The 1,102,807-nt window shown below is 44.1% G+C and overlaps 13 protein-coding genes and 2 pseudogenes across 26 annotated transcripts; 6 read left to right on the forward strand and 9 right to left on the reverse strand.

Moving 5' to 3' along the window:
• Nucleotides 1-4,954: 4,954 nt before the first annotated feature.
• ZNF800 (zinc finger protein 800) lies at nt 4,955-166,835 on the reverse strand. 3 transcript variants are annotated; one of them, XM_080664039.1, is made up of 6 exons: nt 166,553-166,835; nt 52,518-52,636; nt 45,440-45,535; nt 35,255-35,398; nt 30,859-32,554; nt 4,955-6,035 (listed from the first exon to the last, which is right to left on the reverse strand). In XM_080664039.1, exons 2-6 carry the CDS (start codon nt 52,576-52,578, stop codon nt 5,855-5,857), a joined length of 2,178 nt encoding a protein of 725 aa, XP_080520165.1. In that variant the 5' UTR covers nt 52,579-52,636; nt 166,553-166,835; the 3' UTR covers nt 4,955-5,854. The 3 variants fall into 3 exon arrangements, with proteins under 3 accessions (XP_080520165.1, XP_080520164.1, XP_080520166.1); XM_080664038.1 differs by lacking the exon at nt 166,553-166,835 and adding an exon at nt 53,103-53,738; XM_080664040.1 differs by lacking the exons at nt 4,955-6,035; nt 166,553-166,835 and adding exons at nt 27,890-29,646; nt 53,103-53,738.
• Nucleotides 166,836-183,901: 17,066 nt separating this feature from the next.
• Nucleotides 183,902-188,712, reverse strand: GCC1 (GRIP and coiled-coil domain containing 1). The gene is made up of 2 exons (XM_080664061.1): nt 187,313-188,712; nt 183,902-186,212 (listed from the first exon to the last, which is right to left on the reverse strand). Exons 1-2 carry the CDS (start codon nt 188,342-188,344, stop codon nt 184,914-184,916), a joined length of 2,331 nt encoding a protein of 776 aa, XP_080520187.1. The 5' UTR covers nt 188,345-188,712; the 3' UTR covers nt 183,902-184,913.
• A 1,847-nt stretch (nt 188,713-190,559) lies between these two features.
• On the forward strand, nt 190,560-193,576 carry ARF5 (ARF GTPase 5). The gene is made up of 6 exons (XM_080664062.1): nt 190,560-190,764; nt 191,302-191,382; nt 191,709-191,818; nt 192,278-192,349; nt 192,858-192,983; nt 193,084-193,576. Exons 1-6 carry the CDS (start codon nt 190,698-190,700, stop codon nt 193,168-193,170), a joined length of 543 nt encoding a protein of 180 aa, XP_080520188.1. The 5' UTR covers nt 190,560-190,697; the 3' UTR covers nt 193,171-193,576.
• Nucleotides 193,577-195,370: 1,794 nt separating this feature from the next.
• Nucleotides 195,371-201,308, forward strand: FSCN3 (fascin actin-bundling protein 3; the record flags this gene model as incomplete). The annotated part of the gene is made up of 6 exons (XM_080665084.1): nt 195,371-195,514; nt 196,542-197,238; nt 197,574-197,692; nt 200,061-200,220; nt 200,617-200,787; nt 201,103-201,308. The coding sequence occupies 6 exons, from the start codon at nt 195,371-195,373 to the stop codon at nt 201,306-201,308; spliced, it is 1,497 nt and encodes a 498-aa protein (XP_080521210.1).
• A 5,145-nt stretch (nt 201,309-206,453) lies between these two features.
• On the reverse strand, nt 206,454-211,189 carry PAX4 (paired box 4; the record flags this gene model as incomplete). Its single annotated transcript, XM_080665156.1, has 9 exons — nt 206,454-206,575; nt 207,902-208,043; nt 208,317-208,372; nt 208,803-208,872; nt 209,207-209,289; nt 209,514-209,624; nt 210,151-210,226; nt 210,513-210,728; nt 211,025-211,189. The coding sequence occupies 9 exons, from the start codon at nt 211,187-211,189 to the stop codon at nt 206,454-206,456; spliced, it is 1,041 nt and encodes a 346-aa protein (XP_080521282.1).
• Nucleotides 211,190-239,383: 28,194 nt separating this feature from the next.
• Nucleotides 239,384-734,443, forward strand: SND1 (staphylococcal nuclease and tudor domain containing 1). Its single transcript, XM_080663510.1, has 24 exons — nt 239,384-239,695; nt 266,515-266,664; nt 273,706-273,826; nt 279,579-279,657; nt 294,344-294,504; nt 295,254-295,345; nt 295,970-296,128; nt 297,350-297,456; nt 300,885-300,975; nt 312,289-312,402; nt 428,721-428,810; nt 471,719-471,819; nt 524,725-524,835; nt 541,803-541,875; nt 571,522-571,663; nt 625,615-625,724; nt 715,217-715,405; nt 723,016-723,157; nt 726,481-726,604; nt 727,419-727,488; nt 728,437-728,550; nt 730,128-730,331; nt 733,700-733,744; nt 733,853-734,443. The coding sequence occupies exons 1-24, from the start codon at nt 239,618-239,620 to the stop codon at nt 733,916-733,918; spliced, it is 2,733 nt and encodes a 910-aa protein (XP_080519636.1). The 5' UTR covers nt 239,384-239,617; the 3' UTR covers nt 733,919-734,443.
• Nucleotides 354,050-418,605, reverse strand: LOC308245957 (SET domain-containing protein 9-like; annotated as a pseudogene). The gene is made up of 3 exons: nt 418,137-418,605; nt 354,412-354,515; nt 354,050-354,172 (listed from the first exon to the last, which is right to left on the reverse strand). The product of its transcript is annotated as an SET domain-containing protein 9-like (transcript).
• Nucleotides 523,630-670,507, reverse strand: LRRC4 (leucine rich repeat containing 4). 3 transcript variants are annotated; one of them, XM_080663512.1, is made up of 5 exons: nt 669,699-669,835; nt 667,667-669,537; nt 576,494-576,599; nt 569,645-569,708; nt 523,630-523,752 (listed from the first exon to the last, which is right to left on the reverse strand). In XM_080663512.1, exons 2-5 carry the CDS (start codon nt 669,435-669,437, stop codon nt 523,747-523,749), a joined length of 1,947 nt encoding a protein of 648 aa, XP_080519638.1. In that variant the 5' UTR covers nt 669,438-669,537; nt 669,699-669,835; the 3' UTR covers nt 523,630-523,746. The 3 variants fall into 3 exon arrangements, with proteins under 3 accessions (XP_080519638.1, XP_080519639.1, XP_080519637.1); XM_080663513.1 differs by lacking the exons at nt 523,630-523,752; nt 569,645-569,708; nt 576,494-576,599 and adding an exon at nt 620,419-620,565; XM_080663511.1 differs by lacking the exons at nt 523,630-523,752; nt 569,645-569,708; nt 576,494-576,599 and having other exon boundaries at nt 666,290-669,537; nt 669,699-670,507.
• A 165,055-nt stretch (nt 734,444-899,498) lies between the features above and the next one.
• LEP (leptin) lies at nt 899,499-901,515 on the forward strand (the record flags this gene model as incomplete). Its single annotated transcript, XM_080665546.1, has 2 exons — nt 899,499-899,642; nt 901,156-901,515. The coding sequence occupies 2 exons, from the start codon at nt 899,499-899,501 to the stop codon at nt 901,513-901,515; spliced, it is 504 nt and encodes a 167-aa protein (XP_080521672.1).
• A 39,914-nt stretch (nt 901,516-941,429) lies between these two features.
• Nucleotides 941,430-975,711, reverse strand: RBM28 (RNA binding motif protein 28). The gene is made up of 19 exons (XM_080666321.1): nt 975,472-975,711; nt 971,595-971,753; nt 971,200-971,294; nt 970,746-970,821; nt 970,182-970,274; nt 968,739-968,810; nt 967,516-967,708; nt 967,206-967,348; nt 965,479-965,551; nt 960,295-960,404; nt 955,815-955,888; nt 954,871-955,006; nt 953,031-953,095; nt 950,927-951,085; nt 948,773-948,922; nt 948,369-948,443; nt 945,680-945,936; nt 944,979-945,078; nt 941,430-943,012 (listed from the first exon to the last, which is right to left on the reverse strand). Exons 1-19 carry the CDS (start codon nt 975,587-975,589, stop codon nt 942,878-942,880), a joined length of 2,283 nt encoding a protein of 760 aa, XP_080522447.1. The 5' UTR covers nt 975,590-975,711; the 3' UTR covers nt 941,430-942,877.
• Nucleotides 975,712-980,422: 4,711 nt separating this feature from the next.
• PRRT4 (proline rich transmembrane protein 4) lies at nt 980,423-990,295 on the reverse strand. 2 transcript variants are annotated; one of them, XM_080664179.1, is made up of 6 exons: nt 990,064-990,295; nt 988,150-988,874; nt 987,961-988,065; nt 987,494-987,613; nt 982,529-982,755; nt 980,423-982,006 (listed from the first exon to the last, which is right to left on the reverse strand). In XM_080664179.1, exons 2-6 carry the CDS (start codon nt 988,799-988,801, stop codon nt 980,930-980,932), a joined length of 2,181 nt encoding a protein of 726 aa, XP_080520305.1. In that variant the 5' UTR covers nt 988,802-988,874; nt 990,064-990,295; the 3' UTR covers nt 980,423-980,929. The 2 variants fall into 2 exon arrangements, with proteins under 2 accessions (XP_080520305.1, XP_080520304.1); XM_080664178.1 differs by having other exon boundaries at nt 980,423-982,755.
• A 19,352-nt stretch (nt 990,296-1,009,647) lies between these two features.
• IMPDH1 (inosine monophosphate dehydrogenase 1) lies at nt 1,009,648-1,026,658 on the reverse strand. 5 transcript variants are annotated; one of them, XM_080664077.1, is made up of 16 exons: nt 1,026,391-1,026,635; nt 1,022,269-1,022,367; nt 1,019,492-1,019,540; nt 1,016,981-1,017,082; nt 1,016,760-1,016,834; nt 1,016,284-1,016,490; nt 1,016,064-1,016,151; nt 1,015,023-1,015,222; nt 1,014,307-1,014,397; nt 1,013,984-1,014,079; nt 1,012,506-1,012,649; nt 1,012,249-1,012,393; nt 1,011,823-1,011,966; nt 1,011,583-1,011,666; nt 1,011,028-1,011,044; nt 1,009,659-1,010,409 (listed from the first exon to the last, which is right to left on the reverse strand). In XM_080664077.1, the coding sequence occupies exons 1-16, from the start codon at nt 1,026,546-1,026,548 to the stop codon at nt 1,010,297-1,010,299; spliced, it is 1,812 nt and encodes a 603-aa protein (XP_080520203.1). In that variant the 5' UTR covers nt 1,026,549-1,026,635; the 3' UTR covers nt 1,009,659-1,010,296. The 5 variants fall into 5 exon arrangements, with proteins under 5 accessions (XP_080520204.1, XP_080520205.1, XP_080520206.1 ...); XM_080664076.1 differs by having other exon boundaries at nt 1,022,269-1,022,370; XM_080664078.1 differs by lacking the exon at nt 1,011,028-1,011,044 and having other exon boundaries at nt 1,009,648-1,010,409; nt 1,022,269-1,022,370; nt 1,026,391-1,026,658.
• A 44,978-nt stretch (nt 1,026,659-1,071,636) lies between these two features.
• On the reverse strand, nt 1,071,637-1,072,228 carry LOC308247043 (small ribosomal subunit protein eS8-like; annotated as a pseudogene). Its single transcript has one exon. The product of its transcript is annotated as a small ribosomal subunit protein eS8-like (transcript).
• A 3,280-nt stretch (nt 1,072,229-1,075,508) lies between these two features.
• HILPDA (hypoxia inducible lipid droplet associated) lies at nt 1,075,509-1,078,036 on the forward strand. Its single transcript, XM_080664081.1, is given in 3 exon segments — nt 1,075,509-1,075,646; nt 1,077,634-1,077,849; nt 1,077,852-1,078,036. Coding segments are annotated over 2 exon segments (189 nt in total). The 5' UTR covers nt 1,075,509-1,075,646; nt 1,077,634-1,077,701; the 3' UTR covers nt 1,077,893-1,078,036.
• Nucleotides 1,078,037-1,081,086: 3,050 nt separating this feature from the next.
• GARIN1A (golgi associated RAB2 interactor 1A) lies at nt 1,081,087-1,096,460 on the forward strand. Of its 3 annotated transcripts, none has more exons than XM_080664083.1 (6): nt 1,081,651-1,082,683; nt 1,083,267-1,083,352; nt 1,083,880-1,084,067; nt 1,085,379-1,085,628; nt 1,089,788-1,089,906; nt 1,095,350-1,096,460. In XM_080664083.1, the coding sequence occupies exons 3-6, from the start codon at nt 1,083,901-1,083,903 to the stop codon at nt 1,095,540-1,095,542; spliced, it is 729 nt and encodes a 242-aa protein (XP_080520209.1). In that variant the 5' UTR covers nt 1,081,651-1,082,683; nt 1,083,267-1,083,352; nt 1,083,880-1,083,900; the 3' UTR covers nt 1,095,543-1,096,460. The 3 variants fall into 3 exon arrangements, with proteins under 3 accessions (XP_080520210.1, XP_080520209.1, XP_080520208.1); XM_080664082.1 differs by having other exon boundaries at nt 1,082,198-1,082,683; nt 1,083,267-1,083,382; XM_080664084.1 differs by lacking the exon at nt 1,083,267-1,083,352 and having other exon boundaries at nt 1,081,087-1,082,652.
• Nucleotides 1,096,461-1,102,807: the final 6,347 nt, after the last annotated feature.

Below are 1,102,807 nucleotides of genomic sequence, written 5' to 3' on the forward strand. Positions count from 1 at the left end.
CTCTTGCCTCCTTTGTCAGATATTAATTGAGCATAATGGCTTGTGTCAATTTGTCTAGGCCCAAATCACAGAAGAAAATTGTAATGTTTTCAGAAATTTATCTTCTGCCCTTAAAAATAGGTTGGGCCCTAAATAATACTATGTGTGAGTTCCTCCAAACCTTCAAATAATAGGCAATTTCTATACTCTATACTAATCTAGAGAATAGGACATTTTTTTGGAGTCTGATAAAAGAATATAAAAATGTAAACTATAGTTAAATCTTATTCATGAATGTAAATCTAATTACCCTAAATAAAATGTAAAAAGCTGAATTCAATATTATTATACTGAAAGAGAGAAAAAAAAACTCACCATGATGAAACAGGATCCATCTCATGGAGAAATAATCCAATATTGAAAAATCTATTAAAATAATTTATTGTAATAATAGGTCCAGGGAGTAAAACCATGCGATAATTTCCAGTATCCAAGAATATGTTTAATATAATTCAACAACAACTTTCAATAAATGTTTAGTATACTTGAATCAGGAAATCACTTCCTTCACCTGGTAAAGACCTCTATTTCAGTCCAACAGCTAACATTAGAAACTGATGAAATATTAATGGCATTCCTTGAAAGTCAGGAAAAGAGGAAAATTAATACCATCATTTATTTAATATATGAGATATAAATATTGTAAAGGAAGAGAGAAAATTATCAGTAATTACACTTCAAATGATTGTCTACCTAAAAGAGAATCAACTAGCAAGATTAATGAAAGAGTTCACAAAAGTTGCCAAATACAAAAATCAATATGTTGACCCTGCAAGGAGTGACCAGTTATTAAACATAATGAGAAAATAATCCCAACAAAGATATGAAATACCTATTAATATTATTAATAAGAAATATGCAGGATCTACAAAATTACTGAGGAATATATAAAAAGCCTTCCATAACCTTTACATGTGACAATTACCTGAGTGGAAAAATTAATATTACGAAGATTACAGTTCTACCCCAATTAATCTATAACATTAAAGCAAATTAAACAAAATGCCAGAATTTCTTTTGAAACTTGATGAAAATATTAACTAATGTTTATCTTGAAATATAAATGTACATATATAGCTAAAAATATTTTGAAAAAGAATAATGTTTACCCATTATAAAAGTAATCACACAATAAAGCAAATTATAAAAATCACAATATAAAATGACAGCATGGTTCAGGAATAGAAAAGGATATCAAAAAACAAACAAAATCCAGAAACACTGCAAGCATATGTAAGAATTTAATATTTGATAAACATGGAATTTTCAAAACAGTGAAAGAGAGAGTTTTCAATAAATGACGATGCAACAACTAAATAAATATTTAGAGCCTTAGTCATATCTATATGAAAAATAAATTTCATTTAAAGTAAAGATTTAAATTTAAATTTTTTTAAGAAAATAGACAAATATTTATATAACATTGAGATGGAGAAGACTTTTTAATACATATCACCAAAAGCAGAAATCATGAAAGGAAAGATAAATTTATCTAAATTAAAAATGTGATATTTCTGTATATCAAAGACAGTATGAATTAAATTGGTACATATATGATAGGGGCAAAATGTCTGCAGCATATAGAACAAATGGTTAGTGATTTTAATATATAAAGAGCACTTACAAATCAATAAAAAGTGAACTCCCCCCCAAAAAATAGCAAATGTGTTTATTCATTCCTTCAACAGTTACTTATTATGCACCTAATATCTGCCCAGTTTTGTATTAGGGGCTGGGAAAACATTGCTGAAGAATCTAGACATCCATACACAGTCTCTTTCCTCCTTCATCCCAGCATGGCAAATTGCTAACCACACACACATACACACACTCACACACATACACAGTAAATAAAATAAATAAAGTTCTAAATTGAGATAAGGAATTTGAGTAAAGAACTGAGGGAAGCCCTAACCGGTTTGGCTCAGTGGATAGAGCGACGGCCTGCGGACTGAAGGGTCCCGGGTTTGATTCCGGTCAAGGGCATGTATCTTGGTTGCAGGCACATCCCCAATAGGGGGTGTGCAGGAGGCAGCTGATCAATGTTTCTCTCTCATCAATGTTTCTAACTCTCTATCCCTCTCCCTTCCTCTCTGTAAAAAATCAATAAAATACATTAAAAAAAAAAAAAAAGAAAGAACTGAGGGAAGGGGAGGAGAGAGGCTACTTTCAATCAATGCTCTGGGCAGGCCTTTCTTAAGATGTTGTATTTAACCCTAGCCAGTTTGGTTCAATGGATAGAGTGTCAGCCCATGAATTGAAGGGTCCCTGGTTCAATTCCGGTCAAGGGCACCTACCTCGGTTGCAAGCTCGATCCCCAGACCTGGTCAGGGTGCTTGCAGGAGGCAACCAATTGATGTGTCTCTCTCTCTCTTCCTTCCACTCTCTCTAAAAATCAATGGAAAAATATCCTTGTGTGAGGATTAACAAACAAACAAAAAGGATGTTGTATTTAACCTACCTAAAAGACAAGGTTGTGATGGAGGAAGAGGATAGCCAAGGAGAGCAGCTTAAGCAGAGATACAGCATTTACTAAGCCCCTGACGTGCAGAAAAGATCTCGGCATATTGGAGTAACCAGTGTCGCTGCATCATGGGCAACAAACAGAGGAGCGTACATGGGGTTCGAGATATAGGTAAGGTCCAGATTGTGCAGGTTCTATGATCACTGAAGGAGTTTAGATTTTATCTAATGAGAACATTTTACTCAATTCAATTTATGAGTAAAATCACTGTTTCCATTCTATTGAGAAATGTGTCTTGGGTCAAGAGTGGGAGCAGAGAGACCAGGAAAGACTGGCTGCCAGGTAAGAAAAAAATATTCATCAGGATTAAGTGATGGTATTGAAAATGGAAAGAAGCAGACAGATTAAAGATATATTTTGAGGATAAAATTGATAGCTTATGCTGGTCTATTTGATGTGAAAGAGGTCATGAAAAGAATCAAAGATGATGCTTAGGTTTCTAGCTTCAGCAAATGGTTGGATGGTGGTGCTATCTATATATATAAAAGGCTAATATGCAAAGTGACCCCTCGGGAGTTCGACCAGGAGACTGGGAGTTTGATCACTCGCTATGACATGCGCTGACCACCAGGGGGTGGCATGGAATGAAGAAAGGCCCCAGCCAGCAGCCGGAAGGCCCCGATTGGCCCTGATCACTGGCCAAGCCTAGGGACCCTACCCGTGCATGAATTTTGTGCACTGGGCCTCTAGTTTATTATAATAGGGAGAAATGAGGGAAATAAGTTTGGGGTGAGAATGAGGAATTAGATTTTGGACATGTTAAGTTTGAAAGATCTGTATCATCCAAAGAAAGATATTGAGCAAGCAATTAGACATTTGAGTCTAGAACTTATAGGAAAGGTCAAAGTGGGAAACATACATTTAAAACTCAGCACTTAAATCCCTGGAAATTGATATGATCACCCTGGGAAAGTACATGGAAAGAAAAGAAGGGCCCAAATGGACATCAGAAACCTCAATTTTTCAAAGTTAGTCAAGAGATGTAGCGTAACACTGAGGAGTGATCAGTGAAGCAAGAAGAAAACCAGGAGAGAATAGTGCCTTAGATATAAAAAGAGAACACTTAACGAAGCAGAGAGTGATCAAGGTGAGGACAGGAAAATACTCTTTTTGGGTAGGGTAATATGGAAGTGACTGGTGACCTTAACATTGACACTTTCAGTGCTGGCGATGGGGAAGTCACATTGTGGATTTTAAAGTGAATAGAAGATTAGAAAATCAAAACAATATCCTATATAATAAAAGGCTGATATGCAAATCGCCCTAACGGGGGAACAACCAGTTGCTATGACAAGCACTGACCACCAGGGGGCAGACACTCAATGCAGGAGCTGCCCCCTGGTGGTCAGTGCACTCCCACAGGGGCAGCGCTGCTCAGCCAGAAGCCCTGAGCCCAGCTCAAGGCTGGTGAGCGCAGCAGCAGTGGTAGTGCTAAGGATGTCCAACTGCAGGCTTAGGCCCGCCCCCCCCCCAAGGGAGCTCCCCCCCCCCCCGCCCCAGTGCATGAATTTCGTGTACCAGGCCTCTAATATAAGGATAATTCCATCAATAAATTTGGTTCTGAAGGACAGCTGAGAAAATGGCTCATTGATGGAAAAGATATGCACAAGGGAAGGTTTGGTTAAGATTTGGGTCACTGGAGCATCTCTGCACTCTGATAAGGATTCATTAGAGACAGAGATTGGTGATGCAGAAGAGAGAAAGGGGATAAGTTCTCGAAAACGCAAGAGGGGATAGGATCCAGAGCGCAAAAGGAGGAGATGACCTTTGAAGCCTTCTCCCTAGTCACAGAAAGAAGATGGTTACCGAGGTAGATGGGTTGGAGGCGGATGTCTTGTGGTGAAAAGATGAGGAAGTTTGTATGTAATATCTTCTACTTTCCAAGGGAAATTGAAACTGGGAGGAGAGAGGGGGTCAGAAAAATTTGAGATTAAGAGGTGTAAATAGTCGTTTTAGAGGAAACTGACAGTGCAGTAGGAACAATGGCACCAATCTGAGGTTTGAGATAACTGAAAGTAATACTGGCTGGCGGCACTGTGTGCTTTTCTTGAAGAAAATGTTCGAATGTCCCATTCAGGTGCATGGAAGGCAAATGGTATGGTTCACCCAGAGTTGGGATTTTACAGAAAAGTACATTGGAAGAAACTCAGGTTCAAGACTGCTGAAACTATTGCAGTTCAAGGAGGATGATTATAGTGATGGACCAATGGGATCTAGGCTAGAAAGGAAGGGAGGAAATCCAAGAAGGGACTTATAAGTAGTGGAAAAAATGAAGTCAATGAATTAGCTATGGACAAAGGATCCGGAAGGATAGGACAATGGTGATCAGGGTGGAATGTCTGATAATGTGTCAGCTCAGGTCCTCCCAGAAACAGACACCAAGGCAGGTTTCAACTTGCAGGAGTTTTATTGAGGTAACATCAGTGAAGGATAAAGGGAAGGAATTAGAAGCGGGGAGGGGGGACCTTCATACCATGATGCAAGTCCGACGCCTATGAAAGGAGACAGGGACTGGGCTGGAAGAGTTTAGCCTCGCGCAGCAGTTCTAAGGAAGTTCCGGCCAGGCTGCTGAGGAGTCCAGCGTCTCACTGCAGGGGCCATCAGGAAGACCTCGCTGCGCTCAGCCTCGGGCTGGGAAGCGGCTGGGCAGCACACCTCAGCCATCCCGGCGCGCAGCGGACTGCCGGAGGGGAGTAGAGAGGTGCGGGAAGGCGCGAGGGCTGACTCGAAGGAGGAAATGGCCACTGGAGATGAAGTTACCAGGAGGGGGCTGGGTGCGGGAGTTCAAGGCCAACCACAGTAATGCATTCCACAGCTCCAGATTGTGCCGATCGCCAGGGCATCGGGATGTGTACACTATGAAAACCATCTTCTGGCTCAGGGTAGGGCTGGAGGTGGCGAAGACTAAAGGGGGCTCTGGTCTTTGAAGAACTAATGAAAGACCTGGCTAGGTCGTTGATAAATTACGTGGAGAAGGGGAAGAGGATGGCATTGTCCAGGGGCAGGGTTCTCAAAGCCAGGGGTGGGCAGGCAGGATGAGGAAGTCAAGCTCCGCGAGCAGCACCGGCGGCGAGGCCATCCTCCCCCCGCCGCCCTAAGGCACAGGTGCTCCCGGGGGCTGCAGACCCAGCTCTGCGGTGAGCCCGGTCCGTCGGGGCTGGGGTGGGTCTGCGAGCGCTGCCTCCCGGAGCTCGCTGAGGAGGAGGGTCTGGAGGGCGGGACGCGGCGAGGCGCCTGAGGTATCGGAGCTGTACTCGGGGCTGGCGTCGTCCCGCCGGGCGGCGGCTGCGCTCACGGGGGCGCGGGCTTGCGGAGGCCCCGGGCGGCGAGCTGGCGCTCCCGGGCGGCGCCCCCGCGGAGCTTCGCGCGGCAACTGGCGGCGGCCTGGCGCGTGGTGACGGCCGCCGACGGGCAGCGGCTCCCCGGGGCTGCGGGGCGCGGGGCGGCGCTGCGGGGCGACGGCTTCCCGAGGCTTCGGCCGGGCGGCAGCGGTCCCCAGGGAGAGAGACAAAGACACGCCGGTTAGAAACGGGCAACGCCGGCGCCTCCCGCAACCAGAGCCGCGACCCCAGCTCCGCGCGCGCCACTTCCGCCCAACAGGTGGTCTGGCTGCCACTGGCACAGGAGGTAAACCTGTGTCATCAAGGGAAACCGAAGTCGCGACTGCATGTTTCAGCCATTTAGGAAGGTGTATCAACGCCCTTAAATTTGTTAGTACCCTTTGACCTAGAAATTCTAATTTCAGAATTTCCCCTTAAATAATAATGATGAATACATACAAAATTTTCATACAGGGTATTCAGTGCAGTATCTATACTGATAAAAATAATACCCAATCATATGGGAAAGTGTACTACATGGAATAAAAAATCAGTTGCATCCCCATTTGTGGTGTGTATATGCTTGTGTCCATGTGTATACATATACAACACACCACACCTGTATAAAATAATGGAAAGATTCCCAGATGTTAAATGCTTATCTCTGGTGATGAGGCCGAAGGCAGTCTTTATTTCCCAAATTGTAAACAATAAGCATATTTTATTTTTGTAATAAAACTACAGGCTTATACTGTACCTCAAAAATATTTTTTATTTTATATTTAAAATAAAAAAATATTATTAAAGTAACACATTTTTAAAAGGATAATTCAATAAAAGGTTTTTTACTCTATTCTTATATACTCATTCTTTCTCCCAATTTAAATTTATTAAAATAATTATTTCATGTTGTATAGCAAAGTGGTGTATATCAAAAGATTTTTAAGGATTAATGAATGGCCTACAGAACTAGTTTATCTCCTCAAAGGTTCTAAGTAATCACAATATTACAGAGCAGTTTATCCCTTAACCATTACAGTTTATCAAAACTGTCTTTAAAGTTCTACCTCATTTTACTCTATTAAACATTTCTACTTTGGGGAGAGGGGAGGGAATGCTTTCTGGGCTTCTAACACACTTAATTTGATTATCTCCGCAAACCTGGGAACACAGTTTGCTAAAAACAGAAAAAAATCACCATATTTTAGAACAAATATTTTAGATAATACCGATGTTTTAACAATGTATTCAATAATTTTTCTCTTTAACTTGAAAGAACTTAGTAGGAGCAAAACTAAAATATTACAATGAACTAGAGTCTGAATTTAACATCTTGGTCTTCCAATCATAACAGATTAAAAATTTGGGGCAGGGAATCTGTTTAGCTAACCCATATTTCGGGAAAATACACAGGATGAAAATAAAATTACACTAATATGGCATAGGGACAGGGTTCCAGAGCTGTTATTGAATTGACAGAAGATCCATCACAAGTTCCAGTGATATTTCAAGCCAAAGTGACCTCAGAGTTGTCAGGTTGATTTAATGATGAACAAATCTAAACTCAGATGTTGATTGGAATGTGACTTAAACCACACCATCCTGCAAGTTTCCTTCCCTCTGAAGGTACTGGATAAAAGTTATCATGTCTAAAGGCATACCTTTAGTTAAAAAAAAAAATAAATTATAAAATTTATGAAGATAAATCCTAAGAGGCCAAAAGTTTGTGTTAACCAACTGCTCCTGAACAAAAAGAAAGCTGTATGAGCTTTTTTTTTTTTTTTTAAGCATTTTCTCCCCCAAAACCTTATCACCAAATGATAACATAGGTTTGAAACAGAAGAGTATTTATTTGGAGGGCTATCGCCCAACTTTCTATCCATACAGCGATTTGTTTGATATTTTGAGTGCCTATTGTCCCAGACATTTAAACACACACACACACATAAACATGAGCTCAATCTAGAAAATTACCTCAGGTTATTAGAATAACTCAGATACAGGGGGCTAACCTGAATCCCTAAACCATCCCACCCCAGGCCTGCCAAAGCTTTCCTTTCCACCATATTCTTCAGCTGAGCTAATTTCCTGTCATTCCTTTGCTCAAATTCATCCCGAGCACAGAAATGCACATACAATGTACTTCATTTTACTGCACTGAAAACTGACTTCCTGAACGTAAGAAATAAATAAAAACATTATTTACAAAGGATTATGCCTACCTCACATTATTTTTCATGAAAAAAAATGACTTCCTGAAAAATAAAAATAATTCTAACTGCTCAGTAGTAAATTCCAGTGAATTTTGGCCCACTGAGTTGAAATTGTGATGTGGTCTTTGAAGACAGCAACACATACATCATTTCTGATAATCAAGTGCAACATTTTTTCCCGTGGCAACAAGTGTTGAAATCCTTGACTCAAAGGTACATAGAACAAATGCAGAATTCCATAGCATGCTTTGTCAGGTTACAGTAGCCTCTATACTGGAACACTACATCCTTCCAATACTCTCAAGTTAAAGTCACATTTCCTCTGCCTTCAAGTTCAATTAAGACTTCTGGAAAGGCAGCAAATTTCTGTCTGGGAGAGAAAAACATCATATTCTGTTCCTATTTCTTGGTAATACCTCCTGGAAAGGTGGTGACAGCTGCTGATATGGAAAATAAAGACACAAAGACAAGTGGCTATCCTTTCCTCATCAAAGCAGGAACACCATGATGTGTGCTTATTACCAGGTATACATCTTCCCCCAAAGTGCCATCATTTTTTTTCTTCCATTTGAATATTTATTAAGAGAGAAAGACAAGAGAATTTTAAAGATGTTGAGACTCTTTCCCATTTTCAAAAAATATGGAATTCCTAAAACGGAATTCTTTGATGACACCAGAGAGCACATGAAAATATGAAGCTTGGTGCACTGGGAGGCATCAATACCCGTTTAATCCAGTCATGTGCTGAACAAAAATGGCATGCCACCCACTTTTTTCCAAGTCTGGAGTGAAATGACTTGATAGATGCTCTGCTTCAATTCTCTTTCATGGACTGTATTTAAGAACCTTTGCACCAAATTACTTGACTCTCCACTCTCCCAACATACACTATTATTTCCCACCTGATCCTTTGTTCTTAGCATTTCACCCATAAAAAAAAAAGTCTTTCCCCTCCTCTCATCTATTCAAATGATGTCCATCGCTCAAGACCCAGACCCAAGCTATTCTGATAAGCTTTCCCTGAATACTGCAGTGTGAAATTATTTATCCATTTTCTGAACTTGCACAATGTTTGCAAGGACGGTTCTCAGAGTGTGGTTCTGAGACCACCAGCTTCAAAAATGCACTAGAATCTGTATTTTTACAAAGACCAGAAGAAGCTCTGGCAATTTTCCCACTGTTGTCACAAATCTACTTTGCCACTCTTAGAAGAATAAGTAAACCCCACATCATGGAGAGGGGAAGCCTGACAAGGCTTATTGTTGCTGGAGTGATCCACTGACTCATCTCAATTATTCCTTTCTGTTCTCATTTTCACACAATAAGTTTTGATTTGTCAATGTGTATTTGTCAGATCTGTAATGTCATTGTTGACTGCTGAATTCGCCATCATCAAACGTCCACCCCTGTGTTTTTCAACCATTGCCTTCCAGTTCCATGGCCGTCCCCCTGTTCTGAGGCTTCAGATGCTGCTACCACTTTCTAAATAACTTTATACTCCATGAGAAAGAATGTAAGCAGAGCCTGAAATGGAGGTAAGCATGATTAGATGGAAAGGACTACAAATGACATCATTTACTCAAATAAGATATAAAGATATATTTTTCCCCCTAGGGCGGAGCAGTAACTTGAAGGTCATCTCTTCCATTAAATTCACATTACAGATAGGGGAACTATGGGGAATAGAGTATTTTGAAACAAGAAAATAAAATTTTGAAAAAATCAAAATATCAAAAACAAAACAGTAGCAAAATCATGAAGAGTCAAAACGGATGGCCCTAATTAGCTTATGGATTCAATATTAAGAATAAATGACATTAAGGAGTTAAAAAGAATTAAAGGATAAAAAAATGTAGAAGATGAGATAGGTCAATCATCTATAGAAATGGCATAAAAGATTGTCTTTGACATTACAAGTATCAAGATGACTTGAATTCAACACCAGTTACACTTATTAATATCAGTTATCATTTATTTGCTGACATGCCAGGCATTAGGCTAAGTGTTTTACATACATTAGCGCAATTTTAATAAACTCTAATGGGAAAATGTACTAAAGGAGATAGTCTACAGTAACTCTGTAAGAAATGAAACCAAAAAAGTAAAAACTGGCCATGTGTCTGCACCCTGGTCTAGTAGAAAGTATGCTCTAAAAATTGAAAAATATCTGGTCTGAGTGGCAAGTACGGGATGGGACAAAAATAGGTTTATAGTTGTGAGTACACAAAACTGAGTTTATTCTTATATTATTTACTATATTATATTCTATACTAACAACTATAAACCTACTTTTGCCCCACCCTGTATATTCCTATGGGAAAGATGAATGTATCCCACTACCAGAGCTTGTTGATATTGATCAGAGAGCTGACTCAATGCTCATCAAGCAACCTTATGATTGTAATTTAGTTTTCCATGTAGATTTGCCCACTAAGAAAATACATTGAACCATAAATATGAGAAGTGAGTGTGCCTGATACTTCTCATTGCAAATTTTAAAAACTAGCATTGTGGTCTTTATACACCAGTATCTATGAGGCTAGTTAGAGTCAATCACCTTGCCAGGTGAACCAATAATCAGGGCCAGCCTTAGAAAGTAGTGGCCATGTCGAAGTTACCTGTGAGCCCTGGCAGGGAGGCTAGCCTGCCCTCTGTCTTCCTGCTCACCATCTTCAAACTATATGGCTATGTGATTTCAAATATGCACACCCACTCACATGCACATATACACAGGCACAAAAGAACCATTTAATTAGAAATGGAAATGATGGGAAAGGGAGGAACAAAACATAGTGTTCAGAGAAGTTGAATATGTTTTTTAATGGCACAAATAAGTATTTGTTTCACTTATCAAAAGGATTAGTCACCTAAACAAAAGGTTCAAGAACTTGGACATATAAACTTTTACTAAAGAATAAATATCAAGACATTTCCCATGTCCACAAATATACACAATATGCAGTTACTTAGGGTGTTATGTTTTGTTTTATCCTGTTTGGAGTGTTTTGCTTGTCATTGTTTGTTTTATGATAAAATCTCCATAGGAGAGAGACCTGTAAGTACAGCCAGGTCCTAGCGTGACTTAACACCATTCTTGACAAGATTTTTAAGTCACAATCTTACACCAAGAATTCCAAAGTCAGAATACAGTAAGAACCAATAGGACCTCATGTCACGAGCTGAGGATCACAAACACAAAAGCTGCACTAATGCTACGAACCTCAAGGATACAATCTTACTTGTTCTACTACTAAATTTTAACTATTGTGATAGTATTATTAAAAAAAAATACTTTTAATCTGATTACCTTTTTCCAATCAGTGATGGAGTTATAAATGGTACTATTTTTCAAAGAGAAATACTCAATAAATCATATATTGAGAAGTACTGCCATCTTTAGGGAGAATGCTGGATTACTGAATAATTCAATTATTTAGCCCAAATATAAGTACTTAATCTCTGTGAATCCTATCATGGACATTTGGCATGGGACACTTTAAAAAAAATAATTTGTCATTTGTTATATAGTTTGATGCAAGAGTGCTAAAATCAAGGAGTTCTAATAGGTATCAATAACTCTGAAAAATAAACCAATTGCCCTGATAGGTAAATTGGCCAAAATGATCAAAATTAAGGATATATTTTATACAGATTATTAATCTTACCAAGAACATTAAAAGATAGTTAAAAACTGTTTCAATTAACAAATAAAAATTTATTTCTGTGATTTTTTATATGAAGGTGAAGATTTTAAAATTTAGAAAGTAAACATTTGTGGTTTGATAAATATAAAGTCATTGCTTTCACTGGCACTGAGATAATAAACTGTTTTGCACATCCCACACAGGTATTTACACAAGTCTAAAGGTAAATTACTTTCCTAAAAACTTCACCTGCCATTTCTTTATCAAATGAAATAGAAAATATCCCAATCAGCTATTTTTGGTAACTAGCAGTAATTATTATATTTCATTTATGATTTTTTTAACTTCAGCCTTTATCATAGAATCAGTGACCATGATCTCCTTCTGAAAAAAATGTGAAACACATTATATTGCACATGTGGTACTCAATTTGATATGCTGGAAACAAAGAACAATTTAACACTTTATTTCCACTAGCAAAAACTGGATGTCTGAATGATAGGCAATATAGTAAAAAATGGAAAGTTCATGGACCAACGAATAAAAATACCTGGTTTCTACAATTTTCAGACATATTGTTAAAACAAGATAAAAAAGGAGGTACAGAAGTGTACAATATGCCAGTATTTGTGTAACGAGGAATGACATTTATATGGGTACGTATACATAAAACAGCTCTTGAAAGCCCAAGAAACTGGTAAGTTCTTGACCCTGGGGAAGAGAATGAGAGAACTGGGAGATGGGGTAAGATGAAGACTTACCTTTCACAGTACACCTTTTGTACTGTTTTATTTTTTTACATGTACATGTTATCACCTACTAAAATAATCTTTAAGAGATAGATGGCCTCTATTCCTGACTTCTTCATTAACTACATGTGTGACCTTGTGCAACCACTTACCTCAATTTTCTCCATTTTAAAATGAGATTATACTAAATCTCTAGAGTCCCATCTACAATTCAACACAATTATGGCTCAAAAGAAGGTATATTCAAAATGCCAGGTGGCTAAATAAGCTTTACTTTGCAGTGACATACATAATATGATATTATAATTATTTACATTTCTGTCTGCTCCGTTCCCATCAGGCTATAAAAGCAACATAATAAGCAAGAGAGTATGGGAAGAAAATTCATGTTTATGAAATTGATAGTTTTTCTTTTTTTTATTCTGTATCAAAAGTAAAAGTCTGGTTAATCCTCCTTTTTTATATATCCAAACTATTGCTTCTAAGATATATATATACTGTCAAAACATAGTTTGACAAAAGAATAAATATTATTAAAAGCAATTATAAAGAGGTAAGAATTTCTGTGGTAGAGTTTAAAAATGAATCCTGAGTAGAAAAAAGCTAAAATAAAAAGTCTCCCCTGTATTCCCATAAAATTAGCCCAAGAATCTCCAAAAATCATCCATAACCTTCATCAACACAAGATACTAACAGAATCACAGTAGCCAAAAGTTGAGCAATATACGGTTTAGACCAGTAAAAGTAGGACATGAAGAGGACACTGAAAAGAAACTAAATGACTGACTCCTCAGGAACAGAGAATGGGGACAGACAGGCCTGGGACCCCCTCATTCTTAACCCTAATGCTAGAGTAAAAGTGTCAGTCTTGGGTCTCAAAAGGTTTTGAGTCTAAAAACGGAGACACTGTGATTACACAATAATGCAATAACAAAAAATGAAAGTGAAAAATAAATGGTGTTATAAGTTTATCAGAGGAAGAGGTCAGCATGTTTTGGAGCAATCAAGTACAGATTCATAGAAAAAAACAGAACTTTAAAATCTGTGTGATAAGCAAAATGACAATGATAGCATGGACAAAACAAAGTCAGCAAGGAGTCAGTTCTGATAGCAGGATGATCAATTTAGTCATAGTTTGATTTTAAATAGTAACTTGGCAAAAATGTTAGAAGTATTTTATAAATACTGGGTTGCCAAATGTTCTTCATAGAATATTACTACAAAGGAGTGATGATGACATGCTAGTAATATATCAAAAGTGATTGAACAGGCTCAAATAAAAGATCAATATGCATCTAGATGTAACTTTTAATTCAAGAGGTGCCAGTTTTACTTTTCCATTGATTAAGTCTGGGAATTGGGTCTGGTTAATGAAATAGAGTCCTATGGATTGCCCTGCATGAAAAAAAACAAGTCAAATCAGAACAAAGAAAACTATCCTCTATCTCTCAGTGATCTAGCGATCTTGTATGCAATATAAAGGTATTCATTATCTTATAAAAATTTGTTTGTGTATATGTTTAATTATAACACTGATAAATCTTGGAAGAGATTTTTAAACAAAATTTACCTGTAAAATGTTGACATAGGATGAGAAAGAATATTAACAAATATAAAGGAAGTTATTAAGCAAATGAAGTCCTCAATGTGGAAAGTATATATTCTAAACATAGTCCACTGTTCATTTATGTTACAATCCTTGAAAAGCCTAAATATACATATTATCTTTATTCAATAATCTCTTAGTGATTTACTGAGGTAAAAATGGGTATAAAGAGGCTTGCCAGAAAAAAAAATCGAATCAATGTTTAAAAACAAATTATTTTAAAAGAAAGATTTGAAACAGGTATCAGTTAAAAGTTTTATGATTTAAAATGATTCTGTGCTACAGCAATGCGCCTTGTGCTATTTTGACATGGATATGAGGTTTATGCTAATGCCTATTATTGATTAATTTGAAGTTCAAAAAAAAACACAAGAAAACCATTTTCAAAGCAGAACAGAAAACTTTAAAGGTTTTTCCTTATTTTACTATAGATTATAAGATTATAATAAAATGTTGTTTTATTATTGCTATCCTCTTCTAGTTCAAGTGTGCCAGCACTTCTATTATTGACTTCAGTTTTCAAGGGTCATAACTTACCCATATAATTTACTCTATAGAAATTTGACAAAGTCTCCTTGGATTATCTTCCCTTTGAAGGCATATTTTAAGTTAATCAAAAGTTGGATAGCTCAAATGGGATACAGACCTATGCTTTCAATATTAAATTAATGGTGTGTATCCTGAACAGGGCTGACTTCTTAAAAGTCATTTTGCATACCCTTGTAAGTATCCCTTGGCCCGGGCAGGGTAAATAGGCTGCTTCATTTCAGTTTCAAAGCTGACAAAAATCTCCATTGAACTCTGGTGGTTATCTAGATGGCAAAATCTAAAGTTTTATTGTTAGGTTCTCCCTTCAAAAAGGAGGTGACAGAAAGCAATTTCATTTCTGGGAATTTATCCGAAGAAACACGAAACACTAATTCAAAAGAATATATGCACCCCTATGTTCAGTGCAGCATTATTTACAATAGCCAAGATTTGGAAGCAGCCCAAGTGTCCATCAGTAAATGGATGGATAAAAAAGCTGTGGTACATTTACACAACTACTTGTCCATAAAACAAGAAGGAAATTTTACCCTTTGCAACAGCATGGATAAACCTGGAGAGCATTACACTAAGTGAAATAACCCAGTCAGAGAAAGACAAGTACCATATTATTTCACCCGTATGTGGAATCTAATGAACAAACAAGCAAAATAGAGACAGATTCATAGACAGAGAGCAGGTTGGCAGCTGTCAGTGGGGGTAGAGGGGGATAAGTGGTGATGGAAGGATACTTGACCTGGGTTGGGGAACACACAATACAGTGTACAGATGGTGGGTTGTAGAATTGTGCACCTGCAACCTATGTAATTTTGTTAACCAGTGTCACCCCAATAAATTTAATAAAAAGAAAAAAAAGAAATTGGGAGGGTCACAGAAACATGTATGACAATACAGAACCTAGTTTTTATTAACTGTTATTTTAAATATGCACTGGTCCAAAAAGTGCAGCTTGACAAAGTAAAATTAATATATTTTAATCATCTGTTCAATGTTCAATAGCATATTGTTTTTCCTGTAGACTCTGGCAATGGATACTAAATTACTTAAATTTATTGTATCTAGTATGTCAGATTCTATTTATTTACCCAGATGGCTTTCTCCTACTTTTCAGAAATAGTTTCTGCCTTGGTCAGAGTCATAGGGATTAAGTAACAAACAATTCCTGGACAGATCAAAGTTATAGGATTCAACAAATCTTGTCAATCCAAGAATACTAATAGATGGTTTTATCTTTGAAAATTAGATATTTCCTTTTTAAATAAATAATCTTTTAAAATAGGTCTTAGTCTTTTTAAAAGCCCTCTAAATACAACACATAGATTGGCCCACATTATTATAACTTAACTATCTAGTACTTCTTAGACTATTATCAAATATATGTTATATTATAGATTTTATACACAGTGGTGGGTGCAGAGGGTGGGAGGTAGGGTAGGGAAGGAGACAGAGAAATCCAGTGCTGGCCAAACATCATTTTCAAAATGAAAAACTAAAATAGGAAGACACTGAACTAAATTACATAATAAACTAAAAGAATGTGAGAAGTGCTATGTTACGTTGTTTCTATTTATTCTTCCCGGTAATGTCTTCAAAACCTATGGCTGCAACAACCACATGTACAGTAATGACTCCTAAATTTCCAGCCCCTGCGCAATCTCTCTCCTGACCTCTAGTCTGTATATCCTACTCCTCCTAAGCATCTCCAAGTAGATGTCCCACAAACACCTCACCCTCAACACACCCAAACTTTATTCAGTATTTCCCCCTAGAAAGTGTTCCTCCTCCCGATTCCTACCTTAAAGAATGGTACCACTCACCTGCCCAAACAAAATGCCCAAACCTGAGAATCATACTAAATTCCTTCTTCATCTCCAGTCTGGAAAATTCCACTTCTGAAATAATTATAGTACAGTATCTGTATCCGTCTCCATGGTCTCATTGGCATTACCTACATTTAGGCTGCTATCACTTAAGATTTCTGAAACTGGCTTCCATTTTATTTCCCCACCACAAATATTACCCTCTACCTCCACTCTGATTCAGTCTCCTCAATGCTATCAGATGTCCCTGCTTATAACCCTTCAACAGCTACCCCTAATCTTAAAAATATAATTCAAACTACTACTTGGCACATAAGCTCTTTCTTGATTTGGCCATTGCCTTGTCTCATTCCTTCCCTTGGTCTACATGTGGTCTCTGTACCTACCTGGAAAGTTTTTCTACCCAGCTAACTTGAAACTTGACTCAAGAATGAATTCAGAAATCACGAGAAGTCTTCCCTCAATGTCAAGGAAAGCTTTTCATAATTAACATTCCACTGCTGTGTATCCTTATAATGTATCTTTTCCACCAAACTTGAGAGGAGGAACTGCATGTCTTACCTCTGTAACCCTAGCTCCTAATTCTGTCCTGTACAAACTAGAAGCTCAACATGTCTACTGAATGGATGAAGCAAGTCAGCCTAAAACAGTGAAATCTGAAAAAAACTCATGAAATTCTTAAATTTTTTGACACTTGAGCAGGCTCAATGTGGGGAGAGGGGGGGCTTAATTTGCTTATTATTGTAAATCTGTCCCTAGATAATATTTTTAACAACTTATTTCATCTTCCAGCAATAAGTTTGTTAAAATGAAATCTTCAATCCTTAAAAGGCAAATAAATACCTCATTTCAAATACAACTCGTCCTACAAGTAATAAACACTTTAATTAGCATACTGTATAGTACAAAGGCTTGCATCACTCAAGAGACTAAAAGGAATCTGGGTTAGCGCAACCTAGCTAATACCTGTTTGGCAGCATGTCTTTGGCACCACCTATGCATCAATTTAACAGGTAAACAAAGCAAGCTGCCACCACCAAGGCCCCCAAATTAGCTGGTGACATCAGCATTAGCATGAGTGTGGGGTAATATAGTTTTTGACTCCCATCCTCATGGAAATAAATGCAAAATGCAGAAGGGAGAAGTTGATTACTAATTTCAGAATAGATGGAACACAAACCAAGGACTCTGAGAAAATAAGAGGATTCCAGGACCCTGCAACTTCTCTGCCTTTGCTATCTCCTGCTTGCCTATACTGATAAGCTATCTATCATCTATCCACTCATTCAGCAAATGTTTTCTTAAACATTACTATGTCCCAAGCATTGTGGTACACACAGGGTCTACATAACTCTCCCTAGTCTTTTTTTTTTTCCTCCTCCCAGTCTCTTACATACATCTCTCCAGTGGGATGAGACATTGAACAAAACAATGCACAGATATAAGGATAATTTTTCTCCCAGTCTCTTACATACATCTCTCCAGTGGGAAGAGACATTGAACAAAACAATGCACAGATATAAGGATAATTACAAACTATGTTGGATGACAATAAAGGAACGTGAAAACAGAACTACAAGGGAGACATAGTTTAAATTGTCTTTCTTTAGAAGTGACATTTAAGCTGAGACCTGAGAATGAGTTAGTCAAGTGATGAACAAAAGCGATGCACATAGAGTAACGAATAGATCTGTGTTTTAGAAAGATAGTTCTGACAGCAGCTTGGAAGACAGATTAGAAAGAGGGTCAGTAAAGAGTCTATTGCAATGGTGTAGGAAAGAGATAAGAGTCCAAACTAAACTACTAAAAGCAGAGATGGCAAGGGAGGAGCCAAATGTGAAAAACATTCTAAGGTAAAATGGACAGGCACGGATCACTGATCAGGTAAGAGTGTGAGAGAGAGAGAAAGAAGTCCCAAGTATTTCCTAGGATTCTAATTAACTTAGGTAAGTAGAAGGGTAGATATATGAATAATTAAGACAGGAAACAACCATAAAGGGATATAAGTTGTTCTATTGAGTTTCTGTTGCATTTAAGATACTGGAGAAATATCCACGTGGAGATGTCTGACATGCAACTTTAAAAACAAGTAGTCTTTTATTTTTTTACCAAAAAAAAAAAAAGGTCTTCGAATCAGAAGAATAGGCGGGCTAGGAAAATAAGTCTGGGTTATCTTCACAGAAGTGGTAAGTGATGTTCTGGGAGTGGATGAATCACTGAGAGAGTATAAAATAAGAAAGGGACTAAGAAAATTTTGATCCATATTTAAAAACCTACTAACAAAATAAAAGCCAGTGGCAAGAGAGGAAGAATCAGAGTTCACAGGAGCATGAGTTCAATAAATATTTATAAACATCCACTACATTCCAGATATGATGCTAGATACTAGGTATGTAAATGACAGGAGCTCTACCCCTTAAGATGCTTATAGCCTAGAGGGACACAAATAGATCATTTCAATATTGCTATAGATGAGGCACTCCAGATGAACACACCAGGAGGAAACCCAGCTGAACCCAGAAGTTCAGGAAGGAGGAGATAGTGTCTCATATAAGGCTTTAAGATTGATTAAAATCAAAGAAAGTTGGTAAGGGAAACCCAGATGAATCAAGGGGATATTCCCAGACTTTTGGAATACTGAGCAAGATAATGGGGGTTGGGGAAACAAAACAAACCTGGAAGAAACCAAGAAACTAAAGTGATTTAAACTGCAGAGTGAGTTACTCTTTGAAGAAAATAAGAGACCAGAAGATGAGACAAGTGGACAAGGGGTTTTTTTGTAGAAAATTTACAGGTTTGGGGGAAAAGGTTACAGAAGAGAGATTGGAAGAAGCTGCCAAACTATATGAGAATTTGGGAGGAGAGATGAATAAAGAGAACTTATATGAAGTTTGCTTAAGTTTTATGTAATTGTACCTTTCGACCACCTTAGGAGATTTCTGTAAATAGTAAAAAGGTTCATTATTTTCCAAAGATTTTTGAGCTTGTCTTTTTTTTGTTTGTGTGGTGTTTTTTTTGGATGTAATACCATGCTGAGACTGGCCCAAGGTGACCCAGTTATAAGTGAGCATGAAAACCTGGGAAAGATAAATTTGCAAGCATTAATGGTTGTAGAAAGGTCAAATATGATGAAAAGCAAGCCATCAGATTGAGCATTTATGTGGTCAGCAATGCCCTTCACATGAACTTTCAATACAAATGTAGAGATAGAAAAGAATTGCAGATGGTTCACAAGTGGATGGTATAACATGGCCTATATTGTTCATTCACATTCAACAAATATTTACTGAGTGCCTACTATGAACTGGGAAATATCCTAGGCCCTGGGGAATCAACAGTGATCAAGACACAGATCTCCTAAAAATATCTTAAAAATAATTATTAAAAAATCACTAAGTATATACCCATATAGTGTATAATTGATTATGGACTAGTTATCAGGGTATACAGTCAATACGGCACTCCCATGAGTTTGAATCTGTCACCAATATTTAGTAGCCATGAAGGCAGGTAACAGAAGCCATCAGTAACAGAAAAAAGAGGAGCTTGCAGGTAGAGAAGCAACATACAGTGTATACATACTTTGAACAATTATAAAGGCAGTGTTTATTAAAATACATTTCATTTTCAAAATTGAGCTATCAGCCCGGGCGGCATAGCTCAGTGGTTGAGTGTCGACCCATGAAGCATGAGATCACGGTTAGATTCTGGTCAGGGCACATGCCTGAGTTTCAGGCTCGATCCCAAGTAGAGGGTGTGCAGGAGGCAGCTTAACAATGATTCTCATCATTAATGTTTCTATCTCCCTCTACCTTTCCCTTCCTCTCTCTGAAATCAATAAAAACGTATTAAAATTTTTTGAGCTATCAGCTGTTAAAAGTGTGTATACTTTTTGGGGGGATACCCTGTATATTTGATGATGAGGTACTGAGAAAAGAAGCTTAAAAGCAAAGACATATTGTGGACTAATGATAAGCCTTAATAATAAGGTAATTGATGTTAATGTTCCTGTCTTCCTTCTTTCCTTTCTTCAACATGCTCTTAGCACCTGTTTTATGCCAGGTATACTGAGAGGCACTGGTGAGACAATGAGAAGACATAATTCTTGCTTGTAAACTCAGAATATGTTCATGTACCCATAGCCTAATGTTTATAAAAATAAAAAAGAAGGTGCTGAGTTTCACTACCTAAACTATACATTGTTCTATAAGACATTAATCACAAAAACGCAAAATCATATCAAAAAGTTCAACAAATCCTTCAGTAATTAGTCAAAGGTGCTGCAAAAAAAAAATGGCAACATATTGAAGACCCATAAGATGTTTTAACTTAATAACTGTGTATACCTTGGCTTTATCACAGATGTTACATCTGACTTTTCATTAAACAGTTGGATTAATGCCAACAAAAAGGCAACGAACATTAAATGGCAAAGCAAGATAACCAGAAACTAAGTGCTAGAAAGTATTTCAGCAGCAAACTGACAACAATTTTACTGATCACTACAACCGTAATACATATTTATTGAGCTCTTACTTAAGTCAGGCATTGTGCTAAGTATATTATATACAATATATACTTAAATTTTCATAAATTCCCACAACAAACATACCTATAAGGTAGTTTCTAATATCATTTTACAGACAAGAAAAGTTTGTAAAAAATAATTTACTTGCCCAAATTACACAGACAGTAAGTAAAGGAGTCAGAACTTGAACTCGGGTCTGCAGATACTTAAAACACCACGCTTTAACCACAGTATGACTCTGTATCCCCAAGAGAATGGAATAGTGCCAAGTACAAGAAGGACACTCAATAGTGTCTGTTGTTGAAGGAATTAATGAGAGGATATAAAGTAGCCATTGCAGAGTAAACCTAAATGTGGAAAGTACATGTAGAAAAGCAGAAGCAATATTTTAAGGATTCACTAAATCACCAACTCAAACTGTGCAGCATAATTGTGGGTGTCTGGAAAAATAGCAGCAACTGACAGAATGGCCTAATAAGCTGTTACAGGAAATGTAATGGCTTTTTCTCAGTGAAAACTTCAGGCTGTCCATGAATCTGCAAAGCCAACGATGGAAACAGCATCAGGCAGTTCAGGAAAGGAACTGCAGGTGCTGATCAGCAAACTTTTCCTCACATTTTCTCAGCATGGAAAGGATTGTTGGTGATGCATTGATATAAAAGTCAAGCCCACAGGTTACCTTTAATTCTATCACCTTTAAAATGGAAGAAAGATATGTACTAGAAAGATTATTACATGGCTATCCAGAGTCCTTCTGTAAAAGATTCCCATTGAAAGATTCCTTTGCCCGGCCAGTGTGGCTACTGGTTGAGTGTCAACCTATGAACCAGGAAGACATGGTTAGATTCCCTGTCAGGCACATGCCAGGGTTGTGGGTTCAGTCCTCAGTAGGGGACATGCAGGAGGGAGCCAATCAATGATTCTCTCTCTTCACTGATGTTTCTATCTCTCCCTCTCCCTTCCTCTGTGAAATCAAATACATACATATATATATGAAAAGGATTCCTTTTATTGGGCCCAGGGCCATGTTCTATTCCACTGACTCTACCAACATGATCATCAATGATAGAACCAACAGAGAGCACCTGATCAATGAAGAACAGCTTATGGCTAGCAGTCTGTCAAGAAGCCTGGCATAGGAGATTAGCCCAACCCAGGGGTGGGCAAACTTTTTGACTCGAGGGCCACATGGGTTCTTAAACTGGACCGGAGGGCCGGAACAAAAGCATGGATGGAGTGTTTGTGTGAACTAATATAAATTCAAAGTAAAGGAGCGGAGGGGAGAGCAAGAGAACCGGATAGAACAGCCGGATCCGGCCCGCGGGCCGTAGTTTGCCCAAGGCTGGCCCAACCTAACTGAACCAATCACACTTTCTCTTACAGGAGTATGAACTCAAGCTCTATGGAGAGAGAAAGTTAGCTGAAAGACACAGAGAAGATATGCAGCAGAAGTAATGAGGCAGTAATAACCATATTGAGAAGGCATAGAATGTGGTAATTCGTTTTTTAAAGAAAATTAAAAGCAGAGTCTGAAAAGGGCTAACAGCAGCAGAGAAGCAATACTTCTGCTGCTAAAAGGGGGATACCCAATCACTAGAACTGCATTTTTTTCTCCAGTTTATGAATCTACATGGTGAAGCCAGTTTGAACAAATACTCCTAGATTCCTATAAGGCCTGGTCACTTCTATCACCCTTATTTCCCCACATAAAACCTTCCAATAAACCCCTCCTTACAAGCTACAGACCAAGTAACTCTGTTTGCAACAAAAAAAAACAACCACACACACACACACATAACATAGCCCAGTATTTGTATACACGAATGCACATGCAGTCACACACCTGCAATTAGAAGACTTGGCAAATTGTTTGGTGGCTGGTGATCCAAGTCACTGTGGGTTTTACTAGTACTTCCATCTCGTAGCATCTGTGGTTTAAAGATACTGTGCTACTTAGATCTAGTTAACTGGTTGGAACTCAATAAACATCTAATAACCAAAAGGCATGAAAATGACATAACCACTCTCCTACAGAAGCTTATATAAAACCCTAACAAATTGTCTCTCAAAAATTCAAAGAAACTACATAAAAATCCTTTCCCTAATTTTTTTCCATATCATTCAGTCACTTGAGCACACAATATTCCTAGTGCTTCCCTATTTTTTCTTAGAAAAGTATTTCTTGTTTTTTGTTCCCATCCAAAATAAAAGCTACCAGTCACAAATAGCAGGTACTTTGGGGTTCAGATCTACCAAAGCACCCAAAACAGCCTCAGGTTAAAAAAAAATACTTTGTACAGCTTAGGAAGTTTGACTACAGTCACAGTTCTATTTCTCAGCACTAATTTACTTTCAGGATAATCCCACAGATAAAAGGGATTAAAAACCTGAGTTGTAATATGAATTATATGCACTTAAGGTTCATTTTGGTTCATTCTGATGTATTAATTTCTCCTCTGAATATCATCATTACATACTTTTGTAGTGAAAGTGTTACCAGAATATGTAGAACAGGGCACCCAAATACATTGCAAGTTATTATTGCTCCAAGTATTCCAAATGGGGGCTTTTTATTTTGGTCTGGCTATTTTTTCAACCACACCATTCTATTGTTTAAACATTACAATATTCCGTGTGCCAGAAATATGCTCCAGACACCTGACAAAACTAGTTGAATATCAGAATTATTAAGAAGGCACACACTTGATCTGAAGTTCCAAACCTAGAAACAAGTTTCTCCAGTGTTGCAAATTATACCAGTCCCTAAACCCTAACATTTCTAAAATCATCATCTTATTGTTAAAAAAGGCAAGACCAGCCCTGGCCGCATGGTTCAGTTGGCTGGAGTGTCGTTCTGTGCACCAAAGGGTCGTGGGTTCGATTCCTAGTCAGGGCATATACCTAGATTATGCATTCGCTCCCCAGTGAGGGCTTGTATGGAAGGCAACCAATCGGTCTCTCTCCATTCCTCTCCCTAAAAAACGTATCCTCAGGAGAGGATTTTTTTTTAAAAAAAAGCTAAATCAATAACTGTCAGGTGTGCGGGTAAACTCTCTCAGCAGATAATTTAACAGTACTTGGGCCTCAGTTGAAATTTGGAGTACTGCCACTAATGACTACCATTGGCAAGACTGTTGAAAAGTGTTTTCTTATCTTTTCATGACACACTCACCAAAGAAACTCCTGGCTTAACCTAAATCATGCTCTTCTGAAGAATCCACTCTTTCCATAATTGAATGCTTTCTCTCAAATAATACCACATATCTACTTTTGTTTTACAGAAATATTTCAGCTGTTAATATGTATTCCATATCAATATTTTACACATGACCAAGAATAAAATATTTGTGTGACAGAACACATAGTAATGAGAATTTTAAGATGGGTTACTCTGTGGAGTAACCATAAAAATAAAGTGTAACTTACAATGAATGTGCTTACAACTACCTAACACCTTTTGCAAGATAAACACTTATGAGTAAGAATAATAAACTAGTAATATCTGATTAGAAAAGAACTGATAGAAAATTATAGTTACCTTCATTGTCTCAATAAAAGCAGCAGTTAAAATATGATGTGTAGCAATAAAGTTTTCTCTAAAACTTTCTAAACTTAAGAGGTAATAAAAAAATTCCCACATTTTGATAACTTATAGTAATCCTAACATTTATTGTAACATGCCATGCACTGTTCTAAGTATTTTAAATGTGTTTTTCATTTTATCCTCACAACTTATGAGGTTAAGAAGTACTGGGATCCCTATTTTATAGGTGAGGTAATTAGAGCACAAAATGGTTAAGTAACTTGCACTATGTCACTCAGTAAATAATTTGTGGATCCAGAAATTTCACCAACTAATCTGGCTCCAAAGCATTACACTAAACTGCCAATAAGGTAATGTAGTGAATGTGCTTTGCAAATGTGCAAATGTTAGGTGCACTGATGAAGGGCACATGCATTGTAGTCAGACTTAGTATCAAGTCTCAATTCTGTAATATACTACTGATGTGAACTTGAATAAATCACTGAACTTCTCTAAGTTTCAATTTCCTGTACTACAAAATGAGGAAAATGAAGTAACAGTTCTTACTTGAGAGAGTTGTTGGTGAATTAGGGGTACTATGCATGTAAAGGATTAGCAGAGTGCTTGGCATACAATAAGCACTCCATGAACATTCATTATTATTAGCTAAGAATTCTCTTTATTATCATAAACTCTCATTTTAGTACTGGTGATATTTCCTAAAATAAGTGAAATCTATCAATACTAAGATAGTAAAAATTTATGAACTTAAGATCCAAAGCGTCAAAGTATATGACAACATGCTTTTGAGATGGAAAAGGCTCCTGCTTACTTTAATATCATTATCAAACATTTATTTAAAGAGCCTGGTATACATCAAATATGCTAGGCACTAAACAAAATTATTAAGACACAGACCCTGACTTCAAAAACACACAATCAGCCCTAACTGGTTTGGCTCAGTGGATAGAGCGTCGGCCTGCGGACTGAAAGGTCCCAGGTTCGATTCTGGTCAAGGGCATGTACCGTGGTTGCGGGCACATCCCCAGTAGGAGGTATGCAGGAGGCAGCTGATTGATGTTTCTCTCTCATCGATGTTTCTAACTCTCTATCCTTCTCCCTTCCTCTCTGCAAAAAATCAATAAACTATGTATTTTTAAAAAATACACAATCAAGCAAATTAATTCTGCTGAGTGGGCACACAGCAAAACCTCCAACTTTGGGCATTTTCCCAACCAGATGCACCTGTGTTCCCCTGTTTGTGGTACACTAGTGGTGAATATATGCAGAGGAAGAAGTCTAAAATTAAATTATAAACCAGACAAATAGAATATAGAACATTAAGATTCAGGAGAAAATGAGCTGACTTCACACCCTCTTGCCTTCTCAAAAAACATTTTAGCTATCTTGGTTCTAAGATCTCTTGTTACCCAGAAAAGAAAACAGGAAAGATAAGAGTTGGAAGCTCAAAACATGAGTCAAAGGAAAGGTCTACAGGAAAAAATTTTGAGGAGAAATAAATTTGGGAAGTTAAAAAGGCAAAATAATTGTGACTTTAAATGAAATATGTTTTATTCTGCATTCTATCATGTGCCTGATGACTTAGAAACCAAACAACTAGTAACAGTTCTTAGATTGCTGATCCCTACTCCTCTTCAATCCTGAGGTTTTGATTAGCTCTTAAAGTCAGAGAAGAGGAAAAGAATAACAGAGTGCTGAAGGATCTTGTCTAACAGCACAGCCAACAGCATGCTACACATATCCTAGAGCACGGTTTCAGATTAACTAACAGAACCATGGCTAAATCATAATTCTGGTAATCTATGGAGTCCATTAGATAAGTGACTTCTAAAACTCCTAAGGATCTGGAATACTTCCACAGGCCTCTGCAATAAACCTAAAAACCTCATTTCCAAAGTTTTACAAGTATTTCTATCTCATCTTCAGTGGTCATGCTATTTGAAGAGATCTTTCACAACTTCACAACAATAAATGATATCCACTTATGCCTCTCTATCTCCATAACTAGTTGTCATAACACCTACTGGGAAACTCCTCTTTCTATACCCACAGCCTCAAGCCACAGCAAAGGAACAACACTCCTCCCATTCCCGCCCCCTTCCCCCTGCTACTGCATCCATAGACTCTTTAAAACAAACTGAGAACAGACTATTGACCATAAAACAACATAAAAATCACATTCCTAAAAATTGTTAAGGTACTTTTAAACAATGCAAGCAATCTGTGTCAACAGAAAACTTGACTCATATATACAAAACTAAGCTAAAAATTAAATATGGGTAATTTATATATTTTTCAAGAATATGTATATATTCTTCAAGAAGGTTTTCCTCTTGAAATAGGGAATAAACAAGAAAAAATAAGAGACATGAACTAAGTCATTGTGCATTCAAGGTACATCTGCTAATGAATACCTGCCCAGTGTCAGCCATACCTCATCCAGCCCTCACTTGTACTATCCAAACTTAGGAAATTGAAGTGCAAGCCCTATCTTTTGTTTCTACTTTTCATCACACTTAGGAGAGGACCGTATCTTCAGGAAGAAAGATGAGTTAAATTCTAAAGAAAAACTCTTAATTGAGCCAATAGCAGCAAAGGTGGTTATTATCTATAGCCAGAGACAGGTCTTAATATATTATAAGCAGTTTCTGATGGTTCTTTTACCTCCCTACACCAAGAAGAAAAAGTGCTATCAATATTTGTTTATATAGCCTACATGCAAAATGGCTTCCAACACCAATTTCCTAGGCTTCTTCTCAAGAGGCTCAACCCTAAGCCTCTGAGAGAGAGCAAGATTCAAAATAAAACCAAAAAATAAGAATGAAGACCAGAAAGGAATAGGAAGAACAAAGAGTTTAAAATCACTTCTTACTTGTTCATTCTACCTTTCTAAACTGGTCCCAGTTTAGCCTCTAACTTCTATGTCTGCCATAATCTGTTAGTTGGGTTATTAGGATAAATATTCCTAATCTCTCTAGGCCCTTCTAATGTAAACCAGTCCTGACAAAGTTTTATTTTTTTCTCAGTGACTCACATAATATTTTTGAGTTCTTGAACCCTCTGTCTCTCCTTCTAAATTCCTGTGTAGCCCTACAGTTATGACAGAGAAAACATGTGGAAACAGGTGAGTGAAGTAAGAAAATCCCAGCAATTGGGCTCCCCTCTTTCTTCCATATAGTATTTAAGAAGTAAAGCAGAGAAGAAAAGTCTGACATACAGATGAAAGGCTGTAGTAAAGAGCTAACCCAAGCTTTTTAAGAATTATCTTATCTTTTCACTGGTTATAGGTACTTAAGTCTGGAAAATATCTTTGGAATATGTCTTGTGTGTAGGAATGCATAAAAGATAACACTTTGCAAAAGTCAAACATACATGTTTAATAATGTGCAACTAATGAAGATGGTTTATAAATGAAATACCACCTACACATTTAGTTCCCTAAATATATTACACTATTAATCATTAAAGTTAGACCTATAAGTACAAGTTTTCCATATGTGGAAAAGTAAATCTGTTTTTAAATTAAAGAGAAATTATAACTCTAATTTTTAAAAATAAAACTATCAAGATATAATTCAAGTGTAGCTGCTCATAGTCACTGAATAAATTTAAATTTGATAATAAAACATTTAAGTTTCAACCAATGCACCTTTGTTGAAGCACATTTAGCTGAAATAACTCCAAGTCTGGTTTATTTCCATCACATATAGTACATTTTTCCAACAAGAGCATGTACATTCAATATAGAACATTTCCAGCAACAGTTACAGTCTTTCTAGTTTCCTTTCACAGTATATTTTAGTGCAAAGCACTGGGGAGGGTAAATGTTTCTCTAGCTATAGAAGTATTTTATTATGACCTTGTGGATCTTCAACATTTTAAAATTTTATACAAAAGTATATAGATGGACAGGGTCCCTCCTAAGTACAGGTATGAACCTATATAAAAACATGGTATATTCTCTGCTGTACCTTTTAAAATTATAATTTGACAAAAATTACTAAAAAATAAAATATTCCCTAAAAAGTACAAAAGATTGATACACAAAACCTGTCCAAAATTTCATAAAGATAGGTGTACTTCTGCTTTTCCTAAAATCTTGATTATAAAAATGAACAAGAATTCATTATTTTCCAAATTTTACAGTAGGAATCAAATATCTAAAGTGGTCATTTCAGATTTTACTTGGGAGAAAAAAATCAGGGTTTATACCCCACCTGCCTTTTTTAGCAATATTTAAAGGAATAAACTAGTATCATAAGAAGTGGTTGTGCATGGATTGTCAGCATCCATAAAATATCGGTAAGCTATTTACTACCTTCATATTAACATTAGTAAATGTGTGGTCTTTTAAAAAAATAGAAACTGAAAAATTAAGTTGCATCTATTATTAAAGTGCTTTGTATAAAATTTAAAGAAAAATAGGGGAATGTTAATTTTCCAAAAACCTCAGATGTTTACAAATGAAAAATGTAATGATCATGGGTGAAAATGAACTGGAACTTTCCTGTAAGTATATATTTTAGAATGAAACTTCCAAACATTTAAGTGCTGGAGAACAAGTTAGAAATAAACGAATGTAAAAATAATTACCAATAATTAGTAAGCTAAATATGTATAATGTGTTGATACTAATTTGTCTTTTGGTCATAACATACACTCACTAGGAAACCAGATATCTGTACAATCCAGATGAAAATTTTGCCAAATGAATTGGAACAAAACTAAAATCACTAAGATATCAAGTCTTTGTCAATTAAAAATCACCAGTGGTGATATTTTCTTCAGGTTGTTGATCGCTTTAATCAACAAATTGTTTGAAAAACAAAATTTGCAACATTTTTGTAGACACTGGTTAGCTGATGGACTGTGATGACAATATGTAAATGTCACAGCTACTTGAAAGTGCTGGGAAAGGCAGTGCCTTTGAAACAAGTGGTTAGATAATTATCCTTTTAGTGAGAAAACAGCAGTTACAGTCAAATATTTATGAAAATGTTTTTCTTTTTTTTTCTCATAGTACCATTTGAAGACGTTTAGTGGTTCTAACACCAATTTAAAGTCTTTCCACAAATATGAACTCCAAACCTTTTCGTACATCACTTGAAGTTATCTGAGGAGAAATGGAATAAATGAACACTTTTGAGTTCACCAATCAAAGCTTGTTTTTAAAATTATACAATAGTAAATCACTTCTAAAGAATGGTTTCATCACAAGTTTTCCACAAAAATAAAAAAATGTTATAATCAAACCACAACATTTAACCTACTCAGCACTCTTGAGAACCTGAATCCAAAACTAACTTAATACTAATTAAATATATTAATTGCCTTATCTCAGGGGACACAGGTACTGGAGGTAAACTTTAAATTAAAAATATAAAGAGACTTGAAAAAAAAAAGGATAGGGAATCTACTCCTTATTTTATATTGCATTTTAAAAATCTACATTTGTTCCAAAACCTCCTAAAAAAGTATTTTTTTTTCTTTCTTCCCAACAGGGATTTCACTTTTCTTGCAACGCACAACCACACCAAAAAAAATTTTCTTAATCCCTATTTAATAATATTAACTATATTTTTTAAATGATCACCAAAAAGGTTATTTAAACAAAAAAAGGAAAAATAAGAGGATTTGGGATCTAAGTAATCATGCTTCTCATAGATCAAACTTAAAAATGGTAATTGACACATACTCCCAAGGAGAAGGAAAAAGAAATTTCAAACTTTTATCAAGTTTCCCCCTTTGCCTAGAAGCACTATATTAAATGTAAATACTAATGCTAATCATTCTAAATTCAATTTGGGGATTTTTTTTTTGAGTGCAGCACTTTATTTAGCTGTCACAGATTAATTTTTACAATAATTACAGTGCCTCAAAGGACTTTTTTCCTATAATTATCACCTTCACAAATTCATTCTTCTAATATATTTAACTTTCCTACAATGCATTTATTAGTAGATTAAGTCACTGAATCAAATTAAACCTGTGCAAAGTTAAACAGAAGACTTCTATTGTAAACATAAGCCAATATAAATGTATATTTTACAACATAGAGAGGAAAGCACTGACCCTGTGCCATCTACCTATAACTATATTGCATTGTCCTGTGGAAGATAAGTTCTGAAGTTAACTTTTGTTCCCAAGCCACTGGAATAAAGGTCACTGAAGAGGAAATGCAATATGTGCATTACTCTTGCAGTTCCCACTGCCATAAGATATATGGAAGCAAATGTGTTAAAATGGAACCAGCTATAAATTATGGTCAAATGATTTTTTAGTTCGATGGGGAGAAAAAAGCAAAACTCTGTTAACTGTTCCTCACCAGACAAGAGCCTTAGATCTTGTACTTCGGCCTTTGGTTTTGTTTCCTTCAGGTGAATTGGAAGCATTTGCCTTATGAGTTTTCTTATGATGTTCAAGATAAGTCTTTTTGGCAAATGCCTTTCCACATTTATTGCATCTGTGAAGAGAGAAGTTTTTTGTGACTTTTACTTCAATACCAACGTCAGCTACTTCATACTTTTTACTAGGAGAGTTAGAAGTGCCATCATGTTTTGAATCGCTATGTTTTGCTTCATCCCTCGAAGGGCCTCTTTTTGCCACTTTATTTAGAACAAAATCAATGGGCTTTTTTATAGCTCTGATCTCCAAACTGGCTGTTATTTTCCCAAGATAGCGGGATGACTTTTTATGAACCACAGTTATATGTCGTATCACATCACGCTTCCGACGAGTTTCATAAGTGCAAAGAGGGCACTTGTAGAATTTAACATAAATGTTATTCCCATCTGTGTGCAACTCAATGTGTTTAGTCAAGTTCTGTTTGGAAGTAAACTGACGTTTACAAAGTTTACAGTAAAGTTGCTTAAAGTCAAAGCCAGCTGAAAGTTTTGGTTTCCTGGTTTTTTGCTGGCCACCTGCAGCAGGCGGACTGGTTGATTTAGGGCTTTCAGAGTCTTGTTTAACTGTATTTTTCTGTGCCGCCGGTGTGTTCTTTTTTTCATTTGAATGATTTGTTCCCTTTAATTCATTCTGTGGAGAATGGGTAATGGAAGGGGGTGAAGATTCTACAGAATCTGCTGGTTCAACTTTAACTTTTATTTCTGAACTGTTGGCAGTATTATTAGGGCCTTTCTCTCTTTTAGAGTTTGTCCCAGAAAGAGTTATCTTGTGGGCCATTTGCATATGTCTTTTAAGCATTATTTGTGAACTATATTTCCTCTTGCAAAGGAGGCATTTGCATGCGGTTAAATTGTATTCAGCCTTTGAAGACGACTTTTGTTTTCGAGTCTTAAAAGATTTTTTAGGAGAAACAGAATCCAGGAACAAAGGTTGCCCAGGCTTTGTTGCTATATCAGGAGTAATTGAATCCCTCCTTAGTCCTCTATGAACTTCATCAAAATGCCTCCTTACATTCGCTTTTGTAGCAAATGATTTACAACATACTGGACAACTCCTACTTAATGGAACTAGAACATTCTTACTGCGTCCTTTAGAGGTTTGGTTTGGATTCTTTCGTGTTTCAATGTACTTTTTTAATTCTTCCATCTTTTTCTTATGTACTTTTCGAATGTGACGACGAACACCTCGTCTGGAATTAAATTCTTTTCTACAAAGACAACATATCAACTGGTGACCAAAATCAGAATTGTCAGAAGTTTCCAAGTCAGCCTGTGATTCCTGAGGTTGTTCATCAGATGTGGGTGCAACTTCATCTGCAACCATCTCAACAGGAGGGGGCTCTACAGTTTCCACCTCTGTAACTGTAACTGGTACTGTTTTAGAATGTTCAGTGTCACTTTCTGGTATTTGAACTTCAGTTTGTTCAGGAGTAGTACTGCTTGACTCTGTGACTTCAGTAGGATTATCAGTCCTTGAAATATACTGAAACACTGCATTTTGATTAGTTTCTATGGGTTCTAGCTTAATAATATATTCTCGCTTGTCCACACTTGGATATATGGCTTCTAGGAGATCATTTATGGCTTGGCTTTGTTTATCATTTACATCAGGAAGGTCTGTTAAGAAAAAATAACATTTTAATCTGGAATAATTTGCCTGCAATATAGCCTTCTAATATTTTTCAATGTATTATGAACAGCTATCTTAAAATTTGTATTTCTGGTTCATGTTCATTTTCGTAACAGCATTATCTCTTTTCAGTATTTTATGAAGATAAAAACTAGTATTAAACTAAAATTTGCTTTAATTTAAGACCTCAACATAGTATGCAAATGATAAGAAATTGCAACAGAAGAGGTACTTCCACTTTTAAGTGCCCTTACTATAAAATACATAAGCACATGGGCATCCTAAACAATAAAATATTTCTTATTTTTAGGCAACCAAAGGCAAATCAAAGTTTTCATAACCCAAAATGGATACAATATAATGAAGAATGTTACTACATATAAAAATAATTTTTTAAGAAAATGTAACAGCATTCCTATTAACCTTATCCATAACAAATTAACTACTCTAATTGTATGGAGACATACTTATGGAAATGAAAAAGAAAATTTGTAGGAAAATATATAAACACTAGAGGCCCAGTGCACGAAATTCATGCATGGGGGAGGGTCCCCTCACCCCAGCCTGCATCCTCTCCAATCCAAGACCCCTCAGGGGATGTCTGACTGCCGGTTTAGCCCATAGGGATTGGGCCTAAATTGGCAGTCGAACATCCCTCTCACAATCCAGGATCTCTGGCTCCTAACAGCTCACCTACCTGCCTGCCTGATCGCCCCTAACTCCTCTGCCTGCCGGCCTCATCACCCCTAACCACCTCTGCCTGTCGGCCTGATCGCCCCTAACCCTTCTGCCTGCCAGCCTAATCACCCCTAACCGCCCTCGCCTGCTGGCCTGATCGTCCCTAACTGCTCCCCTGCTGGCCTGATTGCCCCTAACCGACTCTGCCTCAGACCCCGCCACTGTGGCTTTGTCTGGAAGGAGGACTGCACGACCGGCAGATGTCCGGTCTACCCGGTCTAATTAGCATATTACCCTTTTATTAGTATAGATGAGTAACATGACATATAGAAGTATTTGCTAAACCCAGTCCTATGTGTCTCCTTAACATGACACAATTCTATTAAAACAAATGATTAAAAACCATGGATTTATTCCAAAAACAGTTTTATTTACTTGTACAATAATTACACCCTCTATAGGGAACTAAATATTCCTATTAAAACAGAGTTGGCTAACACTAGTTACGTTTCCACATACAACTCTAAATTCAAGCCATTACTTATTAAATACAGCATCATATTACCTATCAGTTTAGAAAACAAGATATGACTCATTATAGCTCTTCTTATGTACTTCCTTTTTAAAATGGATAAACTGTCTATAAGAAGAATAACACCTTCACAACAGTATCTCTAGAATGAGTACTACCAAGAAGAGAGCACAATAATCCTACAAATCCATTTACCTACAGCATTGGGCAAAAGTTGTTTGTATGGAAATATACAATAATTAATAAATAATAAGAATAAACTCTAGTTTCACATACTCACAACTGTAAACCTACTTTTGCCACACCCTGTATTTCCCTCTCTAAGTCATACTAAAAAATAACAAGGATTCACTACCAGAAAATTATTTTATTTTTAATGGTATTTTAATTAAAAAGTTAGATTTGAAACTAATATTTATAGACTTTTCATTTGTATCTCAATGATATTTTTATAATCTTTTCATTTATATATCAATTAAAAAATAGTATGTAGCTCTAACAGCAGTATCCAAGTATGAAATTTTTACTTCACTTATGTCTTATAATGCTTTAAATCAGTTTCATGCTGATATTTGAAGTTTGTATTTCAACCCCATCCCAAAAAGTTTAAGCTTAAAAACACACAAAATCCATAATGCAATATAGTATCAAACTGGCAAAATAAGTTTCATATTGTGTAAGTCCACAAAGAGTTAAATCCCTGAACAAAAAATTACGAAAGTAAGCTATTACTAAAATATTTTAAGGAATTTACATGAGTTCTTTAAAGCAAGAAAATAACACCATTATAGCAACTTAATTATACAGGGGCAATACACTTAATTCAACGAACATTTGGTTCCACAAACACTTTACTGGCCTACTATCTGCCTTATTCACATTAAGTTATTTCAGATCTCAAGTTAGCCCATAATACAATCTAATTTCTGATAAAATGACTGATCTAAATAAATTTCAACGAGAACAAAATTGATCTTCAAATCAAGACCTAGAAAACAGTAGAAAGATTAACACTCTCTACCATTCCCATGAAATCAACTCATTTACTCATTCAACCTTCTCATTCACTTAAGAGGAATCTTAGTAAATGATCATTCATATCTGGTAACACGATGTTAAAGAAGTAAAGACAAAAAATACCAATATCCCCTTCAAGAATTAGTATTGTAACTTACATAAATCCTGACTATTAACTATGATTCATATGAACATTCAAAAACAATATTCAATATTTTAATACAAATAAATATACTCATATATCTAACCTCATATATCTATAGGAAAATCCAAGTGAAAAGCACAGGTATAAAAGTCCATATCTAAGAAACTGAATATAACATTGAACCAAGTATTTAATTTTATTCTCTATCATTAAATTATCCATAAATGGATATCCATAATTTAACACAAACATACAGTTGAAATATAAGGATACTTAATTGTAAAATGTATAACTGAATAAATGACTGAAACTTACTGTCATCCATCTGGAGACTTGGTGGGCAGTAGAATTTTTTGTGGGTAATTAAATTTGGTAATCCTCTGAAGAGACTTCGGCATAATTTACATTCAAAAATAGTGTCCACATCTTTTAATAAAATGTGTTTCAGCTGTTTAGTTCCTAAGGGGAGGGAAAAAGAAAACTTTACACAAAAGGTAACTTCAATATGTACTTTTAAACTGAACAACCATTGATGAGACTCCAAAAGTACAGTTTTACTTGTTAAAAACATTATATAGACATTTCCAATTATTACCACAGTGTGTTACTCACAATTTAGTTATAAACTAAGTTTTAAGCAAAAATCCTTCTATCATTTGGATATAAGGACAACTAAAATTAATGCTATTTTTCTAATTCTGAAGTCAATCAATTCTTGGGATATCCCAACAGTGGTCTCAACATCTATTTGTTTGATCATCAAAATGACCTGGAAATAAAGATGTGTGTGACCCATCCCAGAAATTCTGATTCTATAGATCTGGAATGGGACAGAAAAATTAAATGTCCCCATCCCCTCTCACTCCCTGCCAAAGTTTTTGCCTGGTTCTTCAAGCTTGCTTCTGCATTAGGAAGTAAACATGGAGTTTGCTAACACATTTTCCCCTGGTTCCTTAAAGAAAGTCAAAACTGTCCAGCCAGCGTGGCAGAGTGGTTGAGAATCCACCTATGAACCAGAAGGTCGCAGGTTTGATTCCCAGTCAGGGCACATGCCCAGGTTGCAGGCTCGATGCCCAATGTGGGACTTGGCAGGAGGCAGCCGATAAATGATTCTCTCTCATCATTGTTTCTATCTCTCGCTCCCTCTCCCTTCCTCTCTGAAATCAATAAAATTTTTTTTAAAAGTCAAAACTGTGTCACAGGAATGTCTGTGACTTTTCTTTTTTAAATCAGCTCAAATTACTTCAGATTCTGGGCCAACTAAGGATTATGGCCATTTAGTGTGAGAGTAGATCTTGTCCATAATCTTGAATTTTGCTTAAGCCTCTTGATACCGCTATAAATTTACTCAAAACCTTTTCCCTCCAAAAGTTACCCCAATTGCAAATAATTCAATATTGACATAAGCCTGCCTTCTCCACTAAGATTATAAACTCCAAAGCAGCCAAGACCAAGTATGTCTTACTTATAACTACAAAGTATTCAGTTCTAATAGTGCTCAATAAATATTCGTTAAAGAAGTGGCAGTGATCTAGGAATTCTAAGCATTGTGACAAAATAGCAAAAGGCAGAGAAAAAATAAATGGCAACAAGCATCTAATCTTTAAAATAAAAACATCCACCAGGAATAAAACACAAATGGAAGGTCTTCTGTCACTACTTCCTACAGGTCATTGCCATAGGTAAATTGAAAAAATTGACCTGCAATGCTTTACTATTTAATGAGCCTTCAGTTTTCTCAAATAAAAGGAAATGATAATATTGATTTAATTTAAAAACAAGTGTCCTGAGAAATACCTTTAAGACTACTTATGTGTAAAGTGCTCTTTCATTCAACAACTATTTGACTCTCTGTTTAAGCTCTGGAACTACTAAAGAATAACCACAATCTTACTAATACAATTAATATTGGCGGGTCCATAAAAATATTTAATTCAACCTTTGCAATCTGTTTATATTTAATTTTCATATTAATCATCATTTTGTATTTTATCATCATTTTGAAAATAGACCAAACTTCAAAATTTTACTGAAAAAGGATTCATTAGCAGTTTATCAGAACTTTACTAAGTCTTTAGAGGTTCCAATTTTGATAGTCGTGTGACCTTGAAGAGTTGTATAATCCTTGCACTTTGACTTATCCATATTGTAAAATGAACAATCCAAACCTATCTTGGAGAAATTATTAAAGCGGATATGAACCTAAATCCCCCCCCCCCAAATTATATATTTGGGTTTCTATTGCAAAATATATACAGGCAGTCCTCAGGTTACGTCGGACTCGACTTAAACGTCGTTTCGTGGTTATGTCGCCATCTCCCATTTACAGTATTTATAAAAAAAAAAAAGTTTCATCATTTCGACATATGTACACATGTGCTTTATGTTTTTTATTATTTACCACAAGTAAAGGTCAGGAATTATCTTTCTTTTGAATTTATTTTACTGTTTCACTTCAATACTGCTGTGTATGTGCTCCATGTGAGTGACATAGGGGCTTATGTAGGTGGGCTCTGACTTACGGCAAAAATCATGCCGTAGGAACGGATCTCCGACATAACCTGAGGACTGCCTGTATATAAAACTAGAGGCCTGATGCACGAAATTGTGCAACAGTAGGCCTTCCTTCCCCCGGCTGCCAGCACCAGCTTCCCTCTGGCACCTGGGACCTGGGCTTCCTTCCGGCCGCCAGCAGGCACCCAGGACCCAGGCTTCTGTCGCAGCCCCGGCTTCATCCGGAAGGTCATCTGGAAGGACATCCGGTCTAATTAGCATATTACTCTTTTATTATTATAGATGAAATAATTTCCACCATTTCCCAAATCTAAATCAATGTTTACTAGACCATATTACCACAAAATCAGAAAACATAAATTTAAAAAGATTCAGAAGACAGCTTGTCTTCTTTATAAAAAAGTAAATTCACATATAAACATACACACACACACACATTTGCCTAATCCATTTCACATTACAAAATATATTGGCAATAAACTGCTACTCTATTTCTAGTTCACAGTTAAACTCCTAAGGGACTGACAAACTATAAGAGGTAGACTAAAAAAAGTACTTTATATAAACTTCTCTACTGATCTACATAAAGTTCTCAGGAAGAAAACATAAAAACTTTTTGCAGTTTAATTCTAATTAAAAGACCTTCAAGACCTACACTAAAGATTCAACTCTGCCTTTTAAGGTAGTCAAAAAGGACTAAAGAGGGACACAGAAATAACCTGAACTAGGTTAACATAAGAATTCAACTCAAGAGTTACATAAAAAGTACAGCATGAGGTTATACATTTTTTAAAAGCTACTTGTAAAAATAAAAGACTGCATTCCTAAATCAGACATATCACTGTCTACCAGGCTCTGAATCGACCATAAAAAAAACCAATACCAATTTCTCATATATTTCTAGTTATACAGTAACTAGAAGCCCGATGCACGAAGATTCGTGCAAGAATGGGCCTTCCTTTCCCTGGCTGCCAGCACCACCTTTCTGCTCTGCCCCCAGAGCCGCCTCTTTCCGCTCCGGCCCCACCTTCCCACGCTGCCCAGAGGCCCTGAGCAGCTGGAGCGGTGCGGAACGCCTTCATCGTCACCATGGTGACGACACAAGCATCCTGCCCTGGCCGCTCGGTGCCTGTGTATGCAAATTAACCTTCCATCTTTGTTAGGTTAATTTGCATACTCACTCCTGATTGGTTGGTGGGTGTCGTGAAGGTACGGTCAATTTGCATCTTTCTCTTTTATTAGTGTAGATATTCAGTATAGAGTGCCCAGTAAGCGCACAAAAACAGAAAAGTATTTGGCTCTAATTAATCAACCTTAATTATTGATCACAAATGCTACCCTCCCCCCACCTCTGCACACTCACACAAAACAGTTGTGTTGATCCAGGCATACTAAATGTCTTTCAGGTCCACAGATATACCAAATTCTATCTCTCCTACTTTTCAGGCCTTCACCTTTTTTCCCCTCTTATGAATTCTTCCATTTCCCTGGTCTGGCTCACTTGTAATACTTCAGATCTCATGTTATATGTCACATTCTCCAGGAAACCTCTTTGACCCCTCCTATTGTTTTTGTTAAGAGTTCTTTATCTATACCCTCATAGTATCCTATACATCTATATTATTACCCCACTACCATGTAATTAACTACTTATCTGTATCCCCATTTACCTGGAAGCTCTAAAAAGAACAGAGAAGAGATCTTTATTGCTCACCATTATATTCCCAGTCCTCAGGACCATGGCTTATTAACATTTTTTAAATGACATATTGAAGAGCTTTCTTTATATGTTTAAGAAAACCCTCTCTATAAATAAGATTTTTCTAGTCTATGTAGAGTGGACTGGGAAATCAAAAAAGGGACCTGAAAGATTTTCTAATTCTGCTTACACATTTTACCAATGAGAAAAATACTTTTAATTTTTTATTCCATAAATACAGACAAAAAAAAAAAAAAAAAAAAAAAAACATTTTTCCCAAAGTTAGTTTCAGTAGCCATTTAAGGTTTTTTGTTTTTTTCCCATGGGAGTCTAATAACTTTATTCTAATCAGCTACCATTTTCTAATTGCTCTGCTACCAATCAGACATAGCCAACCACTATGTCTTCATAAACAGCTAAAACCTGAGACAACAGACATGGTCACCTAGATAGCACCATAAAGTTCTTCCAACAGCTCTTGATCCTGGGGAAAAAAAGCCATGGTGCCTTCCTCCTAATTATTCCTTTTTCTCCCTCTTTCTTACCTTAATTATCTTAGAAGTCACTATATACTATTTACACAGATCACCAATCAGTATTTTTCCAAACACCAGCCCTCCAAAGGGTATGGTTTTTGATGCCTAGAAATTAACTAATTAGTGAATATTTCAGATTCTCACATAATAGTTGTGTAATAAAAATTAATTAAACCTCATCAAGGGTTTATCTGATGCTATTCCTTAATGCCAAATACATTGTATAAACTGGCAAAATAAAATGGTATACTGCTGGCTTTATTGTTGACTCACACATGAGCTCAGTCTTCAGAATTATCATCCCAGCATTGCAAGCAAATCTGTAACTCCTGTCAAACCTTCTGAGTTCCAAGACAAGCATGAAAGAAATTTGTAACTAATCATGCCTTAACATAAGTACTTAAAGGTAAAAAGTAGAAAAACTTAAGAAAATTGAAATTGTTATCTTAAAACCACCACTTACAAGGGTCGGTTAAAAAAAATCACAAGGGTACCCTACTGGCATGGCTCAGTGGTTGAACATCGACCTATGAACCAGGAGGTCACAGTTCGATTCCTGGTCAGGGTACATGCCCAGGTTGCGGGCTCAATCCCCAGTTGGGGGTCGTGCAGGAGGCAGCCAATCAATGATTCTCTCTCATCACTAATGTTTCTATCTCTCCCTCTCCCTTCCTCTTTGAAATCAATATAAATATATTTTAACAATATATGTAAAAATTTTGAAAATCACAAGGGTAATTGTGGAACACTGCCACATACGACAATAAATTTATAAACACAATAAAGTTATTTTAGTGCCTACTTGGTGAATCTTTCAGTTTAATTTAACAGATATTTATTGAACACCTATTAAACACCAAGTACAATGTTATTATTCACTGGGGACATGAAAGTGAAGTGTATGATCTAGGCCCCTGAGAAATTCCCAGACTAATATAATGGCTGCTCTCCTAGGAATGTAGCCCCAAATAACATGCTTTGAAGATGAATTCAAAAACCAACAAATCAAACAAATAAATCTATTTTTTATTCATTCAAAAACTATTTGATCTTTAAAATATCTAGATTGTAAATTTCCTACAGTTGCTATGTAACAACAACAAACAAAAAAGGCACTCCCTTATATATCTCTGATAAATCACTAGTCCTTTGCTTACAGAGACAGGACTGAGACATCATCACCCAGTCACAGCTTATACTAAACTGACATTAATGTTGCTTTAAGTAGCAAAAAAACACCTTCAAAGAAGGAAAATAATGACAATAGCAAATATACAAACCTAATTCTCATTTTCGCTACAATTTATTCCTCCTTAAAAGATGTTGTTCCTTGTACATAGCAGTATTATATTCTATAGGCAGACTCTTTTCCCAATAATATATATTATCTCTCTTTACAATATTATACATTTCAAGAATTAAAAAAGATGTCAACTTCATATTAAACTAGTTTTAAATACTGGACAAAGTTATTATCCTTCTCTTTCTCCCTATTTTTCTATTTCTAACCTCAGGAAAATCCATAGCTCCTTTGCCTCTACCATAAGACTAGAAGACGAAGAAAGAATATTAAACTCAATTAAGTCCATTTTAATAAATGTCTTATGAAAGTATAAATATTTTTGTTATTTTAATATTTATTTCAGTTTAGGGAGAAAGCTCAGGAAGGAAGCTAAAATAAAAATGTGAATAGAAAGGAGGGAAATTTGAAAACAGCAAGTTACAGAAGTGATCCTAGAGGATAAAAGCCAAGGCAAGGCTCTAGCAAAGGACAGGGTACAGTAAAGGTGGTACCACAAGTCAGGGATTCAGAGCAAATGACATGTCTCCAATCACCCAACCATCAGGGATGTCAGAGTAGAAAATCTGTCGGTTGAAGCAAAACAGACAGTTTCCTTAAAAAAAAAAAAAAGAGAGAGAGAGAGATATCTATGGACAGATGTCAAACAACAGTGGATTGTATTACTAATAAAGCAAAGATATATAATATGCACACTTGACTACTATTTGTATTATGAAGAAAATAAGGGATTTATGCTTGTATATGCATAGAAGGTCTCTGGAAGAAGACACAAACCATGTAGCAGTGGTTGCCCGAGAAAAAAGAAACTTATTTTTATATATCGTTTTGTACTTCTTTATTTTTTTTAAACCACAAGCACAATTCCAAAAAAGAAAAACCTATTGAAATTAATTTACAAGTCAAGCACACTGAAATAAAGAGCTATCAAAGGTAAAGAAGGATTTGTAATTTAAAGCCAGAAAAAAAAAGACCAAAGCAAAAGCTGAAGTGTGAGGCAAAGAGAATGGGTCAAAATTGGTCATGCAGTCAGTAGTACAGCACACATGGGGGTAGGTGGACCTAAAAAATGAGTCAACTCCTTCCTCAGCCTTTTATGAACTTCCAGCTTGGGTAGGAATAAATACCAGGTCACAGACAGCCCAGTGTAGGCAGGAGAAGGTGAGTCACTTAAATAGAGATGATACCATAGCTGGAGACAATTAATCTGAGCTTGAAGATAAAGGTAGATATCCTAATATGACTACTGCCAACCTGACAGCCTCGGTAGGGTTAACAAGAACAAAAGCAAGGACTTCAGAGTTTTACCTTCAAATATCTGTCAGATCTATACCACCACCATGATAGTTCTTTAAATGCAATGTGTGTGATCCAGCTTATTGGAAAGAGCCTAGAAAGAGATGAGTTACTCAATGAAGGCTTGGAAGTAGAGGAACTGGGAAGAACTTGCAAATCTCAGGTTGGGAAGGGATCTCAATTCCTCCAAACTTCCATCTCACCCTCCCAAGGTTTTAGTCAGGCAACAGCTTGAACACCTCAGTGCTAAAGAAGAGCTACCTCAATAAACTTTAGATTATCCAGATATGTAAGAGATTATCTTGAAGAAATTAAAATTGCTTAGCTATAAGATACATTAATAAAGTAAAAAGTTCCTTTTTACTTATTTTTAATATGTTTTTGATTTCAGAGAGGAAGGGAGAAAGATCAATGATGAAAGAGAACCACTGATTGGCTGTCTCCTGCACGCCCCCTACTGGGGATCGAGCCCCCAACACAGGCATGTGCCGTTGACCAGAATCAAACATGGGACTCTTCAGTCTGCAGGCTGACACTCTATCCACTGATCCAAACCAGCTAGGGCTAAGAAATTCCTTTTTAAATCCATAATTAGTTTCCTTATACCAATCAGCATGTTTCTAAATCACCTCTAATTTAAATTACTGGGTAAAGAACTAAAATTATAGTATTTTCACAATTTGCCTAAATAAAAAATAACTGAGAAGGCAAATGTGTTGGGGACATTTTATTTTCTTATACATTTTTATTGATTTCAGAGAGGAAGGGAGAGAGAGAGAGAGAAATAGAATATCAATGATGAGAGAAAATCATTGATCGGCTGCCACCTGCATGCCCACTCTGGGGATTGAGCCCCCAACAGGGGCATGTGCCCTGATGGCAATTGAATTGTGATCTCCTGTTTCATAGGTTGATTGATGCTCAATCACTGAACCACACCAGCCGGGCTGCTGGGGACATTTTAAAAGGAACATACTACAAATTTCAGTCACTTTTCTTAAGCTTAAACCAGTGGTTCCCAACCTTTTTTGGCCATGCCCCACCTAAGCATCTCTAAAATCCTGATGCCCCCCCACTCTGTGACATATAATTCTTATTATTTAAAAAATGAACTCCTATTCACATGGAAGAAGCCTGAAAGGCCATTAACTTGGTCTAAACAAGCTTCCAAAGAACATGGCATCCACGAAAGAGAAAAATAAAAGAATGAAAGGACAGTTGAAATACTGAGGAAGAAATCACTAAGAAATTGTTAAAAAAAATAGTAAAAATATGAAGTGATATGAAAAAATAGCAAATAAAGTTTCAAAACATATAATAGAGAACTGAAATGCATAAATATGTCACAATATATATTTACATACTGTGTATGAAGCCCCTAGAACCATAAGAAATGCAAAAAATTCACTGTTAATAACTCATTCTCAAACTGCCCCCCTTAAAAGTCAAATTGCCCCCAGTGGGGCATCTGCCCCACGTTGGGAACCACTGACTTAGACAGTAAAGAAATGGCAAACACAGAAAACAGATATGACCACAGTTCAACAAGGAAACAAATAATTTCATTTTATATATTCATCTTTCAAAGTTAAAAAATATATACTTGAGTACAGGATCTTGCTGAAAAGGTATTTTTTACAGGACAAAGCATTTATGAATGAACCAATTCTAACTTCTTAATCAAATAACACTATAAAACTGAAGTAGTAGAAAATAACCTTATTAATTCCATATTATGAATTTTTAAAAAGCAAAGAATATTACTGTGTGAAAAGCTATTACCTTCATTTCCATGATATAAGAACAAAAAGAAATGTTATTGCTATACTAAAAGTAGCTAACAGAACTCTTACTACAAACAGAAACTAACCATTCTGTTATGCCAGAAATATATTTAAATACAGTCCCTAATAACTACAATTTTAATTATATTTACCATAGGAGAATTTAGCCTATCAATTATTACTGTTAGTCAAGGGTAATTATCAAAAGTAAAAAACAACAACAAAAAACACCCTAGGTTATACCACCAACCAACCTGAGCACAGACATATGCTATATACACAATATTTACTGAATTAAATATTCATAAAAGCAATACTATGAGGACTATAGATGAAAAGTATAATGGATCTTAAAGAGCGAAGAAAAAACTTTTTAGATTAAGAAACAATTTATTTCTTAGAATCCTAAAATAAACTAAATATATGCGTTTTTCCTAACAATGTTTTAAAAACAAACACATCAAAAAATTTCTCATCAATACAAAACATGTGGTTGCACATAAATTATCGTTTTGAATCTCAGTATATTTTCATTAAGATAAATAATAAAGTAAGTTAATATTTATCTTAATAATTTCATTATGATAAATAAAATAACAAAAGATAATCCTTTAAGTGTCCATCAGTTTGCTTGTCCATATTTGACTCAATAGTCTACAATGTCAGAGAAGCCAAATCCACTTGAGGTGAACAAGTGAATCATAAGAATCAAAGCAACTTGAGATCTTACTGATAAATAACTCTCAATCATTTACATGTAGTAAGCATCATCTCCTTAAAGCACTGAACTACAACTACACAAATACACTTATATATCTAATTATTATAATAATCTAATGGAAAAAAAAAACTGAACAAATGTAGCTGACTTATTTTAGCCATCTTGTGCTCTATTATAGATATTCAAACTCTATAAACTCCAGGGTTAGGCAGAAGAAGGTGAGTCACAGAGATGATAAAGTAATTAATCTAGGACAAGTGACATCTCAGACACTGTAAGTAAATAACCCACTCTTCTAAAATTTATAAAAACCCAATAAATTTACTACTGCCCTTTGAGAGTTTATAAAGAACATGTCAAAAAATAACAATGAATCTTTAAGAGGAAGAGGCACTTTATCAGCAGATATACAACATAATATATTTCTTTAAACCATACTGTTCGTTTATTTTTAAAATAAATATATAATATATAGTACTGAAAAAGAATCTCTAGATCCCATATTAATTCATCCACTTTTTAAAAATACATTAAAATATATTTTAAAACAGTGTATACATTTTAATTTTAAAAAATTATTTCTAAACATTTCTAGGTAGTTTTTAACTACTATGTGAAGATTGAAAAAATACATCCTAAATCATTCATACCTGATCGAAAGCACTCAATTATTTGTTGAATACCAGATTTGGATGTCTGTAGTGGTTGCTGTAACAAAGGAGCATCTCCAGGTTCCAGGATATAAACTACATGGAAGACAAACACCCACCCCAACCCCCACAAAAAAAGGGTTATTTAAATCATTTACTATTGAAGTAAAACAATGGTTTGCTACAATCATGTAAAAGACAATCACACTTGTATATATTTCACCATCATCTTTGTAAGAGAAAATGAAATAATGGGGAAAAAATAACTAAAATCATTCTCAATTTAAGGCTAAAATAAGACTACCTAAAGCTAGATAATAAGTTTAAATGCAAAGATTGTCCTATCCTGGTATTATTTAATACATATTTAGCATGTTTGCCTTTTTACTGTCCTTGAGAGGAACCACTATATTTAGGGCAATGATGGCCTAACCACACCTCATAAACCATTCCAAAACCCTCTGGATAATCTAGTACAGCTCTCTGGGCAACAGTGAGAGCAAAATTCAAAAACCACTGCCTAAGGAAAGAACTGGTCACAATGACATATGTACAAGAATGTTCACTGAAAGATGAGTGATAAAAAAAAAAAAAACAACCTGTGGTACATTTACACCATGGAATACTATGCAGCAGTAAAAAAGAATATCTTACCCTTTGAGACCATATGGAGGGACCTGGAGAGTATCATGCTAAGTGAAATAAGTCAGTCTGAGAAAGACAAGTATCACATGATCACACTCATATGTGGAATCTAAGTAATAAAATAAACTGATGAACGGAGTGGGTCCAGAGACCCGAAGCATGGAACAGAGTGCAGAATCTCAGAGGGAAGGCGGGGGACGGTGGATGGGTAGGAGGTGATCAACCAAAAACCTTGTATGCATATATGCATAACTCATGGACATTGTGGGGGGGGGGGGGGCGAAGAGGGGGTTTTTTTTGGGGGGGAAAGGGGTTATATGTAATACTTTCAACAATTATTTTAAAAAATAAATTTAGCCAGAACCGGTTTGGCTCAGTGGATAGAGCGTCAGCCTGCGGACTGAAGGGTCCCAGGTTCGATTCCGGTCAAGGGCATGTAACTTGGTTGCGGGCACATCCCCAGTGGGAGGTGTGCAACAGGCAGCTGATCGATGTTTCTCTCTCATCGATGTTTCTGACTATCCCTCTTCCTTCCTCTCTGTAAAAAAATCAATAAAATATAAAAAAAATAATAAATAAATAAATAAATAAATAAATAAATAAATTTAAAAAAAGAATGTTCACTGCAGCACTCTGTAGCACTGTAAATAACTGAGAAAAATTTCAAACAACTTAAGAGTCTCAAAAAGAACCAAACTAAGTAAACTAATAAACATCCATACAGCAGAATCTGATTACTGTTAGAAAGCATGAGCTAGATCAGTGGTCAGCAAACTCATTAGTCAACAGAGCGGCAAACCGCAGCTTGCATGCGGCTCACGAGCCGCAGTTTGCCAACCACTGAGCAAGATCTACATATACTGACAACAAAGGATGTCAATAATAGATTATTAAGCAACAAAAAACAGGTTATAGAATATCTCATTTATATTAATATATATTTCAATACATACACAAAGAAATAAATTTAACATATACATGTTTATGTAATCACAAAAGGTCTGATGGGTTACCGACAAAATTTAAAGGTTCTGTTAAGGTGGCAATTTTTTTTTTTTAATTGGTTTCAGAGAGGAAAGAAGAGGGAGAAAAATAGAAAAATCAATGATGAGAGAGAATCATTGGTCGGCTGCTGCTTCCTGCACGCCCCCCACTCGGGATCGAGCCAGCAACCCCGACATGTGCCCTTGACCTGAATCGAACCTGGGACCCTTCAGTCTGCAGGCTGATGCTCTATCCACTGAGCCAAACCAGCCAGGGCATAAGGTGGCAATTTTCACTTTCTGCCTCACACTTCACTAGTACTTCAGAGCCTGGGCTTTTATATGTGTGCATTTGAGAAAGTATACATTTTTTATAATAAGATAAAAATATTCCCATTTTAAAAATTAAATTTTTTTTCATATACAGAGGTTTAGATGATCCCTGCTTTCCAAAATTCTCAGGTTGGCTGTATAAATATGCAATAAATTAGAAGATGGTAATATGAAACAAGGTAATGAAAAGGAAAACTGAATTTTCTATCAGATACCCAATAAAGAGAGATGGTTATGTTGGAGAAAACCAGCCACTTTAATTACCTCTTTTTTTAATGTTATCATGTTTTATTCAACTATTAATTACCATGTTCACCCAGGATCATCTGCTCAGCGTGGAGAGATAAGGACGGTTACTTCAGTCCTGTGTGCTGTTACTACTTCAGGGCCTGGGTTTAGACAGCATTTAGCTCTCTGGTAAGGGGCTAAAGCCTGCAGCCCTATGTATATATACTCTGCAGCCTTAGATTCTCTTTTAGTCTTCTGCTCAGTGTACACAAATGGGAGGAACTATGTCTCAAAACCAAGCCATTTCATTAAGCAAAATTTTCCTAATTTTAAGAGACAGTATGGGGGTATTTTAAATGAATTCAGAACATACACAAATACAACTCTTTTTTTTTTTCATTGATTTCAGAAAGGAAGGGAAAGGGAGAGATAGAAACAATGATGAGAGAGAATCATTGATTGGCTGTCTCCTGCACATCCCCGCCCCCCCCCCCCCTGCCCCACAATGAGGGTGGAGCCTGCAACCTGGGCATGTGCCCTTGACTGGAATCAAACCTGGAACCCTTCAGTCCACAGGCTGCCGCTCTATCAACTGAGCCAAACTGGCCACAAATACAACTCTTGAGAACATATGACACTGGCACTAACTGCACTGATTAAGACTCCAGACCCGGACTGTGTTGAAATTCTCTTTCTGCCATTTACTAGATACAACCAGGGAAAATGAAAATCTCTGACCACTCTTTTCTCATCTCTAAAATGGGGATAGCAAAAGTACCTAAATAATAGGATTGTATGAGAATCAAATTAGCTAATAGAGGTAAAATGACTAAAAAAGAGCCTGGAATATACTTAGTGCTCAATAAATGCTCTATCCCCATCATCATCATCACCATCACCACCACCACCACCACCACCACCACCACCACCATGTGCAAAATCAATTGCTTTCCTGACACCAAAAACTAAAATCTTTTCCAAAATCTAAGAGAAGTAGAATTCAACCCTTAGAGAACCAATATCAGAAGTTTGTAAATAGACTGGTGATACCATTTATTTGGATTAGATAGATCTCTTTCCAGTATTTGTACTTTATAACTCATAACTGTTTTTTAAAATAGTAGTAACAACAAAAGAGAAGGTAAAAATTGTACAATTTTAAAGAACCAAAACTTCAAGGTCTGGCTCTGTGGCAAGAATTCTAGAAAGGGAGAATGAAAAAACAGCAATGAATAAGGGAAGGATAAAGGAAAAAATGGAAACTTCTTAGAGCCCCCTCTCATCTAGGTACATGCTCCAGAAAACTTTCTATAATATATCAACTTCCATTTCCATGTGACAACATCTGACTTTAAAGCTAAACTAAATTTTGTTACCCATCACCTTCAAACACTGCTATCACCAGAACACATATACCTCTTGAGATACCATTCAAAATAACTCCAGGATTAGCTTAGTTATGCAAGGACACATCCACTTGTATACACATCTGTGTAGTTCCCATTTAAGAAACTAGTCTTTCTTCATTAATACAAAAAACTTTATTAATATTTTAATTAAATTTTTTACATATCCTATCATCCCCTCCCAAAATGGTTATATAACCATTTAGGAAAAACAAAACAAACAACTTCTCCCTCCAACCAAAACCCAAACCCTCAGAAGTTAGCATCTTTCTTTACATCCTTCCAAGAATACACTTTTGTAATAAAGATACCTACTTTTGTAGAGTATTGTCTCCTACCTTAAAACAAGCCCCTTAAAATATCCTTCTACTAATCATGTCTGGGAGTTGCTTTCAAATAATAGAGGGTGGTGGAGCAGTTGGAGGGTGTAGAAGGAAATCATGGGGAAAGAATAGACATGAAAAGAGATTGTCCATATATTGATAACTGATGGGAGTTGTACAATGGTTATATCAGGTTTCTTATACCATTCTCTGTACTTTTGAATGTTTAAAAATTTCTATAGCAAAATAAAAAACATTCTTAAAACATAACTAAGGTCCTGGCCAGTGTGGCTCAGTTGGTTGGAGCACAGTCCTGTATACCAAAAGGTGGCAGTTCGATTCCCAGTCAAGGCACACAACCAGGTGTGGGTTCCATCCCTGGTCCTGTGCATACAGGAAACAACCAATCTGTTTCTCTCTCTCTCCTTCTCCCTCTCCTTTCAACTCTAAAATCAATAAACATATCCTCGAGTAAGGATTTAAAAAAAATTTTAATTAAAAAAATAATAATAATAACTGCCCAGGAGGTCACAGTTCAATTCCCGGTCAGTGCCCAAGTTGCAGGCTCAACCCCCAGTGGGGGAATGAGCAGGAGGCAGCTGATCAATGATTCTCTCTCATCATAAACGTTTCTATCTCCTTCTCCCTTTCTCTCTAAAATCAATCAATAAATAAATATATATATATATATTTTTTTTTTTATTTTTTTTTTTTAAATAACTAAGAAAATACATACACTGACAGGCTTACAATGCCACCTTTCACTACAAATTGACCCATCCTATCAAAGCCTCCTCAGAAACACTGCTCTCATCCAAGGAACTTACCCACTATTCATAATCCAAACCAGGACAGACTTCTCAGGAGAGCCAATTAAAAGAATGTTTCAAACATCATGTCATCTTTTATCATAATATATTCCTCTCAGTGCTGGAAACATCCTCCCACTCAGCACCTACCTTCCTCTGAAATAATGTCAATTAACTACCCTCTAAGTTAACAAACTTCTAACTTTCCACTGAACTAAATGCTCAAAAAGTATTTAATTACTATAACTAAGAAATCAAAGAAACACCAACTACTTTTGACCTGCAAGTCTGAAATAAAAACTGCATGGAAAGCTTAGGGTAAAAGAAAGTTGAAATGTCTTAGTTAACTCAACTTGTCTGATTTCTTGTTAATGGGGGGAAAAAGAATCACAAAAGTTCTAATACAGATTTAAAAGTTCAACTCTACAGCCCTGGCTGGCACGATACAATGGTTAGAGTGCCCGCCCAAGGGCATACCTGGGTTGCAGGTTCGATCCCAGGCCAGGTCAGGCCTCATGCCTGAGGCAACCAATCAATGTGGATCTCTCACATCGATGTTTCTCTTTCTTTCTCTCTCTCTCTCTCTCTCTCTCTCTCTCTCTCTCTCTCTCTCTCTCTGTGTGTGTGTGTGTGTGTGTGTGTGTGTGTGTGTGTGTGTGTGTGTCCCCTCTCCCTCCCTCTCTTCCACTCTCTAAAAAAGCAATAGAAAAAAATATCTTTGGGTGAGGATTAACAAAAAAGAGTTCAACTCTGGAAAGCATCTTTAAGATGACATTAAAGTCTCTAGAAAACTTTAATTACCAGAATACACTAAATAAGATATGGTCATCTTTTATTTGTCTACTTCTTCCCACTCAGAAGTCCTATAAGGGAATGACCTTATCTGTTTTGTTCACCACCTACTAGTATATCCCCATTGCCTGGAAAGTGTCTAGCCACCTAGCTGGTGCTCATAACAACCTGTCAAAAAAATGAATCAATGAACTTCTTCTTGAATAACATTATTTCATTTATTAGTTCAACCTAAATGACTTGAAGCACTCTCAAAAATAAATAAATAAAAGGTCAGTGGGATACAAGGCATTCACAGCCTTCTACTTCAAAACTAGTAAATTCCATTCAACACTTGCTAAAACAATCTTCACTTCAAATAATACACAAAATATGCAGTGTGAAAGGATGCTGAAAGTTAAGATAGGTAAGGGGACAGGCGAACAGAAACTGGATCCCATCATGGGATTAACTGTTTTATTAGCAGAGGTGAGTTATTACTGATTTTCAGCAAATCAGTGGGGATAGGGTCATTGTACAAATTTTATTCTCCTGTATACCAAAGTTTTCTAAAAGTGGAAGTTCTTCCCCTTTACCATTGCCAATTTTTCCCATTCAGCAAAAGAGTACTCTAAACTCTACTGTGATAAAACTGAGTACATTAGGGCAGTTAAAATTCTCCAGCAAAAAGCAAGCAAAAGTATGGTATCCTAATAACTTTTAGGTCAAAAATAATAATACCTGCCTTTAACTAGAATAAATTAGCATTTATTTGGTGTGGAGGCAGTATGTATTCAGTGATTCCTTTTAAGTTGTACCTGTTTATGACAAAGCACATCAAACTTCTAAGTTGAAAAACTATCAACATATTTACATAAACTTCACATTTACCAAATTAAGGTTTTCTAAGTATCCTTCACGAGACTACAAAAACCAAAATGTTCATTTCATAAATTCAACTTTTGAAAGTTCCACTGAATAAAATATCCTAAAAATACTTATGCATCTTATGCAAATAATCAGATTTTTTTTTATTTTGCAATACAGTATGCTCTGTCCAAAAAAAATTTTAAAAGGTTGCATTTGGCAAAACCTGATTCTCCCAATAAGTTGAGTTCAACAAACTTTTTCTAGCTCAAACTAAACTCATTTTTAAGCTTTAAAGCGCTAGTCTCTGATCAAAATGCCTACGAAACTTAATTTTTTCAAATTTAAATAAAACAATTTTCATGAAGACAAATACTAGTATGCTACTATTTTTTTTTCCTTTCTCTTCCATTCTAAACATTTACAGAGCATGGGGTATACTAACTGGAGGCTGCTCGAAAGAAAAAGGGTAATTGATCTTGTGGAAAAGATTTAAGGTGACACTTGCAGTACTTTTTTCAAGGGATCAAGCAGGGGAGACCTCTTGTTTGTAGAAGCATTTAGCTTCGTAACTAGTTTTATGCTAGGGAAAATTACAGCCTGCTTGCTTAGGAACGACTTCTTGGGCAGGAGGAAAAGAAAGCTGGAAGGCAACAGCAGACAGAGTGGCTCTGACGAAGGACAAAGTAATTGGAGAAGAAAGGGGTATATACCTGGTTCACAGCATCCGTGATGATGGTGGTCAGTCTGACAGTATTTGTCCCTTAAAGGCATTTTCAGTGGGCGCGACCTACTTTCCTTTCACTGTAAGCAGCTCTTCATTGCGGCTTGGCTGTTGAAAGAAGCACAAACCAGTCACTCACCCTGAACTTCCTGGGGGGCATTTTCCAGATACGTCCCCCTTAGCCCGCCCTCCGCTGTCCCTCAGCGGGCCCGTTCCTTCTCCTGGAACCAACAAAAAGGAAAACGCACGAAGGCTTCTCGGGTCCGGACTCTCGCACAGGTTCCTCGCCCTACCCGGAAACGCAGCCCGGGGCGCGCAGCGCAGGACGCAGGCCTGGCCGGCTGCGCGGGCGGCGGCGGCCTCGCCGGCCCCGGCGGGCGCGCGCGGGGACAAGGCGCGGAGCGCGGTGGCACGGCCGGCGCCGGGGCCCGCGGACGGCCGGGCGGGGGGCGCGGCGGCCGGGGCGGCCCAGGGGCTGCTTCGCCGCGGCCGGCCCACGGCCTCCCACCTCGCACGTGCTTCGGGGTCTCCCCGGCGGAGCCCCCGTCCCCACAACCCAGTGCGCCCAACTTACTGAACTCCGAGGGCGGGCCGGCGGACAGGCGGAAGGAAGCAAGGCCGGGCGGCTGCGGGGACAGCCTGGCGTGGGAGGCGGCTTCGGCCCCACCTGGCGCGGCCTCCGCGGACCACGCGAAGGGACCCGCGGTTCGGGCCCGACGCGCTTCCAAAGAGTCCCCGCCGGCGCCGACGCGGAAGCGCCACAGCTCACCGCGGCCCGAGGCGGCGGCGGCGGCGGCTCACGGCGTCCCTCCGCGCTGTGCGGCTGGCGGGCGGCGCGCGGGCGCAGACAGTTGACAGGAGGAACCGCCCCGCAGCAGCAGCCGCCGCCACCGAAGGAGCCGGAGCCGGAACCGGAGCGGGCAGGACCTGAGGAGCGCCTCACCCGGGCAACGGCTGCCGCCGAAGCCGGCTCCCCGACACCGCTCCACCTGCAACGGTCCCGCAGGCTTTGGAGAGGGGCGGGGAAGACGGGGAGTCTCCCTCACCGTGGGCCTTTTTTAGCAGTAGTTGTTTCTGGAAACTTTATTGAGTCAGTCTCTCTCTTTCTCTGTTTCCCCCTCCCCGGAGAGCCTGAGCTACCGCCGCGGAGCGGATAAGAAGGGGAAGCTAGAGACGCTCCGGCAGCGACGGGGAGCGACTGACTGACCCCGGACGGAGATGGGGCGAGGGCAGGAAGTGACAAGCTCTCCGAGTGGGTGGGGGGAGTGTGGCCGGCACGCCCGGGAGCGTCGCGCGCATGCGCCCGCCCGAGGCCCCCCGGCTGCTGGGCGGCGAAACAAGGTGGCCGGGCCGGGGAGGGACCCGCGGCGGGTGGCGCGGGGGCCGTGTCGCTGCCGGGGACTCGGACCGGCCATTCGCCTGCGCGTCCTCCCGCGGGCCGTCAGAGCCGAACCCTGGGCTGCGCGCGCGGAGAGGATGAGGCCTTGGCGCCGGGGAGATGGGCTGCGCAGCAACCAAACTGTTGCTATCGCTGTTCTCCTTCGAGTGGAACTGAAACTGCGGGAGGGGTGGCAAATGTGTGAGCCTTGCGAGGTGCTGACTCCGAAAAGGTGGTCGGTCGGTGCCTTTAGAAATGGTAAACGTAGACCTGCCCCCACCAGTCATTTTCGTCGTGTGCCTCTCACGACTTAGGGGTTTTCATCAGGTCCTTGGGAGGAAAACAGGCCAGTGGTGGAAGATCGGTGTTGATTCCGGCAGCGCTGCGCTATGGAACCTGAAAGTGAAGTTGGGTCACGTGGGCAGTACGCACCCTTCCCTCTTCGGCGACCGCATCCTGCTTGGAAAATCCCTGGAGAAGACCTGAGGTCGCTGTCGCTGTCCCAGGCTGTCAAATTGAGCAAACCTGTGTGTCGCTTCTTGGGAACCGGAGAGCCACTTCCTCTGCCTTCTGCCAACTCCTGGATTGGAAATCTTCAAGAAATGTGTGTCAGGAAATCTTGAGGGTGAAAAAGTCTATTCACTTTGTTTATGCCCCGCCCTCGAGATCCATTGCAAACGTTTCCACTAGTCTAAGCTGACCGTTTTCGGGGTCCTGAAAAAGCGAAATTGAGTAGATAGGCCCGGCGTGCATTCTGGAAGAGTAAACGAGTGACTAAAGTCCATTGTCAAAATTCAAAGGAAAGCTTGTAGTAGGCCCAGTAATTGATAAATTTGTAAAAATATTGAATGGAGCATTTGCATTCGTCTTGGTGGGTTGTAGCAGCTTGATCGTGGGGTGACAGGAAAAGGATAGGAAATTTTAACTTTTTAAAAGGAAGTCCATATACTGTACATTCTACACACACTAACCGTCACATAGATAATATGTTTGATTTTTTTCGTTTTTTTAATGTTTTTATTGATTTGCGAGAAAGAGAAAAATCCATCAGAGAGAAACATCATTGACTGCCTCCTGCATGCCTACTGTTGGGGGATTGAGCCTGCAACCTGGCGCATGCCCTGACCAGGAATGGAACCCACCCAGCCGGTGACCCTTTGGTGCATGGGTTAGCACTCAACCAACTCAGCCACATTGGCCAAGGCGATTGTTTTTTTCTGTTCCATTGTCAATAACATCACACATCAAACTATAATGTAACGAAATGTCAATTTGTAAATTAATGTAAAATAAATTATGAAATGTCCATATGGAGATGTTTGTTATATAGCCAGTAAAAATCACATTTTGTATAATATTTAATTGTATGCAATATGCTTAAGCAAAAAATAATGAAAAAGTTTCATGTGATAACTGGAATTGTAAGTGATTTTTATTTAACATTGGATATCTTTGATAAAATTTGAAATGAACTACTTCATTTTTGGAGGACTTTTCCTACTTTTATTTAATAAGCATATTTATCACAAGTTAAAATTTTAATGTACAGTTTTAACTTTCCATAAACCTGAAAAGGCTTTGCTTCAGATATGTGACTTATTAGTGTTTGCTAGATATAAGTAAAAATGTTGTTTCCTGAGTAAATGCAGTGTTATTTTTACTTTCTAAGTAGTACTGATGAGAGGGTCCACCAAATTGCTTGCTAATAAGATAAGTTTTCAACAGTCTTTGAAAATTTAGATAAGATTGGAATGTGCATGTGGGTAAAACAGACATTGCTGAATCATAGAATTTTATTTTTTAGAGGAATTATTTATTTTGGACAGTATTTAGAGAAAAAAATTTAGAGCTGTTGGCGGGACACAAATATCACTAAGTCAACCAAAGATAAAGCCCACTTCCATGGCAGTATAGCATAGCAGTTAGATGCTCAGGTTCTAGAATCAAATAGATGTAGGGTTAAATACAAATTCCTCTCATTGGTGATGGGATCTTATTCTTTCTAGACCATGGCTTCCTCATCCGAAAAATGGGGATAATATTAATTTCTAGTTCTTAGACTTCAATGATTTAGGATTAACAAAGAATATTTGTACAGTGTCCTGCACATAATTGTACATAAATCTTAAATCATAGAATTTTAAAGAGGAAAAGAAACCATGGAAATTATCTAGTAAGCCTTACTTTATAGGTGAGAAAACCAAAATCCAGAGAGGGTAAGTGATTTGCCAAAGGTCACACTGAAACAGATCCATGTCTAGAATCTAGATTATTCTTTTAATATACCAATACTACTGACGTATATTAATATGGCTTAAGCTTAAATATTAACCCATTGATCCCATCAACAATAAGGTTTTTTGTCCTTCATTCTATAAATGGGGAAACTGAGACAAAGTAACTCATCAAGGTAAGTTACAGCTGATAGGCAGCTGAGCACACATTTGAACCCAAGTATTATGGCTCTGGAACCCCTGACCTTAGCAATGATGCTATATTTTGTGTACTATGTTGTCTACCCTATGCCATAGCTGTTTTTATCACACTGTGTGGAAAGATGAGCCAGTAGATCCTGCCGGTTGGAAGGTATTAAAATGCTATGTACACCCCTAGCCAGGTGACTCGGTTGGAGCATCATCCAGTGCACTAAAAGGTGCAATTTTCATCAGGGCACAACCTGATGTTTCTCTCACATTGACATTTCTCCATCAATTTTTACAAAAACATTAAAAATGCTATGTACAAGTTCATGATGTGAAAATGGAGTTGCTAAAATCACAAGAATTTTATTGGAATTTCACAGGGCTTTAGAGTTTGAAGAGACTGACCATCATCTAGAATACTGCCCTACCTCTGAAAACACTGAGCACAAACCATCCCAGAAAAATCATCTGTCCTCTCTTTTCATTATGCACTGCAGCAACCATTGTGACACATTGCAGCTCTGAGGAACTTTTTTGATCCTTAATAGTCTAGAAGTACATCCCAATGGTTGATTAACCTAAGACTCTTTTACAGTTTAAAATTATTCTCTCATCAAGACGAGAATTCTGAAACTCACACACACTATTGCTGCATAACAAACTACCCTAGAATTAGCACCTTAAAGCCATTTTATGTGCTCTCAATTCTATAGATCAGTGATTTGGACTGGCAGAGTTCCATGAGTGGCATCACTTCCACCACATTTTGTTAGTCAAAGTAAATCAAAAGGCCAGCACAGATTCAAGAATTGGGAAGATAGATTCCCCTTCTTGATAGGAAGAACAGCAAAAGTCGTATTTCAAAGGGATATGGGCATATAAGAATGGGAAGAGTTGTTGCATATAGCTTATTACAATATATAATTACAAGAACCATAGTAGCTAATTAAATCTGATTTTTTTAATGCTTGCTTATGCCTTTAAGAACATCAAAACAAGGAAATGCTAGTCAAACTTACTCTTTAAGCTCAATTTGGTAGCCTTGTGTGGATAAACTTTTGTGATTCCTTAACTTTGATCACTAGATTTCTTTTTATCATCATTTTTTTGCTTTCTGTAAGTTTTTCCTACTTGTTCTAAACAGATTCCACTAAAACAGCATTAAAAAAAATCAAGTTGAAGCAATTATTGTTCCTAAAGGACATATATACTTTGGTCCAGATTTTGCTACCTTTGATTATAACGTGGCATTTTACAACACAAATAATTAAATTCATAATTATGTACAAATTAAATTATGGGTCACAAGAGACTTAGAGTTTAAAAGGGGTCATAGAAATTTTTATTTAGAAGGACAAATATTAAACTGTTGATCTATTATCAACTATTTAGAACTTAACACCCAATAGTGTGCAAATAACATGATAAGAAAAAGAAGAGGATGTTTTTCCCTAAAATGCTTATTTTTAAGAGGGTAGGGAGTAGTTGCCCCTGGGTTGCTACCTGGAGATAAGCTGCCTACTAGTAAACCCTGACATGGACTTGTGTCTTCCATTCCTGGTGCTAAAGGCACACACACAGGTCTTGCTAGCCAGGTGACACAATGCATGCACCATGCTGACATGTGAGCAAACCTTACAGATTTTCCATTCAGATGCATTTCAGATAGCATTTAAGTGAATTCCATAAAAAATGCTTTTCAGGTAAACAGCTCTGGTGGGGGTGGGGGTGGTGAAGGGATTGAGCAAAATAGAAAAAAAACTCATGTGATGATTTTGGGGAGGGGGGTAGAAGAGGGGATAGGGATAAATGGTGATGGAAAAATAATAAAATAAATGAAAAATACTTTTTATTATAGTGGAATTTCTAAGTAAATCTGTATTATAATTTTGTTGTTGAACTCAGACAATGTGCTAAGTGCTTTCTAGTTTTTCACTGAATCTTTACAAAGATTCTGTGTTAGATATCCCATTTTACAAATAGGGAAACAGATCATTAATGTCTGGGATAAAATTTAAATGCAGGTCTATCTGAATGCAGATCTTTTGCCTTAAGTTATATATATTCTGATTATTCCTAAAATTTTATCTCCAGCTCAAACATGTCCCTGATGCCTCTAAGCTCTATTTCTAATTACCCATGGGACAGACCATCTGAATTTCCTCAGCATCTCATAATTAGCTGGACCCAAACTGGACTTACCTTCTCACCAAACCTATTCTTCCTCTTCCAAAATCTAATCAACACTGTTGCTGTCTATTCAGGCTATTAAGGGAGAAGCCTTGGGGTCAGAGAGGAGTGTATGCAAAGATGCAAAGTAATGTCAGTTACTTGTGTACAAGGTTTCTCATCTCAGCCCAGCCTAACCTATCACCATAAATACTTAGTTAGACCTCAGAAAGGTCTAGGAAATACAATTTCCTCTCTCCATATATACCACCCATCTTCTAGTCCAAAACCTCCTTGCAATAACTACTTCTACAGTCTCCCTAAAACCAACCTCTCCTTCACTCCATTATTCCACACTATCAACAGAATAATAATCTAAACAAATCAAATAATACTACTCTCCAACTTAAAATCCTTGTTGACCAATTTTCTATAGGAAGAAAGTCAAATATTAAGAAGCATTAGTAAAAAGAGCATGTGTTTTGTTGGAGTCCAAAGAATTTGGGTATTGGTCCTATCTCCATCACTCCTGAGTTCTGTGTCTCTAAGCAAGTGAGAAACTTGAGCCTCAGTTGCTTCAGCTGCATTCTACTTTCAGTGTTATGAGAAATCAATTAATGAATAAAGTACCCAAAAGAACCTAGAGCACAGTACAGGGAATAATGATAATAAACACTTATGATATCTGGCCCTCCCACAACTTTACAACTTGATGCACCAAACACACTGATTTCTCATGCTTTGCAGAAATCCACAAAGCAAACAGTAGTTAAATTGGGTGGGAAGGGAGTATGGGATACAAGGAAACTTTAGATAGAGATGATAGAGTGTTAGTTATGTGGGTGTGTCCATTTGTTGAAGCAACTATTAAAATAATAGAATAGTGGTTACCTGTGAAGGAAGGAGAGAGTTGGGAAGTGTATTGAAGAGGAGTGCCAACTTTGGGGTTACTGGCTATTTTATAGATCTTGACATCAATTATCATTGCATATTTATTTGCTTTGTAATAATTCAATAAGCTGATAGTTATGCACTTTTATAAATCTGTATAATATTTACAATAAAAATATTTTTAAAGTAGTTAACCTAGGCTTTAATGCCTCTGAACTAAATCCAGCATAAAATCAGAAATGTCTACTGAACTAAACAAGGCTTTGCACATGCTACTGTTCATGCCTGGAAATATCCTTCCCCTCCACCTGGAAAACTCTTACTCATCCTTCAAGACCCATTTCAGATGTCACTTCTGTGAAACTAGTTTCCACAGATAAATAATTGCTCCATCTTCCTGCTCCTGTTGTACATCATCCTGATTAAATGTCTGACTCTCCCATTAGTGTAAATTTATCAAGAAACAGACCATAATTTATTCCTCTTTGTTTTATCATCATATAGCACACGACTTGGCACACAATAGTCAACCATTAAAAGTTACTGGATGGGATTAAATGAATACATTTTCATTTTAATTGGGCTATAAGAAATATTGACAGCATTCATTCTTGCAATAAACATAATAAGAAAACGTGTAGGAAAAATCAATTCTAGTGGTTTGGTTTAGTTGGGCCCTTGGCCTAATAAAACATTCATTTTCTATGTAGAGAACAATTATACAAGGACAATGAAAGGAATGACTATTGTATACAATTACTAATGCTATACAACATATGCTATAACTGGACATTTAAAACTACTAATCATCCATCATGTAAAACCATTCATCATGAAGCTGGCATTTTTATTTGATTGGTTTTCTTTAACTTTCAATTCTGAAATAATTTCAAATTTAATAACAAATTGCAAGAATACAAATAATTTCCATACTCTACCCAGATTTACCAATTTTTTTTTACATTTTGTCAGATTTGCATACCTGTTCTCTCTCTCTCTCTCTCTCTCTCTCTCTCTCTCTCTCTCTCTTCAAATCCAAATACATTTATGATTTTTTGAACCATCTGAGGATGGGTTGCATATATCATGCCCCTTTATCCCTAATTACTTCAGTGTGTATTTTCTGAAAGCAATGACATTATTCTTACATAGGAACAGTACAGTTACCAAATCCAAGAAATTTGCCCTAGCTGGTTTGGCTCAGTGGATAGAGTACTGACCCATGGACTTAAGTATCCTGGGTTTGATTCTCGTCAAGAGCATGTACTTCAGTTGCAGGCTCTATCCCAGGCCCTGGTTGGGGTGCATGCAGGAGGCAACCAATTGATGTGTTTCTCTCACACGGATTTTTCTTTCTGTCTCTCCCCCTCCCTTCCACTCTCTCTAAAAATCAATGGAAAAATATCCTCAGGTGAGGATTAACAACAAAAAAAGAAATTTAACATTGATAGAATATTTTTGTTTAATCTTCAGTCTATATTATAATTTTGTCAGTTATACTGATAATGCCTGTTATGGATTTTTTTTTTTTATCCAATATAAGACCCAATGCAGTATCACATATTGCATTTAGTTGTCATGTCTCTTTACTTTCGTTTAACCTGGAACCATTCTTCAGCTTTCAGTTGTCTTTCATGACAATGATATTTTGACTAATACAGGCCAGTTGTTTTGTAGAATGAGTTCATTTGGATTTGCCTAATGTTTCTTTATGATTACATTGATGTTTTACATGGTTTTTTTAAAACTATATTTTATTGATTTTTTTACAGAGAGGAAGGAGGAGGGATAGAGAGTTAGAAACATTGATGAGAGAGAAACATCGATCAGCTGCCTCCTGCACATGCCCTACTGGGGATGTGCCCGCAACCAAGGTACATGCCCTTGACCGGAATTGAACCTGGGACCCTTCAGTCCACAGGCTGACGCTCTTTCCACTGAGCCAAACCGGTTAGGGTTTACATGTTTTTAATGGAATGCAACATAAGTAATGTGATGTATTTATTAGGATATAACATCAAGAGACATGTAATATTTGTTATTAATCTTTTTATTGAGGTATAATTGACATATAACATTATATTACTTTCAGATACAAAACATAATGTTTTAATATTTGTATATATTACAAACTTAGCAACTTTCAAATATACAATAGAGTATTAATAACTATAGTCACCATGCTGCATATTACATCCCAGGATTGATTTATTTTATAGCCAGAACTTTGTATATTTTTACCTCATTCACCCATTTCACCCCTTGCCTGTGGCAATCACCAATCTGCTGTCTGTGTCTATGAGCTCTGTTTTGTTTGATTTGGGGATTTTGTTTCATTTTATTTTTTTAGATTTCACATGTGAGACAAAAATATTCTATGGTATTTGTCTTTGTCTGACTTATTTCACTTAGTGTAATACCCTCCAGGTTCATCCATGTTGTCTCAAATGGCAAGATATCCTTCTTTTTATGGATGAATAATATTTTATTTTATTATAAAGGGTGTCCCCCTAAAAAATGTACATACACTTTACCAGCTGATAGCTCAATTTTGAAAATGAAATGTATTTTAATAAACATTGCCTGTATAATTATTCAAAGTGTGTATATACATTTTTGGGGGCACACTATATATTACATTATCCAGTCATCCATTGATGGACACTTATGTTGCTTCCATGTCTTGGCTATTGTAAATAATGCTGCAATGTAGAGGGTGAGAAGGTAGTTATTTAAATCCATGTCCTGATTGCTCTTTTTCTTATTTGATATCTAGCCTGTTAGTGGGACCAGTCCTACTCTGTAAGGAACCAGGGGCATTTATCTCTATTTACCTCTATTGCCTTCATGATGGATCAACTTCCTTTCTTCAAGTTACATTTGCCTCCCCCCATCTTCTTTTATTCCCACACCCCACCTCCCCCTGCCAAGTTCCTATTCAATGCAAGAATTTGACTTCTAAGACCAGATATTTTAAATAAATAGATAAATAAATAATGCAGCAATGACTATAGAGGTACATTTTTTCCATTCAAACGTTCCACTTTTTTCAAATAGAAGTTGTACTAGTAGATCTTGAATCTGAGAAATCTCTAGAATTAGAGCATATGAAAGTAGGATGTATTTTATATAAAGTCAGGAACCTTGCTGGGTGTTTCATCAGATATTAATCCTAAGCAGACTGTTTATAAAGCAATTTCAGTGTTGTACTTGTCATTTAGTAAGGAAAGAGTTAGGTTTGGTAAAATTTTTGAAAAAGCACAACAGTGGTTTCTAGTTAAGAGAAAGCCCTACAGGTTCCAGGGTGTCGAGATTCTTGGCAAGACCTGGTTTGCTAGGCAGTACTAGATTGTCAAGTGACACCTTGATGCTAGCCCTGTTTTTAATGCCATAGTATGACACTTCCTTCTTAGTACTTTTTGAAGGAATACTACATCTCATGTCACTCTTTTTTTCTAAAACAAATGGCTTCATTAAAAAGCGAGTCCAAGTTCAGTGTGTTTCTTATTGCTAGAAGAGACGGTGTGCCCACACTGTCAGGAACAGCAGGTTCGTTTATGGGAACAAGGTTACTTTACATTTCTCAGAAAACTTTTTAAAAGAAACAGTTGCTATAGGATATTCAAAAATTCCCCCATCAATGTTAGTTCTCTTTTCTTAATCACTTGTGAAACTGAGAACTATAATACAATAAGGCGAGAGAGGATCTAATTGAAACTTCTCACTTTTAAATTCTTATATTTCCAGTCTTAGGAAGATTGTTTTAAACACACAATCCAGCTAGATGAATGAAGATGCAAAATAATGCATAAATCAACTAGATTAATAAAATGATTGTTCAACTCAAGTGCTATATTTGGAAAATATCTGAGATATTTGTATCTCATCTAACTGTCCCTTAGGATTTTACTTCAAGAAAAACAAAACTCACATCTTCTTGGAATTAAAAAGAGTCTACTGAAATATTTTATAGTCTGTTTGTTCATCCCTATATCATCCTTGTGTTTAAAAGAGGGGGGAAATTCCAAGAACAAATTTAAAAGGTGGCAAGAGGAAAGGAAAAGTAATATTTGTTGAATCGCTACTCTAAACCAGACACCAGGCTAGACACTTTACATTCATTAGCTAACTTAGTAGCAAAGCGAAACCATTAAACAGCTTTATGTTAGCCTTCATATGTTTCCTGACCATGGATGTGAAAGAAATACATGCACTCTTTGTTGTTTTTTTCTGTGACCTAGGAAAGAATCATTTTCTCCAACCTAAAAGCTCTACTTCTGTCTGAGAAGGTTTTGTACACAGCAGGAAATTACACCTAGCCAACGAAGGCCTCAAATTCATAAGGGGTGTTGATAGAAGACGAAGTATATGTGTTCTACCCATCCTTGCTTCGTGTGAGAAGCTCAGGAAGGCCAATTTGAATGCAATAGAATAAATAATTTTCTAACCAAACTGTCCTACATGGAATGGGCTGCTTCTGGAGGTGGTAAGTTCCCTCTTTGGCTAGTGGTCGGCAAACTGCGGCTCGCGAGCCACATGTGGCTCCCTTGAGTGTGGCTCTTCCACAAAATACCACAGCCTGGGCGAGTCTATTTTGAAGAAGTGGCGTTAGAAGAAGTTTAAGTTTAAAAAAATTTGGCTCTCAAAAAAAATTTCAATCGTTGTACTCTTGATATTTGTCTCTATTGACTAATGTGTTTGCCAACCACTGGTAGGCCCTTGGAAGAAATATTGTAAAGGAGAATCAAGCTTTAGATGTAAGGTTGGTTTGAAAAAGATGACTTTGAAGTTATTTCCAACCTTGACATTGTACAAAAATGACTGGTCATTGAACCAATGTTCATGTACCTCTGAACTCATATAGTTTGAAATTCAGTAAATCAGAATAAACTTTTCTTATATGAACCATGCAATTGGAAATCAGACTTTTCTTGCCCCTCCTAATTCAATTTTACTCACTGAATTTTGGTTTCTTTCGTAAACTGAGATATGAACCAACAACTTGATCTTTTAATGACAACACTAAAATCAGGCATCATTAGTTTCCTCTACAAATATCAAGACTGTAATTAGAGTGTTTTGATTCAATAATGGAACAATTATTTATTGAGCACTTACTATATGCTAGGAGTTGGCATGGGAGATATAATGATGAGCAAAAATCCTCATGAAGTTTACAGTCTAGTACAATTGCTGTCTCCCTACAGAGTATATGAAGTTTACCATTTTCATCCATATGCTTTATTAATTTACTTTCTGATCAAAAATACCAAAATAAGAAATTTCTTCTATTAAATATTCAGCAGAAAAATCATGATTATCAACATAGGACTCAATTTATATAATTTGAGAAACCATATGTCTACCAAAAATACATAAGTATAGGTGTTAATACTTATAGAGTTAGTAAATATAGATAATATGTAAGAATGTCCTTTGCTATGATTAATTTATATGGACAAATGAATTTGCATGATTCATTAAGAGAAAACAATTACTTGAATAATTTAAAATCATTTATGAAAATTAATTAGCTGATTTTTTGCAGTTTTCAGGTAGGTAGTGCAGACTAGATCAGTATTTGAATGAAACCTTTTTGGTAAGTTCTTACACATCCAAATAGTTAGATTTACTACAAAATTAAATTTACAATTGAGCAGGAAGTTTAGTAGTAGGATTAGGTTAGGAACTAGAAAAAACTTTCAGGATTAAGTTATGTGATATAGTTGACTGACATTACTAAAATAATAGATTGAAAACCCCAAAGGGAAAGGCTATAAAGCCTAAAGTCCCTTATACACAGCCACGTTATGAGGAGATGAATTCCTATATTCTTGCAGGCCTAGCAAGAATTTTTTGTAGGGAAATGACTACTGCCTTTGTAATCGTAGTTTACTATCAGGTTCCAAAACAGTGAGTGGAGGAATAATTCATCTACTCTTGGTATTCCTCCCAACTGACCAAATATACAATTGTTGAGGCTGGGAGAAGGCCAGCATATCTCATCTCCTCTCCTGTTTCAGGACCTCAGAATAAAGAGATGAGAATTTGTCCAAAAATCTTCCCACCCTCAATTGTGTCTTCACCCTTCTATTCCACCAAAATGGGTGGGCTTCATTTTACTTCTTCCATACTTCAGTGATTCTCCCTAGGGAATATTTTGAGACTCTGTAGAGGAATTATTGGTTGTCACAGTGATTGGAAGGTAAAACTAGCATTTAATTGAGCTGGATTGAGGATACCAGATGTCTCACCCTATGCAACACTCTGCCTGATGTTTTTAAATAACATCTTTATTGAGATAAAATTCAAGTACTATAAAATTCACATATTTAAAGTAGTATTCAATGGTTTTTAGTATATTCTGAGTTGTGCAACCATCACACAATCAATCTTAGAACGCATTTCATCACCCCATAAAGAAATCCTATACCCATTAGCAATCACTCCCCATTTTGCCTCAACTACTTTTCCCTAAGCAACCACAAACTACTTTCTGTCTCTATGAATTTGCTTATTCTGAACATTTTGTATAACTGAACGAGTACAATATGTGGTCCTTTGTCTGACTTCTTTCACTCAGCATAATGTTTTCAAGGTTCATCCATGTTGTACCATGCATCAGTACTTCATTTCTTTTCATTGCCAGATAACATTCTATTGTACAGATATACCACATTTTATTTATCTATTCACCAGTTGATGGATATTTGAGTTATTTCCATAATAGTGCTGCTAGAACATCCATATACAAGTTTTCATGTGGGCATGTGTTTTTTTAATCTTTATTTTTGAAAGTATTATGTATGTCCCCTTGTTACCCCATTGGCCCCTTCTAGCCCACCACCACCCTGCTGCAGGCCTTCACCTTTGTCTGTGCCCATGGGTTATGCATATATGCATACAAGTTCTGGTTGAACTCTTCCCACCCACCTCACCTTCCTTCTGAAATTCATCAGTCTGTTCCATGCTTCTATGTCTCTGGATCTATTTTGTTCATTAGTTTATTTTGTTCATTAGGCTCTACATATGAGTGAGATCATGGGATACTTGTCTTTATCTGAATGGCTTATTTCGCTAAGCATAATACTTTGCAAGTATCTCCATGCTGTCTCAGAGGGTAAGAGATCCTTCTTTTTTACTGCTGCATAGTATTCTATGCTGTAAATGTACCACAGCTTTTTTTTAAATCCTCACCTGAGAATAATTTTCCATTGATTTTTAGAGAGAGTGGAAGAGAGAGGGAAAGACAGAGAGAAATAACAATGTAGGAGAAACACATTGATTGGTTGCCTCCTGCACACCCTCCCTGCACCAGGGCCCAGGCTGGGGAGAAGCTTGCAACCTAGGCATGTACCCTTGACTGGAATCGAACCCAGGACCCTTTAGTCTGCAGGCCTACGCTCTATCCACTGAGCCAAGCCGGCTAAGGCTACCACTGCTTTTTTATTCACTCCCCTACTGATGGGCACTTGGGCTGTTTCCAGATCTTAGCTATTATAAATTGTTCTGCTATAAACATATTGGGGCATGCATACATTTTTTTCTGATTTCTATTTCAGGTTTCTTAGGATATATTCCTAGAAGTGGGATCACTGGGTCAAATGGCAGTTCCATTTTTTTATTTTTTGAGGAAACTCTATATTGTTTTCCATAATGGCTGCACCAGTCAGCATTCCCACCAGCAGTGTACTAGGATTTCCTTTTCTCCACATCCTCCCCAGCACTTGTCATTTGTTGTTTTGTTGATGTAGCCATTCTGATAGGTGTGAGGTGATACCTCATTCTCATTTTAATTTGCATCTCTCTGATGATCAGTGACTTTGAGCATTTTTTCATATGTCTCTTGGCCATTTGTATGCCTGCTTTGGAGAAGTGTCTTTTTAGGTTCTTTGCTCATTTTTTAAAATACATTTTTTATTATTGATAGTATTACAGATATATCTCATTTTCTGCCTCTTCCCGCCCCCCCTCCCAGGCCCTACCAACCCACTCCTAGGTCTTTACCACCCCATTGTGTGTCCATGGGCTATGCATATAAGCATATAAGTTCTTTGGTTTATCTCTTCTTTTCTCCCCACCCCACATTGAGGTATGTCAGTCTGTTCTATGCCTCCCTGCTTGGGGCCTTATTTTGTTGGTCAATTCCTTTTGTTCATTAGATTCCACAAATAAGTGAGATCATGTGATATTTGTCTTTTCTCAGTTTGGCTTATTCACTTAGCATAATATTTTCCAGGTCCATCCATGCTGTCCCAAAGGGTAAGAGATCCTTCTTTTTTACAGCTGCATAGTATCCCATAGTGTAAATGTCCCACAGTTTTTTATTTTTTATTTATTTATTTTTTTAAATAAATCTTTATTCAGATTATTACAATTGTTTCTCCTTTTTCCCCCCATTGCTCCCCTCCACCCGGTTCCCACCCCACCTTCTGCCCTTACCTCCCCCGCCACTGTCCTCATCCATAGGTGTATGATTTTTTTCCAGTCTCTTCCTGAACCCCCCCATACCCTTTTCCCCCTGAGAATTATCAGTCCACTCCCTTTCTATGCCCCTGATTCTATTATATTCACCAGATTATTCTGTTCCTCAGGTTTTTAATTCACTTGATTTTTAGGTTCAGTTGTTGATAGATATGTATTTGTTGTTCATAATTTTTATCTTTACTTTTTTCTTCTTCCTCTTCTTTAAGAATACCTTTCAGCATTTCATATAATACTGGTTTGGTGGTGATGAACTCCTTTAGCTTTTTCTTATCTGTGAAGCTCTTTATCTGCCCTTCCATTCTGAATGATAGCTTTACTGGGTAGAGTAATCTTGGTTGTAGGTTCTTGCTATTCATCACTTTGAAAATTTCTTGCCACTCCCGTCTGGCCTGCATAGTTTCTGTTGAGAAATCAGCTGACAGTCGTATGGGTGCTCCCTTGCAGGTAACTAACTGTTTTTCTCTTGCTGCTTTTAAGATTCTCTCTTTGTCTTTTGCTCTTGGCATTTTAATTATGATGTGTCTTGGTGTGGTCCTCTTTGGATTCCTTTTGTTTGGGGTTCTGTGCGCTTCCTGGACTTGTAAGTCTATTTCTTTCACCAGGTGGGGGAAGTTTTCAGTCATTATTTCTTCAAATAGGTTTTCAGTATCTTGCTTTCTCTCTTCTTCTGGTACCCCCATAATTCTGATGTTGGTACGCTTGAAGTTGTCCCAGAGGCTTCTTACACTATCTTCAACTTTTTGGATTTTTTTTCTTTTTGCTTTTTCGGTTGAGTGTTTTTTGCTTCTTTGTATTTCAATTCTTTGACTTGATTCTTGTGTTCCTCTAGTCTGTTGTTGGGTCTCTGTATAATATTTTTTATTTCAGTCAGTGTATGTTTAATTTCTAGTTGGTCCTTTTTCATATCTTCGAGGGTCTCATTATATTTATCGGCCTTTTCTAGGATATTCTTGAAAAGCCTTATAACCGTGGTTTTGAATTCTATATCCAGTCGTTTGTTTTCCTCCATTTCTTTCATTTGTGATCTGTTTCTTTGACGCCACATTTTCACTGCTTCCCTGAGTTGGTAGGGTAAATTTGTGTGCTAGGTTTCCTATATGGCCCAGTGGGTCCGCCTCCCCAGTTAACCTGAGGTGGACACTCTTGGTGCACCCCTTTGTGGACTGTGTGTTCAGCCTTGTTGTAGTTAAGTCTTGATTGTTGTTGGTATCACTGGGAGGAATTGACCTCCAGGCCAGTTGGCTGTAAGGATCAGCTGTGTCTATGCTGGGAGAAGTTCGGTGCTGGAGACAGCCTTATAGAATTAGACTTGCCAAATTGCAATAGCCTCTGTGCTCAGCTTGGATGGGGTGGAGTCTCAGGGCGGAGCAGACAGTCTTGGCTTCCTGTCAGCCTTGCCCTTGCGCGCACTCATAGACCTCTGCCTTCCCCAGCTCCCGAGTCTCCGCCCGAGAGTCCAGACTCCCCCCACAAGAGCGTGGGTCCCCAGGGGCTCGCCTGGAACTGGGGTTCAGTGCAGTCAGAACTGGGGCTCAGTGCAGTCAGGAGCCTCTGACTCCCTTCCACTAGGGAAAGCCTGTGGCAACCTCCGCAGCCTTTGTGCGCACTGGCACGTGTGCGCCTCAGACCTCTGCCTTCCCCAGCTCCTGAGTCTCCGCCCGAGAGTCCAGACTCCCCCCACAAGAGCTGTCCCACATTTTTTAATCCACTCATCTACTGATGGGCACTTGGACTGCTTCCAAATCTTAGCTATTCTAAGTAGCACTGCTATGAACATAGGGGTGCATATATTCTTTCTGATTGATGTTTTGGGGCTTTAAGGATATATTCCCAGAAATGGGATTGCTGGATCAAATGTAAGTTCCATTTTTAATTTTTTGAGGAAACTCCATACTGTTTCCCATAGTGGCTACACCAGTCTGCATTCCCACCAGCAGTGTACTAGTGTTCCCTTTTCTCCACATCCTGTCCAGCACTTGTTGTCTGTTGATTTTTTTATGATAGCCATTCTGACAGGTGTGAGGTGATATCTCATTGTGGTTTTAATTTGCATTTCTCTGATGATCAGTGACTTTGAGCATTTTTTCATATGTCTCTTGGCCATTTGTGTATCTTCTTTGGAGAAATGTCTATTCAGGTCTTCTGCCCATTTTTTGATTAGATTGTCTTCCTTCTGTTAAGTTGTATGAGTTCCTTATATATTTTGGATATTAACCCTTCATTGGATGTATCAATGCCAAATATGTTCTCTCATACAGTGTGCTCCCTTTTCATTTTGTTCATGGTTTCTTTTGCAGAAGTTTTTTTATTTTGATGTAGTCCCATTTGTTTATTTGCTCCTTAGTTTCCTTTGCCCTAGAAGACATCTGTAAACATATAGCTATGAGAGATGTCTGAGATTTTGCTGCCTTCTAGGATTTTTATGGTTTCCCGACTTACATTTAAGTCTTTTATCCATTTTGAGTTTATCCTTTTGTATGATGTAAGTTGGTTGTCTAGTTTCATTTTTTGCATGTATCTGTCCGATTTTCCCAATACCATTTACTGAAGAGACTGTCTTGACTCCATCGTATGTTCTTGCCTCCTTTGTCAAATTTTTTTAAATTGATTTTTAGAGAGAGTAGAAGAGAGAGGGAAAGACAGAGATAAATATTGATGTGAGAGAAACACATTAATTGGTTGCCTCCTGCACGTGCCCCGACCAGGGCCCAGGCTGGGGAGGAGCCCTTGACTAGAATTGAACCCAGGACCCTTCAGTCTGCAGGCCGGTGCTCTATCCACTGAGCCAAGCCAGCTAGGGCTCCTTTGTCAAATATTAATTGAGTGCAATGGCTTGGGTCAATTTCTGGGGTCTCTATTCTGTTCCATTCATCTATATACCTATTCTTGTGCCAGTACCAGGCTATTTTAATTATGGTGACTTTGTAGTAAAACTTGATATTAGGTATTGTGACCCCTCCAACTTTGTTCTCCTTTCTCAAGATTGCTGTGGCTATTCAGGGTTTTTCTGGGTTCCAAATAAATTTTTTGGAATATTTGTTCTAGATCTGTTAAAATATGCTGTTGGTATTTTAATAGGGATTGTATTGAATCTGTAGATTGCCTTGTGTAGTATGGACATTTTAATGATGTTACTTCTACCAATCCATGAACATGGTATATTCTTCCATTTGTTTATATCTTCCTCTATCTCTTTTTTCAATATCCTGTAGTTTTCCTGAGTACAAGTCTTTCACCTCCTAGATTAAATTTATTCCTAAGTACCTTAAATTTTTTGTTGCAATAGTAAATGGGATTCTTTCTTTAATTTCTCTTTCTGAGAGTTCATTATTGGCATATAAAAATGCCATCAATTTCTGGATGTTAATTTTGTGTCCTGCTATATTGCCAAATTAATTTATTAAATCTAGTCACTTTTTGGTGGATTCTTTAGCGTTTTCCATGTACAATATCATGTCATCTGTGAATAATGACAGTTTTACTTCCTCCTTTTCAATTTGGATGTCTTTTATGTTTTCTTATTGTCTGGTCCCTGTGGCTAGCACTTCCAGTATTATGTTGAAATACAGTAAAGAAAGCAGACATCCCTGTCTTGTTCCTATTCTTAGGGGAAATGGTTTCAGTTTTTGCCCTTGAGTATGATGTTGGCTTTAGGTTTGTCATATATGGCATTTATTACGTTGAGGTATGATACCTCTATTCCCACTTTGCTGAGAGTTTTCATCAAAAATTGGGTTGGACCCTAGCTAGTTTGGCTCAGTGGATAGAGTGTCAGCCTGTGGACTAAAGGGTCCCAGGTTCGTTTCCAGTCAAGGGCACATGCCTGGGTTGCAGGCTTGATCCCCCGTAGGGGGCGTGCAGGAGGCAGTTGATCAATGATTCTCTCTCTGATGTTTCTATCTCTCTCCCTCTCCCTTCCTCTCTGAAATCAATAAAAAAAAAAGTTTATTAAAAAATTACAAAAATGGCCGAAACCGGTTTGGCTCAGTGGATAGAGCGTCAGCCTGTGGACTGAAGGGTCCCAGGTTCGATTCCGGTCAGGGGCATGTACCTTGGTTGCGGGCACATCCCCAGTACGGGGTGTGCAGGAGGCAGCTGATCGATGTTTCTAACTCTCTATCCCTCTCCCTTCCTCTCTGTAAAAACTCAATAAAATACATTAAAAAAAAAATTACAAAAATGAGGGTTGGATTTTGTCAAATGCGTTTTCTGTGTTGATTGATATAATCATGTGATTTTTGTCTTTCAATTTGTTTATGTGATGTGTTATGTTTATTGACTTGCAAATATTGTACCAACCTTACATCTCTGGAATAAATCCCACTTAGTCATGGTGTATGATCTTTTTAATATATTGCTGGATCTGATTAGCAAATATTTGTTGTGGATTTTAGCATCTATGTTCATCAGGGATATTGGCCTGTAATTTTCTTTATTTGTAGTGTCTTTATCTGGTTTTGGAATTAGGATAATGTTGGCCTCATAAAAAGAGTTTGGAGGTGTTCCTTTCTCTTAGATTTTTTGGAATAGTTTGAGGAGGATAGGTGTTAGTGCTTCTTTGAATGTTTGATAAAACCTTTCTGTGAAGCCATCGGGATGAGGGCTTTTGTTTGCTTAGAGTTTTTTTTATTACTGCTTCTATTTCATCAGTTGTTATTGGCCTATTCAGGTTTGTTATTCAGTTTCAGTAGATTGTATTTTTCTAGGAATTTGTCCATTTTGTCCACTTTGTCCAGCTTGTTGGCATATAGTTGTTCATAGTATTTTCTTACAATCCTTTGGATTTCTGTGATGTCAGTTGTTACTTCACCCCTTTCATTTCTGATTTTATTATTTAGGTCCTCTCTCTTTGTTTCTTAAGAGGTCCTCTCTCTTTGTTTCTAATAGTTCATCAATCTTGTTGATCTTTTCAAAGAACCTGCTCTTGGCTTCATTTATTTTTTTAAAAATATATTAGTAATGTTATTGATTTCAGAGAGGAAGGGAGAGGGAGAGCAATAGAAACATCAATGATGAGAGAAAATCACTGATTGGCTGCCTCATGCATGTCCCCCACTGGGAACTGAGACTGCAACCCAGGCATGTGCCCTGATCAGGAATCAAACCATGACCTCCTGTTTCACAGGTTGCCACTCAACCATTGAGCCACGCCAGCTGGGCTTCATTGATTTTTTGTTGTTGTTGTTGTTGTTGTTTTAGCCTCTATGTCATTTATTTCTGCTCTAATCTTTATTCTTTTCTTCCTCCTACTTACTCTGGGCTTTTCTTGTACTCTTTCTAATTCTTTAAGTTGTAGAGTTAAATAGTTTATTATTTGTTTTTCTTGGGGTTTTGTGTGTGTGTGTGTGTGTGTGTGTGTGTGTGTGTGTTTGTTTTTTTGAGGTAGGCCTGTAGTGCTAGGAACTTCCCTCTTAGGACTGTGTCCTCTGAGTCCCAGCGAGTTGAGGTTTTTGAGTGTTCATTTTCATTTGTTTCCAGGAAGTTTTTTTTATTTGTTTCTTGAGCTCATTGGTGATACACTTGTATTTTAATAATAGGCTATTTAGCCTCCATGTGTTTGAATGTTTTTGAGTGTTTTTACTGTAGTTGATTTCTAATTACATTCCATTGTGATCTGAGAAGATATGATTTCAATCTTCTTGAACTTGTAGACTTGTTTTGTATCCTAACATGTGGTCTATCTTTGAGAATGACCCATGTGCACTGGAGAAGAATGTACATTCTGCAACTTTGGGGTGAAATGTTCTATAAATGTCAATTAAATCCATCTGATCCAGTGTGTCATTTAGAGTCACTATTTCCTTGTTGATTGTTTGTTTGGAATATCTATCCAGTGAAGTCAAAGGGGTGTTAAAGTTACCTACTATGATTGTATTGCTGTCAACCTCTCCCTTAAAGTCTCCCTTCCTCTCTGAAATCAATAAAAATATATTTTTAAAAGAGAGAGAGAGAAGATGGAAGCTGAATAGGCAAATCTTTCATGCATGTCTTTCCAAGGCCAGACTGGAAATAAAACTAAACTGGGGAACATTTACCCAGATTACCAACTGAGGTCCAGCTGAGGAGGAGACATATCAAGGAAGGACAGAAAACACCTAGAGACTGCTGGGAAAAGCGAGGTTGAGAGAGGGGCTAAGCCAGTTTCCAAGGTCAGCAGGCTGAAGGTGAGCAGGGAACTCTCAGCTACAGGAGGATTATTTCCCAGACAAGATCCAGGCTCAGAACCCAGGCTGGGCTGCACAGCCTGGAGCAACAAAGCCCAGCAGCCCATGTAGCACCCAGCTGTGAAAAACAGCAGGGCTTTTGGCTGCCAGGGAGGCTGGGTCCTTTGAAGGTAAAGCCTCAGGTTTTTTATTTTGTTGTCATTTGCAGCTACTTACCCCAGGCTTTGGTGGAGGGATGGTGATGCAGATTCCAGGTACCTAAGGAGAGACTGGGGTGGGGAGACATGGAAAAGAGGCATCCAGGAGACCTGCGTGCAGTCATATCCCCCAAATCAAAATGGCCATTTTTCCTGAGAGGTGCTGGCCCCTCTCAGAAGCTACAGCTCAGGAAAAGGAAATCCCCGCCCCCCGCCAGGTGATACAGTCCGCCCTCAGGAGCCCTGCCTGCCACACCCTACATCTCGAACTCGCAGAGGAGACTACAGCAGAGACTAAGTTTACGGGTTTGGACCGTGTCAGGGAGCATAAGTGACTGGCTTGGGGTGGGCAGTAAGTACATCCCACTATCCCAGGAACCTGACTGGTGCTTCCCCCTCACGGGAGAACTGATAGAAACTCCTGGTATCCAACTAATCCCACTCAACTGCATATAGGATCTCCATCCAGCTGATGGCAGGTAAGTATTCTGAGACACTCTCAGAGGAGTAGCTCTGGCACAGGGAAACACACCTACCACTTTCCCTGAAATCTGAACAGCACCTCCCCCTCCTGGGAGACCCAGAGGTCTATCTATACTTCTGATTCTGCCTAAAGCCCTTTCAGAAACAGACTTTTGAATGATTAAGATTGACAGCTGGCTGGCAGGCAAAGGTAGGGCTCAGGACGGGGAGGAGGCTGGGGAACCTAGAGAAGTTGGCTGCCCCTCCCTGGCTCCTAGCCAACTGGCCTTATAGTGCACCTTGCAGCCCCTCCCTTGAGCAGCCAAGTCCTGTGGAGACAGACACAAACTGGATCACTTGAAGCTTCAAACAAGTTGCTGAGAGCCAAAGGAGGACAGTTTGTGACAGTGGTTAGCACCTAATACCTCCCAGGAAGCTCAGAATTGGCAGACAGAACCGTCAGTCCCAGTCATCAAAAGAGCAGGATCCAAAGGGAGCTTCCCAAAGGCACTGAACTGCTGAGACAAATGCCACTTCACTATTTTTTTCCTCTTTTTATTTTTAATATATTTTTATTGATTTTAGGGAGGAAGAAGAGGGAGAGATAGAAACGTCAATGATGAGAGAGAATCGTTGATCTGCTGCCTCCTGCATGCCTCACACTGGGGATCAGGCCTGCAATCCGGGCATGTGCTCTGACCAGGAATCAAACGATGGCCTCCTGGTTCATAGGTCAATGCTCAACCACTGAGCCATGCCAGTTGGGATCTCTTTTTCTCTGTTTGTTTTTTTTCTTTATATTTACTGATTTGGTATTATTTTAGTCTCTACTTTCTTTTATATATATCTAATTTTTCTCTTCCCTTTGTTTACTCTATTTTTTTTTTCTTCTTTTGCCTGCTTTCTTATCTTTTTTTCTTTTCTTATTTTTGGTCTATCTGCTTTCTCCTCTATTTTCCTTTTCAAATTTTTTTCTAATTCTTTTCTTTTATACTGTTTTCCTTCCCCTTTTCTATATTTTTATTTTCTTTATTTCATCTCTGCCTTTTCATATTCCCTTTTCTTTCCCTGTTTTTTCTCCTTATATTTTTTCTTTCTTTTCTTCTATCATTCTTGTTCTCTTTTCTCTTTACTAATTCTCTCTTATTTTGTGGTTGCTTTGTTGTTGTTGTAGGGATCTTATTATGTTTTTGTTTTGTTTCTTATGTTGTTGTTGTTGTTGTTTTTGGTTTTGTTGGGTTTTGTTTTGTTCTGTCAGCACCTGAACAAGAGCTCGCATGATATGGTCAGGGGTGAACCTCAAAGTCAGCCAGCCTGAGAGGAGATTCCACCCACGCATGGGACAACATTCAAGACCCAATTACAACAGGAGCACAAATAACTCACACAAAGGACATTCCTAGAGCACCCAGCTCAGGAGATCTAAGAGACTGCACCACTGGGTCCCACAAAACACTTAGTACATAAGGCCACCCCACAAAGATTGGGATGCATAGCAGTTTGATCTAATACATAGAAACAAATACAAAGGGACAGTCAAAATGGGGAGACAAAGAAACAATCCCCAAATGAACTAAAAGGAGGAATTGCCAGAAAAGGAATTAAATGAAATGGAGGCAAGCAATTTGTCCGATAAAGAATTCAAAGTAATGGTTATACCTATGCTCAAACAACCTTGTGAGAACTACAAACAACTTAATGAGAACGACACCAACATGAAAAAAAAGAGGTAGAAACCAGGAATAAGAATCAGTTGTAAATGAAGAATGACAGCTGAAATAAAGACTATCCTAGAAGGAATAAACAGTAGACTAGAAGAAGCAAAGGACCAACTCAGCAAATTAGAAGACAAAGTAGAAAAAACACTCATTCCTTGCAGCAATTGGGAAAAAAAATTGAAAAGCAGAAGAGTGTAAGGGAGTTTTGGGACAACATGAATTATTTATGTGTTATTTTAAATTATTGATAACTATAAATATTTTAAGCAATAATACAATGGACATTGTATTATTAATACAGCCACCAATATGGCTATGCTGGTGGGAATGCAGACTGGTACAACCACTATGGAAAACAGTGTGGAGTTTTCTCAAAAAAATTAAAAATGGAACTTTCATTTGTCCCAGTCATCCCACTTCTAGGAATATATCATAAGCAGCCTGAAACACCAATCAGAAAGAAAATATGCACCCCTATATTCATAGACACATTATTTACAATAGCTAAGATCTGGAAACAGTGCAAGTGCCCATCAGCAGATGAGTGGATTAAAAAACTGTGGTACATCTACACAATGGAATTCTACAATGCTGTAAAAAAGAAAGAACTCTTACCATTCCCAACAGCATGGATGGACATGGAGAGCATTATGCTAGCAAAATAAGCCAGTTGGAGAAAAATAAATATCACGTGATCTCACTCATTTGTGGAATATAACAAACAACACATACTGATGAACAAAAATAGACAGAGACACATTGAACAGGCTGTCAGACTTCAGAGGGAAGATGGGGGGGAGGGGTGGTAAGAGATCAACCAAAGGACTTGTATGCATGCATATAGGGGAGGGTGAGGGCATGTGCTAGGGGGTGGGAGTGGCTGGGGAGAGGTCAATGGGGGGGAAGGAGACATATGTAATATTTTAAACAATAAAGAATTTTTTTTAAAAGATTATTATGCTAAGGAAAGTAAGCCAGTCAGAGCAAGACAAATATCACATGATCTCCTTTATGTGGAATCTAATGAACAAAAGAAACTGATAAGCAAAATAAATCCAGAGACATGGAAGCCTGCAACAGACTGACAATCCTTAGGGAGATTAACCAAAGAACGTATATGCTGACAATAGTGTGATAAAGGCATGGAATGAGGAGGAGAGGGTCAATGATGGGGGTGGGGGAAGGGACATGTAATACTTTCAACAATAAGGATAAAATTTTTAAAAATTACAATATTAAAATTATATAATTTGTAATGGTCTGTTGTTTTTCAATCTTACTTTGATTCTGTTCCCAGAAGCCTATGAAACAACCTTCTTGGTAGCCTCTTCTGATACAGTTTTATTTTCCAATCTGCCTGCATCCTCTTTGTCTATCTAAAGATACCAGTATTCAAGGTCTTTTTAAATACCAAAGATTGGATACATAGGGATCTTAAGACAGGAGATATGTTGTGTGTGTGTGTGTGTGTGTGTGTGTGTGTGTGTGTGTGTGTGAGAGAGAGAGAGAGAGAGAGAGAGAGAGAGAGAGAGAGAGAGAGAGAGATACCTTATCACTGCCTGTCTGATGTTATAATAAAGGGAATTATTCTACACTGTACTAACAAATAAGATCCAATTTATTTGTACAAATGTCATACTTACTCATTTTCTTCATTACTGTCTGTCTGTAATTTGTCCTGGCTATTATCCACATTTCAATTATGGTTGTTTTTCTCTTTCTCTTATCATATACAAATAAGTCTGATCTGGTATTATATATCCTAATTCTAGTGTATATTTTCATTTCCGCTTTTACTTCTGCTCTTTCATTTTCCTGTATTTCTTGTACAGCTCACTTTTTTACTTCTCTTAAATTCAAACTTTTTCTTTATAACCAGATTCAAGCACCTGATCCCTTCATTATATCTTCTAGTCTAGACATGTCCAGGCATTTAAACATTGAAAAACTTATTTTATAATAAATTTCTTTTCCATTATTTCTTCTTTATATTAGGCTTAGGCTATTATATTGATTTTTTGGAATTATATGTGAAGATAAATTATATTATCTATGACTTTCATTTCAGGATAATAAAAGAAGCATTACAAAACATTAGTTATGAAAATGGAACATTGGCTCTGAGACCAATGAGAACCATGGCTCTACGTCATTTCCTATTCCCTGCAGGATAGCAAGTGTCATGGCCTGGTGATTATAGGAGGAAGGGCTATCTTTTCTACACTATGGCAGGTGCTATGATCTCAAGTGAGTAGGGTTGGTTCTTGATATACCAAAGGAATTAGACAATCATCTCTAACCCAAGCCTGGTTTCAAGATTAAAGAAGTTAGGTAACTTCCCTCTCAACTCCAGAACAGTAAACCTCAAGGCTCAGCTTCAAATGTAGATGATAAAACTCATAATTTAAAGGACAAATAAAAATGTGTTATTTTAATTATTGATAACTATAAATATTTTAAGAAGGGTTGGGGGGGGGTCACTTAATCATGTTGGGGTTCTACAAACTCCAGCTACTGTACAGATAATTGACGGTGAGAGGCTCAGGTATGGACTCAAGAGGAACACGACAGCCTTTCTGGTTTTTTTCTGAAGTCTAGTGCAAATGTGGCCAATGTACAGCTCACTTTTTTTCCCCATGCGCCCTTACGGTTCCAAGTATCATTAAATTAACCTTCTATCATTAAAAATCATCTGGGATCTTAAGAGATTAACAGCATAATAGTATAATTTACGAAGAAATGAAACATAATTGGAGATTGTCTTAATGATCTTAAGAATCTAATTCCTTTATATTCTAATATTATGTATTGACTCTCTTTAAGTAATATAGTTGCTCAGCTGTGGTCTGGGTCTCTACAGCTTCTAGCTAATAAGGTGTTGGAATGTGAGTCTGCATGAACAGGAAAATATGGAGGTGATATGCATTATTGCTTTCTCATTCTGAATCCTCCCATTTTATTTTAGTTTTAATATATTATTTGAGGAAGTTGAATTAAGTCCAATATCAAGACATCACCCATAATTAATACATGGTATTATATCAGCAAGAGTAACATTGGTCCATGTGAATTTTTTAATGAACATTGTATTATTGATCCAGCCACCAATATGGCTATGACATTTCAGACTGGATGGAAGGAAAGAGTCATCAACTGCCTCAAATTATTTTGGGGAGGATGTGAGCATAAATTGTATAGGATGGAATACCTAAATCAAGACGGCCAAGAAGACATTTCTGAGAAGGATCATAGAATCTTTTTATGGGAAATATTCATTAAGAAAAATATCTATTGGAAATAAGAGAGAGAAGACTGGATGAACTGGATTTCTTTGTTCTTTTCAAACAGAAGGTTCTGTGATTCATTAAGAATTATAACTACAATAAAATGAGGTTTTGGAGCGGGGGTCACTTGCTGGCCAACTCCTTGATTCAAATTGCTGGTTTATTCAGTGTACCTTAGTAACATATGCTTTCTGTATCTTTCCTCTTTTTTTGACTAGTCACTTTTATTTATTTTTTTTTACTTTTTTTTTTTTTTTAGAGAGAGAGAGAGGAGGGAGAAAGGGAAGGAGAGAGAGAGAGAGAGAGAGAGAAAGATTTGTTGTTCCACTTATTTATGCAGTCGCTGGTTGATTATTGTATGTGCCCTAACTGGAGATCAAATCTGCAACCTTGGCTTATCAGGAAGACGCTCTAAACAACTGAGCTACCCGGCCAGGGCCTGACCAATCACTTATTAATAAAATAGAGGCCCAGCCAGCGTGACTCAGTGATTGGGCATCGACCTATGAACCAGGAGGTCACAGTTTGATTCCCAGTCAGGGCATATGCCCTGGTTACAGGCTCTATCCAAGTGTGGGATGTGCAGAAGGCAGCCAATCAATGATTCTCTCTCATCATTGATGTTTCTATCTCTCTCCTTCTCTCTTCTTCTCTGAAATCAATAAAAATATATTTAGAATAAAATAGAGAAACTTTATGAAATGTGACCTTATCATACAAATGCAGCAATCCTGTTGCTTACTGTATTCGTTTTCGCCACACAAATAACACAAGCTGAGTGGCTTAAAAAACAAATTTATTGTCTCATTTCTCGAAGCTAGAAATACAAGATGAAGGTGTCAGCAGGCCCATGCACCCTCTGAAGGCACTAGGGAAGGATCTGTTTCAGGCCTTTCTCCAAGTTTCTGGTAGTTCTTTGGCTCATGGAAGCATAACAATCTTCTTATGTGTTCTCCCTGTGTACATGTCTCTGTGTCCAAATTTCCTCTTTATATAGAACATGTTGGATTAGGAATCCTTCCTATTCCAGTAGGACCTCATCTTAACCAGCTACTCCACAGCAACCCTATTTCCAAGTAAGTTCACATTCTGAGGTACTGGGGGTTCAGATTTCAACATATAAATTGGTGGGGGGAACACAATTCAACCTGTAACATTTACCTTTTTGTTTAAAGCAATATGCTTTGTCTATGAAATTACAGCTGTGGGAAAGGAAGTAAAATAGTGGTTTTGAATAGTGCTATGGCAACCACGACTTCTAGTTTCAATTTCTAAGCCCTCCTACTTATATTTCTTCTTGACTTTAAGGAAGTAAAATATCAGAACTCTTGGACAATTCTAAGCATCCATGAGTCACTCTGAGTGTTTTTCAAGAAAGACAATACCAATAGAGATACAACTACCAATCATAGAAAAGCATGCGAAATTATTAGCAAAGCTTCAAAATGTCCATAAATTGCTACTTTTAGATTTGTTCATCTAAAACATGGTGACATGCACTGCCCCCCAGCTTCTTGCTGCCACTTTCCTCGAGTTTGAGAATCTTCAAAGCCAAACCCATCCCAAGCAAATGATAAGTAAAGGAGAATTGCCTTTCTAGCTCTTCTCTTCTCTTCCTTCCCTTGCTCCCGCCCTTTGCACAGCTTCCCTCAGATACTTCACTGTGTGCAAATGCCTTTCCGGGCCAGGATCCCCTGGGGTCTTGCAGACATTCTACCTGGGCCAGCCACCCTTGCTGTTTGGCCGATTTTGCTACTGCTGTTCAGGGTTTGGTATGAATTTACCTGCAGAAATCTGCTATTCTGGAGCTCCTCCACATCAGGCTCTCTAAGACACCATCTTGTATCACAATTTTCAAAACTAAGAAGCTTTATCCATGATACTGTGGTAGTGGGAGACAGACAAAGGGACTTTTCATCCCTTCTGGGTAAGCCTGTGTTTAAAAAAAGAACTTCTTAAACAACAGTGGATGCCTCTGTTGAATACTTCAGCATGGTGGCTTTCATTGGGATTCTCAGACAGGGACAGCTACATACCTGCAAGGTCTAGTACCGAGTGGAAGTGCAAGGCCACAAGCCACAGGGCACAGGCACCCCCAGAGGACTGTGACCTCAACAGCAATGCATATTCAGTGCTTGGATTAGGGATGCTCAAGAGGGCCCCTCTGAGTCACCTGACAAATGGGGGTCGTGGTGCTAACTCTGATTCTCCTTGCACCTCAACCGAGGCTGCCACTAGGGGCAGAGAGGGACAACAGAATGCATTCTCCCCCACCCCACTCTGCTGAGTAGACTCGGGTGCCAGGCCAGGCTGTCATGGGATGGGAGTGGGGAGGAGGAGGCAAGCTGGTGGGAGCAGAGAGCAGGCAGCCAGGAACCTGTCTGGCAGAGTAGGGGGAAGGAAGGAGCAGCAGGCAGTACAGTAAACCCTCGATTTTGTGGACCTCCATTTAACAGACTTCTGATCTAACAACAAAATTTCTGTTCTGCATGTCCTATGTGAAAATTAACACCCTGTTAATTTTAAAATACTTTTAACCAAGATTTGCTAATAATTAAATAAACAGGTTATTTTGCATACATAAATAAATATTACATATGGACAACTATAGTGTACATATTTAAATCCAAGAGTCACTGCTCATAAACAATGTCTGGGGACTGATTAGGACGTGATCACACTGCATCATGTGCGGTAATCAAGTGGCGTGACTTTCTGGAGCAGTTTATGGTTTTTTAAAGTATATTTTTTTTATTTACTTCAGAGAGGAAGGGAGAGGGAGAGAGAAACATCAATGATAGGAGAGAAACATCATCAGTGGACTGCCTCCTGCACGCCTCCTACTGGGGAACAGCCTGCAACCTGGGCATGTGTCCTGATGGGAAATTGAACCATGACCTCCTGGTTCATACATCTATGCTCAACCACTGAGCCACACCAGCCGCGCTCTGCAGCAGTTTTAACACTCGCTGGCTGATGTTCCCATGTCTGCTAAGCCATGCCCCAGCTGTGTGTATTTGTTTATGTGATGTAACTGGTGAATGCACGCATTTATTAGACCTATTTAGAATAAATTTAAAATTACAATAACATAGAAAACTTTTCTGTGAAGTTAAACTTTTCATACACACTTAATTTTAATTACACAAATGTGTCTACATAAGTAAGAGCAGGTAAACTAACTAATTTGTCAATTTTTTAACATACACATTCGGAAAACCTGCTTTTTTATAAAACAAACTTGCGACTTTACCAGACACTCCCTTGCCCAAATTAGTCCCTTATATTGAGTTTTACTGTACCGCATGTGAGCCAAGGTTACAAATCTTCAGCACATACTCCAATGTCTCACCAGACTTTACTTACAAAACACAACTTCAAAGATAAAATTGTTGCTTCAAGACAGTGGCCACAAGACAAGTGCAATGACGAGTCATAGAAAAGGCAGCAATATTCTCATGCAAGTAGATCTTTGTATTGGTCCTTCAAGCACATGGCGTCATAAGGACACCAAGACATCGTGCAGTGATAGGATTTGGAACAAGATCCAGATTTGTGTCCTGCGTTCCTAACTTGCTAAATGATATTAAACTTTATACAGTGATTAAACCATGCTTTATCACTTGTGGTGGCATCATATGAGGTGGTATTCTGTAGGGGTAATATTAAATAAGGTCAGTTGTGGCACAAACTACAAGCCAGCCGCTAAGATCCACCCATTCTGGCTCTGGGTGCAGAGCCAGACTACGTGTCGTGTCGTCGTCTTTCTGACAGGTAGGTGAGGCCACATGACCAAGTCCTCTGCAGCAGAATGTGAGCAGAGGGGCACATGCCCCTCCCAGGGCAGGCCCAGAAGGATCTCCCGCAGCTGCTTCTCTCTTCCCTTCCCATTACGCAGGCTGGTTGTAAATGATGATGCGGCCCTAGAAATGGGAATTCTTAACCTGGTGTACATGAAGCCCCAAGGATCAGTAGATATAATTTAGTGAGTCTGTGACTTAGATGAGGAAAACCTTTCACTTTTTCTTTCCATTAACTTCTATTTGAAACGTTGCTTTTCCATTCATTATTAATGTAGACAACAAAGCACAGTATTATGAGCAATAATTGACTCTTTTATCAATAAAAATCCCAGTACTGTCATGTTTTATTATAGTATTACAGACATCTCAAAATGCAATGTATGCTCATTACTACTTTGATATTATAGTAGTTATTAGAACCACTGCTAGATCTTATTATTCAATGTATTAATAAAAAGCACACATATTATTATATCACAATTAGATCTTTCAAATCTTTTATATCTATATTTCAACTTTATTGCATTTGTAAACATTTTTTTAAAAAAGTTTATAGGCTCAATCAGACACGAAAAGTTTAGGGCCCCTGGTAGGATTATGTTAAAGAGGGGAAAAAATCTAGATACAAAAGGCTATTTACTATGTGACCCCATCAATAGGACATTCTGGAAGAGACAAATCATAAGGACAGAAATCAGTCGGGGAAAGGAAGGAGACTGACTACTAAGGGGCACAAGGGTACTTCTTTGGAGTGAAGGAAATGTTCTATGTCTCAAATGTGATGGTGGGTACACACTGTATATATTGTCAAAACTCATTTGGCTGTTCGCCTAAAAAGGGAGAATTTCACTATGTGTAAATAAACATGACTTTTAAAAGAAAACCCTACTAGGGGATAACAGAATCACCAATGAAAGGGGCCTGCGTGAAGAAAAGGAGGAGAGTCACCCACTGACCTGAACAACTGTCCAAGGCTGTTATTTTAGAGAGAAACAAACTTTGGTTGTGTTGGGTCCACACTTGGTTCCATTTGTCACTACAGCTAAGACTACTTTAACATATTTAGTAAAAGTATTTTGTTAACTGTGAAACATAATACAAATGTTGAAATTAGAATATTCATGTTCAAGTTCCAACACTGTTACTTTGTAAGGTTTCCTAATTTGCACAACCACTTAACTTCTCTAAACTTCAATCTCTTCATCCACAGAATGTATAGAATTGATAATACTCTCCATATAATATGCTATGAAGATAGGAGACTCTGTAAATATTAGCCTAGAGTACACAGTAAATGAAGAACTGTTCTTTAAGTAGTCACCTACTCTGTTGGTGTTTGGAATGTTACCTAATGCATTTGCAGTAAATAAAATCTAGCATTACACTTTTCTTAGCAAAACTATTTCTTGAGATGTAGTCCTCTTCTTTATCATATCTCATAGATACGAGATGCTCAAGACCATCTAATCTAACCAGTTTATTTTCTATTTCTACTTAGAGGAACAAAGCGAGAGTGATAGTATGTCTTCAGATTCTGAATGACAGAATTGGCAACTAACTCCCAGAGCTGAAAGAAAAGGTCCAGAAAATCCCCACTTTCTGACTCAAAGCCACAGCTACTGGTATTGAGAGCAAGCCACCATGCTACAGAGCTTGTGAAGAGCTGCCATTGTGGAAGAACTAAGTAGGAAAAAACTGGAAAAGAAGAGGTCACAATTTGGGAGGCTACAAGTTTATTGAAATGAGATGATTACCTTTCTTTACCTCCTGAAAACCTAAAGAGAGCAATCAGAAAGATAGAGGGTTCCTAAACTCTCTCCCTCAGCTCACTGGGGGGATAGAGATTAGTATCTTGTCTAAGAGTAGATCAAGGACTAGATTAGCCACATGCCTGATACTGCTTTAGAGAATCATGGCAGATCTGAGAGAAGGTCTGTCTGGGAGAGGCAACCTACATTTCTACTGTTTGGAGTAAGAAAGATTCTTAAATGTCAAAGTGACTCTGCTGAAGGAGCCTGAGCCTGAGCCATTTTGCTTTGACTGCACTGAAGAATCACCCAATAGTTGATGGGACCCCAAGTGAAGTGTACTACCTGTGGCAGGGGCTTTGGCCATGGTACCAGTGAAATCCAAGTCAGATCTCCCATGCTAGGGACTCTGCAAAGAGGATGTCCCTATCAGTATCCTTCAAAGAATCAACAATTATACTCAGAGAGAATCAGCATTTGTTACTACTACAAAATGCAAATGTATAAGCACCAGTCACAATCAACAGAGAGTAATTGTATCTCTATGAGCCATTCTATAAGGAGACTGTGGCCTCTGCCTTTCCTACTTGGTTCCCACCCCAGCACCATGGCGGAAGCAGTGAGAAGGTAGGTATGAGAGAAGTTGCCTCAGATAGTGTACACTGTGTGGCCTCTCCCAACTCCAGGCAGCCGGGACACAGTGCTCCCATCAGAGCCACTAAGCAGCTCCCAACCACCACCACTACCATAATCACCACCAGTAACAACCACCACCATCATTCCTCTAAACACCATCTTAGCCACCATCACCACTATCATCACCCCACCCCCAAACTTACCACCACCACCACCATCACTACCTGTACCAAAGGTCTTACCTGTATGGTTAGGGGTGTAGATAGAGATTTGGGCTAAGTATGACTTTAATATTTGGAAGTGAATAGTACTGAGTCTTAAAACATGGTCAAGAAACTATTCTAATAACTACATGTCTTTAAAGTCATGGGAATGCACTGCAGTATCTCAAAGGAGCCCATTGCCCGGAAGCAGAACTTAACTTGAGATGGTAAAATAATTTTATATTTATACCCATAATGAATCGCGACTTTTTAGTAAAATGAATCATAAATTGACATTCATTGGGCACCAAGTACTTCCCAAGCACTAAGTTTAGCACTTATTTAAATGTTACCTATTTCACTCCTAGGAGTACTTCCTTGATGAAATAGTTCCCTAGTCAAAGCAAGCTGGTGTATTCTTTCCAACTCCAATGGCAAAAATAGTTTTCAAATATGTTTAAATACATCTTAACAAGTACACTTCCTGGCCAGGCAATCATTAGTGTGTCATGAATTAAGAGCATGAGGCAGAAAGAAGAGGCCCAGTGGATCTCAGAGCTGTGCCAGGAAACTGCCCATGAAGGCATTAACTTGTTGATTAATGAATGGCCATACAGCAGAAAACATGGGAAGTGAAAACTGTTTCTTGTCATCATGTATTTAATTTGTGGATGATCAATATTCATTTGCAAAAAGTGAGGACATTGGTTCTGAGACATACATCAATACCAAAAACAAAGTCACAACTAATATTAACTCTTGAAAAAGCCAGATCTTATGGAATAATGCCAGTAATTTTTAGAGAACAAGACATGATTAGGGAACTCTGTTAGCATTTAAAACATACATTCTAATGTCAAATGGTGCTCTAGAATTATTTTGTTTTACATTATTGATACTACTGCTTTTTTCCTGGGTTTTATGGTGGCGATGGTGGTGCTTTTGGTTTCTTTTGATTTTTGTTTCTGGCTAGCCAAAGGTTCACTGTGAAATGACTCACCCAAACAGAAACTGAAAACCCAAAATTAAGGATAAATTTATCATAATTCTTTATCAAACCAGTAGAAGTAAAAAGGCCCAAATACCATGCTTAGCCATTGTTATGGGCTGAATTATGTCCCCTCAAAAGTCCTCACCCCCTGAGAATGTGACTGTATTTGGAGATAGTGTCTTTCTAGAAGCAATTAACTTAAAATGAGGTCATTAGGGTGGGCCCTAATCTAATATGATTGGTTTCCTTAAATGAGGAAAAAAAATGAGTACAAACACACACAGAGAAAAACCAAGTGAAGACACAGGGAGAAGACAGCCATCTACAAGACAAAGAGAGAGGCCTCAGGAGAAACCCATCCTGCCAACACCTTGATCTTGGACTTTTGGCCTCCAGACTGAGAAAATAAATTTCTGTTGTTTAAGTCACCCAGTATGCAATACTTTGTTATGACAGCCCTAGCAGCCTAATACAGCTGTCATTATTTTTAACTATATACTTCACTTAAAATCATAGCAATGTAGAACTGGAAAGTGCCCACGCACCAACTATCCAGTCCAACCCTATCATTTTATGTATAGTAATAATAACTAGCAGTATTGAATGCCTATTGTGTGGGACATATACTGTATATTCTGATATTTATATCAACCCTGCTCTGTGTATTTGTTATTATCCTCAGTTTTACAGATCCCCAGAGCCAGTAATTACCAGAAACTAGGACTCAAACCCAGATCAGCTTGACACCAAAATTCTGAATACTTTTTTTTTCTTACAAAAGTAGTTTTTAATAAATTGATGTATTTCAAGGTCCTGAACTCTTGAACATTACACAGGAAGACATTTGCCTGAAGTTAACAACTGAGTCACAGCAGAACTAGAGATGAAATAGAGGTCACCTGACTCCCAAACCACTATCCTGCCTCAATTATTACAAAAACATTTTTAAATACAAAGCGATATAGAGTTGGTATGCATAGTTGGTTGGGAAAGTTCTCAGACCCAGTGGGACTCTTATTTGTGTCTCATGCTCTGCAAATACTTTATAAAGTGTCAGAGGATTTGAGTATTTTAGGCAATGTGCAAGGCTTCTGGACCAGGAATACCTGTGAGAGTAGCTAGAGATTGGTCATGGGGCAAAGAAGGGGAAGAGGCTATGGTGATAAGGTTTCGGGTTTGAAGAGGAAAACTCAAATAGCAGGGGTTTGGAACATGAGAAACTGAAGTTTTCCCCATACATACCAATTCATAAGCTGGCACACATTCTAAATGCTCTTCTAGACAATCTTCACATAAATAGGAAATTCTGCAGTTTAGGAGGTTTTCTTTTGAAGGAATTGATTTTCTTCTCTTAGGCCTATAGAGCTGTTAAGTTGAAGTCCTATAGTTTATACTCAAGCCTGTTCCTGACATTCTCATTAAAATCAGACTACAAAATTGCACTTTAAAAATCCTAAATAAAACCTAGAGCTCATCACTGTAGTGAGAAATATCCCAAATAGAAGATGCTAAGTTGTAAGCATGAAACTATTTTTGTAGTGTTAGGGGGAATTGCCTCTTCTCAGCTGTGTTCATATAAGTATACCCTATATCAGTGATTCTCAAAGTGAGGTCCCCAAGCCAGCAGCACTAATGTCATCTGGGGCGAGTCTTGTTAATGATGCAAGATCTGAAGACTTACCCCAGGCATAGTATTGAATAGGAAACTTGGCAATGTATATTTTAATAAGCCCTCCAGGTGATTTTGATGTATACATGTGTTTTAGAACCATTGCTTTATAATAAATATTTTTTAATTTTTAAAAAAGTCTTTAAACATTGAATTCCAAAACCTTTAATAAGTAAAAGTATTTAAAAGGGGAAGTCAGAATGATCCAAGCCAATTATTAAATCACTAGAGGCCTGGTGCATGACATTCATGCACGGCCGTGGGGGAGAGGTCCCTCACCTCAACCCAGTCTGCACCCTCTCCAATCCAGGAACCCTCAGGGGATGTCTGACTGCCGGTTTAGGCCCAATCCAAAGATCGGGCCTAAACCGGCAGTCAGACATCCCTCTTACAATCCAGGACCACTGGCTCCTAACCACTCACCTGCCTGCCTGCCTGCCTGATCAACCCTAACCACTCTGCCTTCCTGCCTGATTGTCCCTAACCCCACTGCCTGCCAGCCTGCTCACTCCTAACTGCCCTCCCCTGCTGGCCTGATCACCCCTAACTGCTCCCCTGCCGGCCTGATTGCCCCTAACCGCCTCTGCCTCAGCCCCCGCCAGCATGGCTTTGTCCGAAAGGAGGACTGGAGGACAGGAAGATGTCTGGTTGACCCAGTCTAATTAGCATATTACCCTTTTATTAGTATAGATGTTCTGTGAAAGACTCAACACCACCTATTGAGATGATCCCTGTATTTAGCCTCTGGGGTACCTTTTAATATTTAGAGTCTGTGAGCATTGAGAAAGAACAATTTCCTGATTGAATAATTGTATAATTACAGATAATTAGCACTTTAATTTTTTTGAAAGTATTGATTTTCTATTCTCTTTTTTAAAATGTCATTCCTATGAAAATATCCTTCTGAGGTATGACCTAGTCCATTTAGCATTTTAAGATCCAAATAAGAAATACACCAAAACATTACCAGTGGTTATCTCTGGGCAGAAGAATTATAGACAAATTTTTATTCTTTTCTTTACTTATCTGCACTAATTTTTTAAAATAGTAAGGTAAGGTTAGATAAGCATATAAGGTTCCATTAAACCCAAGAGAGATCCATTATTCAGAATTACTGTAGCCAGATCCATTACTGATAGGTGAAGAAATATTTTTTTATAATTTGACATAGAATGCATTTTCAGTAAACAAGATTGAACAGAGACATTTTTCCCATTGCTTTTCTTCTTAGATGTCATAGATGCACTGATTATATTACATGAGAATTAAACAGAAATTATTCTAGAAAAGACGTGCAAATAGCTTTAGTCTAATTGTAAGAGAGTTTTTTAAATGTTCAAATGTTTCCTAAACAAACAAAAAAAATATGCTTTGGAATCTACAGAGAAATTCTTTTTACAATACATGGAGTCACTATATAAAACCCCTTGTCATACTTAATGGTCCTCAGTTCCATGGGCTGTTACTCTCTTTGGTTGATCAGCAGTTATGTTGTAATAAAAAGGGATTCATATTTTAGCTACTCGGTTTATATTGCAGCAACTGAGATTGAAATGTTTTTATTTTCCCCACTTTCATCCTTAAGATGTGTTTTCCTTAACATAGATCTATTGTTTTCATTTTTAAATGTTTTTCATTTAGATATCCTTTAGGTACTTCCTGTGAATTTTATGGGCCTCCATTCTTATTATTGTTGTAGTTGTCATTTCTGAAATCAATGAAGCATAGCCTTTCGTAGGATTGACTTGTACCAATCTACTGAGCTAGAAGAAAGATTGGCATTCTATTTCTCTACAATTTCCTGCCCAAATAATGAGTGTGTGTAATGTCGTTAGACTAACTTTTTAAAATCCCAAATAAGGTCTTTTTTCTTATGTTCATTTTTGTCATCTCCCTTATACTGTGCAATTGTCTTTGTATTATGGTTTAGTAAAGGAGGCACAGAGTTAGTCAAAATGCCTGGATTAAATTTAATTTCTGCCACTTACTGCTTCTATGAATCACTTAACTTCGCTGAACTCCAGTTTTATCAGCTATAAAATGGGAGTATCAGCTACATCACAGGGTTATAAAATAGTGTAATAGTGAGACCATGAAATTTTATAATAATTACTTTTATTGTTTTCTGTCCTGATTCAACTGCCCCAGGTACTATGAAATAACTAAAGAAGGGCACAGAAAGAGTATAATTCAAATGAATTAAAATCTGTCTTCAGAACTGAGCCTAGGGCTTGTCCTTGTCACATTTTCTCTGTTACATACACACCCTTTACTTACATGCCTTTTTCAGCTTACCATCTTTTTCAGCTGTTTGGTTCGGAAGGTTTTTAACCAGGCCTGGGAGGAGTTTCTCCACTGAAAGAGTTTCTAGGATGGGGTTAGAGGCTGGTGGTAAAAAATAAAAACCCTAGAAGGACCCAAAAGCTAAACATTCCCCGGCCTAACACTTCAACCATCTGTTCAACCTTTACAGTTTTCCCACCAGAAATGACTGGCACAGGCTCCCCTCAAGCCATTTTGGGGATATAGAGGGACCCTGCCATAGGGATAAAATAGATGGGTGGCTATGCAGGTGTTCATTTAGTTATACAGAGAGTCACTTACGTTCATAGGGTAAATGGAGTATTGGAAGGGTGAGGAACAGATGGAACTTGTGAAATGGATGAAAGACAATTCCAGAACAACTTCTAGGAGGTAGACAAGTCGACAGGAACATATGTGTAGGGAGGTCAATCTTAGGATAACTACCGTAGACAAGGGAACATAAGTAATAGTTCTAGGCCAATGGTCGGCAAACTGCGGCTTGCCAGCCGTGGTTTGCCGCTCTGTTGACTAATGAGTTTGCTGACCACTGGGATAGGGGCTTAATCACAAGGAACAACAACAGCCTGTAATTATTGGAATCGAGAGTCTAGGTCAGTGGTCGGCAAACTCACTAGTCAACAGAGTGGCAAACCACAGCTCACGAGCCGCATGTGGCTCGCGAGCCACAGTTTGCCAACCACTGTTCTAGGCCACTAGGATGGGAATTTGAAGTAACAGGGGGATCGGTGGTTAAGTACAAATACAGGAAGGATTGCAATTCAGTGTAGTCTCTCTTATTTCACTGTTTTTTTGCTCTGCTAATTAAAAACCTTTGTCCATTAGAGGATGCTTTATTCTTTTTTTAAATATCTTATTATAGTTCCAAGAATTAAGAAATTATTTTGTACTAACTACAATTAATAATAATGGAAAACAGCATTCCATCAGAAGAACAGATGGATTCTATGTACCTAACATAAGAATTAAAAAAAAACAAAAAACTGCCCAGCCAGTGTGGCTCAGCAGTTGAGTGTCGACGCAGTCCAATTCCCAGTCAGGGAACATGCTGCTCCTCTCTTTGATGTTTCTGTCTCACTATCCCTCTCCCTTCTTCTCTTTCTAAAAATCAATTTTAAAATATTTTTTTAAAAATAATGAGAAAACTCTTGCCCGCCTAGCCCATTTGCCTCAGTGGATAGAGCATCGGCCCACAGATGGAAGGTCATGGGTTTGATTCTGATCAAGAGCACCTCAGTTGCAAGCCAGATCCCAGACCAATAGTGGGGGGGAGGGGGGCATGTGTGGGAGGGCAACCAATCAATGTATCTTTCTCACAACGATGTTTCTCTTTCTGTGTCTCTCCCCCTCCCCTCCACTCTCTCTAAAAATCAATGGAAAAAATATCCTTAGGTGAGGATTAACTAACTTAATTAATTAATTAAAAAGAAAACTCTTATGACACTAAATGACTCAACGCATTCATTGCATACATGGCCCCTCAATTTACCCACCTCTATGCAGAAGATAATAATACTTATTTTATAAGGATATTATAATGGTGAATGGACTAACATTTATAAAGGACTGAAGGTACTTTAATTCATTAACTTTGATATGTTTTTTCATGGTTAGTGTTTGTGTTTTTTGTGAAAAACACCCTGAACAGAAAAATGACAATATCAACTTTGTTGCCCCAAAAGATAGAGATGAAAGTACTCCTTTATTTTTAGTTAAATGAGTTATTACTAGAACAAAGGGTGTTATGTTATTTAGAGACTAGTAGAACTACTTTATTTGTCCTTTGATTAGGCCCTACCAATAGCAACAGAGAAAAATTCATTCTTAGACTCAAGAAAAATTTATTGAATACCAATTATATACTATATTGGTTCTAGAGATTCAATTTTATTAATAAGATATGATTCCTGTCCTCAATGTTGATAAAGTCTATTAAAGAAATATAGTTTGCTCATAGAGAAGAATAATTCTGTACATCTGCTAGTGATTGTTTAAAAAACAAAACATACTTCCAGGTCTAAACACTCCTGAATATAAAGTGTTTCAAACTAAAAAAAAAAAAAAATTTTTCACTGTGAACATTAATACTTATAATCTATTTAATAAGAAAGAATAGATTAAATATCTATTTAATCAATTAAATATCAACTTTTTTTTTATATTTTATTGATTTTTTACAGAGAGGAAGGGAGAGGGATAGAGAGTTAGAAACATCGATGAGAGAGAAACATCGGTCGGCTGCCTCCTGCACACCCCCTACTGGGGATGTGCCCGCAACCAAGGTACATGCCCTTGACCGGAATCGAACCTGGGACCCTTGAGTCCGCAGGCCGATGCTCTATCCACTGAGCCAAACCGGTTAGGGCTAAATATCAACTTTAATTTAACTGAAATAAAACCAAAGAATGTTCAAAGAACAAGTTTGTCATTGATAAGCTGTCATTTTATGAAAATAAGCCATTATAAAGCAGCTGTTTGGGAGGCATTATTGATACCTAGCAATACCAAATAAATAATAATCACTGTAGGTGACAAAGATTTTATGTCCCCTCACATGGCTGTCCCAAGATAAATGTTTACTTCTCATGTGCAGACTCATGTGTCAAGGGAACCTTCACAAGAGAAGATACTGCCACACTATGGAGAGGGTCATCCAGCCACATTACTCACTGATTGGTCCATACCTAAGACCTCTCAGCAGCACAGCATGGAACATATGGTAGATTTTGTGCTAAAATAAACAATCACCGCACACCACGCTAACAGTGTCTTATCCAGGGCCTGGGAGTAATTTAGGAAACACACTGACAGCACCCTCAGCGGGAAGCCGCCCATTGTCTTCACTAGCAGAGAGGCGGGGACAAGGAACCTGGAAGGCTGGTGACTCTTGAGTTCTGGCAAAGGTCAGGGCTATACACCTACTGTTTAGTTGAGACAATGGTAGCTGAAGCAACTTCCCCACCAGATAATCATGTAAATCCTTACTGATAAGATAGTCTGCTTGTTACTGGAAATTGCCTGCCTAAGGGCTATAGGTGTATCCCAAATTGAATAAAAAGATGGCAAGGTCAGTGCCCAAGCAGAGTCCCTCCTCTTGAGCTGGGCTCCCGCCTGGTCCCCCAATATTTCCAAATTATTATTTTTTGTCTTGTTTCTTTCATTTGCATGCGGCCTCTCTTCTAGAGCCCGAATCCTGAACCGCACGGGACGTGGGTCATTCACAACCCTCCTCAATCTCATATTTCAAACACAAAATGATGGAGACTTCTAGTGGGAGGAACAGACCTAAGTGAGCCCTCCGTTAGACATAAGCCTAATCACTTTAAGGCTACTACAATAAGTCAAAATATCATGAAGTCACCATTATCAACAAGCATTTCTTCTATGATGAGTAAGTATATGGGTATTTCTTGTGCTAGTTTTTCATTTTTTTCTATAATTTTAAAATCTGTATCATAAAAGCTTGAAGAAAGACTAAATTCAATAAAAAGGAAAAAAGACTAAGAAGAAATATAACAAAATATTGGCAGTAGTTGTGTCAGCATAATTATAGGTGTTATCAATTTAAAAAATATTCTGTAATTTCGAATTTTCTCTTAATTATCACATTTTATTCTTATAATCAGAAAAAGTGAGTAAAATAAAGGCAGGCATTAAATCGAATTGTGTGTGGAAAAAAATAAGTTGTAAACCTATCCATTTAAGGCCATTGTGACGTGGGCTATTGTTGTTTGGTTCTGATGTTATTTCATTTATGACTAGTTTCCAAAAGGAATTCAAGGCATATTAAGTCATATTTCAAATAGTATCTTGGCAAAGTATAGGGAGGGTTACAAAAACAGGCCAACCCAGTTCATCACACTGCCCACACACTTCATTAATAAACGAGGACAGCCGAAACCGGTTTGGCTCAGTGGATAGAGCGTCGGCTTGCGGACTGAAAGGTCCCAGGTTTGATTCCGGTCAAGGGCACGTACCTTGGTTGCGGGCACGTACCTTGGTTGCGGGCACAACCCCAGTAAGGGGTGTGCAGGAGGCAGCTGATCGATGTTTCTCTCTCATCGATGTTTCTAACTCTCTATCCCTCTCCCTTCCTCTCTGTATAAAATCAATAAAATATATAAAAATAAAAAATAAAAATAAATAAATGAGGACATTTTTTAAATCTTGAAAATATTTAATCCAGTACCTCTGGGGAAATTCTTTCTGCATAGTTATTTAATAATAGAGGAGCCTGGAAGAAACAAATGGCAAGGAGGAACAGCAGCAGAGAAATGGGAAGAGATCTTGGAATGAAAATGGGAAACAAATTAGAGATTAGTTGATTTGAACTACGCATCCAGGCAAGATTGCCTTTCCTCCCTACTCAGCCGAGACTGTCTAGTCCCACGAACATTCCAACTGGGGACACAAGAAACCTGTGAAGAGTAGGTCTAGCAAAGCATGTAAATAGGAGCCTTCAGGGATTCATTCATTAAAAAAAAAAAGAGCAAAAAATTAAATATGCAGAACCTGCCAAGAGATGACAGAGTGTAGAGATAAAGTTATAAAAATATGTAAAAGATATTAATGCCAAAAAGAAAAAGAAAGCATTTAGCCTAGAGCTAAGAATAACAGCATTAGATAAAATTAAGAACTAAAAAAAATTGTAGTAAAAATTGTGTAAATTATGTCATTAGAACATCTCTTACTTCTTGCCTTTACATGCTACTGCTTGATTTAATAGTTAATCTCCTTGTACAGGTGACTTGCATGGGTTGGGTTAACACTTCCCTTTTCATTAGGGAATGGCTTAAGCTGAGTCCTGAAATACGGACATAGTGCAGTGGTGCCCAGTTTGCTGCACATGAAGATCGTCTGCAGAATTCATACTGCATCTCATACCTATGAAGCCACATAGCTGCAAATGGGAGCCAAGCATCAGTCAGGAGCGTCCAATGTGCAGCAAAATCCGGGAACTTCTAGCATGGTGCGCAAAGACATGCTGAAAGCTGTACTGATTACAGGATTCGCGTGATTAAAATATTTTAAGCAAAACCTACCCCCCAAGTGTTCACAGCTTAGTCAAATCATGTATCATCTACATAGGAAGATGGAAGAATTGTGTCACTATACAGATAGAAAGTATAGAGCTAAGAGAGTTGGCAATGAGGAATAGAAGCTGGTAAATTGTACCACTGGTTTCTTTTTTTTTCCCACTCTCTCTTTCTCCTTTTAACTAATCCTATGTAATTGTGTCCTGTACAAGGCTTTTAATGCACATAGGACCTGGAATATAGGCTTTTAATAAAGCAGTGGTTTTTATCTGTTTTATTAAATACTGCAATCCTAAAGCAGTACCTGGGACATATATAACCTTAATGAATATTCGTCGAATGAATGATTGAATAGCACTCACATACACTCAAATTTTTATCTTTCTGGGCATATATTCCATCTTGTTTAAGTGTGTCCTTTTGAAACCAGGGAAATGACCCTGGTTCTCAGTCCAGTGAAATATTAAAAAATATCTCAGCCAAGAACAAACAGCACGATCACCTATATCCCCTCCAATCTTTCATCTTGACTCTCTCCCTCCTCTTCACAGAGAAGCTGCTAATTGTGCAGCAAGGAATAGCTCATCCTGGACCTTTCCCTGCTGCCTAAACTACACTGGACTTCAGTGGTCCCTCCTTGCTTGCCTTTCAAGGGACAATTTTACACATGGTTGAAGTCTTTTGTTATTTTAAGTGACAGTCCTCTAGCACTACAGATTCTAATTTTATTGATCCAAAGAAATTCAGAATCACATCTATCATCACTTCATCAGAGGGCTCTTCTGAGTCCTTCCTTGGATAAACACTGGGAATGGATGCCAGTCCACTGAGGGTCATGCAGCTGTGACACAGCTGGAGTGGTGAAGGCCCAGACATTGACAGTTCACTGAAGCCACCACAAACTCTAACCCATCTTTGCTGGCCTCTAATATTTGAGCTGTAACAGACAGCATTTTTGTTAAAAGTGTTAAGTCTCCTTTTGCTTAAGTGAGTGTTGATAGTATAATTCTGTTTGCTTTGGTCAAACTCATTGGAGCAAACATAAGTGGTCTGGAGGGAAAGGAGTACCTTAAACACTAAGATGAGGAGCCTTCCTTTACAGCCTGGCTATGAATAGACTCAAGACTACCAACAAAAGGTTATATAAGTGTATTATTCTCATTATGTCGCTTTTCTATACTGTATCCTTCATTACCACCAATTATCTACAGAAAGAATTTCAAACTCCTCAGCATGGTGTGTCTACGGTTCCTGTGATCTGGTCCCACCTTGTCCACTCAGCTTTTCCTCACCTTTCTTTAACACTAACACCCATCTCCCTGCTAGCCATCTTTCCTGTCTTTACATGTGTCATGCTATCTCCCAGCGCTTTGCATTTGCTTGAACACAGTGATGTAACATGTTTCTACATCTTGTCATTATATTTTAGGAAAGCAATTTAGTGGCAGATGGTGAATGCTTTCCATTTCTTAGTGTACATTTTTCTTTTGGCCCTAACATTAGTTTTATTTTTTATTTCTCAAATGGAAATTTTAATGTCAGAAGTTATAAAAGCGGATGCTTCCAAAAACAGGAAGAATGGAGCAGTGAAATATATAGTGCTCAAATATGTAAGAAATACATATTTTTAAATGTCTAAAACAATAAGCAATATTAGCAGCACAAGTTATGCACTACCTAATCAGCTTTTTATTTTAAATATATATACATTTTTTTATTGATTTTAAAGAGGAAGGGAGAGGGAGAGAGAGATAGAAACATCAATAATGAGAGAGAGAGACTCCATCCTGCATGCCCCCTACTGGGGATCGAACTTGCAACCTGGGCATGTGCCCTTGACTGAAATCGAACCCGGGACCCTTCAGTCTGCTCTATCCACTGAACAAAACCAGCTAGGGCCGGAACCGGTTTGGCTCAGTGGATAGAGCGTCGGCCTGCGGACTGAAGGGTCCCAGGTTCGATTCCGGTCAAGGGCATGTACCTTGGTTGCGGGCACATCCCCAGTGGGAGGTGTGCAGGAGGCAGCTGATCGATGTTTCTCTCTCATCGATGTTTCTGGCTTTCTATCCCTCTCCTTTCCTCTCTGTGAGATACCAATAAAATATATTTAAAAAAAAAAAAAAAAAAAAAAACAGCTAGGGCCCAAATAAGCTTTTTAAACAGCAAATAAATATGGGAAAAGAATGATGAATACTTAATTGCTCAAATTAGTTGGGTGTAAGATTTTTCCAATTTAAAGTACTATTAAGTTGCTGACTTCCCCAATAAACCTAAAGAATACTTTATTTTTTTAATGTAATTTTTTTATTGTTTAAAGTATTACACATAGTAGTACATATATCTCCTTTTTTTTTCCCCTTTGACCTTCCCCCAGCCTCCCCTACCCCCTGTCGCATGCCCTCATCCCACCCCCGCAGTGTCTTATGTCCATTGGTGTGCTTATATGCATGCATATAAGTCCTTTGGTTGATCTCTTTCCCCCCCCTCCCCAACACTCCCCAGCCTTCCCACTGTAATTTGACAGTCTGTTCGGTGCTTTTCTGCTTCTGTATCTATCTTTTTGTTCATCAGGTTATAATGTTCTTTATTTTCCATAAATGAGTGAGATCATGTGGTATTTTTCTTTCATTGCCTGGCTTATTTCACTTAACATAATGCTCTCCAGGTCCATCCATGCTGCTGCAAATGGTAAGAATTCCTTCTTTTTTACCGCAGCATAGTATTCCATTGTGTAGATGTACCACAGTTTTTTAATCCACTCATCTGCTGATGGGCATTTGGGCTGTTTCCAAATCTTAGCTATGGTGAATTGTGCTGCTATGAACATAGGGGTGCATATATCCTTTCTGATTGGTGTTTCTAGTTTCTTGGGATATATTCCTAGAAGTGGGATTACTGGGTCAAATGGGAGCTCCATTTTTAGTTTTTTGAGGAAACTCCATACTGTTCTCCACAGTGGCTGCACCAGTCTGCATTCCCACCAGCAGTGCACGAGGGTTCCTTTTTCTCCGCATCCTCGCCAGCACTTGTTTTTTGTTGATTTGTTGATGATAGCCATTCTGACAGGTGTGAGATGGTACCGCATTGTCGTTTTGATTTGCATCTCTCGGATAATTAGTGACTTTGAGCATGTTTTCATATGTCTCTTGGCCTTCCTTCTGTCTTCTTTCGAAAAGATTCTATTTAGGTCCGTTGCCCATTTTTTTATTGGATCTTTTATCTTCCTTTTATTAAGTTGTGTAAGTTCCCTGTAGATGTTGGAGATTAAACCTTTATCAGTGATAACATTTGCGAATATGTTCTCCCATACAGTGGGCTTTCTTATTGTTTTGTTGATCTAAAGAATACTTTAAATTTTAAAATAGCTGCCATAAGCCACATTGTAGGACAATACATAGATTTTTCAATAAAACAATTAAAAAGTCTCTAACCAGGTGCCTTCTCAACAAATTCAACTCAGAGAATTTACCCAAATTTTTTTAAAAAGAGAAGCAGTTCACAAAAGAAATACAAAAACAGATGAGCAAATATTCTGTCACTAGTAATCAAAGAATTGTAAATGAAAATGAGGTACCACTTTTGCCATCCAAATTGACTTTTTTGGATAATTACATAACACACACACACATTTAAGACTCTTTTTATTTTTTTTAAATGGATTTCAGAGAGGAAGGGAGAGGGACAGAGAGACAGAAACATCAATGATGAGAGAGAATCACCGATCACTGCCTCCTACATACCCCACACTGGGGACCGAGCCCACAACACAGGTATGTGCCCCGACCGGGAATCAAACCATGACCTCCTGATACATAGGTGGATGCTCAACCACTGAGCCATGGCAGCTGGGCAAGACTTTTTTTTTTTTTTTTCAAAGTACTCACTCACTACAGCAAGGTGAAGGTAGATGAATACTCTCAAATACTGCTGGTAGATATAACTTGGCTTAATCTAATAGAAAATGATTTGGCTTTTTAAAAAATATTTTTATTGATTTCAGGGTGGAAGGGAGAAGGAGAGAGAGATAGAAACATCAATGAAAAGAGAAAATCATCAATCAGCTGCCTCCTGCATGCCGCTCACTGAGGATTGAGCCCACAACCCGGGCATGTGCCCAGACAGGGAATTGAATAGTGACCTCCTGGTTCATAAGTCAAAGCTCAACCACTAAGCCACACCAGCAGGGCTGACTTGGCATTTTAAATTATCCTGTGGTCTTCTACAATTTCCATTTTTAATTATTATAAATGTATATATATTGCCCTATCAGTAAATATGTAGGGTTTTTTTCTGGAGTTTGCTATCATCAATGCTTTAATGAACATTTTCACATAATTTTTTACAATATCTCTGATTTTTTTAAGATAAATTCTTAGAAAATATAGTACTAAATTAAGAGGTAAAATAAATTTTAAGGTTCTACTTCTCATCAATCCTATAGACTGGTGGTTCTCCACAAGCTAGGAGTTTGGCTCTTTTATAGTAGAGCAGGGATATTTGTCTGCTTTGTTAAGTACTATAGCCCCAGCACCTGGCACATAGTATGCCCTTAATAAATATTTTAGAATTCATGATTGAATAACATTTGCATACATACAAATTTTGGCAGCTTCCCTTATAAACTTCTGAAGACATTCCACCTGTCTTATTAAGGAAAGCTGGAGGCTCATTAGCACTTTGTCAAGATACACCAAGTACAGATATGAAATTTAGACAGACTCCCCAATCATTCTCTTTCATTTTAAAAAAAGATAGTAGAATTACAGCAGCAAGTTGGTGATGACAGTCTTCAAGATGACTGTCATTGCTCCCAAATTGATTTATAGATTTAAAGCAATTTCAATAAAAATGCTAGATGCTAGCAAGATTTTTTCTGAATATTCACATATTTCACTGTAAAGCTAGTGTGGTATTTACTAAAGACAGACATGACAATATAGACAATAAAGACAGACAATGAAAGAGAATGAAGAATTCAGAAACAGACTTACACATACATGATTAATTGATTTTAATCAAAGGTGCCAAGACAATTAAATGGGAAATGATAACCTTTTCAAAAATGATGCTGTAAAAATTGCATACCCATATCTATCTATACTAATAAAAGGGTAATATGATAATTAGACCAGGAGACCTTCGGACAAAGCCATGGTGGCAGGGCCGAGGCAGAGGTGGTTAGGGGCGATCAGGCCAGGAGGGAAGGGCAGTTGGGGGTTATCAGGCCGCAGGGGGGGGCAGCTGGGGGCGAGCAGGCCTGTGAGGGGGGGGCAGTTGGGGGCAAGCAGGCCAGCAGGGGGTGGCAATTGGGGGCGAGCAAGCTGGCTGGGGGGGCAGTTGGGGGCAATCAGGCTGGTTTGGGGGGTGCAGTTGGGGGCGAGCAGGTCAGCAGGCAGAGTGGTTAGGGGCGATCAGGCAGGCAGGCAGGTGAGTGGTTAGGAGCCAGTGGTCCTGGATTGCCAGAGGGATGTCTGACTGCTGGTTTAGGCCCAATCCCTGTCGGACATCCCCCGAGGGATCCCAGATTGCAGAGGGTGCAGGCCGGGCTGAGTGACACCCCTCCCATGCACGAATTTCATGCACTGGGCCACTAGTCCTATCTAATAAAGAGGGAATATATTAATTGACCCTCACACCATTGCAAAGAAGGCAATCCGGGACCCCTCTTGCAATCCGGGACCCCTCCAGGGATGTCAGAGAGCTAGTTTCAGCCTGATCCCCACAGGCCAGGCTGAGGGACCCCACTGGTACACGAATCCATGCACTGGGCCTCTAGTGCTAAAATAAAATGAATCTGAACCCTTACTTCATATAATATACAAGTAATAGCTCCAAATGGATTATAGATCTAAATGTAAACACTAAAACTATAAAACTTCAAGAAGAAAACATAGGGGAAAATCTTAGGGAGCCTGGGTTAGGCAAATAATTCTTTTTTGGGGGGGTAGTAAACTTTTATTTTTATTTTTTATTGTTTGAAGTATTACAAATAGTAGTACATATGTCTCCTTTTTTCCCCCCCATTTGGACTCCCCCCCCGGCCTCCCCTACCCCCCAGTACATGCCTTTACCTGCCCCCCCCCTCAGTGTCTTGTAACCATTGGTTATGCTTATATGCATGCGTACAAGTCCTTCGGTTGATCTCTTACAGCTCCCCCCGCCCAACCTCCCCTGCCTTCCCACTGTAGTCTGACAATCTGTTCAATGCTTCTTTGCCTCTGTATCTATTTTTTCCCCATTTCTTTCCTTTAAAAAATCTTGCCTCTGTAGACTAGAAATAAACATATAATAACAAAAAATGTTTGAGTCCCAATTTCAATGTCCAACAGTTCTGAGTCCCTATTTCAATGTCAAACAGTTCCTTATGTGTACATGTCAGCAGTGATATCTGGATGGTGGGCACCTGGTGGCAATGCAGGTCCAACCCTCTCTGGTTTGGTCCTAGGCAAGCTGCTGCGACGCACAGCTGCTGACTGCTAGCGTGGCAATATAGGGCATAAAAACACAAATTCTAAAATAAAATAATGATAAATTAGACTCCATCAAAATGAAAAACTTTTGCTCTTCAAAAATCACTGTTAGGTATCCCTGGCTGGTTTGACTCAGTGGATAGAGCATCAGCCTGCAGTCTGAAGGGTCCTAGGTTCGATTCGGTCAGGGCACATGCCTGAGTTGTAGGCTCGATCCCAGTGTGGGGCGTGCAGGAGGCAGCCGATCAATGATTCTCTGTCATCATTGATGTTTCTATCTCTCCCTCTCCCTTCCTCTCTGAAATCAATAAAAATAATTTTAAAATATTTTTTAAAAATCATTGCTTGGGGGGGGGGGCAATGGTAAGATATGTACACATATAATACCTTAATAAAAAATTTAAAAAAAAATCATTGCTAGGTAAGTGAAAAATTAAGCCACAGGCTTGGAAAAAATATTCGTAATACCCTCACCTGATAAGAAACTTGTGTCCAGAATGAAAAGGTCAACAATAACTATATGGACATCCCACTTTCTTTTAATGAGTAAAAGATCTGAACAGAAAGTCATCTCTATCCCAAACTTAGACACTGCTCCCAGAAAGCAGAGATTCTGTACCATAAGTTGAATCCTGTCACGTTAGAAAGTATACAGTTCAACTTACCAAGGGGGGAAACAGAACTAATATGTATTGAATACCTATGTGCTAGGCCTTACACTAGGCACATTACAGGTATTTTATCATTTAATAACATTAATATTATTATAGCCATTTTACAGATTGGAAAACTAAGATTCAGAAAGGTTAACTTACATTCCCATCATTTCACCACAAGTAACTGCTCAGAATGTAATTCTGATGGACTCTTCCTATGCTGTCTCCTACCTCACTGTACTACATCAGTATGCATGGTGCTTGTTAGTAGTACATTCTAAGTAGCAGCTCAAGATTCCCTAACTTGAGAAGAGCCGATTTGATCAGAAGCCACAGTCACTATCATTGAGTGATAGGTCTATGGACTGAAGTTTTCAGTATGGCTTGAATTCCTTACTTTAGCCTCTCATTCTTGGCTTCTCACCTGATTAGACTTAAACTAGTTGAGGAGAGGGATAACCATATGTGCTGTTGTCCATGGTCCTGAACCATCAAGCGTGCTAGGATTACTCCTCTGGGAAGTAGGAAGTGTACTTAGGAACATGAGATGGGGCACAAAATGGGGAAGGCCTAGCAGAACCAGATGTGGTCCAAAGAAAATGGAGCATGGAGTAGATGGCATAATCAGCACTCTCCAGTAGAACTTTTTGCAGTGATGGTAATGTTCTAATTCAGTACTGTTCAATACAGTATCCATTAGCTATATGTGGCTATTGGGCACTTGAAGTGTAGTTAGTAGATGAGTAAATTTTTATTTTATTTTGAATAACTTAAATTTTAAAAGCCACACATGTACCATATTGGACAGCACAGGTTAGGTCACCAGCACAAAGCTCTTTCCTGAATGCCAATTCCTGGGCACACGCCAGATGTACTGAGTCACAGTCTCTGGGATGAGTCCAGGATGTGCACTTTTAACCAGGAATTTCTGGTGCTCACTGACATGTGAGACCCACCAGCCTACAGGGTATTTATGTCAGCCTTCTGCAGCTTTTCCTCTGGGTCCACTGATACCTGCCACTTTCTCATCAGTTCCTGAGCTGGTCCTGACTTAGGGAGTTAAAAGTTTCAGCCCCATGGTCAGCCTGTCTTTATACCTAAGATCCAGTGGCTCAGGACCCAGTTGTTGCTGGGCTTCCACATATTTTCTCTGCATCCCAAGTTTCCTTCAGATCAATTTTAAAAGCAATCATGACGTGCAAACTTTATGCACCTGTCTGACTCTGCCCTGAGTCACAGTGCTCCCAACTTTATATGCTATTTGCCCTCTTTCCCCGTGTATTTTTGTCTAGTCCAAAGAAGTAGCCATTTGCCTTGGTTTCTGCCTCCTTGGATCCCTGTCCTTCCCCTTATTCACTCTGGCTGTAGGGATGGTGCCTTCCTAGTTCCAACCAGTCTGCCTTGGATGAATCCTCATCTTCACAATCTCCAGCCATAGTCAGTGTGTGGAGAGCTCTCATGACATTGGCCACTACCCTACTGACTTTCAAGTTAAACTCACTTAGAATGCACCTACAGGTTATGATTAATTACTAATTTATCCATACATTTGATATAACCCCGAAACACTGAGCCTTGGGTTGCCAATTCTCTGAAGCTGAGTCCATTTCTCCAAGCTTCACATGCTGATCACATTATCCACATTCCAGTATGTTAACACCTCTGAGACCACCTAAAGGAAATATTTTAATTTAATCATGGAAATGAGGAATAACACCAAATAATTATTTTCAGATCTGTGAATCAATTTTTATTAAGGTTTTCATATCTTTTCCCCATCACCACCACCACCACTCATACACACATGTACACCACACAAAACTTAGACTGAAATAACACTTTTAAAAAACCCATTTCCAAAAAAAAAAAAAAAAAACATTTCCTATGCACTGTTACATCTGACTGCCAGAATGTGTAGATTGTTACACTAATTGTCCCACCTAAAGCCTCTACCAGGGGTCCTCAAACTTTTTAAACAGGGGGCCAGTTCACTGTCCCTCAGACCGTTGGAGGGCCGGACTATAGTTTAAAAAAAAAACTATGAACAAATTCCTATGCGCACTGCAGGCCCGGGACGAGTCAGCTGCTAAGCAGGACAGGCAGCGGCACCCGGCGGGCCGGATAAATGTCCTTGGTGGGCCACATGTGGCCCACGGGCAGTAGTTTGAGGACCCCTGCACACTGTGCATAGTACTTTCCCTCGCTGACCCTGGCCATGGTCATGTGACTTGCTTGGGCAAAAAACAATAACAAAAAAAAACCACATTTAGCAAATGTGACAGCAGAGACTTGGTAAGTACTTGCATATTGGGACTTGCCTTCTTGGAATTAGTGTCACTGCCATGTAAGAAATCTGGGGCTGGCACTGACCTCAGGAAAGACCAACCGAAGAACTACCCAGCTGAACCCAGTTCAAACTGTAAGCAAATAAATCATTGTGTTTTAAGCCACCCAGTTTGAGATAGTGTGCTATTTAGCAACAGATAACTGATGCACAGAATTACCCTAGGAGATATTATTGTTCCCATGTCATAAGTTACGAATGTGAAGTTCAGAGAGATTAGGTAATTTCCTTGAGGTCTTAGAGCTGCAGAGCAACAGAAGAGTGCCGGAAACCAATCATTGTCTCACTAATAGAAAGAGGCTGGTCAACCTTGAAGCTCTGAAAGGTCAGAGCCAACCACTCCCTATCTAATTGAGACAATGGTAACTGAGGCAACTTCCCCATCTTGTAATCATGTAAATCCTTACTGATATGATAATCCGCTTATTACCTGCTTAAGGGCTATGGGTGTTTCTCAAAGCTGCTTAAGGGTAATGGGTGTATCCCATAGCCTCAATAAAAGGGACAGCAAGGCTAGAGCCTAGAGGTAGTCTTCCCACTAGAGGTTGACTCCTGCCTGGCCCCCCATTTTCCCAAGTTAACTCTTTTCTAGTCTCTCTCTTCATTTTAGTGTGCGGCCTCCTCCAGAAACTGGACCCTGAGTGGGCCCTGAACCACGCGGGTCGTGAAAGGGGTTTCCACAGAAGAGGACCTAGAACTTCAAGCTGTCCCTGTGTTCAGCACTTTGCACCACACTAAGCTGCATCTACACAATCTCCATTCAACAAGTGAAAAGCAATAAAAAACCCTAGTCCTCCCCAGACCTCATTTGCTGACCTAGTCACCAACTTCCAACACCCCTTTATTGAGGATAAGAGTTGTCCCTGTTCCCTCTTGGCAGGCTGGTGACCTCACTTGTAACTTTCATCTTGCAAAAGAGGAATTATTTTCAGGGAACTACGCTCATATAGCTAGAAGACGCACTAAAAGATGGGGTCTACTCCACATGCAAAGCAAAGTGGAGAAAAGGGGGGAAAATTTACCTGGTCTGGAGGAAAAAAAAGAATTATCTAAGGATTGAAAAATCATTAGTGAAAAACAGATGTTGGAATCAAAGATCTTATTCATACAGAGCATTATAGTTATATTCATTCTTTAATATTAAGCTGAAGAATGAAATGCATTTAAGTGACAAAATTGAAAGTGTGTCACAAAACTGACCACAATTTTAAAAATGGAAATCTTGGGGTAAATAAGGCTCTGAAAAATGTATTATGAAAAAAATCTCACCTTTTGAGAAGTTTATACAAAAAGTTACGGAAAGAGTAAGAAGATGTGAACAGGTTTGTCCTTCATTTCTTCCCCAAATTCTTCAATAGCATCATCACGCCCATTGGACTGATTCACGGATTCAGTTCCAGACAAAGCAAATGATTCAAAATATGCCCCTGCTTCTCAACTGGAGATGTGTTTACTTTGCTACTAACAAAAGGCAAGTTAACCAGTCTTCTGAGTTTTTGGCTTGTGATCAAATGATCAAAATCATTTGATGAATAACTCTTAGTGTGATGATCTGAGCTCATTATGAAAACTGGCTCATCTACAGAGTTTGAACAACAGAGTAGATAAAACATGTGAACTCATAAACAAGCTTCCTCAGGACAAATTCCTTTTCCCGCAGCTCTCTGTCCACACGATGGAGTGAGGGGTCACACAGGTGCAGCCTGGCTTGTGTTTACGCCAGTGGAACTTCCATGCCCACATAATTTCACACAGGAAGGGAAAGCAGCGTGGGCCGGCAGGGAGGTGCTGCTGCCTTCAGCCCATCGCTTAACCTCTCTGTGGCTCATTGTTCTCGCCTGCAAAAGGTGAGTAGAAAAACTCATGCTTCCTGCTCCACAGAGTTGCAAGCGTGAAAGACATTCACATGCTTTGAAGCCGTGTTTCTGTTGAAGAGCATAAAAAGGCAGAATCCCTGTGACGTAGCAGCAGTGATCCCATCTCCCAGTCACGAGGCTGCTGGTGATTGATTCTCTCACATGAGAGCAAAGGCATTTCAAAACACAAAAGACCTAACAGAGAGCAGAAATAAAGATATGCTGCTTGGGGAAAAAAAAATGATTGTGTCTATTTTGGGGTCCTTACACAAGAAAATAATATTTTGAAAAACTGTCATGTTGAATTTAAGCTACCCTTGGATGACTTCAAGCTATGCAATTTGCATTTAGACCATGTTTAATTATATCCTCAAAAAATTTCCTCTAATTATCATTCATGACAGTAATCTTGTAAAATTTAACTTAAATCCACTTACAAAGACTTATGCACAAGTTTAATAATAATAAATAAATCATTTCTTTTTTTTTTCTTTTTTTTTACCGACTTTCTGAATTATGCTTGCCTTTCTGCTGCCTAGTACAAGGGTTCCAAATCCTGTTTACCTACAAGCCACACATTTGTTCCACAGCATTTTATTATTTCCATGCATAATTTCACATGCACTAACACTGGAAGAAGAGTGCTCTGTGTTTAAGCCAGTCTATTTCATTCAATTAAATAGATATGTTTCTATTTTATTACTTCTGGTGCTTTTCTTGTAGCTATACCACATGTGTTTGACACTGCTTTTGGCATTTGGGGGAACACATTTATGCATGAGAATCTCTGCATCCAAGAAGCCTACATTCTAACAAAGAAGGTAAGACAAAGCAAAGTGATAATACATGGCAGACCAGAAGAACTTTAAGAAGGTTTAAAAGTCTCAGGCTAGTAAAGAGCTCATGTCTAATCAAACTAAGGTTGCTTTCTAAATAAAAGGAGGCTTTCTAAATAAACCTGAGTAGAAATAGAAATGGAAAAGATGCATTATATGCCTAAAACCAAGGCATGGGTAGGAGAAGGAGGAAGGACAAGTGCAAAGACTTTGAGGTGGCAAAGCACAGATCCTGGTGAGGGTCCACCGGTGGTGAAATCTGGGTGGAGCTCAGGATACCAGTATCTACAAGGGGTGGGGTAAAAAGATAAAGAAAAAGTAGCTCTTCTCATTTGAAGAGCCTTGATTCAGGATATTAGAGGCTCTTTGAGAGTGAAAGGCAGGAAAATACAGTGTTTTCACCAACCCCCCAAAAAACCTAGTTCTTTCTATTACACAATCATTAACATAAATAATGTGTTAAGTGATGAAATATAATGTACATTTTCATTAAAATCCTGATCAAATACTGCTTTATTATTTTACTTACATTTTTATAATATTAATACTTACTATACTTATTAGCTTTCTATAAAAAACCTATTGTCATACATTTCATTTTTTTAAAATGTGAATTAATGGTCCCATACACTTCCTTTTTGATTGTCAAATGCTATCTACTGCTCAGTATTAGGAAAGTTGATTTTCCAATATAACTTCAAATTGCTATCTGGACTTCTTTAACAAAGTACCTGCTTGGCCTTCCTAAAGAAAACAGAATAGTTGTACACCTGAAGCTAATATATTATTGTATGTCAACTGTAATTTAATAATAAATATTTTTAAGAAAACAAAATATTGGATAAAATATAACAAAAATATTTTTAATACATCAGTTATCTGGCTATTGAGTAGGGGGAACTCAGTGAACATAGGAGCCCAGAGAAGTAATCAGAGAAGTGAAGCCTTGGGGGGCATTTGCCAAACTGAATGAATTGCTTTTTTGTTATCCTGATATCTATAAAGCCACAGAGAAGAGTATTCAAAACCCAGGATTCACCCAAGGTAGGAGGTTTAATAGGAGATTCCCTTTCATAAAACTAAGACTGCAAAGGGCCACACCTTCAGTGTGAAGTAAAAAAAAAAAAAAAAAAAATCTGCCACCCAAGAAACTGAAAGCAAAATTACCTATCCCAAAACTTAACCTTGAAGAGGACTTTTCCCTAAAGTTCTTCACTATAAGCTAACTTTCCTATAGTTTTCTCAGAGTAGAGAAGTATTTCTGAAACAAGACATAAAAAATAAACTGTAACAGTAAAGGTTGATAAGTTATACTACCTTAAATAAAAACTTGTGTTCATCAAAAGACCCCATAATAAAGTGAAAAGACAAGACACAGTGTAGGAGAAAATATCTGCACTATATATAACCATCAAAGGACTAGTATCCAGAATATATAAAAAACTTTAGTTGACACAAAGAATCGTGAGGTTAGGAAAGACATTCCCACTAGCACAATAGAGAACAGCTTTTGTTTTTATTTAGAACTGTGGAGCTGCTGCCTCAGTGATCCTTAGAGACCATCATCCACCTGTTTATCCCCTATTTCAAAGATGAAGTCACCCAGACCCAGAGGGCCAGGGGCTGGCTTTGTAGCACGTCCAGGGCCTTACACCACATTGCTTCCTCTTCTGCATCTCCGCATTGGTTCAGAAGAGGACCAAGATTGGCAGAGTGTTGAACTTGAGGTGTGGTCTCATCTCTCCTTTTTTCCAACTAAAGATTCTTTACCTCAAGAACAGGTGAGCTATGTAATACTTTCAACAATAAAGAACTTAAATTTTTTAAAAAAGAGAGAGAGAGAGAAAAGAACAGGTGAGCATGCTCAATGATGAGAGTCTGATTGATGGCAACATCCCCTCAGTATATTCTAAAATATCTTGCCATGAAGGAAGTAGAAACACCAATTAGAAAGGATATATGCACCCCTATGTTCATAGTAGCACAATTTACAATAGCTAAGATCTGGAAACAGCCTAAGTGCCCATCAGCAGATGAGTGGATTAAAAACTGTGGTACATCTACACAATGGAATACTACGCTGCGGTGAAAAAAGGAGTTCTTACCATTTGCAACAGCATGGATGGAACTGGAGAGCATTATGCTAAGTGAAATAAACCAGTCAGAGAAAGATAAATATCACATGGTCTCACTCATTTATGGAATATAATGAACAACATAAACTGATGAACAAAAACAGATCCAGAGACAGAGAAATATCGATCAGATCATCAAACCTCAGAGGGAAGGTAGGGGAGGGTGGGCATAGGGGGAAAGATCAACCAAAGGACTTGTATGCATGCATATAAGCCTAACCAATGGACACAGACACCAGGGGGGTGAGGGCATGAGGGGGGTGGGGAAGGGAAGGGGTAATGGGGGAATAAGGACACATGTGTAACACCTTAATCAATAAAGAAATTAAAAAATAAAATATCTTGCCATGTAAAGCCAAAGAATTCCCCACTGAATTCCAGCCATTGGAGTTTGTTCTGAATTCCCTTTAGGTTCTCAAGAGAAGCTTGTTTTGTGTCCCAACATTTTTCTCTCCTCTTTGCAGACCAGATTCAACTTGTCACTACTTGGCTATTGAACACTTTCTTCAAATTAAAGAGAAAGTCACCTCAGGCAACTCTCAAATACGGGCTTATTGGATCCTTGATGATACTGCAAATCATTACAGAGCTTAGGTTCTGTGCCTCTGCCCTCACTGATCAAATAGAGAGCGTTGTTTTCGCAGTCCGCAAGGATCCCTGGGACTGACCTAATGCTTTCTGCTTTCAGCTTTGGAAGTTTATAACATTACTAATGTTTGAGCCCCCGGATTCTGCTGGCTGTTTTAATCATCTTGAAGTACAATAGTATTATGAATTCGTTAGAAATGATTCATCCTTCTTTGTACTATCTGCTTCCCTGTTTCATTCATTCATTTTATTTATAATTTTGCAATTACAGGTTTTCTTCTCACAATCCTTCTCTTTCTGGTTGTTCAAAGTAAAGGTCATGCTATCCTCTTTCTTTTATGATAACCTGTTTCTATGGAAATAGAGTTTCCAAAAAGGGATTAAATGATCCAGGAGGAATAAAGAAAGAAAAAAAAGGTTATTTTCTAAGAGAAAATTTGTATTCAAATATAATCCCTTGAGCTAAGTTGTCATGTAAATATCATGCAATTATGAATTGAGCACTACGTATCTAGCAAGCTGCTAGGTCCTAAGTGATACAGAGAAACACAAAGTCCATAAAATTGTGCTCCAGCTGAGGAAATAAGATACATGACACAATGCACAAGCAACATAGGGCTGTATATAATTCAGGTGTAAAATAATATGTTTGGGGTCATAAAAGCAGTAAAAAAAAAAATCCAAATAGACTAACAAATAAAAGCATATGGGCTTCCTGTGAATAAGCCACTGGAATACGGCCTTAAAGCCAAATTCATAAATTTTACTTTCATGATTAGAAGTTAGGTTTGGAAAGAAAGTATAATGTGACTTGCAAGCAGCCCAAGGGAGATCCCTTCTCTTGTTCACTGGGTGACCGTTTTCTGAAGGTCTAGTTGACCTTGGGTCCTAGACTAAGCAGGAGGGCGTGGAACGATAGAGAATACTGAAACAACATGCCTTGGATCAGGTCCCCTAGAAGCGAGCCTGAGACAGGGGTTTGGGCACATACAATTGACAAGGGAGTACTCTTAGGTGGAGAGAGAATAAGAGGAACAGAATAGGGCTGGGGAAGGAGCTAAGCTAAGATGTGGTGGTGTCAGCTCGAATCTGGCTTCACCTTGATTCCCTGGTGAGCCCTGGAGCAGGAACATTCCCCACAGAAGTGGTCCCACCTGGGGGCAGTGAGAAAAGCCTTTTATCCGCCCCCCATGAGGCAGCAATTGGCTGGAGGCTGCCCCCAGGGAAAGTGGAGGAGTAATTGCCTGAAGGAGTTGGCCTCATGAAGTAAAGGGCAGTCTTCAGACAAGTAGGCAGGAGTGAGCTGTTAGTAGCTGATGCTCATGGCAGCTGAGGGATGGGTGCCTTAGCCTGCTAACGGGATCTCAGTGGGACACCAGCAGTATAAACAAGGTCTTCAAATTAGTAAGGGAAATTAATTTTGAACTTAGAATCCTATACCTGGACTTCCAGCCCCTTTGTGAAAGAATTGCTTGAGAGCATTGTTGTGGCAACAGGTAAAGTTCAAGAAAGAGAAATGCATGGTATACAAGAAAAAAATGATAAAGAAGTATGTGAAATTTCTAGTTAATTCTAATAATTGCTAATGCAGAATGAAAGAGAAAATTGGAAGTAGAATTGCAGATGATTACCATGTGGCAGATAGTGGTGTAGAAAAATCAAAGTATTCTACAGTGAGGAGCAGGGTATGAGGAGAGGAAGAAATAAATACAGCCCAGCTGGCGTGGCTCAGTGGTTGAGCATCGACCTATGAACCAGGAGGTCACGGTTTGATTCCCGGTCAGGGCACATGCTCGGGTTGCAGGCTCGATCCTTTGTGGGGCGTGCAGAAATCAGCCTATCAGTGATTCTCTCTCGTATTTGATGTTTCTATCTCTCTCTCCCTCTCCCTTCCTCTCTGAAATCAATAAAAATATATTAAAAGAAAGAAAGAACTACAGATTAGCTCTTATCTGTGCTCTCCAAAATGGTTGTTATAGGCCATATGGTGTCCCTGCAAAATCCATATGTTGAAGGTCTAATTGGTCCCTCAAAATGTGATTGTATTTGGAGATAAAGATTTGCTTAAGTTCAAATGAGGCCATTAGGGTGGACCCTGGTCCAATGTGACCGGTGTCCTTGCAAAAAGAGGACATGTGGACACAAAAGTAACCCCAGGGATGTGTCCGAGAGAAGAAAGAAGACAGCCACCTGCAAGCCAGAGAGAAACCAGAAGCCTCAGGAGAAGCCAAACCTGGCAACACCTTGATCTTGGACTTCCACCCTCCAGAACTGTGAGAAAATATAGCTCTATATTTTAAGCCACCAGTCCGTGGTATTCTGTTATGGCAGCCCTAGCAAACTAATAAAATAGTACTCACTGGTTATGATTTCGTTGTGTTTAACCCAGTTATTAATTGACGGGAAAGGAACAGAGGGAAGGCTGAGTATTATAGGCCTGCCCAGTGAAGTCTGATGATGTAGAGAGAGTGGTTGCCTGTTGGTCACACCTGGGAGCAGGTCACTGGCGAGGATGGAAGTGGCCCCTGCAGGGGCGTGAAACCTGAAATCCATAAGCTCCTGAACAGAGGAGTCCCCTCCTGCCTTCTTGCTACTCCAGCCTGACTCTTGGTTACGGGCTCTTACGCTCTGCACTCACCCACAAGGCACATAGCCATGTGCACCTACACACAACGGACTGATGGACCAAAACAAGTCTGATGCTGTGCTGAACCCAGCTCTACCATGGAACGGAAACTCTGGACACTGGCTTTGCTTTTAGCTCTGCTAAAGGCCCTGCTGCACATTTCCCAGGATGGGTTTAAGGCAAATGGAGCTTTTGAAACCCAGGGATGTAACTCCACACAAATAAAGCTTTCCACCATATTTCATCCTCCTCTGGGAGCCTCCAGAAATTCTTATTCCAGTGGCACCCCAAGAACCCCACTCCTGCTAGCAACGGAGAAAGGAAATCCATGCAATTCTCCACTAACAGTTACATGTGACTAGCCACATTTCAACTACTTAATCACTGCATGTAGCTAGTAGCTATTCTCTGAGACAGTGTTAGAGATATAGGACATTGCCACCATCACAGAAATTTCTATTGGGTAGTGCTGCTCTGGACGGTGAAATCAAATTTACGTTTAAATATATGGAATAAAAAGGATAATGATTAGGAATAGAGAAATAAAAATTAAAGAAAATGTAATAAACCCAAGAAAAGATCCAAAAGGAAAAAAACACCAAGATATAAATATAAATATAAACATAAACATAAACATAAATATAAATATAAAGTAGTAGGAATATAACCGACCATATCTATAATCATAATAAATACAAATGTGTTCAATTCTCCCATTATTTTGGGGGGACAGGTACTGAGTTTTTACACTATCGCACTTTCTACAAAGGATAATTTCTCCCTTTAAAAGAGAGATTTACATATTGGGTAGAGGAGGGAGGAAGGGAAAGAAGAAGGAAGGGAGAGAGAAAGGAAGGTAAAGTGGAAGAAAGGGGCCCAGCCCCACATGGCTCAGTGGTTGAGCCTGGGGGTCACTGTTCAATTCTTGGTTGGTTGTGGGCTCGAAACCCAGTGGGGGGCTAGCAGGAGGCAACTTCAACTCTCTCATCATTGATGTTTCTCTCCCTTTCCCTTCCTCTCTGAAATCAATAAAAATATTTCTTTAAAGAAAAGGAAGAGGAAGAGAGGGGAAAACAGAAGAAAAATGAAAGGAAGAAAAAAATTATGAAGTAAAATTTAAAATAGAAGCACAAAAATATACACTTGCTAACAAAAAGAAAATGTAGTAAATATAGCAATGTTAAACAAAATAGGATTCAAGGTTTAAAATAGAATTTAAGGTTTAGAATGGAACAAAAAATATTTTATACTTAAAAAAGTTACAATCAATCATGAAGACTGATAACGCTTAGAATACAAGCCACATTAACTGGCCACATTACAACAAAAAGAGAAACTAAAAAGGAAAGAACTAACATGTTTATCAACTGGGAAATACTTTTAACATCCTTCTAAATAACCCCTGTGATCAAGAGGAAATCAAAATATTATTTAGAACACTATTCATGTTATTTAGAAATATCACTTACTTAGAAATGCTATTTAGAAAGGAACAACAATGAAAGAATGTATTCAGACAAGATTCTTTGTTGGAAGCAATAGAAACCAACACTGGCTGACTGAGGCAAAAAATTAAACTTATTCACAGACCTTGGTTCCCTCACAGAATCACTGGCCTGGCAGTGGAACTGGGCTCAGAGCTATACAGCTAGAACGATGCCAACCATAGTATCACTGAACCAATCTGGAGAGGACAAAGCTACTGCCATCACCAGGTGCCAGCAGGTGCATCTTGCACCACTGACTGTGCGAGCCATGGATGCTGAGACTGCCCTGGTGTTCCTGTCACCACTCTCCCAAGTATAAGAACTGGGTCTTGCTGCAAATGCCACTGGTGCCATTTCTGTGCATTACTAACTCTCAATTCAAAACCAGGGCATCGTACCTATGATAGCAGCGTAGATCGTGTGTCTGTGTCCAAGCAACAAGAGAAGGCAGGCTTTATATGCCACTAAGAGTTATCAACTCAAGAACAAATAAGCCCAAAAGAAGTAGAAGAAAGCAAATAAAGATAAATAGAAAAAATAACAAAATGGAAAAAAAATCACATAGACTTGATTTTTGAAAAGTCCAAGAAGGTAGACACACTTTTATCATGTCTGATTAAGAAAGGGAGGAAGGGAAGAAGGGAGGCAGGGAGTGGGGAGGGAGAAAGAGAAGGGGAGGTGGGAAGGAGGGAGGGAGGACACAAACACATTTAAGGATAAGAAAAGAAACATAACTATAGATAGAGTTCCTTTTTTTTAATCATTACATACAGGTTGTTATCAATAAATTTGAAAACCTAGATTAAATGAATCTTTTAAAAAATAATATTAAAAATTTGACTCAAGAGATTAAAAGACACACAAAGATCAATAACCAGTGGTTAAGCATGGATCCATGAACCAGGAGGTCATGGTTTGATTCCCAGTCAGGGCACATGCCCCAGATGCAGGCTCAATCCCCAGTAGGAGGTGTGCAGGAGGCAGCCAATCAATGATTCTCTCTCATCATTGATATTTCTATCCCTCTCTCTTCCTCTCTCTGAAATCAATAAAAATGTATTTTTAAAAAGAACTTTAAAAAATCAAATGTTTAAAAAATAATAATAACCATTGAAGAAAATAAAAATGTAATTTAAAAAAAATCTGTTCCTGAAAATGCATCAAGAAGATGGTTTTACAAGTGAGTTCCAGAAAACATTAAAAAAAAAAAAAGTGATTTCTATTTTAGACAAGCAATTTCAGATCAAGGATAGAAAAGTGGAAAGTTTTTTCACTTCATTTTACAAATTAAATATAACCATGTTTTCAATATTGGACATAAAATGAATACTAAATAAGATAGTTGACAAAATTATTAAAAAACTGTAGATACAAAAATCCTAAACCAAACATTAGCAAATCAAATACAGCAGTATATTAAAAGAAACATGTATCATGACCAGATAAAGCTCAATGCAGGAATGCAAGGATGATTCAACACTAGGAAATTTTATTAACAAAGGAGAAAATATCTCCATTTTGATGCATATAAAAATGCATTGGATAGAAAATAGCAGACTTTTTAAATAAAATCCCATTCTAAATTTTGAAAACATTTATGATGTAGCAATAGAAACTTCCTTTATCTAGAGAGAAGTTAACTACCAGAAACATGCAAATTATTTTTAGATCTATTTTTATTGATTTCAGAGAGGAAGGGGGAGGGAGAGATAGAAACATCAATGATGAGAGAGAATCATTGATCAGCTGCCTCCTGCACACCCCACACTGGGGATCAAGCTCACAACCCAGGTATGTGCTCTGAACAGGGAGGGAATTGAACTGAGACTTCCTCGTTCATAGGTCAACACTTAACCACTGAGCCACACAGGTTGGGCACACAAATTATTTTTGATGGGGAACTACTAGCAACTGAAGACATTGACAAATTACTAGACAGTATAGAGCAATAGTTGGCAACTATTTTCATCCTACTTTAAGAAATTAATTTTATCAGCATAAGAAATACAGTCAATAATATTGTAATAACTATGTGTGGTGCCAAGTGAGTATTGGAAATATCAAAGGAACACTTTGTAAAGTATATGATTGTCTAACCACTATGCTGTACACCTTAAACTAATACAAAGTAACACTGAATGTAAACTATAATTGAAAAAAAAAAACCACAAAAGATTCATGAAAACAAATTTGCTCTTACTTTCTGAGATAAATATTTTCTACTCTATCCTATTTCACCTAAAAAACAAACAAACAAACAAAGCCCACTAGATTAAGCTTATTCTCAATCCATCAATGCATTGTGACCCAAGGTTTGAAAAACAATAGTATAGAGCAGTGGTCGGCAAACCGCGGCTCACGAGCCACATGCAGCTCGCGAGCCGCGGTCTGCCGCTCTGTTGACTAATGAGTTTGTCGACCACTAATATAGAGCACCTAACTTCAATGCATTTTATCAGTTTCCCTGCTCCACTTACCTGATATGGGAGCAGAGATGTTAAGGAAGATGCATTAGCAGGATAAAGGTTGACTGATTCTAGGATAATGGCAAGAGAATGTATAAAGGCTGGATAAGAAAGACGGAGGAGCCAAATGAGAATCAATGCACAGGCCCAGGAACTGGAGGTCTCAGTGCAACTGAAGAATAGGTGTGATGGGTATTAGAGAGCAAAGCACCTGAAGACCAGTGCTTAGATTTAAGTGTCTGAGGCAGAGAGATTCTGGGTGATGACAAGGCCCAGGTGTGACCCTGAGATTCTGCGTGATTCATAGAAGTAGACTGCAAGGATTGAGCAATGGAGAGAGGAGACCATAAAGTATTGTTGTAAAAGCCTACGCATACTGTAAACGTTGCCTAGGTTAGTTTGTAGAGGAAATTAAAAGCTCAAGACAAATATGAAAAGTGTCTTAGACCAGCAAAGACTAAAGAATTTTGTTCAATGATGGAATGTTCTTTGCCTTCCCTATTCAATTCAATAGCCACTAGCCACATATGGCTATTGACATTTGAAATATGGTTAGTGGGCTTGGGAAACTAAAATTTTAATTGTATTCATTTTAATTCATATAAATTTAACCACATATGGCTATCGGCTACAGTAGTAGGTAGTACAGTCCTAGATGAGGAACTATCAGATGTAGATGTAGTCAATTAAAAGTACTACAATGGGATGAGAGTGAAGCACAGGGAGCCTGGTGATGCCATTTACTTTGATGGGAAAAGGCAATGTAGCCTGTTTATTTTATTTAACAGAATGTTATGCCCACAGAAATGTCCTTTAGAGATCCAGAATCCTTGCTCTGCAGAGAATATAAGATGTTAGGGCAAGAGATATGTAAATACAATGTATCCATGTAATCTGGTGCATAAAACAATGAGTGCATAAATTCCTCAAGACAGCAAAGGTGTGTAAACTGCCAGTGCTTCCTATGACCACTACCATGCACTTTGCGGAGCTTATAGATTAATGACATGGGAAAGAGGCTGAGGAGCACTGAAGGACTTCAAAAAGGCATAGAAGGAAGAAATTATTAAATATTTCAATGACTCCATAAAGATTTTTTTTGCAGATGTATAGCTCTTTCTTTTAAAATTTTCCACTTATTCCCATATGGTTTATATTTCTCAAATGGTTGGAAATTCAGTTATCATTCAAAATTATCACAAGTTTTGAATCAAACATTATCTCTCAGCCTGAACCAAGCCATAGCTCACTGAGCAACTGCTTCCCAAGAGTAGAAATCTCAAATACAAGGAAATATCACACGAGTCGTATTCTCCAAGCCACAGAGAGACTGGAAAGGACTTTGTTGTTGTACTTGTGGGGGAACTCAGATGAGGCCCCGAACACCTGAAGCTTTACCATTCTGTCCAGATCATCAAACTGATAAAAATGTGATGGGACCTGTGGCATCCTCCATTCCCTGTCCTGGGGCGAGAGTCTAGATTTCATGGAATTAGATAGCTGAGACAGAGATTTCTTCCATTATATTCTCAAACATCTTGCTCTCGGCACTATGCCTCCTGCAGATATGCACCCCAGACTCTCCTTCCCCTAATTTGTCCTTGCCCCAGAGCACATTTCCTATACTTCTGGTGCCATAGAACATTGCAAAAGCAGCCTCTCCTAGAAATGAAATTTATTCAAACTTTAGAGCTCGAACTTTAATCAGAAGGCTCCTTTAATACCATTGCTATTTGTCATCCACGTAATGCTCTTGCTCCATCTGAGTTTCTCTCTGTCAAATGCGTGGTCAGATGAGAAAACTACATCACCCGGAGTAGAACCCACAAAAGGTCGCTTATAAAGTGTGTACTAATTTTCAGCCTGCTGTACCTTGACATTTACTGGGGCCTCGCAGTTTAAGAAAGAAATTTCACACTAAATCACAGGTAGAACCATAGAATTACAAAATTCCTTCACTTTCTAAACATTTACATAGTGCACGTCAATATCATAACACTGAATTCTCCTTGCCTTCATAACGTGGGGCCAGACTATTACCTGGAATCCTGGGTCTCCACCTCCTCCACACCAGTGCTCAATTTGTGGTCATTTGGCTATTAATTACTTAGAAAGCAAGTAGGGAAAAGAAAGGCAGGAGTTTAAAACTGGGTATCGTGCCCTAACTGGTTTGGCTCAGTGGATAGAGCATCGGCCTGCGGACTGAAAGGTCCCAGGTTTGATTCTGGTCAAGGGCATGTACCTTGGTTGTGGGCACATCCCCAGTAGGGGGTGTGCAGGAGGCAGTTGATTGATGTTTCTAACTCTCTATCCCTCTCCCTTCCTCTCTGTAAGAAATCAATAAAATACATTTTAAAATAAAAATAAAATTGGGTATCATGTGGTGTGAACAGCTTTTATAAAACTTTGATGACACTTAAGGGATGGAGGCTGATTCTGATGATTGAAACACATTTGGAATATACTCTCTGTCTCTATGTCTATATCTCTACCACATATACATCTGCCATCTCCTCCCCCAACAACACGGAGAACCAAGACTAAGCACAGATGAGCAAGAAACCACAGATATGGAGAGCCGACTGTATGCAGGGTTCAGTACTATCTGAGGTTTTGGGCATTCATTGGGGGTTTTGAACATATACCCTGTAGATAAGGGAGGACTACTGTATACACCAAGGCCATCCTTTAATCCCCCACAATATAGTTCTTTGAATTTTAGATAGCAGCTGCTTTTTTGCACACATTCAGTACCTACACTTCAGTATATGCAATTTAACTACACTCCCCACTGTGCCCTGCACTCCCCAGTCCGGAAGCCACATGAATTATCCTATCCATAGGAAATCTTCAGGGTGGGAAGGCAAGCTGGGAAGCTGGTCACTTTGTAGTGAACCTTTCAATCACTCCTGCTTTGTAGCCTCACCTTAGCTCCAGTTCCAGGAAGAACCTAATGCAGCAGCTCCTGGCCTCTGAGGCTTCCTCAGCAGAGGTAAGTTGCTCCTCGGCTTTCTCCAGCTGGATACCCCAGGTGCCATTTATGTCTTCCAAGTACCAGTGCATTTCTGGTAGTTTCTTGTTGCTTTTCTTTTTATGTGAATACACATGTGTTTCTTTAAGCATTTTCATATGGAATTAGTTTATAGTCTTCATCTGGTAACTCTAAAATCTGAAGTCCTTAGGAATCGAAATCATTTTTTATTGTTACTGCTGACTCCTGAAGCTTGGAACTCGGCTTGCCCAGGTTGTCTAAGACAGATACCACGCTTCCACCTGCTTTCCACCTTCCTAAACTCGGCTGCTATTGTCTCCACATTTCTTCCTACAGGTTTATGGCTTTTAAAAACATCCATTTATTGTCATGCTTGTGGTTGGGAAAGGGATTGAAAATAAATGCATACGTGCAATCCATAATGATTAATTGGACATTCTCCAGCCTTAAAATGTCTCCTTCATATTTAAGTTAAATTCTAAAATTATTCACTACCATAAACCTCCTTTCTGAACACCCTTCCCAATTTTCATGCTATTTTCACCCCCTCTGATTTACATGCCTCTGTTGCCTATTAAGTTAACTCTAATATTTTAATTCCCACAAATAAAACATTATTATTTTACATGGTAAGATCTGACAGATTACCAGTTTCTTTGCTAACCAGACCTTCTTCTATTTTAGAACTTATTTCTGGAGACATTTTCCCCATTCCCTTAGAATAGCAGTCTCAAAGTGTGATTTATGGACCTATAGGATCCCCGAAACCCTGTTAGGAGTCCACAAGGTCAAAACTACTTTTATAATAATACTAAGCTGTTATTGTGTTTTCTTTAGTGTTGACACATACACTAATGGTGCAGAAGCAACGGTGGGTAAAGATGCTGGTGCCTCAGTACAAATCAAGACAGCAGCACCAAACTATGTTAGAAATTACTGTGTTCTTCTCTGTCATCCACTCACGGGCAATTTTCTAAAATGCCAGCTTCACTTAAAAGTGTGCGTGGTGAAGCAGAAAAAAATATATTAATTGTATTAAATCTTGACCCTTAGCAATGTCTTTTTCATATTCTCTGTGGCCAAATGGGAAGCACAAAAAGCACTTTTGCTGAATACCAAAGCATGAAGGTTGTCTCCAGGAAAAACACTTGTGTGATTGAGGTTCAAGCTGACGTAACCAGTTTTTCATGGAACACTATCTTTACTTAAAAGAATGACTGACAGATGAACTATGGCTATTCAGACTTGGATAAATGGCAGACATTTTCTCAAAATGGAACGAAGTGAGCCTATTACTTCAAGGGAAACAACCTGATAGAATTTCTTGCCAACAATAAAATTCAAGTTTCAGGCAAAAATTTGAATTTTAGAAAATGTGTATTTTCCACCATGAGTTTGACAGCTTCTCAGTACATAGATTTTTCTAATGAGATTAGTGGTGACATTAATGAGTGTGATTTTTGCATCAATGTTTGGAAGACCTGCATTACTCAACGAACCAACATTTTCCAAATCACCAGTCCATGCTGTTATAATATCATACATAGGTAAAAAATCCATTTAAGGTTTAAGATAGGCAAATGAATTTTAATGTAACAGAATATGAAAATAGTTTACTGATATGGCTTTCAAATTCCACATTGCAGCTAACCATTAGGAAACTACCTGTGGTTGAGTTGGGGTGTAGCATAAGGAATAATATCCATCATTATCTGAAAAAGGCTAGTAAAATACTTGCCCCTTTTCCAGCTACATATGTGTGTGAGGCCAGATTTTCTTCATACATTTCAACCAAAACAGCATATAGGAACAGAATGAATGCAGAAGCAGATGTGAGAATCTAGCTGTCTTCTATTTACCCAGATAATAAAGAAATTTTCAAAAATGAAAACAGTTTCTCAATAATATTTTTGTTTTGAAAAAAAAGCAAGCTTTTAAAAAATATGTGTTATTTATGGTAACATCAAATAGTTTTATTTTTTATTAAATTTAAAAAATTTTAAATTTGTGTTTTAACCTATAATATGGTATATATCAATAGATATAACTCACATATACAAAAGCTCTTTTGTATCCTCATTTACATAATTTCCAAGAATGTAAGGAAGTTGTGATACTAAAACATTTAGAGTTCCTTTATTGGGGGCCTATTAGTGATAAACTCTCATATTTCCATTTCCTTGTCTTTCCGTACTGCATTCTGGGTAATTTCTTTCAGTCTATCTAGCAATAATTCCCTCTTCAATTATTTAATTTGATATCTAAGTAGCTCATTGATTTTTTTAAATTTCAACAATATTTTTCCATTTTGAAATTTCTATTTGTTTCCTTTTCAAATCTTCCTTCCTATTTTGTGTAGTTCCTTATTGTTTTCTCATTTCTGTGAGATACCAGGTTATTTCTTTAAACATTTAATATATAAAAATTTGATACTCTACACCTGTAATTCCAAAATCTGAATTCATTAGGACTCTAAAAGCCTGGTGAAGCAGACTTTTTTTTTCTGTCATTTTGGTGATCTTAGACCTTATTCTGTAGGAATCCTTGGGGCCAACTGAGATTGCCTTCCTCCAGAGCAGGTTTTCCCTTGCTTCTGCTGCGGGCCAGGGAGTGCTGTACCTAGAGCTGCCTTATTTCCCTTCCAGAGTCTGAACTAACAGTATTCTCTGGTTCCAATCATTGGGCACAAAGCTAGTCTCCTGATCTGATTTGCTTGCTGCTCAAATTTCAACAAACTATTTTTTTATACCGTTGGATATTTCCCTCATTTCCTTCAAACCTAGCACAACATTTTAACTTGTAATGTTACTCAAGCACATATTGAAGCATAGTAATCCCTCCTTTGAAAAACTACTGTTTGAAAATGCTGTTTGAACTACTCTGTTATTCTTAAGACAATCTCTTACTCTATAGGTCAACTCTGTTATTTTTATTTTTTTTTTTTTTTTTTTTTTTTTAAATAAATCTTTATTCAGATTATTACAATTATTTCTCCTTTTTTCCCCCATAGCTCCCCTCCAGCCATTTCCCACCCCACCTTCTGCCCTTATCTACCCCCCACTGTCCTCATCCATAGGTGTATGATTTTTGTCCAGTCTCTTCATGAACCCCCCCATACCCCTTTCCCCCTGAGAATTATCAGTCCACTCCCCTTCTATGCCCCCGATTCTACTGTATTCACCAGATTATTCTGTTCCTCAGGTTTTTAATTCACTTGATTTTTAGGTTCACTTGTTGATAGATATGTATTTGTTGTTCACAATTTTTATCTTTCCTTTTTTCTTCTTCCTCTTCTTTAAGAATACCTTTCAGCATTTCATATAATACTGGTTTGGTGGTGATGAACTCCTTTAGCTTTTTCTTGTCTGTGAAACTCTTTATCTGCCCTTCAATTCTGAATGATAGCTTTGCTGGGTAGAGTAATCTTGGTTGTAGGTTCTTGCTATTCATCACATTGAAAATTTCTTGCCACTCCCGTCTGGCCTGCATAGTTTCTGTTGAAAAGTCAGCTGACAGTCGTATGGGTGCTCCCTTGTAGGTAACTAACTGTTTTTCTCTTGCTGCTTTTAATATTCTCTCTTTGTCTTTTGCTCTTGGCATTTTAATTATGATGTGTCTTGGTGTAGTCCTCTTTGGATTCCTTTTGTTTGGGGTTCTGTGGGCTTCCTGGACTTGTAAGTCCATTTCTTTCACCAGGTGGGGGAAGTTTTCGGTCATTATTTCTTCAAATAGGTTTTCAGTATTTTGCTCTCTCTCTTCTTCTGGCACCCCCATAATTCTGATGTTGGTACGCTTGAAGTTGTCCCAGAGTCTTCTTACGTTATCTTCAACTTTTTGGATTTTTTTTTTGCTTTTTGCTTTTTCGGTTGAGTGTTTTTTGCTTCTTTGTATTTCAATTCTTTGACTTGATTTTTGTGTTCTTCTTGTCTGTTTTTGGGTCTCTGTATAATATTTTTTATTTCAGTCAGTGTATGTTTAATTTCTAGTTGGTCCTTTTTCATCTCTTCGAGGGTCTCGTTATATTTATCGGCCTTTTCTAGGATATTCTTAAAAAGCCTTATAACCGTGGTTTTGAATTCTATATCCAGTCGTTTGTTTTCCTCCATTTCTTTCGTTTGTGATCTGATTCTTAGACGCCGCATTTTCACTGCTTCCCTGAGTTGGTAGATTTGTGTGCTAGGTTTCCAATTTGGCCCAGTGGGTCTGCCTCCCCAGTTAACCTGAGGTGGACACTCTTGGTTCACACCTTTGTGGACTGTGTGTACAGCCTTGTTGTAATTAAGTCTTTATTGTTGTTGGTATCACTGGGAAGAATTGACCTCCAGGCCAGTTGGCTGTAAGGATCAGCTGTGTCTATGCTGGGAGAAGTCCGGTGCTGGAGACAGCCTTATAGGATTAGACTTGCCAAATTGCAATAGCCTCTGTGCTCAGCTTGGATGGGGTGGAGTCTCAGTCTTGGCTTCCCATCAGCCTTGCCCTTGCTAGCACGTGTGTGCCTTCAGTCCTCTGCCTTCCCGGCTCCCGATTCTCCGCCCGAGAGTCCAGACTCCCCCCACAAGAGCGTGGGTCTCCGGGGGCTCGCCTGGAACTGGGGTTCACTGCAGTCAGAACTGGGGCTCACTTCAGTCAGAACTGGGGTTTTGTGCCGTCAGGAGCCTCTCACTCCCTTCCGCTAGGGAAAGCCTGCGGCAGCCCCCGCAGCCTTTGTGCGCACTGGCGCGGGCGGACTTTCAGTCTTCCGCCTTCCCCGGCTCCCGAGTCTCCGCCCGAGAGTCCAGACTCCCCCCACAAGAGCGTGGGTCTCCGGGGGCTCGCCTGGAACTGGGGTTCACTGCAGTCAGAACTGGGGCTCACTTCAGTCAGAACTGGTGTTCAGTGCCGTCAGGAGCCTCTGACTCCCTTCTGCTAGGGAAAGCCTGTGGCAGCCCCCGCAGCCTTTGTGCGCACTGGCGCGAGCGGACTTTCAGTCTTCCGCCTTCCCCGGCTCCCGAGTCTCCGCCCGAGAGTCCAGACTCGCCCCACAAGAGCGTGGGTCTCCAGGGGCTCGCCTGGAACTGGGGTTCACTGCAGTCAGAACTGGGGCTCACTTCAGTCAGAACTGGTGTTCGGTGCCGTCAGGAGCCTCTCACTCCCTTCCGCTAGGGAAAGCCTGTGGCAGCCCCCGCAGCCTTTGTGCGCACTGGCGCGAGCGGACTTTCAGTCTTCCGCCTTCTCCAGCTCCCGAGTCTCCGCCCGAGAGTCCAGACTCCCCCCACAAGAGCGTGGGTCCCCGGGGGCTCGCCTGGAACTGGGGTTCACTGCAGTCAGAACTGGGGTTCAATGCGGTCGGGGGCTCCCTTCCCCCTTCCGCCAGAGAAAGCCAGCCAGGCACTCCGCCGCCCTTCCTCTCTGCGCGCACAAAGACCCTTTGCCGTACCTCCAATTCTCTGTGAGCTTTTCTCCTTCCTTCTAGTTGTAGAATTTTCACTCAGCTTTCCTGCGGTTCTGGATGGTGTCCGTTCTGTCTTTTAGTTGTAGTTTTGAAATTGTTGTGCGAGGCAGCAGTTTAGGTGTTTACCTATGCCGCCATCTTGGTTTCTCCAAACTCTGTTATTTTTAGACTGTAAAATAACTTTGTTTTTTTTGTGTGTGTTTTTTTTTTTTTTTTTTTTGGCTTGAATAGAAAAGATAAACTTAATTGTCTGACCTTGCAAGCTAGCCATGTAACTGATACGCTGATATTGATACCAGGTGCCTGTATAGATATGATACTCAAGATTACAGGTGTCTGTATAGATATGATATGTACTCAAGATTACAAATTGTCTGTAAAAATAACTTACACAAGGACCTAAAAAAGATATAAAAAGAGAATACTTCCTCCTTTGGGTGTTCAGAATTTGACAGAGGTAATCTGCTCTGAATCTGCGCACAATAAAGATGACTCCTAACTAATTGGCTCATTAAGGCATCTTGTCCAGCTCGCTGATTTGCAATACAACAATATACTATATCATAATGTAATCAAAACACAACTTTTTGCCTCCCACTATTCCAATAGGCCTTATTAGGAGGGATAATGTTTCCCCACACCTGTATGGAAAACAGTCTAAATTCAGAAACTAGAATGTCCAATTCTGTGTAACAATTACAACTCTGGGCTTCACTTAGTAAATCTCTTCTCCCAGCTTGCTTCTGCTTCAGGCTAAAAGCTACAATGAGAAAAAGGGACCTACTGGCTTCTTCCCTAGTTCACTGCCTCTTGTTTCTTTTTTCCTCCTTCCTCTTCCTTCTCCAGAGTTAATGTTTTGATGCCCTCAGGCTTAAAGTAGGAGGATGAGAAAGAGGAGAGGGACAAAGGTTCTTACCTGAACTGCTGGCCTCACCATCTGAAAGTTAATGAGCTTACTATCAGTGCACATCCTTCTCTTGCAGCTTCTAGCCCCAGGTTGATGCGTCCCTGAGTGGCTTTCACAATTCCTGTCTTTGTACACCAGTGGTACATAACCAGCCTCTGTCTTGAGTTCTTCCCATCCCTTGCAGAGGGCAGGCTCTAAGAGAAATCACCCTGGCTCTTTCTCCCAAGTCTCTTTGAAACAATGAGACAGCATTTGCAAAAAGAAGAAGGAGGAGGAGGAGGTGGAAAAGCTCAATGCCATTTGCCCCTAATATCTGCCACAAGAGTAGTTAGTCAGCTCTTCTTCTTGCCCTCTAGATTTCCGACATCAGAATCTGACTCCATCCAGTCTACACACATTAAAGCTTTCCAGGTGGTGTCATGGATGTCCTCCTCACTAGCCTGAGAAAGTATCTACCCCTGTGGGAGGGTGGGGGGGAAGCAGTGGGATTTATTACACAGTTTTCTCCAAAAAATCCTCCTCATTGATCCATTCCTCTCTCATATGTATAACCCTTTGTAGATCATATCCTTGATCTACAACCATGAGGACATGGTTCTTGGAATTTTCACTTTCTCTTTGGTATCTATTATATTAGTGTTTCCATCAAAACTCATGGATGGATTTCAGTCCCACATCTTGTTACTCATCAATAAGTATGCTTTATCCAGGAAATAGCTTGAGTACTTAGTCCTCCATACTGGAGGAAGCAGAAGCATATTCTAATAAACTCAATTAATTCATTTCAATTTTGTAAATGTGTGATAAAATGTCTTCAAAATAAGGCTGCAGTGTTTAGTCATACGCTGAAGGCCCTCAGCCGTGAAAAATAGTGTAGTCACGCCCACAAATCAATGCCATTTCTGGAGAATAATGATCAAGAATACTACACTGAAGGACCTGCCTTCTTCATTATGCATTGTGCTCCATGTACCCTGTTACATGAGTATGTCTCAGCCCACTTTTACCTCATTTGGATGCACATGAAGCCATTTATTCCTCCAAATACACATTGCATAATTATTTTCCGCTCTAGTAAATAAATAGCTTAATTAGCTCTTTCATTTGATTTTAAGAGCTGAAAAATATAAGTAATAGGGATTCGTTTTTTAAAAAATATTCTAAATAATCACACTTAGTTCTTAAATATACACACTATACAAAAAGAACAGCAAAAAAAAAAAAAAAGATAGAAAAAAGCAACCCCTACTAAAAGCTATTTGTGACAATTAAGAGGATTTCTCTTGTTTACATTAGAGGAGAAATAGTACAAAAGTAACTGAACAAATGCCAGAATAATTAGCAGCTCTTAGCTCATTTAAATTATGTGCACATTGCCATTTTAATACATTCTTTAAATGCCCACTTGCAATCCTATTTTATTCTTGGAAGAAAATTAATAGCTTTCTACTAAGTATGACTAGTAAAACCAAATTTGTTTCCTGCTTTCTTGGAAAACATTTATCTTCCTGGTTTTATAGACCCACTTTTAATAATAATTAAAAACATAAAATAATAATAATTGTATTTTGGATTTATGCAATACTTCTGCATGAAAACCAAAGGCATTCTTTTATGTAAGATAATCCTTCTGTAAGAGTATCATGTTGTTTCTTCATGCTCACTATATAATGTGTTAATTCTAAGAATCATCTAATATTAATAAGAGGATTAAGACTGTGATTTTCTTTTTTGAGGAAAATGCCCCAGTGGCTCCCTCGAAAAAAATTCAGGGCATGAATTTTACATTTTCTTCTAAATTTAAGGTCCCTGATGATTAATCATAAAGTAGTGGTTAGCAGCAAGAAGTGCATGTAAAAGCATGTTTCACATCCTAGGAGAGAAAATCAAGGAGCAAAGAGAGGAGGTAGCCACTTCTCTTTGTAAAGACAGAAATACAGAAAATTTGGTCATAAGAACAGCAGACCCACTGACCTAAAATCTATAATCCAGACCAAAAATGCTTGTCATTAAATGTTACAGCATACATGACTCAGCTCCTGATATCAAGTATCATGATATGGCTCACTCAGCCATATGGTATGTGGGAAACATGAACACAGCATGTCCACTGCCATCCTGTGCCCATTCTGTTCCAGGCTTCAACAGATGCCATGGGAAACCACAAAGGTAGTTGTGACACCAGCTGAGCCCTCCAAAAGCTGCCAGTTTATTGTGAGATATAACTGGTGCACAGGTAATTATGATATCAAGATAAATTCAGTAATTCTCTAATATAGACTCAGACAGTGCTGAGGAAATTCACAAAAGGGAGTTATGGCTTCTGCATAGAGGAACCAGAGAAGGCAAACCCAACCCTCAACCATAAGGCCAAGTAAAGCCATGGAAGTGGCTCAAGAGCGACCCTTTCAGGCTGAAGTTAATATTTGTCACATTCAGTCATTGATCAGGAGCTCAGTCCCACTTCATTCACAGCAATGTTTTCATGAGCTATACAAAAATAAAAAAGGGTATACCTAATACTGAATTGTCTATAAGCAGAAGAGAATGAGGCAAGGTCAGAAAATATGATAAATATGATCGATTAAAGCATATGAGTTGAGCCCAAGTAGGAGACTATACTGTTAGCCCAAGAAGACCAAGGGTTCCTGTCTATTTTCACTTCCCTATTTGCTTTTGAAAGAAAAAAACTAATTATAATAGTGCTGTCTTGATTTTGGAAGGCTTATTCCCTTCATTTGATGATCTACAATCAAGCTACAATTGTAGAGATCAGATATATCATCAAGGTCCTTGGAGTTACACATTCATCATTTTCAAGATATGCATGCCATAATAATATTCATATTATTTTATTGCATTTTTGACAACAAAATAGCATGTATAAAATATTTTCTTTAAAACTAATAATTTTTGCAATCGTATAAAGATCTGATTCTAAAATAACTCTTCTAGAGCATGTAGCAACTAGTTTGTGAACTGATTTAATTTGACATGTGAAAATTAATCAACATTTTATCTTTGATCCATGCATGAAATTTCATTGATTTCAGTGGAATATATCTTCAAGGGCCAAGGATAGAATTACTCCATAATTATCTTTACCAATCCCGTTGCTATATTTATTACAAAATCCACTTCACTTTCCATACCGACTTTTTGAAACTCAGAGTACATACATTATATCCTATTGAATTTGTTCCTCCCATAGGCAGAATATAAAATCCATCATGAAATTTGTAATATAAAATTGCTAGAACAAAGATTTATCTGAAATGATAACAGTGAACACTCAATATTTCAGAGGGTGGTGCAAGTTTATATTTCCTTCTTTAGTATATAACCAAGGGTGTAATGAAAACCCTTCACAGTTTTCTTATTACCATTCAGCAATAATACTAATAACCCTTATGTTTTTGTCCCATCCTTCAAGATTCTGGTTTTAAGCTTTCATAAATGTATTCCTAATCCTCCAAAATTCACTCTACTACTTGTCTCAGTTGTACCTTGAACTTCCCACTTCCAAAACTAGAAGAATAGATAATGAAACAACCAATACTGAAAAAATTAAACCCATTCACAGAGCTCTTTTCTAATAAGGCATCAGTTAAAATTACTCAAGCCCATATCAAAATAAATTGAGCAAGATGTCATTTTTTCATTATTTTTCTTTGGAAAGGAAGTACAAAATCTGGTATTCCCTTTTTACACACACACACACACACACACACACACAGTCCAGGGCTCTACCCTCAGGAATCAGAAACATTACAGTTTACCTGCAAAGGAGATGTTTATTTTGGCACCAACTGACAGTCTTATTGAATACAAACTTCAGGAGCCAAAAGACTCTGAAATTATCTCATAGCTCCCAATCTTTTTCTATTGAACGAATTTATTCCTTCTACACAAATTAACTCAAAATGGATTATGAACTTAAATGTAAAACATAAAACTATAAACCTTTTACAAACAAAAAAATAAGACAGACACTTTGGGTCTAGGGAGAGCAGAAAAGTCCTTAGACTTGACATAATGCATAAAAGGAAAACTTGACAAATTGGACTTCATCAAATTGAGAACTTCTGGGAAAAAGTGAGTAAATGGTACATGGGATTTCTCTGTATTATTTCTTTTTTAAAAAAATATATTTTATTGCTTTTCCACAGAGAAGAAAGGAGAGGGAGAGAGAGCCAGAAACATCGATAAGAGAGAAACATCAATCAGCTGCCTCCCGCACACCCCGCAATGGGGATGCGCCCGCAACCAAGGTACATGCCCCTGACCGGAATGGAACGCCGGGACCCTTGAGTCCGAAGGCTGCCGCTCCATCCACTAAGCCAAACCGGCCAGGGCTGTATTATTTCTTGCAACTGCATGTGAATCTACAATTATCTCAATAAAATTTTAATTTTAAAATGCACTTACTTAATATCAGCATACTAAAATAATATCTTCCTCTTTAATAGGCATTTTGTATCCCCCATACAACAAAATGTTATTCACATCTTAATAGAACTACTTTTATATCTATTACATATATATATATATATCATTTTTTGGTCATAGAGAAAAACTACTCTTAAGTCAGATATGATTCAAAAACTCTAAATATTTGCTTTTATTCCTGCCATTCAGAAATGAATGCCCTATTCTGCTAAACCCTTCACATCTACTACCTCCAGTAGAATGGTAGTTAAGGCCTCGGGGTCTAAAATGAGATTAACAGGGTCAAATCCAAGATTCACTATTTATGATTTATGTTTCCTTAAATTCTTTATGATTCAGGTTCCTCTCCTGAGAAATGGATTGATAACTAATAATACCTAAAAGGGTCATAGTGTTGGCAGCAGTGAACACAACGGCAGGTTTGATACCTGTGGAGTCAGACCGGAACTCGAGTCAGCAACCTCAGTACTTGAGTTCTGGCTAAGAAGGAAGTCAGAGCCAAGACACAAACTATAAGAGAAAGTTTATTTAGAAAGCCACAGAGGTAGATGAAATGGGCTCAGGAAACAAGTTACAGAGGCAAAAGAAAGGCCCTTGGAGCTTAGGAGAGAGGAAGGTAAAGGGAACAGGACTAGGGGAGGAGAAAAGGGGAGGGGGGAAAGGCCCCAGTGTCCCTCCATCCTAAGGGCTTTTAAGGGTGGAGATTTTAGGGGAGGTCTCAGGGGAGTATCTCCATAGAATAGTCATCAATTTCCAGGTGTGTCCTTTCAGGGTTGTGGTCTCCATTGCTGGTCAGTGCCAGGGCAGGGGGTCATTAGTCCATGCTCATGTTCATGTCTGTTTAACTCCCTACCACAACAGTGATAATTAAATGAGTTAATGTGTGCATATAAAGACGACACAGTCTTACACAGAGTAAGCACTCACTAAGTTTCACTTAGCATCCTGTTACATACCATTATTTGTGTCCTTTTACCACCATCAGGGTATATGCTGTGATTGCACACAGACAGGACCCACAACCTAAGTGGGAAAACCATCGAGTGCAGAGCATTCCATGATGGGGAAGCATCCATCAAAATGAGACCTTTTGCTGCAAGCCAAATGACTCCTGGACATCTTTATGTTCTATGCAAAAAACCCGCTTTGCTCTCTCCCTTCCTCTCCTGATTCACGTGTTCCCACACTCACATGGTTCAAACCAATCTCTTCCATTGTATTGAATTCAGGGCATCTCCAAGTATTAGCAGATTATGTTCCATATTTCATTTGACTTAATTTGGTTTAGGTCTTATTAAAGAGAAAACCACAGACCCAAAATGGAATCACTTGGGCTAAAGTCCATGATACCAAAACTAGAGTTAATACCTGACTTAAATTCAGTTTAGACCTTCACCAGAAATGTCATCTCAATCAACCAGTCTGAAATGTGTTGCTCAAGCACCCATAAGGCAACCTGTCCAGTGGGGCCTCTCCATCTCCCAAAAGAAGAAGAGGTTCTTCTCTGACCCAAAAAAGAGGCCCTGGCCTAAAACAATTATTTCTTTTCTTTGTAGACAGCCCCCTGCCCACCTTTCTTCATAAAAACTTTCCATTTTGCATAACCCCTTGAAGCACCCTTCTAGTTGCTAGATGGGATGTTGTCTAATTCATGAATCGCTTAAGCCGATTAGATCTTCAAATTTACTTGGTTGAATTTTATTTATTTTTATTTTTTTTAATCTTTATTGTTCAGATTATTACAGGTGTTCCTCTTTTTTTTCCCCATAGCTCCCCTCCACCTGATTCCCCACCCCACGCCATGCCCTTACCCCCCGCCACTGTCTTCATCCATAGGTGTAAGATTTTTGTCCAATCTCTTCCCGCACCCCTCACACCCCCTCCCCCCTGAGAATTGTCAGTCCACTCCCTTTCTATGTCCCTGATTCTATTATATTCACCAGTCCATTCTGTTCTTCAGATTTTTTATTCACTTGATTTTTAGATTCACTTGTTGGTAGGTATGTATTTGATGTCATTTTGTTGTTCATAATTTTTATCTTTACCTTTTTCTTCTTCCTCTTCTTAAAGAATACCCTTCAGCATTTCATGTAATCCTGGTTTGGTGGTGATGAACTCCTTTAGCTTTTTCTTGTCTGTGAAGCTCTTTATCTGACCTTCAACTCTGAATGATAGCTTTGCTGGGTAGAGTAATCTTGGTTGTAAGTTCTTGCTGTTCATCACTTTGAATATTTCTTGCCACTCCCTTCTGGCCTGCACAGTTTCTGCCGAGAAATCAGCTGACAGTCATATGGGTGCTCTCTTGTAGGTAGCTAACCGTTTTTCTCTTGCTGCTTTCAAGATTCTCTCTTTGTCTTTTGCCATTGGCATTTTAATTATGATGTGTCTTGGTGTGGTCCTCTTTGGATTCCTCTTGTATGGGGTTCTGTGTGCTTCCTGAACTTGTAAGTCTATTTCTTTCACCAGGTAGGGAAAGTTTTCTGTCATTATTTCTTCAAATAGGTTTTCAGTATCTTGCTCTCTCTCTTCTTCTGGCACCCCAAATATTCTGATGTTGGTACACTTAAAGTTGTCCCAGAGGCTCCTTACACTATCTTCATATTTTTGGATTCTTTTTTCTTTTTGTTTTTCTGGTTGGGTGTTTTTTGTTTCCTCATATTCCTGATCTTTGGTTTGATTCTTGGGGTACGTTGATCTACAGTTGAGTTTCTGTATATTCTTTATTTTAGACAGTGTATGCTTAATTTCTGACTGGTCCTTTTCCATTTTTTTTTTGGCATTCTCATTAAGATCCTTAAAGGTCTCACTAAGTTCCTCAGCAGTTTTTAGAAGATTCTTGAGTAACCTTATAAATGTGGTTCTGAAGTCTATGTCGTCCAGTGGTTTGCTTTCCTCCATTTCTTTCATTCGTGACATGTTTCTTTGTCTCCGCATTTTGCTGCTTCCCTGTGTTGATGGAGTGACTTTGTGTGGTAGGTGACCTCTAGGGGCCAGTAGCTCAGCCTCCCCAATCACCTGAGGTGGACACTCTTGGTGCACCCCTTTGTGGGCTGAGTAGTTAATCCTTGATTGCTGTTGGTACACTGGGAGGAATTGACCTCCAGGCCAATTGGCTGTGAGAACCCGCTGTGTCTATAATGGAAGAACTGCTGCGCTGGAGACACGCTTGTGGTGCAGGACTTGTTTCAGTGGGTCTTTGGTGCTCACTGAGTCTGCCTCTTGAATGTGTCACTTATGGATGTGAGGAGTTGAAATCTGGTGTCTCACACTGACCACTAGGTACACTGGCTTCTGGATCTCTAATGGGGTGCAGGTCAGCCACTGTCTGAGGCCACACAGCCAGCGCTACAGCGAGAACTACAGTTTTCTCCTCTTTGCTTGGGGTTTGGAGGTTTTGGAGCTGTCTGACCCGGGCTGCAAGTTTGCTAGGTTAAGCTGTGATAGGGCAGGTCATTCATATGCTAAAGCCGCTGCTTGGAGCTTGAGTGGGTTTGTAGGTTGTGCGGGGTGGGGTCTCAGGGCGTCACTAGGCTAGGGCGTGGCAAACAGTGATGGCTGCCAGTTAGCTGGCTCTACGTCTCCGACCGTGTCTCCGCGTCCCGCGCCCCAGCACAGTAAACTATTATTCCTGCGCGCAGCCTTGCAAGCAAGCCACCCTCACTTTCCGACCCCATGGCAGACAGTCCAGCTTCTCCCCATAGGAGTTTGGGTCCCATGCGTCTCCCCAGAAACTGGAGTTTGGAGTAATCGGGAACTTGTCTCCCTTCGGGTTGAAAAAAGCAGCGCTCCCAGTCGCCCGTCGCCAGCCCGATTCATGCGCCTCCGTACCTCAGCTTTTCAGCGCTTGTGTACCTCTCAATGCTGTTTGCTCTTTCCTTCTAGTTGTAGAACTTCCACTCAGCCAGCTTTCCCATGGTTCTGGGTGATAGACGTTTTGTCTTTTAGTTGTAGTTTTGAAATTGTTGTGCAAGGCAGCAGTTTAGGTGTTTACCTATGCCGCCATCTTGGATCCTCACTCAGCATCAGCCTACTCGGTTGAATTTTATTTTTTGATGGTATGTAATAACAGAAAAGGTTGTAACTTTTTAAAATTGTGGTTAAAAAATATGTAACATAAAATTTACCATTTTCATCATTTTAAGTGTACAGTTCAGTAATGTCAACCATGACTCATTCACATTACTGAACAACAGATATCCAGAATTTTCCATCTTGCAAAAACTAAAATTCTATACCTATTTGCTTCCCTTCCCCCCCCCCAGTCCCTGGCATCCACTCTTCTTTATGTTTCTAAATTTGACTGATTCCTCATATAATGGAATCACATAGTATTTGCCTTTTTTGTGACTGGCTTATTTCACTTAGCATAATGTCTGCAAGGTTCATCCCTGTGTTTCTTCCTTTCTTTTTTTTCATATTTTTTTTATTGATTTCTGAGAGGAAGGGAGAGGGAGAGAGAGATAGAAACATCAATGATGAAAGAAAATCATTGATTGGCTGCCTCCTGCATGCCCCCTACTGAGGATCGAGCCCACAAACCAGGCATGTGCCCTTGACCAAAATTGAACCTGGGACCCATGAGTCCACAGGCCAACAGTCTATCCACTGAGCCAAACCAGCTAGGGCTCTTTCTTACTAAGGCTGAATAATTTTCCACTACACACACACACACACACACACACACACACACACACACACACAGTGGAACAGAAGTAGGTTTATAATTATTCGTGTAGAAAATAATACAATAATTAATAAATAATATGAGAATAAACTGTGTTTTGAATACTCTTAAACCTACTTTTGCCTCATCCTGTGTGTGTGTGTGTATGTGTGACACATTTTCTTTAACCAGTCATCCATTGATGGACATTTGGATTGCTTCCACCTGTTGGCTATTGTGAATATTACTGCTATGAATATGAGCATGCAATTAGCTATTCAAGACCCTACTTTGAAGTCTTTTGAACATATACCCAAAAGTGAGATTGCTAAATCACATTGTAGTTCCATCTTTAATTTTTTGAGAAAATGCCATACTGTTTTCCACAGTGATTGCAACATTTTACTATCACACCAATAGTGCACAAAGGTTCTAATTTCTCACACTGACACCAACACTCATTATTTTCTGAGTGTGTTTTTTAATAGGGGCCATCCTAATGGGTACAAGGTGATATCTCATGTGATCTTGATTTGTATGTCTCTTATGATTAGTGATATAGAGCATCTTTTTATATGCTTGTCAGTCATTTGAATATCATCTTTGGAGAAATTTCTAAGTCCTTTGCCCATTTTTTAATTGGTTTATCTGTTTTTTGTTGAGTTGTAAAAGTTCTTTGTATATTCTGGATACTAAAAGGATACAACTCTGAAGGTAGAAATAAAGAGGGATGGTTTTTTTGGAATATTAGGAATCAATAAATATTCCAATAGGCAAGGTCATAGCAAGAAACCAAGATGGCGGCATAGGTAAACACCTAAACTGCTGCCTTGCACAACAATTTCAAAACTATAACTAAAAAAAATAAAAATAATAAAAAATAAATAAATAAATAAATAAAAACTACAACTAAAAGACAAAACAGACATCATCCAGAACCACAGGAAGGCTGGCTGAGTGGAAATTCTACAACTAGAAGGAAAGAGAAAAGCACACGGAGACTCAGAGGAGCTGCAGGAGGCAGAGGTACTGAGATGCACGCGGAGAGGACTGGCAACTGAGTGCGTGGCTGGCTTTCTCAAGCTGGAGGGAGACAAAAGCCCCTGACTGCGCTGAACTCCAGTTCCAGGTGAGACTCTGGGGACCCAGACTCATTCGGGGAGAAACTGGACTGTCTGGCAGTGGGCGGAACTTGAGGGCGGCTTTCTCTCAGAGGTGCTTGCAGCGATTACCACAGGACACTGAGACACAGGGGCCTATTAGGGCAGGGCTGACGGGAAACCAATGCTGCCTGCTCTGCCCTGAGACTCTGCCCCATCCAAGCTGAGCACAGAGGCTTTTGCAAGTCTTGCCTCATAAGGGTGTCTCCAGCACAGAAGTTCTCCCAGTGTAGACACAGCTGATCCTCACAGCCAATTGACCTGGAGGTCAATTCCTCCCAGTGATACTAACAACAATCAAGGCTTAACTACAACAAGGCTGTGCACACAGCCCACAAAGGGGTGCACCAAGAGTGTCCACCTCAGGTAACTGGAGAGGCTGAGCCACTGGGCCCTATAGGACACCTAGCACACAAAGCCACTCTATCAACTCAGGGAAGCAGCCAAAATGCGGAGACAAAGAAACAGATCACAAATGAAAGAAATGGAGGAAAGCAAACGACTGGATATAGAGTTCAAAACCACGATTATAAGGTTTTTCAATAATTTTCTAGAAAAGGCCGATAAATATAGCGAGACCCTCGAGGATATGAAAAAGAACCAACTAGAAATTAAGCATACACTGACTGAAATAAAAAAAATATTATACAGAGATCCAACAGCAGACTAGAGGTTCGGAAGAATCAAGTCAAAGATTTGAAATACAAAGAAGCAAAAAACACCCAACTGGAAAAGAAAAAAGAAAAAAGAATCCAAAAATATGAAGATAGTGTAAGGAGCCTCTGGGACAACTTCAAGCGTACCAACATCAAAATTATGGGGGTGCCAGAAGAAGAGAGAGCAAGATACTGAAAACCTATTTGAAGAAATAATGACAGAAAACTTCCCCCACCTGGTGAAAGAAATAGACTTACAAGTCCAGGAAGCACAGAGAACTCCAAACAAAAGGAATCCAAAGAGGACCACACCCAGACACATCATAATTAAAATGCCAAGAGCAAAAGACAAAGAGAAAACATTAAAAACAGCAAGAGAAAAACAGTTAGTTACCTACAAGGGAGCACCCATATGACTGTCAGCTGATTTCTCAACATAAACTATGCAGGCCAGATGGGAGTGGCAAGAAATATTCAAAGTGATGAATAGCAAGAACCTACAACCAAGATTACTCTACCCAGCAAAGCTATTATTCAGAATTGAAGGTCAGATAAAGAGCTTCACAGATAAGAAAAAGCTAAAGGAGTTCATCACCACCAAGCCAGTAGTATATGAAATGCTGAAAGGTATTCTTTAAGAAGAGGAAGAAGAAGAAAAAGGTAAAGATAAACATTATGAACAACAAATACATATCTATCAACAAGTGAATCTAAAAATCAAGTGAATAAAAAAATCTGAACAGAATAAACTGGTGAATATAATAGAATCAGGGGCATAGAAAGGGAGTGGACTGACAGTTCTCAGGGGGAAAGGGGTGTGGGGATGCGGGAAGAAACTGGACAATAATCGTACACCTATGGATGAGGACAGTGGGGGGCGGGTAAGGGCAGAGGGTGGGTGGGAACCGGGTGGAGGGGAGTTATGGGGGGAAAAAGAGAAACAATTGTAATAATCTGAACAATAAAGATTTATTAAATTAAAAAAATATATTCCAATAGGCTAGGTCAGCAGCCTGAATATCTCTTATGTTACCAAGGGTTGGGGCCGTGCCTTCATGCTCTTTGTTGCACCCTACAGTGCCTTACACCGGGAACCACCCTGTGTTCTTCGTTTCTGGTTTCTCTTTCCTCCTTACTCACCAAGCCAGAAATCCACTCTCTCCCTTATTTCCTATTTCAAACCAGTTTTTGAATGCTATCCATTTCACCCATGGTTACAATAACCCTATACAACATTAAACTACTTCTTAGGACACCAATGAATCAAGGGCTCCAAAAGCATGAAAACAAAATTTTAAAGTAGATATTTGATGTTTCTATAAAATTATCAAAGCAATTAGTATAGAAAATTTAGATCTTTATTGGATTTTCTTAAATTTATTTTATAATCTAGTGGAGTTTTTATTTTAAGCAACATATGAGGGCTAAGGGGGATACCATTAGCTTATCAGTACCTAAAATCTCTAAAATCCTTAATCCAACCCTAATTTTACCCTAAAGTATCTTCTACAGCCAACTTCCACTGCCCAAGTTCAGGCCCTACATTACTGCTTAAATTATCTCCTTTTAAACTGGAGCGTCTGCATCAAGCTTCTCCTTATAATCAGACTCTGCTGCCCAGATTTCAGAAAAATGGATCTGTTCACATCATCTCCCTGCTAGAAAGACTCCTGAATTCCCACCACCTGTAGCCAAGCCTAGATTTCTTCGTATAAATAGCAAAGCTCTCTGAGATCTGAGCCCAAAGTACCCTTTGAGCCTTGTCTTCTACTTTGTCCTCTCGTACACCTTGCCAGGCTAACCAACCTGCCTTGTCCCACACAGGTCATGCACCTCAAGGGCCCCTTTACTCATGGGATGGAATTGCCCTCCAACTTTTTCTACACAAATAATGACCCTGGTCATTGTTTAAATCAACAGAAAGTTGGTGGGTTGAATTCAATGACTGTGGTGCTCGGGCAGACGTAACAGTCATTAACTGTAACCCAAACCTCAACATGACACTCGAAAACACAAGAGCAAAGGGTTGTCAGTTTTTCCCACATCTCCCTCTTAGCTTCATGATATGCAGACCTTGATTACGCCACATCTGTTTCTCAGAGCAACCCCATCCCAGTTGCTGGCTACTGCTCCAATGGGAATAGAGCAATAGTGATAGGTTTGCCAATTTTACTTTGTGTCTCCTGGTTTTGGCTTTCAGAGTCATAATCAGAATTTGGGCATTTCTTCCACCCCTTCTGGCGAGTCACTGGACTTTCTAGTATTTTCCCAGGAAAATTTCTGTTATCGTATATGTACAATAAGCTTAAGATCTATCCTCAGCATCTAGCTGCCAGATTTCTGGTTTCTGTCTTAGCTTCACCCATTAATAGGACAGTGCCATGATTCAGTAAAATGTCTCAGAATGCACTAAGGCAGTGGTCAGCAAACTGCAGCTCGCGAGCCACATGCAGCTCGCGAGCCGCAGTTTGCCGCTCTGTTGACTAATGAGTTTGCCGACCACTGACCTAGACTCTTGATTCCAATAATTACAGGCTGTTGTTGTTCCTTGTGATTAAGCCCCTATCAGGTGTCATTAGCATCCACTTTGTGTGCTAGTAGAATTCGTTTCCTTACATTCTCTGGTTGAATCCACCTACTATGTGAAGCAATTTTATATCCATCATAGTTAGGTCACTACCATGTACAAATCCTTCTCTTCAGGTTTCTGGACACAAGTGTAGTACGTGCGTGCGTGTGTGCGTGCGTGTGTGTGTGTGTGTGTGTGTGTGTGTGTGTGTGTCGGGGGTGGCAGGGTGTTCCCCACAGCAACAAACAATTCTCAGGCCACCAGCTGAATGTCTATAATTCAACTCAATCCTGACACTATCTACCCAGAGATAGCATCCGATTCCACTGGTTGGAAGTTCAGTTTCACAAGATGCTTCTCCCTTTCCCCCCATTTCAGACACCAGTTGCAAGCCCAAGTTGTTACCTTTGCTTCTGACCAATAGGCTACAGATTGGAGGTTCCCAAGCCATTCTCCTTGTGCTTTAGATTCCAGTTGAAAGTCCAGGTTGTCACTGTACTTCTGACCAATTGGCTATAAATCAGAGGTTCCCATACCCACTCCTTGGGTTCAACTAATTTGCTAGAGCGGCTCAGAGAACTAAGGAAACCAGTGTACTCACTAAGTCACCAATCCTATATAATAAAAGGGTAATATGCAAATTGACCCTAATGGCGGGATGACCAGAACAACTGCTCGACCAGTCACTATGAGGTGCACTGACCACCTCTCGGTCCCTTCCCCCAGCCACCAGGCTCCTCCGATTGCCCGATGGCGAACGAGGAACTGGGAGGGTGGCGGTGGGGGGGGGGGGGGGGGGCAGGGCCGGCTGCCAGCAGATGGGGAATATGGCCCTGATTGCAGGCCAGGCCTAGGGACTGTACCTGCGCAAGAATTTTGTGCACTGGGCCTCTAGTGTATTAAAGGATACAACTCAGGAACAGCTTACACTGTCATCAACTATGTGGCCTCCACAGAGAAAAAAAAAATCTCATTCTGCAAACTTATCCCCATGCAATTAAAAGTTAAATATCCAAACTACCACTTTATGGTTTAAACAACAGCTGCCTGGTAAGATCTGTTGCTCTGCGCAGCCTCTAACAGCATGTGCTTTTGGTCACGGTATCAAGCTCTCCAAAGAACCAGAAGGAATCAACTGTGTACCCCACTCTTACTCTCTCAGGATCGCTCAGACCCCCACAAAAGAACTGGATCCTGTGACACATAGGCATGAAGTGAGAAGGACTGAACATACTATAGAGCTGCTGCATAATTTCTCAAAGAATGCAGTGGAGCCTGGTGACAGAATAACTATGACACTCTCCAAAGCCAGTGACTGTGTGGCAAAAGAGACCTGTATTAACACTTAGCCAATATATTCCTCACCATTGAGTACTTCTGTCCAGACCAAGACATTCACTATCAGCTACAGCCTCACTCAAAGGCTATCATTTTGCAGTTTGCTGCAGAGATGCATTGAAATGATATCAAGTCTTATCCCTTCTCACAATCAGATGAAACTGCCAGGTGTGAGAAGCAGTTCTCTGTATAAAGAAAAGCTTTCCTCAGTAAACAGACCATTGACTTTTGCTAGCATTTTTTTTTTAAGGGGGAGAGTTAGCTGACAATACTCTTACATTAAATCAGAGCCTTAAGTGTGGCATGAGAAGAGAATCCAAAACTTTGCTGTGTATCGCATCACAACACTGACATCTGTTGGCTGCAAATGCACTGAATCTTTGTCTCTAGTCCCTCCTTTCTCCTTAGCCCAGAGCAGCTCCTTCTAAACCAAATCTCTTAACTGGCCCAGAACCATTTAGGTATGCTACCTCCTTCATTCCTAATAGATTGCAAAATCAAGTTCATGGTGGTTCCTTGTGTTAGCTTTCAACTCTCCTATGAAACAAGACTATATGCCATTTTATTTATTTTCTAAAACAAAAATCAGACATCTGTGTACACAACAGTCCCATGAATCCAAGCACAAGCTACATGAATAAAAACTGTCATTCTACTGATACAATTTTGAAATGTTATTTATGAGAAAGAACCCCAGCCGGTTTTGGCTCAGTGGATACAGCGTCAGCCTGTGGACTGAAGGGTCTCTGGTTCAATTCCAGTCAAGGGCACATGCCCAGGTTGTGGCCTCAGTTCCCAGAAGGGGACATGCAGGAGACAGCCAGTCAATGATTCTCTCTCATCAGTGATGTTTCTGTCTCTCTCTCCCTCTCCCTTCCTCTCTGAAATCAATTTTTAATAATTATGAGGAATAATACAAGCATTTATTGACACATCTCATGCCCCCCATATAAATGCTTTCTGCCATTCACCCTGCTCTCTAGTCTCTCTTTCTTGACTGTTCTTTTTAACTCTCCTTTCTTGACCTCCACAGTGTTCTCTTCTCTGGGATCCTACACTCCTCTGCTCTTGCTCTTTCTCTTCTTCTGCTCTATAAGGATCTTCCCAGTCCCTCAAAGGTACTTCTTCTAACACTCGGTCAGGGCACTGTATCTGAGTACATGCCATAGAACAAGAACTCCCTGACCTGTCCTCATCTGTATCTCCTGAGATTTCAATAACTTAGAATAAGAGGAATTACCTCCAAAATCCTTTCTTTAATACTATAATTGTAGACCCTATCCACAGCATAGCTTTAACATTATAAAAACTGAGCTATTGTCATCCCTTCTGAATCATCACCCGAATCCAACTCCCCCATTTTGACCAAATGCAGCCCTGTCCTTCCAGTCCCTTACTTTCAACTGGATGTGGTGCTATGGCTGGCTCCTCTCTCTTCCTTCACCCCCCCTCTACCCCCACAACATTCCCTATCTATTCCCATAGCAGGAGTCCTGATCCCTGATCCTAGTTCCTCTCCCCTGGACAAAGACAACAGAAGGTTCATCCTTTTCCATGACACCAATTATTCCCCTAAATTTCAAACTCACATAATCCACATAACCCATAATTGGTCATCTTCACTTGGATACCCCAGTTACCTAGAACTCTGCATATCCAACATCAAATTTATATTTTTTTCTTTTCTCCTCTAAAGCCACCTCCTCCTCCTCTGTTCCTTATCTCTAAACAGACCAATGACTTTATTGTCCAAACCAAAAACCTGGGAGTCATCCACAACTCCTGCCTGGCCTTCAGATATCATACTCAATCAATTATAGAAGCTTAATTAACTTGCCTGTCGATTTCAGTTCTTGGGTTACTGTTTATATCACTCACTAGAGGCCCAGTGCATGAAATTCATGCACTGGGTCAGGGGGTTCCCTCAGCCCAGCCTGTGCCCTCTCGCAGTCCAGGAGCCCTCAGGGGATGTCTGACTGACGACTTAGGCCCGCTCCCTGCTGTCAGTCAGACATCCTTAGTGCTGCCACGGAGGCGGGAGGGGCTCCCACCGCTGCTGCACTCACTAGCCGTGAGCCAGGCTTCTGGGGGCAGCTCCTGTGTTGAGCAGGATCAGGCAGAAACCAGCTCTCTGACATCTCCCGAAGGGTCCCGGATTGCGAGAGGGCACAGGCCAGGCTGAGGGATCCCACCGGTGCATGATTGGGACTGGGGAGGGATGCAGCAGGTTGGCCATCCAGGGAGGGATGCGAGAGGGCTCCAGGGCATGTCCGGCCCATCTTGCTCAGTCCTGATTGGCCGGACCCCAGCAGAAAGCTAACCTACTGGTCGGAGCATTTGCTCCCTGATGGTCAGTGAACGTCATAGCAACTGGTCGACCGGTCAACTGTCTGCCCCCTGCAAGCGGTTGAGCAGCCTTAGCATATCATTAGCATATTACACTTTGATTGGTTGAACGGACGACCGGACGATTGGATACTTAGCATATTAGGCTTTTATTATATGGGATATCTCATTAACCCAACTGTAGCAGAAACCACTACCTGACCACCCAAGAGCTGTGCTCCTCTTCTATAGTGTGGAATTGTCATAGAAAATTAGCTGTCCAGATAGAAACTATGTTTTCTTTTTTTTTAATAGCATACTTTTAAAATATTTTTAAAATTTTTCCTAGCAAATTAATCTATTAATTGCTTAGCAAACAAAACAAACATATGAAAGAAAGATTTAACATCAAAGTTATGCAAATAAGTCATCATCTTGGGGAGCTTGCCAATGAGAAAATTTCCAATAACTCAGGCAATTACTTTATCCTGTTGAAGACATTATACCTTCCAAGCTGAGCAAGTGCCAAAACAAGAAATTCATATGATGTCATGAAATTGAGTTTCAACAACAAAATGTTGTATACCTCAAAATGATCTCAGCAACATCTAGCCATATGATCTTTTTCAATATATTTGTATTGATTTCAGAGATGAAGGGAAAGGGAGAAGGGGATAGAAACATCAATGTGAGAGAACCATTGATTGGCTGCCTCCTGCACACCCCCTACTGGGGATCGAGCCTCCAACCAGGGCATGTGCCCTGACCCGGAATTGAACCCTGACCTCCTGGTTCATGGGTCAGACACTCAACCACTGAGCAACACCAGCTGGCTAGCCATATAACCATAACATGATAGTAACTGCTATTATTTTTCTTTTTCTTTTTCTTTTTTTAAGAAACTATGTTTTCTAAGCCCCTAGCATCTGGGGTAGGAAAGGGGGCATATGATTAGCTCTTATCTATGGAATATAAATTGATATTACTTGTGCAACTTAGTATTTATGAAGCAGATGGACATTCCCAAGGCTCTTTCCTTATCCACCAGATGAAGGGAGCGGGGCCCTTAGGTCTTAGAGGATGAAGGGCCAGGAGATAGAAGGAACCTAAGTTTCTGAATGAGCACCTGCAAGGCTGTCTACCAGGAATATTCATATTGGGCTGTGACACAGCATGAACAAACTTTTATTGTGTCCAGTCACTCAGAATTCTGGCTTATCCGTTACAATAACTAAAGAAGCACTCTCTAATATTACCTAATTCAGGCCAGCATCATCTCTCCTCCAGATGATAGCCAGTGACTCACAGCTGATCTCTGTATCTTTAGTCTTGTCTGAATCCTCCTCTACATTGTAAGCTCCATGAAGGCAGAGGCTGGCTCTGTTTGTTCACAGTGTATCCCCATCCCATGGCACACACAGTGCCTGGAATGCAATAAAAATGACTGGGTTCCTTTCTTCCCAATTACTTCCCAGTTCATACTCCCCTCTCTTGGTTTTTATTACTTAATGCCCCTCTCTCTACCTCTTATCCCAAAGTGCGCGCGCGCGCGCGCACACACACACACACACACACACACACACACACACAAAGAGCTGATTTGAGCCCTTCTTCTAGTCCTCATGCTGACGATACCCTCACAGTCCACCCCTCCTGTTCCTTCCTACCAAGGTTTCCACTCTTTCAAGTTGCTTTATACCTAGGTTCTGTGAATTTTTCTCTGACTTCATCGAGGACTGATCATTCTAATATTTAGTTATCCCACTCTTTTATGCACCTTGTCCAAGACTCCTGCTTGCATTTGCCATAAATCCTCTGTCAGGCATGTATTCTTTCTCATCTCCCATGCTGTATTACACCCCCTGAGGGAAGAATTGAGGTTTGCTCTTATATAGAGCTCCTCAATAAATGCCACCCACTGAATCCAATATAACTTGCTTGGTATAATAATCTACCTAGGATCTTCAGAGATGCCTCTGGGTCCAATCTTTTTTTTCTCATATACTTCAAATTTAGGATTTTAATAGGAATTATACATAACTCTAAAATGAAACACAGCATTTACAAAGAAAAAACTCTCCATTACCTCCTCTGAAACTATGTAGTTTCTCAGAAAGAAGAAATAGATTGATAAAGTATGAAATAAGTAATTAGGCCCAGCTGGTGTGGCTCAGATGGTTGAGCGTGGACCTATGAATCAGGGGTTCATGGTTCGATTCCTGGTCAGGGCACATTCCCAGGTTGCAGGCTCGATCCCCAATGTGGGGCGTACAGGAGGCAGCCGATCAATGATTCTCTCATCAATGATGTTTCTATCTATCTCTCCCTCTCCCTTCCTCTCTGAAATCAATAAAAATATATTTTAAAAAAGAAATAAGTAATTAGGCTCAATCTACAATTATTAGTACTTACAATGAGTAGTAATAATAATTTCATATCTATTAAACCTTTGCCTGGCACATAGTAAATACTCTATAAACATCTCATTTAATTCTAACAACACTGTAAAGTGATCTTCTTGTTGTTTCTGACTTTTATCAGCTTCCTTTCTTGAAAGAGTCCATAGCTGAGGAAGAGGGCTCTACTTGAGACACCTGAAAGGCTCACTGCTGAGGGCTTCCAAAAGACAAGGGATTCGGTATGAGGGTCAGAATATAACCGAGGAAGAAGCCACAGGGGTGATGAGCCTCAGAGAAGACTCTCCTGATTTCATAGGGTGGCTGCTAGGAAGTTACAGAAAATCCTGGAGGTGCAATGCCTATTCCTAATACACACACTATGATTGCCACTGTAGTCCACCCATTCTGTACACTCACCCATCACACAGTCTACATGCCAATGTCTGACATTTGGTCTGCCAGTTGTCATTGTCATCTTTCTTTTTTTAATGTGCTTTTTAATTGATTTTAGAGAGAGAAAGGGGGAGGGAGAGATAGACACATCAATGATGAGATTGGCTGCCTCCTGCACACGCCCTACTGGGGATCTAGGCCACAACCTGGGCATGTGCCCTGACCAGGATTTCAACCATGACCTCCTGGTTCATGGGTCAACTTTCAAACACTGAGCCACACCAGCCAGGCTCATGGGTCATCATAAGCACATGGAATCTATGTGGCCAGTATTCCTGGGATGCTAGCACACAGGTCAGCCCAGGACCAAAATCTTTTCAAACCATTCACTTTGGCACTCCTCAAAGAGACATAACCTAGCTCTCACGTAAATTTGTTAAAGCTTTCCGGCATGCCTCACCATGCTTTGGAAAAATTATCTTTCCTTTATGTGCTGTACGTTATCATTTTATGTGCAGGCATCATATACATTGTGCTGCACAAAAATAATTGATTACTCATGAGTGACAGAGTAATTGGCACTACCCTGGTCATTCAGCTATTTTTATGCATTATAATTACCAGCTTCAGTACACTAGACAGAATTTAATATTCTCAAAAATTAATATTATTCAAGGACTTGATACAAAAGAATGTAATGTGCTTCAATTAAAAACTTATCGCACACTGATCGAGTCTCACATTGTTGGCTATTTATCAACATTTTGTTTTAATTATTTCAAACCCCTTGATCAAGTTTCAGAGCCTATAACTCATGATGGTTCAGTACAACTGAATTCCAGTAAGTTTACAATCTGAATTAGAGTTTGCAATAGTAATAGTACATGAATGGTGCTGTGTTGAAGACCTAGAATCTTTTGCCTACTGGCTTGCATTATAGCTGTGAGTTGCTTGAAAACAAAAACAAAACAAAACAAAAGGTGGGGGAGTCATTTATATTTAATCTTGACAACTTCCTGGTGTGCTAAGGCTGCATGAAATATATTAAATAAACAGAATAATATACAACAAGGATGCCCATGAACTCACTAGAAGAAATTCTATCTTCTGCACTGTGGTCTAGCTGTGATGCAGGAGACAGACTTCCAGAATAAAAGATGTGGCTTTGAAGCTGAATCTGGCTCTTAACTAATGTCATTCTACCCAGGGTGACTATAGCAAGATAGGATATTTTTTGTTAAGCTTTTGATTGTATAAAGAGCCCCTGCCTCCTTTAAAATGACTTAATCCCAGTCTCCTAATATGCTTATTACTTCATGAAACCTTGTTTTCTCTTCATCACTGTAAATAATTCCTGTTTGGTCTCCTTCTTTCCTCTTTTATTCTGTCTCCCTGTATGTTTACCAGCACAGGAAGCTTTACTTGTTTGTACCTGAGTGCCATTGTCTGGGTGTGTCTCTGCTTTGCCACAATTCCCCAGTCCCTATTCCTCACAACCCATGGGAACTGCCAGGCCATACTAGCCTCTGCTGTGGCTTTCCTGACTAGCCCTCTCTCTTCTTTTCCCTCATCCTTCCCTCCCAATCCCACTTATCTTTTTTCTCTTCCTCTGCAGTGGTCCAAGGTATAGAACTGCAGTGTTCTTAAATACTCAATACTTACATGCTTAAATATTATTTTCAGTTGCCTGCCCTAATGCAAGAACCATATTGTGGACTCTTTTTTAAATCTTATTACTTTCTTTAAAATAATAATTAAAGTTACATTTTACTGCTGTGGCTCGTGAATTGCTTTTTTTTCCCTAGAAGCTAGCAAAAGTTCCTTAATAGAAAATTACTTCCCCTCCCCAGTATAATAGCTTAACATATATGAATTAAAGAATCATAATATTTACTATTATTAGCACTAGCAAAATTAAAGTTAGGAAATACAGGACTAGAACCAATCATAAATTTGCAACCAAAATTCTAATAACTCTTCATAATCAATGAATAGATTAACATAATTTCAAGAAATTGACTATGCTGTCCTAATATATATCAGTTTAGTAATCAAAGTGATATCTGCCAGGCGACTCAGTTGGTTGGAGCATCGTCCTGTACATCAAAAAGGTTGCAAGTTCAATCCCCAGACTTGGCATATACCTAGGTGTACAGGAGACAACTGATTGATGTTTCTCTCTCACATCAATGTTTCTCTCTCTTTCTCTCTCCCTTCCTCTCTAAAATCAATAAAAATATATTCTCGGGTGAAGATTAAAATAAATAAATAAATGCTTATTACCTCATACTTTATACAAAAACTCAAAATGGAATATAGACCTAAGATTATAGACCTACAAAACTCTTAGAAGATGTGACATAAAAAACACAAGTGACAATCTTACACCTATGGATGAAGACAGTGGCGGGGGGTAAGGGCATGGGGTGGGGTGGGGAATCAGGTGGAGGGGAGCTATGGGGGGAAAAAAAGAGGAACACCTGTAATAATCTGAACAATAAAGATTTATTTAAAAAAAACACAAGTGACAAAAGAAAAAATAAATAAATTGGACATCATCAATATTAAAAACATTATGCTTTAAAGGACACCATCAAGAAAGTGAAAAAACCCACAGAATGGGAGAAATATTGCAAATTATATATCTGATAAGGTTCTAGTATCCAGAATATATAATGAACTCATATAACAACCCAGTTAAAAAAAAAAAAAAAAAAGGCAGCCCTAGCCGGCTTGGCTCAGTGGATAGAGCGTCAGCCTGTGGACTGAAGGGTCCCAGGTTCGATTCCGGCCAAGGGCACAGGCCTAGTTGCAGGCTGGATCTCCAGTAGGGGGTGTGCAGGAGGCAGCCAATCAATGATTCTCTCTCATCATTGATGTTTCTATCTCTCTCTCCTTCTCCCTTCCTCTCTGAAATCAATAAAGAAATATATTTTTTTAAAAAAAAGGCAAAGGAATTGAATAGCTATTTGCCAAAGATGATACACAAAGGATTAGTAAGCACATGAAAGGATGCTCAACATTATTAGTCTTCAGGAAATACAAATCAAAACCATTTTGAGATACCAATTTACACCCACTAGGATTGCTACAATCAAATAACAGACAATAACAAGTGTTGGCAAGATACAGAAAAACTGGAACCCTCAACATTGCTGGTGGGAAAATAAAATGGAAGAGCTACTTTGGAAAACAGGTTGGCAGTTTCTCAAAGTTAAGTATAGAGTTAATGTATGACCTAGTAATTCCACTCCTTTTATGGGGGGTATATAACCAAAAAATTTGAAAACATACATCCACACAAATACTTATATGCAAATAAATGTTCATAGCAGCATAATTTATGATAACCAAAACATAGAAACAACACACATGTCCATTGATTGATGAATGAATAAACAAAATGCCGTATAATTCGTGCAATAGAATATTATTCAGCCTAAAAAGCAACTGATTCATACTACAACATGGATAAACCTTGAAAATATGCTAAGTGAAAGAAGCCACACATAAAAGACCACAAATTGTATGATTCCATTCATATGAAATGTGAAGAATAGGCAAATCCATAGAGACAGAAAGTAGATTCATGGTTGCCAGGGTCCAGGGAATGGAGAGTGACTGCTAAAGGGTGTGGAAGTTCAGTTTGGAATTATTCAAATATTCGGAAATTAAATAGTGGTCATTGTTGTACCACTTTGTGAATATACTAAAAACCACTGAATTGTATACTTTAAAAGGGTGAACATTATAATATGTAAATTGTATCTCAATAAGCTGTTTTTTCTCTATAAGTGTTCATTGATATAAAGAGCTCTGATCAGAGAAAGAGTTTCCAGAGATGCAGACTGGGGGTGTCTTAGACCCGGAGCAGACAGCGTTCCACTCCAGAACTGTACGTGCTTCATCTTGGCCTCCCCCTTGTTTATTTATGTGATTAGCCATGTCAGCCACGTGTTGATGTTACTGTAGGTAAATTACCTTCTCCGGATTTCCGTTTTCTTTTTTAAGATATTGACCCAAGGGACTTAGAACTAAAGAGGAAGAGTACACTTTGGAGTTGATGCCGTTACTATTTTACTCCCAGCTCTACCAGATGGAACACTTTGGTCATGTCACTTAACCTTACCAGCCCTTGCTCATCCTCATGATAAAGTGAGGATAATTATACCCAATTCCCAGATTGTAAAGAATGAAACTATGTACGTAGCATTTATTCTGGTCCTTGACAGGGTTACAGTAATTTCAGCTATTATTAGCTCAAAGGCCTGTTCCAGTTCTAACATCCTCTGAGATATCTGTTAGAATTGCAATTAAGTAGTATATATAAGAAAAATAGTAATAAACACAAAATTATAGCTTAAGGTGACTTGACACAGAGTTTAAAATAAGATAAGTTGAAGTCCTGTTATCATTCTACACAGGCACTTCCCTTTACGACAGCATGTACTCAAAGGCTTTTCCCCATCTTCTGCCAGTTGTCTGATTTATCAAATAAAATAGTGTCCAGTAGGTTTGATGTGGTAAAGTTGTTCCTGAATACACAAACATTTTCCTTGCATAATCTAGCTGGATTCTGGGCCACGACTCCCTTATCGTACTTAATATTGCTTTAGCAAGTCACATAATGGATGGATGAGTCTACGCTAAGCCACAGTGACACATGCTGTTCTTTCTGACCCCTTCTGTTCTGAGTCAGAGAGAAGACACTTGGGTGATGGCTTAGGGCCCTATGGGGTTTTTCCTACTAATTTTGATGCCTGTGTGCTTGAGATGCTATTTCTTAGATTGCAAAGCAAACATTACTGGCATCATTTGCAAAATGACAAAATTACAGGGACGTCTCCACCAACTGTTTTGATAGACTGACTTCTGGCTCTCAAGGTGTCTTCCCTTTGATTCCAGCAATAATTTATCTAAAAGTTAATTACCTACCACTCATTCCCCCACTGAGCTAGCCCAGCAGTCTAAGTTGAGAGTGAAGAAAATGGGAAAATCATACAATAATACATCCAATGCAGCCACTGACTTTTTCAGAAAATCAAGAAACAGAAATAATACTAAAGGAAAATGTCAGCAATGATAACAATAACAAATTCCTGCAAGAGAAACCCCTTTGACCTAGTTGCAAGATAATGTGGTCTCATTTTATTTTTAAATGAATACATTCTACATTAAGAAACAGCAGCCTGTGATTAAATCAAGAGCCATTCAAATCCCTCTAAGCCTGTGAACATACCATAAAACATAAAACATTCTGGTGTTCATAGCTCAACCCATCTGCAGTAAATTTGGGAGGGCAGAGATAAACTTCAGAAATAATTTCTCTAAAACTTATTAGTGCATCTACAGCAAGCTTGTCCTTCATCTTCAAAGGCACCCATGGGAAATAACAACCCATGAAGACAAATAAGTGACACATTATGTTGAATCATAGCCTTAAATAAATGAAAATACTACCATTTAACAAATTATCCTATAGCACCCATAACTGATATATTATGCAGGCATCATCAAAACAGGTGATATGCACAATGACATTGAGGAGAACATTCCTCTGGTCTTCTTTCACCATCTGTGAGACCCCACAATTAACGCACCCTGCCATGATTTACCATTGTGTCAAACTGGAATATTGCATGTTTGTCCACAGGCTTTGTGACATAGACACTTAGTAGATAAATTGATTCAGAAAAGGAAACCAAAAGAAATTCTAGAAAATTTGGGGCATTTTGCAATTAAAATATTCAAATAGATGACTTATTATGAAGCCTTTGTATTTGCATACTGTTTTGAAAGGGAATACACTGTAGAGTCAGATGAGCTGGGTTTGATCTTCTGTTCTGCTAAGTTATATGATCTTAGGCAGCTTAACTTCCCTGTGACTCACTTTTTTCATCAGTAAAATGGGAATAGGTATAGTATGTATCTCATGGGTTGTAAGGAGAATTGAGTTAACATGTATAAAACAGAACAGAATCGAGAAACCAAGATGGTGGCATAGGTAAACACCTAAACTGCTGCCTCGCACAACAATTTCAAAACTACAACTAAAAGACAAAACGGACATCATCCAGAACCACAGGAAGGCTGGCTGAGTGGAAATTCTACAACTAGAAGGAAAGAGAAAAGCACACTGAGACTCAGAGGAGCTGTAGGAGGCAGAGGTACTGAGACGCGCATGCGGAGAGGACTGGCAACTGAGTGTGTGGCTGGCTTTCTCAACTGGGAGGGAGAAAAAAGCTCGCGACTGCGCTGAACTCCAGTTCCGGGCAAGACTCTGGGGACCCAGACTCATACGGGGTGAAACTGGACTGTCAGGAAAGAGAAAAGCACACTGAGACTCAGAGGAATGGCGGAAGGCAGAGATACAGAGGCGCGCAGAGAGAGCAGGCAACTGAGTACGCGGCTGGCTTTCTCAAGCAGGAGGGAGACAAAAGCTTTCGACTGCATTGAACTCCAGTTCCGGGTGAGACTCTGGGGACCCAGACTCATTCGGGGAGAAACTGGACTGTCTGGCAGTGGGCGGAACTTGAGGGCGGCTTTCTCTCAGAGGTGCTTGCAGTGATTATCATGGGACACTGAGACACAGGGGCCTATTAGGGCAGGGCTGACGGGAAACCAAGGCTGTCTGCTCCGCCCTGAGACTCCGCCCCATCCAAGCTGAGCACAGAGGCTTTTGCAAGTCTTGCCTCATAAGGGTGTCTCCAGCACAGAAGTTCTCCCAGCGTAGACACAGCTGATTCTCATAGCCAGTTGGCCTGGAGGTCAATTCCTCCCAGTGATACCAACAGCAATCAAGGCTTATCTACAAGACTGTGCACACAGCCCACATAGGAGTACACCAAGAGTGTCCACCTCAGGTAACTGGAGAGGCTGAGCCACTGGGCCTTATAGGACACCCAGCACACAAAGCCACTCTATCAACTCAGGGAAGCAACCAAAATGCGGAGACAAAGAAACAGATCACAAACGAAAGAAATGGAGGAAAGCAAACAACTGGATATAGAGTTCAAAACCACGGTTATAAGGTTTTTCAAGAATTTTCTAGAAAAGGCCGATAAATTTAGCAAGACCCTCAAGGATATGAAAAAGAACCAACTAGAAATTAAGCATACACTGACTGAAATAAAAAATATTATACAGAGATCCAACAACAGACTAGAGGATCACAAGAATCAAGTCAAAGATTTGAAATACAAAGAAGCAAAAAACACCCAACTGGAAAAACAAAAAGAAAAAAGAATCCAAAAATATGAAGATAGTGTAAGGAGCCTCTGGGACAACTTCAAGCATACCAACATCGGAATTATGGGGGTGCCAGAAGAAGAGAGAGAGCAAGATACTGAAAACCTATTTGAAGAAATAATGACAGAAAACTTCCCCCACCAGGTGGAAGAAATAGACTTACAAGTCCAGGAAGCACAGAGAACTCCAAACAAAAGGAATCCAAAGAGGACCACACCAAGACACATCATAATTAAAATGCCAAGAGCAAAAGACAAAGAAAGAATATTAAAAGCAGCAAGAGATGGGAGAAACCAAGATGGCAGCATAGGTAAGCACCTGAACTGTTGCCTCACACAACAACTTCAAAACTACAACTAAAAGACAGAACGGACATCATCCAGAACCACAGGAAGGCTGGCTGAGTGGAAATTCTACAACTAGAAGGAAAGAGAAAAGTTCACGGAGAATCAGAGGAGCAGCAAAGGGCTGAGGTACGGAGACACAGGTACAGAGAGGAAGGGTGGCTGAGTGCCTGGCTGACTTTCTCTGGCGGGAGGGGGAAGGAAGCCCCCGACTGCACTGAACCCCAGTTCTGACTGCACTGAACCCCAGTTCCAGGTGAAACACCATGGACCCCGGCTCATACAGGGGGAGTCTGGACTGTCAGGTAGAGAGAAAGACACACGGAAACTTGGAGACTCGGGGGAGCCGCAGCGGGCAGGGGTGAGGAGGTGCGTGCGCGCGCGAGTGCTCACAGAGAAGACTGAATGCGGAGGTTGCCACAGGCATTCCCTAGCGGAAGGGAGTCGGAAGCTCCTGACTGCACTGAACCCTAGTTCCGACTGTACTGAACCGCAGTTCCGGGCGAGCCCCTGAGGACCCACACTCTTATGGGGGGAATCTGGACTGTCAGGCAGAAACTCAGGGGAGCCGCAGAAGGCAGAGGTCTGGTGGCACGCGCGCAAGGGCAGGGCTCACGGGAAGCCAAGACTGGCTGCTCTGCCCTGATACTCCACCCCATCCAAGCTGAGCACAGAGGCTTTTGCAATTTGGCAAGTCTAATTCTATAAGGCTGTCTCCAGCACCGAACTTCTCCCAGAGTAGACACAGCTGATCCTCACAGCCAACTGGCCTGGAGGTCAATTCCTCCCAGTGATACAAACAACAATCAAGACTTAACTACAACAAGGCTGTACACACAGTCCACAAAGGGGTGCACCAAGAGTGTCCACCTCAGGTTACCTGGGGAGGCCAACCCACTGGGCCATATAGGAAACCTAGCACACAAAGCTACCCTACCAACTCAGGGAAGCAGTGAAAATGCGGCGTCCAAGAAACAGATCACAAACGAAAGAAATGGAGGAAAACAAACGACTGGATATAGAATTCAAAACCACGGTTATAGGGTTTTCAAGAATATCCTAGAAAAGGCCGATAAATTTAGCAAGACCCTCGAAGATATGAAAAAGGAGAAACTAGAAATTAAACATACACTGACTGAAATAAAAAATATTATACAGCCGAAACCGGTTTGGCTCAGTGGATAGAGCGTCGGCCTGCGGACTGAAAGGTCCCAGGTTCGATTCCGGTCAAGGGCATGTACCTTGGTTGCGGGCACATCCCCAGTGGGAGGTGTGCAGGAGGCAGCTGATCGATGTCTCTCTGTCATCGATGTTTCTAGCTCTCTATCCCTCTCCCTTCCTCTCTGTGAAATATCAAGAAAATATAAAATATATATATATATATATATATATATATATATATACATACACACACACACACACACACACACACACACATATATATACATATATATATACATATATATACATATACATATATAGATACATATATATATACATATACATATATATATATATATATATATGTATATATATATATATATATATATTATACAGAGACCCAACAGCAGACTAGAGGAATGCAAGAATCAAGTCAAAGATTTGAAATACAAAGAAGCAAAAAACACTCAACTGGAAAAGCAAAAAGAAAAAATAATCCACAAAGTTGAAGATAGTGTAAGAAGCCTCTGGGGCAACTTCAAGCGTACCAACGTCAGAATTATGGGGGTTCCAGAAGAAGAGAGAGAGCAAGATACTGAAAACCTATTTGAAGAAATAATGACAGAAAACTTCCCCCACCTGGTGAAAGAAATAGACTTACAAGTCCAGGAGGCGCACAGAACCCCAAACAAGAGGAATCCAAAGAGGACCACACCAAGACACATCATAATTAAAATGCCAAGGGCAAAAGACAAAGAGAGAATATTAAAAACAGCAAGAGAAAAACAGTTAATTACCTACAAGGGAGCACCCATATGACTGTCAGCTGATTTCTCAACAGAAACTATGCAGGCCAGACGGGAGTGGCAAGAAATATTCAAAGTGATGAATAGCAAGAACCTACCACCAAGATTACTCTACCCAGCAGTTATTATTCAGAATGGAAGGGCAGATAAAGAGCTTCACAGATAAGAAAAAGCTAAAGGAGTTCATCACCACTAAACCAGTATTATATGAAATGCTGAAAGGTATTCTTTAAGAAGAGGAAGAAGAAAAAAGTAAAGATAAAAATTATTAATAACAAATACATATCTATCAACAAGTGAACCTAAAAATCAAGTGAATTAAAAATCTGAGGAACAGAATAAACTGGTGAATATAATAGAATCAGGGGCATAGAAAGGGAGTGGACTGACAATTCTCAGGGGGAAAGGGGTATGTGGGGTGCAGGAAGAGACTGGACAAAAATCATACACCTATGGATGAGGACAGTGGGGGGGAGGTAAGGGCAGAGGGTGGGGTGGGAACCGGGTGGAGGGGAGCTATGGGGGGAAAAAAGAGGAACAATTGTAATAATCTGAACAATAAAGACTTATTAAATTTAAAAAAAAAAAAAGCAGCAAGAGAAAAACAGTTAGTTACCTACAAGGGAGCACCCATAGACTGTCAGCTGATTTCTCAACAGAAACTATGCAGGCCAGATGGGAGTGGCAAGAAATATTCAAAGTGATGAATAGCAAGAACCTACAACCAATATTACTCTACCCAGCAGTTATCATTCAGAATTGAAGGGCAGATAAAGAGCTTCACAGATAAGAAAAAGCTAAAGGAGTTCATCACCACCAAAGCAGTCTTAAATGAAATGCTGAAAGGTATTCTTTAAGAAGAGGAGAAGGGAGAAACCAAGATGGTGGCATAGGTAAGCACCTAAACTGCTGCCTCGCACAACAATTTCAAAACTACAACTAAAAGACAGAACGGACACCATCCAGAACCACAGGAAAGCTGGCTGAGTGAAAATTCTACAACTAGAAGGAAAGATAAAAGCTCACAGAGAATCGGAGGTACGGCAAAGGGTCTTTGTGCACGCAGAGAGGAAGGGCGGCTGAGAGCCTGGCTGACTTTCTCTGGCGGAAGGGGGAAGGAAGCCCCCGACCGCACTGAAGCCCAGTTCTGACTGCACTGAACCCCAGTTCCAGGCGAGCCCCTGGGGACCCACACTGTTACGGGGGGAGTCTGGACTCTCGGGCGGAGACTCCGGAGCCGGGGAAGGCGGAGGACTGAAAGCGCGCACGCGCCAGTGCGCACAAAGGCTGCAGAGGTTGCCACAGGCTTTCCCTAGTGGAAGGGAGTCGGAGATTCCTGACTCCACTGGGCCCCAGTTCTGACTGCACTGAACCCCGGTTCCAGGCGAGCCCCTGGGGACCCACGCTCTTGTGGGGGGAGTCTGGACTCTCGGGCAGAGACTCAGGAGCCAGGGAAGGTGGAGGTCTGAAGGCGCGCACGTGCGCGCAAGGGTAAGGCTGACAGGAAGCCAAGACTGAGACTCCACCCCATCCAAGCTGAGCACAGAGGCTATTGCAATTTGGCAAGTCTAATCCTATAAGGCTGTCTCCAGCACCGAACTTCTCCCAGCATAGACACAGCTGATCCTTACAGCCAACTGGCCTGGAGGTCAATTCTTCCCAGTGATACCAACAACAATCAATACTTAATTACAACAAGGCTGTACACACAGTCCACAAAGGGGTGCACCAAGAGTGTCCACCTCAGGTTAACTGGGGAGGCAGACCCACTGGGCCATATTGGAAACCTACCACACAAATCTACCTTACCAACTCAGGGAAGCAGTGAAAATGCGGCGTCCAAGAATCAGATCACAAATGAAAGAAATGGAGGAAAACAAATGACTGGATATAGAATTCAAAACCACGGTTATAAGGCTTTTCAAGAATATCCTAGAAAAGGCCGATAAATATAACGAGACCCTCGAAGATATGAAAAAGGACCAACTAGAAATTAAACATACACTGACTGAAATAAAAAATATTATACAGAGACCCAAAAACAGACAAGAGGAACACAAAAATCAAGTCAAAGAATTGAAACACAAAGAAGCAAAAAACACTCAACCGAAAAAGCAAAAAGCAAAAAAAAAAAAATCCAAAAAGTTGAAGATAGTGTAAGAAGACTCTGGGACAACTTCAAGCGTACCAACATCAGAATTATGGGGGTGCCAGAAGAAGAGAGAGAGCAAGATACTGAAAACCTATTTGAAGAAATAATGACAGAAAATTTCCCCCACCTGGTGAAAGAAATAGACTTACAAGTCCAGGAAGCGCACAGAACCCCAAACAAAAGGAATCCAAAGAGGACCACACCAAGACACATTATAATTAAAATGCCAAGAGCAAAAGACAAAGAGAGAATATTAAAAGCAGCAAGAGAAAAACAGTTAATTACCTACAAGGGAGCACCCATACGACTGTCAGCTGATTTCTCAACAGAAACTATGCAGTCCAGATGGGAGTGGCAAGAAATTTTCAATGTGATGAATAGCAAGAACCTACAACCAAGATTACTCTACCCAGCAAAGCTATCATTCAGAATTGAAGGGCAGATAAAGAGCTTCACAGATAAGAAAAAGCTAAAGGAGTTCATCACCACCAAACCAGTATTATATGAAATGCTGAAAGGTATTCTTAAAGAAGAGGAAGAAGAAAAAAGTAAAGAGAAAAATTATGAACAACAAATACATATCTATCAACAAGTGAACCTAAAAATCAAGTGAATTAAAAACCCGAGGAACAGAATAATCTGGTGAATATAATAGAATCAGGAGCATACAAAGGGAGTGGACTGATAATTCTCAGGGGGAAAAGGGTATGGGGGCGTTCATGAAGTGACTGGACAAAAATCATACACCTATGGATGAGGACAGTGGGGGGGAGGTAAGGGCAGAAGGTGGGGTGGGAACTGGGAGGGGAGCTATGGGGGGAAAAAGGAGAAATAATTGTAATCTGAATAAAGATTTATTAATTAAAAAAAAAGAAGAGGAGAAGAAGAAAAAGGTAAAGATAAAAATTATGAACAACAAATACATATCAACAAGTGAATCTAAAAATCAAGTGAATAAAAAAATCTGAGGAACAGGTGAATATAATAGAATCAGGGGCATAGAAAGGGAGTGGACTGACAATTCTCGGGGGGAAAGGGGTGTGGGGGGGTGCAGGGAGATACTGGACAAAAATCGTACACCTATGGATGAAGACAGTGCGGGGGGAGGGTAAGGGCAGAGGGTGGGGTGGGAACCAGGTGGAGGGGAGCTATGGGGGGAAAAAAGAGGAACAATTGTAATAATCTGAACAATAAAGACTTATTAAATTAAAAAAAAAAACAGAACAGGATCTGGTGCATGGGAAGTACTATATTGGAGTCAATTGTCATTATTTCTATGATACTAGAGGTGGGGGGTCCCAGTAGGTGCCATTTTAGCATGACCAAAACAAAATCAGACCCTTGGCTTGGCACTTCTGGATGCTTGGACTCAAAAGTTCAACCTGGCTAATGATCTGGACCAACAGATAAGCCCTTCTATTAACAAGTAAGGAGGAGCTCATGAGTTCTCTTGTGTCCAGGTACCTTCAACTTCTGAACATCCAGAAGATGGGAAGAGCATGCTCTGGATCAGCAAACATTAAGTAAGAGATGCCATAAGGAGACCACTCATGTATTACCACGTTGCAGAAAATTGTAATACAGTAGAGTCTACCAATAATAGCATTTATAGATCATATTTTATAATTCAGAACATACTTCAAGATCCAGTAATATTTCAGAATCACTATTATGAGCATTCGTTATCACTATACTGTAGAGGTACAGACATAGAAGAATAATGAGTTGAACTTACATCAACTATATCCTAGAAGTAGTATTTTTTAATTGTACTAAATATCCTTAATATGAATATGCTTGCTTACTACTTGGTGTCTTTCTACTTTTTGTTGATGTTGTTGTTAATCCTCACCAGAGGATATTTTTTCCATTGCTTTTCAGAGATAGTGGAAAGGATAGAGGGAGGGGGACAGGGATAGAGGAGAGAGAGAGAGAAAAACATCGATTGAAAGAGACACATCAGTTGGTTGCCTGGTTGCCTCCCTCACACATACCAGTGATGGAATTTGCAACCCAGGTACGTGCCCTTGGCCAGGAATCGAACCCGAGACCTTTTGGTGCGTGGGCCAATGCTCTATCCACTGAGCAAGGCTGGCCAGAGCTCTTTCTACTTTTTTGATTTCTTAGTTGCTTGGACTCTGGGCAATGAGGACTTCATTGTGTCCTTTTTTTTTCTGAGAATGTGTATCTCCCATCATACCACATAGGCTAATTACTCTCTGATGCAGCACCCCAAAATCAAATATCCAGACCAAGTAAGCACTGCAATGGTAGTTTCAAACATTTTCACCTCTAAGAACTTCTTTTTTTTCTTTCTCCCCCAACCATGTCTTGAAAAATTTTATCTACTGAAAATATAATTCTTGGCTGTTCATTTACTTGTTAAAGGCTATCTAGGTTGTTTCCAGTTTTTAGCTATTACAAATAATGCTGTTATAAACATTTGTGTACAGGTTTTTGTGTGAATATAAGTTTTCATTTCTCTGGAATAAGTGCCCAACAGCACAATTGTTTGGGCATGTGGTAGTTACATGTTTAGTTTTATAAAAATAAATAAATAAATAAATAAATAAATAAATAAATAAATAAAGACTTTCAAACTATTTTCCAGGGTGGCTATACCATTTTACATTCCTACCAGCAACGTATGAGTGGTCCATTTTATCCATATCCTCACCCACATTTGATACCGTCATTATGTTTCATTGTAGCCATTCTAATAGATATGTAGTAATATCTCATGTGACTTTAATTTGCATATTTCTAATGACTATTGATGTTGTACATCTTTTTTAAGTTTATTTTTACTGTTGGCAGTATTACAGATATCCCATATTTTCCCCCATTTCTACCCCCACCCAGCTCCCATTCCACTCCAGATCTTCACCACAATATTGTTTGTGTCCAAGGACTATGCCAGGGGTGGGCAAACTTTTTGACTCGAGGGCCACAATGGGTTCTTAAACTGAACCGGAGGGCCGGAACAAAAGCATAGATGGAGTGTTTGTGTGAACTAATATAAATTCAAAGTAAAGGAGCGGAGGGGAGAGCAAGAGAACCCTCCGCTCTTTCGGCTCCACGGGCCGGATAGAACAGCCGAACGGGCCGGATCCGGCCCGCAGGCCATAGTTTGCCCACAGCTGGACTATGCATATACTAGTATGCATGTAAGTTCTCTGGTTTATCTCTTTCCTTTCCTCCCATCCCCCTCCCCTCTGAGATCTGTCAGTCTGTTCCATGCATCCATCCCTCTGGACCTATTTTGTTAGTTTATTTTGTTCATTAGATTCAACACAGGAGTGAGATCATGTGATATTTGTTTTTCTCTGACTGGCTTATTTCACTTAGCATAATACTCTCCAGGTGTTGCAAAGGGTAAGAGATCCTTATTTTTTATAGCCACATAGTATTCCATGGTGTAAATGTACCACAGCTTTTTCATCCACTCATCTACTGATGGGCACTTGAGCTTTCTAGATCTTAGCTATTGTACATAATGCTGCTATGAACATAGGGTGCACACGTTCTTTCTGACGGGTGTTTGATATTGCACATCTTTTCGTGGGCTTATTTGCCACCTGTATGTCCTCGTCACTGAAGAACTGTCTGTTCATGTCTTTTGCCCATTTCCTAACTGCATTGTTTGTTTTTTACTATTGAGTTTTGAAAAAAAAAATTTCTTTTTATTAAATTTTTTGGGGTGACATTAGTTAATCAGATTATATCAGTTTCAAGTGTACAATCCTATAATGCACAATCTTCATATTACATTATGTGCCCACCATCCAAAGTCAAATCATCTTCCATCACCATATATTTGACCCCCTTTACCCTCTCCTTCATCCCTCTGGTAACCACCATACTGTTGTCTGTGTCTGTGAGTTTTTGTTTTTGTTTTTCTTGTTTGTTCATTTGTTGCTCTCAGTTTTATATCCCATGCATGAATGAAATCATATGGTTCTTAACTTTTTGTCTGACTTATTTTGCTTAGCATGGTATTTTCAAATTCTTTATTTATTCTAGATACTAATACTTTATCAGATATGTGGTTCAAAAATATTTTCTCTCTGAAGCTTATCTTCTCATCCTCTTCTCATAATCTTCCATAAAGCAAACATTTTTAATTTGGTGAAGTTCAATTTCTCAAATTTACCTTCTATGAGTCCTGCTTTTTGTGTCAAATTTGAGAACCTGCAGCAGGAGTCATTGCACGAGGACTAGGGTGGTCCAGTTTGTCCAGGACTTTCCTGGTCTAGCTTTAGAAAGTCCCGAATCCTGGGGAACCCCTCAGTCCCAGACAAACCAGGACAGTTGGTCACCCTGACTAGAACAATGGAGTCAAGTCCTTTTTTTGCTCCAAAGCAGCTTCAGCTGCACAGTAGAGGGTCTAGTGTCAGAGAAATACCACAACCTATGACACAGAATCAGGACATGATGTCACAGACACATGAGCAGTTGTGATCCTACAAAGTTCTAACGGGCACACATGCTAACTGCCATTCTCTTACTGTGACAGGCATGATGCTGGGAAAGGCAGGCTGCCAGGGAGAGTTCCACTTACACAGTCATCCCACTGTCCTCTTCAAGCTTTGGTGTCTGTACCCGAGGTAGCAATTCTCACGGTTCTCACCCACATCCTTTTAGTTTAGGCCAGGGGTCCTCAGTCCTGGATTCACACGAGATTCCCCTGAGGAGTGCCTCAAAATGCTGATGACCAGGCCCCATCCCAGGCCAGTTAAATGTGACCCTCTGGGAGAGTGACAGTGGAGCCAGGTATCTATTAGTTGTAAAAACCCCCCAGGTGATTCCAATGGGCAGCCAGGGTTGAGACCTCCTAGAAGGTAAACTCCTTTAGAACAGAGATGAGATCCGTTTGCCACCACTGGACATATAGCACCTGCCTGCATGCAGTAGGCATCTGATAGCTATTTGGTAATTTTAAAAATATGAGTGACAAGTAATGAAATGATCAAAATTGGGACCAGGTATCATTTACTCTGCGTCTCCTGCTAGGAACTGAAGAATCAAGTTAGGTGCAAGATAAATCACAAGATAAGCCTCTCTAAAACTCCCTGACCAATCTCCAAAAATGCTACTGGAGTGAAGAGTCAGGAAATCCCCAATGGCACCAATGGGCATTCTTAAAACTCCTCCGGTGATTGACAAATATTTTGGCTCTGGAAGAATAAGAGCTATACCTCATCTCCAGGCAAGTTAGAATTTGGAGCCCCTAACAGCATCAGCATCATCAGGGAGCTTTATAGAAATGCAGATTTTCAGCCCTATCCCTGAACAACAGAATTAGAATGTGCATATTAACAAGATACAAGATCATTCACATGCTCAATAAAGTTTGAGAAGCACCTGTCCAGCCCAAAAGGCTGAGAAGTTGTGGGACAGAATCAGCTGGCTCCATTGGGAGGGGCCTCTCCCTGGGAGAGTGCAGCTAGGGAAGAGACCCTCAGATGAGGTTGGAGGAAGGGGCGGAACCACACCCAGAGGACAAATCACAGAGCTTTGTGACCTTCACAAGACCCCCACAGCAGCTAAGGACTTGAATCCTTAACTTCTCAAATGTAAGCCTGGAGATTGAAAGATTAAGGAGCAGGCAAACCAACACAGCCCAGGAGAATAAACTAGAGAGGCCACTCAGTAGTTTACTTTTACTTCCTCCGTAATCTGGGGATACAGGGCCATAAACAGGTACCATCATCCTGAGATAGATCATAGAATGTGGCCCTTCTCTAAATCACCAGGTGGCTGCCGAAACCGGTTTGGCTCAGTGGATAGAGCGTCGGCCTGCGGACTGGAGGGTCCCAGGTTCGATTCCGGTCAAGGGCATGTACCTTGGTTGCGGGCACATCCCCAGTGGGAGGTGTGCAGGAGGCAGCTGATCGATGTTTCTCTCTCATCGATGTTTCTAGCTCTCTATCCCTCTACCTTCCTCTCTATGTAAAATATCAATGAAATATATTTTTTAAAAAAATAAAAATAAAAAAAAATCACCAGGTGGCTGAGGCAAGCTCTTTGGGATCTGCTCAGGGAGACGGTGGGCGGGCATCCCCACTCCCCCAGGTGGCCAGAGTTTTGTTACTCCCACACGATGTCCACTGTGCTGGGCAATCCCCTCACAGCACCAAAAGGAAGCACCAAGATCCCATAGAAACCCTTGTTTGCCTCCCCCGCCCTCCCGCAACCCCACCCCCAGCCCACAACACCCAGAAGTTTAGTTAGCATGTCAGCATCCTCATCAGCATTTGCATCGCTGATTTTCATCATTTACTTCATCCTAAAAATGGCCTTCTATGGGGTTTTCAGGTAGGAAGGGGTGGCTGTGCCTTTTCTTTTGTATAGCAAGGAAGCTTACAGCTGCAAAGAAATGATTTATTTTTTGCGCATTCTAGGTAACTGATTGTACCCCTTTATGCAATTTTCTCCAGATTCTGGCATCACCTCCGCATCCTTTCCTGCAGAGGCCATAGCTGGCAGCCACCAGAAGTTCATGGAGAACAGCTTCCAAACCAGGGTGAACATCAAGCGAAGAGCTAAAACTCACTCCATCCTAAGCATTTCTCTGTCCTCAACAGGACATAGCTACATAGACACAGAAACAGCAGAATGGGAGATCTCCGCGAGAAACGGTGTTGAAACCATTATGTTTTGCCCTTGATGAAATAGCTTAATCTATTTGCTTCTTTACAACATCATCCACAGAAAACATTTTTCGTGCCTGCGCCATGTCTGGAGGCAGTTTTCGAGTTCTGCATCAGGAGGAAATTGATTAACGTGAATGTTTTAGCTGTGGTTGTTGTTTGTGTATAAACTTTTGTTAAAACAAGTGCCGCCGAATAAATGACCTTTATGTAGACACCTATTAAGGCACTAAAAGGCTTGGCTACATTCATCTGAGACGCGTACACATCACGAGTGGAACAATGAGGGGATCAGCAGCTGCAAGCGGTTGAATTGAATTCTTCAACAATAGCAAAGTTTTTCAGACCCAAATACCAGCAATCAAAGAGAATTTTTGCAGATAATCCAAGAGAAGGAAAATAATAAAATTTAAAAAAAATGCTAGCCAACTCCGCACCAGTTAGCATAAGGTTGCCATCTGAAACATGTCAGTTTAAGAGCAGACCCAACTACCATTCTTTTGCCCAACTGCAGTTTTCAGAACTGTTTCCCCAAATAATCCCAGATGGCAAGCCACAAAATTTCAATTCATTTTAAAAGCTTTCTTTGCTGTTATTATGTGATTGAAAGTGCAAAAGCAAGTTGCCATTCTCATGGCACTATTTGCATTGGCTATTATCCCCTAAAATCCCCTTTAAACAGCTACATTGTCAGCCCATAGGCCTCATTTAGAACTACAAAAAAGCCCAGATTAATTCGATCAAAGAAAGAGCCAAGTACAAAATGCACTTTTCAAACTGTATCAGAGTGGGTTCCCTTTACAGATCGCTTCGGGGCAAGAACCGCAGGGGAAAGAAAGCCCTGACAGAAAGCTTGGTTGCGAAGCGAAATAACTAGGTTTGGCGCCTCCTCTGATTTGCGTGAGCACCTCAAGGCGAAATCTCCAATTAAAAATTCTTAGACGGAATTATATTTAAATATAAATGCTGAAACAGACCCCACAAATGGCAGCATCACATTCGTAGCCTTGGCCCTGGGCCACCATTCTTAGGAGGCAGTCGGAGGCCTGGTGAGGGTAACCTGGTTAGCAGTAGGCATTTCTGAACTCTCAAACACTGAATTAAGCCAACGGAGTTTGCACTTGTAAACATTTATATCCGACCTTTTTCACCCCATCCCCAGAGGAAATGTTTTAAGTTACTACAAAAAAATAAATTGCTGGAAAACAAAAGAAAACAGTAGTGACAGCATTTCTTGGCACAAAATAAAACATGCTAAGATTCAGGTCAAATTCTGGATGATACACAGGCTGACTGGGCTGTCTCGGGGGTTTGTTGGTTTGTTTTAGTCTCACCTGGGGGTCTGGAGGTGGGGGAGAGAGCTGGGGTGAGCCAAGCTGGAGTTTGGGTTTCTTAGGGACGCTCCATTAGTTTCCTAGGCAGGGTTAGCAGCTTCTGTTTCCGCTGGAGCTGGTGCAGCCGGCGCTGCGGCGGCCAGCTCCCTCCCTCTGCCCGAAGCTGTTCCTTTCAGCGGCTGCTTTTGTGCGCAGAGAACATTCTACTCCTCAGTAAACAGCTGCACAAAGGTAGGGCTACTGGACATGTGCGGCAAGATGTGCAATTGCCTCTTCAGGGACCAAGAGGGCCAGGAGGGCGCTGAAAACCCAGGCAGCTGCAACAAATATCGAAGTCATTTGTGGGAGGGAGGCAACCGGGACGAGTTCAGGGAGTTGTTTCAATCTTTGCCTCTGGGAGGGGATGAACTCAAAGTCCTAGGCTGCTGTTCCTTAAACCCACTGCGAAAACAAAAGAACATCATGCTGCTCTAATCACATCACGGATGATGTTTAGAAAGGGCACACTTACCATAAAACACTGGTCCTGAACTTCTTAGTCACAGGCTTAGCTAGAAATGCACAGGGCTAATAAGTTATTCACATTGCACATAGGTGTTCACCAGCCCCAACAACCAAATCCTCATGGCCATCTAGAGAAAACAAATACGGATAAAACACTGCAAATTGGTAATGTTACCCCACCTGCCAACCCTGAAGTCAGAAAGACAAGGAGAGGAGTGAATATACAGGAGAGGAAACATAAAATTGGATTGTTTTCAGTAAAGGAAAAGTTTCAATTTTCCCCCAGGTCTTCTAAACAAATTATTTGGAGTTTTTTTCCTGATGGTCCTAACTTTTAACAGTATCAAGTTGAAAGTTAGTGTTTTTCTTTTTGCTTTGATATCTGTACAAACTTTCTGTAATTCTGCAAATCTACACCTGTCAAGGAAAGGGGGACAACTACATCTATTGATTCATTATGGAACAAACTATGTCACTGTGCGAAAACACATCCACCGTCATTTATTTCTAATAGAATTTCAATAGACTATTAACTGAGATGGGAATGTTTCCTGTGACTTATTATGTAGGTCCCACTGGAGCCGCAAATACGGCCTGGCTGGTGTGGCTCCATGGTTGAGCGTCAGGCTATATGCCCAGGTTGCGGGCTCAATCCCCAGTGTGGGGCATGCAGGAGGTAGCCAGTCAGTGATTCTCTCTCATCATTGATGTTTCTATCTCTCCCTCTCCCTTCCTCTCTGAAATAAATAAAAATAATTTTTAGGAAATACAATTACTTCCCTTTGATGGTAAATATTTGATTGATGATGAGTCAAGAATCTTACAAGCAAAATAAGAGAGGAAGATCAGCTTCATTGTTACCACCACTGTCAGGATTCAAAGGCCCCTGAAGATCCCACCAGGCACTGAGGACATTGCTTAAGGCAAATCCTTTGAGGGTTTGTTTGTTTGTTTGTTTGTTTGTTTGTTTTTGCTTGTTTGTTTTTTAGGGGGGCAGGAAAAAGTGTCATGGTATATTGTAAAAGTCCAGATTCTTTGGTTCTGGCTCTGACTCTAACCAACAGAATGACCTTGGGCTGGTCACTTTCCCTCTCCAGACCTTATTTTCCTCATCTATCAAATAAGAAGGCTAAAGGAGATGATGGCCAAGGGCCATCCCAGAAGTAACATCGAAGAGTGATGAGAACGTTTTTCCGAAGAATACAGATAATAATAATACAGCCGTTCCAAATTAAGTGTCTTATGTTACGTGCTTTCTACGTAACAAAATAGCTCCACTTGTCTTTTAATTTCCGATGTTTAAGCAAACACTCGTTTGCCAATTTTCCAAAAGTTTTTGTTTTTGTTTGTTTTTTTGTAAAGACTGGATGCCCTGATTGAATTTCTGTTTTGTCTCTAGTGACTAAATCACAGCCATCCTACATCATTTACAATTTATAGACTTGATCTGTTTAAAATAAAACAATAATTTAAAAAGCCCTTTTAAAGCAACTTGAGTTTATGATTCCTCTAAATTTTTATAGATTTTTTTTTCTGATCTTTAACAGTTACCCTACCAAACCTAACTTATTGTATTGCATTATTTTAGTGAGTACCTATAGTAAGTAGTTCCAAAGCACTCAGCTTAGTTTCAGAGTAACAATTCTTTTTTCAACTACTTTTTCATAACCTTATGTAACACTGGAGGCCCGGTGCACAACATTTGTACACTGGTGGTGGGGGCGGGGGGGTTCCTCAGCCTGGCCTGTGCCCGCTCGCAGTCTGGGACCCCTTATGGGGAGCCAGCCTAAGTCGGCAGGTGAACATCCCCCGAGGGGTCCTTCGTGCTGCCGAGGAGGCGGGAGAGGCTCCTGCCATCGCTGCTGCACTTGCCAGCTGTGAGCCCAGCTTCTGGCTGAGCACCAGGGGGTAGCTCCTGTGTTGAGCATCTGCCCCCTGGTGGTCAGTTCACATCATAGCAACTGGTCATTCCGCCGTTCAGTCAATTGCATATTAGCCTTTTATTATATAGGATCTAAATTAAAATCTACAAGTACATTACATATAAACAGGCTGGCACGTAAACAGGTTTACATCATTACAATTCTAAAGACATTCACAAGTATAACACATATCAACAGATTTGAGAACAAACACAATTGGTAACATCCAGCTCGCTGGTAGAAACAGAAGACTGGTGTCCTTACTTAGATGGGCGGTTCTCAAAGTGATCACCCAGACCAGCAGCACCGGCGGCCCCTGAAAACGGTGAGAAATGCACACTCCCAGGCCCTCCTCCAGACCTCCTCAATCAGAAACTCTGGGAGCAGAATCCAGAAATTGCCAGGTGATTCTGATGCACACGAAGTTTGAGAACCACTTATTATATTCTTAGAGAATATTTCAGTAGCCAGAGCATTCATGTGATAGGGCAACGACTAAAGAAATAAAGAGTGTCGTATATTTAACCATTTCGTTCATTGGAGGTCAGTTACAAGAACTTCTGTTAGGATTAGGTTTGAATTCACACTTTTAAAAAAAAGTTAAAACAACAGTAGTTTATGTGAATATAAGTAACACTCCTGAACTATACACTTAAAAATGGTTAAATTTATGTTATTTTTACCACAATTAAAAATAAAATAAGTTAATTAGTTAAAATAAAAATTAAAAAGCCAGTGGCTTAAACAAATTAAAAATTTATTTTCTTTCACCTAGAAGACATCCAGAAATAGACAGTCATGACTTATATGGCACTCCACCAAGTGACCACGGACCCAAGTGCCTTCCGGCTCACTCGCCACCATCCCTAGAATGGGGCTCTCATCCTCATGGTCCAACAGGGGCTGCTAGAGCTTCAGCCACCGCATCTACATCCCAGGTAGCAGAATGGAGCAAAGGAAAAATAAGGGTGCTCCATCCCTTAAAAACAGCCTTTATAGAGATCACACACTTTCTTTTCTTTTCTTTCTTTTTTTTCTTTTTTTTTCTTTTTCTTTTTTTTAATGTTCCTCAGGTAAGAAACAGCTCTGGCCACCAAGACAGGCATCAAACTAGGATGAAATAAGGACTGCATTTCTGCTTTGGCCCTGATTGATATAAGAGCAACACCACCAATCAGGTGTCTCCTTGCCCACACTTTCTTTTAATATCTTCCTGTCTAGTAGTCAATGGTTTTGCATAGCTGCAAGGGAATTTGGCAAATGTCTTTTAGTTTGAGGCCTAATACTACCCACCTAAATACTGAGATGCTATTACTGAGGGAGAAGAGGAGAATACATATTGGGAGACAATTAGCAGACTCCAGTGATAACTATAAAATCATCCCTGCCATTATCCAATTCTCAAATGAAGAAATCTCTTGTATAAAAATTTCTCTATGTTACTATAGTGAAAATACACATGGATTCGGCTTTCTTTTGATAAATAAGAATTCCCATTTTTCATGAGATTCTAAATGAGAAAGGGAGAAGCAAAGTACCCTTCACTGAGGCCTATTACATGCCAACCACTGTGCCTTTGCATCTGTCATCTCGCGGACGGTCCATCACCAGGGGTGGTGGGAAGTCTAACTTACTTTCTATAATAGGCAGGATGGGCTAAATATGATGCAGTTAAAAAGAAAACTCACTCGCCTTAGCAGGTTTGGCTCAGTGGATAGAGCGTCAGCCTGCAGACTGAAGCGTCCCAGGTTCGATTCTGGTCAAGGGCACATGCTTGGGTTGTGGGCTCGATCCCCAGTAGGGGGCGTGCAGGAGGCAGCTGATCAATGATTCTCTCTTATCATTGATGTTTCTATCTCTCTCTTCCTCTCCCTTCCTCTCTGAAACCAATAAAAATATATTTTAAAAAATAATAAAATGGCTTTGTTTATAAAAAAACAAAAAAAGAAAACTCACTGGTCACTTGTTGGGAGGAGGAAGTCAAGGAATCACACAAGAGTTCCTATAGGTCAACATAAGGGACATGACCACACCTAACCTCTAGCCAGTGACCAAGTGCCCGGCGGGGAGGGACATCAGTGACTAATGATCCAGGGTAAGAAAGAAGCTTCTGAGGCAGAAGCAGTGTCGCACTACCTTTGTATCTAGCATCTGGCCCACGTCCTCACACATTCAAGTAGCCCAAAAAATGTTTAAGTTGAATTTTTGGATAAATGGAAACTTTTAAATCCCCCTTAATACCTCATGGGAATCTTAATCTTCTTTCTAGAACTACTTCTCTGCTGAAAGAATTAGCTTCTGCAGCATTTATTCCTAGAATGCATCCAGGTAATGAAAAAATAAGAACTTACTGAAAATTGGGTTCTGCCCCACTCCACCCACACCAGATGAAGGACTGTGTGGAGGACACACTTATTTTGGCTTCTGTGCTGCATCACAACTTGATGTATCAAAATTTACAAGATAGCCCTAGCCGGTTTGGCTCAGAGGATAGAGTGTCGGCCTGCGGACTGAAGGGTCCCGGATTCAATTCTGCTCAAAGGCACATGCCCAGGTTGTGGGCTCGATCCCCAATAGGGGGCGTGCAAGAAGCAGCCAATCAATGATTCTCTCCCATCATTGATGTTTCTATCTCTCTCTCCCTCTCCCTTCTTCTCTGAGATCAATAAAAAGATATTTTAAAAAATTTACAAGACAGTAATAGCAAATGTTGTTATGAGAATTACATTTTTACAATGATTAGGTTATATAGCAAACTAATCACTTTTACTCTTATGAAGTGCACCACACTGCTGGTGTTGTTATTAGAGACTGTCAACTAAATACTTGAAGCTGTGCTGTTCCTGTACATTCTTAATTACTGCTGGGACTTGTACAGTAAAGTAGAGTTAATGATCTTTTCTGTCCTATCTCTTCTGCCATGTGATGACTGCTGTGAGCTACCTCCTTCTAATTGCATAAAATAACAAAACACTCTGTTAAGAAAAAATGGGTAACTAAAAACTCACCTAATTAAGACACAGGTGCCAGAGCTGAGCCTAGAGCTGCTTAGGGGGATACTTCTATTTTTTTTAAATATTTTTAAATATATTTTATTGATATTTCACAGAGAGGAAGGGAGAGGGATAGAGAGCTAGAAACATCGATGAGAGAGAAACATCAATCAGCTGCCTCCTGCACACCTCCCACTGAGGATGTGCCCGCAACCAAGGTACACATGCCCTTGACCGGAATCGAACCTGGGACCTTTCAGTCCGCAGGCCAACGCTCTATCCACTGAGCCAAACCGGTTTTGGCAGGGGGATACTTCTAATCATTACTGGATGTCTCAAGAACAAACTGGGCATCACTGTCCAGGGGAAATAGCCAGTTTTATCCATCCAAGCATTTTCATCGGGACATTACTGAGCCTCTAGTGTCAGGACTTGAATATCATTAGCAGTATGGTGCTGAAATTAGAAAACTTCATATCACATTTGAAAATAAATATTATTGTGTGGTTTCTCATCCTACTTCTCAACTCTCCAGCCCACTTCTGGATCCATAAACATTTTAAATTAAAAAAAAAAAAAAGCCCCTGGACCACTTTGACTTTGGTTTTTCTTATTATTTTACTAGAGGCCCAGTGCATGCTAATTCATGCACTTGGGGGGGCAGTCCCTCAGCCCGGCCTGTGCCCCTCTTGCAGTCCAGGACCCCACGGGGGGTGTTCACCTGCCGGCCTAGGCCTGATCCTCCGGGGAGTGGGCCTAAGCTGGCAGTCAGACATTCCTCTGGCAGCCCAGGATCCCTCAGGGGATGTCTCACAGTCGGACATCCTTAGCGCTCCTTAGCGCTACCATGGAGGAGAGAGGCTCCCACCACCACTGCTGGGCTTGCAGCTGTGAGCCCAGCTTGTGGCTGAGTGGAGCTCCCCCTATGGGAGTGCACTGACCACCAGGGGGCAGCTCCTGCGCTGAGCATCTGCCCCCTGTCAGTGCATATCATAGCGACCGGTTGTTCCTGGTCTTCTGCCATTACAGTCAATTTGCATATTACCCTTTTATTATGTAGGATAGCTGGCCTGGACTCTGGCCCAAGGCAGTTAATGTGAGCAGGGAGGGGGCGGGGGAAGGAGTGGAAGCCTGAGGGCTCCAAGGCACAGGACTCAGGATGTGGGTCAGATGGGAGGTTGTGGGCTCATCAGCCTGCTGGAGCTAAGCGAGAGCTAGGCCTGGAGGGTGTCATTACCAACAGGGAGGGCAGAACTCAGCTGCAGGGTGGAGGGTAGAGACAGGAAAAGACTACTTCAAAGGGGGCAGCCTGGCTTGAAGGCAGTAGTTCCAGAGGCAGCTTGTCTGGCCAGGCTTCTTTCTAACCCTGTCTGCCTTTAGCAGTCTGTCAGGAGAAGTGTGCTGGCCCGTTGTGCACAGAGGCCGGGGACCCCAGGGCCTGACCCAACCAGTTGCACGGTGTATACGCCATCAGCCCCTGTTTGTTCTCAGGCAAAATCTCAAGTTTGGCACAAAGGCTGGCGACACTGTCAGCTCCTGCCCTTTGGCTCTGCCCCGGAAGCAAAATTACCTCAACTCCCTTCATGGATTGATCCTTCCCTGTTAGTTTTTTGGACATGGCCCAGGGCTGCACAGGCTTACTCATTGTCACTCACTGTTCTTGAAGGCCTCACTCACTCTAGGGCCAGAATGTGCACTTCTGCTCCAGGGCCCCCATCTTCCTATCCACTCACCCAAGCTTCAAAACTCTATCTTTTATAGAGAGAGGGCAAAGGAAACTTTCCCAGGCTGCCCTGAGGATATAGGTGTGTCCATAACCACCCTTCAAAGCAGGCATATTAGATGACACTCTTTTAAAATGGTCTGCTCTGCCGAAGCCGGTTTGGCTCAGTGGATAGAGCGTCGGCTTGCGGACTGAAGGGTCCCAGGTTTGATTCCGGTCAAGGGCATGTTCCTTGGTTGCGGGCGCGTCCCCAGTGGGGGGTGTGCAGGAGGCGGCTGATCGATGTTTCTCTCTCATCGAACTTTCTGACTCTCTGTCCCTCTCCCTTCCTCTCTGTAGAAAATCGGTGGAATATATTTAAAATAAATAAATAAATAAATAAAAATAAAAAAATAAAATAAAATAAAATGGTCTGCTCTGATGGGGGTGAGGACACTATATTTGGGGAGTGGGGAGGTTAATAAAGTTTTAATTTTAGAATAATTTTATAATTATAGAAAAATTTCAGAAACAATACAGAGTTCTCTTATATTCCAAACCCAGTTTTCCCTGTGATGAGCATCTTACATTAGTATGGCACATTTGTCACAATTAATAAACCAATATTGAGACATTATTATTAACTGAAGTCTGCATTTTATTTATGTTTTCTTCGTTTTACCTAATGTCCTTTTTCTGCTCCAGGATCCCATCCAGGATGCCATATGACATTTACTTATCACGTCTCTTTCCACTTCTTCTGGCTGTGACAGTTGGGACGCTATCTTTTATAATGACTCTGCCATCTCTGACAGCCTCCACACATCTCTGCACCACCTAGGAATCCATGTACGTGGGAAGGACAGTCAGAGGGGAAGGCATGGAGCCTGATCCAATCTGCACTGTTGATAAAGTTCTATTACAAGTGAAATAACTGTTACACTGGTGTGAGGAGTAGTGTCTTGTCTGTAAGAGAAAAAGTACCTTGGTCTATACAGCACTAGAAGAACAGGAAACAGATCAGGAATAAAGCCCCGTGCCCTAGCCCGTTTGGCTCAATGGATAGAGCACTGGCCTGAGGACTGAAGGGTCCTGGGTTTGATTCTGGTCAAGGGCACGTACCTTGGTTGCAGGCTCAATTTCTGGCCCTGTTCGGGGCACCTGAGGGAGGCAACCAATCGATGTGCTTCTCTCACATTGATGTTTCTCTCCGTCTCTCCTTTCCCTTCTCTTCTCTCTAAAAACCAATGGAAAAATATCCTTGGGTGAGGATTAACAACAACAACAAAGAACAAAGCCGTGGTGTGAGGGAGACATCAGAATGTGTGTTAATGAGGAACAGGAGGGAAGGTGACTAGCCCAAGGGCCCAGAGCAAGGCCAGCCACCTGAGCAGGGACAGACACCGCTAGTTCATATCCCCATGGAGAGAAGGGACACAGGTACCTTTTGACATTCTGCCCCAAGGTTCTTCATCCTCCAAACAAATGGGTAAACTGCATGATGGGCCTTAGGGATGTATCAGGCTCACACCTCTGTGCCAGGGACTCCCAACGACATTTGTTTCCCAGAACCATAGATTCCTCTCAAGTGGGGACACCCTCAGGAGTCAGGGGGTGTGAGTTCTATTCCATTCTCTATTTCCATCAGTACATTCTCCATTTTATCTCCATAGGGATCATAACCACCAGCTCTCTCCTTGTCTGGGGCCAGATCAGCCTCACGTAGTGAACAATCTGCTTACTGTAGTAGGGAAAGGGGAGAGGAAGGAGACCTAATACATGAGAAAGAAAGGGGTGATCGCCCTGAGGCCTGGAGATGAAACTGGTGGGGGGTGGGGAGTTCAAAAACTAATAGAAGGTACTTTTCCAATCTCTGCTTCATGTCCTCTGATTATTCGTCATCCATTTTTGCCTCTGTAGTTCTAGTATTTTTCAGTAACATTATTGAGATATTATTCATATACATAATCATTTGCTCATTTAAAGTGTACATTGCAATGGTTTTTAAGGTTTTGGGTATATTCACAAAGCTGTTCAACCATCACCACTAATTCTAGAACATTTTCATCATCCCTAAAATAAACCCTGTACTCATTAGCAGTCAATCCCATTCTGACCTCCCCAGCCCCTAGCAACTACTCATCTGCTTTCTGTCTGTATGGATTGACCTATTCTAAATATTTCATGTAAATGGAATCATACAATATGTTGCCTTTTGTGTCTGGTTGTTGTTTTTCACTTAGCACAATGTTTTCTGGGTATTTCCATGTTGCAGCATGTATCAGCACTTTTAGGGTTCAATAATATTCCACTGCACAGATATACCACATTTTGTTTTTATCTATTTATCAGTTGGTGGACATTTGGGTTGTTTCCACAATTTGGCTATTATAAAAAATTAGAGGCCCAGTGCATGAAATTCATGCACTGGGGGTGAGGGGGTCCCTCAGCCAGGCCTACCCCCTCTCACAGTCCAGGAGCCCTCGCTCCTTACCACCCGCCTGCTCGCTGCTCCTTAGCACTGTCACATAGGCAGGAGAGGCTCCCGCTACCTCTGTTGCACTCGGTAGCCCTGAGCCTGGCTTCTGGCTGAGTGGCGCTCCCTCTGTGGGAGCGCACTGATCACCAGGGGGCAGCTCCTGCATTGAGCATCTGCCCCCTGCTGGTCCGTGCACATCATAGCAACCAGTCATTCTGGTTGTTGCGCTGTAACGGTCGCTTAGGCTTTTATTATATAGATGCTATTGTAAACATTAGTGTACACGTTCTGTATGGAATTATGTTTCAATTCTCTTGCATAGCTACATAGGAGAAGAATTTCTGGGTCATATGATAACTCTATGTTTAACTTTTTGAGGAACTGCCAAACTGTGGCTGCACCAATTTTTTCACATGAGCAAGAAATAAACTTCTCTGCTGTTTCAACCAGTGTTCTTTTGAATTTTGATGTATGTACAACTAAGCGTTATCAGTCTTCAGTATTTTGGAAATGGGTACATATGCTTTAAGATTTTTAAAATATTTTTTATTGATTTCAGAGAGGAAGAGAGAGAGAGAGAGAAACATCAATGATGAGAGAAAATCATTGATTGGCTGCCTCCTGGATGCCCACACTGGGGATCAAGCCCCCGATCGGGCATGTGCCCTGACCAGGAATCGAACCGTGACCTCCTGGTTCATAGGTCAACACTCAACCACCGAGACATGCTGGCCATGCTGGGTACATATGCTTTAGTTGCCAGGTGTTTCTCATCTGCCCAATAAGACTGGAAGCAATTTGAGGATGTCCTTATCATTCTGCATCTATCACAGAACCAAGTGTGGTGCCATGCCCCTAACAGAATTACTTAAAATACTTCTGGATATATACATGGATGTGGGGCCTCATACTAAATCTAAAGAACATACGGAGAATCAACATCCTTCGCTCTCTGTGAGTGGTGAGAATGTCATTTCTACACCATCAGTCACTGAGCTACATCTTCTAGTTTACCTTTTTAATTACAGGACATTTTATGTTTTCTGTTGAAATTTATATGGAGAGACACTAGGTGTTGCTGCTTTCCCATGAAAAAATATTGCTAGGAACTATCCAGTAGTACGATAAACCTTTGTTTCAAGGAGTGAGGAAGAATTTTGATTTTCCATTTTTCACATTTACCAAAATTCTTTCCAGATAGAATATTTTCAAAATATATACAGTGGTAGGCAGCATAATACCCCAGTACATATTCTCATGTTCTAGAGAAGAACTTGTTATGTTGCATGGCAGAAGGGAGTTAATAGCTAACTTGAAAACAGAAAGATTATCCTGGGTTATCTGGGTGGGTCTAATGTAATCACAAGGGTCCTTAAGAAGGAAGAGAGAGAGTTATAAAAAGATGTGACCATGAGAGAGATGTAACACTGATGGCTTTGAAGATGGAGGAGGGGGACCAGGAGACATGGAGCAAGCAGCTGCTAGAAGCTGGTAAAGACAAGAAAACAAAATTTTCTCCTTGAGCCTCCAGAATGAAATACAGCCCTGCTGGGACCTGGATTTTAGTCCAGTGAGACATCATTCAGACTTTTGACCTCCAGAACTGTAAGGTAAATTTATGTTGTCTTAAAGTCACCATGTTTATAGTAATTTGTTATGGCAGCAATAGAATATCAATAGCTCTGGCCAGTTTTCCTCAGTGGTTAGAGTGTCAACCCATGGACCAAAAGGTCACAGGTCAAGGGCACATACCTCAGTTGCAAGTTCAATCCCCAGCGCCCGTTGTGGCACGAGCAGGAGGCAACCAATCGATGTGACAACTGAATGCCATGTGTGATCCTAGACAGGATCCTATATTAGAGGGGGGTGGGAAATACTATAAAGCATAGTGTTAAGTGACAAATAGGAATGCAGATGGTGGATTATATTATAAAATTATACAAAATTGGTATTTTCAGCCTGTTGTTCCTTCATTCAGCTACTTATAGAGCACTTAGTATGTGCCAGGTTATAAAAAAGTCCTGATAGCACAAAGATGAATGGTGCCAAGGGACATGACCTTGAAAGATTATAAGGTGGTCAAGGAGACAGAGAAGAAAATTTAAAAATGAAAGCACACAAAATCACTGTGCTTACTAGTGATCCCACTTCTAGGACTATATCCCAATAAAACAGAAACACCAATCAGAAAGGATATATGCACCCCTATGTTCATAGAAGCACAATTTACAATAACTAAGATTTGGAAACAGCGTAAGTGACCATCAGTAGATGAGTGGACTAGAAAACTGTGGTACATCTACACAATGGAATGCTACGCTGCTGTAAAAAAAAAAAAAAAAAAAGAACGAATTCTTATCATTTGCAACAGCATGGATGGAACTGGAGAGCATTATGCTAAGCGAAATAAGCCAGTCAGAGAAAGATAAATATCACATGATCTCTCTCATTTGTGGAATATAATGAACAACCTAAACTGATGAACAAAAATAGAACCTGAGTCATAGAAGCATCGAACAGACTGTCCAACCTAAGAGGGAAGGTGGAGGGTGAGAGGGTAAGAGATCAACCAAAGGACTTGTATGCATGCATATGAGCATAACCAATGGACACAGACAGTAGGGGGGTGAGGGCATGTGCTTAGGGAAACCATGAAGAGGTCAATGGGGGAAAAGGGAGACTTATGTAATACTTTAAACAATAAAGAATTTTTTTAAAAAATCACTGTGCTCAAGGTCAGTATGAAAAAAGGGCTTGAAGGGCCTCAGAAAAGGAAGTACCTGAGTGTTCCTGGGTATCAGAAAATTCAGCATAGCCCAGCCGGCGTGGCTCAATGGTTGAGCATCGACCTATGAACCAGGAAGTCAGGGTTCAATTCCTGATCAGGGCACATGCCCCGTTGCAAGCTCAATCCCCAGTAGGGGGCGGGCAGGAGGCAGCCGATCAGTGAGGCTCTCTCATCATTGATGTTTCAATCTCTCTCTCCCTCTTCCTTCCTCTCTGAAATCAATAATAATATGTTAAAAAAAAGAAAATTCAGCATCAAAGAAGTGACATTTCAGCTGAGTCAGAAAGGAAAGGACCATACTGTAGAGGCTGGGATGGGACAGAGGAAGGACTTTGAAGGTAGAAGGAACAGTGTACCTAAGGATGCTAGGATTGGAAAATGTAAACTGACCAGGTGCTACAATGTATGCATTCAAAACCAACACAAACAAGCTTGGCCTCCAGATTCTCTCATCTCAGCTGACTAAGGCTTCAAGCTGGGCTAATATCCCACGGGAGTATACAGGAAGGATGTCCCCCATGGGCCTGTGAAGTTCCCTAGACGGAGGCTTCATCTTCAAAGACCTGATAGCTGTCGAACTAAGAGAAAGGCAATGAACCCCACTCTAAATATTAACCCCCAAATATTTTGACTGTGTGGACAGCACAGCCTCAGTTTACAAAAAGTTTATGTGCAATCTACATGTAAAAACTCAGGCCCTGGCCAGGTAGCTCAGTTGGTTAAAGCATTGTCCCAATACACCAAGATTTCAGGTTCCATCCCCAGTCAGGGCATATATAAGAATCAACCAATGAATGCATAAATAAGTGGAACAACAAGTCAAAGTTTCTCTTTATATAAAAAAAAAAAATCAATAGATTAAAAAATAACTCATATTCACATAAAATTGTACCAGTCTTCAAATTAATTCTTTCAGACATGAAAGAAAACATTTAGTCCCTCAGTGGTGGCCCATAGGGATGGCCAAGTTTACACTAAGCCAGAGATGGTCTCCTTGCTAAAGTCAAGGCACGGGGTCATTGGCCTTACAGGGGCCATTGGCCTCCAAGTGGCCTTCGCTTTTCTGGGCTCTCAGGATGGCAGGCTTGTCAGAATCATTGATATTTAGGTTATCCAGGCGATCTGGGTCCCAGGGAAAACGGGCACTAGTCACACTCACACAAAACTGACTTGTAACAGAGTTCATTTCATAACTTTCAGAGTGAAAGAGCTCCGCTGCTAGGAAAGAATGAGCCTTCTGGGAAATTACAAGGCAGTCAGCTGCCACTGGAGAGAAGACTACCTGGACAAGGACCCTTTCTCCTCCAGCCAGGCCAGAGCACAGCCCCTACATTTCTCAGAGCCACTCATCAGTATTCTACGTTGCCCTCTGCTGGAAGACAGCACAGACAGCAGCAAAGTGCATGGGCCATGCTTGAGAAAAACGTGTTTGAATTCTGGTCCTGCCATTACTGGCTCTGGGCCTTGCGCAATTCATCTCTCCGTGCCTCCATTTCCTCACCTGAAAAACAGCTATGCTTCACAAAACTGCTGTGAGAATTAGTAAATTATGTGAGGAAATGCAAGCCATCTGTTTTCATAGCAGGCACTTGGTAAAGACAGTTGTTCTTTTTCCTTTTGTTTACAGCAGCATTTGTGGTTAAGAATCACAGGACTTAAATCCAGAAGAGCTCAGCCTAACTTCCAGTTCTGCCACTTAACATTCTTGGGGGGAAAGAAACATGGTTTACCACCTACTTTGCTTCAGGTGCTGTGCTGGTTCTTTATATTTAGTTTTTCTTTATTCTGAAGATAATAGGTATTATTATTCCCCATTACAAGAAAATTGAGTTCAGAGAGATTAATTTATCAAGGCAATACAGCTGGCAGGAGATTGGACTGAGATTTCAACCCAAGAAGTCTGAATCCATTTTCTTGCTCCAAAAATCATCAATAACTAGGCTGCTTGGGGGAAGCTGGGGAGGGGGTAAAGGTGATAGAAGATTGGGTAAAGTGACCCATTCACTAGGGTTCTATTTCCAACTCCCAACATTGGTTCCCCAGCTTTATTAGAGGTTATACTTGAAACACACTATAATGATAGCTGTTATCCAGCCCTCTTTTAGATAGAATGGTGCAAGTTTTAAAATTAGCAGTCATGTAGCTCTGGCCAGTTAGCTCAGTTAGTTAGAGCATCAGCACGATATAGCGAGGTTGTGGTTTCAATCCCGGGTCAGGGCACATAGAAGAATCAACCAATGAATGCATGGAGGGGGGAGCAACAAACCAATGTTTCTCTCTCTCTCGCCTCTAAAAAAAAAAGCAATAAAATTAGCAGCCATCTAGATCTTAGGGGACAGAGTGGCTGTAGGGCTCTTATGAAGAATCAATGTTGCCTCTTCAACTCTGTAGTGTCGCAGCTTTGCTTGATTGCAATTTATAGCTGGAGACCTACTCTCCATTTGAACCAGCCCAGTTCAGCTTGGATATCAGTTAGTCTCTCCATCCCTACAAATCATCTATGGCAATGGTCGGCAAACTCATTCCTCAACAGAGCGGCAAACCGCCGCAGTTTGCCGACCACTGATCTATGGCAGTGGTTCTCAACCTTTCTAATGCCGCGACCCTTTAATACAGTTCCTCATGTTGTGGTGACCCCCAACCATAAAATTATGTTCGTTGCTACTTCATAACTGTAATTTTGCTACTGTTATGGGTTGAGAACCGCTGGCAGGGTCGCCTAAGACCATCGGAAAACACAGATATTTACATTACGATTCTTAACAGTAGCAAAATTACAGTTATGAAGTAGCAACGAACATAATTTTATGGTTGGGGGTCACCACAACATGAGGAACTGTATTAAAGGGTCGCGGCATTAAAAAGGCTGAGAACCACTGATCTATGGAGACAGGCCCTGACCCTCAAGGAGACAAGAGCACACCCAGATTAAGCAGGATTGGGGTTAATCAGACCTGATTTGGACATCTATTAGTCACATGATCATGGGCAAATTTAACATCAGTCTCTGCTTCCTCATCTATAAAATGGGGGATAGTGACACCTGTGAGGAGTGAATGATATACATGGGTGTAAATTACAGCTCAATATGGTGCTGTCACATTCCATAAGAGTGAGTGAAACAACCCTGTAGTGGCAGCTTCTCAGGACAAGGTCAAGAGCCTTAGGGTTCTGGGTAACAGATGGGCCTGACTCTGCACCTTGGGCAATTCATATCACCTTGCCTCATAAAGGGCATGACATATGAACATTTATTCCCCAGATCAGAGGTCCCCAACAGGAGAGATGAAAGGTAAAAAGCAGAAAGCCCTTACAGTTGTCAATTTGCTTTCCTGCCACTTTCTCCACCCATCTCTTCTCAGTGATTCTTCTGATTTATGTGGTAATAGTTAAACAGTAAGGGTCAGTCTCCTTACCTTATTGACACAACTCGTGCACTGACATTCTGGGACCAGAGCCCAAGGACAGTTTATTTTTCTCTGAGTCTGATTCAATTCTTTCTCTTTCTCACCCTTTCTTTTCTAAGAGTATCTAGCACAGGCAAAGCAGTCAAATAACTGAAAAGCTTATTTGGAGGAGATGAGTCGGGAGAGGAGGAACGTGTGTGTCCTTAAGGGCAGGAAGGGACCAAGTCTTTTCATTTCATTTGGGAGGATTCACAGCGTTATGTATATGGATACTTAAAATTATTCATCAGAAATTGACTTGCTTCTTTGCCTGTTTGGTATCATCTCAAAAGTCAAAAGCACAGGGATTTTTAGTCCCGGGAAAGCAACAATGAATATGGATCTTTCCATTCTGTTCAAAACCACCTAGAAATAACAATAATAATACAGTATATCCTACATGTAAGGAGATCAGGTAATAAAATTAAGAGATGATGATGATTTACTTTAGCTTGACATCCTGAGAAACTTTTCCAGGACACCATAAACCCTGACTTGAAGCATAATAAAGCATTCACAGATTACTTCTAAAGTTTAAAGCAGTAACTATGAAAGTTCCAAGCCCACTCACTAAACCCATGAGAACATCTTTTTCCAGTATAGCTGCCTACACACAAACAAATACACATAATCCCAGGCTAAAAAGTATTAGTGTTGTGATGGAGGCAGTTAAAGCAGAGGTATCCATCCCTAGATTCAAGCTCATGGATCAATATAATGAAATATTTCCATCCTTTTCATTTACCATTTTCATTTGCACTCTATTTGTGTCCAGATAAATATATACCATTATGGAAGCATATAAGGCAAGTTGTTCAGGTTTAATGATTCCATGGTTTGTTATTAACACTTGGACATATCACTTCTGTTCCATTAAGTCCATGCACTTTTTGTAGTTTGTAGATAGTCCAGGTCACCCAGCCTCCCAGTCAGAACATTTTAATCAAATTCTTCTACACCTCAAACCTCACAAAACAGCTCTATGATGAAATAACAAAGATACAGATTAGTCGTGAGTGGCAAAGCATTGGTCTTTAGGGTACAAAGATCTCTATAACCAGCAAGAACAATTTGGGGGCAAAAAACCAACAGGAAAATTGACACTGTTTGAACCCCACTTTTCTGAGTCCCTCTTTTCCAGACTGCCTGAAAAATAAGCCTCCTTTCCGTGAGTGCAGAATGAATCTACTTACGCAACTCCAACTGTAAGAAACCCCGCAGAAGGAAACGTTATAGTAACCCATGTGGGAAGATGAGAACTATGGACTGAAACTCTATTACCTCCCTAAGTGAGTGGACAAAATACCCTGGTGAGAGTAACCATGAACACCTTAGCCAGAATGCTATCCACGGAGCAGCAAGTACCCCAGCCTGGCCTCGGCTGAACTTCCACCACTTTCCTGTGAGGGTCCCAGCAATCTTCTTCCTCTTCCCTATAAACGTCTGAGCTAATTCCTTTACAGCTAGGCAGGATCAGAGCTTCCCAATAGGACCCCTCTCTGCAAGAAGCTAGGATTTTTTTTTTTTTTTTTTTTTTAATTTCAGAGAGAGAAAGGAGAGGGAAAGAGGGATAGGAACATCAATGATGAGAAAGAATCATCGATCCACTGCCTCCTGCAACCCCCTACTGGGGATTGAGCCCAAAATCCAGGCAAGTGCCCTGGCCAGGAATTGAACCGAGACCTCCTGGCTCATGGGTCAAAGCTCAGCCACTGAGCCACACTGGCTGGGCAGATTTTTTTCTTAATGCAAGTTCAACATTGAACAAAAGATAGCAGTCATTTACTCACAAATCGCAGGTCAACCATAGGCAGACTGGTTAAGGGAGGGACAAGTGTGAAAGGTCTATTATAATCCTATCTAGGCCAAAAGCAGGTCACTCAGGAAATCCATAAGATCAAACTGGTGCTCAGGATTTTCTCTAGGGTGGTCGAAACTGTGTTTTGTGCAGACTGATTAGACCAAGCTTCCCAGTTCCAGGATGAACTCACTATTCCGTGTCCCTCTCGACTAGTGGACAACCTGTCACTATTTCAAACTTCATGGCCCCTCTCCAGCCTGGATTTATGTCCCCAGATAATTGGGGCAGCAGTGGACCAGACTCAGATTGTGATGATGGAGAAAACAGCTGGTCCTGTGTGTGTTTAGAAACTGCCTGAACTCCCTTTGGAGTCACATTTACTACTACTCTGCGCCAGTAACACAATGTTAAAACAAAAAGTCTTATTTTCAAATATTTTCCTACCACTTCCCCAACTTTTGCACCTCTCAATCTTAACCTCTCCTCCTCACACACACACACACCACCACCAGAAGATGTTGTCCCAACATTTCCAGTATCTCTAGGGCCCATGGATAAAGCAGCATTAATGGCATTTGGCAGAATATCCCACCCCACTTTGAAGACTCCTTCCAGTTCAACACTGAAGAAAAAAAATGGTAAGGTAAGAGAAGCTGCAGTAGAAACCAGAGTCTGTCTCTTCCCACATAAGAGGCATGGAAATTTTAGGAGTTAGTGAAGATGACATCATCTCTTGCCAGAAGGCCACCAGCTACCACTGGGTGGGAGGTGCATTATCACTTGTTTCTCCTCTGGACTGAAATGCAAGATAGTCAGGATGGCTGTGAGTGTCTGCTGGCGGCCCAGGCTGTCAGGCAAGGTCAGGAAGCGGTAAATGATGTTTTTGAGGTACTCCAGATTGGCTCCCTCCCGACTCTGGTCTCTGGTGTTCTTCTCAATGTGGCTCTGTAGGACCCCAACCTCCTCTCGGTGCCGCTCCCCCTCCTCCAGCAGCCGCTCCTGCAGCTGATGCACCTCCACCTCCAGCCTATGTTTCTGCTTCCTCAGGAATGTGATCTCCACCTCCTTGCGGGCCAACTGCTCAGCGTACAGGAAGAAAGTGGGCTCGTTGGCCGCAGCAAGTTGAAGTGCTTGGGTCAGGTTATCAGGGGAAGAAGCTATGTCAGCCGGGTCCCCAGGATCCCCGCCACCCACGGGGCTTCTGCGTCCTGGCAGCACAGAAGACAATGCCACAGACCTCAGCTGCTCCAGCTCCAAGTCCTTCTCAGCCAGCACAGCCAGGGCACGGTCCCGCTGCTTGTGCAGCTCCTCCTCCAGTTTCAGCGTGCGGTCCCTGAAGTCCAGCTGGCTCCGCTCCAGCTCTTGCCGGTGGTGATGCTGCAGCTGGGCCAGCTCCTGCTTCCAGTCCTCAGCCTCCTGCTGGTGCTGGCGCTCGAGCTCCTCACAGGACAACCGCAGGGAGATATACTTCTCCTTCAGCTCTGCAAGCTGTTCCTGGGATTCCTCCAGCTCCTTGGCCAGGTTACCGTCTTTGGTGTTCTTGCTCTTGAGGACGACCTGGGCCCTCATCTTATACCTCTCAAACTCTTCCTTCAGCTGTTTCAGCTCCTGCTGGTAGTAGAGCGCAGTAGCCTTCTCCCCATCGGCAGCCTCAGAGCTGGGCATTATCTCCAGGTTGCAGAGCTTCTCTACATCCAAGGTCACCTGGCTTTTCCTGGCTGCCACCTGCAGCAGCCTCTTCAGCTTCTCCATCTTGTCCTTCAGGACATTGACATCCAGACTGGACTCTTCTGCATGGCTGTCTAGAGGGGACCGGCTAGAGACTGCAAGAGCCAGCGTCTTGTTCTCCAGGTCCAGCTGCAGAACGCGTTCCTTCAGCTTCTGGATGGCCAGCTGGTCCTTCTGCTTGGCTTTCTCATAGGTGCCCAGCAGCTCCGACACCTCAGATATTTGGTTCTCCAAGGCTGCCACCCTCTTCTCTTCCAGCTGAGATTGCTGGCGTAGTTGATCCTCTGCAAGGGCTGTCTGTAAAACAAGGGAACAGATAGAAATCCATCCAGAAAAGGCACAAAGCTCTATGGCAAACTTTGAGAAAGCAAGATAGGGGAGCAAAAGGCCGGGGATTGACCTGACAGGAATGGGAACTGGGGATTTTCCTTTTGATTTGGGAGCTCACAAAAGTTCCTGTAACCTGCTAGGGTTCTGCTCTCAGTCACAAGTTATACCAAACAATATTAAGAACCTTTGTAGCCCTAACTGGTTTGGCTCAGTGGATAGAGCGTCGGCCTGCGGACTGAAGGGTCCCAGGTTCGATTCCGGTCAAGGGCATGTACCTTGGTTGCGGGCACATCCCCGGTGGGGGGTGTGCAGGAGGCGGCTGATCGATGTTTCTCTCTCATCGATGTTTCTAACTCTCTATCCCTCTCCCTTCCTCTCTGTAAAAAATCAATAAAATATATATATTTTTAAAACAAGAACCTTTGTATATCAATCCTTTTTCTTATCCTTAGTGCTTCCACTTTCTCCCATTACACATTCAACTCATATTAAATATGTTATCCTTGTGTATCATGTACTTCCCCAAATCCTATTAAGAAATCAGGTGACATTCTTTTCCTCTCCAATATTGCTGGGAGGTTCAAAACTGAGTTGGATCTCTCTCCATTCTGAACAGAGGCACTATAAAATAGCATACCTTTAAAGGCAAATCTTGACTGAAAGCAATTACAAGAGGTTATTTCTTTGAAGAAAATTCCCTTCAGCCATTCTCCCTGTAGGTATATACTGCTACCTACATATAGGCATATACCTACAGGCAAACATACTACCTTTCCTTGCACAGTTGCTACGATACGCTTCACAGAGCACAGCTGGTAAGATGCCAATGCCCAGAAATTCAGAGCTGTCTGGCTCCAACCCAGCTGACACTCAGAAGCTCCACATCCTGTTGGAAGCACACTCTGTGGATACTGTCAACACCACACAGAACAGAAATTCCCAGGACTCACAAATAAAACTTTTTGAGTAGCATCAAAAACTGACAGTACAGTCACTATCAAAGGAGAAAAAAAGCCTTAATATTTCCCACTTCAGGCTAAATGATTGAGGGAGATGAAGATAATTACCTTCCTCATTTCCTGCTGCAACTGGGCCTGGAAATGGCTCTTAAGGCAGGCAGCCTCTTCCTGAAGCTCCCGCAGCCGGGGGTCTGGCCGATTCTTCTCATCTCGAAGAGCCTGCAGCTCACCTTTAAGTTCCTCCACCTCACGGGTCAGCTGTTTAGCCTGCAGTTCAAACCCTTCCATCTGACCAGCAGCATATGCCCGCCCAGCCAGGACTTCTCGGGTCTCTTCTAACCGAAGCTCCAAGTCTTGGCGCTGGGTTCTCTCCTCCTGCAGCAGTTTCTGGAGCTCACGCAGCATCAAGGCATGGTCACTCTGCTCTTGGGCCCGATCATGCTGTTGTGTGATAAGTCGGGCTTTGGTTTCTGTTATCTGCTCCTGCAGCTCCTTCAATTCTCCCTCCAGACGCTCTCTCTCCTCCTCTGCCTTTTTACTGGCATCCTCTAAGTCCTGTTTCATCTTCTTCTTGTCAGCCAGGTAAGAAGCTTCCATGCGAGACTTCTCCTGGGTGACTGTGGCCAAAGAGCTAGTCAAAGTGGCCAACTGAGTCTTCAGCTGGTGCAATCGTTTGTCCACTTCCCCACCCGCAGACTGTCCATCCCCGCTGCTACGGCTAACACCACTCTCTGACCCACTAGCCTCTTCGGACTTTAGAGGTGGTGGTCCACAGGCCAGTCTGTCATCTTCTGCCCCAAGCTCACCCTTGGTGCTAGTGAGACTGGCCGTGGTATCCAAGCTGGTGGCGGTCCCAGTGCTATCCTCGCTGTGAGTGGAGCATCGGTCATCCACGCAGTCAGGAGAGGTGTGGCCTGGAGGCTGGACACCTGCGAGGCCCACATCCGCCTCGTGGGATACCGACAGCACCTTGATGCTGGCCTCCAGAGCCTCTTTCTCTTTCAGTAGGCTTTTATAGGCGCGGACCACATCCTTGAGCCGTGCCTGGTACTGGATGAGCTGCTTCTTCTGGCTCTCAATAGTCTCCAGCAGGTCCCTCTTGCTCGGGCCAGCCCCGAAATTCATCCCAAACTTCTCCATGAGGATTCAGAACTGGTCGTTCCACGTCCGCGTTTGGACAACCTGGTAGAGGGTCACGAAGACGCTAGCAGATGTTGTTGTCCCCGAGGCCGCATATCCGCTCCTCCCAGCTTCCAAGACCGAAATTGAGAGCGCCCCCGGTCCCTGGACCCAGGGCGGGGGCGGGTCCTATCCTAGAGGCGGGGCGACGCCAGCACAATAGGAGCGCACTTCCAGGCCTCGCCCGCACTGTCCCAGCAGCCGCTCCGGCTCCTCGCTCGCCGGGCCATCAGCAGCCCCGAACGGGCCCGGGCCCACGGTCCGCAAGGGTTTGAGCTGAGCGCAGCAGCCCCATCACGACTTCCTAACTGCAGAGCCCCGTCTGGGGCGCTTCCGGGTCCGCTGGAAGTGACGACAGCACGATGCCACAGGCTCCGCCCCCAGTGGGCACGGAGTGGGTGGGGCTACTTCAGCCCCTGAGTGGGATCCGCCTGTTGAGAATCTCGCGGGGCTGCAGGTGGGCCGCTGTCGCGAAGAGCACAGCAAGCGCAAGCTGAGGACACGCGGTACTGTTGGTTTCAGGAGGCTGGCCTGAGCTTGCCCTCAGGCTACGATCAGCAAGGGACAAGGCGACGTCGCACTGTCCTTACCAAACATTTGGGTGAGCGAAGTCCCCACTATTTGAGGGCTCAGTACCTTTGTACCTAAAGAGCAGCAATGAAGACTCCCATTTAGACCACAAAAACAGCAACCCTTTCTAGGCCAGCCTTTGGCACCTAGTAAGCATATAGTATAATAATTATTAGCACCCCTTCTGAATCTGCTGAGTTGATTCAACAAGTGTTTGTAGAGGGCACCCTATAGCCAAAACGTCTTTCCCAAGTGCCAACAACTATATTCCAGAAGCTTCACAAGCGTTTTGCTATGTAGTCTTACAATAATTCTGCTCAGTGGGTATCATTAGCACTGTTTTACAGATAGGGAAACATGAAGCACAGAGAGGTTAAGTAGCATGCCCAAGGTCACACAGTAAGTTTAGGAATCCTATGCAGATCAATCCCACTCTCAACATATCAAATGCCATGCCAGATAATCACCATGGAGAGACAAGGTCCTGCCTTCAAGGAGCTCGCATCTAGTGAGGGACCAGGCCTGCAAATACAAGTCCAGCCATCATACCAGTGTGTATAAGTATATTTAACGTGAAATGGAAATTAGGAGGGAGGCCTATCTAGGGGAGGCAGAGAAGGCTGTCAAGGAAAATACTTTGGGATCTGAAGGATGAGTAGTGATTGCTCGTATAACTAGAGATGAGGGAAACAAGCATTCAGGCAGAGGAAAAAGATTGCAAGGACTCCTAGGGCTTCAGGGAGCCTGGCTCACCTGGAAAGCATTGAGAGTCATCTCAAGGCAGTAGTTTAGGGTGTGTGAAGGAGGTGGCAACAGATGGGGCTGGCGTATGGACCCAAATTAAGGCATTTAGATTTTGTCCTGGGTGATAATACACTAAATTTTAATTGCAAGAGTGGCATCATCAAGACTTGTATAACTGGGTGATGATACCAAGGGGCAGGAGACCTGTGAAGAGGCTAATTCAATCATGAGAAGAGATGGTAGTGAAATAGGGCAGTGACAACAGGGAGGAGAAGAAAGAGGTTAGTAACAGAGCTAAAGACGTAGAACTGATCTGATTGTTCACCACCAGTGTGTTATTATGCTGGGACTCTTACATGTACTCTTTGGCCTTGTAAAAGCCTTCTTAGGATTGCAAGTCTATGACTGAAGAGCAGTCATGCCCTCGTTCCAGGAGCTGAGGGGGCAAAAGGGAGGACTAAGACCTCAGCACGGAGCTTCCGCATCCTTGAGAGGGTGGTGCACACAGTCGATGCTGCTAGTTACTAGGAGCGAAACCGGAGCCCAGAGTGAGCTGAACGCTACAAACGAAAGCCCTGCGGCCGCCACGGATGATGGAGAAGGGGGCCACCGTGAAGAGGTGACGGCTTTCCTCGGCCCCGCTCGGATGCCGGTCCAGCAGCCGCAGATGTGACCGGCTCGCTAGAATCAGGTGGGGAAACCTGAGCCTTTCCTCCTTAAAGCTGGCGCGGGACGCAGCCAGGAGCGGAGACTCGGTCAGCTTCAGTTTCTGCTGGAGCCGGAGCCGCGGGGCGGGGCGGGGCGGGGCGGGGCGGGGCGCGGGGCGCGGGGCCGGCCCTGGCGGGGGCGGGGCTGCAGTGACGTAGGGCGGGCCGGGACGCGCGGAGGCGGTGGCGGCACCTCCTCCTCCTGCTGCTGCCGAGCCCCATCCCCCCGCGACCGGCCGGTTCCAGCCTGCACCCCCGTGTCCGTGCCCGTGCCCCCTCCCCCGGGCCCCGCCATGGGCCTCACCGTGTCCGCGCTCTTTTCTCGGATCTTCGGGAAGAAGCAGATGCGGATCCTCATGGGTGAGGCAGATCAAGCGCGCGGCCCGGACGGGAGCGCTGGCCCCCGCGCAGCCCTCCCGCCCCGGTCCCTCCAGCCAGCTCACCCGACCAGTGACCCTGAGTCACCCACTCCCTAACCCCCCGAGCCACTGCTCTAGGGGGGGGGTCGTGGTCTGCAGCGCCGACCCTGGGCCCTGAGACCGGGAGCTGCGGGCCTGGGTGGGGTGAAGCTCCCTCCGCCCCAGCCCGGCTGGAGAGAAGGGAGGATTCCGCCCTTGGAGACGACTTTTAAAAGGAGGGGGACTCTCCCCCCTATGACCTTACACCCCCAGTCCTCTCCCGTCCCTCCTCTCCGGCTTTGGGTTCAGGAGTTGGCGCTCACCACCCAGACTGCCCTCAAGGCCCGGAAGGTAGACAACAGCGCTCACCTGAAGGCGCTGGGCTCTCGGCCCCTCGCCCCATCACCATCACCATCAGCTGTCCTGGCCTTTCCCCTTCCCTGGTCTCTAGGGGGCTCCCTCGCTCCTATCTCTATCGCCATGCCCCTCTCCTTTGCAGTTGGCTTGGATGCAGCTGGCAAGACCACAATCCTGTACAAACTGAAGTTGGGGGAGATTGTCACCACCATTCCCACCATAGGTGAGTCTGGAGGCAATATTGGAGGAGCGGGAGCGCGGCTGACCTCCTCAGGGTCTACGCCCCACTCTGCATCCCAGTACTGGGAGCTGACACCAGATACAGCTACCTGAGAAGTGGGTCACAGTATCTTTACGTGTTGGATGGTGCCCAGGAGGGCTGGATGTGACCTAACCCTGCCCCATTTGTGGACTGCTGGTCTCTGGGCTTCTGATCCCTTGGGCCTTGATCATTGCCCTCTGGTTTTGTGTCCCTGCTGAATTCACCTAGTTTTAGTGAGTTCCTTCCTTTCAGGACTTTTTTCTCATGTTTTTTCCAATTATCTGCAGGCTTCAATGTGGAAACAGTGGAATACAAGAACATCTGTTTCACAGTCTGGGACGTGGGAGGCCAGGACAAGATTCGGCCTCTGTGGAGGCACTACTTTCAGAACACTCAGGTGGGGGCAGGGATGTCTCCCCAACCCCGGGGGTGGTGGTGTTAGGGTTAGGAAGACTGAGATGTCTAGTCTGGGCCCCAGGCCAGGTTAAAGCCCTGCTTCCTTTAAACCCCTCCGCCCCCCCCCCCCCTTTTGTAAGCTAGCTTCTCATCATCCTTCAGAATTGGCCTTAGTCTTCTGAGACTCAGACTCAGGGGTGTTCTGAGAAGCAGGGTTGGGGTCCAGGGTCCAGGCTGCCTGATTTAGCTCTCATCACCTCTCTCCCTGCTCCCACCTATGTCTTTTAACTAGATTGCTTGCCTGAGGGCAGAAGCTGTATCCTTTGCAGGGTGTCTCCACTTTGTGCCAGGACATCTGCAGAGCCTTAGTGGAAGTTTTTAGAGACAATTAAAGAGAGAAAGAGCCAGACTAAAGTGTGTTCTAGACGGGAGTGATTGCTCCACCTTCCTTTCTGCCCAGGGTCTCATCTTCGTGGTGGACAGTAATGACCGGGAGCGGGTCCAGGAGTCGGCTGATGAACTTCAGAAGATGGTGAGCGTCAGGGCCCTGGGACGGAGCCCCCGGTGTCAAGACAGATCTCTGTCGTGGTGTGAAATCAAGAAATGCCTCACGGGCCTTGAATGTGTGTTTCTCTTTGTGGACACAGACACAAGGAGACTCTCACCCTGTTTTGAATTGGGTCAGGTAACAAATAGAGGACATGAATTTTCACGTCTTCACATCTGTGTCTGAGAAGTTAGTGGGAAGAGGGGACTATGTGGTGGAGAGAAGTATCATCTTACGTCCTTGCTTTTCCATTTCGAAATTTTATTTTGATTAGGGCAATTACTCAAATTAGAAAAGGCTCTTTCTAGACTTAAGGCCAAGATGGCCTCCAGTGAATTACAACTCTGTGTCTTGTGTTCAGCAGTAGACTACACAATATTTTGTTTTTCCCACAAATATGCTGGGAGGAAAGGAGAGCTTCCCTACACAGCAGGGAAGAGGGAGCCTGGGGACCCCAAAGGACCCCAGATTCCACCCCCTTGGCCTCTCTCAGCTGCAGGAGGATGAGCTGCGGGATGCCGTGCTGCTGGTCTTTGCCAACAAGCAGGATATGCCCAACGCCATGCCTGTGAGCGAGCTGACCGACAAGCTGGGCCTGCAGCACTTGCGCAGTCGCACGGTGAGGGTCCTGCCTCTCCCAAGGGAGCCGCAGGCTGGGCAGAAGGTGAAGGCATCCCCCTTTTCTTCCCTGATACTAACCTCTTTCCTTCTCCCCACAGTGGTACGTCCAGGCCACCTGTGCCACCCAAGGTACAGGCCTATACGATGGGCTGGACTGGCTGTCCCATGAGCTGTCAAAGCGCTAACCAACCAGGGGCCGGCCCCTGCTGCCCGGAAGCCCCCGCGTGCATCCCCGGGATGACCAGACTCTCGGACTCCTCAGGCAGTGCCCTGCCCTCCTGCTCCTCCTCCCACAGACACCGGCCTCTGCTCCTGCCCCTCATGCCTGCATGTTCTCTCTGTTGTTGGAGCCTGGAGCCTTGCTCTCCAGGCACAGAGGGGTCCACTCTCCTCCCTGCTGGGACCTGTGGAAGGGGCTTCCAGGGCCGAGACCATTTCTTCCAGAGGAGGAGCAGGGACCTGGGTTTACTTTTGTTTGTTCCATTTTGGGCATACCCTTGGGGCCAGGTGGGGAGGGGAGGGGAGGGTTCCGGGTGGTGCTAAGATGTGGCACTGGATATTGAGTAATAAATTTGCTGTGGTTTGTACATGATGTTGTCTATAGCCTACTAGTAGGGGCTGGGTTATTGGATGCAACGAGACAATATGGGGGAGGTTCAAAGCAGCTAAGGCTGCAGGGCCAAACCCCCTCCCTCCAAGCACACACACATACATTGCTGCCTTCACCTAGCTCAGCTGCTCCCTCCTAATTGAGGCTGGAAGTACTGTAGGGGTTCCAGTGGAGGAAATCCTATTTCATCCCAATTCCAAGGGGCCTTTGCTGAGGGTAACAGGATCTAACTTCATGCTTCTGTAAACCACATAACTCTCATATCCTATCCATCTCCTAGCCAGCTGTAGTTCTTAATGATTACTATCACATTAAAATTTGAGGGGGAGGGAACATTCATTAAAAACAAGAGTCCTGCCCTGGCCAGTTTGGCTCAGTGGATGGAGCGTCGGCCTGCGGACTGAAGGGTCCTGGGTTCGATTCCGGTCAGGGGCGTGTGCCTTGGTTGCGGGCGCATCCCCGGTGGGGGGTGTGCAGGAGGCAGCTGATCGATGTTTCTCTCTCATTGATGTTTCTAGCTCTCTATCCCTCTCCCTTCCTCTCTGTAAAAAATCAATAAAATATACTTTAAAAAAAACAACACACACACACACAAAAAAAAAACCAACACAAAAAAACAAGAGTCCTGAGGTACACTGGAGAAAACATGAATATGCATCTTTAAAGTCACCCAGCCAATTCCGTGGTCTATTAGCCTTATTTTATGAAACATTGGTAGGGCCTGGGGATTACAGTTCTTTACTATGCACCACTGGGACTCTTCCTACCTGGGTAGACACCGCCCACCAATGGGGAATAGGAACCAGGGCTGTGGGCTATTCCCCAAGCGTGATTCACTCTGCCCATTTCCCTTTGCATCCCAGCAAAGCTTAAAACCTACCATCGCCACCATTTTATTTTATTTTATTTTTATTTCATTTCATTTTATTTTATTTGCTGTTCTCCCTTCTTTCATGTCAGTTTCTCCAGGTTGTGGGCTATTTTCTCCCGGAGGTAATGGCTAACAGAGACTCTGGGGGTCTGGGCTGGTATTAGAGGTAGCACCAATTGTCTGCGCAGCAGCAGTGCAGCTGGGGGTTTTGATGGGTGCTTGGGACTCTCCCCTCCTGGGCTATTCTCTTCCCCTGCTCCAGAGCCAGCCTTTCCTGATTAAAATGAGTCATTTGATCCGTGCTGGTTATCTATCTAGGGTATCCTCACCCTCCCAGAAAAGTACCTTCTGAGACATTTTAGCTTCATCCTCCCAAGGGCCATAAAAGTTAACAGATTTTTGCTTGGATATTATGAACTCCAAAAACACCTTAAGCCCAAAGGAGCCAGGTAGAACCCACTTTCTAGGAGAAAAAGGGTTGATTTTTTTCCTGTGATTAAAAAGAGAAACAGAAGTGAAGAAGAAGAGGGACTTACCTGAAGTCACAGGTGGTCACTAGCACAAGCTGAAATTCTGATTCTCAGTCTTAACACAGCCCACATCGGATCCTGGAGTGGCGTGGAGAGGCTAATGCCCGAGGCCTGGACCCACTTACTCTGGGTTATAGATTGATGCTGAGCCAGGGCCCTTTCCCCACTATGGTGGGATGAGGGGCAGCTCTCAGTCACAATGCGCCCGGGTCACAGAGGTGCTGAGCCCTAGTCAGCCTCTGCCTGGAAAGTTCCCTCTGGGAACGTCTTCCGGTGGGTACTTTGGGCCTGATTCCAGGCCCTATGGCCTGTGGAACCTCACCACTGGGGGGAAGGCTGGGCCGGAAGGAGTCATCAGCTGTGGTGCCGGCCCCATGGAGGAGGTGGAATGGATGCAAAGACGACCCAAGCCGGAAGACCTAAGGGTTGGGCTCATCAGCTGGGCAGGATCCTACCTCACTTATGAGCCATATAAGAATATGGTCACTACTACTGCAAAAGGTTTGGGCCGGAGACAGGTAACAGAGTAAACCTGTACTGGAACCATTTCCCCAGTGACTAAGCTCTCACGTGGGGGGAAGAGAGGGGAGCGGGGAGTGCACTCTACCTGATTACTTTCCTGGCCTCTGCCATTGCTAGCTCAAGACCCTTCTACCCCAGGCTCTTGCCCACAGGTCTCTATTGCTCCATCTCCCTGTCTCAAAACCTATTCCAGGAGGTGACGCTCAGTCCTGGCCTTGCTACTTGGTCTAGCTCTGTATGTCCCCTACCCTGCATTCCAGCACAGAGTGGTTGTGTCATCACAAAGAGGAGAGGTGGAGAGCCCAGGCTGGAAGGCAGAATTTTGGGGATCCAACAGTTAAATCAGTGGATACTGCAAGACTATGATTTTGTTCTGGTTGTAGTGTGGAAATGGGGTACTCGAAGCCCTAGGAGAGTTGGTTCTCATTTTAGAGAGAGATGTAGGCCCCTCTGGGATACTAAGATTGAAACAGTAGCGAGATCCTCTCGCTTATAACAGGGTTGATCGCACCTAAAGCAAACAATTGCATCTCAATTATCCGTGCTGCCTGACTCATCCCTGAGCCCAGGCCTGGCTGTAAGAGGTCTTGCTTTCTCCTGCCATGTTCGGGACGTGTCCTTTGGGGATGAAAGAGTTGGCTGACTGTGCTATTCAGGGGCAACAGTAAGGAAGAGAGAAGTAAGACTTAAACCAAAACATTTCTTTAAAAACTAGGTATTGAAGAAAGTGGTCAAGGAAGAGAGGGAGGTTTACCTCCCATTAGTTGGAGAAGGTGGGCATCCAGAACTTCTCTTGGGATCCTGGGGAGCCCTGTGGCTCTAGTGCTGGAGGTGTCCTGAGATCTTTTGATTACTGTTGGATGAGAGAGTAAAGAAACCAACATCCAGGAGACTGATGTGGAAGGGGAAGTTGGTTGGTCTTGAGGAAGGTTCTAGGGTGGTGCCAGAGATGATGGTTGTAGGACTCCTTGGTCTAGTCACTTGCAGTACTGATTTCCCTCTCCTCCCTCCCAATGCCTCCAGACCTGGGAGATTCTGGTCAGCAATGAGCATGACACACAGGCTGTGGTACGGCTAAGGAGCTTGCAGGGCCTCTACCTTCTGTGTGAGGCAGATGGCTCCCTGTGCTATGACCGGCCAAGGACGAGCCACCACGGATGCTTCCTACTCCGTTTCCACCGCAATGGCAAGTGGACCCTCCAGTGCATAATCAGTGGTCGTTATCTGGAGTCCGATGGCCACGATGTGTTCTGCAACTCCCGGGTCCTCTCAGCTTACCATATGTGGACGCCCCGGCCAGCCCTGCATGTCCACGTGATCCTCTACAGCCCCTTCAACCACCGCTATGCCAGGGCCGACCCTACTGTGGGTCGTGTCTGGGTGGACGCACCAGTTCCCTGCCTGGGGGAATGTGGGTTCCTGTTGCATTTCCAAGATGGATGCTACCACCTGGAGACATCTACACACTGTTTCTTGTCCCACTTAGACCGGCTGGTCTCCAAACCCTCATCACAGACCGCTTTTCACATGCAAGTGCGGCCTGGAGGACTCGTGGCACTGAGTGATGGAGAAGGGGGCATGTTGTATGCACAGGGCCCACGCCTGCTCCTGGGCCTGGGCTCCAATCCCCATAGGGGCGAGGAGTGGTTCATCCTACAACGTTGCCCCACCTGGGTCAGCCTCAGGGCAAAGACTCGGAAGTTCCTCTCTGTCGTCTATGGCAAGTGCTGGGTCTGATGCAGCCATGGGGGAAGGGAGGGCTAGCTGCTGAAAAGAGGAAAATGTGTTTGGGATCAGTGAGGAGTTTTGAACCTACTCATAAGGAATATCTAGGGGTCCCAAGATCTCTGTGCCATGGAGAAGGGCAATAAAGCAGGTGTGTGGGCTTTAGAGGAAAGGGTCCTGGGTCTTCTCCAGGCTTCTAGGGTCCAAAAGAAGGAGATGAAGGACAAGGAGGGAAAGCAGAGGGAACCCCAGTCATAAAGCATAGAGAAGGGGCTGAAACTGAAGATGAGACCAGACTTGGGCTTATTATGACATATTCTTCCTCTGCAGATGTTGAGGTATATGCTGCCTCTGAGCACTTAACCCCAATGTCGTTGTTCCAGTTTGAAAGTAACAATGACAGACCCATGCTGCAGCTTCGTTCAGCCAATGGTTGCTACCTAGCCCAGGTAAGACCTTGGCTTTCTGAGCAAGATAACCTTTAAGCCCTAAATACTCTCTCTAGACACACTTTTTCCTTCTTCAAGGCAGATGACCAGATGGTAAAGTGAACCATGGAGGCCCTTGTCAATAAACATTCATTTTCACCCAATGGGCCAATATTCATCCAATGAGGCCTCTTTTTTGTTGTTGTTAATCCTCACCCAAGGACATTTTTTTCATTGATTTTTTAAGAGAGAGTAGAAGAGAGGGGGAGAGAAAAAGAGAAAGAGAAACACCCATGTGAGAGAGATACATCAACTGGTTGCCTCCCGCATGAGCCCCAATGGGAGGTGGGATTCAAGCCTGCAACCGAGGTATGTATCCTTGACCAGAATCCAGCCCTCATCGACCCTTTAGTCCAAGGGCCAATGTTCTAACCACTTAGCCAAACCGGCTAGGGCCAATGGGGCCTTTTTTGAAAAAAAATCAATTTTATTTATCAACTCACATACAATAAAATGCACTCATTTTAAGTGTGCAATTCAATACATTTTGACAGATGTATACACCTATGCAACCATGCCACAACCATTTAACAAGTTAGAGACTATTTTCACCACCACAGAAATTCCCTCTTGCCCCTTTCCAATCAGTTCCATTCATCCTTGCTCTTCTCACTACCCCTGATATGTATTCTGCCACTGTGGATTACATTTAGATTTTCCTACTTCAGAATCCTATATAATGAAAGCCTAATATGCAAATCGACCAAATGGTGGAACTACCGGCGGAATGACCAGTCGCTATGACACACAATGACCACCAGAGGGCAGATGCTCAATGCAGGAACTGCCCCCAGCCCGCAGGCCCCAGGCCAGCCAAGGCAGGTGCCTGTGGGGAGCCCCCCGATCGCCCCGCCGGTCGCCCCACAGATTGGCCCTGATCGCTGGCCAGGGCTAGGGACCCTACCCATGCACAAATTTCGTGTACTGGGCCTCTAGTTTCATATAAATGGAATCATACCATATTACAGTACGTATGCTTCTTTCACTTAGCATACTGTGTTTAAATTTATTCATGATGTTGCATGTATCAGAAGTTGATTCCTTTCTATTGCTGAGTAGTATTTTACTACTCAAAAACACAAACAGCCCTGGCCAGTGTGGCTCAGTTGGTTGGGCATCATCCTGTACACAGAAAGGTTGCAGGTTCCAGTCAGGGCAGGGACCCAGGTTGTGGGCTCCATCCCAGGTAGAAAGTGTGCAGGAGGCGGCTGATAGATGTCCTGCATTGATGTTTCTTTCTCTCTCCCTCTTCCTTTATCTCTAAAAAAATAAATAAATAAACAAAAAAAAATCACAAACATAATTTGTTTACCCATTCACTTGTTAATAACTTGAGATGTTCCCAGTCTGGCTATTATGAATAAAGTTGCTATAAACATTCGTGTATAAGTCTTTTTGTGGGCCTATTTCTTCAGTTATCTTGGGCACATACCCAGCATTGTAACTACTGATAAAATGTGTGGTTAACTTTTTAAGAAAATGTGAAATAGATTTCTAAAGTGACTGTACCATTTTACATTCTCACCAGTCATACATAAAAATTCTAATTGTCCCATATCCTCCTCAACACTTGGTATTTTTTTTTTTTTAATTTTAGCCAACATAATGGGTGTGTAATGACATTTTATTATGGCTTTAATTTGCATTTCCCTTATAATTGATAATGTATGAGCATCTTTGCATGTACTTATTGAGCATTTGTATATTCTCTCTGTTCAAATTTTTTGCCCATTTGTTATTGGATTGTTTGTCTTATTATTGAATTATAAGGGTTCTCTATTATATGTTCTAAAGTCAAGTCCTTTGCCAAATATATGTAAATGTTTTCTCCCAATCTGTGGCTTGCTTTTTCATTTGCTTACCAGTGTCATTTGAGTAACAAGTTTTAACTTTAATGAAGTCCCGTTTCTACATTTTATAAATGATTAGTGCTTTTTTTTGGTCCGAAGAAATCATTGTCTACCCCAAAATTGCAAAGAATTTCTCCTTTGTTCTCTTTTTGATGTTTTATAATTTAGGTTTCACTTTTACATCTATGATCCATTTTGAAATTATTTTGGAGTCTGGGCCAAGGTTTATTTCTCTCCATATGGATATCCAGGTCCCTTTTTGATACTGGGGCTCTGGAATACAGCACAGCCTGGGCAAGTGAGAGGGCCAAGGTCACAACATGTTTTCCAAAAACAATATGCAAGTATAAAGCAAACCCTGGGAGAATGAAAAAGGCTAGTGGGTGGGGTGTAGGAAAGAAGGTTTAGGAATAAAAGTGATGGGAAGAAAGCTATTTTCATCCCTTGCGTTCCTTTTCTGTTCTCATTATAATCTCCAGAGGCGCCATAGGACAGTGCTGGCGAATGGGCACCCTCTGGAGTGTGACACCTTCTTCCATATGCACTGGAATTGTGGCAGGATCATCCTGCAGTCTCCCAGTGGACGCTTCTTGGGCATCGCACCCAACAGCCTGCTGATAGCCAATGCCACCATTCCAGGTGAGCTAAGCAGCCCTCCTGCCAGCTTATTCCAAGTCAGAGATGCTTTCTAGGGAGCTGGGACATATTGGAATGAGCACTGGAATAGGGGGTCAAAAGATTTGGGTCTGCATACTTGCTGAGTCTCTGAATTTTTGCCATCATTTGGGCAAACCACCTCTTTGAGCCGTTTTCAATGGAGGTGATATCCAATCTGCTTGCCTCACAGGGTTATCATGAGGGTTAGAGAGAGTCATGCATCTCAAAGGAAGGAAGAATATAAAAATTTCTAAGTGCTTTCACAAACATTTCACACTAGTACCTGGCACACAGTAGGTGTTCACTAAATGTTAAAATATTGACAATAGCCTTCTGCAAATAATGCCACCCAAATAATGCCTTCCTAATTTCTTTTAGGCCCAAATGAGGAATTTGGGATTCGATTAGCCAACCGCCCCTTCCTTGCATTGCGAGGTCGGTATGGGTATGTGGGCATCTCATCAGGACATGACCTCATGCAGTGCAACATGGACCAGCCCAACTGCATTCACCTGCTGCCCTGCCGCCAGGGCATCTACCATTTTCAGGGTGAGTAGCTCCTCACCCTCAGCTCACAGTCTAGCTCTGCCTTAACCCCAACTCAGACATCAGGGTCTGCCACTCAGGACTTGTTCATCACAAAGGGAAAACCAGAGTGTCTTTTAGTTTTCACACTTCTAGGCCTCCAAATGGGCTGGCAGAACAAAACCCAGCCCTCCTGCATTTCCATGGAGGGGTCTGCCAGCGCAGGCATGGCAGGGGAGCCAGGGGGGTGGCATCTGTCCTGGGAGCCCCCTCAGAGGCTGCACTGCTGGAGGACTCCCCTTCCGAATGGCCCACTGACCTGAGCTCTCCCCTCCCCAGCACAGGGTGGATCCTTCTGGTCAATAACATCCTTTGGCACCTTTCGCCCTTGGGGAAAGTTTGCCCTCAATTTCTGTATCGAGCTTCAGGGGAGCAACTTGCTCACAGTGCTGGCACCCAATGGCTTCTACATGCGATCCGACCGAAGCGGCACCCTGTTGGCAGACAGCGAGGACATTACCAAAGAGTGTATTTGGGAATTTTAGGTAAGGGACAGTGGGTAAGAACCTGGTGTAGGGGAGCAGGAACCGGGGGAGGGGGGTGGAGGTGCAGGAGGAGAAGGGAGGTGGAGGGGTGGCAGGTAAGAGTAAGACTAAAATGTACTATGGGCTGACTTCTGTCCTACAGCTGTATCAGCTCCAGACATGTGTGCCAAACCCGCGCCTCTCCTCTCAGGGATCCCAGTCCTGGACATCCTGGAGAGAGGAGAAATCAGGTCTAGGTTTTTCACTATTATAGCACTTGCAAGCAAGCCTGCAGGAGACAGAGTGAGGTATACCTGTGTATCTGTTTATCTTTATTAAGATGCAGAGTTTTCTCATTTTTTTCCAAAAAGACTGACTGAAGATATCCTTTCTACCCAGTGCACTTTCTATCCTTACTCCTGGATCTCTGGGGTACTGATGGATCCCAGATATTTATTTGCAGCCTTGACCCTTCTCCTGAACTCTAACCTCATCTCTAACTTCCTGATTGACAGTTGACTTGACTTCATCCTGCCATCCCTTCAAAATCAGCCTCCTCATCCTCCCCTCCCCATGGCCATCTAGGGCAGTGGTCGGCAAACTGCGGCTCACGAGCCATATGCGGCTCTTTGGCCCCTTGAGTGTGGCTCTTCCACAAAATACCACGTGCAGGCGCGCACATACAGTGCGACTGAAACTTCGTGGCCCATGCACAGAAGTCGGTTTTCGGCTCTCAAAAGAAATTTCAATCGTTGTACTGTTGATATTTGGCTCTGTTGACTAATGAGTTTGCCGACCACTGATCTAGGGCATTGCCATCCTCCCAGATGGCTCAGGCTCAAGACCTCAGCTCCATCTCTCCTTCCTCCCTTTTGTTCCCTTCACCAACCCCCCTGGAAATTATTGGCTTCTTCCTTAACAAGGCCTCTTTAGTGCTTGCTTCTTCTTAAAAAAAAAAAAAAAAAAAAAAAAAATCCTCACCTGAGGATATGCTTATTGATTTTAGAGAGGGGAGAAAAGGCGGGGGATGTGGGGGAGAGAATCAATTGGTTGCCTTCTGTATGTGTCCTGACCAGGAATTGAACCCACAGCCTCTTGGCATATAGGAAGATGCTCCAACCAACTGAGCCATACTGGTCAGGGGGACTTGCTCCTCCTTTAATTGCTACTACTACCAGGTGAGCTAAGCAGCCCTCCTGCCAGCTTATTCCAAGTCAGAGATGCTTTCAAGGGAGCTGGAACATGTTGGAATGAGCCCTGGAATGGGGGTCAGAAGATTTGGGTTGTATACTTGCTGAGTCACTGAATTGTTTTTTGTTTTTTTTTTGGTTTTTTTAAAATATATTTTATTGATTCTTTACAGAGAGGAAAGGAGAAGGATAGAGAGTCAGAAACATCAATGAGAGAGAAACATCAATCAGCTGCCTCCTGCACATTCCTGACTAGGGATGTGCCTGCAACCAAGGCACATGCCCTTGACCGGAATCGAACCCGGGACCCTTCAGTCCACAGGCTGACGCTCTATCCACTGAGCCAAACCGGTTAGGGCTGAATTGTTGTATCATTTGGCAAACCATATCTTTGAGGCTCAGTTTCCTTGTCTCCATTTTCAATGGAGGTGATATCCAATCTGCCTGCCTCACAGGGTTATCATGGGGGTTAAAGAGATTCACACATTTCAAAGGAAGGAAGATATTAACATTTCAAAAGCCTGCAATGTAACAAGGGCTCCATAGTAGCACTCGCCAGATCCAGCCCCACCTAATCTGTTCTCCACACCTAGTTCCCTTTCCTAAAATACTGCCTCCAGGCCATCATTCCCTGTTCACAGCTCTTGAGGACAAACACCTCACTGCTCTTAGACCTGTCCCTTCACAATCCACCTCTCTCGCCTGCCTTGGAAAGTGGTGATGTTGTAGTATGATACTTTGGTATCAAATAGATCTGAAACGAAGAGTTAATAAGGCTTGGTCTTTGGGGAAATTGCTTTAACACTTCTAGGCCTTGGTTTCCTTATCTGTAAAATGGGAATAACATCTAATTGATAGGGTGGCATGAAGGTTAAATGACAATATGAATCTAGGTATAGGACACCCCCCTCCCCCAATATGTGTTCTCTCCTTTCCTCCATTTTCTACCAGTTTTTTACACAAATTGTTTACTGGAAATGGTCAGACTGGAAAAAAATACAATGAAATCCTACTGGACTTGTTTTCTGATCTATTTCATGAAGGGGTTGGCTTGAACTAAATTTCTCAGGCTCCTTCCAGGCCTGACATTCTAGGAGACAGTGTATTGTAGCGGTTAAGAGCTCACTTCTGGACACAGAACTGGGTTGTAATTAGATTTTTATCAGTTAAACCTGTCTGAACTTGGACAAATAAATGTCATAAAGTCTGCTTCTCAAGAGTGAAATGGGAATATAGTATTTATCTCATGGGATTGTTGTGTTACATGAGATAATGATTGTATAATGCTTAGTTAACAGCCTGGCACCTAACACACTCTCACTTAGTAAATTTTACCTATTGACTGCAGTCTCTCTAAGAACTCTGATGGCCCTGACTGGTTTGGCTCAGTGGATAGAGTGTTGGTCTGTGGACTGAGAGGTCCCAGGTTCGATTCCAGGCAAGGGCATGTACCTTGGTTGCAGGCATATCCCCAGTAAGAGGTGTGCAGGAGGCAGCTGGTTGATGTTTCTAACTCTCTATTCTTATCCCTTCCTCTCTGTAAAAAATCAATAAAATATATTTTTTAAAAAAAGAACTCTGATGGCATTTCTACACCATTCATTTGATTAAAAAAATAATTTCTATTGCCTTTTTCTATAAATTAACTTTACGTGTCCGTGTGATCCCTCATCAAGAATGGGACAAATCACTTTACCCTCTCTCTTCCCACAGGATCTTACAGTTTTTTCCTAAAAGACAGAGATCAGCAAATGACTGACTGATGGTTTCTATTTCCTCTTCATTTCCCAGGTCAATGGGATGCCACCTACAGAAATCCAATTCCTCCAGGAGAAACTACTACACTAAACAGAACAGGAACCCCAGAGTCAAGATCCACGAGAAGAATATCTGTTACACAACTTTTCCTACCCAGTTTAGCAAAACATCTGTTTCTAGCAACAATACATCACAAAAGGCCACCCCCAAGACCCTGGTGTGCATCTTACTCAGTACAGAGTAGGGGTCTGGAGGAGGGGGTAGGTTGATACTGAAGCCCTACATCACTCCAAGTCCTAGCCAGAAGAGAGGAGATCAAATGAGACCTAGAAGATCAATGGATCTTCCATTGATCCTCCACATCCCCACCAGAAACACCAGGCTTTCCCCAGTGATACCATAAGGAGTCAGCCTTGCCCTGAAGGACTCAGATATGACTAAATGTCCGTTGGTTTAGAAAGAATGAAGGCTCATTAATCCTATGGGCACAGGATAATGGTGATAATAGCTTATGCCTATATAGCCCAGCCTCTCACCACCACCCCATCACCCCTGAAGTTAACCAATCATCCTATCTTGGTCCTTCGGTCCAGTCAGTTGGGCACAACAGGTACTCTCCCCATCACTGCCCAAGTTTTTCAGGAAGCTGGAGTAATTTGTCCAAGGTCCCATGACTGGGACCTCTGGCTCAATTCTTCAATTAGAGTGGACTCTAATGGCCACTACTCTTTCCATCAAAACAGAGCTTCCAAGGTGACTGTCATTCTTGCACTGTCCTCATAACTTTGATGTTTATCTACTTGCCATCTGCCCTATTCATGTTTTTATTGACATAGACTCAAGTATATTTATGTAGAAAGGATTATTTTAATCACTATCATAAAATGGAAGACCAGAATCACTTGCCATAAATAGAAAATGGTCCTAAAAGTAAATACAATGAAAATAAAGCGGTGTTATCAACCCTAGTTAGATTTTCCCCTTCCTTGCCCAAGGCTCAGAGCCTGAGGCTCCCTGTCCCTCTGTTAAAAAAATAAAAAAAGATTAGCAACTGTTACAGAGGCGCTAAAAAGTAGGACCAAAATGAAGACTTTCTCTTTGATGTAATCAGAATAGAAAGGGAATCATATTTTCATTTCTGACGCAATATTATTTTTTTAATAATTACTTATTGTTGAAAGTCTTACATATGTCCCCCTTTCCCCCTGATTCAATATTATTTAAAGCAGCATTCACACACCTCCTAAAATGTTTTCAGATACCAACAATGATGACTGACCCCCACTTTGGGAAAACTGCACTGTACCATAATGAGTGCTTGATTTTTTTAGTCCATTTAGAAGAACTGCTGAAACTGGAACATGAGAGATATTGCATTTTGGATTGAGGAAAATGACCTCAGGGTTTCTTTGTAAGTATGTTTCTCCTCAAGAGATATAAAAGAATTTTGTTAAAATTTTATCCAATAAATGAAGCTTGAGAACACTAGAGGCCGGGACACCTCCTTTCCTAGAGAACATGAAGAACAGGCCACAGATATGGAGTGGACACATTCTTCAGAGATAGCACCTTGGATGTCATTTAATGCAGAATCTCAGCATTCCATAAATACACTCATATGAGTGGGCATGCGTGTGCACAGGGACACATACACACATACTTTCTTATGCCCTGTTTCCCACAAGTGGCTATCCATTCTCCACTTGAATGTGCTCAGCCATGGGTCTCTTCTCCCATTGCTGATGTCAGTCCTGTCGCAGAAGTGAATGGCTTATTTTCAGATGGTGCTAGGCAGATTGTCAACCCACAAAGCCTCACCCATCTCCCTGGGCAGTCTGTCCAGCAGGCCCCCAGCTTGGGTGTATTGAAGGCAGGGCAGGGGCAGGCTCTGTTACCCTTGGAATTTCATGCTAGAGCTGTGCTGCCCCATAGAACTTCCTGTGCTGATGGAAACGTCTAATGTTCAATAGAGTAGCCTCAGGCCACATGTGACTATTGGGCATTTGATAGATGGCTGGTATGAATGAGGAGCTGAATTACTCACTGTATTTAATTTTAATAGCCACATGTGGATGGTGGCTACTTACTGAACAGCATAATTCTAGAGTGTTTGATGATAAAGAGATCTCTTGAAGGACAACTTCTGGACCAGTACCTAGAATAGCCAAATATGTCCCCAATCCCTCATCCTTTTGCATTGTCCTTCCATCCCTGCTCTTCAAAAGGTGAAGAATTTGGAGGCCATTTCCCATCCCAAAACCCTCTTCTTCACCCCCTTTTCCCCATATTTTTCTTTTTCCCTGCATTCCAAAGCTTCCCAGGAGGAGCCTAGAGATTTCTCTGCAGGGAACAAAATTGAGCAGATTGGGAACTTACTGCGAAGAAGCAGCAAGCAAACATACCCCAGGAGTATGAAGGGACAAGTAGAACGTGAAAAATGCCATTTCTATTGCTTGCTACCATGATATATATGTATAAAGATATATATATATACAGAGAGAGATAAGCCATTAAAGAATTAATGTCTTTTTTCGATTAAGGAATATTGAAAATTTTTCTCAGATGTGGTCATGGTTTTGTAGTTATATAAAATATTTCTTATTTTTTGGAGAGGCATGCTGGAGGACGTTAGGGGTGATGCGCTATGATGTACTATCAGTGTGTGTGTGTGTTTGTGTGAGTATATGTGTGGGTATATGAGCACTCAAATACCAAGATAGGTATATACATTCATACATATGTAGCTAGGTAGATAGCTAGATAGATACAAACTATATAATACATAGTTACATAAACCCATATATACATTAGCTAGATAGATGATACATACATGCACACATTCATAGATAGATTAGATAGGTAGACAGACAGGTGATAGATAGATGATAGATAGATAGGGCAAACTGTTTATAATTATTAAATGTAAGGGTGGGAGTATGAGTGCTCACGGGAAAAACATGAAGAACATAGGAAATACTGCTAAGTTAAAAAATGTTTTTATTATTGCCAAGTGGAGGTCTTTTGAGGCCACTAAGAGAAGTGGGTCAGCATGGCTTCTCCAGTCTCTCAAATCGGGTGGCAGGAACGAGGGGCAGGAGGGCAGGACCAGGCAAGGTCCACCAACGAGGAAGAGATGCAGGAAGGAGGAAGGAGCAATGGTGTGCTTGAGCAGGCCAGCCTTAGACCCTCTGCACCACTTCTCCTTTGCATTCTGGCCCTCCTCCCTCATTGCAGGCCTTGCAGTACTGGGGAGCCAAACCAGAGCAAGGCCTGAGGGGCACCAAGACTGACGGCGGCGGGAGCAGTGGAAGGAAAGGCAAGGATGGCCGGACAGTACTGAATGCAGGGGGCTGGGCTGTGGGGGGCAGGTAGCCTGTAGGGACAGAGAGAGGGTGAGCTTGGGATGATTGCTGCCACATACCCCTCAAAGTCACTGATGAGGAGAGGCACAGATGTTGGTCCTTTACCCTGGATAGAAACATTCAAATCCCAATCCCACCCCCTTTTCCTGCTATGGCTGTTGGTGGTACTATAGATTCAGGGGATACTAGTCTCCCCAACTTTGTGGGCCATGCAAGCAAGGAGAAAAGCTCTATGGAGTTTCCTTTGATGATCTTGACCAGAGATCCACACCCTGCACGAGTGAGGCATGGCCTGTATTCTTACCCCAGCAGGGCTTGAGACAGGCTTGGGGTGGGGTGTCACTCAGGCACCTGTCTGGTGCCGTCCCCCAGCACAGCTGATAGCAGGAGAGACCCAAGGATTCTGGGACAGGCAGGGCCACTGTGGTCACACTACCGAGGGACTGCTAGAAAAAAGCAAGAGAACGCCCTCAGCTGCCAGTGATGCCTTCTGTTTGGCAGGACTGGCACCCCAGGGCTGCCCGCCCCCAGAATGCATACTCTACAACTCCAGAAGGTGCCATTCATATAGGAGACTGTGAGGATGGCACTTTCTGGAAGTGTGCACTGTGGGGACCCCAGGAGAGTCATGAAATCTGGCACAGGCCTTCACTGGGAATGGGAGAGGCAGTGAGCCCTCCAGTCTTCCAAGTTCATAAACTCCCCTCTTTCTGAGATACCTGTGCAGAGACAATCCCTGGGGAAGCACTCGGTACAGTCAGTCCCTGAGAAGCACCTACAAAGTGAGGGTGGATCCACTCAGAGGGAGAAACCAGGGCCTAGGGAGGGGGGAATGGCAGTGAGAGGCAAGAAGGTTCTGGGAAAGGTAGCAACTTCTGACAGGGGTGAGAGAAGGTGGATGCTACAACCCTCAACTGGCAGGGCCTTGGGAGACTAGGGAAGAAGGATTAACTTCCAAGGATGGTAAACTGAGGACACTGCAGCCCTGAAGAGCAGGGACTGTCCAGCATCTAACACAGGGCCTAGTATATGTGAGGGCCAAGTAAATGTTAGGTGGATGGGTGGATGGATGGATGGATGGATGGAAGCAAGCAAGGCTGGGTAGGTGAGTAGAGGAAGGAAGGAAGGAAGGAAGGAAGGGAGGAAGGAAGGGAGGAAGGAAGGGTAGGTGAGTGAATGGATGGATGGATGGGCAGAGAAATTACCTGGAAGCTGCATTTCCCACTTGAGCTTCTCTTGTCGGCGCCATTTGGCTCTTCTGTTGGAAAACCAGACCTGAGAAAGGGCAGAAACGAAGTAGCTGGCTTGTTCTCCACCTCCTGGCACCTACTGCTCTCACCATCTGTTCCTGACCCACCTCAAAACACAGACCTTTCCTGAGACCTGACATCTTCCCTTCCTTCTCTGGCCTTTGCTCTGTCCCTTCTCAACTCAAAGGCTTGAAGTGGGGAAGGAGAGGAGAATAAGGAGGGTCTTATCTCTAATTTCTGCTCCAAACAATTTGTTTCCACCTTATTGCCCCCTTCTCCACCTCACCAGAACCCAAAGCCTTCCCAGAACAGACTCTATCCTTGTGGTTTGTGCACATTATGTGGCAGAGCTCACTCACCCTCACCGTGTCCTCGGGCAAAGAGGTAGAAGCAGCCAGCTTTCCACGGGCCGCTGAATCAGGATATTGCCCACGCTGGAACTCTGCAGAGATCGGGGCTCATCGCAAGGGCATGGGGAGAGGAGCAAGGCATGGGTCTCCCCCTCAGGCCCCACTCCCCACCTGCTATAATTCTAAAGGGCTCTTGTCCCCAAGATAGGACTACCACAGCCTCCACCTCTCAACCTTTGCCCACAGGCCTCAGGGACATTGCCTCCATATGTCACACTGAGTAACCTCTGACCCACTGTCCACCCCGGCCCAGCACCTTTCTCCAATGCCTCAGCTTGGCCTGGGGAGAAGATAGTCCGATTCCGGTGGGGACCCCGAGGAGCCTCAGAGCCACTATGGGGAGTGTGAGGAACTGGAGCCAAAACAGCTGAAAAGGGGAACAATGGCTGTGGTAGTTTGTGATGGTGATTCCTCTGGTCAGATGGGGTCCCCAAGGCCCTGGGGCTACGGACAGGAGCCAGCATGGGTATAAGAGCAGAGCTGCACTGGTGGGGCATTGACACTTGGAGGTCACTGCAGAGGCACTTGGTAGGAGGCATACTCAATGCCACAGTAGGGAGCATGCTTGGTGTTTGGGGGGAAACAGCAGCAAGGTTGGTCCAGGTTTGCATAACCCCACAGGTCATGAAAGGTGCTATTGAAAGCTGTGCATGGGGCAGAGGGAGGGTTAGAGGGCCCAGTCTTGCCTCTTCACCAGCAGATCCTGTGAACCTAAGGCTAGGGGACTTGGGTTCTGTTCCAGGACCTGCCAATACCTAGCTGGTGACCTTGGGGAAGTCATTTCCCTTCTCTGAGCCTCAATTTTCTTCTGCCAGGAGGGAATGAGACTGTAATGAACTGCAAACTGCTTAGGTTTGGTTCTGATCATCCCTGGGGGCAACGCAAAGACCCACCTGGTGATCTGAGCTGTGCCCAGGGCAGTCTCTGGTCCTCCTGTAGTGTCCGCAGGACTCGGTTGATGGAGGAGACCTGGAGGTGTCAGGGTGTTGAGGGGGGAGATGGTACACAGTCCCAGGCTTGCATCCTAAGGCTATTTCCCCAGTATCCTTTCTCTCCTCTGTCCCGGCCCACATAGTTCCTAAGGGCAGCCTTTTCTCTCCCCCATGGTTTCTTCTCACCTGTCTCACCCCTTTTCAGAAGAGAGTCCAGCAGCCCGGCTCACCAGCCTAGGATGGCCTCATTGCAAAATAAAAAGGGATCTTCTCCCCAGATAACCTGTTTGCCAGTCCCAGTGAGGGGAGAGGAAGGCACTTACACTGGGAGTCTTGTCCTGGGTGCAAAGACCTTCAGCACAGAGCTGGCGTTGGATCTCCCAGGCAAAGAGGGCCGGGCACTCACCCTTCAGCTGGGCAATTCGAGCCACCACAGGGGGTGTGGCCAGACGTGGCTTGCTACCACCAATTCCTTTGGGCTCCAAGACACCTGTACGGTAGTAACGCCCTAGGATCTTGCTCACACAGCCGTTAGATACCTGGGTCAGGTGAGAAGCAGGAACAGCTAAGGCATAATGGGCAGAAGGTGAAGTGTACCTGGGTCAGAGGAGGCTACAAGGCAAAGTGAAACCTATGGGACCAGGCCACAGAGTGGAGAGTCCAGCCTCATCTTTGGGAGCCTGAAGTTTCCCATCCCAGCCCCCAAGAGGATCTTCTAGGAAGTAACCCAGGTCCCAAAGGCCCTCAGTCTGTAATAGCTCCAGACTTGCCTTAAGGGGGACCCCTTCTCCCTGCGTCCTGTCCCCATCCCTGGGTGAAAGTTCTAGCCCACTACCTTAAGGCTCCGTGAGATGTCACAGGGCCGCATCCCACTGACTGCCAGCTGCACAATCTGCTGTCGGGTGTCCAGGGGCAGGGGCCGACCATTCACAAAGAGCCCCCCCAGCTGATTCACACTGCTGATCCCTGGGCATGAGAAGGAGGCATCCACAAACCACATTTCCCCTCTCTCCAGCCCACCCTGTGGCATGAAGGAACCTCCAGCCTGGCTTTCCATCATAGAGAAAGGCTTCCCCCAGGGGATTGCTCCCCTTCTGCTCCCAGGGTCCCACAAACATGCCCCTTTCTTGGGAGCTGGCTCATGGGTGAGACTTTGCTCTGCGACCCGCATGATCTAAGGGAAATAGGGTGGAGCAGGGAGGGAGTAACTGGACAAAGCTTCCCCTGAACACTGGCCAAGAGCAGATGAAACCACATGGGATGGAAGCAGACCCCGTAGATATCCCCTCCCTCCTCACACCACCCTGTTCTTCCCATTTCTCCCAGGCATTTTACCGTCCTGTGGCATGCTCCAGGCTGACCTCTTCACAGAAGGGCAGGAGCTGGGAAGCCTGGGGAGGGAAGTTCCTCCTGGGATCTCCTTCCTTGGTCTTGGGGCTGGGCCTGCAATAATCGGGGGTGATTTGGGGTGAAGTCTCTTGCTTAGAATGGCCTTAGGATATAGTATATTGTGATAAAGGGTCAGGTTTCTAAAATTTGCCAGGAGGTTAGCTAAGCAAATTCAAATTTTCTTTACTTAAACCCTTCTGTGATGAAGTAAAACATCACAGGGCCAGCAGAGGACTGAGTTTTTCTGGATGTCCTGATAAGGGTTTGGGAGGGAGGGGGGGTCTCATTTCTCACATGTCCATGTACACGGAGCTGGAAAGGGATAATGCCTGCAAATGTTCAGGCTTCTCTTTTTCCAAATTGACAATTGTCATCTCTGACCCCTCAGTAGCCTTCTCAGCCCTGGGTGATGCACTTGGGCCAGGGCTCCTGCCTCTTAAGCTCAGATTCAAACTTAGGATATGCTGCCCAGCCAGAAGAGGGCATCAGCGACCAAAGGTCCCAGTTGCCAAATATCTGAGGCTGGAGACCAGGTTTAAGGCTCTGCCTTCACTTTTGGGCAGCTCCTGAGGTTAGGTTCCCCCAAACCACCTGCCAGAAAGCTTCCTTCAGAACACTTTAGGGAAGGTCTTGCTCCTGTTTTTTATACTCTCCCGGCTGGTCTGGGAAACATGGGGCTAGCTCCACCCCAGGCATTGAGGTTCTGGTCTCACAGGCTGGAAACAGATATAAACAAGCCCCAAGTCCTGGCTTCTTCTGGAAGACACATCTCTTGGTAGTTTCTCACTTGCTGGGATTGCTGGTCCTGTTAACTCTGGGGTGCTCTAGACCTCATAGTGAAGCTTCACTCTCAGAGACCAATTCTGGGATCAGAAACTCATTCACTCAACTAACATGTATCGAAGGCATGTAAAGGGAGGGAGTGAGAAGCAGGAGAGAACAGTTTGCTATCAACATAGGAGCACAAGCAAGGAACACAGGTCATGGGCCCCACATCTTTCTTGCTTTTATCAGCAAGTAGCTGGAGTTGAAGCCACCTCCTTTCATGCCTGGAACCCGGGCAGGGATGGCGGTCACTGCAGAGAATCGCTTAGGCTTAGAACGTGCCTGTAATAACCGCGCCATCTTGGTTCAGTTAACTAATCTGCAATTATGTACTGAACAAGCTGTTAATCATGAGCATATTGCTGGTTGTTCGGCATGGAGGGAGTCAAAAGAAAGGGGGCAAGGCTTTTGCCCTCCAAAAGATTACAATGCAGCTGAGGGAGAAACAGTGCACTCACAGAGGGTATGGAATCAGAGCTACTTCTTAACTTCAGTAACTAAACTGGCTTTTACTCACTTCTCTCTTGGGCAGAGACACATTCCCCTTCAAACTCTCGTATTTTCAGAAAGTCAAGAAGGAAGGCAAAAGCTTTTCCAAAAATAAAACTGAGGTTCCCACAAGTCAGGAGCTACCCAGGGAGTTAAATTCAAGAAGGTTTGGAAGCCAGTTCCTCACCCAAAGCTGAAATTCCCAGCTCCTTCTCTACCCCCCATTCCTGCTTCATGTCTGTGTAATTGCTACCAAAATCATGGAGAGAGGAGAGCTAAGCTGGGAGTGTGAAGGGCTCTGCCAGGATTGGGGGGGCGGGGGGTAGGAGCTCAGACTACCAGCCAAATCCTGAATCCTTGATAGGATTGTGTCCCCCTAAGTGACCAGAGCTCAGAGGAGCTGTGGGGACTCAGGTTCCATATCCACACCTAAAATCACCATGCCCCAACTCCCAGAAACTCCATCCACAAATTCCATCCACAGCAGCCACATCACACATCCCAACATTCACATTAACCATCTGGTGAAAGAACGGGTGCTTACAAGGTGGGAAAGCAGGGTTGGGGGTTGAAGGGGCAGGAGGCTGGGTGCTGTAAAGACAAAGGAGGAGAGAAGCTGACTTGGCCACACAAAGGCATGGAGACAGCATGGGAGGCAGAGCAGACAATGAGCCTGCAGGTAGCTACCTGTGGGTGGCAATGAGGTGGGATCTTCAGTGGGAGGTTCTCAGTCTCCTATGCAGGTGCCTGAGACCCCGCAGGCTCCAGGGGTGGTGGTGGTCTGGTCCTGGTGATAGCCTCCACTCTGCTTCTGAGTCAGTCCTGCCAGGGGTCCAGAGGTACAGAGAGCTGGTGCTCAGGAGCAGAGGGCAGCCTTCTGGGAGCAGCCAGTGATGTCACAGGCCATGAGCAGAGGAGGAGGGAGGTGTGCATGGGGCTGACTGACACCAGCCCTGAGGCAGGACAAACTACAGCCAGTGACCCATTGTGTCCTTCCGTGGGGAGCCATCAGAGCCTACTTTGTGTCCAGCTGCCAGCCTGAAGCAGGTACAGAGCCACTCTCATGCAGGCCCCCAGACTCTGAGTACACCCACTCAGGGCCAGTACTCCTGAAGGGATTGGGAAATATGGAATATGGGGAATTTCAGACCGTGAAACCAAGGCTTCGAATGCACAGAAACCCAAAGTTACTTCCAAAACTACAAAGACACATCTTCCCAGCTAGAATGCACATACCTGGATGTTTGGGTCAACTCCTGGGTCTTTGTGTGTGTTAGTATAAAATACAAATGGGTATAGAGACTGATACCTAAACACTGGCCAAGTTGGCTCCTAAACCTTTGAGAGGATGGGGGTGCTTGGAGAAGAGTGTGTGTCACATGGCACCAGTTCTCTCCCCAGAGTATCCTCGCCAATTCTTCAATTGGCTCCTTGACTGAGGTGACACCATGGGTGAGTTCTTGCCTGGAAGTAAGGGGATCCTGGACTTCAGAACACTGGCAGCAGTGGTGGGGTTGGGACTGAGCCTCTGAAGGTAGTTAGGATGCAGGGAGAAGGGGGGTGTTTATGAGCAGGTGTGCAGCCTGGTTTTCATTCTTCCATTTCCGGATGTAATCAGGCTCCATTACCCTAGGGATTTGGTGCTTTTAGACTCCAAGTTATGAATGACCCTCCTGTTCCCAAAGAGAACACCACAGGTTGTCTGGATCGTTGTTGGGGTGGAGGCACCCAGTAGCTGGTGGTCCTTGTGGAGTGGGAGGCTGGTAGTGAAACAGCCCCCAGTGCATGGAAGCTTTGCTGCCATCACAACAAAGCTTGGGCAGGTCACTTGTGAAGGAACCAAGATGGAAAGCCATTTGAGTCCGTGCCATTCCTTGGGTTCTGTGAAACCCTCCCAGAAGTCAGGTTGAAAGGAGGCAGGGTGTGAGGCAATAAGACTAGACCCAGGGGCAAGGGAAATGGATTTCACTGGTAAATGCTTTGGTTTGGGAGAGGGGTGGTGGTGAATGTTGTAAATTCAGCTTGATCCTAAGGCTGGGATCAAAGCAAGGCCAACCACCAACAAAACAAAAAGGCAACCAACAGAGTGGGAGAAGATATTTACAAACAACAGCTCTGACGAGGGGTTAATACAATATCCAAAATATATGAAGAACTCATACAACTCAAAGCAAGGCCAAAGGTGTCACAGAAGTGGGTTTTCTGCCTTACCCCTACATGGACTCCCCTCCTCTTCCAGCCTCCTCTAGCCTCCTCAGGCTGGCCCAGAGCCCTGGGGCATGGAGGCTGCAGCAGTGGGTTCAGCACCATGGGCAGACAGCACATGCCTACTGCCTGTGGAGCCCCTTCAGTCCCAGGGTGGCTGGGACTGTTGGTCGCTCCACTCAGCCATTATGGGAGAGAGGGGGTCCCAAGGAAGCACATGGCAGCCTCCTCTTAGTCTTCCTTTCCTGCCTCATCTCTCTCCCCTCCATCTGCCCCTGCATCTGGGGGTACAAGGCTCCCTGTCCTGACCTGCTATTCCCACAGACAGCTGCATGAGGGTGGAGAGAGGGGTGTCAGGGGGAGAAGGGACAAGCCCTGGCAGATGGTGGTGGCAGCGATTTCCCCCATAAACTACCCTCTCCCCCCGCCTTTACAATGCACTCTTGGGTCTGAACAAACAGGCTTTCCACCCAGAGGTGATGGAGGGGAGGGAAAAGAGAGGAAGGGCCCTGGCAGGGGGGCCTAGCCAGCCCAAACACTCAGCCACTCAGCCCTCTGCCCAGTGCGCCAGACTGTTTGAGGAGCAAATATCTGCTTTCACTGTCTGATTCTCTCAACTGCCCCCACCAGGTTTGGGGCTAATTGTCCCTCATTAGCTGGGCCCAGGCCCCAGGCCGCCGCCAGCCCCCGCCATCTGCTCACAATTATACATTAACTCAGAGGTCTTGCCAAGCGCCAGCCAGGCTGTGTGCCCCTCTCCGGGGCAGCCATGGCCATTCCATCCTGTCCTTCACCCTGATGTAGAGCCCTGACTGCTGGCTTCTTCTGCCCTTGGAAGCATCTAGTACAAAGCCCTTGGCTGTGGGAAAAGATGTGTCCACAGGAGAGGCGGCTGGAGTTCCCCAGCCCTCTTCCTGGGGCCAGAAGACAAGACAAAGCCCATGCGTAAAGCTGGACAGAGCAGGGCGCAGCCCGCAAGGGGACCCTGCCGGCTTTGTCTGACACCTCACCTCGGACTTTTAATACTCACTAGGGGAGGTGACACAAGTCTCAGGCTATTTCTACCCCTTCCTCTGGTGCCTCTTAGCAGGCTGTGTGCCCCAGCTCCCATCCTCCCTCTCTCCAGAGAGCTCTCATCTCACTCCAGTCCTCTGCTTTCCAGAGCGCACCACGCCCGTCTCCAAAACCACTCTCCCTCAGCACGTGCTTCCCAGTTTAAAGTCATATTAATTTCCTTGCTACAAAAACATGGAGAATCTCCAGTGCCCCTGGGTATTTCTAAACTTGGCGCTGAAGTTGCAAACCCCCATCCCCATTGCTTTATGCAGACACCCCACTCTCCCAGCCCAGACCCTACTCTAACACCAGCAATTTGCGGCGCTTTTCGGCTCAGCTTCTAGAACGCTGGCTGCCAGCTCCCTCTGAACGTGCCAGGGAAGGAGTAAAGAGCAAGTCCTTCCATCTGTGGCTTTGAACTGGGAGCACAGAAGAAGCTCCTCATTTCCCCTCTTTTTCCGCTTGAGCCCCTCACCTCTGAGCTCAACCCTGCCCCATGTTTCCCTTCGCTGGTGAGTGGTGAGTCTGCACTCCCATGGACAACCCCCAACAGAGCTGCGAAAGTCAGCGGTTAGAGGCAAGGGCCCAAGGAGACCTGGAGAAGAAACCCATGGTGATGGGAAGGGCAGGGGCCGGGAGTGGAGGGTGGGGTGGGGGGGAGGGTAGAGCCCAGCCCACAGCCGCCAGGACCGGCACTGCGCACTGCGTGCCTCGGATCACAGCAGACCCGGGCGGTCAGATGCGGTCTGTCAGCCACCTGCGGAGAGTGCCTCCTTGGGTCCGCGTGCGCACCAGCCCCGGCAGTGTGAGGATGGTCATGCGTCCTAGCTGGTGTTTTCAGACCCAACCAGTAAGGGAAACCTGAAGTTCAATATTTTCCCCGGGGACTGCCAGCTCTGTGCTCCCCAAGGCTTTCCCTACCCTCTACCCCACTTTGCATGGGGTGGAGCATCTGAGGAACGGATAGCAGTCCATGTTGAAAATATACTTTATTTTGATAACCTTTATTTTTTTAGGACAGTCTTAGATGTACAGAGAAATTTCAAAGACAGTAGAGAGTTCTCATGCACCCTACACCCAGGTTCCCCTATTATTAACATATGACAGTAGTATTGTACATCTGTTGTAGTTAATAAACCAATATTGATATTACTGTTAACTAAAGTGCACACCTTTGCAGATTTCCTCAGCTTTGCCCTAATGTCCTCTTGCCCTCTTCTGTTCCAGGATCCCATTCAGGGCACCACGTGGCATCTAGTCATCATGTCTTCTTAGGCTCCTCTTGGCTATGACACTTTCTCAGACTTTCCTTGTTGTTGATAACTTTGACAATTTTGAGGAGCCAGGTATTTTGTAGACAATTGGGATTGTCTCATGCTTAGACTGGGCTTATGGGTTTGGGGGAAGAAGACCAAAAAAAGGATACAGGCCCTAACCGGTTTGGCTTAGTGGATAGAGCTTCGGTCTGCGGACTGAAAGGTCCCAGGTTCTATTCCGGTCGGGGGCATGTACCTTGGTTGTGGGCACATCCCCAGTAGCAGGTGTGTGCAAGAGGCAGCTAATCGATGTTTCTCTATCATGGATATTTCTAAATCCCTTTCCCTCTCCCTTCCTCTCTGTAAAAAATCAATAAAATATATATATTTTTAAAAAAAGGATACAGGTGAGGTGTAAAGGGCCATTTCGTCAGAGCATATGAAGTGTGCACACTGTCAGCATGACTTATCTCTGTTGGTGTTGACCTTGATCACCTCTGAAGTAGTGCTTGTTGGGTTTCTCCAGTGAAGCTACTGTACCCCCTTCCCCCCCACCCCCACCCCCCCGCTTCCCATAAAATAAAGTCCTTAGGCATAACTACACTTAAGGAGTGGGAGCTAGTTTCACCTACTCAAGGGCAGAGTATCTACAGACTCACCTGGATTTCTCCTGCCCAGGAGATTTCTCTCTTCTCTTTTATTTATGTATTCAATCATTTATTATATCATTATGGGTTTATGGATACTTATTTTATTATTTGGATTATAATCTAATATATTACTTTATTTCTTTTTATGCTCAAATTGTTCCAGCTTTGGCGATTGGGAGCTCTTTCAGTTGACTCCTGTGTCCCTTTGGCATACCCCCGTTATTGTGGGCTTTGGTTTTTTATGAAAGGGGGGGGAGGGATGTGAGCACTTTCTTACTTTCTGAGTCTACATGTTTCAGGCTTACCCTGTGTATTTCCTGCCCTAGCCATAGAATTAGCCATTTTCCATTTTCCAAAAGGAGCCCTGGTACCTTTTGTTGGAGAATGGTATGAGAATCAAAAATCCAGGCAAGCCCGACGGCGTGCTTAGTGGTTGAGCATTGACCCATGTACCAAGAGGTCACTGGTTTGGTCCCTGGTCAGGGCACATACCTGGGTTGTGGGTGCGATCCTCAGTAGGGGGCATGCAGGAGTCAGCCGATCAATGTTTCCCTCTCATCGATGTTTCTCTCTCTCCCTTCTTTCTCTCCCTTCCTCTCTCTCTAAAAAATCAATAAAAACATATTTTAAAAGTTGGGGCTAGGTGTACTTGCTACTAGGGTGTCAGAGCTTCTAGGTTCTCTCAGCTAACAGAGCAAAGACATATATGTGTTCTAACCCATGTACTAGTATACTGTATAGACACCTCTATAAATAGTTCTTTTTTAAAAATTATATTTTATTGATATTTTACAGAGAGGAAGGGAGAGGGATAGGGAGCTAGAAACATCGATGAGAGAGAAACATCGATCAGCTGCCTCCTGCACACCTCCCACTGGGGATGTGCCCATAACCAAGGTACATGCCCTTGACCGGAATCGAACCCGGGACCCTTCAGTCCACAGGCCGACACTCTATCCACTAAGCCAAACCAGTTTCAGCTAGATAGTTCTATATGTAATCATTTGTATCTATGTTAAACTAGAATTCATTCTGATGTCTTCAGTTCTAATCCATTACTACATGAATCATTCTATTTTCCCCCTTGCTTATCTGTAAATTCTGTACAATACTTATGAACAATTTATTTTAGCTTTAGTCTTTCAGACTCCACTCATTTCCAAAGTTACTTAAATCAGCACCTTTTCTCCCATGCCCTTCACTGAAGTTGTTTCATACATTTGTAATACAGTTAGATTGTTTTCTCACATTCTGCATTTTATCTTAGGATCCCCTGATCTCTACATAGTTTTTAAAAATTTGCTTACATTAAGATTCACTCTTTGTGCTGTACAGTTCTATAGGTTTTGATAAAGGCATAATGTTATGTCTCCACAAGTACAATATTATACATGAGAGTTTCACCACTCTAAGAAATCCCAGTGCTTCACCTATTCAACCTTTTTTCTTCTCACTATGCCCCAGCACTGATCTTTTTACTACCACTATAGTCTTGCCTTTTTCAGAATGTCATATAATAAAATCATACAGTGTGTAACCTTTTCAGACTGGCTTCCTTCACGTAGTAATAAACAGTTAGTGTTCCTCCACATATTTTCATGGCTTGATAGCTCATTTCTTTTTGGTGCTAAATAATATTCCATTGTCCAGATGTTCCACAGTTTATCCATTCACCTACTGAAGGATATCTTGGTTGCTTCCAAATTTTGGCAGTTATGACTAAAGCTGCTATCAACATCCATGTACCTGTTTTTGTTTTTTGTTTTGTGTGGATATAAGTTTTCAACTCCTTTGGGTAAAAAACAAAAAGCATGATTGCTGGATCATATCGTTCAAGAATATTTTTTAAAATGTATTTTTATTGATTTTGCATTCCCTCAATGTGTGAGTGTTCTTGTTGCTCCACATCCTTGCTGGCATTTGGTGTTGTCAGTGTTTTAGATCTTAGAAATTCTAATAGGTGTGTAGTTTTAATTTGCATTTCCCTGATGACATAAGATGTGGAGCATTGTATCATATGCTTATTTGCCATTTGTATATCTTCTTTGGTGAGGTGTCTGTTAAGGGTTTTGATCCATTTTAAAATCAGGTTGATTGCTTTCTTATTGTTGAGTTTTAAGAGTTCTTTGTATATTTTGGATAACAGTCCTTTACCAGATGAGTCTTTAGCAAATATGTGACTTGCCTAATTCTCTTGGTGTTGTCTTTTATTTATTTATTTATTTATTATATATTTTATTGATTTTTTACAGAGAGGAAGGGAGAGGGATAGAGTTGGAAACATCCATCAGCTGCATCCTGCACACCCCCCACTGGGGATGTGCCCGCAACCAAGGTACATGCCCTTGACAAGAACCGAACCTGGGACCCTTCAGTCCACAGGCCGACGCTCTATCCACTGAGCCACACCAGTCAGGGCTTGATGTTGTCTTTTAAAGAGTAGACATTTTTAACTGTAATGAAGTCCAGCTTATTAGCTATTTCTTTCATGAATCATGCCTTAGTTATTGTATCTAAAAAAATCACCATACCCATAGATTTTATTTTTTTAAATATATTTTTATTGATTTCACCAAATTCATAGATATACAGAACAGACTGATGATTGCCAGAGGTTGCAGGGGGCGGGGGCGGTGTGTGAAGGGTGGGTGAAATGGGTGAAAGAAAAAAATATATATATACATATATATACACACACATATATATACATATATATTTATATTATTGCTTTTAGAGAGGAAAGGAGAGGGAGAGAGAGATGGAAACATGAATGATGAGAGAGAATCACTGATCGGCTGTATCCCTGACATGTGCCCTGACCGGGAATTGAACCTTGACCTCCTGATTCATAGGTTGACACTCAACTGCTGAGCCACACTGGCTGGGCTAGACTTTATTTTTTTAGAGCAGTTTTAGGTTCATGAAAGGACAGTATATAGATTTCCCATATAGCCCCTACCTCCACACACGCATAACCGCCCTCATTTTCTATATCCTTTATTTGTTGCAACTGAGGTAGATGTTGTAGATGTTCTTTATCAAAGTGAGGAAGTTCCCCTCTATTCCTAGTTTGCTGAGAGGTGTATTTTTTTATTTTTTATCATGAATGGGGATGGAATTTTGTTCAATGTTTTCTCTACATCAATTGATATGATTTTTTTCTTCTTTAGCTTGTTGATGTGGCGGATTACATTGATTGGTTTTTAAATATTGAGCCAATTTTGCTTACCTAGAACAGAATCACTTGGTCATGGTGTATAATTCTTTTAATACTCTGTTGGCTTGAATTTGCTAATGTTTTATTGAGAATTTTTTTTCATCTATGTTTGAGACATATTGGTTCAGTTTTCCTCTTTTGTAATGTCTTTATCTCTTTTGGTATTAGGGTAATGCTGGTCTCATAAAAGGAGTTAGGAAGTATTCCCTCAGATAGCCAGCTTTAAGAGTGAGGGCAAGGTTTACCAAGCAGCTGTAACTGAGGATGAAAGACACATGAAGCTCATCTTCTGTAATAGTATCCAGGATAGTATGACTCAGTAATTAACAGTGGGACCTTTAGAGCCATCAAACCCCAGTTCTTATCCCAGCCCTGCCATGCCATCTGCATGATCTTGGGCCATTTAACTATTAATTTAACAAATCATTATTGAACACCTCCTATGTGCCAGACACTGAGATAGCAGCAGTGAATAGAAAAGACAAGCCCAGCCCTCTTAGAGCTTACTTTTTTTTTTTTTTTTAAAGGCTAACATTTTAAAACTTTCTGTGCTTCAATTTTCCCAATGAATAAAATGGGACTATAATAGTACATCCCTACCTGATAGGATTGTTGTATTATATAAGTTAATATAGGTAAAGAGCATTCTATGTAAGTATAATATTATTATTGTTGTTACTATTATTACTACTTCTATCATGTGCTGATAGGTAACATTATTATTTATTGGATGAGTGCAATAGTTCCAGTGTAGGAGATTTCCAGCCCCACCCTTGCTGCCCTAACTCTGCATTCCTGTCTTTCCTGTTTCTCTGCTCCTTCAGTTGACCCTCTTGGTCTCCAGGCTCACTAAGCCTCTTACATGACATTCCTTCTCTGACCTAGAGTTACCTTACTTGAGAGATAGTTGATTGGCTATCTTTGTGCTGCCTTTAAGATATACCAAAATTTTGCAATTTGTGAAGGGGAGGGTGAGGAGTAATAAATCACTGATGATCCAAGGTCTTTGCTTGTATGCTTTCTAAAGGTTGTGTGGTCTTGGCCTGGCCTACGTTAGTGAGAGGGGGCCGTATTAATGTAACCTAGCCACAACGGAAAATAAGTCTGTAGCAGGTCTTACACAGGAGCGCTCAGTGCTCCAGCTTCGGTAACTTTCCACTGCTCCGCAAAACGCAAAGGCAAGGGGAGGAAAACACCCTTACTAAGGGTAAGGATCTTACTTACCTCTGTCCCAGGAATCCAGAGCTATTATCTTCACTGCACTCACAAGAGCCCCCAAAGCAGCACCTGTTCAGCCCAACAGAAGTCACCACACTACCCAGACAGCAAGCTGTGTAAAGATAGGTAATTATAGCCCTAGCCGGTTTGGCTCAGTGGATACAGCATCCGCCTGCAGACTGAAGGGTCCTGGGTTCGATTCCAGTCAAGGGCACATGCCCGGGTTGCTAGCTCAATCCCCAGTAGGGGGCGTGCAGGAGACAGCCAATCAATGATTCTCTCTCATCATTGATGTTTCTACCTCTCCCTTTCCCTTCCTCTCTGAAATCAATAAAAATATACTTTAAAAAAAGATAGGTAATTATATATGAAGTCTCATTACTGTCTCTGGCTTGGCACCAAAAAACACAATAATCAGACTTTGAAGGGTCCATTGTTCCAGTTTCATTATCAGCCCAGCTGGCATCCCCTTCATCACCAATCCTTAGCTCACTTCATTCCTCTTTACTGGTCCTGGGGTCCACTTCTTGGTTCTGCATCATACCGCTCTTCCTGCCCTAGTTGGTTTGGTTCAGTGGATAGAGTCCTTGGCCTGCAGACTGAAGGGTCCTGGGTTCAATTCTGGTCATACCGGGTTGCGGGCTTGATCCCCTGTACGTGGCGTGCAGGAGGCAGCCATTCAACGATTCTCTCTCATCATTGATGTTTCTATCTCTCCCTCTCCCTTCCTTTCTGAAATCAATAAAAATAAATAAAAAGTATTTAAACAAACAAAACACCGCTCTTCTTCTCTCAAGACTCCACTGCCTGAAATCAATGATTTTAGCCTACTCTGGACTGCTCTACGTTTCTCTTTTGTTTCTGGAGGGCAGTACAACACTAAAGTTTAGGGGGTTTCTCTATGTATTTACTCCCTGATTCTCTTCTCCCACACTCCAGCGTTGGACCATTCACTGCAGCCCTGTCTCTACTCGCTATACCGGTTCTCTTCAGTCTCCTGGTACTTTGAATTCTTTTTCTTAGTTTTCTTCATATGTCTTGGAATTTAATGTGCAATTTAATTGTTTCAACCAAACGATGTTTGGAAAGAAAGTTGGTTAAAGTTACTTGACCTCAGCCACCTGGAGCTTGACTGAGGAAGGCGGCCCCGCGGAGTCTGCGCGCGGGCTCCCCCTGCAGTCTGCTCAGTGCTCTGCGCTGGTAGCGCCGCGGCCCTAACATTTAAATATCCCTTCACTACATCTCCCCTTGGAGCTGAGCAGTGTAATTGGCAGGGGAGCCAGCGCCAGGTTAACAGGAGCAAAGCGGATGCAGACTTGGGAAAGACAAGGTAGCTGCGAGTGCTCCAAGGCACCAGTTCCCCTTCCAACTGGTAAGGTGATTAAGAGAAATGTCCTGTGAACTCAGATTTAGGGTCAAACGCAAGGCTGTTAGGGCATTTTAATTGGAGCCTTGTCCTGGTCACAAAGCCAGGATGGGAGTGGGAACGTTTGTGCTTGTTTGTTTGGCTTTCACAATGAGAAAGCAGGAGACACCTGAGAAGGGAGAACAGCGTGAGTGGGTACTATATAGAGGTTGGGCCCAAATGATTTACTTGGATTAGACTGCTTGAAGAACAAAGAGTCTTACTCTTCTAAGGCCTTAGGATTTTTTATCTTATCACTTGTTTTACAATTAAGAACTTCCAAGCCTTGAGACCAGGAGAATATTCCAACATTAGATCTTCCTTAACTCTCTTACCTCACTTTGGAGTAGATTAACATGTAAATGGCTATAATCCCAAAGTATCATTTGAGGGAAGATAAATAAAATGACATCACAGAACCTCCTAAAATTGTTATTAATGAGAAAGGCAAAATAATAAAGCTCCTAGGAGATAATATAGGAGAATATCTTTATGACCAAATGTCAGATGTATATTTTTATTGATTTTAGAGAGGGAGGAAGGGAGAGAAAGAGAAAGAGAGAAACATCAATGTGAGAGAGGTACATTGATCAAGAGGCAATCGGTTGCCTCCCGTAGGCCTCTGGCGACCTGCAATCTACCCCTAGGTATCTGCTCTGACTGGAAATAGAACCTGCCACCTTCCAGTGCAGGGACACCAGCCAGGGCCTGGATACACATATTTTCAAATGCTCCACCTTATTAGAAATCAAGGAAATGCAAATTAAAGTAATAATGAGATACTACTACATATCCACCTAAAAGGCTGGAATTTAAAAGACTGACAATATCAAATATTGGTGAGGATGTTTGACAACTAGAAATCTCGTGTACTGCTGGAGGAAGTCTAAATTGGCACACCCACTTTGGGAAAAGTTTGGCGTTAGCTGCTAGAGTTAATATTCATGACCTATGATCCCTATTATTTCCCCCAAAGAAATGCACGCACAGGAATGTTTATTTATAATAGCTAAAAACTGGAACCCAGTTCTAGACACTACTGCTGTGTATTAAATCACTCCAAACTTAGAGTAAAAGAATCACCTTTTTGTGATGCTTATGGATTCTGTGGGTCAGGAGTTCAGAAAGGGCCCAAAGGAAGTTGCCTGTCTCAGCTCCACAATGTCTGTGACCTCTGCTGGGAAGATTCAAAGACTGTGACTCAATAGTGAGGGGCTGGAATCATCGAAAGGCTTTTTCACACATACATTTGGTTATTGATGCTGACTATTGGCCAGGAACTCAGCTGCGGCTGTTGACCAAAACACCTGAATGCAGGCTCTCCATGTAGTAGCTCAGGCTTTCTCAAGCATGGTGGCTGGGTCCCAAGTACAAGCCTCCCAAAAGAATGAGGTGGAAGTATGAGGCTTATTTATGAAGTGACTTAAGAAGTCACTTTTGCTGTACTCTATTGGTCGAAGCAGAGTAGAGGCCCACCTAGGTTCAAGGGGTGTGAACATAGATTCCACCTCTTTTTCTTTTTCTTTTTTTCAAATTATAAGAGAAAGTTATTTCAAAAGTTACAGAGGTAGCTGAAGTGAGCCAGCTACAGCAAGTTATGGAGGCAGAAGGGCCCTTGGAGCATAGGAGAGAGGAAGGTAAAGATAATGTGCCTTGGGGGGTGGGGGACAGGGGGGAAGAAGAGGGGCAGGGAAGGGCGCTGGTGTGCTCCTGAGAGGTAGAGCACCCATAGATTCCACCTCTTAATGGAGGAATTTTGGGGTTACTTTGTAAAAAGAACATGTGTGTTGAGAGATATTTCTGTGGCCATCTTTGCTCCTTGTCCATTTTGTTCCTTGTTGTAGGGGCAGAGGTGAAGGCAGAGGGAAACAGCTCAAAAGCCCTGTGTTGGGAAAGAGCTTTTCTTTTTTTTTTTAAAAAAAAGGATGTAATATCACATAACTCAATGGCTGTTTGGCCTGTTTCAGTTGCAGCCTAAAGCAGCATCCTATTCTCTGAAGCACTCTTAAGAGAGCAAACTATGTTAACTGCTCTCCACTGAACAACAGGTTGTGGTATAATTTGAGACTTATCGTTTCATAAGATCATTTCTTATTGGAATTTATGCCACTCACAAATACATGAAACAAAGACTTGGGGTGAAGAGGAAAAAGAGATTTTCTGACATCAAAATGTCTCTGTGGTGTTAATATGATGTAGCAGAAATAAGGTGTTCTTCCACTTGAAATAGCTCTTCTTGCCCAGCCAGTGAGGCTGAGTGGTTGAGCATGGACCTTTGAACTAGGAGGTCAGGGTTCTATTCCTGGTCGGGGCACATGCCCTGGTTCGAGGCTCGATCCCCAGTAGGGGGCATGCAGGAGGCAGCCAATCATGATTCTCTCTCATCATTGATGTTTCTATCTCTCCCTCTCCCTTACTCTCTGAAATCAATAAAAACATAAAAAAAGAGAAATAGCTCATCTTTGGATGAATTAAGCTGGAGGAGATCCAGAAAAAAATGTATGGATCATCCTGAAGTCCACTGTGAGAGAACCTGGTGCCCCTTCAAACTGCCACCTAAACCCTGGCCTCTTAAGTTAACTCCACCCCTGCCCTTTATTCCCAGCAAATGACCTGTCTGTCTGGGCTCTGGTCATTTAACGCTGGTACTTCCATCCCCACACAGTGCAGTTCCCTACTCCTCACCTAGCCTATACATTCCCCATCATCACCAGTCACCCATATCCTGACTTCTTGCTTTGTTTCTCTTTATTGCTCTGGCCCCTCACTCTGATAATTGACACTGGCTATCCTGGCTGGACCATGCCAACACATTGCAGAATCCCAGCCTTAGTTTGACCTTAACTCCTGGCTATTCCAGGGCCCTGTCTACCTCGGAAAGTGCCTCATCTTCAATTGTGGGGTCACTGCTTCCTTAGAGACTCATCCTGTCTTCCGTCTCCTGAGTCCTCCTACTAAGTGTAGAAGATTGAGAATGTCCAATGTGACCATTTCAATGTCTTTCTTCTCTTCCTCAAAAAGTTTCTGCATCATTACATGATCCTCCTTCCTTAGCTCTTGATTTTAAAGGAAGGCTGTTCTATTAGAATTGCTGTTAATGGATGGGAGAGCGGCCACCAACATCGGTCTTTGGATGATTACTTGAGAAGAGTCACATCCTGGGCTGTTACATGAGAGAGAAATACTCTGAATTATTTCAGACACTAAATAATTGTTATTTCTGCAGCTGACCTACCCTATCTAATACAAGGGGCAAACTAATGTTAAGATATGAATGGTTTCCAGGATTCAAGAAGAGGTGAAGACACAGACAGTTGTTGGTAGGAGTTTAAATAAAATTCATTTTTCAATGAACTATCTTATGTCTGGATCTATCTAATGATAATGATTCCCACTATAATTCCCAGCTTCTACCCTAGACACCAACTACATTCTCAGTTTCAATTTCCAGAAAACTCAAATGATATGTGATGGGTATAAGGGAAGAAAGAGAAGGTAAATAAGTCATCTCGCTCATTGGAACAGACTAAATAATTATAATTTAATCCCAAATATACTCTTTCAGTGCTTAGTGCAGGGGTCCTCAAACTTTTTAAACAGGGGGCCATTTCACTGTCCCTCAGACAGTTGGAGGGCCGGACTATAGTTTAAAAAAAAAAACTATGAACAAATTCCTATGCGCACTGAGGGCCCGGGATGAGTCGGCTGCTAAGCAGGACAGGCAGCGGCACCCGGCGGGCCGGATAAATGTCCTCAGCGGGCCGCATGTGGCCCACGGGCTGTAGTTTGAGGACGCCTGGCTTAGTCTGTACAAGGCAATATCACGCATATAGGGAGCACAAAAATTAATGAGACTCATAGGAACTTGTTACCCAAAACCTCACAACTGTTACAGAAATAACTATGATACAGGGAAAGTGTATTGCATACCATTGGAAAGGTATAAACCAAGGGACCTGGGGATACAGAGGTATCATTTCTGATCGCAGGTATATCAGAAGATTGTATGGGAAAAGCTGTATCTGCACTGAATTCAAGGTCATTCTAAGTAGAGGGAATTGGAAGAGCAAAAACTCAGGAACAGGAAGCTCTGGGTGAATTTTTAGGCGAATTTTCTAGTGTGGCTAGAGCTGCTGGGGCCACAGTGAGTAGCACAGGCAATATAAGTCCAGGTTCAGTCCTCCAGTGGACAAAGGTCCTTGCCACAGGTAGGAGAAGGTGGAGACATGGAGGAAGCCTGTCAACTCCATTCCATGGAGGCAGGGCCTTTAGAAGAGACTATAATGGGGGCCCTAGACCAGAGGCAGCAGAGATAAAACATAGGATCACTGCTTTTTTTTTTTTTTTTTAGTCTGGAGAGAATGAGGGCACAGGATTCTTCATTGAGAGAAGTGAGACTTTGAAATAGGCCAGAGTTCTAGGAAGGGCAGAATGAGACCAGAAGCAAAGAAGAGGCCCAGTGCTCAGGTCTTCTAAGAAGGTTTTTGTTTTTCTGATAAAAATGGGAAGGAATTTCTTGTACTGGTCTTTTGCCTCTTCTTCTTCCTCCTCCTCCTCCTCCTCCTCCTCCTCCTCCTCCTCCTCCTCCTCCTCCTCCTTCTCCTCCTCCTCCTCCTTCTTCTTCTTCTTCTTCTTTTTTAATAAACCTTTATTGTTCAGATTATTACAGGTGTTCCTCTTTCCCCACCCCCCATAGCTCCCCTCCACCTGATTCCCCACCCCACCCCATGCCCTTACCCCCCGCCACTGTCTTCATCCATAGGTGTAAGATTTTTGTCCAATCTCTTCCCGCACCCCTCACCCCCCTTCCCCCTGAGAATTGTCAGTTTACTCCCTTTCTATGTCCCTGATTCTGTTCTTCAGATTTTTTTATTCACTTGATTTTTAGATTCACTTGTTGGTAGGTATGTATTTGATGTCATTTTGTTGTTCATAATTTTTATCTTTACCTTTTTCTTCTTCTTCCTCTTCTTAAAGAATACCCTTCAGCATTTCATGTAATCCTGGTTTGGTGGTGATGAACTCCTTTAGCTTTTTCTTGTCTGTGAAGCTCTTTATCTGACCTTCAACTCTGAATGATAGCTTTGCTGGGTAGAGTAGTCTTGGTTGTAGGTTCTTGCTGTTCATCACTTTGAATATTTCTTGCCACTCCCTTCTGGCCTGCATAGTTTCTGTTGAGAAATCAGCTGACAGTTGTATGGGTACTCGCTTGTAGGTAACTAACCATTTTTCTCTTGTTGCTTTTAAGATTCTCTCTTTGTCTTTTGTCCTTGGCATTTTAAAATATATTTTATTGATTTTTTACAGAGAGGAAGGAAGAGGGATAGAGAGTTAGAAACATCGATGAGAGAGAAACATCGATCAGCTGCCTCTTGCACACCCCCTACTGGGGATGTGCCCGCAGCCAAGTTACGTGCCCTTGACCGGAATCGAACCTGGGACCTTTCAGTCCACAGGCTGACGCTCTATCCACTGAGCCAAACCGGTTTTGGCTGTCCTTGGCATTTTAATTATGATGTGTCTTGGTGTGGTCCTCTTTGGATTCCTCTTGTATGGGGTTCTGTGTGCTTCCTGAACTTGTAAGTCTATTTCTTTCACCAGGTAGGGAAAGTTTTCTGTCATTATTTCTTCTAATAGGTTTTCAATATTTTGCTCTCTCTCTTCTTCTGGCACTCCAAAAATTCTGATTTTGGTACACTTAAAGTTGTCCCAGAGGCTCCTTACACTATCTTCATATTTTTGGATTCTTTTTTCTTTTTGTTTTTCTGGTTGGGTGTTTTTTGTTTCCTCATATTTCAGATCTTTGGTTTGATTCTTGGGTTACATTGATCTACTGTTGAGTTTCTGTATATTCTTTATTTTAGACAGTGTATGCTTAATTTCTGACTTGTCCTTTTCCATTTTTTGGCATTCTCATTAAGATCCTTAAAGGTCTCACTAAGTTCCTCAGCAGTTTTTAGAAGATTCTTGAGTAACCTTATAAATGTGGTTCTGAACTCTGTTGTCCAGTGGTTTGCTTTCCTCCATTTCTTTCATTCGTGACATGTTTCTTTGTCTCCACATTTTGCTGCTTCCCTGTGTTGATGGAGTGGCTTTGTGTGGTAGGTGACCTCTAGGGGCCAGTAGCTCAGCCTCCCAAATCACCTGAGGTGAACGCTCTTGGTACACCCCTTTGTGGGCTGAGTGCAAAGTCTTGGTGTAGTTAAGCCTTGATTGCTGTTGGTACACTGGGAGGAATTGACCTCCAGGCCAATTGGCTGTGAGAACCCACTGTGTCTATAATGGAAGAACTGCTGTGCTGGAGACCCGCTTATGGTGTAGGACTTGTTTCAGTGGGGCTTTGGTGCTCACTGAGTCTGCCTCTTGAATGTGTCACTCATGGATGTGAGGAGTTGAAATCTGGTGTCTCACACTGACCACTAGGTACACTGGCTTCTGGATCTCTAATGGGGTGCAGGTCAGCTACTGCCTGAGGCCACCCAGCAGGTGCTACAGCGAGAACTACAGTTTTCTCATCTTTGCTTGGGATTTGGAGGTTTTGGAGCTGTCTGACCCGGGCTGCAAGTTTGCTAGGTTAAGCTGTGATAGGGCAGGCCATTCATATGCTAAAGCCGCTGCTTGGAGCTTGGGTGGGTTTGTAGGTTGTGCAGGGTGGGGTCTCAGGGCATCACTAGGCTAGGGCGTGGCAAACAGCGATGGCTGCCAGTAAGCTGGCTCTGTGTCTCCAACCACGTCCCCGACCATGTCCCTGCGTCCCGCGCCCCAGCACAGTAAACAATTATTCCTGCGCTCAGCCCTGCAAGCAAGCCACCCTCACTTTCCGACGCCATGGCAGACAGTCCAGCTTCTCGCTGTAGGAGTTTGGGTCCCCCGCGTCTCCCCAGAAACTGGAGTTCCGAGTAATCAGGAGCTTGTCTCCCTTCAGGTTGAAAAAAGCAGCACTCCCAGTCGCCCACCACCAGACTGATTAGCGTGCCTCCGTACCTCAGCTTTTCAGCGCTTGTGCACGTCTCAATGCTCTTTTCTTTTTCCTTCTAGTTGTACAACTTCCACTCAGCCAGCTTTCCCGTGGTTCTGGGTGATAGACGTTTTCTCTTTTAGTTGTAGTTTTGAAATTGTTGTGGGAGGCAGCAGTTTAGGTGTTTACCTCTGCCGCCATCTTGGATCCTCCTCCCCTTTTTCTTCTTAATATATCTAGAACTGAAGCAACTACCGTATTTTGCAACTACAAGGGAAAAACCAAGAAAATTCCAGAGATGTCTGCCCTGCGGTGGTTGAACCTTTAAACAAATACCTCCAACCTCTTGGTCTGTGAAAGAAAAATATATGTTTATCTCCTGGTTAATCTCGATTGCTATCACTTGCTGATACATTCCTAATTGAGTTTGCTAGCCACTGACTTTGGGATTCTGGGGACAGAGAAAAGAGAAGCCTCAGGTTCCTATCTAGCTTGATCATCTGTTTGCAAAGAGGAGACAGAGATTCAGAACAACATGCTACCTTGTAATAAAGGTGGTACCTCTGGCTGGAGATTTCCTTATGGCTTTTTTTTTTTTTTTTTAAGAGACTTGAGCATGACAGGCAGGGTCCACAGTGACAAAACTTGACAGTGGTTAAAGCCAATAGCTGTAGCAGGAGCAAATCAATATGTAATTATCTAAGGCTACTAAGAAGCCAGAGGCATTGTCTAATGGCATTTAGGAGAATGGAATGAAGATCTTGCTATTACATGACAACAGCATAGGGTACAAAGTTGATCCATTAACTAAAAGTTTTTTAACCACTACTCAAATCATATAGTTGTATAAATAAATCCTTTACATTGACTTACTATATAAATATAGTAAATTGGGAAGAGCTCATTATCTTTCTTAAGGTTAATATGAATTTTGTTCTGGTGTGAAGTTTGAGAAATAATGTCTAAGTCACAGGCACAGGATAAATTGTTTTTCTTTAAAACAGAATTTGAGTTCCACTTCTAATGTTATACAATTTTTTTTTGTTGTTTCTTAAGATTTTAAAAAATAATGCCTTATGCTAGCTATCATGCATTTTAATAACGTTTGGACTACATGAACCATATAAAAATAACCTAATTTAAAAATCTACATAGAAGATTATGGTATCAGATATGATAACAAGATTCAAGTTTAATCACCTAGACCAGTGCTGTGTAATACATTAGTCACTAGCCTCTTGTGGTTATTTCAATTTAATTTAAATTCATTAAAATTGAACTATTAAACATTCAGTTCCCCAGTTGTAGTAAACCACATGTGTCTGGTGGCTACTGTGTTTGACAGAGCATATATAGAACATTTCCATCACTGAAGAAAGTTCTTTTGGACAGGGCTGATCAAGACAACTTTGTGAGCCTCCTCTTTTATAAACATTCAGTGAAATTCTGTGTCAGTCACTTCAACTGCCATAGCAAGATACCGCAGATTAGGTGGTCTAAAAAACAAAAACTTAGGGAGGCTAGAAGTCCAAGATCAAAGTGCCAGGGTTGGTTTTCAGTGAGGTCTCTAAAGGCTTGCAGACACCACGTTTTTGCTGTTTTCTCACATAGCCTTTCCTCTGTGCACCTGCAAAGGGGAGGAGGTAGAGGTGAAGTGTAGAGAGGTAGATAGATATTTGGTCCCTCCTCCTCTTCTTATAAGAACACCAATCCTATCAGATTAGGGCCCCACATATATAACCTCATTTAACCTTAACTCCCTCTGTAACGGCCCTGTCTCCAAATATAGGTTTCAACATATGAATTTTGGGGGATACAAGAAAGGAGGAGAGGGAAGGAAAGTATGTAGAGGGCTCATGTTCTATGCTAAGGAATTGAAACTTTATCCTAACACAGAAGGGAAGCCACTGCAATATTAAGGAGGGAGTCTATGTGATTGAGATTTGCATTTCAGAAAGAACGCCAAGTTAAAAGTATGGAGGATGGGTTGAAGTCAGAGGTAGGCCTGTGAGAATGGAGACAGAAGTCACTCTAGTGTTGTGTTCTCCTGTTTCCCCAAAGGAAACTTACTGGAGAGATGAGAATTCTTTCTTTGCTAAGCCTCTGGATTCTACTAATGCAGGTCTAGGATGGGGTGGGAGGGGCACATCTGGCCACCTTAGAAGCAGGTTAGTCAAATAGTTAAGAGTAGACTATGGTCAGAAAGTTCTAGGTTCAAATCTTGACTCTACCCCTTATTAGCTGTTGACCTACAGTTGGTTGCTTACCTTTTCTTAGCATTAACGTCCTGTTTTGTAGAGGATGTTACATCTACTATGAGGATCATAGGCTCTTTTCTCCCTGTAAAGAATTGTTCTAAGGATTAAGTTATTAGTGCAGGTAAAAGCATTTGGCTCAGTCTGTTTAGTGTATGTGTTTTGTGTGCAATATACTTTGACCATTATTACTGCCAGGGGTATATTTCCTAAACTTACTCTCAAAGGAGTACAGGAAATAGGGTGGTTGTTTAAATGAATCTTGTCCCTTTCTCAGTTGTGTGTGTTTGTGTTCTCCATCACACAGGACTATCTAAAGATTTTAAAGTATCTCTCTCTCTTAAGCAGCTTCATTTATTTGAGTAAATAGCTTGTAAATAAATCATTGGTAAATATTACAAAATCAAATACATTTTTTTAAAAAATGTATTTTATTGATTTTTTACAGAGAGGAAGGGAGAGGGATAGAGAGTTAGAAACATCGATGAGAGAGAAACATTGATCAGCTGCCTCCTGCACACCCCCTACTGGGGATGTGCCCACAACCAAGGTACATGCTCTTGACTGGTATCGAACCTGGGACCTTTCAGTCCGCAGGCCAATGCTTTATCCACTGAGCCAAACTAGTTAGGGATCAAATACATTTTGAAAAGCTTGCCAGTATACATAAAATTCAAATAGTTCCTTTAAAAAAAAAAAAAAAATATATATATATATATATTCACAGCACCCTTGATATAAAATGCCTGACCCTGCCCTAGGACAGGGCCATCTAGAGACATCTTATAGTAAGTAGATGGGGTTTCCATTGAGAGAAGCCAAAAATGCAACCTCCACCGTGCTTTCAAACTAGCAAAAGTTCCTGTGTCAGTTTTCTTGAGAGAAGGTGAGGCTTTCTCACCTCTACACCTGCTCAACATTCAATTCACCCCCTCTGGTCTGATACTGCCCAGGCACAGAGGTGACCAGAAATCTACTTCTAAGTATGACCATAGTCTCTTTCCTCCTGTAAAGGCGCAGCTATCGTGAACTTCACTCACTTGACCCGGTGTCAAATCCTTACTCTACCACTTACTAGCTCTGTGACCTTCAACAAACATTCTACATGAGTCTCTAGCTCCTTATAAGTAAAATGAATATAAAATTTTTCTCCCATGCATTTATTCACAAATATTTACTGAGCAGCTATCTGTGGCAGGCATTGTGCTGAGAATTCAACTGTCAATAAATTAGACAATCTGATAACATTTTAGTGGGCAGAGATAATTATATTACAATCTGATAAGTGTTCTTCTGATAGACCAAAAATAGGAGGAAAGATAACTTATCCTGTCCCGAGGGAAGGCGATCTTCTCAATGCCTTCTCGGGGAGGCATTCTGATTTCTAAGTGAGGAGTTGAAGGATGAGGAAGTAGTAGTCAGATGAACTGAGTGGGGATGGGGAGGCAGCAAACGTTATACTCAGAGACTGATTTTTGTCTTTACCAGCAATTTATTTAGCACGTTTACTCTGGGAATTGTAATAATTTTATGAGCTAATAGCATATATTTTTTTTCAATAAGCCAAATAATGAAATAACCTACTCCAAACAAATGACAGATCATATTGTTTTTCCATGCAAGGGGAGGTGAAGGAATAAAGTAAAAAATTTAAGAGGTGTATTCTTTTATACAGTGACAGAGAGAGAGAGCATCCAACTCAGAGCTGATTTGCAGCTGCCAGAGCAAAAGTGAAAATCCCCTGTTGCTAGAGCACACCACTAGGAAACAAAGCACCAGCGTTGGTAGGCAGGCCGATCTTTTTCAAGGGGGCTCTGAGCGGTTTATCAGCACTGTCATTGCTGGTATCCTGGCATGACTTACTTCATTCTTACATCAAAACAACTTTACTTCTAAAAACTACTTTTTTCTTTGTCATTACCATAAACAACTTTACTTAAACAAGTGGATTTGAAATAATATGAAACTGCCCTAGCTGGATTGGCTCAGTGGATAGAGCATTGGCCTGTGGACTGAAGGGTGCCGGGTTCGATTCCAGTCAAGGGCACATGCCCGGGATGCAGGCTCGATCCCCAGTGCGGGACATGCAGTAGGCAGCCGATCAATGATTTTCTGTCAGCATTGATGTTTCTCTCTCTCCTTCTCCCTTCCTCTCTGAAATGAAAAAAAGAAAGAAAAAAAGAAATATGAGATTGTAAACGGACAATCAATGGGTTGGTGCTGCCTATCACTACTTGAGCCAATTAAGCAGAGACATGGTTGAATCATATATGAGTATTTACTCCAATAGTGCCGGCAGTATGGGAAAGCAGCAGGTCATCCACAAAAATCTGCTCTGTCCCCCACCATAAGCCAACTACTTATACAGGGTAGAAGGACAAAGATTACATGGGAAAGTAGGCAAAAGGTATGCCAAATGGGCAGTTTACTGGTCTGCAGATTTGCAAAGGCCTGTGGGTATGCAAAAGGATAGGGGATCTTCAAGGGGCTAGTGATTCTGGTTTCTGCAACTAGGCAGCTCCAAATGGGGAGGATGGGCTGCATTTCCAGGTGAACTCCCAGGTCCTGTGTGCTTCCTTTAAACAGAACGAAACAATCACGGTTAACAGAGCATGGTTAATAGTTCTTACAATTATAGCTGGTTCCCAATAATTTATTTCTGCCCCTATCAAAACCAATACACAACTCCTTGAAAGACCACATTCACTTGGCCTGTGCAGACTATGAGAGGTAGAGCTGTGAGAAAAGAGCTGGTTGAGAAATCACAGGAGAGATTTGGGGAATAGAGAGGCATGTTCAGATCTGCATTTTAGAAATATCACTTTGGTTGAAGTAGGAATGGATGGGGTGTAGGTAAGGAGCACTGGTGGTAGGGAGCTCTCTTATAGGCCTAATGCAACAATCCAGGTGAAAATATGTCAGGTTTAAGCAACAGGAGATATTTAATAATCATAACAAATTTACACATAGATCCAGGCATTGTTCTGTGTTTAGCATATACTGATTCATTTAATCCTTAATACCACCCTTGGAGGTAGGTCCTATTATTATCTTTATTTTACAGATGAGAAATCCATGGAATAGAGTACTACATGACCTGATCATGGTTATGCAGTGATTGTATGTGAACCCAGGCAGTCTGGTTGCAGGGCCTGTGTACTTGACTGTGCTGCTGTATACCTCACAGATTTCAGAGGCTTACTAAGAAATGAGGAATGAGGGGTAAAGGGAGAGTTACTGATGATCTCCAGATTTCTGGCTTGCAACTGGGTAGCTTTGGGTGTCATTATTTGGGCTCAGACACAAACTAAAGAAGAGCAGATTGGGGAGGAAAGATAATAAGTTCCTTGTGAGACACGTTGAACTTGAATTTCCAAGGTGACAGCCACAGGCAGATTTCTAGAGTGTCACTGGATATACATGTTTAGAACTCAACAGAGAGATTTGAACAGGTTCTATATATTTGTGAATCCTTAGCATGCAGCCATGGGAATGGATGTCTTGAAAGAATGTTTCAAATTAGAAAAGAAGATGCTTTGAGAAGAGCCCAGAGGAACATCAATATTAAGGGGCAGGCAACAGAAGAGTCATTCACAATGGAGATGAGGTGCTGCTAGAGACATGGGAGGAATACATGAAGTATGGGAAGGAAAAAGACTCTTCAAAGAGCAAATAGTGTTAAATGCTATAGAAAGCTCAGCAGAGTGAAGTGTGAAAAATGTCCATTGAATGGAGTCACAAGGTGGTCATTAGTGACATTGGAGAGAACAGGTTCAGTAAAGTGATAAGAACAATAGAGTGCAGTGGGCGGAGGATTGAATGCAAGGTTAAGGATGTGGGAGCAAAAAGACAAAGAATTTCACCAAGAGGGTTTGTGAAAGGAGGAGAGCTATCTGAAGAAGAATGCAGAGTAAAGATTTATTTTTACTATGCAAGAAATTTGATATTTAAATGCTAATGAGAAGAATCTAGGATAAACTGAGAGGCTATAAAAACAGAAGAGGGAATTCTCTCTTAAGAGAGTCCTGAGTAGCCCAGGCTGTGTGTCTCAGTGGTTGAGCTTCAACCTATGAACCAGGAAATCATGGTGTGATTCCTGGTCAGGGCACATGCCTGGGTTGCGAGCTTGATCCCCAGAGTGGGAGCGCAGGAGGCAGCGGGTCAATGATTCTCTCTCATCTTTGATTTTTATCTCTCTCTCCCTCTCCCTTCTTTTCTGGTGGGGGGGGGGGGGGAGGGCGGGGAAAGAGTCCTTGAGTAGATGGAGCGGGTAGATCCAGAACACAGAGTTTAGGTAAACAGTATAAGTTTTTTCTTTGTAAAAAGGGAAAGGAAGAGAGGAATGAGAAGAAAGATAAGTTTTTAGATTTGGTGGTGGGAAATGGAAGGAATTCTTGTTGGCATTTATTATCATTCTGAAGTTGGAGGCCTTATCACTGCCTCCAACTTCAGAATGATAGGGAGAGAGTGTGGGAGAGAGTGGAGTTGGAATTAAGAGGAAAATAGGTTTTAAACAGGACCAGTGATTTTTTTAGGGCAGTGAAAATACTCTGTATGATACTGTAATGATGGATACATGTCAGTATACTTGTGTACAAACCCAGAAAATGTGCAACACCAAAAGTGGACCCTAATGTAAACTGTGACTTTGGGTGATTATGATGTGTCAATTTAAGTTCAAATGTACCACTCTGGTGGGGGATGTTGATAATGGGAAACGCTATGCAAGTGTATGGACGGCAACTATAGGGGAAATCTGTATCTTCCTCTCAATATTGCTGTGAACCTAAAACTGCTCTAAAAAAAAAAAAAAAATTAGTGAAACAAACAAACAACCCAGACCCAATGGAGTTGGAGATCTTGACTGGGTTAACAGAAGAAATTCTCAGTAAAGGGAACGGATAAAAAAAGGATAGAGAGGTCCAGGGACTTTGAATTCTACTTAAAGAATAGTGTGTGATATAGGCCTCTAAAATGATCACCAATGATCCTGCTTCTGGTATTCATTCCCTTGTGTGATCCCCCTCCTTGAGTGCGGTCTGGACTCCTAGTGAATAGAATATAGCGAAGAGATGGGATGTTACTTTTGAGGTTAGATTATAAAAGCCTCTGTTTTACTTGTCCTCTCTTGCTCTCTCACTTGTTTTCTCTGATGGGAACCAGCTACCATACTGTGAGCTGTGCTATGGAGATGCTGACCCCAAAATTTGAATCTGGGACATATGAAGTGTGGGAGAATCAGCAACAACCTCTTCTCAAAAGAATTACAGGATTAAGTGGTGTCCTTGGTGCAGAAGCACGTTTTACAGATTAAGATTAAATGCCATAATTCCTAAATTCCTTGGCTCCACATAGTGGGCACTCGACGATTAGTTGTCTCTAAACGATAATTTAAATATTTGTATGACCTGCCCCCCCCCCCCCCAATCTCTTTATTCAAAAGAGACTAGGGCTAGGTGAGGGAATGGGAATGGGTGGTTGAAGGCTTGCAGGGCTCAGCACACTCGGGCAGGGGACTGCCTCCGCCTGGCTCGGGGAGCATGCAGCGAGGCTGTTCCTGACTTCACTGGCGCAGCTGAAAAGAGCCGGAAGGGCGAGGGTCATTCTTCTAAGTGTAAAGACACGTCAGCCCCTAAAGATTCTTTCCATCAGCAAACATTAATCGGGCGCTTTACAAGTGCTAGACACTGGGGACCCAAGTACGAGCGATAAACATTCCAGACTACAGGAAGGAAGCGCGACCGCGTCCCGTGTCAGGGCCTACGTGGGTAGAAGGTTTCACGATGCTCAGACTTTTCCAAGTTCTCCCCATACTTTTAGTTGAGGTAAAATGTCGGAAGTCGGTGTGCAGCCAGTACTGACAGCCCTCCAGGACTTGGCCTCTTTGGTTCCCGGTACGCACGCCTCAATCCCACTGTGCCCTCCAGGAACGTCGGCGTCCACGTGGGCTGCCCCGCGGTCCGCAGGGCGGGGCGCAATGGGCGGGGCCAGGCCGGTGGGCGAAGCTGGCCCTACCCCTGGGTCTCCCAAGGACCCCCGCGCCCCGTGGCCAGATGCTGACGTGTCCTTTCCTTCTCACTACACCTCCCGACACTACCTTCTAGGCTGCCCCGGAAGTCCCGCCCCAGATTTAGGCCGTCACCGCAAATCAGCTCTTTCAGCGCTTCCTGGAGTTCGCCTTCACTTTTGGGACAAGGGGGCGGGGCTTCGAGAGGTGGGTGCCTATTGGCTTGAGGTCGGGCAGGCTCTGGGTGCTAATTGGCCGGAGGGCGGTGGCGCTCTGGCACGCTTGCGCGGCTAGTAGAACGTGTGGCGGCGGCGGAGATCGCGTCTCCTTTTTCGATCCCAGTCCCGCTGCTGCTCCTGCGAGCGTCCGGCGCGTCGGTCCCGTTCAGCGTCTGCAACTCACCGCCAGCCCGCTCCTCGCTCAGCGGCCTCTCACCAGCACCGACATCCACATTGACACCTCCAAGCCGGCTTTCTCGCTGTCTTTCCATCTCTACACATGGCTTCCTCCGCGCAGAGCGGCGGCTCCTCCGGGGGACCCTTGGTCCCCACCGTACAGCGGGGCATTGTCAAGATGGTGAGAACCGGGCCCCAGATGCCCACAACACTGTCTGTCTCCGGGCGGGAGTCTGGCGCTGGCTCCTCTTCCCCTCCCGCCAGGCTGCAGAGTCTCCCAGGTCCCTTTTCTCTGCCCCCCGTCTTCACTTTTCATCCATTCTCAGAATCCCCTCTCTAGAAGGAACCCGACACGGACTCCCCTTCTATTTGCCTCTTGGACACCCTGGCATCAGGAGTCACAGTGATTTCCGTGGTCGCGGCACTCAGATCTCCTGGCTGTTTACCTGGAACAGACCGAATATTGTTTAACAGAGATAATTGGTTGATATCTGTCTTTCACCCCCTCGGCCCCCCCCCCCGTCCTGTCTATTTTGACATTTGCTGAGCAGTTTGCAGTTTTTTGAGATCCTGACATCCGCTCTTCCCTGGAACTCTAGGAGTACTTGGCCATCTTGAAGCTTTTCTGTTTCCTCTGATCTTCAGTTACTCCAAGTTTTCTTGCTCTGTGGCCCTCATTCCCCTTCTTTTCCTCTCCACCTCTTATGTCAAGTCTGTAAGTCCTGAGAGCTCCTGATATTTGTGCTCCCTCTTCTTTTTGACCCTAAAAATGTTAGGCCGGTAGGAATCTTAGCGATCATTGTTCTCCCACCCCTTACAGTAACTTGCCTAAAGTCACATGTGGTTTGGTTTGGAGCCAGGAGTAGAGCCCAAGCGTTCTGATTCTCAGTCTACCAGCTTTAACACTAGATTTTATATCCTCTCCCTACATTCTTGGATTTTGAATTCAAAACCCTGTAAAGTTCATTTAAAGTAGAAAACTTAGCTCCATGATAATTTTATAATAAATTCTCTTTACCACTTCCCCTTTGTTGTCCATCCCCCAACCCTCCCAAATCTTGAGAACATGACATTTCTTGGTTGTTACCAGATTTTCTGGTTGTGATGACGGTAAACTTACAGATTTTTGTTTCAGATTAAATTCTGACTTTTCCATTTGGAACTGCAAAAATAATATCCTTTATGTCACTTTTCCCCCAAAGCTCCACAGTTTTTTGCTGTTGTAGAAAGATTAAGAAACATTCTATTTTCTTGTCTTTCACAAGGATTAAAATGCTCTTCAGCTTGTGTGTGTGTGTAAATTAGATTTCAAGATTTCTCTTTCCCCCTAATTCTCATGTATTCTTTTTTTAGGTAATATTCTGCCACCAGTTGAGATCCATAGGGTTTCCAATATTGTTTCCCCCTGTTTTTGTACATAAATGGAGAGTCAGAATTTACCAGAAACTGAATGAGAAGGGACTTTCCAAGGTGCACATGTTTCCCCTTTGTTGGAATATTGACCTGACCCATGAAGGGGCTCCTCTTCCATTAGCTTTTTCATTTGCACTGATCTTTACCTTTAGCCATAGAAGCAAAGCATGGCTTGATGGTCTGGTGGTGGGATTGGCAACACTGAATGGATCTCTGAGTTTTTTCTTTTGCTCAGGCCCCTCTCATCTGTGGGGTGGGAGTGGAATGAGACTGAACATATTTTTGCTTCTGCCAATTCTGGAAGCTTCCAGGGGCATCTGGAGTCTTATGAGGTCGCCATGCCTGCTCACAGATTACCCCCATGGATATTGAATATCAGCAATCACTTGTTTATCGGGGATCATGTATTGTGCTGAGTATTTTGCTTACATTATCTCATTTAAAGTAGATAGGATTATTTGATACATATTACAGATGTGTAATCTGAGGTTTAGAGAGAAAAAATAGTTTACTGAAGGGCAGGCAGTTTTTATTTTTAATAAGAGGCAGACCTGGGATTCGAACCAGGCCTGTCTGCCAAAGCACATGTTCTTCAGCATGGTACTATGATGCTTCTGACTTCAGGGTATGAATTTATAAGGGTGGGGCCAGTGATGCATGACTGCAAAATTGCAGGACTGTAATTGAGCTGGGGAAAGATTAGATGTTTTATCCTTGTCTTATCCGGGAGCTGCTATTGTGGTGAGTGACTTCATTTGGTGCTTCTGTTCGATATGTGCATAGCAGTGTGAAGTGGAAGACATGTTTGAGTCTGAGAAGAGGCTTTTAAAATGCATTGATTGAGTAGTCATTGCTGTTTTTCTGTGACCAAATTCAGGGGATGGGTGAGTGAGTTCCAGGCAAAGATTAGGGGAGGGAAGCTGGGTGAGTTGCTGAGGGATAGGCAGTTTGTGCCAGGCTTAGTTAGAGCCTTACCTGGAATGAAAAATTGACCACTGGCAAATTGCTCTGTGTGAGGCTCTTTTGCTAAGCAAAGTTGTATTTTCCTGGAGAGTAATCGTTTCCAGTGGTACTAGGAACTACTTTGTAAGAACTCTCCAAAGGAGGACAGGGGAAAGTGAGAAGGAAGTAATTTGATGAATAGGAAAACTGTAATCACTGCTTTTCTGCCTTTGGGGAGAAGGGCAGAAACTGGAACACAGACTAACCAGAGCATGCTCTTCAGGTGAGTCTTCTGGATTTGTCTGGATTCAGGCAGAGCTGAAAGTCTGAAAAGATCTAGGCTTGAGGTTTGCTGCATCGAAGAGGAATACTCCTTCCTTTTTTTGGTCAAGAGAACAGATTATAGGGCCATGAAAGGTGCAAGTATTTCTAGTCTCTGCCTTGTACTCCTAGTAAGTCCTATGCTACTTTTTTTTTTTTTTTTTTTTAATCCTCACTGGAGGACATGTTTAGAGAGAGGCAGGGGGTGGAGAGAGAGAAATGTGAGAGAGAAATATCATCGGTTGCCTTCCTCACATGCCCTGACAATCGAAGCCACAACCCAAGTATGTTCTCTGACTGGGAATCAACTGGCAATCCTTTGGTGCACAGGATGATGCTCAACTAACTAAACCACTCTGGCCAGGCAGTTCTCTGTTACTTTTTTAAGGTTAAAGAAGAAAGAACTTGGGAATCAAATAGTAAAAAATCTTTACATTTGACCAGTTTTTTGAAATGATGGTGATGGTAGAGGAAGTGTTTGCTATTTGAGTGGAAGCAAAGGGACAGAGCTGGTTCTGGAATGTGTTTAAGGAGGAAGTGGGCAGTAGGTTCACACAAGCATTTTGGAGCCCTTCTGTTACTGAAAAGGTGGTAAGGATGATGGAAAAACTGAAGGTGGATTTATATTTTCTGAGTTGGGATGAGACTGGCAAGTGTGTGGGCAGACAAAATATAACCTGGAAAAGTAAATGTGCCTGTCAAATCAGTTACTACTTTCTCAAAACCCTAAAGGAGTCTAACTCTGGGTTTCTTTGAATAATTTGCTGGACAGTATTTAGCTGCAACAGAATATGGTCAGCACATGCTAAACAGATTAGGTTGGGAGAAGTCTTGGGGTACTTAGTGTATAAAATTTAGTCACACCACTTAGCAGCTACAGAGAGATGGCTATTTTCTCTGGTTGTACTGACCTAAGTTACTTTCTGTTTTGGGGATAGAGCCCTTTTCTCTGCCTTTTCACTCTATCGTTCCCATCTAACTTGGTATGTTTGCATGTCTTCTTTTCAATCTGGAGCCCACAGCTGCTTTCGCAACAGCAGAATGAATCGACCACAGTTCTTGAATCTCCTGTGCTTATCAGAAGCGGCCTTGGAAGCAGCATACCTTATATTGCTTATGGGTGGAAGGCCAAAGGGAGGACAGTGCCAAATCCCAGTTCCCATTTTACCCTACTTCATTTAATTGCCTCCAAAGGGGAAATAAATCCCTCTGCCAGTCTTTGGCTTTATGGTAAGAACCATGATTCTCACTAGGTGACTGTGGCAGAGGTCCACCTAAAGGAGGGAGGAGGTGGCCACAATTTTTTCCTTCAACAGGAATTGTACTGCTAAGTTGTTGTAAAGCAGGAGTTAGACTTCCTGGTGAGCAGCTTAGTAGAAATTTCTCCAGTAGGAAATTTCCTACAACCTGTAGGAAATGCTACCTATCCTATATAATAAAAGGCTAATATGCAAATTAACCGAACGTCAGAACGACCGGTTGCTATGATGTGCACTGACCACCAGGGGGCAGACGCTCAATGCAGGAGCTGCCCCCTGGTGGTCAGTGTGCTCCCACAGGGGAACACCGCTCAGCCAGAAGCCCGGCTCAGCCAGAAGCCTCTCCCGCCTCCACAGCAGGGCTAAGGACCCCTTGGGGGATGTCCGACTGCCGGCCTAGGGCCTAAGCTGGCAATTGGACACCCCCCCAGGGGTCCTGGATTGCGAGAGGGCGCAGGCCGGGCTAAGGGAACCTACCCCCCCCCCCCCCAAATGCACTGGGCCTCTAGTAATTTATATAATTTTAGCTAAGTGTCTCTTAGGTTTCTGAACTAAGCAGTATGTGTCTTCCCAGAGTGTAGTGTGCACCGAGAGTAGTAGTATGCTAACATGTTCCTTCCTTTGTGCACTTAACCTCATGCAGGCTGTGAAAGAAAAAAAGAAAACCTTTCCTAAGCTACTGAAAGTACCCTTATTCTACTCAAAGGGACAAACAAGGGAGCTGAATAATGATACTTTATAGAGCCATTTGCAAAGAAGTAGATAGAATATGATGGAAGACTTTTCCCTGCAGTCTTAAAATTGCCCACTTCCCAGCAGGTAACATGGAAACTTTCAATCAAGGTTGTAAGTAAGATTGTTTTTACTACATCTTCAAGGCTTTCTGTCACTTTTTCTGTGTGAAAAGGAAGCATCTGTCTGGCTCTAGTTATGCTAATAGTGGCTTCTGCCATGTGCTAACTAATTATATAGATTGATGAGCAATCATATTTTCTTTCTTTCTTGAACACATATTTTTTGATCATCTGCTGTGTCAGGCTCTGTCTGGATATTGGAGTTAAAAAAGTAGATCCGAATCCTTCCATTAAGGTTCAAGGAGGAGACAGACAATAAACAAGTAAGTAAGAAATAAGCATGGTAATATAAATAGTGATTTCAGGTAGGGGAATTGGGCAGAGTGGTTGGGAAAAAGAGAAGGGGTGGCTTGTTTAGGCAGGGTGTTTAGCAAGGGGTTCTTTCAGCATTTGTACTGAGATATGATGGACATCAGAGAACCAACTATAGAGGAAGTGTGTTCAGGCTCACTGAACAGCAAGTGCAAAGGCCCTAGCGTTGCCATTGATGATTATCTTTAGTGTTTTTATAGTAGCTCTTAAATTTCTTCCGAGTTCAATGTTCCACTTAGATGGTATGGATTTAGTCTCAGTTATTAATATTTGTGTTTGAGGGTGATAAAAGGCAGAAAAGCAGTGGAGGTGGTCATTGTTCTGATACTCTGATGAGATTAATAGCTGACATTAAATCCACTGAATAAATGTAAACTGGCAGCCTGGTAAAAACATATCTGCTTTTGTTCATATTCATGTTTCTTACAGGGCCAAGGCTAAGTTTTATTAAAAAATATATTTTTATTGATTTCAGAGAGGAAGGGAGAGAGAGATAGAAACATCAATGATGAGAGAGAATCATTGATGGGCTGCCTCCTGCATGCCCCCTATTGGGGATTGAGCTAGCCACCCGGCATGTGCTCTTGACTGGAATCGAACCTGGGACTCTTCAGTCCCTAGCTGATGCTCTATCCACTGAGCCAACGGGGTAGGGCAAGGCTAAGGTTTTTGACATCCTATTAGCCACTCCTGCATATTCCCAAAGTCACTACAGGTATCCCCTGCTTTATGGAAGTTTGTATTATGCTACTTAGCTTTTATGAAAGACCTACATTAGTAGCGGTTTTTGCTAAATGAAAAGCAATCTAAAGAGAATTTTTGCTTTTATGAAAAAAGGTGAGAAGTAAGAATGGCATTCAGCATTTGTTGTGTAGCAAGCCCTTGTGGAGGCAACGTGCACTTTGAGCAGCAAGTGTGGCAATGCCAGACTCCTTCCCCAGAAATCACACTCAACGCCTCAGCATCAAGCTTCAGTAGCTTTGAATTGTGTCTTTGAGCATCTGTATTTTATCTTAATTTATTTTGTGCATCCCTTAGCAAGATGTGTCCTAAAGTATCAGAAAAGCCTAAGAGAGTTTTATGCTTAGTGTAAAACTGGACGTAATTAAGCATTTTCATTGTGGTGAACGAAAAAAAAAAAAGACATTGTATGTATTGAATTTTTGGTCTGGGAACACTCAAATTTTTCCATGTAAGTTAATGGTAATTGCTTCTTCACTTGACCTCATTTCAGCTTACGTAAGTTTTCATAGGACCATAATACTTTCGGATGGTAGGGGAAACCTGTACCTGTCTTCCAATGGAAGGGACCTGGATGAGAAGATAAATGCTAAAAGCAGGTTCAGAGTGAACTAGCATGTAGAACTTACCAGTGTTCATACTTCTGTTGCTTGGAGAGTGGAATTTGGGAAATAAGTGAAAATTTTAGTTTCTATTTGTAAGTTCAAAAGAGGAAATTGGCTGGGTTTTTGAATCCAGGTAAGAAGGTTGTGCACTCACTTCTTAGCATGGGCTGGCTATTCACCTTACAGGTGTGGTTCTAGCAGTGTTGCAGTAGATATCCTTTGGGGTCTGGTCTTTGCTTTTATTTTATGTCTCTAAGGAAGAGCATACCTAAAAATTGTAGGAAATTCTTTGCCTTGTCAGGGACAGGGAATGAAGTAAAAGGAGTCAACTCTTACTGGGCTTATGCAGCTTTTTCTCTTATTTCTTGTTGGGAGATGGATACACACCCTGGTTCTGTTGCTGCTCCCTCTCTTGGGAGACTGACATATGCTTATTGTTTTTACAGCAGAAATTTATACAGAATTACAGGTTGTGAACATTTGATGCAGATGGAGTGTTGTGGGATTTCACTTATTTTCAATGAGACTCAATATGATAAATAAATGTTATGTTTTTCTCACTTAGTTCTAATGTTTAGGGAAAAAAAGAACAGTGGTTTCAGTTGGCATTTTTAAAAAATTTTATTTTTCGATTAAGTTGGCTTTTTTTTTTTTTACATTAGGAAGTTACAGAAAAAATAAACCTAATGGAAATGTAGATGACATTTTCAGATATCATTTTTGAGATGTTCAGTTTGCTATATAAACTGGGCTTGACACATTTTCTCTATTTATATGCTTATGATGAGCGACTTAAGGCACCATCTCTTCTCTCTCTTTATGCCTTAACACATTTTGAAAAGTAGCCTGCTTGGGATGGTCTTGTAACAACAAATCCATGTGTAATAGGAGGAATTGAGGAGATTTGGAGAATCTGTGCTTAAGGTTAATAAATCTAATTTATTAACACTGTTCCTGAGAAGCAATCTGGCAGAGAAGAGAGATCCTTGGCCTGGGATTCAGGGGAGACAAGTTCTAGTCCAGATGCTGCTGTTCTCCATCTGGTGATGTGGGATAAGATTCCACCTGTCAGACTTGACTTTTTGCTTAAATGAGGCAGATGGATTCATTGTCTCTAAGCTCCTTCCAGTCCTAAAAGTCTGGATTGAATAAGAAACCCTATATTACATGTCTTTTAGGCATGACGAATCAAAACTGAGAAATGTCATACCTTATGGTGGGCTTCACTTTGAATTGCTGCTTATTCTGCATGAGACATGTTTTCTGTTTCTATTGCTTGCTTTTCTTGGGGGTGGGAGAAAGTTTTCTAGTGTGGCAGAGTGAATGGACAGGTGGAGTGAGTAGATAAGAGTGAGCCAGGCCGGTTTCTGAGTTGAGTAGTGGTATTAGGATAGACTAGTGCAGTGTCGGCAAACTCATTAGTCAACAGAGCCAAATATCAACAGTACAACGATTGAAATTTCTTTTGAGAGCCAAATTTTTTAAACTTGAACTTCTTCTAATGCCACTTCTTCAAAATAGACTCGCCCAGGCCGTGGTATTTTGTGGAAGAGCCACACTCAAGGGGCCAAAGAGCTGCATGTGGCTCACGAGCCGCAGTTTGCCGACCACTGGACTAGTGGGAATGGTTGTTTGAGACCTGGAGGAACATGGTGGCAGTGGGTTTTACCTTGACCTCCTGGTGCAGTAGGTCTTGTTTTGAGAAGGGCGGGGATGAGGAGCACTCTGGGAACCTGTAGCTCACGGGGAGAGTTTATACTGGCCCTGCTCTTTTTTTTTTTTTTTTAAATATATTTTATTGATATTTTACAGAGAGGAAGGGAGAGGGATAGAGAGCTAGAAACATCGATGAGAGAGAAACATCGATCAGCTGCCTCCTGCACACCTCCCACTGGGGATGTGCCCGCAACCAAGGTACATGCCCTTGACTGGAATCGAACCCGGGACCCTTCAGTCTGCAGGCTGACGCTCTATCCACTGAGCCAAACCGGTTTCGGCGAATATACTGGCCCTGCTCTTGACTGGGGGAGTATGGTGGGAGCGTGGGGCACAATAGAGTGCTGAGCTCTGCTTTTCACACTTTGAGGCCAGAGCATCTTCCTTCAGATCATTCTAATGGTCTTCTGCAGATCTTTTCCACTTCCATTTAACGTGCAAGTATAGCAACTGTGTTAATCTATTTTTGGTAGTTCCTCACGTGGTTTCTTTTTTGAGTTTATTTATTTATTTATTTATTTATTTTTATTGTAGGACTTCTTAAGTCCTTTTGGGGAGTAGATTTAGAGAGAAAGAAGGAACTCATTGATTTCCTAAACAGGTCATTTTTTTTTACGACCACCTAGAAGGTGTTTCAGAGGCATTGACTTAGAATGTACAGGTGAAGTGAGTAGATAGAAGTGTGTTCTGAGAAACTGTATTTTGAAAAAAATTCTGGATGGTTCTGAAAGGGTTGGTTTGGGATTGATCCAGGGGCTGGCATTTGAGACCAACTTACCCTTTTAAAACTTCTGTATGGTATGTAGTTGAAGGGGCAGGACACAGATGATAAAACATGTATGTTGGGGCAGGTAAACCAGAATTTTATATGAGGGGAGGATAGTAGTTTGTCTCTTTTTTTAAGCACTTGTCTTGATGGTTCCCAGGACACTTTGCATTGCTTTTAATCTACAGCTTAATATTGGGGTGATGTCCTTAGGGTCCTTTTACGGTGACTCTGGGATCCATTCTTGCATCATGACTGACAGCTGAGAAGTTGTTTTATATGCCTAACTTAGGACATACCAGTATGCTCATTTAAAAAAAAAAAAATGTTATTACCCTTGCTTTTCAGAGAGAATGGAAAGGAGGGAGGGAGAAACATTGATGTGAGAGAGACACTTGGATTGGTTGCCTCTCACACACTCGCCACCTGGGACCCGGAATCAAACCGGCAACCCAGGTACATGCCCTTGACTGGGAATTGAACTCACTACCTTTCAGTGCTCTGGTTGATGTTCTAACCACTGAGTCATGCCGGCCAGGGCCAGACGTACGCTCATTTTAACACTCAGTTGCCAGTTTTCTTTCTATTCACATAGATTCCCAAGATCTTCCAATAATTTGGCACTAATAACTTAGCACATTATTACTATGGAAGTCTTTAGTGTTAGCAAAAAACATGAAGATTCTGTGTTCCTCACTTTCTGCCTTTGTAATCCTTAGTAGCCACACACTTGGGCCTTTTGGTTTGACTGTGTGTATCTATTCTGTTTCTTGTTTATCAGCCCCGTTCTTTAACAACAGTAAAACCTCAAATGACCTCCTTGGTGGTCTAAGTCTTTACTTTTTATTCCACTAACTTGTCTAATATGGCAATAAAAGTTTCTTGTAATTTGCAAGTCTTCAAAGTCTTTTGGATTAGGTAGCACATTTGCAGTTTGCTTGGTGGCCATTCCTCATTCTGACCAGCAGTTTTCAGGTTCATCCTTGAATTCCTTCAAAATGCTCAGGTGAATACCATCCAAAATTAGTAATGTAATGGTTGTTTATATTTTAGTTAAAATTATTTATTTATTGATTTTGAGAATATGTTTATTAAAGCTGGGGACAGTGAGACAAGGAAGGACTTAGGACAGAAGAAGCTACAGGAGAGAGCCTAGGCTGGGCTGCTTTGGCTCACTGAGAAATCAGAGAAAAGGGGGCCTGAGGGGCATGTTCAGGGGGTTAGCCTGGGATGAACTAGCTACCCATGTCCATTGCTCCCCTAGTTGCAAGTCTTGTGGGAACCTTTAGAGTTTAGGAGATGCACGCCCTGGGGGAAGAAGTGGGTGAAGGGAAAGGCACAGGCATGCTCCCAGGAGGGAGAGCATGCCTGATACTTAAAATTTGGACTTAATATTTTAAACAGTATAGATGTAAAGTGAAATACAAAAATCTCTCCCTGTGCCCTTTTTACCCCTCATTGCTCTATCATTCATTCTCATTCCCCTAAGTAAATGTGCTTCTAAACCTTCTGTCATGCATATGCTAGTATACCCTTCCTTTTTTTTTTTTTTTTTTAAAGAAACAAATGGGGTCATACTGTATGTGTCCTGCAATTTACTTTTTTCTTTTTAAATTATTTGTCACGACTTACAATGTTATAATTATAGGTCCACCTCATTCTTTAAGATTGAGAAGTAGCCTATAGTTTGGGTGCACTTACTCATGCAGTCTTTTCTATTGATGTATGTTTTTGGTTTTTCACGATGTATTCTTATGTTAGCATATAAGGACACCTGATAAGTTTTGTGAATTTAAAGTTGTTCAATTTGAGATTATATGTTTACTATTTTGGGGGGCCTAAAATGTTCTTCCTTTTTTTAAAAAAATATTTTTTATTGATTTCTGAGAGGAAAGGAGAGGGAGAGAGAGATAGAAACATCAATGATGAGAGAGAACATTGATTGGCTGCCTCCTGCACGCCTCCTACTGGGGATTGAGCCTGCAAACCGGGCATGTGCCCTTGACCTGAATCTAACCTGGGACCCTTCAGTCTGCAGGCCGATGCTCTATCCAGTGAGCCAAACTGGCTAGGGTGTCCTTTATTTTATAAAGAGTGTGATGGCACTTGCTTCACTTAATGTCCTTGGCAAAATAAAAAGTGGATAACGTGTCAGTCCCTATTTTTGAGGGGTGGGGGCAACTTGACTGGTCTGAAACTTGAGTCGGGGAAACATTGTCACGGCAGAACCCTGTACACTGGCAGGTGGAGAACTCTTCTGAACTTCAGAGGTATCATCCATTGTACTGCTGTTTAGGAGTGATGAAACAAATTCAAGTAATGTGGGAAAAAGGGCAATTGAGTGAGTAATAGTTGTTATTCATTGGCACAGGTGTGGTTAGTTAGGCAAAACTATAGCAGACAAAGTTCTGGCTCCTGCCCCCATCCTCCCAGCAACCCTCTAGTCCAGTTGTTGGCAAACTGCGGCTAGTGAGCCACGTGCGGCTCTTTGGCCCCTTGAGTGTGGCTCTTCCACAAAATACCATGGCCTGGGCGAGTCTATTTTGAAGAAGTGGCGTTAGAAGAAGTTTAAGTTTAAAAAATTTGGCTCTCAAAAGAAATTTCAATCGTTGTACTGTTGATATTTGGCTCTGTTGACTAATGAGTTTGCCGACCACTGCCAGAGCCTCTGGTACTTAAGGTTCAGTTTGCATTTCATCTCCTTCCTCCAACACTCTTATATCACTCACTCCCCCCACCCTCAACACTCCAAAAAAACACTTATCAAAACTTGAAGTTGATATTTTTAGAACAAACTTTTCACTATAATGTAAAACATTTTCTATTTTCTTTGCCCTAAGGGGGACTGGGCAATCCAGATTTCTTTGGGGTTTTTTGGTCCTCTTTGCCAGTTCCCCAAAACCACAGGGAAGAACAGCCATAGCCCCTTACCTGGCCTTGAAACCTTTGTAAGGACAGGTGACTTACATCCCAGTCTGCCCAGAGGTGTTTCGGTTTACACCTGTTGTCTTGGCATAATTATCAGTAGTACCCCTTTTCATTCTCAAAGTGTCCTGATTTGAGTGATAAAATATATATTAGTGGGCTTAGTAAGAACAGTTAAGTCTGGGAAAAAGAATGTGGGGTGGCACAGTTCACAGACCAATATAAACAGAATGTGGATAGTTCTATAAGCCTAGCTTGTAAGATGACTTGGAGGAAGAGGGTCTTGTGGCTGAGAAGAAAGCGTTTTATGGAGAGTAGGCATCCTAGGCTTGAGACCCAAGGCTATACACTTGATTCTGAATAAAGCTGTTCACTTGAGGCAGGTAGCTTTGTTTTATGGTGAAAAGGGGGACTTGAAAATTTAAATACTTGGTTTTCTTGGAGAATAGGTTGGATAAATCAGATATGATATTTTCAGATCTGTTTTTGGTCTTAAAAATCTTTTCTGGGGAGATGGTGAAAGTGACAGGACTTGACAGAGTTAAAGGAATAAAGTGGATGAGATAAAAATTAGGAGAAATGGGTAAGTACAGGTGGGAATATTCATAAAAGCAGCTGTGAGTAATCTGTATTCTATGTGCAAGTGAAGGCAGCTTGCCTGAAGTGACAGCAGGTCCTGGAAGTTTGGAGGAGAGAAGGGAACAATGAATAAGGCTTCTGAGTTTCTGTTTCTAGTCTTTGAAATACACTAACGTGATGGTAGTGAACTTTTAAACCTATGAATTCTGTTCCCGGAGGGAAATTCCTTTGTATTATAGCTTTGAAAACCAAGGGGCATTTTTATTTTTGGCAATAACCCCAAACAGTGGATCATTATGCCAAGTGTAATTTATCTGCTCACCTAACAGGACTCTCCCGGGTCTTCATAGAAGTGGTGTAGTCTGTTCCTCCCTTTCCACTGTCTTAAGGGAGAGGAAACTCTGGGACCTGGGTCCCTGAATCTGGCTGAGATCTATTATTCTATGTGTGGTAATTGCTTGTGTTATTACTCTTGGCAGGTGAGCCCTTTCACAGCCCAGAGGCCTGGAGGCTGCCTCTATTACTTAAAAGCCCAGTTATCTTGTTAAACTCCTCTCCAGTGAGAGCTTTAGAATCTCCTGAGACCTCCCGCAGCCTCTCGGTGGGGCACAGGCTCAGCTCGCTTTTAACCCTGCTCTGCCCTTGTTAGTCATTGTGAGCCTAGCTCTAGAAGAATAACTTTCCTACCTTGCAGGCAGTGTAGGGCTGCTAGCCAGACTGCTTGACTCCATTAAATTCTTAAGAGGTCCTGTATGGGCGCTCTGAATGAAAGTTTCTCTCTTACTCTTGATTCAGAAGAAGATGTGTTTGATTATCAACAGGAGAATCTGAAAGCCAATATAGAGAAGAATAAGCAGTGAAGATAACACAGCACGTTCCAGATCATGGCCACATAGCCTTCAGTTTAACTTCTTGAGGAGGTGTGAAGTTCTGAAGGAGGGTAGGGTGCGCTGGGGCTCCAGCATATCGTGGGGGAAGGAATGACTTACTTGTTTGGCAATTTTTCCTTTATGACTGTCTCCCTTGGCTTTTAATAAGATTCTGGGATGGTGTCTTAATTTAGCAATAAAGGACTCTGAAATATTTATGGTAGATTTGTGATTTGTACTTCTTTATTTTGACATCTAAAATTGATTGTCAACATTTCAAATAGGAAGAGTTTCCAAACAGGTTTGGAAAATAAAACCAGAAATTCAATGCTTTTTATGGGTAGCATAGAATTTGAATTACTTTAAGTTCTACAGTCAGTTCTGCATATAAACCAAAATAAATGTATTAGATATTCTTTAGAGATGATCCACTCTGAATAGTATTGAGTATTATGCTTAATAATTTAGTTTCTGTATTGCTGTAAGTTCTGAAAATATGTGCATGACTTTACAGAAGCAAATTTGAGGAATAGTGAATGCCACAAATCTTCATTTCTCTGGGATATTTCAAGATCTCAGGTATACTTTTTAAAAATATATGTGTGTTTTTATTATTTTTAAAAATCGATTTCAGAGAGAGGAAAGGAGAAAGAAAGAGAGATAGAAACATCAATGATGAGAGAATCATGGATCCTGTCTCTCAGAAGCTCCCTACTGAGGATTGAGTCTGCAACCTGGATATGTGCCCTGATTGGGAATTGGCACTGTGACCTGGTTCATGGGTCAATGTTCAACCATCGAGCCACAGGGCTGGTATACTTTCATTTAGCTGTATCTGGTACCCAAGCCTCCTATCCTACCCCCCTTTTTAAAAATTAAATTTTTATTGTTGTAAGTATTATATATACCCCTTTGCCCCTCTCATTGATCTCTTCTAGCCTATCCCCACCCCCCACCTCAGGCCTTCACCACCCCATTGTCTGTCTATGGGTATGCATATATGCATACAAGTTCTTTGGTTGATCTCTTCCCACCCACCCACCCTCCCCCACCTCCTGCCCCCTTTTTATCATTGAATTATGATTTGATTTTTGTACAGTGTACATTTTGCTCAGGGACACAGTGATGGCAGTGCTATGCGGAGGAGAGATAAGAGATGACAGCAGCTACAGCCACTATAGGTAGGAATAGCTGCTCTCTCCCCCTCCCTGGATCAGGAATTGGGGCTGAGCTTCTCTCTTTCCTCCGAGCATTGGAATTGGGGAGGAAGTGTCAGAGTTTACCGGGAGAGGGTCTGGACATACAGAACCGACTGAGTAGCCCCTGCAGCATAATCTCAGGCTTTCCAACCTGCCTTGGCCACCCTTGCTTCACCTCCATTTGCCCCTAAAGGGAGGAGGAAAAGTCTGCTTGTCACCAGGAATACTTTTTTCTTGGATTTCCAGAAGAAGGAAATTCTGTTGTATTATAGTCTTGAATACCAAGGGGCATTTTTATTTTTGGCGGCAACCCCAAACAGTGAATCATTATGCCTTGCATATGGTAGTGTTTAATAAATGTTGGTTTGATTTGGGGCAACCAGCTCATGGAAGCTTTTCTTGCTTAGTGTTTTAGTCTCTGACATCTGCTCTGCTGGCACATAGAAATGGAGATTTTAATTGGGAAAAACCTATAATCAGCAGGTAATCTCAGATACCGTTCTACCAGACAGCTCCCCAAATGCTTCTTTCTACATGTGGCTAGTGGGCATCAAGATTGGGGGATTTCAGCTCTAGTCCTTGCTCTGCCATCAATACTTTATTTTAAGCAAGTCACTTTACCTGTCTTGCTTGCTTTTTCATCTGTAAAATCAAAGGGCTCAGATTAGATGCTCTCTGCATCTGCCCTCTCTCTGTAGATCTTTATAGTTCTCCTGAGATTGACTATTAAACTCCCCTATTTCCAAACTGAGGCCCAACTTGTGGTACAGCTGGCCTGGGAGCAGCCACTTAAGCTTGTCTCTGCTGAATGTGCTAGTTCACCCAAGCAAGTGAAATGGCACGCCACAAGGCCATGGGCTTCTAGTTCATTATGTGAATGCCGGGCTCTCTTAATCTAGGTTTGCTTCTTGCAGAAAAAGAAAGAAGAGGCTGGCCGAAGAAGCTGGCTGTGTTGGCGAGTACCCTGGGAAAGACCTTCCAGACCACACAGCTTATGTTCTTTTGGGATTGCTTGCTCTTTGTCTAAATGACTTTAATTTTCAAGAGATGATTCTTCCTGTGGAGGCAATAGCTCTGGCTGATAGGAAGCCTTTTCCTGATAGACTTCTGAAATTTTTCTCTAATTTAGTTTCTTTTTAGTTATTCTTGCTTTAATTCTGTTTCTTTAGAATTTTTCTGCTTCATTAAAGTGTATGTAATAAGTTGTTCTTAGCCACAACAATTCCTTCTTTATCCTCTGATGGTATTTTCCTCTCTGGCTTGCTGCTTTGTCTGGCAGACCCTATACCTGCAGCCTTTGGGTTGTGGCAGTTGTGGGCTCCCTGAGAGCATTCTGGACCTTTCAGCCCAACTTTCTGGTTCTCCTTTCTGTGTCACATAGGGAAAGGACTTCATTGTTCTTGCTGTATTGTTCTCAGAAAGCTTGCATTGTTTTCAGTATTTTCACCTTTTAAGAGCTTTGTAGATTTCACGGCAGTTTTGCTTCCTCCCTGTGACTTTGATCCTTGTCATTTCCAGAGGACTTGAAAGTTTATAGTAGCCTTCCATTCTGTGGTGAATCACCATGTCTGACTTTAGGTTCTGAGTCAGTTGCCTTTTTATTTTTAATTTATTTTTTGTTAGTACTCACGCAAGGATATTTTTTCCATTGATTTGTAGAGTGAATGGAAGGGAAGGAGGGAGGGAGAGAGAGAGAGAGAGAGAGAGAAACATCAGTGCGAGAGAGACACATTGATTGGTTGCCTCCTGCATACACCCCTGACCCGGGCCCAGGATCAAACTGCAACCCAGGTATGTGCCTTTGACTGGAAATCCAACTCTTCAGTGTGTAGGCAGATGCTCTAACCACTGAGCACAATGTCCAGGACAGGGATGCCTTTAAAAAAATGTTGTCAGTATTGTTTCAGCTAAGCATCTAATATTCCTACAAGATATGGAAAACCCCTTGACATTTTTATGTCCATATGCTTTTAAACTTCTACTAGAGGCCCGGTGCACGAAATTCGTACACAGGGTGTGGTGTCCCTCAGCCCATTTTGCACCCTCTCTAATCTGGGACCCCTCGAGGGATGTCTGACTGCCCGTTTAGGCCCGATCCCACTGGAATCGGGCCTAAATGGGCAGTCGGACAGCCCTCTCACAATCCAGGACTGCTGGCTCCCAACTGCTCGCCTGCCTGCCTTCCTGATTGCCCCTAACTGCTTCTGCCTGCCAGCCTGATCACCCCCTAACCACTCCCCTGCCAGCCTGATTGATGCCTAACTGCTCCCCTGCCAGCCTGTTTTCCCCTAACTGCCCTTCCCTGCAGGCCCGGTTACCCCCAACTTCCCTCCTCTGCCAGCCTGGTCACCCCTAACTGCCCTCCCCTGCAGGCCTGGTCACCCCTAACTGCCCGCCCCTGCAGACCTGGTACCCCCCAACTGCTCTTCCCTTCAGGCCTGGGTCCCACCCAACTGCCCTCCCTTGCAGGCCTGGTCCCTCCCAACTGCCCTCCCCTGCTGGCCTGATCGCCCACAACTGCCCTCCCTTGCAGGCCTGGTTCCTCCCAACTGCCCTCCCCTGCTGGCCATCTTGTGGTGGCCATCTTGTGTCCACATGGGGGCAGGATCTTTGACCACATGGGGGCAGCCATCTTGTGTGTTGGAGTGATGGTCAATCTGCATATTACTCTTTTATTAGATAGGATAGAGGTCTGGTGCATGGGTGGGGGCCAGCTGGTTTGCCCTGAAGGGTGTCCCGGATCAGGGTGGGGGTTCCCTTGGGGCGTGGGACAGCCTGGGCGAGGGGCCTCTGGTGGTTTGCAGGCCGGCCACGCCCCCCGGCGACCCAAGCGGAGGCCCTGGTATCTGGGATTTATTTATCTTCTACAATTGAAACTTTGTAGCCTGGAGCGGAGCCAAGCCTTCTGCTTGCTCTGTGGCGGCAGCCATTTCTGTTGGGGTTTATTTATCTTCTGTAATTGAAACTTTGTAGCCTTAAGCGGAGGCCAAAGCAGGCCAGGGTTGCAGAAGCTTGGCTTCCTCCACCGCCAGGGGCAACCCTAGCCTCCTGCTCTCTGCAGCTCTGTGGCTGCCGCCATTTTTGTTGGGATTTATTTATCTTCTATAATTGAAACTTTGTAGCCTGGAATGAAGGCCTGGGCCGGCAGAAAGCTTGGCTTCCTCCATTGCCAGGGAAACCCAAGCCTCCCTCCTGCTCTCCGTGGCCGCAGTCATCTTGGTTGGGTTTATTTGCATATTCCCTCCTGATTGGATGGTGGGCGTCGCTTGTGGCTGTAGCGGAGGTATGGTCAATTTGCATATTACTCTTTTATTAGATAGGATATTAGACGTTACATTTTTTAAAAATTGAAATAAATACACATACTATAAAACTCAATTTCTAAAAGTATACGTACAGTTTAGTGGTTTTTACTGTATTTACAAAACTGGCACTACTGTCTAATTCCAGGACATTTTCATTGATAAGGCAAAAGAAAAAGAAAACCTGTACCCATTAACAGTTACTTTCTGTTTTTCCCTCCTTTCAGCCTTTGGGAACCACTGGTCTACTTTCTGTCTCTATAGATTTGCCTATTCTAGACATTTCATATAAGTGGAGTCATTCAATATTTGGCTTTTTCTGTCTGACTTCTTTCACTTAGCATCATGTTTTCAAGATTTGACCATGTTGTAGCATCAATCAGGATTTCATTTCTTTTTATTTACTTATTTATATTGATTTCAGGTAGGAAGGGAGAGAGATAGAAACATCAGTGATGAGAGAGAATCATTGATCGGCTGCCTCCTGCATGCCGCTCCCCCCCACCCCAGGGATCAAGCCTGCAATGCAGGCATGTGCCCTGGCTGGGAATTGAACCATGACCTCCAGGTTCATAGGTCAACATTCAACCATCAAGCCACGTCAGCCAGGCAGGACTTCATTCCTTTTTAATTTCTGAATAATACCATATTATGGGTAAACCACATTTTATTTTATCTATTCATAACTTGGACATCTGGTTTGTTTCCACTCCTTTTGGCTATTATGAACAGTATTACAATAAACATTTTATACAATTTTTTTGGAACATGTTTTATTTTTCTTATATATATATGGAATTGCTGGGTGATATGGTAACTCGTTTAACTTTTGAGGGGCTGCCAGACTGTTCTTTGTAGTGATTGCATCATCAACAATCTGTACAGCTTTGGATTTCTCCACATTCATGCCAATACTTGTTATTGTCTGTGTTATGACTATAGTTATGGTAATTACTGTGAAGTGATGTCATAGGTGTTTTGATTTGCATTTCCCTTATGACTAATGATGTTGAGTATTTTTTCATGTGCTATTGGCCATTTGTATATCTTCTTTGGTTACGTGTCTTTTCAAATCCTTTGTCCCTTTTTATTTTTTTTAATAAATCTTTATTTAGATTATTACAATTGTTTCTCCTTTTTCCCCCCATAGCTCCCCTCCACCCGTTTCCCACCCCACCTTCTGCCCTTACCTCTCCCCCGACTGTCCTTATCCATAGGTGTATGGTTTTTGTCCAGTCTCTTCCTGAACCCCCCCATACCCTTTTCCCCCTGAGAATTATCAGTCCACTCCCTTTCTATGCCCCTGATTCTATTATATTCACCAAATTATTCTGTTCCTCAGGTTTTTAATTCACTTGATTTTTAGGTTCACTTGTTGATAGATATGTATTTGTTGTTCATAATTTTTATCTTTACTTTTTTCTTCTTCCTCTTCTTTAAGAATACCTTTCAGCATTTCATATAATACTGGTTTGGTGGTGATGAACTCCTTTAGCTTTTTCTTATCTGTGAAGCTCTTTATCTGCCCTTCAATTCTGAATGATAGCTTTACTGGGTAGAGTAATCTTGGTTGTAGGTTCTTGCTATTCATCACTTTGAAAATTTCTTGCCACTCCCGTCTGGCCTGCATAGTTTCTGTTGAGAAATCAGCTGACAATCGTATGGGTGCTCCCTTGTAGGTAGTTAACTGTTTTTCTCTTGCTGCTTTTAATATTCTCTCTTTGTCTTTTGCTCTTGGCATTTTAATTATGATGTGTCTTGGTGTGGTCCTCTTTGGATTCCTTTTGTTTGGGGTTCTGTGCGCTTCCTGGACTTGTAAGTCTATTTCTTTCACCAGGTGGGGGAAGTTTTCGGTTATTATTCCTTCAAATAGGTTTTCAGTATCTTGCTCTCTCTCTTCTTCCGGCGCCCCCATAATTTTGATGTTGGTATGCTTGAAGTTGTCCCAGAGGCTTCTTAACACTATCTTCAACTTTTTGGATTTTTTTCTCTTTTTGCTTTTCCGGTTGAGTGTTTTTTGCTTCTTTGTATTTCAATTCTTTGACTTGATTCTTGTGTTCCTCTAGTCTGTTGTTGGGTCTCTGTATAATATTTTTTATTTCAGTCAGTGTATGTTTAATTTCTAGTTGGTCCTTTTTCATATCTTCGAGGGTCTTGTTATATTTATCGGCCTTTTCTAGGATATTCTTGAAAAGCCTTATAACCGTGGTTTTGAATTCTATATCCAGTCGTTTGTTTTCCTCCATTTCTTTCGTTTGTGATCTGATTCTTGGACGCCGCATTTTCACTGATTCCCTGAGTTGGTAGGGTAGCTTTGTGTGCTAGGTTTTCTATATGGCCCAGTGGGTCGGCCTCCCCAGTTAACCTGAGGTGGATACTCTTGGTGCACCCCTTTGTGGACTGTGTACAGCCTTGTTGTAGTTAAGTCTTAATTGTTGTTGGTATCACTGGGAGGAATTGACCTGCAGGCCAGTTGGCTGTGAGGATCAGCTGTGTCTATGCTGGGAGAAGTTTGATGCTGGAGACAGCCTTATAGGATTAGATTTGCCAAATTGCAATAGGCTCTGTGCTCAGCTTGGATGGGGTGGAGTCTCAGGGCGGAGCAGACAGTCTTGGCTTCCCATCAGCCTTGCCCTTGCGCGTGCGCCTCCATACCTCTGCCTTCCCCGGCTCCCGAGCCTCCGCCCGAGAGTCCAGATTCCCCCCGCAAGAGCGTGGGTCCCCAGGGGCTCGCCTAGAACTGGGGTTCAGTGCAGTCAGAACTGGGGCTCAGTGCAGTCAGGAGCTTCCAACTCCCTTCCACTAGGGAAAGCCTGTGGCAACCTCCGCAGTCTTTGTGCGCACTGGTGCGCGCGCCTCCAGACCTCTGCCTTCCCCGGCTCCCGAGTCTCCACCCGAGAGTCCAGATTCCCCCCCGTAAGAGTGTGGGTCCCCAGGGGCTCACCTGGAACTGGGGTTCAGTGCCGTCAGAACTGGGGTTTAGTGCAGTCAGGAGCTTCCGACTCCCTTCTGCTAGGGAAAGCCTGTCGCAACCTCCGCAGTCTTTGTGCACACTGACGCGCGTGCCCCCAGATCCCTGCCTGCCGGAGCTCCCCCGGGTCTCCCCTGGGTCTCTGAGTCTCCAAGTGCCTTTCTCTCTACCTGACAGTCCAGACTCCCCCTGTATGAGCCTGGGTCCACGGGGTTTCGCCCGGAACTGGGGTTCAGTGCAGTCGGAGCTGGGGTTCAGTGCAGTCGGGGGCTTCCTTCCCCCTCCCGCCAGAGAAAGTCAGCCAGGCTCTCAGCCACCCTTCCTCTCTGCGCGCACAAAGACCCTTTGCCATACCTTCAATTCTCTGTGAGCTTTTCTCTTTCCTTCTAGTTGTAGAATTTCCACTCAGCCAGCCTTCCTGTGGTTCTGGATGGTGTCCGTTCTGTCTTTTAGTTGTAGTTTTGAAATTGTTGTGCGAGGCAGCAGTTAGGTGCTTACCTATGCCGCCATCTTGGTTTCTCCCTTTGTCCCTTTTTAATTGGGTTGCCTTTATTGTTGGGTTATGATAGTTCTTTATTCTAGATTCTAGACTTTTATTCAATACATGTTTTTCTTTTCATTTTCTTTTTTTTAAATACATATTTTTTATTGATTTCAGAGAGGAAGGGAGAGGGAGAGAGAGATAGAAGCATCAGTGATGAGAGAGAATTATGGATCAGCTGCCTCTTGCACGCCCCACACTAGAGGTCAAGCCCACAACCCGGGCATGTGCCCCAACCAGGGATTGAACCGTGACCTCCTGGTTCATAGGTCGATGCTCAACCACTGAGCCACGTTGGTTGGGCTCTTTTCATTTTCTTAAACAAGCACAATGTTTTTAATTTTGACGAAGTTCAATTTATCTTTTTTTTTTTTTTTTTTTTTGGTTTCTTTTGCTTTTTTAGGTGATTTCATGTCTAAGAAATTATTGCCTAATCCAAGGCCACGAAGATTTACACTTGTGTTTTCTTCTAAGAGTTTTATCAATTAACTCTTACATTTAGGTCTCTTACATCTTATTGATTATAGTTATAGTAATTGCTGGGTGATTTGGTAACTCTTTGTTTCACTTTCTGAGCAAAACCTCTACCTCACACCATGTACAAAAGTTAACCTCATTATTTTGCACATGGATAGCCAGTTTGCAATTTTTGTTGAAAGGATTCTTGCCCCATTAAATTATCTTGGCACCCTTGTTGAAATTCAACTGATTATAAATGTGTGGATTTATTTTGGGCCTTTTTTTTTGTGTAACATTTTAGTGTTGTTCATTAGATAGCTGTCCTCATTCTTCATATTGGGTCTTCATATTGGCAAATATTGCTAAGGTATACCTGTTTTATCTTAACAGGTTGACATAAGAGCTATTATATCTTAACATGTTGGTAGACCTGTTAAGCCGGTCCTTGTAGAGCTAATAAGATGCTCTTAGCTAATAAGATTCCATTCTCAGACCAAGATGATTTTTGCTTTGGGCTGTGAAAAAAATACTGGCTTCATTGACATGCTTAAGGATTTCTGTACCATCGCTTTCTTTGCCCTAAATATCGTGTGGTTAGGTTTTTAAGAATTATTCTATTTTCTGGTGTCTGTGGTCTGGAAGTTTAAGAGTTAAATGCACCAAATAGTTTATAAGGATCTAATGAAGATCTAATGTGGTGTTCCTGTTGCTGAGCAACATTTTAGTGGCTACCCATGAAGTGTAAATCTCCTAGTAAACCTATAAGTGGGTTTGAACAGTTTGAGTCTCCATTTTCCTTCTCAGCTGGCTTATTTCAGCTTTTGTCACCATCCCATGTGTGCCCTGAAGCCAGTTCCTCTGAATCACGCAGAGTCCCTCTGCAATCTTTCTTGGCGGAGCTGAGAAATGTCTAATCCATAACCTCAATCAAACTGACTCATTGTTACAGCTATTTTCACAAACCTCCTAATGTGTCAGGTAGGACCAAGATCATTTTTCTAGAATGTCACTTTATTAATGTAATATGATAAAGCAGTTACCATATGACTTTCTTTCTATGCCTTATAAATTAGCAATTAAGGATAATTACCGCATTCATGAAAGTTTGCAACATGAATCAGTATAGCTTTGGCAGAACAATTACCCATGACAGTTTCCTCTCAAACTTAATATTTCTCTGAAATTAAAATTTTGATAACCGATATATTTTATTTATGTTTATTGTTTATCTATCTTCCCCCAGTAGAATGTCAGCTTTCCAGGAACAGACATTTTTGTCTGTTTTATTTCACTGAAGTGAACCATTTGCCTGAAACAATGCCTGCCACATAGTAGGAAATCATAAATTTCTATTGAGTTAATAAATGATAAATGAATGAATCAATGACTAAAACTATGAAAATAATCAACTTAGATGTTAGGTCTTTCACAGAGGAAAAATTACGTATTTTGATGTCATATGAGACAAAAATTGTTTGATATATAGACCCTGGTTCTTTTTTATATTTTACTTCAAGACATTCTCCTTGGCTTTATTTGGTGGAGAACCTTAGGTAAGAGAAAGTCATTGAAATATTTTTATTGAGGAAGAACTTGAATGAAGACTATTGACCAGTGAGGCAGGTGGAGGGAGTTTAACAGTACTTGGAAAATGAAATGGAGATAGTTCAAAACAAACTAGACCTCCTTTCTGCTACTTTGGTTCCTATAAATACTAGGAGGGAGACTGGTTCTTCCCTTATAGACAAGTCTCTCTTCTGTGGTGGTCTGCAGAGAGAGTTTCTTCTTGCCTCTCTGCCAAGGCTATGGTCAAATACGGGGGAGTTACAAAGGAAAGATGTACATGAGTCAGTTCTTTCCTCCTGGGGAAACAGTAATAACAGCGTCTGCCATATGAGTATTCTTTTTTTTTTTTAAATATATTTTATTGATTTTTACAGACAGGAAGGGAGAGGGATAGAAAGTTAGAAACATCGATGAGAGAGAAACATCGATCAGCTGCCTCCCGCACACCCCCCACTGGGGATGTGCCTGCAACCAAGATACATGCCCTTGACTGGAATTGAACCCGGGACCCTTTAGTCCGCAGGCTGACGCTCTATCCACTGAGCCAAATCAGCTAGAGCCATATGAGTATTCTTGTGGCATGCGACTGCTGCTTGATTTTATATATACACTAGAGGCCCGGTGCATGAAATTCATGTGGGGTGGGGGGGAAGTCCCCTCAGCCCAGCCTGACCCCTCACAATCTGGGACTGCTGGCTCCTAACTGCTCTGCCCCCCACCGGCCTGGTTGCCCCTAATTGCCCCCCTCTGCCGGCCTAGTCGCCTCCAACTTCCCCCTCCTGCTGGCCTGGTTGTCCCCAACTGCCCCCCTCACCCCCCTGCTGGCCTGGTCACACCCAACTGTCCCCTCCTCCCCCCCCGGCCAGCCTGGTCGCCCCACGCAGCCTGCTGTTCAGTTGTTTGGTTGTCCCTCACTAATCCCCCTGCCAGCCTAGTCGCCCCATGCAGCCTGCTGTTTGGTCGTTACTGTGATGGCATCCTGGACAATTTGCATATTCCTCTATTATTAGTATAGATTAGTATAAAAGGTGTAGAGCAGCCTATAAAATAAAAGTCATCTCTCTGCAGTATTAATTCAAACATTGACTATTGTCTGAATGGCATTATTTGGAGTAATATAAAAGAAGTTCTGATAGCAGTTTTTAGAATAATTTTCCAAAGAGTGGAGGGTATACAAAGGAAGCTTTGCAAAATTCCTATGTACAAGTTGTCTACCAAAGGCCTTAATGGGACCTGGATAATAGCTACAGACCCACTGTTCCCCAGGAACCTAGTATACTAGGTAGAGGTATTAGAGGTAATACCTTTCTGATATATTTAGGGGAAAAGGGGGACTCTTCTAATCATTCATTCTGTTCTTGAGCTTTTCAGTTACCTTTGTCAGACCTGAGAAATAAGGACTGTATCCTAGCCTGGGTTGGTGCTCACTTATCAGAGTTTACTTGATTAGCCAAGGTGAGTTTTCTTGTAAATGGGCCTTAGTGTTCCATCTGGGCTTATTACCAAGAGGTACTGGCTCTCCTGGGAGTGCTTTATTACTTTTTGTGAAAACTTGACTAAAACTGAGGAGCAGGCATTGGAGATAGATGCTCTAATTTTTCTGCTGTATGTAGTTGGGCTCTCCTCAGCCCTGTTTAAAATTTTGGAATGAATGAATGATTTCAAGTGTAGGTATTCTAGAATGTGCTATTCTTGTTCCTGCCACTTGTGAAGAATTAACTATAAATGAATCAGAGCCGAGCGCTTTTTCTTTTCTTTGGTCCTTCTCACTTCAAGAACATGAAGCATCCTCTGCCTTAGTAGACATGTTCTTCCCTGGCTTTGCTGTGTTTGAGAGTATGCCTTATTAGAATGTCAGTTCCCTAGGATTATATCCAGGGCATGGGTTCTCAGGAAGGGCTGTAGCAAGGGTGTTTGGCTGGAAGCTGTAAAGTTTAATCGCTGGTCACACCTGATCAGAAAGGATAAAAATGAAGAGCATGACTTGTAACTGGTAAGGAGACAGTCTTTATTGTGTGTGTCATGGTGTAGCTTCAATCATCTAGGGAGGAGCCATTAAGACCAAGGTCTATGTGCTGAAGATATTGGGAATATTTAGACATTGATTAGAACAGTATTTTTTAAAGAAGTTTGAATATATGTATTTGTTATGCAGAATTTCTGTAAAAAGTAGTAGAATGGCTAAATGAATTGTGGTAAAGTTATACAATGGAATAAATACTATAAAGCTGTGGAAGTGAATAAATTAGTGTTTCACATCATTATGAATTAGTTTTACAAAAAAAACCCCACAAAAAACAATGAGCAAGAGAAGCAAATTACTGATGGGTACATGCAGTAGACTAAATTTATATGGAGTTCAGAAATAGGCAAAATGAAACCACATTGCTTAGCGATGTGTACTTAGATGGCAAAGCAAGGGAGGGGGATTGTCACAATGGCCAGGATAATGGTGGTTGGGAGAAGGAAGGGGCTAAAGTAGCGAGGGGCATGGAGGGGATCCAAGGTTCTGGCAATGTTCTCGTTCTTAACTTGGGTGGTGGTTACTCAGTTATTTATTTATCTTATTATTTAACATGTACATTTATGTTTCAGTGTACTTCCATACTTATATATTAATATTTTATAACTTAAGAGTGTGAGTTAAGTTGGAGAGGTGAAGGGGAATTGTCAGCTAAGCAGATGTGTATAGGAGAGGCTTCCCTTTGTGCTCCTTCCCTTCTTTGATTCAACTTCCATTTCCATGGACTGTTCCTTTACTAAGAACTCCACGTTGGCAGAACTCCCCAATCTTGCATCTATGAACTTGTCAGCAGCTCTTCTTGTTTTGAATCTTGGAAATGAGGGTCTTTCAGATCTAGTGAAGCCAGTACTTGAGCCCAACTGTTAATTAAATCATGTATCACTGAGCAAAGACAACTTGAATAGTTGAATAGTTTGTCATTTTTTCTTTACTCCTTTTCTTCTCTTCTTCCACTTGAAATCCTCCTTTCTTCTCCCTTGCAAATGTTTAAAAGTTAAATACCAATGAGCTTCAGAACTTTTTTCACAGTTGCAAGGGGATTCTATGCCTGGTGTCGTTGATTAGAGCAGTGGTTCTCAACCTTTCTAATGCTGTGACCCTTTAATGGAGCTGGCCCCACCTCCCCGGCCACTGGTCATTCAGGAAGGTCATTCTTGCTTCAGCCTCAGAGCCCCAGCTTTGTCTGGACATTGGGCTGGATGGGGTCAATGAGGAGGGGAGAGGGGGGAAGGAGACATATGCTATACTTTCAACAATGAAGATTTAAATATATATAATAAATAACAGTTCCTCATGTTGTGGTGACCCCCAACCATAAAATTATTTTCGTTGCTATTTCATAACTGTAATTTTGCTACTGTTATGAATCGTAATGTAAATATCTGTGTTTTCTGATGGTCGCGACCCACAGGTTTAGAACCGCTAGCAGGGTCAAATTGATGTCTCTCTCTCAAATCGGGTGAAGAGTTAAAAAATAATAATCTCATTCATTTACTCACTCAACAAATATTTAAATGCCTTCAAGGTGTCAAGTACTGTTCTACATGTTGGGGATACAGTATTGAACACTCTATATTATAGTGTTGTTACCTCTAGATCACTAATTTTCTCTTATTTTCCTCCTCACACACCCTCAGGTCCTGTCAGGGTGTGCCATCATTGTCCGAGGGCAACCTCGTGGTGGGCCTCCTCCTGAGAGACAGATCAACCTTAGCAACATTCGAGCTGGAAACCTTGCCCGCCGGGCAGCTGCAGCACAACCAGATGCAAAAGATACGCCTGATGAGGTAGGTTCTTCCTGAGGCCTCCCTGAGGCTGTGGACCCAGGTGGTAGCCCAGTCCGATGGAAGGTTGATCTGCACTTTCTTTTCTGTATATTTTGATTGTTTTTATATCACAAGAATGATGACCCTGACATACCCACAGTGTCTTGCATCAGTTTGTATACATTCACTGCCCTTGGTGGCTTTTTCTCATACCCTTTCCCTTTCAGGTTTGTCTGTTTTCGCTCCTACATCTCTTGGAATAGATTAGAACATTTCCTATGTAATCTCGGCCATTTGAGGTTTGTGTTGGTTTTGGCAGAGCTCTTTTATTAATTTATGTTTGAATTCTCCATTCACATTCAAAATTTAGAAGGGTATTCAGTGAAAAATCAAGCTCTTCTCCCAAGGACTATTTATGTTGCTAGTGTTTTGTGTCTTCTTCCAGAGAAATTTATTGCCTGTGCAAGTACTCTCATTTTTCTAAATGGTAGCATACTATAAACACTAGGCCTGTGCTTTATTACAGATTCTTAATCTGGAATCCATAAAGGCATTGGAACTCTATGAAGTTTGCAAAATTTTGTGTAAACATGCATTTCTTTTTTCTTTTTTTTTTTTAAACATGCATTTTTAAGGAAGGGAGCTTTTATCAGTTTCTCAAAGCAACTGTGGCCCAATACTAGTCAAGAACCATTGTGTTACGGTGATTTGAGAAACTTCTGAGCTTTTACTCCATCATCCCCTCCTTATCCCTTATCTCCTCACCATGAATGCCTAGCTACCTATCCTTCCCTGTGGTCTCCCTTGGGCTCCTTCAGGTCTTACCTCTCCAGGCAGCTGCTATGAGTCCTAATTTGGTAGTCTTAATTGTTTAGTCTTCTTGGTTTCTATAATTTCAAACATCAGCTCTTGTCTCTACTTTAGTTGTGCTTTGGCTTTCAGAAATGAAATTTCTGGATTCTAATTATTTTTTCTTTGTCCCAACTTAATGATGTTGGACAAGTTGGTATCTCAGCTGTCCTCTGCTATTCCCTGACATAGCAGCTCATGGGGATCTTTTATTTAGGGAAAACGTTTAGTTTTTTTCATCTATAATAAAAGGTATTTTGTTTGAATTAAGAAGGCAGTGAAGGCCCTCGATGGTTTGGCTCAGTGGATAGAGTGTTGGCCTGCAGACTGAAGGGTCTCAGGTTCGATTCCAGTCAAGGGCACATGCCTGGGTTGTAGGCTCGATCCCCAATAGGGGGCGTACAGGAGGCAGCTTATCAATGATTCTCATCATTGGTGTTATTATCTCTCCCTTCCTCTCTGAAATCAATAAAAATATCTTTTTTTAAAAAAAGAAGGCAGTGAAGCAATTTTATTTTAATTGTTTTTAAAATCTTATTTATTTATTATATATATTTAAATCTTCATTGTTGAAAGTATAGCATATGTCTCCTTCCCCCCTCTCCCCTCCTCATTGACCCCATCCAGCCCAATGTCCGGACGAAGCCGGGGCTGTGAGGCTGAAGCAAAAATGACCTTCCTGGCCGAAACCGGTTTGACTCAGTGGATAGAGCGTCGGCCTGCGGACTGAAGGGTCCCGGGTTCGATTCCGGTCAAGGGCATGTACCTTGGTTGCGGGCACATCCCCATTGGGGGGTGTGCAGGAGGCAGCTGATCGATGTTTCTCTCTCATCGATGTTTCTAGCTCTCTATCCCTCTCCCTTCCTCTCTGTAAAATATCAATAAAATATATTGGAAAAAAAAAAAATGACCTTCCTGAACGATCAGTGGCCGGGGGGGCGGGGCCAGCTCCTAAGGAGCAGCAAGCTAGCTTCTGGTTGAGCGGCGCTCACCTCCCCGCCGTCTTCCCCCACGCAGCCAGAAGCTGGGCTTGTGGCAGGTGGACATCCCCCAAGGGGTCCCAGAATGCGAAAGGCACAGGCCGAGCTGAGGGACACAACCCCCGCCCCGTGCACGAATTTCATGCACCGGGCCTCTAGTATTGACATAATAGTCTCTTTGCCTTTTTTCTCCTTCTAATCCTTTCTCTGTATGCTCCCAGATCTTTCTGAAGTGTACTTTTATTTCCTTGCTCCGTGTCATTCCCAGACTTCAGTGATTCCCCATTACCTCTGTGAGAAATTTAAATGCCTTAGCCTGGGATTCAAGCCCATTTGTGGTTTGACTTTTAGTTTCTTACTGACCCTGTTCCGGATGCTAAGTTCCAGCCATGCTGAAAGTATTAAGAGCCACTTAAGTTTTGCCTGCTTGTGCCTTGGCTCATGCTGCTCCCTCCATCAGGAGCTCCTTCTCCATTGGTCCTGGTGAACACCTTGTATCTCTGAAGATTCAGCCTCCTGAGAAGTCACTCCTGACATTTTCTTTCGTTGTCCTATTTTTGTGCTGTCCTAGCATTCATAACATTTTATTGCATGTTTATATATCCTGCTCTACGGAGGCTCCTTGAGAGAAGGGACCTTATCTCTCATCACATGCCTAGTCATTGCCTGATGTGAAGCAGGTGTACAGTGAATGCACATTTACATGAATAATGAGGAAAAGGACCTGCGTATCTCTTTTTGGGGAATCAGTTGATTGTGCAATGTGGCACTATCCTTGTTTCTGACTTTTGTTTTAGAACAAGTTGTCTAATATTTTCTCATTCTAATAGAGTCAAGGACATTATTACTCATTTACTTCCCTTTGTTTTACTATCCCAAATATCACTCACTTGATTATTTTCTGCTTTCCCTCATAATTTCTTCTTTCAAAGAAACTCGGCTCTCTCTCTTAAGTCTTGTCGCAATAAAAGCAACCCCATAGCGTGTCCCTAGCCATCACTGTGCTGTTGCAGGCTAATCCCCATTGTTGCCTCACTGCTTCTAGGCAGCCTAGATACTGCATTGATTGGCACTGTGGAAATTATATATTTATTTCCTACAGATTTACTGAGCTCCTCTTATGTGTGAACTTCTGTTGGTTTCATGAGGAATATAGAAATGAGTGTCATAGTCCTGTGTTCAGTGGAACTTTTGAGAATTGGGGTGTGGGGTGGTTGGGGCAGAGAGGGATTAGTTACACATACAGGTGGTACAGTGGAATGATTAGAAAAGAAGGAGGGACACGAAGTATTAAACATTGGGCCAGGTACAAAAGTAGGTAGCTTTAAGGTTTTACATTGCTATGGGATTTAATCTTGTTTCAGTAGTTCAGAAGTCTGTCTGGTCCAAAGAAAAGATTGGAATTTTTAATTTTATCATGGTAGACATCAGAACTTGCTCGAGTCTAGGAGTGGAGAGCAAGCTGCTAGATTGCCTGCTATTGGGCATTCTAAAGGGAAGAGGGAATTTTGAGTCCCAACTTCTTAATGGCCATTTGCTTCTTAGATGAAGCCCTGGAACATCATTTGAACAAGACCACAGTTATTATTCCTGTTGGTCCTGCTGGGCCTTATTTGATAAATGCTTTGAGCAAATTTCCCTATACTTGTCTCTTAAGAGTTGTTCTAGGAGGCTCTGTTGGGATAGCCTTCTCCATCGGGTAGTTTTCTGCTGGCTATCATCTGTGTGGATACTTTTACAAAGATTCTCTTCTGGAGTTCCCTGTTGCCCTTGTGAGGAGTGAGGTGGTTAGTCTCTTTCCTGATTCTCCCATTTGCCTTTCTTCATATAATACTAGAGGCCCGGTGCACGAAATTCGTGTATGGAGTGGGGGCAGGGAGTGTCCCTCAGCCCAGCCTGCACCTCTCCAATTTGGGACCCCTCGAGGGATGTCCAACTGCCCATTTAGGCCCTGGTAGGATCGGGCCTAAACGGGCAGTCGGACATCCCTCTCACAATCCAGGACTGCTGGCTCCCAACTGCTCGCCTGCCTGCCTTCCTGATTGCCCCTAACCGCTTCTGCCTGCCAGCCTGATCACCCCTAACCACTCCCCTGCCAGCCTGATTGATGCCTAACTGCTCCTCTGCCAGCCTGATTGCCCCTAACTGCCCTCCCCTGCAGGCCTGGTCACCCCTAACTGCCCTCCCCTGCAGGCCCGGTCCCCCCCCAACTGCCCTCCCCTGCAGGCCTGATCACTCCCAACTGCCCTCCCCTACAGGCTTGGTCACCCCCCCAACTGCCCTTCCCTGCAGGCCCGGTTGCTCCCAACTTCCCTCCTCTGCTGGCCCGGTCGCCCCTAACTGCCCTCCCTTGCAGGCCTGGTCCCTCCCAACTGCCCTCCCCTGCTGGCCTGATCGTCCACAACTGCCCTCCCTTGCAGACCTGGTCCCTCCCCTGCTGGCCATCTTGTGTGTTGGAGTGACGGTCAATTGGCATATTACTCTTTTATTAGATAGGATCATGTCCAGTTAATGAATTTGCTCAACCCCGAGTGAAACACAACTTGAGAAGGTTGGTTTAAGAAAGGAAGGTTACAAAAACTAGATTCTTTTTTCTTATAGGATTAGAAATACATCCTTTTCAAGCCCTCCAGTGTGACTTTCTCCCATGGCCCAATGACCGATCAGCTGTAAAATGGAATGTCCTTAGAGAAGGATGCTCCTTCAGCAAGCTCTAAAAGATTTTAGTCATTCTGCCTAGTTGGTAGATATTGGAGGTTTCCCTATAGGGCCTAGATAGTTCCTTGTGAACTGACCCTTGATAAGTGAATTTTTACCAAAGTCTTGGCCTCCTTTAGGAGTACTTGTCTTATCAGAATTTCCCCAAATGTTTAGGAAGGCAGTGTGTTACTGAATTTTAGATGTTAATATGGCACTCAGAACTAGAACCTAAGCATTAGATCTATAGTGGAAGATATTTTTAGAGTAAGTGGATCACTAAGTTAATAAAAATGGTAGGAGCCTGTGTTATTAGATTCAGTAGTGTTTTTGTGATTGGTTGGTATTTGGGCTAATTTATCAGTCATCAGACTCTGATACAGGTACTAATTTTAATTTTTAGGAGTGGGGCAATGGGTACAAATGGGACATAAAATATGTATACATAAAGTATATATTGCCATTGAGTGATTGGTTCTTTTGCTTGTTGATGCTTTGAGGAGAGAGAATTAGATGACTGAGTGTAAGCGTTTGTGTCTTGGAGAGCACTTACTGAGGATCAGTTCTTCCTAGAACCATCTGCAGTTGATACATATAACAGGACTGGTATTGTGAATACTAGCCCAACTGGTTGCTTGGCTTCTGGGAAGTCATAGGGATGTTTTTCTTGTAGAAGAGCTTTTTGGATAACCTGTGTAACAATCTTCATGGGCTGAAAAGGTCAGCAGAGGGTTTCTTTTCAGGTCATGTATATACTTTTGTTCCTTGCAGGGGTGGGGAACCTTTTTTCTGCCAGAGGCCATTTGGATATCCATATCATAAAAGACCTGTGGTCGTGACGCCATAACGGCAGATGGTCACCAGGAGGCTGCTTGCGCGGCGAGGTGCGTGCGGGTGGGCAGAGACTTGACTCTGGGCGGCTGGAGTCAGTCTGGGGTCCCGCATCCCTCCTGGCACTGTGGGAGTCAGTCTGGGTCCTGCTGGTGCGGTGGGTCTGAGTCTCGCGCGATATCACATGCTGGGTCTTTAGTTTATGACATAATTTGCGGGCCATACAGAATTATCAACTTAAAAATTAGCCTGCTGTAGTCAAACATTTAATTAATTTACCCCTAATACCTTAGCAGGACCAGACCAAATGATTTCTCGGACCTTACATGGCCTGCGGACCTGACGTTCCCCACCCCTGCTTTAGGGTGGGTGACCCCAGTTTTGTGGCTCTATGAGATTATAATAGACAGTGCCTGCTTATCGTATACCACTCTTCCCTTCTATACTTTGCATTTTTTTCTGCACATGAGCTCCTGCTGATCATATGCTCCTTGAACTCTTACCCCTCCTTCCTCATTTCTTTTTTAAGGGAACTTGGGGAACTGAGCTGGGTCCAGACTGTAAATTCAAGGGCCTGTGGCCACTGACTATGACCGGGCTGCTTCAGAGGAGACAGCCATCCTAGAAGTGATAGGCTGTGGATGGGACAAAACCATCCCTTTGCACAGTATCTTGAGATCACATGGAGACTACTTCCTTTTGTGTGGCTCACTCCTTGTGTCATTGTTAAGGTGACCAGGGCCTGTTACAGGTGTCCTCTCCAAGATCCTGGGAGGTTCCCACTGGTATAGTTTCAGATTAGAGCAGTAGAAGAGGAGGAGACATTTTGGGGAGAATAGTTCTTGCCATTCTCAACTCTGTTGGCTGTTCTTAAAAAGGTGGAGGAAATGACATAAGCAAGGCTCTTACTTGACTAGGGGACTCACTCTGAAATAAGAATAGCACTAGAACCATGGTTGGCAAACTGTGGCTCGTGAGCCACATGTGGCTCTTTGGCCCCTTGAGTGTGGCTCTTCCACAAAATACCATGGCCTGGGCGAGTCTATTTTGAAGAAGTGGCGTTAGAAGAAGTTTAAGTTTAAAAAATTTGGCTCTCAAAAGAAATTTTAATCGTTGTACTGTTGATATTTGGCTCTGTTGACTAATGAGTTTGCCGACCACTGCACTAGAACCTTATCTCTACTTTGACAGTGCCTTGAACTGGTTTCAGGACAGTTTAATATTTGGTGAAAGCGCTTCATAAACTGGATAGAGGCGAACAAATGGAGGTCGTAGTTGTTATTTATGACTTCCCCCTTTGGCTAGGTAAGTTTCTAGAATCTGGACCTCCCACCCAGAAGTGGGCTAATAAATAGAAAGCATTTAGAGTAGTGGCTGGTATGTGGTAAGTGCTATAAAATTATGGGCAATTATTATTCACAAAGTAAGCTATAGCTCTGAATAGACAGTGATGTGGGAAAAAGTACTACTGCCAGTGACTGGGAAACTGTGAGGCTTGTTTTCAAGGCCTGTGCTAGTTAAATCCACTGCTAGACCCTCTTTTTTATGAGCTCCCTAAGTGTGCAATTTGGGTTGTGTGCATTTTCATTTTTATATTCTTCTCAGGGCCTGGTGCAGGGCCAGGATATTGAAGAAATGAACTTGAATGATGATTGTGGTGGGGAACTCCGCAGTTCTCATGTGACACGTTTGTTTTGTCTCTCAGCCCTGGGCATTTCCTGCTCGAGAGTTCCTTCGGAAGAAGCTTATTGGGAAGGAAGTCTGTTTCACGATAGAAAACAAGACTCCCCAGGGACGAGAGTATGGCATGATTTACCTTGGAAAAGGTGAGTAGCAAGGAGGAAAGGTCTCATTTCTCTCCTCTCTGAGTCTCAAGTTCCTCCCATCAGTTTTCATATGGTGGAAGGCCAGTGTGAGTGCTGGTGGAGGTAGCTCTAGGACAGTTGGCTTTTGATGTACTTGGAAGTGTAAGTTCATGGCACATAGATGCAGAGGAGTTCCCTGATATTCCGGTGTCCTATTTGCTCCTGTGTCTGCTTTCCTGGCTTGTAGAAGGTGTATGTAGTACAGCAAGCTTGTCAAACTTGTGGCCCGCATGCGTCCCACAACGAATATTTTTGCAGCCCAGCTAATATAATGGTATGTAAGAAACATCTTAATAAAGATTTTGTAACTTAATTTTTACAATATCCTGTTATACATAATCCTATATAATAAAAGGCTAATATGCAAATCGACCGAATGGCGGAATTACTGGTCGCTATGACATGCACTGACCACTGGGGGGCAGACGCTCAATGCTGGATCTGCCCCCTGGTGGTCAGTGCGCTCCCACAGGGGGAGCGCCGGCGAGTGCAGTGGTGGTGGCGGGAGCCTCTCTCGCCTCCCTGGCAGCACTAAGGATGTCCAACTGACAGTTTAGGCCTAAGCTGGCAGTCGGACATCCCCTGAGAGCTCCTGGACTGCACAAGGGGCTCAGGCCGGGCTGAGAGACCCCCCTCCCAGTGCACAATTTCATGCACCGGGCCTCTAGTTATTAATAACGAACTACAATGTTCGCTAATGACTGATGACTATAATTGTGTTACATTCATTTCTCTTATGCACCAGCGCACTATTTCTCTCCACTACAGCTAGCAGCGAAGATTTTAGCAGCCGATTGCCACGTCATTAGCCTTGTATGACTTTTTTTGGTTTATGCAACAGGAAATATTTAGCTTTTGGAGAACAAGAAAAATAGGTTTGCCCTAACCGGTTTGGCTCAGTGGATAGAGCGTCGGCCTGCGGACTCAAGGGTCCCAGGTTCAATTCTGGTCAAGGGCATGTACCTTGGTTGCAGGCACATCCCCAGTAGGAGGTGTGCAGGAGGCAGCTGATCGATGTTACTCTCTCATCGATGTTTCTAACTCTCTATCCCTCTCTCTTCCTCTCTGTAAAAAAGCAATAAAATATATTTTAAAAAAAAAGAAAAAAGAAAAATAGGTTTATTTACATTATGCTTATTAATTTGTGCAGTTAGTTATTCAGTGTCTGGTAAGTTAATGTTTAAGAAAAAATATTTTTATTAAAATGTTCTATTATTTTATGTCAACGATTACTCATTTATTTTAGCCCTTTGTATTTAGCATGTCTCTATCGAAATAAACCTACGTTTCAATGGAAATTGAAGCTTTTGTTTTTTTGCAGCCCACATAAACTTAAACCTTATTTATTTGGCCCGTGTTAGCCTTAGAGTTGGACATGCTTGTTGTACAGAATAGCATCCTTCCCTGTATTTAGGCCCTCAGCGCGTAGAACTCAGTAGCTGTGTGCTTCTAGGTCATAGTGCTAATTAAATTCCTATAGATTTCCAATTACATCTTCTATTCCCTTTATCTTGTGGGTTTTCTTCTGCTCATGGGGACGTTCTTTAGTAAAGGAAGATTTGTTTATGGCTTGTGGTTTTTAGTAAGCCACGCGTTTTGCAGTGGGAAGAACACAGGCTTTGGAGTTGTGTACATATGGATTAGAATCCTGGCTCTTCTTTCATGGACCCTTACTTAACCTTAACTTTTCTAAGTCCTAGTTACTTCATTTGTAAGTTATTGAGAGAATTTAAAGAGATAGTATATGTAAAATACCTATCTCTGGAACAGAGTATGTGCTTAGTAAATACATTTGTGTATGTGCACACATATGCGGATTGTTTAGCTAGATCAGATGGCTTGTGGGATATTAGGTGTTCTGGTCTTTTGGATTAGGTGGAGGGAGAGAAAGATTGTGGAATAGACTTTGAACAGAAATAGGCCATTGAAATACTTGGTAGAATGTTCTCTGTAAAGCATAAAACAGTTGTGTTCATCTGAAATTATTTTGGATATTTTTGTTTCCTGTGATTATTTGATAAAATAACCTTCCAATTGAGCTGCTATACATAATCTATTTGACTTGGTTAGTTAGTGCTAGAGTAAGCAAGCAGGGTAGAATGACAAGGCTAATATCATCCTCTTAAGATTCTGATTTTAATTGTAGGATATTAGATAAGCAATATAGGCTATTAGATGGGCATGACCTTGGAGGTGTCTTGTTGAATTTACCCAGTAGAGGAACACCACCTTTTCCAGCCTCTCAGACAAATGGCTTATCTGCTTCTTGATTGGATGGGAAGTTATAGTAATACTAGAGGCCGGGTCCCTCAGCCCAGCCTGCACCCTCTCCAATCTGGGACCCCTTGGGGGATGTCCGACTGCTGGTCAGTCAGATAGCCCTCTCACAATCTGGGACTGCTGGCTCCTAACCACTCGCCTGCCTGCCTGCCTGATTGCCCCTAACCACTCCCCTGCCAGCCTGATCGACGCCTAACTGTGCCCCTGCTGGCCCAATCACCCCCAACTGCCCTCCCCTGCTGGCCCGGTAACCCCCAACTGCCGGCTTGGTCGCCCCTAACTGCTCTTCCCTGCTGGCCTGGTCGCCCCTAACCGCCCTCCCCTGCAGACCCGGTTGCCCACAACTGCCCTCCCCTGCAGGCCTGGTTGCCCCCAGCTGGCCTCCCCTGCAGGCCCAGTCCCCCCCAATTGCCCTCCCCTGCCAGCCCAGTCACCCCCAACTGCCCTCCCATGCCGGCCTGGTCGCCCCCAACTGCCCTCCCCTGCCAGCCTGGCCGCCCCTAACTGCCTTCCTCTGCTGGCCTGGTCACCCCTAACTGCCCTCCCCTGCCAGCCATCTTGTGGTGGCCATCTTTGACCACATGGGGGCGGCCATCTTGTGCAAGGGCGTGAGGGTCAATTTGCTCTTTATATAGGATATGGAATCTTTTCAAAAAGAGAAATAGAAAGATTTGCCTTTTACACATAATTCAAGTAATATATTAGGAAATAAAACACATAAGCATTATTGTTGGATGGCTATTGGTTAGAAAGAATGTAATACAATAGAAGTACACTGTCTTCAAAATGCAGTTGTTCAAGGATCTCATACCTAAAATAATTTCAGTTTAATAACAGCTGGTCAATCTTTTGTTATTCTGAAAGAGATCTCACTGTGGGCACAGATATATCTAAGAGTTCATTTAAATAGCCCTCATCTTCAACTAAAATGGTCTAATTGTTTATGTTAAGAGACTCTGACACTTAAAAATAATATTTAATGTTATTTTTTTAAAAATTTTTCTTTATTCATTAAGGTATTACATACATATGTGTACTTATCCCCCCATTGCCCCCTCACCCTTCAATGATATTTTTTAAAAGTTTATTTTTTAAATTGACCCAAATTATAAACTGGATATAATTTACTAGTTAACACATTAATGTTTAGAATAAAACCTGGCACATAGGATTTGATCATTAAATATGTACTGAAAGAATGATTGAAAATTACCTACATTTTTGAGTTTTAAAGGTTTATTAAATGGCTTAAAGTTTAATATTTTCATTCAGTTACTTGAGCCAACTCTCAATGCCATTTTCATGAAACGAAACAGTGGTTTAGATAATTAGTATTCATATGTTTATCCTAGTTTGAGACTATTCACTCTTTTTGTTTTGTTTTGTTAATCCTCACCTGAGGATATTTTTCCATTGATTTTTAGAGAGAGTGGAAGGGAGGGTGAGAGACAGAGAGAGAGAAACATCAATGTGAGGAAGACACATAGATTGTTTGCCTCTTGTGCCCTGATTGGTTGCCTCCTGTGTCCCGACCAGGGTCAGGGATTGAGCCTGCAACCGAGGTACGTGCCCTTGACCAGAATTGAACCTGGGACCCTTCAGTCCACTGAACCAAATCAGCTAGGGTGCTACTCACTCTTTTTATGATAGGGGAGAATGGTAGAATTCAAGAAATTGTAGTTAACCTAGAACTTACTAAAAAAAGAGATGATTAGTCTTCCAACTTTTGGAGAAAATGTAGTCACCCACCTACTCATAATGCCATCCTCAATTGTGACTTGATCAGATTCAGAAGTTGATAAGTAATAAGAAAATCAGATGCATCACTATAGATTCCCTGTTTTCAGTATTCTGTCTACCACATTTTGTTGCCTTCTTTGGGAGGTTGGCCCAGAGAAATGTATTTTTCTCCCTTTGAAGGAGCAATCAGAACTAAATTTTTAGAAATGGGTCTGCTGACAGGCATTATCAGAGTGCTCTGTGCTAAAAAAATATGTGTTTGGTGAGCTGTTGATTGGTCTGCTTTTATGGCCAATCACCTTGTTTGTACCCCAGCTTTGTTCTTTTCATCCCAGCCTTTTGGCCCCTTACTGTTCAACTTTTCCCTTATTTGTTGAATCCTTCCTTTTGACTTTTCATTCTTTGTATTCCTGTTGTTTTGAAAGAACCAATGTAATATTTACCAATATTAGATAGCTGTGTGTGTCTGGCCTCAGCAGTTACCTCAGTAGAAAGGTGTGATCCATGCTCAGCCTCAGAACCTGAGTGTCCTTTGTGTAAATACCATTCACCTTAACTTTTCTTGGTAAAAAAAGAGGCTTACAATTTGCCTTGAAGAAATTGGGGCATGCTAATGGCAAGGCATTTAGGTTGGGTTTGGGGGTGGTGTGTATACTTGTTTGCTTGCAGAAGTCGTTGGATAGTGTATCAAATATAAATCTTACAGAATTTTATTCTGTGCTGACATTACCTATCAGCTAGACTGCTGTGTTTCAGTTTATCTAGGAGCTTGTTTTCTGCCATATTAAACATTTTTATGTGGTGATTCCCTCATAGATGGCTTCCTTTATCGTTTTGGCTGACAAGCAGAGATTTAAGAGAATACACAGAACCTAAAAGCTTTTTCAATAGCATGGAAATGCAATTAATGGTTCAAGTGCCCAGGTAAAACCTAATTGTATTGGGTTTATGTTTACCTTTATTTTTCTTGCCTGCTCTGAAGGCTGCTGTTTGAGAGGTTAGAAATCTAGACACTGTCCCCTGTGTCTCTGTCTGAGAGCAGGAGAAAGTCTTTGTCAAACTGCATAGCTTGTCTTGGTGTCCTGTTGGAACAAATAATAGGACACCCTGAGAGGAATTGGACTTTCTGGTGTAAAATGTAATAGATAATCCTGAACAAATCTGTCTATCTGATTGTATATATAGTATGTTTTTAATTCCTATGTACTTGGATATTTACGGAATTATTGTTTAATTCTCACAAGAACCCCTCTAGGCAGGTACTCTTCTCATTTTATAGACTAAAGTAATGCTGAGAGACCTTGTCTAAGATATTACTTGGCAGAAGGTGTATTCAGCTCCAGGCCTTCCTCCCTAGGTCAGTGCTCTGTATACACTCCGTGGGTGCTGCATGTGTCTTGCTTTCTTGTCAATCTCCCGTAGTTATTGAGGATGCCTTTGGCCTGGGAGAGACACAAGAAACTTAGAAACAAAGTCCTGAGAAAAAGATTTATAGACCTTTGGGTCTTAGAGATTAGAGATTTTGGGAGAAAAGTTTTTCTGAAAAACACAGCACTACATTGCTGGCTTGCCCAATTCTTTGGCAACATCATTCTTCTTGAAGAACTAAGGATGAAAGTGGGTTTCATTTGAGCTCTATAGTCATTGGAGGCAGATTTGAATCTTGTGTTTAATTCTCTTTTTTTCTCCTCAGATACCAATGGGGAAAACATTGCAGAGTCTCTGGTTGCAGAGGGCTTAGCCACCCGGAGAGAAGGCATGAGAGCTAATAAGTAAGTCTTCATCACTCACTGACCCTCTGACTTCCTTCTACTCCACTGGGAGAACTGGGGTTGCTCAAGGGAGTTTGGGTTGTCAACTTTACCTTGGCTTTGCTGCTTTTTCATTGCTCTCCCCTGACATTAACTGGGTAACCTCTGGTGCTCTCTGGCTTTTAGAACATCCCTGCCCAGGTGTGGATTACTCTGAGCCGCAGGTCATTCACCATTTGATGTGTGTAACTCCTTTAAAAAACAGGCATATAAGGCAGCTTTAGTCTTCATATCATAAGACTCAACAGGCTATGTCTTAAACCATATATCAGGGGTGGGGAACATTTTTTCTACCAAGGGCCATTTGGATATTAATAACATCATTTGAGGGTCATACAAAATTATCAACTTAAAAATGAACCTGCTTTGGTCAAACATTTAATTAACTCACCCTTAATGCTTTGGCAGGACCAGATCAAATGATTTTGAAGGCCTTATGTGGCCTGTGGGCTGGATGTCCCCACCCCTGCCATAGATATTCAGCTCCTGAGTATCTATCCATCCATCTCAAAAGAGTCATTGAGTACTTACTATGTGCGAGGTTGCGTTCTAGACACTGAGAATAGAGCCCTGAACAAACATACTTAGCTTCTGCTAACATTTTATTTTTATTTATTTTATTTTTTTTATTAAGGTATTATATGTGTACATATTTTACCATTGCCCCCCCACCCCACTCCCATACATGCCCTCAACCCCCAATGTTTTGCATCCGTTGGTTACTCTTATATGCATGCATATAAGTCCTTCAGTTGATCTCTTATTTCCCCCATCTCTCCCTAACCTTCCCGCTGTAATTTGACAGTCTGTTTGATGCTTTACTGCCTCTGTATCTATCTTTTTGTTCATCAGTTTATACTGTTTTTCATTATCCCCAAATGAGTGAGATCATGTGGTATTTTTCTTTCATTGACTGGCTTATTTCACTTAGCATAATGTTCTCTAATTCCATCCAGGTGTCTACAAATGGTAGTAATTCCTTCTTTTTTATGGCAGCATAGTATTCCATTGTGTAGATGTACCATAGTTTTCTGATCCAGTCATCAGCTGACGGGCACCTAGGCTGTTTCCAAATCTTAGCTATTGCAAATTGTGCTGCTATGAACATAGGGGTGCATATATCCTTTCTGATTGGTGTTTCTAGTTTCTTAGGATATATTCCTAGGAGTGGGATTACTGGGTCAAATGGGAGTTCCATTTTCAGTTTTTTGAGGAAACTCCATACTGTTCTCCACAGTGGCTGCACCAGTCTGCATTCCCACCAGCAGTGCACGAGGGTTCCTTTTTCTCCACATCTTCACCAACACTTGTCATTTGTTGATTTGTTGATGATGGCCATTCTGACAGGTGTGAAGATGGTATCGCATTGTCATTTTGATTTGCATCTCTCGGATAATTAGTGACTTTGAGCATGTTTTCATGTGTCTCTTGGCCTTCCTTCTGTCTTCTTTTGAAAATTTTCTATTTAGGTCCGTTGCCCATTTTTTTTTATTGGATCATTTATCTTCCTTTTATTAAGTTGTATAAGCTGCCTGTAGATGTTGGAGATTAAACCTTTATCAGTGATACCATTTGCAAATATGTTCTCCCATACAGTGGGGTTTCTTGTTGTTTTGTTGATGGTTTCTTTTGCTGTGCAAAAGCTTTTTATTTTGATGTAGTCCCATTTGTTTATTTTCTGTTTGGCTTCCATTGCCCTAGGGGCAGTATCAGTGAAAAAGTTCTTTTGGTATATGTCTGAGATTTTGCTGCCTGTGGATTCCTCTAGTATTTTTATGGTTTCCCGTCTTATATTTAAGTCCTGTATCCATTTTGAGTTTATTTTTGTGTATGGTGGAAGTTGGTGATCTAGTTTCATTTTTTTGCATGTATCTGTCCAATTTTCCCAACACCATTTATTGAAGAGACTGTCTTGACTTCATTGTATGCTCATGCCTCCTTTGTCAAATATTAATTGCACATATTGGTTTGGGTCGATATCTGGATTCTCTATTCTATTCCATTGATCTATATGTCTGTTCTCGTGCCAGTACCAGGCCGTTTTGAGGACAGTGGCTTTGTAATACAGCTTGAAATCTGGTATTGAGATCCCTCCTACTTTATTCTTCTTTCTCAGGATTGCTGTGGCTATTCGGGGTCTTTTTTTATTCCAGATGAATTTTTGGAGAGTTCTTTCTAGGTCTGTGAAATATGCCGTTGGTATTTTAATGGGGAGTGCATTGAATCTATAGATTGCTTTGGGTAGTATGGACATTTTAATGATGTTGATTCTACCAATCCATGAACATGGTATGTTCTTTCATCTGTTTACATTTTCCTCTATCTCTTTTTTCAGTGTCCTGTAGTTTTCCGCGTATAGGTCTTTTACCTCCTTGGTTAGGTTTATTCCTAAGTATCTTAATTTTTTTGGTGCGATGGAAAATGGGATTGCTTTTTTATTCTGTCTTTCTGTAAGTTCACTGTTGGTGTATAGAAATGCCATAGATTTCTTGGCGTTAATTTTGTATCCTGCTACATTGCTGAATTCATTTATTAAGTCTGTTAGTTTTTTGATGGAGTCTTTCGGGTTTTTTATGTACAATATCATGTCATCTGCAAGTAAGGACAGCTTTACTTCTTCTTTTCCAATTTGGATGCCTTTTATTTCTTCTTCTTGTCTAATTGCAATGGCTAATACTTCCAGTACTATGTCAAACAGGAGTGGTGAGAGTGGGCATCCCTGTCTTGTTCCTGTTCTTAGGGGAAATGGTTTTAGTTTTGCCCATTGAGTATGATGTTAGCTGTGGGTTTATCATATATAGCTTTTATTATGTTGAGGTATGATCCTTCTATTCCCACCTTGAGAGTTTTTATCAAGAAAGGGTGTTGGATTTTGTCAAATGCTTTTTCTGCATCAATTGATATGACTGTGATTTTTATCTCTCAATTTGTTTATGTGATGTATCACGTTTATTGATTTGCGGATATTGTACCATCCTTGCATTCCTGGGATAAACCCTACTTGGTCTTGGTGTATGATCTTTCTGATGTACTGCTGGATGCGATTTGCTAGAATTTTGTTGAGGATTTTGGCATCTACGTTCATGAGGGATATTGGCCTGTAATTCTCCTTCATTGTGTTGTCTTTATCTGGTTTTGGTATTAGGGTGATGCTGGCTTCATAGAAGGAGCTTGGAAGTGTTCCTTCCTCTTGAATTTTTTGGAATAGTCTGAGGAGGATAGGTTTTAGTTCTTCCTTGAATGTTTGGTAAAACTCTCCTGTAAAGCCGTCTGGCCCCGTGCTTTTCTTTGCCGGAAGCTTTTTGATGACTGCTTCAATTTCTTCTATAGTTACTGGCATATTGAGCTGTTTAGATTCTTCCTGATTGAGTTTTGGAAGGTTATATTTTTCTAGGAATCTGTCCATTTCCTCCAGGTTGTCCAGTTTGTTGGAATAGAGTTGTTCGTAGTATTTTTTAACAATCCTTTGTATTTCGGCGGGATCTGTTGTTATTTCACCTCTTTCATTTCTGATCTTGTTTATTTGGGTCCACTCTCTTTGCTTCTTGGTGAGCCTGGCTAGAGGTTCTTCAATCTTGTTTATCCTTTCAAAGAACCAGCTCTTGGTTTTGTTGATCTTTTGTATTGTTTCTTGAGTCTCTAGGTCGTTTATCTCTGCTCTGATCTTTATTATTTCCTTCCTTCTGCTTACACTGGGCTTTTCTTGTTGCTCTTTTTCTAACTCTTTGAGTTGTTGGGTTAGGGTAATTTATTACCCCTTTTTCTTGTTTTTTGCAGTAGGCTTGTAGAACTGTGAACTTCCCTCTCAAGACTGCTTTCGCTGTGTCCCATAGATTTTGGATTGTAGTGTTTTCATTGTCATTTGTCGCCATGATGTTTTTTATTTCTTCTTTGATCTCTCTGGTAATCCAGTCATGGTTTAATAGCATGCTGTTTAGTCTCCATGTGTTTGATTTCTTTGGGTTGTTTTTATTGTAGTTGATTTTCAGTTTTATGCCACTGTGGTCTGAGAAGATGCTTGATATGATTTCTATCTTCTTGAATTTGAAGAGACTTTGCCTATGTCCCAACATATGGTCTATCTTTGAAAATGACCCATGTGCACTTGAGAAGAATGTATATTCTGTGGCTTTGGGGTGAAATGTTCTGAAGATGTCAATTAATTCCATCTGTTCTAGTGAATCATTTAGGATTGATGTTTCTTTGCTGATGTTTTGTTTAGAGGATTGTCCAATGGTGATAGTGGGGTATTAAAGTCTCCTACTATGATTGTATTGCTGTCAATCTCTCCCTTGATATCCTCCAGGAGTTTTTGTATGTATTTGGGTGCTCCTGTATTGGGTGCATATATGTTTACCAGAGTTATTTCTTCTTGTTGAATTGCTCCCTTTAGTATTATGAAGTGGTCTTCCTTATCTCTTGTTATGTCCTTCACTTTGAGATCTAATTTGTCCGATATAAGTATTGCTACCCCAGCTTTTTTTTTCAGTTCCATTTGCCTGGAAAACCTTTTTCCATCCCTTCACCCTCAGTCTGTGTGCGTCTTTTTTTCTGAGGTGGGTTTCTTGTAGACAGCAGATATATGGGTCATGTTTTCTTATCCAATCCGTTACCCTATGTCTTTTGATTGGGGCATTTAATCCATTTACATTTAAAGTTATTATTGTTAGGTACTTATTTGTGGCCATTTTTATTCTTTACCCCTGTGTTCCTTCTTCGCTTCCTATTTCTTTTTTTTTTTTTTTTTTTTTTTTTTTTTTTTAGAGCAGACCCTTTAGCATTTCTTGCATTGCTGGTTTGGTGGTAATAAATTCCCTTAGTCCTTTTTTGTCTGTGAAGCTCCTGATTTCACCTTCAATTTTGATTGACAGCCTTGCTGGGTACAGTATTCTTGGATTCAGACCCTTCCTTTGCATGACTTTGTATATTTCATTCCATTCCCTTCTGGCCTGATGAGTTTCTGTTGAGAAATCAGTTGCTAGTCTGATGGGGGTTCCTTTGTAGGTAATTTTCTGTCTCTCTCTGGCCGCTTTTAACATTCTTACTTTTTCGTTGGTGTTTGCCAATTTAATTATAATGTGCCTTGGCGTTGGTCTTTTGGGGTTCATTTTGCTTGGGACTCGGTGAGCTTCTTGGATATGTGTGGGTTTTTTTTCCCTATATCAGGGAAATTTTCTGTCATTATTTCTTCAAACAGGTTTTCTATTCCTTGCTCAGCTTCCTTTCCTTCTGGAACCCCTATTATGCGGATGTTGTTTTGTTTCGTGTTGTCCCAAAGTTCCCTTAGGATCTCCTCCTGCCTTTTAATTTTTTTTTTCTAGAAGTTGCTCTACTTGTGTATTTTTTCCCATCTTGTCTTCTAGCTCACTGATGCGGTCCTCTGCTTCTTCTAGTCTACTCTTGATGCTTTCTATTGAGTTCTTTACAGCAGTGATGTTATTTTTCATTTCTTCTTGGTTCTTCTTCATTTCCTCTTGGTTCTTGCTCATATTGTTGAATTTTTTTTTTTTTTCTTTTCAAATTTTTATTAAGGTATTATATGTGTACATATCTTACCATTGCCCCCCACCCCCACCCCACTCCCATACATGCCCTCACCCCCCAATGTTTTGCATCCGTTGGTTACTCTTATATACATGCATATAAGTCCTTCAGTTGATCTCTTATTTCCCCCACCTCTCCCTAACCTTACCCCTGTAATTTGACAGTCTGTTTGATGCTTTGCTGCCTCTGTAACTATCTTTTTGTTCATCAGTTTATAATGTTTTTCATTATCCCCAAATGAGTGGGATCATGTAGTATTTTTCTTTCATTGACTGGCTTATTTCACTTAGCATAATGTTCTCTAATACCATCCAAGTGCCTACAAATGGTAGTAATTCCTTCTTTTTTACGGCAGCATAGTATTCCATTGTGTAGATGTACCATAGTTTTCTGATCCAGTCATCTGCTGATGGGCACCTAGGCTGTTTCCAAATCTTAGCTATTGTAAATTGTGCTGCTATGAACATAGGGGTGCATATATCCTTTCTGATTGGTGTTTCTGGTTTCTTAGGATATATTCCTAGGAGTGGGATTACTGGGTCAAATGGGAGTTCCATTTTCAGTTTTTTGAGGAAACTCCATACTGTTCTCCACAGTGGCTGCACCAGTCTGCATTCCCACCAGCAGTGCACGAGGGTTCCTTTTTCTCCGCATCCTCGCCAACACTTGTCGTTTGTTGATTTGTTGATGATAGCCATTCTGACAGGTGTGAGATGGTATCGCATTGTTGTTTTGATTTGCATCTCTCGGATAATTACTGACTTTGAGCATGTTTTCATGTGTCTCTTGGCCTTCCTTCTGTCTTCTTTCGAAAAGATTCTATTTAGGTCCGTTGCCCATTTTTTTATTGGATCCTTTATCTTCCTTTTATTAAGTTGTATAAGCTGCCTGTAGATGTTGGAAATTAAACCTTTATCAGTGATACCATTTGCAAATATGTTCTCCCATACAGTGGGGTTTCTTGTTGTTTTGTTGATGGTTTCTTTTGCTGTGCAAAAGCTTTTTATTTTGATGTAGTCCCATTTGTTTATTTTCTGTTTGGCTTCCATTGCCCTAGGGGCAGTATCACTGAAAAAGTTCTTTTGGCATATGTCTGAGATTTTGCTGCCTGTGGATTCCTCTAGTATTTTTATGGTTTCCCGTCTTATATTTAAGTCCTGTACCCATTTTGAGTTTATTTTTGTGTATGGTGTAAGTTGGTGATCTAGTTTCCTTTTTTTGCATGTATCTGTCCAATTTTCCCAACACCATTTATTGAAGAGACTGTCTTGACTCCATTGTATGCTCATGCCTCCTTTGTCAAATATTAAATGCGCATATTGGTTTGGGTCGATATCTGGATTCTCTATTCTGTTCCATTGATCTATATGTCTGTTCTTGTGCCAGTACCAGGCTGTTTTGAGGACAGTGGCTTTGTAATACAGCTTGAAATCTGGTATTGAGATCCCTCCTACTTTATTCTTCTTTCTCAGGATTGCTGTGGCTATTCGGGGTCTTTTTTTATTCCAGATGAATTTTTGGAGAGTTCTTTCTAGGTCTGTGAAATACGCCGTTGGTATTTTAATGGGGAGTGCATTGAATCTATAGATTGCTTTGGGTAGTATGGACATTTTAATGATGTTGATTCTACCAATCCATGAACATGGTATGTTCTTCAATCTGTTTACATCTTCCTCTATCTCTTTTTTCAGTGTCCTGTAGTTTTCCGCATATAGGTCTTTTACCTCCTTGGTTAGGTTTATTCCTAAGTATCTTAATTTTTTTGGTGCGATGGAAAATGGGATTGCTTTTTTAGTCTCTCTTTCTGTAAGTTCATTGTTGGTGTATAGAAATGCCATAGATTTCTTGGTGTTAATTTTGTATCCTGCTACATTGCCGAATTCATTTATTAAGTCTGTTAGTTTTTTGATGGAGTCTTTCGGGTTTTTTATGTACAATATCATGTCATCTGCAAATAAGGACAGCTTTACTTCTTCTTTTCCAATTTGGATGCCTTTTATTTCTTCTTCTTGTCTAATTGCAGTGGCTAATACTTCCAGTACTATGTCAAACAGGAGTGGTGAGAGTGGGCATCCCTGTCTTGTTCCTGTTCTTAGGGGAAATGGTTTTAGTTTTTGCCCATTGAGTATGATGTTAGCTGTGGGATTGTCATATATGGCTTTTATTATGTTCAGGTATGATCCTTCTATTCCCACCTTGTTGAGAGTTTTTATCAAGAAAGGGTGTTGGATTTTGTCAAATGCTTTTTCTGCATCAATTGATATGACTATGTGATTTTTATCTCTTAATTTGTTTATGTGATGTATCACATTTATTGATTTGCGGATATTGAACCATCCTTGCATTCCTGGGATAAACCCTACTTGGTCATGGTGTATGATCTTTCTGATGTACTGCTGGATCCTATTTGCTAGAATTTTGTTGAGGATTTTGGCATCTACATTCATGAGGGATATTGGCCTGTAATTCTCCTTCATTGTGTTGTCTTTATCTGGTTTTGGTATTAGGGTGATGCTGGCTTCATAGAAGGAGCTTGGAAGTGTTCCTTCCTCTTGAATTTTTTGGAATAGTCTGAGGAGGATAGGTTTTAGTTCTTCTTTGAATGTTTGGTAGAACTCTCCTGTGAAGCCGTCTGGCCCCGGGCTTTTGTTTGCTGGAAGCTCTTTGATGACTGCTTCAATTTCTTCCATAGTTACTGGCATGTTGAGATGTTTAGATTCTTCCTGATTGAGTTTTGGAAGGTTATATTTTTCTAGGAATCTGTCCATTTCCTCCAGGTTGTCCAGTTTGTTGGAATAGAGTTGTTCGTAGTATTTTTTAACAATCCTTTGTATTTCGGCGGGATCTGTTGTTATTTCACCTCTTTCATTTCTGATCTTGTTTATTTGGGTCCACTCTCTTTGCTTCTTGGTGAGCCTGGCTAGAGGTTCTTCAATCTTGTTTATCCTTTCAAAGAACCAGCTCTTGGTTTTGTTGATCTTTTGTATTGTTTCTTTGGTCTCTATGTCGTTTATCTGTGCTCTGATCTTTATTATTTCCTTCCTTCTGCTTACACTGGGCTTTTCTTGTTGCTCTTTTTCTAACTCTTTGAGTTGTTGGGTTAGGGTAATTTATTACCCCTTTTTCTTGTTTTTTTGCAGTAGGCTTGTAGAGCTATGAACTTCCCTCTCAGGACTGCTTTCGCTGTGTCCCATAGATTTTGGATTGTAGTGTTTTCATTGTCATTTGTTGTCATGATGTTTTTTATTTCTTCTTTGATCTCTCTGGTAATCCAGTCATGGTTTAATAGCATGCTGTTTAGTCTCCATGTGTTTGATTTCTTTGGGTTGTTTTTATTGTAGTTGATTTCCAGTTTTATGCCACTGTGGTCTGAGAAGATTCTTGATATGATTTCTATCTTCTTGAATTTGAAGAGACTTTGCCTATGTCCCAACATATGGTCTATCTTTGAAAATGACCCATGTGCACTTGAGAAGAATGTATATTCTGTGGCTTTGGGGTGAAATGTTCTGAAGATGTCAATTAATTCCATCTGTTCTAGTGAATCATTTAGGATTGATGTTTCTTTGCTGATGTTTTGTTTAGAGGATTTGTCCAGTGGTGATAGTGGGGTATTAAAGTCCCCTACTATGATTGTATTGCTGTCAATCTCTCCCTTGATATCCTCCAGGAGTTTTTGTATGTATTTGGGTGCTCCTGTATTGGGTGCATATATGTTTACCAGAGTTATTTCTTCTTGTTGGATTGCTCCCTTTAGTATTATGAAATGGCCTTCCTTATCTCTTGTTATGTCCTTCAGTTTGAGATCTAATTTGTCAGAAATAAGTATTGCTACCCCAGCTTTTTTTTTCAGTTCCATTTGCCTGGAAAACCTTTTTCCATCCCTTCACCCTCAGTCTGTGTGCGTCTTTTTTTCTGAGGTGGGTTTCTTGTAGACAGCAGCTATATGGGTCGTGTTTTCTTATCAAATCCGTTACCCTATGTCTTTTGATTGGGGCATTTAATCCATTTACATTTAAAGTTATTATTGATAGGTACTTATTTGTCGCCATTCCTATTCTTTACCCCTGTGTTACTTCTTCGCTTCCTGTTTCTTTCTTTCTTTTTTTTTTTTTTTTTTTTTTTAGAGCAGACCCTTTAGCATTTCTTGCATTGCTGGTTTGGTGGTAATAAATTCCCTTAGTCCTTTTTTGTCTGTGAAGCTCCTGATTTCACCTTCAATTTTGATTGACAGCCTTGCTGGGTACAGTATTCTTGGATTCAGACCCTTCCTTTGCATGACTTTGTATATTTCATTCCATTCCCTTCTGGCCTGATGAGTTTCTGTTGAGAAATCAGTTGCTAGTCTGATGGGGGTTCCTTTGTATGTAACTTTCTGTCTCTCTCTTGCTGCTTTTAAGATTCTTACTTTGTCATTGGTGTTTGCCAATTTAATTATAATGTGCCTTGGCGTCGGTCTTTTGGGGTTCATTTTGCTTGGGACTCTGTGAGCTTCTTGGATTTGTGTGTGTTTTTTCTTCCCTATATCTGGGAAATTTTCTGTCATTATTTCTTCAAACAGGTTTTCTATTCCTTGCTCAGCTTCCTTTCCTTCTGGAACCCCTATTATGGGGATGTTGTTTTGTTTCGTGTTGTCCCAAAGTTCCCTTAGACTCTCCTCCTGCCTTTTAATTTTTTTTTCTAGAAGTTGCTTTTCTTGGTTATTTTTTTCCATCTTGTCTTCTAGCTCACTGATGCGGTCCTCTGCTTCTTCTAGTCTACTCTTGATGCTTTCTATTGAGTTCTTTATGGCAGTGATGTCATTTTTCATTTCTTCTTGGTTCTTCTTCATTTCCTCTTGGTTCTTGCTCATATTGTCGAATTTGTCTTCCATTCTTTTCAGCCACCTTATGACCATTTCTCTGAATTCTTTTTCTGGAAGGTTGCTTGCCTCCATTTCGTTTACTTCCTTTTCTGGTGATGCCTGCTTTTCTTTCATATGCGGGCTGCTTCTTTGTCTCCCCATGGTCTCTCTTCTCTGGGTGTCTGGTTATGTAGTTCTCTCTCCCCTGGGTTGATTTAAAGGCACAAAATACAGCACTACCAGGTACAACTCACAAGGCACTGAACAGGAATGTATTCACAATATTAATAACCTCCAATAAAGGTGACCACCAGAGAAAGGCAAATTAGGTGATAGGAGAGAAAGAAGAAGAGGAAAAAGGAAAGAAAGAAAGAAAGAAAGAAAGAAAGAAAAAAAGAAAAAAGGAGTGTGAAAATGAAATTGGGAAAAGGGAAAGTAAAGAGAAAAAAAAAAAAGTAAGAGAGACAAGAAAGTGACTAAGAGAGAAAGGGGAACAGACTATATATATTGGGGATAAAACTCCAATAGAACAATCACTAATCCCAGAAAATGCCAGCAACAAGTGCCTGGGGATTAGTACAAACTACCACACCAACTAATATGGAGTGAGGCAAGGGAAAGCTGAAGCACAAAACAAACAAAAAAATAAACAAAAGAAGAATAAGCAAAACAATCTCACAAAAAAGCATAAAAATTGGATATAATCTACATTCAAGCAAACAACAACAAAAGGACAGAGAGAAGGACAAGTTTATGGATAGCTCAGACAGCGAAGGGAGAGGTGTATGTGGACTTGGAGCAGAGGATTGGAGATTAGATATGTAAGTAGGGTGAAATTTTAACAAGGGGTAAACAGAAAGAATAGGGAAAATCTAAAGCAGTAAAAGGGTAATATAAACAGGACACTGAAAAGGGGGAGGTTAGGAACAGAGTGATGGCCTAAAGGTAGAGTTGAGATAGAGTAAAACGATGCTAAAGGAAAGATAAAAATAGAATGTAGAACCCTAATCCCAAAATAAAATGAAGAGAAAATAAAATGACACTTAAAAAAAAAAAAAAAAAGATAAAATAGCAGTAGTAATAATACGGATTGAAAATAAAAATGTAATCATTAAAAAGGTAAAATCAAGTGATGAAAAAAGAAAAAAAAAGTTTCTTGATTAAAAGATGCAAAAAATGAAAATAAAAAAAAATAAAAAAAATAAAAAAATAAAAGGTAAAAATAAAATGTGAAGTAGTGAAGGTCATTCACTTCCTCTGTTTTTCTGTTTGGCACGCCTGTTTCTCAGTCCAGACAGTATTGCAGTTCCCTGCGATCCACTGCTCTTCGGTGTTGTAAGCCAGTCCTGATTTTAAGCTGGCTGTGTGTCTTAATTTCTCGTATTCCTTTATTTTTGATTACACAAGAGTCGATTTGTGATTCAGCCCCTGGGTGGCAGTGTTTCTGGATTAACTTCCGGGTCTATCTATGGCCTCTCTAGGCAGTGTTAGAGCCTTCTTTCCCTGTGGCACTCGTCACCGGCCTTTCCGTGGTGGAGTGTAGAGCTCCTCTGAACCCGTGTGCTTGCGCCCGTTGGGGAGCGTTGTTCTGGTGCTCGCAGCTGTTCCTGGGGTGCCGCCGTTGTGGATTCTCAGGCTTCAGATAAGCTCCACTTTCCGGATCAAGATGGCGCAGACTCCGCGTCCAACCCCGCAGCTCCGGGAGGGGACCCAGCCGCAGTTGGTGCTGCCAGGTCAGGGGAACCCCGCTCAGCAGTCCCCCACCTCCTTCTGGAATTCAGCTGTCTCCCAACCAGCCAACAAACACTCCTTGTGCGACCCTCAGCTGTTCTTTCTTTCTGCTCCGGGACAAGGCTCGGAACACGTCTGTCTATTCCGCCGCCATTATATTTCCATATTGTCGAATTTGTCTTCCATTCTTTTCAGCCACCTTATGACCATTTCTCTGAATTCTTTTTCTGGAAGGTTGCTTGCTTCCATTTCGTTTACTTCCTTTTCTGGTGATGCCTGCTTTTCTTTCATATGCGGGCTGTTTTTTTGTCTCCCCATGGTCTCTCTTCTCTGGGTGTCTGGTTATGTAGTTCTCTCTCTCCTGGTGGGTGAAGCTGGCTGTCAGCTGGTGGGATCTGGGGGGCTGATATCAAGTGTGAATATCCTTGCATTCCCACAGGAGGTGATGCTGCTTTCCTACCTTACAAGAGCTTCTGCTAAAATTTTAATGGGGAGACAAGAAACAAATAAAGAAATAGATATCATGTGCAAGGAATAAGTGCTAGGAAAAATAAAGTGGAGATAATAAATACCAAGTAGAATTCAAAGCAAAATCTGCTTAGAATTTAAACTAAGGGCTCAATGGTTTTTTTGTTTGTTTTTTTTTTTTTTTTAAATAAGGGAAATTTTAACTCTCTCTAAAGCCTTTGAAGTCTGTTTTGGTCTATGGATCTGTAGATACTTAATTAGTAGTAGGTAAAAATGGATTTGTTTAGGTAAAGGCATTGTGAACTTACTAGAAATGAGTGTCATATATGGAGGCTGTATAGTACGTGTCATGTTGTCCTTCAACAGTGTTGGCGCGCTGAGTAGGATGAATTGCTGCTGGCTTTAATTAACACTTTAGTCTCTGGAAAGTGGTAAGCTACATCAGTAATTTGGAGGCTAAAGATGGTGTTTAAATCATTAAGTCCTTGCTGTATTATATGACTGTTGTCACTGTAGAATGGCTTTGGATAAATATTTGCATGGACTGTACTAATAATGGGGATGAGCAAAGGCAAAAATGCACTTTTTGCATTCTTCCCCGCATCTTAGTCTTGGACCCAGTCATTCACCATAAACTTCTGTGGTCCTTTCTGACTTCATAGAATCATTTGCTGGGAATTTGTTGAATTAATACATTTGTCTTAGGTGGTGTTTTCGGAAGCATGCTGAAGTTGTATCTTAAGGACAATTGCTGGCATGATTTTAGGACGTCCCCACCCCTGCCATAGGTATTCAGTTCCAGAGTATTTATTCATCCATCTCAAAAGATTTTAGGAATTCCATTTGCAACCAGAATGAAGAATTTTTTAAAAAGCTCATAGTAGGATTGTAGGATCTCAACAGATAAATCTCCACTGGTGTACCAATCGTTTTTTTCTTCCAAGTTGTCTTTTTATATATATATTTATTGATTTCAGAGAGGAAGGGAGAGAGATGGAAACATCAATGATGAGAGGGAATCGTTGATCGGTTGCCTCCTGCCTGCCCCACACTGCTGAGTATGTACCCTAACTAGGAATTGAACCATGACCTCCTGGTTCATAGGTTGGTGCTCAAGCATGGAGCCACGCCTGCTGGGCTCCTCAAAATTGTCTTGACTTAAAACCTCCTTTTCTTGTTTTTAAGGCTTGCTTCTGTTTCTTAAGCTACATTTTTTTCTTTTTTCATTGAATTCTGGATGTGATTTTGGTTCCCTGAGGATATGATTATCTTTTTAGGTGGGGTTAGAAAGGTAGTTAAGACTTCTTGTTTGAGAAATTATAGGCAGGGGTCCCTCCTTAGATATTCCTACTGATCGAGGTGGGAGATTGCATTTATGCCTGCAGCCACTGATGGACCCAGGCATCCAGACTGTGGAAAGGCCATGCAGGTTACTTGTTTTGCTCACATGTGTGTCAGAGAGAAGAGCAGAGCCATTTCTGATTTTGTTTATCTGCTGACTTTCTGGCTGCTCTTGTATATAGTGTGGTTTCCTGCCTGATGAAGGAGGAGTCTTTCATTTTCAAACTGCTATTGCTTAGCTGGCCTTAGTGAATATGTAAGTAGTTTTGGGGTAACATTATCTGCAATAATAGTATTTGCTCTGAATTCTTCAGCCCTGTTCTGTGGGCAACAGGGAGTAAGGGTGGTTCTTAGTCACTTTCTCTGCACTGTGTCCTGCTGGGCTCTGCCTGGATTTCAGTTCTCGAATCTGGATAGTTAAATGAATCTGTACCCCCTAGAGCAGCTTCCCTCTGAGCCACCAACTTGTTCTCTTGTAATCACTGATGGTGGCAGTGCTGAGATATGTGTTCTTTGGATCTTCTCATTAAATGCTCTTACGTTTGAATCTGTTGTTGGAACAAATCTTTAATCCTGAAGTTGCACTCATGGTGTTTTTCTGGTTATAGGCTTGGGTCTGAAGCTATTGATCTGAAATAAATGCTTTGGTCTTTTCAAAGGAGACCCTGGCATTTCTGTGGCGAGATCACTAACCACATATGTTTATTTTTCATCTCCCAGTCCTGAGCAGAACCGGCTTTCGGAGTGTGAGGAACAAGCAAAGGCAGCTAAGAAAGGGATGTGGAGTGACGGGAATGGTTCACATACTATCCGGGACCTCAAGTATACCATTGAGAACCCAAGGCACTTTGTGGACTCACACCACCAGAAGCCTGTTAATGGTGAGGCTGGCGGGCAAAGACAGATGTGACTTGGGGGTGATTTCTTTCTATTTGCTCTCAAGCTTCTTGAGATTTATAAAGCCTATTTTGCTTATTTACTATCCACGGGGAATTGTTAAGGGTAAAATAACACAATGGTATTTTGGAAGAAAACGTGATCCAGTACACATGGGTCACATCAGATATACTTTGCAGGGGTTAGTCTTTGCTGGTATAGGGTGGCAAATTGCTGGTATTTTTGCACATTGGGGATCTTCCTGTTTTCTAAAAGATGGCTACTTAAATACCATCCTTGTAACTGAGGTAGAAATGTATATTCTTTATACATCTAAACACACACACGCACACACACACACACAATATATTTCTGGCCCTACTTTGAAACCTTGTTAACACTGTTCAGTAAAATAGAATTATTGCAAATCCTGAATTGTTATTAATTATTTTTTAGTGGGCATGTCCTACTAAGATGAGCAACTTACCTTACTGATAACAAAGCTTAGATATGAGCCATGAGGTCCCAGATGGTTCAGAAGACATGGAAGGCACTCCTGATCTGTGTTCCCCAGGAATAGTTGTGGAAGAGTCTGTTGTGTGAATACTCATGATCTGCCAGCGCTTCATCATTTTTCAGAGGGAGGCTTTCCAGAGGGTGTTGGGAAGAGGAACTGTGTTCAGTGCAGTCTGGGCATTATTTATCCCTAGCGTGAGTTTTGCTAATGACTTAAGCTATTTATTTTGTCATGTAGCTATCATCGAACACGTGCGAGACGGCAGTGTGGTCAGGGCCCTGCTCCTCCCAGATTACTACCTGGTTACCGTCATGCTGTCAGGGATCAAGGTCAGACCACTGGACTACGGGGTGGGTTTAGGGTTTGTTGAAGTGTTCAGTCATAGGTAGATTTTTCTACTTGTGGGCTTTGGATCTGCTGTTTCTTCCTAGTATGGGCCATTGGCATTGGCTAGAGTACTTTAAACTTCGCAGTGGTACAATTCTAATTAGATCAAATAATATTTTTTAAACTTTTAAGTACTCAGGGTCTATTTGGAGTGGGCTGTGCAGAGAGATTGTTGAAACACAGCAGTGGAGGATGGGAGGCTCTAAAGTTTGCTGAGTTTGGTTTATCTTAATGTGAAATACACATTTTGATTGAAAAAAAAAAAATGCCAAGGCTTTAATGCCAGGCATTGATGAGTTTTTTTCTTGGCAAAGGGTCATTTCCAACTGTGATTAAAATTATTTTCCCCATGATAACATGAGTTTTATTTGCCTTGCCATGAAGTCTGAGATGATGCTATTTCCAGTTACTTTTCACCAGTATGTTTTGAAAAGTTTTAGAAGACATGCCCTGAGACTTTCCCCAGTGTAGCCTTGTTGGATTATGCTTTTTGGATGGCTCAGTGTGGCGTGTGTTGAGCACTCAGGTTTAGGCTCCGTTACTCACTCACCTTACTTTTGCTGTAGTGCCCAACTTTTCGACGGGAAGCAGATGGCAGTGAAACACCAGAGCCTTTTGCTGCAGAAGCCAAATTTTTCACCGAGTCTCGACTGCTTCAGAGAGATGTTCAGATCATTCTGGAGAGCTGCCATAACCAGAATGTTCTGGGTACCATCCTTCATCCAGTGAGTGTGCCATGCCGGCTGGACTGTATGGGTTTGTTGCATCTACTGGTTTTTGCACCATTTGCAAGTGAGATGTCGAATTGGGCAGATCTGTGCAACTTCTCACTTTTAGGAAATTAATCTCAAATGTATCTGAATTTACAAGGGGAAGAGGAACAGTGCTATCACTTATTTTTCCAAGTGCTGGTCATAGAAGTTGTGCACAGGGAAGGTGGGAGGTTGCCACGTCAATTAGAAGTGGCACTGAAACTTGCACTATAGGATTGGCGAGTTTGCATGTTGGTCTAGAAGTTACCTTTTTGGAGTATCGGTAGAACTATGATGAGGAAATCTTTTTATGGAAAAAATATGTTGTGTATGCCAGGCCTTATCCAGTTTCTCCCTAACTCGGCTATTGAGCAGGAAATAGACTCTTTATGTTCTGACTATTGGTGAATTGTACCTTATTTTGTATTTGATAGGCGGGTTATTCTTGGACAGAAAATAACCTTGTTTTTTAACACCCAAGTTTGAGTGGATTTTCATTATTATAATCTATATCCAATACAGAGTAAACTGTTACTTATAATTTGGCTAGAGAATTCTTCCTTCATGGCAGTTGTGAGGGCTGGGAGGCTTGCTTTGGAATATGTCAAGGTCAGGTCTGTTTCTTCTGGAGTGCTAGCTGTCTGCCCATGCCCTGCCAGATGGCTCTGTGTCATAGCAGAATGTGAGCTGTAATTCATTGGGCAAAATGTAGCTTAAGTTATTCCCTTACTCAGCTCTTTCTTCAGTTTTCCCCTTATGAAAAGGGGAGTAAGTGCTGATCTTAGCGAAGGAAATAATAAGGTGTAATCTCCACTAAAGATTAACATCCTCTTATGCCCACAAGAAGAGCTATTGAAATGTCAATTCCATTCAATGCCACTAACATTTATCCGATTTCTATTAAGTGAGAGTTACTATGCTGGTGTTGGGAGGATGTGAAGCCAAGTTTGTGGAGAGGAGTCACAGGATAGCTTGTCAGTCTTAGGGCTGGTTTCTTTCTTTCTTGTTTTTTTTTTTAGGGCTGGTTTCTTAATGAGGAAACTGGCTCTACGGTTTTATTTTTGGTATTGTTGTTATTTAAAGGAACTGCAGATTAGATTGTGACTGTGTTAATTGTGTCAGAGGACTAGAGAAATTGTTCACTTGCCATCGAATTTAATCTGTGCTTGCTTTCTCATGTGCCTTGTTTTTCAGAATGGCAACATCACAGAGCTCCTCCTGAAGGAAGGTTTTGCACGCTGTGTGGATTGGTCAATTGCAGTGTACACTAGGGGTGCGGAAAAGCTGAGGGCAGCTGAGAGGTAAGGCTGTCAGGGAAACCTTCCAGCCAAGGATCTTGTTAAGGATATTTGGGGAAAGAAATCTAGTGATCTCTCACTCATCTACGCCAGTGTCCGTTTTATTTCAGTAAAGGATTAGGGAAATTACACTATTGCCAGATGTTGGGCGTCATTTAATGCCAGTGGTCTTGATCTCCAGCATCTAGAAGGGTTCAGCAATCTGGAGAAGGGGCTGTGCATAGATTAAATAAGAGTCCAGAGACAAAACATAATTTTGAAAGGCATATGGGGTGGGGGGCCGAGGAGCCTGGCTGAAGAAATCAAATTCTCCTTGTCTCAGGTCCCCTTGCTTTTTATTAGCACAATTTGTCCTAAGGCAAGGTGGAGATATACACTTCAAAGGGTAGGGTTTCCATACAGAAGCATTGTCAGATTGGGGAATTGCCTTCAGCTGTTCAGGTGTTTGGCCAACAGGAGGCAATAACATGTAGATTAAGATGCCCTGAGCTGTCTGGCAGCAAACAATCAATTTAATGCATCCTTTTCAGGTTTGGGGAAATGCCTTTAGCCATTCCCAACAGGTGACAACATATGTGACTCAGCCCTTGTTGAGTCCCCAAGTTCCATCAACCTTTTGATGAAACTCTTGCAATTATGACATGCTGGAACTGGCTTCCAGCGTTACACCAGAGGCTAGGAACTCATAGAGGACTTTTAAGTCTTTAGGTTCAGTGGAATTCAGTGCTGTATACTAAGGACCTAGATTTCTACTCAAGACATTATTCTTCACCTGATGTGCTTTTTTAATATTTTCAGGTCACTTTTTTTCTTTTACAAGCCTCTCCAATTCCGGGTTTTAGGTATTTGGGATGGAATAAACTTGAGGTTCATTTGAGGGCAATGAAATTGCTTACCAGCTACTCCCAAACAGGCAGGTTAGAGCCAGGGATGTGATGGAAAGATTGAGCCTATGAGCCTAACACAGGACCATTCAGTGCTGTTGTGAGGCCTAGTGCCCTAATTTATTTAAAAGTAAGTTTTATTTATAACTGCTAATGCAACTATGAGGTGCTGTTGCCATGTTTTTGCCTAGGTGCAGATGTAAAAAACTTATTTTGGAAAAAAAGGATAGTGGATATTCCAAAGATTGGGGGTGTAGGTGAAGCTCATTCACTTGGTGGGGTAGATGGAAGGAAATGAAGCAGGTAGCAAGAGTAGATGGATAGAGACGATGGTCCGGGAAGTCCCAGACACCACCGCCCACGATACATTTAGCAAAGGCTACTGACCACTGATGATGATGTTCCACTCTCCAGGCTCGTATGGCTCATTTCACAATTATAAAATTATACTGGACTTGATAACTTCACATTTTTTTTGCCTTTGAGGCACACAGCTAAGAGATGTGCAAAAACAAGAATTGAATGCCTATAATTTCTTTCCCTTCTCTTAGGTCTTTTACATCCTTCTACACCTGCAAGCAGGAATACTTGCGACCTTTTATAAAAATAGATTTAAATCTGGGGCAGTTGATATGGTATCTCTGACAAAAGTAGATTAAGAAAAACATAATTATTATATACAAGTTGTATTAGTCTTTAATGTTACACAATTACATTCAATTCAAAGATGCAATACTTTTTATCAAGTACAGCATTCCAAATATCTCTGATTAGTCTATAATGCTCATTTTTTTTGGTTCAGAAAATCCTGTCAGTCTGTTATTCTAAATTATTATTTTGGTTGATAATTATTATTGCATTCTTTAAGTTTCTGCCTCTCTCTGAAGAAAGTGAGTATAATGACAGTAGTATCTACATGTTTTATAACATCTCCAGGAGATTTTATGGATTTTTCAGAGAGTGCTTATCATTATAAAAGATTTAGATCAAGGAACAAAAATCATATTTTTATGACGTGATTACTTGCCTGCATGCTGTATTTGACTTGGTTGTGTTGTTGGTAAATCTCTATCAAAGTACTTCATGTATTTTAAAACTACTACAATGTGGCTTTGTCTTTTTCTCATTTTAGCATTTCTTTAAAAACAGTTGCAATACTTTTTGGAATATAGTTCCTTTCCCCTGCACATGTGAAACAGCTGCTCATTGATTTATTTTTTTAAAGCTTTGCACATACTCCATTTACCTTTCTCAGTCTGACTCAAAGAATTTCTTGTTTATCTACTTTAGTATTTGAAAAATTTTCTGCCAACATGATTTTTTTACTTTTTTTGTTGTTAATCCTCACCCGAGGATAATTTTTAGAGGGAAGGATGGAGGGGGAGAGAAAGAGAGAGAATGGGAGAAACATCGATGTGAGAGAGACACATTTATTGGTTGCCTCCCTAATGTGTCCCAACCTGGGCTGGGGATTGAACTTGCAACCCAGGTATGTGCCCTTGACTGGGAATTGAACCCGTGACCTTTCAGTTTGTGGGCCGGCGCTCTAACCACTGAGCACACCGGCCAGGGTGATTTTTTTTTTTTTAAAGTTTTTGTTGGTGAACTTCTATTGTAGTTTTTGTCCATTTTTCCTATATTTATTTATTTATTTATTTATTTATTTATTTATTTATTTATTTATTTTTAAATATATTTTTTATTGATATTTTACAGAGAGGAAGGGAGAGGGATAGAGAGCCAGAAACATCGATGAGAGAGAGAAACATCGATCAGCTGCCTCCTGCACACCCCCCACTGGGGATGTGCCCGCAACCAAGGTACATGCCCTTGACCGGAATCGAACCCGGGACCCTTCAGTCTGCAGGCCGACGCTCTATTCACTGAGCCAAACCGGTTTCGGCCATTTTTCCTATCTTTATATGCACTACAGTGACAATTTTGTTCTTGTTTTCCATGTAAGATTTGGGTAGCTGATAACCTTTTCATAATTCAAATGGAAATTGAGCAGGCCTATTTATTTAAAAAAATATGGGATGGGGCAAAAATAGGTTTACAGTTGTGAGTACACGAAACATAGTTTATTCTTGTATTATTTATTATTGTATTTTCCATATGAACAACTGTAAACCTACTTTTGCCCCACCCTGTATATTTGTTTGTTTAATATATGTATTCTTCCCATTTAAAAGAACATTTGCGCTGTTTGTCATTCCAGTGCCCTAGCACATAGTAGTCACTCAGGAGATGCTGGATAAGCCAAAGAGCTAATTACCAAGGTGGACTTGAACTGTCCATGTTCAAAAAATTGCATATTTAGAGCCAATATACCATTGATGGTTTTATGGTTTATATATGCACCTTGGATAGTTGCTTATACACTTTTTCTTGTGACTGTTGTCACACTTTAATCTAATTTGACTGATTGCCTTTCTCCTAGGTGCCTTGTTGGTGGTAGGATCATGTACTCTTTGCTCCCATGGCAATGGTGGATTCCCTTTGCTGACCTAATCTGTCTGAATGATTTGCATCCTTGCTTTTTGTCAGGTTTGCTAAGGAACGCAGGCTGCGAATATGGAGAGACTATGTGGCTCCCACTGCTAACTTGGACCAAAAGGACAAGCAGTTTGTTGCTAAGGTGAGTCATTCTCAGCATTTTGAGATGCATAATGATTGTTGTTAGGCTATTGATAATACAGAAATTTGAACAATCAATCAAAAGCTGAAACATTCTTATTTCAGGGCAAGCCAGTGGTGTGTAGAGGTGTATGCATGATTGCACATGTGTGTTTATTGTAAGGGACTTAGACACCATAAGAACTTTAAAATTTGTTTTTGTAAATTTGTGTAACTTCATTAGAAGTTCATTCGTTAAAGTTGTGGACATTGCCATTTTGAAATATCACTTATATTTTAGGGGTTCTTTTTGTCTGCTTAGAAAATGGCATTCTCTTACATTTCCTATGCCCAAATGTACATGACCTCAAGTTTCTCTTTTGTTTTAGAACTCTTGTGGTTTTGGATTTTTTCTAATGTGATGGTTTTTTTTTCGAGAGCTCTCCACTGCTGTGTCCTGGAATGGATTTCTTTGATGGAAACTAGAACTACTAAATAGATTATTTGGTTCCAGTAGTGGTGCTGTAAAAGTGTTTTTTCTTGCCCTGGCTGGTGTGTCTCAGTGGTTAGAGTGTTGGCCTGTGCACCAAAGGATTGAGGGTTCGATTGCCCGTCAAGTACCTGGGTTGCTGGTTAGATCCTCAGCCTCAGTTGGGTGCATTTGGGAGGCAGCCAGTTGATGTCTCCTTCCCTCCCCGCCTTCCTCCCTCCCTCCGGGCCTCCCTCCCTCACTCCCTCTAAAAATCATAAAGTGTTTTTCTTAGTTATAGGCTTTGGTATCTTGGGCGGGGTGGGGGGTGGGGGTTGGGGAGCATACCTGTTCTCACTTTCCCCAAGTGCTGTAATGTTTTCCAACCTATTTTTACTTTTGGCAGGAAATGCTGGGCACTTTGTCTTTATGGACTAAAAGTGGTTAAATATTCATATCCTCTGAGAGGTGGCTGTCCCAAATATCGCCTAACAGTTTAATATTGAAAGCCACTAGGTGGCACTGTCAGCCTGAAAAATCCTGGAACGATTTATCTTAGAATAGTAAAATTTTAACAAAGTCTCTGAGGAATTGGCTGAATTTCTTCACTTTCTTTTTTTATGATGCTCACAGGAATAGGTCAGAGTGCTCAAGTGGTCCCTTTCCGTCTTCTAGTATATGGTTTCCAAGCAGTGGTCAATTTAACCATAACTACACCTTTTAGTGGACATCAGTGGGAGTAGTTCCTGGTTGGATACTCCCTATGCATTTTCCCATTCTGACCCAGACTAGGAAGGATCTTGGCTTTCTTGCTGTGTGAGGGCTGTGCTGGCTTGGAAACCTAGACATGGGTGGCTGCTCCATCTAATTGGAACTTTCTTGGTTATGCTTATGTTTCCTGTAATCTCTTCTATATGAAGACTGTAGCTACACAATGAAAGGATGATCATTCACTGAACAAGGGAGGCAGGCATTCCATTTTCACCATCATCACTTTGAGGGCTTGTGATATTAGTAATGCAGATGAAGGTCCCATTACCATGTACTGTCCCTACAAGCCCCCTTCTCAGTTGTAGAGAAACCTAGAAGATTTTGAGGTTTTGGGCCTTTGATAGTTGGGGAATTAAGGCATTGCTGAAGAAATTCAAAATATTAGGTGACTGAATCAGTAACTTTGTATTTATCTTAAACCTGACTTTATTGGTAACTAGAAAGGGGAGAGCTGGCTTTAGAAACATTTCCTTCCTTTTAAAAATCCAAGATCTCAGGATCTGTTTTGTGTTTTTGGTCTTTTCTGTTTAGTTTTAAAACATGGTGAGACTTTGTTCAATTACAATCAAGTTTTACTCATTACAGTGCCAGGATACAGGAGATTGCTTCCAATAACTATTTAATTGAGGGTTATGATGAATAATCATTTTCCTGGAATATCTTAAATTTAGGTCATTTGGGTATAGGCCTGCTTAGAGAATAGAGAGAAAAATGTGTTTAGGTAGATAAATGGTTTTAAAACTTCCTGGTTTTTAAAATTTTTCAGCATTATTTCTGTTTTTAAAACAAGAAAAATAAAGCATAAAAAAGAGACGGAAAGACACTTATACTAGAAGAAACTACTATGACAGTTTTTTTCTTTTTAACAAAGTTGACTGTCTACCACAGGGGTTGGCAAACTATGGCCAATGGGCCCAGTTTGTCCCACCACTTGTTTTTGTATGGTCTGCAAGCTAAGAATGGATTTTACATAAAAAAAAAAAAAAATGATTTGTAGCACATGAAAGTTAGATGCAATAAAAATTCGGGTCATGAATAAATTGGAATGTAGCCACTTCTGTCTGTTTACATATTGTCTGTAGCTGTTTTCGTGATACAGTGGCAGAGGTAATCAGTTGTGAAACCGTATGGCTTGCAAAGCAGAAAATATTTGCTTTCTGACCCTTTACAGAAAAGTTTGTTGACCCTTCATCTATACTTGACCTACTCATGGTACCTTGATGTTAGGAACTTGAGCCAGAATGTAAGTCAAGGCATTGCTTCTTTTCATCAAGAAAAGCTTGCTACAGAAAAAATGTCAGCAGTGTTCTCAGCGATGTAGTTAATTTATGTTCTGGTACAAGCTCCTTATATCATTGCAGACTGGTAGCTACTTTTGAGTAGTACTGATCTGTAATCTTTGGCATGTAATTTTTATATTTGTAAGCTTTTATTTTAATAAGACTTTAAAGAACTCTGGCTTATTAAGAAATGAACTAGTCCAATTATCCTCTCCCTTGAGGCAGCCATTTTAACTCTTGGCAATCCCTACCTCTGAATAGAATGTTTACATTGCTCTTTTTCAGTTTTTCAGTGTTAGATATATCTTCTTTTCTTCATGCCATGAAAGATGAGGATTTAGTTTTTTTACTCATGCACACATATTCATGTGGGTATGCGTGTAGTTTCACTTAATCCTTCCATTAGGACTTCATCATAATTCTGGTTCGATTAATATTCAAAGTTTGGTGAGGAAATACTAATCACCACTGAGCCATATAGCATATTAAGACTACTTTTCATTTCCTGCACTAATTTTTGTTTAACCTAGAGTTAATTTTAAAATATATGTATATTTTGTATATACGGATTATTTTAACTCTCAAGAGTCTACTTGTCTAAACCTTCTCTGAAGGCATTGATTTAGTCTGATAATTTTATATTTTTCAACAGTACTTTCCAGGAGCCTTGTGACCTGTACCAATCTGGACTAGTTCTTTTTCCCTGATACAAAGCTCTCATAATTGGATTTCTTCACCATTATCCTGGGGTGTGGTTTCTGTTGTTGTTGTATGTGTTTTTTTTTGCCTTATTACCTGGGTTGAAACTATGTTTTGCTGAATTCCATGGCTTATGCTGCCCTTTATTTTTAATTTTAATCCTCACCCAAAAATATGTTTGTTTTATTGATTTTAGAGAAAGAAAGCAGGGGGGGGGGGAGTGAGAGAGAGAGAGAGAGAGAAACATCGATGTGAGAGAGAAATATGTAACAGTTGCCTCCCATACGTGCCTTGACTAGGGATTGAACCCGCAACCTAGTATGTGTCCTGGTCAGGAATTGAACCTGCAACCTTTTGGTGTATGGAACAACCCTCCAACCAACTGAACCATTTGGCCAGGCTCCATGGCTTCTTTTTTACCATTTAATACTTTATTTTGGTGGCACAGTTTCTCTACCTTCTTGGGAAAAAAGTGCTTGATAGGTAAATATTTTGTAACATTTCATGTCTATTTTATAATTACAATTTGATAGTTCATCTGGGTATAGAATTTTGTTAGAAGTTATTTTCCTTTGGAATTATGAAGACATTGCTTCACTGTTATTTAGCTATTAGAGAATTTTTGTTTTCTTGTTTTTTAGAGGTTTAAAAATCATTCTGATTTCCTGTCTTTGTATGATTTTTTCTTTCTGCAAGATCTTAGCAAATCCTTTTTCCCCCTGAAATTTTAGTGATGTATTTTGTTTATATGTGAACAGAGAGCTTTTTTTTTGTTCTCTGCATGTTTTTCTTATTACTATTTTAAAAACAACATCTACTTGTTTCAGAAATGAATATCATATTAGCTTTCTGAGAAAATTATTATAATCTTTTGAAAAATTTCTTCTTGCATAGTCTATGTTCTCCAAGTTGTTTTTAATTCTCTTTGGTTATTTTGGTCCCCTATTTTTCCATATTAGAGGCTTTCTTCCTTTTTTGTTTTTTTAGAGGCTTTCTTAAATAAGAGGATTTCTCTTATTTAAGAATGAGGTATTGAACACTGGGTCCGAAGCAGTGGACTTATGTATGGGTGTACATCTTGAAATCCAGGTGCTTCTCCCCTCCCACCCCACCCCCCAATACGTTTTTATTGATTTCAGAGAGAGGAAGGGAAAGGGAGAGGGAGATAGAAACATCAATGAGAGAGAAACATTAATTGGCTGCCTGCTGCACACTTCCTACTTGGGATTAAGCCCACAACCCGGGCATGTGCCCTGACCAAGAATCGAACCTGTGTCCTCTAAGTACATGGGATAATGCTCAACCAACTGAGCCACACTGGCCAGGCCCAGGTGCTTCTTAAATAAGCTTTAAACCAATCCTAGTCTTGATGATTGGGGGAGGTCTGCAGTATAAATCAGATTGCTATTGTGTTTGTCACCACTGTTTCCATCCATATATCTGCATTCCAGCTTCCAGAGTTTTGTTGCTGTATTCTTTTCTCCCATTAATTTTTGTCCTTTTAAACTATGGCAATAAAATAAAATAAAACTCCTTTATTTTTTTTTAGAGGTATTTAAGGAAGGAACCAAAGTAAATGTTTGAGTTTGCTACAGTTTGTAATTCTCCGTTCCATTGTGAGGCCGTATAATAATTTATTTAACCAGTCTCCAGTAGGTTGATATTCATATAGTTTATCATTTTTCCATTATTTAGAAAATGGAATAAATCTCTGTAAAAGAGAGTTATTTCCTTAGGAATATTTTAGAGTATATTTGCCAAATAGTTCTTTAGAAATGTTAACAAGTGTATACCCCCCTCTGTATGTTCATTTCCTAATACGCTGTAGAACAGAGGTTGAACAACTTCTTAAAGGGTCAAATAATAAATATTTTAGGTGTTATAGGTCATATAGTCTCTGTTGTAGCTACTCAATGCTGCCACCGTTGCAAGAAAACAGCTATAGACATGTAATGTGTGAATGACTGTGTGTGGCTGTGTTCCAATAAAACTTTATTTATAACAGTAGGCAGTGGGCTGGATGGCCCTTGGACCATAGTTTGCCAATCCCTGTTATAGAACATGGGATAGCAGCAATAAATCTAAAAGGAAAAAAATGATCTGCATTTCTTTTCATAACCTAGAGCCCAACTGCAGTTTTGTAGTCATTTTACCTGATTTAAAATGTCTGTTAATGCCAAGAAAACCTAAAAAGGTCCTGAGATGCCAGGGGCCTGCAAGAACATAGTCTGACAATCCTACTACTTTTTGCTGAATTATTCTGCTTTGAGGTGACTATAAGGCCTGAACAATTAGAGGTTCTCTCTTTAGCAGTCACCTTATCTCCCAGGAATTAATTGCTTAGAGAATAGCAAAATAGCCTGAAAAGCCTAAGAAAGGTGACCTATGAACTCCTTAACTGAATGCCTCTGGGACACTGTAGGTGATTTCTGGAACTGATGCAACACTGTAGGTCAGACTGTTGACCAAGAGTCTCACTTCTGAGAAATTTGAAACTCAACCAAGTATTCTCTTGATATGTGTGGCCTACTGAAAGACTGGTTTCCATTCTCTGCTCAAGCAGCTTCCCTTCTTAAGGAAGGAAATGCAAGGGAGGGTTCTCCTTGTCTCTCCAGGTTAGCAGAGAAGCATGTTCACTTCACAGTGATTAGCTGAGCCTGCTTGAGACTTTTGTGCCTGTCGTGGCTTGCCAATTTCCTGCCTGCCTTCCCTGTGGCGTTTTAGCTGATCTGTGCTGTTTGTAGCCATATGGTCCCCTGAGCACGTGGCTTGGCTTCCCTGTCCCTTCTGCTGTATGCTTAGGCCTTGCAGATTTCACAGACCTGAATAACACAAGGGGGTGGGGTGGAGGGGCAGTGGTGAGGAGTGGCAGCATGTCCTCAGGAGGTGAGTCTTCTCACTCCCCTGCCTGGTGAGGGGCCTCTAGCTTGGTTCTCTGTACCAATTGATTACTTAAAAATACAGAGCCCTGGAAGCGGTACTTTGAGGGCAGTGGTTTCTGCTTTCAAGGAGCTTACCCTTTGGGGCTCTGACTGGGAGATTGCCCTAAGTAGTGAACTGTGTGGTATTGGTGGCCATGTCCCGTTTTGGAGGTGAAATTATAAGCTATCCCTGGAAGCGGTGGATTCTAGTTTTGGTCCTGATTATTTTTTGCTGCGTGTCCAATCAGAGCTTTGAAAGGAATTCATTATTATGTCTTTCTAAGATGGTTCTTAAGCAGGGATACTTGTTAATATTTTTGGCATTATCTAAACTTTTCCATTATATTCCCATTTGGTAATATGGAGAGAACAAAAAAAAAAAATAGCTACTTCCTTGACTTTTTTGTCATAGAGCTTTTCGATGAAGTTGTGTTGATGATCTGGTTGGGAAGGTGGTCTCTGTTATGCCAAAAGAGATCAAGACTTGGTTTATACCACAAAAGCAGAATGAAAAGCAGCTCTCAGATGAGATGTGCTCTTATTGTCAAACTGCAGAATAACTACAACCATGAAGTTAGAATCAATGCAAAAATGATGATGCTAAGTAATATACTTGAGTATATTAATAACGTGAGTGTGTCTTCTTAAAAAAAAGACTTGGTTTATAGCTTAAGTTAGCAAACTGCCGATAAGAAAAGAAAATGGTTGAATTAGAAAAGATTTGTAAAAAAATATTTACCTGGCTTTTTAATTTGGGATTTTATTTTTTTGGAATAGTTTTAGATTTACAGAAAAAAATGGGCAGATAGTACACAGAGTTCTGCATTACCCTAACCCCCTCCAATTCCCCCTACTATTATCTGACATGAGTATGGCACATCAATTGTAAGTGGTACACCAATATTATGTTATTTTCAACTGAAGTCCATGCCTGAGTCAGATTTCCTTAGATTTTCTCTAATGTCTGTTTTGTATTCGAGCATCTCATCCAGGATAGCACACTGAATTTAGTTGTCGTGTCTCATCAGGCTCCTCTTGGGCATGGCAGTTTCTCAGACTTTCTTTGCATTTGATGACCTTGGCATTGAGGAGTCCTGGTCGGGTGTTTTGTAGAATGCCCTTCTGTGGGAATTTGTCTGATGTCTGGTTTCCTTTGAAGTACTTGTTATAGTGTCCAGTCTGTTTAATCATGCTTAGGTGCCTAGAGGTATTTGCATCAGGAAATTGTGTGCTTAGTATTTATTTTGTCAAGGACACAGGGTATCAGCTGTAATCTTCTGGGGGATGGAGAAGGGACTATTTAGGACTCCAGGCCATTGCTATAATAGTTGTGGGATATTCCTTATTTCACCCATGTTTGGTGTTGCTTCAGTAGCATTTACAGGATTAGCTTTGGGGAGAATAGACATAGCATACATGCCTTGGGACCAGGAGATGCAGCTGGATGTCATGAATTCAGAGAGTAGAAAGGGTATTCCCTGCTGGTGCCTATAGAAAACCGTTTTTGGGCTGCTGGTCCTTTTATTCCTATCTGGTACTGATAATTTAGTTAGCTTTGGGAATACCAGTAGTTGTGTCTGGGGAGTTATTCTGAGTGTCTCTGTAGCTCAGGAGGCTATTGTAGGCTCTTTTTATTCATTTTATATGCACTGCAGGGTTTTAAGAAGCTGAACAGCTCTTCACCACCCAGTGATCACTGTGGATGGGCTCTGCAGATGGGAGTGTGGCAGGAGGCCAGAGATGGGAATGGATGTCCCTTCCTTGCCCCTGACAGCACTCTGCACTTCTCTTGACTTGTGGCAGCCCTTAGCCTACAGTCGTCATTATTAAACCACTCCTTTTTCCATTTATGATTGGGCTTCAGGAAACGGTGGGGCATTCAGATTTAGGGCATGTGTTTTGAGTCCAGTTGGTGACTTTTTCAGTGTAGATTTCTGCTCCTGTGCCTTAGGTTATTTCCTAGAGTGTGTGGTATGGTGGTGGGTGTGTGGGTAGACTAAGTAGGAATCTGTAGCTTGTGGAGAAAGTGAGTGATGTGGGCATATTTAGAATTATCCTGATGAAAAGCACATAAGAAACCTCACTGTTATAAATATGCCCTGTCACGGTGCTGATGTGCAGGCTTTGGGTAGTAAGCCACTCTGCATTTACCTATTGCACAGTATGTGACCAGAGCCACTCTTTTATTGCCTCTTCTATGCCTCAGTTCTGGAGCTGCTTGTTCTCCGAACACTAATGACACCATTTACAGAGGAATAATAAGTCATAAATCCCCCTTAAATACACACACATGGACACACACATGCACTCCCCATTCACCCCTTCACCAGAAAGCCAAACCTCATTTAGCTGGCAGCATCAGAGTGTGCAGGTCTTGAAGAGGAGGTTTCTAATCAGGGAGATGCCGAGCAGAGAGAGTGTGCTGCTGAGGCCAGAAATTTACAGCTTCAGGAATTCATTCGCTGCTGCTGCTGCTGCTGCTGCTGCTGCTAACGCAATACAGGGGATGACGAGCACCAGTAACTTGTCATAGGGGCAGGCTTAGATCTTCACATTCTATAATTGGGTTGAACACTGTGATACTTTCCCTGGTTTTATTCCTCTCTGAGCATGACTAGGGAGTGGAGAATGTCTAGATATTTCTCATGTCTTAATTATAGGAATTTATCAATGTTTTTGGCAATTGACAATTTAATGAGTTAGTTTTGGTGTGAGAGGAATGTGTAGCTCTGTTCATCATTGAGATTTAGGAAGTGTGTGTTCATTTGAGATGCCTAACAAATACTCTTATTATCCTTTAGGCAGTGGTCCTGTACTTTTGAGGGAGGAGCAGTATTGATTTGCTTTACTTAGCTATTTTGCTATTTTGCTTGGCATGGCATTGTGGAACTTTTTCTTCTCTTTGGTTTGAAGGTGGAATCAGAGTGGCATGTACCTGGATACCTAACCCAAGGAAAGTTCTGACAACCGTATTAAAATTTGTTTCCTTTCACCCAAATGTATTTTAAAGGGTAGAGAAATCATCTTTTATTCTTTTGCTCATTTCTCCAAGCTACTAGTGGTATCTTTAGGGAATGATGGGCATTAATAACTAGATGGTAGTGGGAACAAGATGCACTCTTTTTTCTTTAAGATGCACTCTTTCTCATTTAGTTACTGAATCTGTATTTTCAGTTATGTCTTATGGACTATTTTTAAGTTTTCATGGACATGTTTTTGTGATTGGGCTGGCGTAAGGGGCTCTTTGATTTGGAGGGTCCTATGCCCTTTGGTACCACCCATACCTAGGTAATCAACCCTGGCCTTGACTTGGTCCTGGTGTGACCAAAGACCATGGCTTTGATTACCCTTGGACCTCACCAAGTTTTTCTGACCAGGTGAGTTAGGTTCTGGCTGTTTGGTTTTGAGTGGTTAGCCTTTGTGATGATCGGATCTGTCATAAAGTCTATAGCAGCATGGCTGTGGTTATTTGAGACTGGCTTTTTGCTGCTTTTAGGGTTGCAAGTTAGTCTTATGTATAATGGGGGGAGGAGGAAGGGAGTAAAATATATGGTAACAGAAGGAAACTAGACTTTGGGTGGTCAGCACACATTGAATATATACAGATGTTGTATTATAATGTACATTTGAAATTTATATAATGTTATGAACCATTGTTACCCAATAAATATAATTTTACAAATATATAATTTCCCACTCCCACCCCTTTCCTGCCCAATCTACTTAGATATTTAGACTTTCATTACTTTTCCAGTCAATGATATGGTTTCTGTACACGATTTCTATTACCTATGGCCGTAAAACCACGGATGTCTCCATCCAGCAGCCCTACTCAGTCTTCCATGGATTTACAGCTCATTTCCAACTGTCATCTTTTTTTCATTCATTCTGTTTGATGGCACTTACCTCCTGCTGTTTCCTCTTATATATAATTTCTTGCTTGTTTTGTTTTTTGCTCTTCAGGTTCTCCTTAAGTCACTCTTTTTGGTGTGTATGTGGCTGGTTCTTTGGCAAAAGATAGAAGATAGCCATTTTGGAAGAGCCTGCCAGTAAATGGGTGTATTTGTTTTCAACGATCTGACTGGTTAACAAGGGCTCTTTTGTCCATAGCAAAGGGGAGTCTAGATCTTTTTGTTTCATTTGGGAATTCTACCCTCAAAATACAGTGGCAGCTGACCCTGTAGTTTGTTCCGCTGTCGGATGATGGGACCTGACTGAAGCCTAGAAGAGGTCGTTTTGATTCTGCAGATGAGGTGGATGGGGACCTGTTTTGTAATCAGTAGCTACCTTGTAGCAAAGTGTTGTTTGCAAAAAGGAAGAAACAGCCCTGTAACAACAGGCTCTGAGTATAATTGGGTGAATTATAGACTGCTGGCTAAATTGTGGGTTTTACTTGAAACCTAGCCTGGTTTCAGTGGAATTTTATTCTGTGCACATTAGTAGGGTATCCTGATAACCTCCACAGAGGAATATTTGTACTTTTGCCCTCCAAATAGTTGTCCTTGTAAATTATCTCAGACTGGAAGTTAATCATTTTCAGCTGAAAGTGGGGTCCAGTGGCACTGATTTGGGGTTCTAAAACAAAGATGCCCATAGTAGTGCTCTGAAAAAGTGGCTTTTAGAGTAGCTGAAGTAATGTCTTAGCAATTTAATGTTTCTCCCTGTGAGATTAACAGCTTTTCCACGCTGAGATGTCAATTCTTTTTGCCCTTCACTTGTTTTTTGTTTTTCTGCTCTCTGGGCATCCTACTTTAATTCTTTCTCATCTAGTGCTGGTACCTTCTTCTAATCCAGCTCTTGCCTCTTTTCCTAGATTCACATTGAGATATAGGGATTGATTTTAGTTTAGATCCTGTTTCCAGGAAAATCTTCAGTAACATGTAGAGACTGGATTTCCAGTTTGTAAGCTTTGTAGTTAACCACACGTCTTGGTTAGGGAAAAGATAAAGAAGATTGACTATCTTTGCGAATGCTATAGACTCTTCTCTTGGAGAAATCATAATCAGGTCTTTGGGGCCTGGCAGTTGTAGCATAGCAACCTTCTTGCCTCATGATGGCTGATATTAGATCTGCCTCAATGACTATTGATCTCACTTTTCTCCCTGTGACTGGCGAAAGCTTTGTTCCGTAGTATGTGTGCTATGATTATCTGGGCCATTGAAGCAGGGTTAAGCATTTTGCCTTCGTGCCCACAGGTGATGCAGGTGCTGAATGCTGATGCCATTGTTGTGAAGCTGAACTCCGGTGACTACAAAACCATCCACCTGTCCAGCATCCGACCACCGAGGCTGGAGGGGGAGAACACACAGGTAAGAATAGGGAAGCAGTGCAGCTTCTCTTCAAAAACCAAACAGAAGGAGCTGGAGAATTAGTTAAATGTGATACATATTTCTGCGAATTCCAGAGACCACATACTTTAAATCTTCAACGTATTTCATAATATTTGAAGCCTAGCTGTTAATGGGAAGACCTCATTTGTCCTGATTCATACTCACTACTCTACTTTATTATGGATGGGCACTGCTGGCATTCTTCCCTGGGGGGCTTGAGAGGAGTTACGGTTGGGATATGTGAGGTGGTAGGTGTGTTTTATTAGTGAGATCTTGTTTCTCTGAGAATAAGGAGAGGAGAAGGTCTGCATCTGACATGTGTTGTAGTAAGTCCCATTTCTGCTGTTCATTTTGTTTAGATAGGCTCATTTGTTTTTGCTCTAGGAAGAAATGAATCTTGCTATATATATTCTCTAGGGTCACCTACTCATCTTTTGCAAGTGGTAACTATAATTATTAGTTACACTGTTTTGTGTTATTTGTTGGATCTTCTGGCAGCATAGGTGCTTGCCTAACCAGTGTGGGTGATTTTGAGAAATTATGCTTAGGATAAAAACGATAAGTATTGGTAGTATTCAGACAGTTTTGTTTTAAAATTTGAGGCCATTTTCTTTCCATCATTAGAGTTATGAGAGGTTGGGAATAGGGATTGAGGTTGATTTTTTTTTTTTTCTCTGCCTATGTGTTGTTGTTACAGATATCTTTACAACTCCTATTTTTGCCCTTTAATAACTAAAGTGTACAACTGTGTTGACTGGACACAGAACTGGGTTCTCAGTGAGAGCCAGTGACACAGGCAAGTGTTTGGACATTTTTTTTTCTTTTTGGACAGTTTTCATAAATTAAACAGTGTGGCTGAAATTGTGCTCTCTACTTTTAAAATTTATCTACTTTGTACTTCCAAGGACGTGAAATTTGCTTTTTTGTTGTTTTTCAGGTCCACATGATTTGGTACACTTACAAGTTGAAATTCATGCCTTGTTTTCATTTGCATGAGAGTTTACAGACAGCCCATAAGAGTAAAATAAAAATATCATGATTGTCTTTTGAATCAGATTATGCATAAGAAACACATACAGGATGGGTTCTTTGAATGTCTGGCCAATCAGTTCATTCTCTTCCTTTTCCCCCATGGAGGAGGCAATTTAATGCAGCAAACAGTATTGTGGTAACGTTGAGAATTTAAATGCATGAAAGCCTAGAAATGCCAAAATAAGTTTCTCTCAGTAACTGTAGCTCTGCTTCATTGCACAGAGTAAATAAATATCTCCAATTTGATCAGTATTGGGAGTAGTCCACAATTCTGCATCTGTGCCATGCAGTTGGAATTAAGGTTCCCACAGCAACCACAACTTTGAAATTCTTAAACGTTAATTTTTGTGCCTGCACCATCAGCCAAATGTATTATGTTAATGTAGGCTATGTAGCTGAATTTTAAGCAGCTTTGAGGAAGGTAGGAGTGTTATAGCTTAGGTAGGATGACAGCAGGTTTTCTGGAGTAAGAACTGAACTATTACTGAGGGGTTTTAGTTTTTCCAGGATCGTTTTGGACTCTTCAGGGTATAACTGGATAGATTTCTCCTAGCCTCAGTGGACAATGAGAAGTTGTGGCAATATATGCACTAGTTTAGGCTTTAGAATTCCTTGTTTTTTACCCCGAGGTAGGTTCTCTTCTCTCTCTCTCCTTTAATTTCACTCCTGAGAATCTTAGTCCATTTTCAGAAAGTTCTAAGTAAAGCTTAGCTCTAAGAGTCTACAACATATGGCTTTTGATTGACATAAAGAAGGATTTCCCTTCTTTGCTCATTAAATTCCTCTAGAGGATTTTAGTGAGGGGTCACAAAGAAATAAGTTAAATAAGTTAATGTAATGCACCTTGAGCACAGTGGTGGAGGGTGCTGTGAAGAACCCAGTTGTGGATGCTAGGGAAGTCTTCTCAGGAGCAGCTAGTGTATATCTAAGTGTTCATGGAAGAAGAGAAATCAGCAGATTGGAGAAAGGGCACTCTAGACCAACACTGTCCGATACCTATATAATGTAAGCTACAAATGCTAGCTGTATTTGTTGAGTTGTCTGGTAGATACATGAAAAATTAATTTTAATGGATTTTATTTAATATAGCCAAAACATTTCAACATTTAATGAATATAAAAAATAATGAGATATTTTACTTAATTTTTAAGTTCTTACTAAGTCTTTTTAAAAATATATACTAGGTATATATATTTTAATTGACTTCAGAGAGGAAGGGAGAGAGATAGAGAGATAGAAACATCAATGATGAGAGAGAATCATTGATTGGCTGCCTCCTGCACACCCTCTACTGCGGGGGGATGGAGCCCACAACCCGGGCATGTGCCCTTGGCCGGAATCGAACCTGGGACCCTTTAGTTTGCAGGCCAACGCTCTATTCCAGCCGTGGGCAAACTGCAGCTCGCGGGCCGGATCCAGCCTGTTCGGCTGTTCTATCCGGCCCGCGGAGCCGAAAGAGCGGAGGGTTCTCTTGCTCTCCCCTCCGCTCCTTTACTTTGAATTTATATTAGTTCACACAAACACTCCATCCATGCTTTTGTTCCGGCCCTCCGGTCCAGTTTAAGAACCCATTGTGGCCCTCGAGTCAAAAAGTTTGCCCACCCCTGCTCTATCCACTAAGCCAAACTGGCTAGGGCTACTAAGTCTTTTAAATTTTGTGTATATTTTACACTTGGAACACATCTCAATTTGTCTTAGTATATTTCTAGGGTTCAACAGCTACATGTGGATTGTGGCTATGGTAATGGACAGCACAAGTTTAGAAATTCAAATGAGTGGGTTCATCATCATTAGTAAATATTTACTGGGGCCCACTTTGCATTGGATATTATGCAGGGACTGCAGCCAGGCGGGTAAACCAAACCCTCATAGAACATTAAAATCTAGTCGGGGAAATCATACTCAATGGGCGAAAACTAAAACCATTTCCCCTAAGAACAGGAACAAGACAGGGATGCCCACTCTCACCACTCCTGTTTGACATAGTACTGGAAGTATTAGCCATTGCAATTAGACAAGAAGAAGAAATAAAAGGCATCCAAATTGGAAAAGAAGACGTAAAGCTGTCCTTATTTGCAGATGACATGATATTGTACATAAAAAACCCGAAAGACTCCATCAAAAAACTAACAGACTTAATAAATGAATTCAGCAATGTAGCAGGATACAAAATTAACGCCAAGAAATCTATGGAATTTCTATACACCAACAGTGAACTTACAGAAAGACAGAATAAAAAAGCAATCCCATTTTCCATCGCACCAAAAAAATTAAGATACTTAGGAATAAACCTAACCAAGGAGGTAAAAGACCTATACGCGGAAAACTACAGGACACTGAAAAAAGAGATAGAGGAAGATGTAAACAGATGGAAGAACATACCATGTTCATGGATTGGTAGAATCAACATCATTAAAATGTCCATACTACCCAAAGCAATCTATAGATTCAATGCACTCCCCATTAAAATACCAACGGCATATTTCACAGACCTAGAAAGAACTCTCCAAAAATTCATCTGGAATAAAAAAAGACCCCGAATAGCCACAGCAATCCTGAGAAAGAAGAATAAAGTAGGAGGGATCTCAATACCAGATTTCAAGCTGTATTACAAAGCCACTGTCCTCAAAATGGCCTGGTACTGGCACGAGAACAGACATATAGATCAATGGAATAGAATAGAGAATCCAGATATCGACCCAAACCAATATGTGCAATTAATATTTGACAAAGGAGGCATGAGCATACAATGGAGTCAAGACAGTCTCTTCAATAAATGGTGTTGGGAAAATTGGACAGATACATGCAAAAAAATGAAACTAGATCACCAACTTCCACCATACACAAAAATAAACTCAAAATGGATACAGGACTTAAATATAAGACGGGAAACCATAAAAATACTAGAGGAATCCACAGGCAGCAAAATCTCAGACATATGCCAAAAGAACTTTTTCACTGATACTGCCCCTAGGGCAATGGAAGCCAAAGAGAAAATAAACAAATGGGACTACATCAAAATAAAAAGCTTTTGCACAGCAAAAGAAACCATCAACAAAACAACAAGAAACCCCACTGTATGGGAGAACATATTTGCAAATGTTATCACTGATAAAGGTTTAATCTCCAACATCTACAGGCAGCTTATACAACTTAATAAAAGGAAGATAAATGATCCAATAAAAAAAATGGGCAACGGACCTAAATAGAATCTTTTCGAAAGAAGACAGAAGGAAGGCCAAGAGACACATGAAAACATGCTCAAAGTCACTAATTATCCGAGAGATGCAAATCAAAACGACAATGCGATACCATCTTCACACCTGTCAGAATGGCTGTCATCAACAAATCAACAAACGACAAGTGTTGGTGAGGATGTGGAGAAAAAGGAACCCTCGTGCACTGCTGGTGGGAATGCAGACTGGTGCAGCCACTGTGGAGAACAGTATGGAGTTTCCTCAAAAAACTGAAAATGGAACTCCCATTTGACCCAGTAATCCCACTCCTAGGAATATATCCTAAGAAACTAGAAACACCAATCAGAAAGGATATATGCACCCCATATGTTCATAGCAGCACAATTTGCAATAGCTAAGATTTGCAAACAGCCTAGGTGCCCATCAGCTGATGACTGGATCAGAAAACCATGGTACATCTACACAATGGAATACTATGCTGCCATATAAAAGAAGGAATTACTACCATTTGTAGACACCTGGATGGAATTAGAGAACATTATGCTAAGTGAAATAAGCCAGTCAATGAAAGAAAAATACCACATGATCTCACTCATTTGGGGATAATGAAAAACAGTATAAACTGATGAACAAAAAGATAGTTACAGAGGCAGTAAAGCATCAAACAGACTGTCAAATTACAGCGGGAAGGTTAGGGAGAGATGGGGGAAATAAGAGATCAACTGAAGGACTTATATGCATGCATATAAGAGTAACCAACGGATGCAAAACATTGGGGGTTGAGGGCATGTATGGGAGTGGGGTGGGGGGGCAATGGTAAGATATGTACACATATAATACCTTAATAAAAAAATAAATAAAAAAAATAAAATCTAGTCGGGGAAGAACACAAGTAATTTCGCTTAGTTATGGAACAAAAGTTTAGAATTTATGAGAATGCAGAATTTGAGAGGGCTTCTTTAAGGAAGGGTGCTTTGGAGTTAGCTAAGTAAAAAGCGGGGAGAAGACAATTTCTCACTGATCAGAATTGGGTAAGATTGGGAATAGAGAATGGATGGTTATTGTGGATGGCTCATGAGTGGTATGATGCAAAATATAGGCAGGGCCAGATTGCTTGCCCTGTGAACATCTCAGGATACCCATGAAGAGAGAGAGAGAGACTATGGGGCATATGATGAATTCCAAATAATTTAGTATGACTGGAATAGAGAGGATAGTTAATGCTAGAGAGTAGAGAAGTGGGCTTGGAGTTAAGCAGGGGTTATGTGTTAAGCATTTGTGCCACACTTTTGGATTTTGTTTTGAAGAATTTTTAAACCAGAGAATTTAGATTTGAGTACTTCTGTGTTGGCGGCTTGCATTTACAAAATATGAGAGTAATTTGCATTTAGTATAAGAGATCATTTTAGATGAAAACTGATCTGCAGCAAGGAGTTGTGTTGCTTTTGGTAAGCCTCTTTTGACCAAGTTCCTGTGGGTGAATGGTATGATAATTGAGAACTTGTGGATGTAGCTCAACCAGTCTCTTTTTATACTGGAGGATTTAGAGTTGCCTTTCTACTTAAAGAATTTCACAGAATTCATAATGGGTGGAAGATTCAGCTCTGTGCTTTTCTTAGAGTTAACATAGATTTATAATATTCCTGTAGGAATAAAAATCACCTGGAGATCCCAGTGAGGATATAATTATGTTTGTAATGACAAGGCAAGCAGGCATCCAACTCCTTGGGGTCTTTGGTTTCTAGTATTCTTTACTGTATACCAACTGTTATACAAGGGGAGACCAGTTGAGTACTCAAGATGTAGATATTGGGGCCAGAACTCTGTTAGCCCATATGGCACCTTTGTAACAAGTAAGAGAAGGTTATTTCTTCCTCCAGGCAGCCTCATATCAGGGCACATGGTTTGACAAACAAGGGAGGCTGAATTTCAGCTCCCATTTGCCCCTGTTCCCTTGGCCAGGTGCCCTTGAGCAAGGCACAAAGTGCCCAAGAATATGTGGCTATCCTAGTTAGAACAAGGCCAGTAGACTCTCCAATGAGAGTGTTGAGGGTTTAGGAATTAGGGGGTGGTCTTGTAGTGTCAGAAACAGTGCTTGAGGATTATTTGGAGACTATGGATGGACCGTGGAGGGTGTTGAATGAAACACTCAGGAGATTACCTTCCATCTAATTTTTGGACACTTTCTGGAGGTCACTGGCTTTAAAATGGAGAAAAAGATACCCTGACAGCTTATGGTATTGGGGCTTGTTCTGAGCAGAGTGGGAGAAAGTGCAGATTAAGGATCTGGAGGGGTAGGTAAGGAGGGCAAGTCTAGCTTGGCATGCAGTGACTCACTTCCAGCTCCCAGATGATGACCCAGTGGGGCTTGCCCTTCAAGTAAGGAAGGAGAGATTTCTTTGAATGTTTATCTTCCTCAAACCCTAAAGCCTCTAATAACATGTCATCAACTAATATAGATTTACCGAGACATCTATATATTGTGGTAATAGTAAGGCAAATTAAATTTTCCTTTTTTTTTGTACAGAGACTAGTTCATTTCTCTTGAATTATACATAGAGGCAAGAAGGTTTTGCCCTAGGCTAACTTTATATACTACTACTTCCCTCTTTTGGTTACTTTCTAATTGGAGCCAGAGGAAGGGCTCTGGACAAAACAGCACGATCAAAGGAACTGTTTTCACCCTAGGCAATTGCTTTCCTATAGTACCCTGTATTTCATTATTCAGATTTTGGTTAGAATCTGATTTGTTGCTTCAAAGTATGACAGGAGTTAAAAGCAAGGGTGTGTAATGGTTTCCCCAGAAAGAGTACAATTGAATGGCTGATGCTGCAGCTTCTGCTTCTGTGGCACAGTGCTTTTGGATTATTCAGTGTGAATCCAGAGTTGACTCTTTAGAGATGTTAACTCCTTCAGGCTGAGAGCCATTTTGGATGCTGATGTGGTGTTCTGCGGTACAATCTACGTCGGGATCCGCGGGGGATTGGTTCTAGGGCCCGCTGTGGATACCAAAGTCTGTAGATGCTCAAGTACCTTATGTAAAATGGTGTAGTGTTTGCATATAACCTAAGCACATCCTCCCATTTACTTTAAATTATTTCTAGAGTATTTTAATACCTAATACAATGTCAACGCTCTGTAAATCAGTTGATATGTAGTATTTTTTAGAGAATAATGGCAAGAACAAAAGTCTATACATGCTCAATACAAATGTAACCATTGTAGGCCTGACTACATAGTACATGTCAGCAAAAACATAACATTTTTCTTTTCCCAAATCCTTTTTTAAAATATATTTTAATGATTTTTTACAGAGAGGAAGGGAGAGGGATAGAGAGCTAGAAACATCAATGAGAGAGAAACATCGATCAGCTGCCTCCTGCACACCTCCTACTGGGGATGTGCCCACAACCAAGGTACATGCCCTTGACCGGAATCGAACCCGGGACCCTTCATTCCGCAGGCCGATGCTCTATCCACTGAGCCAAACCTATTAAGGCTTCCCAAATATTTTTGATTCGTGGTTGGTTGAACCCACAGGATGTTGAACTCACTGTTACAGAGGGCAGACTGTATAGTTAATTTTATCCAGTTGTTTGCTACAAAGAAACAAGTGCTAAGTCTTGGAGAAAGGCTCTGGGTTTCTGAGTTACTGCCTTAAAGGAGATAACACATTGTGTAGTCTCAGGACTTCCTAGAGAGCAAGTGGCTTTGATGTGAAACTGGAAAACCTAGTGCTTTATTGCCCAGGGCTGCTGTGAGCTTTGTGTTACACTTGCAGTGTTAATGACAATGGAAATACATACCCTTGGCATCTGATCAAGGTGCTGACTTACTCCTCCATGAAGTCCGCTCATGCAGTGTTATTGTAGTGGACTAGGATATAGGAGCTGAAATTTACCTTGAAAACAGGCACATCATTTACTCAACCCCCAGGTGTTAAGTGTACAAAGTGTGCTTTCAGTTTCAGGTTTTTCTCCTCAAAACTCCTTTCCTTAGCTCCTCTCTCTCTTTCAGGTTTTCCCCCTCAAACTCATTTCCTTAGCCTCTCTCTCTCTCTCTCTCTCTCTCTCTCTCTCTCTCTCTCTCTCTCTCTCTCACACACACACACACACACACACACACACACCCAACCCCTACCTCTGCTTGCACCACTGTTCCTACTTGCACCCCGACCTATGCACCTTCAGCTTGGACCTCTGGTAAGTATGGAAAGGTGGAGCCTCTCATCTAGCCCTGTGATTTTCACTTTGTATTCATTTTCATCACCCTTTCAGTCTCTTCCCTGTGAACTTATTTACCACATAAATGTTCTTTCACAGCAGGGTCTTTAAATATTCAGACCTGGGCACTAAAAGGTCAGTTTTATTAAAGCTGCAGTCTGCCTAATCTCCCAGTGCCCTTGCTGCCTTTGGATGGGGAAGCTGTTCCCAAGCCTCACCCCACTGGGTCTTCTATGTAGGCAGTTGATGGTAGATGGAGCTGCAGGTAGGCATATTATGAGTGATGCCCTGGGATTCTTAAGGGCTTTTTGTCAGAAGCAGAGTAGTTTCAGGTGCTAATAACTCCTTTCGTTGCACAGGGCCCCAGGGTCCTTTGCCATTTAGACACGATTAAAAGCGGTTCTAAACCTATTCCCTCCAGTTTAGATTTCTGAAAGCAAGATGACTGGTCCCTCTGGACCCTAAAGCAAATGATGCTTCCACTTAGATGCATACCAACAGAAAACTGTGGGGCTGCGGTTCCTAAGTGAAGCGGGCAAACCAATAAGCCCACTGACTGTGATCTCCCACTTGTGACGGAGCATAAGGCAAATAGTGAATTAGAGAGGGACTCCAGCTTGGCATTAAGGACCTTGGAGAGAAGCAAAAGCTCTTTGAAATGGATATAGCATCTCACCGGTTTCCAATGGGGAGATTTGGGGACTGCAGCAGTGTGATCAAAAGACAGACGGAGAATATGCCAGAGCGCTGGCAGAGGCATTCTATACGCTTCAGATTTGTTTGATCTGGGCATTTCTGAGAAGAACACTTGAAACTGTCTTTGTTAGAGGACTGAAAAAAATTATGAGAGGACTGTGGGGTGGGTCTTAGCTCATCTTTTTAAGATTTCAGGATGTAATTATTATATATATATCCTATCATTTGTAAAAAGATTCATATGTATTTTTGAATACATATGAATGTATTTTGGCTGGAGAGGTCACTGGGGGCAGGCCTGAATCAAGGTGGAGGTAAAGACATTTGGTATTTGGGTAGATTGCAGAGTTCCTAAAATGTACATTCCATTGATCTTTATAGTGAATTATGACCTGGAAAATACAGCAAGAATCTATCCTATTTCCCTTTGATTTGCTTTCTTCTCCCTATTACAAATTATATTTTCTTTTGTTTCCTTTAGTTAATGCATTCCTTTTCCCATGATCTTGCCTGTTCCCTCTAAATAATTTTTGTGGGATTTTAGCATCTTCTAGAGGTTCTTGGGCATTAATCTTTCCCTGAACCATGTACATTTATCTCTTGCAATCTATTTCTTTTTCTCTTTCTTCTCTCTTCATTTAATCATCGCCTTTACACAGTTCTCTATTTTCAATTTATATAAAACTTTCTGCTGCTGGTGTGTTCATATTTCTTGCCTCTTTTCAATCCTGTGAGCCACAGTAATTCTCTGTTGTTTCTTACGTTGACAGTAGCATCATATTTACTGTCCTGTGACCATTTAACATAGTTCTGTGCTCAGGTAACCCTTTTTCTTGCGCTGGTTCTTGAAGGTGCCTTTTGCCCCAAGATTTCCATGCACATAGTACTACTTATTACCTCCTTATCAGCCTGTACTACTTATTAATGTCGGGGCCTGCTTTCCACTGTGAAGCCTAAACTACTCTGAGGGCTGGAATGGCATGGTTTTCTCAGCTTCATATCCTTTCTTTTTCAGAATCTTGCAGAGTGCTATAAACACAGCAAGCATTTAATGTTTAAATCTAAATATCTGCTGAGGCTCAAGACCTAATCTATATATTGCTTTTGAGTGGCATTTTACTATCTCTCAATCTGTTGCTAATCTCCTTGACTACTTCTGATAGATAGCAATTCCAACTTGAGCCAACGTGTCAACTTCCACTCCCATTTTCCTATTTCCTAACTGGATTACTTGTTCTGGTGGCCAGGACACAGGTGGCTTCGTTTTCTATAGACACTTCCTTTCCCCACTCCTAGTTTGTCTGGTTGCTGCCATTGGGTTGACTAGCCCTGCCTCTCTGGGAGGTGGCTTTCCTCCTAATGGTATTCCATTAGCATAGTGCAGAGTGTGTTCAGTCTACCAGAGGAGTTAATGTTAGGATTTTAAGTGCTTTTGCAGATTGGTCCCCAATTGACATTCTTTTAACACCTCTACTCTTACTCAGGCTTTCCCAAATATTCTTCTTTCAGAGCAGTTTAGGTGTCTTGATTCATTGACCTTTTTAGGTGCATGTTTTCCCTGAGGGCTATATATTTTTTACTGTTGTCGACCTTGTTGGTTGTCAGATTATTTCTTTGCTTGGAACTAATTTTAAAATCAATTATAATGCTTTCCCTTCATCTTTCTCTTTATTTATGAGGTACTGATTGCAGAGCTAAATACACTGTGTTTAGATAAATTACCTTTTTTTCATATTATTTATATTCAAAGCAAGTTTAGTGTAGTCCTCCAGTGCCTTGCACTTCTGCAGGCCATGCTATAGGTTTCACTTCTTGGTGGGCTAATTAGCTTTGTACTGGGAAAATGTTGTTCATTTCAAAATCCAGACATTTAAGTTCCTCATATCTCATAGCACTATGGATCTGGGGAATTATTTTTATTAGTAAGGTGTTTATAATTTTAGAAACTAACCCTCTAATCTTGCCGAGTGTGTGTGTATTGTGGCCACAGGGTAAACTTTAGACTGGATGATAGATTCTGGATGAAGCAGCATCAGTTCATGTCACTATTTTGGAAAAAGCTTTTCAGAACTGAGACTAGAGGGGAAGCTGAAGGACACAGATGCTTGCTTTTTTCCCCGACAGGCCTGTTGCATAGGCATATTTTTGATACCACTTCATTTCAGCACTCCTTTGAAAATCTGCAGCCAGTTTATGGGTTGCTTGCATTAATCTAACCATCTACTATGCTATCAGTCTGTTTTTGGCTGCAAATCCCTTTGCCTGATTCAGGGTTGTGTTTGTTGGTGACCATCTAGGCATGTTGCTGTTTCCCAGGAGGATCTCTTCAGATTAGCTCTGAAGGCCTTTGTATTCCAGACCTTTTCATCTCTCTTCGAGAAACTAGTTGATGTAGACTCCTTCATCCTCGTTTCACCATATTTGGCCCTTTGTGAGGCTATGCAGAAGCATCCCCGTTATGTGCATATCTGCACCTTTTGTTCAGACAATGATCCCAGAATTTGGGTGCTTCTCTGTCCTGCTGATCCTGGATAAACTGTATAATGGGTGCATGTAGTTTCTATTTCTCCCTTAAAATGCCTCCTCCTCTTCCCTACTCAGTTTGATTTTTCTGGGTCAAGTAGATTTCTCATTTCTTCAAATCTGTTGCTAGGTCACTGCCCAGCACATAATTGATACTCACATGTTCATAGTATAATGTCTCATTCCATGCTCATTAGTGGGCTTTCCTCATTGTTCATCATTTGGGGAGGAGTAGGCAGAGTACACGGGCACTTGACTTTCTGAGTCTACCCCTCTGCCTCTCCCAGGCCAGTTCTCCTTATTATTAGGGAGGCTGGAAGGAAGGTTGTGCTCTTCTCTTTGGTAAGGCGGTCTGGAATGAGGAGGAAGCCACATTCTGATTGACATAGAGCTGCCTTTATCCAGCTGGAGGGGCTTGTTTTAGAAGCTATAGGTGGTTCTATGCCAAGGCAAAAGCTGTAGGTGGATCTATCCCGAGGGGCTGCCATATGCTGCTTGCCCAGGGCGCCCTTTCCAGCCTGCCTGCTCCCTCAGCTCTGGTTGGAGGCTGGTCCCTGTGGGAGGGGGTGCAGCCTGTACTGTCCACCCTATTCTTACCAAACCCTGTTTCCTGTTTACTTCTCAGTGCAGCTGTTGTGAGCGAGCCCACTATGTTGTGCACCAGCGAGTTGGCAGACAGCTCCATTTGTTGATTTTGGCCATTGGGACGGCCAGGATCATTAGGCCAGTGTGTGCTTTAAGAGGAGGGAGATGTGAAATCACTCAAAGCAGGCTTATTTTATTTATTTCTTTTAAAGGGGAAAGAAGTTATCCCAGCCCTTTGCTGTTCCTTTTAGTGTGTATTAAACGAACAGCTCAGCATTTTCCTCAGGAAAACGTCCAGGTTCTGCCCTGCGATTTGAACCAGGCTCTGTCTCTTTCATAGATTGCTCTGTGGACCCGCCTCCTCGCTTTTAAAGCTTTTTGGCTTCACCCCTCCTTCCCTCACCCCTTCCCAATCCTCTTCTTTCAGAGGAGTGAATGGTTCTTTCAGTCTATACATTCCTGTTTGCATAACAAGTTATAGTTATTCTGGAGATGTTTGGGCGCAGTAATATCAGAGTTCAGGGCAATGTACGCTTTTCAACTGAAAAGCCATTAAGCCGCTTCAGTTTGTAACAGCATTTGGGCCAGTTGGTATTATTATATATCCATAAAGTAGAGAGAATAGTCATTGGGCCCTAGTAGAGATAGATCTCCATCCTGAAAGATACAGATTAGTTCCAGGGTACCTGAGGTAGTTGATGGAACATGACAAACTAAAAATTCAGTGTTATAAAATCCTACAGCCTTTCGTCTCTCACCATCACCACCCAGCAAGAAATGAATTCCAAGGGCAGAAGCTGTGAGTGTTTAATATCTTTGTCTTGTCTGTCTGTCTAGGTATATAATCAAATGTGCTCAAGTGAGAACATGGTCTCTCCTTGCTCTTGTGCCACCCCAGAGCTGGCAGCTTTGGACACTTGTTGCCTGACTCTGTTCCTTCCCCCCAAGCTCATTATCTTCCCCACGTTGGGGTTCTCAGAAGTTTTAATACAAGTTGGTATCTGTTCTTGGTTTGCTTTTGTGTTTTGACTTGGGAATATTTCTGGAAGTATCTGAGTGGTAAGAGTATAGATTTCTGCTCCTGTGACTTTAGTTTTCATTTGGGTTTCTTTCAGTTACTCTCCCACACCCACTGTGGTTTCTCCCATTCCCTCCTACTACCCTCCCTCCTGTGGTGTTCATTGAAATGATGAGGTCACTCCTGGCCCACACAATTTGGTCATTCCCTTACTTGTTACTGCAGACCTTGCAACAGAACCTGTGGCTGTCCCTTATGTCCCCTTCATCTTGAGTGTTGCTCTTAAATTTCCTGCGCTATGTGTTAGATGATATATGAGTGCACAAATAAAATGTTTAGCATTGTTGAAGTTTACTGTTGCCTTTTAGGTGTCTTGCTTTGGGTTCATCCAGAAGGCGTGGCATCATTTGACCTGAATTCACTACTTACAACATTGTCAACAACCAAACTTGATTATTCTAGTTTTCTTGGATATCCACACTTAAACTGCTTTTTAAATGCAATTTCATGTTCTAGAAAACTCGTTTGCACAATTTAAGCCTGGTCAGTATCCTTCTACTCCCAGAATTCTCATAAATTGATATTTTAATTGGTAAAATCTCTAAATCTATAGCTGATTTAAAGAGGGCATATCTCTGATTCCAGTAGATCTTTGTCTTTAATCAGGTGCTTGAGCCTGTGCAATTTGCTTGTGGGGGTTGAGGGCAGGGTTTTCCTCCTTCTGCCTTGTTTGTGTTAAATAAAAAGTTATTCATGACACTTGTTAAAGTAGAATAAGGTAGACTTGGTTTAGGACCCTTGTGATAGGTGTAGGGACCACTGGCAATGGTTTTTTTTTTTTTTTTTTAGTGGGGAAGAGAGATTGGATTCAACTCCAAATACAATGAAGAAAAAGTGGGAATTTATAATCAATGAGCAGGGTGGGATTAGAGATGGTAGAGGATGAGGAACCAGTAAGATATCAAGGATGATGAGGAACTGGAGGTGGGGGATTCTGACTAAACTGACTTAGCAGGATTCTTGCTCAACTGGATAATGCAGGGATGAAGTTGGTAACCAAAACTCAGGACCTAGTTAAAAAGTGAGTTCAGAGGAACCTGAGTTGAGCAGAGAATCTTTGTCATTTGTGATGTCAGATTTTAACCATGGTGTTTGTAATTAGTTGTAGAAGGTTTCAAAACTCCAGTTTTTTAGAGGCTGTAAGATTCACTTCTGTGGTGCCTGTGGGACAGTTGCAACTTCAAGATACTTTTCCCAGTTTCTTTGTTGTTCCCTCTTTCATTACCATCTTTGCCCCTTTCCCTCTCTTGTCCCCCTTCCTACTATGGTCCTCATTATTATTGTCTTTGGTGGTGGTCAGGATGAATAAGAGGATGTGAACAGTAAGAAGATAGGCATATTTTCCTTTTTTTCCCTTTACCTTAAGTCCACATTGACTCTGTCTTTTCTGCCCAGTTGAAGCCCCCTGCCATGGCTAATGCAGGGTTGTAAAGCCCTTAGCATAGCGGGACACTTGAGGACATAAAATCTAAGGAAGCAGTTTTTGACTTTGCCATCCTCATCCTTGTGTATCTGATAGCACCATGGTGATACTGAAGTGACGGAGTTCAGAAGCTTGGGAGCAGGGACCCTTTGGTATTTCTGAATGCTATTTGACTTTGGTACATCTCCCTTCTACCTCTGTCCCTTTCTGTGCTAGTAAAATGCTGTTCATACGTACAATTTTATAATTTTCCCTGATGGGAAGTTCTGCAAGGACTGTTAGATTCACTGCAAATATGGCTGTCAACATTATCACTTCTCATTTGCTACAAATGAGCTCCAGCCTTCTGGTTTGCACAGGATTGCTCTGAGGGCAGAGATCAAGTGGATCTCTGTTGATGCCATATCTTTTGAGTGAACAATATATATTTAGGGGTCTGTCCTTCTCTTCATGGTTTCCCTAATTCCCTCTAAGCCCATGCTCAGATATAAAGGTATATGCCCTGTTGGCTATCACCATGAAAACCAGGTGAGTTTTTCCCCTAGAGAAGAAGCCAGGTCAGGTTTTTTTACAGTGCAGTTTAAAAGTTACTTGTGATAGAATCTCTGCTTAGAGCCTGGACTGTTCATTTTTCACAATTTCAAGGTGATTCTTTTGCACTGCAGCTTGAGAACCACTGTTCTAGAATTTTGCTTCTAGCATTGGAGAAGTGGGGCTTTGCTAAGGCTGGTGGTCCATGATTTTGGTCTTTGACAACACCACTTTTCTTTATTTTTAATATAAATATATTTTTATTGATTATAGAGAGGAAGGGAAAAGGACAGAGAGATAGAAACATCAATGATGAGAGAGAATCCCAGGCATGTGCCCTGACCGGGGATCGAACCGTGACCTCCTGGTTCATGGGTCGACGTTTAACCACTGAGTCCTGTTGGCCAGGAACCACTTTTCTTTCTTGAGCCAGACTTAGACACAGGAATATCTCTGCTGTTTCCATATGAGCTTTCTGTTTCCTGTATGAGCTTTTTTTCTCTCCCCAGCTCTTTGAACCAACTGCTAAGCAGAGATATTCCTTCTTAGCTTAGAACATCTCCCTAGAATTCCAGTAAAAGGAGAAAGGAGAGGAAATTTATCTGCTTTAGAGAATAGGGTCTCTAGGGGAACAGTGGAATTTTGGGGGGGTTTATAACATACTATTTATGCTTAGTTTAGTTTAGGTTGGGCCTGAGAACAGTTTCAGGGTGAATTTCACTTTGTAATAAAAAGTGAAAAGGTTTATGAAGTAGTGCCTTGTTAGATCTAGGTTCACACCTCATGTGCCATTATATTAACTGAACTTGATAAGGCAGAGAAAAGGGTGCAGGATAAAGAATCTGCTTGCCTTCGGCTTGTGCAAGCAAGCCTTGAATGGTTGGGAAAAAATATAGGAGCTTATGGCATATACAGAGGAGCCAGGAGCCTGGTCACAGTTCAGGATATAGCACAGCAAAAATGCTAAAGGGACTTCTGAGTTGTGGCAGGCCCACAAAAGAACATTGTGTAGGTTTAATGTTGGGTGAAAGCTCTGTATAAAGACTGATGATGAGGAAAGCTTGTCCATTTTTAAGGCCTTATAGAAGGTCAGCTCAGCTGAGCTACTTTTTAGGGCTCAGCTCTGAGCTTAAATTTATAGGCTGGTTAACTGATTTATGCAAATACACTAATAAAGATGGGATCTGAAAATCCGTTTGTGGATTTATTAATCTTACGAGGTGAGTCCAACTGCCAAACAGACCAGAATGTTCTGAGGGGCAATCTCTTTCTTGTGGAGGAAGTTGGCGCATTATTTACAGATTCGTAGTAAAGGAGGTTGCTGGACACCAAGGGAGGCTCCTGGCCCTGGATTCCTGTGTGGCTCAGGTAGAGTGTGAGGTACTGGACATATGCCCTCTCCATCCCCCTCCCTGTTAGATAGATGAGGAAATGGAGGCGTGGGAAGATTGGGTAACTTGCTCAAGGCTCCTTTTCTGCTAAATGGAGGAACCAGGGTCAAAACTGAGATTGTTTTACTTGTCTCCAAATGTGCCACATGGATTGTCATCTGAGCTGAGCAGGCTGTTGACTGTCCCCCTTACACATAGTTGGGTGGACTTCTTCAAGCTCCTGTTTTTCAGAATTTCTGCCATCTACCAGAAGCTGCAGCTGGTTGTCTTTGTTGTAGTAACACAGCTTTCTTTTTTCAGTGTATTTTTGCAAATTAAGATATTTCCTGCAGCCATTTTGGAGGCACCATCTATAATAATAAAAATGTAATATGCTAATTAGACCGGACAGCTGAATGACCTTCCAGAGAAGTTGCCGTAGTGGGGGGCCGAGGCAGAGGCAGTTAGGGGTGATCAGGCAGGCAGGCAGAGTGGTTAGGGGCGAGGCAATCAGGCAGACAGGCGAGCAGTTAGGGGTGATCAGGCAGGCAAGTGAGTGGTTAGGGGTGATCAGGCAGGCAGAGGGGTTAGGGGCGATCAGGCAGGTAGGTAGAGTGGTTAGGGGTGATCAGGCAGACGAGCAGTTAGGAGCCAGTGGTCCCGTATTGCAAGAGGGATGTCCAACTGCTGGTTTAGGCCCGATACCTACCCCCCCCCCCCTGCACAAATTTCGTGCACCAGGCCTCTAGTAATTTATATTAAGAGGGAATTTAATTTATGTTTCTAATGGTGGCTTGACATCAGAAAAGTAGGTGAACTGTTTCTCCTAATAGTCTTGTCTCCTGTATCAAGTTTTCCTGCCAATAACCTCACTGTTTAGAACAGTCAGGCCAATTCTTTGAATATACAGTAGTCTCCCCACTTCCTTTTAAATTTTTATTTAAGTATAGTTAGTATACATTATTATATTTAGGTTCAGATATATTAAATTCTCTATTTTTAATAAAGAATCTCAATACTAGTCATATTTGCACAGTCTCTAAGCCCTGTGAGCATCTGCTTCGACGCACTTCATTATCACTTTAATTTTCATTAATTATTTTCATACATTGACCCCATTAGGTATATGTCTTAGACTTATGGTTTCATCTTCACATACATTCTCTACCCTAAACACTTTCATAATTAATAAAACATTCCTTTTATAAATTTTGGAAAATTTAAAGAAAAGAGGCAACGTCACCACTGTTAATATCGCATGGTCTTCACCTGCCTCTCTGTGTTCATGTTTTATAACTGAGGATTGCCCTTGGCTTTAAATAATTTTATAGAATATGATTTTTAACAGTTGTGCAATTATTAAGAATGTAGACATACCATAATTTATTTAGTAAGTTTCTAGTGAGTTTTGTATATATACATTATTTCCAATTTTTTATTATTAGACCTTCATTTTCAAAAGAGAAAATTATCTTTGAAGTAGTAAGTATGAAAAGCTCCATTCAGATCTGAGATAGTTCTTGGGCAGTGCTGAAGTACAGTGCAAGAAGTTCTTACCACAGATCCAAGTTCCCCGAGGGGCTGATATTTAGACCCCCTGGCAGTACTCTATTTAATCACCTAATTCCTTATCTGTTTGTGTTATTTAGAAGCAGGCTGTGATCCAGGCCCTTTGTGTTTTGTTGCCAGGATGGCTCCCTCCCCCCAGCAGCTGAACTAGCTGCTTCTGAAATAAAGGGCAGGGTAGATGGTAAATCTTCTCCCTCCCGGGGACCACTGCTCTTTTCTGTTGCCCTGACTGGGACATGGTGAGACACTTTAATGGGAACACAAAGGCTCTGGTGGCAGCCTTGTGAGTGCAGCCTGCAGTATTTATTTGTTTCGTCCCATGTGTTGCTCTGTCAGTGACTTCCACAGTGCCATGCACTTGTATTGGCACAATTACATTGCATCCTATTGTGATAAAAACAATTCCTCCAAGTTAGTATATATAAAGCAGTTATATTTACTTAAAGTACAATAGTATTGGTGACCAATAATGTTAGAATCATTATTGCTAATTTGAAGGAATATACTATGCCCCCATCTTGAGGAGGTTGGCAAGAAATGCGACCAATGCAAGTTCTCCACAGCTGTCTGTCCCTCTGTATGTGTTATCCGAGCACTGGCAACATAGTCTTGGTTGATCTCAAGAAGTGGTGTGGTATTTACAGGGAGTTAAGGCTCAAATCATTGAAGGTCCTTTAACTTATAGTCAGCCTCTCAAATACACATTCAAGCAAAAGGCAGCTAGCCATTGACAAATGCAGGTACAGTGTACTGTCTTCATGTCGAACTGTTGCATGCTATACTGGCTAAAAACTCTGGTATTTTGTCTTGGAAGCATAGAGCATATTATTATATACCAACCCAGAAGTTACTGCAACTTTCTGTGGATAACATCTGCATGGTACAATTAGAAGACATTCACAGATCCTCAAAATTGTTCACATGGACAGTTTTGCATTCTTCATGTGTCTTTTCTCTAAGGGTCAATACTTAATGTTGGCAGTCTCATCCTCCTCCACCCCCTGTCCCTTTCCCCCTGGAGTGGCAGGCACATTGCCTACTCCCAGTGCATTTTCTCAGCCGCTGGCAGTTCAACTCTGGCCACACTGAATTCTGTTTCTTTAAGGTTCAGCTGCTTATCTGGGAGAATTCCATCAGCCAGAGGTGAGAGGGTCCCAAATAGATCTATTTACTTTTTTTTTTTCCTCCACCCTTCAGAGATGATCATCTCTTCAGATAATCATGGTCCAGGGAACTCAGGAGACCAGGGGAGGATGAGGGGTATGAGCTGAGTCACCAGTCTCTGCCGGTCTGTAGGAGGTGACCTGTATGACTCCAGAGGTGGTCTTGGCCCCCCCTTCCCCCCGACTTCCTGTTGCCTTTTGGTAAATGTTCTTCCTGTTCCTATCAAGGACACTTCCAGGGTTAGTGTGTCTGATGCACAGGAATGGTAAGTGGAGATACTTTAATTTGTGTACAGGTGTATAGCTTGGAGTGACATTGGCTCCCTCTGGTTTGATTCTGATGAAACCTAGAGCGGTGGGTTTGTGCTGAAATGATCCTGAAATTTCAGGAAGGGAAGAATGGGTTCAGGGCTGGTGATCGTTCTGTGATATGGTATTATTTGTATGGGACCTTCCCTGTGGTTCTGAAGAAGAAATTAGTATATTGGCCACTTGAAAAATAATTTTAGCTCATAGACTCCCTGCCACACTTGAGTAACTTTTGGAAAGTGTAATATTTTACCTAAATTCCATTAAAAGGTAGGCACTCTTTCTATATTCCTTTCTATATTCCTTTTACCATCATTTAACTGATTAGCAAAATATTTATGTGAACCCAGAAGGCTGATTTATTTGTTTTATTGTCTTTTTTAATAACTTGCTTCTCCCTAGTGCTGGGTACTCAGGCCCAGACACTGCCATGATTTCTTCAGTATAATCATCTGTCCTCCCTCAGCCTGCATCCTCAAGAGACTGCTTTTTGGCTTCCTGGCTTTCATGAAGCCTCTAGCTGTTCCCCCCCGCCCCCTGGTGGGTGGTAATAAATACACTTAAAATGCCCCCAACAAGAGACAGTATAACTCAGTTTAGGATATGTAGCAGATCAGTGGGTAGGACTGAGAATCCTGACCCTCAGACATGTTCCAAGAACAACCCTGGAAGAGATGTAGAAGTGAAAATGCCACATGTCAAATTGGACTGGACCTCTTGATCTGGGAGCCTTTCTTGGCTTAGGTCTGCGGGTTTCAGCCATGGTTAATTTGCTGGCAAAGGTGATCCAGAAATTTTTAAGCACCTGTCTGGGAATTAGGCAATTGCTAATGAGAATGGTGTTTGAGATGTTGTCTGGAAATAGATAACAGGTCTTGGGGTCCCAGTCCTAAAATCACAGTGGGAAAAGATTGGCTAGAGGAGAGCCGCTGAGTAGGGAGACACACTTTACACAATGCACATGCCCCCCCAGTCCCTTCTTATTTGCCAGCATAAAACACACATGGAGCTGGCAGATCCCTCCTTGGTTAGTCTGTGCTCAGAAAATCTTCTGTAAATTCTCATTGCCTGCAAGGACAGATCTTGGGTGTTTTTAAGGTTCAGGGCAAAACAGGTTATATCTTTACTGCTCTAAGAGTAACTGGCTGCATTTGTAATGGATAATGCCTGTGTGTGTGTGTGGTGTGTGCTGTGTTGGGGGTATCTTTTATTCATCAAGCATCTTTGAATGTGAAAGTCTAACAAAAAAAAGAAAGGTGGTTGGGTATTTTTCAAACATTTATTTTTTATGTGCTGATTTGGAACCATGGAATGAAAAAGCACACACAAGTTGGAACATGATAAAAGATTAATGAGAAACAAAGCCATGAACTCATCAGTGCCTCAACTCCACTAAATTACAGCCCCTGAAGAGTCACAGTAACTCATCTGTGTGTCACAGAATAGCACCGATTATTGTTTGCTTCGGGTCTGACTGTGTAGCAACATGGCTCAATCAGCAGAACAATGCGGAGTGAAAATGTTAGGTGTTGATGCTTTTATGCAGAGGGTCTCAACCCTTGGCTGCACATCTGAATCACCTAGGGATCTCTTAAAAATTCTGTGTGCCCCAGGTCTGCTGAATCCGAATTTATAAGTGTGGGTCCCACAAAGCTTTCCCTTTTTTCCTTCCCTCTCTCAAAGCTCCTCAGATGCTTCTAGGTGAAACTAGGGTTGAGAATCACCTGGGTGGCTATGGTAGAAGTGGAGATCTGGTGGAATTGAAACTGGATGGGATCTTATGATTAAAAGTGATGGTGTCTAATACAAATAAAATATTGTAGATATAAGTCTTGGTAAGCTTGCTTTAAGAATTGTTTGAAGTAATCATGTTCTTTTACACTTTGGGGGAATTTTAGTTATTCCATAATAAGGATGTCATAGCCACTCATTTCTTAAGTGAGTTTAAATATTGCCCCTCTAGAACACTTTTCCCTTCCAAGGCATTATTACATTTTTTGTCTCTTCTGGAGGTGGTAGTGGGGAGATAAAATCATTATCCTAGTGGTGGTGCTGTGATTTATAATAAGAAATATATATTTGGTCTTCATCCCTGTTTCTGGCACAGAGCTCCTAAATCCTAAAACCCTTGGACTTTCCTACTTGATGAGGGGACAAAATTGTCTTTTATTATGTTAAGGAGGCCACTTTTAGAAAGCGCCTGAGATTGGGGCTGTTTGCCAGGAGAACCAAACTGGTGATTTGAGAATTGGCAATTTGGGGGTGAGGGAGAGGGGAGGAGAGGAGAAGAGGGGAAAGAAGGACAGAAGGTTGAACCAATCACCAGTGGCCAATGTTTCAATCAATCAGGCCTATGTAATGAAGCCTCCATAAAAACCTCAAAGGACTGGGTTTGGAGGTCTTCTGGGTTGGTGAACAGGTGGAATTTGGGGTAGAATGATATACTTGGAGAGGGCATGGAAGCCCTTTCCTCTTATCTTGTCCTAGGTATCTCTTCCATCTGTCTGTTCCTGTGTTACATCCTTTTATAATAAACTAGAGGCCTGGTGCATGAAATTCGTGCATCGGGGGGGGGGGTGTCCCCTCAGTTTGGCCTGCATCCTCTCCAATCTGGGACTCCTCGGAGGATGTCCAACTGCCGGTTTAGGCCCAATCATCCCTCTCACAATCCAGGACTACTGGCTCCTAACCACTCACCTGCCTGCCTGCCTGATCATCCCTAACTGCCCTCCCCTGCCGGCATGGTCGCCCCTAACCGCCTCTGCCTTGGCCCCCGCCACAGAGGTGACAACCTGGGCTTTCAATTGGCGTCTGAATGGAGTGGGCAGTCTTGGATAAACTGTGATATCTGAAGCTTTCTTCAGGTAGAAAGTGTCAGAATTGACTTAAATTGTAGGACACCCAGCTGATGTTGGAGAATTGCTTGGTGGTGTGTGTATACTTCCTTGCCCCCACTTTAGAGTTGGTGTTAAAGTAATTAATAGTAATAGTGTCTGAGTTTTCTATCATATGATTTGGGCCTTTGGTTGCCTTAAAAGCTGTAATGTGGCCTGCTTTGGGAAGCTTATGTGCAGAAACTTTCATTCTCTCTTAGCATTGCCTGTAATTTATACAGATACTTAGGTCAGTGTTTCATCCCAGACTTGTCTTGTCCTCCATGTAATTAACTTTCTCAAGAATAAAAATTAACATGACTCTTAAATATTGAATGACATTTTATTTTATTTTTTTAAAATATATTTTATTGATTTTTTACAGAGAGGAAGGGAGAGGGATAGAGAGTTAGAAACATCGATGAGAGAGAAACATCGATCAGCTGCCTCCTGCACACCCCCTACTGGGGACATGCCCGCAACCAAGGTACATGCCCTTGACCGGAATCGAACCTGGGACCCTTCAGTCCGTAGGCTGACGCTCTACCATTGAACCAAACCGGTTTCGGCGACATTTTATTTTTTTGCTTCTTCTTTTACAAGATGGCTCCTTGAAATGCTCTTTTCCTTTTGTCCTTTACCTATTTTTTGTTTGCTTGTTCTTTGTTTTTAACACCGTTTAATGTTAGAGCATTACATTAAAAACAAACAAAATAAAACCAATGCCAGGTCTCAACCACGATAATTACTCAAAGTCTGGGGCAGTGGAGCTCAGGCAGTGTTGTACCACAGGTGATTCTAATTCTCAGACAGGATTGCAAACCACTGTGTTCAAGTATTGCTTGGTGGGCTGCTTCTTGACTAGCCCCTAGTCCAGCCGTGGGCAAACTACGGCCCGCGGGCCGGATCTGGCTGTTCTATCCGGTTCTCTTGCTCTCCCCTCCGCTCCTTTACTTTGAATTTATATTAGTTCACACAAACACTCCATCCATGCTTTTGTTCCGGCCCTCCGGTCCAGTTTAAGAACCCATTGTGGCCCTCGAGTCAAAAAGTTTGCCCACCCCTGCCCTAGTCTCTGTTCCTCACTCTAACAGTGCCTTCAACTGAGTATCTGCCATGGCCTTGAGAGAGTGAGACCTAATTGTTTCTCTTCTGCAGGTGACTTTAAAAGGTCCTCTTGTTAGAGTGGAACACAGTAGATCCTCCACTTTTGAACTTTGCTTTCAATATAGCACTGTTCTTATTTAGTGTTCTTTGGGGCTCAGATCTTTTAATAGTCTCCACAGTGTTTCACTAGAGTCAGTTAAGGGATTCCTTATTGCTAAATCGAATACCCTGAAATTGCTAGGCCCTGCTGTCTTGTTCCCAACTTGCCTCTTACACCTACGAGGTTGAACAGGTTCCCGGATTGCCTTTCTGGGTAAGCTGAGCAGTAAGATTCACCACCTGGCTTTTCTTTATCTGGAGCATAAGTCCTGTAAAGACTTCAGAAGGATATTCTTTCTAATCTTTGGTGTAGAAATCTACTTGATGGGCTGGGTAGCCTTTGAAGCAGGATTAGTGTGTGAACTGGACTGATCCAAGGCAGACCAATGAGACCAGAGGACAACATGAACAACTAAGATGTGTCTTTAGCTGATGTTTAAATTGCATAAAATTAAAGGGTATTTTCCTTTCTCCATTGTGGTGTCACCAAAGGATGGAATTAATGTCATTTTCTGTAGCTTTGAGCTTTTGGAAGTGTCACACTCCCTAAGGGTCACTAGGGGTAATAACTCAGCATTTTATAATCTGAAGAGGCAAGAAATTTCTCTGGAGGCCTTCTTAGGAGAGTAATTATTCCAGGTCCAATGAACCCTATTCCTACTCATCTTTGTTTATCCTGCAGTTTTTTTTTTTTTTAACTAGAGGCCCAGTGCATGAAATTCGTTCATGGGGTGGGGGGTGTGTGTCCCTCAGCCCAGCCTGCACCCTCTCCAATCTGGGACCCCTCTCACAATCCAGGACTGCTGGCTCCCAACTGCTCGCCTGCCTGCCTGCCTGCCTGCCTGATTGCCCCTAACCGCTTCTGCCTGCCAGCCTGATCACCCCCTAACCACTCCCCTGCCAGCCTGATAGATGCCTAACTGCTCTCTTGCCAGACCGATTGCCCCTAACTACCCTCCCCTGCAGGCCTGGTCACCCCCATCTGCCCTCCCCTGCCAGCCCAGTCACCCCTAACTGCCCTCCCTTGCCAGCCTGGTCGCCCCTAACTGCCCTCCCCTGCTGACCTGGTTGCCCCCAACTGCTCTCCCTGCAGGCCTGTTCCCCCCAACTGCCCTCCCTGCAGGCCTGGTCACTCCCATATGCCCTCCCCTGCAGACCTGGTTGCTCCTAACTGCCCTCCCCTGCCAGCCCAGTCAACCCTAACTGTCCTCCCCTGCCGGCCTGGTCGCCCCTAACTGCCCTCCCCTGCAGGCCTGGTTGTCCCCAACTGCCCTCCACTGCAGGCCTGGTCCCCCCCAACTGCCCTCCTCTGCCAGCCCGGTCACCCCTAACTGACCTCCCCTGCAGGCCTGGTCCCTTACAACTGCCCTCCCCTGCCAGCCATCTTGTGTCCACATGGGGCCGGCCATCTTGTGTGTTGGAGTGATGGTCAATTTGCATATCACCTGTTTATTATATAGGATAATAACAACAACAAACAAACCAGTAAAGAGAAATTCATGTTAACTTCTTCCTGTCTGTCATACTTAAAAGAGTAGAAGGTATTGGGGGTAGCTGGGGGAGTGTTGCAAGCATCATGTATTTTTTTTTTTTTTTTTGTATGAAAGTGGGTCATAGGAATGTTTTTTGTGTCGAGTCATTTTCTGGCAATATAGTTAGTTCTTCAGGTGGTTACTTAGCTTTTACTTGAATGTTGTATTGTGTTGGGAGTGTGGAGGGCTGGGCTACAAAGATGTGGAAGATGAAGCCCCCACCATCAGAAATTCAGTCTGGTAGTGTGAATAACTCAAGCACATGTTAAACAAGGCAGCATATGCTACATGCCAGGAGGGATACAACCCAGTGCTGTGGGGATTCAAAGGAGAGAGAAATCACATTTGACTTGTGTTTTACCGATTGGATTCTGGCAGTCTTGCTGTTTGTATCTCTCTTGAGGTCGGCCATTCAGAGACACTCACTGGGCAGGGTTGTATTCTTCCTTCAGGGATTTGTCTCTTTTTGTTGTTTAAATCCCTTCAGTCAAATCCAAATGTTGCAGGAGCCAACCTCATATCGATACAACAGTTTCACTTTCCTCTTTGGGAAAAGAGAAAGGAAGAAGATAGATCTGAAAGAATGATAGTCAGCTTGATTCTAGGGGTGGAGCTGAATTGTAAGTTGGTCTAGAGCAGCTGTGGGCAAACTACGGCCCGCGGTCTGGATCCAGCCCGTTCGGCTGTTCTATCCGGCCCGCAGAGCCGAAAGAGCGGAGGGTTCTCTTGCTCTCCCCTCCGCTCCTTTACTTTGAATTTATATTAGTTCACACAAACACTCCATCCATGCTTTTGTTCCGGCCCTCCGGTCCAGTTTAAGAACCCATTGTGGCCCTCGAGTCAAAAAGTTTGCCCACCCCTGGTCTAGAGCAGTGGTTCTCAACCTTTCTAATGCCAGGACCCTTTTTTTTTTTTTTTTTTAAATATATTTTATTGATTCTTTCACAGAGAGGAAGGGAGAGGGACAGAGAGTCAGAAACATCAACGAGAGAGAAACATCGATCAGCTGCCTCCTGCACACCCCCCACTGGGGACGTGCCCACAACCAAGGCACATGCCCTCCACCGGAATCGAACCTGGGACCCTTGAGTCTGCAGACCGACGCTCTATCCACTGAGCCAAACCGGTCAGGGCCAGGACCCTTTAATACAGTTAGTTCCTCATGTTGTGGTGACCCCCAACCATAAGATTATTTTCGTTGCTATTTCATAACTATAATTTTGCTACTGTTATGAATCGTAATGTAAATATCTGTGTTTTCCGATGGTCTTAGGCTCTACAGCAGTGGTCGCCTAAGACCATCGGATCACCCCCTAACCACTCTACAGCAGTGGTCGCCTAAGACCATCGGATCACCCCCTAACCACTCTTCAGCAGTGGTCGCCTAAGACCATCTGAAAACACAGATATTTACATTACTATTCATAACAGTAACAAAATTACAGTTATGAAGTAGCAACGAAAATAATTTTATGGTTGGGGGTCACCACAACATGAGGAACTAACTGTATTAAAGGGTCGCGACATTAGAAAGGTTGAGAACCACTGGAGAGCCTCATGAATCTGCAAGATGTTGCTTGTTAGTTGTATGGCTTCAGTTTGGAGAGCTGCCTTTGCAGTGTGTAAGACCTGCAAGGTGTTTTTCCTTGAAGCTCTGCTGTTTACCTAGTTATTTTGTGAGGGCCACTCTCAGGCAGCCCTGGTCGTTTTGCTGAATGTCAGCAAGCATTTACTGTCACTACTCTGATGCCAGGGAGGAAGGTGATGTTTTTACTTTCTAGCAAAATAGCCCCTGGCCTTTTGGTGGCTCTACATTTAAAGGTCAGAGCCCTCTCTTTCCTTCTCTTGTCTCTTCTGTCCTCACTGTCATCTTTTTAACCTGTCCCTTCTGAAAGCTAGGTGTGTGTGTGTGTGTGTGTGTGTGTGTGTGTGTGTGTGTAGAAAGCACTAGAGCCATATTTTATTTTACTCTATTTTTTTTCGGCAGTGGGGGTGGGGGTTTATGGGTTTCATTCTTTGCCATATATCTTTATTGATTTCAGAGAGGAAGGGAGAGGGAAAGAGAGATAGAAACATCAGTGATGAGAGAGAATCATTGATTGGCTGCCTCCTGCACGTCCCCCAATGTGGATCAAGCCCGCAACCCAGGCATGTGCCCTTGACCGGAATCAAACCTGGGACCCTTCAGTCCGCAGGCTGATGCACTATCCTCTGAGCCAAACCAGCCAGGGCTAGAGCCATATTTTAGAGAGAATGGTTTGAGTTAAGTCTAAAGGTTCCAGTGTTGGTGTGAGCTGGAGACGGTCGCTTTATTCCTCAGGAGGAAGTTTCATAATTTATGGTTTCTGGCTCTTGGAAGAAATTAATATTGACTTTTTTTTTTTTTTTTTTAAATTTTAAACCATGTCTTCTTATTCTTGGATTTCAAAGCTTGAGCATATTATAATTTTGAGTAGTTTTCTTATTGAAATTGGCCAAGGCAATCATGGTGGTTTTAGTGGTAGAATTCTACCCTGATATTAGGTCCTTTTTCATTTCCCAGGCCTTGCACCTGTCTTTTATCAACAGGCATGTAAATTGCACATACATACAAATATTTTTCAAGTATATAATGATGCTGGTTCTAATGAAGAACCTAAGGTTTGCCATAAAAACTCATAAGTTTGTATGTGGTGAGTTTTAATGATAGTAGATTATGACATATCTTTCATGATGATGATTAGTTGTAAGTTTAGTCAAATATTTGTTTATTTAGCAAAATGATCATGAATATTCCCTTTGCAATTAACACTGATTTTGGGATGATCTATATAATTAATAGATATTGAAGGTGTGCTAAATATACTTAGGCTCCTGTTCTTTCATATTTCTTGTTGAGACTGACCAGCAGACCCTGAGCCATGGATGAATAGATTACTCTGACACATGTTTCTGTGAAAGAGAGGCTAAGGGGCTGGTTGGCAGGAGGCACCAAAATAGCCCTGTTTGCCTGCCTCCTTAGGCTTTTTATTGTAATAATTGCTTGAACTAAAATTAACCTCTAGATCAGCGGTTCTCAACCTGTGGGCCGCGACCCCTTTGGGGGTCAAACGACCCTTTCACAGGGGTTGCCTAAGACATCCTGCATACCAGATATTTACATTATGATTCATAACAGTAGAAAAATTACAGTTATGAAGTAGCAATGAAAATAATTTTATGGTTGGGGGTCACCACAACATGAGGAACTGAATTAAAGGGTCACGGCACTAGGAAGGTTGAGAACCACTGCTCTAATTACAATAAGCAGGGTAAGTATCCTTGAGAAAGCACATACTTATACAAGGTCGGTTTTGAAGACTAAACATAGACATTCCAGTAAAACACCTGGGGGCTCGGACATGTTTGGAAAAGTCAAGGCAGGGGCCGATGCCTTCGGTAAGCTCCCCCTAGAGGCCCCCGACCTTTTGGAGAATCCTCCTTACAGACTTTCGAACCAAGTCCCGTGCTTCCCCACAATTTCTTCCATGTTTTAATTCATTTTGTTCTTTTTGGTGGCATTCTCTACATATGTTTGCTTCCTTTTGTGTATTGAAATTATGATATTTTTAAGAAAACAGTGTACTCTTATGATAAAACATTCATTTGCTGATTAAGTCAGTTTTTGTTTCATGTACAGGGAGCATGAAGTAAGTATTATTGCCTGATAGGACATTTTTCTCTATGTTTCTCCGCCTGTCCTGCACAAGAAACATTTTGAACTGGACCATTTAGGTTTCCATGTGAGTATGTAAATGATGTGCTAATTTCTCCTTAACTATTTTATGTTTTCTCTCAGAGGAATCATCTGTGATTATCTCTTCCCATTCTTGTGTCCAAGACTGTATTTGATAAAGTCCTTTGTCAGATGATGGCTTAATTTTGGTCTCGTTCCTATAAATTCAGAAGTATAGGTACAGAAAGAAAAATGGTTTCCTATGAATGCAAAATACATAGTGGGAAGAAAGAGTTTGGAGAGATAATCAATAATCCCATTTATAACAACATATCTATAACTTTCCTGAATTCTTAAATGGCTGCTTGGAGTACATTTTAAGATCACCTGATTTGTCTCTAAGTGTTGTCTCATTTGTATCTTGCAAATTATGTAATGCTAAGCAGCATTTCTTTTGTTAAACTATTAAATTTAAATTCATAAACTGATATTTAGGAACATCAATTCCAAGTGCCTTAAAGTAATTAAAAAATAGTACAGTTAAATTTTTAAATGTACTTGATAAGTAGAAAGACACTCATCCTTTGTAGGTAAAAATTCCTCACTCAACTGTGAAGATTTGGGCAAAAGATGGAATAAAGGATTTAATATTCGCTGAAGGGACTTAGGGTTGGGTTGTTTTGTGTTTTTTTTTTTGGGGGGGGGACAGCCTTAAGGATGTTGCTATGTCTTATTTTCAGAATTTTGCTACTTTGGTTACCAGAATCATCTCTGAGTAATATACCTATTGCAGTGTGCTCAGGGATACCTTAGCACAGGGTCAGGTAAGTTCAGATTGGATATCTTTGACTACCTGTAAGGTTATGATTGATGCAAACTTCCTTCTCCGTGGCTTACCAGTAATTTGCCTAAAAGTGATTTTATCTTTTGCTCACTATGTGGCTCCATCATAGACATAGTTAAGTCTGTCATAACCTTTCCAACTCATGAAACCTTGTGTAGTCTGATAGAATGTTATCAATGATAGGCCTGGATGGCCTGAGCCATTTAAGGATCTGAATGTTTGAGGGCTGTATCAGGCCAAGGGGCCTCCAGCAGAGCCCCTAACTTTAGCTCCTGTCTGTCTGGTCTCTGTGTACACAGTTCCTGAGAAGGCTTTGAGGCCATTTTGGAGTACCCACTCTTATCTTCTGAGGAGGCTGTGATTGTGTGCATGCCTTTGTGTATGGGTGTTATACCCACCTGTGGGGAAACACTAGGGAGTGCCTGAGGGAATGGTCATAGTAGAGAATCATGCATCTTTAGAAATACCTTTTTCTTTGCTTCATTTATAGCCATTGCGATGCATTGTAATTTTAGAAGTACTTTTAAAATACATATAGTTTTGGCTTTATCACTGTCTTACAGAATCCGGCAGAGGTCTTAATTTAATTTTCTAACACATTTTATTCAGCTCTTTCTTGTCTTCTAAACTAGCTTTTGAGCCTTAGCCCTTATACCTTACATTCATTTTCATAACAAAGGGTTGTTGTGCCTCAAACGCTAGGGATTTGATTTGAGGTTGGAATGAATAGCAGGAACCAATGAATACCTAAACGAGAAATCTGTTTGTAATGTCATAGACTCATCAGAGGAAGGCAGGAGAGATGGAAGGGAAACACAGACATCTTGCCAGGAGAGTGAAAGTCTCTCTCCTTCCAAGTTTTCTGTACCTTTTTTCATTGGGAGATGGTTCAGATTGCTTAATGTGGCTGGCCTTTCCATGCTATTCCTTTCGTGTGTGAGCATTGTTGTTTGAGTGTGGAGTTGTTTCCGGTTAGACAATTTATGCCCTGGCTTATGTGGCTTCGTTGATGTCTGGTCTATCTTCACCTTCAGTCCATGGCAGCAACTGGCCACTTTGAGCCTACGGTCAGTGAGTTGCAGAAATGGTTAAATAAATGCTGCTAATATTCTATCTTAGCAACTGAGTTAGTCAGCCTGTGCTAGTAGGAATGTTTGACTATAGACCATATGACCTCTCCAGCACATTTTGTTCTATATTTTCTATTAAAGTAACTTTTAAAAAATTTAGTTGGAATAATTAAATACTTGAATGACTGCATTAGGTACACATAAGGTGTCTTTTGATTGTCTGTATATATGGAGGATGTAGCTTGAGTGGGAGAGTTAGATTTTAAATATAGAAATGAAGGGAAAAAGTGATTTGTAGGACAGCTTTCCAGATTGGCCAAGTTTTTCAAAGTGACAAAACATCTCTGTTCCTTTGAAAATTACAGATATGCTGGTGTGCCCTATCATGAAATGAACTGTCAAAAGCCCTGTATCCTATGCTTTGAATATAAATAGCACATGTGGCTGTAGATAGGACTCTGTTCAATGTAGGATTGCCTGTGGCAGTTCCTGCCCTTGTCTCTCAGAGCACTCATAGACTTGATATAATTGTTGCTTCTGTTTTTCACTCATGTAGATCACCAACACTTGAACTAAGATGGCCAATTACCATCATTCATTGCTGCTGTTCCTGGCTCCCAGGGTGTTCCAAGGAACTGGCATTGGGTGTCCAGGGACAGTTCTGGGAGAGTGCATTCTCTGGATACAAATGTTTTCTCTCACTACCGTCTTGGAAATTGGAGTCAGATAATCCAAAAACTTCAGTGTTCAGCCTGGAAAATCCTTAGAAAATAAATTTTTTTCCCAACTGATAGCAGTTATCAGAGCCTGGTTGACATATTTGCCAATAGTGAGCATCAGTGGTTTGAGGAAATGACTCTTGCTTGTATAGGCCCACAGCATGGTGTTTTCTTACAAGGACTAATTTTTTTAGGACATGCCACTGTAATAATTTTTAGCTATGCTTTAGCTAAAGGCGACTGGTGCCTTTCCATTATCAGTGTCACCGTGTTATATTGTCACTTACTTGGGCTTTCTCTTTCTTTGCCTTTTATTTTATAAATATGGGAAGAACTGTATGTTATAAGACAGCAGGGGTGAACAGTGTTTCTTGATAATTATAGAATTAATATATTTTTGTATGATGGTCCCAATGTAATTATTGTCCCCCCTCCATACTCCTTTCTCTCTATGGTTTTATTGTGTTTATTTATCTCCCTTTCTGGTCTTGATTGCCTATATGTCCATGTTGGTGTCTTGTCCTGCCTTGTAAATCCATGCAAACAGACCATAATACTCTGACTAGTCTTGTACCTTTTCTTGGAATGTTCCCTGTGAGCAAAGCAGGTGTGCATGATACCATACTAGTACTTCCAGAGCACTGCCACCCCCTTTGGGTACTGAGCCATAACCATACCAGCCAGGTGTGTGCTGGCAGTTATTTGTTTGAAGTGGTAGCCACGAAGTTTGTTAAGTCTCTGATGTATAGCAGAAGTAATTTAAAATCAATTTACAAGTTTTTAAAATATACCCTAATAGTATATGTGAGAATTAAGCAAAGTAACCAGTGAGAATAGAAAACAGTTTAAATGTCTTCTTCCGAAAAACTGAAGGCTTGAGGAGGATCCAAGATGGTGGCGTAGGTAAACACCTAAATTGCTGCCTCGCACAACAATTTCAAAACTACAACTAAAAGACTAAACGTCTGTCACCCAGAACCATGGGAAAGCTAGCTGAGTGGAAGTTCTACAACTAGAAGGAAAGAGCAAACAGCATTGAGAGGTGCACAAGCGCTGAAAAGCTGAGGTACGAAGGCGTGCGAATCGGGCTGGCGATGGGTGACTGGGAGCGCTGCTTTTTTCAACCCAAAGGGAGACAAGCTCTCGATTACTCCAAACTTCAGTTTCTGGGGAGACGTGGGGGACCCAAACTCCTACGGGGAGAAGCTGGGCTATCTGTCATCCGGTTGGAAAGTGAGGGTGGCTTGCTTGCAGGGCTGCGCCCAGGAATAATTGTTTACTGTGTTGGGGCGCTGGACACGGGGACAAGGTCGGAGATGCAGAGCCAGCTAACTGTCAGCCATCACTGTTTGCCATGCCCTAGCCTAGTCACGCCCTGAGACCCCGCCCCGCACAATCTACAAACCCACCCAAGCTCCAAGCAGCAGCTTTAGCATATGAATGACCTGCCCTACCGCAGCTTAACCTAGCAAACTTGCAGCCCAGGTCAGACAGCTCCAAAACCTCCAAACCCCAAGCAAAGAGGAGAAAAGTGTAGTTCTCGCTGTAGCTCCTGCTGGGTGGCCTCAGACAGTAGCTGACCTGCACCCCATTGGAGATCCAGAAGCCAGTGTACCTAGTGGTCAGTGTGAGACACCAGATTTCAACTCCTCACATCCATAAGTGACACATTCAAGAGGCAGACTCAGTGAGCACCAAAGACCCACTGAGACAAGTCCTGCACCATAAGCGTGTCTCCAGTGCAGCAGTTCTTCCATTATAGACACAGCAGGTCCTCACAGCCAATTGGCCTGGAGGTCAATTCCTCCCAGTGTACCAACAGCAATCAAGGCTTAACTACACCAAGACTTTGCACTCAGCCCACAAAGGGGTGGACCAAGAGTGTCCACTGCAGGTGATTGGGGAGGCTGAGCTACTGGCCCCTAGAGGTCACCTACCACACAAAGCCACTCCATCAACACAGGGAAGCAGCAAAATGTGGAGACAAACATGTCACGAATGAAAGAAATGGAGGAAAGCAAACTACTGGACGACATAGAGTTCAGAACTACATTTATAAGGTTACTCAAGAATCTTCTAAAAACCGCTGAGGAACTTAGTGAGACCTTTAAGGATCTTAATGAGAATGCCAAAAAAATGGAAAAGGACCAGTCAGAAATTAAGCATACACTGTCTAAAATAAAGAATATACAGAAACTCAACTGTAGATCAACGTAACCCAAGAATCAAATCAAAGATCTGAAATATGAGGAGACAAAAAACACCCAACCAGAAAAAGAAAAAGAAAAAAGAATCCAAGAATATGAAGATAGTGTAAGGAGCCTCTGGGACAACTTTAAGCGTACCAGCATCCGAATTTTTGGGGTGCCAGAAGAAGACAGAGAGCAAAATATTGAAAACCTATTAGAAGAAATAATGACAGAAAACTTTCCCTACCTGGTGAAAGAAATAGACTTACAAGTTCAGGAAGCGCACAGAACCCCATACAAGAGGAATCCAAAGAGGACCACACCAAGACACATCATAATTAAGATGCCAAGGGCAAAAGACAAAGAGAGAATCTTGAAAGCAGCAAGAGAAAAACGGTTAGTTACCTACAAGGGAGCACCCATACGACTGTCAGCTGATTTCTGGGCAGAAACTATGCAGGCCAGAAGGGAGTGGCAAGAAATATTCAAAGTGATGAACAGCAAGAACCTACAACCAAGATTACTCTACCCAGCAAAGCTATCATTCAGAGTTGAAGGTCAGATAAAGAGCTTCACAGACAAGAAAAAGCTAAAGGAGTTCATCACCACCAAACCAGGATTACATGAAATGCTGAAGGGTATTCTTTAAGAAGAGGAAGAAGAAGAAAAAGGTAAAGATAAAAATTATGAACAACAAAATGACATCAAATACATACCTACCAACAAGTGAATCTAAAAATCAAGTGAATAAAAAATCTGAAGAACAGAATGGACTGGTGAATATAATAGAATCAGGGACATAGAAAGGGAGTGGACTGACAATTCTCAGGGGGAAGGGGGTGTGAGGGGTGCGGGAAGAGATTGGACAAAAATCTTACACCTATGGATGAAGACAGTGGCGGGGGGTAAGGGCATGGGGTGGGGTGGGGAATCAGGTGGAGGGGAGCTATGTGGGGAAAAAAAGAGGAACACCTGTAATAATCTGAACAATAAAGATTTATTTTAAAAAAATAAATGTCTTCTTCCTCCAAATTATCTAATTGAGCAACAATCTTAAATACACAAAAAATTTTAAAAAAGAAGTGTCTTATAAAACATTCCTACTTCAGTAGAATATAATTTCATAAGAATGTGTGAGCTGATTGTTAGAAATCACTATAGTTATTAAGAGGCAGGAGAAAGTGTTTCAAGATGGGGTAGAACAGGTTGGTTTAGGAGAAGAGACGGCATTTTAGCAAGACTGGAAGGGTGGGTGAGTGAAAGGTACAAAGCACACACGGAGGTATGTAGAGTCTGAATTCAGGTAGTGGACATGGAAAAGGAAAAGATGCAGGAATGTTCATGACAGGAAGAGTGAGCAAAGTTTCTAGAACAATTAAATTTGGGAGGGGATATGTAAGTTGTAGATCAGTGGATATGTATTTGTCAATAGAAATTTAAGATTTTGATCCAGCGAGTAAGAATTTAGTTAATAAAAACAGGTAAGTAGAAGAGCAGCTGGCTTTGGGAGACTGGGTAACCACAGAAGTTCAGCTTTAGACAAGTTGGCACAACCTGCAGGTGGGAGTATTCAAGCACGGAGTTAGAACTAGCTGTGACAACAAAAAAAGGTTCGTTCATCAGCATAGAGGTTTATTGTTAATTCAGTAAAGAGTTCAACATGCTGCAGATGTCAAAGATTAAGTTTTGAAGGCTTGAGGGTTCGGTTGGAGGATTTGGAGGCATTCCACGTGCTGGTTCCCATGAGTGGAAAGCTTCAGAGCTGACCACTAATGGGAGTGATGAGGAAGATTAGGAAATATAGGTCCATTCTCCCTTGACAGAAATCCTTAAGGTCATGTGTTTCTGAACTCAGAAGTTCTGGGGTTTTAGGTAAGAATAATTACATACAACCCTCAGCGGAGTTGTGGCTGGCAACCCCATAATTAAACACATTAATATATTTGCAGTAAAATAATGAATATTCACACTAAATGGGATAAAAACTTTAACCTCATACTAGTGCCTATCTGTTCATGTGAGTTTTGCAGAAAATAGGTTTGTTAGGTTAAATTTTATTATCCAATGTGTTATGAAAACAATCTTGGTTTTTAGAGCTTTCTGGAGCTCAAAATTGTAGACAAAGGATTTTTGACCTGTAGTTTGAGGCTACTCTGTTTGAGAATTTGACAAGGAAAGGACACCACCACCACCACCACCACCACCACCACCACCTACCTATCTTTTTACCCCCCAAACTGGAGACAGGCAGAAAGTCACAAGTATAATGTCAGAAATTTCTTTAAAAAGATGAATTTGTACTACTGTCTCTGGACTCCACACTTTTCTTCCCTTCCATTTAAGTTAACCTGCATTCTGGGGTGTTGGTAATGATATACACTTTATCTGTGTTGGCTGAATTTTCCTGGCTTACCAATGGCTCTGATGGGGTAGACCATTCTGGGTGCTTTGTTGATGCTACTGAGGCCAGTTTTATTGACAGTATAAACAAATGTATTTTAAGTAGTGTTGGCGTTTCATTTCTGTGGCAGTATTTTTTGTTCAGGCCTAGTCATTCTCCCCTCTCTTGTTGAAAGGAGCAAAAGCCGACCTAGACTTCAGGTTACGAGTGTTCAGACTTGGTTCAAAAGAAGCATTCTTAGCTTCTCTAGGTGGCTGCGCAGGGTCTGGCTTGGCTCTGGGTACATGAGACATTGATGTCTAATAGCTCATAAGCTAGGACAGTATAGTGGTATGCATTGTTTAGAGTTATCAGATGAGGAGTGGAAGCGTGCCTTGCTGCTTGGGCACTGCTCATATCAATCTCTCTGTACCAAACACAGTATTTTACCTGGTTTTATATATATGATTTGCGGGGTGGATTAGAATGGGGAAGATTTTCCAAGGCAGACTAATTTACTGTTTTTTAAAAAAGGAACTTGGCAGAGGGATCCTTAGGCTATAGACTTCATTTGGTCTAGGGCAGTGGTCGGCAAACTCATTAGTCAACAGAGCCAAATATCAACAGTACAATGATTGAAATTTCTTTTGAGAGCCAAATTTTTTAAACTTAAACTTCTTCTAACGCCACTTCTTCAAAATAGACTCGCCCAGGCCGTGGTATTTTGTGGAAGAGCCACACTCAAGGGGCCAAAGAGCCGCATGTGGCTCGCGAGCCGTGGTTTGCCGACCACTGGTCTAGGGACATTCTTTGTAGAGAGACTGGCCTCAGTGTCCTCATTTGTTTGAGAAAGATAATCATGTGCGGTTCTGTGTGACTCACAGCAATATCTCTGCTCTGGCAAACCCTTGGCTAGGGCAGGATTTCAAAAACAAGGAATGGCCTTTCAGTTTTCCAGGAATGTTATGAACAAATGACTCTGTTGCATTCCCTGGTTCCTCAGCACCTCTGGACACTGGCCTGGTCATGGGCAATTGGCTGTCCAAATAGCGTGTGTGAGTTTGCAGCTGGAGCTCTTAGTGAGGATGAGGTCCAGCGCTTCCCTAGCTGACTGCTCGCAGAGCATTACTCAGTGTGCAGCTGTTGCCTGAATCACAAGTAGCATCTGAGTGTAAGGCTGGTGCTTTCCCTGTTCCCCTTCCTTTCTACTTCCTGCTCTGAATGTCTGATTGATGTGGCCAGGTGTTGGCTGGGATCCACCTAAGCCAGCCATGTTATTAGGTGTCCTTTTTGTCCACATCCTAGGATAGATGTACTGCTCATGCTGGTCTCCATATAGGTTGAAAGAGTGGCTTTCACTCTGCTTTTCCTTGTGATTTCCAAATCTGCAAGAGAGAGTTGGTTGTTGGGCAGAAGTTTACTGTACCCTGGCATAAAGTGTCGGGCATTGGCCTCTATCTGATTTGTCCTCCATTTCTTCTGTTGCACTTCAGGAATGTCTCTTCAAAGGCAGCGGGCTTAGCATTGATCAGCTGCTGTGGTTTTTAGATTTTTCCTGAACGCTTGTATGTGTGGTTTGGCAACTTGGAGACAAACATGGTATTGACCTAGTGATGTCAACTCCCAGCTTTTTAAGGGACAAATAGCATGCCCCTTTAGGGTTGCAGAGACCCAAAGGTTCAGTGCCTGCTCCTAGATAATGAATTCCTGTCAAGTGTTTTAACTCAGAGTTTGGTGTAGGAGTATTTTGTGCTTTGGGGAGGGTAATCTGAGTGGATATTTTTACTAACAGCCATGATGATACTAGAAAATAATGAACTTGAATCTCTTGAAGAGCAGAGGTGTAGTGTACAACAGGCTTGTTGGAGCCTTGGATGTTGGGAGCTAGATCTTTGTAGGTGCATTAGGCATGAAAATTGAGATGCTGATTTTTCTTAAACTTTTTTTTAAAAAAATAGTTTCATTGATTTTAGAGGAACGGAGAGGTAGAGAGAGAAACATCAATGATGAGAGAGAATCACTGATTGTTTGCCTCCTGCACGCCCCCTACTGGGGACTGAGCCGAAACACGGGCATGTGCACTGACTGGGAATCAAACCATGACCTCCTGGTTCATAGGTCGATGCTCAACCACTGAGCCACGCTGGCGGGCTAAACTTATTTTATTTTCAGTTGAAAAAGTTTTTTCTTCCCGCCCCTTGACGAGCCAGGGGTAGGACAAGAAATTATCCTAGGGTGCCTAGATGCACCTCATTTCTGAAAATCTTCTGATTATTTGGCAGAAAATTCATGAAGAATAAACAAAATTATTTGGAACAGGCTGGTCTGTGTAGTTTCCTTTTCCCATTACGTTCATTAAAGAACTGCTTGTTGTGTCCTGCCTTCTTAGGACTCTGAAGAATATTTTTTGACACTGAAATGTGCTTCAGCTCTTATTATGTCTTATGTCTTGAATCCTGCACAGCCAATACAATTTTGTAACAATTGGTTCCTGCTAAAATGGTTACTTCCCATTGTCATACCTCACCTATCCAGATCACAGTGAGAAAGTAAAATTTTGACTCCTGAAGAGCCAAAAACAACATCTTCCTGAAAATTAGCTTTCAGTAGAACCCCCTTGAACAGTTAGAGCCCATTTATTCATATTTTATTCATGTCAGGCCAAAGTAGTTTATCAACTAGAAGTGAAATTGGTTCTAATGGCAAGATAGAAAGCAGAGAAAGGTGAAACATACTAGCCTCTGAATATGATGTGTCATTTTGCGTATGGTATTTTCTTTATTGAGAATAGAAAATGATTTTACTGATGTCATTGTATAGATTATGTTCTTGAGTGAAAATGGGTCTCAGGTTGAGGAGATCAGGTGGAGGAAAAGAATTTTGCTTTCCTAAAGTGCTTCGTTCTTTGGAAGATCCTATCCTGCTTCTCTTATTGGATGTTTTGTTGCTTTTCACTGAAATATTAGTATCCTTGCTGGGACCAGATTTCCTATAGCCTTTATTTAACCATTTGTACACCATAAGTGTCTATAGACACAAGTGGTGGACCTTTTTTAATCAAATTCAAAATATCGTGGCAGTTAACTTGTTAATCCACTTAAACAAAAGCTCAGTGGCTTCTAACAATAGTAATTTATTTCTCTCTCCTGTATCCATCATAGGTAGGCTATGGCTCTGCCTCAGGTTGTCTTCTCTTTGGGACTCAGGCTGATGGATCATTCATTATCTGGGATCTTACCAATATCATAGTGGAGGAAACAGAGACATGGCACCAAGAGCTGACTGACTCAGTCTGATTTCACTGGCCACTCCCTAACTCACCAGGACGGGGATGTATATTCCTTTCTCAGGGAAGGGCTCTATAAACCACTAGGCCAAGTCTTACAGAGAGGTGGAAATTACTATCCTTTCGCAGAGAGAGACAGACAATATATTGTAATAATACCACAGATTTGATGGATGGCCAGATTTATCCAGACCCAAATGAGGAACCATATTCATATATTTTGGGGAGACAAGCTGAAAACTACTTTTGGCCTGTAAAAATGTCATAGGTCTGTTGGATCAATAGGCATAAGCATTAAAACCCCAAGGGAGTCTTACCTAATAGTAGACAAATATGTAAATTGACCGTACCTCCGCCACACCCACCAGCCAATCAGAGGGAATATGCAAATTAGAAGGACAAAGATGGCAGCTGCCCAGCTGCTCCAGGCACGGAGTGGCCGGGCTGGCAGGACGCCTGCTATGAGAGGGAGGGCAGAGGACGAAGGGATCTACAGGAGCAGCACACTGGCCGCAGCGAAGACGAAGACTGCAGAATCTGGAGTCTGCAGCAAAGACGAAGATGGCATAATCCGGCCTGAGTCTGCAGCAAAGACAAAGGTGGCAGACTCCGGCCAGAGCGCCGGAGGAAAACAAGTGCTGGAAGCCAAGGGAAGAAAGGCCTATTGCACGAATCTCTTCGTGCAAGAGGCCTCTAGTCCCATCTAATAAAGGAGCAATATGCAAATTAACCATCACTCTGCTATACCCACAAGCCACGCCCTCCAGCCAATCAGGAGCGAGTATGCAAATTAACCCAACCAATATGGCTGCGGCCACGGAGCGAGCAGGAGGCTTGGGTTTCCCCAGCAATTGAGGAAGCCAAGCTTTCCGCATACCCTGGCTGGCCCAGGCCTCCACTTAAGGCTACAAAGTTTCAATTATAGAAGATAAATAAATCCCAACCAAAATGGCAGCAGCCATGGAGCTGGAGAGAGCAGGAGGCTTGAGTTGCCCCCAGCAATGGAGGAAGCCAAGCTTCCTGCACACCCTGGCCTGCCTTGGCCTCCACTCAAGGCTACAAAGTTTCAATTATAGAAGATAAATTAATCCCAACAAAAATGGCTGCATCCATGGGGCGAGCAGGAGGCTTGGCTCCACTCAAGGCTACAAAGTTTCAATTATAGAAGTTAAATAAATCCCAGATACCAGGGCCTCCGCTTGGGTCCCCGGGGGGCGTGGCCGGCCTGCAAACCACCAGAGGCCCCTCGCCCAGGCCGCCCCACGCCCCAAGGGAACCCCCACCCTGATATGGGACACCCTTCAGGGCAAACCAGCCGGCCCCCACCCGTGCACCAGGCCTCTATCCTATCTAATCCAATCTAATAAAAGAGTAATATGCAAACTGGCCATCACTCCAACACACAAGATGGCTGCCCCATGTGGTCAAAGATGCTGCCCCCATGTGGACATATGATGGCCGCCACAAGATGGCCAGCAGGGAAGGGCAGTTGGCAGAGACCAGGTCTGCAAGGGAGGGCAGTTGTGGGTGATCAGGCCAGCAGGGGAGGGCAGTTGGGAGGGACCAGGTCTGCAAGGGAGGGCAGTTAGGGGCGATCAGGCCAGCAGGGGAGGGCAGTTGGGAAGGACCAGACCTGCAAGGGAGGGCAGTTGAGGGAAATCAAGCCTGCAGGGGAGGGCAGTTAGGGTGACCATGCCAGCAGAGGAGGGCAGTTGGGGGGACCCACGCCTGCAGGGGAGAGCAGTTGGGGGGGGTGACCAGGCCTGCAGGGGAGGGTAGTTAGGGGCAAACAGGCTGGCAGGGGAGCAGTTAGGCATCAATCAGGCTGGCAGGGGAGTGGTTAGGGGGTGATCAGGCTGGCAGGCAGAAGCGGTTAGGGGCAGTTAGGAAGGCAGGCAGGTGAGCAGTTGGGAGCCAGCAGTCCTGGATTGTGAGAGAGATGTCCGACTGCCCGTTTAGGATCGGGCCTAAACGGGTAGTCAGACATCCCTCGAGGGGTCCCAGATTGGAGAGAGGGCAGGCTGGGCTGAGGGACACCCCCTCTCCACCTTCACCCCCCCATTCACAAATTTCGTGCACCGGGCCTCTATTATAATATATAAGTTGTAGGTCTCATTTTCATGAACATTTTCACTTACTCCAAAAGCTTAAATTTCTTTTCGACCTGAATTAAATCCCCTTGGTCCATGGACTTGTTCTGATTTGCATAGCTGTACTTAGTTCTGGGGCTGAGTGGTAGGGGTGATATCTCCGTACCCTACAAAAAACAACAACATTTGGAATATGGTCTTCCGTCTGCCACCAATTTGTATTTTGGGTAAGTGATGCCAAGAAGTATGTTTTGTAACTGACACCTACTTCCTATTACTTGAAATACCTCATTAGATTTATGCTAATGTAATTCTGTGCAGTATTGCTTATATTGGGTAACATGGAGCCCAAGAGGAGTAACATCTTGCTTTTCCACAGCCAGTGGAGTGACAACGAAATACCTACCTCTGTGTAGTTGTAGTGTGGAGGCATCTGATTGAAGCTGAACCAAAAGGAAGTTCTGCTGTTCAGGAAGGGTCCATTGCTCTTCCTCCCTTTTCTCATCCTTGCTGGAGAAGAATACCATTGGGTGGTTTGATATGAGCCAGGTCCTGATGTTAAAATCCACTGACCACATCTTTTACCCCTACCAGCCAATTTGAGGACCAAGAAAAAAATGTTAAATCTGTCTTGTTTAAGAGACTTCTCGAAATATAGTCCTGCTGATGCCCGACAGCCGTAGGCACTTTGTATCTGGGGTGAAATATAACATCTCTCTTGTTGCTGGTGAACAGTAAGATGTATGCTGAGTTGCTGTATTTGTGCCCTTCAGAGTGTGCATCAAGCAGCTGCAAATGCTGCTGTCATTTGATGTGGTGGCTCTGTCAGAAAGCGGAAGCTGCTGGTTTAGACTGGCTCCCTGTAGGATAATGAATTGTCATGCCTTTGCTGATTATCTAACAAGTTTGTACAACGTGTAACACAAGCTGACAAGACAAACAATTTTATTAATTTAAGCCTGCTGCTAATGGGATTGCAGTGTGGTATGAATGTAGGAGTATTATACACAAATACGGGAGTATGCTACCCCACAAAGACTTGTATTCTGGGTTTGGCAATGAGAATAGATTATTTTTCAAGAAACAATGTTTGGTATTTCCATTTGTCCTGTATTAGTTTGGATTTGAATTGAAAAATACTTAGGAATGCTCAGGGATTTATGAAGCTCAAATGAAACGAGCCATTGTATCAGCCTTTGAAGTGTTAGTGCTGATAAATGCCAGTGGGCAGTAGATAAACTTTTGGTTTTTACAAACTAGTTACAACTAAAGGAGCTTTTGTCTTAAATCTCTCTAGAGTTCTGCCTTCAGTTGGGAGAGAGCTGGGGCCTATGAGCTGATGGATTATATTTTTATGGCCTCTGTTCAGTTTTATTTTAATTTCAAAATTTCATGTCCTTATATAGGAACTTGACAATTTGAGATAGTTGAATCTTGATTAAGTAACATTTATTAACTGTGTTTATGGGAAGAATTCATCACCCAAAAGAAACTAGGTTAATCCAGTTAGATAAGAAAGAGGTTTCCTATGAACTCTGTGTAATCTGATTCTGGGTTCTGGGAAAGGTGCTCCCAGCGTGGAAAATGATTCAGCATAAGAACCCTAGGGAGTTTCAGAATCTGTAAGAGTACATAGATGTTGGGATAACCACTCAGCAAGAGTGGATATATTTCAGAGCTTCAAAGACAGTAACAATGGGCTGTTTCTTTCAGGATATTGGGTAAGGACTGCAACAGTGTAGTAGGCTCTTGTCACTTGTGTATCCACCAACATGCAGGCATTTATAAAGCGCAGGCTATACCCTGGGCCAAGTTAATGCAACAAGCATTCAAGAATTTAGGGCAGTGGCATAAAAAAAGTCACTTAAAAAAATCTTAGTAAATCTAAAACAGCAAGTGTGATTGGGGCTTTTGCCTTAGTAGTGCCGACTTTATGTATCATGATTTGGGATCATTCACTGTTTGCACCCCAACAATTGTGATGTTGCTGCCCATTAGCCCTCATTTCCCCTCTCCTTGATACCTCCTACACATCTGCTTTAGTAGCAGCTTATATACTTTAGACCTGTATGTTGTTTTAAAGCAGACTGGGGGGCATGGTGTGTTCTGCAGGTAAGTTCTGTAAGTGCATTTTGTATAGTTGAAAAAGCGTCATAAACTAGAGAATAATTGTTGATATGTTTTCCATTTTGTCTTCATTCTTCTTTTAAGAGGTAGAATTGCCAGCTGCTACCAGAAATAACAATATATTTACATAGTGGCACAAATTTCAAGTACTTTCCAGATTATGCTCCCAACTACAGGCCCGGTGCACAGATTTGTGCCCGGGTTGGGGGTGGGGGCGCATTCCCTCAGCCTGGCCTGCACCCTCTCGCAATCCGGGACCCCTCGGAGGATGTCCAACTGCCGGCTTAGGCCCGATCCCCGCAGGCCAGGGCTTAAACCTGCAGTCGGACATTCCCCGAGGGATGTAGCAGTGTGCCAAGCAGCAGGTGGCCAGGGAGGAGCCCAAGCCCGAGCTGGGCGCAGTGCCGCTTGTTCTCATCCCAGTCCGCTACGCCAGCCATGCGCCTGGCTTCTGGCTGAGCAGTGCTTCCCCTGTGGGAGCGCACTGACCACCAGGGGGCAGCTCCTGTGTTGAGCATCTGCCCCCTGGTGGTCAGTGCTAGTCATAGCTACTGTTCGTTCCAGACATTCGGTCATAATGGTTGCTTAGGCTTTTATATATGTAGATACTAATAAAAGTTATTCTCCATTTAAATGTTAAATGCTATTACTCTGCTTTGTCACTTTATGAAAGCTTTTTTTAAAGAAACTTTTTTTATTGAGGTTAAACATCTAGTCATGTGCATAAGGTACAGTAATCTTAAGTATTCACCTTGATGAATTTTTAGGTATGTATATGTTCTTTACCAACCAGATTGAAAGAATATTTCAACATCCCACAAGGTACCCATTCCAGACTTGATGATGCCTTATGGTAGCCACTCTTCTGATACCTATCATCGTTGATTAGTTGTGCCTATTCTTGAGCCTCATTGAATGGAATACATTGGGTACCCTTTTGTATCTGGCTTTTTTCATGCAATGTCATGCCTGTGAGATTTATACTTGCTGTTCTGTGTATCAGTAGTGGTTCTTTTCTCCTGTGTATACTATTCCATTGTATGAAAAACGACCTTTTGTGTGTGTAGCAATTTTCTTATTAATAGACATTTAGGTTGTTACCAGCTGGGATCTATTATGATGCTAATGCCTTTTGGTGGAAATGTACATTTTTTCACCTGGGAGAAATAGTATGCCTAGGAATTGTGTTGGTTGGGTCATAGGGCAGGTGAATGTGGATGGATTTTTTTTTTTTACCTTTACAATTTTATTAATCTGTCCTGCTTATGTATTACGTGAGACACCGGATAATGAATGGGAAAGGAATGAACTTTAAAGGATTTGGCTAGTTTGTGTCTGAAATCATCCTACCACTAGCTTTGAGACACTAAGAGGATAACTAAATTTAAACCTGGTTTTAAATTTGTAAAATGGGCATTATGACTTTTCTTGATTGTTTTATAGTAAATGAGGTTGAATAAAATAACACATAGGGTACATTTAACAAACATTCCTATTTTTTTTCTTTCTAGGGAAAGTATTAGATTGACTTCAACAATTCATTTTAAACTTTCCTAGCTTTGCCAAGGACAGTTAGCTATGTGCATACATGACAATAAGAAAAATTAGTCAAGAAGTTAATGTATACCTTTGTAAGAGCCTGACTTCTATGATTTGTCATCCTATATTCTCTTTGCCATTATTAAGGGACAAGTGTCTGCAAAAAACTATTTTTACCATATTATTTCTATATTCAATAGTTATTTGAAGTGCTAGCTTTTTGTTTTATAGCTTCCCCCTTCTTTAGTTGTTTCTTCATACCTTCAAGAATTGAGACCATTCTATGTGTCCAGCCATTTACTGATTGCTGGTATTGTAACAATATGGACTTGAACTAGAAACTGCATTATAATTGCAGACCGTATTCTGAACACATTTGTACGTCATTGGAATTTCCTTTTATAGCATAATAATTTTTAGAGCACATTTAAAAGTACAAAAGATTCCAAAAAATAGATTTCAAGTGGTTTATTGCTCTCCAAATATACCTTAACTAGGACTTCTGGAAATCACTGTTTTCATCATATCTCCATATGGTTTTCTAGGCCACCTACCACTACCATTTTGGCCATCAAGTATAAGATTAGCATGCTGAAGAACTGTTACTATTTTGCCTGCCTCTAATTATAATTCATCTTCCTTTACTTCAACTAAGTTTTAACTATCCCCAAACCCAAACATATTTTTTTGTAAAAGTTGAAGGTTTAGGGGCAGAAAATACTTTTAACAGTTATTTGTAAATTTCTTTTAAAAATATACTTTCTTATTGATTTCAGAGAGGAAGGGAGAGATAAAACATCAATGATGAGAGAGAATCATCGATCTGCTGCCTTCTGTATTTATCTCTGCTCCCCCACGCCTCCCCTTCCCCTCAACACACACTGGGGATTGAGCTTGCAACCCGGGAATGTGCCCTTGACCAGAATTGAATCCAGGAACCTTTAGTCCGCAGGCTGAGGCTCTATCCACAGAGCCAAACCAGCTAGGGCTGTAAATTTCTTTATTAAAGCAAATCCCTAGACCTGAGGGCTTCAGAACTAGCGCTGTCCATGGTGATCCTTTGACCAGCTGTAGTTTTGTGGATTATTTACTTATGAAAGTAAAGCAAAGTGGGACTTATTGAAGATATACTCTAAGGGAGGAGCAGGCCAGTCAAGAGAGACAATGGCCCTGAGCTCCTGGGTTATATGGTTTAAACAAAAAAAAAGATGTTACTGGAGCCGAAACAGGTTTGGCTCAGTGGATAGAGCGTCGGCCTTCGGACTGAAGGGTCCCAGGTTCGATTCCGGTCAAGGGCACGTACCTTGGTTGCGGGCACATCCCTGGTGGGGGGTGTGCAGGAGGCTGCTGATCGATGTTTCTCTCTCATCGATGTTTCTGGCTCTCTATCCCTCTCTCTACCTTTCTGTAAAAAATCAATAAAAATATATTTTTTTAAAAAAAGATGTTACTGGGGAGACAAAGAGAGGAGGAGATGAGGAGATGAAGAGATGTCGGTTCTTGTCTTCTCGGGGGAAAGATTTCAATAGAGACAAAGTTTAGCAAAGCAAGCAAGAATTTATTGGCTGCAGCAAAAACATACTTAGGGCAGGGAAACAAGGAAGGGCATAGAAGAGGCAACAAGAGAGCTGAGGCTTGGCTGCTTTGGCTCAGTGGGTAGTCAGAGAAAAGGGAAAAAGGAGCCTTGGAGATAGGTTTAGGGGTTAGCCAGGGATGATCTGCCACTGCCCATTCCTCCCCTGGTTGCAAGTCAAATGGGGTTCCTTAGAGGTTAGGAGATATGGAGATATGTGCCTGGGGGGTGGGGTGGGGAAGGGAATGGCATGGACATGCTCCTTAGAGGGAGAATGGCTTGTGGATTATATTTTAATTTCAAGGTGGAAAAGCTGTGGCCACCATCTCATTCAGTATATTTTAGGATAATTTGATCTCATTGATTAACTGAGAAAGTTTCAACTAAGGGAGGAAAGCTAAGCCAAAAAACACTTAACATGCCAAGGATAGACTATTTACAGAGACATAGACTATTAACAGAGACATAGTCATATTTAAACTGTTCTATAATACTCAACAATCTTGTCCACCCTCTGTAAGTCTTCAGCTTTGATAACCTGAAAGTTCTGGTTTCTGATTAATTTTCTTTTTTTAAAAAAATAAATCTTTATTGTTCAGATTATTACAGGTGTTCCTCTTTTTTTCCCCCCATAGCTCCCCTCCACCTGATTCCCCACCCCACCCCACCCCATGCCCTTACCCCCGCCACGGTCTTCATCCATAGGTGTAAGATTTTTGTCCAGTCTCTTCCCGCACCCCTCACACTCCTTTCCCCCTGAGAGTTGTCAGTCCACTCCCTTTCTATGTCCCTGATTCTATTATATTAACCAGTCCATTCTGTTCTTCAGATTTTTTTATTCACTTGATTTTTAGATTCACTTGTTGGTAGGTATGTATTTGATGTCATTTGTTGTTCATAATTTTTATCTTTACCTTTTTCTTCTTCTTCCTCTTCTTAAAGAATACCCTTCAGCATTTCATGTAATCCTGGTTTGGTGGTGATGAACTCCTTTAGCTTTTTCTTGTCTGTGAAGCTCTTTATCTGACCTTCAACTCTGAATGATAGCTTTGCTGGCTAGAGTAGTCTTGGTTGTAGGTTCTTGCTGTTCATCACTTTGAATATTTCTTGCCACTCCCTTCTGGCCTGCATAGTTTCTGTTGAGAAATCAGCTGACAGTTGTATGGGTACTCGCTTGTAGGTAACTAACCATTTTTCTCTTGTTGCTTTTAAGATTCTCTTTTTGTCTTTTGTCCTTGGCATTTTAATTATGATGTGTCTTGGTGTGGTCCTCTTTGGATTCCTCTTGTACGGGGTTCTGTGCTCTTATCTTTGTCCCGCTAATTTGCATATTCCCTCCTGATTGGCTGTGGGCATTGTGGAGTGATGGTCAATTATCATATTTCTCTCCCTTTTTAAAATAAACCTTTATTCAGATTATTACAATTGTTTCTCCTTTTTCCCCCCATAGCTCCCCTCCACCCGGTTCCCACCCCACCTTCTACCCTTACCTCCCCCCAACTGTCCTCATCCATAGGTGTATGATTTTTGTCCAGTCTCTTCCTGAACCCCCCATACTCCTTTCCCCCTGAGAATTATCAGTCCACTCCCTTTCTATAGCCCTGATTCTATTATATTCACCACATTATTCTGTTCCTCAGGTTTTTAATTCACTTGATTTTTAGGTTTACTTGTTGATATGTATTTGTTGTTCATAATTTTTATCTTTACTCTTTTCTTCTTCCTCCTCTTCTTAAAGAATACCCTTCAGCATTTCATGTAATCCTGGTTTGGTGGTGATGAACTCCTTTAGCTTTTTCTTATCTGTGAAGCTCTTTATCTGCCCTTCAATTCTGAATGATAGCTTTGCTGGGTAGAGTAATCTTGGTTGTAGGTTCTTGCTATTCATCACTTTGAAAATTTCTTGCCACTCCTGTCTGGCCTGCATAGTTTCTGTTGAGAAATCAGCTGACAATCGTATGGGTGCTCCCTTGTAGGTAATTAACTGTTTTTCTCTTGCTGCTTTTAATATTCTCTCTTTGTCTTTTGCTCTTGGCATTTTAATTATGATGTGTCTTGGTGTGGTCTTCTTTGGATTCCTTTTGTTTGGGGTTCTGTGCGCTTCCTGGACTTGTAAGTCTATTTCTTTCACCAGGTGGGGGAAGTTTTCAGTCATTATTTCTTCAAATAGGTTTTCAGTATCTTGCTCTCTCTCTTCTTCTGGCACCCCCATAATTCTGATGTTGGTATGCTTGAAGTTGTCCCAGAGTCTTCTTACACTATCTTCAACTTTTTGGATTTTTTTTTTTTTTTTGCTTTTTCAGTTGAGTGTTTTTTGCTTCTTTGTATTTCAATTCTTTGACTTGATTCTTGTGTTCCTCTAGTCTGTTGTTGGGTCTCTGTATAATATTTTTTATTTCAGTCAGTGTATGTTTAATTTCTAGTTGGTCCTTTTTCATATCTTGGAGGGTCTCGTTATATTTATCGGCCTTTTCTAGGATATTCTTGAAAAGCCTTATAACCGTGGTTTTGAATTCTATATCCAGTCGTTTGTTTTCCTCCATTTCTTTCGTTTGTGATCTGTTTCTTTGACGCTGCATTTTAATTGCTTCCCTGAGTTGGTAGGGTAGCTTTGTGTGCTAGGTTTCCTATATGGCCCAGTGCGTCGGCCTCCCCAGTTAATCTGAGGTGGACACTCTTGGTGCACCCCTTTGTGGACTGTGTGTACAGCCTTGTTTTAGTTAAGTCTTGATTGTTGTTGGTATCACTGGGAGGAATTGACCTCCAGGCCAGTTGGCTGTAAGGATCAGCTGTGTCTATGCTGGGAGAAGTTCGGTGCTGGAGACAGCCTTATAGGATTAGACTTGCCAAATTGCAGTAGCCTCTGTGCTCAGCTTGGATGGGGTGGAGTCTCAGGGCGGAGCAGACAGTCTTGGCTTCCTGTCAGCCTTGCTCTTGTGCGCACCTTCAGACCTCTGCCTTGCCCGGCTCCCGAGTCTCCGCCCGAGAGTCCAGATTCCCCCCACAAGAGCGTGGGTCCCCAGGGGCTCGCCTGGAACTGGGGTTCAGTGCAGTCGGAACTGGGGCTCAGTGCAGTCAGGAGCTTCTGACTCCCTTCCACTAGGGAAAGCCTGTGGCAACCTCTGCAGCCTTTGTGCACACTGGCACGCCAGGGCTTCCCCGGGTCTCCCCCGGGTCTCCCCCAGGTCTCCGAGTCTCCGGGTGACTTTCTCTCTACCTGACAGACCAGACTCTCCCTGTATGAGCCTGGGTACACGGGGTTTCGCCCGGGACTGGGGTTCAGTGCAGTCAGAACTGGGGTTCAGTGCGGTCGGGGTCTTCCTTCCCCCTTCCGCCAGAGAAAGTCAGCCAGGCTCTCAGCCACCCTTCCTCTCTGCACGCACAAAGACCCTTTGCCGTACCTCCAATTCTCTGTGAGCTTTTCTCTTTCCTTCTAGTTGTAGAATTTTCACTCAGCCAGCTTTCCTGTGGTTCTGTCTTTTAGTTGTAGTTTTGAAGTTGTTGTGCGAGGCAGCAGTTTAGGTGCTTACCTATGCCGCCATCTTGGTTTCTCCATATTTCTCTCTTATTAGTATGGATAAGTAAAATAGGTAAACTAGCTAACTCTCCATTTTTTTAACTAGCACAATCTCAGAAAAAATAGAAATAGTCTAAATAGTTAGAAATTCGGACTAGGTTAAATAAATTATGGAATATCTGTGCTCTATTAAGATTTTCAAAAAATTGAATTTTCACTTTAAGAACAGTGTAGAAGTATTGAATGTACAGTTTGAATTTTTAGTTATGTATAACTATGCATTCCAATTTTGTATCTACCCAAACTAGAAAGATTATATGTCTGCCGGGACACTTATTTTGGTTACATTGTTAAGTGAACAGAATGTCAAAATTCATTCTATTTGTATTATAATTATAATTGTACAAAAACATGAGCATAGAGTAAGACCGAAAGGGAAATGTTTTTAGAACAGGGTTAAACAATTGTGTTTGAGTAAATATTAGAGTTTATTTTTAAATTTTAATTTCTTTCCTTTTTTGTTTTTTACACCAGATTTGTTAATATTAATGACTCTCCTATTTAAAAAGATGATTTTTGATCAGGAATCTTCACATTAAGGCTCTCCTGCATTGGGCCTCCCTTATACTGTCAGTAACTGTAGTATATCTGTTGAGTTCCTCTAAAATAGTAGTTCTCAAACTTTTTGGTTTGAGGATTCCTGCATATTACTAAAAATTATTGGGGACCAAAAGAGCTTTTGTTAATGTGGAATAATTATGTATTAGTATGTAGTCTATTAGGACTAAAACTGAGAATTGTAAAGTATTTAATTTAAAAAATATTACAAGCCTGTTAATATGTTAATACAAATAAGTTTTCATGAAAAACAACTATTTTCCAAAAAAAAAAAAAATTAAGAATGACATTACTTTTTTTGGGCAAATCTGTTTGATATATGGCTTAGTAGAAGACAGTTGGAATTCTGAATCTGCTTTGCATTTTTTATTTTTGTTTTATGTTATTTTGGTTGAAAAATTTGAAGAAATTTTAGCTTCACACAAATATAGTAGTTGGAAAGGAAGGAAAAGAGAGGAGCAGGGGTATTTCGCCTATGTTTTGAGAACTGCTACTGTAAAACAACAGTATTTCCTGTGTGACATTGTGAACCACATTGAATATACTAATACTACTCAAACCCTGTAGAAATCTTGACTTGCAGTATTGCGTGGCTATAGATTGTGGGTGGTACTGTTGATAAAGTGAAGTCACCATCTATAAATCAGTATCTTCTGACAGTCCACTTATTTTGTTCTCTTACAGTTGAGACTTAGATGAAAGTACTAGCCTGAAAGAGCAAATATGCTTTCTTTATACATAGGGAAGATAAAAAAAAATCCCAGCAATTTTTAGGCTACACTTGTTGTCAGAGAGCAGAAATACTGCATCTAGAATTTTGTATCCTTTGAGCCCCTGGTTTATTATGTAATGTGAATTGTTTTCCTGAACATTTGGTACTCTGCCACCATTAAATTTGACAAATAATTGCATTGGCTCCCAAACATGTTGAGGTGGCAAAACTCCTAGAATGTACATGGTACATAAAAATATTTAATTCTGTCATGTTAATTTGAGATAATTCTCCAGCTAGAAAATATATTATATGTAAGTTACATAAAATGAAGTATATGTGTGCACAAAAATATTCATTCTTTTAATCCTATATAATAAAAGGCTAATATGCTAAGTGCCCAACTGTTTGTTCGACCAGTTGCTATGGCGTGCACTGACCACCAGGGGGCAGATGCTCCAACTGGTAGGTTAGCTTGCTGCTGGGGTCTGGCCCATCGGGACTGGGCGAGATGGGCCGGATACGCCCTGGACCCCTCTGGTGGTCCTTCCCTGGCCGGCTGGCCCCAGTCAGCTCCGATGGGGACTGGGAGAGATGGGCCGGACATACCCTGGAGCCCTCCTGTGGTTTCTCCCCAGCCCCAATTGTGCACCGGTGGGGTTTCTCGGCTTGTTCTGTGCCCTCTCGCAATCCGGGACCCGCCAGAGTATGTCTGCAGGCCAGGCCGAGGGATTCCACTGGTGCACGAATTCTTGCACAGGGCCTCTAGTAGTAATATAATAGTAAGAGGAACTTGTTATTGGTTCATTGATTTATTGACATTTGACACTTGATAGCGAATACTCTTTTTTATTAAAGAAAAACTTACGGACAAAATTTCTAAACTGAGACTATTCAGTTTTCTAACTTAATTTTTGGTAACATTATTTTACTTGATGTTGATACTTCTTTTCCTAACTTTGTCCTTTGTAAGATTGCCGTGGTTTTTAGGGGTCTTTTGTAATTCCATATAAATTTTTGGATTATTTATTCTAGTTCTGTGAAAAATGCCATTGGTATTTTGATAGAAATTTTATTGAATCTATTGTATGTACATTTTATGGTGTTAATTCTTAGTGTCCATGAGCACAGCCATTTATTTGTATCTTCTTCAATTTCTTTCTTCAGTGTCATAATTTTCCAAATATGGATCTTTTACCTTCTTGGTTGGTTAAATTTATTCCTAGCTATTTTATTTTTGATGCAGTTGTAAATGGGATTGTTCACTTTCTTAGTTCTGATAGTTTCTCTTTCTGAAAGTTCATTATTGGTGTATAAAAATGTAACTGATTTTTGAATATTTATTTTGTATCCTGTTACTTTACTAATCTGCTTATCAGTTCTAGTAGTTTTTGGAAGGAATCTTTAGAGTTCTCTATATACAGTATTATGTCATCTGCAAATAACGACAGTCTTCTTTCTTTTCAATTTGAATGCCTTTTATTTCTTATCTGATTGCTGTGGCTAGAACTTCCAGTACTAGGTTGCATAAGAGTGGTGAAAGTGACATCCTGTCTTGTTCCTGATCTTAAGGGAAAACACCTTTAGTTTTTCCTGGTTGAGGATGATGTTAGGTGACACATTTTCGACATTCCATTTCAGAAGTAATGATGTTCTAGAAAAGCAGCCTGAGACCCACTAAAATATATTGATAAGGCCTATTAAGTCTAATGAAGTAAGTTGTAATTATTTATGGGATAGCAGTGAATTCCAATCTGAATATTATGGCTTTCACAACAGTAATCTGAAGGTTGTAACTGAGTTTTTCCTATTGATATTATAAAAGTGTTTCATTTCTTTTGCTGGAAGAGCTCTCTCCCACCCTTTTGCCCATCCCTACATAATATGTACTTTTACATTTCTTTTGGTTCATTCCATTGAGGAGGTGCATTGTGTGTGCATGTGTAAAGTACTTTAATAGTGCTATTTGGCTTTTCATGGTCCTTAACTCTGGAAGGAACTTCACATTTTCATTAGTTTTCTGATGTTGCTGTATTGCAGATGCTGTTGAAGGCTTTTTCTGCCCTGGGCCACTATCTTCAGTTTTCTTATAATAGAGATGAATAACAAAACAAAACCAGTCAGAACCCATGCATGTAGGAGGCTATGATTTTTATCATAATATCCTTTAATGTTTGTATATTTGAGCAAAATTTTCCAAATGCTGTCTATTTGAAATTTCCTTTCTGCATTTGTGTGTCAAAGTGAAGGATTGGGGATTAGAAAAAAAAATTGTAAGTTGGTACCAAATGATGTTTCCAGGACTGGTTTGTAGGATCAGATGTACGTTTTTCAAATTGGAACCTTTTCTAATGGGCCCCTGGGAAATGTCTTAGCTAAATTGTAACAGAGACTGGTGAAGTTGATCGAGGTAAATTGCTCCCATTGCTGAGGGTTCAGAAACCAGGCTGTCGAAGCTAAAATTCCCTGGGAACTCGGGTAGAACTATTGCAGACCCCTTTGAGTAGAGAAAAGGGGTTGGTGTCACTGTTGATGAATGGGAGGAGATTAAAGCTTGATTTTGCAGTGAACTGGTATCATGCTCTTTGGGAGACTAAAGAAAAACTTATGAAAAGCCCATCAGAATCAGTTAGATGATTATTTTCAATATTGGCTATAAATGATATCTACTAGGAATACATGGTGAAAACATTGGACTGTCTAGTAGTTTACATTATAGAAAAGTAGCACCAAAAAACTTAGTTGTGCCTACCCTTGGTGAGCCCAGAGACCAAGGGATTCCACAGGCAATTTCTAATTTCTACTTCATAGTCAACTCCTGAGCACTTTTGATTTGCATTTTGAAAAATGAACCTGACTGGTTTTGACTATTTATGGTATTACATTAAAATAGAGGACGTCAGGAAAGTATTTGTGATGGGTATTCTGATGACCTGGTTTATGTCTTTCCCAGACACCTACCTGTATTTGAGAAAAGTCCCTTGAGCTCTCTGCAAAATGGGAATAATGATACATTACAAAATTGTGTGACACATCATGACTTTTATAATCGATAAAACTCAATGCTGACAGCACCTGCCTGTCCATTGTGCTGAATCTCTGGTAAGTGCAGAGAGCACTAAATTAAGGACGTAGCTTAAAACTTAATTCAAAGTTGAGGACTTTCTGAGCCATGGCTCATTGAGTTGGTGTGTGGTATACTGTAAATGTCCGGGAACAAACTTTTTATGTGTTCTCTCAATGGAGAGAATTTCTTGTGGTTTAGCTCTCTATCTCTTGGGAATTCTTGCATACCTTTTAGGAGCTCAAATCTTTTGTTTATCTAGGAGAGGGGTAGGGAACCTTTTTTTTCTGTTAAGGGCCATTTGGATATTTATAACATCATCCATGGGCCATACAAAATTATCAACTTAAAAATTGTGTTGCTGTGAAAAAGCTCCTAGATTTATTGAATTTCGAGTCCTGCCTGCAGTTGCCTTGGCAGGGCCAGACCAAAGGATAAGGCCTCTGAACCAGATGTCCCCCACCCTTGATCGAGGAGGATAAAGGAATGATGAGGATTATGTAACCATAGCTTGTAATGGCTGAACTTAATATGATTTAGGTTTGCAGCTCTCCTAGGCCCATTATAAGATCACTTTTTTAAAAAAGTGGGCTTGAGCATTAAAAATTTTAAATTTTCAGTTACAGTTGACAAACAATACTACATTAGTTTCAGGTGTACGACGTAGTGCTTAGATATTTATATACCTTACAAACTGCCTGGTAGGTATAGAACCCATCTGGACCAATAAGATTACTTTAAAAAAAAATACATTTTAAAAATTTATTTCAGAGAGGAAGGGAGAGGGAAAGAGAGATAGAAACATCAATGAGAGAGAATGATTGATTGGCTGACTCCTGCAAGACCCCTACTGGGGGTCGAGCCTCCAACCCAGGCATGTGCCCTGGAACAGAATCGAACCTGGGACCCTTCAGTCCGCAGGCTGATGCTCTATCCAATGAGCCAAACCAGCTAGGGCTGGGCAAGATTACTTTTGCTCCATTTTTCTTTTCTTTCCTAAGCATGTGGATGTTTATTCAGTATTACATTTTAATATTACTTGGATGAATGAACTTGGCATCATATGATTAGAAAACCAAATCATGTTTAAAGCTAGAGGTGAAAATTGCCATAGAATTGCTTTGATGATACCACTCTTGGCCTTCAGGAGTTAAGGCTTTGGATTGCTGATGGGTTGATTCTGGTTTGTGTGAGCTCTTCTCCTATAGATCAGGGCTTAATAGTCCCTTCCCTACTGCCTCGCAAAATTATTCTTGCCAAGAATTTGTGCAACTAAATATTTTCCCCTCACCACCCTGTGCGTGTGTAATTTAGGCTGAGTTCCTCCAGGCTCTGTTGCCTATGTTCTGTGGTTTGTAAAGTGCTGTGTACTTTTGTAGCCTCTATAAATAACAAAATACGGCTCATGGCGATAACACTGTGGTATCCTACATGTTGAGAGTGTGTGTGAGAGAAAGACTGAAAGGAGGGCGTGGGGGGGAGAGAGAAAGAGAGAGAGAGAGAGAGAGATAGATAGATATATCTTGGGGTACAAATCATCTAGCATGCAAAATTATTCATTTTCTCACACACATAAATAATTTTTCTGATATCTCTTCACTTGTTAGTAAAAGACATCCCTTTATCTTTGGGACATTTTATACTAGGAGCTAAGTGTGATGCTGTTTCCTTTCTTTCCTCCTCTTAACATAGCAGAGATGAAGAGGAGAAAGGCTGATGCCCAGCTTGGTGAGTTTTCCAACCAGATGCTTGTGTCCTAAGGGCCCAGCTTCCTATCCTGATCTTTCTGTGTTTTGGCATCCCCCCACCCCCACCCCAGTGGATCACTACAGGTGTCATCACATATCTGGGAGATGTGAAGCTAGGAGCTAGAAGTTATTTCTATTACCCCTGTCAATATAGTTTGATAAAATGTAAATGTCTTTTTTAACATGGTAGACTTCCAATTAAAAGTATCCGGCAGGGAGTCTGTTTTGATAATGAAAGTGATTAAGAAGGCTCTATTTTTTTCCATTGGGATGAATGTTCAGCCAAAATAGCTGGGTTTTCTCTCTGTAATTGGACTCTATTAATGAGGGTCTAATAACTCTTAAGTTCTAATAATGATTCCTACAATCTATTAGCTATCTTTGGTGATCAATGATGGAGACTCAGAAGGCAAGTTTCTGGGTGAAAGTGGCATATAGGGTTCTTAATGCCAACCACTTCCTTTTCTCTCACATTCTAAGGATTCAACAGCAGTTCATATTTGCTTTCCTTAATTCTATGATTTGGACATATCTTAGGTCAAAATAAAGTCATACATATGTAGTTCATCAGTATTTATGTTTTCAATTGCATTAAAAATCTGCAATTTATAGGCTTAGAAGCATTGATTTTGATGTGTAAAGGGGAAGTTCAGAATAAACACAGCCACAGAATTAACTGCAGTCTAGGCACTATCTAAGACCTAATTTCTAGATAGTTCATCTTCTTCCCCTTTATTCCATATGTAGCCCCAAGTAACAAAACAGGGAAGATGATTTTCTGGTAAAGGTGAATATGCTACAGTATAGCCTGGGACATATATTGAGCTAGAATAGTTGTCAGAGATGAGCTACCCTGTTTATCTTTCAGCACCTCATTAACAGTCTCTCCATGGTCAATGTTTGTGTTCTCTGATTTTAATAAAGTATGTCTTTTTACTGTCTCTTTTTCTGCCTTGTTCATTGCACATTTTCAAAGGGCCTAGGCGTTTGTTTCAGATCACTTTTCCCTTATAACAAGCTTGTGAGACACAGCAACGCCTCTAGTTTGAGAAGATTATGAAGGCAGTAGAGATGCAAGTAATTGTCCTGGGTATGTTCAGTGGCTCACCATGGTCATCCAATTTTTACTTTGTCATTTAGGTTCATAATCTTCCTTCCTTCCTTCCCTCCCTCCCTCCCTCCCTCCCTATTTGGACAAGGTTCCCGGATTTGAACCAGGGACCTCTTGATATACAGTTCATAATCTCTTGTCTTATGATTGTAGCCTTGTCAATGTAGCCATCTGAATATAATAATTAGGGGGACTATTACAGAACAAGGAGGTGTTCTGGATAATTGAGGAGTATTTTTAAATGAAAGGATACAACAAGATTTGTAGGAGGTAAGTCTTATCTCTGTTGTGGCTTTTTATTTAAATATCAGAATGACAAGTTACAGTAGAATTCTATCTTACTGGGGACTAGAGTATAAGGCAAGAATATGAGATAGAAAGTGTATATAGTGAAAATTATCCTTAAAAATCACTTCATTGTCATTTTGCTCAAACAGAGATGCTTCAGGATGGTCAGATGCCTTGTCTAGCAAGAGGAACAGTTTAAAATAAAGTTTTTTTTCTGAGTGAATCTGGGATGGATAGACAGCTAACAATATTTAAGTCCCTACCCCTCATCCCTTCATCTCTAGTCTTTCTCTTTGAAAAAGAGAGTTTTATTCTAGTAAGTTTAATATATGTGTGAGGCAAATTCTTTGTCTTTATTGCACCTCTGGAATTTATAAGGAACTGCCTCTGGAGAAGTAAAACCCGTAAGACTTATGTAGGTAATAGGAGATTGAAGATGATATACAAGGCCTCTCTCTCTCTTGCTCTTTCTTTTTAAATTATTGATGAGAGAGAGAGATTGATTGAGATTTGTTGTTCCACTTGATGCATTGATTGGTTGTTGCCTTTGAACCCGCAATCTGGCATATTGGTATGACACGTGAACCAACTGAGCTATCTGGCCAGGGCCAATAGACAATATCTTGATACTGCCAGTGAAAATGTCAGCAGCAGTCACATAATTATTTTAAGAATTGGCAGTGCTGCATAACTAAACTCTGCTTTCTCAGGATGGTGACTGACCAGAAGCCTAGGCTGTCTGTCCACAGGTCAAGCAGGCATATGCTTTTCTTCACTGAGGGTAGGATGCAAGCATCCTTGCCCAGCTCTGTTGTGCCATTACAGGGTGACTTCATACCTAGATTTCTGCGTTATTGCTGAATTCCAAGGGCTGTTTTGGTATCTCTCTACCAATATATCCAATTAATTCTGATTACTTCCTTTCTGGCAATCCTCTCTGGTATCTTTTTTGTTAGGTTTATTATGACCAGTTTATTTAGAATTCATTGTCCAGTTTTATTTATTCTGCTATGTACCTTGTTCCTGAATAGGGTTCTTCAAAAAGTCCTTTGTTATATAATGTTGGCAGATTATTTTTTAAAAATTGGTATTTGGGGATATATATATATATATATATATATATATATATATATATCCCCAAATATATATATATATATATTCATGTGAAGTTTTATAGTATATATTGCCTTGTATCTTCTCTATTCCTTTTTTATTATAAAGACAGCTGTATTAACTGGAACAGTGCCCTTTTGTACCCACTACTAGGTTGTACATTGCTTAATTCTCTCTTGGTTTTCAAACCCTCAGCCTGTAATGAATTAAATAGTTTTGGACTCTTCCTGATAAGGATATTTATGGATTGGGCTGGCAGAATTCCACAGAAGCACATTAGTGTCTCCTCTGAGTTGAAGCAATTTATGTAGAGGCATCCTGCTGAATGGAGGGAAATGGAAATGCTTTAGGACCTCTTGGCCTGCCTAGACTTCTAGCTATGTGCCACTAACCTTCCCCAGAGTGCAGGATACCAGGCGGTGAATACCAGGTCATAAACCCATAGAATTATGTTCATTGAAGTTTCATTTGTTGCCTAGATGTTTCTCTAGCATACTCTGTAGATCTTAAATATTTTTCGGGGTTTTATTAGTTACCTAGGTGGTACAAAGATGTTTCTGAAAGTAGATGGGGGGGGGTGGATGAATCAAGATAAAATAAAATAAAGCCAATAAAAGTATAATAAAAGTATTTTAGGATAGGCACAAAACCCAGAACACCAATGAAAGTCAGGGCAAGAAAATCGTTGGAGGGTTGGGGCATGCAGTGGTAGTTAGCACACACCATTTTGCATGTTTACCCTGTGCCAGGCACTGGGTAAGAGTTTTCCTGCACTGTGTAATTGATTCCACACAAAGCCAAAGCCCTATCAGGTAAAGATTTCATTAGCTTTATTTTGCATGTCAGGAAACTGAAGCTTGGAAAGGTTAAGTTACCGATGTAAGGTCAAACGGTAAGTAGAGCCCTTGGGATAGAGCCAGGCCTGGCTCAAAGGCTGTAATTGTAACCACTACATCTTACTAAAGTCTCTTGATTTTTAATTCAGTGCTTTATATAGGTCACCAATTCTTTCAATTAAAAAAAGTGTGGTGAAATGAATGTGTTGAGTAATTTGTGTTGTGCTGAATACTTATTGCTATTTCATGCTATACACTTAATTGCTTCTATATGATTATTGCTTAATTACATAAAATGCGGTAGTCCTTTTATCATCTTTTGGCAAAATTGCCCCCTTATTTATTATGACTTACGCGGGTAGAAAAGGGAAGAGAATGTGCTAATTTTTATCTTTGGTGGCCAAAGGGTTTTGTTTGTTTGGTTGGTTTTGGTAATGTTTTCTTTATGGATGCACTGATACTTCATTTGGTTAAAGTATGTGTCTGGTCAGAATGCAGCTATTTAGTGTGGAAACATCAAATAGCTGTCACCATGCAGCATCTTTACCAGGCACCAGGTTGACATCTGGACTCAGTATTTTGGTGTAAGAGAAATGGTTCTTGCTAATCATGTTGTCACAGGATCATACATCAAACAAAGCTGGGGCTCTGTGTCTCTGCCAATTGCCTTCTGATCATTATTCAACCTGAGTTAATGCAAAGAAAATGATCAGCTTGGGGACCACAGGCTAATTCTTAGCCTACACAGTCTATTGGTTTCCCAAAGGACCAAACTTAAGTTACTGTATTTTTCCTAGATTGTGTAAGTGCTTTGGATGGGTGATGCTTGGCCAAGCTGTAAGCTAGTTAGGTGCCGTTTCTGTTCATGTACTTCCTTGTGGTTGGCACAATATAGTCTTAACTATTTGTAGTCCACTTGCAGGTGGAGTGATTATGCTTGATATGAATGATACATAATGAAAGTAAGGGGTGGAAATAGCTATAAAGGAATATTTGCCAATAAGATTTTTCAGCTGTGATAAGTGAAAAATCAAGCTTTGCATTTATGAAATATATCCTGCCTTCTGGACTTTATTGGAAATAATACCACATTTCTTTAATTCTTAAAATGTATATCTCTCCCTATGCCCCACATTTTAACATCTCTGATTTCAGGATGAAACTTAGTCATAACTGACAACTTTATTTTCAGTGACATATAAAATAATAGTGCCTTTTACAAGTGACTATATACGATGACTCTATAATGTATTGTTATTTGGTTCCAACCCCTACTGGGTCATCTCTATTTCTACTGACTATGTAAATTGCTTGGTAAATTTGGAACATCTCAGTTCCTTTGGTTCTGGCCTGGCTATTTACTAACACTGTTATTCACTGTCTGCCATTGTACACTTGGAATAATTTATTTAACACTTCAGAGTTTAAGTGACATTTGCGAATTGTAGATGATGGAAAATAGGCAATTTTAAATGCATGGGAAGCATAATCTGCACAATATACTAATGCAGAGAGACATTAGAGAAGGGGAGTAGAGCACATATTTCAGTGAAAACTCATTTAGATTTAATGCTGTTTACCTTCACAAGATAAAGAAAGAGCAGTAGCTGTGCCCTTGAATCTTAGAGACTTAGACCTGGAGGAGACTATGAGAGGATGTGTCATTTCTCACCAGTCAAAATTAGATTTACCTACCTCAGATGAATGATCTTTTCCATGTGAACAAAGGTTTAATATTTCCTCACCCATTTTTAATTTTCATATGCTTGCAAAACCTTTCCTGAAGATAGTGGGCTTTGTGCCCTCAGTTCTAGAGATGCATCGTTACCACCTCCCCCCTTTCCATACACACACATGTAAGGGGGAAAAACATTACATCATGTTTAAAGAATATATGGTAATTTTAGGGTTGGAAGAAATGGACTGTATTAGATCTGGTGTCTGTTTATACCAGTTGTAGATTCACTCCTAAAACATTAACCATATTTTACTCATTATTAGAAATTATAAGAAAAACAATGCCCCAATTTCTCATCTGTGCTGCCACATTGTTGACAAATGTAAAAAGGGCATGTTAGAGGGCCATTTTGAAGCTGTTTATATGCTGCCTAGAAATAAATTATGGAACAAATAGTTTCCGTGTTTTAAATTACCAAGTAATACACTAAACAGACATCTCCAAGCACTGTCTGGTGAGCAAATCATATGAACAGAGACATTTGTTTGCTACATTTGCTTTGATAACAGAATGAACCCTCAGTCATCTGTCCCATCTCTGAGAGGTCAAGTTGAATCTCGGACAATTTATGTCTTCAGTTTCTTCCTTAATGACATAATAGGTGTAATTACTTTCAGTTAATACATATATTTCACTATTTAACAATGAAACTTTTTCCATTTGAAAATCTAGGGGTTAGGAATCAAATTTTTATGTTCTTAATTATGCTAAGCTTATTTGATTGGTACACATTAAAAACACTTTGCCCTGGTTTAAGAGTACATTATAACAGTAGTGTTGTGCATATGTGTAAATGGGTGTGTATACAAATATATTTAACATATAAGATCATAAAGCACCTTTATAATGGTGATGGCTTAAAAGAGACAAACACAAGATTGTTGCCCTCTTAGAAGCAAATTCACTTCTGACTAAAAAGATACTTACTTTTTTCCTTTTCTGGTTATAAAAGTAGTGTCTCAGCCTCCAGAATTCAAGCAATATATTTTATTGATATGAGAGAGAGAGACATTGGGACATCGATCACCTGCCTCCCGCAGATGCCCTGACTGTGACCGGTTGTCGAACCTACCACCATTTGGTGTACTGGACGTTGCTCCAACCAACTGAGCCACACAGGCCAGGGCTCAAGCAGTATATTTGAGAATGAGAATTCCAATTTCTTGAACAAAGGAAGTTATGGATGGAATAACAGTCAGGGATGTATATTGCAGACATAATTTTGAAATTAGAAACAAAAAGGAAACCTTTTTTTTTTTTTGCTAGTTATTTTGAAGTAAAATGAAATGGTCACAAGTTATACTTAGAAGTGAAGATCTTTTTTGCTATATTAACTGTAATCTCAACCTCCCTCATTACTGCCTCCTTGATGAGAATTTTACTGTGTTAGATATTTTCCCCCTATTGTGGTTTGAACTTTGTCTCCCCCCCCCCAAAAAAAAATATGTTAAAGTTCCAATGCCAAGTACTGTGAATATGACATTATTTGGAAATAGGGCCTTTGGGAATGTAATCAAGTTAAGATGAGGTCATTCCAGATTAGGCTGGGCCCTAAATCCAGTGATTGGTGTCCTCCTAGGTGTCCTCCTAAGAAGAGGAGAGGGCACAGACAGAAAAGAAGCAAGCCATGTGATGACAGAGGCAGAGATTAGAGTGACATAGCTGCAAGCCAGGCATTGCCAAGGATCCCTGGCAACCACTAGAAACTAGGAAGGGGTAAGGAAGGATTCTTCCCTAGAGCCTTCAGAGAAAGCATCGCCCAGCCGACACCTTGATTTAGACCCTGGGCTCTGAACTGTGAGAGAAACACCAGTTTGTGGTAATTTTTATGGTAGTTCTAGGAAGCTAATACCTGTGTGCTGCCCCTCTCTTGTTTACATGTTACACCTTGTGACTAAAAATTACTTAACCCACACTCACAGTTTTTAAGTGAACATCATTTCTGGCAAGGCATGTTAATAGGGATTTTCAAAATGTTACTTTCAATACTTAAATCAATCTTAAAAGAACTGGCATTTCTGGAAATTATGAGACTGGGCTAATTTCCAAACATTATCTCTCCTCTGTACAGGTTTCCCTTCATACTTCACCCCTGGGAGTAGCCTAACTGCCCTAGTGAAATTAGGAACATTTATCTAGTGGGTCTGCTTACAGCTCCTCCGAAACAGCTGCTTTCCAAGTATCTTGTTACTCTAAATCAGTGGTCGGCAAACTGCAGCTCGCAAGCCACATGTGGCTTGTGAGCCGCAGTTTGCCGCTCTGTTGAGTAATGAGTTTGCCGACCACTGCTCTCAATGTATTCTCTCATGTTGGCCCCATGAAACTTACTTGAGGAATGAATGTAGAGCAGAGATAGGGGCATCTTATGAGTTGCATGGTCTCTATTTCTTGCATGTGACCTTTTCAAATTATTACTAGAGGCCCGGTGCACGAAATTCGTGCACGGGGGGGGGGGGGTTGTTGTCCCTCAGCCCAGCCTGCACCCTCTCCAATCTGGGACCCCTTGAGGGATGTCCGCCTGCCCCTAAACAGGCAGTCGGACATCCCTCTCACAATCCAGGACTGCTGGCTCCCAACCGCTCACCTGCTTGCCTGCCTGATTGCCCCTAACCGCTTCTGCCTGCCAGCCTGATCACCCCCTAACCACTCCCCTGCCAGCCTGATCAATGCCTAACTGCTCCCCTGCTAGCCCGATTGGCCCTAACTGCCTTCCCCTGCCGGCCTGGTCGCCCTTAACTGCCTCGCCTGTAGGCCTGGTCTCCCCCAACTGCCCTCCCCTGCTGGCCCAGTCACCCCTAATTGCCCTCCCCTGCTGGCCTGGTCGCCCCCAACTGACCTCCCCTGCTGGCATGGTCACCCCTCACTGCGCTCCCTTGCCAGCCTGGTCCCCCCACAACTGCTCTCCCCTGCAGGCCTGGTCGCCCCCAACTGCCTTCCCCTGCTGGCCCGGTCACCCCTCACTACCCTCCCCTGCCAGCCTGGTCACCCTTAACTGCCTCGCCTATAGGCCTGGTCTCCCCACAACTGCCCTCCCCTGCTGGCCCGGTCACCCCTAATTGCCCTCCCCTGCTGGCCTGGTCACCCCCAACTGCCCTCCCCTACTGGCCCGGTCACCCCTCACTGCCCTCCCTTGCCAGCCTGGTTCCCCCCCAATTGCTTTCCTCTGCAGCCTGGTCGCCCCCAACTGCCCTCCCCTGCCGGCCATCTTGTGGTGGCCATCTTGTGTGTTGGAGTGATGGTCAGTTTGCATATTACCTCTTTATTAGATAGGATGAGAAAATTGTTACTCAGCTCTTGTTTCTAGAGAGTAAGAATGGTCCTTTAGATTAAATTAATTTAGTGGGGATAAATTTTTAAAGAAGGTAATTAAGCTAAAACTCCAAAGACCTTAACAAACTAGTATTTATGTAGATCTCTCTAAACTTCTGATGATTGTGGTTAATGTATACCTTACTTTGTATTCTGATACTTAAAACTGCTCATGCAGCCACTCCTTTTTTCCTATTTTTACAAATAGCTTTATTGGGTGGGACATAATGGGTATGCAGGGAAACTGCACATGTTTAAAGGGTAAAATTTGGTAAGCTTTGAAATATGTGTATATGCATGAAATCATCACTACAGTCAAGATAACAAACATATTTGTTACTCCCAATGTTTCCTTGTGTCCTTTGTATATACCTTCCTTTCTTCCCTTCCCACCCACCCACCAACCACTGATCTGCTTTCTGTCACTATGGATTAATTTTCATTTCCTAGAGTTTTATCTAAATGATCATATATACAGTATGGACTCTTTTTAATCTGGCTTTTTTCATCACAACATAATTATTTAGAGATTTGTTCATGATATAGTGTATGTCAATAGTTCACTCATTTTTATCATTGAGTAATATTCCATTGTATGGCTATACATACATGGTTTGTTTATCCATTTCCCTGTTGGTGGTCATTTGTGTGGTTTTTTGGTGCTTCCAGTATTTGGCTATTTACATATAAAGCTTCTATGAGCATTTCTGTACGACACTTTGTATGGGCATGTATTTTATTTTATTATTTTTTTTATCATGGGTAAATATCCTGGAGTGGGTCCTGAGAGTAGGGGTAGGCACTGTTCCTTCTAATGCTTTCCTATGGTTCTTCCCTGGGCCTCAAGTGCTTTGATGCTTGCAGCACACTTCCTGCTCAGATCAGTACTCTGCCCAAAGGGGAGCCCTGTGCTGATCTCAGAGGTTCTGTCTCTGTGCTGCCCTCTTCTCCTTGGAACTCTAACTACCTTGGTCTCTATAGACCCTGTCCATTCCCTCTAGAAATTCTATCAAGGCAGTAAGCTGGGACAATTGTGGGGCTTACTTGTGTCCTGTCTCTTAGGGATCATTGTCCTTTGATGTCTGTTATTTAGCATCTTGCAAACGATCTTTCAAGAAAATAACCTTTTTGCATGTTTTGGGCAGAAGGGTAGATTTGGCTCTTGTTCCATCTTGGTTGGAAATGGAAGTCCACATTTTTCTTTTTTTTTTTTTTTTTTTTACATATTTTATTGATTTTTTACAGAGAGGAAGGGAGAGGGATAGAGAGTTAGAAACATCAATGAGAGAGAAAACATCGATCAGCTGCCTCCTGCACACCCCCCTACTGGGGACGTGCCCGCAACCAAGGTACATGCCCTTGACCGGAATCGAACCTGGGACTTTTCAGTCCGCAGGTTGATGCTCTATCCATTGAGCCAAACCGGTTTCAGCCCACATTTTTCTTTAATTATGGGACGTTTTATTTTAAACATACACACATATATATTCTAGTATGCTAATATATTATTTCCTAATTTTTTCCATTGTTCCAGATTTCAGTTTCTCCTAAGAGCATTAAAAATGTACTTTTTTTCTTATTTGAGATTATATGTTTTAGAGCTATATCCTCAAAGTGGATATGTAGAACAAAGGGTAATAAGCTGATTTTTATACTGCATCCATAAATATTTAAACTTTTTTACATATAATCCAGTTTTATCTGTATTTTTATTCATTTCCTAGATTAACAGGGCTTTAGAATTATTTCCATTTGTATATAATATTGCTCTTAAGGATGTGCATCTTTTATGTAATTTACCACATTTTATTTTTCTTTTTGTAAACCATTCATCTCTAATTACTCTTATAATAGGAGATTTATTTTATTTGCTATATATTTGTATCTTTCTTGTGTAGCTTTCAGATGGAGTGCACCATTTCTTTTTATATATATGGATTTTAAAAATTTTCTTAAACTTTATTTTTTTATTCTAGAACATTTTATGTCATAAATTGTCTTTTCACAGCTAGGCTTGAATCTTTCTTAAATCTGTCTTTTTTCATTCTGTCCCCCATTTATTTGTTTGATGCTTAATTATGGCATGCAACTGGAAGGTTACTCTAATACCTCGTGAAACACGTTCTTATTAGAAACCAGCTCTCTTGATTGGTATCCCAACTCATTCCAGCACAGCTCATATCATCCCTTTAAAGCTGCTTATTTAACAAACAGCTTCTTTGAAATAGTCATATAGATATTCTAGAAGCCTACTGTTCATCAGGAACTCCCCAGTGGCAAAACACTTGTGTTGTTTTAGTGCAGAAGTTTAATCATTTCCGAAAATGAAAATTGGCTTTAACATGGACATTGGTAGGTATTCCATGAGGTGTGGAAGATCTGGCTGGAATGCACCTGTATGATGGTTCCATTCTTAATTTATATAGTTTATATGTGAATTTATAGGCACAGTGTGCCTGTGGATTTCTGCAAGATGCTACTTTCTTAAAACTCACAAGTGGCTTAGGTTTGAATAACAATAACATATATTTGTTGATGGTTCCCAAGATGCCAGGTACTGCTTCTAAGTACTTTACATATATTACAAGTTTAAATTCTACTAACAGTATGTGTCTGAAAAAATTTGTTTCCAGTTATAGATGAGGCACAGATAGTTCAGTAAACTTACCTAAGGTAATATTGCCGGTAAGTAGCCAAAATTTTAAGAAATTTTTTTTTTAATTTTCTGACATTATATCCATGTTTGTTATGACTGTAGTATAGAATTACAATGCAGGATGAATAGCTAGAAAACTAGACATTTGTTCAAGGTAAAGTGTTGATGCTGCAAGGGTTCAGGAAGCCCCAGTTCGGGATGCCATTAATGTTGGTGCTGCAAGGGTTCAGCAATCTGGAGAAAGGCTGTGTATAGATTAAGTAGGAGTCCAAAGATGAAAGATAATTTTGAAAGGCATTGGGGGTCAGAGGAGCTTTAGCTAAAGGAGCTAAGTTCCTCTTGTCTCAGGACCCCTTGCTTTTATTAACACAAATTGTCCTAAGGCAAGGTGGAGATAATACACTTCAAAGGGTAGGGTTTCGTACAGAAGCATTGTCAGATTGGGGAATAGCCTTTGGCTGTTAAGGTGTTTGGCCAGTTGGAGGCAATAACATGTAGATTAAGATGACCTGAGCTGTCTGGCAGTAAACAATCATCCTATTCGGGTTTGGGGGAAATGCCTTTCAGCCATTCCAACAGGTGATTACATTTGTGACTCAGCCCTTATTGAGTCCCCAAGTTCCATCAACGTTTTGATGAAACTCTTGCAATTATGACATGCTGGAACTGGTTTCCAGCAGTAAAGAACAGTCTAAAAAAGTTCCTGGTAGTTACAAAGCACTGGTTTTATGACTGTAAGCAGGTCGGACGCTACTTAACCCACTGACCTTCAAGTATGAACAAGATGCTATTCATACACTCTTTGGTTCTGGAAGCCTACTGAACATCAAGAACTCCTTGAAAAATGTGTTGCAAATGTTTCTGTATAGTTTGCTTTTCTTTGAAACTGGAAATGTTTTTTTCATAGGGAATTGAACATTGTTACAGATATCTGTATCATTGTAACAGAAATAGTACAATATAGTAGAGATTTACGATCTGTATAATGAACAGGTGTTCTTTTATTATTATTACTAGTGGCCTGGTGCATGAATTCGTGCACATTGAAAGGAAATTAATTAGAAGAGATATTTTAATATTGCTATTCACCCTTTCTCTATAATAGAAGTGTCAACCAAATTCATGATTGACAATGACAGATCAAACACATGCGTGCGAATGGCACCAGCAAGAGCTTTATATGTATCGCGCATGCACGAGTCAACTTAGCCTTTTATATATATAGAATAAATGTGCTTACATAGACCTGCTTTCTGAGTTAGCTAAGCTTTTTCCTACCCAGTGAAGTACCCCAACTTCTCTTTCAGGTAATTGTTAGCAACACAGCAGTAAATATCAACACAAAGCAGATTTTTATTGAAGATCACGCAGGGAGAACAAAGGGTAAAATATTTAACTGCACCAGTGATTGACTATATTCTGCACAGTGAGAAAACCTGAAGTTATTTTCAAGGTCCACCATTTCTTCTTTTCAGTTGGGTCATGTTTCTAAGCTTTCTAAACCTCCATTTTTCTGGCTAATGAAAGGAAAATAGGATCCCACCGAGTCTCCTATCTACCTACTTCAGGACTTCTGTGAGGATCAAATGAGATGAGGCACGGGAAACAGCTTCACAGACATTCGGTTAAAGTGTAAAATGTTTGCACCTGGCTATAAAGCAACTCATATTCTTGGGCTGAAAAAAACTGCAAGGAGGCTAGTCGCTAGGGAGAGGAAGCAGGGTGTTTGTACGTGCCGTCATTACCTGGCACCCACAGCCACTGTTTCTGGGCTGCACTGGGCTGTGGGCCGCATTTTGCGCCATGGGGTCTTGGCACCGTCAGCTGCAATTTGATGGGGTGTCACTCTGGGATGGTGGTGGGGCCTGTGTCCCACTTGGGGGAAGCCGAATGTTGCTTTGTTGACTCCAGGTCCATGGTGCCGTTTCTCTGTAAATGGCCAGTATGCATCACAGCAGCTCCTGCATTGAGTATCTGCCCCCTGGTTGTCAGTGCGTGTCATAGCGACCTGTCGGACAGTCGGACACTTAGCATATTAGCCTTTTATATATATAGATTATATCTATAATAATAAAAGGGTAATATGCTAATTAGACCAAACGTCCTTCCGGGCGTCATTCTGGACGTCCTTCCAGACAAAGCTGGGGCCAGAGCAAAGCCCGGGTCCTGAGTGCCTGGAGGCGGCCGCTGGAGGGAAGTAGCCCAGTTGCCGGACGGAAGCCGGTGCCGGCAGCCGGGGGAAGGAAGGCCACTCTTGCATGAATTTTCGTGCATCAGGCCTCTAGTATATATAGATTATTTTATTTTTCTTTATCATTTTTTATATATTTTTATTGATTTCAGAGAGGAAGGGAGAGGGAGAGAGAGATAGAAACATCAATGAGGAGAGAGAATCACTGGTTGGCTGTCTCCCGCATGCTCCCCACTGGGGATAGAACCCACAACACAGGCATGTGCCCTGACCAGGAATTGAACCTGGGACCCTTCAGTCTGCAGGCCAATGCTCTATCCACTGAGCAAAACCAGCCAGGGCTATTATTTTATTTTTCAACTACAGTTGACATACAATAATATATTAGTTTCAGGTATATACCTGGTGATTAGACATATAATTTTTGAAATGATTTTCCTGATAAATCTTGTACCCATATAACACAATATATACTAGTACTTAGTTATTAGAATATTACTGACTATATTCCCTGTGCTATACTTTACATCCCCATGACTATTTCTGCAACAAGCAATTTGTACTTCTTAATCCTGTTACCTATTTCTCTCGTGCACCCAACCCTCCTCCCATCTGGCAACTGTCAGAATGTTCTCTGTATCCATGAGTCTCTCTTTGTTATGATTTTTTTTAGATTCAATCATTTATAGATATGCATTTATTGACGTTTTGTTCTTCATGTTTTTTATTTCTCCTCTCCTTTTTCTCCTTCCCCCTACACTTCCCCCCTCCCCTTCTCCTCCTCTTCCTCACCTTTTTCTCGGCTGGGAAGCTCTTCATTTATCCTTCTCTTCTAAATGATATTTTTCTAGGTAGAGTAATCTTGGTTGTAGGTCCTTGCTTTTCATCATTTTGAATATTTCTTCTCTGTCTCTTCTCGCCTGCGAAGTTTCTGTTGAGAAATTAGCTGACAGTCTTATGCGAGCTCCCTGTAGGTACTAACTGCTTTTCTCTTGCTATTTTTAAGATTGTCTCTTTGTCTTTAACCTTTTGCATTTTAATTATGATGTGTCTTGGTGTGGGCCTCTTGGATTTATCTTGTTTGGGACTCTCTGTACTTCCTGCACTTGTATGTCTATTTCCTTCACCAGAAGTTTTCTGCCATCATTTTTTCAAATAGGTTTTCAATTTTTGCTTTTTTCTTTTCTCCTTCTGGCATCCCCTTAATGTGAATTTTGGAGTGCTTGAAGTTGTGCCAGAGGCTCCTTACACTATCCTAATATTTTTTAAATTTCGTTTTTCTTTTTGCTGTTCTGATTGGGTATTTTTTTCTTCCTTATATTCCAGATTACTGATTTTATTTTTGGCTACATCTACTCTACTGTTGATTCCCTATGAATTATTCTTTATTTCAGTTAGTGTGTCCTTTATTTCTGACTGGTTCTTTTTTATGGTATCTATGTTCTCTTTCATGCTATTGAAGTTCTTAATAATAACCCATTGTTTTGAACTCTATATCTGGTGTAGTTTGCTTGCCTCCATTTCATATACTTCTTTTTTTGGAGATTTCTCCTGTTCTTTCATTTGGAATCTGTTTCTTTGTCTCTGCCTTTTGACTGCGTCCCTATGTTTGTTTCCATGTATTAGGCAGATCTGCTATGTCTCCTGGACTTGGTAGTGTGGCCCTGTGTAGTTGATGTCCTGTAGGGTCCAGTGGCAGAGCCTCCTGGTACACCTGAGCTGTGCACCCCAGGTGCACACCCCTATGTGAGCTGCGTGCACTGTCCTGTGTAGTTGTGCCTTTATTGATGTTGGTGTCACTGGGAGGGATTGACCACAAACAGGGCAAACCTCTTGAAATCACTCCAACAAAAATCTGCCTGTTTTCCCAAGGTTTTTTAATGTTTCAACTTTGATTACTTATTGAAACTGAAGTTTATAGTATTTGTTTTCTTGTGTTTGAGTTGATTGTTTCTTTTAAGAAGGTGGGAAATCTATGTGGCATTGATGCTTAAAATTAGAAGAGTGTTTCGTGATGTTTTGTATTTTGGTAACCACACCAGGTACTATGTACTTTCCTGGGCAAAATGAGAATATTTTAATAAAATATTCCTATTAGCCAGTAAATAAATCTCTTCTTTGGGATAGTGTAGCAAAGGCTTATAAATGTTAAATAAAGTGTACTAACCTGTATTAACTGTGTATATGGGTGTAGTGAAGAAGTTAAGGTGAGAAACTTTGTGTGTGTGTGTGTGTGTGTGGTTCCAGTTACAATACCATTTACATATCCAGGTTTGGGGGTGTAGGTGTGTGGTATGAAACTAGATATTTCCTAAAACCAGGGGTCAAGGCATGCATGGCCAAGCCACAGGAATGGGGAAGTTGGAGTGGTCTTCACTTTTTCAGGCTATTGCTTATGCAAATGAGGCTCCATTTAACTTAAACTTAGAGCAGAAATTTCCGTTCAGGGACAGATTACTTTTAAGAATGTTGTAATGGCCTTTACCCTTTGGAAATCTGTGGCTTTAGTGAAAGCACTTCCTCTTCTTATTGTCACCCACAGAAATGTGTTACATTTCTTCTGTAGTCATCTGCATGCTCACTTTTTAATTTTTAGCCACCAGGGCCCTTTTCATCCTTGTTCATAAATAGTGAATTTCATGACTAGGTTAAAAGGTTATATCCATTGTGCCAGCTTGTTAAGAGGAAAGCCACAGTTGTTCCAGTTTTTTCTTATGATCAAGGTCCTCACTGCACTTCCTACATATCCACCTACCCGTAACAACTGGGAACAAATTTGTGTAAAGAGGAAGTCAGACCTTCAGATGGTAGAAGAAATTGAACTTATAGTAACTTATTCTGTAAGACCGATATCATTACATTACATGCAAAATATCATCTTCGAATTGACAGAAACTCTCAGAAAGAGTTGGAAGAACTCTCAGGAAGAGTTGTTAAAGTTGAATTCAACTTAAGGGAAGATTCGGTAGAGGAAGCCACTTTGGAATTGAGATTCTTTTAGTGTTGTAGCCCAAAGTTGGGTGACGGTTCTTCTTCCTGCTCACTGGGGTAAATGGAAGAGGAAGTTAGGTTGTCCATATTTGGAGACAGAGTCGGGAATGGGGAGTAGTCAAAGGCTAGCTGCTATAGTGGATGAGGTTAGACATTCTGTTCTTGATTTCAGAAACACATAACCAGGGTATATTCCAGAGTAGACTATATTTCAAAGTGTCAAAAGAGAAAGCCCAATATACACTGAGTGGCCAGATTATTATGATCTCTGAACGCATAATAATCTGGCCACTCAGTGTATATCCTATATAATAAAAAGCTAATATGCAAATTCTCCCCTCGATCAGGAGTTTGACCAGCTGGCAGGCCTGCCAACCACCCATGTCCTCTCCCCCTGGCCAGGCTGGCTGGACCCCACCCATGCATGAATTCATACACCAGGCCTCTAATATGTATGTATATGTATATGTATATGTATATGTATATGTATATGTATATGTATATGTATACGTACACGTACACGTACACGTACACGTACACGTATACGTATACGTATACGTATATGTATATGTATATGTATACACACACACACTGAGTGGCCAGATTATTATGTGTTCAGAGATTATATTAATCTGGCCACTCAGTGTATTTGTCAGCTTACAAAAAATACATTGGTTGATTCTGGGATTTTTAGAGAGAAATTTTTGAGTATAGCAGAGCATATTATGAGCCTTCATAAATTTTATGAGTGAAAGGAGAAAGGTGTTGTGTTTTTGTTGTCCATTATCTGTGCCCCCAAGTACCTCACTAAATGTGGTACCCTCTTTTCCTTGCATCCACTCCTGCTCAATCTAGTGGCTCTGTTGGGTTCTCTCAGAAGTTTGCACTTGATGTTATATTCTGCCCTTACCCTCCATGTAGGGTTTCTTAACTCTTAACTGGTCATGTTTGTCCACCCTCTTGCCAGTGCTGTTTACATGTGTCTTCATATCACTTGCCCTGTCATTGTTGTAGTGATTTCTGCATTGAACATTGTAGAAAGTGGACAGTCAGCAGTCAGAGTGACCTGGGTTTCAGTTGTTTCTCTGATTTAGTGGCTAACCTTAGATGAGTTATTTAACATCTTTGAGCTCTGGTTTCCTTATCGGTGAAATGATGGTTTTGTTGAAATTTTAGTCTTTGTTAATATTAAATGGGTCTCTCATGTTGCCTATATATATTAGGCATTCAAACATTATATAGTTATTTAATAATTATTATTTTCAATCAAACTTATTTAGCAACTCTGACTCACTTTGGACTTCTAAATAAGAAGGTGTCTGCAGAGCATCTGGCTTTTCATTTGTTAGTGTACAACCACCTCACTAGCTGAGAGCACTGGCTGCTTCCCTTAGGTCTGATGGGTTTTTCCTGTTGAAAGACTTATATCTACTAATGATCTTGGCTTTCATTTTGAATGGCCTATTGCTAAGTATCATTTTAAGTTAATTTGTTATGCTAATGTCTTAACAAATAATGTGCTTCCTAATTAGCCCATATGTAATAAGGCAGGGTACCCACCTGCATACTTGCATTCACAATTTCCTTAGCTCAGCTTTACACTGTGGGTGAGCGGGGCATTGCTGCAGCACATAAAGAAATCTGTTCTTTTTCTGACATGAAAGGTAGTGACATTACACTAGAGTAAATCATGAAAGCTAGGGACAGCATGCTTGTTGAGTCATTTAAAATTGATTTGGATACAGTGCTATATTGAATAGAACACCTTTTAAATAGTTCTGGCCCTAATTAGGGCTTTCCTCTACTTTTCTAATAGCCTCCTTATCTCCAGTTGCCCCTCTAATCCAGTGCTATAAATGGCTGCTAGATGAATCTTTATAAAATATACCACTGATTCTGCCACTTAGCACTTTTTAAAAAATATATTTTTATTGATTTCAGAGAGGAAGGGAGAGGGAGACATAGAAACATCAATGATGAGAGAATCATCGATTGGCTGCCTCCAGCATGCCCTCTCCTGGGGATGGAGCCCACAACCTGGGCATGTGTCTTTGACCGGATTCAAACCCAGGACCCTTCAGTCGGCAAGCCGACCCTCTATCCACTGAGCCAAACCAGTTAGGGCTGCCACTTAGCACTTTTAAAGCTTACCATTTCCTAGAGAAAAGGGGCAGACATCTAAAGCCCTGTGATGTGGCCTAAGCTTTCAGACTTATTTGCTATAATATTCTGTATATGCTACTTGCTTTTAGAGTGGTTCTGAACGGAGGGGAGGATTGGAAATGTGTGTGGACTTTTGTGTGTGAATGTCACTGGGAACATTTTTAGTAGTGGGCGGAGGCCAAAAGTGCCATATGGGACAGTCTTGCCTGTGGAAGGTTTGACCTATCCAGGATGGCAGTGGTGCACCCATTGAGCAGGATAGCACAACTTCAACAAATTGGCAGTGGTTTTTCATAGATGCTTCATGCTTTCTTGATACTTTTAAAAAATCTGCCTCAGCTTGGATTATTCTTTGTCCTTATGTGTGTGTACATGTGTTACCCACTCTTAATATTCGGGTAAATAGGACCATCTCCATGAGGCTTCCTCAGATCATTTGTGTCAAAAGTGATGATCTGTCATAACATTTTATCCATATATTGTTTTGTGGTACCATTTTCTATTTTGCATTGTAGGCACATGGCTCATCTCAGTGGCCTAAGCTTCCAGATTTAATCAGAATAGTTGTTTCTATAGTATATGTGTATGACTTTGGAAACCAATCTTGGGGTCCTGCATTTTGACATTGGTCTGCACTTTCTTGCCAGGGGCTCTGAGAAGATACTGGTCTTCAGATGACATGTGCAGTTCCTTTGAGATACTAGACTTTTAGCTCCTTTGAAGGTAGATTTCATATTTGAATCATGTTTATATCCCCAGAGTATGCAGCATGGTTCCTTGTAGGTCACTTGTTTTATGTGAATGGATGAAGACATTTGTTTCTGCATTGATGCAATGGCAAGTTCAGAAATTGCTGCTAGCTATTTGAAAATACTAGATTCAGAAGTAGAAGAGCCACTCAAGATCTAATTGCAAACATTTTTTGATACTGGAGTGCATGCTCCAAAGAATTTCAGAAAAAGGCTAGTCTGTGTTTTATAAACTACAGTAAAGCCATTGACTGTGTGGATTATAAAAAGCTATGGGTTGCTCTGAAAGGAAATGGGTATGCCTCAGCACTCGATTGTCCTGATGCATAACCTGTGTTGTAGATAGGAAACCAGTATCGGGACAGAATATGGAGACAGAATGGTCTTCTCTAGGCAGATGTGTCAGACAAGAGTGCATTTTATCTCCCTATTAGTTTAATCCATATGTAGAGCATATTTTACGAAAAACTAGTCTAAACTAAAAGGAATGAGGGGTGAAAATTGGTGGAAGAAATACCAATAACTTAACTCAGATGACACCATTCTTACTGGCAAAAAGTAGTGATGATTTGAAATGACTTTTGATGAAAGTGAAAGAAGAAAGAGCCAAGGCAGGACTGCATTTGAACATCCAGAATATGAGTTGGAGGGGTTAGGGGTTATGGCAGATGAGGACACATATGTAATACCTTAATCAATAAAGAAATAAAAATAAAAAAAAGACAAAATCGCCCAGCTGGTGTGGCTCAGTGGTTGAACATTGACCTAGGAACCACGAGGTCACCAATTAGATTCCTGGTCAGGGTATATGTCTTGGTTGCGGGCTTGATCCCCAGTAGGGGCTATGCAGGAGGCAACCAATTGATGATATTCCTCTGTGATTGATGTTTCTATCTCTCTATTGCTCTCCCTTCCCCTTTCTCTCTAAAAATCAGTAAGAACATTAAAAATATTATTTTTGAAAAAGAAGACAAAAATCATGACTACAGAAGCACTATACAACTTTAACAAAGACAACAAAAATATTGAAATTACAAGGCAAGATTTTGTTTACCTTGGTTCAGTCATCAATTCAAATGGAGAATACAGCCAAGAAATCAAGAGAAGGCTGAGAGGGAGAAACCAAGATGGCGGCATAGGTAAACACCTAAACTGCTGCCTCGCACAACAATTTCAAAACTACAACTAAAAGACAAAACGGACATCATCCAGAACCACAGGAAAGCTGGCTGAGTGGAAATTCTACAACCAGAAGGAAAGAGAAAAGCACACTGAGACTCAGAGGAGCTGCAAAAGGCTGAGGTACGGAGATGTGCGTGCGGATAGAACTGGCGGCTGAGTGCGCGGCTGGCTTTCTCAAGCAGGAGGGAGACGGAAGCTCCCGACTGCGCTGAACTCCATTTCTGGGCGAGACTCTGGGAACCCAGACTCATTTGGGGGGGGGGGGGGGCGGGAATCAGGACTGTCAGGAAAAGAGAAAAGCACACTGAGACTCGGGAGCTGCGTAAGGCAGAGGTTCAGAGGCGCGCACGCGCGGAGAGGACTGACTGCTGAGTGCGCGGCTGGCTTTCTCAAGGGGGAGGGAGACGGAAGCTCCCAACTGCGCTGAACTCCAGTTCCGGGTGAGACTCTGGGAACCCAGACTCATTCTGGGAGAAACTGGATTGTCTGGCAGCAGGCGAAACTCAAGGGCGGCTTTCTCTCAGAGGTGCTTGCAGCGATTACCGAGGGACACTGAGACCCAGAGGCCTCACATGAGAGGGCTGACGGGAAGCCAAGGCTGTCTGCTCCGCCCTGAGACTCTGCCCCATCCAAGCTGAGCCCAGAGGCTTTTGTAATTTTTCAAGTCTTGTCTCATAAGGGTGTCTCCAGCACTGAACTTCTCCCAGCGTAGACACAGCTGATCCTCACAGCCAATTGGCCTGGAGGTCAATTCCTCCGAGTGATACCAACAACAATCAAGACTTAGCTACAACAAGACTGTACACACAGTCCACAAAGGGGTGCACCAAGAGTGTCCACCTCAGGTAACTGGGGAGGCTGAGCCATTGGGCCCTATAGGACACCTAGTACACAAAGCTACTCTACCAACTCAAGGAAGCAGCAAAAATGCGAAAACAAAGAAACAGATCACAAATGAAAGAAATGGAGGAAAGCAAATGACTGGATATAGAGTTCAAAACCACAGTTATTAGGTTTTTCAAGAATTTCCTAGAAAAGGCCGATAAATTTAGCGAGACCCTCGAGGATATGAAAAAAGATCAACTAGAAATTAAACATACACTGACTGAAATAAAAAATATTATACAGAGACCTAACAGCAGACTAGAGGACCACAAGAATCAAGTCAAAGAATTGAAATACAAAGAAGCAAAAAAAAAACCAACTCAATCGGAAAAGCAAAAAGCAAAAAGAATCCAAAAATATGAAGATAGTGTAAGGAGCCTCTGAGACAACCTCAAGCGTACCAATATCCGAATTATGGGGTTGCCAGAAGAAGAGAGAGAGCAAGATACTGAAAACCTATTTGAAGAAATAATGACTGAAAACTTCCCCCACCTGGTGAAAGAAATAAACTTACAAGTCCAGGAAGCGCACAGAACCCCCCCAAAAAAAGGAATCCAAAGAGGACCACACCAAGACACATCATAATTAAAATGCCAAGAGCAAAAGACAAAGAGAGAATATTAAAAGCAGCAAGAGAAAAACAGTTAATTACCTATAAGGGAGCACCCATACGATTGTCAGCTGATTTCTCAACAGAAACTATGAAGGCCAGATGGGAGTGGCAAGAAATATTCAAAGTGATGAATAGCAAGAATCTACAACCAAGATTACTCTACCCAGCAAAGCTATCATTCAGAATTGAAGGTCAGATAAAGAGCTTCACAGATAAGAAAAAGCTAAAGGAGTTCATCACCACCAAACCAGTATTATATGAAATGCTGAAAGGTATTCTTTAAGAAGAGGAAGGAGAAGAAAAAGGTAAAGATAAAAATTATGAACAATAAATACATGTCTACCAACAAGTCAATCTAAAAATCAAGTGAATAAAAAATCTTATGAACAGAATAAACTGTGAATATAATAGAATCAGGAGCATAGAAAGGGAGTGGACTGACAATTCTGGGGGGGAAAGGGATGTGGGGAGTGTGGGAAGAGACTGGACAAAAATGGTACACCTGTGAATGAGGACAGTGTGGGGGAGGTAAGGGCAGAGGGTGGGGTGGGAACCGGGTGGAGGGGAGCTATTGGGGGTAAAAAGGAACAATTGTAATAATCTGAACAATAAAAATTTATTAAATTAAAAATAAAAGAGAAGGCTGAGACTTGAAAAGGCAGCAATGGAACAATTAGGAAAAATCATCATGAACAAAGATGTGTCATGGGAGACCCAAGCTAAAATCATCCACACCCTCTTATTCCAGTTACTATGTTTGGATGTGAAAGTTGAATAGTGAATAAGGCTGGTAGGAAAAAAATATGATTCATTTGAAGTGTGGTCTTGGAGGAGAGCTCAATAGATACCCTGGACTTTCAGAAAGATGAATAGGTAGGTCCCAGAGCAAATTAAGCCTGAAGCATCCCTGCCAGAAACTGTCTTACTTCACACGACATAAGGAGGCAGTGGTCTTTAGAAAAGACAACGATGTTGGGAAAAATAGAAGACCATAGGGAAAGAGGAAGACCAAATACGAGATAGACTGACTTCATAAAAGAAGCCATAGGCATGAATCTGCAGGACCTGAGCAAGGTGTTGAGGACAGGACATTGTGGACACCACTCATTTATACTGTCATCAGGAGTTAGAGCCAACCCAATAGCACATAATACTTACACTTGAAAATCTTCAGTAAAGGGGTTGAATCATGGTAGTTTTGGTTTCTCATATATTTTATAGTTACTTTCAGATAACACTAACGTGTGGTAGCTTCTACAGGTAAAATCTAGCCAAGATGTGAAACAATGGTGAGTAGGTCATATTCTTTGGAGGAAGCAGTAGGGATGGGTACCGGAGTCAGAATTCTTTTCACAAGTTAGGATAATGGAGTAGCAAAATTTTTACTCTTCTAAAGTGCATAGGTCCAGTCTATGGATGTTAAAAATATCACTTGGGGCCCAGTGAGACTAACCTGTCCAAAGCAACAATATGAATTCCAATGGAAATAATTTTAGCATTGTTGTGTTTGTTTTCTTTGACATCTCAAATTTGTACTTAGAATCACCTGCCTCTTCAATTTTTCTTGACACAACGAAAGCCTGTCCCAGTGTTCTCTATTTTGTTTAGGGTTTAACTCACTAAACATGATACCATTAGTCTTTCTTAAATCTTTTGTTAGAATTGTTTCAATGCCCTAACTGGCAGATTAGACAACGAGAAGAAGAAATCCGTAGTTTTAGATCCCCTTCTATTCAGTTTGGTCATTTTGGAAGGACAGAGCAACAGGTAGTCTAGTTCATGAAGAGCGGGTTCCAGAGTGCACTGGGATTTAGTAGCCCAAGCTGTGCCCTGTGGCTGAAAAGTGAGTTCTGTATGACTGCAGCATTTAGATTCCTACTGAGCTATGGAATATCCAAGTTGTATTACCTCTGTTTTAGGCTGCAGTGCTGAGAAACTAATATTGCCTAGTCAGTGAGAAAGTTTACTAGGTTTTTTCCATTTGACATCAAAAAGTAAAACTAATAGAAGTTATAGCAAACATATTTCAACTTAATATGAGAAAAGAACTGTCTAAGAAAGGTGTTCAGTGAGAGAGTGGGCTGTCCCAGGAAGTTACAATTTTCTTTCACTGAATAACCATATGGTAGGAATGTTGCGAAGGGGATTTGACTGTACATAGGAGGCTAGATGTAGACTTTAAGTTTCTATCCAGCCCACAGACCCTGTGATGCTGTGGTTAATAACTCTTGAAAATACTGAGACCGATTAACTCACCAGAGGTATAATGCATTTGCACTGATTTTTTTTACCCCCCGTGCATTCATTACAAGTGAAGTAGCTGGTTCTTGCTGAAGCTTGCCTACACCATGCAGCAATGACCCCACCTTTTCTTCTCCTTCATTTTACTAATTGATATAATTGAACTATAGAATTCCTTGGGAAAATTGGAAACTGGTTTATTGCCTATGATACTGAATTTCCTTTATAGTTGTAACTCATTCAAACTATGCCAAGTTATGGGGACAGAGATAATAGCAGCGTTTAAGAAGTTTTTTTTGCTCTTGCTCTTTCATTTGGAATAAAAATCAGTGTCTGAATGGTTTGATTTGTAAGTCTTCCTTTTTATTGGAATGACTTTTTACTAGCGTTAGAACAAATTAGCCAGATGCTTATATATTTGATAGAGCTTTTCATTCTCTTATTAAAAATTAAAGTAAAAGCAGTCATAGTGGAATGTCATTCCAATAATAGAAACTATTCTAGAACATGCTCGGATTTGTAATCTCATAAAATACATGAGAATGATTACCTGGATTATTCATAATAATCATTTCATAGAGGGGAAACCCACGATACTGAACTTAGGCAGTTATTTGCAGGACCTAGTCCAGATTTTCTTTTTCAACCTAAGACAAGTTCCCACGAAACTTTTACGTGGGCTATACTCTGGTTGTCTCATATAACCAGTGACCAGTTCCTTATTGGTCTGTATCTTTGGCATCAAGGGGCACTATCTGTAAGGCTGCGAATCTCTTATAAAGGAGGCAGAAAATAGTTTTATGCCCTGTCTGGCAGGATCCTCAGTAACTATTCCTAGTCCACTCCCTTATTTACCTGTCCCATTTCCTGTTGTTTCATAATTGCCTTTCCCAGGCCAGGAAGATTAATTCAGACACACTGAGTTCATTTGTGGTTGTTGAAGATGACTGCCATTGAGGACTCACTGTTTTCCAGGGGAAAAGGGAAGTTAAATTAAGAACTTAATCAGAATAGTGGTTTGGAAACCAATCCTGGGGTCCTGTATTCTGACATCGGCCTATACTCTCTTGCCAGGGACTCTGAGAAGAGATACTGGTCTTCAGATGAGGTAGATGTTCAGTTCCTTAGAGGTTAAGTCATTTTTAAACCACTCAGAGAGCTTATTTTTTCTATTTAAACCTCTTTCTGTTGCAGGTTACAATTCTGTGCGGGCAGATATGGGTTGTTAGTTTGCTGAAAATAGAACTTAATTGGCTACTGTACAAAGTAATAATTTTTAATTTGGTAAGAGAGTCATAATTCAATCAGCCTATTAGGTCTTTAAGGTTGTATAGCCGCTAGAAATAAGTAACTGAAACCTCACCTGGAACACTGCTCTTTTGCAAACCAGATTTGTAAACTTCTGTGTGTGATTGGATTGTGCACACTGGTGCATCGGATCATTCTGTGTAGCTGGCCGGGGGGTGGGGGGGGGTAGGGTGGGACGGGGGGGGGGGTAGGGTGGGGCGGGGGGTGTCTGCCCCACCTCAGAGGAGTGCCAGTGACCACGTTCAGTGGCCTGGACTGAGTTTTCAGCTGCTGTGCATTTATTTGCTATGGAAATGGAGAGAACTAGAACTGCCCAGCAGATGAGGCATTATCTTCCTCTTGACTTTAGGCTTTCCTAGTTTGCTAAATAGTCAGGAGACCTATTGGGATAGTGTAGTAATGTACATGGTCTGTGACTTCCTCTTTAACTCAACAAAGATATTGTAGGAGGGTGGGGGCTTGTGGTAAGCATATGGTCATAGAAAATTGGGGAAGGAAGTCAATTCTGAATATATTTCCTTCTGGGGCATGCATGAGTCACTTTTCAGCTTGGCACCCCTTTTCATTTGGATATATAGAGGTTTGGTTCTGTTCCCAGTAGACAGTGAACCAGATGTTCCTGCTATTACAGAAGTGAAGCTGACAGCTGTTACTTAACCTCTTTAATATCCTTATTCTATCCATTTCAGCCTTTTTAGAGTTTTGAAACCTTATTACATATGAACAATTTTTGCTCAAAGGAACAGGCTTTCTTTCCCCAGTGATTGACAAGACACTGGTCAGCAGTGCTTAGCAGAATGCTGTGATTCTCGTTTTGCCCTAATGAATATTTGTGTTAGCAGACTAAAAACAGCTTTGTAACGTAACTGTGTTGTGTTATAGGAGAATGGATTTCCTTCCATTTTTAGCGTGTAGGTGTTTATACTTATTATTAGAGAGTCTGGGTGCTCTTTACATGTTGATAATTAAGATCGCCGAAACTAAAGGGGATGGTGGTGATAGGCCAAGTATACTTGCATGCTTCTGGGAACTCTCTCTGATGCTTTTCAACTTCCGATGGGGTTACATCCTGTCATGCATCACAAGTTGAAAATATTGTAAGGTGAAAATGCATTTAATACACCTGATCTACCAGACATCATGGCTTAGTCTATCCTGCCTTAAACGTGCTCAGAACACTTACATTAGCCTGCAGGTGGGCAAATCATCTAACACAAAGCCTATATTATAATATCCAGCGTCATGAGATTATTCATATATATTGTTAGCCTGGGAAAAGATAAAAATTCAAAGCACAGTTTTTACCGAATGCCTATAGTGTGCTCATCATTGTAAAGTTGAGAAAATTTAAGTTGAACAGTTGTAAGTCAGGGACCATTTGTACTTGAGCCTGAGCCTTTTCCTTCAGGTGACATTTCATGAGAGAAATTTCCCTTCAGTCATCAAGTATTTTTTGAGTAAACCTGCTATATACCTAGATCTTTTTTCTGCTCTGCCTTGAAGACTTCTTAATTTTTCTCTGGTTTGGTTATGACTTTTGTTACATTATAAAATACGATAGTTGGGGTTTGGATAGTGTTCATTAAGGTGGGAATATACGCCAGCTATTTTATTTTGACATTTTTGTTGTACTGATAGGAAATATTAAATTGAAACCTTTGTGTTCTTAGGTATGTTATGGCTTAATGCAACTGATCTTGATGGGTATTCCTAGGTATAAAGAAAACGAAGTGAAGAAATAAATGTGGATCATATTGTGGTGACTCAGCTGCTTTATATGAATTAATTGATTTAAGCTTCAAAAAATTATCTCCAACGCTCCCCCCTCCTCCCCCAACATACACTCTTGAAAGCTTCATCTTTTGTCTCATTTATTGCACTAGGTCTTTGGCTCCCTGTTTCACATATCACTCTGTCCAGTCTATTGTTTCACACTGCTGCTCCTTTGCCTGTCAAATTCAGATCACACCACTCCCTTTACCCAAAACTTTTCTTCGCTTCTATATTCTACAGGTTAACATCTCTGCCTGGCAAACAACACTGGGCCCTTGACCAGCTGTCCCTGGCTCCCTATCCTTTTGAACTCTGCACTCTTTTCAACTGCATATCTCCTGTCCTCCCTCTGGAAACTTGAGCTCATCTTTCAAGTTTGAAAATGTGATAAAAGTGCCTCTCCTACTTTTGAACTCATTATTTATTTTGTAAAAGAGTAAGCAACTAATCCCCCAAAAGTTAAAAAAAAAGTATGCGTGTGTATATACACACACATATATAATATATAATAGATTTATATATTATATATATAATTTAAGAATAATGGTAGTCTTTCAATCTAGAAAGAATTTACAGTACATTTATTCAAGTCCAGACTTGCCACATTCTTTACCTTTTGTCATTTTGTGAAAACTGGGACAGCTTCACCACAGGACGGACGGCCTTAGTTCACAGACTTGTGTTTTGAACCTCTTGTGTAGTAGTGAAATGGGCAGAGAGGCTGGAAATGTTATGGAAATGTGGAATATTTAAAAGTAGTTTGTAGAGAAAGGCAGGACCAGTGTGAGAGCAGAACGAACTGAAGAAACTTGTTAATCATGGAAAGGTGCTGACTTAAGGGATAGCAGTTTAATTGACCAGTGGAAGGGGGAAAGGGTTAGTCAAAGTAGAAATTAATTGGAAGAGAACAGCACAGAGAAAACAGGTGAGACCTGCAGCCCTCCTCCAAGATTGTTTAATGACTGCTTGAGTTCTGTGAGTGGATTCCTCATTACGCAGAGGCAGATATGATATTGATTCATCCTGTGAATTCTGATGCATGCTATTCAAAGAGGAAAGAAAGAATTCTTTATACAAGTTTGGTAGGGCGTGCGATGACATTCTTTAAGAAACATCATCCGTGGTAGCCACCGGGAATCTCGAGCCATCTAATAATAAGCCTTTTGGCCTAAAAGTAATTTAACAATTCAATATCTTTCTGGTTGACGGTAATTGCTAGATGTTCGATAGTCATGAAATTTAGTTAGCATTCTTGCTGTTGAATTGATTTTTAATGTTTATTTGCAAAACCTCAAATGTGTGTCCAAAGCCTTAATGCTTTCCCAGAGTTATCTATTGTGCACTCCCTAGATATGAAATATCAATTTTACAGGCTAGCAAAATGGTACTTAATGGTGGTTGACAGGATAGTGTTTAAGGACAATATGTATTGGATACTTAAATTTTCCTATTATATGACTCTTGTCACAGATCATTGAATTTAAGTTGTATGAGATTGCAGAAGATCTGGCTGCCTTAATAGCCCAAGCTATGCAGCATTTTTATTTAGTTCCAGGACCTTTCTATGCCTTTTGCTTTCTAAGCATGTACAGAAGAAAATAAAACAATTTTGGTTTCTACCTTCACATCTACTTGCATTAGGAAAGATGTCTAAAAAAAAGCGAGGGACATTTTCAGGACGCTGCCTGAAGCCTGGAGCACACCAGTTTTGTGTGATTTGTGGACATCATTTGTTTTTTGCTTCTGTTTTCTTTCTTTGATTACACTTCAAGACCTAAGGTGTTGCTACATTCCTACATAAAATTTTGAGGCTAAAGTAGGTAAGTCTACAGCTGTAAAGGATGTTTTGTTTCATTCCCTATTGTTTGGTATTGCATTTTAAATTGATCACTGAATTTTAGGAATATGCAATGTCTTCTTAATAGCTCCTTTGATAAAATACATTGTTTAGTTAGATAAGTAAATGTAATTGCCTGGTTTACTGAGCATGACTCAATTAAAATCTCATTTGGAACAATTTCTCTGTCCATCCTTTAGGTTAACCATATATCCTGCTGGTTTATAGTACTGGAACTTGCACAAGAGCTAAACTTTTGGAGACCTGGGTTTGGAGTAACAGCGCCCTCCTCAATACAAGGACTGTGGCTCTCTTTGCTTCCTGCTTTTCCTTGTGCCTTTTTTGCCTTTACTTTTATCCTTTGCTGTAGGTTTCTTAGCAGCTTATTTTTTCTTAGAAAAGTGTGAGCATCTGCCCGGCCAGCGTGGCTCATTGGTTGAGCATCAACCTATGACCAAGGTCATGCTTTGATTCCGGGGCAGGGCACATGCCTGGGTTGGGGGCTCGATCCCCATTGGGGGGCGTGCAGAAGGCAGCTGATCAGTGATTCTCTCTTATCATTCATGTTTCTCTCTTTCTTCCTCTCCCTTCCTCTCTGAAATCAATGAAAACATACATTAAACAAAAAAGTGTGAGCATCTGAGTTAAGCTGTAAGGAATTTTGGAATGATTCAGTGGATATAATGTCATATACATAACCCATATGGGTTGTCTGATTAAGAAGCCCCTTTAGGATAGGCCCAAATTTTTGCATATTTGCTTTTTTTTAAATTGTCTAAAGTTTTACATATGTCTCCTTTTTTCCCAATTGGCGACCCCCCCACCCCTAGCCATTCCCACCCCGGGCAAGCCCCCACTGCCCCAGTGTCTGTGTCCATTGGTTATGCTAATATGCATGCATACAAGTCCTTTGGTTGCTCTCTAAAACCACCCCCCTCCCCTACCATTTGTCTCTGGATCTATTCTTATTCATCAAATTATGTTGATCATTATATCCCACATATGAGTGAGATCATGTGATATTTATCTTTCTCTGACTGGCTTATTTCGCTTAGCATAATGCTCTCCAGTTCCATCCATGCTGTTGCAAATGGTAAAAGTTCCTTCTTTTTTATAGCAGTGGCATAGAATTCCATTGTGTAGATGTACCACAGGTTATTTTTTTGTTTGTTTTTTTAAAAATATATTTTATTGATTTTTTCCAGAGAGGAAGGGAGAGGGATAGAGAGCTAGAAACATCGATGAGAGAGAAACATAGATCAGCTGCCTCCTGCACACTCCCCACTGGGCATGTGTCCGCAACCAAGGTTCATGCCCTTGACCGGAATCGAACCTGGGACCCTTGAGTCCGCAGGCCGACGCTCTATCCACTGAGCCAAACCGGTTAGGGCGTACCACAGTTTTTTAATCCACTCATCTGCTGATGGGCACGTAGACTGTTTCCAAATCTTAGCTATTGTAAATTGTGCTGCTATGAACATAGGGGTGCATATATCCTTTCTGATTGGTGTTTCTAGTTTCTTGGGATATAGTCCTAGAAGTGGGATTACTGGGTCAAATGGGAGTTCCATTTTTAACTTTTTGAGGAAACTCCATACTGTCTTCCACAGTGGCTGCACCAGTCTGTATCTGAGATAAGCTACAAGGAATTTTGGAATGATTCAGTGGGTATAATGTTATATACATAAACCATATGGGTTGCCTGATTAAGAATCCCTTTAGGATAGGCCCAAATTTGCATATTTGCTTTTATTTATCCACCATAGTTTGTGAGGGTGCGCCTCTGGTATCAGCATAAGCTTCCCATCATTGTCATGCATCCATCTGCTCATTGGAACACTGTCAACTAACTCCTCTACCCCTGCCACTCATAATTCTTAAGTTACAACCTCATTGTGGAATGGGGAGGGATAATATGTTATCATTGAAAACACTGAATAAAGCTGTTGAAAAAATGAGATGAACAAGAAGCAAAGCCATTTTTGTTTTCTTCATCCCTATATCCTGTGGACATAGTTCCCATGTAGAGAGGAGAATCTTTTTATAACACAAATAACCATAATATTTTTTCAGTTATTTTTTCTGTAATAAATTTTAAACAGCACTACTTCATTTCAGTTTGGATCAACTAAATGTTTGTGGATCAGTATAGAAAATAGGACAAAGTGATGTCATTTACCAAGTGTGAACACATCATCATCATTTGGGGATTAAATCTATGTTCTTTGAAAATGATACCAGGACAAAAAAAAAAAAATGTTCACTGCTAAAACTTGCCATTTAAATACACCCTGTTGATTAAGATAGATTAAATTATATGCCCCATCTGCTCAAAATGCATATGGATGGGGACCTATTAATTTATATTTAAATTTTGATTTCGGTGGTTGACTAGAAGGTCTAGAAAAGGCCGGGAAGATTTAAGGGGCCAGTGGAGGTACTAGGGTTATGGGGGGGGGTGGTGGTGGTGGGGGCATAGTTTCATGTCAGTGCCTCATCAGAGTCTATTCTTTCCTTCTGGCTTTTTTGTTTTTTTATTCACAGTAATATTGGACAGTTACCTTCTGATTTTTATGGGTATGTGGCTTTCTTTTTTTTTTTTTTAAATGACATTATTTTGGTGAACAACAAGCCAGTCTTTTTTTAAAAAAAAAATATATTTTATTGATTTTTTACAGAGAGGAAGGAAAAGGGATAGAGAGTTAGAAACATCGATGAGAGAGAAACATCGATCAGCTGCCTCTTGCACACCCCCTACTGGGGATGTGCCCGCAACCAAGTTACGTGCCCTTGACCGGAATCAAACCTGGGACCTTTCAGTCCACAGGCTGACGCTCTATCCACTGAGCCAAACCGGTTTTGGCATGGGTATGTGGCTTTCTTGATAGTGGAAATTGTTTATTTATTTGAGTACTTTGAGAAACTGTTGATTAGTGTTGATGTTTTAATGTCTACTTCTGATATTTAGCTCTTTGTTTCTTTTCTCTCTGTTCTTCCTGAGTCCCTAGTTCCCTATTTGGATTAAAACTTAAACAGCTTAGGCCTAAAAGACATAAGACATTTACACAATTGCATATTTATTGCCTTTGAGTTCTTAAAAATGAACTTTAAAGGTTTCTTTTACATTTTTAAGATTTCCACGTAGTACCCATATCTGTGTAGAGTGACAGTTACTTTGGGGGAAGGGAGGGCAGAAGAATTACATGCATCAAAACATTTTCTCAAGAGATCTAGCTTCTGTTTCCTTCTGTGAGTTAATGAAGATATTTCCGCCTCAAAGAATGATCTCAAGAATATCATACAGTCTCATTAATAGATGAATGGGTGCAGCTTTGATGTTCTCAATGCCCTTGCTTGAATGTGACACATGGCACATTTTCAAGGAATCATAGGGAATTGACCTATTTTATGTAACACTTACAGACGTGGGCATTTAGAGCTAGAAGGAACAGCCACTTTCTTTCTTTTTTTGTTTTGTTTTGTTAACTGAGGAAGAAATGAAGCCCAGTGAGATTAAGTAATTTTATTCAACAAACATTAATTGACTGTGCACATATGTCAGAGTCAATACGAGGTGCTGGGGGCTACAGAGATGAATAAGCTTAAGTTCCTTTTAGAGGTAAATACATAGTTCTCAGATCACACAGTTTGTAATTAGCAGGTGAGGAAGTAGAATATTTATGAATCACTCATAATTAAATCTTTCTATATTAATATGACAGAAATTATGTCACCTTTCTGTCCATTTCCCAACCTTTAATTTATTAAACCATTCAATAGCAACAATTTTCACTTATTTACTTGCTTTACTAGTAAGAACAAAATCTGTTGACTTCAATACTTCTTTTGCCTAACACTCTTTCTTGGAAAATTAGTGTACACAAGTATCTAGTTTTATCAACTGTTCATTCAGCCTACTAAAAACTGTTCAGAATGGCTCTTGCTGAATTTTTTGCCACCTCTGCTGGGCACATTTCAGTCCTTATTGTGACTGCTTGAATGTGTTGACTCTGTTGTCATGTCTTCTTAAAACTGGATCTTTGGTGTCCTTATTCCCCTACCTCTTTTTCTTTTTCCTTTTCCTTTTCCTTAGAGTTCAGCTACTTCTTCTTGCCCAAATTGTAACCGGACAATCAATGGGTTGGGCTGCCTGTAAATATTTGAGCCGGTTAAGTAAAGACAGAGCTGAATCATATAGTATGAGTGTTAATTCCAATACTGCCAAAATCTGCTCTCCAACCCGCCCCCCCCCCCCCCCCCCCCCCCAGCCATAAGTCAGCTGCTTATAGAGGGTAAGGCAAAGATTACATGGAGAAGTAGGCAAGGTGGACTGGGGTGGTGTGTGTGTGTGTGTGTGTGTGTGTGTGTGTGTGTGTGTGTGTGTGTGTGTGTGTCGGCGGGGCGGGGGGTGCGGGGGACACTCCATTGTTTGGGCAACAGGGTTGTTAATCTTTCCATGATAGTAGGCAGTTCTTGGATGGGGATGGACCGCATTCAAGGTTGACTCCCAGGTCCCAGGTGTGTACAACTCCCAGCCAGGTTAGAATGTGCTTTCTTTAATCAGAAAAAAACAATCATGGTAAACAGAGCATGACTAATAATTCTTATTTTATTTCTTATAACAACTAGGCAGTCCCCAATATTCTATTTCTCCCCCTAAGAAAATGGGCCATTCATTTTTACATCTTTGTAAATCGGTCATCCTTCAAGCAAGACTTAGCTAAAATATCTTTTCTTCATGAAGTATATCTGATGTATCTGACCTTTTCAATATGTTTTGGCACTTCATCGCTCTGCTCTTCTTATAGCACCTTGTATATATGTAACACTAATTTTGTGGTCTGTATATCAAGCTTCTCCTTGTCTTGAGAGCAGGGGCAATTTTCTCCAGCAACTGGCACATGATAGTGTTTTTTAAATGTAGTTTAACCCAGAAGACTTCTGGCTAGGTCAGGTCACCCCGCAGTCCATCCCTTTGTTTCTTTCTCTAGCTCTCAACTGTGTTCTGTGAGCCAGGCGAGTGCATTGCTGCCAAGAAACACTCCGTGGTGCTTCACTGTTAAAGGTAGATTTATGGTTCAATCAATTGTCAGTATATTAATTCAGTTAAGAAGCTTAAACATAACCCTTAGTTACACACAAATCGATTGGCAGGCCCTTTTTAAAAATTCATAAATTATACATGTGTAAACCTGAGCCCATCCCTGTCTGATTAAATCTTAGTTCATAACTAGTGTGAGACAAATAACTGAATTTTTTTTACAGCTAAATTAAGGTTATTTTCCATTTCTCACTATGGTAGTGAACATCCTACATAATGGTATGTTTTCATACTTAATTATAACCTAAGCATTTGCAGTTTAGATGTGCTAGGCAGCACCACATCCTGCAAAAGATAGTTTATGCCTTTAAAAAAATACTGTGTGCTGAAGTAAAAAAAACAACAAAAAACGTGTGCAGATTGTTCTTCTCCAATGCCTTGTTAAAGGGCCATGGTGAAGATACGGCCTAGGATGAAACTACCCACCATAACTGCTTTTAGCTAAAGTTTAATTTCAGGTCATCCTATGTGGTTACTTTAGATCTGAGAGTTTGCAAGACTGCCATGCAGGCCTTCCCTGAGCTTGTCAGGTTGGCACGTGGCCCCTTTTGTCCACTATATATATATTTTATGAAGCTGGTCTGTTTGCTTAGCCAGAATGTTTTTCTCTTGTTTCCCCATTTCATTTGGTTTGCTGACCCTTCATCCTTTGCTGTACATTTGTCCTTGATTAAATTAGATCAATAAAGATAAAAACAGGAATTTCCTTAGTAGTGTAAGTGACCATATGTTACAATTAAACTAATCAGAAGGAAATATTAGGTGTTTTTTGTTTTTTTTACTTACAGCTTTTTACAAAAATTTCTGACTAGTATTGATTAAAAAAAAACCCTTGTATTGGCTATATCTTATTTTTTTGGAAATACGGAGGCGATGATGTGGAGTAGTTCTGAATTTTTGTCTCCCCCACCCTGTAACCTTCTGTTTTTGGGTTGTGTTCAAATCTGTAAGATATATTAGGTGGACAGTCTGTTAGTTAAGTGGCAAGATGCTCTGGCTTGTCATCAGCACTGCCCCTGGATAGTTTTCTTGCATTCAGCAACATTTGTTAGGAGTCACCTAGCATTCTTGTCATCTAGTGGTGAGGCTGCACCCAGGTTCTGGGTGAGAAGGTCACCTTGTGCACATCTCCCCAGGGGTTGCTTTTCCCATAGGAACTCTACTCCTGTAGGTCAAAGAGCTTAGTGCTTGGAAGAAGGAAAATGAATCTTTTGCTCTAAGCTTTGAAGGGTATCAGAGGGTCCTTGGGCACTTTGTAATAGAATTCAGGCATATTTCTTACAAGTGCCAACCCAGAGGATTATTTCCAGCAATTAGTTATCTCAATAATAAAATACTGAACAAAAGAGGTAACAACTCAAACATTTTATTACCTAATTTTGAAGATGTTTGCATACTCTACTTTGTTTTATAAAAGAAAATAAGGCATAGAAAACTTGAGTATCGCATTTTTAAAATTGCATTATGATAGAAGGCTAGGCCCTGTATCCAAGTATAGGCCCATGATTCCATTTCTAGATTTCTGAAATACAAAAAGCTCTGAAATCCAAAAGTTGATTTTATTTTGTTTACTTTCTTAAATATTTACCATTAAAACTAAGTTGGCAGCAAAACTTGATCCAACAGATAGGTTAATTTTACTCATTTTTCCCACTTTGTATGACTATGCATATATTTCACTGCAGAAATATTAATGTTTAATTACTGGGGGCGGCCCCAACCCCCACTGAGTTTTAAGGTCATACAAAAATAAATAAATAAATAAATAAATAAATAAATAAATAAATGTCTGACAAATAAATGTTCAACCTTGGGAATTTGGAAAAAAAGAAAAAAGAATTCAGTGGCTGTGGATTTTGGAATCAGTTAAATTAGAGTTCAACTTTTACCCGTCATTTTCTTTCTTTTTAAAAACCTCACTTGAGGATATATTTACTGATTTTGGAAAGAGGGGAAGGAAGGAGTGAGGGAGGGAGGGAGGGAGGAATTGGAGGAGGGAAGGAAGGCACAAGGGAGGGAGGGGATGAATCATCAACGTGCAAGGGAAACATTGATTGGCTGCCTCCCGTACACACCCGATGTGGGATCAAACCAGCAACCCAGACATGTGCTCTGGCTAGGAATTGAACCCTCAAAAGCTTTTGGAGTACAGCTCCAGCCCACCTGGGTTACCCCTACTATTTTCTACTGGTGTGGCCCAGGACCTAAATTACACTGAGCCCTGGCCACTGTTGTTTAGTTGGTTGGGCATAGTTCCATGCACCAAAACGTTGCTGGTCCAATTCCCAGTCAGGGCACATGCCCAGGTTGTGGATTATAGCCCCTGTAAGGTGCATGCAGGTGACAGCTGGTCAATATTCTGCTCTCACATCAATGTTTCTCTCTCTGTCTCTCTTTCTTCTCACTCTCCAAACATCAATTTTAAATCTTTAAAAATACTGAGCCTCTTTTCCTTCATATGTGTAAATATAATATTTGCTTATTCTGTTGAATTGTTTTGAGAATTAAATAAGTATAATCGGATTTTAAGAGAAACAAAGCTGTTTTGAATCTCAGATAGCCTCTAATCACCTGTGGGATGTAAGAAGCACATATACTGACTTTTGGGCCCAGTGTGCCATATGAAGAGAGAGAATATTTGATTGGAGAGCTCAGAGAACAGTTTTCTCAGGGGTTTGTGGCATTTGGCCTTGGCCTTACAGAGTGTTTGGCATTTTAATAAGCAAAGTGTTGAGCATTGAGGTAGCAGTCACATCTAGGCATGGGAATAATGTAAAAGGAAGAGGAGAAGGTTCAGTCGTGTGGCTTGTTGAGGAAGGAAACAGCTTGGAACATAGTTGTTGGGACCAGAACTGAGCTAGCATATTTGATTATATTTATAACTAGTGACTAACTAATCTCTTTTTGTAGTCAACCAAAGATTAGAATTCATATTTGAAAATTCTCATGTTAACATGCATTTTGAATTTGATAGCCTGCTTGTGCCTCTCCCAGATGAAAGAAATCAGAATATTATCTTGAATTACCCCCTCCCCCCTTTGTTTGTGGTAACATTAAAAATTTACAGTCTTAACTATTTTTTGTATTAAGAATGTTCACATTGTTGTGAGACAGAGCGCCAGGACTTTTTCATCTTGCATATAAATGAAGGTCTCTATCCATTAAACAGTTCCTTTTTCTCCTTCCCCTAAGTTTCAGGTAATCATTGAGCTGCATCAGATTTTTTTTGACAAAGTTTCCAGTCTTCATTTACTGACATTGCATGATAAAATATGATGTGGCAAATCTGGTGTAAGTTTTCTAATTTTTCCATCTTGCTATGGGAGAAAAAATGGTATTTTGTTGATATTCTAGGACTCCTGTAATAGTCTTTTTTTTTCCCATTGATTTTTTTAAAATCTTTATTCAAATTATTACAGATGTCCCTCTTTCTCCCCCCCACCCCATAGCTCCCCTCTACCCCGTTCCCACACCACCCGCTGCCCTTACTCCCCCCCCCTCCGCCCTGCACTGTCCTCATCCATAGGTATATGATTTTTGTTCAGTCTCTTCACGCACACCCCCTTCCCCCTAAGAATTGTCAGTCCACTCCCTTTCTATGCCCCTGATTCTGTTGTATTCAACCAGTTTATTCTGTTCGTCAGATTTTTTATTCACTTGATTTTTAGATTCACTTGTTGGTAGATATGTATTTGTTGTTCATAATTTTTATCTTTACCTTTTTCTTTTTCTTCCTCTTCTTAAAGAATACCCTTCAGCATTTCATATAAAACTGGTTTGGCGGTGATGAACTCCTTTAGCTTTTTGTTATCTGTGAAGCTATTTATATGACCTTCAATTCTGAATGATAGCTTTACTGGGTAGAGTAATCTTGGTTGTAGGATCTTGCTATTCATCACTTTGAATATTTCTTGCCACTCCCTTCTAGCCTGCATAGTTTCTGTTGAGAAATCAGCTGACAGTTGTATGGGTACTCCCTTGTAGGTAACTAACTGTTTTTCTCTTGCTGCTTTTAAGATTCTCTCTTTGTCTTTTGCTCTTGGCATTTTAATTATGATGTGTCTTGGTGTGGTCCTCTTTGGATTCCTTTTTTTGGGGGGTTCTGTGCGCTTCCTGGACTTGTAAGTCTATTTCTTTCACCAGGTGAGGGAAGTTTTCGGTCATTATTTCTTCAAATAAGTTTTCAATATCTTGCTCTCTCTCTTCTTCTGGCACCCCCATAATTCTGATGTTGGTATGCTTGAAGTTGTCCCAGAGGCTCCTTACATTATCTTCATATTTTTGAATACTTTTTTCTTTTTCTTTTTCTGGTTGGGTGTTTTTTGCTTCCTCATATTTCAAATCTTTGACTTGATTCTTGGAATCCTCTACTATACTGTTGAATCTCTGTATATTATTCTTTATTTCAATCAGTGTATGCTTAATTTCTGACTGGTCCTTTTCCATTTTTTTGGTATTCTCACTAAGATCCTTGCAGGTCTCACTAAGTTCCTTGGAGGTTTCTAGGAGATTCTTTTTTTTTTTTTAAATATATTTCATTGATTTTTTACAGAGAGGAAGGGAGAGGGATAGAGAGTTAGAAACATCGATGAGAGAGAAATATCGATCAGCCGCCTCCTGCACACCCCCCACTGGGGATGTGCCCGCAACCAAGGCACATGCCCTTGACTGGAATCGAACCCGGGACCCTTCAGTCCGCAGGCCGATGCTCTATCCACTGAGCCAAACCGGCCAGGGCTAGAAGATTCTTGAGTAACCTTATAACTCTGGTTTTGAACTCTATATCCAGTAGTTTGCTTTCTTCCATTTCTTTCATTTGTGACACGTTTCTTTGTCTCCGCATTTTGGCTGCTTCCCTGTGTTTGTTTCTATGTATTGGGTCGCTGCTAAGTCTACTTGAATTAATAGAGTGGCCTTGTGTAGTAGGTGTCTTATAGGGCCCAGTGGCTTAGCCTCCCCAATCACCTGAGGTGGACACTCTTGGTGCCCCTTTGTGGGCTGTGTGCACAGTCTTGTTGTAGTTGAGCTTTGATTGCTGTTGGTATCACTGGGAGGAATTTACCTCCAGGCCAATTGGCTGTGAGGTCTAGCTATGTGTACAATGGAATAGCTGCTCTGCAGGAGACACCCTTATGGGGCAGGACTTGCTTCAGTGCGGCTTTGGTGCTTCCTGAGTCTGCCCCTTGAGTGTGTCACTTATGTATGTGAAGAGTCATAATCTGGTATGGTCTCACACTGACCACTGGGTACACTGGCTCTTGGATCTTCAAGGAGGTGCAAAGTCGGCCACTGCCTGGGGCCACCCAGCAGGAGCTACAGAGAGATCTGCAGATTCCTCCTCTTTGTATGGGGTTTGGAGGTGCCCAGATGAGGCCCAGCTGTGAAGCAAGTTAGATTGCTGCAGTGCTGGACTTTTCCTTCTTTTGATAGCTTTGGGGCTCCCTGACCCAGCTGCAGTTTGACAGGTTTTAGGCTGAGAAAGGATGGGCCATTCATATGCAAAAGCTGCTGTGCACAGCTTGGGTGGGGTTGTAAATTGGGTTGGGCAGGATCTCAGGGAATCTCTAGGGCAGAGCAAACAGCAATGGCTGCCAGTCAGCCCTGCACCAGAGAGGTCCCAGCTCAGGAACAATGACTGCTGTGAACACCTCTGTCTGGAAGAAAGCTGCCCCCGCGTTCCTGCCCCGATGCCAGACAGTACAGTTTCTCCCTGTATGTGTCTGAGTCCCCCAAAGTCTCACCCGGCACTGGAGCTCAGAGCAAGGGGAAGTTTTTATCTCCCTCCTGATTAAAAAAGCAGCACACCCGGGTGCCAGCCCGTTTGTGCCTCCGCACCTCTGCACCTCCTACCAGTCTCAGTGCACTTTCTTCTTTACCTCTTTAGTTGTAGTACTTACACCCAGCCAGCTTTCCCGTTCTGGATGATAGTTTTTCTGTATTTTAGTTGTAATTTTGATATGGTAGTGAGAGGCAGCAAGTACAGGTGTTTACCTATGTCGCCATCTTGGTTGAATCTCTCCTGTGATACTGTTGGCCATCCCTACTAACCTTTACTTTATTTACATCCCTCTTTATGCAATATAGTAACCACTTTGACACATATTAGGTTTTTACTTTCCCATCTTTTCCATGATCATATCTTCGGAAACCATTAATGTAGCCTCCTTATGGTTGGGCTTTTAGATCACAAAATAATTCATGCCTCATAAGAGAGTTAAACAATGTATTAAGTAGAAAAGACCTGGAGGGTACATTGTCCTCTTATTGTTTAACTTTCGATGTTGTGGACTTCATGGAGTAGACTTATATTGGCTTGAAAGTCATTTGTTTACTCTAGTGTAATGTATGTGTTACAAGTTGTTAAGATTTTCTAGCCATCACCTATTTTACCTGTGGAAGCTCTTCCTGTGCACTCCTTCCGTTTTTCTTGGGTCTTTTGTGCTCACTTTTCCATTGTAGGTGGTCCTGCTGTATGGGAACTGGCTGGGTTGGGGTAGTCTGGAACATTAAAGGGCAATATTCTCTGATGAGAGTGTTGGTTATCAAGAGAGTTGGACTATCTGATGGTTGAAAATTTATCTGTCCAGTTACATAGACAGGGTGCTTTGGCCACCGTATAAGGAAAAAGAAACCACACCTGCTATTTTAAGAGACAACTTAATATAAGGAATTATTAATCAGGTATGGGAATAGTAAACAGCCCAAAAGAGAACCTTGATGGTCACATGGAGGTTTTGACCATCATCTGCCTCAGTGAGGGACTAAATAGGAGGATGGACCCATTGGAAGTGGGGCTGAGACCTCCTGTGAGCTGATGTGTGTGTCTCTAAGCTTGGAGGAGTAATTTTTGGAGCTGGAACCCAGACCTCACAGGAGGGGCTGCCAGGTGATGGGTTCTGGTGAATCTGAGGCAGTGTGATGAGACTTTTTTGGGACTGTTGGGAAAACTGCAAGCTGGAATTAGTTGCCAATTCTGGGGAGGAAGCAGTATTGCTCTGGAGAAGCTGATGGAATGGGAAAGCGTTTGTCTCTTCTTCCTGTCCATTCTCCCTCTAACATCCTCTATTGGCAGAGCCTAACAGGGAACCAGCTGGCAAAGCAGAAACAAAGTTGGCAGTTTTCCCACCCCAGCATTACAAACTGGAATTTAAAAAAGGTTAGGTCTGAAACTGAGTGACAATAGCTTCGTAACTGGCACAAATACAGAATCCAACTTAGTTAATCTTGGTGAGTTTCCCAGTATTAGTGGCTTTGGTGGGCATGCATTACATGTTGAAATTAATTGAACTTTTCCGGTTTGTAAGGGACTGAGTGTGGAACCAGATGTGAGTGGAAAGCCAGTGGACATTCAGTCACTTCTTGCTACCTTAATGGTATTGAGGCAGATGATAGAGAGAAACTAGCATGGGCTCTAGGGCCAGACAGATCTTTTTTTGGGACTTTTATTTTATTTATTTATTTATTTTTTTTTTTAAATATATTTTATTGATTTTTATACAGAGAGGAAGGGAGAGGGATAGAGAGTTAGAAACATCGATGAGAGAGAAACATCGATCAGCTGCCTCCTGCACGCCCCCTACTGGGGATGTGCCCGCAACCAAGGTACATGCCCTTGACTGGAATCGAACCTGGGACCCTTGAGTCCGCAGGCCGACGCTCTATCCACTGAGCCAAACCGGTTTCGGCTATTTTATTTATTTTTTTTGCTCTAGTGTATGTTATGTTGGGCATGTTTTTTCGTTGGGCACCTAACTTCTCAGTTGAATAAAGCTAATAATTTCAGCTTCATTGGTTGTGGTGGGGATTAGAAATAAGATGTGTGAAATGCACTTAGTAGGCTCTTGAATGGTAGTGTTTATTTTGTGTTTTAATTAAGTGTTGTAGAAATCAGGAGTAGAGCCAACCCTTTGTGTTAAAGGAGTTAGTTGGAAGCCAGCAAATAGGAAAGATTAGTGTGTGATTGTCTCAATGAGATGGTGATGTGATTGACATAAAAATGTGTTAAATAGGCACACTTAAAGTTTCTTTCTTGGCTAGAAGAACAAGGGAATTCAGAGTGACATAACATAATGCAGGAGCTAAGCTGCACTCTCACAGACCTAGACACCCATCTAGGTCTCCTGTCATTCATTCCCCACGGTCACAAACAGCTGTGGATGACGACCACTGTTGCCGAGTGAGACGTTCCCTACTCATGCCCTCCTGTCCTCCACTCTCACCTGACCTGGGGATCTGGTTATTTGCCTGCTTATTCACTAGGTGCAAACAATTGGCACAAAAATAACTCCAGTACATTCTGAGTATGTTTATTTCAGATTGGGCGAAGGGACGGTCTCTTTCCGAGAAGCAGCCTCCAGCAGGTCTGGCTTCAGGCTTGTCAGTGTCCCTTTCTGCAGCAGGACAAGGCATATCATGTATGTGTGATGAAATTGCCTTACCAGCTGGGTGCTGTATCTGAATGTCTGAGCTGTTCATAGTTCTGATAACTTAAGTTGCCCATATTTCTCCATTGTAGTGGTGGGTGATAAATGTTTTCGTTTTCTGATTGATGGCAGAGTAGACTATACAGTAAAAGAGAGTCATCTTTGCTCTGTATGGTTAGAATGATATCTGTCCTGAAAAGGTACACACCTCATTTTACTGAAATTTTCAACCCAGGCTGAGAGTACTTTGAATTGGTGGATAAAATATGTGACACTAGACCTGGCAGCCTGATTCAGACCGGGGAGTGATGCAACTGGCAAGGCAGAAACTAGGTGTCTAAAGGGAGACCTCTCTGCCGTGCACTTACATAATTCAGTCTCATTTTTGGAAATGCACCACAATTTATTGCACAAATTTGACTGGGAATCTGGCTGAATTGAAGGTTCCACTGGCACCAGCTAAATAATGGTGTCATATCCAGCATCATTTTCCCTTCTGTGTTGTTCCAGGAAGAAACTTTAATAATAATAATTATATTTCTAATATGGTAAAGAAGGGAAGGCATTTACAAAGAAGCATTTCTTTAACAAAATGATATTATCTTCTGAATGGGCTCACCCGATCCTGCTTTGTATTACAGAGAAAATTGGTTTCCTGTTGTAAGAGATTTATTTTCTTTTCCTCTTGTTCCTTCCTCCTCTTCTAGAACCGTGGGAGGGCTTGTGGCACGTCACCCTGCTGGATGGGTTTCATCTGGCTTGAAGCCTGTACTTTAAGTAACGGGCTTGCCTCTTCTGAGGGCAGTGGCTCTCCATTTTTAGCCTGGGGATGAAGGGTAAGAAATGTGGGAGAAAATGTCTCCATTACTAGAAAACATGATTCGGGGCCAACTGGTTAATTAGGAGCTTCCAGTGAAGAGGAAAGAAGCTGTGAAGGGCAGAGCCAGTTGTGATATACTAGTCCCTGCTGGTTCCCTTTCCTCGCAGACCTCCAGGCCTGCTTTGTCCTTGAAGATTCCGTCTCCCCGCTCCTTTTCCCCTTGCACATTAAAACTCTCCTTTCTTATTTGGAGATTTTTTTGAGTTCTTTTCAATGAAGGCAGTTTCCATGTTAACATTAGTTCATGTTTGCAATTGATCTTCAGAACTATTAGCTCGGTAGAAAGAGGCTAGATAGACACTAATTATTTTTTTATTTCTTCTTAGCTCCATTTCCTCATTGGAACAGCATGTGAAGAGTGCTCTAGTCCAGCAGTTGCCAACCGGTGGTCCACGGATCACTGGTGGTCTGCAAGGTCCGAAAGGTTGGCGACCACTGCCCTGGCCAGCAAAACTTCGCACCTATTAGTGTTGTTTGAGATGAGCCTTTCCAAATGAAGGAAGTGCTCTGCAATCGTTCACCACACTTTTCTCCTGTGCTTCCATCTTAACTACAAATAATATCAAATGTCCTTTTTAAGGCTTAGTTCACTCTCAACTTCATAAGTGTTTTGGGGAAGGTTAGTACTTTTGATTGCACTTAGGAAATTATCCGCCTTTTTATTGTAGCTTTATACCATCATTTATTTTAGTGTGGAACTGTCACATTTGATATTTTTAGAATGATTGGTTCAACTTAAACTCTGAATGGTATTTTACGTGCTCTGTAAGAATTCCTGGTAACTATTAGCTAACGATAGATTGAGGGTGTGTTTTTTCAAAGATCATAAATAACAGAATTTATTATTTTATTTATTAATAGAGCAGTAGAGAGAGCAGAAATTGCTTTAAAGTCTTAGCCAGGTCAAAAGAGAACACACTGATTATTTGCATTTTGTAAATTTGAGTTTTTCCTAACACTACACAGTGAAACTACCAAGAGCATCACTGCTTACATATAGCCTAGATGTTACACGTGTACAGTGAGATGCCTAGTCCAGAATCTTTTTAATCATTTTTCAGTAATAATACGTATCTTTGTGTAATATAGAATGATATCTGACAATAGTAGCAGGAAGATTGACACCTTAAAAACAGTTCAAATTCAACTAGTGCTAAATAAGTGGCATTCATTAGATGATTTTGGTAACAGTGGTATGGACCTACAGTCATATTCCCTCCCCCTACCTTTGTTTTGATTTACTTTTATATTTACTAACCAGTTCCATTTATTTCCAAAATCACAGTAAGTGTAGTTTGGGTTTTAAAAATCTTTTAGATAGGCCTTTTTGCGTTCCTCATTTTATTCTAAAGGAGTATGGCACTATGCTAGGTGCTTTCTAGGTATTATAAAGATCCTTTTTCTCAGATCTTCCCTCTTGTGGTCTGGTAGGAAAGATAAAGATAAGCACTATATAAAGTAATTAAATTACCGTAATACAAGGCAGAAAGTGATTAGTGCTGTAGCTTTGGCTTATGTCCTCCGTCTCTTGACATTTTAGCTCTTGTTAATATCCATGTTAGATGTTGTAAAACTTAACTCAGATAAGTAGCTTTGCTTCTTAGTAACACTCACAGTGTAGTTGGTTTTCTCATGGCATTTATATTACCTAAAATGTTACTGAAATGTTAACTTAGAGTTGCCTTAATCTGTACCAGTATATTTAGTCTTTTTCTGATTTTTACAATGTTTTGAAATAATTTTGCCTGGTTTTTATAGCAAAGCCATATATAATGCCAGGTTAAAAAAAATGTAACCATGAAATTAAATTTATTCCAAGAAAGCAAACCTGGTTTGACATTTAAGTATCAATAAATGAAAATTTGCAACCTTAACAGACTAAAGATAAAAAACACATGATCTCAGCCTGACCAGTGTGCCTCAGTGGTTGAGCATGGACCTATGAACCAGAAGGTCACAGTTTGATTCTCGGTCAGGGCACATGCCCAGTTTGTGGGCTCAATCCCCAGTAGGGAGCATGCAGGAGGCAGCAATCAGTGATTCTCTCTCATCATTGATGTTTCTGCCTCTCTCCCTCTCCCTTCTCTGAAACCAATAATATATATATTTTAAAAAGCACACGATCACAAAGATGTCAAAAATATGTTTGCTAGAATTCAGTATTCATTCATGATGATGACCAAAGTTAGCAAACTAGAAAAAAAAGGGAAGTCTTAGATAAAAAGTGGAATTTGAGCTGTGTTATTAGGAGTGACTGACATTAAGTGCAAAGTGAGGACTATTTAGATAAAGATAAGAGCTATATAAGGTAATTGAATTACGTAATACAAGGCAGAGAGTGATTAGTGTCGTAGTACATCTTGTGTGCAGTAAGTGGGTAGTTTTGCATATAAATTATATTAAGCCAGGTAGTTGTTAGATTGCTGATTCTTAGGAGGAAACTGAGACAAGCCAGCAGCCAGGATCATTGTTTAGAGCCCAGGCTTCTATTCCATTGATCAGGGGCAATGATCAATAGAATGCTTGTGAGCCTTCTCTTAGTTTGGCCTTGAGATCTGTGAGGGATAAGTGCTGTTGTTTTATTTCACTCTTTGTCTTTGTCTGCTTGGATAATGGTTTTGGAGCCCTTAGAGCCTTTAAAGTATTTAGTCTTGGAATCTTTTAACTTTTGACAGGGTCTTGGGATTGGGGGGAAGACCTGGTATTTGGCCTCCTTTTTCTCCCCCATCCTTACTTACTGCATCTGAGCAATAAATAGCAAGTACTTCTTTCTGGAAATGCTCTTGGTTGGCTAATGTAATTGAGTAGAAGAGCAGTCTCCAGAGACAGATTTCCCCCCTTTACACGATGGCCTTGAAAATGGTACTTTAATTTTTGAATGTGCAAGTTCCTGTGGAACTGAATCATATGCTGTGCAGAGCACATGACACGTGAGTCCCTTCAAGGACATGAGGCTGCCTAAACCGGCTTTGCTTCTTTCCCTCTTTGGATACTGTGAAATGCTTCTCCTCCTGGCAGGTTGCCAGGAGACATTGGAATGGTGGCTGATTCTTGGACTTGCCACTTCTTCTTTTCTTCTGGCTAGTGTAGGTCTAGAGCAGCTATTTTCAACCAGTGTGAAAATTCTTAAAACATGCTATACCTGACTACTTAGTCAGGGACACTGACCTCTTTTCCATTATATTGGCAAATAAAAAATGACCACAGCCAGCACAACAATATCTGCCCAGTGTGAATAATTCAGAATTCCTTTTTACTTACATTTTTGTCAGATTGGCAAGAAAATATATTTTTTGGTGTGCCAGAGAATTTTAGTAATTAGTTTTATGTGTGCCAGCCATGAGATGAAAATGGGTGAAAATCGCTGGCCTAGAGCACTGGATGCCCGTGGGCGGCAGAGAGGATATGCCTTCTGTCGTGCCCTGGCATGGGCAGGTTGATTTTCTCTCTTGATTCTCAGATTCCACATTGTTGTCCTGTAGTTGGACCTAAGGAATATTTGAAAATCTTGTTCTTGAATGTTTCAAGTTGTCTTCTCTGTAATAGAAGTTCAGGGAGGATTTGAACTACTGCCTGCCCCCACTACACATGCAGAAATAAGCCTGAATTCCCTAGTTGTTACTTGTTTATTTTTTATTTTTTATTTAGCCATTTTGACATTGATCAAGCTCCTCATTGTTGCTTTCTGACTTTTTAAACCTTTGAACTCCCTTTTATTTCTATTGGTTTAAGTGGGGCCAGGTGCTGAAATGGTGCTCAGCAGCATTTCTCGAAGTGTGGCCCACAGCCCTCCTTGCTACTTGTTAAAAACACAGAACTGTGGAAATCACACCAGCTCTCTCCTGCATCAGGATAACTGGTGAGAGCCTGGCAGTCTGCATGTTTACAAGCTCCCAGGTGATCCTTAGGCACACTAAAACCTGACAACCTCTGACAGGGGCTGAGTGCCTTCTGACAGCAAGAAGAGAGTGAGTGCGGTGTCGGCTCACCGGCCAGGAGCCTCAGCCTCTGGGATAGCTGTGATCAGATCCTTGCTCTGCCATTACTTGTTACATGAAACAAGGCCCGTCACTTAACCTTTAAGCCTCACTTCCCTTGTAGAAGGGGATCACTCAGGGAGGATTGCTGTCTGATGAAGCCTACTTTGAAAGTTTTCCTCGCCTCATAGAGTCCCTGTCTGGGTCTGAAAACTAAACTGACAAAGATTGCTAAGAGAAAAACATACATATGTATTTCATATATGTTTTATGTGACATAGGAGCCTCCATTAGGAAATGGAGAGTGGAAGAAACAGACCTGAGTATTTTATGCTAGGTCTGACAAAGTGTAGGCAGTCCTGTAGAAATAAGATAGGTCAAAGAGTATAAGGGGAGTGTAGTCAACTTGGTTAAACTTAACAAGGCCTGTGTTGGATTCTTCATGGTGTCCCTTAATCTTTGGAAATAAGGCTGGTCCTTTTCTGTAGGTATAGGGAGGGCACCTCTCACATGAGGGTTATTATATGACCTGTTGCAGGGGAGAAGGTAGGAGGAAGGTCACAATGACCTTCTGCTTTTGTCCTTTTCTAAAACTCCTTTGGCTTGGACCCTACCTAAAAATAGCAATTACTATTATACCTTAAATTCCATTGTTTTCAGATGTTTTATTAGATCCTTAAACATGGGATCAGCAAGATCAAATAGGTTTGTCAGGAAAATCTAGAAATTTGAGGGTCTTATAAAGGCAATGAAACACACTTCAGGGGTCTGGTATCTGGCATAATCGTGGATTTGAAAGTTCAACCTCCTTCCGTTCTCAGACCCATGGAATTTTAAAAATATATATTTTTATTGATTTAGAGAGGAAGGGAGAAGGATAGAGAGATAGACACATCAATGATGAGAGAGAATCATTGATCCACTGCCTCCTGCATGCCCCACACTGGGGATCGAGCCCACAACTCGGGCAAGTGCCCTGATTGGGAATCAAACCATGACCTCCTGGTTCATAGGCCAACGCTCAACTACTGAGCCACACTGGCGGTTACACCCGTGAAATTTTATAAGCACATTTTAATGTTTATTTAATTTGATTTTAGTTTTTATTATTTACCATTTCTTCTTTGCTCTCTGGAGATATGTATGAATTGTATTGAATTGTTATGAATTTGTGATATACCCAAGACCTTGTTCTTTTTTTTCAGTTTTTTATTTATTTATTTTTAATATAGTTTTATTGATTTCAGAGAGGAAGGGGGGGGAGAGAGAGAAAGAGAGAGAAAGAGAGAGAGAAAGAGAGAGAGAGAGAGAAAGAGAAAGAAACATCAATGATGAGAGAGAATCATTGATCGGCTGCCTCCTGCATGCCCTCTACGGGGGATGGAGCTCACAACCTCTGCATGTGCCCTGACCAGAATGGAACCCGGGACCCTTCAGTCTGCAGACCGATGCTCTGTCCACTGAGCAAAACCAGCTAGGGCTATTTAGTGATTTATGAGTTTAAGTTCTATCTTTCATATTTCAACCCCTATCAGTTTTACATTTATCTAAACCAAACTGACATTTTCTAATGCTTTCTAAGTAACAAGTCTGATCAAAGCAGGCCATACCATATTCTCCTAAATTTAAACATTGAGTAGAAAAATTTCCTTAAAAGAAGAGTGCTTGTATCCCACAAGTATGTATGGATATTTTCTAACATAAGATACTTTACAAGCAGTTAAGTTCCAAACTGGGATTTAAAAATCTGTGGAAATCTGAGTTTCCAATGCAAATTCTTACAGTAAGGGTTACAGGCTAGTTTATTTTTGAACTTATGTTTATCAGTATATAAGAATGTCTTGGCAAAGTACTAGTTGTGCCATTACCAGGGTACATGGAGATAATGGCGCCTTTTGGTAATGAAGACACCTTTAGTAATGAAGACACCTTTTCCAGCAGAAAACAATGAGCTGGCTGCTCGGGCAACACTGAAACACTGTGTCTCATAAAGAATTTCTTCTGGTTTAAAGATATTTTGCTGATGATGTCTATGTTCAAGCATGTTCACCCTTGGAGGCTGAACTGACAGCAGGTCTTGATACTTCGATTGAATGGGTTCTGGAGACACAGTCAAGAAATCTAGCTGGTGATTGAAGTCATTTGTGAAGAGGGCCTGAAGACATGCAGCAATGTTCCCAGGACCTCTTCGTCTGAGATAACTTTGTCTTTACATTCCTCTGGAATATACCGGAAGGTCCTGGGGTTGTGGTTTATGTTCAGTGCAATCCAAGGTATGAAGCGGTACCTGTAACGGTGCCACCACTGCTGCAGGCCCTGCAGCAGGTGGCCCGGCATGGTGGCCCTGCGGCGCCCGGACATAGGCCCAGACCTTGTTCTTTAATAGACCCTATTGACCTTTAAGAGGTTTATTTGTTGGGAGAATGAAATAGAGCTAATTTAGAAACAAACAATTCCTGGGGAAATGTTTGGATATATGAATCTTCTTTGTATGGTCCTTTAAGTATGGAGGTGCTAGGTATCTTCCATTTGGCCAAGGTGGTTTTGATTTTGAACCTTTTTCCAGCTGCTGCTAATAACTTTCTAAGTTATCCACCTACCTTTGTGGATTCTGTCTCCTGGCTGCCAAGGGAATGGAAAGGTCCTTGATTGTAAATATGCACAGGGTATGTAGTTATGTTCCTATTTTTAAGTCTATAATTCAAATGGAAATCACAGTCTTTGTTTATTAAAATGGCATGTATGGTAGGGCAACAGGGACTGGCCCATTATTTACTGTTTGAAATTTCCTCCATTTAATCTGATCACGTCTGCTCTTATTTTAATTCAACAATCAGTTTTAAGATCTTCATAGAAATTAATTACGCGCGGCTACTTTAATATGTTACAGTTCAAGCTCTTTTAAAAACAAATATCAAACTTGTTTTTGACCCTGGTTATTTGAGAGAACGTTTGTAGATAAATTATTCCCTTCTGCCTCATGGAAGTATACATCTATGAACAACCCCCCCCCCCCCTTTTTTTTTTTTTTTTAGGAAAAAAAAAGAATCTAATGCGTTTTTTTTTTTGAGGAAAAGAATGGCCAGTTACACCTGGCCGGTGTGGTTCAGTGGTTTATGAACCAGGAGTCAAGTTCAATTCCTGATCAGGGCACTTGCTTGGGTTACGGGCTCGATCCCCAGTAGGGGCATGCAGGAGACAGCAGATGAATGATTCTCTCTCATCATTGATGTTCTAGCTCTCTCTCCCTCTCCCTTCCTCTCTGAAATCAATATATAGCCAGTTATTCTGCTGCAGAGCGGTATTTTAAAATTTAAAAAGTTGTCGAAAGTTTGGGGTTTTCTATCCCTAAATTTTTTTTTTTTGTTTATCCAATGTTATATAATAATATAATAAACATTTTCTTTTCAGCCTTGATGTTATACCACATTTGCTTCAGATCCTCTTCTTTCAAAGAGATAAAACACTACAGATAGAGTTGAAAGCCCCTGGGTACTCATCCTCAACACCATTTTTTTGTTGTTTTTTTGTTTCCTTTCTTCCACTGCCCATGGTACAGCAGTAACCATTAACCATTCATTATATATTCCAACATGGTTATCTTCTTGCTGCTTATGTAGCTCTGTGATTGTTTTTAGTTTGTATTTAAATGGACTTTTACTATATCATTCTACAGCTTGTTTTTCTCTATTTTTTTCAGATGTGTTCATTTGTTGTGTTGCTCTAATTCAGCTTAACTGCTCTGTGGTATTATACTCTGTGACTTTACTGTAAACAGTGTTAACATGAACACTGTTAGACTTGTCTGCACATGTGAGACTTTTTTGGGGTATAAATCTACCTGTAAATAGAATTTCTTAATTCGAGGAGTGCAGCTCTTAACTTTCACAAATGATGCAAGTAGCTCCATGGCAAGATGCCACAGTAGTTGAATAATTTTGTAATCTCATCAGTGGTTAAAGGGCACTCCCATTATCCTACATTCTCACCTTAAAAATGTTTGCAAATGTAATGGATATCCTGTAGTATCTCAATGTACATTTCCCTAAATATTAATGAAGTTACACCTTTTTGTCATATGCAATGTCCAGAGTTCTTTTGTGACATGCCAGTTCATACCTTTTACTAATTCTTCTATTGGATTGTTTCTCTTTTTTCTAGTTCTTCCTTTCTTTACTGAGTAAATTGAAGCAATCAGAAGAAAACTTCCAGTGACTCACTCCTATATCTACACCCCTAACAGTATCTGCATCCACACACCTAAATATGAATGATTGCTACTCCTATGTAGGCCAGTTCTGTCCTTGCTTTAGCACTTCTCTGCCCTACTTTATCACTCATTTGCTCTTTCCTGGACCATCGCCTGTTACTTCTTCATCTAAAATAAAAAACAAAAGCACCTTCTCTTCAACCTGTTTCCTTTGCCAGCTGCCCCATAATCCCTTTGTACTCCTTTGTGGCATAACTTCCAAAAGTGTTGCATGTACTTGCTTTCTCCAGATCTTCTCTTCTCATTCCTACTTCTAATTCTAATTAGGCTTTTGCCCCTGCTGCTCCACCAGAATTATTCTTGTCAAGTTAACGGCAACCCACATTTAGCTAAATCCAACATGCAAATCTTAGTCCTCATCTCATTTGCCTTGCTGCATTTAACACAGTAATTCATTCCCTCCTGAATTCTCTTCCTTTCCTTGGCTTCTAGGACATAACACACTCTGGTCATTTTGTCCTACTATGCTCACTGTTGCTCTTTCTCAGTCTCCTTTTGTAGATTTCTTACCTTATTCCTTTTTTAAAAAAAAAATAAATCTTTATTCAGATTATTACAATTGTTTCTCCTTATTCCCCCATAGCTCCCCTCCACCCGGTTCCCACCCCACCTTCTGCCCTTACCTCCCCCCCACTGTCCTCATCCATAGGTGTATGATTTTTGTCCAGTCTCTTCCTGAACCCCCCCATACCCCTTTCCCCCTGAGAATTATCAGTCCACTCCCTTTCTATGCCCCTGATTCTATTATATTCACCAGTTTATTCTATTCCTCAGGTTTTTTTTATTTTTTTATTTTATTAATTTCTTACAGAGAGGAAAGGGAGAGGATAGATAGTTAGAAACATCAATGAGAGAGAAACATCGATCAGCTGCCTCCTGCACACCTCCCACCGGGGATGTGCCCGCAACCAAGGCACATGCCCTTGACCGGAATCGAACCCGGGACCCTTCAGTCCGCAGGCTGACGCTCTATCCACTGAGCCAAACTGGTCAGGGCATGTTCCTCAGGTTTTTAATTCACTTGATTTTTAGGTTCACTTGTTGGTAGATATGTATTTATTGTTCATAATTTTTCTCTTTACTTTTTTCTTCTTCCTCTTCTTTAAGAATACCTTTCAGCATTTCATATAATACTGGTTTGGTGGTGATGAACTCCTTTAGCTTTTTCTTATCTGTGAAGCTCTTTATCTGCCCTTCCATTCTGAATGATAGCTTTGCTGGGTAGAGTAGTCTTGGTTGTAGGTTCTTGCTATTTATCACTTTGAAAATTTCTTGCCACTCCCATCTGGCCTGCATAGTTTCTGTTGAGAAATCAGCTGACAGTCGTATGGGTGCTCCCTTGTAGGTAATTAACTGTTTTTCTCTTGCTGCTTTTAATATTCTCTCTTTGTCTTTTGCTCTTGGCATTTTAATTATAATGTGTCTTGGTGAGGTCCTCTTTGGATTCCTTTTGTTTGGGGTTCTGTGCGCTTCCTGGACTTGTAAGTCTATTTCTTTCACCAGGTGGGGGAAGTTTTCTGTCATTATTTCTTCCAATAGGTTTTCAGTATCTTGCTCTCTCTCTTCTTCTGGCACCCCCATAATTCTGATGTTGGTACGCTTGATGTTGTCCCAGAGTCTTCTTACATTATCTTCAACTTTTTGGATTTTTTTTTTGCTTTTTGCTTTTTCAGTTGAGTGTTTTTTGCTTCTTTGTATTTCAATTCTTTGACTTGATTCTTGTGTTCCTCTAGTCTGTTGTTGGGTCTCTGTATAATATTTTTTATTTCAGTCAGTGTATGTTTAATTTCTAGTTGGTCCTTTTTCATATCTTCGAGGGTCTCTTTATATTTATCGACCTTTTCTAGGATATTCTTGAAAAGCCTTATAACTGTGGTTTTGAATTCTATATCCAGTCGTTTGTTTTCCTCCATTTCTTTTGTTTGTGATCTGTTTCTTTGACGCCGCATTTTAATTGCTTCCCTGAGTTGGTAGGGCAGATTTGTGTGCTAAGTTTCCTATATGGCACAGTGGGTCGGCCTCCCCAGTTAACCTGAGGTGGATACTCTTGGTGCACCCCTTTGTGGACTGTGTGTACAGCCTTGTTTTAGTTAAGTCTTGATTGTTGTTGGTATCACTGGGAGGAATTGACCTCCAGGCCAGTTGGCTGTAAGGATCAGCTGTGTCTATGCTGGGAGAAGTTCGGTGCTGGAGACAGCCTTATAGGATTAGACTTGCCAAATTGCAAAAGCCTCTGTGCTCAGCTTGGATGGGGTGGAGTCTCAGGGCGGAGCAGACAGTCTTGGCTTCCAGTCAGCCTTGCCCTTGCGCGCGCCTTCAGACCTCTGCCTTCCCCAGCTCCTGAGTCTCCGCCCGAGAGTCCAGATTCCGCCTCGTAAGAGCGTGGGTCCCCAGGGGCTCGCCTGGAACTGGGGTTCAGTGGAGTCAGAACTGGGGTTCAGTGCAGTCAGGAGCTCCCGACTCCTTCTGCTAGGGAAAGCCTGTGGCAACCTCCGCAGCTTTTGTGCACACTGGCACTGCGCCTCCAGACCCCTGCCCGCCAGGACTCCCCCGGGTCTCCCCCGTGTCTCCGAGTCTCCGGATGCCTTTCTCTCTACCTGACAGTCCAGACTCCCCCTGTATGAGCCTGGGTCCACGGGGTTTCGCCCGGGACTGGGGTTCATTGCTGTCGGGGGCTTCCTTCCCCCTTCCGCCAGAGAAAGTCAGCCAGGCTCTCAGCCGCCCTTCCTCTCTGCGCGCACAAAGACCCTTTGCCATACCTCCAATTCTCTGAGCTTTTCTCTTTCCTTCCAGTTGTAGAATTTCCACTCAGCCAGCTTTCCTGTGGTTCTGGATGGTGTCCGTTCTGTCTTTTAGTTGTAGTTTTGAAATTGTTGTGCGAGGCAGCAGTTTAGGTGCTTACCTATGCCGCCATCTTGGTTTCTCCTCTTACCTTATTCTTTACCTCTTAATGTTATCATGCCCCATGGCTCAGTCCTCCTCTGTCCTTTTCAATCTCTTAGCTTTTAAAATACCACCTATATGCTAACAGCTCCCAAATGTATGATATATTACCAGTTCAGGCCTTTCTTCTATACCCCACGGTTGCATATATCCAATGCCTGCCCAACATCTTCACTTGAAAGTTTAGATTAGAATGTCCGTTTCTGCACTGCTGATCTTATTCCACTTTCTCTAGTCTACTCTGCCTGTGGTTGTTCCCATCTCATTTGATGCCCCCCTGCCCGCCCCACCCTTTTCCCATTTGCTCAGAAAAAAACACTTGGAGTGAACCTTGACTCCTCCCTTTCTCTCACACGGTACATTCTGTTTATGTTCGAAATATATCCAGGTTCTGATACTTATTTCTCTCACTGCTACCTCATTTCCTTCCCAGATTATTGTCATAATCTCATAATTGGTCTCCCTTCGCTCTACCCTTTCTTTGCTACAATTTCAATTCTCATGCAGTGGCCAGTGTAGTCTTTCAAATGTTAAGTCAGACCTGTGATTTGTCTTCTTCAGCTGTGCCCCTGTAGCCCCAGTGGAGTCTTTGCTGGTCCTTGAACTTACCAGGCATGCTCCTAACTCAAGGCCTTTGCATTGGTTGTTCTTCTGCCTTTTTCCAGATGGTTACATCTCATACCTCCTTTGAGTAATTTGATCAGGGTAGGCCTCACCAAGCTGATTACAACCATGGCCCTTCACCTGTTCCTCTCATTCTGCTCTGCCCTTTCTTCATCCATTTCACTTACCAGCTACTAAGAGTCTGCATTTTAGCCTGTCACTCTGTTCATGATGGTTTTTTTTTTTTTTTTCAGTAAATAATTTTTTACATTTTAGTGGAGCCACATTTATCCATCTCTTTTTTTCATAGTAGTTTGTGTTTATTAAGCCTTGCTTAAGGAACCTCGCAGTATCCCAAGGTCATTAGATTATTTGGATAGTTCTTTTGGCTACTGCATGGGCTAGAAAAAGTTAGGCCTGAATGAAGGTTGAGAGTAAGGCCTTGATTGGAGGTCTCTTCCATTCCCTCCAAATGAGCATTGACCAGAGGTCTTATTTAGGAAACCAGCCAAAAATAATCTTCCTATAAAAATGCCTAGCCTCTCTTTAGATTCTGCGATATGGGCATTGGGCTTCCAAACCCTGAGAGCTATGGAAGACTGAAGTTCTCTCTTACGTGAGTCATTGCAGGGCCTACATACAGTGTCATTTCTCAGAATGTACAGTGATTACAGCACAGACTGGTTTGTGTGTTGTCCACCCACCAGATAAAGCAAACATTCATTTCTATTTTTATTTTTTAAAAATATTCTCATGTAAATTAGAATCTAAACTATACATTCCTTTTTAGCAGTCAAGATTTAGCTAAGTCCTGTTTTTTTCAGAATGCATTCCCTACTTCAGTTGCCTCTTAGAGATTTTAAAGGCTTTTATATGGAGGAATTGCTTTTATTTTATAGTTTCTTAGGGACTTCTAATATCTCTCTTGTAATGTGTTTGCAGATGCCAATAGCCGCTAGGTCTGAAGGGTTAGAGTAATGAGATCATTCTGTTTTTACTTGTGATGTCTTGTTTTCAGTTTGTGCTATTAGCTCTTTCCTAGCTTCATGGGAGACATATGATTGGACTCCAGTGTTGCTCTTTCAATGGGATGCTTGTTGGTGTACTATTTGTTTTCTTTCATTCTTTCAGGGTATTTTGGCTTGGCCCAGTCCTGTTGAGTGTCTTAAGGGAAGGATTCTTGTTCAGACAGCCATTTTCACACATTTTGATGTACCTCATCCCATGATCTGCATTTGAATGCTTGTTAGAACTGCATTTCTTACCTTTCATATACTGCTGGTGTTTCAGAATAAGTAGGATAAGGTTCAGATACTCAGGTTCTCTGGCAGTCATAGGCTACGTAAGGTAAATGTCAATATTTCAATGGATTCATTTTTTAAAAATATTCACTTAGGCTAGTCCAGTGGTCGGCAAACTCATTAGGCAACAGAGCCGCAGTTTGCCGACCACTGGGCAAGTCTAATCACACAACTACTCTCTGTAAATAGATTGTCCTCTATCGCTTGGTGAATAGGAATACACTGGCACTTCTTTATTTCTGAGGACTGATTCTGATAACCATTGATTTTGTGTTTATTAAAAATCCAGTTCATTACTGGTACCTAACATTTTCTGTCTAGCAAGCATTCTTACTATATCATAGAGTGTCATCGTAAGCTCTGTTTTATGGCTTATGTATCATACTTAGCTCCTCAGTAGTGACCCATATTTATAAAAATACCTGTAGTCCTATATATCTGTCCTTATGTCACACAATACTCCCTCTAGCCAGGCAACTCTCATCTGTCCCATTGTCCTTGTTAATTTTTATAAGAAAACCCCAGTGTTATATTAGTAAAGATTTTCATGTTTAGGGCCATACCTTACTTATTAGACAATGATCATGATACCCGAGTACCTTGGTCATTGTTTGGCCATCCCAGTTGTTTCTGGGTAGAATATGTGGGCTTACACACATCATTTGGGAGAAGGAATAGAGACATTTTCATTTTCAAGGTGTGCTAACTTCCTAAAGGGGCATTGTAATGCTGCTGCTGCTGCTGTTTTGTTGTTGTTGTTTTTTAAACTAGAAGCAGGAGACAGTTGGATGATGATGAATGTTAAACTCAAATTCAAAGAATTATCTACATTCTGATAATATATTTTTTTGGTGATACCCATGAATTGAAATGATGTTTCTTGGACTCCAAGGATTAGTTATGATCTAGGGGGAAACATTTATTTTGATTCCTTCGATCTCAATATTTTTATTACGACTAGTTTTTATAGGGTGTTAGAATGAGAAAGATGAATTGTTTGGGAATCATTGGCTATTTAAGAAAACAATTTAAATACTTTATGAATATAGAATGGGTTGTACAAAGATAATCTTGTTTAGTTAGATGGCAAAGGTGTGGCTGGGTGGACTCACCATACCGGGGTGGGGGGGGGGGGGAAGCAGCAGCCTGCATCTAGGTTAGGAATTAGTCCCCAATTTTCTCCTTTCCATGTTTTGTGAATTTTTTTGAAGTATTACCTGGGTCCTTGAGGTTCACAAATTTGTACAGCTATTTATGAGTATACTAGAGGCCTGGTGCACAGATTCATGCACCAGTGGGGTTCCTTGGCCTGGCCTGCAGGGATCTGGCCGAAACCAGCTCTCCAACATCCCCCAAGGGGTCCTGGATTGTGAGAGGGTGGTTCTTGGGTGACGCACCCCGGAATTGGGCTCTTTCCTCTCTGGTTCTGGGTGTGTCACCTGAGAACTGCAGCTGTCAAGTCACTGCAGCTCGGCAGCTCCTGTGTTGAGTGTCTGTTCCCTGATGGTCAGTGCGAGTCATAGCTACTAGTTGGAGCATCTGCCCCCTGGTGGTCATTGTGCGTCATAGCTACTGGTCGAATAGTCAGATGGTCGCTTAGGCTTTTATAAAGATAGATCAGTGGCCCGGTGCATGAAATTTGTGCACGGGGGAGGGGGTGGTCCCTCAGCCTGGCCTGCACCCTCTCCAATCTGGGACCCCTCGGGGGATGTCCAACTGCCAGTTTAAAGTGGCAGTTGGACATCCCTCTCGCAATCTGGGACCGCTGGCTCCTAACCGCTCACCTGCCTGCCTGCCTGATCACCCCTAACCACTCTGCCTGCAGGCCTGATCACCCCAACTGTCTGCCCCTGCTGGTCTGATTGCCCCCAACTGCCTCCCCCCCGCTGGCCTGCTCGCCCCCAACTGCCCTCTCCTGCCAGCCTGATCGCCCCTAACAGCCTCTGTCTTGGCCCCACCGCCATGGCTTTGTCTGGAAGGTCTCCTTGAAGGTCTCCCGGTCTAATTAGCACATTACCCTTTTATTAATATAGATACAAGGGAGGTAGTATACTTGGCTCTGGAGTCACAGGGAATAGCAGAAATGGATAGGGCTTCCATTTTCATGGAATTTAGGAGCCTAGTGGGAGAGATCCAATACAGTAATTATACCAACTGACCTATCCAACATCTTTCTACTTCTCTACACATGCTCTAACCGTTCTCACTTTCATTTTTAAAGGCAAATTCCTATTGACTTTGTATGCCTGCCGTCATGACTAAAAATATTGGGTTCTTCCTCTTTTATTCCCTCTATCTATTTTGTAGTCAATTCCTGTTAATTCATTTCCTAAAAAAAGTTTCTCATATCTCTTAAGTAACTATCCATTTCCAGTTCTGTCATCTTCTAGACTCTCTTTCATATTCTGAAAGTTAACATTGCTTAGAGCAGTAACCTATTTTTGGAGAACTCTGGGGCCTGTGAGATGATGAAGTAATAGTGTATTTAGATTTTTGTGTAAATGTTGGATTACTATCTATTTTTGCCTTTCTTTTTTTTGTTTGTTTTTTAAATCCTCACCTGAGGCTTTTTTATTTTTATTTTTTTTACTCTCTACCTACTTAGCCGAACTGGCTAGGGCTGTTTTGTTTGTTTGTTTGTTTGTTTTAACTTGAATTTTCTTCCTAGCTTTTCCCTATTCTGCAAACTCACATGAAATCCCACTTTGTCCATGAAACCTTTCCTGATTATTTCTTTCCACTGACCTGAATTTTTGCAGCACTTAGTCCCTAGTTTATATCATACAATTTAGCACTTATTCAAAACTGATTTTTGTTGCTATTCCATATCTGTAGGCTTTCTTATATTATTCTCTTAGGTTACAATAATTTTGAGTCCATGATTATAACTAGAGAGTGTGTTGTATGGAGCTAATAGTTGGTAGGTGCTTAGTAAAGGCTTATGGAATGGTAGAATTTGATTTATAGTGTATCTATAAATATTTGAAGGGGCCTTAACACTTACTGAGCTTCTTCTATATCACATTTTATGTTGGTATTTCCCTGTTAATTGAACTTTTAGGTTGTTTCTTGTTTGGGTAATTAGAAACATTCCATTGCTTGCTTTTCAGGCTGTTGCATGAAAAAGGTAATCTTATTCCCTTTAAAGCATTTCAAACAAAGTAACCATTTACTATGTATCTAGCAATTATTTAATATTTGTGATACTAAGAAGTAGGGCGCATATTTCACTCCATCCTAGTATCTTGTGCCGTTGGCCACGTTCCTTTGTGTTTTGGGTTATTTTGTGTGTGTGTGTTTTTCATTCCTGATGTGCTATTTTATTTTGCTTTTAGGATAAGAACAAGAAACTACGTCCACTGTATGACATTCCCTACATGTTTGAAGCCCGGGAATTTCTTCGAAAGAAGCTTATTGGGAAGAAGGTAAGTGATGACAAACGTATTCACCAGTGGTTGGGGATTATTTTAAGCTGGGCCCTTGTGATGGAATCTCAGAGACCAGCAGATGACACTTCTCCATCAAGTCAAGCGGAATTGCTCTGATATGTAGAGAGGCATGCCTTTGTATCAGGAAGTGGTATCTCTTGGGAGACGTTTAAAATTGGGCCCTGACCAAAGTGTGATTGCCAAAAGTCTCATGACACGTTCTTTCCAGCTTCCAGGCTCAATTCCAGTGTAATAATTTGCCCTGAGCTCCATCACTTGGCTCTGTTCTCTCTAGCCACCTCCTCTAAAAGCTGGTGCTGTGGACTTGTAGTGAGGGGAGGTTAGCACTTTTTCCTGCCTCCCCTACTTCAGAGGGAAAGGTTGGCTATCTGGGAGGAGTGGGGCTCTGCTGGAGTAGGAGTATGCATCTGCGGGCAGGGAGTGAGTATGTGGTGTCCTGTGGAGCCTTTTGGGGAGCACATTGACTTTCCAGTCTAGTGTACCAGCTCAGTGGCCCGAAGAGTGCATTTCCTTGTGTTCTTAGAGCATAATGTTCTATGACCAGCTGCAGAACATGCCATTCTGGGAAGCTAGTAATGAGCTTCTGAGTTCCCCCTTATTTTTCCTGACCTTCCCACCCTTAGTGTCTTGTGCATTTAGTTCTTTGTGTCCTGGATAAACACAGGAAATGAATGGGATTGTCCCTTTGGTAATGGGAAGTCTGTTCAGGGAAGGACTATGATGGTCTTTTTCTTACCTTGATTCAGTGGGGATTCTTGCAGACTAGGTCATGTTTTGGGCAAGTTTTTATTGCATCTTCAGAAGCCTTAACACATTGAAGCCATATTAACATTCTTTACCTAAATGTAGATTTTTAAAACTATTGGTTTAAACTAGTGCCCAAATAGTGTATAATAAATGTACTTTTATTATATTTTATTATGTACCATAGTCACTAGAATGATAAATTTTAGCAAGGGATTTTGAAGTTGGGCATAAGGTGAAATTGCTAATTTTGAGGTAGAGAAAGCAAACTGGATTCCCTAAAACGAGTATTAAATCTGCTCAGGTTCCTTCAGAGCATAGGCTCATTTGTCATTGTATAAACTTTGACAGAATGCTGTATTCATTCATGAAGTGTGGTGCGAATGATGGCTTTAAGCCTCTTTCAATTTCTAGGTCTCCTGTTATCTCATCTAATGTCCAACATCTCTATTTCACCAAGTTGATATCATATCACTTATTTACTGGCTCATAAACAATCGCATAGAGACAAGTAAGGAATTCCTTCACACGCATGGATTTTATTGAAATTCATCCAAAATCACATTGAAGGGAATGGCAGCGCATATCATATTTGATTCATGAGCAGCCCGTTGTGTGGCATGTGTCATGGCATCCACCTGGTTTCTTTGAAGATTGCCCTTCCTCCTTCACTTTCATCCCTGGGAACACAAATCACAGTTTATTGCAGCAGCTGCTGAAAGGTCCTACAAGTGGTTCAGAGCTCGGCTCTCAAACACCCATGTGACAGACCTTTGTAAAGTCCTCTATTTCAGGATAAGGGGACTGACCTCAAGTGTCAGATATCGTGGCAATTCTTAAGCAGTTAGGTTCTTTCTTGGTGAAAGAAGCCTCATTTACTGGTTCCTCTGCATCATAGCTGATTGCTTTCTATTTGTGCTGAGCTCGTTTTGTCCCCCACAGTGACATTGTATACATGATAAATGCTATATGCCTGTGTAGGGAGCAGCATGCAGCTCAGCTCTGCGGGGCTGAACATTCCTGATGTGAACTGCTTTTCCTGACTTACCACCTGAAACCACTTGCCTGTCTTCGGGGGCCATCAGTTGTGACAGCGAACACCCATGTGCTCTTGAGTCTGGGAGCAATCAGGGCAGTCACTGCCTCAGGGGGGTGGCTAGCACATCACCACACATTTCTGCCAATTCCCTTCAGGTCGGTGCAGCTATTGAGCATGGCACATGGTGATTAAGAGGCACCAAGAGGGAGCATGTGTGCCTGTGTGTCTACGTGCCCATGTGCACCAAAGTTGATTAGGGCAGCCTGTCACAGCTTAAGCAAGATAATGGAGGTAAAATCACCTTCTCTGTCCAGACTATTATTTGACCATCCTAGAGAGTCTATAGTATGACGATTTTGAATAATTCCTAGAATGCAGAGGAATAAGATTGAAGGTAAACTGCTGAGGTGCTTTGTTAGGTTCAGTGGCCTTCATTTCAGTTATGGAAATTCACTTTGATTCACTTCTAAGATTTAATTCTGGCTAAATGCCTTAATTAAAGTTACTGTGCACCTCCCTGAGCCTTGGTTTTATCACTTGTGAATTGGGAATATTAGTTGCCTTTCCTCTCTCATGGGATGGTTATGAGAATCTAGGATGATGCTAGTCCTTCCAGATGCCAGTAAGATAATGTTGTTTTGTTTTAATAATGCTACTTTTGCTTTTATATAGAATCCAGCATAGCTTTACTTTTTTGTTTATGATTTTTTTTACTGGCTCTGGGTTCAAGATATGTAAGTCAGCGTGCAATTAATTTGACTGTCAACAATCCATTATACAGATTTGTATGGTACTTGGTTAGATGTGTCTCCAGGGTTCCAGCTTCCACAAAATGAGTATCCATTCATGCTAGAGTGTGTGAGTGTGCATGTTTTCTCTGGTTTGAGGGAGAGGTAGGATACAAGTGTATGCTAGAAGGGTTTCAGAAGCTGCAGGAATTGCTATAGTGCCTGGTAGAACGCCCTCTCCATCCCATGTTTACCATCTGCCTTCTTTCACTAGAATCTTGACTGAGGAATATGCATAGTCTTCACTGTTTGGGTTCCTCATGGCCCTAGAAAAGCTGAGGAATGGAATCCATGGTAATTTCAACATGTCTTTTAGTTTTCTAGAATGTTATCCCAGGTATTTAGGATGGTGAGATTGATACCTCCCTAAAAGAACCAGGGCTCTAGTTCTATCCTTATAGCATAACAGTTTCTCTGTGTACGTATGTTTTTCTTAATGTTTAGATAAGTCAGCCTGTGGAATCTTCTATAATAATAAAACTGTAATATGCAAATCGATTGAACAGCAGAATGACTTTCCGGAAAACTATGCTATGACACCCACTGGTGCCAGGCCAGCCAAGGCGGGTGAAATGCGAATGGTTGGGGGCCCGGCCATCACCTCATGATTGCCCTGCATAGGGAGGCCCAGGCCACCAGCCGACGGAGCTATCAATTGGGGGACTCCACTATCACCCCAAAGAGGGAGGCCCAGGCCACCAACCGGCAGGCTGCAGCAGGTGGGCAGGACTTCCCTCTGCGAGAGCGATTCATCACAGAGCCCCAGCCAGGTGGGTAGGGCCTACCTCTTTAGGGTGATTGATCACAGGGCTCCCGGACTGTGAGAGGGCACAGGCCAGGCTGAGGGACCCCCCCGCCGAATGCATGAATTTCATGCACTGGGCCTCTAGTAAGGTAATAATAACTGCACCTTCATTGGGAATTTTCCCCACCTATTTTCGAGAATATCTAAAGTAGAATCTCAGTATTTCTAATCTGTGTATTATAGCATTTACAAATGACATAATTGCAGTTATCACCACGGGAACCACTGTGTTCAGAGTTGGAACTTGTTTAGACAATTAAAGGGTCAGAAATGGTGGAAGAGATGGAATCGCATAAAGCTAGAGTGCATTGAAGCATCTGCCCTGGTATTAGATGCTCAGTCCAGGATCTCCTGTCTCCAGTAATCTCTGTCCCCAAATGCATGTCTATTCCTTACTTGTTTTTGCCACTGTTATTGAATAAGCAAAATTTGAGAATGAAGCTTATTTGTAAACAGATGACATTGTATGGTTTTCATGCCATTGAAAATTTGTCTGTGAACTAGGCTGACTCTTTTTTAGGCACTTAAGATTGAGTATTTTTGCTGATGTATGTAGACATTTGGGAAGTTATAAGGCTGAAAACAACTTAGAAAATTATTTTGAACTAGAGGTCCGGTGCATGAAGTTTGTACACGGGTAAGGTCCCTAGGTGTGGCCAGCAATCAGGGCCGATCTGTGGGACAACTGGCAGGGTGATTGGGGGGGGGGGGTCCCTACTGGCACCCGCCTTGGCTGGCCTGGCGCCACCCGCTCGCCAGCCCTGCCCCCTGCTGCTGCCTCTGGCCACCTCCCTCTGTGGGGTGACCAGCGGGGCAGTTGGGGGGCTCCCGCTGGCACCTGCCTTGGCTGGCCAGGGTGCTGGGGGCAGCTCCTACGTTGAGTGTCTGCCCCCTGGTGGTCAGTATGCGTTATAGTGACTGGTTGTTCTGCTGTTCTGTCAATTTGCATATTAGGCTTTTATTATATACTAGAGGCATGGTGCATGAAATTCGTGCACGGGTGGTGGTCCCCTCAGCCCAGCCTGCACCCTCTCCAATCCAGGACCCTGGGATTGGGCCTAAACTGGCAGTTGGACATCCCTCTAACAATCCGGGACCACTGACTCCTAATTGCTCACCTGCCTGCCTGCCTGATCGCCCCAACTGCCCCCCTTGCCGGCCTGGTTGCCTCCAACTGCGTGCCCCTGCCAGCCTGCTCACCCCTCACTGCCCCCACTGCTGGCCTGGTCACCCTCCGCTGTCCCCCCTGCTGACCTGGTTGCCCCCAACTGCCACTCCCCACTGCCTGGTCGCCCCTCACTGCCCCCCTCTGCCGGCCTGGTTGTCCCTCACTGCCCCTCCCCTCCCACGCCCCCCCCCCCCCCCACTGGCCTGGTCACCCCACACAGCCTGCTGTTCAGTCATTTGGTCGTCCCTCACTAACCCCCCTGCTGGCCTGGTCACCCCACGCAGCCTGCTTGTTCAGTTGTTTGGTTGTCCCTCACTAACCCCCCTGCCAGCCTGGTTGCCCCACGCAGCCTGCTGTTCAGTCTTTACTGTGAGGGCGTCGTGACCAATTTGCATATTACCCTTTTATTAGTACACATTTTTTATTATTATTATATAGGATTCATGTTGCTTTAGATTGTTCTCTTTTTTGAAACCTGTCTTTCCTGAGGTCCATACTTACGGGGGCGTGGAGTTCTTTGGGGATGGATGGAAATGATCTAGGGAGATCAGACTTATAATAAATCCAGCGTGTTCAAAACTGAACTCATGATATCCTGTCAGGAAATCAGGTCCCCTCCATGTCCTGGGAGTCACACCACTATCGGTTGCTGTGGGAGACATCTTTGACACACTCTCTTCCCATATGTCTCCTAGTCCAGACTCTCACCACTCCTGCTGGGTCTATGCATGATTGTTTCCTCCTCTTTTCATTGCCCTGCCCCAGCCTTGTCTTATAACTGCTCTCACCTGGACTTCTGTAGTCTTTTTACTGGGTTTTCCACAGCCATTCTTTCCCAGTCTAGTCCCTTCTGTACCTGCAGCTAAAGGGAGCTTCACAAATGACAATTACCTTATGTTCCTTCTTTGCCTAAGACTAATGGCTTCCCATTGCTTCCTGTGGTAGACAAAGCTTGGCATAATCTGGTTCCAAGACAATCTCTAGCCACAGGGTGGAATAGCCTCAGAGTGCTAAAAACTGCTCTGTTGCTCATTTTATTAGAAAATCATGAAAAAGAGGGTGAGGTTGGCCTGCTTCTTGGATGTAACCTTCTACCCCTTTTCTCACCCACCTCCTAGCCACCTTTCTGGCCTTCCTTCGGTTTCTGAAATGCATTATGCTCCCTGTCACCTCAGGGCTTTTGCACTTGCAATTTCTTTTGTTTGGAAAGTCTTCTTGTCCTCCGTTTTCCTCTGCTATTTATCTCATGCTTATACTTCAAATTCAATGTAGATGAGAGAAGCTCTCCCTGAGCAACTGCCCTTCCAACATATTAATCTGTACATCATTTTTCAAGTCTTAATGTATTTGAAAAAGTATGTGTTAATATCTATCTCTCTTGTTAGATTTATTATATTGGGCAGACTAGGGCCCACGTCTGTTTTGCTCTCCACTGAAGGGCCCAACACATACAGTGTATGGGGTAGAGTAGGTGCTCAATAAATTTCTACTAAATTAATTTAGGGGATAAGGAAGACACTGGACTGAAGACTGTGGATCCAGATAAGAATGCATAAAGGGTCCTGGCTTGCATGGCTCAGTTGGTTGGGAGTGCACTGAAGGGTTGGTGGTTCAAGTCCCAGTCAGGGCACATGCCAGGATATGGGCTTGATCCCCAGTGGGGTGTGTACAGGGGGCAGCCTATCCACATTTTGCTCTCACAGCGATGTTTTTCTTTCCCTCTCCTTCTTCTGTCTCTGGAAATTACAAAAACAAAAACAAACAAAAACATAAAGAGAGGTAGAAATAGGACCCATTTGATTTGCCAAAGGATTAGCCTTGTGTGCAAGAAGTAGGTTGAGATTGCCTCTTCATTTCAGAACTCCCAAGTTTAATTTGGAAATGACTAATGTTGGCAATCCAACTCTACTGTTAATAGCCTTGTTTCCTTGGGATAAAATATCCTGAGTGTCGAAGTCAACTCTAGAGGATGTGGCTTATTTGTACTTTGGTGAATACCTTTGTATGATCCTTATGCCATTCCAGTTTGTACTGTGAACTAGACAGATTTCTTAAGGCAATTCGTATAATGCTCATTCCAGCTTAAAGGGGCCAGGGCTGTCATTTATTGAATTTCTTTGTAGTAAACTCTGAATATTTTTGTCTTTATTTAATTTTCATCCCCACCCTGCAAGATGTGTATATCATTCCTGTTTTTTACAGGTAAAGAAATGGAAGCTCATAGAAATTAAATATTTTACCCAGGTGTCTATGCTAAATTAGAGGCCATCGAGAAAGGCCTGCTTCTCGTTGTGTGTGCTGAATCCTGTGCCCATAGCAAGGGTCACAGTCCTTTTTGGAATAATGTCAGTTCTTGTATAGAACACACAACTCCCTGCTACAAAAAAATTTATTCTCTTCAGCTGCATTATCCTACTGGACAGATATCAGCAGGTGGTAATGACACCATAGATCAGCCCTCTGAATGCTTTCAGCCCACTAGACGTTATCTCATTAGTCTTTGAGATGTCCCCGTGAAGTGACATTTCATCAAATTGTTCATCAGAGAAAGCAGTGTCAGATTACATGTTCTTCTAGTTACAAACTTGAGGTCATAGGTAACATTGCAAACCCAATGTTGAAGCTTGCTTTCCCCTGCTCTTCAATCTCTTGGCATAGGTGAGACTTTGGGGAAGAAGGAAAGGATAGACCCTCCTTTTTTACCTTGGCCCAGAGCCACGGAGAGATTGAGTCGCAATCTCATTGCTCCTTCCCATGTGCAAGGACAGCTCTCTGAAGATACTCTGCTGCTGAGAGCTCTTTAAGCTTTTTTGAGGAGGACTCCTTCACTCCTTTTCTGGCTATTTAGCAGGGTTGTCCTTTTCCTTGAAAAATACTTGTAAGTTCTTTCTTTTGCTGTGTGTTATTTAATCAGCTGTGTTAAGTGCAAAGCTGGCAGTCGGGGAATTTTTGTTTTTAATTACCTCTGATGATTTTAGTTTTGGTTTTTACAAACATTTCCTTTGTCATCTCCACATTTTTCATTTCGTATTAATTGGATTCATTCACGCTATGGAAAAGTTCTTTACATTAATGATTAGCACAAGCCCTACGGTTTTGAATGCATTGTGATTTAAATTGACAAGTTGCTTTGTCCTTGCCTTCTTAGTTGTTGCCATCAGCGTGGCTGTAAATATTTTGAATAAATGACTGAAGATGTTCACCAAATCTTGAGATGTTTTGAAGGACTTATAATTTCTGACCATGCTGTTTTCTAGTAAGACTTCTTCCCCTTAGGACAGGAATGTGTCAGTATGCTTGGAGACCAATGGTCATTTTAGGTATCCTTTACCCTTTGGGTTTGGGAATGATCCTTGACTTATTAGCTCCCTTGTTTGGTGAATAATTGACAGAATTTATTATAAAACTGCAAGTTTCTGGAAACTCTGTTGTTCTCAGCAAGGTAGCTTTCCGCCTGCTGCCACCTAAATGTTAGTTCTTGTTTTTTTAATCTGCGGATTGTGAAAAGTGCCTCTGTACTTTAGGGACTACCAGGGTGTTGAGCTGAGCACATAGTTCTTGGGTGAAGTGTGGTATTTGTATGATGTATATTGTAATATCCTCTCTAGAAAACGTCTCTAAGTTAAATGAAGAAACTAGAACATTCAACTGCATTCCTGGAAATTTCTTCTGTATGCTCACCTGTGGGAAATGATTTATGAGCTACCAGAATCCTTGAGATTCTCAAATCTTGGTAATACTCTCATATTACTTTGCTTATTAATGACTTTCTTCCCTGGACTCCCAAGTTGCTCATTGTTTTCTGATGAAGGTTCTTGTCTATATGACAAGCTTAGTAGTCAACTTGTCTTAAGCCACCCACTCATGATCTTTTCAGCTGGGGTTGTGCAATGTTGTGCTTGGGGCTGGAACTTTCCATGCTTACTCTCTGCAAACTGTGATTTTATTTTAGGGGGAGATTTGTGCTGAATCAGCTCAGCTGTGTTTGGGTATAGGGAGAGGACAGGCTTTTTTCCCCACTTTAAAAATAACCCGCATGTGCCAAAAATCCTATAAAATGTGCTGAATTGCAACTCTTCTAACTTCCTATACCTCCTGGTTTACAGAGAATAGATTCTTTTCAGCTTGGGCTCAATAATAATGTATAGAATATTTTGTGTTGTAGAAGATTGTAAATGAGACTGTGTACAGATGTGCTCAATTATGAAGGAAACTTTGCTCTTGTCTTACATTTTTTCCCCTCCACTGGTTTTTATTTTCTAAGTAGGGTGTAGACAGAGATGTTATATATAACTTTTCTAGTAAGAAAATACACATTATTCAGAAGTAGAGAGTCTAATTTTTAAGCATCAATTTTTCAGGGTTTCTTCCTGTGCCAATTCTGTTTTTATGTTTACAGTTAAGCTAATACCTCCAGTGCTTGAGTATTTCTTTCCTGAGGGAATGAATAATTTGCGTGTGTACAAGAGGGTAGTATGCATAAGTGTCTGTTGGGTCTAAGGTGGAAGTTCCGCCAATTCTTTGCCACTGGGTGACAGAAGTGGTGTTTTAGGGACACATCTTCATAATTGGGGTCATGTAGTTATGAGCTCAGAAAATATGAGCTCCTTGTTTTAATGTGTTTAAAATCTCAGTGAAGCTTTTTGTTCTTATTTGAATCACATTTTTTTATTAATACCTGGAGTTGCCTTCTTGCATTTACTTTGCTGATTTCCTTTTGGCAAATTTTTAGGTATTCCTTAAATGCTGCATTTCTATCCCATAAGTATTTCTGGCTTGGACAGTCTTTGCTGGTGTTTTCATGATCATAAGCATAGTGTTCCCTAAGAATGTATCCTCTGGAACACCAGAATGTGGCCTCATTTGGAAATAGGGTCTTCACAATTGTGATTAGTTAAGTTAAAATGAGATCATGCTGTATTAGAATGGGCTCTAAACCCAAAGATTTGGTGCCTTCATCAGAAAAGGATAGGGTACGGACACAAATAGAAAAAGCCTACGTGAAGTTGGAGGTGGATTTTAAAGTAATGCAGCTGTAAGCCAAGGGTTGCCAGAAGCCACAAGAAGTGAGGAAGAGGCAAGGATGGACTCTTTCCTAGAGCGTCCCAAGGGAATATGGCCCTGTTGACACCTTGATTTCAAACTTGAGAGTAAATTTCTGTTGTTTTAAGCCAATCAATGTGTGGTACTTTGTTACAGCAACCTAGGAAACTAGATTGGCATTTTCCTCTATCTGGCCACTGACTCTCTGCTGGAGTTCCGTTTCTGAGTCTGTACCTTGAAGGATGGGTGCTGATGTTCACTTAAGAAGGTTGCCATAGTCAGAGGTCCTCCATCGCTTCTACTTTGATAATGAGCAGCATTTTGAAATATGGCACATCCTGGGAAAAATGATTTCTGGCAGTAGTTTCTGATGAACCATGCTCATCCCATTCAAGAGTGATGAAATAGAATGTTAGGAATATTAACACCAGTCTGTGTTCTGGAGAATATATTTAACATTTCGCCTGCTTAGATTGCACGCTGTGTGGAGTTGTGAATGAATTTTCTTTTGTAACTATAGCAAGGTTATGTTTTCAAGGTATTTTTTTCTGCAGCTTTGCCTTCTCATCTCTCTGGCTTCAAAAAGTGTTTGGACTGGCTGGGCTGCGCTGATGAGCTGGGAGTCTTCTTCTGAAGACAAAGGTTGAGTAGTTTTATTCTCTTTAAGGACTCAGTCCCCACAGCTGGGATCATGCCTCATCACCTGATATATGTTAAGAAAGCCATATGTTCAGAAAGCCAGAGGGTGTTAGCCTAGTGAAATAGATTTGTTTTTATTATTTAGCAATTATTTTTGGAGCAACTAGTCTGTACTATACCTTGTTCTAAGCATTGGAAATAGAGCCTTAACAAATACCTATTTTCATGAGACTAATATTTTGGAAAGGGCACATACTGTTATGGTTGTTGGGTACCTTTTTAGAGGTGAAATATGAATAAAATATCTCATAAGTTGTTTATAGGCTGGCTGGGGTAAGATTACATCAGAATGTGTGAAGTTGAAGAACAGATTTGAATAACTGGTGAGATAATAGAAATGTGTCTTTTGGCATTATTGGATTAATATTCATGTGAATTGTGCAGGTCATAGTTGTCTTCTAGAGACAAGGAGCAGTCTCACCTGCTGTGTGACCTTATGCACTTAATGGCTTCATCTACCACTCCTCACTTCTTTTCTGTCTATAGATCTGTTTCCAGCTGCTGACTACTGGATACCCAGATTTCAGTAGATAGCTCACATCTATTCTGTCCAAAATGTAGTTTGCAGCTTTCATAGGACTTTCTTCCGTTCATACAAACTGCCTTGGCTACCTTGGTTGTTGATCTTATATAATGTCATCACCCGATTGTCCTGAACTTCAGAATAAGCAGTCTTCCCATCCCAGGGCCACTTGATTTTGCCACAGTTTTTTGTGTTTTGTTTTTTTCAAATTTCCTTTTCACAGCATTTCTATGACTTTTAGTATGTGTACTCCTTATCTCTCATTTTAATTATTGCAGTTCCATCTTACGTAGTTGTCCTGCTCCTTCTAGTCTGTGCCTTCTTTCACATTGCTGTCAGCATTGCTTTTTATATGCACAGTCATGATTATCTCACTAGCTGCGGGGTGTGAGTTAATAATTTGTACAGTTGCTGCAGAAAAGCATTTATTTCCTTAAATGGACATAAAAAATAAAAGGCAAAGGAAAGGCCATTGTACATTAAAAGAATTATAATATCACTTACGGATCTTGCTTCCATCTCCAGTCTTAACTCCACTACTCTACCTTCCATACTGCATGTCACAAGAACTTCTCACTACTAATATTCCATGGACATGCCAAGACCTTTCACAGCTTCTTGCCTTCATACTTGTTTTTCTATAAGAATCTTACCACTATCCTATATTCTGTCTCCCCATGTGAAGTCTGGGGTTCTCTGACCTCCTAGTATACTTTTGTGTCCATTTTTGTAGTAGCCGTTTCCCAGGTCTCACCTCCCTCCCCCACTGCCGAAGGGTAACACTGCCTGTGTTACCTTTTCTTCAGCTCACAGTGCCTGATGTTAGCAATCAGGTTAGGGTCCCCAGGTGGTCTTTTTTTTGTTTTTATAAACATATATGTATATTGATTTCAGAGAGGGAGAGAGATGGAAACATCAATGATGAGAGAGAATCATTGATCGGTTGCCTTGTATATGCTCCCCACTGGGGACGGAGCCCACAACCTGGGCATGTGCCCTGACTGGGAAGTGAACCGTGACCTCTTGGTTCATAGGTCGACGCTCAACCACTGAGCCACGCTGGCCGGGCCCCAGTATGTCTTTACAGAAGAGGTGGGATTTGCCTTCTACCTAGTAGGTCTTCAAAAAGCTTGAGGGTATAGAGAAGAGATGCGAAAGCTCATCCTTTAGCTCTAAGCTGGGCATAGGGCTTTCTTGTCACCTGCCTTCATTAGTTCCTCATGTAGACTTTGAGCCCACCTCATCAAGACTTGAGGCATAGCAGTCTGACTAAAACATAGGGAGAATAAATGTGTTTCTCTTTTAAATGTCTGTATATGAATTCTGGTTATTGCCGCTCCACCTGATTGGCGGCCACATGCTAGATGCTTCGTGTAGTCACGCCTCTGCTGTCTTTGTGAGGCAGCCTGATCAGCCGCTCCTTAGAGCTGGAGGTCTGGTTTGGGGAGATTTCTGTGTCTTTTCTTCATAATCAAGAATGTACAGCACTTGTAATTTGTTCTTCTAACAAATTATTTGACAGGGGGATTTACTCAATCAGGAGGCAGTAAGTTAATATTTTTTTTGTCTGGAATCTTTCATTATTATTTTATAGCTCCAAGTGACAGAAGCTTGATGGACCCTGACTGCTCCCTGCTGTTCCCATTCCCCCCTGACTTGGGGTTCATAATGTCCCTGTTTTCCAATAGTAGTCTAAATGAATTGGTAGGAAATAAGTTCGTGACTTGTTCCACTTTGCCATTTCTGCAATGTATGGGGCACCTTTTCAAAGCCTGACAGGTTGCTGCTGAGCCCAGCTCCTCGGAGCCTATTGTACAAGACTTTGATGCATGGTAGAGTCCTGAGAAAGAGAAGCCAGTTAGCATCTGATTTTTCCCCACTACGCCCGCTTTCTGCCACCTGTAACTTCTGACCTTCCTTTATTTAAAAAAAAAGAAAAGAAAAAAAAAATGAGAAGGGAAGGGACTGGACTGTGAAGAATGAAGACAGGAAGAAAATCACAGAAGTGACCTAGGCACTAATTAGAAATTAGGTAAGCACCTTTTCTTGAAGTGGTACCGCATGTAGCTGGAGAGCTGGGGAGGCTTCTTTTTCTAGTTGAATCTTAAGAGCGGAGAACTAAAATCCTACATGGGTGGTCGGTGCATTCATGAAGCCTCTGTTTATTTGTAAAATAGTGATAGTATGTAGGCAGCCATGATTCCTTAGGATGTGCTGGTACAGGGAGGGAATGGAAGCAGACCCTGCATTATAATTTTGGGGCAGGGTAGAAAGGGTGGAACAGATTAATTTTTTCAGGATGGCAATAGAAACTAGCACCTTAAATACAGACCTGCAGCCTTTTTCACAATTTGTCAGACCACATTATAGTGAAGAGGAGAGGTCATTTCTGTGACCTCAGAGGCAGCAAGATATGCATACACCTGAAGATTGTGTATGTCCAAATTCTTACACTTCGGACACATTTCTTTCTTTCTGAGTTCACTACCTTATTTCCTTAATTTATAAAATGTAAAGGAACAGCCCTGGCCTTGTGGCTCAGTTGGTTAGAGCATTGTCCTGTGCACACTCCTGCACACCCCTGGTCCCCACCCCCCCCCCCCCCCCCCCGAAATAAAAAGGTTGTGGATTTGATACAGGTTGTGGATTTGATACATGGTCTGGGAACATACCTAGGTTGGGGGTTTCATCCTGGTTGGGGAGTATACAGAAAGACACAACTGATTGATGTTTCTCACATTGATGTTTCTCTCTATCTCTCCCCTTCCCTTCCTCTCTAAAATCAATAAAAACATGAACACATTTTCTGTCTTCTTAAAAGATACTCTTACTAAAGAATCCATAAAGGCTCAATTAGTCTTCCTGGTATCTCTAATCAGACTCTGATATAACAGCATTTACTGATCAATGTGTAGTACTCCTACTAGTGAGTCTGGGGAGAGCCACTATAAAGAGGCAGACTGGCCCAGCCAGCGTGGTTTAGTGGTTAAGCATCGACCTATGAACCAGAAGGTCACAGTTCGATTCCCGAAGGGGTATATGCCCTGTTAGCAGGCTCAATCCCCCAGTGTGGGGTGTGTAGGAGCTAGCTGATCAGTGGTTCTCTCTCATCATTGATGTTTATATATCCCTCTCTCTCCCTTCCTTTCTGAAATCAATAAAAATATATTTTTTAAAAAGAGAGACCAACCAATTTCCATCCTCTGGCCCAGGCTCCACCTCACAGGATGGGCTGGAATTGAAGAAAATCTGGAGCTCCAGACCTGAAGTGCAGTTAGTCCTTGCTTTTCTCCTAACTCCATGGCCTTGGATGCATCCTTTTACAGTATATGAGTTCTTAGTTTCCTTATCTGTAAGAGGGGAATGGACTGGCAGTCGCCAAAGATCTATTCCTAAACCCTGTGGTCACGCCCAGTCCGCATAGCTCAGTGGTTGAGCATCAACTTATGAACCGGGAGGTCACGGTTCAATTCCCGGTCAGGGCACTTGCCCAGGTTGTGGACTCGATCCTCAGTATGGGATGTGCTGGAGGCAGCTGATCAGTGTTTCTCTCTCATCATTGATATTTCTACCTCTCTCTCCCTTTCCCTTCCTGTGAAATCAGTAAAAGTATATTTTTTAAAAAAATAAATAAACCCAGTAGTGAAGATTTTTGCCCTGTTTACACTGATTGACCTACTTGACCTTTTACAATTATAAAAGTTTAGTCTTTTCACGCCAAAGATTTGTTTTCATGTGGTAGATAAAATGACAAAGTTTGAGGGGGTGTGTCAGTGTGAGACACATGCACACCCCTGAGTCCTGTGACTACTGGGTGATGCTTTATACTTACTCTGAGCACTGACTGTAGTGGCCTGTTTGTTGAGAGAGCTGCAGTGTAAATCTCTACCACCTCTATGGAATGGCTTAGTTATCTTTTACCCACCAGCCTCCTCCCACCACAAGAGAAGGTTAGGAGATTGAACTCATTCATTCCCACTTCTGCTTATGTTACTGATATATCTGTTTATCTGAAATATTTAAGTTGTTATGGTTGAGGTTACAATCCAGTTTATCACTGAATCCAGGACTTCTTTTCTCCCTATTCTAGGACTTACGTTTGTCTTTAAATGATTTTTTCCATTTGAGGGCTGGTGTTTCCTTCCCTCCATCATTCATCAGTTCACTAAATGTTGAAATAATGGCTTTTGAAACCAAATCCATCAGAATGATTGACTCCTTGACATTGGCCTGGCGCCTTTTCACATTTTCCACTAGATCCCCCATTGCCAGGGCTGCTGCTGGCTGCATAGAAGAAAAGCAGCAGGCAGTCTGAACTCCCCAGCACCTGAGAGTTTTTGAAGATGAAAGACAAAGATGAGTCATGTTGCTGCTCTTCAGTATTTCTGGTTTGGTGGTCAAGGATCATAGCTCTCTGAGGAAGAAGATCACTAAGTTTAAGTGGATTTATTGTGTCTTTCTCACCGTTCACAAAGTGACAGTGGTATGGATAGTCTCTATATCCCTCTTTATAGATGCAACCCCCCACCCCTTTCCTTTTGTCTTCAACCTCCTTGTTGTTTTCTTGCCTCCTTCTTACTACTGTATCCTTTCTTTCCCCTCCCATCCCTGTGCTTTCCATTTTCTGCCCCCTCCTCAGCGGTGCTTAGGTCCTCGGTATGAACAACTTCAAAATCCGAAGCTTGTAGTAGCTCTCATTTTCCAGGACACACATCCCATCTGCCAGACTATCTGATTTGGCTGTTGCAGAGGATCCCTGGGACCTTTCTGGGCTTAACAGGAAAAAAGTGATTTGCTAAATGTCATTTTTTCTTGTTTCTGTTCTTCCAGCAGCATGCAGCTTGGTTCAGAACCAAAGTTGACAGATCATTAGCTTCTCTCTGAACAAGGTCCACGTAGTTTGCTTAATTTTTTCAGTTTTTCCTTGATTTAGGGTCCTCCTGGATGAACATACAATTTCCCAGGCTCAATAACTTCGTGGTACATTTGAAACTCTCTGCCTGCCTATAGGAATTGCCATTTCCTGCTGATTTTGGAAAAGGAAAACCATGGATGAGGAAGAAATTGTCAGTCACCTCCTTTATTTAGTCTGGATTTTCCTTCCCTACAGGTTTCTAGTTGGAACAGGGTAGATGAGTCCTTGCTAATGACACGTCAGCTTGATGCTGCCCCAAGCACAAGTACCATTTTGGTGTTTGGACATTACGCCCGCTAAGAAAAGTGTCTGTGAGAAATACGTTTTCCTTGCCTGGCCTATCTTCCTGGAATTCACATTCGGATTTACGTAATTGTTTTTTCCTTTACTCCATGTCATCATCTAACCCTGTGGGTCTAGGTTAGTGCGTAGTAGTGCAGGGTTGATGTCTTTGGGTCCTTGTTTCTTCCTTTTCTTATAGAGATTGTCCTTTGCAAAGATACTTAAAAAAAATTTTTTTTAAGTTTAATTTTTAAACATACAAAAAGACGTAATTTAAAATATTTTTTTGTTTTATGTAATAACATAACATGTTTTTCTTTAAAAATAGATGTAGACATTTTTAGAAAGCACATATATGGATAAAGCAGTGATTTCTTTTTTATTTTTTCTCTGAAGATTTTCAAAGTCAAATCAAGAAACTAACTGCTTTTGATTGTTTTCATTTGCTGACACAGACGCTTTGAAGTCATTTGGCACGAAAGCTAATATGGAAACAGGATATTTTTGATAAACTATTATATAAAAATAGACAGATATTTAAATTAGTTAACATGTCATTCAACCTTTTAGATATTTTTGTTTACTGGGAAGCCAATACCATTAGGTTCTTTTACTTTACTTTTTTTTTTTTTTTTTTTTTTGTGGTGGTCACTTTTTTAATCCTCACCCGAGGGTATATTTTTATTGATTTTGTGGAGCAAGGAAGGTGGGGACAAACATCGCTGTGAGAGAAAAACATCAATTGGTTGCCTCCTGTATGTGCCTCGAAGGGGAATTGAACCCACAACCTTTTGGTGTTCAGAACAGCACTCCAATCAGCAAAGCCATGTGGCCAGGGCCATTTTTATTTTAATGATTTTGAGTAGGTAACACGTTCACTTCAAAACGGAAATGGTAAGAAAGGGTATACGATTGAAGAGCTCCCTTCTACCCTGGTTCCTCACTGATTGAGTTTGCCTCCTCAGAAACAGCCAGTATTACCATTACCTTAGGAATCTTTCCAGAGATATTTTAGGCCTGAATAGGTAGATGTGTTTGTGGGTGGGTGGATATTCTTCTTACACAAATGTTAGTATCATAAGTACAGTTAAATTTTTGTATGTATAACCAAAAATAGTATCTTTGTATTTGTTTTTCAGTTTTATGTGCTTAAAAGTACTAAAGGGTTATTGGTATTGTCTGCACAGTTTAGGGCAGTGGTCTGCAAACAACAGCTCGCAAGCCACATGCGGCTCGCGAGCTGCAGTTTGCGGCTCTGTTGACTAATGAGTTTGCCGACCACTGGACTAGACTAAATGTTACCGTGTAGTTGGAAGCTGTGAGGATTAGGCAATTGTGGCATATTGTGTGCAAAGAGGTAAAGGGTAGGGAAAGCTCACAATTCTCGAACAAAATGCCAACCTTTTTTTTCCTGTGGCCATAATTATCCTACTTGAAAATGAATTCTGCTAATACTGATAATATTGTCCATTCTGTCCTTGTTTATGAACTATTTGGGGTTTGTTTTATTGTAAGTAACATTTTCTCATTTTATCAGTCATAAAAGTAGCACTTGTTCATTCCAAAAAAATTTTTTTGGGGAAAAAAAAAGAAGTTAAAAAGAAACTACCACCCAGGGAATAGCATCTGTTAATATTTCAGTGTATATTATTCCAGTCTTCTTTTATGCATTTGGGTATTTGCATAATTTTTAACTTAGCTAGTAATTATATGGTACTTACTGTTTTGTTACCTTCAATATCATGGTTTCTTGTGTCATTAAATAGACTTCTACATGAAGTACTTTTATCATTTAATATCAAGTGAATATTTAATCAATATCCTTTTGTTGGCTATTTATAGTGGTTTAGCATATGGGCTTTGGAAACATAGAAATGGGTTTATCTGCAGATAAACAGGTTCTGCAAGGCTAGCTAGGACACAAGTGGAAAGGGGTTTGGGGCTAGCAAGCATATGCATTGTAATGCAGGTTGCGGGGGCTCAGGCTGCCTTCACAGATTGGCTGCCTCCTGCACACCCCCACTGGGGACTGAGCCTACAATCCGGGGTTGTGCCCTGACCGGGAATCGAGCCGTGAATCCTGGTTCATAGGTCGACACTCAACAATTAAGCCATACTGGCTAGGCCAGGGGTGGGCAAACTTTTTGACTCGAGGACCACAATGGGTTCTTAAACTGGACCAGAGGGCCGGAACAAAAGCATGGATGGAGTGTTTGGGTGAACTAATATAAATTCAAAGTAAAGGAGCGGAGGGGAGAGCAAGAGAACCCTCTGCTCTTTCGGCTCCGCGGGCTGGATAGAACAGCCGAACGGGCCGGATCCGGCCCGCGGGCCGTAGTTTGCCCACAGCTGGGCTAGGCTATATTTTCTTAGTTTTTCAATTAACAGTATAACCTGAATATTTTCCTACATTGTTAAATGAACTTTTAATGTAATGATTTCATATTCCTTGGTGATATGATGATTTAGTTTACCAATCTGTGTTCATCTTAATTTTTTTGAACTATGGTAGTGTGGTGTTATTCTATCCTATCTAATAAAAGAATAATATGCAAATTGACCATCACTCCACACACAAGATGGCCGTCACAAGATGGCCAACAGGGGAGGGCAGTTGGGAGGGAGGGACCAGGCTTGCAAGGGAGGGCAGTTGTGGGCAATCAGGCCTGCAGGGGAGGGCAGTTAGGGGTGACCAGGACTGCAGAGGAGGGAAGTTGGGCGCAACCGGGCCTGCAGGGAAGGACAGTTGGGGGGACCCAAGCCTGCAGGGGAGAGCAGTTGGGGGTGACCAGGCCTACAGGGGAGGGCAGTTGGGGGGGACCAGGCCTGCACGGGAGGGCAGTTAGGGGTGACCAGGCATGCAGGGGAGAGCAGTTAGGGGCAAACAGGCTGGCAGCGGAGCAGTTAGGCATCAATCAGGCTGGCAGGGGAGTGGTTAGGGGGTGATCAGGCTGGCAGGCAGAAGTAGTTAGGGGCAATCATGAAGGCAGGCAGACGAGCAGTTGGGAGCCAGCAATCCTGGATTGTGAGAGGGATGTCCGACTGCCCATTTAGGATCGGGCCTAAATGGGCAGTCGGACATCCCTCGAGGGGTCCCAGATTGGAGAGGGTACAGGCTGGGCTGAGGGACACCCCCCCGCCCCGTGCATGAATTTCGTGCACCGGGCCTCTAGTGTTTTAATAAATAGACATAGTGTATAATAGAATCAACTCTATTCATTAAGCATCCAAAAATCAGACTTCTACATCTGGGAGGGTCTAAAGTTTACAGGTGTTAGAGACAAAAAAGCTTTTATGTTTATTAATTGACTAGAGGCCCGGTGCACGAAATTCGTGAATGGGGGTGTGTGTCCCTCAGCCCAACCTGCACCCTCTCCAATCTGGGATCCCTCTCACAATCCAGGACTGCTGGCTCCCAACTGCTCGCCCGCCTGCCTTCCTGATTGCCCCTAACCGCCTCTGCCTGCCAGCCTGATCACCCCCTAACCACTTCCCTGCCAGCCTGTTTGCCCCTAACTGCCCTCCTCTGCAGACCTGGTCACCCCTAACTGCCCTCCCCTGCAGGCCTCGTCACCCTTTACTGCCCTCCCCTGCAGGCCTGGTCCCTTCCAAATGCTCTCCCCTGCAGGCCTGGGTCCCCCCCAACTGCCCTTCCCTGCAGGCCTGGTCGCCCCCAACTTCCCTCCTCTGTCGGCCTAGTCACCCCTAACTGCCCCCCACTGCTTGCCTGATCGCCCACAACTGCCCTCCCTTGCAGACCTAGTCCCTCTCAACTGCCCTCCCCTGTTGGCCATCTTGTGGTGGCCATCTTTTGTCCACATGGGGGCAGTCATCTTTGACCACATGGGGGCAGCAATCTTGTGTGTTGCAGTGACGGTCAATTTGCATATTACTCTTTTATTAGATAGGACATTGTTGAATCATTGACAAAACTACAGTGAACATCATACTCAATGGGCAAAAACTAAAACCATTTCCCCTAAGAACAGGAACAAGACAGGGATGTCCCCTTTTACCACTCTTATTCAACAGAGTACTGGAAGTCCTAGCCACACGAACAGCATGTTTAGCCATCTGCATTGTATCACCCATTTATTTTAAGGGTAGCTTCTAAAATGACTTAGACTTGGAATCACTTGGGCTAACCCTCCTAGACTTTAATTCTCTTCAGGCATAGTATAACAGATTTAAATGGCTTGATTTTACTGTGGATTACTATTTTTATACTTTCAGATTTTATTTGCTCTGAGATATAGAATCTAGTCATAACTCTTTTATTGAATTGTATTTAAATTTAGGGAATTCACATAATTCTACTGAGTCTGCTTTCTCTTACATAGTGGTGCATGCTTGCCCTAGGTATAACTCTGGTCCCTTTTGTTCTGATTTTAAATAAAAGTCATTCATTTTACTTTATCCTTTAAAAGCTCAGTTAACTAAGAGTTGGGTTATAAAAGAAATCTTTAATTATACACAAAGCATTTAAGTTAAACATTTAAAAAAGTTACTTACAGATTTAGTTTTTCTCTTTGTAAGTTAGCCTAATTCCACATTGCTAGTATATGACTTTGCCTTTTGTATTGTAGAAGACCCTTCTCACATAATTTTTGGACAGATTATCTATCTAACCTTTCTAAGTCACTATTATTGTAGATGTTTTTTAGTTATTTATATGGCTTCCCTTACTCCATAGCGCAGCTACCTCTAAGCAGCTTAAAAAAATATCCTCCTAATGTTCAGGAGATGCAATGATGTTAAAACAAAACAAAATCTTCTCAGATAAAGACTGATTACTGATACATTGTAGAATTGTTAGAAATTGGTTATATTTATTCATTTCAGTTTGGGGAATTGATTTTATTAGCTTTCTACCAGTTAATTCCTCTCTTTTCTTTCTATTTGATCCTGATCAGAGTGTCTATAACTTGCCTACAATTTCCCAACAACTATAGGATGTTTTCTTAGACTTTTCTTTTTTTTTTTTAATCCTCATCCGAGGATATTTTCTCATTGATTTTCAGAGAGAGGGAAAGACAGAGAGAAATACTGATGTGAGAGAAACACATTGATTGGTTGCCTCCTGCACGTGCCCTGACCAGGGACTGGGCCGGGGGGAACCTGCAACCGAAGTACAGAATTCAACACGGGACTCTTCGGTCCACAGGCCAATGCTCTATCCACTGAGCCAAACTGGCTAGGGCTCTATACTTTTGAAGCCCATACTCACTGAATATTTTTTAAATTTAATTGCTATATTCTTAAGTTGTGATGTTTACTCACAGGAATTTTATCAGATGTCACTAACAGAATACTCATTAAGTAAGATATAGCATTTAAATTTATAAACTTATTTCAGTTATAACTATTTTTTAAATATATTTTATTGATTTTTTATAGAGAGGAAGGGAGAGGGAAGAGAGAGTCAGAAACATCGATGAGAGAGAAACATCGATCAGCTGCCTCCTGCACATCCCCCACTGGGGATGTGCCCGCAACCAAGGTGCATGCCCTTGACCGGAATCGAACCCAGGACCCTTCTGTCTGCAGTCTGACACTCTATCCACTGAGCCAACCCGGTCAGGGCAGTTATAATTATTTCTTATTGCATGTTCTATTTTTAAACCAGCACTAAGAGTCCACAGTGGAAAAACCAATGGTGAACTTTTCTACAGTATTGTTGTAAAGGAATAAATATAAACATGCCTGTGCATTTGGCTTATCTTTTACAGAGAAAATAAAGAGGCACTATGTAATGGATTCATTCTTGTTTTTTAATCTATATAATAAAAGCCTAAGCGACTGTTAAGGCGGAACGACCAGAATGACCAGTCGCTATGATGTGCACTGACTACCAGGGGCCAGACGCTTAACGCAGGAGCTGCCCCCTGGTGGTCAGTGCGCTCCCACAGGGGGAGCGCCGCTCAGCCAGAAGCCAGGCTCATGGTTGGCAAGTGCAGCTGCCATGGCGGGCCTCTCCAAACTCTGTGGCAGCAGTACCAAGCAGTGGCAGTAGGCCAGGATGATTGCAAGTGGTGCGGTGCCTGGCCCAGATTTGGGCTCCTCCCTGGCCGCCTGCCGCTTGGCACACTGCTGCATCCCCTGAGGGGTCCCAGACTGGGAGAGGGATGTCCGACTGCTGGCTTAGGCCTGATCTCCGTGCCCTTCTTTGTAGAAGACAGTCAGTCTGAACAACTCAGTGACTCAGAGAAGTGCGGGGAACTCAGTGTGAGCCTGCCTCCGTGCTTGACCCACCCACTTGATGGTGTTCACAGGACAGACCTTGGTGGCCCAGCCATGGCACACGCAGCAGCTGCTGAAGCTCAAGCAGCAGGCTGTGCAGCAGTGGAAGGCCATCCAGCCACAAGCCGGTAGGCGGACAACCCCCAAGGGGTCCCGGACTGCGAGAAGGCGCAGGCCGGGCTGGGGGAACCCCCCAGTGTACTCTAGTGTATTTATAAACATCACTGTTCTATGTGAGATATGTGGCGTTTTTGCTTGTTCTTTTTCTATGCAGTAAGTTTGATTTTTATGTACCTACTGGTTGTTCTGGAATGTACTCTTTAATTGACTGGGCTTCTTTTGAGATTGTTTGAAAGCCTCTCCTTAGGTAGTTTGCATGAAGTTCTTGGCCAGTGATTGCAATAAACTCTTTTCTCTAATTAGACACCTCAATTGCTGATTTTTTAGCGTAAATATCACTGTCTTCTCAGACTGGTCTTTGGATGATCAGATTAATAAGTTTATAACTCAAAAAGTTATCTAATGAGTAAACTAACTTTTTTATTTTTGAGATATTACCTTGTGCTAAAAGACATAGAGAATTTCCTTTAATAGCACAAGAATAAAAATTCTTTCCATGGTGAATTATGGAAGAGAGCTCATTGGGTCTTTATATTTATTTATTGGTTTTTCCACTGTTGACTCTTAAAGCTGGAGGAAGGAGAGCAATTGGGTCATGAAGAGCATCCCATGGAAATGACCATATGTGACACATCAGGGAGAGCTGCATTGCTGTGTGTACCAAGAATATATTAAGACAGGCTAAATAATGAGCATGTGAAAATCTTTGAAACCTGAATTATAGTTCAGTTCACCTTGAGTAAGTGTGTGCAAGGAAACTTGGAAGCAAATGCGGCCAGTGAGAAGGTAAAGCCTACAGGGAATTGTATTTTTTGGAAGAATCTTTCCATAGCTTTTATCTGTTATTTGTGGAATCTTTAACAGTGGCTCTGGTGTTTGTCCTGAGTTCTATTAATGGGGCAGTGGCTATGAAGGCAGCTTATTGGTACCCCAAACATCTTTTACCGTATTTTATTATTTTCTTCAGATTATCTGCTGCTCTGAGACAATGACTTATGATGTCACACTATCTGCTAATCTATATTACATTAGAGTAAAAAAAGGCAACTCCATGGGTTGACATCAGTTTTTATTGACTGTCCTGTGGTGATTTATGGAGAGAGAATGAACTGACTTTCCTGCAGTGGGAAGTTTGTGCTCTTTGTCCACTGTACTAATGCGAAACAGGATAACAGGGCATGAACTGAATGGGGTACAGCCCTTCAGACGTTAGCTTCTGACCTTATAACTAAAGGAAGACTGGCCATGCTAGTTAGCTGCAAAATGTTGGTCCCTAGCTGGTTTGGCTCAGTGGATAGAGCGTCAGCCTGTGGACTGAAGGGTCCCGAGTCCCCTTCGATTCCAGTCAAGGGCACATGGCGGGGTTGCAGGCTTGATCCCCAGTAGGCAGCCGATCAATGATTCTCTCTCATTGATGTTTTTATCTCTCTCTCCCTCTTCCTTCCTCTCTGAAATCAATAAAAATATATTTTAAAAAAGTTGGGATTCAGTGAATGGTCAATTAACAGAGTATTATTTTGTATCCTTCATCCCCTATTCCTCAGCTATATGTAGGGCTACAGTGAGGAATACAAACATCAACCAGTAGTATCAGACTTGTCAGTGATCAGCATGCCAAAATGTACTTCCTTGTTACGTGACAAGTAGAGAAAACATATGGCAGGCAGGTGGTGGTGGCAGCATCATTATCAGCTCACAGTGAGACTGGCATTTCATTTGCAGATACTGATGCCCACCTGCCATGGAAACAGTACACCACTGGGCACCTGGAAACCCTCACGATTGTGTCCTTCTAATAGTGGTAGCCTGCCCTGCGAAATTCTTACTGGTTGGCAGACATTACCTAGTGGTGACCCTCCCTCAGCCTGGGAAGAAGTGTGATGAAATAGTAACGCTGAAGTTTCTGGTTGTGAGCAGGCCCATTTATTTTTTTAAAAATAAAAGCATCTGTTAGCTTTATATATTTTATTCCAACTGACCATTTGCTTTTTAAAAAATCAATCTTTTTCCCTCTTCCAAATGTAATGTAAAAATTTTAATCTCAGAGATTTATGGTGATAGTGAAAAATTGAAAGTACCCTTCAATTTTACCTTTGGAGGTGAGCCCGTCTACCAGTGTTTGGTATATTCCTCCAGATTCTGTTTCTATTCATGTCCCGGAATCTTATTTCACCCAATAGGATGATATATGCTGTTGTGCATATGCTTTTTTATTTTTATTTTTTTATCAGAGCCTGCTTCCATAGTAGAATGTATAGCTCCACCTTGCTTGCAACAGCTCCAGTTTATTTGAGAGGTGCTGGAAATAGACTAGTGGCAAACAAATAGCCATGATCACTGCCAACATGGAGCTCATGGGTACTGTAGAGTTAGATAACAATTTGTAATTATGCATTTATGTTTAAAATACCACGAATGCAAAGGACAGAGTGCTTGTTCATATATCTGTGTTTCTAAAGACTAAATTCCTAGATGTGGAATTGCTGAGTCAAAGGACATGCAAATATTAAATGTTAGTACAGTTGCCAGTTTGACCTCCAGAAATACACCAATTTTGATTCCTGCCAGCAGTGAAAAATACCACATAGAGAAACACATGAAAATGGAAGAAGGTTCCTTTGACAAAACCATGGATAACAGTAGTTAAATTCAACTGGAAAACTGAATATAGGTGGGAAAATTATGGTGGGACACAATGAAAATTCCCCAAACGTGTAGATCTACACTGACAGATATTCTTCATGGAAGAAATGTGTTCTTTAAGACACCCAAAATTATTTGACAATTTTATAGGAAGTCAGTGAGCTATAGACTACTCTATCCCATTCTGCAACTGCCTCTGAGAAATGGTGAAGCAGGTACATGTAGTTAGACTTGTGGTACCTACACATGTTCCTTGAATTGGCTCTTCTTTTTAGAAAGCAGAGAAATAGAAAAAGATAGGTGGGATAATTTGTCCTACCTTAGACTTTTCCTCCCTTTTTAATGGGTTATTGGATATGTATTGTAATTATTATTACTTTTGGGTGACTAGTTTTCTGGGAATGTGATGAAAGTATTCTCTTGAATTGCCTAAAGATTTTGCTGTTAACTGGGTTTGAGATCACAGTTGTCTGGCCTCTGTCTGGCTCATGCTGTTAATTTATTGTCTTATCGAATGTGTGGGTAGAATTGCCAAGCAGACGCATTTAATTGTGGTAAAATGCACATTGCATAAAATTTATCGTATTAGCCAATTTAAAGTGTACATACAATTCAGTAGAGTTAAATATATTCACATTGTCATTCAGCCAATCTTCAGAATGTTTTCATCTTACAAAACTGAAATTCTGTGCCCATTAAATAACTTTCCACATTCCCCTCTTCCTCCAGCCCCTAGAAGCCACCATTCTACTTTGTTTCTTTGAGTTTGACTACTCATTTCAATGGCATTGTACAGTATTTTGTGTGTGTGACTGCTTATTGAAGGTAGCCTAATGTCCTCGAAGTCCATCCAAGTTAGAGCATATGCCAGAATTCCCTTCTTTTTTGTGGTTGATTAACATTCCATTTTATGTATATTCTGTTTATTCATTCATCCCTCAATGGACTTTTGGGTTGTTTCCACCTTTTGGTTATTGTAAATAATGCTGCTATGAACATGGGGTACAAATATCTCTGAGACTGCTTTCAATTCTTTTGGATTGAATATACCCAGAAGTAGAATTGCTGGATCTTATGGTAATTCTATTTTGAATTTTTTGAAGAACCTGAGCAATAATTTTCCTTCTTGTCCTTGGTAAGTTAGCAGTGGACACTGGAGAACTGTAAGTCTGGGAAAAGGCTTCTTTGTCTATACAGCTGCCTACAGCCTAGCTTACTTTATGAATTTGGGCAGTTTGGGATGCAACCACTACATTTGACCTATGTTTATTATTCAATGTTAATCACCTAGTTTCTGAATAAGTAATTAGTTTGTGGCCTGTTTTTTTAAAACAGTGGCTATAGGTCAGGAGACCTGGATTTGGAAGTGGATACAGATGGAATTCAGGTTGGTCTTTGATCAGTGTCTGTGTGTAGTTTCAGACATTGGCTTAAGGTGTTATTGCTCTATGCACACTGTGCCTTTGATCAAAGAACTGTGTTTCATTTAGTAGGCCTCTACTGTGAAATACAAGGAGAGGCTGGTGTGTATAAAGTAAGAAAGGCCTATGATGTTAACACCTCCTATCTTGGAATCTTTTCTTAGCAACAAACCCTAAAATATGTAATCAAAGAGCTGCATCCTTGAGCTATTTTTCTTTGTGTCATTGGCAGGTATTTCTTAAAAATTATTATATTTTTCTTTATAATTCTCCTTTGAGGTCATGACAGGCTGCTTTTAGTCCAGTTCACTATTCTAAGTGTAGCCTTTAGTTATCTTACCTGAAAATAAATTTCCTTTGTCTGAATGATTTCTAAATGCCAGTTCATGGACATGCTGGAGAAATGGGTGTGCTTTGAACTGTAGTGAATGAAGGATAGCTTTTCTATATTGACTTTGGTCAATACAGACAATGCCTTGCCCCCAGAGCAATTGGATTTATTGGAACTCTTGGCAAGGTGAATACTTCAGCCCTCACTTTTAGTGCTCAGGTGTCCCAGTTTGGCCTGTTGGTGAATGGAGACATTTTCTTCACAGACTGGCATACATTTGCAGAGGAAATGTAATGTAACCTTTATTTTTATCCATATCATAATAATATCCCTTTTCATCCCCCCTAATTCTTCTTCGATGTCATTAAGCACATTCCCTTTATTCATATCCATAAGCCTCACATTTAGTTTTGTTAGTGTTGTTTTAAAGACTGGGTGACATTGTGTATATCCTGCACAAAGGCATAAGTGTGTCTTATATTTGTGCTGCTTGTGTGGCTGGAACTCCTCCAGGGAAGGTTCTGGACGAAGTGATTTAATTTCTCCTGACTGATGCTGACCTTGGACACTATGAACACAGATGACTGTGATTGACACTTTTATAAAGGAGAGAATAGACCACACTCAACTTCCATCCTCTAGAGAAAGGCAGGAGGAGATGGCAGCTCTCAGGAGGAGTAAGAAGAGACATGCCGGAGACACACAGACAGTTTTCAGTGGTGCTTCTGGGCCCCTGCATTCCTTTTTAGTGACAAGCAGTGTTATATCAAAATTAGGTATTGCGATGAGTTATACATTGATACAGTAATGAGTAAGATAATGGCCAGAGCATTAACACCAACACAGATTTCACATTAGATATATTGTAGGTTTATAAGGACTTAAGAATCAAGGGGATTAATGAAAATTCTGGCAGCTGCAAGGTTATTTTCAAATACTGTTCTGTTTTTCTCTGATTCCCATCAAATTTATTTAAAATATTTTCAATTATCAAACTGTATTTCCATAATGATTTATATATGCCTATTATTTACCTCATACAATAAACTGCAGTATATTTTCAGTCCATTTTAATGACATGGCTGTTGTCAGGTTATTATCACTACTTTTAGAAATCTTTGCTAATCTCTAATGACTCTTTATACTAGTATATATGAAATGGGTTCACATATATTTGTGGATCTCATGCTGGTGTATGCATCCTATTAAATATTTACCAAACTGCATGATTATTGTGGAGTGATGATGTCCACTTCAGTGAATACCTAATGTCAGATGGAGCCTTAGTGTCTCTAAGGGCCCTGTGTTACGCTGAATTTTACCTTTCCCCCTGAAAACAGATAAAAACACCTGCCCATTCAGCAGGGAAGGTAGGGGAGGGAGCAGAGGAGAGGTAAAGTGTTAATTTTGCCAGAAATACATTAAAAAAAAAGTTCATTGACTCTGTTTATAGAGGTTTCATTGATGAAAATGAAATGGGCTTAAAATAGTTCTGACCCTGTGGGGGAGTTTGGAAGGGTGATTGTAGATGGGAGAAAGCAACAAGAATACATGTGAATAAACAACCGGCACCCAATTACAGTGATTTTGAAGGGGTGATAAAGAATACATCTAGGCTGTATTTTAGAGGTAGGAAGTGAGCATTGGTTTATCTTTGCATTGTAATTGTATAATCTTTTGTCAGTCTATCTGTAAAAGCTGTTTTACTTTAAGAGACATCAGAGCTCAAACATGTGCTAATGGAGCATATAAATTTCAGGTTTGGATAGTGGTTATAAAAATAAATATCTACCAATTGCTCATTTTCTTTCTAATAATATCTTTCTAATAATATCAATACCCAGAAGCATTAGTCATAACTACAAAAACATATTTCTTTAGCCAGAATTTTTAGTCACCGTCAGTCCATTAGAATGAATTTTGGTCACTATGTTAAAGAATTCGAAAATTGTGTCATCAAATGAAGAATAAATAAAAGACAGCCATTGAATTGATAGAAGTTCCTGAAAAGTAGTTCATCAAACTGTTGAACAGAGTATACTTTACAATGGTAGTTATAAATTAGAGGAATTCTTTTTTGAAATGAAAAAATTAATGGCAATCTTTCTAGTCTAGTCAGGTAATAGATTTTTAAAATAAAATGATGAACATTTTATACCTGGTTTTACATACCATGGTTTTTCATATATGGTTTAAAAGTGCTTACAAGGGTTCACAAAATAGAAGATAACAAAAGTTCCCCGGAGAAGATAAAGAATCACAAAAGCTAGGATCATATAATAGAGGAATGGGGCTTAGAACAGACAGGCTAGGCATGCACAGTCGAGCACTTGAAATGTGATTGATCCAAATTGAGATGTGTTATACTTGCAAAACAAACACTGGATTTCAGAGACTCTCTACCAGAGAAAGAAAATATTCTCAATATTATTTTTTATTGTTTATATCTTGATATAATAATGTTTTGCATGTTTTTAGCCAAGTAAGTATTTTTAAAAACAAGTTCATCTAATTATTTTTCATTTTTATTTTTTTTTCTTTTTTCTTTTTTTAAATATATTTTATTGATTTTTTACAGAGAGGAAGGGAGAGGGATAGAGAGTTAGAAACATCGATGAGAGAGAAACATCGATCAGCCGTCTCCTGCACACCCCCTACTGGGGACTTGCCCGCAACCAAGGTACATGCCCCTGACCGGAATCGAACCTGGGACCTCTCAGTCCGCAGGCCGATGCTCTATCCACTGAGCCAAACTGGTCAGGGCTATTTTTCATTTTTAAATGTTGATATTAGAAAATGTAAAGATACATATGTTACTTTCATTTTTGACTCATTATTTTTTTGTGACACCATGCTGTGGCAGGCACTGGAGAGGTGTATTCTGACAGCCCTCTTGAGTCAGAGGGAGAGGACTGTCCCCAACTTTAATTCTTATCTTCTCATAAAATCAATTTAAATGAGAGACTTTAGATTATTGCATTGTGATAAAGCCAATTTTTTAAAAATTAAAGCATGCACATTTATTAAAGAAGCAAGGTGAGCAAATCTGCACATCTAGTGTATGACGTGCAGATGGGCTCTCAGCTGATCTTAAGAGTGAGTGGAGTGGGGAGTTTCTGCTTCCTATATCCTCCTGTCTATAGGTTTGTTTGTTTTTTAAATCCTCTACTACAGAGCCTGGTACAGAGAAACTTGGAAGGTCTCCTTTATGTTATTTTTCTTTCTTTTTTTAAATCCTCACCCCAGGATATTTTTCCATTGATTTTTAGAGAGAGTGGATGAGAAAGTGAAAGACAGAGAGAAACAGTGATGTGAGAAAAACACATCGATTGGTTGCCTCCTTGATTGGTTGCCTCCTTCATGAGCCGGACCAGGGCCAGACTGGGGAGGAGCATGCAACTGAGGTACTTGCCCTTGACTGCAATCGAACCTGGGACCCTTCAGTACACAGGCCCAAGCTCTATCCACTGAGCCAAACCAGTTAGGGTTCCTCCTTCCTTTGTTAATGGCTTTTCCACAATTTATGAGAAGCACCTGGCAACTTTATTTTGACAAACCCAAGACTGCTGGCTTCACTGAGATAGACTGCTCTCTTTTTTCACCCTCCACCCTCTTAGTTTCTGGATGATTTAGCTATCTATTCTCTGGTTACAGTAAGTTTCCTCCTCCACTCCCCCTTTTCCCCATCTCCTCTCCTGCATTCTTTTGTGAAAAGGAGAGATTTTTAACCCTTTGTTCCCAAGATAATGTCTTCTACAAGCAGCCTGCAAAGCTTTTTTGGCTTTAATTTTCCTGCCTCAGTTTCCCTATTCATCTTGTCCCAGAATTTTCCTAGCTTCTTTCTGTGCTGCCTAGGAGGAGGTAAGCTTGACATCCTCTTGTGTTGAGTAGCCAGCCCCGCAAGTGCTTGGTGCTTAGCTGAGAGTGTGTCCAGAAACAGGACCATGAGCCTCTTTAGCAAATTGTTTTGAAGCTCATCCTATATCTAATGAATGGGTGATTGAAATGTATTTCAAATTTTTTAAAAATGGGTAACATATTTTTAGAACAATTACATAAGATGCTTTTTAGCAGGAAAAGAGCGAGAATACGTACATTAATATGAAGAGTATTATGGAAGGTCCTGTTACATTCAAAGCAAGTAGAAACTTGGTCTCTCTTTGTTCATTATCTTCTTAATCTTGTAAGGCAAAGAGTATCCTCCCAAAATATCTTTATTTAACCCGTTAATTGAGATGGTTTTTTACACTTTGCTTCAATTATATTTATTTATTTATTTAATTTTTAATTTTTATTTTTATTTTAATAAATCTTTATTCAGATTATTACAATTGTTTCTCCTTTTTTCCCCCATAGCTCCCCTCCACCCAGTTCCCACCCCACCTTCTGCCCTTACCTCCCCCCCACTGTCCTCATCCATGGGTGTATGATTTTTGTCCAGTCACTTCATGAACCCCCCATAACCCTTTCCCCCTGAGAATTATCAGTCCACTCCCTTTCTATGCTCCTGATTCTATTATATTCACCATATTATTCTGTTCCTCAGGTTTTTAATTCACTTGATTTTTAGGTTCACTTGTTGATAGATATGTATTTGTTGTTCATAATTTTTCTCTTTACTTTTTTCTTCTTCCTCTTCTTTAAGAATACCTTTCAGCATTTCATATAATACTGGTTTGGTGGTGATGAACTCCTTCAGCTTTTTCTTATCTGTGAAGCTCTTTATCTGCCCTTCAATTCTGAATGATAGCTTTGCTGGGTAGAGTAATCTTGGTTGTAGGTTCTTGCTATTCATCACATTGAAAATTTCTTGCCACTCCCGTCTGGCCTGCATAGTTTCTGTTGAGAAATCAGCTGACAGTCGTATGGGTGCTCCCTTGTAGGTAATTAACTGTTTTTCTCTTGTTGCTTTTAATATTCTCTCTTTGTCTTTTGCTCTTGGCATTTTAATTATGATGTGTCTTGGTGTGGTCCTCTTTGGATTCCTTTTGTTTGGGGTTCTGTGCGCTTCCTGGACTTGTAAGTCTATTTCTTTCACCAGGTGGGGGAAGTTTTCTGTCATTATTTCTTCCAATAGGTTTTCAGTATCTTGCTCTCTCTCTTCTTCTGGCACCCCCATAATTCTGATGTTGGTACGCTTGAAGTTGTCCCAGAGTCTTCTTACACTATCTTCAACTTTTTGGATTTTTTTTTTTTTCTTTTTGCTTTTTCGGTTGAGTGTTTTTTGCTTCTTTGTGTTTCAATTCTTTGACTTGATTTTTGTGTTCCTCTAGTCTGTTTTTGGGTCTCTGTATAATATTTTTTATTTCAGTCAGTGTATGTTTAATTTCTAGTTGGTCCTTTTTCATATCTTCGAGGGTCTTGTTATATTTATCGGCCTTTTCTAGGATATTCTTGAAAAGCTTTATAACCGTGGTTTTGAATTCTATATCCAGTCGTTTGTTTTCCTCCATTTCTTTTGTTTGTGATCTGATTCTTTGACGCCGAATTTTCACTGCTTCCCTGAGTTGGTAAGGTAGATTTGTGTGCTAGGTTTCCAATATGGCCCAGTGGGTCTGCCTCCCCAGTTAACCTGAGGTGGACACTCTTGGTGCACCCCTTTGTGGACTGTGTGTACAGCCTTGTTGTAATTAAGTCTTGATTGTTGTTGGTATCACTGGGAAGAATTGACCTCCAGGCCAGTTGGCTGTAAAGATCAGCTGTGTCTATGCTGGGAGAAGTTCGATGCTGGAGACAGCCTTATAGGATTAGACTTGCCAAATTGCAATAGCCTCTGTGCTCAGCTTGGATGGGGTGGAGTCTCAGTCTTGGCTTCCCGAAGCCTTGCCCTTGTGCACACGTGCGCGCCTTCAGACCTCTGCCTTCCCCGGCACCTGAGTCTTCGCCCGAGAGTCCAGACTCCCCCCACAAGAGCGTGGGTCCCCAGGGGCTCGCCTGGAACTGGGGTTCACTGCAGTCAGAACTGGGGCTCAGTGCAGTCAGGAGCCTCTGACTCCCTTCCACTAGGGAAAGCCTGTGGCAACCTCTGCAGCCTTTGTGCGCACTGGCACGCGCGCGCCTTCAGTCCTCCGCCTTCCCCGGCTCCCGAGTCTCCGCCCGAGAGTCCAGACTCCCCCCACAAGAGCGTGGGTCCCCAGGGGCTCGCCTGGAACTGGGGTTCACTGCAGTCAGAACTGGGGCTCAGTGCAGTCAGGAGCCTCTGACTCCCTTCCACTAGGGAAAGCCTGTGGCAACCTCTGCAGCCTTTGTGCGCACTGGCACGCGCGCTTTCAGTCCTCCGCCTTCCCCGGCTCCCGAGTCTCCGCCCTAGAGTCCATACTCCCCCCACAAGAGCGTGGGTCCCCAGGGGCTTGCCTGGAACTGGGGTTCAGTGCAGTCAGAACTGGGGTTCAGTGCGGTCGGGGGCTTCCTTCCCCCTTCCGCCAGAGAAAGTCAGCCAGGCTCTCAGCCGCCCTTCCTCTCTGCGCGCACAAAGACCCTTTGCCGTACCTCCAATTCTCTGTGAGCTTTTCTCTTTCCTTCTAGTTGTAGAATTTTCACTCAGCCAGCTTTCCTGTGGTTCTGGATGGTGTCCGTTCTGTCTTTTAGTCATAGTTTTGAAATTGTTGTGCGAGGCAGCAGTTTAGGTGCTTACCTATGCCGCCATCTTGGTTTTCCCTTCAATTATATTTAGTAAATAAAATCTTCAATACTGGTACCTGCAAAATTAATCTGGAAAATGTCTAAATAAATACTAAGTGGTATATCATTCTGTCAAACAAACCGTACTTATGTCTAAGTTGGAGTGAATATGTATGAGATATATATTCTGGTTTTCTCCTTAGGAGAAAAGTATATAATTGAGTCTTTCTCCCTAATGATTTCAGTCGTCCAGTGATTTATGTCAACATTCATCTTATTTATGCATATATGTGTCTAGGCATCTTTATTTCTCTATCTCGTGGATACTTATTTAGCATTTACTTTGTCCTAGGCTCTCCTTTAAGAAAATCAGTGTGTGTTTATCTAAAAATAACTGACTCATAGAGCTTACTATGAGTCAGGCCCTGCTCTAAATACCTCATGTATATTAATGCAGAGTTGTCTATGTTGTACTGAAGCACAGAGAGGTTAAATAACTTATCCAAGTTCACACAGCTCATATGCAGAATTGTTAGCAACCAAGCCTTGCACCTTAGCAGCTCCAGAGTTCGTGCTCTTATCTATGCTGTGTCAAATATCTTATTCTACTTACCTTTGTCTCCTGACTTCATTAGCTGCACTTGCCTGGATGATGCTGTCTTTTCTGTACCTGTGGTGCATGGAAGCTTTCCATGACGACCTGGAAATCCTGTCTTGAGAGTGACAGGTCATATAAGAGCTTATTTTGATAGGCAGGGTATTTATTACAGCTCTTTTTGAACTGATGATTGGCCATGTGGAATATTGGATGGGATTATATGTCAGTTATGCAAAACAGCCTCACATAACAGCCCTAGTTATATTAAAACTAAACTGAGTCTGTGTCCTGGAAATGTTGTGTATATGAAATTGCTTTTCTTCCTACCTTATCTTTTATACATAGGTAGTTCAGATATTGTCATTTCACTATCAGCATCATAAACTTGAAGTTCTTTGGTGGGTTGACAGTGTTCTAGTGATTAGTATATGAAGATTATTCATAGGTCCTCAGAATTTCTTATGTGTGGCCCAAAACTATTCTTTTGTATTAAACTGCTTTAGTCTTTATAAGAGACTGAGATATAAAGTCAATCCTATGTTCTCATCTTAGTTTCTCTGAAGGGTCCTTGAAATTGCTTTTAAGGAAAACTCCACAATCTAATGAACCAAAGATGAATTAGATTGCCTGCTATCCCCATTTTTGTTTGTTTGTTTGAGAACCTCTTTGAAGAACAAATGATATAGGAAATTATATATATTTTGCTTGCTTAGTCTTTTATAGGAATGGCTTTGATTACAACTTTATCCCAATTTCAAAATATTTCCTCCCATGCTTTACATTAATGTATTTTTGTTATATAAAGCGTCAGAATGGTCAGCACCTTGTTAAAATGGTCTTCAAAATGCCTAACCCCTTCATTTCAAAGTGTCCTTCGGGATTTTGTCTGAAAGGGTTCCTGATTATATATGTCGATTAATGAAATCAATATTCCCTACATACCCTTCTACTGTACAGGCCCTGCACAACAATTTCAGTGAATACAAGCTATGTGTTCCAGTTTATCGTAGTAAATGTAAGGTAGCAATTATTCCTGGAGAAGGGGTTCTTATCTCCCCCTCCCGGCCCGCCCCTGACCCCCAGGATAGAAATCAGGCAAAATAGATTCAAAAGAAGATTTACTGAAAACAAGATGGAGGGAAAGAAAAAAAGGAAGGGAGCTGGATGCATCAAGGGAGCACCCTAACAGATAGTGTGGCTCCCCGAACCGCTGCTTGGGTCAGGTTTATGTAGAGCTGGGTTTCTCCATGCAGGTGCATCTCTTTGTTCTTCAGGTTCCACCCTGGGCTGGCATTTACTGGCACAGCTGCATTGGTTTGGAGTGTACCTGAAGAGAAACTTTAATCTTATCTAAAAGAGCGTCTCTAGAAGATATAACTGAAGAGCATTTCCGTCCATCTTAAGAGACGCTTAGCATGTCTCATTATTACAAAGGTCCAAGAAAACACTCTGTAGTACACCATTTTTAGCTAAGTTATCTTTTAGAATTCTAGAGTTCAGTGATGCTCTAAAGTTCTAGTGTGCTCACTTTCCAGGTGGAGAAAAAGTGAGAACAAAGATGTGATAGGACTCATTTGTAAGAGAATGACAGGTATGACCAAACAAGAGCCCATGGGTCCTTGTTATTGCTGTAAAGAGGGATCATGCCCTGCTTTGTGTCACGTGTGTGTAAAATGTGTACTTGTATACCAAACATTCCAGGAGTACCTTGGCTTGAAAAATGAGGACCACATCTGCATTTTCCTATTACTTCTCTTCAAAAACAAATTTATCTTTATTGTTGAAAGTATTACAGATGCCCCCCCCCCCCCTTTACTCCCTTAACTCTCCCAAACCCCCCTCTTTTCTTTAACTCATGTCATTCCGTAAGTACTTACCCACAACCACAAAGTTCAGGTTATTGATTCAGACAAAGGTGTTGTAATATTTGCAGTTGTTTTAATTGAAACTATTTAAACTGTGTTTCTTTTTCAAATGATTGAAAAGTCAGTGAAGAGTATCTAGAGATGAAAAACTCCAAGGTAGGGGAACAGATCTCAGAATCCACAGGAGAGGGACATGAATGCTAATTACACATTGACTTGAATTCCTGATTTGTCATAGCTCCTGCAGGTTGTGTCTTGGCTGTGGGCTATTCTGAGGGCCTCATTTGTATTTGAGATTTTCTTTAATATGATGCCTCCCCAGTGAGCTCTTTAATCTCGTACTTATTTTCAATTCTTTTTCTCTAGATATAGGAAACAATTAATTAGCAGGTAAATGTAGCTCTTGGTTCTTTTGGTTATTGAAGATTAAAGACTTTTTTTTTCCTCTTCCCATTGATCTCCATGAGGGACATTTTTGGGATGGTATGTCTTTTGGCCTTTTGGATTGGAAGATGAGATACTCAGTGTTCATTTTTTGTTATCATCATCCACCACCATTATTACCACTACCACTCAAGTGTCCTTCTTGATGAGTAGGCATTCCTTCTGGGTAGAGAGCTAATGTGACTTTGTGCAGTGTATTTGGCACTGAAGAGCTGCTCTCCCCCACTGTCTGCTGAGGAAGAGACTTGGCATTGGTAGGTACAAGGTAACCTTGAAATTCACTTAGTTTATTTATGAGCAGGGATGAATTTGTTTCCCATGGTAATCGAATTGAGGGCTTGACCTTATTAGATGGATTGAGTGAAAGGATATGTGGACCTCTTTCCCCAGCTCCACATATTTTTTGACTTGCCACCGAATGCCTCCAGTTAAACCATATATGTGCCTATGCCCTTTAAAAAAAATATATAGTTTTATTGATTTCAGAGAGGAAGGGAGGGGAAAGAGAGTTAGAAACATCAGTGATGAGAGAGAATCATTGATTGGCTGCCTTCTGTATGCCCCCTTGCTGGGGAATCGAGCCCACAACCCAGGCATGTGCCCTGTACCGGAATCGAACCTGAGATCTTTCAGTTGACAGGCCAATGATCTGTCCACTGAGCCAAAGTAGCTATGCCCTTTTAAAATGTGGCCCTGAGTTACTTTACATTCCATAGTATGGGTACCCTTGAGTTAGCTCTGTACGCTGCTGATTTCCTGTGTGATTTTGCCGTAACTCCAGCAGAGATCCAAGGGCACTTCTGACCCTCTTCCTGTTTCTGTAACTTTGGTGTAGGGCCTTGCCAGAGGACAGTCAGCTGTATCAACGTAGACAGCATAGAGAGACCTTCTTCCCCTCTGTAGGATTTGAGTCAGCCATGCCCCTCTGTGTGTAGACCTCCTGTTCCTTGCCCTCTCTTGGGCCTCCATTAACCCTGGTTAGCTGCACACGAGGAAACTACTGAAACCTCTTCATTGGAGGTATAAGTTGTTCACCCTCACTCCCACCCCAGCCTGATCATGTTTCTCACATACTATACCCATCTCCTTAGCTTTAGAAAAGTGAGTAAGTCTGAGCAATAATTTCAGTGCAGACACCTGACTGTAGGTGTCATCTTTATATTGTCTTCTTTTCTGTGTTGCTGTATTATGACAATACTTTTTACCTTTAGCTCTTAATTGGCTTTCTCTCTGGCATGGCTCCTTTTTGCTTTTGAAATGTGACTAGATGGAGTGTTCAAGAGCGTGATCTGACAGGCGGAGTTTTGAGGCAGCTGTCCTTTTAAAAATTTCATATTCATTTAAAAATGAGTTTTTGAAGAACAGACAGTTTGAAAGGATTTTAATGGTGCTCACTAGCAGTGTGGCTGAACTTGATGCTTGTGCTGTAGGCTATCTTTAACCTGATCAGTGGGGACTAAAGACATGTTTAGAAAATGGAATTCTGGACTTTCAGGCTGTGGCTTCAGGCTGCTTGATCCAATGTGACTCTTCCATACAGGTATGAAACTTGGTCATGACCCAAGCCAAGCATATACCCTAATTATAAAACAAAACCCTGTGTGTTTGCTAAGGGATGTCACATACTTATTTCTTTTGACACATAAACATGTTTATCTCAAAAGGTTTCACAGAGAAAAAAAGCATTGCTCAGTATGTCCATAATCCATATCTACACTAATAAAAGAGAAACATGCAAATTAACCATCACTCCACTACGCCAAGCCACACCCACCAGCCAATCAGGAGCGAGAATGCAAATTAACCCAACTAAGATGGCGGCCGGCCATGGAGCTGGAGCAAGCAGGAGGCTTGGGTTGCCCCGGCAATGGAGGAAGCTAAGCTTCCCGCCCGCCTTGGCTGGCCCTGGCCTCCGCTCAAGGCTACAAAATTTCAATTATAGAAGATTAAATAAATCCTAGATACTTGCTTCCAGCTGGCTCTGGCCTCGGCTCAAGGAGGTGCTGAAAAAAACAAAGGAAAAAGAAAAAAAGGATGGGCTGGGAACCTCGGGTCACCAGGGGGTGATCAGGCCAGGATGGGATGGCAGGGGCCGTTGGGGGTAAGCAGACCAGCAGGGGGCCAGTTGGGGGTGAGCAGGCCGTCAGTGGGGGTCAGTTGGAGGTGATCAGGACAGCGGTGGGGGGGGGGCAGTTTGGAGTGAGCAGGCCAGCAGGGGGGCAGTTGGGGGTGAGCAGGCCAGTGGGGAGGTAAGGTGGGAGTGAGCAGGCTAGCAGGGGGGGCAGTTGGGGGTAATCAGGCTGGCGGGGGGCATTTGGGGGTTAGCAGGCCGGTGGTGGGGGGCAGTTGGGGGTGAGCAGGCTGGCAGGCAGAGTGGTTAGGGGCAATCAGGCAAGCAGTCAGGCAGGTGAGTGGCTGGAGCCAGCAGTCCCGGATTGTGAGAGGGATGTCCGCCTGCCGGTTTAGGCCTGATCCTTGTAAACCCGCAGTAGGATATCCTTCGAGGGGTCTCAGATTGGAGAGGGTGCAGGCCGGACTGAGGAACACTCCCTCCTCTCCCCCCCCCCCCACCCCTGTGCACGAATTTCGTGCACCGGGCTACTAGTATTTAATATATACTGGGGTTAGGCACCTTTCCTATTTTTAGGCTCCTAACTTCCTAAACTGTTTGGATACATACCCTTTTTTAACTCAGAGTGTAAAGGTTCTTCAGGTCAATTCTGTCCTTGTTGTTTTAAAAACTTCCTAACTCCGGGAGAAACCAAGATGGCGGCATAGGTAAGCACCTAAACTGCTGCCTCGCACAACAATTTCAAAACTACAACTAAAAGACAGAACAGACACCATCCAGAACCACAGGAAAGCTGGCTGAGTGAAAATTCTACAACTAGAAGGAAAGAGAAAAGCTCACAGAGAATTGGAGGTACGGCAAAGGGTCTTTGTGCGCGCAGAGAGGAAGGGCGGCTGAGAGCCTGGCTGACTTTCTCTGGCGGAAGGGGGAAGGAAGCCCCCGACCGCACTGAACCCCAGTTCTGACTGCACTGAACCCCAGTTCTGGGCGAACCCCTGGGGACCCACGCTCTTACGGGGGGAGTCTGGACTCTCGGGCGGAGACTCGGGAGCCGGGGAAGGCGGAGGACTGAAAGCGCGCACGCGCCAGTGCGCACAAAGGCTGCAGAGGTTGCCACAGGCTTTCCCTAGTGGAAGGGAGTCAGAGGCTCCTGAATGCACTGGGCCCCAGTTCTGACTGCACTGAACCCCGGTTCCAGGCGAGCCCCTGGGGACCCACGTTCTTGTGGGGGGAGTCTGGACTCTCGGGTGGAGACTCGGGAGCCGGGGAAGGCGGAGGACTGAAAGCACGCGCACGCGCGTGTCAGTGCGCACAAAGGCTGCGGAGGTTGCCAGAGGCTTTCCCTAGTGGAAGGGAGTCGGAGGTTCCTGACTGCACTGAACCCCAGTTCCAGGCGAGCCCCTGGGGACCCACGCTGTTGTGGGGGGAGTCTGGACTCTCGGGCAGAGACTCAGGAGCCAGGGAAGGTGGAGGTCTGAAGGCGCGCACGTGCGCGCAAGGGTAAGGCTGACAGGAAGCCAAGACTGAGACTCCACCCCATCCAAGCTGAGCACAGAGGCTATTGCAATTTAGCAAGTCTAATCCTATAAGGCTGTCTCCAGCACCGAACTTCTCACAGCTGATCCTTACAGCCAACTGGCCTGGAGGTCAATTCTTCCCAGTGATACCAACAACAATAAAGACTTAATTACAACAAGGCTGTACACACAGTCCACAAAGGGGTGCACCAAGGGTGTCCACCTCAGGTTAACTGGGGAGGCAGACCCACTGGGCCATATTGGAAACCTAGCACACAAATCTACCTTACCAACTCAGGGAAGCAGTGAAAATGCGGCGTCAAAGAATCAGATCACAAACGAAAGAAATGGAGGAAAACAAACGACTGGATATAGAATTCTAAACCACGGTTATAAGGCTTTTTAAGAATATCCTAGAAAAGGCCGATAAATATAACGAGACCCTCGAAGATATGAAAAAGGACCAACTAGAAATTAAACATACACTGACTGAAATAAAAAATATTATACAGAGACCCAAAAACAGACTAGAGGAACACAAAAATCAAGTCAAAGAATTGAAACACAAAGAAGCAAAAAACACTCAACCGAAAAAGCAAAAAGAAAAAAAAAAAAATCCAAAAAGTTTAAGATAGTGTAAGAAGACTCTGGGACAACTTCAAGCGTACCAACATCAGAATTATGGGGGTGCCAGAAGAAGAGAGAGAGCAAGATACTGAAAACCTATTTGAAGAAATAATTACCGAGAACTTCCCCTACCTGGTGAAAGAAATAGACTTACAAGTCCAGGAAGCGCACAGAACCCCAAACAAAAGGAATCCAAAGAGGACCACACCAAGACACATCATAATTAAAATGCCAAGAGCAAAAGACAAAGAGAGAATATTAAAAGCAACAAGAGAAAAACAGTTAATTACCTACAAGGGAGCACCCATACGACTGTCAGCTGATTTCTCAACAGAAACTATGCAGGCCAGACGGGAGTGGCAAGAAATTTTCAATGTGATGAATAGCAAGAACCTACAACCAAGATTACTCTACCCAGCAAAGCTATCATTCAGAATTGAAGGGCAGATAAAGAGCTTCACAGATAAGAAAAAGCTGAAGGAGTTCATCACCACCAAACCAGTATTATATGAAATGCTGAAAGGTATTCTTAAAGAAGAGGAAGAAGAAAAAAGTAAAGAGAAAAATTATGAACAACAAATACATATCTATCAACAAGTGAACCTAAAAATCAAGTGAATTAAAAACCTGAGGAACAGAATAATGTGGTGAATATAATAGAATCAGGGGCATAGAAAGGGAGTGGACTGATAATTCTCAGGGGGAAAGGGGTATGGGGGGGTTCATGAAGTGACTGGACAAAAATCATACACCTATGGATGAGGACAGTGGGGGGGAGGTAAGGGCAGAAGGTGGGGTGGGAACTGGGTGGAGGGGAGCTATGGGGGGGAAAAAGGAGAAATAATTGTGATAATCTGAATAAAGATTTATTTAAAAATAAAATAAAGTAAAATAAAGAGTAAAAAAAAAAAAAAAACAAAAAAACTTCCTAACTCCAACTCTGTTGGTATTGGGTGTAGTTAGCTGTGTTGTTTAGATTCACTTACTGTGAAACCAGTTCCAAGCATCTTTGGGATTGTCTTCTTGTTTGTTGTTCTTGGTAGATCTTCACTTGGTCCTTGAGAATTTATGGCATACTGAAATTATGTGGAACTTTTCTGTAGAAGCATTCCATATTTTGAAAAAACTGGTTCAGAGAAGTCTGAAGGTTAAAGAACTCTGTTACCATAATATGGAGGAGTTCTGTAGAGCCGCTGCGAACCTCTGCTCTGTCAAGTATGATTTCTGTGGGGCCTTACATGTGCAGCCATTTGTGTCTTTTTTTGTTTCAGTCACCTTAAAAAAGCAACAACAAAAACCAAAACCACAGCAACTATATTTTTTAGAGCAGGTTTAGGTTCACAGCAAAGTTGAGCAGAAAGTACAGAGTTCCCCTCCTCCCCCTTACCCGCTACTATGACAGCCCCCCACCAGAGTGGTACATTTTTTATAATTGAGGAACCCGTAGCTTATGTTAGGGTTCACTCTCAGTGATGTGTTTTCTGTGGGGTTGGGCAAGTGTGTAATGACATGTATCCATCATTATAGGAGCATACCGAGTAATTTCACTGCCGAAAAAATCCTCTGCTGTGCCTGTTCATCCCTGTCTTGTCCTCCTAGCCCCTGGCAGCAACTGATCTTTTTACTTTCTTCATAGTTTTGCCTTTTCCAGAATGTCATAGTTGGAATTAAACAGTATGCAGCTTTTTGATTGGCTTATTTCTCTTATGTATTTCCTGTGTCTTTTCATGGTTTGATAGCTTATTTCTTTTTAGAGCAGCATAACATTTCTTTGACTTCATGAACCACAGTTTATTTATCCATCCAGCTGCTGAAAGACATGTTGGTTGCTTCCAAGTTTTGGCATTTATATATAAAGCTGCTATAAATATCTATATGTAGGTTTTTGTGTAGATACAAGTTTTCAGCTGTTGAAACGTATGGTAAAAGTATGTTTAGTTTTGTATGAAACCGCCAAACTGTGTCTCAAAGTGGCTGTACTATTTTGCATTCCCACTTGCAATGAATGAGAATTCCTGTTCCACATCCTCACCAGCATAGGTGTGTAGTTGTTTTAATTTGCATTTCCCCAATGACATACAGTGTGGAGCATCTTTCATATACATATTTGCCATCTCTAAGTCTTTTTTGGTGAGAATTGGGTTGTTAATTTTGTTATAGTTGAGATTTAAGAATTTGGGGTAACAGTCCTCTATCAGTTAAGGTTTTTGTGCTGATATTTTTGACCAGTGTGTGGCTCAGCTGTTTTTCAGTTGTTGCTATTTAAAATCTTAGATCCAGAAAATCAAACTATGAATGAGGTGAGATTTCATAGTCGTCTGGACACAAGTAGCTGTGTTGCAAAGTCCCAACCTTAACTTCCTTGATTTTTTATTTTCAGGTCAATGTGACTGTGGACTACATTAGAGCAGCCAGCCCAGCCACAGAGACGGTGCCTGCCTTTTCAGAGCGTACCTGTGCCACTGTCACCATTGGAGGAATGTGAGTGCTTAGCCAACCATAACTAAGAGTTCTTTCCTCATTCATGTCTCTCCTTCCTTTCACCCTGATTTGCTTTCCGTTGCTCTTAGCACAGTGATTTATGATTGTTGTGTGCCTGTGTAGCATTTTATGTTTGCAAAGTACTTTTTAATCACTCACTAGCTAATCATTTACTTCACCATTATTGTTTTTTAGGATTTATTGGGCTATGTGTACTTGGCACTATGTAGCACACATTATTACTTTTAATAATGCCATTTATTGAGTGTCAATCAGGCCCTAGGTACTATCCAAGTTTAGGAAGTTCAATTACAGATCCTTCCCTCCTCCCCTCCACACGCCCCCCCCCCAAAAAAAAGAGAAAAACAACACCCCATAAACAACAGAGGGAAGAAGAAGAGAGGTTAATTGGACATTTTCTTTGTGTAGATGTATGTAATCAGTAGATGACAGGGTCTTCCCCTTATACTGTGCTGGCTGTTTTCTGTTTATATTCCAAAGTCTCTTGAGAGCTTGATTGATGAATAGTCTATGGAGGGAGGTATCTGATGGGGGAAGGAGGAAGCCTGCTGGTCCTTGCTTCCACATAAATAGTAAAACAGTCAGTCCCTAGTTGCAATTCTTCCTCTGCATAAAATATAACAGCATGCTAATTGTTTCCTTCTCTATTTAACAATCTTAAGTGCTGTTTGTTACCAAACTGGTATTTTTCTTTTAAAGGGAGCATGATGGAAGGGAAGACAAGAATAGGTTTCTCATTAATGCAAGAATTGTCTTATTGAAAGCACAATGAAACCCGTTAGGAGAAACACCTCTTCGCTCCAGCAAGCCTCTGAAAGGAAAGAGGATCTTGCAGCTAATTTACCTTCCAGAAGCTCTCCCACAAAACAGGAACCTTTTGCCTTCACTCGTGTTACCACATTTGGAAATAAGTATTTTTAGCCACTGTTGCCACTCCTATAACAATCTGAGGCTTCCTTTTTGCTGAGAGGAACTTAATATAGGCTTTTGATGTCATTACCTCAACACCATCACAGATATCATGCTTGTTAGAAACAGCTTCGTGACAAATTAGGTAATAATTTTGAAATGGGAGAATGAAGGCAATATTGTGATCATTCTTCTATCTGTATAACTAGAAATATTTATTATCAATTCATCATCACTTCTTAGGGAGCTTGATGCAAGCTTCCCTACTATGGAGAGCTGGAATGTTAATATTCCCTATATTAAAATTTTTACTGTCACAAATAAGGAATCCTTTCAGTAGATAACTGCCCCTCATACTTACTGGTAAATACGACATCACTACTGTAAAAATGCACATCTTTATTTTTGGCAGATGGCTTTCTCCCCTGTTTATCTAACAATCTTTTAGAGTAGATTTTTTTTTTTCATTTAGTTACCAACGAGGTATATTTTTAAAGTAAATTTACACTGCTTAAAATTAGATATTCTAGGAGTGTTCTTTTTGTTGCTTTTTTTTTTTTCCGGTTTTGTTTTCTTTTGGGGGTGGGGAGTGCGTGTTCTATAAGGATTTTTTAAAGACAATTTGAGACAACTGATTTAAAATTTTTTACAGAGTAGGGTGTCCTGGCCATGCCCATGCCATGAAACCTTGAGGTTTCAACTGCATTGATCTTGGCTTTGACCAAGATTACTCCTTCAGGCTAGCCTGTCTTTCTGCAGAGGTTGGGTAACTATGTCCAGCCAATGCTCTTGGTAGGAGGATGCCAACTTTTTTTTTTTTTATCAGTTTGGTCAGTTAACATCACAGTTGATTAGTCATAATCGACAGACTGTATCTGTACTTAAGGTTCCTGCCAAGGATGGTACCTTGACCTTCTACTTCTTGGTTCTGGTAGTTAGATTATAAGTAATGTGTTTTTTTTTAATGATTTACCTTGAATTAGACCAGCCTGGCAGGGTACTTGAGAAGCATAGAGTTCCCTCTTAGGTTTGTTTTTACTAAACTAGACTTTGGAGTAAACTACTCAGCTAAATTTGGGAGAAATAGAAAATTTAGTGATATTGTTGAGACCAGCCCTCACTAGACATTAAGCTCCTTGAAGATAGTGATTTTCGTCTTTTTTATTCCTTGTTGTAGTCTCAGTATTCAGTGTAAGGTAGGAGTTCAATAAATTTGTGAATGATTTGTGTACTGTATTGCAAAGTGTCCCTTTATGAAGCATAACAGGGAGTACTTAGAGGTTTCTTTTTCTTTTCTTTTTTTTTTTTTGAGTTACAGGTTTGTTTTTATTGATTAATATTGAAAAACTTGTTTCTGATAGTTTTCCTCTTTTGTTTGATTATTGGAAGCTCAGTGCCAAAGATCGTACATGTCTAGAAAGTGTACCTGGAAGCATGCCTCTGTATTCCAATCTTACTCATAGCTTCTCGTTCCTTTTCCTTGCCTTGATTTTGTTTACCTTTTTTTCTGATTTTTCTATGCTTAAACAATTCCTAGTAGTGTAGAAAAGTTGAGGTAATGTATTTAATAAAAATGTCCAAATACTTGGCTTATATTCAGAATTAAGGTATACTAAAAGCATTCCATCTGACTTTAATGCTTAGTTGTTTAAAAACATTGGCTAGAGAAGAGGATTTAATTTTTTTATTTCAAATATTTTAATTTAATTTTAAACACAGAAATAGACATGTATTTCCAAATCTTTGATGTATGGGCAGCATGATCTGTGATATTCTGGTGAACAGCATAACTTCCTCTTTGGCGTAAGGACTTAAAAACACTAATCATGGAACCATAGATTTTTGTGATATGTGCCTTCCCCTTCTATTATAGTTGGCCAGCTCATGTTTATTTTGCAGCCATATTTTCTTATTAAACCTTTTAAAGTTTTCATCTGTTTTTATAGACATCCTTTTTGTATTTATATTTAATTTTTAATGTAGCATTAATAGATTACATAATTAAGGTAACAAGCACAACCAGTATATATAAATATGGAGACAGAAACAAATGACACAACAGACTGGAACACAATTCCAGACTGGAACACAGGTGTGCCATTGTGGCCCTCAGTCACTCTAATGTCATCAGCCAATAGATTTAGTGAGTTACAGAAAGTCCAGGTCAGTTAAGGGAAGGTTAGTTAGGATTGCTTTTGTAGTAATGCATTGCCTCTTTCAAAGACAGGTTTTGTCTGTCTAAGTTCGTAGAAATGCTGTAGAATTAAGAAGCAAGCCAATCTAAATTATGTCTGTCATCATCTGTTGACTTACCCACCTACATATAGGCCTTTGTAGATCTAGTGGCTTTCCTGTTATTTGAGAGATCAGCTGGGATTCTCTGACTCTGGAAGAGCTTCCCGCAAGCTGCTGATTCCAGGGGAATGAGGAAGATGAAGCAGCTGAGATGGAGACTCTTAACAGGTTATTTCAAAGCAGATTTTTAAATGTATTTCAGATGTGCAAGTGTGTGAATTGCCTGTATCCTCCATAGGGTTCAGTCTAATCTAGCCGTGGGCAAACTACGGCCCTCGGGCCGGATCCGGCTGTTCTATCGGGTTCTCTTGCTCTCCCCTCCGCTCCTTTAATTTGAATTTATATTAGTTCACACAAACACTCCACCCATGCTTTTGTTCCGGCCCTCTCGTCCAGTTTAAGAACCCATTGTGGCCCTGGAGTCAAAAAGTTTGCCCACCCCTGGCCATTTTTCCTCTTGATGTTTGGGAGGGAGTCTGGTGTGACACAGTCTTCAACTCCCCATCTCTTGCCATCTGGGGAATCAATGAAAATGAGGTTCATCATTCCTCTACTAGATTAAAATTTTTAAAAAAATAACTTCACTGTGGAGTTGGCAAGAGTTGTTATTTGCTAATCAAAACAGTTTAAATAAAAAAGTAAAAAGATCAAACTTTGAGTTGTTTCTCTTTCTCTGGCTCCTAGGTTGGAAATTAGCTGCTCCTTTTATGCTGTTTGTGACATGAAGCTGTCAAGATGGCACTTCCTGTTAATTACTTTTTATTGTATTTAAGACACTTAAATAACTCTTCTTGTGATTTAGTCTTCCATGTAATTAGCTCCAGTGATTAAAATCTCTTTCTTTCATTATTGCCAGAGCCTTCTTGAGTGAGATTTTTCTGGGGTGACCTTTACTTGTGCTGGACTTTTCTATTACTTTGAGCTCCAATTTTGAAAACCTATATAATCTATTAACTGGTTGCTCATGTCTTTCTGCATATCACATTTGCAAAGAAAAGTGTTAAAAGAAATTTTGTTCACATTTATAAAGGGGCACCTCAACTTAGTGTCAAGCCTCACACATACACACTTAAAATTAACACCACCCCATCCCCTATTCCTGGAAAATTGTCACACACACAGTAGATATAGTGTCACTAAAGTATTTCCCCAGTGCTTCCCATTATGTGAAGCATTTCACAATAGCAGGAGATAATAGGCATGGCCCATTTTCGGAAAGTGAATGCCAGAGATGGAACTATGGAGTAGGCACAATTAGGAAATGCCCATTTATTTTCTGCACTAGGTCACGTTTTTTGAGAGGTGATTTGTTTTTTGTAACAGTGCTATTGGAAACATTATTTCAGTCTACTGGTCCCCTGCATTGCCCATCTCTGCTTCCCCTTTTCCCCTCTCCCTGTTATCCATGAAAAGCCACTGATTACAGTTCCCCTTGATGCTGCTTCAAGTTTAGGGCCTTGCTAGCAGGGAGTCAAAGCTCTACTGGGCTTGGGCATCTTAGTTCCCTCTTTGTTTAAGGGTTGTCTTCCAGCAGGCTCAAAGCCATCTTTATGAACTTCCTTTGTGTCTCTTTGGGTTCTTCATAGATAGAGCTTGTCTTTATTATCCTACATAATAAAAGCCTAATATGCTAAGTGTCCAGTCCTCTGGTCCGCCATTCAATCAATCAAAGCATAATATGCTAATGATATGCTAAGGCTGCTCAATTGCTCACTATGACCTGCACTGACCACTGGGGGGCAGACTGGTCGACCAGTTGCTATGACGTGCACTGACCACCAGGGGGCAGACGCTCCAACCAGTAAGTTAGCTTGCTGCTGGGGTCCAGCCAATCGGGACTGAGTGAGACTGGCTGGACATGCCCTGGAGCCCTCCCGCGGACCCTCCCCTACTGGCCAACCTCCCACATCCCTCCCCTGCCCTGATCATGCACCAGTGGGGTCCCTCATCCTGGCCTGCGCCCTCTTGCAATCCAGGCTGAGGGACACCCCCCACCCTCTAATGTACGAATTTCGTGCACCAGGCCTCTAGTATATTTATATAAACCAGACTATTAAACTTACAAGGAAGTGACTTCTTTTGCTGCTGCTTTCTTTTCACGGGTTCCAGTTTGCAGTGATAACGTCTTTCCTCAGCTGTTGCATTAGTGACTGAGCAGGAAGTTAAGTCTTGTCCTTCTACAATACTCTTTTATAATCCCAGTTTGGCTTTTCTCAGCACGGTGGGAATATGTGTCATGCAATCCCCAGCTTTTCTGTCCTGAGTTCCTAGCTTTAAGGCTTTCACCGTCAGGCTGAAATTCCTGTCAGAGTTTTCAAATTTTAATACATACTAATAACTGACATTCTAGCTAAACATAAGAAGAAACTCTATTTTCTGGCCTAGTGTTCTTACTGAAAGTAAAGTACTTTTTTGACTCCTGAAGAAGTACAGAGACAATATTAATGCCAGTGGCTCAGCCAATAGGTAGGATCAGGGTAGTAACCAATCCTTTTCTCTGCAGATTTATTGGTTACATTTAATCAAACTTAGTGCCTACCCCCTCTCCCCCCGCATATTTCCCTACTTTGACAGAAAAAGAATACTCCAGAATAAGGCCCATCCCCACCTTAAATCATAAACACCGAGTCAACCCCGCCCCCGAAAGAGCACCTTAGGTTGTTTTCTGGAAGTCATAGGCAGCTTGATTTATATAATTGTGCTACTTCTGCTATTTTGAGTGGTAGTAAGTATGCATGTCTGCCATTTGGAAGCCATTGGAAGTCTCTGTGGCAATTAATTTAGAATACCCTGGAAGGAATTAGTTGAATAACGTCACCTATCTCCTGCTAGTATATAGCTGTCATTTTAAGGGACTGGTCCCTGCCCTGACTGGTTTGGCTCAGTGGATAGAGCGTCGGCCTGCAGACTGAAGGGTCCCAGGTTCGATTCTGGTCAAGGGCATGTACCTGGGTTGCAGGCACATCCCCAGTAGGAGGGGTGCAGGAGGCAGCTGATCGATGTTTCTAACTATCTATCCTCTCCCTTTCCTCTCTGTAAGAAATCAATAAAATATATTAAAAAAAGAGAGAGAGTGGTCCCATAAAACGCTATAAGAAGGAACATGGCTTTTGCTAAGGGTTCAGTGTGGGAGTCAGGGAAACACTAGTTAGTTTCAGACAGAGCTCTCTTTTATTCAATTATTTTGTGGTTGTCTACCCATGCAGCCAAGTCTTATTTCTTTAAAGACCTCTTTGTTTCAGATTATTATATTACCATCATGTCTATATTGAAGTTCAGTTAAGTTTTTCATAGTGGAACCCTTGGATCATACATACCAATCAGCAGAATCCTTTGCTGAGCACCTTGTACTCTCTTTCTTTCCTTTTTCTTTATTCTTTTTTTTTTTTTAATATTAATTGAGTATAGTGTCAGACATTGGGTGGCTTAATATTTTCTGAGCTGATCCTTAGAAAGCTCCCTTTCATCAGTTTCCCAAAGTATATAACATGGAGGGCCTGGAGGAAAGGGAAAGTTTTCTCCAGATAAGGGGAGCTTATCATAAGGGAGGAACATTCTGGAATGTTTAGAGATACAGATAAGTGTATTCAAAATAATCTCAGAGGCCTGTTTGAAAAAGTAATAATGCTGTCCATTCATTCTGATTTCCTCAGATTAGCTGAGTGAAGTACTGGGCCCAGACAAGGGACAGGTTGCTGTTTCTATAGCTGCCTACCATAACAATTCATTTATCTGTTTGTTCATTCAACAAATATTCGTTGATCGCCTACTGTGTGCCAGCCACTGGGAGTATAGCAGTGAACAAAGATGGTTCTGAGTGGTAAGGCTATCCTAGCTGTAGTTCTCAGCATTTCTTTGCTCAGGAGTCCTGTAGGTATTCATTGTCCTTGCCACCCACAGGACCTTGTTCATGTAGATTTTTGTTTGTTTTTTGCTTTAAGAATAAGTGACTTTATTGAAATAGTACCTACAAAGGTTCTTTTCTCTTAAGGTTTTCCCAGGGACTTTTAGAGACTGTACCACTTAGAAACAGGTTAAAATATAAATGAAAGATAATCTTTCTTGTATTTTCATTTTTTTTTTTTAAGAGGCAGTAACTTAACCTCTGAGTAGACAAAATAAAATGCTCAGGTGTCTACCCACTGAAGCTCATCTGTCCTTTCCCACCACACATTATAGCTTGTGGGCCATTCAGTGTTGATAGAGCTCTGTGAATCCTGACAGTTCATGATGGTACCCATCCTGCTCCATGTCCGCCTGCTTCACCTGGCAGAGGCACGGACACCACCTTCCTAACACTGTCTGCCGTTCACTTTTTTGGATGATTATCCTTGTAACTTTATAAATTAACACTATTGATTTTTAAATTTTTTTTGCTCTAAACAGTATCTATTTACTAGCTTATATTAAAGATGAGTATTTACACTATTACCTACACTCTTTATCCCCTAATTTTGTTATTATTTTATAGTGAATTTTATAATTTTCATTTATTCTGCTTCTGATTAACTTTATAGCAAAAGTATTAGGAAGTTTGAATGCTTATATTTTCCCCCCTCCTTTTAAAAATGTTATATTTTTCCTGTTATCCGATTTATATTATTTATTGCATTTCTCCTCTGTCACTATAATGGACTTCTCAGTTTTGCTTATAAATTGGTCCACACCCACCCCAATCTACACTAATAAAAGAGAAAGATGCAAATTGACCATACCTTTGTGAAGACCACCAGCCAATCAGGAGTGAGTATGCAAATTAACATAACAAAGATGGAGGGTTAATTTGCATACACAGGTGCCGGGGGCAGGATGCTTGCGTCGTCGCCATGGCAATGACGCAGGTGTTCCACACCGCCCCAGCCGCTCTGGGCAGCGTGGGAAGGCGGAAAGGCGGCTCTGGCCAGAGCTAAGGCGGTGCTGGCAGCCAGGGGGAAGGAAGCCCATTCTTGCACAAATCTTCGTGCATCGGGCCTCTAGTAGCAGTTATAATTGTGTGAGTGTTACTGTTGGACCAAGAAGTATGGTAGAGTGATTAAACCTCTAGAAAAGAGTCCTATGTTGTTAAACCCCAAATAAATGTTAATTCTCTTTGTGTGTGTGTGTGTGTGTGTGTGTGTGTGTTTGTGTGTGTCTCTGTATGTCTGTTGTTTTCCTTTTTGCACATTTTCATGTGTAGTTGCCACTATATCTCAGAAAGTTGTTCTTTTTGACTCTGAAAGCTTATCTGTCTCTGGAAATTTTATTTGTTGTTTCTTGAAATTTTATTAAAATATTTCTTGGTGGTGTTTATTTTTTAATACTCAATTGGTTTTTTAAAAAAATGCACTGAAAATATTTATTATTTTGGAAAATCAAAGTAAAGTCATTTCAGAAGAAAACAGTGTTACATAATATGATTAGAAAACACATTTTCTGACAGATTGTCTTTTTACAGCCTCTATGCGGTCTCCACTTTCAGTCCTTGGTTATCCGGATTCTTTCTAGCGAGTCTTCCATTGATTATTAAGGAAGTTTTTCTGTATTTTAGTTGTAATTCCAGTTTGTTCCTGGGAGCGTGTCTTTGCAACATCCACATACTCTACCACCATTTCCCCGTGCTCCCCCCCATCCCCACTAAAAACAACAACCTGTACTCAATTTGCTTTTAAATCTGAACACCCATGTCTTCAACTCAAGGAGATTCCCGCCCCCCACCCCCCCCCCCCTTTTTTTTTTCTTGAATTATTTTCTTTCCTTCTCTTTGCCCCTGACTCTGGAAATTCTATCAATATATTGTATCTTATGCTTCATATCTCTAACTTTCCTTCCATTTGTTTTAAAGATCCCCTTTACATTTTTCTTCTACATTCAAGGAGATGTCTTCAACATTATTTCCCTGCTCACTAGCCAGACAGCCATGCATATTGACTCATTTTCATGCATTCCTGGTCTCTTTCATCTCACTCATTCATTTACTTAGTTCATTTATGAAGTAATTTATAAAATGTCTGGTATGTACTAAGCACTGTGTTAGGCATTGGGAATATATTGCTAGTTCTAAAACTGAAATGATTTGTGCCCTCATGACATTTATAGAAACTGTTCTCTGACTCTTGCTCATTCAAATTAAAAAAAAAAATTTTAGCACTTATATTTAAAATTTTTCTTTTTTAAGTGTTCTATTTTAATAGCATACTGAATATAGTATTTTCTCTGATATATCTGAGAATACTCTTTAAAAATAAAAAACAGCTGAAACCGGTTTGGCTCAGTGGATAGAGCGTCGGCCTGGGGACTGAAGGGTCCTGGGTTCGATTCCGGTCAAGGGCATGTACCTTGGTTGCGGGCACATCCCCAGTGGGAGGTGTACAGGAGGCTGCTGATCGATGTTTCTCTCTCATTGATGTTTCTAGCTCTCTGTGCCTCTCCCTTCCTCTCTGTAAAATATCAATAAAAAAAAATATATTAAAAATAAAAAAACACACCACCCTCTTCCATTGACTTACCTGTTTCCCCATGACCAATTGTTCTTTGTTTCTGTTCTTTCTTTTCATTCATAAGTTCTGAAGTATTTCTGTGGACCTTGATCTATATTTATGAAGGAAGGACCAGATGTGAGTTGGCAGCAGGAAATATCAAAGGCAGTCTTTTTTATTCGGTCCTGAAAGTATCTGGACCTGGAACAGAGAAGAAGCAGGCAAATTTTAGACCTGACTAAAATCGTCAAAGCACAGGGGGTTTTCCTAAGCCAGTAGAGAGCTTCAGTGTATCTCACTGGGTTGGCATAGGACATGGGGTCAGGGGTAGGACCTGTGATGTACTTGGCCAATTCTGTCTCAAAAGCTATTTCTCTGCTTTTTTTTCAGGATACAAACTCCATCTAAGGTTCTTCTCCAGATGAATCATCTAACCTCTGTTCTGTAACATATATTTCTTTGAACTATCTCCTATAACCATCTCATATGACATTGGGAATTTGGGGAATCTCATTGGTATAAAGTTGAAGTCATGTTGGTTTTAACCCCCAAATATACTATAGTATTGAAACAATAAGAGAGTTAAAGGGAGAGCTTTAGCAATAGCTAAAGAAAAATCTGAAAATGTAAAGTTGAGAAATCTATCACAGTAGCTTCCTTTAGTGTAAGTCATGACTGCTTTAGTGGCTTCAAAAACCTTTGTGTTTTTTGCTCTATAGTTTTCTGCTGTTAGGCTGAAAAGTGCAGTAGAAAAAGCTGTGAAGACACTCCTCCTATATTAAAACAGTGGATTTAGTGATGAAAGGCTACATCCTGGATCAGATTTTATGTTTTAATTAAAATGGTCTCTATTGGAAATAAAGCCCTCTACTTACTCATCTGGAAAGAGGAGGAAGCGTGAGAGCCCCAGGGGTAAAGGCTACTCTGCCAGTAGAGATTTAACTGTGAGCTGAGGTTAATTTTGCTGGTGCTTAGGCTAGAAAGTTTCATAGGATTTAAGTGGTCTACCCATGTCCCGGCTCTTCTTTAAAGTCCTATTTGTTTAGGGGGTTTTGTTGGTTTTTGTGTGAATGTCACCTAATCAGAAACACACATAGAAAGTATGCAATTGCCCAGCCGGTGTGGCTCAGTGGTTGAGCATTGACCTGTGAACCTGGAGGTCAGGGTTTGATTCCTAGTCAGGGCACATGCCTGGGTTTCAGGGTTGATCTCCAGTAGGGGACATGCTGGAGGCAGCCAATCAATAATTCTCTCTAACCAATGATGTTTCTCTCTCTCCCTCTCCCTCCCTCTCCTTTAAATCAATAGAAACATAAGCAATCAAAGAAATGTCTGTGCTGTACTTGCTGGTAGAGTATTTCTTGGAGTTTTGCTAAGGGTCAAAACCCTCTTAGCACCTCTGTGGGCATCATAGGGACCAGAAAGAGGCTGGCTAGTCCAGCTCTTCAGAATGGTATTCCTGATCAATTGGTCAGATCATGTCCCCAAAGCCTACGCACTGTGGTGCTTTGTATTTCTCGATAAAGGTCCTTGAGATGCCCCTAAATCTCCCCCCAATCTCATACCATCTCCTTTCTGTCTTTCAGGATTTGTGCAAACTTTCTGATATGCTGTTAACACACTTTCTTGTTTTTTAACACCATTAGGGCTTTATTCATGTCCATATCTGTCTTTTCTGTCATTTCAGTAGGACCTTGTAAAGGATGTCATGTGGACATAAATTCTCAGTCTGCCATTCTTACCTCCCTTGAGCATTCTTTCTTTATTCCTTTGGATAGTGCAATTGATGTGATAAGGAAAAGGGGACATTTGATGTAGTTACCAGTAAGCAAAAATGCTTTATCTTTTTTATGCCATGTCTCAGCCCCTTTCTCTTTACAGTTCCTGTGGCCAGCACAGTACCAAGTGATAGAGGGAAATAAAACTGGCGTTTTTATAGATTTTTCTATTTCCCAGTTGTGATGCTCCTTGACAGGGATTTGCTCCAGTTCATACTGAGTGAATTTTAAAAAGAATAATAAAAATTATAGTAGCATTTTCAAAAGCTTAGAAAATAGTGTAGAATTACCCATTATTTATTCATGCTAATATAATAGCTGCTATTTGGAGGGTATTCCTTTTGAAGGCTGGTTATTTTTTAAGAATTTAGGAATGAGAACACTAACCATAGTGTTGAGGTGAAGTCTAAGGCAAGTTATTCTTGGATGTTAAGATTCTGTGGATTTTTTCTAAGGTAGGCTTTGGAGGTGAGCAGACCTGAGGTAAAACCTCAGCTCTTCTCCTACTTAGCTGTGTAACCTTGAGCCTTTGTTTTTTCTTGTGTGAGAAATAATAATCTCAAGCTGTTGTGAAGATAAAATGTGCTAATGCATCTTAAATGTTTAGCTTAGTCATTAAAACAAATCAATCAAGCACTTAAATCAGCCTGGTCACCTTCGACCTTATTTCAGATCCAGTGGTCACTTCTGTCCTTTCTTTGTCCTCTCCTCAACATCTTTAGTTACTTCTTTTTGCTTAAACCTTTTTCTTTTGTAAGAATTTTTCTTGAATATTTTTATATTCCAGTCTCTTTTTTTTCTTCTCACTAGCCCCTGGCCAAATTCGTCTACTGATAATACTGCTCCCTCACAGAATGTCCTAAGTATTAGCTTAAATAAGATATAGAAAATGTTCAAAGGTTAATTAAAAAACAAAACAAAAAGGCCCCTTTGGAATTTGGCTTAGTTTTTGTAGTAGTAGTTCATTTTTATTGTTTCACAGCAGGCACTTCAGTTTGGATTCATCTCTTTTCACATTTTTAAAATTGTCATGATGGCTAAATTACATCAATTTTTCCACTAACTATTGAATGTATACTATGTTAACACAGTAGTGGTTGATAAGTACTTGCATAAAGGTAGAAGTAATAGATTTTCATGAATAATTTTTAATGTTTCAAGAAGTTTAACACACATATACCACTGAGTAGGCACACAATTTATCCCTTATTAAAAGCCACATATTGACTATCTTTCAAACCAAGAGTTATGTAGCAAGCAACCTATATGGATATACTTGCTGTAGTTAGTGATCTCTGCCTCTCTACTTTCTGTCTGTATATCTGAAAAGGCAGAGTTCTACTCAGTGTCTTAGGAAGTGCCTTCTGTGCCCCCACCTTAAAGTCTTACTGAAAGTCAGACTCTGTGGAACGTAGAGAACAACCCTTTTTGTTGTGAGGACTTTGCGAATTTTTGTGCTATCCGTAAAAATATGTTTACAACAGGTGGAACTTGGAGGGATTTAGGGACTACTTGGACCTTGGAGGTCAATATGTATGCAAGTATGCAGAGTTGTTTAATAGCATGACCGTCATAAAGGGTAGAGGAAACGAGACTGCCTTCCATCAGGTTTACCGTGTGGATTTTACTAGTACATGGAGACTTAAGGCTTTCTGATAGATCTGCTTACATATCAACTGTGGTTCAGCAGGCTGTTGCCTTAATGTGAGCTTCCATTATGTTAAAATTGTGATTTTACGTATCAGTTCAGTAGCAAGGGCAATTATACTACAGTTCTTGTATCATCCCTCCTCCTTCCAAAAAAAAAATAATAATAATAATCTTGACTTTGATAGCAAAGTCACCTTTTTTTTTTTCTTCTTTAAGTGAAGAAACAACTATATAAAGCATTTATTCTTGTCACCACTTTCTCAAAACCTCCCTCTGAAACAGTTTCCTCTTGTGTCACTTAGTACAGCCTGGGGCAGTGGAGAGAGATCTGACCATTGAGTGAGAGTTGACACAAAGGGAAGTGGAGAATAAGAAATAACAAAATCTTGGCCTTTTTAACTTGGTTCATTTGTTGCTTAAATTCGAGCGATGAATCATTGAGTGAAAAATATTATGGCTTCTAAATCGTATGAAAAATGTTGACTACCAGAAAACATATTTGTTTCAACTTAATTTTATAGGTGGAGACTCATGTCTAGTGTTTTCACCTGCAGAGGTTCTATACTTTATGCAGTGAAAGTCTAAAGAAGCTGCCACATTCTAGACCTTAGCCACACTGACATTGGTCTTGGTCCAATTGCTGATGGATTCTGGGGAACAAAAACACGGCTTGCTATGTTCCTGTGGTGCCAGCTGGCTGGTCATGGTCCATAAACTATAATGGGGCAGGTAGTGGAATTCTTCTTACTGGGCTCCTTTTTCCTTTCTGACCCATATGAGAAAGTTATCTTGAATTTCCACCCCAAGAAGCAACCTGTGCCAAAACAATTTTCTTCTGATTTATCTAAAATGATTGGGCTTGGTATAAGAACATGGAGTTATTCTTCCAGTTGATAGTGGCTCAGAATTTCTCAGAGTAGAATGGCAGCCTTCCAGAGCTCCTTCCTATAAACAAAGCATTTGCATGAAATATTGAGTAAGTGAACATGGCTCTCTGGGGCTACCCCACCCCCATTTTGGTCTTTGCAGACCTCTCTGATTTGTCTGGTTCTACTTTCACTGTCAGAGCAGATCATTCCAGATGCCATTATATAATTTTCTGCCTTGGGGTGTGTGTTTGTGTGGGTGGGTAGTTTTGTTTTGGTTTTAAGTGGTGTTTAATGTCAGGCTAATAATAAAATGGATACGTAGGCCTAGTTTTGTCATCATGGCCACGAGTTTGCTTGTTTGTCCTTTATTCCCCTGAGAGGTGGAGAACTCCCCCTCCCAAGTGGTGCCTACAGCTTGGAGGGGGCTCTTGTCATCACAGCTGCCTAGAAAATGCAGCATGGAACTCACAGTTCTGTTCTGAAGAGACAAAGATGAGGCATGTTCCCTGTGGTTGCTCCCACAATCGATTTCTTGTCTTCCTGCTGCCTAAATAGAACCAATAGGTATGAATTTGCTGATCCTGAACCAATTCCAAAATTTGGTTTATTCCCTACCCACAGTTCTTAGGTTCTTGGTCTTTGGGGGAATGCCAGGTTCTTTGACACATTTACGGTTCTGGGGGCCTTAAGCTACATTAGGTCAATCTTGGGCCCTTAAATTCTGGAAAAGAAGAATGTATTAGTTGAACTCTTCTGTGTGGGCAGTTTTTCAAAAAACTACGTGATAGACCCACCTAGGGCACTTAAAAAAAAATAGTACCTTTTTTTTTTTCTTTATTGTCTAAAGTTTTACATATGTCTCCTTTTCCCGCAATTGCTTCCCCCCCCCCCCCCCCCCGCCCCATTCCCACCCCAGGCAAGCCTCCACTGCCCCAGTGTCTGTATCCATTAGTTATGCTAATATGCATGCATACAAGTCCTTTGTCTCTCTAACCCCCCCTCCCCTACCATTTGTCTCTAGATCAATTTATTCTTTTTTTTTTTTTTTACTGGGGCCAATATTTTATTTTATTTTTTATTTATTTTTTTTGTCATGTTTTTATTTTTTATTTTTTATTTATTTATTTTTTTTAAATAAATCTTTATTCAGATTATTACAATTATTTCTCCTTTTTCCCCCCATAGCTCCCCTCCACCCAGTTCCCACCCCACCTTCTGCCCTTACCTCCCCCCCACTGTCCTCATCCATAGGTGTATGATTTTTGTCCATTCTCTTCATGAACCCCCCATACCCCTTTCCCCCTGAGAATTATCAGTCCACTCCCTATCTATGCCCCTGATTCTATTATATTCACCAGATTATTCTGTTCCTCAGGTTTTTAATTCACTTGATTTTTAGGTTCGCTTGTTGATAGATATGTATTTGTTGTTCATAATTTTTCTCTTTACTTTTTTCTTCTTCCTCTTCTTTAAGAATACCTTTCAGCATTTCATATAATACTGGTTTGGTGGTGATGAACTCCTTCAGCTTTTTCTTGTCTGTGAAGCTCTTTATCTGACCTTCAACTCTGAATGATAGCTTTGCTGGATAGAGTAATCTTGGTTGTAGGTTCTTGCTATTCATCACATTGAAAATTTCTTGCCACTCCCATCTGGCCTGCATAGTTTCTGTTGAGAAGTCAGCTGACAGTCGTATGGGTGCTCCCTTGTAGGTAATTAACTGTTTTTCTCTTGTTTCTTTTAATATTCTCTCTTTGTCTTTTGCTCTTGGCATTTTAATTATGATGTGTCTTGGTGTGGTCCTCTTTGGATTCCTTTTGTTTGGGGTTCTGTGGGCTTCCTGGGCTTGTAAGTCTATTTCTTTCACCAGGTGGGGGAAGTTTTCAGTCATTATTTCTTCAAATAGGTTTTCAGTATCTTGCTCTCTCTCTTCTTCTGGCACCCCCATAATTCTGATGTTGGTACGCTTGAAGTTGTCCCAGAGTCTTCTTACATTATCTTCAACTTTTTGGATTTTTTTTTTGCTTTTTGCTTTTTCGGTTGAGTGTTTTTTGCTTCTTTGTATTTCAATTCTTTGACTTGATTCTTGTGTTCCTCTATTCTGTTTCTGGGTCTCTGTATAATATTTTTTATTTCAGTCAGTGTATGTTTAATTTCTAGTTGGTCCTTTTTCATATCTTCGAGGGTCTCGTTATATTTATCGGCCTTTTCTAGGATATTCTTGAAAAGCTTTATAACCGTGGTTTTGAATTCTATATCCAGTCGTTTGTTTTCCTCCATTTCTTTCGTTTGTGATCTGATTCTTTGACCCCACATTTTCACTGATTCCCTGAGTTGGTAAGGTAGATATTTGTGCTAGGTTTCCAATATGGCCCAGTGGGTCTGCTTCCCCAGTTAACCTGAGGTGGACACTCTTGGTGCACCCCTTTGTGGACTGTGTGTACAGCCTTGTTGTAATTAAGTCTTGATTGTTGTTGGTATCACTGGGAAGAATTGACCTCCAGGCCAGTTGGCTGTAAGGATCAGCTGTGTCTATGCTGGGAGAAGTTCGGTGCTGGAGACAGCCTTATAGGATTAGACTTGCTAAATTGCAATAGCCTCTGTGCTCAGCTTGGATGGGGTGGAGTCTCAGTCTTGGCTTCCTGTCAGCCTTGCCCTTGCGCGCATGTGCGCTTTCAGTCCTCCGCCTTCCCCAGCTTGAGTCTCCACCTGAGAGTCCAGACTCCCCCCACAAGAGCGTGGGTCCCCAGGGGCTCGCCTGGAACTGGGGTTCACTGCAGTCAGAACTGGGGCTCAGTGCAGTCAGAATCCTCTGACTCCCTTCCACTAGGGAAAGCCTGTGGCAACTTCCGCTGCCTTTGTGCGCACTGGCGCGCGTGCGCGTGCACACTTTCAGTCCTCCGCCTTCCCCGGCTCCCGAGTCTCCACCCGAGAGTCCAGACTCCCCCCACAAGAGCGTGAGTCCCCATGGGCTCGCCTGGAACTGGGGTTCACTGCAGTCAGAACTGGGGCTCAGTGGAGTCAGGATCCTCTGACTCCCTTCCACTAGGGAAAGCCTGTGGCAACCTCCGCAGCCTTTGTTCGCACTGGCCCGCGTGCGCCTTCAGACTTCTGCCTTTCCCAGCTCGAGTCTCCGCCCGAGAGTCCAGACTCCCCCGTAAGAGCGTGGGTCCCCAGGGGTTCGCCCGGAACTGGGGTTCAGTGCAGTCAGAACTGGGGTTCAGTGCGGTCGGAGGCTTCTTTCCCCCTTCCGCCAGAGAAAGTCAGCCAGGCTCTCAGCCGCCCTTCCTCTCTGCGTGCACAAAGCCCCTTTGCCGTACCTCCAATTCTCTGTGAGCTATTCTCTTTCCTTCTAGTTGTAGAATTTTCACTCAGCCAGCTTTCCTGTGGTTCTGGATGGTGTCCGTTCTGTCTTTTAGTTGTAGTTTTGAAATTGTTGTGCGAGGCAGCAGTTTAGGTGTTTACCTATGCCGCCATCTTGGTTTCTCCCAATTTATTCTTGTTCATCAAATTTTGTTGATCATTATATATCCCACATATGAGTGAGATCATGAGATATTTATCTTTCTCCGACTGTTTTATTTCACTTAGCATAATGTTCTCCAGTTTCATCCATGTTGTTACAAATATTAAAAGTTCCTTCTTTTTTTACCTCAGCGTAGTATTCCATTGTGTAGATGTACCACAGTTTTCTAGTCCACTCATCTGCTGATGGGCACTTAGGTTGTTTCCATATCTTAGCTATTGTAAATTGTGCTACTATGAACATAGGGGTGCATATATCCTTTCTGATTGGTGTTTCTGGTTTCTTGGGATATAGTCCTAGGAGTGGGATTACTGGGTCAATACCCTGTATTTAAAATGTAGGTGTAGTGTTTGGTGTTTTAAAAGTACTGATTTTCACCCCTGGAGCTTCTAGTTTTATTGGCCTGGCATTGGTGCTTTGAGTAGTAATTCTGATGTGCAGCCAAATATTAATAAGTACTATGAAAGGGGAAGTGTAGAGGAAACAGGAAGTTCCAAAACCAACATTCTTGACTCTGTTTCTGACAGGAATAAAACCAACTTTACCAATATGTATTTTCTTGGGACACTTTTGGTCCCTAATCACAGTCTTTTACCTCCGCTTAATTCCACCTGTACCAGCTCTGCTTAGAAAAAGTACTGAATGGCAGAACAATGTAGGGGCTAATAGGGTGATGATTATTTTCTAGCTCTGCCTCCAACTTATAGGGTGACCTGACAAGTCATTCACTCTCCTTTCCTAAGGCCCTTATCTGGCCTTTTTGAAGAAGAAAGTAGCATAAACAGTACTACTAATATTATGTTTCCTTAATGTATCGCTTAGTAATCCAAAATTTCTTTCATCCTGCTCTCAGGTTCTATCAGAGGGAACTTTAACAGCGGTGTGTTTGGGGATGAAAGAAGTAGCAGTGAAGCCAGAAGTTTCTCATTGACTTTTGTTTAATCCTCCCTCCTCAACCTCTTGATCCCAAACATTAGGTTTACTTGGATGTCTTTAGATTTTCAAAGTCAGATTTTACCCAAACCGTAGTGATCACTACCAGTTGACTCAGTGGCCTCATTGCCATTAGTCCCTGATATGACCTTGAGTTAAATTGTTTACCTGAGAGAACAATGGACAACATTGGAGAGAGCTTTGAATTTAGACTTCTAATATTCATTTTACCTCTGTAATTATCAAGTTTATAGATATTGTCTGTTTGGTAACTGTTGTCTTATTGTTGTTTTAAAATGTCCGCCTTAAAAGGAACTCCTGGGCAGTAGAAGGTTTAATGTCTTTTGTTGTTGGGGTTGGTGTTGGTAACTAAACAAAACTGTATCTTTTAAATACTTTTGGGGACCAAAGAAATTCAAGTATAATTTATCTGCTCGTTAGACTCAATAAATACCAGTTGTGGGGGAGATTAAAGACTCAAGCCAATAGTTAAATATCTAAGAAGCCCTAGAGTTTAGTGTGTTTGGGTGTACACTGATGCATCTGAAATTAATAATGTGTATTTTGATGCCTGGGGCCTAAACCAAACTAATATCCTCAGGTGATTTGTTGTTGCCCTTTTAAATATAACACCATGTATGACCTGGTGGTTATTTTGTTGTTGTTGGGTTTTGTTTTTTTTGTGGGTTTTTTTTCCCCCCACATCTCTGTTTATAGTCAGGGCTTATATTCAGCTCGCATACATGAGTATAACAAATTAACCTGTGCCATAATGTTAAATATTTTGAATATCACCCCTGATTATAATGCACAGGAATTTGAGTTGTATCACCTGCTCTTCAAGACTTGTTTTCAGGGAGAGGTGCCAATCTTGTTCTTACTAATATAGTGGGTTGACAGAGAAGGGAGAGTCAACAAGAAGCATTTCTATTTTGGTTTGGATTATTTGAACTGGAATTGTTTTCTGCACATTGCCCTGCATCAGTGAACTTTGCATGTTGAGAGACAGTGTGGGTGAGAATCATTGCTTGTAAGGGATTCTCTGTACCTGAGCATCTACTTGGTGGCATTTGCTTTTCCAACTAGTGCACTGACTTAGGATTGTACCTGAAAAAGTAAGAAGTCCCTGGTGGCTGTATTTTTCCCATTCAGAAACTCAGGAAAATTGGAATGTATTGGTAGGTTACAGCCTGGCATGCTTGGGCCAATTCCATGTTTTTCTTTTCTTTTTTTTTTTTTTTAATATATTTTATTGATTTTTTACAGAGAGGAAGGGAGAGGGATAGAGAGTTAGAAACATCAATGACAGAGAAACATGGATCAGCTGCCTCCTGCACACCCCCTACTGGGGACGTACCCGCAACCAAGGTACATGCCCTTGACCGGAATTGAACCTGGGACCTTTCAGTCCGCAGGCTGACGCTCTACCCACTGAGCCAAACCGATTTCGGCGAGTTCCATGTTTTTCACCATGCTTTATCTTTAGAGCATTTGTTGAAGTCTTTTGTTTTCCCCATTGATAGATTATGTTCAGCAATAAGGCACTACTCATTATGGATTAGAAGATAGTTCATTAGGGTTTTAGCACTCACCATAGTGTACCTTCAATTTTAATAGCTGAGTAGTTTTTTTTCGGAAAATGTACTTCTTTGTTTATGGCATCTCCAAAAAACATGAGCTGAAGAATGAGCTCACTTTTCCTAGAATCTGGCAGAGATAGTGGGACTTTAATCAGACTGTGATTGTTCTAAAACTTTTCTAGATTAAACTTGTTACCCCCTCTTCCCCCCTCCAGCCCAATTTAAAACAAAACAGAAAACCAAGTAAGATCTGATCATGGTGTCAGGACTCCCTTCTCCCTCATATATCTTTAGGAAGTTATTCACCCTGATTCTGTTCCATGTGATTTTAGAATGATAATTTCCCATTCATGACATAATTTATATCTTTTCCACCCTTTTCCCCTGTAATAACAAAATTGCTGACAGCCATATAACAGTGTTGTTGTTTTTTAAGTCAGGTAATTCATTTCTAAATTGGACCTTGTTTCTTTCTAATCAGCCTTGTAATGCATTACAGACATCATTCTCAGCATTAGCTACAGAAGTGATTTAATGCTGGGTTTTTAATGACTCCTTCATTAATCCTGGTATTCTGGGATTTAACACTCACTGGCCTTTGACCATTGGAAATAATGAAAACTCCAATTTCATGCATATTGGATAACACTGGACTGTTGCTGGAGCCATGAATTTTGCCTGTGCAGTGACATGTATGATTGAGTGCTACGGAAGGATGGGTGCTCTCCCCAGCCATGCACTGCTGCCGAGGAGGTGAACGCGATGTCTTTATCTGTACAGGGTGACCTCCTCCTAGGATAGCTGGATATGAAGTGGGAATTTGCACTGACAGCTTCGTCCACTGGACAGATTTCTGGACTTGTGAAGTCAAGTTCAACCTTTTCAGCTATTTCCTAAAAGGTGCTTTCTTTGAGAACAAGTACCTTAATGTCTAAACTTTGAAATTTTTTCTTCTTATAAAGTCATGGAATTTTATAGTAGGAAGATACGTTCAAAACTGCCTGGTCCACCTTCCTCATTTATAAACAAGGTGTCTTAGTCCAGGAGAAGTGACAAAACTAGGCCCATGTTAATGATAATGGACATCAACAAGAAGAATGATCACCAACACATACAGTACTTACTATGTGCCAGGCAGAATCTAAGAATAGCCTTGTTTCTTTCTCAAACCAGTGTCATGAGGTGGCATGCATTGCACAGTAATCCAGTGCTCCAGGCAGCTTCTCTCTCTACTTCCTGCTGTCGTTGAAGGCAGAGATGACAGTGTCGGTTGCCTCCCTTATTCTTAGTGGAAGCATTTTTCAATGTTCTTTCTAAGAGAGGGGATAGCTTATTTACTGTAGAGTCTTGTGGCAGGATAATAATACCCTGAAAAAAATGCCAGGTTCTCCCCTCAACCCATCCCCTCAAAAAAAGCAGCCAATTTTTTTTTTTTTACACAAACGTAACATTCTGGTGAGTGTCTCCCCCCGCCCCCAACACACACACACACTGCAAGTGCTAAGTGTCATAAGAAGTTCTTAAAGCTCACCGTAAAGAGAGCCACAAATCTTTTTTGTAAAGGACCCAGGTAGGAAATATTTCTGTTTTGAAAGCCATATGGTCTGTGTTGCAATTATTCAATTCTGCCTTTGCAATGCTAAAGCATGCACAGATAATATGCAAACAACTGGGTGTGGCTGTGCTCCCATAAAACTTTAATTACAAAACAGGCAATGAGTTTGCAGACTTATGGAGACATGAATAAATACTTATAGGACAATTGATAAAACCAGGCAATCGAATGTTAATGAAAATGGATTCTTGTTATTTAAGGGAAGAATTTCTGATGGCAGCGTCATACATAGATTTCAAAAGAGCTATGTCTGAAAATGTTATGATGAAGACAAAACTGCCTCAAAAGGCTCTAATGATGCACATTGTGATTGAGTACACTTGTACAGAGTGAAGCTTGAGAAAAATATTTCTGAAATGTAGTGCTTTAAACAATACATCTAGATGAATAAATGTAATAAATATTTAATGATTTCACAAATCCAAAATGTTATTTACTCAAGATGAACAAGAAATTCTCTCTACTTACATTTTTATACGGAATGTGGAATCGTTTTATATGCAAATATATTTTCTTCTGATGTTTTCTCTTGACCTCTACCAAAAGCTCAGTTTATGAGGAAATGGCTGACTTTGGAAATTGTTTTCAATATAACATCCGACTCTGATGGCTTTGCACTTTCTTCTGATGGAACTGTCTCTATACTGGTCACCAGTGATATAACAATTCACTTCTTTATGTGCTGCCACAGGTAGCCAGCCAGCCATCCATTGATTGTGCTCTTCTGGTTATTTGATCCGATGAGCATGTTTGTTTGTTTTTCCCCTAAGTTTCTGATTCTTTTATTTTTATTTTTTTTATTCTCACCTGAGGATATTTTTCCATTGATTTAGGGAGAGTGGAAGAGAGAGGGAAAGACAGAGTGAGAAACATTGATGTGAGAGAAACACATCGATTGGTTGCCTCATGCACAAGCCCTGACCAGGGCCTGGGCTGGGGAGGAGCCTGTAACCAAGGTACGGGACCTTGACTGGAATGGAACCCGGGACCCTTTTGTCTGTAGGTGGACGCTCTATTTGCTGAGCCAAATAGGCTAGAGCTGATTCTTATTTTTTTGTTTAATGCTACTTACTATCTTGCTATCTAAAACTGTAAAACAGCAGTTTTCCCTGTTAGAATTTTAGAACTTACTACTTGTTTAATTTCCTGATTTCTTTCTTTTCTCTTTCTCCTTTTTATCCTTCTCACCAGATCAACACTGAAATGCCTTTTCTTTGTATTACCCTGTTGAGATTTTCAACCTGATCTAGTTTAAGAAGGCACTGCTCTGCACTGTACTTGCTTGTCTCCTAGAGACAGCTTTTCTTTATGTTCAGCATGCCCCTTTTCAGATGCATCTGGAATAACAGCTGCATTCCAATTCCTGAATAAAATGAGTCAGGAAAGCTTCTCATTGTAAAGCACCTGGACGCTTCAGCAAGATTGGGGACTTGGGGGTAAAGTCTTGAACAGATCCATCACCAGCAGGGTGGTAAGATTACATTTTATGGGGTGGGGGTAGACCACATGAATGAGGATATGACTGAACTGGTGTTTTAAGAGTACCATTTGTATCTGCTAAATGGAAGGGATTAGATAATTTCTCATTATGCGAATTCTAGGTAACAGATGGTGGTGAGTTCTGCATCTCAACAGCGCCATTCACCCAGGGGGAAATTAGCTTGCACCCAGCTCAGCAGTCAGGCGGGAATTCCATTGAGAGATAAACACTACTGGTGCTTACATTAGTGTGTCCCTTTGAGAAAATCACACATATGCTGGGTTTCTTGAATTTCTCTATAGTTTACATATTCTTGGCCATGGCCCTGTAAGTTATCAGACCTCTTTGCTCCCAGCTTTGAAGAATTTGAAGTGGTTTCTCTCCATTTTGTTAATTTAGGAAGATGAAGATTGGATGTAGGTTAGGTAGATGTGGCTCAAAAAGCATTATTATATATTCTTCAGAGAAAACATGCTGTATAGATATCAAAAATATTGTTGCTTGCCAGACTTTAGAAATGAACCTCAGAGCTGAAATGAGGAGTGGGAAATCAGATGTGTTCCTTTTTTTTTTTTTAAATATATTTTATTGATTTTTTACAGAGAGGAAGGGAGAGGGATAGAGAGCTAGAAACATCGATGAGAGAGAAACATCGATCAGCTGCCTCCTGCACATCCCCCACTGGGGATGTGCCTGCAACCAAGGTACATGCCCTTGACCGGAATCGAACCTGGGACCCTTCAGTCCTCAGGCCGACGCTCTATCCACTGAGCCAAACCGGTTTCGGCCAGATGTGTTCTTTTTAAGTGCTATATCTTGCTTTCACTATAATATCTATATTTTACTAGGTATACCAGCTAATGTGGATTTTTTCAGTAGATGAGTTACACATATGTTGATATATATGCGATTTGATATGTATGCTATTTTGTTGTATTGACAGCAAGCTTCAAAACTTTATATGTCAAATTTGCTGAAGGTGTAACATCATAGATATTTTTACGCTTAAAAATGTCGAATTTCGTGCAAAAAAAAAAGAACATTTGTGGGAAGTTTTAATTCATTACTTTATTTTGAAGAAAAAGTTACTGTATACTTCGGGAAGCTTATGGTGAACATGCTCCATCTCAAGATACTTGCGAACACTGGTTTAAACACTTTAAAAGTGATGATTTCGATGTGAAAGACAAAGAACGTCCAGGTCAACCGAAAAAGTTTGAAGACCAACAATTACAAGCATTATTGGATGAAGATGCGTGTCACACTCACAAACAAATTGCAGAAAGATTAAACGTTGCTCAGCAAACCATTTCCAATCCTTTACAAGCAATGGGAAAGATTTTAAAGGAAGGAGAATGGGTGCCACATCAACTAAACGAAAGACAAATGGAAAACCGAAAAGTCATCAGTAAAATGTTGCTTCAACGACACAAAAGAAAGTCTTTTTTTGCATCGAATTGTGACTGCCGATGAAAAGTGGATTTATTTTGAGAATCCCAACTGCACAAAATCATGGGTTGATCCAGGTCAACCAACAACATCAACTGCAAGGCCAACTCGCTTCGGAAAGAAGACAATGCTCTGCATTTGGTGGGATCAGAAAGGTGTGGTATATTATGAGCTTCTAAAACCATTAATACTGATTGCTACCAACAACAAATAATCAATTTGAACAGCGCTTTGATCGTGAAACGACCAGAATGTGCCAGAAGACACGGCAAAGTAATTTTGCTTATGATAACGCACCATCACACACTTCAAAACCAGTTAAAGACACATTAAAAGATCTTGCTTGGGAAGTATTAACCCACCTGCTGTATTCACCAGACCTTGCTCCTTCAGATTACCACTTGTTCCGATCCATGGCACACACTTTCTGAGCAGCACTTCAAAACATACGAAGAAGTGGAAAATTGGGTCTCTGAATGGTTTGCCTCAAAACAAGAAAAGTTCTATTGGGACGGTATCCACAAATTACCTGAAAGATGGGAGAAATGTGTAGCTAGCGATGGACATTTTTGATGTTTCTCTTGAAATTATCGTGTTTTCTTTGATTACAAAATCCGCCATTATTAACCAGGTCATCTAGTAAAAAATGAGTAAAGGGCACTCCTGTTATAGACCATGGAGAACTGGAGAAAGAAAACACAAATCTGTTCCGTGTTGCAGTGCAGTATTCTTGGTCTTTGGGGGAGAAAGATATTCCTGGGCTCACTGATATACTGTGCCTTGTTGTCATCTGGGGCCCAAAAGAGCTAGCAGAATCCGCAAACTTCTCAGTCTCTATAAAGAAGATGTCTGCCAATATGTTGTGAGAAAGCCTCTAAACAAATAAGGAAGAAACCTAGGACTAAAGCACCCAAGATTCAGCGTCTTGTTCCTCTACCTGTCCTGCAACACGAAGGCCAGTGTATTGCTCTGAAGAAACAACATACTAAAAAAAATAAGGAAGAGGCCACAGAATATGCTAAACTTTTGGTTAAGAGAAGGAAGGAGGCCAAAGAAAAATGCCAGGAACAGATTACCAAGTGACAAAGACTGTCCTCTCTGAAAACATCTACCTATCCGTCTGAGTCCAGTCAAAAATGAGATTTTGTAAAAGTAACCAAATAAAGAAGAACAAACATAAAAAAGAAGATATGATTAAGTTCTTTGGCTTTACATTCTCTAAGGTTCAGTCTTTATCCTGCTATATTTTTCTCTGTAAAAGATTTCCTCTTGGTATTTTTGTTAAGTCATAGCTTTACCTATTACTTGTATGCTGCTGATATCAACTTTTTATTTCTTTTTGCATATCCCTACTCCTAACTTATTACATACCTGCTTTCCATTTCCTTTTGTATGTCCTACTCTCATGTCAAAGCCAGCTGATTTAAAAAATGGTTTTCAAACTCAAGTTGCCCCAGAATCACCTGTGTAGCTTATTTAAAAGCATCCCAGACAATGGGGTGGGCCCAACTTTTGTAAGACTCACTAAATTATAATCTTCTCTCAAATGATTCTATTCTTTGTCTTATCAGTCTGTGATGTAGTGAGCTTAAAGAGAAGCCAAGATTCTAGACTAGGGTCATTGTGAAGAGTTGTCCAGGTTGCCCTAACCGGTTTGGCTCAGTGGATAGAGCGTTGTCGGCCTGCGGACTGAAAGATCCCAGGTTCGATTCCGGTCAAGTGCATGTACCTGGGTTGTGGGCACATCCCCAGAGGTGTGTAGGAGGCAGCTGATTGATGTTTCTCTCTCATTGATGTTTCTAACTATCTCTCTCCCTTCCTCTCTGTAAAAAATCAATAAAATATATTTTTTTTTTAAAAAATTGTCCAGCTTGACTGGACAGATAGCAGAATTGATCACTGCTCATACAGGGTGTACTCCAGATGTGCTTTAAATAAGCAAGGCCATTGCGTATTAAGGGGTCCATAACGTCTTTCATGATGTAGTACAAGCATTTTGTACCAGGAAGCTTAAAGTTGGGGGCAAGCTAGCCATAGCTTTAGGTCACACCAGGAGCTGAAATAATTGAGGATGTTTGATCCTGCCTTGGTGACTCTTGGGGTGTTGGGAGAAAGCAGTCTAGTTGGATAGGTGTGGTGGGGTTAGTTGTTTATTTGTTAAAGAATTCCCTTATTTATTCTTTACTATTACTTATGCCATCACTCTACTCCATGCACTCAGCAATTCAAATCTAAATTAATTCAGTAGCCTTCTAGATGTGCCTTTTGTAACTGCAGTTTTCACATCTCCATTTCTCCCTGCATAATGCTGCTGGACTAATTTTCCATAAATGGTGTTTTCATGCTGTTATTTCACCACCACAACAGCTATTTTAGATTTTCACAACCATCTTCAATCAAGTCTCCTACTCTATTCTCTCTCTCCTTACTCTCAGCAGACATTCTCATGTCCTACTTTATGGAGAAAATATGGCTTACCAGGAAAATGCTTTTAACTTTTTCTCTGAGCCCAAACTTGTCTCTCTCCTGCTTACATTCTCTCCTGCCTTCCCATCTCTGTGGAGGATTTCATCCTCTTTCTTTCCAAACTACTTTTTCTTATACATATGTGAATTAAAAGAAATTTTAATTGTCTCCATTTGCTATTCATTCCTTTCTCATCTGGTTTTGACCCTTACACATGGTTGAAATTTAGCTTTCCTAGAAGACCAATGCTTCCCTCAAGGTCACTTTTCAATCCTTAAATGGACTTGATCTGTCGGCAGTATTTAAAATTTATCACAGTCTTTTTTGATTTTTTTTTTCCTCGTTTCTTTTCAGTATAACATATTTGACTGGATTTCTTTCTACAGCTCTGATAATTTCTCCCCATTCAGCTTTTTAAAAATTTTTTTATTATTTTTTTATTTTATTATTTTTATACATATGTGTCCTTACCCATTCAGCTTTTGAGTGCTTCTTAAATATTTATGCTTCCTAGGCTTCTCTTCTGGTCCCTCTTACCTCTGCTCAATCTCTATGAGTAATCTTATTTATCCCATTGCTTCAATTTTCATGTAGATGTTGCTTATTCCCAAATCTGTGTCTCTAGGCCAGTTCTTCCTACCAGGCTCCCCACCAATATATTCAACTGTTGACTGTAGATTGCTTCTTAGAAACCAAAACTCAATATGGCTAAAACTGAGCTTATGCTCTCCCCTTTAAAAACGAGTTCTTTACTCTGTGATCCCATTTTGATTTATGGTACCACCATTTACTTAGTCTTTTATTCTACAAGTTGAAGTGTCACCTTTATCTTCTCCTCTCTCACTCTCCATACCTGATTATCTACTGGTAATGTTGATGGGGGAAATGGCTCCAGTTTGTTACCGGTGATTGAACCTTCATTCAGCAGCCTTGGTACTTGAATTCTGGCTAAGAAATAATTCAGAGCCAATAATTCAAATACAAGCAAGTCTATTTAGAAAGTCACAGAGATAGAAGAAGGGAGCCTTGGAAGGAGTGAGCTGTGTGGGCTCAGGGAACAAATTGCCAGAGGCAAAGGAAGGGCCCTTGGAGCTTAGGAGAAAGAAAGAGGCAGGGAAAATGCGCTTGGGGAAAGGTGTGGGTGTGCTGGAGAGAAAGAGAACCGCACCGGGTCCTTATGTTATAGAAGGGGAAAGGGGCTCATCTCACCCGGTTGCTCATGGGAGATAGGATCTTGGGGTGCCGCTGGAATAAGCATTTCTGGAGGGCCTGAGGATGCGATATAGTAGAAAGTCTTATTTTTGTGGAATTACACCCCTGGGTTTTCAAAAACCCATTTCCCTTAGTCCAGTCATAGAAGTGTAGCTGGGGTTTCAGGAGAGCTAAAATCAGAGCCAGTGTCCAGTTTCCTTTCCAAGTTGGAGCCAGGTGCAGTCTAGTATCAGGCTAGCTTAGCTTCTGTTTCCCACTGCAGTCCAGTAGTCCCTTGCATGTAGGGTACCCATGGTCATGGTCCACATGGGGAAATGTATGGGAAGCAAGAGAACACGCCTGAGCAACAAGAGTTCCAAGAGAGTTAATTTCTTTGTTTAGGGGATTATGTATTTCCAAATGTTCAAGTTTTTTTAGTGGTCATGCCCATTCTGGCCAACCATCTCTGTCCCAAGGTGTGATTGACAGGGAAGTACCTTCTCTAGTCACCCCAACTTTAGTGGGCATGTCTTATCTTCCCTTTGTTGGATCCCTTCCCTCCCCGGGGAATGTGAAATTGCAGTTTCCTGGTGAAGCTGCCCAAATGACATACCTACAATATATGATCTTTCCTTTGCTCCTGTCCTATAATAAAGAGGTAATATGCAAATTGACCGTCACTCCAACACACAAAACGGCTGCCTCCATGTGGACACAAAATGGCCGCCACAAGATGGCCAACAGAGGAGGGCAGTTGTGGTTGATCAGGCCAGCAGGGGAGGGCAGTTGTGCGTGATCAGGCCTGCAGGGTAGGGCAGTTGGGAGGGACCAGGCCTGCAGGGGAGGGCAGTTGAGGGAGACCAGGCCTGCAGGGGAGGGCATTTGGGGGGGGGGACCAGGCCTGCAGGGGAGGGCAGTTGGGGGAGACCAGGCTGGCAGGGGAGGGAGGGCAGTTGGGGGTGATCAGGCCAGCAGGGGAGGGCTGTTGTGGGCGATCAGGCCTGTAGGGGAGGGCAGTTAGGGGCAACCAGGCTGGCAGGGGAGGGCAGTTAGGGGCAACCGGGCCTTCAGGGGAGGACAGTTGGGAGAGACCAGGCTGGCAGGGGAGGGCAGTTGGAGGGGGGGGGGGGACCAGGCCTGCAGGGGAGGGCAGTTGGGGGTGACCAGGCTGGCAGGGGAGGGCAATTAGGTGCAACCGGGCCAGCAGGGGAGGGCAGTTGGGGACAATCGGACCGGGGGAGCAGTTAGTTGTCAATCAAGCTGGCAGGGGAATGGTTAGGGGATGATCAGGCTGGCAGGCAGAAGCAGTTAGGGGCAATCAGGCAGGCAGGCAGGCAGGCAGGCAGGTGAGTAGTTGGGAGCCAGCAGTCCTGGATTGTGAGAGGGATGTCTGCCTGCCTGTTGAGGCCCGATCCCACTGGACATCCCTCGAGGGCACCCAGATTGGAGAGGGTGTAGGCTGGGCTGAGGGACACCCCTCCATCCCCCTTGCATGAATTTTGTGCATCAGACCTCTAGTTATTAATAACTAGCTAATTACAATGGTATCACTTAGTCTTTTTTTTTTTTTAATGTATTTTATTGATATTTTACAGAGAGGAAGGGAGAGGGATAGAGAGCTAGAAACATCGATGAGAGAGAAACATCGATCAGCTGCCTCCTGCACACCTCCCACTGGGGATGTGCCCGCAACCAAGGTACATGCCCTTGACCGGAATCGAACCCGGGACCCTTCAGTCCACAGGCCGATCCTCTATCCACAGAGCCAAACCGGTTTCGGCGGTATCACTTAGTCTTGAGGGGTTTTATCTGGAGGTCTCAGGGGAGGATTTCAATGGAATATTAATTAGCTTTCTAGGTGTGTCCCTGTGGTCTCCACTAATTGGTCAGTGCCAAGGCAGTGGGTCATTAGTCAGTGCAGCTGGTTCTGAAGTCATTCATGCTGTCCCTCGTCTGTTTCTGCTGCTTTCTGGGCCTGGAGCTGAAACACAACTGAGGCCTAGATGTATTTAATGTGCGTCAGAACCTCATTGTCTTGGGGTTAATGCTTAAGGGCTATTGTATGGCCCCCTTGTTTGTTCACCTTCTAAGTTGGTCTAACCCGCATGACTAGCAACATGCCAGTGGAGGGGCTGAATTGCATAACCAGTGATATGAAAGGTCAGGGGGTCAAAACTGAATGACCAGTGATATGCTAGGGGAAGAAAGGCGACCCTGGGAGTGAGGTCCTTATTTTCCAAGTTTTGCCTGTTGCTAGGTACCTGGGGCTTTCAGCCCTGGTGACTTTCTGTACCTGACCTATTGTCCTTGCTCTGCTCATTTCTGCCTGTCTACCACAGTAATTATCAGGTTCATTCCCTCTTTTCTTCTTACTGCCTGGTTTATGCTGTCAGTCTCCTTACTGACCTTCTAATTCTCGTCTTACTCTCTTCCAATCCATTTCACTTTCTGAAACACAAATCTGATTGTTATTCTCCTGCTTAAGACTCTTCATTAATCATCCCACAGCCTTTAGGATTAATACAAACTCATGTTCTGGCCCTAGCCTACCTTTCTATGTTTATATTTAACATTCCCTGGCTCTCATCCATCATTTCTGTTAAAAAACAACTTAACCTCACTATTGCTGAAGTCAGACTGCTCTCTTTGCCTGGAACACACATTTTCACCTAGCTAGTTTCTACTCATCCTTCAGCAGTCCATGTGTCAGGGAAGCTTTACCTCAGGTGCCCTGCAAAAAGGGACCCTAATGGACATCTGTGGATGTGCTTCCTCAGCACCCTGTGCTTGCTTACTAATAATATTCACAGCACTCGGCACAAATCTCTTTTTTTAAATTCCCAGTGCACAATACAGTTTTTGCCATGTAGAGGGTCTTTGAGTTAACAATGCTGAAATACCTTCCATGACTTCCCATGGGTTTATTTCTAGACTCGCCTGAGTTAGACTTGAAATGTGGATGTACTATGTGGAATCATTTAGAACTTCAGCTTTGTCTGGGGCCCTAAAGGTTCTTCAGTTTCCTCCCTTTGATATGATAAACAGAAAAGTATGACTTAAAAGGCAAATGTGTTTTAAGTGTCATCTAATTCAAGCCGGAATTGAAGCCAAGGTCTCATGATTGCAAATCTAAATGAAATCCAGCTTCATATATGTATTTCCCAAACTGTACCCTTTCTTCAGGCCACATGAACATAACATATTTATTTCACTTTCCTACACTGGTTTTTGTTTTGTTGTCTGTTCAGATTATTTGAGGTGGGGTGTGATGGGGTGTGTGGCTTACATTGTAGTGGTGGCAAATGGATAAAGAAACAAAGAACTTGTAGAAATAGGTAGATGGTCAAAGTGCCATAGAGAATATAAAGGTCAGGAAGGGCAGAGGAGGTATTCTAGGGAGGGAAATTTTCAGTAAGATAGTCAGACTTCAGTGATGAAAGGTGAAAAATCAAGTGGTAGGAAGGCCAAGGTCTACTGGTACAAGTATGGCTGAGTAGAAAGAATGCATTGTGGCTGGAGCGGAAGGAGCAAAGGTGGGTGGGGGTGGTGAGAGACAAGGTCAGCAAGATAGGGAGGGGGTCAGCAAACCATAGAAGTTCTTGTGAGCCCTAACAAGTATATGGCTTTTACTTTGAGGGAGTCAGAAGTCATTGCAGAGTTTTGAGCAGAGGAATGATGGGAACATCTGTGGACTTTAATTTTCAAAGGATTGTTCTGGCTGAGAATTATTCTGATTATTCAATTGAGAATGGACTTTAGAGTCTTTGTTGTTTTTCTTATTAGTAAGTTCAAATTCTATTGAATTTTTTAAAACTTTATTTATAAGTAATTATAAATTCACAGAAGTTACAAGGGTAGTACAGATAGGCTCACCCCATGCACCCTCCCTCCAATTCCCCCCAATGGTTATATCTTACAATTATAGTGCAGTATCTAAACTAGGAATTTGGCATTGGTATTATAAATGTGAAGGTGTGTGAATAGGTCTGTGCCATTTTATCCCATGTGTAGGTTCCTATAACTACCACCACAATGAAGATAGAAAACTATTCAGTCATCATAAAGATCTCCCTTGTGTCTTTCCCCTCCCATCATCCTTAACCAGTAATCTGTTTGCTATCTCCATAATTTTGTAATTACAAGAATATTATATAAATGGAACGGTGCAGTGTGCGAACCTTAGAGGAATGCCCTTAAGATCCATCTAAGGCGTTGTGTGTATTATTTGTATTTCCAGTCAGTATTTGGAGGCTGGAGACAGGCTGTCATGGTGGAAGGATGCCTTTTATAACTTGAGATCTGAGTTCTATTCCAGGTTGGTCACTAAATAGTTTTTAAAGTCAATGAAGCTCAGATTAGCCATTTGTAAGATGAGGAAATTGGAGTAAAACAGTAAGATTCTTTCAGATATAAACTCTCTGATTATTATGAATGAAGTTTTTCTGATTTTTCCTGTTTGTAGTTATGAAGTCCATCTCTTTTGTTAATACTTACTGTGTAGTCATCTTTTATAGTTTTATAAGGACTACCCAAGAAACATCTCATAATTATTTTATTGACATATTGCTACTGCTTGTACTTCTTAAGAATGAGCAAAAGTTTAATAGGCCAAAATACTACTTGGCAAACTGTAAATGTGAAGGCGGGTCTGATTTTTCACTATTTTAAGTGATAAGACACATACAGAAGTAAACTTCCTAATTTACATAATCCAGTGAACCACAATACAAGAAATGTAATAAATTCCTGTTAAATGTCAATTCTACTTACTTGGTTCTTTAAACACATTTGTACTAATAAGATAAGGCATTTTCTTGTCACTGAATAAAATACTTAACCAAAGTAGAAGGAATTAGCCAGTGAAGAATCAAAAAATTTGCACATTAATAGTTTCCCTGGTAGAAAATGTCCTACATATCCTTTATTTGCTCCATTCCTCCAGCCTCTTTTTTTATGCTCCAGAGCATTTGGGTAATATATCTTAAAGAAATAGTGAACATTAGCCCTGGCTGGTTTGGCTCAGTGGATAGAGCGTCGGCCTGCAGACTCAGGGGTCCCGGGTTCGATTCCGGTCAAGGGCATGTACCTTGGTTGCGGGCACATCCCCCGTGGGGGGTGTGTGGGAAGCAGCTGATCGATGTTTCTCTCTCATCGATGTTTCTGGCTCTCTATCCCTCTCCCTTCCTCTCTGTAAAAAACCAATAAAATTTATTTTAAAAAAAAAGAAATAGTGAACATTAAAGAGTTGAAGAGAATACTTTCTCATAAATTTTCCAAGTAGCCTGCCTCCCACCCTTTGCCACCATTGTGTGTGTGCACAGAGGGGATAGGGCTCTTACAATCCCTAGAGGAAGGATTAGATGAAATGTGCCTGCTGCCATAGTGTTCCGCAAACCACAACCAGAAAGGTGTATAAACTTTAGGGTATGGTTAACACTTACTGAAATGATACATAATCTAGATGACCTCAAACATTATCATCTAATGTTATATAAAGATATGTACAGAAGGACAAAGGTGAATTGAATATGCATGACTGTTGATCAGTATATGCTGGTTCATTTAAAAAATTAGATTAGAATATATGTGAGGTGGAACATATTTTGTAATGCATTTAGGTCTATCCCGTCATTTTACAGATTCAGCAACTGGTACCAGCTTAGTGCCTTTACACGAGTTGAAACAATAGAGAGCTGGGGTAAGAACCCAGATCCTCAGTCCAGAATGACTGCTCTGTGCCATGAGTTCTTTATGAAATGAGCTCATAACTGCTCTCTATGCCACAAAGGGCTGGAAGAAGTGGGAAACATTAACTGGCTTTCACCATTGAAGAATAAATATAAATGCTTTGCGTAACTTTTCTTGTTGGATGAAGAAGAATTGATCAACATTTAATCTCAACATTTCTGCTTTATCATATTCATCTATTTTACTGTGTTGTTCTGTCTCTTACTCATTTTTTATAATTTATATGATTTCCCCTCTATAAAAATGTTGGTATGAGATAATGTCTTATATTAGACTGTTCTATTTTAAAAAACCACACTATCTTTTTATTTTTATTTTTTTTAATTTAAATTTTAATTTTTTTAAATTTAATAAATCTTTATTGTTCAGATTATTACAGTTGTTTCTCCTTTTTCCCCCCCATAGCTCCCCTCCACCTGGTTCCCACCCCACCCTTTGCCCTTACCTCCCCCCACACTGTCCTCATCCATAGGTGTAAGATTTTTGTCCAGTCTATTCCTGCACCCCCCATAGTCTTTTCCCCCTGAGAATTATCAGTCCACTCCCTTTCTATGCCCCTGATTCTGTTATATTCACCAGTTTATTCTGTTCCTCAGATTTTTAATTCACTTGATTTTTAGGTTCACTTGTTGATAGATATGTATTTGTTGTTCATAATTTTTCTCTTTACTTTTTTTTTTTTTCCTCTTCTTAAAGAATACCTTTCAGCATTTCATATAATACTGGTTTGGTGGTAATGAACTCCTTTAGCTTTTTCTTATCTGTGAAGCTCTTTATCTGACCTTCCATTCTGAATAATAGCTTTGCTGGGTAGAATAGTCTTGGTTGTAGGTTCTTGCTATTCATCACTTTGAATATTTCTTGCCACTCCCATCTGGCCTGCATAATTTCTGTTGAGAAATCAGCTGACAATTGTATGGGTGCTCCCTTGTAGGTAATTAACTGTTTTTCTCTTGCTGCTTTTAAGATTCTCTCTTTGTCTTTTGCTCTTGGCATTTTAATTATGATGTGTCTTGGTGTGGTCCTCTTTGGATTCCTTTTGTTTGGGGTTCTGTGCGCTTCCTGGACTTGTAAGTCTATTTCTTTCACCAGGTGGGGGAAGTTTTCTGTCATTATTTCTTCCTATAGGTTTTCAGTATCTTGCTCTCTCTCTTCTTCTGGCACCCCCATAACTCTGATGTTGGTACACTTGAAGTTGTCCCAGAGGCTTCTTACACTATCTTCAACTTTTTGGATTATTTTTTCTTTTTGCTTTTTCGGTTGAGTGTTTTTTGCTTCTTTGTATTTCAATTCTTTGACTTGATTCTTGTGTTCCTCTAGTCTGCTGTTGGGTCTCTGTATAATATTTTTTATTTCAGTCAGTGTATGTTTAATTTCTAGTTGGTCCTTTTTTATATCTTCGAGGGTCTCGTTATATTTATCGGCCTTTTCTAGGATATTCCTGAAAAGCCTTATAACCATGGTTTTGAATTCTATATCCAGTCGTTTGTTTTCCTCCATTTCTTTCGTTTGTGATCTGTTTCTTCGTCTCCCCATTTTTCACTGATTCCCTGAGTGAAATATATATTTCCTATATGGCCCAGTGGGTCAGCCTCCCCAGTTAACCTGAGGTGGACACTCTTGGTGCACCCCTTTGTGAACTGTGTGTACAGCCTTGTTGTAGTTAAGTCTTGATTGTTGTTGGTATCACTGGGAGAAATTGACCTGCAGGCCAATTGGCTGTGAGGATCAGCTGTGTCTACACTGGGAGATTTTCGGTGCTGGAGACAGCCTAATAGGATTAGCCTTGCCAGATTGCAAAAGCCTCTGTGCTCAGCTTGGAAGGGGTGGAGTCTCAGGGGGGAGCAGACAGTCTTGGCTTCCTGTCAGCCCTGCCCTTGTGCGCGAGTCTCTAGACCTCTGCCTTCCGCGGTTCCTGAGTTTCCGCCTTACAGTCCAGATTTCCCCCATAAGAGCGTGGATCCCCAGGGGCTCGCCCGGAACTGGGGTTCAGTGCAGTCAGGAGCTTCCGACTCCCTTCCGCTAGGGATAGCCTGTGGTAACCTCCGCAGTCTTTGTGCACACTCATGCCTCCAGACCCCTGCCACCGCGGCTCCCCTGAGTCTCCGAGTCTACGTGTGCCTTTCTCTCTACCTGACAGTCCAGACTCCTCCTGTATGAGCCTGGGTCCACAGGGTTTTGCCCGGAACTGGGGTTCAGTGCATTCGGGGGCTTCCTTCCCCCTCCCGCCAGAGAAAGCCAGCCAGGCACTCCGCCGCCCTTCCTCTGCGCGCGCGTGTTTCCATTCCTCAGCCCTTTGCCACTCCTTCTCCGTGAGCTTTCCTCTTTTTTTTCTAGTTGTAAAATTTCCACTCAGCCAGCTTTCCTGTGGTTCTGGATGGTGTCCATTCTGTCTTTTAGTTGTAGTTTTGAAATAGTTGTGCGGGGCAGCAGTTTAGGTGCTTACCTATGCCGCCATCTTGGTTTCTCCTATCTTTTTATTTTTAAAGAAAGTTGCTTACCTCTTATGTGCATTTTGGAAAGCAAACAACAAACAAAATAAACTAAAATAAATTTTTATTTTATGTTTTTGTACCTAAATATATGGCATTGTTATAACTGGTAAGCAGTTTACTGCCTCTGACTTGTTTTTTTCCAGTAATAAAATGAGTATAATTGGGCATCATTTATGCTTAGAAACTCAAATGACATAACGAGGAAAATCTCTTTTACTAATAATAGACCTACTTCACACTTACTTTGCATTCATTCTTATAAGCACCTGTAATTGATCCCTATTCCTGAATATAGTAGGATCTTTGTAAAAACATAAATACATGTTTTCTTGACTTTAAGATAATTTACCCTTTATATACACCACACTTTAATATGGTCATGGATATCCCTAAGCTGGCTCTTATTCTTAACCTAGTGGCAAAATCCTCAAAGCCATTCATACTTCACTGTTCATCTTCTGCTTTCACTTAGCAAGATGGCCGAAACTATTGGATTACAGGTTGGTTATGGCACGTCATTGAGCATCAAGTGTTTAGAGATCATACTGTAATAATTCCTCACTCGGTTAGTAGTGAGGTGATAGGGCAAGATAAGAATTTCCCCCACTTATTCTATTCCAAGTTCCTAAGCAAAAGGTTAAAGATTAAGTGTTTTCCTACTATCTGCCCTGGACCCTGTGATAGGGTTGCTATTTGGGTAATACAGTGGTACTCAGTAAAGAGAATACTTTGTATGGCCTTTGCTGGACCTATATACGTCTGGAAACTTTACTGTGGCATCTACCTCTCACCCTAGGCTTGGGCTCCCAGGTTTCCTGGTTTAAAGGAAACTGTGACCTCTGTAACCCATGCTTAGGAACTTTAAGAATACAGCCTCATAAGTCTTTAAGATATTTTGGACTTAAACAAGCCTGATTGTCCTAAAGAGGAAGATAGATTGGGAAGTTATGAGAGAACTGACCTAAAGACAGCATATCAGACTTGGAAAATAGATAGGGACCAGGGCAGCTCCCAAGGGCCAAGAAGCAGGAAGCAGAATAATTGTCTTTACCAGGACCCCGGCACCCCCATGAGCCCTCAGTGGAAGACACCACTGTACATTAATTCTAACTGCCCCCTCTCCTTTGCTTCACTCCGAGAGCAGGAGCATCTAATTGGAAGAACCACTGTCAGTGTCTCTGTACTGGCTGTCAGGGACAGGGGCAAGGGTGAGCATCTGATGATTTTCATCTTCCACGCGTAGATGATGAAATATCCAACAATGTGATATTACTCCAGGTAGAAAGGGAGGTGGCAATTGTCTCTTCCTTACAGTCACTGTTAAACATGTTTATTTTCAGCTTTCAAACACATGCAAAGACCATATGATGTACAAAAGTATGGAATGACTACAGTCAATGACTCTCCTAGGTCAGTGACTTTATTGAGGTGTTGGCGATGATGGTAGGGGAAGGAGCCCCCTACTGAATAAAGCTTCAGTTCATTCCTTCCACTATTACTGAGGGAAGGATGTGTGAGGATGTTTTCACCTCAAACCAGTATCCATGCTCTTTACACTGCTCTTTTGTAAATTGTTGATTTCTCAAAGGAAAGAAGAGAATCTTATCTAATAAAAGAGTAAAATGCAAATTGACTGTCACCCCAACACACAAGATGGCCACTCCCATGTGATCAAAGATGGCTGCCCCCATGTGGACACAAGATGGCCGGCAGGGGAGGACAGTTGGAAGGGACCCAGGCCTGCAGGGGAGGGAAGTTAGGGGTGACCGGGCCAGGAAGGCAATTGGGGCAACCCGGCGTGCAAGGGAGGACAGTTCGGGGTGACCAGGCTGGCAGGGGAGGGCAGTTAGGGGCAATCGGGCCGGCAGGGCAGCAGTTAGGTGTCGATCAGGCTGGCAGGGGAGGACAGTTGGAGGGGACCCAGGCCTGCAGGGGAGGGCAGTTAGAGGCAACCAGGCCTGCAGGGAAGGGAAGTTAGGGGTGACCGGGCCAGCAGGGGAAGGCAATTGGGGCAACCCAGCGTGCAAGGGAGGATAGTTCGGGGTGACCAGGCTGGCAGGGGAGGGCAGTTAGGGGCAATCGGGCCGGCAGGGCAGCAGTTAGGTGTCGATCAGGCTGGCAGGGGAGTGATTAGGGGGTGATCAGGCTGATAGGCAGAAGCAGTTAGGGGCAATCAGGCAGGCAGGCAGGTGAGCGGTTGAGAGCCAGCAGTCCTGGATTGTGAGAGGGGTCCCAGATTGGGAGGGTGCAGGCTGGGCTGAAGGAGACCCTCCCCCGACCCCGTGCATGAATTTTGTGCACCGGGCCTCTAGTAGGAAATAAGGAACGAAGAAAACATACTTATGTCTACAATGAGCATTTCCACCTTGTGTTAGAATATAGAGAGAAAAAGCAATCAGACTTTTTCAAATCATTTCTTCCCCCTCTCCCAGAAAATGTCCTCTGAATCCGCAGAAGGCAAGCAAATTATTATAATTAAATGTTTAATATATATTTTAGCTAGCATTATTAGTATTAGAGTGATCAAATTTATAATATGATATGGATAGATTATTTTTGATGAGCTGATAAATTTTTAATGTATTAACGGCATCTTGGGTAATTCATGTGCAGAATGTATTTATTCCTATTTTATAGACTCTTGAAAGGATAGTAGCATAATAACAGGAAATAGGATGAGAATCAGAATATCTGAGATTCCCATTGTGATGATGTTATTCTCTGTGTTTCTTTAGACAGCTCATGTAAAAACTTTCAGGGTTTCTTTCTCTCTGTCATCATTTATATATGGAACATTTTGGATTATTTCATCTCTGTGGACTCTTTCTGCTAAAAAATTCTATGACTCAGTTATTACTTTGTTTTCATCCAACAGCCCATAGAACCTCCTGGGAACTCAGAGAGTGAAATCAATCAGCTAGCCAATAAATATTTATTGAGTGCCTGCCTACTAAGTGTTTGGCTCTTTGTGGACCACTAGGGAATATGATCTAGTTGGAAAGACAGGATAAGTACACAAAGGTAGATAATAATATATAGCAGTACAAGGTAAGTGCCAGATGAGTGGTGCCGCCACAGGCATAGAGATGCAGACAGGGCAGGGCTTGGTTGGTAGCTAAGTTGACTGGTTGGACTAAAGCAGAAGATTGAAAGGCATTTAATGGAATAGGGTTAGGGAGACATATGAAGGTTCCATTGTAGAATGCCTTTTATAGTCTGTTACCCTGTAATTTATGGCACTTAGTCTCAAGAAAAATGGACTTAGAATTTTAAAAAAAACACAACTGGCTTCTAATCGAGGCAAGTCTGAAACTGTTTACTCTTTTTTGTGAGTATATAGAATTACCATATACTTACCACTGTTGTATTGCTCAGAGCATTAGGTTAATGTGTGCTAAAGTGCCTGTCCTATAGTAGACACCCAGTAGATCTTCATTAAAGCTGAAATTACTGAGTGAAAATCAAAGAATTAGTTCTGTTATCAGATGTTTACAGCTTTGGGGTTGGATAGGATTTTTAGCAAGATCCTTTTTATCGCTGAGATGCCATGTCTCTATGCATAGCCTTTCTTATTGGTTATAGTTCTATCACAAGTTTTGTAACCTATCTGTTTCTCAGGTTTCTCATCTGTAAAACAGGAATGATAAAAACTCCTACTTCATCATGATTTTTTAAATAAGTACATTTTTGTTGATTTCAGAGATGAAGGGACAGAGAGAGAGATAGAAACATCTATGATGAGGAAGGATCACTGATCCAGCTGCCTCTTGCATGCCCCATACTGGGGACCGAACCTGCAACCTGGGCATATGACCTTGACCAGAATCGAACTCAGGAGCCTTCAGTCCACAGGCCGACACTGTATCCACTGAGCCAAACCAGCTAGGGCTCATCAGGATTTTGTGACCATTAAATAGTTTCATAAATGTAAAGCATTTAGGATCTTGCTAAAAAAATATGTTTATCTTCCTCCCTCCTTTCCACCTCTGTCTCCTCCTCCTCTTCTTCCCTTCCTTCATCTTCATTGCATATTTGATAACTTCATGTCGTCTTTGTATTGAAATTTTCTAACAAGTTTTTTGTGCTTATGGTGGGTTTGAGAATGAGGAATATTTGTCAGACCCGGGTTTATGAGGATTAAACTGGCAGTGTTTGGAATTGGTCAGAATTCCAAGGAAAGCGGATAAGGGAGGCTGCAGTACGTGGTACAGGTGAGCGTTAGTGGGACCCACAACTGGGGTAGAGAGAAAGAATGGAATAGGAAACATATATGGGGGATTTGAATTCAAAGTTTTGACAACTAATTTTATATGGGAGTGAGAGAGACATCAGGTCTAGGAGACGGGGAGTATGCTGGTCCTAGCAAGAGATGTTAGGAGAATAGTTGATTTGGTAGGCTTCAGAAAAGCTTATTCTAGAGAACTGTTTTATTTTTGAAATGCCGAGTTTTACATGATGATGAATCATACAAATTCTCATGTCCTGCAAATAGTTGGAACTGTAACTGTGTGGCATATTTAGCAATGAGTTGACCAGTTTGGCTGGATTGGAAGTGCATATTGGTTAGACAGTTTACTTTCTTCAAGCTAGAGCCAGTATTTAATTAATTACCTTCATTGTTTTTGAAAGATCTATTGGTCTCCTGCGAAAGATGTCTGTCTAATAGAGAGAGTGTCACTTGGGCACATATCCCTGTTGTATAAGGGAGATTCAGATAGATAAGTCCTGGCAGTTTGTCTATGAAACAGACCTTTTTTTCTTCGCTGTTTTGCTTCTTTCTTACTTTGAGGATTGGAGATCGGGGAAAATATTAGATATTTGAAGGTGATGTTGTTTTATTGCCACTTACATTTAATGTGCCCCTTATATATATAGCCAAGCTTCATCATTATCCTAACTTCCTCAGATATTTTGCTGACTTGGAAGTGCAGTGATACTCAGAGAGGAGCTGGCATAATAGAGTATAATTCCAAAGTTTTTTTTTGTCTTAAAAAGCCATCACCATGATATTGCTGAATAAATGAAAATATATAAGAGTTGGCAATATGATTACAGTACTGCTGAAATCCTAGGGGCAGAATAAAATTGTCTATTTAGTAGTCATAACTGTTTGATAGAGCTATTTGGTGTTAAGCTTCTCCCTCGCTCCTTTTCTAAAACACTTCAACCCATATTTTCAACACCATTCTCTCCATTAGCTGGAGTTATGAACTGAGTTTAATTCTACCTCTTCCAAGTACAGTAGTCCCCCTTTTTTACAGTTTCACTTTCCTCGGTTTCAGTTACCTACTGTCAACAATGGTCCGTAAATATTAACAATTCATAAGTTTTAAATTGTGGACTGTTGTGAGTAGCCTGATGAAATCTCACGCTGTCCCGCTCCATCCCTCCTGGGATATGAATCATCCTTTTGTCTGGCATCTTCAAGCTGTGTTTGCTACCTGCACGTTAATCAGTTAATAGCCATTTTGGTTATCAGATCCATGGTGCTTGTGTTCAAGTAACTTTTATTTGTTTTTTAATAATGGCCCGAAAGTGCAAGAGTAGTGATGCTAGCAATTTGGATATGGCAAAGAGAAGCCATGAAGTGCTTTCTTTAAATGAAAAGGTGAAAGTTCTCACTTAATAAGAAAAAAAAAATCATGTGCTGAGGTTGCGAAGTTCAACAGTAAGAACGAATCTTCTATTACTAAAAGTGTGAAGAAGGAAAAATAAATCTGTGCTAGTTTTGCTGTTGCACCTCTGTGCAACGGCCATGGTGCATGAGAAATGAATGCTGAGACTGCAGGAGACCGTTCCAGGGGTCCCCTGAAACGAGTGACCACATTCACATAACTTTTGTTATAGTGTATTATTATAATCATTCTGTTTTATCATTAGTTATTGTTGTTAACCACTTACTATGCCTAATTTATCACTTAAACTTTATCACAGGTATTTATGTATAGAAAGAAAAAAAGGACATAGAGGCTTCAGTACTGTCCCTAGTTTCAGGTATCCACTGGGGGTCTTGGAACATGTCCCCTGCAGATAAGAGGGGCTCTATATTTCTGTTTTATTTTCTTGTCTGTTAGTTTTTCTTTCAGGAGATCAAGGATGGTAGGTATACCCTTGTGTAGGCATGAGTGGAAATAAGGTAATGGGTGTGATATGGTCCAGAGCTGCCTTGGAGTAGAAAATTAGCTATTCTTGGCAGGTTGAGTATGAAGTGACATCTCTTCATCACCCACTTTTAAAATCCTGGTCCCAAGGTACCTTTGGTTTTATTTCTTTTCTTCCAAACGAAAGGGTACTGTTGGTGCACAGTGGGACCTGGCCTCTGAAGCTAGAGAAGTTTTTTCAGTGCTCAGGAGTAAGCCTGTTCTTTGTAGTGAAGTTCAGATAAGTATGTGCTCTAGGGCAGTGGTCGCCAACCTTTCAGACCTCACGGACCACCAGTGAGTTGGCAACTGCTGCTCTAGGGGTTCAAGGATTTAACTTTGTACAAAGCAATAATTTTTTCATGGAATGACTTTTTCTTTGTTTTCCTTCTCCTTTCCTTTCTCTCTCTTCCCTTTCTCCTTTCCTCCGTTTCTTCCTCCCTCCTTTCTTTTCTTTCTGCCAGGATTGTTTATGGGTCTCCTTGGGTTCTATTCTAACCATGCATCCTTTTGGGTTGCTTAGACTATGTCCATATCAGTCTTAATTGTTTTCTTTCCACATCCCCCTCTCTGCCAGGAGGAAGGATTGGGATTCATTAAAATACAAAAAGAAGGCTAGAGTCTTGTTCCCAAGAGTTCTTGATTTTCATATCTCAACTCCAGTCTCTGGAAAATGCTCTCATGAAAAGAACAGTTGTGTTTAGGACTTGTGCGTTTTTGAGTGCTTATTAAATATGAACTAAAACTTATTATACATTGTTGTTCTGAGGAGTGCTTTATTGCTTGATCTGCTTCTAAGGCTATTCAGTTAAGATCCATTCCATACTTGCCCATTCTTGAGTCTGGCTTTCTGTGGTCATGCTTCACTGTAGGTCATGCTATATCTTATGTATAGTATTGCCACAGCTGGGTTGGTGGGGTGTTCAGTTACCTTTGGCTCTCAGAGCCTGGAACAAGGATATGCTGCACTAAGACTGCATGTGCCTTATACAGTCCTTGATAATCACATATCTCTCCCCCGCTGCCCCTCTGTTTTACCCCAGTTTCTAGAGCCTGGCTGGGAACATCTAGGCATTTGTTTTCAATGTCATGCATTCTGGGAAAGTCCCTAGGCACTGTGCAGATCCTCTGGTGGCTGTCCTGGTGACAGGACTTGTTAAGCAGATAAGAATAAAAAGACTCCCCAAAAATGATTTTAGTTATTGTTAGAATTTTACATTAGTTCAAGGGAGAAATGAAAAAATAGAGAAGACAGAAGGAAAGATATTTGGTAAATCTATAAAGAATGTTGTGCTACCTCAGCTGTTTCTAATAATGCTTCTAAAACAGAATCTGGTCTACATATGCCACTTGGTTATGTGGGAAGCACCTCCTTGATATACTTTAAGAAGAAAAAAAAAGAGGGTAAATCATCGTTTTCAGATTCATGGGAATTCAGTCACTGGAGATTGGAGCACAAAGACACTAAGTGGGCGAGGTCACGTGTGACCCCTAGAGGTGTCATCATATAAGCCTTTGGAAGCTACCTGTTGCTCTGTAGGACTTTTTTCTAATTTGAGGCCTGTTGGAAAAACAGTAATTTAATAAAAGATACTTGTTTGTTGCCCATTGGCTGCAGATCCCTTTCATCCAGAAGTTCACTTTCTCCTTTTGCTGGCTTTACAAAAGCCAAGTCTAACTCATGCCTGCAATTGTCCGGTTCCTGCCTCAAAGAGCATGGATATAGAGGTCTTCTTGTGAGCCGGTATCGAAGGAAGGCTTTGGGGCCGTAGGTAATCATTTCCCCACTTCTTTAGTATCTTTTAGAGTGGAAAGCCCATGTTGTCCATAGACGTAAGTAAAAGTGGACCTGATATTCTGAAGAAATTAGAGTTCTAGTCTTCCTTGCTTTCTACCTCCTTATCAAGTCCTGCGGCGACCTCTTCCTCTTTGCTTGTCTCTGCCCTAGTGGCAGAGAAGGATGTCAGCATCGTGAAGCTCCCCTGTGGCTCAGCCACAGTAGAGCATCCCTGTTAAGCTGAGGAGTAGTGAGGTGAGCCACCTATTAGGTTAGAAATCAGTACTGGAACTCTGCTGGCTGGTGATCTCCATCTCAGGACTTGTGAGAAAGTCTGTCCTTGTGGGGAAGGTACAGGCCGTGTGAAAAGGCAGCTTTCCAGCACAAGATACTGGAGCTTGAGGTTCCCAGATGATGGAGGCCCAGGTTACATGCCTGATGTCTTGTTGGATTTGGGTTATCTCATAGTAAATAGCTATGGGATGCATTTTCTGCTGTTTATGAAATTTGACCACAGGACCTTGAAATTATTGTAAAGAAATTGTACGGGGAGTGTGTATATTTTTGTGCATGTACTGAGATATGTACCTCTGCTATTGCTGATGTTACTGTTATGAATGAATTGAGCTGTTAATTATCTGTCACCCCTTTCCTTTAGCCTTGACTAAAATATATTGTACAGACATTTCTTTATGGGCTTGCTTTGTTCTGAATATGTGCCCACATGTATGTTTGCTTTAAGGAAAATATTCTGCTTTTATAATCTCCATGGACACCTCAGTGACAGATAAAATGTAGATGGTTTTTCAGTGACAAATGTTAAGCTCAAACAGATAGAGATCTATGAGACAGAGCCATTGAGAATTACCTGTTATCCTTATTCAGATGGAGAATGAAGGGTAAGGGTGTGTGTGTGTGTGTGTGTGTGTGTGTGTGTGTGTGTGTGTGTGATGGTATTATTCCCTATGCCCACTCTTTTGTAATACTTATCCATTTAACCCAGGTCCTTTTTTATTAAGTAGTATATTCCTCTTAAATTAGCTCTATTGTTAGGTACTAAATCAAGCAAGTCACAGTAGGTATGAGTGAGCAAGTAAGTGTATCCTATATAATAAAGAGGTAATATGCAAATTGACCCTCATGCCCTCGCACAAGATGGCCGCCCCCATGTGGTAAAAGATGGCCACCACAAGATGGCTGGCAGGGAGGGTAATTGGAGATGACCAGGCCGGCAGGGGAGGGCAGTTAGGGGTGACTAGGTCTGCAGGGGAAGGCAGTTGAGGGGGACCAGGCCAGCAGGGGAGGCCAGTTGGGGGTGACCGGGCTGGCAGGGGAGGGCAGTTGGGGGCGACCAGACCAGCAGGGGAGGCCAGTTGGGGGTTACCAGGCCGGCAGGGGAGGGCAGTTGGGGGCAATCAGGCCGGAAGGGGAGCAGTTAGGCATCAATCAGGCTGGCAGGGGAGTGGTTAGGGGGTGATCAGGCTGGTAGGCAGAAGCGGTTAGGGGCAGTCAGCCAGGCAGGCAGGCAAGCGGTTGGGAGCCAGCAGTCCCAGATTGTGGGAAGGATGTCTGACTGCTGTTTTAGGCAGTTGGACATCCCCCGAGGGGTTCCAGATTGGAGAGGGTGCAGGCTGGGCTGAGGGACAATGCCCCCGCCCCACTCCAGTGTACGAATTTCGTGCACCAGCCTCTAGTATGTATATAAAGGAAGTTTTTTCTTATAAGTAAAAAATTAAGGGTAATGCAAGCCAGGTTTCTCACAGTCAGAGAAGGGAGGTATAAATATGGAAAGGAAGAAAACTACAGTGAGCCCTGTAATATTGGATTGAGATTGTAGATATCTGTGTTAATTCTTGACATATTGTTTCAGGTTTTCTAAAAAGCTGATGCCAACATGGGACTAGATGTGCAGTGCAAGAGTTTAATTGGGGAAAACTCTTCTCAGGGATCTGGATGAGGCTGGGAGAGCCATTGGACTGCACTGTGGGCCTTAGCCCTGTGGAGAAGGAGGGAGGGAAAGAAGGAAGGTTGAACTGAAAAAATCTAAGCTGTAGGGCAGTTAATTCTAAGAGTTTCTGCCAAGCTGACAAGGAGTCCGCAAGCCAAAGCTGCCCATCAGAGGAGTCCAAAGGCTCAGCAATAGACCTGCCTTAGTATGTTTGCTGTCTATGCTCAGTCTTTGGCTGGTAACGGCTAGTGGAAAGCATAGCCTTGGCTGAGACAGTGATGGTTTTCCGAGTACAGCAGCTGGGACTGTCCGTCAGTTATGCTTCCTACGGTGAGAAATCTGAGAGGCACATTTTCATGACTGCCACACATGGTTTCCAATAGTACTAGAAATAAATATATAGAAATAATGATGTAAATGTAGGCTACTAGATAATTGGCTAATTTCACAGTTACAGAAAACAGCACAAGATAAGTCCACGTTATGTTGTTGTCCTGGAAATCAGGACATGCTCAAAGAATGATGGGGGCATGTCCATAGGACACAGAAGCCCACTTGAACCAGTTTTCACTAGCCAGATTGGGAATAATTTCAGCATCAAAATAAATAATGATAGTAGTGGGTTATAACCCTTTGAATAAAATGAGATTCCATGAGTTTATACTGATCCAGATAAATAAACGAATAACTTGCAAGTTCGAGGGCTAAAAATTACATAGTTTAAAGTGTCTCCTATTAGTTATAAAGAGGAAAAGGAGTAACTACAATGGAGAAGAAGCCTGGTAGACACCATCCTGATCAAGTGATCAAAGTGGACATCAGTGGTAAATTATAGATCATTTCATAGGGGGCTTAGGGAACAGTACAGCATCTCTTCTGTGTGTTGTTGCCAATGATGCATAACCTGCATCAGACACAGAAATAATTGGCCTATGCTCTTCCAAGTGTCAAGCCATGATATTGTAAGAAAGACTGAGCAAGTATTCCAGACTAAGGAGGCATTACATCTAAATGTAACACCTGATTCTGAATTAGGTCCTTTTCCCCCTAAGTATTTTATTGGAACAACTAGTGGCCTGGTGCATGAAATTCGTGCACATTAAAAGGGGATTAATTAGAGGCAATAATTTAATATTGCTATTTACCCTTTCTCTGTAATAGAAGTATCAGAGATGAAAGAAAATTAGTAAAATGTATATGAAAACCTTCCTCCTGTCAGAGTCTGGGGCACACCATGGGACCCAGAGTCAAGTCCCCGCCGACCCACATGCGCCTCAAAATCGCGGGAGACCCAGACCCGGCCACTGCCACCCCCTCCCACACCCCCACCCCCCCACCATTGGGCTAGATCCAGACCCGGCCACTCCCAGCCTTGTGAAGCCGCACCGGGCAGGGGACGTTGCCTTAGGTCCCTTAGCCTGGTGCCAGGATGGGGGGGCATGGCCTGAGGTCCCCCAGCCCATACTGGGGATGGGGGCATGCCTTGAAGTCCCCCGTCAAGCCCTGCCAGGTGGGGGACATGGCCTGAAATCCCCAGGCAGGGGGGGCGCAGCCTCAGGTCCCCTGGCCCGGTGCTGGGGAGGTGCTGGGGCAGGGGGTGTGGCCTGAGGTCCCCCAGCCTCATGCCAGGATGAGGGGCACAGCCTGAAGTTCCCTGTCAAGCCCCACCTGGTGGTGGGTGCAGCCTGAGGTCCCCTGGCCTGTAGCTGGGGCAGGGGCAGCAGCCTGAGGTCCCCTAGCCCAGCACCAGGACAGGAAGCGCACCTTGAGGTCCCCCGTCAAGCCCTGCCAGGCGGGGGGCGTGGCCTCAGGTCCCCTGGCCTGGCACCAGGGTAGGGGGCGAGGCCTGAGGTCCCCATCAAGCCCTGCCGAGTGGGGGTGTGTGGCCTGAGGTCCCCCAGCCTGGTGCTGGGGTGGGGGGCCCAGCCTGAAGTCCTCTGTCAAGCCCCACCTGGTGGGGGGCGTGGCCTGAGGTCCCCCAGCCTGGCACTGGGGCGAGGGGGGGAGCAGCCTGAGGTCCCCTAGCCTAGCACCAGGACAGGAGGCGCACCTTGAGGTCCCCCATCAAGCCCTGTCGGGTGTGGGGCGCGGCCTCAGGTCTCCTGTCAAGCCCTGCCGGGTGGGGGGCATGGCCTGAGATCCCCTGTCAAGTCCTGCCTGGTGGAGGACATGGCCTGAGGTCCCCTGTCAAGCTCCATGGGGGCGGGGGAGGACATAGCCTCAGGTCTCTGCTGATTGCTCATTAAGGCTCCTTATGGGAACTTGGCCTCAGCTGTGGGTGCAGCCATCTTTGTGACGGAGTGATGGTCAATTAGCATATTCCCTCTTTATTAGATAGCTTTGGCAAAATTTGGGTGGGGTTTGCAGATGATAATATTGTGTCCTTGTTGATATCCTAGTTCTATTCATTGTTTGTTTTTCATTATATAGGAACATATCCTAGTTTGTAGGAAATGAACACTAAAATATTAGGGGTGATGGTACACCTGGTCAGTTACTTACTCTCACATGATTCAAAGATGGAGGGTCCATTCTTTATACAGTATGTGCAACTTTTCTGTAAGTTTTGATTGGGGTGTGGGGATTGCGGATGGAGAGACTGTCAAAAATGTGATAAAACCATTATAATATCCTGTAAATGAAATCTATTTAAACCTATTCTCGATTATGGACATAGAACACCTTTTCTCCAAGTTGGCAGAATATTAGGACCTCATGGTTTCAGAGGTATCTTATTATTGGAAAGTATGTGCTCATTAAACAATCTACTTGCTGTGGAAACAAGTGGTAGGGGAAGATTTCAACTGGTACAGATCTTTGGAGAAAATCTGTGTGTTGGTTGTGTTTGTATCAACGATATCTGATTATGTCTAATGGAAAGTGTTCACTTTTAATAGAACCTAAATTTCTCTTTTAGTTTGAAGAAACAATTCAATCCCAGCACTAATTCTTCGGCTGTTAGTGCCCTTTTTGTGTAAATTATCTATTTGAGCCAGACATGTGTAATTGGAGTAGAATTACTGATACACTCAAGAAAGCAGAACTTATAAATTTGTCTAAAGTGGCATAATGTCATAGCACATAATTTAATGTTCTCTTTTCTTTTCTTTTTTAAAATATATTTTATTGATTTTTTTACAGAGAGGAAGTGAGAGGGATAGAGAGTTAGAAACATCAATGAGAGAGAAACATTGATAAGCTGCCTCCTGCACACCCCCTACTGTGGATGTGTCCTCAACCAAGGTACATGCCCTTGACCAGAATCGAACCTGGGACCCTTCAGTCTGCAGGCTGACGCTCTATCCACTGAGCCAAACCGGCTAGGGCTATGTTCTCTTTTCTTACTGGGCAAATGATCAACACAGCAGTGTCGGTTTCTGAACCATCTTTGGGGGCAGGGTGGGGCAGAATCTCCTCACCTTTCATTAGCAGTCAAAAGAAATGAATGAGAGAGTCAAGTACATGAATCGAGGCTAGTGGTTGGCAAGCTGTGGCTTGCAAGCCACATGCGGCTCTTTGGCCCCTTGAGTGTGGCTCTTCCACAAAATACCACGTGCAGGCGCGCACGTACAGTGCGATTGAAACTTCGTGGCCCATGCGCAGAAGTCGGTTTTCGGCTCTCAAAAGAAATTTCAATCGTTGTTCTGTTGATATTTGGCTCTGTTGACTAATGAGTTTGCCGACCACTGATCTAGGCTAAACCCATTTTCTCTCCCTTTCATTCCCTTTAATTCTACGTCTTAGATAATGGAGAGGAGAAAGACAAAAGCTGGTAAGGCATATGTAGAAAGCTTTTGTCCTTAATTCTGTTCGCAGCAAGCTTGGCTAATATATGCTTAGGATAATAAATAATGTTCCAGTGCTGTCTTTCCAAAATGATTAGGTGTTTTTCTGACATTTCCGAGAGTATCTCGAGTTTCATGATGTATTAAAACAAAATTATAAGAATGTGCTGTGATTTTTACCACAGTGAAAAAATTATCCTAAATAAGCTAAATTATTTCATCCAGAAAATATTTACTGTCTACTTTATGCCAAGTGTGGTTCTAGTCCCTGCGTTACAAAGCAAGAACGAGGAGACTCTTGCCCTCTTTGACCTCATAATTTAGAAGGAAGATAGACACTGAAGAGTATCACAGAGGAGCACACACCAAGAAGAAAACACACGTGACCTGATTCTCATGCCTGGCTCATAGTAAATGCCCAGTAATGATGGTGGTTATTAATATTTCATGTGTTTTTACTCTCCTTACTGCTAAGCACCAGCACCACAACTGTTCCTCCAGGAGAAACCTGTAATTAGAGACATGAAGCTAAGAGAATATGGCTTACACTCTAGGCTTTTGAGAGAAAGAAGAGGAGGGTAGTGGGCAGGGTGTGGAGTTGGGGGTCTGAGGCCTTCACCGACTTGTGGACGTTGCTGACAGGAGACAGAGGGCAGCAGAAATAAGGGATGCTTGTGCCCTTGGTGCTCTGCTGGCCACGCAGGTACTCAGTAATTCTGTGAATTGATTTGAGCAGCATTAACAGGAGTGGATCATTAAACATTTGTGCTGTTTTGCTTAGTATTTTCTAGCTTCTTCAAAAAGAAGCTTGTTTGTGTTGAATTTTTTCTTGCCTGCTTTGTCATTCCAACTTTCTCCTCCAGACCCCATGTATTGACTGTAAAATGTCAATGCGCAGCAATTCAAAATGCAGTAACAAATACGTCTTTGTTCTTCTGGCATTTCCAATCCTCAGACCTCTCAGCCTGTTACAAGGGGAGCCCCTCTCCTGCCCAGTTGGGGCTTCATGGTGACACCCTTAGTTAAATTCTCACCATATATCAACATCTACAGCTGTTGACTTGGGGCTGTTGGCATTCTCCATGCTGCCAAACTCAACTCTGTGATAATGACAGCGTTTGCCAGCATGCTTATGCGGTGACTCAGGAGACAGGGTGGCCAGCAAAGCAGCCTCTTTGTGGGAGTGGATTTGAGAAGTGCTAATTCCGTGGTGGTTTGGAGATATTAATATCGTGCTGGCAGTAGATAAACAGGCAGCAGAGGGGAATCGGCCACAGCATCTTTTCCTCCTCTCCCTTCTGCACATATTATTTTTTTCTTCATCTCTTAAAACAGTAATTCCATGGGTTTTGATTAAGAGAATCCTTCTTTAAGTGGATTAAACATGCACATAAAATGGTTAGTTCATTTCCCAGCATCTCCAGATCTGAGTCTCTAGGAACATTAGTTTGTTAAGAGTTAACTACATTTCCGAACAACACTAAATCAAAGCATATGGTACAGTAGGCTATTGCTTAGCATCCCCCCTCCCTAAAGGGCAGCCAACCAGATGGTTTGAGTGGGACCTTTTATGTAATTATGACAGACACAAAGGCATAACCACCAGTCTGACCCGATAACATCATGCCTTTTGGATTCCAGTACTGGCTACAGGTGATTTTTGAAAATTTGTTTTTGCAGAATGAGTCCTTCACATCAGGGTTCTTTCCAGCATGGGGAGGAACCATGCAGATACGCTTCATTAGTTGTCTGAGAGTCATGTCCAGTGCATTCTTCTCTAGTTAGCAGATATAAGTCACTTAGAGTAGGCCCTCTTTCTAATTCTAGTAAAGGGAAGAAGATGCAACACAATTGAGAATTGATTTAAGAAGGATTCTAATCTGCATGTTCTTTAGTCCTAAAAGGACTACTCAGAGTATTATTCCAAAGCTGGTCATCTCAGATTTTATTTGTTCCCCCATTTTATGCCATTTTTTATAAAGAACTTTTATCCCACCCCAGTACCTTCCTCCCCTTCCCTACCCAATTCACCCATAGACTCACCTTCTGCACACCCCTTTGGGTGGGAGAGCCACGGTCAGGAGTTCTGATGAGAAGGGAAGCTCCCGAGTGTTATGTTAGACCAGTGGTCGGCAAACTCATTAGTCAACAGAGCCAAATATCAACAGTACAACGATTGAAATTTCTTTTGAGAGCCAAATTTTTTAAACTTAAACTTCTTCTAATGCCACATCTTCAAAATAGACTCGCCCAGGCCGTGGTATTTTGTGGAAGAGCCACACTCAAGGGGCCAAAGAGCCGCATGTGGCTCGCGAGCCGCAGTTTGCCGACCACGGTGTTAGACCACTGTTTCTAACACTGCCAAACTGGAATAAGACATTTGCTAGTTATAGGGTAGGCTAGAAAAGAGAAATTTAGGTCATGCTTTTATGTATTTTTTTATTTTTTTATCTGTTTATCTGATGTTGTAAAGCCGACTTTTCTTATTTATAACATTCTGTAGAAAGGCTGGCCTAATGTGGGCTTCTTATAGATATTCTCTGCTCATTTTTATCTCTGGATTGATATAGCATCTGACTGTACTAGCCAAAAAGTGCTGAGCTAGGGAACTTTATTCCATCTTTTATTTGGATTTCTAGCTTAGCAGCTCATTGGTCTTAAAATCCTCGGCTTCTCCCTCCCTCCCTCTCTCTGCCAGGACACGTTAAGACCTCCAGGTGCGAACTGTTATTATTTCTGTTGACTGAGCCCCATAATCACCTCTAGTGCTCACTGACCTATCTTTTCTGTTGCAGAAACATTGCTGAGGCCCTTGTCAGCAAAGGTCTAGCCACGGTGATCAGATACCGGCAGGATGACGATCAGAGATCCTCTCACTATGACGAGCTGCTTGCCGCAGAGGCCAGGTGAGATGAATAATTATTATAGTAAACACATTGGGATCTATGGCCCCTTTTTTCCTTCCCAATTTCCTGCCTAACCCTGGGCAGAATGTTATGGGAAATAATATGCTGAGAAAGCCTATATTCTTTTATCCCAGTTTTCTCCCAGGAAAAGAAAAGGGGCACACTTCGAACTTGCTTTCTAATTTTGATTAAGTACACTTGGGCCTCAGTTTTTTAAATCCGCGTAATAGAGACATATTAGAGACAATCTTTCTATGGATATCAAGTGCTGTATAAGATGCTGTTGTCATCACTGTGCTGTCTTCATTTCCTGGGACTAATGGTGAAGCCCTGCTTACGTGTGCAGGACATTTGCCTCTGGTTCTTACCTCCAGAGGCCTCTGCTCCCTAGCCCCTCCCATTAACACCTCCAGACCTTTTGTCATGTACAAAGGAAATAAAAACATTTATTAGGAAATGAGTTTTGCTTTCACACTTCTGACAGCTGGCAGGAAAGAATTTGAGAAGCCCTGTGACATTTTACTTTTGTCCTTCATCCCTGTGGCTAGTTGCCCCAAGGACATGCATTCTGCTCAGCAATATTTCCTACCAGCGACATTCTTCAAGGCTTTTACTCACTGAGACGGCTGTCACTGGGTGGTGCTGGCTGTTGAGTGATTCCCAGACTTCCCAGGAAACAGAGCAAGATCTGAGATACTATTGCTGAGCTGATTTGGATAGCTCAGCAGACTGCTTGGACTCGTCCAAAACACATCCACTGTTTCAGAGTGATGCTTGCCTCACTCGGCCATATTTCTGGGACCTCGTACTTTAGTTTTAGAAGTTTAGTAATTGCCAGGTTATGCTCTATAGTTAGAGGAGGAGTGAGTTTGGTCACATTGTTATTTATACTTCAGACTTTGTCATTGAGATCACTTTTCTTGCTCTTTGGCCCAGAACGTTGCCCTGATATGTGACATTTACCTCTCATACCACGGCACATCCTGATGGATAGAGCATCTGTAGAATGTCACACAGAATGTCAGCTCAGAAATCAGCCAAACTGCTGCAGCTTTTTGGATTCTTTCTTGTGGATTTTCCCCAATGGACTCAGTCGGACCTAATTCTTAAGCACAAAAAGTTCAGTGAAAATACCAGTATCTTTGTTCATTTAAGGCTCATTAATGGCAACTATAAAATATGATAGAGAATCCGTAAATGGTGTTTCTCTCTTTCTTCCTCGCTTCCTCATTTTTCTCTCCCTGCCCATGTTATCACTAAGTCAACTGGGCTGAAAGAACCCATCGTGGGAAATGTGGCTTCACATCTCTTAAGTACTATTTAATGATCTAGTTATTCTAGAAAATGGACAATGATTAGATTATAGTTAAGGTGGGATTTGGGGTGGTGAGTCTGTGCTGAGTGAGCTCAGCTTGGTCTGGTGGTAACTTGAAAAACAGGTTATGCATTCCCAGAGAAGCAGGAGCACTTAGCAGTACAGTGGGATCTAGAGTCCTATTTTCTACCCTGGGTTTACTCTGCCACAGTGGAGATTTAATTCTCATCAGCAGGTGAGCATGAAAACACTTTGCATAGCTGCTCTGGAACGTGAGGCCACACAAGCTCTCCTACTATGCTGTTTGAAGTAGCTGTGTTGTGCTATCCTGTTTAATGAGTATGCATAGAGAGTGAATTTCTTAGGTTTTAGGTTTTAAGAAGAAAAGAGCCTCTTTAGTCCAGTACTCATTTTGAGCTGAAGGAATGTAACCAGGTGCCTGCCTGCTAAAGCAGTGAGCTGCCTGGAGATAATTGTGTTGGGCCATTGCTTTCAAATGGATGGTGGAAAAACTGGCTTCAGGGTCAGTGCACTGTTGCAGGTTGAGTAAACGAAGAGAAATTGGCTACTTCCCCAAGCCTGTGAGGCATTGCTCTAAGGCAGTGCAGACCTCGTCAAGATTTAGGAGAAATGGCCAGCATGAACTATGAGTTTTCCTTTGGGGCAGTATTGTCAATGAGCCTCAGAACGGCAGCCAGCCCGGAGCCACCTTCTAGATGCTCACCCCAGCAAGATGACTTAAGATCTGAGAAAGACCGGAACACCTGCCAGATAAGAATGGTGGTTTTGTAGTGCAGAATGTATCCCCCCTCCACCTTTTAAATGATAAAGTTGGCTCACTTCAAGATCACCTATTTTCTGATGCTCTATTTTTGTTTGCCTGCAGTATGCAGCGCTCCATTCTTCATGACACACTCCTCGTGTTCCCTTAGCATTCTTACTTGCTTCTGTCGTGTTACAGCATGTCAAATCTGTTTTTACATGCTGCTTCTGCCCCTTATTCTGCCTGTCTATGGAATATTATGGGAGTTTAGGGTCATTTTCCCCAAGATAGATTAACTATTTTTTTCCATTTGAACTCTGCCTTATAATTTTATGCCCCTGTCAGTGGGCTTCCTCTGTCTCCCAGCTTAACATCCTCTGCAGATCTCACTTGAGAGTTGTCTACATCTTCCAGGGCCTTGAGTAGAACTCCTAACAAGAATGGCTTCGATGTTGACCCCAAGTCTCTTAGTGCGTGGACTTTCACTTAACTGTCTTTTGTTTATCATCCTTCAGCCACTTTTTAATCTTCAGTGATTACATGCTGAACCAAGCTAATTTGAATTAATTTCCCAAATAAATTTCTTGAGGTACTGTGTCGAAAGCTTTAGCAGAGGCCAAATGAATAGCATCTGCTGTGTTCATATCGTTCATCCTGGAATTCGTTCAGTAAAAAGTGGTTTGTTAGGCCCTCCCCACAAGGGTGTTGATTCCAGCAGGTTTCTTTATCTCTGACCCCTGGATCCCTGTTTTTATCTCTGGTTATCACCAATGATATCAGCATGGTGCACAGTGCTCTTCTATTAACTTTACTTTCCACAGCATTGCTTGGCTATTAAACCTTTTAGAGAAACATTGTAAGCTATGGAAAGGGCAGCCTGTTAACTTGTCTGACTTCTCGAGTCAGTGGACCTGCCTGCCCAGGAGCTGATGAGCTTCCTCAGGGCTCTGCAGCTGCTGCTTCCTCTGCAGAGGGAGGTGGAATGATCTGCCAACCTTTCTCAGATCATCTGATGGTAGCTCAGGGAGTGTTGCCCATTGGGAGACCAGGTGAAACCGAAGAGAAGAAGAATACCAATTTCTAGCTTGCCTGCTGCTTTCAAGCATATTCACCTGCCTGCCAGAAACATGCTCAGACCACCTCAGCAGCTCTGTTCAGTTTGCTGACCCTTCCAGACTCCTTCATACAAATGTCTGTCTGCTTCTGGGAAACCCTCATTATGCCTCAAATGCACAAGCCTGTTTAGAGGAAGCCACATCTTTTTTTGTTTAACACGTTAAGCACCCAGTCAGTCACCGGTGACTAACACTATACTTTCCGTCCGAAAGACAAAGCAGGCTGGGCGCTTAACATGTTAAAGAATAAATAAACCCCTAGTTCCCATCATGCAGACCTTCTTTTCTAGTTCAGTTGTCTATTATCAGCTGCCTCCTCCCTCATTACCTGTGTCCTGGCAAAATAAGGTTTGGCATTTTTGTATGTACTCTCCTGGGCTCCATTGAAAGCCCTTGACTTTGTCCAGGTTTCTGAGAACTCCAGTGTGTGTCCTTCTGATTTTTAATAGAAAGAACTTAGGAGAAGCTGATCCACATTTCTTGGTGATACTCCTGATCTTGGTTCTTCTTTTTAGGGTCATTATTGGGGATCCTTTGAGTGTGACACATAATTTCCCTTCTGCACCATGCTAATTTTTCACTCTGCACATTGATTTTCCAACATTTCCAATTCTTGGTTAATTTCAGTATGTCTTAGTCGGCTGGCCTGCTGCATTTATAGTCTTGATGAGTGGTCTCAACTGAAGGCGAGCTTTTGACTCCTTCAGAGCATCTCTCATATTCTTCTGAGGGATTTCCAAGCTACTGAGTCATTATAGGGACCTTTCTTATTTTCTAAGGTGTTTATATACTCTATCCTGCATACTTGATATAACACATCCAGTATGATTTTAAACAGGCTAGAATGTGAATTTCCTTAGCATTCTAGAGGTCTTCCAAGTTGGATTTTGTTGAGCTTCTTATGGACACTGAAGATGAGCTGGTGATGCTTGGAATTAGATCAAAACCTGGCTTTGTGCCTTGTTTTCCTTGGACATCCATACCTGGAGAATATTTTATCCGTGTGCATTCTTTACCAGTAACTGTATTTAAAAATGTCATACTTTAATATATCCTAGAAACTGTTAGCCTCTGCCACTCATTGCAGCAAAACCCAGACGTTTCTGTAAGTTCAGAAGTTGGGGCTTTCTTTATTTTATTTTTAAGATTTTTTATTGATACTTAGAGAGGAAGGAAGAGAGAGGGAGAGAGAAAGAAACATCATTGTGAGAGCGGAACATCTATCGACTGCCTCCTGCGCATCTCCTACTGGGGATTGATCCCACAGCCCAGGCATGTGCCCTGACCAGGAATCACACCTGCAACCTTTGATGCACATGACGATGCCCAACCAACTGAGCCTCACTAGCCAGGGCTGGGGCTTGCTTATTCTTTTTTTGTAATCCTGACCGGAGGAGTAGGATATTTTTTCCATTTATTTTTAGAGGGAGTAGAAGGGAGGGGGGAGAGAGAGAGAGAGAGAGAGAGAGAGAGAGAAACATTGACGTGAGAGAGACACATCTATTGGTTGCTTCACGCTTGAGCCCTGACCAGGACAGGGGATTAAACCTGTAACCGAGTACATGCCCTTGACCGGGAATCGAACCCTCCTCGGGTTGACGCTCTAACCACTGAGCCAAGCTGACCAGGGTGGTGGCTTTATTTCTTTAAGGCACCTCTTAATGCTAAGATTTGTGATATTAAGATAAGGTGTATATATATTCAAAAAAGAAAATGATGCCCCGGTTTGACTGTGGGAAAGCAACTGTTTCGAACAGTCTGGTGTGCCTGAGCCGATTTAAATGAATTTCAAATCATTCTGGATGTGTATAATGAGTCTAGGGTTATCTCCTAAGAAGAGAAAAGGGCAGGCTAGACTCTCTCTCATGTATTTTCTATTTCTGGCCCAGCATACTGCAGATTAAGAAAACTGTGGTGTTGTCTTCCATCTTTGAGAAGCAAGCATGAGCCTGTCCCTCTCAGCTCTGCCTTGGCTCCTCCTTCTCTTTCTAGGCCTTCACAGGGGCTGTTTTCTGATTGAGCAAACTTTGCAACACCTCCTTTCCTTTTTTTTTTGAAAATATATTTTTATTGATTTCAGAGAGGAAGGGAGAGGGAGAGAAACATCAATGATGAGAGAGAATCATTGATCGGTTGCTTCCTGCACGCCCCCCACTTGGGATCTAGCCCAAACCCCAGGCATGTGCCCTTGACCAAGCGGACACTCTCTCCACTGAGCCAAACCGGCAGCCGTGGGCAAACTATGGCCCGCGGGTCGGATCCGGCCCGTTCGGCTGTTCTATCCGGCCCGCGGAGCCGAAAGAGCAGAGGGTTCTCTTGCTCTCCCCTCCACTCCTTTACTTTGAATTTATATTGGTTCACACAAACACTCCATCCATGCTTTTGTTCCGGCCCTCTGGTCCAGTTTAAGAACCCATTGTGGCCCTCGAGTCAAAAAGTTTGCCCACCCCTGGGCTAGGGCAACACCTCCTTTCTTTAAAAAAAAAACCAACTAGTGCTCCTGCCTTGCTGACTTCTGCATCTCCAAACCCCATCAACACCAGTCCTTGATTAAAGTCTTATCAAATTGTTGTAAGAATCTCCCGTGGTGATGTAATTTCCATGCCTTTGTAGCAGTGACTTGTGAATGTGTGTTGCATTTGCACTGAAGTGCTTTCAGTACCACTGGGAAAGAAGTGCTCTTGGCCTCCCATTTTTTATTTAGCCACAGCAGCTCCCATTTTTTCTGATTTATAGAAAAATTTCCCTCAAAATTTCAATAGGTGGGAAAAAAACCACTTGTGCTTTAAAAGTATAACACTTTTTGATAGAATCCTTCCTTTCGGTATCTATAATCTAACTGACATTTACAGTATTGGTTATGAATGTAATGTGAAGAATTTCTTTCACCCGCACTTTCTGTTGCAAAGTTAAAAACTTTGACTTTAGGATTCTTAAATGGAAAAATGGAAGAGCTCAGTACTTCTGGTTTGACAGTCCTGATTGTTAAATATCTTAATAAGAAGCAAGTTTCGCCGAAACTGGTTTGGCTCAGTGGATAGAGAGTCAGCCTGCGGATTGAAGGGTCCCAGGTTCGATTCCGGTCAAGGGCATGTACCTTGGTTGCGGGCACATCCCCAGTAGGGGGTGTGCAGGAGGCGGCTGATCGATGTTTCTCTCCCATCGATGTTTCTAACTCTCTATCCCTCTCCCTTCCTCTCTGTAAAAAATCAATAAAAAAAAAAAAAAGCAAGTTTCCTCTGCATACAAATCCAGTGAGAAAATTGGTGTTGAATTTGAGTGTGTATTTAAAAATTTTAGATCTAATATATCCTATCACCGTGTATAGATTACATGAGTTAACCAGTTCTCCAAGAAAACAAATCAGTCCTCTATGGGAGCAGTTATTCAAGGCTAGTTTATTTTGCATGTGATGGCTTTTCATTTTTTTCTTTTCTTTCTTATTTCCATGAGTGTATCCTGGGGCCCAGGCATTGGGGATAATAGTGGTGAAAAAAAAGGTAATGGACTCAAGCCTTGCAAAGCACACAATCTCAGAGAGACAGACATTAAATAACTTCAATAGTGCCTCTAGATATTGCTGTTTTTCCTATTTCTTCTGTTTTCTTACCTGTTTTCTGAGCCCCTCCTCTTTCTCCCTCTGTGTTATTAATACTGCCTGCCGTACATCTATTTTATTCCATCTCTTTTATTAAATTTTCTCATGAGATCATCTCTCTGAAATTCAGCTCCTCTATCCAGCCTCTGTACTTTATCTTCTCAATAGTTCAATGACACAGCTTTAAATAATCCAAGAGTTCTCACTTTGAATCTAATGACCTCAACAAATGAAATTTATTTTTGTTTAAAACGAGATTCTACCAAATGCTGTTAAAAACAGAGCATGGATTGACGTTTTTCTCTCTCTGAGTAATCGCAGATTCCTGTACCTCCAGGGAGCGGTTGGATTTTTAGCCTGAGCTTCATAGAGAGCTGGAGTTGGGCCAGTTTTCTTCTGTCCTACTATTCAGCAGTAGCATTGCATCCTGCCAGTGCACGTTGGAAGCCAGTGCAAAGGAAGGAGGCTGTTCCTTCTTTTCAGAATCCTGACGGCTTCCCTTCTTCTTTAACCAGGAGTGCACACCCCTCTACATTTTGGACTTGCAGTTAGGTGTCATGGTCATGAGGTTGCTAATGTTATGCAGCACGTCTCAGTGTGTGGGGCTTCGCTGTTGGGGTATAGGGTAGATAAGCTATTGCAAGAGTCTGTGATAACAGGAAAATGCATTAAAAGAACTGGTGTAGGGAAGTGATTTGACGACACAGCTGAATGTGGGGAAATTGAGCTTTTCCCTTTCTTCAGAAAAGATGATGCACTCAACATCCAAATAGCAGTAATCAATCTGCATTTAAGGCAGCACAAATGGCCACTTCTAGAGAGCTGTATAATGTCTCCATTTCCAAATAGTTTTCTCCTTCAGGATATTAAGAGGATCTGTTCACTCTTCGTGTTCCCCTTCCCTTCCTGTGCTACCCCCAGTTCCTGCTGAAAGAACTCAGGCTGTGAGACTCACCTTGCTGACTAGTGTGAGGAGTTTGGGATAAGGTTGGAAGCTATTAGTTTTTTGTTTTGTTTTTATATACAAAGCTGTGAGTGGTTCTGTCAGCTCATGGTCAAATAATGAACTCATAGTAAGAAATAGATATCTCTGTCCACTCTTTTCTGTAGTCATTAATCTGAACTTGTTATATTAGTTTGGAGGAAGTCATTCTAGAATATCCATCCTAGATAATTGGGTTTGTCAGCCTCCCTCCACCCCACTTCACCCCATCCTATCCCATCCCAGTTCAGCCGTGATCGTTTATCTGTCCACAACAGCTTGTCTATTCTCTTCCATCTCACTGTTCTCTTGGCTAGATGGCTCTTGCTTCTTTCACACAACTCCTAAATATTTGAAGTTTCAATGTGTATTTCAAAATACATTTGAAGATGATCATACTGGGAATATAATTTTAATCCAAAATAATTTGTAACAATGGAATGATAACACTTGACTATTGACTCTTTTGAATGTCTTATAACTTGACTCCCTAAATCAAGTCATTCTCAAAGTATGGTCCTCAGACCAGCAATGTTAATGGCACCTGGGAACTTATTAGAAATGCGAATTCTAAGGTTCCTCCAAAACTCCCCCGCCCCAGACTTACTGAACCAGAAATTCTGGGCTTGAGTCCCAGCAGTCTCTTTTAACACATCCTTCAGGTGATCCTGGTGCACCTTGAGATCTGAGAACCACTGCCCTAAACAATTCCTGACCACCATGAAACAAATCCAAATATGTGTCCTTCTGTGGCAACTTAATGATCTTACTGCACTGTGAATTACAATCATGTTTGTAAGTAATAGAGAGCAAGGCATGGAATAACAGGCTTTGGATTTCTTTGGATGTGTCGTTCCTTAGTAGTGCCTTCCCTGTAGTTGCAGCATCCTGTTCCCACCAAGTTAGTCAAACAGCTCTTTATTCCCTTTGACTCTTGTCTCTGTCCCCTTCTTCATACTCTGCATTCATGGCTTTTGTCAGTTCCCTTAGAGGAGCCTTGACCAGTGCTTGAGGGTGGCTTTGCTTGCTTGATTTGGCTCATCTGCAGTGTGAGGTGGCTGAGTGGGTCGGAGGGCTAAGTATCACAGATGCCTCTATCCTGCTTTACTCTAAGCCTTGGAAACCTCTCAGGAGGACTATAGTTCGAACAGTTAGTCACTGATACATCAATGCATGAATAGAATTTTATAGCTACTGATGAAGGGGAAATCCACTTCATAGCTTTCTTTTAATTGCATTATTTTTTGCATCTACTTTTCTTGCATTTCTGTTTTATCCTAAGCTGCCCCAACTCCCCCCTCCAGCTCTGGGCCCAGAAGTTGACATGGAGTACTTCCCATTCCCTTTGCCGCTGTCTGCATCAAGTTCAGAGATCTAGATCTCAGGTGAATGGCATTGACTTTTCCCCAGCAGGTCCCAGTAAATGTAGCTCACATTGGAAAAACTATTTTCCAACAAAAAAGTTTGCTACTTTTCGCTCAGTAAAAAAGAGACATTAACATTTTCTCTGATTTGTTTATGATACAGTAACAAATATATTATCAGGTACATTGTGATAAAAAAAAATACACAGTCTAATGGGGATTTGAAGGAGCAAATGAAAAATTGTAAATATAATTGTGTAAGAGTGGAGATGTAAGTGGATATATGAGTGGCATGAGGAAGGAGCACCTAAATCAAAGAGTTATCCACAAATAGAATCCATGAGGCAAGGCGTGTTCTGTCTATCTGGAAATGGAAAACAATAGTGCTGTGCTGTCCTATGACACAGCACTTGCACTTCTGAGAATTATCCTAAGGGGTAATTAGTGAGGCACCCAACAGTTTATCTAAAAGTTATTCCTCGCCCTGACTGGTTTGGCTCAGTGGATAGAGCATCGGCCTGCGGACTGAAGGGTCCCAGGTTCGATTCTGGTTAAGGGCATGTACCTTGCTTGCGGGCGCATCCCCAGGAGGGGGTGGGCAGGAGGCAGCTGATCAATGTTTCTCTCTCATTGATGTTTCTAACTCTCTCTCCCTCCCTTCCTCTCTGTAAAAAAATCAATAAAATATTTTTAAAAAATAAATACAAGTTATTCCTCATGGCATTATTTATAATACTAGGAGTATTATCCTATATTATAAAGAGGTAATATGCAAATTGAGCATCAAGCCATCACAAGTTGGCGGTGCCCATGCGGGAGAGCCTCTGGTCGCTCTGCACGCCTGCCGCTGGAATCCCCTCAGCCCCGCTGGAGGCCTTGGGTCCTCCTGCACCCCCCACTGACTGACAGCTCGCCCAGGCGCCTCCAACGAGTTGCCCATCCCTCTCTTCCTCTCTCTCCTGAAGCTGAAGCCTGACTGTGGTGTCCAACAGATTGGAAGTTATAACTCATGTTGTTGAGAGTATCCTCCATTCCTCAGCCGGGGCTGGCCGCTCCGCGCTCCTGCCACCAGAGTCCCCTCAGCCCTGCCGGGGGCCTCGGGTCTTCCTGCACCTCCCACTGACTGAGGCTCAGGCAAGCAGGGCTGGCTGAGGCTTGTGCTGTTGGCAGTGGCAGCAGCAGAGGTGTGATAGAGGCGTCACTTCCCCTGATCACCGGGTCACCTCCCACCCCCGAGTGGGTGGGCATCCTGTATAATAAAAGGCTAATATGCAAATGACCAAATGGTGGAATGACCAGTCACTATGATGCGCACTGACCACCAGGGGGCAGACACTCAATGCAGGAGCTGCCTCCTGGTGGTCAGTGTGCTCCTACAGGGGGAGCACCGCTCAGCCAGAAGCCAGGCAATGCCAAGTATGTCCAACTGATGGCCTTAGTGGACCTAAGCCATTAGTCGGACATCCCTCCAGGGCTCCTGGACTGCAAGAGGGCGCAGGCCAGGCTGAGGGGACCGCCCCCCCCCCCCCCTCAAGTGCATGAATTTCATGCACCGGGCCTCTAGTGTGTATATAAGCACTTAGAAATTATGGTAATGATGCTTTTGTCTTGGAATGAATTATTGTTATACCAATCTTTTTTCTGATGGCCATTTATTGCCTTTGTTATAAAGACATGAAAAATTATGAAAGCAGTGTCATCGAGGCAGTTTTAAGTGATCATTACATCTGATCTCACCTTTCTGAGGCCTTGTCCTCTCAAGCAAACTTTACTGTTATCGACCATTTCCACCCAGAACTAATAGTCCTGTGGTCCTAATGGGGCCATAGAGTTCATTTGCTTGTATTTCTCATTAGTTTAGCACTGGGATGCCTTTTCTCTGGTGGTTCTTTGCCACAGGGCTCAGTTTTTCCTCCTCTCTCTTACAAAGCACTGCAGATCTGTTGTCATGCCTGGCACAATAGCATGTGTCTTCACTTCTCCTTATATTAATTTTAGATGAAATGATGGCCTAGAGGTCTTTGTTATTTGCTCCACTGCCTCGTAATGCCTACTTGAGTCACTAGTCTTCCCACTTCTTGACTGTGGGACTCAGTTTCCTCATTTCCAGTCTGCCTTTGCTCCATTTTTCCTCTTTATCAGTAATTCTGATTTTGTTGAATAATCTTAGTGCCCCCACCTTACCATTCTGCACCTGTGCCTGCTTTGTATCTTATTTTCTGAATGTCAGGACCCTGTTGCTTCCTCCAAGGAACCAGTAGAGAAGCCAAATGAATTGTTTATTGCTGTTATATTTCATTGATACCTGTATTTGGTTCATGCTGAAACACTGTATTTGTCAATGTGACCTGAAACACAGTGAGAGGTACTTTAGAAGTGACTCACTCTTGGTTCTGCTTTTCAGCCTTTCCTGTATTATCTAGTTAGGAGTTTCATACAATCCTGCCACTTTGTTCCGGTTTACTGTTTTACTCTTTATGGTGGTCAGAACTTAGCTCCGACTCACTGCCATTTAGATTGTTGCTAGACTTGCTGAGGGCTCTAAGCTGATGCCTTGGTTCTTGGTGCACTTCTGTTTCTGCTCAGAGGCCAGGCTCTAAGCTCTTCTGCCCTGTACCATTCCAAGTAGTAAAAACAATATGCCTAAGAACGGGAGCATGCCCTGAATGCATGCAGGAGAGCCAGTCACCTCACTCTTTAGCCTGCGGTGACTTTGGCATTATCCATGTCTCCAGTTTGAAATATTCTCAGTGTTCTGCATTAGTCAGTCACCAGTCATTTGTTCAGCTTTGCTAGGCACACAGTAATTGAACTAGATGGTTCTGGGTTTATATAACTATTTGAACATAGCTCTGTGTTAAATATGGTAACAAGCATCAAGGACAGAATCCTAACCCTCAAAAGGCCTGAATTCTAGCTATGGAAATAAAGATGAACACTTGATGCACTTTGAAAGCAGTATATTGCAGTTTATAATTACCTGCTGAACTGAGCCTGTCCCGCCCCTCTCTCCCCCATATGTATATTTATATAATTCCACTACCATTTCAAAGTCATCTGTAAATACTCCCAGAATATAAACTTCAGCTTTCGTAGGACCCCACTTAAGAATTCCTGATGTGATAATTGTGTTATGATTGTGATGATAATTGTGTTGCTACAGCTCTAAGTTGTAACTCTTTATTCTATACTTGGGACCTGGAAGAGCACACATAATGAATAATTTTTGTGTAGAGACCTGGAGAAAATGGGCCTAATTGTATGAGAAGGAGTAATGTAGAAACCATGTGAAGATATAAACTGGGGCTGCATGGTAGAGGCCCAAGAAAGCTAAGCATTTTAATTTCTACTTGATGTCACAGGTCTTTGTTTTGGGTGGAAGTAGGGAGCAAAATGATGAAACAGATTTTTATGAGAAGCCATGCAGCAGTGGAACACAATGCTGAATCAAAGTAGTGTGCAGTGTCAAAAGAAACTGAGTGAATTTAGTTAAAGTATTCTTGAAGTTATCTTGGAATAAATTGGTGAGGGCCTGGCCCAATAGGGTGACAAAAGGGCCACATGAGTACATTTAGGAAGGAAGAAAGTATCTGATGGTGGATGAAGCAGAAGCAGAGTTATGGGACATTTTGGTCCCTAGTTACCAAGAAAGCATTGTTTAAGGGAAATTTAAGAATTCAGGATCTCCTTATATCTTTCCACTCTATAGCTTCCCTTGCCACATCGTTTCCCTGCCAGTTCTCTGTTGTAGGCCATTCTGCTTTCCACCACTTTATTTTCTTTAAATAGATTTTATATATGAAAGCATTTCTTTTTGTGAAACTGTTGGAAGCTCCTATTCCCCAGAAAAATTTAGATATATACTTTTACCATTTTAGGATAGTTTATAGATACTTCAGCTAAATGTGCAGCTCACTTAGGTCCCCAGGTGAATAATTCCTAATGTGACAGCTCTTTTACGGTTGGTGTTAGGTTGCATCTAACCATAGAGTCTTGGACTTTCTTTGTGATCTTACAAACTGTTTTGTGTCTATGGTGCCTTGGAGAGGGTTGGTCATGGTCTGTAGGTTTTTCTGTCTGAGTAAGGGACCCCGGAACCTAAGAGCAAACTCTTTTTCCTTTGCATAAAATGTGCTGAGATTCTAATCGTGTTGTGCTCAGTCAGTGGGGGTAATCTTGTTTTAACAGTTGATGGTTTTATTGTCTAGTGGGGAAGCAGGAGCATCTCGTGTGAGAATTTTAAACTTTTCTGTTTAAAGGAAGAAGAGTGTTTCTAATGATTGGAATGGGATTCTGCTCCCACACTGTAGCTTCTAAAACCTTCCAGAAGCAACCTGGAAAGTTGAGTTTTTACTTCTCTTCTGACCTTTACCCCTTTGCATGAATGTGGATGTATGCTCATGTTTCCTGGCTGGTGATGATTTCTCTCCATTGTTGACATCGCTGGTCTTTGCCATCTTTGCACACTGCTGCTTCTTGGAGACTAAGGTTCTGCGAGGAGCAAGCTGTGCTCTGCCCCACTGCTTCCTTTCTCCTGGCTGGCCTGAGCACAGCCTGCCTTTGTGAGAAAGCAGCTATTAAGCAGACGCAGCAGGAGAAGTTTAGAAGTCAGGAGTTCCATTCCTTGCCTAATGAAAAGGGATGTTGAGCTGTGGTTGCAGCCTGTGGGGAGAGAATACGGGAGGGGTGTTGGTGTTTGCTCTGTGGAGCAGGTTTCAGTGGGAGCAAACCTGCTAGCTGATTCCCCTCCCATGTTTCAAAGACAGAGCTCCCCAAACCCATCTCAAAGAAATTAGGTTATATAAGACATGCGGGTCTTGACTTTATTTACCACCTGTCCAACTGTTAGGGGAGTCCTGTCCTATAGCCTTATAGTCCTGGAACAAAGATGTATATTATGTTCCCTTTGGAAAGAAATGTGGCAAGCCTGCCACTCTTGGTGTTTGCTCCTTCCTCTTTGAGATACTACACTGGGCACTTCCCCCGTTACTCTCCTGCTGTGGCATTATTAGGCTTGTGTCAGGCTGAGGGAGGTTTTCTGGAGATGGCTCACCAGCTTATTTTTGCAGCAGTATGGGGACAAGAACCGAAGCAACCCCGGCACAGGGCAGGAGACTCAAGCAGAATTATATAACCATTTAACTCATTTCTCGGAGCCCTCTCGTTTGGCAGCCTGAGTCCAGTGTATCACTTTCACTGTTGGTGGGCATTATTTGTACTTAGTATTTACAAATTATTAACTTTCAGTGTTGCCTTTATTTTGTTAACAGCAGTGAGAATTGTTTCTCAGTTTCTATATGGTGTTATTTTTTTAAAATATATTTTTATTGATCTCATAAAAGGGAGAGAAAGGGAGAGGGAGAGAGAGAGAGAAACATCCATCGATGAGAGAGAATCATTGATTGGCTGCTTCCTGCATGTCCCCCACTGGGGATCAAGCCCAAAACCTGCAACCCAGGCATATGTGCCCTGACTGGGAATCAAATCATGACCTCCTGGTTCATAGGTCAGCGCTTAACCACTGAGCCATGGCTGGGTTGTATATGATGTTATAATACTACTTTCTTGCTGCCTCTTGAATGTACTTGAAATTGATCTAATTTAGCAGTCATAAGCATGAAAAGATTAAGTTTTTTAAGGTTTTTCCAAAATTAATGCCTGAATGTAAATAAGAGTCTGATAATATCCTTTTTAGGAACAAGGTTTTCTTTTTAAGAATTAATTTTAAAGAATTCTGGTTTGTGTTTAAATGTCTTATGCACACTGTAATCCATGTTTTTTTGCTTGGGGTACTATTTTTTCTCTTGGGTGGCATGCTGAATCTTGGCTAAGTCCTAGATTTCTGCTTAAGGCACAGAGCTACTTTGGGGTCACAGAACGAATCCTTTGCCTCAAACCTGTTTTCTAACTTACTGCTCAGGCCCAGTTCTTTTCTCTCAGACTATACGAAATGCTTTCCAGCCCCCAGGAAAGGCCACGAGTTCAGTGCTCTCACATGAACTGCCTGTTTGTAGGGCAGGTCCATTTGTTTCAGTTGTCCTATTGCTAGGAGATAAGGCTGTAGGCATTTTGTGCCCCCAGAGGACCTGCAGAAAACCTAGCAGGCCTCACCTTGAAGGAAGGTGAGTTGCAGTCAGGTGGCGGTGCGCTTGCCTTGCCTCCCAGAGGCGTTGTTCTGCTCCTCCAGGTTAAGGTAGCAGAATGGGGAGAGGGAGAGCCTGTTGGTGGCAGAGGATGAGTTAGATCTGTTGTTGGCTTCCAGCCAGTGGTTTCCCATATAAACCATCCTCTAGTTCTCTCCAGTGAGTTTATAAATCCCAAAGGACTGGGACAGACCTTGAGAGCCAGCCCTGGTTCGTGATCATTAACAGGCTCCCTGAATGATCAATCCTTGGACTGAATTGTAAAAGGAAGAACCTGACCTATTTGCAGTTTCTAAAGCTGAAGAAGCCCTTGCTTCAAGTTCAGGAGGAAGCCATGGTATTCAAGGAACTTAGAAATGCTTCTTCAGTTAGCAGTTCAGATCAGAGGGGGTGTGTGATTTTTTTTTCTTTTTAACTCTGTGCTTTCATATCTTACCCTCATCATGGAATGAAAACTAGGTAGTAAGGAAAGAGTTTGTTGTTTCTGAACAGAAGGCATTTAAATCAGTTGAGTGAGAGACAGATCCCCTGTGGAGGAAGGGGCGAGGGATGGATGGTAATGGCCCACGTATGTAAGAAATACAACTGTTCCACCTTGTGTCGAGCAACATTCACCTCATTTGGTTTATGTGAATTTGATTTAGAAAGTCAGGTAAAAGTACCTCCAGCAGAGCAGTGTCCTCTACTGCTGGCCATTTCGTGGGAGCCTGGGTGAGAAGAATGTAGAAGTGTGGTTACTAGTGTGAGGGTTTGACATATTTGACCCTGGTCTGAACAGTTCTCATTTTCTCTGGAATTCAGAAACTCTAAGAACGCTAATCCACAGAATGGGCACACCCTTGAATCTCTGTTCCTCATTCTCTAAACTCAGGAATGTTCCCTGCTTGGGTCTGCAGACTAGCAGAACACAGGAAGGTCTGACCAATAGTGCAGTGACTTATTTACCCACCAGCTTTTATTCACCAGTCCTTCGTTGTTACATCAATGATCGTACCCAGTGATGCTTAGGCTTCAGTCCCTGTCACCATTCAAGGGATTGGGGGATAAAAGGTGGGAGATTGGAGCAACCCAACCAGGGGTCAGATATGTGGCCGAGTCCCAGAGCCCCCTGCTAAAGCTACTGTTACTACAACCTGAGACTGACTGAAATGAGGCTTCATGTCAGTTATGTAGCCATTGCTAACCTCTCCTCTACTGTTAAATGGCTTTTCCATACAATATTGCTTCATTCGGAGCAACTTATCTTTTACCTGGGAGGAACTTATTTCCATTAGAATTGGAACACTAGCTACATATTTTGCATTTTAAATGTTTCATGTGATTAAACACAGAAAGAAACATTATTACTTGTGTTTCTTAGGAGTCTCCTCTTCCAACTATTCTTCTTTTGTGCCTGGAACAATGCCTCTAATTTGGAAACAAGTTCCGGGAGCTCTCTGATTACCAGGCACACCATTAGCTGAAACTAGCAGCCAAGCACTGATAAGTGGGTTTAGAAGAGCATGCTTATATTTCCCTCCAACAAGTACTCTTGCAGACACTGGCTACTCAGCCGTGTGTAGTGTGACTTGTGTAGTGAGTGATAGACCCCCTCCATTTGAACGACCTCTCTTCTCACCAGTATTTTCCCACCCTCCTACCGCTTCCCAGTGTGATTTGTATTTTAATTGTGTTTTTTCTTCTACAGAGCTATTAAGAATGGCAAAGGATTGCATAGCAAGAAGGAAGTGCCTATCCACCGTGTCGCAGACATATCTGGGGTGAGTTGTGTCCCTGAAATAGAGCTGTGTGGCGCAGAGGTGCCAAGAGCTTGGCTGCTGATTCACCAAAGGACTTCAGCTCTGTATTTTCTTTAGCTTGTTCATTTTCAGGCTAAAATATGAATTTGAATTTTTCCAGGGCTGCTGCCTATGCATCTATAGAGATTCTGTTTAATATTCTGAAGAAAGCAGAATTCCAACTGGGGCTTAAATTTAACCTCCTATCTTGTCACCTGAGCTATTACTATGTTGCTTTTCCATTTTTTAATTATTATTACTTAGAAGATATTTCTTTCCAGTTGTATTAAAATAAAATTACCTCTTTTCAAAATCCCTGTTTAATTTTCACTATGACTAGGAAATCTTAGTGGGAAAAGGTTGAATATAGGTTTTAGGACAAGTTTAGGTATTGACATTTCCTCATGACTTTTTTTTTCTAGGGTTGCCTCTAAGGGGGAGAAATGTGTGAGCATCCTTTGAGCTAATTGATGTAGATGCTGAAGAAGAATAGAACACGAGATACTTTTAAGGCTATGTCCAAATGAGTGGTTGGTGATTAGGAACCTACCCTTGCACGATTAGAATCTCTTGGCTAAATAAACACCTTTGTTAGTTGAGAGGGTTTATTTATTTATTTATTTAGCAGGTATTTCAGTGTCTGCTGTGCCTAGAACTGAGAATATAACAATGAACAAAACTGATCAAGTCCCTACATGCACATGGGAAAGGTAGACAATAGCAAAGTCAGGGCGTGGCAACTCCTCTAAAGAGAAATAAAACCAACTAAGGAGGGATAGAGAGCAGTTGAGGTGCTGATTTTGATCAGCTGCCTAGGGAAGGCCTGTTGGTTCATCATTTCACCTTCAGTTCCTAGGACACACCATCTATTTCAACTTCCGTAGTCACTGATGGTTAGAAGGGATTCAGATCATGTGTAGGGAGGACCACATAGCCCAAGGATGATAACAGAAGAAGGACTAGTAAATCTTAGCTTGGACACTCAGGAAGCTTGCCTTGGGCACCAAGAAGTAAAAGCAACTATAAACAAAAGCTGCTAGAGCTCAGCCTTGCCCACCGCAGTGATGAATTAGAGTGTATTATCTTCCTGTTCTGTTCTCTGACAAAGTCTAGCTGAGGCTTTGCCTTTTGTTCCCTGTGATTGCATATCATGAATGTGTCTGTCTGGCCATGTCACCCTTACCTAGATGTAGTGGTACCCTTTCCTATTAAGCACTGCAATTCTGTTGAGCTTCTCTTTCTCTGTAGCCAGTCACTGCAGATTACAGATTAAACACTGTTGCCTATAGTAATTGGACTTCTGTCAACAAGTTGTATCTCTCCTTAAGGAGTGAGGTATATTGATGTGTATTCTTCATAGTGGAGAATCCCACAGACCTGTTGCTAATGGCCTTAGAGCCACAGATGACTAAGTTGTATCTGTTCATTGTTAACAGTGTGATGTTATTAGCCCTGTTTTCTCCGTGGCTTACCTTGCTGAGTTATTGTTTACATATATTCTATATATACCTGCTGTGGTATTCTTAACAATATTTTCCTTAATATCATTCTCAACATTTTCCTTAATATCATTCTGTTGGTGAAGATGGGGTAATCAAAGGATAATTTTTTGCTTGTTTAACTACAGGTGGTGGGGGGAGTTACAAATACCTATTTGGGGAAGCACAATGGTGATCTACCTTAGGGCCAAATACGCCCGGTCAAAAGCTTATGCAAGCTCACACTCTAGGGTCTTCTAGAGGCTGATTGAAACCTAGGGGGCGGGAGGTGCTCTCTTTGGGCCTGTGGAGTTCATTGTGAATCTATGCTGCCCCCTGCTTTAGTGTGTTTTGGTGTTTTCTTATGTTTGTTTGTCTGTCTGTCTGTTTTTTGGTAGCAAACTTTGCTCTTCTGCATCTTTTGCCCCTGTTATCAGGATCTTAGGAAACTTGTCTTCATATTCCTCCTTGGTTTTTGTTTGTTTGTTGCCCCCACACCCATCTGTAGCTCAGTTTCATGTGCATCTTTATTCTCCTTTCTGTCTGGATATTGAAGGTTTAGTTTGCTTTTATGTTATTTTAAAATAAATTCCAATTACATATCTCTCAGTTACCACATAAATAAAAGAGAAAAACTTGAGCAAGTGGGAAAGTGAAAAGCTATTTCATTTAAATAGATGTCAGAATGACCTTGTCTATCTTCATCACATGTTGTTCAGCTCAGATTGAAGGTTTCCTCTCCTTTTCTTTTTCTTTGTTTTTGGTGCCCTCTAAAACAGAGGAGCTTTCTCTTTCCGTTCCAGACTTCCCTTCTTTCCATCACAGTGTCATGTTGAGTGTGTTCGGTGCCCTGGTGCCAGTGAAGTCAGATGCATGGGTTTTAGCTTCCAGAAGCATGTTGGTGGTGCTACTGTCTGGGTGCAGGTAGGCCTATGGGGGTTAGGCAGGCAAATAGTTTACAGCTAGATGAAGAAACACCTAGAGTAAAGGCCTTGTAATACACACATATAAGGGCTTCATAGAAGTTTTCTCAATCTTTTTGTAATTTTTAACTGTGTTATTCTTTCCCCTTCATGACCCCCATCTTAGTTACAGGTTATGGTAAATGAAAGTTTTTGTTAAACTGTGCAAAACCTCCCTGGCTGGCTTCCTATGGCAATTTGCTGCCAAAATAATTGACTGTGAACTGGTATTTGTATACTACCTCTCCCCACCCCAATGCACATCCGTGGGGGCAGGTGGAGACATACAGTGTGGGGCAAAGTAGGTTTACAGTTGTATCCACTTCCACATACAATAATTGGTAAATAAATAATAATACAAGAATTAACTCTGTTTCCAGTACATGGATACAATTGTAAACCTACTTTTGCCCCACCCTGTATATAAGCTCCTTATATTTTGTCTCCTAAACACCCTCAAGAAATGTGCTGTATAGAAGAGATTATCATGTTTATGAGACAAATAACCAGTAATGTTGTTCTAATTTTAGTGGCTTCCAGCTTTTAGAGTCGAGTTTCTACCTTATTGTCCATATCTCTTGCATATTTTAAAATTTATATATTGATTGATTGAGAGGTTGAGAGAGAGAGAGAGAGAGAGATTCACCTATTGTTCTACTTATTCATGCATTCATTGGTTGACTCTTGCAAGGGCCCTGACTGGGGTTTGAACGCCTCTATGCGCCAGTCAACTAAGCTACTTGCCAGAACAGAGCCTCTCTTCTCTTGCATTTTTAAAAATGATTTTACTGGATAAGGGTCAGAGTGCATTAAAATGCCTCGTAAGAACTTAGCAAGTGCAAAACCTCCCTGGCTGGCTTCCTGTGGCAACAATCCAAGCACAGGAGTGACAGGATGACTGCCTATTTTGGCAAGTGAGACACTGGCCTCAGCGTGAGGAAACAAGCAGGCTCTTCATGTCATTCATCAGCTTTCCCGGGACTGGACTGGGCAGTTTTGGCTACTGAGTATGCTTTCTGACTGGGTTCTGCTGTCCCAGTTGTGCCTGTTTTGTCCCTTTCCATACTGAGAGCTAAGTACAGTTTTGTGACTTTTCAAAAATGTTATGATGGCTCCCAACTTGTGGTTTTGTTTTCTGTTTGTTAGTACAGACAATTTTTGACACTAATGTAACTGGGTGTTTTTCCATAAGGTATGTAGCGTCTATGTAATGCAACTGAATGAACCCTACCTATTGTCTAAGGCTTTTTTAAACTTGGCTCTTCTGCATCTTCTGCACCTGTTTTCAGGGTAACCACTAAGAGAAAACATAGTGCCAATCTAGTCATTTGAATCCTGAAGAAGTTACTGTTTTCCTTTAGTTCTAATTTTTTAAGGTGAAGGAAGTGAGGTATTACAACTCCTGGTCATTGCTTCCTTTCTTAATTGTCCGTCCAGTTTTCTTCAGGCCATGCTATTCCTGGGAATGTGAAACCAACTAAGAATTTGACCCACTTGGCAGTGCATCTGATAAGGTTTGGAGGATAGTTCTGTGGTGACTGGTTCATGTCAGACACCCACAGGTTCATTATTAGTGGGTTCTGTTTTTCCCTGATCCTGTCTCCATTCCCTCACCAGCATACAAAAATTTGGAATGTGCATGTCGATGGAATATAAGGCTGTTGCTTATCTTGGATTTATTACTGTTTTTACCGTAGTCTGCTCTGTAATAAATACAATTTCCTGCAGATATAGAGTGTAAAACAGGAAATAAAATGGGTTGGTGCGTGGCTTACGGTTGTTCTGGTAAATCAGACAAATTAATTACAGTTCTGAGGTAAGAGCTCCCACTCCTCAGGTTGCAGCCAGCACACCTTACACATTAGCCCTGTTTTCTCCGTGGCTTACCTTGCTGAGTTATTGTTTACATATATTCTATATATACCTGCTGTGGTATTCTTAACAATATTTTCCTTAATATCATTCTCAACATTTTCCTCCTGTGTGGCCTGCACTTCTCTTCCATTGTGTGTGAGCAGTGCTGGGTGAGTCATGGGGTCTGTTTCACGTTCCTCCATTCCCACTGTGTCTGTTCTTCTCTCTGGTGCACAAGGAGTGAGGATGTTTGCTTGTTTATTTGTTGACGGCACTACAAGAAGATAGAGCCAAACCAGCATCTTGTCCTCTCCAGTCATATTTCTCAGTTCCAGAATGGGACAGATTATTAGAATGGGGTCATACTTCTGACAACTTGGCTGCTCATTTCACTGTTGTCTCTTCTGCTCTCCTTCCTTGCCTTCACTAAGTTCCAGTGTCTTTGTTTTGTTAACTGCTGCTGTGCTCACTTGAATATTGCTTTCTTTGCTCATGTTACCTAACTTTATTGTAACCTGTATCCATGACTGATTTTATTGGCGATACATTGTAATATTAAGAATGTCCTTAAACCATATTCTAGATAGCTCGGAGGGTAAGGGTTCAGATTTATGGGTAATATTTACTCCATCACATCATGAAATGGAGACTTACAGAATTGATCAGTGGAATTCAAATTTGCAAATAGAAAGGGTGGAAGTGTTCCTTTAAAATAAATAAGTAGATAAAATAGGTAGGATTTTCTCTAGCATCTCCTCCTGACCTCTTCCTTCAGTTCCTTGTTTTCCAGTCAGTTCTTGAGCTGGAATAGCACCATCCTCTTTTCTCAGGGTATTTGAAGCAGTCCTTTCTACAAGAGGCTTGGGGACCTGTACAGAAGTTCTCATTCTGTAAGTACTAATGGAATTGGGCCTCAATGGAAGAGTTTAAAAATATTATTTTTGGCTACAGAGAGGTAAAAAGTGGTTTGCCCATTAAGTCCGAAGAAAGTGTAAAAGCAGCAGCACAATCACCCAGAGGCTTTATAAGTTAGGTCTGTGTTCAGTTGCTGTTCCCTTTCTATGTCTTCTGGCCCGCTAGGCTAGGTTGTCTTTTTATTTTCATATAATCCTAAAGAGCCTTTTAGCTAGTTTTTTCTAATCCTTAGTAACTGGATGTTATAAATGATCCTTGTTTTTTTATTTACTTATTGTTTTGTTTGATTTAATGGCACGTCCCTCTCTTGCTCTCCCTTAGCCTAAAATCACATTCAAATGTCCCCTTTGTGCCAAACCCACCAGGTCAACCCCCGTGGTTCTGCCTGGTGGCTTTCTGTGACCTGGAAGGGTTGCCGAGCTCTAGAGCTCCATTCACACCATAGCCTCTGGACCCATGACTGGGCTTTGCATTTGCTACCCTGGGGAAATCCCACAGAAACCCTGTGAGAGCCCACTCCCTGTCTGCTGGCCTTGCTCTCTAGAGCAGGCATCATGTCCTCCATGAATATGATGGCCCCTTGCCAGGGAGCCAAGGTTAGTGCTAGTGGTGGGTTCCCAGGGTGGTTTCCTTGCACCTCTCCTGCATTCAGCAGCTCAAGCTTTTAGCATTTTAGAGGGAGGTATTTCTGTCTCTATTTTGTTCTTCCTCTACCCCCAGCCAAAGGTTCCTGGACTGTAATGTGCATGTGCAGCTCACTGACTTGTATTCTCATAGCACAGAAATGTGCACTGCAGCCCTCTGGTGCAAGGCCATGTGATGCCAAAGTGGCAGCTACTATGAAAGTTTCTCCCAGGCTCCTTTTATTTATTTCTTCATTTCCTTTCTTTCAGCCTCTCCCCCCACCCTCATCTTCCCATCACTCCCGCCCCTCCCCAAGCCCTTTTCCTCCCATGTGTCTTTCCCCCTCCCCTCTCCCTCTAAAAAACAGGTGGATGTAAAGGAGACCCAGATTGTGTCACAGAGTTTGGTTCTCCTTAGAGTCATTGCTTCATTGTCTTTTGTTCATCATTTGTTCAGACTTAGGAGTCCTGTGTGGCCAGTTCTTGTTTTATCAGACTCTCCTATCGAAACTCCCCAGAACTAAGTGCAGAGATATCCCTCTTTCCTTCTAGAGAGAAACCTAAAAACACTTAGCTTTCCATGGGAATCAGAGAGAAGTGTTCTCTATTTGGTTGAACATGTTTCTGAATGAGTATGGGAAAGAAATGCTGAAATTTTGTAAAGATTGTATTTTAGCATTTAAATTTTTGCGCTGTAAAGCACTAAATTTAGGACATAGTCTCTCACCTCTCTTATTTATTAGTTGGGGTATCAGCAGATATTGTTAAAGACTTTGGAACAGGTAAGGTTATTTGGTACCCTTTCATTGGAATGCTGGGTACTGCCTAGTACATGCTTTGGGGATAACTGATTTTATGTGGGTCTGCTGCTTAGTTTTTAACCAGGTGTTTACCCTTCTCTGGAGAGAGAATTTAGTTTGTATAGGCCTGATGGTTGATGCAGTGATTCCTGTTTGTACAAATGTGACCCCATATAGATTGCTGCCCTATAAAAGAAATGGTTTCCGATGATACATTTTCATTCTATAGTTTTGCTGTACAGTTTTGCATCTTTAGCAGACTCACTTCAGCATTCCTTGTTGCCTATATGTATATGTCTGTTCTTCAGATTCTCCTTTGAATCAGTAGTACTATCTTTCTGGTTCCCACATTAATTAGTGGTTAAAATAAATTTTTTGACATGTGCTTGTTTTATCTATATATATAAAAGCCTAAACGACCATCCAACCATTTGCCTGGTAGCTATGACACGCAATGACCACCAGGGGGCAGACACTCCAACCTGTAGAGGAGAGCCTGATTCCTCGCAGAATCGGTCATGGGTTAGGTTCCTGCTGGGGCACTGTCGACCCCAAATCTGTTTCACCTGCCCCCTGGACCCGGAGAGGAGGGAGCCCAAGTTTGGGATGCATCACCTGAGAACCGCCCTCTCTCAATCCGGGACCCCGTGGGGGATGTCGGAGAGCCAGTTTCGGGCCGATCCCCGCAGGCCAGGCCGAGGGACCCCACCAGTGCACGAATCCATGCACCAGGCCTCTAGTATTTGTATACTAGTAAAAGTCATGGCTTTACTCTTTGAAAAGTAGCCTTTAAAAGAGGAAGCAATTGCAGAAACTAGGGAAATACAAAAGCATTTTTAACATTGGACAATAAGAGATCATGTAATTATGTGGTTTTAAAATCTTGTTTTTATTGTTTCCTCTGAACCTGGAAATGAAGAGTCATGTGGTTGTGAAAGACCTTTAAAAAATAAACAGTTCTAAAGTGAGTCTGTCTCTCTCGCTTGCAGAATGCCTGGCTCCATGCCTATGCCATACTTGGTCCACCTTTTGCTCACTGACGGGCTTGTTTTGAAAAACTCAGGCACCATAGCAGCGTGAGGGAGAGGTAGTGAACACTGAAGACAGGCACAGTGTCTGACGTTTGGTGAGTGTGCCAGCTCCGCAATTCACACCTCTGAAGACATGCTGGATGAATCCTGAGACTGCCTGAGGTGGAGCGCTGTTAGAGACAGTGATTCTTTACTTAAAGGATAAAGAATTGTTGCGTCTTACAATAAAACATCTTCCCAAAATAATCAGTAGACTTGATAAGTCACTGCAGTGAATTCAGTTTTCAAGGACATTTTCTGCCACAAATTTTTCTAGTTTAGTTTTTCTTTTCTTTTTTTCTTTTTTTAAAATATATTTTATTGATATTTTACAGAGAGGAAGGGAGAGGGACAGAGAGCTAGAAACATCAATGAGAGAGAAACATCTATCAGCCGCCTCCTGCACACCCCCCACTGGGGATGTGCCCGCAACCAAGGCACATGCCCTTGACCGGAATCAAACCCGGGACCCTTCAGTCCGCAGGCCGACGCTCTATCCACCGAGCCAAACCGGTTTCGGCTAGTTTACTTTTTCTTTTTTTAAACTATGTTTTTACTGATTGCACAGAGAGGAAAGAAGAGAGAGCGAGAGAAACATCAATGATGAGAGAATCATTGATTGGCTGCCTCCTGCACGCCCCCTCCTGGGGATTGAGCCCAAAACCTGGGCATGTGCCCTGACTGGGATGTAATGGGTCCTGGTTAATGGGTCAATGCTCAACCACTGAGCTTCACTGGCCAAGCTGTCCTCTTCTTGATTCCTTGTGTAACTATGACTTCACACACAGGAGTGCCTACAAATTAAGTGGCCTGAGGTATAATGATTTTTTTACTTTCTTCCTTTGTTCAAAAAAAGGAAATTGAGGGAGTCCAGGATCAATTTTTTCAAAGTGGCAGGTAAGGGTGAGGGTGATGGTGAGGGTGAGGGTGGGCATCTCTTTCCAAAGAGACTGGCCTCTAACAGCATAGATTCTTCTTTCACTGGTCCATACTCTTCAGCTCTCTTTCCCATTCTCTGGATTCATGTGGATATTGTTCTGTGATTCTGTTTCAAGGAACCAAATTAGTTAATTGAACCCATCACAGGTGTGGCTAAATGAATGCTAGAGAATTTTGAAGGCAGTGGGTAAAATTCCTTATTCCCAAGTTCAGGTATATGATGGCGTTGTCGAATCTCTTCAATGGCTACTGAGTGATGTGATAAAACTTGAAATATTTGTGCCCAGCCCGGCTTTGCTCTCCACTTCACCATCATAACACTACTTAGTCCTAGATTGAACTCATTTTGTCCTGTGGCTATTGCTTATATAAACATCTCAAAGTAAGTCATTTTACTAACATAGACATTCTGCTTACTTGTATTTTAAGGCTTTCTTTAGTTTAAAAAAAATTGGACACTCCTAGCAGTGTTGATATCCAGCTAAATATCCTTGAATTGGAGCTCTGGGTAAGCATGGAATTATCTAGTGCCTCCGTTTCTCAGGAAATGATGTTCTCAGGAAGAAATGATAAAATTCCTAGCATATATCGGAGTTGGAAGGAGTGTGAGAATATAAATTATTATCAATGTTTAACTCTGGAGGAAAACCTATGTTCTATTGATAGTCCATTATCGCAATATGTCGGATGCTTCATCCATTGTGGAGACTATGTTTTTCTAGTATATCTTACTCAGTTTATTCCAACAGTTCAAGTTCTCAGTTCCAATGACTATGTTGTTAATTAGCTCTTTTTGAGTAGAATTTCTTCTTGGATGGCCAACTCCTGACCAAACCTTCTTCCTCCTCCTCCAGGGCATTACTCTTCTTAAAGGCAATTTCCCCTTTTTATCCTCCTTGTCTTCTTTTTTTAAACATATTTTTATTGATTTCAGGGAGGAAGGGAGAGGGAGAGAGAGATAGAAATATAAATGATGAAAGAGAATCACTGATCAGCTGCTTCCTGCCGCCCCCTACTAGGGATTGAGCCCACAACCCAGGCATGTGCCCTTGACCGAAATTGAACCCGGGATCCTTCCATCCACAGGCTGATGCTCTATCCACTGAGCCAAACCAGCTAGGGCTTGTTTTTATTTTATTTTATATTGATTAAGGTATTACATGTGTCCTTATTACACCCCCCCCCCCCGCTCATGCCTTCACCCTACTATTGTCTGTGTCCATTGGTTATGCTTATATGCATGCATACAAGTCCTTTGGTTGACCTCTCACCCTTATCTCCACCCTCCCCTACCTTCCTGCCTTCCCTCTGAGGTTTGAAGGTCTGATCGATGCTTCTCTGTCTCTGGATCAGTTTTTGTTCATCAGTTTATGTTGTTCATTATATTCCACAAATGAGTGAAATCATGTGATATTTATCTTTCTCCAAGAGACATATGAAAACATGCTCAAAGTCACTAATCATCCAAGAGATGCAAATCAAAACGACAATGAGGTACCATCTCACACCTGTCAGAATGGCTATCATCAACAAATCAACAAATGACGTGTTGGCGAGGATGCAGAGTCCCCTCGTGCACTGCTGGTGGGAATGCAGACTGGTGCAGCCACTGTGGAAACAATATGGAGTTTCCTCCAAAAATTAAATATGGAACTGCCATTTGACCCAGTGATCCCACTTCTAGGAATATATCCCAAGAAACTAGAAACACCAATCAGAAAGGATATATGCACCCCTATGTTCATAGCAGCACAATTTACAATAGCTAAGATTTGGAAACAACCTAAGTGCCCATCAGCAGATGAGTGGATTAAAATACTGTGGTACATCTATACAATGGAATACTATGCTGCTGTATAAAGGAAGGAACTCCTACTATTTGCAACAGCATGGATGGACCTGGAGAGCATTATGCTAAATGAAATAAGTCAGTTGGAGAAAGATAAATATCACATGACCTCATTGTCTTCTGATCATGCCTTAAGCAATTTTACATAATCGGTCATTACCATAATTTTGCACTTGTTGATGTATTGATTGGTAACTGTACTCAAGTTGACATGTGTACAATGGTTCTCCTCACTAGTTTCTAAACAAAGAAACGGGCATTTTTTTGTATCTCTTCATTGCCTAGTTTAGATTTGATCTGCCAGATGATGATGTTAAACAGTGTGATACTATTAAGAAAAATATGGCCCTCTAGGGTCAACTGTGCTGGTAGTAACTAGAAGTCGACAGGCGTATTTTCTAGAACAGCTGTTTTCAACCTTTTTCATTCATGACACACATAAACTAATTACTAAAATTCTGTAGCACACCAAAAAATATTATATTTTTTTGCCAATCTGACAATTAAAATAAGTAATTTTGATTCATTCATACCAGTTATTGTGTTGGCTATTGTCATTTTTTTACTTGACAGTCTAAGGGGAAAGAGGTCAATGTCCCTGACCAAACAATCTGGTATGGCATGTTTTAAAAATTCTTATGATCCACCAGCTGAAAATCACTGTTCTAGAATACAGTAGCAGTATGGTGTCATAGTAGCATGGGCTCCAATATTACATCACCCAAGTTCAAGTCTTTGCAACATTGCTTCTTACTTTGTCTCCTTGAGGAAGTTACTTAACCTCTGTGCCACAGTCTTCCCATCTGTAAAATTAATAATAATGGCCCTTACCTCATTAGATTTGTGGTATGATTGAATGAGTAAATACATGCAAAGTATTTATAACAGTTGACATAAGAACTCAACAGAGAGCAGTGGTTCACATGGTGGTGGTGATTAGTATTAAATTGCTGAGCATTCTGCCTTGCACATAAGAAGTCCTCTATGAAGTGTTTTTATTTCAAACTTTATTCAAATTCCAAATTATATTCCTCCCTCTGCTGAGTTCTTTTATTGCCTCTTTATCTCTCACTTACTATTTAACATATGCTATCTGGCTTGTTTTTTTAATGCATTTTTCATATTGAGTCAGAAATCAATGGAAAAAATAATAAGAAAGAAACTAAGAGGAAAGAGAGCGTCAAACATAAATAACTCAGAAAATAAAATCATTTCTACTACTACCATCAGAAATGTTTCAGTAAAAGTAAATCTTTTCACCAAAATGTAGGATTTTCTTTCCTTCATTCCTCCCCCCCTCTTCTTTTTGAAGTGATACAAGTTTTATTTAGTACAGGAACTTTACTGACTCTGCTGCTTCAAGGTCGAGACATGAAGATTAAGAACTGTCCAGTGGATTTAGCAACATGGGTTACTGGTGACCTTTGTTAGAGCAGTATTTCTGAAATGAAGGGGTAGAAAGTGATAGCTAGATGTTTTCCCAACTGGCTTATACCCAGGAAGGCTTACATCTCTATACCTTCAGTTTTAGGAGTTTTCTAACAATAGTGAGTGGATAAATGTCTGTGATAATGGTGTCTGTGTAGTTTTCAGTGAGTGAAAAAGCTTTAGAGTAGTGGTTCTCAACCTTTCTAATGCCACGACCCTTTCATACAGTTCCTCATGTTGCGGTGACCCCCAACCATAAAATTATTTTCGTTGCTACTTCATAACTAATTTTGCTACTGTTATGAATCGTAATGTAAATATCTGTGTTTTCCGATGGTCTTAGGCTCTACAGGTTGAGAACCGCTAGCAGGGTTGCCTAAGACCATCGGAAAACACAGATATTTACATTACGATTCATAACAGTAGCAAAATTAGTTATGAAGTAGCAACGAAAATAATTTTATGGTTGGGGGTCACCGCAACATGAGGAACTGTATGAAAGGGTCGTGGCATTAGAAAGGTTGAGAACCACTGCTTTAGAGCCTTCACAACTACATATGCCCTAATGGAGAAAGAAATGATAGTGATCTGAGAGCCTTGGTTGGAAAAACAAATTTCTTCTGTTATCTTGATCAAAACTTTTTGTCTGAATTCTCTGCCATTATTCATGCATTCTGGGGTATATGGTTTTTCATTGAGTTTCACTTCTAGAACCCCAATATGGTATTCACATGTAATTATATCATCCATAGTTACAAAATCACACCAGGTGGGGGAAGGGATAAGTCTATGTTTTTTCTTAGGAATAATCAGAATTTCTAAATCTACTCAAAATACTACAATTCTAACTATTTACATCATGCTGCTTGCTTTACTAGGAATTCATTTTTCTTATTCATACATCATGCAAATTATTGTGTGATTTTTGTTTTCTACCTATTGCCAACACTCTTTTTAGCTCTGAATCATAATTACCTAGTCAAATTTTTATTCCTTAGGAAAAGGGCCATTTAATTCGGTGTCATCACTGCCATAAAGCACTGTGCTTAGATTCTGTTTTTGAAGAAATCATGGAGTAAATTTCATATCCAGTTTCAAATTAAGATGTTTTCCAAATCAGTTCACAGACTTTATTACAGTGTCCATAATATTTATTGTTTCGAAACATACAGAACAATTATAAAGAACTAATTTACTCTAGAGAATGTTGAATTTGGCTCTAAAACACTGGAGAGACAGTTATCCAACTGAATAATTTGTAAGTTTATCTGGGCAAAGCTGAATCAGCACTGAATGTTAATCTGTTTTCTTCTTTTGAAAACAAAAACTTACTTTTTGTTTATTTGTTTGTTTTGTAAATCCTCACCTGAGGATAGTTTTCCCATTGATTTTTAGAGAGTGGAAGGGAGGGAGGGAAGGAGAAAGAGAGCAATATCAATGTAAGAAAGAAAACACATTGATTGGTTATGGGGCAGGGGTTAAATCTGCAATCTAGTTATGTGCCCTTGACTGGGAATTGAACCCCTGCCTTCAGTGCATGGGCTGACACTACCAATTAGCCATGCCACCAGGGCGAAAAACTTACACTTTTTTTAACTACCAGTGTTTTTTTCACCAGAAGTTTTGTGTTTGAATTCATCAAACATAAATAAGCCAGAAAATAAAATCATCTCTACTACTACCATCAGAAATGTTTCAGTAAAAATAAATCTTTTCACCAAAATGTAGGGTTTTCTTTCCTTCATTTTTCTCCACCACCCCCGCCCCCTTATACCCTTCTTTTTGAAGTGATACAAGTTGTATTCAGTACAGGAACTTTCTATTTTATTGTTAATACAATCAGTGCCATGAGAAGTGTCTGGCACATAGTAGGTGCTTAATTGCTTTTTTCTCTTAATTATATTTTTCCATATGAATATTCTTGAACCATACTTTTTTTTTTTTTAAATATATTTTATTGATATTTTACAGAGAGGAAGGGGGAGGGATAGAGAGCTAGAAACATCGATGAGAGAGAAACATCGATCAGCTGCCTCCTGCACACCTCCCACTGGGGATGTGCCCACAACCAAGGTACGTGCCCTTGACCGGAGTCGAACCCGGGACCCTTCAGTCCGCAGGCCGATGCTCTATCCACTGAGCCAAACCGGTTTCGGCTTGAACCATACTTTTAATGTCTGCCTAATATTCTGTTTTATTAATGTACTGTAACTTATTTAATCAACTTCCTGTTGTTGGCTGTTTTGATTGTTTGGATTGTATTTTTCTTTCATAAACAACATTGATTTCTTTAGCTAATTCATAGTCTGTAATTAAGGAATATGTGCCAAAGGATAGCATATAGTTTTTTAATGTCATCATTCTATACCTCTGTTGAGTACAATGATTAGGTTTTTAGTTTGATGCATTTGGTGTTCTTTAAAATTCTGACTACCTCTGTCTTAATTAATAATAAATTTCTACTATAATAGGTGCCATTTTTCTTCCTATCTTAAAGACTAGAACTTTCTCTTCCAAATTTTATAATTATCTATTTTTATTAACTCTTTAAAAATGTAGGGCTTTAAAAAGACCAATTAGACATAATAAAACTTTTATTTAAGATTTATTGGACCTAAATTGATATGACCGCAGGCAAGAAATGAATGTTCACAGTATTTTTAGGGGATGTTGAAATTATTTTACTCATCTAACCTATTATAATATTTACTAGAGGCCCGGTGCATGAAATTCATGCACGGAGCAGGGGTTCGCTCAGCCCAGCCTGCACCCACTCCAATCGGGGACCCATCAGAGGATGTCTGACCGCCAGTTTAGGCCCGATCCCTGTGGGTGGTCAGACACCCCTCTCACAATCTGGGACCACTGGCTCCTAACCACTCACCTGCCTGCCTGCCTGCCTGATTGCCCCTAACCCCTCTGCCTGCCTGCCTGCCTGATCTCCCCTAACTGCCCTCCCCTGCCGGCCTGATCTCATCCCCAACTGCCTCTGCCTGATCACCCCTAACTGCTGTCCTGATCTCACCCCCAACTGCCCTCCCCTGCCATCCTGGTTGCCCCCAACTTCCCTCCCCTGCCGGCCTGATCTCGCCCCCAACAGCCCTCCCCTGCCGGCCTGATCTCGCTCCTAACTGCTCTCTCCTGCTGGCCTGATTGCCCCTAACTGCCTCTGCCTGCCTGATCACCCCTAACTGCCTTCCCCTGCTGGCCTGATCTCGTCCCCAAATGCCCTCCTCTGCCAGAAAATTTGGTTCTGATTGGTCAGTTTCTATGCCAGTCAGCATCAAAAGCTCTGCCTCCTAGGCAGCCATTGGCTCCTCACAGTTTACCCAGATTTGGTTCTGATTGGTAATTTCTATGCCAGTCAGCGTCAAAAGCTCCGCCTTCTAGTCAGCCATTGGCTCCTCACAGTTGACCCATATTTGGTTCTGATTTGTCAGTTTCTATGCCATTCATCGTCAAAAGCTCTGCCTCCTAGGTAGCCATTGGCTCCTTACATTCTCTCAGATTTGGTTCTGATTTGTCCGTTTCTATGCCAGTCAGTGTCTCTGGGCCTATCAACGGGGCCTGATCAGACAGGCGGGGCTGATCAGCAGCCCCAGTGGAGGCCTGGAGAGAAATTGAGGCATGGCTGTTGGCCAGGCCAGGAGAGAAAAAGAGGCAAGTTCTGATCAACGGCTGCCACAGAGGCTACAGGTCAGACCCTGCCTCTCTCTCTGCAGGCCTCTCTTCAGGCCTAATCCGCAGCTCCCAAGGCAGTCAGTGCTGGTTCGGGGCACTGGCAGCGGCCCCAGTCTGGTCGCGAGGCTTCGGTCGTAATGGTCGTTACAACCCTGGCTCTTTATTATATAGATTTTGATTTTTTTTTTCCTTTTTTAAAAATATCTTTATTGTGTAGATTATTACAGTTGTTCCTCGCTCCCCGCCCATAGCACCCCTCCACCCGGTTCCCACCCCACCCTCTGCCCTTACCCCCCCCCCCTCACTGTCCTCATCCATAGGTGTACGATTTTTGTCCAGTCTCTTCCCGCACCCCCCACACCCCTTTCCCTCTGAGAATTGTCAGTCCACTCCCTTTCTATGCCCCTGATTCTATTATATTCACCAGTTTAGTCTGTTCATCAGATTTTTTTATTCACTTGATTTTTAGATTCACTTGTTGATAGATATGTATTTGTTGTTCATAATTTTTATCTTTACCCTTTTCTCCTTCTTCCTCTTCTTTTGTTTTTCTTTTTTTCCTTCTTCCTCTTCTTAAAGAATACCTTTCAGCATTTCATATAATACTGGTTTGGTGGTGATGAACTCATTTAGCTTTTTCTTATCTGTGAAGCTCTTTATCTGACCTCCAATTCTGAATAATAGCTTTGCTGGGTAAAGTAATCTTGGTTGTAGGTTCTTGCTATTCATCACTTTGAATACTTCTTGCCACTCCCATCTGGCCTGCATAGTTTCTGTTGAGAAATCAGCTGACAGTCATATGGGTACTCTCTTGTAGGTAACTAACTGTTTTTCTCTTGCTGCTTTTTTTTTTTAAAATATATTTTATTGATATTCTACAGAGAGGAAGGGAGAGGGATAGAGAGCTAGAAACATCGATGAGAGAGAAACATCGATCAGCCGCCTCCTGCACACCTCCCACTGGGGATGTGCCCGCAACCAAGGTACATGCCCTTGACCGGAATCGAACCCGAGACCCTTCAGTCCACAGGCCAACGCCCCATCCACTGAGCCAAACCAGTTTCGGCCTCTTGCTGCTTTTAATATTCTCTCTTTGTCTTTTGCTCTTGACATTTTAATTATGATGTGTCTTGGTGTGGTCCTCTTTGGATTCCTTTTGTTTGGGGTTCTCTGTGCTTCCTGGACTTGTCAGTCTATTTCTTTCACCAGGTGGGGGAAGTTTTCTGTCATTATTTCTTCAAATAGGTTTTCAATATTTTGCTCTCTCTCTTCTTCTGGCACCCCCATAATTTGGATGTTGGTACGCTGGAAGTTGTCCCAGAGGCTCCTTACAGTATCTTCATATTTTTGGATTCTTTTTTCTTTTTGCTTTTCCAGTTGAGTGTTTTTTGCTTCTTCGTATTTTAAATCTTTGACTTGATTCTTGCTAACTTCTAGTCTGCTGTTGGATCTCTGTATATTATTCTTTATTTCAGTCAGTGTATGCTGAATTTCTAGTTGGTCCTTTTTCATATCCTCCAGGGTCTCACTAAATTTATTGGCGGTTTCTAGAAAACTCTTGAAAAACCTTATAACTGTGGTTTTGAACTCTATATCCATTAGTTTGCTTTCCTCCATTTCTGTCATTTGTGACCTGTTTCTTTGTCTCCCCATTTTGGCTGTTTTCCTGAGTTGATAGAGTGGCTTTGTGTGCTAGGTGTCCTATAGGGCCCAGTGGCTCAGCCTCCCCAGTTACCTGAGGTGGACACTCTTGGTGCACCCCTTTGTGGGCTGTGTGCACAGTCTTCTTGTAGTTAAGCCTTGATTGTTGTTGGTATCACTGGGAGGAATTGGCCTCCAGGCCAATTGGCTGTGAGGATCAGCTGTGTTTATGGTGGGAGAACTTCTGTGCTGGAGACACCCTTATGGGGTAAGACTTGCTTCAGTGGGGCTTTGGTGCTCCCTGAGTCTGCCCCCTGAGTGTGTCCCTTATGGATCTGAGAAGTTGTAATCTGGATGGTCCCACTCTGACCACTGGTACACTGGCTCTTGGATCTTCAAGGAGGTGCTAATCTAGCCTCTGCCTGAGGCCACCCAGCAGGAGCTATGGAGAGATCTGCAGATTCCTCTTCTTTGTTTGGGGTTTGGAGGTGCCCAGATGAGGCCCAGCTGTGAAGCAGTGCAAGCTGCTGTGGGGCCTTGGGCCTTCTTTTGGATGTTCTGGGTCTCTCTGACCCAGCTGCAGTTTGTTAGGTAATTTTAGATTGCAAAGGGCCAGGACATTCATATGCAAAAGCCTCTGCGCACAGCTTGGGTGGGGTGGGAGGTCTCAGGGATCATCAGGGCGGAGCAAACGGCAATGGCTGACCTTCAGCCCTGCCCTAAGAGGCCCCCGCGTCTCAGTGTCCCGTGGTAATCGCTGAAAGCACCTCAGAGAGAAAGCCGCCCTCATCTTCCGGCCCAATGCCAGACATTCCAGTTTCCCCCTGAATGAGTCTGGGTCCCCAGAGTCTCACCTGGAACTGGAGTTCAGAGCTGTCAGGAGCTTGTGTCTCCCTCCCGATTGAAAAAGACAATTGCATCCTCAATTGCCAGCCCTTTCCGCGCATGCGCGCCTCGTACCTCTGCCCTTTACTTCCGCAGCTCTTCTGAGTCTCAGTGTGCTTTTCTCTTTCCTTCTAGTTGTAGAATTTCCACTCAGCCAGCCTTCCTGTGGTTCTGGATGATGTCCGTTTTGTCTTTTAGTTGTAGTTTTGAAGTGGTTGTGCGAGGCAGCAATTTCAGGTGTTTACCTATGCCGCCATCTTGTTTTCTTAGATTTTGATTTTTTATGTCACAAGTTGCTTGCAGATTTCTTTTTTTCTTCATCTTTTTCTAAAGTTGTGTTCTTGTCTCAGGTGGGGCAGAGCTTAGCATGACATCAATTTTCTTGCTCCTGAGCTCTTGATTTACCCATGAAATGAAACCTGTGCTTCATTAGATCGTCTTTTAAATTCTTTACTCTGCACAGTTATCTCCCAAGCCATTTTCTGCTGTTGTAATAAATTCTTACCACTTGCCTATAGAGACTTTGAAAGTGATAAAACTTGACCTAAAACTTTTAAAGAAAAAAGTAGTATTTCATACCTTTAGTTATTTTTAAATCATGGCCTTGAAATTGATATCCAGAGCAGTAGAGTCTTCTTGATGTGCTTAGTTCCATGTTCTTTCTGTCGCCCACCTTGTGTAAGCTATTTTTTACACCAGACTTGTGTCCTTTTTCTAGAAATGTTTATTGTTGTAGAGTCCTGCGCTGTTTAATGGTGGGGATACATTCTGAGAAATGTGTCATTAGGTGATTATGCAGTGCACTTTCACAGACTAAGATGGTCTAGCCCAGTGGTCGGCAAACTCATTAGTCAACAGAGCCAAATATCAACAGTACAATGATTGAAATTTCTTTTGAGAGCCAAAAACCGACTTCTGCGCATGGGCCATGAAGTTTCAATCACACTGTACGTGCGTGCCCACATGTGGTATTTTGTGGAAGAGCCACACTCAAGGGGCCAAAAAGCCGCATGTGGCTCGCGAGCCGCAGTTTGCCAACCACTGGTCTAGCCTAGTGCACATCTGCCTAGGCTACATGGGATAGCTTATTGCTCCTAAGCTACAAGCCTGTATAGCATGTGACTGTACTGAATATGGTAGGCAATTGTAACAGTGGTAAATATTTCTGTATCTAAACAAACATAAAAATGTAAAAATACAATATAAAAGATTAAAAATGGTACACCTGTATAGGGCACTAACCATGAATGGAGCTTGCAGGATTGGAAGTTGCTCTGGATGAGTCAGTGAGTGTTGAGTGAATGTGAAGCCTAGAGCATTACTGTACTTTCCTGTAGATGTTATAAACACTGCACACTTAGACTACACTAAACTTATAAAACACAAGAGTAAATCAAGCACAAGAGAAAATGATGCAATCAACAGACAGTAAGCATAAGATATGTGAGGCTACTGTTGGCATAACACAGCATACTCTTTTACAGCAAATAAGTAGACAGAGTACACTCTAAAATAATGATAAAAACGTACTATAGTAAATACGTAAACCGTAATATAGTCGTTTATTATCATTAGCAAGTATTATGTACTATACATAATTGTAAGTGCTGTACTCTTATATACCTGAAGGTACGGTAGGTTTGTTTACACCAGCATCATCACAAACACATGAGTAATGCCTTGCAACATTAAGACAGCTACAGTGTCACTAGGCAATAGGAATTCCAACTCCCACTGTTGTATATGCTGCCCATCGTTGACCAAAACGTCATTATGCAACACCCACTATATTCCTGTAAAGATTCATTATTTGATTCTTAGAAAAGTAACAACACAGTTGTTAAATGGTCTCTTTCTATTATCATTGATTGTGTTTAGACTTACCAGTTTAAAACAGAAATGTCACTTTTAACTATTTTCTTATCAATTTAATGATTTATTTGCTATAAATATAATGTCTACAATTTGGATACATTACACATTTTTAGAGAAATGTACCTTTCTTACTTACAAATTGGTATTGTTGAATCATGACCTCTAATGTCTATATTTTACATTTACTTACCTGACCTCAAAAAGTTAAAGAATTTTTTTTTTTTATTGATTTCAGAGAGGGAGAGAGAGAGAGAGATAGAAACATCAATGATGAGAGAGAATCATTGATCAGCTGCCTCCTGCAGGTCCCTACTGGGAATGGAGCCCACAACCCGGGTATGTGCCCTTGACCGGGAACCGAACCTGGGACCCTTCGAACCTCAGGCTGGCATTCTATCCAAACCAGCCAGCATTTTCTCCATGAAATAGGAATAGTTTTTTGTTTTGGTTTGGTTTTTTTAAAGGAAAAGGGTAAGAGAAGTGGAAGGCATGGACTTAGGAAGTAATCCAAGATAGGATGTGCAGGGAATTTCCAGGGTCCCGGTGAAAGGAAGGTCCAGGACATCTGTTGTGAGCAGGCTACCATGCAGAAGTCAGCAGGAGGATGCAATCTCTGCAGGGAAGGCTGTAATTTACAAAGTCATAATTTATAAACACTGAAGATCAATTTTATAACAATTATAATCTGCTGGGAAGTTAGAATATGGAGAAACGGGGAAAGGACTGCTTGGGTTGAAGTTAGGGGTGGGAAGAAGGTGCAGTTTATTTGTGGAAACTTTTCTGAATCTCACGAATTATGAGCCATAACCTTCAGATAGTTCTGTGGATAGGCAAACTTTAGGAGGAATGTTTACACCGTGTTGGTGGACTATATACCTCAAACAAATTTTAGAGAAAGAGGATTGAATATAGAAGTGAGTGAGTTTGTATAGTTGATAATTTCTTAACTAGGTACATACTTCTGCCCTTTTTATATTAGGCACACATATACCATCCCTATGCTTTCTAAGCTAATCTTAGAGTACAAAAAAAGTCTTATAGAATAAGCCTGGGCATTGTGTTTCCTGTTGATGATAAAAATGCAGATTTTTCCACTAAAATGCAATGACTTTATTTCTAAAGGTTGAATTGAATGATTCTCACAGCATAATTTCAGCTGATTAAATTTGGGAAACTGAAAGTCATATAATCCTATGTAATGAAAGCCTAGTATGCAAATTGACCGAACGACAGAACAACCGGTTGCTATGACACACACTAACCACCAGGGGGCAGACAATCAACACAGGAACTGCCCACAGGCCCCAGGCCAGCCAAGGCAGGTGCCAGCGGGGCCCCTCCCTCTCCCCCATCACTCTGCTGGTCTCTCTGCAGAGGGAGACAACTGGTGGGGGGGCGGGGGGGCTGGCCAGCAAGCCGGTGACTCCAGGCCGGCCAAGGCAGGTGCCATCGGGGCCCCCAGTCACTCCTCCAGTTGCCCCACAGAGGGAGGCGACTGGCAGCGGGGGGCGGGTCGGCAAGCGGGTGGAACTTATTTTCCTTGAGCTGCTTATAAATTAGTTGACTAAATAAAAGTTTTCTTAAAAATTAAAACATTACATAGTTTACTTATCCAGAACAATTTTATTTTAAAAATGTGGACATAATTTATATACAGTAAAATACATAATTTTTAGTATATAATTTTATGAGTTTTGATAAACATGGATATTTGGAGAGCAGGGACATATGGAACTGTCACGACAGTAAAGATAATAGAACTGTTGTATCATCCCCCAGAATTCTTCTGTCCCCTTTGGAATCAACCACTGATCTGTTTTCTGTCCTTACAATTTGCAAAAATGTCATATAAATGGAGTCATGCATTTGAGATTCATCCTTGTTGCCTATATTCTTTTCATTAAGGAATATTTCATTGTGTGAGAGTACCACAGTTTGTCCATTCCCTGATAAGGGACATTTAGGATATTTCCGGGTTGGGGTGAGTGCAGGTAAATTCAGGCCATATTCTATGGGTTCCAAATCTGTTTCTGTACCATGATTTGACTTCCTTTTAGTAAGGCTGCCGTGATTGTCAGAGTGCTGCTCTGCATGTTTACATGATAAACACAGGGTTGTCTCTTCCCTTAACATTTGCCAAGTCCTGGTTTCTTTTCTCAGTATTGTACCCATGAACAGGAAATAGATGGTGAGCAGTCCCAACCAAATGAAAATATTTAGATGCTTGTTCTTTGCAGGACTCCTGAGGGCAAGCATATTCTTCAAATTTTGGAAGATTTTAGGGTTTTTCAAGTCTGATCGCAGAGAAATTTTTCCCCTCCACATTAGGGATATGAAGCTACGCTTACACTGACAGGCTCTGCAGCTTCCTTCTCATTTGGGAAGCAGACCATGCCAGCTCCTTCTGCCCTTCGGTCTGTCCTTACTTTTCTTGCAAGTTTGGAAACTTTGCTTAGCCGTGCCGCCCTCCCTTAATAATTCGTAAAGGAGTAGAGTTAGGAAAGAAAATGGAAAGTTGTCTTTTGTGTTGAGGACGCCTCAGGTTAGAATGCCAGCCTCCCATGCTCAGGGCTTTCTTCCAGCTCAGCGCTCCTACAACTGTCCTCTGGATCCATGCTCCTAGGAGCGGAGCCCGGAGCCTGGAGCCTGGAACATGGCTCTCCTCCACTCAAACCTGAGCCTGAGCGAGCTGCTCTGCCAACTAAGGACACAGTGTGAGAACTGGAAACTGCAGACAGCACTCGATGAAAGGTTATTGATGGCCTAGCTTCTGCATCTTTCTTCTCTGTTTTCTTATAATTTTGTTTTCCAGTCAGTGTTTTTCTCTAGGGTTCTCTCCTGTGTTCACTCACTCCTGTTAAACTTGCACCTAACTGAATTTTGTGCCCTCTCCCAGTCTCCTCACACACTTTACCATGAAACATTGATAGCCAGCCAGACAAGATTGGTTTCAAATTTTTTAGTGCTTTGTGGTATTGTTGGAGCTGGAGAAGATTCCCAAGAATGCCGGCCCAACCCCTACCCCCCGCCAGGGCTCCATTTATACCAAGAGATTACCTTGGTGTACAGCTGGCTCCTTACAGAGATTCATAAGCTCATTCTGTGAATTAAAATGTCATTTGGGCTATAGAGCCTGGGCTGTGGAAGGAGGAAGTGTGGAGTGGTGGATGACGTTTTTGCCTTCTGGGTAGGGGACATACTGATGATTTGTCTTCCAGATAGCTACAGAAGTAATTCTCCTGGTCAGGAGAGCCCTGCAAAGGTAGATAACTATGGCAATGAGTTATCACCATGCACCCTAAAACGAGAGTGTGTTTGCTTCAGTATCCTTAGCTTCAGTTCTGATCTCCACTCTGGGTTTCCTGTATACCTGTACTTCTTGTACACACAGATTTTGCTGCTTCACTGTTAAGATTGGTTGGCCCCAAACAGCATAGTGCTCCGGAGTCTGTTAGCCTCAGGCCAGTCAGCCCTGTAAAGACAGGATGGTGTGCCCTCCCAGGGGAGACCCTTCCTGGCTTGCTGGAGTGGCCAGCATAGGACATGGCTGTACCTCCAGGAAGCTTCATCAAGTTTGATGCTCTTTCCAGTTCAGTTTCTCAAGTGCTGGTGGAGTGTCCCCATGGTACTGTAATAAGCTCTTGCATGTATTTGTTTTTTGGTTCTTTTTCCTATGATGTTCATCAAAGAGTGGTTGTGGTGATGAGAACTAATTAGTGAGCTTCATTATTAGCAGTTCCCATATGAGACTTGCATGTGATAATCCTGAGTGGTTAATTGTTAACTAATAGGTTTACTTTGATTGCCATTTCCCTGTGCTGTTTTGTGTGAGTTGTGATGTTCCCCTTCCCAGTGTTAACTGTGTTAATGCCTACTATAATGGGTATTTTCCGTGGAAAAATCATAGAACTCACTTTGCTAACATCGAGTACAAACTGACAACCTAAAACCCGGTTCGAGAATTCACAGAACTTTGATTTATGTCAGTTCTGTTCTAGGATGCAGATGACCTAGTTGTCTACCTAGTGTTCTCAGGACCTTGGTCCTATACCTCAGTATAAGGATCCTGCTTCCCCTGCTCTCCCCCGACGCCCACCCCAAACTTTTTCCCTCTCCCAGACTTGATAGTCCACAGTACTAAGTTATTGTAAACATGTATCTGCTTACACAGCAAGATACTTAGTTAAGATAAGTTGCAATTTAACTACTAAAGGGGATTTCTTTCAGTCCTTGACGTGGACCCACATTTGGAAGAGGTTTGGGCTGACAGGTCAGAAGTGAGGGGAGAGTAGGAGTATATAATTAAAGTACCTTTATAACCTTTATCTCTCTCTCTCTAAGGACCATCCTGCCCATCTTCAGGGTCATTCAGAACCTCGCTCCTATAAGTTTGAGGTATAGATATTAACATCCTTTGAAATGAAGTCACCCCAGGCACATTTGTTGCATCATTACTTTCTCAATTTCAAGGTGCATTGAGGACGCAGAAACATTCCTTAAAGAGATGCCATCCACAATAGCAGGTTAAATGTAGCTAATGTATCCTTAAATTAGCTCTTGTACTCTTTCTAAGAGTATACGAACACACTTATATATGGTTTGTTTTGGAGTACAGGTAATGTGAAAACTAGCAGTGCAATCAAACAGACTTATCTGCTCAGAAAGTTGCTTCTTGATTAGCTACACCATTGGAGGGGAATATTGGTAGAGAAAGCATTAAACTGTGGCTAATTTATCTACTCAGATTCTCAAAGCCTGAGCCATTGTAGTACCAGGTAACTACTAGTATGTCAGGTAGATTGTCAGACCTGTAAATAAACCACACCATAGGAAACCTGGGGCTGAGAGTCCCTGCAACTAGATATGGAATGCTGGGGTTCTTAATCCAGAATCTAGAAGGGTTCAGGAATCTGGAGAAGGCGCTATGTATAAATAATTAAAGAGTCCAGAGACGAAACATAATTTTGGAAGGCATTATGGGGAGCTAAAGGAACTAAGTTCTCCTTGTCTCAGGACCCCTTGCTTTTTATTAACACAAATTGTCCTAAGGCAAGGTAGATATACATCAAAGGCCAGGGTTTGGTATACAGAATCCATTGTCAGATTGGAGGAATTGCCTTCGGCTGTTCAGGTGTTTGGCCAGTAGGAGGCAATAACATGTATATTGAAATGCCCTCAGCTGTCTGGCAGCAAGCAATCATCTATGCAAATCTTTTTCAGGTTTGGGGAAATGCCCTCAGCCATTCCAGATGATTCAGCCTTGCTGACATGCTGGAATTGGCTTCTGGCAATGGAAGCAGAAATGTTGGGTGTTTAGTAGTCTTCCTCTGAAATCACCATTCTATTGTAACCCTCAGTGTTACCTATTAAAATCTGAGGCCTTTAACTTTATTTTTAAAAATACGTTATATAATTATCTAACCACTATGCTCTACACCTCAAACTAATATAAAATAATATTGAATGTAAACTGTAATTAGGAAAAAAAAGACCATCCAAAATAAAGTTGCCAAATTAAAGTATCTACCCAGTCTCTGTCAGGAAAAAAAACAAACATAAAAGAAAACGAATAAACATGTAACCCCTCACCCTCCACCCCCCAAATAAACAACTCTTAAAGTTTTCCCTGATAGTAGTTCCCAAGTATAAAAATTATACACTATATAGCATTGGATACATTTGAATTCAAGTGCTCCATATTAGTTTTGTGATCGTGAATAAATTATGTAACCTCAAACAAATAAAAAATAATAAAATCTTATTTATCTGTATAAAAAATAAAATATATTTTGAAGTTCTAAAGTTATAAAGAAATCCTTAATTTCACTAATTCTCTCAGTAGGTCCTTCTTCAGGATTATTGGAAGAGAATTTAAAATGTCATGTTAATGACATCGTTTGAACTTGATCACTTCACCATCGTCTGTATGATCCACGTGGCATCTTTAATTCTGCAGTAGGGCCTAAATTGGTCTCTGTTATACTGTTCCTCATAATTGTTTTCTCTTATTTACCTTTTATTGCAACCTTAGAAATGAGTATAAGAGAGTGAAGCATATTGTTCTACTTGCATGGGCTCTTTGGAAGGCAAATCGTTTGACCACATTTAGTCAGTTTTATAGTAATACAGTCAAACTCCTAATATGAATAATTTTCATAGCTAAATTAGCAGGGAATAATTTATGGCTACATCACCTGACAAAATTTGTCAATTGGTCTTACTGGTCTTTTCATTTGTGCCACTGAAACAAATACTAAAGGTTTCAAGAATTTTTATATTGAAAAGGTACATGCCTGCGGGGGTTCTTGTTCCAGCAGGGTTCAGCAATCTGGAGAAAGGCTGTGTGTAACTTAAGTAAGAGTCCAGAGATGAAAGATAATTTTGAAAGGCATTGGGGGTCAGAGGAGCCTAGCTAAAGGAGCTAAGTTCTCCTTGTCTTAGGACCCCTTGCTTTTTATTAACACAAATTGTCCTAAGGCAAGGTGGAGATATACACTTCAAAGGGTAGGATTTTCGTACAGAAGCATTGTCAGATTGGGGAATAGCCTTCAGCTGTTCAGGTGTTTGGCCAGTAGGAGGCAATAATATGTAGATTGAAATGCCCTGAGCTGTCCGGCAGCAAACAATCAATTTAATGCATCCTTTTCAGGTTTGGGGAAATGTATTTAGCCATTCCAACAGGCGATAACATATGTGACTCAGCCCTTGTTGAGTCCCCAAGTTCCATCAACCTTTTGATGAAACTCTTGCAATTATGACATGCTGGAACTGGCTTCCGGCAATGCCAATCAAAGGAAGTGCTTGAAGAGACATTATTGTCTGCTTGTAACTGAGATTTGAAAGAGCTGACATCTTTTGGTGATTACATTTAATTTGGTTGACTTTGTAAGAATTTTTTATTCCTAAAAGTCTATCAACTTGGGTGGAATTTCTTTCTTGTCCCTAGACAGGTGGTCTGTAGACATAGCATCTTCTTCAAGCCTTTGGAACACTTACCTCTTGAGGATAGAGGAGCTCCATGTGTTGTCTTACAGTTTTGCCTCTGGAAATAAACATGGCCAATTCTGATAGGTCTTTAAAATTTGCTTTTATGCCTTCGATTGACATAGTTGGCTTTCCCTTCTAATCTTTGTCATAATTAATGGCATGCCAGATTCTCTTTGCTGTCTTCCCATGTGTTGTTTCTGGAATAGGACTGTTGTAGGTGGAGACTTAGGAGGAGTCAGGAGCATGTGGTTTTTCTTTTTAGTTATTATTACATGGCTAAGAGTAGGTACCTTTGCTTCTCTTTGACCTCAGGACCAGTCTAGTACAACTTCCTTTTTAGTGTTAACATTAAAGACATACCTCTATGTGTGTGCACATCTTTTTTTCTGATAAATACATCCAAAAGATGGTGATGAGCAAAAATTTCTTTCTGAAAAATAATAGATTATTGCAGTCTTAAGGGAAAGGGCCTTCTCTTCAAAGACATTAAGTTGCCTCATTATTTGCAATAATCAGTTTGATAATTGTTGTTGAGTTGCTGGCTCAGCTCATGAATAATGTCCCAGATTTAGACAAGTATGGCAAAAGGATTTTAATGAGGTAGTGCTTTCTTACCCATGGAACATTTGTCTTGCTTGACTGTTCTGGACTTCAGCCAACTGCCAGAAAGGCCTTTCCCCACTGTATATGTAGAGTGGAATATGTGTTGCTTAAGTGTTCATTGAGAGGAGTTTCCAACCCACTAACGCTCCTTGTGCCATTACCTTTTTCCAATGTGCCATTGGAGACACAGAGAACAGATGACTGTCTCTCCTTTTCTCTGAGAATCTGTTTGAAGAGAAGGATGAATCTCATTACTATAAATACTGTTTTCACTCCAGCCTACCTCCCTGCTTCCAAAGCAGAGCCCCTTTGGCTTCTGTGAACACTCTCAAATATTTGGTGGCCTCTTAAATTTTCATTATCTAATGTGCATTAATTTAGATGCAATAGCTCTGTTGCTAGGAGCAGAGTTAGCAAGGAAGAGCTTGGCCTGCTTATGTTGCAGGCATCAGGAAAGTGTGCAGAGTTTGCTGCCCTCAAAGGGAGTAGGAAATTCTGGCTGGGCTGCAAACCACAGAAATTCTTACATTCAGGAACTGTTACCCCAGCACATGCAATGTGATATTTTGATTCTTGCTTATTCTGTCATCTATTGAAGTAGCTTGAGAGAGACTGAAAGGATTGGAAGGCTCTGCATCCTCTGTAGCTTAGAGCTCTGAGGTTCGAATGCCCATAATTTGGTACTCTTGAGGGTAGAATGCATGTACTCACTTCATGTGGATGTGTGAGAAGAGTTTAGAAAGTGCTGTGTGGTTTCATGGTTTTATTTTTTCTACTAGAGGCCCGGTGCATGAATTTGTGCATGGGTAGAGTCCCTAGGCCTGGCCAGCAATCAGAGCCAATAGGGGCCTTCCAGCTGCTGGCTGGAGCCTCCCTTCCCTGGCTGCCAGCTGGGGCCTTCCTTCGTTCCCTGGTGGTCAGTGGACATCAAAGCGAGCTATCGAACTCCCAATCTCCTGGTTGAACTCCTGAGGGGATACTTTGCATGTTAGCCTTTTATATATATACTAGAGGCCCATTGCACAATATTCGTGCAAGAATAGGCCTTCCTTCCCTTGGCTTCACTCCCAGCTGCCCGGGAGCTGGCAAGTCCCTGCTCCCGGACCACCCAGGAGCAAGCAAGTCCTCACTTCTGTCCGAAGCACCACCCCTATAGCTCCCTCCGCCACCACCCCTCCCCCTCATAGCAGGCGTCCTGCCCCTCCTGGCCGCTCCGTGCCTGCATATGCAAATTGACCCATCATCTTTGTTGGGTTAATTTGCATACTCACTCTGATTGGCTGTGGGCATAGTGGAGGTACAATCAGTTTACGTGTTTGTCTATTATTAGGTAAGATAGATAATTATTTGTACTGTAATTATTCTTGGGATTGGTTCCCAAGGAGCACATCCTACTGTTACAGATTTCCCAGACTGGGAACAGAGCAGTGTGCCTAGGTCCTGGCTCGTCCCTGAAAAGCTCCAAGAGCAGGGCTTGCTGTACTGGTGCCCAAATAAGGCTGCGTTATTCTCTCCTGTAAGTGAGCCCTGAGTCTACATAACCTACTGAAGGTGGAAGATGAACTGCTTTGGGTTTCCTGGGAAAGGGCTTAGGGGCTATATCACATAGCCTGAGGGTCACTTTGTTTCTTAATGAAAATTAAAGGTTAAATTAAACTACATAGAACTTTAGTATTGTTCTTCTCTCAATTTCATGTAGAAGAAATAGGAGCTCTTTCCTGTCCCAGAGAAGGAGTGAAATTATCATTAAAGCACATTCCTCACTTGTATTGTATATCCATCGATTGCTGTAACTGAACAGAGGGAAGCAGAGAGTCAGTGAGAATGTTCTGAAAACTTTTGGTTAATTCTATCTCTTCTATGGAAGTCACATGGATATCTGTCTAGTTTATGTCATGTTTTTAGGAATGTCTAATTTTGCAGGTTTATTGGCCTAGCATCCCGTGGTTTGCGAGACTGTGTCCTAAACCAGAGTGAAAGGAACATTAACCTGAATCCCATTACATGTCTAAGGATTCTTTCTTCCTTTCTCCACTAGGATACCCAAAAAGCAAAGCAGTTCCTGCCCTTTCTCCAGCGGGCAGGTCGTTCCGAAGCTGTGGTGGAATATGTCTTCAGTGGTTCTCGTCTCAAGCTATATTTGCCAAAGGAAACTTGCCTTATCACCTTCTTGCTCGCAGGTATGTTTTACTAGTATGTGTTATGTGTTGCTGTGGAAATTCTTCCTGGAGCTCAGAAGTCATTTCCAGAGGTCACATGCCTTCTTTCCCTGTGTCTTACATAGCCCTGAGCCCACAACATTCCTAGATTTAGTCCTTCTGTCACTGGGCCCTCTCCTGTTCCTCATTTCCACCAACACTGGGATGCAGGAATAGAGTAGTTTAAACGACAGGACGTATCCTCAGACAATCTGAGTGAAGGGAATTCCAGGCATAGAAAACTTTTAATGATGGAATTCTCACAGTTGGTATTTCCTATTTGGAATAGAGCCTGCCCCCATCATGCTAGTCCTGGGCAGGCCTCAGAGGAGCTGAACACCTGCCTTGTAGTTCCCCAGGCAGTGCCGGTTGTCTCTCTCATATTCTTTTCAAATGTCATTAGGATCTAAGTCCTTGATGAAACCCCATATGACATACCTTCACAGGCTCCTGCACTGAGGTTGGCGTACTATGGCAAGCCTTTCTTTCTTTGCTGACTGAATATACATCTTTCTTATTCTGTTCTTTCTAGTAGCTTAATATTTCACAAGACAGCCAGACTGTGTATAAATTGTGCTCTTTGAGCAATTTATATTTATACATTAATGGAGCAAATCTCTTCATTTCTTCCCTATTGGTAAGTAACAGCCATTTGTTCAGTCAGGACTTTTAAGAAACTGTAGACTTTGAGAGAAAGTGTCATTTTATACCCTGCTCCCCACCCCATACACACGAAAACACTCACTCACTCACAAAGGACTTACTCTCCTGTGTTACCCCGATGTGCACTGTGTTTCTGAGGCCATCCTGCTGCCTCAGCGCTGCTTCTCTCATGTTCTCGAATAGAATTGACCTTGGGGGACACAAAAAGGGTGCCCTGTTTGTTGTCCCTGCCATGTTGCCTCAGCCTCCTCTTCTAGAAGGCACTGATAGTTTCTTTTCTTTCAGGGTGTCCCTTGGCCCCAGCCAAATGGATTGTTGTATGAGATAAAGCCCTCCCTGAACACAGGACCGTCACTTCTGGTTGAGGCTCTTGCACACTCTAGTTAATGACCTCTCCACAGCTCTGCAGGCTTCCTGAGGGGCTAATTGAGGCCTGACACAAAGCTTAGAGGCAGCTATGGATGAGAAAGGCCGCAACAAATCCACACCTCATTTCTGCGAATGTGTGTTGTAGTTAACGGAGGGGTAGTGTGGCAGTGCGCGAGTCCTTCATGCAGCCATTGTGCCCTTAAGATTTCTATAGTGAAGTTCTTAGCAGTAACTTCTTGCTGTTACAGCATTTGAGGTATATATTTATCTCATCCTTTGCTCTCTACCTGCACAACAAAAGCTTCTTTTTGGCATTGTAGAGCTTCATCCAGAGGTGTGAAAGAAAAACAGTATTATTCTTTTTTCTGGGAAACTTGGCCACAGATCTGTAGGGGAAAGAAAACATTGTAGTTCTGGCTTCTAAACTCAAAACCACCTGAATGGAGCTGGCTTTTAGCTTGGATCTATCTTGGTGGGAGTTTTTTTCAGAAGCCTTCTGGTTGTACCTTACTTAAACACCGCAGTCTGATCACTCAACCCGGCATCAGCTAGTTCCTCTGTGGACTTGGCATTATTCTAAGCTTAGCAATTCAAAAGGCATTGCCTGAGTTCCCTTACATTCTGAAAGACAGATTATACAAGCAAATGAATGATAAAAATGTAAGCTTTTACATCTATCTCCTGCACTTATGTTATGCATCTTCTGGTTTCTTTAGAAACATGGCAAGGATACGGGACATTGAAGTCGTCAGAGAAAGCAGATCTCCATTTGAATCATGGCTCTACTCCACTCAGGCAGAGACTTAGAGAGATTGCTTATCCAGTTCAAGCCTCAGTTTATACATCAGTTAACCAGAAAGAGTATCATGCCTCTCAGGATTGTTGTGAAAGTTTCATGAGATGAGAGAAGGGTGTAGAATAAGCCTGCAATAAAGTAGATCATCACTACATGTATTTCCTTCCTCATTCCTTCACAAAGACCTTGTGAGTTCTTACCTAGAGCTCTCCTTAACTCTTATATGTAATGGCCATAGGTCATAGTGTCCATGGTAGAGCCATAATTATATACTGATGGAAATAACTCAAGAAAAGGCACTATTCTAGTCTCCTCCTGACTGACGAGCTCACTGAATGGAAGGCAACTGGCTTTTCCTTTGAGACTTCGTAGCAAGGAATTCTACATCATCCTCGTAAGACTAGGTTCTAAGTCTCAGGAAGCTCTAGAGGGTAGACAGACATGTAAACAAACTTCAGTGTTGGGCACTAGGTGAGATAATAGAGTCATTTACAATGCACAGAAGTAGCACAAAGACGGAAATGATTGGTTATTAAGCCGGGCATCAGAGAATGCCTCCTTGAGGATCTGCTATCTGAGCTGTGTTTAGAAGGACAAATAGAAGTTTGCAATGTTGGGGGAGAGTAGAGGTGGAGGTGGAGAGGAAGGCTCGAGATAGAGATTATAGCATGTACAAAGCTGTAGAGGTTTCGGATACCCTGATGAGTCTAGGCAACCATGAACCCTTCGGTATCAGTGGAGTATAAACAATGAGTGATGGGTTGAAATTGGAAATATGGACAGGAGCTAGTCTTTTTTTTTTTTTAATTGTCGGAGCTAGTCTTCTTGGGTTAAGAAAATTCATTTTGGTGGATATATTGGGCTAAATGAGGCCGGGGGTTGGGAGAGCAGTTAAGAAGCAAGAGGGATAGAGGCCTGAAATCTGGCAGTGGGAAAGAAAAGAGATTGGAAAAGTATCGAGGAGGGAGACTTGATAATTTGGGAAATAACTGGATTTTTTTTTTTTTTAAATCATGGATAGGAGATGATGTTAAAATGTAGGAGAGAAAATAAAGCATTATTTGAGTAGGCAGAGTGTGATGTCTAAAAGCAACACGAAAGTAAGAACAGGTTTTAGGAAGAGATCGTTGATTTGACTTTAGACATGTAATATTTGAGGTCAGCAGAGGGGCCTAGGCAAATTATTCATGTGGAGGAGCCATCAGCATACAGGCAATAGGTAAAACTGTTGCAGTGCCTAGAGGACTGGTGTGGAAAGAATAAACACCCTAGAAAGTTCTGACCTGTGAGGAGTAGGCTAAGCATTCAAGAAAGAAAATGTGGTCAAAGGATTGAAGGAGAACCCCAAGAGAGTAGTCTTTGGAAATGGGGGAAGTTGGAATTCCAAGGAGTTAGCAGTGTGAGATTTTACCTAAAAGATCAAGTAGGTAAAAACTATGAAGTTATTTTCTTATTTATCACTTAACTCAATTTATCACTTCACTCATTGGTGACCTTTGTCAGTGCAATTACCATCAGAGTTGATTCAGTCAAAGGCAGATTACAGGCAGTTGGGGAATAAATGTGGGAAATAAGGAACAGAATTAAAAATAGATTGCTTTTCACAAAAATCTGACAGAATGGAAAAGGAATACAGAAAAGTGAAAGCTAAGGGTCTAGGTAACATTCTAAGGATGTCAGCATTTGAGTACTTTTGTAATTGTAGTTCTTATTCAAGATTGGAACAGAATGTGGCATGTATAGTTGGAAATGCTATTCAATATACCTATTTTCATAATACCAATTACAGAAAGTAAAACTCAACAAAATCTTTTTGGCAAATGAGAATACTAAAAAGATGGAGTGAGCAAATATAGGCAACATGAGAACTACTGGTCTGATTTCTGAGGAGAAGGAACTAAGAAAGAATGTAGAGAAGTGACTAATAAAGTAGTGACCTGGAAGAGATGGAATGAATAAAATGGATAGAGGACATGGGTGGAGGGAGTATCCTTAGAGAGAGAAGGACCCCTGGTTCTCTGAGACCACCTACAACTCTGAGAGTGAGTGGACACACAGCCCGGTTTTCATGCTGTGGAGTTGTCCACCTAGCTACACAGTGATCCTCGGGGCACAGCTTTGAGCTCTCTGTGGGGTCTCTCTGCACCATGTAAGAATGTTGGTCTGCTGGAAATGATGTCTCTGCAGCCAGGAGAAAGTTTGGGTTGTGATTCTCAAGGGGAAAGTCAAGATAATTGTTCGGCAGCCCATATGGGCTGTTCTCATTAATCGCAGCCTTTTGGAGAGCCCTCTGGACTTCAAGACGAGGTGGACACTTTCCATTTTTATGTGGCCTTTTTTAGGCAGACGGCTCCACAGCTTGATAGGGAGTGGCATTTGGCCCAAGCCAGCTGGCTTCTCTGTCACGGTTCCTGCACCCCTGTACGTGGGATGATTGCTTGGTCAGATGGGATAGCAGGTGGGGCTGGGCAACGTCAGCTGTAGCTAACAGGTTAGTGCCTCCTGAAGGCTCTTGCCCTTTAGTCCTTTGAGCACCTGGCTTAGGTTTGGTCGGTGAGCAGGTGACCTTACACCATCAGAACTGAGACTGTTCAAGGTCCCTTCGCCTGCTGCTTTGGTCGCCTCCTGTGCATACTTACCGCATTCCCGCATTCTTGGAGGCAGTCAGTCGTCCTGAGTTAACAGGAAGTCAAGAACCGAGGCAGCCTGCATTTGTTTAAAGGTATTCTTTTTCCTCACCTAGCATTTAGTGAGCTCCATATATTCCCTTTCAGTAGAACAAAAGCAGTTTACCAGCCATCTTTAGTTTACTTTCACTTGTCATGTGTGTCCATTTTACTTAGTTTTTTGTCTAAAGGGATTCTGGGGCACATATTGGCAAATAGTTTGGCTTTTGATTCTGATTTTTATTTAATAGCACCAGCGGGAATGGAGTGTGTCCTATTGCTATGACCTTTATGTTACATGTCCTTATTTTGAATTACCTTCTTAGCTCTGAGGTATGTGGGTCATGTCGAGGGCACAGTTCAGGAAAGTTGTCCTCTTGGCTGAGCCTAGCAGGTATTAAGTTAGTGCCTGTAAACCAAATGCCTGAAATGGAAGAGAAGAATAGAGGTTTCAATGTAAAGTAGTCTAAGGAGTCTTATATCAGATTTGGAGTCTTCTGCTAACTTACTGAGTGGGCCCACCCCGTTTGCGTTTTCATGTTATAAAGGTGAGACAGTGGTATGTATGAGGAATTATGGACTGAGGCAGGTTTGGGGTGGGGAGAGTGGAAGTCAGTCACCTTACTTGGAACTCATGCTACAAACTACCTAGAGGGCAGCAGCTGCCTGGCAGGGGGATCCCATGTGCATCACAGCAGGTGACTTATGATTAACCGGTTACCTAGTCATATGAAACAAGACTAGAAAATGAGACTTCCCTCTGCCTGCCCTTTTGCATTTTCCAATACATTTTCTCTTTTTTTAATTACAGCTCCCCTCTGGAGCTACATTATGACAAGGGAAGCAATGAGAAAAGGTTCTAGATGTCTGGGCTTTGATAAGTATTGGTGGTGAATATGTGAATGGTGAGCTAAAAGTTTGACTGTGTGTCCTTCCACCCTGAATGCCTTTAAATAAAGTACTTCATTTCCTTCTTCCTCTTTAACGTCTCATCCTATAGGTATATCAACTGCCTCTTTCAATAAACTAAAAACTTCTAATGGGAGAGGAGAGGGATGGTGAACAGAAATATTCTCATCTTCTGGCCCCAGGATGGTGGATCCCCATTGATTACAAGTGCCTAAACAAATTAAACAATTAAAGCCAATGTATGTTTAAGTGAGAAATCCCATTTTGCTATCACAGAGGTGCTAATGAATCAGGCTGTTATTGTGGTTGTGTTTGCTGGGCTTCTATTCTTAATTAAGCAATTATAGGGTCTGCTGATACTTATGAATTTCTTTCAGATGCTTTAATTGAATTGCAACTTAATGGATATGTGTAAAATGGGGAATTCTTTCTCTTGGGACTTCCCAGTTTGAGCCTGTCTCCAACACCTACTTGCTTTTAGTTGGGCCCCATGACTGGAAATGGGCAGCTTGACAGATTTTCAGAGGCTGCTCTAGTTCTTTGCTACTAAAGATATCATTATATGAATTATATAAATTATGTTCTTGTCAGGAAATCCTAGAGCGTCACTTGTAGGCATTAGCACAATAAACAGGTTTGGGGAGCCTTTTTTAATGAGGCCAAGATTTTTGCAACCCTGCTATAAGAAAGGTAGTCTTTCATAGATGATGGATGATATATAAATTAATGAGATAGTTTCTTCTTTCTTGAATAACTTTTAGTCTAATGTTAACAAACATACGGAAAACTTGAACAAGGGGGAAAAAAGGAGTTGTAAAAAGGATATGCAACATCATGAGAATGCAGAGAAAAGAACAATTAATTGGGGAATGGAAAAGAATTCCTAAGGGAGATGGCATTTGAGGATCCAAGAAGATCTGGAACGTTTTCCTTTGGCAGGCTGGGTGTGATTAGTCCAGGCAAAAACAACATAGCCTATATTAGTTCTGAGGAAGAGTTGCCTAAAAGAAATGGGGTACTCATCAATCATTTTTCTCTCTGCTTTTGTATGGGACTGTCAATCTCCTCAGCTCTCCTGCTGTTGAGTGTCCCGCTTAGTGCTCTGCCCTCAGTTACCAGTGTGCAGGCATACCATACCATCACCCACTGGTCACGTGAATGAAAGTCAAGCCACGATTAGAGCCTGATTATCTCCCATCTTTAGATCGTGAATCATCCCCAGAATGAGCCTCATCATGCTTGTGGGTCATTCAATTGCATGGCTATTAAATAATTTATTTCCACTAGGCACTATGCTAGGAATATAGAAATGCGTAAGATATCTTTCCAGCTTTCAAGCAAAGTAGTTGTTTTTATTGAAGCAAAGAATATATAAGCATGAAGTAAAAAGTACATTTTTGAGACAGGTAAGAGTAGGGGAAACATGCCTTAAATACCGGGTAAATGGAAAAATCAGATTTTTATAAAACAATAGCAGTAAATATTGTGATACTGTCAGAAAGGCTACAGCCCTAGTCCATAACCCAGAAGTAAAGGATCCAGAGAAGGGTGGAGCCGAGTGTGGGCTCCGCCTGGGGAGAGCAGGCCTGGAGTATGATGTTACACCTGAGGACCACCCTTGTAGAAAGGAAAGACCTCAGCACACTACAGAAGTTTCAGAGGCGAGTGACCAGGATAGTAAGAGACATAAATGCCAGTGGGCCTGGCAGCAGGAATCAAAGGAGACTTCCAGGACACAATGGAGTGTTTTAGGGTAAAAGGGGCAGAGATTCGATTTGTTCAGTAGCCATTTCAAATATTTTGCAGATTGAGATAGAGGTAATAAATAGAGACATCAATGAAAATAATATTTGTTCGGTATGGTTTAATGGCAGTCACAGACCTTGGAACTAGGACACTTAAATTCTGCTCTCCTGCCTCCTAGTTCATTTCCATCAGACTGGTCTGCATATTTTGGGGTGATGCTGGGACCTAGAGGTGAGGGAGACAGCAAGGCCCATATGGTAGTTCTGTACCTGCCTGTCTAGATACTAAGGGAGAGATAGACCTAGTGGTGGCACCACCTTCCATGGAGAAAGTCTGAGGATGGTGCAGCCTTGTAATTGGGATGTTGAGTACTCACCATCTCAGTTGGGTTTTTTTTTTTGTTTGTTTGTTTGTTTGTTTGTTTGTTTTTAAATATATTTTATTGATTTTTTACAGAGAGGAAGGAAGAGGGATAGAGAGTTAGAAACATCAATGAGAGAGAAACATTGATCAGCTGCCTCCTGCACACCTCCTACTGGGGATGTGCCCGCAACCAAGGTACATGCCCTTGACGGGGATCGAACCTGGGACCCTTGAGTCCGCAGGCCGACACTCTATCCACTGAGCCAAACCGGTTAGGGCTCAGTTGGGTTTTTTGTGCCAAGAAAAGAAATACAATGATTTATCCCCAGCTTTTGTATTACATTGATTGTCTCTGGATGGATCAAAGTTAAGTCAAAAGAATCCTCACCTCCTAAGTCCTTTGACTTCTACATTTTACCATTGCTTTTTACTCTTGCTTTGGAGTTTAAAATAGATGAGACAAGGGAAAACTGTCCTGACAGGATCAGGCCTATTCTGTGTAGAGCTATTAAGAGCCAGGGGAGTATGGTTCGAAGGGTGAGACATCTGGGCTTTTCCCTGAGGGTCCCTCTTCCTTTCTTTATCCTCCCCTACTACTTTAAGGTTCTTTCTGAGTCTCTTGAAGGTTATCTAGGATAGCTTCCTCCTGGTGGGCATGGGGAGAGGAATGGGCATCTTACAGCAGTTTGATGGCTCCTCTATGCTGGAGTGTTTCCAATACCAGCACCTGTCTCTGGTTGTGCCCAGATACTTCAGTTCTAATCCTGTTTTTGTGGTTTTCCCAGTAATATACATTTTAGTGTCGATATTTCCATGCCATCTTGTCAACCTGTTGGCATTTCCCAGCAACCATTTAGTAGCAGTGGTGATAAGCAGCAGCATCCAGGATTGGGCTACTCACCACTACCTCTGCCCTGTGGGGGTGTCTATTTGACCAGCCTAATGGTAGAAGATGGCAGGAACAGGAGAGGGAGTGTAAACAGTGTGGTAATATGAAATTAAAGGAAATGCTTTGAAATCATGTAATGGGCAGCCCTGGGGTGAGCAGTGCACACTGCCTGTAAGACTAATCTTGGTTACTATGGGAACCACCTCTTACATCCCGCTTTCAAACAGAGATATAACTGAATTTTTTAAAAAAAATAGTTCCTGCCCCACTGGTGTGGTTCAGTAGTTAAGCGACCCAGGAACCCAGAGGTCAAGGTTCAATTCCCGCTTAGGGCACATGCCCAGGTTGCGGGCTTGATCCCCAGTAAGGGGCGTGCAGGAGGCAGCTGATCAGTGATTCTCTCGCATCATTGATGTTTTCTCTTCCACTCCCTTCCCCGCTCTATTTAAAAAGGAAAAGTTCATCATTGAAAAAATATCTTTGCACCAAACCCCAGGTGTTTGCTCACTTTAGATTCCTTTCAGAAAGTTTTCCTGAGGCTTCCCCAAACTAATGGGCTGGATTAGCCAGTCTCTTCTTGGCTTTTTATATAAATTTTGAACGAATGGCATTAACATGGGAATTAGAACACACTAGGTGTCCAGGGGGACAGCAAGCCCAAGCACACTGTCATCTTGCCCCTGAGGGGCACTCCAGTTTTTCACTCAGGGAAATGGTCAGGACTCCTGGTGCAGAATGTGCTTCCTCATGCCAGCCCCATGCATGAGGGTCTCTGAGAAAGCCCAAGGAGTTGCTCTCGGTCTCAGTGCCGGGTTATTGGTCCCAGATGCTGATATAGGGCTGCCAGCTACAGACCTTGTAGGAGCAAGAACAGTTCACAGTTCTTTTATATTTGGAAGGCTTCTGGGGCACAATCACATTCTCTCTCAGCCATGCTTTTTCATGATTAGAACTTTTTTCCTATTTAAATTACCCACTTAATACAGATCTTGTAAGGATGGTTTTTTTAAACCACCCTTTGCCTGTGATAAAATAAATGAGATCTACACCTCTCTTCAGTGACCTTTGATTTCTGGGCATATGCTTCCTGCGAGGTTGGCTTATAGGCTTCTAAGTTTGGAGAAACTTTCTGTGTAAGCTTTCTGAATTCCCTGTAGCTTTTACTTACTATACTTATGCTTTATGCCTATATAATAGCAGTCCTGAACAAACCAGAGTAACTCCCATGCTGACCTTCACGCTATGTAGGAAGCTATTTAAATAAACTAGTTAGTCTATGATGGGTAGAGAAGTTCCCATTTCCCTGCCCTGGTGTGCCTGCTTTTTCTGCTCTTGTACATCTGCTAGTGATTTTTCCAGGGTTAATTTGGGTGTTTTTATTTTTAAATTGGAACATGGTGTCTGTCTCTTCTCTGTGTTTTGGATGCAGCCCCTGTGCTAGGCATGCGGTTATTAACTCCACTGATATACCAGTTCGCTCATTAGCATTTGCATTTTAAATTACCAGCTAGAGCAGACGACATTTATGCTATATTTGTACCATTGCCTTCTTCATGAATGATGTTGTATGTGCAGGGAATACAGAAATAACTCCTCTTATGCCCTGTTGTATTTTAGTCTTTATTTCTTTTTTACTCTTGATTCTCATTGTTTGATAGGGTGTTTTTTTTTATTCTTTTCCAAGTTTAGACCTATTTATGAGTGCTACTGATTGGGAAGTGCTAATGACAGAACAGACCTTCATATCAAAATAGGCATATTACTTAGAGTGGCCATCTTCCCCTGTCACGTGGAGCTCCTGGTAGGCAATCTGCTTTGATGAGAGAGGAGGGAATTTTCTCCTCCAGTTTGTTTGATGGGAGACATGGTAACAGATACTTGTTTTTGCTTGTATTCTTACATCTTTATTATTATTAATTTTTAACATATTTTTATTGATTTCATAGAGGAAGGGAGAGGGAAAGATAGAAACATCAGTGATGAAAGAGAATCATCGATCGACTGCCTCCTGCATGCTCCTTACTGGGGATTGAGCCTGCACCTTGGCATGTAACCTTGACCAGAATCGAACCCAGGACCCTTCAGTCCGCAGGCTGACGCTCTGTCCACTGAGCCAAACCAGCTAGGGCTCACATCTTTAATTTTTTACAGTTGATTAGTCAGTGGTTATTTATTAATACCTGCTATCTCCTGGCGCTGTGTGTGTGGCGGGGGAGAAATAGTGTATGCCTTTAGGGAGCTTATTTTTAACAAGAAACATTTAGATTACACTATGGTACAGCACATACTTAAAGATAACAGTGTAAAACCGGGCTAGATGTGGGCTTCTTAAGTGCGAATTGTCAGTGAATTCTCTTAGGGGAACTATTCCTCTTAGTGAATGGTAACTTCAGCACCTGGATCACAAGAACCAAGTCAGATGCCCTGGACCTGGGAATGGAGCCCTCCTAGGCGTAGGTGTGCCCAGCTCTGCTTAAGCTAACCTTCAGCTGGTTTCTGGCAGCAGACCCAGGCAGAAAGCAGAGCTCTGACAGATAGGTCTGTGTTCGTGCCAATGTGCTCTTTCTTTGTGACCTCCAATTTTGGTTCTCTGAAGCCTGTTGCAGGGGCCCTTCCTCATGGTGAATTCTGACTTTTATTTTTTTATTTTTATTTTTTTTAAATATATTTTATTGATTTTTTACAGAGAGGAAGGAAGAGGGATAGATAGTCAGAAACATCGATGAGAGAGAAACATCGATCAGCTGCCTCTTGCACACCCCCTACTGGGGATGTGCCCGCAACCAAGTTACATGCCCTTGACCGGAATCGAACCCGGGACCTCCCAGTCCGCAGGCCGACGCTCTATCCACTGAGCCAAACCGGTTTTGGCGAATTCTGACTTTTAAAACATATGAAAAGTCCAGGGTGTCACACTAGAAATAGTAGATGTGCATTCTGGGTAAGCAAACAAATGTTCTGCAATTGATATAAACAATTTTTATTTTCCCCCTTCTCAGTAAGGTTTCTCCCTTGCAGTCCTCATTCTGCAGGTTAGCTGTTGGAATAACCAAGACATGAAAAGTTGAATTTGAACCTAATGATCCAAGACAATATGTTAGTTTAGGACAGGGGTGGGCAAACTTTTTGACTCGAGGGCCACAATGGGTTCTTAAACTGGCCCGGAGGGCCGGAACAAAAGCATGGATGGAGTGTTTGTGTGAACTAATATAAATTCAAAGTAAAGGAGCAGAGGGGAGAGCAAGAGAACCGGATAGCACAGCCGGATCCGGGTAGAACAGCCGGATCCGGCCCACGGGCCGTAGTTTGCCCAAGGCTGGTTTAGGACCTGATACCATTAAGGTTTGTCATTGCCACACATGCCATTTCATACAATAATGAAAGAAATTACATGGTAATGGCATTCTAAGCCTACTCTCATGTTGACCCATTTCATGCCTTACAAAAGCACTGGCCTTCTGAGATTGGACTCATAGTAAACCTTGCCATATCCCACTCTCTTTGTCCCATTAGTGAATTGGTCTTAACCATTGGAATGAGTGCTGGAGGGTTAGTAACCTTTTTCCTTCAGTATTCTATCACTTGAACAGTTCAAATCCTACTTCACATTTGATACAGCTCTGAATATTTCCTTCGATTCTGATAGTCTTGTAATAATTTCTTGCCCTGAAATCTGTGGATTCAGTTTTTTAAGAAACCCACACCAAGTGCTACGAACTTTGGAATCAGATCTCCAAATGGGGTGTATAGTCCTGTGAGGGACCCATAGTCCTGGGAGGAATCCTTCCATTTAAGCATCTAAGTTCAGGGATAGCTCCACCTCACCTCGTTACATTAGCTTGTTTTCCATAAGCAAAAGCACTCATGGAGTTCCTCTGAAAAGTTGATGGGCAAGAACTGCTACCTACCTCTGTGGTCCTTTCTTTCGTGGAGATGGTCTGCGCTTGGCACACTCTGTGTGTGTTTGCCGTGCCCTTTAATGGCTTCCGTGAGCACCATGCTTCAAAAGCAGGCCTTTGAGCCTGAGTCTTTGTTTCTTTCTAGTCTCCAGCTTCTTTTGATCTCTGTACCTGTTACCTGGCAAAATTGTTCTCCAGAAGCTAAGTTGTGGATGACAAGTCAAGCATAGATACCATGGAGGAGATGATTGGGCCCCGGAGACTTCAGAGTGGTGAGGCAGAGCAAGACCTACAGTTGGCTGGTGTCACCTGTGTGGTCAGATGAAGGTGCATGTGAGTTGTGTAGTGGCAGGATCTAGATGGCACTCAAGAGTGCTCTTTCAGGAGCATCTGTAAGTACCTAACCATGCTAATGGAAGCAGATGAGATGGACATTTCACTAAATTGAGTGCTGAGGAATCCCACAGACTGTCTTTCATTTTTTCATTGCATTTGTTAGCCAGGTGAAGGGCTGATTACTGCAGTCCTTCCTCTTCCTGCTGGGCTGCTCCAGAGGAAGAGAAATGGGTTGACTGCATTCCCCAGCTGCCAGGCCTTCTCGCCCCTTTCGGTTCTCTGCTTCTTCCTCTGCTGTGGTGTTGGCTTCCGACAGAAACCTTGAATTAAGTGGGTTAGGAATAAACTGCTTGAATGAGTTTGTGCAGATAGCTTCTCTCACCAGCTATCTGAAGTGCTTTTTGAAATACACGGGAGCCCTTTGTAAGCTGCTTTATAAGCTGTGAAGTCCATTGTTGCTGCTCTCTACAGCCAGCGTGTCTCTAACCTAAGTAATGTCGACTTGGCTCCGGGCCCAGGCTTGGGATTGGAAACTTGAGTAAGCAGCAGAGCCATCCACCAGAGTTACTAGCAGCTGTTGCAGGTTGGAGGATTTGCAGAAATTGAGATCGCTGTTCCCAGATATTGGCACTTGCCTAGTGATGAATGACCGAGTCTGTGCGAGGGATCTCTGTATGCTTTCCTTCGGCCTTTTCTTCTCAGCACTCTATTGTGGCACCAGCTCAATGGCCCCATTGTGGAGGAGGGTGACTAAATGGAGGGGTGAGTGGCCTGCCTCTATCACCATTCCCTCCCTCAATTGGCTTAAATGGAGACCTTAATAATAGCTCTTTGATCCCCTGAACTGGTTGTTAGGGCAGGAATTTCATGGCACATAGTACAGATGCCCAGGGCTAAGAATCCAGCCGCCAGAGGGTAGAGACATGGATTCACCTAAAAGAGTGACATGAACCCTAGTGTCCTTTTGCCTTAACCCACTCATCTGCACCAGATTAGCTGGGGAGGTAAAAGCAAAGACTAGAAAACTAAATCTATTCTGATAAAGTCATTCATTTCTGATATGATTGTCCAAGTGAAATTTTTAGAGAGTGATGCTTCTTTGTATAATTTCTTCTTATCAAATACAGTCATGCATATTTATATATGCATATGCTGAAACCACGGTTACAATGCCATCTTCCTACCTAGAGATTAAACTTCAAAAGAACTGGCATGAACAACCTCTGTTAAGAGATTTCCACTCTCCCACCTCTAACCTCCTCCACCATCACTCTCTCATGTCATCTTTTTATTTTCCTTATAGCACTTGCCACTATCTGAAATGATCTAGTTTATTTTTGTTTATTCTTTGCACTGACTGGATGTGAGATGCTTGAAGGCAACCTTGTCTTTCTTGTAACTGCCGAACCCTGGAATAGTGCCTGACCCAGAGTCAGCATTCACTAGCTAGTTCTTGGATGAATGAATGAACACTGCTTTGGGCTAACACTTAGCTTATTTTAAAAATTCAGAAAGCAAAATAACAAAACTGTTCCCATGGAGAAAATGCTAGGGCCACAGCAGCCCTAATATGGCTAACAGCACCAAACTGGATTAAAGCTTACAATGAGCCGTATCCAGTTTGGCTCAGTGGGTAGAGTGTCGGCCTGGTGACTGAAGGGTCCCTGGTTTGATTCCAGTCAAGGGCACATGCCCGGGTTGCAGGCTGGATCCCCAGTAGGGGGCGTGCAGGGGGCAGCCGATCAATGCTGCTTTCTCATCATTGATGTTTCTACCTCTCCCTCTCCCTTCCTCTCTGAAATCAATAAAATTATACATATTTTAAAAAGCTTACAATGATTCCTGAGTCACATAGCCTCTCTGAGCCTTGGATTTCTTCATAAAGAAGGTTGAAATATGTTTCTCTAGGGTTCTTCTGAATAATAATAATAGCTTTTAATCTGAATCTCTAGTAATAGCTTTTACATAATGAGTATTATATGCTGTGATTAACTCATTTAACTCACAGCCCTATTAGGTAGATCCCCATTCCCATCTCATAGATAAGGAAACTGAGGTATAGGAATGGTTAATTAACTTGCTAAATAAATAGCTAAGTATATTTTCTTGATTTTATATGTGCTATAATTTAGAATGCAATACCCAAATTGACATTGGACATATTGTAACCGAGGTCTATTTCTCCAGTCTCCTCTCCATTCAGTGCATCTGCCAATGCTCTGGTTGGCTGAGAATCAGCCACGTACTGCCTTTCTTTTGGGATGAGAGAAAGCAAAGCTTAAGAAGTGGACAATGGTAGTGGTCCTGTTTAGGAATTGTAGTAATGTAGTATGAGATTTTAGTTTTTTTGGAGTTTGGATTTTGTTTTTGGCCCCACATATAACAATAGAAAGACATCTAAGATGAAAGCATGGCTAGGACGTGTGACTGTGAAGGATAGACCATGTCAGACCTGTGGGATGGGTTTATGAGCTGGTGCATTTATGGACAAATTAAACTTTAACCCTGAATAAGCAATGTCCTAAGCCAGTTATTACTGCTCTGGCACTTCTAATGGGCCCTATGCAACTCTTATAAATTATTCAGCTGCTTTATTAATAAAAGGCCAAACAACTTGCCTAGTCTTGGTGATATTTAAGTATAGCTTAGAGAGAACAGGTTAGATGGCCAGAATATTTGCTGACCACCTGGAAGCCTTTCTAATTTGGAGTTGAAAGGGTTAAACCCATTTTGAGGAGCAGAGTTTTGAGAGAGAATGTATAAAACTGTGTTGAAATGTTAACTTTGTAGATTCACAGGCTTTCCTCTGAGGAAATGCCTGCCAAGGTTCCCTGGACTGACTGTTGCATCTGATACACCTTTCAGGGTATCCTGATTATGGTGATTAAATGTCCCAGGATAGCCAACACTTAAGCATTAGAAATTGTTGGGGTTTAAAAAAATAATAATTTTTATAACTTTTTATTTTGGCATAATATCAAATTTACAGGAATGTTACAAAAATAGTGTAAAGATCTTTCATTTACTTTATTGACTTGTTAACATATTGCCCCATTTGCTATCAATGTATTTTTAGAATCAGATTTTTACCAGATTGCTTCTCACATCTCTAAACAGAATAAAGTAATTTTTCCATTCCATATAGAACATACTTAAAAAATTTTTTGTGGGATTACCAAATTTGGTCCCTGGCAGCCACCATTGGTGAGCTTCCGGTTTGGAAGATGAGCTATGGCAATGAACATCCTGGCCTTTCCAGGGAAACTCCTTCTTTCAAGTATTCTGTTCAGCATTCAGGCCAAGGGTAGCACTTCTGCGAGGTAGTTTATACTCCTGTCTGGAAGCCACTGGAAACATGCCCATCTCATTCTGTCTTTATGTTTGCTGTCAAACATGCCCATCCCACCTTCTGCCCTTACCTCCCCCCCACTGTCCTCATCCATAGGTGTATGATTTTTGTCCATTCTCTTCCTGAACCCCCCCATACCCCTTTCCCCCTAGAAATGCTGGGGGCTTTATAATCTTACTTCCTTTAAGATTTCAGTAAATCATGGATCAGATGAAAGCAGAATGATTCATTCATATATACCTCCAAGCATGTTTGGGTTCTCTTTATTAAAGGTGCTCTGAGAATATCAGTGGTTTCTTAATGAACTCTAAATTTACCTGAATCCTCACCTGCTGCAAGCTGTGGGGCACCAGGGGAAGCAGACTCTCAAGGCTGATGCTTCCCACTGTGCCAGCTAAAAACCGTGACAACTCATTGGAGGGCCCTTCGTTGGTGAGTGCCCTTGATTTTATAACAGCAAGAATTGTCACAATTAATGATACCCTCATTGTTAGCATTTGTACTTCTTAGTCAAGCATTTGGCCCCCATTGCTTTCCATGATCCTTTAGAGCAGCAGTTGCCAACTGGTGGCCCGCAGACCACTGGTGGTCCGTGAGGTCCGAAAGGTTGGCGACCGCTGCTTTAGAGGATTTCAACAAGATCGGAACCTTTCAGTGCAACGGGAAATATTCAGCTTAGGAGAGTTGGGATAAAATGCCTAATTATAGGGAAATAAAATAGATGAAAGGTGAATCAGAAATATTTTAAAGGAAAGTTGATAATAGAAAGTTCGCTGAATGAGCAATTAGAAGGCCTTATTTCTCACCAGACTCCTGCTCATATAGAGACTCTGACCAGGCTCACACAGGTGTCTGATCCTTCTGTACTTTATAAGCTCTATCCCTCAATAGTTAATTCTGGGGTATGGTCCTAGCTATGTGGCCTTAGAACAGTAACTGATACCAGCCATTCTTTCAAGCCCTAAAGTGCCATGATCTTATTATGAACTCTCTTTACTCTTAAATTTTGAGTTTGAAATCAAGTCAGCTGATCAGTAAGTTGAATTGATTGAATTTTTGCCCTGACATGAATGTGATCTGAATGAGTAGGAGATGACAGCTTATAACAGTGGTCACCAACCTTTTGGACCTCACGGACCACCAGTGGTCCGTGTACCACCTGTTGGCAACTGCTGGCTTAGAAGACAGCCAGTGTCTTCCCTCAGTTCATCAGATAAACAGTCTAATTGGATGACAGAATTTTAAAGTATCTGAGCTCAAAGGTGTGTTAGCCAAGGGTTAACGGTAATGCCATTGATCCAGTTCTCAGAAGAGCAGTTAGGGCCCTAATGAGATGAGGAGCAAGGGCTTCTGGGATAGCATCAGAGAGAAGTCAAAAAGCTGTGATGAACTGTCTTGCCAGCTTCTTTGGGGCAAGCTGCTTGTTTGGGGTGCCCCCTTTACTCAGATGGCTCTCAGATGTTAATGTAGGACCTGCACCCTTACATGGCCCAACTGTCTTACGTTCCTAGTTCTCTTGGTAGGATTATAAATTCATTATGATAATAAACATTAGCTTTATCTGGGATTGGTTTCTCTTCTTCACATGCCCTGTTGTTTTTTTAATCTTTACCCAAGGATATTTTTTCCATTGATTTTGAGAGAGAGCAACATCAATGTGAGAGAGACATCGATGGGTTGCCTCCTACACGCAAAGCAACTGGGGCCGGGGTCGCACCTGCAACCCAGGTTCATGCCCATGACCAGGAAAATCGAACCCATGACCCTTCAGTGCGTGGGCTGATGCTCTAACCAGTGAGCCACATCGATAAGGGCCACATGCCCGTTTTTTTTTTTAAAGCTATAGAATTAAACACACAACTTGAGAAACACATAAGTTTAGGATTCTGTTAGAATGCTGGTTCGCCCACTTCACACATGAGGTATATTAAGGGTTCACCTTTAACAACAGCCCCATTAGTAATTGTCAATAGTGCTTATGTACGGTGTGGGATTGTTCACAGTTGCTATGAGAACCTCAGCTTTTGCATTCCCTGACTCATTTTACATGAACAATGCAAATGTGAAGAGATTTGAAGGGGGAAGGGATGATAAGACAGGAAGCTGGCACATAAATGAAAACTGTTCTCTCTTGAATCACTTGGAATGGGTAAATTCTCAGCGCTCATTCAGTTCTTCCACCTTGTGTCCTCATAGAAGTTTGTTTTCACCAAATCCTTAAGAAGGAAGGAAAACAGTTTGACCTTTATTTCCATCAAATTTCAAAGCAGTTCAAGTTCAATACTTAACAGGAAGATTGCCTTTAATGAGCCAAGTTTAGAAGCCGTGGATTTTAATCTTTTAGTGTTTGGAAGGGTATGAGATGTGCATACACAGTGTGAAAGTAAGTTTGCAGTTCTAACTATTGCATTCAAAATGGAAACACTGCCCCACAGCATTTAAGAACCCAAAACAAACTGCGTGGATTTCTTTTTTTTCTATTTTTTTTTTAATTTTAATTTTTTTAAAAATAAATCTTTATTCAGATTATTACAATTGTTTCTCCTTTTTCCCCCCATAGCTCCCCTCCACCCGGTTCCCATCCCACCCTCTGCCCTTACCTCCCCACCACTGTCCTCATCCATAGGTGTATGATTTTTGTCCATTCTCTTCCTGAACCCCCCCATACCCCTTTCCCCCTGAGAATTATCAGTCCACTCCCTTTCTATGCCCCTGATTCTATTATATTCACCAGTTTATTCTGTTCATCAGATTTTTTATTCACTTGATTTTTAGATTCACTTGTTGATAGACATATATTTATTGTTCATAATTTTTATCTTTACCTTTTTCTTCTTCCTCTTCTTAAAGAATACCTTTCAGCATTTCATATAATCCTGGTTTGGTGGTGATGAACTCCTTTAGCTTTTTCTTATCTGTGAAGCTCTTTATCTGCCCTTCAATTCTGAATGATAGCTTTGCTGGGTAGAGTAATCTTGGTTGTAGGTTCTTGCTATTCATCACTTTGAAAATTTCTTGCCACTCCCGTCTGGCCTGCATAGTTTCTGTTGAGAAATCAGCTGACAATCGTATGGGTGCTCCCTTGTAGGTAATTAACTGTTTTTCTCTTGCTGCTTTTAAGATTCTCTCTTTGTCTTTTGCTCTTGGCATTTTAATTATGATGTGTCTTGGTGTGGTCCTCTTTGGATTCCTTTTGTTTGGGGTTCTGTGCGCTTCCTGGACTTGTAAGTCTATTTCTTTCACTAGGTGGGGGAAGTTTTCAGTCATTATTTCTTCAAATAGGTTTTCAGTATCTTGCTCTCTCTCTTCTTCTTGCACCCCCATAATTCTGATGTTGGTACGCTTGATGTTGTCCCAGAGGCTTCTTACACTATCTTCAACTTTTTGGATTTTTTTTTTTTTCTTTTTGCTTTTTCGGTTGAGTGTTTTTTGCTTCTTTGTATTTCAATTCTTTGACTTGATTCTTGTGTTCCTCTAGTCTGCTGTTGGGTCTCTGTATAATATTTTTTATTTCAGTCAGTGTATGTTTAATTTCTAGTTGGTCCTTTTTCATATCTTCGAGGGTCTCATTATATTTATCGGCCTTTTCTAGGATATTCTTGAAAAGTCTTATAACCGTGGTTTTGAATTCTATATCCAGTCGTTTGTTTTCCTCCATTTCTTTTGTTTGTGATCTGCTTCTTTGACCCCGCATTTTCACTGCTTCCCTGAGTTGGTAGGGTAGATTTGTGTGCTAGGTTTCCTATATGGCCCAGTGGGTCGGCCTTCCCAGTTAACCTGAGGTGGACACTCTTGGTGCACCCCTTTGTGGACTGTGTGTACAGCCTTGTTGTAGTTAAGTCTTGATTGTTGTTGGTATCACTGGGAGGAATTGACCTCCAGGCCAGTTGGCTGTAAGGATCAGCTGTGTCTACGCTGGGAGAAGTTCGGTGTTGGAGACAGCCTTATAGGATTAGACTTGCCAAATTGCAATAGCCTCTGTGCTCAGTTTGGATCGGGTGGAGTCTCAGGGCGGTGCAGACAGTCTTGGCTTCCAGTCAGCCTTGCCCTTGCGCGTGCGCGCCTTCAGACCTCTGCCTTCCCCGGCTCCTGAGTCTCCGCCCGAGAGTCCAGATTCCCCCCGACAAGAGCGTGGGTCCCCAGGGGCTCGCCTGGAACTGGGGTTCAGTGCAGTCAGAACTGGGGCTCAGTGCAGTCAGGAGCTTCTGACTCCCTTCCACTAGGGAAAGCCTGTGGCAACCTCCGCAGCCTTTGTGTGCAGTGGCACGCGCGCGCCACCAGACCTCTGCCTTCCCCGGCTCCCGAGTCTCTGCCCGAGAGTCCAGATTCCCCCCAGTAAGAGCGTGGGTCCCCAGGGGCTCGCCTAAAACTGGGGTTCAGTGCAGTCAGAAATGGGGTTCAGTGCAGTCAGGTGCTCCCGACTCCCTTCTGCTAGGGAAAGCCTGTGGCAACCTCCTCAGTCTTTGTGCACACTGGCGCGCGCGCCTCCAGAACCCTGCCCACTGGGGCTCCCTCGGGTCTCCCCCGGGTCTCTGAGTGCCTTTCTCTCTACCTGACAGTCCAGACGCCCCCTGTATTAGCCTGGGTCCACGGGGTTTCACCCGGGACTGGGGTTCAGTGCAGTCAGAACTGGGGTTCAGTGCTTTTGGGGGCTTCCTTCCCCCTTCCACCAGAGAAAGTCAGCCAGGCTCTCAGCCACCCTTCCTCTCTGCGCGCACAAAGACCCTTTGCCATACCTCCAATTCTCTGTGAGCTTTTCTCTTTCCTTCTAGTTGTAGAATTTTCACTCAGCCAGCTTTCCTGTGGTTCTGGATGGTGTCCGTTCTTTTAGTTGTAGTTTTGAAATTGTTGTGCGAGGCAGCAGTTTAGGTGCTTACCTATGCCGCCATCTTGGTTTCTCTCTGATCTGCGTGGATTTCTTTGTTGTTGTTGTTGATATGTCTTGGGGTCCAAAAAAGCATCCCATCCACAGCATGTGCCTGTGTTTAATTTTTTTTTAAAGCACCCTTTATACAGGTAGCTCAGAAGTCATTGTTACTTGTTTTGAACTTCATCTAAGAAAAAAGTTCCTGTTCCAAACCAAGCTCCCTCCCTGCTCAGGATCGGGCCCCAGCTCAGGGTTAAGTGTGGGTTAGATTCTCTAAAGAAGAAAAAGGTGCTTCCCTCAGCCTTTGTCAGTGCTAATGACCAGCTGTGTTTGGTACTCTATCACTTTGTTGTTTTTCCCCTTGCTATTTGGTGGACCAGGTTTTATGCTGAATAGAAGATAAAGTGTGCTTACCTTATCCCTCCCTGCCCCTCTCATTCCTCCTTCTCCCGCTGCCCTTAAAACAAAATTGGAATGATGGGTCAGAAATTCTTGATTCGCAGTTTGAATCAGAAGCCTTACAGGGCCCGTAGTCACCAGGACCAGATGTGAACTATCTGGTACTGACTGCTTCTTGCGAGCATTGATGTTTCCTTAGAGTCATGGGATGGTTCCCTGGCACTTTCAGGTGTTTTCTGAAAGCTTATCAGTCCCTGCGAGTTCTAACATGGTGGATCTCAAGCTTGTTCAGTAGGTGTAGAGCAGGGCCAGAAAAGCTACTTTATCTAAGAGCAAGATTCAGTGCTCTTAGACCAGTCTTTTGAGTGGAAACAGTCTCGACCACCATCTTCCCTCTTTTTATTTCTCCCTAGCTTGGAAATTAAGAAATATCCAGTGCACACACAAAGCCTTAGTGGCTAAGAGAGCAGGTTTTAGAGCCAGTCCTCATGTAATCTGAGTTTAGGCTCCTGCACTTGCTAGATATGTGAAACTCTGTTTCCCCATTCATAAAGTGGGGATGGAATGATGTTATTGTGATCGGCAAACCATCCCTGTGAGGTACCAGTGACAAAACTCTAAGCGGCAATTTTGAGTCATAAGTTAATGCATGACTTGAATCCTGTCCACATAAGTGCCATCATCTGGGCAGGCCTCATGACATTTTAGGGCAGTGCTGTACTTGAACCAGCACTGTCCGTGGCTTTCCCTTCCATCCGTGAAACTAAAATCTTTTCTTACTGTTCTGTTCCCCTTCCTCCTGCTCACATCAGCCTTTGCTTGTTGAATGGTATGGGATTCTTAGTGGAGTATCCTAGGCCCATCTGTCCTTTTGGCCACATCTTGTGGGGCTGTAATGGATGTACTGTTTTGATCCATGTCCTCAGGTCCTCTGGGTGGTACAGCAGAAGTGAGGCTAATTATTAGCCCACCACAAAGAGTACCCAGGCAATTTTTTTAGTAGCAATGGTACTTGCCAATTAAATCTCAGATGTATATAAGGTTACAGACTTTTAAAGTAGAGAGTGTCTGCATCTGAAAAGGAATTCCTTCCAGGGAGTAAAGCTAAATTGTTTGGCACAGAATGTGATGGTTAAAAATGGAAGAGGGAAATGTGGTGCTGAACTGGTTGAAGAACTTGCCCGAGAGGAGACCACGGGGCCTTTCATAGATTCTTGTCCCCCCATTACTAGAGAGTATGGGAACTTCAGCAAATGGCCTCAGGTGTTGCCTTCTACAGTATTACTGAAAAAACAAAAGGTACTTTCTCTAGCAGGGGTCCTTTCATCTTCTATTTGGCCTTATTTCGGCCTGCATGTTGGAAAATCCACACTGGCCACATTGAAGTAGCTTCTTTTCATCCTTCACTTCTCAGCTTCTCCCTTTTTCCCAGGGAGCTTTGACTCCTGGACTAGAGTAAGCCCTTCCCCTACGTATTATGTGTTTCCAAAGTTTTCTACAATTCCCTACTTTATGCTTCCTTCTATTTCTTATTGAATGTAGGCCTTCTCCAGTGGACTCTAAACTACCAGAGTCTTTGTGTTGCCGGTCCCTCTTGGCATCCCCAGTGCCTAGCAGAGTCCCTGGCATGTAGTGGGGCACTCAATAAATATGTGTTGAGTAAGTGGAAATTTCATTTACTCCTGAGTCATGCATGTATTCTTCAGTGGAAAATAAGAGCAAGAAAGTTATGTATGTCCTTACATATAAGTTCATATAGCAGCTCTTGATCTTCGTTTCTTTTGGATATTATCTTCCAGATGCTCGTGGATTTTTGTTCTATAGTTGTCTGTGTGGCACCAACATGCATTTCAAAGAGTCTCTTAAGAGTATTCTACCTCCAGGAACCAGGACTATCTATAGATATAAAAGCCTAAGTGACCGAATAACCAGTTGTTATGACATGCACTGACCACCAGGGGGCAGATGCTCAATGCAGGAGCTGCTCCTGGTGGTCAGGGTGCTTCCACAGCCAACCTCCCTCGGCCAGCCAACCTCCTTTGATCCCTCCCCCCGACTGGCCAACCTCCCGCGGCCCCTCTCCCAGGCCGGCCCCCGCACCCCCCCGCCATCAGCCCCGATCACCAGTGAGGCCAAGGGATGCCACCCATACACAAATTCGTGCACCAGGCCTCTAGTACATAAATAGAAATCATCACTGATGTTCAAAGGACAGGCAATAGCCTCCACAGAGGGTGCAAATTGATGGAATAGGCTTGGGAACAGGAGAGAGCACACTTCACTGAGACTGTTAGCTCTAGGCTGAAAATTAAGAACTCTCAGCTTTCCTCATTTTTTCAGACCCCATGGCCTTTGCAGCCTCTGGAGATTGCTGGGCAGATCCATCAGCCACCACAGGAAGCAGCTATATTAGATCTTAGGGCTGTTTGCTTGAGTTTTCCGTACTAGTAACTCACTGTTGACATGACAGTCTACAACAATCCAAATTGTTTCTGAAGTTGCTTATCAAAGTTGAAAGTGTCAGAAACCCAATATTTTGAGGCCAGTAATTAATTAGAACATGTTTTGTTTATGTAGATGCCTGTAAAACATATCTATCAAATGCTTTTGCCCTTTTCTTCCGGTGTGTGTGACTGTGACATAAGTAAGAAAAGCACACAGTTAAAAGAAAACATCTGTGATAAGGTATTTGACTCACTCCCACATTTCCTCATTCCCCTAGTCCCTGAGGTTGGCTAAGAGGAGCAGAGGGCCATGAGGTAGAATGCTCTCTTGCCTCCCATTGAATTTCTCCCTTCAACTTCACCAACACACACTCTTCTTACTCAGTTCCTCTTCCAATCTTTTGTAGTTACAATTGGATTTCTTCTTTATTTATTCCAGCTTTTATTCTTCCCCTAATTTCTCTCTCTCTCTCTCTCTCTCTGTTCCCTCTGATAGGAAAGGAGAACAGGCAGGAAATTAATATTTCTTTTGTGTGGCTTATGAACCAGTGCCTGTGCTCAGTGCTTTTACATGGATTACTCATTTACTTCTCCCTGAACTCTCTCAAGCTGCCCTTTATTTCACTTATTGTCATAATGATACTCTTTGGGACAGTAAATGAAATATCAAGGAAAAAGTTTTAATGTTTTGAATCAAATGAAATTTTTTCTTCATCCCATCAGTGAATTCTTTCCAGTTAGATTTGAAACTATTGGAAAACAAGTCTTGTTAACTTTCATTTATTCAGAGGCTGCTTATCCAATTTGGCAGTTATCACTTCCTTCTCTGTTCTTTCCTGCTGCTACTCTTATCTTAGCCTTTTCACTGTTCCTCCTCCATCATAGAGAAGGAGGGGGAGAGCAAATAAAGTGTAAGCAATAAATATTCCTGCTTATTTTTAATTAGATTATTACGAGGCAGTGTAAAAACTGACAATTAGGTTTGGGAAATTGGATTGATTTTTAAAAATTTACTATCTTGTAGATGTTTGTTGGTATTGTGGGCAAAGAGGGTTGGCTGATTGATGTAGACGAGAAAGTAGGTGAGGGCCTCTCAATGGAGTGAGTCTGGCAGAACCTATCTGCCTTCCCTGAGGGCGTACGAAAGATTTGATTTGTGGAAATATGTCTCTTCACTCCCCACAATCACCATGTGAGCCTCATGAGAGCAGGAGCTGTTGTTATTACCTACTCAGGTAAGATTGTCAGTCCTGCCCCCATTTCTGCTTGATTTCTTCTTTACACGTTCCAGCAGTGGCTCTGCTGGCCACCTAAAACAAGGGCGAGAGACTGGGGGAAGGTTCATCTCATCCTTTCATCTCTTAAGTCTTCAGTTTTGCCTCTCTTCCTCTGGAAATTCACTCTCCATCCTTGGAACCACTCTCCGAGAGCTTGGTGTTTATTTTGGCAGAAGTGAGGATCTGGAGAGCAATACTTATAGATTAATCAACAGAGTCATTACATGCTAAAATAATAGGCATGATTGGTAGTTAATATATCACTCTCCAGGGAGCTGGGGAGCTTCATGGATTTGGAGAAATGAGCCCATTGCTTGTTTAGGAGCAGTGCTTTGTATGAAAAGCTAAATTGATGACCTGGACTTAAAGTCAGGAGCAGATGATGGGAGGTGGGTAAAGGAAAACCACCATCCATCGTAAGGGTGTTGCACCAGGAAGGAGCCCGCCAGTTACACTAAAGGAATCGTAAATCTCCAGGAGGTGACGGGCCGAGGGATTAGAGAAGAGGCAGCATGTGCTCTGTTCAGAATGAGCACCCCTGGTATTTTCAGCGGATCATGCTGATCAAGGATCTCCTCCCCTGCCCTCCTGCTGTCCAGGCTGCCTGTGGTTTGAAGGATACTGGCTCCAGAGTGGTCGCTCTGTAAAGTCTTTCCCTCTCCTTTCTTGTAGAGCAGGGCACACGCAGCCTCTCCATGTGGGCGATGTCCACATAATGAGAATGCCTCGTTTATTTTTGGTCCATGAGCTTGCGTAATGTGCCTATTTAACGTCCTCCTAAAAGCGCTTTTCAGCACATGAGCAAGTAAGGAGGCCTTCTAAATCCTGCTTCTGCTCACAGTGGATTCTGTGAGGTTGTTCTTGCCACCGTGTATTTATGGGCAGGGGCTGGAGCTATGGCATTTATCTGTGTTGATTAGGGTGCTGATATATCCGCTCCCACCTTCCGTGGGGAGCAGTACGCATCTTGAGAGAATGATGAGAGCACACTCATAACTCAGGCTGCCTGGCCACTGGACTGTGCAGAGCCGCTTCACCCCCTGTACGCAGGGTGGGGGAGGGTGGCACATGGTTATACATACAGGGAGACTTTGGTGGAGAATCATCTAGGATTTAAAACAGGAGAGAGGAAAAGGCAGCTCCTAATTAGCTCTCCTTAGGGTGGCATGTTTTGACCTGCTTTTTGGCTTGCCCCACCTCCCCTCCCCCCTTTATTTTTTTAACTATAGATTTGTTTTTAAAAGAAAACTTGGAGTGGTTTCTTCCTCCTCCCCCCCCCCTCCATTTTGTTATTGTTTTAAAGAAATACACAGTTGTTAATGAGTATGTGGAAATGGAAAAATTAAAAATGAATAATCACTTCTACTTCCATCACTAGGTTCTGAGCCTGTTCCCTGGCCATTCTGAGAGCCAAGAAAGACCTGGTTTGATCTCCAAATCTTATGCAAGAGCCCTCAGTACCTTGGATTAACTTGTCTGTTTCTCTACCCTTAAAATGTAGGACTGGTAAATTTAAAGGAGATTATAAATAGAAAACTGAATAGAGAGAGAGCTGCATAAAAGACAGGCTGAGTTCTGTTGTTATATGTCCTTGGTACTGGCCCTTGGAATTTGTGGGTATGCAGAAATTTAGGGCTCCTTTTGAATTTCTTGACCCAGCCTTTTAGGGAATAACACCACCCATTTTATGGGTATATTATCAATGTTCACAATGTTTGTAGACTCTGTTTATTCTAATCTTTTTTCCTAGTTAGAATCTTAGTTTCCTAACTAGTCTTCCGGCTTCTGTTCTCATGAACCTTCTGGTCTTTCATTTATCAGAAAGACTTTTTCTAAAATGCGCTTGTGGGCCCTGGCCAAGTGGCTCAGTCGGTTGAAATGTCTGTCATTCATACACCACAAGGTTGCAGGTTCTATCCCAGGTTGCTGTGCGTATGGGAGGCAACTGATTGATGTTTCTCTCTTTCTCCCTTCCTCTCTCTCTAAAATCAGTAAGAACATCCTCGGGTGAGGATAAAAGGTAAAATGCACATATACTCATGTCATTTACCTGCTTATAACTTCTCCGTGGTTCCATTGCCTTCAAATCACGGTATTTATGGTCCTCCATGATCTGAGCCTTGTTCACCTTTATGGCTTCACTACTTGACACCCTCGCCAAGCCCTCTTCCAGAGCAGAGTCACTTGAAATACCCAGATCAACCGTGCTAGACTCGAGGATTTTACATATTTTTTTCTTTCAACTTAGAGTAGCCAGGCCCTTGTCTCCTTACATCATCATCCCTTCACTCCCCCACCCCCCCGCCAGCCTGGCTTAGGTGTGTGCTCTCAGAGAAACCTCGATTAGCATACTGATTATCTGTATACATGGTTGTCTTTCCCACTAGCATGTGTGTCCTTGTTCATTTTGCATGCCCATTCCTTAGCCAGTGCCTGGAGCAGAGCAGGCCAATGTATGCTGAGTGAGTGGAGCATGCACAACGATTTCCATACAGGAATCACCTGCCAGGCCCCTGCCACCATGCCCTTCTTCCATGACCGTGCATGCTCCCTGAAATCCAGAGGCCAGGGTCTTAGGCGACCCTGCTGGTGGTTCTCAACCTGTGGGTCGCAACCCACAGGTTGAGAACTGCTGCTGTAGAGCCTAAGACGATTGGAAAACACAGATATTTACATTATGATTCATAACAGTAGCAAAATTACAGTTATGAAGTAGCAACGAAAATAATTTTATGGTTGGGGGTCACCACAACATGAGGAACTGTGTGAAAGGGTTGTGGCATTAGAAAGGTTGAGAACCACTGCTCTAAGACATTTTAATTTTTATCTCTGTTTCCCAGGTGAGAAAACTGAGACCAGTCGTCTCTGTCCATATCACTGCTGAAATCACTCAGGGCTTGCAGTGCATAACCATGCATGGTGGCCCTGAGAGGCAGAACCAGTGTCAGGGAAGGCAGGCATGTTAATACCAGAGTCTGATGAAGACTAGTGTTCAGATTCCCCATAGAGGTTCAAGCAGCTGGAAAAATATAGCATATCATCTTAGATTGACCATTTTACCTCATTTCGTTTAGTATGTGTGCAGTGTGCCTGCTCCTTCTCCACTGGGAACTGTGTCTGCTCCACTTTGAAAGAGGCAAGTGGGGCTTTCCTACAGCAGCAGTTGCCTCGCCTGCCTTTCTCCGGCCAGTGCAGAAAGCACGGACAGGGAGTGGTACAGAGCAGCACACCCCAGTCAGCATTCAGAAGACATCAGGGAGAGTACCCAACTCAAACAGTGACTTCTTGGCCACCTGGATTCTCTGCACACCCAGGGAATATGACCAGAGATGAGAGAGGGCACAGGGATGAGGAGAGCATGCAGCATTTGCCAACTGCAGTTCTTAATACAGCTCTAAGGCAGTGTTAAATTATCCAATTAATAAAAATGAATATACCATTGGAAGCTACATTTGTGTGGGGCCTTTTGTTGTTGTTGTTAAATTGGCTAATTTAACACCATCCTAGAATGGTTGTGATTTGTAACAGCAGCAGCCCACGAGTTCAGAGAAGGTGGGGGTGATTCCCTCCAGAGCTTCCCCAGGCATTGCTTCATGCCCTGTATCTTTCTTCTGTGAGGAAGTGGAATAAACAATATCTAGACATCAGCTGGTCGTGGCCCTTGGGACTATGCAGTGTGCTAGCCAGATCTTCACGGTCATGGGGAGTTTTTCCCTGGCAGACTACATTGCAGTCATATTTGTATACACATTCCTACATGTGTAGTTGTCTCTATATGTAGTCATCGCTAGATACCGTTCTGTCAATGGCTTTCCATTTCACTCAAAACCTAAGTTTTTATTGTGGCCTACAACTACCTCTCTGCCCCTTCACAATGTACGTATCTCCAACATGTACTGTGTGTGGCACATAGTATGTGCTTCGAAAATATTTGTTGAATGAACGAATTCTAACAAATAGCCACAGTATTCCCCTATGAAAGCTGTGTTGGCAGTCATGTTGTGAGTGCAGATTTGCATTTCATCCTCAGTACTTGACGAACATCAGCCAACAGAAGAGTGTGTTCATGTTCTCTTTTGAGTTCCTCCCCATCTCCTATCGTCCCTCACTCAGGTGGAGAGGGAGGTAGAGACAGTTCTGCTCTTTTAGCTATGGCCCACTTGTCCTGACTGGGTGAGAAGATAAGGGCCGACAGTGCCTTTGCTTCTGTTGCTTACTCCTTTCCCAGTCCCACATGACAGTAACTGCGCCAGAATTGTTGGCAGAAATACTGTTTTTCTCAACTTTTTAGAATGGATTCCCATTACGGATTCCTAGGCATACTGGAGACATGGGCTCTACCTAAGACAGACGTAAGTTCATTGTGCAGGACTGCCTAGATTAGCATTACTGGTCTTTGCTCACAAAATGCCATTTGGAGTGCCCCTCTTTCCAGCCATTGCAACCACCAACAGTGTTCCCCACATATTTTCAAACTCCCTTTGGGGATGAATACTGCCCCTGATTAAGAATCACTGATCTTTAGTAGAAGAAGAAAGAAATGTTTTGTTACAGTTGTTTAGGAAATGGGGTGGATTGTAGAAGTTCTGCTGAGCAGCATAACATCATTTTTGTTTGTTTGTTTTTTGTTTGCCACCCCAGCTGAGGTTAAATAAAGATGAATTAATAATGAAGTGAAATCAGCTTGGTTATATGACTTACTCCATTCAGCTATATTCTAGAGCCCCGGGGGCATCAGCTGCTGAGAAAATAGACATTAAATCTGTATTCCCCATGATCCTTCTCTGTTGATCTGTGCAGAAAAATGGACCGGTTGTCATCTATATTCAGATCTTCTCTGAGTTATATTTCAGGAGGGAGCTTAAGGCCAAATTCTGAGAGCCTTTAAGGGATTATATGAGATACTATAGTGTTACAGAGAAAATGGAGTGAGAGCTCAACTTCTGAGAGACTCGATACTAGCCTACCAGCCCTCCTGGAGCATCCTGGAATGAAGCTTATGGGAGTCCCAATGGAAGTCAGGTTTGGGGGATTTTCTAATGGAAAATGTGTCCTTTCCTTCCTGGATGGACTTGGGAGGCACCGGTAGGTTCCTGGCAGAGGTATCCCAGACCATAAAATCTTTCCTTCTTCCTGGCAAAAGAAGACATTCATTAAATTCATTCCTATTCTTTCAGACCATGTCAACCTGTGCATATGTGGTTGCTCTGGGGGTTATATCACAGGCATAGCTTTTTATCCAGAGAGCAGATAATGTAAAGTGTGTGTGTGTGTGTGTGTGTGTGTGTGTGTGTGTGTGTGTGTGTCTGCTTTGCAGAATTAAATTACCTTTTTAGGTAATTAAGGAGCATGAAGTTTTAACATATTACCTAATGTGATCTTGCTATAGTTAATCAATGGTAATTTTTATTATCCATTAACTACAAAGGTTTTGAGTTTGTGTTTTTTTTTACTTACAAGTGTTTCTTTTTATCTTTTTTTAAAAAACAAGTGGAGCTACATAGTGTGGCATCTTCATTTTGAGCTGCTTGCAAAGAAAGCTAAAACACAAGAATAGAAGAAACCTTAGGATGATAGCAAAACAAATAAACTTAAATTCTTTGATTGAGTGTTTGCCACTGTACCAAACACGTGCAAAAGCACTTATTTTCAAGAAGGGGGGGGGAAGAAAGCAAAACCCAAAACCAAAACAACCAAGATTTAAATACCACTTTTGCCATGTGAAATTGTCTAATCAGCCTCATTTTCTTCTATTGACATCATCAGCTTCTATTTGTTCTGATGCTTCATTTTTAGTATCGTGATGGGCTTATGAAAGCAGGAAGATTGCCTGGTTGGAACAAGTTTCTCTACTATTTCCTATGTGTCCATTCTCCATCAGAATAAATCAATGCAAATGCCAATGTCCTCTTTCTTGCCAGACGTTTGAGACCTACTTGGGAGAAAACGGGTATATGCGTTACCAGCGAGGTAAACTCAGCAAACAGGAACACCTTCGGCAACAGCAGTGCTGCCCTTTGAAGACAGAGGGCCTCTTACCATTTGAGAGCTGATGGGCCAGACCATTCTCAGCACGTAACCTATGAGTTGCAGTGATCTGATCCTATGAGCATATTAAGATCATTTTGCATAGCTCTTAGAAATTATTAACAGAGTGTAAAGGTAACATAACGACATTGGTGCACATAATTTATGCCTTTTCTCTTTATTAAAAAGAAAAAGTAATTCCAGAGAGTTCTAATGTAAAGCTGAAGTACTCGCTGCATAAAGCAGTGTGATGGATTCTCTCACTACTTGGAATTGCTATGCTAGAAGGAAGATGGGGAAAGGGAATGAATATAGTCAAATAAATTAAGCCTTGAAACCCAAATAGGGCTGTGTAAGCAAACTGACTACAAATCAAACAGAAAAGCGTTTGCTAAAGAATACGTGATCTTAGTTGAGGCTGAACAAAACCATCCTCTTTGTCCATATGTATATATTTCTCTTGACATGTGCAAAGAGTTCTTGCATACCCACTCATGTGATCTCAGATCTCTTTGGCAAAAAGTATCACCCATCCATAAAACTGCAGAGCAGGTTTCCCCAAATGGCAAAGAGTAATCTTTATTAAATGTAGACAGCCCATTGGCAAACAGTAGGTGGGACTTGTATGGTTTATCTAGCTTTATGGATCCCCCAGATTTCCTGTGTCTATTTATTTATTTTTAATATGTGGGTTTTATTTCTTAACTAGAATCCACCCACACTCACAGCCCCGCCCACCTGCGCCCATCTTTGGTTGTTAGGGCTACAGGCCTTTTATAATATAGATGCTGTCCTGGCTAGCACATATCAATCCTGGAACGTTAGGTCGTAGTGTGGGTCATGATGACCAAGCCCAGTGTGCTCATTCTTCCTCCCCATCCTGCAGGCAGCTTCTGACAGCCTTCCTGGAAAAAGTGTTGAGAACTATCCACCTTCTCATTGTACAGGTGAGGAAACAGAGGCACGAGGAAATGGAGTATTTCTCCATTTCAGCATTATCATGGTCACAGACTGTATTTGGTAGTAAATATGGCCTTCATCCTATGCCTTTCAACTCTACAACTTGCACTTGGCATAACGTGTTCTTAATTTCACTCACCTCTTTTCAACTATTCTCTCCCCACTCAGAGCCAAAGCTACTTTAAGCACCAGTTCAAATGATACCGTGATCTCTTGGAGTCTATAGAAAACTTTGGAGTGGAGTATATATTTTGCTTTTTAGAACCTCAAGTCAAATCAACAATTATTTTTTAACTTATTCTGATGATTGTATTCTATTCCATCTATTTTTCTTTAAGTAGTTCAACAGCCTTAGGCCAAAATCACTGTGTTCTGACCTGAACAAGGAGATTGGGGCAGCTAGATTTGAAACTGAAATGCAAAGCATGTACAGGGTGCAGCAATTGTTCGATTTGGATGAATGTAGGTGATGGGTGAGGGCGTCTGGAAAGTAAGACTGAATTGCACATTTCTCAACAGGGGCAATCAATAGTGGCATTTTGAGGGAACATTCCTCCTCATCTTAGCTCCCTCTTCCAAATGCCATGGCACCCTCTGCCATTGGGAGCATCAATAAACCACTCCCATAGTTTTCCAGATGCTCCTGGGGGGTGGGGGTTGCACAGTCCCCAAGTAAGAGATTTTTTTGTTGGTTGGCAGGCAGAAGGTAGAAACTGAGGGAACACTGATGAAAAACCTTTCTCCTGGTTTCGGATTCGGCAGTCTCCTTTTTGATAGGACCAGTATTTATTTATTCATTTATTCATTCATTTAATTATTTATTTATTGTTAATCCTCACCCAAGGATATTTTTCCCATTGATTTTCTTAAAGGGGGTGGTGAGAGGTGGGAGAGAGAGAGAAATAGAAACATTGATGTGAGAGAAACACATTGATAGGTTGCTTCCCACATGCGCCCTGACCAGGGCCAGGAATGGAACCTACAACCCAGGTACATGCCCTTGCCCAGGGATAGAACCCTCGACCCTTTGGTGCATGGCTCAACTCTCTAACCACTGAGAACACCAGCCAGGGCCAGATCAGTATTTATTGACAGTGGCTTCCAGAGAAAGAACTCCAGTGCCACCCTGATGCCTTATTTACAAATTAGTGGCAGGCATGGCGATGGTGGGAAAAGAAATTGCTGGAATGACAGTGGAAAATATCAGTAAGGGATGCAGTTTGTCCTTTCATGTAACTCTCTTGTTGCCATCCATGCTGTAGCTTTCCAGGAGCATGAATGAGAGCAACTTGATTGACTTCCTTCCTGAATTCCCAGCTGCTGCCTCTTCATGCTTCATGAACTTCAGTCAGAGCCATGTTCTGGGAGATGCAGGCCCTTTCTTTCTATTCAGTACTCTAGCCCTCCTGGCTGATCCCCACTCCTGACATGCTCATTAGAATCAGCAGTGTTCTTGAATTGTATTTATCCATATTAAGTTTTCCTCCTAGTATCCTTTATATTAAATATTCTAAAAATATTTTCTACAGGTCTAGCAGGTTATCTCTTGTCACCACAGTGGCCATTTTAAAGTGGTGGTTTAGACCCTGTTTAAATATACTAAAACTTATAGGATGATTATCCTCAGACCTGACTATTTGGTCAGGGGCGTTGACCTCTTTTCCCTTAGATTGAAAAAAATAAATGACCACAGCCAATACAACAATTATACCTATTTTTGTCAGATCGGCAAAAAACATATTTTTGGGTGTGCTGTAGAATTTTATTAATAAGTTTATGTGTGCCATGAGATGAAAAATGTTGAAAATCGCTACTCTAAAAGTATTGCTTTGTTTAATAATACATACTTTTCATAGTGTTTTCAACAACTTTTTCCTCCTGCATTTTGCTACAGTGCTGTGATGTGAGGGGCTGTGATTATTGCCACATAACAAATGAAGACACTGAGACACAGTAAAGTTGTCTCTTGGACAAAGTCACACAGCTTAATTAAGGATGGAACTGGCCCTAATACTCCACCATTTCCTCTCTCTCCTTTTCAGGGACTGAGGGAATAGGCCAGTTTGGTTTGTCCTCTTTGGACTTCAGAACAATGTTTCTTTTTTTAAAAGAATATTTTAAGCTTTTCAATTCTGATCTTCTATTGAGACAAGTTCTTTTCTCTTCTGCCAATTAACTGTGACCTCCCATCAATCAAATATCTGTCTCCCTTTAATCCACTGTACACTTGGTGTGGGTGTTTTTTAACCCTCACCTGAGGATACTTATTTTTAATTAATTTTAGAGAGAGAGGAAGGAAGTGGGGTGGGGAGAGAAACAAACATCAATTGGCTGCCTTCAGTATGAGCCCCGATCAGAGATGGAACCTGGGTATGTGCCCTGACCAGGAATGGAACCTGTGACCCTTGGGTGCAAATGGGACAAGCCTCCAACTAACTCACTGAGCCACACCGGCCAGGGCTGTACTCTTGTTTTTGAAAGTTGTCTTAGTAACACAGATCTGCAGTCCCTGTTGCCTGGTATATGTGTATTATATACATATGTATGATATGCGTGCTTCAGAGTTTAAGATCTTTGTAAGGTGCAGATGAATTATGCGTCAACTTTATTCTTTCAGCTCCCTTTGAATTTCTCAGCAGAGGTTTGATGATTAGATATTGACCAAGGGAAGAAGAAAGCTATGATAATGGTTCTCAAATAGATCCTGATTTTAATTAAAAATAAATTTGACTGATAACAAAAAGCTTTGTTTAGATAGTAGTTATACACACAGTTTGAATATTATTATCTTCTCTAATGTCTGGGAAATTATAAAAATAAATTGTGGGATAAAGAAAGCAGTTGTGTTTCCCTAAGCCGGTTCCTTTTCTGACTTAGGAATGTAATAGGAAGACCTGGTGGTGTGCTCTCCCAAGGATCAGCTCTCATATATCCTGGGCTGTGCTTCTCAGAGGAACTCGAATGTCCTGCCCAGGCACATGTGTATACTTCATTCTTGCTCGCCGTCTCTGCCATTGGGAGCATCAATACCTTACCCCCACAGCTCTGCTCAACAGTGTTTCTCTGACCAACTATGCATTCTTTAAGACTGAGTGCCAAGGTTGACTCTGTAGGAGTCTTCTCTACCCCCTCTGTGTTCATGGGGTATCTTCTGCTGCCTCTTGTCATTGCATGATCCTTATAACTGTTTCTTTGTATGGAACTTTGACACTTGGAACATAGTAGAAATTCAGTAAATGATGGGTGGGTAGATGGTCTACGGATTTACCTACCCTACCTTTGCATCCTGAGGAAGAGCAGCATTGTGGACTGTTCCTTTCTTTCATTTGTAATTGTGAGTACCTTAAACCAGAGGAGGAAAGGGGATGCTGAGCTCTCCCACATGTCTGGTAGAACCTGCATACTTGTGTGGCAGTGTGGTAGAGAGGAAAAAGAAATGGCTTCAGAGACAGGGTGCTCACTGTCTGGCCCATCTCACCTCCCTCATCCTTTCTATATAATAAAAGGCTAATACAAATTGTCCCCATGGGCAGGAGTTAGATGTGTGTTGACCACCAGGGGGTGATGCCGAACATGGCAGGCATTGGCAACACGGCGCTGGCAGCGGGCAGCTGTGGAGGCGCTGCTGGCCCCATTGGGCCCCGATGAGAGCAAGCAGCGCCAGGCCAGGGCAGGTGTGAGCAGGGCCCCCAGTCACCCACCGATCCCCTCTGTGGGGTGACCGGCGGGGCATTCAGTGAGCGGGTGGCGCCAGATCGCCCCACTGGTTATCTCACAGATCAGCCCTTATCGCCGGTCAGGCCTAGGAACCCTACCCATGCACGAATTTTGTGCACCAGGCCTCTAGTATGTATAGTAAGAGAGGTGGACAAAGATTATCTCCAGGGTCCCTTTGTTACTCCAGCTTTGGAAATTCTGTGATACATTTCCTTTAGGTGGGGAGACACTTTAGTGCATTCATTACAAATGAGTTTTAGAATCATAGGAATAGGCTCAAATTCTGGGTCTTCCATTTATAAACACTGTTTTAGGACAAGTTATTTAACCCATCTTTGCCTCAGTTTTCTCATCTGTAAATTAAGGATTCACTAAGTATTAAATAGCATGATTTTAAAAAGTACTTAACTCCAGTGCCTACCAAAGGAAATAGCATTCAAGTTGTAGTAGCTGTTATTCTTCAATAGATTTCCTTGTGACAGTCTCTCCTGTCTCTTGATATACTTCAGGAAACTTGAGTATACACTTAGTGGCCAGATTATTATGATCTCTGAATGCATAATAATCTGGCCACTCAGTGTGTGTGTGTGTGTGTGTGTGTGTGTGTGTGTGTGTTTTAAAGGCCGGGTGCATGAATTCATGCATGGGTGGGGTCTGGCCAGGAGGAGGGGACATGGGCAGTTGGCCGGCCTGCCTGCTGGTCAAACTCCTGGTAGAGGGGACAATTTGCATATTAGCCTTTTATTATATAGGATATACACTGAGTGGCCAGATTATTATGCATTCAGAGATCATAATAATCTGGCCACTCAGTATATACAAACCTAGCTCTGAAAATACCACCTGTTTCCTGATATGTTTTTAAGGAGTTCAGCATAGCCTTTCGGGTTATCTGTCTATGCAGGAAAAGACATCAGTAACAGACTGCCATGCGCCAGGGCATTGGGCATCATATTATACAGCCCTGTTACTAACCTCTCAGCAGTGTTTTTTCTTCCCCAAGTTTCCCTTTGGGTTCTGTGTGTCATAGAACTATAGGCAAATGCACGTGTTTTTAACTTGAATTAAACCATTTCACATATCCCTCATCTTCTGTTGAACACTAGGTATTATCCCTTTTCAAAGTGATCTTAATACCTTTGGCCCCTGATTCCTGCCTATTTGAATGTTTTTGTATTTGTTCTCTCATCTGATAGATATTATATAGTTAGGACCTAGGTCTTCAATGTCTTCATCTCATTTGTTAATAACCATCCTGATTAAGCCCAAGTGTGGACTATCATCACTTCATCATTTTCACCGGACTGCAAGGGCAGTGACTTCAAGTGCTCAGCTTCATTCATTCCTGCAGCAGTCTTACTGAGCTGCCCAGCCCAAGCCACCCTTTTCCAACAGATTATTTTGCCGGAACTCAGCTCTGACTTGTTTAGATGTCATTTCACCTGTAGATCAGCTTTTTTCTTATTTGCGGTGGTCACCAACCTTTTTACATATCTTAGAAAGCTGTGGGCCTTCTTTCCAAGAAATGCCAGATACATGAAGGGAGAAAAAGCATGTAACCACCAAGGAAAGAGGGTCTTGAAAAATCCTCGTTTTTTAGAAGGGCAAACGGTTTAATATGGCTGGTATGTCGGCTGCAAGAGGGCGGTGGTTGAAGATTAGTTTGGAGAGTCAGATACCCCTTCTTTGAAGGGCACTGTGTCTGTTGCTTAGGTTGTACCTAAATGTCCAGGTTGTATGTTACTAAGGCAGCCCTGAGTTAGAGGACCTTCCCTGCTCTGGCTGCCTAACTCTCCCCGGGCTCTCTTGCTGAGGGTGCGCAGGCCAGGCTGTGTTGTGTGCTTGCTTTTCAGCAGGGGACAGGCATGGGCTTAAAACCCTGCTCTCGGAGCCTCAGGAGCAGTGTGCTTTGCCCTCTCTGGGAACGCCCTCTCCCAGCAAGTTAGGTGGCTCCTCCACTTACATAATGTGTGTGTTCTGGCAGAGACGAGCTGCCCGATGAGTGTTTAGCAAAAAAATGATTTGTGTGGAGTTATTTTGAGGCCCCAGGGGAGGGAATTGCAGCCAAACCCTGCGGTATTTTAAACCACATCACTCATCTGCAAAGATCAATACATTACGGTGTCTCAGGCCGAACATTGGTAACAGGGAAATAAAGTCAGGTTGTAAATGCCAGTCTTCTCACTGCACACAGGTGGCTTCTGTGGTTTGGACTGAGCTTGGTGCCTCTGGTTTCCCCCACACTTGTTTAACCCTGTCCACCCTGAGACTGGAAGGGGACATGCAGGGTCCTTCTGGGCTGACTCAGGCTCCCTTTGGAGCTGCAGTTTGATTATTCTCTCATTCACCATATGGAGAGCAAATGAGTTTCCTAGTAGAGAAGTGAGCCCACTTTTTTGTGGTGATTGAGCTAGAGGAAATTCCCCCTTCCTCTTCCAAAGCATCACCTTCTCTCCTGACTCAGGATGAACAGCTGTCCACTAAAGATGAGTGAGTCACAGAAGAAAGGGTTTTCCAGTTTAGTGACATTAGGGGAGACAGCCTCCATATAAAACAGTTCTCTTGTTTTTGTTTCTCTCTTGGCTGCTTTGCTGTGAAATTTGCCTCATCGCTCCCCCACCCTCTTGCTGACAGCTATCATCTTTGCCACTCATGAGCTGGTGTCTCTCTAGGTTGGCTATCTGACATGGAAAAGACCTTCTTCCTCCACCTCCACCCCCGGGTCTGTAGTTGTATTGTCGAAGAGTTCCTTGTGCCAGGAGATCTAATTGCCTCTGACCCCAGGGATCCATTTGGGCCCGAGGATATCAGGCACTGCTAGGCTGCGGAGGGCGGGCACAAAGAAAGAACTCTGTGCATGGCCGTCCATTTGCTTTGCTTGTTTTATAATTTTAGGGGACATACAATGACTTTAATGACAAAACTATAGAAACAAAATATGGTTATATAAAACAGGCAATGAGGAAGTGTACAGCTTTCCAGAGTCCCCAAAATTCCTACAAGGATGTGTGCCCAACATTTTTCTTTTAATTAAGGTGCCTTGTCACAAGCCTCATCTACCCCAGCCTGGGTATAACAGGAAGATGTGGAAGGAAGGGGGCAGTTAGTTCTCTGCCACCTGCATCCTGAGGAGCCAGTGTTCAGTCTCACAGGTTTTAGCTAACGTCGTTTCCTTCAGACAGGCCTGCCTGCTGGGGACTAGGGCTAGGATCTGATGTAGAGGGAACCACAAACAAGCCATTTTCTCAGGGTGGGGCAAGGGAACTGGCAGATAGCCTAGGGCTTTGGAAGAGACATGAAACGTGTGAGGCAAAAGAAGGGGTGGCTCCTCCCCATTTTCCCTGGAATGAAACTTTATTCTCAAGTCTGGTCTCTGCCACTTCAGGCACTGAGACTGAGGATGTGTGCCCATCCATCAGTACACAGGCACTGCCCTGGTATCATTCTTCCCACAGACGTCAGTTTCTGATCTGGGTCTTGAGGGTAGCTGCTGCCTTCTACCAGAGGAGTGACATGTGAGTTCGGGCTCAGAGACTGTAGTGTCCTTAGTCAACCCTCCAGACCTCCCTCCCCTTTCTTCGCCCTCTGTCCTGGAGCTGCTGACCACACACAAGTGTTCCTGCGCATGGCCCTGGGTTGTCACAGGCCCCCTGCATCATCATCAGGCAACGTTCTTGATCACTGGATGTGTTCAGGAAGTCTCTGCTCCCACCTTCCCTAAACCTTCCCTCACCATTTCCTCACCTGTCATGCCCTTATTAGAAATCATGATTTTTGGCAAGCTTTCCATCCAGGGATCTGGGCCTAGTGCTGTCCTTCAGTTGTGCAGTAAACACACTCGAGCAGCTTTCCACTTCCTTGAAGACAGGCACTGCCTGATGAGACAGGCTAATACCCCATTTGGCTGCAGAAACTCCAGAAGTTTGTCAGGTACAGTATTTTCTCCCTCACTGTCCTCCCTTCTCTCCTGCTTCCCACTGAAACTTTGCATCCAGTGTTACAATTCAAATCCTGGTGCTTGGTGCCCTGTTGACACAGTGTGACCGGCTAAAAAGCCTCAATTAAATTCAAGTCATGCTTTCACTGACCGCAGAGATGACTGCAGTGTTGCATCCATGGAAAGTAAAGGGTGCAGAAATCCTTTTCTCTCCTCTGGTCTCCCAAACAGGAAAAAGAATCACTTCAATAGAACACTCTTTCCTGAATTCTGCTAGGTAGATTCTAGGCATTGTTTTGGATTTGTTGTACCTTTTTTATCCCTGAGAGCCCAGTGGATGAGAGAAGGAAATGAATAGACTGCTTGTCACAACACCACCAGGGTCCCCACAGTGCCTGGGGCTGCTGCTGAGAGAGAATGAGAGTGGGCCTTCGGCAGGATACTCGGCCTCTCCCACACAGTCCGCCAGGGCTTCCCTTCCTTCAGCCAGGGATTCCTGCTGCACTAATGGAGCTGTCTCTTTTGGTGCAGCATCTGCCTGGTCAAGGGAGGGAGGAACCATGTGCAGTTTCGCTATACCCCTCCCCCACTCACCCAGTAAAGGTGGCTCTCAAAGCCATGAGAAGGGATGTACCCACCACCGCATCAGGCATTTTAATTAAATCAACTAGAAAGGCATTTCCCGTGTGAGGATTCTCTTCATGTCATGCAGGCTGAGAGTGGAAAAATAGTAGAATGATAGCAGATCAAACCCATGTCTTATGAGGACCTGAGGTTGTTTAGCCTGGAGAAAAAAACAACATGGGGATGAGAAGAAATAGATGTTGTACTGTCTTCAGATATTTGAAGGGCTGTCAAGTAGATAATGAATGTTTTTTATGTTCCCAAGGAAGTGGACCAAATCTTAGAAGGCCTAGATGTCAAATTGTGGAGCTCTGATTTTATATGGTAAACTACGGGAAGCCACTGAAGAGTTTTGAGCAGAATATTTTCTTTAGGATAATTAATCTGATAAGCTATATGTGGGAAGAATCAAGTATAAAGGGAAATAAGGGGCAGGCAGATAGATCAGCAGATTCTTGCCCTGGCTGGCATGGCTCATTTGGTTGAGCAACATCCAGTGCACTGAGAGGTCAGCGGTTCAATTCCCAGATAGGGCACATGCCCGGGTTGCAGGCTTAGTCCACAGTGGGAGACATGCAGGAGGCAGCCAATCTGTGTTTCCCTCTCCCTTCCTCTCTCTCTAAAATCAATACATACACACACACACACACACACACACACACACACACACACACGATGATTCTTTACTAAAAATGACAGGAGCCTGAGCAAGCTGAGTTATATTGAAGATTGAGAGGAATCATCAATGGACCACACAAGAAACTATGGAGGTGAAATTACTGGAATTGGTAAGATGTAGCAGTCATTGGGTTATGTGGATAAAGTAGGGGCAAATCAAAGATAAGTGAGGTTTCAGATTGGGAGGATGTGCTGAAATCACATGATGGCAAAGGAAAAGGGAGATTTAGAAAGGTGGGTTTGGTTTTAGACATGTTGAGTGGAGATATTGGCAGGACATCCAAGGGGAGATGTCTGTCAGACATTTGGGACTGATGTCTAAAGCTTAGAGGACAGTCAAAGATACATGTCAGTGGGTTCTGCCTGTTCACAATGGTGAAGGCTGTGAAGATGGATGGGCTTCCAAGAGACAGTGCGGAGTCTAAAGGAAACGGCCGAGAACAGAATTGAGGGCAATAGCAATTGCAGTAGGCAAGACCAGCAGCCCAGAGCAATAGGACCCCACAAAAGGGGAGGACAGAATTTCTCTGAAGGGTTGGTGCACAGTGTTGAATGCCATAGAGACCTGGTAGGGCTCCCACTGAGAAGAGATGAAAGTTGTCAGTGAGGAGGGCGCTTTTCCTCGTAGTGTTTTGTAGAAAGATAAAGTCTGAGTATAAAATCATAGGAGCGAAGGTCTGTTGCCATGGAGTGGAGGGACGCAGTTAAGGGTGAGAAACAAAGAATGGCAATTCTGGAAATGTCAAGGTTTGTGCTTATGGGTAGTAAGCTGCTTCAGACAGTGTTCCTTGAGCCACGTGTCCTTCCCTTTTACCTTGTAGATCATATGACCATAAGCTTTTTTAGCATTGTTTTTATTATTTAAGATATTCTGACATCAGTCACCTGTACTGATGTTCTAGTTCTGGAAAGTTGAACTGAGTGCCTTGCCTAGAAAAAAACATTTTTTATAAGCAGCCTACAGTATGCTTTAGAGCAAGAGTCAGCAAACTTCTCCTGTCAAGGACTAGAGTGTAAATATTTTAGGCTTTGTGGGCCATACAATCTCTGTCACAAATAGACAACACAGCATGGCTGTATTCCAATAAAACTTTATTTATGGAAACTGAAATTTGAATGTCAGACAATTTTCACGTATCACAAAATAGTCTTTTGATTTTTTTTCTAACCTTTCTAAAATGTAAAAACCATTCTTTGCTCATGGGTTGTATAAAAACAGGCTGCGGGCTGGATTTAGCCTGCAGAAGTTGTCTGTTTACCCCTTTATATTATGATAACAGCATCAAAAAAAGACTGCCATGTTCATCCACAGCCCAGCATTCAAGTTACTCTTCAGGATAAGACGTACTTATATGTCCAACTTCACCCTGCGCCTTTGAAGATCCTCGCCTTTTCAGAATTCCGTTTTTGTCCCAGCTCCCGCCCTTGCATGTGTCTGTCTGTCTGTCTGTCTTTCTTTATTAGTAAAGTTAATGAGGTAAAGGGCTCTTAAAGAGTTTCTCAGCTCTCAAAGTTGTATTTATTCTCCTTGGTTTTGGTCTTAATATTCCTGACCCCAGCAATTTCTTCTTCTCCAGTTCAACTAGCTGAGTATACTCATCTCTAGACATTTACATTTCACTTGCCTCAGGAGGAGAAGCTCAGAGCAATTTTCTGAGAGTGGAATCAAGAAAGCCGATAGTTTGAAAGTACACTGCACACATCTCAGAACCATTTGTTCAAATAACAACACAGCTTGGTTTAGAAAAAGTCACTCTAAATTTATGCAAGTCCGTAGCTTTTACATTTGGCTGCCAGGTGTGTGTCAGAATACCTTCTGGAAGCTTGTACTTACTTGCAAGATGCAAGTGGGTATTTTCTGTGGCTTTCTTGCCACCCTATAGTTAGTCCCTACCAGCCTGGACAGTACATTCAAGTTTTTCTCTTTATCTATTAACTTGGAATTAAAAAGACTATTATTAGAATTCTTCAGTGCCAAAAATGAAAGAGGGGGAAAAATAAATCTAAGAGTTATTTGATTCAAATATAAAGTTACAGGTTTAAAATAAGTCAGAGAAAGCAAAAGTTGAGGTTCTCATAGAAACCAACTCCCCCTCATTGCTCAGTCTTGGAGTTTGTGCTTGTTAAGTGCTGTCTCCATGGTGCCAGCGTGTTACATAAAAGCTTGAGCCATGTAGCGGTCTTGCCATTGGGATGACCATTGTTATCCTAGCTTTTGACCTCAGATACTTTGTTTTCTGTGTAATAAAAATAGGAGGTTGCTGTTTCGATGTGGATAATGAAGAGAAACCCAAGAGAACACATTTTTGGAGCGCATAGTTCTTTCTCATGCCCAGTTGTTTCATTCTGCTCCTGGTTGGTGGTAATATTATTACAGCTGCTGCTTGTAGCAAGCCCCAAAATGAACATGTGCATTGGGAAGCAGAAGCCTGCCTGCCCTCTCCAGCGCCCTCCCCAACCCACTCCAGAGACCGCCTGGCTCAATTGTTTATGGCCGTGTTCTTGGGATGCCAGGGAAGGGAAAGGCCTCGTTAATCAGTGAGTTTTTTCTTCCTTTGAAAATCATTGTTTTCAGATCTTGCTCTGCAATGTGGAGAATTATAAAAGGTTATTCTGATGCTGGCCCAGTTGTTATCTGAAAGAGCTCAAATGCGTTTCTCCCTTTGGGAATGATTCTTCGGTGTCTAAAGCCAATGATAAATGAAGTTGGTGAAGGCAGTGCTGCACACTGCCTGGCTAGACTGAGCCAGAAAACAGAATAAGGCCGCTAAGCCCTCTCTTCCTTGTCTCCTTGGATAACGGTCAGTGATTTAGCATTTAACATTCACTCACCCTGGTCCTAAAAATAAGAGTTACTAGAATTCCTCATGAACTCACCAAGTGTTGTTTACTAGTATGCATTTGGAACTCAGAATAGGACATTGTTAAAATGTGTTTGCTGTATCTATCTCTGCTCGATTTTCTCCTCTCTGGCATTTATTTAGCAACTAATTATTATCTACTAATGCCCCGGTGCATGGATTCGTGCACATTGAAAGGAAATTAATTAGAAGGTGGCCTGTGGGGTGGGGCGTGACTAGGCTAGACAGGCCGGACACACCCTGAAGCCAACCTCCCATGGTCCCTCCCCAGCCGGCCGTACCTGAAGGGTGTCTGCAGAGTGAGCGGGTCCCTCTGGCATGTGGGGTCCCTCAGCCTGGCCTGCAGGGATAGGGCCGAAAAGTACTCTCTGACATCCCCCGAGGGGTCCCAGATTGCAAGAGGGCGGTTCTCAGGTGACACATCCTGGAATCCAGCTCCCTACTCTCTCCACAGCTCGGCAGTTCCTGTGTTGAGCGTCTGCCCCCTGGTGGTCAGTACACGTCATAGCTACCAATCGGAGCTTCTGCCCCCTGGTGGTCATTGCTCTTCATAGCGACTGGTCAGACAGTCGCTTAGCCTTTTATATATAAGATATATAAATTATGTACCAGATACTGGAGATATAGAGAGAACTTACCTCAAATTACTGCAGAATGGGGTCTGCCATTTATAGGCTAACAACTAGAGAACGGCACCTCTCTCCTATGTCATGACTCAGATCAGAACATTCTAAGGCACATTTAAAGCCACCTCCTTTCTGTAGATGACTCCCCTTCACCCTTCCCTCTCTTCACAGGGGCCTGCATTGCATTTTGAAGATTGGGTATTATTGCTCCTGTTCCCAATTAACTTCAGTCTCTGGTCTTTCAGTGAATGCATCAAACATTACCAAATGAGAACCTAATAAAAGTCTTCTACACAACTAGAGCTACAAACTAAAAACAGCCTCAGTCTCACCTCTTGACTGGTTCCGACTTCCCTGACTGCAGTTACCTGAGGAGTTTGATTCCTTTCATTAGGATTTGTTCATTCTTCTTTTATCCCTTTATTCTGATCACTGAAACCACAAGACCTTCTCTCCCCTGAGGTAAGAAAGTAGCAGGCTTAGAGAACAAGGGAAAGAATAAAGAATGTGAGACAATGCAAAATCCTTGTTTCATCTCTGAATGTTTCAATACAAATTGAGGCCTCGTACCACGTACAATGAACTTTTAGGAACCAACTGGCTTACCATTTGCCTTGCTCTTTGGGGTTATTTTGAGAATATGAAAATGGAAGACAAGCATTTGCAACTTGAGACTTTCAAATTATTTCTGCTTTAAAACTTGAATAAGACAGAATTAGGAGCAAGCTTTTGGTGTGCGAGATGTGTTACATTTCTGAGAACCAACAACGTGAACTGATTTGGCTTTCCATGTATATTTAGGTGATAACCACATTCTTAAAGTCAGGCAGATGGCCTGGCTTCCTCTGCATTGTGTAGCAATGGTTTGAGTTCTGGGCTTTGTGCTTGATGCTTAGATAAGGATTAGCTGTCTAAATATTTTTTAACGCCAAAAAAATGTTTTAAATTGATCTGGACATAGTTAAATAAATATGTTCTTTTCTTGGGCTACATACAACATTTAAGTATCTTACTCTGTATGTGTAGTATGTTTTTTAAAAAAATTGTTTTGTGTTTTGGTGGGGGGAAGGGTGGCAAGGGAAAGTATAAAGATGGAGCTAATTGAATGTGGGGTAAACATCTCCACTGAGAGTGTGAATTATCAGTTGTGTAGCTGCAGCAGCAAGCACTCGGGCAAAGGCATTGGGGCGCAGTCGGTGTGGCAGGAGCTCATTTCGGTGTTCTGTGCTTTCCCATGTCCTTGATGGGAGAGGTGTCCATACTTTCCGATCTGGGAAACTTACAGCGTTGTACAGCATTCTTACCTAGGTTACCTCGGTTCTTAGAGACCAGGCATGAAGGTGCCCCACTAGATTAAATCAGCTAGTCTACTGCCCCTTTCCCAGCTGTCTGTCCCCTGCTATAGACTCAGCTCCACTTTATCTGCTAGCCAAGCATGTGCCTCATGCTAGCAGATAAAGCCTGTTTTTGTTTTCAAAGTCCCATCAGAAGCCATTTTGTCTCTGTGATTTGATCAACAAAAATTATGTTGAAGTTTAAGGGAGCAATGTTGAAAGCAGAGATATTTAGATTTAACTATTATTAAAGTCTTTCCCTAAATATAGAAAATAAAATCACAGTTCCCTGGTCTGGGCTGCTTTCACATAAGCTGAGTAGCCACCTTTCAGCTTTAGAATCAAAAATAGCATTTTCATTGGGAAACTTATTTATAACCCAGTAGTCATCCCCATGCTAACTTTTTCCAGTATTTGGTCCAGATTTTCTTTTCCTTATAATTACACCCCCTGTTTTCAGGCTGAGCATTTTCCCTCCTTTTTGTGTTTACACCTTTCAAATATTCGCAGATTACTATCGTGTCACCCTTAGTCACTGCGTAGCCGAGCTGTACAGATCTGGCAGCTTTTATCTTTCCTTTAAAGCTAGGCCTCCTGCCCCTGCGTCGTTTTCTATCGCTCTCTTTAAATGTGCTCCAGTTTTCTGCATTTCCATGTGGCCACACAGCTTCCATGGGGTCAGAGCCAAACATGGGGTCAGAAATGTGAATTGTTCTTCTCCTCTGTTATATTGGGAAGTAAGCATCTTTGCAGCACTCCAGCGTCAGGCTCTCTGGCATTGCTGGTCAGTGTAGGCCACTTCCTCTCTGTATTTAACATGCATTTCTCAAGTGTGCTAATTTAAAGTAAGTGGGTGTCGCTGGAGGTTTTTTGTTTGTTTGTTTTTCTTCCTTGAAGTACTGTGTAACTATGGGAAAGTGGGATGTTTGTAGTTATGGGTTATGTGGGCCCCTTTCCTGTTTGCATAAAGTCTACAACCTTGACAGTTCATTAGCCATTTTCTCCTCTGTATTTGCCTCTTTTCTAAAGTATTTCTCACTAATATTCATTCAACATTTGTTGAAGATCTACAATGGCACTGTGTACTAGGCAGTGTGTTGGATGCTAGAAAGAATAAAATCTGAATCTAATACAGTACCCATCCTACGAAGCAACTTAGTTTTAGTTGGATTATTTTATTCTCACATAGGCTTGCTCATGGTAGCAATAAGGGGAGAAAGCAGATTTATGGGAAGATCCATGAAACTTAACAGGTTCCAAGGTTAGGTCAGATCTCACAGATCCTGGAACCTGGAGAGTGACTGTGGGCCTGTGATTGTTCCTGGGACTTCTGTAGATATCCAGTGTTTCTGCTCCAATGTTGGTGTAAGGTGGTTCCCTTCCTCTAGCTCCCGATAGGCTTGTTTTATACATAGTCCAGTTCAGATTCCAGAAAACACCTTTCTCACCTGATACCTGCTATTTCTATTTGGACAGAGCTTCCCCACCCCAGCAGCCTGGCAGCCTGGCTGCAGGCTACCCTTCATGCGGTTCAGCAGCAACTCTCCGCCCTCCCTGTCATTCTCCACCTTCTGTTCTGACCTCCATCCCCAGCTGTGGTGAGGGCAGAGGCCAGGGTCATGTGCTAGAAAATAAAGATGCTTGAGGCCGCCCCTAACAAGGGACGTGGCATGGTGAGTCCCATAATGACTTGTCTGATCCATCTGACCAGCAGTCTCCTAGACACACGTGCATGTGCTTAACATAATCCAATTATCACGTGTTATTTCTTAATGTTCTGCAACCTACAGGCGAATTCAGTCACCAGTAACATCTTGTACAGCGGCAGAGGAAAGTCATGTTTTCAGGATGAAAATTAAGCTTCATTGGCACAGAGTCTCTTTTTCATCATTGAGCTTTCATCTCCCAGCACAGTGTCTAGCCCAGGCACTGATACATATGGAGTGAAGGAAGGTCTGAGATGTGAACTGTGGCATTTTAGGTATCCGCAATAGGCAGAAGGCAAAGATTATGTCTGCATGCCTCCGGTGCCCTTCCCTGGGCAATGTCCGATGTGGAGTAAGCACACGGTAGACACGCAGTAAGCACAGTTCTTATTGTTTCCACTAGAATTTTGTTTTCTTTGCCTAATGCCCGGTCTTGTTTGCTGGACAAGGAACCATTGGGAAGCTGTCGCTTCTAGCAAAGGCAGATTTGCCACACTTGCCTTTAGTTCCCAATAAAGGAAAAAGCAAATGCACTTTGAGCCCAGAGGCTTAATTATCATAAAACTCAACATGCAATATAAACATGACTCTCACACATAGAATTTCTTCTATGGCCATTATTGTACCATTAACAAGAATTTATACTTCTTTTCCAAAGCTGACTGACCAAAGTATTTGTGTTAATTGACCTAGCCCAGCCTTGGGCAAACTACGGCCCGCTGGCCGGGTCCGGCTGTTCTATCCAGTTCTCTTGCTCTCTCCTCCGCTCCTTTACTTTGAATTTGTATTAGTTCACACAAACACTCCATCCATGCTTTTGTTCCGGCCCTCTGGTCCAGTTTAAGAACCCATTGTGGCCCTCGAGTCAAAAAGTTTGCCCACCCCTGACCTAGTTAGTCAATGTCTCTAAATATATAACTTCTTTTAATGGAATGCTCTTCAACCCAGCATTTTAAATTGAAAGGAGGCACCCTGTACCCCATGAGTCAGCCTTGGGTGAGGCATCTTGAAAGGGCACAACCAAAGTTGTAGGATTTTATGGCCGGAGGCTTTGGAGCGCCTTCTTTTCGTAGACAGAGACCATGAGGCCTGGAGAGGTTTATACTTGGTCAGTGGCAGAACAGAAACTATGATGGTCATGTGCTGACAGCTGATGCCGGATTCTCTCTTCCTAAACCAGAAACGATGAGGGAAATCCTCATTTTGCTTTGTCTTGGTTTTTTTTAATAGTCTTATTTAACTATGACACCCAGAAAGCATAGAAAAGGTGAGAATAATGGTGAGTTTCACGGACAGGCAGGTCGGTCTGTAGGGCTCTAGAGCATCCTGAAGCCATGTGGACCAGGAGGGTGGAGTTGTCTGCCTTGTTCTTCTGTATCCGCCCTGAGTGAGGTCAGCTGAGAAGGCCCCACAGGCTGGTGTCTCTCTTCATTTTGGCACATCTCATAATAGGGAAGGAAAATGAGAGTTTTTTAGGTATAGGGTTTTTTTATAATATTTAAATATTTTTAGTTTTTGAATGGCTTGTACGTGTCAGGGAAGTTTGACTGTTGGCCTGCACCTGTGGTGTGTGAGGCACAGAAGCTAATGCGTCCTTATCAGCAGGCAGCAGTGCACAGGCACTGCGCGTTATCTGAAAAGACGGCTGTTAGTGGAAATAGTCACGACACTCCAGAATCACGGCATTCCGCACCTGGCGGGGGCAGCTTCTGGCCCTCCACTGATAGCTCCCTTTCCTTTTGTGTGTTTTTTCATCCTCACTCATGGATATGTTTTTATTGATTTTATTTATTTATTTATTTTTAGAGAGAGAGGAAGGGAGAGCAGAGGAGGAGGAAAGAGAGAGAGGGATGTGGGAGAGAAACATCAATCAATCAGTTGCCTTGTTCCTGGACATGCCCCGACTGGGGATCGAACCTGCAACCTTTTTGGTGTACAGGACGACACTCCAACTAACTGAGCCACTCGGCCACGGCTCACTTTGTATTTACCACTGAGGGGTCTCTCCATTGCTACATGTTGGCAACTGCAGCCCGGGTTTGCTTCCTGAGAACCCAAATTTCTTCCCCTTGATCTTTTTTTTTTTTTTTTTTTTTTTTAAGTGTGTTATATTGGCAACAAACCTGCATACCAGGGTCCCCTGCCCACGACTGAGTAAAGGTGCAGCTCGGACTGGGTTTACTTCCTGACCAAGCTCTCGGGAAGGAGGGGCAGTAGAACTCCTCTTGCTGGCAGCCCGGTCCTCCCTGGTTTTCAGCAGTGATGCCTGTTTTTTAGCTTTAGTGGACAGAATATTTCCTCCCTGTCCGTTGATCCTAGGGACACAAAAGCAAGTCCAGAAGCTGATTACTAAGCACTCAGGGTTGCTGGTAGATAGCCTTTGAATTCTCCAAGGAGGCCGTCCTTGCCAGCCTTCTGTGTCCACGCCTGAGTCTATACCAGTGTTTTTCAAACTGAGGGTCTTGCCCTCTTAAATCAATTCAATGTCATAACCATCTTTTTTTTTTTTCTTCTTTAATGAAATAGAACAGAAGAGAGATAGAGCACAGCACATGTAGTCAAGATTAACCATTATTTTGTGGAAACTTTGTTATATAAAGTGTATATTCCCATACGTACATATGTGTATATATGGTTATAATAAAAATTAAAGTTTGAAAAACTCTCGCCTGCACAACATTTTGTGTGCACAATTAGCTTGGCGCATCGATTTCTAATATTTGATGTCATCAGACCCCTCCTGCTATCCTGGCCTTGCCTTTGACTCCTGGTCTGATAACAGATTCTGCCTCGCCCTGCCCAGTCCATGTTTCTGAGTCCTGGTTTTGGTATTCTGCCTAGGGCCTCCCCTTGTATGTAGGAATTCCCCTGCCCAGAGCTAGAAACTGGCCTCTGTGCTCCAGTATGACAGTGCCTGAAACTCTGTTACCATGACCACCCAGGTGCCAAGTGCCCCTTCCTCTCCTCTAAGCACCACCTGTTCCTGGACTCCTCCCCAACAGGAAATGGAGTGCCTCAGGGCCCTGGACTCTCCTACCTGCTCTCCATTGTGGGATAGAACACTCCCTGGTGACAGTGTTCTTCAACTCTAAAACTGTCCTTTTCTCAATGGCATCAGCATCTGACAATTTAAGGTTCAGATAGGCCACTTACTGTCTGTGATCCAGAGCCTTATGCCAAATCTTAGATACTCATGGGTACTCAGCAAATGTTTATATTCCCCCTTTGTTCTTCTAGACCTATGCCTGAGTGTAACTCTGGTACCTGTTCCATTGGGTCTGTTTTTAAGATGCAACTTCTCTCTATCTGCCCTAATTAGTAGCGTCAGCTAAGCCACATCTGACCCTGAGTTGAGATGTGTCAGGGAGACACGCTTTGACTGGGAAGTAGAGACCTCAGAAAAGAGTCCACCCAGAAGAAAAGTAAATGATACAAGCAGACATAATAATATTCTTGTTCTCAAGCAACTTTTGTTCTTCCTCTTCTTTCTCTTACCTGCCTGCCTGACAGGAATGGATAGGCGTGGGTGTGTTTACTTTTTCCATTTAAAAAAGGGCAAGAAAACTGCCTGCATTGGCTTCCTCCTCTTGAACAGCTGGAGTTCAGTTGTTGGAAAGCAGAGGAGTGCATAACAAAGGCCCTTGCCTTAGCGCCTTAGATCCAAGCAGAGTGGTTGGGCTTTGGTCACCACTGGCCCAGATCTTTAGAAAGATGTTTTGAGGACATTTCAGTGTGACTTGACTAACTCCCTGGGTTCATTGAGCCATCTTGTTTTCTGGATTTAATCACTCGGTGGCCTCCCAGGATTCAGAGAGAGCTGCTGGGATCTTTTGAGATTTTAGAATACCAAGAAAGTGATGGAGAAATAGGATGTGTACATCTGCTAACCAGTGAGACTCAGTTATCTTTTGTGCCCTTTTAGTGGAAATTCTTTCCCTTGGTCCCTGCTGCCTGGTGAGTTGTCCTAGCCTCATCCCAGTTCTAGGCCCCTATTCACAGCAGCCTTACCAGCAGCATCCCAGTCAGCCCACCCAAATGGCTGCTGAGGGTAGAAACAAATGCCTATTTTAGCATTATTCTTGTTTCTGCAATAATGCTTTTTCTATGGTTATGTGGCCAAAAAGTTTAATAGAATTGTTTATTTTTCTCTCTGACAATTCTATTGCTTAGTTTGCAGATATAAAATGAAGTGTTTTGGGCTGTTGATATTGTAAAAACCATGGGCTATCTCAGCCTTGGGCAAACTATGGCCCGCGGGCCGGATCCAGCTGTTCTATCCGGTTCTCTTGCTCTCCCCTCCGCTCCTTTACTTTGAATTTATATTAGTTCACACAAACACTCCATCCATGCTTTTGTTCCGGCCCTCCGGTCCAGTTTAAGAACCCATTGTGGCCCTCGAGTCAAAAAGTTTGCCCACTCCTGGGCTATCTCATTCCATTTTACTCCAGCCCCATCTCTCCCAAGGTTAATCTCAGGCTCTTCGGCTCTCTCTTGAGTTTATTATTGTCTTACAAAATACGCTTCGCTTCCCTGTGCAGCCTAGCATTGAGTGCCAGGCATGAGCCCTGGTGTCTTCTCACCTGTGTAACAATTGCATGGGACCTCCAGCTGTCAAATCTTAGCTTGGGTGGGAGAGCAGCCCTGGCCACCAGCTCAAGTAGCTTTCGGCTGCAGTGCACTTCCTGTCTAGCATTTGGTTTGATTTGCTGTTATTCCTTTTGTGAGGCTTTGAGGCTTGGAGAGACAGGTCTCTTCTTGAGCTTCTGAAAACCCAAGGTATAAACAATTCCTCTTCCTCTGAGCTTTATGACCTTGAGTCTGTGCTGTGGCCAGAAACATGAACAGCCACCTGGCTTCATCCTTAAGAGATGTACCTTCTGCCCTACCTGGTTTGGCTCAATGGATAGAGCATCAGCCTGCGGACTGAAGGGTCCCAGGTTCGATTCTGGCCAAGGGCACATGCCTGGGTTGTGGTCTTGATCCCCAGTAGGGGGCGTGCAGGAGGCAGCCAGTCAATGATTCTCTCTCATCGTTGATGTTTCTATCTCTCCCTCTTCCTTCCTCTCTAAAATTAATAAAATATATATTTTTAAAAAAGAGATGTACCTTCTGTCCCTGCAGTGGCTCCTTTTCTCCCAAAGGCTCCCCAGCAGGTGTTGCAGTGGCCTAAGTGCTCTGCTGCTTTGCCTCCCTGTGCCACATCTCTTGTCCCCACACCTGAGGCTGTTTGTAAATAAGAGGGAACAACTCACAGTTCTGCCTTATGGTGCAGGAGTGACCAGCCATGAATCAGACATGGGTCCTGAATGTGTCCTCCCTATAATTTGATTGTTTTCCTTTCCTGTGGCTCTAGATTAGTTCAGCTTTTCACTGCAATATGATTTTGGGGAAAATATTTACAAGTCTAATTTGTATATCAAAACACGACCCATTTCATGACCTGTCAGAGATGAGCACTGTTAGTAATATATATATTTGCAAAGTAAATTATTAAACCAAAGCAAGGAAGAAAGGCAGTCTGAGTTAGATACTGAGCACCTGTTTTATATGAATACGTTTCTGGATACAAAGAAGTGTGAAGGATGCAATTCTGCACTCACGGATCTTGCAGGCTAGTTGTGGAATGAAAGATAACTAAGATGTTGAGCTTGGGTAACTGCTAAGAGTAATAATGATAATAATGATCAAATAATAAGAGCTAAAATGTATTGAACCTTTCCCTATGTCAGGCATTGTGCTAAGTATTTTATATCCCTAGTTCACACAACCACCATTGTGAAGCTTTGCAGTTAGGGCAGTGGAGGCTTTGAATTGTACAGTAACTTGGGCAAGGTCACAAAGCTAAGTGATAGAGTTAGGATGTGAATCTAGGTCTCTCTAACTCCAGGCACCTGATACTTCATCAGTATTCTCTTTTTCTGTCTCTAATTCTGAATGAAAAACTGAAGATATTATTGTCTAAAATATAGCCAGAGGACAGAAGGGAAAGCTTATTTGAAGAGGAAAATAACACTGAGTTAACACGTTAATTTGATGGGGAAATCAGATAGTAAAGAGGAAATGCCTAGGAGTCCGCGGAATGGTTCTCAGGATGCAGAACAGCTGGACTATCAGTGTAGTCTAGGTAAGAGAGCCATTTGTGTAAGTGATGGTTGAAACAGTGAGACCAGGACTGTAAGGACTAGGCGTCCAAGACAAGGACTCATCCCACATCTGGGTGTGCACATCTAACTTGGAGCTCACTGGGTCCTCCTGACCGTTCCCGATGCTGTGACTTCGAGCTCTTCTCCCATGTACTGGCAGCTGCTGTGATGTTGTTGGTTTTTCCCACCTGGGGCGAACTTCATTCCCTTCTACTCTCCCTTGTCTCAGACATGATGGCATTCTGATCTAATGCTTGCCTTATTAGAAGTGTTCAAGGAACTGTCCTTGCTGGACACTAAGCCTAGTGGCCCCTTTTCATCACAAATTCTCCTTTTCTCCTGACATAGGCATTGAATGCCCCAGAGGAGCCCGAAACCTCCCAGGCTTGGTGCAGGAGGGAGAGCCCTTCAGTGAGGAAGCAACGCTTTTCACCAAGGAACTGGTGCTACAGCGAGAGGTAGGACTTCTTCCAGTTGCTTCCTGGATGAGGGGATGAGAAAGTGGGACTCACTTGGTCTCATGTTTCCCTGCCATGTCAGAGAACAGCCTGTCACTTTTTCTGGTGCTCAGCCTTCCACATCCATGATCCTTTCTGTGTCTGCCCATATCCTATTTCCTAGAGCCCTGAATCATTGGCCAGCTGCCCCCAAATTGCTACCACATCATTGGTGTCCTGGGATGCGTGGTGATCACCAGGCCAGCATCCTGATGCAGAGCTCACAGCTTTGCAGTCCTCCTGCTTGTGAATTAGCCTGAGCCGTCTGCCTCCAGCTGGATTTAGAAGCTTGACTAACCCTGTCAGGGGCCAATTTTCTTTGAACATTTATTTGTATCTTTTAGTAATTGCATTTTCTATAGCAGGTTTTCAGACTTAATTTAATTGTATTCTGTTTCTGCCTGTTGGGCTGGCTCTTACAGGCAGGAGTTAGGCTTCTCATCTACTATGGTGCCCATCTACCTGTTCATTTTTATGAAGTCATAGTCAACAGATCCATCTTCTTTCCAGAACTATGCCAAGCATAAATCAATCCTGCTAGATGGGCACAAGTAAAGAACAGTGGGAGAAGTGTGCTGGGCTCAGACTTAGGATTTTAGATCTGCTTTTGTCCTCTTTTATTTTATAACCAAATCCATTATAATATCATAATATGCACAGAGCTAAAAGGTTATGAGCTCCTGAAGGTTATCCTGAAGGAGTGAAGGGTCTTTTTAGATCAGTGGTCGCCAACCGGTGGTCCGCGAGGTCTGAAAGGTTGGCGACCGCTGGTTTAAGGAAACCTTTGAAGCAGCAGTTGCTAACCGGTGGTCCATGGACCACTGGTGGTCCTATGAGGTCCGAAAGGTTGGCGACCGCTGTTTTAGATCTTTCAGATCAGACATGTGGGCTCCTTTGGGATTTTAAGTGATACAAGTATCTATTAATAAGCTTCAGCATTTCTCATTTTGATTTGAATCACCAGCGAATATATTAGGTGTGAGAGGTACTGAAGAACAGGCTAGCTCAAGATGCTTATATTAGACTAGCCTGGCCTCAAGAAAACCACCACTTTCTGCTATTGGTTACCACCTCTTTGGTATTCTCTAGCACTTACTTTCTCATTTTGTGCAAGTGGCATGGCAAAAGAAATTCTGAACCCTCAGTCTGAGAGATATGGGTTCCAGTTCTCAAATACCAGCTGCAACCACCTGGTATTGCTTCACATCCCCCTCCGTACGGTGAGGGCGGGGCTCAGCCCTTAGTTGTCGCCTCAGTTTCACATTACCCTCTACTTGGTGCTTGGTACTTGGTCAGATACATTTATGTTTGTGAAGAAGGTATCTTGCCACACAAGGTGCCCCCCTCCCTCTATTTTGTAACTGCACAGTGTAGCTTGAATTTTTATCAGTTAAATATAGCCCCCTGCTAGAGAAGTATTCAAGAATTCAAACACTCCAGTTGTCCATCAGTAGTTGTTACAGTTTTTGAAGTGGCCCAGTGGTTAGGAAGAAGGGGCCAGTATTGTTGAATTTTTCTCTATTTTGACCTTTGAATAAGGCACTACAGAGCAGTGTCATGTTGGAGAAAGGTTAGTCCATTCAATGTCATGACTTACAGACATTGCAGAGGAAGGAACAACAGATGTTTGTTTGTTGTTCTTTGATAGAGGAAAGAAATCGCTGTGTTGGATTGCCTGAGACATCTGTTAGTAACATCCTCATAAATACTATCTAAATCACACTACTGTTTTGCCTCCCATTTTTCACCATAGTCATCTTCCTGTGTTTTCTCATCTCCTAAAGTTTCTTTCCCATTCTTTTTCAACTTTTGTTTCCCCAGCCACTTTTCCTCCTGATCATGTTTCTGGCCCGCTGGTGATACCCAAAAGCACAAGGGGGTCAAAGAGAATACTGATCACTAAGAGGAGTGAATGGCCCAAAGCTCTTTTACTCTCTCATGGTTATTATGAACTTACCTTTGTCTGTATAAATGCTGATACTTGACTGATGAAAAAGGTAAAATTTTCCTCCATCTTCTCTGATGCTCCAGGCATGTGAGTGAGTTTGCAGAGCCTTAGTCTAATCCAAAGTTGATATTTCTCTTTCTTGTTTGTAGCGTCCCAGTCTTTCATAGCCCTAAGTCAGGGTCTCTTACTGAAGAACTTTTCTGCATTTTCTTAGCTGTTCATATGATTACTTGGGCTGCCTCTTTTGAAAGGTCTTTATATAGAGGAAAGTCAAGGATGGCCTAAACCAGTGGTCGGCAAACTCATTAGTCAACAGAGCCAAATATCAACAGTACAATGATTGAAATTTCTTTTGAGAGCCGAAAACCGACTTCTGTGCATGGGCCACGAAGTTTCAATCGCACTATACGTGTGTGCCCGCACATAGTATTTTGTGGAAGAGCCACACTCAAGAGGCCAAAGAGCCGCATGTGGCTTGCGAGCCGCAGTTTGCCGACCACTGGACTAAACTAAGGAGAAGTTGGAATTTTGACTAAAGGAACCAATTATAGCATGTTCTTCTGGGCATTTTCCTTTATGTAACATACTAGGGACCCAACGCACAAAGATTCATGCAAGAATGGGCCTTCCTTCCCCTGGCTGCTGGCACCACCTTCGCTCTGGCCCAGAGCTGCCTTTCCACCTTCCCATACTGCCCAGAGGCCCGGAGCGGCTGGGGCGGTGCAGAATGCCTGCGTTGTTGCCATGGCGATGACGCAAGCATCCCGCCCCTGGCCACCCGGCGCCTGTGTATGCAAGTTAACCGGCCATCTTTGTTGGGTTGATTTGCATACTCACTCCTGATTGGCTGGTGGGCGTCGCAAAGGTACGGTCAATTTGCATCTTTCTCTGTTATTAGTGTAGATGAAAACTGTTTTCTGAACAGTATAGGAATGAAGAGAGGTTCTTTTTTGTTATAGGTTTATTCATGTGCTTTTACCTATATAGTACCTTCACTTTTTCCCCCTAAATTGTTCTGTAGAACTTTTATTTTTGCCCTTCTTCCCTCACCCCTCAAGGATTTATCTAGAAAATGTGATGATGCATTGGTACTCCTGGATGCAGAGGTCCTTCCCACCTGCAGGAGAAAGTACTGTAGTGTAATTGCATGGATGCCTAAGTGTGGGGCTACAGCCTCCCACCTCCCATAGTTCTTACCTTCAGGGCAGTCTCCATTGTGCCGCGTTCCATTCCAGAAACTCTTCTGGAGCCAAGCTGCTGCTGTGCTGGCCACAGTTAAAGTGGTGTTTTGTTTGTTTGTTTGGTTGGTTGGTTGGTTTTTTGTTAATTCTCACCTGAGGATATTTTTCTCATTGATTTTTTAGAGAAGAGCAGGAGGGAGGGAGTGAGGAAGGGAGGGAGACGGAAAGAAAGAAACATGGATGTGAAAAAGACACATCGATTGGTTGCCTCCCGCACGCACCCCTACTGGGGCCGGGATTGAACCTGCATTCCAGGTATGTACACTTGACCAGGAATCGAACTCATGATCCCTCAGCATGCAGGCTCACACTCTAACCAGTGGCCAGGGCTGAACTGGTATTTTGTACCTTCCTCCTATTCCCTTGATAATCAGATCCAGTTCAGTATATAATTGGGTATTATGAAGATGTAATTGTCCTTGACCCTGCCCTACCCCTCCCTCTGAAATTTTTTTATCATATTTTGAGCCAGAATTTCTCTACCCCTCACATGCTTTTCCCAGTTACTGTAAATCTTCATTATCATATAGGAAAAGAGAAGCACACAGCTACCTTGATTTCACAGTACCTCCTGGGCCCCCTGTGCGGGTCCCACAGAGGCTTGGCCATCGTTGGACTCCCACAAATGCGGTAAACCGACTGGAGAAGGGTATGCAGTGGGGGCAGGACTGTAATGGACACTGCCCCTAGGTCAGCCCTCTGCCAGGGACCGGACAGAAAGCTGGGGACAGAGTGCCTGGTCCTGAAAAGTGACCCCCTGTTTATGAATAAAGTATATTGTCTTGGCTATGGGTAGCCAGCCCCGAAATTTCTGCCTATCTTTCTCTATTCTGAGTGAAAAAAGAATTGTAATCTTTTCATCCATTCCTCATGAGGAGCCTGCAGAGTTGCAGACAAGTCTCTTCTTTATATTTCATATATTCTCCCCACCCGCATTACCTTGAGACCAGATAGCCCTTCTTTCCTTAAATGTGTTTATAATGACACCAGTCAGTCAGCATGGAGCTATTGACATTTCTAGCCATCACTTGGCTCCATTTCTGGGTGCCTCCCTGCCACCTTTCATTGCATTTCTTTTCTTCTTCTTCCTCTTCTTTTTTTTTTTTTTTTCCACGGTTCTTCTCAGCCATTGGCTTTTGTTCCCTTTCCTGAGTTGGGTGTCTGTGATTACTGTTCCAGGTCAGTGGTCTAGGTTTTCTAGTGTTCTTGCCCCAAGGTTAGACACCTATGACCTTTTACCTGATTCCTTTATGACCTTGAAGGCCAAAGCAGCCAAGGAACTCTCAAAGGATTTCACTTATTTTTACTCAAAGGAAATCAAATAAGCTCAACAGTTCATTCCAGGCTGACTGAGTTGGTGTAGAGCAGGAGTGGGCAAATCCAGCCCACTGCCCTCTTTATAAATAAAGTTTTATGAAAACACCGGCACACTGATTATTCTGTGTTCTTTCTGTGGCTGCTTTAGTGCTGTAACATCAGAGTTGAGTGGTTACCACGGGCTATATGGCCCACACAGCCTAAAATACTTAATCTCTGTCCCTTTATCAAAAAAGTTTGCTGACCCCTGCTACAGAGTTGGATTAAATGGCTGGTTATATGAGTTTGCCCCAGTGTCCCCTGCCCTTGAGGCTGGACTGCTTCTGGAGCAAGAGGCCTGAGATCACTGAGAGCTGAGTGCTGTTACCCTTTTAATGGCATGTGCTTGGTGATACCCTCTTTGCTCCCTCCCCCGAATACAGCTGCCTCTTACATGCAAGTCCCTCCACACTGCCAAGTGTAGGAAGATCTGGTGTCATTTCTCAGTTGTGGGACTGTGCCTGTGTCTAGCATCTTCCCCGAAGTCCTGGTGAGAGATAGCATTAGCTAATGGGTAGATAACCAGTGTAAAAGTGCGGACTGCTAGGTTTTCACACTCCAGTTATCATGTGGTCCTGAGTGAGTGATTCTTTCCTGCTTTGGCATGCCTGTCTAAAACATTGATCTAGCAGGCCCAAGCCATGCTCTGGGAGTGTCTGGCCCTGCCAAGGCATTACGGATGAGTTAATTAAATGTTTGACCAAATACAGCAGGCTAGTTTTTAAGTTGATAATTTTGTATGGTCCTCAATGTTATAAATATCCAAATGGCCCTTGGCAGAAAAAGAGGTTCCCACCCCTGCTTTGGAGCCCTTCTTATGAGTAAACTAGTCATTTGGGATCTCTTCACACCTTCTTGCCAGAAGGCCAGCTAACCAGTATGCACTCACTGACCAGCTGCTGCCTGTTCAGCACTGGGGTCACTGTTAGGAAAACCTGCGCTTTTAGAGAAGGGGCTGCAAGGTGGTGGTAAAGAGATCAATACCATAGTTTAACCTTCTTCACATTTCCAGGCTGTAGGACAGGGGGCAGGATACAGAGGCTTGGTGATCATTTCCGAGGCCTTTCTCAATGACCCCTTTGTCCTCTCTGAGATCTGAGAAATTGCCTTTTGCTGCTGCCTGGAAAATGATGTCCTCATGCTGGCCAGTCTGAGCTGCAAGCTGGCTGCTGCCCTGACCTATTTCCCTTCTTCCTGCTGGCATAAAAGGGAGGATGTCCCCCTGGGGAGCTCATTCCGAGGGCTGCAGTAGCCAGGGCCCTGTCCTGGATTCCCTCTCTCCCACTACCCCTGCTTTTTTACAAACAAAGGTACATGAAAGCATTACAAGCAGCTGTTGCTGTTTGAAAAACGTGTACTTATGTTTCTGGGAATATGGACTCAGCAGCGCATATTGGTATGTATTAATGGAAGGGCATTTGTCTGGGAAAGAAAACTTAGAATAAAAGGAAAGTGTTTTTATTTCCTTTGTTTCAGCACCAAGTGTCCTGCTCTTGTCTGAAAAAGATAACTCCGTAAGCAATTTGCCTTTTCTCTAAATCGGTCCCCCCCCCACCCTCACTGTGCCCTCTGTCTTTCTCCACATCTCCCCACAAGCCCTATTGTATATGCTCTCTCACCCTTCCTGTCTGTAGGCCCTTCTCTGTCCAGGAGACCACAGGAGGAACATCAATGGCAGACTTGTATCTCTGGGTCAGAGTGATGGGGATAGTTCAAGCCACAGGGAAATCTGAGGGTGAGGGACACCTGGTACAGGTGAGGCCCATGACACACTGAACTCCAGCTCTGCCTCAGTGCCATGCCCCTCAGTGACATTCACTGAGGCATGAAGAGTAGCCTGATGGAAAAGTAAGCCAGATGTCCCACAATGTTCCACTTATTTGCACAGAGATATCCTGTTGTAAGTTATCTCTACCATTGCCTGGGAAAAAGGGATACAGTAAGGCCAGCTCTCCATCAGCTCTTGTCCCAGAAGGTGTGGAAGGCTGTGTGGGCTAAGGCTTTTCTCACCTCCCCACACTCTTTGGACAGTTTATCACCCACCAGTGGTCTTTTATGTTTTTCCATTTAGGCTGTTTTCTTTGAAGGGGGCTCAGGTAAAGACCTTTGTCTTAATAGTGATCAAACTTTCATTTTATATAGCTTTTTCTAGCATAAACGTGCTTTTATATACAATATTTCATTTTGATCTCACAGCAAACCTATAAGAAAAATAACGCAATTTTACAGTTCAGGAAACTGAGATGCACGGTGGCCTGCCTTTATTCACAGAGCTTGTTATAGGACAAATACCAAAACCCAAATATCTACATTTCAAATTAGATCCTTTTCCCCCAAAGTTTGCCAACTTTACATTAGAAGGTGATCATTCTTTTAGCCAAATTTTATCATTTCTCAACCTTCAAGTATCTGGAACTAGTTAATTTGTAAAGGGCTTCCCTGAAGGTCCAGCACTGACTGAGAGTTCACCTCCAGTAAGAAACCACCGGGTCTGATTGTGGATGCTCACAAGACTGCACAGGGATCTAAAGCAGCGATTTTCAGCTGGTGTGCCGCAAGAATTCTTAAAACATGGAATACCTGACTGTTTAGTCAGGGGCACTCACCTCTTTTCCTTTAGAGCAGCGATTTTCAACCTTTTTCATCTCATGACACATATAAATTAGTTACTAAAATTCTGTGGCACATGAAAAAATAGATTTTTTTACCAACCTGACAAAAAGGAATAATTTTGATTCACTCACACTGGATGGCTATTGTTGTGTTGGCTCTTGTCATTTTTTTTTAATTTGACAACTTAAGGCAAGCATGTCAAACTCAGGCTAACACGGGCCAAATAGACAAGGCTTAAGTTTATGTGGGCCGCAAAAAAACAAAAGCTTCAATTTTCATGGAAACATAGGTTTATTTTGAAAAGTATAGTATAAAAAAAAAGAACAACCCCAATGATAAAATTAATGTTTTCTTCCTGACACTTGGCATCTCTTCTCTGCTACTATCTTTCCTGTTTCAGGGGAAATCTTGTTTGCAGTGATTACTTTCAAAACTGACCCAAGGTGAATGTCAGTAATTCTGGATCTGACAGGAGACTTACTTCCTTTCATAATTGTAAATAACTGTTCACACCGTTAGACTGGCTGGGCCACAAAAATATTCATTGTGGGCTGCATGCGGGAGTTTCACATGCTTGATTTAAGGAAAAAATGTCAGTGCCCCTGACTAAATAGTCAGGTATTGCATTTTTTAAAATTCTGCAGCATACCGGTTGAAAATCGCTGACCTAAGGAATTTATTACGGACACACCTCCTTGAAATGCTTACTCTGTTCTTGTCACAGTCCTTATATCTTCTGACTGCTTCAATCCTGCTGCATCTGTTGTTTGACCTTTGTGGGCCTTACCAAGTGTACTGGTTAATAATGCGGGGTTTTTTCAATAAATGGAGTTATACATATGTTGATATATATGCGATTTGATATGTATGCTATTTTGTTGTATTGACAGCAAGCTTCAAAACTTCATATGTCAAATTTTGTGAAGGTGTTAACATCATAGATACGTTTATGCTTAAAAATGTCAAATTTCGTGCCAAAAAAAGAACTTTTGTGGGAAGTTTTAATTCATTACTATATTTTGAAGAAAAAGTTATCATACTTCGAAAGCTTATGGTGAACATGCCATCTCAATATACTTGTGAATGCTGGTTTAAACGCTTTAAAAGTGATGATTTCGATGTGAAAGACAAAGAATGTCCAGGTCAACCGAAAAAGTTTGAAGACCAACAATTACAAGTATTATTGGATGAAGATGCGTGTCAAACTCAAAAACAACTTGCAGAAAGATTAAACGTTGCTCAGCAAACCATTTCTGATCATTTACAAGCAATGGGAAAGATTTTAAAGGAAAATGGGTGCCACATCAACTGAATGAAAGACAAATGGAAAATCAAAAAGTCATCAGTAAAATGTTGCTTCAACGGCACGAAAGAAAGTCTTTTTTGCATCGAATTGTGACTGCCAATGAAAAGTGGATTTATTTTGAGAATCTCAAATGCACAAAATCATGGGTTGATCCAGGTCAACCATCAACATCGACTCCAAGGCCAAATCGCTTCGGAAAGAAGACAATGCTCTGCGTTTGGTGGGATCAGGAAGGTGTGGTGTATTATGAGCTTCTAAAACCAGGTGAAACCATTAATACTGATCGCTACTGACAACAAATAATCAATTTGAACCACGCTTTGATCGTGAAACGACCAGAATGTGCCAGAAGACACGGCAAAGTAATTTTGCTTATGATAACACATAGTCGTACACATCAAAACCAGTTAAAGACACATTAAAAGATCTTGCCTGGGAAGTATTAACCCACCGCCGTATTCACCAGACCTTGCTCCTTCAGATTACCACTTGTTCCCGATCCATGGCACACGCACTTTCTGAGCAGCACTTCAAAACATACGAAGAAGTGGAAAATTTGGTCTCTGAATGGTTTGCCTCAAAACAAGAAAAGTTGTATTGGGACAGTATCCACAAATTACCTGAAAGATGGGGGAAATGTGTAGCTAGTGATGGACATTACTTTGAATAAAGCACTTTTGATGTTTCTCTTGAAATTATCGTGTTTTCTTTGATTACAAAATCCGCATTATTAACCGGTACACCTGGTATTTTTCATGTAATGAGGCCTCTGTAACCTATTTGGCTTCCTTTCAGTTTGATCATGTATGTGGTCAATATGAAATAGGACTATGTATATCTATAATCCTATTTCTAATGTTTTTAGAAGACAAATCTGGCTAAGTAAGTACCTTGTTATAAATATACTAGAGGCCCGGTACACGAAATTCGTGCACGGGATGGGGGGTGTCCCTCAGCTCAGCCTGCACCCTCTCCAATCTGGGACCCCTAGAGGGATGTCCGACTGCCCGTTTAGGCCCGATCCCACTGGCAGTAAGACATCCTTCTCACAATCCAGGACTGCTGGCTCCCAACTGCTCGCCTGCTTGCCTTCCTGATTGCCCCTAACCGCTTTTGCCTGCCAGCCTGATCACCCCCTAACCTCTCCCCTGCCAGCATGATTGATGCCTAACTGCTCCCTGCCAGCCTGTTTGCCCCTAACGGCCTTCCCCTGCAGGACTGGTCACCCCTAAGTGCCCTCCATTGCAGGCCTGGTACCCCCCAACTGCTCTCCCCTGCAGGCCTGGGTCCCCCCCAACTGCCTTTCCCTGCAGACCCAGTCACCCCCAACTTCCCTCTGCTGGCTGGGTCACCCCCAACTGCCCTCCCTTGCAGGCCTGGTCCCTCCCAACTGCCCTCCCCTGCTGGCCATCTTGTGGTGGCCATCTTGTGTCCACATGGGGGCAGGATCTTTGACCACATGGGGGCAGCCATCTTGTGTGTTGGAGTGATGGTCAATCTGCATATTACTCTTTTATTAGATAGGATAGAGGCCTGGTACATGGGAGGGGGCCAGCTGGTTTGCCCTGAAGGGTGTCCAGGATCAGGGTGGGGGTTCCCTTGGGGTGTGGGCGAGGGGCCTGTGGTGGTTTGCAGGCTGGCCACGCCCCCTGGTGACCCAAGCAGAGGCCCTGGGATCTGGGATTTATTTATCTTCTACAATTGAAACTTTGTAGCCTGGAGCGGAGCCAAGCCTTCTGCTTGCTCTGTGGCGGCAGCCATTTCTGTTGGGATTTATGTATCTTCTGTAATTGAAACTTTGTAGCCTTAAGCGGAGGCCAAAGCAGGCCAGGGCTGCAGAAGCTTGGCTTCCTCCATCGCTGTGGGCAACCCTAGCCTCCTGCTCTCTCCAGCTCCGTGGCTGCCGCCATTTCAGTTGGGCTTTATCTATCTTCTATAATTGAAACTTTGTAGCATTGAGTGGAGGCCTGGCCTGGCAAGGGCAGGCTGAAAGCTTGGCTTCCTCCATTGCCAGGGAAACCCAAGCCTCCCTCCTGCTCTCTGTGGCTGCAGCGATCTTGGATGGGTTTATTTGCATATTCGCTCCTGATTGGCTGGTGGGTGTGGCTTGTGGGTGTAGCGGAATGATGGTTAATTTGCATATTACTCTTTTATTAGGATAACTTCCCACTGCCTCTGGGGTAAAGTCTAATTTCCTTAGTTTACACATATCCCTGATTACCTCTCCAACTTCATGTCTCACCACTACTCGTTTCATAATTTGTCATCAGAACTGGCCTTATACTCACAGTTCCCCTTATATATCATGCCATTTTATCTCTCCCATCCCTTAAGTCAACTTAAGCTCTCCAGCCAGTATTTTAACTTCCCCTTTCTTTGCCTTTTTATTCCTACCTGTCCTTTAAGATAATCTTCGTTTTCAAGAAAGCCTTCTCTTGATCTCCCAGTCTGGGTAAGATGCCCTTCCTTCAGTCCCCAGAGCACCCCATGCACACATCTGTCATGTCCTGACCAACGTTGTTGAGGTATGTGTGTTGGCCTCTCCACTAGATTGTAAAGCAACTCAAGGACAGGAACTTGCTTTTGTCTTGTGTTCTTTGTATTTTTGCCTAGTGTATAAGAAATACTCAATAGATCCATATGGGTTCTATCAACTGATTCTCTGTGGCCCAATTCTAGAGATTGGGAAGAAGGCCTGTTCTTTTGTTGTTCTTTATAGTTCTTTGGGCAAACTCTAAACTCAGCATTTGTAAGAGGAAGACTTTGGAGTATGAATATTGAGGCTGCAACTCAACAACTTCTCACTGAATAAATCCATTACCAAGACCTGACTGCACTTCCTGTGGGACGCTGACCTCCCTGGGTCTCCCCATCTGTCCAACCAGAATACTTAAAGATAGTGAAATAACATGTGAGTGTTTTGAAAATACTTTGAAAAGAAAGCATTGGTGTCCCTTCATCACTCTCCTGATTTAAGCTACTCCTTTCTTTCCCTCCTGGTATGTTTCCCATCCTCTACTTTTGTGGATCAAACTATTAACGAGGTGAAAGGCTTATTTTGAAGTTCAAGTCAACAAATTCCTGTTCAGTAAGCATAATGGGAATAGCAGGCTGTTATCTGCCCACTTACAGCCCTTCATTTCTGGGCTCCTGGCCCTTGCCAAGTATCTCTGAAAGCCCTAGAAGAGGGAAGGCCTTCTAATCCCATTCCAGCCTCTAAATGCAAATGGCATCACAATGAGAAGGGGTGAGGTTAAAATGAAGAATGGGGGATACTGTCCCATTGCTTTTCCCCGCCCGCCTCTCCCCTCCCCTCCCCCCATCAGCTTTTAAACTCAACCAGTCACCATTAGCTTCCCCAAGCAAGCTCAGCAGCATTTGCTGGTGGGTGCCAACAGTGTGCTGGCTCCAGTGGGATTCTGCTCTTCAAAGCTGCTGGCTCAGCTAGGCTGGTGTCTATTTCCCTGTTCTTCTGCTTGGAACTTTCATAGCCAGTCAAGCATAGAATTGCATCCATTCTTCTGAAATAGCTGCTGGGCCTAATTTTTCATTGGCTTGGCCATGATCCTATTACCTGTAATTATGTTGGTACAGACTGAAAGTAGTAAGTTGGATAGTCTTCACTGCCCTCCAGAGGCTAGTGTTCACATCCCGTTGGCTTTGGGATTGGGGCAGAATAAAGTGGAATAAGGTTTAGGCCTTCAAGATATTTGGCTCCCTTTTGACATGTAGGAAGGCCTCAAGGATGTAATTCTATCCCAGGAAAGAAAATGCTTCTCAGGAGAGGGATTCTTCCTTTCCCTGGGGAGTTGGTTGGTCACTACTATTGTAAAATCATTCTTGAGAGACTTTGTGTTTTCTGTGCCAATCAATTTGTTTTTCTTACTGTTCCTACCAGTGAAAGGAAATACAAGGGATAGTCCATAGACCTGACAAATTCCATTTCCTCCACAAGTAGAAGCCTCAGCAATGCCAAGGAGGCCCTGGCACTGATTTTCTGCTCTGTCTTTAGTTCTCACCCACATCAATGTCCCAAACATGACTTTCTCTTGCATCTTTCTACTAGAATGGTCCACAGTACTTACTTTGAACCTCATCAAATTTGAGGCCTGAAAGTTAGTGGGCAGCTATTGGAAAATGCATTTACTGGTTCACTTCAAGATTATCAGTGAACAAGATTTCACAAGGTCATGAAAATCCTTCAAACAGAACCTTGCTAAGCAGAACCCCTGCCACCTATTGTATTCAATTCTGTCCACCTGTCATAAAATGATGTTGTTGTGTTTTTAAGGTAATAATAACCCAAGCACTCTATTTTCCAGCCATGAAGGAATTGCAACTGTTAAAAAGAAATGTGAAGTACTTGAACCAATTGGTTGAAAGTACGAAAGGCATGGTCCCTATAGTGGTCAAGAAAAACATTTGTAAATTGGCCATTCTTTTTTTGGGGGGGTGGGGGGGGGCGGGTATGTATTTGTTTTATTTTTTTTTTCACTTTATTTTTATTGTTGACACTATCACAGATGTTCCCCCTTTTGCCCACCTCCACCCAGTCCCACCCCTTCCTCCCTCTGGCCTTCACCACACTGTTGTCTATGTCCATGGGCTATGTATGTATGTTCTTTGGATAATCTCTTCACCTTCTTTCATCCAGTCCTGTTCACCCGCCTCCCCTTTGACATCTGTCAGTCTGTTGTTCCTTACATCCATGCCTCTGGTTCTATTTTGTTCATCAGATTCCACACCTGGAGATTAAAATGATGTTCTTTATGGGCCATCCCTGTGGAAGACAGCTATTGCCAGGCACATTTAGCCTCCTAGTCTACCTTCTGTAGAGCTATGTAGAGCCTGTGACCCAGAACAAATGGAGAAATGCTGCCAGAAGTAAGATACTGCTGGGCTCCTTAGAGGTGAGGATTGTGCTAGGAGAGCTGGGTGCCATTTATTTTAATTAGATGTATTAGATGCCCCTTGCAACAATTCCTCATGTCTCTTACCTCTTCTCTCATCCTGAATACCCAACATTTCTTGAACTTTGGTCAGTGTGCACTTATAAAACAAGAAAGCTAATATTCTTAATATGTTTTAAAAAAATTGGGAGCTGCTTTTCTGGAGAAAAGCAGCTCTGTATTTTGTTTCTCAGGTGAAATCCCTTACTGTGAAGTCTTTCTACTTCCTTCTGGAAGCCTAATTTGGTAAATAGTTCTGTGTTTCATTAATAGCTTCTGATTAGCAGGTCACACAAAAGATGACCTCATACATACTTGCCCACTCTCTGTTTGCAGAACTTCCCATAGGACCCTGACACCCATGTAGACTTGCATGTGAGCTTTCATGCTGGCATGTTTGGGGGCCTTAGTGCCTCATGCCTCCCTGTTCTGTTTGTCCTGACCATTCCCAGACATTCCCACTGCCTTTGTTAATAATTTCTCCCTGGAATTATATAATTCAACTGATATCTTTTTAGAACACAGCCCTTAATATACAGTAGCACGGCTGCCTGCACTGCCAGCAAAGAGTAAGCATATTGTAGATTGCATTTGCTCTCCAGGTAATACTAACATTCTGGTGTTCCACATGTGACTCCCTCAAGGACACAGGAGTGACTGTTCTGGTTGATGAGCCAGCCTTACCCTGCCCTCTTCTTGTCATTATCATGGCTACTCCTTGTGTCTGTTGCCAAGGACTGTATGAGATCCTCTGTGTGCCAAACCAGGCTTTATTGATGAACCTCCCATTTGCCACTTCACCTGTGACAGTTTCTGGCCAGCCGAACTTAAATGGATTTTGAAAATGAAAGTGACCATTGGTCTGTTATGAAATGCTATAGTGCATGAAATAAGATTATGAGCAAGCTTTAGAATTAATAGCAGAGATACCCTAACCTGGTCTGAATAACATGTGTCACGTATTCAAGAAGGACAAGCTCATTCTTAGATCCATCTTCAGAACATTTAAAAGCATCTTTCCCTTCTTGGTTGCTTAACAAAAACTCTCTTACTAATATGTGCAGTCAGAGCTGGGTTCTCATTCTAGCCTCACCATTTACTGTGTGCTCTTGGACATGATTCCTAGCCTCTCTAAAACCAGGCCAATCTCGGGCTTCATAGAATTCAGTATGAATGGTGCTCCTGGGGTTGTGCAATGCAGCAGTTCTGCTAAACCTAATTGTCTCACCTATAACAAGGGTACTTTTTTCATAGCAATACTGTGGAAATAATGTACATGTGTAAAGTGCCCAGCACTAGAGCTCTACTATAGAGTAAACACTCAGTGAACAACAGCTTGCATTACCTTCTTTATTATGAATGAAAGTTCTTTCAGGGTTTACCTAAAACCTAGAATTAGAACTTCAGTGTGGACAAACCACTATCCCCAGAGTAGGGAGGTAGGTTGGGCATAGGCATGTGTGTTGGGAGTAGCATTCATATTAGAAACAACAAAGAACAATAGTGAGTCCTCTCCAGTGCTTGACACACCCCAAAGCCAGGGATGGAAAATACATGTATGCTACCCCCATCCAGTCTTGTATCTATGACATTTCCTATCAGTTACAGCACTGCATTGGCTTGGGACTCAGAACTTCTCAAAACAGGGCTCCTAGAAACTACTACCAGTTGAATGGATTTGGGACTTGCACTGATAACCTATTTGCCATCCTTGGACTAAGTTTTCAAAGGAGTGTTTAAGTACCATCAAGGGTCTGCCAGACTTTTCTGTGAAGATAAAAGTCAGGGTCTCTTTGCCTCTTCTTCTGCAAGGTCCTACACGTTAGAACCACTTCTTTCTAGGCAGTGTAATGTGAAGTGGAAAAGCAAAGGTCTGGAAGCAATGCCAAAGAGTCCTAACCCATGCACAGAGCCTCTTCTACACTTGACTGTGGACAGATAAGGCCAACCATTGTCAAGCCGGGGAAGCCAGGACTCCATGGATACCTCATAGACATCTAAGATGTAATGGCTTGAGTATCTTTGTTATGCACTTCAGCTGCCATGGGAGGTGGAAATAATGGAGGTGATCTGCCAATACCAAGGGCTCTCCGTGCTTTCCCCGTTTACACAGGACTTCTGACCTTGTTCACTTCCCACTGGTACTGCGACTTGAACATGAGAGTTACAGGGATGACTTACCTAGATTCTGGCTTTCTATCCTCTATTGGAATAGCAGTGCTCTTTTCTGTCCCCAAACCACCTTATCTTGACCACAGCAGTCTACGATTGCCATGGGTTTATCTGTTATCTGTATTAAACTGGAGAGTTGGAGGGTAGTGGAGCATCAGGCAGGAGCTCTAAATAAATGTCTAGGTGTTAAGCAGGATTGAAAGGGGCAAGAAAAGGACCCCAAGACAAATCCTTTGGGACAGTAACTGCAGCAAGAACAAAAGCTATCCATTGAGCCAGGAGAGTTGAATTGGAAACTGCTTCACTTTTTCTTTCCAGGCTAGCATAATGCCTCCCCCTTCTCCCTTTCCCTTCTCTTGATGCAGTGGGGTTCTATTTAACGGTTACCAGAAAAGGATCTTGGCATTGAATGTCCAGCTAGAGGTGGGAGATAATGCAAATAAGGCCAATAGGTCCCTTCACCTCTCCCAAAACCTGCAGATGCCACTTTGCTTCAAAATTCTTTACAGTGCTTGTAGTGCGGGGGTGTTGTTACTCCCCAGTTAAATAAATCTAAAACTACTGACCCAGGATTTTTATAGCAGTGCTGCAACCTTATATGAGGAAATGCAACAAATAGTCCATTACCACTGATTGGATATGGATTTTTGGCCTGGACACTTGCCACTTGGTAATTTTAGAATAGGGTCACTTTCGGAATTGGAAGATTCCTTGTAGGAGGGTGCTGCTGTTTGTTAAGTATTTGTTTCTTATCTCTTTGTCCCCTCACAGCCATGTTCCCCACTTCTGGAGGGTAGGGCCAACCTCTCTGTCTGCCTGGAAGAGACAGCCAGAGCTCATCCTTCATGAGCTTACAGGGCTGCAGACGTGGCCATTTCCAAATGCCCAGGGTGTACTTAACCACTTCCTCCTTCTAATCTCAGCACTTCCACTCAAAACATATCAGCAGCTTTGTAACTTGCATTTTATTTTGCTCTGTGTTTTGGCCCTTCAGGTACATTTGTGGCAGGAGGATGGGGAAACTGGGGAACTGTGTTGTCACTGATTTCAAAATTACACAACGACACCCTGAGTCATTGTCTCTGGAGAATCATTGAAGCAAGAGTGCCAAGAGCATCCTTAAAAACATGGGCTTTTAAGATTGGATTCTGTTTCATTTTAATATGTGACTGACTGCCTGCCTTGGTTTCACCATCTGTGAAATGGGAGCATTGGACCCTGTTCTGCCTGGAGAATACTGAAAGGTGATTCCTAAGGTGTGGTGGTGGTGGTTCCTGAGGATCCCTCCAGTTATTCCTATTTACATAGAAAAGTTGGCTCCAGATGACGAATACCATACACAAGCTGAAGGCACTGTATGACCTGGAGAGGGACCTGGCCAGTTTATTTTCTCATCTGCATCTGAATATTAGACCCAATTAATGAAACAGGAGAACTGCCAGTCCTGAAACCTGATCTGTGACCACTTTACCCCATTGTGCTAAACTTTCGTTGATTTTCCCCTTTTCTGCCAAAAATCTGTTTCTTGACATGATGTTGTTTCTGAGAAGCAGCGTACCCTAAATAGAGTGCTGAGGGGTTCTTCCTTATAGCCAATAGGTTGGACTAAGCCCTGAGAATCAGACACTAAATGTGTGTCTTCTTGTTGTGGGTTGTTATGCCCATCTGTCATAATAGTGTATCCTATTTCCCAGTTCCCTAGGTAAGACTAGAGATTCACATAAACATAGATTTTGAAAATGAAAATGTCATCTTGCCTGTCTGTACATGGTCTCTGTCCTAGGATTCAGATCAGACCTCTCACATTTTTGTCTCGGCCTTTGATCTTCATGGCATGTCCTTCAGACTTGAGTGCTTCAAAGATAGGTTTGAACCCAGATAGGCACGGCCTTTGTTATTATCAAGAATTATGCAAGATAGTTTCACCTTATCTGCTGCCTGTCTGACTTTTTGTGGCAGTTGACTCAGGGGAGGGGTCAGTACGTCAAAGCAAGAGATTGCTCTTGAAGCTTTAAATTTTTGCTTTCCCATCCAGAATTATGGTCAGCTGTTGAGATAGTCCAGCCAACCACTATGAAAGTATGGCAACTTCAAAAAATCATGAGCCCTTGGAATCAGACATCCAGACCTCTAGCCTTGCATCAAAAGAAGGCATATGGCTTCACATGCCTTGGTGCCCTGATGAGGCATAGCAAGCACATGAAGTACAGAGGGAGGCCCTGAGACTGCTCTCCATGGCCAGCCCTTCAAGGTGTGAGGAAAGGCTCCTCGTGACACATTCACACATGCACCCAAGCGTGCCTAACACGCAGTGACGGGAATACCAACCCCAGGGACATAGGGCATTCTCACACTGCCCAGGCTTCTTTCATCTGTCCTTCCTCTTTCATTCTTTCCCCCTCCCGTGCGTTTCTGTAATTTGTACAGTATCGTTGAGAGGTGTTGAAGGGATCAATAGCAATTCACCTTTTCCCTTATTGATTAAAGTGACGGCAAGTAAGAGCGGCAGGCAGTACCAATTCATTTATCATGAGCTATTCATTTCCTCCCAGGCCAGCAGTGACCCCTCCGTCCACCTCTTACATTGCTGATCTGCAGCTGGGGTTACTTTTGTTGCTAGGCTGCTTTCATAGGAATGAGAGAACCACTGTGCTTGGCTCCTATAATCAGAGCTGGGTGAGGAAGGAAACTGCAGGTAATGAGCAAGAAAATGACTGTGCAGCCTATGCTTTGACTCTGTGGCTTTATTGGCGAGTTCACCACATGTGCTGTGCTCTCAACAAGAGAAGCCTGGCATCAGTTGATGGACAATGCTGCCTCACCCAGAACTTCCCTCCCCTCTGTTTTTCTAAAGGGCACAGCCTGCTTTTATTATCTGTTTTCCTACAGAATATAAATTGAGTGTGGTGAGTGACACCTGTGAACTGGCTCTGTTTTTGCTGAAGGTGCAAAGGTTTGTATTCCTTGCAAGAGCCTTCAATGGTAGCTTTTGCTCACTGAGGAACTTGGGGTGCCTGGAGTAGAGGTTGAGTCAGGGTTCAGGTGCTGAGAAGAGTTCTGTATCCACCAGAGGATGAAGAGTGAGACAGTTCTTATCAGGTTCTTTCTCAACTCCAGAAACAAGCATGGGTAGTGTGTGTGTGCATGCTTGTGTGCGTGCGCACACTCGCTGCTCCATTCTCCCTCAATGGAAATACCCTCTGATTCTCACTTGGAAGAGGAGATGGAGACACCAACATCACCCCTTTCATGACACTTCAGGGGCCACACGCTAAAGAGCTCATTTTTAAAACTGCATCTCAAATGGCAAATACTTATTACTTCACTCATCTGATGGGATAACCAAGGGTCTTTGAGTCCCGGGGCTCCAAAAGGGAAGTTAGCACTTACTATAAAGGCAAAGCTTCTTTAGCCCAGTCTCTTTTCTCTTTGGGTGCCATAGTTTGAGTTCTGTTGGTTCTCTAGCAACATACTAACACAGAGCAACTATTGTCCACATACCCAGCAAGGCCAGTAAGCCTCAGCCCCTTCACAGGGCTGAAGTCTGTTGCCTTGAAGAGCATGAGCCAATCCCCAGAAACTCCTGTCTGTAGAGTTTTGGCTGAGGAGGCAGCATTTGGAGGGCTGCTGCTGGGAAGCCGACCCTGCTCCATGGCCTCTGTACTCAGTAGCGGGGCCCACTTACCTGAGTGGGCAGTGCATGGTGACTAGTGGAACTAGCAGTTCCCAGAGCTGGTTGTTGCTCTCAGGAAGCTTGCAGTCTTATGTGTCATCCTGAGCACAAAGCCAGGCTCCTCCAGAAGAGCACTGCCATCACAGGCATGTTTCCTGAGAGCCCTGTGGTTGAGGTCACTATTTTGGATGCCCTCTCACTAGGGAGATTTCGCTAGAAACCCAGCATTGCTATGTCAGGTAGCTCTGCAGTCTTCAGATGCCAGACCTGGAGAAGGCAGCCAACTCTCTGTGAAGCTGGTTAATTACATGTGAAGCTGCCAGCAGGACCATTGTTCTTTTCCCATGGATCATTAATAAACCATTCTGGCCTGCATACATGGGGTAGGGAAGTCTCTGACAATTCCATCCCTTCCTCAGCTTGGTCGGACAGGTCTTCCTCCCTTTCTGTCTAAAGCTTTCAAAATAGCTGGGGGGTGAGCGGGGGGAGGACGATAATCTCTTTCCATTTTAATGCACGAATTTTTCACCTAAGCAGAAAAGTAGCCCTCTGCTTTCAGATAGTCTTGGTAGCCGGAGTGCACATGGCTCAAGGCTTCCCGTGGGTGGGATGTGCTGGTGACTTGGCTCTTAATATTTGCAGCAAACTACAAACCAGGCCCAATTTGGAGATGAGGCAACTAGTGCAGCAGATGGCAGGTAGTCCTGCTCCCCTGGGGCCTGAGGTCGCACCATCTTCTTCCTTCAGCCAAGGCAGGCTCATTCCTTCTATGCCTGAATACAGAAAATGTTTCCGATTTTGAGAAACTTCTTTTTTTTTAGGAAAGATGGAAAAGGCAAAGCAAATATAATATTGGAAACTCAATCTAACTAGAAACATTTCCCTGTCAAACAAACTAAAATAGAGCTTTTTCTTTGTTGGTTAGAAAAACTTAGAATAGCAATCTACATTTCTACATAAGAGCATTGAGTGCAAAAATAAAAAATGGATTATAAATAGAAATAAGCATGACCCATTCAGTTTCCAAGGACTTGAGCATACAACCTTCAGAATCCTGAGTGAGAGCATTTTGCAGCTCTAAGCACTCTAGACATTATACAGTCCAATCCAAACAGTTCACAGTAGCTGAGAAAACTGAGGCATGAACAAGATAATCACTTGGGCAACTTCACATAGTAATTCATGGGAGAGCTAAAGTCTCCACATTCCCATGGCGTCAGCCTTACACATACCCTCTCCATACCTCCCATACGACAGTCACCACCAATAAGTGGACTTTGATTGATGGCATGTAAAAGGGAGTGGGTGTGTGTGACAGAGGCAGACAGAAGAGGTAAGCATGTGCATTCTCTAAGTTGTATTATTTCAATGAGAAAAGGCCAGGAGGCTGTCAGAGGTGGAAGTCGTTGGGACCTCGGCGTTCTTAGGCGGGCGCAGAGAGCGCTGTGCACAGGATGGGAAAGCATGCCAGAGAGGGAGGGGGCCAGGTGTCTTGACAGACCTGGAATTTTCCATTGCTTTTCCCAACATGTGATCATAGAAAAACTGCTGTATTTTTATGCCAAAAACTAAGCTTCAAAAGAGCCCAAAAGGAACAACCAAAGAGTGGGAGCTGTCTTAAGTTGAAGGGGTTTTTGTTTCTGTTTCTTTGGAGTTGGGGGCAACTTTTATTGTTTTGCTTCACGTTTTGTTTTTTATTTACTGTGGGGGGGGGGCGGGGGGGCGAGCAGGTGAAATTTCCTAACTGGGAGTGCCCTTGAACTCCTTGGATAGGACTGTAGCTCAATTTGGCCAGGGCACAGGGTGAAACCTCCCTTCCCCCCACCGCATACTGTGCTCTTAGACTTGCTCCCTCCACACACAGGAGGCTGATCCAAAAGCAATGGCATATTGTCAGGATCTGGGTCTCACCCCCACCCTGGAGCTGCCAATGGTTACCCATCTTGTTAGTAATGACGTCTGTCTTTTAAGGGGCTGTCAAGTGGGGAAGGAACAAATAACATTTTCCAGCAATTTAATTTTATTAACTCTCTCTCTTCCCCACCGCCCCTCCTTTTCCAAAGCACAGCTAGAGCTAAACATACACACAAGGGCTATATTTAGTCCTGATGGTGTGGTAAAGTAGGGAAGGCACACACACAGTGGTTTATCTGCTACCTAGTAAACACAGGGAGGTGTCAGGCTAGAGAATTCAATAGTAATAATAAGCATTTATATGGTGCAATGACAGCTTTGATACAGGGCATAATTTTCTTGGGAATGCTATTAATTGTGCTTCTGCCTATGAGCGGCCCCCTGGTGAGGGGCTTGGAGCACCACGCAGAGTTAAGCTATATTAAACATCATTTAAAACTGTGTAAAATAGAAACGGAATAAAATGTGCAAAGGTCAGAGTGGCTGTGAACATGCAAACAGGGCCCTAGGGGTAGAGAGGTTTTTGAGCCTGCTGAGCCTAGTACACTGGGGGAGTTACGTTCACAGTTGTCCTAAGCTTCTTTGAGATCCCAGGTTTAGTCAATTTGCTGGAGAGTTAGTTTATGGTATCCTCTAGCTTTCTCAAGTTCAGTTCTTCCCCAAAGGAATCTCAGAAACTACTCATTGTGGCCAGCAAGAAATGAGAGAAGACAACCAGACAGAGTCTACCAGTGCTGTCCAATGGAACTTCCTGCAGTGATGGAAACGTTCTTTATCTGCACTGTCCAGTTTAGTAGCTACTGGCCATCATGGATATTGAGCACTTGAAACGTGTGTAGTGCAACTGAGGCACAGAATCTTTAATGGGATGTAATTAATTTTAATTTAAATAGCCACATGTGGCTGGTAGCCACCATATCGGACAACGCAGGATTCTAGACAGTCCCTTCTCCACACTAAGCTCTCAGGATGTGTTTGATTTGCTTTGCACTCTTCTTCCTGAATCAGTAATCTGAACTTTCCCCCATACCTCTGTGTGTTTTTCCTCAATGCTTTTTTTGACCCAATCCTCTCATGATGTTGACTTATGCTTCCAAATTCTTCCATAAGGGTCACTCACAATGCCAAGAAATGAAAAAGATCAATGCCTGCATCAAACCAGACAGCCATGGCCTTACCCTTGCTCCCTTTTCTCCTGACAGCCCTGAGTCAAGCTATGATACCAGGTGTTTCCTGAGCAGAAAAAAAGGGAATGGCTTTCGATCTATGGCCAAGATCACAGATCTGCAATGTCGTCACTGTTCCCACTGAACATCTGATTCAGTTGCTGATTTGACCCTTGAGTTCCCCAGAATCTGCAGGGATTGCAGAATTCCCAGGTCATCCAGGGAGCGCTCACCTGAATTTCTCTGGTTCCTTTAGCACCTGAATTGAAAAACCTTTTCCCATAGTTATTTTAGCACTGTTGAATGTTTGGAATGAAACCATTCATTGGTGTGGCATAGTGTAGTGCAGTGGTCGGCAAACTCATTAGTCAACAGAGCCAAATATCAACAGTACAATGATTGAAATTTCTTTTGAGAGACAAATTTTTTAAACTTAAACTTCTTCTAACGCCACTTCTTCAAAATAGACTCGCCCAGGCCGTGGTATTTTGTGGAAGAGCCACACTCAAGGGGCCAAAGAGCCGCATGTGGCTCGCGAGCCGCAGTTTGCCGACCACGGGTGTAGTGGAACAAAGCACTACATTTGTTACCCAAATTCCCATGTTTAAGTCCTAGCTCCTCCATTTAATAAATCTTTGGCCTGGACAAAATCACTTAACCTCCCGGAGGCTTCATTTTCCCCAGTAAAAATTAGTGTGTTGGACTAAGTGACCTAGGTATTGAGAGGACCTAGAAAAGAGATCCAGCGGCCCTAATTGCTGTGAAGCCCTATCCCTCCATCCAGTTTCTCCCTTTATATGTCAAGCCTACATTTAAAGCACCCCTTCCCTGAAGCACCATAGGCCTCACCTGTGTCTAATTGCCACTAACCCACAGTTGAATTTGTCCAGCACCACAAACACACCCTGAGCCAGACTGAGTGGCCTTACCTCCTCTGGTTATTCTCATACTCATGTGAATCTCAGGGAGTCGGGAACTGTCCCCAGTTACTTTGGGTCACCCTCAGAGATGGCAATTTGGGCCTGTTGCAGAAGGCAAGAAGTTGCTTAGCTTGGGCAGTGGGCCCATAAAGCAAAAGAGGGGTTTGTAAGTTACTTGATGTGTACCGTCACGCCGACTGGCTGAGTGTTCACCAGCCCACCTCCAGCCAGCAGTCACTAGTCATTGCTCCAGGGATTGTCCCCAGCCACCCAGAGCCCCTGTGGAGCTGCACAGCTCACAAAGGGCCCTGTAGCATCTCTAATTGGGGAGCTGGGGAGCGGACGTCCTCAGTAGAGGTATTTTTAGCTGCCATTATACAGCCTCATCTTTTTGCAGGATGTTTTGTTTACTTATTTTAAATGAAATAAATAAAATTGAAGACTGTGACCCCAATCCCCCAGTGCCCACACCCAAAAAGTTTTGGCAACACACCCCACCCCCACCACAGATTTAATTAATCCTAACACCAGGTGCTAAGGCTCAGATTTTGTCAGAATATTAAGCCAGAGAGCATGTACAAAAGAGAGAAGACCCACAAATAAGAGGAATATTGCAACTGGCCTGTTGTGAGGTGCGGAGGGCCGTGGAGCAGCCTGGGCAACACCTGGGAACAACTCTCCTAAGCCTCACAGACCTGATGGATCTGGGATTGATTGAGTGGGCCTTGACTGCTAAGGACTTGGCAGCCTTCATTATATAAGAGTCAGTTCTGTGGCTTCCTTTTCTTCACCCTGTTCCTTGACCTGTCTCCTTTTTCATGGTGGTTTTTGTTGTGTGCCACGTGATCAAGGGCTAGAGAACTTTCACAGAGCTTGCAGCAGACCCATAGCAGGATCCTGGATTGATCCGGCCACTAGTTCTCAACCCTGGCTGCACATTGGAATCATGGGGTATGGGAAGCTTAAGAAAGATACTAATACCTGGGCCTCTCTCCAAAGATTCTGGCCTCAGCAAGTACTATCTTTTAAATTCCCCAGTTACATTAGGTGATACCAAGGAATAATTTTGTTGATTGTGTTAGAAGTGATAAAGGCATTGTGGTTATGTAAGAAAATAGCTGTATTTTTTAGAGATGAATACTGAAGTATGGAAGGGTGAAATGAGATCACATCTGGGATATGTTTTACAATACTTCAGCAAGAAAAAACGGGATAAATGACGTAACTAAAAAATTTAAAAGCTCCCCAGGTAATTCTACTGTGCAGCTAAGGTTGAAATCCGGTGGTTTCAGAGACTGAATTTGGACCTCCACATCCTAGAAAATCAGCTTTGATTTTGGACTTTGTATGACCTAAGACTAACCTTTCAGGATAAGTTCCCATGAGTAATTTGGACCCTAAACTCCTGGGAGGTGAAGAACAGAATAGGCACAGATTAGACCTGTGTCTAGACTAGAGTCTATATTCAGAGTGGACAACTAGATAGCTTTGACTTTTACTGAATGACCTCAGTATCACCCATCCTTTAAAGCTGCTGTGCCTTATAGTTTACCTGCCTTGTCACCTGCCAACACTTCACACACCGCTCTGAGGGACCTCTCTTGCCACATCAGGGAAATAGAAGGCACATGCTACAGGAGAGTCCTCATTTCCTCAGTGCTCAACACTTTACCAAGTGGGATTTTGCTAAAGCTGGGGGGCGGGGGAGGGGTGCTGACCATGTACTTCCCTCCCTTTCCAGGAGTCCACATGCTCTTAGCTCTGAGTGCAAGTCTGTGAGGGCTCTTCTGTATCCTCAGTGCCTTTTCCAACTCCCAAGCAGTGTTTTGCTCTGGCTGCTCGCTCACAGCAAATAGCAGCTTGCTACAGCCAAACTAAATAGAGCTCTGGAAGCTTCCATGCTACTTTTACACACCACAGCCTTGTTAGGACCCTGGCTTAGCATCTCTTCATTCAGGGGCAAGCTGTTGGCTCTTGGTTATTCAGGGGACTTTTGTGATTTATACCTAAACTTTAAGTGAATCTGTGTGTTGCTTAAAGAGGCTGAAGCAGAGGAAAGGCTACAGACTGCAGGGTTACCCAACCAGCCCAGAGCTTTGCTACCATCAGTATTTACTGAGAGCTTGGTGTGCCCTCTTTCCCACTCTCTGGGGAAGCCTGGAGACAGCCCTTTCCCAGCAAATGCCAGCTTGAGAGAGGTCCAGAAGTCACCCCTGCACCTCTGCAGGAGGACCCAGAGCATCTGTCTTTCCCCCCCAGGGGCTGAGACAGTATTGGTCCTACCACTACCCAGTGCCTGCATCCAGAATCCAAACCTGGGGAGCTTCTTCCCTAGTCTAAAGAACAAGTGGCCTCAGAGGCACTAAATTTTAAACTTCAAGACATATGGCCTGCTCTGTAGTTCTTCACAGGACTCTGGGTGGAAGGAGACAGACGCTTTCCTCTTTGATGCTCCCCAGTACATACCTCCCATCACCACTCTTAGACTATTGCTTCCCTCATTGTATTGAGCTCCTCAAGGGCAAGAACCAAGTTTGTCATCTCCATTGTTTCCCCAGCACCTGGCACAGTGCCGGTCACTGGAGTGGCTCTAAATAGGCATGCACATGAGTAAGAACCAAAGAAAGGCTATGGCAGGGACCTTAGCCACTAGGCTAAGGGCCAGAAACCTAACATTTTAAAAAGTAGTTTCTCATTCTTTGGGCCTTATGAACTTACATTGTGTGGTGGGGATCTTGAGCCCTGCCTGAGTTAGCTTGTAGAGCAGCCTATGATTAGGGAAGGTTTCTGGCTGGTGACAGCTAGAGAGAAACATGCTCTTCGGTTCTCTTCCCACTTTTCTTTTAAATAAATAGTAGATTCTCTGTGCCTTGGTTTCTCCCATTGGATATTCATGGGCCTGTAAGCAATCGGTCCTCACCTGGGTCTCTGAGGGAGGGTGACATGTTTGTAGGGTGGTTTCTCTTTATTTTTCCAGGACAGTCAGTCAGTTGCTACTTGGCCAGCTATCTGAGAAGTTACTCCTCTTGAACCTGAATGAAACCTCAGGGACCCTAGCTCAGCTTAAGTAAAACCACGTGCAAGAAGTACTTCTGGAGTTAGTGACAGAACTGTCCTGCTGGTCTGACCACCCGGTCTTCTCCCTGCTCTTACAGACTCCAGAGCAGAGACTGTCTTCCTGGGTGCCCTGGAATCACCTGGATATATTTTTAAAATATCGCAGTCCTGCCTGCCTCCTCCCCCCGCAATATTCCACTAAATTTGATCTAGAGCAGCAATTTTAAACCTTTTTTATTTCGTGGCACCCATATACTAATTACTAAATTCTGTGGCACACCAAGAAATATTTTTTGCCGATCTAACCAAAAAAAGGTATAATTTAGATTCATTTACACTGAATGGCTATTGTTGTGCTGGCTGTTGTCATTTTTGTATTTGACAATCTAAAGGAAAAGATGTCAGTGTCCCTGACCAAATAGTAGGCACTGCATGTTTTAAAAATTCTTGCGGCATACTGGTTGAAAATCGCTGATCTAGAGTCTGAACATTGGTACTTTTTAACAGCTTCCTCGCTCCTGGTACTTGGGACTGAGGACTACTCTCTCAAAGAGCCTTCCCTAGAAGGAGTTGTGATAGCACTTGACATCCCATAACTCACCCCTCCCCCTCAAGGAAGGTAATAGAAGAGAGCACATGTTTGTTTGCCTCTTCTGAGCATTCCCATGGCACCTTCCTTAGCCAGTTCTCAGACACAACTCCCAGACTATGTGATTGATGGTGCAGTCTGTCCTCATTCACACACACACACACACACACACACACACACACACACACTCACACACTCTACTGCTGCTTTTTTTAAAATCCTCATCTGAGGATATTTTTCCATTGATTTTTTATTTAGAGAGAGTAGGAGTGGGAGAGACAGAGGGAGAAACATCGATGTGAGAGACACGTCGATTGGTTGCTTCCCACACGCACCCCAACCAGGGCCAGGGATTGAACCTGCAACCGAGGTAAATGCCCATGACTGGAATCGAACCCAGGACCCTTCTATCCACTGAGCCAAACCACCCAGGACGAGTCCCCGGCTTCTTATCCTTGGGCAGGTGACGGGAGAGGAGATAGGTATCTGTGGACAGTGGTTGGATTTTGTTTTGGAAGACATTAGTGAGGAACAATCCAGAACTGTGTTTGCAGTTTAAGATGAAGATTTTTTTAAATGTCTTTATTGATTTTTTAGAGAGAGGGGAAGGGAGAGGGATAGAGAGATAGAAACATCATTGATCGGCTAACTCCTGCACACCCCCTACTGGGGATTGAGCCCACAACCCGGGCATGTGCCCTGACCAGGAATTGAACCAGCCTCTTAGCCACGCTGGCTGGGCAAGATGAAGATTTTTTGAAAATTCTACTTCAAGGAATGCTCACCTGGATACAGTCCATCAGCTCCCAAACATCATACTCGCCACCCTTCGGTAGCAGAGTCTGCCTTATCAATTAGAGACAAGGCCAGATACCAGTTGAAATCCCAGACAGCTTCCTACCCTCCCTGCATATCTTGTCAGATATTTCAAGCTTTGAGTCCTTATTCGTGCTCTGCCTACTTGGCTGGCTGTTCTTGCACTTGAGCGACTTGTTTGCCTGGACAGGTTCAAGCTGTCTGAGCCATCAGCAGCTGCACCACCTCCCTCACGCCTTCTGTCTGAGCCAACCTTGATTCACAGTAGTGCAGATGGCCGCAGCCTTATCCAGCGACATCTGCCACTCCCATCCCTCTCCTGCCCTGCTTTCCCAGAGTTGAAGGGGCTGGGCCAAGCCTTGCCATAGGTGAAGCTGGGGCTAATATGAAGACTATTCTTTGTTTATACTCTGGCATATTAACCTAAATGACGTGATAAAAAAATTGTTTTTATCTGAACCACATAAGACAAGGATACAGCAGGTCTAAGTTCACATTGTGCAGAAAACACTTTCCAGCCTGCATCAGAGCTAATCTGTTTTTGCAAATAGCCTTAGTTCCACCCACTCTGCTTCCTAAGTGTTGCTTGGAATTAGGGTGAGCTGAGAAAGAATCAGAGGCAAGAGTAGGTGTCAGAAATCACCTTTCAGTCTTTATTATCCTTTCCTCCCTTTAATGCAGACTTGGCAACTTCTCAAACTACTGCTCTTTAGGCTCTCAGTCCCATTCAAGGTACTGAAAGGGTAGTGCCCTATAATATACCATTTTAATCAATTAGTTTCCCTTCTCCTTGTCCCTCGGTAAGAGAAATGAAGTGCCGGATAACAAATGTGAGAGGGGTTGTGCGTGACCTTGTACATAAGAAAGATATGCCACAGCAGCCACAGGGCTTCCCTCTGCCTTTGCCCTTGCCAGCTTGCTGCTGAGCTGCAGAAAAGGCACGGGAGTCAAGGTGTCGCAGCTAGCAGGCCCTGCCTGAGCGAGACCCACAGCCATCCCCTCTGGCAGCAGCCTGCAGCAGGGAGGGATGCTCTGCAGCAGTCTCCTTCAACCACCTGTGCGGGGTAGGCTCATTGGGGCAGGTCGTCTGTAAATCTAAGGGACCTTACCTAGCAGCTCTTGGAATGCCATTGGTATAGCAAAACCCATATTCAGATGATGCACCCTGAGGCTTAGTTAGCTGTTACACACATTATTTCAAGGCTTTCTTTTCCACTGGAGAAAGCAGCTTTAGGCTGCTTAAGCAGGGAGGAACACAGCCCCCAAAGCCAGCCCTTCTCATAGGCAGATTGCAGAACTGAGGTACATTATTTTCTCTCTCTCTCTCTCTCTCTCTCTCCAATTTGAGCTGTTTCGATCTGACTAAGAATATTTTTAATCCTGGACAATGACAAAATATCTTTACTGGCACCCAAGGACCAATATTATCCTGAAGAAAGAAAACAGAAGCTACCAGAAAAGGTATCTGCTTTCATCCCTACAATTTGAAGCCAGTTATTTGGTGAGCATGAGGCCAGTGGATGAATGGAATTGGGGACCTTCCACTCCAAACATCATGGTACCTACAGCCTAGGGTAGGGTCTACTCTTTCCTATCTGATTTTCTAAGTGAGGAAGGGAGGTTCTTTACCATAGTGAAGTACCCAGGAACCTTTTTGTCTCTCTAAAGGCTCATGATAGATATCACCAAACTGGTCAATCTCATGTTCTTCCTGACTGGTCCTTCCCTCCTGGGTTTATGTCTAGCATTATATGTTGCTTTCTTTTCTTGCTACAATTTTAACCACAGGAAAGTCACTATTGAATTCATTCTCTACTCCTCCTGTCTGACCACATTTTAGTGACTTGCCTGCTCTTTGTTTTTGATCCACAGATTCTAGTCACTTAGAACTGCTGGACTGAGAGTGACCACAGGCACAGTCCAGTTCTGAGTTGGGTCCCAGGGACCTGAAATGATAGTACTTGTCTTAACTCTTAAAGTAGATGTCAGATTTATAGCCAAAAACCTTAGCAATAACTTGCAACAGATACACTCCCCCACCCCCAGTTAAGAAAGAGAATGGCCCTGGAGCTGCTCAGAGCAGTGTCAATTGGGCACTGAGCGCCAGGGAGGCTGCTGCCTTCCCCACCTGCCATGCCCCTCATAGCAGCAGTTCAGAGGGTTGGCCTTGGGGGTAGGGAGGTGTAGCCCCTGTCTTCTGCCTTCTGTCCTCACTGCAGCACTGCCTGTAAACCTGCCAACCTAGAGACCTACAGAGGGCTGCCACACTACCAGAGCTGCCTGTGCTGTTCCATCACCTGGATGTCTGCTGGTGCCAGGCTGCCTGGACCCAAGGGGGCTGCATAAGTACTTCTCATCGCCCAGCACAGGGCTACCTCTTTTACAGTCACTAAAGTTTTAGACATGAGAGAGGTCTCTGGAGACGAGTGGGGCAAAGATTCCCCACCTGCCTCTTCCTGGATCTCAGTTCCAAATGGAAAATCCCACCACATGACCCTCAGTGTCTCCTACGCCACACACCTGATTCCACCTCAGCCTATTTCTTATAGTTAGAGCAGCAGTTCTACTCGGTGGGGTGGAACAGGGGGTTCCAAAATCTTTACCCTGGTGGTATTTTTGAAACTGGAGCAGTGAGGCCTGAACTGCCAGATTGGAAATGAAGGACCTTGTGGGGTGCCCAGGAACCGCATAGCCAGCGTTTATTGTGGTTGATTTCCACATGTTAAGTGGTTCTAGTTGTCATCGAACTTCCCTGCCTCTGTGATGGTTAGGCTCTGCGTCCACTGTGGCCTTCATGCAGGAACGGGGGCGGGGCGGGGTGGGGAGAAAGCTTTGCTGCTTTACTCTGGCACCTGAAAATGGTTCTCTCTCCAGCATGGAGTTGCCAGTGGGGAACTACTGAAGCAGCACACTAGAGAATCAACAGGGAGACCCCTCCATCTCCCGCCAAGCTAAACAAAGCCTCTCCTTGCACGATTCTGAATCACACTTCACCAGCTTCACTCCTCCTTCCTGGCTCAGCACAGGGCACCGCCTTCCGGGAAAGTCCTGGGTGTCAGCAAGAGAGGCAGTTGAGGAGAAATAAACTCATGTAGGAAGGGGGAGTGCCACTCAGTCATCTTTTAAGTAGAAAGGAGAAGGTCATCCGAGCCACATGGGGTCTGGGTTGGATTCTTGTTGATTCGGTCTTGCTACGACAAAGGGGCCAGCTCACCGGGTCCAACACTGGACACTGCCAACCCCATCCAGCTGACAGCCAAACACAAAGGAACGCATGCTCTGTGTACACAGACGGGTCTGCATGTCAGCATGAGCCCATTTTTAGTCCTTGCCCAGAAAGGGCGGCCTACAACACAGTAATTTAATTAAATTTGCCTCCCTCCATGCCCCACATATTTGAAGATGTTTGGGGGGAAATGAATCTGGCTAAGGAACATTACCCTGCCGCTCTGCACTGCCCCAGAGCTGAGCCACAGTACCATAAAGGGTCTCACCATCCTGAATATGGCCCAGGGCATCTGTCTGCACTGCAGGCTCTCTGGCCAAGATGACTGCTTGGCACATCTGGCAAGGCAGCCTCTGGAAGCAGTCCGTCTCCATCACAGGGACTCCCCACCCCTTATTTTGCAGCAGCCTCGGCAAAAACTAGAGCCACAGTATTAGCTCTCCCCACTGATTTTAGTGTGTAGAAGAGAGAGGCAGAATGAGAGGACTGCATCCCTCAACTGATACCACAGCCTCAGTAACAGTTATCACCCCAATTTCAGTGTTACCTCTGCCCTGGAAAATGATAGTTATTTAGGGACTTGAAATTGATTTCCCCTACTCTTACTTCCAGAGAACTTATTACCATGTTTTATATTACAAATGCTCATCAGTTTTTGTCCATTATGCCTGAGCTCAACCCATACCCATATTTCACACCCCACAGGCCTCTGCTTGCCTCCCAGCCAGCTAGCGCTTATCTTGCATTGAGTTCAGCCACTCCTCAGGAGGCACCTAAACTTTTACTTTCTCTTGTCTTCTCCCTCTTGTCCAGAATATCTGCACTGTCTTCTTATCACTTACCTCTCACCTGTCTCTCAGCCTTTTATGTCTTAGGTCAGCAGTACCATGCTTGCTGGAGAAGAGCATTCTCTTTGGTTAGCTCTCTCCCCACCAAAAGCACATTCTCCTGGCTGGCTAATCTCTCCTGTGTAATGATAGCAGCACCTCTGAGATAAAGGGAATTTCTCTGGCACAGCTTGTATCAGCACCAGCAGAACACAGGCTGTTGCTTAGGAGTGGGAATCATTAGAGTCAGACCATTATTGGAGGGGACTGGTCTCTAGGGGCGCTAGCAGAAATTACCGCTCCTTAATAGATGGAAACTCATTTACTTGAACCCCTGCCCTCCTCTTTATTTCTCTGCATTCCCCACCTCCCTTCTCTTCCTGGCTTTGAAGTTGAAAAGAGACGTAACTCCACCAATCCAAGATGGCAAATTTCTGCTAAATTGACTTGGTTAAAAGAGATCCTTGGTTGAATGAGGCTGTTCTTTTAAAATGTTTCTGTTGGGATTTCTAAACCATTGTGAGGGTGACAGGACAGATTCTAATTAAATGTGTGTGATAAAATTATAGCCAGGGCCACTTTGTTTCCCAAGAGAGTTTGTTGAGATGTTCACTGGCTTCTTAGACCCCCGTTTCAGAACAGGCCTCTGAGTCAGCTCAGGCCCTCTGAGCTTCCCAGTACCAGGGAAAGCAAGGGAGTTCCGGAAGCAGGACTCCTGACTTCTCTGCTTCTCCAACGGTCCTCTTGACCTTGAATGGACCTCTGACATGATTTAGCTTCTGCAAGCCTTCCCCACACAGGGATACATGTTTTTTTTTGTTTGTTTGTTTTGTTTTTAATATATTTTTTATTGATTTCAGAGAGGAAGGGAAAGGGATAGAGAGATAGAAACATAAATGATGAGAGAAAAATCATTGATCAGCTGCCTTCTGCACACCCCCTACTGGGGGTCAAACCCGCAACTGGGGCATGTGCCCTTGACTAGAATTGAACCTGGGGTCCTTCAGTCCACAGGCCGAGGCTCTATCCACTGAGCCAGACCAACTAGGCCTATTATTATTTTTTAAACCTCACTCAAGGATATTTTTCCATTGATTTTTAGAAAGTGGAAGAAAGAGGGAAAGACAGAAATATTAATGTCATAGAAACACATTAACTGGTTGCCTCCTGCATGAGCCCTGACCAGGGCCAGGGCCAGGGCCAGGGAGGAGCCTGCAACCGAGGTCCGTGCCCTTGACTGGAATCGAACCTTTTTTTAAAATGTGGAGGTTTTTTTTTATTGATTTTAGAGAGAGAGGAAGGGAGAAGAATAGAGAGATAGAAACATAGATGAGATTGGTTATCTCCTGCACACCCCCTACTGGGGATTGAGCCCACAACCCAGGCATGTGTCCTGACCAGGAATCGAGCCCATGACCTCTTGGTTAATAGGACAATGCTCAATCCACTGAGCCACACGGGCCGTGCAATAACATGTTCTTTACCTTACAGCTCTTCGCTCTTGTAGGGAAGCGAAGGGCAGTGTAAGCAACAAATGCTCCTTTTAATTTATAAGATGTTTTGGGATGCCATAAGAGCTCCCATGCTCTAGAACACTTGTGGTAGAAGAGAAAGAAAACGTTGCCTGATTCCTCAGTTCTAGCTGTCTGAATAAAGTCATGAGTGGTTACCAACTGTCTCCGAGCATCAAACACAGATAAAATGCTGGTATACAAGGACTTCCCCTTCTCTTCCTCTCTCTCTGGAAGCAAACTGGACGGGATTGCACCAAATTGCAAACTCCAGGGGGCACTAATCACTTTGTAGTTTCTGTAAATGGCACCCCCTGGAGTTGTAAATCATGGTGGGACCTGCTGGTAATAGTGCTGGGTTGAGAACTCAAAGACCAGGGACTGTTCTCTGCGTCACCAGCAATGTGACACTGGGGAAGTCACCTCTCCCTGGGCTTCATTTTCCTCATAAATAAAATGAGGAGGTTCACCTAGATTTTCTGAACTAACTTGGAAGTTCCCTTCACTGTCTCCATATCTCTGAAGTTTGAAGTCACAAAACATAATTCTTTCCTCAGTGTCCATTGCTCTCCCAAGGTCGACCAGCCTTGGTAACACACCCATGATGTGAAGGTGCCTTCAGCTGACTTGATACCACTGGGAGAGCAGCTGTGGACTTAAAACAGGAATGTGGACGAGGGATTAAAGAAAGGGAAAGCTACCCTGTAGGCACAATGGCTGAAACAAGAACATGGAATAGGCCAATTACTTATTCTTCTTGTGTTCATATTTCTCTGTGTCTTCAGGACCTTTTTTCTCACACACATGTATACAGCACACCCAAAAATTGCAATTACTTCCCTTACAAGAGAAACAAAATGAAATGCAAACATGCTTTCAGATATCTCAGTCTGGCCATATCCCTCCAAGTCCCCTCTACCCATTTCTAATTTAAAAGTTGTCTTCCCTTTCCCTGGCCCCTAAGCATTCCCTTTCTTGGCACTCCCTCCTTTCTTATTCCCGACTTTCCCAATTCATCCCCTTAAAGAGATGAATTGGAAGAATATGCTGTCATGTCTGGAGGAAGCCATTGTCAATTCACACAGGCAGACACTAATAGGATAAAGTATTATCCGACTTCCTTTAAGTCCAGAAATTAAGCCTTCTTGAAATGGTAATAGATTATAACTTGTAACCACTGCAGTGGTGGGTCGCAGGAACAGGCTGTTAGTGTCTGAGGCCTCAGCTTCATTTTTGGGACTGTGCTGGGCCCATGTGAGGGATGCACTGAGCATTCCTACAAACACGCTGCACTAGCCAGGGAACTGCCTCTGCAGAGAACTGCCAATAACTCATTCAGTTCACCTACAGGGTGCAATCTGAGTGGGAGAAGCTGTCTCAGTGGTTTTAATGAACCTGGATGAGTGGGTAGGTAAAGGGCCTTGAAGACTAGGAAGAAATAGCCCGAGGCCAGGAAACCAAACTTTGCACAGGAAACAGTTAGTGTGTGAGAGCCCTTCTCAGTCATCCTTGCTGACTCATTGAGCAGGCAGAGTGACTTATCTAGTGAATAAATCACCACCAGCACAGACTTCGGGAAATCAGGGTTGAGACCTTAAAGGAACTGTTAGAGACTATAGATTAAGGACTTGCCTTGGAAGAGGAAACAGCATGAGAACTGTTGGAGTAGAGCGTCAGTCTTCTAGAATGGAATGCTCTTGCTGGATAGCCTAGGTCAGTGGTCGGCAAACTGTGGCTCATGAGCCACATGCGGCTCCCGAGCCGCGGTTTGCCGCTCTGTTGACTAATGAGTTTGCCGACCACTAGCCTAGGTCCTCTCATGGCAGACGATGGCACTTAAGCAGGGGTCAGGGGAGCTGATATGGGAATTAATTGGAGTATGCTTTTTATTAGTGGGGGTATAAGAAGGTGGGTAAGAAAGAAACAAGTGGATCAAGGACTGTTCCTTTGCTATTTAGCAATTAATCTAAACAGTAGTGATTGCTCCAGAATTGTTCCTAGGTACAGAGTGCATGGACCTGAAAGGCCAAGTACTACTTGGCTCCACATAGTCTCCACACCGGGCATTAGAGTAGCCTGTCATCTCAGTGCTGCCCTACTGTGGGCTCAAAATCTTCTCAATGGGGTAAACTAGAGAAGACAGTGCCATCCTTTCAAATGCTGCCTTTGACCAGAGAGCTTCCACTGCAGGCCTAGGCCTAGGCCTAATCTCTGATTCACTGCCAGGGTCCATGTACACTGAACTCTCAGTCATCATTATCTTTTATGGAAAAACGTGATTTATATAATGCCCTCCCTCTGGAATAATACTCTTTTTGTGGATAAAACAGTGAGTTGCATCCTCTCCTCACCCTTCATGGCTATGCCTTAATAGAAATGAGGGGGTGTTCACAGGAGCCCTGAATAAACCCATCAGGGTTAGATTATGGCCCTGATGGCCAGTTGCTTCCCCCAAAAAGTGGACAGACTCCAGTTTAAGAACAGGACTGTTGTGGGTAGGTGATATGGCCCAAATACTGATAGCAAAGCTGGCATGTGCCAGAAGATAAAACCTGTGATCATCCTAAAAGCTAATTCTAGCCTTCATTAGGAAATAGAGATGCAGTCTTTCTTAGGCTTCTCTTGGAAAGTTGATCCTCCCTACTTCTCTGTTCCATGCCATGAATTTCATACTAATAGTCCTCCCCCATCCAGGGTCCAGCCAGCCTCTTTCTTGATAGGGTAGAAGAATCTCCTTGGCGTTCCTCTTTAACTGCATTGCAGACCCTTAGCCTGTGTATCTGCCATATAGCTCCATTATGCTCTTATTTGTTCAAATGATGATTTTTTCCTGCCTTTTCTCCAATCTTTCCAATACTGCTTTAAAGCCCCAACAGCCCTTTTCTCTTCTGCCTCCTGGTGCCTCTGCCCTTCCCACCCCCACCCTTGGTAAGACCTTGGCAGAGAAACGGGTAGGTGGAGAATACTCTAGAAAGCTTACCCTCTTAGTAAGGGACCAAGGCTTCCTAGGTAGATGTGTATTATCCCAGCCTTCAGCTTGTGCACCAACGGCATCTTTCCTTTCTTCCTGCTCACCACAAGGAAAGATAATCTATTCCTAGACACAATGCCTCAGGCCACTATAGAGCTGGATTAGGGAACAGAGCACAGGGCAGTGTCTTCTAGGAAGAAAAGTACAACCTAGCTTTCCCACAGTGCTCGTGCTTATAGATGGTGCTATCCTGCTGTCCCTGACCACTGGATAATCACCTTTCCTCTCTGGAATAGCTCAATAGGCCTTTTCTCCCCCTTTGGGCGTGGATGGGATTCAAGAATAAACGTGGTGATGAGGGCTAGGCAGTTGGCCTATCCCCTTAAATATATCATTAAATAACTACCAACTATATAGCATTACTAGGTGATGTCAGGCGCTGTAATAAGTGTGATTTTTATACCTATAATTTCAATTCTCACAATAGCCTATGAAGTAGTAAGATAAATTCTAACATTATGTCCATTTTACAGATGAAGAAACAGTATTTGTCCAAAGTCACACATCTAGTAAGTGATAGAGCTAGGATTCAACCCAGGAAGACTGGCTCCAGGTCTATACTTAAAAGTGCTATGCTATATTGCTTTGCAGATATGTTTATTCCACTGATCTGTTTCTGAAGCCTTTATCCCTACTCCAAGAAGCAATTTAATTTAAAGAAAAGACAAAACAACCTTAATCCACTGCCCAAACCATTCTTCCCTCTGAGGGGAAGGGTACTTTCTGAATGGATGGAGACCAAGAGAGGTGCTTTGAGACAAAGGCTGCCTTACAGTTTAGCTGAGGCAGGATTTAGAAATGGCATGAACAGTGCCTGTATCAGCTGATGGCATAGAGCACTGAGTGCTAGCAGAGGAGATAAAATCAGACATATGTTTGGCTGTATATTCTCTCTCTCTCTATCTATCTATCTATCTCTCCTTCTCCCTTCTCCGTCTCCCCCTCTCTCTCCTCTTCTCTAATTTTAAGTCCCTGCTGCATTGTTGCAACAAAATGTGGAAGCATTAATTGTGCACTCTGGCCCCCTGAGGTAGTGGCCCACTCAGCCCTCTCCCAGTCTATTCCATCTCCACTGAGTGAAGCCAGAGCTCTACTACTAATGGCCATGGACTCTAGACCTCTTTGTTATGTTGTTCCACCTAGCACCCAGCAAGTTGCTAGCCTCAATACATGTTAAACAGCCACGATAAAGCTAGTATCTCTAGGCCTTAGAAACTAGCCTATCCACTCTACCTTCATTGAAAATAGGATGCAGCATTACACTGAAGAAAAGGCCCTGGAGCAGATTATGGGAGTAGCAACACAGCATGGCATTTAAAGAGCTAGGGCTGGGGTATAAATAATGGAGGAGAGGAGTTAAGGAGCCTGCCAAGAGTCTGATTGTTGAGCCAAATAGAAACCACTCTGCTATGGAGAACTTAACCTGATGGGTGCTTTAAAACCTCTGTCAATCCTCTACTCTGCAAAGTTTCAAGGCAGGGAGAAGGCCAAGCCCTGTGACACACTACCTTATCTACTTCACTCTTTCCCTGGCAGCAGTTACCCTCTATGGGCTCCTGTAATTTCTGTTTGCCACTGAACCTGAGAATCAGGAAGCTGTTTCATGCAATTCTGAGAATCTAGCAGCCTCCTTAGTGAGCACAGAGTTGTCTTGGGCCAGCTGTAAGGCCCCTGTGGTCAGAATTCTGGTCAGGCCTTGAGGACAGTAGAGCCAGTTCTGAAAGAGATAGAGCAGCTCTAAGAGGAAGGAGAAGAGAACACAGAGATATCTGTAAGCAGGTCCCATTTTCACTGCATATTGGACAGGAAAGAAATGTGTTCTCGCTAGCCAGGAAAGGCCCAAGTGAGAGCACATTTGGCTTGGGAGTCAAGAGACCTGGGTTTCAGTCCCTCCTCTTCCACTAACTAGCACTGTGACCTTGGATATATCTTTTAGTTTCTCTGGGGCTTGGTTTCCTTGACTGTAAAATGTGAAGGGATTAGACGAAATGATTTTTCATGGCCTTTAAAAAAAAATCTATAATGAATATTCTCTAACAGTATATAATCAGCAGTAGAGTCTTTTCTTCTAACATGTTGCTAAAACTATGCCCCTGAAGAGCTACCAACCCATGTTCCATTCTCAGGTAACAAACACTACAGTTGGACCAAGCTCTCAGATGAGTCACTTACACAGCTGCCCTTTCCGTGCTTGTGGGACTCCTCTGAAGACTTGTCCCAAGTACCTGCTGCAAAGGAGGGTTGCTGCTCTAAAAGCTGAGTGGTGCTCAGGTCTAGGAGGAGGCCCAGTGAGAAAAGGAACTACCCACCACCTTCCAGGAACCATAAGCTCAGTCCCCCCCAACTCCTCTGAAGTTTTTTTCTGAAAAGCACTTCTCGGATTCCAAGTCCTAAATTTGCTCCACCCCCACGACAAATGCATTTGTTCTTAGCGCTCTTCCCAAGGAATGTTTCAGACCCATTTTCCTACCTTTCCAATCAGACCTTTGTTGGGCCACAGACCCTTTGTTATTCCAGAGATACTGTAATTCCCTGACCATCCAAATAACTGTCAAAAAAGGAGGGGTGCCCTAACCGGTTTGGCTCAGTGGATAGAGCGTTGGCCTGCGGACTCAAGGGTCCCAGGTTCGATTCCGGTCAAGGGCATGTACCTTGGTTGCAGCCACATCCCCAGTGGGGGGTGTGCAGAAGGCAGCTGATCAATGTTTCTCTCTCATTGATGTTTCTAACTCTCTATCCCTCTCCCTTCCTCTCTGTAAAAAATCAATAAAATATATTTTAACAAAAAAAAAAAAAAAAAAAAAAAAAAAGGAGGGGTGTTAGGAAGTTTCTGAAGCAGCACCTTCCACAACTGCCTCTGAAACTGTTCTAAACAGCCTAAGTTGTGTCTTGTGGCACAAGGGAGCCATTTCTCGCTTTTTCACCTGGGCCTAGCCAAGTCCCATCTTTTACTCTGCCGCAGTTTTCTCTCTTTATTGGAGATAGGGAGCCTAGAAATGTGAGTGGCAGTTTCTGTGTGCCCAGGCATATATGCTTCCACAAAACCTGATTCCCAGAAATGGTGTATATACACCCAAGAGGATTAAGAATTGGCCCTTTCTTAGGCATTTCTTAGCCAACTGCTGCAAAGTGCTGCCTGCCTCTCTCCCTGTTCTGTGCCAGAGATATCACACCCACTCAGTCCCGATTCCCTGCATTAGTACAAATACTAGCACTGAAGAGACGCAGGGTCCCAGTTCATGCAGCCTCCCTGGACCTCATTACTTAGTAAGATTCAAGAGACAGACACCCACCACCACAATACATGTTTGACTGCTTAACACCCAGAGAACCAAAGCAACACTGCCTGTGGGAAATTTAAGCCAAACAACATTATTGCAAACCTCTTAAATCCAGGTCCCCCGGGGTCGAACTGGTGCTGCCTGAGCAGCTTCTGCTGAGGTGGCATTTACCTTTTGGCCAGGTCCCAAGAGCTGGAGCTGACCCATTTACCCTGCTTTTCCAGGGCATAAAGAATTTGGTTCTGCCCCCAACAAAGCCAGGGACTAACACACTTAGTTCATGGAAGGTGCACTAGAATTGGGGCGCTTTTATTTAAGCTAAGGAAAGGTTGTTGACAGCTTTAGCATTTCCCATACTTTAAAAAATTTAACATTGTTTTCTCCTCCCACCTTACCTCTCCCCTCCTCCCCTTCCCTTTTTTTCTTTAAATAGAAATGACTTTGTCAATGCTCATAAGAATTTATAAGTTCAGGGTCTTACTCAAGTTAACCCTTTGGGAACATTGAATTAAAAATTGAACAATATTTATTAAAATACAAAAATACACTTTTCTCACATTACAATCAGTGTTCTTTTGTTGGCATTCCCCCCCACCCACCCCACCCCCTTTCAAATCTGAACCCTTTATTTCCTTTTAAAGCTAAAATAATAAATGAAAGAAATTACAGCATTAAATGGACCAGAATAACAGAGATCTCTGCCTTCCCCACACATGCCCACCCTTTATCTTCCACCTCCTCCTGAGGTAGGCCTGGGAGAGGGAAGCCTTCCCCGCCTTGTGCTACATCCAGCAGGACTCCATGCAGAACTTACTTTTGTGTACATGTGTATCACTTGTTTTTCCTGTGGATTTCACATCTTTTGGTGAAAGGCTTCATTTTACTTTAAATGAGCCTGTGTCCTTGTTCTCTCTCCTTTTTCTTCTCTACTTGTATTCTGCCCCCACCCCATCACGACAACTAGTTGACATCAGCTGTAATAACCCCTAATGAATCAGCATTTAGAATAGTCACCAAATCACAAGCATGAGAAAAGCTTCCACTCCCCCAAGCTCCCCACTCCCAGCCTCCTCCCTCTCCACCTTAAAACAAAACCATTTTCAAAAATCATAAAATGCCATCATTGTCTACAATCATTTGTCAGATACTGGGAACAACAGGTGGACATGGCACAATGCTAATTTATGGCCTCCTGTGAATACATTCTCTCTGCTTCTGCTCTCCCTTCCCACCCCCTCTGTTGCCGCACCCACTTCAGAGGCCTTCTCCTTCTCATGGGAAACCCTGAATAGACACTTGCCTTGAACAGATTGGGTTAAGCCCAACTGCAGGAATCTGGTGCAGTGTGGAAGCATTTGACTGAGAGCTACGCCAGCTCCCTTCCTTCTCTGCTCCTTTCTGAAGCGCTCTATCAGGCAGGGCACACGTGTGTCCCAGTGCACAAACCAAGAAGACTTACCCACATGGACAGACATAAAGACTCAGCCCCTTTAAGGATTCATTTGAATTTGTGTGGTTTTCCTGTTTAAAATACATTTACAGATCTATCTTCCCCTTGGCCTTGGAAGAAAAAAAGTATTGCCTCTCAGCATTTTAGCACAGTACAAATTCTTGGTGCCTTTTTGTATTTTTTAAATAAGATAAATCTGCAGAGACAGCTCTCAGTTTAAGAAAGGTGTCTATAAGAAATGGATATTCCTGTATCATTTGAAGCATCTTCTAAAAAATGACAGATTCAGTCTATCTCCCCACCCTTCAGCAGCCCACACCCTACCTCTTTAGGGATGTTTGTTGATGTCTTACTTTGTTTTAGCTTAGCACTTTCAACCTTATACCAGAAACCCCTTCTGGCAGCATAGCAAGTTGACTTGTGGCTTCTACCCCCCACGATATTCCCAAGAACCCCACTCCCTGTTTAAATAGAACTTACAAGTTAGAAAATAGTTTTGTTTTGATTTTTTTGTTTTTAAATTTTAATATAATCTTTTCTTTTACCAGCCCATAGATTTAATATATAAGCATATACAAGAAAAAGTCTCTCCCCACTCTGTACAAAAGTTGCTGTCTTTTTGTGTGTGTGCATTCTATTGCATTTTATAAGTTTTGGGGGAGAGGGGAGTCATATTTGAGTTTCCTGTACCTTGTCCTTGGTATGGGTCTGAATTATATAAGGTTCAGATATAGTGGTGACTGTGGGGTGCAGAGAGTTCCCCAGGCTGTTTTCTGTCCAGTGGGCCCCATGTGCTGGTTTGTAGGTGTTGTAGTTAATATGGTCATGAATTGTGGGCAGCACTACTGCCCCCTCACCTGATACACCGGATGGAGCTGCTGTTGCTGCTGAGGATGCCGCTGCTGGGATGTCTTCATCAACTTGGATAATCTCAACTGTTCGGGCGGCTGTGACTGTACTCCTCTGCTGGTGCCGCTTACGAAGTTTATAGAAGACAATCAACATGGCGGCAGCTAGCAGAGTCACTGCCACGAAGCAACCAATGATGATCTTGGTGGTCTTCATGACTTCATCCAGGCTGGTCTGCATCTTGTCGTTGGTGTCTGTCGCGGGCACTGCCACCTGCTTGGGCACACGGGTGGTCTGAATGAGCACCGTGGTAGAGGTGGTATATGCCGGCTGGTAACCAGTGGACGTGGTAGGAACAAGCTTGTATTTACGTGTTGTATCCTCGGGTGATATCTCAGTGGTCTCCACTGTGACCGTGGTGAAGAAGCTATAGTTGGAGGTGTTGAGCTCGGCCGTGCTCACATTGAGGTAGGCCGAGGCGTTGGAGTTGCCTGCCACATTGGTCACCATGCATGTGTATACCCCAGTGTCTGAGAGTAGCACGTGGGAAAAGTTCAAGGTGCCATCACTGAGGACAGAGATCCGGGGGTGGCGTGAGGCATGGCTAAGCACTGTTCCATTAGGCAGCAACCACTTCACAGAGGACATAGGGGGAGTCCGACACTTAAGTTCCGCCATCCGACCCTCAGAGATATTGAGGTCCCGAGGTGCATCCATGATAAAGGGGGCAGAACACTGAAAGGAGGCCTGGTCCACCTCCACCAGGTAGCGGCCTCGCATGTGCAGGGGAGCATGACAGCGGCCACAGCAGGTAGAATTGGTGGGTATATACTCCCGAAGCCACCATGCTAGCCACAGAATGTCACAATCACAGTTCCAAGGATTGTGGTGCAGGTGCAACTCCACTAGATACCTCAGTGGAGTGAAGAGGTCATGGGGCAGAGAAGAGAGGTTATTGTGGGCCAAGTTGAGTTCCACAAGTGAGGCCAGCCCATCAAAAGCATTCCGCTCAATCAAGCTGACCTGTGAGTTCATGACCCAGAGCTTCTTGAGGGAGCTTAGGCCATGGAAGGAGCCAGGCCTGATCTCAGGGAAGTGGTTCCCTGACATCTCCAGCTCCTCCAGCCCTACCAGGGGGGTGAGATTGGGCATATCTTTAATGTTACACATGCCCAAGTTCAGGTACTTGAGGTTGAATAGCCCCTCAAAAGCCCCCTCAGAGATGTACTCCAGCTTCTTGAGCTCCCCCAAGTCCAGGCGCATGAGGGAGGGCACACGGTTGAAGGCATAAGAGGGGATGCTTTCTATGGGGTTGTTTCGCAGCCAGAGCTCCCGCAACTTGGACAGGTACTCAAAGGCCCCACTGGGGATGACTGTCAGCCAGTTGTCGAACAGCTCCAGGGTGTTGAGGCTGGCTAGGCCATTGAAGGCCCCCACCTCAATCTGTCGGATGGAGTTCCTGCCCAGCTGCAGGACCTCCAGGTGATGGAGATGTCGGAAGGTGTCGGCCTGGATCATCTGGATATTGTTTTCCATGAGGTTGAGGTACCGGGTGTTGGAGGGAATTCCCTGCGGGACCTCGGAGAGACCCCGGCGGGTGCACACCACCTTGCTGAACTGGTTACTGCACGAGCAGACAGAAGGGCAGTTCTGGGGCCCAGCGGAGGCGGCAGCAGCGATGGCTGCACACAGAATCCACACTTGCGCTGTGAGGTAGGCGACCGGGAGCAGGACGGCATTCCAGGTGTGGTGCACAGTTACCTGCCACAAGAGCTTCATGGTGTGGCACGTTCATAATTCACCATCGCCTGGGATTTTGGCTCGGAAAGGAGAACCAGCCCTACCCCGGCTTAAGTGAGCTAGGAGCGCCTCTTTCCATCTGGAGAAGGAGGTGGGGAGGGGCGATTAGAGAGACGGAGCAGATCTGCCAGAAATATCATGCCAAACTCAAGAGTGGCCCCTCGGCTACCAGCCCCCCTCAAAACTGAGACTTTGTCGCCCACTGCAGCCATCCCCACCCAATTATTCGCTGTCACCTACCTCGGAAGGAAGGCAGGGAGGAATTGGCGTGGTGTCCTTAATCGGTCTCCCAAGCTGGCCACCTCGTTCCCATTCTTACTTCTTAGTTGTAATTAACAAAAGGGGGACGTAGAGGGGGCAGGAAGGGTGGAGGGGGGAGAGGGGAGGGGGAGACAAAATGGCTTCTAGTAATTCCGGAGCCGGCTACGCCGGAGCAGCGGAGTTGAGGCGCCGGGGAGAGCTAAGGCCCGGCGGGCTATGCAGGTGCATGCTCCCCCCTCAGCCTGAGGAGCGGCGCCACAGCGCTTCCCGGCTTTGTCCTTGGACCCTGGCACCGGCTCGCACCAGCCAAGGGGGAAGCCGCTTCATCGCCGGAGTGAGCCTCCGGCGCCCCCAGCCCGCTCCCGGGCAGTCCCGGCGGGGATGCGGGGGCGCCCAGCCTCAGGCCGATCCGCTGCTGCGCTGCCCGCTCTCCTGGTGCGGCCGCTCCAGCGGCGGCTGATGCAGTCGTTAGCTCGCGGGGCTGCGAGAGTTAAGAGGCGGCGTCGCGGCTCCGGTGCCCTCCCCAGACACACACCCCCTTCTTTTCTCGCCTTTCACGGGTTAAAGAGACACAGCCTGGGCTGATTCTCCCAGTCCGCTGTCTGCTGGGCGAGGAGCGGTCATCCGTTCAGCCCCGAGAGGCAGCGGCGGGGAGGCAGCGCGGGGACCAAGTCCGAGGGCTGGAGAAGCGCTTGGCGCCGGGGCGCGCCTGCACCGCAGGCCCCTTCGGGGAGTCCGGGGGCGAGCGCGGGTCCGGCACCGGCCGCAGCGCCGGGCAGCGCGTCACCGCCCGCCGCAGCCGGGGCCCGGGCGCGCCTCCGGCCCTGGCTTCGGGCGGAGCGAACGAGTTCGGGGCTGCGACTCCCGGCGCCTTTAGTGGCTGCGCTCCCCGCGAACTGCTGCGGCGGCCCGAGCGCTGGCGGCGGCGTGAGCACCTGGGGTCGCGGCTGCGGGAAACGCTCCGAAGCCCGGGGACATGATCTCCGCTCGCTAGTGGCAGCTGTGGCGGCGGCAGCGGAGCCCCTGCGCTCGGCGCCCACTGTGTCCTCCCGCCGGGCTCGCGGTGTTGCAGGCAGCAGCCACGCAGACTGCTCTCTCATCCTTTTGTCCTTCAGTCAGAACGTGAATGTACTGCTGACGCATACTGTTCTGGGGAAGATTAGCGTGATGCAGTGCTCTTATGTATGAACAGCGCTCCCCTCCGCCGCCGCCCTCGAGGGGTTAACGCCGGCGCCTTCCAGCGCCGCCGCGCAGCCCGCTCAGCCTCCGTCCCACTTCCTCCTCTCCTCCCTCTCCTTCCCTTCCTTCCTCCCCTGCTTCCTCCGAACTCTCCCCCCACCACCACCCCCTCCCCGGACCGTTTCCTCCGCCCCCTCTGGACGAGGGGAGCGGCCGGCAAGCTGGCGGGCGGGCGAGCGGTGTGAGCGTCTAGTGAGCGGTGCGCAAGTCGCGGGCGTTCGCAGCTATTTTGGTCTGGTCGGTCGCGGGGAGCCCGAGTCGCCGCGTGGCTGTTGATAGGCTGGAGCAGGGCTGCTGCGGGAGAGACCGCCCCGCCTCCGCCCCGCACGTTGGCACCGGACACCCCCTGGCACCCGGTGAGGTGGGCTCAGGGGCCGGGAACCTGGAACGCGGTGGCCCCGCGGTGGGGCTGCTACTTGGCCAGACTCCCGCCCGGACCGCGTCATCCTCACCCCCCACCGACTGCTGACGCCCCTGGCCGAGCCGCGTACGCAGAGTTTGGAGCTGCACCAGGGGACGCGGGGGCGGCCGTGGGGACAGGAGTGGGGGGGGACAGAAGACGGGCAGCCTGAGCGGTTGCACCCTGGCCTCTCCGCCCTGCCCCTCCCTTGCAGATTTCCTCACCCCTCCTCGACTTTAGGGCTTTAAATGAGTTATAAAAGGGTTGCGGGGAGACAGTGGAAGGAAAGACCAAGTGTGGGGAGCTGGGGAATGTCAACCTGGGACAGCACTAAGGCTGGCAGAAAGGATCGAGGTGAACTCCCAGAACCCAGGGCACAATCAGTTCATTCATGTAGCCGCAGCTTCTCACTCTTCTCTGTGACCCCCTTTACCCTCCCTGCCCTAGAGGATTGGGGAAAGGTGGGGGGGGGGGCGTCTTAAACCTGCCCCATGAGCTTCACCAGCTCCTCTTCCGTGCTCAAACTTCCTGAAAGGAACTCTGCAGCAAGTTGCCCCTATTTGTAGTGAGAGGAGACCCTGGGGCATGGCACTAGACAGACCAGTGTAGAACAAGACTAGGTTAGCCGTTTTACAACCCAAAAAAGGTAACCCCTTTATTTTTGCCTAGTTATAGTGGGGCTAAGTCATTGGAAGCCAGTCTGGTATAATTTGGCCTGGGTTTCACATTGCTTTTTCTCAGGGGCTAGTCTAGACCCTTCCCCCGCAACACCGCCTCACCTTGGCAAGCTTGCTTGTTAAATCACCTGCACGTGGGCTATTGGCTTAAGAATGGGGAAGTCCTGCATTTCTCAGCTCTCCACACGATATCTCAGTATGGTTTGCTGCCAGTAACCTGAGCCTCATCCTTATATATGCTAGGGATTCTTGAAGTCCTGGCAAGTTGGATTCCCCATTATTTACCAAGACGTTTTTATTATGCATTTGCAGTCAATATGTTTCCTAGGGTCACATAGTAAGCAGTAGAGCCAGGATTTGCACTCTGGCAGAGCTCAGGTGTCTAGGAAGTGATTCCCCAGAGTTGTCTACCTATTGTTGAGAACTCAGGTTTCATCCATCCACTTTAACGCATTTACTGGGATGTTTCATGCTCTCCACTGTACTAGGGAGGGTGTGTTTTTGTTTAATCTTCACTTACCCAGGGAAGTAACTGCCATAGTTGTCTCCATTTACAGATGAAAGTACTGGGCTCAGGCAGGCAAATAATATGCTTAAGGTCATACACCCGAAAAGCAACCGTCAAGCATTTCAATTCAGTCTTCCAACCCTGAGCCCAGTGTTTCCATCACTGTAACCAAAATGTCCAACATGTCTACTCTGCATAGAGTAAATAGTGGAGGTAAAATTGTAGGAAAGACTATTAAAAAGTTCAGTGAGGAGAAATAGAACGAAGAGTGGGAGAGGAGAGAATGGGAAAATAGATCTTTTATTTAACTTGTTTCATTCACAGTAACTGATCAAGAAAAAGAATGAGAGAAATGGAAGTAAGTCTAACCCTGATAATCATAGTTAGATCCATCTGGGCTCTTTAAAAGCAGCAGGACACTACCATCTTATAGACCCAGGAAATGTAAACCTAGCCTGACGGATCTGTGGAGGAGAATCAGAAACTTGCTGCTTAGAGGTTCCTCTCCTTGTCACAGCTGGCATCAAGCTGGGAGTGCCAGAGGGTACCCTGGCCTGGATCCAGGTAGCACACTGGAGTATGGCTACCTCACCCTCCTCAGGCAAAAGAGGGTCTCTGCCTGGGCTGGTTTCCTGCCAGTGTAGGCAAACTCAGACTCCATCTGTACAGCTCCAGGCCCAGCAAATGAAAGAAGGTTCTGCCCCATAACTGTGTTGGTGGGTGAAAGGATGCGCTACCTTGGATCAAACCAGTACTTAGTAATCATGTTGTCTCCCGGTAAATATCTGTAACTAATTGATGAAAGTGAATATACCCAAGCTCTGTGCAGCCCATGGAGTTCTAGATGGGGCTGCTTTGTCCTCTTGCTGGTCAGCGAGGCTGAGAGAGCATCACAGAAGCTACAAACTAGACCGAGGAGGCTGCGGGGCCATGGCAGCACACAGCCCTTCCGAACTGAAAGTGGCACTGTAACCCCAGTATCATCTAGCCATTGTCTGTTGCTCCTCGGCCCCTGGTTTTGACTACTTCCTTGATTTGAAGTGTTGACACCAAGGAATAAAAAGAAGAGGAAGGCTTAAATTGAGATGAAGAGAAGGAAAAAATGTTGGGTTGAAAATATTTTCACTTCTGGTTCCACACAGACTGCTGTGATAAAGACAGGGAGAACTGAAGAAGGCAGCCAGTGATTGGGCAAAGCCTGCATCAATAGCTTGGTAGCAGCACTAAGATTGAGATACCTGAGTTCTAGCCCCCTTTATGCCACGGATTAGATGTGTGAGAAATCTTAAAACAGCTCTAAACCATAGTTTCTTAATTTATAAAATTAAAGAAATGGACTAAAATGTTCCTCCAGTTCTCATGGTCCATGACTTCTACCCCTTTTCAGATACGTAGCACTGTAAAGAAGGTTGATCCTTTGGGATTGTAGCCAAGTCTTGGAAATGAGCCATGAAGTTGGGAAGAGACTGCTTCCTTTAGTTTAACCTAGCCATCCACAGTGCCAAAGCAGATCAGTGTTTTCCCAGCTACTAAAAAGGCTTATAGATCACAAAATGTTAAAGCTGAACGGGACCTTGGAGATCATCTGAACTTAACCTCTAATTTTACAAATGGCATTAATGAAATCACATAGTCATAGTGACTTACCTAAAGCCACATGACTAATTAATATCAGAGACTGTCCCTTCTGAGCTCAGCCCCTGAGTCAAGATGACAGTGTATGGCTAATTGGCATTTAAACCTGGGCTTGGAAAATATTCCCAAATGCCTGTCTCCTGTGGTCTTGTATGCAGGTGCTATCATTATACTTTGCTGGGCTAGGATAAAGATGGGTCTTTGTAGCCAGCTTGCCATTCCAAGTGACTTCAGACCCATAATAAGAAATGGAAGAAAAGTTCAGCCAGGGGACTGATTCTAAGAGGACTGCCTCGCCAGCCTGATAATTGGGCTTTTAGTAAAGCCCAGGGCTAGACCACACCCAACCTTGACATGCAGCCCTGAGGCATTATCCCGAGCAGCCACTAGATGTCCATAATGTCTCACAGGGTTTGCTACGTGTGCCATCTTGGGCAGGGTACTTTCTTGCCTCCAATAGGCTTTGAGGCCCCTTAAGGTAGGCCCACCAGTGACAGGAAGATCACATTTTTCCTGTAACTCCAGTTCCTGTTTGCTGGACTGCCAAACCTTTTCCATTTTTATACTCTGTGCTGCCATTTTAGTTAAGAACAAGAAAAGAGCAAAACAGAAAAGGGATTTTGGGAAACAGGAGGAAAGAAGAAAAATAGTATGGGAATGGCTCTCCACAAAGGTAAGGAAAGATATCAATTGATTGGTGAGTTGATGACAAAGCAGTATAAGAAATGGTCTGTGTGGAAATAGTCACCTCCTCTCCTATCCAAGGCAGTGAACACATCGAGAGGGTGTGTATGTGTTTGCATCTTCCTCGTGTGTGAATACCCCTCCAGGGTCTCCTGACCACGAACTTTCTGTAAGGTTATTTTTCTTGCCTGTGATCCCAAAGTGAGGCTGTGGCTGTGCCATTACTACCCACAGTCACTAAGGGAATGGATTTTCTTCCTTGAACCTGAGGATTCAAGGCCACACAGCTGTTCTAGAAGTATTCACTCTTATTAGTGCCCTCAGAATCCACTTTTCTTTTCCCCTAAGAACTCTACTTTTTAAGGAAGGCAGAAGAAGCAGACAAAAAAATCACTCTCCCTACAGGTCCCATCCAGAGAGTAATTTTAAAAACCTCGGCAAAGAAAAGACAAGATGCTTAATGAGACTGGCAAAGAGCTATAGAATGGAAGGGCTTCTCCCTCTTCTCTAAGGCTAGTTTCCTGAGGCTTACAGTCTTTGCGGGCTGCGAGGCCTGAGTGGAGGGAGAAATCTCCCAAAACCCTCAATGCCTCCTCTTTTGGGGTAGTCAGTTTGGTGCCAGTTTTAGCCACAGTCACCTGTATGGTCACAGGGGCCTTAGGAACGTTCACCTCTGTGCTGCCATTTTAGTTAAGAACAAGAAAAGAGCAAAATAGAAAAGGGACTTTGGGAAACAGGAAAAAAAATAAGAAAAATAGTATGGGAATGGCTCTCATAGTATGGGCGCACTGGCCCATTACAGACCCTTGTGATTTATCCTTCTCTATGATTGCTTTTTTACAGCAATAACAATGGTGATGTTAAAGCAGTACTTACTGGGGAGTTGGTAGTTACTTGGCAAAGTGTCCTTACACATATTTGCTCCTCATGACAGCTCTGTGAGGTAGATATAATTAAGTTCCCCATTTTGCACATAAACTGAAGAAACTTTCTCAGGATCCCAGAACTAGTGACTATGTTAATTTCTTGAGGCTCTTGTAACATATTATCACATGTTTGGGGCTTTAATCTGGCAAGGCCACACTCTCTCCAAGGACCCCAGGGGAGAATTGGTTCTTGCCTCTTGCCTCCTCCAGTTTTTGGTGGCTGTCATCATTCCTAGACCAATCTCTGCCTCCGTGGTCATTTGACTTTTCTTCTGTCCTTTCCTCTTTGCTACTTATAAGGACACTTGTCATTAGATTTAGGGCCCACCTGGATATTTCAGGATGATGTCATCACAAGATCCTTAATTACATCTGCAGAGACCCTTTTTCCAAGGGTCTTTGGGATTAGGATGTGGATATATCTTTTGCTCATTCAGCTCGCTGCAGTGACAAAGGCAGTTTTCAATCTCAAATCTGTCTAGTGCCCGAATTCTAAACCGCTATGATGCTGTGATGTGCCACTTAAGAAGGAGAGAAAGGGAAGGGTACATCTGACAACCAGAAGGTGACTCCACATACCTGTGCTTGTTGAGGAGTGGAGGAGCCAAGTGTAAGCTGTATGGTCACAGAGTCTTCCCATTGGGAGGGATGGTATCCCTCAGCACAGCCTTAGGAAACATCACATGAGCCAAGAGAAGGGGGCAGGCTGACCAGACAAACTCTATAAATCTGTCTCCTGTTATTTTCTTTTTGCTTCTCTTGATTCCTTTTCTTGATAATTTTCTAACTATTCCTTTACATGGCCTCTAGATTTTATCCCAAAGATCTTGGGACATATAAGCATTTACCAGTAATACTACTAGAGGTACCTTTGGCATTGCTGCAAAATTTGGCTCAACTGTAACTGAGTCAGAAATGTTGAGCTTCATGCTCATTGGAGGTTAATAAAGACCTCAAGATCAGAGCCCAGCAGATTCAGAGTTATGAGTAAGAATGCTTTTTTAAGTATTTCCAACATAAATGTAAATCTGTTCTTTAATTGTGGGTCATATATACAATGTGTATAAATTTATTCATTTTGGTTGGATTTGGGGAAGCCCAAATATTTTTTATCCCCAAACTGAGTCCTATAAAATAAAGTATGTTACGGGTGGGCATTATACCATAGTGGCGGTATGAAAGTATTCTGGAGTCAGAGAAACTTGGGTCAAATACTGGTTCTGCCTCTTGGATACTATGTATGTAAGTTACTTTAAGCTTCAGATTCATGTGTAAAGTGAGATTAATTGTATTATTGGACTAGAAGTGATGAAAATCACAATCTTAAGTAGTAACAGTGGTAGTAGCTATTACTTTCTAATATGAAAACTAGTATAGAAAGGAAATACTTTATACAAAGTCAATTATTGAGAGAATCCATTTTTTATTACTTTTTTTTTTTTCTGGACTGATCTGCTCTTGATATTACGCCTAATTTAGACCTTTCAATTCTTCATTCAAGAATCAGGGTGTTTTTTGTTATTTGTTTTTAAAAATTAATTTTGAGATAATTTTAGACTTTCAGATAGTTCTAAAATAGTTCCCATGTGCCTTTCACCCAGCTTCCCCTTATGTTAACATCTTATGTAACCACAGAACATTTATTAAAAACGAAGAAATTAACCTATTCAAGACATGGATTTTTTACTTTTGCCCTCTACAGTCTATTCCCCACAGACACCAAAGTGACCTTTGTGACATTATATCAGGTGATGTTATTGGTTTGCTTATAACGCTCCTTTGTCTTCCCTTCATAATTCAAATAATAACGAAATCACTTACCATGAACCATAGGCCCTAAGCCATCATGCCTTTCTTGTACATGTATGTCCTCATATTTTATCATCGTCTTTATTTCCTGCACTTCAACTATACTGCTCTTCTTTTTCTCTTACAATACTTTCAAGCTGGTTCACCACATTAGGGCCTTTGCTCTCCCCTCTACCTGGAATGTTCTTCCCCCACATCTTCAGGTAGTTGGCTCCTTCTTGAGCAGGTCTCTTGAGAGAGATTTTTTATGACTACCCTCTCTAAAGCAGCCCCACTAGTCACAGTCACATCACCCAGCTTTGTTTTCTTACTTTATTTACTGTTAATCTGTTTTTATGTATTGTACATTCCCATGAAAGCAGAGCCCTTCCCATCTTGTGTCCCTATTGGTATATCGCTAGCCCTAGCCCTACTCTAAATCTATAAAGATAGGTTAAAAATTACCAGCTTTTGCCCAACCGGCATGGCTCAGTGGTTGAACGTCAACCTATGAACTAGGAGGTCAGGATTCAATTCCTGGTCTGGGCACATGCCCGGGTTTCGGGCTCTATCGTCAGCAGGGGGCGTGCAGGAGGCAGCCAATCAATGATTCTCATCATTGATGTTTCTATCTCTCCCTCTTCCTTCCTCCTGAAATCAATAAAAATATATATTTTTAAAAGTTACCAGCTTTTTAAAAAAATCTTTATTGTTGAAAGTATTACATATGTTCCCCTTCTTCCCCCATTGCATGCCCCTGCCCCCTACCCCAGACCAGCTTTTGTTTTTAATGCTGGGATAATTAGAGAGGATCCTAGTGACCTTTACGTTTCTGTAGTCCTCAGTTTTTAGACTTGCTAGCCCCTTGCTGACAAATTTATGAGAGTTTTATGGAGATATCATAAAGGCTCAGAGGTTCTTAGCAGTTGTGGATGTGAAGAGTGAGGAGAGTGAGTATAGGTGTGCATATGCCTGTCATTTTCAAATTTGCTAAAGTTCATTTTCTCCAAAGGGAGTGGAGGCTATTGAGCCTGAAATAGGGAGCACCAGGACAGTAAGATCAAGTGCTCTGAGAGCGGCTGTGCCAACGCTTTTTGCTAATTAAAGACTGTTAGGACAATCACCACTAGCAGCAGTAAAGGGCGCCCCATTACCTCGCTTTATGGAGAGCTGGGTAAATTTAAAGGCAGCTATAAATATCCCACTGAGTGCCTGAGCTATAGCACAGTCCGGCTGGGCAATGAGAGGAGCCAGAGCTTCTGTCCAGGGTCCTCTTCTCTATTAGCTGTCAGTCCCAAAAATTTGCATGATTAAAGAACAAACAATTCCATCAATGAATTCTTAATTGAAAACTTTCAGGGAGAGCCAAAACAAACAGCTGTGTGGAGAGTCCTGGTTACCTGGGTCCTTCTCCAGCTTTGTCATTGACCTTCTTTCCCTTTTACCTTGAGTTTATGACTCCATTTTTCTCAACCATAGGTGTGTCACAGAGTATTTTTTAAAATAGTCACATGGCTTAGTCACATGGAAATATTCTAGGGCCCCTTACTGAGCAACTCCCTGCTTCAGAGAAAATCTTACAGTTTAGAAAGCGTGAACAAGATGGGAACATACTTTTTATACTTACCCTCGGGAATCTCTGAATGAATTTAAGACATATTTTCAGCTTGGAACTTTTTCCATGTTTTTAATCTGCTCAGTTGTCTTGAAACCTGTTGTGTTCTTTTCTGCGGTTTCTCCTTGCATCTTTCTGTGGTCTCCAAGCCACTAATCCCCTCGGTATCTAGAGTGGTGCCATGTTGTCACTGCCTACTCTCCGCCAGCCTTCTTGATCTGTTGTTCAGTCTCTCTACGGATCAGCCTCTGCTGCCAGCTTCAGCAGTGACTAGAGTTTTCCTAATTCCGGCTGGTGTAGCCTCAGGTCATCATTCAATACTGGCCTAGCACTGTGAATCCATTTGTCTCATCTAAGGAATTTCATAGGGAGAATTGGAGGACCCAGAATGGAATTTTGTGTTGTAGTTGCATCCTCACCCCACTCATCCTTGAGCCAAAGGACAGACTCTTTACCCTTAGAAGTAGAGGGGAGTGCAGCATTGAAAATAGCAGGAGGCCAGCCGGGAGCTCCACCGCTGGCTTCCCCATGAGTCATCTAACCATCAATGGGTGGGTTGGCTGACACCCAGGTTCCTGGATGCTGCATTCCTTTTTCATTATGATATGAGCCTCTTCAGGAGTTAGAGGTACCCAGCCTCCAGCAGCTCTTGCTCCTGTTTTTAGATGTGACTGTTTCTATCAGCGAAGAATTAGAATTCCCCAATTTCTTGGTTTTCATATTCAGATCTCTCTTTTATTCTCTCTCTCTCACACAGTTCTGGATTTGGCCAGAACTGTTAGGTAAATGTTTGTTTTTACACAAGGAGAGTATAACTACTTTGAACCTCATTCTCCTTTACCCCGGAACACCACCTCCCTGTCCATCTCAGTTTTTGCCTTCCTACCAGCCAGGAATGCTGAGTCCATTCTCGGGAACCTGTTGGTCTACTTTAAACCATTTCTCTGAGGGACACCAGACTGAACTCGCTCTGCTTCAGGTGAGGGGTGCTGAAGCCCCAGCTTTTGTGGGGCTACCAGCTGCAAATGTGGGTGTCTCCCACCATGATGCCTGGGCACTGGCAGCTGGGCAGAGGAGCCCTCATTCTCTATCACTTACTTTCTTGGTGACTGGAGCCAGTTTGTGTAACAGCCAGGAGGCTACTTGATTTGTATTCAGGGCACAAGCCCTGAAAAAAAAAGTCTGAGGAGCCCTGCCAGCCAATAACTCTGAAAGGATTCTTTATGTGAGTGAGCAGTCTGTGGGCTGGACAAGGGCTGCCCTGCGCCGCCCCCCCCCCCCCCACCCACCACCACCACCACCTCAGCTTGCTTCTCTGGCCCAGCAACTTGGTGGTGTTTTGGAGCTGGCATGAAGCCCTTGGGGATCCCTACCCATGAGGAGAACATCTTTGTATCCCAGGCACAGGGAGCAACTTCAGCTCCATCCCTCCTGCCCTGGCTTCTGGCAGTCTATCTCCAAATGCCAATCCTTGGGATCTGTTCAGAAAAGGTGTGTGTGTGCATGTGAGACAGTAAGTGAAAAAAGAGAGGTGAACATGGAAAAACCAACCCACCAACCAACAAATTGGGGGCATTCTAATTCTCTCTAGCGGAAACCTCAGAGAGATGTAGCCTGTGTTTAACACTCCAAGGACGAGTCAGTCTCTCAGCCAGCAGCACTGTTCCCCTAAGCCTTGTCGATTTCCTAACCAAAGAAAGCTCTCTTTTGCCCCTATTGTCTGCAAAGGGACAGAAATAAGACTCCCTGGTCCTGCACCTCAGGTAGCTGTAGCATAAAATTCCTTATCAAATTGAAACCAAGAGGAGCTCACACTCTGATAGGAACCAAGACCACTTCTGCCCTTCACAACCATCAACAGCCCTGCCCCATTTTCAGTGCCACTTAAGGAGTTGGTTCCCTGCCAGCTCCTGGCTGAGTCTGTCTCTTTAAGAATGTTATTTATTATTAATGAGTTTTCTAAACACATAATCTTGACTCTCTTGCTTAAGTGAACGAGACCGTTCTCATAAATACTATTTTCTAGGAGGGAATTAAGTAGGTTTTGAATAATTTTCTGAAGCCTCCTGAGCCTAGAGGACAGTAGCACTGGCAGGCGAGGAAGGAGGTGGGTCTTAGTCTTTGGCCCCAAACTTCACCATGTTGGGCTGCATCTCTTTGTGAGAGCAGCCGAGAGGTTGGCTGAATTTTGTCGTACGTGGCCCATGTTCTCGGAGGTTACAACTGTCCCCATATCTCAGCACTGCTGGGTTTCTCCTACCAGCTTCAACTCTGCCAGGGTTAAAACCTCCTCTGTCTCTCATTTGCTCTAATTGTTTTGAATATATTAATGTCCAACTCTTTGAACAAAAATATGTTCAAAACATATGGTTGCCCATATTTAATCCATCATAAATAATATACCTGTACTAAACACTGCAATACTTTCTGAAAAATATTCATTCAATAGGACAGTATAACCAGACAAATACATTCCCTCACCCCCATTTTATTTTAGAACCATCTAGAAAGGACTATGGGCTTAAGAAAGGCTGTGTCTGTGGCCGAAAGCTAGCAGAGTGGGGTCTCCTGCATTGGCCTGTGTTCAGCTTTTCCTAAGGAGCATTTATTTGGTCTCCAAAAGGAACAGAGTTGTTGCTCCACTCAGGGATTCACCCCAGACTCGGTGCTGTCCACCTACAGACACTTGGCGGAGGAGAAAGCCAGGGGAAGTATTTCCCTTTGGCTAAAGGAAGGTTTTTCCCAGATCCACCTCCCATCTCCAGTGCCCACCACCACCCTTGGGTCAGTGCACCTGTGGTTTGCATGGGATTCACCCCTCAATTCAGTGCGGTCAAGGAGCTTTGCAGCATAGGATTTTTCATCCTGTCCACAAGGGACAGGCAGGCTCATGAAGAAAATGGCTTTGTAGACAAATGCAGTCCTCCTGCTTGTGTCATAGAGACCTTTGTCCCTGGAGGTCAGATGAGCAGAAACTCTGAAACCAGTGGCTTGAAAGCTGGTCACCAAGGAATTTTCTACATGTACCCTGTGCATCCAATGTGCTTATTTTAAAAATTCTTCCTTCCTTGCCCTCACCTTACTGAAAGCATTCATTGTTTTCCCACAATGGGATAATAAAAAGAAGGTTTAGAGTAAAGAAAGAGGCTTGTCTTCTCCTTTTCCCTTCCCCACCTTTTATTCCTCCTCTCACTCTTACCCCCAGAACTTAAAAGTTTAAGAGAACCTTTTCTTTAATTTATCTTTATTGATAAGAGTATTACAGATGTCCCCCATCTCCCTCTCATTGCCCTCCTTCATCTGGCTCCAGCCACCCCCCTCCCAGGCCTTCACCACACTATTGTTTGTTAAGAGAACCTTTGAGAAGGGATTTGAAATGGCTTTGCTCTCATCCTCAGAAGTATGAATAACACTTTCCTGTTGAGTCCTTTCCTTTTCCAGGTAGCTCTTACAGAGTGGAAGGAATGTATCTCTTTTTGTATTGATGGATCTCATTCAGTCATTGTGTGCATTTGTCTGTGTGGCCTGCTAATGCCATTTGAGTTTTTAAAATCCTTATTTAGCAAATCTACTTGTGTCCTGTGTTTAGCCTCCACTTACAGGACTAGTAGATATTATAATTATAGGGTCTCTGATCTTCTCCAAGTTTTCTATCAGATTTATGTCTATGAATTGAGAAATTTGTACATTGATAGAATGGAAACTAGCAGCACATGTGGGCTAATGGGGGGAAAGAAAATGGATCTCTTATAAAGAATTGAGTTCTATCAGCACTGATAGATCTGTTTGTGTATCTTTTTTAAAAGCATAAAAAAATCTTTTCCCACAATCCTCTCACCAGACTTCCTCTTACATTTTATTACCCAGATTTGGAAGATGTCCCTTATGGGACTAGGAAAGAGAACTCTCCTACCCCACTCCAATGATTGGTTGATACCAGGGATTCATAGGGTCCTTGAATTGGGAGGAGAAAAAAAATTACATCTTTATTTTTATTACTCTCTAACTCAATTTTAGCATTCCCTTTGAATATGAATATAAGCAACAAATCATAGTAAACCTAGTATATCTAAGACTATATATTAAAAAATATACAGTATATACAAATATTAAATTATGTTTTATACCTGAAACTAATATTGTATGTCCATATTATTGACATACATAATTAACATACAACAATATAATATTTGTCAGTTATGCCTCGGTAATAATATATATGTATTATTCTGTGAAGGGGGTCCATAGATTCCTCTTGATTGCCAGAGAGTCATGGCACAAAAAATAACTTAGCCCAGTGAGCATTTTCTTGAGTCACATACAGATATCACCAGGAAATACGATGGAGACCTGCCAGCAGGGAGAAGGGGAAGTGATAACTATTGCCTAGGCAACAATGGGCCTTTCTATAGTGAATGCCCATAGGCTCAGACAGCCTAACTGCCACCAAGTGGTTCCTTCACTGCTATTGCCAGCGACATTTAATTTGCAGCCATGTCTCCCAAACTTCAGGTATTCTGTGCCATCTATGTGCTGCTGCCAAATCCTAGTAACCCCTCTACTATACTTCCTAATCTTTTTCTTTAAATTACTCAGTTTTTTCTTAAATAAATTATTTGAAAGGAAACTTTTAAAAATGGAAATGGCCCAGCCGGCATGGCTCAGTGGTTGAGCATTGACCTATGAACCAGGAGGTCACGGCTCAATTCCCAGTCAGGGCACATGCTCAGGTTGCAGGCTTGGTCCTCAGTATGGGACATGCAGGAGGCAGCCAATCAGTGATTCTCTCTCATTATTGATGTTTCTATCTGTCTTTCCCTCTTCCTTCCTCTCTGAAATCAATAAAAATACATTTTTTTAAAAATGGAAATGTATCATGTACCATAAATGAAAGGAAACCTTAAAAATAACTATGGAAAATACAGAATAGTGTTCAGAAATTCTGGCTAAATCTTATATGCCTGCAAGGCCCTGAGTCTGAGGTCTGCCCCTTTTTTGTTAAAGAAATGGTAAAGAGCCTGGCCAGTGTTGTTCAGTGGTTGAGTGTTGACGTGTGAGCCAGGAGGTCATGGTTCGAGGCACATGCCCGGGTTTCTGGTTGTGGGCGCAGTGCCCTGTGGAGGGGGTGCAGTAAACAGCCAATCTGATTCTCTCTCATCATTGATGTGTCTTCCTCTCCCTTCCCCTCTCTAAAATCAATTTTTTTAAAAACCATATTAGCCCTGACTGGTTTGGCTCAGTGGATAGAGCGTTGACCTGCGGACTGAAGGGTCCTAGGTTCGATTCCGGTCAAGGGCATGTACCATGGTTGCGGGCACATCCCCAGTAGGGGGTGTGCAGGAGGCAGCTGATCGATGTTTCTCTCTCATCGATGTTTCTAACTCTCTATCCCTCTCCCTTTCTCTCTGTAAAATATCAATAAAATATATTTTAAAAAATAAAAATAAAAACCATATTAAAGGAAATGGTGAAGACATCAGCGGTAAGCCTAGACTTTCTCCTTTACTTAATCAGAGAAGCTGAAAAATAGTTGTAAAGGGAATAACTCGGTTGTGGTTGTCATTTTGTGCTCCATCATTGACACACCTAAAATAATTCAGTCCCTTGGAGGAAGCAGGTTTATGATGACTTCTCATCTTACAGACTAGTGACCCTACCGACAAAGGAAATTAGGTTAGTCTGACTTGTTTTTTGTGAACATGTATCATCTAATAACAATCACTTGCTTTCTAAAAGCTCACGAACTATGTTTCAACAACTGATTCTGGGATTTGGTCCAGGACAGATAACTCTCTTACCTGTGGTTCATGGAATTTACTGTCTTTTCTTTGTTCTGTTCTTCCTAAAGGTCAGACCAGCATTTGCCTGTCTCTGCTCTAACAGCATCTCTTCTGTCCTCTGTGATCCAGCAATGATTCGTTAATTGATATGGCTTGATGTTACTCCGTGGGACTTTAAGGGGGAAAGCACCAATCTAGAAAACCTCATGACAGAAGAGGCAGCCCCTTTTGGCTCAGCCTCAAAAGTCAAAAAGAGGCGAAGTAGATGAGTAGAGGCCCTAACAATCAGATGACAAGGGACTGAACCGGAGCAGTTTGGGCCCTGGTCCCTCAGGAGAGAAAAACGCAGGAGGGGATGGAACTGAGGGTGCAATTTCAGGATTGCACTCAGGAGGTTGGAGAGCTAGAAGAAGCTCAGAAATCAATTTGTTGTTCCACTTATTTATGCATTCTTTGGCTGATTCTTGTATGTGCCCTGACTGAAGATGGAACTCTCAACCTTACTTATTGGGACAATGCTCTAATGGACCAAGCTACCTGGCCAGGGCTGATTTTTTTTTTTTTTTTTTTTTTTTTTTTTTAATTGAGGAAACCCTGTTGAGAAAAACAGGCTGACAGTTGCTGACTATGCTTTTGCAAAATCTCTCCTGGAGCTGTTAGTTGTGTGCATGTTACATGTTGAGTGAGCCTTGTGGGCATGTTTGTAGTGAGTATGTACTGCAGTCTCCCAGCAGGCCTCATGCATAACGTTCCTAATGGTTTGAAACAACGAATGTTATTGTCTTTGAATTAAGTGCTTCAATTAGCACTGATTGGGATGAACTAGGGAAACATACCTGTTTGGTAACAGCCTTGGGTGGGAGGGAGGGAAAGAATGTATAGCCACTGAAAACAGCTTCCAGGCGCCGCCTGGCCACTGCATGGAGAGAGCTGCCGGGACCAGTTTTTATTTGGGGGCCGAGAAAGCAGAAAGCAGTTAGGAAATGGGTAATACATAGCGATGCAGAATGTATGTGTATCAGTTCCCCGAGTAAAATATTAATCACTCCGCTGTGTAACACCTCACCCCACTCTATTGCACTTCGGGTTGGTAGAGAGAATGCTCTCTGGTTGACAGTTCCTTCTTGCAGCTGTTCACATGAGTATTTGTATGTCTGTCTTTCTCTCTACCAGAGAAAGGACCTTCGGGGAAGGTTAGGTGGGTTGCAAAGCCTTTCAGAGTTCCTTCTCAGCAGCCTCAGATATGTTGGCCCTGTCGTCATTCTTGGAGACGTTGTGGGGCCAGAACCTTTACCTCAGAGAGTCTGCCTCCTCCCCAGTCCTGCTCTTCACCCCTTTTTCTTTGTCACCCTTACAGTAGCGAAACCATCATTTCAATGCCCAGGTTGTTTCATTCTTCCCTTTCCATCCAGGTCTGAGTTTCACAATAATGTGGAGGGCTCAATGATTGATCGGTCTTTCTGCTAAGTCCCCAGAAGGTTTTCTCTTTCTACTCTGGATGAAAGGAACCAGGCCTGGCTGCTCTTGCTTCTCTCTCCCAGCCCTCACTCTTTCCATGTGAGAGGCCCCTCCTCTCACATTGCTTGTTTCCCCACACTTTCTCCGTTCCTCCAAGGCCTGCCAAGGAGGACAGTTGGCTTTTTAAGTGCCATCCTGATACAGGGCCTGCCAATTCCCCTCTTCCTCCCCTTAACTCCACCATAGTTGTAACCACCCACCACCTCTAGACTCAGATAAGACCAGAAGACTTGAGGAGTCTTGAGTCTTAATGACATGTCAGTGCAGCAGAATGGCGTGATGCTTAGCAGAGTGGACTTAGGAATCAGACACCCACTTTTGAATTCTGGTCCTGGCACTTACTGGCTGCATGGCCTTAAACCTTAGGCACTTAACTCTTTAAACCTCAGTTTCCTCATCCATAAAATGGGGATGATTCTCGTAAGTAGAGTCATGGGAGAAATGTCGCCAGAGAGCCCCACATTATAGGAAGGGATAGAATGGTGGAGTCAGGGCTCTCTGAAAGTGATGTGAATGTAAAAGAGGTTCTGAGCTGATGCCTCAGGTTCATCAAATGAAAGCTTGACGAGGCCAGGAACACACAAATGGGTAAGGCTTCCCAGAAGTCACTGTACAAGAAGAACTGATCTCAGGGACACCTTGTATCCCAGGTAGATAACCTCAGGTACCATGCGATTGTTTTCCATAAAAAAGCTGAACCCAGGCCCTGGCTGGTTTGGCTCAGTGGATAGAGCATCGGCCTGCGTTCTGAAGGGTCCCGGGTTTGACTCCAGTCAAGGGCACATGACCAGGTTGGGGGCTCGATCCCCAGTAGGGGGGAATGCAGGAGGTAGCCAATCAATGATTCTCTCTCATCACTGATGTTTCTATCTCTCCCTCTCCCTTCCTCTCTGAAATCAATAAAAAATATATTTAAAAAAAGAAAATAAAAGAAAGCTGAACCCCGAATTGATGTGCGCATATATGCATGTGTGTAAGAGAAAACAGAAAGATACTTATACAGTTCACCCTTTTCTTTCTCTCCTTCCTCTTTTTTGCATGTGGATGATTCTTCTGTTTGAATGCTCCAAAGAATTTTTGCAAAAACCACTGTTTTCTGGCAATCCTAAGTCCATTTTTATGGTATTTGAGTCAGTGATACCCAGCAGGTCCTGAAAAGTACCATCTGAGTCCACTCCTCATTGTTCTCCTTAGCCCTTTCCCCAAAACCCCAACCTTACAGCAAGCGCCACTCTCAGACCAAGAAAATAAAGCCTCTGCCTTCACTGACTTGAGCAGGTCAGTCACTGCACCAGATCAATGAGATCACTGCTGCTGAGCCATCGGAAGGAGGCCTTATTGCTGTGTAAAAATCAAGGGGTAGCTGGGCCCCAAGCAAGTCCCATGGGCCCCTCAGATGCCCAGAGGTCTTGCCATCAGAGCAGTCTGAAGAAAGCTCCCTTCGGCCTCAGATCCCTGATGATTTTTTCGGTCCTCCCTCACACCATTTTCTCATGGTCTTTCGGCCCAAACACTCTTCCATTTATCATGTTGCCTGCAAATCCAGTTTCTGTGCTGCTGCCAAGATCCTTCTCAGCATTCCCAAAGCTGCCTACCTGTGACCTAGCCAGCCTTCCCCAAGAGTTTCTATAATTATTTGAGGGAACCATTGTTCCAAGAAGATAGGCAGAGCTGCCGAGATGAGGGGCTCTGGGAGGGGACAGAGCCAAGTCAGCCTCCCATGCTAAGGAAGAACATCATTTCCTAGATGCTTCTAAGTTCTTCTCTGCTGAGTCTCCATTTTTAACATAGTCTCTTCACTCAGATGCATGCCTGTCCATGTAATGGACAGTAGCTTCATTTACCTAAAAGCCTCCAGTCCAGGAAATAGGAAGGAGGGGTCTGGGTCTCCATAGGGTAAAATCCAGACCTTGTCCTCCGCTGCTTCCTGTGTGCTCTGCCTCCAGACCTTCCCGCAGGCTCCCACTGGGAGGGAGGGGGTCTTTCCAACAGCATTCACTACATCTTACACATGAGACACCTTGGAGCCACAGTACAAATGTAAGTTTCTGCCCTGGGTCTGTCTGCCCTTCCTAAGATTTAGTCAGAGGCCTAGAAGGCATACTTATCACATTCGAAATGAACAAGATTGTGTTCTGTTAACAGAAAATCAAGTTTCAGAATATCTTACAAGTATAGAGAAAGATGGGCTGCACCCAGCCAGCGTGGCTCAGTGGTTGAGTGTGGACCTGTGAACCAGGAGGTCATGGTTCGATTCCCGGTCATGCCTGGGTTGCATGCTCGATCCCCAGTGAGGGGCGTGCAGGAGGCAGCTGATCAATGATTCTCTCTCACCATTTATGTTTATCTCTCCTTCTGCCTCCCTTTCTGAAATCAATAAAATATAGTTGGAAGGAGGGAGGGAGGCTGCAACTTACAATGTGAAATGTGATTTACCAGTTGTAACAAATGCCAAGTCCTGTGTTTAAGTTAAAAAAAAATCAGCTACACAATTACAAGATGAAGGTGACCTAGTTTGACAGCAGTTCATTTGAAAATAACCCGGGGGTGGGGGGGCATGTTTACTACAAAGTATACACTAACAAACTTATGTGAAGTGACTGATAACAATTATATTAATAGAATAATAGTATAGATCAACGGAGGTAATTATTCTGTTCTGCTTGAGCAACATCTGGGATTTTGTGTTCAGTTGTGAGCATTGTGTTTTTAGAGTTTTTAATAAATGGGAGGAGCGCTCTTAGGAAGGGACACGGGTAGTATAGAATGTGGGGTCCAAGGTCCAGGGAGTCATGGAAACCATGGGGGATGGAGAGAAAGGACAGAGGAAACATGAATAATATGAATGGCTGTTACAGAGAGGGCAGTGGCAGGGAATGAACACTGTTCACGTTAGTCGCTCATAGAGTCTTTTCTCGTGTAATCCTCAAAAACAGCCCTTGGAGCTAACTTTCCCACTGTTACCTACTGGTAAGTAAGAAAAAGGGATCCGATTAACTCCAGATTGCTGCAGACTACAAAACTTAGAGAGATAGAAGGAAGTGCAGGTGGGTGGGTTTTACTAGTAACTTGAAAGAGGACTTTGTGACAGCAAAATGGACTCATGAAGTAGAGAGCTCCCTGTTGTGGAATATTTGATAGAAGCTGGGTATCTCCCAGAGGTCTGAGGAAGACATGGGCAGGGCGGGGGGGGGGCGGGGCAGGGAGAGAGACAAGGATGACCCTTGGTTCAGATGGGATGTTCTGTAATTCCCTCAGGCTTTGGAGGCAGCATCAGGCACTGGAGAGCTGCTGGGCGTGGAGGAAAGGCAGAGCTGCCGACGGCCGTTCTTCTGCTCAGCTCACGGATCACAGGCCATTCACGCCAGCCTTCTCCTAGTGCCCCGATTTGCTTGTCTCAGTGCCTTGAACAAGCTCTCCAACTGAACTGGCAGCCTATCTGTCAAGATTGGATCTGGCCCGCCTCCCCTTCGTTGCCACAGCTTGTCCTCCCACTCAGTTAGGGGTATTTTGAGGAGACGCCATACTGTCTCCTTTTCCCTACCAGTACAGTCTCCTTCCTGGCAGCAGCCACTGAGGGGGCATTGCCATCCTGTCTTCAGAGCCAACTATGTTGACGAGGCCGGTGTGTGAATCTGCATGCTCACGCTGCAGCCTGGCCGATGCCTGTCAGAGCTCAGCATCAGAGTGACAGCCGCTTGCCAGGCTGTTTGCTGAACACAACTCGTCTGTCAAGGGAAATCAGACGAAATCCATCTCCTTGTCCAAAGCCTGGCCTGATGGGCGTGTCTGGAATGCCATTCTCATATCCCACCCTATTTTTGTGCCTCTAAAATTATTCCCCCCTGGGATTTCAGTGTTACATTGATGGGTCCCCAGGGCAGAGAATTCTGGTCAGTAGAAGGATGTTAAGAGACCAATCCCAGCCCTTACCCTTGAGGAACTCCCAGATTAGAGCAAGTGGCTGCTGTATGGACAGTGCTGGCTTAGTGCATGCAGAATTGACACACACCTTTTTAAATTGATTGCTGTAAAATAACACATAAATCTGAAGGAATTCATTAAAAATTTTGCAAATGTATTTTGGGTAGGATATGACCAGATTAAATAAGTGTTTCAGACGGTATAGAAGGGTCTCTTTAGAATGTCTCATTAGATAGGTAATTACAGGGTTTTAATGCTTTCAAATTGACAGGGACAAATTTTGGCAAAGGTTTTATGTTTGTAGACCATTTGGGGCTATGAGAAGCTCAGTCACCCTGTGCCTAGAAGCAGTAAGCCAGCTAGCTGTTTCCCTTTCTTCTCCCTAAAGCCTCTTCTATGCCATACAAGCCTATACCTGAATCTTTAGAAGAACCTCTCTAACTCTCAGCCACTCTAGCTCTTCCATTTTTCCAGGCTGCTGGCTCTTAAGTAAAGAACTCGACCCTGTTGTCCACTTCAGACTGTGCCAGGTCATTCTCTCCCTCTTGCCTGCCCTCCCATCAGGGATCTGAGTGACTCACAGGTTTCAAAAATGTTACAGGGGCCAGTCACTTTGGAAGGTAATATTTTTTTCTGCCACTAGCTAGAAGAATGTGGAACACAAAATTGATCAAAAGACAGAAGTGGATGTCTAGGTAGTGGAGGAAAGATGCCAGCCCAGGAGAAGATGGTAGAACATAGGAAGCTGAGAAAAATGAGTTGGGGGAGTGTAAAACCAGCAAGCACAGGATGGAGATCCCGGGTGAATGGGAGACTAGGGAGAAGCCAGAGTTTGGGAGTGGCTCCCTCTTTTGTGGGTCCTCAGAGGGCCTTTCAAACTTGGGAAGGAGTGTCTGGTACTCTGATACTACGCCCCTGGGGATGTGCCTGGGGGAACCAGCCCCCTGCTTGGGCCTCTTAGCCCCAGACAGTCTTACATCAGCAAGCTGAATTCTTCCCTGCCGCAGGCCTGTGTGCTAGAGCAGCCATAGCCTTATTGCCCCCACACAGGAGCTGCTCTGCAATAAAAGAAAATAAGCCAAGGTAAATGGAATGGTTGGTACAGGGGGTGGGTTCCCAGAGAGCTGCACCTGCTGCTGCCCGTCTTCCCTGTGCCACTGATCACCGTTAAGGCTGCTGTCAGTAAGTCATCTTCAGTCCCCTGGGCCTCCTTTCAGGGGTTGAGTGAGTGACCCACGTGGTGGTCAGTTGTAGCAGCAGCATACACACAAGCATCTTTGCTCAGTGCTCCACAGGCCACAGGCCTCGGACCTTCCACAGCCCTCTAGGGACAGGGAATGACATGAGAGGTGACATCACCTCCTGAGGCAAACGGGTGGGGGAGGACATGAGTTCCGCCCCAGGACTACCTCAAGACAAGCCTTTATAATATAAGCTCTGCTCTCCTGTACCTGGGGGAAGTGCCTGTCACACAGAACGAGCTGGAAGAGGTGGAGTCTGGACTTGACAGTGTCCAGAGAGAAGTGGAGGGAGGCACAGCACCTGGCTGACTGCCTCCCAATGTCCCCACCTCACACATAAACTTTTCTGCACAGCAGATATTTATGCCGTGCATGGAGGTTGGCATTAGCCGGGTGCCAGGTCACCAATAATTTTCGTTTTGTCATGCAGTATGTCTGGCCCTTTGACCAGAGAGCTTTTAAATTCTTCCTCTTTGGCCTTCTTTCTTCGCCCCTCCCCTTGGCTCCTCCATCCCCAGCTTGATCCAGACTCGTCTATTAGCCTCAGCTTTCCCCACACACAAGGCATTAAATCTTTCCTGCCTGCCTCACGACCTACATCATTTCCCAAGCTCACCTCCGCCCATGAATGCTTAATTTAAAACTTCTGCTGCCACTCAGCAATTTGTAACTCTGAGGTCTATTTCAGCACAGGAAACGAAATGAACTGATGAATGTAGTCAGAAAGGTGAGCAGAAAACCATACACACCGTATCTCTGTGATGTGGGGAAAGGCTTTCTTAACTATTTAGTTTAATAGGATGAACTTCTGCAGTGTTGAGTTATTCTAGTAGGATGGATATCTGCCTGATCTGTGGCCTGCAAGATGGTTATAAGTTTTAAATATCCTCATCTCCACAGTGATAAAGTCTCTGGGCTTTTCAATAATAAACTTAGTTTTCAGTTAGGGAAGCCGGAAGGATGTAGTTTTGGTGAGAGGATTAAAAAGGCAGATCCACAACAGGGGGTTGGGAGGCAGGAAGGTGGGCCGGGTTCTCTCCCGGGGGAGCTCTCCAGTTTCCCAGATTCTTGCCATCTCAGTGTGGCTGATGTGTCCACCTCTGGGACCTAAAGGCGCCCCCAGAGCTTCAGAGTTTTGAACTTCAGAGGTTGGAGCCCCTCTCTGGGCGTTTGCTGTAGCATACCTCCACAGAGTCCAGGGAGGCAGGGACAGAACAAAATAGGAGTGACGAAATCTACTGGCCTCATGCAAGGGGACGCCCTAGCCCAGTGGTCGGCAAACTGAGGCTCTGTTGACTAATGAGTTTGCCGACCACTGGGATAGGGGCTTAATCACAAGGAACAACAACAGCCTGTAATTATTGGAATCGAGAATCTAGGTCAGTGGTCAGCAAACTCATTAGTCAACAGAGCCGCAGTTTGCCGACCACTGCCCTAGCCTGACCAGGTCCCTGTGTGGGCCCAAGAGAAGGGGTTACAGCTGGTGGCTCTCCCAGGCAGTCGGGGGTGATGAGGTCCTGGGCTAGGTTCATGCTGAGCAGCCAGCCAACAGAGAATAAATGCAATGAGCCCCAGAGGGTAATGAGCCCAGAACACTGCTAACTGAAGTGCTCAGCGAGGGATCACTGGGGAAGCCAGCTCAGGCACATCTGTGTAGAGGGGAATTGCAGCTTTCTTAATGACTTCCTTTATACTAACGTATCACCTCTTAGCCCAAAAGCAGAGCAGCCAGGGCCAGGAGGAAGACAGATGCCTCCCCCAGGTCCACTTCCTGTTCTCTCTCAGCATGCCTCATGCCTCAGTCCCAGCCCCTAAAGGGCCTCCCTCTCCCTGGGTCAGAGCTTCAGAGAATTCTTAGACATCTGGGAGCGTGATTCTCTCAATGTCAGCAAATCATTCTGCCCGATTGTTAGTGACAAGAGCTAGTCTCTGCAAGTAGGCAGGACTGTGTTCAAATTTTGGCTTTTCTATTTACTAAATGACCTCATTGAGCCTCCTTTCCTTATCAATAAAGTGAGACTAAAAATAAACACTAAACAAAATGGATGTGAGGATTAACAGGCCATATGTGGTCTGTGAACCTAATTCAGTGTGTGGCACCCAGCAGGTACTCAGTAAATGTGAATTCCTTTCTCTCTTCCCTGTAATAGGAACTATTGGTCTTTCCTTGAGATGTGGAAATGGAAACTGTAGAGCCTTCTTACGTGGAGTATTTGTGATCCACAGTGCGCTTGCCTGTCGAACTAAACCTGTGTTCAGGGCAATAGCAATAATGTGGCAGGTCTTCAGAGCAAGCCTTTGCCCCAGATACTATATGTCAGGGACTGTGTTTGGAACAGTAATAAAAGAAAGAAAGGCCTTGTTTCTTTGAGATTATCTCCCTTTTATGTTCTTTGAATCAAACATTTTTAAAAGCAAAGACAAATCAATAGATAAGTGCCAGTGATTAGCAGCTGGGTTTTCTTTTCATTCAGTTCATTTAACAAACATGTATTGATCTTTTACTGTTCGTTAGGCACCCTGCTAGGAGTTGGGACCACAAAGTCAAGAAAGTCAAGTTTTCTATCATCAAGGAGCTGGCAGGCTCAGAAGCTATCAACAACTAGAGTATAGGGTGATATGTGCTCTGGACTCAGAGGATTCTCTCAGCACAACCTGGGATTTAGAAAAGACTTCCTGACCTGGCTGGTGTGGCTCAGTGGTTGCGCGTCCGCCCATGAACCAGGATTCCCAATCAGTGCTCATGCCCAAGTTACAGGCTTGCCCAGTAGGGGGCGTGCAGGAGGTAGCCGATTGATGTTTCTATCTCTCTATCCTTCTCCCTTGCTCTCTCTAAAATCAATAAAAATATATTTTGAAAAAGAAAAGACTTTCAGGAAGAAGTACTTCTTAGGCCGAGTTTTTAAGGATGAGTAGGCATCAGCCAAGTCAAGGGCAGGAGGACATATGCTCCAGAGAGAGATACCAATGTATCAGAAATCACAACAGATCGCTCAATCTGCCCAGATGGAAGAGTCCATGTAGTTAGTGTAGGAGGGAAAGGGGGTCGTAGGAAATGAGACTAGAGAAACAGATCCACATGTCCCTCTAGGGATGAAGCTCTGCAATTGTCAGTGGTCAGGCCAGGCTGGTCAGGCTCAACATCTCCAGTTCAGATCCTCTTCTTTCTCAAAGCAAAGTTCCCGGGTGGTTCTAGAAGTCGCATAGGCCTTGCCAAGGCTAGGACCAAGCAAGCTGTACTGTATATTGACAAAAGGCCTATACTTTTTCCTTAAAAGAGCCAGAGTTTGCTCACTCTGTGACCTAGGTATACTCAAAATATGTTTTTGTTCTCACTATATGTGCTTATCCCAATAAGAAGAGCCAGCATTTAATGAATGCTATTGTGTGCCAGATGTTCTGAGAGCTTTGTGTATAATAACTCATTTAAACCTCACATTTTCCTTCTAAGAGAGGTATTCAGTTTCAGTACTCCCATGTCACGGTTTGAAGAAACTGAAGAACAGAATTAAAATAACTTGCTCAGGGTTACTAAAATGGCAGAAGCTGAATTTGAACCCGGGTAGTATGGCTCCAGCGCTGTCACTGGTGCCCACTATGCAGTTCTGCTGATGAATGCAGTCCCCCAAATCGGGAGAAAATGCTGGAATCAAGGCAAGTGGGTAAAGGTAGGACTAGACACACAGTATTTTACCCATCTTTTATGCAGGGAAGGAATGAAAACTCAGGCTACTGACCAAGCCCGATAAAGGCTGGGCCGTCAGCGTTTCTCCTCTTTCTGACTCCTTGTCTCCCTTGATGCATCTCACTCTCATCAGCATGCTCCATTAATAAGCTATCACTGTGACTTTTTATTTCTTCCCACTCCTGCCTCCCAACCATCATGATTTTAACAGGATTTTTGTGCATCTTCTTTAGGGTCTTATCTAGCCTTCTTTCCTTCCTGCCTTCCTGAGAATGTACAGAGTCTACCCCATGATTCATCTGTTGCAAATCTGCTTGGGAGGGGGACCGGCCTCTGACTTAACCCATCATTCTATCCTTCAAGGTCAGCCCTTTGGACCTTCTAGCTCAGGGGTGGGCAAACTTTTTGACTCGAGGGCCACAATGGGTTCTTAAACTGGACCGGAGGGCCAGAACAAAAGCGTTGATGGAGTGTTTGTGTGAACTAATATAAATTCAAAGTAAAGGAGTGGAGGGGAGAGCAAGAGAACCGGATAGAACAGCCGGATCCGGCCCGCGGGCCGTAGTTTGCCCAAGGCTGTTCTAGCTACTTGCACCTCCTCTAAGCCTCTGCTTTCTCCTGCATTCATATTTCCTCTCTTTCACTCTCTCTCTCTCCCTCTCCCTCTCCCTCTCTTTCTCCTTCACCCCCTCTCCTGACCTCAGCCCTTTATATCCTAAAATTATCTCCTTGTTTCTGCTCCTGCCCTCCCAGTCACACATTATTTCCAGAGCATGGTCCACATCATTCCATATCTTAGATATGTTTGCCTTGCCCCTGACCTGTGATGTCTCACCAGCCATGAATGCCTGGCCCTCCCCAAGGAGTCCAGCCCTCAGAGTTGCTCTCTCCTTTGAACCCCTCCAGTACTTGTCTGTATTGCCACTCGGTGGCATGTGTTTTACATGGCATTTTGTCACTAGTTGACATGATGTGGTTTCATCATGTCTTCTCAACTCAATCAAGCTGTTTTTTTCTCCATTTGGATCTACTACAATGTCTAAAGCAAGCTTTTCTACTTAGTAGATGCAAATAACTATTTCTTGTTAGTTGGTTACAATAAGTCCTAGGTCTCTTTACATATCCTAATGATTTTTCTACATTTCAGTTCTTTCAGCATTTGTCTTCCCATTTTGAAGAATCCTAATCATTTTTGGATTTTCTCAGCTCTTTAATCAGCTCCACTGGACATCCCTGTTTTCCCGCCCTGCGGTATCTTTCCATAGATGCAAGGCTGAACACAAAGATCTCCCCTTGCAGGGCACACTCTATTATAACTTTAACCGGCATTTTTTTTTTGCCACCTGCCTGGCCTTGGAAGCTGTCTTTGTTAGGGAATGCTCTGGATAGCAACCAGGAATATAGCCGTATGGAAGGTGCTGCCCAGAAACAAAAGAGCCCTGCCAAGCACAGTCTCGCCCAGGAGCCCAGGATCTTCCTCCTCCGAGCACCTTCCAGTGCTGCCTAGAATCCTGCTGCTCATGCATGGGCTGCGGGGACTGGGGGGTGGAATCAAATAAATAAGCAAACAGCCTCATTTGGAGGGCGTAGCTTAAAGATAGTGGATTAACAGAACAGGTTGATTCAGGGCAAGACATGAGCACTAAGGTATGGAGTTCTTTGTTAGGAATAATGAATCGGGAGGCTTCCCTGGAGGATAAAAGTGGTGTGGAGTTCCCCTTACAAATAGCTTCACACATTTTCATTCTGCACTCCTGGGCAGAAACATCCTGAGGGGGTTGCCTCAGCACTCCTCTGCTGGCAAATGAGCAGACGTGTCTGAGTGGGCTCTGCCACCTGCGTCTCCCTTGACGGAGCAGGGGCTGTGGCTTGTCTGGCTTTTACAACCATGGTGCACAATCATCACCTCAGGGACTGGCAAGGCTACAGGAAGGGAGTTGGTGCTCACTCACCAAGCACGTCAGCTGGAACAGAGGGTCCTTGAAGGGGACTTAGAGGAAATAAGGTTGGCAAGGTAGGGGGGTGTAAGTACTATCTCATCTACTTTCTCTTTGAGGAGACGGAAGATGCTAAGAATCTTTTCTTAGCCCTTCTTTTTCCTTCTGTCCTCCCTGTGTTGTCCCTGTGAATACCTGCTTAACAGAAAGGACAGGCTGGCCTTTTCCTTCCTTTTTGCTGCCTCTGCCCTTCCCAGGCTGGTTTTCCTCCCACGGGCTCCAAGCAGCAGCTCAGGAGCAGCAGGCAATTGAGAGCACCTCCGAATAGCATTAAATTAAATCAAATTGTTTAAATGGTATTTACACTGAGTGGTGGGGTGAGGGCAGGAGTCTCAAAGCTTTCTGCACAGGGCACAGTGGCAGGAAGGCCATGGTGGGGGAGCTGCATTGACAGCAGTAGTTGCAGCCAAGCTAGCCTCTGTCAGAAGAGCCTTAAACAGGCGACCATGCTTAGGCAAGGGTCAGGCTCATGTACTTCCTCCAGAGTCAAAAGGATTCTTAATTGTGGCTTCTGGGAAATCTTAGCCGGAAACACTGAGCATCTCATTTCCTATCTCCATTTCAGAACATGCCACCTTGGGGGACCACTCCCCACATGGAGCAGAGGGCGGGTATCCGTGGATTTCCGCTTATTGCAACCAAATTGGAAGGTGGAACAGGGCAAATAAGGCCACCTGGTCCCATGTGGGGGAACACAGGACAGCTACTCCCTGCCTAGAACAGGGCAAAATCAACCTGCACAAATAGTAGGGTTGAGGGGCTGGCGACCCACTAGCTCCTGGGACCTCGTTAAGCTGAACTGTATTTGAGACATTTGGTTGAAATGGGAATGAGAGAAATAATTGTGATTAATGGAACCCTGGCTCCTGTCAAGAGGATGGGCAGAGAGAGTTGCATCAACAACCAAGCTGGTGGCGCATCTATATAATGTCCTTTCCTACCACTAATATTTCTCCCTCTTTTGCCTGTGATCTCACTCCAGTGGCTTTGAGAACTTTGATGAGCTGGTTACCCACACCCGTGTACCATCAGGAGCCCGTGCCACGGGCAATGGGTCAAGTGGAGGAAGAAGAGGGAATGTGGTCCCAGTGCTGGCCCATACCCATTGCTCCTTGCCTTTCTTCAGGCAGAGACAGCTGGGGCCTCCTGCAGAACGAGGTGGGGCAGGGCTGCTGACTGACCCAGCAGTGTCTGGGTACTAACTCCAGCACTACTTGGGGAGTTTGGAGGGCTTATGGCATATGAGAGCTTCACTCTGACAGTTAAGCAATGCCATATTTTAAAATACTTTTTATTGATTTTTAGAGAGAGAGAAACATCAGTGTGAGAGCAAAACATCTATTGGCTGCCTCCTGCACACCGCCTACCCAGGATCAAGCCCGAAACTCAGGCATGTGCCCTGACCAGGAATCGAACTGGCAATCTTTTGGTACACAGGATAACATTCAACCAATTAAGCCACACCCGCCAAGGCAATGCCATATTTTAATTGTCATTAGTAATAAAAAAATCACAAGACCTTGACCCACAGAAAAGGGCAGGGAGCAGGGTCATTAACCAGGCCAGTCTAGCCTCAGGGTGTGCTGCATTTATCCCAATTTCGGCTATACATGCTCAGACCTCTGTAATGGTGGCCTGAGAGATCACTGGCCCTGCAGATCATGTGGAGCAAACATCCAGTTTTTCCCAAGTGGCAGGAGGGTGAGCACACACAGCCCTCACCCACTCAAATCGCTAGAACTCAGACTATTGCAGGGGCTCTGCATCACTCCAAGGGTGCTTTATGTTCCTTACTGTGTTCACACAGGTTTGTAACAGCGTTTGGGAATGTGCGTCAGGCATGCTCAGAGTCCCCTGTGGGGGAGAGAGAAGCTTGCTTTCCTCTACTCGCCTAGGTTCTTTCAGCTGGTCTAACAATTAAATCTATCTGTGTGAGACAGATTAGAGTAACAGGAGAAATAACAAAATTTAATTACCTATGGGAATTCCACATACACGAGGGAGTCCGAGACCCCACATACATGTGAAGTCAGAGACAAGGTAAAATGAGGTATATATGGCAGTCCAAGCTAAGGAGGAGGTAAGACACCTTGCAGCTTCTGAGGGGAGGAAGGTCATTCACAAGACGATAAGAGCAGATGTTTAGTAATTAAATGTTTGCCCTGCCCTATAGATCAGTTATAAAAAGTTATTTCTGGTGATAATGCTAATTATGGGCAAGACCTCCAGTTTAAATTGTTTAATGGAGAGGTAAAAGTTTCTGTGATCCCACAGGGTCTTGACTGCCTTCAGCTCAAAAAAATTCACATACCACAGTAGCACATCTTAGGCCTGTTCTGAACCCATTTATCCCCCCAGATGCCCAGATCTCCTCTCCACTGGACCTAAGAGAGCAATTCTGAGGTGGAGTGAGAGGAGAGGGTGTGATTCTGCCTGTGGTTTGTCCCAGGGTGTGGAGAGGCAGGTTTGCTGGCAGTCTACAACATCGCTGTTGTGTGGATCAGAAAAGGGCGCCCTCTCGGGGGTCAAGCACAGCATGCACAATGCACAGCTTGGTGAGGAAAGCAGGCCCATGCCAGGCTTCCTGCTTGACAAGTGAAGGCAGGGTGGAGGTAAAGGAGGGTATGTGTGAGTATCGGGGTGTGGGTTTAATAAGAGGAGCCCAGAGGAGATGCTGGGCTGATGGTGAGAGGTGAGGCGTCCCCTCTGGTGACAGTGCTCATCGTCGTCTCGCTGCCTTCAGTGTATCATGCAGTTAATCTAACGTTATTTGGGAAGGATGGGCTTTCCATGTTTACGTGTGAAAATTGTTTGCTGTTTCTTATCTTTAGTTTAGTAAGACATGTAAATTGCCTGGTCCCTAGCTGTAGATGTAGAACTTTGATTTGTTCAAGTTCTTCTCTCTGGTGCCATTTTGTGGCCTCAACAGGGATTGGTGTCTATGTCCTTTTTGCCAAGAGACCAGGTGATAGTGAAAGAGAAAAAGGAGTTCCCTCTTCCTCCACGTCCCTCTTCCCCCAACATAGGACATTCTTGCCCCATTCTGACATCTTTTGAATGGCCCCTATGGCCGTAACCCAGTTCTGAGAACTCTGAAGTGACAAAACCAGGAGTTGGCCTCCCAGTCTGAGCCCCAGATTCCCTCCAACTCAACAGCAATTGCCTTTCCTCAGAGGTTTCCCTGTTCTCCTAGAAGGAGGCCTTCCAGCACCGGGAGGTGACTTGTAGCTTAAGGCTTTCTCAGCCCTGTGCTCAGGTGTTCCTTCAGGTGACTGTGGCCTGGCCAGCACACCTAACCCCTGGCTTGGAGGAGTTAGCACTTGACAATGGTCTGAGGGCCTGTCCTGGCTGAGGGATGGGGGTCAGGAGGTGGTGGATGTGTAGGAGACCAGAGAGAGGCGTTCACAGCTGCTGCCTGTGCTCATGCTGTATAAATAGGGGAATCCATCCTCACACCAGTTATATTCAGCAAAGGCAAAGCCAGCTGCAAAGCAGTCCCTTCTGCCCACAACGCCTGGGTGCCTCCGTCATCAGTGCTAGCTGCACTGCCCGAGGCTGGTTTCTGCCCCTCTGGACTCCTAAGAGCCAGCCTGCTCTGCTCTGGCATGGGCAACTGTGGGACAGCCTTGGCACCTTAGAGGTGACACCTCGGAAAAGGCCCTCTCCAGTCACTCTGATGCCATGGGATTTCCCCAAAGACAGTTTTCTGTCCCGGGAACTTTCCTTCTCCAAGTTCACTGCCAGTGACCTGGAGAATCTAGGACCTTTTACTTTTCACCATCAATTGACTGTCTACCATGTGCCATTAATAAGGTACCATTAACAAATGCCATTATAATAATGTAATTAAAAGTGGTATAAGCAAAGTGCTGTGGGGGAAAACATTACCTACATAAATAATGGAATGGTTCAAGTGAATTCACATCTGTGCAGAATTTTAATGAAAGATTGGATAGAGGTTTATAGGCAATGCAGTAGAAAGGAGCATTCTAGCCAAAGAAAATGACATGCACAGAGGCCTGGGACAATGCATTATGTGTGTGGAGCTGGAGGTGGTTTGGCATAACTAGAGCAAAATACTGAGGACTAAAGTGATAGAAAGTGAGACCAGGAAGAACCCAGTTATAAGGAGCTTATATGCTACTGTGCTGAGGAATTGGTACTTTAGCAGAGAACAAGGAAAGGATTTCCGTAGAGGAAAAAATCAGACTTGGATTTTTTAGAAAGTAACCACAACGTCATTTATTGAGCATTTACTATATGTCAGATTCTTCTTAAGTGTTGAGCTTAATTATTCATTTTTTTCTTCAATAAACCCTTTGAGGTGATTACCATTATGCCCATTTGACAAATAGGGAAATCGCAGACCCAGAGAGATTAAACAACCCACTCAGCGAAGTAAGTAGTAGAGTAAGATTTAACAGGTGGTCTGACCTCAGGGCCTGTGTGAACACTGCTGGGCTGCCTATAATGGGGGCCACATTGTGGAGGAGCCTTTGGGAAGAGGCAAGACTGGTGGCAGGGGTGCCAGGGTTACCCAAAACTGGGCCTGAACTCCTCAGGGAGTGGCACTGAGGATAAAGAAGAGGGGAAGAATTCAAGAGACATTTATGAAGTAGATTGGTGACCTGGAGATTGACTGTGAATGTCAAAGGAGTCAAGAATGATTCCTAAGCTGCTCAGGCTACCACTTGTGATAAAAAATGCAGGTGGAATAGCAGGTTTTATAGTGAAAACAGTAGAGAGATGTGTTATATTTGAAATTTATCTGGTAGAGTAGAATTCTGAGGAGAGGTTTGGACTGGAAATAGAAGTTGTGGTGTCATTTATCTCAGAGAGCTGTGAAATATAGGGACTGTCTACAGCTTAAAATGACCCCCTGGGGAATATCCATATTCAAGGGGCATGTTATTGGGAAGAAATTCACAACTGAAACTAAGAGCAGAGAGAAAAAGTCAAGATTGGGAATCAGAGAGGCCTAAAAAGAAGTTTCAAAATGGAAACTGGGTGCTTAGCTTTGTCAGACCATTCAAAAGGTCAAAAGTAATGAAATCTGAGAAGAAATTATTAAAATGGCAATTAAGAGGTATTGAGTGACCTTTGACATGGCAGTTACATTGGAATATCAAGGGGCAGTTACATTGGAATATCAAGGGCAGCGACCAGCACAGTGGATGGAGTCGTGAGAGGGAATTGGGCAGAGTACTCTGAGTAAGAGGGAAAGGTCAGCTGGGCGGGATGTGAAGTCAAAGCAAGGTTTCTAGGATATTTGTCAAAAGGGGTAGACCCTGGTGGAAAAGGGAATTGGTGTGGTGATAACAGAAGTTCTCTATCTCATAACTGATAGAAATAGGTGCCCGAGGAAGCAAAAGAGGGTGTATGTAATCTAGAGCCAGGTGAGTGGTAGAGGGAAAGTAGATATGGACCCCAGCATAAGTGCTTTTTAAAGGCAGACTGGGTCTCCATAGAAACCCACGGCCGTTCAGATAAAGAAACCTGAGAGTGGAGTCGGCAGTGCAGAATGCACCGGTCCCCAGAGTGGGCCTTGGGGTCAGGGAGACACACGGGCCTGCAAAGGGGAAGCTGACATTCCAACCTCACCTGACATTCCACCCTCACCTGACATTCCAACCTCACCTGACTGAACACGCTTGGTCTTTCAGACCACGTCAGAGATTTGATAACCTCATGCAGTTACTCCATAGGTCAGACACACTGATTTCTCGTGACAAAAACGGCCAACCATCTTGTCACCCTCGCTCAGTCCCTACGGGGCTCCGGGACAGCCGGAAGCTCTCTGGGAGAACGCCCTGCATCCGACCCCCTGGCCTAAGCTACGGGGCTGGGTAAGAATGCTGTCTGGACGCACCTGATGGAAAGCAGTCTCACTGCTCTTTTTGGCTAGGTCTTCTCTTCCCTACGTCAGCCAGGGAACATGAGGAGGCGCTGGGCAGGTGTGCTCCACTTTCAGAAGGGATTCCAGAAAACCTGTGGGAAAGGACGCCAACAGTGGTGCCCTGGACAGGGGCTAGGGCAGAATGAGGGCCCCCTGGTTCAGCCCCGTGCCCTGCATGAACCTCAGGGGGGAGAGAGTTTATCTCCCTCCAGCCTCCAGCCCCAGCTTTTCTGGGAAGACAAACAGTCTGCTTCCTTATGGTCTGCACTGAAAGAGCAGATTGCGTCACTTTGTAAACTGTGTTACTGTGCGCAAAGGCCTGGAGTCAGCAGGTTCGCATTTCCCGGCAGGCTCCGGATGCTGATCACCTTGGCTGCCTCTGCTTCAGGCAGGACCAGAAGCTGCCCGCCCCTGTCATGCACTCCTCATTCCGGAGGCCTTCAAGGAGAAGCCCTGAGCCACCTGGCCCACTCCTCAGGCCTTCCCTCACTTTCCAGGAGCTTCTCAACCCCTCTTGCCACTGCCAACCTGGGCCTGATTTCCAGACATTCCTAGGACTTTGGCTGGGCCAGCACATGGATGTCAGAAAAGAGGTTTTCTGGAGAATGATCACCTCTGTGGGTTGGACCTATGAGTCATCTAGTCTGGAGGTGCTGTGGGACTAGAAGCAGAGGGCTGGTGGGGACTGGTGCCCCGCTGCCCCAGGGGTACAGAGAAGACTGCAGTGCTGCCGTCTCTCCCCTTCCCACTCCCCACAGCCAGCTGCTGCCAATGGGGCCTGGGAGGCATTTCACAGGCACCGCCTCTCCGAGTTACATTATTAATTGCTTTGTGTTGATGTTCATTGACTCTGAAAGACATTGCTGTGCCTGCACGTGCCAGGAGTGCAGGGCTTGAGTTGGCTGTGTTAAGCTGCTGCTTTATGAAGATAAGGTGTCTCTTCAAGTTCGCAGCTCCACTGTGGCAGCACGTTATAGCTTCATGCAGCATCAGTGGTGGGGGACGCCATGCTGTGGCTCCATGCTGTGGCTACCGCTGCATGGCAGGAGGGGAGTCTCTGTTGCACTCTGGTTGCTCTGGATTGCTACTCACAATCTTGCAGAAAGCTCTGGGTGGGAGGCTTTGGTTGAGAAAAGGCTGGAGTGCCTTTTTACTCTCTATTTCCCACCCTCCCCTCTCTGCAAGGTATCCTTGGCAATTGCTGTGTGGGGCACCCCTACTTGCCCTTCTCTCAACTGCCAGTCATGCTGGCATACCACCAGCGGCCCCACCCCAACCTTAGAAAATTCTGAGCAGAGAAAGCCTCGGAAACCCATTGACACAGGAAGAAACTGAGCCAGGAAAGCAAGCGACCCTCAGCCCGGAAGAGGCCGAGCTGGTACCTAGATCACTGTTCTGGTCCAAGGCTTTTACTTTGCTCCTCAATGCCTTTTCCCCATTCAAGCTTCATTTCTATCTTGTTCTCAGTTCTAGGCTTCCCGCTATGCTCCTTGATGGTGGTTTTGGGGGTATTTAAAGCCAGACTATGGCAAGGCATCATGTGAAAAGGATGAAGGCTTCAACTTAGGAACCCTGTCATGGGGCCCCCAGCATCACCTCCCCACATGTAGTGAGTGCTCCTGCTCTGCCTCCTAGAGCAGCAGTCACCAACTGGTGGTCCGTGAGGTCCGAAAGGTTGGCGATCGCTGTGCTAGAGGATCTTGCAGCTAGCAACCCCTCTTCCCCACGGGAAGTCTTCATTTTCAGATGCCCCAGGGCCACGTGTCCTGAGCTGCTGCTCCACCTATGCACCTGGCACTGCCTGTTCTGCCTGAGGCAGCCCACCTCCCTTGGGGCAGGAGCATTCCCCGCAGCTGTTTTCCAGGCTTTCCACAGCCTCTCAACCGATGGGGCTGGCGTTGGCTGTTGCTGGGTAATTTCCTGTGCTGCCTCACGCACTGTGCACAGAGGCAAGGCCAGTGTACTTAGGGATCTACCTCTCCAGCCTCCTGGCACATAAAATAGGGAAGGTGGGTATACATGTGTGGGGTCTCCCACCCTCCCCCATTGCCAGTAAGTTCCCTCTGTGCTGTGCCTCCTTTGGCTACCCTGAGTCACCACATGGAGCATGTCCCCCCACCTCACCATGACCCCAGATTTGTCCCAGACTTACAGCCACTAGGTCTGGAGGCTCCTGAGGCAGGAGAGGAAAAACAACTTCAGGGGTCCTCAAACTTTTTAAACAGGGGCCCAGTTCACTGTCCCTCAGACCGTTGGAGGGCCGGACTATAGTTTAAAAAAAAAACTATGAACAAATTCCTATGCGCACTGCGGGCCCGGGACGTGTCGGCTGCTAAGCAGGACAGGCAGCGGCACCCGGCGGGCCGGATAAATGTGGATAAATGTCCTCGGCAAGCCGCATGTGGCCCGCGGGCCGTAGTTTGAGGACACCTGAACTAAATGTTCCCCAAGGCAGTCCCCCAAGGGAGTCCGAATTTCCTCTGTGGTCTTATAGCTGAACTCTTAAATAAGTCTCTCTCTCTCTCACACCCTCCCTCCTTCCCTCCCTCCCTCTGAGTCTGAAGGCTAATTAACTAGAGAGGGCAGGACCAGCTGAGAGAGGCTAGTAGGCTTTCTAAAAGCCCCCCTCTGCCTGGCTTTTACTTCTCTTCCTTCCTGCGCACCTTTCAGTAAACCCCAGCACCTTTCTGGCCTGGATGCACCCCAGGCAGAGCATGTGCCTCACTGCTTAGAGCAGAATGGCTTTGTCCCCACTGTCTGTCTGGTTGAAGTTCTTGAGTTGAGAAGCTGGGCAGAATCTAGACAAGAGAAAGGAGGGGAACAGGCCCAGCTGGTGTGGCTCAGTGGTTGAGCGTCAACCTATGAACCAGGAGGTCATGGTTTGACTCCCAGTCAGGACACATGCCTGGGTTGCAGCTCGATCCCAATGTGGGGCGTGCAGGAGGCAGCCGATCAATGATTCTCTCTCATCATTGATGTTTCTATCACTTTCTCCCTCTCCCTTCTTCTCTGAAATCAATAGAAAATATTTTTTAAAGGAGGAGAACAGTGTGGGAGGGATGGGGGACTAAGTATATTTTTCTGCAGGCCCAGGGCACTGCAGTTGCTGAGAAAGGGACTGTGGGAAACAACAAATTCATGGCCTCCACCACCTTCCCTCCCTCAGTTCCTCCCAGCCTTGAGAGCTAGGGGCTATCCAATTCTTCTCTTTCCTCCTCCCCCTCACCCCTTCCTCACCCACCAGCATCTGAGAGAGATGAGACCGCAGCTCGGCTGGGTGGGCACTGAGGTGTGTATGTTGCCCAGGCTTGGGAGCTCTTCCTCCGTAATTAAGAGACATGCAAATTAACAGCCTGTGCCGTTTGTATTAATTTGGTAAATAAGCCAGAACAATTTCATTAGTGGCACATTAATGTGCTTGGGAGCAGGAGGATGTGTCCCATTGTGAGGCAGCAGGACCCGCTGGCTGCCCCAGCCCACAGACAGGCTGGGTCCATTGTGTCCAGCTGGGCATGGCTGGCTGGGTCACAGCTCCCGCTCTTGCCCCTGTAATAGAGAAAGACCCCCTCAGCTAAGCAGAAAGGCATCTGTCACACATTGGCTCTTCCCATCAACCCCCACTTGCCTTACCTCCCACTCTGTATTTTGCATGGGTCCCCCAAGGTGTAAGAACCCCAGAGCTTTTCAGGGTGGGGGAGAACACAGGGGTCTAGCTTATCTAATGCACAGGGCCCTCTTTTCTTTTTACAGTAAGGAAACAGGCTAGAGGAGGTCATATGACTTACCCAAAACTTCACAGCGAGAGTTAGGATTTGAACCCAAGTCTGTCTGATTCCCAGGATCTATGCGTTTCCTGCAAGCTCTTGTCCCAGTCAGTCCACCAAGGGGAGATTGCCAAGGATACTATAAGCTTCATCCCCCAGGGAGCGCACAGTCTGGTTGGAGAGTGAAGACATTTGGAAATGAAATAGCTGCCCCTCCCAGGAAGTAATAATTGATGAAGTGTTCGTGTGTCAAAGTGCTTAACTTAACTCTTCTAAGTGCTTCACTTATTTTAGTAGCTCGTTTGATCCATGTAACATCCTTTGAGGGAGATACTGTTGCAATTCCAGTTTTATAGTAAGCAGGCACAGACAAGTGGAGTGGCCCTACAGATGTCCTGCAGATGGTAGGTAGTCTGGCTTCCGAGTCCGTGCTCCAATCCTCTGTGCTATGTACTGTCCCCTGAATGCCAAAGAGAGGGCGAGCCCATCGGTGTTCAGAGAGTGCTTCGCTCTAGCCAGGGCTCAGGGAAGCCTTCACAGGGCTAGTTCAGGGCCGCAAAGTCCTACGCACTCCACCAGCATCAAGAGCTGTAATTCTCTTTCATTGTGTTGTCTTTGTGTTAGCATCAAGAGCTAAAGGCAAGCCCTAGCTGAATTGGCTCAGTGGATAGAGCATCAGCCTACAGACTGAAGGCTCCTGGGTTCGATTCCAGTCAAGGGCACATGCTTGGGTTGCGGCTTGATCCCCAATAGGAGGTGTGCAGAAGGCAGCCAATCAATGATTCTCTCTCATCATTGATGTTTCTATCTCCCTCTCCCTTCCTCTCTGAAATCAATAAAAATATGTTCTATGAAGGCAGCATCACCCTAATACCAAAACCAGATAAAGACAACACAGTGAAAGAGAATTACAGGCCAATATCCCTCATGAACATAGATGCCAAAATCCTCAACAAAATTCTAGCAAATCGGATCCAGCACTACATCAGAAAGATCATACACCATGACCAAGTAGGATTTATCCCAGGAATGCAAGGATGGTACAATATACACAAATCAATAAACATGATACATCACATAAACAAATTGAGAGATAAAAATCACATAGTCATATCAATTGATGCAGAAAAAGCATTTGACAAAATCCAACACCCTTTCTTGATAAAAACTCTCAACAAGGTGGAAATAGAAGGATCATACCTCAACATAATAAAAGCTATTTATGATAAACCCACAGCTAACATCATACTCAATGGGCAAAAACTAAAACCATTTCCCCTAAGAACAGGAACAAGACAGGGATGCCCACTCTCACCACTCCTGTTCGACATAGTACTGGAAGTATTAGCCATTGCAAATAGACAAGAAGAAGAAATAAAAGGCATCCAAAATGGAAAAGAAAAAGTAAAGCTGTCCTTATTTGCAGATGACATGATATTGTACATAAGAAACCCCCGAAAGACTCCATCAAAAAACTAATAGACTTAATAAATGAATTCAGCAATGTAGCAGGATACAAAATTAACGCCAAGAAACCTATGGCATTTCTATACACCAATAGTGAACTTACAGAAAGAGAGACTAAAAAAGCAATCCCATTTACCATCGCATCAAAAAAATTAAGATACCTAGGAATAAACTTAACTAAGGAGGTAAAAGACCTATATGCGGAAAACTACAGGACACTGAAAAAAGAGATAGAGGAAGACGTAAACAGATGGAAGAACATTCCATGTTCATGGATTGGGAGAATCAACATCATTAAAATGTCCATACTACCTAAAGCAATCTATAGATTCAATGCACTTCCCATTAAAATACCAACGGCATATTTCACAGACCTAGAAAGAACTCTCCAAAAATTCATCTGGAATAAAAAAAGACCCCGAATAGCCACAGCAATCCTGAGAAAGAAGAACAAAGTAGGTGGGATCTCAATACCAGATTTAAAGCTGTATTACAAAGCCACTGTTCTTAAAACAGCCTGGTACTGGCACAAGAACAGGCGTATAGATCAATGGAAGAGAATAAAGAACCCAGAAATCAACCCAAACCACTATGCTCAATTAATATTTGACAAAGGAGGCATGAACATACAATGGAGTCAAGACAGTCTCTTCAATAAATGGTGTTGGGAAAATTGGACAGATACATGCAAAAAAATGAAACTAGACCACCAACTTACACCATACACAAAAATAAACTCAAAATGGATACAGGACTTAAACATAAGACGGGAAACCATAAAAATACTAGAGGAATCCACAGGCAGAGAAACCTCAGACATATGCCGAAGCAATTTCTTCACCGATACTGCTCCTAGGGCAATGGAAACTAATGAGAAAATAAACAAATGGGACTACATCAAAATAAAAAGCTTTTTCACAGCAAAAGATACCATCAACAAAACAACATGAAACCCCACTGTATGGGAGAATATATTTGCAAATGTTATCACTGATAAAGGTTTAATCTCCAACATCTACAGGCAACTTATACAACTTAATAAAAGGAAGATAAAATGATCCAATAAAAAAATGGGCAATGGACTTAAATAGAGTCTTTTCGAAAGAAGACAGAAGGAAGGCCAAGAGACACATGAAAACATGCTCAAAGTCACTAATTATCCGAGAGATGCAAATCAAAACGACAATGCGGTACCATCTCACACCTGTCAGAATGGCAATCATCAACAAATCAACAAACGACAAGTGCTGGCGAGGATGTGGAGAAAAAGGAACCCTCGTGCACTGCTGGTGGAAATGCAGACGGATGCAGCCACTGTGGAGAACAGTATGGAGTTTCCTTAAAAAACTAAAAATGGAGCTCCCATTTGACTCAGTAATCCCACTTCTAGGAATATATCCTAAGAAACTAGAAACACCAATCAGAAAGGATATATGCACCCCTATGTTCATAGCAGCACAATTCACTATAGCTAAGATTTGGAAACAGCCTAAATGCCCACCAGCAGATGAGTGGATTAGAAAACTATGGTACATCTACACAATGGAATACTACGCTGCAGTAAAAAAGAAGGAATTCTTACCATTTGCAGCAGCATGGATGGACCTGGAGAGCATTATGATAAGTGAAATAAGCCAGGCAATGAAAGAAATATACCACATGATCTCACTCATTTATGGAAAATAAAGAACATTATAACCCGATGAATAAAAAGATAGATACAGAGGCAGTAAAGCACCGAACAGACTGTCAAATTACAGCGGGAAGGCTGGGGAGTGTTGGAGAGGCAGGGAAATAGATCAACCAAAGGACTTGTATGCATGCATATAAGCACACCAATGGACACAAGACACTGGCGGGGTGGGATGAGGGCATGCGACAGAGGGGAAGGGAGGCTGGGGGAAGGTCAATGGGGAAAAAAACAGGAGATATATGTACTAATGTATGTAATACTTTAAACAATAAAAAAAAAAAAAGGTGACAACCAAAAAATTTTTAAAAAGGAGCTAAAGGCAAGAGATGCTGGCACATGACTGGACCGTCCGAGGGTACCATGAGGCAGCATCACAACATCCTTAAACACCTGGAGGTCAGGTCTGACCACCAGGCATCTAGGCTGCTCACTTCTGCCTTAACCAGACTTAACCACCAAGGCACTTCTTCAGTGTGGTGTCCGCTCTCCCCTTCTCATAGTCCCTCGGGGCAGTCTCCTCCCCGCCACACCCCATCACCTCCTGCACCAGCTCTAGCTCTGTGTTTTCCTAGCTCTCAGCTTCAGCATGAGCACTGAAGAGAAGAGCCACCACCTGTCCTTTGCTGATACTGCTATGTCCATGTATACACTTAACTCTGGTACCCTCAAGGCCAGAGCCCACCCATGTACACACCAAATGCCCACACAAAAGTATGAAGCCCTCTGGCAGCCCATGGTAGTCACCCAAGGCCTGAGCTCCCGATGGTACATACCATTGTAGGGGCCTCCCAAGAATATAAGAAATGTGAGTCTTTAAATTGAATGGAGTAGAGCTTGTACAGCCATGGACCCAAATTTTTGGCAGTCAATATAAGAGAGAAATATAATGAAGGATGAATACATCTCCCTGGACATGCCCTGCTTAACCTTCTGCTTGCTCCCCTGTAGTTCTCCCAGAGCTTGAGAAGAGCTAAGACTTTGATGTTCAAACTGAATTCTATGTGGCCGTCCAGGCTGGGGCCTGTCCAGAAAGAGGCACAAGAGCAGGACTTAGCCAGAGAGGCCGGAAGCCAAGAGACTGGGAGCAGCAGGACCACTGCCCAGCCCTATCTCTTTGCTGAGGCCAGCCCACCTACCCTGAGTACCTTTGCTTGACTGAGAAATGACCGTGGTTGTAGCAGCTTAATAAAGGGGAAGCAGAGACTCAGGCGACGGCTTTATCTCCCTCTGTAACCCAAGATGGATTCAGTGGCAGCATAGTGCCCAAGGCTAGAGATTTCTTTCTCTGCGGCCCACCGGGCCCAGGGACCTGTCAAGCCCAAGTTAGTGTTTAAGTGCGCTGCCAGTGCTCGCCCGCCAGAGAGCCTGCTGCTCCACGGCAGCATTGGCCCCAGGTATGGCTGCTAGTTGCTCGGTTCTCCCTCTGATGTGAGCCCTTGAGAGGCCAACCTCTGGCTTGTGGCCTCAGAGAGAGAGTGTGAATTTGGGATTGCCACGTGGAGTAAGGTCTTAGTGTGGGTCTCTTGTAGGAATAGAGGGAAGCTGCCTGCTCAGTTGCCTTTGCCACCCATCTCTGCAGTTCTTGCATTCATTTCCAGCAATCCAATGCCAAGCGGAGTGATGAGGGTGACTACCAAGCTTGTCACAATCACCCTGGCCCACCACTAGCTACTTGAGCCTGGGGGGGAGGCCATGTGCTCATGCAGAACAGCCATCCTCAGTTTTAGGGAAAGGACACTTGGCTCCTAACACAGTGGAAGGCAAGAGGTCAAACCTGGGAACTCTACCAGCTTCGCTGCTTTTGGCGGGACATTAGGTGGTGTCTCATGAAGCCCCAAATACAAGGAGGGCAGTGGTTTAGTGGTGAAAGCCAGCATACACACACATACACACACACACACACACACACACACACCAGATTCTACCTATTATCTCATGTGTCCCTAAACACAAGGCAGCATGCAGCCTATCAGTGGTTTAGTGGTGGAAGCCAGCATACACACACACACACACACACACACACACACACACCAGATTCTACCTATTATCTCATGTGTCCCTAAACACAAGGCAGCATGCAGCCTATCAGTGGTTTAGTGGTGGAAGCCAGCATCAAAACACACACACACCTGTTATCTCATGAGTCCCTAAACACAAGGCACGCAGCCTCTCTTGTCTTCCTACTGCCTCCCAAAACAATTCTGGGACCTGCTGCTTCTTGGTCTTGGCATATTCGATAAAGCTTGGCAAACTAAGAAGGATAAGAGATGGTTTTTCTGTGTATCTTTTTTTAAAAACAGAGTTAGCATACAATACTTTATTAGTTTCAGGTGTACACATAGTAATTCAACATTTATATAGCTTATAAAGAGATCACAATAAGTCTGGTAACCATCTGTCATCGTACAGTTATTACTATATTTTGTTGTTGTTAATCCTCACGCAAGGATATTTTTCCATTGATTTTTAGAGAGTGGAAGACAGGGAGGGAGGGAGAAAGAGAAACATATTATTGACTATATTCTTTATGCTGTACATTATATCCCTGTGACTTATTTATTTTGTAACTGGAAGTTTGTGCCTTTTGATTTCTCATTTTGCCCATCCCTGTTTTAATATGGCAGCCTCTTCCTCTACCCTTGGTCCTCTTACTGTAGGGGCTCCCAGTGGCCCTGCAGCAGAACTTCCCTGGGGCTCCAGTGCCCTGGGCATTTGCAAGGTGGCAAAAGGCCCTTCACGAAGTCCGTCGCTCACCCCAATGAATTTAGGTGTCTTACCAGCTGGTCAGCTCTTGAGGCACCTGTTGTTGTTTTTTGTTTGTTTGTTTTTATTTTTTTACATTTTTTTAATTGTTTGAAGTATTAAAAATAGTAGTACATATGTCTCTTTTTTTCCCCCATTGACCTCCCCCCACCCTCCCCTTCCCCCCAGTACATGCCTTTACCTGCCCCCACCCCCAGTGTCTTTTATCTATTAGTTATGCTTATATGCATGTGTACAAGTCCTTCGGTTGATCTCTTACAGCCCCCCCCCCCCAACAAAACCTCCTCTGCCTTCCCACTGTAGTTTGACAGTCTGTTCAATGCTTCTTTGCTTCTGTATCTATTTTTCCCCCTTTTCTTTCCTTTAAAAAATCTGAGGCACCTGTTTTTATCAAAGCACCATGTTGCCCACTTGCCCTTCTCCCCAACAAGTGCAGATCCCCCAGTACGTTAATTGCCAGAGTTAGACAGGAGGAACATATTTTGACATCTACAGGTATTAGATGCTGGTTCTCCCTGCTTCAGCCCCTCAGCAGGTGGTGCAGGTGTTGGGTAGACCCACCCTGGCTCTACCAGGGAGGTGCAAGGCCCCATGGTGTTGATGGTGGAGGGAGCTGGCATGACCTGGTGGGAAGCAAGGAGGTGGGGTGAGAGGTGTGACTGGAGGGAAGGGTGCTCCTGAAACAGGGCTATAGAAAAGGGAAGGAGGTGCTCTCAGCTCTGCCCCTTACTAGCTGTACTTCCCTTCTCTGTGCCTCGTTTCCTCACCTACAGTATCAACTTGGGTTTGGATCTATACATACAGTACCTTTTTCTGTAGCTCTGATAAACTCTGCATACTCTCTTCTGTACCACATCTCAATTTGGGGCACTGTTGAACTTGCAATTACCCTTGAAGGGTTAACTGTGGACCTCAAGCAGGAAGAGGATGTCCAAGAATGGGAAAAGGCCAGGGTCCTTCCTCCCTGGCCCTGCCCCCTCTTTTCCTTCCACTGCCCTCTGCACATCTGTGCCATCTCGTCTACTTCGAAGGACTTATATCCACTGCCATCTCTCCCTGCTGAGGCAGAACCACCAGACAGGTGGCTGCTCCCTCCCTTTGCCCCTCCAACCCTCTGCCCTAGGCTGCTGCCACGGGCTCTGGCCCAGGCTTCAGAGAATTCTCAGGTATTTAGACATTCATTTTATTGCTTAATCGAGCTTGAAGCCATTACAAGTTTTTACATTTGGCAGCAAATGCTTTTACAGTCCCCTTTAGCAGGGGAAGAAAATCAAAGAAGGACTTTTCCTGGGCCATTGCCTCCTTGAGGTGGGAGCAGATCTCCCACCACTATGGCCACGACAGTGAGGCCACTGTCTCGCAGGAGCAGAAGCAGTTCTGACTCTGGGGTCCTGGGTCTTACAGGGACCGGGGGGCTTAAGAGCCCTGGAGCCTTGTGGGGTTCTCGGGGGGTTCTGAAGCTCAGCACCAGCACACAGTTCAAGGTCTGGGCTTAGGGCAATTGCTCTTCCTTGTGGGGAACCTTATGCTGGGTTTAGTCCCTAACTTTTCCTCTGTAGTGCACTTCCTGCCCACTTGTCCCATCCTTCCTCTCCTCGCCTGACTCTCATGCAGCCAGTTTTTTTTTACCTTTGTTAAATTAAGCATTAATTCATTCAGCTCCTCCAGAAAGAACACAGGCTCCCCTCTCCCCAGGGATTGCCCTGCTCCCAGAGTCTGCCTCTCTTCCTAGCAGAGCTGGGGGAGGGAAGAGAAGAAGCTCTATGTGCCCAGAGCTTTCTGCTTCTGATCTCACTCCTGACCCCCAGCTACACACACACACACACACACACACACACACACACACACACACACACACACACACCTAACAGGGACTCCCTTAAGCTAAGGAGTGGCGTTTACCCTATTAGCTCACTGTCAAAAGGAAGGGGAATTTGAAGTTGCTTTGTCAGTGATGTATCTATCAAGGATGATTCTGGGGGGTGAGAGGCCAAAAAGCATAGAGCCAACTTACAGAACTGAAGCGAAGGGTTCTCAGAGGGCGGCAGCGCAGGGCTCTCTCACAAGCTCCTGCTTTTCTGCTCAGCACTTCCTTTCCCTCTCTCTCCTAGTTCCAGCCGCTCTTATCACGTGCAGTGAACCTGGTGGTGGCTGCCCAGGGCCTGAGCACTGGGCCTTAGCGCCGCTCCCCACACCTCCCCCACACCTCCCCCTCTCCCCCCCCACCCCCTCCCACCCGGCACACCCAGGGCCATCCCCTGCACACTGACTCCGCGCCCCCTTTCTCTGTGCCCCAGGTGGAGGTGGAGGTGGAGAGTATGGACAAAGCGGGCAACTTCATCGGCTGGCTGCACATCGACGGCGCCAACCTGTCTGTCTTGCTGGTGGAGCACGCACTCTCCAAGGTCCACTTCACTGCGGAGCGCAGCTCCTACTACAAATCCCTGCTGTCTGCGGAGGAGGCCGCCAAGCAGAAGAAGGAGAAGGTATGGTGTGGGGTTGGGTGGTGGGAGGGATGCCCCTCCCCGGGCTCATACTTTCTCTCACCACCATTAACACCATTGCCTTCCTACAACAGACAGAAGTGGTTCTGTCGTTCCCCAACTGAGTCACCCTGGTTGGTCTCAGACCCCATCTCAGGAACCACATAAGAACCAAGGCAAGGTGTCTCAGCCATAAGCCTGTTGTAGATCTGCTCAGGTGGGTCAGGGCGGTGACCTTGGATCAATGAGAGAAACTACTGGGGGCACCCCTGGCGCAGGAGATGGGCGTCGCTCTTGCTCCTTCCCCATTCCTAGCCCTTCCCGCAGCCCACATCTGAGTTCCCTTCACATTGCCCTGCAGGGAAGCCCATTTTGGAAGCAGCCCCAAGAGATGTATAAAGCTGTTAGGACAGCAGATTTACAGCCCATCCGTCTCTGCAGACAGTGCATCGAAGAGACGGGGGGGGGGGGGGGGGGGTTGGAAAGCAGCTTTAGGAAACAAATGGACGATTAAGGAACCCAGTGGGTTTAGTGGTGAGAGCTGGGCTTAGCACCACCCCCCAGCCTATTGCCACTAACTTACAGCCCAGCCCTGCTAATGGGATAAATCAGCTGGCCACCAATGTGTCAGAGCTTCCCTGAGCTTGAGGAGGATTTCATGGGACAGCCATGCTGAGCCATAAATTTGTTCCAGGAATAAACGTTGCCTTTCCCCATGGGGCCACCATCTGGCTTGCAACTCACCTCCCACAGCCAAGGCCCAGTCACCGGCCAAAAGGAATGGAGGGCTTAGGGGCCCCAAAGGCCCCTCATTCTCCTCCAGCCTGGAGCAGCCATCTCCTCAGTCAGTCCCTTCCCACCTTTCTTCCAAGACCACACATCGCTTCTCTCAGGGACTGGGCTCGGGCCACCCTCCTGGGTCTCTCTTTGCTTCTATCTCCTGGCGATTAGGGCAGGGATGCAGAATGCCGCCCAACAAGCTAGGTCAGTGGTTGGCAAACTGCGGCTCACGAGCCACATGCGGCTCTTTGGCCCCTTAAGTGTGGCTCTTGCACAAAATACCACAGCCTGGGCGAGTCTATTTTGAAGAAGTGGCGTTAGAAGAAGTTTAAGTTTAAAAAATTTGGCTCTCAAAAGAAATTTCAATCGTTGTACTGTTGATATTTGGCTCTGTTGACTAATGAGTTTGCCGACCACTGAGCTAGGACAAATGAAAGGGACTGTGCACACCTTGGAGGAGTGGGCCACCAGGAAGCCTCTGAGGAGGTCTCCACCAGGAGGTCTTCCTCATCCCAGTTCCACTCACAGAAACCCTGCCTTCCTAGAGGGATGGGGAGCAGGCAGCCTCCGCTCCTACAGCAAAGTGCTCCCTCTTGGGTTTCCTATTTGTGACAGCTCAACCTAAGGCTGCCACCCCGTGTCCTCTACCTGCTGCAGGGAGTGGAGGAGATTGGTGCTGGGCTTGTATACAAAGGGCTGAACCTTCACTGAAGAGTTAGCAGCTGGGGGGTCAGCGTGGCAAGCACCAGCCTCTGGGATCCAGATTCTGAAAGTGTCTTTGCTCCCCAGCCACTCAGCACATGAGCCTAGTAGCTACCTCTTCCAATCTAAGCAGTCCTCTAAGTGTAGAGGCCCCAGAGGGACCCAGGAGAGGACAGAGAAGAGACTGTGGCCTGAGATGGAGAGGTGGGTCCCTTGCCAGGCGCATCACTATGTACTACACATGGATTTGCTTGAAAGAGTCCAAGTCGTCTTTGCACTGATGCCACAGGATGACGCTGAGGAGTAATTACCAGTGATTAATTACTCACACAGGCTGCATGTTTTTATTCTGTCTAATTAAAATGCAGTGCACCACTCTCAGAGCGGGGCCTGCCTTCCTCCTGGGCCCTTCTCCTGCTCATCTCTCTCTCTTCAAGACTCCCAGGGAACCTAGCGGGGCTTGCCTCTCCCTGGCGGCTGGTTCCCAGGAGCAGCATGGGCAGAGCTTTGCAGCAGCCTTCAGGGTTGGCAGGGCTCAGATGACTGCGTATCTGAAGTGTCCCCAGGATCTCCAGTCTTCTCCACTTGTGACCCCATGGTGGCACCTGGGGTTCAGAGATCGTGGCGGTAGCTGTGAGCTAACTGAGGAAAAGAAGTACTGAAAGGTTATGTGAGGCCAGGAGCATGCCGAAGTCTTCAGCAAGTGTGTTATGTGTGTGTGCATTGTGAGTAGGTCTGTCTGGCTGCTGCTTTCCCAGCCACAAGAACTTAGCTGCCTCCCTGCCAGGCCTCATTCCTCCTCCATGTTCACTTTGGACTTCTCTCCTAATAACGAGGCTGGCTCGGCCTCCCCTTCCTCTGCAGGAGACTGATGCAGAATTTCCTCCTCCTCCTCCTCCTCCAGGGATTCTGGGCAGGTCTGAGGACCAAGGCAGCTGCATAGACTGCTCCCTTTCTTGCACCACTTGTGCTCTGGCAGGACCCTGGACAGGGTTGTTTGGCCATTGATTGACTTTTATTAAGCTTTGCTTCCCTACCCAGGGCTTGAAGGCCTCCACCACCCTGGCCCCATGCCAGGTCCCCAGCCTCCTAAGCAGCAATACTAAATAGGATTTAGAAAGGAAAGGCTCCAGCCAGTGGCACCTCAGTTCACATTGCCCATCTCCTGCAGGGAAGAGAACCTGGGGCTCCCAGAGGAGAAAGTGCAGGGAGGGGGCTCCAGGAGCAGTGAGGACAGGTGGAGAGACAGCCTCTGCTCCTGGGCCGGCCTTGCCTGTGCCTGGCCAAGGGGGCTGCTTCCCTAGGGCGCCACAGCCACAGGACAATTAGGAGCCCCAGAATGTGGAGGGGACTTAAGCAGGATGGAACTGGTACGACAGAGCAGATGAGGAAGGAGGGAGGTGCTTCTCTTGCCCTTTTTCCATCTGGGTCTGTAGCCAGGGCCCTGGAGGAGTCACAGAGGGGCCCTGTCTCAGGACAGCTCCATCCTGGTCCTAGCCGTAGCATGAGAGCTGCCCCCAACCTGACCAGAAACCTGGGAGCCTCTCTACATCCCGGGCGCTGCTGCCCAGGCCTGACTCAGGCTTGTCTCTACCAAAGGCCAAGAGCATTTACAGCTCCCACACCTTCATCCCACCCAGCGTCTTGGCCCTGAGGTCCCTCCCCAGCTCTTTCTTCTGCTATGAACCTGGGGCAGAGCCTTATGGCACTGACTGTGTATCTGTGACAGCTCAACCTAAGGCTGCCACCCCGTGTATCTGTGTGCACAGTTACTGTTCCTGCCAGAAGGGTCTTTGGTTTTTTCTTGTCAGGAATCTGAGCTATCAGAGGGCTCGGAGTGGCTGTGGGAAAATGGCACATGTCTGGCAGGTGTCTCGCCACTATGTCTGTCCCCTCCCTGCCCCAGTTCTACAGAAGGGCAACATAAGACAATATAGGCAAAACCAACCCATGTTTAAGGGTGGGGACATGGGCAGCCAAGCCTGTCCCAGCTGACTGACTCTTTCCCACCAAGAAGCTTCCCTCCCGGCCAGGCTGCATTTACCAGTGTGTGGAGGGCCACTGGCAGCCAAGCCCCAGGAAATGGCTGGTTACCTCCATACCCCAAGGGAAAGAGGGAACCTTCAGGGCTCTACTATTCAGAGGGCGAACCCAGCCCTCACTTAGAAGTGGGTTCCTCTATCTGAGGTGCAACTCTCCCTCTTCTGTCCTTTGGCAACTGCATGTTGCTGGTGTCTTCTTACCTCACAAGGCAGCAGTGTACACCCCACTGCTCCCTTCCTGTCGCCCAGTGAACTGTGGGGCCTGTCATAGGACCAATGGCCCCTTCATTGCCCTCCATGTGGGAGCAAGAGGGCTGAGAGCCATCCTCAGGCTTTCGTTTATATCACCATGCCTTCCAGCTTGCTGCCCTCCAGCTGCTGCCCCTGAGCCTGCCCTCCAGCTGCTGCCCCCTGAGCCTGCCCTCCAGCTGCTGCCCCCTGAGCCTGCCCTCCAGCTGCTGCCCCCTGAGCCTGCCCTCCAGCTGCTGCCCCCTGAGCCTGCCCTCCAGCTGCTGCCCCTGAGCCTGCCCTCCAGCTGCTGCCCCCTGAGCCTGCCCTCCAGCTGCTGCCCCTGAGCCTGCCCTCCAGCTGCTGCCCCCTGAGCCTGCCCTCCAGCTGCTGCCCCCTGAGCCTGCCCTCCAGCTGCTGCCCCCTGAGCCTGCCCTCCAGCTGCTGCCCCTGAGCCTGCCCTCCAGCTGCTGCCCCCTGAGCCTGCCCTCCAGCTGCTGCCCCTGAGCCTGCCCTCCAGCTGCTGCCTCTGAGCCTGCCCTCCAGCTGCTGCCCCTGAGCCTGCCCTCCAGCTGCTGCCTCTGAGCCTGCCCTCCAGCTGCTATCCCAAGCCTGTAGGAAGAAACTCTCTCTCCCAGGGGGAAACTTGATGCTGTCGCCTAAGGCTCTTTGACTTGAGTCATTAGCAGTTTCTGCTCTCACCCTGTCAGTCTGTTCCCAAATTGTCAACTCTACTGTGGAATGTCCTTCCCCCACAGCTGAGGGAAGCAGGGTGGAGTTTGGGTGGGAGCTCAGAACGTCTCCCAGGCTCGGGCCCACTCCAAGCCCATCTTGTCTCTCTGAGGCAGTGAGAGTCCCATGATGCTCAGAGCTGCAAGGATCTCAGGGGAGCCTAGAGGCCGCCAGGCGTGACTGGCTAAGCAGTCACTTCCCTGAGTGAGGGGGCAGGAGGAAAGGTTCAGCCTCGGCAGGTTGCAGGCCTTGGAACCAGAAGGAATGGGGGCTATGTCGTCATCCCCCATCCTCCGCCCAGTGCTCTCAGTGTCTGAGCCTCAGCAGGATGCAGCCCCTGGAACTGGAGGAATTGGGGCTGCTCCCCCTCCCCCCGAGTGCTCTCAGTGGTCCTAGCCAAGGCCTCTGATTGGAGAGGCTCTTTCATAGGAAAGTACAAAGAGACCCCTTTCATAGGGCAGGGAGCCTGGACAGGTTAGGGCCCGAGTCCCTGATCTGACTGAATAGAGTTCTACTCCCTCTTCTCCTGTGGTGGCCAGGCCTGGGCTAGTGAAGCAGAGGTGTCTAGGTCAGGGGTGGGCAAACTTTTTGACTCGAGGGCCACAATGGGTTCTTAAACTGGACCGGAGGGCCGGAACAAAAGCATGGATGGAGTGTTTGTGTGAACTAATATAAATTCAAAGTAAAGGAGCGGAGGGGAGAGCAAGAGAACCGGATAGAACAGCCAGATCCGGCCCGTGGGCCGTAGTTTGCCCACAGCTGGTCTAGGTGCTTATGATGAGGGAGGTGGCCGAGCTGGTAGGACAGGTGTTGGAGGAAAGTGAGAGGGGTCAGGAGCTGTTTGGGGTAGAGCCCAGCCCTTACCAGGGACCCATGAGCTCAACCTCGGAAGGTGGAGGGCACTCTCTGTGTGGGAGGCAGAAGTTTGGACTGGACATAAGAGACGACTCTCCCATCTCCATCAGCCACTCCCTGGTGAAACATGGGATTTAGGGTACAGATTTCTTGTGCGGTTTTGTCCGACGAAGATGAAGAATAAATTCATGGACTAACAGATTTCTTTAACAAAAATGTAGAAGTTTATTGGAAGTATATACAGACTCCATCTGGGCAGAGGTGTCCCCAAAGGGCCTCTGGGGAGGGGCCCTAAATGGGAAAAGCTCTCTCTCTCTCTCTCTCTCTCTCTCTCTCTCTCTCTCTCAAATTCAAAAAAACCCTGCTGGTGTCCCTTTGTTTCCAGTTTATATATGCTGCAGTTCTTTGTTTGAGCCTGGCCCTTTCTAATTGGGCCTTTCATTAATTTAGGACCCCCATCCTTTCCTCATTGGTTATTTTGTTACATAGTATCAGTTTCAAAGGCCAAAGCCCATGTGGTGAAGCCTCTTTCTCTCCCCCTTATCTTGCAACATTCCTCTATTCTCTGAAAATGTTTCTTTCTATTATCCTGTGACTTTTCTTTATCCTCTGTGAATGTATGTATGTCCCATCATTCTCCCCCTACCCCCACCCCACTCCCAGTTATCCTACACACACACACACACCTCCTCTCCCCCCTCCCCCACCCCCCGTCCTGTGGCCTTTTTCTATCCTTTGTACAAGTAAGATAAGCATTTTGGCCTCTCCAAGCTGCTCAGGTCAGGGCTGCTTTTATCTAGCTTATAATTGCTTTAATTGCTCAGGCCAAAGATACCTCTGTCCTTCACATATGCATTCCTCCCCCAATGGGCCCTCTTTATTCCCTAGACCTGCCTAATTTTGTCCTTAGAATTCCTTTCACTGGCAGCCACTCCTTCCCCCACCCTGGGCTTGGATAGTTCCTGTTGCTCATGCCAGTCCTCTAGTGGGAGGACACACACTTGTGCCACATTAAAGGCGGGAGCCTGGCCTCAGTGGTTGTGACCCAAGGGGGCTCAGTAAGTCCAGCGTTCCTGTCCTCAGCTGCTTCCTGATGCCACCCAGGAATCCGAATGTCAGCGGGTGATCACGTGTCAGACTTTTACCAGGGAAGGAAAGGAGACTCAGAGAAGGGCACCTCTGACCAAAGTTAGACGACACAATAAAGCCCCACTGCTCAGTGCTGCCTGCTGTCTCCAGAGGCCCAGTCAAAGCCAAAAGCCTCTGGGAGCGCTCTCAGCCAGCCTACCTGTGTTCAAGTCCTGGTTCTGCTACTCCTAACAAGCCCGCGTGCCTCAGTTTCCTCTGTAAAGCGGGTCATCTCCGCTCAAAGGGTTGTTGTGAGGATTAAGTGAGTTCATACTTGGAGAATGTTTAGAATGGCTCCTGGCACCTAGTAAACATGTAAGTTTTGGGCTAGTTCTTTTATCACCCCTGCTCCTGTGTGTTTGTCTGCGTGGTCGTGTGGTCCAGTCCCTCACTGCCTTCCCCCTGCTCAGCTGGAAAGCCACCTCCCTTCCCTGCGCTGACAGGCCTCGCTACTGGGATAACCTCCTGGCCGCAGGATTGGACCTGACACACTGTCACGTAGCATCAGCTTCTGAGCTGTTGCTTCCCTGACAGCTCAGGGCTGGGAAGGAAGGGAAGAGAAAGGTGGAGGGAGTAGTCCCACTTCTGAGCTGGGGTCAGAGCAACCTGCTTGAGATGAGGACTGAGAAGGGGCATTCTTGCACAGCGACAAGCCCTCCCCTCCACAGCCCAGGGCTGTCACTTGCAGAGCCTCAGGAGTGCCAGTGGCCCTGTGACAGAGTGACCCTGCAGAGTGGTATGGGGAGTGGATGGGGCACCCAGAACCACTCCAGGGCCAAGGTCCTGTTGGTGTGCATGAGAATCGCCAGAGCCTGCGCTGTTCTACTTTCTCGGGACCTTTAGAACATCCTACTTTGGTAGGCATGCCATGGGACCCAGGCACCTGCATTTTTAATAAGCTCCCCAGTTGCTCTGATGCCTGCCAGAAGTTGAGAGCCACTGGATCAGAAGCACTTAAGAGCACTCTTCCCCACTCCTCCCAGAAGTAGGAGGGTTCCAGGGGCCAGCCCAGTGCCACATCAGTGCCCGTGGTGACTCCCACATTTACTTACCCCGGGGTGACCCACGTGCCTCAAAGTCCCTTTCCTGGTTTCCTTTCTTACTTCACTTCCTCATCCCCTCCTCCCCTCTGCTGGCCACACTCAGGTCTGGGCACACTACGAGGAGCAGCCTGTGGAGGAGGTGCCACCCGTGCCAGAGGAGAAGGAGCGCTCGGCCTCCTATAAGCCAGTGTTTGTGACCGAGATCACTGATGACCTGCATTTCTACGTGCAGGATGTGGAGACAGGTGAGTGCTCAGGCCCAGCCCAGGTAGCGCTGCCTCAGCTCCTGGCTCCTCCAGCCGCCTCCAGGGCCCTCCCCTACTGCCCAGCCACCAGGCCCCAGCTCATTGCATGACCTGCAAGTGCGCCCTGGCGAGGGTGGGCTGAGCAGGTCCTCTGAGGACTGGTGAGGTAACCAGTTTTGTCTGGGTGGTGCTCTGAGACTCTTAGGTAATTGTTTTGCTCCAGGCACCCCTAGCTGAGCTGGGCATGCGGATTTGTAGCCCTCAGAGCCTATCAGGAAGCAGTGAACAGATTGTATCTATGTGGTCAGGAAGCAAGAACTGGCATCTCCCAGCCCTCTCCCCCTCAGCTTCCTGGGAAGGCAGGTGGAGGAGGGGAGTGTGGGCTTGTCTCTGCTGGGTTTTCTCCTCTAGAGATTACCACAGCCCTGAGTGGTAGCCATTTGCCATGGAAATAGGAGGCACACCAGGGGAAGTCCTCCCCAGGTGGTCTTTCTAAAGGACACTCACTCTCCATCTTCCTCCTTCCTGCCCTCCAGTGCCGTGCCCTGTGGCCAGGGTCCCCTAGGCCGTGACCTCAGCCCAGCCTCCACCTCCACTCCCTGTAACCTGACTCCCTCTCATTGCCACCCAGGGCAGAAGAAAGGGCTCTTAGAGCTGCCTCTAGGGCCAAGGAGCCTGAACCTTGCAAGGCCAAAGGAACCGAAGATGTCACTGGCACTCAGGGCGGCCCCCTGGGTGACAGGATGCAGCTCTGCTCAGCCCCTCAGCCCACCCAGGCCCACTCCAGATCAACAGCTTCGTCTCGGCCACTTCCTCTCTAATGATATTTCCCAGGCAGCTGCTTTTGTGCTAATGTCATTTCGCCAAGGAAAACTAACAGTTTCGAGTCCTGTACCTGAGCTATACTTGGGAGGGGGGTGCGGGGGAGGGGCAAGGATGGAGCTGATGAGCCTTCAGGGTCAAGTTCTCTTTTCCTGTTGTTAATCCTCACCAGAGGATATTTTTCCCATTGGTTTTTAGAGAAAGAAACATCTATGTGACAGAGACACACAGATGATAGGTTGTCTCCCGACCGGGCAGGGATTGAACCTGCAATCCGGGTATGTGCCCTTGACCGAAATTGAACTCGCAACCTTCGGTTCATGGACCGACGCTCTAACCATTTAGTCATACTGGCCAGGCTAGATCAGGTTCTCTGAGGTCAGCTGCCATCTGGTGGAAGCTGGACCAGCCATTGCCTTGGGAATGAAGCCAAGAGAGACCCAGCCTCCGGGTCTGCATGGCCGGGAAGGAGTCTTACAGGGGTGGTGTTCCTGAGCACAGGCGCCAGCTAGACCCCACCCAGCTCCCAGACGGGCTCTGCCTGCCTCTGGTCCTGCTGGGGAGGACCCCCCCTTGAATAAGAACAGGACCCTAAAGTCTCCCAGGAACAGAGCTTGAGGGTTCAAGGCCTTTGACCAGTCGGTCTCATCTCAGAGGCTTCCTGTACCCCCCGATACCCCACCCGCTGTCTCTGTCAACCCTAGGGAGCCATGACGCTGCAGTGAGCAGTAGCCAAGGCAGAAAATAAAGACAGAGAATGAAGGAGGAAACTGTGTCTTCTTGGAATATTGGAGAAGGGAGTGAGCGCTTCATGGCACATTGCCTGGAGAGTTGCGGTGGGATCCAGAGAAAACCTTGTCCTCCAGTGGCTCCATGAAATCCAGGAAAATAAACCTCAGCACGCACAGCCCCCTCTTCTGCAACTTCTCACCCCCGCTTGGGGACATCCTCTCTCCCTTCTCCTAATTAGACCCTGCCTTCGGGAAGGAGCGGATGAAATGATGAAAGTGTTTCCATTAGCTGTAAATGACCAACCAGGTCTCTGTCTAAGGACCTCCCAGAGGGCTTTGCCTGTTTGAGGAGGCAAAGCCTGCTTTCTGTTGCCTTGGAGCAAAAAAATAAAAATAGACCAAGTATAGGAGGAACTGTCTTCTATAGAGGCTTCTCCTTAGTCCCTGAAATTTTACTGTCTGGGCAAGGAACATTATCTCAGGAGAATGCGTAGTGTTTACCACTGGGTGGGGGAAAGGGCATTGCATCCTAAAACGCCTGTTCTGAAACAGTCGGTCAGTGGCCTGTGCAGAGGCCCGAGAGTGGACAGACCTCCCCATGTGCATATGCAGAGGTTATCCTCAATGCAGCTGAATTAGTGAGCACAATGCACGTGTCAGGGCTTCTACTGGACCTTGCAAGAGTGAACAACCAAGGGACCTGTGGTCTGTGCCCTGAAGGAGCTCACCATGTATGGCAGGAACATAAAATCAGACGAGAAACTTATAAGGCCAACTGACAAGTGTACCAGCAGCCGACACGTGTTAGGCATCTGTTATAGTGCATGGCGCCTTGGGCCCTGATGGTGAAAAGAGGAATCATCCACATGCCCCCAGCCACCTTGACCTCGGAGAGCAAAGCAGGCACAACAGGTCTGATGCAGACCTAGAATCAAGGCCAGGAGGGATGTAAAGGAGAAACCACTGGGGACTGATGCTGGCTTAGCAAGTGGGAGGCAGCTGGAAGGGAACCTGAGAAGACCCTGGGTGTTGCTAAACCTGGAAAACAAAAAACAAAAAGGCAAGCAGCAGAGCCCCAAAGTCAGACTGTTCAGGAAAGACAAGCAGGGGAGGAGAGATCCCCCCAACCCCCGGTTGAGGAGGGCACTGAACTGGGATGGGAGGGAAGAATCCTAACCTGACAGCACTGGGAGTTCAGTTCAGCATGTGTCTCGCAGAGTGACTGGTCAGAGTGGACAAGTTTGAATACACTGAGGCTGCACCCTGTCTCAGAATTGCTCTTCATCTTTTATGGCTCAGACTCCCAGGCCTTTTCCTTGTCCGGGGTTATATGGGGCTTATCCTTTATCTCCACTTTAGCCCCTAGGAAACATTGCAGAGAGTGGCTGCGGTCAGTCACCACCTCTGTGACTCAAGACAGGGCCAGCTCTTGTAGGAATGGGCTGCAGGTTGGCCAGCTCCCACTCTACAGAAGGTTGGTTGGCCTTGGCCTTGCTCCACGTCCACTCACGTTCTCCACCTCCTTCCCCAAAGCCCAAGAGTGTTCCCACGGGCTCCACAGTCAGCAAGTCGCCATCCTGCCTTTGAAAACAGCATGAAACCTCGAGCAGAGAGCAAAGAGGATCTCCCTGAGGGATGGGGACGAGTCAGTGCTGCAGGCGCTCTACAGAATTCCTCACCCCACCCACGCCCCAGCTCATCTGCCTCCCCAGCCAGAATGAGCCTCCAAAGAACCTGGCACCCTGGTCTCACTCTTTTCCTCCCCATCAGGCACCCAGCTGGAGAAGCTAATGGAGAACATGCGAAATGACATCGCCAGCCACCCTCCTGTCGAGGGCTCCTACGCCCCGCGCCGGGGAGAATTCTGCATTGCCAAATTTGTAGATGGAGAATGGTAAGCCACTTGGGCCCAAGCAGTGCAGCAGGAGCCAGGGCCGGTCTGTCCTCAGGCCACCGGCTAGACCAGACATTTGCCTCTGTAGCCTGGTGTCCACTGGGGTATTGTTGACCTTGGCCGCCTCCCCAGGGTAGCTCTTTTTATTGCCCAGAGCCCATCTGGGCCTTGATTTTCCTGCAGTCCAGCCAGCCTCCAGACTACAGAAGTGTGCTCCTCCTCTCTCCCCTCACTCTGTTGGGGGAGTCGTAGCTGTCTGGGGCTCTCCAACACACCCATCACCCCACTCAGGAAAAATGATGTCTCAGTAAACCCAGGCCAGCCACCCAGCCTCCACGCCAACTGTCTGGGACATGAGCAGCAGCCTCCACAGGCTGCAAGGTCACTTATGTCTGGTCTACCGAGGGTAGGGCCCATGGCCCTCCCAGGGTGACGAAGTGACTTGGATGTGTTCCCTGCTGCGGCCTCCCAGACACTTCTGCCGGCTAATTACAGCTGCTGTTTAGTGTGCTGAGTTACAGCAGCAGACATCAATCTAGTCATTAGTCTTGTTGCTTTATGCCCCAAGGACACATTAATCTGCTTCACATGCTGCCCTCTCCCTCCCTCTGCTCCCAGCTATGCTCTGATTCCATTAAATGGTGACCAAAGTGCCTCGATTGAGTCTGAGCCCTGTCCTCTGTGACACCCACGGGTGTGCTCTCTGACCCCTGGGCAGGGAAGTGCTATGCCCGCTCCCCTGCCATCACTAAGGCTCCAGGGAGATTGACTCCTCGAGGCTGTCCCTTGAGCTCTGCCCATGATGCCATTGCAGGTACCGGGCCCGAGTCGAGAAAGTCGAGTCTCCTGCCAAAGTGCACGTCTTCTACATTGACTACGGCAACGTGAGTAGGGGGCTGGGAGCTGGACAAGAGCGGGCCTCCAAGTGGCTGCCAGGGGCCATTCAGCACAGTAGCTCCCTAGGTCAGGCCATGTACTGTTTGTGTGACAGGCCGTGACCCCTGAGTGACCAGGCAAAACTGGCATCTCTGGCAGAGGCCTGTGTGCACCCATAGGTCTCTAAGTGCCCAGCCATGCCCACGCTTCCTCTTCTGCCCTGCCTCCTAAGAGGGCCCAGGAAGGCCCTCCACACTCAGTAACTGGTCCGCATGCTCAACATGTGCTTGTCCCCATCTGCTAACGTCCAGCGCATCCCAAAACCGAGGTTTGCTGGGAGGGACAGTCCTGAGGTGGCAGAGTGCCTGGGAGAGCGCTGTAGCTCAGGGGGTGTGGTTCCTGAGCTGTGGCTGTGGCTGCCCACTTTACTCAAGGACTAGAGTTGAGGGTCAGTTAGCAGAAAGCCCAGAACTGGGCCATACACCCAATTTACTATCTGGATGGGAATCCACCAGAGAAGAGGTCCTCCCACGCTTGGCCAGCACAGGTAGCCAGGGCACTGCCGGACCCTCGTATTGGTGAGCTCTCCCAGCCGGAGCGCCCCTGGCCTGTGGAAGAGTGGTCAGGGAGCCCATTGAGGGAAGGCATTGGAAAGAAAAAAAAAACTGCGACTAGAGTCCAGTTATCAAATTACATTAGTGGGAACCAACAAGTGTGCCCACACCAGGCCCAGGGTTAACAGCATGTGAGCCACAGCTGCCCATTGCAGGTGCCAGCAGGCCATGTTCTCCCAAGGCCTCACTGCAGTGGCTCATCGGGCAGTCCCTCCGTTAGAGCCGTGGGCTAGCGGACAGTCCCTCCATCAGAACACCCAGAGGCCTGGCCATAGGAGTTGTCCTTTCTGAACAAGGGGTCATCAAGTGTGTGATGCTATTGGCCTGGTGTGCCCTCTGCAGAGAGAGATCCTGCCATCCACCCGCCTGGGTACCCTGCCACCTGCCTTCAGCACGCGTGTGCTGCCAGCTCAAGCCACGGAGTATGCCTTCGCCTTCATCCAGGTGCCCCAAGATGTGAGTCGATGCATCTTCTCTCCTTCCAAAAGGGACTGTCCAGTGACACTCAGCCACTCCTGCGGCCCTTACAATGGGTGGTCTCTTAGTAACAGGACTCAAAAATGGGAGTGACTGAGGAAGTTGAGGGAAGGTGCCAGAGGTGGTGGCATCAGAGCACTTGAGCTAGCTCGTAGAAGTGGGTAGGCCCATGGCCAGGTGTACTGGGGCAAAGACTAGTCCACCACAGCAGGCCCTCAGGGCTTATAGGCAGTGTCAGGAAATGGAAAGGGAAAGTAGGTCAGGGTCTGGGGATCAAGTTTATTCTGTGTATTATGGGCAGGAGGGGTGTGGCAGGATTGTCAGCAGAAGTGTGATATGGTCAAATCTGGTTTTGAAAGTTACTTCTGGAACAGGGAAGGAGACTGGAAGGAATTGTTGGGACACAACTGCATTGAAAATCCAGGCAAGGGACAATGGTGACCAAACCAGGGCCATGCGAGTGGGGCTGGGGAGAAAGGCCAGGTCTCCGAGCACCATCAGAGCAGGTGGGGGTGCAGGAGGGGCAGAGGCTAAGATGGGTTTTTACATGAGGATCTGTTGGTGGCCAAGATAAGGAAGGTGAGAATGGGGCAAATTAGAGGCTGTGGGAGCTCCAGGCGGCCTTCTAGTGTTCAGTGTGGAAAGCAAGATGAGACTCAGTCGCGGATTTGAGTTTAAACCTGGAGGTGTACGAGCGTGGTCTGCAGACATGGGATGGGAGGGGACAGCCTGTGTCCCCACAGCCTAAGGAAGAGCCTGAGGTGACTGTGCCCCCTGAGAGGAAGACTGTGCTCAGGGCTGCAGGCGCACCACTTCAGCTATAGTTCCAGTGCCGCAGGGAGGCAAGGCAGGCGGAGGAGGGGCCCGTGGCCTCAGCCTCCAGGAGTCCCTGGGGCTCAGAGTGAGGGGCATCTGAACGCATGATTGGAACAGGTCCCTGGGGCTCAGAGCGAGAGCCAGCTGAAAGGCATGGTTGGAGCGGCCACCAGATGCAGGGTACTGGGGGGGGCAGGTGTAGGGTAGGAGTCAGCACCATAGAAGATTTTCTGCCTTTTCACAAAATGACTGCAGGGCAGAGGAGAAACAGCAGGAAAAGGTGTTGACAGAGTAGATCCAGGGCAGTCAGTCTATGGGGATGGGGAGGCCTGAGCGTGGAGAGACCCTGAGATGACAGTGAAGGCAGAGAGGTGGGGACTGGGAGGTCACTGCCAGAGCAAAGCCAGCCAAGGTGGGAGTGGTCGGGCCTGGGCAGCAGGTGCAGGCTCGTGTGCCATGTGGAAAAGCCACGTGTCCTCAGAGACACAGCAGGTGGGTGGGGGAGAAGGATGGGATGACATGCAGATAGGCTTGGAGGGGAGGGGTGGAAAGGGACAAAAGGAGAGGGAACACTTCCTGTCCAGAGCCTGCCTCCTCCCTCAGTAGGATCTGAGTGGGCCGTGAGCTGCAGGCACCTGCCGGGTGACTTTCTTGGAGGTCCAGGACCAGGAACTGGGGCCCAGGTGGCCAGCTTTTGCTCAAGCTCCCCTCTCCCCCTACCCTGGGTGTTTCTGCTCCAGGAGGATGCTCGAACAGATGCCGTGGACAGCGTGGTGCGGGACATCCAGAATACCCAGTGCCTGCTCAACGTGGAACACCTGAGCGCCAGCTGCCCCCACGTCACCCTGCAGTTTGCAGACTCCAAGGGGGACGTGGGGCTGGGCTTGGTGAAGGAGGGACTGGTCATGGTGGAGGTGCGCAAGGAGAAGCAGTTCCAGAAAGTGGTATGTGATGCGGAGGTGGGCACCACTGCGGGGGCAGGCCCCTAGTGTCTCCAACTGTCGTCACAGAGGGGACTGGGGACTGCGCCAAGAGCCAGGGAGGGAGCAGGAGCCCACCATCCTGCTGTTCCTGCTGGGGGAAGATAATGGATTTCGGTTTGTTGGGGTTTAAAAAAAAAGCTAATTACATCCCAAATTAATTGGCTGCAGGTTTGGCTGAGAATGCAGCTGCAAACTAGAGCGGAAAGTTCCCTGTGCATGCACCGCCAGGACAGGCCAGAAAGCTTTGCCAAGGGTGGCATGGAAAGGGTCAAAGCCTGTCTTGCTTTCTCACCCACTCTCACTTCCCTTTCTCTAACATACAACTTCCAAGTTCACAACCAGCTCCTAGCGCTTAGTGCTTCCAGAGCCAGGCTGCAGTGCCAAGGGACCCGAGGGCACTCTGCCACAACACCCTCCAGCCTGTTTGCAAAGCCCCAGGGCCTGGAGCTGGCCTGAGTCTCCCTTTCATGAGATGAGAGCTTGCTGCCCCCAGGCTGGGCTATGAGGATAGGGCTGACACCTGGGGAACTGGCTTGCACTGTTCAGGTGTCGATCATTACGATCTTGTTCAGGGGACTAGCGGCCCCTTCCACTGAGGACCCTACTCATCAGAGCGCTCCCAGCCTCTCACTAAGCCATAGCTGAGATCCCAGGACATACCAACCTCGAGGGATGGGCTGGGGCCAGCTCATGCCTTCCACACTCCTTCCGAGAGGAAGGATGAGGGTGGCAGGATTAAAACCTGTGTTCTGTCTTGACCTGCCCCTTGCTTTCCCAACTCCCCAGCCCATCTGCCTTTCCTCTCTTCCCACGTAATGTTTCAACAGTGTGTGGTTCCCTGGACTGCTTATGCAAGTTGAAAACTCATTTGGAAAAAGACCCCAGTGTGAAGTATTCCTGTGTCTCCTCTGGACAGGAGAGGCCTGATTCTAGTCCACCCCCTGGAAATCCCCCGTGTCCTGAGATTGCTCTGAGGGGTCAACTTAAGGTTCCCTGTAGAACCAGAGATCTTAGTGTCGCCCATACAAAGCTACCCATAATGTCTCTGGTGTTTAGAAAATTCCTTTTCCCTGACATAAACACCTAACATGTTCATTGATTCTTCTAGTCATTCTTTCAGCAAACATTTATTGAGTACCTACATATCTCAGTGAACAAGAGACAATATCCCTCCCCTGTGGAGCTTACGTTCAAGCATGAGGAGATGAGCAATAAAAATAGATATAATAAGTCAGTGAAATAGAATGTTAGAAGATACATGCACTGGAAAAGGAGAAAATATAAGTAAAGGGCAAATACAGTATGATCTCACATGTGGAATCTAATGAACAAAATAGAACCAGAGGAATGGACACATGGAACAGACTGACAGCTGTCAGAGGGGAGGGCATTTGGGGTGCTGGATGAAAGAAGGTGAAAGGATTAAGCCAAAATCCATCACATGTATATATACACACATACATATATAACACATAGCACAGACAACAGTGTGGTGATAGCCAGAGGGGAAGGGTGGGGCTAGGTGGAGGTGGGCAAAGTGGGGGCAATGGGTATGGAAGAGACTTTGCTTTGGGCAATGGATGCATGGTGCAGTGTGTAGATTATGTTTTGTTGAGTTGTACGATTGAAACATGTATAGTTTTGTGAACCAAAGTCACCTCAATAAATTCAATTAAAAAATCCTATCTAATAAAAGTAATATGCAAATTAACCATCACTCCACTACACCCACAAGCCACGCCCACCAGCCAATCAGGAGCAAGTATGCAAATTAACCCCAACCAAGATGGCTGCAGCCACGGACGAGCAGGAGGCTTGGGTTTCCCCAGTAATGGAGGAAGCCAAGCTTTCTGCACACCCTGGCCGGCCTAGGCCTCCACTTACGGCTACAAAGTTTCAATTGTAGAAGATAAATAAATCCCAGATACCAGGGCCTCCGCTTGGGTCTCCAGGGGGCGTGGCCAGCCGGCAAACCACCACAGGCCCCTCGCCCAGGCCACCCCACGCTCCAAGGGAACCCCCACCCTGATCCGGGACACCCTTCAGGGCAAACCAGCTGGCCCCCACCCGTGTACCAGGTCTCTATCCTATTTTATAAGAGTAATACGCAAATTGACCATCACTCCAACACAAGATTGCTGCCCCCATGTGGACACAAGATGGCCACCACAAGATGGCCAGCAGGGGAGGGCAGTTGTGGGCAATCAGGCCAGCAGGGGAGGGCAGTTGGGAGGGACCAGGCCTGCAGGGGAGGGCAGTTAGGGGCAAAGAGGCTGGCAGGGGAGCAGTTAGGCATCAATCAGGCTGGCAGGGGAGTGTTTAGGGGGTGATCAGGCTGGCAGGCAGAAGAAGCGGTTAGGGGCAATCAGGAAGGCAGGCAGGCGAGCAGTTGGGAGCCAGCAGTCCTGGATTGTGAGCCTAAACGGGCAGTGGGACATCCCTCAAGGGGTCCCAGATTGGAGAAGGTGCAGGCTGGGCTGAGGGACACCCCCCCCCCGCCACTTCACGAATTTCGGGCCTCTAGTAATAAATAAAAGCCATTCCTTTAAAAAGAAAATAAGATAAAAGGTTTTCATTTTAAAGTAAAGAGAATCAGGAGTGTGTGGGAGGGGCTGGTTATAATTTTTTTTAATATATTTTTGTTGATTTCAGAGAGGAAGGAAACGGGAAAGAGGGATAGTAACATCAATGAGAGAGAATCATTGATTGGCTGCCTCCTGCACACACCCTACTGGGGATCAGCCCACAACCCAGGCATGTGCCCTGACCAGGAATCAAACCATGACCTCTTGGTTCATAGGTCAACACTCAACCACTGAACCCACACTAGTTGGGCTGGTTATAGTTTTAAACGGGGTTATTGGAGGCCTCAAGAAGGTGATTTTTTTTTTAATCTTTATTGTTGAAAGTATTACATATGTCCCCTTTCTTTCTCCCTCCTCTCCATTAATCTCTTCTAGCCAGCCCCAGGCCTTCACCATCCTATTGTCTGTGTCCATGGGTCATGCATATATGCATACTAGTTCTTTGGTTGATCACTTCCCACCCAGCCACTTTCACCTACCAAGAAGGCAATACTTTTATCAAAGACTTGAGAGGGCGCGATAGTAGCCAGGTGGGCCAGAGGGGGAGAGAGCCTCAGGCAGATGGGACAGCCAGTGTGGAGCTGGGAAACATCTGGCATGCACATTGGCTTTTCCTCTGAGGGAGCTAGGGATCCACTGGTCAGGGCGGTGACATGGCCCTGACCTGGGCATCCGACAGGGTCACTCTGGCTGCCCACTTGTGAATAACCTCATCTTGATCACTCCCTTTTTCTCTCCCTCCAGATCACAGAATACCTGAATGCCCAGGAGTCAGCCAAGAGTGCCAGGGTGAGTTTTCCCCTCAGGAGCTCCAGAGGGTGCTGAGAAAGGGGGCTTGACCATCCGGGTTCCAACAGATCTCACCTCCCTAACGAGCCATTTTCTGTTCTCTCACAGTTGAACCTGTGGCGCTACGGAGACTTCCGAGCCGATGACGCAGATGAGTTTGGCTACAGCCGCTAAGCAGGGAATCGGGTCCAGCCCCAGCACCCCTCACACAGTACCTCTTTCTCTGCCAGGAGGGTGTTTCAGCTCCAGACCCCAGATCGGGGCATAGAGTGGGTCCAGCTTTGCTTCAGTGTGTGGAAATGCCTTGCAGGGCAGCATCTGGGCTGGGGGTGGGGTGCAGGGAGCCTGAGGCTTTCAAGAGCCTGTCTTCTGAGATGATGGGCGCTGCCATCCAGTCTTTCCCAGCTGATAGCTGATTTCCTATTTTTATTTGGACGGGGGATTGTGGTTTTTTAAAAATTGTCCTCAAATCAGGAAGAAACATGAAAGACTTCGTGCTAAAGGAGGTGTGATCCTGGCACTGGAGGCCCGCTGCCAGAGAGCAACCCACTTCTATCCCAGACTGCCCTTCTTCCCAGCTCTGTCCAGCTATTGATCATGTGATTTCTCTAATACGTCCATTCTCAAATGCCAGCGCGCCCTCTCCTTTTCTGTATTTAAAGCTTTTGAGGCCCAATAAAATAGTACATGCTGTCTGCAGCCCTTGTTGGTCATGGTGGAGCCCAGAGCCAGGAGATTGGGCACTGGTGGCTCCCAGGGTGGTCACCACATACCTAGTCACACTCCCAGGAACCTAGCCAGGACTACGTCCAGATCTCTAGGGGGCCCAAGAAGTCAGCAGAAGTGTATTTGACATGTCTCCTCACTCCTGGAGATGCTGCCTGTCCCAACAGGCAAGCCTGCTCTCACCAGGGTCTCCCTTTATTTTCACTCATCATGGAGGCTGGTCGTGGAGAGGAGCATGCCTGTCAGTGGGAGCTGGGCAGTTCTCTCAAGTTCTGAGCAGCCCAAAGGGTGTGGTGGGCATCACCTGGCACCTCAGCCACGTGCAGAAGGCTGCAGATCTTCTCCTTTGACTCATCAGTCTGGACACTGCACATGGCTGCCCTCGAGGACCTTAGAGATGGAGCAGCTTGGCAAGCAGTGCCCAGGACTTTGCACAGAGGACAGGACAGGCTTAGTCCTGCCAGGGCCCTGCAAGGGCCAGAAGGGACTCACTGAGGGACATGAGGCGACTTTCCTCTTCCTGGCAGCAGGAGGAATAGCTAACACCAGACAGGTTGGCATGGCGTGGGCAAGATTGGGAGCCCTGGTCCCCGCTCAGCTCCCTCCGCCATCGGTTCTTTGAAGATGGAGCTGAAGGTCAGTGTGCTCCAGAGGCCGTGGCCGAGGAGTCCTGTCTCCAGGTGATTATCTCTTACTCCGTTTGACTTGACAATGTCCCCCAGTCGTCAAGATAGAGCTGGCCACGCAGTTCAGAAACCCCAGGGACTGCTAGCCCCCAGGGGAGCAGAGCAACCCGAGGGCAGCCACTCTGGTGTAGTGAGGGGCCTGCCAGGGAGAGGAAGCAGGTGTGTGTGTGACGGGTGCTCACCACCTGCCGTCCACAGTGTCTAGGGATCTGCCTGTTCTCCCTACCCCATCCCCTGTCCTCATCGTGTGGCCTGCCCTTCCCAGGCCTGTACTCTGGTGAAACGTGCTGGCACTGCTTCCTGGCAGCCCACTTGCCGCCCCACCTTCAGATCTGGGTGAGGTGCCAGCTGCCATGAAAATTGATCTTTGGTCTTGGGGAAAGTCAGTGTAGGTGGTGGAGCCTGGCTAGCCATCTCTCATTTTTATTTTCATTTCTAAAATATTATTTTATTGATTTTTTTTAGAGCGAGAGGAAGGGTGGGGGATAGAAAGAAACATCAATGAAAGAGAAACAACATTGATCAGCTGCCTCCTGCACGCCCCCTATTGGAGATCAAGCCAGCAACCCCGGGCATGTGCCCTCATTGGAAATCGAACTTGTCACCTCGTGGTTCCTAGGTCAGTCGATGCTCAACCACTGAGCCACACTGTCTGGGCAGCTGCCTGGTTTTTTTAAAATATTTTTTTATTGATTTCAGAGAGAAAGGGAGAGGGAGAGAGAGAGACAGAAACATCAGCGATGATAGAGAATCATTGATTGGCTACCTCCTACACGCCCCATACTGGGGACCAAGCCCGCAACCCAGGCATGTCTCCTAACCGGGAATGGAACCCTGACCTCTTAGGTCATAGGTCAGCGCTCAACCACTGAGCCACACCAGCTGGGCCGCCTCTCATTTTTATACCAGAGATCCTGGGGCCTGAAAATTCTGGCTCCTAGCAGTTCTGCCCCTATATCCACTTGTTCAGGCTCAGGGTTCACCTGGAGTGTTCCCAGAACTCCTGTTTTAGGCAAAAAAAAAAAAAAAACACCAAATTTAATGTACGTTTTCAGTACTCGGGGTGCACTCTAGTTAAAAGGGAGCAGCGAGAGTGAGGAGGACCGAGGGGGGAAGGGGAGAGGTGTTGAGTCAGCGCAGACTCCCCGTTTCTGTCTGCAGCCCCTCTGGGTGGGTCATAAGAAGGGCTATGCTCCTCGTACCAGCTCTTTATGGGGCCCAAGAAGTCAGCTAGATGATGAATTCTGTGAATCTCCATCTGTCCCCTCTCCTGGAGACATTGTCCTGCCCCCCAGCAGCAAGCCGCCTCTCGCCATGGTCTCCCACTTTATTTCTAGCCATCATGAAGACAAGAATGCCATCTCAGCCCCTGATGGGCCACACAGTGTGTATTCACTTGAGCACAATTTTTGGGGGGCAAGATGCCAACCCACTCTTTTGTGAAATGGTCTGAAATCATCTCACCATCTTAATAGTTGCCTTGGTTACCACTGCACCAAAATAAACCCTCTGGTTCGCCAATTGAATGATGCCTGAACCTCCCCACTCCTTACTGCCTTTCTTTTCCCAGGCTGATTCAAAGGTCAGGAGGCGCTGCTGCTGCTGGTCTGGTTTTGGTCCCCGCCCCGTGTGCCTCTCTTGGCCACGTCTGTTGAGTTCGTAGGTCTGTCCTGGGCAGGTCTGTCCTGGGCAGGGCTGGGACTGGGGTGAGGCAAGCCAGACACCCAAGGTGCAGGACTTGAGGCACTCCAAGTGCAGGTGCATCCATAGTTGAAGCTCGTGAGCAGCAGCACCTGCCCACGTATCACCCAAAACCCCTCCGGAGGTCCTTCCCCGGCAAGAATTACAGACCTGCTTTGTGTCAGGACTTCTGCACTCCCATCCTCCTTCCCAGTTGAACAACAAAATCTCTTTGAACACAACTTATTTATCCATCTATCCAGCCACCAGGACAGTGTTGGGTTCAATGAGTGCCAAGGTCATGTCCACTCTAGGTGTGGAGGAGGCAGCAGATGCCAACACATTTATAACAAGCCACAGCAGTGGGCAGTGCACCCAGTCGGGCTGAGGCCCTGGCCTGGTGGCTGGGAAGGCGGCCCAGGAGGAGGGCTGAGTTGGGCTAACACCGTGGTCGGCAAACTGCGGCTCGCAAGCCACATGCGGCTCTTTGGCCCCTTGAGTGTGGCTCTTCCACAAAATACCATGGCCTGGGCGAGTCTATTTTGAAGAAGTGGCATTAGAAGAAGTTTAAGTTTAAAAAATGTGGCTCTCAAAAGAAATTTCAATCGTTGTACTGTTGATATTTGGCTCTGTTGACTAATGAGTTTGCCGACCACTGGGCTAACAGATGGCCGGAAGCAGCGCTGCTGGTTTGTGAAGGCTCTGGGATTTCTGGTCTCTGCGGGCTGACGCAGCAGAGCCACCAGAGAAGTACTGAGAGCGAGAGCCCTCCCTGGTGGCCCTCCTCACCCTCCTCCCTGCCAGTGAGCAGTAGGAAAAGGCTTGCGTAGCTGCCTCCGCTTTATTTATTGGTTTGATTATTTCCACATCCCAGGGAGTCAGTGGACCCTTTTCTTGCATTAGCCCATGTTGGGAAATAACGGAGGGACTGGAGAACTGGGGCCTCCAGAGTGGTTATTGATGTCATAATTACAAGAGGATGCTAATTTAATTTGAACCTAATTACAGTGCACTACCCTAGGTGGCATGTGTTTTAATAATTAACGTCTTTCAGATGCGTGGGAGGTAATAATATTTACACTGGGCTGGCCAGCAGCCTGGGGAGGCTGGCGGGGGAGCCCAGAGCCCACCCTTCCCCCGGACAGCTTGGCTGCTAGCAGGTGGAGAAGATGGCGCTCAAGTCTTAGTTGGCTAGTGTCTCGTCACCCTTCCCAGGGGACATGCTTGGGCCTCTTTTCCCGCCACTGCCTTGACCCAGCAGGCCACTGCGCTCTGTGGGGCGCCAGGCCGGAACCCTGAAATCCATGGTGACCTGCAGGGTAGGAGTCTGGACAGCACCCCTCCCCACCCCACTGCAGGCCACAGAGACCAGGCCCAGTTCTGGCTTCGCCTGTCTGCCTGGGCCCATCCTAAGGGAGGGTTTGTTTACTGGGAGGAAGGAAAGGTACTTGGTTTTTCTTGTCTTTATTGGGAACACTTGTAAGGATAAGTACATTCAGGAGAGTGTACAAATGATAAGGGTACAGCTCACGTTTTCACAAAGTGAACACACCTGTGCAGTGTAGCGACTCAGATCACAGAGAACATCACCAGGCCATCACCCTCAAAGGTAACCCCCTCTGTCCCAGGAGATGATTTTGGCTGGTTTTGTTGCATTTTTGTGGTGTTTTTGTGTTCCAATTTTGCCTGGTTTTAAATTTGATGCAGGTGGAGTCTGCATGTGTATTTTGTGCCTGCCTTCTCTCACTCCCCGTCTGTGAACTCGTCCTTGTTGCATTAGCTTTAGTTTGTGCATTCTCATTTCTGTATGTGCTGTTGTCTGCATACACCACTCCTTGGCGGTTATAAAGAAGTCAGATGCTCAGCAATCTGCTTGAGCCAGAACGATGCCAGTCCCTAAAGGACAAATCTGCTCATCCTAATTATCCAACTGGGGCATGGAGGTGACACGTTGTGAGAAGGGGTAGCAAGATGACAGGGCAGGGCAGTTCCACCCACCACAAACCTGGAACGGGTGGTTGCCAGCATGGCTCCCATGCCCAGCCTTTCCCCGCTCCCAGAGGTGGGGAAAGGATCCAGAAGCTGTGCAGGAGAACCATGGGCTTAAGAGATGATCTGAGGGCCCTGACCAGTGTGGCTCAGTTGGTTGGAGCATCATCCCGTACACCAGAAGGTGGCGGGTTTGATTCCCAGTCAGGGCACATACCCAGGTTGTAGGCTCTATCCCCATCCAGGAAGCAACCAATCAATGTTTCTCTCTGGCTGGCTGGCCGACCAGCTACCTCAGAATCCCCTGGGAATTTCATTAAAATGCAGCTTCCAGATATAGTGCCAGGACTATATGGGGAGTGGGGATGGGGGTGGGTTGAGTGAGCTAAACCCTCAGCTAGCAGAGAAGGAAGACAATGGATAATGTTTGAAGTTGATAAAATAAGAACTTATATTTAGCAATAAGATAGTAACCACCTAAAACGTGATTAAAAGTGGTTGCCTATGGCACAACTGGGGGTGTGGAGTGCTTTTTATAATTCCCTGTGTACAAATTAACTTTTTCACCATAGGCAAGCATTTCTGACTATCTTTTAATTATCATGTAAATATGTATATATCACTTCCCATTCCAGACTTATTATCTCCGTTCCTGTGGGCCAGCACCTGGGACTTGCACTTTTAAGCTTCCTAGGTGATTCTGATGAGTTCTCTAGTTGGAGGATTAGCTATCACTGTCCAAACTCATTTTACATGATGAGGAAAGAGACAAAGTGACTTGCCCAAGGTCACCCAGCTTATAAACGGCAGGGCCAGAAATAGAAAACTGGTCCCCTGCCCCAGGCCTTTGAGTTTTGTCTACATCGTGGCTTTTACCTTGTGGGTGTCTATCTCAGTGGGCCTGAGGGTGAGCTGGGGGCTGGCTCAGTTATGGAGGGCAAGGGGACACTTCTGATCACAGCATTGCTTGCAGCACCCACACTTTCTGCAGAGACTGGCACATGCAAATGCCCCTGCTCCCACTGCCCTGCCAGCAGCAGCACCTTTAAGTCATGTACTCAGAACAGGAATGGCCGGCCCTAGCCATCTAGCGACCCCTGAGCATTCAGGCCTTTAGCGTTTACTGAGCTTCCTACTAGTCCCAGGTTCTAGTCTAAAGGGCTGGGATAAAACCAGGAGAAGCCCTAGCCTCGGGGAGCTCACAGTCTATTGAGGATGGCCAGTCTGGTGATAGGAACACCTAGTTAACGTTACCAGAATAGGTGTATGTTAAATGATCATGAGATCTATGGGTTTTTTGAGAGTGCAGAGGGACACAAATTCTTACACTTGGACCTCAAACATAAGCTGGCACTTTTTTTTTAACAAACAGGGATACCTGAACACGTGGGATATGTCACAAAATCAAAACAAAGGGATGATAAATACAGACGTTTGGTAGTGGTCACCTCCAGGTGGGCAGGGGACCCCGGGGACGGGATAAGGAAGGGTGTCAGGGAGACAGAAGTTGATGGGAATGTGCAAGGCTCGCTCTGGGAGGTGGGTCCATTGGTGTTTATTACATTATTCATAAGATGGAAGGGGAGCTCAAAAGAGAGAGAACTTAATTTTTTCCTGGGAGTGAGTCGGGGTCATGGTCAGAGAAGCCTCGTAGGAGCACTTCCCTCTGCCGGGGAAAGTTACAGACACCTCCTGTGTACCAGAGGCAGCGTGGCCGAGTTGAGGGAACACTGAACTAAGCCCTCTCCTGGCTGGTGGGACTCAAGGCTGCCTGCCTGGGTCCCAGGGTCTACAGAACTAAACGCCAAGACACAGGCCTGTCCTCACCAGCCCCGGGTGCTGACCAATGAGGTCCCACCTCCTCTTTGGGAAGAGGCCATGGGGCTGGAGAAGCTGACAAGGCCTGCCCACCACACGACTTCTGGTTCCTGGATCACTTTTCAAATTCAGGTGTAACTGAAAGTCAGATGCACAGATCTTATGAGTACAGCTTGTGGGTGTTTACAAATCTAACCATCCCTGAATCACTCAGATCAAACGAGAACATCAGCATCCCAGAGGCTCCCTGATGGCTCCTCCCGCCAAAGGTAATGACGGTATTTACCTGTCACCGTAAGTTTGGGCTGTTCTTTGCGCCAGGTCTTTCAAAAGCCATTTTTCCCAAAAATAGTTCCAGGGAAGTGAGGGGGCCACACAGGCCCCAGGGACCTTTGCTGGAGCACCTAAACCTGGGGTTGGAATTGGCATTCAGCAGGTGGGGTCAGAGCCCACCATGGCGGCCTCAGGACCTGGGACAAGGCCAGCAGGAGGCAAAGGTCCCTGTCCCCACTGCCTAGGGCTTTGGCTTCTGCCACCCTGGCAGCTCAGACCCATCATCCTAGGTTGATAGAGTCATTATTCTATGCCCTGGGCTCAGCCAATGAGCTGTGAGAGCGGGTGACACTGATACAGTCAGTGAGCAGCCAGCCTCCATCCATAGGTGTCACCTGGGGACCTGGCCTGGGAGGCCAGCTCCTCTACTTGGGCAAAGCCACCCAAGTGCTGGCCCAAACCAGGTGAGTGCGGCCCAGGGACAGAGCCCGTGGCTTTAGCACTTCATGTTCACAGCTGTGTGTGTGAAAGGAGGCGAGGCCAAAGCTGCAGTTAATCTAAATGGGACCTCTGTGAGCTTTGCAATGTGTTCTTGTTCACACGCACAGCTCACCCGTGGTCAGCAGTGTCTGCCTCAGAGGCTTGTGGTAGAGGAAATGGAATTGACGGACCAGGCCCCCCGCCCCACTACTCCCCGTCGGCTGCAGGCAGCCGCCCTGCCTCTCCAGCCTGTCCTGCAGTGGGCGATTCAGGGTGTGGATTTCACAGAATTTCTTGGTGAGCTTTAGGCTGCGTTCAGAGACTGAGTCAGTAGATAGATGTCAACCAGATTAGTCGTTATCAGGCTGAGTTGATGCTGGCAGAAAACCTGGAAATGAGAGGATCTCAAGGAGTCAGTACGGCATGGAGGTTTGAGGTTATGGCTCTGAAAGCAGAAAGGCTGCCCCAGTTTGCCACCTCCTTGCTGTGTGCCCCTGGGCGAGCTAATCAACCTCTGAGAGGCTTTCTTGTCTGTAAACTGAAGATGAAAAAGTAAAAGTTCTTGCTTTTAAAGTTGATGTCGTGGAAACAACCAGTGTCCCACGATAGAGGACTGGATAAAGATGTGGTACCTCTTCACAATGGAATACTACTCAGCCATAAGAAAAGATGAAATAGCGCCATTTGTTACAACATGGATGGACCTCGAGAACATTATGCTAAGTGAAATGTCAGACAGAAAAAGCTAAGAGCCCTATGATTTCACTCAGACATGGGATATAGGACTGAAACTCGTGAGCACAAACCAGAGGGAAGGGGTGGGGGGAAACGGGGTCCTAATATAAGGTGACAGGAGATTTGATTTGGGTGGTGGGCACAGGGTGCAATATACAGATCTTATAGCATAGAAACCCACACCCGAAACCTGTATGTTTATGTTGACCAATGTCGCCCCAATCAATTTAATAAAAAATAAAAATAAAGTTGATGTCAGAATTCACTGAGGTATTTACAAAGTTCTTTGTGCAGGGCCTCGCGCCGACTCAGCGTTCATTGACAGCCACTATTACAGCTCAGGGCAGACGCGCTGCAGGCAACCCTCTGTGTCTGGGTGGCCAGCAGCTGGCTGCTCAGGTGGGAGTTTGGACAGCCCAGAACTGTTTGAGTGAAAGGAACTAACGACAGTGCTGCCAAAGTCTGAGACACAGAGGTCTGCTCCTGCTTGTAGGAGCATCGTGTGGCTCAGGCAAGATGGGAGCCAGGGTACCAGGAGGGGCAAGGGGCTGAGGTCACTTGCTGAGTCCCTGGCTGTCTCCCGGGAGACCCCAGTTGTGGAGTGGTGGGAGGTGGGCAGCAGGATGGCCTGGGACTAAGCCTGCAGCTGGTCAGACCACATGTACTGAGCACCTATAATGTGCTGAAGATACAGCAGCAAAGTGCTCAGAGTGCCTGACCCCATGGTGAGGGAGGGCATGTGGCCTTCCTCAGCTGGGCATGGGGGATGCCACACCCAGCCAAAACGTACCCATGGACACCTCCCCTCGGACCTAAAATCTGGACGTAGCAGGCAGAAGGCACAGGTGGTGGTGAGGATTGGCTGTGTGTAGGTGTCTCAGCAGCCATCTGATTAGCCCAACTGATAACCTGCCATAGAAAATGACTCCTCCCCACTGATGTGCGTGAGTGGGTGCGGCTCCTAAGAAAGCCCTGTGGTGGGGCAGCAAGAGGTGGTGGGCAGAGAGTAGGGTGGGGTGGGGTGGGCTGCAGGGGCCGTGATAGAGAGCAGGGTGCTGCAGCTGGAAAGTGGAGCAGCATGTCCCACCCCCAGCAGGGAGCCGGGTGCTGGAGGTTCCTGGCGCCTCAGCAGGCAGGGCAAGCAGCCCGCATCAGAGCCCCACTCCCGCCCCAGAGCTGCCATGGGAGTTGCTGTGCCCGTCAGCCCCAGCAGGGCTGTGCAGAAGCCCTGGACACAGGCTGAGCACACCACACCCAGTGTCCCCTGTGTGTGACACTTCCTAGATGCCCGCCCCACGTGCATTGAAACCCTGGGGATGGAGGGGCACACTCTGGACACCATAGTGTATGACTCTTGGTGGCATTTCCATTTGACGGGGTCACCAGGAGAGGTCAGTGTCTGATCTGAAGTTACTCAGGGTGTGAGAGTGTCAAAAGCCATACAGGCCCACCGTGGTGAGCCACTTAGGTGATCTTGTCCCCTAGGGAGAGGGGCCTGTGTGGACAAGACAGGTCAGGGCTGGGTTTCACTCTCCAGCTGTGAACACCTGGAGAGACCGATGCAGCACACCCCCTGTGCAGTGCAGTGTGAGGGTGGGAGCAGTGAGTGTCACTATGTACCGGCCTGGCCTGATCTGTAGCGGGCAGTTCGTTCCCAGGGCAAAGATCTCACACAGTGCCATGTCGGATCAATGGATAGTGGCTCCCTCGGGTGCTGTGTGCAAAAGGATTCTGAGGTCATACCAGAAAGTCAACTGTAATTAATTATTGATGTCTACTAATGAGGCAGGCTAGTAAGAAGTTAGGCAAGTGGAATGGGGAAACTGAGACAGCTGAGTAAACTGGCCAAGCAATTTGTAGTCAGATACAGAAGGTCACCGCCCTAGAGATAGCATCTAAGCCTCAGTTGTGTTTCAGCTCCAGGCCCAGAAAGGCAGCAAACCAGGTGGGCAATGCCAGGACCAGCTGCAATGACCCCTACCCTGGGGCTGATCAGTCAGTGGAGACCATGACCATGAAAGGGCACACCTGGAAAAGCTGATGAATATTCTATTGAGATCTCCCCTAAGACCTCCCCTAATCTCAGCCCTTAAAAAAACTCAAAGCAAAGGACCCGGTGTGGTGCGTGCTCTCGCTCCTGGGAGCATACCCATGCCTTTCCCTTTGCCCTCTTCTTCCCCCGCAGGCGTGCATCTCCTAAACTCTAAGGGACCCAGAGGAGCAATGGGCAGTGGCAGCCCCTCCCAGGCTAACCCCTGAACCTGTCCCCAAGGCCCCCTTTTCTCTGACTTCTCAGTGAGCCAAAGCAGCCCCACCTAGGCTCATTTCTTTCCTATAACATTTCCGGAGAGCCAGAGCAAGAATTGAAAGTGCGCTGTTCTAGACTGATGGGTTTCAGAGTGAAGGTGGGGGGAGAAAAGTGGGGAGAGATTAACCAGGGAACTTACACTGAGTGGCCAGATTATTATGATCTCTGAACGCATAATAATCTGGCCACTCAGTGTATATCCTATATAATAAAAGGCTAATATGCAAATTGTCCCCTCCACCAGGAGTTCGATCAGCAGGCAGGCCAGCCAACTGCCCATGTCCCCTCCCCCTGCCAGACTGGCTGGACCTCACCCATGCACGAATTCATGCACCGGGCCTCTAATACATAAATATATTGAGTGGCCATATTATTATGCATTCAGAAGTCATAATAATCTGGCCACTCAGTGTATATGCATATATGCATAGCCCATGGACACAGACAATAGTGTGGCAAAGGCTTGGCAGGGGCGGGGGCGGGGAGAAGGGGGTCAATGAGGAAAAAACAAACACAAAGCGGACATCTGTAATACTTTCAACAATAAAGATAAATTTTTTTAAAAAAAGAAAGTGCACTGTTCTAAAAATGGTTATTCTGAATGGGTAAGAGCGTTTGTGGAAGCTGTAGAACGTTTATAAAGAGAAAACCCTCAGTCAGGTGCCAGCCCCTTCCCCCAGCTGATTTCTCTCCGTGACCTGGAGTTGTTTTCATTACACTCTCTCCTCTCATGTTGGTGTGGGGGAAACCTACAGTCAGCTGGGGATGGAGGAGTAAGTCCTTAGTCAAAACGTGCCCCATCAATGCTGAGATGGAAGGTAAACCTGCCCTCTGGACGTGGAGTCACCCACCCACACATTCCCAGGTAACACCTGGGTGATGGGGTCTGGTGAGTCAAGACCGGATCACCCTAATGTCCAAAGGGACCCTTTTCTCCCCCTCATCTGTCTGGTGCGGAGCTAAGCACCCTGTCTGAGTGGGTGTAAATCAATCCCCCTGGCATCTGGCTACTGCCCTGGTCATTGGTAAGGCCACCCTCAAGGCATGGGGTAAACACATCCACAGGACAAAACACACTTTCACTGCTGGCATGGAGTCAAGTCCCATGTCTGAGCGGGTAAATCCGTCCTCAGGGCATCTACTGCCCCGATCATTGATAAGGCCACTCAGGACACCGGTTAAACACGTCCACAGGCTCCTCCTGCTGTAACTCCCTGTCCTCTCCCTGGAGCATTTATCTTCTTCTGTCCCTGGGTTTCTTTTTTGTTCTGACTCTCCAGTGAGCCGTAGCAGCCCCGCTAGCCTCGTTTCTTTCCTATAACATTTCTAGAGAGCAAAGCTCCCTGCCTAGGCTCTCACCCGCTGTTTAATTCCTCGGATTGGAGCCGATACTTTATTTCCACCACTCACTCGTGGCCCTTGAACCTTTTTTTTTTAATCCTCTTCCGGGGATATTTTTCCATTGATTTTTAGAGAGAGGGAAAGACAGAAATATCGATGTGAGAGAAACACATCAATTGGTTGCCTCCTGAACGTGCCCTGGGCAGGGCCTGGGCCTGGGAGGAGCCTACAACCGAGATACGTGCCCTTGACCGGAATCGAACCCCCTCGATCCATAGACGACGCTCTATCCATGGAATCAAACCAGCTAGGGCTGAAGCTTTTGAGAGTCTCAACTTGCTGGGTAATTAGGACCTTTCCTTCACCTTTCCAGTCTCCTTGAAAGTTCTCAAGAGCAAATGAAAAAGATCGTGTGCTTTCTCTACAAAAATTAGTAATTTGGATTATGTGTATGGTATTTGTGTATATAGTCTTTTTAAAAATATTTTTATTGATTTCAGAGAGGAAGGGAGAGGGAGAGAGAGATAGAAACATCAATGATGAGAGAGAATCATTGATCTGCTGTCTCCTGCAGGCCCCCCACTGGGGGTCCAGCCCTCAATCCGGGCATGTGCCCTCAACTGGAATCAAACCTGGGACCCTTCAGTTCCCACTCCCCTAGTTGAGCCAAACCAGCTAGAGTTGAATCACCTTTATGTGATATGTGCTTGTCTGTATTATATGTGGTGCATTTTCTGCCTCCCAATGGCATAACTAGGATATAATATGTTATTGGCCTAAAGAGATTAAATACTTATGTAAACTAAGCAGGATCCTGTGGTCTGGACAAAATATTTGATATTAAAACTGGTGTAAGTTTGGTTGACATCTTTTAGATTCATTGCCATAAAATGTGTTTGATTTACCTAGGTTTGCAAAAAGTTTATGTTATAATCTTTTTGGTTAACTATGTTTGACAACTTTCCCAAGGTTTGAATTCTAAGAGGCTTTTTCTTAAACCCAGAAATAACTTTGAGTTATTCCAATGGACCCTGCAATACCTCAAGGATTTGTTTTCTCTCCTTATGAAAGAGGAGGGTTTTTTTTTTCTTTTTTTTAAAAAACAAACTAATTAGGTCTATATAATATGCTTGAAATTACCTGGGAAGCTTTGCCAAATAAAATACAAATTAATATATTGTTTTATTTGTATACATATGTTTTTATTAAAATTGATGTTCTAGAGATTAGGAGTTTGCAAAGTTCTGATATACTTTCATTTGTAATTTGAATTGTTATCTTGGAATGTTATATCTTACAGAAAAGCGAAGTTCTTTATCAGTTGCATTATAATCAGGTCTATAACCATGTCATTTTAAGTTTTGTCCTTTATAGACAGTCATTGTTTTACTCTGACTTACTCTAACTTACATATTTCTAAGCAGTTCATATTTGAACTAGATGAAGATTTATAGAACTCTAAGGAATAATAACTGGATTCATGGAAATACTGGTGAATAATCAGGATAAACAAAAATTGGTTATATGGGACTGAATGAACTAAGGATAATTATTCTTATGACTTTGTTTAAAATATTTCTAATTTTTAAATCTTTTTTTTATTAAAGAAATTTGTTTTTTTCCCTGGAGAAATTTGGCACATTACAACCTCATAAGTAATACTGAAGCATTTATATTTTTCTCCCTCTAGAATTTGGCAACTCTTAATGAGTATTATTATTATCATGCCAATATATTTGTTTACATGAATCCAATAATAATCTGTTCTCTTTATAATAGGGCACATAAAACCACTTTCCAATTGTGGTTTTATTAACCAATACTTAGACTGAATGTCATGATTGAGAACGATATGCCTAGACTCTCAATGTCACCAGAAGGCTTTAAGGGATTAAGATTGACTTTGAAGCCGATAAAAGCCCCTTAGAAAAATGGTCTGGTACCTTGCTTAGTCACATGGTTCATGGCAGTCCTTCCAGGTACGGAGCAAAGGTTGCTTTCCTGGGAGATGACAAAGAAAGAACCTCAAGACACTTTGGGGAACCTCAAGAACTTGAGGAATTTGCCCAAATCTATAGGTTTTGTAGGCAAAGCCTGATGACAACTATGTGGTTTGGCTTATTTCCCTGAGGGGCTAATTAAAGCTCAATTTGGAGATTCCTTATGCAGTTCCAGCAAAGCAAATTTAAGAGAACCTATATAATCAATTACTATTCTTGTTGTGTTTATGCAAATAGGCCAAATTGAAACTGGGCTTAATGCAGCAAATAGTCTTGATTGGCTATCTTTGATAAAAATGAGGGTGACTTTAGGGGGAGGGGAACTGTGTTTCAGTGGAATCTATAATACAGTTGTGAATATGAGGCTCCGGTTAAAGTTTTCCTTTTTACCTTTAAACTGAATTGGATCCTGAATTTTTCTAGTTTTCTTCCAAATTAATGTTTCATTCTTCTCCTCTCCATTGTCTTAGAATTATTGAGAACTACTGAGATAGTGTGAGCCATACAGAATTTACCTGAGCACCGAGGACCTCCTCAGAGACATTTAAACTGCCAATGAGAGGGTCTATCCCAGCCATGGGCAAACTACGGCCCGCGGGCCGGATCCGGCCCGTTCGGCTGTTCTATCCGGCCTGCGGAGCCGAAAGAGCGGAGGGTTCTCTTGCTCTCCGCTCCGCTCCTTCACCAGCAGCAGTGTTAACATGGCAACGTTGGGAAACACGGCCGCAGCTCCTTCTTCTGAGTGGGCGGATTTATATCCGCCCATTCAGTAGAAGGAACAACCTCTCAATCTTCCAGAGGCTCCTTGTAATGCCCGCGGACGCGTCCCCCGACATCACCCTGGGAATGCGTAGACACGTTATTGTGGTGATGTAGGGAGACACGCCCCTGGAGAGCACAGTATCAGAGCATTAGCTAAAAAGGAGACCAACAACACTGTTCCCACTGAAGTTGATGTTTTAAAGACCAAAAACCTTTCAACCCAGTCTACATTGCCATCTACATCTACGTCCCGGGCATAATTTGGAAGTTGCACTAAAGAAAATGTTTAATTTACTGTTTACACATTTTGTTCTTTTCTGTTTGAGTTTTAAATTATTTTATTATATTTAAGTTTAATTTGAAAGGCTTTTGTACCTTTCCTTTGTTAGGTAATTTTATTTTGCCTTTGCCATCTTCAATATAAGGTATGTTATTGTGCTATGATTCCTCCATTTTTTGAAGTTTCAAATTATAATAATTAGTGTTTACATTCTTCTTGTTAAAATGTTTGAAATGAATAAAACTACTGAAATAAAAAAAAAAAAGACCGTACCCTTTTATGTAATGATGTTTACTTTGAATTTACATTAGTTCACACAAACACTCCATCCATGCTTTTGTTCCGGCCCTCCGGTCCAGTTTAAGAACCCATTGTGGCCCTCGAGTCAAAAAGTTTGCCCACCCCTGGTCTATCCAATTGTCGCTGCTTGCTTGCTTTCCAGCAAAAGAAACTTTAAGCCTTACATCTAAAAATCTTCTCAACTGACAGGGTTTTCTGCGGGGAAGGCAGTCGTTCACCTCCCAAAGTAAGCGCTCCTGTGGGCTGTCCGCCTGCAGAAAAGGTCCAAGTTCTGCAGGGACAGCTTTATGGGGCAGTGGATTCCCCATACAATGAGGGAACGATGGAGGAACAGGCCCATGAGCCAAGTGGATCAGGCCAGTGGGGCTTAAACCCAACCAGCTCTCCTTGGCTGCACAGGCAGGTGGGGGGGGCAGCGAGGGGAGGCTATACTTCACCCTCTCTGTTCCCTGCCTTCCGGAAGGGCTTCACATGAATAGGAAACCACACCCCCCCCCCTCCTCCTCCAAATTGTAGCATAAAAGGGAGCCTGATGTTGCTGGATGGCATTTTGGGTGCCCCAGAACCTGCCTGCTGTGAAGGGATGGCTGTTATTTATGCCCGGGCCTGTTCTGATGGTGGGGAGAATATCTCACCAGAAATTGGCATGCCGTGGCAAACAATTAAAAGAGAAAAATAAACCTCAGTGCAATCTCGGGGTGCTTGGAAATGAGGAATTACAAGGTGGTAGGATGAAAAAATTATATAAAAATCTATTTTTACATCACAATAATGTGCTTTTATACGGGTAGTAATTTCTAGATGTGCAATAAAGTGGCTTTTACATCAGGCAGAATCAGAGTTTATAGGCAATCAGTGCTTTTATCTGGGAAAATATAACTCACCCGTCCACACGCCATCCATCCTGCAGGCTGCAGGCCTCATCTTCCCAGCATCAACTGTGTTGAGGAAATAATTATGCAATTAAAGTGTCAGCCCTCCAGCCCCCCATGATCTCTCAACCACATTTTCCAGCTCCTTCTCAAAGGAACAGGACATGGGCCCAGGACTGGGTAGAGGAGGGGCTGGACAGATGCTGACCACTGTGTCCATTGGGCCAGAGAGGAGCCCAGTGCTTAGGGAAAATACCACAGGGTCAGCAAGCACTCCACAAACACTGAGGGTTTGCTCTGGGCCAGGCACTGTGCTGGGAACCTGGGAACCTGGGAACCTGGGCCCATGCCTGGCTGGGAGAGCTCACATTCTTATGACAGTCGTGACGGCGGGGGTGGGGTGGGGGTGAGGGGGTGAAACCCTAGGAGCTGAAGGGATGTGGGAAACCACCTATTGTCTTCATTAGCAGAGTGGTGTGGACAAGGAGCCCTGAAGGCTGGTGACCCTTGAGTTCTGGCAAAGGTCAGAGCTATGCACCCACTGTTTAGTTGAGACAATGGTAGCTGAAGCAACTTCCCCACCAGACAGTCATGTAAGTCCTTACTGATAAGATAGTCTGTCTGTCACTGGAAATTGCCTGCCTAAGGGCTATAGGTGTATCCCAAATTGAATAAAAGGATGGCAAGGCCTGAGCCCAACTGGAGTCCTTCCTCTTGAGTTGGGCTCCCACCTGGTCCCCCAATATTTTCAAAGTATTACTTCTTGTCTTGTCTCTTTCATTAGCGTGCGGCCCCTCTTCCAGAGCCCGAACCCCGAACCACGCCACGCAGGACGTGGGTCTTCACAAAGGGACACAGAGGAAGAGCCTGGAGGGGGTGGAGTGGCACGGGGCATGCACTGACCTGAGGCCTCTGCCCAGGAGGGAGGCAATGAGGTGGTGATGGTATGCAGATAAGTGAGGACAGGCTACGTCTCTGATTGGGGCACCCAGACAGGTGTGTGAGGACGTGGCGCTGTCCTCCAAGGCTAGAGCTGAAACTGCCTCCTTCTGTATCATCTGGTCTAACCCAGCACTTATGTATTCTCAGACACTGTCTCCCAGGCGGGGTCCAGGTGACACATTCCGTTCAGTAAAGGCATGTGCACAAGGTGTATGGGTAGAGTTCAGGGAAATCAGCCAGAGATGCTGCAGGACCCCAGGGCTAGCCACCTCCAGACCGAAAAGCTGAGGAAAGAAGGCCTAAGGGAATGAGGCAGGTTCCATGGGAGTAAGGAGCCAGAGGAAAACCCTACTTCACTCCTGTTCCGCCTGCCGGCCTCCTGCCAATGCCTCCCAGTGGCCACTCCCTAACCAGGAGCCATGGATCAGTCCACGGGGGCTGCCCAGGCGGAGCAGGGGGAGTAGATTGGGATGTGGGAACAGAAGATAGCCAGCACTGACGCGCACTGGCAATTCCTGGACAGTCTGGTAATTTGGCACAAATGTAACAGTTCATCAACGACTATTATTAGTATTTCTACACCATGACACTTGGTAGGTTCACCAGAGCCTGTACTCCTCGTCGGCCTTGACAATCCCACCTGACGCCGTTCGCTGTTTCACGGCTAGGGAGCCTGTGAGACACGGCGGGAAGGAATTCCATGTGCTCGTGGAGATGAGGTGTAGACCAGCGTGGCCTTTCCGGTGAGTGAAATGGCAGGTGTGGGCCCTGCCTACCCTGAGGTCCCACCTTTCTGCTCCTGGCACATGCCCCAAAGACAGCCTTACATCTCAAAGGGACAGGAATGAGGACGTTGTGGCAATTTTCCTTATGCTGGAGGGCAGGGAGGTGGGGGAGGCCCATCCCTGGGAGGATGGACGGTGAAACACTCTGGACGCAAACCATGGGCCCCTGCAGCAGCAAGAAGGTCTCTGTTCACACAGACGTGGGAGCCCTAAAAGCAGTGCTGGGTAGAAAAAGCAAGAAAGAGAATGCGACCCACAATTGTGACGCACTCACATGAGAGTAAACATGCATGCACACACCTAAGACGTGTTGCAAGTGCTTTTACGAATCCAAACACTTGAGAATGGTTGGCTCTAGAGGGAGACGGAGAGAAGGGGAGCGGCGTTGAAAGTGGTGAGGTGAATAGCACCCAAATAGAAGATGGCACGGACTCAGGAGACAACACCTGGGCTCGCATCAAAGCCGCTTTGCCGTGTGGCCTCGGTGTGTAACTCAGCTGCTGCCTCTTTAGAATAGAAGGACACAGTTATAACTAATCCTGAAGCATGTTCATGAGACCAGATGCTGGTCCAAGGAGACCTCCTGGGGGGTCCCACAAAGGCCACTGGCCTGAAAGGGCAGGGCAGGGGGGCCACTTGGAGGGGGCCTGACACCAGCTGTGTGTGTGGGCTGATGCCCAGAGCACTGGCAAAGTCCCTCCACCCCAAATCATGCCTCACGCCTGTCGCCTGTCTCAGAACTGACCAGCCACCATAGGACTTCATTTTCTGACTCAAAGCCTCTCCTCCACTGAAATGTGAATATGCCTCCCCTCCCCCACTGCCCCACTCCAGCCCATTTTGTTGTTAGCCGTTTCAGTCATTAACTCGAAAGTCGGTTTGAATTTGTTTATAGGATTAGGTCTGTATCCTCTGGAGAAGAAGAGGAGAGGGCCTGGGGGAATGAGCCCTGATGCATTTGAGGGGAGAAAGGAGCAGGAGCTTCCGGGGTGTGTGACTGTGGAGGGGAACCACTCGCGATGGCGGGGATGCTGGAGTGGGGACCTGGGCTCTCCGGGGAAGGCACCTCATTTTGAAAAGGGTCCACCATCGAGGCAGGAGAGGTGAAGATGAGCCTGAGTTCTGCCAGGAGGGGCCCAGGGTCCCAGGTGTCAGCTCCCACTGACCCTTCCCCCCTCCTGGCCCAGGTAAGGGTATGCCAGGGGCTCCAGCACCTCAGTGGATTTGTGCCTCCTCTCTTTATCCCCTCCCTTCTCTGCCCGGGTGGCCGCACATTCAGTAAGGCTCTGATTTCTTTGACTCAACCCCCTTTCTTCCCATTTCTTCCATTTCCCTTGCTTACCGGCCAGCGGGGAGGGAAAGGCCTTTACTCTGTGCTCAGGGCTCGGACGTTGACCAGTCGTCTCAATTGCACCAGGACCAGGAACCTGGGCACAGAGGCAGCTCTCCCAGGACAACCGCTTGCACCCGGGTGTCCTCGGACCCTGGTGCACTGCGGCTCGGGGCCACCGAGAAACACCACCAGCACCTGGCTGGGTGGGTTGGATGGTGTCCCCCTCCCCCTAGGATATGTCCAAATCCTACCCCCTGGGGCCTGTGGATGAGACCTAACTTGGAAATGGGTCTTTGCAGCTATAACTAACTCAGCACTTAAGTTAAGGGAGGATTTGGGGTTGGCCCTAACCCAACCACTGCCGTCCTTGTGAGACAGGGGGAGGAAGCTTTGAGACAGAGCATCAGAGGAGGCTGTTGAGCTCTGAGTGACCCTTAGCTAATAAAAGATTAACAAGAGAAAAGCAAACAGAAGGTTATGAACGTGGATGCCTCCTGTGTACATGGGCAAGCCCCAGGGTGGGCATGAATAGCTCCCCAAGGTGACTTAGAATCAGGATTAAATGCCCCCTCCACAGGGAAGGGGCGAGGGAGGGAGGCCCTTTGGGAGACCAAATGATTGCTGGGAAGGGTGGATGGGCCCTTAGGAAAAGCGGCAGGCAGCCTGATCGTGGTGACGAGGCTGGTCTGGGTGAGTCACTTCCAGTCTCCTGCCCTGGGTGAGGGTCAGTGGTGGGTAAATCCCTGGGGAGGGACTGATGGCGGCTGAGCTCCTATGGGAGGCTGTGTCTCTAGGCAGACCAGGGAGCTCAGGGAAATCCTCTCCCTCCATTGGCTGTTTTTCAAGTGCCTAGTTTAAGAATCCACATACCAAGGCGACATAGTTTGGGGGGGGGGGGGCGGCGTGTTCTGCTACCCTTCAAGGTGGGTTGGCAGAGATTGGAGTTGTGCTAACCTAAGCCAAGGACCTCAGGAGCAGCCAGATACGAGAAGTGGCAAGGAATTCTCACCTGGAGCTTTCCCCCCGAGGAAGCACAGCCCCGCAGACTTGGCAGAAAAGGGAAACTGAGGCACCGAGCCACCTCAGCTCTCCCTGGGCAGGAAGGGCTGTCCCAGCAGCACCAGCCAGGGCAGAGGTGGGGGCTGACGCCTTCCTCTTGCTTCTTGGTGCCAGCCTTCCCCATGTCCTCGGGGGCCAGAGGGACGCACCTGGCTGGCACGTCCCTGCTGCTGCCCCTCAGCCCTGCCCCGGGAGATGACAGCACTGCCAAGCCCGTGTCCCCCGCGGTGACTTCATGCCCCATAAGACGGGCAATCAAAAATAATAGACACAGACACTGCCCTGGGCCTGCCGCCGCAGCGGGGGATGCTGAGGTAGCTGCCTGGAAAATAAACCAATTCCCAGCCCTGGTGGGGAGAAATCACAGCATCAGCTGGAGCAGGAGCCCGTCTTGGTCTGCAAAGCCCCGGCCAATAAGTGGCTAAAAATAAGCAGCCTCCCCTCCGCCGCCCTCCTTTCCCTGCATGGCCGCTAGTGACGGGGCTGCTCATCGCCAGGCAGGTCTGTTTGCTGCACAGCCTCAGGCCTGCCTGGGGGGCCAAGGCTGGCGGAAGGGGGGGTGGTACAGGCAGAGGAATGAGAAGGGCTGAGCGTCCAGCTCTGAGCATCCAGCTGTCACTGGTGAAGGACACTTTCTGAGCACCCGCGTCAGAGCTGGGCACCCAAGGAGCCCAAAGACAAAGCCGAGGGGCCCTCTGCCTGCACTCGGCAGGAAGGCACGCACAGACCCCTGGCCTCGCTGGCTCTCCTTGAACACAGTGAGCGAGCCACAGAGAAGAGACCCCAGGGTGGGCTCTGGGCCACCAGCTCGCTCTTCCATCCGCCTCTGGGGGGGAGGGGGCCCCAGCACACACCTGTGCCTCTAAGAGAATGGGAATTGCTTTTTTTATTTCCAAACAAATAATGAACACTTTGGTAGGAATTGGGTGGGTGAGGGTTCTGCAAAACATCCTCTGGAGCTGGGAGGGGGACATGGGTTTACTCCGATGACGCTGCCATGGCTGAAACACTCGTTTCAATGAGGCCTCTTTGGAAACCGAGTGAGGATGTGAGCCTCCCAGAAATATGCACTTAAAAAAAAAATCCTTATTTGAGGATATGTTTATTGATGTTTTAGAGAGAGGGAGGGAGGGAGGGAGGGAGAGAAACATTGATGTGAGAGAGAAACATTGATCAGTTGCCTCCTGTATATGCCCTGACTGGGGATCAAACCTGAAACTGAGGCATGTGCCCTGACAGGGAACTGAACCCACAACCTTTTGGTGCACAGGACGAAGCTCCAACAGCTGAGCTACCCCGCAAGGACTCCTTATATTGCTTTTGGGTTACACACTGCATGGAGCCCTCCTGTCTCCTCCTACCTTGGGATCATGCACACCCACTTCCCACCTACCTACCTGCTGGGTCCCAGGGGTCCCCAGGTTTCCAAAATGTCTTACCTGGAGAACAGCCAGTCCTCCAACCATCTTCCGCCCTTCAACCCACTGTCCCCTGTAAGTCCACTCATCAGTTTAAAAAAAGGTCAAGGGCTTCTCAAATGCTTGGCGTGACCGTTCCCTCCCTATGGCTGACCTACTCCTTCACATGCCTGCGCCTGCCTGCTTCTCAGCAAACTGCACACGCCGTCTCCTCAGCCCTGCTGCCTTTGGACAGTCCCTTGCCAGGCCTGCATTCCTCATTACAGTTTCTGTCTTGTATGTCTCCCCTGGTGGGTGGCTGGATCCTCAGGGCCTGGCTGAGAACAGTGCCCAGCACATAACAGGAATCTAATAAATGCAGCCACCTGCAGCTGACCTGCAGACCGATGGTACAAATGCTTTTGTGGAGAGCTGTGAGGGGGGTTTGTTACACGGCATCATTATGCTAAGAGCTGACTGCGGCCAAGGGCTCCAGAACACCGGGGAGGTATGGACCCGAGCAGGCAGCACTGGCAGACCGCCATTCCACGGCATGCGAGTGGTGAGTGCTGGCACTAGGTGTGGGGTAAAGTGGCTCTAACTCCTCAGGCTGTGGTAACAGCCTCAGACCACCCCAATTCATGTCCTGGTTCTGCCACTGGCTGCTCTGTGTGTGTCTCCAGGGCAAGTGACTCGTTTTCCTCATTTCTGAAATACGGACCATACCAACGGGCTGTTGTGAAGAACATGTGAGACGATGCCAAGCCCAGGGCCTGGCGTGCAGGGAGGGCTCTGCGCGTGTTCAATGTTCGTGATCATGACGAAGTATGAATATCATCACCGCCTCTCCTTGCGTGGTCCCGCTGGCCGGCTCGCGGCCTGTTCCCCACAGCGTGCCATGGCCGCTGAGGGGAGCACCCAGGAGGGAGGCAGTTCTCCGCTGTGTGTTTTCTTGCTTCCCTTGGAACGTTGATGTCCCACGAGGGGCCGGCAGCAGCCTGCGCCCTGTCTTCCCCCAGCACCAGCGTGGCCCCGGCTCCTGTCACGGAGCATGGAGAGAGAGGAAGTCCCAGCGCAGAAGGCAGGGCTCAGTGACAGCAAGGGGTGGGGTGGCACCGGGTGACCACTTCATCTTCCCGGCTCTTGCGAGTCACGTGGGGCCGCCAGCAGGAACCCCGGCTTCTGGAACTGGACAGGAGCCCTGCAGTCTCCACGCCACCTCCTGGCTGGTCACTCAGCAGACCTCATTCTCCCACCTCCCCAGGACCAGGGACCGTGGGGATTCCGAGGCTGGGGTGGCACAGGCCCTGCCTTCCGGAAGCTCCCAGTCAGGCTAGGGTGGCCAGCGGGACACAGGAAATAGCTGAGCAAGTCCCAGCATCATGTACCACAGGCGTCTCCAAGCCGCCCGCAGAGGATCCCAGGAGGAAGGCATCCAGAATCTTCCAGGGACACCTGAGGGCTGGATGAAGGGAGACGAAGGACTGGGGCATCCTGGGCACCGTGGGCTCACTGCCGCCCCCTCCAACAGCCTGGTCCGTGGGAAGCTGGACTGTCTAAGCCACCACCACCCCCTCCCTGCTCCCTCAGGGGGGCCGGGGCCCGCCAGCAGCTCCACCAGGCTTGACTGACAATAGTCTCTGAACAGAGAGCCCCCCCTGGGCAGCCATCTCTCAGGTCTCCCAGCACCCCCAAACCAGAAATAGGGGGCAGGGAGGATTCGAGTCCTGTTGTCGTCTGGTGACTCCAGGCTCCGGTGTTGGCAATGGAAGGGCTCACAGGCCCCTGGACGCCAGCCCCCAACTGTGGCCGCAGCAGGAGATGGGGCCGAAAGAAGGGCTGGAAGAACGTTGGGCGGAGAGAGTGCAACAGGAGGCCTGAGCCTACGGAACTGGTGGCCTGCAGCAGGCCGCGGCCCCATCGCTGCCCCCCACTGCGCAGGTGCAAACCAGGAGGGACACCACCTCCCTCTCCCCAGGGGGTCGGAGCAATGACAGAGAAAGCCTTGGGTTGGAAATGCAATGGAGAGGATGTTGGGGGCGGATGTTTATGCAGGCAGAGTACCTTCCTCCTCTTCTAGAAAGAATTCCAGGCACACAGCCCCTTCCCAGGGGAGCAAGACCCCTGTAGCCCCATCTGTAGCCCCCCCAGCAGCATAATAATAACAGAGACCTGCATCATAACAGCCAACACACAGCCCTCCCTCTGTGCTGCCTCCTGCTCTAAATGCTCCCTAGGAGCTTGCTCCTTTGCCCTTTGAGGCAGGTTACATTACACCCCATTTCACAGATGAGGAGGCGGACACACAGAGAGGTTGAGGAACTTGCCCAAGGTCACACAGCTGGTGAGCAGTGAGGTCAGATTCGGACCTGGCCAGGTTTATAATCCCCCCCACTTACGCTGCCTCTGTGACTTGGAGCCCCCCGGGAAATTCTGGGGACCGTCTGAACTGGGAAGACGGAGATGGGTGGCCATGAAGCAGTTTTCTCAGTGTCCTCCGGAGTGACTTGGAGCAGGGGCAGGGCCGGGGCCGGGGTGGAGAACAGGGACAGGAGAGACACCTGGAGGGAAACTAAACAGCCTGAACCAAGAGCTGCACACGGAACTAAGAGCAAATGAGAGGGTGGAGATGAAGCTGGAAGCCGCCCTCTCCGAGATGGTTTTGAAGAGAAGGGACCCTGGAGAGGCGGATGGACAGGAAACAGCAAATGGGTTCCAGGCGGGGCCCAGCGGCCCTTGGAGGCCCGGGCTCTGTGCTCTCCCAGCAGTGACACCAACCTTGGGGGCGGGGTGACGCAGGCCAGGGCACGGGCTCCTGGTGTTGATGTGTCACTAAGCGCCATGTCCTGACCAGAATGGTCCCTGCTCCCGCCGAGAACACTGCCTGCGGGGGCTCCGGCCAGGGACGTGAGCGCCCCTCTGGTGCCCACAGTGCTGGGCGGGCAGGGCAGCACCAGGGACAGGCCAGACGCCACGTCTGCCACTTCTCAGCCAGCGTGTGCTGGCCTCCCCGGACTGACCAGACTGACCGGGGCCGGGGTCGGGTCCCGAGCTCGCTCCCTGGAGCCTGCACAGACCCTGGCTATGGCTGGGCTCTCAGCTGGAGCACGCGTGGCCTTTCTGCGTGGCCTCTGTGTGTGGCAGCTGGGCTTCTTCACCGCGTGGCGGCCTCCGGGCACTCAGACTGTGTGTGGCTTCCAGAACAAGAACTCACTGCAGCCAGTGAGGCAGGAGCTGGCCTTGGACGCCACACACGCCACTGCCACCATCCTAGCCCAGCACCACCCTCGTCCTTGCCAGCCACAAAGGTGCACCTGGGGTTGAGGGCAGGGGACAGGGACTCCCCGAGTTGATAAGAAGAGCGTCTGGGATGTGAGATAGCATTGTAGCCACCCGGAGGGCGCCTGCCACGCCTGACTGTGCCCGCAGAATGAGGCAGCCCTCCCTCTCATGTTCAAATGATCACGGCCTGACTCCCCCAAAGCCCTCCCTCCCCAGGTCGAGCTGGGAGTGTCCCAAAGATACTCCAGGTCCCATTGTCATGTGGGAAATTGTCCCTGTGCACAGCCAGGGTAGCTGTCCCAGAGTTCACGGGACCAAAAGGCTCACTGGCCAGATGAAGATTCTCGAGTTGCGTGGCTCATTGAATCAATGAAAAGCGCAGCAGGAGGCAAGGGACGGACAGGTGGTTAACTCACATAGATTGGGTGCCCGCGGTGGAAGGAGCACAGCGCGGATCCTGGGTGCCAGTGTTCACCGTTTCTCCCTGCGCCGTCAGCCTGGTCACTGAATGTGACAGGAGGACCAGGTCAGGATGAGCAAGGGGCTCAGCAGACGCGGCGCCAACACGCGCTTGCTGGCCGGACTGCAGAGGCGGCTCCGGCACCACTCAGCCTGCAGAGAGGCTATTAGGTTTTTAAAGATGCAAACCCACTTGGTACAGGTTTCCCCTGCTCCCCGGAAGCAGAGCGTTCCTATGAAACGGTTCGTAAATGAAATGGCGGAGAGCAAGAGGCAATTATAGCGCATCTCGCTAAGGGTGCATAAAGCAACCCGAGAGGAAGCCCAGATGCTGACAGCTCACAGCGCCGAGATGCCCAGATGCCGAGATGCTCAGATGCGGAGATGCGGCGGGGGGGGGGGGGGGGGGGGGGGAGCCCGCAGGGCCACGCCTGCTGCTCTGGGTGCCACTTGAACTGCAAAGCAAACTCCGAACCCGTTTGCCCTTTTCCACAAAAGCAAAAACCCTTTCGGATTTCTTTCAGTTTAGTGCAAATAGGTCTTTCACAAAAGCAAAGTGGTTGAAGCGGACTTTCAAAAAATGCAACTAACTGTTCTTTATGTAGATTATTCAAGGTGTTTTCCACGGTAAGAGTTGGTCGACGTTAGCATCTGGGATGTTTGAAGGAGAGAGCCTACTAATTTTCTTGGTTGTAGGACACGTGGGGGAGACTGCGTCACCAGGGGGTGGCCGATGTAAGGCCTGTGGATGCTGAGCGCGTGGGTGCCCAGCTGTGTTTAGTGTTCATGGATCTCTGCGCCTGGCTCTCCCATCTATCTTACCCATCAGCGATGTTCGTATCTGTTCCCTTCTCTCTCAGGCGACCCGAGAAGGTATGGTCAGCCCCGTCCTGACAAGACCACCGACAGCCTGTCGGGTTCTTCCAGAGCCTGGTGAACACAGTTATGTTCCTGCCTGGGGTCCCTCGTCCCCAAATCTGCTCCTCATCTCCTGCGACCAACACTTTCCTTTCATTCAGTCCTACAACCTCTGTGCAGCATCTACTCTGTTCCAAGCACCATTCCAGGCACTGGCCACTCAGCAGTAAACCAAACACAAAATCTTTGCCCTCAAGGCTCTTGTATTCCAGTGAGGGAAACACACACACCACCTAAAGGCATTATGCAGGCTAGAGAAGGTACCAAGTGCGATGGGGGGTGTGGGGGGGGGAGAGGGGGCAGGATACTAATCCGGCGAGGAGGGGAGAGGAGATTGAGTAAGGTGGTCGGGGAAGGCCTCACCCAGAAGATGACATTTAAGCAAATCTCGAGGTGCAGGACAGAGCCTACACGTGACTCCCCGGGGAAGGGTGTGTTCTGGGCAGAGGGAGCCGCCCGTGCGAAGGCCCGAGGTCTTGGGCAAAAACAAAGAATCTTTTAGGTTTTAGATTAACACACACACACCACACACACACACACACACACACCACACACACACACACACACACACACACACACGCGCGATACAACCCTACCTCTGCAAGCCCAGGTGCTTCCACAGATGAGCAAAGGGAGGGCCGGACAGCTTAGACCAAGCTTCTGCTTTTGGGTTAGGCCTCAGGCCAGCAGGCGTTGCCCACTCCACCCCCACGTAAACACGAGGCTTCCCTAGGGCTCATTTCGGTCCTAAAGGTAAGTCCAGGTCTCCACCCTCCCAGAGAGAAGGTGCTTTAATCCAAGCAGAACAATCTTCCTAACATTCCCAAAGTTTAAGTCCAGTCTTTCTGACTACCTCTTGGCACTTATTTAATTTTTCGAGGCCAGTATACCTCTGAAGCCCTTTAGGAACTAGCGTTGTCACCCCATTTTGCAGTTTGGGACCTGAGGTTCAGAGAGGGAAGTGCCCAGTCCCCAGGGATGCACAGCCAGTCCCGCCTCCCCAGGCTCTTTGCACTTGGAGGCTGTGACTTTTGCCCAAGGACTCGGGCTCAGAGCCTCAGCTTGCTCCTCTGGGAAGGGAATAGTGCCCCACCCAGCAGGGTGTGGTGAGAAACAAAAGGAGGCTTGGCACAAAGCAGACGCTCAATGAATAGTTAGCATTATTACTGTTTCCTCTGGGGGTGGGAAGGGGTCGCTGGGTCCTACAATGGGGCAGTCCCCTGACTTCCCTCCATTCTGGCCTGAGGGTTCTGCGGTGACACACGGGGTACTTGTGGCAGGTGTGTGTGGGGCGGGGGGGGGGGGGGGGGGGGGGCAGGAGTGGCGGTATTGTCTCTGGGTTGGGGCTGGGTGCCTCTAGGCTCTCTGATCATCTTTTCCATCTTTCCCCCTTTCTTCATGAGTTACATTAATTTAACTACCTCAGTAGCGGGGGTGGGGGGGGATAGCTGGGGAGCAAATGTGGAATAGCTTAAATTAAAATTAAATTGAAATAAATTAAATTCAACGGGCAACTTTCCAGCACTCATCTCTCAGCCCAAATGATTGTGGGGCGCTCAGCTTGCGAAGGAGGTGGCAGGGCGACTCTGGTGCTTCCTGGCGGCTCCAGCGGCCAGCAGTGCAGGTGGCCCTCAGCTCCCACCTGGCCCCAGACGCCGCTGCTTCTGACAGCTTCTCCTGTGGGGGCCATTCTGGCGGAGCCGGGAAACCAGGGGCTCAGAGCTGGCGGGGCGCCCTCTGCTCCTCACCTGGCCTCTTCCCCGCTTAGGTCCCAGGGGAAGGGAGCACGGACTCCCCAGCTCCCAGTTCCTTGGCTCAAGGAGGCACCTGGATGACTGACAGCAGTGGGCTTAGAGCACCCCCTCGGCCCCCAGTAATCTTGACCTTTGGTTTCTAAGGCCTGGACTGAAGCGGGGACTGGGGGGCCCAGCTGCTCCGCAGGGCACCGGCCCTGGCTGCCCTTGCCTCCCAGGCTGCCCTCAGGTGAGGCCCGGGGCAGCACGGGTCTGTGCTTTTTCAGCTTCCCATCAAGTCCCCCAGGGCCTGAGGGAGGAAGGAAATCTGCCACAAGCAGTTTTAGAAATGGAAAAACTGAAAAGAATCCCTGTTTTGAGTGAAAAATTCATGTGCGTTTTGCATCCTCTCAGGATGGATTCATGTTTATTTTAATGTGTCATGTTTTACAGTATTTACCAACGACTAAGTCTGACATGCCCGGAGGCTGTGTCCTTTATCCTGGATGCTCGGAGCCCCTGGCAGGAGGCCTGGCAGCCCCTGTGTGAATCAGCCTCCATCAGCTGCCAGATCCACCTCCACCCCAGGCTGCAGTCCTAGAAGGTGGGACAGTGCTGACATCAAAGCCAAGGGCGTTTACTGCACCGATGGAACTGAAGACATTATGCGAAATGAAATAAGCCGGACACAAACGGGCAGATGCGGAATGAGCCAGTCATGGGAGGTATCAGACTAGTCAGTTTCGTAGACACAGAAAGTAGACTGGGGCGGGGAGTGGGGGATGGAGAGTTACTGTTTTGTGGGTACACAGTCTCAGGTTTGCAAGTTCTGGAGATGGATGGCACAACAATGTGAATGGCTTTAATACCACTTTAAACTGCTTAAGATGTCAAATTTATGTCACGTATATTTTGCCACAATTAAAAAAATGAAAGAAAGAAACCAAGGGTCAGAGAGGCTAACAAGCAGGACTCATGCAGGGGCCCAGGCTGAAGGAGACCCCGCCCTGCCCTGCTCCCCAGCGGGGGGCAGTAGATACAGCCCTCTGGCCACCTGGTTGTCCCAGCCTCAGGGCTGGAAGGAGCCCTGGGAAATAATCATGTCATTCTCTGAATCTCACACGTGGGGAATGGGGAACGGGAACGGGAGGCCCAGGGAAGGGGAAGCCACTCCCCAAGCCACACAGCTAGTGGCCGCCTAGAGGGGTCATTTCTGAGGGCCAGCCCCCTCTTTCCTGTTGGCTCAGCAGCTAGGTCCAGGGAGACCAGCGGAGCCTTCTCCCAGCACTAGCATCAGCCGCTCCCTGCCGGCCCCGCCCCCCCCTCCCACACACACACCTTCTCAGAGAGTGCAGATAACCCTCACCCTCTCCCCAGGCTTCAAGGAGGCCGATTAATTAATTAACCCTCATTAAGGGCTCAGGCACAGGCTAATGGGCAATAGGTATTCTCATTATTATTTTTAATCAGACTTTGCAATTTTATAGCTCCCTTCACCAGGAAGTTAATTAAGGCTGCCAGGGATGGGCTCAAAGAGGAAGAGGGAGACGGGGGCGGGGAGAGGGGGTGGGAACAGGGCAGGGGGGCTGGATCTGGACCCCCCTAGGGCTCCATCGGGGGTCCACTGTAGGGGAGACAGTAGAGGGTGGGCAGGTGAGGTCAGCGTCTGCTAGCTAGGGTCACATGACCGAGCCACCCAAGGGAGACAGTGATGGGCAGAGTGATTCTCATTCAGGGACGGGCCTCCTGCTCTCAGTTTACCTCCCCAAGTAGTGGGGAGAATTAGGAGCTAGAGATGGAACAGAGCTTCTCTTGTTCCCTGTGCCTTTCATTCTGTGAGGGGTGCCCCTCTGTGGAGCACCCCTTCCTAAATGCCTTTTTGCCTCATCTCATCAGTCAACAAACACATCTTGGGTGTGTCGGGCCTGTACCCAGAGCTGGAGACAAATGAGTGGTCCAGGCGTGGTCCACCCCTCCCAGAGCTCAGAACCCAGAAGCAGCCCACCCACCTGCCTCCCTCAGCTTCCACCCCTGCCTGCCCATTTGGTCTCTTCTTTTCTCCTCCCTTCCCAGGCCCTTGCTCCTCTTTGGGTACCAGAACGGAGGATGGGGAGGGCACTGTGGATGAGATGGGACAGGGATGCCTGGTGGCCTGTGCTCCTGGCTATAAAGGCTCTGGGGATTCAGGGTCTCTGGTGGGGGTAGGGGCCTTGCCACCAGACAGCACAACCACTACCAGGGCCTCCAGGGCCTCCAGGTAGCCATGAGCCTCTGAGGCCTGCAGCCGTGGTGCCTGATGCCTCCAGGCAGGCACCAGAGCAGGCCCGGCACCCCCCGACCCCTGCCAGGTGGAGATGATGCAGTCCACCCCAGCCCAGCCTGGTGCCCTCTCTATAGAAGCAGCAGCAGGCAGGAGCTGCCACCGATGTGGGATGTTTGTTACAGAACAGACAGCTGTGTAATGGGAACCAGGGGACGGAGAATATGAATCCCACCCTCTGCCAGGGCCTCCAGCTCCCACACTTGCAAACGAGGACCCAGGCACAGCGGGTAGCACTGGAGAAGCTTGGCAGAGAGAACCCAGGGACATGAGCTGTAGAAATCCGGACAGTTTAGGTCAGCAGCCCGCAGGTCCCCCCGGAGGCTGTGCAGCTTCTTACAGCACACCCTGTCACATCACGGTGTGTAAGGGCCCTGCTCCCGGGCTCTGTCCACCTGGGATCCTATCGGCTCAGCCCTTCTGTAAAGGCAGAGCTGGAATGAGCCTTTCGTGAGCTAAAGGATTCATTGAAAACTACTGGCATGAGGACCAGATATGGTTTGCTCTCAATGAAACACAACTAACTATGAAAAAAAAAAAAAAAAAAAAACCCAAAAAACTATGGATAACATGCAAAACATTCTGATATAAATTTGTATTTTTTATTTGGAGTTTGAATTCATTTCAATTAAAAATCAATACATTAATCTAGTCACCTAAAAAAGGATCAAAAATGATCTAAAGTCTCCACTAACACAACCATTCTGCCCCTCCACCATCTCTGGAGGCAACCACTCTTCTGATTTGGGTGTGGATCCTTCAGGTTTTAACAAATATTTTATAATCCACTAGATAGTCCCACAGAAACTGTATAGTTTTGTTCGAGGTGTGTGTTTCTAAAAAATATACACATGGTATCCTATCTAATAAAAGAGTAATATGCAAATTAACCATCACTCTGCTACACCCACAAGCCACACAAACAAGCCACACCCACCAGCCAATCAGGAGCGAATATGCAAATAAACCCAACCAAGATGGCTACAGCCACACAGAGCAGGAGGGAGGCATGGGTTTCCCGGCAATGGAGGAAGCCAAGCTTTCCGCCTGCCCTTGCCAGCCTAGGCCTCCACTCAAGGCTACAAAGTTTCAATGATAGAAGATACATAAACCCAAACAGAAATGGCGGCAGCCGCGGAGCTGGAAAGAGCAGGAGGCTAGGGTTGCCCCCGGTGATGGAGGAAGCCAAGCTTCTGCAGCCCTGGCCAGCCCAGGCCTCGCTTAAGGCTACAAAGTTTCAATTATAGAAGATACATAATTCCCAACAGAAATGGCTGCCGCCACAGAGCAAGCAGAAGGCTTGGCTCTGCTCCAGGCTACAAAGTTTCAATTGTAGAAGATAAATAAATCCCAGATACCAGGGCCTCCGCTTGGGTCTCCAGGGCGCGTGGCCAGCTGGCAAACCACCACAGGCCCCTCGCCCAGGCCACCCCACACCCCAAGGAAACCCCCACCCTGATCCGGGACACCCTTCAGGGCAAACCAGCTGGCCCCACCCATGCACCAGGCCTCTATCCTATCTAATAAAAGAGTAATATGCAAATTGACCATCACTCCAACACACAAGATGGCTGCCCTCATGTGGTCAAAGATCCTGCCCCCATGTGGACACAAGATGGCCACCACAAGATGGCCAGCAAGGGAGGGCAGTTGGGAGGGACCAGGCTTGCAAGGGAGGGCAGTTGGGGGCGATCAAGCCTGCAGGGGAGGGCAGTTAGGAGTGACCAAGTCGGCAGAGGAGGGAAGTTGGGGGCTACCAGGCCTGCAGGGAAAGGCAGTTGGGAGGGACCCATGCCTGCAGGGGAGAGCAGTTAGGGGTGACCATGTCTGCAGGGGAGGGCAGTTAGGGGTGACCAGCCCTGCAGGGGAGGGCAGTTAGGGGAAAACAGGCTGGCAGGGGAGCAGTTAGGCATCAATCAGGCTGGCAGGGGAGTGGTTAGGGGGTGATCAGGCTGGCAGGCAGAAGCAGTTAGGGGCAATCAGGAAGGCAGGCAGGCGAGCAGTTGGGAGCCAGCAGTCCTGGATTGTGAGAGGGATGTCTGACTGCTCGTTTAGGCCCGATCCCACCGGGATCAGGCTTAAACAGGCAGTCAGATATCCCTCGAGGGGTCCCAGATTGGAGAGGGTGCAGGCTTGGCTGAGGGACACCCCCCACCCCCGCCCTGTGCACGAATTTCGTGCACCGGGCCTCTAGTATTGACTCTATTCTGCAACTGCCGTGTGCACTCAATATTTTTTACATCCGTATGCATTGATATATTTAATCTCATTCATTCTTTTTGGCTTCAGTGTAGTCTCCTATCCTAAGAACATAATACCACATTTTATTGGTCTATTCCACTATCTTGCTAGTTCAAAAATAACTCAGTGACCATTCTTGCACATACCTGTATGCACACATGTGTTTCCACACGTGTGTCTCTCCAGCACTGACACAGGAAGCATCACGACTAGGGTATAGGATACCCACATTTTCCATTTTGAATGGATACTATCAAATCACTCTCCAAAGTGCCTGAAAGAATGGATTCCCCACCCCAGCACTTATATCAGCATGCCCATTCCATAGTCTTACTAATACTTGATATTATAAAAAAAATTTTTTTTGTCAAGCTGGTGATTAAAGTAATAGAGTTTTGATTTGTCTTTTCTTGATTACTTCTGGGATTCAACATCTTTCTGTTTATTGGCCATTTATATTTTCTCGTGTGAATTATGTACTAATATCCATTGTCCCTTTTTTTTTTTTATTGTGTGGTTTTTCTTTTTTCTTGTTGAGTTATAGGTCCCCAGTAATCTATCATCTGGAATCAAAGGACAATGTTTTATAAATGTTGAATTGTAATTCCTTTTGTATATATCTAAAATGTTTGCCATCAGTGTGTTGATTGCCTTTTAAATGTGTTTATGGTATCTACTATAGATTTAAGTTGTGATTTGTAAAATTTTCTTTATGTAAAAATCTCCTTTATGATTTGGTTGGTAGACTTTGTGTCTGTTTAAATAAGCCTTTGCTTCTATAAAGTTTAAAAGATTGTGTTATATAATTTATTCTAATAATTTAAAAGTTTTTCTCTTTACATTTAAGTCTTTAACTCATTTAGAGTATATTTTTATGGCAATAATGTACCAAACTGAAACCACATTCCCCAGTCTCCTTTGCAGATGGGGGCTCCCATGTGACATCACTCTAGTCAAGGGAGTGGGATCCTAACACTTTCTGGCAAAGTTTTTACTTGCTATAAACTCTGCCCTTTCCTCTTTCTCACTTCTTTTTTCCATTGCCTGGAACGTGGGTGTTATTATTTCACAAGAATTTCAGATTTAGCTTATCAAACTCCATGAAAAATGTCATTGGAGGTTTAACTGGGACTTGTATCAGCTTTGAATAACAGAGGCAAGCAGACACTTAAAATAAGGGAAATTTTAGTTTTATATGATAAGTAAGTCCATAGGAATGCAGACAATGTTAGTATGTGGTGTCTATGCTCTTGGACCCAGACACGGAATCTTAATAGCAATATAGACTCAGAAGTAACTAGGAGAAAGCTAATAAAATATGTCCAAGACCCATATGGACTGCCTTCCCACCCATGAGCATGGTATAGCCTTCTATTTAATTGGCTCTTTTCTTGCATATTGTTTTGGTCATTGATTAATTAATATTTTTGTATCTGTGTTTATAAGTTGGAGGGGCCTATGGTTTTCTTTTTGGTGCTTTTTAAAAAAAATCATTTTTAGATTTTCAATTACAGTTGATGTATAATATTACATTCATTTCAGGTGCATACCCCAGTGATTAGACACTATATTACTTACTAAATGATCATCCCAAAAATCTCATACCCATCTGACACCATACTTAGTTATTAGAATACTATTGACTATATTCCCTATGCTGGACTTTACATCCCCATGACTATTCTGTTACTACCAATTTGTACTTGTTAATCTTTTCACCTTTTCACCCAACCCCCCAAAACTCCTTCCATCTGGCAACCATCAAAATGTTCTCTGTATCTATGAGTCTGTTTCTGTTTTATGTGTTCATTTATTTTGTTTTTTAGATTCAGTTGTTAATAGATATGTATTTATTGCCATTTTATTGTTCATACTTTTACCTTTTCTTTTTTTGGAAAATATGTTTTTGTTAATTTCAGAGAGGAAGGGGAAGGGAGAGAGTGATAGAAACATCAATGATAGCCCTAGCTGATTTGGATCAGTGGATAGAGTGTTGGCCTGCGGACTGAAGGGTCCCATGTTTGATTTCAGTCAAGGGCACAGGCCTGGGGTTGTGGGCTCGATCCCCAGTAGAGGGCATGCAGGAGGCAGCCAATCAATGATTCTCTCTCATCATTGATGTTTCTCTCTCTCTCCCTTTCCTTCCTCTCTGAAATGAATAAAAATATATTACAAAAAGAAAGGAAGGAAGGAAGGAAGGAAGGAAGGAAGGAAGGAAGGAAGGAAGGAAGGAAAGAAGGAAGGAAGGAAGGAAGGAAGGAAGGGAGGGAGGGAGGGAGGGAGGGAGGGAGGAAGGAAGGAAGGAAGGAAGGAAGGAAGGAAGGAAGGAAGGAAGGAAAGAAGGAAGGAAGGAGGGAAGGAGGGAAGGGAGGGAGGGAGGGAGGGAGGGAGGGAGGGAGGGAGGGAGGGAGGGAGGGAGGAAGGAAGGAAGGAAGGAAGGAAGGAAGGAAGGAAGGTAGGAAGGTGATGAAAGAGAATCATGGATCAGCTGCCTCCTGCACTCCCCGTATTGCTGGGCTCTTCTTCTTCTTATAAAAGATCCTTTAACATTTTGTGTAATTCTGGTTTGGGGATGATAAACTCCTTTAGCTTTTTCTTCATATGTCCTTCCATTCCAGATGATAGCTATGCTGGGTAGAGTAAATTTGGTTGTAGGTCCTTGCTTTTCATCATTTTGGATATTTCTTGCCAACCTCTGCAAAATTTCTGTTGATAAATCTGCTGACTTTCTTATGAGAGCTCCCTCGTAGGTAACTAAATGCTTTTCTCTTGCTTCTTTTAAGATTCTCTCTTTGTCTCTAACCTTTTGCATTTTAACTATGATGTGCCTTGGTGTGGGTCTCTTTGGGTTCATTTTGTTTGGGATTCTGCACTTCCTGGACTTGTATGTCTATTTCTTTCACAAGGTTAGGGAAACGTCTAGATCTATATGAACCTTCGGCCCTGAGAAAGGGGCAGGGTGTAATTGTTTTTAGTGAGTGGGGGTGGGGTAGGGGTGGGGTGGGTGCCTTACAGTCAGATGATTCCTAGGTCACTAGTCTTCCCTGTTGTGGTTGCTCTCTGTTCCTCTCACCCAGGTGGGCTGGGGTATGTCACTACTTCATAACCTAAGCTCTCACACTCATTGTTTCACCCGAGACAAATGCCCAAATTTTAACTGCCTGACCCAAAGCGCAGTGTGCATGTGGGTGCATGCATGTCCTGGCAGCTTCAACCAATCCGCAGCCAGTTGTTCTTGGGTTCTTTTCTCCCAGGATGTAGCTCCTCTGGTCATGAAACTCTTCGAATGCTTACAAACATACTAGGGTATGTTTCCAAGTTAATTGCTTTGGGTTAATTCATCCTTTCAATATATAGATTTAAGTCTTGTCTTATTTAAGAAAATGTTTTCTTTAATTATATTTCAAAATATTTCTTCTGTTTCATTGTTTTGATTTACTACTTTGTGGACTACAGTTATGTGATGTTGGATAACGTTACCTGCCTTATACATTTGTCATTTTCTCTCTACATTTTAAAGCCACTTTCTTTATTTCTGTTGTATTTTATTTCTTTTATACAGTATCTATTGTCCTTCAGTCTTAAACTTTGAAATGGTTTTGCATTTTCTACTGTGGGAACTGGAGGTGAGATATACATTTTAACAGGATCCTCTGGCTGCTGTGTGGAGGAAGGAAGCTTTTGGGAGACGAGAAGAAGCAAGGAGGCGGCTGAGGAGACTCTTGCAGAGGTCCCAGTGACCTGGAATGGAGGGTAGAGATGGAAATGGTGAGAAGTTCTGACCTTGGGCTGTAAGTGGAAGGTACAACGGATTGAATATGCTGCTGGGTTAGATATGAAATTATAGGGACACCTTTCGGAGGGAATATTAAGATTTTGGTTTTGGAAAGAACTTTGGGATTCCTATGAGGCATGCGATTAGAACAGGCAGTTGGATATTGAGTCTGAAGTTAGAGAGGTTGGGGCTTGAGATAAAAATTTGAAGGTCTCAGCGTGTGGTAGTTAAAGTCTTGGGATTGGAGAAAATCACTTAGAAAATGAAGGAGAAAAGTATAGACAAGAAGCCCCGGGACAGAGCCCGTCACTCTTAGCAGCCACAAAGCAGACCAAGCTGGACACGGACAGCAGTGTGGTGACTGCAGGGGGAAGAGGAATGGGGGAGGTGGAGGAGGGGGGAGGGGGATATGCGGTGATGGGAAATAAAATAATGTGTATATTTCTTTTTAAAGAAAGAAAATGAGGGAGGAGAGAGAAGAGGTCTAAGCCCTGGAGCTCTCCTGCATGTGGAGGTCACTGAGTAGAGGAGCATCCAGCACAGAAGTCTTCAAAGGAGAAGCTGGTGCAGTCGGAGGATGAGCAGGACTTAAACAGCTGCATCAAATAATGCTGAGAGAGCCGTGAAGCTGAGGATGAGAGACCGGACCAACGGTGACCTTGGAGTGTTTCCTGATCAGAGTGGGTTGAAGGGTAAATGGATCTAGCCTCTTCACTCCTTCCTCAATCACTCTTTTCCTTCCTGAATAACTCAGTCCAAAAGCCACTGGGTGGGGCTGGGCTGGGTGAGTGTCATGGTTGGGAATGGGGAACAGCTTGGTGCAGGGTGTTGGAACCTGAGTGCCACATCAAGGGCATCTTTGGGGATCTGTGATGGCAGCATCAGTGGGAGACTGGTTACATGTGAGGGTTGATTACATAAGCAAATACATTGAAGATAATGGGATTCAGGGTTCTCACTGGTGGAAGAAAGTTATAATATGAACAGGTGGAAATTAGAAAGAATCCTGTGATTTTAAAATGGAATTGGACACAGCAATATGAACTAATGTTTTTTTTTAAATTGATTTCAGAGTGGAAGGGAGAGGAAGAGAGAGATAGAAACATCAATGATGAGAGAGAATCATTGATCGACTGCCTCCTGCAATGCCCCACACTGGGAATCAAGCCCACAACCCAGGCATGTGCCCCCACGGGGAATGGAACTGTGACCTCTTGGTTCATAGGTCGATGCTCAACCACTGAGCCATGCCAGTGGGGCTACTAATGGTTTTTTATTTTTTATTTTTTTTTTATTTTTTTTATTTATTTTTTTTTTCTTTTCAAATTTTTATTAAGGTATTATATGTGTACATATCTTACCATTGCCCCCCACCCCCACCCTACTCCCATACATGCCCTCACCCCCCAATGTTTTGCATCCGTTGGTTACTCTTATATACATGCATATAAGTCCTTCAGTTGATCTCTTATTTCCCCCACCTCTCCCTAACCTTACCCCTGTAATTTGACAGTCTGTTTGATGCTTTACTGCCTCTGTAACTATCTTTTTGTTCATCAGTTTATAATGTTTTTCATTATCCCCAAATGAGTGGGATCATGTGGTATTTTTCTTTCATTGACTGGCTTATTTCACTTAGCATAATGTTCTCTAATTCCATCCAAGTGCCTACAAATGGTAGTAATTCCTTCTTTTTTACGGCAGCATAGTATTCCATTGTGTAGATGTACCATAGTTTTCTGATCCAGTCATCTGCTGATGGGCACCTAGGCTGTTTCCAAATCTTAGCTATTGTAAATTGTGCTGCTATGAACATAGGGGTGCATATATCCTTTCTGATTGGTGTTTCTGGTTTCTTAGGATATATTCCTAGGAGTGGGATTACTGGGTCAAATGGGAGTTCCATTTTCAGTTTTTTGAGGAAACTCCATACTGTTCTCCACAGTGGCTGCACCAGTCTGCATTCCCACCAGCAGTGCACGAGGGTTCCTTTTTCTCCGCATCCTCGCCAACACTTGTCGTTTGTTGATTTGTTGATGATAGCCTTTCTGACAGGTGTGAGATGGTATCGCATTGTTGTTTTGATTTGCATCTCTCGGATAATTAGTGACTTTGAGCATGTTTTCATGTGTCTCTTGGCCTTCCTTCTGTCTTCTTTCGAAAAGATTCTATTTAGGTCCGTTGCCCATTTTTTTATTGGATCCTTTATCTTCCTTTTATTATGTTGTATAAGCTGCCTGTAGATGTTGGAAATTAAACCTTTATCAGTGATACCATTTGCAAATATGTTCTCCCATACAGTGGGGTTTCTTGTTGTTTTGTTGATGGTTTCTTTTGCTGTGCAAAAGCTTTTTATTTTGATGTAGTCCCATTTGTTTATTTTCTGTTTGGCTTCCATTGCCCTAGGGGCAGTATCACTGAAAAAGTTCTTTTGGCATATGTCTGAGATTTTGCTGCCTGTGGATTCCTCTAGTATTTTTATGCTTTCCCGTCTTATATTTAAGTCCTGTACCCATTTTGAGTTTATTTTTGTGTATGGTGTAAGTTGGTGATCTAGTTTCATTTTTTTGCATGTATCTGTCCAATTTTCCCAACACCATTTATTAAAGAGACTGTCTTGACTCCATTGTATGCTCATGCCTCCTTTGTCAAATATTAAATGCGCATATTGGTTTGGGTCGATATCTGGATTCTCTATTCTGTTCCATTGATCTATATGTCTGTTCTTGTGCCAGTACCAGGCTGTTTTGAGGACAGTGGCTTTGTAATACAGCTTGAAATCTGGTATTGAGATCCCTCCTACTTTATTCTTCTTTCTCAGGATTGCTGTGGCTATTCGGGGTCTTTTTTTATTCCAGATGAATTTTTGGAGAGTTCTTTCTAGGTCTGTGAAATACGCCGTTGGTATTTTAATGGGGAGTGCATTGAATCTATAGATTGCTTTGGGTAGTATGGACATTTTAATGATGTTGATTCTACCAATCCATGAACATGGTATGTTCTTCCATCTGTTTACATCTTCCTCTATCTCTTTTTTCAGTGTCCTGTAGTTTTCCGCATATAGGTCTTTTACCTCCTTGGTTAGGTTTATTCCTAAGTATCTTAATTTTTTTGGTGCGATGGAAAATGGGATTGCTTTTTTAGTCTCTCTTTCTGTAAGTTCATTGTTGGTGTATAGAAATGCCATAGATTTCTTGGTGTTAATTTTGTATCCTGCTACATTGCCGAATTCATTTATTAAGTCTGTTAGTTTTTTGATGGAGTCTTTCGGGTTTTTTATGTACAATATCATGTCATCTGCAAATAAGGACAGCTTTACTTTTTCTTTTCCAATTTGGATGCCTTTTATTTCTTCTTCTTGTCTAATTGCAGTGGCTAATACTTCCAGTACTATGTCAAACAGGAGTGGTGAGAGTGGGCATCCCTGTCTTGTTCCTGTTCTTAGGGGAAATGGTTTTAGTTTTTGCCCATTGAGTATGATGTTAGCTGTGGGTTTATCATATATAGCTTTTATTATGTTGAGGTATGATCCTTCTATTCCCACCTTGTTGAGAGTTTTTATCAAGAAAGGGTGTTGGATTTTGTCAAATGCTTTTTCTGCATCAATTGATATGACTATGTGATTTTTATCTCTCAATTTGTTTATGTGATGTATCACATTTATTGATTTGCGGATATTGAACCATCCTTGCATTCCTGGGATAAATCCTACTTGGTCATGGTGTATGATCTTTCTGATGTACTGCTGGATCCTATTTGCTAGAATTTTATTGAGGATTTTGGCATCTACATTCATGAGGGATATTGGCCTGTAATTCTCCTTCATTGTGTTGTCTTTATCTGGTTTTGGTATTAGGGTGATGCTGGCTTCATAGAAGGAGCTTGGAAGTGTTCCTTCCTCTTGAATTTTTTGGAATAGTCTGAGGAGGACAGGTTTTAGTTCTTCCTTGAATGTTTGGTAGAACTCTCCTGTGAAGCCGTCTGGCCCCGGGCTTTTGTTTGCTGGAAGCTCTTTGATGACTGCTTCAATTTCTTCCATAGTTACTGGCATGTTGAGCTGTTTAGATTCTTCCTGATTGAGTTTTGGAAGGTTATATTTTTCTAGGAATATGTCCATTTCCTCCAGGTTGTCCAGTTTGTTGGAATAGAGTTGTTCGTAGTATTTTTTAACAATCCTTTGTATTTCGGCGGGATCTGTTGTTACTTCACCTCTTTCATTTCTGATCTTGTTTATTTGGGTCCTCTCTCTTTGCTTCTTGGTGAGCCTGGCTAGAGGTTCATCAATCTTGTTTATCCTTTCAAAGAACCAGCTCTTGGTTTTGTTGATCTTTTGTATTGTTTCTTTGGTCTCTATGTCGTTTATCTGTGCTCTGATCTTTATTATTTCCTTCCTTCTGCTTACACTGGGCTTTTCTTGTTGCTCTTTTTCTAACTCTTTGAGTTGTTGGGTTAGGTAATTTATTACCCCTGTTTCTTGTTTTTTGCAGTAGGCTTGTAGAGCTATGAACTTCCCTCTCAGGACTGCTTTCGCTGTGTCCCATAGATTTTGGATTGTAGTGTTTTCATTGTCATTTGTTGTCATGATGTTTTTTATTTCTTCTTTGATCTCTCTGGTAACCCAGTCATGGTTTAATAGCATGCTGTTTAGTCTCCATGTGTTTGATTTCTTTGGGTTGTTTTTATTGTAGTTGATTTCCAGTTTTATGCCACTGTGGTCTGAGAAGATGCTTGATATGATTTCTATCTTCTTGAATTTGAAGAGACTTTGCCTATGTCCCAACATATGGTCTATCTTTGAAAATGACCCATGTGCACTTGAGAAGAATGTATATTCTGTGGCTTTGGGGTGAAATGTTCTGAAGATGTCAATTAATTCCATCTGGTCTAGTGAGTCATTTAGGATTGATGTTTCTTTGCTGATGTTTTGTTTAGAGGATTTGTCCAATGGTGATAGTGGGGTATTAAAGTCCCCTACTATGATTGTATTGCTGTCAATCTCTCCCTTGATATCCTCCAGGAGTTTTTTTATGTATTTGGGTGCTCCTGTATTGGGTGCATATATGTTTACCAGAGTTATTTCTTCTTGTTGGATTGCTCCCTTTAGTATTATGAAATGGCCTTCCTTATCTCTTGTTATGTCCTTCAGTTTGAGATCTAATTTGTCAGAAATAAGTATTGCTACCCCAGCTTTTTTTTCAGTTCCATTTGCCTGGAAAACCTTTTTCCATCCCTTCACCCTCAGTCTGTGTGCGTCTTTTTTTCTGAGGTGGGTTTCTTGTAGACAGCAGATATATGGGTCGTGTTTTCTTATCCAATCCGTTACCCTATGTCTTTTGATTGGGGCATTTAATCCATTTACATTTAAAGTTATTATTGATAGGTACTTATTTGTCGCCATTCCTATTCTTTACCCCTGTGTTACTTCTTCGCTTCCTGTTTCTTTCTTTCTTTCTTTTTTTTTTTTTTTTACAGCAGACCCTTTAGCATTTCTTGCATTGCTGGTTTGGTGGTAATAAATTCCCTTAGTCCTTTTTTGTCTGTGAAGCTCCTGATTTCACCTTCAATTTTGATTGACAGCCTTGCTGGGTACAGTATTCTTGGATTCAGACCCTTCCTTTGCATGACTTTGTATATTTCATTCCATTCCCTTCTGGCCTGATGAGTTTCTGTTGAGAAATCAGTTGCTAGTCTGATGGGGGTTCCTTTGTATGTAACTTTCTGTCTCTCTCTTGCTGCTTTTAAGATTCTTACTTTGTCGTTGGTGTTTGCCAATTTAATTATGATGTGCCTTGGTGTCGGTCTTTTGGGGTTCATTTTGCTTGGGACTCTGTGAGCTTCTTGGATTTGTGTGTGTTTTTTCTTCCCTATATCTGGGAAATTTTCTGTCATTATTTCTTCAAAGAGGTTTTCTATTCCTTGCTCAGCTTCCTTTCCTTCTGGAACCCCTATTATGCGGATGTTGTTTTGTTTCGTGTTGTCCCAAAGTTCCCTTAGACTCTCCTCCTGCCTTTTAATTTTTTTTTCTAGAAGTTGCTTTTCTTGGGTATTTTTTTCCATCTTGTCTTCTAGCTCACTGATGCGGTCCTCTGCTTCTTCTAGTCTACTCTTGATGCTTTCTATTGAGTTCTTTACAGCAGCGATGTCATTTTTCATTTCTTCTTGGTTCTTCTTCATTTCCTCTTGGTTCTTGCTCATATTGTCGAATTTGTCTTCCATTCTTTTCAGCCACCTTATGACCATTTCTCTGAATTCTTTTTCTGGAAGGTTGCTTGCCTCCATTTCGTTTACTTCCTTTTCTGGTGATGCCTGCTTTTCTTTCATATGCGGACTGCTTCTTTGTCTCCCCATGGTCTCTCTTCTCTGGGTGTCTGGTTATGTAGTTCTCTCTCTCCTGGGTTTATTTAAAGGCACAAAATACAGCACTACCAGGTACAACTCACAAGGCACTGAACAGGAATGTATTCACAATATTAATAACCTCCAATAAAGGTGACCACCAGAGAAAGGCAAATTAGGTGATAGGAGAGAAAGAAGAAGAGGAAAAAGGAAAGAAAGAAAAAAAGAAAAAAGGAGTGAGAAAATGAAATTGGGAAAAGGGAAAGTAAAGAGAAAGAAAAAAAAAAGTAAGAGAGATAAGAAAGTGACTAAGAGAGAAAGGGGAACAGACTATATATATTGGGGATAAAACTCCAATAGAACAATCACTAATCCCAGCAAATGCCAGCAACAAGTGCCTGGGGATTAGTACAAACTACCACACCAACTAATATGGAGTGAGGCAAGGGAAAGCTGAAGCACAAAACAAACAAAAAAATAAACATAAGAAGAATAAGCAAAACAATCTCACAAAAAAGCATAAAAATTGGATATAATCTACATTCAAGCAAACAACAACAAAAGGACAGAGAGAAGGACAAGTTTATGGATAGCTCAGACAGCGAAGGGAGAGGTGTATGTGGACTTGGAGCAGAGGATTGGAGATTAGATATGTAAGTAGGGTGAAATTTTAACAAGGGGTAAACAGAAAGAATAGGGAAAATCTAAAGCAGTAAAAGGGTAATATAAACAGGACACTGAAAAGGGGGAGGTTAGGAAGAGAGTGATGGCCTAAAGGTAGAGTTGAGATAGAGTAAAACGATGCTAAAGGAAAGATATAAATAGAATGTAGAACCCTAATCCCAAAATAAAATGAAGAGAAAATAAAATGACACTTTAAAAAAAAAAAAAAAGATAAAATAGCAGTAGTAATAATACGGATTGAAAATAAAAATGTAATCATTAAAAAGGTAAAATCAAGTGATGAAAAAAGAAAAAAAAAGTTTCTTGATTAAAAGATGCAAAAAATGAAAATAAAAAAAAATAAAAAAAATAAAAAAATAAAAGGTAAAAATAAAATGTGAAGTAGTGAAGGTCATTCACTTCCTCTGTTTTTCTGTTTGGCACGCCTGTTTCTCAGTCCAGACAGTATTGCAGTTCCCTGCGATCCACTGCTCTTCGGTGTTGTAAGCCAGTCCTGATTTTAAGCAGGCGGTGTGTCTTAATTTCTCGTATTCCTTTATTTTTGATTACACAAGAGTCGATTTGTGATTCAGCCCCTGGGTGGCAGTGTTTCTGGATTAACTTCCGGGTCTATCTATGGCCTCTCTAGGCAGTGTTAGAGCCTTCTTTCCCTGTGGCACTCGTCACTGGCCTGTGGGAGTGGTCTGCCTCAGAGCTGACTCTCTGATGGTCACTCCCCGCTCCGATCCCCAGGTTCCAGAAAAACAACCTTCCCCTGCAGTCTCCCAGGGTGTCCCCAACTGGGTGATCCTATGTATTGGGCTTAGTAATCAGAAGCAAGAATTTCAAGAGGAAAAAGCCCAGTTGTGCGTACTCCGGGACTCCGCGTAAGCCCAGGCACCCAGGGAACGCAGGGGCTGTGCGTAAGTCTGGACTGCCTGAAATTCTTAGGGTGTCCCTGCACTTCAGATCAAAATGGGTTGCTTTTTAGAGTGCCCTTCTTTTAGCAGCTCTGAGGACCCCTTTCCACAATCACAGATCACGCCAGCCCCTACAGCCACGGATTTTTCTAGGCACAGACTTCCCTGGTCCTCCAGCTCCCGCAAAACGCGCGTTCCTCTCTCCCGCCGGGACCAGAGACCTCACCTTATCCCAGGCGAAATCTGACCTTTCCGTGGTGGAGTGTAGAGCTCCTCTGAACCCGTGTGCTTGCGCCAGTTGGGGAGCGTTGTTCTGGGGCTCGCAGCTGTTCCTGGGGTGCCGCCGTTGTGGATTCTCAGGCTTCAGATAAGCTCCACTTTCCGGATCAAGATGGCGCAGACTCCGCGTCCAACCCCGCAGCTCCGGGAGGGGACCCAGCCACAGTTGGTGCTGCCAGGTCAGGGGAACCCCGTTCAGCAGTCCCCCACCTCCTTCTGGAATTCAGCTGTCTTCTAACCAGCCAACAAACACTCCTTGTGCGACCCTCAGCTGTTCTTTCTTTCTGCTCCGGGACAAGGCTCAGAACACGTCTGTCTATTCCGCCGCCATTATTCCCTCCAATCGCTACTAATGGTTTTTTAGATAGATAGATAGATAGATAGATAGATAGATAGATAATAGATAGATAGATATAAAAACAAATATAGATAAAAATTGGTATAGACAGAGAGATTTTCTAACCCTGTCCGTTGAGAGGGCTTGGGAACAGCACCATCCAAAATCAAAGAGCACACTGAGTGCCCAGATCTTGGTTTCTAAATGCCACTGTCCCGAAAGGAACCAGGGTTCTTTGGAGAAATAGTGGATCCCAAGGCCAAGGCAAGAAAAGTACATGATAAGCCTGGACCATCTTGTACCAGAAGTTAAGGAAGTGCTCAAAATATGTCAAAGGGACACAGAAGCCAGCCTGAATGAGCTCTCACTGGTCAAACCTGGGGCTAGTTGAGCATCAAATTAAAAAATAATATAAACATTATCTTTCAGTGAATAAAGTAGGAATCCATAAACCTATACCTAGAGAGAGACTGAGAGAAAGAGAGAGAGAGGAGATAACAAAGCTTCAAAGCTTTTCTTTATAATAGAATACCAACTGATAAATACAGAAGGAATGATGAAAATAGAAAATTTGGCAGCTCTCAATAATAGTGCAGTCAGGCAAGAAACATCAATGGATGCTAAAACTAGTGAATGAAAGTTTGAAGAGTAACAGGATATCACAGAGCTTCAAGATACTTATTGAAGAGTAAGTGGAGAAACCTGGCAGTCACTGCCTCGGTCCACTAATCAAGGTTAACATCATCAGTGATGGGACAAATTGAAATCCTGTACCACCTGCCAAGACTCGATGAGGAAAATGCAGCATCAGTTCTGTGATACTCCTGCCAAAGATGTGTAACCTGATTCTCAACCTAAGGAAACATCAGACAAAATAAATGGGCTGTAACTTCAAAACTGTCAAGGTAGGTCAAGGAAAGACTGAGGAACTATTCTGGACTGAAGGAGACATGGCATGAAATGCATGATCTTGGATTGGATCCTTTTGATAGAAGAGACATTAATGAGATAATCAGTGAATCTTGAATCAAGTGTACAAACCAGGTGGTAGTGATGTATCTGTGTTAATTTCCTCAGTTTGCTGGTAAGAGACTGTCTTTGTTGGTAGGAAATGCACACGACAGTATTCTTGGGTGATGGGGCATCATATCTGCAACTTACATTCAAACAGTTCAAGAAAAAGAAAGGTTATTACACTGTTCTTACATTTTCTGTAAGTTTGAAATATATAAAGACAAAATGATAAATAAAACACAAGAAAGAATTCGTGGATGAGAAAGCCAACAGGCCAATCCAGAAAGTGGGCCATTGTGTAGGACAACTGGCTAGGTTTCTTCCAATGTCAGTGAGATGAGATGTGAGAGGGCAGGACGTGGGGGCAGGGCTCTGCTAGAGAAAACAGATTTAAGAGACACAATAGACCGTGTGGATCCTGATTCCCACAACAGCTCTGAAAAGACATTTAAAAAACAATCATGGAGATCTGAATGAGAACTGAGAATTGGCCATTACAAGTAATTCTGGCTAATATTCTAGGCATGAAAAAGCCGTTGTGATTATATAAGAAAATGCGCTCCCCGCCCCATCATGAGGTCTGGCATTTGCTTTAAAATACTTCAGAAAAAGGGGGTAGACAATCAAGCAGAGATAAGCCATTGATAATTATTGAACCTGGGTGATGGGTATTGCGTTAGAGGGCTCAGGCTCCCTTAACAAAACGCTGCAGGCGTACACAACAGAAATGTATTATCTCACCGTTCTGGAGGCTGGAAGTCCAAGATCAAGGCGTCGGCAAGTCTGATTTCTTTTGAGGCCTCTCCTTGGCTTGCAGATGGCTGCCTCACACTGTGTCCTCATGTGGTCATCCCTCCGTCTATGCTGTCTGTGCCCTAATCTCCATGTAAGTACAACAGTCATATTGAATTAGGGGCCACCCACATGACCTTATTTTACCTTAATCACCTCTGTAAAGGCCCTGCCTCCAAATACAATCACATTTTGAGGTATTGGGGGTAAGGACTTCAACATATAGATTTGGGAGGGGGCACACAAGTCAACTTATAACAGCTATATGGGAGCTTATTATACTATTCTCTCACTTGGGTGAATATGAAATTTTTCATTAAATGCAGAAAAAGTGAAGAAAGCCACAGTTGTATGGGTCTTTTGAGGAGTTTGGCTGCGGATTGAAGAAATGGGGTCATGCCTGGAGATGGGCTCTGAGATCAAAGGAGTATTTTTTCTCTTAAAATGACTGTTATTATGGCATATTTATATGCTAACAGAAAGGACTCGCTAGAGAGAGAAATTTGATGCACAATGGAGAAGAAGGAATAACTGCAGATGAAAGTCTTGGAGTTGGCAGTGGGAAGGGAACATTATGATACCACGGAAGTGCTGCCCTGTGTCTCCTCAGGGAGAAAAGTCAGACTGCAGGGCTGTGGCCAGGGGCTCCGGATGCTGTGGTGGGAGTGTGGGCCTCTCCCAGTTGACTGTGTTTCCTCGGTAAAACAAGAAGCAAGGGCATCCATCTCAGGAGAGCAAGGAAGTGTTGGAGATTTGTGAAAAGGAGAGAAGATAGGGACTGTTCCTTCGGGAGAGTGGAGAGTGAATTGAATAGGAAATGAGAAGGAATGTTAGGAATTACTGAGCCCCTATGAGGGTCAAAATATATGGTCTGCAAATATTTCCTCCCAATTTGAAGTTTGTCTTTTCATCCATTTAACAGGGTCTTTTGCAAAGAGACAGTATTGGATTTTGATGAAATCCAATTTGTCAATTTTCTCTCTTACAGATCCTCCTTAGGCAAAAAGCCTAAGAACGTTTTGCCTAGACCTAGACCCTGAAGGTTTTCTCCTACTTGTTTTTCCTGAAAGTTTTATAGTTTGTACATTTTACAGTCAGATCTGTGATCCACTTGAGTTAACCTTGCATAAAGTGTGAGGCAGCTGAAGGCTTGCTTTCTGGCCTAAGGATGTGCAGTGGCCCCAGCACTGTTTGTTGAAAAGGCAGTCTTCCCTCCATTGAGTTGCATTTGCACGTTTGTTAAAAATCAATGTAGCATCTTTGCATTGGGTAGACTTGGAGTTCTCTCTTCTGTTCCATTGATATATATGTTTATCCCTTTGGCAATACCACAAAATATGGATTACTTTAGCTATCTACTAAGCCTTGCTATCAGGTAGGACGATTCCTCCCACTTTGTTATTCTTTTTCAAGATTGTTTTGGCTAGTCTAGATCTTGTGCATTTCCATATATAAACTTTAGAATAAACGTGTCTTTCCACAAAAAAATCTTGCTGGGATTTGAATAGAAATTGTATTAAATCTATTTGGGGAGATCAATTTGGGGAGAACTGACATTTCACTATGTTGAGACCTCCAATCTATGAACACATTATATCTCCCCAAGTATCTAGGTCTTCTTTCCTTTCTTTCATCAGTATTTCATCATGTTAATGGGATGTAGGTGGGGGTAGAGTGTCTGATGCCTTGAACTAAAAGCCTGGTGTCAATTTTTCAAGTCTGACTTATTAAAATTGGTGAAGACCTTGAACGAGTTTGGCTAAGAGAACTGTCCTAGTCTGTTCCAGACTGGATTGTTCTGAGTCACTCATTTTCTGCTGATACTTTTGTGTGTGCGTGTGCTCCTATCCTCTATTGTAAGATGATCTCTCCTTATATCCAGACCCTTGGATTATGAGTTGCTTAAAGTTCATTACAGAGTCTTTGCCATTTACGTTGTTATGGAGACTTCCCGTCCTTCCAGTGCTATCTCCACGGCTGCTCACTGATTTCTTGGGGTGTAATCACTACTTTCTACTTGTTGGCCCCACAGCTCTCTAATGTTCTCTAATGCTAGAACACAATTCAGTGGCAGTTAACAATATTGTGCAACTATCACCACAATCTAGTCCCAGAATATTTTCATTACTCAAAAGGAAACCCCAAACCATTAAGCACTCACTCCTCATTTTCCTTCCCCTCAGCTCCTGGCAGCCATTAATACGCTTTCTGTGGCTATGGATTTGCCTTTTCTGGGTAGTTCATATAGATGGAATCATACAACATGTTGCCTTTTGTATCTGTCATCTTTTACGTAGCATGTTTCAAGGCTCATCCATGATGTGACAGGTATCAGTATGTCATTCTTTTTATTTGGTTAATTCTCACCCAAGGATATTTTAAAGGTGCCATGAATGGTCATGGCACCTTTCTCAGGGATATTTTTTCCATTGATTTTTAGAGTGGAAGGGAAGGGGAGAGACAAAGAGAGAGAAACATCGATGTGAGATAGACACATAGATTGGTTGCTTCCTGCACATGCCCTGACCAGGGCTGGGGACCACCTGCAACTGAGGTATGTGCCCTTGATCAAAATCAAACCCAGAACCCTTCAGTCCCAGTGCCAACACTCCAACCACTGAGCCAAACTGGCTAGGGCTATACTTCATTCTTTTTAATAGATGAATAATATTCCATTTCACTTATTCATTCATTAATTGATGGATTTGTGTTGTTTCTTCTTTTGGATATCCTATCCTATCTAATAAAAGAGTAATATGCAAATTAACCATCACTCCGCTACACCCACAAACCACGCTCAGCAGCCAATCAGGAGCAAGTATGCAAATTAACCCAACCAAGATGGCTGCGGCCATGGAGCGAGCAGGAGGCGTGGGTTTCCCTGGCAATGGAAGAAGCCAAGCTTTCTGCACACCCTGGCAGGCCCAGGCCTCCGCTTAAGGCTACAAAGTTTCAATTGTAGAAGATAAATAAACCCCAGATACCAGGGCCTCCACTTGGGTTGCCAGGGGGCGTGGCCAGCCTGCAAACCACCACAGGCCCCTCGCCCAGGCCGCCCCACGCCCAAGGGAATCCCCACCCTGATCCGGGACACCCTTTAGGGCAAACTAGCTGGCCCCCACCCATGCACCAGGCCTCTATCCTATCTAATAAAAGAGTAATATGCAGATTGACCATCACTCCAACACACAAGATGGCTGCCCCCATTTGGTCAAAGATCCTGCCCCCATGTGGACACAAGATGGCCACCACAAGATGGCCAGCAGGGGAGGGCAGTTGGGAGGGACCAGGCCTGCAAGGGAGGGCAGTTATGGGTGATCAGGCCAGCAGGGGAGGGCAGTTGGGAGGGACCAGGCCTGCAAGGGAGGGAAGTTGGGGGCGATCAAGCCTGCAGGGGAGGGCAGTTAGGGGTGACCCAGCTGGCAGAGGAGGGAAGTTGGGGGTGACCAGGCCTGCAGGGAAAGGCAGTTGGGAGGGACCCAGGCCTGCAGGGGAGAGCAGTTAGGGGTGACCAGGCCTGCAGTGGAGGGCAGTTGGGGGGGACCCAGGCCTGCAGGGGAGAGCAGTTGGGGGGGACCAGGCCTTCAGGGGAGGGCAGTTAGGGGTGACCAGGCCTGCAGGGGAGGGCAGTTAGGGGCAAAGAGCCTGGCAGAGGAGCAGTTAGGCATCAATTAGGTTGGCAGGGAAATGGTTAGGGGGTGATCAGGCTGGCAGGCAGAAGCGGTTAGGGGCAATCAGGAAGGCAAGCAGGCGAGCAGTTGGGAGCCAGCAGTCCTGGATTGTGAGAGGGATGTCCGACTGCCCGTTTAGGCCCGATCCCACAGGGATCAGGCTTAAATGGGCAGTCGGACATCCCTCGAGGGGTCCCAGATTGGAGAGGGTGCAGGCTGGGCTGAGGAACACCCCCTTCCTTCGTGCCCATTTTTAAATTGGGTTGTTTTTCTGTTGTTGAATTATAAGAGTTCTTGTATATTTTGTATATTAGACCTTTTTCAGATATGTGGTTTGCAAACCTTTTCTCCCATCCTGTGGGTTCTTTTCACTTTTTTGGTAGTATCCTTTGGTGCATAGAAGTTTTTAATGTTGATGAAATTTAATTTATCTCTTTGTTGTTGTTGCTTGTACTTTTGGTGTCATACCTAAGAAATTATTGCCCAATCCAAGGTCATAAACATTTACCTTTATGTTTTCTTCTAAGAATTTTAAAGTTTTAGCTCTTATGTTTAAGTTTTAGATCCATTTTTAGTTCATTTTTGCATGTAGAATGACGTAAGGATAAACTTAATTTTTTGCATGTAGACTTTTAGTTCTCCCATTTTCTGAAGAAACTATTTCTACATTGAATGGTCATGGCACCTTTCTCAAAAAAATCAATTGACCAAAGATGTAAGGGTTTATTTCTGGATTTTCAGTTCTATTCCATTGGTCTATACTGTATGTCTCTCCTTATGCCAGTATTACACTGTTTTTATTACTATCACTTTGTAGTAAGTTTTGAAATTAGAAGTCTGAGTCTTCCAACTTTTTTTGTACCTTTCAAGGGCTCTTTGGGGTCCCTTGCAATTCTATATGAATTGTAGGATCACCTTTTCCATTTCTGCAAAAAAGGTCATTGGGATTTTGATAGGAATGTTATTAAATATGTAGATCACTTGAGGAATATTGTCACCAATATTAAGTCTTCCCTGCCCTTGCCAGTGTGGCTCAATTGGTTGGAGTGTTGTCCCGTATACTGAAAGTTCACGAGTTTGATTGCTCATCAGCACACCTACCCAGGTTGCAGGATTGATCCCTGGTCTGGGCATGTACCACAGGCAACTGGCAGATGTTTCTCTCTCACATCAATGTTCCTCTTTCTCCCTTCCTCTCTCTCTAAAATCAATAAACATATGCTTGGGTGAGGATTAATAAAATACATATATCTGTTAAGTCTTCCCATTAATGACTACAATGTGCTACCATTTACTTAGGCCTTCTTTCATTTCCTTCAGAAACGCAGGCCTTCCCTGTTCTCATCTATCTCACACTCAGTCTGTGGGTGGCATCTGCTTGCCCTCCCCATCTGCTGTCAAAGATCCTTTCTTTCACTGCTTAAATTTTACTTTACTTTTTCACTCTTTCTGAAATTCTACTATTGTATTAGACATTCCTTTGCATTAATAAGATTTTGTCTGCTTTAAAATTAAGAATCTATGAAAGGAGAAGAGTTTGTCCATCCATTATTATAGTTTAATGTGAAATTGTTTAACAAGTGAAACTTTCTCTAATCTCCATCTCAGTGCCTCCCTCCCTGAGGAATAGGAGTTGGATTGATGGAGCAGAAGGGGAAATGATGGAAAATAAAGCATCCAACTCGGCATTTAGGCTGGAATGAGGACACCGGGGCAGCTTCTTCTATCCTCTTTTCTCTGCAAGTTTCTCTCCCCGCAACCCAGTGCTTAGGTTGGTCCTAGAATTCTATTCCTTTATAGGTAACAGACTTTTGAAGGCCACATGTACAACAGTTATGGAGAAAATACACTCTGAATTCCAAAGAAGGACCAACAAACATATAAAAGAACAATGGGGCGTTACCCCCTTAGGAGGGGAAACACTCATCCGCACTCCTGGTTATTTCCATTCTACACAAGCCTCCATAGGTGTAATTCCTGGCTTTCCCACAGCCCCTTCCTCACCATTCCTGCTGAGTGTGAGCTCACCCCAACCCAGGAATCAATAGGGGAGTCTGCCTCCCTCTGGGGTCCAGTTCAGGAGTCTTTTTTATTTTCACACTGAGCTGTGTCCTGCTGACCAATTTAGGCTTGGTCAGCAGGAAAAAGTGACATTTTATTTCTCCATCTCCTTGTTCCTGTCTTATTTTTCAATTTCTTGAGAACCTAGTCAGAAAAGAAAGGTGCTATTTATTGGGTTTTCTTAACATCTTGTTGAAGACTGCTAGTATTTCAGTGTCCCACTAGGTCCTTACAGACTTAACTCGTAAGGGAGTCTTAAGAAACAAAGTAAAACTTTGTTTCTGTTTGTAAATAGTGTGACCTTTTAAGGACCCAGGCATTATCAGTGTGAGTGTAAAATGTGTTCACATGATCATTTATCCGTAGCCTTATCAGCAGGAAGTTGGAGGATTCCACCCGTTCACATAGGAATTTTTATTATTGGCAAAGATCCCTTCCCCAGGCATTCCTGGACTCACCAAGGGGTGTCCTGTGTGCACTTATGACTCTCTCCTGGGTTTAAATCAGTCTTAGCCACCACTTGTCCTTGTTCTGATTCCAGCCACAGACCCCACACCCCCCTCCCAGCTGGAGCTCCTGTCACTGCTGCTTCTGTTTCAGCCACACAACTGTCACTGTCTCCATGGCCCTGCTGGGCCCTCCCGCTGCTGGGCTGACATTGGCGCAGAGCTGCTCCTCAGGCGGAGCCCAGCAATGGTGCTGGGGAGCCCCTCATAGACCCAGAGAGACTCTGAGGGGGGAGGCAAGTGCTCCTTCTCTCCAGGTTACATGGAGGCAGGGCAAGGCGGCTTGGGTTCTGAGGAGTTACCCACAGTGAACAGCTCCTTCCACCAAAGCTCTCCTCTTCCACCCCCCCCCCCCCCCCCGGGACGAAGCAAGGGCAGTTCTAGTGCAAGCTGCCACAGGCTCCCTTCTGGAGCTCACACCATGGCTCACCTAGCTTGCCAGGCCAAATCTCCTTCTCTCTTAGAGAAACCTATGTGTCAAGGCCCCAGTGGTCCCTGCTGATTATTTGGTCTTGACAATAAACCCCTCTGCCGAGCCCACAGATTGTGGCAGGGACCCAGGCCTGGTACCCCAGCATGGACAGGGTCAAGCTAATTTGCACTAGAAGGTGTCCTGCCCTCATGTAAATCTGGGTGCAATAGATACGGGGGCGGGGGGGGGGGGGTGGTGTAGGTATCTACCAAAGGGATTTCTTCCACATGAAGAACCATCCTCCTAAGGAAGGCTCTCCCAGCATTCCTAGTTCCCCTTCCCATACGTGCTAAAGGCCAGATGATGGGTCCATAGCCCCCTTTCCTGGGAAATCCTGCCTTCACTGAGCATAGTCCACCATTACTCTTCCCATCCTTTGTTGTCCCTAACTTGGCAGGGGGTGGGATGGGGGGAGGGGGAGAGGGAGGGAGGGAGGAAATGGGGAAGTGAGACCCTGAAAGCTGTTGGGGTCATAGTTGGAAAAGCCTCTGTCTTCATGGAACCTGTGAGATGTTAATTCTGGAATGGGGGTCTGGGTGGGTCACGGACCGTGTGCTCCCCGCCCCGCACCGCCCCGTGTCCACCTCCCACCTGCACTGACTGGAGCCCAGTTCAAGGGGAGACCAGGACGGAGCGACAGGAGAGGGTGAGCTGGGGGCCAGGCATGAAGGAAGAAGAGGGGCCCGTTCGCAGGTAGCTTGAGTTTTCCACCCCCTTCCTGGGTGGGCTGAGGGGACGAGGTGTCTAAAGCGTGGGAAAGTGTTTTGGGGACCAACGGGGCACGGAGGACGAGGACTCCATGAGGATCTGGAGGCAGCCGCAGTCCTCCCGCCCGGTGAGCTGCGGCCGGGCTCCACGAGGGGGCGTGCGCGCTCAGCGTCTGTGCTCCGCGGGGCGCGGGGCGCGGGGCTGGAGGGGGAGGGGGGGACAGGCGCTGGCTTAGGCGACCAGGTTCCCCAGCGCGGTGGCTCCCCAGCAAACCGCGCCTCAGGGGAATGGGGTTTACATCGGGAGCTGGCAGGTCCGTAACAAGTTTTTGATTGAATGAATGCGCTATCCACCCAGTTACACAGAGAAAGTCAAAATTTAACTCGTTCTGTCCCATCTTGGTCCATCCCCGGATATTACATCTTTTAAACAAATTTTTATAATTGTGGTAAAATATATATAACATAACACTTGCCATTTAAAATGTACAATTCAATGGCATTAAGTACATTAACAGTGTGTGCAATCATCACTATTTCCAAAACTTTTTCATCATCCCCAAGGAGAAACCCATCCTCGTTAAACACTGACTTCTCATGCTCCCTCCTTCCAGCCCCTCATAACCTGCATTCTGCTTTCCGTCTCTGAATTTGCCTGTCTAGATGCCTCGTAAAGTGGAATCACACAATATTTGTCCTTTCGTGTGTGGCTTATTTCACTCAGCATGTCCTCAAGGTTCATCCATGTAGCAAGTATCACAAATTCATTCCTTTTTGTGGCTGAATCATATTCCATTGTATGTATTTTTTCTGGCCTGACTATCTATCTATCTATCTATCTATATTACACATATATACATTTTTTTAAAAAATTGTTGACCGTATTACAGTTGTCTCCCACCCTGCTGTCCGTATCCATGGGCTATGCATATACGTATGTAATAAGTTCTTTGGTTTCTCTCTCCTCCTTCCCCCACCTCCACATCGAGGTGTGTCAGTCTTTCATGCTTCGGGTCTTATTTTGTTGGTCAATTACATCTTAAAGAAGCCTGAATGAATGTGCAGTGCACACCTAGGTGGCTTTCCGCCATCTGTTTGGGGAACAGATGACTGAAGGGTGGGGTGCGGAGAAGCCATACCAGGGACCCTGCTCAAAGACACATCAAGGACAGACCCAGGCCCTAGGGAATTTTACTCTTCCATTTTTTGCGGTCCCTAACTGGGCACCACATACCCTGGTCCAGCTTCCTGGAGGTATCTCAGCTTAAGGACAGCACCTCAGGGCCAGGGGCTAGGTGAGCTGGCGCCTGGGCAGGGCATAGTGCTTCAAGCCCTCCCAAGGACTCGCTTCTCCCAGGACACATCCCCACCCTCCTTGCTCAGTCACTGGCTCGTACTGGTTGCTCGTCCCTCTGTCATCTTGGGCATCACTTCTCCAGGACGCCTGCTTAACCTGCTCCCTCTGGTGCCTCTCTGTTGAGCTGACAGCACAGAACTTGCAGTTCTACAGGCTCAAGTTCAAATCCCTGTTGACCAGCTGGATGATTTGGGGCAAATTACTTAATCCAAACTTCTTTTTCTTCCCAGTCACACTGAGTAACTTAAGGCAGTTACCTGAAGAGTAGTTGAGAGGATTAAATGAGATGCTGCTAAGTCTTTAGACTAGACCCGACACATTTTTAAAAATATATTTTTATTGATTTCAGAGAGGAAGGGGGGGGGGAGAGAGAGAGAGAGAGAGAGAGAGAGAGAGAGAGAGAGAGAGAGAAACATCAATGATGAGAGTCATTGATAGGCTGCCTCCTGCACACTCCCTACTGGGGATTGAGCCTGCAACCTGGGCATGTGCCCTTGACTGGAATCAAACCGGGACCTTCAGTCTACAGACTGATGCTCTATCCATTGAGCCAAACCAGCTAGGGCAGAACATCTTGACGGACTTCAGCTGTGACTGCTGTAGCACTTTTTTCCCCCTAGGGGAGCAGTAACACACGGCTTCTTCCCCAGTGGATATAAGCCATTAAGGGCAGCGGCTGTGTTTATTTATCTGGACCAGAGCCCCGCACCTGTCCTGGGCTCAGGACATGCCTGCTGCCGGCCGTGAGCCCTCCCTGGGCCCATGCTGACAGGAGGCAGAGCCTCTCCCAGTCCTTACAGCCCCTCCTCCCCAGGCTCCAGGTCCCTGCTGAGGTCCTAGGAGTGAGCAGGTCCTCTCCCACTCTCCCCTGCCCCAAGCCATCTGCACAGCCAGCAGCTGCAGCTCCTTATCTCCACAGCACCCCCCCCCCCCACGCTCCCAGTCCCCAGTCAGGCTAGCAGCTCCAGGTCTCTAGATGGTCCCAGGAGGGGACCCACACCCAGGAGGGCTGCTCCCTTGTACCCACTCCCCTCGCCCAGGCTCCACGGCTGACCTCTTGTCCACTTGAAGGGAGTCCTGTGGAGGACCTGGTGTTCTGCACCTGCGCACTCGGAAGTGCTCCTGGTTCTCAGCGGAAGTCTGCGCCTTGGTATCTCCAGAGGTTTGGTGCAGAGTGGGGAGGGCTGCAAGATGGGGTGAGATGGAGAGCCGAGCCAAATTCATAATCGCGTTTCTCCTGGTGGGGGGAGGGGAAGAGGGTGGGTGGTGATGGAGTCAGGGGAGAGGTTAGCTTTATTCATTATGCCTAAATTTTTGGATAAGGAATGCTGTTTTCATATATTATTATAGTTTTTTAAAGTATACACACAAAATGCAAGGCAGAAAAGCAAAAATGCCAACATGTTACACAGAGGTTATTTCTTAGGGCTGAGAGCCCCTTGGAATGGAGCCCATTTTCCAGCACCCCTACAGCCTGGCTTCAGCCTACATCCTAGGAGCATATGGTCCCTCTCAAATAACCCCCCGCCTCTCCAATCCTGTCCCCGTGTCCCGCTTTGCTTTTTCCATAGCACTTATTGCACCTGACCTATTTTAGATTTATTTGTTTATTGTACGTCCTTCCCCATTAACATTTAAGTCCCACAAAGACAGGGACAATAATTTATTAAAATATTTTGTTCTAGAATGGGGATTCTGGGGGTGCCAGGTAGAGACTACAACAACAAAAAAATGCCAAAGAGAAAAAGAGAGAGGAAAAAAACCCAAACCAAAGAAACTTCTCACTGAAAATTAGAAACCATGCAAGGAATTCTAATACAGAGAAAGACAACAAACCTACATTCAGAAGACAAAGTCACTGCAGATGGCATTAATTTTATTGGATAATTTGATACATTTTTAAAATAAATGTATTTAGGGGACTCAGGGAGATGACTGAAAAATAACTTCTATTGAATAAAAAATTTAAAAAAGGAATATGATATTCAAATAGGCAAACATGAGCCAACAAGTAAATAACTTGGAAATGAGAAAAAACATTAACCATTAAAAAATGTGATAGGATAGATTCCACAACTGAAACAAAAAATATGTTAGTGAATTTGAAGATAGCACAAAAGAGTTAGCCTAGAATATAGCACAGAGAGATGAAGAGATTATAATAAAGGCTAATGATGACACATGAATAATCGAAAGAGACCCCAACATATAAAAATAAGAGTCTCGGAATAAGAGAATGGGGAAGTAATGTTTGGAGAGATAAAACTGAGAATTTCCTAGATCGAAGAGGACAGGAATGATTTTATTATAAGGGCACTCAAAGTGCTGAGCAAGGTAAATAAAAATAAGTCTACACCTAGGCATACTGTACTAAAGCTGCAGAACATGAAGGATAACAAGACAATCAGAAAAGTTATTGTCTTAGTGTGTTTGGGCAGCAGTAACACAACCACAGACTGGGCGGCTATGAAAAACAGACATTTATTTCTCAGACTGTGAAGTATGAAGTCTGGAGGTTGGAAGTCACGGGTCAGGGTACCAGAATGGTTGGGTGAGGGCCCTCTTCCACATCACATACTCCTCGTCATATCCTCACATGGTGGAAGGGAGCGAGGGATCTCTGTAGAGTCTCTTTTCTAAGGACGCTAATCCCACATATGAAGGTTCTACTCTCATGAATTACATATCTCCCAAAAGCCTAGTCTTCAAATACCATCACCTTTGTGAGTTAGCATTTCAGGGGGATTTTAGGGGGGGTCCAAATATTCAGACCATAGCAGACATTAAAAAGAAAAGATAGCCGAAACCGGTTTGGCTCAATGGATAGAGCGTCCGCCTGCGGACTGAAAGGTCCCGGGTTCGATTCCGGTCAAGGGCATGTACCTTGGCTGCGGGCACATCCTCAGTGGGAGGTGTGCAGGAGGCAGCTGATCGATGTTTCTCTCTCATCGATGTTTCTAGCTTTCTATCCCTCTCCCTTCCTTTCTGTGAAATATCAATAAAATATATTTAAAAAAAAAATTAAAAAAAAAAAAAAAAAAAGAAAAGATAGCCAAAACCGGTTTGGCTCAGTGGATAGAGCATCAGCCTGCAGACTGAAGGGTCCCGGGTTCGATTCCGGTCAAGGGCATGTACCTTGGTTGCGGGCACACCCCCAGTGGGTGGTGTGCAGGAGGCAGCTGATCGATGTTTCTCTCTCATCGATGTTTCTAGCTCTCTATCCCTCTCCCTTCCTCTCTGTAAAATATCAATAAAATATATTTAAAAAAAAAAAAAGATAGGATAAAACACCCTAATGGCATGTCCTTTAGATTGTCCGCTGACTTCCCATAAGCAACAATATCTGCCAGAAAACAATGGAGCAATATCTTTAAAGCCCCAAGTTTATATGCAGCAAATTATCATGCAGGAGCTAAAACAAAATAAAGCTACTTTTAGACATACAAAGACACACAGAATTTAGCTCCCACAGTTGTTTACCACAAGAAAAAGTAACTCAGCAAGAAGAGAAAGGAACCCACAAAAAAGACATGGAATAAACAATGGTGAGCACTGACATGGATAAAATGTTAGTAAATTAACTACCAGCTTAAAAAAGGTGAAATAAACTCTAAAAAGATCATAAGAACATAGGGACGGGTGGTGTTCAGCTGGCGATTAAAGTAAACTAATGGACTTGTGTTTGAAAGGAGAATAGAAATACTAAATTTTTGACATTGCTGGAGTAATTTTTAGTTAAGCATGCATATTAAAAATGTAAAGATAATTATTAAAAGAAAAGAAACACAATCCTTATTGTATTAATCTGCCCACGATGCCTAACAAAATACCAGAGGCAGGGGTGGCTGAAACAACAGAAGTTTGTTTTCTCACAGTTCTGGGGGTTGAGAATCCAAGGTTAAGGTGCCAGTGAACTTGGGTTCTGGTGAGACCTCTCTCCTTGGCTTTCAGACACCGGTTTTCTTGCTGTGTCCTCACATGGCCTTTCCTCTGTGCTCGGGCAGAAAAAGAGACATTGCTGGTGTCTCTTCCTCATCTTATGATGTCGTCAGGCCTATTGGATTAGTTCCCCACCCTTATGATGTCATTTAACCATCATTACCTTTTTCACAGTCACGATGGAGGCTAGAGCGTTAACGCACAGATTTTGGTGGGATACAATTCAGTTCATCACACATCTTCCAGATCAGCATAAGAAATATAGAGAACTTTATCAGTTTAACAGAAGGCAAGGAAAGAGAGGGGGGGGGGAGGATGTAGACATAAATAACAAAATAAGGTGGTAGAAATGAGTTTAAATACATCAGTAATCACATTAAATGTACTGATTAAGCTGACTGGATCAACTTTTTTAAAAAAATCCAGCTCTATGCTGCTTATAAGGAAAACATTTAAAACGAAACCATAAATTAAGATAGAAATGTGCAATATGGAAAAGATATATTGTAAAAATGCTAACCAAAGAAAGTCAGTATAGCAACCCTAATATCAGACAAAGATTTTAATGCAGTCCTATTAATAAGGATAAAGAGGGATATCACATAATAATAAAGGAAAAATCCACAAAGATTTAAAATCACATACTTGGCCCTGGCCAAGTAGCTTGTTGCTTAGAGCATCATCCCGATATGCCAAGGTTGTGGGTTCGATCCCTGGTCAGCGCACATACAAGAATCAACCAATGAATGTATCAATAAGCAGAACAACAAATCGATGTCTCTCTCTCTCTCTCTCTCTCTCTCTCTCTTTCTCTCTCTCTCTGTAAAATCAATCAAAAATTAAAAATTAAACAAAATTTATATACTTGTATTCACCTTGCAACATAGCTTAACTATATATAAAGCAGAAACAAGGAGAAATTAAATAAACCATAATCCTATTGGGAGACTTTCACATATCTCTTGTACAGTTTCATTTCTTACCAAGATCAAATCATGAAATTAAATAGGGGGCGCATTGAATATATTTAGAACTCTGCACCAAGCAAAGAGAAATATAGAAATATACATTCTTTTAAAAAAACACAGGAGTCGTTTTAAGTGAATTTCACAAAATTGGTATCCTGTAGAGCACTTGCCCTGACCACAGGGCAATTAAAAATGTTTAATGCTTTGAAATGTAGTAAAAATAACCAAAACCAAATCAATAAACACCATCTTCATGTTTTTGAAAGATGCTGGTGAGATGTATAGAGATACATAGGAATATTTTTGAAAACTTCTATGCTTTCAAAGAGAAAACTTCTAGGAGAGGGAATCAAATGGAAAGTACAAACTATTTAAAATTGAAGAACAATGATATACAACATACCAAAACATGAGATGCAGTTAAAATGGTACGTAATGATAAATGTATAGCCTTAAATAATTTTACAAAGAAGCAAGAAAGTAATAATAATTGAAATAGACGTTTACTTCAAAGAGCTGGGGGGAAAATGGCAGGGGGGGGTGGAAATGATAAAGACAAGAGTGGAAATTAATGGAAATAGAAAATAATAGAGGAACTCAATAAAATAACTGGTTGAGAAATAAGAGAAAAGGCATAAGTTATATTAAGAATTAATAATAGTATTAGTATTACTACAAATACAGGGAGAATAAGCACTCATCAGACCAGTCAAGCACATACTAGTAAAAGTCCAGCATAAAGAACTACGTTTCCTAGACGCCCTTTCAAAGAGGCGTGGTCCCAGTAGGATGTAAATATAAACGATGTGCAAACTTTCGGTAGTGTCCATCAGTGGAGGGGCCTGCCCTTCCAGTCTTCTCTTTCCTGCTTTCTGGAATGTGGACTTGCTGTCTAACCCAGAGAAGCAGCCCTTTGGACCATGAGATGTGAGCTATGCTGGCGATGGAGAAGGAAAACAGGGGGCCTGGGTCCCTAAGGACTTCGGAGAGTCCGCCCCAGCTTTGGCCTGCTGACAGAAAAATAGCCTTTTAACTGTATAAGCTGCTCTTTTATGTGGTATGTGGTATCTGTCACTTATAGTGAAAGATAATCCTGTACAATAAAAGAACCTTCCTTAAACTGTTAGAGGGGATCTATCAAAATCACATGAAGAAGATAATTTAACAAACAACATAGAGCCCTAGCCAGTTTGGCTCAGTGGAGAGAGCATCAACCTGCAGACTGAAGGGTCCCGGATTTGATTCCGGTCAAGGGCACATGCCCAGGTTGTGGCCTTGATCTCCAGTAGTGCAGGAGGCAGCCGATCAATGATTCTCTCTCATCCTTGATGTTTCTATCTCTCTCTCTCCTTCTCCCTTCCTCTCTGAAATCAATCCTATATAATAAAAGCCTAATATGCTAAGTGTCCAATCGTCCGTTCAACCAATCAAAGTGTAATATGCTAATGATATGCTAAGACCACTCAACCACTTTCTATGACATGCACTGACCACCAGGGGGAAGACGCTCCGACTGGTAGGTTAGCTTGCTGCTGGGGTCCAGCCGATCGGGACTGAGCAAGACAGGCTGGACATGCCCTGGAACCCTCCCATGGTCCCTCCCCAGCTGGCCAACCTCCCGCGTCCCTCCCTGGCCCCAATTGTGCACTGGTGGGGTCCCTTGGCCTGGCATGCGCCCTCTCACAATCCAGGACCCCTCAGATGTCAAAGAGCTGGTTTCGGCCCGATCTCGCAGGCCAGGCCGAGGGACCCCACTGATGCATGAATTCGTGCACCAGGCCTCTAGTAAAAACATATTTTTTAAAAATATGTTTAAAAACAAAATAGAAACAGAAGCATTAGTACACAGAACAGACAGACAGCTGTCAGAAGGGAGCGGGTTTTGGGGATTGGGTGAAAAAATATGAAGGAATTAAATAAAATAAAAAAATAGAGCCTAGCTGGCATGACTCAGTGGTTGAGCATCGACTTATGAACCAGGAGGTCATGGTTCGATTCCTGGTCAGGGCACATGCCCCAGTTGAGGGCTCGATCCCCAGTGGGGCACATGCAGAAGGCAGCCAATCAATAATTCTCTTTCATCATTGATGTTTCTCTCTCTCTCTCCCTCTCCCTTCCTCTCTGAAATCAATAAAAAACATTTTAAAAGGAAAGAAAAGCAACAACAATATATATTTATACATCTGTATATATAAAACAGTATGGTGATAGCCAGAGGGAAAGGGGGAAGGGGGCAGAGGGGCATAAATGGGAACGGAAAGAGACTTTACTTTGGGTAATAAGTGCACGATGCAGTGTACAGATGACCTCTTATTGAGTTGTACACTTGAAACCTGTATGGTTTTATTAACCAATGTCATCCCAATAAATTCAATAACATTTTTTTTAAACTTATGTCAGATACAGCAGGGGAGGCATTTCAGAATCATTCCTGCAAAAACCAGAACTAAGAGAAAGATTACTGCTACTGCACCTGAATTCAGCATTGCACCTGAGGGCCTATGTGAAATGACAGAAAAAGGATGAGAGGTGTAAGAATTGAAAGATGTAATGATTTTTTACATTAAAAAATTTAGGTTTTCAGTAAAGATGATGGATTGAGCACATGAGTATAATTTTTCTCCCTCCTGATATGCCACTAAAACTGTGGTAAAAGCATTTTTTTAAAAGTAGACATAAATCCACAAGAAAAAGAGAAGTTAACAGCAATAACACTTCAGAAACTAGGGAGCAGATGGAAAGAAATTGCTGACTTAGCAGGGCCAAGAAAGCCTTACCCTAAACTGACAGTGGTTAGGTGGGGCACCCCCTGATCTGCCTGCTCCCCTCCATACTCACGGGACTCAGGAACCGGCAGTCCTGTTTCTGCTGATACTGGTGTGATGGGTAAGGATAAATAGGAATATTTGGTTGAAAGTTGTACAGGGAGCTGTTGGACCTTCACAATGCCCGCTCCTGGGGGATTATTTTCTGGACTGAGGAAGCCAGTTGTAAAGGCCTGAGGCTACCCCCAAGAAGAGTAAATTAAGTTAATTCATGCTTCATGAATGCTGAAATTGCATAGCTTTTCCTTCTACATTTCCAAGAAGAAAGACCTAAAGGTAATTGACAATGGACTACCAAACAGTCCGTCCAGAGGACTCTACAGAGAAACTCAGAGCTGATTCCACCACCTCCCACACTCCAGTGGGTTCAGAGCTTCCAAACAGCTTTGAGGCTTCTTGCACTTGGTCATAAACGTGGTCATAAATAGACAAGCAAGAGTCATCAACGTCTGAAGAAAACCTCTAACATGAAAAGCCAGCCAGCGGAAGCAGACTATAAAAGCAAAAGAAAACAAACAAAAACCACAGAGCTGTCATAAATACCCTCGGAGGGAAAAGAGAAGTTTTGTATCCATGAAATGAGAGCAGGATGCAGTTCCATTTCTTACCAAGATGCTGAGCGACCACATCTTCTAACCCTTTCTCTAGAGGTTAATGCCAAAGGAACTCCATGAGAACACTCAGAAAGCTCCAAAGAACCCCTGGAAACTATAGGACAAGCATGTCAAACTCAAAGGCTAACACGGGCCAAATAAACAAGGCTTAAGTTTATGTGGGCTGCAAAACACACACACACACACACACACACACGAAAGCTTCCATTCTCATAGAAACATAGGTTTATTTCAAAAAGTATAGCATATAAAAAAAAAGAACAAGAGCAATGATAAAATTAATGTTTTCTTCCTGACACTTGGCATCTCTTCTCTGCTTCTATCTTTCCTACTTCGGGGGAAATCTTGTTCGCAGTGATTACTTTCAAAACTGACCCAAGGTGAGTGTCAGTGATTCTGGCTCTGACAGAAGACTTACTTCCTTTCATAATTGTAAATAACTGCTCACACCGTTATATTGGCCGGGCCGCAAAAATATTCGCTGTGGGCCGTATATGGCTTGTGGGCCACATATGGCTTGTGGGCCGTGAGTTTGACATGCTTGCTATAGGAGTTCTCTTGCTTCTCCCTGCCATTGCTTTGGGATAAATAGTACCTGTTTGAGGCACAGCTGCTGTGACTCGACCTCTAAACCAGGGGTCAGTGGGAGTAAAATCAGAAGCTCTATATTTGTGTTGAGCTGAGAAAATTATTTAGATAATCAGTCTATTCCCAACCACTAACTTGATAAACCCCCAGGGCTGGTAAATTATGATCTAAGAAGTATCACCTCCTAATGCTGGCTTCCCTTGGGGAGAGGGATGAGTGTGTGTCTGTGTGTCCTTGGGGTGAGAGCCAATGTTTTCTGATATCTTGGGCTCTCCACCCTAAGTCTCATGGGCCCCACCCCCTCGCCTGCAAAGCTAATTTGGACTGACAAGCACAAAGGTCTGGCCCTCCACATTGCCTGACAGAATATCCAGTGCCCAGGGAAAACGAGCACAAATATTTCAAAAGAAAAACAACATATCAGCTTTCAGATTCCATCAGACACATAAATATTGGAACAGATGGGCCAAAATGTCCTAATTAGCCTCATAAACATAGAAAGATAAAAGATATTAAAAACATGAAACAAAATAAGAAAACATTAAATGGAACCAAGCAGAAACACAGCATTGGGTATGAAAAATGTAATGGTTGAAACATAATGTTAGATATGGGAAATATAGTAATTAAATGAACAACAGACTACTAGTAGATAGGATTATTATAGGCTGAGGAGTGAATTGGGAGTTCAGATTGAAAATCCTCAAGAAGGAAGAAGAGAAGGGCAAAAAATAGGATAAAAACAAATAGATAGGGAAATCATTAAGTCAAACCCACATGCAGGGGGAGGGGGATTGCTCTACATTTTGAAGGGAGAAATATCAAAGAATTTGTGGATATTCTACCTACCACATTAGGTTGGATTTTTCTTTTTAATATATCCTGCTTGGCATAAATGACGGTTGATATATTTTACCAATTTTAGAAAATTCTCAGCCATTATCTCTTCAATTCTCCTCTATTCTATTTTCTCCTCTTGGACTCTTATCAGACATACACCAGATTATTTCATATCTTTTAACCCTTTTCATAATTTCTGTGTTCTAATCAGTACTAAATTATCAGTAATAGCTTCATATTTATATTCCAGTTCACTAATTCTCTCTTCTCCAGAGTCTTCAGTTGGGCCTAATCTGCTATTCACATCAAACCTGAGTTTTTTGTTTTTAAATTGTATTTTTCATATCTATAAATAGTACATGTTTATCAGTTTTGATAGTCTTTCATTGCTAACCCACGTTTGTGGTTCCATCTCTCACTCCCGACATAGTTATTTTATATTCTCTATCTAATAATCCCAATATCTAACATATTAAGGTTCTGGTAGCTCCTTCTGAATCTCATTCATGGGAGTTTGTTTCCTGTTCCTTTGGAGATTTTATTATTATTATTATTATTGTGAGTTCACAATCAATAGATATTACCTTTGGGCCTTAAATGAAGATGACTTTTCCAGAGAAGATTTGCATTTGCTTTTTTTGGATGCCAAGGTACGTATCAACCTGGAGCTGTGGCCACTTTAGCCATCCTTCAGGGTCCCAGCCTACTGCAGGGGTCTGGAGTTTAGCTCCTCCATGCTGCTAGCCCAAAGGTCTGACAGCATTCCTCGTGCTGCACCTGTATTCATGGACATTTGCACTCGGGGCAACCCCGTCTTTCCTGTATGCTTGTCATGTCACACTGGTTCCAGCTCACTTGGTCCCTGGGAGATTTCATTTACTTCTTGCAATCCTAACTGTGTACCAAGAGGCATGTTTTGAGCAGGAGAGACATGACTGTGGGAACAAGACTTGTCGTAGCATCTAGGCTGCTACTCCCAGAAGTGGCCGTGCCAAGAATTCTTTACCATGAAAATATCCAGAAAAACAAATAGAACTAATAAGAGAACTCCACAAAATTGCTGAAAGAGGCCAACATAAAAAAAATCCATACTATTTTCATACACAAATAATAACCAATTAGAAATATAATATAAAAATGTCATTCACAATTGCAATAAATTTTAAGATACTGGTGTGGGGAGCAGCTACAGTGTTTGGACAGGTTCAAGCCTTGGGCTAATGAGAGGGCATTGTCACGTGCAAGTCCCAGCTTGGAGGGCAGGGCCCTCCCAGCATAATTATAGCTAACAGCTATGGTCCGAACACGTGGCCCCATGTGCCTAAGTGATGTGGGCTTGATAGAGTTCAGATGCATGTAGTTGAGTAGGATTGAAACCCACAAGAATGTTGTAAACATCTTGATCACGCCCTTACTTTGCCTTGTGGCATCTGCTATAAAATAAAGACAGGGTCGCTGTCTCTCAGAGAAGCAGTGTCCCACTCAGACCCAGCTTTCATTCTCTTGTCTGTCTTTTCTAAGCCTTTCACCACCCCCACTCAGGGTCACCCTTGGCCGTGCCAGCACGGCACATACTGGAATAAATCTTACAAAAGATATGCAAGACCTTTATGAAGAAAAATCACGAAGTATTATTGAAGGACATAAAAATAATCTGAATAAATGGAGACTTTAAAATGCTCATGGCTAATATTCATGGGTTGGAAGATACTATCATAATGGTATCAGCTCTTCTGAATGTAATCTATAAATCTAATATAATACAAATGAAAATTCCTATAAATTTTTTTGTGGTACTTGATAAGCTTATTCTAATATTAATGTTGAAGAAAAAAAAGAGCTAAAGAAAGTGGTGAAGAGGTATAACAAAGGTGAGAGGGGACTTCCCATACTAGATATGAAGATTTATTGTAAAGTTATACTACGACAGTGTGGTATTTGCACAAAAACAGAAAAGTAGCCCCGTGGATTAATAAGCTACAGTCCAAAAAAAAATAAATCCACTCATATATGGAAATTTGGTATAAGAGAGAGATTGCATTACATTAATGGGGGAAAGCAGAACTATTTAATAAATGATGCTGGAACAAATTCTTATCTTTATGGCACAATCAATCTTTATAGATACCACAGAAAGTCCCTGTGGATTAAAGACAAATATGAAAAGCAAAACTTCACAATACTGAGAAGAAAATATAATAGAGTATCTTTGTAGTTTAGAGTTGGGAGGGAAAGGATTTCTTAAACAAGGCACAAAAGCTTCCAATTACAGAAAATAATTAATAAATTTGACCTCATTAAAATTTAGAACTTTCGTGCAACAATAGATACCTTGAACATGATTAAAGGCAAGACACAGATTGAGGAAATTGTCTGCAATGCAAATAACCAGCCATGAGTTAGCATCTGGAACCTATTAAAAGGTCCTACAAATCATTGTTTTAGAAAGGAACAATTTTTAAAAATGGCAAATGGTGCAAACAGGCATTTTACAAGAGTGGAGGACCAAATGGCCAGTAAGCCGATCTGAAAAAATGCTTGCTGTCCAAAGGAATCAGGAAGTTGCACATGAGATACATATGAAGGCATTATCAGATATTAAGCATTTAATATTAGCACATGTTCACACTTTTAGGCGTGTAATGTGGTATAATCACTTTAAGAGCACTTTGGCAAAATCTAGCAGAGCTGAGGGGCCTATCCTTGTACCCAGCAATTCTCGCAGGCAAATTCCTAAGGGGCATTATTATGCCTATGTCTAAGGAGACTATAAACAGAAATGCTCACCCAGCACTGTTTGTAATAATGAAAGCCCAGAATCACAGGAGAAAGGATGACTCGTGATGTATTCCTGTATCAGAAGGCAGTGCAGCAGTTGGTGTAAATGAACAGGAGCTACATATATCAAAGTGATGCCTCTAAAGCTACAGCATCTAAATCAAGAAAGTTGCCGAAGGATGCAAGCTATCTGATGCCATTTTTTTAAAAAAGTTTCAAAATATGAAAAACAATCCCATAGATTGTTTATGGTTATGGTTACTACAGATAAATTTGTAGGAAAAGTATAAAAACATGGATGGGAAATAATTCCACAAAATGTTTAAAATTGATAAAGCTAAGTATTTGATAAAGAGGGCACACAGGTCTTTTATTATATTATCCTCTTGTCTCCAGTTTTGAAATGTTTCATTTTTTTCAAAAGCACTCCACAGCTGTGTGGTGGATGGGTTAGAAGGGCACAGAGTGCAGTGGTGGGAGAGGGTGGTGGTGGCCGCATGAGGGCGGATGGGTTTTTTATCTGTCCTGGTGGGTGTGGTTCTGTTGCTACTTGGTTTTGTTTTGTCTTGAACAATTATATGAATGGAGGGACTAAGTAAAGATTTAAAAGTCTGACAATTTCAAGGGTTGTCACTGAAGTGGGGAAATGGCACCCTTGCACAGTGCTAGCCTGGATGTGAATCAGTTCAAGGGCTTTGTTGACAATCTGGTGGTAGCTCCACTGTGAGTCAAATCCATGTGCAGGAGACCAGTGCAAGAACACTCATGTGGCAGCAATCCCAATGTCTCCCCAAAGAAGGATGGAGAAGTAGACTAGGAAAGTACATTGGCTGGGTTCCTATGACACCTGCCTTAGGGCTTTGCCAGATTTATGCCTTGAAATCTTGAGAAGCTTTAAAAAAAAAAAAAAAAACAAAGAACAGCAAAGGAAACCATAAAAAAAACACACACTAAAAAGGCATTTTACAGAATGGGAGAAAATATTTGCAAATCATATATCTGACAAGGGTTAATATCCAAAATATGTAAAGAACTTACAAAACTCAATAGCAAAAAATAAAAAATAAAAATCTAATTAAAAAGGAGCAGAAGAACAGAATAGACATTTTCCCAAAAAGATATACAAATGGCCAACAGGTACATGAAAAGGTGCTCAGCACCATCGGGGCATGTAAATCAAAACCACAGTAACATGTGGCCTCACGCCTGTTAGAATGGCTGTCATCAAAAAGACAGGAGAGAGATCCCAAAATGCCAGCAGAGTAAGTGGAAGCTACACTGACACTCTCCCAGGACCAAACTGGAAATGCAACTAAAATACAGAAAACCCACCCTGAAAAATCAACTAAAGAGTAGCTGGAGAGACCCCTGATAACCAAGGATGAAAAGTAGGGACCGCATAGAGATTGGTAGGAAGTGTGGTGGCACTAAAGGGCTGGCTGGGCTCCCACAGACAGCAGCTGAAGTTCCGGAGGGATATCTCAGCTGTGGGGGGGTCCCCACTGAGAACTCTGGGGTCTAAACCCCAAGCTGGGCTCCCCAGCCCAGAGCATCAGAACTGAGAGAGGTGCCCACATCACATCTGGCTCTGAAAAACAGCCGCCTTGCTGTCTGCCAGCCAGAGACAGCTGAAAATGAAGGCACACCCTTAAAGGGCCAACGCACAAAATTTTGTGTGCAACCACTCACCTTGGCTCTGGCAGAGGGAGGGCAGAGTGAGCTGGAGCTGTGTGAGCAGGATCCAGGATTGGGGGCTCTGGGGTTGGAGCTCAGACAGCAGCCACCCTGGTTTCCTATGCTGAGTCATTCCCTCATGCTGCAGAGGAAATCTTTCTCCAGATGTTGGTTAAAGGGTACAAACTTTCAGTTTTAAGGTAAGTTCTGAGGACCTAATGTATAACATCCTATATAATAAAGAGGTAATATGCAAATTGACCCTCACACCCTCACACAAGATGGCCACACCCCTGTGGTCAAAGATGGCCACCACAAGCTGGCCAGCAGGGAAGGGCAGTTGGGGGCAATCAGACCGGCAGGGGAGGGCAGTTAGGGGCAATTGGGCCAGCAGGGGAGCAGTTAGGCATCGATCAGGCTGGCAGGGGAGTGGTTAAGGGGTGATCAGGCTGGCAGGCAGGCGAGCGGTTGGGAGTCAGCAGTCCCGGATTATGAGAGGGATCCCATCGGGCCTAAACTGGCAGTTGGACTTCTCCTGAGGGGTCCCAGATTGGAGAGGGTGCAGGCTGGGCTGAAGGACACCCCCCCTCAGGGCACAAATTTCGTGCACTGGGCCTCTAGTGGTTGATAACACTGTATTGTATAATTGAAATTTGCTATGAGAGTAGAACTTAAATGTTCTCTCACACATACAAAAGATAAGTATGTGAGGTGATGGATGTGTTGATTAACCAGGGAGGAATCCTTTCACAATGAATACATTTATCAAGTCATCACCATCACCATCTACAATTTAAATATCTTACATTTTGGTCAAGGATACCTCAATAAAGCTAAAAAAGGAATCTTGCCCATTTTCCTGTGATAGGAAATGCAAATACACGTGCACATTCATTTGTCATCTGACTCTGCTTATGGTGGCTCTCGCTTTGCAGACATTTATTTTTTATTTCTACATAGCTGAATTTATCAATTTTTAATGGCATCCAGATTTTGTTTTGTACTTTCAAAGGTCTTCTTCACTTTGAGACTATAAAAACTCCCACGGCTAAAAAAAAAAAAAAAAAAAAAAAAGAAGAAGAACGGCAATGAGAGTAATACGTACCGGCATGGGTAGATCTCAAATAATAACAGAGTTAAAAAGCAAGGCGCTGAATTATATGTGCAGCATAACACTGGCTTCTGTAAATAAAAGCTGCAAAGCAAAGGTCTCTATTTTCTGGGGACACAATGATGTACATAAACTGCATTTTAAGCAATTGGAAGGCACTCGCCACATTCATAATGTCTCTCCTGATGGTGGGAGGGGTGGTGATGGAGGTCAGGGGAGGCGTGAGCATTATTCATTATGCCTAATTTTTTTGGTAAGGGACACTGTACTCATATATTACTTACATACATTTAAAAAGTATAAACATAAAATGCAAGGCAGAAAAGCAAAAATGCCAACATGTTATACAGAGGTTATTTCTTGGGGACAAGAGCATAGAATGGCATCTTTATCCTTGTATTTTTTATATTATTTTGAAACTTTAACTGTTTGTCATTCATGAAGGTTATGAAGAGCAAGTCAAGTATCACATTTAAACTGTCCCGTGGACTAATTAGAGCACTATAATCACAGAGGCCCGGTACGTATTTGTTGCTTTGGAGGTAGAGAAGCGGTGACAACGTTGGAGAGGTTTGCTGTCAGGGGGAGCAGACAATGGTTCCCTGCGGCGTGTGGAGGTGGGCCTGGGTGTGTGGATGAGGGTGAGTGATGACACCTCAGTGGGGTGGGGCTGGGGTCGACTGCTGTCTAGAACCTGAACTCTTGAGGAAGACCCACTTGGGTTCAATTTCTTACTCTACCTCCAAGTAGCAATATATAGGTATCTGTCAGGCATCTATCTCACTTAAGCTGTCTGAGCCTCACTTTTCTCACCTGTGAAATGGGATAATTGCAAAGGTGCCTGTAATCACTGATCCAGCTCTGCAGACCTTGAACTGGCTTAGTTCAGTCCTCCAAATACCCACCCCTCCCAGCCCCTACTTCATTGAGAGCTCGGGATCCCACCCCTCTTTTCTAGGGCTTGAGGGATATGGAAAGGTTGGGTAGTGGAGGGGCTGTTTCCCACGGAAAGCCAAAAGGTGAATTGCGCAAAAGCATCGCCCTGCTGCGGTCAGCAGGCCGGGCTGAACGCTGGCAGGAAGGTCAGTGACAAGATGGCTGGGTGTAAGTGAAGGTAGTAACTGCTAGAATGGAGGCAGGCACTCCTAGGCAATCGGGTAAACACCCTGCTCTTCTTAGGAGACTGTCCCATCAGAAACCCTTCCCCCTCCTCATTTATTTCATAACAACACTGGATGGCTCCTTAACCTAGAGCATGAGTCAAGCTAAAACTGGTTTTCTCTCTGGGAGGGCTGAGGCCTCCTACCCTTCCAGACCAGCAAAGAAAGGGACGGCAAAGAGAAGCCTGTCTGAACTCCCACTCCTGCAGCAGAAGGAACCGAGCAATGCCTGGCACACAGCAAGCAGGTGCCCGCTGGGATACAGCAAAAGTGCTTTCCTCCAACTCTGGGTAGCAAGTGATATTAGTAGGTATCTACTAAGTTGGAGAACTGCTGATTTCAACGAAGTTCAACAGGTTTGTTGTGAGATTTGTCTGAGCCTTTAAACTGTACTGTACCTTGTGAATTCCCGAGGAGGACTGTACAGAGTTCCTTAAACTTCCTGCCCTGTGGGGCTCTTGTTCAAGGAACACGTGTAAGTGTTTTTTGGAACTAGAGCACGTAATGGGATGACTGCAATTTTTATCATTATTTGTCTTATGAAGCCTTGGGCTTTAAGACCATGGCCAAGGGTGGGTGCATCTCCAAGCCCAAAGGAGCCAATTTCATCTTCTTGGCATAGATGAGTAATTCCTAATTGTAGAGGGAAGACAGGGCAGTGGTCCCATATTTTAATCACCTGGCGAACTTCAGCCCACACCACCTCTCTCCTTCCACCCATGCGTGTGCCCCCCACCCAGGGTCTGGATTCTCCTTGCATTCTCCCCTGAAGCCCTAGCCTTTAAATACAGGGCCTCATGCAACACAGGTGCTCAGTACATGTCGTTTTAAACATAATTTAATTCTTTATTTTTTAAAGCATATTTTTAAAACATTTTTTTTATTTCTAGGGTGAGACAGATTAAAGTTGCTCTAGTTTGAAACATGAGTAATTGTGTTTAGCTAGTAAGGGAATATATTGGTTAATTTTTATTAAATGAAAATTTTCAGACACAGGTAAAAGGTAGAGAAAATTGTTTCACAAACCCAGTGAGGGGATTTTGCTCAAAAGGCTGGGTTAGCCTCTGACTTGTTGAGTAAGTTTGGTTTTCTTGTGACAAGCCAGGTTTTCTTTTTCAATGAAACTTTTTATTTTGAGATAATTATAGATTTACTAGAGGCCTGGTGCACAAAATGTGTGCACTCAAGTGGGGGGGTGGTCCCTCAGCCCGGCCTGCACCCTCTCGCAGTCCAGGAGTCCTCAGGGGATGTCTGACTGCCACGGAGGCAGGAGAGGCTCCCACCACCGCCACCAGCGCTGCTGTGCTTGCCAGCCGTGAGTCTGGCTTCTGGCTGAGCAGCACTCCACACTGACCACCAGGGGGCAGCTCCTGTGGTGAGCGTCTGCCCCCTGGTGGTCAGTGCATGTCATAGTGACCCGTCCTTCTGCTGTTAGGTCTATTTGCATATTAGCCTTTTATTATATATGATGATGTACAGTTGTATGCAAAGATACAGAGAGATCTGTGTGCCCCTTACCCTATGGTACAAAATTACCACCACGGATATGACACTGATACAATCTACCAATCTTATTCTGATTTCCTCAGTTTTATGTGTGTGTGCATGTGTGTGTGCTTATGTGTATGCACACATGCACACATGCACGTGTGTGTGTGTTGGGGTCTACACGACTTTATCACGTGGGTAGGTTTGGATGCCCACCACCGCAGTCAGGCTACATGACTGGGAGGATCCCCTTCTCCCATGACTCCAGGAGGGATTTTTGAGTGTACAGAGTGAGAGGCTAAGGAAGGCGAATTCAGGAGAGAAAAAAGAAAAACAATAAGACCCTGTGTGACACAATAAGAAATATGTATTTGATCTCTTCCCCATTTCCTAACACAGAGCTCCTTAACTCCTTGGAATTTCCTCGGTAATAAGAGCATTTTTTTGTCCTAATGAGGCAACTCTTGGTGAGATCTTGGGTGAGGACTGATCATAAGAAAACCAAACCATGATAAGAAGCTTAGAACTTTCAACCCCACCTTCCACCCTCTGGGGAGGGGAGAGGAGCTGGAAACTGAGATAATGGCCATACCTATTTGATGCAGCCTCCATAAAAACCCCTGAAGTATGGGGTGCAGAAAGTTTCCAGGTTGATGAGCACATCCACATGCTGGGAGGGTGGTGCACCCCAATTCCAGGAAGCTCCTGCACCTGGGTCGCCTCGGCCCCTCCTCTATGTACCCTTCATCTATATCCTCTGTAATATCCTTTGTAATGTAAACCAGTAAACACAAATAAGCATTTCTATGAGTTCTATGAACCATTACAATGAAGTATCCAACCGGAGGGAAGGGTTGTGGGAACCTCCAATCTGTAGCCACGTTGGACAGAAGTGTGAGTAACCTGTGGACCCGCTACTTGACTGGCTTCTGAAGTGGGAGCAGGCTCACGGGACCGAGCCCTTAGCTTGTATTATCTTCATTATCTCCCAGTAGTCAGAGTCAGCACTGAATTGTAGAACACCCAGTGGGTACCCAGAGAGTTAGAGAATTGGTTGGTTATTGTGGGGGGGGGGGTGGGGGGGAGGGGAGAAATTCACATTTGGTGTCAGAAATGTTGAGAAATAATGAAGAAACAGTGTTTCCTCTTCATCCTGGAAGCTGCAGTGGAAGAGGGGTTTCATGGGAAGAACAGAGAAGGTTAGAGAGACTTTCAGAAAGTTCTCATTGCAGTGAGTGATCCGACCACTCTGCTTCATTTCCCCACAAAATCTAAGAGCCACCCATTGCCCTAGTCGGGTTGCTCAGTGGTTAGAGCATTGGCCCAGAGACTGAAGGGTCACAGGTTCAATCCTGCTCAAGGGCACATACCTTGGTTACAGGCTCAATCCTGAGCCCTGGTTGGGGTGCGTGCAGGAGGCAACCAATTGATGTGTCTCTCTCACATCAATGTTTCTCTCTTTCTCTGTCTTCCCCTCTCTCTAGAAATCAATGGGAAAAATATCCTCGGATGAGGATTAACAAAACAAACAAACAAAAAGAATTACCCATCAATTTGTGCAGAGTTGAATGGGGTTGGGTTCAGCTGAGGTGCTGAATTGGGGAGGATTTCCTTATCCGGTTCAAGTGAAATCTCAGCTGATCCTCACCACTATCTAGACAGGGGTCTGGCAGGAGATATTATCTTCGTACTTAAGAAAAGAAAAAAGATGAAACGGAAGTGACTTACCCAAGATCCCATGGCTTGTAAGCAGAAAGCTCTGGAAAAATCCCACTGTGGAGACACTCTGCTCCCTGAGCCCCAAGTCAAGTCTGGCTGAGTTCGTCAAGACACAAACTAAAATCAACTCGGAACTCCGGTGTCCAGACCTGCTCTTTCCCAGTGGGCCCCGCAGTGAATGGAACCAACTCCATATCATCCTTGACCAGTCTTTCTCTCACCCTCACATCTTGTGCATTAGCTCATCCTGTGCCCAATCCTCCTGATAAGTTCTCTAATCCTTCTTCTCACCTCCACTATGACCACCCAGATCAAGCCTTTATCACCTCCTGATGGATTATTTTGCAAAAGCTTCTGAAACAGTTTCTCTGCTCCAGCTGTCATCGGCCTGAGTGATGAACACCAGAGATTGGCCAACTACTGGCCTGCAGGCCAGCTCCGGAAGGCTGCTGGTTTTGTACGGTCCATTAGCTAAAGATGATTTTTACATTATTAAATGGTAAAAAAAATCTAAAGAATAATATTTTGTGACACATGAAATTCAGCTTTTATTGCCCGTAAGTAGTTTTATTGGAATGCAGCCATGCTCATTCATCTATGTATTGTCTGTGGCTGCTTTCACAGAGCTGAATAGTTGCAACAGAGATTATATGGCCCACAGAGTAGAACATAATGACTTTCAGGGCTTCACAGAAAAAGTTTGCCAACACCATCCCCTTTCCAGTCTCCTCATGGCTCCCTTGTTCTTTCAGAATGAAACCCAAGTCCTTACTCTGGCCTGAAGGCCCCTGCCCACCTCTCTGACTCATCTCTCACAGTCATCACACCCCAGTGACACTGCCCTGGGTCCCCCTCCCCTGCAGGCTATTGTGTATGCGAAGCCCTTTCCTCCTTTGGTCCCTGAACTGCCCTTTCTCTGGATGCTCTTCTGCTCTTTGCATGACTGACTCCTCCAGGTCTCAGCTCAAGGATCACCTGTCCACTCCATCTCCTTCCTGTTTACTCCCTTCATTGCGCTTTCATCTACTTGTTTATTTCCTATCACCCCCACCAGGAAATAAGCTTCATCTGGGCAGGCACATATTAGATGCTCAATGATTATTCGCTAATGAGTGAATGAATGAACGTGAGGCCTTTCTTGTTCCAGGAGCTGTGTGTCCATCTCCCTTGTAAGGTGACTTCTGTCTCCTGAGTTGAGAACATTCTCATGAACTCCCCTCAGTGTTTTATTCTCCTCTTGGGCCCATTGCTGTTATTAACCACTATGAGTTTCTTTTCCAAAGAAGTTGTTAACCTAAGGTCTTTCTGCAAGGAGACCGCTGGCATTTAACCAGTTTAAGCAAGAAATGTCTTCCTCTTTCAGCAGGTGAGGGAGAAGGCCCCTCTGCCACTCGAAAGAGCCCTAATCCATAAAAAGAATAGTCCTGTAAACACCCAAGTTTGGTGATTAGTACACACATAAAAATTTCAACTCACTTCTTTTTTTTCATTAACTATGGGAACAATTTATTATTTTTTGTTGTTGCATTAGTCACAGTCCAGAGGAGAAAGGCATATCTCTTTACAGTGTTTATTTATTTATTTTTATTACATATGTCCCCCTTTTTCCCCCATTGACCCCCCACCCCCAGGCCTTTACTGCCCCAGTGTCTGTGGCCTAGGGCTATGCATATATGCATGCAAGGTTTTTGGTTGATTACTTCCCCGCCCACCCACCCTCCTCCTCCTCCTCCACCTTCCCTCTGAGATCACTTCTTTTTCTAAGTAACAGGAGACAACCTCAGCTAATGACCACAGCGAACTGAAATGTCATACACAGGCTGGAGGTATGACTACATGAAAGGCACAGTGACCAGGCCGGATTGACTAGGTTATCAATAACAACCCGCCCCCCCCCAATCCAAGTGTCTGAAAACAGCACAGGGCTCTGTCCTGCTCACCTTATACCCCATCATAGGTTGACAGGGAACCATGGAACTCAGGGATCCAGGATGGGGGAGCAGCTGCCAGCTTGAAGGGTGCTGGTTACCATGCCAGAAAGAGAGCGCCAAAGCTCTGATGGAAAAGTGCACAGAGCACTTCCCCTCACCAGCCAGACCATCACATGGGCTCAGTCCCCAGTCTCGAGGGGCAGGAAGTGCAATCCTAGCCTGTGGCTAGAAGACAGGGGGTTGGAGTATTTGATGAACAGCAATGGCAGCCACATGGGAGTGAAGACAATTTGTATTCTTTAGAGGCAACATAAGGCCAAGGTAGGAGAGGAAAGGACAAGAAAAATCAGAGCTGAAAAAGCAAGACCTCAGAGCCTCCTAAAGGCGTGTCAGTGAGCCGAACAACTCTGGTCGGACTTGCTTGTTCACCTGGGCTGTAAATTTCTGTCATCTTTTGTCATGGTGTTTGAAAAGCTGATTATGCACCATTCAGAGCGCTTCAACCCTTCTTTACTCTTAAACATTTATAGCACCTTTCCAATTGGGTGAGTTTTAGCAATCCTCCTCAGGTGAACTTATTCTCCAAGCTCTTGCTTCAGTGAGCAGAGGCATATAACCCTGGGGGACATACAAACCGAGGCATGAACTCCACAGCAGGCACAGTGGCACACAGTATTTCATGCAGTATTTCACGCATACCTAGCAGTCAGGACGGTGAATCCATAAGAAACGACTCAGATTTCTTTTTAGGGCTGACCCTAAAATGTGTTTTCCATTTATAGCCAACCTTTCCACTTTAGTCAGAGGCTTCCTTAGGGGCAGTACTGTCCTCTAGAACTTTCTGCAATGGTGGACATGCTCTATACTTGTGCTGCCCAATATGGTAGCCATCAGCCACTTGTGGCTACTGAACACTTGAAACGTGGCTAACACAACCAAAGCTCTGAATTTTTTATTTTAATTTTAAATCATTTAAATTTGAATAGCCACACATGGCTAGTGGCTACCATTTTGGACAGCACAGTGTTGGAGTAAAAAGGAAAACCATAGCTCTGTATCCATCCCCTATTTTTGCTGCACCAAGAAAAAAATAGCAGTGGGCCAGAAAAACCCATAGAAACGCTGGGTCACGGTGTGTTCAATTTCAGTTTCTTCTTCTGACTCATTCTGTCCTGCTCACAGTCTCCTATTCAGGGAAGATGTCTAGATTGTTCCTGGTGTACGAGTGGCCTCCAATTGATTGGGGGCGGGGGCGTGGAACACTGACCAAAGGGTATTCTCCATCCATAGGCTGTCCAGAGCCCAGGAAGGCGGCCTTGTGTGGAGTCTCTGAAGGAGCATTGGTGACTAGCTACGTCTATCAGGTGGCCTCTCTTATAATTTTTAAAGTGTTGAGCAATCAGCAGTGAGAGGAGGTGAGAGCAGGTAAATGGACGAAACAAAGACATTATGTGGTCCCTGACAGGTGTCCTGTTCTAATCCAGTTCCCAAGAATATATATCTTTAAACAACAAGCAAATAAAGTACTCTTTTCCTTAGGGTGGACTGAGTGACTATTTGTTTTGTGCTTAAAAAGAAACTAAGTAGCTAAAATTCCTCTAATTCAGAATTTCTCAACCTGACACTATTGGCATTTGAGGCCAGACACTTCCTTTTGGGGGGTAGGGGCTGCCCTGTGTATTGGAGGACGTTGAACACCATCTGTGGCTTTACCCAGTAGATGCCAGGAGCACTGTCTCTCCCCCCCCCTGCACCACGCCCCCGGCAATTATGATAACCAAATGTCCCTTGGGGGCGGGCGGGGGCGGGAGGAGGCAGACAAAAACCCCCATTCCCTGCCTCCTTACGAATCAGTTCTGTAACTGCACCCCCAGTCCACCTCCTCTGCCGCCTTGAAGACAAAAATCTAAATGCAGCAGTTGATTCCTAGCAACATCACAGCTTTCCCTCCTTCTCTTCCCCAAGCCAAATAAAGATCGCTTTTTCAGTCTTTTTCCTAGAACCTGCTTCACAGATATGGATGGCGACAACTAAAATGAGCCTGGAACCATTTGGTGAGAGGGACCCTGTTCTCTTAACTACCTATTTTTAGAGATGGGGAGGACAGACAGATCTGTGCAGCCTTCAGCGTGGCAGCTCCCCGGGCAAGGAAGGGCACCTCAAGCTCAGCGCTGGGCTGAGCCATTCTTCCCATGAGCTGATTCAGACCTACTGAGCTAACAAACTGCTAATTTACAAAGAAAAAGAAAAGAAAAGAAGAGGGAAATGATCCTTTAAGGCCATCAGCATTTGTCTCTTCCCATCTCTTTGAATGTTCCAACTGTTTCTGGGATCTCTCCACGAACACCTCAAACTAACCTCTGTCTTTCTCCTCAAATCATTGTTTTTGCCAGTGTTTTCTGTTGTGTTCACCTAGTTTCTCCAGTCGGAAGCCTGAGAGCCAGTCATCCTCTGAAATGGCTTGAAAGGAAGAGGTTGGTAGAAGATTCTGGAGACGGAGACAGTGGCCAGTTTAGGGAGGATTTTGTGTGATGTGCTAACCAAGGCCTTTCAGTGTTGACAACGCCTCCCCTTTCTCATCAGCCATTTCCTCATTAAGTTCCCAGACTTTGACTTCATGCCACTCAAAATTTTCTCTTGAAAGCTTCCGTCATATTCACAAGTCCCTTCCACGGGGACGAGTTTATATAAGGTGTGTACACCAGAGGGTCAGAAATCTTGGGCATCTTAGAAGTCTGTCTACCACAGCCTATACCCTACAGTCCCATTTCAAACTCAACATATCCAAAAACAAAAGTTTTCCCAAACTGGCTCCATGTTTCACCATCACCCTTTCAGGAAATGAAGCAATGGCAGACTGTTCACTTTCCCCCAAGTATCCAAATTCCTCTTCTTATACAGAAGCACCACCCTCTTCTGCCTTAGGGAGTATCATAGAATTTTTACCAGTAGCTGAGTACAAGGCCTCTTAGAAAAGAAAGGCCACACTTCTTAGTTTCCTTGCAAATAGGTGTGGCAATGAGACTAATTTCTGGACAATGGAGTATTGTTATATTGTAAATCAGAAGACGCCTTAATCAACAAGCCAAATTTTTTTGGAGTCCTTTTCATTTTGCTAGTGCTAGCGGGCCCAGAGAAAATCTTGCTTCTCAAATTCTGGGGCCCAATATGGTGGAAGTCTTTTCTATTTATATGTTTTTCAGCTCTTTCTTTTCCAAATTTGGAATGAGACTTCCGGACCTTTTGAGAAAAAGTCCTGTGTGCTGGGACAGGGCCGTGAGACCATATCTCAAGGCCTGGCCTGGCGCCAGGACTGACAACTCTGTCTGGGGCATAGTTTATGGCCTCTCTGGAATGGGAATAGTCTTATTTTTCCCTATTATTTAAGCAAGCAAATGTTTACAGAAGCCAGAATAGCAAGGTTAAAATTTTAAACAGCAGTTTTTACCCAAGTTGGAGTTTACTATGCTTCAGTATAAGTGAGTGTGATGAGTGGCAGCCACAAGGAACCTTCTTCATGAGATTGTGGCTCTTGTCTTTTTCCAGTTCATTCCTTTCTCGATATGGATGTCGGAACGCAAGGGTCACCAGCTGGGAATAAAGACCGTGTCCCAGGATGGCAGATGAGTGAGCTATCAGGAGCCTAGTTCTCCAAGGACTCCATGGAGCAGAGTTGCCATCCCAGCTTTGTACTTCATACCTCTGGACTTCTGACTGGTAGAAAATAAACTTCTATTTTGTTTAAGCCATTACTGATTTATGTTGCCTGGTACTCAGAGTTAAATATAATCCTAACCCAAACAGGGGTTAGTTCCTTGGTCCCACTAGACTTGAAAGCTTAAATTTATTTTTCTTCCCTTAATCCCTCTAAGCTCTTACATCCACCAAGGTCCTAAATCATGTTGATTCTTCCTTTGCACTTCACTTCACACTCATCCCCTCTTTTCAATTTCCACTGCTTGTTCTAATCCCAGACTATTCTCTTAACTCCATCTCCTTCCCTCCAATCAAGAATGCCTAACCCCCAGATTCCCAGGTATCATATTCATCATGTCAAACTCCAAACCTGGGATCCTGTTGTACCTAATAGGATTGAGCCCCAACATTTCACCATCATCCAACCGTTCCATAATGAAGTCCCAACCTTTTCAGCATCTCACTCTGGATCTTCAACCTCCAGGAGAGTCCCCCTTACAGGGGGACTCTCTGTCCTCTTCATGCTAGAGATCCTCAGCCCTGCCTGTACATTAGAATCATCGGGAGCCATTGAACATGACCAGTGCCCAGCCTGTTTGTGCTCAATACACGAAGGCATTATGTCATGTGAGCCACAAAGCAACTTTGTGGGATGTAAGTACTGTCATTATCACAAAGAAACATGGAAATTCAGGACATCATTCCCAGTCAGATGGCTAGTGAATGGGAAGCAAGGATTCCAACACAGAGGGCTTCCTTCTAAACTACTACTGTGTAGGCCCTTGAACTATATTACAGATTATTACAAATTAAAAATAACTTCTGATGGCATGGCACATAACTAATTGTCAATAAATCACCAAGTACAGATAAAAAAATTAAAAATATAAAGTGCCTGGTCCTCACCCTAGACCAGTGGTTCCCAACCATTTTGGCCATGCCCCACCTAAGCATCTCTAAAATCCTGATGCCCCCACACCCATGACATATAATTCTTATTATTCAAAAAGTGAACTCCTATTCACATGGAGGAAGCCTAAAAGGCCATTAACTTGGTCTAGACAAGCTTCCAAAGAACATGGCATCCATGAAAGAGAAAAATAAAAGAACGAAAGGACCAAGTACTGAGAAATAAAACACTAAGAAATTGTTTTAAAAATAATAATAATATGAAGTGATATGAAAAAATAGCAAATAAAGTTTCAAAACATAATAGAGAACTAAAATTCAAAATGTCACAATATATATTTATATACTGTATATGAGGCCCCTAGGACCATAAGAAATGCAAAATATTCACTGTTAATAACTCATTCTTGGATTGCCCCCCTTAAAAATCAAATTGCCCTCCTGTGGGGCGTGTGCCCCACGTTGGGAACCACTGCCCTAGACCAATGGAATCTGAGTTTCTTGATGCCCACATGATCAACAACATCCTGATCTTCCCAGGCTGGGGGTGAAGGGAGAGGTCAAAATCTACTCCAGAGTGTGATTGTATTGGATGAGCCAGCCAAGGTACTTAGCACATCAAAGGAATCTTCCCAAGGAACTTGCCATTCCTACAGCTCTGCTGAGGGGAGCCAGGACCACTTCTGATCAGGCAACTTCCCACCCCAACTGGGTCCTGCTCCAGCCCAGCTGACTGGGCCAGTGGGAGAAGTCTGACCCAAGGGTTGTAGATCTCTGGATTAACAGGTGGCCTGGGTCAGAGGCTCTGACTAACCAGGAACCCTGGTACTTAGCTGGGTCATCAGATTTTCCCCTTCTTAGGAATCTGAACTGGAGTTGCGGGGGGGAAAGCCAAAAAGAAGCAGTGACAAGTGAGTTACTGAACAGCCTTCGAGGCAGCACCCCAACCTGGGACCTTGCAGCTCCTGCTGTCTCATGGCGGCAAGACAGCTCAGGAGTTCACAGGGCCCCTGGGTCCCCAAAGCCTTCCAGGCCCCCTTCATCCTATGTCCATATGAACATGCCCAGAATATCTTTCCTATCTTGTTCCATGCATCTCCTCACAACACAGCTGGTTTCCTGAGGCTGTGCAGATCTGGAGGTTGGCAAGCTGATGATGGAGGTGATGGTACCTGTAACGGCAGCAAAGACACACTCATGAGAGAAAAGTGGGGTGCTTCCACCCCTCCCTGAACAGAGAACTCCACTCCCCACTTTGAGGATTGGGGAATCTGGCAGGCTCCTGGGAACTCCCAGGCTGACACAGATGTGCTAACCTGCCTGGGATGCATAGCAGAGATGGTCTAGGGAAGCAATGCCACCAGGATAAGGCTGAGCCAAGAAGGAGTCACAGGTCTTCACGTGTGTGGAGGGGCTTAGTGGCTGACATTTTCACTGGCTTGGCAAAGTCCTTGCCTTGCTCTGAGTCTCCAGTTTATCATTGTTCGCTGAGTAACAGACGCTGCTGTGGGCCAGGATGAGACTAGGGCCTGTTCTGTAATTGTAAGATGCTGACTTTCCTGCCAAACAGCTGATTGGGCAGTTTCTGGCTTTGACCCTGGTGGGTCTCTTCCTTCCTTTACAGCCCCCTTATCCTCCCAGACTACCAGGCACACTCCGTACTTCCTCCAGAGCAGAAAAAAATAGGAAGGATGCTTTCCTAGGGCTTCCCTCCTGGAGGCTGGGTGGCTTGGGGCATCTCTAACTAATATTGCTGAGGTCTCCCTCTTAGCCCAGGTCTGCAGAGATAGCACCATCAGCATCACTGTGCATCTCACGCCAGGCCCTCCGCTGAGAAATGGTGAGCAGACCTTCAGAGTTCAGTTCAGGAAACCTCTCCTGAGCATCTGCTATGTGCCAGGGCTGGGCACAGCTGAGCTATGTGGGGCACATGGAGATGGGCAAGACCCAGTTCCAGCTCTGAGAAGTTACAGCTCAGCAGGGAGATGCGCATCTTACAGCAATTCAGGGCAGAACGTGGCGACACTGAAAACTCTTCCAGGTGATCCTGGTGAAAAGGGAATTTTTGGGGGTGAAAAAGACAGGTTTAGGAACTTTTAGAAATTTTAGAAATTAAGGGGACCATGGAGGAAGCACAGGGCTGCAGAGCAGCAGAAGGTATATTTCCATAGAATAGGGGAGCTGAAAAACTGCAATAGGTACATTTCCATAGAATGAGGGAACTGGGAAGAGCAAAAGGCCTGTATTTACAAAATAAAGGGAAGGAAGCCCTTCATCCAGAAGGAGAGGAAGAAAGCCCAAAGGGAATAGGAAAACAATAAGGAGGGAGGGAGGGGAAACCTCACAGTCCCATGTGAAGTTCTACTTTTGAGCTCAGGAGTTACTATAGTAACCAGTCCAAGGGAATAGTGACCAATCAGAGGGGATATCAAGGCACAAAGATCTGCAGCCTTTATAAGCCATAGAGAAAAGGAACTCAGTGGGAGCTTTCCCCCTCACCACATGGTAGTCTGTGCTGTGAGATTCTTTCCATCTCCCCACATGGGATTCTGTACTTGTTCTTCAATAAATCTCCGCCTTTGCTATACCTTCTTCTGTCTGTGGATTCATTCTTCAATTCCACCGGACAAAGAGCCCAGGAACCATCCTGCCCAGGGGAACACCGCGTGTTCCAGTCCAAAAAATCCTGTTTCACTGGGACTAGGGATGGGAGAGCTCATACTCCTGGGAATCAGAGAGGCCTGTGTGGATGAGTCAGCATTTGGCCCAGGACCTGGGGCCTGCTTGCATTGACATGGAGAGATAAGTGGAAATAGTGGAGCTGGAGCTGAGGTTACCATAAGAGGGACTATCAGTCTTTGGTTTACCAACAATTAATGTCAGTTGTTAGGCCAGGCACTGTGCCAAGTCGCTGGTGGAATAGAGTGCCACCTGGTTCCTGCCATGGTCCAGAGAGGAGACAGACAGGTAGATGATGGCTGCAGCTCAGTAAGACAGGAGCTGTGGGTGAGGGATCCCAGGTCATAAAGCCTTGGTGCATGTCCTGCCAGGAAATAAGCCACAGAGGAGCAGACCCAGGCCCTCACCCCCCACCACTTGATTGAACTTGAATCTCAAAGCATTAGATCAGAGGCTGATGATGTGGAGGAAAGAGCATTGATGCCATCCCTTTGGGCCTGGGGCATTCTATACCATGTTTCAGTGTCCCTCACCAGCTTTCCCCAAAGATGTCACTAGGGATGTGTATACATTGAGAAGTGTGTGTTCACTCACTGCTGAGAGAACTACCCACAGGGGCAGGGGGCAGGAGCAGGACTAGCACATGTCATTTCTCCAACACGTTCTAGGTACCATTTCTTGTCATTTTCACAACAGCGGGTGGAGCGGGCTCCATGACCTGGTTTCACAGATGAGTCCACTGCCCCTCGGTTCAGGGAGGGAAAAGCACGGGCAGAGGGAGAACACACAGCTCACACGGGGCAAGGCCAAGCCTGTCCTCTCCAAAAGGGCTCCTTGATCTGGTTCCTGCGTCATGGGTATGGCATGGTAGTTGTTCATCACCTTTGTGGTCAACTGGAACAAAAGCCAAGAGGATACTTGTGATCAGAGCGCTGTGTGAGAGCCGTCCTTCCCCTTGCTGCCTGAGCGGGTGCTGTGAGCTCTGCGCACAGCATAAGGAGACATGTTCCCAAATCCCAGGCACGCCCCCTCCCTGGCCAGAGAGAGCAAAGGGGAGACAAGCCCAGGGTGGAATGAAGCAGGAGAGACCTCCCTGCGCCCTTCACTGGGCTCCTGAGCGGCCTCTGGAAGGAAGGGGCAGGCTGATCCCCCTCAAATGACCCTCCCGGCTCCCCGCACTTACACTCACGTGCGCGCAGGACCATGTGGAGCCTGGTCGCCCAGCCTGCACAGCATCCTTCTCCACCCTCGGAGTTCCGCGGGCCACCACCCCACCTCCGCGGACAGCCCAAGGCTAAGCGCTTGCTATTTTCGTCCAGCGGAGCATTGCCCTCCGGATCGGAGAGGCTGAAGTAAAGGGCTCAGTCTAGGAGGGCGAGTTAGGAAAGAGGCTCCGAAGCCGGTGCTCACGTTTCAGCAACATCTCCTTTCTGCGTGCAGTGTCCACGAGAGCGGGAGCGAGGTGACGCTCAGAAAAGTCGGCCACTCCCCAGCCCAAACCGTTCTGGAGCCTGTGGCTGCATCAGAGAGTCGGCAGGGAAGTGTGACCTGCCCCGCCCTCACCCCCACCCCCAGCTCGGGACAGCCGCTAGCTGGCTGGATCCCTGCAGGGCTTCCCCCCAACACGAAATGGCCAGGGGAGCTGGCGCCTGCCGCCTGGGAGCAGAGCCCTTCCCGCTAGGGTTGCAGGGGTGGGTGGGGATAGGCGCGTGGAGGAAAGGCGCCCAGCCCGTCTGCGGTGAGGGGTCGGAGGGGGCGGGGCAGGGTGTGGGGGAGTTGGTCCTTCAACTCCAGCAGAGCTGGAGGGCCTGACCTGGACCTGTCCTTGTGCCCTGGGGATCTGAAAGAGCCCAAATATAGGGAACGTCTGCCCGAGGGTGTGCATAGTGTGTGTGTGTGTGTGTGTGTGTGTGTGTGTGTGTGTGTGCATAGTGTGTGTGTGTTTGTGTGTGTGTGTGTGTAAGGCAAGAGGGTCTCGGCGTCCCCCGCACTCTCTCCCCGGGTTCTATATTTTGCCTTCCTTTGTTCTCAAAATAGTAGGCGAGCGAAATCCACTCTGCCCTCGGAAGGGGTGGGGGCTGCTGTGCACTGGCTCGCGCGCCCGAGTTAGCTGCAGGGTTACAAACAGTCTCTCCCAGCTCCCCCGGCCTGAATTAATGTGTTACTATTTTGGGCGCGCCAGTGTTTCCAGGGGAAACCTAATGACGCAATGACGTCAATGCAGGTCAGCAGCAGACTCTCCGGGAGGGCGGGCGGGCTCGGGCTTTCAGGCTCGGCGCAGTCTACTGGCGGGAGGGCGGGCGAGGTGCCGGGGGCGGCGGGCACAGGGGCGCTGGAACCCCGGCAAGGCCCGGGGACCAGAGGACACCAGTCCCAGAGCCCGAACCCAGGTAACTTCCCGCCTCCGGGACGGAGTTTCTCTGTTGCCCACGGCCATTAGGCGGAGTGGAGGACAAGCGGGGTAACCCCCCACTCCCACCTTTATCCAGGGGAAGCCAGAGGAGCCAACAGGTCCGGACTTGCTGAGGAGGGCTCCATGCGGGGCCTCCCACGCACAGGTACGCTTAGGTCCTCAGGGTGTCCCCAGCATGGGGGAAGGAGACACACTCACTCCTGTCCACTCTCCTTTCGTATTCTGGCACCATCACTGGGAGTTTGGGTGAAGGAGAAACGGTGTCTGAGATCTGTCCCCTCTGCCTCCCCTTCCCTTACCCCCCATCTTTTCCGAGAGTAGGAGCTGCCTGTCTGCTCCTCTCCAGAACCTTCGCGGGTCGCAGCCTTGAGCTGGGGCTGCCCACTGGCTGTGCCTCCTTTGGCCGTGAAGGAGTGCCATCTGAGGCCGTGAAGCTAAATGGGAGGGACGTCCAGGCCTGACTGGCAGTGCAAGACTGGAGTGGGAGCCTCAGCAACCTGGAGGGGGAACCAGCGCCCGTGTGCAGAGTGCGTGTATGGGACTATTTGCATGTGCTTGGTGTGTGCCTGTTCTGGGAGCTTACCCCGTATGTTTATGGGGTGTGCGTGTGTGGACTCACGGAAATCTGCGGTAGGGGTGAGAACACCTCACGCACCCCTCCTTGACCTGTGGCTGGGGTCCTAGCCCGGGTCCGGGGTCTTTTCCTTGTTCCTCTCCCACAGCTGGCCCAGATTGCAACCTCCCCCCAGGTGGGTGGTGGCCCGCTTTCACCACACTCGCCGCAGCTTCGGGCGGCTGCACACTTCTCAAAACCTCAACCTGCCTTCTCGCCCCAACTCACCTGTGCCCTTCCCTCCCTGGAACTTCGATAGAAGGGAATCCCTTTCCATCCGCCCCCTCTCACCCCGGACAAAAGCTCAGGCTCCGCTGATTGCGCTCCGCCTGCTCCGCTGTCCTTCTTCCTCTTCAGCACTAGGGTCTGGACAGCTCCATGCCAGCCCTGCGCCTCCTGGCCTGGCTTCCTGGCTTCTAACTCCTGAACTTGACCCTAGACTCAGACCTTCCCCACCCCAACACACACACACACACACACACACACACACACACACACACACACACACACACACACACACACACACAGTGTGGTCCTTGCCTTCCCATCCAAGATTTCTGTCGGGTGGCCTGGAGCCCCAAGGGGCAAAAAAAAACCAACCTATGAAATCTCTGAAGCTGAATAGCAGGTGTGTCACCTCCTTGGGCCCAGCTTTCCTCAAGGGGTGACTCTAAAGAGAGGGTGCTAAGTCCTGCTATAAGCTCCCTTTTCCCACCTCAATTTATTTAAATAATTGTAAATAAAGCCATATCCCTTTCCCCAAAGGCAAGCCAGCTTTCAGAAGGCACTAGTGGGATACAGAATTTTCTGGATTCCAAAACAAAAGGAGTAGCCCTTGATATCCTCTTCCAGACATTCTCACAGCCTGTCCTTTCTCTTTTCTTAAATCCAGGCCTCACCTGGATGAATCCTGCCCACCTCTCCACCTCCCTCGGCAGTCAGGGAGTTCAGCTAATGTCATGGCTTTCTGGGCTCTGGATGGGGTGAAGTCTGCATGAGTTCTCACCAGAGTTGTGCTGTGGATTTCCCAAGAGGCCCTCAGAATTAATTTTTATGGTAACTCACTAGACTGTGGTCACCCAGAAACCTCTGAGAGAGTCCCCACTTCCTCTCACCCCAAGAGGAATCCAGGACACAGTGGGTCTATTTGTGGCTCTCTCCACTCCTGGATTCCTTTAGCGGATGAGAGCACCAGAGATGATGCTGGAATATAGTCCAGATACCTCGCTCCACTTTGCTCAGGAGTCTCTTTACTGTCATCCCAGCTCCTCCAGGAAGAACAGAAAGGGTCTGCGTGATATCCAAGCTGACTCAGGTGTGGACAAGAGTGGGACCATCCTGCCCTACTTTGTTTCAGAGGCCTTTGGCAAGCTGGAGACCATGGGCCCCTTTCCCTCTCTGGGCATCAGAACACTCTCCCTCCCTAGATATTCGCTTCTCTCAGGCAGCCAAGATTAGACCAACTTGTCATATCTGACCCGGGGACAGAACCAGATGTTGTCTTTATCCTACCAAACTCATAGCACTGGAACAGGTCTGGGCTTGAGGAAGAGGGTGCCTCTTTACAAAGGCTCTGGGACCTGGAGTGAGGCATGCAAAAAGTTAGCAGGAAATGGCTTTTTGTTCTTCTTGCTGCTGAGCTATTAGAGAAAGGAGAGAAAAAGCTCCCAGGGAAAGACAGACAGTCACCACAGTCTGGTGACACTTCCTTCTCATCCTGTCACAGCCTCAGAGTTTCCATGAGTCTCAAGGGGACTTGGGAAATGGCTTTTCTCCCAAAGGAATTCATTTTCATGACAAAGCTGTGTGTGACTCTTGGGTAAGGAGGTGGCAATGTGGGCAAAACATGCAAGCAGCAAGGGGATGTACCTTCCACTAAAGGACAGTGCCCCCCGCCACCAGGGTCTTTGCAGCCAAAATCTGGTTCTTTGGGAGCAGCAAAGCTGCCACCACCTGCCTAGTCCCACTCCTGGCTACTTTCCAAGCTTTCCTGGCTCCCTGGCCTCCTTCTGTGCTCATCTGGGTAACATCTGTCTGTGGCCTCAAGAGAAGGTTGTCCAAGGTCAGGCAGATAGAGGGGTGTTTTCCCTGTAGAGCCTGATTTCTCTGGTTGTGCAGAGCTGGGACCTGGGGAAGAGAACCAGGGATGATGCGGGGCCCCGCCATGCAGGAAGCCTGCACATGACTGCACTGGTCGTTGGGGAGGGCCCAGATCAGACCTCTGAGGTTGTCCTTGGCTGACCACAGGCATCATAGGCCAGAGGAGCTTCTGGTTCCACTCCCCTGGGTCAGGGAGCTGGACTGACTCAGCACCCATTCCCAGCACAAGGGGGCAAATTCTCCCTTGGGCCCATGCTGATTGCTTAAGCAAGTCCTTAGATAATCCTCATTTTCTCCATCCTCTTAGTGGGGATTAGCTGAAGCAGAGATAGTTCCCATAGCTTGAGAGTCAACTTGTTCTGAGGGTGCCTAACTTTTGCATTAGCATCTGAAACTCAGAGATGGCAGGAGAGCTGGCTCCTAAAACATCTCTGGGTTTCTGAGAGACTCAGGGTAATTTGGGGCATGGGAAAGACTAACCCCAGGTCTAGTGGTAACTTCAGTGCTTCCTGGCCAGGGTCCCAACCTTTTCCTGTAGATGGAAGCACAGGCCACCGCATTCAGAAATAGGGACTCACTGTTATTGAAGAGGTGCCCAAGGGAAGTGTGTGTGAGGAACAGCTCTGGGCTGGCCAAAGTAATGCAGCTATAACCCCCCAGCTAAGGGCTTTTGCTGTCAGTTCCCATTTCCTCAAACAAAGGACAGGAGAGCTAAATGGAAATAGTCATAAAATTTATTCTTAGGACCAAGAAGTTCAGGGTATTCCCGCCTGCAAGGAATCATGTAGAGGCCTCCAGATCACCTTACTGTCTATCAGTGGGACCCCTGGGCCCAGTGGGGACTGAGACAGATCCAAGTGACCTGGGACAAGGTCACTGTGATCTCTTTCCCATGCAGAGCTTCCCAGGGGACATGAATCTCGTGTCCCAGGGCCAGTATTTGCATTCTGCAGCCCTCACATGGGTGATTCTGGGAAAGTGTCCCCTCAGCATAGGGGAACACCCCACATGCAGTGCTTCTGTTCCCCAGAGGGTCACAGGGTGCTGACAGTGGGCTGGGGGCAGGGATTGACCCAGCTCTATCTCTCCTATCTGTGTGACCTTGGACTAGTTTTTCTCTGCACAGCATGAAAACAGATATAAAACATCTGCCATGACCCCTCACAGGCAGTAGTTAGTGTTAGTCTAACAAGATACAGTGAAGACAAGTGTGTCAGGAGGTGAGGGGCTATTGGCCCTAAGAGCCTGAGAAGACCCCAGAATGCTGTCTCCCCAAATGCTGTTTGGCTAAGTTCTGTTGTCAAGGTCTCAGCCTCTCCCTGTGCGTGGGAGCGCAGCACCACTACTTAGGAATACAAGGAGGGCCCTCTTGCCCAGCGGTGTGGCGCAGTGGAAGGAGAGTGTTTGGGCACCAGAGTTCACAATCTTATTAAACCCCTCTTCTGGCCACTATTCTGGCCACCCTGTTGGTGAATGAGAGCCCCTTTGTCCTAAATAGTACAAGGTGGTCAAGCATACAAGTCCTAAGAATGGACAGATGAGACTGGGAGCAGTTTATAGGTCACGTACACTCACAGACATGGAGAAGAGGACACCACGTGCCATGCAGGGCCCCATGAGGGTTGTGCTCCGGAGCTGCACTGGGAGCAGAGTGAGTCAGTAGGGGCTGTGGAGTGCAGGCTTCGTAGTGACAAGAGGGTGGGGTGCCCTCCTCCAATTCTTGTGGGAGATTGTGATTGGCTCATTGAATAAGTTATTAGGCTGGCAGGGTGGTGAACCCCATTAGGGAGCAGTTAGGGGAACTAGCCAAGTGGGGAGCCTATCCAGTTGAGTGGGGGCATATCTAGAGAGAGCAGGGCAACTCAACAGTTAGGCCTTTGGAATTCAAAGATGTCAGGGCAGCACTTGAAAATTTAGTCCTTATAATATAATGCCTCAGGTCCTGGGCCTGATCTCATTTCATCTTCATGACCCCCTGTGACATAGTCACATTTCACACATGAGGGACTGAGCTGGGTAACTAGCCCAAACCAATCAGGTCAGGCTTTGCACCGGGGTCTCCTGACTCCATAGCTCATACTTTCTCTGTGCTGTGCATCAGTGAGAACACTGACAAGCCACAGCTACCTCTTGAAACAGGCACAGTGAGTAGGGCTGCCCCCCAGGCAACCTGGCCATCTCCAGACATCCCAGGAAAGCCATTTCCCTTTTCAGGGCAGATTCTCTGCCGCTTTACTTCTAGTTGGGTTGTAACCAGAGAGAATCTCTTTGGCTCCTCTTGATCCTAGATTGTGGAACTGGTGAGTGGATTTGCATATGAAGTCATGGGCACTTGTATTCCGATAGTGAGGGTGGCACAAGGCATAGGGCTGAGTTGACCAGGCTGGTGGGAGACCTGGATCTCAGCCCAGTTCCTTACTCCTGTGTGGCTTTGGGTACACTTGTCCTTCTCTAGGCTCAGACTGCCCAGCAGTAGCTGGAGGGGCTGGCTGGCCTGGAGGGCTCTTTCTGCTCTGTGATGCTGTGAACGCTGAGGACTCTAACTGGAATACAAAGCTTCATCCACGCAGGCAGGCGGTGGGAGGTCATTTTTGTTCCTGTTGAGTTGGGGAGAGTCATGTCTATTTATCTGCCTCTGGAATTGGCTGGGCTTTGCTTGCTAAGTTTCCAGAAGATGCTCACGAGACATAAAAGTTTGTAAAATTTTCTCATCTTGGATCCCTGAAGCCCACAGCTCAGGCCCAGCTGAGCCAGGCAGGCCCTCCGCGCCAGGCCTGCCTCTTCCACAGGAGCACTTGCCACTCCTTTTAATTCCCTTCTTCCCATCCTGAAGGGCTGCTGAGTTAGCAAGTAATTTTGCAGGGTTCCCAGTTAAATTTTAATTTCAGATAAGTACGGAAGGATTTTAAATAAAAATGTCTCAAGATTTCCCTGGTACTGAGGACCCAGAACCTGACCCCAGCCTGAGGCTCTGGGTTTCTGCTGCCTCCAGGGACAGGAGTGGACCAGTGTGGTCCAGGGACTTTTTGTAGATATACTTGATGCTAATACAATAGAAAAGAATAACAACAGCAGCCTTGGAAACTAAGTCCAAGCTCATACAGCTGGGATTGGCAGGCCAGGCTTGAACCTATGTTTTTGTGTTCGTTTTGTGCCTTTCCCACAGCATAGATTTGCAGAGACAGCTCATAAGAGAGAAGTCTGATGCAAACCTGCAGGCTCCTTGCTGTGGGTCAGGTGGCAGCTCTGTGGTGTGTGCAGAAAACAGCAGGTGTGCCCTGTCGCTGCTCAGGGCCGACCAGCCCACCATGCAGCATCCAGGCTGCAGGCCAGATTGCTTGGCAGGGGCCGTGTTTGATTCCACCTTTCAGTCTGCCTACAAATGCAAGTCCTTGTGACTTCCCCTCTGGTGGCCTGGGCTGCTACTGAACCATCTGCTGCTCCCTAGCTGGGCCTGCAGCGGGGGGCTCATGCATGATAGAGACTTCTCCCAGTGATGGGAAGCTGAAGCCAAGCTGGTAGTGGGGACCCAAATGGTGACCGATATTAGAGAGGTGAGAACAGGCTCCTGTGTGGGCATTTTTCCCAATTCTATTCCAGAAGACTACACTAAAATTGGAATAATGAGGGTGTGCATTCTTAATCTCATTTTAGAGATGAGGCTAAATCACTTCTCTAAGATTATACTGTGCATAACTGGAGAGCCAGGCCTGGAGTCTGGCTTCACACCTGCTCTGTATCCTAGACTCATGATTTCTCAAATCTGTGGCCACTTCTTGTAGGTAGAGCCTGAAAATAATGGCTCTCAACCTTCGCTGTGTATTAGGATCACCCAGGAGCTTTAAAACCCGTGGGTCCAAACCCCAGAGATTCTGATTTAATTGATCTGGGTGGGGCCCAAGCAGCAGTTGTTAAAAGCTCCCCAGGTGGTTCTAATGAGCATCCAGGGCTGAGTATCATTACTGATGTAGAGATGGCATAGGGTAGGGGTTCCCCAACTTTATTGCAAACTGGAATCATGTGGGAATCTTTGAAAAGCCTGCCTCCTGGCTCCTTCTCTCAGACATTCTGATGTAGTATAGAGTGCACCTGGGAATCAGGGCTTTGTAAAGCTCCCCAGGTGATTCTGATAGTCAGCAAAGTTTGAAAACCATTGGCTCTTCTTGTGTGGTCTGCAGACCAGTAACTTCAAGATCACTTGGGAGCCTGTTGAAATGCAGAGTCTCAGGCCCCACTCCGGAACTATTGAATCAGAATCTGCATTTTAACAAGATTTCCGGGTAATTTGTTTGCACATTCACATTTAGCCTAGGGATGATGTGATGAAGAGTCAGATGAGGGTATAATTTTTCAATCAATACATCTGCTCATCCATTCATTTATTTAGTCATTGTACTGATCATCACAAAGCCCTGCTGTGTGCAAGCGTTATGCCAGGCACTGCTTATTCAAAAATGATAAGGCTAACGGTGAGGTGAGAACATAGCTGTCAGAACCCAAGGGCAGGGCCAGCACCTATAGAAGTGTAGAGGGTGCGGGGAATGGTGCCCTTCACTTTCTGGGGAGCAAAGGACTCGTCTTGTAGGTGTGTTCAGGGGTCACAGAGGCTCAGGATGGCTGCTGTAGAGATGGAAAGGTAGGATGGGGAAAGGTGTTCTGTGCCCTTCTAAGGAGCCTCAGCTTTAGCTGTGAGGTGCTGGTGGAGGCTTTAGGTAAGACAGGGAAGACTGTCATGTCTCAGATTGGTCTTTCAAAGAGAACTGTAGAAGTTCAAGAATTGGACTAGAGAGAGCCTGGTGGCCATGGAGACCAACTGGGACTCTTAGAAAGAGGCCTAATGATGAGGGGCATAGCAGAGGGGATGGACAGGAGGGCCAACTTCAGGAGAAGGTTCTGAGAGAGGATCCACAGGATTTGGGGGCAGAATGCATATGGGGTGGGAGGGAGAGATGCTTAGCATGATTTTTAAGTGTGCAGTTTAGGCAACTAGGTGGAGGTGGCACCATTCAAGGGTATGAAGAACCCAGGAGGCAGAGAAGTCTGAACAGACTCAGAGGTGATATGTGTTTGGGACCAGGGCTAAGGAGGGAATTTGAAGCTGATTGTTGTCTGGGAGTCAACCTCCAAGGCTTGTTGATACCATAGGAGTAGGTGACCATCATTTAAAGATGAAGAGGTGTGGGATAGACAGAACACTGAGGCCTGACTACTTAAAGGGAGATTGGAGGAAGAGAAAGGAAGTAGGGGAGGGTGGATGAAGATGTGGGGAGGGTGGGTGAAGAAGTGGGAAGGATCCAACAAAGACAGGCTGGAAAAAATAGCTCAGAAAAGCAAAAAGAACATTCAGGAAAAAGCATAGTTCATGGAATAAAATGCTGCAGAGAATTTAGGAGATGAAGACTGAAGACAGGATTTGATAATTATGTCATTCATGACCCAGTGTTGCAGTGGCATAATGGGAAGAGGAGCCAGGTTGTAATGAGTCAGGGGTATTGAGAAAGAGGACACAGAAAGTGTAGGTTACTCTCCAACATCGGTGGGAAGAGAGAAGGGGAGATAGAGCAGTAGTTTGAAGGAGAGGTAGTTCAAAGAGGTTTCTGCTTCTTTTTTAGAGAATAAAAGCCTATTTTTGAGTTGAGAGGAAAGAGTTAAAAGTGGTTAAAGATGTAGAGGGAGAGAAAATAGCTACAGAGTGGATCTCAGAGGCCCTGGGAGGAGGTGCAATTCAGAGTAGAGAGAGAGGAATTCATCCTGGAGAGAAGAGGGATGCTAAGCGAGTCCCCATCACTGTCCTCTATGGTGCTCTGACCAGGGGCAAGCCATCTGCTGACAGCCCGGAGGAGTTAGTGGGCTGGGCAGCCTCAGGAGATACGAGGTTCTGGGAGTAGGAGAGAAGCGAGCCAGCCACCAGGGGAGAGACCCGCATCTGCAGTGGCCCCCGCAGCCCCCATTTTTTCCCAGTCACAGTGGCTCAGGAAGTGAGGAGAATAAAGGTGGCTGTTTCCTTCAGATTTGGGGATTGGTTAGCCTGAAGGACAAGGAAGGAAGGGCACCCAGGCTGCTGTGGAGAACACCACTGATGCCATCATTTTAAGGGTCAAGCTTTTCTGCCCTTCTCAGGAAGCTCAAGTGCAGGGAAAATCACACCCATTCAATGAACCTCCTTCATGCGGGCGGGGAAATGGGGCTGCTGGTGCCCTGGCTGAGCTGGATTTATTTGGAAAGAGGAAGCAACCACAGATGCCAGAAGCAGTGGCTGCTCTGTGTCCACCAGCCAAGTGGCTCCAGGGAATGGGGAATGCCAGTTGCCTGTCTCTTGCTGACTCTCCAGCTCCTGGGAATCCTAGGAGGATCCTAGAGTTGGAGAGAACCTTAGTGATCAGTTACCAGTGGTTCAGCAGCAGTGACCCTGGGGGCACTTTGATTGTCACAATGATTAGAGGAACACTGCTGACCTTTCGTAGGTAAAGGCCAGGTATGCCTGTACTGCAATGCAGGACAATCCTGCACAGAAAACACTTGTCCCACAGCTCCCATGGCTTTCAAATACTTGCCAAGCACTAGAAACCTGTTCATAATTATCTTTGAACTCTGGTTTACATAGAAACAGGATTGAATTTGTTAGGAACGCTTCTGTATATAAATCAAGGAGAACTTGTGCTTCAGAACTTCACTAAGAGTTGTGTGTTAGTTTGGAAAATCACATCTCTGAAGGCAGAGCTTTCCACAGAATTGAAACAACATACCTGTATTAATCTGCATCAGACCACTGCATGCATGCAGACTCTACGTATCGATGCAACCATCTCACCATTTCATTCTATTATGCATTATTATGCCCAAACATTCATATGTTGAAACACATATTCCTATATTATAATCATGTCATTTTTATTTTTATATAACAATTAGGGAATTGTATTGTTTTTTAAAAATGTTATTTTTTAAGTGTTATAAGCGTTACTCTCTTATTTTATTTCAGGATAATAAAGAGGATATTATCGAACATTTGCTATAGTCAAGTTAAAAAAGAATCTGCTCTAATCTTTCAACCAGCGAGTTTAATTCTCTCTGCAGTAACTTTAATAGCTGGTGTCTGGATCTGCTTGAATATTTCCAGGGCAGGGAGCTCACTGCCTCTCCAGGTGGTCTGTTTGATCATGGGGAGCTGGCTGAAAGTGATCGCATGTAAGGAGCTAAACTGTCATTGAGTATCTTTCACCCTCTCATAGTCCTATTCATATCCTCTGAGGCCACATCAAAAGGCCACATCTGAGTCCTTTGACATGAGATCTCTCTGATATTTGTAGGTGGCCAGAACCATGTGTATCCTTCATCCCCACCCCCCACCCCCACTATCCATCCTACACACACACACACAGTCTTCTCTTCTCTAGACAGAATGTCTGCAGGGTCCTTACCATTCTGTACGTGGTATGATTTTTGAGCCCCTTTGCTACCTTGTCCAGGCACTGTGTTAAGCGTGAAGGATTCAGAGAGAGCAGTAGGTTCCATTTGTTTATTGATAATCTGCAGACTGCTGACCGATGCCAGCTCTGGGGTCACAGAGATGATCGAGAAACCGTTGTTGTCCCTGAGAGATCAGCCAGTGGTGAAACAGTCTTCTGAAATGGCAGGGTGAACATATCATATTCCTATCTCCCTTCTCTCCCAAGACTCCTCCAAATTTATAGGAAGGGGATTATATCTAAAGCAAGCAAGCAAACAAACAGAAAACATTAACACACAATGATGAGGAGAGGCCATCAGCAGATGAGAGGTTTCCACAAAATTCTAGAAAACTAAGAGCAGGTGGAGGTATGAAATGGTCAGGTAGAGAGTGGAGAAAGCATCAAGCATCCCCAGCTTAGTGCGCTAAGAAGGGGAGGTGGGAGAGAAGGAGCTCGTTTGCCCCTGGAGAACCCCTGAGAACTGGTCTCCAGGTGTGACAGAAGATGAGAATGAGATCTGGTACCAGAATAAGAGATTATTTGAAAGTTCACTTCTATAAAAGTCGACTCCTACCACCAAACAAAAAATTTACAGCCAGGGCTCTACCCTGGGACCAGGAAATTGATGGTTTCTTCTTAGGAAAGCTGAGTGGTCCCAGGAAACAGGCATAACAACCGCTCCCACTGAGAACCCGAAGCCAAACTCAGCCACTGAGAAAAGCCCCATCCATAGACACACAGCTCCCACATGACGTTTCCCTGTCTTATTCTTAAAAATATGAATGGATATAGCCAAAGGTAATCCACCCCCAAGGAGAGTCTCCAACATAATGAGACTGAGGGAAACAGAGTGAAAGAAGACCCCTTGGGACATGGAAATGACAAAAGGAACAGAAAAGAACTCAAACAAAACAAACACAATCTCTAATTAGTGTCCACAGAGACAGTACCAAAATGGAAACCCAGAGGACCAGAAAGTGCTGTTTGGAAATTAAAACATTTTTTAAAAAGGGTTGAAGATAAACATTCAATAGAATCAGAAGATGAAGGTAAGGAAATTCCCCAGAAAGCAGAATAGCAAGACCAATGGAAAAGATGATAGAAATTTTAAAAGACTCTATTTGGTAGGTTCACATTAGACTAATAAGAGTTCCAGAAAGAGAGAACAGAGAACATGGAGGGGATGAAACTATCAAATTAATAACACCGGAAAATTCTCAACCCTGAAGTGCAGACGTCCTTATGGGGTTCACTGAGTCCATCAGGACAAATAATAAAAATAGACCCATAGCAGTGTATGTCAACCTACAATTCTAGTATGTTTGGGACAAAGAGAATAACCAAAAACATTCAAAGAGAAAATGTAAACCCCAGTGGCATGAGAATTATGAATGGCAACACCAGACCCTAGAATGCAGACCTTCAAGTTCAGAGGAAACGTAATTTCAACCCAGAATTTAACATCCAGACAAATTATCATCAGGCTCTAGGATATAACAAAGACATTTTTCAGATAGGTAAGGCTGCAGCACTCCATTTAAGAAAGCTATTAATAATGCTCTCCAGAAAAATAAAGGGGTAAGCTGAGAAAGGCAGACAGAATTTGTGTTTTGGAAATAAACCTTGGCAGCAAGGTTTATTCTGGAAGCTGGATCTCAAAGAGTCAGAAATGGAGAAGGAAAATCCATTTAGGAGGCCATTTCAATAACCCAGGACAGGAAGATATGAGGACCTAAACAAGGACAATGGGTGGGGTTGGGGGAAAGCAAATCAAAACAAATATTCAGAAGGTCAATGTGATTGAAGGGTGGCTGAGGACGAGGGGGAAGGCTTTACTGGGGAGAAGTGGGCAGATGATGGTTCCTCTCCCTAAGATGGGCAGATGTTTGGTGGTCAAGATGATTAGTCCAGTTTTGAACGTGTTGAGTTGAGAGGCTTGTAGGAAATCCAAGTGGGGTGTCTAGGAAGCTGTTGCATATACACATTGGATGCTGGAGCGTAGACTTGGGAGACATCAGCCTGTGCTGGCCAGTAGGGGTGATGGGCTAAAGGAAGCATCCAGTGAGAAAAGCAGTGGACCAAGGGCAAAAGAACAAAAATCTGGATTTTAGGACAGGCCAATAATGCTCTTGAGCATCTTTTCACGTATTTACTAGAGGCACGATGCACGAAATTCATGCAAGTAGGCCTTCCTTCCCCCGGCTGCCAGCACTGGCTTCCCTCCAGCACCTGGGACCTGGGCTTCCCTCTGGCTGTGGGCAGGCACCCAGCACTCAGGCTTCCCTCCCGTCGGAAGGATGTCCGGTCTAATTAGCATATTATACTTTTATTATTATAGATGAGCTATTTTTATTTCCTCTTCTGTGAAATACCTATTGGTGTTTTGATTATTTTTCTATTTCTATTTATTTAAAACTAAATCCATCACCTAGTGTAATAATAAAACTATAGAAGGATTCCCAGCAGGCTAAGGAGCAGTTAAAGGAAATATTATCTAAAGCAATTAAATATGAGGAAGAAATGAAGCACCAAATCAGACAATAGGAAATAAAATTGTCATTAATGTAAAACAATGTGATTGTATAACTTGAAAATGTAAGAGAATCAATGGAGAAAATTGCAAATAGTAAGAATGCTATAGAATTGCTGATACAAATGAATATGGCAATTAATAGCATACTTAGATAAAACAACCAGAAGTTTAAAATGCAATGGACGGGAAAATCAATTGTAATAGCCATAAAGGGCAAGGTCCAGATGAAGAATTTAAAAGCATTGTTTAGGCCTGGCTGGCGTGGCTCAGTGGTTGAATGTTGACCTATAAACCAGGAAGTCATGGTTCGATTCCTGGTCAGGACACATGCCAGGGTTGTGGGTTCGATCCCCAGTAAGGGGCATGTAGGAGGCAGCCGATCAATGATTCTCCCTCATCATTGATGTTTCTATCCCCCTCTCCCTCTCCCTTCCTCTCTGAAATCAATAAAAAAAATAGATAGAAACATTTTAGGAACACAATAGAATGCAGCAGATAGAGAGAAAAAAAACCCTTCTTTGGTTGGAAAATGTTGACCCTAAGTATTAGATATTAATTCTTCTTAAATTATGTTTTATACTTAAATATCTAGATAAGAACTAGATAAATTTTTTCTTGAAACAAGATCAGCGTATTCTCAAGCTCATATGAAACAATAAACATGCAGGAATAGCCAGATATTTCTTATGAAGAGGAGTCATGAGAAGAAATCAGCTCTATCCTATGCAAAAACATGTTAAAACAGAGAGGCACTGAAGAGTATTCAGTCAGATTACTAAACAGAACAAAGAGCTCAGAAAAAGGCCCAAGTTTGGTATGTCATAAAGGAAATTTAATGTATCAGAAAATGGATTTCTTTTCATATCAGAAGGGAAAAGACAAATTGTTCAATAAATAGGACAATTCTGGGGGAAAAGTTGATTTCTACTTCATTCCTTACATAAAACTAAGGGAGCAAGTGCACAAAAGTTAAATTGAAGCCATAAAAGTACTAGAAGAAAACATGGAGCATTAAAAAAGTATATATATATATATATATATATATATATATATATATATTATATATATATATATATATTATATATATATTATACATAAATTATATGTAGAATTATATAAAAATTCTTACATATATAAATTATATTTATATATAAAATCTTAGCGTAACGGAGCACCCTGTTCATGAACCCATATAACAAGAAAATATATTTTTAACTATCTTATATAATAAAACCCTAATATGCAAATTGCCTGGATGGCAGAATGACCGGAGGAATGACCGGTCGCTATGACGTACACTAACCACCAGGGGGCAGACACTCAACACAGGAGCTGCCCCCTGGTGGTCAGTGCACTCCCACAGGGGGAGCATTGCTCAGCCAGAAGCCAGGCTCACGGCTGACGAGTGCAGCAGCAGTGGCGGGAGCCTCTCCCACCTCCACTGCAGGTAGGCGGTAAGGAGTGAGGGGTCCCAGAATGCAAGATCCCCAGACTGTGAGAGGGATGTCTGACTGCCAGCTTAGGCTCAGGGGGATTGGGCCTAAGCCAGCAGGCGGACAGCTCCCAAGGGGACGCAGGCTGGGCTGAGGGACCCCCAACCTCCTGTGCACAAATTTTGTGCACCAGGCCTCTAGTATGAAAATAACATACATCTGCACAGGAAAAAACATATAAACAAGATCAAAGAACAAATGATAAATTGTAAAAAGATATTTGCAAATAGATATTGCACACAAATGCTTACTTTTTTCTATATAGAGAGCCACTACAAATCAATTTAAAAAAATGAAATATTCAATTAAAAATAGGCAAAGGATGTGAATAGAGTTCACAGAAAAATGCTTTGCTCTTACATGTATGAAAAGATGTTCAACCTCACTTATAATGAGGGAAATGCAAATTAAAATTACAATGAGATGTCATTTTCATCCATCAATAAAAATACTGTTAATATTTTAGTGTACCTTCTTCCAGATATTTTTCCTAATACATCTTCTTGAAAAGGTATCCTACCTTTTTTTAATCTCATTTTTCTCACTCAACAGCATCTTTTTTCATGTCATTAAATATAGATCTACACCATCTTTTTATTATTATTATTATTAATCCTCACCCGAGGATATGTTTGGGTATTTTTTAATGTATTTTATAGAGAGAGGAAGGGAGAGGTAGAGAGAAATGTCAATTCAAGAGAGAAACATTGATCGACTGCCTCCCACATGCACCCTGACCAAGGATCGAACCCACAACCTGGGTATGTGCCCTGACTGGGAATCAAACCAGCAACCTTTTGGTGCATGGGAGGATGCCCAACCAACTGAGCCACACTGGGCAGGGCTACATCATCATTTTAAATGTGTGGGTACATCATAATTCACTTAAGCTATCAATTTGGGGCATTTCCAATGTTTCACTGTTATAAACAATCCTCCTATCTAATATAAGAGTAATATGCAAATTAACCATCACTCCGCTACACCCACAAGCCACGCCCACCAGCCAATCAGGACCAAGTATGCAAATTAACCTAATAAAGATGGCTGCGACCACAGAGAGAGCAGGAGGCTTGGGTTTTCCTGGCAATGGTGTAAGCCAAGCTTTTCGTGCACCCTGGCCGCCCCAGGCCTCCACGCAAGGCTACAAAGTTTCAATTATAGAAGATAAATAAATCCCAACAAAAATGGCAGCAGCCATGGAGCTGGAGAGAGCAGGAGGCTTGAGTTTCCCCCGGTGATGGAGGAAGCCAAGCTTCTGCAGCCCTGGCCTGCCTTGGCCTCCGCTCGAGGCTACAAAGTTTCAATTATAGAAGATAAATAAATCCCAGATACCAGGGCCTCCGCTTGGGTTGCCGGGGAGCATGGCCGGCCTGCAAACCACCACAGGTCCCTCGCCCAGGCCGCCCCACACCCCAAGGGAACCCCCACCCTGATCCTGGACACCCTTCAGGGCAAACCAGCCGGCCCCCACTCGTGCACCAGGCCTCTATCCTATCTAATAAAAGAGTAATATGCAAATTGACCATCACTCCAACACAAGATGGCTGCCCCCATGTGGTCAAAGATCCTGCCCCCATGTGGACACTAGATGGCCACCACAAGATGGCCAGCAGGGCAGGGCAGTTGGGAGGGACCAGGCCTGCAAGGGAGGGCAGTTGGGGGTGATCAAGCCTGCAGGGGAGGGCAGTTAGGGGTGACCAGGCCTGCAGAGGAGGGCAGTTAGGGGCAAACAGGCTGGCAGGGGAGTGGTTAAGGGGTGATCAGGCTGGCAGGCAGAAGCGGTTAGGGGCAATCAGGAAGGCAGGCAGGTGAGCAGTTGGGAGCCAGCAGTCCTGGATTGTGAGATAGGATCGGGCCTAAACAGGCAGTCAGACATCCCTCAAGGGGTCCCAGATTGGAGAGGGTGCAGGTTGGGTGGAGGGACACCCCCCCCACCCCTGTGCACGAATTTCATGCACTGGGCCTCTAGTAATGTGATAAATACACATGTATAATATCTTTGTGAACCTATTTGACTATGTAAGAAAAATTCTTTAAGAATTGAATTGCTGAGTCAAAGTGTAAGTATATTTGAAAGGCCCCTACTATACATGGTCAAATTACCCCTAGAATCATTGAAACAGTTTACCCTCCACCCCATATATGAGAGGGCCCATTTCCCCACATCTTCACTTGCTCTAAGCATTAACACTGTAAAAATTTTTGCTATTCTTATAGGTTGAAAAATAAATTTTGTTTCTAAAAAAAGAATTGCATTTTTTTGATACTAGTGAAATTGAATATCTTTTTACATAATCATTGTTTTAATGATTATGTAACTAATCATTTACATAATTATAAATCATTATATATAATCATCCATGTATAAACTCTGCTTATTTTCTTATTGGGATAGTCAAAATTTGTATTGCTTTCTAAGAACAATTTATATATTAAGGATATTTATCTTTGTGTGTCATATTGCAAGTATTTCCCTAGCTTGAATTTTTAATTCACATGATGTTTACAACTTTTTATTATGGAAGATTTCAAACATTTATTTTTTTTTAAAGCAGAAGAGTAGAATAAGCCTCTGGGCATCCATCTCTCAGCTTTAACCATTATCAACATAAAGCAATTTTGTTTCATCTATATCCCTCCCACTTTCTTCCTTTTATTCTGAAGCAAACCCCAGACATCATATCATTTTATCTGGAAATATTTGTTATATAATGTCTTTGACATGTGGACATTTTTAATGTTTCGGGAAATCCAATCCAATCAAAAGAGTCTTCATGAAATCCCAGCACCGTTTCTTGAGTAGCACGCTCTTTCTCCCACTGACTAGAAATGCTTATTGGATTTTTTCTCTTCTGTTCCTTTGATCTGTCTCTTTACTCAGACACCAATACCCACTGCTGCAATTACTACAGGTTTAAAATACATTTGTTCATATTTGATATGACAAGCATCAGGGGATGCTCTAATTCAGTCTTTTTTTTCTCCAAATTCTCTTATATATTGCCTCACATTTTAAAATCCAGATTAACGTTAGATTTATTTTATCAACTTCTACTCAAAAACTAAGTTGAGATTTTGATTGAAATTATGAGAAAATGTGTAGATAAATTTGGGGAAATTGATGTTTTTCCATTATCAAGCCTTCTTATCTTGAAAGCAAGTATGGCCCTCTGGTTATTTGAATTGTTCAGTAAAGCATGAGAGCTTTTCTTCATGAGGTCTGTGTTCTTCTTGTTAAGATACTCCCCTGATATTTTCTATTTTGGTTGCTATTGTGAATGAAATCCTTTTCCCCATTATATTTCCTAACTGTTTGTTACCACTATATGGAAAAGCTAATAAATTCTTCCATATTTCTTTTGTAACTACCTGCTATATTTCTTAAAATATATTTTTATTGATTTCAGAGAGAGGCAGGGAGAGGGAGAAAGAGAAACATCAATGATGAGAGAGAATCATTGATCAGCTGCCTCCTGCACGCCCCCTACTAGGGATTGAGCCTGCAATCCAGGCATGTGCCATGACCTGGAATCGAACTGTGACCTCTTGGTTCATGGGTCAACGCTCAACCACTGTACCTACACAGGCTGGGCTAACTACCTGCCTTATTAACTTCTCTTATTTATTACAATAATTTTCACTTGATTCTTGGTTTTCTTATGGAGTGCATCAGATTTTTGACTCTTCCTTTCCAATAATTATGTCACTTGTTTTATTTTATGATTGCATTGACTAGGACTTACTTCCACACAATATTTTATGATAGCTCTAATCAAGGACATCCTTGTGCTGTCTCAGGGTAGTGTTTCATCTTTAAGTGTGACATTAGCTCCTGGTTTAGATTTGTTCTTTATTCCATTTTAAAATTATCCCTCTATTCCTAGTTTACAAAGAGGGTTTTTTAAAATGTATGTCAGACTTTATTAAATGCCTTTGGAGCATTTATCAAAGAATCCTTTGATTGTTCTCCTTTAATCTATTCATGAGATAAAATGCATTGATAGATTTCTTAATGTTGACATGGTTCAAATTTCTAGAATAAACTTCCTTTGTCACTTATACTATTATTTTTATTATTAGCCTGCTGGATTCTACTGGTAATATTTTATTTTTTCCCATTAAAGTTTATTATATAAGAGTTCAGATTACACTTTCAAAAAGATTAGCTGGGGGAGGAAAGAAAGAACCAAAGCTTTTCAAAGACTCGGAATTAAGGAAGTATATATTTTAAGATTATTAACAGGCTTTGGGGACGTAGCCAGGAAGCGCTTGAGGATATAAGAGAAAGAGGGTGAAATGACGGAACAAGGTGCAGTGACAGAGTAGACAGTGGGATCTGCACACGGTGGCCTTGAGCAGGGAGAGGGTCAGCCCACTGAGGCTGGCGGGAGAGCGTGCAGAGCAGGTAAGATGGGGCCCGTCATTTGGGACAGGTTACCGCTGGAGGCCTCAGTTGTCATGAAGTCAAGGCATAGTTCCATGCTTAGTGGGTGAGGGCTTGAGGCAAGTCGTAGAAGTTAAGAACAGTTGCTGAGAGAAATGGGGACAAATCAAAGAATGGGATGCTGAGGTCCTGTTAAGGTGGAAGACCTTGATTTTTCGTGGCAAAAGTTTGCAAGATTATGTAATTATTTCTGCTTGAGCATTGTGGGAGTGGGTAGGACTGTGGGGTGATGCTGGGTTGGGTTTTGCTGGTGGGTGTGGAAGGCAGAGGTGGAGCCAGCGGCTGAGCAGGCCCTACATGTAGGCAGTGGTGAAGGCGAGGAGCTGGGAAGACACGTGGCCCAGCAGACCTCTCCCTGAGACGGCTATCAAGTTTGTCTTTGTTATAATTTCCACCTCGAGGCAAAATGTTCCATGTTGCCCTGTCACAAAACAAATGGAATGTACCATGGCTTAAGCCAGATAACATGTAACTGATTTCATGCTATGCCATGTTCTTAACAGTTACCAAAAGTCTGTGCTGTTTGGACATTATGTTGGAACCCTAGGAAGCGTGTTCTGATGTGGGGGAAAGGCTATATTGAGGGGAAGGTGCACCCGAGCCCCTGCTCTCCACACAGGCTGTTAGGGCATCCATGGGAGTGGTTTGGGTGGTCAGGCACGCAGGCCGGGGAGTGAAGCCACTGGCCTTGTAGACCAGGAGAAGGGACTGGTAGGACGCGGCAGCTGGGAGTGGGCCAGGGGTATGGGCACCTGAGGGAGCTGGAGGTGGATGGCCTGGAGATGAGGAGGTCCCAGGCCAGGAGGCTGGCCTGGTGAATGGGCCTTCTCCATGGATCTGGAGGTCACCTCACAGGATGCCAGGGATTGGAGAGGACAGGGAGACAGTGAGCTGGGAAGCAAGTCTCAGTGGGTGTGGAGGAGTGTCCAGTGGAGAGACAGCGCTGGGAGGGGAGATGGTGGCTGGAAAGCAGGTCCTGCAGAGGAGGAACAGGCGTGTTTTCAAAGTTGCAATGAGAGGGAGAGAATGCTGACTCACCCTGGGCCCGGGAACTGAGCCTAGGATGCCCTCCTGAACCGAATGAGGCCCAGAGAGGGGAACAACCTGGGAGATGCCCCAGCCACTGAGCAGCAGAGTCGGGATATCAACCCAGGTCTGCTGCTCCCTGAGGGACAGCAGGTGGCCTTTCAGGTGAGGATGTGAACTGTAGGTACCGCCTTCAGCATCCTGCGAGATGGTCAGAGCCCAGGGGCCTCCATCTGCCCTCCCTGCTGAAGACAGCCTGTGGGTGGCTTGGTAAAGTGTCCAATCTGAATGTGCCCGTGCAGCCAGGGTGCAGTGGGAGGGAACACCCTTCTGGGACCAAAGCGTTCTGCCTCCCTTTCTCAGTGGCCCAAGCCCCGTCTTCCCCTCCTGGCCTATTCTTTTCCGGCTGCCCCTCCCTGATGAAAGAGGGGTATCGTGAGTATGGAGTTTGGCTTCTGATGGACTCGGTTCAGACCCGTGAGATGACTAATATTGCTAGCTCTGTGACCTTGGGCAAGTGGTCATCTCTCTGAATTTTAGATTTCTCACCTACAAAAAGGGAATAACAATCTATAATCTATAATCTATATGGCCCTTGCCAGTTGCTGTAATGGTTAAAGAATCAAGTCCAGGTCTCACTGGTTGGGTTCTCTGAGAAGCTGACTCTGAGAGGGAGACCATACGGAAGTTTCTGAGGGAATGCGTTCAAGATCAGCATCTGGGGAGGGAGGAGCCCTTCAGAGCGGTCCCAGCCACTCCCTGATGCTGTTTGCCTTGGGAAGGAGACATGAGTGGGCAAGGTGCCCCTCTTCAAGTCAAGGACAGTTCCGGAAGAGGGATGAGGACTGTCAGCACTGCCAGCAGCGGGGAGAATAAGTCATTCAGTTGTAAAGGGAAGTCTGGTCTGCACATCACAACATGCGCTAATGCGTTCATCAAACTATGTTCGTTGTCATCACAGATGAGCAGAAGCTTGGCTCGGGTGGACTGGCCAAAGTGTGGGCCAGCAGAGTCAGGCTCAGTCCCTGCCTGGGTCTGGTGATTTGGGTGAACCCCTGATATCATGAGAAATTTCTGAGGTGACAGTCTAGTTTTTTATCAGCTTCCCCAGAAGGCCTGTGATCTCAATTTTTTGAACCATCGCAGGGGTGGGCAAACTTTTTGACTCGAGGGCCACAATGGGTTCTTAAACTGGACCCGAGGGCCGGAACAAAAGCATGGATGGAGTGTTTGTGTGAACTAATATAAATTCAAAGTAAAGGAGCGGAGGGGAGAGCAAGAGAACCCTCCACTCTTTCGGCTCCGCGGCCGGATAGAACAGCTGAACGGGCCGGATCCGGCCCGGGGGCCGTAGTTTGCCCACGGCTGCTTTAGGGTCACATTCCAAGTGGAAAAGGGGGTTTTATCTTCCCACTTCATAGTCTGCCTCTCCCCAGGGAGTCCCATCTGGGAAGCGCCTCTAGAATCCCTTCCCTGAAGCCCCTCCTCCAATCCTGTAATCACGCTACCTGCACAGGAGCCTGGAAAGGGCGTGGGCTTTGGTGTTAAACATCTGGATTTAAACCCTACCATTGCCACTCACCATCTATGTGGCCTTGAGCAAGTTTTCTGACCTCTGAGAGCCTTAGCTTCCTCACCTGTGAAATGGAAATAATTATACTTATGCAATAGCTACATTTTGAAGATGGATTAAATGGGATGGTTTGGGGAAGTGCCTGGCACAGAAAATGGAACAGAGTAGGTAATTCATAACAAAAACCACTTTCTTCCTTAGATCCAGTCAGGTGTTCCCTTTCTTGTATGCCTTTCCTAGCACTTCTGAGCCTCAGTGGGTGCTGCATCAAACCCAGGCCCACCCAAGCGTTCCCCTCCCTGGGCCTCACAGCCAGATCTCTCCCTCTGTTCTTCCCATTCATGGTCCCCACATGCAGGCTGGAGCCCTCAGCAGGCCTCTCGCCTCCTGAGGAAACTCCTGATCAATAAGAACCGCAAGTTACATCTGGTGAAGATTTGAGCATTCACAGTGTGCCTATCCTGCTCTCATAGCAATGCTGAGTCGTGGGCAGAGTAGGGGACTGCGTTCCTCCAGGCAAATCCACCTTCCCAAGGTCACGAATTGGGGGGTGGTCAAGCTCGATTCCTGCCTGGGTGCCAGAGTAATGGCTAAGGGAGCGACTTTGAAGCCAGGTTCACTGCCTGGGTTCAAATCCTGGCTCTGCGCCTTGCTAGCTGGGGAACCTGGGGTGATTTACTTTACTTCCTTGTGCCTCAGTTTCACCAACTGTACAATGGGGAGAAACAATAGTCCCTCTCTCACAGACAGCTGCTAGGACAAATGTATGTGACTAGAACTGTGTCAACTAATGTACCGGTTAATAATGCAGATTTTGTAATCAAAGAAAACACGATAATTTCAAGAGAATCATCAAAAGTGCTTTATTCAAAGTAATGTCCATCGCTAGCTACACATTTCCCCCATCTTTCAGGTAATTTGTGGATACCGTCCCAATACAACTTTTCTTGTTTTGAGGCAAACCATTCAGAGACCCAATTTTCCACTTCTTCGTACGTTTTGAAGTGCTGCTCAGGAAGTGCGTGTGCCATTGATCGGAACAAGTGGTAATCTGAAGGAGCAAGGTCTGGTGAATACGGCAGGTGGGTTAATACTTCCCAGGCAAGATCTTTTAACGTGTCTTTAACTGGTTTTGAAGTGTGTGGTGGTGCGTTTTGCCGTGTCTTCTGGCCCATTCTGGTCGTTTCACGATCAAAGCGTGGGTCAAACTGATTATTTGTTGTTGGTAGCGATCAGTATTAACGGTTTCACCTGGTTTTAGAAGCTCATAATACACCACACCTTCCTGATCCCACCAAACGCAGAGCATTGTCTTCTTTCCAAAGCGATTTGGCCTTGCAGTCGATGTTGTTGGTTGACCTGGATCAACCCATGATTTTGTGCATTTGGGATTCTCAAAATAAATCCACTTTTCATCGTCAGTCACAATTCAATGCAAAAAAGACTTTCTTTCGTGCCGTTGAAGCAACATTTTACTGATGACTTTTCGCTTTTCCATTTGTCTTTCATTCAGTTGATGTGGCACCCATTTTCCTTTAAAATCTTTCCCATTGCTTGTAAATGATCAGAAATGGTTTGCTGAGCAACGTTTAATCTTTCTGCAAGTTGTTTTTGAGTTTGACACGCATCTTCATCCAATAATACTTGTAATTGTTGGTCTTCAAACTTTTTCGGTTGACCTGGACATTCTTTGTCTTTCACATCGAAATCATCACTTTTAAAGCGTTTAAACCAGCGTTCACAAGTATCTTGAGATGGAGCATGTTCACCATAAGCTTCCCAAAGTATACGGTAACTTTCAGCAGCACTTTTCTTCAAAATAAAGTAATGCATTAAAACTTCCCGCAAATGCTCTTTTTTTTTGGCACAATATTCGACATTTTTAAGCATAAAAATATCTATGATGTTAACACCTTCAGCAAATTTGATATATGAAGTTTTGAAGCTTGCTGTCAATACAACAAAATAACATACATATCAAATCGCATATATATCAACATATGTGTAACTCCATCTATTGAAAAAAATCCACATTATTAACCGGTACCCCTAGTAAGTGTGAGCTACTGCATGAATTAATCATGGCTTGCACCACACCTTCTCAGATTGAGCTACATCAACCTCCTTTCTCACTAGGTTGAAACATCACTCACTGTATTCTCTGTCCCTCCTCAAACTGTGCTCGTATTTTCAAAGGGCTTCACCTGAGTCCTTGGGCCCATAGCCCCTTTAATCACCTCCCCCTATGCTGCCTGCTGCCCACAACCTCTAACCAGCAATAGGTCTCCTCACCCACCACCCTCCTCAGCTGCTGCAGTCTTTCTTCATCCCTTCCTTTGACCAGGACAATGAAATAAAATACCTCTGGCTCATTGCCTTCCTGCTCTCCCCTTCCCCACCCATTCCTCAAGGGGACGAGGGGCTCTGCAGGGTTCATTTCCCTGAGCTGCTCTCCGTGGTCCACATGGCTGCTTCTTCTTCCTCAGAGAACACCGTCCTGAACTCTCTGAGCTCAGACTGGCACAGTTGATCTTTTCCCTCCCTCTTCTTCTCTCCCCTCCTCTCCTTCCTCCCTCCCCTCCTCTTCCTTCCCCTCCTCTCCTTCCTCCCTCCCCTCCTCTTCTCTCTCACTCCTTCCACCCCCTCCCTCCTCCTCCTTTCTCCCCTCACACTAGCTCGGCCTGGCATCCATTGCACACTCCCACTCTGACCCCCAGATTACCAGGCTCTCTGGCTCCTGTTCAGCCCTCTCATCCTCCCCAGCCCCCAGTTAGGGCACCGCTCTTAGATCTGTAGCTTCTTAAATCCGTATTTCACCAAATTGGGGGAATTTTCAGACTTTATTCCTGAAAATTCTCTCCCTCCTTTCCTTCTGATTCCTCTTGTGTTAAATTACCTGATATTGTCCCATGGGTCAGTGAGTCTCTATTTTTTTTTTTTAATCATGTTTCTCTGTTGGATAATTTCTATTGATCGATTCTCAAGAAAAATGGCCCATTTCTCTTGCAGACTCCAATCTAATGTTAAGTGTATCTAGTGAATTTTTTGCTTTAAATCTTGTAGCTTTCAGTTTCAAATTTCCCATTTGGATTTTTTTTATAGTTCCCATTCTTCTGCTGAAGTTTCTACATATCTGTGCACTCATTATGTATATCTTTTCCTTTCAAATCCCTGAACATATTTACGACAGATGTTTAAAAGTTTCTGTCTACTGTCTGGCTGGCGTGGCTGTTAGTTGGAGCATTGTCCTGTGCACCAAAAGGTTGCGTGGTTCGATTCCTGGTCAGGACACACACTTAGGTTGCAGGTTCAAGTTCTGGTTGGGGCAGGTATGGAAGGCAACTGATTGATGTTTCTCTGTCACATTGGTATTCCTCCCTCCCTCCATCCCTTGGTTCCTCCCTCCCTCCCTCTCTCTTCCTCACTCTAAGCGTGTTGTCGGGCGAGGATTAAAAAGTTTAAAAAGCTTCTGTCTATTAATTCTAACATTGGGACCTAATGGGATCTATTGGCTTACAATAAACAATCATGGGTCTATTTTTCTGGATTATGGGTCACGCTTTCCTGTTTCTTCTCACATCTAAAGAAATCTTTTTTTTAAAATATATTTTATTGATTTTTTACAGAGAGGAAGGGAGAGGGATAGAGAGTTAGAAACATCGATGAGAGAGAAACATCGATCAGCTGCCTCATGCACACCCCCTATTGGGGACGTGCCCGCAACCAAGGTACATGCCCTTGACCGGAATCGAACCTGGGACCTTTCAGTCCGCAGGCTGACGCTCTATCCACTGAGCCAAACCGGTTTCGGCACATCTAGAGAAATCTTATTGTGCGTTAGACATCACCGAAGAGACATCATAGGGAGTCAAGTTTGTGTTTTCTTACTTTTTTATTTATTTATTTATATACTTATTACCTCTCGGAATTTTACCACTCTGTTTTCTTACTTTAAACGCAGTGGTTCTCAACCTTTCTAATGCTGTGACCCTTTAATACAGTTCCTCATGTTGTGGTGACCCCCAATCATAAAATTATTTTCGTTGCTACTTCATAACTGTAATTTTGCTACTGTTATGAATCGTAATGTAAATATCTGTGTTTTCCGATGGTCTTAGGCTCTACAGCAGCGGTTCTCAACCTGTGGGTCACGACCATCAGAAAACACCGATATTTACATTACGATTCATAACAGTAGCAAAATTACAGTTATGAAGTAGCAATGAAAATAATTTTATGGTTGGGGGTCACCACAACATGAGGAACTGTATTAAAGGTTCGCGGCATTAGAAAGGTTGAGAACCACTGCTTTAAAGGGTGTTGAGTTTTGTTGTGGTAGACATGAAATTACAAAAGGATCATCTTGATCCTGGCAAACTAATTTTTGTCCTTGTTATTTTTTTCCCTTGGTCTTTTCCCCTTGAGTCTGGCACTTGCTCAAAGGCATGGTTGTTACCTGTAAGGTGCTGTTTTTCTGGGATCACTCCTGAGTGCTTGAGGGACTGACGGTGCCTCCTTACTGTTGGCTGGACTGGAACTGTGTGGCTAAGCCCCCCGGGGCTGTGGTAGCTCTGTGCGCAGCCACACTGCGGGCTCTGTGGAGTCTCGCCCTGCCTACCAACCCAGCCCGCATCCACGCACCCCTGGGAGCCTTGTAGAGGCCATAGTCTCCTTCCAGCCCAACTCTTTGCTATTGTATCAGACTGCTGCGGCTGCTGTAACCAAGTACCACACACTGAGCGGCTTAAACAACAGACATTTATTTCTCAGAGTCACAGAGTCTGGAAGTACAAAATCAAGGTGACTGCATGTCCAAGTTTCCTCTTTTATTTTCATAAACACACTTATTTACTATCCAAAGGGATGATCCTAATAACGCCAGCGCTCTGCAATAGTTGCATGTGAAATGTTTGTGATAAAGATAATTAAACACAGTAATGAAAACAAAAAGGCATAGAGAGATTTGCTCATTGAAATGAGCTTGTTTGTCCTCACAGCTAATTCCTGTCCAGAGGATAATGGAATTTTTACTCAACTTTTTCATAGATCCGAGCACACGTAACATTGTTCGTGACGCATCCCACCACTAATTTCCTGCCTTCCAATCTTCTCCTTATTGTGCTTTCCTTCCCATTCCGTTCCTGAGGTTGAACCAATGATGGATTTCAGAGAGAGAGACACAGAGAAACTTCGATTTGTTTCACTTATTTGTGCAATCATTGGTTGATTCTTGTATGTGCCCTGGCTGGGATTGAACCCAAAACCTTGGCGTGTTAGTCACACTGTGGTTGTCACCAAATGGCTGGTGTGTGCTCGCCTTGCCTAACCGAGCATCCCTGGTCTCTGAACACGCTAGGCTTCCTATGGGGAGAGGTGACAAACACCTTCCCTTCACTCTTCTCACTTTTTCTCCCTTGGCTTTATTTATTGCCCTAAGAAGAAGGAAACCAAATTTGCACAGGAGGTGGTTTGGATGGGGAAACAGGCAGAGGGACAGAGCGAGGTGGGGACAGAAGGAAGAAGATAGAAGCCTCGAGAAGGGATCACCCAACGGAGGGGCAGTGGCTAGCCGGGAAGGGGAGGACGACAGTGGCTGGCTTTTCTTCAGGGCTTCTCAAGGGCCTGTGCTTTGGGCCACTCGCCTGGATATGACTTTGCACAGCCAGGACCATGACTTCCCATCCATTGTCAGGGTGGTGCCAGGGCCAGGGGCTGGACTCACTACTAGTCGAGAAGTCAGGGTTAGTTCTTGGCTGTGGGTGGAAGAGAGACAGGGGTAGCTTTCCGGGGCCTGACACACTTTGTCCAGCAGCTGCCCCCGCCGGGTCAGGAACCACAGCCCAGGACACTGCGCTGGTCACCAGAGGACTTCCCCGCAGCCTGGGATGAGGTCACAGAGTGGGGGGCAGGGGTGGAGGTGGATGCAGGCATCGGTCCTCCTTCCTCTAGACCCTGGCTGCCCCCTGACAGCGCTGGAAAGCCAGCCCAAAGCCATTCTTCACTGTCCCCAGACTCCCTCAGATCAGCTCCTCTGCCCGCACTTGCTGAGCGCCAGCTCCCAGACACTCGGATGTGCCTTTGCCCACAGTTCTGAGCCCCAGACTGTCTCCCTAGTAGCACAGCGTCCGGAGCCCCTCCTGGGATGCAACATGCTGCCCACCGTGCCATTCGTGTTGCTTCTTGCTCCCCCTACGTTCAGAGGAGGCTGCTTCTAGGCCTGTGTCCCCTCAGATGGGAGGAGAGTTCTCCCGCACATGGCTCTATCTGACCTTTGGGAAAGGCTCTTTCTCCTCCAGGCCAGACCACGGAGAGGAGAGCCCAGGTGACTCAGGGCAGCTTTCAGGTGCTGAGGCCGCTCCTCAGAGCCCGAGTTCCGACGGGGAGGGGTGGAGTGGGAGCGCGGCTGGATATCTGTTAGTATCCGGAAGAAACCAGTCTGGAAACTCTAAGGTTGTTAATAGAATAAAATTCTATAAACTGCAGTATCCCGATGTGGAGAGGTGACAAACACCTTCCATTCACTCTTCACTCCAGGGCACACCATTCAGGGTATACAATGGTTATTTTTATCTAAATTATTTCCAGAACAAGAATAAGATTCAGATGTTAAATTAAACAACTGTTACTCTACTTAGTTTCATTTATGGTTAAAGAAACTATGAGGACAATAAGAGCTTACAATAGATCCAGAAAATATTATTACTTGGGCTGATAAAAAAGAATGGTCTATAAATTAACGAGTAAAACTTGAATAAGAAGTATTTCTATGTTAACATGAAAAAGAAAGATATAAATGCTAGGTGGAGAAAAATCACAAGAGAGAATGACAAATCAGGAAATATAAAGCTAAAAGGAAGAAAGATAGCAAAGGTGATTCAGCAAGTGACAAAGTCACATTGTACAATGCCCAGTGTTTGCAGGGGTTCTATTACACAGGCACACTGAGGGGCCACCCCCCAAGCTCTCTGGGAAGGGAGCGTCATTTGGGTAGTTCCTTCCTTCCTTCCTTCCTTCCTTCCTTCCTTCCTTCCTTCCTTCCTTCCTTCCTTCCTTCCTCCCATCAACACTAACTATGGCTGTTGGCCATACAGCAGCTAACGGATTTACCATCTAGTAGATAGGCAGACATTGAACAAGCAAACCAAAAAAACATACTAATAAATTTATGTTTGCAAAAGGAGATTAAGTGCTGGGAAGACATACAGGGTGCTATGCAAGAGACTAACAGAGTGGGTTTCGTTTGGGGGCTCAGGGACATTGATAATGAAGCCGGGCCGCAGGCTGAGGGTGATGTATCCAGGTGGAGCTGGAGGGGCGGCGGCCCTGGCAGAGGGGACAGCAGGGCAAAGGCACCGAGGCGAGCTTGGCACGTGTAAGAGCTGGAAGAAGGCCAGTGTGGCTGGAGCTTCGGCAGGTCAGGAAAGATGGACGCAGGAGGAGCCCAGGGAGCGAGGCAAGGGCACGTGACCACGCGTGGATTAAATGTAAGAGTGCTGAGAAATCACCTAAGGATTTTTTTAAGCAGGGGAGGGACATGAACAGATTTGCATTTTTAAAAATTACTGTGGCTGCTGAGGGGCCAGTGGATGTGGCGTGACCAAATAAGAGGCTACTGTGGTACAAGGTTGCCCTGCAGGGGTGGGGGTGGGTGGGGGTCTCCTGTAGGGCAGGGGCAGTGGGGTAGGAGGAGCAAGTGGGTGGGTTCAAAACACTTTTAGAACTTGGAACTTGAGATATATTGGCAATGCTGGATGAGGAAGTGGAGGTGCCCCAGGTGGCCTCTAGGTTTGGGACAGAGCAGCCAAGAGAAGGATGGAGGCTCCCCTCTCTGAGGTGGGGGCACCCTCTCCTTTGTGTGTCTGAAACTCTCCTGTTCTACCATGAAGGGGAGTTAGCGTTGGCCTTCGAGAGGGAGGGGCAGGCAGTGAGGCTCCCAAGGCCACTCAGCCAGTTGGCAGAGCTGGGACTGCAACCCAGGGGCTCCTCCTGTGCCAGGTGTCACCACTGGGCGGCGCTCGTCGGGGAATCTCTGCTGCTTCTCTCTAGAGCTGTGGTCAGGGGCCTGAGGTCTCAGGACACCCCGCCTGCCGGCATGCCCTGCACAGGCTGTGCCTCCCTCCTGGACAGGGTGGCCCCAGCCCCAGCCCAGCCTGGAGGGTCGCACTCCTGCGTGCTGACCCCTCTCTGCCCAGCCAGGGTCTCCTTTAGGGCAGGGGCAGTGGGGTATGACCCTTTCCCACGGGCACACCTCCCTTCCTCCTGCTCTGTTTCTCCTCCCCGGGCAGCCTCCAGCTTCTCTTTCTGCCTCCCTCTTTCCCTTCTTCCTTCACATATCACGGTCACTGTGAAATCCTACACCTGGAGAGTGGAAAACGCACCTGTTCACGGCGGGCCCTCCACAGCTGGTCATTAAATTGGACTGTATGTCATCTGTGGCCCCACTGCTCCACATTCCCCCTCGACTTGTCCCTCTGTCCTCACCGCCCAGACCCTTCTCCCGACCTCCCTGCCCACCTGCACGCTGCCCCCTCCGTCTATCCTATCAGAGTAAACTGGCTGCATCGGTCCCCTCCTTCCATCTTTCTGGGTCAGGTCCTCCATTACCTCTCATCAGAATTGTTGCAGAACTTTTGACCTCCCTCCAACAGACAGCCTCTTCCTCCTCCAGTCAATTTCACAAATTTTTCCAGCTCAGAAATCTTCAGAGGCTGCCCACTGCTTGCTGGAGGAAACGCAGGCTCTTCAGGCTGGCCCCGGAGGCCAAGCGTTGGCTGTGGACTCTCACCTTTTCTCAGCTCACCCCATCCTGCTCCTACATACCAGCGCCCATCCCGCCCCAGGTTTCCACTGAGGTGCCCTGCTATTCTCTCTCTCTCTCTCTCTCTCTCTCTCTCTCTCTCTCTCTCTCTCTCTCTCTCTCTCCCCCCACCACCCCAGGCCCAGAAGTTCAAATCCTCCCACAGGCCTCCTCGTCCTCATCCCACCCAGCCTGGAAGAGTCTCCCTCCTGGCACCCCCGCAGCACTCCTCAAGCACCCACTGTGGCTTACCTCGCCCATCCTTGTTTGTGCTTCTGCCATTGGCAGAGGCAGTCCAGGAGGGAGATCAGGCTCCCTGGGGACGCTGGTGAGTTCAGTGCAAGGTGGGGTCTAGTCTGAGGGTCTTCAAGTGTCCAGGGGGCCATGTCTACACTTTCCTTCTAAACCGAAAGCTCCTGGAGGAAAGTGACTATGTGGGCTCGTCTCTGCACCCCCAGCACCCCACACAGGGCTTGGCATGTGGTGGGCACTCAGTTGATGTCTGCCATGTGAACAACTGCGGGCAAATGAATGGCCCAGAGGGACATGCTGCAGGAATTAAGGAATTCCATGGAGGTGGAACTGATGGAGATTGAGCAGGGAGGGGTTCCGACAGGGCAAGGGAGGAGGATGACGATGATGAAGATGGGCTGGGAGAGGAGAGAATCCTGGCGGGGGTGGGGGGTGGCGGAGAGGGGGGAGGAACAGCCTCCTTGGGACCAGCAGAGGGTCTGGGGTTGGGCTTGGACGAGTGACAGTGTTGGGGTCTGGTGGGGTTGGTCTTGTCTGGGCAGACAGTGTACCAGGCAAATGAGCTGGGGAGGGGGCAGGAGCAGAGAGATCCCCAGCTTCCCCGCCCCATACCCCACCAGCTCAAAGGTGCTAGCTGGGTCCCTCATCTCTCCCGTCAGCAGGGGAGGCACCTGAGGAACCGGCCCACTGAGCTGCAGAAGGAAGAGGACCTCTTCTCATGCGCCATCTCATATTTTTATGCTCCAAGGTGAGCATCTCAGCAAAGCACCCAGCTTAATGCCAGAGGGGTAGGGAACCGGGGCCACAGCAGCGGGGCCGATCCTGGTGGGGGAGGGGCCTTTAGAGGCAGAACCTGGACAGACTGGAAACGGGGTTGGGAGCGGGAGTCACAGTTGACTTGGATGAGATCAGGAAGAGCTGAGCGCAGAGGGAGGGGCCACAAGGACTGCACCTGGTTGCGCTGGCACTGGAGGTTGGGAGATGCGGCCCTCCAAGGAGTGAAGGAGCAGCCAGTGGGGAGGAGGGGACGGCGGGGGGGTGGGGGGAGCCTAGGTTTCTGGGCTGAGAGAAGAAGGCATTTCCAGGAGCACAAGGTGGCCAACTGTGGCCAAGGCTGTTGACAGGTCCAGTGAAATGAGCTTTAAAAATCAACCATGAGTCCCGGCCAGCATGGCTCAGTTGATTGAGCTTCATCCATCCTATGTACCAAAGGGTCACCGGTTCAATTACCAGTCAGGGCACATGCCCAGGTTGCAGGCTCGATCCTTCTCGTGGATCAATGTTTCTCTCTCACACTGATGTGATGTTCCTCTCCCACTCCCTTCCTCTCTCACTAAAAATCAATTTTAAAAAACTCTTTTTAATCAACCTTTGGACTTAGCAGCGTGGACATCATGGTGACCTTGACAAGAATGGTCTTCAGTACCAAGGTGACTGCGGGAGATTCAGAAGAGAGTGGGACAGAGGTAAGTGGGATAACAAACACACTCAGTTTTGCCTGTAAGACAGGCAGCAGCTAGAGCCCTGTCTAGCTTTGTGGCCAGGGAAGGGCTTTTGTTAGGGTGGGGTGACCTGGGAGGGGAGGGCTGACCACTCAAGAGAGAATGGGTGCTTGCGGGCTCATGTCCATGAGGTGGCCAGAGGGGTTGGAACCCAGGCCCAGAGGAGGGTGGGCCTCGGATCAGAGCAGGACAGTTCACTGTGGACCAGAAGGGGAGAAGATCAGGGGTACATGTGGGTGCAGGTGGGTAGACTTGGCAGCAGGAACACGTGATGTTTCCTTTTGACCCAGACACAGGGTAGATGCCCGTGTTAGAGATGAAGAAGCTGAGGTACAGAGAGGTCTAGCACCCACAGTTGGGTAACGAAACTAGAACTTGGCCTGAGATTGGAAGGCAACAGAAACTCCCTTAGACAGAGAATGGGAGATGGCAGGAGCCTGGAAGGGACAGAGGGGCCCTCAGCAATCATCTAGGTTGCCGGGGCTTCCTCCCCTGGAAGAAAGGTGTTAGTTATTACTTACTCTATGGAGTCTGTGGGGACCCAGTAGGCAGCTGGCTTGTGGTGGGCACTTGATGAATGCAGACATCAGTGGGAGGAGCCTTGGCAAAGGAGGCCACGGTGATGCCACCGAGAGAGCAGGGGTTGGGGAGTGGGGTGTAGGGGGCCTGTGAAGCAGGGAGGGCCCTGGTGTCACTCACCAGCCCTGCCTCCAGGGCCAGGCACCTAGGCCTGCGTGGCTCAGCTCAAACTCATCAAGTGTAACTCCTCAGCCCCGTCAGTGTTGTCGGGGCTGGTTCTGGCCTAGGCCGCGGCCAGGGAACGGGGACAGGAGGGGCAGTGGGACTAGAGTCCTAGAAGAACCTGAGGGAACCAGGCCAGTGGGGGACCCCGGCAGCCGCAGAGCTCAGAGGTGGCTACAGGCGGTTCTCCACTCCTGTGAAGACTCTGAAGACAGCAGGTCCAATCCTCATGAGGCAGCTGCCTGCCACCTGGAGTCACCACCAGGTACTGATTCCCCTGGCCAGGGGCTGAGCATCTAGAGAGGGGAGGCCTGCTCCCGGGGCAGAAAAGGGCTTCCTTCTCTTCCTCCTGAGAGAGCAAGCTCAGTGCCCTGGCTGCTGTGAGGCCCAGGCCCACCCATGAGGAGGCAGCATGGATGCCTGCCTAGCATGGGCATCCTCAGAGCTTCGCCATCCCATGAACTCCAGTGAAGCCTGCCCCGTAGCCGCACTCTCATCTATGGCCACAGACCCCTCATTCTGGTCTCTCCCCTGGACCAGCCTGGGGAGTAGGGCCAGTGTCTCCAAGCAGCATCTGCTGACAAGCCCTTGTTGGGAGTGGGAAGTGGGGAGGGAGGCCCAGCTCTCTCCAGCAGGACCCAGATACCTCATTGCTCACTCAGGAAAAGCACCAAACAAACATCCCATCCTGAGCGCCACACCGGACGGCAGGCGGAGCCACCCATTCCACACACCTACAACGCTGGCCACTCTACGACTGCACTCCTCCGGGCTGTGGCCTCTGGAGGGCCCTCCAGGTAAGGCAGGGAAAACCCGGGCCAGGCTAGTCAAGGACTTCTGGGAAGCTTTGCCAACATTCCTCATTATGGAAGCAAGCCACTGAGACACGGAGGCTTAGCTGCCACCTCTGTGAAGTGGCTCCTTTGACACAGGGAGGTTTCATCAGGCTAAGCCCAGCCTTGCATTTGACCCCTGCCTTCACCATAACAATTGCATCTGTTGAAAGCAGAGGGCATTGTCAGAACAGACAAGAGGCCTTCACCTGCAAGTTCAAAGGTGTTTGTCCCCAGAGGTCTCATCCAACAGTGACATCTTCTTGGGGCTCTTGGTGTTTTGTATTTGTTTGTTTTTAAATATATTTTATTGATTTTTTACAGAGAGGAAGGGAGAGGGATAGTTAGAAACATTGATGAGAGAGAAACATCGATCAGCTGCCTCCTGCACACTCCACTGGGTATGTGCCCACAACCAAGGTACATGCCCTTGACCAGAATCGAACCTGGGACCCTCCAGTCCGCAGGCCGACGCTCTATCCACTGAGCCAAACCGGATAGGGCAGTTTTGTGACTGTAGGAGAGCCTCCAGTGGGACAAGGATGGTGCTTAGGCCCGGGTCCGCCCCGCCTTGCCCAGCAAGCACAAAAACTTCATGAGGCACCGCCCCCAGCCACCCCCCAACGCACACACACCAGGCCAGACTACCTGACTGGGTCCCAAGCAGAGCAGGAGACTAAGATTCTCCCAGGTCAGAGAGAATGCAGGGAGCCGTGGACCCTGAAGGGGAGCTGTGCAGATTCCATCAGCCCCTTGCCTGGGGGTGCACGACAGTTCCCCCAGCTCTGCCTGCCTCCCTACAAAATAGACCAGGTAAGAAGTACTCTGGGACACTGGGTGGCTGGAGGGAGGGGTTACACTGGGTTCCTGCTGCCTACCTGTTTCCTGGGGCTCCCTCCTCCCCCCTCTCCTCTCTAGGTCCTGCTTCTGCAAGGCAGCCCCGGAGGGGCACACCTCCCCTCCTGCCCACAAAGCTGCTGTCTCCTTTGGATCTTTTTGCGGTCTGGGCTTGCTGTTCCTCTCAACCGTAGTCAGGAAGCCCTTACCCCAAAAAGTATCTTCGGGAGGCCTGGTCTACAGGGGCAATGCCTTGAGGGCTCCAGGTGAGTCACACACCACACCCAGGGACAAGGAGTGGAGCCATCAGCCTGGCCTTCCCTTCCAGCTGCTGGGTGCCTTAGGGTAAGCGCTGCACCTGTCCGTGCCTTTTCATCATGAGCTGGTGGGCAGTGTCTAGTGGGAGATTCCACAAGGGGTTGAGAAAAAAACGGGTGGCTCAGTTAAAGGTGTGCTGGACACTGCGTTGGTGGCATGGCTTCCAGCCTTCTGTCCCTGATCTGCAGGCAACCTCCCTCCGGGCTCCTTCTGGGAAATTACCTCTCCCACCCCTGGGCACTCCTGGCTTTCCCTGCCCACTTGGACTCCTGCAATTGGAGTCCTGTGGAGGGGAGGAGGAGGGGATAAAGACTGGGGGGAAAGATGGATGCTGATTGAGCCTAGCAGCTGTGTCCATGAGAAGACTGTGAGCTGTGCCACCTGCATCCCCTGAATTGCCTGGACTTTCAACTGCCTTCTCCACCCTGTGAACCAGCCAGTCCTTCAAATAAAACCCTTTATGGCTTGTGTGACAGAGCCTGTGCTGCCCTTGCCTCGCGTACAGAGCCCCCTAGCGAGAGGGGATGGACTTGCTCAACCTGGGAAGGGGGTGTGGCCTGGGGGAAACCCTGAGGTACCATCCTTGGGGGAGGCCCACACAGTGACAGCCCCCAGGGTTCAGGGGACAGAGCAGAGATCAGAGGTCACATGCAAGGCTTGTGTTAGGGCCCAAGGAAATGCTCCCAGAGGTGAGAACAACTTTGGGGCGAAGGACCTACGTAATATAAAGAAATCTGAGGTGACAGGGCCCTCATTTTCTGAAGGGGGAAGAGGGTGGGTTCTGACAACAGCAGGCTGCGGTGGATTGACTGCCCCTTGTGACAGATGCCGGGAGCCTGGCAATGGCGCTGCAGCGAGGCCACGGCAGGTCAGGGGTGGCACCCAGGTCTGTCTCTTTTCTACACGGAGAGGGCCCAAGCACCCTGACTCTCAGTCCAGGGGAGGCCAGGCTCCAGTGCCCCCCCTTCTCTGGGTTCCTCCCACCGGGCCACTGGACCCACATGGGAGCACCCTGTTCCCTGTTACGGGTTCCCTGTTACAGGCTCTGCCAGGTCACAGCCTGCAGCACACCGGCAGCAGGAAGGCCCCAGCCCCATGCCGAATTCACAGGTGCTGAAGCATCTGTGGGGGTTCAGGAAGGAGGATGGAAGCAATTACTGAGCCCCCACCTGAACGCGGCCAGACAGACAGACACAGCCAGAGAGGCAAGATGGTGATAGACAAAGTCTGAGGGGCTGACTAGTACCCGTGACCATGGAAGCTCCTGCCCCTGCAGCTACCCTGACCTCTCAATCCCACCCAGCTGGGAAGCAGTTTTGCTGGCCACCTGGGCACCCTCAGGCACGTCGGGAAAGTATATTCTACTCCAGAGTGGCATCGTGTGGTCATAATGGGGTAGTGCACCCCACAGCCTCCAGCTGAGTCCCACCGACTCTGAGCCGGATTCTGTTTTAGGAGAGCAGGGTCTAAGGGGCACAGAGCCTGAGACCGGCGGCGGTGGAGAGGAGAGAGGGAGCTCCAGGGCGAGATGGAGGGGAGAGAGTTGCTGGAGGGAAATGGCCCCTCAGTGAGGGTATCTACAGCCCAGGCCACTCTCCTGGGACTAGACCTTTCAAAGTGAGGCTCTCGGTCCAAGTCCCAGGCATTGACTGACCCTCACCCTTCACTTGAGCCCCTGAAGCAGCGACTGAACTCCCTGCTACTCTAGGGGACTTATTTCCGGGAAAAGAAGGGAACGAGGAAGAAGGCATCACCCAGGAAGGGCTCCTGTTTCCCATGTTAATAGAAAGACCCTGACCTTCAGAATCAATCAGGTCCGATTCAGGTCTCAGGTCCCCCCTGCATCATCTGTGTGACCTCGGGAAAGTCCTCAGCATCCTCATCTGTAAAATGGGATAATAATGTCCACCTTGCAGGGGTGTGGAGAGCGGTCACTGTCAGTGCAAGGAGTGGTCACTACCATAGAAAGGAAGGCCCCCGACTCCGGGTCTAGGGGCGTCCGCTCTGGAAAGTATCTGCTTGGCTGCCTGTGTGTGGCTGTGTCTTTCTGCACTTGTGTGTGTGCCCGTCTGGCAAAGAGTTGTTTGACCGAACCCAGCCATACCCCTACCGGCCCCCCAAACAGACAAGGCCCTGGGATCAAAAGGGGTGGCTGGGAGGAGCACAGCCAGAGTGGCAGGGGAGGAAGGGGAAAGGAGGGTGGCACAGGAGCAAAGGGAAGTCCAGGAAGGAAGCAAAGACGGGGAGGGTGAACGGCAAAGTGGGAAGCTCTCCGGGAGGGGAGGGGGGTTTCATGTTGCCCTCTGACTGTTGAAGGTGCCCAGCAGCTCCTGGGCAAGGCGTCCCTTCTGATCCACGGGGACCGAGCTGATGGCGTGTTCTTGCACCATCTCCTTCCTTCCCTGAGCCCTGGCTTCTGCATCTGTAACATAAGAGGAATGTGTTGGATTCCTCCTCTCAGCTCCATTTCCTCCCCTGCCCTCGCCGCCTCTTTGAGGATGTGAGCTGTGAGAGCAGCCAAGAGGGAGGCAGACTGAGGCGGGAATAGCAGGCTCTGGGAGGAAGGAATCAGAGAAATTACCAGCGATGAAAACCTACAGGTTTCCCCAAAGTACAATCTGGACAGAAGTGTCAAGCGCACCTGGAGTTATTACACCCTGGAATGCTAACGACACATAATCCCATACACCAACTTGGTGATGTCACGAGCGTGTATGGCTACACTGCGGCGAGTGAATCCTGCCTTTCTCCCGGGATGTCGTTCCCTCTCCAGCGGAGCCTACAGAGCCTTCCCAGTCCTTCCCGGAGGCGGCCTGGCCCGGCCAGGCCTGGGGAAGTGACAGTGGGAGGCCCAAAGCACCCCAGAAGGAAGCTGTCATATCCCCAGTAGGGAAATGAGCAGTCATCACTTGGTACTTTCATTAGTGCCTAATCTGGGGTGCAACCTAAATCCCGTGGAAGCTGCTGAGCCTCTCTGTTCCGGGGCCTCCCCCTTTCCTGTCCTGCTCTCATTTCTCCTTTCCCATCTCCTTCCCTTCTCCCTTTCCCAGGGTCTGTGCCTTGTTCTGCTAGAGACACTTCAGACACAGTTCTTTCCTTCGAGAGACCCCGCTGTTAGTGTGTGCCCATCTTGTCTGGCCATGCTCCTTAGCTGAGGGGCTGCGGAGGGGGGTGGGAGGGAGAGGAGGTGGCAGCAGCACGGTGGGTGGTCTGTGGCCAGGGGGCTTTTAGGAGTGGAGGCAGGACATCCAGGCCAGCACAGCACCCCAGGGTGGACCCTGGGCCAGCCCCTAGGACATAAAGCTGCCTTTGCTCTTAGGGCAGGAAATCTCCTTCTGGGGGTCATTTGAAGGAGGTGAGAGTTTTAAGGTCAAGGGTGCAGGGTCATTCACACAGTCCAGGAATCCCTTCCCAAACTCTACACTCTTGTGCCCAGCTTCCTAGGACACTGGATCTGGAAGTGTGGTCACTGGACCAGCAGCTGCAGCGTCACGGGGGGTCTTGTTAGAAATGCACATTCTCAGGTCCCAGTGCCAGGGCGGGGGCTGAGATGGTTTGCACCCTCCCCCCAACTCCGCATTTAGTGATAGTCAGGTTGGAGGCCTGACATCAGCCCTGGAGGGAATAGTTACACCATGGAAAGGGCAAACACTACAAATCAGTGCTTATTTTTCTTCTGGAGAACACTTTCCAGCACTGCCTCCAGAGGGGGCAGGGGGGAGCCCAACAGTCCGTGATGCCCACGCACACTCAGGTTTAAGGACCGCTGTTCTGGTGGGTCAGCGCCCGAGGAATCATGAGAAAGGCCTGTAGAGTTCGGGATAGATAGAAAGGAAAGGTTAGGGTGGCCAAGAAGTAGGGTTTTGCAAGAAAGCTTTGGGAAAGGTAAAGAAAGGAGAAAGCAAACCAGACCCTTGGCCTTCCCTCTGGGCAGCCGGGCAGCCAGGCTGTGACAGGAAGCCCTTCCCGAGGAGGTGAGACTCCAGCCCAGGGACTGGGAAGAGGTGCCAGGGTGGGGTGCAGCCTGCGGTGAGGGTTCTGGGTCTTCCAGGTATCTAGATGAGAGAGAAGAAGTCAATTAAGCTGAGTCATGAGATGAAGGGGGTGGGGGGAAGAGCATGGAATAATTGCTAGAAAAATATCTCTTTCCATGACATTTCTGCAGTAACAAAAAAGCACATTTACAAGCAAGTTTTATTAGAGATACAAGAAAAAAAATCCTGAAAAGTTTCAAGAATGAGGTGAAAATGAAAAATCACAGTGTCATACCTATTACAATTCACATAAATGTGTGCAAAATGCCATGGCAATTTTCTTTCCTTTGTCCAATTTTGAAATATTTCAAAATACAGAAAAATACAGGAGAACTATAACAAAAGCTTTGTATCCACCACCAGAAATAGCAAATGTTAACATTTTGCCACATTTTTGTCAGATTATCGTTATCGTAATTATTGAATTTATTGGGGTGACATTGGTTAATAAAATTATATAAGTTTCAGGTGTACAGTTCTATAATATATCATCAGTATATTGTATTGTGTGTTCACCATCCCAAGTCAAGTCTCCTTCCGTCACCATTTACCTCCCTTTACCTTTTCTGCCTCCCCCAACCCCCTTCTCTCTGGTAATCACCATACTGTTGTCTGTGTCTGAGGTGGTTTTTTTTCTCTGCTTAATCCCTTCACCCTTTTCATCCAATCCCACAACCCCCTCCCCTCTGACAGTCTGTTCTCTGTATCTATGAGTCTGTTTCTATTTTGCCTTTTAGTTTATCTTGTTCATTAGATTCCACATATAAGTGAAATCATATGGTACTTGTCTTTCTCTGACTGGCATATTTCACTTAGCATAATACTCTCCAGGTCCATCCATGCTGTCACAAAAGGTAAGATTTCCTTCTTTTTACACCCATGTAGTATTCCATTATGTAAATGAGTCACAGTTTTTTATCCACTCATTTACTGATAGGCATTTGGGCTGCTTCCACATCTTGGCTATCTATATATATAAAAGGCTAATATGCAAAGTGTCCCCTTGGGAGTTCGACCAGGAGACCAGGAATTTGATCGCTCACTATGACACGTGCTGACCATCAAGGGGCGGCATGGAACATGGTGGGTGACCAGCTGTGGCAGCGGGGCACTGAGGGAGCGAGGGAAAGATGAGGCAAGGAACCGTGCAATGGCGGCACGTGGGTCGCGAGGGAAAGGGGAGGCAGGGAACCTGATTGGCCCTGATCGCCGGACAGGCCTAGGGACCCTACCCGTGCACGAATTTCGTGCAACAGGCCTCTAGTTGTGAAATAATGCTGCAGTTAACATAGGGGTGCACATAGTCTTTCAAATTAGTGTTTAGGTCTCTTTAGATATATTTCCAGAAGTGGAATCACTGGGTCATTTTTTTTTTTAAATATATTTTATTGATTTTTTACAGAGAGGAAGGGAGAGGGATAGAGAGTTAGAAACATCGATGAGAGAGAAACATCGATCAGCTGCCTTCTGCACACCCCCCACTGGGGATGTGCCCGCAACCAAGGTACATGCCCTTGACCAGAATCGAACCTGGGACCTTTCAGTCCGCAGGCCGACGCTCTATCCACTGAGCCAAACCGGTTAGGGCTCACTGGGTCATTTTTAATTTTGTGAGGAAACTCCATACTGTTTCCACAGTGGCTGCACCAGTCTGCATTCCCACCAACTGTGCACAGGGGTCCTCCTTTCTCTACATCCTCCTCAACACTTGATGTTTGTTGATTTATTGATGATAGCCATTCTGACAGGTGTGAGGTGGTATCTCATTGTGGTTTTAATTTGAATTTCTCTGATGATTAGTGAGGTTAGCATATTTTCACATGTCTACTGGCCATCTGTATGTCCTCTTTGGAGAAGATCTATTCAGGTCCTTTGCCCATTTTTAAATTGGGTTGTTTGGTTTTTTTGGTGTTGAGTTTTATAAGTTCTTTATAATTTTTTAATATTAACCCCTTATCAGATGTATCATTGGCAAATACATTTTCCCAATTGGTTGGTTGTCTTTTCATTTTATTGATGGTTTCCTTTGCTGTGCACACCTTTTTAGTTTGATGTAGTCCCATTTGTTCACTTTTTCTTTTGTTTCCCTTGCCTCAGGTGATATATCAGAAAAAATATTGCTACAAGAAATGTCTGAGATCTTACTGCCTATGTTTTCCTCTAGGATTTTTATGGTTTTGAGTCTAACATTTAAGTCTTTAATCCATTTTGAGTTTATTCTTGTGTATGGTGTTAGAAGGTGATCTAGTTTCATTTGTTTTGCATGTATCTGTCCAATTTTCCCAACACTGTTTGTTAAATAAACTATCTTTACCCCATCGTATGTTTTGCCTCCTTTGTCAAGTATTAATTGACCACAAAAGCATGGGTTTATTTCTGGGCTTTCTATTCTGTTCCATTGATCTATATCGCTGTTTTTATGGCAGTACCATGCTGTTTTGATGACTATGACCTTGTAGTATAGTTTGATATTAGGTAGCATGATTCCTCCAACTTTGTTCTTCTTTCTCAAGATTGCTGTGACTATTCAAGGTCTTTTGTGGTTCCATATAAATTTCTGGAATATTTGTTCTAGTTCTGTGAAATATGCCATTGGTATCTTGATAAGAATTGTGATGAATCTATAGATTGCTTTGGGTAGTATGGACACTTTAATGATGTTAATTCTTCCTATCCATGAACACTGTATAGGCTTCTACTTACTTGTATCTTCTTCAACTTCTTTCTTCAGTATCTTATAATTTCTGAGTACAGGTCTTTTGCATCCTTGGTTAAATTTATTCCGATATATTTTATTCTTTTTGAAGTAATTATGAATGGGATTATTTTTCTTAGTTTCCCTTTCTAATAGTTCATTATTGGTGTATAAAAACGCATCTGATTTCTGAATATTTATTTTGTATCCTGTTACTTAACTGAATTCATTTATCAGTTCTAGTAGTTTTTTTGTGGAATCTTGAGGTTCTCCATATACAGTATCATGTCATCTGCAAATAATGACAGTTTTACTTCATTCTTTCCAATTGGATTCCTTTTATTTCTTCTTCTTGTCTGGTCGCTGTGGCTAGTACTTCCAGTATTATGTTGAATAAGAGTGGTGAAAGCAGGCATCCCTGTCTTATTCCTGTTCTTAGGGGAAATGGTTTTAGTTTTTGCCCATTGAGTATGATGTTCGCTGTAGGTTTGTCATATATGGCCTTTATCTTGTTGAGATATGCTCCCTTCATTCCCACTTTGCTGAGAGTTTTTATCAAAAATAGGTGTTGGATTTTGTCGAATGCTTTTTCTGCATCTATTGATATGATCATGTGATTTTTGTCTTTTGATGTGGGTTTATGTGACATATCACGTTTATTGACTTATGAATGTTGTACCAGCTTTGCATCCCTGGAATAAGACCCACTTGGTCATGGTGTATGATCTTTTTAATATGTTGCTGGATCTAACTTGCTAATATTTTGTTGAGGATTTTAGTATCTATGTTCATCAGCCATGTTGGCCTGTAATTCTCTTTCTTTGTAGTACCTTTATCTAGTTTTGGAATTAGGATAATGCTGGCCTCACAAAAAGAGCTTGGAAGTGTTCCTTCCTCTTGAATTTTTTTGGAATAGTTTGAGGAGTATGTGTTAGTTCTTCTTTGGATGTTTGGTAAAACTCCCCTGTGAAGCCATCTGGACCAGGGCTTTTGTTTGCTGGGAGTTTTTTATTATTGCTTCAATTTCATCCATAGTTATGGGCCTATTCAAGTTTTTTTATTCTTCCTGATTGAGTTTTGGAAGATTGTATTTTTCTAGGAATATGTCCATTTCATCCAGGTTGTCCAGCTTGTTGGAATATAGTTGTTCATAGTATTTTTTTTTTTACAATACTTTGTATTTCTGTGGGGTCAGTTGTTACTTCACCTCTTTCGCTTTTAATTTTGCTTATTTGGGTCCTCTTTTTGTTTCTTCATGAGCCTGGCTAATGGTTCATCAATTGTGTTTATTCTTTCAAAGAACCAGCTCTTGGTTTTGTTGATCTTTTATATTGTTTTTTTTAGTCTCTATGTCATTTATTTCCCCTCTGATCTTTATTATTTCCTTCCTTCTACTTACTCTGGGCTTTTCTTGTTGTTCTTTGATTGCTATATATTTTAATTGTAATTCCAGTTTGGCCCTGGGAGGAGGTGAATATAACATCCACCTACTCTGCCTCTTGGATCTCCTTAGATTTTTTTTTTAAACAAAACCTTACAGACACCCTTTGTACCCCTCACCTCCCCACAAAATGCAGCAGCTATACTGAAATGGATGAATATTATTTCCCATGCATGTGTTCATATTTCATCACATATGAGTTACTCATAAATATACCAGCAATGCTTTAAGTGCTTCTTAATTTACATATATTGTGTCAGTTGGGAACTTGCTTTTTTTCTCCTAACATTATCTTTCCAAGATATACCCATGTTGACTGATAGAGATCTAGTCCATTCATTTTAACTGATGAATGACATTAAACTGTACAAATAGATCACAATTTATCCATTCATCTACTGATGATGACATATACGCTGCTTCCAATTTTTCACTGTCACAAATGACTCTGCAGGGAACATCTTTTAACTTGTTTCTCTAGAGCATACCCCAGAAGTAGAGCTGCTCATCCTTGGGAGATTGCATTCCTAGTTACATACATGGAGCAGTTTCATGTGCTCCATGTTGCCAAATTGCTCATTAGCTTGGTTGAACCAGGTCACACTTCCACCGTGTGGATATGATATGTCCTAAAGTATTCTTTATTCAGTGTGCTTTAGGCTGTGTTCTTTCCTGAATGTAAACCAGTTATGAGGGTTTTCTCTAGTTCATTCCTGACCTTTCGTCTCCTAACTACTTTTCCTTCAAGTCTTAAATTCTTCAGCCATGAATGCTTCCACCAGTCAGGTTTTCCAAAATCTGAACCTAGTGGTCACAAAAGGACGATCAGTATGTGTGATATAAGATGGAGTAGGGTGTGTGTGTGTGTGTGTGTGTGTGTGTGTGTGTGTGTGTGTGTGTGTGACTCTATGTCTGTAGCTTTGTACTGAAGCCAACAAGAAGGACTGGGAAGGGCAAGACTGTCCACAATGTCTTTTTAACAATGCAGCAAAACTAGGAGAGTGGGGGTAGCCAGTGCAGAATTTCTCTCAGGCTGTAGTCCCTTTTCTCCCCCTCTCTTCTTTGGTGTGGGTGAGGGGGAGAATTGTCCCAGAATGTCACCCTATTGTCCCATCTTCCTGTCTCCCTACCCTACCAAACTCCAAACACTTCTCTAAGCCACACAAACCAGGGGAGACGGAAAGAGGTATCCTGGGGGTGAGGGGCAGTTTCATGTGCTCCATGTGGGGGAAAGGGCGGCCTTTTTGGCCTTGATTCTAAGAGCTCTCTGTCCATGCCAAAGGCTGCCTCCTGCATCTGGGCCTTTGGGGTTGGGAGAGCTGCCAAAGCCTAGACTGGCCGTGCAGTGGACAGTCTAGATCTTGGCCACTGTCCCTGAGGTATACAGAACTGCTCTGGAGTTCCTTCTTTCCGAGGCCCTATCGCAGAAAGCCTTCCAGGCTTCCGCAGTAGACTTGAGAAAGGAGGGTACATTAAAGGGACCACCATAAAATCAGTCTCAAACTAAAAACATTTCAAGAGGCAGGATTCACAGTGAATGAAAAAGTACAGTTCACAGTTAAATGGGAACATGCAAGGCCCTGATCCCAGGACTATTTTTGTGGTTTTTTGTTTGTTTTTAATATATTTTTAATTGACTTTAGAGAAGAAAGGGAGGGAGAGAGAGATAGAAACATCAATGATGAAAGGAATCACTGATTGGCTGCCTCCTGCATGCCTCACACTGGGGATCAAGCCCGCAATCTGGGCATGTGCCCTGACCGGGAATTGAACCAAGACCTGGTTCATAGGTCAATGCTCAATCACTGAGCCATGCCGTCTGGCTCCCAGGCCTATTTTTAGATGGGACTTTTTTTCCTCCTACACTTGCAGTATGGCTAACAGGAGTTGTTTGTTTGTAGGGAGTGTTTGTCCTTTCTCAAAAAGATGATACCTGATACCCTTGGCTTCCTTATTCCACAGCCTCTTTTTGACAATGACAGTCTGCTCTCATGGGCAATAGGTAGCTTACCTCTGTCTAGAGGACAGAAGGCCTACACATGTGCCAAGGTTGTCCCAACAGAGGCTTCACCTCTGAGCCCCACCCAGCAGCCAAGGAGGATTCGAGGAGGTGACGTCAGTACTTTCCCAGCCCAGCTGGGATTGAGGACCAGTTAGGGAAAAGAGCCAATGTGAGGGACTGGATGCCACGACCATATTGGTAAAGAAGTGGTGGAAAGCAAATGAGTCAGCAACAAATTTAAGCAATGAGTGATTGCACCATGGGGCGTTTCTCAAATTCTTGTCTACTTTTAGAAAGTATGCAATGCCATTCAGCTGAGCGTCTTGATCCTGAAATAGTTACAGAAAATGTCAAAAATGCTGTGGATGAAGATGTACCCGCATTTGCCTTTATTCTAAAACAATAGTTAACAATTGTGTTAAGTGTCCCTGAGCAAATATTTTGATCCGGCTGTGCCTTAGTTTCCTCATCTGTAACATGACAGGAATGTGTGAAAAATATCTCTGGGAATTCCTTCCAGTCTAACATTCTGTGATTTGATGTTATGCTCACATTCTTAATACCCAGGGTGGGTCTACACAATGCCAAGACCACTGGCCAATTCAGTTGGTGTGGACAAAATGTTCTCTCCAATCAATAAAACAGCCAGTTAATTGGCACAATTTTTCATTTCACAACTGGATGCTCTGGCATCTTCTTGAGCAGCAGCTCCTCCATGGTGGTGTCCTGACATGCAGCATGTCTGGACAGTTATAAGGTGTGTCAGAGGCAATTTGCTCATATTAACAAACTATGGAGGTTTTCAAATGACTGACAAACTTTTTATCAGTTAGAACAGGTTCAGTGTATCCCTGTTGTAATGCCCTGTCACTCCCTGAATTCCAATATGCTTCCCTGTACTGAAGAAGAAGGGTGGAGTTACAGCCATCAGCCTGGGTTGCCTGTAATCCCGAGCCAACCAGGAATGTCAGGAGTCGTGCATGTGAATATCAACCATTACCTGCAATGTGGCATTTGAGGATGACTGACAGAGACCCTGGATGCATGGTCAGCCATCAAGTTACTGGAAACGCAGGCCCTGGGACCATCTGATCCAGTGTGAAATGCTGCCACTATCCTATGATCCAGCCACAAGCTGATGAAGAAAGTATTGAACAGGGTACAAAATGAAGGGTTTGTTTATCATACCCATCTCTTGATTCCAAAAGCATTATTTCACCATAATTTGTTCATAGTTGAGGAAGAGGAGGGGGCATGAAATAGTGTTTTTTGAGCACTTAACTGTCAAACCCTGTCCAGATACTCATGGCAGCTTTGAATGCTACTTGTCATGTCCAGTGAGGTTCCACTTTCTCCCCACCATGGTTTAGAATATTCATGTCATAATAACACGTGCCAATCCAATGCGAGGGCATTTAATCACTAGTTTTAGACGCCGCCCCCCGCCAGAGTTCCCTGTCCCTCTACTAGGGGACTGGCTTTTCCATCATCAGCCTGAGTTTGGGGGGACAATGAAGCAGAGCCCCCAGCCCACTGTGATGCCTGTGAATAACATCCCATGTGAGGTTGAAAGAAAACTTGGTTGTTATAAGCCACTAAGATTTTGGGGTCGTACATTACTGCAGCACAACTTAGTTTTGTGCTGACTGATGCAAAGTTTTGTATGGTATAGTGGGGAAATGTGAGCTTTCGATCAAAAAGACCCAGGCTGGAATCTTAATGCTTACTGACCTTGAACAAATTCATAACTTTTCTGGTCTCAGCTTCTTCATCTATAAAATGGTAATTATGATTCCTATCTCATTATGTTGTTATTAGGTTTAGAAACAGTATTTACAAACTACTTAGTATAAGATTTGGCACATAGTAGATGTTCAATTGTACTTATATTAATTTCACTTAGTCCTTAAACTATGCCTATTAATAAAAAGAGATCATGGGATCAGAAGAGAAAGAATAATTCATTATTGATGTTTCAAATGACATCATACATTAGGGAGAACACTGGCCAGGGTCCCAAGGGTAAGTGGGTCCATCTGTGAAGCCATCTGTGCCCACCCTCCCTGAGTTCAGAGAAGCTGTAGAAAGAGAGGAGGTCCTGAGGATAGCATTTATAATTTTTCTATTGCTACAGGAAAGGCAGATTCCACTTATGGGAATGATTATCAATACCTTCAGCTTATAAAATAGGAATATGGCAGTGAAGTGGGTTAGTTTCACTGAAGCTTGTTATCCTACCAAGGAAAGTGCTGGCCAAGGTCTTCCCAAAGGTCCAATGAGCTAGACTCCCCTCTTAAATCAGCTTATTAATATACTCAGACCCACTTCAGCTGGCTCACTGGGACCCAGGAACAATCTGGAGAGCAACTACAGAAGAGAGAGGAGAATGATAGAGGGGACCCTTTACCTCCGCCCACCCGCCACTGCATCTTCCCCTCTCTACCAACTCAGGCCTGTTAGAGCAGCAGGGCTGAGACCAGGGAAGACAGTGGGGGACCCATCCCTCTCTCCCGACACTGATAACTCTGAAAACCATCACGTTCCAGGGCCAAAGCTGACTACAATTCCCTCTTATATTTAATTTGCTGAAGCATGTTACCTCCAAGCCCAGTTTTCTCCAACATCTGCTCTCAGATCTGTTTCCCTCTGAAATGCCACATCTTGGCCATGAACTTGGAATTATGAACATTCAATGGCCCACCCTATGGAGCTCCTCTATTCTGCCTCTGGGATGAAAACTCCCTGATCATATTCCCATGCATGGAGTGCAGACAGTCACTCAGGGCCCAAGGAGAACTTGACTACCCAAAGTCATCCGTGGTAGATCAGGAAGGAAATGCTGGTTGAGACCTCTGCAGCCTGTGTTGAATGAAAAATCAAGATATGTCCAGTTCCAGACAAAGCATCACATGCTCGGGGCAGCTGTGTCTTCTGCCCCTGACTTGCTCTTGACTAACTTTTAACTTTTCCCATAGCCCATGGCCCCATGAGAATTCCCATGGCCAGTAAGATGGCTGATCTCCAGCAAAAAGTGATTCTTCTAAGTTAGGGAGGTTTAACAAAAGTATGTATTAGATGTACATGGATTGGTGCTCAAGGGTTTACAGTCTTCTAAGAATGGGAATAAGACTGTAGTGTTGAGTCCAGGAGGGGCCAGTCAACCTCATTTTGATCAAGATCTCAGATTGTACTCCTAATTCAGATTAAAATCTACAAAATGGCTTTGTTGACCATGAGTGGGATAAGCATACTGGCTCATGAGAGTCAAAATATTCAGGAACTCTGTGAGCCAGTTATAAAACAATGGGTAGCTTGAATTTTATTATAGTGATATATTTACACCATGGAATTTGGCAAACTCTACACATCAGGGTGTGTGTGTGTGTGGGTATGTGTGTGTTTAGAGCTACTTTACCTAGCTACACATGGCTTCTTGAAAAGCCATTTCTTTCACTGGAAAAACTATTCCAGGGATAGAACCTAAGGAATTAGTTTTATATATGGGGAGAACATAGCCCTCTGGAACCTTAGACAGTCATAAGGATGCTTAAAAAAATGCAATATTGATAGAAACTTTTACCAGACTGGGGGCTGTGGCTTTCATCCTTATGCTGAGATAGTAAAAGCTTTAGCTGAAATGAAAATTACATGTAAATGTTGGGGGCGGGGGTTAGCACTGTAGGAGTATGCGGTAGTGTTCCATAGAAAGCCTTTATTGAATTCTCAGTGGAGCAGTGGTCTCTCATTGATACGGCTTCCAGGTAGCAGACTCTGCCCCTCAAGTCTTGCAGCGGGGAGGCGCCTGGGACTCAGCAGACTGTGCCCCATGCTGTGGGGGCTGCTGTAGGAGGGACACAAAGCTTTGAATAATCTATGTTGAGACTGAAATATGTCCCCTCACAATTCATTTGTTGAAATCCCAACCCCCAATATGACTGTATTTGGAGGGCCTTTAAGGAAATAATTGAAGTTATATAAGGTCATAAAGGTGGGGCCCTAATTCAATAGGACTGGTATCCTCATAATAAGAGGAAGAGACACCAAGGCAGTGTGCATCCAGAGGAAAGGGCATGTGAAGACACTGCGAGAAGGTGGCGTCTGCAATTCTCACCAGAAATCTAACCTGCTGGCACCTTGATCTCAAACTTCCAGCCTCCAGAATTGTGAGAATATCAATTTCTGTTATTTAAGCCTCCCAATCTGTGATATTCTGTTATACTAGTAAATTAGTGTTAAAAAACAACAACAATCATAGCCCTATCCGGTTGGGCTCAGTGGATAGAGCATTGGCCTGCGAACTGAAGGGTCCGGGTTTGATTCTGGTCAAGGGCACATGCTGGGTTGCAGGCTCGATCCCCAGTATGGGGCATGCAGGAGGCAGCCGATCAATGATTCTCTTTTATCACTGATGTTTCTCTCTCTCTCTCTCTCTCTCTCTCTCTCTCTCTCTCTCTCTCTCTCTCTCTCTCTCTCTGAAATCAATAAAAATATATTTTAAAAACAAACAAAAAACCCAGTCATATTCTAATATGAATTAGCCATGCAACTAATACAATCTACCATGCAGATGGCTTGTTTTCTCTTTCTGTCTGTTTATTGATCAATTTTGCAGGATAAGACTCCTTTCCATAATTCTTCATGCCCTCTTAACCCTGCCTGAGATTCTCAGTGGTCCCAGTCACCCACCAGGGAAGCCAATGGATGGAACCCACATAGACTGAGTCAGAACCTCGGTAGGTATTAGTGGGGAGACTAAGATTGAACATGAGCGAACTTGGCTCTGTCAGCCCCTAGTTGTGGGATTGTAGTCAAATCCTCATTCCCTCTGTGCCTCATTGTCCTCATCTGTACAATGGGAGCAAAAATATCATTCTTCCTCAGAGGATTCTGGTGAGGAGAAAATGAGATGCTGTAAGGATACACATGTAGCACAGCGCACATCGAGCTCCCCCCTCAAGCAAAGGCAGTCTGCGCACAGCCTGGGTGGGGGCAAACCTGTCTGCCCCAGCATTGGGTGGGTGGAGGACACCAAGCGGATGGAGAGGGTGCCTGAGAGGCAGGTTCTTTCCTCTCCAGGTGACCTTCTCTGTGGAGGACTAAGTCATCTTCCTAAGACAGCTCCTCTTGGCACCAAGACCTGCCCTCAGTGAATTCCTCTCTCTCTCCTGATTGTCCCCAACAGGATGAGCCCCTCTTCCTCCGCATGTTAACACATAAGATAAAGAAGGAAAGGTTTCACAGCGAGCCTGGCGCTCAGAAGCACTCGGTAAACAGTCACTGTTTCTGTCTACACACCTCCCACAGCAATGTTCACATCACCCCTCACTGCACCTGTGGCCGCCGGCTTGAGGCATCACTTGGACCCTTTCAATGGGAATGGTATTGAGTAACGGTATTAACCAACCTGGTTCGGCGTTGCTAAGGGTAAGGTCTCCATTCAAGCCGAGGGCTTCTCCAATTCCTTCCCAAACACTGGAGATTGAACAGGCTGAACTCTGCCAAGAATGACCCCCGCCAGGACGAAGCAAAGCCTAGCAGTGCACCTTCCTGATGTCCCGGTCCTCCTTGCCACGTCTGGGGGTGGACATTGGCTCAGCTCTGTGGCCTCACTGAACTCCAGCACTCGCCTCCATCTCTCCTGTCCTTCAGCATGAGCTAGAGCTCTTGTGGCCTGGGAGGAACAGAAACCAGCACCTACCCTGGCCCCTGACAGGAGAGGAGAGAGACTTGCAGCCGGGACTTGAGCAGCAGGATCAGCTCCACTTACAGGTGGTCTGGAGCCAGGGCCGTTGGCCTGGCTGAGTCCAACTCAATGAGCTCCGGACAGTCTGCCATAGTACTTTGGATCTGACTCTCCAGCCACGCCCCCCCCCCCCCCCACACACACACACACAAAGTGACTACAAGCTCCTTCAGCACTTTTCTATTCTCGCTTCCCCTGGGATCATGCTGAGCACACAGGGGTGCTCAGGTAGAAGTCACTTTGTGTCCCTGTGTCACCTCTGGCTAAAGTCATGTTCTGGGATGCCCTGCTTTGTATCTACAGGAGAGCAGTCTTTGCAGTCAGGCGACATTAGGGGTGAGTTTACAATCTAACCTTATCAAGGACCTGGTTCCCAAGGGACCTTTCGATGGAGATGGATGATAGCAAACTCAGCAAAGAGCTGAGCCTGAGAAAAGGACTCAGGTGAGGAAAATTCTCTTGCTGATTCAAAAAAAAAAGGCAGTCACAAGTTTGGAACATCCTGGAAACATTACAGCTTCCTATAATTATTTTCTCTTTCTCTCTACAGACTACAGGGAAGCAGGGCTAAGACAAAGAAACCAAAGACAAACTAAGACAAAGAGACTTCTTCTGAGAAGCTGTAAGGCAGCAGGAGGGGGTCCTTAATTAAACATCAGTGACGGGTCCTGGAGAGCAGGACCCCTGACAAATCCGGCCAGATTTGGAGCTTGCCTGAGAAGGTCGAAAGCTTCAGAGTCAATTAATTCTCCCTAAGCCCAAGGAGGACCAGGAGGATTAGACAAGTAAGGACAACAGCACTAGTAAAGAAGACACAGGTTTATGCCCAAGTACTTGCATTTCTTTGGATCTAACTCCAACTACATATCCTATTTTAAGTAAATATTTTAACCCTTTGTTCTTGGTTATTTTAATGAAAAGCTCTATTTTGAGTTATTTATTTAAAAGAACACGAATGCCACTGGAAAAGCACACTTCAGTGATGAATGCCATTGGGGAACTAAGCATTTCAAGCCCAGCTAAGTATCTGGTGGCAGTTTGTTCTAAGCACAGGCAAGGAGCCTCAAAGGAATAATGTGTGTGGGGTGTTAGCGATGGGAACCTATACAGTTCTTGTAACTGTCATAATGCTTGATCAATACTTATTCATAAAGCCTACCCTGGAAGGACAAGGTTTAAAAGCCCCGAAAATACCAGAAGCCAATATCCTAACGATAAGTGAGTAACTGAGAGGGGGATCAGGCTGAACGTTTCCCTGGGGAGGTGCTGCTGTGCTTTAGACAAAAATGTAAGTAAAAGGTTCAGGCAGCGCCAGAGGGAGGCCCAGCACTTCTGCCCCACCCTGCCCCCTGGCTTCATTTGTTTCAATGGAAGGGATGAAAGGAATGTTCCCAATATCCTCACACAAAGCACTTCAAATTCTGCAATCGCAAAGGCAGAGGCATTCTGGGTTATGTGAAGTCAGACCCCTTGGGGGTTCCAAGAGCCCAAGGGAGTTCCTTGGGGTTCTGCGATGTTCTGGGGCAACTCCTTGCTCAGAGATGTAGAAGGGGAAACATTGGGATCCCAACAGAGAGATGGCCAAGAACCTTGTGGCAGAAACACCTGTTTCTCACCAAATACCCATGCACGTACCCACATGTCCAGCCCTCCTATCGTTACCAGGGAGACCTCAGTTCTTGTCTTCTTGAAGGAAAGATTTCGGGCAAGAGACAAAGTGCAGCAAAGCAAGAAGTTATTGTCTGCAGCAAACGCACACTCAGATGGGACATTCAGTAAAGCTGCGGACAGTGAAACAAGGAAGGGCTCAGCATAGAAGAAGCAACAGAAGAGCCTAGGCTGGCTGGTTTGGCTTACTGAGAAGTCAGAAGGGGAAGGTGGGGGGGTGGGGGGAAGGGGGGGCTTGGCCCTGGCTGGTGTGGCTTAGCTGCTTGGAGCATCATCCCATGCACCAAAAGGTTGTGGGTTCAATCCCCAGGGGGAGCGTATGAGAAGCAACTGATCGATGTTTCTCTCTCACATTGATGTTTCTCTCCTCCCTTCCTCTCTCTAAAAATAAATTTAAAGGGGGTGAGGGGGCGCTTGGAGACATGTTCTAGGTAGCCCAGGAGGAGCTGCCACTGCCCATTGCTCCCCTGGCTACAAGTCTCTTGAAGACCCGTAGAGCTTAGGAGATGCATGCCTGTGTGGGAAGAAGAGGGGGAAAGGGAATGGCTCAGGCATGCTCCCCAGAGAGAGAGCACACTGGGTTCTTTGTCCTGAGGGGTTTTACTTCTCTCTTTCAGGCCGGAATCTTAGGAGAGTGTTCAGGGGAGGGTTTCAGCAGAACATTCATTCGTTTTCCAGGTGTGGTCTTTCAGGGTTGTGGTCTCCACTAATTGGCTGGCATCAGGCAGGGGGTCATTAGTCAATGCAGCTGGTCCTGAGGAAGTCATGGGCTGCTTTTCTGGCCCTGGAGCTGAAATACAACCAAGGCCTAGATGTTATCTTTAGGGAGGAAAAGTCAGGGGGGCCTAAACGGAATGACCAGCAATATGCGAGGAAGGAAAGGTTACCCCAGGGGCAAGGTCCTTGTTTTCCTAGTGTTGCCCGTTGCTAGGCACCTGAGGCTCCCCCCACTAGTGACCATTTATATATATTAGTGATTTCAGGGAGAGAGGAAGGAAGAAGGAGAGAGGGACAGAAACATCGATGAGCGAGAAACATCAATATTGATTGGCAGGCTGCCTCCTGCACCCCCCACTGGGAATAGAGCCCGAAACCCGGGCATGTTCCCTGACGGAATCAAACCGGTGACCTCTTGGTGCATGGGTTGTCGCTCAACCACCGGGCCCTGGTGACCTTCTGTACTGGCCCATGTCCTTTCTCTGCTCATGTCTATCTAACTGCCTCTCACATTATGAATTAGGAGCCATGTGGCTGCCAGCAGAAGTGACGGGTGTTGCTTCTGGGCTAAAGCATGAAACAGGTGGCCCCCGACATGCCCAGACTAGGACGCCATAGAACCCCTACCAGGAACTCATGTGGGATCCTGACCATGCCACTGCTCTTCCCTGGGGATCGTTTTCCTCGTGTGGAAACTCAATGTGAGATAAGTTGACCATTTTGCTCTGTCATTTCCTAGTTTTATATTTTTTCAAATTTCAGCCAAATACTGACTCAGAGGTTACCAGTTACCAGTACTAGTGTCCGTCTCTCCCTATCTATGTACCTACCTGCTTCTCCATCTTCCCACCTATCTACCCATTGATCCATTCATCCTCCCACTTTGCTCCTGTTTCATGGTAAAGGGAGCTGAGACTGTTGGAACTCAGCAGTTTTCTGCTTCCTCACGCATCCTGAAAGGCCCTTAAGGAGCCCAACTATCCTTTGCAGTGATGGTTAATTTTATGTGTCCACTAGGCTGGGCCACGGTGCCCAGGTAGTTGATTAAATCCTATTCTGGGTGTTTCTGTGAGGGTGTTTTGGAGAATGTTAACGTTGAAATCAGTGGGCTTTGAGAAAAATAGATTGCCCTCCGTAATGTGGGTGGGCCTCGTCTGATCAACTGAAAGCATAAATAGAGAAATAAGAGAGAATCCTCCAGCAGAGCGGATCCCTAGGCCCAAGTGTGGAGAGGGGATGGAAACCAAGTCTGTTCTCAGTTTCTCATCCTAGCAGGGGAGACAGATAACGAAGCCAGGATTCTAACAGGGTGTGGTGAGCGCTATAATAGAGGCATAACTGGAGTGAGACCGGGAGAGGATGCCTTCCTCATCCCAGAGGGTGGAGGAGAGCTTCCTGCAGGAGGTGACATCCCTGAAGGATGAGCAGAATGTAGCCAGATCAAGAAAGAGGTGGAAGGTGTTCCAGGCAAAGGGACCCGCAGGTGCAAAGGCTCAGGGGCAGGAGAGAGTTTACGCGGCTTGAGCTATGGCTCACAGCCACCAGCAGGCAAGTTTTGGGCCCCGATAATGAGGAATAGTGGACACGGGTACAGCCCAGCAGCGGTCACCAACCTCTCTGACTTCACGGACCACCAGTGGTCCACGGACCACCGATTGGCGACCGCTGGCCCAGAGGATCTGGAGAGCAGGTGAAGCCTGCTGCCTGGTTCTGTGAGGACCAGAAACTGCCAACACATTATCCCATTAGCAGTGTCCCTCTGTCTCTGCTGACACTGTCTAGGACCAAGAAATTGCAGGACTTGTCCCCAGCCACAGCCATGAACACTTCTCCCCTCTGCACCACCTGCAAAAACATGCACACACATGCGACACTCAGTCACATATACACAGGCAAACATACTCAGACACACACACACAGGTGCAGAACTGGAGGATCCTGCCCTGAAAATGCAAGGCCCTGCTCAGAATTTGCTAAACACAAAACTAGTGCTGTCATAGCACCTGTCTCAGAACTGCCCCTCCCTCCACATCTGCACCCCCTCACTCCCCAGAGTGTCCCTTCAGCCAGTCAGCTTCCCTGGCACCAACCCCACAGCCCCATCCGGGAGGGTTCTGCCTGGTTATTTGGGAAGAGTAAGCAGCACTGTGCTATGCTTTGCAAACTTCCCCTGACTCCCCCAATTCTTCTTTTTTTCTGGAGAACACTTAGCAGTAAAGGCTAATTTATGAAGTCCCTGAAGATTTGAACTTTCCGCAGAATTGGCTGCAGCTTCTAGTGGGTTAGAGTCTAATTGGAGTGGAGCAGAAGCCAGGAGCTGTGCTGGGGAGGGGGAGGTAGGGCAGAAGCCACGCTGGGCCAGGGTCCCCAAGCCCCTTCCTCTCCAGCAGGGAGTGGAGAAACACCCAGTGTGCGTGTGTGTGTGTGTGTGTGTGTGTGTGTGTGTGTGTGGTGGGGGTGAAACACTGGGCACCGATGAGTCCAGGAAGGCAGAGAGGTCAGGATCTGTGGTTCCAGTGACCACCCATCATTGCTAATATCCTAGCAAATCCCCAAACTCCCCAAACCCTGGAGGGTCTTAAAGGAGCACCGTCTACCTGTTCTTTCCAAGGTCACAAGATCAAATGCAGCCCATGTCTACTCCACCCCTCAGCTTTTCTCAGGTCAAGGGCCCGCCCTGGCTGGGCAGATCCGTTAGTGTAGTCCCCATAAGCCAAGGTTGCGGGTTCGATCCCTGGTCAGGACACAATCAAGAATCAACCAAGGAATACATAATTAAGTGGAACAACAAACCGATGTTTCTCTCCCCACCCCTTCATCTCTCTCTAAAACCAATAAATATATTTTTTACAAGAGGCTTAATTCTCCTGGAGGAAATAACGGGAGAGACCTCCCCGCCCCCACGCCCTTTTCTTAGAGCCCTTACTTCAGAAAACTTGCCATTGGAAGTGTTTCTCTGTCTATTTGAAATGTATGTAAATCTTTTCCAAAGCGGAACCAGGGCCATGTCTTTGAAATGTAATTATCCAGGCAGACAGCGCCCTTCGCCCGCTTCCCTTCCTCGAGAGGGGAAGACCCTAACTGCGGCTCCAGTTGCAGAACTAGCTCTTGTTATAAAGAGTTGAGAAGTTTGTTTTTCTTTGATAAAGGTGATTGGCAGGACAAATGGGCAAGTTCTCTCACCTAAGGGTGATAGCTGCCTGTCTATAGAAAAGGGGGAGGTCCCTTTCAGTCCTGGCAACCTCTTAGCAGGTTGCCTGTGATGGGCTTCACATTCTGGTGTAAGGCTCATTCAATAGGAAACTTGTTTTACATTCTATTTCCCTAGCAATGCCCACACTCTCCTAAAAAGAGTTCAGGGCAATGCCCTACTCAGGTCCTTTGCGGGGAGGGGTGCGGGATGTGGAGCATTCCATGTGCAAGGTCGGATCCTGCAGGGATAACGGAGCCTGCTGTCACCTGGAAGAAACAGGCTCTACTTCGCCCTGGACCTGGGGGTAGCCTGGCAGCTGGCCCGGGCCCCCCAGCCCCCAGCCTGCCCTCCTCACCAGGCTCTTTGCCCTCGGTTCACCTTGCTCTCTTTCAGGCGTTGATTGTTAAACCCCTTTTGTTTTCCTTTCAAAACAGTCATCCTATTCAGCAGTTCTTTTCCATTCTGCATGCCAAGCCCGCGTAGCACAGATGCACAGCAGACGTGTGCGATTCCGCCTCTGTGGCCAGTCCCCTTCGTTCCCATAGGAGCCTCATTCATCTGGACCCCACGGACGACAATTTTTTCATCACTTTTCTAAGCAAAGACTAAAGCACGTTGCTTTTTTGGTGAAGAAAGATAATGTCAAATTCATCAACGAATTTGCTGGGAAACATTTAACTGACTTGAGAGCAGGCATTCTTTTTGAGCATTTACGATTTCTTTGCATGCTGGATTGTTGGGTGATAATTCTTTTCTCCTCCGTCCCCACTCCCCTCAGCTAGCTGAGAATCCAGCAAAAGACAGGCCCCGGTCACCTGGTCTCTGCCCTAGTCAGGCTGGGGCATCAGCTGCCCAGGGCATGGCCTGAAGAGGCCATTTGGTTCAAACCTCTGGAGTCTGATTTCAGCACTGGCTGCACTTTTACCACCTGGAAGCTTTAAAAGTATTTGTGCTAATGTGCACATTTCACCCCAGAGTTTCTGCCTTAATTTATCTGTGGCTCTGCCCAGCTTACAAGCTCCCGGTGACTCTAAGGTGAGTGGGTAGCAGCCTCTGGCCCTCTGTCTGGCCCTCCCAGCAAGCCTCACTCAGGGTGAGGGCTGAAGGAAGCGCAGCAAAGGCCAGGCGCTCTCTACCCGGATTACTCATTAAGCACCTAGAGTGCTTTTTACAATGACTGATGCCTATCCCAGCGGTGTGACTCAGTGGTTGAGTGTTGACCTATGACCCAGGAGGTCACGGTTTGATTCCCGGTCAGGGCACATGCCTGAGTTGTGGGTTTGATCCCTAGTAGGGGGCGTGCAGGAGGCAGCTGATCAATGATTCTCTCTCATCATTGATGTTTCTCTCTCCTCCCTTTCTTTCTGAAATCAATAAAAATATATTTAAAAAAACAAAACTGATGCCTAGCTCCAGCCTAGCGATCCTCATTTTATTAGGCTGGGTTGAGACGTGTGCACCTCTGGTGTCTAGCCAGAGTGATAACCAACCAGACAGGAGAAAGCCCTCGCTTCTTAGACTGACCAGGACCAGAACTGGGGCTCTGCTGGGTGACTTTGAACAGGTTAATTAACCTCTCTGAGCCTCAACTTTCTCATTCCTAACACTGGAATGGTGTTGCCCACCCTGCGGGGTTGACAACATGGATGGGTTAAATATCTCAATAACTCCCCTGTGCAAAAATTTACTATCAATAATTAACTGTGCTACCAATGAAAACTCCATTTTTATCAATAAAGAGGTGCTGCTTTGGGGGCTGAGGAAAAGGAGATGCCAGGGCCTGCCTGTCCTCCCAGCCTCTGGGGAGGGTCATGATAGCAGTTTCTTACCTCATAAAACCCCAGTTCAGGGCACTGGCACGTTTGACTCAAATTTCACTTAATTAAACACTCCCTGATGTAATTTATAACTCAGGGAAACTCTTTGCATATATTTAAGTCCTGCATACTAGATCCCATTGTAAAGAAACAAATTCTTTCCTGTTAGAAATGGTCACATTTGTATCACAATATGTGATCATTTGAGCCTCATTTCCTGAGCAACTAACTGGTTCAGGAAATGAGCCTCAAAGAAAGTCCGATCACGTGGGTCCTGGACTATTTGTGTGCCTTCGGACAGTGCCCTTCACCTCTCCTGGCCTCCGTTTGCTCACATGAATTTTAGACTGAGGTTCTGAAAAATGGTGTTGACCATGCTGCTGCTCCTATGCAGGGTGTGTGACTCCGTAACGTGTGCCTGATGCAGGAACTGGGGCAGAAGGATGAGGTTTTACGGTGTCCCAGGGTGTGGTCGAGAGGCGTCGAAAGAACCTCCTTTTCCCCAGGGTGCCCGGCCTCAACGCTTCTCACCCTGTTGGTACTGCACTCTGCCAGGTGGAGAGAAGGATGAAGATAAAATAGATGTGGATTCTGCCTGCCTGTCCTCCATAGACTGTGGTCTGGAAGTTCAGGTAAGTCATGCATGTCATTAACTTACCACACAAGGAAAACAAGGCCCCGCGTGGTCAAGGCAGGCTTTCTGGAGGACACGGTGCTTTGACTGTGCCTTGAGAGAAGCGGAGTTCAGGGAACAAGGCAGGGAATACCTTTGTCCCAGTGGCAAGGATGCCAAGGAACCCGGGATGCAAATAGAAAAGTGGTCTGCGTGGAGGGAGAAGAGAGGGATTCTGTGGGAAATAGATGGGAAGGGCAGGCAGGCGGCCTTGGATTACTTTAGGGCATTCCTAGAGGTGAGATCACTGGTGGAAAGGGGTGCATATTTGAAGGCCTTTGGTACACATGGCTAAGTGGCCTCCAGAAAGGATGTTTCAACATACACTTTACAGGCTGCAGCCTTGACATGAAATTGCGGGATGAAGAAGGGCAAGGGCTATGAGTTGGTGTGGAGGTTGTTGTCATGTCTGTGCAATTAATATTTCCGAGTCACCGGGCTGGGTGTGGGGGTGCAGAGATGAACAGACACATTCCTGCCCTCGGACAGATGCTCAGTCTGGTGGGAGAGACAGTCCACAGTCTGGCAATGGGGCGGACCTGGGTTCTCTGAAGGATACAAGCATGTTTCTGAGTCTGTCCTTTCTGGTTTCTTCCTCTTTGAGGCACCTCGCTCACCTCATGGAAGGTATTTCCATGACGCCCCCAGGTCTCTTCAGTCCCCTGGTTCTCCAAGGAACAGCTGGATTTCCTGGCTGCACATCAGTTCACTTTCTTCCAAAGTCCCTGTCCCATCCATAGTACTTCAGCACTGGGGGGATTCCCAAGGTGTGCGGTGGCATCGGCCCAGCTCCCTGCAAATGGTATAGTTGAGCTTCCTCAGGTCTGCAGGCAGGAAAGCTGACACTGGGGGGCTTGTCCAGGAAGCCCTGGCAGGAGGCATCCAGGGCCTTAAGATACTCACAACTGCGACCCAGCTTTTAGAAGTGGTCCTAAGTAGCCAAGATTTGGAGTAGCCCATATGCTCATCAGTAGGTGAGTGAATTTAAAAAGCTGTGGTACATTTACACAATGGAATGCTACTGTGGTATAAAAAAAAAAAAAAGAAGGACATTTTACCTTTTGTGACAGCATGGATGGACCTGGAGAGTATTATGCTATGTGAAATAAGCCAGTCAGAGAAAGATAAGTACATATAGTTTGATATATGTGTGGAATCTAATGAACAAAATAAACTAACAAACAAAATAGAAACAGACTCATAGATGCAGAACAAACTGACAGCTGTCAGAGGGGAAGAGCTATGGGGGCTGGTTGAAAAGCTGAAGGGATTTAGCCGAGGGGGATAAAAACCTCACAGACACAGACAAAAGTATGGTGATTACCAGAGGGAAAGGGGGTTGGGAGGCAGAAAGAGTTAAAGGGGGTAAATGGTGATGGAAGGAGACTTGACTTGGGATGGTGGACACACAATATAATATGCAGGTAATGTATTATAAAACTGTACATCCAATCATCTCACTAATAACTTTATTAACCAATATCACCCTAATAAATTCAATAAAATTTTTTTAAAACTACAAAATATAATACAAAACACAAGAAAGCAGGAAAAACATGATCCTAAGGAAGTGAGCATGAAATTTGCAGACTTATCTATAAGATTATGCATGAGAACATTGTTTATGAGAAGAAAAAAAATCACTGAAAATTATCTGAATTTCCAACCATAGGGACTGGTTAAGGAATTTATGGCATAATCACACAATGGCAGCCTTATAAATTACATCATGGAAGAATATTTAATGACATGAAAAGAAGCTTGACAGCAATTGAAAATATCACTTTGCAAAACAGTTTGTACTGTCTGATCCTATTTATGATAGGAAAAAAGTATACATACACATATATAGAGGCACAGAAAGAGAGAAACGTTAAGTACAAAAATAAAACCAGTGATTTCAGGGTAGTGGAATTATAAGAAATATAAATAATCTTCTCCAGGTGTTTTCTACAAGAAATGCTCATTATTTGTATAATCAGAATTTAAAAAAATATTTTTAATGTGACATCTGAGACGTGCCCAGGCAGGAGCTGGGTGCTGGGAGCCACACTGTTGGAAGCAGAGCCAGCTCAGGCCGGGGCTGGGGCACGCTGCTCAGCCACTCAGGATGCCCCACAGCAACCCCACTTATGCAACGTGCTGCCTGCCAGAGAAATGCCCTCGGCAGCCCCACGCTTCAACCCTGGGTATACAGATCTTCCCACTCCTCGGCCCCATCACAGGCCATGATGGACAAGCCAAGACTCAGGCCCTGGGGTTGCATAAAAACAGGATGAGTGGATTTTCTGATCACTATGTCCCACTGAGCTGAGCAGCCACATTTGAAATGCTTCCCTCCCTAACTGCTCACCCACACAAACCAGGTGCCTGCTTCAGGGAGTCCTCCAGACCACCCCCACCAGGCTCTGTACTCTGAGTGCCTTTGCTCTAAGTAATAATTCACATTGGTTGGGTGGCTACTGAGCACTTTACTTGTAACAACCCAAATTATCCTCACAATAACCCTGGGAGGTGGTTTGGTAATGCTTTCATTACAAATGAGGAGACTGAGCCAGAGAGAGCATAAGTAACTTATTCAAGATCACATGCTAATACATGGCAGAGCTGGGATTCAAACCCAGGTGGTTTGGCCCCAGGGCCAGCGCTCTGTGATCCATGCCATACAGTCTGTCTGGCAGACAGTTGATGTTCCGGTCATGTTTCCATGGTGATTTCGTTGTTCCCAGAGTTTTCCTGGAAGACTATGAATTCCTCGAGGGTATGAGCTGTGCCTTTCACTGGCAGAGTGCCACATGGTATCCAATTCGGTACTGGTATACAGCACCTTCTCAGTGACTGGAGGCCTAGGCACCCGAGGCCCACCTTCCTTACCACTCTAACTGCAGGAGAAGTGGGTGTGTCCTGCTGAGCTAGAGTCTAGCGGCTCCAGGCAGTAGGTGATTGTGGTAAAACACCTGTTAGGGACAAACACTGGGCTGGAGACTCTGGAAGCCACAGGATGTGTTATATCTTAGCCTTCTGTAGTATTAAAAGCTTCTTGCTGCTTCTCCACAGCATCTTCCCAAAGACCTGTTCAGCCCCCATGTACCTGGGAAGGGTCCAGCTCCACAAAGGATCATGGCCTGAGTCCTTCCACTCCAACAGAGAAGGGAGAATAGATGAGAGAAAGAGCATGCAGCCCAGAGGATAAGCCTCTTGGAGTTGACCACTTGGCTGTCATTTCTTTCTTCAGAGTTTTCAGACTGGATTGCAACCCAGGATGTAAAGGCCGTTACCAAGTCTGGGCAAGCCAGCACAGCCGTATTACAGGGGTCATCTCCGCGTGGTAGGGTCAGGGATGACTCGTCATGGCTTTGCTTCTTTGCATTTTCTAATTTTCAGCAATGAACGTGATGATTTGGGCAATGAGATCATTCAACAGAGGCGAAGTCACTGTTCTTGCTCTAGCCTTTGCAGGGCTCTTTCCCAACCTTCTGTAGATTGCTAAGCTCCAAGCTGCCCTCTGTTTCATGTGGCTTCCTCAGAGTGCGGCTGAACCCAGCCCAAACTGTTAACCAACAGAATTATGAGCTAAATAAATGGTGTTTGCTTTAAGTCACTAAGTTTGTCGTGTGGCTCACTGAATCTGTAAGACTGTGGCTGTTGACTGGAGGAAGGGTGCTATGAAGACAACCTTTTGACACTTCCTAGGTAGAACTGCAGACATTCTGATGGGGCGGGGGGAGGTGTTGAAAAAACTCTAAAATTTTTGGTTTATTTTTTATTTTTATTTTTTTCAAGCAGGTTCATAGTAGAGGAGAAAAGAAGACAAGGAAAAGACCAGAGAGGAAAGGAGAAAAAGAAAAGACAATGCTACATAACCAGCATTGATCCTTCTTGGGTAGTGTCTCCCCAGAACCCAGCCAAGAGCGTGGCCTGGCTGGAGGATGCTGGAACCATTTGTCCAAGTAAGTTTCCTCACACACTTCCTCCAATACATGTGCACATGTCCCTCTGGTAAGACTGGCCAGGTTCAGGGCATGGCCTGTAGCTGTCTACACCCTAAAGAAAGGGCCCTTGGCTTTTTCATTTTTATAATGCCCATCAACTCCAGCACTCACTCATTGTCTGTGGATGCACAGCATAGCTGACTGACCTACCCAGAGGCCAAACCAGACCCTTGCCTCCTTAGCTAGCCTGGTGGTCTATTCACCAGGTAAGCAGACCCAGCCTGGGGGCTGGGGAGCAAAATCTAACATGTTTGGTAACCTTATGTTTGTATTAGCTGCACCTTTAGAAAGTGAGGCTACCTGGAGTCCTCCATACGAGGATCAGCCCCCCGCTAAGAAAGAATAGGTATGCGTGAGTCAGTGTTTAGTTGTGGCTGTGTCGGTCCACCTCTCACCCCCTTCATAAGAGGGCCTGTCAGAAGCTCACCGCCTGAGCCAGAATCACCTATGTGAAGCAAAATAGTGAAAGTTGAGGAGTTGAATTATTACAATGGATCATTTATTTTTTTTAAATATATTTTTATTGATTTCAGAGAGGAAGGGAGAGGGAGAAGAAGATAAAAACATCAATGATGAGAGAGAATCATTGATCGGCTGCCTCCTGCATGCCCCCTACTGGGGATCGAGCCCACAACCTGGGCATGTGCCCTTGACCAGAATCGAACCCGGGACCCTTCAGTCCACAGGCTGACACTCTATCCACTGAGCCAAACCAGCTAGGGCCAATGGATCATTTATTAATGAACAAATTCATCAGGCAGAACTAGAGGAAGTAAGAAATAGGTGAGACCAAGAGTGATGAGGAATTGCCAGGTGAGTGTGGTCTCATGGAAGCCAGCAGACCTCATGTGGGCTCTCTGTCCATCTGGGGCACTACTGGGTGTCCTGACTCCCTGGTCCTACTCCACTTTGTCAAGGTGCGGTCTTCACCCCAGCCTGTCAAAGGTGAGCTCACATGAATTCATTGTTGTATTTTGTCAGGTGTTTATTCCATGGGCAGTTATTGAGGGCCCACCATGTGTCAGGCACTGCTAAAAACTAGGAATACAAACATTTGTTCAAAGCTCCATTTAATAGTTTACGGAGCCCTTACTGTGTGTCAGCTTCAAGGCTGGCGGTTTTGACCCTCACGGAACTTGTGTTCTCATGATGGAGACCAACAAGCAGACAAATTTGAAATCAACTAATTGATTGATTATAGTTTTTTATTGATGTTATGTAGAAATGCACAGGGTGCTCTGACAGATAATAATAGGAAGAACATCAGTTATTAGCAGAAAGAACACAGACCATTCATGCACCTGACAGGCATTTATGGAACATCTGCTAGAGGCCATGTACACACCAAAAGAACCAATCCAGTCCACACACACACACACACACACACTTAATTTGGGGAAATGATAGACTCATTATTTAACTGAATTATCCAGTTGCTTTTTTAGTCCAATCTATAGGTCTGTGTAGACCTCTCCTCAAAGTGAGTTGAAAGGCATGATTCCCACAAAAGTAGCTGCCTGGTTGGGATGACCTAAAATCAAAACGGAGATTTAAACTTCGTTTGCCTTTCTTTCCCCTCAACAGGACACCACCAGTTGCTCCTCAAAGCACAGAGCTCTGTGAGGCCACCTTCAGTTCCCAGCAAACCCACATGAGCCCACAGCTCATGGCTGATGTCAAACTCTCCACTGACATAGTGCAGAATCGCAGGGCCACCTCAGCTGAGAACTGTAGCATCTAATGATGTCACTTGCTGGGCAAGTCCCTTGACTGCTCTGATTCTCAGGCTCCCATGTGTAACATGGAACTAAGACCTGCTCTACCTCTTTCTGTGGGTTAAATCAAATGAGATCATGAAAGTGCTTTGAGAAAAAAAAAAAAAGCCAAAGTGTTAGAATTACCTTTTTAAAAAAATTGTGAAAGTTGTCAGGATTCAGACCAAAAAAAAATGATTTTTAAGTCTGACTATTTAATATTAAGTCAAGTTGATTAGAAATTTGATAATACAGCATAGTTGAGTACTATAACAAGCACTATTGGTTGTGTATCCAATAACCATTTTTTCTCTCCTTCTTCCAAGCTCACATAACCTCAGTTCTTTCAGGTAAGGACAGAGCTTCGCTTCATCTACCTTGATCTACCCCAGCCCCAGAGGAAGGATTATGATTGGTCTAAATCAGTCATGGAATCACATTCCCTTTTTCTCGGTGATTGGTCTACGAATGAGCATATGTCCCAGTTCTGGTCAATGAAAATAAGGGAAAATCAAACTTCCCTTCCCCAACTTGAAACAGAATTTCAAGAAGAGAGGACACGTCGCCTGAAGGGGTAGCATCACCTTGCAACCATGAAGCAATAAGCTCAGGACACAATGGGAAAAACAAAAGAACAGAAAGAGCAGGATTCTCAATTATGTCACCCAGTACCGCCCTTGCCTTCTTCCAGGCTTCTGGATAACTAAATGCTATTAATGCTTAAGTCATTGTTACTTGTAGCCAATTGCAAATTGGTGCAATCTCTAAGGAATGTAATTTGGCAATATATTTCCATTTTGAATGTGAATACCCTCTGACTCAACAATTCTACTTATCAGATTTTTTCACCACAGATATACTCACACAGTGCTAAAATAAATATATTTAAATAAATCAATTACAACATTTGTATTGATTATAGTGCATCCATAAAATGAAATATATGGTGACTTTTAAAAGATTGGCATAGCTCTCTGCATGTCAATAAGAAATTGTATTATAGATATATTAAGTGAAAGAATAATAATGGCTGAAGCTGGATGATGGGTACACAGATTGTTGTGCCATTTTTTCTCATAAATGCACTACAGAAATTTGAAATTTTCCAAAATAAAAAAATTTTAAAGCAAGGGGCAGGAGCAGTAGTGTGAATAGTATGACATCATTTGTGTGTGTGTGTGTGTGTGTGTGTGTGTGTGTTTTAAAGAAAATACAGGGTGTCCCCCAAAAATGTATACACACTTTTTTCTGATAGGTCAATTGATGTTTCTTTTCAGATTTAACACATTGGAATTAGTAATTATTTAAATTATGTATACACGTTCAGGGATGCCCTATAGATATATGAAGTATAGAAAAAGAATATCCATGAAAGGACACACTAGAAATGGGTAGCAAAAACCATTACATCTAGAGAGAGAAGTTGGAGGGGATGAGAGCTGAGTTTTCATATCTCTTTATCCCTTTTAAATTTTTTTAAAAATAAAATATTTTATATAATATTTTATTTAAAAATAATTTATATACTAATTTATTAATCAAGCCAATGCAAAAAATAGGCAGGTGTTGGGTAGACAGACAGACCACATTGTCATACCCTTACAATGTGTTCTCAAGTGCTGTTGATGTTCACACAGGAACTCTGGTCCCGATCCACCCCTTGATCTAAAAGAAGGTAATGCTGAGACAAGTCATCTAAGGCTGCCAAGGTCCCTGCAAATAAGTGAAGTCCCTACTTAGAACCAATTTACAAAGATGTTGGGGATAAAGAAAACTTCATTGTAGTGAATTTTACAGCTTGTATATGAGAAACAATACAAACAACATTTCTGCCTAGCCAGTGTGGCTTAGTGGTTGAGCGAGACCTATAAACCAGGAGGTCACGGTTTAATTCCAGTAAGGGCACATGCCCGGGTTTCAGGTTCAATCCCCAGTAGGGGGTGTGCAGGAGGCATCTGATCAATGATTCTCTTTCATCATTGATGTTTTTATCTCTCTCCCTCTCTCTGAAATCAATAAAACATATTTTTTTAAAAAACCCATTTCTGTGTAAACTATAAAATTTCTCTTTAAAATGTAATTCTATTGTAGACACTTTTGAAAAGCAGAAAGGCACAAGGAAGAGATAAAAAATCTTTCTTAATCTCACTCCCTGTCATGACAACATCTTCAGTGTGAATGTGTGCGTTGACACGTGTGTGATTAGAAAACACACACCATTTTGTAATTGGATTCTTTCCAGGTCACAAAACTATTTTTCCTACATCATTAAATATTATTTTACAACATAACTTTCAATGTGTGCATATTGCTTTCATGCATGTTTTCAATAATCTTACCAATTTAGACATTTCGTTGATTTCTCACCTTTTGGGTAGCAGTGTAATTATAAATCATAGTCAATGCTAACAATTTCTGACTTTCATAATTTCCTTCCTTTCTTCTATAAGTAGTTATTAAGAGCAAAACAACCAGGCTCAAAAAAAAAGCAACTCTAAAAGACTTTTTTTTTTAGATATTTGGGGAAATTTTAATGTATAAATTAGACCGTTCATGATGTTAAGAAATTACTGTTGTGTGATAATGGTCTTGCAATTCTGTAGAAATCTTCCTTATCTTTTAGAGATACATGCTGAACATGTTTAAGAATAAAGTGTCATGATGTTTGTAATTTGCTTTCAAATATTTTAGCCAAAAAGTAAATGAGGCAAATATGGAAAAATACTCATTGTTAAATCTAGGCGGTGGATATATTGCCTACTTTTCTGTGTGCTTGAAATTTTCATTTAAAAAGTTCGTAAGAATGAAACACTTTGTGCTACACACCAGGCTGTGAACTGAGGATATAGCAGTGAACAGACCGGACCCCTGCCGCCTGGTGGAGCACACAGCCTAGGGGGCATGTTTCCGTCAGGGAGTGTCTGATGCAAGGTGACTGGTGAGGTCCTGTGTGAACCTGCCTCGCCTTGTCCCCTCCACACCACCATCACTGCACATGTGTTTTCACAGGTTTTAAAAATCTACCCTCAGTGGCCTTGAGCCTGAAGGATTCACTAATACCCCATGTAAACAACCCAGCTCTGTGGCCCTAGCTGGTTTGGCTCAGTGGCTAGAGCTCAGTTGGCCTGCGGACTGAGGGGTCCCGGGTTCGATTCCCGTCAAGGACACATGCCCAGGTTGCAGGCCCGATCCCCAGTAGGGGGCGTGCAGGAGGCAGCCAATCAATGATTCTCTCTCATCATTGATCTTTCTTCTCTTCCCCCCCCCCCTTACCCCCCGCCCCCGCAGCCTTTCTCTAAAAGCCAGCTCCGTGCTGCACGGTGCCCCTGGGGTCCGGTTCAGCAAACTTTCCTTGGGCACCCACGTGTGCCTGGCACTGTAAGGGTACCAGCCCCTACTCTCCCCTTACAACCTAGGCTAGGAGGTGGAACAGGTCAGCTGGAGCGAGAGAGAGGTGGCGGTGGCTGGAAGGGTGCCTCAGCCGGCTCAGAGGAGTCCCCTACTGCTGCCAGACGGGACCTGGAGGATTTTTCGCTCCTGCCAGCAGTCCCCAAACTTTAGGGGGTACCCGAGGGTGTGCGCGTGGCTTCTAGTAGAGTCCCTCCCTCGAGGCGCGGGGCCCAGGGCTGCCCACGGGGTGGGGCGGGAGCTGGCACTCGGGGTGCTCCGGGCAGCTGCGGACAGTTGCGCAAGGTGTGCCTGGGTGGCTATAAGACGGGTGGGCAGGCATGGAGCCCGGAGGAATCGCGAAGCAGCTGCGAGGTAAGGCCCTGGGGCGCTCCTTTCTCTTTCCCGCCGGTAATGCTTGGCAGGCCACATCTCCCCACCCCACCTCGCACCTCGGCCCCCGGGGAAACCGAAGGGCAGGGCGGAGGGCTTGCATAGTTCTAACCAGAGGAAAGGCTGCTGGGAGCCGGGAGCGTTGGATCTGGGCTGGGCTGGGCTGGACTGTGCCTGTGCCCACGGAGCAGGAATCTGCGCTCAGGGAACCAGCCAGGGTCCCGGGAAATGCCCGCAGCCGCCGGCCCAGCCACTGAAATGCTTTGGAAATTGCTTTGAGCGCATACATCCTCCAAGATCAGGGTACCTCGCTCCCACCTGGGGGTAAGGGATAAAGCTGAGAGTTTAGGGGACATGAATTGGAATAGTCAGCTTCTGAGAACTAGAGACAGCCTTGTTCTGTGGATAAGAATTAAGGCAATGCCCGGCCGTGTGGCTCAGCGGTTGAGCGTCGACCCCTGCACCAAGAGGTCACCGTTTGGATTCCTGGTCAGGGCACATGCCGGGGTTTCGGGCTTGATCCCCAGTCCAGGGCTTGCATGAGGCCGCTGATAGATGTTTCCCTCTAGATGTCTCTCTCTCTCTCTCTCCCTCCCTCTCTCTTCCTCTCTCTTTAAAATCAATTAAAGCACCTACTGTTGTGTGGGGAAGAAAAGAATTCGGGCATTATTTCCCGGCGGGGAGTCCCCACTCCTGATTATGAGGGGCTGTATAAGGTGGAGGCCTAGGAGTGGGGCCAGGATGGAGTAGAGGTCGGGGAGAAAAGGAGTCAGGAAGAAACCACAGCTCCCAGAGCAGTTGTGCGGGACTTACCACTTCTGGCCTCAGAGCTGTGTAAGCGGCCTTCTTCACAGCAGATAAGAGAGGGTTTCTTGGGGCAGCGGAACACAGGGGTGTGGGAGAGGCCTGTTGCTCACTGTCACCACTTCTCTGGGTGTGGCCGCCTTTACGCTCCAGTTTCTATAGCTGAGAGATGGGGGCACTTTAGAAAAGTGACTCCTTAAATACAGTTTGGTCCAAGTGCGGCAAGTGGCATGGTTGTCATTAAAGAATGGCACTTTGGAGAGACAAGATGATTCTTTTCTGCTGGAAGGATGGTCTTCAGGGGAGGTGGGCCAGAGGGCAGGTGTTGAAGGCACCAGTACAGGAGCACAAGCGCGATGATGCCCCCTCGTGGGAGCGGCCTCTGTCCACTCCCTTGTGTTTGTTCTGCAGAGTTCTGCTGGGGGGCAGCGGTCAGCTGGGACTGTGCGAGAGAGGGTGCCCAGTCTCCGTGGCCTCAGAACCTTGTCGCTCCCTTTGAATGGCCTCATGAGCAGAAAAGCCATGCCGACCGCTTCTCTCATTTTGGTAGGGGCGAGAAGGCAAGAGAAATATGGTGGATGCTTTTAGGTTTTTTTCCTTTTCAAGCAACTGAGGACACTGGGCTGAGGGGAACGTTTCCAGGTTGGCCAAAGGAGTCCTCATATTTTGTACATCTTAGGCTCAAAATAACTCTTCTTGGTATTTGGGGGAAATATTTTCCTCCCCCTCTGTTCCAGGAAATGGCTCCAAGCACCAAGGACAGAGCCAGGGAAATTGCAATTAATTCGGCCCATCAGCCCCAGGCAGATGCCTGTCATGTCTGAGTGGCCCATGCAGGGTACGGAGGTGGCCACTTGGGAGAGCTTTCCTAATAGAGCCCGAGTCATTGTCCCTACTCCAGCCTAGATGCCGCCCAGGGGAACGTGGTGGCCAAGGAGAGAGAAGGGGTCCAGGGAGGTAGTGTCCTCGCGTTGTGTGCATCCTTGAATAGCATGCATGTGATTTAAAGGGAAATTGAGCCAAATTCTCCGGCAATCACTGGATCAGTAGGCTCTGTGCCCACCCGCGGTAGGATTCCCGTGGCAGCAGATCTGTTCTGGTCTGCCAGCCAAGAGCCTTGAAATTCTTCTTTGTCCACACAGTTGTCTCAGAGAAATAGAAAGAGAGGTTGTTTCTGCGTAAAAATAACATGCCCGAGGCCGGGGCCCATGGAACCCTTTGCACTTATTTCATGTGTGACAACAGAAATGTCTTGCTTCTCAGCAAACTGCATTTTATAGTCTTTCCTGCTCAGTTTGCTAGCTCTTAGGAAGTGAATCTGTGATTGGTGCCAATGCCAACGTCTCATCCTCTAGACTATGTCATCCCCTTCGGTGCACACATTGCGTTTGTACTCTGGGGTGCCCCAGGCTGGGGGTGCCAAGAAAGAGGGGGAAAGCCACAGGGAACACAGGAGGGGCAAAGCTGAGGTCTCTGAGAAGGGCAGGAGGCCCGAGCGCAGGAGCCAGGCTGATGAATGGAACCAAGGCAGGGAGCACCTGAGAGGAAGTCAAGGTGGAGCACCACCCAGGAAGCTGAAGGAAATTGGGGTCAACGTGGTTCTAGAGGACACATATGAGGGGTAGGAAGCTGACCAAGGTCCCAGTGAAAGGGAGACCTGGATGCTGAAGCATTTCCTCCCTTCATTAAGAAAGCTGTTAGGCTCGGCTGGTGTGGCTCAGTGGTTGAGCATCGACCTATGAACCAGGAGATCACAGTTTGATTTCCCCATCAGGGCACATGCCTGGGTTTTGGGCTCAATTCCCACTAGGGGGCGTGCAGGAGACAGTCAATAGATAATTCTCTCTCATCATTGATGTTTCTATCTCACTCTCCCTCTCCTTTCCTCTCTGAAATCAATAAAAACATATTTTTAAAAAAGAGAGCTTTTTAGGAATTCCTGCTGGGCAAAAATGAATTCTGGAGTGTGACATTAAGATGGGGGCAGGTGCCCTAGCTGGTTTGGTTCAGTGGATAGAGCCTCGGCCTGTGGACCAAAGGGTCCCGGGTTTGATTCCGGTCAAGGGCACGTCCCAGGGTTGCAGGCTCCTCTCCGGCCCAGGCCCTGGTCTGGTTGCCAGGAGGCAACCAATCAATGTGTTTCTCTCACATCGATATTTCTCTCTGTTTCTCCCTCTCTCTTCCATTCTCTCTAAAAATCAATGGAAAAATATCCCCAGGTGAGGATTAAAAAAAAAAAAAAAAAAAAAAAGATGGGGGCAGGTGTCCAGCCAGTGTGGCTCAGTTGTTGAGCATCAACCCATGAACCAAGAAGTCACCAGTTGGATTCCCAGTCAGGGCACATGCCCAGGTTGTGTGCTCAATGCCCAGTAGGGGGCATGCAGGAGGCAGCTGGTCAAAATTTCTCTTATCGATGTTTTTATCTCTCTCCCTCTCCCTTCCTCTCTCTCTAAAAATCAATAAAAACATATTTTTAAAAGATAAAATAAAGACCAATAGCTTCCACATAGGCTTTTTTAAAAAAAGATGAACCCGCATAGAGGTAGCTTAACTTGGTTAGACAACAAAGATCAAGGATAGGAAATATTTCATTTACTTATTCAACAAATATTTAATGATCACGTGCTCTGTGCCAGGCCCTTGGGTGATGCTGGAACGAGTGGCATACACACCACTCCTGCACCTGGCAGATGCCAGTAATTGATCACGGCCTCCTCTCCCTCTGAGTCTGGATAGAGCTTCAGATCCTCCTCCACACAGCGCTCCAGGGAGCCCACTAACAATTGATTGGAGTTGACATAGAAATTGAAACTTATTTCTGATCCCTGATCTAAGGGTAGTTTCTGATGAACAGAAATTATATAACACCCCAACCCACAACCCTGGCTACTGGTGAAGTATGTGAACATGATTTCTCAAAGGAAGCTCTTGATTGCAAAAAAGAGAAAACCACTCATGCCACTTCTTGTTTTCCAAACTCCTGTATTGATTGTGACCAACATATAAAAAAACCAGAATAGCCACAGCCGGTGGCTCAGTTGGTTAGAGCATCATCCTGTACATCATAAAAGTTGCAGGTTCAATTCCGGGTTGGGGCACATGCCTGGGTTGTGGGCTCGATCCCTGATGGATACGATACGGGAGGCAACCATAAATGTTTCTCTCTCTCTCTCTCTTTTTCTCCCTTCCTCTCTCTCTCTTCCTCTTTCTCTAAAATCAATAAATATATCCTTGGGTGAGGATTAAGGGGGGAAACCACCAGAATGGAGATTTTTCAAGAGTGCATTACCCATAGTAAGGGTGAATTTTATTTCTTGACATTTGTTTCTCTTACTTGGGTATCTATATGTCTCCTAGTTGAAAAATATATTCAGAGAGTTGAAAGCTACTCAAGTGAGTAGGAAGAGTATCGCATACTGGAGTGAGGACAGGGAGGGCTGCCGAGCCCCATGAAGGCCCGGAATCAACAAGGTCAGGCACGGAAAGAATGCGGAGAAGGAGCACAGTGATGGCAACCTGCCTGTCCTTGGCTGGACAGACACGGGTCTCGCTCACCTAACCACGCATGCGAGGACAGCCACGGTCGCCCCGGCGCTTCTGAGCCCCCAGCAGAGACAAACCGGGCTCTCTGAAGCCCGACTTTAAATTCCTGGGAGAGGCTCTAATTGATCCAATCAGGACACAGACACAGGAGTTGGAGGAGGACAGACAAGGAAATGGAGCAGAGAAGAGCATTCTGGGTCTCTTGCCTACCATTGGTCATGCAAATATGGTCACCAAGATGTGTGTGTGTGTGTGTGTGTGTGTGTGTGTGTGTGTGTGTGTGTGTGTGTGTCCTGAGTACGGCACATCCCCTACAAAATCCCCACTATACATGGAATCAGGCCCAGGACATTCTAGCTCCTACATCATATACTCCAGCCTCACACACTTCCGCCATAGTGTTGAATTCTCCCAAACCCACCATAGTTTTCCTCAGCGCCACACCGTCCATGGACCTGGAATGCCCTCTTTCCCCTGGGAACTCCTGTGCTTCAGCTCTCAGTTCAGATGTTGCCTCCTGTGCACAGCTGTCCTCGCCTCCCCAGCACCTCCCGTCCTCTCCTTCACTCCCGGCTCCTATGCCCCTTCCCTCAGAACCTTCACCAGGTTGTTGAAATGAGTTGTTTAAGATTCTGCCTGTTGCACTGGATTCTGAGTAACTTGAAGGACCAGGATCCACTCTTCTTCGTTTCTATTCCTCCTTTGTCTGTTCCCCGTCCCCAAATCACTTCCAAATGGGAGTTATGGAGGAAGGAAGGAATGAGGGAAGGGGGAGATGGAAGAATGGAGGGGTCCACAGGAAGAATTTCTGTGGGGAGAGGGCTTAGACCATCCAAAGCTTTTTCCTCGTGATTAACAATAAACACCAGACTACCTGACCTGAATTCCCCCAGCACGCCCTGGGTTACTGAGGGACGGCCTGATGGTGGAGAAGGGGAGGGGAAGAGCGTTCTGGGTCCCGTGTTAACCTCCAGAGCTTTTAGCCAGGAGGAGACAGCGGAAGCATTGGATAGCTTAAGCCCCCTACCCCCACTGCTGTCTTCAGAAGGCTGTGGGCAGGCCTTGGCTCAGCACCCCCTACCTTCACATAGAGGCCCCGACTTGGTCTGCCTCACCCCTAGCACAGAGGGGAGGGGAGCGGGCTCACGTGTGGAGGTTTTTGGGTGGGAGTAGGAGGCAGCTTGTCTGTGGAGAGTGAGAGGGCAGAGGTGGGGAGGTGCCCGAGTGGAACTGCCAAGTGGGGACTGGGAGCGGAGGTGGGGTGTGTCAACTGAGGATGATAGAGGTGGGCCAGCGCCCAGGACCCAGGTGAAGCCAGAGAGCGAGAAATTGTGTCGGGGTCCATGGCTGGTTACCTGATCCTCTCCTGCTGGCTTGAAGCCCATTTTCTGTGATTACATTTCATTACCTCGTGCTGCCCTGAAGGCTCCATTTTCTGGTTTTTCTCTTTTCTTCTTCAGTGCACTCCTGGCAGGGGATGAGGGCAGAGAGCCTGCGGAGTGGCAGGGTCTTAATTAAAGGACAGCAGAGGAGAGAGAGGCGGTGGGGGCGGGGGGCGCTCCAAATGGAAGGAGAGCTTAGAGGCAATGGTCCCTTTGGCCCCCTTGCCCTCCCCCAGTGGTGCCCCTTTCTATCTCCAGGCTCTCTTTATACAACCATCAGAGGAAAATGAAAGAGACAGGATGTTGTATCAACACTTCAGCCGTTCATCTTAGAAAAATGACAGCTCTTAACTGTTCAAAAATGCTTTGGAAACTTCTAGAGAAAAAAGGCTTTGCAGCCCAGGCTTTTCTTCCTCCCCTCCTCTCCTCAGCGCTCTCCACTCACTCCTGTGACCACCCAACCTGCACTCCTAGGTCTACCGCCACAGTCCTCTTTTCTGAACTGAGACTCCCTGTCCCAACCATCCGTGGGATGGATCCACCTGAGGTCCCACCAGTCCCAGCAAGTCAGCATACCCCGCACCCTCATTTCTAGACCTATCCTCATGCTTTTTCCAATTGCCATCCTTCTTGTCACCTGGCTAAAAACACTAGCTGGAGAGTGATCAGACCTCCCACTTCCACAGAAAAAAAGCTTCTCCCCCTGCCACTCATACCCACCCCCCTCCCTGCTCCTCATCACACCTCCCTGCCAGCTGCCCACCACCATCTCCGGAGCCCACTCCTGGGGCTGCCCCTCTCCTCCACCTTCACCAACCCAATTTCTTCCCTCTCAGGCCCCTAATCAAATGCCTCCTCCTCCAAGACACATCCTCGATTTCTTAGCCGGAAATAATGGTGATAACAACTAACAAGTATTGGCCATGTGCATTATCTCATTTCATCCACGTCACAGTCATAGGTGGGAATTGTAGTTCATATCATCCCCATTTTATAGCTAAGAAAACCGAGTCTCAAAGAGGTTAGTGAATATTTCCAAGGTCCTGTACTCCAACTCAAACACAGTGCTGCCCCACTCGAGGGCTCATCATTGCAAACAGGGCGACTCCCTCCCGAGTTACCCAAGGCATGTTATCTGATTAAATGTTCTTCAAATGATACATGTAAGTAGTTGACAACATACAACACTATGAAATACTACCTGGGCTTCCTGGGGAGACCACCAGGAAGGCTCCTCCCTCCCCACTCCTGACTCCCACTTTCCTGTGGTTCCATGTCTCCTTCATCTCTATGCCTGGCCCACAGTGAGCCATCAACACACGTTAGCTGTCAACCATCAAATATACAGGGTGTCCAAAAAATGTATACACACTTTGAATAATTATAAAGGCAATGTTTATTAAAATACATTTCCTTTTCAGATTATAATAGTATCAGCTGTTGAAGTGTGTATACATTTTTGGGGATACCCTGCATAGTGAGTAACTATTATGTGTCAGGCGCCAAGATCAATGAAGTTGTAGTTGCTGTCTTGAATTATCTCTCCCCTCCCCACTCCCTAAGCCCCACTCTTCCCAGCCATTCCTCCATTATCGCGTCACAGCCAGGCACCCCACCCAGTTAGTAACACTCAAGTGAATCACAGAAAACTCGATTCACTCTTTTCTGACGCCCATGTCTGGGCGTGTGAATTAGTTAGCATTAAGTTTGGCTGCATTTACCAGAGACCCCAAATAACAGGCTTAACCAAGACAGAGGTCGTGTCCCTCAGGCAGTCCGAGGCCAGTGTGGCATCTCAGCTCCACAATGTCCTCAGCGACCTGGCTCCTCCAGCTCCTACTCTCTATTCGTAAGGTGAGGCTGTGGTCCTCATGACCCAACATGGCACCAGAACGCAGGCTACTGCACCCACAATTCACCCATGGGGTGGAGGGAGCGATGAGAAAGGGAGGCACACAACAGGAGAGCTGCCACATGTACTTCTGTTTGTATTTAATTGGCCATAATTTAGTCACATGGCCATCCTACTTGGGAGAAGCTGGGAAGTGTCGTGTTTATTCTGGGTGGCCACATCCCTATCTAAACTTGGATGTCCTATTACTTGGGAAGAAGGGAAGACTAGATATTAGACAACTAGCAGCCTCTACTAAAAAGGTTGTGTATATGTATGGTGTGTGTGGTGTGTGTATGTGTGTGTGTGTGTGCCTGTAATGTGTGTGTTATGTGTGTGATAATGCATGTTATACGCTATGTGTTGGTGAGCCAGGTTCTCTCCATCACTTTGATCTCAGATGGGCCTGTTACCAAGCCTGGCCTCTCCTCTTAGGAAGACTTAGCAGCAGCTTCTCAATTCCACATTTCAAGGAACTGCAATTAATTTCCAACAGCCACTGGAGCATATGAGCAGTGGTGATAGAGAGGGCTTATAAACTGTTTTTCCATTAAGGTAGTCCAGGGTGGCCATTATGTGAGAGCAACTACAACCAGAGTTAGTCTGGTAATAAATTCTCTTGGGAAGGAGGGTGTCATTAACACATAAATCCTAGGAAAGGATAGAACTCAATCTTGTGCACAAGGGGAAGACCCAGAAACACCAGGGACCCTTTTGAGATGGCCCAGGGGAGGCAACCAGCCAAGTGCTTGATTCAGGGTTGGCTACTGGTAGTGTTGCCCACGTATTTCAAGCCCTGCCCAGTAATTACTCGGTTCAAAAACAGCTGGCATTTATTCTCCCCACCTCCACCCTTCATCACACACACACACACACACACACACACACACACACACACCCATCAACAAGGGCTTTACAGGTTCGTGTCATTTGCCCTTTGAGCCAGGTGGTGTTATCAGATCCATTTTACAGATGGGAGCAGATGCTCTAGGGAAATTAAGCATCTTTCCCAGAGACACAGCTAGTAAGGGCGGAGCCCGCAGCTAAAGCCTGGGACAGCTTGACGCTGCTACGTCGCTGAGGTTTGTGGAATCACGCTGGGGGGTGAGCGTTATTTAACACAAAGGTCTGGTGGAAATATTTCTTCAGGTAACAAGTATCTAACACGAGGAGTCTTAACTTTTTTTTTTTAAATATATTTTATTGATATTTTACAGAGAGGAAGGGAGAGGGATAGAGAGCTAGAAACATCGATGAGAGAGAAACATCGATCAGCTGCCTCCTGCACACCTCCCACTGGGGATGTGCCCGCAACCAAGGTACATGCCCTTGACCGGAATCGAACCCGGGACCCTTCAGTCCGCAGGCCGACGCTCTATCCACTGAGCCAAACCGGTTTCGGCGAGTCTTAACTTTTTTAAAAGAACAAATAATCACAAACACATCTGAAGTGCCCCCTGCCAAATGACTGTTTTTCATATTTGAAGTTGCTATGAGGGTACAATCTCATAGCTTCATCCTAGAGTGGGGAATTTGTTCCCAAGTGGTCCCCAAATGCCAGCCGCCCTTGGCTGGGCATTGGAGTGGTTAATGATTTGGACTTTCCCATGAAGACTGGAGAAACTGGGAGTGGAGTGAAAGGAGCCCAGCCTTTCTGGGGAAGGCGGTTCTGAGTGCGAATTTTGGCTCTGCCACTTATCTTTGTTTGACTTTGGGCAAGTGAATGCATCCCCTTTAGCCTCATGTTTCCCTTCTAATGAAACAAATTTTAAGAAACATGCCTTTGATTAGGCATTATAACTAGTATATAAACAGACTGTTGATTTCTATGACATTTCCAAGATGGGAATTATGTTAATAATGTCACCTATGGACAGAAAATGTATTATCTGTTGTTTTTTTTATCAGGATCCAGATGAGGCAGAACCCCAAAAGCAGAGGTTAACTTTTTTGCTACCTTCAGACCTTTCATGCTAAAATTTATTTACATTTAATTATTATTTCAGGCTCCTCCACATATACTTAGCATGGATCATTGGCCACAGACTCACAAACATTTAACTTTATTATCTTTTGCCTCATTGCCTCATGTATTTCATTAAAACTTTGTGGCTTCATCGAGGATCAGCATATTGTTAAATTTAGAATTCATGGCTCCATGATGCTGAAAGTTTCAAACATTCTGGGGGGACATACTATATCTTCTCTCCTGCCTCTGTGCCTTTGTATCTGCTGCTTTCTTTGTGACTATGGCAACCACTTTCTACTCTTCCTAGCCCCTGCTCAGTCTTTAATACCCAGCTCTTCCAGGAAGCCCCCTTTGGTCCCTGATATCTTGTACTTGTCTTTCTTGCAAAGCTTTTTTTTTCCTGAATTGGAATGGTCTGTTTACCTATTTGTCTCTCTTATCAAACTGTAAGCAACTTGAAGGTAGAGAACACCTGTGGTTCACTATTGTATCCTTGGTGCCAAGAACTGCCTGTGACATGTTATCAGTCCTCCCATAAGTGCTGGTTGGATTCAGGTTCCCAGCCGGAGAGAGGGGAAGTGATAAAGCCAAAGATAAATGCCATATGGCGATGTCAGCGGCTGCTATGAGAGTAATGGGAGGACAAGTGACATAATCTCTAACAACGGGGTAGTAATAGAGTACATTTCACAATACCTTTACAGCTCTTTCACATGCATTATCTAATTTGATCCTTATGAAAGCTTGGAGATAGGTATACTTCAGGGGATAAAAGATAGAGTTTTTAGCAGGTATGTGATTTGCTTAAAGTCTTACAGCTGATAAATGGCTGGATTTAAACCAGACCTTAAAAGCCCACTCTCTTCCTCAAAGCACACAATGAAGTCACATCATCACCACCGTGTCCATTTGCTCACACCCTGGCTTACTGCTCCAGTGGTCTACAGCACACCTCTCATGGTTTTATTGACCAGGCCTCACCTCTCCCTGAGGAAATGCTTTTTATTAATGCATTTCTAGATAATGAATTGTCTTTGACCCTAAGGAGATGATAGCCAGGGCAGAAAGCTAATCTCATTTTGATCCACATCCGGTAATGTGGTTGGTAACAGGGCATATGGTATTTTCAGAGATAGCAGTAACTTGTAATGTGTGGTTCCTTTTGCTTTCAGGCCCAAGACACACATCTGGGAGGGAAAATGCGCTGTGGATTCCTGTGCCGATTCCTGTGGCTTTGGCCCTATTTGTTCTACATAGAAGCTGCGCCCATCCAGAAAGTCCAGGATGACACCAAAACCCTCATCAAGACGATTGTCACCAGGATCAATGACATTGCACATACGGTAGGAAAGGTCTGGGGAGACAAAATAGACGTGTGGCCAGCCCATGGGGAAACTGGGTCCTCAGAGGTTAGCCCAGGCCTGTGCAGTGACATGTGGGGGCTTTGGTGGCCTTGATTCCTCCTACTGTATGAGCAGCTGCCTCTTCTCTCCTTCTCTCATCAGTCCCCGCTTTCTTACTTTCCTTCCTCCCTGACTGGAATCCTAGTGCCTAGGACCAGAGGGAGCCATAAAGGTCCTTGGCCCCAGGTGACCAGACCCTCCTCTGGGATCTCCATGTATCTCTAGAATGTGCTTATCAGAAAGTGTTTTTCCTAGTTACAGCTGAGCTCTGGCCCTTAGAAGGTCTCCCCATTATTGCTAGTCCTGTGACCAAGACCACACTAAAGAGCAAGTCTACCCTCGTTCACATACAACTTCTGGGTATTTGTAAACAGTTATCAGTGCCAGGGTCTTTGCTTTGGGATCCACAGGCCTAGACCTTCAGCCATTTCCCACTTCTCTGTACACCTCTGTTCTCTATCTGCAAAATCTTAAGCTAGTTCCTCAATGTCTTTAAGCCTTGGTTTCATCATCTAGATATGGGACTCATATCTAAGGAACTATATGGTGTCATATAGTCTTTATAAGGTCATTATGAGATTAAATTCAAGAAAGCAAGTGACCGCACCCCACCCTCCGAAGGACCAGAACTGAGAGTGCCCTCATTAAAGATTTGTAGTTGTAGTTTTTGTAGTCCCCAGCCTTAAACACCTGCTTTTTGTCCTGCATGGACTTTCACATCTCCTGGTCACTGTGGACGTCTGACAGTGGCCTTGGGAAGGGAGAAGTTAGGTGGCCAGAAGCAGGAACAGCTCAGAACAAGACAGAGTCTTGGACATTTTACAGAGAGAAACCCTTAAGTTCCATTGCTTTTAAGATAGTCATCTGACAAGGCTGCTCGTGATATGTCCAGAGTGTCCCTCTTGTGGGTGCAGGGAGTGCTGTGGGCAGTTGGGAAGGGGAAGGCCTCCTGGTAACCAGAGTTACTGGAGCAGAGGAGAGAGGTGGGACACTCACTGGGGGCAGCCTAATGGGGTGAGGTCCATGGAGAATCTGACTGGAAGAGAGGAATTCACTAGGAAAGGAAGGGAATGAAGACGGCTGGGGAGGGAGCGCTTATGGAGGACTTTGGTGCCTGGGGAAGAGACTTAACTCAGTACGAAATGGGAGTCCCGGCTGGTTCTAAAGCAGAGGCCATTCAGAGAAGGAACGAACGACCTGGAAGGTTGGTCTGAAAGTGAGGGCAGGGTGGTTTGGGAAGGGCAGGAGGACAAAAAGTCCAGGAGGTCAGCTTAGAGCTTTGGCAGCCACCTGGGCAGAAGAAATCAGGGCCCAGGCCGGGATGGTGCAGAAGAGGGGAAGGAAGCAACCAAGGAAACAAACTTCCATACTCAGTGGAAAGGCCAAGGGCTTTAGAGAAGTGACTTGTCTCCTGCCTTGCTGAGCTGTCCTTCTCCCTCTTCCTCCTGCACAGCGGTCTGTCTCCTCCAAACAGAGGGTCACTGGTTTGGACTTCATTCCTGGGCTCCACCCTGTCCTGAGTTTATCCAAGATGGACCAGACATTGGCAATTTACCAACAGATCCTCACCAGTCTGCCTTCTGGGAATGTGCTCCAAATATCTAATGACCTGGAGAACCTCCGGGACCTTCTCCACCTGCTGGCCTCCTCCAACAGCTGCCCCTTCCCACGGACCAGGAGTCTGAAGACCTTGGAGGGCCTGGACGATGTCCTGGAAGCTTCACTCTACTCCACAGAGGTGGTGGTCCTGAGCAGGCTGCAGGGGTCTCTGCAGGACATGCTACAGCAGCTGGACTTCAGCCCTGGGTGCTGAAGCCTTGAAGGCTTGGAGAGAGCCTGAGTGGACATTTTTATCCAGGCCTCCAGTCCCTTTCTCTCTCACTCCTCCAAGCCACCCTTCCAAAGGTCAGTTCTGCCGGGGCTTGGCCTCAGCCAGCCACCAGTTGTTTGGGGTGAAGGATGCCCCAAAGCACAGGACTGACAGCGTGAGCACATGCTGCCCCAGAGTCAGGGAGGGTCTGCACATCAGCCTTGAGAAGCACCAAGGTCATTATGAGATTAAATTCAAGAAAGCAAATGAATAAATGAATAAAACCCCAGCAAACAAAGACATGCAGCTCGATAGCAGGCTCAACCAGATACGCAGGCTCGCAAAGACAAGACCGTTCTGGTTGCAGGCACAGAGCAGTCATCTCTGCAGTACATGAGGACCTGAGAGTTTCAACCCGAGTCCCAGGGTGGACTTGAAGGCTGGCCCATCCAAGGGAGTCACTTCCATGGATGATTTCAAGGGTCCCCATCCCCAAAAACATCTGGCTGATTACTCTGGAGATTTAATGAGAGAATGACCCAGCACAGTGTTTAGTTCACAGTAGGTGTAAGTGAACCTGCTTCCCTTCACCTCTCAATTAGCAACAGGCTTTAAATGTCAGTGATCCGGGACCAGAAGCACATGGACACAAACTCACCTTCCGTGCAGATGACAGAGGCCGAGTCTTTCCTGTGTGCTAGCTTAGGTGAGGGTGGGAGGAGAGAACCAAGAAGAGGCACAGTCAGATGTGGCTGGAGCAGACTGAGTGGGTCACTTGGCAGTCGAGGGAAGTGGCTGACTTCTGTATCAGTCAAGACTCCATTAGCTGCCAGCAACAGAAACTCAAAGCAAACTAAATTAAATAAAAAAGAGAGGGAAAGAAAGAGAGGATGTTTTGGCCTGTGTTGCTGAGAAGTCTAGGCCATGATCCACCTCTTACAACACTCTCTTTGCACTTACCCCCAGGGGCTGGGCGGCGCTAGTGCCATGTTCCGCCCAGTCCCACAGCCTGAGGTGGGTAACAGAGACTTGGGAATGATGTGTTTGCCCATTTGGCGGCCACCAGGGACTGTCTGAGCTTCCTTGTTTCTGAGCAGCCACAAGCCTGAGCAGTTCTTCTGCTCCTCCCAGCCCCAGTGGCTCAGGAGGCCAGCCCACAGTAACGGGTCTCTGAGCAGAAGCCTGGAGAGTCATTCCCTTCTCTGAGAGGTGACTCCCAGGGTCAGCATGGAAGGGAATGTTTCTTAGATGTCCTTCCAGATCCTTTTCCATCCTCAGGCATTCTCTTGCCCTCCCCTAAGGTAGCAGCTCACATCTGCCCAACAGCTGGCAGAGTCTGGGGACAGCACCTGGTCATGTTCAACCTCCAAAGTCAGGGTGTTTGCAGAGTCTAGTAAGAAAAACATCAAGTCAACCCAGAAGGACCTTTCAGAAGACCCCAGATGCTTACTGCACAGCATCATACAACCAAGAATTACAGCCCTAGCTGGTTTGGCTCAGGGGATAGTGTGTCAGCCTGTAGACTGAAGGGTCCTGGGTTCAAGTCCGGTCAAGGGCACAAGAGGATCGATTCTGATGCCGGCTCCATCCCCAGTGTGGGGCATGTAGGAGGCAGCCGATCAATGATTTTTTCTCATCATTGATGTTTCTATCTCTCTCTCCCTCTCCCTTCTTCTCTGAAATCAATAAAAATCTATTTTAAAAAAATGACACTTCATTTTTCCAAAAGGACAGAGCAATTTATTCCAGGCTTCAACCTCAGCATCTAAGTCTAGGGATGTCCGCTACACAAATCCACCAGGGTTAGGTTCACGGGTACACTGTCATCCTCAGCCCCAAGGGGTCCTTGCCCTGGGAACTTACTATCCCTGGCCTGAGGATGGGAGAATCAAGGCAATAAAGAAGGTAACAGAGCCCCCATGCCCAGCTCTCACTTCAACCCCAGCTCCCAGCCCAGAGGTGCTTAGACCTTAGACAAGTTATATAACCTCTCTTACCCTCAATTTGTCACCTGTACATAAGAAGAAGAATATAACCTCCCTCATAGGCCTTCACAAGATTCAATGACAATATGTTTGGGAAGCTGAAAGCCCAATGACTGATATACAAAAAGCACTTAATAAATCATGTTGTTATTAGTGTTAATGAGTCAGGGAAGCAACAGGAATGGGAATGCTTAGCAGACTCTGATGCCCTGGCCATCTCTGAGACCAGCTGCAGCTGTGGTATGCAGTTCCCTGGCACAGCACTCCTCGTATTTCGCTACCTTGACGCCTTAGCAAGGCCTCTCAGCCCATACGGCCAGCCTGAAAGTAAGAGGGAGAGCGATAGCCCTGGAGGAGCCTCTCAACCAGCAGGGATGCTCTGTGGATAAATGCGCCAGACTCCCGCCTTCCACAGGGGCAATTCTGAGGTGCATCGTACCCAGACTGAGCCCCGGTGCTCACACCAGTCACCACATCAATGAAGCACCCTTAATTGGCTCCTCCTTCCCTGTCTCACTCTCCCCGCCCTCACTTCTGCTCCCTAGGGCCACCTCCCAAACACCTTGTGCGCCAGAACCCTCATCTCCGGTGCTGCTCTTGGAGGAACCCAAAGTAAGACAACTGCAGAGGAAAAAGAGATGGATTTGGATGCTGAGAGGACTGTGAAGCAAGGTTCCAGCCCTCGCCAAGTAGCTCAGTTGGTTTGAGCATCGCCCGATACGCCAAGCTTGTGTGTTAGATCCCTGGTCAGGGCACATACAAGAATCAACCAGTGAGGTGGGAATGCAGACTGGTGCAGCCACTGTGGAGAACAGAATGGTGTTTCCTCAAAAAACTAAAAATGGAACTCCCATTTGACCCAGTGATCCCACTTCTAGAAATATATCCCAAGAAACTAGAAACACCCATCAGAAAGGATATATAAACCCCTATGTTCATAGTGGCACAATTCACCATAGCTAAGATTTGGAAACAGCCTAAGTGCCCATCAGCAGATGACTGGATTAAAAAACTGTGGTACATCTACACAATGGAATACTACGCTGCTGTAAAAAGGAAGGCACTCCTACCATTTGCAACAGCATGGATGGAACTGGAGAGCATTATGCTAAATGAAATAAGTCAGCCAGAGAAAGATAAATATCACATGACCTCACTCATTTGTGGAATATAATGAACAACATAAACTGACGAACAAAAACAGATCCAGAGATAGAGAAGTATCGATCAGATGCTCAAACCTCAGAGGGAAGGTAGGGGAGGGTGGGGGTAAGGAGGAGAGATCAACCAAAGGACTTGTATGCATGCATATAAGCCTAACCAATGGACACAGACACCAGGGGGGTGAGGGCATGAGCGGGGGGGAGGAGGCAATTGGGGGGGATAAGGACACATATGTAATACCTTAATCAATAAAGAAAAAAAAAAGAATCAACCAGTGAATTGCATAAATAAATGGAACAACAAATCAATGTTTCTCTCTCTCTCCCTTTCCCCATTTCTTCTCTCTCTCCCTCTCCCCCCTTCTTCTCTCTCTCTGAAATAGGTCTCGAGAGGTGCAGTGGCCACACACCAAAACCCAGAGAACCTCTGGGTCATCCTAAGTAATGTGGCCTACGGGAGGAAAGAAGACAGGGAATCCACTTCAGGAAAGCTTGACATGGAAAAGAGCAGGAAGAGAACCTACTAAAATGGAAGAATTACAAGGTTAGGAAGGAAGGAAGGAAGGAAGGAAGGAAGGAAGGAAGGAAGGAAGGAAGGAAGGAAGGAAGGAAGGAAGGGGAGGGGAGGGGAGAGGAGGAAATGAAAGAGAAGAAATATATAAGTTAAAATAAACATCACCTGTCTTAGTGCATTTGGGCTCCTATAAAGGAATACCATAGCCTGGGTGGTTTATAAACAACAGACCTTCATTTCTCTCAGTTCCGGAGCCTGGATGTCCAAGATAAGATGCCAGCAGATTCCATGACTGGTGAGTACTCACTTCCTGCTTCGTAGACCACATCTTCCGCGGGGTCCTCATAAGGTGGAAGGGGCAAGGGAGCTCTCTGGGGTCCTTTTATAAGGGCACTCATCCCATTCATGAAGGCCCTACACCCATGACCTAATCGCCTCCTAAAGGCCCCACCCCCAAATTCCATCACATTGGGTGTTAGGATTTAATATATGAATTTGGGGGGAACACAAACTTTCAATCTACGGCATCACCTTATGATAACTGATTGGAGAGGAAAATCAGACTAAATTAAAGGAGTCTTAATTGTTGAACATTTTCCTCATTGAATGTCTTTTTATAGCAACAGGGCCTGATACTGCAGCTCTTCCTTCCACTGAGGCCGGATCCCACCTGTGCACGAGCTCCCAGGAAACCATCCTGCAGGCTTTCACCACCTCGCCCTGTTGCCCCGGGGCCGTGAGTTCTGCGAGAGGGTTTCCTCACCCAGTGCCTGGCTGAGGGTCTGGCACAGCACAGCCCCTCTGTTCTTATATGAGCAAAGGAACTGAGACCCTTGCATAATATGCCCATTATTTACGTGTAAGCAAGTTCTGCAAAAAGTCTGAAAACAATCCTTAAGGTGAAACTTCTTATTAGAATTCTGCTCATTCTTAATTTTCTCAGCAAACTTCTTTTTGCGATCAAAGATATAGGTCCAAACCAACTGTAAAAAAAACAGCTTTGAGACTATGACAGAAATTTGAATATGGATTCTGTTTCAGATTATTAGCTGTGGTGACGGCATAGTGATTAGTTGTTTTGAAATGCTTCCCTATTTATCAGACATTCAGACTGAAGCAGTTTAGGGTGAAATGAGATGATACCTGAAATTTGTCTTCAAATACTTCAGGAAAACACATGTATATGTATTTTATTGAATATATATATATATATATATATATATATATATACACACACACACACACACACACACACACAATAAGTGGTCAGATTATTATGATCTCTGAACGCATAATAATCTGGCCATTCAGTGTGTGTGTGTGTGTGTGTGTGTGTGTGTGTGTGTGTATATTTTAGAGGCCCGGTGCATGAATTCATGCATGGGTGGGGTCCAGCCAGCCTGGCCAGGGGGAGGGGACATGGGCGGTTGGCCGGCCTGCCTGCTGGTCGAACTCCTGGTCGAGGGGACAATTTGCATATTAGCCTTTTATTATATAGGATATACACTGAGTGGCCAGATTATTATGCATTCAGAGATCATAATAATCTGGCCACTCAGTGTATATATGAAATTAAATAAACAAGATCAGCCAAAATGTTGATAAGTATTAAAGCTGGATGATAGGCACACAAGAGTTCATTATACCAGGACTTCTCCTCTACTTTTGGGTAAAATTTCTGGAGTAAACATTTTTTGGAAAGGCTCCCTCGGCCCGGGCACCACTGCCTCGGCACTCTGCTCTCTTGGGAAGGAAGGAGGGGGGTGGAGGGAGACTGCGAGCATGATGATGTGCAGCTGAATTATATTTCACTTCACATTTGAGTTCACTGCCTGGCAGATGTCCCAAGGCCTTGGGAGGACGACAGACTGTCGGTGTGGGTGTGAAACAGCGAACTGAAACAGAGATTTAGCAAATCAAACAAGGAGAGAGTGGCAAGAGCCAGCTGCAAGATGCCAGAAAGGCAAGTCCAGATGCTCATTAAAAAAAAAAGCCAAAGGAGCAAAATAAGGGCCTTGAGCTCGGTCCCATCCTTGCTGGGCCTCCGGGTAACCATGGGAGCCATGGAATGCCCTTCTCCATCCCCAAGGGACATAAATCATGGTGTCCCCACTGCGGCTATCCCATGTTACATACACTGTATAGGAAGGGAAGAGAAGTCTCCGACCATTTGGGAAGGAAAATTGAATTTTTGTCTCTTTTTTTCCTCTTATTTATCATAAATATATGTGTGTGTGTGTGTGTGTGTGTGTGTGTATATATATATATATATTTTTTTTTTTTTTTAAATACTCTTTCCCTACCTTCAAGACCTTGTTCCCAGCCCGCCTGGCATGGCTTAGTGGTTGAGCATTGATCTATGAACCAAGAGGTCACGGTTTGATGCCTGGTCGGGGCACATGCCTGGGTTGAGGGCTCGATACCTAGTGTGGGGCATGCAGGAGGGTGTTTATTATTTAACCCATGTATTGGATGATGGAAACAAGGCTTAGAGGTCTCAGTGCCTAAAGACTCACATTTGAGTATTAAAACCTGAGCCTTTGAACTTGCAGTACCCAGGCTGGAGATAGATAGGTGCTAGATAGATAGATAGATAGATGATAGATAGATAGATAGATAGATAGATAGATAGATAGATGATAGATAGAATGATAATAGAGATAGAGATAAAGATATTTTTATCCACCCCATTTCTGCCCCAAAGTTGTACATACAGATTTTCAACTATCTTTTCTTTGCCATCCCATCCCCATGTCTCCCCATCAGAGGGAATCATTCTCTATTCCTCAGCTCTGCTGCCTTCAATGCTGGCTTCATTCTCAGGTGGTAGTAAGAGTGACCACCAAAAATGCCCAGCTTCTGCCTTCCACTGGGCAACTCCCCAGAAAAGGCAACTTCTCTTGCTAATTATTCCAGCACAAGTCCCAGGCTAACTCTCATTGGCCTGGCTTGGATCACATGCCTCTTGTTGAACCAATCACTGTGGCCAGAAGGGTACAGTACTCTGGTCAGACAGGAAGACAGGAGTCATCCCAGAAACTGGGGAAGGCGGGGGGGGGGGGTGTCAATCCCACTTAGAATGAGAGTATGGAGGGTAGTTTCCCAACAGAAAGAAGGTTCTGTTACAAAAAGTGGGAAAAAAGGGAGGATGCCCTGGTTGCGGGCTCAATCCCCAGTAGGGGGCATACAGGAGGCAGTCGATCAATGATTCTCTCTCATCATTGATGTTTCTATCTCTCTCTCCCTCTCCCTTCCTGAAATCAATAAAAATGTGTGTGTTTTATTAAAAAAAGGGAGGAATGGATTCTGAGGAGACAGCAACAACAGATGACCCCGCCATAAATGCTTTGAGCTTCTCTGTCCTATCCTCTCTGATTTCTAGAGCATTGTTCCAGTCTGAATTTCTTTCTAGGAGAAGAATGAGAGGAAGCTCATTTTGACCTTTTACTTATTTGTACAAAGAACCAAAACCAGTTTCTACTAGCTCTTAACTTGAATGTCATAGCATTAGGTAAAAAATAACATTTGACCTCAGGCTGAGAAGAAAGTGATGTGATTGTCCTTGGCTCTGAGAACTTCTTCTGATAAGAAAGGAAAACTTTTTGTTATTGATTATTGTGTATTGAGCCTTGATATGAAATAATCCAAATGGTCATTGCTCTTGTTGGGACTATGTTATTGGTCTCTCTGCTTCGTCTCTTTTCCTTTGGGGAAACTGGTTCCTTTTTTCCCTCCTTATAAGGGAGCACATGCTGCTGACACTTCATATTGCTAGGCAGAGCTGTTCCGGGTGCCTTATAATAAGCATGATCATCATCATGATCCCTCCCAGTGGAGTAGCACCTGGCCCTCCAGAAAGGGCTTTCCCACACGTGATTATATCTGGTCCCCACAATAACCGGGGTGGAAGAGTATAGTATTACACTCATGCCTTTTCAATATGGAAGTAGACCCACAGAGGTTAGGGGTTGCCTGAAAGTCACACAGCTATGCTGCCTTGGGTAGCGGGAAAATATTGGCAAGTAATAAGCAGATATTTATTCAAGGCTTTACTGAAGAGGATGAGCCTTTATTGCTGCAAAACTAATCAGGGCCAATGCCCCAGCAGAGTTAGTTTGCGGGATACAAACTACAATAGCTCCAAAGGACCAAAACACAAACACAGGGTCACAGAGCCACCGTCAGCCCTGAGCACAGCCCAGCCCAGCCCAGCCCAGCCCAGCATGCCGGCACTTGGTCCAAGAGGTGCAGCCCAGCCCACCCCCTGCAGAGCAGTTTGTGGCTCGGGACAAGCACCCCATTTAGGTGCTTCCTCAGCCCTGCTCTGGAGCTCCTCCACCCCTACCCGGCCCCTTCTCTCCTCAAAGGGGCTGGTAACTGGATCATGGATGGGACTAAGGCTTTGCTCAGAGAGAAATGGGACAAGTTTGGGGAGATCTCAAGCCTGAGTGGAAACTCCAGCCTCATATACTGGGGGTTCTCTTCCAAGGATGCTCTTCTCCTCCACCCACCCCCTGGCCTTTCCCTCAGTGCCCGTCTTCCACACTAGAAAGCCTGGCCGGAGAAGCATGGCACTCCTTGGTTCTGTGCCACTCACAACCTCTGCTCGTTACCAAAGAAAAGAAGGGAGCTCGGTGGCCGGAGGAGACGGTGTCTGATGCCATGGGAGGGAGAGCCTCTGGAACTGGGCAAACTCCCAGTCCTGGTCCTGCCCCTAGAAACCCCCACGCCCCTCCCTCATGCAGACACTCCGCCCGTGTCCTGAGCAAAAGGCAAGGTGACAGGTAAACCGCACCCTCTACAAATGGCACCCTGACCCCACCCTTCCAGCCCTGCCCCGGGGACTCACTGTGGAAGTCCTGAGAGCTCAGCAAGACAGACCGGCTGGAGGGGAAGTGACCCACCCCAGAGCACTCTGGGAAACCTGCTCTGTGTTGGCCCCAGACCTCTCACTGGGGTGTTAGGAGATGAGAGCACCTTCCCAGCAATGTCTGAGGTGAAGGGCACAGGGCTCGGCAAAGCCTGCACGGGCCGGCAGAAAAGGGGCCCCGTCATTTCACTCTGCCCTCCCCAGCCTGGGAGAAGGCTTCTCTGCATGATCAGGTGTGTCTGCTAGGAGGCTTCTATTCCCGAAAGTGCTGCCAGGTGGCAGAGAAAAACAGCAGATGCCAGAAACATCCATCTCAAAGGACTCCTATTCCAATCACTCCTGCTCCCAGTTGGAATATCTGCAGTCAGCCGCTTCTCCTAAATGGAAAGAGAATGCCAGGAGTAATCAGATGACATCACACTGGGAACCCAATGCAGCCCAGCACCCAGCGCTCTGGAAAGCCCCATATAGGAAGATACAAAGTCCGTTTGTTTGCCTTGTCTAGAGGGAAACGGGTTTAAATCTGTTGAATCAAAAATATCTTATGGACCAGACATTAGTGATCCAGAAAAAATGCCTTGGATAAAAAATTACCCTGAAAATTTTAAGTATTCAGGTTGCCAAAGAACTGGGAATTTATGCTGTAATCTGAGCATAGAAAGTCTACCCACATGTCCCAGACTGGGCCCCGGAGGACCGGGTGACTCAGAGCCCTGGTTCCTGAGGGCCAGCCGGGCGGCTTCCCTCAGCGACACCTCCTGCCGGCCTCCCAGGACCTGCGCCTCCATGTCTTCCTGCGGGGCTGCATGGCCAGGCCTGAGGAACTCACACCTGCCTCAGAGCCACCTGGCCCAGCAAGATGGCGGGGGAGGACTGGGGAGAGAGACAAAGGGGTCCAGTTTCCACTGGTTCCCAAGCCTGGTAGACACGGAGGCTGTTTAAAAGCCAGTTGACAAACCCTGGGGGGCACCTCCAAGAGCTGGGGGAACGGAAAGCTCCAGGGACTGAAAGTCAGGAGATCTGAGTTCTAATCCTAACTCTTCCCGGAGCTGGCTAGTACCAAGGGTCTTGGAGAAGTCTCTTCCCCATCTCTAGTCCTTAACTGATAAAACGAAGAGTTGGATTCAAATGACACCCAGGGTCTCTTTGGATTCCGTGACTAAGATCTGTTTTCCTTTTTGTCCTCGAGTTTTCTCAGCAATCAGTCTGCATGGGGATGAGTCCCAATTCAGCGGCTTTCTAACTGTGACTTGGAGCGGGTAACTTACCCTTTCTGGGCCTCCACTTTCACTTCTGTAAAATGGAGGCACTAGAATCTATCTGAATTCCTTGTGGAAGGGTTAACAGGGGATTTTGAGTGGCTCCTAGCACACAGCCATTACTTATTGAGTAAGTACAATATGCCAGGCTCTGTACTGGGCATAATAATACAGAAATGAGCCAGAATGCCATGGTGCTTGCTCTCCAGAATGATATTGTCTGAGAAAAATGCTGCCCAGGAAGCCCCTCTCGTGTGCCTCTGAGGGTGGGGTGAGTCCTGGCACCCTGCCTTTGGCATGGGGGTGAGCCTGGAGCAAGTTCCCCTGTGGGTCACTGAGGCGCACACAGCTGCCTGGCATCTCCATGTTTTCCCTCCCCTGCTTCTCTATTGCCTTTCTGCGCCTGGTTCCACTTGAGCTCTAACTTCAAAGCTAACAGAAATGAAATCTCCTGCAAAAGAGCCTTTCCTCCTCCTCCCTCACCCCGTTCTCTCTGGGTTTCTCCCCGTCTCCGCTAGTTCATATTGCATCACTTGGTCTCACGGCCCTGCTCCACTTGCCCTGTTTGGGGAACTAAGAGATCCCTCGGTGCCTCTCTGCCCTCCTAAGAACACACTCTGGCCCTGCTCTTCCTAGAACCCGACCCAGCCAGAATCTCCTTGGTTAGCGGGGACATTGGCTTCAGGAACATTCAGCTTTGTTTTCCCAGGGGGTGGGAGGATGGGGGAAGAGGCATGTCCAGCTCCTGCACAGTCAGCAGGGAAGGTAACAGAGATTAATCTGGGCACTGCCAAATGCAGATGTGTCCCCAGCCCAGGAGGGAAGACAAGCAGCAGCTGTCTCAGGGGGCCGGGGGAGGGGAAGGCGGCCCTGGCCCAGCACAGGCAGCCCCAAGGAGTTCCGTGCAGCATCTTGGAGGTCAGGAGCCGCCCTGCCCAGAGCTGCCAGCCAGAAGGGCTGGTTGGTGGATGCCTTTAATAGACATGTTGGGGAGTGGCAGGCCAAGTGTTTACACCCACATGCAAGTGGCCTGTTGAAGGAATCCCCAAATCCCTTGCTGGAGCCTAGATTATGAAAGACATTTTTAGAGGAATCTCTGGCCTCCTTGATCAATATCCTCAACCTTAGGCTACTAGAGGCTGGGAGGATTAGGGGAGGGCAGCCCTTTGCCCCATCCCAGAGGTTCTGGGCAGGTCAATTAAAATCTGGCATATGAGGAGTTGTAGTAAAGGTAGCTGTTTGGCAAACATTTCCTGAGTGCCCACTCTGTCAGGCACTGTGCTAGGCCCAGGAGAAACAAAAGCCATTTGGAGAAAATAGAGGAGCTCATAGACCAGTGGGCAAACTACTTCACAGAGGGGAGAGGAGGCCCCCAGAGCTGTGGGAAACACACAAAGGTGACCTTTGGGGTCCTGGTGCCCCTATGATGCCCTCCCCCACTCCCTCACCCCTGCAGGCGCCAGAATCCTCGTACACTCATAGTGACTAATGAAGCATTCCTTCTAGCATGATTTCTTCAAAGAAGAAATTTTTGAAGCCCCCCAAACCCTACAATGCTAAAGGGGGTGGGGATTATAATGGCAAAGTTTTAGAAATTCTAACAGATCTGGGGAGGGGAGCAGTTTGGGGTGGGGGTTCTCAATAAATCACAGCTGGCTAGAGTCGGATATTTGGGATCTTGCCCATGCCCTGTCACTCTAGCCGGGTGAGCTGGGCAAGTCACCAGAGCTCTCCAGTCTACCTCTCAGAGTTTCTGTGTTGTTTAGATGACAGGATGCATGGGATAGGAAAGGGGAAGTGCAGAACTGGGCACCACTGGCAGGTCCCACTTGTGGGGGCCTTTCTGTCCTTACCCACGGTGCTAATGTGCCCCCCTCGACATACCTGGTTGTGGGCTTGCTGCTGCAAGTGGATCACTGTTCACATTTCTTTATATGTAAATCACTGTCGAAATAATACAATATTCAATGAGGGTACCCAGCAGAGAAAGGGCCCTTATCCTGGAGTGTGTGTGTGTGTGTGTGTGTGTGTGTGTGTGTGTATGTAAGGAGGTCTTTTGTGTCTGCCACACTACATGATCTTGAGCCAGAAGAGGCATGTGTCTGAAAAGGCAGCTTCAGAAAACCTCCCAGCAAGGAGAAACCAAGATGGCGGCATAGGTAAACACCTGAACTTGCCGCCTCACACAACAACTTCAAAACTACAACTAAAAGTCAAAACGGACATCATCCAGAACCACAGGGAGGCTGGCTGAGTGGAAATTCTACAACTAGAAGGGAAGAAAAAAGCACACTGAGACTCAGAGGAGCTGCAGAAGGCAGAGGTACAGAGGCGTGCACACGCGGAGAGGGCTGGCAACTGAGTGCGCAGCGGGCTTTTTCAACCCCAGGGAGACACAAGCTCCCAAGTGCTCTGAACTCCAGTTCTGGGCGAGACTGGGGACCCAGACTCATACGGGGAGAAACTGGACTGTCTGGCATCAGGCGGAACTCGAGGGCAGCTTTCTCTCAGAGGTGCTTGCAGTAATTACCGAGGGACACTGAGATCCGGGGGCCTCTTAGGGCAGGGCTGACGGGAAGCCATTGCTGTTTGCTCAACCCTGAGACCCTGCCCCATCCAAACTGTGCGCAGAGGCTTTTGCATATGAATGGCCTGGTACTTTGAAATTTAAACTTACCTAACAAACTGCAGCTGAGTCAGAGAGACCCAGAACATCCAAAAGAAGGCCCAAGACCCCACAGCAGCTTGCATTGCTTCACAGCTGGGCCTCATCTGGGCACCTCCAAACCCCAACAAAGAAGAGGAATCTGCAGATCTCTCTGTAGCTCCTGCTGGGTGGCCTCAGGCAGGGGCTAAATTAGCACCTCCTTGGAGATCCAAGAGCCAGTGTACCCAGGGGTCAGAGTAGGACCATCCAGATAACAACTCCTCAGATCCATAAGGGACACACTCAGGGGGCAGACTCTGAGCACCAAAGCCCCAGTGAAGCAAGTCTTGTCTCAGAAGGGTGTCTCCAGCACAGAAATACTCCCAGCGTAGACACAGCTGATCCTCACAGCCAATTGGGCTGGAGGTCAATTCCTCCCAGTGATACCAACAACAATCAAGACTTAACTACAACAAGACTGTGCACACAGCCCACAAAGGGGTGCACCAAGAGTGTCCACCTCAGGTAACTGGGGAGGCTGAGCCACTGGGCCCTATAGGACACCTAGCACACAAAGCCACTCTATCAACTCAGGGAAGCAGCCAAAATGTGGAGACAAAGAAACAGGTCACAAATGAAAGAAATGGAGGAAAGCAAACTACTGGATATAGAGTTCAAAACCACAGTTATAAGGTTTTTCAAGAATTTTCTAGAAAAGGCTGATAAATTTAGTGAAACCCTCGAGGATATGAAAAAGGACCAACTAGAAATTAAGCATACACTGACTGAAATAAAAAATAATATACAGAGATCCAACAGCAGACTAGAGGATCGCAAGAATCAAGTCAAAGATTTAAAATACGAAGAAGCAAAAAACACTCAACCGGAAAAGCAAAAAGAAAAAAGAATCCAAAAATCTGAAGATACTGTAAGGAGCCTCTGGGACAACTTCAAGGGTACCAACATCCGAATTATGGGGGTCCCAGAAGAAGAGAGAGAGCAAGATACTGAAAACCTATTTGAAGAAATAATGACAGAAAACTTCCCCTACTTGGTGGAAGAAATAGACTTACAAGTCCAAGAAGCACAGAGAACCCCAAACAAAAGGAATCCAAAGAGGACCACACCAAGACACGTCATAATTAAAATGCCAAGAGCAAAAGACAAAGAGAGAATATTAAAAGCAGCAAGAGAAAAACAGTTCATTACCTACAAGGGAGCACGCATACGACTGTCAGCTGATTTCTCGGCAGAAACTATGCAGGCCAGACGGGAGTGGCAAGAAATATTCAAAGTGATGAATAGCAAGAACCTACAACCAAGATTATTCTACCCAGCAAAGTTATCATTCAGAATTGAAGGGCAGATAAAGAGCTTCACTGATAAGAAAAAGCTAAAGGAGTTCATCACCACCAAACCAGGATTATATGAAATGCTGAAAGGTATTCCTTAAGAAGAGGAAGAAGAAAAAGGTAAAGATAAAAATTATGAACAATAAATACATGTCTATCAACAAGTGAATCTAAAAATCAAGTGAATAAAAAATCTGATGAACAGAATAAACTGGTGAATATAATAGAATCAGGGGCATAGAAAGGGAGTGGACTGACAATTCTCCGGGAGGTGGGGGGGGGGAGGGGTGTGGGGGGTACGGGAAGAGACTGGACAAAAATTGTACACCTCTGGATGAGGACAGTGTGGGGAGGTAAGGGCAGAGGGTGGGGTGGGAACCGGATGGAGGGGAGCTATGGGGGGGGGGGAGGAACAATTGTAATAATCTGAACAATAAAGATTTATTTAAAAAATAAAATTAAAAAAAAAATGAAAAGGCAGCTTCAAGGCCTTCTAAACAGGCTAGTCAGGAACCAGATAGCTCTGGGACCTAGGCAGGAGTACCGTGGGTCCCCATGCCTGGCTGCCAATCCTTTAAGCTGATTTAGCCACGGATTTGTTTGCCACCCATCCTCGCTCTCCAAATATGGCCATGATGTTGCATCCTGACACCATCCCTCACACCATCACGTGATTCTCACCGCCAGGCGGAGCTTGGCCTCGGAGGCCCAGACTCCACCTCTACGCCTTGCGCGCTGGGGACCCCCAACTTCACCTCCAGATGCCCGCCTCTGTCCCACCCAGGAACCTCGGCGTCGCGGGGCCGAGGCCACGGGTTCCAGCTCAGCCTCTGGACTCCCACGCCCTGGAGTGCTGCTGGGCTCGGGGGCAGCAGCCACGTGGGAGGATTAAGAAGGGGCCCCGGCACAGGGATGTCAGACACCGGATTCTAATCCTGATGCTGGGTGGCCCTACGAACGCGTTCATTTCTTTGAGCCTCAGTTTCCTCATCTGAAAACTCCTCGTGCTGGGCTCCATGGCTTAGGGCTATTCTAGATTTACTGTTCTGTGATTCCGTAAATCGCTGTTCAGGTCGGGGAGGGCACCCAGTCAAATCATCCAGCAGCCACCGTAATTCGCCTGCGAGCCAGCACGCCAACACCACGCGTTGGGAACAGGTGTTATTTCGTGCGCCCACCCAGGTCTGGGGGCGGCGGATGCTGCGGTGAGAAGGGATCAGAAGCCGCACCTGGGTCCCTCAGGAGACAGGCTGGTTTGGGGTTAAGCCCAAAGGGAATTAGGAATCTCACGGGATCGAATCGAATTGGAGGGGACAGGTCTCCCCCAAATCCTTGTAAAACCGCGGTTTCTTTTCCTTTAGTCCTGGGGAGGATTTGTCTTTTCAGCTGTGTCTTTGCGACGGCCCCCCTTCTCTTCGTGGAGCCCACCCTGTGCCCTTTTATTGGGTCGAAGGGCAAGAGCAGGTCCGGGGAGAGGGGGGGGCGGGGATCGGGTCTCCGGCTCAGGTTTTCCTGGAGGGTTCCCGCCCCGGCCCCGGGAGGCGCGGGCGCGTCGTCGGTGTTTACCGCGCGCCCTGGACCAACCCGCGCCCCGCCGGGAGAGAATCCCACCCGCTCAGCAAATTTCCCTGTATTGTTGTAGGTTTTGTCTGCTGGCTTTCCACCACCAGCCTCCCCCACCCCCCAATCCCCAACCCACTTTCTCTTTTTCCTCCCCCCTCCCCCCCCCCCGCCCCCTTGTGTCAGCAATGCATAGCCCAGCAAAGCAGATGGGGCGAAACGGAAGAGACGTGCCCAGGGCGCCCCAGGTCCCTTGGCCTCGTCAGGGAGAGCCCCGCGCTATGCGCTACGGGAACCCGCGCTTCTGGCCAGGCAACTGAATATCCTCCCTCGAGGGGCACTGGCTGGAGAGGGCTGGGCGCTGCATCCCGGAGGCGACAGTCACCTGTGGTCCCATGGGCGCCCTGCCTGCCTGCCTGCGGCTCCCTTCGCCACAAAGGCTCCTTTCTCTCCAGCGCATAGACGCCCTTCCACCCCCCAGCATTTTGGACCCTTTAATAAGTGCTGTATATTTAACCGTTTCATCTTCCCTGCAATTCTGTGAGTAGGTCCTATCCTTACCCCACATTGTTACTGTCAGAGGCCAAACCAAGCGATAGTGATAAATAATAATCAGAGCATAGCAACCCAGTCATTTTTCATCTGAGCATTAAGGTTTGAAGGGATATTTGGAAGGTCTCTACCCACAAAATTACTATTCTGCATTCAGGTCTAACAATCTACCAGTTTGAGTATGTAGGATAACTACGTTCCAAGCAATATTTGGGATATACTGATCCTAAAGAGTTATCTGTTGCTTATCTGGAACGTACTTATAGGAAAACATGATCCACTATATATCTGAAACTCACACTCAACTGGGCGCCCTGTGTTTTTATTTCTTTTTTTTTTAATATATTTTATTGATTTTTTACAGAGAGGAATGGAGAGGGATAGAGAGTTAGAAACATCGATGAGAGAGAAACATCGATCAGCTGCCTCCTGCACACTCCCCACCGGGTATGTGCCTGCAACCAAGGTACATGCCCTTGACCGGAATCGAACCTGGGACCCTTGAGTCCGCAGGCTGACGCTCTATCCACTGAGCCAAACCGGTTAGGGCAGTGTGTGTTTTTATTTCTATCCATCCATCTAGCCTTGTGGGCCTTGCACGAAGGCTGTGGAGCACCTCGCCCACTAGCAATGCCCTGTCCAGGCACAACTGCAGAACTTACTGTGGGGATCCCCAGGCGGCCCCTGTTTCTGCTCCATTCTGCTCAGTGCACTCACTCGGCATCTCTTCTTCCTTCCCCCCCACCCCCAGTGCTGCATCCGGTTCCCAAGTTCACAGCCCTCACCCCACCTCTGCCCAGGTGAGCAGCTTACCCCAGAGATGGTCCTCTAGGATGCTGCGAGGAAGACCCTTTGTGGGAAAGCCTAGTGAGCCGATCCCTCCAGCTGGATTTTAGGGAACTTGAGCTTCTTCCCAAGACCCCCTTGCTTGCCCCAGGGAAATAAGGGGTCTGGCCTCCTAGCCAACATGGGGTGAGGGCAGGGAGTGGGGATGGAGAGCAGTGAAAAGGAGATTTGAGAGGATTCAGGCCCCAGGTGAATACTGCTCCCTCCCTGGTGCTCAGACAACACCAGACATTCGGAGCCTCCATTTCCTCATCTGCAAAACAGGGATATTAACACTCAGCACACCCCGCTGCCATGGAGTTAGAGAGAGAAGGTAAATGCCTCCACAATGAATAATGGGTAATGCATGCTGATCTTCCTCATTCCAGCCTGCCCCCCTCCAATTGGGGGGCTGCTTGGGCAAAATGTACACCTCTGTTACAAATATCCCCCAGGGAACATTTGATAGAGCCCTAAATGCCAGTGATCAAGGTGCAAGTGGGCTGCAGAACTGAACCTTCTGGAAACAACCCTCCCACACACACATACTTGCTGACTCAGAGGGCAGGAGCCCTTGGGGTTGACAACATCCCGCAAACACCCCCAAGGTGATGACTGCCTTTTGGACATGGGACTTCAGGAGTCCTGAGCCCCGTCTCCAGGATTCGATCCTCTCCTCCATGGGCTCCAGCACAGCTCCCTTGAGGCAGAGCCCCCTCCTGGGTCACAGCCATGAGGCCCCATGGTGCCACGTGGACAGGAAGGACAGAGACTGTGCAGTATGCCAGGCTCCAGGAAGAACCTCACCCTGGCACTGCAGCCCCACAGAAGGATCAGGGTGCTTTTAGCTGAAAATCCCAAAGCTGAGGCATGTCTCCACTCCTTCATTCACCAGACACCCATCGGGCACTTTTCCCAGCACTGCGCTGGGACACAGGGCAAAGGCAGCCAGGCTGGTCTTCGGGGGCTTAGAGCAGGTCCTTCACATGTTGTCTCTCCTGAACGCCTCTGCGCAAAACCCTACCACGTCTCTGGGCTGGCAGTTCCCCTCCACTGTCCCAGGTTCTGTGAGATATGGGGTCTTGTCCAAAGCCCTTCCCTCCACACCCCTAATTCCATCCTGATGTCAGAGAGGAGAAAGGGAAAGAATCAGAGGCTTCACAGTGAGCTTCGGGGTGTCTGGCCGAATTACCAGTGGACTCTGCCAAAGACCCAAACGGTCTGCTCCACTATTTCTCATGCAGCGCATGCCCATTGAGGGCTTTCATGTGCCGGGCCCCAGGGATACAGGAGCAAACAGAACAATGGGTCCTTGACCTGATGGAGCTTACAGTCTAGCAGGAGAACAAAGTAGATAAGTAATAACAACCCAACAACAAGTGAGATAATAAGCTACATAAATAATCACCATTAGATTAGTAACACATGTGATGATGGTTATACTGGGAGAAGTAAATTGCTGTACCCTGCCCGCTAGAGTGGCTCAGTTGGTTGGACATCATCCTGTGCACCAAAGGGTTGCCAGTTTGATTCCTGGTCATGGCACATACCTAGGTTGCAGGTTTGGGGGCACGTACAAATCAATGTTTCTCTCTCCCCCTGCCCCCTCTCTGTAAGCATGTCCTTGGGTGAGAATTTTTAAATATATATATATATATATATATATATATATATATATGCAGTGGCATGAAGCAGGGGTCCCAGCCAAACCTAGGAGTCATGGGTCTAGGTCAGAAAAGGCTCCCCAAAAAAGACCTGACATCTGAGGGCTGAGCAGGGATTCTCCAAGTGTATGGTCATGGGGTGGGGGATATAGAATAACTGTTTTTGGAGTTTCCAGGACAAGAGAAAGGTTCTGGAACAGTGAAAACATTTTGTAAGTGAAAAAAAAATTGACTGACACAAAAGGCCACACATTGTGTGATTCCATTTATATAAAATGTTCAGAATCGATAAATTTACAGATCCCTGGCCACTGTTTCTCAATGGTTAGAGTGTCAACCTGTGCACCGAAGGGTCACCGGTTCTATTCCAAGTCAAGGACATGTACCTGGGTTGCAGGTTCGATCCCCAGCCCCAGGTGTGGCCCATTTGGGAGGCAACCAATCAATGTGTTTCACATAGACGTGTGTGTGTGTGTGTGTGTGTGTCTCTCTCTCTCTCTCTTTCTTTCTCTCTCTGTCTCTCCCTCACCCCCTCCCTCTCCCCCTCTTTCCCTCTCTCCCTCTCTCCCTCTCTCTCCTTCCTCCCCTCCCTTCTACTCTCACTTAGGACAAAAGGGAGAGTTAGAGTTGGGCCAGGCCAGATCCTGCAGGGCCACCTTCAGATCGACTTGATCTGATGCTGTGGACACCAGAGGAAGATTGGAAGCCAGGAGTCACACGGTCAAGTGGGCACTTTAAGAAGGTCACTCTGGCTGCAGCAAAAAGGATACATTGAATGAGGGACAGAAAGACCAGTTTAGGAGGCTGCTGCCATCATCCAGATGAGGGATCGTGGGGACCTGAACCAGGGACAGCAAAGAAGGAGAAAAGCAGGAATCCAGCAAGAGGCAGGAGGCAGAAGGGACGGAGCTCTGGGATTGCTGGATGTGAAGGGAGGAGTGAGAAGAGGGAGGAGTCGAGGTGACTGAGGCAAATGGCACTGAGGGAGACTACTGTGTAAAGCTGGGGAGTGTTTGGGGGCCCTCATTTCATGATATTAAATGTCTCTATTTTAATCAAAAGGCTAAAGGGCTTGATTGAGAGTCTAAATTACCCCAGGGACCAAGCTAAACTCCTGCCTTCGCAATTCCTAAATTGTCATGAACGTCTGAAATTTTCAGACACTTTAGAGTGTATCCCAAATTATAGGACAAAGTGAAACCAAGAAAATGAAGAGTGGCCAGACTGTCTTTTCAGTTCACTGGGACCAGCCCTGCTATAGCACCCAGGCATGAGTGGCTGCTTATGGGGCTAGTCTGAGGGAGGAAGCTTTAAAAGCAAAATGGGGCCCTAGCCGGTTTGGCTCGGTGGATAGAGCGTTGGCCTATGGACTGAAGGGTCCCGGATTCTATTCTGGTCAAGGGCACATGCTCAGGTTGCAGGCTCAATCCCAGGTGTGCAGGAGGCAGCCAATCAATGATTCTCTTTCATCATTGATATATCTATCTATCTCTCCCTTTCCCTTCCTCTCTGAAATCAATAAAAATATATTTTAAAAAACTAGAAGCAAAAGGGGTGCCAACCAGACGGCAGGGGGGCAGGACAGATGGCAACTAGACAAGTCTGATTCCTTTAAGGACCCAAGTAGGGACCCAGGGAAACCCCTGCTCAAGCTCTGGGAGTGAATGGATGGTTAAAGTTCTCTCAAGTTGCAAAAACTCTTTTTTATTCAAATATGAGCCCATTGTCTTGTATATAGTAGGGCAGTAGGTGCTCTGAAAATGTTTGTAAAATTAAATGAAATTTGTTTAAAAAGAGAGACAGAGACCCCTGGTCAGTGTGGCTCAGTTGGTTACAGCATCATCCAGTGCACTGAAGTGTGGCAGGTTCTATTATGGTCAGGGCACATACCCAGGTTTTGGGTTCAATCCCTTGTCGGGGCATGTGAAGGAGGCAACTGATTGATGTTTCTCTCCCATTTTGATGCTTCTCTCTCTCTCTCAAAATCAATGGAAGGAAGGGAGGAAGGAAGGAAGGGAGGAAGGAAGGGAGGAAGGGAGGAAGGGAGGAAGGGAGGAAGGGAGGAAGGGAGGAAGGGAGGAAGGGAGGAAGGGAGGGAGAGTTGCAACCAATGGGTTGGGGACCCATACGTTGTTCCCCTTCCAGCCAGGTTTTAATTTTAAGATGGGAGAGAGAAGGAGAAATTAGCACAATTAGCTCCCTTGATAGTGGCTTCCAGGTCTCAGTGGAAGCTTTTCTTATTGGTGGAGAAAAGTTGGGACGAGCCTTCCCTTTGCTTCTCAAGTTACCCCCGGGGCACTGGCAGCTCCACCAGTCAGTTCAGCTGGCCATGCCTGTCTTCATTGCTCTCAGTTAGCTCAGCAGCTAGAGTGCAGTGCACTGCGCTGACCCCGCTTCAACCTCATCACAGTCCCTGGAGGGAGGGACTGTTCCCCATCAGGAGCTTCGTGTTCAGAGAGGCCCCTGGGTGATCCCACTGGCCAGGGCGTGGGCCTGGGCCACAAACCTTCCTTCTGCCCTCGGAGCCTGAGCACCTCACCCCACACCAGCCCCATAGACCCTGGCACTGAAGTCACAGCAAATAGCCCCCTCTTCTCACCGTCCAGAACTCCCTCCCAGTGATCCCTTTGGGCAAACACCTGCTCTGTCTGGTCCCAAAGCTTGTGCCAAATCACATTCTTGTTCTGTAGGTAGGGGCGGGGCATGGAAAAATCCACAGATTCCACTTTGAAAAGAACTTTCATGTTGGGGCAAGGGAGGGGGAGGAGGAGAGAAGTATAAGAAATGATTCAGAAATAGCTGAACTTTGAAAAACAGCAGAAAAATCTTTCGGGCGCTGCAGAGAAGTGCATTTTTAAATGAAGCTGTGCCAAGGGACTGAAAAATTGCTTATGAGCAGAGGACATGGGCCCAGGGAGCAGTTGAACTGACAGGGCAGGCAGAAGAACTGCTGGGAGGGCAGTTTGCTCAGAGGCAGCAAAGGAAGCTCAGAGCACATTCTTAATCACTGAATTCCAGAAGATCACCAAAGTCCACAGCCACTAAGTAACATGCCCACTAAAAGTGATGGATACCAAACACAACAGTCTCTTAGTCCTGTGGCCACTACATCCTCCAGGCACTAAATGCTGTAGACACTAAATACTTCAAGACTCTAAATACTTACAGACATTAAATACTACAGAAGCTAAGTATTATAGACACTAAATACTACAGATATTAAATATAGGCACCAATACTGCAGACACTAAATACAGGCACTAAAGACTATAGATACTAAATACTACAGATACTAAATACTTACAGGCACTAAATACTACAGACACCAAATACTACAGATACTAAATACTACAGACATTAAATACTTAAAGACTCTAAATACTTAGACATTAAATATCACAGATATTAAATATTATGGACTCTGGGTGTTTTGCCTTGAAGGGTGTCTGCTGGTTTCTGTTCTGAAAGAGCTGCATTGAATGCCAGTCTTTGCAGGTGACGCTCATCTTGATCTCCGCTGCTCAAATTGTCATCACTGGGCCTGGTTGCAAAGAATAAGACAGAAAGGGTATTCAGGTAGCATCTGCAGGCGTTTCGGTGTTACGTTTATTTCTGGTGTTACGTTTCTCATTGTTCTAAACTGATGGCCATTTATGAAAGATACTGCAAGTCACAGAAAATCGCCAAGATCCAACAAGAATGATCGGGGTGTTTCATTAACAAGGATTAAATTGATGCCTCAGAAAAGAAGAAACAAGAGGACACCTCAGAATGATCTTAAATTAAACATGGACACCTTTGGGCCTTGTTAAAGTCTCTTGAGCATTTTTAAGTAGAAATAAATTCAGGCTGAAAAAAATATTAAAATAAATAAATAGATATATAAATAAATATTACAGACACTAAATACTACCAATGCTAAATACAGGCACTAAATACTACAGATATTAAATACAGGCACTAAATGCTACAGATACTAAATACTACAGATATTAAACATAGACACTAAATATTACAGATATTAAACACAAGCACTAATATTTACAGGCACTAAATACTACAGACATTAAACACTACAGGCACCAAACACTACAGGCACTAAACACTACAGGCACCAAACTCTACAAGCACCAAACACTACAGGCACTAAACACTATAGACACTAAACACTACAGACACTAAACACTACAGGCACTAAACACTACAGGCACTACATACTACAGGCACTACATACTACAGGCACTACATACTATAGGCACTACATACTACAGGCACTAAATACTACATGCACTAACACTACATGCACCAATACTGCAGTGACTGAACCCTAGCCCTCAGACAGAAATCTTAGTATTATGACTTCAGTAACTGGGCCTTAGGAAGCCCACTACTGTTTGTTAAAAAAAAAAAAAAAAAAGTCTTGGAGCCTAAATGCACCCATAGGCCGCGATGTCTGGGTAGCCAGGGTAGAATGACAATGCCATTGCCTGGTGGCGGACTGGGACCAAAGGGAGGGGAAGGGAGAAAGGTACTCATTCACGTCTAAGTGAGGCCTGAAGGCCCCTCTCCTTCTGGGCCCAGGGCAGGCCTTGCAGTGCTCTCTTTGGGAGCAAGTCCTCCCTCCAGGCCTGGAAGCCAGCTCACCTGCCCCAGCCCCAGGGCTGGAAATGGGCCAAGAGAAGACCTCACCCTCACTGTGCACAGCCACTGACGCCCCACAATCTAACTTGGGGGAGGAGGGAAATCTCTTTCCAATTTGGCTGTCCCTTTGACACACAAAACCATCTCTACTCTTACCCATTGGTATAAGAGTGGGGACCAGGAAACTCTAAAACTGTCCATACCTTTTTTTCTCTCTAGTCAAGGTAGATGTTTGTGGCCAAGAGGTATTTGGTTTTTAACTGTGTTTGGGGATTTGAAAAAGAGGGTATGGGTTCTATTTTATTTAGAGTCTATCTGTTGGCCTTACTTCTGGGAAGCCAGGGAGTTCTATCGCCAGTGGTTTTTCCTGGCAACTCACCCTGGCTATCCAGAGACAGTCCAGAAGGCCAAAGAAACCCAGACCTTGCTATGGGGGCCATAAGAATTCACCATTAGGGAGGCCTGCTAGCAGAAGGGGTGTGGCAGGGCCTCCCCTGCTGATCAGCATCCCCCAGCCCAGCCCCCATGCCTCCCTCTGCTCCCCCGCCCCAGCCTCCAACAGAAGGAGACTGGGTTGTGCCTCCTCCATTTCCCCAGATGCTGTCACAGAGGGGGACCTCACAGCTCCTGGCACACACCTGGAGCTGTGGGCAGAGAGAAAGGGCAGAGGGGAGGTGGTGTAGAGAACGCCAAGATCCCGTTCTCAGGGCCTGCCCTTTCCAACATACCCCTCCTTTTTATCTTGCCCAGTACTCCTAGGATCGGGCACAGCTGGGGGAACACGATTGGACCCCTTAGTACCTCCGTCTCAGGAAGACTTCTCACCCTGCAGCAGCTGGATTCTCCCATTAGAGGGAGCTAGTCCACACTGAGGAGGGCATGGGGTCACTGTCCCAGCTGAGGGTCTCCCGGAAGAGGCCATCCAGGTGGTGGTGGCCAGAGGCACCCCCTGCACAGACTCCTCTGGCAGCAAGGATTCTAGTACTGCCTGAGCCCTCGGGGTTTATTTGCTTACCGGTACATATATACTCATTGTAGAAAATATGAAAAGTGCAGAAAAATATAAAGAAGTTGGAAAACAATTACAAATGGTCCATTACCCAGAGGCAACCAATAGTGAAACTGGCCATATTGTCTCCAGTCCTCTCCTTTATATAGTTGAGATAAGACTGTACTTTTGAACTTCGTGTAGTGCTTGTTTCCCATGATGGTAGAGGATAAACCTTTCCCTACAAATGTGGTTTCAAAGACTGTATGGTTCATTTAATTTTACATGTCAACTTGGCTGGCCATGGGTATCCTGCTTGAACTCATTTCTATGTGTGTCTGTGAGGGTGTTTCCAGATGAGATTAACATTTGAATCAGTGGACTCAGTAAATTGCACTCCCCAGTGTGGGTGGGCATCATCCAATCCACTGAGGGACTGAACTGAACAACAGGCAGAAGGAGAAATGTGCATCTTTTTTCTGCCTCTCTGCAGGAGCTGGGACATCTCATCTCATCTGCCCTCGGCCCAGATTTACTCCTTTGGTTCCCTGATTCTCAGACCTTTAGACTTGAACTGAATGACACTACTGGCTTTCCTGGGGCTCCAGCTTACACATGCCAGCCTATGGGACTTTCAGCCTCCATATTTGCATGAGCCAATTGTTCATAATACTAGTAAATCTCAATTGATCAATTGATTGATAAATAGATTAATAATCTCCTCTGGAGAACAGTGACTACTGCAAAAGTGTTATCATATGCCTGGCCGGTTCGGCTCAGTGGTTGAGCGTCAACCTATGAACCAGGAGGTCAAAGTTAGATTCCCGGTCAGGGCACATGCCTGGATTGCAGGCTCGATCTCCAGCAGGGGGTGTGCAGAAGGCAGCCAATGATTCTCATCATTGATGTTTCTATCTCTAGCTCCCTCTCCCTTCCTCCCTGAAATCAATTAAAATATATATATATATTAAAGTGTTATCATATATCTAGCCATGTATTTATTCAAAATAACATATTGAGTGCCTGTGTCATCATGCTAGGTACCCTGGCTCTGCAACAGACTCTGGGACCAAATCTTGGCTCTGATGCTTACCCACTGAGAGGCCTTGGGCCGTTAACCACTCTGTGCTCCCAGTTCCTCCTTTGTAAACCAAACATAGGAGATAATAACATAACTGAGCTCTTTAGTGTGAAGATGCAATGAGTGAGTACATGTAAAAGGATTTAGAGCTACTTGGCCCAGAGTAAACACTCAGAAAGAGTTATCTGCTATAGTGATGATGATGATGATGATGCTTTGTTACTTTTTCTTTATTTTTTGTTTTTTCTTAAAATTTAGTATTATTATTTTCAATATTTTTATAAATAAAAAAACATTGCAATATATCTTGACACCTAAATTCTTTGGTCCATAGTCTGATCACTTTTTTCTAGGACAGATTTTGAGCAATGAAACTGAGTTAAGAAACGTAAGCTTCTTGGAGGCTGCAGAACATTCCAAGGTCCCTATTCACACTGCATTTAAACGGCAGTCTCCTTCAGCCAAACTCCCACATTTATAAGAGACATGATTTTGGAAAGGTCATTGATTCAGCTGGAGAGTTAATTATTCATTTGAATTGGTTTGAGCAAAAGCCTCCTGAGAGCCTATAAGAATAAATTGAAAAGCTATTAGAACTAACAGGCAACTTTAATAAAGTGGCTATATGCAAATTCAATAGCTTCCTCATCAACTAGCAATAACCAATTAGGAAATATAATGAGGGTGGGTGGGATGGGGGATCACAGAGCATAGTCACAATAGCAACAACAATAACAAAAATACCTAGAATTGGCTTTACCGGAAAATGTGGAAAACGGAAAAATTCTATCTTAAAAATTTGATAACTTCTCTAGAACACATGGGATAATTAATTAGATGGAAAGGCATGCCATGTTCTTAAACAGAAAGACTGAATATGCTGCAAAGCTAAGCTGTAGATTTAACACAGTCCAATTAAAAGTTCAAAGTTGTTGTTAAGCATGCCAGTTATGACAGGAACAGAAATAGAATGTTGGGGACCAGCTATAATTGTAAGAAATATTATTCATGTTCTGTTAACAGTGATTGTTTTGTTCTGATTAAAGAAGGCACATTCTAACCTGGCTGGGGTTGCCCATGGGACCTGGGAGCTCACCTGGAAATGCAGCCCATCTTCCCCATCAGGGAGCTGCCTATTATCATGGAAAGATTAACAACCTTTTTGCAGAAACCAGAGCCCTCAGCCCTTTGAAGACCCTCAGCACTTTGCCTATCACAAACCATTTGAAGACCCCCAGCCTTTGCATACCCATAGGCCTTTGCAAATCTCCAGCCTGTATTACTATAAACTGCCCATTTGGCATACCATTTGCCTACTTCCCCTTGTAATCTTTGTCCTTCTACCCAATATAAGCAGCTGGCTTATGGGGAGAGGCAGAGCAGATTTTTGTAGATGACCTGCTGCTCTCCCATACCGCTGGCAGTATTGGAATAAATGCTCATATATGATTCAACCCTGTCTCTGCTTAATTGGCTCATAGGCAGCACGGACCCATTGATTGTCCTGTTACAGTTATTCTGAAGTTTAGCAGAAGAGATACATAGATAAGAATAGCTAAGAAAAATATTTGAAGATGAATAAGGAGGAATTTTGCCCTACCAGATATTGCATATTCAATAAAGCTAAACTAACGAAACCAGTATAACCCTAGTGCAAGAGTTGGCATACACATTACTGGGTCATACTTACAAGCAGAAGTTAATATGCAAGAATCTAGTGTCCAAAGAAGGCGTCATCAAATTCCTGTCAGAGAGGCCACATTATCTAATAAATGGTATAGAGACAATTTGTTAACCATTTGGGCGGGGGGCAGAATGATGCCTTCTCTCACAACACACATCCAAATAAATAGATTCCAGGTGATGAAAGAGTTTTTATGGGTTGAGTTATATCCTTTGAGGGGAGAGATATGTTGATGTCCTAGCCCCCAGCACCTCAGAATGTGACCTTATTTGGAAATAGAGTTTTTGTGGATATAACTAATTAAGATAAGGTCATACTAGAGTAGGGCAGGCCCATAACTCACTGTGACTGGTGTCCTTACAAGAAGACTGCACATGGCCCTAGCTGGTTTGGCTCAGTGGATAGAGCATCAGCCTACAGACTGAAGGGTCCCGGGTTCAATTCCAATCAAAAGCACATGCCCAGGTTGCAGGCTCAGTCCCTAGTGGGGGGTGTGCAGAAGGCAGCCGATCAATGGTTCTCTCTCATCATTGATGTTTTTATCTCTCCCTTTCCCTTCCTCTCTGAAATCAATAAAAAATATATATTAAAAAAAGAAGAAGACTGCAGGTGAAGACAGATAGGAGCTTTAGCCAAGGACCTTCTGGGGCTACCAGAAGCTTGAAGAGGCAAGAAAGGGTCCTTCCTCCCCTACAGATTTCAGTCGGAGCACAGCCCAGTTGTAACCAGACTTCCAGCTTCCAGGTTTGTTTGTTTTTTAAACCTTAAACTTACATTAAAAATTTAGTTTCCCAAAACTAAAAGTAAACAGCAACCTGGGCGATGTAATTGCTACAAAATGACAAGTGACCATTATTTTTAATATATAAGGAAAACTCTAAAGAAAAATAGGTGGAGACCAGGAACAGACAGCTCACAGAATGCACGTGACTGTAAACATAAAAAATGTTTAATCTCATTAGTAATCAAGTCCTCATAAATTATAACTTTTGGCAGAAACCGGTTTGGCTCAGTGGATAGAGCGTCGGCCTGCGGACTGGAGGGTCCCGGGTTCGATTCCGGTCAGGGGCATGTACCTTGGTTGCGGGCACAACCCCAGTGGGAGGTGTGCAGGAGGCGGCTGATCGATGTTTCTCTCTCATCGATGTTTCTGGCTCTCTATCCCTCTCCCTTCCTCTCTGTAAAATATCAATAAAATATATTTTAAAAAAAATTATAACTTTTGCTTTTCAAATTAATGATATTTTATCTGATAGTGCTTAATATTGATAAGGGTGCCGTAAAAATGGTCCCCCCCCCCATAATACTGTCAAAATATAAATTTCTACATTTTTTAGAATGCAATCTGGTGCTAGGTATAAAGATACTTTTAAAAACCCATACCTTTGACTGAGTAATTCTCCTCTTAAAAGTATATCTTAGAGAAACAATTAAAACATTCCAAAGAAGACAGAAGGAAGGCCAAGAGACACATGAAAACATGCTCAAAGTCACTAATTATCTGAGAGATGCAAATCAAAACGACAATGCGGTACCATCTCACACCTGTCAGAATGGCTATCATCAACAAATCAACAAACAACAAATGCTGGCGAGGATGCAGAGAAAAAGGAACCCTAGTGCACTGCTGGTGGGAATGCAGACTGGTGCAGCCACTGTGGAGAACAGTATGGAGTTTCCTTAAAAAACTAAAAATGGAACTCCCATTTGACCCAGTAATCCCACTTCTAGGAATATATCCTAAGAAACTAGAAACACCAATCAGAAAGGATATATGCACACCTATGTTCATAGCAGCATAATTCACCATAGCTAAGATTTGGAAACAGCCCAAATGCCCATCAGCAGATGAGTGGATTAGAAAACTTTGGTACATCTACACAATGGAATACTACGCTGCTATAAAAAAGAAGGAATTCTTACTATTTGCAGCAGCATGGATGGACCTGGAGAGCATTATGTTAAGTGAAATAAGCCAGGCAATGAAAGAAAAATACCACATGATCTCAATCATTTATTGAAAATAAAGAACATTATAACCTGATGAACAAAAAGATAGATACAGAGGCAGTAAAGCACCGAACGGACTGTCAAATTACAGCGGGAAGGCTGGGGAGTGTTGGGGGGGGGGGCGTGGGGAAGAGATCAACCAAAGGACTTGTATGCATGCATATAAGCATGGCCAATGGACACAAGACACTGGGGGGGGGGGGGGGGGGATGAGGGCATGCAACAGAGGGTGGGAGAGGCTGGGGGAAGATCAATGGGGGGAAAAAAAGAGATATATGTACTACTATATGTAATACTTTAAACAATAGAAAAAAATTTAAAAAACACTAGGGAAAAAATAAAATATTGGCAAATATTTATGTACAAAGATGTTCATCATTGCATTATCCTATATAATAAAAGCCTAATATGCAAATCGACCAAATGGTGGAATGACTGGTTGCTATGATGTGCACTGACCACCGAGGGGCTCAACACAGGAGCTTCCCCCAGCCTGCAGACCCCAGGCTAGCCAAGGTGGGTGCCAGCAGGGCCCCCCCAATCAGCCTGCCAGTCATCCCACAGGGGGAGGCAACCGGCAGTGGCAGTGGCAGCGAGGGGCAGGGCCAGAGAACAGGCGGCACCAAGCCAGCCAAGGCAGGTGCCAGCAGGGGGCCCCGCCAGTCACCCCACCAGTCACCCTACAGGTCACCCTACAGATCGGCCCTGACCACCGGCCAGGCCTAGGGACCCTACCCATGCACGAATTTTGTGCATCGGGCCTCTAGTTTATAATAATGACAAATTAGAAACAACTGGAATGTCCAACAATAGAGGAATCACTGCACAACCATGTAATGTTAAATTATGCAACCATTAAAGGCAGTGATTTCAATCTATTTAAAGACATGGAAACTATTCACAATAAAAATGTAAAATTAAAAAGCTTGCTATTATATGTGTGCTATAAACCAAATTTTAGAAAACATACCTACAGGGAATGAAAAGGATCGAAATCAGCCAAAACATTTATCTTTTCTGGACAGTGTGATTTTATGGATGGTTTTAATTCTTTTGTATTGTGGTGAAATATATATAACATAAAATATACCATTTTTAAATGTATATACGCTGGCATTAAGTACATTCACAATGTTGTGTAAGCATCACCATTATCTATTTCAAGAACTTTTCCATCATCCCAAACTGGAACTCTATACCTATTAAACAATAACTCCCCATTCCCCCTCCCTCCAGCCTCTGGTAACCTGTATTCTGCTTTTTGTCTCTATGAATTTGCCTACTCTAGGTACCTTCTATCAGTGGAATCATACATTTTCCTTTTGTGGCTTATTTCACTTAGTGCAATGGACTGAATGTTTATGTCACCCACCCAAATTCATTTGTTGAAATCCTAACCTCAAGGTCATGATGTTAGAAGGTGAGGCCTTTGGGCGATGATTAGGTCATGAGGGTGGAGCCCTCCTAAATGAAATTAGTGCCCTTGTGAAAGAGACCCCAGAGGATCCTTGCTCCTTCAGCCAGGTGAGGTCACAGGGAAATGATGGCTATGGATGCAGAAGCTGGTCCTCACCAGACACCGAACCTGCTGGAGGCATGATGTGGATTTCCCAACCTCCAGAACTGTGAGAAGCACATTTCCATTGTTTATAGGCCACCCAGTCAATGCTATTCATAGAGCAGCTTGAACGGACTAAGACGTTTAGCACAATGTTTTCAAGATCCATCATGTGGTAGCATACACCACGGTGCTTCTTGCCCTCCAGAACTTAAAATCTCTTGGGAGGAGACCTGGCCTTTCTCTCGATTTCCTCCTTGTGTCCCTCACCCACGTGAAAGGATTCAAATGGTTCACCGCCTCCTTGGGAAAGGACACCAAGCCCTTGCTAAGACTCTAAATTGTCTAAATCTCATGGAGGTGCCCCAGGCACAGTGGCCCTGTGTAAGTCCTTGGGAGCCATAGAGGCCCTGCCCTGGCCCAGGTGTGCAGCCCTCCACCCCTGGGGATGTTTATACTTCCTGGAAGTATAGGCAGCCTCACCCCCACCCCACCCTGTACCTCCACAGCTGCTGGGGGTCCACATGGAGATCACACTCATATTTATTTAAGTGCCTGCTCCCTTCCCAAGTATGCCCTGGGCCTGGGCAGACAGAAAGACAACCCACCCCACCCACCCTCCTGCAGCTTGTACCCCAGGATGAAGGACAAAAACCAGAAATAGACTTCCAGTGGCGCCGCTGAGGGAACGATAGCGCTCTGGGTGTGCAGAGGGGACTAGCTCAGTTAATTAGCCCAAATCCCCGATGAACGGTGTGCTCTGAGCTTGGTAAAAATGGGCGGGGTGCTTTGGTAGGTGTAAGTCTCCTGTCCCAGAAGGTCTGCAAGCAGAGGGAAAGGGACCTCTTGCCTTCCTATACAGCTTTCCCTCCGTCGTCCTCATCTGGGCCTCTGGGTGTGGGGATAGGGATGGCACACACATTTTACTTAACGAGATTATCCTTAGCACACACCCGACACACTGGGTGCTCAGCAGTGTTAGCCACTGTAGGAACTGCTATTTGAGTGCAGAGCACCCAGCCTCCATCCTCCTGAGAATTAAGAGAGCAGAGGCAAAGGGTTCTCCCCCGGGGCCAGCTGCACCCACACACAGATGGCTGCGGGGGCAGGCGCACCCAGCTGGCAGCTGTCCCCGCAGGCAGGGAAGCAAGGGTCTGTGATTTCCTGAGCAGCCACTCCAATCCTAATGTCCCTTTAATAGCCCTCGTCAAATTGCCATGGCTCTCCCCAGAGGTTTTCATAACTATGGAAAATAAATAGCCTTTATCTGACCTCCAGGGAATGAGGATGTCTGCAAATTCCAGGAAAGGCCGTTATAAAACCAGCGGAGCCAGCGCAGCCTCTGGGCATTGGCAATCCCAATGCAAAGCCAAGGTATGGAGCTCTGGCTACTGCCAAGGAATTCACAAAATAAATGCATTCACAGCTCAACCCTCTTTTCACCTATTGTTATGTATATGGCAGAACTGGGCACTGCTGGCACAGGGGAGTCAGAGAGAGGGACAAATAAAAACACCACAAAAATATGTGATCACTGGTTTCTTTTGCCCTTGGGTTGTCGGGGGAAGAACTGGTCAAGGAAAGGAATTAATTTTTACGTTAATAATTCATTATGAAAACTTTGCATTATCAATTACATGAAGGAAATTTTAAAAGGTTTCACTGCTGCCTGCCCAGCGTGTCTCAATGGTTAAGTGCTGACCTATGAACCAGGAGGTCATAGATCAATTCCGGTCAGGGCACATGCCCGGGTTGCAGCCAGTGGGGGGCATGCAGGAGGCAGTCAAATCAATGATTCTCTCTCATCATAGATGTTCTTATCTCTTCTTCTCCCTTCCTCTCTGAAATCAATAAAAGCATATTTTTTAAAAAGGTTTCACTGTCATCCAAGGAATGTGTGAGAAGAAAAATGTCCTCCCTTTTCTTACCATATAATGTGAAAAGAGAAACAATTTTTTACCCTGAAAACATTTGGTGTAGCTGGAAAAGGTATTTTCAAATACAAGATAGTTCCTAAATAGGCCCCAGAGACAGAGCTCTGGGCCAGCTTGGAGCCCTGCTCTGGTCCTAACCCAAGCAGCCAAGGGTTCTTAGGAGGGTGACGTCTGTTTCCATCAGCTGTGAGACGGGGGTGGGCACCATTGCCAGAATTGTCGCCAAGATCACCTGAGAGAAGGTATCAGAGGGCTTTGAACAAGTCCTGCTCAGCCAGTCTTCATTTGAAATGAGCAGTGCTCAAACCCATTATGGGGCGGCATGATCACCACTCTGCAAACCTGGATTGAGCCGTCACAGCCAGACCACCTGTCCTCAGGCAAGCTGCGCCCACTTCTCCAACAGCCAGGCTACCCTACTCTGCCGGCAAGTCAGGAAGGGGATGCGAAGGAAGGAGGGTTCTCTTTGTGCTCTCTCTCATCTGGAAAAAGTTTAAAGCCAGGAGGAGGGGCCCAGCACCCCTGCCTCACTCACTCCCTGGGTCTCTCCCAAGGGATGGAGAGGCTCCGGGTCCCAGGACTGCCTCGTGGTCCCGGAACGGCCTCAGAAAGGCTCAGGTCCCAGGCTGAGCTTGATTGGCAGCCCCCAAGCCCCATTTTTATCCATACTTGACTCTTGATCCAGAGCCTGTGGCTGTGATCCTGCCCCCTCTCAGTAGCCATGGACTCCTCTGGGCCACATCATCCAGGAGCTGATGAGAAGCAGGGCAAGGGAAGCACATGCTTCGTTAGGAAACTCTCTTTTGTACCAAATGGAGAAACTGAGGCCCCTGAGGCATAAGGTCATGGGGCAGCTGAGATCAGATGAGGACAGAGCACTGGCCTGGGAGTTAGAAGACTTGGGTCCATCCCCAGCTCCTTCCCTGTCTAGGCCTCAATTTCACTTGGAGATTGTAGTCATCGATCTGCCTACCACCTGATGAGGGTCTGGGGTCTGATTTGAAGAGAGGATGCTTTCAGAATTCAGGTGGCTAGGAAGGGGCCCAAGTGCTCTGCCTCTAAGTTGTTCATCATTTTATTTGGGGGGTTACTCACCTCTGAAGCAACACCCGTCTGCTTTGCTTCCCAGAACCCTGTCTCGGAGCTGGGGGTGTTGAGGGCTGGCCAACTTTGCTTACTCTGGCAACTGATGGTCACTGTGCTACTGGAGGGGGATGTTTGTTGACAGGCTTTTATTTATTTATTTTTGTTAGTCCTCACCCAAGGATATTTTTCCATTGTTTTTTGGTATTTTTTAAAGAGAGATAGTGGAAGGGAGGGGGAAAGACAGAGAGAAACATCGATGTGGGAGAGACAAATTGATTGGTTGCCTCCACAACCAAGGCACATTCCCTTGACCAGAATCAAACCCAGAACTGACACTCTATCCACTGAGTCAAACCGGCCAGAGTTGGCATGCTTTTAAAAGTAAATTATCTTTCATTCTGACATCAACCACAATTCTGCATCCAATTCCGATGTGTAGGTTCCCCTCCCCACACACACATACACACACCACACACACACTAAGCAGTTCTCCCACACCAGCTGGGTGTCCTACAATTCAACTCAATTCTGGCGCTATCTACCTGGAGATACCTCCGGTCAGGTCCCAAAGGTTAAGGGCTCAGTCCTACAAGACTGTCCCTGCCCCACCTCAGTGCCAATTGCAAATCCAGGTTGTCATCTGTGTTCCTCGGGCTGGGTGAATTTGCTAGCACAGCTCACAGAACTCAAACATTTTACTTACTAGATTACTGGTTTATTATAAAAGGATATAACTCAGGAACAGCCCGATGGAAGAGATGCATAGGGCAAAGGGTGGGAAAAGGGTCTGAGCTTCCATACTTTTCCAGGGGCACCATTCTCTCCCCCAGTCTCCACCTGTTCACCAACTGGAAGCTTTCCGAACCAGTCCTTTGGGGTTTTATGGGGGTTTTATTACATAGGCCTGATTGGTTAACTCATTGGCCATTGGTGACTGGTTCAACCTCCAGGCCTTCTCTCCTCCTATCAGAGGGTGGGACTAAAAGTTCCAATCTTCTAATTCCATGGTTGGTTCTTCTGGCAAAGACCAAATATACTGTATGTTTATTATTATAAATCATATCATATTACCTTATTAGAAGGGTGCGCCTGAATCCCATCCTCTCATTGTACATAGTACAGGAACTATGTTCTGGACCTCACCCCATCTGAGGTGCCAGCCTTCCCCAACGTGGGCTAGAAGAATGCAAAGCCAGCAACTTTTCCTGCAGGAGCATCCAGGGGGAAACCTCATCAGAAGCACAATGTTTAAGTATCATTTGGTTGAAAAGTGCGAGCAGTGCAGTGTCAAACCCAAGAGAGAGGAAAGGGAAGGACGAATGGAGAGAGGTTGAAAGTGAGAAGGGGACACTTGAGAATCAGTCTCTTACAAGTAGGCTTTTTGCACACACAGTCTTTAAAGTGCAGCTGAGTCTCTCCCAGGGTCCCACGGGCAGCAGGGCTGGACCAGGATGGGATGGACTCTGGCCACAAGAAGGATTAAGCAACATCTGAGGGAAGTTGCTGGTGGACTGAGGTCCAGTCAGTTCAGGGAAGATGAAAAGGAGAGTGAGAAGAACTGACATTGAGCGCCTACTATGAGGAATGAGGCTGAGTAAGAAAAAAGAGCAAGTGAAAATATATAAAATGACAGGTTGGGAGAGATTGCTGCAGCAGACGATGGTCTATCCCTCCTCCTCCTCCTCCTCAGTAAACAATTACTAGGAAGGCCATGTGCCAGGCCTGGGACTGGCATTATAGGGAGTTCTTGCCATCAGGGGGCTCACAGTCTACCTGGGGAGACAAACCCTACAAAAGAGATGACAAGTAAGTCACATTATCTATCAATTGAGTGGATGCCAACCAGAATGTGTCAGGGACTGAGAGAGGGATCATATAGCCCTGGGATGATAAAGGTCCCCAGGGAAAAATGGCCTTGAGCCTGAACTTGAATGCTGGTTGGCACTTGAGTGGAGACAGATAAATCCATACAGACAGGCAGTGCAGAAAGAACACAGGTGGTGTGTTCAAGGGACCATGACCAGCAGTTTTTTTCTTTTTCTATCACTTTGTATTTTGCGGCCTTTCCACATACATTACCTCAGGAAATGACTCTGTTGTCCTTCACAAGCCCAGCTCAGTCCTGGGACAGATGGCCTTCAGTGAGTTCACTGGAATTAAATGATCTCTTACTATGTGTAAATCATTGCTAAGTATTGCAAAGTGTGTTGAAAAGTATAAAATATAGTCGCTGGCCTCAAGGACAGAGAGGACTTTCCTTCTGTCAAGTGGCCAGTGAGGGAGATTCCAGGTGACTCTTCAGTCTGATAAAAGGCAGCGGGCTCTGGGCAGCATGGACCAGTCCAAGAAAACTGGATTCACCATCTATCAAGATGCTCCACTTGGAGGTGGTCCAAGAAGTTTCAGTGACTCTGCGGTTTTCTTCTCAGAATTGGTTTCCAGGCTCAGTCAGTCCTGTCTCTCACATTCTTCTCAGTATATTCCTCCACAAGCACAGAGGCTTGTCTGCAGCCAAACTCCAGTTCAGAATCAGAAGCCAAAGTAATTGCAGATGTACCTATCACTCACCTGTGGCTGGGCCACTGAAGTAATTAACTCTGCAATTAATTCTGGAAAGGAAGTGGACAGGAGCAAAAGCAGCAAAACAAAGCAACACAGGTGGGTGACTTCTCAGTTGGTCAACCTTGGGCAAAAGGAAGTCTTTGCTTGGCCTGAGAGAAACAAAGCAGCCTAATTCTGGTCCTTAAAGCGCCCGTTAGAGCTGAGGGGGAGAAAGCAGGAGCTGACATCGCCTGAGACAAATTGAAATACAAACTTATCTTGGGCATCCTCACAGTTGAGTGATGTGGCTACTGCCATGAGCAGTCTACAGAGATATTCGGGAACCTTCCAAGTTACATGGGCAGAGTTTCTATTTACATGACAAAATCGGCCGATGCCTGTCAGTCACTTCACAAAAAGTGAGTCGCAGGGGTGCTAAGCAGAGAACTGGGACTTGGGTCAGCCGGAGGGATAAGATCCTGGGCGGTCGGCTCTCATTGTGGCATACTTGACCCCTACTTCCTCAGATGACTGAAGGCCAAATACATGGTGAGAAGGGGGTCGCTGGAGCCTTGAGGTTCTGGGCTCTGACTTTTTAGTTGGAAAACCTCTTTTCAAGGCAAGAACATACCAAAGAAGCTGCAGGCCTTTGAAGACAGCTGAAGAACAGCTGCAGGCTAACTCTAAGGAAGGGACTGTACATCCTGAATCAGAGCAGGGAGTTCTTCAAAACTACCTAGCAGCCAAAAACCACAAAAACAAAACACCCCGCAAAGGAACGGCCAGCACACAAACCTTAAGATTCTTTATTTAAAGGAAATATGTCTGAGCCAGGCTACTGTGTAACCAAACAGGAAAATACTACTGAAACTTGACAGTTTTTTCTGATGGCCTTCAGTCTTGGATGCTAACAAAAATGTTGGTTATTGCCAAAACCGGTTTGGCTCAGTGGATAGAGCGTCGGCCTGCGGACTAAAAGGTCCCGGGTTCGATTCCGGTCAAGGGCATGTACCTTGGTTATGGGCACATCCTCAGTGGGAGGTGTGCAGGAGGCAGCTGATCAATGTTTCTAGCTCTCTATCCCTCTCCCTTCCTCTCTGTGAAATATCAATAAAATATATTTTTTAAAAAATGTTGGTTATTGATGTTGTTTTTTAACTAAGCAGTCTGTACCTCCACCTTCATGTTTAATTCAGAAAACTCCATTTTATGAAACTTCAGGCTCTACAGCAAGTAAGCAAGCATAACTCTCATTGCATTCGTGTTCCCCAGGCAAGGTAAATGGAGCTGCCCCAATAACACAAAGTCAGGTGTGCCAAAGGAGGACACCACACAAGGAACCTGGTCTGTTGAGAATCCGGTGGATCATTTGTCCTATCACTTTTTTTTAATCCTCACCTGAGGATATGTTTTTATTGATTTTAGAGAGAGAGGGAGGGGAGAGAATGAGAGAAAAACATCGACAGGTTGCCTCCTGTAATGCGCTCTGACCAGGAGTCGAACCCGCAACCTCTTGTTATACGGAACGACCTCCAACCAACTGAGCCACCTGGCCAGGCCTGTCCTATCATTATTTTAGAAGAACTGTGCAATCACTTTCCAAGCAGATGAATGTTTCAAACATCCTGGGTTGCTAAAGCTGACAGAAGAAATATCTAGATCTAAGAAAATCTGGCAAAGTTATCTGAAGGAACACTAATTTTCATCTATCCTAAATGTTAAGATGTATTTTTGAATGTTAATTCATAGATTTAATTATTAATGTATTTTAGGGGAAAAAGTGGTGAGCAGACTGAGTTGGCCAAGGGAAAACAGGTCAGCTGACAAGCAGGTTGTGAATATTCCATGTATAACCTTAATAAAGTGGCTTACTCCCTCCACAGTGGACTGGGGGAGATGTATTGTCAAGTTATTGCAAGAACAGTTCAAACTCCCCAAGTCACACTGTCTCAAGGTAACTGGAGATAAAGCCCCTGTCTAGTTCTCTCTGTTTTACCCATCTTTAAACCAATTAAGGGCATTGTGGAGCATTCATTTGTTTCCCAAGACAGTGCAATGAAATAGCCATATCCCTGGGTCAGCAATAGCTCTGAAGAAAGCATCATTTATTACAGCACCAGGCTGGACTAAGGAATGAAGCACTTTGGGCTATATTTAACTCTTTCTCTGGCCTCCTGAGTACTGTTTCTGCCTTTGCCCCCTTATTTTTTCATTCAAAAAAAAAAAAATGTTTACTCAATACCTTCTATGTGTCAGGCTCAATTCTAGGTGCTGTGTCTACATGACTGAACAAGAGAGATCAAGTTCCTCTCACAATTTTATGAAACTTCAGGCTCTAAAGTAAGCAAGCAGGGGAAACAATTATTTTCAGGTAGAGATGAGTGCTAGAAAGATAGTAATAAGCAGGATAATAGAATTCCGTGCAGGTAGGACAGAGAGAGGGATGGAAAAGCTCTACTTTAGTCAGGGAAGAGCTCTAGGAGGCAGTGACCGCGCAGTTGAGATTTGAGCCATATAAGCAAAAGATCTGAGTGAATATTTCTCCAGGCCAAGAAGACAAAGGCTGCCGAAACCGGTTTGGCTCAGTGGATAGAGCGTCGGCCTGTGGACTGAAAGGTCCCGGGTTCGATTCCGGTCAGGGGCATGTATCTTGGTTGCAGGCACATCCCCAATGGGAGGTGTGCAGGAGGCAGCTGATCGATGTTTCTCTCTCATCGATGTTTCTAGCTCTCTATCCCTCTCCCTTCCTCTCTGTGAAATATCAATAAAATATATTAAAAAAAAAAAAAGACGACGACAAAGGCTCTGAGGTGGCAAAAAGTCACATGAACTGAAGGAAGGCCTGTGTGGCCAAAAATGAATATAAGGTCAAGAGTGGATAAAAATGAGGTAGGGGAGGTGACAGAGGCTAGAGAACCTAGGGCATTGCATGCTTTGGGGAAAAATTGAAATTTCAATCACAGTGAGATAAGAATAAATGAATGAAGAAAATGTGACCTGTATCTATAATAATAAAAGCATAATATGCTAATTAGACCAGATGTCCTTCTGGATGACCTTCTGGATGAAGTGGGGGCTGCGAGGGAAGCCTGGGTCCCAAGTGCCTGCCAGTGGCCGGAGGGAAGCCCGGGTCCCGGGCACCAGAGGGAAGCCGGTGCCAGCAGGGAGGGAAGGAAGGACTACTCTTGTACAAATTTCATGCATCGGGCCTCTAGTATGTAATATTCATCCATGAAAAAGAATGGAATGTTGCTATTTGTGACAACATGGATGGACCTTGCTAAGTCAAATAAGTCAGAGAAAGACAAATACAATATGTTTTCACTTATATGTAGAATCTTAAAGAAACAAACAAGAAAACCCAAGTTCATAGGTAGAGAGAACAGATTAGTAGTTATAGGAGGAGGGTGGTGCGTGAAATGTGTGAAGTGAGTAAAAAGATACAAACTTCCAGTTATAAAAGAAATAAGTAGTGGGGGTATAATAATGTATGTCAATTACATCGCAATTTTTTAAAAAGTGAGATGAAAACCAGTGGAGGGTTTAAACAGGAGCTAAACCATCTCAACCATGGCCCAGACTTAATGAGGACCAAGTATATGAAGGATATACTACATAGAGCAGCGGTCGCCAACTGGTGGTCCACGAGGTCTGAAACCTGGCATAGAGAATGATCAGGTTTTCTCTTGAAAGGGGCCTCAGGGCCTGGGGTGAGACATATCTTGGGTCACCTTGGGGCCAAATAATAATGAACTGACTGATACCACCTCCTTTAGCCCAGTCGCCTGGGACTGGAATCCCCTGGACAACATCATAGATTACTACACCCACACTTAGCTGTTCCAGAGGTGGGACTCATGCCCCATTGCAGGCCCCACCTGCATTACAGTTCTTCCTGATACTGAATCCAAACCTGATTCCTTGTGACTTTTACTCATCTGCCCCTTATACCCAGGCTCTACCAACAGCTAATACACTGCAAGAATTCTCAAGCAGGTCAGTACCAGTTACTCATCTGACTTAACTTTTTATTATGGAAAACTTCAAATGTTCACAAAAGCAGAGATAAGAGTATAACAAATCTTTTATTTACCCATGACCAACTTCAACAATAACCAACTCATGATCAATTTAGTTTCCATCTGACATTTTTATATTCTTGGCTAACTTCATCATTACATGTCTTACAGGTGTGGTCTGGTTGCTCAGAGAACTAGCAACTCACAGGAGACATCCCATTTCCACTAATACAGCCTAACAGTCCTATTAGACTGTGGTAGCCACGTTGTTTCTCCAGTGCAAAATCAACTGCCTCAAACTCTCCCACCAGAACTTGTGCAGTTTTTGGACCCAAGGGATGGAATTTATGATGCTCCCTGTGATTTTCATCCTATCAGATTCAGTTCATCCTTTCAGGTTATTATGATCCTTTTGGACTCCAACCCTCTAATATTCACTATCCCTCTCAGCTTTTGTGACACCATAAATTCTGAAAAGTAATGGAAGTCATTTCTGTCTTCACTGAGGTTAAATTGAGAAAGAATATGAACACGCATAAGAATTAATTAGAAAAAGAGTTTAGAGCTGGGAAGGATCACACAAAACCTTTAGTTGAACTCCTTATCCCACAGATGGAGAAACAGACTTACTTGTCTGGTTCAAAGCCATCCATTAGGTAAAGGCCGGTCAGGCAGAGGCTAGGCCTCGAGCTCACTGCTCTGTCTGCCACCCCTTACCTCTCTAAGTCCTCAGGCGGAGGCGTTTGATGATAGAAAATGCAGGTTATCACCAGCCAGGCTAGTGTCTGTGGACAACTGCAAACTGATTTTTTGTCGACTACCAGCAATAACCCACTCATCTGGCAAATAATTATCACATGTTGCTCTCTGCCAGACCCATTGCCCTCAATTACTTTCCAAGTTTCTCCCATCCTCAGAGATTAGGTTGGAAATAATTTTTCTCTGCTCTTTCTTAATCAATTCCTGCAGTATATAGGACTCTGTAAGTGAATTAGAGTTAGGGATATAAAAAATGTTCATAAATAATAAAGGATTCACATATATCAGAAATAAGAGTCTGTTATTCAAAAAGTCACAAAATATCTTATCTACAGAAGACACTTAAAATATACATCTTAAAAATTCAGCACTCAAGAATGCATTTTACAATTGTTTCCATTTGAGAAGCAGAGTTAAAATGGATAATAATTATAAACACAATTTCACATGATAATCTGGGTAATGGGCAAGAAGCATCACCATGTTTTTCTTATATTTCTCTTTATGGTTAACTAACGACACAAAGTCCAGATGAGCACAGCCCAGGAAGCCCCCGCAACAAATCGGCAGTGCGTCGGGGGTTCTTCCCCTCAGTAAATGGCACTGGGGTGGGAAGGAGCCTGGGAGCTTTACCAAGAAACGCGCAATCCAGCTCTTATCCAGCCCGCTGGCATCAACTGTCAAACCACTTGCTTCTCTTTGCGAGAGGCACTCCTTTAGAAGATCCCAATAATTTCTGCTTATATTGTTCAACCAGCTGGTTGAAGCGAATTTCTGTCTTATTTCCCTTAGCTTTTTTCTTAGGCACCTACAAATGAAAAGAAAACAAAAGATAGTCAATTTCAAGCAGTAAATATCAGATTACCCGAAGGCCACCCAAGAGAAAAAAAATAAGGAAGTATAGCGATCTTGTCCACCAAAAGAAAGGAACTTCCAGAGAGTGACCCTTGCAGAGAAAAACCCTCAAAGAATCACCCATTGGTAAGAAATCAGACCAGGAATGCATAAGAGAACACACTGCTCAGGTGTTTCAGAGGCCACTCCAAATGCTCGCTTGAATCTCCTCACAGGTGAGTCAGCCCAGGTGTGGATGCTTTCCTTTGCCCTTTCCCTCACCAAGAACAACGCACATTGGATTTCAGAGACAGAGCTTTATAAGACAGTATGTATAGGTCCGAGACTTTCCAGACACAAGAGATTTTTTGAGGATGATGGGAAACTAATGCTTCGGATACTCTTAAAAGAGAGTAGGGAAGGAGAAAGAAAGCTTGACCTCAAATGTTCAAAAATTTAAGACTACTATGCTCTCCGAAATGGAAGTAGGGTTCTTTGGAAAAATGGCTAATGCCAGGACCAGGGAAAAAATATGTAAGATGAGCTGGGACATATGATTGTACTAGAAAGCAAGGACAATAACAAAGACAGGGTTATCTCACAAGGACTCAGGGGTCAACCTGGCAAAGTTTCTGCTGGCCTAACAGGTATGACTGCATTTGATGGAAACACATCAAGTATATAAAAACTCAGGAATTCATAATACTATAAAATCTTACTAGTCACCATAGGAGGTTGATAGGACACCAACTCATTATTCTGAAAACTGATAAAGAGAAAAAATATCTAACATTTATCCTGTCTTTCCTATAGTATATCATGGTAACCAAAAAGTTGAAAAGTTTCTTTTTTCTAGAATTCTACTAAAAAAAAAAAAAAAGCAAAGGATTGATAAAATTAGAAAATCACCATTCTGCAACCCAAATTGAAATAATGGATCTAGACAGCAATCCTTAATGGTGCTAAAACCATCAGGTGAGAGGTTGGTGGGGGACTTTACAAATGGAGGGATAAGGTAGACAATCCCTAAACCTACTGATGAGTTTGAGCATCACCAAAAATGAGGCAACCAGACATTAGATGCCTTATGATGCAACAGAAAGCACACAGCATTACCTATGAAATACTTTTGCCAAGAAAACTGAACCTGAATCAAGCCTCTAGATATGGCTACCAGTGTATAGACAGTATGGGGTGTTATAGAAACAATTTAAATGACATCATAAGGAAGAAAAGCAGCTAAACTTAAAATGTAATACATTCTAAAAGGCAAATGACCTGGTTTCTCCAACAAACTGAGAGCATGGAAAAAAGGGGGCTGACAAGGAAGACTGGATATTATTGGGGGGGAGGGGAAGAATTTAGAGATATAAAACCAAATGTAATATGGAGACTTTGAATGCTGCTTCATTCCAACCAACCACAAAAAAATATTTTTGAGGCAATTGGGGACATTTTAATATGGGCTGTGTATTAGATAACATTGAGGGCTTCTTGTTAATCTCATTAGATGTGATCATAGCTCCGTGTGTGTGTGTGTGTGTGTGTGTGTGTGTGTGTGTGTGTGTGTGTGTGTGTGTGTCCTGATCAGTTGGAGATGCATTCTGAAGTATTTTTTTGAGCAATATACATTTCCCCATGAGGCACATTTATAAGTGAAGTAGAGTTTGCTTTAATGCCCTGGGGGCAGGGAGCATGTATGGAGGACAGGTAAAACAGGATAACTGTTGAAGCATAGTAACTGATATGTGGGGGTTTATTTTCCTATTCTCCCCACTTTTAGGACTGTGTGCCTCAATATCCACTAAAAAGCTGCAGTCCTGCATGTAGCTGCAATTTAGAAGCCCCCTTTTTTTTTTTTTTGCTCAACTAATCAAGGTAAAAAAGCAGCTGCCAGCCCCAGCAGAGCATGTCATGCCAAAGCCTCGTGCCCTACTCACCTGCTTGGGAGATAATTTCTGCTTCTCTTGCTTCCACTGGTTTATCTGGGGCTTTGGCTTTTTGGGAGGGAGAGACTTCACTTTGCCTTTGTCCCGCAACCTGAAAGAATACAGTCATGGGTCACCCCGAGTTCCTCCTCTAATTGGCACTCCTGAGGTTCTCTCAGCCAGAAAGATAAAATGCCTTTTCTTATACTGGCTTTTTCTAACCCATGACAAGTCATTCTAAAAAGGGATATTGCAACAGAATGTCCTAAGGCTCAACATTTGTACATTTGGTTTTTGTTTTGGTTTAAAACCTCAAGAGAATCTCAAAAAAACTTCATTTATTTAACAAATATTTTTTTGAAGATTAACTTTTGTTCATAGCACTAATCTGAGGCCCCAGACAGAAACTGCAGGGGAACCTCAAGTAAGTGGGCCTCAGCTGACAGATGACCATCTGGACAGGAGGAAGCTCTTCAGAAAAGGAGGAAAATGGCGTGAAAGCCGCCCTGCAAGGCTCCTCTGAGGCCCCCTCTGCCAGTCCTGTTCTGGCTTCCTTGTGGTCCAGGATTGACACCTCTGCTTGTGCTTTGGGACGGGCACAGCACTAAACATCCCTGCCATCCAAACAAAAGCCACGAAGAGGAAAAGAGCTAAGCAACAACAAACCCTCTCAGAAGCCATCCACGGTCCTACGCCGTCACCCTGCCTCTCACCTGATTTTGGGTCCTCGGTGTGAGGGTAACGCCAGGACCTTTCTTCTCTTCTTCCCATCAGGTAACTCCACCTGCTCCACTTCGGCCTTGGTCTGGAATCCTGCCCATGAGGAGGAGCCTGCCTTCCCCTTCTGCTCTGGAGGGGCCTTGCTTTGCTCCTGTGTGTGGTTTTGAGCTGCTTTCTGTTGCTGGTCTTCTCTAAGCTCCGGTTGCTCCTGTTGGAGCTCACCAGTTGTGGACTTGGATTTCATTTTTTGCTGCATAAAACAAGAGACCGCCACCTAGTTTCTGAATGAGGTTTACGTGCTGGAAACACGCAGCACAAGAGTTTTAGGTGAGCTTGGTGAAAAGAGGAATTCTTCCAACCAAAAGGTAGAGACTACAGGAAAGTGAATACAAGTGGTTCACAGGCCCTAATATAATAACAAATGGTTACTGAGTAGAGGCACAAAATAAATATTTTCCTTTCCATATGCAGAAACAGAGGGAAAGTACATGCATGCACAAGTCTTAAAGTCAGTGGGATGGAGGGGCGGGGGGGGGAGGGGAAGGCTAGTAACATGGTAGAATTACTAAAGGTGAAATAATGGGAATACCAGAAGAAGAAAGAAAGGAACAGAAGAAATATCTGAAGTAATAAGGACCGAGAATTTTCTTAAATAAATGACAGACACTAAACCACAGATCCAGGGAGCTCAACAAATAACACAACAAGATAAATACCAAAAAATTTACACCTAGGCATATTATATCAAACTGCAGAAAATCAAAGATAAAGGGAAACTCTTGAAAGAAGCCAAGGAGGGGGGGATCCCTTACCTACAGAGAACCAAAGATAGCATTACATTGGATTTCTCTTCAGAAACCATGTAAACAAGAAAAGAATAGCATAAAATATTTAAAGGCCTTTTTTTGGGGGGGTGGAGGGCGTTAAAGAAGTCACGAACCTTCTGTATCCAGTGTAATTATCCCTCGAAAGTGACAGAGAAATAAAGATTTTCTTAGACAGCCCTGGCTGGATGGCTCAGTTGATTGGAGCATCTTCCCATACACCAAAAAGGTTGTGGGATCGATTCCCAGTCAGGGCACATACCTAGGTTGTGAGTTCAATCCCTGGTTGGGGCATATATGGGAGGCAACTGATGGACGATTCTCTCTCTAAAAAATCAATAAAGCCCAGCCGGTATGGCTCAGTGGTTGAGCATCAACCTATGAACCAGGAGGTCACAGTTCGATTCCCAGTCAAGGCACATTCCCTAGGTTGTGGAGTTGATCCCCTATGTGGGGCGTGCAGGAGGCAGCCAATCAATGATTCTCTCTCATCATTGATGTTTCTATCTTTCTCTCCCTCTCCCTTCCTCTATGAAATCAATAAAAATATATTTTTTTAAAAAAAGGAAAGAACATTAGAGAAGGAATAAATGAAGATTAAAAAAAGATACTAAAAAAAAGATGCTATCAAGGATGGTACATATTTATGTTGCACTAAAGTGGAAAAAGAAAATGAAGTTTCACATGAAATCAATATTGTATTGTTTTGTCCTTTCTCCTTAAAAGTTGAGATAGGCACATTGATACACAAAGATCTATTATATGCTGTTATATGCCGTCTCTGCTTCTAAGTGGTAAGGGCACATACAGATGGGAAGAATAGTGTCTACCTTTCAGGACTCACAGCCTAATGGAGATAAGAGACACAAATAAAGTAGCTTTAGAATCACCTCCTGAAACAATGGCTTAAGGCAGGAAATAAACCCAGAATAAAAAAGTTGCCTTGAACAAGAACCAGATCACAGGTTTTCAACCCAGGGCATTGTATTAAGCACTGAACCTACTCCTCTACTGGTCATGCTCACACTATCCACCACAAAGACTACAAATGTCTGATATATATGCAAGCTAGGGTATAATAGCGAGGTCAGCTGTAAGAGCTCTGGCATCAAGAATAGTCTGGTCCTATGTCGGGGGGGAAATGGGTACGAGAGTATTGACTGTGTGCTGACCATGCACATGCAAGACAACTTACATGTATTAACTCATTTAATCCTTATCAACCATGTGTGGTGGACATTATTAACCCCATTTCACAAACTAGAAATGAAGCTGACAGAGGTAATAACCTGCCATGGAACTCAGTAAGCAGCAGAGGCTGAGTATGAACATAAGTATTCCCATTCCCAAAGTCCCTGTTCTTTCCTCTATACCACACTAGATTAAAAACAGTACCAAAACTATCAGGCATCACATTTCTGGAGCCATCTGAGAAGAAAGAAGAATTATGAAAGAGACAGCTAAAGTCTACAGGTAATGCACAACTTTAATCGTGGCCATTAATTCTGACATATGGACCATCACCAAGCACTGTACAGAGCTGCTGACTGGGAGTATATCAGGCTGTTTCTCTTCTCTCCCTCCTTTCCCTTCTGTGGAGCTCTCAGAAGACAGGCCAGCAGAAGAGGTGGCCTGGAGAGTTCTCGGAAACTATGAGTAAAGAGTAACAAAGGACCTCCTGAGGTAGAGTCCTATTTCAAGGGGGCAGATCACAAACTGAACAAAACAGAAATTTAAATATGGCCTTTAAAAATTGTTTTAACTGAAGTATACATTTAAAAACAGTAAGCTGTACGTTATGTGTTATGAACAACAATTAAAAAATAACAAAAACAGAAAGAACATTTCAGTTCTGTACCTGGCTGCGCTGGATCCTCAGTTCCTTTATTTTAAGCTTCCTTCGATCTTCCAAAGAGAACTCCACTATTGGTCTCTGTGTCAGAAGGAAACAGAATATCATTCATTCGATTTCTTAATCTCTGAGTGCAATGAGCTGAGTTGTCTCCCACCATTGCCCTCTTTTCTGCAAGTCAGAGGTGGCTGCTCACTTACTCTACTTAAAGGTAAGAGGCCCGTGGTTTAGGTAGTCTACACAATTTAGAGTTCCTGCCAATCACCTTATTACCTGAATCACTGCTCATTGCCTCCATCGACTTGCTACTCTTTCCCATCACTCAAATGTCTGAGAGAGCACTGGACACAAAGAAGAGGAATGGTTTTCTGCAAAAGGGGGAACAGCTCTCCCCACAGGATGAGGCTCACCTTCTGAGGCCCATAGATTTCTGGGTTGTTGTTGATGTGGCGTAGGGCAGTCAGGGCATGCTCGTGCTCCTGGAACTCTGCAAAGGCGTAGCCCAGGGACTGACCCTTAATTTTCCCACAAACTCCTTTAAGGTCTCGCATCACCTTACACTATGAGTAGAACAAGAAAAAGAATCAGTAATTACAAGATGAGGACCTTAACAGATTCAATTATTAGGACAGATTCTTCAGCTAGATCACCACAAGAGTTGTACTGAAATAACACTGTGAAAGTCTGTTTTATTAGAATACAGCTACTGAGAGCACAAAGCAAATTAAATATTTTCATGCTTTCTAAGAGTTTACAGACATCAACACTGACCTACAAATAAGCATGCATATAAAATCAACTCTTGAAGAAAAAATTTTAACTACTAACAATACATACAAGTTGAAAGGTCTATGGCACCTGAAGTTGTATATTAAGTTATCACTGAGGATAAAATGTAGTGCTAGAGCTCATCATTGTAGAAACCACTCAGAAAACAAATTACTGCCCTGGCTGGTTTGGCTCAGTAGATAGAGTGTCAGCCTGCGGACTGAAGGGTCCAGGGTTCGATTCCAGTCAAGGGTATATGCCGGGGTTGCGGACTCGATCCCCAGTGGGGGGAACATGCAGGAGGCAGCCGATCAATGGTTCTCATCATTGATGTTTCTATCTCTCTCCCTCCCTTCCTCTCTGAAATCAATAAAAAATATATTTTAAAAAAAGAAAAGAAATTACTAAAGAAGGGAAGGAAGAAGGCCTGGTGGCTTTAGATAAGAAAGGCATTCCAGGCATGGGGAGAAGCCTGCCCAACATGCAGTCTCAGAAATACAAAAAGAAGCTTCAGCAGTCTTTGCTTGGCACTCAGATCCTCCCTGATGTAGCCTTTCCCTAAATCCTTAAGCTGAATGTAATAGGCATCCTGGAGCATTGAGGTACAGCAAGGAATCTTGGGAAAACTGATCGTTCACATTCTATTACTCGTAGAAGCTGTAGTTCTCATTTTGGAGAGGTCTAGGATTAGGACCACTTGGATGCTCATTTGGTGTTATGTCCAGTATCTACTCTGTGCCATGTACTATAGGGAAATCAAGAAAAACATAAAATGAGGTTCTTGTCCTCAAGAAGCTTACTCTCTTGCTGAGATACTATACTCACACATATGAAAGAACTAAAGAAAAAACTTAATACCATGCAAATATTATAAAACATGTAAGTTTCTCTAAATGACAGGTTTTAAATGTGCAGACACTTAAGTGTTGTGGATGTTGATATGAGGAATTACACAACTGACCCCTATACCAGTAACACTTTGAACAGTTTTACCAAGAGTGGCATGTTCACATTCTCTCACGTAATTCCCCAAATACCAATACCATACATTTTGGTGAGGCTCTCAGGGATTAGGAAAAGTTATGGGGATGAAACAGAGCACAGAAGATTCATAACACTGGCTTTGTTACTTTTTCAGTAAATACTGATCGATAGATTACTATGTGCCGGGTGCTATGCCAAGCATTAGAAACAATGAGATGACACCTGCCCTCAAAGAGCTCAGTCTGGTTGGAGAAATGACTGATACACAATTACAGAACAGTGTAATAGTAAGCACTATGACATAGGGATGCAAGCGTGCTTGGGGCAAATAGGAAACAGAAAGGCTTCTGTTCTCAGTGTCTAACCGTGTTTGTCTAGCACAGCTGTTGAAGACCTGTGCAGCTCCCTGTGCTCACCACAGGACACTGAGGACTCTCACCATAGGCTAGGAGCCTAAAGGATAGCAAAATGCTCTTCTAAAGAGCAAAGCACACAGATTATTTTCTCTGCAAGAAAATTAACATTACAGCACCTGGCATAATGCTGAGCACACAGCAGGCATTCAATAAGTGCTTGCTAAAGTACTTCACTAGGGCAGAGACTGCCTCACATTCTACTGCAATCTGGTCAGATGTGAAAGGCAGTTCTTAGAAAAAAGGAAAAAAAAAAGGCATGAAAACTGCCAAAGTCAGCCCTGTCTGTTGACAATGTGTCCAGAAGAAAATCTGTCAATCTGCTAGTACCACAGCCTGAAAATAAATGCTCAATCTGACCCAGGACCAAAGTTCTGAGTGGACAGGGCCAACTCTCACCTCCTTGATGCGCACTCCCTTCTCCCCTCTAGTGGCATTCAGCAGCAGCTTTCTGAGCTGTTTGTCATCCACGGCCTTGGGGAGATTGTGCAGGCAGAGCCTGGTGCGGGAGACAAAGATATTCTGGTCCTTCAGTTTCTGATGCTTCAGCAGCTCAAACTGAAAGAACAAAAAATTGTTAACAGTCCAATCCACCCTTTAAAAATGCAGGCTCACAGTTCTACAAAAGGAAAGAACCACGACCCCATCCAGTAACTATGCACATAGAGAAAAGGAGGGAAATCACCCACCCTGCAGCCGTACTATCCCAGCACAGGGAAAGAAAGGATCAGCAGGCAAGATGGTGGGCATGTGGGACAGTCATGGATGGCATCAGACTAAATTCGAAATCAGCCCTAACTGGAGAAATTACATGAAATTTTTTAAGCCACAATTTTTTCACCTACAAAGTGCAACTATAGATCAAAATACTAGTATAATGTCAATTTCTCAGCGGTGATGCAAGGCCAAAATGGGGAGATATACATAAAATCCTGACCTCAAAACTTGGCCCAGAGTAAATAATAAATAATACTGTAGTTAACATTTATGCCCAGTCCTGATCTACCCACCAACTCAAACTATCTAGCCTTTCCAAAAGGAAATAGAATTTCTTTAAAGAATACTTGAGAGAATGCTGTCTTGTCTCTACTCTGCCACCCTTAGGCAAAGGAATGTCCATGACCACAGAAACAAATTCTGCTTCTAGAGCATCAGCCTCTACTATGCTGCACAAAACACCGACCCAGGGCAGCCTGTCTCTAAGATGAAAGATGACATTCTTCTCCTGATTTGTTTTTAAAATTAGAAAAATTAGTAGAAAAAGGTTCAAATTACATTTTTTCTTTCATCAAGTCTTCTCATTCCTGCTGCTCCTTATTTGCCAAAGGTACTAACAAATCACAAAATAAATGGATGCTCTGGAAATGAACAGTAAATGGGTATTTGAAGAGGCCTAAGTTCAACAGTCTGATTTTTCTTCCAGGAAAAGCTGTGCCTGCTGTGAATTATAATGCATATAATCTATGAGCTTTTTGCTAGAAAAATTCATCTAAGGGAAAATTAAATGTGTCACTATTGCAATGTGATCAGAAAAGGGTATACAATGCCCCTAAAATACCATTGTTTCCGGATGCTCAGTAACAAAAAAGGTTGAGAACACTAGTCTAGATAGGAAACTACATAAAAAGACACACTACCTCCTACTGTCGTTATATTCTCATCTCTGTCCACCATCTTCTGCACTTTCAGGTTCCACAGCTAATTCTAGGTTGGCTTAGCTCTCTAAAAGTAAGCTATGTGGGCAAAAGTAAAAGATACTGGGAACTAACATTACCAAGCAGCAGAGGAATTTAAGGGCATCAGTCAGCAGTAGAAACTCTCATAACATGGAGCTTTCCAAAAATGATTGTATAATCTGGAGACCTCCTCCTCCTCCCCAAAATGGACATCTTAACTATCTCAAGACCCACATCTACCTTCTTCCCTACTGAATCCAGCTTACTCTGAACTTCCTTTCTTAGGTTATACTGCATTTACGCTGACACCTAATTATACATAGCCCTAGCCCAGCCTTGGATAAACTACGGCCTGCGGGCCGGATCCGGCTGTTCTATCCGGTTCTCTTGCTCTCCCCTCCGCTCCTTTACTCTGAATTTATATTAGTTCACACAAACACTCCATCCATGCTTTTGTTCCGGCCCTCCGGTCCAGTTTAAGAACCCATTGTGGCCCTTGAGTCAAAAAGTTTGCCCACCCCTGCCCTAGCCTCTAAATGTCTACTACATGATCTCTAAGCATACTATTCAGTAGACATTACTGCTGAGCATTAGGACAATAAGAATAAAATCCAGTTCTTCTAATGGCATATAATGGTGAGCTAATGTTATGATAACTTTGGGTTATTTGCTGTTTCACCTGCGTGCTTTTTTCTCTCTAACAACAGTATAAGTATGGCCTGTTACCAAAACTTGGCTCTTGGATGAACACCTCTACCATTCAATAATTATTACTTATTGATTTATAAGTCATGCAGAACCTGAAGGGTGGTTCCTAACCTACTCACCCGTTCTCTTTTGGCCATATCAGCAGCACTCACACCCTCTGCAGCCTTCGTCCCAGCACGAATCACTGCAGAAAGAGGGAAAAAGGCCAAGACATCAGCAAGGGAATTTTCACTGAGCAACAAGAGGAATGTGATTTGAATGATGCAAGCTCTTTGTACAGGGCCCAGAGGACTTTGCTGGCCAGGACATAGAGGCATTTGGGTAGGGCCAGAAATAGGCTACAGGGCTAACTTTTTAGCTCAGAGCTGCTCTCAAGGACTAATACTCTGAATCAGCGATCGCCAGCCTTTCAGACCTCATGGACCACCAGTGGTCCGCAGACCACCGGTTGGTGGCTGTTGCTCTGAATAGTTTGTAATTTCATTCCTCTTCTCCTTCCCTCCCCTACATGCCCAATACCAGCTGGAAAGACCTAAAGGAAGTTCTGAAAATAAGTACATTTTAGGCATTTGGATGCAAAACTGCTCCACCTGTACCCTGGCCCTTGGAATTTCACTGCTCATGTACTAGGGGATCAATACTAAGTGGTGAAATAAGCCAGCCCAGAAAACAGCCAAATCACCATATAGAGGCCTAGTATCGAACACTAATGACCTACCATTACCAGTCCACGTTGGGCAGTTGTGCAGCAGGTGGGCTGACAAATACTGTATGACCTAGAGGGAGGGATTCTCTTTTTTTTAATTAAAGCTAATTTCTGATTATCCTTTTTTTCTTTCATTGATTTCAGAGAGGAAGGGAGAGGGAGAGAGAGATAGAAACATCAATTATGAGAGAGAATCATTGATTGGCTGCCTTCTGCATGTCCCCTACTGGGGATTGAGCCCACAACCCGGGCATATGCCCCTGACCAGAATCGAACCCAGAATCCTTCAGTCCGCAGGCCAACACTCTATCCCCTGAGCCAAACCAGCTTGGGCTCTGATTATCTTTTTAAGAGAAAGGCACTCTGCACATTTTAAATCCAAAGAGTAATTTTAGTCATAATTTTCACTCCTTCAGAAAACCACTAATTATAAATCGCCCAGCCAGCGTGGCTCAGTGGTTAAGCATCTACCTATGAATCAGGAGGTCACGGTTCTATTCCCGGTCAGGACACATGCCCAGGTTGTGGGCTCGATCCCCAGTGTGGGTTGTGCAGGAGGCAGCTGATCAGTGATTCTCTCTCATCACTGATGTTTCTGTCTCTCTCTCCCTTTCCCTTCCTCTCCAAAATCAATAAAAAGAATATATTTTAAAAAAAGAAATGATGACAAGAAGCAAAGGTAATTTGAGTTTTTCCTCCCTCTTTGCCCTGCCAATCTCTGATGAAAAGGTCTAAAGGCCAGCAGGCAGAAAAGACGAGACTGGCTCATCTACAAGTTGGGTGAAAGTTTCCAAACAGAAAGCCACATCTACTAAAGTGAAATAATAATATAACACTACTGCCCTGGCCAGTGTGGCTCAGTTGGTTGGAGCATCGTCCCATACACCAGAAGGTCACGGGTTCAATTCCTGGTTAGGGCACATATCTAGGTTGTAGGTTTAATCCCCAGTCAGGGTGTGTACAGGAGGCAACCTATCGATGTATCTCTCTTACATCGATGTTTCTCTCTTTTTCTTTCTCCCTTCCTCCCTCTCTAAAATAAAAAAAAAATTTTTTTTAAACAGAAACAAAAACCATTAAAATAATAATAATAATAATAATAATAATAATAATAATAATAATACACTACTATTGTGGACATTGGGGTTTTAATGTGAAACATGCCCCCAAACATAAATATATTGCTGGGTCACTGTCACAGCACAGGGCCAGTTTCTCAGAGGCCTGGTTTATGTCTCCCATCCACTACTCACAGCCTTCTCGGGCCAGGTAGAGGTTCCGGGTTCCAGTCGGCTTCTTCACCTTCTTTGTCCGGAGCTTTGCAGCCTCATCACGGGTCACTGCCAAGTCAACCTTGAGTTGCCGGCCATCCAATTTCAGCCCACCACCCTGTAACAGATTGCAACCCTGTCTCTTAAAACATATAACAAGTAAAAACTAAGCAACTGACAAGGAACAGCAAGGAAAGGGAAACAGCAGACCCCAATTAAGCTATGGAACCCAACCCCAAGATATTGTGGCCCAGCTAACAGTATTTACTATAGCTGTGCAAAAGGCCATGTGTGTATTTAGGGAAGTCAGGACTAAATAATTTATTTTATGGGAGATGATTAGGCCCAAAGTAGGCCCAAACTGAGGAAACTGATCTGTAAATAGGCAAATTTTTAGTAATCTAAAGAAAGCTAATGAAATGGTGGTATTATCTCTACTCAAGAAAATTTAACAGACAATGGCAATACAAGGTAAGTATCTCAAAACAACTTATACTCGGTTATGGAATACACAGAAAAATTCTCCATCATCCACACACTTTCTCAAACATTTACTACCCTTCACAGATGGCCCAATCCTGTCTTGTTCCAGTTTTTCATGTCATTACCTAGGATAGAGGCTGACATATAGTTAGTGATCAATAAATAGCAGGTTCATCTTTCTACCTGTTCTCACCTATAAAATAGCAATAATAATTATACTAACCTTATATAACCCTATAAGGCTGATGTAAGGACTACATAAGACAATGCATGTGCCTATCTAATGAGCGTGCCTATGAGACACTAAGTGCCCAATAACTGTAAGCTTTACTATTATTACATATTGACAACATAATAATAACAGTGCTTTGCGTAAACAGCAGGTGTTGCCCCTAGGAGCCACTACTGCCTGGGTTACAGGGTAAAGGAAATGTCTTCCTTACCTCGGTCTCTGAAGAAGCAGCTGCAAGGCATTTCTGAGCTGCTTCTTGAGTCATGAACTGAGCAAATGCACAACCTGTACAGAGAGACAAAATTCAAGTGAGAATTAAACTCCCATGGCCCACCAGGAAGCCAAAGACAACACACAAATGGTGGGAGGCTGATACAAGTGGAAGGGGTGGTAGCATCCTTTGGTTAAATACTGTTGAGATAGGCACTGTCAGGTACTGATAAAATAGCACAACTGCTCACAACGAATTTTATTATTTCCTTCATCTTTTTCAACACTCCTAGAACTTTAGTCTTACCATCTCTCTCCTTAGTAACAAAGATTCACAAGAAATGCTGGAGAAATTCCAGCCTAACATTTTATTCAGCATCGCTTACTGCATGCCTATTAGAAGATTTAAAAAATGAGGCAGCAACCTCTTAACCCTGAAATTAATTACAGTTCTCACTGTCATCATTGTTACTTGGGAGGCATTAGACATGGGGACACCTGCCTCTTGGAGTAAAAGGCCCAGGCCTCTATCAAATGAATACAGCAGTGAACCCAAAATCCATGAGCTCAATTCTCAACTCACAGTCCAGAATTTCCACAGGTACCCTTCTCACTGGTTAGATGCAGGGTCAATTAGCCCATCCTAATTTCTGTTATTGATATTAAAAAAACCACCACCTTTTTTTAATATAAGTTTCATAATATTTTGTTAGTATTCCCCACTGGGGGAGTAATGTTTTGTCCCCTATAAGAATGAATGGCATAAGAAAGGGTGAAATAGTGCCAGTTGCAACAACATGGATGGACCTTGAGAATATTATACAAAATGAAATAAGTCGGTCAGAAAAAGCTAGATGATTTCACTCATAGATGGGAGAAGGAGGTCCTAATATAAGGTGACAGGAGAAGATTTTACTTTGGGGGGTGGGCACATGGTGCAATATACAGACCTTGTAACATAGAAACCCACACCTGAAACCTATGTGTTCGTGTTGACCATGTCTCCCCAATCAATTTAATAAATAAATTAAAAAAAAAAAAAAAGAATGAATGGCAAGCAGACTCACTGAAAGAACACATGGGCAGGCCAACCCAAGGTTCACCATCTAGTGAGATCTTTTGTGCCTCCTCCAGGCAGAGCAAAGTGTCCCACCCTGCCAGTCCTTCACTCACATCTCTATTTATAGCACCATTCAGATGGCATCTTCACAAAAAGACTAGGTGCTTCCGGAATAAGGGCCATGTTTCTTGGCTGTTCCCATATCCCTAGCACCTACCATAATGCCCAGCATTAATAAATACTCCATATGAAGAAACAAATAAAACAGAAATATGGGGAGGAAATGTTTCTAATAGGCAGATTATTCTATTTGTCCAATATGAAAAAAATGGGTATTTCTCTTTGAATGGGTAGGGATTTTATCATTGGAATTTCCAGGGTCAGTACTGATTTCAGTCTTAATACTTCCCTAAAAGTCTGCAGATAATATTCAGCTCTTCCAGGCAGTGAAATGGCTTGCTGACAGGGATAAACTGGAGGAGAAGCCCAAGGCTCTATGAGTGAGTAGGCAGAAAAAAGTGCCAGAAAATTTTAATTACGAGTTAGGGAAAGACATGCATTAAGAAAAAATAATGAAAACTATACTTAAGATCATTAACTCTCAACTAAAATTAACAGACCAAGGTAGAGATTGAAGCAAGTCAACTGTAGACTACATTCTGAAAATATCAACCCAATACAACACACACTCAAAAAGGGACAAAAGACATCACACTAAAGCAATATCCTACCATACTTGAAACATTCTATGCAATTCCAGTTGCCCATTTTTAGAAAAACATACTGGAAACAGAGAAGTATAATTGAATATCAGAGCTTATGGCACCTTAAGTGATTACTCTAGTTCAGTGGTCAGCAAACCGCGGCTCGCAAGCCACATGCAGCTCTTTGGCCCCTTGAGTGTGGCTCTTCCACAAAATACCACGGCCTGGGCAAGTCTATTTTGAAGAAGTGGCATTAGAAGAAGTTTAAGTTTAAAAAATTTGGCTCTCAAAAGAAATTTCAATCGTTGTACTGTTGATATTTGGCTCTGTTGACTAATGAGTTTGCGACCACTGCTCTCGTTGAACACACTAATTTTACAGATAAGTAAAAGGCCCAGTAAAAGGCCCAGGCCTCTAGATAAGAAACGAAAGCCCACAGTGGTTAAATGATTTGCCAAAAATCACCCAGCTGGGCTATGGTTTAGCTGGGATTAGATCCCTAACGTCCAGGAAGCAGTTCCATTTTCTTTCCATCATAAGGCCTTTTGTACATCTTTTTTAGCCAAGTAAAACCCAAAAATGCTCAGATCTCATCAGTTTGGAAAATAAGAAGATTTAAAAAGTAGGTTAACAATCCATGGATAGGCTCCAGGGAGCCCACAAACCCTCAGAAGTGGCCTTTTTCTGAGGAAATGGTTCATAGCTTTTGGTAGAATGCAAAGGAATCAAGAATCAGAATGAGCCCTAACTGGTTTGGCTCAGTGGATAGAGCGTCGGCCTGCGGACTGAAGGGTCCCCAGGTTCGGTTCTGGTCAAGGGCATGTACCTTGGTTGTGGGCACATCCCCAGTGGGGGGTGTGCAGGAGGCAGCTGATCGATGTCTCTCTCTCATCGATGTTTCTAGCTCTCTATCCCTCTCCCTTCCTCTCTGTAAAAAATCAATAAAATATATTTTAAAAAAAGAAAAAAAAAAAGAATCAGAATGAATTAAGAATTCACTGCCCATCCAGTGTGGTTGTTATTGAGCATCGACCTATGAACCAGGAGGTCACGGTTTGATTCTGGGTCAGGGTACATGCCCGGTTGCAGGCTCAATTCCCAGTAGGGGGCATGCAGGATGATTGATGATTCTCTCTCATCATTGATGTTTCTCTCTCTCCCCCTTCCTTTTTTTCTGAAATCAATAAAATATATATATATATATATATATTTTTTTTTTTTTTATGTCCGAGCCAGTTTTCTCAGTGGTTAGAGTACCAGCCCTCAGACCAAAGGGTCATGGGTTCGATTCCAATCAAGGGCATGTCCCATGTTTGTGGGTTAAATACTCAGCCCTTTTCAGGATGTGTGCAGGAGGCAACCAACCAATCTTTCTCACTCTCTCTCTCTCTTCCCATCTCTTCTTCCCTCCTTCCCTCCTCCTTCCCTTCCACTCTGTCTAAAAATCAATGGGAAAAATATCCTCAGGTGAGGATTAAAAAGGAAAAAAAAGGGAGCGCCTTAGTCGGATAGAGCATTGGCCCACAGAATGAAGGGTCCGGGGTTCCAATCTAGTCAATGACATGTACCTTTGTTGCAGGCTTGATCCCTGTGCTCTGGTCGGGGCGTGTGCAGGAGGCAACCAATCCATGTGTCTCTCACATCTATGTTTCTCTCTTTGTCTCTCCCCCTTCTTTCCACTCTCTTTAAGAGTCAATGGAGCCCTAGCCGGTTTGGCTCAGTGGGCAGAGTGTTGGCCTGTGGACTGAAATGTCCCGGGTTCAATTCCGGCCAAGGGCACATGCCTGGGTTGTGGGCTTGATCCCCAGTGTGGGGCGTGCAGAAGGCAGACAATCAATGATTCTCTCTCATTATTGATGTTTCTCTCTCTCCCTCTCCCTTTCTCTATGAAATCAAAAAATATATTTTAAAAAATCAATGGGCAAATATCCTTGGGTGAGGAGTAACAACAACAACAACAAAACACATAAAAAAAGAATTCATTGCTTTAGGACAGTGGTCAGCAAACTGCGGTTCGCGAGCCACATGTGGCTCTGTGGCCCCTTGAGTGTGGCTCTTCCACAAAATACCACGGCCTGGGCGAGTCTATTTTGAAGAAGTGGCGTTAGAAGAAGTTTAAGTTTAAAAAATTTGGCTCTCAAAAGAAATTTCAATCGTTGTACTGTTGATATTTGATTCTGTTGACTAATGAGTTTGCCAACCACTGTTTTAGGAGAAGGACTGCAATTGATGAAATCAAAGATTATGAAAAGTAATATACTGAAATGAGGAATGGTCAACCCTGGAAGCTCAAAGAAATAGCTTTAGGAAAAAAAAATCTAAGGCAGAACCCCTCTTACATAGTTTTCTTTCTGACTGCTACCACTGCGACAAAGTTTCTATCATCTTCCATCGCTAAGAAACGCAACTAAAAAGATCCCAGTTATGTCAAGCAATGTGGAATAATTAATACCCATGAGATGTTATCACATTTGAAATTCAAACAACAAATGGAATTCATTATCCTCAAGTAAATAAGTGAGGGCTTAAAAAGCTTAGACAAAATTATGGCTAGCAGCTGCATGAAATATGCTGCATGAATTTGACCTCATAGAAGACAACCTCAAAATGTCTTTGATGCTTCTATGGACCACAGAAACTTGGGCTGAATGTGAATCCCTCAGTGCCCATGGCAGCAGTTTCACTCTTCTAGGGCCTGACCAGCGGACAACAAATACCTTTAGAATGCTCTGTGTCTGGATGTAAGACAATGCGGACATATTTAAGATCTCCAAATTGCTGGAGGAGCTCCCCAAGTTCTTCTTCCTCTGAGTCAAAGGACAGGTTTCTATGGAAGACAATTAGATCACAAGAAAGGTCAATTACAAAGATCCCATGTTCTGGTTACAAAATGAGCGAGTTAGACACCAACTGGAGTGGTTCCCTTGCTCAAGACTACCCTGCCTTGTTCAGGAATAGCACCAAAAGGGGAGTCCTCCAATGGCCAGGTTTCTGATATATGACTCTGCCCCTTGACCTTCCTCTGTCAATCAGATTCTCTCTCCAGGAATTTAAAACTTGAATAGAGTTATACAAAGACCAGAAGTTATAGATGCAGATTCACTTCAAAACAGCGGTGTCCCACCCAAGGGAAGCTTATGTCTTGATCTAGGTGGTGGTTACATGGATATATGTATACGTTCATATATGTAAATATACATATGTAAATGTATATGAGCATATACATGTTTTGCCACACCTTAATAAATATGAAAAATTTCACTGAGTTGTACATTTACATTAATACATTCTACAGAATTTGTTTTATCTTAAGAAGTTAAAAAAATAGCCCTAGCCGGTTTGGCTCAGTGGATAGAGTGTCAGCCTATGGACTGAAAGGTCTTGGGTTCAATTCCTGGTCAGGGCACATGCCTGGGTTGCAGACTCAATCCCCAGTAGGGGTTGTGCAGGAGGCAGCTGATCAATGACTCTCTCTCATCATTGATGTTTCTGTTTCTCTCTCTCTCTCTCTTCCCCTCTCCCTTCCTCTCTGAAATCAGTAAAAATGTATTTTTTTTAAAAATAAGTTAAAAAAATAGTGGGGCATCCTCAGAGAAAAGACCCACTGCCACCTGCAGCAGAGGTCCCAGAACTGTCCAGAGTTTCATCCCATTCTTGAGGTTTGCTCTTTGACAACTACGATTCTGTGGACCAACCTAACATTTATCCAACAAACCTGCTTTTTCACTTAAATTGGCCAAAATTACTTTCCCTGATTACAAACAAAACACTCAAATGTGTGTGTGTCTCTCTCTGATTAGCCATTTTCTTCTCAGTGTTGCTATGAAATCTCGGTTTCAGTTAAAATTTTATAGAAGTCAGAAAATCCTTCAAGTGAAGAGATTAGAGAGTACAAATTAGTTGTTACAAAACAGTCATAGGGATGTAAAGTACAGCATAGGGAATATATTCAATAATATTATAAACCCTAACCAATTTGGCTCAATGGATAGAGCGTCGGCCTGCAGACTGAAGGGTCCCAGGTTCGATTCCGGTCAAGGGCACATGCCCAGGTTGCAGGCTCAATCCCCAGTAGAGGGGGTGTAGGAGGCACCCAATCAATGATTCTCTCTTATTGTTGATGTTTCTATCGCTCTCTCCCTTTCCCTTCCTCTCTGAAATCAATAAAAACATATTTTTAAAAGTAAATAAATAAATATAAATAATATTGTAGTAACTATTTATGGTGCCAGGTGGGTACTAGATTTTGTAAATTACATAATTGTCTAATCACTGTGCTGTACACCTGAAACTAACTGTAATATAAAATAATACAGAATGTCAACTGTTAATCAAAAAATAAAAAAAAAGAATTAAGAAATTTTTTATAAAAAAGAAAATCCTTCCAAATAACTCAAAAACAAACATGGTAAAGTTTTGTGGCTAAGTGCAAAAAAATAAAACTACGTATTTCTCTCCATGGGATTAAAAAATGTTGGAAGGAGATTTTGTTCTACTAAATTTCAACACAGTGTAGAGTCCTCATTTCCCCAGCTATGCACAACCTTCCAGGGGTAAGAAAAAGTCCCAAATAAATATCTACAATTTTAACTACAGCTGGTGTAGCTCAGATGGTTGGGCATCATCTTATGCACTGCAAAGGTATCCAGTTTGATTCCTGGTCAGGGCACCTGCACTGGTTTTGGGCTCAATCCCCATAGGTGGCATGCAAGAGGCAGCTGATCAATGTTTCACTCTCACATCAGTGTTTCTCTCTCTCCCTTCCTCTCTCTCTAAAAGAGCAATAATATATATATATATATATTTTTTTAATTGATATTTTACAGAGAGGAAGGGAGAGGGATAGAGAGCTAGAAACATCGATGAGTGAGAAACATCGATCAGCTGCCTCCCACACACCCCCCACTGGGGATGTGCCCGCAACCAAGGTACATGCCCTTGACCGGAATCGAACCCCGGACCCTTCGGTCCGCAGGCCGACGCTCTATCCACTGAGCCAAACCGGTTTCGGCAATAAAATATATTTAAAATAAATAAATATCTACAGTTTTACTTCTCTTAAACTCAGTTAACAACCCCATAAATGATTCTATCTTATGGCATAACTGAGGTAAAAAAAAAAAATGTTTGGGCCCAGCAGGTGTGGTACAGTGGTTGAGCATCAACCCATGAACCAGATCATAGTTCCATTCCAGATCAAGGCACATACCCAAGTTTTGGGCTCAATCCCCAGTAGGGGGTGTGCAGAAAGCAGCCTATTAATGATTCTCTCTCATCATTGATGTTTTTATCCCTCTCTCCCTCTCCCTTCCTCTCTCTGAAATCATTAAAATAAATAAGTAAATGTTTAAAAAAAGTTCTGCAATAAGACACATCCTAGCTACATTACTTCTTTTAATATGCCTCATCATGTACATAATTTTCTTTCCTTCATCCCTTTACCTTCCTAAGTTCTTTGTTAATTTAAATGATGTATAAGGAACGGTATCCTTGGTATTGAGATCACAGGTTTCTAAGTGTGATGTTTCTTCCTTCCTGTTAAAATTCTCTGAAAGTACAAAATTATTTATACGGCAATTCCATATAACACAGTAAAAAGAAGTTATGGAGAGACATGCTGTAAAGAAAAAAATGGGTTATAGCACAGCATGCAGAGGCTAAACTCATCTTTGTAAATATTTATGATGATGTGGGCATGTGTGTGGGTGCTCTCTGAGTAGTGATTAAGGTTAATGTTTTTGTGTCATTTTTGCACATTTATTTCCTAAATTTCCTACATTAAACATAAATTACTTATATAATAAAAACAATCTCAGAAGATTGTTCAAGAAGATAAAATACACATATATATATATATATATATATATATAAAACCCTAATATGCAAATAGACCGATCAGTGGAACAACCGAACAACCGTGCACTGACCACCAGGGGGCATACGCTGAACATAGCGGGCATTGGCAGCAGCGGGATAGTAGAACAGGTGAGCCGGAGCACCAGACCAAGGCGGCGTGCCAGTCACTGTCATCGGGGCGAGCCTCTGGTGGTTACTGAAAATTCTTTGCATACTGATGTCCCGCCCAGAGCTCGCATCCGCTGCCCGCGCTGAAGCCACCACTCGCACATGCTGCCAGCGCCCAGCGCCAGCCCGGAGCACTCAGAGCCATCAGCAGGTGCAAGCAGCGGCTGCCAACCCCAATTGCCCCATAGGGCTTCTCCACCTCCCCCTGCTCCTGAAGGGCGATTGGGGCGGCAGCCACCACTGACAGCACCAGTCCCGCTTGCAGCCGCTGCTGGCGCCGGCCCCAATCACTCTGTGCTGTCAGCGGGTGCGCTCCGCATGGTCAGCGGATGCGAGCAGGGCCGGCACTGTCAGCGTGTAGGAGCAGCGGGAGCGGGGCTGCCAGCAGACAAGGGACTGGGGGCCGCGGCAGGAGGAGCAGGGCGGAGGCGCAGAGGATGGGCCGAGACCTGCTCCTGTGCCCACTGCAGCCTCGCAGCCCACAGTTCCTTTCTAGGTGCACGAATTTGTGCACTGGGCCCCTAGTTTCTCAAATAAGATTCAAATGGCCCTGCACATTGGTGCTTAAGAAAGAACAAGAAGCATATTAGAGGTGTGCTGAAGATATCCCAACCTTCTGAAAATGCCAATCTATTACAGTCAGTAGGACTAAAATAGCAATGGGAACATGAAATAAAACCCATCTCCACCCAACTCTCTCCCGCAGTTTCCCTAGAAACAGATGGGATGCCTTACTTTATTATGGACACTACTTTAGAAGTTAGGCATGAAGAGAGAAATTGTTTGAGATAAGTGGTGTCACCCCTCTCTAGCACTCCCTTTAAAAGAAAGGCCAGCAGTGCCCGGCTGGTGTGGCTCACTGGCTGAGCACTGACCTATGAACAAGGAGGTAATAGTTTGGTTCCCAGTTTGGGCACATGCCCAGGTTTCGGGCTCAATCCCCAGTGTAGGGGGCATGCAGAAGGCAGCCGATCAATGATTCTCTCTCATCATTGATGTTTCTATTTCTCTCTCCTTCTCCCTTCCTCTCTGAAATCAATAAAAAAAACAAAAATACTAAAACAAAGGCCAGCAAGTAGGATGTCTCTCATAGTTGAAGAATTGATTTGTTCCAAATGATGCCACCCCAATTACAAAGAATTAAATCTAAATAAGGCCCTAGCTGATTTAACTTGGTGGATAGAGTCTCGACCTGCAGACTGGAGGGTCCCAGCTTCGATTCCGGTTAAGGGCATATGCCTGCAATGCGGGCTCAATCCCTAGTGGGGGGCATGCAAGAGGCAGCCAATCAATGATTCTCTCTCATCATTGACGTTTCTATCTCTCTCTCCCTCTCCCTTCCTTTCTGAAATCAATGAAAAAAAAAATTATAAAAAATAAAATAATAATGACAACATATGATAACCCCTGCATAAATACTTCTGTATATGGTTCTGATTCTATGTTTCTCATTGTTTGCTATGCTAGAGCCAGATGTGCTAATGATCTTAGAGCAGGGGTGGGCAAACTTTTTGACTCGAGGGCCACAATGGGTTCTTAAACTGGACCGGAGGGCCGGAACAAAAGCATGGATGGAGTGTTTGTGTGAACTAACACAAATTCAAAGTAAAGGAGCGGAGGGGAGAGCAAGAGAACCCTCCGCTCTTTCAGCTCTGTGGGCCGGATAGAACAGCCGAATGGGCCAGATCCGGCCCGCGGGCCATATTTGCCCACAGCTGTCTTAGAGGCATCAAATTTCTGGTCTAGTTAATAGAACTAGTACATAAAAGTAAAGAAGAAAAAAAGAAGAAGAGAAAAGGAAGGGAGGGAGAGAGGGAGGTAAGAGAAACCTATGACGGCAACACAAATAAAGCAGTTCTTAAAGTAAAAAGGCATACCTTATAAAAACAGTTTTCCCTTCATTCACATCAGAGGGTAATTTCCTCTTCTTTTTCTTTGAGACTTGTATATCTAAAGTAAAAAAAAACAAAAAACAAAAACCTGAAAAATACTAGTGTAAGCCATACAACAAAGGGCTAACTTCTTAAATATATAAAGATATTACATAAATCAGTAAGGAAAAAATCAATTTAAAATGAACAAAGGATATGCAAATATATACATGAAAAGACTGTCAAGCTCACTCATAATTAAAGAAAAATAGCACAAGAAATCAGATACAATTTTTTACCAACAGATTGGCAAAAACCAAAAAGATAAATGAAATCTAATGCGGTAAGGATATGGGGAAAAAATAGAGTCCCATATGCTGCTGTGAAAATGTAAACTTTTTAGAAATATAAAACATAGAACACTTAAAAAAAAATAACACATACATTCACACATATAATATATACTACTAGAGGCCCAGTGCACGGATTCGTGCACCAGGGGAGTCCCTCGGCCTGGCCTGTGCCCTCTCACAATACGAGAACCCTCAGGGGATATTGGATAGCCGGTTTCGCACAATCCCCACAGGCCCGATCCAGACAGGAGGGAGCCCAATCCTGTGCGTTGAGCGTCTGTCCCCTGGTGGTCAGTGTGTGTCATAGCAACTGGTCATTCAGTCACTTAGGCTTTTATATATATATAGATATTGTATATGTGTATGTTTTTACCCATAAAGGTATTAATTACCTTTAGATATACCAGAAACATATAACATTGGCTGTCTCTGGGGAGGGGTCCTACGTGGCTGAGAATCTGGGTATAAGGGAGACTCACTGTTTGTGTCTAAGAATAGATATACATGCTTAAAAATACACAGAAACTTTCTGGAAAGATACAAAAGAAACAACAGTGATTACTTTGGGGGACCTTGAGGGATTGGTAAGGAACTTTTATTTTCTATACAATACTCTTCTGCAGTATATTTTTTATTAATGTTCTCTCATTATTATGTGTTAGTCCCATAATTTTTTCAAGTGAAAGAAAGGTAATAGACAGCTGAATCTGGCTGTAGAATGCAAGGTCTTGTAGTCCCTTCAGTATAAAAGTTTCTCTGATTCTAAGGTATCTACCATTCTCTCCTCATGGAAAAAGCTTTTTCCTTCAGATTTCTTATATGGTCCAACCAACATGCCAGCCTTACAGAAAAGGAAGCAGAAGGGAGAGACCTGATAAGTAAACAAAAACCTCCATCCAGACAAACTAAAAGACCAGTTATTGGCCATCCTCATTCTGTAATAACCTACTTCCCTCAATAAATGCTTTGAGTTTGCCCAACATTCCTAATAAACATTATCAATAGCACTTGGTTACAGTTTTACAAAATGCCCCAAGAAATCCTTTATCCCCATCTCAACTCAAAAGAGTTATTTAAAATCCACCTTGGTCTTAAATGTAATATCCTGTTTATCCAATTTTCATTCGGGGGCTGGATAATTAAAGAGATAATCAAGAGAGAGAGGTAGAATTAAGCTACATTTTAAATTCCCTAGGAATCTTAACCCTCAAACACCACTCCAAACTCATTTAAAAAACAAAACCAAAATAATACAAAGTTTTCATCTTCAGCATTTCAACATAAATTTGACAAAACACCTTAGGGTACTATTTAAAGAGGCCTGCACTGCACTGATGCACATTTCTCGTATTAATTTAAATTTGAAAATCCCAGGCAAACCTTCATCTTCCTGCTCTTCAGTGTGGGTGTCACTCTGAGCCAGGTCCTCCCCACTATCAACACTATCACCTTCCTCCAGGCCGCTGTCCTCATCGGAATGATCCTCTTCACTGCTTTCTGAGGGCACTGGTCTCTTGACTGCTCTGCAATGGCACAGTTTAGAACTAAGGACCTGGGCGGACAGAGGGGGCTATCCAACTCTATTACACATGTCAATTCCGCAATGATGGGGACAGGAAAAGTCCTTTTAACCCCGCAGAGACCATCCTGAATCTTCCTCTGTTGTCTCAGAACAAGCTAAGCGTCTTACCCCTTGTGAATTTGCACACACTTGGTCACTTTCGATTCTTTATTCTTCTTCTCCTCTTCATCATCACCATCTTCATCATCATCCTCTTCCATATCACCATCATCATCATCCTCTTCCTCTCTCATAACCTCTTCTTTCCTGCCATTCACTTTACCTAATTTCGGAAGTTTAGGTTCAGGCTGCTTCTCCTCACCTACACAAGGAAGTAAAGAAAGTTAGAAATTAATTCCGTATCTAAAACAAGGTTATTTTAAAAGTAAATAATACCATCAAGTTCCTAGTTCCTTTAGTTTTACAGAATCTCATGTATTTTTCTTATTATATAGAATAAGAGAAAGTATGAAGGAAAAAAAAAGCTCAACACTGAGATTTCCTTGGAGGCTGTCACATTCACTCATCAAAAGCCTGAAGGTTATCTGGCTCAGAATGAGAGAGGCAGCAGCTGAGCCTTCACAAACAGCTCACCATCCTGCACCACAGCCAGCACAATGCACACTCTGGAGCCCAACCATGAACTTTAATCTCAGTGAGCTCTGGGTAGCATGAAAGCCAATTGTTTTCTAAGTAAAATGCAAGTTTTAACTTTCCCTGTTCTTAATGTTCCATCATTTCTTACTATGAAAAGCTGAGAAAGGACAGCAAGTAGAGAGAACAATGAACTCAGACCCACTCCTCACTCCACACCCAGGAGTGGGCTTAGACTCAAAAGATCCTGTTTTGGACCCCAGCTGGTTTGGCTCATTGGATAGAGCATTGGCCTGCAGGCTGAAAGGTCGAGGGTTCGATTTCAGTCAAAGACATCTACCTTGGTTGTGGGCTCAATCCCCGCACTGGTCCCTGTGGGAGGCAACCAATTGATGTGAGAGACACATCGATGTTTCTCTCTCTGTGTTTCTCCCCCTCCCTTCCACTCTCTAAAAATCAATGAAAAAATATCCTCAGGTAAAGATTAACAAACAAACAAAAAAAATCCTATGTTTTGGGACTAGGTCACCAGACGGAACAATATGAATTGACAAACAGCTCTGGGTTTCTGAGCCAGAAGGTATTCAGTTTTTCTTACTACTCAGTCTCATTTTGGGGGCAATCCTGTGCTTTTTGTATCTCCAGCCCAATATTCTCACTGACAAGCAGATTTTTTTTTTACATACTTTTATTGTAGAGTTGCTTCCACACTCACCCAAAACATACAAACCCTCCTACACAGCACCACCACATCTTACCTGGGGCAGAGGCAGACTGTGTATTTTTATATTTATCCTTTGCCACAGCCCAATCCACAGCTACTGTCCGACCTGTCAGAGAGAAAAGTAACATCTTTTTAACACTTGTCTCTCCTGTAAATGGCTTCTTATTCATCAAAGAAGAATAGTGGTCCTAAAATAAAACTCCTAATAACTGTCTATTCTTTTTAAACCTTAACCTTTCTTTTATCAATGAACATAAATTTTGCCTTCCTACACAGCCACCACACCTGGGATAAGATATAATTTTAAAAAATAATTAGAACATTGCTTCCAGTTAGCAAGAAGCAAAACAGCCCTGGCCGGTTTGGCTCAGTGGAGAGAGCATCGGTCTGCGGACTGAAGGGTCCTGGGTTCGATGCCAGTCAAGGGCACATGCCCAGGTTGCGGGCTCAATCCCCAGAAGGGAGTGTGCAGGAGATAGCCAATCAATGATTCTCTCTCATCACTGATGTTTCTATCTCTCCCTCTCCCTTCCTCTCTGAAATCAATAAAAATATATATTTTTTTAAAAAGAAGCAAAACAGGCATTTTAGAATAATTTGCACCATACTCAGAAGGTAGGAAGTCTCTAAGCCAATCCTTCTTTACTACCTGGTAAATCAATACCCAGAGTAGACTCATGGTCAATTTACTAGCCCACAGATGCTGAATAATGCTTATAACCAAGAAGGAAAAACCTACAAATCTCATATCCCCTAGACCCGTGGTCGGCAAACTGCGGCTCTTTGGCCCCTTGAGTGTGGCTCTTCTACAAAATACCACGGCCTGGGTGAGTCTATTTTGAAAAAGTGGCGTTAGAAGTTTAAGTTTAAAAAATTTGGCTCTCAAAAGAAATTTCAATCGTTGTACTGTTGATATTTGGCTCTGTTGACTAATGAGTTTGCCGACCACTGCCCTAGACAACAACCTGCATCCAGTGATTATTTCAGGAACATTTTTTTATTAGGGATTTAAAAGAACACTCATCACCAAATAAAAAAGAGAATAATGACATGGGTTCTTTTGCGTTTAACCCTAAGATCAAATGTTAGGAATACTTCACCAAAATAGCTTCTATATTAGCAGTGAGACTCTCAACAATGCAAATACCTTTTGAAAATGTAGTAAGTGGGTTACTATGCTAATTCACCCAAACACCAGAAATATCTAGGTCAGCCCTAGCCGGTTTGGCTCAGTGGATAGAGTGTCGGCCTGGGGACTGAAGTGTCCCAGGTTCAATTCCGGTCAAGGGCATGTACCTTGGTTGCGGGCACATACCCAGTACGAAGTTGCAGGAGGCAGCTGATCAATGTTTCTCTCTCACTGATGTTTCTAACTCTCTATCCCTCTCCCTTCCTCTCTGTAAAAAATCAACAAAATATATATATTAAAAAAAAAAAAGAAATATCTAGGTCAATGGTATGGGTACAGAAAACTTACCCTTTATCTCTTTCATGTTCATACTTTTAAGAGCTTTTCCTGCTTCTAGGAGGTTTTTGAACTGAACAAAAGCAAAACCACGCATCTTTCCATCTGTGTGCAAATGTACAAAAATGTTAGAAGCAGCAGGTGGAAAGCCAACAAACACAAGAATATACAGCAACACAGGCTTGCCAGGTGGCCCAAATCCTGCCAACCAGCCAGCCCCTTACCCAAAACTTATGTCCTCCTATTGAGTATACCCTGACTTGGGCTTGGAGCAATGCATTTTATCAAACTGTAACTTGTCTTTTGAAATTAGTTCTGATCTAACTAAAAATCTAACTAATTCAGGGGATACCTAAACTAAAAATACCTAACTTAAATACCACTAGCACTATTACATGAGTTTTTATTACTGTGCCTAATACTTTATATACATCACATCATCTAGAGCTCACAAAGAATATGACATGAACCTTGCATTTCTAGTTCTAATGGTGCTTAATTCAAGGGTAATATGGAAAAAGACCATTATGCTAAATAATATTCATCTAATCCATACCAATGAAGGTTTGCCACTACCTGGCTTCCTAGGGATGTTAACTTCTAGGACGGCTCCATATTGAGCAAATATGGTCTTCAGGTCATCTTCTGAACACTGAAGACAAAAGTAAAGAAAGAAAAGGAGAGATTATCTCAGCAAGTAAACATGAAACACTAATTACTAGATTAGTTCATTAGGAAGAACTTGAATATTTTTACTCCTTTTTTACTTTTGAAACTAGGACAAACATTTCTAAATAGAAGACATCTTACTCTGTATCTAAGAAGCAAAAAGGACAAATATCAGAGAGCTTTTCCTCCCCACCCTTTCTCAGGAAACTTCTTCCCTTATTGTCTTAGTCCTTGTTTATACAGGCCCATTTTCTGAATTCAACAAGGCTAAGGTTCATTCCCAATTTACCATCGGGTGAGGAGTTCCACCCGTGACCAACAGCTTTCAGAATAGGCAGAGTTAGCGTTCTCTGTCACTCACCTTAAAGCTCAGATTCCGGATAATTAATCTGGCTTTCTTATCTGCCACTTTGGCCTTTTTAGGCTTCTGCTCCTTCTTTGGGGACTCGGAATTTTCTAAAAAAAATAAGAGGGAATGGAATAAGTCTGTGCTTCAAAACCATCCACCTTGAGGCCCAGGACAGCACAGGAAAAAAGCTACTAGCAGCAGACAGCATTCACCATGGGGGCTGGTATGACAACACCCAGGACCACAGATTTTCCAGACTTAGAAGTAAACAAAATACATTGGATAATTTTGGATATAAAAACAAAATTCAGGAAGCTCTAAATTTAGAAGATTCCCACACCCTCAACCTGCCATTCCACTTCCTCTTCACCCTGAAAGAAAACTCCCTTCGGTTACTAGAAACTCACCATTTCCCCCCTTTTCCTTGGACTTGTTCCTCAGTTTTTTCTTGGCAACACTCACGTTGATCTTGCAGCCTTCAAAAGTGGTAATTTCCTTGAGGGCCCTCTGAACATCTTCCCGCATAGAAAAAGTGACATAGCCAAAGCCTCGACATGCCTTACTCCCTGAATAGTAAGGAGGAGAGATCATCATCAGTCAATAGCCCTAAACCAGTGAATTCTCAAAGCTCTCAACTAGCAGATACACTGCCAGGCCATCCTATCATCAGTTTGCCAAAATCTTCCAGACGGATAGAAACAAGGTTGACATCAGTGGCCCCTTCACTACTTTGCTCAGAACTTGTTGGGCTTCCTCTTCTGTTTTGGTGTCTTGGCTGATGGCTCCTCTTCTTCCTCCTTTCCTGATAATCTCAAGATTATGGAGGATCTATGACAAAAAATTACACCCCTAAAGAAGGACTTGCAGCAATTTCTCACAAAAGTCTGCCCGCTCACCTTTCAGAAAATAAGACCAAGAAAAATCAGGGCCCTTCCTGATCAGTACAACCAAAATAAAGCAGCTGAAACATGAAGGACTTCAGTGCCAAAATAAAAATGTACCCACAATAAATGCCATGCATTGTGTATGTCTGTACAAAGCACATATTTACTTGAATCCTCACAAAAATCCTGTGAAATTATTCCCATCTTAAGAGGTTAAGTGGCATGCCCAAGTCACTAATACAGAGCTTCATCCCATACCCTCCCTCCCATCCCACCAGGTGCAGCACTCTTTCCAATATATCTAGGCTGTCTGGACAGAAAAGTATATGGTTTCTTAATAAGAAAATAAGAGCTTTCTTTAAAGATTTAGACACAGGTAAAAGGTAAGATTACATGTAGCCTATACTCTGAGGACTCAAAGAATTCCTACTCAACAGCCTGTTCTTCCCTAAAACACAACTATCCCAGACTGTAGTGTTCCTTAAACTGTTTTTAGTAATGAATGTAACTCATTATGTGAACCCAGTCCACATACATATATATTCCTATATAAAACAAAAAAAAGTTCTATGAATACTTATGCTTTACCATATATGGATATACTCCTCGTTCATTTAAAAACTAGAGGCTCAGTGCACAAAATTCATGCACTGGGGGGGGGGGGGGTGTCCCTTAGCCTGGCCTGTGCCCTCTCACAGTCTGGGAGCCCTCGGGGATGTCCGATTGACATCCTAAGTTGGCAGTCGGACATCCTTACATTCCTGCGGAGGCAGGAGAGGCTCCCACCACCGCCACTGCGCTCGCCAGCCGTGAGCCCAGCTTCTGGGTGAGCAGCACTCACCCTGTGGGAGCACACTGACCACCAGGGGTCAGCTCCTGCGTTGAGCGTCTGCCCCTTGGTTGTTAGTGTGCATCACAGCAACCGGTCATTCCGCCATTCGGTCAATTTGCTTATTAGCCTTTTATTATATAGGATTCTAGTCAATCACTAATGGGTTATGATCTGCAGCTTAAGAAGCATTGCTGTATAGCACTCTCATTCAGCCATATCTATACTTAAAATGACAAATAATCAGGCATGTGCAATGGCTCATATAGCAATTAGAGGCACAATGACAATCCTACTCTAACTTCTGTTACTAACAAAATAGAAGCTAAGGATGCAGTGATTGTTAGCACACTGTCAGCCTACCTACTCACATACTCAGATACCATGGGGGTAGGGAGAACACAAGATGACAATTCCCACCACTTATTCTGCTGAAAGGCAAAGAGACAGCCACCTAGAGAGACAGACTGATGACTTAGAAGGGAATTAAACTAAATGTATGTTCTGGGTAACATCAGGTGCCTGTCTTGAGTATCCCTAAAGTCTAGGTAAGAGGAAGGAATGCTTCTACAATTAAAACCCTTACAATTCATCTTCATTCTAATACATGCCATCCCTCCCTCACAGTGATGTGATGAGCATCAAACAGAATGTGAAGCATACAGCAGTAATCCACAAGTCAGTAAATATCTCCAGTAGCTCAAGCCAAAAACCTTAGACTCAGACTTGACTCTTTGACCCCTCTTTTTCTCATACCCCACATCTGATCCATCAGCAAATACTCTCAGCTTTACCTTAAAAAATATCCATATTCTGCCTTAGCCAGTTTGGCTCGGTGAATAGAGCATCAGCCTGCGGACTGAAGGGTCCCAGGTTTGATGCCAGTCAAAGTCACATGCTGGGTTGTGGGCTCCATCCCCAGTAGGGGGGCATGCAGGAGGCAACCGATCAATGATTCTCTCTTATCATTGGTGTTTCCATCTCTCTCTCCCTCTCCCTTCCTCTCTGAAATCAATAAAAATACATTTAAAATATATATATATAGCCCTAACTGGTTTGGCTCAGTGGATAGAGCGTCGGCCTGCGGACTGAAGGGTCCCAGGTTGGATTCCGGTCAAGGGCATGTACCTTGGTTGCGGGCACATCCCCAGTAGGGGGTGTGCAGGAGGCAGCTGATCATTGTTTCTCTCTCATTGATGTTTCTAATTCTCCCTCTTCCTTCCTCTCTGTAAAAAAAATCAATAAAATATATTTTAAAAAATAAAGTAAAATCAATATATATATATATATATATATATATATATATATATATATATATATATATATATAAAATCTCCACATTCCAATCACTTTTTACCACTCATGGCTATCATCCTTGTCCAACACCATGGTCTCTCGCCTGGATTATTGCAAGAGGTCTCCCTACTTCTGTTCTATTCTCCAACAGCCTACTCTCAACACAACAGCCTGACAGAATCTTTCAAAATGTAAGCCAGATCATACTTACTGCTCCCTGCTCAAAACCAGTAGTTTCCCATCTCAGGTAGAAGCCAAAGTCCTTGCAATGGCCTATGAGCTTCTACATAATCTGGGAACCCAGATTTCATCTCCTAATTCCTTCCTTTCACTCTACTCCAGTCACCCAGGTCTCCATCCTGTTCCTCCAATATACCAGGCACAGTCCTCCTCAGTATCCTTGAGCTTGAAGTTTCCTCTGCCTAGGCTGCTCCTCTCCCTTGATAGATGCGTTCACTCTCACCTCCAGGCCTTCCCTGGTTAATCTGTAACTGGCATTACTCTACGCCCTATACATCCACACACACACTCCCTATCCTTCTTCCGAGTTATTTTTCTCCTTAATATTTACCACCATTATCACTATATATTTTGCTTATTTGTCTGTTGGCTGTCTTCCCATCTTGAAGACATAATTAAGAGCAAGGCTTTTTGTTTAGCTGTGTGCACTGATGTATCCCCAGGACCTACAACATGCCTGGCCCTTAGTAGGCATTCAATAAATATTTATTAATAACCGAGGAAATGAGTAACATGATGGTTGAGAGCTCGGGGGTTTGGTGATCAAATTCTGGGTCCACTACTTACCAGCTATACAAACTTAAGCTGAAGTTACCAACTTCCTCTAAGCCCTAGATTCCTCGTCAATAAAATGGGGTTAAGAGTCTCCACCTAATAAGAATGCTGAGAAAATTAAATGAGATAACAGGTGTGCATCTCAGCACCGTACCTGGCAATAGCTGACTCTCAATAAGCCTTACTGATGCTTTATTGAAAGGTTGCTATTTTCACTGTCACCAAATGAGATAATTGTATATGAGTGTGCATAATAACCGGAAAGAGCTACTTAAACTTAAGGAAATGCTTTGACGTTCAGAAACGGACCCCTATGGACTCATTTAGGACAGAGTCAGTTTGAAAAAGAAACTCAATTCCCAGACCCTTCTCTTAGGGGGCGGGTAAAGAATGCGGGCACACTGCAGTTTGGGAGGGGTCCTCACCCCCATCCCCGCTCCCAGGAACCCCAGCCCCATCCTGGACGCCCCGCCCCCTCACCTTTCTCCGTCACCACGAAGCACTGCTTCACCGGCCCCACCTGACTGAACAGCTCCTCCAGCTGCTCACTGCGGGCCGAGGGAGGGAGGCGGCCCACAAACAGCGTCAGCCCTGCCATGAGGCCCGGGAACACACGCACGAGGCAGCGAAGGAACCGGGCGCACGCGAGTCAAAGCTTCAGCACGCAGACCACGCCGAGAAGCCGGTAGACTCCGGAAGTGCTCTGTACTGAAAAGAGTCCGAAGGAAACGTAGTGGGACGGGGACAAAGGTTCCGGAATGGGAGGTTGGGGAGAGAAAAGGTGACTCCCGGGGCGGAGCTTCCTGAAGGGCTCCACCTCGCTCCACCCACCCCCACCTGCGTACCCAAGACTTCGTCACCTTGTACTCCGCAAAGAAATCTCACTCCCAAGAGATGGGTCCCAATTTACCAGGGCAGGCAGAAGTCGTTTTGCTCGCGACCTAACCCAGGTCTGACATATAATGGATGTTTAATAAATAGTTTCTGAAGTGCCACCACAGACTCCCAGATGACGTGTATAAAATGCAGCCAGAGTGCACATAGACACAGTACATCACAAACATCATTCAAACAATTCTCATGTTCTCAGAGGACGTGAGACATCTGCCACGCTGTAACAGATAACTGTGAACTGTGCCTCTAACGATTCACAGACAAATTACAGCTGCTGAAGTACACATAGAAACAGATGTATGCAATCATTCTTTCAATAAATATTTACTGGGTTCCTACTATATGTGCTAGGCCGAGAGAGAGAGAGAGAGAGAGAGAGAGAGAGAGAGAGAGAGAGAGAGAAAGAAAGAAAGAAAGAAAGGAAGGAAGGAAGGAAGGAAGGAAGGAAGAAAGAAAGAAAAAGAAAGGAAGGAAGGAGACAGGGTTCGTGCCCTCATGGAGAATACAACTAGTGCAAGTAGACAGACATTAATTAGAAAAAAATTTACAAATGAATCACAATATGCACACTGCACGATCCCATGAGAACACATCCAAAGCAGACATAACATCCAGCTTATACACACAGACCTATAACCCAGGCCCTCCCAGACACAGGGGAAAATCTTCCCTCAGATCAGCTTATCAGACCAATGCAAGGCTAAGGGGACCTCACTGGTCAGGGGATCTGGGTGCTCCTGGATCCTGAAACACAAAGAATGTTTGTCATCCCATTGGGCTCAGGAACTGATCTGTGTGCCAGACTGCAGCACCTTGCAGAACAGCCAGCTGAAAAAGTACCTGATTCAATTTTAATAATTACTTTTAAATGGTATAACCTGAACACATGGTAGTAAAAATTCAAAAAGTACAAACAGTACAGTGAAAAGTAAGTTTCCTTCTCTCCTCAAACCCCATTTACTCTCAATAAATTCTGGATGGATGGATGACTGGTTGATAGTAATAGGGAAAACACAACATCAGATTTATGAAGCCCTAGCTCCAAGTAAGTAATAAATATATACTTAAAAGAAAATGCCACAGTTATTTTAGAACACATTTTTAAGGCTATGGGGTTAATCCTACCCAAGATAAAGTGAGACAAATAGACAAAGGAAATGGGATGGGTCATTCAAATAAAGTTGATTTGGGATTCCACATTCCTTCCTTTTTTTCTCCTCCTCTCTTGCCCCCTCACCACTCTAGGAACCAAAATTCCATCCCCAAAGATTAAATTGCAAGTTTCAGGGCCCCAGCTATGGGGAGGCCTTCCCAGCCCTGGCTGCAGTGTGCACAGGGAAAAGAACCAGAAGAAGAAGGCTATTCTAACATACCTTTGGGACACACACCCCCCCACAACACACACACACACACACACACACACACACACACACACACACAATGCTAAGTTCTAAGTACCTGGGACCCAACCCCTCCTGAAAGGACAAAATGAAACTGTGTCCCTGTGCCCATCAGGGGGCAGCAGCCACCCACAGTGTGAAGGAGTTTTGTGCGCTAGTGGCGGATAGCAATGCAACTGATGCTTTTTACATTTCTTACATTTCAGACCTGGCTCCCCATCTCAGTCTCCCAGCCTCGGCCTCAGCCCCAGCCCCTCCTATCCATTCACATCAGGGACACCACAAGGTTCTTTGATTGGGAATATTTGCTCATCCATCTCCCCAGGACACATGCAGGGTTCTTTATTAAATAGCAGGAGTCGTAATACCCTGCACTACACCAGCAACGCTGCTTCCAGGGGAAATAAACTGCTGGCCTCTCTGTCATCCATCACTGTGCACGAGCCACGAAAGGAAGTACAGAGGCCTGGGCTGTTCTCAGCCAGCCTCTCCAAAAGCCTCCTCCCTCTGGCTGCACTCCCCCTGAAAGCCAAACCTTCCCATATCACTGCATACTTCTTGTTCTTAGCGCTTCTCACAACTCTTATTAGTTACTTGTTCTATTGCAATTATTTATAAAAGCAACTTTTCTTTTTAAATCCTCACCTGAGGATATTTTTTCCATTGATTTTTTTAGAGAGTGGGAGAGAGGGAGAAGGGAGGGAAAGAGAGAGAGTGAGAAAGATCAACATGAAAGAGACACATTAATTGCTTGCCTCCCACGTGCGCATGACTGGGCAAGGATCGAACCTGCAACATGCCTTTGACCAGGAATGGAACCCACAGCCCTTCATTCCATGGGCCAACACTCTGACCACTGAGAAAACTGGCAAGGACTATAAGAGTAACTTTTTTTTTAATGTTAACAGACACCCAATGGTCATTGGTGTTTGTTTGCTTGTTTTTATTGATTTCATAGAATAAGAGAGAGGGAGAGAGAGATGGAAACATCAATGATGACAGAGAATCACTGATAGGCTGCCTCCTGCACATCCCACACTGGGGATCGAGCCCACAACCCAGGCATGTGCCCTTGACCGGAATCAAACCTGGAACCCTTCAGACCACGGCTGACACTATCCACTGAGCCAAGCCAGAGTCTAAGAGTAACTTTTTCATGTCTGCCTTCACAAAAAGACCTTCAACTTTTTAAATTCAACTTTTTAAGCATCACCTTGTTCACCTCTCTGGCCCCAGCACCTAGCACATTTTAAGCATTCAATAAAATGTTTGAAAGAAATTGGATGAATGAAGGTAAGTTTGTCTCTCGGTCTCCTGTAGTACAAAGAATTGGAATGGAAGCGTGTATGCATTAGGATTACCTAGGCTCCTCTGGAAAACCTGCTTTGGGTATGGGCTGAGTTATGAGGCAAAAGGGAAGGGTTGTCTCACCAAAATCTCAGCCTCTTTGTAATGTCAAAGGTAATTCTTTGGAAAAAGTATTGGAACTGTAGTCCCTTGCCCTGCCACACCCCCATCTCACCCTCACCAGCCCCATTCAGAGCTTCCAGACAGAAAGCTCTGTGTGTGTGTGTGTGTGTGTGTGTGTGTGAGAGAGAGAGAGAGAGAGAGAGAGAGAGAGAGAGAGAGAGAGAGAGAGAGAGAGAAGGCTGCTGCTGACTGGGGTATGAGACACAGACTGCTCTGTTGGGAGACGTGTGCATGAACTGAAGAACCCTTGATGGGAAGAGTGAATGAGCAGCTGGCATGGCAAGAAGATTAGGGTGAAAGAGATGGCAGAGAGAAGTTGCATGTGGGCAGAGGCAAACAGCAAGCGCTCCTTCCATGTCACAAAGCAGCTCTGATGCTGGGGTGCTACAGCCATCAGCACACCAGTGAGAAATGCCTGTAATCAGGAGGCTGACAGTTCTCTGGGCCTCAGCCCAGCGTGACAATGCAGCAGGAATTTCTGAGCCCAGCTGAGCCAGGTGATGGAGGAGACACAGTCAGAACCAATCCAGCCCCATCCCTCAACCATGCCTGTCCCCCTCCTCTCAATTTCTTCCCTAATATGACCCCTCACTCCCCCCACAAACATCACTGACTCCCTCTTGCTTCTGAGGTCCCAGGCCATGTGCAAGGAGAGCAGTGCACTAATTCTTCCACTAGGGCACTGGACCTGATCTCCTGCTTCCCTCTTGGCTCCCTCCCTTCCCCCCTCACATCCCCACCAGCTGATGGACAGAGTTGGAAGAAAAAAACACTCCTGGTTCTGTTTTTGCACTTCCAGACTAGGATGTGGGCCTCTGTAATGTGCAGGACATCTGCCAAAACACTGCCAGATTTTCGTTTTCAAACCTAATTTATGACTCTGTTTTAGTGCCACTGGATTTCCTGCATCTTAGTCGAATGATAAATGCATGCCACAGAGCTCAGAGCCAAGTGCTCTGGACGAGGGACGGGTTACAGGGTGCTGGTGGTTTGGATGTATCCCCAGGTCTCTGCACTGTGAGTTCTGCTTTGGTGGGTAGGATACGGCGGGGGTTTGGGGACAGACAGGCTTTCTCCAGGAACGATCTGCACCTCCGGGAGATAAGTGCTCTACAGGGAAAGAGGGCTGAGAGTCCAACCTTGAAGGGACCCTGTTGGTAAGTGGAGCCTGTGTGAATTCCTCTGGGAATGTGGCAGGAAGATTGCTGGGCTCCCAGCTCAAGGTGACCAAGCCCTTGATATGTGTATCAACATTTCCACAAAGAATTTTACCAAGAATTAGTCCCTAGCCCCCTGAACACCAGGACTTGAGCCCAGCGTCCAGGAATGCAGACAGTCCCACCAAAGACTGTAGTTTCTGCCTCACCTCTAAGGCCCATGTTCCATCTCTGGGGGGGGGGGGGTGGAAAAAGCCACTTCCGGGAGAGTCAAATGGTCTTCAATGGGCTGCTCCCAGGACCCTCACTCATCCCAGCCACAGGACAAAACTCCTTGCAGTTGGGAGTAAAGGTCCCTGGGGTCTGGGATGGACCCACCCCACCCAAATGCTGCTTCTCTTCCAGTTCTGGCAGAACCACTAATGCTGTTGTCTCATCTAAGCTCTTCCAAGAAGGTCAGATCTTTCTCCTCAGAAAATATTTTATTGATAAATTAACTCTGATAGCGCTCACCCCCCCCCCACACACAACAGCTGTAGAGTCTCCTAGGTGGACCATGGACCCTTGTATAGGGAAGGGTCATGTGGAGAACAGGGAGTCTCTCACTCAGGGATGGGATTCTTGGGCATGGCAGAGGTGGGTATGGGGGCTGAGGACCATCCCCAGGTCTTCTGAGGATAGCCCCTCTCGCTCAGTACCAGAGTGGGCAGTGGCGGTCAGGAGTGGAGCACCTTGGAGCTTTATTGCTGGTGAATGCCAAGGAAAGTGGGACCCCTGCCAGCCTAGAATGGCAGCTGAGGGCATCAATGCCCAGGGCTCCAGAGGAGGTGCCACTAATTCCCAATCAACAGAGCCTGGCTGCTGACCCACCCACCCAGAAGCCCCTGGATGGGGGAGGAAGCAGGGCGAGGTATGTGAGCCAGGCCGGATCGATTGGGGAAGGGTTACAGCGTGCCGGTCACGGGCAGAGCTGACGCCAGGAGGGGGCGTGTGGCCGGCACCGAGGGGGCTTTCTCTTCACAGGTCTATGGTGTCGCTGCCCATGCTCAACTCGTCGATCTGTCGGCAGGCGTCCAGGAATTGCTCCTGCAGCAAGGCCTCTTCGGCCTGCAGCTCACAAGCAGGCTCTGGGGAGTCGCGGGAGGACGGGGACAGGGCCTGGTAGGATCCTGAGGCTGGGAGGTTTGGGCTGCTTCCAGAGGGCCGCGGGGGACTGAGGACGCAGACCAGCGGGCAGCGCGGGGGCCTGTCCGGGCTGGAGCATAGCAGCATGGACGAGCTGTCCCGGGAGAGTCCGCACAGCGAGCCTGAAGATGCGCTACTGCCCGCGGGCCAGGCCCCGGGAGAGGAAAGGCCTGGGGGCGCGGAGATGCCCGGGGCCTCCTCGGACCTCCCACTGGGCCCAGCCCCGGGCACCGCCCCCAGCGAGGCGGTGCTGTAGAGGCCGAGCCCAGGCAGGGCTTCCCCAAAGGCAGGGCCCTGGAAGAGACCGGGCGCGAGCAGGGCCTCGCTGCAGAGGGCCTCCTCGATGCTGCGCCGCAGGTTGATCGGGGATGGGGGGATGAAGTCCACGGTGCAATCGCTGCAGGGGGAGGAGGCTAGGGAGGGGGCCGGGTTGGCCGCTGACCCCTCAAAGCCCCGACAGCCGCCTCCCTGGAACAGGAGGTCGGGGCCTGGCCCTGCCAAGGCGCACAGCTGCAGCAGCTCCGCGTCGCCACGCGCGATGGCGCTACCCAGAGGCTCCTTGTCCGGGGACCCGGGGACCCAGCGCGCGGGCAGCAGCGGAGCCGCGTGGCCGGGGGACAAGCGGAAGAGTTTGGCCCAACAGCGCGGCGGCACGCGGGGGCTGCAGAGCGCGGGGTAGAGGCCCAGCAGCGCCAACGGGAGCGCGACGCCCACCTCGCCCAGGCGCAGGCCTAGCTGGAAGGCCCACCAGGGCCAGGGCCCCTCCAGACCAGGCTGGCCTCCGTAGCCCAGGGCGTGCAGCACCTCGTAGCCCTGCAGGGCTCCGCTCAGCAGCCCGAAGGTTCCGGCCACCGGGGCCGTGCGCGCCGCGCGCCGCCAGGAATCCCGCGGGGCGAAGGGGCTGCGCGCCTGCGGGAGAGGCGTGGCGCCCTTGAGGCAGGACCCTCCCAGGGGCGCTCCGGCCCGCCGCCTCCGACCCCCCCAGCAGGAAAGCGCCAGCAGCAGCCCGGACAGGAGGGCAGCAAGGAAGGCGTGCAGCCCGCGGGAAGCGAGCCGCAGGGGCCTCAGCGGGCGATGGGCGGCACTCCCGAGGGCGGCGGCGGCCGCCAGCGCCAGGCCCAGGAGCAGCAGCGCGGCCAGGCCGGCGGGACACCGCGGCGGGCGCGGCCGGGCCAGCAGCAGGCAGGCCAGGCCCAGGCCGGCGGCCAGGCAAGGCAGTGGGAGGTCCTGCAGCAGCAGCCAGGCGAGCGCGGGCAGCCGGTCGCGATGCCCATAGGCGTCGTAGAAGAGCGGGAAAGCCCTCGTGGTCCCAGCCGAGAGCAGGAGCACGTCCAGCAGCGCCAGGCAGGGGGCGCCAGGCGGGCAGCGCCAGGGCAAGAGGGCCAGAGCCAGCAGCGCCAGCAGGGCTACCAGGCCGAAGAGGGTGCCTACCCCGTACACATGGGCCTCCCAGGCCAACCCCCAGCGAGCCCTGGCCTCTGCCCAGTCGGCCTCCAGGGTCAGGAAAAAGAGGGACAGCGGAGCTGCAGGAGGCTGCCCCTCGCCTTCAGGCAATTCTCCAACGTTGCAGGACCCTGGCCCACACTCTGGCTGCACAGAAGGGTTTCCGAGGCTGGCAGGAGAGGGATCATCTGGACCAGAGGTGGGGATGGTGGCGTCTGTGGGCAAAGAACATTTGTCTGAAGCAGTTGTGCAGCCCTCCTCCTGCCACTCCTGTTCTCCCCCAGCCAGCCTGTGTGCCGGTCAGAGTCCTCATAGCATCCAGGACACCCGTCTTCAATAGGAGACTGGACCTCTCACCTTCCCCGCCCCCATCAAACTCCTCGTGCAGTAGCTTCAGCTCTCATAGCCTTCCCAGACCCCACCCCCAGCTCCCTGCTTTGTGCATTTCCCTTCCTCACTTTGTGACCCTATTGCAAAGGGTTTTTCTTAAGAAGTCCCAGAATTTTACAACTGGAAGGGACTGTGGAAGCCCCTTCTAGTTCAATTCTCCCACCTGAAAGGAAGCTTCATAAGAACAGGAAGTTTTGTTTGCTTTGCTCACATCTGAATCCCTGAGCCTAACATGGTGCCTGGCACAGAGTTAGCATTGAATAAATGATATCCTGGACAATACAGGATATACACTGAATAAACGAATCTTCTTACTTGCCAGATGAAGATACTAAGGGTCTGCTGAGAGGCAAAATGCCTAGTCCAAGGTCACAAATGGACAGAGCTGCCACTAGAAGCCACATCTGAGCCCCAGCTGGAGCCCCTTTCCAGAATTCCAGAGCTTCTTCCTAGTACCAGTTGCTTGTTCTGCACCCCTGACTCCCAGCTCCCATCCTGGAGCTAGGAGAGGCTCCCCTGCCCTTTTTCAAAAGCTTCCCCGTCTCTTCAGGAAAAGCCTCTACACAGACAGACAGACAGACAGACGCACAGGCACACTCTTGTGCATGGGGGCGCCTACACACATATGCAGCAGGAGGAAAGGTGAGACATTCCTGTCCCCACCCAGCACCCTGAGAATACCTGTCCTATCCACTTGCCTTCCTGCTTGCTACACCCCCACCCTCAGCCTCTCCTTGTGATCCCCATCCTGACTCAGTCATAAAGACATTGGTCTAAGGCTTTTAATATAGATGCCTCTTTAGTTCTAGCTCCATTTTCTAGAAGGTGGCATTGAGAATGGACTCCCCTGGGTCTTGAGGCTAGCCTTGAACTCCTAGGAAGAAACAACTGGGGAGATCATAGTGGGATAAAATGCTGAGTGAGTGAGCCCCTCAAGGGTTGCTCTGGGGTTCGATAACTCAGGCTCCCAACCTCATCTTGTGCTCCAACACCTTCCCCACATCCTGAGAGAAAGGGACGTCAAATAAGAGGTGAGGAGTAAGGTCCCTAATTCTCCTCTCCTAGAGCAATAGATGAGTTAGAAAGAGTTAGATCCAAGGATTCTCCCCATGGCCGGGCAGCAAGAGAGAGTGCTGGAAGCTGAACCTCTCCCTACTCCACCTACCAGGCTCAGCAAAGCTGCAGCTGCTGACAATGGTGGAGGGAGAAAGATGGTGGAGAAGGGTGAGGACAGCCTGATGCGGATGGGGAGTTGCACAGGAAGCAGCTGTAAAATGATGGGGGAGGGTCTCCTGACAAACAGACTCCTGCCCCAACTGGCTGGCCATGCCCAGCATGCTTCAGCAACCATGACTCAGCTGGACAATACAGGAAGAACCCAGGAGCACCCCCGCCCCAGGCTGTGCCAGCTCCTGCTGGGGACTTGCAAAACAGAGCAGTCCTGAGAACAAGGAAAAGGAGTGAGGAGGCAGAAATCGGCTTTGGAAAGAGAGGAGGGGAAGATAGAATCAGACAACTGCAGAGGGCGGAGAGGGAGCAGCCAAAAACTTAAATATCCACAGCTCACTGCCTACTGCAAATGGCAGCATGTGCCCTGGTCCCTGTTCCATCGCATTCACATCTGAAACGGAGAAGAGTACCCACTGCATAGGCTGCTACGAGCGTAAATGGATGATGTGTGCAAAGCTGTTTGGAGTGCCTGGAACATAATAAGCATTCAATATGTGACTATTGTTGGTGTCATCATTATTGGCTAATGTCCATCACCAATCATCAGTTTGTGATTGTGTTAGTGTGACCATTTCTGGCCTCAAACTAGTTCTCAATTTAACTAACAAAAGCCTGTTGTCCCTCAGCACATCCTAAACTTGCTTAGAAAATCAACAATTATTCAGATGAGTGAACATCAAGACATTCTCACTTTGTAAACCCTGTTTGAAGAACACTGTTTGAATGGACTGACCATCCCTGAACACCTAATGAAGACATAGCTATGAGTTAAAGACATAGCTGGAAAGGACAGCTTGCTGATGCGGGGTGGGCACCAGCACCCTCCCTCACCCTCATTCCTTGGTCCCCTCAGATGCCCTTGCCCAACTTCTTCTGCAAAACAGATGAGTTTGCCTGGTCTTTCCTTGGCCGTGGTGGGCTCCACAGCAAGGCAGGAGACTGTGACCAGGAGCCCCACCAGCCTGCCACCCGCATGCCTCCTTCTTGCTCACTGTACAGACAAGTGCAGCTCTCAGAGGTCTGTTCCACTTCTCACCCGAGGGCCACGGGAAACCCCATCTCTCACCTCTGTCCCAAAGCACTATGGCAACTAGAGCAAGTTTCAACATCCCTAAGAAGCCAGAAAAGGAATAAAAACCAGAAAATTGGCAAAGTATAGGCATAGCTCAGGTGTCCAAAGAGGGAGTTCTAAGTAGATGCACTGCTCCCAGGGGGCACGGCATGCCAGTGTACCCAGCACTGGGCCACGTGGGTGGGGACAGGTGAAGAAGACCCAGCTTCTGCCTAAAGGGTCTACTTGACCTCAACCCACGTCTCACCTCTCGAGGCTTCCCCAGAAGAGCCCTCAGTTTCCTCCAGAAGAGGGTGACTTCCTAGGATCCCTCTCCTGAGCAGGCCTCCCTTACAAGATGGTCCCACTCTGGCCCTGCTGCCCTTCTTGACCTCAGGGTCGAGGGAGGAGATGGGATGTCAATGTGAGTAATTGGTGAGGTTGAGCTAGCTGGGGAGGAGCCCAGAGAGGAGACGGCTGGATTTATGGAGAAGTCAGGCCTGATTATCCACCAGCTGCCCAGATCAAAGGGCAGGCTCCACTCTGGATGCCAGAATCGGCAGCCTGTTCAATGTCCTGACACCATCCCTCTCCCCATCCCCACCTCCAGGGTTATGGAGGATTGATACTTTTTGTGAGAGTGACATTTGAAATATTGAACAACTGGAAATGGCACAGGTGCCAGGGAGTGGAGGGGAGTGCTTGGGGGCTAAGGGCAATGGGTACTTATCAAATGAAATAAAAGTCTCTCACAACCTAACCTTTCTGTGTGTACTGGCTGAATACAAGCTCTGTCCTAGGTGAAGAGACCTAATGCAAGGCAACAGCCCTGGGGTCAAAGGTTAACTGCATCTAAGTTAGAGAGGTCCTAGAGGAGACAAAGAGAGACTCCCTTGGTCCCGTGATTGACACCACTCCCCCCACACACCACTGGTTCAAGCAAGGCCCCTTGGCCTTCTCTCTGAGAGGACTGTAGCTCACTTGGGTTTGTCCAAGAGTAATACTCAGGAAGAGGCTGGGTTCCTGCAGCCATCAGTGAGGAGGGGGAAGGAGGGTGGGGCTGGTGAGCTGGGCTGCCTCTGATACTGTCCAGACTCATTAAACCTGCCCGGCAGCGCTGCTGTCACCAATGCTGAGAGACTGCCAGGCAGCATCCTTCCCCGGAGGCCACAGAGCCTGCCCCCAACCTCATAGCAGATCCTGGGCAGCCTCCTGGAGTGCAGTGAGCATGCAGGAGTGAGCCAGAGTTGGGTGTGTTGAGTCTGGAGCTGCAAGAAGCTGGGCGACCAGTGGTTTCCAAAAGCTGAGCTGGTTCCTAGTGTGGGGTGGCTGAGAGGATTCACAGCTACAGTAAACCCTTTGCAGAGCAAAGCTGGGCCTGGAGGTCCCTCTCCATGGCTCCCTCGGCCTCACCTACCAGAACCTCTCCCCAGCCAGTGTGCCTTCTGTCCTGTGGGTTATGTGCTATCCTATCACATTTTGGGGCCAGGGTTTGCAGTGTCTCAGAGGAAGGGTCTGGAAATGTATTTGCGATGCAATGGGGGAAGAAGCAAGGTTAACAGCTACTATTTAATGAGCTTCTACTTTGTGCCCAGCCTCATGCCAAGAGCTTACATTATCTGGAAGCTCACAATAACAGAATAAGTACTATTATTAAACCCTAGATAGCTGAGAAAATTTAGGTTCAGGGACACTAAATAATTTGCCCTAACCTCACCCAGCCAGTTAGTAACTGGGATTCAAAGCCAAGTCTCAAGATTCCGGAGCTCCTGGTCTTTCCTCTGCACCAGCAGCTTGTCTGCATGCTTTCTTGAACAAGGATGGCATCTGTCTGCTCAAGATCCTCCCAATGAGGAGCCCAGCCCTGCCCATATCTGACAGCATGTCATGTCAGATCAGGCAGCAAAGGAGAGAGCCCCAAGTTTGGGGTTGGGATGGGGATCAGGCCAGACAGACAGGAGTGGAGGGTGGGGTTGGCACTGAGGCTGTGGAATTCATGAGGGAGTTCCTGTGTCTGTTTGCCCCTGATACATTTGTCTACATCCTGCTCTGCCTGTGATTGCAAAACTCCCATAGGACCATTACTTAACTCTGTGTGGGACTGGCCCCGGAAACACTTGTTCTCAAACCATTAATATGTATCTCCATGGTGATGAGGAAGAGAATGGTGATTATGATTATAACGACAATGAAACAAAAGGGTCCCAGGACACCAATTAGAGGCTAACCTGTAGTAAGTGCTCAATAAATAACTGTCAACTTCAAATGAATGGGGCACTTACCTAGTGATGTTGTTGCAATGGAGGCGGCGCTCAGGGAAGCAGTTGGGTCTAGTGGGCCTGGGCTTGGGAGCTTTCTCTCCAGGGAGGATGGGGGTGGGGACAGAGTGGTGCCAAAGAACCCTGCAAAGGGAGCACGTGGGGTTTGAGTGCCATCTTACCAGCCTTGGCCTCTGGGCTTTTGGTGGAAAAGCCTGTCTTTCCCCAGAACTTGCCCTCAGAGAGCCACCATCCCAGGAATTATAGCCACATGTCTACCAGGAGCTAAGCTCCATGGACTAAACCAAACTTAATAGGGCAAAAAGGGAATTTCCTCCTGGGAGCAGTGGCCCATGTCCCAGGGCCAGGAGGAAGCAATGCCGACTCCCCTTGAGTCGAGGAAGAAAGGGCGTGCTGCGGAGGCCCTTGGTACAGTGCCTGGCATGCAGAGGTAGCCTGTAAATGTTCGTTGCCATGAAGTAAACACTCACCCGGCGAAGCCGAGACTCTGGAGGCAGAGCTTGGGGATGCCGTTGGGCCTGGGGGGCTCACGCCTGAGAAGTTCCGGAGTGGAGGCAGAGTAGTGCCAAAGAACCCTGCAAAAGGAGCCCGGCTGAAGCTTCCTCCCACCTGCCAGGCAGCCTAGCAGGGGCTCTCTTCAGGGTCGAGTGGGTACTCACCAAACGGTCCCAGGCGTCCAGCAATCTCTGCCAGACTGGCCCGCAGACTGGGCAGCAGGGGCAGAGTTCGGTGCCCGAGCGTGGGGGCTGCGCCTGCTCTCAGTGCCATGTCAAACTTCAGTTCCAGCTCCGTCTGGTGGGGCCTGGGGGCACTGGAGGGAGGTGCTGTAGCCATCAGAGCAGTGTCCCAGGTCACAGTACCCATCCTGGGCTGATAGGGAGCAGTAGGCCGGTTGGTGGGCCCAGAGAGGGGGGATGTGGATTCTAGAGGCAGGGAGGAGGACCAGGGTGTCGCACTGCCTTCAGCAGAACCCCACTCTGGGGAGTAGTTCCCGAGGGAGCCCACCAGCAGTTCCCAAAGGGGGTCAGTCCTCAGTCCACTGGCCACCTCTTCCTCCAGCTCCTGGCTCGGTCCAGGAGACAGTGGATGGGTCTCCGTGACAGGGTTCCCCCAGGCCGCAGCAGGTCCCCGAAGGTGGAATTTGAAGTTAAGTCCCAGATTGAGAGACAGCATAGAGGCCTCACTCTGAGGTGGTGGGGTCAAAGTAGTGAGAGGGGCGCCTGGGATGGAGGAAGCAGGCTGGGGGCCCATGGGAACAGCAAGGAGGACCCAGCAGAACAGCCCCAGCCCCAGACAGCCATGCCCTGCCATGGCCCCACTTGGTCTCAGGTAGCCTCCGTGGGTAAGGGACTCAGTTCTTCAGCACCTTTTGAGCACGGAGGTCCTGGAGAAAGGAGAGGCACCGTGAGCCCTGGCTGCCTGCGGTGAATTGTCCCAGAGAGAGGCTTCTGATCACAGAGAAGCAGGCGGGGGGGGGGGGGGGGGCGGGAGGCGGGGGGGGGGAGGTGGGGGGGCGCGGGCAGGATGCAAAGGGTTCTTCCCAGGAGAGTTGCCAGCTCCTTTCAGGGCCCAGCACAAATCTCTCCCCTTCAGTTTCCCTAAGGCTCCCTCTCCCGAGACCCCTGCCTCCCCCACCTGCTCAATTTGGGGTGAGACCACAACCAGCTGCTCTCATCCTTGACTGATAGTAGATGGGATGGACCTGACTCCCAGACGCAGATTCCTTCCCACCCTCTCTTCTATCCTCCCTTCCAACCTCAAATATTTATTGAGGCTGCTGTGTGCCCAGCACCCTTCTGCGAGCAAGCGAGCAAGCGAACCCTCACAGATGAGTCTCAACCTAGGCCCACCCCCACAACATCTTAGGTTGGCCCTCTACTCACTCAGACCCAGGAGTACAGGGCACTGGGGGCAAGCCCGGGCTGAGTGATCTGGCAGAGATGGAGAAGGCAGCCAAGCTCCCTGGTCGGGCAGAAGCTCTGTCCCTTCAGCTTTCCCCTCTTTCCTGGGGCTTGGCCTGCTCCCTTCCCCTTAACCCTAGGAGTATTTGGGGGAGGGGCAGCTTGGCCATCTCTGGTTTCCTGGGGAAGATGGCCAGGCAGGCAAGCTGGGCAAGGCGCTGCTGCAGGAGACTCCTACCCCCTCCCCAGAAACCCCTCCCTGCACACACATCTGATGGGGAAGGGGAGGGTGAGCCAGGGACACATGTGCACCTGGCACCCTTACTTCACACACAGCCACACCTAGCACCCATGACACACTCACCCACTCACCCTTCACACAGCCTTGCACACAAGTGCGCTCACACACACATTCAGTCCTGCCGAGCACCCTCCCTCCTACATGGGTTCATGTGAGCTCCCAGCTCCCCCCCCCCCCATACACACACCCCTACCTCACAGACACACACAGTATATACAGTCACACTGAGAGGCACACACCCCTACACACATTCACATACTCCTTACAGACACACATCACACAGCATCCCCTCCACACACACCCTGCAGGCGCGTACACACACACACACACACACACACACACACACACTCCCCCTGCACGGACTGGCCCACCTGCTTCTCTCGCTCCCTCTCGGAGGCGTCTCCGGTGCCAAGTCCCGGAGAAGGGGAGGTCGCGGCCCTGGCGTCCAGCTGGGCAATGCTCCACGGAGTCTCGCTGGTTCTCTCGGTCGTGACCGGTCCCAGCCACCTCGGCTTGGCCAGCGCGCTGCCCCGGGTCTGGCCGGGCCCGGCCGGCGGCCCGCAGCGCTATCCCCTGGCGGGCGGCCCGGCCCGTTCCGCGCTTCCTCCCCGCGGCACCGCCTCCTGGCTGCCAGCCTCGCTCCCCGGCTGAGCCGCCCGCGCCGGGCTCCGCGGCACCGCGGTCGGACCGCCTCCCACCCCCTTTCCCTCGCTCCGGCCCCCCTTCTTCTCCCCTCCTCTTCCCACCCTCCTGCGGCCCGAGGTCCGCCCCCCACCCTGGCCAGCAGGCGGGCGCGCACGTCTGTGCCCGTCTCCCCCACGCGCACTCATTCACCCAGAGCTGCCGATCAGCCGCGGCGGGCGCGGGCGCCTCGTTCTCAGCCCGGCGCGGGCAGCCACGCACTCCCAGGGCGGCCCATCACACACAGCCATCCTCACGCACGCCTTCCCCGGGAAACACACCAGTGGGCCTGAGCACCGCGCGCACGCGTGCACTCGTGTACACACACACACACACACACACATACACACACACACATACACACACACACACACACCCCTGGCTCCAGAATGTCACCCCCATGGAAAAAGACTCACTACGTTTATTGAGCTGTGAGTAGAAGTGTAATAGGCACTTACTTCTACACCTTTTGTCTCATGAGTCCTCAACACAAGACTGTGTGTGTTCCCATTTCACAGATAGGTAAATTAAGGCTCAGAAAATTAACAAATTTGCCCAAGTTTCACAGTTTACAAATTTCGGCTGCCCTCTCCACCACCTGGGGGCTTTCAACAGTTGTACTGCTACTCAGAGCGCCTCTTCTAGGCACAGGTGGACTGGCGAGTGTCAATTCATGTGGGTAATATTTCTTTTTTTTGTTGTTGTTAAAACTGATTTCTCAAAGTACTTAGAATTTCAGAAATGTCTGCCAGAGAGAATGATGAGCTAAGCTTACAACGTGTTTCCAATCAGGGGCGAAAGGAAAACAGTGAGGTCAAAGAAAGTGTGCAGCCTCAGGAATATGAGAGCCCAGGCAAAGGCTGCCATGGGGGTGAAGATGACTAAAGAGCAGGGTGGTCACTGTGAATACTTCATGGTCCTTGTTATGCTGTCACATGACTGATTTAAGTAGGATTGACTCATTTATGTTGTCTTGAGTCTCTAAATCCCTTCAGGTGTTCCTCCAAAAATGCTAGTGTTTGCCAAAACCGGTTTGGCTCAGTGGATAGAGCGTCGGCCTGTGGACTGGGGGGTCCCGGGTTCGATTCCGGTTAGGGGCATGTAGCTTGGTTGCCGGCACATCCCCAGTGGGGGGTGTGCAGGAGGCAGCTGGTCGATGTTTCTCTCTCATCGATGTTTCTGACTATCTGTCACTCTTCCTTCCTCTCTGTAAAAAATCAATAAAATATATTTTTTAAAAAATGCTAGTGTTTAAAAGTATGAGGGCGGGGGGGGGGGGGGGGTGCATAAAACACGGGAGGCTCCCTGCACCAAATAAAGCTGACCCTCAAATCCAGACATCCTACTGCGTGCCAGGAACCATGCTGGGATGCTTTAGTAATCCCCTCACTTATTCCTCATCACAAGCCACACAGAGAGAAAAATTATTGTTCCGTGGTACACCTTTGTATGTGATCCTGACCCCTCCCTAGCTGCTCTTCAAGGCTCTCCAGGAGGTGCTTACAGAGTTACCTAGGACAGGCATAGAGAGCTGGCATAGCGCTTTGCCCATGGTACATGCTCAGTGAATATTAGATACCTGAAGAACAAACAAAGGAATGATTCTGGGGACCAAATGAGCACTGGGTTTCATTTTCGAAAGGCATCCAATTTGACTTTGGGTGCAAAATACAGAATATGTATTATAGAATCATACACTTGAAACCTATAAAATTTTATTAGCCAATATCACCCCAATACATTTAATAAAAAAATTTTTAAATAAAAAAGGAAACCATGACTCAGTTTCTTATCACAGAATTCCCCCAACTGATATAAGATAAAATCAGACCACCAACTGAGCCCCTCTCCAGGGAATGTCAAGTGAAGCCTGAGACTTATTCTGGGTCCTTAGGCAAAACATTGCGAAGGGCATCCCCTCACAGTTCACTAAAGCCTCTGGTCCTTTAGGGGCTGCCTGGAGGCTGCATACTGGGATCCAGCCCCTGGTTTTCTCTCAGATACTGAATAAACATGATCTCGCTGGAGACATTTTCCTTGAATCCTCCTCACAGAGAGGCTCATTTCCTGCTAGTCATGTTCACTTAATGACTTCTAAATGGAAAGACAGAAATAAACAAACCCCACTACATTAAAATAGCAATCCTCCATGACCAAGTAGGGTTATTCCCAGGAATTATATTTTAAAAAAATATATTGAAAAGGAAAGTTAGGGCTCTGGGTTAAGATGGCAGTTGAATGAATACTTCTAATTTCACGCCCTTCCCAAACCCCACTAAAATGTCAATAAAGAGAATTTTAAATCAAGTGATAAACCTACAAGAATGGAGCAAACAGGGAAAAAAGACAACAGCCACAAAAGTTTTGAAGGAGGATGGCAGACACCCATGCGGTTACTGACTTATCAGCCCTGAAGAAAAAGATGTGTCAGCTGGTAGTGGAGGGAACTGAGAGTCAACCGGACTTATAGTACAAGGTTCTCAAAAGGCACAGAAATTTGCAATCCAAGGTACCTCTGGAACTGTGGGAGAGATTGCTAATATAAGGACCAAGAAGTGAACTCCAAGTCACTGGGGAACAGCCCCTCCTCTATCCCAGCGCGTCTGGAGGACTTATTCTGAAGAAGGTAAAATGGAGGGTATTGGGTTGGAGAAGCTTCAAGTACAGTTATGAATGGAGATACTATGCTGAACATTGTGAAAGCAAGAGGATTGCATGTCATATGAGATGCTGAGTGCACGGACCCTGAGCCTTCTCCCAGCATTGGGCTCCCAAAGCACTGGGAGCAGGACCTTTGGCATCTAGGCAGGAGACTGGAAGACTCTCCTCTGGGGTATGTCATTAGTCCAAAAGAAAAGACCTAAAGATACTGACATAGGCGTTTTCCCAGCTAAATCACCCAACAGTGTCAACCGCAGCCTGTGAACTCAGTCTTTGACTAGCTTCCCTCCCACCCCCACAACCTTATTCATGGCCAAAGGTCACCAGATGTCCAGGACATTTTCTAATGCAGGAGAGAGAGACAAAACAAACAACCAGAAAAAGTAACTTGGAGGAAACAAGTTATCCAGAGAAAAGAAAGTGTCCCAAAGACCACTGTTAATAGCCTTAGAGAGATAAGAGAAGATACACTATCCATGAAATAAGAACAATTTGCTATACAAAGGAACATCCAGAGAATAGCAACAGCAACAATTATGTCTTGAAGAATAAAATCACAACAGCAGAGACAATAACACCTGTAGAAAGATAGGAAGATAAAGTTGATTAAATCTCCCTAGAAAGTAAAGCATACATACTAAAAGATAGAACATATAGGACAGAAAAGATAAGAACCTTAGAGGACAATTCTAGGAGTTCAACATCAAATTAATAGAAGTTTCAGCCGTAGCCGGTGGACTGAAGGGTCCTGGATTTGATTCTGGTCAAGGACACATACCTGGTTGCAGATTCAATCCCCCGCCTTGGCCAGCTCTCTCTCTGTTTTTTCCCACCCCTTCCACTCTTTCTAAAAATCAATGGAAAAATATCCTCGAGTGGTGAATAATAATAATAATAATAATAATAATCATTATTATTATACAAGTTTCAGAAAGAAAAGAGGAAAATGGAAGGGAGAAAATCACCAATGAACTAATTTGAGGACATTTTCCAGAACAGAAGGACATGAGTTGCCAGATCATAAGGGTGCGTTCACCAAGACCCAAGATTGTGGATGAAGATAAACCCACACCAAGGCAACACTAGTAGTTAAAAAGCAATGCTTTCAAAATGCTGAAAAAAATTTACTTTTAATCTAGAATTTCTATCCATTCAAGCTATCAAGTAAAACGATAGAATATATACATTTTCAGACGTGTAAGATTTCAAAAAGTTTACCTCACATGCACAGTTTCTGGAAAAGGTACTAGAGAAAGTGCTCCATCGAAACCAGAAAATAAATCAAGAAAGAAAACATGGGATGCAGGACACAGATGCACCACAGGCAGAGGCAACAGAGCTCCTTGGAAGATGGTGAAGGAACACCGGATGTCAGCTGTACTCCACAAGTACCAGTTCAGATTGGAGCAGTGTGACTAATCAGGAGACGTTGATGGCGGTCACCACCAAGGTCCTTGATGCCGGGGGACCAGCTTTGGACTCTCAGGGCAGAATGTTTGGGCAAGCCTGCTCCAATTCTTACTTGCACTTGCCTTGTTTCGACCAAGTGCGCTGAGGCTACTGTTCTCCCCTCCAGGCCCTGCTGCCTGCTCAGGAAATGTTCCGCTTTGACCTGCCCCTGAGAGAAGGAGATAGGAGTGAGCTCAGAAGCAGAGAGCACAAAGCAGCCCACTGCCCCTGACAATCTTCCATCCAGCTATCCAAGGTCTGGTTGACATTGCAGCCCTTGCTTCAGGGAGTTCTGTGTTTCCAGGGCTCGCTCATGACCTTGCCCATGGGTGGTCCCAGCAAAGGTCCTTGTAAACTCTCAGAGAAGCCAAAGCCATACCTAGATCCAGAAGCTCAGTGGCATCTCTTCTCCCGAAGTCTTCATCTAGCGTGAGATTGCCCTTTCCTTTCACAGTTAGGATTATGCTTGCTTCTCAGCATTATTTGGGAATATACACATATGTGGTGAAATTATAAACAAAAGCAAGAGGAAGATTTACCTGGAAGTCAAGAGATTCCTTCCCTGGGATGGAGGAGGCAACAGGGAAGTGGATATGACTGGGGGAGGGGAACTCAGGGATTCTAAGATAGTGGTCATGTCCTATTTCTTACCCTGTGTGGTAGATATATGGGTGTTCATTTTATTATTTATTTTAAAATAATATATACATTTTTCCTTTTTTGCATGTACTTTTTATATACTCTTCTGAATGACAATATATTTTTTCAATATCAATTTAGATGCATTAAATTATATATCAATAGGTCAACTAAGAAAACTATCAAACTATGAACCAGGAGGTCATGGTTCAATTCCTGGTCAGGGCACGTGCCCAGGCTGTAGGCTCGATCCCCAGTGTGGGGCATGCAGAAGGCAGCAGATCAATGAATCTCTCCCATCATTGATTTTCCCTCTTCCTTCCTCTCTGAAATCAATAAAAATATTTAAAAGAAAACTATAATCATTTTCATAGATATTTAAAAGGTATATTCAAAAATTAATAATGGAAGGATATCTCCTAAATTGATAAAAATTATATTTCAAAAGAATAGCTAACCCTATACTTAACAGTGAAAATTTTAAAATCCCTTAAAATTAAAAATGGAGAGCCCTAGCTGGTTTGGCTCAGTGGAGAGAGCGTCGGCCTGAGAACTGAAAGGTCCCAGTTTTGATTCTGGTCAAGGGCACATACCTACCTGGGTTGTGGTCTCAATCCCCAGTGGGGGATTTGCAGGAGGCAGCTGATCCATGATTCTCTCTCATCATGGATGTTTCTATCTCTCTCTCCCTCTTCCTTTCTCTCTGAAATCAATAAAAATATCTTTTAAAAATAAAAATTATTCACTAAAAAATTAAAAATGGAGATTCTGCTATTAATGCTGACATTTAACTTTGACTTGCAAATTGTTGCCATTGCAAAAAGATGAGAAGAAAAAGAAGGAGGAAGATGAAGAGAAATAGCGAAAGGAGGAAGAGGAGAAGTAATAATAAATGTAAAATATTGGAAAAGAGTAAGGAGAAGCCAAAATATCATTATATTGTGAAACATTTGGAAAACATTAGAAAAAAATGTAATTAAATTAAAGCAAAATATTCCCATCAATAGCTTTTCTACATAAGAATTGGAAGAAAAATCACATTTTACATAGGCAAAATACTTTAAAGAAAGAAACTTTCTACAAAATGAAAAGAACCTAAAACTATAAAACTTTACTGAGAGATATAAAAAAGGCCTCAATAAATCCTTTCATAATGTATATGTACATCAAATCATCACATTATACAGTTTAAATATATTATAATGTTGTCAGCTATACATCAATAAAGCTTTAAAAAAGGAAAAGACCTTGATAAATGGAGAAACAAATCTTGTTTTTGGATCAACCTCTCAACATTTTATAAGGTCATTAAATTCTTGATTTATTAGTTGAGTACTATTCCAATTAAAATAAAATATCAATGAGATTTTTAAAATTTGAAATAATTATTCTAATGCTCACCTGTAAGACTAATAGGCAAAATTCTGAAGAACCTTTGGGAAAAGAAGAGGGGCAAATAGGATGTATGGCAAAAAAAAATGCTCCCCTGGGTAATATGTATTAATTTACATAAATATTAAGCTAATTACAAAGTTGCAATGATTTAAAAATCATTTACATAAATATTAAACTATGTTACAGAGCTATAATGGTTTTTTACAAAACTGATTCTGGCACAAGAATCAATAGGAAGGTCAAAGCAGTGGGAAGAAGCACTAACCAAATTGTTGCCCCATTTCTTTGCTCTTCACAGCAGAAATTCTCCAGAGTTGTCTGCGCCATCATCTCTACTTTCTTACCTCCTGTCCAGCTTCTGAAACAACTCTCGTCAAGTCACCATGGCCTTTAGATTGCCAAGTCCAATGGACCATAATCTTCTTCCTTGACCTTCCTGAAACAGTAGACCCATCGGTCACTTCTCTTTGCACACTCATTCTTCTTGGTTCTGGAGACATTGCACCTCCCGGTTCTCCTCCTTTGCCCCTCTGCCTCCTCCACATACAGTCTTCCTTGCCTAGGTGATCTCACTTGGTAATACGTCTTTAAATACCAACTCTGACCTCTAAGCTCCAGACTGATATTGTTCAACCATCTCCCTGACACCTCTACTTAGCTAAGAGATGCTGCAAACTTTTTACATCCAAAATAGAATTCTTTTCCCAACCATTCTCCCTACACACACACACACACACACACACACACACAACGTTACCAAAAGAGCTTTTTCCTCTGCCTCCCCATTCCTTCCTACTTTATTTAATAGTACTACCTTTCTCCACTCAGTTGACTAGCCAAAAATAGAGCTGCTGTGTGCCTCATTCCTCTCTTGCTCTCACCCTTACATCTAATTCATCAGCAAATCCAAAACACTTCTCACACCAATGCCCCTTACCTCTCTCCATCACCAACAACATCTCACCTAGGTTACTGCTTCCTCTCCCCAGCCTCTGGCAACTACTGATCCTTTTACTGTCTCCATAGTTTTGCCTTTTCCAGAATGCCATTTGGTTGGAATCACACAGTGTGTACCTTTTCAAATTGGCTTCTTTCACTTAAGATTTAACAGATGTTCAAGAGGAAGTTGCTGTTGTTGCATTGATTTTAATATTTGTACATAAACACTGATTTTTTTAGCATTATTTTGTACTTGTTGTACTTTAATATCTGTACAGTTCCAGAAATAAAAATCTGGAAATCTTGAGAGAGAGAGAGAGAGAGAGAGAGAGAGAGAGAGAGAGAGAATCATTGATTGGCTGCCTCCTGCGCACCCTATACTGGGGATCGATTCCCACAATCTGGGTATGTGCCCTGACCAGGAATCAAACCTTGACCTCCTGGTTCATAGGTCAACACTCAACTACTGACCCACACTGGCTGAGCTAAAATTTTAATTTTTTAATTTATATAAATTTATATTTTTGTTAATCCTCACCTGAGGATATTTTTTCATTGATTTTTAGAGAGAGTGGAAGGGAGGGGGAGAGCCAGAGAGAGAAAAACATCAATGTGAAAGGAACACATGGATCATTTGCCTCCTGCACACTGTGGATCAAGCCTGCAACCAAGGTACTTGCCCTTGACCAGAATCAAACCTGGGATCCTTCAGTTCACAGGCCAATGCTCTATCCACTGAGCCAAAGAGGCTAGAGCAAATTTTTTTTTTAATTTTTGTATTTTGTTGTTCCATTTATTTATGCATTCATTGGTTGCTTCTTGTAGGTGCCCTGACCAGGAATGAACCTGCAACCTTGGTGTATCAGGGCGATACTCTAACCAACTGAGTTACCCCACCAGTGCTATGCATTACTTTTTAATCAATACAACAAACATCACCCAGGTAGGTGTATCATCAACATATTTAACCCATCCATCATCCAACAATCCTGTGCTCTTCCTGGATCCCATACTAGGATCCCCCTCACCTCCTCCCAGTGGCCTGGCTAACATCTTCCCTGCAGTCACTTCCCTGTCTAACCTTCCAGGGCCCAACTGTTCTCTCACTTCCTCTCCATTCATGCTAAGAGGCTTTCTGCCCCTTCTCCTGGGACAGAGGGTGCACATTCAGGGTACTCCTAGGAGGGGACAGTGGACCAGGAACAGCATGGGGCTTGCATTAGCCATTTGAGAGTGGCGTTTGGTTTGGTCCTGAGAGGCAGAGGGAGGGGGATAATAGGGAGAAGGGCCACAGCAGAATCAGCAAAAAAAACCCCGGTGGGGCTCCTGAGCCCAGCTCTGTGGGGCTATCCTCCCCCGCAGGAGGTCAGAACACCTTTCCAGCACCCAGAAGACCAGTGCATGCAGGTGATTGCCTGCTCTCTCTAAGAGAGGTAAAGAAAAATGGGGGCGAGTGAGAAGCAGAGTGGTGCGGGGAAAGAGGCCTGAGGAATAGAGATGGGAACCCAGGAGCCCTACCTGCTCTGGTCCCCACCCTCCTTCCCTCTTGTGGCTGGCTCCTTGGTTCGGGGGAGGTGGATGTGGAGCTGACAGAGGGTCCCTCCAGTGAGTCCCCTGCATTTCATCTCTTTGTGTCTTTAGCTCTTGAGGATTAGGGGTGGATAGAGCAAGGGTCAGAGAGGTCTGCTGCACCCTTTACTCTGTAATTTAAAAAAACAAAGCAATGTTTTAATCATTTGACAAGGACAGCTGTTCCAAATGTCTATTTCATGGATCTCCGTCTCCTTGTTTCTGCAGCCCTTACCAGGGGTGGGCAAACTTTTTGACTCGAGGGCCACAATGGGTTCTTAAACTGGACCGGAGGGCCAGAACAAAAGCATGGATGGAGTGTTTGTGTGAACTAATATAAATTCAAAGTAAAGGAGTGGAGGGGAGAGCAAGAGAACCGGATAGAACAGCCGGATCCGGCCCGAGGGCCGTAGTTTGCCCACAGCTGCCTTAGACTTAACTCACTCTTACTGTTTTCCAGTGTGTCAGACTCCTCATTTGCAAAGTGGGGCAATAACAGTGCTTCCTTCACAGAGTCACCAGGAGCAACTAAATGAATTAGTATATACCAAGTGCTTTGAACACAGAAATGGCACATAAAAATACTGTGGGCATGTTTGCTATTATATTACTACTAGAGGCCCCGTGCACAAAATTCATGCATTTGAGTGTGGGGGGGCGTTCCTCAGCCTGGCCTGTGCCTTCTTCCTTCTCGCAGTCCCGGAGCCCTGTGATCTACAGCGAAGAGGTAGACCATGCCCACCCACCACAGCGCCGCCCTCTTTGGAGCGATCGTAGAGCCCCCTCCAACCTCACCGGCCAGTGACCTGGGACTCCCTCTGTGGGGCAATCATGGGGTGATGATGGGGGTCCCCCGGCCAATCGCATCACACCTGCCTTGGCTGGCCTGGAGCCAGTGCATGTCATAGCATGGTTGTCCGGACGGTCGTTCTGCTGTTCGGCATATCACGCTTTTATTATTATAGATGGTGTCATGGTTCCAGGAGTGACAAATAAAGCCGCTAGGGGGAATGGAGGAGGTGGAGAAGTTTGGGGACAGTGAATAGAAGAGATTGGTGGGGATGGGGGTACCAAGAGAGGGTGGGGACAAGGAAGAGATGAGAGTGGCTAGTAGAGGATTCCTACCAGGAATGGCCTACAAGGTGTGCTCTAGCCAGCAGGTAAAGGTAACGAGATTGTGGCTGGCAGGAGCTGTGATGCCATCTGCAAAGTTGATCTGTTTAAGTTTTATAGGGCAGAGTAGGCCCCAGGGGAAAGTGTCCTGGTTCTCACATCCCAGTGAGAAAGCACAGTCCTTTCCTAGAGCAGAGGTCCCCTCATCTGCCCCTCCCATCCTGCTGCCGACCATGGACCACCCAGGCACAGGATTGGGGGTGGGATGGGTGATAGGTCAGTGGCTGCGCTGGGGGCTCTGCTCCAAGCCCCTCCTCCCACACAAACTGGAGTAGGAGCAAACCTCAGCTGAGTGCCTGAGGAACTCAGCTGTTTCCACAGCAGGGGATGGAGACCTATTGCCCCGAGATGCTTCTGCCTCTGTCTCCCCCTCCCGCTCCCCTCCCCGAGGTAATGCCCCCACCCTTCAGGTGCTTGGAGGACAGATAGGAGCAGCTGAGAGGCCTGCTGGGCTGGGGGAGGACGACAACAGAGTTACCAGGGCATCATCCACGGGAGGCCTGGTCAGGCTGGCCGTGGTGGAAGGCACGCTCCTCTCCCTCTACCACCAGGGGAGAAGCCAGCAGCCCAACACAGGCGGGGCTCCCCCAGCTCACCTATGCAGGCCTCCCGCCTCCCTGTGGCAAGGGCTGGGAGGAATCTCCCAGCAATCTCTAGTCCTCATCTCAGCCCTCCTCCCGCGTCCTGATACCTGAGGCCTCCGTTATGTAAATGTCAGAATTACTAAATGGCAAAGTTGATGCCGGGGACACGCAACCACCTCACCTACCGGAGGGCCTGGGCTGCACAGGAAATGAGGGAGGGGACATGCCCCGTACCTGGGCTGCTGGTGAGAAGAGAGGAGCTCTTCTGGATGTCTTCAGGTCCTTTCTCTCCCCTCACCCACCCATCTCTCCTGCCCTCTCCTGGGCTTGAGTGGGAAGTTTGGTATCAAGTGTGCTGGTTGTGGGTACAAGCAGCTTATGTTGACATGCGTCCTACTCCCACCACAGGTGTAGCCCCTGTGGGAGGGGGGCTGGAGGAACCCCTTTGTAAAACCTTTCCAGGAAGAAGGGCTGGGGTGAGGGGGGCTAACTGGAAATACTAGAGCCTCTGGCTATTGGAGCAGATTAAGTAAAACACACCTCTTGTTTCACAAGGTGGAATAAGCCGTTCATCGAACTCATCCCTAATTCCAAAATCCTAATGAGTCTGAATCAGCGTCACTTGAGAGGCCTGTGTTCCAGTCCTGTCCTGGGCGTGGCTGTGAAGAAGGCCCTGCCCCTTCTCTCAGGGCTGGGCCACTGCTGATAGGAAGGTGAAGTCATGTCTGCAAGGGCAGGGCAGGAAGAGATTGCAGGGTGGGGACCTCCGGGAGCTTCAGGGGGAGCTTGGGCGGCACTAAGGGAACCCAGAGGCCACACTGAGAAGCTGAGGTGGGGAGAGACTGCTTCATCTGGGCACCCTGGGCAAGGCTGTGCACTTCCCTGAGGGACCAGGCTCTGCCCACTGAAGGGAAGTGGGTGCTGTTCCTGCCCCAGCCCTCACAGCCAGTATCTTGGGGGCTTGGGTGACATATTGTGAGAGTTCAAAAAATACTGACTCATTGAATGAACACAGGGGAGAAGGGGACGAAGGTGGATCTCTAGATCCACACTATTCACAGTGAGCCTCATGGACCAGCACCTCCTCACAGCGCCCCCCGGCCTTGTCCCCGGGGCTGAATGAACCTTGGTAAAGGCTCCGGAGAAGGGAGCCCCGGAAAGAGGGTGAGGGCAGACCCTAGAGCAGGGTTTCTTGATCCTTGGAGGTGGAACCCCCTTCTGGGAATCTGGTGGAAGTTCTGCTCCCTCTGCCCCAGACAAGTGGACAGAAACACAATCTTGCATACACACAGCAGGCAGTCATCGATCCTCCAGAGTCCATCCCTGAGCCCCAGCCCACAAAGTTCTCTCTCCTTCTGTCCCGACACTGCCCAAGTACTGACTCCTCTGTGCCCCAGGTGTCAGGGAGCTTACAGGCCCGATCAAGAGGTAAACCCAAAGGACTCAAAGCCAAAGCTGAGGTGGCTGTGTGATTTCCAAGAGGGAGAGGTTCGTTTCCAGGCCGAGTCAGCCTTGGGATCACGGCAGGTCCATGGCTCTGGAGTTCGCCAGGCTCTTCATCTTTACAGTGGGGGTTCCGGCCCACCTCCTAGGGATGGTGTGCAATGTCCATGGGTATAAACACGCCACAGATAATCCCTCTAGCTATGCAGGGGCGCATCCTAGCTAGGTGCAAGAGTTGAATACCCTCCAGAAAAGTCCACGTCCTACTCTCCAGAACCTGTGCATGTTACCTCATCTGGCAAAAGGGACTTTGCAGGTGTGACTACGTTAGAATTTTGAGGTGGGGAGATTACTGTGGATTACCCGGGTGGGCCCAATGTAATCACAAGAGTTCTTGTAAGAGGGAGGCAGGAGGCTCAGAATCACAACAGATGTGAAAATGGAAGCCGAGGTCAGAAAGACAGGGAGATCTGAAGATGGAGGAAGGGTACACGAGCCAAAGAATTCAGGGGCCTCTAGGAGCTGGAAAAAGCAAGATAAAGGATTCTCCTCTAGAGCCTCCAGAAGGGGCAACGCCTGGAGGACCTCCAGAACTGCAAGATGGTAAATTGTGTTGTTTTTAGCTTCTACGTTTGTGGTAATTTGTTACAGCAGAAACAGGAAACTAATACACTAGGCCTTGCCAGAAGAGGCTAGAGCCTGCTGGGGTGAAGCTATGGTGCAGGAGGGAGATGAGAGGGGAATTTTTGCAACTAGGCAAGGCAAGGAGTAAGCCTGTGAACAGAGGCCAGCGTGGAGTGTTCAGCCTGTGACCTCACCCCTGGCCAGCTCCAGCTCTCCTGGTATCCGGACGCCTGTCAGCCCGGGCTTACATGCCTCACTGGGCCAGAAAGGGATCCCTGTGTAGCCAGGCCCCAGGCAAGGGTGGGTGTGTGGCAAAGAAGGCTGGTGCCAGGGGAGGGAGCCCAATTACCCCGGGGCTGCAGAGGTACAGGAATGGAGGGAGGAGGCCAGCAGGGGCTGGGCAAGATGCCAGCTCAGTCCTGTACCACCTCTATCCTGCTGGGCAGGAAGCATTCCCTTCCTCTCTTCTTTTTCCCTCTCCAACCCTGGGCTCTGCCGGGGAGAGTGGGAAGAGGAGGTATTTTGGGGCCAGAGAGTGAGTGATGGGGTCACTATCTCCTCTCCCTGACTGACTGGCTGGGCGACATTGGGTAAATCACTTTGCATCTCTGAGCCTGTATTCTCCTCTGGAAATGAGGATGATAATAGTCCCCACATTCCTAGAATACACATGAGCACACATATTTATAATATGTCTCCTGTTGGTTTCGTTCCTCTGGAGAACCCACACTAGTAGAGGGAGGCAGAAGTTCTTTGTTGGTTGTGCTCAGCATGAGATACTGGCGGGGATGTGGAGTAAGCAAGGCGATGTGATCGAGAGGGAGTGAGAGTAGATTAGATCTTTGAACTGAATTTGAATCCTCCAAAGCTCTGTCCCTTGACCCAGTTGAGCCGGCTTTCTCCTCACACAACTGCTGAAATGGAATCCTTTCCTGCTGCTCCCTGAGCAGGGCTGTCGCGTCTGCGTCTCGTCCTTCCTAGAGAGCTCTCCTGTCCTTCGTTCCTCTAGGGCTCACATGACCTCCAGAATTCCTAAGTTTACTCCCTCCAACTCAGTGGTCCTCTGACAGAGGGAAGCCCCATGGTGTGTGTGTGTGGGGGGGGGGGGCAAGGAGAGCTGGACTGGAAAAGGGGGGTTGGTTTTCTCTCTCTTGATCTGTGGCTGCAGCTCCCAGGCTCCCAATGGGCCTCACCCTCTCCCCTCGGAGGCTTGGACTTCATACCCACCAGCAGGGAGGACGTGTAGGCAGGCCCAGCGTCCTCGCAGGGCCCACCTCTTAGCCGTTGTGCCTCTCTGTGCTTCATGTTCCATCCATAATACAGGAATATGTGCTGCTGCCTCAAGGCCCCTGAGGCTTACCCGCATGCACCTGCCGGTGACTGGTGCTCAGTAATCCATGGCAGCAGAAAGCAGGTCTTCCAGACTCCTCTCCCTACCCCAGCCAGCCTCTCTCCTTTCTGAGATTAGGCTATTTTACCTCCAAGCCTCTGCTGTTCTTCAGAAGCCATATTTTACTATGGACGCCAGCAACCAGGGAATAGTTGCCAAGGGTAGGCTTCCAGAAAGGCTGTCTGTTGCCTAGGAAACTGCCCCACACCCGTTCCCTGGGGCTCCACGGGTCCGTGGGTCCTGGCACCACCTACTGGATTCAGGGTCACACTGCTCCTAAAGCACCCAGACCTGGAAATCCCGTGCCCTGGAGCAGGGAACACCCTACAGGGAACACCCCCCTGCCCCCCAACATCTCCATCATAAAAGATCCTTCCTACTCTTTGTCCCAAGATTTTCCCAGAGACCAGAGGCATAGAAAGGAATTGGAAGCACCACGGACCACAGGGCGGGTGAGAGCAACGTCCTTCCCCAGAGAAGGACCAAGGACAGAGGAGAAGGAGTCTTGGCAGTGTGGGGTCAGAAGAAATCCCTTCCCCTTTACTGATTTCCTGAAGCTCGGAGTCCGCAGTGCAGACACACATTCCGTTCCCCACTAGCCCGCCTTCCACAGGGAGGGAGCCGTGGAGAGGAAAAGGTTAAAGTTGGGGGTGGAGGTGTCGTGTGAAGTCACAGCAAGGTCCTAACACAACATCCCCTCTGGGCTCTCTCCTCCCTCCCAGCTGCTCTGCCCTGGCCGTGTCCTAGTCCTGACTTCTTCCCTTTCCTTTCGGGGGAGAACCTTCCCACCCACCTTGACAGCCTGTCAAGTCATCCTGCCTCAAAGGGAATGCTGGGGAGAAGCAGAAAGCTGCTCTGCTGTGGGCTGGGGGCAGGGGGGAGACAGGTCTCCTGTGGGATTGCTGCTGAGAAACCCTGAGCTCAGCCTGCCCTGAAAGGTGAAGGGTGAAGTAGAGCAGCTGATGTGTGGGATCAAAAGACAGGAAGCTGGCCTTGGCGGGGCAGCTCAGTTGCTTAGAGTGTCTGCCCTGATACACCAAGGCTGTGGTTTGATCCCAGGTCAGGGCACATATGGGAAGCAACCAGTGAATGCATGAATGAGTGGAACAATCTCTCTCTCGCTCCCTCTCTCTCAAAATCAATTTTTAAAATAGAAAGGACGCGGCCCTAGCCAGTGTGGCTCAGTGGATAGAGCATCAGCCCACAGACTGCAGGATCCTGGGTTCGATTCCCGTCAAGGGCACATACCTCAGTTGCAAGCTCGATCCCCAGCCCCAGGTTGGTATGTTCAGGAGGTAACCAATCAATGTGTCTCTCTCATATTGATGTTTCTCTCTCTCTCTGACTCTCCCCCCTCCCTTCCACCTTCTCTAAAAATCAATGGAAAAATATCCTCGGGTGAGGGTTAAAAAAAGACAGGAAGCTGTTGGGGCAGTGCTGTCCTCTTTCCTCTGTTAGGATCACAGTCAGAGAACTGAGGCACATGGAGAGGGAAAGGCTGTCTGTCCCAGGCTATTACTGCACTACAACTTGTTATGCGCTCGAACTGGGCTTGGTGGGGCTGGGGGGAGGGGGAACGGCGCATAGCTGACTTGGGAGTTGGGTACCCAGAGGCTGTTGTAGCCAATGGCACCACCTACTGGTTTAAAAGGTCATAAAGCAGGAAGCTGGGGACCAAAGTCTGCTGGGTGGCTAGCCCCACCCATCCTCCCTCCTGAGCTGACAGGAAGATAAGGAGGATCCTGGTGGTGACTCCCACACCCTGCAGGTAGGGGCCTTGTCCCAAGGACAGTGGGTGTAGGGAGCAGGGTTGTGGGGCTAGGGCCTGAGAGGTCACAGCGGGCTACCCTGACATTACCCTCTGACCAGGTGGCCTGCCTCCAGTCTATGAAGACAGAAGGGCTGCTAGGGTTAGGTTGGGGTGGATAGGATCGCACCCCCCTGCACCACCAACCCCTAATAAGGGAAGCCTGTGTGTAAAGTAGGAGGGCACCCAGATAGTCTGGGGTTAGGGTTCTGGCCCTTACAAGCCAGGAGGGATCCTGAAGGGACAAAAAGCTCAGGGTAAAGGTAGAAGAAGAAACTGGAAGGGCCCTCAGAGGGCTAGTCTGGCCCATCCTGATCTCCCTGGTCGTACACTCTAGGGCAGTGGTTGGCAAACTCATTAGTCAACAGAGCCAAATATCAACAGTACAACGATCGAAATTTCTTTTGAGAGCCAAATTTTTTAAACTTATACTTCTTCTAACACCACTTCTTCAAAATAGACTCGCCCAGGCTGTGGTATTTTGTGGAAGAGCCACATTCAAGGGACCAAAGAGCCGCATGTGGCTCGTGAGCCGCAGTTCGCCGACCATGGCTCTAGGGCCCTTGTTCTCAGCCTAAGGACGTGGAAAGAAAAGTCGGGGCCGGAGTGAAGTGATGCTCTTCCTATGCCTGTCCTCCAGAGTGCAACAGCCATGGCCCTCTCCCATCCCATCCCATCCCCCTGTACTGTAAGCCCAGCCACCCAGGGCCCAAGCTGCTCCTTCTACTCCAGCAAGCCAAGTACCTGTAGCTCTACCTGGCTGGTGGCTTTGACATGCTGGCATGGAGAGCTGGCGTGGAGAATGAGCTGAGCCACTTGCTGGGGCAGGCTGCCGGGTGCTGGAGTTGCTGTAGCCGAGGGCACTGGCTAGCTGCCTGCTGGTGCTGCACGCCCTCTCCCTGGGTGGCTACACTTTTGCGTAGATGTCATTGCTCATGAGCCAGGAGCTGGGCATGGCCTGGCACCTGCAGAGCCACATCTTCAGCATCCTGGTGATGGGCAATGTGGATGGCTCAGTGCTGGGTGAGAGTGACGGGGTGAGAGCAAGAGGGCACCTGGGCCACACAAGCCAGGCTGAACTCCAGATGGACACATTCTGCTCACCATGCGGTCTGTGACCTGCATCTGTCCTAAATGTGGCTCTGGACTGCCTCTGAATGTCCACCTGATGTGGCCTTCTTACCCTTTGTCCCACCTGGGCCTCCCCCACTACAGCTGAATGGACAGCCCAGAGTGAACCTGTTGTCTGGGTCCAGCCTGGCATGCATTCATCTCCAGCAGCCATTCTCTGGGGAAGGGGAGGCCAAGCAGGACACGATGAGACCGAGCACCTATGACCTTCCATACATTCTCTCCCATAATCCCCACAGTGAGCCACGAGGGAGGCTATGTCACCTGAAATTCATTTCTTAGGGCACATGCTTTAGAAAGAGTCTCATGCAGCTGGATGTTCAAATGTCCTCTAAAAGAGAGATATTCAAACTTTGGTATGTATCAGAGTCACCTGAGGCCGAGGGACAATTCCGAGGCCCAGACCCCATCCTGCTCCGGGGAGCCTGGGCCTCTGGGTTTGTTTGGGCTCTCCACATGAATCTGACACACCAAAGTTTGAGGATCACTATGTTTAAACTTCTCTGGAAGGGCCAAATGAATGCTAACATACCTCAAGTTACTTACTGGACAGCTATCATTGCAAGAAGGCAAACCATTCTATTGGTTGGCTCTCACTGGCCAATTAGGTCTAGTTTAAAAGGAAAATTCTCCCTTTGAATCACTCACATCCTTGATGCAGAGTGACATGGCATTTCTCTAAAAACCCTTAGATCTTTTCCATCTCAGCTGTTGGTCAAGCTGCTTCCTGCACTGTTTTGGTAACCAATGTGCAAGACAAACCATGAAACAAGGCGTCATTTTGGTCCATCCCCTTATTTTTTACTATCCCCTGGTCTCCAGGCATCCTTCCCCCACCCGGCTGGGTCATGTTGGACTCTAGAAGCTCACGGAGGCCACAGACTCCAGGGCACAAGGCCTCTGAGGACTCAATGACCCAGTCACTTTGCAACAACTCCTGGAACAGTGGTTGAACCAGCTCTGAACCCACTCAACTGTCCTGCCATCTAGCATTTTCCTTCTCATCCCTGATGATGCCACAAAGCTGGAAAGTGCCACGGTGAAAGGCTGGTCCCAGACCAAGTGGCTCTTTCAGGAAGAGCCTGAGGGAGGGCGGGTACTGGCATGGCATGCCAAGTGTGGCCAGGAGGCAGCTGTGGTAGGCAGTTAGACATGAGCAGAGCAAGGATGATGGGCCAGGTATAGAAGGTTACCAGGGCAGAAAGACCTGGGTGCCTAGCAAAGGACAACTGTAGGGTGGGACCTCATCCCCAGGGTGACCTTTTCTCCCCTAGCATATCGCTGGTCTTGCGGATTGGGCCTCCTGACCTTTCCTCCATAGAGGCCTCAGTGGTATTTCAGCTCCAGACCCAGAAAAGCAGCAAAACCAGAAAAGCAGTGCCATGGCTGACGTCAGGACTGCCGCACTGACTGATGACCCCAGGATGCAGTGGGAGCATGCCCGCGCATTTTCCTTCCCTCTCCCCTCCTCCCAGGTGCACTCCCATTACCTTCCTCACTCCCAAGCTCCAAGGGCCCTTCCTTTGCTCTGAACTTGTCCCCTAAGCCCATTTCTTCTACGAATTACTTCTTTTGCCTCTAGATTTTATAAATAAATGGTCTCTTATAGTTTGAGGCTTGGCTCAGAATTCTTTACTAGCCAGAACTCAAGTACCGAGGTTGCTGAGGCCAGGTCTAGTCTGATCCTCCGGGTCTAATACCTGGTGCATTCCTGCCATTCCTGCTGCCTACAACACAGCCATGGGAATGCTTCCGGACCCTCACTATGAACAAGGGCCCTCTGCACCCTCTGCTTATTCCCAGCACAAGAGTATCCCAGGCCACCTTCCTTGCTTCTGTCCTGAATGGTGTCTGTGTCTTGGTAGGACAGTTGTGTGACCACTGCCCAACTGTAACAACAGAGTCAGAGGGAGACCATGTGACTGTCCCAAGACAGCCAGGGATGTTCAGCAGTCCATGTGTCAGGGCTGTCCCACCAGAAGGGGTTTGAGGCTGGGAGGTGTGTCATGAGCTGCACATGAACAGTGGGAGCTAACCCCTTCTACCTGGTCCCCACAGGTGTGTCTCAGCTGATGAGACCAAGGCCCTAGGCCTGGTGGTCAGGGCCAAAGCCATGTTCTAATTCCACCAGTGCCAGGCTGAACCATTTGGCATTACGAGGCTGTGATGGGTGCTTTCTGGCAGCCTCGGATGAGGCCCCCAATGCCAGTTTTCTACAGCCTCCACGACCCCCTCTGTAATACTGCCTGCCTACACAAGCTGCTGGCCAGCTGAAGCGGGTCTGGGAGACCTCCCACTATGGCCCACCTGTACCGCACCCCACCCCCTGCCAGAGTACCTCAGCGCCCTCAGCACCTTCCTGGGGAGGCTAGGCCTGCCCCCTGAGCCTGGCTCTGATGGGACTCTGGGCTCCAGCTCACCAGCAGGATGGGGGTCAACTGCTCAGTGGACAAGGGACAAAGACAGGATAGCAGAGACATTGTAATCTCTTGATTTATTCGGATTATTTAATATACAACATAACTGTGACGCAAAGTGTGCAAAGTTAAAGCCTTCAACTGCAGCTGAGAGGAGAGGGCAGGCTTGGTCCACCTGGGGATGGTGGTGAGTCAAAAATGATGGGCTGCCTCCTCCCCAGGGCAGGGGAAGAGAGAGTGGCCTGAGGAGCAGGTGGCCTAGGGCCAGGGGAAGGGGGCAGAGACCTCCCTCTGGTCTAGGTTAGGAGCCCAGAAGTACCCCATGGCTGAGAGGGCAGTAGCCCAGGAAGGAGCCAGAGGAGGGCCAGGAGAGCACCATTTCTGGGGTGGGGGTGGGGAGGAAGGTACCCTACAGGAGAAGCCAGGAGGGGCCACCTGCCCCAGGGGAGGGAGCCAGGCCAGAGCAGACTGCAGTGAGAAAACCTGAGGCAGGCGCAAGGCCTGAGAGCCCAGGTTGGTGGGCTCGGGGGGAGGGGGGGTGAAGAAGGGGGAACCCGGTCGGGGGGCTCCTAGGGCAGCCAGGCCCCAGGAGCAGTCCTGATTCTGCAGGGGATGCCCAGCAAGGGCCCACAGACCCTCAGAGCCTCCCCTCCTCTCTTCCTTGAAAGGAGCTGGGCCTCATAGTGCAAATCTGTGGACCACTCAGTTATGGAGGGAGGCTGTGCCTAAACGGGAACCCCGGGGCGTACCCTCTCTGCCACCTCGGCCTCCACCACTGCTTCCACCACCATCCTCAGTACAGCCGCTTCTCGTAACTGTGGGGAAAAGGCAAGAGGGGAACTGAAAGTGGGCATGTGGACCCTGCTCCCTTCCCAGATGCCCCTGCCTAGGTCCGGGGTGCCAGGCAGCCCCCAGATGAAAGAGAGGCAGTGAACTGCAGAAGCTCCTGCCTCTCAGCCATGGGGGCGGGGGGAGAGCAGGCCCCATGCCTCTGTCCTCCCAGGCCCAGAGACAGTCATGCTGCTTCAGGCCACAGTCAGAGCTGAGCAGACCGTCCTCAGTGCTGGGGGTAGAGAGTCAGGAAGGCATGGCCCATCCCTACAGAGCAAGCTCTGACCAAGCTGAACCTCTGCTGCCCACGTCTCCACCCCACCCCTGCGCATCAAGTAGCCTCGGCCCCTTGTGGTTACTGGGTCCAGTCCAAGACAGACAGCCTCGGGCCTGTGGTCAGGGACATCGCACTGTACTACAGATTCTGCTGGAGGAGGGGCCCCTGCTGGCTGCCCCCGCCACGGTGTTAGTCCTAGGGTCCATGTCCCATGATTACACCCCAGTGCCACCCCCAATGCAGTGCCCCCTCCCACCCGAGCCCAGGTCCCACCCAAAGTGCCCCTGCTCTACTCTACACTTGCCCGGGCAGCGCAGTTACTTACACGGCAGAAAGGTATAGCTACGGGAGGATGGGGCAGAAAGAGACATAGGTTAGATGCCCGCCTATGCCTGGGGGGACAGGCCCTCTCGACCAGGCGGGGCCACATGCCTGCTACTACTGCTGCTGACTAGCACTGCCCCCACCCATGGTCGCCCCAGCGCTGGCCCTGGCAGCTGTCTCTCTGCCCTTCTCCCACCAGAGGACTCTTGTCCCTAGCCTATACCTGCCTGCCTTCGGCTGCCACCAGCAAGAGCCCAACACTGCCAACTCCTGCCACAAGCCACCAGCCACCAAGCTTCTAAGGAAGCAAGGGATGGGAGCCTAGGAGGAGCTGCCCAAGGAGAGGGGAGGGGCCTGCCTGCCTAAGGGCTAAAGGACAGGGCTCAAGTGTGGGTTGGGCGCTGTAGGAGAGGTGATGGAGATATCCTGCAGCAGTAACCATCCCTGGTGGAGATGGTCCATGGGGTCCCTGAAACCTCAGCTCAGCCTCTGAACCACGGTCCCACCTGCCCAACCCGGTGCCAGCCAGCTGGGGCAGGGAGGCCACCAGACTTACGAGTGCAGGCCATGGACACCACCCTCGATCTGAGCTGACATGGTCCGCTTCTCAAACTTGAGCTCTCCTGAGTACATCATGGACCTGCAGGCAGGTTGTTGGAGCAGGTCAGGGCACCAAGGGGAGAGGGGGGAGAAGGAAGGGAGAGGGAGAGAGAGAAAGGAGCAGGGGTGGGGGAGCCAAGGGCCTCCCAGGTATGCCACCCACCTGCCACCCTCTGCCCCCAGTCACAGCACTCACCGCAGGACAGAGAGGCTCCGGGCACCAATATCCTGGCAGCCATGCTGGATTCCTGCTATGAGGTAGGGCACGAACTTCTGAATGGAGCCTTTGTCCTGGATGGAACCTGATACGCCCTGTGGAATCTTCACCTTATCCCCCTCACTGTATGGAGGGCAGGGAGACTGAGCCAGACAGCCCATGGCTCAGGGGACCTCACCCCATCTCTCAAGGGCACCAACAGAACCCCCAAAGCAGCCACACCCTGGGCTAAAACATAAGAAAGCATGGATTCCGAGTCAGGAGGTCTGCTACTTGTGCCCTGTAACTCAGTTTCCAGAAATATAATATGGAGATTCGGTGTTATTTGGGAAGTCAAAGGCATGTGTGGACCCTTGAAGGGCTGTGGGCTGATCTGCCTGGGACCAGAGCTTAGGGGCAGGGCACCTGAAGTATCGTTTCTGGCTGCTGCTACTCTTCTCCATGGCATCCAAGGAGCCCATGCCCCGGTACTTCTTGAGCCTCACCCCATCCGAGAAGAAGTACTCGCCAGGGGCCTCCGTGGTGGCGGCCAGCAGGGAGCCCATCATCACTGCGGTGGGGGGAGGGGCAGGGTCAGTGCCTCCAGCCCATAACCCTCCCATTGCCCCAGCCCAGCTCCCAGCCCCTCTCAGGCCTGCCCAATCCCCAGCAGACCCCCTTACCTGTGGATGCTCCCAGGGCCAGGGCCTTGACCACCTGCCCCACAGTCTGGATGCCACCATCAGCTATGACTGGCACCCCAAAGCGCCGGGCATACTCAGCCACCTTGTACACGGCAGTGCCCTGAGGCCGACCACAGGCCATCACTGTGGGAGGGGACGCAAGACAGAGATGTCAAAGCAACAGAGGGGCCAGAGACCGGACCTTTTCTCCTTGTGCTCAACCTCCTCTCAGGAAAAGGGACAGGCCTCGATGATGTTTCTGAGGGACAGATGGGTGGCAGCAAATAACACTAGGGTGATTGTCACTCCAAAGACCCAGACAACCCCATCTATGACAGCACTATGGGGCATTCTGATAGGAGAGGGGTCAGTACTGGCCTTCAGAATATTGCACCCCTATACTGGCGCACTCAGGTCTGGTGGCCCCCAGCCTCACCTCTCTCCATATACAAGTTCCCCTTCGAGGCTTCATTTGCAAAGCCTGTTCCTAGGGTAATCATGACCTCCTTCGGGATATTGCCTTGCATTTGTTAAGTTTAATTGTCCAAGGTCCTTAAGTGTGAGGTTCCAAATGGTAATGATAAGGAACCAGCACATTCGTAGGGATGGATGCAAGGCCTGAAAAAGCAGGGAAGAGGCCTTTTCCAAGGGGTCTTTTGTTTTATCCCTATTGCATCCCAAGTTTTAGAACAATGCCTGACACATAGGTACTCATTTGTTAAGTGACTGAACGGAAGGCCCACGTTTCACCGCAGTGGTCAGCTAAAGTGAAGGGTAGAAATTTAAAATCAGAGGCTCTGAAGACCAGAAAGGGAGATGTTTTGAGCAGAAAAGCCCAAATTGATCACTCAGTGTTCTGGAGAAATGACCCTCACTAGAGGGGCCAGTCCATCCCCTCAGGCCAAGCAAGGACCCACCAGTCAGACACCAGCCTCCAGGGAACACCCCTCAACCACACGGGGACACATGGTCAGGGTCCCGCTCTCCTCCTCTTCATGTCTGGCTATCTACCCTGCAAAAGGGCTTTGTGGCTGAGTGGAACCCCGTCCCTCGCTAGCACCACACGGTGGTCAAGTATACATCCTTAGGCATTTAAGGATCTGCTGTCTCCCCGTCTTAGGTATCTACCGCGTCACGAAGCTAATCCCAACTGTGAGGCAGCTTCCCATAAGCACAGCTACAGGAGTAGTCACACCAGCCTTGGGCCTCTAGCTTGGGTCTCCTTGACCAGAATCTGAGAAGCAGGCTGGCACACACCTAAAACTCTCAGTAACCTCATCTTATACCTGCCTCCTCCCAAGTCATTGAGCCAGACAGGCAGAGTCTGAGCCTGGGTCACCCCTGAACCTACCATCCCAGGAAGGAGCCTGGCAGAGCAAGCACTCAGCATGTATCCATGGGACAAGAGTGAGGCCCCAGGGTCTATGGAGGGCCAGTGGGGTGTTCTAAGTGGCAGTCACTCTTCTCTTGACACCCACCTTCTTGGGTGATGCAGATGGAGCCACAGCCCATGCCCACACGTAGCCCGTCCACACCAGCATCAATCAGATTCTTGGCCTGAGCTGCTGTCACCACTAGGGGAAGGTGGGGAGTGGCAGGGAAAGAGGAATAGTATGAGGATGGGATGCCCCCACCCTGCCCTGGGACCCCAGTCAGCCCCACCCCCACGTATAGTGATCAAAGCCCATTCATTCAGCCCCAGGCTCCCATGTAGATACGCCATCACCTTGGGATGCCGAAGAACAGGAAATTACATGGTGAGGGGGCAAGGGCCAGGAGTGATAGGGGGCTCTACACTCACCATTCCCCCCAATCAGCTGGAGGTGGGGGTACTTCTTCTTGATATAGTGCACCATGGCAATCTGATACTCAGAGTTCCCTTGGGATGAGTCCTGAGAGGAGGGGAAGAGGGCAGCTTAGGCTATGATGGCTGAGGGTCCTCCCTGGGAGAGGGGGCTCTTGAGTGGACAAACTCCTAGAATTGTACAAAAATGCTGTGAGAATGTTTTTGTTTGTTTGTTTGTTTTCTGGGAAGATACTTGACAGCTCTTAGCTGATTCTCAAAAGAGCCTGCTTTCTTCCAAAAGCTAAGACCATTAATGTATAGTTTCAGAGCAGACAAAGCCCTTTCACACGCACTGATGGACTGGGGCCTATCCTGTTCCCACAACTCACTCACCAAATGAAGAAAGAACTTAACCTCCTCAGCCTCCCTCTCTTCATCTGACAAGGGGTGTGGTAATTGTACCGCAGGGGGCTGTTGGGAAGGCTGAATGAGACATAGAGGTCTTAAGAGCAGGGCCTGACAAGTGGGAGGTTCCCCATAAATGTGAGCTATAACCATTAGGTCAACTTGTGGGTTGCCCAGAGGCCCTCAGAGGGGCCCACAGTTGGTCTTAGCCGTCAGAGTACCACTGACCCTTCTAATTGTGGCTCCAGGCTTAATCAGAGGCGAATCTGGATCTCCCTAAGTCTCTACTGTACTGAACCCCGGGGCTCCCAGGGGGGTGCCTGTACCAGCACTATGACATCGGCGCCCGCCTGGGTGAGCAGGTCCAAGCGATATTTGTCGTCCTCGCGAGTGCCCACAGCTGCCCCACACAGCAGTTGCTTGTGGGAATCCTTGGAGGCTAGAGGGTAGTCCCGGTTCTTCTTCAGGTCAGTGCGGGCAATGATGGCCACTAGCTCGTCGCGATCATTGACAATGGGCAGCTTCCCTGAGGAGGAATGCAGAGGTGAGATGAAGGAGCCGCCTCTGGAGTCCTCTTGGGAGTGGGGTGGACCACGCCAGAGGTTCCACTGAAATACCCAAACCAGCCACTAGGTGACAGCACCACCCAGGAAGCCCTCCTAGGGACCTGGACTTCTTCCCAAGGAACAGGAAGCAAAAAAACCTTGAAGCCAAGTGGGTTCCTGGAGCACTTCCTGCCCTGTGGCCTGGCCAGGCTAGGGTGGGCAGCCCCTGAGCAATGGCAGCCATTCACCTGCTGGGCCACAGGCCACAGTGGTCAAAAACTCCTAGCCAGGGCACATACGTGAGGCTGTCCTGCAGGAGAAACATGTGCCTTGTACAATACCACCCCCAGAGAACAATCCAGTGTGGGTCAAGGAAGCAAGTCCAGTGTCTCCCACAGGAACCTAATGAATATTATGTCAACAATCCCAATGCCAAATAAATCTAATTTCAGGACTTCTCAGAGCCTTTCATAAGCTAATGTTCAATTTGTTATGCATTGATAGGGAATACAGAAGAGCATTGTTCAGACTTATAAGACCACAGAGCCCTTTCTTCATGATGAACATTTCTCAGGACTACTTTTTTGGGGAAACTGTGAAGATGCTGAACAAGGGGCAGGCTTTCCTAAGCCAAGAAAAGGACCTCAGGAATCAAGCTCCAGCCTAGGGTCATTCAAACCTTCCCCAAGGCCTAGGGTCATTCAAACCTTCCCCAGTCTGCTTGCTGGGACAACCTGCAGGGCTGTGAAGGAACAGGAGGAGCTGGGGTGCAGGAAGCCAGACTGGGGGTGGGTCCTGAGTTTTCTGCCTACTCCCTGGTACCTTTCTTGCTGCGCTGCAGGATCTCATTTGCCTCTTTCAATGTCACACCTGCTGGAGCCACCACCAGCTCATTCCGCGGTGTCATCACCTGTGGGGCCAGGAACATTTGCCTGCAGGTTGGCAGGTGAGAGAGAAGGGAGCCAGACCTCCCTCTGGTCCCTGTCAGACACCTTGGGGCCCTCTCTCTGCCCCAGCCACGCCGTCCCTGCCCTACAGGTACCTCACTGAGGAAGATGGTGTGGTCCTTCTCTGCAAGGAAGTCGATGTCTCGGGAGGTGACAATGCCCACCAGCTTGCTACCCATGGTGCCTGTCTCCGTGATGGGGATGCCAGAGAAGCCATGCCGAATCTTGGCCTCCAGCACGTCGCCCACGGTGTGCGAGGGGTTCAGCACCACAGGGTCCGTGATAAAGCCCTGTTCAAATTTCTGTGGGTAGAAACGGGGGAAAGGAAAGGCTGGAAGAAAGCCTGAGGTGGTGTCCAGCCTGGTCAAGGGGGGAGAAGGTGTCCTGGCCAGGGCCCTGAGTGGGGTGAGGGGCCAATGGGAAATGAGGGCTGGGCCTGTGCCCCCATTGTGGACAAGGGCAGACAAGACCCCACAGCAATCAACTAGGGAATGCACCAGCCTTGGGGCTGGCAAGGGAGTTGGGGGCCGCCAGGTGGCATTTTCTTTCCGGGGAGAGGCCTGGTACTTGCCTTCACCTTCCGCACCTCATTGGCCTGGAACTCTGGCGTGCAGTTGTGGTGAATGAAACCAATACCGCCCATCAGCTGGGGTGGGAGGGAAGCACGGTCAGAGCCCAGGGCCCACCCTCCTCACTCTGAAAACCCCACCCCTGATTCCAATTCCTCCTGATGCCAGCCCACCCTACTCTGTCCCCTCCACCCTGGACTCCCAACCCAGGTGCCCAACTCACAGCCATAGCGATGGCCATGTCAGCCTCTGTCACAGTGTCCATGGGGGAGGAGATCAGTGGCGTCTTCAGCGTGATCTTCCGAGTCAGAGCTGAAGTCAGGTCCTGAGGATGAAGGCACAGTCCATGTGAAGAGTGTTATCATTCACTCAGCAAACATTCACAGAGCTCCTACATGTACCCAGCACCAGGAAGGGCCTGGGAATATAGCAGTGAACAAAGCAGACGAGGCCCCTGCTTTCTCTCCCATGGTTTACCAGGGGTCCTCAAACTTTTTAAACAGGGGGCCAGTTCACTGTCCCTCAGACAGTTGGAGGGCCGGACTATAGTTTAAAAAAAAAACTATGAACAAATTCCTATGCGCACTGCGGGCCTGGGACGAGTCGGCTGCTAAGCAGGACAGGCAGCGGCACCCGGCGGACCAGATAAATGTCCTCGGCAGGCCGCATATGGCCCACGGGCCGTAGTTTGAGGACGCCTGGAACTCCACTTGGAAGTAGAAGACAAGCATGAAACACATGCACAAAATCGTTTCCGTCAGGATGAAGGCTCCAAAGAAAAGCAAGAGGAAAAGCGACCCTGGGAAGAGGGGTGTGGTGGTCAGGAAAGCCTCTTTCTTAGGAGATGACAAGTAGCATCCAATCGAAGTCTGAGGGACTATGGTTCCAGCCTCTGATTCCAAGTCTTCCTGAGATGCATTTAAGAAAGAAAACAGCAAGTGGAGTAGAGGGAAGTGAGAGAGGCAGGTGGCTGGCAGGGGCAAGGAAGTGTAGCCTTGAACGCCAGGGACAGCTTAGATTAGAGTCTGAGACAAAAAGCCACTGCCGGGGTCACAAGCAGAAGAGAGGCGCCATCTGATTTATTTCAAAGAGGTCACTCAGGCTCCAATGTGGAGAATGGATTCTAGGTGACAAATCCTGAGGCAAGGGGGCCGGCAAGGAGACTGCTGAGAGGTCCAGGCAGGAGATGCTGGAGACTGGGAGGGGGAAGGCATGGGAAGGCGTCTTTAGGCATCCAGGAAAGTAGATGACTGAGGGACTGCAGCTCAAGGAAGGGTCAGGGCTGCAAGTATAGATCTGAGAGGTACCCGCCTATGAACGGTAGGTAGGGCTAGATCATGAGGTTGGGCCAACAGCTATGGATCCTAGACCCCAAACACTCAGACACAGACTTTGGTATATAGTTTTTGGAGATTCACAGGCACCTGAAGTCCATCCATAGACCCCGGTTAAGAACCCTGGACCCATAGACTAGAGAACTCCTCCTTCTCCTCTCCCATCACACCACCAAAGAGCCACAGCCTTCCCCACAGAGGCCACAGGACAGAGAACCTTGATGGCCGGGAGGTATCTTTTCTGTCCCCCTCTTCCTAGCATCCTACCCAGGGTCTGGCACAAAGCCAGGGTGCTTGGTAAACTTTGTTAAACTGAACAGCTGAACCATGAAGGCTTCCTTGTTGCTGTCATAAGGCAAATATCCAGAATAGCTCCAATTTCCCCCTAAAAATCTGTCTGGGTCAGCACTGGCTACACAGCCTGGGCCAACACTTCCCCAGGGTCAAGTGATGCAGACACACATAGGCCCTCTGGCCTTTCATGAGAGTCAGACCTCAGTAAATATCATTGATAACAGCGACAAGAGGAATGTTTTTTAGTATTTATGAATTCATCTTAAAATAATCTAACTTTTTAAAAATATTTTTTAATTGATATCAGAGAGGAAAGGAGAGATAGAAATATCAATGATGGGAGAGAACCATTGACAGGCTGCCTCCAGCACGCCCCACACTGGGGACTGAGTCCCCAACCTGGGCACGTGCCCTGACCAGGAATCAAACCATGACCTCTTGGTTCATAGGTCCACGCTCAACCACTGAGCCACGCCGGCCAAGCAAATAATCTAACTTTTCCGTGAAATGACTTACTTCTAACAGCACTACACCTCTAGATTCTGTGAGTTCATCATATGTTAATTAGGTAAAGGATATTGCTCATTCACTTGGCTTATAGCTGAGCCCCTCAGGCAAGCAAGGCACTGTGTTTCCTTGTATCTGTCAAAAATCTAACTTCTTTAAACCCTCTTGCCAATTCTTGTATATCTGGATCTGTGAACAAGACTGTCCATGTCATTCAAAGTCTGCATAATTTTACTGGCTTCTATCCTGTCCCTACTCGGCATTTCAGACAAAACCCAATCCTTCCAGTTTATAGTAAAAAGACAGCCACATGCACGCCCACCCCCTTCCCTTGAGAACCTCGTGGCAGGCTCTGTCAGTGACAGAGAGCCCTCTGGCTCTGGGCCAGGCCCACCACTCAGGATACCACTGAATCCCTGTTGCTTCTGCCCCATTAAGCACAACCCACTGCACTGTGTCAGCTTCTCTGGCAGCAATAAAGGCTATCTCCACCACATCCCCAAGAAAAGTCTCTTCTATTCCTGCCCTTGAGCAAGAAATCAGCCTCTTCCACCATATGCACAGCCTCTCTCCCCAGGGTCAGCAGAAGAGGTACTCACCACCTCATCAGCTATGAAGTCTATGAATCCTGGGAGAATCAGGAAGTCGCTATGAGGAGAAAAAAGTGAGTGTTACTGGACGAGAAGGGGTACTTAACAGGGGCAGGGCCTGCCATGCCAGGGGAAGCAGCATGGGGTAGGGAGGGGGGCAGAGACTGGAGCCCTCTGGTCCCTGTGTGCCTTCAGGGCTGAACCACTCTTGTGCCCCCCACTCAGATCTTGCTGATTTCAGCTTAGAGAGCTACAAACAAAGGCAGTGGAAGGTCTATGGACCTGGGGTGCCACCAAGGCAGTTGCCCAAGATGTCTGTTGCCTCCAGGGTTCAGAGTTCACCAAGGAACATAAAAGTCCCCATAATGCCACCCAAGGCAGATACATGGCCTGCCCCTGAAAGTGTCTCAATCTTTTTTTTTTTTTTTTAATATATTTTATTGCTATTTTACAGAGAGGAAGGGAGAGGGATAGAGAGCTAGAAACATCGATCAGCTGCCTCCTGCACACCTCCCACTGGGGATGTGCCTGCAACCAAGGTACATGCCCTTGACCGGAATCGAACCCGGGACCCTTCAGTCCGCAGGCCGACGCTCTATCCACTGAGCCAAACCGGTTTCAGCGAAAGTGTCTCAATCTTAACAGAGGGAGACCACAGGGCATGAACTTGAGAACAATTTATTTATTTATTTTAAATATATTTTTATTTATTTCAGAGAGGAAGGGAGAGGGGGAGAGAGAGAGAGATAGAAACATCAATGATGAGAGATAATCATTGATCAGCTGCCTCCTGTATGCCCCACACTGGGGATCAAGCCTGCATGTGCCCTGACCGAGAATTGAACCATGACCTCCTGGTTCATAGGTCGACGCTCAACCATTGAGCCACACTGGCTGGGCCTGAGAACAATTCAGAAGTGCAACATGATATGAACACCACACGGCACAGGACAAGCTGCACATAGCCAAGTGTCAGGGCTGCTCAGTCACACAGGTTTCAGAACAGCTCCAGGGACCCCAGGGGGTTGAGCATGAGCAGTGCAAGTTCTGACAAAGTAGGCATTGGTGTTGGCCCAGTTGGACTGAAGCAACCAACAGGCATGGCCTGAGATGGGAGAGGGGAGGAAGGGGCCTTCCGGTTAGGACCAGAACCCTGAGGCCCCAGCCAAAGCGTGGCAGCTGTAAAACACTAGAGTGGGCCATGGTCACAGCAAACCCCAGAAGCGGGTACAGGCCTGCACAAGTATGGCAAAGCACAGTACACAGCCCAGGGGCCCCGATGGCTCAGTCCCCCAACACTTCAGGAACACTCCCAACTTGACTAAGGAAAGCAGCTGGCACCTGAGCACAGGAAGGAAAAGCAACAGGGTGAATGGGAGGGGTGGGGTCTTTAACCTGCTCAAGGCCAAGAGCAACTCAGAGCAATATCCCTAGGGAGTTTCCTTGGCAGACTCTAGTGAAAAATATATCAAAGGGATCCTCTCTCCCCCACTCATCAAAGACTGCCAAAGAGCCCTAGCCGGGTTGGCTCAGTGGATAGAGTGTCGGCCTGAAGTGTGAAGGGTTCTGGGTTCAATTCCTGTCAAGGCCACATGCCTGGGTTGCCGGCTCTATCGCCAGTAGGGGGTGTGCAGGAGGCAGCTCTTCAATGAGTTTTTCTCATCATTGATGTTTCTATCGCTCTCCCTCCTCTCTGAAATGAATTTTAAAAAATTTAAAAAGACTGCCAAAGGAAGAGAATCTTAACTGCCTCTGACCCATGACAGCCCTTCTTGCTGAACAGTGAAGAGGCCCTGTGGCTCACTTTCAGGCTGGAGAAGAAATGCAAGAGTCAGGGCCCCTTGACATGTCCTAGGTATATATGCACCCCTCACCTGGCCCACATCCCAGCTATGGGCAGGCAGGAGACACCTGGTGTCTAGGGAAACTGCCTGCCCAGCAGAAGCGCTTACAGGCAAGGGCAGGGACTGGCAGGAGACTGGGCAGGGGTGCTCTTGGCTGGCCAGCATCCCCACTCCGCCTCAGCCCCAAGCTTCTGATGCTCCTTCCTGGCATGGACACAGTCCTGCAGCCAGAAGGAGAGCTAGTGCCAGGCCTGCAGCCTGCAGGACAACTGGCCCAGGGCCCACAGAAAAGCAAACTAAAGCCAGCGGCAGAGAGAAAGGTCTTGATCTCCTCCAAAATCCCATGTGGGGTGGCCTTGGGGGTGGCAGTCACAGAATACTCATTCCCAGGGGGGCACTAGTGCTAACCTGTGGTCCGACAGAGGCACCGTGTAAAGAGGACTGGACGACGGGAAAAGGGAGACATCCCAAATGTCCAGCTGGGCCTCTCCTGGGGGCAACACCCAAGCAGCTGTCTTACTTGGGCTGCAGGCCCTCTCTGCCTTCCTAGTGACGCTGCGAATGAGTGAGAGGCTGTCCTGCACCAAGGTCTGGGGAAAGTCTCCATAACTCCTACATCTCATGTTCCCACACACCCCAAGGCCCCTTCGAGCAGCCAATATGCCCATGAGATGGGGAGGGGCAAGGCCGGACCCGGATCTACCCAGAAACGGGACATGGCACCTAGGGCCGCGATGTCGCTGTGCCACGTCCGTCTCCATTCGGCACTGGCCGCCTTCCTTCCCTTACTCAGCACCCCCGCCCCCCCACTCCTCCTCCACGCCCGAGTCGCTCCTAGCCGCCGGGAACGAGGCAGCCACTGCAGGGGCAGCGCAAGCCCGGGGATCGCGGCGCGTTCGTTCGTTCCCGCACTCAGATGGGGCCGAGGACCCCCGCGCTTACTTGTAGGTGAGACCGTCGGCGTTGGCGAAGAGCTGCTGCGCGGTGAGCCCATCCTCGGGCACGTAGCCGGTGCCGCCGCTGATCAGGTAATCCGCCATGCTGCTGGGAAACACCGCGACCCGACATAAACACCCGCGCGGGCCGCCCCGCCGCTGCTCCTGCTGCTGCTGACGCCGAGGCCAAGCCGCTACCGCGGGCCGGGCCGGCCGGGGGCGGGGGCTGCGGCAGCCGGGCTGGCCCAGGGCGCCGCCCTCTCCTCCCGCCCCTCCCCCGGGAGTCCACCGCCTCCGCTCCGCGCCGCACTACTGCACAAAGGGCCCCGCGGAGCCCAGCCCAGCGCGCGCGCACACACTCACAAACGACCTGGGCTGGGGTAGCGGATGCGAATAGGGAAGGGGCTGGCGGGGGGCGCCCCACCACCACGAGCCAAACCGGGACACGCCCCCTCCGCCGCACCTGGCCCCGCCTCCTAGGCCCCTGCAGCGCGCCCCCAGGCTCGCTCGCTGCCTGGCCCACCCCAGTTCACACCTGGCCTCCACTGGCATGGGTCTCCCCTGGCCCTACTCCACACCCCCAGGTACTTCTAACACGGTTTGGCTTTCCCATGACTAAGGCCCAAACTGTGACCAGGAGTCCGGAGTCCTGTCTGGGCCAACAGCTCCCCAACACATAGGAGTTTGAGGATGTACCTTCCCTCAAATGTGTAGCCCGCCCCACCTTTCCCAATCCCGACATCATCATCATCATTCCTAGAGGGAGGGCATTCTTAACAATGACACTCTGTGATCTTTGGGAGGCCTTGAAGCCTTCCGCAGTTTACATGGCATTTTTCATAAGTGAGCACATTCACTCTACAATCTATTAACTTGCCAATTATTAGGTATCCCCACTTTACAGATACAAAAACCTACAGTTCAGAAAGCAAAGAGGTGGGGGGTACTGCCTCTGACTCCTGTCCAAAGCTTCAGTCTGGCATCCCTGTCCCCAGCTCAGAAAGTGGTAAGGATACCAGAGGGAGAAGTTCCTTTTCATTTGGGAGGATAGTGTGGTGGGAAGAAGAGAGAGGATCACAGGCCTGGCTTAGGCAGGTAAGGATGCATACAAATTGGGACAAAGGCTAGAGAAGTTTGAGAATTAGACAAAGCAGAAGTGTGGAGATCCTATGGATCCAGTAAGATCGAGATTCCTACTTAGGGTCAGAAAGATTCGGGAGCAAACTGATTCACATGGGGGGAGATGGTGTGGCAGGGGGAAGACCCTCCCCTAATAGGTGACCAGAATTGCTAATGCTACTTCTTGAGCAAAGCTAGAGAGTAGATTCCCCCACCCAAACTGCAGGGTTCCTCCCTTCTCCTCCTGTGGTCCCCACAGCTGACTTCTTGGTGAGGTGAGAGAAAGGCTGGGCAGGGACACAGTCCTCTCCCTGGCAACGTAGCTGTCTGTAGTGCTCTCCCCATTCCTCCCCAACTCTGGGAGTCTGGGTTTGTTTACCTCTCAGCAGTGTGGTGGCAGCCAGGCCCAGGGGAGTCTCCCTGAGATGCGCAGCCTCCCCCCAGTGATGCCACCTGGGACCCTACCAGGAAAACACAGACTGTTCCATGTGTGTGCAGAGGCGAGGGGAGGCCTCCCACAGAGCTAGGGCGATGAGGCTGGGAGTGCTGGAGGAGTTCACAGATTTCCGCAGCGTCCTCTTTCCTCTTCCTGTGAAGGATTGGAACATCACAGACCCTCCCCACCAGTGGAGCCCCAAGGAGAGTTCCTGTTGGGGGCCTCTGAAGGTCCTCTGGCATTGGCAGGAAGAAAGCCCGCCTGCTGGGGTTCTCTGCTGAGGCTTGCCATGGACGCCCTGGGAGCACTTCTGATTTCTCAGCTCTTATAAACTCATCTAGAAGACATGTGCCTTATGGGGAAGGGGGTTACCCTGAGGGGACCAGACTAGGACCTGTTGCTGGTCACCTGGAAGCAGAGTAGTGAGACCAGGCAAAGAAAGCACCCTGGCCATTCGGAGTAATGGCAGCCTGGGTAATGGCAATGCAGGCAGAGAGCACAGGCTGTCCATGGGATCTCTCTGGGTTTCTAGGGAACCTGCTCTGGGTCACTATCCCCTACAGCGTGGGTCAGAAATGGTTAGGGTACTGTTTAGGGTTCCACCAGGCTGGAGTCCAGGATAGCTGCTGGGCTCTGCCATCTCTAGTGACATGTGCCCCAATCTACAACTCAGACCCAGGGGAGGAGGCTGCTAGACTGAGTTGTGAGGAGGGTCCCTTTCCTGGTGATAACAGACCTCACAGCCCTACTCCCCTCCTCCTGTCGCCCCACACCCCCTCCTGCTTTGACTTGTTTCAGGGCTCCTCACTACTCTAAGCTGCTGGGCTCAGCCCTGGGTTAGGCTGTCCTTTTCCAGAGACCGTTAATCCACCTCCCCCCTCCCTCCTCCCTCCTCCCCCCTCCCTCCTCCCTCCTCCCTCTTCCTGATCTCCCCTAGCTGCTTCCTCCACGGGGAGGAGACACCAGGCAACCAGTGGGCCTCCTCAGCCAAGGAAGGGCTGGTTGGTCCCCTGAGGCTCCCCACCTAGCAGCTGTGAAGGCAGCAGGGCCGGAGCCCCTTCCAGTCCTTTCCTCAGGGTTGGGGGAGGCACTGGTGTCCTAGCTGAGCACCAAGGTCCATGCAGGCAGCCCTGAGGTCTTTATCTGGCCTGGGCTGTTTGAATGGGCAAGATTTCAAAAACATTTTTAGGGTGAGTTGTGGGGGGTGCGGGCAATGACAACATTGGCATTGTTAAGCTGGAATAGGAGACATGGCTAGCCCAAAAACAAGCCAGAGAGCAATCACTCTGACCTCAAACCCAGGGCTTCTCATGGAACCCTGTCCTCTTCCCACAGTTCTCAGCCAGTGGCAGCAGATGGAGATCTAGCCAGCAGGTTTTGAATCTCATTACACCACCTGCCTGGGGCTCAGGTTTTACACAGGCTCTTTGGAGCCTGGTGTGGGGTGGGGATGGCCCTAGGTGCAAAGAAGAGATGCTCCTAGGTGGGCCTGGTCTGAGGTCTGATATACTTTTCAATACCTGCTCTAGTCAAGTCACAGCCTCCATCAAGCCCCAGGCGCTCCAGCCTACTCCCTCACTTCCTGTGGCCTCTCTGTATCACCCCAGACCCTGAGCCCTAGTAGTTAGATTTCTAGGATAGGATTAAGGACTGGGTTGCCCAAACCTAGAGAGGCAGCCTATGGGGCAGGAGGGGCCAGGCTTTACCCAGCACCCCTTAAGCGGTTAGAAGTTCTTCCTTAATCAGACAGGCCCTGGGTAGAGCTGCAGGGCTAATCCCTCCCCCCTCCACCCCAACCAGCTTCCCGGTCACCTCCCCAAGCTGCTGAGCACCAACAGATGGGGCAGAGAAATAAGTCCAAATCCTCTGGACTGGAAGGACAGTGGGACTGCATTTCAAGCTGTGATACAATCCAGAGATTAGCTACTGTCTCCTTTTCAGCCAGTGCCCTGGGGCCCAGCTCAACACTCCCACTCTTCCTTCTTACAAACCACAGCAGACTAAGGGTAGGAGTGGGTCCTGAATCTTAGGAGCGATCCTGATGTGAGCTGCACTGGCAGCCTCATCAGACCTCAGTGAGTAGTGAGGAGGGGACAGTGTCCTCACCAGGCTCTGAGAAGGCCATCCATCTGGACACCTACACCTGCCAATAAGAAGACTCTAGGGAGTCTAGGAGGAAACCAGCTAAGGAGGAGTAAGCAAAGTTGGATAGGTTCTCCAACAAGCACTGTTTGAACCCCTGTAGTCGAAGCCACTTGGGCCAGGTGTCGTCGGGTGTGTATTCGGAGGTCTGATCCAGGGCTAAGATTTTAGGGAGCGTTTTGTTTTTGTTTTTTTCGATTTACTCCCCGGTGCAACGCAACACCGAACCCTTTTCACAGTGCCTGCCTGCATGCCCCAACCGAATCTGGGTGCTTGGCGTCTGAGCCCGTTTTCAGGAAGTTAGAGGTAGAGGCGGTAAGAGGGCAGGAGGGTGGGGTCTGCCCCTGCCCTCCCCCACAGCGCCGCCAGGTACCCCGAGCCGCCGCCGCGCCCGCCCCGGATGCGCCCCGCGCGCTCTGCCCTGGGCGTCACCTCTCGGGCTCGCAGCCGGCCTGCAGCAGGCGAGCGCTGTGCCGCTGCGCCGCCGTCTCGTGTCCCGGGTGTTGCCGGGTTCCCAGCTCCGGAATAGCGGCGGCTCCGCCTCCCTGCAGCGGCCCCAACCCGGGTGGCACAGTGAGCGGCCCCTCCATGCGGAGGCTACGGTTCGGGGCGGGCAGGAGCCTCTCTGTCCGGCGGCTCCCCGGGCCCCAGCTGGGGAGTGAGCGCAGCCAGCCGCATCCCTGGGACCTAGCCGGGCCTCCGGGGCGGGGCTTGCGTGCCGAGGGCGGGGTAGCTCGGGGCTGGCGGGAGGGGGTCAGGGGAAAGGTCCAGAGTCCTCTGGACTCCGCCCTGGCGCAGCGCTCCTCCCAGCCCCTCTACGCTGCCGCCCAGACTCAGCTAGTCTCTACCATCCGGGATTCAGCGAGCGACCCTTGCCCCTTGCCTGCCTTACGGACCTTCCAGGTTCTCCTGGTCCCCTCTGAGGGAACCCAGAAGAGGAAGGAGCACAAAGTGTCTTTAGAGGCCGGGGTTTTCTTCGTGATTTTTGCCGGCCCCTCTGCCTGTTACCGACGTTAGCATGCTACTTAGGAGCGCCTCGGACCTGCCAGCGGCAGACCTCCCTCGCCAGGACAAAATAGGCGGGGACCACGCTCCTCCCTTCGCTCTGCCCTCTTTGCCTATTTAACAGACTTCCTCAGACGGAAGGAAAGTAGATTTTCCTCGGTTCTTACCTGCCCCTGCCTGAGGAAGGAAGAAATAAGGCTGCAGGCTCCTTAAGGAAAAGTCCTTACCTGCCCTCCCTTGAGGTACCCCACAACCAGGGATGGGGGCTCAGCGCACAGGGCCTCAAACTTGTTCACCTACTGACTGGAAAGCACACCTTTTCCTAAATCGTCATTGTTATCATTGTTGACTATTGGTTGAGCACCTAGCAAAGGTGGCAAGGAGAGGTAAGAGTTCTTGCCCTCAGGTAATATCTTTGAGAAGACAGTAGATAAATAATTCTTAGGAGACAGGCCCATCCATAAGCCAGGACCACAGGGAAACTGGGGCAAAGTTAAATAGAAAATCTAGATGCCAAGCAGTTTGCAGGTATCTAGTAAATCCTATCTTCCCTAAACCAGAGACACTTAGGAGTAAATGGTTTGCACTTCTCCCCAACCAGAGGGTAAATGCTTACATCACCCTATTCAGGGAGACAGCAGAAATCCAATTAGTGCCACTGGCCAGCCACTGGACAGATGAAGTTAAGGGAATAAATTTCATTTTGGCACATCGGCATAAAACTGATGAATATTCCATTGAGACCCCCCCCCCCCAAAGACCTTCCTTAAAGGCCCAGCCTCTATAACCCCTCAAAACAAAGGTCCAGAAAAAAAAAGAAAAGAAAAAAAAAAGGTCCAGCTCCTGCTCTCCCTCCAGGGTACATGCCCACCTCCTCCCTCTTCTTCCCCCACAGGCAGGAATCTCTTAAACTCTAACCTCTGGGCTTGCAATCAGGACAGCACTAGACAATGGTAGTTCATCCCCTAACAGTATTGGGCAAACCCCTTGAACTGTCCCCAAGGCCCTTTTTCTTTGAGTTCTTAGTGAGCCAAAGCAGACCAGGTTCATTTCCCCAGCCCTTTCTTGTTTCACTGTCCCCAGCTTTAATAAATGCCCTCTCAAATTAATCTGGACTCACGTTTTGAAAATTTTTCTGCATGAAGTCAAGAACCCACACACTACCAGCTAGCCCTACCCGTTCAGGGCCAGGTCCCCTTTCCGGTAACATACCATATACTTTTAAAAAACTGACAATCTGCCCTGTCCAGTGTGGCTCAGGGATTAGCATTGGCCTGGACACTGAAGGGTCCCAGGTTTGATTCCTAGTCAAGGGCACGTACCTGGGTTGCAGGCTGGAGGCAGCCAATGGATGTCTTGCTTACATCAATGTCTCTCTCACATTGATATATATATATATATTTTATATATTTTATATATATTTTATATATATTTATATATATATATATTTTAGTGACTCGGTGCACGAAATTCGTACACATTAAAAGGGGATTAGAGGGAATAATTTAATATTGCTATTTGCCCTTTCTCTATAATAGAAGTGTCAGAGATGAAAGAAAATTAGTAAAATGTACATGAAAACCTTCCTCCTGTCAGAGTCTGGGGCTCACCACAGGACCCAGAGTCAAGTCCCCGCTCACCCACATGCACCTCAAAATCGAGTGAGACCCACACCCGGCCAGCCCCCGCCCCATTGGGCTAGATCCAGACCAGGCCAGTCCCACCCTTGTCAAGCCCCGCCAGGTGGGGGACACAGCCTGAGGTCCCCTGTTAAGCCCTGCTGGGTGGGGGGCATGGCCTGAGGTCCCCTGTCAAGCCCCGCCAGGCAGGGGGGAGCAGCCTCAAGTCCCCCGGCCCAGCACCAGGAGGGGGATGCAGCCTCAGGTCCCCTGTAAAGCCCCACTGGCAGGGGGCACAACCTCAGTTCCCCCGTCAAGCCCCGCTGGGCGAGGGCACAGCCTGAGTTCCCCCAACCCAGCACTGGGGGTGCACCTTGAGGACCCCTGTCAAGCCCCGCTGGGTGGGGGGCACGGCCTGAGGTCCCCTGTCAAGCCCAGCCAGGCAGCGGGGTGCAGCCTCAGGTCCCCTGGCCTGGTGCTGGGGCAGGGGGCGCAGCCTGAGGTCCCCCATGAAGCCCCGCCGAGCGGGGGGTGTGGTCTGAGGTCCCCCGGCCTGGTGCCGGGGTGGGGGGAGCAGCCTGAGGTCCCCTAGCCCAGCACCAGGATGGGAAGCGCACCTTGAGGTCCCCTGTCAAGCCCTGCAGGGTGGGGGAGGGCATAGCCTCAGGTCCATGCTGATTGCTTGTTAAGGCTCCTATGGGAACTTGGCCTCAGCTGTGGGTGCAGCCATCTTTGTGACAGAGTGATGGTCAATTAGCATATTCACTCTTTACTAGATAGGAGATATATATATATATATATATATATATATATATCCCCCTCCCTTCCTAGATCCCTTCCTTCCACTCTATCAAAAATCAATGGAAAAATATCCTCAGGAGAGGATTAACAAATACAAAACAAAACAAACAAAAATAGTGACAATGGGCCAGTGGATAGAGCGTTGGCTTGTGGACCCAAGGGTCCCAGGTTCGACTCCCGTCAAGGGCGGGAACTTCGGTTGCAGGCTCCTCCCTGGCCCAGGCCCTGGTCAGGGTACATGCAGGAGGCAACCAATCGATGTTGTTTCTCTCACATTGATATTTCTGTCTTTCCCTCTCTCTTCCACTTTCTCTAAAAATCAATGGAAAAATATCCTCGGGTGAGGATTAAAAAAAATTCTGCATTGGGTGCATTTCAAAGAAGTAGAGTTGTCCTGGCCTGTTTTGCTCAGTGATTAGAGCTTTGGTCCTCAAACTGAAGGTCGAGGGTTCGATTCCTGGTGATTCCTGGTCAAGGGTACGTACTGGGTTTGATACCCAGCACCAGTCAGGGCATGTGCGGGAGGCAAACCAATCAATGTGTCTCTCCCATGTTGATGTTTTTTTTCTCTCTCTCTCTCCCTCCTCCTTCCCTTCCACTCTGTCTAAAAATCAATGGGAAGGGTGGGGGGAATAACCTCAGGTGAGGATTTAAAAACAAAGTAGCTGGACCAGTGAGGCTGAGTGGTTGAACATTGACCTATGAACCAGGAGGTTATGGTTCTATTCCCTGTCAGGGCACATGTCCCGGTTGTGGGCTTGATCCCCAGTGTGGGGCATGCGGGAGGCAGCCAATCAATGATTTTCTCTCATCATTGATATTTCTTTTTTTTCATATTTTTTATTGCTTTTTTACAGAGAGGAAGGGAGAGGGATAGAGAGTTAGAAACATCGATGAGAGAGAAACATCGATCAGCTGCCTCCTGCACACCTCCTACTGGGGATGAGCCTGCAACCAAGGTACATGCCCTTGACCGGAATCGAACCCGGGACCTTTCAGTCCGCAGGCCGATGCTCTATCCACTGAGCCAAACTGGTTAAGGCTCATCATTAATATTTCTATCTCTCTCCCTCTCCTTTCCTCTCTGAAATCAATAAAAAATATATATATATATATATTTTTTTTTTTTTAAAAAGCAAGCAGAACAAAATAGATCCAGAGACATAGAAGCATGGAACAGACTGTGGAATCTCAGAGGGAAGGCAGGGGTGTATGGGAAGAGATCAACCAAACTACTTGAATGCATGTAACCCAGGGGCACAGACAATAGGGTGGTGAAGGCCTGGGGCGGTGGACAGGAGCATAGAAAGGATCAATCAATAGGGGAGGGGGGAGCATATGCAATACTTCAACAATAAAGATTTAATTTTTTTTTTTTAAAAAGCAGAGTTATGGGTCAGCAACTACTTCACAAAGGAAATTGATGAGAGAAAATAAAAAAACTTTAATATTAAAAAAACAAAGGAAACTAATTTATATAATAAGTTTTTAAAAATGATTTTTAGAGAGAGGGGAAGGAAGAGAGAGACTTACTGTTCCACTACTTTATCATTCATAGGTTGATTCTTGTAGGTGCCCTGATGTAGTGGCACATCTTGGCATATTGAGATGACGCTTGCTCTATCCAACTGAGCTACCTGGCCAGGGACAATGGCAAGATCTTAAATTTTATCCTGCCTGGTACCTTTTCCTATATATGTATGCATCCTCCCTCCAGATTCAGGATTAAAACAGTTTCTCTGACCATGGGACTCATGTGAAATCTTGTCACCGTTAGTGCCATTCTAGACAAGATAGTTGCTATTAAAGGGAATGTTTGTGTTCCTTCACAATTCCTATGTTAAAACCTAATTCCCAGTGTGCTGGTATTTGGAGGTGGGACTTTGGGAAGTGCTTATTTAGGTCATGAGAATGGAGTCCTCATGAATGGGACTTACAAAAGAGACCTCAGAGAGCTCCCTTGCCACTAATGTCATACAAGGACAGCATCTATGAATCAAGACAGAGCTAAAACCAGACACTGAATCTGCCAGTACCTTGATTTGGACATCCTAGCCTCCAGAATTGTGAGAAGTAAATGTTGTTTAATGTTGGTATTTTTGTTATAGCAGCCCGAATGGACTAAGACGATTTTGTGTAACAAGATGACTTCCACATCCCTGCAGTTATCTCAAAGAGGTAGAGGTGGACAGATCTAAGTTGTACACAATGATAAAGTCATTTTTCTGGTCCGTATTCATTCTATACACAGAAAGAACCAACACACAGGTTTCAGACTAAATAAGGGAGGTCTAGAACCTATCAGAGAGGACTAGGACTGGCAATTATATGAGCCTAGAATCTAGGCCCTAGATACACATCTGGGCTTATTACTATATAATTACCTAAGTCATGAACTCTCTCTGAGCTTCAGTTTCCTCATCTTTCAAATGGGGTTAATAATAGCTATCTCATAAGGTTGCTTTGCCATTAGCAAGATAACACAAAGTTCCTGCCTCGTGGTAGGCTCCTAATAAACAGAAGTAATGATTATTGTAAACTATGTGAGCTGTAGCTAAATTCTGCACTTTTGACCCACAGCTAATATATTATAATTTCTACTAGAGGCCTGGTGCATGAAATTGGTGCGGGGGGGGGGGTATCCCTCAGCCCAGCCTGTACCCTCTCCAATCTGGGACCCCTCAGGGGATATCCAACTGCCAGTTTAGTCCCTCTCACAATCCGGGACTGCTGGCTCCCAACCGCTCGCCTGCCTGCCAGCCTGATCACCCCCTAACCACTCCCCTGCCAGCCTTATCAACTCCTAATGCTCCCCTGCCGGCCTGGTCGCCCCCAACTGCCCTCCTCTGCTGGCCCGGTCACCCCTAACTGCCCTCCCCTGCCAGCCTGGTCGCCCCCAACTGCCCTCCCTTGTCGGCCATCTTGTGGTGGCCATCTTTGACCATATGGGGACTGCCATCTTGTGCGAGGGTGTGAGGGTCAATTTGCATATTACCTCTTTATTATATAGGATTACATATTCATTTAACAAATGTTTATTGGGTACCTCCCACACACCACCTAGATGCTGGGAGTTCAATGGTAAACAAGATGATGGTTATTGTTTTGCTGTCATGGGCTGTAAAGTCCACTGGGGCAGAGAGAAAAACGCACTCAGAAGACAATGTGGGGCCCTAGCTCGTTTGGCTCAGTGGATAGAACATTGGCCTGCGGACTGAAGGGTCTCAGTTCTAATCCGGTCAAGGGCACATGCCCGGGTGTGGGCTTGGTCCCCAGTAGGGGGTGTGCAGGAGGCAGCCAATCAATAATTCTCTCAAAATTGATGTTTCTCTCTCCCCCTCTCCCTTCCTCTCTGAAATCAATAAAAATACATTTAAAAGAAGAAGAAGACGACGATGTGGGGAGGGCTCTGATGGGCACCCTCCATACAGCCCAGACTCATGGGAAACACACCAAGTAGGGCAGTAGTTCTGAGAAAAAGGTGAATCAGGCCCCTGGAAGTAGACAGAATTTGATAAATAAATGGCACATAATGAGTGGGCCTGAGTCCTGATTGGACCTGGGGCTCACTATAGAGTGGCTCTGTCTTTTCTCTGGAGCTTGTTGACTACAAATGAGATTTGCTAGCAAATTATTCATTAAAATAATCACATTTTGATGGGATAACCTGAGGGCTTGGGCATTTCATATAAAGAGATCTTACCTGTAGTAATGTCTAGAGCAGTGATTCTCACGGGGACATTTGGCAGTGTCTGGGGACATTTCTTATGGTCGTGAATAAGGGGGGAGGAGGCATATTACTGGTATCTAGTGGTTAGAGTCCAGAAATGCCACTAAATATCCTACAGTGCATAGGACAGCCCTTCACAATAAAGAATTATCCAGTCCCAAGCCGAAACCGGTTTGGCTCAGTGGATAGAGCGTCGGCCTGCGGACTGGGGGGTCCCGGGTTCGATTCCGGTCAGGGGCATGTACCTTGGTTGCGGGCACGTCCCCAGTGGGGGGTGTGCAGGAGGCAGCTGATTGATGTTTCTCTCTCATCGATGTTTCTAACTCTCTATCCCTCCCCCTTCCTCTCTGTAAAAAATCAATAAAATATATTTAAAAAAAAAAAAAAAGAATTATCCAGTCCCAAATGCCAATGGTGCTGAGATTGAGAAACGGGTCTAAAGAAACTATTTGAAGAAGCCATAACTAAAGCAAAACTATTTAATCTTCCTAAAGCCGGCAGCACAATGGACTGTTTCAGTTTTTGTACACAAAAGACCTAGGTATCCTCACTGGGCCTATTTCATGGTCTGAGAAATAAGAGTATTGGATTAGATCTTGTGGAAACTCCTTTCCAGCTTGAAACAAAGTATGTGAATCAATACATGTATAGGATTAGGATGCAATAAATATGGGGGCTATAAAATTGAGGGGTAGCGCTGGCTAGATAGCTCAAGTGTTTAGAACTTTATTTCCATATGCCAAGGTTGTGGGTTTGATCTCCGGTCAGGGCACATACAAGAAGCAACCAATGAATGCATAAATAAGTGAAACAACAAATTGATGTTTCTCTCTCTCCCTAAAAAAAAAAAAAAAAAAAAAAATCAATAAATAAAACATTTCTTAAAAATAAAATTGAGGGATGGAAGTTAGTCTAGACTTCCGGAAGTCAGGTGCAAAAATGTATGGAAACCACCTGGCCATGAACCAGGAGGTCATGGTTCAATTCCTGGTCAGGGCACATGCCCAGGTTGCAGGCTTGATCCCTAGTGGGGGGCATGCAGGAGGCAGCCGATCAATAATTCTCTCTGATCATTGATAAATAAATGGCACATTTATTCTCTCAAAATGGATGTTTCTCTCTCTCTCTCCCTCTCCCTTCCTTTCTGAAATCAATAAAAAATATTTCATTTTCATGGCTAGATTCTTTTGTGTGCCCTAATGTGCCTGGCACACTGTTAATGTCATGTGCTCCATTAGTATCGGATGAATACATCAATACATGCTTTTCAAACATTACAAAAATACCAGTTAAAGTTATTATTATAGCTAACTTTAGGCCTATGTTACACTTTTATGGGGTAGAGCTATTCATATTTACTCCTAAATGGTCAGTCCACTCTCTTTCCACAAATCAAATCTTAGAAACAATTGATTGTTAGCAAGAAACTTTGCTATATCTACTGCAGAAATTTTATTACAATAAATGGAACCCACAGCAAAAAAATGTCCAAGCTAACCTCCACATATTTCAAGTGATACTTATTCAGATCAAAATCTGAATTACAAAATAATCTGAACCATCATAGGTTGATGCTCAACCACTGAGCCACACTGGTCAGGCAGAAAATGAAATATTAAAAGCTAGCCCTGGCTGGTGTGGCTCAGTTGGTTGAACGTTGTCCCGTGCACCTAAAGGTTACCAGTTTGATTCCCGGTCAGGGCATATGCCCAGGTCTCGGGCTTGATCCCTGGTCAGGGTGCTTGGGAGAGATAGCCAATCGATCTTTCTCTCTTCCTCTCCCTACCTCTGTCTCAAAAATCAATAAAAACATATCTTAAAAATAAAGAAGCTAAATAGTAAAGAAGGTAATGGTTCTCAACTGGGAAGATTTTGTAGCAACATCTGAAGGCATTTTTGGTCATTATAACTGGGGGGTACTGCTGACATCTGTGGGTAGATGCCAGGAATGCTGCTTACTCCAAAAATACACAGAATAACCACTCACAACAAAGACTTATCCAGCTGAAAATGTCAGTAGTGCTGAGGTTAAGAACCCCTGAGATAAAGCAATCACATGGGACTGGGTAATGCTAACTCAGAGTTACAGAAGCTGAGAGAAGAGACCAACAGCTATCAGCAGGGATAATCAGGGAAGGTTTCATAGAGGAGAAAGAATAGGCGGGTCTTTGAAGGAGTTAGGATTTAGGAAGGGAGGGGCCTGGAGGGTACATTCCAAGGAGGGAATGTAGCATGAGTAGCAGTGCTGAGGTTGAATGAGTGAGCTAGTAGTTTCTGGAGCAGTGAACAGACTCTCCTAGGTAGAGCATTATCTCCACTCCACAGCCTGCAGGTTGGATCAGGAAAGCCACAAAGATGAGAGCTTAGAGGTCCTGCAGGTGGAGGAGCCCCAACCCTGGTCTCACTCCCACCCCTGCCAGCCACCCATGTCCAAGTGATGGGGGTCAATGGAAGGAAACAATGCCTAAGAACCAGCCCCAAGCCTCTTCCCCCTCACCCCTCCTTGTCCCAGCCCTGGCCTCCAGGGCTTTTGCATCTCCAGTGAGGATGAGGCTGGGGTCATGAAGAATTGGTGCAGGTGGAGTAGAACCATAGCTGGGGGTCACCCATCCAGGAAAGATCTATGCCAAGACTATTGCACCTCCTTGCACCCATGACCACAGCATCCTCTGCACTGAGATGATCTTCCCCTCACCCCCAGAGGCACAGGTGGCACAAGAGCCTGTCTTTGAGGGTAGTCTGCCCGCCTGCCATCACTTTTATTTCCAACTGTTTCCCAGCCTGGCCTCATAAGAAAAATGTAAGTGAAGTGCAAACCTCACTTTTCTCTGGCCTGGGAGACCCTGACATTGTCATAACCACAGCAAGCCCTGGCCTTCACCCCAAGCCACCCTTGCCTCTTGCCCAGGAATTGAAAGCAGAGGGATGCAGGGTGTTGGTGCTGCCAGTGTGGGCCCAGACCACCAGGCCAGACCCCCACCCTGGTCACTGTATTGCCTGGCCTGGGGAGTGGCTGCTGTGAGTACTTTTCAGTCCCTGGGGTGCCATGGGGGTTCTCAAGTTTGAAAGAGCCCCACCCTCCCTCTCTGCCTGCCTAAGCCCCTGTCTTCTCCCACCTCAGGTTAGAATGGGCAAGCAGGACCGAGGGCAGAAAGGAGAGAGGTGAACAGGGCCTCCACCTTGAGGAGAAAGCCTGGATGTTGGGGGAGAGGGCAGTCACAGGAGTGGTAGTTCCAGGCCCACTCACTACCCCAAGCCTCCCTCTGCCTCCAGGCATTGCCTCCCCTTTGCCCAGTCCATCCCAGGGCACTTCTGGGAGCATGCCCTCCCCACCCTGCTCCTCTCGGCTGGTCCCCAGGGCCCTGCGCAGGCCTCCAGCCCCACCTGGTTACCTGCAGGTTGGAGCTGTATCCACAGCACTGCTTTCCTCTCCCTTAGGTGCGTCTGCAGGTTGGCCCGGAGCCACTGGGGAGGGCTAAGCACCAAAGTGCCAGAAAGAGCAACCTTGGGGTGAGACAGGGAGGCAACAGCTCTACCCACTCCAAGGTACAGAGGTGGGCTTGATGACCCCAGGGATCTTGTGGGAAAATTGGCTGAGAAAGGTTATCTTAAAATGACTTTTAAAAATTGAGATATAATTCACATATCACAAAATTTGCCATTTAAAAGTGTACAGTTCAATGATTTTTAATAATCACAAGGTTATACAACCATCACCACTAATTCCAAGACATTTTCATCACCCTACAAAGAAAGCCCACACCCGTTAGCAGTCGTTCCCCATTCTTCCCTCCCTCCAGCTCCTGGCAACCACTAATCCACATTCTGTCTCTATACCGTATACTAGTATTTGCCTATGCTGGGCTTTTCTTATAAATGAGATGATACAATATGTGGCCTTTGATGTCTGGCTTTTAATTTACTTTAAAATTTTTATTTACGTACTTACCTGGCAGAGGAGATACCATGATCACAAAGGTGGTTTTCCCAAGGCGAAGCTTGTCTATTGCACTCCAGATGTGCTGACCCCTACAATGTCCTCAAATGTGGGAAACCTGACTGCATAATTTGTGGTTGGGAGGGACTGTGTTCATGCTCTCCCCTGAAAGACTAATTTATTTACATACAGTAAAATGCACTTCAATATACAGTTTTGAATTTTGACAGTGTACAGAGTCATGTAACCACCATCACAAGCAAGATATCAAACAGCTCCTGTTACCTCATGCTACTCCTTTGTAGTCAGTTGTCCCTCACCCACCCTAATCTGTTTTCCTATACCTTTGCCTTTTCCAAAGTGTCCTACAAGCGGAATCAAATAATATGTAGACTTTCAAGTCTGACTTCTTTCACTTAGAATGGTGCATTGAAGATTCATCTTCACTGTTGCCTTTATCAGCAGTTCCTTTTTCATTGTCAAGTACCATAGTATTCCACTGTATGGCTGCATCTCAGATTGCTTATTCACTCACCAGTTGAAGGACATTTGGTGTATTTCCAGTTTGGGGCAGTTACAAATAAAGCCTTCATAGTCATTCACATACAGGTTTTTGTGTAAACATAAGTTTGCATTTCTCTTGGGTAATTAGTGGGATTGATGGGACATATAATAAGTGCATGTTTAATTTTATAAGAAACTGCTAATCTGTTTCCCAAAGTATCCATACCATTTTGCATCCCTAGTTCTAGTTGCCCTGTATTTGGTATGGTCTGTTTGTTTGTTTGCCATTCTAATAAGTGTTAGAAAAGGAATTTCAAAATTTGTTTAAAATAATACATATAGTAAGTGGCAGAGCTAAAATTTAATTGTAATCTATCTGTCTCCAAAATCCTTTTTTTTTCTGCACAAACTGCTCCTTAAACAATTCATTTACTCTAGTGGCCCAAACCTGAGACTTGGCTTCTCGCCTTCCTCCCAACAACATGAGTTTCAGCACCCGCTCCAGCTTCTCCACCAACTATTGGACCCTGGGCTCCATGCAGTCGCCCAGCCACCAAGCCTGGCTAGCCAGCAGCATGGCCAGTGTCTCTGAAAACTCAGGCTCCCAGATCTCTGTCCCACTCCACCGGCATCTGGGGCAGTTGGTGGTTCAGGGGTCCAGAGGACATAGGGGGCATCCAGAGAGAGAAGGAGACTATGCAATGCCTGAATGTCCATCTAAGCTCTACCTGGAGAGGGTGAGGAGCCTGGAGGCTGATAATCAGGAGTGAAGAGCAAAATGCAGGAACACCTAGAGAAGAAGGGACCCTAGGTCAGAGGCTGGAGGCATTACTCCATGTTAGCCTTTGAGTTTGACATGCTTGATCTAGGACCTGAGGGTTCAGATCTTTGCAAGTTCTGTGGACAATGCCTGCATCATTCTGCAGATGACAATGCCTGTCTTGCTGCTGAAGACCTAAGAGTCAAGTATGAGATGGAGCTGGCCATGTGACAGTCTGTGGAGAGTGACATCAATGGGCTCCAAAAGGTACCAATGACATCAATATCACTTGCTATAGCTGGACACAGAGACTGAGGCTATCAAGGGGGAACTAGTCTTCATGAAGAAGAATCACAACAAGGAAGGAAATGGTCTACATACCATACCAGATTACAACTCTACACATCCACAAGCAACACACTCAAGGGGAAGACTCAGTGAGCACCAAAGCCCCACTGAAGTAAGTCCTGCTCCATAGGGTGTCTCCTGCACAGCAGTACATCCACTGTAGTCTCAGCTGGTCCTCACAGCCAATTGGCCTGGAGATCAGTTCCTCCCAGTGACACCAACAGCAATCAAGGCTCAATTACAACAAGACTGTGCACACAGGGGTACACCTAGAGTGCCCAGCTCAGGTGCTGGGGAGGCTGAGCCACTAGGCCCTACAGGACACCTACTACACAAGGCCACTCTACCTATTTCAGGAGACATAACAGGTCTACCTAATACATAGAAATAAGCACAGGAGCCGAAACCGGTTTAGCTCAGTGGATAGAGCGTAGGCCTGCGGACTGAAAGGTCCCAGGTTCGATTCCGGTCAAGGGCATGTACCTTGGTTGCGGGCACGTCCCCAGTGGGGCGTGTGCAGGAGGCAGCTGATCGATGTTTCTCTCTCATCGATGTTTCTAACTCTCTATCCCTCTCCCTTCCTCTCTGTAAAAAATCAATAAAATATATTTAAAAAAAAAAAAAAAAAAAAGAAAGAAATAAGCACAGGAAAGCAGCCAAAATGCAGAGATAAAGAAACATGTCACAAATGAAAGAAATGGAAGCAAGCAAACTACTGGATACAGAGTTCAAAACAATGGTTATAAGGTTACTCAAGGATCATTATGAGAGCTTCAAGGGACTCAAAGAGAGCTTCAAGGGACTTAGTGGGACTTTTAAGAATGTCAAAGACAAAATAAAAATCAGTCAGAAATTAAGTATATACTAACTGAAATAAATAATAAATTACAGGGATTCAACAGTAGAGGAGAGGATGCCGAGAATCAAATCAATGATTAGGAATATGAGGAAGCAAAACCAACCAATCAGAAGAGCAAAAAGAAAAAAGAATCCAAAAATATGAAGATAGTGTAAGGAGCCTCTGGGACAACTTTAAGCGTACCAACATTTACTACATGGGGATGCCAGAAGGAGAAGAGAGAGAGAGCAAGATATTTAAAACCTATTTGAAGAAATAATGACAGAAAACTTCCCCTTCCTGGTGAAAGAAATAGACTTACAAGTCCAGGAAGTGCAGAGAGTCCCAAACAAGAGGAACCCAAAGAGGACCACACCAAGACACATCATAATTAAAATGCCAAGGGTTAAAGACAAAGAGAGAATCTTAAAAGCAGCAAGAGAAAAGCAATCAGTTACCTACCTACAAGGGAGTATCCATATATGACTGTCCACTGATTTCTCAAATCAGTGAAACTTTGCAGGCCAGAAGGGAGTGGCAAGAAATATTCAAGGTGATGAACAGCAAGGACCTACAACCAAGATTACTCTACCCAGCAAAGCTATTATTCAGAATTGAAGGTCAGATAAAGAGCTTCACAGATAAGAAAAAGTTAAAAGGAGTTCATCACCACAAAGCCAGTATTACATGAAATGTTGAAGGGTATTGTTTAAGAAGAGGAGAAGGCAGAGGAGGAGGAGGGGGGGGAAGAGGAGGAAGAAGAAGAAGGAGGAGGAGGAGGAGAAGAAGAAGAAGAAGAAGAGGAGGAGGAGGAGGAGGAGGAGGAGGAGGAGGAGGAGGAGGAGGAAGAAATATGAGTAAAATGGCAATATATACATATCTATCAACAATTGAACCTAAAAATCAAAATAAATGAACAGGAAATCTAATGAAAAATAAGCTAGTGAGTAAAATAGAATCAGAGGTATGGAAACATGGAACAGACTGACAAATCTCAGAGGGAAGGGGGGGTGGGGGGAGATTAACCAAAAATCTTACCTATGGACACTGACAAAAGGGTGGTGAAGGCCTGGGGCAGGGCAGGGCAGGAACCAGGTGGAGGGACATCTTATAATACTCTCAATAATAAAGATTTTTTTTTAAAGAGCGAGAGAAAGATAAAATAATGACCAACAAAACCTCAAAAACTTTGGAGAACAGCTTCACTGCCTACCATATGTAATACAGATAAATGTTGATTCTTAAAAGGTGTAGGGTGTGCTCACTGGTTTGGCTCAGTGGATAGAGCGTCAGCCTGCAGACTGAAAGGTCCGGGGTTTCATTCCAGTCAAGGGCACATGCCCTGGTTGCAGGCTCTATCCCCAGTAGGGGGCGTGCAGGAGGCAGCCAATCAATGATTCTCATCATTGATGTTTCTATCTCTCTCTCCCTCTCCCTTCCTTTGTGAAATCAATAAAAAATATGTATATATTTTTTAAAAAAGGTGTAGGGCAACATGAAGTGAAAAGTGTTCATATAAAAGCATTGCATTATTCTAAAGATTAGTGCTGTCCAAGATTTTCAACACCCTCTTCCCAGTAGCCACAGAAAGCCTTGGCTGGGTGCACATGCCCTGCTGCTGTAGAGACAGACCTCCAGCTGTCCTTTTTCCTGGATTCAGGAAGAGCCCACACTGCTTATAAACAGAGTTTCCATCAAGGTCCCGCAAGAGACTGAAAATTCAAGCCTCTGCCCTTATTTACTTCATTCCTTGGATTCATATTGTTATTCTAGCCCTGCCCTCGTTCACTTAGATTTCCTTCTGGGAGTAGGTGCCAGGAATCCTCTGAGCGGCAGGGTGATAAAGCTCTAGGGCAGCTCCTGCAGGATAGAGCAGGGAGCTGTGGGAAAGAGCACCTCCTCTCCACATGCTGCCTGAGGCCTTGGCCGAGACTTCAGAGAGTCTCCAAGCCAAAGCTCTTGGGACTAGAACAACTGAGTGTTACAGTAAGTTATCATGAGCTTGGCAGACAGAAGGCCTAGCTGGAAACTGCCCTCTATATCAGCTGTGTGACCGGGGGCAGAAATTCTTTAAAAAATGAGGATGGTTATGACCTCTGTTAATGTGCTATGAGGAGTAGCAGTTTGTAAATGAAGCATCCGGCACATAGTAATGGCTTAATAAATAGTAGCTATTATCATGATACTTGGAGCTAAATAGAAGCTCTGTGCACTTTCATACAAACTCTGCAGAGAGTTAGGTCTGGGGGCCTGGGACTTGATTTCCTATGACCTTGGGCTATGTTTAGAGTAAAAGGATGACGAGTTCTTGTTAATTGGTTAAAACGAGTGCAGTGTTATTGTTTTCATTACATGTGCACACCTAATTTGCGTGGATGAAATATAAACCCAGTATGGATGAATATGGATGTAATCATCAAAAGTCCAAATGTTGATTAAAAAAAAATCTAGAAAAAACTTTTTGCTAAGATCTACTGCCAAAGAGCATTAAGGAAGTAAAGACTAGCTTTCATCTTTTACTTCTCACATTGCTGTTCTGGTTTGAATTCTTGAGTTAGCAATTACTTTATGTATTCTGATACAATGGCAAATAAAAATACATAAAATCTGGAAACATTCACATAAACTTTTTAAAAAACAGATTGGCTTGGATGGCCATACACAAACCCTTGTCTGGAACTGAGACAAGGCTGCCCGCTGCTGGGACTTTGTAGTACTGCAGAGAATCCATAACCATTGGGCAATTTGGCCCTCAGAGTGAGGTTTTATGAACCCAGGCCATCTCTTTCCATTTTCATAGCTGTCAGTCTGTGGGTCTCCCGCTGGTGTACAGACCAGCTGAGGGCAGTTGCCCTCAAGTGTTTGTTATTCTTTGAGGAAAGAGATCACATCTTTTACTTCCCAATAATGCCTTACATTGGTATACAATTTAAAGAGCCATTTCAGCCTGGCCGGCGTGACTCAGTGGTTGAGCACTGACCTATGAACCAGGAGGTCATGGTTCGATTCTCAGTCAGGGTATATGCCCAGGTTGTGGGCTCAATCTCCAGTGTGGGGCATTCAGGAGGCAGCAGATCCATGATTTTCTCTCATCATTGATGTTTCTATATCTTTCTCCCTCTTCCTTCCTTTCTGAAATCAGTAAAAATATATATTTTTAGTAAATAAATAAATAAATAAATAGCCATTTCACACACACTTCACATGTCCTGATAGTCCTGTGAATTAAGACTAGACAGAAGTTATCATCAGTTTACATGGAAGAATACAGGTTAAGAGACAGCAAGTGATTTGTCCAAGATCAAACAGCCTGTAAATGGAAAAAAAAAAGTTATAGAATCCAGGCCTTTGGACACTTAGGCTTGTGTTCTTTCTGTCTGACCATAATAAAACCATTACTTTTATTTTTTAAAATAGTTTATTTACTATGTCCTAGGTCAGCGATTTTCAGCCCTGGCTACACATTAAAATCCCTTAGGATTCTTAAAAAAGTAACCCCCACCTTAGCTGGTTTGGCTCAGTGGCTAGAGCATCAGCCTGTGGACTGAAGGGTCCTGGGTTCGATTTCGGTCAAGGGCACATGCCCAGGTTGTGGGCTTGATCCCCAGTGTGGGGGGTGCAGGAGGCAGTCAATCAATGATTCTCTCTTATTATTGATGTTTCTCTCTCTCTCCCTCTCCCTTACTATCTGAAATCAATAAAAATATGTATTTTTTAAAAAGTAACTCCCATGCCGGGGCCCCACCCCAACCAATTACATCAGATCTGTTGTTAGAGTTTTAGGCCATTAGGTTTTTATTAACTATCCCAGGTGGTTCTAATGTACAGTATCAAGTGCCATTGTGTAGGTACTTTATAAACACCTCATTTAAACTTCATCACCATCCCATCAGCTAGGTATTATTGTCCACACTAGTGACCCGGTGCACGAAATTTGTGCACATTAAAAGGGGATTAATTAGAGGAAATAATTTAATATTGCTATTTGCCCTTTCTCTATAATAGAAGTATCAGAGATGAAAGAAAATTAGTATTATGTATATGAAAACCTTTCTCCTGTTAGAGTCTGGGGCTCACCACGGGACCCAGAGTTAAGTCCCCGCCACCCACATGCACCTCAAAATCTCGTGAGACCCAGACCTGGCCAGCCCCCCCGCCCCCTCCGATTGGGCTAGATCCAGACCAGGCCAGTCCCACCCTTGTCAAGCCCTGCCAGGTAGGGGGCATAGCCTCAGGTCCCCTGGCCCAGTGCCAGGACAGGGGGCGTGGCCTGAGGTCCCCCAGCCCAGACCAGGGCGGGGGGGGGGGTTGCCTTGAGGTCCCCCATCAAGCCCTGCCAGGTGGGGGACACAGCCTGAGATCCCCTGTCAAGCCCCACTGGGTGGGGGGCATGGCCTGAGGTCCCCTGTCAAGCCCCACCAGGTTGGGGGGAGCAGCCTCAAGTCCCCTGGCCCAGCACCAGGAGGGGGGTCCAGCCTCAGGTCCCCCGTAAAGCCCCACCGGCAGGGGGATGCAGCCTCAGGTCCCCAGTCAAGCCTCGCTGGGTGGGGGCGCAGCCTAAGTTCCCCTGACCCAGCACTGGGGGTGCACCTTGAGGTCCCCTGTCAAGTCCCGCTGGGTGGGGGTCACGGCCTGAGGTCCCCTGTCAAGCCCCACCTAGTGGGGGGCAGGGCCTGAGGATCCCCAGCCTGGCGCTGGGGCAGGGGGAGCAGCCTGAGGTCCCCTAGCCCAGCACTAGGACAGGAAGTGCACCTGAGGTCCCCCATCAAGCCCTGCCGGGTGGGGGGCATGGCCTGAGGTCCCCTGTCAAGCCCAGCCAGGCAGGGGGGTGCAGCCTCAGGTCCCCTGGCCCGGTTCTGGGGGTGGGCGCAGCCTGAAGGCCCCTGTCAAGCCCCACCTGATGGGGGGCTCGGCCTGAGGTCCCCTGTCAAGCCCCACGGGAGCTGGGTAGGGCATAGCTTCAGGTCCCTGCTGATTGCTCCTTAAGGCTCCTTATGGGAACTTGGCCTCAGCTGTGGGTGCAACCATCTTTGTGATGGAGTGATGGTCAATTAGCATATTCCCTCTTTATTAGATAGGATGTTGCAGGTGAGGAAACCAAGGCACAGGAAAAATGAATAAATTTTCCAACTGATACCACAATTCCCAAACTGTGCACCAAAATGCTCCCAGTTGCCACAGTAGGGTTCCGCAGGATATTTGAAAAATTTCAGGGAAACAGCAATACTCTTGGTGAACTACTAGCTCAAGGCAGTTCACTGATTCTACAGTAGATGGTGGTACAGTCCTATCTGTGACATCATGACTTTGCAAACTGGATTTTTCAAGGTGAGGTCAGTGTGGAACAGGAAATGAATGTGGTGATGTTCAATCTAATTCCAGAGTTAAAAAAATGATGCAATGCCCAACAGTCACAAATATCCCATGAGTAACTGTAGTAACCTAATTGTGGTAACTATAATTGAATTAAAATTTTTCTTTCAATTTATTATTTTTTCAAATGGCTATGTGGTTATGACATAAGTATTTGTTAACTTGTCTGGACCTGGCTACTTAATAAAGGAAACTTGCCCAGCCAGTGTTGCTCAGTGGTTGAGCGTTGACCAATGAACCAGGTTACAGTTCGATTCCCGGTCAGGGCACATGCCAGGGTTTCAGGCTCAATCCCCAGTAGGGGGATTGCAAAAGGCAGCTGATCATTGATATTTCTCTCTCTCCCTATCCCTTCCTCACTCTGAAATCAATAAAAGCATATTAAGAAAAAAAATAAAGGGAACTTGATGGCATTTAAAAAAAAAAAGGCACTAAAGCATTATGGGCACCACCCTAATGTCAAGGTCACAGAGAAAGGGCTAAAGGTAGGATTTGAATTTGGTCAGTTTGACCCCAGAGTCTGGGCACTTAACCATTCCTCTACACTGGGCTCAATCAGTGCTTTTCTTCTGTGCCTTGTCCTAGATGCCAAAGCCTAAATGTTGAATTAGGGGTCAACCTGAATTGATAGAGCAGACATAAAGTGACCATTACTATCAGGACCACAAATTATTACAGCGTCCTCTGGCAAGTTTATATAGCATCTCTGAGTCTCAGTTTCCTCACCTGTAAAACAGAGATAGCAAAATCTACACTGCAGGGTTGTGAGGATTACAAGATAAAAACCGTAAGGTATCTATCTCAGTGTTTGTTCTTTCCCTGGCTTCCCTCCTCACTTCCATGACAGACCTAAAGGATAGGGACACACCAATGTCCACGGATGTGTGAAACAAACACACACACACACACACCATCTAACTATCCGTGTCTGCCCAATCTTCAACCTCAAGCACGTTATTATTATTTTTTTAATATTTTTATTTATTTCAGAGGGGGGGAGAGAGAGAGAGAGAGAGAGAGAGAGAGAGAGAGAGAGAAACATCATTGACGAGAGAGAATTATTGATCGGCTGCCTCCTGCATGCCCCCTACCAGGGATCAAGCCCGAAACCCTGGCATGTCCCCTTGACTAGAATGGAACCTGGGGCCCTTCAGTCTGCAGGCCGATGCTCTGTCCACTGAGCCAAACCAGCTAAAGCTCAAGCACATTATTTTACATCTCTACCTACCTATAATTTCAGCATCTTGGTAGATTAAATCAGCACAAAATAAAATGTCAGGATGAGGCAAATAAAATAAATTCTTGAACTCACTCTCCTTCCCCTACCTATCCTCCATGCATAGCTGCTGCTATTGAGAGATCCTTTGCCAGCCCCACAGCATCGTGCAGCACCAGTCAGGTACACCCCTCCCTTTCCAGGTGCTCATTATGTCACCATCCCTAATACTGCTGGACCAAAGGGATGCTCAGGACCTAAAAAATGTCCTCCATTTCATCTCAACACACACACACACACACACACACACACACACACACACTCCAGTCACTGGTTCTTAGCAGCATCAGCCCCAGAACCAATGACTACCTCCCCCGGGTGTTATTTATAGGAGGAAAGCCTAGGTGCCTGAGTTTTCATCTTCAGATATGCTTTTTGGAGACTTGAAGACTTTCATAAAATAGACCTCCTGCAAGAGGTGACTCTGTGTCTCACCTGGTTGAACTCAAGGTCAGCTTCTGGGGAGGAAGTAGAAGAAGCAATCGTGTCCCTAACACATTTCTTCTCATAAATATCTAGTGAGCATCTACTGTGTGATAGACACAAAGGCATGGGCATGAACAAAATGCAATCACTGCCCTCGAGGGTTATGGTCTAAGAAAGGACACAGGCAATTACAAATCCCGTGTGATAGATGCTAATGCAGGAAGGAAGTGGAAGCATTATGAGAGCACATAAGAGGAGCACAGAATCCAGACTTAGAGGGTCAGCAAAGACTTCCTGGAAGAAGTGACATCTAGACTGAAAGTTAAAGGATAATGAAAAAGAATTAGCCAGGTTAAGAAGGCAGGGAGCATTCTAGGTGGAGAACATGGGACAGCAGATGGAAATGTCCAGGGATGGAAAAGCAAGGTGGGTGTATTTCACAATTGTGCAAAGGAGTTGGGGCACACTTACGACTGCTTTTAGAACCCAAAACCTAGTCAAATGTTTTTATTAAAAAACTATTTACTGAAGTCCTACCACATGTAAAGACTCTTTGATGGCAGTATGTGTGTGTGTGTGTGTGTGTGTGTGTACACATGAACACCACGACAGTGTGAGTCCTACACTAATCTTGCTACATATAGACACTACCTTCTTAAGACCCTCATGATCCCAGGCTAGAATTCTACTTAGATGGCAGATCTCGTTTGATTCTTTTTCTTTCTTTTAAATATATTTTCAATGATTGCAGAGAGGAAAAGAGAGGAAGAGAGAGATAGAAACTTCAATGATGAGAGAGAATCACTGATCACTGCCTCCTGCATGCCCCACACTGGGGATTGAGCCTGCAACCTGGGCATATGCCCTGACCGGGAATCGAACTGTGACCTCCTGATTCATGGGTCGACGCTCAACTACTGAGTCACACCGGCCAGGCATGGTTTGATTCTTGGTTGTCATGTGGACATGCTTTGCATTTCAGCAGCCTTGATGAGAAAGTTCCAGTCTTAGGTGGGACTTACATTAACCCTTCATCCACCAGGGGCAGTGGATCAGAAGTGGGGTGACAGCAAGATGGTGCTGCACCCATTCTGAATGTGGACGAAAAAGGAGTTTTATGGAAAGTGGCCTCACATTGTGATCTGATCATAAATTCTTTTTTTTAAATATATATTTTATTGATTTTTTACAGAGAGGAAGGGAGAGGGAGAGAGAGTTAGAAACATTGATGAGAGAGAAACATCGATCAGCTGCCTCCTGCACACCCCCAACTGGGGATGTGCCCGCAACCAAGGTACATGCTCTTGACCGGAATCAAACCTGGGACCCTTCAGTCCAAAGGCCGACGCTCTATCCACTGAGCCAAACCGGTTAGGGCTGATCATAAATTCTTAACTGGGCAGGTCTTCGTGGGTAACTTTTTATCACTCCAGTCATATGACTTTCTAGTAAAAGGTTTATCTTTGCCTTAAGCAAATCCTGTCCATTGTTTCTGTGCATCTAGGTTAACACACCTTTGCAATGTCCCTTTCAGACCCTTCTTTCACAGCATAACCACATCAGGAGAGCACTAATCTTAAATGTTTTGTAATCCAATCCCCACTTTATCTTCTCTCACCTTCACATAATCTTCCTTACTTCCCTCCTTAATTCCAAATGCATAAAACTAACTGCAAACTGTCATTTATTGGAAGCATTTTTCTCAGTCTGTTGAGATTGTGATTCTGGGGTATTCTCTGTTTGGCTCAAATAAATCTTTACAAAAATTCCCTGCAGTTTCAGACATTCTTAACTTCAATATGGGTTTGAGAGACCTGGGGATGACTCATTGCTCCCATCAGAAACGTAAGCACAGAGATATTTATTTTATAGGTGCGGGTTGAACACCAGAATTCTCTCCATGGTTGAGAAGATGATTTGGTTTATTCTATTTAAATCTTTGGAACTCCCGGGTTGTGCAAGACTGAAGGTTGGGATGGGGGTGTTAGAACAGCCAATATCAACAAGCTTGCCCTATAATGTCTATGTGGTGGCTTCTAGGCATATGGCCCAGGCCAGTCCTGATGCTCACCCCCATCCCTACCCTGGAATTCAGTTACCTAAACACCAACATCACCATCTATTTTTTTTAATCTTTCTTTTCTTTTTTAAAAAAATATTGATTTGAGAGAAAGAGAAACATCAATTTGTTGTTCCACTTATTTATGCATTCATTGGTTGATACTTGTATATGCCCTGACGGGAGATCGAACCCTCAACCTTGGTGTATTGGGAGGATGCTCTGACCAATTGAGTTATCTGGCCAGGGCTGTCTTTTTTTTTTTTTTTTTAATATATTTTATTGATTTTTTACAGAGAGGAAGGAAGAGGGATAGAGAGCTAGAAACATTGATGAGAGAGAAACATCGATCAGCTGCCTCTTGCACACCTCCTACCGGGGATGTGCCCGCAACCAAGTTACGTGCCCTTGACCGGAATCGAACCTGGGACCCTTCAGTCCGCAGGCTGACGCTCTATCCACTGAGCCAAACCGGTATTGGCCAGGGCTGTCTTTTTAAAAAAGTATTATAGCCCTGTCCAGGTAGCTCAGCTGGTTAGAGCGTAGTCCCCATGAGCCAAGGTTGCAGTTCGATCCCCTGTCATGTTTCTCTGTCTCTCTGTCTTCCTCTCTCTCTCAAATCATTAAATATTATTATAAGCAAAATTAGCCAGGGTTGCCCGCCCAGAGTGGTTGAGCATCAACCTCTGAACCAGGAGGTCATGGTTCAATTCCCAGTCTGGGCACATGCCTGGATTGCAGGCTCGATCCCCAGTGTGGGGCGTGCAAGAGGCAGCCGATCAATAATTCTCTCTCATCATTGATGTTTCTATCTCCCTCTTCCTCTCCCTTCCCCTCTGAAATCAATAAAAATGTATTTTTAAAAAATTAGCCATGGTAGAAATATCCCCAAGGAGGCACTGCTTTTGAGAAGCCCCTGAAGGCTTCAAGCCCTTGACCTGCTTGTGACCAGGGCAAGACCTATGCCCTCCCCAGCTTTTGGGAAAGACTCAGTCACTCTGGCCCTCCCTGCCAAGCCCAGATTGCTGATGTCATCGGAGCAGGAGGCTTAGCTGGACAGGGACCTTTCACCTCCTTCCTACCCACTCATTTCCCTGCTGCAGCCGCAGGTCCCTGGATTGCAGGCAGTACCTGCTAACACAGAGCCTGATTCCTCTGGTGGCAGAAGCAGGAGTTGGATTGGACTCTGCTGTCCTAGGGGGCTTTACGATTCTGGCCCAGGCTTTGGGCCTCCCTAGGGTTCCTCTTCAGGTTGCTGTGTAGTCATCCTCAGGCAGGGGGAGCAGCTGCCTCGCTGAGTTCTGGGACCATCGCCTTCTGGAGGCCGCTCCACGCGGAGAACAAGACAGAACCCAAAGGCACTCATTCACAGACCCCTCTTCTAAGGCCTGAGAAGAGGGTGGCTTCGGAGGTGGCTGCGACTTTCTGTCTAAGAGACGGGGCAGACGTGGTTCTCCATCTCCAAACCTTCCCTGCCTGCCCCCGTCCGTCCGGCCAGCGGGGATGCTGGTTCCTGCGGTCGGTCTGAGGAACTCGCCCTGCTTCTATGTCTGGGTTCAGGGGTAAAGGTGAGGACAGACTCCTCCCTTCCCATTGCGGGCGGCCCGGCTGTTTCCGGCTGAGTCAGCCCTGCGGGAAGAGCGCGGCTCCCACGGCCAAGGGCGGCTCGCCCGCGCACTTCCTCCCACGCGGGGAAGCCCCCTCCACCCCCCACCCCGTAGCAGTGCGCGCCTCATTGGTGGCCCGATGGCCCAATGGCCAGCCGGCGGGAAGCAGCACGCAGCGGCACAAGGGGGGGGCGATAAGGGCCGGGTGAGCAGAGGGCTGCGAGGGGGTCCTGCGCTCTCAGATCGTCGGAGCCAGCGCTGTGGATCCCGAGAGGCACGCCTGGACCCCATTAAGTCGGGACGCGGCGCTTAGATTACCCTTCACTCCTGGGACAAATTTATTATTCGGAAATTTGCATTAAAGAGTGATTCCTCCCCAGCTCAGAAATTCCCTAGTAAAGTAATTCCTGTTGCTAAGAGGAAGCAATTGTCTCCTCTGATGGCCCCTTCTATTTCAAGAAGCACCGGGAAAGGATACATACACGTGAGGCTTAAGTATGAAAGGAAGTGTGAGGAGTCCTTAGGAGCACGGGCTCCTTTTGCCCCACAGGCATGGCTCAGTGGCTGACGTCCTTTGAACCAAGAGGTCATCGTTCGATTTCCGGTCAGGGCATATGCCTGGGTTGTGGGCGATTCCCAGTGTGGGGCGGGCAGGAGGCAGCCAATTAATGATTCTCTCTCTACCTCTCCCTCTGAAATTATTTTATAATTTTAAAAAATATATCCTATATAATAAAGAGGTGATATGCAAATTAACCCTCACACCCTCACAAGATGGCTGCCTATGACCAGGCCAGCAGGGAAGTTAGGGAAGACCAGAGGACTGAACAGCAGGCTGTGGGAGGGGGGGGGTGTGGTGCAGTTGGGGGTGACCAGGCTGGCAGGGGGGCCAATAAGAGGCAACCAGGCCAGCAGGGGGGACAGTTAGGGGCAACTAGGCTGGCAGGGGGGGTGCAGTTGGGGGCAATTAGGCTGGCAGGGGAGGCAGTGAGGGGCAACTAGGCCAGTGGGGGGGCAGTTGGGGGCAACCAGGCCGAAGGGGGGGAGGAGGGGCAGTTAGGGGCAACCAGGCAGGCAGGCAGGTGAGCGATTAGGAGCCAGTGGTCCAGGATTGTGAGAGGGATGTCCAACTGCTGGGGATTTGGGCTTAAACCAGCAGTCAGACATCCCCAGAGAGGTCTTGGATTGGAGAGGGTGCAGGCTGGGCTGAGGGGACCCGCCCACCATGCATGAATTTCATGCACCAGGCCTCTAGTATATATATTTTAAAGCATGGGCTCCTAAGTCAGATGTGACTCCTGATTTTGCTGGGTTTCTTTCTTTCTTTTTTTCTTTCTTTCTTTCTGAGCTATGTTTCTGTTGTTGGTCAGAGGCCAATTTCCTCATCTGTAAAACATAATAATTATTATTGCACCTGTTTCTTAGGATTAAAGTGAAGATTAGAATAGACAAAAACATGGACCACACTTAGCACGGGATCTAGTACATAGTATAAATTCAATACATGGTTGTAAAATGTGCCTGTTAGGGGACAACATTTTATCCCAAATGCTGGAGATTTCACACAAAAAAGAAAGTGCACCTGGGTAGGTGGGTTTTGTATCGCCACCCACATCATACTGAGTAGACTAAGACTGACTTCCCACCAATTACTCTGTTTTCCCAATTGAAGGCAAGCTAGGAATTGAGATGTAGAGTGCTTCCTAAAACATGATTTAATCTACCCTCCCATATATACACTCCCTCCTCCCCCCCACAAACACAGACACACACAAGGTTTTATCCCAGTCTCCAGAGCCACAGGCCAAGAGAGGCAAACATGGATGTCTCCTTGTTGGCTTCATATAATCAACTCCATTGATTTTTTTTTAAATCATGGAGTATAAATTATTCTCCTCCTCTTTGTCCTTGTTGCGATTGTCCAAACTAGAGTCAGTTTCTGGAGGCACCAAGCATCTCAGCTGAGTCTAAAAAGATGAATAGAGTTCACAGGTAAAGAAACAAAGAACAGGTCATTTCAGGTAGAGAGGAGCACAGGCAAGGCTCAGAGGCTTCACAGGACATGTTCTGTGGAACAATATGCAGCTCTGTGCAGAGGAACCTGGGTCGCAGCTGACGCACTATGGCATAATAGTTTAGCACACGAACTCATGGGCTACACTGCCTGAGTTTGAGCTCCATCTCTATTGCTTATTAGACAGTTACTTAATTTCTCTGTGCCTCAATTCTTCATCTATAAAGTAAGATCATAAAAGTATCCACCCCCTAGGGCAGTGGTCGGCAAACTACGGCTCTCGAGTCACATGCTCTTTGGCCCCTTGAGTGTGGCTCTTCCACAAAATACCACGTGCAGGTGCGCACGTACAGTGCGATTGAAACTTCGTGGCCCATGCGCAGAAGGTTTTCGGCTCTCAAAAGAGATTTCAATCGTTGTACTGTTGATATTTGGCTCTGTTGACTAATGAATTTGCCGACCACTGCCCTAGGGTGTTGAAAAGATTCAATAAATTAATCCTATGTAATAAGAGCCTAATATGCTAAGTGTCTGACCATTCGACCAGTCGCTATGATGCATACTGAACACCAGGGGGCAGACGCTCCGACCGGTAGGTTAGCTTGCTGCTGGGGTCCGGCTGACTGGCACTGGGTGAGTTGGGCCCGACAAGCCCTAGAGCCCTCTCGAGGTCCCTCCCCAGCCCCAATCATGCACCAGTGGGGTCCCTCAGCCTGGCCTGTGCCCTCTCCCAACCTGGGACCCCTTGGGGGATGTCAGAGAGCTGGTTTCAGCCCGATCCCTGCAGGCCAGGCCGAGGGACCCCACCGGTGAACTAATCCATGCACTGAGCCTCTAGTGAATTAATAAGTCGAGAGGACATTGCCCTAGCCGGTTTGGCTCAGTGGATAGAGCGTTGGCCTGCAGACTGAAGGGTCCCAGGTTCAATTCCAGTCAAGGGCATGTACCTTGGTTGCGGGCACATCCCCGGTAGGGGGTGTGCAGGAGGCAGCTGATCGATGTTTCTATCTCATCGATGTTTCTAACTCTCTATCCCTCTCCTGTCCTCTCTGTAAAAAATCAATAAAATATATTTTAAAAATAAATAAATCGAGGGGACTTAGAACAGTAATGATACATAGTAAGTGTCCCATAAATGTTGGATATTTATATTTGTAGTCATATGTAAGCTTTGGAGCAGCCATGTTTTTATTTCACAATTCAACCCCAAGTACACCCCCTACAAGAAGCTTTCTTCGCCAAAACCGGTTTGGCTCAGTGGATAGAGCGTCAGCCTGCGAACTGAAAGGTCCCAGGTTCGATTCCGGTCAAGGGCATGTAACTTGGTTGCGGGCACATCCCCAGTGGGAGGTGTGCAAGAGGCAACTGATCGATGTTTCTCTCTCATCGATGTTTCTGACTATCTATCCCTCTTCCTTCCTCTCTGTAAAAAATCAATAAAAATATATTTAAAAAAAAAAAAGAAGCTTTCTTCAAATAATCTGAAATGACTATGCATTGTGTACAATCACAATGCACTTCATTTCTCTGTATCAATGTTTTAACAACTCCTCCAACACTGGCCTGGGGGTTGGTCACATCAATAGAGAGGGAAGTTTACTGCAGCATCAAGAAGGTGTCTTGTGACACAATGACTCAGTTAATACTTTCAACGTTTAGTCAGCAAATATTTACTATGTGCCAGGCACCATGTTTCACAGGCCTTTCCACAGAGCCCCACATTATGGGAGAATTAGATGGAGGGTGATTGATTTAAAGATATCAGAAAGACCAACCTTTGTCTCCAATACCTGTCTTCCTGACTACTTGAAAGATTTAGCACTGATTTCACTTCTTCAAACCCCTCTTAAGGGTGATGCATTCTGATTGGGTCACGATTCTAGGTTACCCAGAGTAGATCTGATATCTAACAGCAGTAGGAATTCCATTATCTGATTGACTCATCTCCAGGGATCCATAAGGGCTTCAATGGATCTGTGAACACTGAAAATTATGTATTTATCTGTGCAGTCTCCCCCACCCCCGGGGAGTTCTATTTCAGGCACTATAAGAACTAGATAATTCAACGATCTTCTCAATTACAAAATACCTAAAACATAACAAAAAACATTTTTTAAATGCATAGCAGAGCTTGAAGGGGGAAAAAGGGAAATCGAGAGGGGCAACAAACAAACGTGAAGACTCATGTGAAGACAGAGGCAGAGATTGGAGGTGTGCCTTCGTAAGTCGAAGAATGTGTGGGGCTCCCAGAAGCTGGAAGAGGCAAGGAAGGATTTTCCCCCAGGACCCTCAGAAACAGCAGGGCCCTGCCGACATCTTTGTACTTGGGCCTCAAGAATTATGAGAGAAAAACTTCCATTGTTTTAAGTCACCCAGTCTGTGGTACTTTGTTAAGGCACCCCTAGGAAACTAATACAGGTGGGGTGGGGTGCTGTGTAGAAAGAGAATGCTATCATTTACACATGTGCAGGAATATGGCAAATTAACTCATTTTAGGTCACCAGAAAGCCATGTTGGATCATGGGGAAGGGGATGGGAACAAGATAATGGGGAGGGGGGGGGCAGGTAATAGTGCTGTGGAACACTAGGGTTCTAGGGGTTGGGTATATCTGGGGCCAGACCAGGGCTGAACTGAGAGCAGAGGTCCGGGACAAGGCACAGGCCTTAGAAGAGAAGCTTTCCCATCAGTATTATCCAAGAAGTGACTTTGGGGACAGGCCACACTTCTGGGTTCCCTAAATGTAGGGGTTCTCACTCTTCTCACATCAAGGACTTCGTTAATTAACCTGCGTCCGTGAATACACGTTTTGATTTTGTCTCAAAAAATTTGCCTACCGCCCTGACTGGTTTGGCTCAGTGGATAGAGCATCGGCCTGCAGACTGAAAGGTCCCGGGTTTGATTCTGGTCAAGGGCATGTACCTTGGTTGCGGGCACATCCCCAATGGGAGGTGTGCAAGAGGCAGCTGATCAATGTTTCTCTCTCATCAATGTTTCTAACTTTCTATCCCTCTCCCTTCCTCTCTGTAAAAAATCAATAAAATATATTTTAAAAAAATTTGCCTACCAAGAGATCCTGACTAACAAGTGAGAACTAGTAATTATTTATTCGTTCACTTCAACATTTACTGGATGCCAAGTTTGTGCTACTGGGCGGTGATAAAACCTGAAGGAATTGCATTATCTATTCTTAAAAAGTTTAAACTTAATTTAAATGATTCTAATCAAAATTAAATCACTTGACATTTCAGTTAGTCTAGCAACCTTACTTGAGAGGGAGTATATGGGTTACATCAGGCTTTTTAAAATATTAACAATAGTTCTGGGAACCTTTTTAGTGTGGATAAGGCTGGTTTCCTAATTCTGAAGTGTGAGCAGAGAGCAATCTTTTGTTTTCTAACCCTGTGAGCTCTATACGAAGATCACAGACCCAACAATGCAAATAAAAGCAAGAGTTAATGCCACTTCATAGACTGAAGGACCCAGAGGCAAAAACAAAGCAAAAAAGAAGATAAGAATTGACAAGAATGTGGAGAAACAGGAACCTTCATAAATGGCTGTTAGAAATGTAAATGATGTTCCTCCTTTGGAAAAAAGTTTGCTAGTTCCTTAAGGAGTTAAACACAGTTACTATATGACCCAGCAATTGTATACTAAAAGAGTGGATATTATTGTATCTGAATTGTTCCTCAATAATAATAAAAAGAAAGTCTCCAGCCCATCTCTGTGCTCTATCCATGCACTACCCATCTCCAAAGGCTACCACTTTTATGTCTCTGGTGCATCTTTCCAAAGAAAAGCTACGTATCTATAGGTATATAGATATATAGATATTATTTTTTGTGCCGTTGAGACATTTTAGCCTTGGCCAGTGTAGCCCAGTTGGTTAGAGCATTATCCTGTGCACCAAATGGTCACAGGTTTGACTCCTGGTCAGGGCACATACCCAGGTTTTGGGTTCGATCCCTGGTCGGGGTGCATGCAGAAGGCAGCTTATCAATATTTCTCTCTCACATCAATATTTCTCTCTCTCTTTCTTCCTCTCCCTTCTTCTCTCTCTCTAAAATCAATTTAAAATATTTTTTTAAAAAATAATGAATAAATAATTAACATTTTCATAAAAAGAAATATTATTCTGGACATTTCATATAAATGAATTATGCAATACAGGTTTACAATTGTGAGCAAGTGAAACACAGTTTACTCTTGTATTATTATTTATTAATTATAGTATTATTTTCCATATGAACAACTGTAAACCTACTTTTGCCATAACCTGTATATGGCCTCTTGTGTCTGGCTTCTTTCACTTAGCATGCTTTCAAGGTTCATCCATGTTGTAGCACATATCAGAATTTCATTTCTTTTTATGTACAATCTAGAGGCCTGATGAATGAAATTCATGCAAGAGTAGGCCTTCCTTCCCCCGGTTGCCAGCACTGGCTTCCCTCTGGCACTTGGGAACCGGGCTTCCCTCACAGTCCCGGCTTCGTCCCGAAGGTTGTCCGGAAGGACGTCGGTCTAATTAGCATATTATGCTTTTATCCTATCTAATAAAGAGGTAATGTGCAAGTTGACTGTCACTCCAACACACAAGATGACTGTCCCCATGTGGACACAAGATGGCCGCCCCAAGATGGCCAGCAGGGGAGGGCAGTTGTGGGCGATCAGGCCTGCAGGGGAGGGCAGTTGGGGGGAACCAGGTCTGCAGGGGAGGGCATTTATGGGTGATCAGGCTGGCAGGGGAGGGCAGTTAGGAGTGACCAGGCCTTCAGGGGAGGGCAGTTGTGGGGGGACCAGGCCTGCAGGGGAGGGCAGTTGGGGGAGACCAGGCTGGCAGGGGAGGGCATTTAGGGGCAAACAGGCTGGCAGGGGAGTAGTTAGGCGTCGATCAGGCTGGCAGGGGAGTGGTTAGGGGGTGATCAGGCTGGCAGGCAGAAGTGGTTAGGGGCAATCAGGCAGGCAGGCAGGTGAGCAGTTGGGAGCCAGCAATCCTGGATTGTGAGAGGGATCCCAGATTGGAGAGGGTGCAGGCTGGACTGAGGGACACCCCGCCCCCCCCGTGCACGAATTTCATGCACCGGGCCTCTAGTTATATAGATAACATTCCATTGTATAAATATACCACATTTTGTTCATCCATGCATCAGTTGATGGACATTTGGGTTGTTTCCTCTCTTTGGCTATTATGAATAGTGCTGATATAAATATTTGTGTAAAGATTGGTATGAAAACACATGTTTACATGTTTTCAATTCTCTTGGGCATATAAGAGTAGAATTGCTGGGTTAAAGTCTATGTTTAATATTTCAAGGAAGAGCCAAACTGTTTTGCAAAGTGGCTGCATCATTTTAGAATCCCACTAGCAATGTATAGGGTTCTAATTTTTCCACAGTCTTGTCAAAACTTTTTATTGTCTTTCTTTCTTATTTTAGCTGTTTTAATGATTGTGAAGTGGTCTCTCACATGATTTTGATTTTTATTTCCTAATAACTAATGATGCTGAGCATCTTTTCATATGTATATTGGCTACTTTTATATCTTATTTTTTGCATGACAGAGTCTACTTTTTTCATATATTTTTATTGATTTCAGAGAGGAAGGGAGATGGAGAGAGAGATAGAAACATCAATGATGAGAGAGAATCATTGATTGGCTGCCCACATGGGGAATCAAACCCACAACCCAGGTGTGTGCCCTAACTGGGAATTGAACTGTGACCTCCTGGTTTATAGGTTGACGCTCAACCACTGAACCACACTGGCCAGGCAAGAGTCTTTACTTTTAAATGATTACCAGTACTGGTAATCAAGTAATAACATGTAACAAGTTCTGGAATTCTATCATCTAGTAATTTTGATTAAGAGATACTAACAGCACCCCAAACAATTATACTAGTATTCATTGTTCTAACCCTTAGCCAGAAAGAACTATTTTAAGGCTGGCTGCTGCTTTACACAGGTTACAAACAACTATTTACTACTTTTTCATAGATAAAGCCCTGACCTTCAAGAAAGCTTCAGGGAAAACTAATGGGGGAAAAAGAGAAAGCTTTGGGGGGAACATTTTTTAATCCCCCCTTTTTTTTCTTTTAAAAAAAAAGTGTTTCTGTGAGTTTTCTGGTGCCTGGCTGTAGCCTGTACTTCCCAGACCTGGGAGGGAAGTGTGGGGGGGGGGGGGGCAGAAGTGAGGAGAAGGAGTGCCAGGGTGTTTCTCAGCATCTAGAAGGGTTCAGGAATCTGGAGAAGGGCTGCGAGTAAATTAATAAAGAGACTAGAAATATAAATTTGGAATACCTGTGGGAGCCAGAGGAGACCTAGCTTCAGTAACCAAGTTCTCCCTGAATCTCTGGACCCCTAGCTCTTTATTAACACAAACTAAAGGCCCAGTGCACAAAATTCGTGCACGGGGGGGGGGGGTGTCCCTCAGCCCAGCCTGCACCCTCTCCAATCTGGGACCCCTCGAGGGATATCCCTCTCACAATCCAGGACTGCTGGCTCCCAACTGCTCGCTGGCCTGCCTTCCTGATTGCCCCTAACCGCTTCTGCCTGCCAGCCTGATCACCTCCTAACCACTCCCCTGACAGTCTGATTGATGCCTAACTGCTCCCCTGCCAGCCTGATTGCCCCTAACTGCCCTCCCCTGCAGGCCTGGTCACCCCTAACTGCCCTCCCCTGCAGGCCTGGGTCCCCCCCCCCCCCAATTGCCCTTCCCTGCAGGCCTGGTCGCCCCCAACTTCCCTTCTCTACCAGCCTGGTCACCCCTAACTGCCCTCCCCTGCAGGCTTGATCACCCCCAATTGCCCTCCCCTGTAGTCCTGGTCCCTCCCAACTGCCCTTCCCTGCTGGCCTAATCACCCACAACTGCCCTCCCCTGCTGGCCTAATCACCCACAACTGCCCTCCCCTGCTGGCCTGATCCCTCCCAACTGCCCTCCCCTGCTGGCCATCTTGTGGTGGCCATCTTGTGTCCACATGGGGGCAGCCATCTTTGACCACATGGGGGCAGCCATCTTGTGTGTTGGAGTGATGGTCAATTTGCATATTACTCTTTTATTAGCTAGGATAGAGGCCTGGTGCATGGATGGGGGCCAGCTGGTTTGCCCTAAAGGGTGTCCTGGATCAGGGTGGGGGTTGCCTTGGGGTGTGGGGGAGCCTGGGCGAGGGGCCTATGGTGGTTTACAGGCCAGCTATGCCCCCTGGCGACCCAAGCAGAGGCCCTGGTATCTGGGATTTATTTATCTTCTACAATTGAAACTTTGTAGCCTTGAGCGGAGGCCTGGGCCGGCCAGGGTGTGTGGGAAGTTTGGCTTCCTCCATTGCCAGGGAAACCCAACCCTCCTGCTCTCTCCAGCTCTGTGGCTGCCGCCATTTTTGTTGGGATTTATTTATCTTCTATAATTGAAACTTTGTAGCCTTAAGCGGAGGCCTGGACCGGCCAGGGTGCGCAAGAAGCTTGGCTTCCTCCATTGCCAGGGAAACCCAAGCTTCCTGTTTGCTCCGTGGCTGCAGCCATCTTGGTTGGGTTAATTTGCATACTTGCTCCTGATTAGCTGGTGGGTGTGGCTTGTGGGTGTAGTGGAGGTATGGTCAATTTGCATATTACTCTTTTATTAGATAGGCTTGCTCTAAAGCAAAGCAGATATACATATCAAAGGTAAGGTTTAGTATAAAATAGGCATTGTCAGGTTTGGGAGAACTGCTCTCAGCTGTCTGGCAGCAGGCAATCATATGTATCTTCAGGTTTGGGAAAATGCCTACAGCTGTTCAGCTGTTTGGCCAGCAGCAGGTAATAACATGTAGATTTTCAGGTTTGGGGAAATGCTTTCAGCTATTCCAGCAGGCAATAACATGTATTTCAGCCCTACTGAAGTCCCAAGTTCCATCAACCTTTTGATGAAACTTCTTGCATTTATGACATGCTGGAATTAGCCTCCAGCAAAGGAGGGTGCCATAAATAAATAAATAAATAAATAAATAAATAAATAAATAAATAAATAAATAAATAAATTTGTTTCTTACTACATCTAAGAAAGAAAAAGCCAATATTATTATATATGTGTTGCTTGAGCTAAAAGGCATAGAAAGACAATGTATATCCATTAAATTTCTAAGAAATATGAGGTAAAAAGATGAAAGCTTTGGATAAGCTCTACATTTGCACAAAGAAAGTAGATTACCTGTTCTCCACAAAGTAAAAGGACCTACTATATAATATACAGAAATAATTTAATGCCTTTTCACACTCAAGTTTTGCAAAAATTTCATATTCCATGGAGGCATCTAAAATGTGATAGTTTTCCTGGATTTCTGGCTAGATGTCTCAGACAAAGGTCAAGAGGCTATTCCTGTTCTGCCCAGGTTGTGAGTTCGATCCTTAGCAGGGGGCATGTGGGAGGCAGCCAATCAATGTTTTGCTTTCACATTAATGTTTCTCTATCTCTCCTTCTCCCTTCCTCTCTCTACACATCAATAAAAAAATAAAATTTAAAAACGACATAAGCCTGGCCAGCATGGTTCAGTGGTTGAGCGTTGACCTATGAACCAGGAGGTCATGGTTCGATTCTGATTCCTGGTCAGGGTACATGGCCAGGTTGCAGGCTCAAAACCCAGTGTGGGGCATGCAGGAGGCAGCCGATCAATGATTCTCTCTCATCATTGTTTCTATCTCCCTCTCCCTTCCTCTCTAAAATCAATAAAAATAATAAAAATAAAAAGGACATAAAATCTCAAAGGTTCAATTTTGCCTACCTCAAGTAAAATAACTTGGCCATCTCATATCTAAAAATGGGCTAATTAACCCTGAAAGACTTGGAAGAATCTTGTCTTTTTTGTTTTGTTTGGCTTGGTTTTTGTTTTTTGTTGTTAATCCTCATCCAAGGATATTTTCTCCATTGATTTTTAAAGAGAATGGAAGGAAGGGGGAGAGATAGAGAGAAAGAAACATAGATATGAGAGAGGCACATCGATTGGTTGCCTCCCACACGTGCCCTGACCCCCGACCCAGGGATTGAGCCTGCAACCTAGGTATATGCCCTAGACCAGAATCAAACCTGTGACCCTTCAGTCCACAGGCCTAGGCTCTAACCACTCCCTACCTTCCACCATCTCTAAAAAAAATCAATGAAAAAAATACCCTTGGGTGAGGATAAAAATTTTTTTTAAAGAAAGAAATGGACTTTAGAAAAAAACCAAAACATTGGAGTAAACAATATCACTGCTATAGTTTATAAAATGTATGGCAGATGTTCTATCTGTCCAAATATAACCCTGAAAAAAGTCATTCCACAGGTTCCAAGGACATTTCCCACTTCCTTTAGATCCATTTGAGTTATGGTAATTGGATTTAATCCAAATGCCACCATCTCAAGAATACAAATATGTGTTACTTATTATTTGTATGGTTGAGGCATTGCCTTTTGAGAGAGCAACAGCCTTAATGGTAAGTAAATTATTAGAAAAATAATAATTAATTCCTAATTGGGGAATTCCCTCTGAGTTACAGTGACTGAAGGACTCATTTTACTGAGCAAATAATGCAATCAATTTATAATATTTGGCCTATTCTACAGCATTTTCATTGTGCCTATTACTCCCAGTTCTTTGGTGGAACATACAAATGGCATTTTCTAATTTTGCATGCAAAAAAAAATTAATTTAGGTACAAAAAGAACCCCCTGCATTTTGACCATCTTAAGTTGATATCATTCCTACTTAAATCTTCCCATTTCTATAAGTACTTGCAACTAGTCTTCTTACTATTGTATAACTTCAGGAGTTGTAATGGGGGCTGGGGCTGGGAATTTCTGGCCTTGCAGGCAGGATTTCCCATGTTAATTTTAGTCTTATTTTGAGATCTGTAGAGTATGAACAAAATTCTAGGGATATTGTGTAGTGGGTTGAAAGGGTGCTGCTTGTGGTTGAGCTCCAAGGGACTGTAACCTCTCTAGTCATCCCAAACCCTCTTACTTGTCTCAGTTTTTCTCCCCAGCTGTCTAATACAGCTGTGATGACTCAGAGCACTAAGTAACCAATTTTTTATTTTATTTGCAATTATTTTTTTTCTCAAATATATTTTATTGATTTCAGAGAGGAAGGGAGAGGGAGAGAGAGATAAAAACACCAATGATGAGAAAGAATCATTGATCAGCTGCCTCCTGCATGCCCCACACCAGGGATCAATCTTGCAACCCAGGCACGTGCCCTGACCGGAAATCGAACCGTGACCTCCTGGTTCATAGATGGACGCTCAACCACTGAGCCATGCAGGCTGGGCAGTAACCAATCTTTATGTGTGATTTCCTGGGCAAATCAGTTATTTCATTACAGCTGAGTTGGAATTCCCTATGGGGCACCTACACATCATGAAAGATGCCCTCTGACACCTCCACATCGATTCTTAGTCACCTAAGAATATCCAAGAGTAGAGCTGCAGGAAGGAAATGCCTCTTATCTTTGGAGCCAAATGAGTTCAGGCTCTCATTTATCCAGCAAAAGGTTTTGTTCAGACTCCCAGAAAGCAATTCCAATTGAAAAGCCAAAGTTAAACTCCAGCCACTCATTTTTCCTCCTGTCCCACCTTAGCCTTGGGTCTCTCAACCCTTAACCTTTAGTTTCACCTCGAGGATTTTAAAAGCAACTCAAATAAAATCAGGGCCTTTTACCTCAAAACAGGGAGGTCTGGAATTCCAACTGAAACTCACCCAAGTTCAGTTGATGCACAACAAGAAGCCAGTGGGACACCATGGGCCCCTGCTGGTACCAAGCATGGATCTGGGTCTGCAAGGTGGTTCTGGTGGGCTTCTTTGGAATCCTGCCGCATTAAGCCATGTAAATGTCAACATAAGAAACGTCCAAACCTGTAAGAATTTTTTTTTATGAACTTACTTGTGCCAAACTGATGACGACTGCCGAGAAGCAAAATCTCAAGGGAATGAGAGAATGCTCCAGAAAATGGCAGCTTTCTACTTATTTTATACATCAGAATCAAAGGAGACATAAGGGGATTACATAAAATCCACTGGTGATAGATTAGGGAGGTGGGAGAAAGCAAAGGGGGAGAGGAATATCTGGGATTGATAAAAAGTACAAGGAATAGAAACAGTTCTTTTACACAAGGAGGTGTAGAATAGTTATGGTTAACAATTAACATGATTTGTGGTTTCTGCTCTGGTGCCGTGGTTGTGCTTTGAAGGAGGGAGTGTGGAACCACTTGATACTCCAAAGGTATGTTATCTTAGATACAAAAAAAAAGGATGATAGACAGGCTCAGTTAAGTTAAAGATTGAAAATACCACCTAGGACATGACTACCTGCCTTGAACAGCTTTTAGTTAGAAAGTTTTCATTTCAGACCATTGTATGTGCTTACTTTAGTTCTCGTGAGTTTGTAAGGCCACCATGCATAGCTCCTCTGAGCTCGTCAGGTTTAGTGTGTGGCTCCTTTTTTGTCCACACACTAGTGAGCTTCCTGCTTTGAAGGCAAAAGTATGGCTTTACTGGGAAGGAGTTAAGAGGGTGAACCCACCCTCTGGGGAGGAAATGCAACTCTGGCAGGTGGACAGCAGTCCTGGGAAGAGGACTCTCAGAAAAGGAAGGCAACATTGTCCAGGGAGCAAGTCAGGCGAGCTCAACCTCGGGAGCAGGTTAAGTTGAAACATGGACTCTGATTATAGCAGCTACTTCACAGTCCTGTCTGGCACATTAAAATGCCCTTTCCTTGGTCAGCTCTGTGATGTAACCTGGGGGTGTAGCAACTGCAGGGTTGGTTACTAAGCTTGGTTCCAGGCCCTTGTCTTTTTTTTTTTTTAATATATATATTTTATTGATTTTTTACAGAGAGGAAGGGAGAGGGATAGAGAGTTAGAAACATCGATGAGAGAGAAACATCGATCAGCTGCCTCCTGCAACTCCCTACTGGGGATGTGCCCACAACCAAGGTACATGCCCTTGCCCGGAATCGAACCTGCAACCTTTCAGTCCGCAGGCCGACGCTCTATCCACTTAGCCAAACCGGTTTCGGCCCAGGCCCTTGTCTTGTGCCCAGATTATGGAATGATTTTGACTTGGTGGCCTTTCCACTGGGGGCCTCATACATGAGGCTTCATCCTCAGGAGACGGGTTCCCTTTCACAGGGCACTCCATTTGTGGGAAAGGACTGTTTAGGTGTGCTGGCCTCTGAGAGCTGGTGGGGGTGGATGACCCAGCTTGGAAGAACTAAGGGAACTGCAGGCAGCCCACATCTACTATTTAGGTGATTCACCCAAAGAACCTGAACTTCCTGAAGTGATGAACCCAGGACACAGTTTCACATGCACAAAAACACCAACAGTCACATGCCCCTTGACTAAGCGACCTGCACCAGGAGGCTGGGGAAAACCACATGCCCAGGCACTCTGGGGCAACAACACTGAGAACATCAACAGGCTCAGAGCCACTGACAGGGCCAAGGCTCCTGGTGTACCCACACCTGCCCTGACGTACACACCCAGTCCCAATGTTCATACTCAGAGCTCCCTGGGCCCTACACATCCCATCACCCACAAGCTCATTCTTTTGGGTAGAACCCATTTTGAGTGAGCCCCAAAGCTGTTGGTTTTCTTTGCTATGAAAAAGAAATTCTGCATATTCCTCTCTCCCTGTTCTCAGAGAGAGAAGAGGCAAGGGTCAGCTATATAAGTAATTACAGCAGCTTGAGAACAGGAAGCTGCTGGGATCCCATAAAAGCACTGAGTTATAGAATATAATCCACTAGAAGGAACCCTGGAGCATTACTGGAGCTCAGTCAGTTTGTTTTAATAATGAGGAACTTGAGGCAGGAGAGAAGAGATTTGCCCATTGCTCTGGGCTAGAGAGTCTTTGAACTTGAGTTTGGTGATGTGAGTGGGATGGGTAGAGAGGATTCAGGTTCTGTCTAGCTAAAGGTTTTAGTGAATTCAGGGGGCTTACTGACCTTTAGTGCCTGTGAATGACAAGAGCTTGATCAATAGAGAGCCACTGAGCACCTGGTTTGTACAAGGCACAGACTAAGGGTATATACCCTGAGTAGCCAGATTATTATGATCTCAGAACGCATAATAATCTGGCCACTCAGTGTACATCCTATATAATAAAAGGCTAATATGTAAATTGTCTCCTCGACCAGGAGTTCGACCAGCAGGCAGGCTGGCCGGACCCCACCCATGCACGAATACATGCACCGGGCCTAATATATATATTAGAGGCCTGTTGCATGAAGAGATTAGGCCTTCCTTCCCTTGGCTTCCAGCACCGGTTTTCCTCTGGCACCCGGGACCCAGGCCTTCGCTCTGGCCAGAGTCTGCCATCTTCGTCTTCCCTGCAGACTCCGGAGTCTGCAGTCTTGTCTTCACTGTGGCACTCCACTCCTGTAGATCCCTTCGCCCCCTGCCCTCCCTCTCATAGCAGGCGTCCTGCCCCGCCTGGCCACTCTGCACCTGGAGCAGCTGGGCGGCCATCTTTGGCCTTCTAATTTGTATACTCACTCTGATTGGCTGTGGGCGTAGTGGAGGTACGGTCAATTTACATGTTTGTCTATTATTAGGTAAAATACACACACACACACACACACACACACACACACACACACACACACACACTGAGTGGCCAGATTATTATACGTTCAGAGATCATAATAATCTGGCCACTCAGTGTATATATACTAGAGCCCCAATGCACAAAATTCATGCAAGAGCAGGCCTTCCTTCCCCACGCTGCCGGCACTGGCTTCCCTCTGGCACCCAGGACCTGGACTTCCCTCACAGCCCTGGCTTCATCTGGAAGTTTGCCCGGAAGGACGTCTGGTCTAATTAGCATATTACACTTTTATTATTATAGATGGCAGAGATAAGTGAATAAGTACAATGTTTGTAATAATTTTTAAGAATGATACAAGAGGTTCTCTGGATAGAATCTGCTTATCAGTTGAGAGACTCAGGAAGTGATACTTCAATCTGCACAAGAACCAGGGGTGGGGACTGGGGTGGTTTCCAGTGCCAAATGTGAGAGCTGGGAGCCTGAGATGCCCAGTGGTTTTAGCTGCCTTTCAGGATCAGCAGAGGAGGGAGTGGTTGGGGCGGGGTTCAGAGGGACTGGAGCAGGGAAGATTCCACTGCAGAGCATTTCCTGAAAGCAGCTTCTGCCCTACTTGGCTGGGATCAGAGGCAGCAGGAGAGCCCCCTGCCCTCCATTAGCCAACTGGGAGCATAGCCATGGAGTTTGTTGGCTGCCAGCTGAAATGTCTGGGACATCTGTGTCTGGGGAAAAGGTGCCATCAGGCCAGGAAGAGGGAGAATGAGCCCCTATGTGCACATATATATATAAGTATAGGGCCGGTGTGTGTAGCACACACAGAAGAGGGAGAAGTAGGAGCTGTAATTTATGAATGAAAACATCACAGAAATTGGGAGAACCCCATTGCCTCCCAAGCCCTCTACACCAACTTCCATCCCCCTAAGAAGAAAGCAAAAGACACCTCCTCCTGCATCTCCTGCAGCCATTTGCCAAGCAGCACAAAGCTCATTCCAAGCCTGGCTAGGTCAGCTGGCCTTGAGACAGGCCAGTAAGCCAGGACAGGTGGAATAGGGAAACTGAGACAGATAGTTGAACAAACTGGCAGATTAATTTAGAGCAGAGCAATTTTAGCCTACCTCCCTAAAGATAATATCTAGGCCTCAATTGTATTTCAAGTCCAGGCCCAGAAAAGCAGCAAAACCAAGTGGGTGATACCAAGACCAGTTACAAAGACTAAGGACCCCTGCCCTGACACTGACCAAACAGTGGAGGCCACGACCTGAAAAAACACACCTAGGAAATTGATGAATATTCTGCTGAAACCCTCCCCTGAGAACTCCCCTAAGATCCCCGCCTGCAAGAACGAAAAAAAAACACCTCAAGACAAAGGGCTCAGTGCTCCCTCTCCTTCTGGAGAGCAGCCCCCGCCATTTCCTTTCCATTCTTCTTCCCTCTCTTCTTCTCCCACAGGTACATACCTCCAAACTCTAAAGGACCCTAGGAGGTTTGCAACCAGGGGAGCAATGGGCAGTGGCAGCTCGTCCCAGACTAATCCTCTGAACCTGCCCCCAAAGCCTCCTTTTGCTTCTTCTATGCTAAACCCTTCCTTGTTTTACTGTCCCCAGCTTTAATAAACATCCCCTCATAGTCACCTGGACTTATGCTGTGAAATTTTTCTGCATGAAGTCATACTACCCACATACTACCGACTGGCCCTAGGCAGATAGCTGGCAGGACCATGTCCATTGTCTGGTAACAGCCTGCACTCCCGAGTCTCAGAGACCCCACTCTATTCAAGGACAAGAGGACCTAAAGGATTTCTCTAGGTCTTAGCATTGAATAGTTTATGATTCCATGAAGGAAGGAGAGCAAAGTGTCAACACACGGGTTTAACCTAAATTGTTAGATGGACATGACTTGGCTGACAGCACAGAAAGAGAAAACTCTCTTAAATACATGTTTTAAGTGACTTTCCCTTTTGATTCCTATTACTTACAGAAGACAGGACTAGAAAGTACATAAGCCTTTACTGAGATAATGAAATAGGGGCTTCTTAAACCCAAATCTTTCCTAAGCTTTTTTATTAACATACTTTTTCAGAACATTCAGTGAAATTCTTTTCTTCTTCTTACAACATATGCTTATAATAAAACATTTTAAACTATCAGAAACTATAAAATTAATTCATAATCCACCACCCACCTTTAGAATTCCCATAAGCCCAGGCCCTAGCCAGATAGCTCAGTTGGTTAGAGTGTTGTCCCCATACGCCAAGGTTGCAGGTTCTATCTCTGGTCAGGGTACATACAAGAAGCAACCAATGAATGCATAAATAAGTGGAACGACAAATCAATGTTTCTCTCTCTCAAACAAATAATAGCCCTGGCTAGTGTTCTCAGTGATTAGAGTGTCAGCCTCACACTCCTACCAAAGAGTCTTAGGTTCGATTCCCGGTCAAGGGCATGTACCTGGGTTGCAGGTTGCAGGTTCGATCCCCAGCCCTGGTCGAGGCTCGTTCAGGAGGTAACCAATCATGTGTCTCTTTCACATCGATGTTTCCAATGTTTCTCTCTCTCTCCCTCTCTCTTTCTCCCTCTCCTCCATCCCTCCCTTCCACTCTCTCTAAAAATCAATGGGAAAAATACCTCAGGTGAGGATTAATAAAAATAAAATAAAATAATTTTAAAAAAGAACTTCCACAGGCCCTAGACATACCTGATCACATTAAAATATCTCATATTAAAAATTACCAAGTTGAAAAAAAATTATCAGGTTGAGTTGAACTGTCTAGTTGATACAATGTTATCTTTTGTAGAGCTTTTAATAAATGTTTAATTTTAATTTTGCCTTTAGAAAAAAATTTGAAGACAATAAATTTTGTTTTCCATATCACAAATATTTTTGAGTTATTGAAAAGTCCATAGGCCTCAGGCACTGGTTCCTCTTGTGACTAATGAATAAAAGGGTCCTATCTAGTGAAAAATAATGCTAATATTAAATTAATGTTACTATTTAAGAGTGTTTTCTCTCTCTCTCTCTCTCTCTCTCATGGCCCATTTAGTTTTTTTGTTTGTTTTTTTATTAATCCTCACCTGAGGATATTTTTCCCATTGATTTTTTAGAGAGGGTGAGAGGGAGGAGGAGAGATAGAGAGAAAACATCCATGTGAGAGAGATACATCACATCGATTGGTTGCCTCCCACATGCTCCAGGTACATGCCCCTGACCAGAATCAAACCCGTGACCCTTCAGTCCACAGGCCAAGGCTCTAATCACTGAGCAACCAGCTAGGGCCTCATTTAATTTTGAATACTGTTTTTTCTACTCTGTATTGTTCATCCAGCATTTCCTAAATGGAGCCTGGGGATAGAGGTCTATGGTGCCTTCAGGACTCATATACACACACACCCACACACCATACTAGCTACAGCTCCTTAATGGAGGTTCTGGAAACACACACTCTGAGGAAGAAACACTTAGCTGTAGCTCATTTCCCTCAGCCCAGCATTTCACAGACAAGAAAACTGAGGCCTGGAGAAGTGACTTGCCCAGGTCAGTGGTTAGTTAGCACTAGAACCAGACTCAGAATTAAGGTCCCAGGTAGGGGGTGAAGAAGACACCACTTGCCTTGGCTGCTCTCTGCCCATCTTTCAGGGCTGGCTCTGCCTTCCCTGGGCACCCTCCTCGGGTGCTCTGAGCTGCCACAGCCCTTCCATTCCACTTCCACCTCCCACCGCTGCCACTGCTCTTGACCCAATTTCCCCATCCAAATGCACTTGACTGTTTTCCCTTCATTGCATATTTGTTGTTGTTACCATGTTGCACAAGCAATTAATTTACAAAACTTTAGTAAATTTTCATTTTCCCCCTGACTATAAAAGTAACAGATGCACACAGAAGAAAATTTGGGCAAAAAAGAAAAAAGAGGCTCATAATCATATGACCACTGTTAAAATGTTGTTGCAAAATAAATACAAGTAAAATAGAATCAACCACTGAGCAGCTGTTCTTTTTTTAAAATATGAAATACCTCAGATATACAAATATTAGTGTTTAATCATTCAATAAATATTTATTGAACATCTACCATATGCCAAGCACTGCTCTGGGTTTAGGTACATGGTAATTGGACAAAATAGTCCAAGTCCTTGTCCTCAAGGAGCTACTTGTAGTGGGGAAAGGTAGATAGATGATTAACAAATAAATATAAAATAGGCTTGCTGGTGTTGAACACTACAAACTAAAAGTGAAGCCGAGTAAGGGAGATAGAGATGGAGAGGATGGGGAGTGCTGCTTTACATAGGATAATTAGGAAGGCCTTCCTGAAAAATGACATTTGACCAGGGTCCAGAAAGGAGTGAGAAAGCGATACATTCATTCATGCAACACATTCATTCAACAAATGTCTATTGAAAGTGTTCCAGACTCTGAGGATACAACAGAGAAGAAAAGAGACATTCCTTTCTAGGCCACCGGTCCTCTCCTTCACTGCAGACACCTGCTTTGTTCCACCCAATGGCTTGAAGACTGAATAGCTTAGGAAGGGAAGGAAGAGAAAGAGCTACCCTAAACGTGTTAATAAAGACTTAAATTATCTAAAATTAATGAATATCTATCCTCCTCCCAAGTAAGATTTGTTCAACTTTCTCTGCTCACCACTGCCATCTTAGTTTAAATGTTGACCAACTTTTACTGCATGCTGTTATTTCTACTGTCCCAAAGTAATCATTAAAAATAGTTTTGAGTAGTCATAGTTTGTTTAATCTGTATGTTTTCTAAATGTTTACTCACTTTCTTCTTGCATCTCACTATTTTCTTCCAGGTTCAGTTTTTTTCTTCTTAAGTACATGCTTCAAAGGTTTCCTTAGCAAGGGTCAGTGGTTAACTCTCTGTTTTTGTTTTTGTCTTTAAAGGGTTTTTAAATGAATTTGAGAGGGAGAGGAAGGGAGAGGGAGAGAGAGAAACATCGATGTGAGAGAGATACATCAGTCAGCTGCTTCCTGCATGAACCTCTACCAGAGATTGAGCCCACAACCCAGGCATGTGCTCTGACTGGGAATCCAATCGGCAACCTTTCAGTGCACGGGATGACTACCACCCAATTGAACCACACTAGCCATGGCTCCCTGTTTTGGTGTATCATTTGAAAATGTGTTTAATTTGCCCTGATTTTTAAAGAATAACAGCTTTATTCAGATATAACTGACATGCCAGAATTCACCCTTTCAAAATGTACAATTCAGCCCTAGCCAGTTTGGCTCAGTGGATAGAGCATCGACCTGCGGACTGAAGGGTCCCAGGTTTGATTCCAGCCAAGGGCACATGCCTGAGTTGCTTGACCCCCAGTAGGGGACGTGTAGGAGGCAGCCCAATCAATAATTCCCTCTCATCACTGATGTTTCTATCTCTCTCTCCCGTTCCCTTCCTCTCTGAAATCAATAAGAAATATTTTTTAAAAAATAAAATGTACAATTCAGTGGTTTAGAGTATATTTACAGGGTTGTGCAACCATCACCATTGTCTAATATTAGAACATTTTCATCATCTCAAAAAGAACCCTGTACCCATTAGCTGTCACTTTCCATTCTTTCCCCTCTCCCTCAGCCCCTGGCAACTAGTAACCTACTTTTTGTCTCTACAGACTTTTCATATAAATGGAATCATACAATATGAGTCCTTTTCTGTCTGACTTCTTTCACTTGACATATTGTTTTCAAGGCTCATCTGTATTGTAGCATGTATTAGTATTTTTTTTTTCATTAGTCCTCACTTGAGGATATTTTTCCCATTGATTTTTTATTTTATTTTTAGAATAAACACCTTTATTATATGAGCTAAGATAGAAGGGAAGAGGATTTATTTGCCTTTCCGGGCCTTGATTTTCCTGATAGAACTCCAGCCCCTGGCCCTCTAGCACACAGCCATCTGCTCTGCCACGCTGGCCTGGTCTGGAGCGATACAGGCAAGAAGACTGCTGATTTGGTGTCCTTTTTCTTTTCATCAGATTTCTTCTGAATTTTCTTTGAGGTTGTTTGTTTAAAATCTCTTCCTCCTCAGGAGTCAGCTTGGCCCCTCCTTGCAGCCCAGGGGCAGTGCGTAGTGGGTCTCGAACCGCTGTCAGTACGGGCGTGCTGTCAATGAGCACAATGCAGTTCTTTACTAGGGTCTTGGTGCGGACCAGTTCGTTGTTGGATGTACTGTAGACAACATCAATAGTCCTTGTTTTGCGCGTACAATACTCTGAGCCCCCGGAGAAGTTGCCCACATCCAGCCTCAAGGCCCGGTACTTCTTGTTGCCTCCCCGCACTGGGACTGTGTGTATGTGGCGGGGTCCAAATTTAGTGTTGCTAGCAGGGCAGCCCAGCTCATATTTTCGCTTCCTGTGGTAGGGCTTTCTCTTGCCCCTTGTCTTGTGGCGCTTGTGTTAGTTGTCCCGAGAGACACCCATGGCTCGGTGCTGGCTGGAAAGAGCTCCACTGATTTTTAGAGAGAGTAGAAGGGAGGGAGGGGTGAGAGAGAGAGAAACATGGACCTGAGAGAGACACATCAATCCGTTGCCTCCTGGTCCGGGACGGGCCTGTAACCCAGGTACATGCCCTTGACCAGGAGTGGAACCTGGACCCTTCTGTCCTTGGCCTGATGCTGTAACCACTGAGCAGAACCGGCCAGGGTGCATGTACAATGTATTAGTGTTTCATTTTTTATGGCTATATAATATTTTTATACCACATTTGTTTATCCATCAGCAGTTGATGTACATTTGAGCTGTTTCCACTTTTATTGGCATTTTTAAATAAAGCTGCTATGAATATTTTTGTGTAAGTTTTTGTGTGAACATGTTTTCAGTTCTCATGGGTTCATACTTAGGAGTAGACTTGCTGGGCATATGGTAACTCTATGTTTAACTCTTGGAGGAGCTGCCAAACTGTTTTTCACAGCCGCTGCACCTTTTTACCAGCAACGTATAAGGGTTCAATTTTCTCCACATCCTCATCAATGCTTATTTTCTTTTTGTTTTTTAAGTAAATAGCAATCCTCCCCCTCCAAAAAAAAAAAAAAAAGAGAAAAAACAATAAATAAATAAATAGCAATCCTAGTGAATAGGAGGTGATATCTTATATGTCCTTTCTTGGGAGTTTGTTTTAACTCCCTTAGAGTTTAGGAGATGCTTGCCTGTGGGAAAGGAGAGGCGGAGGGGAAGGCACAGGTGTGTTCCTGGGAGGGTTAGAGAGAGCTGGGACATTTGTTTTAAGGATTTTAAAGGCTGGGTGTTTAGGGGAGGATCTTATTCATCAGCATTATGCTGATACACCAAAATGAGATTTATTCTCTTAACTTCATCTGTCCTTGGATGTGGTTACTGGCAAATGGCACTAATTGGATTTCTGCTTTCTCTGGGAGTAGGGTGATTTAAGCTATTTACCCTCTGGACGGGGAGGAGAAGTGTAAACTATTTATTTTTAAATGTGCTTGGCTTAGGGAAGATAGGGTTGACTAGGTGGCTGCAAACTGCTGTTTAACTATCTGTCTTTAGTTTCCTTACTCCACTTGTCCTGGAATTTTCCTAGCTTCTTACTATCCTATAACCGGGGGGAAAGCACCAAAAGTTTAAAATCAGGATGGATTCTGAGGAACAGACATATAGCCTTATTCAAATTTATAAGAGTTTTAACAGGAGAAATTTACATACACACGCAAAGCAGCTGCTTGCTCCCAGTGGTGGCCGGCCTAGAGGAAATCGACCTCCTCCCAGGACTGGGTCTCTTTTTGATAGCGGGTTGATAGCAAAACCATATGGTGGGTGGTCACGTGGACCACCAGAAAGAGCAGTACATTTCTGAGTAAGCAGATACCCTCAGGCAGCTATCACACTGTATACATGCATTAATATCCTTCCTGGGGCCTGGCGTGTATCGTTGGGTAGTATTCAGCTTTCTGGGTAGTCAGCCAAACCTGAGGCTGTAGAAAGTTAAACAGTCACAGACGCTTAAACAGAGAGCCCCGAATTTTCTAGACGCCTTTACTCCGGGAGCCACTTTAAATCTCTGAAGTGAGTTCCCCTACAGCTCACTATAACAAACAGAACCTAAAGGAGGAGGTTACTGTGGAATTCCTGTGTTCACTCACTGAACAGAGGCTGAAGTCCCTCGTTGGGAGTTTTGTAGTCAACGATAGGGACTTATGGACTGTTTTCTATGAGTTGGGCAGAGTTCTCAGTGCTTTATGTGGATTAACTCATTTAATTTCCAGGTAAGAACTGTTATCATCCCATATATCAGTTGAGGACACCAAAGTACAGAAAAGTTTTAAGGATTCGCCCAAGTTCCGGAGCTAAGCAAGTGATGGCATTTGGGACACCTGGAAGTGATTTCAGAGCTAGAGCCTCTCCTAGCAACAGTGTGAAAGAAGAGTCACCGAGACGAGCACAAAAACAGACGAAATTCTAGGGTAACGCAGGGCCAAAATTCCTGCGGGCCGAGTAAAAAAACTCAATTTCCAAGCGCCTGCCTGCCAACACGTTTTCAACCCGAACTTTCTCATTTCCCGGCCTCCCCTCCCCCTCGGACGGATGCCTGACAGCCCAGGATGCAGGGGAAAGGTCGCAGTTGGGTTTTGGCTCCTCCCTTCCCGTGCATTCAGTCCCGTTCCAACTGAGCCCACACAGCCCGTGAAGATCCCGGGTTCTTGCTCATCCAGCCCCGCACTTTAGCCCAGCACGCAGAACCGCCAGTCCTAGAGCTCAGAGGACCTGCCAAGAGTCATCAGCCCGCCAGCTTTGGCCCTTACCCCTCCCCTCCTCTCCAGGAGGCAGGCTGTGAAACCACCGGCAGCTTTCCCTTCCACGGTGGCTTGGATGCTCCTTCCAGGGGCCTCCAGGACTCAACTCTGAAATCTGCCATTAGGCGCATTCAGGACAAAACGTCTATCGTTTGCGGGGTTGGGAGGGGAGTGCTTAGGCTCCCCAGCCCCCAAGCCTGGGCAGAAGGCTGGACTGGGATGTCTTAGCTCTTTGGTTCAATCTGAAAGCATCCTTAAAAATTCCCTATGGCCACCATTTTAGGTGAACAAACTGAGGCTCGAGTGCAAAGTGACGTTCATGTGCAGTTAGACACGGACACCAGGGCTCCTTAAGCAACTGTGAGTCAGGAATTCATTATTCTCGGGATTTAGAATGAAGGGTGGGGGTGGCGTCTGGAATCTTGTTATCTCTAGGAAGTGAAACTCCTAGAAAGTCAGCTCTTCAATCCCCCAATGGAGAAAACTGGGGCTTGGGGATGGGGTGGTGGTCTGATGCCCTCTGCCAATGCAGAATCCATCCTCAGATGCCCGCACTCCATCCCAATGCAAGAGGAGGGCTGGATTGGGGAACGCCGGGGTGTTTTCCACCGGTTTGGTATGGGGGTGGGGGAAATAAACTTTCTGATTCCTTCCAAAGTTTCCTGCAGCGGGGAAAGCAGTAAAACATACACACCTAGTCTCTGCCGACCGCACTGACTCACAGAACCATGGTGCGAGTTTTTTGAAACAGCTGCGACCCGAAGCCCGGGGACCGCCCCAGACCACCCACCGCACGCGCCGGGGGGACGGAGCCGCCGACGAGGGGCGGAGCCGCGGACGTGCCGGCGCGCGTGCGGACGTGCGGCAGCGTGCGGGCCCGAGAGCGCATGCGCGGGCTCCGGGGCTGGCGTTGTCTATAAGTGAGCGGTGCGCGCGGCCTTTCCCTGCGACTTGCTGCTGACTGCGCGCTGATCTCCTGAGGGTCGTCTGAGTCGCCTCCTCGCGCTCCCGTTGGACGACTTTCCTCCCGACTCCTGCACGACCTGCTGTTACTGCGAACCGGCCGCTCCCGGCCCTTCCTCCAGCAGGTGAGCGGCCCTCTGGCCTTGACCAGCTCCCGCCTCCCGCCCCCATCCTCGGCCTGCCTGCCGGGCCGCCGCCTCCTTCCCCTGCACTGTGGCAGGGCTTTCTGGAGCTTCCCTCCTTACTGCGCCCCCACCCACTCCTCATCCCAGGAGGGGCCCTCACTAGGATGCAGGTGGTCCACTTCCGTGCTCGCCGGTGCTGGGGTAGTAGGCGTCCATGCCATGCTCTCCCAAAGCACCCTGGCACCTCCTGCGCAACTGCCGGTGTTCTTGCCTGTTGCCCCTGGACTGTAAGCCCCAAGAGGGCAGGGTTCACGTCTCCAGGGCCCCGTGTGGCCCTCGTACCTTCCAGGGTGCTTAACAAGTTGTGGGTAACCAGAGTATTTTCTTTTACTAAGTGAACTTGATAGATTCGACTTAGAATTACTTTGACCTTCAAAAAGTTTTATGATTAACTCGAACCTTAATGAGATTTGAGGGAGACTTCCCAGGCAAGTTGCTTTCTCAAGGGCCTGTTTTTGTGTGTGTGTGTGTGTTGTTTTTTTAATGTGTTTTTATTGATTTCTTTTAGAGAGAGGAAGGGAGAGAGATAGAGATAGAAACATCAAAGATCTGTTGCTTCCTGCACACCACCTACTGGGGTTTGAGTGGCAACCCGGGCATGTGCCCTGACTGGGAATTGAGCTGGTGATCTCTTGGTTCATGAGTCGACCCTCAACCACTGAGCCACACCTGCCTGGCTAGCACACGTTCTGATAGTCCTGTTGTAGGCCTCAGAACAGCACCCGGTGTCTGACCCGTGGGGTCAGACCAAACCTGGGATCAGCGACCTCGATACTTGGGTTCTGTCTAAGAAAGAATTCAGAGCCAAGAACCAAACTGTAAGAATAATTGATAAATCATAGAGGTAGAAGAAGTAATTCCTAGAAGAAATGAGTTATGGAGGTAAAGGAGTTTAGGAGTGAGGAAGCTAATGGTAATTGCCTGGGGCAAGGAGGGAGAATGGGAAGGGAAAGGCATGGGCGTGCTCCCTGGAGGGAACGTGCACTGGGTACTCCCTACTAAGGGTTTTAAGGGTGGAGATTTTAGGGAAGTCCCAGGAGAAGATCACAATAGAATATTCAGTAGTTTTCCAGGTGTGTCTTTTCTGGGTTGTGTTCTCCACTGATTGATTGGTAAGCACAGGGCAGGGGTGGTTATTCAATGCTGCTGGTCCTGCCTTGGAGTAGCTGGTTTTGTTGCTTATCTGAAGCATAGATGTTATCTCTAGGGAGGAAAGGTCTGGAGGGTCCAAATGTGCTAGGGGAGGAAAAGCCACCCTGAAGGTGAGGTCCCACCCTACAATTGATTGCCTGTTCCTAGGCAACTGGGGCTTTCCACCCTGGTGACCTTCTGTACCTGGCCCATCCTCCTTGCTCTGCTCATGTCTAACTGCCTACAACAGTCCCTCTCCACCTTATAAAAGGACTCAGTTCTTCAGGAAAGTTTCTGGTCCCTGGACTGTGGCACAGGGATTGTGCATTGCACCTGACAGGGAAAGTAAAGGTTTTTAGGTTCAGAAGTAAAAGTTTTAAGGAATGCTCGTGAAAAGAAACAAGACGGGCTCCTCACCCATAGAGTTTACAGTGTAAATACACTTGAGCTTCTGCTGTGGAAAAACATCATGGGTCCCTGTATCCTGGCTGGCTGGGCTTCTCCCTTAGCTCCATGGGAAGATAGAAGGGTCAGGGCCAGATGCATGCATATCCCAAAAGGCTCTAGACCAGGGGTGGGCAAACTTTTTGACTCGAGGGCCACAATGGGTTCTTAAACTGGACCGGAGGGCCAGAACAAAAGCATGGATGGAGTGTTTGTGTGAACTAATATAAATTCAAAGTAAAGGAGCGAGCGGAGGGGAGAGCAAGAGAACCGGATAGAACAGCCGGATCCGGCCCGCGGGCCGTAGTTTGCCCAAGGCTGCTCTAGACTAATCTTGCCTCTCTTTCCTCAGGACCCAGAAGTCTTCCAGAAGCAGAAGGCAGCTCTACTGTTCTGCAAAGGAGTGGGATCCCTTCAGCTATGAAGCATATATTGAACCTCTATCTCTTAGGTGTGGCGCTAACCCTGCTTTCCATCTTTGTTAGACTGATGGAGTCACTAGGAGGCTTACTGGAGAACCCACCACCTGGGAGCTCCTGGACCACCAGAGGTCAACTAGCCATCACAGAATCCCCAAGAGCCTTCCAGAACATCCATCCAGAGGGGTGTGATAAGACCTCCCTCCACCAGCTATAACCTTGGAACACTGGCCTAAACCTGTCCAGCCTGGTGTCCCAGTTCCTGGGCAGGCAAGCTCAGCATCAGTGTTAGCAGAGAACTGTTACTAGGCCCTGGAAGGGCCCCTCCGTCTGGATGCTCCTACCCTGGGAAAAGACTGTTTGATATGCAGGTGTGAGTGGGTAGCCTATGGTTGTGGATTGGAGTGATTTCACTCTTCTCCCCAGAGTCTGCTGTGTGCTTTGATGTCCTTGGCAGCGTGGCTCTGACCTCTCTTAGATGAGGGCTTGTGCTGTAACTTCAGCTGTTGGGAGATGATGGTGTTTTCAGCCCTACTTCCTAAACATCTGTGAAGAGTTCCTTTGGACTTGGGTGGCTTATGGTCAGTTTCTTTAGTGTTCAGCTTCTCTTTCGTGTAAGCTCCTCTGTGTGTGGGTAACAGTTAAAGAGGTGTGAGTTGGAAGTAGGGAGGGGAAGATAAGAGTGTTCAGTGTCCAGTTCTCACTTTTATATTTTTAAGTCTTCCAACTTAGTGTGTATGTAGTGGTCTGAAGGGGACAGTGGGATGAAGCCTGCTCAGGACATGGGCATTATAGCCACCATGTGGCTTAAGTGAATTTTTCTAATGAAATAAAATTGAATACATATTTCCACTGTGTGTCATATTGATTTCTGCCCTTAAAATTAGTGGTTAGGGAAGGGTTAATTCATAGATCTGAGGTTTAACACCTTAAAACTTAAAAGCATGAAAGTGCTTAAAACACTTTAAAACAGGTAAATGAACCTCTGAATTTGGAGGCAGGGGCAGTTGGGTCTGCCCTGTCTATCCATAGTTGTCTGAGCTTAAGTTGTCTGAGACTGTCCTTTCTCAAAAACAGGGGTCCTCAAACTTTTTAAACAGGGGGCCAGTTCACTGTCCCTCAGACTGTTGGAGGGCCGGACTATAGTTTAAAAAAAAAAACTATGAACAAATTTCTATGCGCACTGCGGGCCTGGGACGAGTCGGCTGCTAAGCAGGACAGGCAGTGGCACCTGGCGGGCTGGATAAATGTCCTCGGCGGGCTGCATGTGGCCCGCGGGCCATAGTTTGAGGACCCCTGCTCAAAAACAAAAAAAATATATCCTATCTAATAAAAGAATAATAGGCAAATTGACCGTCACTCCAACACAAGATGGCTGCCCCCATGTGGACACAAGGTGGCCAGCAGGGAAGGGCAGTTGGGAGGGATCAGGCCAGCAGGGGAGGGCAGTTGGGGGTGACTGGGCCTGCAGGGAAAGGCAGCTGGGGGGGACCAGGCCTGCAGGGGAGGGCAGTTGGGGGGGACCAGGCCTGCAGGGGAGGGCAGTTGGGGGGGGGACCAGGCCTGCAGGGGAGGGCAGTTGGGGGGGGACCAGGCCTGCAGGGGAGGGCAGTTGTGGGGACCAGGCCTGCAGGAGAGGGCAGTTGAGGGGGGGACCAGGCCTGCAGGAGAGGGCAGTTGGGGGGGGGACCAGGCCTGCAGGGGAGGGCAGTTAGGGGCGGATCAGGCTGGCAGGGGAGCAGTTAGGCATCAATAAGACTGGCAGGGGAGTGGTTAGGGGGTGATCAGGCTGGCAGGCAGAAGCAGTTAGGGGCAATCAGGAAGGCAGGCAGGCGAGCAGTTGGGAGCCAGCAGTCCTGGATTGTGAGAGGGATGTCCTAGATTGGAGAGGGTGCAGGCTGGGCTGCGGGACACTCCAACCCCAGTGCACAAATTTCATGCACCGGGCCTCTACTATGTTTATATTTTTATAATTTAAGATAGGAAGGGAGATAGAAACATCAATAATAATTATTGATCAACTGCCTCCTACACGCCCCCTACTGGGGATTGAGCAACCAGACAGGAATCAACCTGACCTGGTTCATAGGTCACAACGGAGTCAGTCACACCGGCTGGGCTACTCTCTTGACTCTGTTCATCTCTAAAGAAAAATATGATTCCTTCCCACCCCTTCATCTTCAGTCTCGGGGAAAGAGGACTATCAGACCAGAAGGCCTTGGCCTTTAAAAAATTTTTTCTTAAATTGATTTTAGAAGAAGGGAGACAGAAACATCAGTTGCCTCCAGCATGACCCCACCACCTTTCGGTGCACAGAATGACACTCCAACCAACTGAGCCACACCGGCCAGGGCAGCCTTGGCTTTTTTATTCTGTACTCATATCCACCAGAATGACTCAATTCTGATTGTTCAAGTAGGCTGGTAAAATAGCCACTCCTCACCCTTTGGGTCTGGCTGGGTTGAGTGTCACCCCATGCACCAAAAGGCCACTGGTTCAGATTCCTGGTCAAGGCACATGCCAGGGTTTCAGGATCCCCAGTAGGGAGCCTGCAGGAGACAGCTGATCAGTGTTTTTTGTTTGTCCCCTTGTCCCCCATTGATGTTTCTATCTCTCCCTTTCCCTTCCTCTCTAAATCAAAAAGTTTTTAATAGCCATACCTCACAGATGATTGTTTCTGCTCTTTTTCAGGTCTAAGCAGTCTAGCCTGTTCTATCACTCTTCCATCCCCACCCCATGATGAAGCATATTCACTCCTCTCCTATGGTATATAGAGGCATATCTCAAATTTTTGTGGGTTGGGTTCCAAATTACCAATAAAGCAAATCACATGAATTTTTTAGTTTCTCAGTGTATATGAAAGTTATGATTGCACTATACTATAGTCTATTAAAGTGTAATAGCATTTGTTTAAAAAGCAAGGTATATATATATATATACATATATATATATATTTTTTTTATATATTTTTATTGATTTCAGAGAGGGAGGAAGAGGGAGAAAGAGAAACATCAATGATGAGAGAATCATCGATTGGCTGCCTCCTGCACGCCCCCCACAGGGGATCAAGCCCACAACCCAGACACGTGCCCTTGACTGGAATCTAACCTGGGACCCTTCAGTTCGCAGGCCGACGCTCTATCCACCGAGCCAAACCAGCTAGGGCGAGGTATATATCTTAATTAAAAAATACTTCAGCCCGGCTGGCATGGCTCAGTGGTTGAGCGTCGACCAGGAGGTCACGGTTCCTGGTCAGGGCACATTCCTGGATTGTGGGCTCTATTCCCAGTAGGGGTTGGGCAGGAGGCAGCAAATCAGTATTGATATTGATGCATTGATGTTTCTGTCCCTCTCTCTAAAATAAAACCATTTAAAAAAAATACTTTATTGCTAAAAAATGCTAACCATTATCTGAGCCTTTAGTGAGTCAACCTTTTTGTTGGTAGAGGGTCTTGTCCAGATGTTGATAAAAACATCTGTGAAGAAAAGAAAAAGCTTCTGTGAAGTGCAATAAAATAAGGTATGCACACTCATGCAAGCTCACTGATTTTCTGTAGTCTCTCTAGATCCCTTGTGCCTGCTTGCAAGCTCACCAGTTTTTCTCTCAGCTCATCTTGTGGCGCTTTGTCAATAGCAACTAACAGATTCTCTTGTTTTGTTTTCGTTAATCCTCACAGGAGGATATTTTTCCATTGATTTTTAGAAAGAGTGGAAGGGAAGGGGTGCAACAGAGAGAGAAACATCAACATGTGAGAGAAACATCGACTAGTTGCCTCCCGCACACACCCCAACCAGGGCTGGGGACTGAGTCTGCAACCAAGGTACGTGCCCTTGATCGGAATCGAACCCAAGACCCCTCGATGCTTGGGTGGATGGTCTAACCACTGAGAACTGGCTAGGGCCGGTATTCAAGCTGCTAAAATTTGTTCTCCTAACTGTAGATAAATTAGATTAATGTATGTCTTGTAAGTTACTGCAGGCAACGGTTTTACCAAATACTCTGCTACTGGATAAGATGGGTTGCCATCCTTCCAGCTTCCAAGAAGATCTCTTTGCTGCCTTCAGATAAGTTAAAGTCACACATACTAGGGTTTTGCGGTGTGTGTGTGTGTGTGTGTGTGTGTGTGTGTGTGTGTGTTTTATTGCAACACTGCCCTCTAGATTCCAATCTCCATATCAGTCAAGGACACTCTAGGTTAGGTTATGCTGCAGCAAGAACCCTAAAATCTCAGTAGCTTAAAACAACAGTTGCCTAAGGATGCACTCCCATGAAGCAGATTGGGGCCCTATAATCAAGGGAATTCCCTTCGCCTTCACTACATCTGCTCAAGGGAACAGCACATTCTGAAATTCCCAAATATGAATTTTAAATCTCTACTGATTATTAATGTGAGGCCTTAACTCTGGTGCCACCTTTTCATTTTACTACAGAGGAAACAGAAGGAAACTCAGTGACTTAGATAATATCACTGAACTAATTGGTGGTCCATCGCCAATATGCAGCCCTTTTTTCAATATCACAATTTCTTTTTCATGGACTCTTCAAAATGCAACATAACAAAATACATCCATAATGAGCTTTTTCACCCCTGAGGTAATTCTTATGCAGGCACAAGTACAAGCAAGTTGTGAGAAGCTTTCCTGTGATGGGGAAGATTGAAGGCTGTGGGTTTCCCGAGAGCCTTCCTTGTTGTCTGGCCAGCTCACTGCTGTCTTGGCATAACCTTGGGAGACTCATTTTCCTCATGTTTTCAGGGAGATTGAGTGAAAAATGGAATAGGCTTCATTACCACTAGTTTGCAGTGAGTAAGAAAAGGGAGAGAAAAGCCTTGCTCCTCCCTAATTTGTCCTTTCCTCTTTTTTTCCTTTCCTGTTGTTACCACCACATTCCTGATGTCACTCCTGCCATTGTGAGCTGGCAGGCCGGCCCTCCCTGGTCTGGAGGACAGCCTGTAAGTCAGGAGGAGAGGAGGAGCTGTGGAGGTGAGGGGGGGTGGGCAGCAGTGGTCACACAACACCTTGCAGTCGGGCTGGGTCTGGGTGGAGCCCCGGGATGTTCTCCAGCCCATTCTTCCCAAGAGTCAATGAATAAAATCAGGGGCCTCCCTCCTGAGGTCAGGGAACCAGGCCCTGGAGTGGAACTTGGGGTGGAAGATGGCCTTCTTTGTCAACTGATTCATTCTCCAGAATTCAACTTGTTCTCCCACTCTGCGGTGTTTGAAAGCAACTTTATCCAGGTACCCATGTGCAGCTCAGGGCCAGCTCTTTCCCTTTCCAAATCCTGTTTTCAGCACTTGGTCCAGAAATGCTGTGGCCTTTAAAGCCCTGGGGAGGAGAAAGAAGCCATTTCCAGCTATTGATACCAGAGGATCTGGGTCTCAAGTTCACCTGTTTGTGCCTATAGCAGTATGGGGTTTTTCCTCACTCTCCTCCCCTTCTGGAACTTACTTTGCACAATCTCCCTTCCAGACCATTAGAAACCTGTGCTGGCTTCTTCTATCTAAGGATGGCAGAATATAATTTTCATTCCCCTCAGCTTTTTCTTACTAGTGCATCCTTTCTAAAGTCAGATGATGCAGAGGACACGAAAAAGGACAACACAGCGTTCCTATTGTCAAGGAGCTTGTCTACTTGGGGAGATCCACCAAAAAGGTGATGCCCCGCTCAGTGTGCCGAACACATGTAAGAATCACAGGTGCACCCAGCCAGCGTGGCTCAGTGGTTGAGCATCGACCTGTGAACCCAGAGGTCACAGTTCAATTCCCGATCAGGGAACATGCCCTGGTTGTGGACTCATTCCCCAGTGTGGAGCCTGCAGGAGGCACAGGTGCTCCAAGCTTGTCACTAAGTTGAAGTGCTGCTTTCTTTATCTTTTCTGTTTTTTTAAAAAAATTTTATTGATTTCAGACAGAGGGAAAGAGTGATAGAAACATCAAAGATGAGAGAGAATCATTAATCGGCTGCCTCCTGCACGCCCCCTACTGGGGATCAAGCCCCCAATCTGGGCATGTGCCCTGACTAGGAATCAAACCCTGACCCTCTGGTATATGGGTTGATGCTCAACCACTGAGCCACACTGGCCATGGGCATATTTTTTTAAAGTACTGCTTTCTAGCTCCTCTATCCTTCCACTCTTGTCTTCTGCTTCTCTGACCTAAGAACCTGGGCCTGATTTCTAGGTCACTAAGTCCGGGAACTGGATGAATGTCTCTGAAGGTTCGACTACCACCGTGATCCTTGGGGTAACCTCCTCAGTGCCCTCCTTGCCACTCCCCAACATCCTCCTGATGGCCAACGTCACCTGGCCCCAGGGTCAGTTTTCCACCTGCAACACACCTGGCTGTGCTCCTGTCATCACCCTCAGCAGGTAAAGAAAGGCCTCAGGGAGGGGCCGGAGAGGGTGGGTTGACAGACTGCACTGTCTTGCAATTGGGCTTTAGATAAAAAGAAAGGACAGTGTTCCTTAGTGTACACACTGTGCAGAACCCCATTCATTCATTTAACAGGTATTATTTTGTATCTATACAGAACAAGCACCGTGTTTGGTGCTGTGGGTAGAGTATCAGTCTGTCTCAGCCTAGTTTTTGAGGATTTTGGCTTTCATTTTTATTTTGTCAATAAAAACTTAGAAGGGTTTTTTAAAAAGTGAGGTGTATGAAAGCCAAATAGGATTAAGAGGTGTTGAGATTGAAAAAATAATACTGGGTGTTTAGGAGACATCTACCCTTCTTACTCTTTCAACAGGGTTAATCAGGATACAGGGCAAAGGAGACATGGAAATGGAGTCAGAATATCTTAGTCCCAGTTCCTACTTAAGATCTAAGTGGAAAAAAATTAAATAAATTATATATATATATATATATATATATATATATATATATATATATATATATTTTAAAAGATCTAAACTTGGGCATCCCTGGCCAGGTGCATTTGGTTACAACATCATCCTGATACCCCAAGGTTGCAAGTTTGATTCCCAGTCAGGGCACATACAAGAAGCAATCAATTGCCCTGGCTGATATGGCTCAGGAGCTAGAGTGTTGGCCTGTGAAGAGGGTCTTGATTTGAATCTCTCAGTTGCATATGAGGGAAGCAACCAATCAATGTGTCTCTCTCACATCAATGTTTTTTTCTCTCTCTCTCTCCTTTCCTTCAACTCTTTCTGGAAATCAATGGAAAAAATATCCTCTGGTGAGGATTAACAACAACAAAAAGCAACCAATGGCATGCATAAATAAGTGGAACAACAAACTGATGTTTCTCCTTTCCTCTCTCTCTCTCTAGAAATCAATAAATTTTAAAAAATATCTAAATATCTTGGGCAAATCACTTAGCTTCTTTCTCTAACTTTCAGTTTCAAGTAATCTGTAAAATGGAATTAATAATACTTATCTTTTCTTAATCAAGAGTTGTCAGGATTAAAAGAGATAGTCTACATCAATTATCAGTCTTTGTTATTGATGTGGGCAGATTCTTTAATAACTAAGACCCTGGACATCAGAGAAGAGCCAGGCTTTGTAATCATTCCACTCTTCATCCACAAGCCCTCTCCCCAGTGCATTCCCCAAGCAGAGGTGGGAGCCCAGTGAGGCTGAGCCAAGCTCTCAGTAGGCACCAGCATGACTGATTCAAATCCTGGGCTCCTCCACTATGGCAATTTCCTGATTGTGTCCAGGATTCTCCCCCTGAAGTTTGTGGAGCTACAAATCTGTGACCGGCTCCAACGCATCCTGCGGATTAGGACAGTGACTGAAAAGATCTACTACATGAGGCTCCACGAAAAACACCCGGAGACTGTGTTTCAGTTCTGGATCCGCTTGGTGAAAATTCTTCAGAAAGGTCTGTCCATCACCACCAAAGACCCGAGAATCCAGTTCACTCACTGCCTGGTGCCCAAGATGCCCTGCAGCTCCACTGAAACAACAGTAAGTGGGGCCCTGCCACCAAGATCTCTACGGAGGGGAGGAGGGGGATGGGAGGCGTACTGCCTCCCATTGTGAGGGTTGAATATTAAAGTCTAGTGTCCTGGGGGAATGAGAAGACCATTTTCAAGGGTCAGTGATATGCACACACCAATTACAGCACATTAATTTAGTTTTTCTAAAAAGAGCTATAAGGTACTTAACTCAAAAGTGTTTTCAGTTTTTTGCTCATTTTTTTCAGTATCATAAAGGAATAATGCTCATTTTATTTTTAAAAAAAATTTTTTAAAATATATTTTATTGATTTTTTACAGAGAGGAAGGAAGAGGGATAGAGTTAGAAACATCTATGAGAGAAACATCGATCAGCTGCCTCCTGCACGCCCCCTACTGGGGATGTGCCCGCAACCAAGGCACATGCCCTCGACCGGAATCGAACCTGGGACCCTTGAGTCCGCAGGCTGACGCTCTATCCACTGAGCCAAACCGATTTTGGCAGAATAATGCTCATTTTAGAAAATTACAGAAAAATCATTCCCATTTTTCTTTAGCCCCAACCAATCACTTGGAACATTTAGCATATTTCCTTCTAGTCTTTCATTTTAAATTAAATTTTAATTTATGTATTTGAGGACATTAAATATATTTTTGGATGTTGCTTTTTTTCAATTTAGGATATATCATAAACATTTTTTCCATTAAAATTTTTTTCAATTATAGTTAACAGTCAATATTGTATTAGTTTCAGGTGTACAGTATAGTGGTTAGACATTTATATAACTTATGAAGTGCTCCCCCCGTAAGTCTGGTACCTACCTGGCACCATACATATTTATTTAATATATTTTCTGTGCTGTACTTTACATCCTCATGACTATTTGTAACTACCAGTTTGTACTCCACCATTTTACCCAGCCCATTAACCCCCCTCCCCTCTGGCAACCATCAATTTGTTCTCTGTATCTATGAGTTTGTTTCTGTTTTGATTGTTTGTTTATTTTGTTTTTTAGATTCCACATATAAATGACATCATATGGTATTTGTCTTTGTCTCACTTATTTCACTTAGCATAATACCCTCTAGGACCATCCATGTTGTAGCAAATGGTAAAATTTCATTCTTTTTATGGCCAAGTAATATTTCATTGTATACATGCACCACATCTTCTTTATCCAATCATCTAATTATGGACACTTAGGTTGTTTCCATAGCTTGGCTATTGCATCTATTGCATATTAAATGTCTGTCCTTTGTCTCTTGTTATAGTTTTTTTAAAAAATATGTTTTTATTGGTTTCAGAAAGGAAGGGAGAGGGAGAGAGAGATAGAAACATCAATGATGAGAGAGAATCATTGATTGGCTGCCTCCTGCACACCCCACACTGGGGGTCAAGCCTGCAACCCAGGCATATGACCTGATGGGGAATCGAACTGTGACCTGCTGGTTCATAGGTTGATGCTCAAGCACTGAGTCACACTCGCAGGGCATAGTTTTTGTTTTAAAGTATATTTTGTCTGATGTATTGCTACCACAGATTTTTTCCCCCATTTTCATGAAATACCTTTTTCTGTCTCTTTATTTTCAGTCTGTGTGTGTCTTTTGATCTGAAGTGAGTCTCTTGTAGATAGCATATGTATAGATCTTGTTTTCTTCTCCACCCTATGTCTTTTGATTGGAGCATTTAATCCATTTACATTTAAAGTAATTGTTGATAGGTATGTAGTTATTGCCATTTTATTATTCATGTGGGTGGGTTGTTTTTGTGTTTCTTTGTTTTGCTCTATTTTTTTCTTCTTCTTAAAGAAGTCCCTTTAACATTGCTTAGAATACTGGTTTGGTGGTGATTAATTCCTTTAGCTTTTTCTTGTCTAAGATCCATTTCTTTTAAAAGCTCTTTGTAACCCTGGCTGGTAGCTCAGTTGGTTAGAGCATGTTCCTGATACAACAAGGTTGTACGTTCAATCTCTGGTCAGGGCACATTCAAGAAACAACTATCTAATGCATAAATAAGTAGAACAACAAATCAATGTGTGTTTTTCTTTCTCTCTAAAATCAATCAATAATTTTTTTAAAAAAATATATGTTTAGCCCTGACCGGTTTGGCTCAGTGGATGGAGTGTCGGCCTGCGGACTCAAGGGTCCCAGGTTCGATTCCAGTCAAGGGCATGTACCTTGGTTGCGGGCACATCCCCAGTGGGGAGTGTGCAGGAGGCAGCTGATTGATGTTTCTCTCTCATCAATGTTTCTAACTCTCCCTCTCCCTTCCTCTCTGTAAAAACATCAATAAAATATATTTGAAAAAAATATATATATTTTTTATTTATTTCAAAGAGGAAGGAAGAGGGAGAGGGAGAGAGAAACATCAATAATGAGAGAGAATCATTGACCGGCTGCCTCCTGCACGTCCCCCACTAGGGATGGAGCCCATAACCGGGTATTTGCCCTTGACTGGAATCTAACCCAGGACCCTTCAGTCCACTGGCCTACGCTCTATCCACTGAGCCAAACCAGCTAGGGTAATACATAAATCTTAAAAGCTCTTCTTATACATCATATCATTTTGATAATTTCATACTCTTCAGTTGTATGAATGAATTAAAATTTACTTCATTCCCCTAAAATCAGATATTAATTTGTTTATGTATTTATTTTAAAATATATTTTTATTGATATTAGAGAAGAAGGGAGAGAGTGAGAGAGATAGAAACCTGATGAGAGAGAAACATTGATTGACTGCCTCCTGCACACCTCCTACTAGGGATCAACCTGCAACTGGGGCATGTGCCCTGCCTTGGAATTGAACTGGTGACCTCTTGGTTCCTGAGTCAACACTCAACCACTGAGCCACTCCGGCCCGGCTAAAATCTGATATTTAGAGTTGTTTCTAACTTTTCATCAGGGGTGGAGAACCTTCTTTCTGCCAAGGGCCATTTGGATATTTATAGCATCATTCGAGGGCCATACAAAATTATCAACTTAAAAATTAGCCTGCTATCTTTGGTCAAACATTTAATTAATTCACCCCTAATGCCTTGTCAGGACCAGATCAAATGATTTCAAGGGCCTTATACAGCTCATGGGCCGTACATTCCCCACCCCTGTAGGAGGGTAACACAAGCATTTATAGGTACTAGTATTGTCCACAGCTTTTATTGTTTTCTCAGAATAGATTTTTAGAAGTAGAATTCAAGGGGCCGGGGGTGGGAACGAGCAGAGAGAGGTCAATGGGGGAAGCAGGATTCATATGTAATACTTTAAACAATAAAGAATCTAAAAAATAAAAAAAAGATAATAAAAAGAAGTAGAATTCAAAGGGTATGAACATTTTTAAGGTTTTTGATACATATTGCCAGATTATTTCCAGAAAGTTCATACTAAATTATACTCTCACCAATAATATAAGAGTTCTGTATCACTGTGTTCTTATCACACTTGATAATTAAAAAGTAAAAAAGTTTTCTAATAATTATAGGTTAAAAAAGTAGCATGTGTTTGATTTTGATGAGTTTGAACATTATTATATTTTTTTCTTTATGCAATGTCTGGTTTATTCTTTGGCCATTTTCCTATTGACATCCTTGTGTTTTTCTAAATTGATTTGTAAATTGATTTGTAAAATAAAGCTTTTTATACATCAAGAATTTTAACCCTTTAATCACAAGTTTTTGCAATACTTCCCTCAAGGATTTGCTTTTCCCTTTTAGTTTACTTAAGGCTCCCGCCCCCAACACGCAGAAGGCTTTCTCAGGACCTGCTTAGGGTAGAAACACAGGGAAAAAAAGACTTGATAGATTGGGTAGCCTAAAACCTTCAGATTTCAGGCTCTTAAACACTTTCCTCCTTTCATTTAAGTTGTGTGCTTTCGGTATGCCATCACCGACTTCAAAAGTCAGCTTTTATAGTTCTACTGCTCTGGTTCTTAACGTTTAGATCTGGTGCTCTGGGCAGAGTTGCCACGGCAGCTCATCAGAGAGAGGAGGTGATCCTGCATGGGGCCTCATTGTTTCTGTCTGGTGATTCTGGGGCTTAATATTTAAGGAACAGGTTCCCAGGACTAGGCTGGAAGACTCATGTGAGTTCCTTCAAGGTTCTGGCTGGAGGAGGCCAAGAACTGTGAGGGAGAGGAGAGACCTGGTCCTCTAACTGTAAATTTCTCCATCCAGCCTGAAAGCAGCATCCTGTCATCCTCCCAGCCCAGCGAAAACTTCTTGCTGTGGAAAGCCGAGCAGACTAGCGACATTTTCTCACATTTCCCAGGAAGAGGCCATCTCACAGAAGACAGGTGGGTCCTCCATGCAGGCAGCTCCAGCACCTCTTCCCACAGCATAGAGCCATGGGCGGCGTCAGTGACACCTGCCAATCTATCGCAGCCCTTTTATTTTTCCTCTAAACCAGTGGTTGGCAAACTCATTAGTCAACAGAGCGGCAAACCACGGCTCGCGAGCCACAGTTTGCCGACCACTGCTCTAGACAGTTATGCGTGTGACTTTCCCCTTAATATTATTGTAAGCTTGTCCTTGAAAACAGGGCCTGTGGCTGATTGATCTGAATATTCTAGGCCAGTGGTCGGCAAACAGCGGCTCTGTTGACTAATGAGTTTGCCGACCACTGTCATATACTACCCTTTACCTCTTTGCACACAATATGCCACAATTACCTAATCCTCACAGCTTCCAACTACACAGTAACATTTAGTCTAGTCCAGTGGTCGGCAAACTCATTAGTCAACAGAGTGGCAAACCCCAGTGTTTTCTTTTTTAATATTTTTTTATTGATTTCAGAGAGGAAGGGAGAGGGAGAGGGAGAGAGAGATAGAAACATCAATGATGAGAATCATTAATGGCCTGCCTCCTGCACACCCCATACTGAGGATTGAGCCTGCAATCTGAGCATATGCCCTTGACAGGAATCGAACCCGGGACCCTTCAGTCCACAGGCTGATGCTCTATCCACTAAGCAAAACTGGCTAGGGCAAATCCCAGTGTTTTCATATGGAAGGTGCTCAGTAGAGGAATGAGGGTAAGCTAAAAAAGCCGGTTCATGGAGTTAGATATTGACTGTCTACATTCCCAACTCGCAAGGGTCTCTTGGATAAGACAATCCTGAGTTTTCTTTGCCTTATCTATCTCTTCTGTGAAGCAGAAGAGACAGTAACCCAGTGGGGAGACCACTGCTGGCTCCAGTTTTACTAATTTACTGAGTAAGTGTAGTAGCTTCTTTCTGTAATGAGTGATAGAAACCCAAAGCAAGACTGTGCAGCCAACATGTTGAACAAGTTCAACTTTTGAGTATCATCTAAATGCAAATTTATTTTTTTCTTTCTTTATACGTTTTTAGTGGGAGAAATTTTCCTCTTTCCTGAATAAACGCTGGTTCTCTGGGCAGGCCCCATAGCATGTGGAGTCCCTCTTAGAATATGAAAGGACCTTTGGTCCCTTTAAATAGCATAAGCAGCGTCGATTCTGAAATTAAAAAGTCCAGTGCCTAAAAACTATCAAAACTCTGAACTGATCACATCTCCCTTCCCTCAGCCTGGTCCCCTGTTAAGATGGCCCCTCAGAGTCACTCCTCTTCTCCTTCTGTTTCCTAATTTTAAGTTGACTTTTTCTCTTAGGCACTTTCTTGGGTTCTTTGAAGTCCCCTACCTGGCTCCCCTGCCTGCAACTCTGGTGATGCTGTGAGACCTTCCTTTCACCAGGCCACCTCCCTACTCTGGCACTGGCTCTGCAGAGGTCCATGCTACCCAGGCACTAGCTGTCAGAGTCTCTCATCCCTAAGGGACTCTGCTTGAGTAGGGTTTACAATGGCTCCAGATTGGTGTTCTCTCTCTCTCTCTCTCTCTCTCTCTCTCTCTCTCTCTCTCTCTCTCATGCTCTCTCCATCTGGTCCTCAATAATATCCTCCCAGAATTTGACTGGCTATTGGAGAGGAGGACGGTGCCTCTAGGGACACAGAAGCAACTTCACTTCATCACCAAAGAAACCCATTCTCCCATCTCCCACCCTCCATGTTTTGTGTCCCCATCTCTACTGGGTCTCCCAGCCCACAAAGGATCACAGCAGAAGCTCTCTGAGTGGTCCCAGGCAGTCCCTCCCTTTCATCTTGAGGGAAAAGAGGCAGCAGCTCATACAAAGGACTCTCCATGCATCCTTTCTCTGAATGCTTTCCTGACTCACTCTGGGTGTAGTGGAGGCCATGCTCACTCAATTCTCCCAGGTCACAGTCTGCCTTTATCCGTACTTTCCACACCTTTTTTTTTCTTTCTAATTTCAAGACGGTTTTCTTGAATTGCAAACTTTTCTTCTTTGAGTACTCTTATTATTTGTATGTTGGATTATCTTTGTCTAATATATATAATCCCCACCTTTTTTTTTTTATTCTTTAAACTTCTCCCTATCCCTCTATTTCTCTTAAGGCATTATGTGCTTTGCTTGTTTGCTCTTGTGTTCTTTTATAAGTTTTCTCTCTTAGCCGTGACCAGCACGGCTAGAGAGCGGACGAGTCCTGAGTAGGGACAGCTGGGGATTGAGAAAAGGAAAAAAAAGAGACAGACACAAAGACTTTAAGTAAAGCTGAGGCCAGGTGGGGTGCTGTCCTCAGATGGAGAGATAGTGACCCAGAGCTAGTGCAGCGTGTTTATTATATACAGCATGATACCAGGAAGTTTTACTAGTTTAAGACAAAGGAAATTATGTGAAATCATGGTTAAAGATCAAGCTGCAATTCTTAATTCTTGTGGCTTCTTTGTAATTGTCACTCCTGGCTGAGCCCAGATAGTTGCGTCTGTTCCTGGCTGAACTTAGATAATGAAACACATTCCCTGACGCCTGAGCTGAAGGTCAAGCTGACAACATACCTGCCTCTGGCAAGGTATGTTTCCAGGATGTGGCTCTACCGACGGCACTGGACGCAGCTGACAATCAGCTCATGCGCCTTCCCAGGCGCTGTCTACATTCTTTCTTGCTTTGTTTTGGAAATAATGGTTGTTTCTTTTAAAATGTCTAATTGTTTTCTCAGTTTTATCACCGCATTTATCAATATTTTAAGTTTTAACTTATGTTGTTCTTTTATATATTCTATCATTTTCTTAATTTATTTTAGCTCATTTTCAAATGCTAGGTTGCAGTTTGCATTCATTTTGCACTACATCTTTTTTTTTTTTTTTTTTTTTTTTTTTTTGGTTAAACCTCATTGGATCCATGACTTTATTTTACTTATTTATTTATTTTTAAAGAAGGCAAAATTATTTTATTAATAAAATATACAATCCAAAATTGACATTATAGTCATGAATACTCAAATACTAGTTTCAGAAAAAAATTATGCAAAAATGTAAAAAATATAAGAAAACAATAATATTATATCAAACACTTTTAACACATTGCACATAAGTTTGGATCCATTGATTTTAGAGAGAGTGGAAGAGAGAGGGAGAGACATAAACATCCATGTGAGAGAGACACAGTGATTGGTTGCCTCCTGCATGTGCCTCAACCAGAACCTGGGATTGAGCCTGCAACTGAGGTACATGCCCTTGACTGGAATTGAACCCAGGACCCTTCAGTCCAAGAGCCTATGCTCTAACCACTGAGCAACTTGCTAGGACATGCAGCACATCTTTTTAGTGTGCTTTTATTGTCTTCAAGGACTTACTGTATTTTGCATCTTTTCTTATAAGATTTTGTGTGGGTTTTGATTATGATCCTTTTTTTGATGCAATTTATTTTTATGTGAAATGGTTTTTCTCAACCTTTGAGAATGATAGATGGGCCATGGTGGCTTTTGGCTCCAGTGCTTCCTCTTGTGTCATTTTTGTGAAGCATTAATGACCTTCGGGGACTATGTTCCTCCTCTTTCTTATCTTTAGCTGATCTTGCTCTTTCCTTTGGCTCTATTGTTCCTGTTCTATTCAATTTGTAGTCCATTTCCATTGGTTTTATTCTACTATGAGGCTGTGCCCTGCCAGGGAGCGTATTCTGATGGTTCTGAGAGTTGGTAAGGCACATCCTGCTTCCGCCCCTTGAGACTGACTTTACCATGGAAGGACCCCAGTTTCTACTTCCAGTTTTCTTCTTCTCTAATTTGCCTGCTGCACTTTCCACTGAGAATCTGGGGAGATTTAGAGGTCTCTTGTTTTCAAGTCCATCAGATGCCTCACTGCCTCTCTGCTTCCTCACACACAGACTCTGAAGTCATGTGGGTCTTGGAGCTCTCTGTAGCTGTCATTTCCTTCGTGAGTTTATCTCAAACAGGCCATTATCTGTGGGACTTATGTTGCTGAATTGGGAAGTGGGGGAGAACCATTGTAAGCTTGCTTCTGCCAGGTACCTCAGAGATATTACTGACTCAGGAGACATTTTTTATATTAGCTTCTCAGCTTGGGAGTTGTTGGACCATGTGTCAGACTGCAAACCAGCACAAAGACAGGCCCAATGATAAGAATTTTCGGAAGAGGCTTCTTTTGGACCCAGAATCCAGATTGTTATAGATAAGTTTATGGCACTGGATGGGTTTCTTTCTGGTGTACCCTTTTGCTGAGAAGGTGCTTTGTAAGTCCTGGATTTATGCGGATACCTCAGTAAACTCCGCACGTGGCTAGGGTCCAAGATTTATCTCCTGTGTCACCACGCCCTGGTTACCAAGTCTGGCAAATCCCTCGGGCAGCCCTAGCTTCAGCTCACATTTGGCTAGTCTATAATTTTTGTCCCTTAGGATTTTTTTTTTTTTTTTTACTTTTTTGTGGGTTCAACAATGCATTTAAAATCATGTTAACTATATTTTATCTACATTTCTAGGTGTTTTGTGGCAAAGAGGTGGGTTTTTTTTAGATTATTCAACCACATTGCCAGTCTCTAGCGAGGTAACTCTAAAATTATTTTCACTGAAAAAAACAAAACCTCACTGCATTTATCTCTGAATAGTTACAGTGTGAGGGATTTTTATTTTGTTTCGGTGCTTTATTATAGTTTTTATTTTTTCATTTAACATAAGTATGTATTGCCCTTGGAATCAAAATTTTACAAAATTTTAACCACACTGTGTGTTTTTCTAGACACACTAAGTGGTTGTGATTTAAAAATATATATATATTTCTATTGATTTCAGAGAGGAAGGGAGAGGAAGAGATAGATAGAAACATCCATGATGAGAGAGAATCATTGACCAGCTGCCTCCTGCATGCCCCACAGTGGGGATAGAGCCTGCAACCTGGGCATGTGGCCTGACTGGGAATCAAACCGTGACCTCCTGGTCCATAGGCTGATGCTCTACCACTGAGCCACACCAGCCGGCCGGTTGTGATTTTTTTAAGTTGTCAATGTTTTGGAGAACTGTCTGAAGGTTTTCTTTGCACTCATGCTGACTCCAGGCAGGTTATAGTGGGCGTCAGGCAGATCCCAGTGGGCTCCGGTTTTGCCTTTGAATCATAGCACATTTGGTTCTCAACACATCAAAGCAGTGCCAAAGGGGTGTCGGTTCCACTTCAGCAGAGCAGCCTTAGCTCCAGCCTCTCTCCTGCTTGGCTTTCTCCACTCAAGTCATTCTTAGATACATCATCCCATCTATACATGTTTTCATTGCCCATCATTTCCATATTCACATCTGTGTTCAAGGCACTCATGCTGGAAAGACATAATTAAAAAGCAGTTTTTATAATTAAAATCTTAACAACATTTTCTTTTTCTTCTATTGTTTTCAATGACTCCAAAATTCCTGGGTTCCAACAGAACACAGGCCACTGAAATCAAGGATTCCAAGAGCTACAGCAAGATACCCTTGCCGGCGGCATCTTCAGCCAATTTGAATGTACCTATGAGAGCCGTTTTAGGCCACAGCCTCTGGGAACAAGAGAATCCAGACGAGTTCTTACCACGGGCTCCTGTAGCCAGTTCTCTAGGAGAGAACTTATTGGGACCCTGACACCTACCCAAACAGGGTGATCTTCTTGGCTTTAGTTGGTGCACTGGCTACATCCTCCATCATGCTGTTTTCCCACTGTGGGCCAAGTGACCATGGGAGAATAAGATGGGGTTTAAAACAAGGTGCTTCTGTACTTCCACCAGTAAATCTCCAAGTGGACCCCTAATTGTTGTAGGTTGTGCTATGGCCGGGGCCAGTGGGGGGGTGGTTGTGGGGGAGGAGTGGGGTTTGCAGGGAAGGACTGATTGGGAGCAGGAGCTCACTCCATGGGAAAATAAGTGAGGAAAATGTTCCTTCAATTAAAACCCAAAGCAGCCGAGCAAAGTCAAGGAAGCCAGTCCAGAGGAATTGGCCAGGCGAGATATCCAACTTTCTCTTTCAAAGGGAGAGGGGACAACAGGCAGGGCTGCTCCAAGTCCAAAGTGAAAGAAATGCTCAGCCCTGGCCCATGTTTCTAAGTGGTTAGAGCATCAGAGGGTTGCAGGGGTTTTGTTTTGTTTTAATCCTCACATGAGGATATTTTTCCATTGATTTTAGAGAGAGTGGAAGAGAGAGAGAAAGACAGAGAGAAATATCCATATGAGAGAAATACATCGATTAGTTGTCTCCTGCATGAACCCCCACCAGGACCCAGGCCAGGGTGGAGCCTGCAACCAAGGTATGTGCCCTTGACTTGAATCGAACCCGGGACCCTCTGGTCCACAGTCAGACGCTCTATCCACTGAGCCAAACCGGCTAGGGTGATTGCAGGTTTGATTCCTGGTCAAGGGCATGTACCTGGGTTTCAGGTTTGCTCCCCGTCCTGGTCGGGCGCATACAGTAAGCAACCAATGTCTCTCTCTCACATTGATGTTTTTCTCTCTTCCCTCTCTCCCTTCCACTCTGTTTGAAAAACAGTGAAAAAATTATCCTCAGGTGAGAATTAACAACAACAACAAAAAAGAAAGAAAATAAATCCTCAGAATGATGACGGCCAACTGGGAAATACCTTTGTGTTGCTCCACTCACGTAAGCAAGAAATTGAGTTTTTACTGCCCCACTGTAAAGTTATAAAGGCTTACCCAGGCCATGCAAACTTTGGTTGCTAATGAAGACATGGCTTCAGGTAAGGAAGATGGTGACCACCCATCTCTAGCAGTCCTAATTGGTAGGACTCTTCCACCCAGGACCTAATGGAAGCAAACTGGAAAACACAGCGTCTGTGCACATGAGGGATAGGGCAGGGGCTTTGGCCAACCTCTGGGCAAATGGGGAATATTTACCTGAAAAATACTACCACAACATTGAGTAAGCATTTATAAAGTTCCTACTAGGTAGCAGACACTGCACTTGATGCCTGGTATATTAGAGAGAACAATACAGATGGACAAGTTTCCTGCCTTTACGGAGTGTATGGGAGAGATATCACGCTCTAGTTTGGAGACACAGGAAGGCCATTAAGGTTGACATGAAGGTTGAGCCATTCGGCCTGCAAATCAAGGTCGATTTGCTTTGCTATGGTTCACACTATAGGAAAGAGAGTGATGGAGGGAGAAGAAACATGACTTCCCTCCCCTTGTGCATCCTCAGTTGGGCTGAGTAGTAAATCCTGGCTAGACTGGGTCAGAAAAAACACTGGAGCTGAGGGAATGCCTAATGTGTGTGGGTTTCTTCCTGCCTCTAATAAAAATAAAAACAACAAAAAATTTTTTGCATGTTACAATCAAATAAGCTGGGCATTGTTGGTGCTGGTGAGAGACATCCAGAAGCTGAACTTACAAAAGGATAATGGTTCCCAGGGGGGATTGGCCAGTGACATGTCCAGATAGGAGGTAGGAGGGAGAGGGAAAAATGGGGCCCAGACAATTATTCCCTCCCTTGTAGTCACATGAGGCTGGTTGTGTCCCTTAACAGAAGAAAACTGCTCCTCTTGAGGTAACCTCTTCTAGTCAACTCTCTCTCTCCTAGTGCCAATAACCATCCCCTTCTGCTACCCTTCAGGGTCCTATCCTGCATCTTGGGGATGCCAAGGGATTCACTAATAACCTTTCAGTACTACAGGTCATAAGGGGTCTCATCTTCAGTAAGGATCCTGTTAGGTCACTTTAGCCAGAATCCCCCTTACCCTGATGTTTCCTCTTAGTCATATTCCATCCACTGTCTCCCCATCCCCGCCCCCCACTTGGCTTCTTAGCTAGAAATTCCCACTTGTCCATGCTGTGATTGGAGTTGAGCCCAATCTCTCTCCCTTAGTGCAAAGTTTCACCACCCTTATATCTATGGTGACAATAAAGTCTTCCTTACTGTGCTTAAAAAAAAAAAAAAGTCCACAAGGGGTCAATCTTGAGAAATCCAAGACTATAGTTTCAAAAGAGGGAAACAACCACAGGGAGTGGTAAAGCTTCATAAAAAGAGCATTGAAAATGAACACTTAGAAATATTAATGCTAAGGCCATTTACAGAAGATATTAACTTGAGGGATCCGAACCAAGATGGCGGCATAGGTAAACACCTAAACTGCTGCCTCGCACAACAATTTCAAAACTACAACTAAAAGACAAAATGTCTATCACCCAGAACCACGGGAAAGCTGGCTGAGTGAAAGTTCTACAACTAGAAGGAAAGAGAAAAGAGCATTGACACGTGCACAAGCACTGAAAAGCTGAGGTACGGAGGCACGCGAATTGGGCGGGCGGCGGGCGACTGGGTGCGCTGCTTTTTTCAGCCAGAAGTGAGACAAGCTCCCAATTACTCTGGACTCCAGTTTCTGGGGAGACTCTGGGGACCCAAACTCCTACGGGGAGAAGCTGGACTGTCTGCCATCAGGTCGGAAAGTGAGGGTGGCTTTCTTGCAGAGGTGCGTGCAGCAATCATTGTTTACTGTGCTGGGGCGCGGGACGCGGGGACTTGGAAACACGGAGTCGCAGACACGGCTGACTGGCAGCCATCACTGTTTGCCACGCCCTAGCCTAGTGACTCCCTGAGACCCCATCCCACACAATCTACAAACCCACCCAAGCTCCATGCAGCGGCTTTTGCATATAAATGGCCTGCCCGATCGCAGCTTAACCTAACAAACTGCAGCTCTGGTCAGACAGCTCCAAAACTTCCAAACCCCAAGCAAAGAGGAGAAAACTGTAGTTCTCGCTGTAGCCCCTGCTGGGTGACCTCAGACAGTAGCTGACCAGCACCCCATTGGAGATCCAGAAGCTAGTGTATCTAGTGGTCAGTGTGAGACAACACCAGATTTCAACTCCTCACATCCATAAGTGACACATTCAAGAGGCAGACTCAGTGAGCACCAAAGCCCCACTGAAGCAAGTCCTGCCCATAAGCGTGTCTCCAGCACAGCAGTTCTTCCATTATAGACACAGTGGGTCCTCCAGGCCATTTGGAGGTCAATTCCTCCCAGTGTACCAACAGCAATCAAGGCTTATCTACACCAAGACTTTGCACTCAGCCCACAAAGGGGTGCACCAAGAGTGTCCACCTCAGGTGATAGGCTGACCACTGGTCACCTACCACAGAAAACCAGTCCATCAACACAGGGAAGCAGCAAAATGCAGAGAAAAAGAAACATGTCACGAATTAAAGAAATGGAGGAAAGCAAACTACTAGACGACATAGAGTTCAAAACCACATTTATAAGGTTACTCAAGAATCTTCTAAAAACCGCCAAGAAACTTAATGAGACCTCCGAGGAGCTTAGTGAGACCTTCAAGGACCTTAATGAGAATGCCAAAAAAATGGAAAAGGACCAGTCAGAAATTAAGCATACACTGTCTGAAATAAAGAATATACAGAAATTCAACTGTAGATCAAAGGACCCCAAGAATCAAACCAAAGATCTGAAATATGAGGAAACAAAAAACACCCAACCAGAAAAACAAAAAGAAAAAAGAATCCAAAAATATGAAGATAGTGTAAGGAGCCTCTGGGACAACTTTAAGTGTACCAACATCCGAATTATTGGGGTGCCAAAAGAAGAGAGAGAGCAAAATATTGAAAACCTATTAGAAGAAATAATGACAGAAAACTTTCCCTACCTGGTGAAAGAAATAGACTTACAAGTCCAGGAAGTGCAGAGAACCCCAAACAAAAGGAATCCAAAGAGGACCACACCAAGACACATCATAATTAAAATGCCAAGGACAAAAGACAAAGAATCTTGAAAGCAGCAAGAGAAAAACAGTTAGTTACCTACAAGGGCGTAACCATATGACTGTCAGCTGATTTCTCAACAGAAACTATGCAGGCCAGAAGGGAGTGGCAAGAAATATTCAAAGTGATGAACAGCAAGAACCTACAACCAAGATTACTCTACCCAGCAAAGCTATCATTCAGAATTGAGGGTCAGATAAAGAGCTTCACAGACAAGAAAAAGCTAAAGGAGTTCATCATCACCAAACCAGGATTATATGAAATGCTGAAAGGTATTCTTTAAGAAGAGGAAGAAGAAGAAAAAGGTAAAGATAAAAATTATGAACAACAAAATGACAACAAATACATACCTACCAACAAGTGAATCTAAAAATCAAGTGAATAAAAAAATCTGATTAACAGAATGGACTGATGAATATAATAGAATCAGGGACATAGAAAGGGAGTGGACTGACAATTCTCAGGGGGAAGAGGGTGTGAGGAGTTGGGAAGAGATTGGACAAAAATCTTACACCTATGGATGAAGACAGTGGCGGGGGGTAAGGGCATGGGTTGGGGTGGGGAATCAGGTGGAGGGGAGCTATGGGGGGGGGGGGGAAAAGAGGAACACCTGTAATAATCTGAACAATAAAGATTTATTTAAAAAAAAAAAGATATAACTTGAAACAACCAGACTTACTAGTATAACAATCTAGGGATATTCTGAGAGGGGGCAATTCTGGTTTTTGCTCTGTCTCTGATTCCTGCCTGACTTAGGATAAATCAATTAATTTCCCCATTGGAGATATGAATTTTAAATTAAAACATCATTTAAGCCCTAGCATTGGCCTATGAACTGAAGGGTCCTGGGTTCAGTTCCAGTCAAGGGCACATGCCTGGGTTATGGGCTTAATCCCGGTAGGGGCGTGCAAGAGGCAGCCGATCAGTGATTCTCTCTCATCATTGATGTTTCTATCTCTCTCTCCCTCTCCCTTCCTCTCTGAAATCAATAAAAATATATTTAAAAACAAACAAAAAAATCACTTAAATTTTAATTATCCCAAAACAAAACACTGTTTTTGAATGTTAATTGTTGCAATCATAACTGCATCCCTCCCCTCACTGCGATTAAAGGGCCATAACTAGATGCAAGAAGAATGTGGCCACTGGTAGTAATGGGTTGGCACACACACATACTCAGGCCATGCCATTTGTAAATGCTTTGCATTTTAAAAAGTGACTTCACAACTACAATCTAATGTGATTCTCATAATTGTGTGAGATAGCTGCTATTATGAACTATACTTCAGTGGACCCTGAGAAAGAAAATACCTACTAAAAAGGGCTCCTGGTGGCTAAAATTAAAAACAACAACAATAACTCAGAGCCTAGCAGCCATTTCTACATAAGGGCCTCTTATGGAAACTGCAATTCAGGGAGAAGCCTATACTGAATTGCCTGCCTGCACTGTTCCTGGCATTTGAGCCAGCCCTTATATATATACTAGAGGCCCAGTGCGTGAAATCGAGCAGCACCGCCCACTCGCTGGCCTTCCTGCAATCGGAGACTGTGGGCCACGGGGCAGGGCCCGAGAGGTGCTCCATGCACCTCATGGTGACTGGTCGTTTGGTCGTTTCGGTCGTGATGCCTCTTGGCCTTTTATTATTATGATATTATTTTTTAACCCTCACCCAAGGATATGTTTTTATTGATTTTTTTTTTTTTTTGAGAGAGAGAGAGAAACATTGATGTGAGAGAAACATTTATCTATTGCCTCCCATACCCTGACCAGGGATTGAACCCAAAACCTAAGCATGTGCCCTGACCGGCAATCAAACCAGCAACCTTTTTTTGGTGTATGTGACCATGTTCTAACCAACTGAACCATCTGGCCAGAGCATGAGCCAGCCATTATAAAGGAGTTCCTGGAATCCTAATTCAACCAATAGGACTGAGGCTTTCCCCATCCAATTGGAGCTGCACAGCTATATCCCATCAACATTTCCACCAACCAATCAGGGCAGCTCCATTCTGACTAATTAGGATGGTGCCTTTGGACCAATCAAACTGTGAGGATATGGAATCCTCATTTGCATGAGGACAGACCAATCAGGGATCAGAGGAGGGGACTTCTGTCTATGTAAGTCAGCTCCCTTCTGACTCTGAACATGCACCTAAGACTGCGGATCCTGACAGGAGCTGCAACACCAAAGATATCTCACCAGAGAGAGCAGACCAGCACAGCTGGAGGGGCCTGGCCCCAGGGCTGCCTCACAGCCATGCTGTGTCACAGTTGAGCTGTTCCACAGCTGTGATGTATCACAATTGAGCTGTTTTGCACTGAATAAAGTTTCCTCTGTACCACACCCCAAGTTGGGGATTCCTGTTGGTGTTGAATAGGCGTCCACAACCACCTCTTGATACCTACCTCACAGGTGAGAAAAGTAAAGCCCAGAACACCTTCACGTGAGCTTTGGGCAGCTGGCAGGTAATTCTCAAAGTCCAGAGGGCAGTAGGGCAATGCCATCTGGGCCTCTTCTCAGAGGGGTAGTCCACATTATGTCCATTCCTGTCAGCTGTCAACACCAACCCTTTTGGTTGCAGGCTCAGCCCAGTCTAATTGGTAGGTCAAGGGGCCCAGGCAGAGACTGAATTCTTTCCCACACCTGTGTAAGCAGTGCAGACAACTGCCACCAGGTGGCGCCACATTGCAACTGGGACTTGAATGGATTGAATTTGCATCTCCTATCCCCATAGCTGAGCAAGCTAACCCCAGGGATTTTAACTCTATAATAACACCATCCCACCACAGTTGACTATTTGGCGCCCCACTTATCAATCTATAGTGGAATTTTACCGTTTTTGACTAGCCAATTCCATAAACTTTACAGGGCTTTTTTTTTTTTTTTTTTTTTTTAAAGAACTATTGCATTCTGGTACAAGCTTCTGATTAGATTTCATTATGACTTCTAACAGAGTCATGCAAAAGCACTTACATATTGGAATATATTTTTTTAAAATATATTTTATTGATTTTTTACAGAGAGGAAGGGAGAGGGATAGAGAGTTAGAAACATCTATGAGAGAGAAACATCGATCAGCTGCCTTCTGCACACCCCCTACTGGGGATGTGCCCGCAACCAAGG

This window comes from Plecotus auritus (assembly GCF_963455305.1).
Source record: "Plecotus auritus genome assembly, chromosome: 4".
Lineage (NCBI taxonomy): Eukaryota > Metazoa > Chordata > Mammalia > Chiroptera > Vespertilionidae > Plecotus > Plecotus auritus.

Coding starts and splice junctions, on each gene's coding strand:
- LRRC4 (XM_080663511.1), bottom strand. CDS start 669,437: ATGAAGCTCTTGTGGCAGGTAACTGTGCACCACACCTGGAATGCCGTC.
- RBM28 (XM_080666321.1), bottom strand. CDS start 975,589: ATGGCAGGGCTGACGCTGTTTGTGGGCCGCCTCCCTCCCTCGGCCCGC. Junction 971,754..975,471: donor CTTCGTGGTGACGGAGAAAG/GTGAGGGGGCGG, acceptor CTTACTATTCAG/GGAGTAAGGCATGTCGAGGC. Junction 943,013..944,978: donor AGAAATTATCTCCCAAGCAG/GTGAGTAGGGCA, acceptor TTTCATTTGTAG/GTGCCTAAGAAAAAAGCTAA.
- SND1 (XM_080663510.1), top strand. CDS start 239,618: ATGGCTTCCTCCGCGCAGAGCGGCGGCTCCTCCGGGGGACCCTTGGTC. Junction 294,505..295,253: donor CCACCAGAAGCCTGTTAATG/GTGAGGCTGGCG, acceptor TTTGTCATGTAG/CTATCATCGAACACGTGCGA. Junction 728,551..730,127: donor TCATCCAGGTGCCCCAAGAT/GTGAGTCGATGC, acceptor TTTCTGCTCCAG/GAGGATGCTCGAACAGATGC.
- ARF5 (XM_080664062.1), top strand. CDS start 190,698: ATGGGCCTCACCGTGTCCGCGCTCTTTTCTCGGATCTTCGGGAAGAAG. Junction 190,765..191,301: donor GCAGATGCGGATCCTCATGG/GTGAGGCAGATC, acceptor TCTCCTTTGCAG/TTGGCTTGGATGCAGCTGGC. Junction 192,984..193,083: donor AGCACTTGCGCAGTCGCACG/GTGAGGGTCCTG, acceptor TTCTCCCCACAG/TGGTACGTCCAGGCCACCTG.
- ZNF800 (XM_080664039.1), bottom strand. CDS start 52,578: ATGCCTTTAAGGGACAAATACTGTCAGACTGACCACCATCATCACGGA. Junction 45,536..52,517: donor TCACGGATGCTGTGAACCAG/GTATATACCCCT, acceptor TCTTCCATGTAG/TTTATATCCTGGAACCTGGA. Junction 32,555..35,254: donor AAGTCTCCAGATGGATGACA/GTAAGTTTCAGT, acceptor TTTTCTTAACAG/ACCTTCCTGATGTAAATGAT.
- IMPDH1 (XM_080664076.1), bottom strand. CDS start 1,026,548: ATGGAGGGGCCGCTCACTGTGCCACCCGGGTTGGGGCCGCTGCAGGGA. Junction 1,016,835..1,016,980: donor ACATGGCCATCGCTATGGCT/GTGAGTTGGGCA, acceptor CTCCCACCCCAG/CTGATGGGCGGTATTGGTTT. Junction 1,012,394..1,012,505: donor GGCCCTGGGAGCATCCACAG/GTAAGGGGGTCT, acceptor CCCCCACCGCAG/TGATGATGGGCTCCCTGCTG.
- GCC1 (XM_080664061.1), bottom strand. CDS start 188,344: ATGGAGAAGTTTGGGATGAATTTCGGGGCTGGCCCGAGCAAGAGGGAC. Junction 186,213..187,312: donor TGCAGCAGGAAATGAGGAAG/GTAATTATCTTC, acceptor CTTGTTTTACAG/ACAGCCCTTGCAGAGGATCA.
- GARIN1A (XM_080664082.1), top strand. CDS start 1,083,356: ATGCCCCGCTCAGTGTGCCGAACACAT. Junction 1,084,068..1,085,378: donor CCTGTCATCACCCTCAGCAG/GTAAAGAAAGGC, acceptor GATTGTGTCCAG/GATTCTCCCCCTGAAGTTTG. Junction 1,085,629..1,089,787: donor GCAGCTCCACTGAAACAACA/GTAAGTGGGGCC, acceptor TTCTCCATCCAG/CCTGAAAGCAGCATCCTGTC.
- PRRT4 (XM_080664178.1), bottom strand. CDS start 988,801: ATGGCAGGGCATGGCTGTCTGGGGCTGGGGCTGTTCTGCTGGGTCCTC. Junction 988,066..988,149: donor TGGACGCCTGGGACCGTTTG/GTGAGTACCCAC, acceptor CTCCTTTTGCAG/GGTTCTTTGGCACTACTCTG. Junction 982,756..987,493: donor CATTGCAACAACATCACTAG/GTAAGTGCCCCA, acceptor CTTTGCCCACAG/ACGCCACCATCCCCACCTCT.